Source organism: Schistocerca nitens, chromosome 2 (assembly GCF_023898315.1).
Source record: "Schistocerca nitens isolate TAMUIC-IGC-003100 chromosome 2, iqSchNite1.1, whole genome shotgun sequence".
Taxonomy (NCBI): domain Eukaryota; kingdom Metazoa; phylum Arthropoda; class Insecta; order Orthoptera; family Acrididae; genus Schistocerca; species Schistocerca nitens.
This window is the reverse complement of record NC_064615.1, coordinates 1184188324-1185341756: the sequence shown is the minus strand read 5'-3', so window position 1 is coordinate 1185341756 and position 1153433 is coordinate 1184188324. Positions and strand designations below refer to the sequence as shown.

General features: G+C 40.0%; 2 protein-coding genes and 1 non-coding gene across 5 annotated transcripts; 2 read left to right on the top strand and 1 right to left on the bottom strand.

Moving 5' to 3' along the window:
* Positions 1-62718: 62718 nt before the first annotated feature.
* LOC126237516 (E3 ubiquitin-protein ligase CHIP) lies at positions 62719-206492 on the bottom strand. 3 transcript variants are annotated; one of them, XM_049947684.1, is made up of 8 exons: positions 206207-206492; positions 171820-172018; positions 171606-171733; positions 143034-143153; positions 142866-142922; positions 94070-94186; positions 66596-66802; positions 62719-63104 (listed from the first exon to the last, which is right to left on the bottom strand). In XM_049947684.1, exons 1-7 carry the CDS (start codon positions 206324-206326, stop codon positions 66677-66679), a joined length of 867 nt encoding a protein of 288 aa, XP_049803641.1. In that variant the 5' UTR covers positions 206327-206492; the 3' UTR covers positions 62719-63104; positions 66596-66676. The 3 variants fall into 3 exon arrangements, with proteins under 3 accessions (XP_049803641.1, XP_049803642.1, XP_049803643.1); XM_049947685.1 differs by having other exon boundaries at positions 62719-62921; XM_049947686.1 differs by lacking the exon at positions 206207-206492 and adding an exon at positions 202689-202817.
* A 116708-nt stretch (positions 206493-323200) lies between these two features.
* On the top strand, positions 323201-1002803 carry LOC126237515 (F-box/WD repeat-containing protein 10-like). The gene is made up of 14 exons (XM_049947683.1): positions 323201-323271; positions 372553-372695; positions 437445-437573; positions 528272-528394; positions 539554-539771; positions 555908-556075; positions 659919-660103; positions 748184-748390; positions 801324-801445; positions 868880-869034; positions 973384-973526; positions 973774-973945; positions 998561-998672; positions 1002736-1002803. Exons 1-14 carry the CDS (start codon positions 323219-323221, stop codon positions 1002777-1002779), a joined length of 1974 nt encoding a protein of 657 aa, XP_049803640.1. The 5' UTR covers positions 323201-323218; the 3' UTR covers positions 1002780-1002803.
* Trnal-caa (transfer RNA leucine (anticodon CAA)) lies at positions 425623-425697 on the top strand. Its single transcript has one exon. It is a non-coding gene; the product is annotated as a tRNA-Leu (tRNA).
* Positions 1002804-1153433: the final 150630 nt, after the last annotated feature.

The window sequence follows — 1153433 nt, the reverse complement described above, 5'->3', positions numbered from 1 at the left end:
GAAAAAATCCCGATCCCAACAACTACTGTATGTTACTGTCACAAGCGCTCTTGGTTCTACTGGTGCACCCAAGAATCCACGTTAAAACCTATAACCGCTTTACCAATCGAAATACAACATTACCTCTGAATGAGATGGTGTTTTCCAGACAAATACGGTGACGGTGATCGTAGAAATGTGTGTATTAACAGCCAACAATGCAACCTCAGGATAAACTCAATGAACTTTGAAAGTGATTTGGCTAAGGAACGTGGTATGCAAGCGCTATTTGTGACTCCATCACACCGCACCCTACTAGATAATTCATTAGTTTTTGCAATGCATTTTGTCTCAAGACCATATCAGAGGTTCTGCAATACATCCGCTGAGTTATAGGGGATGATAGACAGTAGTTGTAGATGATGTACTGATTGAGGTTGTAAGAAGAAAAATATACACTAACTTCTCAGATCTCTAGCGTTACGCTATATGTTAAGAATTACATCCATTCAAACACATACTTGCATTGGCTCACACCCACAAGTCAATCATATTTCACGCACACTCAAATCTCTAAATGAGTCACCTTCCTTGAACCTTTCTGCTACAGTAAAATTACAACCTGGAATTAACCACACTCTACACATCTTGCAGTCGCACCCATTTCTACAGCTTTCCACAACTGCTAGTTCCAAATTAAGTCTGAGAAAGACATATCCAACACCTTCTGCTAGCCGTGTAGAAACAGATCGAGCTGAGTTACTGCAACAGGCCCATGTTTTGAGCATTCGGTGGAAATGCGCGCAATGTGGTACGTCCCCAAACTAGATACAAGTACTGCAGATCCCCAACATGCTATTTTCGTTATCCTATTCCCACCCCAACATAGATAAATTACGAACTATAAAAAATAATCCTATTTACAAGTCACCTAGGCGTCGATGTAGGCGCAATGACGTATGGCTATGGTGGGCCTCCAGCGCGAAGAAAGAGATTTCACAATACTTCCCCAGAATAGCGTAGCGTGCAGCCATTCAGGCATTCCTAACGGTTCACCAAGTCCGACACCTCAAACTGCAGCTGCATATGTGGACACGATCATATTAAATATACAGACACCGCAGAGATCATTTTAAAGTTTCATCACCTATACTCTAAGCGAATTATCATATGAGACACTCCTTCTGGTCCTGTATCGAACACTGTTTTCTAACATGCTTTTGTACTTTGCCAAACATTTCGTTTCCTGCCACGACTTCGAGGTCTGTGTCAGATTCTAAACTGACATTAAGACGCTCTGATCCACGACCTCTCACAGAAAACTAGACATCGCATGGTGTAAATAATATTCTTACGACGGATAGCATAACACTGGATGAGTTTTAAATAAAACACAGTTGCAACGTAAGGAAACTAGAAGAGTTTGGCAGCGTTGTTGAGAGTTTCCAAACTATTGTCCGAAAGTGATTGCCGACCTCTACATTTAAACTCATGTGTGATGGAATAGATGATGGCTCTGTGTTCCATTTCTAGTTATTCCTAATTTTACACTCATGTACACGATTGCTGTTTAGCTGCTAGCAACCGCCAGAAGTTGTCACCCAGCCACAAAACTTCTTCCCCATCTCAAACAAGCAATGTCACTCAATCGTTATGTGGTAACCAATGCACGGATTATGATGTACTGTAATATTAAGCAACACACTTGATAGTACGAAGAATTTTACACTAAGTTCAGCACTGGCCAATGATGTGACAGCATGTTTCCCCAATTTCAGTATCATAGCTAAACAATGCCCTCTCCATGTTGCGAGTACCATTGCGAACATGGATAGATGACTGAGCAGTATGTCCATTCAGTCTTAATTTTCGAACACATAAATCATCAAAGTATACGAAACAGCGCTCTACATATTTCTATCACCTCGAGCATAGTGTTTACTATTACGATCTATTTCTCTGCATATGGGAGTCACAGAGCATTCTCGCTGTCTTAGGGTAAAAGACCATCCTCACACTGTCATTGATCAACCAGCCCTGCAGCACAGTTAGCAAATTAATCTGCAACCGACCAGAAGACGCCTCACACATGAGATGGAAGTCGTCTAATGACTGACAGGTTTACCGTTAACGATCGCAAGTAGACAGTGCTTTAAGGCACATACAGAACACGTAGCTGTATACGAGTAGAAAGCCGGCCATGTCACGTGACTGATGCATCCGGACAGAACATTGGAAAAAAAGTTTCTACAGCAACTTCTCCTTCTCTAGAATGAATCAGTCAGTCATTAAATCGCACCTCGCTACAGCTCTAACTCAATCCTTTAGCGCAAATGCAAGTAAGTGTAGAGTTTAATGTTTCTCTATCATCCTGAAAAGCACCAAATACAGTAGTCAACTCGCGTATATCACTGGTACCTCAATAGACTTACAGTATAATACTGCCTCGACGGAAAAAAATTGACTGCCTCCCTCATTCCCCTCATTTCGACGTCAACGATTTCCCGGATTTCTCTTGTTCCCATGTACAAATTGTTCGGCGCGAACAAAAAGATACGCAAGTACTTCCTCAATTTCTCCACATTTCGGTGTATATTCGGTCAATTTATGCCTATGCCCTCGTCATTTTCCGCAATTCCTTCGAGTTTATGTCAGATCTATCCATGCGATCACGAAATAACCTCGCACTCTATGTTCTAAAATTGCATGTAAATGTAGCACAGCTACCAACACATAGCCCAAATGTACTGACGATGACAGCCGCAACCGATCAGTCTTCTGTGGTAGTTGAAACTGTCAACATGGATTCCTCGAAAGTGCTTAACATGCCTCAGCTATTTGGGAGGAAGACAATACCAACCGACGATAATCTTGTTTCTGACATTGCCAACATAAATTACACCGACAATGGTACGCTCCTTAGCAAGAAGAGTTTAAATGTGGTTACTCCTATTACAGAACCGTTTTGCGATAACATTATGGTAGTTAAAATCTGTGATCAAGGGGACTGTCAGGAGCAGTTAGAGAAGCGATGATCTGTAATGTTAAAGAAGGAGATGTGTAGCTCATTTAACCATTATCTACGTACTAAATTCTCCAAGTTCGTCACTGCAAGACGTGATGTCAAGGCGAAGCTACCATTTCTCCTACATGGAAGCGACAGTGTGACAGCAAGAGGAATATTGGATAAAAACGGCAGGGAAGCACTGGAAACCATTTCGAAGAAATATAAAAATCCTGTAGCTATACCGTATAAAGTGGAATTAGCCGACGTTAAATTGGATGTTCTAATGGAAGAGTTGCCTGGAATATTGCAGCAGCTAGTTGTAGACGATTATTACCTTTTGGATTTAGACATAACGCAAGACTTTGCCGGAATTTTTAATAAAATGGAGATGTGCAACTACCTAATATCGGCCCACGACTTCAGCATGGAAGGAGACCATCAGGGAAGCAGCAATGTGATTGTGGACAACGAGAAGACAGCTGGAATAGACTGTTTAACGTGGATGAGCTCCAATTGTAGAGTAAAGGTATATAACAAATTTGTGTGTCAAATCACAAGTCCAGGAGTAAACAAAGTTATCGGTAACCATCTTATAGACTTTATAAAGTGTCCAGACACGTGACTAAGGAAACGTTTACGTCTTCTTTGGCTAAGGAGCATGGCATTACCAGACTGGAGACCACTATATACAACTACAGAATGGATCGTGTGTTCGACCCAGTGCAAAGCTGTTGAAGTGTATTATACACCAACAAGCAGTACTTACAATGTGCTCCAGTTGCGTCTATGTGGTGTCAGCTAACTAATACTTTACAGAACAGTTGCTGTGTGGTGTTTAACAACGTTCAGCAATTTGTCCACTGGGGTAATAAGAACAAGCGAAAATTGACTGGTGTGCAAGTAACTGTGCCGGACTCTCAAGACCGAGAAAAGCTTACAAGTTAATATGCTCTGTCTGCATACAGTTTTAATTTTCTACCTGTAAACTACGTAGAGGTTCTTAACACAGACTCCAACACAGACAATATTAGTATTACGCAGAAGTGTTATGTTGTTGTTGTGGTCTTCAGTCCTGAGACTGGTTTGATGCAGCTCTCCATGCTAATCTATCCTGTGGAAGCTCCTTCATCTCCCAGTACCTACTGCAACCTACATCCTTCTGAATCTGCTTAGTGTATTCATCTCTTGGTCTCCCTCTACGATTTTTACCCTCCACGCTGCCCTCCAATGCTAAATTTGTGATCCCTTGATGCCTCAGGACATGTCCTACCAGCCGATCCCTTCTTCTAGTCAAGTTGTGCCACAAACGTCTCTTCTCCCCAATCCTATTCAATACCTCCTCATTAGTTACGTGATCTACCCACCTAATCTTCAACATTCTTCTGGAGCACCACATTTCGAAAGCTTCTATTCTCTTCTTGTCCAAACTATTTATTGTCCATGTTTCACTTCCATACATGGCTACACTCCATACAAATACTTTCAGAAACGTCTTCCTGACACTTAAATCTATTCTCGATGTTAACAAATTTCTCTTCTTCAGAAACGCTTTCTTTGCCATTGCCAGTCTACATTTTATATCCTCTCTACTTCGACCATCATCAGTTATTTTGCTCCCCAAATAGCAAAACTCCTTTACTACTTTAAGTGTCTCATTTCCTAATATAATTCCCTCAGCATCACCCGACTTAATTCGACTACATTCCATTATCCTTGTTTTGCTTTTGTTGATATTCATCTTATATCCTCCTTTCAAGACACTCTCCATTCCATTCAACTGCTCTTCCAAGTCATTTGCTGTCTCTGACAGAATTACAATGTCATCGGCGAACCTCAAAGTTTTTATTTCTTCTCCCTGGATTTTAATACCTACTCCGAATTTTTCTTTTCTTTCCTTTACTGCTTGCTCAATATACAGATTGAATAACATCGGGGAGAGGCTACAACCCTGTCTCACTCCCTTCCCAACCACTGCTTCCCTTTCATGCCCCTCGACTCTTATAACTGCTATCTGGTTTCTGTACAAATTGTAAATAGCCTTTCGCTCCCTGTATTTTACCCCTGCCACCTTTATAATTTGAAAGAGAGTATTCCAGCCAACATTGTCAAAAGCTTTCTCTGAGTCTACAAATGCTAGAAACGTAGCTTTGCCTTCCCTTAATCTTTCTTCTAAGATAAGTCGTAAGGTCAGTATTGCCTCACGTGTTCCAACATTTCTACAGAATCCAAACTGATCTTCCCCGAGATCGGCTTCTATCAGTTTTTCCATTTGTCTGTAAATAATTCGTGTTAGTATTTTGCAGCTGTGACTTATTAAACTGATAGTTCGGTAATTTTCACATCTGTCAACACCTGCTTTCTTTGGGATTGGAATTATTGTATTCTTCTTGAAGTCTGAGGGTATTTCGCCTGTCTCGTACATCTTGCTCACCAGATGGAAGAGTTTTGTCAGGACTGGCTCTCCCAAGGCCGTCAGTAGTTCTAATGGAATGTTGTCTACTCCCGGGGCCTTGTTTGGACTCAGGTCTTTCAGTGCTCTGTCAAACTCTTCACGCAGTATCGTATCTCCCATTTCATCTTCATCTACATCCTCTTCCATTTCCATAATATTGTCCTCAAGTACATCGCCTTGTATAGACCCTCTATATACTCCTTCCACCCTTCTGCTTTGCCTTCTTTGCTTAGAACTGGGTTTCCATCAGAGCTCTTGATATTCATACAAGTGGCTCTCTTTTCTCCAAAGGTCTCTTTAATTTTCCTGTAGGCTGTATCTATCGTACCCCTAGTGAGATAAGCCTCCACATCCTTACATGTGTCCTCTAGCCATGCCTGCTTAGCCATTTTCCACTTCCTGTCGATCTCATTTTTGAGACGTTTGTTTTCCTTTTTGCCTATTTCATTTACTGCATTTTTGTATTTTCTCCTTTCATCAATTAAATTCAGTATTTCTTCTGTTACCCAACGATTTCTACTAGCCCTCGTCTTTTTACCTACTCTGCTGCCTTCACTACTTCATCCCTCAGAGCTACCCATTCGTCTTCTACTGTATTTCTTTCCCCCATTCTTGTCAATTGTTCCCTTATGCTCTCCCTGAAACTCTGTACAACCTCTGGTTCTTTCAGTTTATCCAGGTCCCATCTCCTTAAATTCCCACCTTTTTGCAATTTCTTCAGTTTTAATCTACAGAGTCCACATCTGCCCCTGGAAATGTCCTACAATTTAAAACCTGGTTCCTAAATCTCTGTCTTACCATTATATAATCTATCTGATACCTTTTAGTATCTCCAGGATTCTTCCATGTATACAACCTTCTTTTATGATTCTTGAACCAAGTGTTAGCTATGATTAAGTTATGCTCTGTGCAAAATTCTAACAGACGGCTTCCTCTTTCATTTCTTAGCCCCAATCCATATTCACCTACTGTTTCCTTCTCTCCCTTTTCCTACTGTCGAATTCCAGTCATCCATGACTATTAAATTTTCGTTTCCCTTCACTACCTGAATAATTTCTTTTATCTCATCATACATTTCTTCAATTTCTTCGTCATCTGCAGAGCTTGTTGGCATATAAACTTGTACTACTGTAGTAGGCATGGGATTCGTGTCTATCTTGGCCACTATAATACGTTCACTATGCTGTTTGTTGTAGCTTACCCGCACTCCTATTTTTTTATTCATTATTAAACCTACTCCTGCATTACCCCTATTTGAGTTTGTATATATATAATCCTGTATTCACTTGACCAGAAGTCTTGTTCCTCCTGCCACCGAACTTCACTAATTCCCACTATATCTAACTTTAACCTATCCATTTCCCTTTTTAAATTTTCTAACCTACCTGCCTGATTAAGGGATCTGACATTCAACGCTCCGATCCGTAGAATGCCAGTTTTCTTTCTCCTGATAACGACGTCCTCTTGAGTAGTCCCCGTCCAGAGATCCGAATGGGGGACTATTTTACTTCCGGAATATGTTACCCAAGAGGATGCCATCATCATTTAACCATACAGTAAAGCTGCATGCCCTAGGGAAAAATTATGGCTGTAGTTTCCCCTTGCTTTCAGCCGTTCGCAGTAGCAGCACAGCAAGGCCGTTTTGGTTATTGTTACAACGCCAGATCAGTCAATCATCCAGACTGTTGCCCCTGCAACTACTGAAAAGGCTGCTGCCCCTCTTCAGGAACCACACGTTTGTCTGGCCTCTCAACAGATACCCCTCCTTTGTGGTTGCACCTACGGTACGGCTATCTGTATCGTTGAGGCACGCAAGCCTCCCCACCAACGGCAAGGTCCATGGTTCATGGGGGGAGGAGTGTTATGTTAAAGCAGGAGAAACTTATTTTTCTCAGCCTAGAACCCTGTTCTCCACAGTACCGTCCGATATAGATATCGTCGAATTGGGACTGGTTCCTACAAATAATGTTGTACCCCAAGTCTTAAGAAAAAGGACCAAAGTATCAAACAGACTTTAACCACTCCCCGTTAAAGAAATTACTCCTTTAAGTGCAGTTAATGCATTAAGTGTAAGGAAACGAAAACTGGAAATGGAGGACCTCAAAGTAAAAAAAAAGGAAATTGGAGTATATGGGTAAGACAGCTGCTATAAAGGAGGAACATAAGCTGCAATTGGAAAAGGAAGAAGCTATTGCCGATGTGCATGCCAGGTTTACATACGGATTTAAACATTCTGTACGGAAAAATCTGACTAAGAGCGGGGGATACAAAATATTGGCAATTACAGTAAACAGTCATGGAAGCTGTTCATGTGTTGGTGTATTGGCCGAAATCAGTGGAATCGAGAGCGTTTCCTATATTAAGGGATACACGAAAAATGTGTTTATTAAGCTCTATTCCCATTTGGATAGGCTTAAAAAGGATGGCTATATTCTAAGTATGGCGAGCTGAATGTTGTCCACCTATCAACAGAACAGCCATTTGTGGAGTTTAAAACTGATGGATAACTACGTTTAATGGACACTCGTTTGCAAAAGTCGTAAACTTAAAGTTGTATACAGAAATCCGGCAAGAATGTGGAGCAGAAGAGTTGCCGACATTTACACAGGAAGATGTGGAACGCTTTAACAATAGCGTCATGGAGGAGATACGAGGAAAATCCTAAACCATATTCTGAAATAGCGTCTCGTTTCTCCACTAGGCAGTGCCACAAGTTCCTCCAAAAATCGTAACACAACACACACACAAATATAATACTTACTAATGTAAATCCACCCGATGATGGAGGTTTAAACCTTCGAAACGCGCCGTGGAAATAAATAAAACGGTGACTGGTAACAGTGAACTTGTTGTTTCATTCATACGAGGAAAAATTAAAATCCGCGAATGCTCTCGCCTAGAAGAACTGTAGGAAGGAACAGAGCTAATACTTAAAGCCATAACACAAGTATTTTACAGGAAGAAAATTGCACATGTATTAGAATTCCAGAATATACCTTCTCTGTATTTGTCAAATGACTGGTTGGAGAAGGAAATAGACGATTCAGAGACGGATTTAAGCTATAAGCTAAAAATTAAATTGAAGATTATTAAAGCTACACCAAACAAAAATAAGAAAAGAATTTTTTTCTGTGTGTAAATGTATATGCAAAAGTTAATAAATATTTTGTAAGGGGATATTTACCTATCTTATTCGCTAACCTACCGAAAATCCTATGACATTTCCTACATACATCGATCTATGTGCCTCTATTTCAGATGTGGAAGTGAGTGGTTGGATGACCTCGAAAAGTAGTTGAAACTAGGTAGTTGAAAATGTAGAGAACCCCTCTTTTACCTATATGAAAAGCGTCAAATACAGTAGTAAACTTGCGTGTATCACTGTTACCTCAATAGATGTGCAGTAGAATGCTGCCTCAACGGAAAAAAAGTTACTGTTTCCTTGGTTTCCTTCACTTCCATGTCGATGTTTTCTCGGATACCTCTTGCTGTCGCATGCTTGTTCCCATGTACAAATTGTTCTGCGCCAAGCAGAAGACGCGCAAGTACTTCCTCAATTTCCCCACATTTTGTTGCATATTCGGTCAATTTATACCTATCCCCCCGTCATTTTTCGCAATTCTACTGATTGTGTCCAGTCGCCTCCACATTTGGAGAGTGTCTGCTCTGTTTTCTGCATAACTGTGTATGTGCATGTGTCGTGGGCAGCTCCCAAGACCCGCAGTACAACCGAGTTAGCGTTCGAGTGTGGAACCGCCGCACATTATATCCGGAGCGATGTCGGGATGCAGATCCACAATATGCTGCTCACAGGATGTGGCTTGAAGGTGGATCTGCTACGCACAATGTACAAAGCAGTGTTGAAATGCAGATCCACAACATACCACATCTGTGTTACCGTTCAAGTGTGGATCTACTGTGCACTATGACCGATGTTCGGAGGCGGATTCACCACACATCACATCTGGGATAGGGTTCGCAGTTAGACCAACCACGCATTACATCTGAACACGTATTCTGTGTTCGAAGTTTGGTCCACCAGCAGAGGGGACTGGGTCCTGGGAGCCATCCGCAATGCATATACACAGACATACAGAAAACAGAGCAAACGCTTTCAAAATGTGGAGGTGACTGGATACCTCCCAATCAGTGCATTTTGGGCTAGGTGTTGGCAGCTGTGCTACATTTACAAGCACTTCTAGAACACAGAACGAGAGGTTATGTCATGATCGCGTGGATGTAACTGACATAAGATCGGTAGATTTGCGAAAAATGACTGGGGGATAGGTATGAATTGACTAATTTACACCGAAATGTGGGGAAATTGAGGATGTACTTGCACGTCTTCTGCTTGATGCAGAACAATTTGTACATGGAAACAATCATGTGACAGCAAGAGGTGTCTGAGAAAACTTCGACATGGAAGTGAAGGGAACCAGGGAAACAGTTACTTTTTTCCGTCAAGGCAGAATTCTACTGCATGTCTATTGAGGTAACAGTGATACACATGAGTTGACTACTGTATTTGATGCTTTTCAGGAAGACAGAGAACCATCTTCCTCTAAACTTACATGTATCTGCGTTAAAGGATAACAGATAGCGGACAGGGTGGTCGATTGAGATGGAACTGTAATTAGGTACGATTTAATAGTGGAGTGATGATGCATTATAGAGAGGGAGAAGTTGCTGTAGTCAATTTTATCACTGTTCTGTGAGGAGGCATCGGTCAAGTGACATAGCCTGCATTCTACTCGTATACAGCTATGTGTTCTGTATGTGGTTTAAAGCACTGTCTACTTGCGATCATTAATGGTAAACCTGTCAGTCATCAGAGGTCTTCCATGTTATGTGTGATGAAAAGTGTCACATTCCTCTAAACAACCTATGATTTTTGCGATATACTCCATCCCCCTGTTGCATCTTGGGTGTAAAATCAAGACTTCAGCTTCATAGCTAAGTTAGCGATAGATGCTTGTGAGGCACTGCAATCTCCGTGTATACATTTACCTGACAGTTGTGCTGTTTACAGAGTTAGTGGCGGGATGACTTGTAATTTTCACATGTCGGATGCTGCTGCTACGCGTTTATCTGTTTCGTTGTAAGATGTATTCCTCAATGATCATTTTACATTGGGCTGATGCAAGCATAGTATAATTTCTGAACCGTGATCGGATGTGAACAGTGGACGCTATACATATCCGGAAAGCTATATTGTGCTCGTAGCACAAAGAGCCGATGTTTTAAGGCAGTAGTTTTTTCGTTTTATGGTTCAGTAACATCGTTTATCGTAGAGAAACCGGGAAGAAGGCTGTATGTCCTGGGCTTGAAATACAGTACTGGCCATTAAAATTGCTACACCAAGAAGAAATGCAGATGGTAAACAGGTTTTCATTGGACAAATATATTATACTAGAACTGACATGTGATTACATTTTCACGCAATTTGGGTGCATAGATCCTGAGAAATCAGTACCCAGAACAACCACCTCTGGCCATAATAACGCCCTTGATAAGCCTGGGCATTGAGTCAAACAGAGCTTGGATGGCGTGTACAGGTACAGCTGCCCATACAGCTTCAACACGATACCACAGTTCATCAAGAGTAGTGACTGGTTTATTGTGATGAGCCAGTTGCTCGGCCACCATTGACCAGACGTTTTCAGTTGGTGAGAGATCTGGAGAATGTGTTGGCCAGGGCAGCAGTCGAACATTTTCTGTATCCAGAAAGGCCCGTACAGGACCTGCAACATGAGGTCGTGCATTATCCTACTGAAATGAAGGGTTTCGCAGGGACTGAACGAAGGGTAAAGCCACGGGTCGTAACACATCTGAAATGTAACGTCCGCTGTTGAAAGTGCCGTCAATGCAAACAAGAGGTGACCGAGACGTGTAACCAAAGGCACCTCATACCATCACACCGGGTGATACACCAGTACGGCGATGACGAATACATGCTTCCAATGTGCGTTCACCGCGATGTCGCCAAACACAGATGCGACCATCATGATGTTGTAAACAGAACCTGGATTAATCCGAAAAAATGACGTTTTGCCATTCGTGCACCCAGGTTCGTCGTTGAGTACACCATCGCAGGCGCTCCTGTCAGTGATGCAGCGTTAACGGTACCGCAGGCACGATCTCCGAGCTGATAGTCCATGCTGCTGCAAACGTCGTCGAACTGTTCGTGCAGATGGTGGTTGTCTTGCAAACGTCCTCATCTGTTGACTCAGGGATCGAGACGTGGCTGCATGATCTGTTACAGCCATGCGGATAAGATGCCTGTCATCTCGACTGCTAGTGATACGAGACCGCTGGGATCCAGCACAGCGTTCCGTATTACCCTCCTGAACCCACCGGTTCCATATTCTGCTAACAGTCATTGTATCTCGACCAACGCGAGCAGCCGTGTCGCGATACGATAAACCGCAATCGCGATAGACTACAATCTCACCTTTATCAAAGTCAGACACGTGATGGTACGCATTTCTCCTCCTTACACGAGGCATCACAAGAACGTTTCACCAGGCAACGCCGGTCAACTGCTGTTTGTGTATGAGAAATCAGTTGGAAACTTTCCTCATGTCAGCCAGCACGTTGTAGGTGTCACCACCGGCGCCAACCTTGTGTGAATGCTCTGATAAGCTAAACATTTGCATATCACAGCAACTTCTTCCTGTCGGTTGAATTTCGCGTCTATAGCAAGCCATCTTCTTGGTGTAGCAATTTTAATGGTCAGTAGTGTACATTTCTTACACTGGAATATTAACATCGCTACATTTCATGTGACTGATAGGTCGGAAATGCAAGCGATCTAACATTATAGCCCGTTTTAAGTGCTGAACGTTGTAGCCTTAGGAGTGCATGTGTTTATGTTCTCTCTTACCAATACCTTCCAGGTATTGATCCTAGACTCTGGAAAAATACTTTAAAATTGATAGCTTGGTTGATTTACATAAAAAATGCGTTGAACTCCATTCGCCTGGAGCTCCATCGCGCATAAAAATCACCCATTTCTTGTTCTTCTTAACTGTCTGCTATTACATCACAACACTTTCAAATCTGTTACCATACATCGATAAGGAGTGCTAACCTCCTCAACACGGGCGCATCTCTAGAAATCTCGTGCACTTGGATGGGTGTGGACTCGGTAAGCTCCATTCATTCACGAGAGGTGGAGTGTAGCGACCTACTTCTGGTCGGTTGCAGATTAAATCGGTAATGGTGCTGCAGGGCAGGTTAGTCAATGACAGTGTGAGGGGAGTCTTTCAGTCTCTAATTTTACCCTAAGACTGCGAGAATGCTCTGTGACTCCCATCAGCATAGAGGTAGATTTTAAATTAAGCACTATGCTCGAGGTGTTAGAAATATGTAGAGTGCTGTCTGTTATACTTTGATGATGTATGTGTTCAAGAAGTAACAATGAATGGATGTACTGTATAGTCATCTATACACATTCACAATGATAACCGCAAAGTGGAGAAGGGGTGGTTTAGCTATGATACTGAACTTGGGAAACACGTTGTCAAGTAATTGGTCGGTGTTGAAATTAGTGTAAAATTGCTAAAATTGTTCAGAGTACCAACTGTGATGCTTATTATTTCAGTACATCGGCGGTGTCTTTTCCATCCCATCTGTCCACTGGCACGCTGTTGGTTATGATATAATGATTGACTGACAGCGCTTGTTTGAGATGGAGAAGGAGTTTTGTGGAAGGGTGGCACCTTTTGGGAATGACCAGCATTGAAACAGTGGTCGCGTACATGACTGCAATGTGAGGAATCAGTCGAAATGGAATGCAGAGATGTCTGGTATTCAGTCAATGTTACAGATGAGTTTAAATGTAGTTTGGAAACCCACGCCAATGCTGTAAAACTCTTTCAGTTTCCTTATGTTGTAAATGACTTTTATTTAAAAATGTGTGTGTTGTGTTATGGTAACAGCAGTAACAATATGATTCACACAGTGTGACGTCTAGAGGTAGCCCAATTGACCTATCTTCCATCCTAAATTCAAACTTCCCGCCAGGGGGGCTTGGAAGGGGGTGTGTGGCACTTTCCAGCCACCTTCGGTAACGGTATTCACATCATCAGCTGACATCACAGTAGCCATCTCGAATGATGTCATCGCATCACAGTGCGACGTCTTGGATAACGGTACTTTGGGGTGATATCCTTGTTGTCTGTGAGAGGCAGTGGATCAGAACGTCTTAATGTCAGTGTAGAACCTGACACAGGCCTCGAAGTCGTGGCAGAAAAACAAAATGTTTGGCAGTGTACAAAGTGTGTTAGAGCAGAAGAAAAATAATGTTTTCAAACAACAAGACAGGGCCACAGGGGGCGTCTCTTGCGATACACAGTATAGTCCATGGGATACGATCATCCTCCTAGAGTACAGGTGATGGAAATTTAAACTGGTCTGTGCAGTTGCTCAATACCTGTATGTTTAATAGGATCGTCACATGTGCTCGATGCCTGCATGCATGCGGTATTTGTTTTCGATATATTTGGGGGAGGGAGATGCGGTAAAATTTTTATCTAGTTCTCTATCGGATGAAGTTAGTTGAGCTTTTATAGTTCGTAATTTTCCCTGATGCATGGTACAGAAAAACGAAGATAGCATGCTGGGGAGATAGACGTGAATGGAAGTGGATCTGTAGTAATTGTATCTAGTTTGGGGGTGCACCACAGTGCAGTAGCAAAAAAACTCTTCCTTCTGTCAGTTCCCTTTTCCATTGAATGGTCAAAACACAGTCCTGTCGCAGCTTAGCCTGTTTGTACATGGTATGCAGAAGGTGGTAGATATAGTTTCCACCGACTTCTACTCAATTCTGACTAACATTGGAACGATCACCTGCACAAAGTTGCAGGGATGTTGGCACAGAGTGTGAGAGGACTGTTGCAGGATGCATAGGGACTACTTGAAACAGGGCTGGAATTTTACTGTAGCAGACAGGATCGAGACATGTGACTCATTTCGAGATATGAGAGTGGCAGAAATATGATTCACTTGTGTCTGTCATCCAACGCAGGTATGTGCTTGAATGGAGGGATTTGATTCCAAATCCCAGACAGCATTTCTAGTGGATAGCGTGGCATTAGAGATCTGAAAAGCTAGTGTACATTTCTTACGACCTCAATCATCATACCATGTACTGTTTGTGATCCTTCTCAATCAACCATTGCCTATAGCCCAGTGGATATATCATTGACCCTCTGACATTGCTTTGAGACAGAATGTGTTACAAATACTGTAGAAATATCTAGCGATGCCGGCGTGAGGGGGGTTGCAAATGCTGTTTTCATACCACGCTCCTTAGTCTTTCAAAATTCAGCGATTTTATGACGAGGTTGCATCGTGGGATACGTGTAACTCGACTGCTGGTCTGATAATATACACTCCGGCGATCACCGTCTTGGTATTTATCGGGAAAAACTACGTGACTCGTAGTTAATGCCATACGTGGATTTATAAAGCTGATATAGCCTTTAACATGGATACTTGTGTGCACATGTAGAACCAAGACCGCTTGTGACAGTAACGTACAGTAGTTGTTGGGATCGGGTTTTTTAACACCTAGCGGTTTGTAAGACGATTAAACCTCTCTTTCTAAGACATGGTGATAGCACTCGCAAGAAAAACGTATGAGACATGTCCACCCATCGTTGATTTTCGGTCAGTATTATCTCGTATCGCCAGCGATCAGTTATTGATGAAGTAATATACTTAGTAGTAGGGGGTACATGAACGGTTCGCCTTGAGCATCAAGCTTATAAAGTATGTTTCCAGAATGAGATTTTCACTCTGCAGCGAAGTGTGCGCTGATGTGAAACTTCCTGGCAGATTAAAACTGTGTGCCCGACCGAGACTCGAACTCGGGACCTTTGCCTTTCGTGGGCAAGTGCTCTACCATCTGAGCTACCGAAGCACGACTCACGCCCGGTCTCACAGCTTTACTTCTCCCAGTATGTGTTTGTGTTCAGACACGTGCAAAGACAGGTATGGATTTGACATCGAGTACCGTGATAGCAAAGGGAAGAATATGTCAAGTCATAAGAATGGTACTGATATTTCTATTTCCAGAGCCATAACCGTTAACAGGGTGTATTTCTGATCTTCGCACAGTGTGGAATGTTGTTCAACTGAGACCGCGATCGTAACATCTAGTTGTAAGTACAGGGTAAAATATGTATGTATCCGATTTCTTTGGATGATAATTCTACCTGTCCATGCTCAGCCCGCAACGCCAGTGACCTGTGCGGGGGTGATTCATGTTTCCTATTAACGGTAGGAGCTGTCAGACTGGAGAGGCCTGTTGGAGTGTAGGAAATGTAGATGAATTAACCATGTTGTCCTCTAGACAACCGAATGGCGAACTAATTCTTAGATAGCTTTCATGATTGCTTGGAAATTTGACAAGATTCAATATGGAGGTGCGTTGGCGCTGGATCATTATTCCCTCCCATGTAAATTGTTCGGCTGACTGCTTCTGCACATTTCGCGCCTTCATTTAGTTGAGAGAAGATCGATTGTGGTGTGTGGATCTAGCATGTGGAAGACACGTTTGCCGGTTCTCTAGACATGAGAAACACCTTAGTTGACCTTGTAAATTATAGCGATGATTTGGAATCTGTTACATCACTGACATCGGTATTAGCAAGTCGAAATACCAGTTTTCTCTACTTTTTTCGAGTTTCCGAGTAAATGTCTTCGCAGACAGGATAAGCTTCTAGTTACTCAGTACTCTACAGCACGCTCAACCTAGCTAAAGTTTCGGATTTATAGAGAAATAATTTCCAGGCTATGTCTTCTGACCTATGTTGCGTGACGATCGGTAGGATACCACTGTGCGCTTGATATCGAGAAGTACCACGAAATTGTTATAATATTATGGCAAACCATGCGAAAATACATGTGTTCTTGTAATCCCAGAGTCTGTAGATGGGTGTAGAAAATCGAGCAAACAAGCAGGTCTGGAGCAGAAACAGTAACGAATATGTGCCGAGGGGAAGCGAGTCGGAATTTATAGAACAGTTGTGAGAGTGACTTCGGTCCGCTGAGGGCACTTTGGTCGCTCATTGGGAGGATGTCTTGTGACTGGCGACCTCACATGGAAATATCTAGTGCTGTGAGAAGTATATACGGTGCTGTCTGTCTTTGCGGTACATGTACGAATTATGTAAAACAGGTGATTTTGTATGGCCCAGGATAGGAAATGTATGTTTAATACATCGACACGGTATGTGGTGATACACTGCTAGGTTGGAGATCTGTTTCACACTCTAATATTCGAGCTCCTGTCCACAGTGGGAGAGCAGTGTAACTGAGTAAGAGTCTTTCCGCATTTGACAATATATAGGGGTACTTTTCAGCACTTAATTGTCAGTGCAATATGGCGATCTGTGTAAAATAGGCTTTTTTCCCACTGAAAGTCTCAATTGCAAAAAAAAAAAAGGTGGACAGTGCTTCGATACTCGATAAGAGCCAATCATAATGCTTGATTCATTCACAAGACATCCTTTTGTGCTGGGATATAGGAGTCTCTACATAGTGGTGGGAACATTTGTGTGTGTGTGTTGAAAGCAGGAAGGCTAACACGTGATGTGTGGGGTACCACGTTAGGACCGCAAGTAAGACTGCATTCGACGTTATTCTGCGCTATTTTTGTAAACAGGTTCTGTTAGGGCAAGAATTTCTGTGTATGCAAGCTGAGACATCAAGAAAGCGAGCGTTAACTATTTATGGGGCACTATACAATTTCCGAGAGTTCGACTTGGCTCTTATTTTACATAACCATGTGACGTGAGAATAACATTGAGAATCTATTAGATGGTGAGTCGCCAGATGGACATTTCGTGGCGAGTTGTCAGTCACGTTGGGGCAGGTACACGTGGCTGGATAAAGCTCGTATGTTCTGTTAGGATTGCTAGGGAGAAAGCAGCCTGTGCTATCCTGGAACAGATTTCTATAGCGCTGTCTGTGATGTCAGTATTCATAGGTATAGCGGCAGCAACGGTAAACACACGTGCTGCCCGGAGGCATTTCGCATATAGGACCGGTGTGAGCGCGCCTTGGAGTTCTGTGGTGAGGTGGACAGTGGTGTGTGCTGTACCTCACACAATCAGCGAGCATGTGATGGCGGAGGAGATGTTGCGGAATTGGGCCGCTGCGAGCAGGCTGGTTGCTGCAGCCCTAATGCGCTAGCCTGAGGGATGGCGGCCTGTGGACGCCAGAGCGATGCTGTGGTGGCTGCGGCCGGGGTGGGGTCGGGCCCCAGGGGCAGTGGCAGCAGGGGCGGCTGTGGCGTTGGGCGTTGAGTGGCAGGATGTGTTTTTTATTGGCGCTCTATTGTTTAAACTGTATTCCATCGATTTCACTGACCAGTAGGATGCTGCGAATTAAAGAAAACTACCCCATACATGTGAAAAACATCGATTTAATTAATTTGCATAAAGTTTTTATATCAATGTGGCGTTAGTGGTATAATAGTTAAGGGGAGTGTGTGCGTGAGTGGGTGACATTGAGCAGAACAGCAGGTTAATTGCAGAACACTAGGTTAATTTGCACAATTTTTATGTAAAACGAAGTACAAAAGTTTAAAATGGAGGGTAACAAAGAAGATGCGCCAGAAATGGCGTTCAAAAGCATGTGAAATTCGAAAAATGTACCAGAAAATGTTGGGAGGAGACAACTAATTACTTAATTTGGTATCAATGGCGGTAGAATAGTTTAAGGAAATGGGAGTGACATGGATAACCACTTAACAGTGCGATAAGTTAACTGCTGACAAAGGGTCCAACATTAGGTTAAGACATCCAGAGTACACTGCTGAACATTAGGTTCTGCATCATGTTTGCTCCACGTAATTATTTCTCACAAGACCTATATGTTTCCAAACAGCAGAGAATGATGAGCGAGAGAAATCCAACATCCACAAATTGATTTTTTTATAAATAAATAATATACTCCTGAATTTCTTGTTATGAGGCCCTTCCTCTCCACCATCAGATCGCCATCTTGGATTACGTCATGGAAGGAATGACAACGCCCTCTGGTGGTACTGTGTTCTAGACCCAGAGCTCGTGGTGAACACACTTGATGGTGATACTTCATCTAATTGTTTAAATAAATAGTGTATACAAAATAAAGACTTATGTCCAGCACAGGTCGAGTCCTCTCCCCACCATTTCCTAGGATGAGGTGGCAGTCAGATGACTTAGGTTAGTGGAGGTAGTCCAAGTGCCCATTCGTTCGGTTAGTAGAGATAGCCAAAGTGACCTTTCTTTATGGCCAAAATTCAAATTTCCCCCAATCCCTAGGAAGAGGTGGTGGTCAGGTGACTTAGGTTAGTGGAGGTAGCCCAAGTGCCCTTTCTCTCCCGCCTTTTTCTTAGGTTAGTAGAGATAGCCCAAGAGACCTTTCTTTACCGCCAAAAATCAAATTTCGCCCCAATCCCTAGGACAATGTTGCTTTCAGACGACTTGGGTTAGTGGAGGTAGCCCAAGTGACCTTTCTTTACCGCCATTTTCTTAGGTTAGTAGAGGTTACATTGCCCTGATGGAACCTGAACATCCCACCAGGGGGATGTGGCACGGGGGCATGGCATAGGGGTGTGGCACTTTCCCGCCATCTTGGATAACAGTACTTGCATCATCAGCTAACGCCACGGCCGCCATCTTGGATAACGTCATCAAATGACATCAGTTCATGACATCATCGCCGCCATCTTGGATAACGTTACTTTGGGATAGAATGAGCCTTGCCCCAATACTCCCATACTCATCGCTATTCCTCTATTTTCGAACAGTGGGTCTTTCTTCCAGTAGTCTTGTAATTGGGCATATTTGACATTACCCATATGTAATGAAATACACAGGAACAATAGTATTCCTCCTATACTTACAGGTTTCCATTTACTAATCCTAGAGCCCTCTTTCATATTTTCGCCCGCAAATGTATTGCGTGCATTACCGTTCATTTCATTAACTACCAGCTGCAGTATGTCATCTGTAACCAGAAGCATTAAGAAACCTATTGGCGTATTGCCAGCAGGATTTATCTGCAAACATTTTGTTCTTGTAAATAGACGCTACTGCATCCCATGTGGTTCTTCATGCCAAGTCGCACCTGGTTTGCTTACTTCCACGAGTGCGGGTTCTTTATCGTCGGCTATTTCATTATCATCGTCGTCAGTATCGGCCAATTCCGAACTGTTGTGAAACATATTCGACAGTTCTGCTTTCACACTGTCATCACTATGGTATGTTTCTGCAGTCTCCAAATTCCAGCCACCCTCCTTTGGTTTGTCGCCTCTGATCTCAACATCACTATCTTCTAACACAGTGAGTAACTCATGGTCAGTGTGTTGTTCACTCTTCCTACTCTTTTTTCGGGCTAGAAGGCTCCAGTGTCGGTTCATTCGCCGCCACTGCAAACAATGCATAACACAGACGACTAAAGACGAAAACACACAACTGCAGGCAGGAAAACGTTACGTGATATTTCGTTGGTTGCTTGTACTAACACATGTGCACAGCTGAACAAACTAAACTTAGAACTCAGCTAGCGAACGTGCTGCTTATAAGCGTTACCCACACTAGCTTGTTGATCACAGAAACGCTTATAAGCGACAGTCACAGCGAAAGTGTTAACAAATGACAGTTTCGATTTTTATGATCAGTGTTTGCAGTAATCATCAGATATTGGCATGTTATGTTTTCTAGTTGACTTATATTTATTTATTATGTAATGACGGAATAGTGTCATGTAGTCTGGTTTACATGACAATGTGGTACAGATTACACGCATGAGGTCCAAATTGCACAATACTGCATTTCAACTGTTTGTTATTGTCACTAGAATAGTTTCATAAAGTAATAAAATTTATATTCATCAACCGATGTATCTTACTGAATATTAACCAAGAAAATACATTTCTAAGCTACAGCTCACTCAGTCAGAGTTTATTAATGATTAACTTTATGTGGTCCAAATTACGTGGACTTCCCCTAATAAGTAACACTGTATATACCATGAATTCAAATCTGTCTGTTTTGGGTAAATTCTGTCTCAATGCTTCTTTATTGCTGTGTTTTATTATGATGTAACTATTTCCGTAGGCAAAATCTATTTAAATGATTCTCTTATTGTTCCTAATTTGCATTCATTCCTTATGCCCTCTCGCTCTTTCACTATGTTTTGTGCTCTTCACCTCTTTTATATGAAGAGGTTGGGCGTAAAAACTTTTCCAGTGGTTCTAATTACTTCTCACTGGCCTCATTAGCTGTATCTTCATCTGCTGCAGGTGCCCAGAGTTCGTCTTCAGAGTCTGTTTGTATTCCATAACTGTCCCCATCCTCATACACAACACGTTCCTCCTCAGTTTCACTCACTTCATCACTACCACCAAACTCTATTTCAGTACCTGTAGATCCTTTTAAAATGTCTAATACTTCTCTCTCAGTGAGAGGGCGGCATTACATTTTCAATCACAGTGACACTGGACAAAATGGCATGGAATGAGAAAGAACAAGAAACGATCAGAAACTGAAGGGAAATGAATCATTGTTGAGTGTGTGAATTCCTAAGGGACCAAACTTCTGAGGTCATTGGCCCCCAGATGTACACAGTACTTACCCTAATGGTAAGAACAACGCACCCACTACCATGCCTGAGGGAGGACTTGAACCTCTGGCAGGAGGGGCCAAGCAGTGCGTGACATGGCGCCTCTTACCGCGCAGCCACTCGGCGTGACGAATCGTTGTTAAGATCACTGTTGCTACACAGATAGAGAAATACAATGTCCAGAAGGAGTGCTTCGCCGAAATGTTATAATTTATGGAATAAGACATTCATTACCAAGACACATCTACTACTAAGGTAGACTTTATGATGACTGCCATTAGATGTAAATTACCCGATTAAGTTCAGCTGAAAAAATCTATGTATTTGTAAAATCTGGTGCAGGAAATAATAAAAAACAATAAAAATCAACAAATAATTTTATCAGAATTTTAAAATATAGGTTGGGTTGGGTTTTTTTGGGGAAGGAGACCAGACAGCGAGGTCATTGGTCTCATCGGTTTAGGGAAGGACAGGGAAGGAAGTCGGCCGCGCCCTTTGAAAGGAACCATCCCGGTATTTGCCTGGAGCGATTTAGGGAAATCACGGAAAACCTAAATCAGGATGGCCAAACGTGGGATTGAACCGTCGTCCTCCCGATTGCGAGTCCAGTGTCTAACCACTGCGCCACCTCGCTCGGTTTTTAAAATATGAAATACCTATCTAAATTACAATATTTACGAAAGGTGGGTACAAAGTACCACCCCCGCCCCCCCTACCCCCCGTTACTGTAAGGGTTAAGTAGGTAAAAAACCCTGCAATGAGTTGGTGGTGTTCAGGAAAAGCCTGTCAAATAGCTCTTTTCAACCAAACCAGATGGTCGGTCACAGACCATTCCATCCTGGAAGCAACACTGATGGAACAAAAAGCTTCATGATTCAAGAACCCAGCATAACCGTCGGACTACCATCCTCTTAAGCAGTTTGCAGAGCACAATGGTGACGCTAAACATTCAATAGCTTTTGATGGACGTTGTGTTTTCACCTGATTAAGGATTGGAATGTTGATAGGACCTTCCCACTGTGAAGCAAAAATACGTTAAAGCCAAATTACGTTGAAGACCGTGACTAGATGCGTTCTGTGAATGGCATTAAGATGCTGGATCATTTGATTATGAATCAAATCAAAGCCTGGGGCATTATAATGAGAATTCAAGAGCCTAAAGCAATTTACAATCAATGACAGGCTCATTATACAGGGTGATAACACAAACTACGTAGATAAAAATTTTGAGTGTTAAACACTCTTTTTTATGTCACAAAAACGTTACACTTGCACCGTTTCTCCATTAGGAGTCAATGATGATTTTAATACTGAGTTTGAAGAATATTGTTTTAGGGAAAATGTCGTCCACTCACATTAATGCACAACTGGCATTTGTGTGCTATTGACTGACTACTATGCTCAAACCAACTATGTGATCCACAAATAATGACCGCAGCTTCACCTAAAATGCCAACCAGCGCTTATGGAGTGTCTCATAGGTGTCTTGTAATGAAACATTACCCTTCCTAGCAGTAATATATAATTGTGGTGCAAATCAGATTCCAGTTTCAACATATTGCATACAAAGCAATCAAAACAATTGTGAATGCTGGCCTAGAGGGAGTACATTGTCAAACCCTTCAAGGACCTATAGCAGGACATTTGTGTCACATAACAGAAGTATGTCTTTTAATCTTTTCTAACAACTCTACAAATCTGTATATCTAGTTATTTTCCCAGCCTGTGCAATTCAGGGTACGAGGAGTAGAGGGTAGGAGGATTCTTCAATCTGTCTATCACGCATTCAGAGAGTGGCTGTGTACCAAAAGGACACTGACAATGTTGCACAGTGGGCTATGAGAAGTGCTGTTAGAAGAAAAACATTCGTAGAAATGTTACTGTACACAACATAAAATGAAACGAGCATATATGGTGGTCTCTAGATGAGGCAAATGGTTGACTTTAATTTATTGGGGGAATTATAGGAAACTGAAGGGCACTTACTGAGGAGGCCAAGTGCAGAACACTTGTTCTACTCATTATCGAGCACTGCTTGAGTGTTTTGGGGAACTATGATGATACTGCTGCTTAATGCTGTTCACACATATCTCATCTAAATTTAATTGAGTAAATTAGTAAGGAAGCTGCTGTTTTGAAGGAAGCTGCTGTCTCCTCAGTTTTACTCTGTATTTACAGTTTATCTACTATTAGTAGCTTAATATTTACTTGAATAATATGGCGTTTCTTTAAAAAATGATTTTGACGTTTATAATTGCTGACAAGTCATTCCTATTTTAGTACATTACTAGTTGGTAACTCTGGCTTCACTTAGGAGCTTGATGTGAGATGTGTGGTAGTTGGAATAAAAGGATAAACTGTAAGTACAAGAGGTAAATAAAATTATTGATAATATATTCTATTTACAACAATAGTTAAAGTATAACAGGCAAAAATTTGTATTTATAACATATTCTATTTACAATATTTGTTTATAAAACAATTTTTCATTTTGTTATCCAGGGCATATGTGTACTTGAGAACAAGCCACATCTAACTGACCATGAGAGAAGCACGAGTCTTTGAGGCTGATGCCACAATATCTTTAAATTTGTCATTTTGCTTTGTTAATTGTAAAACTGGGGGCTAATTTTACTGTAAACTGTTGTGTATGAGGCAGAACTATGGGCCTCATGGGAAAAAGGGTGACCCGGCTGAGTCAAGCAACTTGACTCTTAGTCTGATCACAAGGGGGGAATGTTTTTCTTCTAACAGGACTTCTCATAGCCCACTGTGCAACATTATCAGTGTCCTTTTGGTACACAGCTACTCTCTGAATGCGTGATAGACAGATTGAAGAATCCTCCTACCCTCTACTCCTCGTACCCTGAATTGCACAACTTGCCGTTTCCATTTTGTTGTTTGCTGTCTTTGACTATTTGAAATACTGCCATGTCACTGCCTTTGTTCTCATACTAACAGGCATATTTGATAGATTTCACTGAATTGTAGTATTCTAAATTTACGTGTACTTGGAACATTTTGGAATGTAGTGTCTTCTATGGTACTGCCCATTGATGATCTATTTCCAGTTCATCACTGCCTCATATTTGTATTTTTGCTCTGAAGACACTGTCGTTGTGTTGTCGTCTTCTGTATTTGGGAACACCGTCAACTCCAGTTCGTGTGTTGTCCAAGTATGGTTTTGGGTATTTTTCTGTACATTTTCAACAATCATACGAGACGAATAGGAGTTTCATGACCCGCAAGGTCGGTGAACCATGTTTTTCACAACTATGCCATACAGTTCCAGACTTCTTATGGATTGGGAAATAAGCTTGGCTGACTTTGTCGATGTCCGTGGAATGAATGCTGTCATGTAGCAATGTTGATGAGAACATGTAGTTTCAAGGCATCTACACTCCTGGAAATTGAAATAAGAACACCGTGAATTCATTGTCCCAGGAAGGGGAAACTTTATTGACACATTCCTGGGGTCAGATACATCACATGATCACACTGACAGAACCACAGGCACATAGACACAGTCAACAGAGCATGCACAATGTCGGCACTAGTACAGTGTATATCCACCTTTCGCAGCAATGCAGGCTGCTATTCTCCCATGGAGACGATCGTAGAGATGCTGGATGTAGTCCTGTGGAACGGCTTGCCATGCCATTTCCACCTGGCGCCTCAGTTGGACCAGCGTTCGTGCTGGACGTGCAGACCGCGCGAGACGACGCTTCATCCAGTCCCAAACATGCTCAATGGGGGACAGATCCGGAGATCTTGCTGGCCAGGGTAGTTGACTTACACCTTCTAGAGCACGTTGGGTGGCACGGGATACATGCGGACGTGCATTGTCCTGTTGGAACAGCAAGTTCCCTTGCCGGTCTAGGAATGGTAGAACGATGGGTTCGATGACGGTTTGGATGTACCGTGCACTATTCAGTGTCCCCTCGACGATCACCAGTGGTGTACGGCCAGTGTAGGAGATCGCTCCCCACACCATGATGCCGGGTGTTGGCCCTGTGTGCCTCGGTCGTATGCAGTCCTGATTGTGGCGCTCACCTGCACGGCGCCAAACACGCATACGACCATCATTGGCACCAAGGCAGAAGCGACTCTCATCGCTGAAGACGACACGTCTCCATTCGTCCCTCCATTCACGCCCGTCGCGACACCACTGGAGGCGGGCTGCACGATGTTGGAGCGTGAGCGGAAGACGGCCTAACGGTGTGCGGGACCGTAGCCCAGCTTCATGGAGACGGTTGCGAATGGTCCTCGCCGATACCCCAGGAGCAACAGTGTCCCTAATTTGCTGGGAAGTGGCGGTGCGGTCCCCTACGGCACTGCGTAGGATCCTACGGTCTTGGCGTGCATCCGTGCGTCGCTGCGGTCCGGTCCCAGGTCGACGGGCACGTGCACCTTCCGCCGACCACTGGCGACAACATCGATGTATTGTGGAGGCCTCACGCCCCACGTGTTGAGCAATTCGGCGGTACGTCCACCCGGCCTCCCGCATGCCCACTATACGCCCTCGCTCAAAGTCCGTCAACTGCACATACGGTTCACGTCCACGCTGTCGCGGCATGCTACCAGTGTTAAAGACTGCGATGGAGCTCCGTATGCCACGGCAAACTGGCTAACACTGACGGCGGCGGTGCACAAATGCTGCGCAGCTAGTGCCATTCGACGGCCAACACCGCGGTTCCTGGTGTGTCCGCTGTGCCGTGCGTGTGATCATTGCTTGTACAGCCCTCTCGCAGTGTCCGGAGCAAGTATGGTGGGTCTGACACACCGGTGTCAATGTGTTCTTTTTTCCATTTCCAGGAGTGTAGTTTCATAAAGCCACGGGCTCCATTGAGTGAAATAACGGACCTAACAACATCAACTGACGTAGCTAGTTTGAATAAACACGATTTCGCCATGTTAATAGGAAGATCAAACGACGTCTATAGAAAGGAGACACACAAGGTGATTACAGAAATGAGGAAATGTTTAAATAATTTAACCCACACAAATGTACTCATTGTGAACATCCCGCATCGTCATGATTTACCACCCTGGTCGTGTGTGAACCGCGAAATTAATGTTGCAAACGAGTGTATCACTGAAATATGCACTAACTTTAAGAATATCGATATTGTAGACATAAACAGATTGGAGCGAAGGTTCCATACAGTCCATGGACCTCATTTAAATACGCCAGGAAAGAAATTACTAGCCGAAAAAATATGTACTCGCATTTCAAAGAAGAGTAAAGAAAAAAGTATAAGTGACAAACAAACGGAGATTAAGAAGTACTTTAGACGAGTTCCAAGCTGTGCCATCGGCCAAACGCAAATTACCAAGTGGTTTAAACCGATTGAAGTTATACAAGCTCCAGAAGTTAACTCACCTGCTGATTGCCACCTTCGAACAGAAGCCACACACAAGAAAGACACAGAAAAAATTTTAGGGTAAGTGCTGTATTAGAAATGCCCTTAGATAAAGAATCAGAAACCGTTTCAACTAAAGTTACTAAGTACCCAGATTTTGCTATACTACACCATAACGTTCAGTCACTCACAAATAAAATTTCCATGTTGGAAGCACTACTCCAGTATGCAGTAAACATACACATAATTTGCATTACTGAACATTGGCTACAAAAAGACGAAGTAAAATTAACCTCAATCTCAGGATATAGATTAGCAGGTCATTTTAGCTGAGAGATTTCCAAACATGGTGCCTCTGCTATCTTTGTGAAAGAACAAATAAAGTTCTGTGATGTCAGTAAAAGTTATATTGACTCAACTGAAAAAAACTTTAAACTTTCCATTACCAAACTGCCAGAGCTTAATTTCATAGTTATTAACATATATAGAGCACCAAGTGGAAACCTGTCAGTCTTCATGAATAAACTAGAGGTTCTGCTGAACAGGATCAGTACACTAAATATGAAGATAGTGCTTTGTGGGGATTTCAATGTTGATTTTTCAAAACACAGCAACAGCAGAAATGCTTTGTTAAATATGACCAACACATTCAATATGATCCCCACAATACACTGTCCAACAAGATTAACAGAATGCACAAATTCCATTATTGACCAAATATTCATCTCAGAAACAACTTACAGATTCACAAGCAGAGAACTGAGCATGGGTTAAAGTGATCATGAGGCACAGCTGCTGTGTATAGAAATGGCAACAAGTAGTAGTAGTTCCGGAAAAGTAGTTGAAAAAAGAACCTTTTCTGAAGATAACATTAGAGTTTTTAATCTCTTACTGGCGAAGGAAAACTGGGAAAGCATCGCCACTGAGAACAATGTTGATAGCATGTACATGAGTTTTCAGAGCATCTTTCTTCACTATTTTAATGTAGCATTTCCAAAAGTAGTAAAAACAATAAAACCTAACAATAATAAGCAATGGGTAACTAAAGGCATAAAAATTTCCAGTGAGAGAAACAGATTTCTGCAGTACTCTTGTAAGAAATATAGAGTAACCCAAGAATTCGCAGATTATTCAAAAGCCTACAAAAGAATCTGTGGTAGAGTAGTCAAAGAGGCAAAAATTATGTGGAATGACACTTTGATAAGAAACTCATCTAACAAAATGAGATCCATGTGGAGAGTTATAAAGAAAGAAACTTGTGGTTCAGTGCCAAAGAAAAAGAATGTATCATTAACACTATAAGGCTCAAAAGTCACAGACCCAAACTGAGTTGTGGAAAAATTCAATGAATACTTCACCTCGCTAGCTGAAGACCTCATGCAAGTACACTGTCAAGGACCAGTCCCAAGTTACTCCAGCAAGTCAGTGATCTCGACTGCTTCTATGTATATGTATGAAACAAACCCCAATGAAATTATAAGTAAAATTAAATCATTAAGCAATAAAATGTCAAGTGGTCTTGATGAAGTACCCGATTTTGTATTAAAAGCATGTGCGCACCACATAGCAAACCCCTTGGCAAAACTTTTCAACCTCTCTTTAAAAACTGGTGTATTCCCAGATATTTTTAAAATAGCAAAAGTTTCAGCACTGGTAAAAAAAGGTTCTTCTGAAAAAATATCAAACTACCGAACTGTGTCACAGTTAAGTTCCTAATAAAAAATTCTAGAAAAACTCTTCTATGACAGGCTTTTAAGTTTCGTAAATAAATATGCACATCTTACAGTACAACAACATGGTATTAGAAAGTCTAAATCTACACAGACAGCAATTTTCGAATTCTTAGACTGCATTTTAAAATCCCTTGATCAACATAAATTAACTGCAGGTATTTTTCTAGATCTATCAAAAGTCTTCGACGTCCTGGACCATAACATTGTGCTCGAAAAATTAGAAAGACGAGGAGTAAGTGGTGTAGCACATAACTGGTTGTGTTCATACCTAAAGAACCGCAGGCAGAAAGTATCAGTATAAATTCAACAAAATGACTAAAACAAGAAACAACTCCTTTCTTTCTAGGGAATTACCAAAAAAAATATGGTGTACCACAGGGCTCAATCTTAGGTCCATTACACTTCTTGATTTATGTGGACGACTTAGTTGAATATATGAGTCCCACAAAAACTATCCTGTTTGCCGATGACACCAGCATATTGCTCACTGGATCCAGTCCACAGCGGTCCAGTCCTTTGCGGTCCACAGCAGAAAGTTCTATGAAAAGACTTTCTGTGTGGTTCACAAAAAACAAACTCATTATAAATACTGAAAAAACTGTGTGTGTCGATTTTCATTTAATTCCTACAACTAATCAAATGTCTATTCAAGCCCAATTAAAAAATGATCCCCTAGAAAATGTAAGTGTCACAAAATTCTTGGGTCTTTGGGTTCAGCAAGACTTAAAGTGGGACACACATATAAATAACATGTGTAGAAAACTATCATCTGTGTGCTATGGCCTAAGAATTTTAAAGGCTACAACAAGCAAAACAACAGTACTACAGGTGTACTATGCACAGTTCCACTCACTAATCAGATATGGGATCATTTTCTGGGGATACCCAACTCACAGTGTAAAGGTTTTTAGAATGCAAAAAAGAGCTTTAAGAATAATTTGTGGCCTTAAAAAGATGGAGTCCTGTAAATCCCATTTTACTGAGCTTGATGTTCTAAATGTCCCAAGTTTATTCATTTATGAAACTATCTTGTTCCCTAGGGACTACCTCCTGAAAACAGGCAAACTGCTACAGAACAAAAGTGTACACAACTATAGTACCAGAAGGGAATCAAATATACAGCAAAAATATCACAGAACAACCACCTATCAGAGGAGCATAATGAACATTGGTGTAATACTACACAATAAGATACCAGAAGAAATAAAAAATACTACTCATTCAATATTTAAAGCTAAACTAAAGGCATTTCTAATAAAGCACTGTTTCTATTCTGTCAGAGAATTTCTGAATAAGTAACAAATTAATTGTAGTAGGTACCCAATTTTAATTGCTAATACTATGTATTATTGTAACTTATCTTTGACCTGTCCAATATCAATTGTACAATTTGTGCTATATGATAAAACTGGACCAATAAAAAATCAAATCAAATCAATAAATCAATATGAGATTGTGTGAGTGAGGCAGTCCTCGTTTTTGCCATTCCATTGCGTACATCCAGCATCCAGTGGTTCCAAAGATGTGGCATTTTGCGATGACTTCAAAAACCTCATTTTTTTTGTCGGAAAATTCAGGTTATTGTGTCATAGTTTTTCTTTGATTTCTGGCCATGAGTTGCAAGTGAATGTTGTGAAGAAGTTAGGTCGTCCATATTTTATTATGTAGATCATGACGTCTTGAATGTATTCATGTATGGGTCTCGGACTTACCTTCCTATCTATGACGAGGGTAAGATTACCATTACTACAATGTCATCAATATTTCTGTCATCTATGATTGTGTCGCCGAGGTGGATGAATTCTTCAGTACATAGTTTCTTCTGATTCGATCTTATGTAAAGTATCTGTTCCACTTCTGTTTTTGCGTACATAATTGTTGGAATAAACGACGAGTGTTGTATGTTTGATTGTCTCTGATCATCAGGCGATAAGCATAAAACTCCTTGGAAGTGGCTTTTTCGTTTGTTTCTGTGCCTGTCTCTGCTTGGATTTGTTTCAGATTAAAAAGGTTTCCACCCTCTCCATGCAGAAATATTAATGAATAATGGAGGGCATCATGTGAACGATGTGGCTCTGCAATGTATTGTTGTTCTTCTCTTCTTCATTGTACAATTGTCATGGCTTCAGTTTTCATAGGCCCCAATTACGATGGCGACTTCGACTCTCTGGCTTCATTAAATCGACGTTCCTGTTCCCCAGTTGGTCTTTTGTCTGCTCGAATGATAACTTTATAGTCGTCAGAAATCATTTGGTCTAGTGCGGTTTTGAATACGTGAATCAGTTGATTTCACTTGTGTAAGATCATACTTTTCGTCTCAGTCAACTGATATTTGTGAATAGTTGATCAATTTCTGTTTATTTTGATGAAATGTAGTTGCAGAAATTTATGGTCTTCGTTGGGTAGTGGTAGTAATGATCCCATGTTGTGGTAGATTTATCCTTGGTTGAGAAAAACATAACTGATTTTATCTCCGTTAGTGTCGATCAAAGTGACACCAAAAGAAGTCATTTGGAAGCAGGTGTTGTATGGTTTCGTATTTTGAAGAAAGCGTTTTAATTCTGGAATCTACTCAGTCATGTAATGTAAAAATTCCTGTGGAGATGCTTACAGTGGTGGTGATCGAATTTTGCCGTTCACACACTAGAATCCTGGTGTTTCTCTACTGAATTTTGAATTTTTTCGTGTTGTTAAATTGGCAGATGTTATCCATTTTTCCGGTTACAACGTACTTGTGTTTATTATATTCTTTCATTGGGTCACACTGGAATGTTTCATTTGTTAAGTTGTACTGTTTACAGGTCCCCTTCCGTGTTCTCATAGGGTGACATTTTTTGGCTGGCTTTTATTATAGGATTATGTCACAATTCTTGATTCTTCAATCTATTCATTTCGTTGTTCTTCGGTTTCTCCTCTTCTCACGGTGTTCATTGTCATTCAAGCGTGCTTTGTGCTCTTCGTCTGTTTCTTTTTTGCACTGTTCGTTTCGTTTTTACAGTTTTGCAACAGAACTGGTAAGATCTCCTCTTCTATTACTTGAGCATTGTCTAAAATATAAACCAAATGAACTTTTTCTTAACAGTACACTATGTACACTTTACACTTTTTATTTTCGATTTATATTCAGTTACTGTACTACTTTGACTACTAACGCTCTGCCGGCCGCGGTGGTCTAGCGGTTCTAGGCGCTCAGTCCGGAACCGCGCGACCGCTACGGTCGCAGGTTCGAATCCTGCCTCGGGCATGGATGTGTGTGATGTCCTTAGGTTAGTTAGGTTTAAGTAGTTCTAAGTTCTAGGGGACTGATGACCACAGATGTTATGTCCCATAGTGCTCAGAGCCATTTGAACCAACTAACGCTCTACTGTTTGTTTTCTTTCACACCCTGCCCTACGTTTTCGGTTCTTTCCTTTGTCACTGATAAACTGAATTTCAAACCCACAACGGGTCTTCCTTTATACACCCCTAACCAATGGGTAGCCCCACCAGTGGCGAATTCCAGAACATAACAAAAAGGCTTCGAATGGTCCACAATGTTCCAGAACACTCCACAACATTCAAGAGTGTTCTGGAACAGTCCACAATGATTTGGGATGCTCCCAAACATTCTTAAACCTTTCCGAATGTTCCAGAGAATTCCACAACCTCCCAGATTGTGCCACGTTCTGAAATATTGTGGAATGTTCTCGAATACTCTCAAATGGAATGTTCTGTGGTGTTCTAGAAAGTTCTAGAGGGCGAGACTTCCCAGCCATTGTATATTCAAAAGCACGCCCTTCAGGTAAAAATTGAGCTGCTTGGGGGAACAAAATAGTAAGCGCCAAAAGCAAAGTTTCGAGATACAGCGCATCTAAAGTTTCAATTGATCTGCAAATCTGAATAATTTTTTTGCACAGACCTTTTATTCTGTAGTGATTCTAACATCTATCTTCTACTATACAGACATAAATGAAACTCAGAACTGACTAAACAAATGAAATATACAAAAATTATTACATTACCATACACCATTAACAACACACAGTGATAGAACATTACATATTAAATTTTACAGTAAGTCTTCAACACTTTACTGAAACTGAAAAATCACTCATCACTCTCATTGCTAATGTCCTTTTATCCAAAATTGTTGGTTTTAGTGACAGGAAAAATCCATGGTGGACAGGAGGTATGTAATTTAGGAGCGACAGGACGTCAGCAACTTTCTTCTTTTCAATAAGCCTTGGCCCATTGTATTTAAGTCGAAGCGTAGGAAATGGTCCTTGCCTTCCACGTTTCCTGAAGCTTATTTCATGCCAAATGTCATGACAAAATGTCTCGCTGATCGATAAAGATGATGGATATTCGGAGGTCACCTTCCACCTACATACTTTCCTTAGGTTGACATCTCGACCATCAACTGTCTTCTTTCTGAAGACAAACGCTTCTTTAGAGTGTCGTATTTGATAGAAATCCTCTCTTTTCATATCAGGGTGCGATTTGTGCTTCTACCAGTGGGGGGGATGTCTTAGGGGGCTAGTAAAATTATATATGTTACTAGCTTGGACCGTGGTGTTACGCATGGTTAAACAGCTATTTATAAATAGATGTTAATGCTGAAACTCACTATTGACACGTATGCATTATCAGAAAAGCCATCCCTTGTTATATCTTTAAAAGTACATTATAGGTAAAGCTTATTTACAAAATCATGCGGGTACAGATATATGAGGGGAATTCAAAATGTAGAAGCACATTTGTGAACAGTTGTACTTATTCTGATGATAGAAAACTCAAACATATTAAAAGTGTTAACAGTAAGACTTATTAAAAACTTTCGGTGTTCGACTCCACAAATTTACATTATATGCAAAGTTTTACTCCAGTGCATGGGAAATAAACATCCCAGGTTGGGATACATAAACTAAAACCAGAGGAGGGGATGGTCTGATGCAGAGGGGGGGAAATCCCCCCCCCCCATCCCCCCCTGCAAATCGCACACTGTTTCATATTATACAGGGTGTTACAAAAAGGTACGGCCAAACTTTCAGGAAACATTCCTCACACACAAAGAAAGAAAATATGTTATGTGGACATGTGTCCGGAAACGCTTAACATAGAAAGTTAGCGTTTCCGGACACATGTCCACATAACACATTTTCTTTATTTGTGTGTGAGGAATGTTTCCTGAAAGTTTGGCCGTACCTTTTTGTAACACCCTGTATACAAGCAACGGATTCTTCTTAGCCAACTTATTGATGATCTCGCACCACTGATCTAGACTGTACACATCTTGTACTCGTCGGCGAACGTAATTTCCAATTGTCGCGAAATCTCTATCGGACGGCAACATTGTGTGCCCGCTCACGGGGAACTGGTGTTCAATCACACGAAGTCTACCAGTTGAAATTCGATATTTCCAAAACAGTACCATGATCCAGTTCTTATTTTGGCCACAGCAGTTATCAGATATCGCAATGAGAGTCTCTCCTTTTATGCAATTTTCCTCAAAGTAACGTAAAAGGCAGCTCAAAATTTCCTCTGATCCACGGGCAGCAGTAGTCTCATTCCACAAAAAGCAGTGCCCTTTCTTCTTGACACAATCATGAACAGTGAGATTATACAACCAAATTTTCCTTTTGTAAAAAGCTGGACCACAACTTAACTTAGCCGGCCGGAGTGGCCATGTGGTTCTAGGCGCAAGTCTGGAGCCGAGCGACCGCTACGGTCGCAGGTTCGAATCCTGCCTCGGTCATGGACGTGTGTGATGTCCTTAGGTTAGTTACGTTTAATTAGTTCTAAGTTCTAGGCGACTGATGACCTCAGAAGTTAAGTCGCATAGTGCTCAGAGCCATTTGAACAACTTAACTTAGGAACTGGGAGAGTCTGCTGCAAGTCAAAAGTCCCAACATGTAGATTACTGTCTCCTTCTGCTCGTTTTGTCTGGATGGCAATGTTAGCTAGCCCTGCTTCTGCCCGACGTTGGTGCAATTCCAACTGATGCTCCAGACTTACTTTCACCTGGGGGGCATCAGTGCTCTCAATTTGCACTTTGAGCATGTCAAAAGTCTTACACGTATCATTCTTTGGTGACTTTACTCCTATGTTATACACTTCAGTGAAAATTCACCTGTACTTGTCTGCAGATACAGGCTCATAGGACATCTCGTTTCAGAAAACATGCTTATAGTGATCGTAACAGGAGGCGATTGTTGCATCTGTGCCCAGGTACAATATGGCACGACTGTTTGAGCATCTGTAATGACTCTCGTATGTCGGTATTTTGTCGATGTGTTCCTTGGCATGGTTAACACTAGTTTCAGAGTAAGCATGCGGACGTGCGGTCTGCTTGCCTTGTTTGTCCTGGGGTGGGGTGGTCGATCCGGATGCGATTTTCTTCTGTGTATTTTCGATACGATCGCGATTGTTACGTAGACCATGAATGGCAAGAAAAGCTTTCTTGCATACTTTTGTATCACTGCCACTAACTTTTACGCTTTAAGAAATAGTACAGTTTCTACGGGAATTTTCTGCAGCTGCTTTTTCGGCGACGTGCAACAGTATTAGATTTCATTGCACCAAATAAGTATGCATTTTGAATGTTAAAATCACCTACTTTCCAAAATGTTTTGAATAGTTTCATCACATTCAAATCTCCTACTTTTTCGAAACATTTAGGAAGGCACTGGCAATTAGGTCCCACCGTTGTTTTACTGACAGTTGCTCCTGTACGAGAAACATACTCTTCGCCCAAATTATGCCTCTTCTGTTTAATTTTGCGTTGAGAATCGACTCAGCCTTTTCCGAGACGACCTCTTTGTCTGTTCGAGGGCCCCTCCCTGAATGGTTTCTGCAGGAGCGACACACTGTTTGTTGTTTTGGGCAATATGATATGATTCGCTGTTAACCTGTATAACAACAAAAACTACTATTACCGTTACCATTATTATTATTACATGTAACAATACAAATGAGAAATGCGCATTCACACACCACTTAGCCAAAAGATGTAGCCATTCTAAAATAACCTCAAAATTAACGTACTGCAGGAACATAATTGTATGTACATGGACTAACCATTATGTTCGTGAAACGTACTAAAGACAGTATCTTTACAAAATAACTTACCTCTGAGTCATCTGAATCGTTAGGAATGTATTCTGGATCCCTCTCGAAGATATCAGTATCATTGGAAGTATATTCCTTGTCTTCTGCCATGATCACTGCTGCCATAATCTCGGAGATGTTTTTACTTGCTGCCATTCTCTCTGTCACTTACCATTATGTTACCGCAACAGACGGTCAGTGGCGCTTACCATTAAGCTCCGTCCTGACATCTGTTGAGTGAATTTGGAACTACTAGTAAGTTTACTACATTGTACATCCCACAGGTGGTGTCATTAGCCATCTACCACAAAATACACGGCGATGGCGCTTACCATTGTGTTCCACCAAGCAGCTCAATTGGTAACCTCGTCCATGGATAGGGGATACAGGGCTACCACACCATATAACTTCCTTGATTGTATTGGGGCTCATTTTTGAGTTTTAGTGCACACACATTGTACACTTACTATATTACTTGTCTTATACCTCTTTAAACCGAACGTTGCTACTTGCCATATACCTGACAAAGCTTTTTTAGTCACTCAATTTAGGTGTTCACATAATTTGTGGATAGACTGGCTAGTGACTTGTGTTTTTTTCTTTCAAAATGGTAGCGATTCCTAATTACTTTTTTTACATTAGACAAGAGCTTATTGAATGACCTGCCATTGGAATTCGTAACTTTATTCCAAAACTGAACAAGGAGTAAAAGTCAAATAAAAAAGATTTTTGTGCCTTGTATTGGGACAGCTGAGCGGAACTGATTTTTGTTATCAGCAACAATGGCCATTAACGAGCGAATGTACTGGAAGGTGACTAAGAATTCCAAGATCCTTACAAACGCTTCTCCAAGGTGTATGATTATCCACTGGTAATTTGTTCAGTATCCTTACTGCTTGCTTCTGCTGAATAAACATTTTATTTAATGGTAGTGCGCTGCCCCAGTAAGCAATTCTCTAATAAAACACTGAGTGAAAACATGAAAAAAGCCAATACACCCATTTTTAAGTAAAAACAATGGGATATGCTTCTAAGGGCATAACATGTGAACCGAGCCCCTTGACTGAAGTCCCACGTGCTGCCTCCATTTCAGCTTGTTATAAAGTTTAACCCTAAGGAGTTTCACACTCTGTGCTTCATTCAGTGTATGACCATTAATGCGAACTTTTGGTGCTAAAAGGCAATTATTGTTTAACTGAAAAAATATTAGTCTTAACTGTTAGATTTGAACGACTTGAAGGTCTGTTTAGCTGTCATCTGAGCTGTGTCTACTAGGGCCGAGTTTGGACCCTCAATTAGAATACATGAATTGCTCTACAAACATTACAGTTTTTGAACTGCTGGTTAGTGACATTGGAAGATTATTTAGTTAGGTTGGATACAAGAGTGGCTTAGTACTGAACACTGTTCTTCATGCTACGTTTCCCATCCTGAAATTATTTTCATCTCATAGATACAGTCTGTTAATGGCACACACTGCTTTCGATTATGGAGTGTGTAATATTGTGCCCTGCCCGCGACTTAATAACATACTATTTCCTTTTCGTATCGAAATATCAAGAGTTAAAGACATAATTTAACCACTGAGACAATGAACTGCGCTGCAAGTCAGCGAATATGTACGCCCAAGATAATGAGAGTGGCGTAGCATAATCATCTCTATATCATATATCTGTGTATCAGATAAGAATGCGCGCTCGTCTTTTCTTTCTCTTCTTTAGTCGCGCGCTTTTCCAACAGCATCTTTCGCTATCAGACTCATTTTCTTCCATTTTGTTCAAATGAACTGAAATTGTATTCCTGTTAGGAATCTGATTAATTATTATCGCCAGTTGCGATTACTGATATGACTTTACTATGAATACTTTTTTTCCTTTCACTCCAGAGTCGGGATAAGATTATTGTAATTTTTACGTATTTCGCCAGAATGGGGCAAAAATTCTTTGTTATTTTCACGTTTTTCGCCAGAATAGGGCAAAAATTCTTTGATATGTTCAAAACTGGGAGATTAATGCACGAGATGTTACAGAAAGCTTCTTTCATTAAATAATAATTGTTTAATTTGGCATTTCTGCTTTCATTTCATAGTCACGATCATCAGTCCCCAATTTATGAATGTTACAGATTTTACTTTATCACATTTTTTCTTACGTTGCCAATGCGATACCCACGAAATAAAATTAAACTATCCTTAATTTTCTCATAAGGCGAGAAGACAGTTAGTAATTTCCCTGAGATTATGGAAACCCAAATTAAGCGTTTTTCAGCGCCACGAATCTACCGACCTTCACTTCAAATAATAATAATAAAAAAAAGAGTAGAATTAACTAAGGAGTGAAGTGATTTTTTTTAAGTATTCGATAATATTGCGTGCATAAAAAATTAATTTTCATTATAGAGACTAAGAAAATGGTGTGTGTGTGTGAAATATTTAGGTTCATTTTACTTTTCATTTAGTAGATTTCCTTTTAATTATTTATTTATTTAATTATTATCAATTATCATTATTATTATTATAAGGGGAGAATGGATCCATGCTAGAGGGATGCCATCAATACCATTAGACTTTAGTTGGCTAAATAGAATTTTGTGATACACAGAATCAAAGGCTTTGGCAAGGACACAGAATGCACCAATATAATATTTTTTCTTGTTTAACTCTGCTAGCACTTGATTTGTGATGTTTTGTCTTGATTTCTGTGTGGAGAATCCTTTACAAAAGTCATCCTGAGATGTGGTTAACAAGTTGTGCTCAAATAAATTGGAGGTGTTTTGCTTACCTCTAGCATTGTAGATAGGTGTTAAATCATACTTAAATCTGTCATGAAATTTGCCTTGTGACATTGATTTATCCTGTCAATTCTATCCATTGATTTATCCTGTCAGTTCTATCAAGGTGATACAATATTTTAATATTATGTTAGAAACATCAGCCTAATCAGTAGAATTGCTACTTTTTAAGTGACCTGCTGAACTCTGATCGCCTTAGGGACTGTATTTTTGAAACTAACTTCTAATGGTGGTCCATGTAGTGCCTGCACAATTAAATCTAATGCATCAGTATTTGGTTGCAGTGTTCTCTACCACTGCAATGAAGTATTCATCGAGTTTTTGAAAGTGTCATCATTTTTTCAACAGGCCCAATTTAATTTGGATCATTAGTTTTATTTGCTTGTTTTTGCCTTCTTCTTGGATTGTTTTTATCTTTTTAGCATAATATAAGAGTTTTACTTCTGTACTGATAAGAATCGATTATCTGACAATACTGGTAGTAATGGAGTTTCAAATATTGACGAAGGCTTGCTTCTGAATTGTGTACAGCTCTCTCTTCTTACGATAAGAGACTTTAATCACAGAAGTTATCCATCCCCTATCCTTGTTTAAGATAAAGTTAAATTTTACATTAACATGGTCTGCTTTCCAAATTCCTCCCGAATCGTTTTGCATAATTTTTATCTAAACAGTGTGACTGAATAGTTATTTACTATTTCTCTAACAATAATTTTCATCTATCACCTACACGTAACTGGTCAGTAAATTTTGTTGTTACAATTTGACAGTCATGATTAGAAAAACCATTGCCTATTGACTTTACAGTTAACTCACAACTTGCCTGAAAACATACTGTCAATAACTCTTGCACTATGTTCATCAATCCTCATAGGGAAATTTAATATGAAAAATTATCCAAAGCTAGACACCAATATTTCTATGTGCTCTCGATCAGTACTAAATGATGAAAAAAACTATATAACAAAACTGGTTTCCATTAGAAATTTGGGTAACCTAGTTGAAGGTGTAAGCTGCTTTATGGTACTAAAGATACTTCCTGCCAGTGGTCTGTATACTGTCAGTACTACAGGCTAGTGTAATTCTTGATCAACTATTGTGGCATACAATTCAATAACCTGTTCAACGTTATACTTATTAATCTCAAGTGCCTGGGACTTAAATCCAATTTTTGTATGTAGGCTATAGTCACTCCTTTTTATATTGATTCTTCAGTAGTATATAATCAATATGTTGTGTTCTGATATGCCCAAGTCACTGAAATTCCACCTCTCTCTTCATTTTCCTGTTCCAGTATGAGAAGTATCTTTCAAACAATGCAAATTCCAGGACGGAATGTAACAATATAATGAAAAGGGTAGTTGCAACTCACCATAAAGAGGAGATGCTGTGCCGCAAAATAGCACAACAAAAAGACTAACGGAAAGTTAACTATCGGCCAACAAAGTCTTTGTCAAAAAATAGACAACATATGCACATGCACACACACCAACGCAGCTCACACACATGACCAAAATCTCTGGGAGCTGGAGCCAGACTGGTCCAGCTGCCAGAGACTATGGTCATGTGTGTGAGAGCTGCGTTTAATGAGAGCGTGTAAGTTGTCTATTTTTGACAAAGGCCTTGTTGGCCGAAAATTAACTTTCCGTCAGTCTCTTTGTTGTGCCTTTCTGCAACTCAGCATCTCCGTTTTATGGTGAGAAGTTCATCTTTTTTTATTATAAGGCCCCTGATGTTTTCACACAACACATTAAACGTGCATTTTCGACTTCTAGCGGCGTAATGAATAATCCATTAAATTTCGGGCATGCAGCCGCGCAAATAAAATTTCCTCCACTGATATTTCGGCCGCGTATCGTCCGGCCATCGTCAGAGTGAGTCACAAGACTGACGACAAGATCCCAAGCGCGGCCTTATATACTCACTCCACCGCAGCGGTACTGAGCATGCGCATCACAGATGCTGGTCGGCGGCAGAGACATACACTTACGCATGCGCCGCCTGTGGCGATGGCGTACAGACATTCGATTCGCTTATCGATGTATGATCGGCGGCGGTGACATGATGACGACTTCTCTGCAGTTTAATTACTCCAAGAGCCGGATTCCATGCTTTGTCCAAATTAAAACCATTATCTCTATTTATTAAATTGTTAGCTAATCTAATTTCTATAGCTTCCTTGAAGACAGATTCCCAAAAAGAAAAGGCGGATTTTAAAATCTTCACATCACTGTAATTCATGGAATGATCTGTATCAGTACACTGTTCGGCCACAGCTGACTTGTCTGGCTGTAATAAGCGTATGTATCTTTGATGCTCCACACACCTCTCATGAACGGTGCGTGTTGCTTGACCTATGTACGATTTCTCACAATTTCCGCAAGGAATCTGATACACACCCGCTTTACGAAGCTGTAAATCGTCCTTCACAGAGCCGAGTAAAGCTGCAATCTTCGTGGGGGGCCGGAAGATCACCTTAACACAGTGTTTCTCAAGAATTCGGCCTATCTTCGAGCAAAGAGCACCAACATAGGGCGAAAACGCACTAGACCCGAAGGAATTGCTATCTTCTTCCCCATCACATACCCCCTTTCTAGGTTTTAATCGAATGGTCTACTAATTTGCTGGGGAGAATACCCATTCGATTTAAAAATGCTATTGAGGTATGTGAGCTCTTCTTGCAAATTGTCTTTATTGGATATACAGTGCGCCCAATGCACTAAAGTCTTAAGGACTTCTATGGTCTTTGAAGGGTAATGGCAGCTACTGGCATGAAGATATAGATTTGTGTACGTTGGTTTCCGATATACAGCATGTCCTAATGTACCATCACTTTTACGGCGAACGAGAACATCCAAAAAGGGGAAGCAGCCGTCTTTTTCTACTAGGTTTAAAACTTGCTGAGTCCAGTGCCTTGTCCTCGAAGTCTTCCATGAATAAATTAGCTACCAGAGGGGAGAGGGGGCTTCCCATGGCAACATCATCAATTTGCTCATAAAATTCACCATTAAACTGAAAATAAGATGATAAAAGCACATGTTCAAATAAGGCCGTAATTTTCTTATCAAAATGTAGGCCGATAAGAGATAAAGAGTCCTTTAAAGATACCTTGGTGTATAATGATACCACGTCAAAACTAACAAGAACATCCGTAGTATTTGGTCTGACATTGCTAATTCTCTGAATGAAATCCATAGAATGACGAATGTGGTGACTACATTTTCCTTCCAATGGTTTTAATAAGGAAGCTAAATATTTGGCAGAAAAATATGTTGGTGAACCAATAGTGCTCGTTATAGGTCTCACAGACAAGTCCTCTAGACGCTCATTCTTACCCATCTTGTGAACTTTAGGAAGACCGTAAAATCTCGGTGGTACTGCACCTCGTATTTTTAAACTTCTTATGACTTCCTTCGGGAGTGATGAAGCGTTCAGCAAGGCAGCAGTCTTTATTGTTACCTTGTTAGTAGGATCTTTGTTAATCTTCCGGTGTGCACCAGAACTAAGTAGACATTCAGGGGCAAATGATGGTAGCATTACCTTTATCAGCACGCAGGACGACTGTATCAGTATCCTCACGCAGCTTTCGTATCACACATCTTTCTTCCTTGGAAACATTGCTTCTTTGTGGACAATGCTTCGTGATTGCTTGACGGGTTTCTCGTCTGATTTCTTCTGCAGAATCCTCTGATAGTGGTCGGACAGCTTCTTCAATGGCACTGATGAAAGATGATATCGGCAAAGTCTTTGGAGTAGGGGCAAAATTTAGTCCTTTACTTAAGACAGACAACATAGCTTCGTCCAGATCGTTACCCGCCAATTTATGACAGGGCGTCGAATAACAGAGTCCACCTGAGAAGGCTGGTCCAATCGACTGTACTTGGTAATCTGTCGATTCGATAAGCGAATCGAATGTCTGTATGCCTTCGCCACAGGCGGGGCATGTGTCAGTGTATGTCTCTGACGCCGACCAGCATCTGTGACCCGCATGCGCAGTACCGTCGCGGTGGAGCGTATAAGGCCACGCTTGGCATCTTGTCGTCAGTCTTCTGACTCACTCTGAGGATGGCCGGACGATACGCGGCCGAAATATCAGTGTAGGAAATTTTATTTGCGCGGCTGCATGCCCGAAATTAAATGGATTATTCATTACGCCGGGAGAAGTTGAAAATGCACATCAAGTACCTCTTCATGGACGACATGCTTTCATCGTTCATAGTTTGGACAAATTACGACACCAGAGCTTACTGAAGTGCAGCGACCATGGAGTTGTCCCAAAATTTGAAAGATTGGTTCACTTTTTTAAGAACGCTGCAGTAAATACAACTTTACATAGGGCTGGTTCTGCTATTGTCAGAGAAAGAATTCGTTTTACTCGTCAGAAGCTGGACATTGTTCCTGAACTCCTGTATCTGCATTTGAAGGTAACAGCTGTTTTATATCCTGACTCATGGGACTGGATCGATGGCATGACATGGGCTAAGTCTGACTGGGTTTGCAGAGTGGCCACAAAAGGGCAGATTACCAAGTACAGCCGATTGGACCAGCCTTCTCAGGTGGACTCTGTTATTCGACGCCCTGTCATAAATTTGATGGGTAAGGATTTGGACGAAGCTATGTTGTCTGTCTTAAGTACATCTACATCTACGTACATACTCAGCAATCCACTATACGGTGCGTTGCGGAGGGTACCTCGTACCACAACTAGCATCTTCTCTCCCTGTTGCACTCCCAAACAGAACGAAGGAAAAATGACTGCCTATATGCCGCTGTACCAGCCCTAATCTCTCTTATCTTATCTTTGTGGTCTTTCCACGAAATATACGTTGGCGGCAGTAAAATTGTACTGCAGTCAGGCTCAAATGCTGGTTCTCTAAATTTCCTCAGTAGCGATTGACGAAAAGAACGTCTCCTTTCCTCCAGAGATTACCCATCCAATTTCCTGAAGCATTTCGATAACACTCGCGTGATGATCAAACCTACCAGTAACAAATCTAGCACCCCGCCTCTGAATTGCTTCTATGTCCTCCGTCAATCCGATCTGATAGGGATCCCAAACGCTCGAGCAGTACTCAACAATAGGTGATATTAGTGTTTTATAAGTGGTCTCCTTTACAGATGAATCACATCTTCCCAAACTTCTACCAATGAAACGAAGACGACTACCCGCCTTCCCCACAACTGCCATTACATGCTTGTCCCACTTCATATCGCTCTGCAATGTTAAGCCCAAAGGGCTAAATTTTACCCCTACTCCAAAGACTTTGCCGATATCATCTTTCTTCAGTGCCATTGAAGAAGCTGTCCAACCACTATCGGAGGATTCTGCAGAAGAAATCAGACGAGAAACCTGTCAAGCAACCACGAAGCATCGTGCACAAAGAAGCATTGTTTCCAAGCAAGAAAGATGGGCGATACGAAAACTGCGTGCGCTGATAAAGGTAATGCTACCGTCCTTTTGCCCTTGGAAGTCTACAAGGAAAAGATATGTGGTCTACTTAGTTCTGGTGCATACCGGAAGATTAACAAAGATCCTACTAACAAGGTGACAATAAGGACTGCTGTCTTGCTGAACGCTTCATCACTACCGAAGGAAGTTATAAGAAGTTTAAATGTACGAGGTGTAGTACCACCGAGATTTTATGGTCTTCCTAAAGTTCACAAGATGGTTAAAGATGAGCGTCTAGAGGACTTGTCTATGAGACCTATAACGAGCACTATTGGTTCACCAACATATTTTTCTGTCAAATATTTAGCTTCCTTATTAAAACCATTGGTAGGAAAATGTAGTCACCACATTCGTAATTCTATGGATTTCATTCAGAGACTTAGCAATGTCAGGCTAAATACTACGGATGTTCTTGTTAGTTTTGACGTGGTATCATTATACACCAAGGTATCTTTAAAGGACTCTCTATCTCTTATCGGCCTACATTTTGATAAGAAAATTACGGCCTTATTTGAACATGTGCTTTTATCATCTTATTTTCAGTTTAATGGTGAATTTTATGAACAAATTGATGGTGTTGCCTTGGGAAGCCCCCTCTCCCCTCTGGTAGCTAATTTATTCATGGAAGACTTCGAGGACAAGGCACTGGACTCAGCAAGTTTTAAACCTAGTAGAAAAAGACGGCTGCTTCCCCTTTTTGGATGTTCTCGTTCGCCGTAAAAGTGATGGCACATTAGGACATGCCGTATATCGGAAACCAACGTACACAAATCTGTATCTTCATGCCAGTAGCTGCCATCACCCTTTAAAGACCATAGAAGTCCTTAAGACTTTAGTGCATCGGGCGCACTGTATATCCGTTAAAGACGATTTGCAAGAAGAGCTCACATACCTCAATAGCATTTTTAAATCGAATGGGTATTCTCCCCAGCAAATTCGTAGAGCATGCGATGCAAAACCTAGAAAGGAGGTATGTGATGGGGAAGAAGATAGCAATTCCTTCGGGTCTAGTGCGTTTTCGCCCTATGTTGGTGCTCTTTGCTCGAAGATAGGCCGAATTCTTGAGAAACACTGTGTTAAGGTGATCTTCCGGCCCCCCACGAAGATTGCAGCTTTACTCGGCTCTGTGAAGGACGATTTACAGCTTCGTAAAGCGGGTGTGTATCAGATTCCTTGCGGAAATTGTGAGAAATCGTACATAGGTCAAGCAACACGCACCGTTCATGAGAGGTGTGTGGAGCATCAAAGATACATACGCTTATTACAGCCAGACAAGTCAGCTGTGGCCGAACATTGTATTGATACAGGTCATTCCATGAATTACAGTGATGTGAAGATTTTAACATCCGCCTCTTCTTTTTGGGAATCTGTCTTCAAGGAAGCTATAGAAATTAGATTAGCTAACAATTTAATAAATAGAGATAATGGTTTTAATTTGGACAAAGCATGGAATCCGGCTCTTGGAGTAATTAAACTGCAGAGAAGTCGTCATCATGTCACCGCCGCCGATCATACATCGATAAGCGAATCGAATGTCTGTACGACATCGCCACAGGAGGCGCATGTGTCAGTGTATGTCTCTGCCGCCGACCAGCATCTGTGATCCGCATGCTCAGTACCGCTGCAGTGGAGTGAGTATATAAGGCCATGCTTGAGATCTTGTCGTCTCCAAAACCCAGGCAATCATCATAGGCTGCACCACTCGCTCCTTTCGCCTTCAGGATTTCTACCTCACCCTTTATGGTCATCCTATCCAGCTCACCCCCACCCTGAAATACCTTGGCCTCACCCTCGACTGACACCTCACCTGGACCCCTCATCTCCAGACCATCCAGCAGAAAGCCCATTCCCGCCTCTGCCTTCTAAAACTCCTGTCTGGCCGGACATGGGGATTGCATCCTTCTACCATCCTCCACACCTACAAATCCCTCATCCGTCCTATCCTCTGTTATGCCAGCGTTGCCTGGATCTCCGCCCCCACCCGCTTTTACAACGCCTCCCCCTCCCGGATGACGAACTTCGCCGTGACATCTACCCTTCCTTCCAACTGTAACCTGGCCTTGTTCCCCCCCCCCTCCCCAGGGCCCCCTTTTTCCTCTTCCCTCCTTCTCCCAGAGCGGATTTTCCTCCATCCCCCCTCCCCTGAGACCCTACACCCCATACTTGCCTCTTTCCTTCCCACATCCCTCTCTACCTGGCCCTCTTCAGCGCGCCCCCCGCTCATCTCCCCCATCTCTTTCCCCTCCCTCCCTTCTTCAGGTCTCCCTCATCTCCTAGCGCCTGGCAGATCCCCTGAATTGATCATCATCAGTGTGCCACATCAGTGTTGTGTTTAGTGCTGTTTCTCCTGTGCGTCAAGAGGTGTGATTTTAATTGTGTCCTGCCTTGAGGTTCGCCGTCAGTGTTACGTTATGTGCTACGCCATCCGTCGATACCTTTATGCTCCAGTCATACTGTGCCTTGTGTTCTTTTAATCGTCGCAGAGTGTGGCTTTTTGTGTGTGCTACTTTTAAACAGTTTTTTATCTCCATTATACAGTCATCCCGGTTTTTTTGTCTATTGCCTTCCATGATGTTTCCCCTTTTTTATATCTATGTTCACCTTATTCTCTCCTTTGCTGTTTTTAAATGTCTTCTATTGTTTTGTTCTATGTCTTTCGGCTGAAGAGCAGCGCATATGCTGCTGCCAGCCCGCCCCGATGGGGAATTGAAATACAATAAAGAAAAAAAAAAAATTTGTCGTCAGTCTTGTGACTCACTCTGACGATGGCCGGACAATACGCGGCCGAAATATCAGTGGAGGAAATTTTATTTGCGCGGCTGCATGCCCGAAATTTAATGGATTAACACATTAAACATTCTTTCTTTAATATCCTTGGCTTTGTCCAAGCTGCAGCATTTTGTTGCACTGGTAGCTGTTTCGACAGTAACTATACACTTGCCTCTCACTAATCCAACTATTCCCGATATACATGGATGCTGGATTAACAGAAGTGTCAGATCCTTGTGGGTGTCTGAAATTTATTTTAAAAACCTTCATAAATCCTAAAGTACATTCAGTCACTTAGCGTCATCAACATCATCTATTTCTCCTCCTCGCGAATGATTCTGGAACATGTCATCGTACAAAGTATTAGCAACTGATGATTCTGAATTGACTAGCTCATTGCTGTTGCTCAGTACTGTCTGATTCTGCGTCAATGGATGGCCACACGGTTCTCCAGTTCTCCACTTGCTTGGTAAACATCACTTAAGCTGTTAACTTTTCACACCATCAGCATAGTCTAAGTAGAGTCGTCTTCTTACACATTCAGCAAGAAGACAAGAAGTGCATGTCAATAATGACATTTAATTGATTTTCCAAAATTCACTGGTCGTGGGTTGAATCAGGGCTCACACACTGTGTGGAAGGAAGTGTGTTTGCATACCATCAGATTTTAAAGTCACATTGGAAGGATGACAGGGAGAACTGTGAATAATATGGATAGCTTTCTGTGAAAGCTTTTTCTTCTTCAGCTCTCTTCGTGGAACAACCAAGAGAATATTTCTCTATCCATTCACACTTTCTTCTGATCGATATATTGCACTGCTAGTGTATTTATGTAATTGTGTCAAAAACAAAACGGATGTTGGGGTTTCCCATTATGACTCCTGTTTGCATTGAACACGCCATTAACGTTACGCGCTGTTTCTGTTGGTTGTACCCATGTGCTTCCTTCTCGTTCTTGGTAGCTAATGTTATTGAAGGAAGCATCTTGTGAAAGAGTCTGGTCTCATCATTATTGTACAAGACATCAGCAGTTAAATCTTCTTCCTATATTATCTTCCATATCTTGTTTGCAAACTGATGTGCATCTCTCATCCATTTGGTCTGCGTGCCATTAAATATCATCATCTTCCTTTTTGACGTCATAAACAGTTCCTCGTTCAACATTGTACCCAGCAATAAGGCCTTTCTGTGAAGAACCTTGGTACAACTTATCTAAAAGTTTGAGTTTCTGCTCGAAGTCTAGTGTAATGCATTTCATTTTAGAAGAAATGATACTGAACTGTAAAGATTGCCACAATTTCAAATATGTATAGCATTTTTAACACAGTAATTCACTAACAACATTGTTGCACATAATATTCATTGTGTGCCATTTCAGTGGGCCAGTTCAATGACAGACCAGACTAATGAGTGTCGATTCGTTAGACTTAAGTGTATTTATTCTACAGCTCTGTCTTTTGGATGATTTTACCCTTGAAAAAGGCCTAGAGAATACCTTGGAAATTACTGCGATATGATGGATACTGCTTTGGTCAGATCTAATGCTATGTGGCAACTAGTGGCAAATAGCCAAACAGCCTCTTACCATAATGAGGGGTGACACATCAGTCACACCCGTGTGTGAAAGCCCACTACCCAAAGTCACAAACTATTCACAGAAAAGTTCATCTGGGACTCATATTGCTCAGTGTGACATGATCTACTCACTGGTTCGAGCAGTGTTCTCAGCATTGTCTTTGATGTTATCCTCAATTGCATAACTGAGTTTATGATCCAAGTAGTTCCCCTCACTCCCTACTTTTATTACATGATCATCTTTTCCAAGATATTTCTCCAATGACCCTATCACAGATGATGTCAGTGAGCCCTGCACTTGGTTTAATAATAGTAGGTATTTAGTAATAACTTCCCAAAGTGTTCTGAACCAGTTTTGACAATCCCCTCCACTGACTACTACCCAGCAATAAAACTCTTTAGGCCTTCTTAACACTTCTCATCTGCTGTTGCAGACAGCCAGATTGAAGTTACCAGATCTGTTTGGTTTCCCAGACCTTTTCTCTGTTTTGGAAGACTCGGCGGTCATCGAAGTCTTGAGGTCTACATCTAATGTTACTACCACAGCCTGCAAAACTGCTAAGTTTTCTTGCGTAATAGCCAAATCAGCTCGAAGTTTCAAAATAACCTGGTCTTTTCCTAATATGGTGTGGTGTTAGTGACACTCACTGCATCTCCAAAAGATCAGATTACGACATTCTACATCAAAATAATGCTGACATTCCTTACTTTGAGTACCAATCTAATGAATTTGTGACAGTTTGTACACTTCTCCACTGTGACAGTCAAGGTATGGGGTTAATTAGCTTTCTTCACTTACAACAACAGATTTTCTGATTAAATATTAAAAAGCAGGAATTACAAGTGCATTACATCAATTAAAAGTACCACAGATACTAAGCTTAATATCTTTTACAATAATATTTACTTACGAAATAAAAAGTATTCAGTAAAAGTAACTATTTATGAGTAAAAACTAAAATTATTTACGAAATATTGTGTTCAAGCAATTAATAAAAGCAAATTATTTGATTGTAAGTGTTGATTGGTATCGGTAATGATATCATAATAAAATAAAATGTTTACTATCACAAAAATGGAGGTTAGGCCAGTTCACCGCCACAACAAAATGGAGGTAAATCGTAATAACTGTCAATTACTTTGTATTCAGTTATTAGGTTCGTAAAATACTGCAGTTAATGCAAAACTAGTACCTGCACAAATTCACTGATAATTTCGTAATAATAATCTTACTTCGAGGTACAATGATATTGTGAAATATTTAATCAGCAAAAAACGTCAGCCAGCAGCAAGTCGTACTCTTACCTCACTTATTTGTTTCATAGTTTAATTCTTGATTTCTTTGCGTGTTTTTGGGTACTTGTATAGTTTAATTCATAAATTTCTGGCGTATTATAGTAGTTGAGTAATAGTTTTAGTACCCATATAGCGTAAATTCGCGTAGTCATCAGTCATCTGTTTGTTTTGAACGGCTTGAGAGATAAAAGAGAGGAAAAAAAATTGTTAGGGATGGATAGGGACTGCATCTGTTGTTTACGGATTCAAGGGGAATTGGCCACTGTGTGTAAACAGCTGGAAGCTGTACAAAGTACAGATTCACATAAGCAATGAAAATTTTTCTTTACAATCAGCACACAGAGGTTATCATTAAATTTACTTAAAACCAGCACAACTGAAAATACACTCAAACCAAGTACTGACACCAGAGTACATTTGTCATATCCAAACACCCTGCTTCTTGCTACACAAAAGGGTAAGCAGGTGTCTGAAGATGACATGAACCCGGTGACTCTCTGAACCAAGGTAAGTGAATCTGCCTGTTTCTCAGAGGATCAGAAGGAGAAGTTACAAGCAGTAATACTTCAGTATGCACAAGTATTTAGAAGGCACACCAGGGTAATAAATGTTAGAAGTATAAAATGGACCTTAGCCAACCGAGGCATTCTGCTTTTCTTCACATCCAATTCCTTGGGTGAAAAGAAAAGCTGTGAGGAAAGAAACTGAAAGGACAATAAATTACAAGATCATACAACCCTCCTATTCCCCATATTGTAGTCCCATTTTAGTGGTCGCAAAACCCAATGGTAGTGTCCGGGTTTTGCTTGATGCCCTAAGTATAACCAAAACCATAGTTCCTGCCAGGACACACCCTGATAACATTAAATAACAGTTACCGAAATTTCACAATGTTGACTACCTCACTATAATTGATTTACAAGAATCATATTGGCAAATAGCATTACATGAACACAGCCTCTGTGTGTGGGGGTAGGAGCAATGAATTTTGGGTTTTGTAGTTCAGCTTCAAAGTGAGCCCGAGTGTTTCATTTCCGTACTAGATGCCTCCGTGTGTGGGGGTAGAACTGTGAATTAAGCATTTTGTAGTTCGGCTTCAAAGTGAGCAGGGAGTGTTTGTTTTCATTTTTACACTGCACAAAATGTTGAGACCAGAACTCCTCAGCTGAGGCGCTTTCTATGTTGATGAACTGTTAATAGCTACTCTCACATGGGGAGAACATGGGAGGCTTAGGTCATATTCCTGGGTCATATTATCTTGCAACAGGGTGTACAACTTGATCCAGGAAAACTTGATGTGATCAAACATTTACCACCACCACAGAAAAAAAAAACACTCGAGGCTTACTTCAGTTTCATTTTTTAGGCAATTCGTTCCACATCAGTTGTTGACTAGTGACACATTACTGAATCTTTTGAAGGAAAACCATCCATGAATATGGACCAATCAATGTCAAGGCTTCAACAAAATAAAGGAAGCCTTTACTACATGTAAATATACTACACCACACTGACGTGTTGCAGGATTTTTACTTGAGTACAGATGCATCTTCATAGGGACATGTTTACTTCAGGTCACTATACATGATGGGGAACCTACACCTAAGGTAATCAGTTTTGCAAGTCAAATTCTTTCTGAATCCGAGTGGTCATATTCTGTGACAGAGCTCGAGGCTCTTGGGGTTATATTAGAATTTGAGTACTACTTATGTGGCAAGCACACCAAAGTCTACTGTGACCATCAAGCACTTCCTCTTCTGTTGACATGTAAATTATTACATTGGACCTCAGCCAGGTGGTGCACGTACTTGCAGGAGTTCAGTTTTGAAATCATATACATCAAGGGCAACAAAATATAATTGCAGACACCTTGTCAAGGTCACCTCAAGATCAATTCTTAGAATTCACAAAACAGAATTCTCAAATTAGGGTTCTGCTTATGCAGGACAAGAAACAACAACCATATTATGTAAGGATGTGTCCTGCACTGGAGAAAGGTAAGGTCAAAACTGCCTGGAAGTAATGATGAGAATTTGAACAAATTCTATACTATATACAAGTGAGTCCCATTTCATCGGTTGACACCGAATCAAGAACACAGGTTTTATCAGAAAATTATGCAGATGATTTGATTTTGTACACTCACAATGTATGGGGTCACCATGGGCTTTCCAATACATTCTGCTATTTTCCGAAATTGTGGAGAAGAGTTCTCCAAGTCATTTGGAATTGCATTACATGCCAGTAGATGAAGCACTCAGACAGAACCAAGTTCATTGAACTACATCCTATAGTGCCCAGAAAGCCTTTACAATTAGTGTCCTTGAATGCTGCCAAAACCTATCCACAAGGGAAGGAAAGTGTCAAATATGTTATTGCCTTGTATGATGTTCTCACAAAATATGTTAAGTTGTAAGCAGTGCGGCCTGTGGCCACAGGTTCCATTATTAAGAGGATTACACAAGATTAACTACTGAGAATGGGTAAGCCAAGATATTGTTAACAGACGGTGCATCATACTTTGTAAGCAATAGATGTAAGGAATTTACTAACACAAACAAGAAAAAACATATTAGTATCCAGATTTAACCCTGAGGGAACCCGAAAGAAAGGATATTCGGAGAATTGAACAGGTTTATACGCAGCTATACACCGCAAAAGCACACAACATGGTTTGAGTTTGTCTCACCATTGCAACAAATCATTATCGACTTACAACACACTTCATCCAGTTTTACACCTGTTGAACTGATGTTTGAAATGAGAGAAGTTGGTGAATAGGAATAATCATTGCCCAAGTTTCCAATGGAAGAGATGTCACTTGAAGAAAAAGTCCGTCAGGTTTACTTAATTTGGAGGAAAAGGGAACAGGAAAAAGTCATATGACAAAAGATTAGCATGCACTGTAAAATTTCAAGTAGACAAGAGGTATTACTACAAAAGCACACTATAAGTATGAAACAGGGAAGCACAATAATAAATGGCAGGTTTTGTACACTGGGCTATTTGTAGTTACTAAAATCCCACATACAGGTGCATATAGATTAGCTTACCCTGATTGTGGAAAGGGACTTTATCCATACAAGGATCTAAGAGAATTATACACTAAATGGAATGGACAAGGGTCAAACCTTGCTTGAAGTAGAGATTTTCTTTGATTCCAATTGGTCCATAGTGAGGTGGTCCTCCAAGATGTAGAACATGTCAGAAAAACAATAATGCGTGGCAAATATTTACAGCTGAAACAAATAAGCTAATGTACCTTCCACAGTCCCTAGTGGAATGACTGTCATTTTTTAAAATTAACATTACATGAAAGAATCATTTTACAAACAGTCATTAGATCACATTGATGCACTGAATTAAAAAAAAAAGTTTTTTATTTATAAGGCAATAAACATATAATATAACTACTACAATATATGTACATATATATAAAAAAACACACACACACACTTATTTGCAATGAACATATTACGGCACTGAAATGGTACAGAAGTTAGAATGTACTATTCTTCTTCTTCTTCCTCTTATTATTATTATTATTATTATTATTATTAATAATAATGTTTTGCCCTTAAGGGGCGCAGTTGGACTAAACTACATGGCCAATTCAGTTTGTTGCCTTCCTTGCTGCCCAAACTTCCCTCATTCGCTTTCAGTGTTTCTGTTTCTGGTCCTGTGTCCATGCTTCTTGTTAGCTTCATCTTGGTTGCCCATATTTCTTTCATCTTCCGGCTGCGATCTTGTTTGCATTCTTCGGTCCATTTTACGTTCATTTGTCACAGTGTATCTCATGTAGTTTACTTTTATTGATGATGTTTCTGAATTTTATTGTTGTTTATTGTGTCTGGTGTGATGTTGAGTTGGTTCAGGTCGTTTTTTACTCCTGCCACCCATTTGTTGTTGCTAGTGGTTATCCAGTCAAAGATCTGTTTGGTCACTCAGTGTGATGGCATTCTGTATAGGTGTCCATAGAATTGTAGTCTGCATTTTCTAATCTTTTCTGTGATTTTCTCCGTACATTTGTATACTTCCTCTGTAGGTTTTTTGATCCATATTCCACTGCTGTTATTTTCTGTTCTACTTTTTCTAGTTGTCTCATACGTGTATTCCCTAGGATTAGAATGGTCTCTGCTGCATACAGTGCTTCGGGTACCGTGTGGTAGCGGCGTAATTTGCCTTTTTGTGAGATAGACTTCTTGTTGTAATGATTCCACATTTCTTTGTATGCCTTGTCCAGTTTAAATTTTCTTTCTTCGTTTGAGTCTCTGTTACATCCGGTCATTTGTTGTGTTTCACCGAGCTATTTGAAGTTTGCCGTTTTGTGAATCATGTCGAACTTTGTGTTCAGGGTTGAGTGTTTCTTTGTGCTCATAAAATGTGTCTTTTCGTAAGAGATCTGTAGTTCAGTTCTGGAAGCGATTTCGTGTAGTTTTTCAATAGCTTCTTTTATATCTTTCGTGGCAATCGCCAGATCATCTGCAAAGCCAGAAATTTAATCTATAGGTTTCCAAGGTTACCTCCTGTTGTGATATTTTCCAATCGTTTATTACCTTATCTAACACTAGATTGAAAATGAGAGGTGAGAGGCCATCGCCATGTCGGACAACTATGCACATTTCAAAGGACTCTGATAGTTCCCCACAGAACTTTATTTTGGAGGTCGTGTTGGTCAAGGTTTGCTCTAGGATAGTCCGTGTTTTGTTGTCTACTTTGTATTCAGCTAGAATTTTAAAGAGAGTTTTCAGTCGATAGTCATATGCCTTTTTGAAGCCAACGAAGTTAATGATCAGGTTCTGTCTGTGTTGTAAAATCATTTTAGGGTTCCAAATTTGTTCTGCACAAGACCACCCTTTACGGAAGCCTTCCCCAATCAAGTGGTTGGTCTGGCATTCTAGTCTGTTTAGTAAAGCTTTAGAGAGGATCTTGTATGTGACCGGTGGTAGGGATATTCCTCTGTAGTTGTTCGGGTCAGTCTTGTCACCTTTTTTGTGTAGTGGGTGTACCATGGCAGTTTTCCAGTCGTCAGGAATTTTCATGGTCTCCCAGATATCTTCCAAGATCCTGTGGATGTCTTTGGTGAGTTCTGGGTCTTGTAACTTCCAGATTTCCGCGATGATGCCGTCTTCTCCTGGTGCTCTACGATTCTTGAGTGACTTAATTATTTCTTTAACTTCTTCTAGAGTTGGAGGTTCACTATCTGGATTGTACGTACTCATTTCTGTCATCAGTTCTTCCACAGGGGTGTCCGTATTGAGGAGTTTTTCAAAGTACTTTGCCAGAATGTCACAATTGTTTTTGGTATTGGTTTCCCGGGTTCCATCCGGTCTTCTGAGGCACAAGTTGGGTGGTTGGTATCCAGTCATATTTTCTCTGAACGTTCTGTAGAAGTTTCTTGTATTGTTCTTTGTGCAGTCTGATTCGACCTCCATCAGTCACCGTTTATCATACTGTTGTTTTTCACTGCGAATGATTTTCCTTGATTGTTTTTGTTTTTTCCGAAAGTTCATCCAATTCTCTGGGGATTTATGGCTACTAAATTTTTTCCATACACTGACTCGTTGGTCAATAGCTTGGTCAGATGTGTGGTTCCACCAACAGTGTTTCCTTGTGCGTGGTGCTTCTGCTAGTTCTTCCAGAAAGTTGTGTCCAGTCTGCCATTTTCTCCCTTTTAATTTAGTCTAATATTTGTGTCTGGTTTAAATTAAGGTGTTCTGGATCTGGCCCAATAATTTTGTTCTCTGGAGCTTTTTCTTGGGCAAAAGACGAATCCTGATCTGTAGTAGGTGGTGGTCTAAGTCGAAGTAGCCTTTACGTGTGTCTATGTTCAAAATTTCTTTTTGTGAGTCTTTCTGAACTATGGACTGGTCGATTTGTAGTTCTTGCTTTCCGCTCGGGAATTTCCATGTATAAGTTTCCGTGTTGGTTTCTTGAATTTTGTTGACATAACGTCGAGGTCGTGGATTTTCCAAAAGTCTATCAGGTGTTTTCCATTTTTGTTCGTGTCCTTGTGTGGAGCATATTTTCCTGTGGTATGTATGTATTCCTTTTCTTTTCCAAGTTTAGCGTTGAAGTCTCCCAGTATTATTTTGACTCTGTGTGCAGGAATATTCCTGATAGTTTCTTCCATTGTCGTTCAAAAGTCATCAATTTCGTCTGGGTTTTTCCTGCTGTAGTCATTAGTCGGTGCATGTGCATTGATTATCGTGTAGTATTTGTTGGTTGATTTCACTGTGATGGTGCCGATTCTCTCGTTTGGTGACGAAGTTCTCCGTGTTGAAATGGTCTTTGTCTGTGACTTGTTTCATCTTTCCTGTCTTCATCAGTGTGTTCACGTTGAGTGTGCCAATGTAGTGTTTGCATATGGTCTTAAGGGAGTTTGAGAATCTCCGATTCTTCTCACGATGTCTGTGAGCACCGGAATCCGATGCTCACGACAATCCCAGTCTACTGACTGGGGACCGGGGTAATGAGATTTTTCTCATTGTACTGTCCTGATGTTTAGTAGTTGGATATATGACATGCTGCCGTTGCAACCTGACTTTCCAGATCAGGAGGTTGGTTGAGCCCGCCACTGACATGTGGAACAGACGCCTTTTGTAGCCGCCCACTGTGGGAACAGACACTACTAGTAGTTTTGGTCCACCCTGAGTAATTTATTTCCTCGGTACCACCTGTATCTAGGAGGCATTCCCTGATATGCCACCTGGGGAGGCGCTCGGCTGCAGGTCTACTAACCACCCCGAGCGGTTGTTGGCTGATTTCACGGTGATGGTGCTGATTCTTTCGTTTGGTGATGAAAAGTCGATTACAATGTCCTTTTTCAGTTGTCTTGATGGTCTTCCTTTGTATATTCTAAAGTTCTCCATGTTGAAATGGTCTTCATCTGTGAATCTTGTTTCTTACAGTGCACATTATACTTTACACACACACACACACCAGTTGGTTCTACTGAGAAATTCATCAATGGAGTAGGAGTTGGCCACCAATAAAACCTTAAGGCTTCTCTTAAACTGAATTTCATTGGTTGTTAAGCTTTTTTTGGCTGCTGGCAAGTTATTGAAAATGTGTGTTCCTGAATAATGCACACCGTTTTGTACAAGAGTAAGTGACTTTAAATCCTTGTGAAGATTATTCTTATTTCTAGCACGGATTCCATGAACGAGTTGTTGCCTTGAAAAAGTGATATTTTTAATGACAAATTTCATTAAGGAATAAATATATTGGGAATCAGTAGTTAGTATCCCTAGTTCCCTAAACAGTCTTCTCCAGTATATTCTTGAAATTTTTCCACGTGGAATGTTTCCCTCTGTTATATCCAGTATATTCTTGAGTTTACATCACATATACCTCTTATTGCACCTTTTTGGTGCCCAGCAAACTTTAGCTTGGCTTGATGAATTACCCCCAAAAATAACCCCATATGACATTATATAGTAAAAGGAAGCATAGTATGCCAGCTTTTTCATTTTTATATCCCCTATGTCTGACAGAATTCGCATAGCAAATAAGAGATTTGTTTAGACGCTTCAGCAGTTCTGTGGTGTGCTCCTCCCAGTTGAATTTATTATCAAGCTGTAACCCCAAGAATTTAACACTGTCCACATCATCTATATGTTTGTAACACATGTTAAGCATATACTTGTGGGACACCCCTTACAAGTTCTGAACTTCTTGTAGTGTGACTTTTCAAAGTTTGGTGACAAAGAATTGGCTAAGAACCAGTGATTAATGTCCACAAATATTTTATTAGCAGATCTTTCTAAGACTATACTTGATTTGTTATTTATTGCAATGTTTGTATCATCGGCAAACAAAACAAACTTGGCATCTGTTACTGATGAAAGGTCATTGATATACACAAGAAAAAGTAAGGGCCCTAAGATAGAACCTTGTGGGACCCCACATGTAACTAGTTATCAGTTGGATGATGCCTGATTGCTTAATACATGTCTCTTTCCTAATATCCTTTGCTTCCTGCCAGAGATTTAAGATCTGAACAATTTTGCAGCATTTCCTGCTATACCATAATATTCTAATTTACTTAATAGGATATTGTGATTTACAGTCAAATGCCTTTGACAGATGGCTCTGAGCACTATGGGACTCAACTTCTGAGGTCATTAGTCCCCTAACTTAGAATTAGTTAAACCTAACTAACCTAAGGACATCACACACACCCATGCCCGAGGTAGGATTCGAACCTGCGACCATAGCGGTCTCGCGGTCCCAGACTGCAGCGCCTAGAACCGCACGGTCACTTCGGCTGGCTGCTTTGGCAGATCACAAAATATACCAGTTGCCTGCAATTTTTTGTCTAATGAATTAAGTACTTTTTCACTGTAGGTGTAGATAGCTTGCTCAATATCAGAACCCTTTACATATTTTATTAAATACAACGAAATAAAGAATTATTATAGGAGTATGGTCACATTCTGAACAAAGTATGAAAGATAACGAGGTTGTTCCCGCCTACAACATTTATTAATTGCAGGTGTAATTGTAGTACGAAAATGGAAGGGCTGAAAAAGTCGAAAAGGTGGACACCATCCAAATATTTGCAATCTTATAAAAGGACTGGTTTAGAGAATTAAAAAGGAGTTGTTCAATTTACACATCCACATACTTAGAACAGAACGATATGTTATGCGAAGAGAAAAATAATACGTCACTTAGCCATGGAGTGTCTTAGTTCGTAAGTTATTATTTAATTTCTTTTCCAGGTAATGATGCAAGGACACACCATGGTAAATGCAGGAAGGAGAATTTAGGTAGCTGGTATCACACTAAACGGGCCAAATCACAATATGAGTAATTATATGTATATGTGTATGAATGGGACAGTGTGAATGTGTGTGTATATGCAGTGATTGAAGTACGTACAATTTTGTTAATTAAATGAAGCTTAGGTCTAGTACTACCAAGGCAAGAAGGGGTCAAGCCTGCATATTGAAAAGCGCTACTGACGTGAGAACCAAATATGAGTATTCATAATGCATTTATATGGGATCATGACTTATCTGAATGTTGTTCTACAATATTTTTTTTTTGTAGTGACGTATTTAAGTATATTATTTACACAAGACGGGTATCCTGCAGATACTGATATATGTTAGGCACAAAGAATTATACTCATTACAGATACTTTCAAAAAAGTAATACAAATGACTTAAATGACACTGCAATGTCAGAATTCTGCAGCTGGTTCATCAAACACTAAATAAGTAGTTTCACAAAGATACAAAGGAGAGTGCACAGAGCATTTACTCAATTATTCTATAGTGTGTAGATGATGGAGTTCAGCAGGAGATTAAAAAAAATGCTTCTTTACATTCCCTGTCACCCTTCCTTATAGATCAGCAAACAAATTTCTAGTAGACTTGAGAGAGAAGGGGCCAAGCTTATCCATATTTGTTTGTGTTGGTTGACGTGTAAGGAAGATTTCTTCCCTTTCATTAGTAATCTGTATTTACAGGTGCACAAGTCAGATGAAATGTGAGGACAGTGGTTTACCCATATCATCATACTGTGTATATGTATATTGTCCTTTCAACCCTGAAAAAAATGTTATTCTATTAAAGGTAATATGGACTAAGGTTAAGAGAGTTACCAACTGAAGACAATCTGTATGAAACAAGAAGCCTTTAATGGTCAGAGAAAATGTCAAGTATTGTGTGTGTAAAATGTCACAAGATGATGTCACATGCACCACAAGGGTGAAAGTAAAATCTCAAAACGACATTCAGCGGTAATGAAATGTTATTTTCTGCCCAAGTTGTAAATGTTAAAATGAATATAGATGTAAATATGTATAAATTGTACCGTATATGTACTAGATGTGTCAGCAACACTTAGATATAGGCTTACATGCACTTAGGTTAAAGCAAAACTGCTGAACTGTAATGCTTATATTGTATATATTATGTGGATACATATATGTACTCAGAAAACAGATGTCAAGAGGAAATATACAATTATTAAACGCTTGGCACATGCTGTAAAATGGTTAAATTTGCATCTGTTACAGTGAGTGAAGGTGTGAGCCCAAAGTTTTCAGTTCATTTGTAGTGGCGAGGGATGCTAGACTTCACTACAAGGGAGCATATAAAATGAAAACATTTATGGACTTACCTGAAATTTGGAGAGATCTCAATGTGATTCTGAATGTATGGGCTGGCTTTGGACATTGAAATATGTGATCCACGATGTGGTTCCAGTACTACAGGTCAGAAATGACAGGCCTTTCCGTTGTAGCACTGGAAACACTCAGTTACGCACTCGGCTATGCACACTATCCTACGGAACAACTCTACGGTAATTTTGACTACATGAAATTTGATGTTATCTAAAAGCTTGTAAAACACCATGGGCTGCTAGCCATGTTGCAGCAGTGGACTTATGAAGTGCACCCGCAACAAACATTGCTTCATATGTGTAATCGTAGCCCTGCACGTGGCATGTAGTGGTTATTCCGCAATACTGGAGCCGCAGATTCTAACTGACATGCCTCTTGTCATAGCATTCACTAGGAAAATTAAACTTTCAGAATATGAAAATAAAATTTTAAAATAAGAGGGTATACATTCAAATAAGACTGTCCATCAATAAAGGTATTTTAAGCCCTGGTCAGGCCAAAAATACAATATAAGTTATAACTGAAAATAAATTTTAATATGTTACAATTTTATGTAGAATGGACACCGCTACTGTAATCCTTTTTTCTCGGTTCAAAAAACTTTTCCAACAGCCATATATTTTGGGTTATTTTATTTTATATATCGAATACTACCAGTTTCGGCAACTCAATATTGCCATCTTCAGGCCCCATACGCTTATTTCGTATTAACAAGCTTATCGTATGGTGCCATTAAACTGGAACCGTGAATCCGACCGTTGTGCAACTGATTCATATGAAACGGTCACACCGACTCATTAATCAGTTGCATAACGGCCGGATTCACGGTTCCAGTTTAATGGCACCATACGATAAGCTTGTTAATACGAAATAAGCGTATGGGGCCTGAAGATGGCAATACTGAGTTGCCATAACTGGTAGCATTTGGTACATAAAATAAAATAACGCAAAATATATGGCTGTTGGAAAAGTTTTGTGGATCAAGAAATACATACCAGCCGATGTCACCTGGCCATAATGGACTGATAGAGAGCTAGTGTAAACTGTCTGTCAAGTAATCGTGGATCACGCCTGCACACGGTGGGGGTTGTGCAGATGTATTGGAACTTATGCTGGTTTATCTATATGGGTATATGTTTCATTTTTATCTGTTTATTTTATCCATTCATTTGCCTGAGTAGTTTACATCAGTTATTATAACACGGTATACCCACAGCAATCAAGCCTGTGGAACTAGTGAGAAAATATGAAGAACATTGATTTTCTTATATCTGTAAAGAGCTCCTATTAGATGTTCATCGATCTTGCGCTGTCTGCCTTTGCCAGTCCATGATAGAGAGAGGATGTGGACTTCTGTTTAGTTCACTAATAACGTGAAATACATTAATTCTATAGTACAAAGTCAACTTCATTTACTAGTTCCTTACTTCATCTGATCTATCTATCCGTATTGCCGGTATTTGTAATACTTTGGAGAAGCACGAAATTTAGGCAGAGCAATCTGGATGCCGTAACATTGTCTTCAATGAAGAAGAAGTGGTAAATAACATAAAAGACTCGAAGAACTATCATCTAATAATTCAATATTATATGTTACAGATTTTTTGTGTACACGAAAAATGTGAGCATCACTGTGCGTAAATTATCTGAGACACACACTCTGGAGCGAACTCATCACGGTTGTATCTCTTGTGCGGCACCAGCGAATTTCCATTGTAATATTTATTCTAAATATTATTATTTTATCAGTAGATCTCCTTCCTGTCCTCCTCCCTCAAACAGGTTGTGATAGGGACTGAAATCTCCAAGTAGGAGAAAAGGGACGGGGTGGGTGGAGGGGAGTTGAGATATTTAAATGTGGAGCTGCAGGACCCACAAGTAGGAGGGCCTGCCTCCCTCATGGGCTAATTTTCTTGCACGAGTACTAGAGGTCAGACACTGAGGGAATGGACGGAGTAAGTAACCGAGGTACCGACGATCTAGCCTCAGTAGTCACACAATTTGATACCACTGGGACAGGATGTAAGTGACTGTACCTTTTCTGGTTTCCAAATATTACAGATAATCGAAGGCCTTTAGTTTCTGGGTTTTACGTTCTTCAATTAAAGTAGCACACTTTGGAGATTGGAGGAGTGTGGTGGTGTGTCTGCAAATGACACAGAATGGTGATTGGTCACATGTTGAGTTTTCGAACAGCTGACCAGTTCCTACAAAATCATGGAACAAATAAAATGTACCCGAAGTATAGTCGTGGATGTGAAATATGGCTTCGCATCACAATCACAGACCTTGACTTTATATTTCTCAGTAAATGAAGCTCACTCAGAATATAGGACAAATATTCTGGCCCCAACTCTGTTGTATGTCAAAGATGTACACAAACTGCAGAGTGGCCCCTCGCTTCTCCAGGTTTTTGTAATTCCTCATCCACCTGCAGCCATTAGTCCTTGTGACAAAATTACAACCTGTATCATGTTCAGGCTCTTAGAGGTGTTATGGTAATAGGTATGTCACCAAGTTTCTCATAGGTAAATAACATTTGTGACTGGGTAGGAGTTGCTGTTTTAATTACGATAGCACCACTTTGTAGTTTATTGACAGAAGAAATTTTTTCAAATACATTTTCAATATTATCTATAAAGATTGCAGACTTGATAGATAAAAATGACCCTCGAACAGTTAGGGTGCAAACCAGGAAGTGATGGGGCCAAGTTTCTACACTTCACTTGATTTTACTATCCTCTCACTGTGTGGCCAAAGAGGGAAATGTTCTCAGTGTCATGGAGCCACCTGCTCTGAATCAGGGCTTATCGCACCGGCACAGTCCAATCGGAGCAATGACCACACGGCTTGATGGCAACTGCTTGGAGTCCACATGCGCCCAAATGGGCAAGCACCAACTCTCTAGCATGTGCAGGGAGGTAACAACTCCAGTGTCAATAATGGTTCGTTCCCTTGTAGTCACAGGATTGCCACTGTACACGTACCTGAAGAACTGGCATGGAGTGGCTACTGTGTTGAGTATTGGGCAATCTTCCCTGTCACGAGCTGCACTTCTGTAAAAAACTTGTGAATTGGAGGTCAAATCCACACGCTGGGGACTAAACATGAGTAAACCAAAATACTTGTGAGAAAAACAATAATCTATGTCTTTATAGGACTGGTTGCCAATGTCAATAAAATAATGCAACTATGGATGAGGGTACCTTCAAAAGACAAGTAGTGCATATTTAATTGGATAGGAATGTTTAAGAATATATAGGCTTTCTGAGAATAGTAATTATCATTGCTAATTGTAGACATACCTGTAAAACATTTTCTTGAAATATATTTGGAGTGCCAAATGCTTGAACGAAGAAATAACATGTCTTACATGTGCCCTCATCTTGGTAACAATAGAAATTATATATACATTGGCTGTTTATGATACAACAATGGGTAACACATGCATTCAGCTGGCTTTGAAATAAAAATACACTTTTATTGTACAATGGTAACAGGTAGTGCACTGACAAATCAACAATCCACCAAATTTTGTACAAATTTATGAATGCAATATGTTAATGTACAGATGAGATTCCCTGCGTAGGTTCATCACATAATATTCGTGGCATCCAACTTCAGCATGAGCATTGATCTAGCATATCACACACGTACTCTTTCCTGAACAGCAGAAAGTCTAAATTGAGGACCATTCATTTTGAATGCAAGGAATAAGTACAGAATACTAATTACCACAATCTCAAACTGTCAAAATGTCAATCCAAAAAAGTTATATTGATACATGAAGATTAATGTTTTCATGGCACTTTTCAGCGGAATCACTCACGCAAGTAAATGCAATTACTGTAAGAAAAAAATCAACAGTGATACAAAGAGTGGAAAATAAATCTTAACTATTGGTCACAGCAAAAAACTCTATACAATGATACAGACATCTACAAAAATTACTTGAGCAAAGGAAACAGTGAAATTTTACAATACAAGAAGAAGAAAGCAATTCTTAAACATTTACTACAAAAGCAGCAGCACCACATATTTTTCAATACGTCCTTGAGAAATTTTTAGATGATATCTGTTAAAAAATATTCACACAAGTTTGATATCACAAGATATTGTGCTATCAGAAATCATCACCTTCTTCAATCTTTTTTGCTCCTTCAACACATTTACAGCTGGGTTGCCATTTTAAGTTTCCTTTATCATAAAATAAATCACAGAAAACTTGCTTCAGTACACTGAAAATAGACCTAGATACCATACAACCCACTGAATGACACAGAATAATACATATTTTTCCTTACAAAGCTGCCACTATTTCCTACATCCTAACCGCATACATAAAAAAATACAAGTCTTATAATGTATTCAATTTCTGTTGATTTTCCTTGCAGGTATGCAGCAATTACTAATGAACATCAGGCATGCCTCTTTTTGAGTTAATCAGTTCTTATTTATAACTGTTAACATTTCACAGCACCAATAAGTTGGCATTATTGCAGGTGTTTTCACTAAGAAAGTCCAACAAAGTTCGGATATTTTTCCACCACCGATCAAAGTTTTGTCAGTGTAAATCAATGAGTGAACCACTTTAACAATCCACTTTATCACCACCATCTACTTTCACATGACTTTTTGTTTCCTGATATTTGTATGTTATTTGCTGTATGTAGAAACTAACCATGTTTCCATCAGACACTGCACTTTCTCTGAGCAGCAGCTGCTTCGAGGTTTCTTCATGTTAGGACAGAGTAGGGAAGTTTTTCTCTTTTCAAAGATATTTATCATTGGGTAAATGACAAAGACAAAACTTCCAAATGGCTGTGGTGCTCCCTGGTAGTTATTCACATATTGGAAGCCTGTTAATGTCGGCAATGAACAAAAACAAAATCTGAACAGGCCTCGAAGGTCCTGCGGTACTGACCGTCCGTCATGTCATCTTCGGCTGGGGACCCATCCAAGAACTAGTCCAGCCCGACATTGCTTAACTTCGGTAATCTGATAGGAACCAGTATTACCACTGTTGCAAAGCCAGCACCACATAAATCAAATTATATGGCAATGACACTAAGTATACTTGCCATTATCAGCCAACAGAAGTGTATGCTATAGAATAGGTATGAAGGTAGCTGTGGTGCACATGGCAGTTATTAAGAACATGTAAAAATATTATTTATGTAACTGGAATGTATGTGTCTTATTTACCAATAACATGTTAAGTGTACAAATCACTGACAGAAAAAGTTTTTAAGCTGTTGGACAATCTAGACATTAAGCATTTCTCATTATTTATATCAAAAAAGTTCTCTCATACTGTTAACTACACACTCGATGATAAGTGTAAGTAATAATGTTTATTTACTTTGTGTTCTGAAAGTATTTTCTCTTTCTAATATTTTATAAAAGATTGGGCAGGCTCTGAATGATTCCTGCAGAAAAAATTTGGTGCTGTTAATAATCAATACTACTTACTGATACTAATTTTGGGGAACATCACAAACTCTGAAGCAATCTTGTTTATAGAATTAATAATTTTATGAGAAGCTTATGGCCTGGGAAAGAAATTTATTACACAGGAGAATCTGTTTCACTATGTGTAGAATGGTCTGCTTCATCTGTGTCAGTGACACCCATACAATTCGTAGATACAGAGATAAAAGGCCAAGAAATTTTTCAACAGACCATTTTAAAGTGGCAAACATTTACACTACACAGTAAATAAAATTTAATGAACACTCAAAATTCTTCCATGAACAAATCAATAAAAATGTTCTCACAAACAAGACAGGTGGCGATATGAAAATATTTTTTTAATAAAAAAAAAATTGCATATTTTTAAAGAAAACAAACATCTTTCTATTTGAATATGGAAGATTTATAACACAAAGAAATAGAAATCAGACTGGTTCTATTTTCATATTGTCAAAGAATAATGACTAATTTTTTATTTTGGAATTTCAAGAACACTTACAAGATGAGTCAAGTAGCCACTCACACTGACAGAGAATCACAGTATCTATTTGCAGTACAATCCTACATATATGATGCTGTCAGAAGGTCATATGGAGATGGACAGGATCTTACAATAATACAAAATGAATAGTGCAAATACAGCTGTAAGCTGAAGCATGCCAAAGGATAAAGATAGATCAAATTAAACACGTTCATGCGGCCAGTTTAAAAACATGGTAACTCTCTCCAATGAGAGAAAACATTGTGCTTACTAGAGCAGTAACCTAAAGAAAACTCATTAATGATACAAACTGGATAGAAAGCTATTCACCACAAGAATGCATTAAGCATCAGACATACACACATACACACGACACCGTGCACGCCCCCCCCCCCCCCCAATACACTGTGTGTGTGTGTGTGTGTGTGTGTGTGTGTGTGTGTGTGTGTGTGTGTGTGTGTGTGCGCGCGCGCGCGCGCGCATGCGTGCATGTGTCCCATCTGATGACTTCATCTGGAAGCTAGCATTTTCCAACAGACTACTTTTAAATGTGCCCATAAACCACTCAATGCCTCCCCTGTGTGGTGAGTATATCCTATTCATATTGTTATCTCATTTTGGATTTCCGTTCTTTCACAACATTATTATTTCAGTATGCAACACAAATAACTTTACTGATCTTGGATGGTCAATACACTTATCATCTTATCACATCAACAGCAACAGTAGCAATCACCTGACAATTGAGCTTGAGAATAAGGCATATAACACAGTTTGTTATAAGCAGTCATAGCAAGTACAGCTTGATAATGATAGCATTTCAATTACTAAACTGTATATTTTTATTCTTAATTGTTTCTTGTGATCACCAATATGCACAAAGAAGGAACCTGCTATGAATTTTACATATAGTCATAAAATGTCATCTTTTGGGAAGAAACAGACGGTTTAATGTCAAACTGTTCTTACACAGTTCCTCCAAAAGAACACTACATAATGCTCTTTGATGCCAAAAGCTCAGAATGAATCTAATTTACAACATTAACAAGCCTCTCCTGAAGTGGAATAGCATATCTTGAGTTTTCACTGTCACTGTAGATTCAATTACACGGCTATAAAATTGGTCTATTTATATAAAAATTTTCATGTGAAAATGATGGTTTCATAGGAGTGCTCATCAGCTTTGCACACAGAGACACGAAAAATCACAAAGACAGGTCACTGTTGGGATACGCATCATACCTTCTGCTTACACCTTTGCTAAATGTAAGGCCAGATTCTGAATAAAACAAGGAACAATTCTCAAGTATACAGGACAATTTTTAAAAGTAAATACAAAATTTGTTACCTATCTGTCAAACCCCCCTTATTTACAGGTCCTTACCAGGCTCAAATTAGTGGACAATGTCCACATACTTATACGTCTGTGTGTGACGAACAGTCTTCTCAATACTCTGTTGAATCCTCAGTAGTCCAGAGCCCATTCATTTTCTTGCAAAAATCCATCAACAACTTCTTTCATGGCAAAATTTGGGATCAGCTGGTCTTGGGTCAATTTTACCCTCGTAACTGGGTCAAAATGGCCAACTCTCTGCAAAAGATATACTAACTGTGAGATTGAGACCATGTGATATGAGAAATTTAAGATAACAGCAATAACACAAAAGCAGTGATGAGTCTGTTTGCTTCTATAGAGAAATGGAAATGTGTAACTGGAAGTAGAGATCAAAACATTCGAAAAGTAAGCCTTGACAACATTACACATACAAACCTGAGAAAGTTGTAACATTAAGGAATTACCAGAAAAGCACAACCATCCCCCATATATAATGGGTACTAGGAAAAAATCTGCAATACACCCTACTTTATTTAATCTCTTCAAAATAATCAGTTAAGTCAATACATCTTTTTAAAGTGATTTTTAGAACTCACTAGACTGCTAGGTAATATTCTGGATGAGATGAAAAGGGAATGGCATATTAACACAGTCTGTTAAAACGAAAGTGCAATTATGGTGTCCATTATGAAAGATACATGATAGGATGAAAAAACAACCTTTGTGTGTGGTATACTAAGTGTGTCCCCAAAAAAGAATATTGGTACTTAAGATATCAAGTAAGTGAAAGTCTGCCAGAAAACCTATGGCTGTCATACATGTAGTAATATTCGAAAGGAGTACAAAGACTACCTAGTAGTAAAGGAATAATACCATATTCAGGTTTATCTAATAAATTAAATATGTAAATAATGTTTTATGTGTAGCAACCACTATACACATCAATTGTCATAGTTGTGCATGTGAACATTTGCACCATCCAGCAAAACTATTGCAGTGAAGTGGTACAATCCTCTTTCTGTATGTTCTTTTGTTGACATGTTTTAGAGTCGCCCTTAGCAGCAAAATTTGTCTAGCTTTCCAACTGATCAGTGTTACAATAAAGCTGCATTCAGTGTATTTTCAGTATGCATACCTGAACATTATCTCAAGTATGGGAGCTTTAGGTACAATTATCCCATCAGTGGTGACCCCAATGTGATACACGCCAAAAATACGGGTTCTGCAGAATTGTGAGGAGATGGGCCAACCCTCAGTGTTATGACTGGCCATTCGTCTATCCCCGTTGTGGCCACATAATCAGGTACCATTGCTCAGGTGGAGGACAGTTTTTGTTACACTGGTATCACAGCAGACGCATCAAATTTGTACTTGTAGTGAGCCAATTAGACCAACGCTAGTCTATGCGTTATAAGTGCAAGAGATTATTACAGATCCAATTTTAGAGAACATCTAAAAAAGATGAAAACAGAACTGATCCATAGAGCTGCGCATCTCGGAAGGACTGCATCAGGCAAGTACTGACACAGGAGGACACTGGCTATCGGAAACCGTCACAGTACTTGCAGCGGTGGACACCGGGACCGTGCCCAACAATCTTCTAGGCACCTTATGGAGCAGTTGGCTGTCGTCGTAAGTAAAGGAGATCATCACTTCGTGAGCAGTGATGCCCTGGAATATGGTGGACCGCATGCAAGAAGCCATCGCTCCGTGCCAGATCGGCGCTGTGTCAGTGACGAGCCGTAAAGCGACCACACATCCTACAGTCTCACGTTGTGATTTTGATGCTCTGTCTCTTATTGTCTCTCGTCTGTCTCTGTCTGTCTCTTATTGATGTATTCACGATAGTTAGGATGTGCCGTAGTCCGTAGCCGACCGTGAATCGGTGAGCATTTCCCACGCTGGCTGGCTAGATGATGAAGCGACCATTGTGATGTATGGCATGCAAAGAGAAGAATTAAACATAGTGCAGCACTGGCAATTTTCGTGGTATTTCACAGTAGCGGACATCGTCAAGGTGATCACTGGAGCAGAGTTTTTGGCATATTACCAACTCTTGCCAGACGTGACCGACGATTCGTTAGTGGACACTGTTACTTGGGGCCATCAGGTACCACCATAATGCAAGGGACCACGATGTCAAGGTATTACAGGTCGGCAACGAAGAGTTTCTGATCTGGTGCACCACAACAAATCTTACACGACACTGTACACAACATAGACACCACGGATGGACCACCTGTGTTTTGTAGACCTCAAATGTTATCGCCAGGGTGCCTCGCCATTGCCAAGGCTGAATTTAACACGAAGATGAGAGGGGGTATCGTCAGACCTTCAAATAGCGCATGGGAATCTGCCCTGCATTTAATTCCAAAGAAGGGAGGAGCCTAGCACTCATGGGCAATTATTGTGCACTGAATGCCCAATCTGTACCTGATCGCTACCCAGTGCTGTTATTGAGGGCCTACAACTACACACTCCACAGGGTGAAAATGTTCAGTGTACTCGACTGTGCGAAATCCTGAACTCAGATTCCTGTAGCAGGAGGATATACCAAAGACCATAATCATTACACAATTTGGGTTATTTGAGAGCAAATATGTGACATTTGGACTACACAATCCGTGCAAACCTGGCAGCAAATTATTGACTCTGTCTTGTGTGGGCTGCTGTTTAGCTTGCAGACTTAGATGAAGCGCTTGTGCTTTCCTCATGCAAAGACCACCACTGTCAACATCTCATCTCATGGAGGCTTTCCAGTGTTTAGAACGTTATGGTGTGGTGTTGAACATGGCCAAATGCATGTTTGGACAGCCAGAAGATGAATTTCTAGGATACCAAATATCTTCTGCAGGCTCGTCGCCACTGAAGCGTAAAGTCAAAGCCATTTTGCAGCTGTCGACCAGCTACAATTAAACAACAGTGAAGGTACTTAGGTATGCTGAATTTCTATTCATGGCATTTACCACAGGCAGCAGAACAACAGGAGCCACTGACAGCAGCACTGGTTGGGCTGAAAGCCAAGAGCAGTTACCCAGTGCAGTGGACCGAGGTGATGCATTCAGCATTTGATGCAGCAAAACACAGCTTGGCAAAAGCAGCAGTGCTGGAACCCCCAAACTCAATGCTGACGGACATAAGTCAGTCGGCTACTGGCGTGGCTGTTTCAACAATGGATGAACAATGCACGCAGGCAGTTGTGTATTTTTCTCACAAATTATCACCACCGCAACAGAGATGGAGTACCTATGATTGAGAGCTCTTGGCTATTTATGAAACAATCAAACATTTCAGACCACAGATCAAAGCAAGGGAGTTCATTGTATACACCAATTAGAAGCTGATAACTTACGCTTCAAGAGGAACAGTACCACCTGCTTTCCACATCAGTGCAATCACACTTGGAATTTATTACCCATTTCAGCACCTATACCCATCACATTTTGGGCATTAATAACGTTGTGGTGGACTCTCTGTCTCGAGTAACCAGCATATCACAACCTGTGCCACTACAGTACTTGTCAAGGCTCAAGAGGAGGTTCTGGAGTTACACGCCCTGCTGCACGATGACACCAAAGTCTTGAAGTTGCAACTAGTTTATGTTCCTGGAGAAGGCACTCAGCTATACTGTGAAGTGGCACACAAACGATCTCGCCCCTTCATACCAGCCATGTTCCAGAGATTAGGGTGCAACAGTTTTCACAATCTCTGTCATCCCAGTGTTCTACCAACATTCCAGTTGGTGTCACAGTGTTTTTTGTGGCCAGGAATGGAACGGACCGCCTTGAATGGACATGAACATGCCAACTCTAAATTTCCAGCCAAGTGCAGGCACTGGTAGGTTATTTTCCAGATGCATCCTCACATTTTGCTCATGTTCACCTCAATGTGGTGCGACTGCTTCCCCTTTCGGACGGCCAGTGGTATTTGCTAACTATGATAGACATGTATACACAGTGGCCAGAGTCAGTTCTGACTGATAACATATTGGCAGAAACCATAGTCTCTGTGTTTACATCAGCATGACTAGCAAGGTTTGGCTGTCCATTGCACATAACTGCCTATAGGGGCCAACAGTCTGAATCAGGCTTGATTCCCCAGCTGGTGAAATTCTGTAGCCACATACGATATAAAACAACAATTTACCATTCAGCCAGCAATGGCACAATTGAGCGACGGCATCAAACACTGAAGTCAGCCCTCATGTGTCACTGAAGTTCACGGACATCTGCACCTCTGCTTGTTTACGGTGATACACTGTGTCTGCTCAGAGAGTTTGTTGAGTCTGACCCCCTTACAAATGAAACACAGGATCGATCAGAGTTGCTGCATTGTTTGAGGGAGCATATCAACCTGATCAACCCTCCCAAGGCCTCCAGGCACGGTTCTTCGTCAACTTCTGTGCACAATGATCATGAGGACTGCTCGCATGTAATCCTAAGGACAGACTGTGTCAAACTGCCACTCCCACCTCCATATAATGTACCATATTGAGTTCTATGCACACAGATTCTGGACACCAACCACTGAACCACTTTACCATGTGTAACCCGCTTGTGGCTTCCAAGAGATGTCACCTATCATGATGCCATTTAGAGCATTCTGTTGTTGTTTTTGTCCATGAAAATTTTACTAACACTACAGCCTTTGGTAGTGACCACTTCTGTGGGCAGATGCGTTGTCCTGGTGTACGAATAATATGTTGGTTTTACTATCTTGACCTGTTCTTTTGTATTTTTTCATCAGCCTTTTACTGTATTTGTCAGTTACCTTCAAATTTAATCTTGCATCCCAGGAAACCCAGCTGGCCAACAAAATCTACAAGAGCAGCACTCATCTTGCACAAAGCCTTCTCGTTGGAAGTAAAATAAGCCATATTCTTTCTATGGTGTGAATGACTTCAAACAAACAAAACTGTATATTTTACTGAGTTTTTCAATTATTGCTGGAGTTTTGTTATTTTCCTCAGATGGATCAATTTTGAGAGAAGTTCAGCAGCATGTCCAGCTACCACAGGTTTCTTAACTGTTAAAACTACAGAAGTACACTCCTTACAAGCTTTTGATGAATTTCTATTGGTAACCAATCCTCACAAACAAAGAATTTTATGATATTTCAGATTCATCACAGACCAAATTGAAACTTGAACCATTTCACTGCAAGTGTACCATCAAAAGAAAATGCTGATGATTTCAGCATCTCTGTGCCAGGCTGAGAACTTTTCACCTTACCCTTACAAACACCCAATCTGTGAACAAAGGGAACATAATATTCGTCAGGCTTATTTCTAAAATTTTATTGGGCCATTTGTAAGGTGCCTCTTACGTGAGGAACACATTTTTACCAGTTTTAATAAATTATTGTCTCTTATTGATGTATTCACGATAGTTAGGATGTGCTGCAGTCCGTAGCCGACCATGAATCGGTGAGCATTTGGCTGGCTAGATGATGAAGCGACCATACGTCGCGCGTAGTGGGGTGGGGCTCGGTGCTAGACCGTAGCAACAAGCGTTAGCCTGGGAAATATACATGACGGGAAGTACTGCCATCTTGGCACCAAAGTCACCGATTTTGTTTATTTATATTTAATAATTAAAGTCATTTCTGACAACATGAATACTAGGAGGAACCTCTGAATGTTTAAAACTATTTATCATAATTTTGCCTTGTTAAAATTCACACCTGTTCATTAACAAATGCATATCTTAGTAAGTACAAACTTGATCGGAAATCCACGAACTATGACGAAACTAGTAAGAGATATGAACTGCGCGCCAAAGTTGGCAGTCGGCGTTAAGAGCTCTTCCTGTCTTGCTCCATGGTAGCCATGCTCTCGGTTACGAGTAGTTAGTGACATGAGTGTTTCATTATTGATGTAATAGGAATAAAAGTGATATTACGGCATTCTGAATGTTAATTTCGAGTAAATAGATACCCCAAAGTTGATCGACAGCAATTTCAGATAATTAGCTTCCACTGACAGAGACATCCAATGCACCAATGAAGAATCTGCACGGGACGACATTTACGAGAGCTACACCGCGCACAGGTAGGAGGAAATCTGACGACACGACCCACCAAGGCGGATCAAGGAAGGTCCGACTTACACTCGCAAATTCCAGGTGGAAATGCTGACCAGTTATACTGTACGTCACATATAACACCCTCTATGGACTCGCGGCTAAGCTTAGTAATAACAGTATCAGTTTAGAAGCGAGGGGATCTTGCATTTGGTATCACTGGCGACAGAATAAAACTGCGTGGGAGGAAGATCATTAAGAAGACAGTTGCCAAATCTTCCAATTGGCATCCATTTAGGTGGAATAAAGCTGTGTGAGAGGAAGAGCATTAACAAGACAGATGCCAAGTTTGCACTTGGCATCCATGACGTCGGATAAAACTGTGTGGGCGGACCAATACTATCAAGAAGATTATTATTGACGATACCAAATTTGCATTCGAGAGTGTCGACTTGTAAAAAGTGTTACGAACAGCAAGTAATAATGTTTTCAAGTGACTGAAATGGAAGCAGGAAGTGAATAGTGAACGAATAACGGGTAGAGGTTAGCAACATTAAAAGCGAATGGTATGCGTCGTGGAGTGTGAAATTGTTGTCGGGAAACACAATAAAGTCGTGTTGTGGAAAAATCGCGTCTAGGGATTATGAACATTTCGCGGTCGCGAGTGGAATGATCGATTGTCGGGAAGACATTGAGCAAAAGGAGGCGGCAGCAACAGACGTCGCAAGGACCACCCCAGATACAGAGGAGGCAGCAGCGCGCGAAGGGCAGATCGAAGGAGCGGCGTAACAGGGGTGCGCCGGAGGTGCGCTCGCTGCATTTCGGAGTTCTACGCTCGGGCGCAGCGGACGAGCCAGCCTCAAATAAATGCCACGGCTGGAGAACAACGAAATTTACCTAACGCAAGTCGAACTTTAAACATTCTAGGGGTGATAGATTCGAGATTCAGGTGCAGAAGGGTATGTTGTTGAGAAATGGAAAAAAACGTTAAAATGAGTGACTTAACGGAAAACATAGAGCAAAATATGGCCCAAGCCAACACAAATTTAGTGGAGAGTAGTGATGAATTGTTAACACTTGCTAGGTCTAAAGAGTGACCGGAAAGTGAAATGGTTAATGTAGTAGGGAATGATGAGCAGGGAAAGATGGTAGAAACTTTAGAAACGGCAGAAACAGGGGCTTTGTCTCCCACTGGAAACGTTGTTAGAGAGGGTGCAAACACAGTACCAGAGGTTATACAGAGTAGAGGTGAAGAAATGGGCATCAGGGAAATGTTGATAGCTATAATGAATGGTAACAAAGCATTGAGTAAGAAAATAGAAGAAATTAAGAAAAATACTAATAGGCTACATGAGTATATCAAAAACGCTGACAATAAATTCACCGAAATAGAGGGAAGGATATCAACAATAGTAAAAGAGCAGAAAACGGTAGCAAGTGATTTGTCAAAGAGGATAACCACAGGTGAGACTGCAAACCACAAGTGAGATTGCAGTAGTGCATCACAGTAGAGATATCAGTGAACGTAAACAAAGTATCACAACTTTCGATAAGTATGTTACTAAGGAGATTAAAAAGCAAAAAGGGGAAATATCCAAAGTAAATGAGAGAGTGGAGAAAGTAAAGTCAGAATTATCGGATTTGGTAGAGAATAATACTAAAGAGATATCTGACAGGGTAGCTAGTATTCAGCAAGACGTCAGTGTTTTTACAAACAGGTGCACTGATATCTTTGCTGAAAAGGTAGAAAATAAATTAGATGCTAAATTTAAAAATCTAATGAAAACAGGTAATGATTGTGGAAAAATTAATAATGAGGACCACTATCTCAGGGTGTGTACTTTCCATAACTTTGATGCGAGAGGGAAGTTACATCCCAAAGCATTTATAAAGCAATTTAAAGGGGTTTTGCCAGAAAATTGGGATGACAGAAGAAAAATATGTTGTGTCACTAGCAGAATGGAAGGGGACGCTCTGTCATGGGGAATGAGAGCAGGAGAAGCATGCCAAACTTATGACGAATTTATTAAGAAATTTTTGGACAAATATTGGTCTAATAGTACACAAGGTAATGTACGTAATAGTATCTTTCGAGGGAGAAATTTTCTTGGGAGTGGGTATGATAGTTACAAAGATTATTTCCAGAGTTTCTGTGAAAAAAATTTGTATTTAGATAATCCACTGAGTGAGGAGGATCTTATTTCAGTAGTGTTGGTGAAACTGCCGATATCTGTGCAAGAAAAGCTGATAGGCGCACCTAAAAAGAAAACTGAGGACATATTACAAGCACTTGATCAATTAGATGCTTCATCAGGGGAAGAAACATCCAGTAACGGCTGGAGACGTGTAAATTGGAGGTCAAGAGAAAATGAGAACTGGAGAGAGCGTAACAGGAATCACAATAACATGAGGATAACGAGAGGCGTGATAACGGGCATAACAGATGTGGTAGAGGAGGCTGGAACCGAGGAGGTTCGAACAGCCATGGTAATAGACGGTATGAAGAACAGGGAGAGAGATACGAGGGTGACAGGACCGAAAGAGCTCCCGAAAGAGAAATTACTGAGCAAGAAAACTAGAGGGGAGTTCATGTGGGGTCCGAGCACGAACTCAAATGAACAGTGGACCAATACAGATCAAAAGGGTAATAAAAGAGGATTGGTGTGATATTAAAGAAACTCTTTTAGAGGAAGATGAAATGGTGAGTAATGGTTCAAATGGCTCTGATCACTATGGGACTTAACATCTCAGGTCATCAGTCCCATTGAACTTAGAACTACTTAAACCTAACTAACCTAAGGACATCACACACATCCATGCCCGAGGCAGGATTCAACCTGCGACCGCAGCGGTCGCGTAGTTCCAGACTGAAGCACCTAGAACCGCTCGGCCACCAGCGGCTGGCAATGGTGAGTAAGGAAGGGTATCAACTAATAATAGATGTGGATATTAATGGTATCGAAGCAGTAGCAGTCACTGATACAGGTAGTGAGTTGTGCACCATAGCAGAGAGGCTTTATGTCCGAATAAGAGACCAGGAAGAGGTACCTATGTTACCGTTACAAGGAGTTAGAGTCGTGGGTGCAGTAGGAAGAAAAAGTAAGGTAATAAAAAACCAAGTGTTATTGGAAGTGAGATTTCAAGTAATTGTATTAGAAGTTAATGCTACAGTGGTACCTGACCTTTGCGCAGGGCTTATATTAGGGATGGATTTATTGGTAGACCATGCAGCTGTTGTAGATTTAGAAAGGGGTAGTGTGATCTTGACGGTAAATGGTACTAGAAACGAGTTTTAGTTTTGCAGGGCCATTCAAGCTAAAGAGAAGGCGCACCACGGAAAATTCTACCTGAAAATAATGCTTGAGTGTTTCCAATGGGAAGCAGATTCGAAGGGGAGTGACTGTAGGAAAAAGAGACGAGAGCCAGATGAGGCAGAATGGTCAGTAGAGGATATCAAAGCAAAATTATATCGATGATATGGACTAAGGTGCAAAAAAAAGAACTAGGAGAGTTGCTGGTAAAGTATCAGAAAGTATTTTCAAATAGACCTGGGTTAATGAAAGGAGAACCTTATGAGTTTAAAGTCAAACCGCACCAACCATTCAAACTGAAACCCCATGTGACTGTAGAAGAAAAATGGGAGTTGGTGTTAAGCAGGATGAAAGCAAAAGGGGCTTATTGCAAGGCAAGGCACGATAGGAATATTATACCCAAGGAATATGTAGTGGGAGAGCTCACAGGAAATTGTCCAAAATTGACGCTGAAATAAAGTAATTTTATGAGATTTTTGAAGGTCCTTATATGGTAAGTAGGGTACCACACCCTAATGTCATGGAAGTGGCTCACCCTGAGTTGAAAGTAGTCAGAGGAATTTACAACGTAGTGGATGTAAAACGATATCGTGGTAGTTACGGGGAAACCTCTTAGGTTGACGAAAATGAATAGTAGCTGCCAGGCAGATATCTCTTTATCGGGGGCGGGGGGGCGGGGGGGGGGGGGGGGGGTGATGAAAAACACTCTAATCCGACGTATCAACTAACTTATTTGTGTATTAAATATAGAAAGACATGATAATATGGAAAGAATCTGTAATAAACATAAGGGAAATGAGGAAATCATAATATTTACTTTGAGAGTAGGTCAGTAGGTGAATGACCCAGTGTTGATGAATGAGAGGCAGGGTGTTACATCACACGAGGCACCGGTTGGTCTTAATGAGCTTTTCTCTGACCAGCCCAGCTGATGGGTCGGTGCCCTAGGGTCTGAGAGTGATGTCATGAGGGTGTGTCTACGACTATGTTTACAAACGATGGCTTACATACTGACAAAGTGGTGTTCAGCAGGATGAACTGTAATGAAATGTGGTACATAAATCTTAGTATTATTATTGCTTTATAGCTTTGTTATTTGATTCCTCAGGAACTGTTGTAAACTACCGTATTTACTCGAATCTAAGCCGCACTCGAATGTAAGCCGCACCTGAAAAATGAGACTCGAAATAAAGGAAAAAAAAATTTCCCGAATCTAAGCCGCACCTGAAATTTGAGACTCGAAATTCAAGGGGAGAGAAAAGGTTTAGGCCGCACCTCCAAATCGAAACAAAGTTGGTCCATTGTAATATGAGACACAATTTAGGTCAAATGAATGACGATACAGCTACAGTAGTTTGGTTCGAGTCATAAGCTTAGCAGTTAAGCTTTACCAGGTAGCCATTGCTATGCGTCAGGTGCTCCGTCCGTATTTGTAAGGGTACCCTTCCTTTTTCACGTGCTTCGTCTAGTTTGAATCGATTGCTTATTTTGCTTCGATCTGATAAGTGCCATTTTCTTTGTTATAGGTGTTTACGTCACTCTAAGCTGAAAATGCATTACTGTACTGTGTCATGCATTGTTTGTCGCATTCTGATAGTGCGTGTTTACGGCCTGTCGCCGATCGCGGCAAGCCTTGCCTTTGTGCGCGCTACCGCCGCTTAACATTTTTTTAAAAAAGGGAGCGAGAGAGAGAGAGAGAGAGAGAGAGAGAGAGAGAGAAAGAGGAATCGTCTCATTAGCGAAACAATGGCAAGAGACTGCTATTTGTTGTTACTTACACTGCTGCTTTCTTTGATAATGATCAACAAGAACCATATAATAGACTGCGTATGATAGAACATGTTCTGAATGAGAGTTAAGGCGAAAATTTTTCTCCGTTTGAAAATCCTTGCGGTCGCTTCTCTAGTACATCAAATTCTGCACAGAAATTAGTCATGTTAGATTTAAAAATCTAGTCAGTTGCCGTGCTTCAGTTCTGACTGTATCACTATTAGGCATAAGAATAATACGAACATAAACATGACACGATACGTATATTCTTCCGTGATTGCTGTTGTCTCACTCTGGTTTCGTAGTTTATTAGGCAGACAGGATTTAAATGAGATAGCAGCAAACACGAAAGAATACATGACATAATGTTTACATTCGTATTATTCTTATGGTGAAGAGAATACTGCATGTGATTCACATTTCATCAGGTTCCTATTAGCAACCATCTCTTCCCACAGGTAGGAAAAAATTCAGAACATAGAGTTGGCCATAGTGACAAACATCCCAGTCTTGCCAGTCGGATTTTCGTAGTACATTGAAATTCTGCTACATTCGAAGATGAACAAAACGGAATTTGTATTTAATTCGTTGGATAATGTATGAAAATGCAGTGGTCGAAATTTATTTACTGACGCAGAGGTTTTGGCGCCAGTATTTATCTTTGTGCCCACAAAGCATGCCTGATTTCCTGTGTAGCGCTACATATATTCGACGGCAGAAGTTAGTTGTGGAGGCACCTACCACATTTTTCAGAACTTCCGCTTGCCTTGCACTCGATTCTAAGCCGCAGGCGGTTTTTTGGATTACAAAAACCGGAAAAAAAGTGCGGCTTATATTCGAGTAAATACGGTATTATTGTATTCTTCTGTCTAAAGTAGTCTTTTTCTGTTTCATGCACAATTGTAATGTAACTGATGAATGATGAGACATAATGTGGACACCCTTGTAAGCTGACCAAGGAATCTGGGAAACCTATCCGAAGCAATATCAATTAAAAGGGAAGAACTGATAATGGCTGTTTCTTCTGGATCCCAGCGGAACCAGCAAACCGAAGAACCCTAACTTTGGGATTATAGTGAATACTTGTTCGAAAGAAAGTGTTGTCAGTGGCGTACGAAAAAAGAAATAAATAGAACTGTCTTGAGCCATCAGTGTTCAGTGGTGTAGTGGACAGCATGGTGCTTTAAAATGGGGCATATAAATTTGCTGTGTCTCTAAGTGTGCTGAAGATATAGCTTACCATCAATGTATATAGTGGTCTGTTTGAATGAAAGAAAGAACGCTCTTGGTAACTTTTTGAAAAGTGGCGATAGAGCCGATACAAAAGTCGAGCATCTTGTTTAGTGTTGAGGTGACGTATTCTTCGACAGGAGTCACGAATTACTGAAAAAGTCTCTACATAAAATGTATATCTAATGTTTTGTAAACTGAATTGTATAACAAATTGTCTTGTACCTTGGTTATTCATTTTGTATGGGTGTTATTTGGGAAATGTTTATACTCTTTCACTATTTCAATTATTCATTTATATATTGTGCTTTATCTGAAAGTATAGGTGTTCATAACGAGAGCATGGGAATAAATATTCTAATAATATGGCGACATAGAAGAGCAATAATATGGAACGATTAGTAATTTTGTAATTAAAATTTAAAAAAATTAAAAGAAAAAAGAAATACCGAGATAATGAAAAAGTTAAGGATCTCAATAGAAAGCAAATGACCAAAATGTAAAGGCTACTCCTAGAATTTTGCAATACTGCTTTTTTGTTATTTCCAAAATTGCTCTTTTGTCTCACGAAAAAAGCACAATTTTGGAAAGAAACAAAGGAGGGAATATGTAAGGTGCCTCTTATGTGAGGAAGACATTTTTACCAGTTTTAATAAATTATTATCTCTTATTGATGTATTCACGACAGTTAGGAAGTGCTGTAGTCCGTAGCCGGCCATGAGTCGGAGAGCATTTCCCACGCTGGCTGGCTAGGTGACGAAGCGACCATATGTCGCACGTAGTGGGGTGGGGCTCGGCGCTGGACCGTAGCAACAAGCGTTAGCCTGGGAAATATACATGATGGGAAGTACCGATATCTTGGCGCCAAAGTCACCGATTTTGTTTATTTATATTTAATAATTAAAGTCATTTATGACAACATGTTTTCTTTCTCCTGATAACGACGTCCTCCTGAGTAGTCCCCGCCCGGAGATCCGAATGGGAGACTATTTTACCTCCGGAATATTTTACCCAAGAGAACGCCATCATCCTTTAATCATACAGTAAAGCTGCATGTCCTCGGGAAAAATTACGGCTGTAGTTTCCCCTTACTTTCAGCCGTTCGCAGTACCAGCACAGCAAGGCCGTTTTGGTTAATGTTACAAGGCCAGATCAGTCAATCATCCAGACTGTTGCCCCTGCAACTACTGAAAAGGCTGCTGCCCCTCTTCAGGAACCACATGTTTGTCTGGCCTCTCAACAGATACCCCTCCGTTGTGGTTGCACCTACGGTACGGCTATCTGTATCGCTGACGCACGCAAGCCTCCCCACCAACGGCAAGGTCCATGGTTCATGGGGGGAGCGTGGAATGTCAGATCCCTTAATCGGGTAGGTAGGTTAGAAAATTTAAAAAGGGAAATGGATAGGTTAAAGTTAGATATAGTGGGAATTAGTGAAGTTCGGTGGCAGGAGGAACAAGACTTTTGGTCAGGTGATTACAGGGTTATAAATACAAAATAAAATAGGGGTAATACAGGAGTAGGTTTAATAATGAATAAAAAAATAGGAATGCGGGTTAGCTACTACAAACAGCATAGTGAACGCATTATTGTGGCCAAGATAGACACAAAGCCCATGCCTACTACAGTAGTACAAGTTTATATGCCAACTAGCTCTGCAGATGATGAAGAAATAGATGAAATGTATGACGAGATAAAAGAAATTATTCAGGTAGTGAAGGGAGACGAAAATTTAATAGTCATGGGTGACTGGAATTCGTCAGTAGGAAAAGGGAGAGAAGGAAACATAGTAGGTGAATATGGATTGGGGGGAAGGAATGAGAGAGGAAGCCGCCTTGTAGAATTTTGCACAGAGCATAACTTAATCATAGCTAACACTTGGTTCAAGAATCATAAAAGAAGGTTGTATACCTGGAAGAATCCTGGAGATACTAAAAGGTATCAGATAGACTATATAATGGTAAGACAGAGATTTAGGAACCAGGTTTTAAATTGTAAGACATTTCCTGGGGCAGATGTGGATTCTGACCACAATCTATTGGTTATGAACTGCAGATTGAAACTGAAGAAACTGCAAAAAGGTGGGAATTTAAGGAGATGGGACCTGGATAAACTGAAAGAACCAGAGGTTGTAGAGTGTTTCAGGGAGAGCATAAGGGAACAATTGACAGGAATGGGGGAAAGAAATACAGTAGAAGAAGAATGGGTAGCTCTGAGGGATGAAGTAGTGAAGGCAGCAGACGATAAAGTAGGTAAAAAGACGAGGGCTGATAGAAATCCTTGGGTAACAGAAGAAATATTGAATTTAATTGATGAAAGGAGAAAATATAAAAATGCAGTAAATGAAGCAGGCAAAAAGGAATACAAACGTCTCAAAAATGATATCGACAGGAAGTGCAAAATGGCTAAGCAGGGATGGCTAGAGGACAAATGTAACGATGTAGAGGCTTGTCTCACTAGGGGTAAGATAGATACTGCCTACAGGAAAATTAAAGAGACCTTTAGAGAGAAGAGAACCACTTGTATGAATATCAAGAGCTCAGATGGCAACACAGTTCTAAGCAAAGAAGGGAAGGCAGAAATGTGGAAGGAGTATATAGAGGGTTTATACAAGGGCGATGTACTTGAGGACAATATTATGGAAATGGAAGAGGATGTAGATAAAGACGAAATGGGAGATAAGATACTGCGTGAAGAGTTTGACAGAGCACTGAAAGACCTGAGTCGAAACAAGGCCCCGGGAGTAGACAACATTCCATTAGAACTACTGATGGCCTTGGGAGAACCAGTCATGACAAAACTCTACCATCTGGTGAGCAAGATGTATGAGACAGGTGAAATACCCACAGACTTCAAGAAGAATATAATAATTCCAATCCCAAAGAAAGCAGGTGTTGACAGATGTGAAAATTACCGAACTATCAGTTTAATAAATCACAGCTGCAAAATACTAACGCGAATTCTTTACAGACGAATGGAAAAACTGGTAGAAGCCGACCTCGGGGAAGATCAGTTTGGATTCCGTAGAAATGTTGGAACACGTGAGGCAATACTGACCTTACGACTTATCTTAGAAGAAAGATCAAGAAAAGGCAAACCTACGTTTCTAGCATTTGTAGACTTAGAGAAAGCTTTTGACAATGTTAACTGGAATACTCTCTTTCAAATTCTGAAGGTGGCAGGGGTAAAATACAGGGAGCAAAAGGCTATTTACAATTTGTACAGAAACCAGATGGCAGTTATAAGAGTCGAGGGGCATGAAAGGGAAGCAGTGGTTGGCAAAGGAGTGAGACAGGGTTGTAGCCTCTCCCCGATGTTATTCAATCTGTATATTGAGCAAGCAGTAAAGGAAACAAAAGAAAAATTCGGAGTAGGTATTAAAATTCATGGAGCAGAAGTAAAAACTTTGAGGTTCGTCGATGACATTGTAATTCTGTCAGAGACAGCAAAGGACTTGGAAGAGCAGTTGAACGGAATGGACAGTGTCTTGAAAGGAGGATATAAGATGAACATCAACAAAAGTAAAACGAGGATAATGGAATGTAGTCGAATTAAGTCGGGTGATGCTGAGGGAATTAGATTAGGAAATGAGACGCTTAAAGTAGTAAATGAGTTTTGCTATTTGGGGAGCAAAATAACTGATGACGGTCGAAGTAGAGAGGATATAACATGTAGACTGGCAATGGCAAGGAAAGCGTTTCTCAAGAAGAGAAATTTGTTAACATCGAGTATAGATTTAAGTGTCAGGAAGTCATTTCTGAAAGTATTTGTATGGAGTGTAGCCATGTATGGAAGTGAAACATGGACGATAACTAGTTTGGACAAGAAGAGAATAGAAGCTTTCGAAATGTGGTGCTACAGAAGAATGCTGAAGATAAGGTGGGTAGATCACGTAACTAATGAGGAGGTATTGAATAGGATTGGGGAGAAGGAGAGTTTGTGGCACAACTTGACTAGAAGAAGGGATCGGTTGGTAGGACATGTTTTGAGGCATCGAGGGATCACAAATTTAGCATTGGAGGGCACCGTGGAGGGTAAAAATCATAGAGGGAGACCAAGAGATGAATACACTAAGCAGATTCAAAAGGATGTAGGTTGCAGTAGGTACTGGGAGATGAAGAAGCTTGCAGAGGATAGAGTAGCATGGAGAGCTGCATCAAACCAGTCTCAGGACTGAAGACCACAACAACAACAACATGACAACATGAATACTAGGAGGAACCTCTGAATGTTTAAAACTATTTATCATAATTTTGCCTTGTTAAAATTCACACCCGTTCATTAACAAATGTATATCTTAGTAAGTACAAACTTGATCGGAAATCCACGAACTATGACGAAACTAGTAAGACATACAGACTGTGCGCCAAAGTCGGCAGTCAGCGTTAAGGGCTCTTCCTGTCTTGTTCCATGGTAGCTATGCTTTCGGTTACGTGTAGTTTGTGACACGAGTGTTTCATTATTGATGTAATACGAATAAAAGTGATATTACGGCATTCTGAATGTTAATTTTGAGTAAATAGATACCCCAAAGTTTCAGATAATCAGCGTCCACCAACAGAGACATCCAATGCGCCAATGAAGAATCTGCACGGAACGACATTTATGAGAGCTGCACCGTGCACAGGTAGGAGGAAATCCGACGACACGACTCACCAAGGCGGATCAAGGAAGGTCCGACTTACACTCGCAAATTCCAGGTGGAAATGCTGACCAGTTATACTGTACGTCACATATAACACCTTCTACAGACTCGTTGCTAAGCTGAGTAATAACAGTAGAAGCGAGGGGATCTTGCACATTCCACACCAATTGGTTTAATTTCAGAGAAGATTCCTTCTTGCATGACCACCAAGGATATTGTTGAAATTTTGTTTGAACATTCACATATTCCCAATGAAGACAGCGAAAGTTTTACTTTCACCAATTTAATGCTTTCAGAGATTTAAGCATTTGTTTAACCTCGTTATGCAGCTATTGACAATGCACTAGTGAGTTTTTGGCAACTTTGAAACATAGTATATTTGGAAATATTTTCTCGCAAGAAATAAAACTATGTCACTTGTACAACTTTTTGGGCTCTCTCTTAAGCGAATTAATAAAAAACATGGATTCCTGTGTGATTTGCATGTGGGTAATTAGAAGCAAAGACAACTGACAAAATAGACGTATGAAATAAATGTGAAGTTTAGCTTTTTATATCTCTGAAAGTAACTGTGGGATAAACCTGAAACAAAATTCTTTTTATAAAAAAATTTAATGGAACAAGGAATCCAATAAAAATCATTATCTCTCTCTCTTTTGCGGCTCTAATAATTTGAGGAAATCACTTTTGAAAGTGTAATTTGTTCGGTTCTGTCCCCTCAAAATTACTTTCCAAACAATCCCATCAGTGACAACATATAGCTGGTAGTATAGTTTTCCTCAGGAAAGTTACAGCATATTAATAAACATCTAAAAACTTCAAGTAGCTTGAATTAGACATAAGCTTAGGACTCTGAAAGAGATCTTTTCTACCTGTGGCCTCTGATGCTTGTAGAAATGTAACATCTGCTTGGGATCCTGAGTAAAGAAACCCTTAGGTTGTTGCACAGCAAATGGGTGTAGCCCCTATGGTGATGGGGATGCTAATTTTCTCACTTTAAAAGGAACCAACAGTGGTTAAGCCACCATGAACCATAGCAACACATTTATACAATTTTTTGTGTGTATGCTTATGTTCCACATTAACTGTAAACTATGCTATTGAAAAGTACGGTATTCCATAAACCAGAATTAAAGTAGCGCTTCAGACACATTACGTAGTAAAAAGACGTACTAGTAATTCTCTATAACATCAATCAATACAAAAAAAGTCAGGAACACTGCTGTGAACCTCACCAAATGTATACAATTTGACAGTGGTGTAAACATATGGGCTATTTATACAATGTGTGCCACAAGTGTTATGTAATAATTGTACTATCATCATCTCCATAGCCTTGGTAATGCACAGCTGAACTGTGGGGTTTACAACCAGTTTGATTCTGTAGGTACAACAGAAAAAGACAATGTCACAATGAGCAGTGACAAAAGTTTTGAAGTTTTTTTAAATTATTAGGATTTTATCTCATTTCCTACTCATCAAGACTTTTGATATTGTCTTCCCAAGAGAGTACAAAACAATTGTACAACATAATGACAGATGTCAGATTTAATCTGAGTACCAGTCAAATATGGGCTCATTTTCAGTGCACCTCCATCTTGTCATTGTTTTTTACGGCCTTATATGGTTGCATTGCAAAACCAAATCTAGTTTTTCAGGTGGTTTAGAACATGGTCTTTCTACTGAAAATACACTACTGGCCATTAAAAATGCTACACCACGAAGATGACGTGCTACAGACGTAAAATTTAACCGACAGGAAGAATGTGCTGTGCCGTGCATATGATTAGCTTTTCAGAGCATTCACACAAGGTTGGCGCCGGTGGCGACACCTACAACATGCTGGCTGACATGAGGAAAGTCTCCAATCGATTTCTCATACACAAACAGCAGTTCACCATTGTTGTGATGCCTTGTGTAAGGAGGAGAAATGCGTACCATAAAGTTTCCGACTTTGATAAAGGTCAGATTGTAACCTATAGTGGCTGCGGTTTATCGTATCGCGACATTGCTGCTCGCGTTGGTCGAGATCTAATGCCTCGTTAGAAGAATATGGAATCGGTGGGTTCAGGAGGGTAATATGGAACTCCGTGCTGGATCCCAACAGCCTCGTATCACTAGCAGTCAAGATGACAGGCATCTTATACGCATGGCTGTAACGGATCGTGCAGCCATGTCTCGATCCCTGAGTCAATAGATGGGGACGTTCGCAACACAACAACCATCTGCATGAACGGTTCGCCAACGTTTGCAGCAGCATGGGCTATCGGCTCGGAGACCGTGGCTGCGGTTACCCTTGACGCTGCATCACAGACAGGAGCGCCTGCGATGGTGTACTCAACTACGATCCTGGGTGCATGAATGGCTAAACGTCATTTTTTTCGGATGAATCCAGATTCTGTTTACAGCATCATGATGGTTGCATTCGTGTTTGGCGACATCGCGGTGAACACACATTGGAAGCATGTATTCGCCATCGCCATACTGGCGTATCACCCGGCGCGATGGTATGGGCTGCCATTGGTTACTCATCTCGGTCACCTCTTGTTAGCATTGACGGCACTTTGAACAGTGGACGTTACATTTCAGATGTGTTACCACCTGTGGCTCTACCCTTCATTCAATCCCTGCGAAACCCTACACTTCAGCAGGATAATGCACGACCGCATGTTGCAGGTCCTGTACGGCCTTTCTGGATACAGAAAATGTTCGACTGCTGCCCTGGCCAGCACATTCTCCAGATCTCTCACCAATGGAAAACGTCTGGTCAATGGTGGCCGAGCAACTGGCTCGTCTCAATACGCCAGTCACTACTCTTGATGAACTGTGGTATCGTGTTGAAGCCGCATGGGCAGCTGTACCTGTATACGCCATACAAACTCTGTTTGACTCAATGCCCAGGCGTATCAAGGCCGATATTATGGCCAGAGGTGGTTGTTCTGGGTACTTATCTCTCAGGATCTATGCACTCAAATTATGTGAAAATGTTATCATATTTCAGTTCTAGTATAACATATTTGTCCAATGAATACCTGTTTATCATCTGCATTTCTTCTTGGTGTAGCAATTTTAATGGCCAGTAGTGTAGTTTAAAAGAGTTTGTAGAAAACTCTTTTTGTAGAAGTGGGCCAAAAACAGCCTTTTGGCATTTTTACAAAAATCATTATCTTTGCCCTCAATTTTTCAATTATTGAAAAGCAGTAGGCGAATGAAATATTGTTTTCTAAGACTTTGTATTTACAAGTTATCACAAGAAAAGTTTCAGCAATTACTTCCACAGTTATAAAATGCTAAATTTCAATTTTTTTTCAAGCATTTGCATTTTTGGGCGACTGCTGCAAATTATCTATATGCAAATCGCTCAGGAAATTGTTTTTATTATTTCACTTCAGAGAGCGCAAAAAGGTGTACAAGGTGACCTACTTTTGTTTCCATTCAAAATGCATTACCAGAGACATTACATCTAAAAAACTGCTGACAAAAACTCATGGCTGCATTGTTGACGGTAGCGATACAGGGTCACACAAGTGACTATACCTCTGAAGTACTGAATTCATGATCGTGAAACTTTACCACAGTCTACCGGCATCATGGGAAATTATTCATAGGAAATTTCATCAAAATCTGTGATGGTGATGTGGGCACCTCTAGACCAATTGGCATGGTATGACCCTACTGCGTTCCTCTTACACATGTGCTACAGGTTGTGTATAAATCTCCATAATTTGTAATTTGCTACTTCTCTTTTGCAATGAAGGATTCCTTCCACATTCACTTACAACTAGCATCTCTGTACAGGAAATAGATGACTGTTCTTTCATAAATTCGGGTTGCGACAGTTTGCTGAGTGGGATATAATGTAACGGATCTAACATTACTGTATCTCAAATCCAGTTCACACATCTGGATTCTCAGAGTGCATGCTGCAACTATAAAATTAATATTTTGATTTGCTCTTAATTACTAATTTAAGAGTAATTACCAGACAGCTAAAAACAGATTGTAAGATCAGCAAGTTACAATGTCGTAAATAGGAGGCCTACGAATAAAAGAGGATGTAAAATTTGTTAAGCAATGGGATAAATTGCATGAATCACAGGAAGATTAACTGATAAAAATAGTAGTAATTTTTATTACTTTTAAATAAAACTCATTTTCCAGGTATCATACAAAAAAAATAATACACAAATTGTGTAGGGAAAGAAAAGCTGTTTGGCAATAAATCATGGATGTGTCACAGTGAGAGACAAAACTGAACAAAAAATTAACCAAAAAGTAGTCGCATTAATAACCAGAGTATCATATGATCTATTGTATTACACTGTGAACACAAATTTCATTTGTGGACTAGGTTGTAGGTTGGATTAAACATATTGTAACATGAAATGAGTTCATAACTTGAGCTTTTTACACACACACACACACACACACACACACAGAGAGAGAGAGAGAGAGAGAGAGAGAGAGAGAGAGAGAGGGGGGGGGGGGGGAGTCGAATCAATCACACATCATCTTACAGTAGAGTCCACGCAGGATATGGTGGCCGATGTGCAGTGACAAACTTTTGTACAAAAGTGCTGGGTGAGTTCATTTGTTTGTTCAGAAGAGGTGGTCACCTTTCAGCTGGTCAGTGATGACAGAATTGACAACTTTTTGCAAGTACACATATTATTGTTTTGTTTTATCACCTAAACATGTTTCACCACAGCTGTTGCATCCTCAGTCAGTTTCTCACTGTTTTCCTGAAATATATACTCACAGGTTATTTTTAGATTAAGGAATATGATAAATAAGATTTTGCTGTCATTTAAATTGTAAGTGGACATTTCCTTTTATTTTCCATTAGCATTGGGTGTGTCCTGGACCTGCCAACCAAAATGAGCCACAGGTCGAAAATAGTATACCATGTCATGTGTAAATGTACAGATGACATTGTGTACTAATTTAGACCTGTGGCTGATTTTGGTTGGCAGCCACAGGTCACACACAATGTAAAATAAATGGATAAGTGCACTTACAATTTAAATTACAACAAAATCTAATGGATCATATTCCTTAACCTAAAAGGAACCTGTATGTATGTACACTATGTGATCAAAAGTATCGAGACACCTCCAAAAGCATACATTTTTCATATTAGGTGCATTGTGCTGCCACCTACTGCCAGGTACTCCATATCAGCAACCTCAGTACCCATCAGACATCGTGAGAGAACAGAATGGGGCGCTCCGCGGAACTCACCGACTTCGAATGTGGTCAGGTGATTGGGTGTCACTTGTGTCATACATCTGTACGCAAGACTGGTCCACACTCCTAAACATCCATAGGTCCACTGTTTCCCATGTGACAGTGAAGTGGAAACGTGAAGGGACACGTATAGCACAAAAGCATACAGGCCAACCTCGTCTGTGTTGACTGACAGACCGCCGACAGATGAAGAGGGTCGTAATGTGTGATAGGCAGACATCTATCCGGACCATCACACAGGAATTCCAAACTGTATCAGGATCCACTGCAAATACTATGATAGGCGGGAGGTGAAAAAACTTTCCTTTTTCTGATTCCTTACTTCGCCGAGTGTTTGACTCTGTTACACTTCTAATACAATTTGTGGAGTACCCATTGCTACTGTAGAAATACAAAAACACACGAACACCTTCAACAAGAAAGAGGAAAGCCTTAAGGTAAACAGATCCTGGCTTCCCGTACTGCAGCGAACAACCGTCTCAGGTAGCAAGAGGAGAACTGCACCAGAAATGACCGCGGAGAAGCCCTCAGACGTTGGCGCGCCAGGTACATATAGTCTGCGGCCGCGAGCTCGGCTCCATTTCACCACCGCCAATGGAGCGTGAAGCTTTGACAATACCAGCCACTCGTCAGTAAAATCATTAGATGAACGTCGACCGAAGAACCCGAGATAGAAGCCAACAGGCAGTTTGTCAACAAGTGGCCACGAAAGCCTTAACAATTTTGAAATGCTACAGTAGAGTAATTTCAGAACAATGCACTAATTCTGAACAACGGGAGGGATTATAGTGATGTTACCTCACAGCACCTACCCCCATGAACCATGGACCTTGCCGTTGGTGGGGAGGCTTGCATGCCTCACAATACAGATAGCCGTACCGTAGGTGCAACCACAACGGAGGGGTATCTGTTGAGAGGTCAGACAAACGTGTGGTTCCTGAAGAGGGGCAGCAGCCTTTTCAGTAGTTGCAGGGGCAACAGTCTGGATGATTGACTGATCTGGCCTTGTAACACTAACCAAAACGGCCTTGCTGTGCTGGTACTGTGAACAGATGAAAGCAAGGGGAAACTACGGCTGTAATTTTTCCCGAGGGCATGCAGCTTTACTCTATAATTAAATGATGATGGTGTCCTCTTGGGTAAAATATTCCGGAGATAAAATAGTCCCCCATTCGGATCTCCAGGCGGGGACTACTCGAGAGGATGTCGTTATCAGGAGAAAGAAAACTGGCGTTCTACGGATCGGAGTGTGGAATGTCAGATCCCTTAATCGGGCAGGTAGGTTAGAAAATTTAAAAAGGGAAATGGATAGGTTAAAGTTAGATATAGTGGGAATTAGTGAAGTTCGGTGGCAGGAGGAACAAGACTTTTGGTCAGGTGAATACAGGGTTATAAATACAAAGTCAAATAGGGGTTATGCAGGAGTACGTTTAATAATGAACAAAAAAATAGGAATGCGGGTAAGCTACTACAAACAGCATAGTGAACGCATTATTGTGGCCAAGATAGATACGAAGCCCATGCCTACCACAGTAGTACAAGTTTATATGCCAACAGGCTCTGCAGATGACGAAGAAATTGAAGAATAGTATGATGAAATAAAAGCAATTATTAAGATAGTGAAGGGAGATGAAAATTTAATAGTCATGGGTGACTGGAATTCGTCAGTAGGAAAAGGGAGAGAAGGAAACGTAGTACGTGAATATGGATTGGGGATAAGAAACGAAAGAGGGAGCCGCCTGGTAGAATTTTGCACAGAGCACAACCTAATCATAGCTAACACTTGGTTCAAGAATCATAAAAGAAGGTTGTATACCTGGAAGAATCCTGGAGATACTAGAAGGTATCAGATAGATTATATAATGGTAAGACAGAGATTTGGGAACCAGGTTTTAAATTGTAAGACATTTCCAGGGGCAGATGTGAACTCTGACCACAATCTATTGGTTATGAACTGTAGATTAAAACTGAATAAACTGCAAAAAGGTGGGAATTTAAGGAGATGGGACCTGGATAAACTGACTAAACCAGAGGTTGTACAGAGTTTCAGGGACAGCATAAGGGAACAATTGACAAGAATGGGGGAAAGAAATACAGTAGAAGAAGAATAGGTAGCTTTGAGAGATGAAGTAGTGAAGGCAGCAGTGGGTCAAGTACGTAAAAAGACGAGGGCCAGTAGAAATCCTTGGGTAACAGAAGAAATATTGAACTTAATTGACGAGAGGAGAAAATATAAAAATGCAGTAAATGAAGTAGGCAAAAAGGAATACAGACGTCTCAAAAATGAGATCGACAGGAAGTGCAAAATGGCTAAGCAGGGATGGCTAGAGGACAAATGTAAGGATGTAGAGGCTTATCTCACTAGGGGTAAGATAGATACTGCCTACAGGAAAATTAAGGGGACCTTTGGAGAAAAGAGAGCCTCTTGAATGAATATCAAGAGCTCAGATGGAAACCCAGTCCTGACCAAAGAAGGGAAGGCAGAAAGGTGGAAGGAGTATATAGAGGGTCTATACAAGGGCAATGTACTTGAGGACAATATTATAGAAATGGAAGAGGATGTAGATGAAGATGAAATGGGAGATATGATACTGCATGAAGAGTTTGACAGAGCACTGACAGACCTGAGTCGCAACAAAGCTCCGGGAGTAGACAACATTCCATTAGAACTACTAACAGCCTCGGGAGAGCCAGTCCTGACAAAACTCTACCATCTGGTGAGCAAGATGTATGAGACAGGCGAAATACCCTCAGACTTCAAGAAGAATATAATAATTCCAATCCCAAAGAAAGCAGGTGTTGACAGATGTGAAAATTACTGAACTATCAGTTTAATAAATCATTGTTGCAAAATACTAACACGAATTCTTTACAGACAAATGGAAAAACTAGTAGAAGCCGACCTCAGGGAAGATCAGTTTGGATTCCGTAGAAATATTGGAACACGTGAGGCAATACTGACCCTACGACTTATCTTAGAAGCCAGATTAAGGAAAGGCAAACCTACGTTCCTAGCATTTGTAGACTTAGAGAAAGCTTTTGACAATGTTGACTGGAATACTCTCTTTCAAATTCTGAAGGTGGCAGGGGTAAAATACAGGGAGCAAAAGGCTATTTACAATTTGTACAGAAACCAGATGGCAGTTATAAGAGTCGAGGGACATCAAAGGGAAGCAGTGGTTGGGAAGGGAGTGAGACAATGTTGTAGCCTCTCCCCGATGTTGTTCAATCTGTATATTGAGCAAGCAGTAAAGGAAACAAAAGAAAAATTCGGAGTAGGTATTAAAATCCACGGAGAAGAAATAAAAGCTTTGAGGTTCGCCGATGACATTGTAATTCTGTCAGAGACAGCAAAGGACTTGGAAGAGCAGTTAAACGGAATGGATAGTGTCTTGAAAGGAGGATATAAGATGAACATCAACAAAAGCAAAACAAGGATAATGGAATGTAGTCGAATTAAGTCGGGTGATGCTGAGGGAATTAGATTAGGAAATGAGACACTTAAAGTAGTAAAGGATTTCTGCTATTTGGGGATCAAAATAACTGATGACGGTCAAAGTAGAGAGGATATAAAATGTAGACTGGCAATGGCAAGGAAAGTATTTCTGAAGAAGAGAAATTTGTAAACATCGAGTATAGGTTTAAGTGTCAGGAAGTCGTTTCTGAAAGTATTTGTATGGAGTGTAACCATGTATGGAAGTGAAACATGGACAGCAAACAGTTTGGGCAAGAAGAGAATAGAAGCTTTCGAAATGTGGTGCCACAGAAGAATGCTGAAGATTAGATGGGTAGATCACATAACTAATGAGGAAGTATTGAATAGGATTGGGGAGAAGAGAAGTTTGTGGCACAACTGGACTAGAAGAAGGGATCGGTTGGTAGGACATGTTCTGAGGCATCAAGGGATCACCAGTTTAGTATTGGAGGGCAGCGTGGAGGGTAAAAATTGTAGAGGGAGACCAAGAGATGAATACACTAAGCAGATTCAGAAGAATGTAGGTTGCAGTAGGTACTGGGAGATGAAGAAGCTTGCAGAGGATAGAGTAGCATGGAGAGCTGCATCAAACAAGTCTCAGGAGTGAAGACCACAACAACAACAAACCTCACACCAGTACTGACAGATACAAGCATTAGCTTTTGCTCACCATCTGACATAACAGACACCAGATAGAAACAACCAAACAAGTCTTTCAAGCTGTAACAGGATGCAAATTATCAATTGGAACAGTCTGTAAATGTTTTGTGAAGGTGGTCTCTAAGCAAGGAAGCACATCATGCTTCCATTAACAACATAACCTGACAGTGAACGAAGACATGGCCATAGGAACCCTGTTGATGACAATACAGTGAAAAATCTTTTTATCTGAGGAGTTGTTATTTAGTACTTAACCTGAGAATCAATATATCTCAGATGGTAATATACATTCTGTTTTCAGAGATCATCCAAACTGATTTAAGGAAATTATGATAAACATAAATTGAAATGCCCGGTCTCAGATAATGCTAATCAATGTGTTAGTTTGCACAGTAAATTATCCTGAGTGATGAAATATTCTTAAGAAACTCTTTAATAATCTCTGTGTAGTTGTGGAACAGAAATGCCTGACAGTAGTGACGACATAGTGTATTCAGGAGCAGCAATGGTAACTGCTTCATTTATTCCATGAATGCAGACATTATCCTCTCATCTTGTGGGTAATGTAGACAATAACAGTAGAGCACTTACATCAGTAGTAAATCCACAAGAGAGATGACTAAGGAAAAATAATTGGGAATTTCTATTTATCCATCCTTTCTCAGGCTGTACTTGAAATAACTTTCATCACTTCCCCACCAGTTTAAAATATTTCATCTTTGGTTTTTCTCAGACTTCCAGGAAAGGTAATTCTGGTACTGCAAACATTATGAGCTCTTTTGCAATTTGTATAAATACTAACACATTCAATTTACAGTACATAGCTTATGCTGACAACGTCTCACAAACATCATTCTGATATCTTATGCTCCACTGTACAATTTAATTTATCTTCTTCTCAGAAAGAACCTTCATCAAGAAAAGTTATCAAGCTCTGTATTAACTTGTATTTACTGAATAATTATTTGTATCATTCCTTGTTTATTAATGGTATAGTACTGTGGTCTGATATTTCTGGCATTTTTGTTTGCACTAACAGCCTTCATTTCCTTTCTCCGTCTTCCTCAACCTTTCCAGTTTTAACCATCTATCCAAATAATGGTTTTATATTGCTCAAAAGAATTAATTAATAAAATACATTTTAGTAATATAGAACTAGCTTACCTGCAAATGTTCTTCTATATCTTTCCTCTCATAAGTTATACCACTAGGAGTGATTACTGGTTCACGAAGGATCTCAAAGCTTATTTTTCCACACAGATAATCTGGAACATCCCGCTTCTGTAAAATTAAACTATTAGACATAATTCTCAGGTTTCACATATAACATATGTGGCATAAACTTCACACGAATAATAAAAGTGGCAAAAACAGCATCGCTTATAAATGAACAAATTTATAGTTTTAGAATCTGGATAGATAATTTGTTTATATGAATTAAGAGTGTGGTTATCCAAACATAATCTAAAATGTTACATTTGTTTCTAAATGAATTAAAGATCTTACACTAATGCATAATGATAGGCTTCTACAGTTTAAGTCAATTTGGCTGAATTTCACAAGCACCATAGAAGACAGTGATCTACTGAGGCAACATTCTACGAATTAAATACAGAATGATATAGGCCGGAAATTGTTATTCTTCAGAGTACTTTACTCTTCTTTCAAACATACCACAACAGATATACCAGTGATGAAAACATGAATCCATCCACTGTAAGTTTGACTAGGCATCCAGGTCAGTACTACAGTCTGAAAAATGCCTAGAAAGGTCTGTGCAGGGTGTTGCATAAGGTTACAAAAATGTAAGGACCACGAAGAAGAGTAATGGTAACTTTCTTCTAGGATTCCATGTTGAACATCAGCAATCAAAATTTGCACAATGATTGTATTTATAGAACACTGGCCTCAGATTAAAGAGGATGGAGGTTCATGCTGTGCCTGGCCATCCTGATTTCTTTTATCACTTAAGGCAAATACTGAGATGGTTCCTTCAACAAGGCCACAACTGACCAACTGTCCTGTCCTAACAATTGTAGGTGAATATTCGAGTTATGTTTGCAAACAATGGAAAACATATGGTGGAATAACAATATGGCTCCTGAAATTCAGTCATACTGGGTTTCTTGTAGACCACCTATCCTCCTCCCAGTCCTAGCAGTGGAAACCTATTTTTGCCACCAACACTACCAATCACACTCAACTCAAAATGAATACTGAACTCTGCTTACTTTACTCCCTTTAACCATAATCCACCCCTACTTGCACTGAATCATCCCCTGATACCAAAATTTCATAATCTCAAAAACCTCCCCTCACTATCAGCCCCAAACCCCTCTACGTGAAAACCAATGTCAAATCCTCAGAAAGAACTGCAAACCACCACCTAAAAACTGATCCAGACTTTATAACACTACCTGCCAAAAAAGGCTCCACCACTGTGGTTACAAGCCACAGAGGTTACCAGGTTGATGGGCCCCTACAGCTGTCAAGTCATGCCCACCTATAAGCTCCATAATTATCCTATTTCAGAAATTCAACACAATCACCAGTCCCTCCTCAAATCCCTTGGTCTTTTCCAGAAACACTTCCCTAAGTCCAATACACTCCTCACCCTGGCAATCCCTGGACTCCTATCTACTACATACTTCCTACAATATTTATTTTTTATTTACACATCAAGTTCCATAGGACCAAATTGAGGAGCAAGTCTCCAAGGTCACGGAACATGTCAGTACATGAAATTACAACATAAAAGTAATAACAGATAAAAATAAAATATTGATGAACCTGAAAAAAGTCAATCCATAAGTTTAAGTAAACGCAATCAACAATACAAGAATGAGCTTAATTTTTCAAGGACAGAATAGAAGAAGTGACCCATGGGGAAACTCTTCAGTTTCAATTTCAAAAGCGTGTGGATTACAGCTACGAATTTTGAATTCGAGTGGTAGCTCACTGAAAATGGCTGCAGCAGTATACTGTACACCTTTCTGCATAAGAGTTAAGGAAGTCCAATCAAAATGCAGGTTTGATTTCTGCCGAGTATTAACTGAGTGAAACTGCTTATTCTTGGAAATAAGCTACTATCGTTAACAAGAAATGACAGTAAGGATTATATATATTGAGAGCCCAATGTCAAAATACACAGACTTGTAAACAAGGGTCAACAAGAGGTTCGTGAACTTACACTACTTATTGACCGAACCGCCTGTTTCTGAGCCAATTTCCTTTTAGAATGGGAAGAGTTACCCCAAAATATACCATATGAGATAAGCAAATGAAAATAAGCGAAGTAGACTAATTTTCATGTCAAGCGATCACTCACTTCAGATACTGTTCTAATAGTAAAAATGGCAGTCTTTGAACAAGATCCTGAACACGGGCTTTCCACAACATTTTACTATCTATCTGAACACCTACAAATGTTTCACAAATCATATGCCTATTCTGTGAAATTAAAGCGTCAGGTTTTGTTGAATTGTGTGTTAGAAACTAAGAATCGAGTCTTACTGTCATTTAGTGGTAGTTTATTTTCTACAAGCCATGAACTTAGGTCACGAACTGCGCTATTAGAAACCGAGTCAATGTTGCGCACAACATCCTTTACTACCAAGCTCATGTCATCAGCAAACAGAAATATTTTGGAGTTACCTGTAATACTAAAGGGCATATCATTTATATAAATAAGGAACAGGAGGTGGCCCCAACACTGATCCCTGGGGCACCCACCACTTGACCGTACCCAACTCAGACCCCACGTCACAGCCATTCTCAACACTGTGAATAATGACCTTTTGCTGCCTGTTGCTAAAGTAAGAGGTGAACCAATTGTGAGTTACTCCCCATATTTCGTAATGGTCTAACTTCTGGACCAATATTTTGTGATCAACAAAATCAGACACCTTAGTTAAATCAAAAAATATGTCTAGCATTCGAAACCTTTTATTCAACCCACCCAGTACCCCACAGAGAAGAGAGAAATAGCATTTTCAGTTTTTAAACGACTTTTAAAGCCGAACTGTACATCTGATAGCAAATCGTGTGATATAAAATGATCAATTATCCTTACATACACAGCCTTTTCAATAACTTCTGCAAACACAGATGGCAAATGTTTCAAAATAAATTTAGTTCTAGTGGTACCTGCCGAACCTTTGGGTAACATTTTCTTAAATTGCTCCAAAAATGTCACTGGGCGTATAAAAACATCTAGTTTGAACTTTATAAATTCCTTCTGGTGTACTGCAATATTGTCCACATAGTTGGTGGCTGTGCTAGTAACCTCAAGTCTCTCTCACCTTTGGTTCATCTAGTTCCAGTAGGTGTTTGTTCAAACTAGCCACAATATTTCGGGCACTACTTACTTTATCGAAATCTCTATTTTGTTCTAATGTCTCCACACACACACACACGTGTGTCTGAGATTTGATTATACAGCACCTTGTGGTTTTTCATGTACCTCTTTGAATGGCACATTCACTTTATTTCTACTGGGTTACTAGTTTGCCATGTAACATCTTAATTAAATATAAGACTATTGTTCCTACATCAAAGTTTTTTCTAGTTTTTAGGTATCCTTTCCGCTATTGTTTTTAAACCTTTAATACTAATACATAATTCCTGTTTGGTGACTTCCCCTTGAGTCTGACACACACACACACACACACACACACACATATATATATATATATATAGAGAGAGAGAGAGAGAGAGAGAGAGAGTAGTGGCAACTTCTGCCACTGAATGTATCAGGATGACCAAATGTAGCGGGAAGAGGTAAAAGGCACCATATTAAGACTTGTCCGAGCTTTCCAAATGATTTATTGTTTCCAACCACAGTGCCCCTGTACACCCCGTCTATGTCTCAGGACCCCGCAATGCCGAGGAAGCACCCCAGCAGCCCATTCAATGCAAAGCTGTGTTGAGTTGGCCTTCGCGAGCTGCAGAGTTCCGATGGCGTCAGGGTGTGCCGGCTGCCATCTCAGCTGTCCCTGTCATTGCTGCCTCAGCGCCGTTTGGAGGAGCCGCCGAGCGGCCCGCTGACAACTGCAAGATGGTCCGCGCCGTGTTCCCTCGCTGGCGTGGCTTAGGACGGGGCGACAACAAATGCCTGCAATCTGCAGCCGAATCTACAACCCTCGCCCTGGATGTCACCGGTGCGTGTTGGAGCACGGAAGACTGCCTGTGGTAGTGAGTAGAAGAGTGGCTCACTGCCGGCTGACTGCCTACAGACCCCGCATCGGCCTCAGACTGTCGAACCGGCGACCTGCCGTGGACTGGAACACTGGTGCCCCGTCTGCTGCTGCGTGTAGCTGGTGGTGTGTAATGCCCCGCCGTCCAGGAGAGCTGCCACACTCGATGAATCTCGTTAGAAACCTGCACCTATTTATACACGGCCACGTGCCTCTGTTTTGCCACATGCGCCGTTTCACGTCACGTACTCGTAACGTGCTATGTTGGGCAGTGGGCCCCTTCTGCCTGTGATTTGCAACATGCAAAACGGCTACGTATACTCTTTCAGCAATCTGTCGGCCCTGTGACCTCTATTCTACATCGCACTGCCGGTACACGTAAGTCACTGCAATCCAGCCGGCACCTGGCTGTAACTTGTGCTCAGAATATTGCGCAAAACTGACTTTCCTTATCCTAAACGGTGGTGCCGCTACATTATTCCCCTCTTCGGAAAGACCCGGTCCCAGGGTTGACCCTTAACTAACTCTTAACTTGCTTGGGTCAGCACCTATGGCATATTTCCTTACTATTAGAAAACTTAAATGTAGTCTAGTGCCCCTTAAAACCGTGACATGAAACAAAACACAAAAATTCCTTACTCTACTACCACTGGTCGATCGACCCCTTACCTACTCGTCTCACGTTCTCGGTATCCGATCCACTGGGACTTGGACTACCCTCGGTTCTCTACTGGAATTAGCTTTCCGCCTGATCAGAAAGAAAACAAAACATAACAAAGTTAAGGCTGCGATGACACTTGGCACAGAGCTGCTCAAAATGATCGTTATTTGCCGTTGCCTTTCCCTATAACAGAGTGACATGTTGCACAAGCTGTTTGGCTGAAATGCGCCCCTCTTGCTCTGAAATGATCTGGTTTATGGATCTCAACAGGCCTGGCTCCAAAGTTTGATTTAACAAGGTCAGATTCTGCCTTGGCAAAAACTCTCAAGTGGCTTCTGGCCAGTACAGCTGTGGCTGCGTAACACTCAATTGTGAAACTCCTGAAATTGATGCTGGCACATGGAAAGTTGGTCCTACTATGTTACACTTAGGTCCATTGATTAAAATTCCGCTCCCCTTGGGCTCTGTACGTTTTGCTCCTGCAAATACTCCCCGCGCAAAACAACTTGCTACTACTACCACATTCTCGTAGGTGGAAAAGGTCCAAAGCAACCCGACCTGTTGCAAGCTCAATTTTTGCTCCATGATGTCCCTTGGACAGTCTATTCCATTCCTCCCTTTTCAAAAAGACTGCTGTCCCTAGCAGGCTCACAATACTTGAAAATACAACGACATTTGAAAATTCAATGCCTAATTACTCTACGCAAACCCAATGATGCATCCCAAGAAAAAAAAAAAAAGTACAAATACTCTACTACTTTCTGCATCACAGAGCATACGGTACTTCATGCTGTACTCTATCTTCCAGGTTTTCTCTGTGCTTAGCACCCCTCTTCATTCTCTCTGTCTTCCTCTTTCCTTCCTGTGACACACCTGGAATTACATCCGGGCAACCCTTCAATGGCCGTACATTTCAGATTACGCTGATACAATAGCTCCCTACTTAGCAATTATATACAACCGCTCGCTCACCGATAGATCTGTACCTACAGATTGGAAAATTGCACAGGTCGCACCAGTGTTTACGAAGGGTAGTAGGAGTAATCCATCGAACTACAGACCTATATCATTGACGTCGGTTTGCAGTAGGGTTTTGGAGCATATACTGTATTCAAACATTATGAATCACCTTGAAGGGAACGATCTATTGATAGGTAATCAGCATGGTTTCAGAAAACAACGTTCTTGTGCAACACAGATAGCTCTCTTTTCACACGAAGTAATGGCCACTATCAACAGGGGATCTCAGGTTGATTCGTATTTCTGGATTTCCGGAAAGCTTTTGACACCGTTCCTCACAAGCGACTTCTAATCAAGCTGCGGGCCTATGGGGTATCGTCTCAGTTGTGCGACTGGATACGTGATTTCCTGTCAGGAAGGTCGCAGTTCGTAGTTATAGATGGCAAATCATCGAGTAAAACTGAAGTGATATCAGGTGTTCCCCAGGGAAGCGTCCTGGGACCTCTGCTGTTCCTGATCTATATAAATGACCTGGGTGACAATCTGAGCAGTTCTCTTAGGCTGTTCGCAGATGATGCTGTAATTTACCATCTAGTAAGGTCAACCGAAGACCAGTATCAGTTGCAAAGCGATTTAGAAAAGATTGCTGTATGGTGTGGCAGGTGGCAGTTGACGCTAAATAACGAAAAGTGTGAGGTGATCCACGTGAGTTCCAAAAGAAATCCGCTGGAATTCGATTACTTGATAAATAGTACAATTCTCAAGGCTGTCAATTCAACTAAGTACCTGGGTGTTAAAATTACGAACAACTTCAGTTGGAAAGACCACATAGATAATATTGTGGGGAAGGCGAGCCAAAGGTTGCGTTTCATTGGCAGGACACTTAGAAGATGCAACAAGTCCACTAAAGAGACAGCTTACACTATACTCGTTCGTCCTCTGTTAGAATATTGCTGTGCGGTGTGGGATCCTTACCAGGTGGGATTGACGGAGGACATCGAAAGAGTGCAAAAAAGGGCAGCTCGTTTTGTATTATCACATAATAGGGGAGAGAGTGTGGCAGATATGATACGCGAGTTGGGATGGAAGTCATTAAAGCAAAGACGTTTTTCGTCGCGGCGAGATCTATTTACGAAATTTCAGTCACCAACTTTCTCTTCCGAATGCGAAAATCTTTTGTTGAGCCCAACCTACATAGGTAGGAATGATTATCAAAATAAAATAAGAGAAATCAGAGCTCGAACAGAAAGGTTTAGGTGTTCGTTTTTCCCGTGAGCTGTTTGGAAGTGGAATGGTAGAGAGATAGTATGATTGTGGTTCGATGAACCCTCTGCCAAGCACTTAAATGTGAATTGCAGAGTAGTCATGTAGATGTAGATGTAGAACTGCCCAATGTGTACTATCGTTGTTATAGTTGGCAGCTGAAGCTTAACATTAATGGGGAATGTGGTTTCAACAACTTGGTATGGCCCTTAATACCTCGTGAGGAACTTCTTCGTTTTTCCTTTTTGCATATAGGTGCTGGACAGCATTACCCATTGCCTCACTCTATACTGCGGTAAAATTCCTTTCTGCTTTACTGCATCTTCCTGCCTTTCCAAAGCCTTTGTATTCATTCACCTTTTGTACCCGTTTACAAACATCCCGAATTGTCCTTGTGAATTGATGTACAGATTCACCGGTCCTTCCTTTCTGTAGCCTCACCAAATCAAACGTTGATGGCATTTTTCGCCTGTACAGTATCTCATATGGAGACAAACCAGTATTTGTATGGACTTTTGCATTGTACGCGCATACAATATGCTTCAAATACTTGTCCCACTGATGGTGGTGATAATCCACATAAAAACTCAGCATCTTCCCGATTGTTCTGTGTACCCATTCTGTCCTTCCGTTGGCCTGTGGATGCAACGCACTCATCCTCAACTTCTTTACGTTCAACAATTTACACAGTTCCTTCATTAAATCCAACATGAAGTTGGTCCCTTGGTCAGTAATTTTGTCTGGTACATCAAACTTCAAAATCCAGTTGTTTACTAATACTTGCACGACCACTGCTGCCTGTTGATTTGGCATAGCCACCATCTCCACATACCTCGAAAAACTGTTTATTGTCAGAACGAATCTGTTCCAAGATGGTGTTCGCCTGAAAGGTCCTAAGACATCAATCCCCAGCAAGGAAAATGGACATTTCGCTTCCGGTTATTGTTGTAGCTGTATCTGTTTCCGACTCAAATCTGCTCTCTGCGCACATGGTATACAATTCTTGACATACTGATCCACATCTACTTTCCTTCCTCTCCACCAATCTCTCTCCACCACTCTCCTATTCATTGCTCTACACCCTCCATGACCAGATAACACATGATCATGTGCTTCCTTTAAAACCTCATGCCTCAACTTTACTGGCGCTACTACCCTTGACCCTAACTTCGTTTCTTCCCTGCACAGAAGACCACCGTACATACTAAATTGTGGCTGTGTCCGATACATTTTACAATCGTTGTCTGCATCCTGTAATTCTTGCCATACTGCTAGGTCATAACCTATGACTTCTACTTTTGCCACCTTCCTACTTAGTGCATCCGCATGACCGTGCTTCTTCCCAGGCTTGTGCACCACCTCGTAGTCGAATTCACTACGGCTCACAGCCCATCTAGCGAGTCTAGTGGTCAGATCCTCCAACCCCAACAACCATTTCAATGTAGCATGATCTGTCACTACCCGAAATCTTATCCCATAAATATAACATTTAAAATATTTGATTCCATGGATTACGCTGAGCATCTCCCTCCCTGTTGTTGAGTAATTCCTCTCTGTTGCATTCAACTGCCTAGACGCATAGGCTACAGGATGTTCTTTCCCATCAATTTCCTGACTAAGAACACACCTTAATGCTCGATTCGATGCATCGCATGCTAGTATAAACTGCTTTTCAAAATCTGGAAACACACAAACCGGACCTGATGTTAACACTTTTGTCAAACGCTTTCTCACACTCTTCTGTCCACTCAAATTTCACACCCTTCCGTAACAATCGTATGAACGGCTGTGCTAAATCTGCAAAACCCTTCACGAACTTTCAATAGAAACTGCAAATTCTGATGAATGACTGCACTTCCTTAATTGTTTTCGGTTCCCAAAAATCCCTTGCAGCATGTGCCAACCTCGGATCTGTTCGCACTCCGTCCTTACTGATAATATGACTTCTTCTAAAGCAAAATGACACTTCTCCAGGCTCAACGTCAAACGAGCTGCTCTTAACCTCATAAAGACTTCCCTTAACCGCTGTCTATATTGTTCCATACTACTTGATAACACTATAATGTAATCCAAATACACCAGACACTGCCGTGGTTTCAAACCCCTCAAGACACTGTCTAGCAACCTTTGAAACATTGCCAGAGTGTTTTTCAAAGCGAATGGCATTCTAATGTACTGGTAATGGCCTCCAGGAGCACAGAAAGCAGTTTTTGGACAATCCTCTGGAGCCACCTCTAACTGATGATAACCATTTGTCAAATCCATCATAGAAAAGTACTGGCACTGTCCTAAGTGATCCAAAGTCTCTGATATGTTTGGAATGGGGTATGCATCTGTTACTGTCTTATTATTGAGGTATCAGTAGTCACAACAGAACCTATATTTCTTAGTTCCATCCATAGATTTTTTAGGCATAACGACAATGCCCACTTCCCAGCAATTATTGTTACGCTTTATAATACCATCCGCAAGCTGCTGATCAATGAAATCCTCCACAATCAGCTGCAAATACCTCGGTATTCTGTATGGTTTATGGTAAACAGGTGCTTCATTCCCTGTTTGTATCCTATGTTGAACTAATGGAGTTGCTGGTAACAGCCCTTGTGGAAAAAACAAATCCTTAAATTCCCACAATAATTCTTCCATATGCTCTCTCTGTCACGCAATGCAGTTCTATCGGCAGTTAGTGGTTGATCACTTTGCCTACCTCTCAAACGCCAGTCTTCGTCATCTGGCACATCCAAATTTGCTACTAAAAACTCCTTTCCTCAAATTCGTATCTACAGAGCTAAACTTATCCACGTTCACGGGAACTACTCGCCCGTCGTTGCCCTCCTGTACGCGTACAACACTATGTTTCACAAAACAACCCAATGGACCCAAAACTTCATTATCCTGCAATCAATGGTTCAATAACACATACTGCACCAACAGGTATATTTGACTTCACACTTACCCAAAGCGACTTCCCAGCGCCTTAACGCTAATGTACGCAGTTCAATTGGTTTGTTCATTACGTTTAACGCCACTTGCGACAGCTCTGCATTGACAACAGTTTCCCCTATCTGAAACAACATTCCACCAAGTTTCACAGTTCGTTGTCCAAGGTCAATTTTGGCATGATGTTGATGCAAGAAATCTACTCCTAGGATCATGTCGTAGCCTTTGATTACCCGTGGTACTACTTCCATGCATGCATTAAATCGGACTTTCTCTATTCGCGAGTCAACTGTCACCAACCCCAAAGGCGCGACCTACTTATCCCCAACTCCACACAACCTATAACGTGGTGGGTCTCGCTTCCTTCGTCCCATTATATTCCTAGTAGCCACTGACACTTGCACCTCCATGTCCAACAAAATCTTAAACTTTTAGTTCCTACGGATCCTACCACTGCACATTCCAACTCTGCATACATATTCGTAGCATTGAAATTAAACGGGAGCTCCCTTAGGTGGGTCTTGGGCCCCCTCTGCTGTTTGACGCTTGTCCACCTCTCCTATCTCCACTTCTCCAACCTCCCCACTGCCGATTTCCGCCACTTCCTTTAATCCTTGATGACTGGGTACATTGCCTCAGCACATGTCCCGTGCGACCACACTCAAAACATTTTATACCCACTGTAAACACTGTTTGTCTATCACATACCCCTGTTGCCATGTCTGTTTCCTCACATTGTATTGCCAGCTGAATGGCTGAATACAAATCTTTCGGAGTCCCTTCATGCACTTTCTGTGACATATGCGCCGGTAACTCTGTCAAAAATACATCAAGTGCCCTTTGCTCGGCCTCCTGCAACAGAACACTATTCGTGTCATCGCGCTGACCCAACTCATAAGTATACTCATTAATTTCCCTTAACCTGTCTGCAAATTTCTCCTCCATCTCCCCCTGTCTCTTTGACATGTACCAAGCGTTATTCTGTTTTTCGTACCTTTGTAAAAGCCATTCCTTTAACTGCTTAAACTGTCCTGCCTTTCTTAAGGCCTCAGAACACCTTACATATGTTACCCTTCACCCATTAATCTAATCTTGGCTATATGTAACAACTGCTCATCAGACCAACCATTCATCACCGCTGAAGCCTCCAAGTCCTCCACAAATGCATGCACATCCTCAGATGCCTTGCCAGAAAACGGAATAATCACACTCACGGCAGCTGGATCAATCTCCTGCACCCAAGGCAACAATGATTGATCAGATGTGGTTTCCCGCGCACTTCTAGATGTTAATTCATTTCTCAACCGCGTATTGTCTGCTGTCGATTGTGCTACTTTTTCCAACAAAATCAGTACCGCTTCTGGTTCCGACACACCCCGCGTCCCTGACTCTGCCATTGTGTTGCTTTCGTTCCCAGTTATTCCTGAAACAAAATATTTAAGTACAAGAATAACCCGACTCCCTACACCTCAGTATCATCATACTCCGTAACATCATACTCAGAACAATACAAAAGTAATTAAATGCCAAGGAAAAAAAAATCTCACTGGCCCGAATACACTTATTCTGACAATAAATAAATGAATAAATAATAAGCCTACACATAACGCCCAAAACTCAAAACAAAACTGGTCAAAACTAACCACATCTTGTGACTGTAATGCAGGCAGTGGGCTCGAACATCGTACTGGACAGACGACGTCCGCTATTCTGACACCAAATATAGTGGCAACTTCTGCCACCGAATATATCAGCAGGAAGAGGTAGAAGGCACTGTATTAAGAGACTCGTCCGAGCTTTCCAAATGATTTATTGTTTCCAACAACAGTGCCCTCGTACACCTCATCTGCGTCACAGGGCCCCACAATGCTGAGGAAGCACCCCAGCGGCCTGTGCAATGCAAAGCTATGTGGAACCGGCCTTGGCCAGCCGCGGAGTTCCGATGGCGTCAGGGTGCGCCGGCTACCGACTCAGCTGTCCCTGTCCCTCTTCCCTCAGCGCCGTTCCGAGGAGCCGCCGAGCGGCCCGCTGACAACTGCAAAATGGTCCACGCCATGTTCCCTCGCCAGCGTGGCTTAGGACGGGGCGACAACAAATGCCCGCAATCCGCAGCCGAATCTACAACCCTTGCCCTGGATGTCACTGGTGCGTATTGGAGCCCAGAATACTGCCCGTGGCACTGAGCCGAAGAGTGGCCCACCACTGGCTGACTGCCTATGGACCACACGTCGGCCTCAGAGGGTCGAACTAGCGACCCGCTGTGGACTGGAACTCTGGTGCCCCGTCTGCTACTGCGTGTAGCTGGTGGTATGGACACGTCCCACCGTCCGGGAGAGCTGCCACACTTGAATGAATCCTGTTAGAAACCCGCGCCTATTTATGTGCAGCTGTGCGCCTCTGTTTAGCCATACATGTCGCTTCGCGTCACATACTCTTTAACATGCTAGGTTGGCCAGTGGGCCCCTTCTGCCTGTGATTCGTGATGTGCAAAACCCTTACGTATACTCTTTCAGTAATCTGACAGCCCTGTGGCCTCCATTCTACTTTGAAACTGTTGGTATGCGTAACTCACTGCAATCCGGCCCGCATCTGGCTGTAACTTGTGCTCAGAATAATGCACAAAACTGACTTTCCCTACCCTACAGAGAGAGAGAGGGAGAGAGAGAGAGAGAGAGAGAGAGAGACAGCAGTTACTGCATAATTTGTTAACCTGCTGGTGTCCAGTGAAGTGAAGTAGTGATGCGGTTGGGTCAGTCGGTTTCTACAGAATGATTCTCAAAGGCTGCTGCTGCAACTGCAGCCTTGGAGTCAGTACACCAAAACCTTCTGTTTCACCGACATATTGCCAGACTCACATGCAAACTGTTGTTTCAACACGTAGATATTTCTGGTCATTGAGTTGGTTGCTATGGTCAACTAATCTTGTTTATCTTTTCTGTTGTGATAATTCCCATTCATCTTGTTTTTACCAAATCACGTGATTACTTGCCCTTAAATTTTGTAGTTACATTAGGCAAAATTGCACTGTGAGCTCATCTAAATCACCTTCAGTTTTTACTTTAAGTTGCTCTAGGCAACAATTTCTTTAAGATTCTTTTTACTGTCACAAAAGTTCTCTTATTTTAGTGTTTCTTATCCGCAGGCTGTCAGAGACACCAGAATGGAGTGTTTTTCACTTTAATCATGTGTTTTAAGTGAACCAACAACTTCACTAATGATATTTCACCCTGATATTATCCTTGAGCATTTCACCATTCATTATTTTCCTACAGCAACCTTCTCATTGCTGTGAACATGCTACGAAGCGACACTCCTCGTATCGTGTGACTTTGTCTCCACGTACAAAGGGTTGACGGATGTAAGAGAGCTCACACGTCAACTCTCTATGAAATGATGCAACTGCCTTTTTAGAGAACCTTTCTGTATTAAAATATATTTAAAATATGCAATGTTAGGTGTATAACCTTTTATTACTGAGAATTGACTGAATCTCAGAACAAACCATACGAGAATGATATTTTTCCTCCACTTCTTTCAGACGTTCTTCCAACATTTACATTGGTAACGGAATTGCTTGCCCTGTGCTTTCCAAAACATTGCTAACAATCTTTCATCTGATAGGAACAACCTGCTAAACCACATTATGAAGCTAAAAACCCACTTCAAGTTATCAACCAACTGTCAATGTTGTAAGATGTGATTTTTTTCATCTAAGAAATGAAAATTCAAACCTGCAGAAAGTGTGTTGTGTTCCAAACGATGGAGCACGTAAAATGGGAAAAACAAGAGTTATGAGAAACACAAAGGAAGTGCTAAACAGGTTTCATATTTAGCACATGAAAAAATGTTCCCAGACATGAGCAGGTACAGCGTACTCTAGTACCAGCAATGAGTGTGAGAAAGACGACGTAGTTTCGTGAACAACATGTGGATACAAAAACAAACTAATCTTTGAAACAAGAATACAACAGAAATCTATCTCCAGTGACAAAAGAGTAGTGAACTTGTAGAACCAGATGGAAAATAGTCAACTAATGGAGTTAATAAACCCTGTGAACAGTGTGAAGGAGGTGGCAACTACCACTGCATCAAAAATCTCCAGTGATGTCCAATGTATTTTTGCTTACTGATAACCGTGCAAGAAAGTTAGCTCGTAAGCTACAAAAAATAAATAATAATATGCGAGTCTGCAGCGTGGTGTAGCCAGGAGTGAGAACAAGAAATATAGTAGATGATTTAGATTTTGAAGGTAAAATGTTGCATGACAGTGGTTCTGTTGTCAGTGTATCAGTTACAAATAATGTGCTTGCAACGAAGCTGATATTTGTATTCTTCACTGGCAAGACCTGGTATATACCTCATCTGTTAACAGAGATATAAGCAAAATAAATACAAGATATGCTCAAATTATGAAAGATGTTTGCCTCTAGGCACAGGTAAATTAGATGAAAGCCTGCACACGAAACACACGTTTGAACTTCAAGGATAAGCATTTTTTTGTGTGAAAAATTGAGCAAAATAATTACGGAAGAGCTCAAACTGAACTGTCTAACGTACGAAAACCATTCACCTGCTAGTAAACTTTAATAAAAACGGCGTGGAATATAGTCCATAATGAATGGGAAGGGAAGGATATCCCAGCTGTGCCATACTGAAGACATGGCGAGAGTTTCACCCAGGAAGGGCACAAGCACCGAGAGGGCGCTGAGGAAAGAACGAAAGAAGAAAAAGTGTAAGTATTAATCAGAGAGATACACAAATTTTCCTACCATTCGTGGTCCTATCTCCTGGTGGCAAGAAAAAACCTCTCTCTCTCTCTCTCTCTCTCTCTCTCTCTCTCACACACACACACTGTTGTCATATGGTCCACGTAGCACACTAAAGAAATGACTACTGCCCAACAGCCGTCCATGGCTAACGTAGTTTATGTGACAACAGTGTGCTTTGTTCACACAACTGCCACCTACCAGCTTGATCATATTCAATGGTGGAGTTCTTGCTGATACTTTGCCACGGTTTTGCAGGATGTCAACAGCCGGCAAGCTGGTATTCAAGCAAATATACTGTTCAACTAAACGCTTCCAATTTTTCGCAATATCTGCTGATTTCTGACGACTAAAGTGAGGCGCAACGATGGAGGAAACGAGCAAAATAGGTGTAGGGCATAAGGTATGTAACTCACTTGTCCCCTCGGGCACTACTTTTGCTACTCAAAGTTTTGGTTAGTATGATCTGCTGTGTAAATAAAGACAAATTTGAGAATAAACTTTCTGTGGCTGATTAATAATATTACAGGAGCTACCAGTCATTGTGCCTAGTCTATTCATCTAAGCTCAACACTCACATAAACAAACATTCTTTGTCATTGGTGTCTTGAGACTACCGGATGTAGGTCTTACTTATGAACTAGGTATTTTGCTGTTACTTTGGTGTGAACGAAACTCATGACACAATCTAATGCAAATCAAATCTTAAGTTTCTTTGTTAATCACTAGGCTAAATGATTAGCCCATGTATTTCTTGCACCAAATCTCACTGTACAGCTAGTTGCACTGTGCCTGCCAGTCATGCCAATACAGATGTGTCATTCTAATGCACATATGCATGCAAAGTGCATCAAGAAGGTAGCGTTGGGTTTGTTTCGTGACCGCCGGACTGTTACAGCAGCAGGGACGCAACATAAAATTCCACAATCATATGCAAAGAGGAAAATCCAATGATGTAACAGCACACACGGAGAAGAGTACATAGTGCATTGCTGGGAATCACTGAACAGTGTATAGTGACCGCAAGGTACTGTGCAAGTTTTTCAACAGTGCACTACCGTGAAGCTGTGCACCTCATTTTCATTATTTGTGCTCTTTGGTTATTAGAAGTATCACTCTCTCTGTACCTATGAAAAATTAGCTGTTAATTGTTTACCATGTGATAATATTTTTATTTATAAAGTGAATGAGAGTCATTGTTTTTTATTTTGTATTTTACAGGTGACGTTTCCAATCATGAAATATTGAAGTGATCTCAGTTTCGGGTTTTTTAATCAAAATACAGGGTTCATTCGTTTCCAAAGCTCCACATTTTACAAAGTAGTAAATGAGCAAATGAGAGTGGTGCATGAACACAACTGTAAGCTCACAAAGTTTACATTTTGCACTCTACTAATGTTGTTCCACGAGGGCCCCTGTGGTCACCCAATAATATATGTCCAAGTAGTAGTTGACTTCGTTCCATACTTCATGTAGCAAAATCTTGTCACTGGTCATCACAGCAGCATGGTCAGGAAAGAGACCCGAAGCGAAAGGTTAGGCAACCTGGGAGTGATTGACGGGGCATGTTTCAAGGGAACAGAGCCAATTTTTCTTCACCAGTATGCCTGGGGCAGCAAGCGATATGGAGGTTTACATAGTGACAAACATCAATGCTCCAATGAGGGAGTGCCTCGTCTTGCGAAAGATGAAATTATCAGAATCAGCAGTTAGCTATGGTAACAATCACAACTGCAACATAATATGGCAAGACGTACCTATCACAGTCTTCTTTCACAGAAGACATGCCTGTGATGGATGTACAGAAAATGTTACTTTCCAGAAAATCATGTTCATGTGCCACAGTTTTATGAGGATTTTCAGTGCCACACACACTCATAGTGTGGAGATTAACCTCCACAGATAAATGGAAGGTTGCTTCATTGCCAAATATCAGCTTGGAGGCGAAATGTTCATTCCCAAGTGCTTCCAGCATGGTGATACAAAACTGAAGGCACCGACTATAATCTGGTTTTAATTTTTGCACAAGATGCAGGTGGTATGGTTTTGTAATGCGACTGCCATCGCAATATCTTCCGTGCAGTTTGTTGCACTATTCGAGGTTCATGTCTTGAGAGGACCATTGCTTTTCTGTGGACTGCATAAAACACCCTCTACGCGGCTGATATTGCCACACTTGTCGACTGGTACCGCGGTGGTCGATGACGTCACCCGGCAGCAAACCCGTAAGTTATTTGAACATTCAAATGGCTCTGAGCACTATGCGACTTAACTTCGGAGGTCATCAGTCGCCTAGAACTTAGAACTAATTAAACCTAACTAACCTAAGGACATCACACACATCCATGCCCGAGGCAGGATTCGAACCTGCGACCGTAGCGGTCACTTGGTTCCAGACTGCAGCGCCTAGAACCGCACAGCCAATCCAGCCGGCCTATTTGAACATTCAATTTGCCGCGAAAAGGTAAGGTCTCACATGGTACTTTCCTGCTTACAATAACAACCAGTATTCATAAATCATTGATACAAATTCACAAAGCTCTGTATATGTGAGGTTATTTTCCATAATTCCTTTTGAATGTACACTGTGCTGTTGTAACACCCACGCATCTCACATTTCCAACAAGCAAAAACTCTTTTCTCTTCACACCAAATGTTGGGCACGGTGTAAACTCTGAGTTTACTATTTGGAACATAGTAAAAAGCGAGGCACGAAAATGGAAACAGGAAACTGAGGACATTTTTACAACTAATTAAGAACAGGTCTAAGATAGTTCTGTAAGTAGCATTTAATTTATGTGAACCACAATCTATGTGGGGAGGCTACAGGTTCCAATCAAAAATATTCTAAAACAAGTGTAACACATTTCAACCCACATTTTTGTGAGTATCAGTCAACATACCCAGTTTTGGTGAATGTAGCAGATAATTTTCAACAACAGAATTTCCTGGCAGTGGTGTTCAAAATATTGGTTAAAACTGCTCGGTAAATTGCTCGCTTGTGTCCCCATTGCAGATGATAATTGCTTGGAACATTGACAGCAACATATATATTGCGTGTGGGGCACTCAATGTGCTTACCATCGACAGAACTAATATCTGCATCAGATAGCCGTGTACACAGTGGCGCGAAAAAATGTTCAAATGTGTGTGAATTCTTATGGGACTTAACTGCTAAGATCATCAGCCCATAAGCTTACACACTAATTACGCTAAATTATCCTAAGGACAAACACACACACACCCATGCCCGAGGGAGGACTCGAACCTCCGTTGCGACCAGCCGCACAGTCCATGACTGCAGCGCCTTAGATGCGGTGCGAAAGGTCACTTATACGTGATACTGCTATCAAATTATGTTCCACCAAAATAAAACACAACATCAAGCAATGGTGACTACAGTCAGGCCTATGGTGCACACTGTGACTTGACTGCCTCAGCTGACAGCAAGAAGTATCAGTCTGTTAGCTGCTCTATTTTCAGTGACCTCTGCCAATTCATTACTACAGATTTTTTAAAAAAAAGAAGAAAGAAAGAAAGAAAGAAAGTGGCAGCACAGTACTGGTTTTGAGGATATGAGCTGCATCGGGACAGACCATATAGCTGATCCACCTCCTCCGCCGATAACTAACAATATTGTCAAAAGGATAGCTTGCTACTCACCGTGAAGATGACATAATGTGTTACAGGCAGGCACAACAAAAAGGATGTTACACATTAAGCTTTCAGCCAAAGCCCTCTCCAGAAAAGAAAATACAAACATGTTCACACAAACAGGCACATCTCACATTCACACAACTTCTACATCCAGCCACTGTGGCCAGAGCACAAGTAACAGTGAACGGGGAGGGACAGCAGGGTACTGGTCGGGAAGAGAGGAGCGGACTGTCAGGTGGAGCACGCAGGGACTAGAAGGCAACAGAACAAGGCTACCAGGCACAGTGTTGGGAGACCATGGGTGTGGGGCTGAACAGGAAGGGAGAGGAACAGCGAAGGGGAAAAGGTCAGTAGGCGTGTTGTCAAAGAGTGGCACAAAATGAGGGTGAGGGGATGTAAATAGGGAGGAGATGATAGCACGGAGGGGGTGAAAACTGTTGGGTGGAAAGTGAGGGGCCAATAAGTTACTGTACGTTGAGATCAGAATAATTTCGGTAGAGGATCTTTGCCCCATTCTGCTCCGCTCCTTTTCCACTCCCCACGCCTCCCTCCCTCACAGCTTCCTGACGCTGTGTCTGGCAGCCTCATCCTGCCGCCTTCGAGTCCCTGCGTGCTCCCAGCCACCAGTACCATGCCACTTTCCTCATTCTGGAATGCTGCTTCCTTTTAATACAGGAGTTGCATTCTGGCTGCAGTGGCCAGAGATAGCTGTCACGTGTGCATGAGATGTGGCTGTTTTCATAAGGGTGTGTGTGCTTTCGTTTCTGAAGGTGACTCTGGCCAGAAGCTGAATGTGTAGCAGTCTTTTTACTGTGCCCATCAGCAATTCAACTTATCATCTTTATGGTGAGCAGTAATCTATTATCCTTTCTTAAAAATTGTCAATATTCCAACTTATTGATATGAAAGCAGAAGCAACCATCTCAGTATTAAGACACCTACGATTTAAAAGGTAAATTATTGTGCTGACAAGAATACAGCTTAATTGCCTGTAGTCCACCTATAATGCTTTAGAAATTCTTATAAAAACATGTTATTTCTTACGATATGTGCATGGAAATGGGTATAGTATTGCATGCCCCATTTCCCTCCCCCCACTTTTCCACCCTCCGCCACACCGTCTGTACGGCCCCAATCACTGGATGATAACGGAGGTGAAGACATCAGAACTGACGACATTTAATGTGGGCGAAGAAATAATAAAATACAGAAGGGAATGGAAGAAATGTGTGTCAAGAATGAATAGGTCCAAAATACTAAAAATGATGCTCTACTACAGGACGCAACATTGAACAAAGGAAGAAGAGAGTACTAGCCCAATACATCTAATGGTGTCACAAACCGAGCTTGACCACGACTAGTGCTTCACGTCTGTTCTGTCGCATACAGGTGGCGTGCAACTCTGTCTAGTTTGGAAATACAATGCTGGTACTCCAGACTAGGCTTATCAGTTTAATGTATGCAAATGCAGGACCCAACAGTAAAGAAATGTAGGTCACCTGACAAAAATGTAGGACGCTATTGGACGATGCAAAAATGATGTAAAGTTATAAATTCAGTGCTATTTATATATACCCACAGGTGAATACATTTCGATTTTCTTAAAATCCTGACTCATACAATGTTAAATGTAATCATCAAGAGCAATCAGTTATACTTTCCTGAACTAATCTTGCGCAAAACATCTAGCTCATCTGAAATATAATCAACAAATTGCACGCAACTGAAGTTTTCAAAATTATCCTTTACAAAAGTAATAAATCTGACTGAATCAATAGATAATCTGCTCCTTTCATCTGTCCACTGTGCTCCTATTAGTGAAAATAGTTTTTCAACATTAGCAATATGCAGGAATAGCAAAAAGTACTGCACTAGTTTCGGCAGTTCAGAATGGCAGTCCTCATGCTTGCTACAACTAAAATATCTAACCCACTAAACATTACAGTATAATTTCTCAAGTTCATAGCTATGCTGCTGGAAAAACTGGTTCACATTACACACCTCATCACAACTGCTTGTTTCATGTGGGACATTAGAGAGTTTTGAAAAATTCCTCCTGGACACTGTTCAAATGTAGAGTAAATCTGGAAATTTCAGGACATCCCGACATCCCCCCTCCGTAACGCCTCGGACCACGCAGCTACCCCGCGCGGCTTTTGTGTGATAAAAAGTAAAATACTGCAGGCTTTATTTAGTGCAATAAAATCAAGAAGGAGTATTTAAACAACACTTAGATAATTGTATATGTAAATTTTATGTAATAATGCAACATAAATTGAATTTTTCAAATGATTTACCCCCGAAATCACAGTTCAAAGATAGGGATCCCACAGACCACACCTCGTATTATGCGTTACAGAGGAGTCACCTTGTGAGTTAAGGTTTAATTGAAAGTGAGCACAACAGATTAAATTATTACACAAGGTTGGCCCTGATGAATCATGAGCCATGGATCAACCACATAGCAATATATAATTAATAAAAATGAGATCATCTAGTTACAGATTTAAATAGTGTTCTAAATTAAACCAATTTACTGTAATCTTTGCGGCGTTTAAATACATGAATATATATCTAATTACAAGATCCAACTGAATTTCAGATCCCCATGACAACAGAATAAATAATTGCTTAACATGAGAGATTTGTACATCTTGACAAAGACGGGAGGGTATGGGAACATGTGAGCTTGTCGTCTAATAAATCCACCGTGAAAGTACAAACTCGCGGTACCTGCTCAGTGATTATATGATTTTGTCAAAAGAATGGTTAATTGGAATATGCATAGTATGTCAAAGTATGATTCACAAATGAGCCCTCAAACTTTCCTCAAGATTACACGGTTTGCAACAATTACTTGCTTCAATCACTGCACATAAAAATGATCTCCAAGTCTCGTATCCATTCACCTAAACTCACATAATCTCAACAAACTGTGTAAGTTGTTGACCAGATGAATGCGTATGACACAATCTACTGCTGGAGGGAAGAAGTATTTCCGTGTTGCCCCGTGAGGAGAAGCGTTTACTCACCACCCATAGCCACAGTAGTGATTCCTCCTCTCTCCACATAAGCCTCGCTTCTGAGCCTACACAAATTTCTACACACCAGTGAATGGCTTTACAATATTCCATCTAATTGTATCCTCGTAAATAATCCAACAAATTCCCAAGTTGGCAATAGTTTTGCTGTATTAACCTATAAAAGGATGTAGCTTTTAAAAACTCTGTCAAATGTCATCTCTATCCAATACAGTTTTTCTCACCAGCCAATGCTCTAGGCTCCACATTTGGATTTTATGAAACTAGCATCCAACTTCTCCTCTCTGCTAAATGACTGCTGTTAACCAAAATGCTCTGCTGCAAATTTTCAGCAAGTGACCTCCCTGCCACTAGTGGAGTCACCATACCACAAAGTGACTGCTGTCTCACCCCGCTCTCTTCTGGGAAGGACTTTCCATCAGGAAAACAGGCTCCTTTTCAACAGTTACGGTCAGCTGCTCAGCTTGTTAAATCTGTTGGTCAATACAAATTCAGGCTGTCATTCAATACATTATCTGCTTTTCTCGAGAAGGCACTGTGCAGCTGCTACACAGCCAGCAGCAGGACTGATGCAAAGCCTACATAATGCCACAGCTTGGCCAGCACAGTTGCACCAGATCACGCCACCTCCTGCCTCCTAAGCTAGACGGGTGCTTGTCCCTGTGGACCTTATGGGATCTCGACAGAGTTCCCATCTGGGATTCAGCAACTCCAAGAAATTTACAGAAAGAACTGCATGCAACAGATGTAAGATGATAATTGGCATCCTAATCTCCGCGAACACAGACGTCTCTTGCTATAAACATGAGCACGACCACGTTTTTAATTCAATTGAATTCAAACCAAATAAATAAAATATGGAAATGAAACATCTGATTTGTCAGTACAGCAATGGACTGTCACGTAACAATTTGTGTGTGTCCTTTCATTCAAGTTACATTATAAATAATCTACTACTAAAGTCTATAGCTAACAAAGGTTGATGTGGCAACAATGCTCTCAATACATTCAGCTGCCGCCTAGACAGATCACCCGTGTTCAGCAATGCAGTTCTTGCTACTGCCTTGCTTTTGGTATTGTAGGATCTCATAGGTCAGTGAGTGAGTGCCCACAAATATGCTAGAGGTTCCCAACATTTGCGTATTTCTGAAGGACTGGACAGAGACACGATGGTGAAGGAAGCAAGCAAAAACAGCTAGAGAATACATAATTTACGTGTCCCTCTAAACAGTAATTTTGCTGCTCTTAAGTTTTGGTTGGTATGATCTGTTGTGTAATTATACAATTCAAGAACAAGACTTCGGCAGTTAATTAATAGCAGTATAAGAGTTCTTAGACCTTGTGCCCATAGACAGGTGTGTTCTGTTCATCCACACTGAACTGTCGTGTAGACAAACAAAGGCTCTGACGCTAGTTGTCTGCTGCTTGCTGAAGCATCTGGTGTTGAAAGATTTCTGAAAGCAGGTCTTACTCATGTATTTTGTATACGTAATTAGAACAACAGTGGCACTCAAAACTGTTGCATATATACTGTAACTCACATGTAAATCATTTTCCTCCTCCTTAGAGGATGTACCACTTTGCTTTGACTGTTTTTTTATGTTGACTTGGTTCAAATGGTTCAAATGGCTCTGAGCACTATGGGACTCAACATCTATGGTCATAAGTCCCCTAGAACTTAGAACTACTTAAACCTAACTAACCTAAGGACATCACACAACACCCAGTCATCACGAGGCAGAGAAAATACCTGACCCCGCCGGGAATCGAACCCGGGAACCCGGGCGCAGGAAGCGAGAACGCTACCGCACGACCACGAGCTGCGGACTTATGTTGACTGTGGAATGCTGTCCATGAACTGATTTTATTATGATACATGCTAAAACATGTAAAATGTTAAGTTTCTTTGCTGTCACTGCGTTTAATGTTTAATCCGTGTAGTTCTTGTATTAAATATTACAGGGCAGTCAGTTCCTCCGTGCTTCATTTTTATTAACTATACTTACAAATTTACTAAACCTACGAAGAAAAACTTGCGGAAAGCTAGTTTTATTGGGGAGGGAGGGGGGCACCTTTGACAGTTTCTGCCAAGGAAACAGGACTGACTTGGCATGGCTCTGTACCAAGGCTGCAGTAATGTAGCACTAGGAAAAAATGGAATGTTGATGAGTGAACCAAAGACAGTATGCGAGAGCTTCTTACAATATTTTAGTAAAGCATGTACAAAAGAAATACATGAACAGACATTAGCAATAAACTAAGATGAAATGACGAATTCATCTTTCCTAAAAAATATAACAGAACATGAGGCACCGAAAACATTTCTAAGCTCAAAATAAAAACTTCTGGTCGCTGAGATTACGAATCACCTAGATTGCTTAACGAAAGGAGAAATGCACTAATAAACCCACTAACACAGTTCTTAAACAACTCATTTTGCCAGGCAACTTATCCTGGTCTTATTTTTAAGAATCACTAATGTATGACAAGAGGGAGAATTCACTGACAAGTAACTATTGGCTAGTTTGACTTCAATGTTTGGCTAGTTACTTGAAAGTGTAATTCTAGACCAAATGAAAACTTTATTCTGAAAATCCAATCTGTTGCACACCTCACAGCACAGATTCTGAAAGAAGCTATTCGCAATACCAGCAATAGCAATTTTTTTCCCCATAAACCGCTAAACAAAGTGAACGAGGGAAACACAATCATTGGGAATTTACTAGATTTGTCTACAGTCTTCAATACTGTGAATCATTTGGTACTCTCAGGAATGTAGTGGCACTACATTGCCTAAGTTCTTATCTTCATGATAAAAGACATTGTGCTAAACTTTATAATAAAAAGAAGGGCAAGAACCTAACAATAAACTCAACATACAATACTCTTAACTGTGAAATTCCACAGTGAAGCATTCTTGGGCCATGCTTGTTTCTTGTGCATATATTAATGACATAACACAGACACAAAACTCAAAGTTAGTGAACTAAGCTGATCATTTACTATGTCAAAACATGAGAAGAGTGACATACATTGAAACGTCACGACAAGCTCACTCAGCTGGAAATGTGAGTGCATTATATCCAATCAGCTTGCTGAGAAAGGCAATGAGATCGTATCCAGTACCTCTAAAATGAGTAAATAGTCTTCAGTGGCACGTTGCAGCAGAAGCCGTGTATCAGAAAAATTAAGCCTCTTGGTGTCCTGACCATTCTAGAACAGTTTTGAGACATGGAAATCTTTCCTCAATTTACAGATCTGCGGCATCTTGTATGACAAAAATGCAGATTTTATGTTGCAGAGACATGGTCATTGTCAGGGAGCACATACATTACACGTGCCGAACAAGACTGCACGTATAACACTTCGAGTCACTTGTGTCTTGCCACAGAACTTGACAAATATACAGGGAAGTGGTTAAACACCACTTCATACAAAACAAGAATGACAAGACTGGCAGGGGTGCGGATGCACAAACCGTAGTAAGTGTTGTATCCGCCCAGTAGTCACTTCCTCCACACAATGGGCGTATCATGTGGGCGGCTGCCCCACTAGGATGCCAGCTTTCACCCAAACAGATACATTTCCCTCGTATGGTCTTGGCTGTTTACCCTGGGGTCACACGACGCCTCTACAACATCTGGGGTTGACAACCTCATCGACACGCAGTGTGCCTGTCACAGCAAAGGGCACTGTCGGCAGTACACTATTTTGCTACACCAGGTCACGTGCCATCACAACATCAGACGAATATCCATCTGCATCAACTATTTAGGCCATCATCAGACCGTGCAAAGTCAGTTACGGCCTATACCTCAAGGCAGCAGTACCAGCAGTTCTGTCCACCGACATCAGCAGTTCAGTCCTAGTCCCACAAGTTAGCACTACTAACAATTTGATATGTGAATGCAGGCTTTTCTGAGTTTACTGCTGATGAAATCTTCCATCTGGGTCGCTACGTTCAAATTCCACAATGTTTTGATGAGTGTCATTCTTATCTTCTTCTGAAACTTCGCCAGAAGGCGATGAGAATGACACTTGTGGAGATGTCACAGAATATGAATGCAGTCACCCGGATTTCATTCACGAACAGTTTAGTCGCAGCACTCCATGCCTGCAGAACTGGTCCAATTCACAGTGGTGTTCACCAGCAGTACAACAGCAGTCATATGCTGGCAGACCGGCCCAGTACCGTCCTGGTTCTTCACCCCTCTGCCTACCACAGCTCTGGCATTTGTCGTGTAGGCACATCACAGACAACATCAAAGGAGAGACATTTCTGTTGCATTAAGTTTTTATTTATTTATTTATTTATTGTTCCGTGGGACCACATTTAGGAGAGGCCTCCATGGTCATGGAACGAGTCAATACATGAAATTATAACACGATTGTAGAAACAGATAAAATGAAATATAAGAAACATATTCAGGCGACAAGTCGTTAGTTTAAATAAAGAAAATCAAGAATGTAACACTGGAATTTGCTTAATTTTTTAGCTCTTCCAGGAGCTCCTCGACAGAATAGAAGGAGTGAGCCAGAATAGAAGGAGTGAGCCATGAGGAAACTCTTCAGTTTAGACTTAAAAGTGTTTGGGCTACTGCTAAGATTTTTGAGTTCTTGTGGTAGCTTATTGAAAATGGATGCAGCAGAATACTGCACTCCTTTCTGCACAAAAGTCAAGGAAGTGCATTCCACATGCAGATTTGATTTCTGCCTAGTATTAACTGAGTGAAAGCTGCTAACTCTTGGGAATAAGCTAATATTGCTAACAACAAACGACATTAAAGAAAATACATACTGTGAGGGCAATGTCAAAATTCCCAGACTATTGAATAGGGGTTGACAAGAGGTTTTCGAACTTACACCATACATATCTCGAACAGCCCGTTTTTGAGCCAAAAATACCCTTTTTGAATCAGAAGAATTACCCCAAAAAATAATACCATATGACATAAGCGTATGAAAATATGCGAAGTATACTACTTTTCGTGTTGAAATGTCACTTATTTCAGTTACTGTTCTAATGGTAAATAAAGCGGCATTTAGTTTCTGAACAAGATCCTGAACATGGGCTTTCCACAACAGCTTACTATCTATCCGTACGCCTAGGAACTTGAACTGTTCCGTCTCGCTTATAACATACCCATTCTGTCTGATTAAAATGTCAGTTCTTGTTGAATTGTGAGTTAGAAACTGTAAAAACTGAGTCTTACTGTGATTTAGCATCAAATTATTTTCCACAAGCCATGAACTTATATCATGATCTACATTATTTGATAATGTTTCAATATTACACACAAGATCCTTCACTACCAAGGTGGTGTCATCAGCAAACAGAAATATTTTTGAATCACCTGTAATACTAGAAGGCATATCATTTATATAAACAAGAAACAGCAGTGGCCTCAGCACCGACCCCTGGGGAACGCCCCATTTAACAGTGCCCCATTGGGACTGAACATCATTACCACTCTCAATATTGCGGAGGATTACCTTCTGCTTTCTGTTCTTAAAGTAGGAGGCGAAGCAATTGTAAGCTACTCCCCTTACTCCATAATGTTCCAACTTCTGCAGTAATATTTTGTGGTCAACACAGTCAAAAGCCTTCGTTAAATCAAAGAAAACACCTAACGTTCGCAACCTTTTATTTAATCCGTCCAAAACCTCACAGAGAAAAGAGACTATAGCATTTTCAGTTGTTAAGCCATTTCTAAAACCAAACTGTACATTTGACAGCAAATTATGTGAATTTAAATGCTGCAGTAACCTTGTATATACAACCCTCTCGATAACTTTAGCAAACACCGATGGCATAGAAATAGGTCTATAATTGTCAACATTATTCCTGTCTCCCTTTTTATAAAGTGGCTTCACTACCGAGTACTTTAATCGGTCAGGAAACCGACCACTCCTAAAGGAAAAGTTACAGATATGGCTAAGTACTGAGCTAACATACGTGGAACAATACTTCAGTATTCTGCTAGATACCCCGTCATATCCATGACAGTTCTTGGTCTTTAGTGATTTAATTATTAACTCAATCTCCCTCTTGTCAGTATCATGGAGGAGCAATTCAGGTAACAGTCTCGGAACACTTTTTTCTAAGAGCGCTATATGATTCCCTGTTGGGACTAGGTTTCTATTTAGTTCACCTGCTATATTCAGAAAGTGATTATTAAGTACTGTACATATATGCGACTTATCAGTAACACGGACATCCCCACTACGCACTGATTCTATATTCTCGACCTGTCTCTGCAGACCAGCCACTTCCTTTACGACTGGCCATATGGTTTTAATTTTATCCTGAGACTTAGCTATTCTATCTGCACACCACATACTTTTTGCCTTCCTAATAACTTTTTTAAGCACCTCACAATACTGTTTGTAATGGGCTGCTGCATTTAGATTTTGACTGTTTCTAACGTTTTGATATAATTGCCACTTTGTTCTACAAGATATTCTTATCCCATTAGTCAGCCACCCAGGCTGCCTGTTTGTGCTAGTACCCTGTTTCGAACGTTCTAACGGAAAGCAACTTTCAAAGAGCACGAGAAAAGTCTTGAGGAAAGCATTATATTTATCGTCTACTGTATCAGCACTATAAACATCTTGCCACTCTTGTTCCTTGATAAGGTTTACAAAAGTCTGTACAGCAACTGGATCAGCTTTCCTAAAAAGTTGGTAACTATATTTAACATGTGTTGCAGCACAAAAATCATGATCTGCATCATGATCTGAAAGGCCATTCACCTTTTTGCTAACAGAATGCCCTTCTAATAATGACGAATGAACAAAAATATTGTCTATGGTTGTTCTACTGTTCCCTTGCACTCTCGTTGGAAAGAATACGGTTTGCATAAGATTATATGAATTAAGGAGGTCTACCAGCATCCTTTTCCTTGCACAATCACTTATACAATTAATATTGAAGTCACCACATATAACTAACTTTTTGTATTTCCTATAAAGTGAACCAAGAACCTCCTCTAGCTTTAGCAAAAATGTTGTGAAATCGGAGTCTGGGGATCTATAAATGACAACAGTAAGAAGTTTAGCTCCATTTAACCACACCTGCACAACATTCAAACACCTTTTCAGTGCATTACTTTGAAACATCAATTGACTCAAATGGGATACCGTTTTTCACATACATGACTACTCCCCCACACCGCAAAGAGCTCCTAGAAAAGCTGCCAGCCAACCTGTATCCTGGTAAAGGAAGCCTCTGAATTATCTCCTTATTTAAGAAGTGTTCAGATATACCAATAATTTCAGAGTCAACATCTATAAGCAGTTCACTAACTTTATCTCTAATACCTTGTATATTTTGATGAAATATACTAATTCCCTCATTAATCGGATACCCAAGCTTTGTAGAAAGTGGTTTCTTTGTTAGAGAGACTTCCCTTAAGCAGGAATACCTATCAGCTGACTTCAATCTAAAAAAGGTACAGCTCTAACACCCACAACTACCGGAATTTTCCCACAAGTGATCCCACCACCCCCACCTATGCTGTCACCTATAAGTTTTGCCAACCTCCCCTTCCCATACCTGTTGAGGTGCAGGCCATGTCTAGTGAAACCCGTCCTGCTGATAGACTCCACCGACACCACTGAAATGTGACTCATGCCTTCTGTCATCAGCGCACCCCCAAGTCTCATGTTATTACGCCTGACGGCTGTATTAAGATGAGGCCGATCGTGACGCTGAAACAGTTCCACGAAATGCACATTCGTGTTGCCAGTCTGAGTGGCTATCTTTTCCAGGTCACCATCTATGTCATACTCCCCATCCCTATCAATACTATTACCAGCCCCACCCACAATCACTACCTGATCCTCTTTAGTAAAATCCCTACATTACCCCCCTATGTTAAAAGTCACCTGAGCCAATCCTGCATTAGGCTTCACAATGCTGGTGACCTGGTACTCACTCCCCAAAACTTCCTGCAACTGCTGACCTACACCTCTACCATGAGAACTACCTAACAGCAGAACCTTCTTCTTTCTCTTAGACTTTGCAACTGTCCTAGCCACCGTAACTGCTGAGGTCTGCTGCATACTTCCTACATCTACAGCTACTAGAGATTCCTCTCCACTAGACTCTGACAGTTGGTCATATCTATTACAAACACCAATAGTAAAACTATCTGAAAATCTCCTTCTCCTAGCAGATCTCTTGCCAACAGCCAGCTCCCATTCCCCAAACCCCTTCTCCCTCCTCATCCTATCTAGCTGCTCCTGTGCGTTTTTCAACTGCACCTGAAGGGCACAGATCTTACGCTCCTGCTCCTCTATCAACTTACTCTTGCTACATAACCTGCAGTTCCAGGAGAGGATCTCACCAGAATGCCCACTGGCTTCCCCACTGCATTCCCTCCAGTGAAAAAACTTCGAACAAGTCTCACACCGCAATCCACTACTCACGAACCTACGGCAAAGCCCACACTTCTCACTCATGGTAAAATTTTACAATTATTGAAACAAGAAAACAACTTTATCTAAGTTCCACTACTACAATAAGAAGATGTTAAAAACTGACTACAATAATCACAAACTTGCTCTACAAGGGAAGTAACTACTATTATTGACAGTATTAATCAACAACAAATGAGAATATAACAAAATACTAACACAGAAAGAAAATCAAACGTCTAATGACAGTAACGAAACTGAAAGCAGTTCGCAAAAATTTCTTCTGAAGTTATTTCACCGGAAAACACCAAGAACACCGGTTGAAGACTACTAAAGTTCCTAAATAAACTACTATACACAAACAATTAATTAGTACTTAGCTTTCGATGCGCCGCTACAGCTGCAACTGGTCAGCGCGGAATGTAAACATGGGTAAGAGGTTAAGTTGCTCGATACGAAACACTCACAAATATCAGGCCACAACACAAGAAATGGAGAGGTGAATGAAGAAACCACTAATAAGTCACTTATCTAGTAAATATTATCACAAAAACAGTTAAAATATATATCTGAAACCTAAAAATAGATGAAAACTTAGAGAGCGATCTCACACGCAGTCACGCGCAGTTGTATGGATATTCACCCAAGGACATAGCTGAGTTTTGGTTTTGTTAGTGAACAGTTATTCTTTTGAAGTATCTTTGATCACTCCTTGGTACGAAGTTACCTAAGTAAACCTCCAAGACAAAGAACTAAATGCAGCAACAAAACCAGTGTCATCCAAAGGCCTTAATTTCACACTAGCTCTGAGAGCTGTGCCACATAACTGGCGTGGAACAGGTCATTCAGGGTCTGCCCCTGAAAGCAGCAAAATGAGATAAGGCAAAAAACCTGCAGGACTGTTAGTAAATCAAAACTGCCAAATACAGACATCACAGCTGCAGAATGTAAAGCGCTTCACACCATGCACGAGGATAGAGGAACTACTGTGCTGTTTGTGGGTAAAGGCAATGCAATGGTTTTGTGCTCCATATTGTTGCAAGACCAGGCATACCAGGAACTCACGAAGGATGTGACATCAGCTGTGATAAGAAGACCATTGCCCTTCTGAAGAACTCTGACTTGCCACCAGAAAGGGTAAAACAGCTACAACTTGAGACACCAGCACCTCCTCGCTTATGTGGCTTTTGAAAGTACATAAGGAAGAAATGCCCTTATGGCTGATAGTGAACATCAGCAAACTGCGGAACAAGCTGGTGAAATACCTAGCAGAATTATTGAAGCATTTATTGGGACACTATGACCATCACATGCAGGACGCCTAAGAGTTTGTCAAACTACTGAAGGACATGCAGTTCAAAAAGGACGACCTGCTGGTGACCTAATGATGTAATGTCATAATTCCCCATGTGCCCCTGATGGATTCGTTTGCACTCCTGGCACAACATTTTGAGCGACAGATGGTGAAACTTTTCCAACTTGCTCTCAATACCATTTACTTTCAGTGTGGCAGGCATTTTAAGGAGCAGATGAAGGCTGTGTCTATGGGGTCCCAACTGGCACCAGGAGTAGCCAATATACAAGCCGTGATCAAAAAGTATTGAAAATTTTTGTTTTTCTTAAATGGAAATTTTTGTTTTTCTTAAAGACACTATTTATTCATCAACATCAAATTTGTCCCCTTCAAAGTAATCCCCCTCAGATAAAATGCACTTGAGCCAGCACTTTTTCCTATCTTGGGAGCTCTTCTGGAACTTACTTTTCATTATGGTGTTCAGCTCCTTCAGCAGTTCTGTTTCTATCTTATCAATGACGGTTCTCTTAGGACTATGGAACAGAAAGAAGTTTCAGGAGCCACGTCCAGTGAATACGGTGACTGAGGCAACATAATGTTTTTGTTTTTTGCCAAAAAATCACAAACAAGCACTGAGATATGAGCGGGGGCATTATTGTGATGCAATTTCCACGAGTGGTTTTTGCCACCATTCTGGCTGCTTTCATCGGATTGCTTCATGCAAATGGTGCGTAACTCCCAGGTAGTATTCCTTATTGACTGTACAACCACAAGCCAGGAACTCATGATGCACTATCCCATTGTAATCTTAGAAAATAGTGAGAAGAACCTTCTGAATGAATTCAACAACTAACTTCGCTGCTACACATGTCGTGCCATGACTGGAAGCACAAAAAATAAATATTTAGGACAATGGGATAAACCTTATGGGAATAGCCTTATGGAAGTTATATTACAAGCAATTTGTACTTAGTGAAGTATAAATTCTGATATTTGACATCACTGTTAATATTTCACCAAAATGTATTTTAAAAAGCAAGATTTGATACTGAGCCCAGACTCCCATAAAACTTAACATTTCACTAAGGCTCAATGTGCCGTGCTACTCGGCCAAGGAAATGCTGATGTCCACTCACACTCTTACACTCTGATATCAATTACACAAAGATTCACAAAATGCTCTAGGTTTCACATCAAGAAATGGGATCATAGCAAATAGGTCCCCCTTTTTCTCTCCACTTAATTTGTTTAAAAGTGGTAGTCGGTGCACATTTCCTAACGACAGCGGATCACTGAAGTTCTGTCCCTTTTTGAACACAGATGACTCGGTCCAGTCTGCTTCATCAAAATGAGTTTTCATTAGAAGCTTGCATTTCTTGTATGAAGTAGAATGTATTGCTGAAGTTCTGGTTATCTTTAGCTTGATGATGATAAGATACGTATTAGCTAAGCCAGATCCAAGGATTCACTTTTGCCCATGTTGATCATCATTAAAGGATTTTTTTACACAATCTCCTCAACCAGCTACACCCTCATGCCACATGTACATGAATGAATTGCCTAAATCAGCATATATGCCCAAAGTTACAATTTGAGAGCTGTTACAAGTAAAACATGCTGTCAGCATGGGTTTAAACATAACATTTTGCAAACCTATGGATACAGTGCATGTCTCAATGTCATCTGTGAATTTGTACAGTCAATTTTCATCAATTCCTGAGATTTCCTGTCATTTTCACAAGTCTGCATTGCTGACTCAGCAGATTCATCATGGGAAATTTTAGCCCGCAAACTCAGCTTATCACATGGTTCACATGTGTAATTTTTTGGCTTGCCAAAAGATATATTGCTGAAGAATTCCTTGAAGGCTGTAGAATAAAATTTGTAGTAAGTCACGTTTTTCTTTAAAAGAAGCACACATGTAGCTTATATTCAAGTCTGGGCTGAAATGTTCTTCACTTGACTTTCCTTCTGCCATTGTGACTTTCTTCTCTGGGAACACTGTTGATGTGTGCTTTAATTTGATTCACACCCCCATCCTTGAACTTTTTTGAGCTTGAGAACTTTCAGTGTGTCCTCTACAGTCCTTGTAAATTGTTTCCGCCTGTTTAAGTTTCTCTTGAAGAGTCTGTAGCTGTCAGGAAGAAATTTTAAAAATATCTGGGAACATTTTACTACATAACATGCTGTTCTTCACAGAGTGGGTAAAAATTCAGAAATGGATGTTCTCTGTGTTTATACGGTAATGATTAGCAGGAATAGCTACATTTACACACAGCACTTGAAAACAAACTTATATAATAGCAATGAGAATACTATTAATAAAACTAAAATAGGTATATTCCTTATAGGTATTTTATTATGTAAAACATATTGTAATACCTATGGTTCGAACTTATATCAAATGTTGGTGGCTGCTCAAGAGCAACAGCTGTCCTTTTGTTCTTGAATATGGACTTCCAAGAATTCTTAGCTCCGAGTTTCTTTTTAAGTCAGCAACCCTTTCTTTTCCTTTCTCTTATAGCAATAAACAGTATCAAAACAAATACAGAATATTCAAAGTACAACAATGGTAGGAGCTCACACCAGAGAGGTTACAGCAATCACTGCCTTTAGGTGAATGACACATTAAGCGTTCACCAGGCAGCTGCCGATGGAACACCCATTCTCCAACATATATTGGATGTTTTGTGAACTAAAAGAAAACCTTTGTGGTACTGCCAACTTTTTCCATGTTATTTGCCTTGGCACATACAATGGTTTCCACCAAAAATCTGACACTGCACAGTTTTGGCACTTCGGGGCATTTCTTATTTCCAGTCCAACTGATGTGTTAGGGCATGCAGGACAGTCGTCGTCCTCAACGTCTTCTAGACCCTCTTTGAAATGTTTCTACCATATGTAAACTGCTGTCTTACTCATAGTAGATTTGCCAAAAGCCACAGTCAATAATAAAAATGTGGTGCTGCACTTTATTCCATTTTTCAAGCAAAATTTAATGCAAATTCTTTAAGCCATCTTTGTCGAACGTAAAAATTTGCCGAGCAGTCAAAAACACATATAACCCTTCCTACTGTCAACAATAAACTAAACATTCAAAACCACTGAAAATGCAAACACATCAGGAATATGCGTAACAGGATTTAAAAAAAAAGTTTCAAATTCGTATGTATAAAGCACGCAAAATTAAAAAAAATTCCAGTACTTTTTGATCACGCCTCATATACGGAATATTATGAGGAAATTGCTACGGAGTCTGCACACCTCAAACTCCATCACTTCTATGGATATGTGGATGACATTTATCGTGTGACAACATGACAGGGAAGCTCTCTACAAATTTCTTGGAAATATCAATACCATCCACAAGAAAATACACCATGGAGGTGGACAATAATGGCTGTCTCCCAATTCTAGACATCTTGGTGTTCAAGTAGCAAAATGGCTTATTAGGCTACTCTTTGTAAAAGAAATTGACACTCGCTTGCCTGTATTTGCATGCATCTAGCTGCCACCATCCAACACAGCCCTGTTTTGAGAACTTTGTGTACTGGGCTCTGATACACATTTTATAAAGGCAATGCATAGAATGTGTAGCTCCAAAATAACACAGGAAAAGGGCAAGTGACTTGCAATTCTTCCACACAGCAAAAATTGCAAGGATATGACGATAAAACAATACTTCAACCACCACAGAATATTCACGACGTAACTGGCTTGGCCGAGGATCCAGTGGGGCTGCATGTGCCTGGCAGCAACATAATTCAATTTAGTGTTTAACGTCCCATTGACAATGAGGGCATTAGAAATAGAGGGCAAGCTTAGAAAAGGGAAGGAGGGATGGGAAAAGAAATCAGCCATACCCTTTCAAAGGAACTATCCCAGCATTTGCCTGAAGTGGTTTAGGGAAATCATGGAAAAGAATTCAATTTGTTGGAACTGCAGTGAATCAGGCACACACAGCACTGAATTCCGCAGTGCTTCAAAGAGCATGTCAGGTACATCTGCCTGGGGCAGAAACAAATAGTGATGGTCACTGAGCATGGCTTGGAAGGCAGACACGTGGTTGATTTTAAGTGGGCAAGAGTGTTGTGCAAGGGCACTGAATTTTGGGAAAAGTGTAAAACAGAAAGCCATTGAAATTACAACTAATAATGGCCACATAAACATCAGAGGTGGTGGCTACCACCTAAGGTCTCCTTGGGAGCTGTTTGTGGACACAATACACTGCACACACTAACTGTCAATATGGCATGGAAAGTGGAGACTAACTCAACTTGCCAGTTTTGAGAAACAACATTTCAACACTTCACCAGAAGACAATAGGATTGACACTCATTGAAACATTGCATCATATTGATGAACTCACTCAGCCACACATCCGAGAGCTTCAATTTGCTGAGGAAGACATTGATGTATATCGTTTATTAGCTGGGGTCATACTGAACAGCTTAAATTGCCAGACAATATCCATAGATTTATCTTTTCACAGAATATCTACTCACGAATATCCTTCAACAAATAAGCGATGAAGTTCTTGTTAAATTATAACCAATTCAAGTGGGCATAATAATGAATCACTATCTAAAGCCAAAACATATGATAGGTATAAATCTCTAATCATTGTGATGGTTGAACATCCTACACAGATACAGTACATACATCAGCTAAAACTGCAAAAATATTATCTGTGCCTTTCACTTTTTTTAACCTTACAAATGTAATAACTTCTCCAGTCTTCCTAAAACAAATACACTGTGATTAATCCACTCACATTTGCAATGCAGTACTGAAATTTGAGGTGGGGCACCCACAGTCTACATGTATTGGGTACTCAGGTGGTGTGTGTGTGTGTGTGTGTGTGTGGTTAAGCATACACTTGTTCCCTTTTTTGTAACAGGCTCAAGCATACACTTGTTCCCTTTTCTGTAACAGGCTCATGCCTTAATAGAACTACAAATGGTATATGTAAATAATGATAAATGGATCCTGGTTGTGAAGGTATTATTGTTGGGATATATTGACTGTAGCTGAAGTTAGTGGTTTACATACCAGATAGTGATTGTTTTAAAATACAATACATCTAGGAAATAGCTGATGTAATACATGGAACAATATAAACAATTGGATATACTCTTAAGCAGGCTGAGGTTGTCTTGGCTGGTATGTCAGTGGATCTGTTGGGTTTTGTAAGGCCAGCCAACTGCTTATTTAGAAACTACCATGGAAACATGCAAATCACTAATTAATTATCAGTGAAAAACAAATTCAAAATACTTAATACAACAAAAAAATTCATCCATTCATAGGTCCCATTAAGGAGAAGAAACGTCCATGATGTGCAATGAGACAAGGAATACATTAACATGAGAGACAGACATCACCGAAACTTAAAATGATCACTACATTATATAATGTTTTTCACTCTCATTCAATTTAAATAATTAGTAAGAAACCTGCTAATCTGGAAAGAGTTGTTGTTTCCCCAGTCTTACTGTACAGCTGCTGCTTATCTATTATTAAAAGCTTGATGCAGGATATTTCAAAATGAATATACACATTTTAAGGCTTTGTAATACTTATTACATTCAAATTCCAATTATAAATCAAACAATAGAAACCATAGGTTGGAATATCAACCATACAAGGAAAAGGATTGATTACTACTAACCATAAATGTGATGATGAGTTGCAGACAGGCACAACAAAAAGACTCATTTAGCTTTCAGCCAAAGCCTTCTTCAGATATGGAAACACACACATTCATTTACACATGTGAGCACACCTCACACACACCCATCTGCCATCTCCATCAGTTTGGACTGGAATGCAACTGTCATGTGAACAAAAGCAGCAATCTGGAAGAGGCGTGGAAGGGATAGCAGGGCACGGGTGGGGAGAGAAGAGCACTGCCTGACGGAGCATGCACGTAGGCATGAAGAGACTCCCACTAGGTGCAGCGTCGCGAGGCTGTGCGACAGAGGTGTGAGGCAGAGGGGAGGGGAGTGGAAAAGGAGACAAATGCGGAATGGGAAAGACTGGTAGGTGCATTGGCAGAGGGCAGCACACAATGAGAGTGAGGAAGTGAGAATAGGGAGGAAGTGACAGGACAGGAGGGTGGAAACTGTTGGGTGCAGAGTGTAGGAACAGTAGGTTACCATAGGTTGAGGCTGTGATATTTTCAGGAAAGGAGAATATATAGTAAGGGCGAATCCTATATGTGCAAGGATATGATCCCTGCGGCAAAGGGCTGGGGATGAGGAGTGGCATAAAGCTCTAGTAAGATGTTGCGCGAGTCAGTAGGAGATGTGGGATGGATCTCAGATAAGATGCCCCTCATTTCATTCACGTGACAGTTGTATTCCTGTCTGAGCTGCAAAGATGGCAGCCTTGCATGCACGAGGTGCACTTGCTGGCGAGACTGAATGTGTGCACATTTCCTTTTCCGAAGCATGCTTTGGCTGAAAGCTAAATGTGTGAAAGTCTTTTCACTGAGCCTGTCTGCAGCTCAAAATGTCATCTTTATCTATCCTTTCCCTTATATTGTTACAATTGTAAATAATACCTCCAATTAAAGAGCAACACAAACAGTTTTTCTTACAGGTGTTCAATGCTCCTTTAAACGCACAACAAGAGGTCCTGGTGGAGAATGTGATTCAGTTGCTACAGTGCTGGGATGCACCGAATCGCGAGGGAAATGGTCCTCTGCGGCCAGACGGTGGGAGTATGCGAGGAAGTAGGTAACTGGAGATAATGCACGGGAGAGCTCTCCACTCACCCACCACTTTCCACCATCTGGCCATAGATCCATAGATGAGCATTCCCCTCTTGACTCAGTGTCTCCCAGAATTGGAGCAACTAAATCACATTCTCCACCAAGGTATCGACTACCTCTCATCATGGCCTGAAATGAGCAATGTCCTACCCACCATCATTCTCACTCCTCCCACAGTGGTACTCCGCTGCTCACTGAACCTACACGATACCTTCGTCTATCCCTACACAACCCCAGCTCCCGAGCCCTTGTCTGTTGGTTCATATATGAACTGACAAGCTGTCTGTCCACACAAATGGCCACCAACAAACTGTGACGAAGAAAACCTGGACCACCCAGTCGCTGAGCACACTACCCAATACAACACTATTCATTTTAATGACTGCTTCACAGTCTGTGCCATCTGAATCCTTTCTACCAACACTAGCTTTCATGAACTGCACAGGTGGGAACTCTCCCTGCAATATATCCTATGTTACCATAACCCACCAGGTTCCCACTCCAGAACTACACAGTTTTTTAAAATTTTTATTTCTCTCTTTCCTTTCCCACTGCCTCCCCCCCATCTATCTAACCTTCTGACTGCCACCTCATCCCTGTATGCTCACCAAGTAGCACTTTACCACTCCCCACCTGTACCCTACTCTCCCCCCCATCCCTGCCCCAGCCGCCTCCTAACCCCACCACCCACAAGTCAAAAGCTACTTGTCTGATAGTCCTTTTGTTGCGTCTATCTGTGATTCGGCATCTCTGCTAGGCAGTCTTGGTCTTGGTATTCCTCAAATTTAAAACACGTGATTTGCACATCAGTCAGTTGATACAAACAATTTCAGTTCACAACAGTTCTACATTTACACCTACATCCCTACTCTGGCAACAACAGTAATTGTAGGGCAGAGGGTACTTCCCACTGCATCAGTTATTAAGGCTTCTTCCGATTCCGTTGTTCACTATGATTTGGCGGACACAGTGGGCAGCAATCAGCGGTTGTTTGCCAATGACACTGTGGTGTATGGTAAGGTGTCAAAGTTGAGTGACTGTAGAAACATACAAGAGACAATATTTCCAGTTGGTGTAATGAAGGGCAGCCAGCTCTAAATAAGGAAAAATGGAAGTTAATGCAGTCGAGTACGAAGAACAAACATGTAATGTTCGGATACAGTATTACTAGTGTCTTGCTTGATACAATGAAGTCATTTAAATATCTGGGCATAATGTTGCAAAGTGATATTAGGTGGAATGAGCATGTGAAAACTGCGGTAGGGAAGGCAAATGGTCAATTTCGGTGTAATGGGAGAATTTCAGGAAAGAGTGGTTCACCTGTAGAGGAGACCATATATAGGGCACTGGTGCGACCTATTGGGTATTGCTCAAGTGTTTGGGGTCTGTACACTCTCAGATTGAAGGAAGACATCAAAGCAATTCAGAGGCGGACTGCTATATTTATTACCGGTAGGTTTGAACAACATGATGCTTTGGGAACTCAAAAGGGAAACACTGGAGGGAAGGCGATGTCCTTTCCAAGAAACACTATTAAGAGAATTATAGACAGCTGACATTTGAAGCTGACTGTCAAACAATTCTACTGCCACCAACATAAATTGCACATAAGGACCAGAAAGATAAGATACGGGAAATTAGGGATCATATGGAGGCATATCGACAGTCATTTTCCACTCACTCTATTTGTGAGTGAAACACGAAAGGAAATAATTAGTAGTGGTACAGCATACCGTCCGTCACGCACCCTACAGTGGCTTGCAAAGTATCCATGTTGATGTAAATGTAGATCTAGATGTAGATGATAGAACGTGAGAGGAATGACTGTTTAAAAGATTCTGTTTGTGCATGCTGTAATTAATCTAGTCTTGTCCTCACAATCTCTATAGCAGAGATATGTAGGGAGTAGTAGTATATTTGACAAATCTGTTGTTGCCAAACACAGCCTTATGGACAAACATATGACAATGTTTGATGAAACAGATGTGTTATTCCATGCATCTACCTACTGTGTAAAAACAACTTTAACCATAAAGATCTTACTGGTGCATGAAAACACACTTGATGCTGGAACGTAACGGAGAAATATGCTGTCATCCACCGTCCACCAAAACCTGCATCACTATCAATGTTCTTCCATCCATCAGACAATTGGCATAATTTCTGGCAGCATGTGGTAGTTCTGGAACTTTGGGACATTTCCAGGACATAACTTGGCCACCTAAATAAAATACATACCGTATTTACTCGAATCTAAGCCGCACTTTTTTTCCAGTTTTTGTAATCCAAAAAACCGCCTGCGGCTTAGAATTGAGTGCAAAGCAAGTGGGAGTTCTGAAAAATGTTGGTAGGTGCCGCCACAACGAACTTCTGCTGTCGAATATATGTAGCGCTACACAGGCATGGTTTGTAGGCACAAAGATAAATACTGGCGCCAAAACCTCTGCGGCAGTAAATAAATTAAAAAAAAAAAAAAAAAAAATGTGGAAGGCGAGCTTTTTTTCTCCACCCCGAGTTTCGACCACTGCATTTTCATATATTATCCAACGAAGTAAATACAAACTCCGTATTGTTCATCTTCGAATGTAGCAGAATTTCAATGTACTACGAAAATACGACTGGCAAGACTGTTTGGGATGTTTGTCAATATGGCCAACTCTACGTTCTGAAATTTTTCCTATCTGTGAGAAGAGATGGTTGCTAATAGGAACTTTTATGAATTGTGAATCACATGCAGTATTCTCTTCACCATAAGAATAATACGAATATAAACATTTTGCCATGTTTTCTTTGGTGTTTGCTGCTATCTCATTTAAATCTTGCCTGCCTAATAAACTACGAAACTAGAGTGAGACAACAGCAAACGCGGAAGAATATATGTATTGTGTCAAGTTTATATTCGTATTAAGTGATACAGTCAGAAATGAAGCACGGCAACTTACTAGATTTTCAAATCTAAGATGACTCTAATTTCTGTGCAGAATTTGAGGTACTAAAGAAGCGGCCGCAAAGATTTTCAAACGGAGAAAAATTTTCGCTGAACTCTCGTTCAGAACATGTCCTATCATACGCAGTCTATTATTTGGTTCTTGTTGATCATTATCAAAGAAACAGCAGTGTAAGTAACAACAAATAGCAGTCTCTTGCCATTGTTTCGCTAATGAGACGATTCCTCTCTCTCTCTCTCTTTTTTTTTTTTTTTTTTTTTTTGTTAGCGGCAGTAGCGCGCACAAAGTCCGTAAACACGCACTATCAGAATGCGACAAACAATGCATGACACAGTACAGTAATGTATTTTCAGCTTAGAGTGACGTAAACACCTATAACAAAGAAAACGGCACTTATCAGATCGAAGCAAAATAAGCAATAGATTCAAACCAGACGAAGCACGTGAAAAAGGAGGAGTACCCGTATAAATACGGACGGAGCGCCTGACGCATAGCAACGGCTACCTGGTAAAGCTTAACTGCTAAGCTTACGACTCGAACCAAACTACTGTAGCTGTATCGTCATTCATTCGACCTAAATTGTGTCTCATATTACAATGGACCAACTTTGTTTCGATTTGGAGGTGCGCCCTAAACCTCTTCTCTCCCCTTGAATTTCGAGTCTCAAATTTCAGGTGCGGCTTAGATTCGGGAAATTTTTTTTCCTTGATTTCGAGTCTCATTTTTCAGGTGCGGCTTAGATTCGAGTGCGGCTTAGATTCGAGTAAATACGGTAATAGCCTACTGAAATCTCGTGACAATGGCAACAGATAAAAGTCATCAAAACCGCAAGATTGAATACAAATATGACACGGCACGAACTTTTGTGAGGCATTTATTTGAAAACGTCGCAGCAAAACACTACATCGTCATACTGACATAACGCTTTTTTTTTTTTCTTCTTTCATATCCTTCGTTATAAAGAACATCTGTTGTTCTCTGAAACTCATACCAATACGAGACGATTCAAAAAGGGAAGCGCCGATTTCAGTTGTTTATTACAGATGAATTACAAATGCCAGAAACATATTGCACATCACTGGAGAGACAAAGGTTCAAAGTTTTGACACAGCTGCGCTGTACGAGGTGCATTCAAGTTCTAAGGCCTCAGTTTTTTTTTCTCCGGACTGGAAAGAGATAGAAACATGCGCATTGTTTTAAAATGAGGCCGCGTTCATTGTCAATACGTCCCAGAGATGGCAGCACCATATGGCAGATGGAATTTTACCGCCAGCGGCGAGAATGAGAACTGTTTTAAATACTTAAAATGGCGACGTTTTCCTTACTTGAACAGCGTGCAATCATTCGTTTTCTGAACTTGCGTGGTGTGAAACCAATTGAAATTCATCAACAGTTGAAGGAGACATGTGGTGATGGAGTTATGCATGTGTCGAAAGTGCGTTCGTGGGTGCGACACTTTAATGAAGGCAGAACATCGTGTGACAACAAACCGAAACAACCTCGGGCTCGCACAAGCCGGTCTGACGACATGATCGAGAAAGTGGAGAGAATTGTTTTGGGGGATCGCCGAATGACTGTTGAACAGATCGCCTCCAGAGTTGGCATTTCTGTGGGTTCTGTGCACATAATCCTGCATGACGACCTGAAAATGCGAAAAGTGTCATCCAGGTGGGTGCCACGAATGCTGACGGACGATCACATGGCCGCCCGGGTGGCATGTTGCCAAGCAATGTTGACACGCAATGACAGCATGAATGGGACTTTCTTTTCGTCGGTTGTGACAATGGATGAGACGTGGATGCCATTTTTCAATCCAGAAACAAAGCGCCAGTCAGCTCAATGGAAGCACCGCCACCAAAAAAATTTCGGGTAACCGCCAGTGCTGAAAAATTGATGGTGTCCATGTTCTGGGACAGTGAGGGCGTAATCCTTACCCATTGCATTCCAAAGGGCACTACGGTAACAGGTGCATCCTACGAAAATGTTTTGAAGAACAAATTCCTTCCTGCACGGAAGGGCTGCGCATGTGCTGTTTCACCAAGACAACGCACCCGCACATCGAGCTAACATTACGCAACAGTTTCTTCATGATAACAACTTTGAAGTGACTCCTCATGCTCCCTACTCACCTGACCTGGCTCCTAGTGACTTTTGGCTTTTTCCAACAATGAAAGACACTCTCCGTGGCCGCACATTCACCAGCCATGCTGCTATTGCCTCAGTGATTTTCCAGTGGTCAAAACAGACTCCTAAAGAAGCCTTCACCGCTGCCATGGAATCATGGCGTCAGCGTTGTGAAAAATGTGTACGTCTGCAGGGCGATTACGTCGAGAAGTAACGCCAGTTTCATCGATTTCGGGTGAGTAGTTAATTAGAAAAACAAATTGGAGGCCTTAGAACTTGAATGCGCCTCGTAATACGTTGGCAGCAACATGGTACCTACATCACTATAGAAATCATTGTGTGTGTTGGGATTTGCAAGAAGTCATCCATAGTTCAAGTGCAATAGGCATTCCTGTGCCAATTCAGCAAGCAGGTTTACGATTGGCACACAAAATTCTTGGAAGTTGGTTGCATATGCGAAGGGAAGAGCACTGGACAGCCACCCACATCTGAGGAAAGTGTCAAGTGTATCCGGGATGCATTCACATGGAGCCTTCAGAAGTTCACAAGATAAGCAGGCCAGGAACTTCAATTTCCTTGAACTTCTCCAGAATATAACAAAGGACTCTTTCTGCGGGCGACTCATCTTTTTGGACGAAATGACATTTTGTGTACTGGGTAAAGTAAAGCACCATAATGTACGAATCTGGGGGTCACAAAATCCTGACATCATCATAGGATAAGAAAGACACTCACAGAACCTGAATGAGTTTTGTGTTGGTTCCATTCATTAAGTTTACGAACCTTTCTCTTTAACAGAGAAAGCTGTGACAGGATTGTCATACCTGGGCATGCCGCAAACTTGACAAAGATTCCAATGATTACTTTTTGATGCATGATGGTGCGCCACCCCACTTTCAACTTGAGGTGCAGCATTACCTTAAGGACATAATCCCACAACATTGAATTGGAAGAGGTGGACATCAAGATCCTGTTCATAGCTTTTGGCCTCCCAGGTCACCAGACCTCACTCCTTGTGATTTTGTTCTGCAGCAGTACATAAAAGACAGAATCTTTGTCCCACCTGCTACTCTTCAAGAGCTGAGAAATTTAACTGCTGAAGCTGTCAATTCAATAAATAGGGACCAGACTAACATGTTAGTTCATGAAATATTCCATAATAATATTTGGGTTTCTAGAAATTTCTTGGAGTACTTTGCTAGAAAACAAGCCTTTGGTGCTATTCTGCTATTTGAGAGGAGTGAACTGTGTACCACCATCTGGTTTCATCCCCTCTTTCCCCTTCATCCATAACACAACCACCCCGAAACTATACTGTCCAGGTATTGATCACAATAATCTGCATATTGCAGAGACATACTTCACACCATACAAAAGGTCGGGGAGAGAGAGAATGCAAATCATCTCCAACGAGATTCCTACATTTGCTACCACACGCTTATTCCCCAAATATCGAATTGCTCTGACTTTTGATGTGTTTATTTAAGTTAGATTCCCTGAAGTCTTCATGCATTACTGATCTATTTTGTGACAATTATGAGTCTCATTATCTGCAACTGTACCATCAATGTGACCAGTCACAATAAACAAGCAGTGTTCGAAAATTATGTTTGATGTATTGACTCATAAAGAATTGTTTAAAGCGCCAAGCAGTCACCTACTCGACACTGACTGAAGATGATGTATGATGCCGCAAAAAGTCCGTCCTGTAACAGGGTCCAGCATAGTTAGTTGCTTTCAGCAGCATGAAACTGCATCACCTGTCCAAAGTACTGCCAGTCAGGTCCATTAGGGTGTCTGGTCATGTGTATGAAAGTGCAGTCTCACACTAGAAAGAATGTGGTAGCTCAAATGGTAGTGGAACCACTATCCTGTTACGTGCATGTATGTGCTGTGCATCAATCAGCTAGATCTGAGTGATTGGCTACCCAGAGGTTTGTAACTTTCATTATTGTAAGATTATTAACGTTGTTCATATGAAAATATTAACATCTGACAAATCTGAAAGTAACTTAAGTTCAAAATGGCATGGGAGAAAGGAAGGAGGATTACTGTTTGACGTGCTGATACTGTCAAGATCATTAGGCATATGGGAGCACATGCCTGGATTGGGAGAGAAAATCAGTTGTGTCTTTTTCAAATTAACCATTTGCCTTAAGCAATTAAGGATAATGATGGAATACCAGAGTCTGGATGGATGGGCAGTGATTTGAATCACAACCCTTCCGAACTTCGAGTTCAGTGCCTTACTTCTGTGCCACCTAGCTTGTGTTAATTGTGTTTAATTTAACACTAGAACTGCCAGACCTAAAACCACCGATGTGGTGATTTTAGCCGCTATATTGCAATTCTTATTTCGCTCTCATTAAAATTATTTCAAATACAAGTTCAGAAAACATTAACTATGGGATGTAACACTAAAATGAGGAAAATTTATATAATTTTATTGCAAATTAAATATTTTCCCCATTTATTATAAAAATGAATGTGTTCCTTTTTTTTGGGAATTCTTTTATCTAAAAAATGAGCACAGATTTTATTTCAAATTCTTGTAGTACAGAAAGCGACATAGTTATTACATACTCATTATCATAAAATACTGCAGTGCTTTATTTAGTGCAATTAAAGTCACGAAACAGGTTTGCCAAATACACGTACCACCACATATTTGTAAAACACTGTCTTATTTTTTCTTCAGTGTATTTGCACATGCTGATGTGAATCATTTATCTTTAGTAGCGGGAACTACATACCATGTCCTTAGTTATGTCCTTTGAGAAAGAACTACACACGTATAATTTCACTTTTTGAAGATATAGCTTGTCTTATCCCCCCATTTCTTCATTTATATTGCCTCCTCATTTTATTCCCTTCCACACGCTCTCCAAATTCTGGTTCTGTTTCCACTGGCTTAGGTTTTGAACCCAAGTACCCTGCACAAAGCTCCTCAGCTAGCTTCAGGATGTAATTAAGTGATCCTCTTCCCTGCTACTTTCTTGAAAATGAGCCATGAATTGATAGCTGCCAACGCAAGAATATTATTCAGTACATGAACTGGCCATTTATGTGTACCGGCTCAAGCAGTACATTTTCTTCCCACTTCATCCACCATGTTTTGTATTGTCAGAGAAGTCTACAGCTTCCAGAATTCTTTTGGGACTAGCTTGACGTTCAACTTCCGAGACAAGGAGAACAAGGATGTTCATTTCTTTCCTCCCCTCCCCACAAACCTTGATACATTGTGAGAGCGCCATTGAAATGTTTCAAGAGAGCTGTGTCATACAGATGAGCTTTCATTCCCTTTCAAGCATTAGGAATGCCTCTCCTTGATTGCGTAGTTGTTCCAAAAAGCTGTTCCATTATGTTTCAACTTCTTGCCATGTTTCGCTTATTTTAGTTGTCTGTGGTCATGTTTTGCCTCTTCTTTTGAAATGGCTCACGAACTTCATTAATACAATTTTAGGAAGAGTCTCGTCACATGGTCCGAGATCGTTTTTTCTTAGATACGGGAACCCACTACACAGAAACTTTGAGTCAACATCCACATGAAGATAAAATATTATGTCAAATTTATCTCATTCATTGGGCATACACTGTAAGAATGGCCACCTTGTTTTGCTTGGGAAAAGCTGCTCATCAGCACTCAGATTTTCATCTGGAATATCTATAATGACAGTTTTTAAATGAATTTGTTCCAAGCTTTTGAAGCTAATGCAAATTTATCTGTATTCATGCATTCTGGTCTTATGTTTAAAATGTCAAAATGCAAAAATCTTAAAGAGTTTCTTGCAAACATTTACTCCTCATTATTTCATTGAAGAATGGTAGCTCAAAAACATGACAAGCTTTCAATACAGCAATGAAGGCCTCAAATTTTTCCAAACTTACTCTCCACAATTCATTTTTTAGAAAATGTTTTTTCTTCCGTTTCTGTAAAGTGTTTTGTGTGTTTCACTATTGACTCATCAATAAAAAGATGCCATGCACTCGCTACAATATCATCAGAAACTGCCACTTTGAATATGGAGTAAGTCCTGAATTTCCTTTCGAGATGTTATGACACGCCAATCTGTCAGATATGGTCTTTCCAAACACAGCTACAGTCCGCTATGCGAAGCCATCTATACTTAGTAACACATTACGAGATCCTGGGAGACACATATTTAAGTGTCCCCTCTGATACCTCGTTTCGTGTGTTACACTTTCTGCTGCTGTAATAGAACAATAAGAAACTTCAAATTATAAGCATATGCCCAGAATAACAGCAATCTAAATAGTGAAGTTTATGCATTAGTTGAATGAAAATAACAATATCAATAACCTACCTCGCTGAACTTCACCTCAATAATCAGTATCATCTGAATCACTACTTTCAGAATGGTCATTTGGTTGGCAGTAATCTTCATCTGCGCTTCTTCTAATTCCTCTACATCTACGTCACATTCTGCTCAGACATATAATCTGGAATATCATGCAATAGAAGCGAACAATTCTGCACCGGTAAGGGACAGCTCTTTATGAGCCACGATTATTGTGCTGTGACAAGCTGAAGAATGACAACACTACTGGAGACGAAGGGGAAAACAACTGATGCAAATAAACAATAACAGTTTCATTGTCAATCATATTACTGCAGTTTAGAGAATAATTATAACAGACTTAATCTCAACCATTGTAAGGAGGACATGTCGTAGCATGTTTTATTATAATAATCAATACAGTAGTCGAAATGACTGCTCCGGCAGTTTTAAGTATTCTCATTAACAACATCCTGTCCAATTATATTTTGTATGGATGAGTCTGATTGGTAATTTGCAAGTCACTGAAGCCCGTAGCAATATGACAAAAATTGCAGTCAAAAAATGTTTTCAAAATGTGTAGCAGTCATTCTGACAGCTCTGGCTGTTCTAGTGTTAACTGATTGCCCCTCCCAACTCTCCCCCTACACACACACACACACACACACACACACACACACACACACACACACACAAAGAGGATACTTCCTGAAAGGTTGTGTCCAGTAAGACACGAAAAAAAAAGAACAGAGACTTATTCTTTATGGAAATCCGACGTACAATAAAGTCAACATGGAAGTGCGTGATGGGCACATTTCTAATGCTGTGAGACTTCTAAAAAAAAAACACACACACACACACACACACACACACACACACTCTGGTAGCATGGCTATGCCTCCAATTTTAGGGAAAAAAAAATCTAACAGAATCTCTCAGCAAATAGGTCTCCTACACCTTTCCACTTGGGGTTTGTTGATAACTGAATGCTCCTATACAACACCACTGCACTGACCTGGCGGGAATCAGAATTTATCTTTGATGCATTAGCTACAGCATTCGAAACAGTTGTTTTTTATTTATTGTATTCTGCTTTATTTTTGAGTGTGTGGGGGTACCTTCCTCCATCACCACAATGGCTGCAAGTAGTTATAACATACTTCATGAAATGGAACCATCAGAAAAGAAATTGTGACACACAAATAAATGTGTTATTTTTTTAGGTACCTGTCCTATTTTCCAAAGAGGTTCAGATACAACACTTGTAATGCCTACGCGAATCTTACCAAGTTCTTCTATTGTTATAACTTCAAAGTAACTTACATCGTGTTAAAAAGAAACAATGCTGCGCTACAGAACAACTAATCTCGTAAGTTCCAATAATGACAAATCCAAGATAGAAGATAAAAAGGCATACTACTCAGTAAATAGTGGAGGCACTGAGCAATGGACACGCATGGAAAAGCAAGGAGAAAATGCTTAACCTTATCCAAAAGTTAAAATTTTCCATTCTCTCTCCCCTTTTTTACATTTAAGTCTACTGCTCAGTGCCTCTATTTAGTGGGTAGGGACTCAACAACTTGCACCAAGTTCTCATAATTTATTTTTCTTATTACTTACTCTTCTCCTTTCATCTACTTTGGCAAATATAGCATTTAGTTCACTTGTATTGTTGTCCTGAAAACAAAAAGAAGGACAATACTTAATTTCAAAACAAGGCACTGTACTGATTATTCTTTCTTTTCCTTTTTTTTATTTTACAAAACAGATCAACACACAGATACATACACACTGTTGCTCCAGCTCCATCACTTTGTCCTGGACAAGTTCTTCATTTCCACCACTTTCTTCACGCAGTTTTTCTATCTGCCGCTCGGTGTCCTCCCTTATCAATCTGTTCAAGTAAGACTGAAATGTAAAACAGTATGCCTTGAGATAAGGGGTAATTATATCCTAACCGTTACTTAGACTTATATTCAGAGGAGATGTAATAATGTGTATTCAGTTTTTTGATAACATATCATAGTGAAACGTTACTGATTAGCAAATACTGTCATGCAATCACCAACACAAAAAAGGTAAAAACTTTACTGAACACTGGAAAGCATTAACAGCACAGCAGATAAGGTGACAATGCATACTAATTCACATCACAAACTTTCAAGAGAAATCGGAATAGACCCAAGAAAGACGATCAAGAAAGTTAATTGCAGTTATTTCTGTTCACGAAAAGGATACCGCAGTTAAATAATTCCTCAATGCAACTCACAACTAGTAAGTACATGTTACTTTGCAAAATATGTATACCGATTTACAAAACACAATATAAGGAAAAGGTAGATTGCTACTCAACATAAAGATGACACATGGAGTTGCAAAAAGGGACAATGAAAAGACACTTGCACGTTAGGCTCCAGATAAAGCCTTCTCCTGAAAAAGGAACAAAGGGACAAGCATGCAACATGCAAGCCCGCCCCCCCCCCCCAACACACACACACACACACACACACACACACACACTATCGCCATCTCTGGCAGCTCCGCATTCTGGCCCAAGCTGCTGATGATGGCGGTCTTGTCTGAATGAGGTGTGCTCACTTGTTTAAATCTCTCTCTCTTTCTCTCTCTCTCTCTCTCTCTCTCTCTCTCTCTCTCTCTCACCGTGTGTGTGTGTGTGTGTGTGTGTGTGTGTGTGTGTGTGTGTGGAGAGGGGAAGGGGCGGGTGGGTGGATCTGCGAGTTTCCTTTTCTGGTGAAGGTTTTGTCCAAAGGTTAATGTGTCAGTGTCATTTTGTTGTACCTGTCTGCAAGGCAACAAGTCTTCTATATGGTGAGTAGCAATGTATATTTTCCTTATATTTCAACCTGGAGTTTCCACTGTGTAATTTACAAAATACAAAGTTTAGGAAACACAAAATTGAACTAGTAATAAGTATAACTTCTTTTTATGCCTCGACTTCACTGACCCTTCTTACACTAGTAACAGGTTCCCTTCTTACACTAGTTACAGATTCCGTTACAGAACAGCAATAATTTGCTTTTGTTTAATATGTGTACAACAAAAATTCAGTGCAACTGAGAAATTGCACACTGTACGTATACAAACAGTGACCTGCCAGGCTTTCATTCTACAGATCCTAAATGGTATGCATTGGGTGCAATCAAATGAAAACTAGCCTTCAAGATCAGAAATGCAGTAAATTACAGCCTACTATCGCTAGGGGCAGAGGATAAGGTAACAACAGATACCAAGGATGCACAAAGGAGTGCTCAGCTACCAGCAGCTAGGTAATTGGCCAGGTGTGAGGGACACAAAATTCCCTTCTACCAAGATATGTGAAGCCTGCATGCAGAGAACGAAACAGGTGTCACGGCGAGAACACTTGTTGAAATAAAACTATCAACTCAAAAAATCTTGGATATTTAGTGTCACACAATCCAGTAATGCTACATAATTTCAAAGCTACTGTACTGGGTGTGCCCACAAGACAAGTCCATTGCTACTTACAATGTTTTCTACTTCAGAAACTATGCGAGTTACAGCTATATTAATAATTGTCATTTACACTAATTTCCTTCACAAATTTAATTATGCAAAAACGTGATGAGCTACGGAGTCAAATGTGGTAGCAACTGAAATTTTTACTGTGAACTCCGAGACATATGCTCTAATACACTAAATAAACTACAACCAATAAATAATTCTAAACTTAAAAAAAATTCAAGTTAGACTATGCAATTTTCCACAACAATACATATTATGAAACCAGCAACAGTGCAGGGACATCCATTAGCTGTTCTTTGTCTAAGTGAGTCTACCATACTCATACTCAGTGATTTAACAGTAATATTAAAATTGTTGTAATCGGCTACTAAGACAGGCTTTTGCTACAGCTGAAAACTGATGAACGTCTTCTCTTTGCATAAGGCAATGGTCTAAATTGTCTCACCGTCTTTTATCAATAGTAGAAGAGAACCAATGGACTTTAAACGTACTTTGTTGGCAGTAAATGGCCACAACAAAAAACCTTGGCTCTGAGCACTATGGGACTTAACTTCTGAGGTCATCAGTCGGGGGTATCTTCATACAGGAATAGTTTCAATGTTTTGCTTATGAAATCCAAATGGTGGTCATAAGTGTAACGTTCATCGTAACACACACGACAGTGAGCTCAATGACGCTCTGTAAATACAACATGTGAGTGACGGGGCTTTGGGATTTGTGGTAAGCCACTAGTCTCGGTGGTCAGTTTTGTCAGAGTTCAGCATTAGGAAGCATTTTATTTCACTATTGGCAGGTGATAAAGTAGGTTGCAATTGCGAGAACTTAAAACTTTCGATAGGTGTTAAGGCTTTGGAGTGAGCTGAAATATTACTTTTTGCAGTGTCGCAGTGAACTAAAGACTGTTTAAAAATTTTCTCCTGAACTATTATTACCACGCAGAATCCAAATAGAAACTGTAAGTGTAGACTTCGACGTCAGCTGTCATGTAAATAAAATTCTTTAGTGGATTTGACTGCATTGTCAATACATCAAATTCTCCTACGTTTCAGCCACTGCTGCAAGTGGCCTTCCTCTGGATGTTCTGCTTACACAGTAGTGGAAGAAGCTGTTTTCATAATATGACAGTGTACTGAGGATGAGGAGGAGGGGTGTTAGACATCCTTTACTCGCATCTGTTTTATTTCTTATTATCAGTGAAAATAAGACGTGGAGACATTTGAAGGAACAGCTCTTAATTCTGCCCCATTATGCCCAGAACGCTTATTACAGTATGCTGATGATACCTTATCTGACCACGTGAAAAACAACAGCTACAGAATTTCCATCAACACCTCAATCAACAGCACAGTAAAATCCAGTTTACCATAGATATAGAAAAGAAGGGTTACTGCCTTTTCTCACGTGAAAGTTTACCAAAACCCTGATGGTAAACTTGCCCGCAGAGTATATAGAAAATCCACCAACACCGGGAGGTACCTACATCCCTTCTCCCACCATAAGCCCAGGCAGAAGAAATCCACCCTGCTCACATTAACAATGAGGGCCCACAGGATCAGTGATAAAGAACACCTGAATGCAGAACTGAAAAATCTCAGGTCCACCTTTGGACCCTATGGTTAAGGGATGAAGATGATATACGAAACCGAGGTGACAAAGGATGAAGGCAACACGGACGAGCAAAGGAACCCATGTTTTCTATTTAAGAGGTTTAATCTCCTGTATTGTAGCCAGAAGTGTACATTCCTTCAGTTTGCAGCATAGTAGTTGCTAATTTCTTTTGTTTTCAAGACATCCATTCATTTAGTAAGACATCCGTTCATTTAGTAAGACATCCGTTCATTTAGTAAGACATCCGTTCATTTAGTAAGACATCCGTTCATTTAGTAAGACATCCATTCATTTAGTAAGACATCCATTCATTTAGTAAGACATCCACGCCCTCAGCTGTCGCCTCGTCACATCTCCACAGCAGCCAGTTACGTATCTAGCTTTTCCTGTGTTTTCCTAGTACTATACTTCTTAAATCTCATGCGTATTTTTCTATTTACAAGGTTTCATCTCGCGTTCCTAAAGGTGAGTGTAACTTCAGGCAGTCCATAACACAGGTTCCATTTCTTTTGAACAGCCAATTATACAGTTCATTGAGGTATCAAGTGTCCCTTGGTGACACGTCAGGAGTATAGATAGTTGCACATCTAGGTTTTTGTCTGTTTTTATAGTTTATTTGTTCAGTTAAATTTACTAGGATGGGCAGGATGTGTTCCTGCTGTACAAAGATGCTGGAGGAGCAGGCCACAATTCGTGAATTGTTGAACGCGCTTTTGGCTATGATCAGCTGAGTTCAGGCTGCAGCCTAGGAGTGAGTTTGTTTTGCTTTAGGGCGCAAAAACAACTAAGGTCATATGCACCAATGCCAAAACTGTGAAATACAAAGAGAGGAGTTAAAAACAACTATATGTCACTGCCAATTGACAGAAGATAAGCCAGCTAAAAACAGGTACGTGGAGAAAGGACTATAAAGTACACCCTAGAGAAACGGTCCAGAACTAATATTGCTTTGACGGATAAAAAACATGGTTGGCAGCCCATGCATCATTCGCTAAAACAGCCGATAACTCAGATGGCAAACCCAAACAGAAATGTAAACAGTTTTTTTCTTTAAAAAAGAGGAATTCAGTCAGGATACGGCAGACAGTTAAAAGTTGTGTGCAATGTGCACAAAGTGATGGGGAAGCACCACTTAACATATGGAAATGGCTAAAAGGGCGTGCCCAATATGCAACCTAGTTAAAATGATCACCTTGTGGCAGGGGGGCCAAGAGGAGGTTGTCCATGCTGCTGTGAGAGGCTTAATGACCTGGAGCTTATCCCCACGAAGGGAGGAACAGTGGTGATGCCAAAGCGACACAACCTCCTGACAGACGACAACACAGAGATCGACAGAGGGAATATAAGAACTAGTGGGCTGAGGTACGAGGACTGTAGCCTTGCAGCACCATCAGCAGCCTCATTTCCCATCAGAATGGCATGTCCACGAACCCACACAAACATCACAGTGGCTCCATCAAGAGTGAGCAAGTAACACTTTTCCTGGATGTATTGCATTAATGTGTACAGTGCACAGAGGATTTGAAGGGCACTGATAAGAGTCTGAGCAGATGACACAATTGAAAAGCCTATGTTGCCAAATGCACTGCGTGGCCCGATACAGGGCGAAGAGGTCTGCTGTAAATACTGAGCAGTGTGCCAGAAGCCAATACTGAAAAATGTTGGCGCCAATGACGAAGGCACAGCCGACAATGCAGTCAGTCCTAGAGCCGTCAATTTACACAAAGGTACTATTACGAAGTTCCGTGTGAAGGTCGGGAAACTGAAGGCGATAGAGAGAGGCTGGAGTAGTGTCCTTAGGATAGGAATGAGGCCAAGGTGAACACGGGCCACTGCACAAAGCCAAGGTTAGAGCTGGGTTCACACCCACCGGGAAAGTTGCAGGGAGCGTGAAGTTAATCTGCCAGAGCAAGAGCTGAAGGCGAACTCCAGGAGGTACGATAGAAGAGGGATGCGCCCCATACTGGCGATCAAAGGAGTCATCGAAGAAAGAGAGACAGGACGGGTGGCCACACGTGGCACACTAACAGCACGCGTATCGGCTGAGGAGAAAGTCACGGCAGTAGAACAGCGGTGGTTCGGCAGCATCTGCATGCGGACTTTCAACCGGGCTAGTGTAAAAGGCGCCAGTGGCAAAACGGGTGCCACAATGGGGGACAGTACTGAGACTGTGTAAGATGGATGCACAAACAAAGCACCCCCAGTCTAGTTTTGAACAGACAAGGTATCATTACAAATGGATAAGGGTGTTCGATCTGCACCCCAGGAAGTACCACTATGGACACACAGGACATTGAGGGACTGCATACAGCGGGCTGCCAAGTAAAACACGGGGGAGGACCGAGAAAGTTTCCTGTCGAGCAAGAGCCCCGGGAATTTTGTAGTTTCAACAAACGGAAGAGCAACGTGCCCGAGATGTAAATATAGAGGGAGAGACCAACAGCGCTGCCAGAAATTCGTACAAACGGTTTTATCAGTGTAAAAAGGAAAGCCAGTGTCAATGCTCCACGAGTAAAGATGATCTAGACTCACTGAAGACCTCGCTCGATGAGACAGGTTCATGCAGAACTGCAATAGATGCAAAATCGTCAACAAAAAGGGAGCCCGAGATGATCAGGCAGGGGACAGGCCATTATAAGATTAATGGCGAGAGCAAAGATGACAATGCTCAAGATGGAACCGTGAGGCACAGTTTTCCTGGATAAAGGTATCCTGAAAACTTGGTCTTTTAAAAATTCCTCAAGGAAATGGGGCAGGAGCTCACGGTAGCCACACGTGTACAGTGTATAGAGGATACCAGTCCTATAGCAGGTAGGCTTTCTCCAAATCAAAAAACATGGATCTGAAAAGAACGTGGACGCTCTCATGTTAAGGCACATATGGTTAAGTCGATTAAGGTCAGCAAAGAGGGCACCTCTCTGACAGCTTCTGGGAGAACTCCAAAGAGGATGGTGCACATTAAAGTCACCGAGCAGCAGAAATGGGTGAGGTAGCTGCCCAATAAGTTGGAGGAAGTCTGCCCAGGTGATAGAATTATGGAGGGATATAAACGGTACAAAGGGAAAAGCTCAAGTGAGGAAGGAAGAGGTGAACTGCAACAGCTTGAAGACGAGTAGTCAGGGGGATGGGTTGACAATGAACATCATCCCGTATGAGCAGCATGGCTCACCCATGAGATGGAATGCTGACCTCGAGGCGAATGCCAAAATGGACTGGGAAGAAGCGCGAAAGCTCAAAGCGGATGTGAGGGCGCAATTTTATTTCCTGAAGTAAGAATACAAGTGGACGTTGCAATTCCAAAACAGGGTGTATACGCGGACAAGGAAAAAAATTCCCGGATTTCCCGGTTAAAAATACATTCTCTCCCAGGTGAAAACATACTTTTCCCTGTTAACTGACAGTATATTTTCTCTCGGAACTGTATAACTTACAGTCCTTTGAATGGTTATGGTTTTATACACGGACGTAGAATTTCCCGGCACTTTAGAAAATGAAGCACAGGGAAAAAAACACTTTTAGGAAAGATCTCGGATGTGTAGCAACTTGTAGGCTGCATATTTTTGTATTACAAAAGTATAAATTTGAACTCCATCAAACACTGCATGTTACTTTCCAACACACTGAAATCGAGTTGCGATGCCCTTTTGTAAGCCAGTCATAGTCCATGTCACGTGAACTCGCCAGCCGATGACAGCGGGTATTCAGGGCTCAGGACACGTGATGTAGTCAGCCAATAGCAACATCACTGTTCAGTAGCGCGAACACACAAACAGAAAAAGTTAATGGTTTAAATTAATATACATAGTGTCGCTACAAAAAAAGTAAAGTTTTCACATATAACACTGGTCTACAAGATTAATACACTGCAAGAGAGGCTAAGCTTTCACATATAATGTTGGTATTTTATGCGCATACTACAATTTAAGATACATCACACAAATGTGCCACTAAAATTTTTAATAACGACATAAATGTCTGATCTTCTGTGCTCGAAATTCATCTAACTGGCTCGTCATCAAAGAGTTTATTTTTAAATGAGAGTCAAACGGTCTGTGATTTAAGAAATTCATCGTACATTCTCGCACATAGTTCAACTTGCGTAAAAGGAAATTTACTTTGATAGTAACGTTTTTCAAACCACCATTGGAAATATTTTCCTGCAACCTGTTAGAAATAGGTTCGTTTCTGCAGTTGCCAGAGAGCGCCAGATGACAGGCATTACCGCATGTGCGCAGCTACGATGTTGTAGGGAGCCCTTGTGTTCATACGTGTAAAACATTAAAAGATCTTACATTATGTCATTAAAGAAACAAAACATAACACCAGAGAATACTCCAGGAGCATTGGAATTTCGTTACCCATACTAAAATGTGCACATTCGTTTGTCCAGATTCCTAGTGAAGTAGGCCAAGACCTGATATTAAGCTTTTCAGTGTGGTTTTCCGAATGTAAATTTCCTTGGAGTAGTAGTACTGTGTTATCTCATGTTTGGTTCTCTTTTATGGCACAATGCCATACGTGATAGAAGTTGAAAATGTGCACTTGAAATGCAGCGAACAGTGTGTGAAATTAAACACTTCGTTTCAAATATATTGTCTGCCTCAGCAGAAAATATTAATAAAAGAAAATTTCTTTAGCAAACCGACAAAAAGAACTTCATAGTTCTGCAAGGCAATTAATGCTTGACGGTCAGAAAGATGGAAATAAAATAAAATCTGAAACTAATAACACATTTTTGCCTTCTGTAATTAAGTGAATGTATTTTAATTCACTTGATAGCTCCCGGCCACAGAAATCTGTTTTGTTTTCATTTGACATGAGAACAGTAAACGCAGAACAAACAGCAAAATCACTAAATGTAAACACGGGTCACATGCACGTGCAGACTACCCACTTCCCCACTATAGATCAGACTGCTCTGCGCATCAGCCCCAGATCTACGATATTTCCGAACCGGCGAAAAACTAGATAGTATCTCCCCCGCCACTTCCATCAGCGTTTGAGAAAGGGCGTAAAAAAAAAACGAATTTTCAAAAATATGTTCATTTCGTAGCGCACATCCTTCTGAAGAGTTTGATGCATAAAATATGTGTGTTCGAGGAAATGTAAGACATGTTATTTGGTCTTAAGTGTGCCAAAGTGCAGTGTCACACCTCTTCACACAGCATTCTCCTATCGCCCGTCACAGTGAATTGAAACGTGTATATTTTATGCCATCAAACTATATTCAGGACAGTGAAAATTAAAATGTACTGTGGTGCCTGTCTTGCTTACAGTCGGATATATGTATATATAAGGGAAACATTCCACGTGGGAAAAATATATCTAAAAACAAAGACAAACAAAAGTGTTGGCATGTTAATAGACACACAAACAAACACAAACACACACACAAAATTCAAGCTTTCGCAACCAACGGTTGCTGCGTCAGGAAAGAGGGAAGGAGAGGGAAAGACGAAAGGATGTGGCTTTTAAGGGATAGGGTAAGGAGTCATTCCAATCCCGGGAGCGGAAAAACTTACCTTGGGGGGGAAAAGAGACAAATATACACTCGCGCGCGCACGCACACACGTACACACACACACACACACACACACACACACACACACACACACACACACATCCATCCTCACATATACAGACACAAGCAGACATATGTAAAGGCAAAGAGTTTGGGTAGAGATGTCAGTCGAGGCGGAAGTACAGAGGCAAAGATGATGTTGAATGACAGGTGAGGTATGAGTGGCGGCAACTTGAAATTAGCAGAGGTTGAGGCCTGGTGGGTAACGGGAAGAGAGGATATACTGAAGGGCAAGTTCCCATCTCCGGAGTTCGGATAGGTTGGTGTTAGTGGGAAGTATCCAGATAACCCGAACGGTGTAACACTGTGCCAAGATGTGCTGGCCGTGCACCAAGGCATGTTTAGCCACAGGGTGATCCTCATTACCAACAAACACTGTCTGCCTGTGTCCATTCATGCGAATGGACAGTTTGTTGCTGGTCATTCCCACATATAATGCGTCACAATGAAGGCAGGTCAGTTGGTAGATCACGTGGGTGCTTTCACACGTGGCTCTGCCTTTGATCGTGTACACCTTCCGGGTTACAGGACTTGAGTAGGTGGTGGTGGGAGGGTGCATGGGACAGGTTTTACACCGGGGGCGGTTACAAGGGTAGGAGCCAGAGGGTAGGGAAGGTGGTTTGGGGATTTCATAGGGATGAACCAAGAGGTTACATAGGTTAGGTGGACGGCGGAAAGACACTCTTGGTGGAGTGGGGAGGATTTCATAAAGGATGGATCTCATTTCAGGGCAGGATTTGAGGAAGTCGTATCCCTGCTGGAGAGCCACATTCAGAGTCTGGTCCAGTCCCGGAAAGTATCCTGTCACAAGTGGGGATCTTTTGTGGTTCTTCTGTGGGGGATTCTGGGTTCGAGGGGATGAGGAAGTGGCTCTGGTTATTTGCTTCTGTACCAGGTCGGGAGGGTAGTTGCGAGATGCGAAAGCTGTTGTCAGGTTGTTGGTGTAATGGTTCAGGGATTCCGGACTGGAGCAGATTCATTTGCCACGAAGACCTAGGCTGTAGGGAAGGGGCCGTTTGATGTGGAATGGGTGGCAGCTGTCATAATGCAGGTACTGTTGCTTGTTGGTGGGTTTGATGTGGACGGATGTGTCAAGCTGGCCATTGGATAGGTGGAGGTCAACGTCAAGGAAAGTGGCATGGGATTTGGAGTAGGACCAGGTGAATCTGATGGAACCAAAGGAGTTGAGGTTGGAGAGGAAATTCTGAAGTTCTTCTTCACTGTGAGTCCAGATCATGAAGATGTCATCAATAAATCTGTACCAAACTTTGGGTTGGCAGGCCTGGGTAACCAAGAAGGCTTCCTCTAAGCGACCCATGAATAGGTTGGCGTACGAGGGGGCCATCCTAGTACCCATGGCTGTTCCCTTTAATTGTTGGTATGTCTGGCCTTCAAAAGTGAAGAAGTTGTGGGTCAGGATGAAGCTGGCTAAGGTGATGAGGAAAGAGGTTTTAGGTAGGGTGGCAGGTGATCGGCGTGAAAGGAAGTGCTCCATCGTAGCGAGGCCCTGGACGTGCGGATATTTGTGTATAAGGAAGTGGCATCAATGGTTACAAGGATGGTTTCCGGGGATAACAGATTGGGTAAGGATTCCAGGCGTTCGAGAAAGTGGTTGGTGTCTTTGATGAAGGATGGGAGACTGCATGTAATGGGTTGAAGGTGTTGATCTACGTAGGCAGAGATCCGTTCTGTGGGGGCTTGGTAACCAGCTACAATGGGGCGGCCGGGATGATTGGGTTTGTGGATTTTAGGAAGAAGGTAGAAGGTAGGGGTGCGGGGTGTCGGTGGGGTCAGGAGGTTGATGGAGTCAGGTGAAAGGTTTTGCAGGGGGCCTAAGGTTCTGAGGATTCCTTGAAGGTCCGCCTGGACATCGGGAATGGGGTTACCTTGGCAAACTTTGTATGTGGTGTTGTCTGAAAGCTGACGCAGTCCCTCAGCCACATACTCCCGACGATCAAGTACCACGGTCGTGGAACCCTTGTCCGCCGGAAGAATGACGATGGATCAGTCAGCCTTCAGATCACGGATAGCCTGGGCTTCAGCAGTGGTGATGTTGGGAGTAGGATCAAGGTTTTTTAAGAAGGATTGAGATGCAAGGCTGGAAGTCAGAAATTCCTGGAAGGTTTGGAGAGGGTGATTTTGAGGAAGAGGAGGTGGGTCCCGCTGTGACGGAGGACAGAACTGTTCCAGGCAGGGTTCAATTTGGATGGTGTCTTGGGGAGTTGGATCATTAGGAGTAGGATTAGGATCATTTTTCTTCGTGGCAAAGTGATATTTCCAGCAGAGAGTACGAGTGTAGGACAGTAAATCTTTGACGAGGGCTGTTTGGTTGAATCTGGGAGTGGGGCTGAAGGTGAGGCCTTTGGATAGGACAGAGGTTTCGGATTGGGAGAGAGGTTTGGAGGAAAGGTTAACTACTGAATTAGGGTGTTGTGGTTCCAGGTTGTGTTGATTGGAATTTTGAGGTTTTGGAGGGAGTGGAGCTGCAAGTGGGAGATTGAGTAGATGGGAGAGACTGGGTTGGTGTGCAATGAGAGGAGGTTGAGGTTTGCTGGAAAGGTTGTGAAGGGTGAGTGAGTTGCCTTTCCGGAGGTGGGAAACCAGGAGATTGGATAGTTTTTTGAGGTGGAGGGTGGCATGCTGTTCTAATTTACGGTTGGCCTGTAGGAGGATGCTCTGAACAGCCGGTGGGGATGTGGGAGAGGAAAGATTAAGGACTTTTATTAAGGATAGGAGTTGACGGGTGTGTTCATTGGCTGAGTTGATGTGTAGGTGAAGGATTAGGTGGGTGAGGGCAATGGATTGTTCAGTTTGGAACTGGTATAGGGACTGATGGAAAGAAGTGTTGCAGCCAGAGTTGGGAACTTTAAGTGTGAGGCCTTTGGGGGTAATGCCAAATGTCAGACAAGCCTGAGAAAATAGAATATGGGAGCGTAATCTGGCTAGGGCGAAGGCATGTTTGCGGAGGGAATGTAAATAAAACTTAATGGGGTCGTTGTGGGGGTGTTGTGAGGGTGACATGGTATTAGAAGGTGGAAAGTGGAACATGAGGCTGAAATGAAAATGAAAATAAAAATATATGGGGAGGGATAAAGGTGGACTGGAAAGGAACTGGAGATCTGGTGTGAAAAAAGGTGAGAAGGTGTTGGTTACAGCTGGGCTATGTTGGACTTGGGTTGGTAGATAACGATGTGCACAAAGGTTAGGTGGTTGTGTTGCCGCCAAAACACATTAAAGGACGGAGAAATTCGGCAAAATTTCGAAAAAACTGTGTGTAATATATTAAAAGGAGTCCTTAATCTTTCCTCTCCCACATCCACACCGGCTGTTCAGAGCATCCTCCTACAGGCCAACCGTAAATTAGAACAGCATGCCACCCTCCACCTCAAAAAACTATCCAATCTCCTGGTTTCCCACCTCCGGAAAGGCAACTCACTCACCCTTCACAACCTTTCCAGCAAACCTCAACCTCCTCTCATTGCACACCAACCCAGTCTCTCCCATCTACTCAATCTCCCACTTGCAGCTCCACTCCCTCCAAAACCTCAAAATTCCAATCAACACAACCTGGAACCACAACACCCTAATTCAGTAGTTAAAACTTTCCTCCAAACCTCTCTCCCGTGATCTGAAGGCTGACCGATCCATCGTCATTCTTCCGGCGGACAAGGGTTCCACGACCATGGTACTTGATCGTCGGGAGTATGTGGCTGAGGGACTGCGTCAGCTTTCAGACAACACCACATACAAAGTTTGCCAAGGTAACCCCATTCCTGATGTCCAGGCGGACCTTCAAGGAATCCTCAGAACCTTAGGCCCCCTGCAAAACCTTTCACCTGACTCCATCAACCTCCTGACCCCACCGACACCCCGCACCCCTACCTTCTACCTTCTTCCTAAAATCCACAAACCCAATCATCCCGGCCGCCCCATTGTAGCTGGTTACCAAGCCCCCACAGAACGGATCTCTGCCTATGTAGATCAACACCTTCAACCCATTACATGCAGTCTCCCATCCCTCATCAAAGACACCAACCACTTTCTCAAACGCCTGGAATAGTTACCCAATCTGTTATCCCCGGAAACCATCCTTGTAACCATTGATGCCACTTCCTTATACACAAATATCCGCACGTCCAGGGCCTCGCTACGATGGAGCACTTCCTTTCACGCCGATCACCTGCCACCCTACCTAAAACCTCTTTCCTCATCACCTTAGCCAGCTTCATCCTGACCCACAACGTCTTCACTTTTGAAGGCCAGACATACCAACAATTAAAGGGAACAGCCATGGGTACCAGGATGGCCCCCTCGTATGCCAACCTATTCATGGGTCGCTTAGAGGAAGCCTTCTTGGTTACCCAGGCCTGCCAACCCAAAGTTTGGTACAGATTTATTGATGACATCTTCATGATCTGGACTCACAGTGAAGAAGAACTTCAGAATTTCCTCTCCAACCTCAACTCCTTTGGTTCCATCAGATTCACATGGTCCTACTCCAAATCCCATGCCACTTTCCTTGACGTTGACCTCCACCTGTCCAATGGCCAGCTTGACACATCCGTCCACATCAAACCCACCAACAAGCAACAGTACCTGCATTATGACAGCTGCCACCCATTCCACATCAAACGGCCCCTTCCCTACAGCCTAGGTCTTCGTGGCAAATGAATCTGCTCCAGTCCGGAATCCCTGAACCATTACACCAACAACCTGACAACAGCTTTCGCATCTCGCAACTACCCTCCCGACCTGGTACAGAAGCAAATAACCAGAGCCACTTCCTCATCCCCTCGAACCCAGAATCCCCCACAGAAGAACCACAAAAGATCCCCACTTGTGACAGGATACTTTCCGGGACTGGACCAGACTCTGAATGTGGCTCTCCAGCAGGGATACGACTTCCTCAAATCCTGCCCTGAAATGAGATCCATCCTTCATGAAATCCTCCCCACTCCACCAAGAGTGTCTTTCCGCCGTCCACCTAACCTTCGTAACCTGTTAGTTCATCCCTATGAAATCCCCAAACCACCTTCCCTACCCTCTGGCTCCTATCCTTGTAACCACCCCCGGTGTAAAACCTGTCCCATGCACCCTCCCACCACCACCTACTCCAGTCCTGTAACCCGGAAGGTTTACATGATCAAAGGCAGAGCCACGTGTGAAAGCACCCACGTGATCTACCAACTGACCTGCCTTCATTGTGACGCATTATATGTGGGAATGACCAGCAACAAACTGTCCATTCGCATGAATGGACACAGGCAGACAGTGTTCGTTGGTAATGAGGATCACCCTGTGGCTAAACATGCCTTGGTGCACGGCCAGCACATCTTGGCACAGTGTTACACCGTCCAGGTTATCTGGATACTTCCCACTAACACCAACCTATCCGAACTCCGGAGATGGGAACTTGCTCTTCAATATATCCTCTCTTCCCGTTACCCACCAGGCCTCAATCTCCGCTAATTTCAAGTTGCCGCCACTCATACCTCACCTGTCATTCAACAACATCTTTGCCTCTGCACTTCCGCCTCGACTGACATCTCTGCCCAAACTCTTTGTCTTTAAATATGTCTGCTAGTGTCTGTATATGTGTGGATGGATATGTGTGTGTGTGCGCGCGAGTGTATACTTGTTCTTTTTTCCCCCCAAGGTAAGTCTTTCCGCTCCCGGGATTGGAATGACTCCTTACCATCTCCCTTAAAACCCACATCCTTTCGTCTTTCCCTCTCCTTCCCTCTTTCCTGATGAGGCAACCGTTGGTTGCGAAAGCTTGAATTTTGTGTGTTTGTTTGTGTGTCTATTGACCTGCCAGCGCTTTCGTTCGGTATTCCCTATCAGCTAACAACTTGCTACTTTGTGTGACACAAGATTAAATATGTTGTTGTTGTGGTCTCCAGTCCTGAGACTGGTTTGATGCAGCTCTCCATGTTGCTCTATCCTGTGCAAGCTGCTTCATCTCCCAGTACTTACTGCAACCTACATCCTTCTGAATCTGCTTAATGTACGAGGGCAGTTCAATAAGTAATGCAACACATTTTTTTTTCTCGGCCAATTTTCGTTGAAAAAACCGGAAATTTCTTGTGGAATATTTTCAAACATTCCCGCTTCGTCTCGTATAGTTTCATTGACTTCCGACAGGTGGCAGCGCTGTACGGAGCTGTTAAAATGGCGTCTGTAACGGATGTGCGTTGCAAACAACGGGCAGTGATCGAGTTTCTTTTGGCGGAAAACCAGGGCATCTCAGATATTCATAGGCGCTTGCTGAATGTCTACGATGATCTGGCAGTGGACAAAAGCACGGTGAGTCGTTGGACAAAGCGTGTCATCATCGCCGCAAGGTCAAGCAAGACTGTCTGATCTCCCGCGTGCGGGCCGGCCGTGCACAGCTGTGACTCCTGCAATGGCGGAGCGTGCAAACACACTCGTTCGAGATGATCGACGGATCACCATCAAACAACTCAGTGCTCAACTTGACATCTCTGTTGGTAGTGCTGTCACAATTGTTCACCAGTTGGGATATTCAAAGGTTTGTTCCCGCTGGGTCCCTCGTTGTCTAACCGAACACAATAAAGAGCAAAGGAGAACCATCTGTGCGGAATTGCTTGCTCGTCATGTGGCTGAGGGTGACAATTTCTTGTCAAAGATTGTTACAGGCGATGAAACATGGGTTCATCACTTCGAACCTGAAACAAAACGGCAATCAATGGAGTGGCGCCACACCCACTCCCCTACCAAGAAAAAGTTTAAAGCCATACCCTCAGCCGGTAAAGTCATGGTTACAGTCTTCTGGGATGCTGAAGGGGTTATTCTGTTCGATGTCCTTCCCCATGGTCAAACGATCAACTCTGAAGTGTATTGTGCTACTCTTCAGAAATTGAAGAAACGACTTCAGCGTGTTCGTAGGCACAAAAATCAGAACGAACTTCTCCTTCTTCATGACAACGCAAGACCTCACACAAGTCTTCGCACCCGAGAGGAGCTCACAAAACTTCAGTGGACTGTTCTTCCTCATGCACCCTACAGCCCCGATCTCGCACCATCTGATTTCCATATGTTTGGCCCAATGAAGGACGCAATCCATGGGACGCACTACGCGGATGATGAAGAAGTTATTGATGCAGTACGACGCTGGCTCCGACATCGACCAGTGGAATGGTACCGTGCAGGCATACAGGCCCTCATTTCAAGGTGGCGTAAGGCCGTAGCATTGAATGGAGATTACGTTGAAAAATAGTGTTGTGTAGCTAAAAGATTGGGGAATAACCTGGTGTATTTCAATGCTGAATAAAACAACCCCTGTTTCAGAAAAAAAATGTGTTGCATTACTTATTGAACTGCCCTCGTATTCATCTCTTGGTCTCCCTATACGATTTTTACCCTCCACGCTGCCTTCCAATGGTAAATTTGTGATCCCTTGATGCCTCAGAACATGCCCTACCAACCGGTCCCTTCTTCTTGTCAAGTTGTGCCATAAACTCCTCTTCTCCCCTATTCTATTCAATACCTCCTCATTAGTTACATGATCTACCCATCTAATCAGCATTCTTCTGAAGCACCACATTTCAAAAGCTTCTATTCTCTTCCCGTCCAAACTATTTATCGTCCATGTTTCACTCCCATACATGGCTACACTCCATACAAATACTTTCAGAAACGACTTCCTGACACTTAAATCTATACTCGATGTTAACAAATTCCTATTCTTCAGAAACGCTTTCCTTGCCTTTGCCAGTCTACATTTTATATCCTCTCTACTTCGACCGTCATCAGTTATTTTGCTCCCCAAATAGCAAAACTCATTTACTACTTTAAGCGCCTCATTTCCTAATCTAATTCCCTCAGCATCACCCAACTTAATTCAACTACATTCCATTATCCTCGTTTTGCTTTTGTTGATGTTCATCTTATATCCTCCTTTCAGGACACTGTCCATTCCATTCAACTGCTCTTCCAAGTCCTTTGCTGTCTCTGACAGAATTACAACCTCAAAGAGTTTATTTCTTTTCCATGGATTTTAATACCTATTCCGAATTTTTCTTTTGTTTCCTTTACTGCTTGCTCAATATACAGATTGAATAACATCGGGGAGAGGCTACAACCCTGTCTCACTTCCTTCCCAACCACCACTTCCCTTTCATGTCCCTCAACTCTTATAACTGCCATCAGGTTTCTGTACAAATTGTAAATAGCCTTTCGCTCCCTGTATTTTACCCCTGCCACCTTTAGAATTTGAAAGAGAGTATTCCGGTCAACATTGTCAAAATCTTTCTCTAAGTCTACAAATGCTAGAAACATAGGTTTGCCTTTCCTTAATATTTCTTCCAAGGTAAGTCGTAAGGTCAGTATTGCCTCACGTTTTCCAATATTTCTACGGAATCCAAACTGATCTTCCCTGAGGTTGACTTCTACCAGTTTTTCTATTCATCTACAAAGAATTCGCATTATTATTTTGCAGCTGTGACTTATTAAACTGATAATTCGGTAATTTTCACATCTGTCAACACCTTTCTTTGGGATTGGAATTATTATATTCTTCTTGAAGTTTGAAGGTATTTCGCCTGTCTCATACATCTTGCTCACCAGATGGTAGAGTTTTGTCATGACTGGCTCTCCCAAGGCCGTCAGTAGTACTAATGGAATGTTGTCTACCCCCGGGGCCTTGTTTCGACTGAGGTCTTTCAGCACTCTGTCAAACTCTTCACGCAGTATCGTATCTCCCATTTCATCTTCATCCTCTTACATTTCCATAATATTGTCCTCACGTACATCGCCCCTGTATAGACCCTCTATATACTCCTTCCACCTTTCTGCTTTCCCTTCTTTGCTTAGAACTGGGTTTTCATCTGAGCTCTTGATATTCATGCAAGATTAAATATAGATTACATAAAACCAGTTATCAGGAGAAAGAAAACTGGCGTTCTACGGATCGGAGCGTGGAATGTCAGATCCCTTAATCGGGCAGGTAGGTTGGAAAATTTAAAAAGGGAAATGGATAGGTTAAAGTTAGATATAGTGGGAATTAGTGAAGTTCGGTGGCAGGAGGAACAAGACTTTTGGTCAGGTGATTATAGGGTTATAAATACAAAATCAAATAGGGGTAATGCAGGAGTAGGTTTAATAATGAATAAAAAAATAGGAGTGTGGGTTAGCTACTACAAACAGCATAGTGAACGCATTATTGTGGCCAAGATAGACACAAAGCCCATGCCTACTACAGTAGTACAAGTTTATATGCCAACTAGCTCTGCAGATGATGAAGAAATTGATGAAATGTATGACGAGATAAAAGAAATTATTCAGGTAGTGAAGGGAGACGAAAATTTAATAGTCATGGGTGACTGGAATTCGTCAGTAGGAAAAGGGAGAGAAGGAAACATAGTAGGTGAATATGGATTGGGGGGAAGAAATGAAAGAGGAAGCCGCCTTGTAGAATTTTACACAGAGCATAACTTAATCATAGCTAACACTTGGTTCAAGAATCATAAAAGAAGGTTGTATACCTGGAAGAATCCTGGAGATACTAATAGGTATCAGATAGATTATATAATGGTAAGACAGAGATTTAGGAACCAGGTTTTAAATTGTAAGACATTTCCAGGGGCAGATGTGGATTCTGACCACAATCTATTGGTTATGAACTGCAGATTGAAACTGAAGAAACTGCAAAAAGGTGGGAATTTAAGGAGATGGGACCTGGATAAACTGAAAGAACCAGAGGTTGTAGAGAGTTTCAGGGAGAGCATAAGGGAACAATTGACAGGAATGGGGGAAAGAAATACAGTAGAAGAAGAATGGGTAGCTCTGAGGGATGAAGTAGTGAAGGCAGCAGAGGATCAAGTAGGTAAAAAGACGAGGGCTAATAGAAATCCTTGGGTAACAGAAGAAATATTGAATTTAATTGATGAAAGGAAAAAATATAAAAATGCAGTAAATGAAGCAGGCAAAAAGGAATACAAACGTCTCAAAAATGAGATCGACAGGAAGTGCAAAATGGCTAAGCAGGGATGGCTAGAGGACAAATGTAAGGATGTAGAGGCTTGTCTCACTAGGGGTAAGATAGATACTGCCTACAGGAAAATTAAAGAGACCTTTGGAGAGAAGAGAACCACTTGTATGAATATCAAGAGCTCAGATGGCAACCCAGTTCTAAGCAAAGAAGGGAAGGCAGAAAGGTGGAAGGAGTCTATAGAGAGTTTATACAAGGGCAATGTACTTGAGGACAGTATTATGGAAATGAAAGAGGATGTAGATGAAGATGAAATGGGAAATAAGATACTGCGTGAAGAGTTTGACAGAGCACTGAAAGACCTGAGTCGAAACAAGGTCCCGGGAGTGGACAACATTCCATTAGAACTACTGATGGCCTTGGGAGAGCCAGTGATGACAAAACTCTACCATCTGGTGAGCAAGATGTATGAGACAGGCGAAATACCCACAGACTTCAAGAAGAATATAATAATTCCAATCCCAAAGAAAGCAGGTGTTGACAGATGTGAAAATTACCGAACTATCAGTTTAATAAGTCACAGCTGCAAAATACTAACGCGAATTCTTTTCAGACGAATGGAAAAACTGGTAGAAGCGGACCTCGGGGAAGATCAGTTTGGATTCCGTAGAAATGTTGGAACACGTGAGGCAATACTAACCTTACGACTTATCTTAGAAGAAAGATTAAGAAAAGGCAAACCTACGTTTCTAGCATTTGTAGACTTAGAGAAAGCTTTTGACAATGTTAACTGGAATACTCTCTTTCAAATTCTGAAGGTGGTAGGGGTAAAATACAGGGAGCAAAAGGCTATTTACAATTTGTACAGAAACCAGATGGCAGTTATAAGAGTCGAGGGGCATGAAAGGGAAGCAGTGGTTGGCAAAGGAGTGAGACAGGGTTGTAGCCTCTCCCCGATGTTATTCAATCTGTATATTGAGCAAGCAGTAAAGGAAACAAAAGAAAAATTCGGAGTAGGTATTAAAATTCATGGAGAAGAAGTAAAAACTTTGAGGTTCGCCGATGACATTGTAATTCTGTCAGAGACAGCAAAGGACTTGGAAGAGCAGTTGAACGGAATGGACAGTGTCTTGAAAGGAGGATATAAGATGAACATCAACAAAAGCAAAACGAGGATAATGGAATGTAGTCAAATTAAATCGGGTGAGGCTGAGGGGATTAGATTAGGAAATGAGACACTTAAAGTAGTAAAGGAGTTTTGCTATTTAGGGAGTAAAATAACTGATGATGGTCGAAGTAGAGAGGATATAAAATGTAGACTGGCAATGGCAAGGAAATCGTTTCTGAAGAAGAGAAATTTGTTAACATCGAGTATAGATTTAAGTGTCAGGAAGTCGTTTCTGAAAGTATTTGTATGGAGTGTAGCCATGTATGGAAGTGAAACATGGACGATAACCAGTTTGGACAAGAAGAGAATAGAAGCTTTCGAAATGTGGTGCTACAGAAGAATGCTGAAGATAAGGTGGGTAGATCACGTAACTAATGAGGAGGTATTGAATAGGATTGGGGAGAAGAGAAGTTTGTGGCACAACTTGACTAGAAGAAGGGATCGGTTGGTAGGACATGTTTTGAGGCATCAAGGGATCACAAATTTAGCATTGGAGGGCAGCGTGGAGGGTAAAAATCGTAGAGGGAGCCCACGAGATCAATACACTAAGCAGATTCAGAAGGATGTAGGTTGCAGTAGGTACTGGGAGATGAAGAAGCTTGCACAGGATAGAGTAGCATGGAGAGCTGCATCAAACCAGTCTCAGGACTGAAGACCACAACAACAACAAAACCAGTGAAGACATGAGACAAGCAAGACAATACACATTTCTTCAGTTCTTAGCTCCTTGAATTTTTTTCTCTGATCTTGCTAAAGCTTTACATGGCTTGCTTTCCCTTCTGCGAAAGAATCTATTACCTCATCAAAGTTCATCAAATCGAAATGTCATCGTTTAATACTGAAAAAGCTGTTAATACAAATAGGACCCAAGACTGGTGTGGTTTCCCGAGCTGATTACACCTATTTTGTCACTGTCTGCTAGCTAAAACAAAATAGGCCTTTCTAATACTGCAACAATTGTAACACACACCAAATAAACAGGACTGTTTTCACACAAACGGTCATTTTTATAACGACAGAATATAATTCACAAAGTACCAATATCAAATGTCTGTTAGGTCTACTAAAAGCAAAAAGCTTTACGTTAGGAAATAGTTTCACACTTCATTCATACGCTCCAGTTTCTCAGGCATGATATCGAAAAGTAGTACAAAATTTTTATACAAACTTGGAATCGTAATATTGTTTCATAATTTGTGTGATGTCCCCGTTTCTTCTCCTTCCTCGTTCTAACAAACAGTCTTGTTACCACTAATTCCGTAACTATTCCTGCTAATGTCAAAGCTTATTCGCCGGTTAACTTCACTAACTCTGCCAGAATCACTGGTATCCCGCGATTATGCCTCCGTTACGCGTTATTACATGTTCGTACAATGCATTTTCCGCGCTACTTCCAGAATACAATTTAAACCGGCTGCTAGCCGCGGACTGTACAATTGACCCTTACTAGTATTGTGATCTGGCCAAAATTTTGTGTCAAAATTTCATTTTCTTGGATACACCGAGAAGGTAATACGTAATCTTTCTTACTTGTTATTCGTTTATTTCCACTCCGGTAGTCTGAATCTATGGATTTTGCTAGTAATTATAACAACACTCATCATTCGCAAACCCAGTCAACTACACAATCAGACAGCGGTTGGCATTCATCATTTCGGCCTTACTCTGCTCAGCTCGTATAGCCCCTTTTGTCTGTAGGAAAGTTTGTTTCTACAAACGACAAGGATTCCCCTGACAGAGACATTATGTACACTATGCATGCATTCACAAATCAACTTACAATCCATTCAGAAATCAACTTAGAATGTGTTCAAAAATGTTCAAAAACCGTTTCAAAGTCATATGAATATTCAATAGAATAATGTGCGCTAGATGCTAGGCGCTTTGTGAAACGCGGTTGGTTCCCTCAAGAATATGGATATGCCCCCACCCCCCCTCCTCCCAGATCTGGGCCTGCTGCGCATGTACGAATCTGGCAGCTTGGGTGCTCCAGTAAAATTTTTCCCGGTAGCATCTAGCTGCTTGCAGTGACTGCTTACACATTTCTGTAGCCAGACGCGGGAGAAGGTACTACTCAACTGTGCATGCACATGATCCCGCTCGTAACTGCTAAAACGAATCTAATGTAAACAGTTGTGACGTCACGCTCATCGGAGGCAATTTGTTGTTACAAAGCATTGCATATTCTTCCTAACGCCTTTGATACGTTTTGGTGTTGGCAGACGTTTTTGTATGAGCACTGTGTTTTGTTGCTGTAGATGGCACATTTCCTTTTGCAGTTTAAGTTTTATTTTTGTTTTTCTCTCGTTCATGTTTTATTGCGGCAGTATTATTCTGCAGTAGCGGGATGCAGTAATACCCTTTGTTAGAGTATCGGTTCTTACAAGTTAAAATTAGAAAAATTTAACTCGAAACAAAAACAATGAAAAATTCCCAGAATTCTAAAAAACTCCCGGGTTTTTCCCGGTTTTCTCCCGGATGAAAAAATTCTCGGGTTTTTCCCGGATCTCCCAGCTGTCCCGGGTCGTATACACCCTGACATATAACTATTTGTACAGAGGAGAACATGCTCGCCATCGGAAGATAGGATCCACAACATCTGGAGCATCATGGAGCAGGTTCGTGACGATGAAAGGGCACATTCTATCTCCATCACAGTAAACACAGCACTGCAGCATTTGTGAGATAGGTAGGCGGAATGGTAAAGAGCAGAACTTAAGATCTCTGCACAGTGCCTGTCCGAGGAGTTCGAGATAGCGACACAACCCACTATTCCCGTGTTTGCGATGGTCAGAGGGGACATTGTAAGAGGGATCTTTCCGTCAGTAACGTGACAAAGACTATACCAAAAAGCAGGAGGAGTTAAATATTTAAAAGAATCAACAAAAAATAACCCAGATGCCTTTTTGCTATCTTTATAAATTTGACATCTAGTCACACGAATTTGTTTAAAAGGCTCAAAGTTATCCTCTTTGAAAATGGGTTGAAAGACACGGCACCTCTTCGCACAAAACTGTGTCTGGGATTCGTCATGGAACATTCAGTGACAGTGAGAGTGGTTTTTGTAAGGTACTCTATCTGATTGTCACTGCTGTGAAACTGTTTGTCCAAAGTCACCAATAAGGAGCAGTGCCTACAGTCAGCTTTAGAAAGTTGCCAAGTCTATCGTGTTGACACAAAGTTTAAAAACACGTTTCTGTTTGTAACATTGTTTAGGACTGAGACAACATGTTTGCAACTTAAGTGTTCATTGTTCACATCCATATCTATACTAGTCCAAATATTTATGATTCTGTGTTCGTATTATACTAAACAGTGAAGCTGGTCACAAACATTTCACGATATGTTTTCACATTGTGTACTGCGATACATCCAGCAGAGGATGAATTATGTGTTGTGCTGCATTATTAATAGTTAATAATATAAGCTTACTAATGCAAAGCCATAGTCACTTGTATGTCACCTGATTTTAAAAATCTAACAAATTTTATGGCGGAGCAATTCCTATGAATCAGAGAGTCCGTGTTAGTCTTTGGCTTTCGCCAATAAAAGATTCCTTTCAAAGCTTTGAAAGTTTATTCAATATTTCAAAGCCAGGTACATTTTTCAGTCACGGCATAGCATCGATAGTGCTGTAACTGCCAGACGGCGATAGAGACAAGTTTATATGAAAGGTTGCCAGTCCACATCCTGCTTTCTGCATACATTTTTCTTTTATCTTTATTATTCCAAAGTCTTTCTAATTAATTAAACAGCACTACGTTCTGTAATGTTCAGTGTAATGTGTATATATATATACACGAGTGCTCTCCATTCAGAAGTGAGCTTGTCTGACAGATGATGTAAAAGCATTTAGCAGTAATATTGCAGTAAATAAATGATTTTTTGACTTTGTCTCTAAGAGAGACTGTACTACTTACAGCACACGATTTAGTACTTTCTTAGTTTCTGGTATTTCGTGTATTCTAAACATTTTGTTACTGAATAGAAATAGTGAACTATTTGTAATGGAAGTTTTGTTGATGCCCATACTGACTGAACATGGAACCTCCCATTTAGCCTTTTATGGTCTTCACTGATACTGAAGTTTCCATTTGCGTGTGCTACAGACAGAATGACGAAGCTAGTATTTGGACAAGGGAGAAAACATGGATTTCAATAGAGCTTACCTAGCAATTTTACACATATCCATTTTCGTAAACAAACTTTTTGTGCCCCAGTTATAGTTAACAACTACTGCTGGAGAGTGATGAGAAGTATTTTACACTGTCATTGCACCTCATTTCTGAGCATTCCTCAAGCATGACGAAAACAATGAGAAACACATTCTGTTACAAAATACTTCTCTATTCTTAAATTAAATGATATTACTTTAAGTGGTTGGTATATTGTACAGCATGAAGCAATGCTCACTCGATTGTGCAGGTAACGGTTGGCACGGATAAAATTTTGAAATAGTTTGTAGGAGAAAGGCGATTAAACTTGCAACCGACAGTGACTATCAATATTGCCACACCGTTAGCTGCAAATACAAGCTGTGCCACACAGATTTTTTATTGTGCAATGAAAAACAGTTAATCTTCCAATCTGAAAATAACTATGCTGAAACTATAGTACAGGGTTAAGTCTCACCATAAGCCAGTATAGACATTTCTTTGCATCTCCAATTGTAATCCAGAAATCAAAATGTAAGTTCTGAATAATAACGATAGTAATCTCTCAGTCCAATTCGACACACCTACAATATTTATCGTGAGCGATACAATATCTCAATATTTCATTTGTTTGCAAGAGAATTGATAATGAATGAAAGACTGGCAGCAGCAAGCATAATATGCATTGGGCGCAAATGATCACTACTACAGAGACAATAAAAACTCTTGCGAATAGGAAACTCTTATCTCGTAATACAACATGATATGCTGTACTGCATACTGTGTGAGGACGCCTCTGTGTCACATCTCCCGAACTCCAGACAGAAGAATCAACTAGTGATTGGGAAGATACCAACAGCTCAGGCAAATACACCTCCCTCAGCCTGGACTTTATCGGTGGTACGCACCAGCCCTACCTGCCAACCCACACGCTGGGAGCTACACGTTACTCACCCACCGTGCATGAAACCTGTGAGCAACCATTCGGGAACCCGCAGTAGTCAGGAAGAGAGGCAAAAAAGAAGACCTTGATTGCCAAAATGGAGGAAGAACTTCAGAAGTCTGAACAAGAAAAGAAAGAAAAGACATTCTCGCATAAAGAGAGTCAAAAGAGTCTGTTGCAGCATCAGAAATGAATAAGCAGTAACTAGCAGAGAAGATGAGAATAGAAGAGAGGACCTGGCATGAGGAAGGGTAAACAACAACAACAGCAGTACCAGCTGGGGACCCAGTGAGTACCAACCACTTGCTCACCCAATGTGAGGTATCTGGTGGACCAAACGTAGCATTAGGTGCTGTAGCCACAAACACTGTGGATCCGTGTTCGTACAAAGAGACAGCTGCTAAGGTCAGCCACACATTCTCTATAGCCACCTCCTGCCATAGAAAAATTAGATTCTTCTTTACCAAAGATCCTCCCGAGCTACTCCCATATTGTGGAATGATCGACGAAATGTTGTTTTCATTCTGTGATACACTGACCGATCAACTTATCACTGGAAAAAGAAAAAATTGAAAAAGAACTAGATCTTCTCTGAATCCTGACTATAAATACCAAGTTAACCTAAAAGCTTAGAGGACACATTATGCAAAAAGAAAACCAATCAAGAACACATCAATCTTGTAGATAAAATATCTTTAATCAGAGACACAAAAGAATAACAACCAAAAAAAGTTTTTGTATGGCCATATGTAGGTACTGTTTCTGATAAAATTACTCAATGTTTAAAGGATACAAAATTATACACTAGCAACAGAAATACTAACAATCTGTAACGATTATTGAGACATAAAAACAATTATATACTATCACAATGAAGATGGAGTACGTGAGCTGTTATATTTGTATCTGCTCATAGATAAGTCTCGATTTTGCTCCTGAGGTTTTTAAAATGATGAATTATTGGATTTCATTCCACCACACAATTAATTATACTCAACTGATAAGCCAAAAAGTGACCATTCACGAACTTCACGTAAATAAAAATGCTGCTGTTTTAATAGGAATGCCCATTAGATACCACCACTATACCAGGACTGTTGATATTTTTTAAAAATATCGTGAACCCAATATATCGGTATTTAAAAAAATATCATTATCGGCCATCAGTATACCGAAAAAAGTATCGATATATCACCGGCAAAGGTACTGAAGTACCGATCTATAAAAATATCAGCTTCACACTGTAAATATACTGCTGTATATTTAAAAATTGATTTATTATTATATATTCTGTACATCAACAAGCTAGCAACCTGCTTGTCCTCCTTAGAGGAAGTACTGAAAGGAAAACGAGGCATGTTCACACTCTGTGATAAGCACTTTGCTAACAATGGTAGCTGCATGTAAGTGGCACATTAAAAGGTGTCCAATGGTCCATCACTCGGTTTTGTCACATATCAGAATTGTCCGGAACACTTTATGTGACTTCCCAGTTTCTTTTAATTTTTGCAAACACTAGCTCCCTAGCAGCTGCAGTGTCAAAATTGCATGATGATGTTAAACATTATAGTTTCTGTTAGTAACACAGAGCGGCAATTACCGTATTTACTCGAATCTAAGCCACATTTTTTTCCTGGTTTTTGTAATCCAAAAAACCGCCTGTGGCTTAGAATCGAGTGCAAAGTAAGCGGAAGTTCTGAAAAATGTTGGTAGGTGCTGCCACAACTAACTTCTGCCGTCGAATATATGTAGCGCTACACAGGCGTGCTTTGCAGCCACAAAGATAAATACTGGCACCAAAACCTCTGCGGCAGTAAATAAATTTTTTAAAAAAAGGTGGAAAACGAGCTTTTTTTCTCTGCCCCGAGTTTCGACCACTGCATTTTCATACATTATACAACGAAGTAAATATGAATTCCATATTGTTCATCTTCGAATGTAGCAGCATTTCAATGTACTATGAAAATCCGACTGGCAAGACTGTTTGGGATGTTTGTCAATATGGCCAACTCTACGTTCTGAATTTTTCCCTACCTGTGAGAAGACGTGGTTGTTAATAGGAACTTTTATGAATTGTGAATCACATGCAGTATTCTCTTCACCATAAGAGTACCGGTAATATGAACATAAACATTTTGCCAAGTATTCTTTCGTGTTTGCTGCTATCTCACTTAAATCCTGTCTACCTAATAAACTACGAAGCTAGTTAAGACAACAGCAAACGCGGAACAATATACATATCTTGTCATGTTTATATTCATATTATTCTTATGCCTAATAGTGATAAAGTCAGAAATTAAGCACGGCAATTGACTAGATTTTTAAATCTAAGGTGACTAATTTCTGTGGAGAATGTAATGTACTAAAGAGGCGCCTGCAAAGATTTTCAAATGGAGAAAGATTTTCGCCAAACTCTCGTTCAGAACACCTTCTATCATACGCAGTTTATTATTTGGTTCTTGTTGATCATTATCAAAGAAAGCAGCAGTGTAAGTAACAACAAATAGCAGTCTCTTGCCATTGTTTCGCTAATGAGACGATCCCTCTCTTTTTTTTATTAATTGTAAGCGCGGTAGCGTGCACAAAAGCAAGCCATGCCGCGAGCGGCGACAGGCCATAAACACTCATTATCAAAATGCGACAAACAATGGATGACACAGTACAGTAATGCATTTTCAGCTTAGAGTGTAGTAAACACATATAACAAAGAGAACGGCATTTATCAGATCAAAGAAAAATAAGCAATGAATTCAAACCAGACGAAGCACGTGAAAAAGGAAGGGTACCCGTATAAATAAGGATGGAGCGCCTGACGTGTAGCAATGGCTACCTGGTAAAGCTTAACTGCTAAGCTTACGACTCGAACCAAACAACTGTAGCTGTATCGTCATTCATTTGACCTAAATTGTGTCTCATATTACAATGGACCAACTTCGTTTCGATTTGGAGGTGCGGCCTAAAACTCTCCCCTCGAATTTCGAGTCTCATTTCTCAGGCGCGGCTTAGATTCGAGTAAATACAATACGTCAGCATTCCCTCTCACACGTCTCCACCCAACAAATAATCAATCGTGTCATTTAGATATTTGTTCATAATTTACAGCAACTGTTTCTGAAGAATGCCAATGTGATGAAATAGCACACTACTTGCGTTAAAAAAAATGCATCTGGTGTGTTATTTCTTGACATCAGAAACGTTGTTATTCCATTCACGCCATCAGCCTCCCAGTGCAATCAGACTACTCCTTTGCGCCACCGATGCTTGCTTCACACAGTCAAAGGGAAAGACTGGATGTGTGAACATAGTAAGGCTCCTTTGTGCATTGAAAGTAAAACTATGTTCTACTACAATTTCAAATATTTACCGAAAATTGTTTATATCAACATCCGTATACTATGCAACTGATAATACTTCAACAAAATTGAAATATCAAATCTGTGATAAGCTTACCTGTAGTTCTATCTCTTGTGCAATTCGTTTTTCTTCTTGTACATTCCACCTCTTTTTCCGGGCTGCCCTTAGCTGACTTGCAATGTCATCACCAAAATTTAATTTCTGTTCCTTAGCTAGATCATTTGCTGAAAGAGAGTATTACCAAATGTCAAACACAAGTTGAAGATGTAGTGGGCCGTATAATTAAAAACTAACACAACTGCAACCCAACCTCTCTGTAAATGTTTTATTGCTTCATCATAATTATCCATTTCTAATAAAGCTTGCCCCAGAAAAAAATGTCCTTTGACTAAATTTGGATCCATGTCAAGCGCTCTTCGGCAGTCCTGGCACGCTTCCTCCCACCTTTTTGTCTTGAGGTGGCAAAGTGCTCTGTTTGTGAAGTAAGTCGGCACATTTGGATTTTTTATCTGAAATATATTTAAACAAGAAAAATTTAGGAGATAAAAATATAGGGTGCTCTCCTTCAAAAAAGTACTAACTGTTAGAAAACACTGACTTATTTGTAAGTTTACTTCGAGAAACAGCATAAGTCACTGAATAGAAAATCATTACAGAGAAATGCTAATTCTACTTTTCAATGGAAACTCCACACAGGAATATCAATTACGTAGGAAAAAAAAGATTGCTACTTACCATAAAGAAGACGTGTCAAGTAAAAGAGGCGCACACGCACATATACATGACTGCCAACTACAGCATCTCTGCCCTAGATGCTGAAGTTGGTGTGTGTGCGCATGTGTACTGTGACCAAAAACTATATGTGAATGTCTTAATTGTGCTTTTCTGCAACTTGGAAGTGTCTTCTTTACAGTAAGTAGCAATCTGTCTTTTCCTAATTCGACTTTTCAATACGTATATTTCATGAAACAATGAAAAGATTCATTATAAGGAAAGAATATAAAGACATCAGGTGTATGGACTGAGTAGGATCCTTTAAAACGTAAACCACTAGCTTTTGACAAGAACAGAACTGAGTTCACTCATCAGCAATCTTTTCACTGTGGTCCTGCCTGCCGACAAGGGCAACAAATCCATAATTTTGGTTCCAGCTGGCTATGGAGTGCAAACATTTGGATGAAGGTAGGAAAGGATGCCAACTAAAAACTGCTATAGAACATGATTTGAAGAATAGTAAATGCAGCAGATGCATAAACTCCCTTAACCTATTAAAATGGCATTATGCTGACATAAAACATGGATAACCTGCCATGTGTAACACATCTAAAACTACAAAAATTATATACAAGGAATATGCTAAACAGTGTTCTAATATAAGAAACTTCATATTTTACTGATATTGATGCTTCAGCAGTGTGTTACAAGTTATGAGTGAAGAAATGTGTTACATGTGATTGTCAATTTGCCATCCAAACAGTGTGAACAATACATTTGGTAAAATTAGTTATACAGCTCCTAACATTGAAACATTGCAAGCACCAGAGAAAATTAAGTCCTCTTTGTATTCTTGGAAAATATGGTGCTCATTCGAGAAATAATTTATTCTTCTACTGGTTGACAGGGTCTCACTTGCAATGATACTGGACTACACTGGTTTCACATTTGATCACCTGCCTATGTGCAGAGCACTGAAGTCTGACACGGTCAGTTTTTTGTACAGCAGCTGCATTTCAGTTTCAGTGAACGAGTTTAGAGCATCACAATTCCAGTGCCTAACACTAGGACTGCCTGATTTTTCAAATCCCTGAAAGCACTACTGGGAGGAAAATATGCCCTTTTATGGTTGATGCATTTATGGCTTGTTTTTACTCTTTATTTTAGGGGATGAGTTTTTCTGTAACAGTCACTCTAATGGTCTGTTATTTTATTTTAATTTTAAACATTAAGTACAGTCATGTTAGATACTTACAAATTCATTCAAAATATTTCACTGTAACTAAATAAAAATTGAATATTTTTATTCTTGTCCAAATCAAGTTAAATACGCAAACTTTGAAATTTTTTCCCAATTGTCATGAAGAAACCTTGTACTCTTTACAGAAATACATCTGAATCAAAATGTTTTTGGTATAAAATGATATTTTCCACAAGTAGCAATAAATCAAATCAATAAACGGAAACCAGCAATAAATCAAATCAATAAACGGAAACCAGCAATAAATCAAATCAATAAACGTAAACCAATGTTACCATAGTCTAATACAGGTCTAATTTTGACACAAATTGCCTGATCGCAAACATTTCAGTCTACATGAATATGTTCCTTTAAAATACCTACAGATCATTATCATCTTATAGTCTGAGATTTACAATTGGCACAGAACAAGAAAATATTATACAGATCTTGCAAATTAATTTGCCACGCAACACTATCAACAACGCAGGAAAAGCTAAATTGCTACTTACCATAGAGAATACTTGTTAAGTTGCAGACAGGCACAATCAAAAGACACTTACACAAAGCTTTCGACCACAGCCTTCAGCAAAAGAGAAACACACACCATTCATACACACAAGCCTGCACACTTCACCTCACAAAGTCACAACTGCCACCCATGGCAAGTCAGGCCTAGCCCGAGCTGCAGGGGTTGGCGGTCATATGTGCGTGAGATGTAGGCCTGAGCTGCTGCAGATGGCGATTTCGTGTGTGTGTGTGTGTGTGTGTTGATACGTGTTTTGGATAGCCCTTGCACTAAAGAACATTTGAATATCCGTCAAAAGTATTGAGTTACTGTAATTATCCTCTAATACAGGGATAAAGTATGATATTAAACACTACCTCTTTCCTAGGCAAGTGGAGCAAATTAATTGATTCTTCTTGTATTTGATGTGGTCTACGGTGGGCTTGATCAGACTTACGGAGGCACTATTAGTTCACGGATGGTTTCTCGTAAAACACCACAAAAAGGTTTTTTTTTACTATATTTTTGCCATCACCCACAGACCAAAATTCACCCGAGGATTCCGAGACAGTCACACACAGCACTGGCTGTAATTTTTACATTATATTCCTAAGATCCTGATCTCGAACCAATCTTGAAAATTTTCTTGATATCTTTATCTCTTTCCAAGATGCAGAGATTCAAAGCTACGCTACTTGCACATGTAAAATACACACATAAAATCTGGTGCGAGGCAAAAACACGGTTTATAAAGTGACGTAGCATGGAGAAATACGCTGTGAAGTGTCTCCATTAACATCTGGGAACCCCATGTACCGAAGCACATGTAAAATTTTTTTACACATGTAGTCTTGTTTGAAGTGTAAAATTAGTTTTGTGTTATTTCAATTTCCCATAATTAGAAACTATATAAATTTTACTGACTACTACATTTTCTTTCATATGAGAAACTTGCCCTGCTGCAGCCAGGAGAAGAGAACCAGCGGAAAAATGCTCCTATCAGAGAAGAAAAAATGTGATTATGTTCCTGCTCGTTTAAAAGTCTCTGACTGAAAAGTGGGGTACCAGCTGCCTAGTTCTACCTTCCGCAAAACCTTTAAAAATGTTCCCAAAAACTTTGGCATGTGAACATATTCACAATTATTTATGCTTAGAGAGAAGAAGACAGTGGCAGTAGCAAAGAGACGAAACAGAAACTGGAAGATGGCAGACAGTGACTGTGTTTCGCCTCCGCTGACTGGAGGGCTCAGTCTCAGACACTAGCGCAGTCGCTCTGTCACTGACGCACTAATTCGCACTCCAGTTTGGTGACTGTCATTCATCACGTAGCGGGTCTTCTACTTCGCCAACGGTGAGGCTAACGTGGGCTATTACAGATGGGCTTGTAGATTAACACGTGGGCACTCTTAAAGATAAGTTGCTTCCTGTTCATCTAAATAAAGAACCCTGGTTAATACATGTGTGCAGTTGTGTTGTGGAAAGAGGACACCAGACACCAAACATCATCCTCTCCCTCGATTCGTACAGTACAAGATTCTACACAGACAATACCAGTGTTAGACAAAGAGAGGGTCAGGTGGCAGCGGAACATAGATGACAGTGATAGAACAGCGATAGGCTAAGAGTGAAGTAGGCCGAGCTGGGGGTGGAGAGGAATACGGAGGAAGTTGGAGTGGGTGGGAGCCAGTGGTAATGAGAGACAGAGTGTATGATAATGACAACAAGGAAGAGAGAGACAGTGACAGTGAGAAGATGGAGCAGTAGTAGGAAGGGATGAGATATTAGCGGTAACAGAGAGCAAGAGGGAGACAGTGACAGTGGGAGGTAACTGTTGTTGTAGGACAGAACACACAGGATTGTGGCTGTGACACGAGTGACAATGTCAGAGAGACACAAAAGAAATAATGGCAATGAGCTGCACTGAATGAGTGAGTGAGGTAGGAAACTGGAGGTGGATGGGTACGAGAAACTTACAGTGATGGACTGATATGGGTGTGGGTGAGTTAGGGCTAAGGGAGCTTGGGAGTTCAAGGTGAGTTGCACGTACAAAATGGTGAGAGTATGCTTGCATGCCAAATTTTTTGGGAAAAATTTTACTGGTGCTGTGGAAGGTAGCAGCAGTGACTTCTAGGTACATCTGATGGTTTAACATGGACAACTAATGCTCTGACGAGGTTCCTATATAATGTTTGGCAAGTTAGCCCACCAGCTTGAAAAGAAAATCTCACCTTGTTGTTTTGATGTTTATTACCTTTCTGTAGATTACCTAGGCACTGATGCCTGTTAAAACTAGTATATTCTAAAAAGGATGAACAGACCATCTTCTTCTATCAGCTTCATAGAGTGCTTGCAAGTCATCAAGTCAACATTCATTCTGTACTTAGTTTCATCGAAACATGTCACAGTGTCAGGCTTTTATTTTGTGTTAGTCCCACTTTGTACATCTGAATGCAAAGAATTGAGAATTATTAAATTCTTTTCTAACTTTCCTCGAAACACTGTGACGAACATACCAATTTTGAAAGCTACATTCCTGTCTACGTCCTCAGGAGCTTTCTTCTTGGATTCAGACATTTTACTTTAAATTTTGGTTTTTGTACCAAGCACACTTGTTTGGTGTTCTTTCAGTTGCCACGTTAGCGAAAAGGAGGAGAAAAAGTTGTTACATGTGACATTCTGACATTCCTTCATTTAGGTATGGACCTACAAGTTTTTCAGTACAAGGTCACTAAGGCGTTTACCACAACGACGAGTTTCATCCTTATCACGATTGTAGAAGTATTTAGCATGTATCTGGAATCTGTCAACAACCATGCTCTATATGAAATGACTGAAAGCTACACAGACAGGAAATACTGCTCATTGTCCTAAAAACTAGATTTGATTTTGCAACGCAAGCATATAGGGCCTTAAAAAAAAAAACAACAATGTGTAGGTGCATTGAAAGTCAGGCCATATACTGATGGTACTCAGATTAAATCTGACTTCTTCCATTATGTTCTACAATTGTTTAGTACTCTCTGCAGAGACAACAAACGTCTTGATGGTTAGGAAATGAGCTTGAGTCAGAAAAACTGCAAATAAGTAGTCTTTTCTGTTTCTTTAAGACATCATTCAGCTCTACAAAATTCTGTTCATAAAAAATGAATTGGGATACGGAATCTAAAAAGAAGAATAGTTTTCTCTCTTTTTGTGGCTCTACCAATTTGAGTGTACTGGAAAGCGTAATTTTTCGGTTGTCTCAGCAAAATTTCCTCCCAAACAAGCCCATCAGTTATACCATCTGGCAGGCAGTACAGTTTCCTCCATGACATTCCACAGCAGATTGATGAAACATCTAAAAAATTCAAGTAGCTTGAATTAAATATAAGCTTAGGGCCCTAAAAAAGACCTCCTCTAACTTTGGGCTCTCATACTTACAGAAACATATCATCAGCTTGGGATTTTGTGTAAAGAAACAGTTATGCATGGGAACCTGTGGTAAAAAAAAACACTCATAGCTGTCATTGCACAGATATCTGATTTTACATCTGATGGGAATGCTGGCTTTCTCACTTTACATGGAATCAGCAGTGGTTACGCCACCATGAAACATGTCAATGCATTTATACAATTGTGATTAGTCTTCACGGGTTTGCTGCTGGATCACATTGTGCAAATTCCACAATTTTTCCTCAGAGCAACTGTCCGACATCTTCAGGTGGTTCAGTCTTGCTGGTGGCTAGGTTCCTAGCAAGGTTGAACCACATGAAGATGTCGGACAGTTGGTCCGAGGAAATATTGTGGAATTTGCAAAACTTGATCCAGTGGCAAACCTGTGAATACTATTTTTTACATTTATACAATTGTCCATGCAAACACTTATGTTCCACATTAACCACAGACTATGCTAACACTAAGTGCGGTATATCTTAAACCAGAATTAAACTAGCACATCAAAGACATTATACACTAAAAAGACATACTAGTGATATTCTACGGCTTGAATCCATTCCAATGTCAGGAATACTCCTATGAACTTCACCGAAATTTACACAATGTGACAATGGTATAAAACCTGCAAACTATTTATAAGGTGCATTCTGCAGCTGTTGGCAACAATTTTACAACCTCGATTTCCACTACCACGGTAATGCAGAGATATACTGTGAAGTTTATAACCACTTCGATTCTGTACTCATAGCGAAAAACAGACTCAAAATTGTCACAATGAGTAGTGACAGAAGGCACTCCTTTTCTGATATTTTTTGAGTTATTCGAACTTTATCTCATGTTCCATTCATCAAGACTTTTGATATTTGCCTTCCCCAAAGAGTATTAAACAATTGCAGAACATAATGATAGATGTCAGATTTAATCTGAGAACCAACTGAATATGGACCCATTTTCAATGCACCTCTACCTTGTTGCATCATTTTTAAGGCCTTATATACTTCCATTGCAACATCAAATCTAGATTTTTAGATGGTTTAGAATATGGTCTTTGTAACAAAAATGGTTTAAAAGAGTTTGTAAAGAATACTTTTTTCAAAAAAGTGGGCCAAAAATAGCCATTTTGGTATTTTTAGAAATATCATCAGCTGTTTCCTCAGTTTTTAAATTATTGAAAAGCAGAAGAGGGATGAAATTTTATATTCTAAGGCCTCTTATTGGTTATTATATGCAAAGTAGCAGGTGAAACCCGCAATTACTTCCAGAAATATAAATAGCTAAACTTCCACATTTTTCCTTGCGTGTGTTTTTCAGCCGAGTTTACTTAAAATTATTCATCCGAAAATTGCTCGGAAAATCTTCCCTATTATTTTGCTTAAGAGCGCACAAAATGTTGTACAAGACGGTCTAGTTTTGTTTCTTTCAAGAAAATATTGTCAGAGATATTACGTCTCAAAGTTGCGAAAAGTCACGGGTGCACACCGGATAGCTGCACTGTGGAGTCAAACTATTGACTACATCTCCAGATGTACTGAATTAATAGTCACGAACCTCCTAAAAGGACTAAAAGTGGGAATAGGATTAAAATTTTGTTACGGGACAAAAATGTCCCACTGGCAGTTCTAGTCTCGAGAGACAACACAATTTGTTTTTACTGTCTTGTCATTCTTTGTACATTGTAATTTTAGCAGTATAGTTTTGGCCCCCTGTAGCATAAGTCGTAGTGTAGTTTCATTTCTTTTTGTTGTGGTTTCTTTGTTCCTCCCTTGCCCTCACCACAGGCATCTGGCAGGAATTGTTACCCAACAAAGGGGAGTCAGTGCTTAGCTTCTTTAAGTTTTGGAAACAGATAAAAATCAGATGGAAGCGGTATCAGGACTGTATGGAAAATGATCGATGAACCCGAGGCATCAGATTGCTGTAGATATCGCGGCGCTCGTGTGGTCTGGCATTGTCGTGCTGAAGGAGAGGGTGCTCCACTTGTGGATGAACTGTTCAAATTTGTGCTTTCCGTTTTCTCAATTACAGCAGGTCGGTTCTCACGCACTGACATAGTTGTGTTACACATCACCCTGTCGCATGCTACAATTCAGAGCCCTCTAGTGGCAGAGGTTTGCCATCTGCGTCAGCAAAGTTGAAGAGCGGATCGAGTAAAATGCGTGGCACGAAATATCTCAAACACTATTGAGATAAGAATAAAAATTCAGAAGTATTACTTTTCAGCATGCCCTCATATTTCATTTAGGAAGTGTGACAAGAAACAGAATGCACCAAAATTCATCTCTAGGTCAAAAATGTGAAATATCAGTGGATAAAATCCAAAAGTATTACGCTCTATGGTTCGGTTTGGATAGTATGTGCCGAGCGAGGTTGTGAGGGATGAGAAACACCCACTGTGGTTCGACAACTGTGTTAAAAAGTTGCTACAAAAACAAACTCGGCTTCATCACAAACTTGCCCGAGTTATTTCGAACAGACCAATTTGTTTCCAACGTGAAACTTACTGGCAGATTAAAACCGTGTGCCAGACTGAGTCCCGAACTTGGGGCCTTTGCCTTTTGTGGGCAAGGGCTCTACCAATTGAGCTCAGTCGGTGGAGCAGTTTCCCGTGAAACGCGACGGTCCTAAGTTTGAGTCTCGGTCAGGCACACAGTTTTAATCTGCCGGGAAGTTTTCTATCAGGGCACACTCCGCTGCAGAGTGGCAATTTCATTCTGTTCGCAAAGCACTTTTCCTGGATTAACTCGAACACGTTACTTTCTTTCTGTATCTTGCAATCTACCGAGCATTATTTCAGCTGCAGTTCATCTCAGTTGCACAATTTGCACGTAAATATCATTTGCATCAGTTTCTGCACAATTTCGCGAGTCCCCGTTTCACATATTCTCGACAGACCTTTGCTGACATTACCACTACTTTCTTTCTGAAGTGTTGGGAAATACACTAGCAATGCAAGTGTCTGACTGTCGTAGAAATACGCCCGGGATATTCTCTGCCGCAAGTGCTAGGCTCGATCACGGTTACTGTTCTGCCGTATGCATTTAAGATACAGGAAGTGAAGTAAGTTTCGACTGGGACAGTGACTCTAACATCTCTTTTTCTCAGTCTCATAATTATTCATCAATATACAGCAAAATGATTCCAAGATTGATAACTTCCAGTTTAATCCATGAAATCATTCTGATAGAAACTGAATAAATTATGTTGAACTGACCAGTATCTAGAAGAAAATTTAAAAATTGTCCTATGCCCAACAGACATATAACTACTACTTTACAAGAGGGCAGATTGGTTGAGTGCACTAATTTATGCCATTAGAAATGGCACAGTTTACTATAAAACTATGATCAGAAACGGCTTGAAAATCTTTTAAGAGTTTTGCAGGGTAGGCTGTGCTAAGAAATAATTTTCAAGAAAAAAATTTGATACGTGCACTATTTCAGAGTTAATTAGCACTGAAGTTAGCAAATCAAGCCATTGTTCATGCAAATTCAGGTGGCCTGCCATAGACATTGTCACCAAACATGTTCTTCACTTTGTTTCCTAAAATCAAACAAGATGATACAAAAATTGGACATGGGACAGTAGTTAGGATGAAACCCAAGCTAAAGGCTGAGCAGTCTCATGTGCTACCATCTGTGCTTTGAGAACAACTGACACTAACTGTATCTGGCAGGCTGCTTGAATTTGAAGGTGCAATGGCCTGATTGGCAGATTTCAATGCTATGTAACTTGGAAATTGCAGAAAAAATCTTTTTTTGGTTACAAGCTTTCCAAACAGTAGTTTCTGACCACCATGTATATGCTCTGTGAATCAAATAATGGTGTCTCTGATTATTTATAATCTATACAGGAAATGGAACAACGCTGGATTGAGAATTTGAGAACTTTCCGCCATTTTTTCACTCACAGTTCTAATAAAACAACAAATCTCAGTACAAGAAATTGGTTGACAATGAACAAGTTCTATACATCTCCTCAGCTCAGCTCACAGATCTTCTAATCAAAAAATCAATGGATATTGACAAGAAAGTACATTCCACCAGCTCTCAACAACAAAGCACAGGAGGAACTACTGAATGCAAAATTGGAAAAATGCTTGCAATACAATGGAAGGACAATGAAAATGTTAAGTTTATCCCCATTGTCCACAATTTCATAAAAAAGAGAGAGTAGTTTTAGATTACTACCAAACACTGAAAGGAGAACATCAAACAGATCGGCAGATGTCAACATCAGACACTCTGCAATCCTTTCAGTTATCAGCAGGGAAGCCATTCCAACAGCAGATAAGAATTCCAACCCAACCAGATAATGCCTGCTCCCATGCAAGACCTGATGGGAAATGTGTATGAAGAGACACACATTATTATCGTAAGGAATATGATGCTTGTGTGTGTGTAATGCCTACCTCCATGAACTACCACTCAGTAAAAGACCTACAAACAATGCATACATGTAAATAATATAAATAAAATAGATGAAAATTTCTAAGCTCGGTAGGTTTTCAAACAGTCCAAGATATCTCATGTTAGCGAAAGGGTAATTCAATAAGTAATGCAACACTATTTTTTCAAAGCAGGGTGGTTTTATTTTGTTATTTTTTGTTACTTGTTTAAATTTAATCCTTTGAATTAACGAAAAAGGAATTAAACTGTAAAACTTATCTATGAAATTCTAATGAAAAGTTCTTTGCTGTATGAGCAGACACATGGAGAGTTACAGAGAATATGAAGTTGGAGGCCACCAAACTAGATGTGATCAGATGGTCCTTGGGAATATACAGAGAAGAGAAAATACTTAATAAAGAGGCTCAATTATCAATGGGTGTAGAAAGGTTATTGACAACTGATGTCAAATGGAAACAATTAATATGGTATGGTCATGTCCAATGGATGGACAAATCCAAGTTACCTAAGAAGCCTATGCTGTGGATACAACCAAACTCACGGAAAACATGGCAGGCTGAGGAAAACTTAAAATGAGGACATTGTAAAAGCAATGAGACCCAGAAAGTTAAGAAAAGATCACTGAGATGACAGAGAATAATGGAAATTGGACACACACTGTCGTGTTCTAAAACCAATATTTAAAAATAAAAGAATAGTTTTATTCGTGATTTATTAACACCATACTTTCTCCCAATTCTCTGGCAATAAAATCCTGTTTTGCAACGTAATCTCCATTGAGATCTACAGCCTTGGGCCAACTTAATTTGGGAGCCTCTATGCCGTAATGCCACCACTCTACTTGTCTACATCTCAGCCAAGTTCTTGTTGCATCAGTAACTTCCCCATCAGTGCTGTAGTGCTTCCCACAGACTCAACCCTTGAGTTGACCAAAGAGTTGGAAATCAGAAGATGCAAGATCCACAGTCTTGTGTGGATGAGTAAGAACAGCCCATGCAAGTTCTGTGATCTCCTCTCGTACATGCAGACTTGTGTGTCGCCTTGCATTATTGTGGAGAAGGAGAAGCGGATTCACATTTTTGTGGTCAAAAATATGCTGTTATCATTTCTTTAGTTTCCTAAGACTCTGACAAGAGACTTCAGAGTCAATCATTTGACCAGAAGGAAGGACACTGAACAGAATAAACCCTTCAGAATCCAAGAGGACTGCAACCTTGAATCTACAAGCTGAAGGTATTGTTCTGGACTACTACTTCGAAGGAGACTCCATGGACTGGTGTTTTATTTCAGGCTCAAACTGGTGAATTCAAGTTTCGCCATCTGTGACAATGGTTGACAATAAAATGTCACCATCAGTCTCATAAGACGCGAGAAATTTAGCACAGATGTTCCTTCTTTCCTTTTTAGGTAGGCTTCAAGGAACCCAATGGTCACAAACCTTGGAATATGGTAGGCTTCAAGGAACCCAATGGTCACAAACCTTGGAATATGGTGGGCTTCAAGGAACCCAACGATCACAAACCTTGGAATATGCTAACTGCTGGACAAGTGTGACAGTGCTAACAATGGAAATGTCCAGTTGAGCAATGAAATACTCAATTGTTATTCATTGAGCACCTCGAATATGACTTCTGCCCACTGCAACATTGCACGCATCACAGCTATGTGTGGCCAGCTTACTCTGAGATCAGGCAGATTTCCTCCCCCTTGTTCTGCTGATAATAGATGCTTTGCCCAGTGATTTATTGCACTTTTATCAACTGCCTGGTGTCTGTAGACATTCTGTAAATGCCTATGAATATTTATGATTGTTTGGTCTTCTGCCTGAAGAAATTCAAAACTGCTCTTTGCTCAGGATGTACCTCACATGCAGATGCAAAGTCTGAAGACTGTTTACAGCACTGCCATCTACCAAAATTTACTGGAAACAGAGGAGATGGTGTGTGAATGTATACGTATTTCAGAACAAAGTTATATTTTTTGAAACTAATTAGGTCAAGAGTAAAAAATGCGTCACATTACTTATTGAACAACCTTCATATCATACCAACAGTTCATTGTGATATATTTTGAAAAATCACAACAAATAAGTCATAATCTGAACAGAAGTCTAAATACATTTAAGGGGCTCCGGAAAGGCTCAAAATCATGAAAAGTTCAATTTTTACTTTTTTGCGTTTTCTGAATCTGCAGGCTATTACCTTTTAATAGATATATAATTTATTCAATTCCGAAGACTACAACTATTTTTAAATTTTTTTTGAAATGTGTTCTACATGGGCGTGACCCACTGTGGCGCTGTTAAACTGCAGTCAAATGGTGTTATTATTAACGTCCGTGTTCATCAGGTACATTTTAGTGATGTGAGATAAAGTATGTGTTGTGGCTAACCTGTGATGATTCAATATATATCGCTGGTGTGATTGTCGATTGTTTCATGTTTATTTACTCTGTCGTTATCTCGAAAATATTCGTAATTAATTCTGTTTCTTGAGTCTCTGTTTTGTTGAAGTATAATAATGAGTAAAAGTAAAGTTATTAGAAATCCTCTGAAGGCTTTTAAGAAAAGGAGAAATGTTGGGAAGCCAAAGGTATGTGTTATTACTGTAAACAATAAAGACGATGAAAATCCCCAACATAGCTTGTGTCCCAAAGAAGAAGACAGTTGGTGTAAATATAACAAAGGATTGCTAACTGGTGAAGTGTACACTCATAAGCATAGTCTGCCTCATGCAATAATGGAGGTGATAAAACCTATTTTCAGAGACTTAGCAGCACCTGAACTGTTGAAAAAGTGTATTCACGGAAAAACTCAAAACCCCAATGAAAGTGTAAATAGTGTTACATGGTCGAGAATCCCCAAGACTGTATTTGTTGGAATAGAAACACATCACTTTGGTGTGTATGATGCTGTTGCGACTTTCAATGATGGCAACATTGTAAGGTGCAAGGTATTTAGAAATATGGGAATGAAGATAGGTTCTAACATGGTACGAACGATGCTTGCTTTAGACAAGGAACGCCTTCGGGCTGCAGACAGGGCTGTAAAGAGTCTAGAAATACAAGCAAGAGTAAACAGGAGGAGGAAGAAGAGAAAGCTGGAGGAGGAGTTTGCAGAGGATGAAGATAATCCATCCTATGAACCTGGAATGCACTAAAAAGTTAATCCAATCTTTGTCGCTCGATTCCCAAAACTTTTATTTTCTCATACTAATTACATGTTTTCTAAGGATCTTCCAAACATATTTGTTTCAAACTTTCAGTAAATGTTACACAGTACCTTCTGCATAATTTAACACAGCCTTTTTCCAAAAAACTGTATATTTTTGAATATATAAATAAAAAACTGCAAAAAAATGTTGTGAACTTTCATTACAATTGAAAAAAAAATCATCTTTAATAACTAAACTAAAATTTTGTAAAATCCCTGTGTTAAGTTGCAGCCCATATTCCAATAAATAATCTGTAAAAAGTTCAACTTCCTACCTCAAATACTTTGTGAGGAAAGATGTAATTTATAAGCGTTATTTTAACATTGCAAGTATAGGGCGTTCCGGAGCCCCTTAAGAAAAGTATGCATAAAATCATTAAAAAACTGCTAGTTTCTAATCAGGTCATTAAAATAAGCATAAGGCGAACAATGTGAGACATGCTCAGTGAAGTCAAAAGTAAAATTTTGGTCATCTAGCTGATGAAAAATCCTCAGGAGTTTTGGTCTTGAGCTTTGTCAGCAAATGTATCCAAACCATCATCTGTACACTCACTGATTTTTCTGTCAACAGAAGGTAAAATAACAGAGATAAGATAACAATACGGAATTCATTCTTCTAAATTTATTTAACTACAGATGACCATTATACTGTGCTTCCTCTCAATCCTTGCACATATGCTGAAGGAATAGAAAAGGAACTGAAATTGCTTAACAGAGAAAATGCAACAGGACCTGACAAAACATCTGTACAGCTCTACACAGGTTACATGAAAAGAACTCACTCTCCCTCAAGCAGCATCTCATTGCAGCCTTCTGAAACAATGAAGGGTTCCAACTAAATGCAAAAAGGGGCAGGACATTCTCTCTTTCAAAATTGTTGGACAGATTACCATTATTAAAGGCACGTACACATGATATCAATCCACTGTAGAATTGTGGAACAAACTGTTTGCTTGCACATTATGGCCTTTATGAAGAAGAAAACCTCCTTCTGCAGGAATTAACATGAACTCCACACACTGTTACCCTGTAAAACTCAATTCTTTCTGTTTGTCAATGAGATACAGAGGGCAACTGATGTCATGTTTGATTTCTGGAAGGGATTCAATATCATTTTGTGCTATAACCTAATGTACAAAATAAGAACTAACATAATACCATCCAGTTTTGCGACTGGATTTAGGACTTTCAAACAGAGGGGATTCAACATTCATTTGCAGTCAAGTACATATAGTACAAAATTTCTTGTGTTTTCTTTATATTTTCTTTACATACAATACATAAAATACAAATCAAATAAATGCGTTCCAATTTTAAAACTTCATTTGTTAACCTGTTCTAAAGGTGAAGGCATTTCCATCAACAAATTCCAGCACCTTCCACAGCAGTGAACAAAGTGCATTAAAGAATGGAATCAAACACAACTAATAAACACATACTGAAAAGAGAAAAGAAGTGCTGTGGGATAAGCCCCCCCCCCCCCCCCTCACCGCAGAGGATACCTCAGCACTGAAGTTGATAGAGAGGACGACTGAAGAAGAAATTACACCATATGACTTCCGAACAACTTACTTTCTGATAACAGAAATAGTGTTAAACAATATCTTCATATTAGTTCATCAAATGTTCAAAACATGAAAAACAAAATATGAAACTGTAAAAAATTCTCTGTCAACTGGGAACTAAACTCTTGGCTGACATTCTCCACTTCTAAAAAACATTGTACTTTCAGTGGTTAAATGATGCAGTTTCACTTAATGCTCTCGACATAAGTATGTGTCATCTGACCCAGTGCCTTTAGAATTATATCTAACTATGCATCATACAAAGTAAATTCAGTTGGTAAATGAATCTTGAAGCCACTGTCAGTGATGGTTGGTTGGTTGGATTAAAAAGAAGGGGGTGGGGGGGGGGGGGGGGGGAAGAAGGGACGAAACTAAGATGGCACCAGTCCCTTGTTCCGAATAAAGCAATGTCACAAGAGTGAGAATAAAACAAACGAGACTGACAACACGAAATGGAATGAAAGGAAAAATCACAAGAACGATGAAGGGCAACAAACATGTATATAGACAAAAGGGTGAAGAGAAAACCACAGAAACACAAAAAACGGGATGAAGAGAGTAAAACAACAAAGCAGTGACCATGGCTGGCTGACCATGAGAATAAAAAGGAGAAGCCAGCCACTCTGCAACACATTAAAACCTCCACCTAGAGTGGAGGACACAGAGGGACAAAGGACACGTGCTAAAACTTAGATCAAATGATAAAACCCAGCCTCGCAAATAAAACTTAACACTAAATCAGCCAATGGGGCATTGACAGATAAAATTAGTGACAACAAGTCCAGTAACCCAAGATTCCATTGCTGGGCAGTCAAAGTGGGACAGTGCACGAGAAGATGGGCCACTGTCAGCTGGGCGCCGCACCGACACTGAGACTGGTCTTCACGGCACAGGAGGTGACTGTGGGTCGCCCGACTGTGGCCAATGCGGAGGCGGCAGAAGACAATTGATTCCCTGTGAGAGGCCTGCACGGAAGACGTCCACACATTCGTAGTCTCCTTAGTGACATGCAGTTTGTTGTGCGTACTGTTATGCCATTCCGTCTCCCGAAGCCAAAAAACTCTGCGGCGTTAAGTCAGTACGCAGGTCAGGTTCGGAGATGTCCATCTCCAGAGGCAGTTTCTGTGTAGCCTGTTTAGCCAGCCCGTTGGTCGACAGCTTGTAGCCTGCTCGAGGGGTCAGTACACAGGAGAAATGACTCATCCGGGCACGAGCGGATGTGATCGAGAGCACGAAATATGGCCGCCAGCTCTGCAGTGAAAACACTGCAGCCACCAGGCGAGGAGTGCTGCTCTATATGTCCTCCACGAACATAGGCAAAGCCAACGTGACCATCGGCCATCGAGCCGTCAGTGTAAACCACTTCACGGCCCCGGTACATGTCGAAAATCGAGAGGAAGTGACAGCGGACAGTCGCAGGGTTAACGGAGTCCTCGAGGCCACACGAACGGTCCAGACGAAGCTGCGGCTGAGGTGTACACCGTGGAGGCGTACGTGAACGGACTGCAAGTAGAGGTGGTAAAGGGAAGGACTCCAGTTCGGACAGAAGGGACCGCACGCGAACCGCAATCGTTAGCCCCGACTTGGGCCGCCAATATGGGAGACGGACTGCCACGGGCAGGAAAAGGAGACGGTAATTCGGATGCTCGGGGGAACTACAAATGTGTGCCGCATAACCGGGGAGCAGTTGCGCACGTGTGATCTGCAGTGGAGGGACACGAGCCTCCACCAGTACATTGGTCACCGGACTCGTCCTAAAAGCTGCTGTCGCTAGTCGAACCCCACAGTGGTGCACAGGGTCGAGTAAATGCGACGCTGAAGGCACTGCCGAACCATAAACCACACTCCCATAGTCAATTCGGGATTGGACAAGGGCTCTGTAGAGCTGCAGCAGCGTAGAGCGATCTGCACCCCAATTGGTATCGCTCAGGCAAAGGAGGGCATTAAGGTGCTGCCAGTACTTCTGCTTAAGCTGACGAAGATGAGGGAACCAAGTCAATCAAGCGTCAAAAACCAGTCCTAGTAATCGATATGTCTCCACTACAGTGAATGGATCATCATTAACGTAAAGTGCTGGTTCCGGGAGAATGGTACAATGCCAACAGAAGTGCACGACACACAACTTTACGGCTGAAAACTGGAAGCCGTGGGCTAGAGCCCGTGACTGTGCCTTGTGGATGGCTCCTTGTAGGTGCGACTCAGCAACACAGTACTGGAGCAGCAGTATGAAATGCAGAAGTAGTCTGCATACAGAGTAGATGAGACGGAGGGCCCGACAGTTGCTGCTAGACCGTTAATGGCCACTAAAAATAGAGAGACACTTAATACAGTGGCCTGCAGGACTCCATTCTCCTGGATATCGATGGAACTATGGGAGGCACCAACTTGGACACGGAAAGTATGGAGCGACAGGACATTTTTGATAAAAATCGGGAGTGGGCCCGGAAACCCCACTTATACAATGTGGCAAGGATATGATGTCGCCAGGTCATGTCGTATGCTTCACATAAGTCAAAAGAGGTGGCAACCAGATGTTGCCATCAGGAAAAGGCTGTTTGGCTGGCAGACTCGATGGACACAAGATTATCAACAGTAGAGGAACCCTGGCGGAAGCCTCCCTGACATGGAGCCAGCAGGCCACATGACTCCAGGACCCAATCCAACCGCCAACACACCACACGTTCCAGCATCTTACAAAGAACGTTGGTGAGGCTGATGGTCTGATAGCTATCCACATAAAGCGGGTTTGTACTGGGTTTGAGCACCCGAATGATGGTGCTCTCCCGCCATTGCGATGGAAAGACGCCATCGCACCAGATGTGGTTGAAGATCACGAGGAGATGTCACTTGTAATCAGATGAGAGATGTTTAATCATCTGACTGTGGATCCTATCTGGCCCAGGAACTATGTCGGGGCAATGTGCCAGGGCACTGAGGAGCTGCCACTCTGTAAATGGGGCGTTATAGGATTCACTGTGGCGTGTAGTGAACGGGAGGACTTTCCGTTCCAGCCACCGTATGAGAGTGCGAAGGCTGGGGGATAATTCTCCAATGCAGAGGCTCAAACAAAGAGCTCAGCAAAGTGCTCGGCAATCGTGTTTGCATCGGTAGATAACACACCACTTATGGTAATGCTGGGAACATACCTGTTGGGGTCTGCTACCCAAAAAGACGTTTGATCTTTGCCTAGACTTGAGAAACTGACGTAAGGCACCCAACTGTCGAGACATATATCTCCCAACACTCCTGCTTCCATTGTTTGATAAGGTAGCGAACACGGGCACGGTGCCGTTTAAAAGCTATGAGGTGCTCCATTGAAGGGTGCCGCTTATGCCACTGTAGAACTCACCGACGCTCCTTAATTGCTTCAGCAACTTCCGGCGACCACCAAGGGACTATCTAACGCCTCCAGCACCTTAAAGAGCAAGGGATCGCATTTTCTGTCGCAGAAACAATTGTTGCAGTCTTCTGATCAACCATCACATCGATGTTACCATGTGGGGGAGAGCCAACGGTGACAGCAGAGGTGAAAGTCTCCCAGTCCGCCTTGTTTAAAGCCCATCTGGACAGGTGTCCGTGGGCCCGATGCTGGAACAGTGATATGAAGATGGGGAAGTGGTCACTACCACACAGGTCATCATGTGCTCTCCAGTGTATAGATGGGAGAAGTCCTGGGCTGCAAATTGATAAATCAATGGCCGAGTAATTATCATGAGCCACACTGAAATGTGTGGCAGCCCCAGTGTTTGAGAGGTAGAGGTCAAACTGTGATAGTAAAGTTTCGACATCTCTGTCTCGGCCAGTAAGTATGGTTCCACCCCACAAAGGGTTATGGGCATTAAAATCTCCCAAAAGTAGGAAAAGTTTAGGGAGTTGATCAATCAGTGCAGCTAATACATTCAAGGGAACTGCACCATCTGGAGGAAGATTTACATTGCAGATAGTTATTTCCTGCATCGTCCTTATTCTGATGGCCACAGCTTCAAGAGGGTTTTGAAGGGGCACAGTGTCACTACAGATTGAGTTTAGGACATAAACGCAAACTCCACCTGACACTCAATTAGCCGTGGAGGGCTGGGGCCTGCATTGCCGGGAACCAGGTTTCCTGGAGGGCAATGCAGAGAGCAGGTGTAAAGCTTAACAGTTACCGTAGCACAGCCAGGCGGTGGAAAAAACCTCCACAATTCCACTGGAGGATGACATCATCGTGAGACTGTGAAGGCATGGAATATTCAATGAGGCAGTTTACACCTCAGAGTCACCTGCTGCCACTGACTTATTGCCTGAGCAGTCTATATCCACTGTGTATGAGGGTCTGGCGAGATCTAGGTCCTCAGCAGACGCTAAAATCACCACCCCATCCTCAGACACGGAGCTTGTAGGTAGCGGTAGTGTGGGTGCCACCGCAATTTCCTTTGTCTTAGGTGTTTTCTTTTTGGAATTCTCTCACTGCTCCTTGGGTTTCCCTGGCTGGGAGGACTTCACTGACTCAGTCTCTGTTACTGAGGATGAGTGTGAAGCCCTACGACCAGCTGCTTTAGGGCTCTTCAGCCACTGGTGGGTGTCGTCTTTCCCACTAGCAAAAACCTGGGAAGGGAGTGACCCAAGGGACCCCTTCATAGCAAGAGAAGCTGAAGAAGACTTACGGTTCTGCGGCCTTAGAAGTGGGAATGGACGTCCCTGATGGGGTTGGGGGTAGGGGGGGGGGGGAGTTGCTCCCAAAGCAGGTGGTGCAGGTGCAGGAGCAACAGGGAGGGAAATGCCCCCACCATCAAGGGGGCAGTTGTAGTCTTCCGGCTCTGAGAGGTGACTTGGTTTGGCGGTGCTGATGGTGCCAGAACAGTTGTAGCGGCGGCGTAAGACGATGTCATGCGCACAGGATGCAGGCATTCAAATTTTCTCTTAGCCTCAAGAGTAGGACAGTCGTCCAGGGCCTTGTACTGCATGATTTTCCTCTCTTTCTGGAGAATCCTGCAGTCTGGCAAGCAAGGCGAATGGTGCTCTCCGCAGTTGACACAGATGGGAGGTGGTGCACATGGAGTATTGGGATGTGATGGGTGTCCGCAATCTCAGCATGTGATGCTGGAAGTACAACGGGAAGACATATGGCCGAACTTCCAGAACTTAAAGCACTGCACAGGGGGAGGGATATAGGGCTTTACATCACAGCGGTAGACCATCATCTTTACCTTCTCGGGCAATATATCACCCTCAACGGCGAAGATGAAAGCACTGGTGGCAACCTGATTATCCCTTGGATCCTGGTGGACATGCCGGACGAAATGTACACCTCGCTGCTCTAAATTGCCGCGCAGCTCATTGTCGGACTGCAAAGGAAGGTCCCTGTGGAATATAATACCCTGGACCATATTTAATGTCTTATGGGGCGTGATGGTTACAGAAACATCCCACAGCCTGTCACAAGAGAGTAACGTCCGTGACAGGGCAGAGGATGCTGTTTTGATCAAGACTGACCCAGATCTCATTTCGGAGAAGCCCTCCACCTCCCCAAACTTGTCCTCTAAATGGTCTAAAAAAACTGTGGCTTCATCGAAATAAAGGAGCCCATTCAGTTCTCGTACATACGAGGTACCGGGGTGAATAAGGTTCGCTGCAATCCTTAGCCGGCGTTCCTCCAGCCAGGGAGGGGAATGATTTAGGGTTGTACTTCTGTGCGTTGACTTGAGCTCGTGAACACTTAGAGACTGCTGGTGTTTGACCACCAGCAAGATGACGAACTACGCTTCATCGCGTGTCATCTGCCCTGATGCCACCCTCTCCGACCAGGGGCCCTCCCCCCGGGTGCCACCCAGCCGCAGCAAAGGCCACCTGGCAGGATGGCCATTGCCGGGAGTTCCAATGCCACTACCCCTTGGCATACATGAGGAACTAACGGGGCAGGCATCAGCAGAGCAGTCCCTGTGTGGTCAGGAGGCTACAACCAACAGGGTACATGGCGACCACACCACAACAGACTGGCTACCGTGCTGGATATCAGGCGCAAAGAAGTCCACGGTCATTGTCGACGCAAAATGTGACACTGCATAGTGCATGGTGGAAAATGCACCCAGGAAGGTGTCCCTGCCCAAGAGATGGAGAATGAGTGGGACTGAAATGCAATGACGAGAAAGTGGGCTAAAGATCTCAATGCACAATGGACACAATGGACCATGTAAGGTGCCCTTCCCCAATTGGCTCACTCTTCGGGAAAATTTTGAAGAATGGAGGTCAAACCCTACAGGAGACCATCACATAACGGCCGAAAAATGAGAAACTCCTTTCAGTCGCCTCTGACGACAGGAAGGAATATCTCAGGCCCATACTTACCCCCGGACCCACAGGGGGGGGGGGGGGGGAGGTCCCAGAGCAACCACAAGAGTCTCTCCACTGGACACATCTCTGAATTCTGTCAGTGTTAATATAGCATGGGAAGTTGTCATATAATGTAAATATTTTAGGAGTAAAGCAGATCACTGACCAAACAGCATAAATGCAGAGTCGTCAACAGGCACACACAAAAGCGAATGAAAGCTTTGCTATCTTTCAGAAGAAACACACACTCAGGTGCACCCATACCGTGCTGTGGGGACAAGCAATGCCGGGATTGCCGTTCAGACGAATTGGATTGTTGTGGTGCGTGAGTGCAGGGGAGAAGGGGGAGGTGCAGGGGGAAGGGGAAGGGCAGTGGGATTGGGAAATGGAAGAGGAAGGGTGTCAGATGCGGTAGACCCAGAAAGAGGCAGACAGCAGGAGGAGGTGCAGCAGGGGCGAGGGGGGAGGGGGGGGGGGAAGGGAAGGGGGGTGGTACGACAGGTGGATGGGTTACATATGCAACTCTGGAATGAATGATCACTGGCAAAATCTGCGGTCAAGAACAAAGTTGACCACCCAGTGGCAAAACATGCTCTATTTCAATGGCTGCTTCTCAATCCAAGCCTCCTGGTGTCAATCTCTGTTAATGCACTTTCACCACACCCTCTTACCAATAGTCTCTCCTTCGTCTGTCTTGTCGCCCCTCTCAATCAACATACCCACATCATCATCATCATCATCATCATCATCATCATCATCATCTGCCACTCTTCACCAGCTGCAGTACTGCTATGTCAGATGCCTAACCTATGCAACTGCTGCCTGACCCCCCCCCCCTCCCCCGCCCCCCTCTCCCCAACCATGCTTCATAAAGTTATAAATCTATCCAGCCAACACTGTACATCAGTAGTCTAAAACAATAGTGAGTTTCTGCAACAACCAGTTTCAGTGCTACCACCCTAATTTAGAGCTGGAAGTTAGACTACAACATACTTTACAAAGAGCCACTATAACCCCATGATTCACTGATGATTTAAAACAAACACTTCTGTAGCTGGAAAAGTCAGTAGCCTATAGTTCAAAAGAGATGAAATGGAATCAAAGATTTCATAACGAGTATAACGAGATTCTGGAAATAATGTCACAGATGAATAAAACACTTCAAGGTATGAAGAAATTAAAGGTACCTGCAGACAACTGTTTCAACAGAAATGGTAAAGAAGAAAACAAGATAATGAAAAAAGTAACTGCACGAGAGCTTAATTTATAAATAGTTATTTTCAAAGAAAACATTACCAGTCCTAAGTCTTTGCCAACTTACATAAATAGGAAAATAGGAAAGTTCTGGTAGACTGTAAATACTTTAGGAATAAAGAACATCATTCATGCAAATGCAGGGAATCATTGAGCCATTGACAGGTACACAAAAAAGCAAGAAAACCTGCTAGCTTTCAGAATGAATCCTTTCTCAAGTTAAGAGTAGAAATACACAAATGCAGTTAGTATACAAATAGACACACACGTGCCTGTGCTCTTACATAGTGCTGGCTGGAAACAGTGTAAGGCTTGCAGTTCTGCAGCTGGACTAGAATGGGGTGAGGGTGTTTCTGATGGAGTGGGTAGAGGAAGTGAGAGGTAGAAGGCAGGAAGAGGGGTTGAGGTTGGGGTTGGGTAGCTGGCAGCTCAGTGCGAGGCAGCTGGTTTGCCGATTAGGAATGCGGGAGGGTGTTGGAGCCAGAGGGAAGCAGTACACGATGAATGTGGCATGGCAACATGGATTGGGAGGCAGTGATAGGATATAGGAAGGGACAACAGTTGCATTGAGTGGGGGACAAGGATAACTCGTATCTGGTAGAGGAGACCAGATGCCCCAGGATGTGAAGCAGCCACTGCCATCAAGCAACCATGAGTTGTGCACAAATAGCCTAACATTAGGCGACCTTTGCAACGAGGTTAATGGAGAACAGTGAGATACAAAGACACCAATATAACATTATATCATTACAAGGACATGCAAGGCATGAGGTGGACAAAAAAATTTCATGGTTCAGAAAAGCAGAGGACATAATAGTGTGTGTTATCAAAAGTTTAATGTAATTCGCACAGAAGACAGACAGTTAGTTTTCAATATAAAGGCAAGCAATGAGAGGCTGTTAATCTAGCTTTATCCGTAATTTGCAGTGCTGGACATGACGGCGTTCAGTATGCAGGAAGTCAGCCTCCAGTCAGAATTTTTTTCATGTTTCACCAACACATAAAAAAAGGAAAAAAAAACGTAACAACTCACTGAAAACAAAGCAAACACTTCAAAACCCATGTTACAGCACTGACTAACCAGACTCAAATAAATCCACATTACCACAGTTATAACCAATACTCAAATGAACACAATAGCATAATTTAAACTCAACACATCACATTCGATAGATGGCACCATGAAATACAACAACATGACAACTAGACACACGAACCAACTCAAAAACACCAAACCTTAGTGACGTCACACACAACACCATTACATCATGGACCAAAGCGGAAGGATGGAACCGAACACTTCCAATGAAGCAATTCAAGTCATAAGCTTTGACCAGTTACATAGGAAACATGCCACAAACACCATAAACAATATGGCGACTATAAAATGACGTTACTTTTTTTTTTTTTTAGGTGGGCTAAGGTACAGACCATACAGACCAGCTGTCACAACTACCAGGCTTTTATAGTATCCCACTCATTGGCTTCGCCAACTTACAACAGAATGTCAGCTTCCAATCGAACCTACAATGTCAGGTCAAGCTACAGATCAGTATGTCACAGGGATCATTCTTTTTTTTCCAAATTCACTGGCTTTGAAAATTAACAACAAACGTATGAATACATGCACCAAAAGGTGATGTGACAATAACCATAACATTAACGCCACTGGCCAAAGCCGGCAACTAGTAGTGAACATTCCTCTTGCTCCTACAATTTCATAACAAATTAAATGGATTCCAGAAACAGCCACATAAAAATCACAACATTATTAAAACTTACAAAACAGGCTGGTTAAGTAGCAATGAATAAAAAAGAGAAGAAATTCAGAATTTGAAAGCACAGTTCTGCAACAGACCACAACACCTATTTTGCTGACTTCCACCAAGACGCGGCCACGACCTCTGTAAACAGGAACTCAAACAAGAACTGCTCAGATTTTTAATTATAAGTTTTAAAACAAACAGCCAGGGAATACATAAGGCAGTCGTACAAGTTGGAACACGTTCTTTGAATTTTTTAGGCTCTATATTGAACAAGTCAGATATGGATGATAGATCTTTTAAATCAGGATATCCCAGATATTCAACTTATATTAATAGAGGTTTCAAATCTAACCTGGAAAAACCATATCCTAACAGTAAAACAAGCAAGCGCCACAACAGTATTATGTCAATCTAGATTCAGTAGGTTCAATTGACCAAATGGGTCAACTGAACCTACTGCTAGCATATCTCTACTTCATCCCACAATACAATGATTGTGTGACATGTGACATCATACGTATGCAAACAGAAAGAGCAAAGAACACTGACAATATATCTTATTGAAGCATGCATCATGATAACAGGCTGGTCCATTGTGCAGCCCTAAGTCTAAATGGCATTACAGGAACGTCTGATTCCACCTGTCTGCTTTGAGAAATTATGTCAAGATGGCAGACACCCTTCCTTCCAGCATACACCGCATGGTGATCATAAAATCACGATATACACATGCGAACAAAAATAGAAACAACACAAGAATGTGATGTTTAAAGCTTTCCCGGCGTACTGATTGTTCCATAAAAACATGGGAGGACTGCCGGATATCAGTAACGCCCTGCCACGATATTTCGGCGCAGAGTCTTCTGGCCATCTTCAGGTGAATGCCACTGTAGTAGTACTGGCGAGTACGTGCTGAGCTCTGCTATTTAAAGCCATACTGAGGTGACATTGAACATGCGCTGCTCAGTGTGCGCGTTCATAACAACTCCGTGTGCTGCGCCTCGCGCCTTCCATGGTGAAAACTTGGCGTATCGATATCAGGTCGATTTTCATCTTTATGCAGATAACTACGTCAACTACGAAGTTTCTCTCTAACAGGATTCCAAGCAGAGTTTAGATGATAACCGCTATCTCGATTGATGAGAGTCTCGTTGTCAGACAATCTTATTTCCACAGATTCATTGATAATCGAGCTACAAAAGTTTGATGTATGGGACAAAATTTTTGTGTCGTCGTAATGCATGGAATGGTCTGTGGAAATACAATGTTCAGCGATTGCGGACTTTGTGGATTGGAGAAGGCGAGTATGCCATTGGCGTTCCACAATGCGTTCCTGAACAGTTCGTGTTGTTTGCCCTATATATGATTTTCCGCATTCACATGGAATTTTGTAAACACCTAATTTATGCAGGCCCAGGTCGTCTTTAACGGATCCCACCACTAGTGAAATTTTGGAAGGAGAGCGAAAGATGCTAGCTGGATGGTGTGACATGGGCTAAAGCAAACTGGAGCCATAATAAAGCTGTGACGAGGCAAACTGCCAAGATTGACAGACTTTCTACACAGATGCAGCAGGAAATTTCAACTCTACGATCTGTTGTTAATTTGACGGAGAAAACTTTTAGATGATGCGACTGTGTCTCTGCTAGCAAAAGGACTGAATTTTGCTCCCACACCTGTGTCACCGCCACTAGTGGATTTCATCAGTGCCATCAAAGAAGCTGTACGCCGTCTTGATACAGATGAAGCGGAGGAAGTTCGTTGAGAGTCTTGCCGTGTGTTGACCAGAGGTGCACCAATGAAGAGTAACATCTCCCCAAGGAGAGGATAGCCCTCTGTAACTTTCGAGCAGATGTGGATACAGTAGTCTTAAAATCTGACAAAGGAAATGCTACTGTCCTCATACCAAGGGATGACTATACTAATAAGGTCAATGTTTTATTATGTGACTCAACGTATAGCAAAATCGATAAGGATCCCACGAGCCGAGTGGTGCGAAAAACAGCAGAACTTTTATCAAATAGTTCTCTACAGAAAGAGGTCATCAAGAGACTGAAACCAAACAGTTCAGTTCCACCTAGACTATATGGACTGCCTAAGATCCACAAGGAAAATTTGCCATTACGTCCAATTGAGAGTAACAATGGAGCAGCCACCTACGACCAAGCAAAATTCTTGGCATCTTTGCTCAAACCAATGATAGGCAATGTCCACATTACATAAAGAACTCTAGTGATTTTATCAGCCGACTTCAGTCACTACAACTGGAAAGTAACGACTTATTGGTCAGTCTTGATGTGGTTTCACTTTTCACAAAGGTGCCTTTTGTGGACTCACTACACCTCATTGGCAATATGTTGGGTGCAGACATTACAGAATTGTTTGAGCACACTCTCTCCTCTACATATTTTATATTTAATAATGAATTTTACAAACAATCTGATGGTGTCGCCATGGGGAGTCCTTTGTCTCCCCTGGTGGCCAATCTTTTTATGGAAGATTTTGAGCAGAGAGCACTCGACTCTGCCACTTTTAAACCGATAGTATTTTGGCGATACGTTGCCAACACTTCCATAGTGATGCCTCATGGTCTGGACTGTCTCCAAGAATTTTTACGTCACATGAACTCCATACATGAAAACATAAAGTTTACCATGGAGATAGAGAAAGATGGTTGTCAGCCATTTTTAGACATCTTGGTGCGACGTAAGAGTGATGGCACACTTGGTCACTCCGTGTACAGAAAGCCCACTCATACAGACCTGTATCTACAAGCTACTAGTTGCCACCATCCAGCACAAACAATGGGCATTCTCAAAACCTTGATCCACCGTGCCCATACCATCTCTGACGCCTACAGTCTTCAAGCGGAACTGGAACACCTGCAAAAAGTATTTCTGAAGAATGGCTTTTCAACTAGGCAAGTGAACAGAGTGATGCAGACCTACAAACGATGGAACAAGGAAAAGGAAGAGGCCTTCAGGTCGACTGCTTATCTACCATTTATTGGGAGTATTTCTTCACAGATAGGCAGAATATTGAGAAAGTATCAAGTGAGAGTCATCTTTCACCCTCCTTCCAAAATTTCATCACTGGTGGGATCCGTTAAAGACGACCTGGGTCTGCATAAATCAGGTGTTTACAAAATTCCGTGTAAATGTGGCAAATCATATATAGGGCAAACAACACGAGCTGTGCAGGAATGCATTGTGGAACACCAATGGCATACTCGCCTTCTCCAATCCACCAAGTCCGCAAAGGCCGAACATTGTATTTCCACAGACCATTCCATGAATTACGACGACACAAAAATTTTGTCCCATACATCAAACTTTTGTAGCTCGATTATCAATGAATCTGTGGAAATAAGACTGTCTGACAACGAGACTCTCATCAATCGAGATAGCGGTTATAGCTAAACTCTGCTTGGAATCCTGTTAGAGAGAAACTTCGTAGTTGACGTAGTTATCTGCATAAAGATGAAAATCGACCTGATATCGATACGCCAAGTTTTCACCATGGAAGGCGCGAGGCGCAGCACACGGAGTTGTTATGAACGCGCACACTGAGCAGCGCATGTTCAATGTCACCTCAGTATGGCTTTAAATAGCAGAGCTCAGCACGTACTCGCCAGTACTACTACAGTGGCATTCACCTGAAGATGGCCAGAAGACTCTGCACCGAAATATCGTGGCAGGACGTTACTGATATCCGGCAGTTCTCCCGTGTTTTTATGGAACGACACAAGAATATTTCACTCCAGCAATAAAATGAAACTAATGGGACAACTGCAATCAGTATGGGGTTTAGGACGGGGACACCCTAAATACACTATACAGGAAACAGCACCACCCCGAAACAAATATTATCGACAAAATCTAACAAAAAAATTCTCAACATACGCTGGACCTGATGGGATACCAGTTCTATTTTACACAGAGTACGCGAAGGAACTTGCCCCCCTTCTTGCAGCGGTGTACCGTACGTATCTAGAAGAGCGTAGCCTTCCAAAGGATTGGAAAAGGGCACAGGTCATCCCCGTTTTCAAGAAGGGACGTCGAACAGATGTGCAGAACTATAGACCTATATCTCGAACGTCGATCAGTTGCAGAATTTTGGAATACGTATTATGTTCGAGTATAATGACTTTTCTGGAGACTAGAAAACTACTCTGTAGGAATCAGCATGGGTTTCGAAAAAGACAATCGTGTGAAACCCAGCTCGCGCTATTCGTTCATGAGATTCTTTAGAGGGCCATAGACACGAGTTCCCAGGTAGATGCCGTGTTTCTTGACTTCCGCAAGGCGTTCAATACAGTTTCCCACAGTCGTTTAATGAACAAAGTAAGAGCATACGGACTATCAGACCAATTGTGTGATTGGATTGAAGAGTTCCTAGATAACAGAACGCAGCATGTCATTCTCAATGGAGAGAAGTCTTCCGAAGTAAGAGTGATTTCTGGTGTGCCGCATGGAAGTGTCGTAGGACCGTTGCTATTCACAATATACATAAATGACCTTGTGGATGACATCGGAAATTCGCTGAGGCTTTTTGTGGATGATGCTGTGGTATATCGAGAGGTTGTAACAATGGAAAATTGTACTGAAATGCAGGAGGATCTGCAGCGAATTGACGCATGGTGCACGGAATGGCAATTGAATCTCAATGTAGACAAGTGTAATGTGCTGTGAATACATAGAAAGAAAGTTCCCTTATCATTTAGCTACAATCTAGCAGGTCAGCAACTGGAAGTAGTTAATTCCATAAATTATCTGGGAGTACACATTAGGAGTGATTTAAAATGGAATGATCATATAAAGTTGATCGTCGGTAAAGCAGATGCCAGAGTGAGATTCATTGGAAGAATCCTAAGGAAATGCAATCCGAAAACAAAGGAAGTAGGTTACAGTATGCTTGTTCGTCCACTGCTGTGTGGGATCCGTACCAGATAGGGTTGATAGAAGAGATAGAGAAGATCCAAAGGAGAGCAGCGCACTTCGTTACAGGATCATTTAGTAATCGCGAAAGCGTTACGGAGATGATAGATAAACTCCAGTGGAAGACTCTGCAAGAGAGACGCTCAGTAGCTCGGTACGGGCTTTAGTTGAAGTTTCGAGAACATACCTTCACTGAGGAGTCAAGCATCCTACGTATATCTCACGAAGAGACCATGAGGATAAAATCAGAGAGATTAGAGCCTACACAGAGGCATACTGACAACCTTTCTTTCCGCCAACAATAAGAGACTGGAATAGAAGGGAGAACTGATGGAGGTACTCAAGGTACCCTCCGCCACACACTGTCAGGTGTCTTGCGGAGTATGGATGTAGATGTAGATGTAGATATCACTAGAAACGAAACTTACATTTCATTTGACCTACACAGCTCTAACAATCCCTCGATACAAAAAAATCAACACACACAACTCCAAAACATGGTGTTGCAAAATTTTCTTCACCTATATAACTCAAATGAAGTCAACGATACCAAAACACCGCAAACAAATCAAAAACCCAAAACCAGTGCCCTAAACCATAAACCTAAAACCATAAATAACCCATTAAAAATCAAATAAAACAAAACATTTGCAAACAGCCAAATCCACCAACAAAACAATTAAGTTGGCCATGACAACCCCCCCCCCCCCCAAACACACACACAATAAAAACAAAGCAAAATCATCCAAACGACCCCAACCTCGTCCCTTCCCCTTTCACCAACTCGAACCCACCCAATACCACTCCTAAACCCAACATCCACAAAGAAATGGAACGAACAAAAACTGCAACCATTCACACATATTTTTAAAAAAAAGAAAGAAAGAAAAAGCACAGTCCAAAGAAAACAACAAAATAACTCCTCGAAGACATACAAATGAACGACAACAATAGTAGTATGTAAGTAAGACAATCTCCCTGACGGCTATGCTAAGATATCTCAAAGCACGTCCCTCACTGGACAGATCACCAAATATTGTCATGGTTGCACGGCCACATACAGAGGTCCATGGTCCAAGAAACTGGGACTCTAGTAAACTTTGCACACTCAGTACACAGAACACACCACATAGGCACGAATTAAGCTGAACCCCTGCAAAAAACTTATTGTTCCCATCATACCAATGCCCAGGGCAACATGGAGTGAATAATTAATAATTTTTTCTGCCAACACTACTACAGTTCAATCCACAAAAAACACATAAATCTAATCATACACACCACAAACACAAACCAATAAATACCCGAAACAATAAATCAACATAACTCACCGACGATACAGCACACACTTCCAACAACAACTTCACCGAATGACTACACAATGCCGCATTACTGAATACCACACATAACACAAACATCTTCAAACATTAACATATACTCCACAAGGGGAGCCCTATATACTAAAAAACACCATCTACAAAGCTGACCCAACTCAAGAGCACTGTGTCACAAGAATGTCACACACAATAAACTTATGTCATGGGTCGTGTAGATGGGTGGAATTGGACGCTTTCCTTGACAAGTCTAAGTTAGGTTGTAAGGTGGCAGTTTGGTTGCGTGTTGGGAAAGCGAACGTGTGAACTGAAACCATAGACGCAGTGAAATATTGATCTACACCTCAGACCGAGGTCAATGTTATGTTAGAAAGTGACAGTCTGGTTATGATTTGGAGAACTGGTATTAAAATATTTTAGTTAATTCAACCAATTTATGGCTTTACTCCATTTAACTTGTTGTCCAACTGCAAAATGAAATGGAAACTTCTGTTTACCTTCCCATTGGCTGACAAGCTAATGTGCCAGAACTCTTGCATTGTTGCTGCTCTTTGTTTCTTATTTATGGGTCTTGAGAGGTCTCACAGCCATATCATGATGTTTGGGTGTCATTGTCCTGTTGAATGCCACCATTTCTCCGTGCAGGAAAGACTGGACCTTCTACGGAACGTGTTTTACGTAAGACAGATGTGGCTCTTCCTAAACATCTCAGTGAATCCTAAGACAAAGACTTTGATAAGAGTGATAATGACTCTAATTTCAAGATCTTTAGTGATTACGACACTAATTCAGAACAGGAAACAGAAAGTGGTGAAGATGACAGCTGATGATGATGTAGACGATTACTTCTTCACTAAGAACAGATGTTTCCACTGGAGAAAAAAAAAACAGCTACCAGCTAACATAAGAGCATGACAACACAATATTGTCTTGCAGCTTCCTGGACTGTACAGATGGTGAAAAGACTCAAAGAAAACCCTGTCCTTTTGGAGGTATGGAAACTGTTCTTTACCTAAGATATGTTAGATGAAATCATTCTATGGACGAACCCGAAAATATTTAAGATCAGAATACCGTACACAAATGATCGCTATGTTATCTACAAGATGTTGAAGTCACTAAGTTCTACTGGTGTATTCAGCTATTTTCAAATCGGGAAATGAATCACTTTACAGCTCACCTGCATCCAATGGGACAGGCAGAGGTGTTTCCAGATCCACTGCCAGTAAAGAAAGATTTCTGTTTTTATTAACTGCATTCCAATTTGACAATCCATATGATCAACAGGAAGGAAAGAGTAGACAAGTCAGCAGCAATTTAACAAATTTTTCTGCATTTCATCAAAAACCATCAACTTTGCTACATTTTAAGTGCAACAGTGTGTGTCAATGAAATACTTGTACCTTTCTATGGAAGGTGTGGGTTTAGAATGTATATGCCAAACAAACTGGCAAAAATGGCTAATGTTCGTACCCTTTGAAATTATAAGGGTCACATTGTTCCCACACGCACTGTCCTGTTATTGTTGAAGCCTATTGAAAAGGCCTGGAGAAATATTACAGGTGACTACTGGTACACATCAGTAGAACTAGTCAATGTACTTTTGAAAACAGTCTCATTTGTCGGCAGACTGGAGAGAAATAAAAATGATTTATCACAGCAGTTTCTACTTAATAAGAAATGAGATATAAAGACAACTGTTTATGTTTTTACAGAAGACATGACACTGGTTTCTTGTGTGACCAAGAAGTTGAATTCTTATGTGGTTCCTCAATCTTATCCAAAGGCAGATGTAATGAGATTGATCTTCATGAAGACTCTAGCAAAAGATCTTGCTAAGCCTCATATGAAGTGTATGCTTTCTATAGGACATTTGCCTCCATAGTTGAGTGACATCATGAGAGTACTTCGTATACAAGATGAGCCACAGACACAGTAAGAACAGTTTGGAACGTGCGCGCCTATTGTTCTCCTCATTTCCTGCCAACAGTGTGGCATTCCAATCTGTTTAGAGTGTTCTAGTAAGGTCTGTATGAAGTGCATGCAAGTTGGAACTCACTGAAATATGATTCAGGTACTCATATGACTATGTAATTAGTTTTTACTTGTTCTTTTATAAGTAAAATGTGGCAAAATTTTTCCCTTTATTGAATTATGGAATGCAATAATCACTCTACTTTGAAACGATGAGCTGTAAACTCAAAGCTGATTTTGATTCCAATTTCTCATAAATGAAGCGTGTTTTTCCAACTACTTATTTTGCAACTCTGTAATATCTCTCTGGTGATAATCAGTGAGTGAGTACAGAGCCAACTATCTACTGTTATTTTCGTGACACGCATATTAAAATAAAAGTGTAAATTCTGCTGTTTTATTTGTCTAAATGTTTAAAATTCTGCGTTGTTGAAAAACATCCAGATTCCCACAAAATCTACTTATAAGAAGTGTAATGAATAACAAGAAGACACAAAAATATGTATTCAGCAAAACACTGGTTTTATATGTAAAAAATAAAAAGATGGTCTGAGACACCCCTCCATTGTAACCGAGTTCCTGTCAACGTCCATAGTACTTAAGAGTTAAACAGTCACGTGACAGGACTAGTCATCATAAACTGTATCGGACTGTAACAAAACATTTAAAAATATTAATAATATCTATCATGTCATTATTATGACGTGGAAAATGTGTGATGCATGAGAATATGACAAACACCTAGTGATACAACCTGCACAACTTTCTTAAGTTTTCCAATCTCAGCAAGCTAATGGTCACTGATAATGCCTCTGCAACAGCAAAGTAATATGCATTGCTGAGAAATGAGTTCTTATTGCATGTTACTCCACCTCTAGAGCTTTATGTGCAGGTCTGCAGAATCTTCTGTGCAGTTAATGAGATATATGAAAACATTAAACAAAGTTAACTCAAGATATCTCACGGCGGAACACATTTAACATTTCCCTGAAACACAGAATTATATCTTGAATACCAATAACACAATTCCCATAAATTCAGGTAGGCATAGAAGTAAATACTGCCACAGCAAACAGATGGCACTTAGAGACTTTTAACTACCAAAAACAAGCAACACGAGGCAAGTTTGATCCCATAAATGCATAATGTAGGATGACCATGTTGTGCAACAATCAGCGGCAACCTATTAAAAAAAAACATGTTATACTGAGAAAGCATCCGTAATTGAAAACAAATCACAACAGAACAAAAATAACTTCATATACTATTGAAACTGACGCAAGAAACTTCCTTAAATTATTGAACTAAAGAGGTTAGAAATTTCAACATAGTCATGACATGTAAAGCAGATACTCAAAAGAGGTTTATCACAGTATCAAGCAGCTGAGTTTAGGTAATACTGTGGGATTCACCCAACAACATTCTGCACAAGACAAAAACCACGTATCAAACTTGGTGTACTCATCAACATAACTAGTTCCAGAAAATAACTGTAGTATCTACTTCAAATAAAAGGCGAAAAAATCTCACATGTGCTGTCACTTGCAGAAATTTATCGTAGGATGAGTGTCAATACGACAGTAAAGCAATGACATGAATAGAAAATGATTAAATACACTTTTAGCTCCCCCCCCCCCCCCCAACTGGTTAGGGTAAAAAACCTTACCAGGATAAAGAAGTTCTTGTTTCCAGGTGAAAGTCTACAACTAGAATTATATTACTTATTTTTGTGCAACACACTGACATTACTGTATGTGTACTTCTCCAACTTCTACACCAAAATAAAATAACTTACTCGTCTATGAATTGTGGTGAAAAATACATACAACGTGTTTCTCACGATATTAAGTTTCAGATGGCAAAGAACGAATCTCGTCCACACCTAGCTTGTAAGAGTAAAAACAGTGATCACAGCAATAATTGTTCTAGTCACACAACAAATACGATTTCCTATGAAAATGAGCTGGTAAGCTATGGTTAAGAGGAAGAACTTATTACAAAAAGAACGCAGAATTATGACTAGTATGTAATTAACACATACGATGGCTTTAGTGTAACAATTTACTGCATCCTCGTATTTCCTTAACGTGAAAAGTCTGTTTCCCTGGTCCTTTAACTCCTTGTCTGTTAAGTTCGCAGTGGAGTACATATATTTACTCATTTTATCCTAAAGTGTGTCCACAATTTTTTCTTTTTTTTTTTTTTTTGGAACGTGTTATTTCGATAATTTTAAAAATCTACCACAACACTCAAACAACACTACTCCCCAAAAGCCATTTTTTTCACAGCTTCCAAAAACTACGCAGGCGTGCACTGCATTGAGCATTAACCAATTGGGTTGATGCGCTATCGAACATAAAGACAATCGCTGGTTAATAGTGGCGTAAAATACTGCAGCGTTTATTTCGCCAAGCAGAAATGTCATTATAGTATTATTGCTTGCTGTAGTTCAGCAAGCACACAAATTCTATGACGGGAAGCAAATAGTTACCGGCGATCATTCATGTGTGAAGATTAATACTTATTCTTCTTACGCAAGTTTCACGCTCTCAGAAAACCCTTCAAGAATGGCTGCAAGACTCTCGGTAATTATTGTTTTTTTTTAACGGTATTTTTATTTATTTATTTGGCTTCAGCGTGAGTACATTAATTAGCCATTAAACAGTAATAATGGGATACTCAGACATGAACGTATTTCGTTAAAAGAACGAAACATTTTTTTAGCTATCAGGAAAATGAAGATAAGCTTAATTTCTAAACTCTGAACTAAAAACTAGTTTGTAAATATAAACGATTTCTTAAGTAAAATGGTGATTGCACTTTGTTTATAGTTCTGTGGCCAGATTCTAAAATTGCTCACAAGTCTGTGTCAGACAATGAAGCACTGCTGTATCATTCTTTGTTAGAAGACCAGTTATGATTGTTGGGAATGGAACCGTAAGAATTCTGAGTTACAAGATGACCGTGATCGTACTTCGGCCAGGCGAAGATTAAATTACTAATGTTGCAATCACAGGTATCAAAATTCCTAAGATTTAGACGAAGTAAATGGGAAGATGCCGTGATCAAATCCCATTCTGATTGGAATAATACCTCTGCTGTGCTGTATACAGACATGTGAAACCACTGTAATCTGGGTAGTTAGGGTTGTATCCAGCTATAATACGAGAGTTGTTCAATAAAGAATGATCATAATTTTTTTTACACCATACCTTTACTCACCCTCATTATCCTGATGGTCCTTCTCAAAGTAGTCTCCCATAAATGAGATGCACTTGTCCCAGCGTTTCTGCCAGTCTTCAGATACATGCTGGAAACCATTTTTGATAGGTCTTTCAAAATCGCCTCCGCAGCCTTCACTTCACCACTGCTTCTGATGATTGATAATGCCTCCCACGAAGGCGTTTCCTCATGTTATGGAACAGAAAAAAGTCACATGGGTCTTAATCCGGACTATAGGGAGTGTGAAGGATGCACTTCACGTTGATTTTTGCAAGATACTCAACAACAACATTGGCAATATGCGGCGACACATTATCGTGGAGCAGCATCCATACTGCTTCACGAAAACGTGGTCTTTTGCGCCTGATATGAACTTGCAATGTTATCAGGACATCCCTGTAGTACTGTCCAGTTACTGATGTGTGTGCAGGTACAACATATTGATAAACCATTCCATGAATATCAAAGAATGAGATGATCGCAACTTCACCAGGAGAAGCAACCACTTTTGTATTTTGGGGGTTGGTGATGAAGGAAATTTACACACTGAGCTTTGCTGTTTGCTCTCAGGATCAAAATGATACAGCCAAAAGTCATCAGCGGTGATTACATTTGAAAGAAAGTCCGGACCTTCCTCTAACTGGTCGTGCATGTTTCACTTCCATACATGGCTACACTCCATACAAATACTTTCAGAAACGACTTCCTGACACTTAAATCTATACTCGATGTTAACAAATTTCTCTTCTTCAGAAATGCTTTCCTAGCCATTGCCAGTCTACATTTTATATCCTCTCTACTTCGACCATCATCAGTTATTTTGCTCCCCAAATAGCAAAACTCCTTTACTACTTTGTCTCATTTCCTAATCTAATTCCCTCAGCATCACCCGACTTAATTCGACTACATTCCATTATCCTCGTTTTGCTTTTGTTGATGTTCATCTAATATCCTCCTTTCAAGACACTATCCATTCCGTTTAACTGCTCTTCCAAGTCCTTTGCTGTCTCTGACAGAATTACAATGTCATCGGCGAACCTCAACGTTTTTATTTCTTCTCCATGGACTTTAATACCTACTCCGAATTTTTCTTTTGTTTCCTTTACTGCTTGTTCAATATACACATTGAATAACATCGGGGACAGGCTACAACATTGTCTCACTCCCTTCCCAACCACTGCTTCCCTTTCATGTTCTTTGACTCGTGTAACTGCCATCTGGTTTCTGTACAAATTGTAAATAGCCTTTTGCTCCCTGTATTTTACCCCTGCCACCTTCATAATTTGAAAGAGAGGATTCCAGTCAACACAGTCAAAAGCTTTCTCTAAGTCTACAAATGCTATAAATGTAGGTTTGCCTTTCCTTAATCTATTTTCTAAGATAAGTCGTAGGGTCAGTATTGCCTCACGTGTTCCAACATTTGTGCGGAATCCAAACTGATCTTCACCGAGGTCGGCTTCTACTAGTTTTTCCATTCGTCTGTAAAGAATTCGCGTTAGTATTTTGCATCTGTGGCTTATTAAACTGATAGTTCGGTAATTTTCACATCTGTCAACACCTGCTTTCTTTGGGATTGGAATTATTATATTCTTCTTGAAGTCTGAGGGTAATTCGCCTGTCTCATACATCTTGCTCACCTGACAACAGTGACCGTTACGAAATTGTCTCGAATGAAAAACAGCCCACAGTTGCACTAAATTATGTTTATTGACCATGGTTTCTGCTATAATAATATAGCCTTCTTCAGAAGTCCTAAAATGATCAAAATAACACCAAGACCAGTGATACAATCTACACATAAACTTCAAAATTACATTACTGATAACATATTACTTACATACACACTAATAAATAAAAAATTCCTTAGCCCAGTAGCTGTGTCAAGACCATTAAATAACTTCAACAGACATAAGCCTGTTTCGAACATAAGTAAAATTACGAGGGTGAGTCAAATGGAAACCACAAATTTGTTACAACAAACCGAAATTTCGCTCCGTTATCCTGTAAGTTGGTAAGATTGCTACAAACAGCGTGCAGAATGGCCTGTAGGTGGCAGTATAGTGTAGATGTACAAATACCGTCGCAGTATCAGTATAAAGATTGCCGCTCCACTTGCGACTTCCACCAGGGAAGAACAGTGTTCTGTTATTCGGTTTTTGCGTAGTGAAGGTGTGGAACCTATTGAAATTCATCGACGAATGAAGGTTCAGTAGAGTGATGCATGTTTGTCACAGCAGCAAGTCTACAAATGGAGTAGCAAGTTCGCAAATGGTGTGACTTCAGTGGAAGATGCTCCTCGTCCAGGTCAGGCACAACGAATTGTGACTCCACAGAACATTGCAGCAGTTGAAGCCATAGTGAAGGAAAACCATTGAGTGATACTGAATGACGTTGCAGCATGTTTACAGATTAGTCACGGGTAAGCACACCACATTGTGCTTGATGTGCTCCAGTTTCACAAAGTGTCTGCAAGATGGGTGCCATGGCAGCTGAGTCCAAAAATGAGAGAGCGACGTGTTGATGCTTGTGAAGAACTTCTTCGGCGCTTTGAACGAGAAGGTGATGGCTTCCTTGCAAGAATCGTTACTGGGAACGTAACCTGGGTTCACTTCCACCAACAGCAAACGAAGAGAGCGAGCAAGGAATGGCGCCATTCCTCATCACCAAAACCAAAGACGTTTCGAACAGAAACGTCAGCAGGGAAGGTTATGCTGACCCTCTTACGGGACGAAAAAGGCGTCATTTTGGAGCATTATACACTGTCACCAGTGCATCACACACAGATCTCCTAAAAAATTATCTGCGGCCTGCAATCAAATCAAAGTGACGTGGATTGCTGTCAGCAGGTGTCTTTTTGCAACATGACAATGCAAGGCCCCACACTGCCTGTACAACAGTTGCAACAATCACAGACCTGCATCTGGAGTGTCTTCCTCATCCACCATACTCACCAAACCTTGCCCCAAGTCATTTCCATATGTTTGGACCACTCTAAGACGCAATGGGAGGAAAGAAGTTCCGTTCTGATGAAGAGGTAGGCCACGCAGTGCATGAGTGGTTGCGCAGACTCCCAAAGAAATTTTTTCTAAAGGAATTTATGCACTTTGTACACGCTGGAGGGCTTGCATTGATCGTGGGGGAGATTATGTTGAAACGTGACACAGCTTTGTACCACTTCTGCACTATAAATAATATTTTTAAAAATTTAAGGCTTTAATTTGACTCACCCTCGTACATATGGTACTGTATGTCCTCCGCCACTACCTCTGTTATACTGGGCACACGGTAGTCAAATGTGCTGCACCCCGCGCACCATAGGTGGTGCTCACCGCAGTCAGCTACATCGTACTGTTTATCAGGCAACTAGTCAATATATACAACATTAAATCAATAACAAACCTACATGTGCAAATGAAGGACCATATACTTATTACTCCTGATGTCCAACAGATGAAATACTGTTGCATACAATCATTAGAGTTGTAGAACATTAAAAATTTCACACAACAAAGTTCGTTGTATCACTATTTGAAGCATCATTCAGAAACGAGACTACCATATGCAAATGTAACTACAGCTTACATTATACGCTCTAATAGCTTATAGGGCTGATTTTATCAGCTGACTGTAGTCGTTGTACATAGCCACACTACCAATGATTGACATTAGTTCTATGACTAGTACCCTAGTGCATAAGTGTGGTAACATGGTACAAGATAACAAAGGTCACATTAACATAGCTGTCTCAACATAAACCACTGTTTAAAAAAAGCAGCTCATGACTCTTTATGACATATTCCTACTGGAGCTTTGTCCTAAAACATTAGTTTATCTCTAAAGGTAATCATATATTCTTGTTTTTGCGATTCTTAATGATGAATTTTCTACTTGAGAGGTCTATCTCAGCCTTCCTCCCTTGCAGGAGCTCACACCCCAGGATGGAGGGTACTGTCAACCCTGTCACTATCAGAAAAGTGCAAAATAGAGCTACCTTTCCAATGATTATCTCAGCCTGCACTTGGTGCTTTATTATTTGTGACTGAGTACCAATAGTGCCTGTCACCTTACAATTTTGTGCTGGAATCAGGGCAGTTTGTGGGCTTGCCTTATTTTGTTGAAATATCATAACTTAACACGTTAACTGATGCTCCTGTGTCTATAAGTAGACTCACAAGTATTGATTCGATCGCAGCTTATGCTAATTCAGCATCAGAGTTTTTTACTTGTTTGAGGTTTGGTCAACAGTTCTAGTTCTATACCGATGGCCGCTTTGTACTCCAACATGTCTAAATTTTCCTTGGTGTTATTAAGTGTGCCCTCCTCCATCCTCTGATCGACAATGGAGTGCTTATTGTGGTCGGTTCTAGTTTGCTGAATGTGATTGACATGGATGGCTATTTCGGTCACTTCTACTATCCTTACATTGTTGGTTCTTGTTTTCCAAGTTCAAGCATTTTTATTAGCACCTTGTGCTTGGTTACTTTTGTCATTCCTAGTCATATTAGTGGGTGATTTTTTATTTTGGTTCTAGTGCATGGGATATCCACTATGCTACTGGCTTCTTGTATTTCTCCACTGAGGGTTACCATTGTAACTTGCACTTACCCTGTCATCATATCTTTGTTTTCTGTAAATTGAATGTAACCATTTCCACTCAATGCTCTTCCATTGTTCTAGTTATAAACGGTTTTTCTACCAATACCGTTATTATTGTGATTGGTCATATTGTTCCTTCTTGCATGTTCACATGGAAACGAATGATTTTTTTCGTGTTCACTGCTTTGTTTCACTTCCTCTTGTATTAGATCTATTGAATCTAACACATATAAAAAGTGTTCTAAGACATGCTTGGATACATTGATCACTTTTTCTGTGTTATTTATTCAGCAGTCATGCCTTTGGTAGCCGAATTACATCCCTGTTAAAGATGTTATTTACATATCTTTCAAAGTATTTGCGTAGGCTCCCTTGAATGGGATTGTACAATTTCGAAATGTATACCTCTGTTCTTAGCCGCACTTGTATGCAGGGTGACCAATGTTTTGACAAAAATGCCTTCTCAGATTGTTTACAAGAGTAACAGTTATTGGCAGTCTCTGTCGCCCACAGTGCGGTGTCACCATGAATATGAGATAAGATAAATTGAATGTTTTGTTTGTCAGACCAAGCACTGGGCAAGATGTTTTTAAATCCTGTTATTAACACCACTTGGTGGACTATGCTTTTATTCACACTAAATATTTGAAACGTCCTGTGCTTGATTAAGGCTCCATCAACCATAATGTTTTACATAATAGGAACTGCCCTCACGACAGGAGCTGATTGTTCAGTTATTGGGCTGTAGCTCTCTGCATTGCACTGACATTAGTGTCTGTAATTGCCAAGAATGCTATGTGCATTTCCAAAAACGTACATTCGTGGCACATCATTATTTCCACTTTTCTACTACTTGTTATCCTTTTTCTGGCTCTGAAATACGTTTTGTGAGATCATGCTGCCAGCGTGGTATTTCAGACTTCAGTGTGCCTTGGTTTCGCTTAGCTCTATCTTTACAGCTTTGGCGTTCTAATTACTATTGCAAACCACTTTGTTCCGTTGTGTACTTGCTGGATTGCATTCTTTAGTTCTGAGTCAACACGTTCTGCTATCTATGTCTTCTACTTGCAGGCATCTACTAAATTCTTTTTCTCTTGTTCAGCAAAGTGTTGCTTAATATTTTCTGTTTGTTCAAGCTGTAAGTTCTATAAATGGTTTGCTCATGTTTGCACATCATCCTTCATTAGAGTGTTTGCTGACTGTAAGTTTTGCACTTCACTTGCTAAGTCATTGGCTAAACTGGCATATCTTTGTATGCTTTATTCATTTTATCTACTTCATTTTTAATCTTTTCTATTTCTCCTTTTATTTACGTAACTTAGACTTGGTCGCACGTGGCTTACTTATGCCTATCTCTTTCTCTGTCATGCTCTGTTAGCTTCTGTTCTAATTGCCTGTACTGTTCTGCTTGTCTTTGCACACATTCTGTCTTCTGTTCTGCTAGTTTAAATTCTAGCGGCCTATATATCTTGCACTTTTTCTTGAAGTTTCCTTAGAAATTATGCAGAAAGATCTGGTATGGACGAGTATATAGGCGCAGTCTCTAACCTGTCTGTGTGTAGTTCAACATTCACTGTTGTGGGCTCTACAGGACATATTTCTTCCGTTTCTTTTTATTTATTTATTTATTTATTTATTATTTGTCCCGTAGATCAAATCAGTACAATGGCTTGTGCAACTGATATGGGATAAGTCAATACACATATACAGTTTACAGGAGTCTAAAATAGTAAACAAGAGTACAGAAGAAAGATTATTTTACATTACCTACAAAATTATGTTACTTAAAGTTACAGCTTTACAGAGAATTGTTACATGATGTGACAAAACTGACTTAACAACATTCAGCTTTGATACATTATCAATCACTAAGTCAATTTTGATTCCAAATATTCCTGGATGGTATAAAAGCATTCTTTTATTAAAAGAGATTTCACTGCCTGTTTGAATTTATTTATTTCTTGGATTTCTTGTATAAAAGTTGGAAGATGATTATATAATTTTATTCCCATGCACTTGACACCATCACTGTACAGTTTTGTTGAGTGGGGAAGTATTCTTAGAGAGGTTTTTGATCTTGTGTCATAATCGTGGTAGTCCATATTTTTGCTAATTTTGTTGATACTTTTTTTGGTAAAGAATAATAATTCTAGTATGTATTGGCATGGGAGGGGCAAAATATTTAGTTTCTTAAATAATGGTTTACTAGTGTCTCTCTGTTTTTTGAACATAATTGTTCTGACTATCTTCTTTTGCAGTTTGAATATCTTAATTGATTCAGAATTTTGGCCCCAGAAGATGATTCCGTAGTTAAGTACAGAGTGAAAGGGTGCGTGGTACATTGTGGTTAGGGTACTTGTGTTAGTGACGTTCCTTATTGATCTAATCATGAAGCACACACTACTAAGTTTTGTGCTGGTAACGTCAATGTGCCTTTTCCATGTGAGCGTATCAGTAATAGTGACCCCCAAAAGTTTTATTTCATTTTCAAGTTTAACATTATTTTTTTCCAGTGATATAGTTGGTAGTAATGGATTTCTGTTTTGGGCAGTGTGAAAGGTTATTCCAATCGTCTTTTTTTGCATTAATCAGCAGCCTGTTACTTTGAAGCCATCGACTTATTTGATCTGTGGTTCTATCTATATTAGATTGGAGAATTTGTTCGGGCACAGATATGAGTATAGAGGTGTCGTCAGCAAATAAAAGGGCTTTTGTGTTTGGTTGGCTGTGAGGAAGGTCATTTATGTAAAGTAAGAACAGCAAAGGGCCCAGGACGGAGCCTTGGGGAACGCCTTGCTTTATGGTATGTATGGAGAAATGTACAGTACTAGCTGTACCTGAGAGCTTAGTTTCATTTAATTCGACATACTGCTGTCGATCTTCCAGATAGCTTTTAAACCATTCATAGGCATTTCCTCTTATTCCATAGGAATGCATCTTTTGCAGAAGTATACTATGATTAACCATGTCGAATGCCTTTGTTAGATCTAGGAAGATACCTATGGCTGGGAGTTTTTTGTCCACAAGGTCCAGTGCATGATCTAGAAATTCTTGTATTGCATCTGTTGTAGCTTTCTTACTTTGGAAGCTGAACTGAGCAGGTGACAGGATATTTTCTTTGTCTAGAAAGGACATGATTCTGGTGGCCATTATATATACAAATACTTTACTAAAAGTTGAAAGTAGTGCAATGGGTCGATAATTACTGGGATCCTCTTTGCTTCCTTTTTTGTGGACAGGTATAATTTTTGCAATTTTGAGCATACCAGGAAATGTACCATTCAGGAATGAGAAGTTTATTATGTGAGCTAGGGGTTTACTGATAAAGTTACTGCAATTATGAAGGAGGAAGCATGGGATTTGATCTTGTCCAGCAGATGTTTTTTTTTTTAATTTTGCTATGAAGTGCCTTTCCAATTTCAATTTCAGATGTAGGCCTTAAAAATAGAGTGTCAGAGCATAAGTTTGGTTCTAGTTGTAAGGGACAGCTATTTTTAAGATGGTTAGCCAGGTTTTCTACTGTTTCTGTAAAGTAGTTATTGAATTCCTCTGCTGTTTCTTTCCCACTGGAGACTAATTTTCCATTTATTTTTAAGCTAATATCACTTTGTAGCTGTTTTCCTCTATTAGTATTCATATTAATAAGTTGCCACATGCTTTTGCTCTTATTTGATGACAATTTGAGGTAGTTATCATTCTGTAGCTTTTTGGCTGCATTTACTACGTTCTTTAGTATCTTTTTATATAGAGTAAAGTATGACTTAAATGCTTCACTACAGCCTAGTTTGGATTTGCTCATGTAAAAAAGTTCTCTTTTTCTTTGTGATGATCTAATGATTCCTGGGGTGATCCAGCTGGAGAGTTTTCTATCTTTGGTGATACATTTTGTTTGTAAGGGAAAGTGGCAATTAAAATAATAACAGAAAATATCCAAGAATGCTTCATATTTGCTGTCTACTGTTTGAGCCTCGTATACATTTTGCCAGTTTTCATTTTGTATATCAAAGAGGAAAGTATGCATGTGGGTTTTATTGAAGTTTCTCCTCTGTACAGTGATTTTATTGTGTTTGTGGCTGTTATTTTGCAACCAGACCTGCATGATTAATGCATTGTGGTCTGAAAATCCTAGTTTGACGGAGGATACAGTACAATTTATATTGCTTGCTACTTGATCCAGACAAGTGGTACTGTGATTTGTTATCCTGGTTGGAGTGTTAACCATTAGGTCTAGGTTGTAGCTGTTCATAAAATTTTTAATGCTTAGATGGCTAGAGTTTTCTGAGAGAAAATCTATATTATAGTCACCACATATTAGAACACTATATGATTTTCTTTTACTTAGATTTTCTATTACTGGCGCTATGTTACCAGAGGGTGACCTGTAAAGTGCTATTATATAAACATTTAGATCTGTAAGCTCTACACCTGACAGTTCTATATCTTTTTCAATACTATACGAATTGCAAATATCAAGAGGTGTAGCAGTAATGTTGTCTTTTACAAATATGCAACTGCCTCCACCTCTGTAAGATGTTCTTGAGAAGTGACCCACGAGTTTAAAATTTGGTATCACAACACTTTCTATTTCAAAAGACCTCATGAAATGTTCATTAATACATAATATCTGTGTATCTGACAGTTCACTTGCACTTGATAACAAAATTTCTAATTCATTAAGTTTGGTTTTGAGCCCTTGTACATTATGGATGTATACTTTTAGATCAAGAATTTTTTTGTTTAATTTTTTTACACATTGGTGAGGAGGTTCAGACTTTACCTTATTTACTACAATTTTCTGATGGAGTCCTTTGCCAGTTTTATGGTGTTTCTTTAACTTGTTTGATGATGCTAAGTTTTTTCTTTCCTCAGAGGGGGATAGAAAAAATCCTCCTTCTTGGGTATATTCCGCCTTGATCTTAAATTTACTCTTACAGGTGTAGCTGCTGCAATCCTTTGTGGATCTTCTGATGTCTCCTCTTTCCTGCTTTCTTCGTTCTTGTCGAATTTGCTTTCCTCATTTTTGCTTGTAAGTCTTACAGGAAGCTGATAGACTGATCTATTTTTTAATAGTCTTTTTTTAATTATTTCACTGATGTGATCGCACATAATACTTTTTCCGTCATAATTAAGGTGCATTCCGTGTTTGGTGTGTAGGTTTCGATGTAGTTTACTTACGTCCAGTACATCGCACTTTGGGTATTCTGCACACAATTTCTTAATTTTGATGTTATTTTTCCTAATTTCTTTATTAACACACGATCTGTAAATTAGGCCGTGTCTATGAGGCACAGTGGCTACTATTATGTTCCTAGATTTATTCACTTCTAGAAAGTTCTGTAGCGTTTTAACGCAGGCATCGGCTTCATTTTTAGCTATGTCATTTGAGCCCGCTATACATACAATAAAGTCATTATCCCCTATTGTGTTCATCTGAAGATCAATGTCTACGACATGGTGTGTTCCCGCTCCAGGTTTCACTATGCTAGTCGCTGCCGTTTCTCGATTTTTCTCTCGGAGCATGCTTGATAGCTTTCTGCCGTGGCTGTCGGCAAGCAAGAGAATACCACACTTTTTCCTTAATGATACGTGTTTGCCCTTACCACTGTTTCCAAGTTTACTGTTGGTGTCCAGATTGCAGGTTTTTACGTCACGATCAGTTGTACACTCGTTATGATACATCATATTTGTTTTTTTTTCTAAGAAAGTAACACTTTTAACCGTTTTCGTGATTTGAGACCGAACTTTTTGCGACACTGCTATCCACTCGGATGATTTATCACGTGTATCTTGTTTCACTTCACACGAATTTTCCACTGTTTGTACTTCACCGATTTCTTTCTTCAGTCCAGCTATTTCCCTTTTTAAATTATTGACTATGAATTGAAGGCTTGAAATTCGTTCGCTTAGGGTTGTAATTTCAGCTTTACAATTTTCACAGGTTTTCTTTTTAACTACATAACTATAACTATTTCTCGTGTTAAAATGATCGACTTCCACATGCGTGGCCATCTTGCTGACACATCAGCAGGTGGAATGGAAGCCTCCACTATGTTTGTGCCATATACTCCCAGCGTTTCATTTGATATAGTGGAGGCTACACTGTCATTTTGGTCATTGCTTACATCAGGAGTACTTCCTAGTGACATTATCCCTGAACTAACTTTAGATTCCATTTTTCTGCATAGCTCTACCATATATGATTATATACTGAAATATTTGTTACTATACACTTGTACAAAAGTGGTAATCACACAAGTAAAGACATAGTCACAATATGCAAGAAGGAATGGACATTCAATTGTAGAACCTCAACAAAAACATTTCAGCTTGCCTGCTTAAAAAAGATAGTAAAAGCTTTTGCTTTCAAGTATTTGAGATATCTGTAAGATATTATTGTGGATCCAAATACAAAATACCTTGAAAATTTGTTATACACCACAAGTAATCTGATGTACTATCACTTCCAAAATCAGATGCAAAAACAAGAGTGCATGCACTGTTGCCCTTACCTTTTTATGTATCGTTTTTCATGTTTTTCTGTTGTAGTTATTTTCCAAAAATTCAAATGCACACTTCTCAGGGTCATTTGTGTTATATATTGATTCTATTCATGGATAAATTTCCTTTTTCTCAAGAATTCTCAGGGATTACATGTAAGGGGAAATGCATCGAGATTAGCACATAAAATAATACATATGTACAAATTACCATTTATATTTTATGCATTACATATATTTGAGCCCCACGTTATTAGGCACGGCACCACTTATACTGTCTCTCTAATGTTAAATATTTTTTTTTACTTTTAAAATAAATCTTCATGTGTCATACTTATGCCAATATACCAGATTATTATTATTTCGTTTGGCATCAAGGATACATTACTTGAATTGAACAGCAATGATGTTACTGGTAACACAATATGCATATACTACAAATAAAATAGATTACATTCATTTATGGTAATAAAAGTCTTAGGTTAGATCGATAAATCAATAATATACATATGGATAAGAACATACAAAGTAGACTAGCCTCCAAGTGGTGTACCCCGGGCAATGTAACTAAGTTACGGCTAAATAGTCTACAGATATAGGCTGCTGGACCTCTGGTGGTTGCAAATTACCTTAGGATATCCCAGCTGTTAGAGGATACATAGCAATATACCAGAGAGAGAAGGGTAAGCAGTAGCAAAATGTGGAAAAATTATTAATTTACTCTTTTTGTTAACTGAGATCATAATCTCTGAATTTAAATTTGTATTGTCTAATTTTTATTGCTTTAGGGCCTCAAAGAAGGTTAAACAATAAAATTCTCAGTGAAAATATTTCTATCATTATGTAAGTACGGGTCAGAATCTGAATGACTTTATATTATATTACACTCATTCATTATATGCTGCAACTCAGAAACTATAATTTACTTTACATGGTGCTGTGTGCCTATCTCGCAATTTAAAGAAATCTGAATCTGCCATATAATGGCACTGTTTTGTTGCACACAAATGATGTTATTTTGGAGGGTGCCATTATTATGTAAATAATCATAAAAGTGATGCTTAATACATATATTATCTCATGTCTCACAGCACAGACTGTATACAACAGCCTAATTTCGTCTACATCCAGAGAAAGAGTTCTGTAACGTCTGATCTTGTTCATCATTTCACAAAGAAGATCTCATAATTTATTACACAATAATCTACTGAAAGACATTATGACACATTATTTATTCTTTGCCTAGATAACTAAAATTCTTTTACAATTATTTTCAAATAATCAGTGTTTACCACTTTTCATCACAACAAGTATTAAAAATAATAATCATATGGCACACACAATGTTCTTCATTGTGGTGTGTTTTACATTTTACATTATTTAATATATCATCCATATGATGGCGCTATAGTTTGAAAATAATTTTCTAATGTGTAAAATCAATTCTGAATCACTTTTGAGTGCCATTTCTGGCTCTATACAATAGTATAATACAAGTATGAGATATTTCATGCCAGCTTGCATTAAATTACAAGTACCATTCCTATATCTGGCAAATAGAGACACTGTAATACAAGTATCCCATTCCAAAGTTCAGTGATTCTAAATTTTATATGATGTAGTGGATGTTATCTGTTATACAGTGAATGTACATCGTAAAGGAAGGCCTTTTTCTCAACAATTCTACATTATTTTTATTTTTAGAGTTAGTCAAGGTTCTGACAGGTCACAGGTATTGTAAATACAGGGTAGTCAGAAACAGTGTGAACATTTTGGGAAGATGTTGCAGGGCAGTCGTGCTGAGAAATAATTTTTAAGAAACAAATTCGATACGGTACACTGCTTCTGAGTTATTTAACATTGAAGTTAGCCAATCAAGTCGTCATCCATGCAAATTCAAGCAGTCTGCCAGGGACAATGTCGTCAAACGTTTTCTTCATTTGGTTCCCTCAAACTGCACAAATGTAACTTTTGCTCACATCAGAAAAACATGTACTTTAATTGGTAATGAGAATATTAAAAAGTTGTAAGTGTGCATTACCGCATTTTAGCACCTGCAAGTGCTTGAATCTGCACACACAATGGCCTGAGTGGTTCACTTCAATGTTAAATAACTCAGAAACGGTAGAACGTATCAAATATTTTTCTAACAATTATTTCTCAGCTCAACCTTCCTGCAACACCCTTACAAGCTTTTCAGACGGTTTATGTCCACCCTTCACCAGTAAGGTACTTAATTTTGTAATCATATTTTTACTACTGTGAATAGCAGTCATTACTCCTTAACTGCATCAACATGAACACTGTTGTATTTATTTGGGATTTTAATCAGAGTCAAAGAGTGGTTTTAAATCTTTGAAGTAACAAGTTTTGTGTTTCTATTTCACCATAATATTTACCCTCGATAACTGATGCAAGAAATTATCATCATTAAACTGAAATAATATGAACCTCAGCAAGACCACACCCTCAGTTACAATATTTTCAAATCTGTACATCATTTCAAACGATGCTGTGTTACTTTACTACAAATAAGTCGCCATAAGGAATTGCTGTATGCTATAATTTGATTCCTATAGCTCTGTTTAAGAACATTTTGCCACTTTACAAAGTTTTTTTTATTTACTTGAAGACTAAGCCCTTTATTTTATCATGATGCTGACTACATGCGTTTATTAAAAACTATGCAAGATGTGGGATGTCCAACAAACGAGTGCAAAATGACAGCAGATCTCCTTTCCAGCAGTTACTGAAGCTCTTAGGGGATGGTGAAGGAAGCAACATCATGCAAGAAAGTTAAATTACTTTTTAACTTTCGTATCTTGCGCGTTACTTGGGAAGACAGTGTGCAAGTAAGGCGTTTCCAAATGTAAGGGGTCTTACACGACTGGTGGTACGATTATGCCAGTGTAAGTAAGTCACGGCTGTAGAATTTTGACTTTTGTCACAGGAGTTACAGCTGTGAACTAAATTTCAATCAACAACTTTCTTTTCTGATGCCAAAATTTTTTATGTCTCTCTCTTATATGGAGAAGAAAGATCATAGTGATAAAGTAAGAGAAATCATAGCTCGCTCTGAAAGACTGATGTATTCATTTCTCCCACACAGATTTCCTGAGTGGTATGGTAATTTTTGAAAGATGCACCTTGCAACTTCTGCCAAGCATTTAAGTGTGAAATGTAATCATGTAGATGTGCAAGGTATCCCACTAACCGTGTGACAAACGCCAAGGGGTTGTAGATTGCATCCTGAGGGAACGCCCACTAACTGTGTGACAAATGTCAAGGGGTTGTAGATGGCAGCCTGAGGAAACGCCCACTAACCGTGTGGCAAATGTCAAGGGGTTGTAGATGGCATCCTGAGGAAACGCCCACTAACCGTGTGACAAATGTCAAGGGGTTGTAGATGGCATCCTGAGGAAACGCCCACTAACCGTGTGACAAATGTCAAGGGGTTGTAGATTGCATCCTGAGGAAACGCCCACTAACCGTGTGACAAATGTCAAGGGGTTGTAGATTGCATCCTGAGGAAACGCCCACTAACTGTGTGACAAATGTCAAGGGGTTGTAGATGGCATCCTGAGGAAACGCTAAAATGCTACAGAGTGTCGAAATTGTAGGCGCCTGACACTGGGCCACCGCTTCAGCAGCTAACGTGATATATGGCTACAGGCCATAGGTGGAATGCCTCGCAACTTTGTTTGTTATTCAGTGATCGTGACTCGTCACGATCTCCAGTTGGTTAGACAGAGCTAGCTGCTTCGTAGACAAGCCTTGCCTCCGTTGAATGTGATGCTCTATTGCCCTGGTAGGCGATAGTTTTGGACAGTTCCATCCACTGTTTATTTTTCTCCTGGAACGTGGAAACCAGTATCTGAAACTGTCACCCACCAAAGCAACAGGACATTGCATTCATTTATTTTATTTATTTATTTATTTAAATGTCAAGTTCGTAGGACCAAATTGAGGAGCAAATCTCCAAGGTCATGGAACGTATCAGTACATGAACTGACAACATAAAAAGCAATAACAGATAAAAATAAATGTTCATGAACCTGAAAGAAAATCAGTCCATAAGTTTAAGCAAACGCTATCAGCAATACAATGAGAATTATCTTAATTTTTCAAGGAAAATATCAGCAAGGTGATATTGGTTGGACTCCAGCTATTCATAGGAGACAAGACTTGTCCATGCAGCAGCTAGCTCCTCCACTGGCGAGTGTGGCAATCAGTAACGATCACTGAATAATAAACAACATTGCGAGACGATCTGTCTATGGTGCAACAGCACACAATGTAACGCCTTCTGCCAAAGGGGTGTCCTAATGTCGGACGCTGGCGTCTGTAATTTCTATGCTCTATTGTGTCGTTTTATGACGTTTCTGTACATGTGTCAGTTTTCTCGTTCTGTTCCTGAAGACACCCTCTATTACCCCTAGGAGTTTGTTGCAACATTTCTGAGTACCTCTGTAGACTGTCTAGCATTTAGCTGAATGATAAATAAATTAGGTGATTCTCTGTACATGTATACACACATACATTAATACTTGTTCCATAGATCACGAATATGACATTTTGTAATGTTATGGGACATGTCACTTTAACACATGTTTTCTTTACACAAAATAATAATTCAACTATAAAATATAAATTCAGCTATAGAGTAGGAGTTGTCACTCAGAAATTCTTTTAATTTGTTTATAAATGTTGGTTGGCTATCTGCCAGACTTTTAATGCTAATTGTCAAATGACCAAAGATTTTTGTAGCAGCCAAAGTCAGATTTAATTCAAAATAGTGAAGATCATCCATTCTTCTAGTGTTCTAGCTATGCACTTCGCTGTTACTTTTGAATTGGGATGGGTTATCAATAACAAATTTCATAAGTGAATATATGTATTGCGAAGGTACTGTGAATAGCCCAAGTTCCTTAAATAAATATCAGCAAGGTGATATTGGTTGGACTCCAGCTATTATTGCGATTACATGCTTTTGTGCCATGGATACTTTTTCTCTTAGTGATGAATTACCCCAAAATATGATGCCATATGAAAGCAGTGAATGAAAATAGGTAGAGTAAGCTAATTTATTGTTATGTTTATCACCAAAAATTGCAATAACCCTAATAGTGTAAGTAGCTGAACCTAACCGTTTCAGAGGATCATCAATGTGCTTCTTCCATTTCAATTTATCATCAGTGCACACCCAGAAATTTTGAATATTCTGCCTTAGCAACAGACTTCTGTTCATAGTCTATGGTGTTACGCCATTTACTGTACAGAATTGTATATACTGTGTTTTCTCAAAATTTAGTGAGAGTCCATTTGCAGAGAACCACTTAATAATTTTCTGGAAGACATTATTTAGAATTTCCTCAGCTGATTCTTGTTTGTTGAGTGTGATTATTATACTTGTGTCATGAGCAAAAAGAACTAGTTTTGCATCTTCATGAATGCAGAATGGCAAGTCATTAATATATATTAAGAACAAAAAGGGACCTGAGACTGTACCCTGTGGGATATACCCACCAGTTATACCTCCCCAGTTATAGGATTCTGCCGATTTTTGCAGACTATGTGCACTACTAATTTCAACCTTCTGCATTCTTGCAGTTAAATATGAAATAAACCATTTGTGCACTGTCCCACTCATACCACAATACTTAAGCTTATCTAGAAGAATTTCATGATTCACACAATTAAAAGCATTTGAGAGATCACAAAATATCCCAATGGATAATGCTCGGTTATTCAATACATTTAATATCAGATACAGCATTTTCTGTTGAAAAGCTTATCTGAAAACCAAACTGCCATTTTTTTGGTAGTTCACTTTTTTCAAATATGTGATGCTATTCGTGATTTAATTACTTTTTCAAGAATTCTGGCTACATTTTTCAGAAGTGAAATTGGGCAGTTGTTGGTAGCATCAGACCTAACCCATTTTTTATGCAGTGGTTTAACAATGGCATATTTCAGCCTATGTGGAAAAACGCCCCATTTCAGTGAGCTACTACATATGTGGCTGAGAATCCTACTTATCTGATGGGAAGAAGCTTTTAGTACTCTCTTGGAAATGACACCAATTCCATGTGAGCTTTTACTTTTGAGTGAATTTATCATTTTCCTTATTTCAGGAGGAGAGGAGGATTGAATTTCAGTTTTATCAAATTGCATAGGTATTGCCTCTTCTGTATAGTGCCTTGCATTTTCTAATGATTAGCTGGATCCTATTTTCTCTACAACACTTACAAATAATTATTGAAAATGTTTTCTACTTCTGACTTCTTGTTAGTAAACTTTTCATTGAGTTTGATAGAAATACAGTTTTCCTGTGCTCTTAGTTGCCCTGTTTCCCTTTTAACAATATTCCAGATTGTTTCAAGTTTATTATCAGATGTGCTAATCTCAGACATAATGCACATACTTCTTGACTTTTCAATAATATCAGTTAATACAGTGCAGTAGTTTGTATATTGTTTCACTGTTTCTGGATCATTACTCCTCCTAACTAAAGCTGTGGCTGGTAGGTATCTTTCCAGTCTTTTAATCTGTCCTCTTACATTTTTTATGTATTTATCTCTTGCGTGAGTTTCTTCCGTCATACAGCTTACATTTCCATATCTGATTCAAATACGCAGCGTATGTTCTGCATTAGTGTGCCCCTGTACTAGTCTATGGTATTTAAAGTGTTTATTTTAATTATGAAGAAAAAATGTCAGACTCAGTCAGCATATAGCAAATACAGATACGTTACTCACTCCAACTATATTCACAACTGTTATACTTTGAAAGGTCGCCATTATCCCAAGAACAACAGGCTGAGTTACAACGCTTCTGGCAATTGAAACTGCAACACCATGAAGGTCAGAGACAATGAACATCAGTTTCTAAATTGTAAAATCATTTCAAATATCCAATTCTTTATAGAAGATGACATTCATTTAATCACGTATTGCAGTACATTGCCTGCCAGTTTCATCTTGTGAGCATTTTGAAATACCTGTAATAATAATATGAACAAAAGTGAAAAGGTAAAACCACTCATTTAACATAGTTACAGTCTGCACATTATAATTTCTGTTACATTACATAATTGCTTTGGTGAAATGTACATCATATTTAAAAACTATTTCGTGACACACACACACACACACACACACACACACACACACACACACACAACCACATACACACCGAAAATCTGCATACATGGAACTGAACATCACATACTACGTGCAGGAACATATTTTTAATATGTCATCTAACTAAACTGCTATTAACATACAGCCTCTAAGTCCTTGCTTAATGAATATAACTACTTAGTGCCAATTGTTAACAGCAATTTAGTTACATGCTATATTACAAAATACATTTCTGTATGCAGGGGGCCTATGTGATGTGCAAAACTGTATATCAGGCCTGACAAAGTGTGGCTCAGGAGCCATTCACCTCCAGCGATTGCTCCCCCTTCCAATTCTACTCGCATCGTACCATCACGGCCTCGCTGCAGCCTACAGTTCACTTTTTTATCAGTAATAGAGTGGGACGTCCAAACTTATTTGTGAAAGCTCAGTCTGTCACATGTTCAATGGCTGTCCGACTTAGAAGATGCATAGCCGTTTTGTTAGTCCACTTACTCTCAGTGTTTTGTTCAGATTTAATCTCAATAATGTTGTGCTATCGTTCACATTGTCGTTTTGGTTGATACTCTGGCTATTATTGTGAATTTGATTGTGGTTATTACCGTGGCTATTATTCTATTACTGTTCTCAATAATGTCGAAATGAAAGAATACTGAAAACAGTGTTTTCAGTGAGGAGGTGGAGACTAAGTATTTCTTTAGGAGACTAAGTACTTTTGCACATAATTCTGATGAAAAACCCCAGTGTTTAATATGCAATAAATGCTCAAGTCTAAACAAAGGTAGTAATATTGCTCAGCAGTTCTCTTAATTCCTTGAAACATCTTAGAGACGACGAGCATTAGTAGATAAGTAAAAGAAACAGATTAAAAAGTTCCCTGAACAATCAAGTTTAAGGAAAGCAGTTTAACTGCGTTGTATGCGATATGTTTAAAACCAGCAAAACGTCAAAAATCTTTCAGCAATGGCGTACTTGTGAAAGAATGTGAACTAGAAATGGTAGAAGCATTTGGTTACAATGATACTGCTGAGCATTTATGACACTTTGTCATGTAACACAGTAAAACGTTGAGTTCTTGTTATGGGACACAGCATAAAAAGAAACTAAAATTTAGTTGCAAACTGTCCGTATTATTCTTTTCACCAAGGAAAATCGCCAACCAGCCATACGTTTTAGGAGGCATTGTATTTAGACAACCAATTTCAGCATATCGATAATGTCATATTCCGACTCCATATGCATTTCATGTAGAGATATCAGATGTATCGATACTTGATATTGGAGCCATCCTTAAAAGACTTGACAACAACTTGTAGGAGAACGAGACTAGTGATCGAACAGACCTTAGTAAACTATTAATTTCTATTCGTCTAATAATGGACGACTTTTCTGTATGTTACTAGCTTTAGTTGTGTTACTTAGAACAACAAGTTTGGATATTTGTAATGCAGTTAAAATTCGTGGTTGTAAAAAGTGCTCTGCAATTTGCACCAATGTTGCATAGTTGCGGTGAGAAGCGAAAATGACTTTGTTGGTCAGTTAAGTAAAAGCGCAATAAATTGTTCAACTTTTCATTTTATTATAATCAGGAAGCACTATATGAAAAACTAATCAGAATGCAGCCTGAAATGCTTTACTAATCTAATTCCAGGAGAAAACCGATGATTGTCTCATAGAAAATTTAAATAGTTTTGGGAAGAAATTGATTTGGAATATGAAGATTTGCTCCTTCATTCCGACATTCGTTGGTTGAGTGCAGGAAAATACTTAGCTCTTTTTTTCGCTCAGAAAAAGATTTTCAGCTTTTTGAATGAAGAAGTAATTTGAAAATAAGCCGAAGGATTCACTTTTTTGTCAGAATTAGCATTTCTAACTGGTTTTACTAATAATTTCAATAATTTGAATTTGTCTTTGCAAGGAACGGAATGCATTATTTTTGACATTACTAAAAATATTAATGGATTCCAGTGCGGGCTTATATTGGAACTGAACAAGTTCCTGAGTTCCTGTAAACTGAAGTACGAATATGTGGAACGAAAATTTTCAAGATTTACTTCCATTATTGATGAATTCTCCAATGAGTTTCAGAGCCGTTTTCAAGATTTTAAATGTTAAGAGATGGATAACATTGTCTTTAAGATTTCAATGAAAATTAGTCTTGAAAGTGTTAGAAGTGATCTTCAAAAAGAAGTCTGCAGTTTGCAAAGTAATCCATTCATGCTATTCAGAACAGAAAGAGATGCAGTAATTTTTGAAATCATGCCATAATATTGCTTCCCAAACTTGCAGACTTTGTTCTTAAAAAGTATTTTCTGGATCAACAGACATTTGTGAAAGTAACATTTCTTCAATGAAGAATATTAAGGATACATGGTCCTTTTCTGGCTCAAGGTTATGTAAAAATCAACACCTATTTATTTCAGGCACTGTTTATAATGTATATGTTTTACGGATTTTTTGTTGATATCAGGTAATGCAGCACACTTTCTAAACAAATCAGAAGTATTTTGAATATTTTTGAACCTGCTTAGGGTTATTAAAAAAATTACAATGAAATTGATGCAATTTTTATCCAAAACGCTTCCTGAAATTGGGGTACCATTTAATCCAATGCTATACATTTGAAGAAGACCAAATTTTTACTGGATATGCATGATATGATGGCTGAGGTACTAGACCTATTTAATTCCACCTATTATGTATATTAAAAGGATAAAAAATATCACATCCTACATTTTAATTTTTATACTTTTTTCCCAAATAAAAATACTATTTTTTCTATAATTTAGTTGATTCTGCAGTAAAGCTTAAGTCTACTACATAAGTATGGACTATTGCAAGTTACAGAAAAAAATTAGAGCTATGCTTTATAAACTTTAGGAAATATTTGTACCTGAATTAAAAAAAATACAACTTGCAGAGAAATTGCGAATGAAGATATGAGTCCAATTAAACGGTGCCTCAGAACATTCCTGAATCATAGTCTTCATCATGCAGCATTTCTTCATCTTCAAGCTTCCTCTTGGGATTCCTTTTAGCACTTCTAGCTTCTTTGGTAACTTGAAGAGCGAATCTTTCAGGTTCATGCACTTGTTATGTCACATGCAAGCAATTTATCTTCTATATTAGAGCCACATTTTATGCTTAAATTTCTAAGGACTTCCAAGCTTCCTATCACTCCATCATTGAAACATATCACTGCATCTAGTACACCAAATTTTAATGTATTTACTCCCACAAACACATTTGTGGATAATCTTTCCCATACACACTGGTTGAAACTTTCATTTGTATTCTGAGTGTCCCCATGAAGACATTTACTATGGAAAACAGGATTACTCAGGTCTCTAAAATTGATTTTATTTCATTCATAACAGGCTCAGGAAGAGAATGCTTATGATGGTATATATGGTCACTTTATTTTGCTTTTTGGTAACCACACCAAGTATTTGCTCCATTAGTGCAATGTCCGTGAACAGGGTGGTCATCTGTGGATTATGAAAGTAGGTTACCCATAAAGCTTTTCTCAATGCTGTAACATAAATCAGAGGTGCAGTTTGTCTAATGCCCAGTGCATAATAACTCTGAAGAAGGTCTATTTCAGTTTCTCTCAATCTGCCTCGGACAGACAGAGATTTTCCATCATATGACAACTTTGCTTTCATTTCTCTTCATAGCTTCGTTAATCTAGAACTCATCCTTTTTTTACACATGTCCACAACACTCCAGTTTTGTTACCAAGGTATCACCATAAACATTGAACACATTAATTTTATTGAAAGCTTTAGAGTCCCCATCACCTAGGTACTTTGTATATCTAATGTTATAAACGGGCACCGACCTCTGAAATATTTTTAGAGCTCCATCACACTGCATACTTCCACTGTAACCATCATAATTCTTAGAACACTGATGTTCAATATGTCCTTCAGTGTTACTATGGCAGGTGTGGCAGTACATAGATTAGCACTCAACATCAACAACTTTCCCATTTTCCAGAGAAGTAGCAATTACAACACCATTCAAGGAACAATGTCTTCGACATTGCCATGTCCCATCAAGCGCAACAGCAATGTGCTTGGTTCCACTAATGTTTACAGTTTCTTCTACTTCACGTTTCATAGATGCTTTAGACACAACCGTCAAGGCATCTGAAAGTATTTTTGTGTACTTGCTAAACCTACTGGGAGGAGAAGGAAGGTCCATCAAACCACAAAACGTTTGAGCAGCCTTTTTTTCCTTTTCCTATTGCATGCATTGCATACACTAACTTCAAATTCATGTCATATGAATTATGCAGAATCTTTGAAGTCATTTTCAAGGTAGATTTATTGCAGGATCTACACAGAACAACTAATTTTGACGTTAAACGCTTCCTGCTACTTTGTTGTTCAGTTATTTCCAGACAACCTACACCATCACATTGTTTACATTTCGCCCACATCATCAACAACAACTCCACTACAAAACGTCATTGTTAACACAAAAATTTGCATCACCAGTAGGCATGGCATGTGGGAGTTTGTTTCCTAAAGAACTGATACATAGCATACATTGCTTTGTTTGTGAACTGGTTACCACAGAATTCCCTTTTATTGAATTTCTTGATGCGCAACATCGTTCGTATTTATTGCACACTAAAGGTTATGTACTTCCACAAATATATGTAGCACTTGGGTAACAAACATTGAGAAACATGTGAACAAACTGCTTCGGCGAAACAAAAGTAAATACTAGAAAAGATAATCATTTACACACCCTAGAAACCTGCACTATTACCATCATATACAATGTATCATTCGTATAATCGCTGGAAACAGAAAGTTCACGATTCTTTTCTAAATAATACTGGTTTCTGTAACACAAATAAATTGGGCGTGGTGGCATACACGACTGTAACTTTAAAATTTGGTATATATAGGTCATTTTTCACTTGAAACCCTAGAATGTATATATGAATGTAATCAGGAAGGATTATAGAATTTAATAAAGCCATAAAATCTTTCGATTTTTTCACCATTTGTAAGTACCCTGTATCCTTAAATTTGCTCATCATAATGCAGTGACCAATGAGTCTTTGGAACAGCAGCTTCCAAAGGCTGATTGGTCGCTGCATTATGCTACAACAAAATTGAAATCATTGCAAAACTTGTCAGCATCAATCTAACCTAAATGCTTAAATATCTCAATATAAGCACAAGAAAGTGAGACAATAAATAAAAATGAAAGTTTTAGTAGTCCATGTTTTATGACATTTAGGTATAGCGGCTAGGTAAATCTCACGACCCGTTTTGGCTGTCAGTATTTAATGTCAAAAATACGATTTCTGTTTCATGTGACAAAGTTAAACAAAACATTCAAAATGAAAAAAAAGAAACTGAAAAGAAAACACACACTACCACACATAAAACTTCAGAGCTTTAAAAAATTGTTCGCACTTGTCGTAAAACACTTGTGTGCCTGCAACAATATTTGCTCTTTGAAGCATCATTGTATAATGTTTTGTATGATTTGTAATGCCTCTACATTTACACTAAATGTTGTACAATTCCTGTTAGTGACAAGTAGTTTACAACACGGCCGTGTAATATTTATGCTATACTAAAGTGTCCAAAGGGGAGTTTTCCAATAATTCGACTTCAGTACATACATCCACAGCTCCAGTCCTCACCAACTCACATTGCTTTGAACACTATCTCCACTGTGGGTGATAATTTCTTAAACTGAAATTATCATCAATATCATAATACAGTGTGTAAAATCGTGTGCACATGTTATACAATATGTGAGCTTCTGTTCCAGTCGAGCAGTAAATTATTGTGTGAAAATATTGGAAGTCCAGGTAAATTGTAGCATTCGTTAGTTCAAAGGTCTCTGTTGGATTCCTTTCATGTTAATTTCTTAAAACTGTTGTCATTTACGGCATACATTCCACTTCTAAATTTACTGTGGTGTTTCTGCCTATCTGGGAGGAGACTGAGCAGTGGAACGTGTTACTTTTACACATAATCAAGAACGATCTGTCACACTACTACACTTTAAAACACAGTTTATGTGTAATTCATGTCACACAGTCTCATATGGAACCTACATCCGCTTTCTTTTATATAGTGTATATGATAAGATACTGTCATCCCCCTTCCCTTCTGTGTGAAAGGATGAATGAGCAAATGTATTTCTAGTTGCATGCTTGATGGTAGCAGACAGGCCTGTGTGCCAGAGAACAGTAGGACCAACGTCGGAACAGGTAGATACGCTTTTTAAAAGCAAAGAGGTTTCTACTCTTAGTATGGTCCTGTCCATCCATTGTCATGTTTGTATAGGAAGCTGCCTCTCTGGTCACTTCCATTTGTATCTGTGGAAGCACTCTCCGTAGGGGCCCACGGCAGTCTGTCCGCGGCGAGCGTCTGAAGTGGTAAGATCTCTGGCTAAGCGCATCTCTGCTAAGTCTGTAGGACAATCGATATCTTAAGTTCAGCCTAACTGAAAATTTAATCACCTTTATTTCAGGTTTAGCTCTAAAATATCTAATGGTATCTTAAATTGCAATGCAGCGTAATTCGAGTGTGAAGTTCAGAATATCTTCAGTAGTTGCTTTGTCACTACTTTGTAAGTAAAGTGGAACCACATGTGGATGATCCGTAACTCTAACTAAGATCATCAATCTTAAATGCGAATGTGCAAGAGAATATAATGTCTCGTCTTGACAATATTTTTCAATATAGCAACTTTTCTTTATGTTCAACCCACTTGGGTGTACTTTGTGAGACCAGTACTATGTGCTTATACAATTGTTTGACCGATCAGGTTAATAGTAAGACGATAGTAACCAGTTCGAGGTTTTTGTTTTGTAATTTGTGTTTTGATATAATTTATTTTAATTATCAACATTATTGTGGAGTTACACACTCTGTGTAAACCAAGTTGACCATGTGAAGCATGTGGTGTAATCATCAAAGTAGCCCTCAGCTATTCTTTTCGGGAGGATTTCACAGAGAGTTAGTATGAATTTAGTATACCAGTGTGTGGTAATTTCATGACGGACAGGATTGCGCTACGAACGTAACTTCTTTGGGTGAAAATTGAATTGGTTGGTTGTGGTTAATTTCCTCTTGCATATGTTTCGATGTTCTTCGTGTGTTATTTTATGAATGCAGTGTTGTATGCAGTCTCCCAATCTTGGCTCCATATTTGATGTGTTCCGTAAGATTACAAACTCACATTTTCACAATCCTAAATAAGGCACCAGTTTAGTTATGAATCAAATTTAATATACTGAAATTTTAACGGAACAATGATCAGTGTTAAAATAAATGTCCAAATATAAACTGATTTATTTCTTTTTATTTAAATTCTCTTTTTATATATATATCACCGGTTATCGTAATATGACTACTAAAAGATTATAATTAATGTTAGTCTGGTTGGGAATTTGGTAAGCTACACTGGATACCTGGTGAAACAGTTGCTCAGTAATGCAAGGTTAACTTCCCCAGATAGTTCACAGCTTTTAACCCGCTTTTATTGTCTTGAATATCAGCACCACTTTCAGAACAAATTAATGCATCAACATTACATAGTTTACAGTTGTTAAATACGCTCGAATCCTTTTCAGGATTATCCTTTCTGTCTGTCTGCAGCGACCAAATGATAAAGCGAGGCGTTTGTAATTGGATTGAAGTCTGAAGAGTCCATGCTTGATGAGATAACTGTTGAAGGATTGGATAGTCAAACAAGCCTCATGAACAGAACGTTAAGGACAACTGCACGCCTAAATTCAGAACACCTAAAAGTTTCAGATTCTCCTCATCTGATAACTATAGGTGCAGTCTTTTCCACATCAATTTATCCAGCACAGTTTTAGGTATCTCTTCTCCTTGTCCTAGAATGTGTGAGCTATTATCTCCTGCTATAGCGTTCATTACGCTAGGTAGGTACAGCACAGGTTCTACAGCAAGCACAGAGGTGTGTACTCCTGCACTTGGCATGCGAATCCAGTACTGCACCGATTGAGCCACTGCTGGACCTAGCCATAAGAGAGAGAGTTGCGCAATATTGGCTCAGAAATGGTAAATATGGAAAAGTTAGGGAAATACTGGGCACAAGAGCCACATCGAATAAAGAAATAAAGGTATGCATTGACAGAGATTGACAGAAATCTGGGACAGGTCAGAAGCAGGGAGAAGAACTTACTAGTTCCTTCCCAACATAAAATCAAGACCCAGAATTTCATATTTCTTTCTGACCAAGGCAGCTGTACACGACCTGTTAGGAGACGATCCATCATCTGCCAGTTACGACAACACACCAAAGACACCCTGCATCACATGAACAAGGTGGGTGTCATTAGATAACATGTTACAAACCAGGACACGAACATATTTGGTAATACAAAGGTGTATAACATCATAGCGAATGAGGAGCTGCGGTATAAGATGAACTTGCTGACAGTTAAATATCAGCTTATGAAGTGCAAGCCTGCACTGCTAAGAGACAAACAAGAAAAGACCATACAACACGACAACGAACCCTACCATGGCAAAACATCAACCTGTGCCAACATTCTGGAAGCAGTGAGGAGATAAATCACAGGAAGGACTAGGAAGGATTTCCTGACATCCTGAAAGCCATCTCCCAATTCTACACGTTGGGTGGCACAGCAGCACAGCTGCTGTGAATCCTGAGTTATGTCTTACGACGATGGAGGCTAAATATCCAGACAAATGAGAAATCTACATCCCTTCTGATACTGAGAACAGTAGCATATGGTAGTAGTGCATAGTTTGGTGTTGTAGTGTGGTCCACGTTTATGAATTTCAAACATTGTGATCCAGAAATACAGCATGGTATAGCAGAACAATAGACAGTGCCTTCTAGATTCCACATGAACATAAATCTGTGCACCAGATGGCCAAAGTACAGTACCTAGAAGTCTTATAACGATTTTTATGTAGTTCCCCCTCCCTTAAATACCATAACGCTTAGTTACACTAAGTCAATTGAAATTATGTCAAAATATTGTTAGTTATTGTGGAAACCTTATACAATGGACTCATCTACATGACTGGCCTATAGAGTTCGCTGCACATTGGCACAAATGACGCAGTAAGCCCAAAGCCACGTGCAAACAGCCGTGTATGAGCTTGTGTGCCAGGGTCTCTGCAGACTAGTGTTTATGTGACAGATGTGTGCTCAGTGTTCATCTACATATACATGGATACTCTGCAAATCACATTCAGGTGCCTGGCAGAGGGTTCATTGAACCACCTTCACAATTCTCTGTTATTCCAATCTCGTATAGCGCACAGAAAGAATGAACACCTATATCTTTCCGTATGAGCTTTCATTTCCCTTATTTTATGATGATGATCGTTTCTCCCTATGTAGGTTGCCATCAACAAAAGATGTTCACATTTGGAGGAGAAAGTTGGTGACTGGAATTTCGCGAGAAGATTCCGTCGCAACGAAAAACGCCTTTCTTTTAATGATTTCCAGCCCAAATCCTGCATCATTTCTGTGACACTCTCTCCCATATTTCGCGATAATACAAAACGTGGTGCCCAACTTTTTTGATGTACGCCGTCAGTCCTATCTGGTAAGGATCCCACACTGCCCAGCAGTATTCTAAAAGAGGACGGACAAGTGTAGTGTAATCAGTCTCCTTAGTAGGTCTGTTACATTTCCTATGTGTGCTGCCATAAAACACAGTCTTAGGTTAGCCTTCCCCACAACATTTTCTATGTGTTCCTTCCAATTTTAGTTGTTCGTAATTGTAATACCTAGGTATTTAGTTGAATTTACAGCTTTTAGATTAGACTGATTTATCGTGTAACCGAAGTTTAACGAGTTCCTTTTAGCACTCATGTGGATGACCTCACACTTTTCGTTATTTAGGGTCAGCTGCCCCTTTTCGCACCATTCAGATATCTTTTCAAAATCGTTTTGCAGTTTGTTTTGCTCTTCTGATGACTTTATTAGTCGATAAACGACAGTGTCATCTGCAAGCAGCCGAAGACGGCAGCTCAGATTGTCTCGAAAATCGTTTATATAGATAAGGAACAGCAAAGGGCCTGTAACACTACCTTGGGGAACGCCTGAAATCACTTCTGCTTTACCCGATGACTTTCCATCAGTTACTACGAACTATGAACTCTCTGACAAGAAATCACAAATGCAGTCACATAACTAAGACGATATTCCATAAGCAAGGAATTTCACTAGGAGCTGCTTGTGTGGTACAGAAATCCAGAAATATGGAATCGATCTCAAATGCTTCATCCACAGTCCCTGTTGTCAAGACATCTTCGCGGGTACCGGATGCGGTTGGGCCACCCTCTCCCCGAGGGGAGTGGTGGGTTCAATGGTGTTCGCGTCGCATGAATCAGAGGGTCAATGTGGAGGCTGGCTGTGTGACATCGCCTGCTCTGCCTATGAGCGAACATGTGGCCACTCCTTCAGCAAGGTCCGAGCAGGCACACGGGGGAATGGGTTTATTAGTGATTGGGAGCTCCAATGTTAGGCGGGTGATGGAGCCCCTTAGGGAAATAGTGGAAAGGTCGAGGAAAAAGGCCAGTGTTCACTCTGTCTGCTTGCCGGGGTTCTCTTCCGAGATGTGGAACAGGGCCTGCTGGCAGCGATAGAGAGCACTGCAGGCACCCAAATGCAAAATGTTGTTCATGTGGGCACCAATGACTCCTGCTGTCTGGGTTCAGAGGTCATCCTCAGTTCATACAGGCGGTTGGTGGAGTTGGTGAAGGCGGAAAGCCTCACTCACGGGGTGGAATCTGAGCTACCTATCTGTAGTGTCGTTCCCAGAACCGATCGCGGTCCTCTGCTTTGGAGCTGAGAGGAATGCTTAAACCAGAGGCTTGGACGAATCTGCGGAGATCTGGGGTGCAAATTTCTCCACCTCCGCTATCAGGTGGAGAAATGTAGGGTCCCCGTGAATTTACATGCAGGAAGCGGCTACAAGGGTAGAGGAGTATATGTGGAGTGCACATGTGGGTTTTTTACCACATTCCCTCCCTAGGCCCGACAAGACACCTCCTGAGACGTGACAAGGTAGCAGTAGGCAAAACGCAACAGGGAATGACGATATTAATGTGGTAATAGTAAACTGCAGGAGCATCTATAGAAAGGTCCCAGAACTGCTCTCATTAATGAACGGTCACAATGCCCACATAGTACTAGGGACAGAAAGTTGGCTGAAACCAGATGTAAACAGTAATGAAATTCTAAACCCAGATTGGAATGTATATCACAGAGACAGGCTGGACAGTGAAGGGAGAGGCGTGTTTATAGCGATAAAAAATGCAATAGTATTGAAGGAAATTGATGGAGATCTGAAATGTGAAATAATTTGGGTGAAGGTCAACGGTAAAGCAGCCTCAAACATTGTAATTAGATGTCTCTATAGGCCCCCTGGCTCAGCAGCTGTTGTGGCAGAACACCTGAAGGAAAATTTGGAAAATATTTTGAGTAGATTTCCCGGCCATGTTATAGTTTTGGGTGGAGATTTTCATTTACTAGATATAGACTGGGAGACTCAAACGTTTGTAATGAGTGGCAGGGACAAAGAATCCAGTGAAATTTTTTAAGTGCATTATCTGAAAACTACCTTGAGCAGTTAACAGAGAACCAACTCGTGCTGATAACGTATTAGACCTTCTGGTGACAAACAGACCCAAACTTGCGGCCGGTGTGGCCGTGCGGTTCTAGGCGCTTCAATCTGGAACCGCGTGACCGCCACGGTCACAGGTTCGAATCCTGCCTTGGGCATGGATGTGTGTGATCTCCTAAGGTTAGTTAGGTTTAAGTAGTTCTAAGTTCTAGGGGACTGATGACCACAGATGTTAAGTCCCATAGTGCTCAGAGCCATTTGAGCCAAGACCCAAACTATTTGCAACAGTTAATGCAGAACAGGGAATCAGTGATCATAAAGCGGTTGCAGCATTAGTGATTTCAGCCGTAAATAGAAATATTAAAAAAGGTAGGAAGATTTTTCTGTTTAGCAAAAGTGACAAAAAGCAGATTGCAGAGTACTTGATGGCTCAATACAGAAGTTTTATCTCAAGTACAGACAGTGTTGAGGATCAGTGGACAAAGTTCAAAACCATCGTACAATATGCATTAGATGAGTATGTGCCATACAAAATCGTAAGATATGGTAAAGAGCCACCGTGGTACAACAAACGAGTTAGAAAACTGCTACAGAAGCAAAGGGAATTTCACAGCAAACATAAACATAGCCAAAGCCTTGCAGACAAACAAAAATTACACGAAGCAAAATGAAGTGTGAGGAGGGCTATGCGAAAGGCGTTCAACGACTTCGAAAGTAAAGTTCTACGTACTGTCTTGGCAGACAATCCTAAGAAATTCTGGTGTTATTTCAAAGCGGTAGGTGGATCGAAACGAAATGTCCAGACACTCTGTGACCAAAATGGTACTGAAACAGAGGATAATGGACTAAAGGCCGAAGTACTAAATGTCTTTTTCCAAAGCTGTTACACAGAGGAAGACTGCACTGTAGTTCCTTCTCTAGATTGTCGCACAGATGACAAAATGGTAGACATCGAAACAGATGACAGAGGGATAGTAAAACAATTAAAATCGCTCAGTAGAGGAAAGGCCGCTGGACCTGATGGGATACCAGTTCGATTTTACACAGAGAACGCGAAGAAACTTGGTCCCCTTCTTGCAGCAGTGTACCGTAGGTCTCTAGAAGAGCGTAGCGTTCCAAAAGATTGGAAAAGGGCACAGGTCATTCCTGTTTTCAGGAAGGGACGTCGAACAGATGTGCAGAACTATAGACCTATATCTCGAACGTCGATCAGTTGTAGAATTTTGGAACACACATTGTGTTCGAGTATAATGACTTTTCTGGAGACTAGAAATCTACTCTGTAGGAATTAGCATGGGTTTCGAAAAGGGCGATCGTGTGAAACCCAGCTCGATCTGTTTGTCCATGAGACTCAGAGGGCCATAGACACGGGTTCCCAGGTAGATGCCATGCTTCTTGACTTCTGCAAGGCATTTGATACAGTTCCCCACAGTCGCTTAATGAACAAAGTAAGAGCACATGGACTATCAGACCCATTGTATGATTGGATTGAAGAGTTCCTAGGAAACAGAACGCAGCATGCCATTCACAATGGAGAGAAGTCTTCCGAAGTAAGAGTGATTTCAGGTGTGCCGCTGGTGAGTGTTGTAGGACCGTTGCTGTTCACAATACATATAAATGACCTGGTGGATAACATCGGAAGTTCACTAAGGTTTTCTGCAGATGATGCTGTAGTATATCGAGAGCTTGTAACAATGGAAAATTATACTGAAATGCAGGAGAATCTGCAATGAATTGACGCATGGTGCAAGAAATGGCAATTGAATCTCAATGTAGACAAGTGTAATGTGCTGCAAATACATAGAAAGAAAGTTCCTTTATCATTTAGTTACAATATAGCAGGTCAGCAACTGGAAGCAGTTAATTCCATAAATTATCTGGGAGTAGGCATTAGGAGTGATTTAAAATGGAATGACCATATAAAATTAATCGTCGGTAAAGCAGATGCCAGACTGAGATTCATTGGAAGGATCCTAAGGAAATGCCGTCCGAAAACAAAGGAAATAGGTTACAGTACGGTTGTTCACCCACTGCTTGAATACTCCTCACCGATGTGGGATCCGTACCAGATAGGGTTGATAGAAGAGATAGAGAAGATCCAACGGAGAGCAGCGCGCTTCGTTACAGGATCATTTAGTAATCGCGAAAGCGTTATGGAGATGATAGATAAACACCAGTGGAAGACTCTGCAAGAGGTACGCTCAGTAGGTCGGTACAGGCTTTTGTTGAAGTTTCGAGAATGTACCTTCACCGAGGAGTCAAGCAGTATATTGCTCCCTCCTAGGTATATCTCGCGAAGAGACCATGAGGATAAAATCAGAGAGATTAGAGCCTACACAGAGGCATACTGACAATCTTTCTTTCCGCCAACAATACGAGACTGGAATAGAAGGGAGAACCGATGGAGGTACTCAAGGTACCCTCCGCCACACACTGTCAGGTGTATGGATGTAGATGTAGATGAAATATCTTGTCAATAGCACTCAACACTTCATGTGAATATAGTGCTAGTTGTGTTTCACAGGAACGATGTTTTCTAAACCCATGTTGACTGTGTGTCAATAGACCGTTTTCTTAGAGGTAATTCATAATGGTCGAACACTATATATGTTCTGAAATCCTGCTGCATATCGACGTTAACGATATTGGCCTGTAATTTAGTAGATTACTCCTACTACCTTCCTTGAATATTGGTGTGACCCGTGCAACTTTCCACTCTTTGAGTCCGGATCTTTCGTCGAGCGAACGGTTGTATATGATTGTTAAGTATGGAGCTAATCCATCAGCATACTCCGAAAGGAACCTAATTGGTATACAGTCTGGACCAGAAGACTTGCTTTTATTATGTGATTTAAGTTGCTTCACTCCGAGGATATTTACTCCTACGTTACTCATGTTGGCAACTGTTCTCGATTCGAATGCTGGAATATTTACTTCATCTTTTTTTGTGAAGGCATTTCGGAAGGCTGTGTTTAGTAACTCTGCTTTGGCAGCACTGTCTTCGATAGTATCTCCATTGCTATTACGCAGAGAAGGCATTGATTGTTGCCACTAACATACTTCACATATGACCAGAATCTCTTTGGATTTTCTGCCAGGTTTCGAGACAAAGTTTCGTTGTGGAAGCTGTTATAGGCATCTTGCATTGAAGTCTACACTAAATTTCGAGCTTCTGTAAAAGATCGCCTATGCTGAGGATTTTGCGTGTGTTTAAATTTGGTATGTTTGTTTCGTTGTTTCTGCAACAGTGTTCTAACCTGTTTTATGTACCAAGGAGGATCAGATCCGTCGTTTCCTTATTTATTTGGTATAAATCTCTCAATTGCTGCCGATACTATTTGTTTGAATTTAAGTCACGTCTGGTCCACATTTATATTATTAATTTGGAATGAGTGGAGATTGCCTCATAGGAAGGCATCAAGTGAATTTTTATCTGCTTTTTTGAATAGTATTATTTTTCGCTTATTTTTCGAGGATTTGGGGATTACAATATTTAATCTCGCTACGACAACTTGTGGCAGGAGGAACAAGACTTCTGGTCAGGTGAATTCAGGGTTATAAATACAAAATCAAATAGAGGTAATGCAGGAGTAAGTTTAATCATGAATAGGAAAATAGGAATGCGGGTAAGCTACTACAAACAGCACAGTGAACGTATTATAGTGGCCAAGATAGACACGAAGCCCATGCTTGCTACAGTAGTACAAGTTTATATGCCAACTAGCTCTGCAGATGATGAAGAGATTGAAGAAATGTATGATGAGATAAAAGAAACTATTCAGGTAGTGAAGGGAGACGACAATTTAGTAGTCATGGGTGACTGGAACTCGAGAGTAGGAAAAGGGAGAGAAGGAAACATAGTAGGTGAATATGGATTGGGGGTAAGAAATGAAAGGGGAAGCCGTATGGTAGATATTTACACAGAGCATAACTTAATCATAGCTAACACTTGATTCAAGAATCACAAAAGAAGGTTGAATATCTGGAAGAATCCTGGAGATACTAAAAGGTATCAGATAGATTATATAATGGTAAGACACAGATTTAGGAACCAGATTTTAAATTGTAAGACATTCCCAGGGCAGATGTGGACTCTGACCACAATCTATTGGTTATGAACTGTAGATTAGAACTGAAGAAATTGCAAAAAGGTGGGAATTTTAGGAGATGGGACCTGGATAAACTGACTAAACCAAAGGTTGTTCAGAGATTCAGGGAGAGCATAAGGGAACAATTGAGAGGAATGGGGGAAAGAAATACAGTAGAAGAAGAATGGGTATGCTCTGAGGGATGAAGCAGTGGAGGCAGCAGAGGATCAAATAGGTAAAAAGACAAGGGCTAGTAGAAATCCTTAAGTAACAGAAGAAATATTGAATGTAATTGATGAAAGGAGAAAATATATAAATGCAGTAAATGAAGCAGGCAAAAAGGAATACAAACGTCTCAAAAATGAGATCGACAGGAAATGCAAAATGGCTAAGCAGGCATGGCTAGAGGACAAATGTAAGGATGTAGAGGCTTATATCACTAGGGGTAAGATAGATACTTCCTACAGGAAAATTAAAGAGACCTTTGGAGAAAAGGGAGCCACTTGTATGAATATCAAGAGCTCAGATGGAAACCCAGTTCTAAGCAAAGAAGGGAAAGCAGAAAGATGGGAGGAGTATATAGAGGGTCTATACGAGGGCGATGTTCTTGAGGACAATATTATGGAAATGAAAGAGGATTTAGATGAAGATGAAATGGGAAGTACGATACTGAGGGGAAGAGTTTCAGAGAGCAGTGAAAGACCTGAGTCGAAACAAGGCCCCGGGAGCAGACAACTTTCCATTAGAACTACTGACGGCCTTGGGAGAGCCAGTCATGACAAAACTCTACCATCTGGTGAGCAATGTGTATGAGACAGGCGAAATACCCTCAGACTTCAAGAAGAATATAATAATTCCAATCCCAAAGAAAGCAGGTGTTGACAGATGTGAAAATTACCGAACTATCAGTTTAATAAGTCACGGCTGCAAAATACTTACGCAAATTCTTTACAGACGAATGGAAAAACTAGTAGAAGCCGACCTCGGGGAAGATTAATTTGGATTCCGTAGAAATGTTGGAACACGTGAGGCAATACTGACCCTACGACTTATCTTAGAAGCTAGATTAAAGGAAGGCAAACCTACGTTTATAGCATTTGTAGACTTAGAGAAAGCTTTTGACAGTGTTGACTGGAATACTCTCTTTCAAATTCTAAAGGTGGCAGGGGTAAAATACAGGAAGCGAAAGGCTATTTACAATTTGTGCAGAAACCAGATGACAGTTATAAGAGTTGAGGGGCATGAAGGGGAAGCAGTGGTTCGGAAGGGAGTGAGACAGGGTTGTAGCCCATCCCCGATATTATTCAATCTTTATATTGAGCAAGCAGTGAAGAAAACAAAAGAAAAATTTGGAGTCAGAATTAAAATCCATGGAGAAGAAATAAAAACTTTGAGGTTCGCCGATGACATTTGTAAAAGACTTATAGGGGCAGTTGAACGGAATGGATAGTGTCTTGAAAGGAGGATATAAGATGAACATCAACAAAAGCAAAACGAGGATAATGGAATGTAGTCAAATTAAGTTGGGTGATGCTGAGGCAATTAGATTAGGAAATGAGACACTTAAAGTAGTAAAGGAATTTTGCTATTTGGGGAGCAATGGTCGAAGTAGAGAGGATATAAAATGTAGAATGGCAATGGCAAGGAAAGCGTTCCTGAAGAAGAGAAATTTGTTAACATCGAGTATAGATTTAAGTGTCAGGAAGTCATTTCTGAAAGTATTTGTATGGAGTGTAGCCATGTATGGAAGTGAAACATGGACGGTAAATAGTTTGGACAAGAAGAGAATAGAAGCTTTCGAAATGTGGTGCTACAGCAGAATGTTGAAGATTAGGTGGGTAGATCACGTAACTAATGAGGAGATATTGAATAGGATTGGGGAGAAGAGAAGTTTGTGGCACAACTTGACAAGAAGAAGGGATCGGTTGGTAGGACATGTTCTGAGGCATCAAGGGATCACAAATTTAGCATTGTAGGTTGCAGTAGGTACTGGGAGTTGAAAGAGCTTGCACAGGACAGAGTAGCATGGAGAGCTGCATCAAACCAATCTCAGGATTGAAGACCACAACAACAACAACAATGACAACTCTGTGTTCACTAATCTCTGAATCAGTTTTGATGCTCCTTATTATCTGAGGATTATTTGTTGCTAAGAGGTAAAGTGTGTTTTCACAACTCTTTACTATTCACATGGGCTCATGAACTAACTGCTCGAAATAATTTTCAGATAATGCGTTTAGCACAATTTCGGATGATATTTTAAACGTACCTCCGGAATTACACATGTATTTTCACCAACATATCGAGGGTAAATTAAAGTCACTACCAACTATTATCGTATGAGTCGGGTAAGTGTTTGAAATCAAACCCAAATTTTCTTTGAAACTTTCAGCGACTGTATCATCTGAACGTGGAGGTCAGTAAAAGGATCCAATTATTGTTTTATTCCGGTTGCCAACAATGAACTCTGCCCATACTAACTCAAGGAAGTATCTACTGCAAATTTAGCGACAAGGTAAACTAATTCTGACTACAACAAACACGCCACCGCCTATCGTGTTTAGCCTATCCCTTTGGAACACTGTTAGGTTCTCCTCAAAAATTTCGGCTGAGCTTATATCCAGCTTTAGCCAGCTTTCAGCGCCTATAACAATTTGAGCATCAGTGCTTTCTATTAGCGCTTGGAGCTCTGGTACTTTCCCAACACAGCTACGACAATTTAGAACTGTTATAGCAATGGTTCCTGTATCTACGTTCTTCCTGTGTTCAGCTTGCACCCTTCGTTACTGAAGCCTTTCTTGTGTTTTCCTGAGACCCTCTAACATAAAAAACAGCCCAGTCCACGCCACACAGCCGCTGCTGCCCGTGTAGCCGCCTCTTTCGTATAGTGGACTCCTGACCTATTCAGTGGAACCCGAAAACCAACCACCCTTTGGCGCAAGTCGAGGAATCTTCAGCCTACACGGTCGCAGAACCGTCTGAGCCTCTGATTCAGACCCTCCACTCAGCTCTGTCCCAGAGGTCTGCAATCGGTCGTGTCCACTATGCTGCAAATGGTCAGTTCTGCTTTCATCTTGCAAGCAAGACTGGCAGCCTTTACCACTTCTGTTAACCACTTGAAACCAGACAGAATCTCTTCTGATCCAAAGTGACACACATCATTGGTACCGACATGAGCAACCACCTGCAATTGGCTGCACCCTTGCTCTTCATGGCATCCGGGAGGACCCTTTCCACATCCGGAATGACTCCACCTGGTATGCACACGGAGTGCACATTGGTTTTCTTACCCTTCTTGTCAGCCAAGTCCCTAAGGAGCCCCATAACGCGCCTAACGTTGGAGCTCCCAACTACCAGTAATTCCACCCTCTGTTATTGGCCAGATCTTGCTGGCTGAGTGGTTTCCTCTGAAACAGGACAGGCGACAGCATCTGGCTCAGCTACAGTGTCAGCCACAGACAGCACCTGGAACCTGTTTGTCAGACAAATGGGGGAGGCCTTACGTGCGGCCGCCTGGGAAGTTTTTCGCCGCCTGCTTCGCCCCGGGGCGACCTCCCACTCGACCACAGATGAAGGGCCAGCCTCAGTGCGAGCAGTAACTGAGTTGGCCACCGGTGAGGACTGACTGGAGGATTCCGACATGCTGGTCGTCCGTTGGATCCTCAAGGCCGGCCCACAACAGTGGTGCCCATCCACTGCAGCCTCAAGCTGTGTAACCGAAGTCATCACAGCCTGAAGCTTAGAGCAAAGTGTCACAAACTCGGCTCCCATCCGCACACTACAATCGCAGTCCCTGTCCATACTAAAGACCGTGGAAAACTAAAGTATGCAGATAAACGGACCATCGGCAAGTGCTGCGCAACTCTACTCTAGGCTCCAACGGAAATGCGTGAACTGTGTCTAGTAAAACGCAGATATTTGAAAACCTAACTACCGAAGCACTCAGGTGAAACTGAATAATTTACCCCTGATTAGGAACTTGTAATAATTATGTTACAAAATCGGTTTACTTTCCGACGCAAACGAAAATGCGACAACTGTGGCTATTAGATATTAAATGCATGTTGATGTAATTCTTGATTATGTGTGTTCATATGAATAAGTACTTAATTCAGCGCCAAAGTACATCCCTGCGTGTAGAAACGCAATAAAAGTTTGTAGGTTGGAATTCTGATATTGTGTTTCTGTAATGTTACAATATTATCGATGACGAGTGTGGTATTCTACTCCAAATGTTTCGTTTCTCAATTCGATATGGCCAATGTGTTGGTGGAATAAATTCTTCAATCTCTTGTTGAAAAGCAGTGTGCCCTCATCAACCAGCTACAGGCTCTCTGTGAGGCACTAAACAATGTGGAAGCTTCTTTGACGTACCAGGATCCACCACCATTGACGCAATACCCACTGTTTACTCTTTATGATGATTCTGCAGAAGACTGTGATGCATATGAAAAGCATCTTTGGCAATATTTCCAAGTTTTAGTAGTTACTAAACCCAATGTGTGTAATGCTTTCTTTCTGTCATGTATTTCTCTTCTTGTTATCACTTTTTGTGTCAATTGGCTGCTCTTCAGGAACCCGTCAGTCTCTCTTTTGATGAAATGTTTCATTTACTCTATACTTATCGCTATAAACATACTCGAGTTGCCGGACGGTGTGGCTGAGCGATTCTAGGCGCTACAGTCTGAAACCGTGCGACCGCTGCGGTTGCAGGTCCGAATCCTGCCTCAGGCATGGATGTGTGTGATGTCCTTAGGTTAGTTAGGTTTAAGTAGTTTAAAGTTATAGGTGACTGATGACCTCATAAGTTAAGTCCCATAGTGCTCAAGCCATTTGAACGATACTCGTGTTTTCACTGCTTCTGTTGAGTTACTCTTTTCAAAAGCAGCCACATCAGTTGTACAGAGCTTGGGCAGTGAAAATTTACTGAAGCTCACTGGAACTTATATGCTGATTGGATGATTCGTGATGCTATAATACTTTTGGTTCCTGATAGAGAAGTTTGTGCATATGCTTTGTAATGTGAAAATCCATATCTCACAGAGATTTTGGACTTCCTTTGAAGGATATAGGGAAGAAGGAAACCAGACAGAAGATTGGTATGACTACCCGCCTTTGCTTCTCCTTCTCAGCTGCCAACGGTGACCTCAGAGGGGAAGATGATGTCATGGCTGTACAAACTTGGTCTCTACAATGCACAGCGCAGCACTTTGCTAAACAGCAACAGCAGTCAGTGTCACAACAGCGGCGGCATGCTCCTCTCCTGCCATCCACTTATTGTTTTGTTCAAGATGAACAGGGCACATGCCCAAAACGTTGGCCGACATGCAACCATTTAAAAAAAAAGGGACATACTGAGTTAGTGTGCAACTCTCAATCTCCTTCATCAGACATGAACTTGATTGTGAACAGTGTTTTGCTAGTGATAATAGCCCAAAACAAACTCTGTGCTGAGGTTCACATTAAAAATGCAAGTGGACACAGGTGCAGCAGTGACTTTGTTAAATTCCCAAACCAATGTGGATCTTGGATCACCGGTGTTTTCCCATCTCTTGTTGGTGTGTGAATTACAACCAACAACAAGTACCCATATTGGGACAGATTTCTACTCCCATTCCGAATGAAACAGTTGTTCAGCCTTTGACCTTTCTGTGGTGGGTGAGGCAGGTACTGAAAACTTATTTGAGTTAGAAGCCTTGAAAATGTTGGGATTCTCTATTTCTGATGAGGTGCATCTGGTATCACTTCAAGTTCCCTATCAACAACTGGACAGGCTTCGTAACTTGTTTTAGATGATTTGGGGTGTGCTACCAATTTCAAAACTCACATTACAGTGAATCCTATGGCGTGGCCTCATTTTTTCCATGCTCTCCCCATCCCCACTGCTTTACAGGAGCAAGTCAAAGCGGAACTCAATCGACTTACTGGTTGTTGTTACACTCCTGTCTCTTCTAGAGAACAGTCTACTCTGATGGTTATTCTCGCAAAGCCTAACGATAACCTTGAGATCTGTGTCGATTTTAAAAAGTGCGTAAATTCACAGTCTATTATTGATATCTATCCCTTACCCTATCAGGATGAGCTCTTACTGTAGCTTCCTGGGGGCAATATTTTCCCAAAATAGACTTGTCTGAAGCCTACTTGCAACTACCTCTGGATGATGGTTCTAAATATATGCTCTTATTGAATAGCCCATCTAGTTTATACCAATACCAGCGCCTGCCACTCGACATAGCTAACACCTCAGCTATTTTCCAACTGATTTTGGAGCAACTAATGGCCTTCATGCCAAGGTGCGTCAACTACCTCTATGATACTGTGGTCTTCAGTTTCTCAAAAGATGAACACTTGTGGAGACTTTATGCCTTGTCCACGGTGCTGCAGGCCACTGGGTTGAAATGTAACTTGGACAAATCGCAATTTTTTTCAGCCATTTATTGTCTGTCTCAGTAGTGTGTTCTGGCGTCAAGCCTAAAGCCAGCAAGTCAATGCCATTATGGTTTTACCATGTCCTCCAATGTCAAGGAGTTGCAGATCTCTTTCAGAAAGATTGTATACTACCACAAATTTCCTCCTGATGTGGTCACAGTGTCTCAGCCCCCTCATGCTCTCTTACATGAAGGTGTTCCTTTTCACTGGTTACCCACATGCGAGCATGCTTTTATCCTCCTTAAAGTCAAAATCACACTCAGCACTTTGCTTGTGTACATTTCAACCAGGCTAACATTTTTTTGGCCACAGCTTCATCCCAGTATGGTCTTGGGGCTGTGCTCACACACAAATACGTGAGCAGTTCTGAACGCCCTCTTGTGCATGCTTCCAAAAATCTGAATCTGGTGCAACAGTGCTACTCACAGATAGAAAAAGAAACCCTTGCTTCTGAGTGTGCACTCAGAAAAATCAGGTTTTCCTGTATGGTTCTAAATTTAATTTGATTATTAGTCATAAACCTCAGGTTCCTCATTTCCATCTATGGCATTTCTACTGGGCAAAGCAACCAATTGCTTGTATTTCTGAGTCACAGCCCAACATGCTAATGCAGATGGTCTTTCTTGATTGGCGATTGGCACCAGTTGAGCATTTGATTCAGGTGAGCTATTTTGTTTACATTTAGACATCGACACCTAAAACATGATGAATGGTTCTCCCATTATCAGTTTGTGCATGTCCCGCCACCACTAGTTTTGAACATGTACTGACAATGAGATCATGCATGTTGTGTCAGCTTGCCTCTCTTTTCCCATGGCCTGCCTCCCAGCGCCTCTGGATGCGTATTCATGTTGATTTTGCAGGTCCATTCCTTAACTGCCCATAAACATTCATGGTGGCTTCAGCCATTCATCAGCAACCTGCCTCACAGCAGTTCCATCTGGGCTCGTGGATTAGGTCGGCACCAGAAATTGTCCATCACTGCCGAGGCTGCCACCTTAGCATCATGTGCATCTCTGATGGCTTGGTTCATGACACAATGATCAGCTCTGTCCACACATGATCGACCAGGTGCCAGAGACCCTGCCACCCTGTGGCCATCTGTCTACCCTGGTCCCCATGGTATGCTCTGCGCCCTCTCCATTACCTGCACTATCTTAGTTCTGGGTGCTGCCACCAATGGGCAGTGTGGTTAGAACTGGGCTACCTCCATCTGCCACTGTAGCCCCTTCACTACTGCTTTTGTCTTCTCTGCTGCCTCTGTCGCTGTGTGCCACACAGATGTGAAAGTGGACACAATGCCTCCATCACCAGTGCTCAATGAAGATTTCTCATGGATGAGTAGGTGGCACACCAGTCCATGCTGATGCCATTTCAGACTGTATCCTCATGTGATGGTTCGACACCTGCTCCAGCACTCATCCCCTTCCTATGGCGACTTGGACATCACCATGGTGAACAGTTTTCCTCAAGTGGGAAGGAGTGTTTAACTTTATACAGTGAACACACATCACTAAACGGCATGCACTTCCACAGCTGCCCTAAAGAGGCTGCTGTGCATCGACACAAATGGTACATAAAGCACTGTGCCCTGAGCCAAGCAGCCTTATGTAAGCCAGTGCGCCAGGGCCCTCAGCAGACTAATGTTTATGTGACAGACTGCGATGGGGCGGTAAATAAAGAAGGAGTGCAGTTGAAGTGTTTTCACAAGAAATGTGCATATACAAATGATGGTCAAAAATGTTATTGCAAATTTTTGGCTCTCAAAAAAGTCTCAGCGGATGATTTTCACACTTGGAGCATTAGTACACATTACCACACCCACGCATTAGTTATAGTTTTTTACTTAATTATTCACTCAGACATGAGTACAGTTTTTGCTAGGGAACATACTACATACTAAAATCAGTTTTTCACGACACAGTTCAATCACTATTTATTGGCATTGTTCTTTTCTTTCACACAATGAAATTAGCACTGGTGAGACGGTTTACAGCTCTACTTTAATAATAATTTGACTCTGAGCCCCCAACAGCAGTAATGTAGCCTGCTATAAACGAAAATTATTCAAATAATTCGAACAGAATCACAAGTCCCACTGTCCTCTTTGTTCTAGCAGTTTTGGCGCGAAATCACAGATCGCCATATGTTCACTTACGCCGATGTGCACACCGTAATTCGCTCTCACACAAATAATCGTAGCACTTCCAGTTCACCAAATATATGCTTGCACACTTGCACTATCAACCAATACTCTTTGTCGAAATAAATCGGCGCGAGGAAAAATCCTCAAACGACCACATGGGCCACCCTCAATTGGGGCTTGCTCGCCACCCACCCTCCAAAACGAGTGACCAACGACTGCCCCCTGGCCAACATGGCCGCTCTCTTATATAGCCTCCGACGTCAAACCCACTGGTTATGCAAGTACCAATCTCACCAGTTAAGGTTACAAATTTTGATATATACATCCCTCGACAGAAATAAGTACACCGTCAGAACCGTGTTAAAAAGTACATCTTATTTAGTATGTTACTTTAATTTCTAGGATTATTCTACCGCCCGTAAATCAAGTTTTAGTTTTTGCAAAATTTCGCCACTTAACGCAAATTTGTTTGTTGACATCTGTGCTGCAAAGTTTTAACATAGAACTGCATATAGCACCGTTTTTCATGTAATCTATAGCGATCTACACATTGCGCTAATCAAAATCTTCATATCTATAATAATTAATTAATTATGGGTGATAAATGTTAATAATAATTTGCATACAATGAAAACTATTGCAGGTTAAGTGTATAGTATAACTTAACTAGTTTAAAATATGTGTGATGCCACCCAAAATATTATATAGTGCCATTCTTTACGTCATGAATTTCCTATTGAATTTTATAAACAATTTTCCCTCAAACTTTGTTTACTGCTCTTTACGGGCTAACTCGATCCGCTATGACGAAACGTTTTTAATGAGTGCCCGCTCATCGCTGTAAGTTGTTATTTACTATTTTTATTGATCTTTCAGTATTCGGGATATTAACCGATTTTGAGGTTACTGTTACTTTTGCGTCTCGTGACTTGAAATAACGATCGATCTTTCAGAAGGTGCATATTGCTGACCACAATCCGCTGCAGCATCGCTCTTCACCGTAAGTTACATAGTTTTCGCATAATACGCGAAAAACCAAACAATGCCCCAAGCTGCAGGCCACATGGCCGCCCGGCGACCGTTGCAAATCCCGCGCGGGCGCGCCACGCGTTTCCGCGAATCGCGCGTTATGTAGCGCGCTCGCTCTCCACAAGGCAATCCTTGCAGACTAGAAATATTCATCTAGTAACGGGGGTTTTTACCGTCACAAGACGTATGCTCAATGTTAGATTGCACGTTAATATACCTCCTGATTACATGTGTTTGTACTAAGTAGTACTTCACTCAGTGAAGTACCCGCATGTGAAAATATAAAGTTTGTTGGTCTGAATTCTGATATGTTGGTGCAACATTGCAATAGCTATATTCATGCCAATTCATGTGCAACATTTGGTCTGTTCTTCTATGTAAATAACAGACTAAAAGAATATAACAAATAAATAAAAATATTGATGGGTGCCCGGTTTCATCGACTGGGGCACATTGAAGTCTGGAATGTCACAAGAATGCATTTTAATGCATTTACAAATGAAATCAAATTTTATTGTCGGTAAACAACTTAGTGCTGTAATAGACAGCGTCAAAAAATAGAAGGAAAGGTACCAAAACACAATACAATACATACATACAGGTTTTTTTAAAGGTACCAATTAGTTTTTAAAAAATATACAGAAAAGAAAAGTATTTACAGCTATATATCTCCTGGGATCAAATTTGTCACAGAATATGATACCGCCTATATTTACACTACATGCTGTAATCATCATTCATTCTGGAGCCGTCTCAAGTTTTCTTCGAATTCCAGAATGTTGTAGGTTGTATTCAGAATCAGCCAAATTTTTAGTTTCTTCCCTAATCGCTGTACTGGCATTTCCCTCAGTGTTATAGGCAGTTTGTTGAATAGCTTAATCCCTATGTAGTTATGGCAGTTTTGGGTTGTCTTTAGCCTTACCTGGGGTGTGTCAATCTAATGTTTATTTCTTGTGTTGTGTGAATGTACCTCCACCCTTACTGTGAAGTTACTCTGGTTTTCTTTGATGTCTATCAGACAGTGGTGTATGAATATTGCAGAGAGAGTCATTATTTTCAGCTCCCTCAATAATGGTCTGCATGATTCATTGTCAGGTAAGCCCTTTATACCCCTAACTGCCCTCTTCTGCCACTTAAAAAGTCTTGAGCCCCTGAAGAGTTCCCCCAAAGTATTATGCCATAGACCAGGTGTGAGTGGAAAAAGCCATAGTATGCCTCTAACATTTGGCTCTCACTGACACAAGTCCTAAGTCTGTGCAATAAAAAAGTTACTCTGGACAGTTTCTTGCATAGTTGTTGCGTATGTTCGCCCCAGTTCAAATTCGGGTCTAAATAATACCTTCATAAATGACATGCTATGTACTAATACTGAGAACAAACTTTCTCTTTTTGCCACTGTCACTACTGCAATATATGAAACCTATATTGACTACTGCTTCACAGTATATTTTTCCCTCATGAAGTTAGTTGTAATGTAAATAATCCACTACAGTTCAAGATGAACAATGAGGTACATAATTACAATACCAGAAGGAAAAAGGACTTTTATTACTCCATATTAAGGTTGTCTTTAGCACAAAAAGGAGTACACAATGCTGCAACACAAATTTTTGATCACTTGTAATGTGTAAAAGGTGGTGGGTAGGAATTACTAACTCACATCTGTATATCATTTTTTCTTTTCGTGTAAAAAAATTAGTAATGTTCACAATGTAACTGTACGTACAAATTAATTTGGCATGTGAATGCATAATGACTCGTTCCACATCATTACAATCTATCAGATTAGATTAGATTAGATTAACTTTCATTCCAATGGATCCATAGTGAAGAGGTCCTCCAGGATGTAGAACATGTCAGAAAAACAATAATACATGACAAATATTTACAACTGAAACAAAGACGCTGATGTACCCTCCACAGGTCCCAAGTGGAATGATTGCCATTTTTTTAATGAACACTGTATGAAAGAATCTTTTTACATACGCTCATTTACTAAGATCGCATTAATGCACTGAATTTAAGAAAATGTTTTTTTATTATTTATAAGGTAATAAACATATAATCGTGCAAAATGGTTCCTGGAACATATGTTACTAACTAACTCACTCCATCCTTGTATATTACCACTGTGAAGGACAACAGTACTGGTACAGTACCTTCTTCTTCCGATCTTAGAACAAATTTATCGAGTTTGGCTTTGATCTCACTGCAAATTACCATTTTTCACATGAATAAAAAAAAATTGCCTAGCAGTAGATTCGAACACGGTAATTACTAGGTGACTGCAGCAGTACTCAACCGACCTTTTTTTTTTTTATCCGATTTTGTTCGTCTTCATTCTTTGTATCTGCTTGGGGCAGACGTCGCATGACACCCGTTTCAGTTCGTCGTTGATCCATTAACTCAGTTTTTTTGTTACACAGGGCAGCTGACCCTCTGACCAAACACGCTGAGTTACTGCGCTGGCATTGACTGAAATGTGGTGGGTTAAGAAAATATGGCATAGTTACCATTGGGCGCTCATTGTCATTTTTCGTAATACAAATGCTAATAACAAGTATGGAGTTTGCAAAATCCCACTTTCAAATAAATAAAAGGTAAAATAGTTTCTAAAATTGCAGTTACTGTACTAGTTGAACATATACTAAACTATTGTTTTAATTCGTCTCCTACAATTGCTACAGTAATTTACTAATTTAGGAATAGGAGGGCTCACAACAGTGACATCCATCGGTGTCTTCGGTAGTCCATCACTCCAGTGTGTCCAAATCTGGTGCAGCAAAACACGTTTGAGAGCGGCAGGTGTTTGGAAAGTGGAATTTTAAATATAAAGGATAACTTGTGGTTCATAATCAGTCATCATATCAGATGTAGATGCAGATCGGCTGGTATTTGGAAAGTGGAATTTTATATATAGAGGATAACGTGTGGTTCATAATCAGTGATCATATCAGATGTAGATGCACATCTCTAGATCTCTGTTCATGCTAGCCATATACATACTGTGGAGCAATTAGTTTGTGGAGAATAAATGAGAGTAAGAGCAGGAAACCATAGTTCTTAATAATCAGTCTCAGTTCAGTTCAGTCTCCTTATACGACCATAGTTTTATGTATGAAGTCAATTCGTAGAATGTGGAAGTTAGAATAAAATTTCTTATATTTACATTGTTTACAAAATTACATCTAAGTGCAATTGCATGTGATTTTACTTTTTCATTTTCACATATTCTTCAAAGTTATAAAAGCTATGTGTTATTAAAAATTGTTTTACCTCCACTTTGATTTTATGAACTGCAATGCAATATTATACTCTTCCTCCTGCTTAGCCAAATGGGCCAAATTGCTTGATTCTATTAAATTTCATATGGTCTATGGTGGATTTGATGGGACTTATGACGGCTCCATCCCCCCCCCCCCAAAAAAAACCTTTTGTTTTACTAGTTTTCGCCACCAACAGGGGACCAAAATCCAGCCGAAGATTCCAAGATGACTATGCACAGCAAATGGCTCAAACTCTTACGATATATTCCTAAGATCCCATTCTTGAACAACCTTGAGAATGTTTTTATCCGTTTCCAAGATACAGAGGTTCAAAGTTACCCCACTTCTGTAAGCAAAAATCCGTTATGTGGCGAAATCTAAATAATAAATAACCGCTGCAAATTGCTCAAATTGTAGCGGTGTATTCTTTAAACGTTTATCTGGAAAATCTTGATCCGTTATCGAAAAACACCCCAAAAATTTATTTTTTGGGTATCAAAACTCAGCATCGTATTTCTAAGATCCCAATCTAGAACAGCCATGAAAATTTTCTTCATATCATGAGACACAGAGTTTCAAATCTACCGTACTTTTACATGTAAAATACCTGTGTAAAACTCCGGTGTGAGCCGAAATCGTAGTTTATAAAGTGTAGTAGCATGGAGAAATATGCTGTAAAGTGCTTCTGTTATTATCTGGGAACATGGTGTTGTTTTACCAAAGCACATGCGAAACTTTTTGTACATAAAATCTGGTCTGAGGTGTATAATTAGTTTTGCATTATTTCGGTTTTAAGTAAGTGAACTTTCAATTTTACTGACCAATGCATTTCTTTTCATCTGTGTTGCATGCCGTGCTGCAGCAAGGAAAAGAAGAGAGCCAGCGTAAAAATGCTCCTATCAGAGCACAAAGAATGTTAATGTGTTTCTGTTTATACAAAAGACTTGACAGAAAAATGGGGTACCGGTTGCCGCATGCTCACTTCCTCAATACCTTTAAAAATTTGATGTGTGAATGTATTCACACTTTTTCATGCCGAGATGAGAAGACTGAGGCAGTAGCAAAAAGACGAAAAAGCAATAAATATTGGAAGACAGTAGACTGTGGCTGTGTTGTAGAAAGAGTGAAGGAGACAGTGTCTGGTGTGTGTGTGTGTGTGAGGGAGAGAGAGAGAGAGAGAGAGAGAGAGAGAGATGGAGAGAGAGAGAGAGAGAGAGAGAGAGAGAGAGGGGGAGAGGGAGAGGGAGTGGGAGAGTGGGGCAGTGGCAATGGAACATGGTTGCTTGTGACAGAATGGTAATATAAGAGGGGAGGAGAAAATAGCGGAGGGGGAGGGGGGAATAAAAAGAAAGTGGGAGTGGGTGAGAACCAGAACCAGTAATAACGAGAGGCGGAGTATAGGGCAGTGACAACAAGGAAGAGAGAGAGGATGACAGTAGGAAGGGAGAGCGGAAGTAGCAAGGAAGGAATGAGGTATTGGCAGTAAGAGAGAGCTAAAGGGATACAGTGACAATGAGAGGAGACAGTAGTAGTGCAACAGAAAGAAGGGGATTGTGGGTGTGACACAGGAGGCAATGACGCAAAGACAGAAGGAGATAATGACAATGAGTTGGGCCAAATGAGTGAGTGAGAATTAGAGCAGCTGGGATTGGATGGGTATGAATGACATACAGTGATGTTCTAGTGGGTGTGAGCGAGTTTCAGTAAAGGGACCTGGATGTTTGGTATGAGTCACATGTTAAAAAAAATTATGAATATGTTCACATGCTGAAACTTTTGGGAATATTTTTAAAGCTGCTGAGGAAAGTAGAGTGAGGCAGCTGATACCCCACTTTTCAGTCACTGTCTTTTAAATAAATATGAACATATGCACACCGTTGGTTTTAAATTCTGTAAACATTTCCCTACATGGCCACCTATAGGGAAGTTCGTTTGTTTTTCTGGTAGCCCTTGTTTGAAGTTTGAAAATTATTTTTCCATAGCAGTATTTTCCCGGAAGATCACAATATATCTAAGCAAGCTGTTTATATATCCATAATAGGCACACAACAGTGATACAGTGCTTCAGCAGTCCCGAAGCATTCTTAGCATATAACAGCATTTGCTTAGTTTTTTATTCAAAATTTCTCAATGTTTCTCCCAACCCAAGTGTTAATCCGCCCATATCGCTAGAAATTTTGTGTATGGAGCTTGTGCAATAACATAGTTCCCTAACTCAGCTTTTATGTGACTTCGAGCTTTACTTCTAATATTACTGAAATTCATATCCATTTTTTCTTTATTTATGACCAAAGTTTTGTCCACAAACCATTTTTCTGTCTCTCTTATTGGTCCAGAGACATTCTGTAGATCAGTCTCAGTGCATCATTTCATAAACATTGGCAAACATCAGTTTCTGTGGCCCTCAAATGGTTCGTCAGATCATTTATATATTTGAGGAACAACAGAGAGCCTAACATGTACAGCAGTGGTATTACATATCTAATTTTGAAGCGATTACTTACCTTCATGGTATATTTGTTCACTCTGTCGTCTGTCAGAGAGATAAGACTTGAACCATTTGAAGGCCAGTCGCCAGACCCCATAAGAATCTAGTTCATAAGCAGTTAAGTCATGGCTGATTAGACCAAATGCTTTGTGGCCATCTCCCCATCTTCATTTGGTCCTTTATTTCCCACTGCCTCTTACGATATCGGGTTGGTAATGTGCTATCTGATTTGTATGTGCAGGAGAATGGTGTTCCTCAGGGAAGCGTTTTAAGTGTCACCCTCTTTGCTGTCGCCATTAACAGTATCATGTCCACTATCCGGAGTCCTGCCCAGTGCTCCTTGTTTGTGGACGATTTTGCTGTTTTCTGTTCTTCTGCCGGTCTTGTCACTGCTAGTCGGCAGTTGCAGCTTACGATAAAGCGATTAGAGGCATGGTCTGCGAAGACGGGTTTTACCTTTTCTGCAGACAAATGTGTGTGTGTTCATTTTAATCGTTCTCGACGTCTTTTTACCTCCCCTGAATTGCGTCTGAGGGACACCGTTCTTCCTTTTAGAGACACTGTGAGGTTCCTGGGCCTCACTTTTGATTCCAAGTTGTCGTGGTTGCCTCACCTTAAAGACCTCTTGGTGCGGGCCCTGAAGGCACTGAATATTTTGAAGTGTCTGAGCCATCGGTCCCGGGGAGCAGATCGCGCGCGTCTGCTGCAGTTTTATAGGGCATTCGTCCGATCGCGTCTTGACTATGGATACACCATGTATGGGTCAGCGAGGCCTTCGTATCTGAAGATTCTTGACGCAGTACACCGTGAGGGTATCAGGCTGGCCACTGGTGCCTTCCGTACCAGTCCCATCCCCAGCCTGTGCGCTGAGGCAGGGGAACCGCCGCTCGCCATCCGGCGGAAACTCCTCATGGTGCGACGGGTGTGTCAATCCCCTACCTGTCCTACCTCCCCTGCGTACCCTACCGTTGCCCGACCGCCTATGGAACGTCTCTTTTCCAGTCGTCCCAGGGCAACGAGACCATTTGGGATTCGTGCCAAGCATTTGCTGGAGTCCCTTGGTGTGCAGCGTGTGGCACCCCAACTCTAGGGTTTTACCTGCCTGCCTCCCTGGTTGCTCCAGAGGCCCAGCGTCCTTTTAGACTTGTCAGAGTACTGGAGGAGCTGCACTCCTGCGTTTGTTTTTACCTCCTTAATTTACGATATTTTAAATCAGCGTCCCGACCATGTACTAGTATTTACGGATGGCTCTAAATAGGGGGACTCTGTTGGTTGTGCTGTTGTTTTCCTTGATAGAGTTGTCAAGTTACGGCTTCCTGCGGCGTTTACCATCTTTGATGCCGAATTGTTTGCGATCTTGCGGGCATTGGAGCAGATGAGATGTGTTCCCAGTCTTAAGTTTCTCATCTGTTCTGACTCCCTGAGTGCCCTTCAGACCATGCAACACTTGTACCCAGCGGATAAGGTCGTTCAGAACATCCACGATGCTCTACTCCACCTGCAATGGCAGGGGAAGGAGGTTTGTTTCTGCTGGGTGCCGGGGCTCGCGGGTATTAGGGGAAACGAACTGGCGGATGTGGCTGCCAAAGATGCGTGTTCCCTCCCTCACGTTTTTGAATGTGCCGTCCCCCTCCATGCTGTTACCTCCCTCCTGCGTTTTCGTGTTATACGTCAATGGGAAGAGGAGTGGCTGGCAGTCAGTGAAAATAAGCTGCGTATGGTCAAGGCCACCACGCGGCCATGGCGTATGTCCTACCAGTCATGCAGGAGGGATGAGGTTCTCCTCACTCGCCTCCGCATCGGGCACAGTCCCTTTTAACGCATGGTTTTTTACTCCGGCGGGATGACCCCCCCAATCTGCAGTGCTTGTGGCGTCCAGATTACTGTCCACCACATTTTACTTGACTGTCTTTTATTCTCTGACCAGAGGGCGGTGGTTTCCCTGCCACCGGATTGCCCTCTATTTTGCAAGACGACGCAACGACTGTGGTTAAGGTCTTATGGTTTTGTGTCCTGTCCAATTTGTTGCCTCGGATTTTAGGAAGAGGATTTTAATGTGCTGCTGGGTGACTGGCTCACCCAGGTTTTAGGTAACAGGTCCGCCAGTCACGATTACCTACTTGTTTCACTTCGATTTCTGTTCTCTTTTCCTTGTGTTTCCTTTCCTTTTTTAGTGCGTTTCTTCTCCTCTTGTTTTGCCTCTGTATGTGAGGATTTGGAACTGCATCAGGTCTGCATCTTTTAGCCGTTCTCCTTGTACGCTGTCCGTCTTCGTCCCTTCACTGCATGTGTTCCTGTTTCTATGCATTTGGGCGTTGATGACCACGCCCGAAAACATCAAACCACACACACACATTGGATAAGTCTAAGAATGTCCCACAGCGTAATTCATTCACATGCAAGACATTTAGAACCTCTTTCATGAATTGAAAAACTTCGGTTTCGGATGAACTGTTCTCCCTAAACGCATTTTGAGCATTAGCCAGTTTTTTCATGTGTTACTCAATCAATTACTTTGCGAAAACATGTCATTAGTGTGATGTTTGAAATTTTCCCGGCGTACTGTTTGTTCCATAAAAACACTGGAGAACTGCCGTAAGTCAGTAACACCTTGCCACGATATTTCGGCACAAAGTCTTTTGGCCATCTTCAGGCGAGTACAGCTGGAGAAGTACTGGCGAATACGCTTTTTTTTTCCTTTATTGTATTTAAATTCCCCATCGGGGCGGGCTGGCAGCAGCATAGGCGCTGCTCTTCAGCCGAAAGACATAGAACAAAACAATAGAAGACATTTAAAACAGCAAAGGAGAGAATAAGGTGAACATAGATATAAAAAAGGGGAACATCATGGAAGGCAATAGACAAAAAACGGGGTGACTGTAAAATGGAGAGAAAAAACTGTTTAAAAGTAGCACACATAAAAAGCCACACACTGCGACGGTTAAAAGAACATAAGGCACAGTAAGACTGGAGCATAAAGGTAGCGACGGACGGCATAGCACATAACGTAACACTGGCGGCGAACCTCAAGGCAGGACACAATTAAAACACACCTCTTGACGCACACGAGAAACAGCACTAAACAACACTGATGTGGCACACTGATGAAGAGCAACACAGAGGATCTGCCAGGCGCTAGGAGATGAGGGAGACCTGGAGAAGGGAGGGAGGGGAAGAGATGGGGGAGGTGAGCGGTGGGCGCATGGAAGAGGGCCAGGTAGGGAGGGATGTGGGAAGGAGAGAGGCAAGTATGGGGTGCAGGGTCTCAGGGGAGGGGGGGACGGAGGAAAATCCGCTCTGGGAGAAGGAGGAAAGAGGAAAAGGGGGCCCTGGGGAGGGGGGGGGGGAACAAGGCCAGGCTATAGTTGGAAGGAAGGGTAGATGTCACGGCGAAGTTCGTCATCCGGGAGGGGGAGGCGTTGGAAATTGCCCTGATGAAGGAGATGGAGGGTGTGGAGGTGGAGAGAGGGAGGGATACAGCGATAGAGGCGCGGTAACGGGCGGGGGGTGGAGAGGAAGGAGGAAACCAGAGGGTGGGGGGGATCAAGCCTGCGAACAATGTAAAGGATGCGGAGATGTTGGAGGAACAGGAGGAGGTGGGGGAAGGGGATCAGTTCATACAGGAGCCGTGTGGGGGAAGGAAGGCGGATACGGAAGGCAAGGCGGAGCGCATGGCGTTCAAGGATTTGGAGGGCCTTGTAAATGCGGGTGGGGGCGGAGATCTAGGCAACGCTGGCATAACAGAGGATAGGACGGATGAGGGATTTGTAGGTGTGGAGGATGGTAGAAGGATGCAAGCCCCATGTCCGGCCAGACAGGAGTTTCAGAAGGCGGAGGCGGGAATGGGCTTTCTGCTGGATGGTCAGGAGATGAGGGGTCCAGGTGAGGTGGCGGTCAAGGGTGAGGCCAAGGTATTTCAGGGTGGGGGTGAGTTGGATAGGACGACCATAAAGGGTGAGGTAGAAATCATGGAGGCGGAAGGAGCGAGTAGTGCGGCCTATGATGATTGCCTGGGTTTTGGAGGGGTTGAGACGGAGGAACCACTGGTTACACCAAGTGGTGAACTGGTTAAGGTGGGTTTGGAGGGTACGTTGAGACCGTTGAAGGGTAGGATAGAGAGCCAGGAAGGTGGTGTCATCAGCATACTGGAGAAGGTGGACTGGTGGGGGTGGCTTGGGCATATCAGCTGTATACAAGAGATAAAGGAGAGGGGAGAGGACAGAACCCTGGGGGACGCCAGCTGTGGGATAAAAGATACGGGAGTTGGTGTTGTGGAGGGTGACATAGGAAGGACGGTGCGAGAGGAAGGAAGCGACCAGACAGACAAAATTGATAGGCAGGGCGTAGGTTTGGAGTTTAAAGAGGAGACCGGGATGCCATACACGGTCATAGGCATTTTGGAGGTCAAGGGAAACAAAAATGGCCAAGCGACGGGAGTTGAGCTGGAGGGACAGAAGGTGAACAAGGTTGAGGTGTTGGTCGTCAGCAGAGAAGGAGGGTCGGAAGCCACACTGGGTAAGGGGGAGGAGGATGGATTCAAAGACCTTACTGAAGACGGAGGTGAGGCAGATGGGACGATAGGAAGAGGCGGCAGAAGGGGGTTTGTTGGGTTTGAGGAATAAGAGGACGCGGGAGGTCTTCCACAGGTCAGGGTAGAAGCCAGTAGAGAGGACGACATTATAGAGATGGGCGAGGACAGTCAGGAAGGAATAGGGGCTTTCACAAAGGTGACGGTAGGTGACACAGTCGTGACCAGGGGCCGTGTTGCATTTGGACCGGAGGATAAGTTTAATGTCTTGTGCTGTGATGGGAGTGTTTATGTCGGAGGGGGGCAACTGCCCCCAAGTACTGGAGACTAGGAGCAAGAGGAGCGACTGAGGTATCGGCACGTTCCATGACCGTGGGGAAAAGAGAATAATCAAAGTGGGGATCATCGGGGATGGAGAAGACCTCGGAAAGGTGGGAAGCGAAGTGGTTGGCCTTACTGAGGTTGTCAGGAAGGGGGCGATCGTTATGGAGAAGGGGGTAGTGGGGAGCGGAAAGGGAACCAGTAAGACGATGGAAGGCGGACCAGTACTTGGAGGAGTTGATAGGGAGGGTGGCGTTGAGTCGTGTGCAGGTCTGGCGCCAGTCTCGGCGTTTCGTTGCTGTAATAAGGTTCCGTACGTGTCGCTGTATTTGCCGGTGGCGTTGGAGTGTATCCCTGTCACGAGTGCGCAGGAAGGAGCGATAGAGGCGGCGGGATTCACGGAGGAGGAGGACAGCCCGCGGAGGGAGAGTGGGACGGTGTGGGTGGATGGTTTTAGTAGGAACATGGGCCTCCACGGCGTCAGTAATTACCTGCTGAAGGAAGGACGAGGCGTGGTTGATGTCGTCAGGATGGCGATAGGTAAGAGGGTGGCTTTCGACCTGGGCAGAGATGGAGTCCCGGTAGGCATCCCAGTTGGCACGGCGATAGTCATGGACGACCTTGGGAGGGGGTGCAGGGTGCGGAGCCGGAGGGGGGCGGTTTGCAGATGTGATGGTGAGAAGGACAGGGAGGTGATCGCTACCTGTGGGGTCAAGGACGGCGACAGTGATATGCCCAAGGAGGTTGGCGGAGGCAATGACAACATCGGGGGTGGTGTTACTTTCAGGTCGGGTGTGCTGGGGAAGAGGAACAAGGTCACCTTGAAGTGTGGAGAGGAACTGATGCCACCGCCGAAGGGCAGCAGGAGTGCGGCTATGGATGTTGAGGTCGGCGGCAATCACATAGGTGGAGAAGGTATGGTCAATGTGTGAGATGAAGTCATAAGGAAGAGGAGCAGTGGAGCGGACATAGATGGTGGCACAGGTAATGGTGAGGGAGGGGAAGAAGACGCTAAGGATAAGGTGTTCAGTGGGGTCATTGAGGAGAGGTTGTGGCCGGACAGGGATATGCTTAAGGTGGCCAATCGCGACTCCACCCTGCGCACGAGGACCAGGAGCGTCAGTGCGGTGGAGGATATAGGGGGAGGTGCGGATAGAATGGTGGGGCTGGAGAAAGGTTTCGTTCAAGAGGAAGGTGTCGACCTGGTGGTGGGAGAGGGTGTGCATGAGCAGGTATTTGTTGGAGCGGAAGGAGCGAATGTTCTTGAAGAGGATGCGAGACTCGTGCCGCGCCATGACGGGAAGGAGGGGGGGAAGAGAGGGAAGGGAAGAGACTTAAACTAGGGTGTCGAGGCGGGTGAAGGTGAAGTGGGCTTGGTTGTGGGAGTAAGTGGCGGCGAATACGCGCTGAGCGCTGCTATTTAAAGCCAAAGGGGGCTGCATTGCGCATGCGCTGCGCATGTACTGTTAGGCGTGCGCGTCCACAACTCCGTGCGCTGCGCCTGGCGCCCTCCGCAGTGAAAACTTGACATTTCGATATCAGATCGATCTTCATCTTTAAACCGATAACTACGTTGACTACAAAGTTTCTCTACAACGAGATTCCAAGCGGAATTTAACTGGTAACCGCTATCTCGATTGATAAGAGTCTCGCTGTCTGACAATTTTATTTCTATGGATTCATTTATAATTGAACTCCAGAAATTTGATGTTTGAGCCACAATTTTTGTATCATTGTAATTCATAGAATGGCCAGTAGATATGCAATGTTCAGCGATTGCGGACTTGGTGGGTTGGAGAAGGCGAGTATGCCGCTGGTGTTCCACAATACGTTTCTGCACCGTTCTTGTTGTCTGCTCTATATATGACTTGCCGAAATCACACAGAATCTTGTAGACACCTGATTTACGTAGGGCCAGGTCATCCTTAACGGATACCACCAGTGATGATATTGAAGGAGGAGGGCGAAAGATGACTAACTTGATGCTTCCTCAATATTCTACCTATCTGTGACAAGATGTTCCCAGAGGTGATTAGTGATATTGGTCTATAATTATTCATGTTAGCTGCACTATCCTTGTTCTTAGAATGCTTTTTATTATGGACAACTTTAGTTTTGATGGATATACCCCTGTCCTGAAAGAAGTATTAATAATGTCAGTTATCTGAATAACTATACTGGCGGAATTATGTTTTATTACCTTGTCTGGAATTCCATCAATATCATTTGACATTTTATTTTATTTTTTTTAAATTTATTAATAGTGTTTCTCACCTCAGATTCTGTTCTGGCTACAGAAACATTGTCTTTTCACAAATTGGTACTTTTAAGTTTTTACTGTATGAACCAAACATACCTTTAATTAGGTTTGATGCTGTGTTTACGTAATGTTCATTGGAGCATTTCACAGATATCCTGCGTTTGTGACCCATCTCTGATGACCTCAATATCAACAGTACATTAAACCCAATCTTCCCTCCTTCCTTCCTTTCTTCCTTCCTTCAATTCATGATATCATATTTGGTAACAACAATATCAGCCGACATGTCTCTAGGGTCCCTAATACCCAACTAACAGCACAGACCAATAATGTGCCAATTATTTGCTCCACCAGACCTCAGAAAGTATCTTTTCAGAGTATGTTAAATTTTAAATAGGCTGGCTGGTCAAGATTTGCGGGATTGTCGAATGACAAAGTATCTCGAATAGAAAACGTCGTGTCCGACTTGGTATGCAAAGGTAAGGAGAGGTGGACTACAGAGTGCTGTGGCAACTGTTGTAGGAAAGCTGGAAAGGAGCAGAAAGGATTGGCGAAAAAGTTAACACCATAAACAGAAGATTTACTTAACTTGTAATTCTCCAAGTGTATGAAGAGTTTTTACAAATAATGCAGCAAGAAACTGTCACAGTAGCAACTAGGATCAGGCTTACTGTACTAAGCACGAATGGTGGCGTCATTGCGCCGAGGCTCTGAGTGGAAGTGGGTGACCTGCTGCCACCAGTCTTCCCGTATTGTGATACAGAGCGTGCTCGTGGCACAGGGCCACCGGAGATGCGGCTTAGCAGGTCCGCCGAATCCCATGCGAACACTGTTGGCATCAGACAGAAACTTGCAATTCTGTTAGCGACTGTAGAACACCAGTGGCACGGTACTGATACGTGCTAACACAGAACCTGTACCCAGATGCTACGACGGCTTTGACACGGCTCTAAAGAGACTGTCGAGAATGTCTACCCCTCTTTGCTGTCAATCGTGTTATCTCTGGGCTTCGATAGGACTGAGCCACTCTACTCGCAGAGTACAGCAACTTATTTGATGAATATACTTTCAGTGAAATAACTGTGGAAGCAAGAAACCACCTCATTTCTTCTATAAGGGAAACACAAAGGGATAATCAGATAAAAACTGTAGAAAACTAGAATTTGAAAAGAGACAGCCATAAAGTTTGGAGAAGTCTGAGATGTCTAAGCAATGAACTGACTCAGACCACTGCATATCGTAGTATCACTTCAAATCACATAGCACATCAGTTACTGCTGAATGGGAAGAAAACCCACGAATCACAAAACCCAAAACTCCAAAGAGAAGAGCATCATAAAACATAGAAGAATTACAGAGGGCTATCAAAAAGAGCAAATATTGAAAGTCAGCTCGCTTGGAGCTGAAGAAATTAAGCACCTTCGCTTAACAACAAAGAAACTTTTCATCAACAGTGTGAGCAGAAGCCAAACGGAAGAGCTAAGTAACGGCTTTGCTGAAACCTCATCTGTCACCCATCGCTGACACTGTACTGGACAACTGCTGAATCTCTCTCACTTTACAGAATGTAGACTTGAAGCTTTTAAAGTGATGGGAGTGCTATTTGTTGACTTTTCAGCAGTGTATGACACTGTTAGTCACCAGCTACAACCAGCCAAGACCTACACCCTGACTGAGGGTTTTAGCCTAGCTATGCTCAGTACCACTCTTTCACAGATTCTGTGTCAACTTCCAGGGAAAACTACAGGAAAACAGCCTCCCACAGAGAAGTCTGCTGGCTTCAATTCTGTTCAATTGTATACATGACTCATCTAGAACCCAATAGCCAGATCTTCTTGTATGCTGGTGACCTTCCTCTGGCCACCCAGACCACAGATTTTGAATCAGTGGAGAACACCCTCATGAATGCCCTTAAACAACTTTCTAGGAACCACCACACAAACCAACATAAACCAAATCGCATAGACACCCAAGTGCAGGTTTTCCCTTGTTAAACAGAGAAGGTAGTTAAAAATCAAAGACTGGCGGTCAGTTGTTGAACTGGAACACCGAGAGACCCCAAAATATCTCAGAGTAACACCTGATAGATCTCTTACTTCCAAGAAGTAAGTCAAAAGTTTCTACTGTGAACAATATTCTTTGGGAACTGGCTGAATCACAGTGAGTAGTCAACCTGAAACTCTACAAATCTCTGCAGTGGCACTATGCTATTCTGCGGCAGATTATGCATGTTCTGTTTCGTGTAATTCAACACGTGCCAAACAGGTGAACATACATCTCAATGACACATGCAAAATCATAACAGGTTCCTTGAAATCCCCTCCAGTAGGATGGCTTTACCACCTTACAGAAATAGCACCACTCCCTGTTAGAAGAGAAATACCTGCGAATGAGGACAGAAAGAAAGTGGAGCAGGAGAGAATGCATCCTCCGTATGGGCACAAATCGCGCCCAAAGTGTCTGAAGTCGAGGGAAAAGTTTCCTTAGAACATTGACAGCACTTAGAACCACAACAATGGAGGGTTATGAACTACCTTCTCCCTGGCTGGAGAAGAGTTTCAGAAACTCTGCCTCCTGGCTGTGGTGAGAAATGGACGATGTGGGAGTCCCGGAATAGACTGAGATCTGGAGTTGCCAGATCAAATCTTAATTTGGTAAGATGGGCCTACACTGATCGAAATGATATTCAGTGTAACTGTGGGGACAACCAGACTGTTCATCATGTGCTTCAGTGCCGACTGTGTCCAGCCTCTTGCACATAAGATGAAATTCATCGAGGAACAGAAAATGCACTGAAAGTGGCCAAGATTTGGGAAAAGAAATATAGTCATAACTGTGTATAGTATGTTCGTTTCTAATGTGAGAATAAGTAAATAACACCAACTAGAAATTTTGACTAAGTCATCTCGTGTTATCCTACAGCTACTTAACAATGACATTTTTCCATACATCACAGCACCATCAGCAAACACCCACAAATTGCTGCTCACTCTGTCCATCAGATCGTTCACGTATGTAGAGAATAAGAATGCTCCAAAAAGTTCCTACAGGAACTCCTGACAATACTCTTTATCTCTGACGAACGCGTGCTGTCGAGGACAATGTACTGAGATCTAATACATAAATACTCTTCGAGCCACTCACATATCTGGGTATCTATTCTGTATGCTCATACCTTTGTTAACAGTCTGCAGTGGGGCACAGTGGGAAACACTTTTCGGAAATCTACATGTACAGAACCTACCTGTTGCCATTTATCGACGATTCACAGGATACAATATGAAGAAACAGCAAGCAGAGTTTCGCATGAGCAGTGCTTTCGAAAATCGTGTTGATTTGGGCACAGAAACTTTTCCATCTCGAGGAAATTTATCGTGGTTGAATGGAAAATATGTTTTAGAAGTTTGCAGCAAACCAATGTTAAGGATATTGGTCTGTAATTTTGTGGGTCTGTTCTTTTACGTTTTTTATACACAGGAATCACCTGTGCTTCTTTCTAGTCACTCGAATCTTTGTACTGGGCAAGAGATTTGTGATAACTGCAAGCTAAGTAAGGGGGCAATGCCATAGAGCACTCTCTGTAAAACAGAATTCAGATTTCACTCGGTCCTGGTGAGTTACTTGCTTTCAACTTTTTCAGTTGCTCTCTATGCCAGGGATGCCTATTACCATGTCGTCCATGTAGGAGTATGTATGATGGTCAGGTCTGTAGATCCTCCTGCTGAATAATTTGTTGAATGTCAAATTTAAAACTTTGGCTTTCCTTTTGCTATCCACTACTACCACACGAGACCTGTCAACAAGTGACTGGATAGGTTCCTTCCACCCACTTAGTGATTTTATTTGGGACCAGAATTTTCTTCAGTTCTCGACAAGATTTCCTGCTGAGGTATGATGGTGGTAGTTGTTTGTTTCGTGCACTGATTTCTGTATAGCCACATGAATTTCTACTAACTTTTCCCTGTCGCCATTTGTGCATTCTCTTTTGAACTGAGAGTGCAACAGTATTTTCTTCCTCGACATTTTCTATCCTTAATCCATTTACTTAGCACGTACATTTCCCAAACGCAATTTGCAAACCGTTTAAACTTTGCCCGTAATTCGTCTACGTCTGTCATACTGAAACTAAACGATGTCCAGTCATGGTCCAAATGAGATGCTAACAACTGCTTATCTGCTCTTTCTAAGAAAAATACTCTCATAGCCTTCTTGATTGATTTATTAACTATAGTAACCATCACTTCTGTGAAGACATCATGAACACTAATCTCTGTTTCTGGACTGACATTGTCAATAAGGTGAGACCTGTTTGTAGCTACAAGGCCTAAAATGTTTCCATTGTGTGTGGGTTGTCTGATTATCTTATAAACACAGTTTTCAGAATTTTTTTTCAAAAGTGCTTCACAAGACTGACTGTCCGTAGCCCTGTAATGAATCAATAGACGTTCTAGTCTATACTCAGTCGGTTAAAGTCGCCTCCAAGTAATATTCCATGATGTGAGTGTTACCACATTACTGAGTGTAGACGTCCTTTAAATGACTCTAAAACTGTAACTGTGGAGTGGGTGGCTGGTAAAAACTTCCAATAATTAACTCGATTTCACTTGGCCCTGTTATGCACGTGTGGATAACTTCTCTGTCATACTCAACTTTGACCTCAAAATGGAGAATATTTTTATCTACTGCGATGGACTTTCTCCATTCTGTGGCATCTAATCTGTCTTCATGCCATACATTCCGTGATGGGTTTCAGCCAGCTGTCAGGCCAGAGAATAATTTGAGTGCAGGGCAGTAAATTTTGGAAATTTTTTACGAATTCTTCAACAATTTACTGATAAAATTTTACTCTGAACACGGTACGATTTCGCTGTCTGTGTGTCGACTGGAAAGTGTTCATCAAGGATCTAAGAATACCGTCTAGCCTAGAAAACCTACGTGTGCGCTCCACGAGTACTCTGCTTCTTGAGTTAGCTGCTTCCTTTGTGTAGCGTGCTTCTGCCCTATCGAAGACAGTCATACACTTATCCACTTGATAACACAGGTTCAGAAATCTGCAACAAAGACTGCCACAGAGTCAATGAACTATTTGGCTGAGACTCTCCATTCAGTTCCAAAGCAAAGGACCCTGATGAACTCTGGAGCAATGCTGCAAACTGTGAGCTCTGCTTGCACTCCACGAGCGATGCCAGCAGCCTTCACCACTTCTGCTAGCAACCTGTACGAACTGAGGATGGCCTCAGAACACAAGCAACAGGTGTCATTGGTGTCAGGATGAACCACGACTTGCAGATAACTGCATCCTGCACGCTAAGTAACCGCAGGCAAAGCCTTCTCCGCATCTCAGATAAGCCCCCTCCCCTGGCAGACATACCGCGTGCACATTGGCTTTTTTCTGGTCTGAACACTACTCTCTAATGAGCTCAATGACAGAACATTGGAACTCCCAGTAACTAGCACAGCACTTCCCCCGTGTAACTTCTTGGGCCCTGCCAAAGGAAAGGTCACCTGTGGACTTACAGGGTGAGTGGGCAAGGCCAGACAGTTGGCCTCCACATTGACCCTTGGCCTCGACTGATGTGAACGTATTATTCACGCTGTCGTGAGGGCCAATCCACCACTTTGGCCACACCGCAAGTGCTGTGTCAGCAGAGCCTGTGAGCAAAACAAGCGACAGCTGAGGTGTCCCGTGCAACACACCAGATACTCTGCTACTGCTACAACCTACTACTAATTGTCCCTGCACAATTCTGTGAGTGAATTACGTTTCCTACTTGACCATCTATATAATTGCAGAATCGATGCGCAAAGTAGTACAGTAATATTACTGTTCCATGAGCGCATAATTACTCATTGTAGTATTCTTTCTGGTGTGTGTTGAGAGGACTTCTAGTATTTTCTCCGTGCCAAATAGCCGCATTGAATAATTGTAATTTTGCTATCGAGATTACTGGAAGAAAGAGATTGAAAATATATTGTATGCTACTCAACAAAATATATACTGAGCATTTACATCAAAGTTGTGTAAAGAATTTCATTATATATGTATTCTCTAATTGGAAATTTGCACGGAGGTGTCGTTTCGTTGGTAATCAGAAGGGAACTTCTGATGAATTGGAAACGAACCTGCAATTATTAGATCCAAGAGCTCCATTATTTCATCGGATAATTAAACTCTATCAAATCAAACTTTCTGCTTGATCTGAGGTTTCCCGACTGACTACGCAATGCAAGAAAACCAAGACATTTTATTTACACAGGATTGCAGATCGCTTCGAATCATCGAGACTGCAGACAAGGAGAGTCATCTTCCAATTCTGATTAAACAAGTAAAGCTTAATTATAACTTTCTTGATGTGATATGGCTGCTTATGAATTAGATCATTAACAAAATACTAATAACCAACTTCCCTCCTCACCAGCAACCAGTATAAACACAATATTAATTAAAATTATATTGGCGCCAGTGTGACAGGACTCTCTTGGATTGTTCTATAATACATGTATTTTCTGTTTCATGATAAACTACGAGAAAAAATGGTTCAAATGGCTCTGAGCACTATGGGACTCAACTGCTGTGGTCATTAGTCCCCTAGAACTTAGAACTACTTAAACCTAACTAACCTAAGGACATCACACACATCCATGCCCGAGGCAGGATTCGAACCTGCGACCGTAGCAGTCGCACGGTTCCGGACTGCGCGCCTAGAACCGCGAGACCACCGCGGCCGGCAAACTACGAGAACGAGCTGGAACTAAGATGCAGAGATATACTGTGCTAACAGTAAAGGTTGCCGACAGGAATGGTTTCACCTAATAGACAAGAATTGCACTCCAGATCAAGGCCAGAACAAACCAATTTTTAATTTTGTAATTAAAATAGAATTTGAAGTTTCTTGGAAAGAAGTTTTTCAGTGAGTAGTGAGCTTGTATAATTTTAATGTTGTGTGATTATTGTTTCGTGTGTGGGCATTTAACTTGACTACCTCAGTGAATTAATCTGAACGTTAAACTTGGTTAAGACATTAATTTTGAAACAATATTCAATGATTTATAAACTGTGATTGATAATTATTTCATGGTACTAACTAGAGCTGCATATAAAATGTCCATGCATCAGCAACAAGACGTGCAACAGCCTTCAGCTGTTTGCGTCGAAGCAGAGGCAACAGAGAGCAATTCTGAGACTGTTGTGTATAGCGGTAGCAATATAGAAACCCCCGCTGATTCAGACAATGTTCGTACGACACCAGATCAAAATGTTGTGGACCCGTTAATTGTGGTTATGCAGCAGCTATCCCTCTTAGCAGAAGGGCAAGCCGAAGTCAAACGAGAATTATCAGTAGTATCAGCAGTACAATATGACCTGCATAATAAGTTAAGTGAAAATCAAACCGAATTACAATATCAATTACGAGAAAGCTTTAATGAACTAGATCGCAGGGTAAATACCAAAACACAGGAAATAAAAGAACAGTCAGAAAGAACCGAACAAAATCTCATTGCTCAAATTGAGTAGGTCCGTCAGCTATGTCAAGAAACTACCAGAAAATTAAAGGCGGAACTAACCGAATATGTATCTGTCAGGATAGACACAGTTAATACAAGCACAAGAGGACAAGTAGTGTGGCGTAGTTATGATACCTGAAATAATAGAATCACAAGACAATCTAAAGAAGCAGTTCGACGAAGTCAAGGAAAACCAAACGAATGTTGAACATAGAATCAATGTACTTACCGGGAAATTTTCAGAAATAACATTAGAACGGCAGAATTTTTCTCCTGAAAAGATCGACGAAACAGTGAAAGTAGCTTTGCAGTCGATTTCTGATAGTTCCGAAGGGAATTTCTTTAAGAAAGGGTTGAAGGAAGTCCGTGAGCAACTTGGTGAGGAATTTTCGCGTTGGAAGAAAAATATTGAAAGATCATTAAATCTCTCACAGGAGGATTTGGAAACCGCGCGAAGCGAGAAAAAAATTCTCAATCTATGGGTGACATTCCGTCAACGTCAAGGTGAGACACAGACAGAAGTATAACGTCACAGGTTAGAGTTGATCTACCAGATTGTCACTGTGAAGATTTTGACCAGGATGATTTTTGGAATCGTAGTGCGGTAGAAGAAAAAATGATTAAACAAAGATAATTCCAAATTTTTGATCCTGATAAAAGGAATGTTCATCCTGTATTTTTCATTAGAAGCTTTAGACACATCTTGGACACAATGGCAAAAGATTAGTTTTGTGTCAGGACATATTCAAGGATCAGGAGCATTGTGGGCATCTGAGCAAATATCGTCCTGTAAAGTATATAAAGAATTTGAGCTGGCTTTTCTATCAAAATACTGGTCTGCTGGGATACAAGAAAGACTGAGGCAGGAAGTGTTACATCATGAGCCTTTCTCATTCTCTAGAGGATCCCTAAAGAAATATTTTGAGAAATATATTAACAAATCATTATACTGGGACGTACCAATTCCTTTACCTGACATACTCAGAATATTTAAATCCAGATTACCCACGAATATAAGGAATCAGCTTTTGTACATCAATGATAAGGACTTCGACTCGTTTATGACCACTCTTGATCACATTGATTTAATTGAGGAGGACGATCAAAGGTCAAGAGAAATGTTCCATCAAATAAGAGCAATTGAAGCAAATCCGAGCTACACCAGGAACGGAAATGGCAATAATAGTAACAGTAATAATAATCTCGACCAACCATCTTATCCACGAAGACTTAGAAATGGATTAAATGGAAACAACAATTGTTATTATAATGGAAATTTCAATAAAAGTGCCGCGAAGAGCAGTTTCAGGAACAACAGAAATTTTAATCGATTTAATCCTATGTATGGGAATGCAAGACAGTTCTACCAGCAGAATAATAACAATAACTACACAAACCAATCGAGCCAATACCGACCAAATTCACCTCAACAGACAGAATGGAATCACGACTCACTACAACAACCGATCATTACTGAAATAATTGACAATACAAATAGCAATCATAATACAAATCAGTCAAACTAATTGTGACCACATCTCGCCCCAGAGGAGCGCCAGGGGATCTGTTAAGGGCTAATCAGTAAAAGTACAAATGTTACGATATAATGACGGCGAGCTATTAACTGAAGAGTTGACGAATGATTTAACAATGTGTCAGAATGAAAGATCGAGTGTTCATTTATCGGAGGTGTTTGTCGAAATAGAGGAGAATCCAACGAATGCAATACTAGACACCGCCGCTTCCGCCATTGTCATCTCAGGCGATCTATTTTGGATAATTGTTAAGAAGAGGAAGGTACCAATTTTACCGGTACAAAACTGTAAAATCATCGGAGCTGTAGGAGCACGCTCTCCCAATGTCAAAGTACAAACCCAATTGGAGATGAAGATGGGAAATGTAGCAATAAGATGCATGTTCCTTGTAGTAGAGAAGTTGTTAGTGGATTGTATTCTTGGTATTGTGAGTATGCAGGAGTACGATTGTAAGATTGATTTTTCGGAAGGGAAAGTTAAATTTAGAATAAATGGAGGAGAGATAGCACTGGACTTATATAGAAAGGAGACGGTGCATAAGAAGTATTGTCGCAATGCCACCATTCAATTAATTGATACTATAAACGGTCCTTGGAAGAATTTTTCAAATAATTCGATGCAGAATGAAGACTTTAATCAAACAGCAATACTTAAAGCCAGTGAATCAAATCAGCTTACCGTAGAACAAAGGCAGCAGCTTCATCATCTGTTAGTGGCTTATGAAGAGATATTTGATGAGGAACTGGGAATTATCAGAGGGTATATTTGCCACCTGCAAGTAAAGCCACATCAAACTTACTGTCACACGAACTATCCGATCCCCTGGTGATTAAAACAATCTGTTCAAAAGGAGATAAATAGAATGCTAAAATGGGACCTGATTGAGCCATCAACGAGTCCATCTTGTTCTCCGTCGTTAATCGTTCCAATGCCTGGAGGCAATGTAAGATTAGTTCTTGATGCGAGAGAGATGAATAAAATAATAGTACCTGTGAGAATCCACCCGGAAAATATTGATGAGTTAATTCAAAATTTTCAAGATGTTTTGTACTTGACTAGTGTCGATCTGAGAAGTTCTTATTGGCAAGTCCCCATGAATTTCTGGATAAACCATTTGCAAAAGCATGAAGATCATAAGCTAACGTGGGAGGAAAAGATTCGACTAGCACTTCTCAGTTTGACTGAAAAGCCAGCACAACGGAAGTTGACATATGATCAAAGGTTACACCGGATTCAGACGTTTCATCTCGGAGAAAAGGTTTTATTGAGGCAACACCTGCATTCCTCGAAACTGAGAAAGAACACCAAGAAATGGAATCTTAGATATACCGGACCATATGTTATTGTCAGTATACCAAATCTGGGATCATACTTGTTGGCCTATCCCGATTCAAAAGGGGTAAAGGGTTTATTGGCTCTGATCACTATGGGACTTAACTGCTGAGGTCATCAGTCCCCTAGAACTTAGAACTACTTAAATCTAACTAACCTAAGGACATCACACACATCCATGCCCGATGCAGGATTCGAACCTGCGATTGTTGCGGTCGTGCGGTACCAGACTGAAGCACCTAGAACCGCTCGGCCACCCAGGCCGGCCAATGGTTTATTCCCGCATAATGTTATCAAGAAATTTTTTGAAGGATCTTAGAACTTCGACACTGGACCTGAAGAAGAATCAAGAATGGATTTATATGTTTATGTGGTTGGTAGGTTAAGAGACAGTGAGATTTCTTCTGTGATAGTTTAGTAGGCTATAATCTTTAGAATAGATATCAGACTGTATCATTTGCTAGTGTGTGTACGTATTGACTATAAGTAACAGCCATAGGGAGTGTCAATGTGTAGTTAAAGTGCACCTATATTCTCTCAAGACATTACCATCATATGAACATGGCGTGTGAAACTTCAAACGTAGTAATTATGTATGGGAGTACGTTGAAGGCAGGATGCGCGCTATTCGCGGTAAAAACAAGTGAAGTGTGAAGTGAAACTACAGTCGATAATATCACCGCTACGAACGGTTAAAGAGACTCGCTGGTCGCGCGAGAGAAAATTTATTATATTTAAAAGTTCTCACTATGCATTCTTTTCCAGTTGAATTAATTTAAGAGTTTTAATTGAATTTTTAAGAGTTGGGTTTCTTGTGTTTTCATATTATTGATAAGATTGCTGAAAATATGTTTTCCATTTTGAAATTTATTTGCGATGATATTCACTGGTCATGCCTAGACTGTTTGCATGACGAAAACACGAAACTAGCTTCCACAGATAGCTCACGCCTCACAGGAAGAAATTATTAAAGTACTGCGTAGCGACATTGACACTTTAAAAGCAGAATTATCAGTGCAGAAGCAAGAAAATAGTGCTCTGAAGCGCGGGAAAAAATGTTTTTGCAAAACAAGTGAGGCGATAAATGAAAATATCAAAAACAGGCGGAATGATACATCTGTTCGCTTAAACGACGATTCTGCTGCACATACGGTAGAAACCCACGCAAAAGTCTCAAAAACCGAAAACAAATATAAGTGGACAAATGTAACATACAGTAAAAAGAATTCGAAGCGCCTGAGTAACGAAAAACAAAACGAAACAAAAGACTTCCTTGTTATTGGCGATTCTCTGCTCAAAAATGTGGTGGTGCCAAAATGCAAAGTAGACGTTCGCCCGGGAATCAAGACTCACCAGCTGAAAAAACACTTCAGCAACATACATAGGTCGCAGAATGGTCCAGCAGAGGCTTCTCGGAAGAATTATAAAGGAGTCTTCATTCACGTAGGTACAAATTCTCTTAGAAGCAACACTGAAGAGGAAATTGTAAGTGAAACAAAAAACTTAATTCGATCAGCCAGTAATCTCTACAAAACATCTAGAATTGTAGTGAGTGACCGAGCGAGGTGGCGCAGTGGTTAGACACTGGACTCGCATTCGGGAGGACGACGGTTCAATCCCGCGTCCGGCCATCCTAATTTAGGTTTTCCGTGATTTCCCTAAATCACTCCAGGCAAATGCCGGGATGGTTCCTCTGAAAGGGCACGGCCGACTTCCTTCCCCATCCTTCCCTAATCCGATGAGACCGATGACCACGCTGTCTGGTCTCCTTCCCCAAAACCAACCAACCAACCAACCAACCAATTGTAGTGAGTGGTCTTGTATACAGACGATCCGTCAGTGATGAATACATAGACAGAATAAACTGTGATGTAAATGAAATCTGTAACAATCTAGGAGCTGTGTTTATAAATCCGAACAAGTTCTTAAACAATAAATGCTTGGGTAAAGATGGTCTTCATTTAAATAGGCTAGGATTCAGAATTCTCAGTAAAATGTTCGCTGAAACATGTAAAATTGTGAATAATAAGGGAAAATTGTAAGTAATTACGGGGATGGGAAACAGTGTTTGCTAAGAAAAACGGCGAGACCGAAACAGTACCCAAGAAAGAGTAGGCCTATGCCTGAAACCATAAATAATAAAGATTGCCCACGTATAATGCACTTGCATATAAACGGTCTCAGTGCCGACTTTTCAAACACAAATCATAAACTTGACGACTCACAAATTATTCTTTCAGAATTTAAAAATATTAAAGTTATCTGTCTCAATGAACATTGGCTTGCATGTGGTAATATTAAAATTCTTAATAAAATCGAAAATTTCGATGTAGCTAACAGTTGTAGTAGACGAGAGAAATCATGTGGAGGTTCTTGCATACTTACTAATTCTGATATGAAATAAGGAATGATTTTAATCATTTGAATGAAGAATGTATATTTGAAAACTGTTGTATCGAGTTAAGGGACCTAAATGTCTTTGTAGTTTCTATTTACAGAGTACCAGACAAAACTGTAATTGAAGCTTTCCTGCTCAAATTTAAGTGCCTTCTTGAAAATCTTAATAAAGAAAAAAGGAAAAATATTATAATAGCTTCTTATTTCAATATTAATATGATAGCTGACAGCAATGATGTGTCCAAATTCAATGACTTAATAAAAAACATTCGCTGCAAAACAAACTTCATGCAACCCACTAGAATAAATGCATTGATAGTATTTTAACAAATTACGTGTTTGAAGATGTTAATACATTTTGCTTAGATTTAGGAATCTCTGACCACTCTGCATTATTCATTGAACTACCAAAACTCTATAAAGACATTTCATGTAACAAAAGCCACATGAAAGGGAACTTCAATGAAAAAAACCTAACTATATCTAGCAATAAGTTAAGAGAGGTTGAATGGCCTTATGGCAGCTGTATCTCAAGTAGAACTAACTTTAACAAATTTCTTGGTAGCTTTCTTGAAATATTTAATGAAACTTTTCCACTTAAAACCAAATGTAACAAAACGACTAGGAAGATTAAATGGATAACTCAGGGTATCAAAATTTCTAGTGCCAGAAAGAGGCAACTACATAATGAACTGAAATATAACAAAAACAGACATTTTGCTGTGTACGTGAAACATTATAAAGCCATATTCAAAAAAGTTGTAAAGGCAGCAAAACGAATGGCAAACAATAAGTTTATTTTACAACATAATAGTAAGACAAAGGCAGTGTGGTCTGTTGTCCAATCAGAATTAGGTGTTAAAGTCAGTAGCAATGAAATAACTAAGATTAAAGTGGATGATAATGTTGTTGTAAACCCAGCTCAAATATCAGTGTTTAAATGAATTCTTCATAAATGTAGCAAAGTCAGAAGTTGATGTAGCAGGATATCAGAGTAAAGTAAATCCCTTTGGACCTGATCAAGAAGCTGAGTATCTCACAGATCATAAAAAAGTCAGAATAAAGAATGTGAAAAATGTTATATTGTCATTAAAAAATAAACATTCTGCTGGGTGGGATGGGACACCAAGTAAAGTGATTAAAGCAGTATATGACATAATAACACCCCCGCTAGCTAAAATAATCAACCAATCTTTTGAACAGGGGTGCTTTCCTGATGTGTTAAAATATGCTGGAGTGAGACCTCTGTTCAAGAAACAGTCGAGGGAAGATATGGGAAACTATCACCCTATTTCTATTCTCCCAATCCTGTCAAAAGTATTAGAGAAAGTAGATGAAAATCAAATCAAAAATTTTATCGCAAAAATGATATTATTGTAAGTAACCAATTTGGATTCCAACAAGAAAAAAACAGACTGGATGCAGTAAATAACTTTATTGAGAAGATATGCAAGTCATTGGATCAGAGGAGTAAAGTCGCAGGTATCTTCTGCGATCTTTCAAAAGCATTTGACTCGGTGAACCATGACTTGCTTACCTACAAATGAAACAAATATGGGATTAAGGACAAAGCTCTGAAATGGCTCACATCATACTTGCACAACAGAAAGCAAAGGGTAAGTGTCACATCAAATGCAGTGAATTATTATTCTAAATGGAGTACAGTATCACAAGGTTTGCCTCAAGGCTCCATTTTGGGGCCAATCCTGTTCCTATTCTATGTAAATGACTTGCCCATAAATATAAATTCCCCATCAGTTCTGTTTGTTGATGATACTTCTATTTTAATTGAAGATGATGCAGAAAAAAATCAGAGCTCCATTGTGAGCACAATCGGTACTCTAGAAAACTGGTTCCAGTTAAATGGCTTGAAACTGAACATGCAAAAACCAATATGGTAAATTTCAAAACCAAACATTTGAAATGTGTGGATCTTAAAATACATCATCACAATCATCCTATGGAAGAAATTAAACAGTCAAATTCCTAGGACTAAATGTGGACAACAACTTAAACTGGAGTACACGTATTTGAGTTCGTATCAAGTAAACTAAGGAGCTTTGCATTTGCAATCGAAATACTAGCAAACTCTACTGACATGTGTACACGAAAAATAGCATATCATAGTTATTTTGAATCTGTCATTAAGTATGGTATCATATTATGGGGAAATTCAAGTAGTGTATCTCGAATACTCAATCTGCAAAAGAAAATTATAAAAGAATCTTGTCGTCCATTATTTCGGAACCTGCAAATCCTAACAGTTCCCTCCATATAAATTTATGAAATTATAATCTTTGTACACAGCAGACAAAAATTATTTGAGGAAAATCATTTTAACCACACATACAACACAAGAAATAAAAATAATTTTATGTTACCAACACACTATTTGAAATTATATGCACGAACTCTACAGTGTATGGCGATGACAATATATAACAAGCTAATGAGCAAAAATATATTTAATATGAAGCCAGAGAGTCTAAAAATAAGGCTACAGCAAATTCTGTGGGAGAAATGCTACTGTTCAGTAGAACAATTCATAGAGGATGACATGATAATTTGAGCAAGGGGTAATTAATTGGTAGCCATTTATTGTATGTGTAACAAAATTGTATTATTATTGTGATACCATTTGTTAAAATCAGTTGCTGTAATTAATTGTTAGTTTTTTATTGTATATGTATTTTTATATTGTATTTTTGTTATGGTACCATTTGTTAAAATTAGGTGTTGTATGTATATGGTAAAACATTACAAAAATTTTGACGTGTCTCCTGTACCTGAATCAACTGATTTAGATTATGTACGTTATGAGACTAATAAACCACAATTCACAACAATTCGCCATTAATGCTCATGAGAGAATGACAAACATTCTACGAGTGGATGCTGAGATAAATGAGCATACATCACCATTAATATTGTTTAATTGAAGGTGGATCTGCAGATCAAAGAACAATAATTCCAAGATCAAAATTTTTCAGATTTTTGTACTGGAAGAATGTAATTTTATGTGTATTCGATGTCACATGTCTATATTTTAAAATTTTCCTCATGTATGAACTTGAATTTTATCCATAATTTCATACTTGAAAACAAAATTCGGACAGATTCAGTGCCTTACTTCCACCTGAACTATATCAAAACGAAGATTAGATTAAGAAAATTTTTGGGAGGAGTACATTTGGTACGTGCTACAGCAAAATTAAATTAACACAGTTTCTTTTGCAATACTTTGGACCATCTGCAGGTGTGATTCTGAACGACTTCAGAATTGAGGACACCAATAAAATTCTCGATTTTGAGGACTGATGGATATTCCAGTCTACTACAGATGGAAGAATAAATAATCAATTCCGACTTTGAATTAAAGAATGAAATATGGACTTCAGTGCCTTAATCCACTCTCTTCCAGGGATTTATTCAGTCAGAATCTTTTCTCATTCCACTTTAAACCTGACCATCTGTTCCTGAGACCATCTTGCTGTTTCTATGGCACATTACCAGCTTCTGTCCTGTACCGCCACTCATCGCCTGTCCTCCGTACCGCCTCCACCAAATGCTGTATGTCGCCTACCCGCTGTCCGTACCCAGTGTTCCTGTTTCATCGGCTCCACTACGAGATCTCTGCCTACACTGTCGAAAGAAGAAATTAAAATTATTTTTTTTTCTGAAACACTGTTGTAAAGATTTTTTTGGTTATGAGGCACTTTTCTATCTATCAAGTTTTTATACATTTCAAAATCACTCTGTTTAGGCCTTCCTATCGTCATTAATACCTGAGCTGGGGTCTATTCTTCCGGATTTTCCAGGGTTTCCCTCTGAAGGCCAGCTCCCAAATGGGTAGACCTTTTCCACGATCATACTGGTTTATATCTTCCCTGGTTGTGTACGTGGGATGCAGATATACCCCGGTACATGTAAAAGTCACAGAATAGGTATTCTGGTAACATACAGTCTTAACATGTTACTCATACACTCTACGGTAAACGTCTAAAAAACAAATCTTCAAAATATTTCTCTTTTGAATAAACGAGCCGACAAAATTTACGGTTAGCTCGCAAAGTGTATTATCATTAACTTTGCTCGCTGCGAGGGGCAATTGTAATATCTCGTTATATTCTACTAATTATCCCTGCACAATTCTATGAGTGAATTACGTTTGCTACTTGACCATCTACATACTCGCAGAATCGATGCGCAAAGTAGTACAGTACTATTACTATTCCATGAGCACATAATAACTCTTTGTAATATTCTTTCTGGTGTGTGTTGAGGGGACTTCTAGGATTTTCTCTGTGCCAAATAGCTGCAGTGAATAATTGTAATTTTGCTATCGAGATTACTGGAAGAAAGAGATTGAAAATATATCGTATGCTGCTCAAGAAAATATATACTGAGCATTTACATCAAAGGTATGTAAAGAATTTCATTATATATGTATTCTCTAATCGGAAATTTGCACGGAGGTGTCGCTTCGTTGGTAATCAGAAGGGAACTTCCAATGAATTGGAAACGAACCTGCAATTATTAGATCCAAGAGCTCCATTATTTCACCAGATAATTAAACTCTATCAAATCACACTTTCTGCTTGATCTGAGGTTTCCCGACTGACTACACAACGCAAGAAAACCAAGACATTTTGTTTACACAGGATTGCAGATCGCTTCGAATCATCGAGACTGCGGACAAGGAGAGTCATCGTCCGATTCTGATTTAACAAGTAAAGCTTGATTATAACTTTCTTGAGCGACTGTGATGCCTGTGATATGGCTGCTTATGAATTAGATCATTAATAAAATACTAATAACTAACTTTCCTCCTCACCAGCAACCAGTATAAACACAATATTAATTAAAATTATAAGCAGCAGCCTGAAGGTGGCTGACTGTATCCAAAAGTGTCTTTGGCTGTTTATGAACTGCAGCCAGCTTCTTCTGCTTTCACACACAGCATGCACCCATCCTATCCACGCAGTAATGACTAACTTAATAAGTAAACTAAGAAAGCACACAGGGAAACCTAAATATGCAACTTGCTACCCTGCTAATGTGTCACCAATGGAGGCTGGCTTTTCAATGATCTGTGTAGCTGGGTGTTGAAAAGAAATGACATCTGTGCTACAGATTGCCGGTGAATGGGTCTTTTCCCTTTGCCATCTGGAGTCACTGGTCTTTTTCAGATTGTATACAGTCTTTAAGGTTTGGTTGTGTAACATGTGATTGATTCTGGCTATTACCATCAGAACTGAAATGTCTTTTTTTCCATTTCTCAAGTGCAGAATCTGTCACAAAATTTGGCTGGAGGCTCAAGTTCTTTCCCCTCTATGGGTCCGGGGATTAGAATAGGCCTGAGGTTTTCCTGCCTGTCGTAAGAGGCGACTAAAAGGAGTTTCACACGTTTTGGCCTTTATGTGATGGTCCCCTGTAGGGTTTGACCTCCATTCTTCAAAATTTTCGTGAAGAGCGAGCCAATTGTGGACGGGTGCCTTACATGGTGCATCATGTCTGTCGTGCATTGAGATCTTTAGCCCACTTTCTTGTCGTCGATTTCAGTCCCACTCATTCTCCATCTCTTGGGCGATGACACCTTCCTGGGTGCGTTTTCCACCATGCACTATGGAGTGTCGCTTTCTGTGACGACAATGGCCGTGGACTGCTTTCCATCTGATATCCAGCACGGTAGCTGGTCTGTTGTGGTGGGGTCGCCATGTACCGTGTTGGTTGTAGCCCCCAGACCACACAAGGATTGCTCTGCTGATGCCCGTGTCGTTAATTCCCCATGTATGCCACGGGGTAGATGCCCATCTCCATGGGGCATCAGGACTCCCGGCAATGGTCATCCTCCCAGGTGGCCTTTGCTGTGGCTGGGTGGCACCTATGGGGAGGGTCCCTGGTCAGAGAGGGTGGCGGCAGGGTGGATGACACACCATGAAGTGTAGTATATCATCTCTTGCTGGTGGCCAGGGTCTAACTTCAGTGTTAAGAAATATGAACCCAAATTATACCCCTCCCTGGACACACCATGGGAGGATCGCCAGGCTAAGGATGGCAGTGAAGCTTATTTGCCCCAGTACCTCGCATGTACAAGAGATGATGGGAATCCTTCATGTCCATGAAACCTCAGTTAATTGTGGAACATTTTGGAGGCATGTTTGGGGAGGTGGAGGGCTTGTCAAAAATGAGATGTAGGTCAGTCTTGATCAAAACAGCATCCAGCATCCTCTGTCCTGTCATGGGACGTTACTCACTTGTGACGGGCTGGAAGAAGCTTCTGTAACCATCACGCCCCATAAGAGGTTAAATATAGTCCAGGGTATCATATTTCGCAGGGTCTTTCTTTTGTAGTCTGATGATGAGCTGCACACCAATTTAGAGCAGTGAGGTGTACATTTCTTCCGGCGTGTCCACGGGGATCCGAGGGATAATCGGGTTGCCACTGGTGCTCTCATCTTGGCCTTCGAGGGTGATACATTCCCCTAGAAGGTCAAGGTGATGGTCTACCACTGTGGTGTAAAGCCTTATATACCTCTCCCAACGCAGTGCCTTAAGTGCTGGAAATTCGACCATATGTCTTCCTGCTGTACATCCAGCAGCACATGTCAAGATTACGGATGCCCGTCACATCCAAATACTCCACGTGCCCCGTCTTCCATCTGTGTCAACTGCGGAGAGCACCATTCGCCTTGCTTGCCAGACTGCAGGATCCTCCAGAAACAAAGGAAAATCATGGAGTACAAGACCATGGACCGACTGACCTACACTGAGGCTAAGAGAAAATTTGAATGCCAGCATCCTGTGTGTATGACATCGTCTTATGCTGCCGCTACAACTGTTCTGGCACCATCAGCTCCGCCAACCCCAGGAGCTGGAAGACTACACCTGCCCCCTTGATGGTGGGGGCGTTTCCCTCCCTGTTGCTCCTGCAACACCTGCTTTGGGAGCAACTTCCCCCCCCCCCCCCCCCAACCCCATCATGGACGTCCATCCCCACTTCTAAGGCCAGAGAACCATAAGTTTCATTGGCTTCTCTTGCTATGAAGGGGTCCCTTGGGTCACTCCCTTCCCAGGTTTCTGCTAGTGGGAAAGACGATACCCGCCAGTGGCTGAAGAGCCCTAAAGCAGCTGGTCGTAGGGCTTCACACTCATCCTCAGTAACAGAGACTGAGTCAGTGAAGTCCTCCCAGCCAGGGAAACCCAAGGAGCAGTGAGAGAAATCCAAAAAGAAATCACCTAAGAACAAGGAAATTACGGTGGAACCCACACTACCGCTACCTACAAGTTCCGTGTCTGAGGATGGGGTGGTGATTTAGGCGTCTGCTGAGGACCTAGATCTCGCCAGACCCTCAGACACAATGGATATAGACTGCTCAGGCAATAAGTCAGTGGCAGCAGGTGACTCTGAGGTGTAAACTGCCTCATTGAATATTCCATGCCTTCACAGTCTCACGATGATGTCATCCTCCAGTGGAATTGTGGAGGTTTTTTCCACCACCTGGCTGAGCTACGGCAACTGTTAAGCTTTACACCTGCTCTCTGCATTGCCCTCCAGGAAACCTGGTTCCCGGCAATGCAGACCCCAGCCCTCCCCGGCTATAAGGGATATTACAGGAACTCTAGCGAATATAATTGAGTGTCAGGTGGAGTTTGTGTTTATGTCCTAAACTCAATTTGTAGTGACACTGTGACCCTTCAAAACCCTCTTGAAGCAGTGGCTGTCTGATTAAGGAGTATGCAAGAAATAACTGTCTGCAATGTATATCTTCCTCCAGATGGTGCAGTACCCCTGAATGTATTAGCTGCACTGATTGATCAACTCCTTGAACTTTTCCTACTTTTGGGAGATTTTAACACCCATAACTCCTTGTGGGGTGGCACCTTGCTTACTGGCCGAGGCAGAGATGTCGAAACTTTACTGTCTCAGTTCGACCTGTGCCTGTTAAATACTGGGGCCGCCACACATTTTAGTGTGGCTTATGATAGTTACTCGGCCATTGATTTATCAATTTGCAGCCCAGGATTCCTTCCATCTATCCACTGGAGAGCACATGGCGACCTGTTTGGTAGTGACCACTTCCCCATCTTCCTGTCACTGCCCCGCCATCAGGCCCACGGACGCCTGCCCAGATCTACTTTAAACAAGGCGAACTGGGAAACGGTCACCTCTGCTGTCATCGTTGAACCTCCCCAACACGGTAACATCGATTTTATGGTTGAGCATGTGTCTACAACGATTGTTTCTGCATCAGCAAACGCGTACCCTCTCTCTTTAGGGTGCCCGAGGCATAAGGCAGTCCCTTGGTGGTCGCTGGAAGTTGCTGAAGCAATTAAGAAGCATTGGCGAGCTTTACACAGCATAAGCGGCACCCTTCAATCGAGCACCTCATAGCCTTTAAATGGCTCTGTGCCCGCATTTACCAATTTATCAAATGATGGAAACAGGCGTGCTGTGTGAGATATGTCTCAACCATTGGGTGCTATACGTCACCTTCCTAAGTCTGGGCAACGATCAAACGTATTTTCGGGTACCAGACCCCAACAGGTGTTCCCAATGTTACCATAAATGACGTGTTACCTACCGAAGCAAATGCGATTTCTGAGTACTTTGCTGAGCACTTTGCTCGAGCCTCTGCGATGGGAAATTACCCCCCAGCCTTTAGCACTCTCAAACGGTAGCTAGAAGGGAAAGTCCTTTCATTCACTACACGCCACAGTGAATCCTATAACACCTCATTTACAGAGTGGGAGCTCCTCAGTGCCCTTGCACATTGCCCCGACACAGCTCCTGGGTCTGATCGGATCCACTGCCAGATAATTAGACATCTCTCATCTGACGACGAGCGACATATGCTCGTCATCTTAAACTGAATCTGGTGCAATGGGGTCTTTCCATCGCAATGGTGGGAGAGCACCATCATTCCGGTGCTCAAACCCGGTAAAAACCCGCTTTATGTGGATAGCTATTAGCCCATCAGCCTCACCAACGTTCTTTGTAAGCTGCTGGAACGTAGGGTGTGTCGGCAGTTGTGTTGGGTCCTGGAGTCACGTGGCCTACTGGCTCCATGTCAGGGCGGCCTCCGCCAGGGTCACTCTGCCACTGATAATCTTGTGTCTATCGAGTCTGCCATCTGAACAGCTTTTCCCAGATGCCAACACCTGGTTGACATCTTTTTTGACTTACGTGAAGTATACGACATGGCATGGCCACATTGTATGAGTAGGGTCTCTGGGGCCACTCCCGATTTTTATCCAAAACTTCCTTTCGCTCCATACTTTCCATGTCCTATTTGTAGTGGCCATTAACGCTCTAGCAGCAGCTGTCGCGCCCTCCATCTGACCTTCTCTGTATGCAGACGACTTCTGCATTTCGTACTGCTGCTCCAGTAATGGTGTTGGTGAGCGTCGTCTACTGGGAGCCATCTACAGGGTGCAATAATGGGATCTAGCCCGTGGCTCTAGCCCATCATAGCAACAGGAGCTTTTAGGATGAGTCCGGTGACAAACGTACTGGTGGAGGCTGGAATCTCTCCATTGAAGGCCAGACGTGCTCAACTGCTAGCCAGTTACGTTGCACTCATTTATAGCTCTCCTGAACATCCTAATTATCATCTTCTTTTCCATGGTGGTTCACCCCAACATAGGTGGCCAAGGTCAGGGCTACTGATTCCTCTTCATGTGCGATCGCTTCTGCCTGAACTGGAGTCCTTCCCTTCACTACCTCTACTCGAATTCCATTCACGTACACCTCCACTGTGTATACGTAGGCTGAAGCTTCACCTGGACCTTCTGTGTGGCCTTAAGGACTCCATTAACCCTGCAGCACTCTGCTGTCACTTCCTCTCGATTCTTGTAGTGTTCCGGGGTTGTGTAGTGGTTTACACCGATGGCTTGATGGATGATGGTAATGTTGTTTGTCCACAGAGGCCGTATTGTACAGCATTCCTTGCCCAATGGCTGCAGTGTATTCGCTACAGAGCTGGTGGCCACATCTCGTGCACTTCAGTATTTCCATTCGTGTCCCGAGGAATTGTTTCTTCTGTGTACTGACTCCTCGAGCAGCCTACAAGTTATCGACCAGTGCTACCCTTGCTATCCTTTGGTGACTTCCACCCGGGAGTCCATCTATGCCCTTGACCAGTCCCGTCATTCAGTGGTGTTTGTGTGGAGGCCAGGACAAGTCAGAAATCCAGGCAATGAGCTTGCCGACAGGCTGGCTAAACAGGCTACGTGGAAACCGCTTCTTGAGATGGGCATCTCTGAACCTGACTTGCGTTCTGACTTACACCACAGGGTTTTTCAGCTTTCAGAGATGAATGGCATAACAGTACGTACAACAAACTGCATGTCATTAAGGAGACTACGCATGTGCGGAAGTTTTCCATGCGAGCCTCTCTCAGGGAATCAGTTGTCCTCTGCTGGCTCCACACACTTGGGTGACCCACAGTTACCTCATGCACTGCGGAGACCTGCCTCAGTGTCAGTGTGGAGCCTGGTGGACAGTGACCCATATTCTGGTGCACTGTCCCATTTTGAGTGCCCAGCGACAAAATCTTGAGTACTGGACTCTTTGCCGCTCATTTTATCTGACAATGCCTTATTGGCTGATTTAGTTTCACATTTTATTTGTGAGGGTGGGTTTTATCAGTTGATCTAAGTTTTAGCGCATGTCCTTTGCTCCTCTGTGTCCTCCACCCTAGTGTTTTTATGGTGGAGGTTTTAATGTGTTGCAGAGTGGCTGGCTTTTCTTTCTTAATCTCGTGGTCAGCTAGCCACTGTAATCTGCTTCCTTGTTTTCTTGTTTTACTGTCTTCTATTTCTATCATCCCTCTGTTGTTGTCTTGTCCTCTTTTGTTCCTTTTTAGTGTTCGTTTCCTTTCCTTTGTTCTTGTGGATTTTCCTTTCTTTCCATTTTGTGTTATATGTCTCGTCTGTGTTATTCTCACGCTTGTGGCACTGTTTTATTTGGAACAAGGGACTGATGACCTCGTAGTTTGCTCCCTTCCCCCTCTTTTAAACTAACCAACGAACCAACTCAAGTTGTTTTGCTACATTTTTGCTACTATTCATAGACTATTGGTGGACTGCTACTGCTCTGATGCATTGAGAAGAAAGTAATGAAACTGATGGTCCTCATTCCTTATATCATACTTACTAGTAAAAAAAAAAAAAAAAAAAAAAAAAGAAAAACAAAAGGAAAAAAAAAAAAAACACGTAACTAGTGAAATTAAAATCAGTAATAAATGAAGTGAGAATAAGTCTCAAATTAATGAAAGTTAGTTACACACCACTAATATTTATTTGTGAAACTGAAGTTATTGCCGCACAAAAAACAAATATCCCATGAAGCCAGTTTATTAATGTTGAAAATGGAACACATCTGACAAGTGCAGCATAGCTACATGACTGACCACTCATTGACTCTTAGAGTGCACATTTTTTGGGAGTATCACATCTGTTGTTGTTCTTGTGGTTTTCAGTCCTGAGACTGGTCTTATGCAGCTCTCCATACTACTCTATCCTGTGCAAGCTTCTTCATCTCCCAGTACCTACTGCAACCTACATCCTTCTGAATCTGCTTAGTGTATTCATCTCTTGGTCTCCCTCTATGATTTTTTCCTCAACGCTGCCCTCCAATACTAAATTGGCGATCCCTTGATGCCTCAGAACATGTCCTACTAACCGATCCCTTCTTCTAGTCAAGTTGTGCCACAAACTCCTCTTCTCCCCAATCCTATTCAATACTTCATCATTAGTTATGTGATCTACCCATCTAATCTTCAGCATTCTTCTGTAGCACCACATTTCGAAAGCTTCTATTCTCTTCTTGTCCAAACTATTTATCGTCCATGTTTCACTTCCATACAAGGCCACACTCCACAAAAAATCTTTCAGAAACGACTTGCTGACACTTAAATCTATACTCGATGTTAACAAATTTCTCTTCTTCAGATATGCTTTCCTTGCCATTGCCAGTCTACATTTTATATCCTCTCTACTTCGACCATCATCAGTTATTTTTCTCCCCAAATAGCAAAACTCCTTTACTACTTTAAGTGTCTCATTTCCTAATATAATTCCCTCAGCATCACCCGACTTAATTTGACTACATTCCATTACCCTCGTTTTGCTTTTGTTGACGTTCATCTTATATCCTCCTTTCAAGACACTGTCCATTCCGTTCAACTGCTCTTCCAAGTCCTTTGCTGTCTCTGACAGAATTACAATATCATCGTCGAATCCCAAAGTTTTTATTTCTTCTCCATGGATGTTAATACCTACTCCAAATTTTTCTTTTGTTTCCTTCACTGCTTGCTCAATATACAGATTGAATAACATCGGGGAAAGGCTACAACCCTGTGTCACCCCCTTCCCAACCACTGCTTCCCTTTCGTGTCACTCGACCCTTATAACTGCCATCTGGTTTCTGTACAAATTGTAAATAGCCTTTTGCTCCCTGTATTTTACCGCTGCCACCTTCAGAATTTGAATGAGAGTACTCCAGTTAACATTGTCAAAAACTTTCTATAAGTCTACAAGTGCTAGAAATGTAGGTTTGTCTTTCCTTCATCTAGCTTCTAAGATAAGTCGTAGGGTCAGTATTGCTTCACGTGCTCCAATATTTCTACAGAATCCAAACTGATCTTCCCCAAGGTCAGCTTCTACAAGTTTTTCCATACGTCTGTAAAGAATTCGCATTAGTATTTTGCAGCCGTGACTTATTAAACTAACAGTTTGGTAATTTTCGCATCTGTCGACACGTGCTTTCTTTGGGATTGGAATTATTATATTCTTCTTGAAGTCTGAGGGTATTTTGCCTCTCTCATATATCTTGCTCACCAGATGGTAGAGTTTTGTCAGGACTGGCTCTCCCAAGGCTGTCAGTAGTTCTAATGGAATGTTGTCTACTCCCGGGGCCTTGTTTCGACTCAGGTCTTTCAGTGCTCTGTCAAACTCTTCATGCAGTATCATATCCCCCATTTTGTCTTCATCTACGGCCTCTTCCATTTCCATAATATTGTCCTCAAGTACATCACCCTTGTATATATACTCCTTCCATCTTTCTGCTTCCCCTTCTTCGCTTAGAACTGAGTTTCCATCTGAGCTCTTGATATTCATACAAGGTGTTCTCTTTTCTTCAAAGGTCTCTTTAATTTTCCTGTAGGCGGTATCTATCCTACCCATTGTGTGATAAGCCTCTACATCCTTACATTTGTCCTCTAGCCATCCCTGCTTAGCCATTTTGCACTTCCTGTCGATCTCATTTTTGAGACGTTTATATTCCGTTTTGCCTGCTTCATTTACTGCATTTTATATTTTGTCCTTTCATCAATTAAATTCAATATTTCTTCTGTTACCCAAGGATTTCTACTAGCCCTCGTCTTTTTACCTACTTGATCCTCTGCTGCCTTCACTACTGCATCGTGCAAAATTCTACCAGGCGGCTTTCTCTTTCATTTCTTACCCCCCAATCCATATTCACCTACTACGTTTCCTTCTCTCCCTTTTCCTACGACCGAATTCCAGTCACCCATGACTATTAAATTTCCGTCTCCCTTCACTATCTGAATAATTTCTTTTATTTCATCATACATTTCTTCAATTTCTTCGTCATCAGCAGAGCTAGTTAGCATATAAACTTATAGTACTATAGTAGGCATGGGCTTCGTGTATATCTTGGCCACAATAATGCATTCACCATGCTGTTTGTAGTAGCCTACCCGCGCTCCTATTTTTTTATTCTTTATTAAACCTACTCCTGCATTACCCTTATTTGATTTTGTATTTATAACCCTGTATACACCTGACCAAAAGTCTTGTTCCTCCTGCCACCGAACTTCACTAATTCCCACTATATCTAACTTTAACCTATCCATTTCCCTTTTTAAATTTTCTAACCAACTGCCCAATTAAGGGATCTGACATTCCATGCTCCGATCCGTAGAACGCCTGTTCTCTTTCTCCTGATAATGATGTCCTCTTGAGTAGTCACCACCCGGAGATCAAATGGGTGAGTATTTTACCTCCGGAATATTTTACTGAAGAGGACGCCAGCATCATTTAACTATACAGTAAAGCTGCATGTCCTCGGGAAAAATTACGGCTGTAGTTTCCCCTTGCTTTCAGCCGTTCACAGTACCAGCACATCAAGGCCGTTTTGGTTAGTGTTACAAGGCCTGATCAGTCAATCATCCAGACTGCTGCCCCTGCAACTACTGAAAAGGCTGCTGCCCCTCTTCAGGAACCACACGCTTGTCTGGCCCCTCAACAGTTACCCCTCCATTGTGGTTGCACCTAGGGTATGACTATCTGTATCGCTGAGGCACACAAGCCTCCCCACCAATGGCAAGGTCCATGGTTCATGGGAGGGGGGGGGGGGGGGCACATCTGTGTGCACTTTAAAGTGAAAGAAAATAAAATACACCCCATCAGCTGTGAAAGTTTTGAGAATTACAAGTTTCGTCTGACATTCCATCTATGCATTGAATATTGTGACACTAGTGTTATTTGTTGAGGTATACATTCATCCTGGAGGTCCCTCTTCACTCAGGCATTTTTGAAAGTTTATGTGCAAGTTTGTACTGTATATGAAATAGGAGAGAGATAAAAAGAAATTCATAATAGTTTTTGGCCAATTAGATGATCTAAAAAAAGGAAGAAAGATTAGGGTTTAATGGCCCATCATCGAGGTCATTAGAGATGGAGACCAATAGATGAACTAATAATGGGAGTTGATGTCCTGTGCTAAGTCAAACGGCCAAGGGGAACCTAAGGTAATTTTCTGATAGTAATTTTTGAGAATCAATGAAATGATTTCCTTATAGCATAATCCTTTTATTTCATTTAATTTCATGTCATAAGTGAGTAGAATATTTATGAAGTATATTGTCAGTAATTTGTGTACTTTCGCTGTATCATTTTTAGGCCTTAGAAATATTTCAAAATTGAATGGTATGTTAATAGTTACGGGAAAAAAATAAATTTTCCTACTATTATTTCCATGAAGAATTTACTAACAGGAAAACAACAGTCAACATGCCTGCAGTAACTTACATTAGGTTTTGGTGATTTTTCCTCAAATTAAGACAGTTTTCTTTCTTTCAGATTGCCTCAAGTCTACTGCTGACAAGCAGAGTAGGTATGTATTATTCATAACAGATACCTATATGACCTTAAAGACATAAGAAAGGCCTGCACCATTGATGTACTGTCCGTAAGTGATGGTTCCCTGTGTCACCAGTACTTTCAACCACCCAATTCCATGAATCCCACTGAATGGTAGCTTTGGGATGTGGAAAGACCTTAGAAATGTACATTTCTGTTTAAGTGAAGTATAGGGAAATGACTTTAAATGAAACATTATGGTATTACAGTACTAATATTAGTCAAATAATTTAGAAGTAAAGGTACAACTGACTGAATAGTAGAGGCATCAGGTTGTTCCAGGCACATGAACATTGCTAGATTTTGTGCAAGTTGAGGTAGAAAACGCGTGCACATGTATATTTTATTCAGTGAGTTGTTAGCTTTGTTCCAAAATTATTTGTACTTGCCAGAGCTTTCCAAAGAGGTTATGTGAAGATACACTTGACTGGAGTAGAAATAGTTACTCGACAGAATTTTGTTTTGTTGGACACAATAAATTTTATATTCTCTGGTAGGTTCTTGAACACATCATTATCCGTGTATCTCACTCCTTTCTGTACTAATATTAAGCCTTTGCAGAATTATTAAAAATTTTACTGGGCCTAGTCTTACATTCATGCTTTCATTTTGTTTTTAGAGGGAGATAGGAAAAATATTGGTGACAATATTCAGTGTGAAACATTGTTGAAGTACAAAGTTTTCTGAACAGTTCTCTGTAAAATATTCTAGACCTAACATTCATTCATTCCCACACCATTTTAAATAAATCTCATAATTGAGGAGAGCCATAAGGGATGTGGAACAAGTTGAGCTACACATTAGCACGGGCTGACCAGCACACAGGGAAACACAGGAAGGATTTACATATTTGTAAGTATATTGTGAGAAAGAAATTTACTCTGAGAAAAGGCACTGCACCCCATTGTGTACCACTCAGCTGTTATTCATTCATTTATTTATTTAAACAAAGCATTTTTATAACTTTAACATATAGCATAGTATCAGCTACCAACAGTATACTCTGGAAAAATCAAGATACATGTAATACAAATGCTAGAGTTACGTGAAAGTTATATCCATAAGTCCAAATACTGTGCAAAATTGTAGAAATAATGTGTAATGAGATATCCTTTTAGTTTGTGTTTCTATAGCAGTGATTGTCAGTGTCAATTCTGGACTGTAGATAAGGATGCACAGCCTACACAGAAATTATTTTTGCTTTTTGTATTGTCATTGTGAATTGCACAGTTCATCCTAAAGGCACTCTAGTTATTAGGGAGTAGGCTACGGGTACTGACATTCGAATGTAGCGCTGGTTCCCTGAAGAAACCTGTGCAAGTTGGTTGGTTATCAAATATTTGTATACAGAACATTCTATTTTTTATGCTTTTTGAAATACTTTTTATGCTTTTTTATACTTTTTTCATCTTGGGTGCAGTGCTCCTGAAAATTATGACATAACCTAGTAGAGTATGCTAACAATTCCTGTCTCCATGTCAACACAATGAGAGAAATTTCCAACTGCAATGCTGATATACTGAGGATTTTGGTTAACGTATCCACATACTAATGTCACCTTGATTTATTATTCATCTAGGAGCCTTGCCCAGTATATGTCCATGAATCTCTCTTCTGGCTTGTGTAAGTCATGTTTATTGGTTTAGAATTTCATAATATGAGTCAGTCTCAAGTGAAGGGTTATGCAGTCAGTTGTGAACCAGCCACAATTATTCGCTGGCTATATTCGTTCTTCATGTCTTTTGCAAAAATAAAACCCTAGCAGACAGGCCAATTGGGCCTGACAGGTAGCCGTGTTGTCCTCTGCCAGTTGTGTCGTCAGGCTGTGCTGTCAGCTCTCCCTCCCAGTCATTGTACAGTTTCTCGACATTGGATCTGCTACTAATCAGTCGAGTAGCTCCTCGGTTCACCTCATGAGGATGACTGCATCCCAAATCGATCCTCCCACCGAGAAAAAAATCCCTGGCAGTACAGGGGATGAAACTGTGTCTTCTGCATGGCAGTCATTCGTGCCAACTGCTCAGCTGTGGAGACACACATCGGCAGCAAATATGACAGTTTCTGAAGAGTCCTCCAATGTCTAGGGTAAGTCATTTGTGTAGTTTGAGATACAGAGAGGGCCAAGTACCAAACCTTGCAGGCCACCATATTTAATATTAACTCATTCTGAATACAGGCCTATACCTGCCGTATCAATTTCTATTATGACAAGACTTCAGCGTGCAGAGGTAATGCCTATTAACAGAGTACCATTTTATCTTGTGTACACACAGAACTTAGGAAGATCTCTAAAAATGCCAACAGAGTAATCTTTCGTGCTTACTTCAACCGTAACGGAGTTTGTGAAGTCGTATACTGCTTTCTTAATAGAGAAGCCATTGTGAAAGCCAAACTGAGCTGCTTAAAAAGGTCATTGTCAGAAAGGTGATTCAGTATTGTGTATTTTGAGAACAAGGAATGAAGGGAGATAGGTTTTAGTTAGAGGTGATTTGCTTATCTTTATTTTTACAAATTCTTATTACTACTATAGACTTAGTCTTTCACGAAATACACTTTGACTCACCATCTGGAAACTGCTGTAACCAACACAATAAACAAACACTTTTACACCCACAGTGTTTACTGGTCCATCCAACATTAATACAAATTAAACTGCAGGATACTTGTATACAACTTCCAATATGACCTAGACCACAGTAGCATAGAAATCAAGAGGAAATGTTTCTGAATATTTGACCTGTAGTTGAACACTGCTGCCAGAGTCCTACTGAGCAGAGCAATGTTGTACTGAGAGTCCAGGGGTTGTGGCAGTGTGAAGGTACTGCTGACCACCTGCTTAACGTAGCTGCCCGAAGAGAACTGGCTTCTGCTTGCTCTGCAGCCTGTTACATTGCTATATTTGTGGTTTTCTGGATGGCTGACTCGCACGGTTGATGGTCATGTAGTTTTCTCACAGTTAATGTTCATAGCCTCTACTAACAGTGTATTGTTTTCCACTGTTGGCAAAGATGGAAGACAAAGGTAACTTGAGGGGCGGGGGGGGGGGGGGGGGGGGGCAGTGCAACGATTATAGCAGAAGGTTTTATACTTTGGTGGAAATATGACCATACTCACAACAGTTACTACTTTCCAGTCCCCTAATGATTTTTATAACTTCTGTAACAATAAATCAACTGACATCTCATGGAGGAAAGTGCATTGCCTGTCTAAGCAAATCTAATAGATCTTCTTTCAGTGAGCCATTTTGTACCCTGACATTGTTAACCATAGTTAGGAAAAATTTGTTGAATTTAGTGGCCAGTAATTTGAATATAACATCATCTGTCTCGCTACTACTGTCATCGGAGTGTTAAAAATCATTTACCTGTCTTTGTTTATTCGTGTCACGTGTTATAATGCATAAACTTGTCTTTGGTTTTTTCTTGGAATTTTGAATTTTTCACCCATAGTGCACACATGCATAGTCCACAATTCAAAATTCTGAAAATGTTATCACTGTAAATTGAGTTTCCCCAAAACGAGCTATAACTTGTTGGTGAAGGAAACCATTTGGACTGAGCTGATAACTTGCACCAGTAATGATGTACTTGTAAATTTTGATTAAATAAGGTGCTTAAATAATCCTTGAGTATGGGTTTTCCAATTAAAATTGGGATAACTGAGAGCAGGAGATAAAAACTGAGATGAAATCAGGAAAGTTTGAAGTGTATCTAATCTGAATGTAAAAATAATTGTCTCCATTCTTGGCACATTTGATGTCAGAAAAATAAAGTTTCAACAAAGATTAATCAATACAAAAATACTCTCACCTTATTCTTTGTCTCTTGTGTATGTTGACCGTACTTTGTAAAATCGCTTTGTGGACTTCTCCAATGCAACTGTGTGCCTCACGCTCCACATTCTCATTCCGTGCTACAACACTTCCCAGACTTGTGCTTACCATGTGTCAGCTAAATGAGAGAGGCATGAACATATCTGATAGGCTCACAACATGTTTCTGTAAGTAATGGTGTGTGCCAAAATTAGCAATCTGTTATATATTCTGTTGGAATTTTCAGCATTTTGAGAATTGAACTATTGCTTTGATTGAGATCAATAATTTCAAAAGGTATTTTCAATAAAAAGTTAAAACAAAATGGCTCAGTAGTTTCATATCTGGTTTGGTGAGGTTACTTCAGAACATGAATAACAATAGGTTCTATCTGTCAATAGAATGTTAGCAATATTAGGCATAATTTCTGAAAAGGAAATCAAAAGTGGAAACTTAAATCATGTGTCAACATTTGAATGTTTAAATATATTTGATGTGTATTATATCAGAAGAAACTGGGAAATACCAAGGAATCTTAAATTACAGTCAAATGTGTGTGATATGTTAGATCAGAACCAACTTTTAATAAATGTAAATTGAGTTTAGAAAACCAAAGAACTTTTAATGTGAGTCATGTCAATCAAGTGGTTGCTCCATTCTTTGAATGTTGAAATTAACGGATTTATGAGATTTACATCATAGAGGCTCCTTAATTTCTCGAACTTGCGTGGCACAGGCAGAATATGATTATTTCCATAATGTAACATCTGATAACAACTAATAGACTTCATTCCTTGATGGGGAAGAAGCCACAGATGAGGGTGGTTAGATTTTGATTTGAACAACAAGTTCTCCATTCTCTGCAAATTGCTGCAGATTTCAGTGCCGGGCCATCAACAAGTGTCAGTACAAGAGCGATTCAACGAAACATCATCGACGTGGACTTTCAGAGCCGAAGGCCCACTCGTGTACCCTCGATGCCTACACTACACGAAGCTGTTAACACCGACATTGGACTGTTAGTGACTGAAAACATGTTGTCTGGTCAGATAAGTCTCCTTTCATATTGTGTTGAGGGTATGGACGTGTATGAGTATGGAGACAACCTCATGAATCTGTGGATCCTGCATGTCAGCGGGGGATTGTTCAAGCTGGTGGAGGCTCTGTTATGGTGTGGGGAATGTGCAGTTAGACTGATATGGGACCCCTGATATGTGTAGGTATGACTCTGACAGGTGACACTTACATAAGCACCCTGTCTATTGCATCCATTCATGTACATTGTGCACTCCCACGGATTTGGGCAATTCCAGCAGGGCAATGCCACACCCCACACATGCAAAATTGTTAGTGTGGCTCCAGGAACACTTTTCTGAGTTTAAACACTTCCACTGGCCACCAAACTTCCCAGACATGAACATTATTGAACATATTTGGGATTCCTTGCAACATACTGTTTAGAAGGGATTCCATCCCCTTGTACTCTTACAGATTTATGGACAGCCCTGCAGAATTGATGGTGTCAGTTCCCTCCAACACTACTTCAGACATTAGTCGAGTCCGTGCCGTGTCGTTTTGCAGCATTTCTTCGTGCTTGTGTGGGCCGTACATGATATTAGGCAGGTATACCAGTTTCTTAGGCTTTTCAGTGTGGTGGTGACAACATACAGGAACTGGTTGAGATCTGACTTGAGGGCTACAGAGGTCTGCTTTCAGCCTGTCACTTTTCTTAATTTAAAGCCAATGAAATGCTAATAAACATTGTAGGTAATACAAAAGTTTTTCTGTTTGCTGATAGGCAAGTGTTGTCATCGGAGGTGCAGAATGTAATGTAAAAAATTTAAAAACTATTGCAGTAACAAAAATTTGTGGATGAAAAAACACTTTAAATAAGGGAAAGGCAATTGCCCATCTATAGTGGACCAACACATGGGGCACAGAAATGCATAACCGAAAACAGTATTCACACAAGCTTCAGAACTCTTATTCTTTCTCTATTAAAAGTACACACATTCACACACACAATCACACAAACACCCACACACACATTCCTGCATTTGTGGTGAGGCTGATTATTGATTATTTATCATTGAGAGCAACTACCTGGGTGGGTGAAGGTGAGAAGGATAGGGAAGGATGTCTGAGGCCATGAGGGGATAGCAGGATAATGAAAGGCAAATCTTTTGAAGATGAGTGTACAACAAGACAAAAGGAAGGTAGAACATGTAAGGGATAGAGGGGGAGGGAGGGAAGTGTAAAAAGGAGAGGAAGGAGGAGACGAACAGGTCCCTCTTAGGGCAGATTAAATATGCTTGTGGAAACAGAAAATATATTTTAGGTAGTTAGTAAGTAGCGAACACACAGCTGTGCATGCTTTATGTTAATATGTGCAGAAACAGTGAACAAAGTGCGGACAAAGGACATCGGCCAAGCACGATGGTGATTGAGCCTCTCCACCTGCTGTGAGGGGGTTGCTTATGTTTTGCATCATGACCTGTGGTGTTTTGGATGGCTGAGAGAAAAGGGCACTGTCTACAGTGTAAACATCCAAGATAACAATTGAAAATGTTTGCAGTCCTATATGCAGCTTGAGCTGATGTACTCCGTGAGGTGATGTCTTAAGACTAACTCCATATGTTTTAATGTAAGATCCATATACCCAATTGTGCAGTGGCTTTATCTGAGAAATAAAATATGGAAGAGTTCTTTTAAGAGCAGTCACATCATTGCGTTGCGAGTTAGCACCGTTGTGTGCTCTCGTACAGCTCTCAACCCCCTGTAGACTGTGAAGAAGTCCACATAACATAATTAGTGGAACTGATTAGTAGGTCTACAGCTTCAAGAAAATAAAAAAAGGTGACTGAATGTTAAAGTGAGGCAAAAACTGAGCTTAGAAGCAGCAAGGGTGACAGATCAGTTGAGAAGTGAGAACTTTGTTACAATCCGTAACAGGGGAATCCCTCATTGTTTCATTCACAGGGAGTCACGAGAGTGCTGGATATCCTGGAGAGAATTCCCACCTGTATAGTTTAGATAAACTCGCGCTGGAAGAAAGTATCCAAATAACCCATGTAGTGAAGCAGCTGTTGAAGTCATTTGTGTTGTATTGTGCAGTATATTCAGCATCTAGATGGACAAGTTTGCAATTTGCCACACTGACAATTTGTGTGAGTGGACAGTTGATTAATTATTTTGCCCTAATGGAATGCTGTACAGTAACTGCAGAATAGCTGATATTTTACCTGACTGCTTTTATATGTGGCCCTGCCTTTTATTAAGTAGCAAATGCTTGTGACTGGACTGCGATAGTAGGTGGTGAATGGGTGAGGTCATGTCCCTGGATAAGCCACAAGGGAAAGACCTGTGGGGTGCAGGATTGGTAGAAGGATGAGGTAGTGATGGGCAAGGATATTTTGTAGGTTGGGTGGGTGGCAGAGCACTACTTTTGGTGATGTGGGTAGGATTTTGGGTATGATATCCCTCATTGCAGGGTGTGGTGGGAAGTAGTCAAAGGCCTAATGGACGATGTGGTTGAGCTGTACAAGGCAAGGGTGATAACTGAGTGATCAGAGGAGTGCTGTTCGGTGGCTGGTTAAAAGTTTTACTGGAGCCAGAAGATCTGTTTATGGATAAGCTGGAGAGGATATTATCTGTTAGTTAAGGCTCTATTAAAGTTATTGGTATATATTGGCAGCACCTGCTTTTCATTGCAGATGTGGAATTCATGGATGGTGAGGCTGTAAGGAAGAGACTTCTTTGATCTGGAACTGGTGACCACCATAGAAGTGGATGTACCGTTGGTGATTGGTTCATTTGATGTGAACAGCTGTATTTATAGAGCCAACTGAGAAGTGGAGATCGACATCTGGGGTTGTTCTTGGAGTTGAGGAGGACCATGTGAAGTGGATTTGCGAGTAGGTATTGAAGTTATGGAGGAGAGAGCAAAAATTGTCCCTGCCGTGAGTCAAAAACATGAAAATGTCATTAATGAATCAGAACTAGGCAAGGGGTTTTATGTGTTGACAGGATATGAATGATTCCTCTAAATGGTCCATAAATAAGTTGGCATAGGATGATGCCACGGGAGTAACCATGGCAGTATCACAGATTAGTTTGTAGATTTGGCCTTCGAAAGTGAAATAATTGTGGGTATGGATGTGATTGTCTAGGAGGATTAGGTAAGAGATGGTGGGTTTGGTATCATGAGGATGATGGTGTATGAGCATTGCATCCAATGAGACCAGTGGTAACAGGACTGTGGAAAGGCAGTGAAGGATGTCAACAGTATCCTGAATATAGACTGGGAGATCAGATACAATGGTTAGGAGGTGTTGGTCAACAAAGGCAGAGGTCCATTCTGTGGGAGCATGTGCTATATAGAGAAAGAGCAAGAGGTCAAAATCTAGTATGAATACTGCTTTCTGTTATGTGATTGGTGTGCCATGCATTGGTCTGCTAATGGTGAATGGCTGCTTTTTCTTATTTTACATATTTTTCCATCCAGGAATTTCCATGACTGTTATACATTGCTGATTCTGTTCTCTTCCATCCTATACTGTTTAACTTTTTCGCTGTCTTTCTTTACTTATCTGCAACTCAATTGTCCATTTTTTTAAATTTCTTAATATATCTATGCTTTCTTCTCCCGTACATTATCTGCTTACAAAATACACACAGTCCAGCCTCTTTTCTCAGTTTGAGTTGCATGTTGTTGTAATGGCCACCTCATTAATAACTACAACTACAAAACACCTTGCTGTCATGGTGATGGTCCCTTTCTGAGAATTTAAAGCTGGTATTGTTTTTATTTACGATTCACTCATATGATTATGTTTATCATGCACATACTTTTCCTGCTTCTTTAAAATGTTTTCTAACCTTCCTTCCAACTTCCTACATAGCTCTCTATACAGTACCATCCACATTTTTCCATTATAACACTTCAACCATAAGTTTTCACCTATTTTTTCAGTTATTCCACACATGTCCTCTTTCTGAAATGTTGTCTAGCACGTGACATTCCACATAATGGGCTTACCATTAAAATTTGCATCTCGAGCCTTCACCCATCCTGCCACAAGAAACTTCACTTTTTCCAATTCTGTCCTCACCCTCACCAATGTGGTCCTTCAGTCATACAGTCGAAGCTCAAATGATACTTGACAGGCACCACACATTTCACATAATCGTTTTTCCCTTTGATGACAACTTCCTTAATGATATCACTTGACTCTCAATGACTGAAACAGCATCCCAGCACCATCTGAGGAGGAATCAGTCACAGCTACTCCTATCCTTACCTATAGCTGAGAAAGAGCCCAACATTGTAATCTAATGCCCCCCCCCCCCCCCCCCACCACCCCAAACTCCTAATAGCAATCTGACTGTGCCTTGCTGACTTAATCCACCTTCCATATCATCAAAAATTTCTCCACCCTCCATGAAACACACTGCGGAGAACTCCCTGTTGTCTCAGTCCTTCTACCAAAACTCTGACCCCTGCAGAAATCTCAGTACTTTCTGAAGGCCTCACCTTTTGCACAAAACTTAAGTTTAGCCATGCTGGACTTGGGAAGGACCTTCATTATTTTCCTTGTTCACTGTAGTGGAAACATTTCAAAACCTCTCATAAAAACAGTTACAACAGTGGAGTTTAAACAGTTACAATCCGTAACAGGGGAATCCCTCATTGTTTCATTCACAGGGAGTCATGAGAGTGCAGGATATCCTGGAGAGAATTCCCACCTGTATAGTTTAGATAAACTCATGCTGGAAGAAAGTATCCAAATAACCCATGTAGTGAAGCAGCTGTTGAAGTCATTTGTGTTGTAGTGTGCAGTATATTCAGCATCTAGATGGGCTATTAAACAGTTACAACTGTTTTAAAACAGTTACAGCCTCCCTCCAATCATGACCCCCCCCCCCCCCCCCAAGTCATTCACTGGTTATATTTCAGGAATTCCCCACTTCTAACCTAACCTCACTTTCCTTTCCTAAATTCCTCTCAGTGAGTCCAGCAACACTAATAAGTATGTTAATTAGCCACAGAGCGGCATTCCTCTGATCAACTAGTATCACCATGGTCTTGTAAATGTCAACTGCATACTTCACCAGGGCTTTGACTACATCTCGTTGTGCCCTGAGATGAGGGATATCCCACCCAGAATCCTATCTACAGCACCCAAAGTAGTGTTTCACCACTCACTCAACTTACAGGATATTCTTGTGTGCCATACTCCAATCCTGCCCCCTGTCTTGCACCCATGGGTCATTCCCTTGTGGTTGACTCACACACAACACAAATGTCTACAACAGCTGCTTGTGCACACAAACCATTGGGATACTCCATTCCAGCATATGTTTCTTTGAAAAAGCAGGTGCAAATTGTCTCTCCAGCATATCCTGCACTCTTGGAATCCCCACGGCCTAAACTTCCGTGAACCTGTTTACTGTGGGTTAACTCTATCCTTTCCCTTGTGTCTTCTGTCCACATCACTCCTTCCCATCCAGATTTTGTACTACCTTCTTCCACCCTCCACCCCTTCGCCCTGTGTGCACACCTTCCTTCCCTGTGTGGGCACCCCTCAGGGGGTCATGGTTCTTTTGTGAGTTCATGCACGGTGCACGTGTGCCTCCGAGCTATTGCAGCCTATTCTTTGTTCGCTGGCTGTATTTCCTTCACCCTGCCCTCTCTCCTTATCCTCACTCCTTCATTATTGCCTCCTCCTTCCCCTCTCTTGGTGTTCCGATTTCTGTCGACCTGGATATCCACCTGGTTCTCTGCATTGTTTGCAATTTTGTTTCTTCTGTCTGTTCTTTAATCCTTTTTGGGGTTTAGTTTCCCACTTGAGGTTTGACTTCCACTCCTAAATTTTGTGTTTTTAGTGTGAGCCCTATTGGGAAGAGCTCCCTCTCTAGCATCTACGGTATGAATTCCACTCCCTCATTGCTTCCCCTCTTCCTCCCCTGCCGTAGCCCCCCTCCACCCTGCTATGTCACCACAGGGTGTAGCCAGTCCGTGTGGTCAGACTGTTATGTACCCATCTGGCTGAGCCCCCTGATAACACATTAATCGTGCTACTGATACCAGCCCTCGCTGTGGCTGGGTGGCCCTCAAGGTCCAGATTTGAGTGGGTGGTATCAGGGCAGATGCTTGGCACATAAAGCATATCAAGCAGTAAAAGTCTGGCCACTATCAATGGTGAAGGATCATTGAATGCTGCTTCATATGACCTGGAAGCCTTACCTTCCCTGGCTACATCATGGGATGAGGGCCAGGCTCACTGTTTTGGAATGAAACACTTCCCTTCTACCTTGTCTGTCCTAGGACACATAGGGACCCATTCACCATCACAAAGCCATTGTTTTTTGTGAGAATATCAAGGACAAGTTTGGTGAAGTGGACTTTCTCAGTAAGGTGCAGTTGGGCTCCCTGTTGATCAAAGCTTCTGCTGCTCAGTCTGTAGCTCTTCGTGCTTGTGATCATCTTGGCAATGTTCCAGTATGTATTAGCCCTCACCAATCTCTGAACATGATCCAGGGAGTGATTTTTATTGGGACCTCATCCTGCAAACTGTTGAGGAACTGTGAGCTAATCTGGAGCAACGCAACATGCAGTTTGTTCGATGTGTGCCGAAGGGTTGCAAAGAAGACAGCACCAATATTGGCGCTTTCATTCTGGCCTTTGAGGATTATACCCTCCCTGAGAATGTCAAGGTTATGTGCTACAGATGTGATGTGAAGCTGTACATCCCACTGCCCATGAGGTGCTTCTCTCTTGCTGCTGTATGGCGGACTCTCCGTGTGGTGATTGGACACCCACTCCATGAGGGAAGTCCTGTGTTCCGCCACCTGTGTGTGTGTGTGTGTGTGTGTGCGCGCGCGTGTGCGTGCGCATGTGTGTGTGTGTGTGTGTGTGTGTGTGTGTGTTTGTGTGTGTGTGTGTGTGATTTGTCATGACCACCACTCCCCTTGCTCCCAGATTGCCCTGGTTACTAGAGAGAAAAGAAGGTCCAAGAGTAAAAGTTCCTGGGTCACCTGTCTTATGCTGAGGCTCGCCCAAAGTATGAGAGACTCCATCCAGTCACTATCTTCAACTTTTACTCTGTTACATCCTTTTCCCCTCCTACATCTTCTTTACCCCAGCCCTGTCCCCCTCTCTCCCCCTCTCTGCCCCTCTTTGCCACTCTCTGCCGCTCTCTGCCCCCTGTGTAGTTCCCACGATCTCCCATCTGGGAACCACTCCCTCTCACTGGATGAAGAAGTGAACCCCTTCTTTGACACCTGCAGTGATGGCGCTTCCCCTGGGACCCCTGACCCCGGTTTCGTCTGGCCAGAAGCCTCCTACCACAACTCAGCCACAAGACGCACCATCTGTGCGCCCCAGGGTCACCTGCTCTCTTTCACTTCCAGATCTGGTAGAAGTCTGTACCCCTGTGCCCTGCCCTACTACACCTCTGAAAGAGAAAAAAAGAAACCCCCTGTCTTTGCCACCTCATTTTCTTCCATGATGCAGAAACCTATTCCCAAGGCAGACACTTCAACACAGATGATGCATAGTGTGCCTGTATCCACCAGAAGGACCTGTTCTTGCATGTGTACATGTCAAGGGAAAAAGAGTAAAGACATAGCAGTCCAGGCAGCTGCACCAGGGAAGACCAACAACAGTTCCTCAGTGAGCATTCAGAAGGTACAAGAAAATCAGAGTGCCTCTCAATGCCCCCTTTCCCCCTCATTCTTCAAGGTGATGGGGTGCAGGAAAAGACTCACAATGTTCGGGTAAAAAGCTGTCCCGAGTGCCAGCAGATGTCATTCTGTCCCATCTGACTGATGAGGAGGATATCATGGAGATAGATGCCTTGGATCCAGGCAGCCCCTCCACTCCTACTCTCTCTTCAAGTGCTTCTCCTCCCTGGTGCAAAGATAGGGGTAAATTAAAACCACACCAATGACATGGTTTCCATACTACAGTGCAACATGAATGGGTTCAGGATTCATGTGGAGGAACTGAAACTCCTAGCACAGGCATGTCCCTTGTGCTTTTGTTTGCAAGAAATGCATTTTAAAGATACAGTTGTCCCTATGCTACAGGAATACTCGCTATACTGCATGGATGATCTCTTGGGGAAAAGGGCCAAGAGAGGCGTCGCAGTGTTTGTCACTGTAATGCACAACTCCTCTGTCCTCCGCTTGGCTACTGACCTGCAAGCGGTTGCAGTTCAAATTCATGTGTGCGAAGGATCACTGTTTGATCACTGTATTTACCTCTGCAAGATGCACTAGACTCTGAGGCTATCACGAATCTTATCACACAACTCCCATGACCATTCCTCTTCCTGAGAGTCTTCAATTCCCATCGTGTCCTGTGGAGCTCGACCAATACTTGCCCTTGGGATCGGGTTTCAGAGGGCCTCATAACATCTCATGAGCTGTGCATCCTCAACATGGGTACTCACACACATTTCTCTGCTGCTACTGGGTCATTCTCAGCCATCGACCTCTCTTTCTGTTCTCCCGCCCTCACCGACTCTGTTCAGTGGGAGGTCATTGATGACTTTATTTTGAGCGACCACTTCCCAATCTGCCTTCACCTACTAAATAGCTCACTACCTGAAGTTAAGCCCCCAAAATGGATGCTCATCAGGGCTAACTGAATGTGTTTCAGCCAGATGGCTGTGTTCGAACATTGTGACAGCATCCGAGAATGGGTGGACCACACCAAACGTGAGATCCATCGTGCCACCGACTTCTCCAGTCCACCGTCCTCTGGTCACCTTAGGAGGCAACAAGTACCTTGGTGGACAGACGAGTGCCATTCCGCAATCCGGGAAAGGTGTCCAGCTCTTCGACATTTTAAATGCCGACATAACAGACAGCTTTAGGGGCTTTCGAGTCGCAAGGGCCAAAGGTCGACTTGTCATTAGGGAGAGTTAGAAAAGGTCATGACAAGCATTCCTGGACTCCATCAATTGTTCCACTTCATCTATAGAAGTACGGGAAGCCATCCAGAGGATTTCTGGTAAACGCAGCCGTTTACCGATAGCTGCAGTGCTGAAAGAGGGGTATCTCCAAACAACAACCAGACACATTTCTCAGACGCTGGCCAAACATTTTGCACAAACTACTGCCAATGCATGCCAGGATACAGCATTTTATCGCTATTGTGTGACTGTAGAGAGGGAAAAGTTGGACTTCAGGTCCAACAGTTCTGAGGACTATAACTCCCCTATCTCCATGTAGGAGTTTGAATCAGCACAGACTGAGGTTTGTGACATTGCACCCAGTCATGAGCAAATCTGGTACTGCATGCTTCAACATTTTCCAGTGGCATCGAAGGAAATCCTCCTCGAATCTAATATGGCAGACAGACAACTTCCCCAACTCGTGGAGGGAGGCAATTCTGATTCCCCTCCTCAAACCGAGAAAGGACTGCACATATCTTGGTAGTTATCGGAATATCGCCTTAACAAGCTGTGTAGGAAAGACCCTGGAGTGAATGCTTAACCATTGTCTGGTCTGGTTGTTGGAGACCAAGCAACTCCTTAGTCGCTCTCAGTGTGGATTCTGAAGATTTCGGTCCACTGTCAACAATCTGATGCTCCTAGAGGCAGCTATTCAGCAGACTTTCCTCCGTAAGCATCACTGTATCGGCATATTCTTCAATAAAAGTAAGGCATACAATACTACTTGGAGACACTGTAGTCTCGCACAACTGCATCAATGGGGCTTTTGTGGCTTCCTCCCCATCTTCACGGTCATTCCTGTCTCAGCAGTTTTTTAAGACCCAAGTTGGTGATATGCTGTCTGATCAATTTGAGCAGGAGAATGGTGTTCCTCAGGGCAGTGTTTTAAGTGTTACCCTCTTTGCCAAAGCTATCAACAGTGTCACACCTACGGTAAGGACTGCCACATAGTGCTCCTTATTTGTAGATGATTTTGCTGTTTTCTGTTTCTCCTCCAGTGTTGCAACGGCGAGCAGTCAGTTGCAACTTACAGTGCGGTGGTTAGAGGAGTGGGCTCCAAAGACGGGTTTTCAGTTCTCTGCAGATAAGTGTGTGTGTGTGCTCATTTTAATTGTTCTCGTCGTTTTATTTAATTTGCCTGTATTGAATAGGGGGGACACCATCCTACATTTCAGACACACAGTGCAGTTTCTGGGCCTCATTTTTGACTCAAGATTGTTGTGGTTACCATACCTGAGAGACCTGAAAGCCAGAACTCTGAAGGCACTGACCATCATAAAGTGCCTTAGCCACAGGTCTCGGGGAGCTGACAGGGCACGTCTCCTTCTGTTTTATCAGGCTTTTGTGCGTTCACGGCTGGACTACGGTTGCATGGTGTACGGGTCAACAAGGCCCTCTTTCTTGCATATCATTGACACTGTCCATCATGAGGGTATTAGGCTAACCATGGGTGCTTATCAGACCAGTCCCATACCTATAGCACGTGTGCTGAGGTGGAGGAACTGCCACTTATCATCTGGTGCTAGCTCCTCACGGTGTGTCAGGCGTGTAAGTTGCTTGCAGCTCTAACTTCACCTGCACGTTGAGCTCTATAATGCCGTTTTTCCAACCGGCCACGAGCTGTGGTGCCATTTGGGATCCGCGTGCAGCTTGTGCTGGAGTCACCTGATGTGGAGCCAGTACGACCCCAAATCCAGGGTTTTAATTGCCTGCCACCATGGTTACTGAAGAGGCCCAGAGTGATTTTAGATTTGATGCAATACAGGAGAGAGAGCACTCCTGCTTCCATTTTTAATATGATGTTTCTGATATCATGACTAAATACCATGACCTTGTAGCTGTTTTTACAGATGGCTCTAGGCATGGGTATCTGTTGGTTGCTTTGTTGTTTTCCCAGACTGTGTCCTCGAGGTCAGACTGCCTCCAAGATTTACTGTCTTTGACACAGAATTATATGTGATCTTGCAAGCACCGAAGCAGATGGTATGTTACCCTGGTGTTAGATTTCTCATCTGCTTAGATTCTCTGAGTGCCCTTTACTCTCTCCAACATTTGTATCAAGGAGATACAGTATCCCAAAATATCAAGGATGCCCTCCTACAACTGAAAAAACTGGGGGAGGAGATGTCTTTATGCTGGGTACCTGGGCACATTGGAATTGTGGGGAACGAAAGGGCGGATCGAGCAGCCGAGGAGGCGTGTCATGATATCGTGGTATTTTGGTGTGCTATCCCCCTGCATGCTATCACCTCGCTGTTGAGGTACAAAGTCACGTGTCGATGGGAAGACGAGTGGCTGTAGTGACCAATAATGAGCTCCGTGTCATCGAGCCCACAACTCGGCTGGGAATACTTCCTTCCAGCCATGTTGGTGGGACAAGGTCCTTCTTACTCATCTTCACGTAGGCCACAGCCCTATGACACACGGATTCTTACTCCGGCGAGAGGACCCTTCAATGTGTGGGGATTTGGCGTGCAGCTCACGGTGCGCCACATTTTATTGTACTGCATTTTATTTGCCGACCAGCTGACTGTGGCGGATTTGCCATTTATTTTATGTAATGATCAAACGAATGTGGTTAGGGTTTTAGAGTTTTGTGAATTGTCCAACATTTTTAACAAAATTTTAGGGAGATGTTCTTAATGTATCAAAGGGTGCCTGGCCCACACTAGTTTTATGTAATTGGTCAGCCAGTCGTATTTCCCTGTGCTTTTCTTTTAGTTCTTCTGTGTTTTGTTTCTTTGTGTTTTAATTTCTTGATTAGCTCTCTTCCCTCCTAATTGGTTTTAGTGCATGTGAGAGTCCATGTGATACAGAGTGACTATGTGATCATTTTGAGTGCATTTGGGTTCAAAACTTTTAGTTCATCTTCACATTTGTTTGTTTTTATAAGTGTAAGGATGTTGATGACCTCACCGTTGGGCACCCGTCAGGTCCAAACACAACAACGACAACAACAACAACAACAACAACAACAACAGGTCTCATGATCTCCCCCGCATGACAGTGTCCACTTTCCCCTGCTGCCGCCAGGCACACAGGCCCCCACATTCGGCATTCCACAGAGCCAGATGGCCATTATATATGTTTGGTGTGCACTCAGAACCTCTCTCACAGATTGCACTGATGCGGTCGTGCAAGACATCTCTGCCAACATTCTTCATGCTGCTGGCATTATTGTTCCCCTATCCATAGGTCCCATTCGTCATTGACTGGTTCTGTGGTTGACCGAGGATGTAGCAGTCACTGTCCAGGCGTGCTGACGGGCACTGCAGCGACTTAAATGACACTCTTCACAGACCGACATGCTCACTTTTAAGCAGAGAAGAAAGGGATACTGGGAGCACTTCGTTTCCTCCCTGGGAATGTATGCCTCTCCATTGCAGGTTTGGTTCGAGCTCCGTAACCTTCTGAGCCAACGGCGACAGTCAACTGTCCGGGGTCTTAACCTCGAATGTACTCGATGCACTGATCTGTTGGTCCTTGCAGAATGCCTCACGACACACTTTGCGACGGCATTGGTGTCCTCTTCCTGTATGGCTACCTTTCTCCAGCAGAAACATCGAGTTCGACAGACCCACTCTGTTTCCACCCTCACTGTGCTGAACCCCATAGTGAACCATTCACTGAAGGGGAATTCTTGCAGGCTTTTACCTCTTCATGTGACATGGCCCCAGGTCTGGATTCCATCCACAACCAGATGAACCAACACTTAGATGTTACCCGGAGGCAACATCTCCTCTGGATCTTCAGTCACATTTGGCTCAGGGTGCTTTCCCGTCCCAATGGCAAGACAGTATTATTATCGCTGTCCTTAAGCCTGGGAAGAACCTAATGTCTCTCGACAGCTACCACCTGATTAGCCTGAAGAATGTACTTTGTAAACTCGTTGAGAGGATGGTTAGCTTCAGATTATGTACGGTACTCAAATCTCAGGGCCTTTTGTCCCTATATCAGTGTGGCTCCCGGGAAGGACGATCTCCAACTGACCATTTATGTAGATTGGAAACAGCAATCCGACAGGCTTTTATTAACTGCCGGCACTTTGTCAAAGTCTTCTTTGACCTACATAAACCATACGACATGGCTTGGTGCCATCACATTTTAGTTACCCTCCACGACTGGGGCTTCCACAGCCCCCTTCTGATTTTTATCTGTGAGTTTTTATCTCACTGGCTCTGCTGAGTTTGAGTCAGCACTTCACTCAATACCCCTCGGATTCAGATGTATGGTATCCCACAGTTTTCTGTGTTAAGTGTCACACTCTTCCTCATAGCCATCAATGGGCTTGTAATGTCTGTCGGGCTTCTGGTCACCCTGGCATTGTACGTCAATGATTTTTGCATCCGGTGCAGCTCCGACTCGGCAGCATCTGCCGAGCGTCGGTTCCAAAGCGCCATACGACGGGCCTCTGCGTGGGGCATCTCTCGTGGCTTCCAGTGTTCTCCCCCAAAACGCATGTTATTAATTTTTGTCACTGGCCCACAGTACAACCCGTTCCAGAACTCTATTTAGGTGACCAGATCCTCGATGTTGCAGCACAGTCCCATTTCTTGAGCCTTATTTTAGATAAAAAGCTGATGTGGCTGCCCCATATTCGCCACCTAAAGTCTACATGCATGGGGAAGCTTAATGCTGTCTGCCTCCTGGCACTCACCCCATTGTGGGGTGAGTCTGGCAGTTGGTGCCTTTCGTCCTAGTCCCCTTGCAGAAGGGGGATTCCACTTCTACATATACAATGGAGCGAATTCCTGGTTTCTTACACAATTGCCATTTGCCAATTCCCCATCACGTGTACCCTGTCCTCTTTGCAAATGAGGGATCTTTCCCTCCTGACAACCACCCACGGGCGGGATTACTGGTTGGAATGCATCTCACTTCCCTCTGCCGGGATCTCCATCTCCACTCACTGGAATGCACCCTGTGTATTTCGTCTCCCCCCTGCCCTATCTCCCTCCCTCCCTCCCTGTTGGATGGTGCCTAGACCACAGATTAGGACCACGTATTCCAGGGTTCTAAGGTCTCTGTCACCCCTGTGGTTTTCTGGCGTCTTGTATGTACCATCCTTGCAGAGTTCCAGGTTGCCACCATCTTCCACACTGATGATTCTAAGATGATAGATAAGGTGGTATACGCTTTCATGCCTCCTACTGGCTTAGAACATATTTTATTGTTGGGATCATGTAGTGTGGTCACAGCAGAGCTTCTAGCTACCCACAGAGCCTTCAATTTTGTTTCTCAGGCCTCCTTCCACAGTGTTTTAATGTATTCTGACTCTACGAGGAGCCTGCAAGCTATCGTCAACCGACGCTACTCTCGTCACCGGTCTCTGCCGTGCATGACCTTCTCTCTGCCATTGGCCATCCCATCTGCTCAGTTATCTTTATCTGGGTCTCAAGTCATGCGGGCATCTCAGGGAACGAACTGGTGACCATTTGGCTAGAGAAGCAGGTGCTTACCCCCGTATTCCCTTTCACGATTCGAGCTGCGGATATAAGGATCTGTGTTGAATCTCTCTATACTCGAAAATGGAATGACATGTGATGTGCTACTGCTCACAGTAATAAACTCCACACAATCGAGAAGTCTACTGCAGTGTGGCACTCTTCCTTCCAGTACTCTCAGAAGGAGTCCACTGTTTTGTGGTCTCTAAGCATTGGTCCCCCCCCCCCCCCCCCCCCCATGAACAGGATATGTTTTCAGTACAGTACCCCCATGAACCATGGACCTTGCCATTGGCAGGGAGGCTTGTGTGCCTCAGCGATACAGATGGCCGTACCGTAGGTGCAACCACAACGGAGGGGTATCTGTTGAGAGGCCAGACAAATGTGTGGTTCCTGAAGAGGGGCAGCAGCCTTTTCAGTAGTTGCAAGGGCAACAGTCTGGATGATTGACTGACCTGGCCTTGTAACACTAACCAAAATGGCCTTGCTGTGCTGGTACTGCGAACGGCTGAAAGCGAGGGGAAACTCCAACCGTAATTTTTCCCGAGGGCATGCAGCTTTACTGTATGGATAAATGATGATGGCGTCCTCTTGGGTAAAATATTCTGGAGGTAAAATAGTCCCCCATTTGGATCTCCGGGCTACTCAGGAGGACGTTGTTATCAGGAGAAAGAAAACTGGCGTTCTACGGATCGGAGTGTGGAATGTCAGATCCCTTAATTGGGCAGGTAGGTTAGAAAATTTAAAAAGGGAAATGGATAGGTTAAAGTTGGATATAGTGGGAATAAGTGAAGTTTGGTGGCAGGAGGATCAAGACTTTTGGTCAGGTGAATACAGGGTTATAAATACAAAATCAAATAGGGGTAATGCAGGAGTTGGTTTAATAATGAATAAAACAATAGGAATGCGAATAAGCTACTACAAACAACACAGCGAATGCATTGTTGTGGCCAAGATAGACACGAAGCCCATGCCCACGACAGTAATATAAATCTATATGCCAACTAGCTCTGCAGATGATGAAGAAATTGAAGAAATGTATGATGAAATAAAAGAAATTATTCAGATAGTGAAGGGAAACGAAAATTTAATAGTCATGGGTGACTCGAACTCAATAGTAGGGAAAGGAAGGGAAGGAATGTAGTAGGTGAATATGGATTGGGGGGTAAGAAATGAAAGAGAAAGCCGCCTGGTAGAATTTTGCACGATGCAGTAGTGAAGGCAGCAGAGGATCAAGTAGGTAAAAAGACGAGGGCTAGTAGAAATCCTTGGGTAACAGAAGAAATATTGAATTTAATTGATGAAAGGAGAAAATATAGAAATGCAGTAAATGAAGTAGGCAAGAAGGAATACAAACGTCTCAAAAATGAGATCGACAGGAAGTGCAAAATGGCTAAGCAGGCATGGCTAGAGGACAAATGTAAAGATGTAGAGTCTTATCTCACTTGGGGTAAGATAGATAGTGCCTACAGGAAAATTAAAGAGACCTTTGGAGAAAAGCGAACCACTTGCATGAATATCAAGAGCTCAGATGGAAACCCAGTTCTAAGCAAAGGAGGGAAAGCAGAAAGGTGGAAGGAGTATATAGAGGGTCAATACAAGGGAGATGTACTTGAGGGCAATGTTATAGAAATGGAAGAAGATGTAGATGAAGATGAAATGGGAGATATGGTACTGCATGAAGAGTTTGATTGAGCACTGAAAGACCTAAGTTGAAACAAGGTCCCCGGAGTAGACAACATTCCAATAGAACTACTGACAGCCTTGGGAGAGCCAGTCCAGACAAAACTCTACCATCTGGTGAGCAAAATGTTTGAGACAGGCGAAATACCCTCAGACTTCAAGAAGAATATAATAATTCCAATCCCAAAGAAAGCAGGTGTTGTCAGATATGAAGATTACTGAACTATCAGTTTAATAAGTCACGGCTGCAAAATACTAACATGAATTCTTTACAGACAAATGGAAAAACTGGTAGAAGCTGACCTTGGGGAAGATCAGTTTGGATTCCGTAGAAATGTGGGAACATGTGAGGCTATAGTGACCCTACGACTTATTTTAGAAGCTAGATTAAGAAAAGGCAAACCTACGTTTCTAGCATTTGTAGACTTAGAGAAAGCTTTTGACAATGTTGACTGAAATAACCTCTTTCAAATTCTGAAGGCGGCAGGGGTAAAATACAGGGAGCGAATGGCTATTTACAATTTGTACAGAAACCAGATGGCAGTTATAAGAGTCGAGGGGTATGAAAGGGAAGCAGTGGTTGGGAAGGGAGTGAGACAGGGTTGAAGCCTATTCCTGATGTTGTTCAATCTCTATATTGAGCAGGCAGTAAAGGAAACAAAAGAAAAATTCGGAGTAGGTATTAAAATCCATGGAGAAGAAATAAAAACTTTGAGGTTCGACGATGACATTGTAGTTCTGTCAGGACAACAAAGGACTTGGAAGAGCAGCTGACTGGCATAGACAGTGTCTTGAAAGGAGGATATAAGATGAACATCAACAAAAGCAAAACGAGGATAATGGAATGTAGTCAAATTAAGTTGGGTGATGCTGCAGGAATTAGATTAGGAAATGAGACACTTAAAGTAGTAAAGGAGTTTTGCTATTTGGGGAGCAAAATAACTGATGATGGTCGAAGTATAGAGGATATTAAATGTAGACTGGCAATGGCAAGGAAAGCGTTTCTGAAGAAGAGAAATTTGTTAACTTCGGGTATTGATTTAAGTGTCAGGAAGTTGTTTCTGAAAGTATACGTATGGAGTGTAGCCATGTATGGAAGTGAAACATGGACGATAACCAGTTTGGACAAGAAGAGAATAGAAGCTTTCGAAATGTGGTGCTACAGAAGAATGCTGAAGATTAGATGGATGGATCGCATAACTAATGAGGAGGTACTGAATAGGATTGGGGAGAAGGGGAGTTTGTGGCACAACTTGACTAGAAGAAGGGATTGGTTGGTAGGACATGTTCTGAGGCATCAAGGGATCACCAATTTAGTATTGGAGGGCAGCGTGGAGGGTAAAAATTGTAGAGGGAGACCAAGAGATGAATACACTCAGCAGATTCAGAAGGATGTAGGTTGCAGTAGGTACTGGGAGATGAAGAAGCTTGCACAGGATAGAGTAGCGTGGAGAGCTGCATCGAACCAGTCTCAGGACTGAAGACCACAACAACAACAAGAAGCATTGGTCATATCAGTGTCACCCATTGTTTCCTCCTGCGCAATGAACAATCCCATAATATGGTTGTGGAGCCAGACTGACAGTATTCCACATACTGGTGGAGTTTCCCTTCCATGTGGCCCTTCGTGCTAAGTATAGTCTTCCTGATTCCTTAATTTTACTATTAGCAGATCATTGGCGGATGGTTGAACTGGTCCTCAGTTTTCTCTGTGAAAGTGGTTTTTATTTCCAGATATAAGGTTTTGCTTTACCCATGGAGCAGGGACAGGGTGGTTGTGGTTTGGGCCTCTCTTCATGTCTTCTTGGTCTGGGACCCCATGACACTCCCCAATGGAACAACTGCTCTTTTTTTCTAGTTTTTAGATTTGGTCTAACCTTTTATGCCTTTTACTGTGTGTGTTTCAACTTCATTGTTTTGTAGTTTGACTCCCCTGACTGGATCTGTCCACTTTTAGCAGACCCTCCTTCTTCTGTGGATAACTTTGGAATCACAGGACTGATGATGTCGCTGTTTGGTCCCAAGAAGCCTCTGTCAATCAGTCAGTCAGTCAGTCAATCAATCAATCAATCAGTCCCTGTACGGGCATTCCTTTTCTCTCCATCTTCCTCTTCTTCCCTCCACTCTCTTCACTTCTACTACCCTCTCTCAATTCCTTATACGTGTTACCCGCTGAACTCGTTTCGTCTCGTCGAGATGTCACTGCATCATCTGTCGAAAGACCTGCTTCACACTATCTCACTACTCTACCCTTGCCTTGTGTGTCCTTCTATATCTCCTTCCCATCTCCATCTACACAGGCAACTGCTCTTAATAATCAATAATCAGTTCTGCTGTGACTGCAGGTGAGTATGTTTGGCATCTTTGTGAATGTGTGTTCTCTTACTAGAGAAAGACTCAAAGCTTAAAAGGTAGTGTGGCTACTGTTTTCTGAATACTGTTTCTTTCCACTAAGCATCAGTCTGTTGTAGGTGAGTCATTGTCTTTCCCTTATTTTATGTGGTTTAGAAATTTGTGTAGTAGACAATATTGGCATGTGATACATGATTCCATCTTGGATAGTTTTGATCAGGGGCACCAGCTGTGGTTCGATTCACACAGTAAAATTCCTTATTAGAACAGAAACACATAGTAAACTGGAATTCTACTTCATTTCTAAATCTAACAGAATGTCATCAACAATATGTTTGATCCATGATAAGTGGTTTATCTGATAGTTGGATGACGGAATGGAGCTCTAATCAAAATTAAAAAATTCACTACAAGCAATATTGCAAAAATTCTTCGATATTGAATCAGAAAGGCAATAACCATGCACTTTGTACAAAAATTTCAAACCTCTAAGAAAAAGACGCAGACAATTTGAAGCATATTAGGTATGGAACAAATGAACTAGGCATGACAAATGATGTTGAATGTCCAGATGATTGTAATAATAAGACAAATGACATGAAATTCAGATCATTGACTACTAAATTCAATGTATTCTAGGTAACAGTAATGGTGTTCTTCTAGGCATTCAGCCAAGTCGTTCCCATTTTATGCACTTCGTTGTTGTTTCCATCAATCAGTTATGCTGAGTAAACCTGAGAGTTCACTTGTTAACAGTAGCTGAAAACACATGTACAAAAAATGGTACATTAATAAAGATCAAATAAACCTATTTAGACAAGTGATGAATACTCCACCACCAATATCAATTTTGACAACTCACTTATCACAAGGATCATTACATCATTAAAAAATTGTTACTCTTTGGCTACGATGGTGTGACAGCTAAAGTAGTGAAATCTGTTGGTGAATTTGTAGCGCCACACTTGAGTTACCTTTGTAATCACTCGATGAACAGAGGTCTATTTCTTGAAAGAATGAAGTATATAATATATAAAAATGGAGATAAGCTATTGAGACTGAAGTATGCAGTATATAATAACAGAGACTTCTAGTTATATTTATGTCTCCCATGTACTCAAAATTTTTTGAGAAAATAGCTTACAACAGAATACTGCACCATCTTCCTCATAATAACCTCATAACAACAGTTCAATATGGCTTCAGTAAATATTTCTATACTGAGCAGGGAATGAAACTCAATTCCAGTAGAACTAAACAATAAAAAATACCTTGGTGTCATTTTTTGTTGCTATGACCTTTGAGTGTGCTGGTCATAACAACACACTAGGAAAATTCAGATAGTATGGTGTTAAAGGCTGATCTAATGCAAGCATGTAATCATATCTTATCAGTAGAAAACAGAAAGTCACATTATTAAATGACTGACACATTTGAAGATAGGCACAAACTACCCTGAGTAAGCCTCCTTACAAAATTTCATGGAACAACTTTAAGGGAAGGTTTACTATCTTTGGCCCAAAAAAGCGTGTTCTTTGAGAATTTTTTTCTTGGTATGTGTTATAGATATCAATGACAAATTTGGTCAAAATGTTTATTGATATTTCTCTACAAACTGGAATTTTTTCGACCAGAAATGTCTAAGAGCAAAGGCGGAAGTGCCGTCGGAACGAAACAAAATTTTGATCTAGACCTCCATGCGTGGTATGTCACAGGTTAGCCGGCTCATCTGAAATCAAAATTGAGTTGATGTTAGTGAAGTATATGCAATTATTTAGGAGTTGTACCTCGTTTAAGTTATTTGGACCATAGGAAACAAAATAGCGGCCATTTGAAAAAAAATAGGGGTTTTTTTCATCGATTTTTCGACTTCGTTGGCCAAGTAAAAATATTTATAGTTGATGGATTGGGATAAAAGTGGTACAACTCCTAGACAATTTAGTTAGCTTCTTCAGAAACAAAGAATCATGCCAATCAGTTCAGTAGATTTAAAGTTACCATACTGCGCAATGAAAAAATGTCATTTCAAGAAAAACATGGTTGAAGTTTTGACTACATATAAATGCAATATTATGCAACTTATGTCCATAAACTAGTCCTTCCTCTTCCTCGCAGAGGGCATTCTGCTCGACCTGGGCCATCCTACGCTGCTCCAGAGCCGCTCGTACGGCCGGTGACAAGTGGTTTTCGTCCCCTTGAATCCGGTGGTCGTCCGAATGCTTGGAAAACTGTGTCAAATAGAGTCCCAGGGTGACGTCCATTGTCATGGTCTTCAGAATTGCTGAATACCCTTCATTGAAACTGCTCACTGTCACGAAAGTCACAGTCTCCACAGTCTTCACACCAGAATGCAAATGCTTGGGGGCTAACTTCCAAACACACGTGTTCAAACTTTCATTTGAATTTTGTGTGTTTGCTCCCAAGCACCGGTACAATAAGTTGTCCTCTAAAAGAAAAATATTGGTACATGAAAGAGGCCAGTTTCAGGCAGGTGCATTTTTTGTGTTCAACTGTGAATAACAAACATTTCCATTCTGTATTCAGAAAAAGCAGGGTGCACTCAGCCCTTGAGGCAAACTGAGAAGCTACTTGATTGAAAAGTTGTGGCTCTGGTCTTGGAAACTGACATACAGCTGGGAGAGCAGTGTGCTGACCACATGCCCCTTCATATCCACATCCAGTGATGCCTGTGGGCTGAGTATTGACACGGTGTCCGATCGGTACTGTGGGGCCTTCAAGGCCTGTTTTGGGGGAGTTTTGTTTTTTATTTGGAAAAACTGTTTCAGGGGTGGATTCTAAACACTTTTATGGATCCAAAAATGCAATTTTTTAAAAAATCTATTTTTTGAAACAAAAGTTGGTAAACCTCCCCTTAAATTATGGATTTAGGAATATATACAACCCACTGTGTGTTGCTCCCATAGGGAACATGAGGACAAGATTAGATGTTGTAACTGAGCAATACTATGTTTATAAGTCACATTGTGAGGAGAAAAGATTCCAATGAGTGTTTGACGAGCATATCTGTGTGTGCTGCCAGGCGACAGAAGAGCAGACAGGATAACTGTAACCTATAACACATTTGGACCCAGCTGGCAGCTGAGTTAGCACTTGTTCAGGCAAGGTTCCAGACGTTGTTTACCACTCACCAGAGGGCTAGAAGTCGATGATTCAGGCATGCATTTATAACTGTAAAAATTTGGCTGAACTCTGTCGATTAGACTGAGACTAAGAGTGTCAGATCTAGATGGAATGTTAGAGATGGCCAGAAAGATAATGAAAGGTGTCTTGTGCAATCACACGTGAGTGCAGAAAGACACTCAGCAAGCCAATAAGAGGACAGCCATAGCTCGTATAAGGTCAGTGTGGGAGTATCAATGAGATATCCAAGCAGTACCAACCAGTGAAGCCGAGGCAGGAGCTAGCGGCATTAGCTGATGGCACCGGCTACTGATGGCACAGTAGTACTTCATCCACGAGAAGGCAGTATTACTCCGGGTGCCACAACCACAACTGATGCCTAAGTAGTTAGCTTACATGTGTCTAAATATGCTTCACTGAACAATGTTGAAGAGAGACACTCTGTTTGTCTCAAATAGGAGTGTAGCAGATTTCATTTGTTAGTAGGAATAAGTATCTGAATACCAATTGCCTCCCGTGAATTGGACGAGGGGCCAGTGATATAATAATTAGGCCAAGTGGCCTTCATTTGTTATTTAGGCCAAGCACCCATTGATTCAGAAGACAACAGAACAAGTGGCAACAATTACTCTTGTCTCTGAGCTAGGCACCTCAGGCAACTCCCTAGGGGGCTCACCATTCTTTGGCAGAATTCTTACTCGGTTACAACGGGTTCTGAGCCTTTGCAGCGTATTTTCCCTTCTGTGCTGTATCTCTATGCTCTTGCTGTTCCTTTTTCCCTCCCTTAGGGGACCTGTCTGGTATGCTTTTGGGAATGCGTTCTGCATTTTCAGTAGCTGACATCAGAACAGTCTCTCCACTGTTTTTCGTCCCTGTTTTCTTTCTCTGTTCACCTTCTCCTATCCTTCCTCTGCTTTGGCATTTGGAGTTCCTCTTTTTCATCTTCCTGTGTGCTCCTGGAGGTTGGTCCACACATCTGATGCCTAATAGGTGACTGGGTAACTCATTATTCCCAGGCCCGGATCAACAGGTAGGGTTTACAGGTACTGGTACAGGCCAGGCCCAGTGCGGAGTGATTGCCTGAGCTGCTACTTCCCAAATTGCCGATTGGTCGTTTCGTCAAATGTACGGGAGGTGTGATCTGATGTGTGAATGACTGTGTAAGGTGGGTGTGTTCCCCTCTGAGGGGGCCCCCAGTTGGAAGGAGTGTGCCATTGGAGATGCTGGCAATTGTGGGGGTTTTCTCACAATGAGCCAATCACCATCTTCCAAGTCAAAGTCTACCAAATGTAAATGGAATGAAGCTCACACTTCAAAGACCCTTCCAGCGGCACCAAAGTTCCTTGTGGTTTGACGTACTGAAGACAGTCAGTCCTTTTCTACAATAAATCTGTGTATTTTTCAGAAAGGTGTTGATGCAATTGCTGGCCCTGTGAAATCCTGCTATCGTTTTCAAAATGGCACTTTGCTTTTGGACATTACTTCTGATTCTCTAGCACAACAATTGCTTGCTGCTTTGCTCCTCCACAGCTGTGCTGATGTCCATAGAATGATGAATTCTTCTCATGGTGTTACGCTAGGCTACTCGATGATCTGACCGAGGCTGAAATCCGAGTGTACATCTCTGATCTGGGTGTCATTGCAGTCCGTCAGATAATGAAAAAGATAGATGCATCCTTAGTGCCCACGTGCACTCTTTCTCACTTTTGATAGAGTTGTGCTTCCATCAAGAATCAAAGGAGGTTATGAAGTTACCACAGTTCATCCGTACATTCCAAACCCAATGCACTGCTACCACTGTCATCGTTTCAACTACACTCGAATGTCCTGTCGATACCCAGCCAAATGTGTAACCTGTGGTAGGGATGCTCACAAGGCCAATTGTGTGCTCCTCCTCCTTCCTGCTGTATCAACTGCAATGGCAACCGTGCCACCTCCTCTCGAGATTGTCCCACATATCTCGATGAGTGGACTGTCTGGGAGATACGGGTGAAGAAAGAGTGCCTCACCTGGTTGCTTGCAAGTTATTGGCCAGCCGCAAACCCTGCTTTCTACCATCTGGCACTTACAGTACTGTTCCTGCTACATCTCGCTCCATGAAGGACGTGGCTGTGCAGACCTGTGACATCAAATTCAGCACCACAGTTGTAAAATTGCCCAGTGTCGTGGTAGCATCCCTGTGTCCTCCTCCAGCTATGCAACAAGCCACCAAATCTTTGCATCACAATGTGAAGTCACCTGCTACACAGTTGGCAGATTGGAAAGGTCAATACTCTTGTGAAGACGTCCTACATCCCTCCAGCTAACAAACATCTGAGTCTTCCTTTGCCAACTGCAAATGCTTCAAGGAGTCAAACAAAGGCAAATGGTCTTTTCCTTTACCAGCCCAAGGATCCTTTTCAGAGTTGTTGTCATGTGATACCTCTGCCCGGCCAACCTCTGTGTCACCGGTGTGCACTGCCAACCATTTTTCTGCCCTGAACTCTGCAGACTGACAGTGTGAGAATGCTGACACCTCTAGATCTCTTGGAACAGGATCCTCCAGCCCCTGTGCCCTGTACCAGTGGATCTTTGAAGGCTGGCACTCTGCAGCCACCAAGGTGACACCCCTTCATTTTTTTCCACCTCTCCTTTGCTTGTCATGACTCTCCTCCAATGAAACATTCCCAGTCTTTGATCCAACAACGAGGACTTATGACTGCTCTAAGAATCGCAGTGTCCACTTGTTCTCTGCCTCCAGGAAACAAAATTGCTTCCTCAGGAATACTTTGAGCTCTCGCATTTGTACCCAGTCTGCTTTTACTGATGCTCCCCCCCCTCCCCCCCTCCCTCCAAAGGACGGCATTCGATCTCGTGGGGAAATCGTTCTGCAAATCCAATATGACAATAATATGATGTTCAGTAGTCATTCCATCTCCCTGACTACCAGCCTCCAAGCTGTTGCAGACCACATTTTCCTTTGTCACTTGACGAAGCCACAGTTACAGGAATTGTTCTAGTATATTGAGGTAAATGTTACCTGTAGTTGTACCTTCTGCAGAAATCTTTGTGAAACCAAGCCATGCATTGACTTTTGGAGTATCTCTCTGCCATTCAGTGGCAGGTGACCCCTCATTACCCAATGTGGCAGTCATGTTTGCTAACTTTTCCACAGATGTGCCGCCAACATTCTGAAGCAGTTTTGTCACCCCAAAGCACTTCTCTGAGCCATTAGTGTAGTAATTTGGTGCAGTAAGTAAATAATTCAGCTTTTAAAGCAAGTAATCTTGATGACACAATAATGTCCAGCACCACTGCTGTCACCTGCTGGTCTAAATTGCTAAGTGCTAGTGTATATTGTTCATAATCATCAAGAACTTGTTTGGGTGTAAAAATATTTTCTGTGACCGTGAATAAAATTTATGGTTGGTTGGGCATAATTGATAGGGCTCATAACTGAAAATGTGATGTGGAAGACCCATTTGAAGTGACAGATAACCAATTCATTGCTCCTGAGAGAAATCGTGACACGGAAGAATTGACTGAAACAGTTGACATTTTCAAATCTGACTTAACATCATCACCTGATCAATTTTGTGGTGGTGAATAATTGGCATTATTGCTTCTATTTGTAGGAACCAGCAAGAAGTTGTGTACTGTTTTACTATCTGGTTTTTTGTACTGTACTACGTTCACTTTTTATATTGCAGGAAAGGAGAGCTGCAAGACACGGATTTCATCACAAATTTCTCAAATCTCTTAATTCATTCTGGGTAACTGCTTGTGAGTGTCATCCATTGCCGTGGAACAATATTAAAGTGTCCACAGAATAAGCTGTCTGTGCTTATACTTGTTTCTTTGTTGATGGGGTCATCGCTAATGTGGGTAATGCTTAACTCTGCGTAAAATAAAGTACACAGAATTGAGGACTACAGAATTACTTTTTATACGGAGCAACACACAAACATGCTCATAAATGAAAGCAGATAGCTCGCTGATTGCTGAATTGATTATTCCCACAGAATTGTCAAAAGACAATAATCACAACAGAGTGTTTATAGATAAAGCTGAAATCAGATGACACATATTTTGCTATTGAGAATTTTTGTGGACAAAGGAGAAAATAGGGGAGAGCAGGAAAAAAATATCAATATAGCATGGCGTAGAGGAACATGCAACAACAATTTTAAAAGGTAGTGAACTGTGGGAAAACATTGTGAAATAGATTTAGTTAAACATCTATATGCAAACTTTCTGGCAGATTAAAACTGTGTGCCTGACCGAGACTCGTACTTGGTACCTTTGCCTTTCACAGGCAAGTGCTCTACCACCTGAGCTACCAAAGAACAACTCACGCCCAGTCCTCACAGCTTTACTTCTGCCAGTATCTCGTCTCCTTCCTTCCAAATTTTACAGAAGCTCTCCTGTGAACCTTGCAGAACTAGCACTCCTGAAAGAAAGGATACTGCGGAGACATGGCTTAGCCACAGCCTGGGGGATGTTTCCAGAATGAGATTTTCACTCTGCAGCAGAGTGTGCGCTGATATGAAACTTCCTGGCAGATTAAAACTGTGTGCCCGACCGAGACTCGAACTCGGGACCTTTGCCTTTTGGAGGCAAGTGTTCTACCAACTGAGCTACCGAAGCACGACTCACGCCCAGTCCTCACAGCTTTACTTCTGCCAGTATCTCGTCTCCTACCTTCGGTCAATCACACAGTTTTCATCTGCCAGGAAGTTTCATATCAGCGCACACTCCGCTGCAGAGTGAAAATCTCATCTATATGCAAGTTAATGTACATTGTATAAATTTTTAATAGCACATAATATCTGATTACTTCTGAATGTCACCACATTAGTACTTTTCATTTTCTATTGGAAACAATATGTAAATGTATTTATGATGAATTGATTGTTCCAGGATTAATAGGACGAATGCAATTAAATGTTGCTGACAAGAAAAGTGTAAATGTAAGAGTGAAGTTGTATCAATATTTAGTGAGATTTTATTCTCTGAAAGCTTGGTTTATTCGAATAAGTTGGTATAGAAAATGTTACTATGTAATGGATCTCATAGCAATTACACAGGATTTTTCTGTGGTTCAAAAACTCATGAAGAATATTGATTCAGGGATTTTTAAGGATTACTCCTATCTCAAAAGTCAGTAAGTATATTATTATATTTACATGTTATGATTTTCTCTGTAAGAGCTTTTGATGAGAGAACGGTTTACTCAATGTGACATAATTATTAGCATTTTTACTGGCTGCACTTGGGATCACAAGAGTTGTAGAAAACACTAAAATATCTCCCACATTTGAACCATATTTCGTCAATATGTTTACAGTACATAAATATAAATTATGTAGAGATCATGCAATATTTTCTGAGAAAGTTCTCTCAAAGAAAAAAAAAATGCTTTTGATGAAATAATTTAGATCTTTGCAGCTAATAATTATTGAACTGACCTGTTTTATATTTTGATTTTTCATTTTTCAGTCAATATATTTTGTACCATATGTTTAATGAAAGGCATTTCTGGTCAATTAGGATGTAAAGATAGTGACTTAGATATTTCTAATATGAGTAACTCTGTCAGAGTAAGGATGAAGGTTGGATGATTAAAACTGGGTGGCATGTAGAGACTCGGACTTGGGACCTTTGCCTTTCACAGATGAGTGCTCTGCTGAATGAACTACCCAAGTACGACTCACAACCTGTCCTCGCAGCTTTAGGTCCGTCAGTACCCCATCTCCTACATTCTAAACATCACAGAAGCTCACTCACATGACTGGTACTACTGGAAGAAAGGTTATTGCAGGGACATGGCTGAGCCATTGCTCTGGAGATGTTTCCAGAATGAGATTTTCACTCTGCAGTGGAATGTGCACTGATATGAAACTTTCTGGCAGATTAAAACTGTGTGCCAGACGGAGACCCAAACTCGGGACCTTTACCTTTTGTGGGAAAGTGCTCTACCAACTGAGCAACCCAAGCATGATTAACGGCCTGTCCTCAGAGCTTTACTTCCACCACTACCTTATCATCTACTTTCCAAAGTTGACAAAAGCTCTTCTATAAAATTTTGAGGAGTAGCACTTTCGCAAGAAAGGGTATTGCAGAGATGTGGCTTAGCCTCAGCTGGGGGTTGTTTACGGAATGAAATTTTCACTCTGCAGTGGAGATACACTGATATGAAACTTCCTGGCAGATTAAAACTGTGCTGAACCAAGACTCGAACTCTGGACCTTTGGCTTTTGTGGGAAAGTACTCTACTGACCGAGCTTCCCAACCATGGCTCACGATCCAGCTTCACAACTTTACTTCTGCCAGTACCTCCGGAGTTCCAGTCCTGAAAGTCTCGCAGGAGCTGCTGTGAAGTTTGGAAGGTAGGAGGTGAGATACTGGCAGAAGTAAAGCTGTGAGGACAGGTCACAAGTCGAGTTGTGCCCTGGTAGCTCAATCGGTAGAGCACTTGCCTGCGAAAGGCACAGGTACTGTATTCAAGTCTCGGTCTGGCACACACTTTTAATTTTCCAGAAAGTTTTATATCAGCGCTCAACCCAATGCAGACTGAAAATTTCATCCTGGAACACTTTGTTGTTTATGTACAAGTATATAGTTCCGCATTTTCATAGTTGCCCATAAAGGGCAATATTATATCTGTAAGAGATTTTTTTGCATTGTTTTAATAAACAATTGGAGTTGTTTAGTCTTGTTATATTCTATAAACATTTTCATCATTATGCCTCACAGAGTATGGAAACAGGTTGAGAAAAATAATAAACTGTCTCCATCAACATCTACGTGACACTCTGCAGTTCACATGTAAGTGCCTAGCAGAAGACTATTTTTCTACTCTCCTGCTATTAAACAGTGTGAGGGAAAAACACATGCTTAAATCTTTTCTGTGCATACTCAGTGTTCTCTTATTTTTTATGATTATTATTTATCACTATGCAAGTAAGCCCCCCATGAACCATGGACCTTACCATTGGTGGGGAGGCTTGCGTGCCTCAGCGATACAGATGGCCGTACCATAGGTGCAACCACAACGGAGGGGTATCTGTTGAGAGGCCAGACAAACATGTGGTTCCTGAAGAGGGGCAGCAGCCTTTTCAGTAGTTGCAGGGGCAACAGTCTGGATGATTGACTGATCTGGCCTTGTAACATTAACCAAAACGGCCTTGCTGTGCTGGTACTGCGAACGGCTGAAAGCAAGGGGAAACTACGGCCGTAATTTTTCACGAGGGCATGCAGCTTTACTGTATGATTAAATGATGATGGCGTCCTCTTGGGTAAAATATTCCGGAGGTAAAATAGTCCCCCATTCGGATCTCCGGGCGGGGACTACTCAAGAGAATGTCGTTATCAGGAGAAAGAAAACTGGCGCTCTACGGATCGGATCGTGGAATGACAGATCCCTTAATCGGGCAGGTAGGTTAGAAAACTTAAAAAGGGAAATGGATAGGTTAAAGTTAGATATAGAGGGAGTTAGTGACGTTCGGTGGCAGGAGGAACAAGACTTTTGGTCTGGTGATTACACGGTTATAAATACAAAATCAAATAGGGGTAATGCAGGAGTAGGTTTAATAATGAATAAAAAAATAGGAGTGCGGGTTAGCTACTACATACAGCATAGTGAACGCATTATTGTGGCCAAGATAGACACAAAGCCCATGCCTACTACAGTAGTACAAGTTTATATGCCAACTAGCTCTGCAGATGGTGAAGAAATAGATGAAATGTATGACGAGATAAAAGAAATTATTCAGGTAGTGAAGGGAGACGAAAATTTAATAGTCATGGGTGACTGGAATTCGTCAGTAGGAAAAAGGAGAGAAGGAAACATATTAGGTGAATATGGATTGGGGGTAAGAAATGAAAGAGGAAGCCGCCTTGTAGAATTTTGCACAGAGCATAACTTAATCATAGCTAACAATTGGTTCAAGAATCATAAAAGAAGGTTGTATGCCTGGAAGAATCCTGGAGATACTAAAAGGTATCAGATAGATTATATAATGGTAAGACAGAGGTTTAGGAACCAGGTTTTAAATTGTAAGACATTTCCAGGGGCAGATGCGGATTCTGACAACAATCTATTGGTTATGAACTGCAGATTGAAACTGAAGAAACTGCAAAAAGGTGGGAATTTAAGGAGATGGGACCTGGATAAACTGAAAGAACGAGAGGTTGTAGAGAGTTTCAGGGAGAGCATAAGGGAACATTTGACAGGAATGGGGGAAAGAAATACAGTAGAAGAAGAATGGGTAGCTCTGAGGGATGAAGTAGTGAAGGCAGCAGACGATCAAGTAGGTAAAAAGACGAGGGCTAACAGAAATCCTTGGGTAACAGAAGAAATATTGAATTTAATTGATGAAAGGAAAAAAATATAAAAATGCAGTAAATGAAACAGGCAAAAAGGAATACAAACGTCTCAAAAATGAGATCGACAGGAAGTGCAAAATTGCTAAGCAGGGATGGCTAGAGGACAAATGTAAGGATGTAGAGGTTTGTCTCACTAGGGGTAAGATAGATACTGCCTACAGGAAAATTAAAGAGACCTTTGGAGAGAAGAGAACCACTTGTATGAATATCAAGAGCTCAGATGGCAACCCAGTTCTAAGCAAAGAAGGGAAGGCAGAAAGGTGGAAGGAGTATATAGAGGGTTTATACAAGGGCGATGTATGTCATTCCTCACAATAATTGACAAACATTTTGCATGATACTACAGAGTATAGTAAGTGAGTCATTCCTCATGATAATTAACAAACATTATGCATGGTAGTACAGAGTATAGTAAGTGAGCCATTCCTCATGATAATATTGTTATGTAACAGATCATATTTGCATATAAGTAAGTGTTCACAACTTTGAGTGCTGATATATAGCAGAAAGGAAAAAGAAAAGAATTACATAAGTAGATGTTCACCATTTGGACAACAATACACAACCAAGTCAGACATAGATAAATAATGTAGTATGGTAGAGTATAGTAGCATTTATTAACGCAGAAATGTTAGCTTGTTTCCTGGATCCTCCTATAAAATAGACTTTAGTCACTTAATAGGCTGACACGGTAAATGAGAAGGGACTCAGTGATAGAGACATATGTGCATGGACAGTGGGTAGGATAGCTTGGTACTCTGATGAGAAGTAAGACATGAAATAGAAGATTCGGAGTGTTGGAGCTGAAGAAGAAAAGATGACAGACCCCAAAGACAGGAAACCCCCCTACCCCCCTTCCCCAGGACCACTGCTGTTCCAGTATTTCACTGTGACACCGGAGGGAGAAGAGTGTTCAGCATTCCCTGCAGAACGGACTTGCCACAGCTTCACTTTCACAGGCCCCGAAAATTAACCCCAACACTCCCTACTGACTGATCGATGAAGGGTAAACAATCAACATTCTGCCAGACAAAGTAAATGACATGTTTAACACTAAGTTGGTCAATACAAGAAACAAATGCTGGATACAACCATGTGACTTACTAGCAATCCCCCTAATACCTGATTTTGATTAAACATAATTAATTAGATACATATGAAAATACAGAAACCTGTGTCATTACTGATACATAGACATGGGAAATCGAAACTGAGGTACAGAATTATTATGTTACCCATTATGTTTGATGCAGCTCAATCATAATTAGTACATAAACATGAAAATATAGAATTAAGGTAGCCAAATACATTGAATTACAGCATATACCATGTCAATAAATAAACAAAGTCAATTGCCTCTTTGGGCAGATCATCCAAGTGTTATAATGTTTACATTATGTGAAGTACTTTCTTATGTATCAATATATTTGCTAAACACCACAAAGTCAAGTGTGATAATGACAAAAGAAATTTTTGTTACACTTTCAAAATTAAGCAGGAGGCAGGTCTGAGATATAAAATTAAAGTTACTGGAATCTCAGCCAAGTGATATACAAATTCCCTTTCCAATTGACAAGGCATATATAAGTCTTACTTTAAGTTCAAGTACATATTTCATGTATTTATAGTGTTATAAAATTTTATTTAAAGCAAAGATATATATGTTTTTTGAGTGGTAGTATGTATAAATATGCAGTGGTTAGCAGAGTGATAGAATAAGTTATAGTCATGATATTGCTATTAATAACAGCTGGGGTAGGCTGTATGCCACAAGAAAGCAGTTTACCTCTTGGACAATGAATGATTACAGTGAATTAGGTTGCATGTGACAGCACTTCACGGTATAATATATGTCAATACATTGCTAGTTCTAACTTTGTTGCCATAAGTTATAGATCTAATTAAAATAAATATTTTTCTTTTGAAAGGAAAAGAGCATTCATAACGTGTGGTTACTGAGGACTGTGTTGCATGTAACAGTATATCATTGTATTAAGTATAGGCGGAAGATATTACAAGCAGCAGCACATACGGATAAACTCTCGTAAACTTGAGAATACATTGACAGTGGGTGATTAAAAAGAATTATGTTACATGTAACAGTATATCATTACATTAAGTCTAGATAGATCAGATTAAACAAAATGACTATAGCGTGCACATATCAAGTGAAAGTGGTTGTCAAGCAGCTTACAAGAAACAGTAATTGTTAGTCTTTCAGACATCTAGTTTCATGGAAGAATTAAGTCAGTTGAAATACATCAAGACATAATGACTGTACCATTTGCAGGATCAAAAGTCCTTACTTATTTATAAGTCAAACTCAGACTTCAGAATAACTGAATTGACATGAACATTTCAGGTTAGGAAATCACAAGGATGGATAGAAGGATTTGCCCACAACAACTGTCAAAGGCATCATGTTCTCGTAGCTTAGATGTAGTCATTCTGAATTTTCACCCTTTTTCAGTGGTAACTGTGAGTCAACATGGTCACATGTAACTTTAGAGTTCAGTTTACATTGGTAAATTGACTATCAGCAGGTTACTTCCAGAACACATACTGCTCAACAACTAGTTGACAGAATTCTCGTTATCATCACCACATTTCACATAATTCAGGATCATCAGATCCGACAGCTCGGAAAATTGGGCATAGGTAAGGCAAATTCCAATATTGGTTAAGGCAATGGGTAAAGTACCACTGGTTACATGTGAGTGGGTCAAAATTAGGAGAAAAATGGTTAGTTCAGCCATTCTAAAGGTATGATAAATATATATTTCCTCATCAATTACGTATTAATGAATCAACTAGACTTCAATTGAAAGTAGATGTCTGCAAGAACCATAACTATACCATGAATACAAATCCTCATCTTTAGTTTTTCCTTTGCTATCATTACATCTGAATCGTTAGTGGTCATCAGAGTATTTTCAATAAGATAATGGAGAAATTTAACCAGTTTTCATTAAGAATCAAATTGTAAGCTAGTCTAAGCACTGACTTGCTGTAACATACAGCAGTATTGAACAATATGTAACTCAAACATTTTGTATTGCATGAAGTTGGTAGCTGAGCTGTTTTTTCAGATTTGTGTAGACATTGTGACAAAGAACAACTCATATCAATGCTAAGGAGATAGCATGACATATACAGATACCAGACATGTAGCAAAATCATCCCTATCTTATAGTACTAAGATGGCAAAAGAATAATTAAATGAAACTACCAATGGTTGATCATAATGGTCATTGAAGCAGTAGAAATAACATGAAAATAAAACTGTGTGTATCTCAAATTCTGGGAAAACACTTCTGTCCCAATAACTATCTCCAACATAAAATTCCATTTTCTTCATACTACACAGATGGAACCAATCAAGTAATACAAACATAATAAATTTCATTCTGAGAAACATTCCTTTGCCAATTACACAGTAGATCCAAGGACAAGATCATGACATAGAGTATTTTCATACTTGATAGTAAATCAATGTCTATCCAGTGACTTTCATGTAATAGATATAGTAACAGGACAAACCAAATGAGAACACATATATAAGTGAACTTCACACCACTCTAAACATTTTCTCAACTTTTCACAAAATCATCAGCACAATGAGAATATCAGCACAATGAGAGTATTATATCCAAAACGTAATGTCACAGAGCTTCGTTATAATTACACAGACATAATAAGTAAATATCACATCAACTCTCCTCAGAATTCATACATATGTTGCTTTGTCACATTTTCTGACTACCTGTATTCATTCAAACAACATAATCATTGACATACTAACTATTGGAGGATGTGGATAATGGAAGGAAGGTCAGTTTGGACAGAAAAGTAAGAGAGGATGTGACTTGAAAAGGAAAGGGTCACACCAGCTCGGAACCTTGGGTTCGCCACCCCCAAATTTCAAAAAGAGTTGCAACCTCCTGAGAAAAAAACAATTCTTGTGATGTTATATGAGTGATCAAGGTTGTCTGTATAATTTCAGTTTGTAATATTCCTGAGTCCAAATAATCTTTTGGACTTAGGATATGCAAGTCTGTATGCATTTAGATGTGGGTTTTCAACAATTTCAAAAGGTTGTATATAAATATCAAAAAATTTCTTTATTTCTCTGTTTAGTGCTTTAGATTTGGTGTAACTTTTTGTCAAAACTAGATCTCCAACTTTGAATTCTGTGTTTTTATTTGTTTGTCATACCATTTCTTTCTTTTTTCATAATAATCTTTCATAGGTCTTCTAACTACCTCCTCTCTTTCCGCTGCTGGAAACTCTATATAAGTTCTTTGATAAGGAAAGGCGGTTTTTGGTCAAACATGATCTCATAAGGAGAGTATCCTGTGGTGGTATGTTGTGGGCTATTCATAATATCTTCAAATTCATTAATATAACTTAACCAATTTGTGTGATCTTTCTGACAGTAAGTTCTACATAATCTACCAATTTCCCTCATATACCATTCAGTTGGGTTACATTTAGGTGAATAGGATGATGATAACATATGTCTGATGTTATATTCTTCTGCAAATTCCTTCCAAAATTTTGTAGTAAATTGACTCCCATTGTCAGATAAAATTGCTTTTGGTATACCTATTTTAATGAAGTAATCTTTTACAAATTTAGTAGCTATTTTCTTACTAGTTGCTTTCTTTAAAGGATAAAATTTCACATATTTAGAAAATAAATCTACAATGACAAAAATATATTGAAATCCTCCTTTAGGTCTTAGAAGTTGACCATACAAATCTGTTGTAGGAGACGAGGTACTGGCAGAAGTAAAGCTGTGAGTACGGGGCGTGAGTCGTGCTTGGGTAGCTCAGTTGGTAGAGCACTTGCCCGCGAAAGGCAAAGGTCCCGAGTTCGAGTCTCGGTCTGGCACACAGCTTTAATCTGCCAGGAAGTTTCAAATCTGTTCTTACCAAGTCCAACTGTTTATGTGGTACCACACTTTGTAAAAGTCCCTTGTTTCTTTTGTTACTAACTTTTGTTCTTTGACATCTGTCACAGCAGGGAAGTAAGGCCCTAAGTCTCCCAGACATGTTATGAAAATGTATACATTCTTGTAACTTTTGAATACATTTCAATGCAACACAGTGTCCGAAGCTTTCATGTGTGTCTTTTATCAAAGCATTTAAGTGAGAATCTGGCCAGCAAACTTTCCAAGCATCACTGTCTGGGATATGTCTATAAAATAGAATACCGGTACCTTTGAAGACCTGGTAGTACATTTGTACTTTCTCATGACCTTTGTTCCCTAGATAACTCTTAACAAGCTTCCAATACTCATCACCATTTTGATATCTTCTCAATTGATTACAAATTTTCCTAATTTCACTTTCCTCTTTGACATCTTTGAAATACATTATTTTAAATTTTTTCTCCTGACCACTGTTTTCATTATCATTTCCATTCCCCACCGGCATTGTTGACAGGGCATCAACAGTGACATTTTCCTTTCCCTTTATAAAATGAACTGTGTATTTGAACTGCTGTAAGAACATTGACCACTTGGTAATTCTCCCATGATACAATTTACACTCTTGTAAGTAAGTTAATGTTTTATGATCTGTATAAACTTTGACTTCATGTCCAAAAATTTTTAAATGTTTTGAATCCCCATACAATTGCCAAAAGTTCCTTTTCAGTTATCATGTAATTTCTCTCATGTTTTTGTAAGGTTCCGCTTGCAAATGCTATAGAATGATGTTCAATTTTCCTGTTAATTTCTCTCTCTTGGAATAAATGTACCCCCCAGCCCATAATCACAACTGTCTGTCATCAAACAAAATGGTAAAGATAAATCAGGTCTATAAAGGATTTCACTTTCTACCAACTCCTTAATTTTATCAAAATATAATTGGCATTTATCAGACCAATCCCACACTGCATTTTTGTTAACAGGTTGTTCAAACATGGTGCCTGTGTTTTCACATATTTTTGATAGAAGTTTACTAATCCAAAATAAGACTTTAAATCTCTTTTTTTCTAGGTTTTGACAATTTTACGATGGCCTCTATCTTTTCTCCATCAGGCAAAATCCCTTTTTCATTTATGCAATGGCCAAGAAATTTTAATTGTTTCATTGCAAATTTACATTTTTCTAATTTCAAAGTCATACCCCCCCCCTGTCTCAATTTCTCTCCAACTTCCTTAAAAGTCGAATATGTTCCTCCCAGGTCTTACTTGATACCAAACTGTCATCCACATAAATAATTAATTTTTCCAAGAGTTCTTTAACCAAAACAAAGGCCAATCCCCTAATAAATTCTGCCACAGATACATTTAAACTGAATGGTACAACACAGTATTGAAAACATTTCCCATTAAACAAGAATGCAGTGTATTTTCTAAAATCACTTTCTAGTTCAATCTGATGAAAGCCTGAAGTTAAGGCACGGCTAGTCATATATTTTACATTTTCAAACTTATTTAGTAGTTCATGTATACTTTCAGGGTGGTCTGTTTCTCTGTCCTAATATTTGTTCAGATGTCTACAGTCAAGCACTAAACGAATACCCCTATCTTGTTTCGAAACTACCACTAATGGATTTTTGTAAGAACTACAACTTCTTTCTATTATTTTCCAGTTTTCCACTTTCTGAAGTTCTCTTTCTACCTCCTTTCTTTTACAGATGGGGATAACATATGGTTTTATGAAGAATGGGTCATGAGCTTTCAATTTTAGCCTGCATTGGTATGCTTTTACTCTACCAAGTTTTACACCAAAAATATCATTATAATCCCACAAAAAATCTTCAAGCTCTCTCCTGTTCTTCGCATTAAGGCTTTCAGTTTCAGACACTTTCTTTGCTACCAGTTCACTGTAATAATCAACACTATCCGCATTAATACCAAATTCTTCCCCTTCCTCACAATAACCATCACCTTTAGTCTCTTGCATCCCTCTAATCAGACTACTTAGACCATGATCTTCCATTACAATACTCGTTTCCCCATGAATTCCAATTTTTGGTTCAATAAATGTTATTTTCATGTCAACCCAGACAAAATTTACTTTAGCCTTAACAATCCAGTTCATACTTAGTATCAAGTTTTCATTCAAATCATTGATTACTAAATATCCTTGTATAAATTGTACATTATTAATCTTAAATTGAAGTAAGACTTCTCTGGTAATCAACTTGCTGCTTTTTCCTGTTGCCCCTTTTATCCTTACCCCTGTTACTGGAAATTCTGTGCAATTTTTAGTATTTTTGATCCTGTCTCTTAGCTTTCTTGATATTTCTGTAATTGGGCTGCCTGTATCCAGAAGAGAGTTTCCTATCCAATCATAAATCTGTACTACAATATATGGACTTCCAAGTTCTTTACCCATTTCATTGACCTCATTTTCAAATAACAAATCCTCTTCTATGTCCCGAAAATTCACCCCTTTATCACAATCACTACCTTTTACTACAGACTCTACACATTTACTAATCATATTTCTACCAGGAGACTGTTCCACATTTTTCATAGCACTATTATCATCTAAGTACACACTTTGATAAATTTCACTTCAGACCTTACAGTATGATCACCATACTGAAATTTGCTTCTATAGTCACTTACTACACTTGGTACTCTATCACTAATTAGATATTCTCGTCCATATTCACTAACATATTCAGACACAATATCACTAACATCAACTGGCAACATTAATCTATCAGGCACCGCTGTTCTGGTTTCTAACTCATTACTCGAACACACACCAGAATTTCCAGAATCATTCAGCATCAAACCATCAACTTTAACTTCTACATGTACCATCCCATCTAATTCTGTAAGTAACATATCATCATCAACATCATTATCATCATCATCTGAGACATTCTCATCACGAACATTTATCATCACACCAAACTCATTTCTCTTGTCACGTACTTCTTCAACAATCTCAACACTGTGACCACTCTCTTCTATGACATCCTCATGTTTCTGTCTATTATCTACGGGAATTTTGTCTGGAATTACAGTGTGATTCTTATTTTCACTGCCAAGTACATGAACAACAGCTTCCACACATACAGCACCAGTATCAGCTTTTTCACTCATTTCACAGTCACTCAACATTCTCACTAAACCATACTCAACAGAGATGTTCTCATTACTATCAACAGCTGCTACTGCATTACTACTGTTAAAGAAACTTGTCAAAGTATTCTCTTTTAATTCAAATTCAGATTTTCTACTTTCTTGTTCATCTTTGTTTTCAAATAAGAAATTTTCCCAAAATGCCCTATCAAACTTTATTTTATTCACTTCAGATTGTATACTGGGTACAAAATCTTGATATGTCCTATTTGTCCTACCTCTTCCCCTTCTGATGTTACCACAGTGTGCCTGATTATAATCCCCATATCTATTTGCCTCATTTTGCCAGGCTCCGAAAGACGCAGAGCTTAGTTTACCAGATCATTTCTTCTATTTTCAAAATTATTAGTATTGTTTCCCTGATTTTGCCCCCACTGCCTATTTCCTGGTTCAAAATTCCTATTCTCTGGTCTCTGCCTACCATTTCTCTCTCCATTTCTTCTGTCATCATTTCTGAAACTACTGTTAAAATGATCATTGAAAGCTCTGTTATTGTTATTCCTGCTTTTATCTGATCTGTCATTATATCTGTCATTTCTTTCCCATGCTAAGTCCAATTTATCTACATATCTAAGAAACTGTTCAATAGTGTCATCAGGTCCATAGACAAGACTCCACTGAACTCTAATTGGAAGTCTACATTTCAATGCAGCAATTTGGATCATTTCATCATGTGGTTTGTCAAGATGTACTAAAGTTCTTAGCTGTTGTTCACAAAAGGTTTTCATGCAACCACTACCATGCTTGAAGTATGGACCATTCAAACATTCTGACTTAATTCTGGCTTGTCTAATCTCTGGACAAAATTTGTTCATGAAAGCCCATTCTACCTCATTAAACGACATTTCAGGTTTGATTGCTTGGTTCGCCCATGACAAAGCCTCCCCATCTAAAATCTTTTAAAAAACTTAATTTTCAAATTATCGCTCATTTTATTTTCAAAGTTATCTTTTATCTGGTACATGAAATCAACTGGACGTATGTTCCCTTCCCCTGAAAATGTTTTAACATTGACATTGTTCCAAAATGGATTGTAATTACTGAAAGATTTTGTAACAATGGAATCTTCAATTTCTTGGAATTTTGATTTGAAGTTGAAATTTTGCATAAACAAATACCTACATCTTTTAATTCTGCGAAATTGTCATTTGCAATTTTTGTGAAATTTTGTGTACTATTCCTGGTTTCTGAAAAGTTCTTTACAACTTCTTTACCAAATTCTTTTAATTGTTGCACTTCTGCTGTTGAAAATTTTTTGAAACTATTCACAGAATCTAACCTCTGTTCAAATTTTTTGTGTTCCTATTTTAAGGTACTAATTTCCCCTTCTATAATTGACACATGCCTACTTTTTCCCAGTATCTTTCTAAACTCTGCTTTGTCTCACGAATTTGGTTTCCATGCTTGTCTAATTTTTTATCGATTGAATCAAGAAAAGTTTTTTGTTCATCAATTGATCTGTTTTGTTCATCAATCGATTTTCCGATTGACCTTTTTTGTTCATCCATTGATCGTTTTTGCTCTTCCATAAGCTGAACTAACCTATGATACATTAGGTTCAAATCCATGAGTGGGTGAACATACACTACTGTGATCAGTGTCCTCTCCCATGTTATCTATTTCCTGGTTTGTTGTACTAAGACCTGCATTGTTATCAGTAACATCTATGTTATTTTTCATGTTTCCATTAACCTCCCCATTATAGTCAACTTCCCTATTATTCTCCATATTAACAACCGCAGTCAAAATTTACCACAAGTAAACTAGCAAATAAATTTTGTACTCACAGTTAGTTCTCCAAGTTGCAATTTCACATAAGTATCATTAAGTCCTTTATAATGTTACTCACTTTCTTCGTTGTTCAGTTGTCCAAAAAATGGAATAATATTTCAACAAGTGAATTAACTCTGAAACAAAATCCAAGATTAGTTTACAGAATTACATTTGTGGCGCCAGTGAGGTCGACACCAGCATCGATACACGTTTGTCTCTAGACTCCAAGCATCGTCTTTGGACGCTAAGCTAAGATTATCTTTGCTCTCTTCCACCATAGGCAGTTCTTTGTAAGCCTTGCTTGTGAAAATAGGTGAATAAATGAAGTACCATTAAAAAGGTGTTGTTTGGTGTAACTAACCCGAACATCCACCTCACTGGTGCCCCCGAGTTGTAACGTCTTCCGTTTCCACCGTTTAACTGTGTCTGCGGCCTCCGCATCAGTTATTTTTGTGTGTATTACATTGACACAGCATTTGAACAATGACTTTAGCCCAATGCCTAACGTTGGATTTTGTGATCGACATGCATCATGTTGTGGGTGATGTACACCCACCATGACTGCAACACGATGCCTCTCACTCGACGATTACTACAATTTCGCCGGACGTTTTGAAGCCTGCAACAATAAGTGAGGTTAGGAGTGTGCATGACTCTGGCTATCAGACACCTTTGTTCCCACCACATGTGCCCTCCCTCATTGACGGTGCAGTTACCTCTTACGGATCTCTGCGCAGTGCGGGACCAATGCCCATTTCTGCAAATGCTTCGTTGGACAACCTACCACCACCAGGACAATGATTTGCCATGGCGCAATCCATGCAGCACCATGGGGATTCCTGCCACATGGCCGGAACTGCTTTGTTCACAGGTCTACCTCCTCAGCATCCGACCAAGCCCGTGCCTGCCTCGGTTCAGCATCAGCACATGGCTTCCTCCTTCGATACCTCGGCCTGCAACAGGAACAGTTACTTGTTATCTGTGCCTGACCTCCACCTCTGTCCCTCTGTTATGCCTCAGTGTTTTGTGCCATGACATTCACCTTATCTGCACACCGTTTTGAGTGGAGTGACTATGAACAGCGAACATTCACACATTCTGTCCGACATTCGACATAATTTTCCACACTGTGCTTCAGGACAGCCTGCACATCCACAGCCTCCCTGCGACACAGGTGGCCCCGGCTCTGATCGTACGTCAAGCTTTCCGCAGACTAACACGTATTCTCAAACTTTGAACTTTTTCTCACCTGTTGCCCGTGCGCCAGCTCCAGTCGAGCTTCCGCTACCGTTCTCAGCACATCTCGGTGCATCACCTGCGTCAGTCTTCCGTGACACATCAATCCAAACACACCTGCAATGTGTTGAGCTTCTGCAACCGCAATCGACACATTATGGTGTCTCACCTGCGTCGGTCTTCCGCGTCGCAACGGAAACCGCTCAACCACAACGTATCACCTTCACGCTGTCTCCCGAACAGCCATCGTTGCCTCATCCCCTGGAGGCGCATGCTCCTGGAATACTACAGCAACAACAGCTCGTTTCAGGCAGTGCCCCAATGAACTCAACTCAACCTGTTCTTCTGAACATTCTAAAATGCTTACCGACGCTGCCGCTGTTTAATCCCGACAGAGCTACAACCTGGTTCAAAATTGTGGACGAAGTGTTCGACCATTACAAACTTGACGAGTCAACCAGGTTTCTGTGCCTCATCACCCACCTGCACGACCAGGAGGACTTGATTGCCGACCTGGTCGATGCCCCGGACTCATCTACCTGGTACACTCTAGCCAAAGAGACAGTTCTACATCGGCACGCTCAACTGAGGCAGCAATAAGGCAAGTGCTCCATGTCAAGCAATTGAACCCTCTGCCAGTAGCTGGTCTACACCCATACATATGACACCCAAGAAAGACGGGTCCTGGCGCATGTGCGGAGACTACCGTCAACTAAACGCACGAACAATTATGGACACCTACCCCATACCCAACATTGCCGACTTTACCAATTACATCGCAGGTGCGACCATGTTCTCTGTCATTGATTGCAAACAGACCTACCACCAGATCCTCATGGCACCTGAAGACATTGAGAAGACAGCAATCACCATCCCGATTGGGTTATTTCAGTTTCGATTCATGTCCCTCGCTCTGAAAAACGCAACCCAGACCTGGCAACGCTTCATCAACGAAGTGCTATTCGACCTAAAATTCTGCTTTGCGTATCTTGATGACATTCTTGTGTTCAGCTGCTCAGTCGAGGGCAACATTCAACACGTGCAAAATGTTATGAACACTGTCGTGGCAGCAGGCATTGAGACCAACCAGGACAAATTGCAGCTACATCAACCCGCTGTCACTTTTCTTGGTTTTCGGGTCTCTGCCGATGGCATTTCACTGCCCCCTGAGAAAGTACAAACAATACTAAACCTACCCAGACCTTGGTCATTCAAAGATCTTGGGCGCTTTCTGGGCACGGTTAATTATTATCATCAACATCTACCTCGGGCTGCGGAGATCCAGGCTCCACTGACGGACGCCTTGGCAGGCACCAACACTTCTGGTTCTCGGCCCGTTCCATGGACCCCTGCTGTGACTGACTCTTTCACTGCCCTCAAAAATCTTGCTGAGGCCTGCATCATCACACATCTTCATCCCAATGCGCAGCTTTTCATCACCACAGACGCGAGCGATACTGCCATTGGTGCTGTCCTTAGCCAGACAATTGACAGCCAAACTTCACCTCTGCAGTTCTTCTCGCGCAAGCTCACCAATGCACAACGGAAATATTCTGCAGTTGACAGGGAGTTGCTCGCAGTCTACGAAGTGATCAAGCATTTTAAGACTGACGTTGAGGGACGCCCTTTCTATGTTTTAACGGACCACAAACCCCTGGCTGCGGCCATTACAAACCCGCCAGCTGACCCGCCTCCTCGCCGCTTCAGATGCACGGACTTCATATCTCAGTTCACCACCGATGTCAGACACATAAAGGGTGCTGACAATATAGTTGTGATTTACTTTCACGAGTTGACACCGTCCATTTGCTGTTCGACCTCTCTCAACTGCCTAACCTCCAACCCGCCGACTAGGAAGCACAAAACCTGATTTCAGACTCTACTTCTTCACTCCACTTCGTCCGCACCACTGTCCCTGGCATTTCTGGTGAGATCAGGTGTGACGACAGTACGGGCACGTTACGCCCCCTCATCCCAAACACGCTCCATCGAGCTGTCTTCAATGCGTTGCGTAATTTAGCCAAACCCGGTGTTTGTGCGTCTGCCTGCCTTGTAGTGGAGCACTTTGTGTGGAGAAATGTCAACAAGGACTGCCAGCAATGGGCACGCTCCTGTGTCGCGTGCCAATGCTGCAAATACACAAGCACACTTCAGCCCCCCCCACCCCCCCTCCCCCCCTTGGCTCCTTTTCGATCCCTCCTGGGCGTTTCCAGTATATTCATATTGACATTGTCGGCCCTCTACCCCCCTCTAACGGCTCTCATTATGTTCTCTTGTTTATCAACCGAACAACTCGCTGGGTCGAGGCTGTTCCCCTCCCCAATATTACGGCAGAAACTGTTGCTCGAGCTTTCCTCGAGTCATGGGTATCGCGTTTCGGATGTCCAGCTATCATCACGACTTACCAGGGCAGACAATTTGAGTCGGCCCTGTTGAATAAGATTTGTATCATTTGCGGCATCTGGAGCGTCCATACCACAGCATATCAACTGCAGAGTAACAGACTAGTCGAGCGCTGGCACAGCACTTTCAACGTGGCTATTTGATGCCACGACCCTCTATGGATGGAGGCCCTTCCGCTTGTGCTACTCGGCATTCGTGCGATCTATAAGGAAGACCTCAAAGGCGTAATAGCTGAGTTCGTATACTGCCAGAACATTGTTCTCCCTGGAGAATTTGTGAGCCCTTCCTCTTCTCTCCCTCAGTCTGACTTACCTTCCTTCGTGGACCGTGTCAGACGCCACTTCGTCAAACTCCATATCCCTCCGTCCGCCAGCCATTCCCGCCCTGAGGTTCACATCCCAAAATCTCTGGACAATTGCGAGTATGTTATGCTCTGAGATGACACTGTCTGTGCTCCCCTCCAACGACCATAAACTGGCCAGTACCAAGTTCTCCGGCGCTCAGCCAACACCTATGACATTCAGTTGAAAGATTTAGCTGTCACAATCTCTCTCAACAGACTTAAGCCTGCTCACATCGAGCCTTCTTCTACCCCTTTCAGGCCACGACCATGCCACTCACTGTCGTGGTTCACGATGATTCGACCACTCCCTCCAGGTCAGACTTACATACTCGATCGAGTGACTTCCAGCTCCAATCGTCGAGCTCTCCTCCGACCTCGTCCCCTTCTCCTGTGTCATGCACTCTGTCGAGTGACCCCATGCCCCCCACGTCTAGCTTACCTACGGTCACGCCCTCGCCACTGGGCCCTTCGCCGGTCCCTTCGACCTCTGCCCCGTCGCCTGCCTCGCCCTGTCGAGGTTTCTCATGCCCCCCATCTTGAACGTGCCCTCACTCGAGGTGTTTGTGCCTGTTCCCCCAGACCTAATCCATGACATCTCTATAATACTACATGATGATACACTGTTCGTCGTGTTTCCCTTCATCTGGTGCTCATGACACAACATCCGCCATTCCCTGCCACCTGGTGAAATGTGTTGCCCTCTCGTCTGACGTCGACCTGGACACACTTCGTGTGTTCGCCATGCCCACCAGAGACATTGTCGTCGTTGTTCCATTCCACTTGCAAACCGCTGGCCTACCTGTCGCTGCATGACCAGCACACCCAGTACGATACTCGGCACGCTCCAACGACTTCAAGGTTCGGTGGCCGAACCTTGCTTCGCGTCATCTACCCACGCAGCTCCCCGATGACGCTGTCGAGCTGACTGTGGCCCGGCTCCCACGGACCACCCCTGCCGACGCCTTGTTCACTCCCCCCCCCCTCCCTCCCGGCCTCTCAAGATTACTCAGTACTGTGGGAGGGGGGAGTGGGGCTATGTGGCGCTGATGAGGTCGACACCAGCATCAATACATGTTTTTCTCTAGACTCCGAGCATTGTCTTTGGATGCTAAGCTAAGATTATGTTTCCTCTCTTCTGCAATAGGCAGTTCTTTGTAAGCCTTGCTTGTGTAAAGAGGTGAATAAATGAAGTACCATTAAAAAGGTGTTGTTTGGTGTAACTGACCCGAACATCCACCTCACATTGTATCTCAGCTCCTTCACCACTTAAAATGTTACTATTGAATTAATTTTGATTAAAGTTAATATTACTCATCGTAGCTGATGATCTGTCACAGCGGAAGATCTGGAAAACAGTGACTGTAGGATTTAACTATAAAGTTAAATGAATATTTAATCCAGTATAATGTTTCAACTGAATATTTATTACAATCTCAAAGTAAATAATAAGCATCTTGACAAATCTGAAATAAGTTGTAACGTACTTACAATAATACACACAAAGTACTGACTCTCCATGCCAATATGGCTGCCCCTATATATATAATCCAAACAATCCCAAACAATCCTCGGCATTGTTATAAAGGATTTTTTAATAAAATTACAATTAAAACTCTCATCCTAAAACAAATGACACATTTCAATAATTACCTTGACTCTTATGTAGTAAACATCTGAGTGAATTCTGGTGTATACATTAATTGAAGCATGTATAAACACTTAGGTATCAAATGTTAACAATACACTTGTTATATTTACTAATTACAGAAGATTCATACCATACAAAATGTTCCTATCAATTAATGGACTTCTACACATTAGTATAATGAAGATTACATAATTATTTTCCTTTTAAATTTTCCACAAGTACATATTTGCATACACCTCTATGTCATAAATTACTGTTTATGGTTAAAATTTATGTGTTTAAATGGGTTTCAATTAGACTGTTACGTTTCAACTGAAACTACAAAATTCCTGGGGCTCATGCTTTCTTGGTCCTGCCCCGTGTCTTACCTGGTGGCACACTGTAAGCGGTCACTCAGTGTCCTACATGTTCTAAGCGGTACTTGCTGGGAAGCAGATCGGACCCCCCCCCCCCCCCCCCCCCTATCTGTTTGTAACAATCCCTTGTCCATTAGAAACTAGACTATGAGTGTTTCATTTATTTGTCTGCATGTCCATCCACCTTACACTGCCTCAATACAGTCCACCATTGTGGCTTCCATTTGGCCACTGGCACTGTTTACACTAGCCTGGTGGAGAGTTTGTATGCAGAAGCTGCTGAACTATGTCATTCTAGTGTGATGTTGTTTTCAGCAGATACGCATGCTGTTTGTCTGACATGCCCTGCCACCCATCCTGTGCTTCCTTTTTTGACGTCTCCCTTGACCACCAGTATGGAGCATGTGCTTCTTCTCTGTTACTTCCCAGAGTTTGCTTTAGATTTCTGCTCTGGTAGCTTAACTGCACACTACCTAGCCACACTCCTGTCAGGCATGAACCCTCGATCATCTTAACTTCGTGTGGTAGCCTGTGGCCATCCTGGACTTCATTCACTTCCTAAGGAAACTACTCCATATTCAATATATTGCTGTAAGTTTCTTGACCTTCATACATGACTTAGTGGTAGCACCTTCATGCACACTGATGGCTCTGAGGCTGCCCATGCTGTCTGATGTGGCTTCATCATTGGCACCGGCCGTTTTAAGTATCGGCTTCTATAACACTGCTGAATATTTACAGGAGACTCTTTACCCTCTAACAGGTCATCCAGTACATCTAGTGGCACAAGCATTTTAATTTCAAATGCTGTGATTCTCTCAGTGCCCTTTAGAGCCTCTGTGTGCTGTACACAGTCCATCCCTCAGTGCAACGGGTCCAAGAAAGCTTTGACTGACACGCTGTTGAGGGAGCCGTTGTGATGTTGGAGGGGTTTTCTGGTCACATTGGTCTGTTGGGAAATGAGGTTGCTGAGACTGCTGCCAAGGCTACAGTCCTTCTACCTCAGCCTGATAGTTCTTCCATTACTTCACATGAAATCTGTATTACCACGTGTCAGCTGGTGGTGTCATTTTGGCATCACCACCGGTCTTCCCTTCACGGGAACGAGCTCCGGGGAATCGAGCCTCTCCCAACAGCTCGTACGACTTCCTCTCGGCCCTCTCGCCGTGAGATCATTTTAGCTCAGTTGCGTATTCGGCATCTCTTTTTAGCCATCACTATTTCTTATGTGGTGATCCCCACCATTTGTGCCCATTGTCATCAACCTTTGACTGTTCACCATTTCCTGACCAAATGTCCATTTTTCAATTGCTTACATTCCAGTATATGTTTGCCGTCTGAGTTATTGGCTGTTTTAGTGAACAACATGTGGGCTGTCGACCGCATTTTACTTTTTATCCATCATAGAAATATTGTTAAGGACATTTAATCTTCAGTTCGTGACCTCCGTTGTCTGTACAGGGTATTTTGTGGACCTATCTCCATGTTCTTAGCTCTCTTTCCTTCCGTCAATTGGGCTTAATGTGTAGTTGCTTTTAAGTTCTTTTTCATATTAGTGTTCCAAGGTGATACGTGGGCACTTGTGACCTCACCAGGTAGGTGAATTGCACTCATCAGCAGGATCACACTTCATAGGTGGAAGATTAGATCACAGCTAAATGGATAGGGTGCATATAGATACTTCTTCCGTGCACTAGTTCAAAGTTAGATCTTATATCGTCAGTCTAATTATGTGCTGCCATGAATGATTGAAATAGTACTATGCAATCTGACTGTTCGACTCTGATTATGTCACTGGTTAATCATACATTTCTGTTGGTAGCAGTCTCTCACTGGCTCATTCAAAAGAAGTTCAGAAACAGCATAATCTTGGCACATTGGATCACTGAACACAGCTGTTGGTTAAAAATTTACAGCAGTCAGCGGAAATTTTATTTCCACTCGATTTCATCTGGGTAAATGTGAAATGCCAACTGTCTTTAGTGCATCAAAATATTCAAGGGCTTAGTAGTAAAATTAATGAACTACTTATGTGCATTGATGAATCAGAGTCATTGAACCAAGTTGATATAATCTGCCTCTCTGAACATCATGTGACCACTGGTATAGATATGTAAACCGTACAGAATTTAAGTTAGCCTCTTACTTCTGTAGACAAAACATGGAGAAAGGAGGAGATGCCACATTGGTTAAAAACAGTTTTAAATTTAAGAATACTGACATTAATAAATTTTGCTTAGAGCAGCATTTAGAAGCATGTGCAAGAGAGATAGAATTTCATAATAGGTCCTTTATAATAGTAGCCATATACAGAGAACCTTCAGGAAATTTCACCCTGTGTATAAATGGTCTTTAAGATTTATTATCTCATCTAAAATTAAAAAAACAAAGAACTAGTGGTTGCTGGTGATTTTAATATAGATGTCCTGAAAAACACTGTCAGTGAACAGTTACTGAAATCAGTTACATTGTCATTCAGTTTAATTTCTATTGTAAATTTCCTAACTAGGGTATACAAATGTTCTTAGACTGTCATTAATAATATCTTTATAGACAATTATAGGCAACTAAGCCACATTACAAAAACAGTTGTAAATGGGCTCTCTGACCATGACATGCAACACCTAAAACTAAATTTTGAAAATTGTCAGGGTAAAACATCTATTAGAACTGAGTAAAGAAGGCCAATAAAATAGCCAAAAACTGAGAAATTTAGGAGATTGCTCAAAGAAATTAATTGGATGGATGTTTACAGCATCCAAGACAAAAATGGAAAATACAAAACATTCATTAATAAAGTTAGCACCTTATTTGAAAATTGTTTTCCCCTGAAGGTAACTCAAATTAAGCAGAAGTCTAATAAGAAACCATGGATCATACAAGGGATAAAGATATCACATGAGACAAAAAGGAAACTCGATCTGATATGTAGGGACACCTTTGATACTAGCATTATAGCTCATTACAAAAATTACTGCAAAATATTGAAGCAGGTGATCTAGAAATCTAAACACCTGCATTATGAGAAGAAGATAAATAAATCCAGCAATAAAATAAAAACAATATGGAATATAGTTAAGTCAGAGACAGGTAGGACCAGAAATGAGGAGGAACAAATAGCTCTAAAAATAAATGGAACCCTGGAAACAAATGCATGTTGTGTTGAAAACCATTTAAACAAGTATTTTGTCTCTGTTACTGATAGCATGGGGTGGTCAGGTTCAGTAAATAATGCAATGGAATATCTCAGACCAGTGCACACAAGCAGTCTCAGTAAAATGGAATTGACACTTACTTCACCCAAAGAAACAGAATCCATCATAAAGTTCTTGAAATCAAAGCATTCTAGTGGTTATGATAATGTATCAACAAAGTTAATAAAAGAGTGTTCATGTGTGCTTAGTCATAAGTTATTTGTGTAATCAATCACTTATCACAGGAATATTCCTGGACTGGCTTAAATATGCTGAAGTTATACGTCTCCACAAGAAAGGGGACAAAGAAATGCCATCAAATTACCAACTGATCTCACTTTTGCCAGGTTTTTCAAAAATATTTGAAAAGGTTATGTTCAAGCATCTACTTAAGCACCTTAGTGAAAATAACATACTGTCAAAGTCACAGTTTGGGTTTCTTAAGGGTTCTGATACTGAGAAGGCTATTTACACTTACCATGAAAATGTCCTTAATTCATTAGACAACAAATTAGAGGCAATTGGCATATTCTGTTACCTATCAAAGGATTTGACTGTGTGAATCACAGAATTCTTTTAAGTAAATTAAAATAATATGGTATCACTGGTAGTGCTGCAAAGTGGTTTCAGTCATATCTTACTAATAGAAAACAAAGGGTGTCATTACGTAACACTTCAGCAGTAGGCAATCGGACATTATCTGACTCGAAAGAAATTACATGTGGTGTTCCCCAAGGTTCCATACTAGGTCCACTACTTCTTCTTGTGTATATTAATGACCTGTCATCTGTTACATTACCAGATGCCAATGTATCTTATTTGCAAATGATACAAACATTGCAATAAACAGTAAATCAAATAAAAATGTAGAAAGGCTAGCTAATCAAATTTTTACTGACAATAATAAGTGGTTCATAGCCAATTCACTGTCATTAAACTTTGAAAAGACCTACTATATGCAGTTCCAAACTTCCAAGAGATTTCCTTCTAGTGTGTGTATAAAATATGATGACATGGAAATAGGAGAAGTTGAGAGTGTAAAATTCTTGGGATTACAACTTGATAATAAATTCAGTTGGGAGCGACATACTGATGAACTCCTAAAGTGCCTAAACAAGTCTGTGTTTGGAATGTGAATGTGAATGTCAGACATAGGAGATATAAATATTGATTATTTTCACTCCATTATGTCATATAGTATCATATTTTGGGGTAACTCGACAAACTGAGAAAAAATTTTTAGGGTACAGAAGCGTATAATAAGAGTAGTGTGTAGTGTAAATCCAAGAACATCATGTCAAAACCTGTTCAAAGAATTGGGCATACTAACCACACCTTCTCAGTATATTTATTCCTTAATGAAGTTTGTTGTAAATAATACATCTCTTTTTCCAACTAATTGCTTAGTACACAGAATCAATACAAAGAATAAGAACACTATACATAAAGATTTAAAATCACTTACTCTTGCCCAGAAAGGAGTCCACTATTCAGCAACACATATTTTCAATAAGTGATAGCAACTATTAAGAGTTTAGTTTCAGACAAGGCACAATTTAAACATAATTTAAAAGAATTTTTGGTTGTCAACTCCTTCTATCCATCCATGAATTTCTCAACAAATGCAGTAGACCATTTTAATGAAAATTTATTATACCTTAATTTTTGACAATACTTGGTTGTAACAGCCAAGTACCTACTATGTGAATGATGGATGTATGGAAAGCAGATGTAAGTCATAAGTCTGTAAATAGTGGAAGTTTAATTTTAAATCTTGTATATAATTTGACTGTTCTTAACTGAGGATCATTGAAATGAGTAATTTACTTTAATTTTTGACAATACTTGGTTGTAATAGCCAAGTAACTAGCTACTGTGTGAATGATGGATTTAATGAAAGCAGATGTAAGTATTAAACCTGTAAATATTAGAAGTTTAATTTTAATTCATATACATAATTTTACTGTTTATTGACTGAGGATCATTAAAATTAATGAAACTCAAGTTTTTCTAATTATATTTTTGTAATGTGTTTATCTGAGATGTTCCATGCCCAGGAGGATCTCTTCTTTTGTGGGTCTATGGAATGAATAATTAATCTAATCTAATCTTTTCTTGTGGATGTTTGCAGTTTAAGCTCTGGATACTGACTGATCCTAACAGTGACGTAATGCAAACTATGGACTGCCTGAAGCATATCCTACACAACTGTTTACAGAAGTACATAGAAGTAATAATCAAAGTTCGTTATTAAAGGATCACTTTTCAGGAACTCCATCATTCTCTCCCATTGTGATGAGGGAGTTTGAAAGTTATCTCAAAGGTACCTGCAACCTTTGCCTGTAATGGTGCGAAATTGTGGGGCTCTTCAACATCGTGCTCAGGCTCGGCAATGTTTCATACATCGAGGTGTCGACATGTGGCAAAAAAAATGCCAGAGCTCAGACGTTCGTGTGAGGTGTAAAGTTGGTTTATGCTTTCACATTGGCATCACTTTTCATTTCATTTCTGCCCAAAGACATCACGATATGTCGTACATTGATTCTACACCTCCCCTTACCCATATCTCACGTGTTCTCTTGTCATCTGTGACAGAGGTCAGAACTGACACACTCAGCACTGAAATTACGCAGTTTTCGTATGGGTGCCAAGGAAAGCATTTTAGAAATGCTGCTGCTGCTGCTATTTGACACAGAAAGGTCTTAGAATGCATTGTAAAGAGTACGAATGAAACCACCCCTTCTTTCAGGTCATTCATTTTCACACATTTTGTGGTCAAAAGCGACAGTTTCAGTTGTTCTTTAAGGACATCACAGCATTGCAACCACACTGAATAAGATCTCACCCCTTTGGAATGTAGTGCGATACCTTGAGGGGCTCATCATTCATTTGCTGCGTACGGGCTTGGCAACCCCGGGGTTCCTGAGCTGGGACTGTTAAGCACCACCTGTCCTCTGCCACACTAAGCTCAGGGCACACTTCAGTGATCACTGTTTGGCACAATGGTGGAATGATTTGACTGCCAGATAGCAAGGATGGTAAAAACCTCTATAAAAAGAATCCCTACATCTCAAAGAGTGTTGCGTGCCAATGAGATGCGTTGCTGTTGAGGTGGAACAGTGATTTGTAGGTAACTTCTGGGAAACCTGCCACACCTCAGTCGTATAAGGCTTACGTAGGCACTGGGGAGGGAAGGAGGGGGGGAGGGAGGGTCTGTCTGAGTGAACCGTTATATCCCTAGCTACCTGTGGGACCGAGTTGGAACTCTCAAAATTTTGTCTTCCTCCTTCCGGGACAATGGGTGGGCCACTGGAAGGTGCCAACACACAGTCTCACAAGAGGACTCATTTAGCCATTGCTCCAGATTCAGTTAATAGTAAAAGAATGCAAGCTGTTTACCAGAATCTGTTTCTAATAGATCAGTGGAAAGAGGGCAGCTTCACTGTTCTACAGCTGAAAAGGTTTAGAGGGCATTGATGAAACTTCGAGATCTGTTGAGCACTTGTGAAATAGGGCCCTATTGGTTGTCTAGTTCATAACAAGTAAAGGATTTACAGAAAGCTCTATGTGTCAGGGAATATGCCGTTGAAACTGAACTGCACATAATCTTGAACGTAAGTGAACGTGTTGTGACTTGCAGAGATCTAGTCAGTATTTCCAAAGAGGAACTGAAAGTGATTGGGCCAAAGAAGGCATTGTTGACATGCAATACACCACGAAAAGGATGTGTGGCAACCTAATCAAATCAGACTCTTGTAGGTTTACATTTAACAGCTCCAACCTTCCAAGGCATGTCAAGGCAGGTTTCCTTCGCCTAAGTGCGCAATCTTATGTTCCGACCCAATGCGCTGATTAAATGCCAGCATTTTGGGCACATTACTCTCAGTTTTAAGGGAAACGCCACATAAACAGAGGTTGCTAGTGTCAGCACTAGTACCTGTGTTTGTCAGTGCACTTGTGCTGCTGTAGTTATTTGGAAGCCTGTCCCACCCCTCAGAACTTCAGAAAATGCTTTTGTTGTCATTGTTGCAGAGTTCTCCACCCATTCAAAGATTTAGTTTTGTCCACCATCCAGTGTTGCCACTACCACTACCACTTCCACAGTTGTGGCTCCGAATCCTCCTCAGGCCAAAAAAATCTATGATGAAGGTGAGGAATCAACCACTGACAGAGATGGGGAGTAAACAGTCTGACAATTTTGACATCATTCTCTCTGATATCTCTCTCGAATCTTCTTGAGAGCTGACGGTCCTCGATGTCAAACTGAGGCAATCATCTCTCCTCAAGATGGAACCTCCACCCATTGGTGGCCCCAGTCACCAGTCGAAACACAGGGTGAAAGTGCTACCCCTGTGACAGATTGCTGTATCACAGTGGAACATCAAGGGGTTCGGGGCACATGGAGGAACTGAAACTCCTGCAACAGACCCACCCTCTGTTCTTATGTTTACGAGGTGCATTCAAGTTCTAAGGCCTCCGATTTTTTTTATCCGGACTGGAAAGAGATAGAAACATGCACATTGTTTTAAAATGAGGCCGCGTTCATTGTCAATACATCTCAGAGATGGCAGCACCGTACGGCAGATGGAATTTTACCGCCAGCGGCGAGAATGAGAACTGTTTTAAATACTTAAAATGGCGACGTTTTCCTTACTTGAACAGCGTGCAATCATTCGTTTTCTGAATTTGCGTGGTGTGAAACCAATTGAAATTCATTGACAGTTGAAGGAGACATGTGGTGATGGTGTTATGCATGTGTCGAAAGTGCGTTTGTGGGTGCGACAGTTTGATGAAGGCAGAACATCGTGTGACAACAAACCGAAACAACCTCGGGCTCGCACAAGCCGATCTGACAACCTGATCGAAAAAGTGGAGAGAATTGTTTTGGGGGATCGCCGAATGACTGTTGAACAGATCGCCTCCAGAGTTGGCATTTCTGTGGGTTCTGTGCACACAATCCTGCATGACGACCTGAAAATGTGAAAAGTGTCATCCAGGTGGGTGCCACGAATGCTGACGGACGACCACATGGCTGCCCGAGTGGCATGTTGCCAAGCAATGTTGACGCACAACGACAGCATGAATGGGACTTTCTTTTCATCGGTTGTGACAATGGATGAGACGTGGATGCCATTTTTCAATCCAGAAACAAACCGCCAGTCAGCTCAATGGAAGCACCGCCACCAAAAAAATTTCGGGTAACCGCCAGTGCTGAAAAATTGATGGTGTCCATGTTCTGGGACAGCGAGGGCGTAATCCTTACCCATTGTGTTCCAAAGGGCACTACGGTAACAGGTGCATCCTACGAAAATGTTTTGAAGAACAAATTCCTTCCTGTACTGCAACAAAAACGTCCGGGAAGGGCTGCGCGTGTGCTGTTTCACCGAGACAACGCACCCGCATATCGAGCTAACGTTACGCAACAGTTTCTTCGTGATAACAACTTTGAAGTGATTCCTCATGCTCCCTACTCACCTGACCTGGCTCCTAGTGACTTTTAGCTTTTTCCAACAATGAAAGACACTCTCCGTGGCCGCACATTCACCAGCCGTGCTGCTCTTGCCTCAACGATTTTCCAGTGGTCAAAACAGACTCCTAAAGAAACCTTCGCCGCTGCCATGGAATCATGGCGTCAGTGTTGTGAAAAATGTGTACGTCTGCAGGGCGATTACGTCGAGAAGTAACGCCAGTTTCATCGATTTTGGGTGAGTAGTTACTTAGAAAAAAAATCAGAGGCCTTAGAACTTGAATGCACCTCGTACAAGAAACATATTTCAAAGCTGCTGTTGCCCCTGTGCTATGGGGCTGTACCCTCCACCAAAAGGATGCCTAGTCTGGGTAAAGAGTCAAGGGAGGTTACTATGTTTGTCAGTAACACACACCACTGCTCTGCTCTCATCTCGGTTATTGACCTACAAGCAGTAGCCGTTGCAGTTCACGTGGGTCAGAGGATCACTATCTGCTCATTGTACTTACTGTCGGATGCAGTAGACTCGGAGGCTCTTGCAGGCCGTATTGGACAACTACTCCACCCATTTCTCCTACTGGGTGATTTCAATGCCGATTTTGTATTAAGGGGCATGGACTATCTTGCCATAATATTAACTTTTGGAGAACCTCATAATGTCTCAGGAGCTGTGCATCCTCAGTACAGGCAGTCCCACTCATTTCTTGGCTGCTACTGGATCATCCTCAGCCACAAGCCTCTCTTGCTGATCTCCAGCCCTTGCAGACCCAGCACAGAGGAAAGTAACTGATGACCTTCATTCCAGTGACCACTTCCCAGAGTGGATTCACCTACTGGATGGAGCATTATGAACAGAAGCCACTCCAGTGGATAGTCAGCAGGGCCAGCTGTTCAGCCTCCTGGCTGTGTTTGCAATAATGACCAAGAATAGGTGGACCACATCACACAAGTGATCCATCATGCCACAGACTTAACCAACATCCAGACTTCAGGTCATCTGAGGAGGCAACCTGTACCATGGTGGACCGATGACAGCCACTCAGCAGCCCGGGACAGCCGTGCTGCTCTTCGGCAGTTTAAATACCACCACCCAACAGCAGTCTTTCGGGTCACAAGAGCCGAGGCTCGACACCAATTTGAGGAGAACAAGAAAAGATCATAGCAAGCATTTGTGGACATTATCGACTGTTCGACTCGTACTGTGAAAGTATGGGAAGCAATCGAGAGTATTTCCCATAAACACGGTCATTTACCAATAGCAACAGCACTGAAAAAGTAATGTCTCCAAATAATGCCTGGATACATTGCTCCAACAATGACAGAGCATTTTGCAAAGACTACTGCCAGTGTGAGACAGGTTTGGGTGTTTTACTGCTGCTGTGCAGCTGTATGTGGAGGCTGGAATCGAAACTGCCCGAGACTCATGATGCCACACCTGGTGACGACAAAGTCTGGTACTGCATGCTTTGACATTTGCCTACTGTGGGAGAGGAAATCCGCTTCCAATGTTTTAATTTGGTATGACAGACAGGTAACCTTCCCAAAACTTGGAGAGAAGCTATATTGCTTCCTCTCCTCAAAACAGGAAAGGACCGTATATGTCCTAGTAGTTACCAGAGTAGCACCTTAACGAGCTGTGTTAGAAAGACAGTGGAGCGAATGGTCAACTGTTGTCTGGTCTGGTCGTTAGAGAACAGGCCACTCGTTAGCCGCTCTCAATATGGATTCTGGAGACTTCGGCCCACTGTCGACAGTCTGACCCTGGTGCAATTGGTTACTCAGCACATGTTCCTAAGTAAAGATCAGTGTCTCGGTATATTCTTTGACATCAGTAAGTTATTCGACACTACGTGGAGACATAGTATTCTAGGGAAACTTCATTGGTGGAAGTTTTGTGGATATCTCTCCATCTTCATATGGTCTTCAATATCTAAACAGGTTTTACGGTCCTGAGTTGGTGACACTTTGTTGGATCATTTTGAGCAGGAGAATGGTGCCGCTCAGGGAAGTGTTTTAAGTATTACCCTCTTTGCCATAGCCATAAACAGTATCACATGTGTGGTAGAGTCATATTCAATCCTCTTTATTTGTGGATGATTTTGCAGTTTTCTATCCCTCCTCCAGCACTGCAACAGCAATTCATCAGTTACAACTTACAATGCAGAGTTTAGAGTGGGCTGAGTGGGCTGCAAAGATGGATTTTCAGTTTTCTACAGTCAAGTGTGTGTGTGTGTGTGAGAGAGAGAGAGAGAGAGTGTGTGTGTGTATGTATGTGTGTGTTTTCATTTTAATCATTCTCGTCATATTTATAATTTATCTATTTATCTGACTTGCATATGAGAGATACATGTCTATATTTTAAAGACAGGTTTCTGGGCCTCATTTTTGACTCCAAATTGTCACGTTTCGCACACCTGCGAGACCTGACAGCCAGAATCGAGAAGGAACTGAATAACATAGTGTTTTAGCCACAGGGATTGAGGAGAGCACAAGGTGCATCTTCTCCAGTTTTATAGAGCTTTTGTGCATTTGCAACTAGGCCTAGGGTGCACATTGTACGGATCAACATGGCCTTCCTACCTGAAAGTTACTGCAGGTTGGTAAACCACCACTTACAATCCGACAGTTACTCCACGTGGTGCATTAGGCATGTAAGTTCCTCACAACTTCAAATTCACCTGTATATCACACTGTTGCTAATCTGGAACACCTTTTCTCGAATTGACCACAAGGAACAAGGCTGTGAGGCCCCCTAGAGGTCTTGTTGTTCTTTCTGGAGTTTTCGCACGGTGCACACGGGACCCTGAGGTACTGCAGGCCAGTCTTCCTCCATCGTACCGACCCTCCTCATCCTGGTTCCTCCCCTGCTGCCCCTTCCTTTCCCTCTCCAGGTGTTTTTATTTATGTCAACCTGGCTATCCACCTGGTTCTCTGTATTCCTTGAGATTTTTTTCATGTTGCCTGTTCTTTCATTCTTTTTGGTGTTTCTCGTCCCCCCTAAGGGTTTGACCTCCACTTCTAAAATTTTCTGTCTTTAGTGTGAGCCATTTGGGGAAGAACTCCCTCCGTAGCATCTATGGCACGGTTCCTCTCCCCCCTTCGTTCCCCACTGTAGGCCCCCTCTGCCCCGCCAGTGTGTGTGCTGGAGCTGTTTTGTGCCCACGTGGCTGAGCCCCCTGACAACACGTGGCTCACACTACTGATATCTGAGCTGTTTCCTCCCCACGTACGATAAGGAGCGGTCGCTCGACATCCTGGAGCACTGGAGCTCTGGGCGAGGGCCTCTGTACCGGATCGCTCTCGATGTGCCCGGGTGGCACCCGAGGGGAGTGCACCGGGTCGGAGTCGGTGGTATCGGGGAGAATACTTGGCACACGAAGTGTATCGGGCTGCAAAAATCTGGCCCTTCTCAAACAGCTGTCTCTTTGAGTGGCAGTGGATCATTGAATGGTGCTTTATACGACCCTGCAACCTTCCCTTCCCTGGCTACACCCAGATAGGAGGACCGAGTAAGCCATCTTGGGACAAAACAATTTTCTCGGTACCTGGTCTGTACTAGGATGGACACGGACACATTCACCGCCACAAAGCCATTGCTTTTTTTGGAGAACATTTAGGACAAGTTTTGTGGAGTGGAGTGTCTCTGTAAGACGTGATCGGGCTCCCTGTCGGTCAAAGGTTCTTCTGCCGCCCAATTTGTAGCCCTTCGTGCTCGTGATTGCCTTGGTGATGTCCCAGTGTCTAATACCCCTCACTAGTCTCTGAGTATGGTCCAGGTAGTGATTTTTCATAGGGAGCTGTCTTGCAAACTTATGAGGAACTCCAGGCTAATCTGGAGCGATGCAGCATTCACTTTGTTCACCGTGTGCACAAGGGTCATAAAGGCGACTGCATCGATACTGGCGCCTCTGTTTTGGCTTTCGGAGGGGATACTACCAGAGAAGGTCGAGGTTATTTGTTATTGTTGTGATGTGAAGCCATATGTCTTGCTAGCCGTGAAGTGTTTTTGGTGCTTGCGTCTCAGACATTCATCTTCCAGCTGTGTGGAGGACTTTGGTGACTGTGGCCACCCACTCGGTGAGGAAGCTCCTGTGTTGTGCCACGTGTGTGTATCAACTATCAGGACTGCCACTCTACACGCTCCCAAGATTGTCCAGTTTACATGGAAAAAAAAAAAGGGATGATCCAAGAGTACAAGTCCCAATATCACCTATCTCATGCTACAGGTCGCCAATTGTACAATCGACTCTGCCCTGTGTCGATTTCTTCTGCTTTTGCCTCTGTTACATCATTTCTCTCCTACCTCTTCCTTATCCCATCCCTGTCCCTCTCTCATTTCCCCATTGCTGCGGTTCCCACACCCTCCCTACCAGGTGCCACTCCATGTCTCCGGCTGAAAAAGTGTGCACTTCCTTCGGCATGTGTCAGTGATGGCCTCCTCCTCCCCAGCACCTCTCCCCTCAGTGTCTCTGAGGCTGGAGTCCCGCTACCACATCTTAGCAACGGGGTGCAGCATCTGTGGACCCCGAGGTTGCCTGCTCTCTTTCGATTCTGGGTCTCAGGGAAGCCCGCTCTCCATCTGTGCAAACTGTAATCGTGAGTAGCTACGTCACAGAACCTTCGAAGTCTCTCGTTCTGACCTTCCACTTCATTCAGAACTTAAGGGCCACAATCAATTCTGGGGACGAATCTGCAGTTTGTGAGCTGCTTTGAAACTCCACACACAAGGCTGCACTTTTCAGACTTCTCTTCCAGTCGTTGGGATGGCCCAGGTATGACCACGGAGCCCATATGACAGGCATCATTTGTTCCAACATGTGCCACAATCTGCAGTTGGTTGCACCCTGTTCCCTCAGTGACTGCCAGAGTAGCCTATTTAACATGTCGAATGAGCCCCCCAGGTGTCCTTTCCTAATCCTTGTTGCCACTTCCAAAATTATTCACCAATCACATGAACTGCCGACTTTTGCATTTGCCTTCTCTGACACCGGACAAAACAAACCTACCCAAAACAGGTGATGTAAGTCCCACTGGCTCAGTTTGTTTCAGTGAAAGGCAGCATCTCAAACTTGCTGATCGGTACACGATCACGAGTCCTCCCTGGTCCCTGTCAACCCTGTATAGGATGCCTAGATATACCACTCACAGTCAAGAGGATGAGTAATGAGAGATCCTGTACTTCCTGCACAGGAGGCAGGATGAACAGGATAGGATAGTACTTGAGGTACCTCTGGTACCAGTACAAGAGCTACGTGACTCTCATGAGCTTTGCCAACACACCAATTCGCATCAGCTGCCAGGGTGTTTTCCAACTACTTACAAATGTCAACCGAGTCATCCAGTGTTTGAGAACAGTATTCACTATGGAGCTGCATTTTATATGGTGCGATGTATTATGGGACAGTGAGCAAATAACTTTAAATTATACCCACTGATTATCTTTTAATCTCTTGAGTAACAAAGTTGCTAATTCCCTATAAGAATTGAAGTAAATACACAAAACAAGATTTCTAAGTCAACACCAAAACCTGTGCCAAAAATTGCTAGTTTTCTAAAACATTTTGAGGTTAACTGAAATTTCTAACAAACTCGAAAATAGAGTTAATTTACAATAAATGTAGATAACATATACGGCACTCCTCTTTAATGGAAAACTGGATGTAATGCATTATATTAGTTAGAATATCTGCTACAGTAACCTAGTCACAAACACCAATTCATTACAAATTAGATTATGCTCAGGACAATTAAAACTTCCAAAAATTCTCAAAACTGTAAGTTTACTTGCATTGATATACAATGAAATTCAGGGGTGATCTATTCTTTGGCAGTACCTGTGAACCAAAAATGCTGATTTGCTATGAAATAAATTATGTATTCAGAACACTCTACCGCTAAATTTCAAAAATGTAGTTTTGTAGGCGTCTGAAAATTCTCCAAAATAACCTACTTCTCACATAATTATACAATTAAATTATGGAATGATTGCTTTGAACAAGGATAGGCCTGTTGTTCTCAGAAATTTTAGAAGCTCCCAAATAAGTTGAAGCCCACAATTGAAAATAACTGCAAGAGTTAATCAAGGCACTTACAAATGTTCAAAATTTCACAATGAATAACAATACAAATGGATATCAATACAATCAATGAAAGATTAGGCAGAAGTGATTTGAACATTAAAATATACAAATCTTCAGTTTCAAATTGTCACATAAATCTTGTACACATTGTCTTGCACAAAGAAAAATACCAAAGTCAGCTTTTATATATAAACAAACATGTGAATTGCATGGATTTTTAACTCGGCTGTTTCTGTGCCAACTTCTACACTGGTGTGCCAAAGTAGTACACTGCAGCATGGGTTTATCTTGGTCAAAATCAGTAAAATGTCCAGCACCGACAAAGCACGTCTTCTGCCTATATTGACTTATTGTGTACCATCTCTGTCTGTACCTGCCAATTTATGCCATCCAATGCTCAGAATTGCTGATAACAAGTGTTCTCCTGTTGTGTCTTTAGCTATTATTTCTAGTTGAGATAAACTGTTACTTAAGTGTGGCAGTTCATGAAGCATTTTCTCAATCTCAGGCATTAACCTGGCCCATGATGTGTGCTTATCAGAACAGTATGTCCTACATAAACAGCTCAGTTCCTCCATCACATTCTTGGCTGGGTTCTTTCGTGGGTGATTTTTGATATTGGAGTGTTTTTTTTTTTTGGTATTCTCATACCATTTCTTCAAATTGATTGCTTGAGAATGTACTGCCATTATCTGATAACAGGCATTGCAGAGTACTCCAATTAGTAAAATAAACATGCATTAGGCAGCAAATCACACCTTGTGCATTTACTTGTTTCAACTAATGTAACTTTTCATGTTTTGACCAAGATTCCAATACATAATGTTAACTCACCTATACTGCACAGAAGAGGGCAAAAAATATCTGCTGAAATTGAGTCCCACAGACTCTTTGGAATGATTGGACACAATTTGTGTCCTGCAGGAGGGTTCCTCTACTTAACTTTTTCACAAACTTCACATGTCCTTATAATCAATCTTACTATTCACGTCATGTTTTTAAAATAACAGTACTTTGTAAAATGCTTTACTGAATTTATTACTCTGAAATGCCTACACCTTTCATGGATATAAGTGACTATAGTCCATTTCAAATCACTGGATAGTTGACGTCTGATACAGTGTTGCCATATTGGCCACTGGCTACCGCTCAATTATAGGCAACACACATAAGTGGCAAGTCACTTCACAAATGGTGTTAATGTGTAACCCAGAGCAATGTTGGAAGGGACACCGAAAGATGTACATCTACATCTATGTGATTACTCTGCTATTCACAATAAAGTGCCTGGCAGAGGGTTCAATGAACCACCTTCAAGCTGTCTCTATACCGTTCCACTCTTGAAAGGCACGCGGGAAAAATGAGCACTTACATGTTTCTGAGTGAGCCCTGATTTCTCTTATTTTATCGTGATGATCATTTCTCCCTATGTAGGTGGGTGCCAACAGAATATTTTCGCAATTGGAGGATGAAACTGGTGATTGAAATTTCATGAGAAGATCCCGTCGCAACGAAAAACGCCTTTGTTTTAATGATTGCCACTCCAAGTCACGTATCACGTCTGTGACACTATCTCCCCTATTTCATGATAATACAAAATGAGCTGCCCTTCTTTGTACTTTTTTGATGTCATCCATCAGTCCCATCTGATGCGGATCTCACACGACACAGCAGTACTCCAGAATAGGTCGGACAAATGTAGTGTAAGCAGTCCCTTTGGTAGACCTGTTGTTCTGCCAATAAATCACAGTCTTTGGTTTGCTCTACCCACAATATTATCTATGTGATTGTTCCAATTTAGGTTATTTGTAATTGTAATCCCTAATCTGAATTTACAGCCTTCAGATTTGTGTGACTTATTGCATAATTGAAATTTAGCTGATTTCTTTTAGTACTCATGTGAATAATTTCACACTTTTCTTTATTCAGGATCAATTGCCACTTTTCGCACCATTCAGATATCTTATCTAAATCATTTTGCAAGTCGTTTTGATCATCTGATGACTTTACAAGATGGTAAATGACAGCATCATCTGCAAACAATCTAAGACGGCTACTCAGATTGTTTCCTAAGTCGTTAACATAGATCAGGTGCAATAGAGGGCCTACAACACTTCCTTGGGGAATGCTGGATATTACTTCTGTTTTACTTGATGAGTTTCCATCTATAACTACAAACTGTGACCTTTCTGACAGGAAATGATGAATCCAGTCGCACAACTGAGATGATACTCCATAGGCATGCAGTTTGGTTAGAAGACTCTTGTGAGGAGCGGTATCGAAAGCCTTCTGGAAATCTAAAAATATGGAATCAATTTGACATCCCCTGTTGATAGCACGTATTACTTCATGAGTATAAAGACCTAGTTGTGTTTCACAAGAATGATATTTTCTCAATCTGTGCTGACTACATGTCAATAAATCATTTTCTTCAAGGTATTCATAATGTTCGAATGCAGTGTATGTTCTAAAGCCCTACTGCAATTTGATGTTAGTGATATGGGCCTGTAATTCAGTGGATTACTTCTACTTCCATGTTGGAGATGTGAAATGCTCTATAGACAGCTGATTTTAAGTGACCAGTGACTGAACTACAGCAGAAAATACATTTTTTTACCCTGAATTTAAACATGTGACTAAGCTAACCACAACCTCGTGATGTGTAATGTATCTGAGAAAGTGGTGGTGAACAGCCTGTTGCAGAACTAAATTCGTGATCACTTTGTTCGTGCCTATTGAAGCTAACCTCTATGAGCAAATTCGAAACGAAAAAGTTGAGTCCCAGAGCCAAAAGCAATCTGCAGTTTCTTGCTATCATTGATTACCAGAAACTGTCCTCTCATTTGCCAACCAATTAGCAGTCCTCGTTGGCACTTGGTAGCAGATTATAGGCGACACATGAGGATTCCAGATGAAGAAAGAATGACAGGAATAAAAATAAGAGCAAATAAAAAAGTCTGTATGATGATGAAAATGATGTGGCAAGGAATTATAAATAATAAAAATTACATTTAAACAGATTAATTTAATAAAAATGATAATCAAAGTCATTTTATAAAAAAAAAAAAAAGAAAAAAAAAGAAAAAAAAAAAAAAAAGAAAAAAGAACATATTTGCGAGTTTCGAACCTGCAACCTCCAACATTGCAGATTACTGTGCTAAACATTGTGCTAAAGTACAACAGTGAGCGAAGCTGTTATATTTTTGACTGTGATAACAGTCAGAGTGATGCACTGCAGGCTTCAAAAACTCACACTCTATTTCATGCAGTGTCGTGCAGAGAAGCTGATCTGTGTGATTATGATAACCACATATGTGATTCTGGATGACGTTTTGTGCAGAAGTATCAAATAGCATTTAGATTTTAGATAATTCTATGTATGAAATATGTATTTCATTAGCATTGTTGTGTGTGTGTGTGTGTTTTTATCAGGTATGACAAAATATGAAGTAAGTGCCAGATCCATGATTCAGGATCAAAACTCATCAAGAAAGAATGCCAAACAAGGATTGGAAATGAACTAATCAATAGTGTGGTAGTTTGGCAATGGCAAATGGTTTGGGCGTGACATTGAGCACTCTGATTGGAAGAAAGTGGCTGCAATGCCTGAAGTGTCAACTGTCAAGTAATTTTAACTAGACTGTAGCTCTTCAGTTTTTGGGTTGAGTCTACAGATCTGCCATAACCGATTGTCATTAAGAGGTTTTCCATTAGAGTAAGTTGTTACATAACCACCACAGATGTTCTTTGTTACTGGTTTCCTTCTCTTCCCTAAGATTTTGGATGATCTTTCCTACTTGGATTTTTGTTGAAGTAGAACTTAATACAATTAGCCAGTTCCTTCACCTTTGTATTATCATTTTCATTGTTTAGTATAACATTGTTTGTACCCACAGGTAGTTGAGACAGCACATCCGGTTCTGTAATTGTTCTTCTCTCCCCTAATATATCTTACTTCATAATCAGTTTCAATAACCTGTGAGATAATAAACCATACATAGGTTGTCAAAAATGTCAAAGCTTGATGGGCAGAGCTTTCAAAGTAGTCAATTTTACTGCTAGGACTGCATAGAGTGAACATTCCAGAGTCAGTAAGCCAAGTTTCATCGCTGAAGATCAGGCCTAGTCTTGGTAGAGTTAACAGTGACAATTAATTTGTTTGATTGTCATTTTTGCAATGGCTGATTTTTGTGAATGGCCTCCATTGATGAAATTCTGCTTTTTGCTCAGAAAGAGTGAAACAGAAACACTTGAAAGTTAAAAACAGAATACAAGGACAATGCTATGGGGAAAATTCAAGTGTTTGAGTAGTTTTCCTGTTTCAAAAATTGTGAAATGTCGGTTGATGACAAACCTTGTTCTGGTTGTCCTTCCACAGCTTAAACACATGAAAGTGTTGAAATCATTTGAGCAGTCATCAACAAAGATCAATGATGGACCTTTGAAGGAAAAAAATTGTGGAGCTGTCATGATTGACTTGGGTTCAGTGCAGTGAATTATGACAGAAGATTTGAAAAAAAAAGAAAGAATAGAAAAAAAAGAGTTCATGTGGAAGCATGCTGTGCTTTGAAAGAAGAGTCCCAAAATATTCATCTACATCAATGTTCCGCAATCCACCTTACGGTGCGTGGTGTAGGGTATGTTGTACCACTACTTGTCAATTCCATTCCTGTTCCACTCACAAATAGAATGAGGGAAAACAAATGTTTATATGCCTCTACATGAGCCCTTATTTCTCATATCTTTGTGGTCCTTACACAGCATGTATGTCGGAGGCAACAGAATCATTCTGCAATCAGCTTTGAGTATCGATACTCTTAATTTTCTCAATAATGTTCCTTGAATAGAACTTGGTCTTTTGTCCAGGGATTTCTGTTTGAGTTTGAACCCTCCACTAACAAATCTAGCAGCCTGCCTCTCAATTGCATCTGTGTCTTCCTTTATTCTGAGCTGGTACAGATCCCAAACACTTGAGCAGTACTAAAAGAATAGCTCACACTAGTATCCTAGATTTCTCCCAGTAAGCTGAAGTTGACCATTTGCCTTCCTACCATAGTCCTCACATGCTTATTCCATTTCATATCACTTTGGAATGTTACATCCATATATATGACTGTGTAAAGCAGGACACTGATGATGTTGTATCCAAACATTATGAGTTTGTTTTTCCTACTCATCCTCATTAACTAACATTTTTCTACATTTAGACCTAGCTGCCATTCATCACACCAACCAGAAATTTTGTCTAAGTCATTTTGTATCCTTTGCATTTTTCTACAGTCATTCAACTTCACCATATTACCATACACCACAGCACGATCAGCAAATAACCACAGATTGCTGCCCACCTTGTTTGCAAATCATTTATGTATATAAAGAATAATAGCAGTCCTATCACACTTGTCTGGGGCACTCCTGACGATACCCTTGTCTCTGATGAGCACTCGCCATTGAGGACAACAAACTGGTTTCTGTCACTTAAGAAATCTTTGAGCCTTTCATATATCAGTGAAAGAATCCCATATGATTGCACCTTCTTTAACAGCCTGCAATGGAGCACAATGTCAAATACTTTTGGGAAATCTAGAAATTTCGTATCTACCTGTCGCTCTTCGTACATAGTTCACAGTGTATCGTGTGAGAAAAGGGCAAATTGAGTATGACATGTGCAGTGCTTTCTAAAACCGTGCTGATTCACGGACACAAGCTTCTCGATCTCAAGAAAATTTATTATATTTGAACTGAGAATGTGTTCAAGGATTGTGTAGCAAACTGATGTTAGGGACATTGGTCTGTAATTTTGCAGGTCCACTCTTTTGCCCTTCTTATGTACAGGAGTCACCTGCACTTTTTTCCAGTCACTTGGGACTTTGTGCTGGGCGAGACATTTGTGATAAATGCAAGCTACCGTATTTACTCGAATCCGAGCCGCACTTTTTTTCCGGTTTTTGTAATCCAAAAAACCGCCTGCGGCTTAGAATCGAGTGCAAAGCAAACGGAAGTTCTGAAAAGTGTTGGTAGGTGCCGCCACAACTAACTACTGCCATCGAATATATGTAGCGCTACACAGGCACGCTTTGTAGGCACAAAGATAAATACTAGCGCCAAAACCTCTGCGTCCTTAAAAAAAAAAAAGGGGGGGGATGGGGGTTTAAGACGAGTTTTTTTTCTCCGCCCCGAGTTTCGACCACTGCATTTTCATACATTATCCAACGAAGTAAATACAAATTCCGTATTGTTCATCTTCGAATGTAGCAGAATTTCAATGTACTACGAAAATCCGACTGGCAAGACTGTTTGGGATGTTTGTCAATATGGCCAACTCCACGTTCTGAATTTTTTCGTACCTGTGAGAAGAGATGGTTGCTAATAGGAACCTGATGAAATGTGAATCACATGGAGTATTATCACAGTCTAACATTATCTTCACCATAAGAATAATACGAATATAAACATTTTGCCGTGTATTCTTTTTTCGTGTTTGCTGCTATCTCATTTAAATACTGTCTGCCTAATAAACTAAGAAACTTGAGTGAGACAACAGCAAACGCGGAAGAATATACGTATCGTGTCATGTTTATATTCGTATTATTCTTATGCCTAATAGTGATACAGTCAGAAATGAAGCACGGCAACTGACTAGATTTTTAAATCTAAGATGACTAATTTCTGTGCAGCATTTGATGTACTAAAGAAGCGGCCGCAAAGATTTTCAAACGGAGAAAAATTTTCGCCTAACTCTCGTTCAGAACATGTTCTATCATACGCAGTCTATTATTTGGTTCTTGTTGATCATTATCAAAGAAAGCAGCAATGTAAGTAACAACAAATAGCAGTCTCTTGCCATTGTTTCGCTAATGAGACGATTCCTCTCTTTTTTTTTTTGTAAGCGGCGGTAGCGCGCACAAAAGCAAGCCATGCCGCGAGCGGCGACACGCCGTAAACACGCACTATCAGAATGCGACAAACAATGCATGACACAGTACAGTAATGCATTTTCAGCTTAGAGTGACGTAAACACCTATAACAAAGAAAACGGCACTTATCAGATCAAAGCAAAATAAGCAATCGATTCAAACCAGACGAAGCACGTGAAGTAGGATGGGTACCCGTATAAATACGGACGGATCGCCTGACGCATAGCAATGGCTACCTGGTAAAGGTTAACTGCTAAGATTACAACTCGAACCAAACTACTGTATCATCTTTCATTCGACCTAAATTGGGTCTCATATTACAATGGACCAACTTTTTCGATTTGGAGGTGCGGCCTAAAACTTTTCTCTCCCCTTGAATTTCGAGTCTCAAATTTCTGGTGCGGCTTAGATTTGGGAAATTTTTTTTTCCTTTATTTTGAGTCTCATTTTACAGGTGCGGCTTGGATTCGAGTAAATACGGTAAGTCATCATCATCATCATCATCATCATCATCATCATTGGATAGTTTTCAGCCTCTGGCTGGGTCTGTATGGAATATAGGTCTCTCCATTGTCTTCTGTATTGCCACCATCTCTCCATCTTCACCTTGGTCCAGTCTTCTCTTCTGAATGCATTCCTCTACTTCTTACAGCCATCTTCCTCTTGGTCTCTTTCCTTTTAGTTTCATCTCATGTATCCTCCTGGGTATCCTCTTCTCCTTCATTCCCTTAATGTGCCCATACCATCTCAGCCTTGATTTCTCTATCTCCTCCTGTAATGGTTCCACCTCCATTTACTCTCTGATCCTCTCATTTCTTAACCTGTCTATCTTTGACACTCCAATACTGTTTCTCAAGAATTTCATCTCACCGGCTTGTATTTTGCTTTTCTCTCCTCCTTTCATAACCCAGATTTCTCATGCATATGTCAGGTCGGGACATAGTATTACTGGTATATAACCTTTTTACTGACTTGGGGTACATCCTTGCTCCATATCAAGCTTTTGACACTCTTCCAAAATGCTTCTGCTTTTCTCCCCCACTCATTTATTTCTCTGTCATTTTTTCCATCTTCCTGTATCAGGCTTCCTAGGTAGTTGAAACTCTCCACTCTCCTCAATTGTTACACATAATTGTTATTCCAGTTGTTCCTCTCTCCTTCTTTTTTGTTGTGATAATCATGTCACTCCTACTTATACTAAATTTCATCCCATATTCTTGTACTGTTCGTTCCCATACGTCCAACTGCTCGTGTACTTCCTCCTTCTCTTAACAGAACATGCCGTGGAAATGCAAGCTAAGTAAGGGGCAAAAATTGTAGAGTACTCTTTGAAAAACTGAATAGGGATTCCACCTAGAGCTGGGTATTTATTGGTTTGCAACTCCTTCAGTTGTTTCTCTACACCAGGTATGCAAATTACTATGTTGTCCATATGGGAGGCAATTTGATGATCAAATGATGGTATTTTTGTATTATTCTCCTCTGTGAATGATTCCTTGAACTTGAAATTTAAAACTTTGCCTTTCGTTTTGGTATCTTCAAATGCCACACCAGAGTGGTCAACAAGGGACTGAATGGAAGCCTTAGACCTAATTACTGATTTTACACAATGCCAGAATTTCCTTGGGTTCTCTGCCAGATCTTTTGCTAAGGAGTGATGGTGGTAGTAGTTGCATGCTTCGCTCATACATTTTTTCCCAGACACATGAATCTTAACTAACCTTTTCTTGTCGTCATTTGGGAATTCTCTTTTGAACCAAGAGTGCAACAGCCTCGACTACCTCATCATTTTATGAATCTTGTTATTAAACCATGGTGGGTCTTTCCCATCCTTAATCCACCTACTAGCCACACAGTTTTCTAGACCACAATTTAGAATCTGCTTAAACTTTGCCTGTAATTCGTCTACATCCATCTTACTGGAACTAAGTGCATAATGTCAAATCAAACACCTTTCAGCTTTAAAAATATCCAAACTGTTATTTTATTGGGCTACCAGTTTTGATAATATATTGTGCTATCTTCAGGCCCCTGTGTGCAGACAACAATGGTAACAGCATGAAATAGATAATAAAAGGGGCTGGTGCAAGTCTTATATATAGTGGTAATATGTAATAACATAACTGTACAGTAAGTTACATCAAAGTTACAGATAATTAAGGACTTAAATAAGAGAACAGTTGCACATTGTATTAATATAAACTAGGGAACAAAATATATATGTCATATAATTGTAAACAAGAACCTAATAAATTGAGGTCAGTGTTGCATGTTATTCAAAAATAATCATGGTGTAATGCTAATACAGTGCCTGTGAAACAACTGGAATAAAGAAATATAGTCATATATTGATGAGTACACACTGAGGTAAAAACATTTGATTACACGTATAAATGTAAACCATTTACTGGGGGTCAGCTCCATAACTGTCTGTATTGTCACGTCCCAGATACGAGTAACAACTAATAACATGAGAATATAAAGTCACATCAATGCAATTTTTAAACCACAGATTCTAAGATACAACTTTTTTGGGGTAATTCTTCTGATTCAAAAAGGGTATTTTTGGCTCAAAAACGGGCTGTGTGAGCTATATGTGGTGTAAGTTCGAGAACCTTTTGTCAACCCCTATTCAATAGTCTGGGAATTCTGACATTGCCCTCACAGTATATATTTTCTTTAATGTCGTTTGTTGTTAGCAATATTAGCTTATTCCCAAGAGTTAGCAGCTTTCACTCAGTTAATACTAGGCAGAAATCAATTTTGCATGTGGAATGCACTTCCTTGACTCTTGTGCAGAAAGGAGTGCAGTATTCTGCTGCATCCATTTTCAGTAAGCTACCACAAGAACTCAAAAATCTTAGCAATAGCCCAAACACTTTTAAGTCTAAACTGAAGAGTTTCCTCATGGCTCACTCCTTCTATTCTGTCGAGGAGCTCCTGGAAGAGCTGAAAAATTAAGCAAATTCCAGTGTTACATTGTTGATTTTCTTTATTTAAACTTATAACTTGTCACCTGAATATGTTTCTTATATTTCATTTTATCTGTTTCTACTATCATGTTATAATTTCATGTATTGACTCGTTCCATGACCATGGCGACTTGGTCCCACGGAACAATAAATAAATAAATAAATAAACTTATTTAATAAAACCTTTCTAATGAACCAAGCTATGAATGTGATGTAAAATTCCACAATGAATTCCCACCAAGCAGTAAGTATTTAAATATATATAAAAGGGCATTACCAGTGTTATCATGAAAGTGTAAAGTAAGCTGGCTTGTAGTTGGGTGTATACCAAACCATAAGCTATGAAGTAAGTCTAAAGAAGAGTACATCTACATCTACATCTACATTTATACTCCGCAAGCCACCCAACGGTGTGTGGCGGAGGGCACTTTACGTGCCACTGTCATTACCTCCCTTTCCTGTTCCAGTCGCGTATGGTTCGCGGGAAGAACGACTATCTGAAAGCCTCCGTGCGCGCTCTAATCTCTCTAATTTTACATTCGTGATCTCCTCGGGAGGTATAAGTAGGGGGAAGCAATATACTCGATACCTCATCCAGAAACGCACCCTCTCGAAACCTGGCGAGCAAGCTACACCGCGATGCAGAGCGCCTCTCTTGCAGAGTCTGCCACTTGAGTTTATTAAACATCTCCGTAACGCTATCACGGTTACCAAATAACCCTGTGACGAAACGCGCCGCTCTTCTTTGGATCTTCTCTATCTCCTCCGTCAACCCGATCTGGTATGGATCCCACACTGATGAGCAATACTCAAGTATAGGTCGAACGAGTGTTTTGTAAGCCACCTCCTTTGTTGATGGACTACATTTTCTAAGCACTCTCCCAATGAATCTCAACCTGGTACCCACCTTACCAACAATTAATTTTATATGATCATTCCACTTCAAATCGTTCCGCACGCATACTCCCAGATATTTTACAGAAGTAACTGCTACCAGTGTTTGTTCTGCTATCGTATAATCATACAATAAAGGATCCTTCTTTCTATGTATTCGCAATACATTACATTTGTCTATGTTAAGGGACAGTTGCCACTCCCTGCACCAAGTGCCTATCTGCTGCAGATCTTCCTGCATTTCGCTATAATTTTCTAATGCTGCAACTTCTCTGTATACTACAGCATCATCCACGAAAAGCCGCATGGAACTTCCGACACTATCTACTAGGTCATTTATATATATTGTGAAAGGCAATGGTCCCATAACACTCCCCTGTGGCACGCCAGAGTTTACTTTAACGTCTGTAGGCGTCTCTCCATTGATAACAACATGCTGTGTTCTGTTTGCTAAAAACTCATCAATCCAGCCACACAGCTGGTCTGATATTCCGTAGGCTCTTACTTTGTTTATCAGGCGACAGTGTGGAACTGTATCGAACGCCTTCCGGAAGTCAAGAAAAATAGCATCAACTTCCGACACTATCTACTAGGTCATTTATATATATTGTGAAAAGCAATGGTCCCATAACACTCCCCTGTGGCACGCCAGAGTTTACTTTAACGTCTGTAGACGTCTCTCCATTGATAACAACATACTGTGTTCTGTTTGCTAAAAACTCATCAATCCAGCCACACAGCTGGTCTGATATTCCGTAGGCTCTTACTTTGTTTATCAGGCGACAGTGTGGAACTGTATCGAATGCCTTCCGGAAGTCAAGAAAAATAGCATCTACCTGGGAGCCTGTATCTAATATTTTCTGGGTCTCATGAACAAATAAAGCGAGTTGGGTCTCACACGATCGCTGTTTCCGGAATCCATGTTTATTCCTACATAGTAGATTCTGGGTTTCCAGAAACGACATGATACTCGAGCAAAAAACATGTTCTAAAATTCTACAACAGATCGACGTCAGAGATATAGGTCTATAGTTTTGCGCATCTGCTTGACGACCCTTCTTGAAGACTGGGACTATCTGTGCTCTTTTCCAATCATTTGGAACCCTCCGTTCCTCTAGAGACTTGCGGTACACGGCTGTTAGAAGGGGGGCAAGTTCTTTAGCGTACTCTGTATAGAATCGAATTGGTATCCCGTCAGGTCGAGTGGACTTTCCTCTGTTGAGTGATTCCAGTTGCTTTTCTATACCTTGGACACTTATTTCGATGTCAGCCATTTTTTCGTTTGTGCGAGGATTTAGAGAAGGAACTGCAGTGCGGTCTTCCTCTGTGAAACATCTTTGGAAAAAGGTGTTTAGTATTTCAGCTTTATGCATGTCATCCTCTGTTCCAATGCCATCATCATCCCGGAGTGTCTGGATATGCTGTTTCAAGCCACTCACTGATTTAACGTAAGACCAGAACTTCCTAGGATTTTCTGTCAAGTCAGTACATAGAATTTTACTTTCGAATTCACTGAACGCGTCACGCATAGCCCTCCTTACACTAACTTTGACATCGTTTAGCTTCTGTTTGTCTGAGAGGTTTTGGCTGCGTTTAAACTTGGAGTGAAGCTCTCTTTGCTTTCGCAGTAGTTTCCTAACTTTGTTGTTGTACCACGGTGGGTTTTTCCCGTCCCTCACAGTTTTACTCGGCACGTACCTGTCTAAAACGCATTTTACGATTGCCTTGAACTTTTTCCATAAACACTCAACATTGTCAGTGTCAGAACAGAAATTTTCGTTTTGATCTGTTAGGTAGTCTGAAATCTGCCTTCTATTACTCTTGCTAAACAGATAAACCTTCCTCCCTTTTTTTATATTCCTATTAACTTCCATATTCAGGGATGCTGCAATGGCCTTATGATCACTGATTCCCTGTTCTGCACATACAGAGTCGAAAAGCTCGGGTCTGTTTGTTATCAGTAGGTCCAAGATGTTATCTCCACGAGTCGGTTCTCTGTTTAATTGCTCAAGGTAATTTTCGGATAGTGCACTCAGTATAATGTCACTCGATGCTCTGTCCCTACCACCCGTCCTAAACATCTGAGTGTCCCAGTCTATATCTGGTAAATTGAAATCTCCACCTAAGACTATAACATGCTGAGAAAATTTATGTGAAATGTATTCCAAATTTTCTCTCAGTTGTTCTGCCACTAATGCTGCTGAGTCGGGAGGTCGGTAAAAGGAGCCAATTATTAACCTAGCTCGGTTGTTGAGTGTAACCTCCACCCATAATAATTCACAGGAACTATCCACTTCTACTTCACTACAGGATAAACTACTACTAACAGCGACAAACACTCCACCACCGGTTGCATGCAATCTATCCTTTATAAACACCGTCTGTACCTTTGTAAAAATTTCGGCAGAATTTATCTCTGGCTTCAGCCAGCTTTCTGTACGTATAACGATTTCTGCTTTGGTGCTTTCTATCAGCACTTGAAGTTGCGGTACTCTACCAACGCAGCTTCGACAGTTGACAATTACAATACCGATTGCTGCTTGGTCCCCGCATGTCCTGACTTTGCCCCGCACCCGTTGAGGCTGTTGCCCTTTCTGTAGTTGCCCAAGGCCATCTAACCTAAAAAACCGCCCAGCCCACACCACACAACCCCTGCTACCCGTGTAGCCGCTTGTTGCGTGTAGTGGACTCCTGAGCTATCCAGCGGAACCCGAAAACCCACCACCCTATGGCGCAAGTCGAGGAATCTGCAGCCCACACGGTCGCAGAACCGTCTCAGCCTCTGATTCAGACCCTCCACTCGGCTCTGTACCAAAGGTCCGCAGTCAGTCCTGTCAACGATGCTGCAGATGGTGAGCTCTGCTTTCATCCTGCTAGCGAGACTGGCAGTCTTCACCAAATCAGATAACCGCCAGAAGCCAGAGAGGATTTCCTCCGATCCATAGCGACACACATCATTGGTGCCAACATGAGCGACCACCTGCAGATGGGTGCACCCTGTACCCTTCATGGCATCCAGAAGGACCCTTTCCACATCTGGAATGACTCCCCCCGGTATGCACACGGAGTGCACATTGGTTTTCTTCCCCTCTCTTGCTGCCATATCCCTAAGGGGCCCCATTACGCGCCTGACGTTGGAGCTCCCACCTACCAGTAAGCCCACCCTCTGCGACCGCCCGGATCTTGCAGACTGAGGGGCAACCTCTGGAACAGGACAAGCAGCCATGTCAGGCCGAAGATCAGTATCAGCCTGAGACAGAGCCTGAAACCGGTTCGTCAGACAAACTGGAGAGGCCTTCTGTTCAGACCTCTGGAATGTCTTTTGCCCCCTGCCACACCTTGAGACGACCTCCCACTCTACCACAGGTGAGGGATCAGCCTCAATGCGGGCAGTATCCCGGGCAACCACAGTCGTAGTCCGATCGGGGGATGCGTGGGACGAGCTGGCCATCCCCGACAAACCCCCATCCGGACCCCCACAGTGATGCCCATTGGCAACAGCCTCAAGCTGTGTGACCGAAGCCAACACTGACTGAAGCTGGGAGCGAAGGGATGCCAACTCAGCCTGCATCCGAACACAGCAGTTGCAGTCCCTATCCATGATAAAACCTGTTGTGCAAAGAACGTCTGAACTAATCTATAGAGAGCGCAAACAAATCTACAAAATTTAAACGGTTATTAAAATACAAAACATACTCAGTACATCAGAAAAACACACATTTCATTCAGAACAGCCAAAGACCTGTGTACGTCATGTAGCCCTTAAGCAGGGGAAGACAAAGGGCAATATGACCTGCGACAGAAAACCCTCCAGAAAATGTGTCAGAGTATACCAAACAATGTGGAATATGTCAGGTAGTACCTTTATCAGTTGATGGTTGATCGAGAATGTGGATGCCATGGAATATACTAGAACACTGTGTTGGTCATTATCAAGGCATTAGAGGTACATGTGTACAATCTGAATAAGCACCCATGTCGACTAATAAAAGTAGTAGTCACGTGAAAATGAAAACTTGTCATGATCCATAAAAACATGCACAACATGACACAGTGTTCTGGAATATTCCTTGACATCCACTTTCTCGATTAACTATCTACTTACAAATGTACCAGTTGACATATTCTACATTGTATGGTATTCCCTGACACATGTTTTCTAATTGTTTCTCTGTTGTAGATCATACCTCTTTGACAAATGTGATGTGGTTAATAGTAACGAAATTCAAACCTCAAACACTAACCAGCATTCATGTGATTGAAATATTGAGCTGTACATGGTCAGGAACAAGAAAGAGTGATAAGGAGAGGGGGGGTTTGGGGAATCGGATCGCCAGTTTATGATGTCTATATCAGTTCTCCTGTATACAATGTGCCCAAATATAGTACATTGATGTTTGTTACCTGTTTTGCCTAGATACCAGTAACTTTAGTAGTTTTAAACTCATATTCTCAGCAGATATGACATACAAAAACAAAACAGCAAAGTTAATTAAAATTAACATATTACACTTCTTCATTTCAAAGCTATAGTACAAAAGACAACTAGGAAATAAAGAGATTGGCTGACCCCATGCTACATGTTCTTTTTATCCTGGTCTGAAATATCTGTAGCTCCTACATAATGGCTGTCGTCATTTAAATGTAAATAATGTTTTCCAGGGACATTCTTGAAGGGTCCCGAGATACGATTCCAGCAGATGATAATCGCACTTTGGAAGATGTTAACCTAGTGGATGTACAGCTACAAGATAAAGTTTGGTATGCAAGATTAAAACCAGATCAGCAGTACCACATATTAAATGGTAAAGAAAATACTTTTGATATGTAATGATAACAGTAATTGAAATCGGAATATCATTAAAGAGAAGATAACAATATATTACTGAAAAACACAAGATATGCAGAACTACCATTACAGGTACTTAACAACAATGGAAATTCCTGGATGGAGTAATATGCAAAACAAAGGAAATGCAACCACTAACCTATAGTGACTGATCTCTGGCACATAGAAATACGCAATGGAAAACAGTATTTACATTAGCTTTTGACTTCTTGCACTTTCTCTGTCAGAAAACACACACACACACACACACACACACACACACACACACACACACACACACACAAATACAATGCATGACAAGACTGTTGATTGTTGATAACAGTTATCTGGGCAGTTGGAGGTAGGGAGGGGGGAAATGGGTGTAGTAGGATAATGTGGGGTGGGTCTTTCAGCAGATGACTCGGTGCCAGGACAATGAGGTGAAAATCATTCAGAGCACATAAGAGGTGCAAACGGGTTGTGTGTGTGTGTGTGTGTGTGTTCGCGCGTGTGTGTGCAGGGCAGGGAGGTGGGCAGGAGGGGGGGAGGGGGGGGGAGGAGGGAGAAAGGAGAGGAAGGAGGGTAAAGATGAAGAAGTAGCCTTGGAGGATTGAGAGAAAGAGAAGTGGGTGGAAAAGTTCGCGATATGGATGGGGAAGTAGTACTCTGGACACAACAGACAAGAGCAATGGTAAAGTTATGCAGTGGGAAACAGGTTAGCAGAGGTGTAGAATAGGGGACTGATAGAGACAGAATATGCTAATGAGTCAAATTCTCATGTGTAGTTCAGACAAACTTGTGCTGGAAGGCAGTATCCAATCAGCTCGTGTGGTGAAGCAGCTGTTGAAGTCACTTGCAGTATGGTGCTCAGCTACTTTTACTCTTCTTGTAATTGCTAGTCTCAGAAACAAACAAATCAACCCCCCTGTCATAGCTGCATATTTCCACTTAATAGTGTCTTACAGATTAATTTTCTGGGGTAACTCATCTCTTCAAAAAACTTATTGCTTGGCCAAGAGTGAGGAGTAAGAATAATATGTCATGTTAATGTGCAGTCATCAAGTAAGTACCTCTTCAAGGAGTTAGGCAACATTTGCATTAAGGGTAATTTCTTCAGTGGCTGAAGTTGACACTATTAAGGTTGCCTACTTTGGCTACTTCCACTCATTGATATCATATGCTTTCGTTTTCTGGGGAACCAACCACTTGCAAAAAACGTTTTCACTGTCCCAAAAAAAAGCAATCAGAATAATGTGTGGGGTCCATCAAAGACACTCTTGCAGGCACTCCTAACAACTGCCTCACAGTATATTTTTTCCTTGCTGCCCTTTGTGTGCAAAAATTATTCTATCTACCAAGACAACATTAAATTCCATGGATATAACACCAGAAACAAAAACAATCTACATGTCGAAATGAAACATCTCACTCAGGTACAAAAAGGAGTTTACTACTCCAGCATTGAGCTGTTCAATGCTCTCTCACTACATATCAAATGTGTTCATACAGAACTGCCAAAATTGAAACAAGTTTTCAAAGATTCCCTGACAGAGAAATCTTTTTATACTGTAGATGAATATTTGAAAGAAAATGTATACCATCACTAAACCTATTGTGTCTAGAACTAGTTCAATTGATTTTATTGAGCATTTGAGCATTATCACACTTTTTGTAACAACAGATTGGCTGCACCTGTATTTGCTCTTGTAGGCCTAATATCTGATTTAACTTTGTGCTCCTATTTATAATCTTTATTTGAAATTCCTTTTTCTGTTAAATAGTTGTTATGTTATCTAGCTGACATACAATTTGTGACTAATGTTACATGCTTATTTGGCTCTTTTATAACAATTATAAACTGAAGTGTCAATGTTAGGTTACTGAACTCAGACTGCAATTACAGACCTGTTACTGAGTTTAGTATGTGGCTGTTCATTTATGTGTATAAAACTGATGTGTGTGAGACCTGAACTGGCTATAAACAAGAGTTCAGATAAGATTAAAACACAATTTAAGTGTTTAAATTTTAAGTTTTGGTGTAGACCACATTCTTGGCAGTAGCCTACTATGACCAACCACTTTCCTGTCAGTTTTCGAAGGCAAAAATAAAGCTGCAAGGATGAGATGTGAGCCGTGCACGGGTAGCTCAGTCGATAGAGTACTTGCCTAGGAAAGATAAAGGTTCTGAGTTTGAGTCTCGGCCTGACATGCAGTTTTAGTCTGCCGGGAAGTTTCATATCAGTACACACTATGCTGCAGAGTGAAAATCTAATTTGAGAGTGACAGTTGTCTTTGCCGTGAGTCCAGATCATGAAAATTGTGGTGTCCTGCCCACTCGTGTCTTATAGGGTGCCTAGGAAGTTGAGTTCTCAGATAGCTAGACAACATACAAGCAAATCATATTAATGGACTTTATTACAGTAATTGAATTGACAATACTTAACTTTGGTTTACAGCGTCGTGTCGCAGGATATTGGCGAAATGCAAATAATCGATGTCTTTCGCTATATACAGTGTCCTTGTAAGTAATGGATATGGATTACAATGACAAGTCATGGCTCTTCTAGTGCTCTTTTCTAGTCCGAGTCTTCTAGTGTCTGTCTTCTGCAGGAGCAGTGCTTATATTCTCCTGTTGTGGTGTGGTCATAGTCAGTATACTATTGGCTGATGTCGTCTCACAGCCTTCCATGTGCTTGCATTCTTTGTCTTCGTGGCAGTGCTTGTTGTTATGCCAGAACAAAAATATCATAAAGGAATCTGAACCAGCCAAGGAGTTTCAGGTATTGACTAGATAGGATTTCTCCAGATATTGGCATAGGATGGTGCTTTGCGAGTACCTGTGTCAGTACCAAGAGTTTGTTTATAGATTTGGTGTTTGAAACTGAAATAATTGTGTGACGGGATGTGGTTGGCTGGGAGGATTAGGAAAGAGGTGGTATCAGGAGGACTTGGGAAAGACACCATATTGAAAGTGACCAACAAGGCGTCTGGTGGTAAGGGAACAGGAACTGTGAAAAGATGAAGAAGGAAGTGAGTGGTGTTTTGAGTGCAGGATGGGAAGCTATGAACAATAGTTTGAAGGTACTGGTGAACAGAGGCAGACATTCATTCTCCAAGAGCATACAGTGTGTAGAAACAGAGCAAGAGCTTCAAAGCAAGTGTGAACACTGTTTTCTGTTACATGTTTCTGTGTGCCATACATTGGTCTGTGTGTAGGTACATGGTGAAAGACCCCCAGGACATTGTAAAGCTAAAATTTATTAAAAACAAAAAATGAAAGACTGATCAACCATAAGCATTGGCAAAGATGTTAATTATGAATGTGCGGTAAGGTGTGGGGAAAAAAAAAGTCATTCATTTTTATTTGTACATAATTTTGTTTCTGACTCACTTAGAAGTTTTGATATCAGTATTAAGTATTTTTTATTGAAGTGAAGTCGAACCAAGTAAGGAGGATTTTCTTATTTTTGACATGCACTGGTGTCCTTGAAGTCTGCTATCTGCATCTACAATTGAAATGTAAGAGAGGAAATCTGATTAGCCAAAAATCATACAAGCACAACATTTCTAATAATGCAATTGTAATATACATAAAATTTTTTCCATTCATATGTATTATATATATTTTTTATTATAACACAACTGGCAACATGAATGTCAGGCACTGGTTGTGAGTAGGGTTTATTAACTAATGTTATAGTAAGAAATTTCTATGACATTGTTCTTCTTCTTCTTCTTCTTCATTTCACCCAACTTTGGGGTACGTTGAATCAATCACTTCTGTGTGTTCTGTGCCTTTCTTTTCGCCCAGTACTGCTTCATTCTTTCTGATCTTGCTTTTCTTTCCTCATCAGAGATGACAATCGTTCTTTTCTTTCTATTTTGGAGCTGGAATCCCTCTTTTCTGTCTTTGCTTATCATTTTTGCGGTCCTGTCTGTGAGCATTTTTTCTGTGATGTGTAGTTCTCTTAAGTCTTTCTCTGTTTGGATAAACCAGTTTGGTTTGGATTTTTTATTCCTGAAGTAGTCAAACATTCTTTTTGTAAGTCTATTTGGGTTCATTCTGAGAATGTGCCCATAAAACTCAATTCTTCTTTTCCTCATTGTATCCGAAAGTTTTTCTGTGGTTTTGTAGAGTGTTTCATTTTTGGTATGGATTAGTTTGTCGTTATGAAATTTGGGGCCTAAAATTTTTCTCAATATTTTTCTTTCTTTGATCTCTAGCCTTTCAATTGGGCCATGGTTAGTGATAGATAATGTCTCAGCTGCATATAGTGCTTCTGGTTTAATGACAGTGTTGTAATGTTTTATTTTTGAATTCCATGAGAGGGACTTTTTATTATAAGTATTTTTAGTAAGCTGAAAGGCTAGTTCAACTTTGTTTCTTCTTAATTCTATTGCTTTTTTCTCAAGGGCATTCCAGCTAATCCATTCACCAAGATATTTGAATTCTTTAACAATTTCGATCTTTTGGTCTCTTACTTTAAGATATTTCATTGGCTTTTTTTATATTTGTGATTATTTTGGTTTTTTCAAAAGAAATTTTAAGGCCTATTTTCTCTGCTTGTTTCTGTAATTTGAGGATCTGTTCTTTGGCTTCTTCCCATGTTTCAGCTAGTAGGGCCATATCATCTGCAAATGCTAGGCAATTAACCTTGATGCCTTTGTTTTTTGTTCCTAGTCGGATTCCACTATTGATTTTCTTGTTCCATTCTCTTACTATTTTTTCTAGGGCACAGTTAAATAACAATGGAGAGAGTCCATCACCTTGTCGTACTCCAGTTTTTATCTCAAATAGGTCTGAGAGTTCTCCCATAAATTTAATTTTGGAGTATGTGTTGGTGATGGTTTCTCTAATTATGTTTGTAGTTTTATTGTCTAGGTTCAATTCTTTTAATATGGAGATTAGAGATTCCCTGTCCATGGAGTCGTACGCCTTTTGAAAGTCAATGAATGTGATGACATACGCTTTTGCTCTCGATTTTTGGTAGGCCATAAGATTTTTGAGGTTTAGAATTTGTTCTGGGCAGGATCTTCCCTTTTTGAAGCCTGCCTGGTATTCTCCAAGTTGACAATCTAGCTGGGGTTCTGCTCTGTTCAAAACGACTTTAGACAGTACTTTGTATGTTACGTCAAGGAGCGAAATCCCTCTGTAATTGTTGGGGTCTGTTCTGGATCCCCTCTTATGAATTGGGTGAATGAGGGCCATCTTCCATTCATCCGGAATTCTTTCTGTTTTCCATATTTCTTCAAATATGTTTTGGAGAGATTCTATGGCATTTCTATTGACATTTTTCCACAGTTCAGCTGTAATTTGGTTCTCTCCCGAAGCCTTATAGTTTTTGAGATTCAAAATGATTGATTGTAGTTCCTCGACGGTGGGTGGTTCTGAGTTAGGACTTGTTGAAGTTGAGTTGCTGAAATCCATTTTTTCAATTGGTTCTTTACAGTTGAGAAGGTTTCTGAAATATTCCCTCAAAATTTTGCAATTATCCCTGTTGTTGTGTGCAATATTACCATTTTTATCTTGTAATTGGAGTGTCGGTGGGCTGTACTTGGTTATTTTTTGTTTAAAAGTTCTGTAAAAGCTCCTAGTCTTGTTTTTGTTGAAGTCTTTGTTAATCTGCAAAAGGAGTTGATCTTCTTGTGCTTTTTTAATTCTTTTGAGGTTTTTACTCACTAGTTTTCTTACACTCAGGAAATTTTGCCTATTATATTCATTTTTCTGAGATTGCATCTGTTGCCATGCTTTCTTTCTTTGCTCAATAAGTTTGTCACATTCCTCTGTCCACCATGCGTGTTTTTTGATTTTGGTTATAGGTGCTATTTGTTCAGCTTTGGTTAGTAGGCTTTCCTTCATTTGATCCCAATTTTGGTTCCTTATATCTTGAGTCGCGAGGGGAAACTCCTTCGAATTCATTATCTTTTCTGGATCGTATCTTCTGCTTTTGGGTTTACTGTTTCTATCTTTCCTTTTGGGGATAATTTTGAGTTTTATTTTAGAAAGATAGTGATCAGAATCCAAGTTTGCTCCTCTGAGTACTTTGACATTTTGTATTTCTGTATGGTGTTTCCATTTTATCGCCACATGATCAAGTTGAAATTCACCCAAGTGTGGGTTTGGTGAGGTCCATGTCTTCTGTTTTCTGGGTAGTCTCTTAAAGGCTGTGGTTTTCAGGATCAAGCCATGCGCTTGGCAGAGTTCTACTAATCTGACTCCATTTTGGTTAGTTCTATTGTGCGCTGGGTAGTTTCCAACAATATTTTTGTATTTCTTCTCTTTTCCTACTTGAGCATTGAAGTCCCCCGTAAGTATGATGTTGTGTTTGTCTGGGATCTTTTGCACCGCGTCATCTAGTTGTTCCCAAAAACGTTCCACCTTTTCCTTATTTTTCCTATTGTCTTCATTTATGGGGGCACGTGCATTCACAATTGTGTATACTCTATTAGCAGATTTAAAAGTGAGTGTGGAGAGTCTTTCTGATTGTGATTGAAAGCTGATAATGGAGTCTAAAATACTTTTATCTATTATAAAGCCCGTTCCGAGGTGGGGTGTGTTTTTCATTATTCTTTTGCCTACCTTTCCTCTGTATATTCTGAAACCTCCGGAATCAAAATTGTTTTCATCTATGTATCGAGTTTCTTGTAGTGATGTTATGAGTATTCTATGATGTTTGAGGGTATCTGTAAGATGTTTTAATTTTCCTGTTTTTAAAAGAGAGTTTACATTGAAAGTAGCTATGTAACTTGTTTTTTTACATTTCAATTTGCTTGATGTCTTATCATGTCCCGATTCATCTCTGTGCAATGCTGCAGACTCCCCAGAATCCGATAGTCTGCTTGCGCACCTTGGTGCGGTGGATTGTCCACCTGGGGTAATTTGTTTCACATTACACTCTTCCATGATGGATAGTATTATGTAAGGGGTGACTCTTCGAGCCACAAATTTACAACCACGGTTGTTAGCCCTGGAGGTTTTTCCCAGCCGCCCCTAACCTGGGGAACAGACGCTGACCAAAGACCGCCCAATGTGAGACAGTCGCCTTTGGATTTCTGGTCCTGTGTTGGTCCACGGGTGGTATTTTATTTCCCACCTACCCTACATATCTGTAGAGCTTTCCCCTATCCGCCACCTGGGGACGCGCCCGGTAGGGGAACAGGTTCCCCCTCGGGTATGACATTGTTATTAGTCATAAAAACTAATTTTCTGTTTGCATGAATCACAATGGGGAGCAAGTAGAGCAAAAAGGCTAAAATTGAGGAGAAAATTTTGGAAAGGAATAAGAATTGGACACAGGTTACGTAAAATTTTCCACAGTAAACTGTTTTGTTCAGTGCAACAAAGGTGGGACAGCTCCGTAAGTTGCTTGCGTGGCTACACTTGGTACTGCCTCTTTTGATGTAGATAGAAATCTTTTCCTCATTATTCCCTTCCTTGAATTTTATTGTGAAAAATTTACAGGAACTTTTTAGTGTGATACACATTGTTAGTAAAACGTAAAGAATAGCAATACAATAGTTTGTGCATGATAATAGACGTAAAACAGGCTTTGACATCACGTAAATTACAACTATTTTTGCATATTCATAAAACATGGCAAAAAATATATGTTCATTGTTGATAGCAATAGCAAAAATGCAATCAGCCAAGATGGCATAGAATTGCGCGATTGAACAATTGAAGTTCAGGCACCATGCATGCCTACTGAGAAAAGTTTAAGTGGGTCAGAGATGAGTGTCATGTGTGACAAATGATAGTGATGCTCCACAGCAGAATAACCTTGATGGCACAATGTTTACAATTGACGAGACAATGTCACATACCGCTCATGAATGAAACATTGGAGAGCAATTCCAATATGAATCTTTGACAACACGTTACATACATCACTTGGTCACAACACAAACATTAAATTGGAAAGTACAGCTGACAGCAACCACAGTAGTACAACTAAAGCACTGCTATGGCAGTTATTATCTAATATAAACATGAAATTTGATGATATGAAACACAATATGAACATCAATTTCAGTGATATAAAACAAGATATGAATACTAAAATTGACAATTTGACACACAATCTGAACACCATTACACAAGATCGAAATTCAATGAAACAAGAACAAAAACAAATATTCAAGGATTTGTAAGACATGGGCTCACAGAAGTTTGATGACTTAGTCAAAAATTTTCGCTCTGAAATTGACCAAAAATTGAATGATATGACAAAACAAGTAAAGCAGGAAGTATTTTCTGAAGTTAATAGTAACATTATGGAGCTAAAACAGGAGACAGATAGATTCTGTTAATGACCATAATGATCTAGCAGAGCAACAGATAAAGAAAATCACAGATGCAAACACATTATTTTAATGATCATAATGATCTAGTAGAGCAACAGATAAAGAAAATCACAGATGCAAACACAAACATTGAAGCCACACAAAACCAGTTGGTTTCGACAGTAGAAAACGTAACCACTGTCGCTAACAAACTACATAAAGACTATGAAGGTGTACCTATAGCTGTAGAAGAGCTTACTTTAAGGGTAGCAACATTAGAAGTTGACTCAGCATGTGCTAAGAAGGAGAGAGAGAAGATCAATGAAAATCTGGGTGATATCATTAGTCAAGCTGAAGCAGGTACGTTAGATACGGGTAATACCATTGCAGAGAAGTTAGAAAAGATTGTAAAATATACATAGACGTAGTGGAAAGGCCTATTCAGAAAGAAGAAAATGAAATAGTGAACAAGATAAACAGTAACCTACAAGCCACAGAAAATAGGATCTGCAATCTTTTAGAAGAAAATATTACCAGATGTCGAAATATGCATGTATTTCCAAGCAACTGGATGGAAGCACAGAAAATCAGATTTGTTGTGGGTGACATTCTTTTATGGGCAACTGAACATTGCAGAACTTATATTGAATTGGAACAAGCTTTCCTCGACAAATACTGGTCTGAGGCAGTGCAAGAAAGACTCAGATGCGTGATTTTCAATCCTGCACCATTCAATGGCAAATACAGTAGTCTATTTGGATACTTTGAAAAATACCTGAACAAGATACACTACTGGAAGAACCCAATATCACAGGTAGATGAGTTAAAAATTTTGAAAAGTCGTTTACCATTGCACATTAGAGAAAAATTAGTCACAACGCAGCTGAATATTTTTGCCAGTGCTTGATTCTATAGACTTAATGATTCTATTGACTTCATCTATGAGGAAAGACCTGTACCCAAAAGAGCAATAAAAGATCAGGCACAATGACAACAACAACATGGTTATGTAAATCAGTCAGTAAAACATGATCTAAACACATAGCAAGGATAGTACATACAACAGTAAAGTTAAAGACCAACAAGTAACAAGTACGATAACAGGAATGGAAGAAACAAATGATTTAAAAGAAATTTTCAAAACAGCAGGAGTAATTTCAATGCACGAGCGAATTACAATCCACCATCACAAGGCTCTATGCTGAATATAAACAGAAACAGTCAGCCACATCAGCGACCCAAGAATGGCACAGTGATAGGCGAATTACTCATACAGTGCAACTAACTGAAATTACTCCAGGTAATGAATTAAGTCATACTACACTATCGGAAAACACCAACCAGTCATAGTTAAGCCCCAGGCTATTGACCTCTCTGGGAGTGGGGGCAAAGCAAAACTACAAACATGTTTCATAAGGTTTGACAAACCAGGTGACATCGAGGATGATCTGTATCAGCTTGAGTTAGATACAACAAATAATATTCAGAAAGAACAAATATGAGCAATCATTAAGGTGAAAATATTTAATATTGAGATGCAGATAATTTTAGTTACAGATTCAACTGTGAATTGAAGAGAGGCATATTCCCAACATTTCCTGTCCAAAATTGCAAGGTGGAAACTGCTACAGGCAGTAAGAATAAATTGGTTAAACATCAGGCATTTATTCCATTACAAATTTGACATTTTACAGTGAAGTGCAATTTTCTTATAGTTTATAAACTTACAGTTAATTGTCTTATTGGCATGGACACGTTTAGAACATACAAGACACAGATTGACATAGGTAATGGTAAATGCCACTCTTATGTGAAGGATCAGACTTTTTCTATAGATTTAGTCAAAACACCTGATGAAAGTAACACAAACAAACCAGAGTGAAACGCAGTTGTACAATATTCCTTCCCAGCTGCATATTTCACAAAAAAGTTTGATACTGAACAAGAAGCAAACACTGCGGTTAGTTAAGAGATGATAGAGCAGAAACTATGTGAATCAGAGATAATAAATGGTATGCAATGACAAGAACTTTCTAACTTGTTATTTAAGTATGCAGATATTTTCAGTAAGGAGCCAGGATTAATCAAAGACTATGAATATAAATTTGAAGTCTATCCACATGAAACATTTTGTGCAATGTCATATCCCATTCCATGGGCAAAACAAGAGGTGGTAAGAAAAAGAGATCAATCATTGATTAAATGCGGAAATATAGAACCTTCATTTTCACCCTATTGTAATCCTATATTACCAGTAAGTAAACTGGATTGTTCTGTAAGATTAGTTCTTGATGCTAGAGGTATCAATAAGATTATAGTACCAGTATGCATAAGACCAGACAACTTGGACAAACAGCTTCTAAAGTTTTATAATACAAAATATTTCAGTGTACTGAATCTCAAGATGTCCTCCTTGAAATAAAGCTCCATAAAGAAAGCCAAAAATTTACAGCATTTGTTTGTGGAGGCAGAAGTTACGAATTTTGTGTTCTACCTTTTGGACTGAACATTAATGCGGGAGTGTTTATATCCGCATTGGACAAGGTTTTAGGACCATAATTGCTTAGCAAGGTCATTGTCTATGTAGACGACCTGCTAATAGCCACACCCACTTAGTTACAACATATCAGGCTCATTGAACAGGTGCTTCAACAATTTGCAGATTATGAAGTAACAGACAATTTTAAAAAGTCTAGTTTTGGTAGGGAGCATGTAAAATTTTAGGACATGTTGTGTCAGAACAAGGTATATTACCTACTCCAAAAAAAACTTGATGCCATATGCCATTGTCCAGTTCCAAGGAATAAAAAACAACTAAAAGCCTTGTTAGAATCAGCATCTTTTTTTTGTAAATTCATACGACAGCAACAGATGAACAGGGATGCATTGCTCAACTTGTTACGAAAAAATAGGCCTTGGTTATGGGGTGATAAGTGTCAGGAGGAATTTAATAACATTAAGCAGGCATTAGTCAACGCAAACATTCTTAGCCATCCTGACATGTCCAAGGATTTTTATCAGTACACAGCTGCTTGTTTCACATGCGAGAAGGAAAAGGTAAAGAAATACCCAAGGCCATCAGGTTTGCTAGTCACACATTATCAGAAGCAGAAAGATCTAACTCTTTGTCAGAATTGGAAAGTTTAACTGTAATATGGGCATTTACAAAGTTTGAATATTTTTTGTGGGGTAAGAATATCAAGGTTTACTGTGATCATCAGTCACTGTTATTTCCTTTAACATGTAAACTATTGCACCGTAGATTAGGTAGGTGGTGTCTACATTTAGAAGAATTCAATTTTGAGATCATTTATATTAAAGGAAGTTAGAATGTTATTACAGATGCCTTGTCTAGGTTACCACAAGGTTTAGATGAATTTGGTGAATTAACAAGCAAGATGCCGAAATCAAAACAGTGTTAATGCAAGGTACAACACAACAATTTTTTTTTTTTACTCCGATTTTGGCCATCTAGGGACCGCGTTAAACAACTATTTTTCAATGTACATTTCTCCTATTGCGCTCCTCCTCTTTTCTCTTCTGCCAATATGTCTTCATCCTCTCTCTGTGCTGCTCCCTTCGGTCTTCTGTCCACACTGTTCCACCAGTTCTTCTCTTCTTCACTTCAAATCCTTCAAAATGTTGAATTTTGTCTCTCATTAAGTCTCTGTTGGTTATATCATCTTCTCCTATACCCATCTTCTCTAAGTCTGCTTTGACTTCTTTGAACCAGGTAATTTGGGTTCTGGGGTTCTTGTCAAAAAACATGAATATTTTCTTTGTCAGCCTTTCATCATTCATTCTTTTCAAATGGGCGTAAAAGCTAACTCTTCTCTTCCTCATAGTATCTCCCACTTTCTCAATTTTGTCATACACTTCTCTATTACTTCTAAGCTTCCAAGTCCCATTCTCAAACCTCGGCCCAAGTACTCTTCTAATGATTTTTCGCTCCTTTTTTGCTATAGCTTCCATTTCCTTGTTAGTGTTCATTGCTAAACATTCAGATGCGTACAGACACTCTGGCTTAATCACAGTGTTGTAGTGCCTTATTTTTGCGTTAATTGATACTGACTTCTTGTTGTACACATTCTTTGTTAGCTGGAATGCCATTTCCATTTTTCTTGTTCTTGTTTTATTTCCTTCTTTATCTGAAGCATTGGGCTGGATGATTTCCCCTAAATATTTGAAATTAGAAACCTTCTTTATCTGGCCATACTTTGTAATCATATTGTTCGGTGCCTCTTTTACATTGGTTAGGTACTCTGTCTTTTCAAAGGAGATTTTCAGTCCTGCTTTTTCTGCTGTTTCATTCAGAATATTGATCTGTTTGACTGCTTCTTCCAAACTTCCTGCCAGAATCGCTAAGTCATCAGCAAAAGCGAGGCAATCTACTTCTAATCCATCCTTTATTCTTCCTAATCTGTTTTTTTGTATTCCTTCTTCAGTCGTTTTCTTCCTCCACTCTCTAATAACTTTTTCTAACACACAGTTGAATAGGGTAGGTGACAACCCATCTCCTTGTCTTAATCCTGTTCTGATTTTGAATGGTCTGGATACCTCACCACGGAACTTTACTTTTGCATAGGTATCCGTAAGTGTTTCTTTGACGATTGCGACTGTTTTCTTGTCTGCTCCAAACTCCCTAAGGATGTTAACCAAGGTTGTTCTGTCAACGGAGTCGTACGCCTTCTTGAAGTCAACAAACGTGATAAAGATATCTTTTCCTCTTAATCGTCTATATTTAATAATTAACTTCAAGTTTAAAATTTGCTCCACACAAGATCTTCCCTTCCTAAAGCCTGCTTGGTATTCACCAATTTCTTGATCAAGTTGTTTCTCCAATCTGTTTTGTAGGGCCTTAGATAGAATTTTATACGTTACCGGAAGTAAAGATATCCCTCTGTAGTTATTTGCATCGGTTTTATCCCCTTTCTTGAAGATGGGGTGGATTAATGCAGTTTTCCATTCTTCCGGTATACGTTCCGTTCTCCAAATCGCATTGATTATTCCCAGTAGTTTTTCTTGAGTTGTATTATCCACACTTTTCCACATTTCTGCAATTATCATGTCTTCCCCTGGTGCTTTATTGTTCTTAAGGTTTTTAATGATTTCTCTGATTTCTATGAGGCATGGGGGTTCAGAATTATTGTTTACTGTGTTTGGGGTGTTGGCTGGTAATTTTTCAATAGGTTCCTGACAGTTGAGGAGTTGTTCAAAATATTTTGCTAATATTTCACAATTTTCTTCATTATTCATTGCCAGTTTTCCACTGGTATTTTTAAAACACAGGTTTGGTGCTACATATTTTTGTAGTTTCTGTCTGAATGTGCTGTAAAAGGATCTGCTATTGTTTCTCTTAAAATCTTTATCCATTTGTATAAGTTGGTTCTTTTCAAATAGTCTTTTTACTGATCTAATGAGTTTTGCTGTAGAAGATCTTTGCTGTTTGAACTCCAGGTAGTCCTTATCACTTTTGGTTGAGTGCCATTTCTTCCATGCCTTCATCCTTTGTTCTATTGCTTCCTCACATATCTCATCCCACCATTCGTGTTTCTTTCTCTTTTTCATTTTTGCGACTTCTTGAGCAGATCTTATCATTCCTTCTTTTATATCTTCCCATTTATCCGAACATATAACTATGTTTTGACAGAATTCTTCTCTTTTCTCTTTCAGGATGTTTGCGTCTATCTTTTGAGTTTTCCTGTTTTGTATTTGTTTCTTTCTTTGTGGTATGACCTTTAATTTGACTGTCGATAAGTAGTGGTCAGTTACAATGTTTGCCCCTTTCCGAACTCTCACATTCATTATTTCTTTTTGATTATAGTGTGTGATGGCTATGTGATCTATCTGGAACTCTCCAATACTTGTGTTTGGTGATTTCCATGTTTTCTGTTTCTTAGGAGGTTTTTTGAAATTTGTAGACATTAATTTTAACTTATGACCCTTGCATAGTTCTATTAATCTTTCTCCATTTCTGTTTGTCCTTTTGTGAGCCGGGTAGTTTCCTACTGTTTTTTTGTGTTTTTTTTCTTGGCCTATTTGTGCATTGAAGTCCCCAAACAGTATTTTCACATTTGATGTTGGGATTTTAGAAAGTTCGTGGTCTAGAGATTCCCAATATGTATCTACTTTCTGACGGTTTTTCTTATTGTCATTGTTGATGGGTGCGTGGCAATTAATAAGTGTATAGGTTTTATTTAGGGCGCGGAATGTGAGAAAAGACAAGCGTTCATTAGGTGACTGGAAGTCGGTTATTGAGTTTACCCAGTTAGATTTCACGATGAAGCCTGTTCCAAGGTGGGGAAGGCCTCTTCCACATGGGTTCCAGCCTTTCTTTCCTTTAAATATCCTGTATCCTTCATAATCCATTAAATCTTCATCTGTAAATCTGGTTTCCTGCAGCGCACATATTTGGATTTTATATACCTTCAAGACTTTGGTGAGCTGCTTCAGTTTTCCCGGCTTCAAGAGCGAGTTAATATTTAGGGTTCCAAAGAAATGTACGTTATTTTTCTTCCGTTTAGAGGATTTTGAATTTCTTGAACGATATGGTGCTTCAGGCTCTCCAGAATCCTTAGGCCTGATTGCGCTGCTGTTAGCGGCGGAGGATTGGTTACCTCCTGGAGTAGTTCTATCTAGAGAAATTGACATCATGCATAGTTGTTTGAAATTCAGGGGGGAGATGGCTTTTTGGGCCATTCCGAGGTTAAAACTGGGATTGTAAGTTCCAGAGTGCGTGTTCAGCCGCTCCTAACATGGAGAACAGACGCTGTTTGTAGCCGCTCCTCTAGGAGTTCAGACGCTACATTTCGTTAGTCTTTGGTCCGCCCTGGGTATTTGATTTCCCCAGTACCACCTATATCTAGGAGGCATTCCCCTATCCGCCACCTGGGGAGGCGCCCGATGGGGGTACTAACAACCCCACACGGGACAACACAACAATGTGATTACGAGAAGTTTTTTAAGCAAATGAAAAATTAGACAACAGCAAGATCGCAGATGGAGGAAATTCATGGAAAAACCTTATGCAGGATGAAGGTGGAAAGGTAAGTATTAGGAGTACAAGGGTGTTTTGTTTTATAGGAAAGATGAAAAGTCTGATCAATGGTGTGTGTGTATTCCTGAAGATTGTGCTGACGAATTTATAAGGCAGATGCATGAAGTATGGGGACATTATGGTGTAGGCAAATATACTGAAAAAGTTGTGACACTTTGTTATTTTCCAAATTCGAGAAGGCGAATCCTACTGGTATTAAGAAAATGAGCAATATGTCAAAAATCAAAACAGTCCAATGTGTCAAAATATACTGAGCTACACCCAGCACTCACAAAAAACCCTCAAGATACAGTATCCCTGGACATAGCTGGTTCATATCCAAGTAGTAAAGGAGGAGTAAGATATGTAGTAGCACTATACGATATTTCTTGGAACATATCAAAATGTATGCCATTAAAAATGCAACAGCCACAAATATCAGAAAAATAATTGAGGGAGACAATTTGGGAAGAGTAGGTAAACCAGAGGTACTGCTAACTGATAATGCTTCATATTTAGTTGGGCAAAAGTGGAAACAGCCATGACCACACAGGTCATAAGGCAAGTATTAGTAACCTTTTTTCACCCAGAAGGAAGCCCAGCAGAATGAGTCTTTAAAGAATTTAACCAGTTTATTAGGACATACACCCCTCACAAACCCACCCGATGGGTAGAATACGTAACTCCCTTCGTGCGAGTTGTCAGTAACCTTCCACATTCTTCAACAGGTTTCACACCTAATGAACTGATGTTTCGGACAAAGCAAATAAATGAGTGGGAGTTGCCCATACCAAAGGTACCCACTACAGAAATGACACTACAAGACAAAATCTAACACACTATGATTATACTTGAAAACAGGGCCGAGTATAGGGAGAAAATTTAAAATAAGAAACTAAAACGTGTTACAAAATTTTTTGAAGGCAATGAGTCCTGTTACGGATGCCACCTAAATCGACAAATGTTGGAAAACTGGATAAGAAGTGGCAATTTCTCTATTCAGGGGCATATATAATTTCCAAAATACCATACCCTGGGACGTACAGAATAGCCCATGAGAAAATGGAGAGACAAGAGTGTCCACCCTCAGTAAGATAAAATTTAATTGATTATGAAATACAAGTTCTTGAAGTTTATTTAGAATAGGAAATGTTTAATTAGTAATTGCATGCCATAATTTATCTGCTTAATATAAAGGTGTTTTGATTCTTGTAAGCATGTAAAAAGTTGAATTTATGTGCGGCTTTTACTCTTAGACGAGCTACCACTTAGAATGCTAAAAGTGCACGTGTACAGTTCGCTGACATGTGTGGAGAATTTCATTTTGTGATTTTGAGCCGAATAGAGACGAATCTAGTTTCATTTAGACTTTTTGTGAGATAGACACATCACATTATTACAAAAAGTCATTTAGCCCATCAGGGAAAATTGAAACCTGTGCACTAGATTTGAAACATGTTACACACTAGTGCGTGATTGAGCTTTCCATTAAATCACTTATAATAGTTGCAAATGTGCTTGGACTTAATGCATGAAGTTTGAAATTACTTTTTGAGAGAAATACTGATTTTTGATAGAAACGAACCAAAAAAAATATTCAAAATATGAAGGTTCTGTTTTAATTAGGACACATCACCTTGTTGATCACATTGAACATTAGAACTATTTGCGATGTAATATGTCCCATTACACATATAAAGTGTTACACAGAATTTGCTGATATAATGAGAGTATAAGAGTGTTCTTTTCCAGAAATGCCAGTGGACCAGTGGTTTCAAAAGTTAAATTACCAACTGTTGTGTAACTTCATTGATATTGCATTTCACTGACGAACATTATTCTTATTGATAAATGAACATTAATAGCAAGCAAATTTTGAATACTCACCAACACTGCCAAGCAGCAGTTCACATCACAACCAGTAATAAATGCTAATAGAACTGAACGGGCATTACTTCATTAAAACAGAGCAATCAGCTTACAATTCTATGATAAACTGTACCAGGTGGAATTATTTAAATCTTGTGGAAGTGTAATAAGGTTTATCTGAACACTTCTATCGTACATTATTATTTCAAATTAACTGGACAGATTATTGGTCAGAAACAAATTCACCCATGACAGATTGTCCCACGCCACTACTAAACTTTTATCGTGACTCTTCACAAGAGATCTGAAGAAGCCGGGATCAAGAAACAAGAAAAGAAGAGTCATTGGTATAATGGACTATCATATTATGTATATAACATTTTAATTTCTTGTAGAACTCTAACATACATTGGGTAAGCTGACATATCCACTCCATTAAATAAAAGAGAAGCCAACAAATAAAGGGCATCGACCCCTAATGGCAGATGCAAATAGGCATATGGGGGGGGGAAAAAAAAAAAAAAAACACCACTGTGCATCTTCATACCATGTCAATGTACAGTGTGGGGGCAATTGTGTAGGTACATAGTGAAAGACCCCCAGTGTCTCGTAAAGCTAAATTTATTTAAAAAAAAAATTTAAAACTGATCAGCCATAAGCGTTGGCATAATTATGGGGGGGGGGGGGGGGGGGAATTCATTCATTTTTCTTTGTACATAATTTTGTGTCTGACTTGCTTGGATGCAGAGGTTCTGTTAAGACGTGCAGTTTGAAGTATAGTGGGCTATGAGTGTTTTATATCATATATGTTGTGAAATAAGGGAGTATTTGATATAAGAATTAAGTATTTTTTATTGGAGTGAAGTGGAACCAACTAAGGAGGATTTTATTTTTTTTGACACACACTTGTGTCCTTGGTGTCTGCTGTCTTCATCTACAAGTGAAATGTTAGAGAGGAAGTCTGATTATCCAAAAATCGTACAAGCACAACATTTCTAATAATGCAATTGCAATATAATTTAAATTAATTTTTTTCATTCATATGTATCATATTTTTTATTATGGCACAACTACTATAGATGAGTGGTTGCCTTTCCTTTATATTACATATACTTACTTACTTTGTCAAATTAGTTATTTTTATGTTTTAGATATGTCCCAAGTTCATACTTTCAATTCCATTTACTGTAGGTAATTTCTAAGAATAATGAAAATCTTTTTTCTAAGTATATTGAAAACCATTTTTAAATATGTGGAGCTGTCTCTATTTTACTGCCCCAAAAAAAAATCAAGTTCATTAAGCTTCAGTCTCATGAAGCCACATATTGCGCAATTTTAAACATCAAGAAATCCCTGATAGCACCTGAAGTAGACATTAAGGATCCAACTCTTAATGAAACACTGTGGATAAAATGTCCAGTTGGATAAAAATGAAAATTTATAAACTAATTGAGAAGATCAGTTCAGCGTACTTTTGTCTTGGAAGGATTTCTGTTGCAATACCAGGGAAGGAAAGTTGATACTCACCATATAGCGGAGATGCTGAGTTGCATTTGTGTGTGTGTGTGTGTGTGTGTGTGTGTGTGTGTGTGTGTGTGCGTGCGTGTGTGTGTGTGTCTACTGCTGACAAAGGCCTTAATGGCCGAAAGCTTTAACTGTGTGAATCTTTTTGTTGTGCCTATCACGACTCAGCATCTCCGTTATATGGTGAGTAGCAACTTTCCTTATCTGGTATTGTTACATTCCATCTTGGATTTCCATTGTTTGAAGGATTTATGTTGTGTTGACTTAGTCCAGGATGTTAGTTTTATATTTTATGATCACTCCCTGTTGTCTTATGGAATTTTGCATTTGGGGGAATATACCTAAAGTAATTAAAGTCTCAATTATTCAGCAGAAGAAAGCTATAAGAAAATTGTTTAAAGTGGATAGTCCAATTGCAGGATCTCAGACTCTTACAATCACTTGTCAATCATTAATCATAAATGGTTTTTGTTGCTTGTAATAAAACATCAGTTGCAGTTGAACTATGATTTGCACAGTCACAATACACGTTTTTCCTGTAGATTTTTCCCTCTTGTCTATGGTCTAGATTGAAGTTGTATGCTGTGGTAGAAAGATATTCAACAAACTCCTATCTAACATCAAGACAAAAATTGGATTCAACTAGTTCAAATAAAAATTAAAAACATGCATTACTAGCCACTCATTCCGCAAATTACCTACTTACATAGATTTGTTAAATCAAGATTTAAAATTTATGTTAGCTGCATATCAAATTGAGGTATTCATTGTACAGCTGCAGGAAAAGTAATAGTGTATTATAAACAAACACTTGTTTGAACAGATGTAGGAAATGAGTTTCTTAAAAAATACCATTGTAATGTAGTAAGTGTTAGGCTATCAACAGGACATACAGGCAAACTATTTAACGTAACTGAGGAAACATTGTTAGCCTCCTGCCCCTAGCAGAAGACATGCTTTGTTGGGCACCACTTTTTGTATTGATCTTGTGAGATGTGCTGTTGCTTTGGTATGTTAGTGTAGAAGATATCTTGAAACCAGCTAGGTGTAAAATCCATAGAATTCCCACATTTATTTACTAATATTTATGCATGAAGCCAACATCTTATATTTCCTTTTTGTCTAAGTAAAATCAGGTGTATCAGATAAATTTGCCTTAACATATATAATAAATACATAAATATAAATGGAAGTCAGTAACATATGCTAAATGGAAAGGCAGTGGCTCAAGTGTACAAAGAAATGAAAATGAATTTCTATTGGTGGGCTGAATATCAAGAGCTCAGATGGAAACCCAGTTCTAAGCAAAGAAGGGAAATCAGAAAGGTGGAAGGAGTATATAGAGGGTCTATACAAGGGCGATGTACTTGAGGACAATATTATGGAAATGGAAAAGGATGTAGATGAAGATGAAATGGGAGATACGATACTGCGTGAAGAGTTTGACAGAGCTCTGAAAGACATGAGTCGAAACAAGGCCCCGGGAGTAGACAACGTTCCATTGGAACTACTGGCGGCCTTGGGAGAGCCAGTCCTGACAAAACTCTACCATCTGGTGAGCAAGATGTATGAAACAGATGAAATACCCTCAGACTTCAAGAAGAATATAATAATTCCAATCCCAAAGAAAGCAGGTGTTGAGAGTTGTGAAAATTACCGAACAATCAGTTTAATAAGCCACAGCTGCAAAATACTAACACGAATTCTTTACAGACGAATGGAAAAACTAGTAGAAGTCGACCTCGGGGAAGATCAGTTTGGATTCCGTAGAAACACTGGAACACGTGAGGCAATACTGACCTTACGACTTATCTTAGAAGAAAGATTAAGGAAAGGCAAACCTACGTTTCTAGCATTTGTAGACTTAGAGAAAGCTTTTGACAATGTTGACTGGAATACTCTCTTTCAAACTCTAAAGGTGGCCGGGGTAAAATACAGGGAGCGGCAGGCTATTTACAATTTGTACAGAAACCAGATGGCAGAGGGACATGAAAGGGAAGCTGTGGTTGGGAAGGGAGTAAGACAGGGTTGTAGCCTCTCCCCGATGTTATTCAATCTGTATATTGAGCAAGCAGTAAAGGAAACAAAAGAAAAATTTGGAGTAGGTATTAAAATCCATGGAGAAGAAATAAAAACTTTGAGGTTTGCCGATGACATTGTGATTCTGTCAGAGACAGCAAAGGACTTGGAAGAGCAGTTGAATAGAATGGACAGTGTCTTGAAAGGAGGATATAAGATGAACATCAACAAAAGCAAAACGAGGATAATGGAATGTAGTCGAATTAAGTCGGGTGATGCTGAGGGAATTAGATTAGGAAATGAGACACTTAAAGTAGTAAAGGTGTTTTGCTATTTGGGGAGCAAAATAACTGGTGATGGTCGAAGTAGAGAGGATATAAAATGTAGACTGGCAATGGCAAGGAAAGCGTTTCTGAAGAAGAGAAATTTGTTAACATCGAGTATAGATTTAAGTATCAGGAAGTCATTTCTGAAAGTATTTGTATGGAGTGTAGCCATGTATGGAAGTGAAACATGGACGATAAATAGTTTGGACAAGAAGAGAATAGAAGCTTTCGAAATGTGGTGCTACAGAAGAATGCTGAAGATTAGATGGATAGATCACACAACTAATGCGGACGTATTGAATAGGATTGGGGAGAAGATGAGTTTGTGGCACAACTTGACCAGAAGAAGGGATCGGTTGGTAAGACATGTTCTGAGGCATCAAGGGATCACCAATATAGTATTGGAGGGCAGTGTGGAGGGTAAAAATCGTAGAGGGAGACCAAGAGATGGATACACTAAGCAGATTCAGAAGGATGTAGGTTCCAGTAGGTACTGGGAGATGAAGAGGCTTGCACAGGATAGAGTAGCATGGAGAGCTGCATCAAACCAGTCTCAGGACTGAAGACCACAGCAACAACAACAATTGGTGGGCTATTCGTTACTGAAAAATGTCGCTATTCCTGGATGCCAAATTGAACTGTGATGTGGAATTAGAATACAACAGCTAAACAACCATCAAAAAAATATGAAAAATTCAGAATAACATCTGCACAAAACAAACTTAAGTGTAACTATAGCGGTGTGCTAATACATGTTAGGACTAATTCAATAAATATTAGCAGTGAAGGAGAAATCACCAATGACACAAGAAACTTGTTATGTTAAAACATCTTATTTTGCCCTTTTTCAAAGTACTATGTCATGTGGACTTATTGTCTGGGGAAACTCAAACCATGTTCAAAACACGTTACTTCTGCAGAGGAAAGCATCCCTAGTCATTACACGTTCTTAATGTAACGCACATTGTAAGCCCTTGTTGTCTGAATGTAAAATAATGACTGTTATAAATCTGTATATATACCAAGTGTTAACCTATACAAAAAGAATTTACATGGGGTAAAATGTAGAAATAATATTCATAGTCACAACACAAATAATAATAATTCCATACATATGTGGCATAGATCACCATAAATATTGATATTTGTTCAGTGTATAAGTGTGCTATCTTTGAGGAGAGGGCTTTGGGAAGATGTTGGCCACTAACAGCATTTAGCCTCCGGACTTGTATCTATGTAGAAGCGAAGTGCTAATAAATCTGTATCTGAGAGAATTCTAGTTGTTTACCTACAACTATATCTTATTCTCTCACTGGTGACCCCGTTTTTTGTTGTATACGCGTCCATTTACCACCCGAAGGTTATTTACGCACCTACCACATCGGGTTTCTTCGCGATCATGAGGGCCGTTGTTCAGCTTCAGACAATGGCCTCTCAGCACTCACTGCTGCCCAGATTTCAGCAACATCTCTCCAGCACTCTTGCTGTCATAGTGGACATGCTGCAAGACTCTTCAGAGTCCTTCAGCCCGAACGTGGAATTCATCGAGTGCCGCCAGTTTCTTCCAACCGCCAACGGTCGCGGACTCTCGCTTTGTTAGCCTAAACCTTTCCATGTGTTCTCCACAGAGTGTTGTTCAGAACATCCCTACTCCTGTGTCGAATGCACAATTCAATACAGTTCGTGGTGTTGAGCGAAGTTTTGCTACTTTCGAAAATCCAGTAGTAAATTCAAACTCGAATTAGTTCCCGCCACGTGTATATCCTTCCATGCCGGCTAGTCAACAGGTGCTCAATGCTCGTCAAACAGCTAATATCACACCGAGTGTGCATTCTAGTGGACATGTGTGGGATCCTTGTGTTGCTTCTAATCAAGTCAAAAATTCTGTGCTGGACAGTAATTACCCAGACATCTACAACCAGTCCCACCACTCATGGTCGAGTGAATACAGTGTGCATAACGGATATTCACCGGCGTACTTAAGTACTTGTGGCTTCTCTCCGAGCTACCACGTCAATGAGAATGCACATTTTGACTATGATCCTCACACTGTTTGAGCGTCCGTCGCTTCTCAGCCGCCCGAATGCAAGCTGGAGTGGACGTTTTTAGTGTCCACAATTGAAGAACCTATTCTCGGAATTGATTTCCTCAAGCACTATCAGTTGCCACTAGATTTTGTGCAAAATACTGTGTTTTACCCCCCACTAAACAAACATATTTCTTTCGCTCCGCCGAGTGACAGTTTGGCTAACACCAAACATGTGCGCTGTGCTAAGAAGTGTTTAAACCTAACCTTGGAGCTGCAATCTCGGACAAACAAGTGGCTAGTGGAGTGCGCCAAGTCTTCAAAGTTGCGGATGGAATGTATGGAAATGCTGCTGCATCTCTGCAACATACACCACGAGCTGGCCTCCACACAACAACGCCTCGCGACACTACAAGCAGACGACTTGTTGGCTACAGACAAGGTCAGTCCGTGCCGATCTGGTGTTCCCGTGCCCACGCACGTTAATGACAATGTTGTGAACTCTGTAAACTGTGTCAGCACCCCCTCTTGTAATGATAGCGTATGCCCGAGTGTTCATGTTCCTTGTGTTCCGAATGAACAATTAACTTCCCAAGCTCATGGCCATCTTCTGTTCGGCCATGCCCACTCGTGCCTACAGTGCTCGTAGTGGCACAGCCCGCTACCGAGAACCAGTGTACCAACCTCGCCCGTGTTAACACGTGTGCGGCCTTTACGCAGCCTACGAGTGGTTGGCACACATGTACTTCCGTGCCCTCAGCACCCTGCTCCACTTCACGGACATCTGACTGTTGTGCCGCGCCACGTATTGCAGTAGTCACTAGTGGCACAGTTCATCAGTTATGTCTAACCGATGGGCCGCCCATATCGCAACGCCCACGCCGCCTCGAGCCGGAATTTATGAAAATTGCAAAAGAACAATTAGATGATCTATTACAAAAGGGAATAATTGGACCTTCTTCCGGTTGCTGGGCTAGTCCTATCCTGTTTGACCAAAAGAAAGACGGTACTTGGCGTATGGTTGGAGACTATAGTCGTTTAAATGTCAGCACCATCATTGATAAATACCCAGTCCCACACATTGCGGACTTCAATCGTGCACTCGCAGGTGCAAAGTACTTCTCTGTTTTGGACTGTAAGCACGCATTTCATCAGATTCCTATGGCCAGAGGATATTGAAAAGACTGCCATAACCACTCCCTTCGGGCTGTTTCAATACAAATTTATGTCGTTTGTGTTGAAAAACGCCCCCCAAACGTGGCAGCATTTCATCAATCAAACTTTATCCCATCTAGACTTTTGTTTCGTATACATGGACGACATATTGGTTTTTCCTTCTACTTTGGAACAGAGTGAGGATCGTGTTCAAGTCATGACAGATATTTTAGCAGCCACTGGTATTGAACTGAACAATAAAAAGACTCAATTGCACCAGTCATCCGTCACATTCCTAAGTTACGTTGTGTCGTCGGACGGTCTGACACCACCGCAGGACAAGATCAAGCCTGATATCGAGATGCCACGCCACCATTCCTATAGGGAATTACGCAGGTTCATTGGAGCAGTTAATTATTACCGTAAACATTTGCCAGCCGCTTCTGCGGTGCAGGCTCCTCTCACATATGCTCTCGCTGGCCCAAAAACTTCTGGCACCCGCCAGGTCCCATGGACACCAGACACGGACAAGGCATTTAACGAACTCAAACAGCTGTTGGCCTCTGCTGCCACGTGCGGACGCCACAATGTTTATCACTACTGACGCTAGTGACAATGCTGTCAGTGCAGTACTGAGTCAGACATACAATGATGTTATGACCCCCCCGCAGTTTTTCTCAAAAAAGCTAAACAATACGCAGAAGAAATACTCAGCATTCGACAGACAATTACTTGCAGTTTACAAGGCCATAAGACACTTCAGAACTGATGTTGAGGGATGAGATTTCTATGTGCTCACTGATCACAAGCCGTTGGTTCCTGCCATAAAAAATCCTGCGGCTGTTCGCGAACAGTTTGAACAAGAAAGAGGAAAGCCTTAAGGTCAACGGATCCTGGCTTCCCGTACTGCAGCGAATGACCGTCGCAGGTAGCAAGAGGAGAACCGCACCGGAAATGACCGCGGAGAAGCCCTCGGACGTTGGCGCGCCAGGTACATATAGCCTGCGCCCGCGAGCTTGGCTCCAGTTCACCACCGGCAATGGAGGGTGAAGCTTTGACAATGCCAGCCACTCGTGCTGGCGAAACGTCAGAAAAATCATTAGATGAATGTCGGCCGAAGAACCCGAGACAGAAGCCAATAGGCAGTTTGTCAACAAGTGGCCACGAAAGCCTCAACAATTTTGTATTAGTGTGGTGTGATGAATCGACTGGTACATTGTGGCCATTCATTCCTAAGCCCCTTCAACGCCAGGTCTTTGACAAATTACACACATTAGCACACCCCGGTGTCAAAGTTTCTACCCGTCTGGTAGCTGAACGGTTTGTCTGGAGAGACATGCGCCATGACTGTCAGTCTTGGGCCAGGGCATGCATGTTGTGTCAACAGAACAAAGTTTCCAGGCACACTTCCCCACCCCTTGGCTGTTTTGCCCAACCGCCAGGCCGGTTTCACCATGTTCATGTGGACCTAGTAGGCCCTTTGCCCGCATCCGAGTGTTTCCGTTACTTGGTTACAGCTATTGACAAGATGACTCGGTGGGCAGAGGCTGTGCCTATTCCGAACATTACCTCTGAGACAGTAAGTCAAGCATTCTTAGATTTGTGGATCTCTAGATTTGGCTCACCTGTTTACCTCACAACTGACCAGGGACGACAATTCGAGTCTTCAGTATTTTCCGACTTATGTAAAATGTATGGTATTGTCAAAATTCATACTTCCGCATACCACCCCCAAAGCAATGGGCTTGTTGAGCAATGGCATTGCACCCTAAAGTCTGCCTTGCGTTGCCATGACTCAATATGGACAGAAGCACTGCCCTTCGTGCTTCTTGGCCTTCGTGCGACTTTCAAGGAAGACCTCAAGGGTTCCGCAGTCAAGTTTGTGTATGGCCAACCTCTGTTTTTGCCTGGAGAATTAGTCACTCCCACCCCACTTCCACGGCCCTCTCAACTCCCTTCACTTCTTGAGCGAGTGCGCTTGCACTGCAGCAAAAATTCAGCCACCACCTCCGGCTACTCATACACCTTCGTGCGTGTGCGTAACACGCACGCTAGACTCTTGTGAGTACGTGTTTCTCAGAGACGACTCAATCAAAGCCCTGCTTCAGTCGCCCTACACAGGTCCTTACAAGGTCATCAAACACTCCGATAATAACATGGATCTCCTCATAAAAGACTCTGTAACCACGGTCTCACTCAACTGAGTGAAACCAGCTTTCATTGAGCCTCAGGTGAACCTCCCTGATTCTGCCCCTATTTCTCCCACTCCTGCTTTGAGTGGCCATCCACCTTCTCATACCATACATTTGGGTATTGATTCTCCACAGCATGCTTTTCTGCCAAACACTGCTTCTTCTCCACGTTCATCTAATTTGAGTGGCCAATCTTTTTGAGGTTTCACTCCTCACAGCCCTCGCAGTTGAACTGCCAACCACTCAGATTCTACCATTGTGTTACCATCTTCGTGTGACAGCTCTTTGTCACACCGTTCAATCCACGCTGGCTCCTCATTGCCTTCAGGCACGCTCCCTCGTCCGTCAGCTGATCGCCCGAGGTTGACGCCTGCGCAGTCCCGTGCACCTGCCACCCCCCTATTCGCAGATGCTTGCTCCTGCCATGGCTTTCCCACACCTCCCTGCCTCCCTACCATTTCTCGTACAGGTGCCACCCAAGAATTCACAACACATGTACACCCTGATGACATACATAAATTATCTGTTGTCGTAGATGGTGATACGGTGTGTGTGGTACTCACGTGTGACAATGTTGAGGGAGGAAGTGCAGAAACTCGTGTGGGGCACCACTTTAAATTGGAAGCAATTTACATGCCTTTGTTAGGCCTTCTGCCAAGGTGATTCTCCACATGCCTGCTGACGAAGTACTACACCTCCACTCCAGGACGGGACGTCGTCTTCAGCCACCGGCATAGTTTGCTGACTTCGCCGTCGACATACCGGGTTTCAAGCCCCGGTCTCCTACCAGTCGACAGCTTCCGCCTGACACGGAAGACCTGTACGTTACCTTCCTAACTTGTCACCCCCCCCCCCCCCCCCACCCCCACCCCCCATTCACACGGACGTACTCCATACTGCAGTGGGAGGAGGGGGAGGGGGGGGGGTGCTATGTGGCATAGAGTGCGATAAATCGATATTTGTTCAGTGTACAAGTGTGCTATCTTTGAGGAGAAGGCTTTGGGAAGATGTTGGCCGCTAACGGCAGTTAACCTCTGGACTTGTATCTGTGTAGAAGCGAAGTGCTAATAAACCTGTATCTGAGAGAATTCTAGTTGTTTACCTACAACTAAATCTTATTCCCTCATATATGTTGTACCACAGATCATCAAAGTCAATCAATAGCTATGAGCTAGTGGGCCAAAAACTATTTAATAAGCTTATGCAGAGGGTACAAGACCTTCCAATTTAGAAACACATTAAATAAATGGGTTGTTGCCAACCTCTTTCATGAATTAAGAATTTTTTACCGCAACATGAAATTGTAAGCTAACGTAATGATTATGTTATATGAATATAAAAAAAACTGTCTTTTTCCGTAAAGACCTAACAAAAGTTAAATTATCTTATCTTATGTACAGCAACATCACATAAAATTTAAACATGCTTTTGTGTTGAGTGTATCAAAACATAAGCATGTGTCATGTGTCCTCAAAGATGTTGTAAGGAAAGCTAAAACAATGGCAAATGGCAAATACATTGAAAACTCAAAAAACAAATCTAAAGCTATATGGGAAGTTATAAAAAATCAAACAACAAGTGAAACTAAACAATATAAAAATGTGAACTTACGTTATGAAGGACAAATGATTTATTGCCCAACAGAAATTGCAGGGACCTTCAACAAATATTTTGCAAACGTAAGTGAACAGTTGGTGAGTGGACTGGAAGAACACAACAAAATATCACCTCCAACATGCAATAGTGTGAGAAATGTGTCTACATCTTTGTTCCTTTCACCCACAAATACTGAAGAAATTTTATCAGTTATAAAAACCTTGAAAACAGGGTACTCTGTGGAATTGATGGAATACCAGATGCAGTTATTAAAAAATGCTGTCTTGCCTTAGCTGAACCCTTGACACACTTGTGCAACAGCTCACTGGCATCAGGAACCTTCCCTTCATGCTTAAAAACAGCAAAACTGAAACCACTGTTCAAAAAAGGAAATCCAGAATGTGTTTCAAATTATAGACCAATAGCCCTACTGCCTGTATTTTCTAAAATTTTAGAAAAAGTTTTTTATAAGAGATTGTCTGATTTCCTAAATAAAAATAAGATTCTCTCTCCTTCACAGCATGGCTTCAGGAAAGGCTATTCAACTGAAAGTGCAATATTTGAATTTCTTAATGAAATCTATACTAAACTGGATGCAGGTGAGTTTGTGACAGGCATATGTCTTGATTTATCTAAAGCTTTGACGTCATTGACCATAGTGCCCTACTGCAGAAGCTTGACCAGTTAGGAATTAGAGGTATATCCAATGAGTGGCTCAAGACATACCTATGTGGTCGCAAACAGGTGGTTGAAGTGCAATATACTGACCATAACAAAATCAGCTACTACTATTCAGGATATGAAAATGTGAAATATGGTGTCCCTCAAGGATCAGTATTAGGACCCATTCTGTTTCTCCTCTATGTCAATGATCTTATGTACAACAAGTATTGCCAAACTACCCTCCAATTTGCAGATGATACAAGCTTCCTTATTAGTGGTAAAACAGAAGAAAAACTAAAAGACTCCGCTATCCAAACAATGAACAGTGTAGAACAGTGGTTCAGCTACAACAAGCTAATTTTAAACAAAGAAAAGACAGTAGCACTGAATTTCTATAATGTAAAAGGAAGACACCACCCAAACATAGAAATAGAACTTAGGGACAGAGTTCTTGAAAGTGTTGACAGCACTAAATTTCTGGGACTCTGGCTCCAGAACAACACAAAATGGGAGGTATACAAGGATAGTGAGGAAGGAGAGGTATATACAGATTTTCCAAAGTCTTTATTAGCAATTTCTCCAATGTGGTAGGTGCGGAAGGCGATGACATCACGATCGACGAAACTCTCCAGACCACCAACTGCGGGAACACCAGATCCACCTCTGACGATAGCTACTGTTAGCCATCCATTGCCATGGGTAAATGTATCATTCACGCCAATACTAAAATTTAGTCTGCAACCACGAAACATACAGGGTCCTTCGAGGAGTTCACTGGCAGAAATGTTCTTCAACTTGTTACTCTTCTTGTCAGCAGCAGATGTTGTCATTTCAATGTTCTCGATAGTTTTGTAAACTGTTTGACGCACAACCTTACCAGGTTGGATTAATAGAAGAGATAGACATGATCCAGCGAAAAGCAGCGCGATTCGTCATGGGGACATTTAGTCAGCGCGAGAGCGTTACGGAGATGCTGAACAAGCTCCAGTGGCGGACACTTCAAGAAAGGCGTTACGCAATACGGAGAGGTTTATTATCGAAATTACGAGAGAGCACATTCCGGGAAGAGATGGGCAACATATTACTACCGCCCACATATATCTCGCGTAATGATCACAACGAAAAGATCCGAGAAATTAGAGCAAATACGGAGACTTTCCCCCCCATGAACCATGGACCTTGCCGTTGGTGGGGAGGCTTGCGTGCCTCAGCGATACAGATGGCCGTACCGTAGGTGCAACCACAACGGAGGGGTATCTGTTGAGAGGCCAGACAAACATGTGGTTCCTGAAGAGGGGCAGCAGCCTTTTCAGTAGTTGCAGGGGCAACAGTCTGGATGATTGACTGATCTGGCCTTGTAACATTAACCAAAACGGCCTTGCTGTGCTGGTACTGCGAACGGCTGAAAGCAAGGGGAAACTACAGCCGTAATTTTTCCCGAGGACATGCAGCTCTACTGTATGATTAAATGATGATGGCGTCCTCTTGGGTAAAATATTCCGGAGGTAAAATAGTCCCCCATTCGGATCTCCGGGCGGGGACTACTCAAGAGGACGTCGTTATCAGGAGAAAGAAAACTGGCGTTCTACGGATCGGAGCGTGGAATGTCAGATCACTTAATCGGGCAGGTAGGTTAGAAAATTTAAAAAGGGAAATGGATAGGTTAAAGTTAGATATAGTGGGAATTAGTGAAGTTCGGTGGCTGGAGGAACAAGACTTTTGGTCAGGTGATTATAGGGTTATAAATACAAAATCAAATAGGGGTAATGCAGGAGTGGGTTTAATAATGAATAAAAAAATAGGAGTGCGGGTTAGCTACTACAAACAGCATAGTGAACGCATTATTGTGGCCAAGATAGACACAAAGCCCATGCCTACTACAGTAGTACAAGTTTATATGCCAACTAGCTCTGCAGATGATGAAGAAATAGATGAAATGTATGACGAGATAAAAGAAATTATTCAGGTAGTGAAGGGAGACGAAAATTTAATAGTCATGGGTGACTGGAATTCGTCAGTAGGAAAAGGGAGAGAAGGAAACATAGTAGGTGAATATGGATTGGGGGGAAGGAATGAAAGAGGAAGCCGCCTTGTAGAATTTTGCACAGAGCATAACTTAATCATAGCTAACACTTGGTTCAAGAATCATGAAAGGAGGCTGTATACATGGAAGAAGCCAGGAGATACTGACAGGTTTCAGATAGATTATATAATGGTAAGACAGAGATTTAGGAACCAGGTTTTAAACTGTAAGACATTTCCTGGGGCAGATGTGGATTCTGACCACAATCTATTGGTTATGAACTGCAGATTGAAACTGAAGAAACTGCAAAAAGGTGGGAATTTAAGGAGATGGGACCTGGATAAACTGAAAGAACCAGAGGTTGTAGAGAGTTTCAGGGAGAGCATAAGGGAACAATTGACAGGAATGGGGGAAAGAAATACAGTAGAAGAACAATGGGTAGCTCTGAGGGATGAAGTGGTGAAGGCAGCAGATGATCAAGTAATAAGTCACAGCTGCAAAATACTAACGCGAATTCTTTACAGACGAATGGAAAAACTGGTAGAAGCTGACCTCGGGGAAGATCAGTTTGGATTCCGTAGGAATGTTGGAACACGTGAGGCAATACTGACCCTACGACTTATCTTGGAAGAAAGATTAAGAAAAGGCAAACCTACGTTTCTAGCATTTGTAGACTTAGAGAAAGCTTTTGACAATGTTGACTGGAATACTCTCTTTCAAATTCTGAAGGTGGCAGGGGTAAAATACAGGGAGCGAAAGGCTATTTACAATTTGTACAGAAACCAGATGGCAGTTATAAGAGTCGAGGGGCATGAAAGGGAAGCAGTGGTTGGGAAAGGAGTGAGACAGGGTTGTAGCCTGTCCCCGATGTTATTCAATCTGTATATTGAGCAAGCAGTAAAGGAAACAAAAGAAAAATTCGGAGTAGGTATTAAAATTCATGGAGACGAAGTAAAAACTTTGAGGTTCGCCGATGACATTGTAATTCTGTCAGAGACAGCAAAGGACTTGGAAGAGCAGTTGAACGGAATGGACAGTGTCTTGAAAGGAGGATATAAGATGAACATCAACAAAAGCAAAACGAGGATAATGGAATGTAGTCAAATTAAGTCGGGTGATGCTGAGGGAATTAGATTAGGAAATGAGACACTTAAAGTAGTCAAGGAGTTTTGCTATTTAGGGAGTAAAATAACCGATGATGGTCGAAGTAGAGAGGATATAAAATGTAGACTGGCAATGGCAAGGAAAGCGTTTCTCAAGAAGAGAAATTTGTTAACATCGAGTATAGATTTAGGTGTCAGGAAGTCGTTTCTGAAAGTATTTGTATGGAGTGTAGCCATGTATGGAAGTGAGACATGGACGATAACTAGTTTGGACAAGAAGAGAATAGAAGCTTTCGAAATGTGGTGCTACAGAAGAATGCTGAAGATAAGGTGGGTAGATCACGTAACTAATGAGGAGGTATTGAATAGGATTGGAGAGAAGAGAAGTTTGTGGCACAACTTGACAAGAAGAAGGGATCGGTTGGTAGGACATGTTTTGAGACATCAAGGGATCACAAATTTAGCATTGGAGGGCAGCGTGGAGGGTAAAAATCGTAGAGGGAGACCAAGAGATCAATACACTAAGCAGATTCAGAAGGATGTAGGTTGCAGTAGGTACTGGGAGATGAAGAAGCTTGCACAGGATAGAGTAGCATGGAGAGCTGCATCAAACCAGTCTCAGGACTGAAGACCACAACAACAACAACAACGGAGACTTACAAGCAGTCGTTCTTCCCATGCACAATTCGTGAATGGAACAGGGAAGGGGGGATCAGATAGTGGTACAATAAGTACCCTCCGCCACACACCGTAAGGTGGCTCGCGGAGTATAGATGTAGATGTAGATATTGAATATTTGCAAAGAAAACTAAGCAAAACCTGTTACATGATACGGATCTTAAAAACTTGTTGCAGCAAAGCCAGCCTGTTAAATGTATACTACTCCTATGTGCATTCTGTAATTAAATATGGCATAATCTTCTGGGGCAGTACAACAACAAATATTAAACTTTTCAGGATGCAAAAGAGAATACTAAGAATTATTGAAGGGGTAAACAATACGAAATCATGCAGACCCATATTCAAAAAACTGTCAGTTCTTCCTCTTCCTTGCATTTTTATCTATGAAACATCAGTTTTCATCAAACAATATATCGATAGACACCCAGATATCTTACTAAAAAATTAAGATATACATGCACACAATACTAGGCAAAAATCTGACCTTCATGTGAAACGGGTGAGAACATCATTGTGCCAAAAAGGCACACTACATACTGGGATAAAGATTTTCAATCATCTACCTAATCATATTAAATCAATAGGTACACTCTGTAGTTTTAAGGCTGAAGTAAAGGCATATTTAATTGATCATTGCTTTTACAGTGTGACAGAATATATAAAATCCAAACAACAAAAATAAAGATGCATTATTAATATTCTACTTTGCATGTTGCCTGTAAGGTTTGTTGTATGTATGAATCTTTGCTAAATTACTTCAAATCTAGTCCTTAGGATTACAATACAAACTGTAATTTATCTTGTAAATACCTAACCATGTCCAATATCCTTGTATATATTCTATACATATAGGATTTGAAGCACTAAATAAATTAATAAATACAATATATTGTGTATTTGTGTACATTTTTTGCTGAAAAAAAGAAAAAAGTTTTGTGGTATAGTATCAGTTATAATCAACATTTGTGTTTAATACAATTTTAGCATTAGTATCCTCATTGAAGTAAACTGTCCACTCCAGTGACTATCAATGTGAATAAACATACTTAGCGAATTTCTAGAAGTTTTGAGTGTTGTGCATAATGTATTGTTATATGTGATTTACAGTTATTTTAGCGCATGTTATAACTAACATATCTTGTTACATCTAGTTTTTCCCTTTCGATAGGTGTGAATTTATCCTGCATTTATCATAAATTAATGCCATTTTTTAATTTTTCATTGACTATAACCTCAAAACAGTTTCAGGGATATGACTACTTTCATTCCAGGCTTTCCTGTTAGAAATCTCATTTTGCATATTATCTGCTTCAGTTGTTAAAAGGAAACTTTTAGTTTAACAGATCAAGAAATTAAAAGGGAACCAGCAAGCTTATTTTAAAGTTATTTGTTTACTATTCTGTAAAACAAAGCTTCAGATACAGTATTGCCCCACAGTGACTAGCCTACTGTTATCAAAGAGAAATGTGGGAACACTATCCACAATGAAACAGTAGATACCTGCTATATGTGATGTACTGCAATTTATTATTGCATACTTGCAAAAGTATGTGCGGGATACAATACAAAACATCAACTGAGTGGAAGTAAGACAATATTATCCCATGAAACTGCCAGGGGTACTTGCGTGGCACCATCTGATGCCATTTTATTTGTGGGTCATCTGGAGGAATCCTTAATGTCCAGTCAACGCTGAAAACCTCTTGTCTGGTTCAGATTCATTGATAACATTTTCATGACATGTACTAGTGGCGAAGAAACTTTTGCTCTGTTCTGCACAACCTCTACACTTATTCCCAAGTTTGCTTCACCTGATCCTCAACTAACTGAGCCACCATCCTGTATGTTTATCTCCAGCTGTCAGAAGCATCAATAAATACATCGACCGATGTCAGGCACTCGAACCACCTTCAGTATCTCCTCTCTTACAGATGTTACCCATTCCATGTCCAAAAGCATCTTCCTTACAGCCTTGCTGTCTGTGAATCCTGCATCCACAGCAGAAAGTAGGAATTGTCAAAATATGTTGTTGTTGTTGTTGTGGTCTTCAGTCCAGAGACTGGTTCAATGCAGCTCTCCATGCTACTCTATCCTGTGCAAGCTTCTTCATCTCCCAGTATCTACTGCAACCTACATCCTTCTGAATCTGCTTAGTGTATTTGCCTCTTGGTCACCCTCTACGATTTTTACCCTCCACGCTGCCCTCCAATACTATATTGGTGATCCCTTGATGCCTCAGAACATGTCCTACCAACTGATCCCTTCTTCTAGTCAAGTTGTTCCACAAATTTCTCTTCTCCCCAATCCTATTCAACACCTCCTCATTAGTTATGTAATCTACCCATCTAATCTTCAGCGTTCTTCTGTAGCATCACATTTCCAAAGATTCTATTCTCTACTTGTCTAAACTATTTATCATCCATGTTTCATTTTCATACATGGCTACACTCCATAGAAATACTTTCAGAAATGACTTCCTGATACTTAAATCTATACTCGATGTTAACAAATTTCTCTACTTCAGAAACGCTTTCCTTACCATTGCCAGTCTACATTTTATATCCTCCCTACCTTGACCATTATCAGTTATTTTGCTCCCCAAATAGAAAACCTCCTTTACTACTTTAAGTGTCTCATTTACTAATCTAATTCCCTCAACATCACCCGACTTAATGTGACTACATTCCATTATCCTTGTTTTGCTTTAGTTGATGTTCATCTTATATCCTCCTTTCAAGACACTGTCCATTCCATTCAACTGCTCTTCCAAGTCCTTTGCTGTCTCTGACAGAATTACAATGTCATCGGCGAACCTCAAAGTTTTTATTTTTTCTCCATGGATTTTAATTCCTACAATGAATTTTTGTTTTGTTTCCTTTACTGCTTGCTCAATATACAGATTGCATAACATCGGGGAAGGCTACAACCCTGTCTCACTCCCTTCCCAACCACCTCTTCCCTTTCATGCCCCTCAACTCTTATAACTGCCGTCTGGTTTCAGTCAAATTGTAAATAGCCTTTTGCTCCCTGTATTTTACCCCTGACACCTTCAGAATTTGAAAGAGAGTATTCCAGTCAACATTGTCAAAAGCTTCTCTAAGTCTAAAAATGCTAGAAATGTAGCTTTGCTTTCCTTAATCTATCTTCTAAGATAAGTCGTAGGGTCAGTATTGACTCAAGTTTTCCATTTCCACAGAATCCAAACTGATCTCCCCTGAGGTCAGTTTCTACCAGTTTTTCCTTTCATTTGTAAAGAATTTGTGTTAGTATTTTGCAGCTGTGAATTATTAAACTGATTGTTCAGTAATTTTCATGTCTGTCAACACCTGCTTTCTTTGGGATTTTAATTACTATGTTCTTCTTGAAGTCTGAGGGTATTTCACCTGTCTCATATATCTTGCTAGAGGTTTGTCAGGGCTGGCTTCCCCAAGGCTATCAGTAGTTCTAATGGAATGTTGTGTGCTCCCAGGTCCTTGTTTTGACATAGGTCTTTCAGTGCTCTATCAAACTCTTCACGCAGTATCATACCTCCCATTTCATCTTCATCTACATCCTCTTCCACTTCCATAATATTATCCTCAAATACATCACCCTTGTATAGACCCTCTGTATACTCCTTCCACCTTTCTGCTTTCTCTTCTTTGCTTAGAACTGGGTTTCCATCTGAGCTCTTGATATTCTTACAAGTGGTTCTCTTTTCTCCAAAGGGCTCTTTAATTTTCCTGTAGGCAGTATCTATTTTACCCCTAGTGATATATGTCTCTACATCCTTACATTTGTCCTCTAGCCATCCATACTTAGCCATTTTGCACTTCCTGTCGATCTCATTTTTGAGATGTTTGTATTCCTTTTTGCCTGCTTCCTTTACTGCGTTTTTATATTTTCTCCTTTCATCAATTACATTCAATATATCTTCTATTACCCAAGGATTTGCACTAGCCCTCATCTTTTTACCTACTTGATCCTCTGCTGCCTTCACCATTTCATCTCTCAAAGCTAGCCGTTCTTCTTCTACTGTATTTCTTTCCCCCATTTTTGTCAAGCGTTCCCTAATGCTGTGCCTGAAACTCTCTACAACCACTGGTTCTGTCAGTTTATCCAACTTCCATCTCATTAAATTTCCACCTTTTTGTCGTTTCTTCAGTTATAATCTATAGTTCATATCCAACAGATTGTGAGCAGAGTCCACATCTGCCCCTGGAAATATCTTACAATTTAAAACTGCTTACCATTATATAATCTATCTGAAACCTTCCAGTATGTCCAGGCCTTGTCCATGTATAGAACCTTCTTTATGATTCTTGAACCAAGTGTTAGCTATTATTAAGTTATGCTCTGTGCAAAATTCTACCTCTTTCATTTCTTAGCCCCAATCCATATTCACCTACTATGTTTCCTTCCCTTCCTTTTCCTATTGTCGAATTCCAATCACCCATGACTATTAAATTTTCGTCTCCCTTCGCTATCTAAATAATTTCTTTTATCTTATCACTCATTTCATCAATCTCTTTGTCAAAAAAATGGTTCAAATGGCTCTGGGCACTATGGGACTTAACATCTATGGTCATCAGTCCCCTAGAACTTAGAACTACTTAAACCTAACTAACCTAAGGACAGCACACAACACCCAGTCATCACGAGGCAGAGAAAATCCCTGACCCCGCCGGGAATCGAACTCGGGCGTGGGAAGCGAGAACGCCACCGCACGACCACGAGCTACGGACAATCTCTTTGTCATCTGCAGAGCTAATTGGCATATAAACTTGTACTAATGTGGTAGGCGTGGGCTTTGTTTCAATCTTGGCCTCAATAATGCGTTCACTATGCTGTTTGTAGTAGCTTACCCGCACTCCTATTTTTCTATTCATTATTAAACCTACACCTGCATTACCCCTATTTGATTTCGTATTTACACCCCTATATTCACTTGACCAGAAGTCTTGCTCCTCCTGTCACCAAACTTCACTAACTCCCACTATATCTAACTTTAACCTATCGATTTGCCTTTTTAAATTTTCTCCCCTATCTGCCTGATTAAGGGAACTGACATTCCACGCTCCAATCTGTAGGACGCCAGTTTTCTTTCTCCTGATACAGACATCCTTCAGAGTAGTGCCCACCTGGAAATCCAAATGGGGGACTATTTTCCCTCTTGAATATTTTACCCATGAGAACACCATCATCATGTAACCATACAGTAAAGCTGCATGCCCTTGGAAAAAATTAAGGCAGTAGTTTCCCGTGGCCTTCAGCCATTCACAGTACCAGCACAGCAAGGCCGTTTTGGTTAATGCTACAAGGCTGGATCAGTCAATCATCCAGACTGTTGCCCCTGCAACCTCTTCAGGTACCACACATTTGTCTGGCCTCTCAACAGGTACCCCTCCATTGTGGTTGCACCTACGGTACAGCTATCTGTATCGTTGAGGCACACAAGCCTCCCCACCAATGACAAGGTCAATGGTTCATTAGGGGAGGTGTCAAAATATACCAACAGCTTTACCAAGGCCTATATCCTATTAAACTCATCCATAAAAAAATCTCCAATGTCATCTGCTCCTCTGGCACCAGTAAATGTGTTAATCAACCACGAGACAGCACTCATCTGATCACCCAGTACCACCTGGACCTTGTAAAGTTCAACCACGTCCTCCACCATGGCTTTGACTACCTCTCATCATGCCGAGAGATGAGGGGTACCATACTCGAAATCTCCCCCACATCCCCCCCAAAATGGTGTTCTGCCAACAAACCCAACCTAAAGTATAAACTTATCCCTCCGTGTTCCAGTCCTACTCCCAATCCTGTACCCCATGAGTCATTCTCTTGTGGTCAGTCAAGGTGTGAGACCTGTCTCATACATTCACCCACCACATCATACCTCAATCCAGTCACAGGCATTTCCCATCCAATAAAAGTCTGGACAACATGTGAAAGCAGCTATGCTGCAATTATGTCCAGCATTCTATGTGGGCATAACAAGTAACCAGCAATGTACTTGCATGAATGGCCACTGCCAAACTGTGGAAAACTGCCAACTTGACCATCCAGTTGCTGAACATGCCATACACTACAACATAATTGATTTCAACAGCTGCCTCACTACATGGGTCATTGGATACTCCCTTCCGGAATAAGTTTCTTTGACCTTCGCAGATGGCAACTGTCTCTCCAATATATCCTGCACTCTTGCAATCTCCCTGGCCAAAACCTCCACTATCCTGTTCCCCACTGCTCTACCTTACCTTTTCCCTTTCTCCCTGTTGTTCATACCACTCTTCCTCCATCCAGATCATGCACTGCCTTCTTACCAGCTCCCCCAACCCCCACCCCCCGGTTACATCTTCTCACTCTCCCTATCCCCCTCCCCTCTCCTCCCTCTCCCCCTGCCTCTCCTCCTCTCCCCCTGCCCCGCCCCCTCTCCCCTCTCTCCATGCATCTCTACCTCTCCCCTCTCCCCCTGCCTCACCCCTCTCCCCCTGCCTCACCCCTCTCCATCTGCCTCACCCCTCGCCCCCTGTCTCCCCCTCTCCCCATCCCCCACCTCTCAACCCTCTCCCACCTCTCCCCCTGCCTCTTCCCCCACCTCTTGGCTCGCCCCTTGCCCGCCTCTCCCCCCTTCATCTCCCCCCACCTCTCCCCCGCCTCTCCCCACCCTCTCTCCAACCTCTCCCCACCCTCTACCTCCTCTTGCCCCCCTTCCACCTCCTCTCCCCCTCTGCTCCCCTTCTGCCCTATCTCCCCCCTTCTGCCCCCTTTGCCCCCCTCTGGTCCCCCCTCACCACCATCTCCCACTCCCCACCCTCCCCCCTTTCCCCTCACTCTCCACTCTCCACTCTCCAACACACTTCTCCACCTCACTGTCTGCCCCATTCTCCAACTGTTTTCCCCTTATACCACTCCTTGCATCTTTCTCTCCCCATCTCCATGTCCACAACTCAGGCAACAGCTTTCAATACTCAAGTACCAGTAATCAACAATAAATTGGATGTATGTGTGGTTTTTGTTGTAGTGAATGTATGTGCTTTTGCTATAAAAGGAGCTAGTGCTTGGAAGGTAATGTGAATGCTGTTTTCTGTTCCTGTTTCTGTGCTCCCTGCATTGATTCGATATAGGAGACTGGTTGTCTTTTCTTATTTTACGTATTGTTCCATCCACGATTTTCTAATTTGTGTATTTCATGGCTGTGTTGGTCACATATTTGATGACAACACAGGGAAAGCTACATTGCAAAGCTATGACCTGGCTGTATGGCATGTCACATGGATGATTTTGGAAAACATGAAGAATTCTTTTCAAGAGTAGTATTTGAATTTCTGTGAATGACCATGGAAATTAACTAATGGAGAGATGAGCTCATTGCTAGCATGTAGTTATCTGTCTTATTGTCCAAGTCGGATGGATGAAGCAGTATTAAATACTGATGTTCATAAAACTGCAGCACATATTACTGAAATGAACTTGATATCACCAACTAGATACATGACATCACCCATATGGTAGTGGTTACAAAGCCACACATGGTCACTGACTTTGAAAATTTATTGTGGCGTGAAGCCCCATGTGCCACAACCTAAATATAGCTTGGCTGTAAAAATTAGGATATGCATTGTTGCCTATGATATATCCCTCCTTGTTAGCTGTGTTGGTGGTGAATAGCTTTAATAGTGGTTGTTGGAGGATTTTATTAGTAAAGGATAAGTTTTATAATTTGCAATTACTGGTTTTGGCCACTTTCATCATCAAATCTGTTACAAATAGAAAAACAGTGGTGTAACCAACTGAGTTCAGTTAGCTGAAACTAAATCTGTGAAAAGCCTAGTGACAACTAACAAATATAAAAAAATTACATGATAAACGATCATCCATACCAGCCATACATACGACTAAATATTCTGATGTAGGTATCAACGGAAAAATCTACATCTGTAGATAGTAAGTGCTGTAGATAGCGCTCTGTAGATATTAAGTGCTGTATCCAGCATTTATACAAATAACTGAGGCCTGAGTAACCAGTATCATAAATTTGACAGTGAAAATACAGTATGCATAGTTGTTAATTAAAATTACTTCACATGGCAAAATGAGCATCTGACAGTAGAATATGAACTACAAACAGCGCGCGGAATTAGATCCATATTTAAATTCCAGATTAAAAACATGTAAAAAGTAATAATGAGAAGCTCCTAGCCTAGCAAAGTAAATAACTCACATTGTGTAAAAACCAGAATAAAAAGCTTAATAGCAAATTCAGGTCTATAAACTGAAACCTTTCAGCATGACAAAACAATTAAAAATAACTACAAGTATATGGTAAGTAACATAACAGTGACTATTAATTAAAATCTCAATAGCCAAATGACACATTCAGAGTGGAATCTCAGAGGTGCAGAAAACACTCTTATTTTGACTATATATGTTCTCTAAAACTTGTCATGAAATTCCTTCCTGTCTGATGGATTTAAAAGTTGTCACAGTCTTGGCAGTTGATCTTAGACGCCAGATTCTAAATATTTGTTATTGTTGTTGCCATGTTTATGGTGAAGCATAGAAGCAATTATACCTTTCATTTGAAATCCAATTTTAACTTCTGTTTTTCTGAAAGCACATGCAAACCTGTCAAACAATGCACCATTGTATGACATAACAACAAACTTCTTGCTTCTGGATCTGTTGTCTCCTCCTTGTCATGTATTTTTGGCTTTACTTTATTATAAAGTTTCATTATATCACGGTTCTAATACCTGTTTGCCCTGGCTACTTGTTTAATCACATTTATTTCTTCTACTTCATGATTAGAAGTGAGTGGTAGTTTTAGCATTCTGTTGATCATGACTCTGATGTATGCCCATTTATGCTTCTTATGGTGATGGATTTTGCATATAAAAACATGTCAGTAGCAGTCATCTTCCAAAATATGCTCATCTTATGCCTTCCATGTCTTTGGGATGTTGCATACAGGTTAACAATGTCAAAAGAGGCCATGCTGGAATTGGTACATCCTTAATATCCCTTGCAAATTCATAACTATTCTTGACACTGTATGTCCTTTTATAAGTATATGCTGCCTCCAGTCTTTGGTTGTATTCCCTGTTAACTTTGTTATTGGGACTTGCCATATTGTTAATTATCAGCCTAACTGGTGCTCCCCTCATCTGTAATTTAATTTGTGAATGAAGCATAAAAATGGATGGATTCATCATTTTTAATCTACATTTCTCTTTGTCATCTGGAAACAAAAAGCTACTGTTCTCAATGGTTCTACAAATTTCAGACAAATTAGTTCACAGGATTTCTCTTGATCTCGACTATGTTATTATTTGGAAAAAAAATTTAAGTATTTTTGGTTGTAGTCATAATTGCAAATTATGACAGCCAAATTCCAGTGTAAGCCCTCATAACTACAGCCCTTTCCATTTCTAATTTCTGGTTTAGGCTTTTAAGGGCTTCCGTATGTTTTGTATTATTACATTCATAATGACCAGTTTGGATATAATGTGTTGGGTTTTATTGCTATGTCCATTTCAACGAATTTATTGAGTTTGGTTACATCACGGGCAACAAAGTTTTGCTTCTGAAATGGGTATTTTTGTTTATGGCTGGGCTCAGTATTAAAATGTAGGCCTCTTACCCTTTGAGATGCATAAGATATACAAAAGAAAAGCTTTTTACTTGCCTTTATTTTCTCTTGTTATTGGCTGCAGTTCTTGTGTCTAGAGGTACATTATTGAGGCTGAAATTTTTATTTTTGGTTTCCTGTTGAACTGAATAATTGATGAAATTCTTTCTGTTGTTATGGCTTTCTTTTATTTTATCCCATTCTTCCACATCACACTGACTTTACAATTTCCACTTATGAACACGAATGCACATTGTTATTGTCCTAATTATAGATATGTCCGTTTCCATCAGAGATATGTCCACATTCTGTGGTACTTACAATATTCCAAAGAGTTTACAAAGCAAAAGAGTTTACAAACTTTCTTGACAAAAGAAGAATTTCTTCTCATTTGTATCATTATTTTATAAATGAGTCCAGAAATAAATTTAAAAATTAGCATTAGATTGTGCAATTAATAATATGAATTTTAAGTATACCAGATATTCCGTCCCTCCCATGAACCATGGACCTTGCCATTGGTGGGGAGGCTTGCGTGCCTCAATGATACAGATAGCTGTACCGTAGGTGCAACCACAATGGAGGGGTATTTGTTGAGAGGCCAGACAAACATGTGGTTCCTGAAGACGGGCAGCAGATTTTCAGTAGTTGCAGGGGCAACAGTCCGGATGATTTACTGATCTGGCCCTGTAACACTAACCAAAACGGCCTTACTGTTTTGGTACTGCAAATGGCTGAAAGCAAGGGGAAACTACAGCTGTAATTTTTCCTGAGGGCATGCAGCTTTACTGTATGGTTAAATGATGATGGTGTCCTCTTGGGTAGAATATTTCGGAGGTAAAATAGTCCCCCATTCGGATCTCTGGGCGGGGACTACTCAAGAGGACATCGTTATCAGGAGAAAGAAAACTGGCATTCTACGGATCAGAGCGTGGAATGTCAGATTCCTTAACTGGGCAAGTAGATTAGAAAATTTAAAAAGGGAAATGGATAGGTTAAAGTTAGATATAGTGGGAATTAGTGAAGTTCGGTGGCAGGAGGAACAAGACTTTTGGTCAGGTGAATACAGGGTTAGAAATACAAAATCAAATAGGGGTAATGCAGGAGTAGGTTTAACAATGAATAAAAAAATTGGAGTGCGGGTAAGCTACTACAAACAGCATAGTGTACGCATTATTGTGGCCAAGATAGACACGAAGCCCACACCTACTACAGTAGTACAAGTTTATATGCCAACTAGCTCTGCAGATGACAAAGAGAAGTTGATGAAATGTTTGATGAGATAAAAGAAATTATTCATATAGTGAAGGGAGATGAAAATTTAATAGTCATGGGTGACTGGAATTTGACAGTAGGAAAAGGAAGGGAAGGAAACGTAGTAGGTGAATATGGATTGTGGCTAAGAAATGAAAGAGGAGGCCGCCTGGTAGAATTTTGCACAGAGCATAACTTAACCATAGCTCATACTTGGTTCAAGAATCATGAAAGAAGGTTGTATAAATGGAAGAACCCTGGAGATATTAAAAGGTTTCAGATAGATTATATAATGGTAAGACAGAGATTTAGGAACCAGATTTTAAATAGTAAGACATTTCCAGGGGCAGATGTGGACTCTGCTCACAATCTGTTGGTTATGAACTGTAGATTAAAACTGAAGAAACTGCAAAAAGTTGGGAATTTAAGGAGATGGTACCTGGATAAACTGAAAGAACCAGAGGTTGTACAGAGTTTCAGGGAGAGCATAAGGGAACAATTGACAGGAATGGGGGAAAGAAATACAGTAGAAGAAGAATGGCTAGCTTTGAGCAATGAAATAGTGAAGTCAGCAGAGGATCAAGAAGGTAAAAAGACAAGAGCTGGTAGAAATCCTTGGGTAACAGAAGAGATACTGAATTTAATTGATGAAAGGAGAAAATACGAAAATGCAGCAAGTGAAGCAGGCAAAAAGGAATACAAACGCCTCAAAAATGAGATTGACAGGAAGTGCAAAAAGGCTAAGCAGACATGGCCAGAGGACAAATGTAAGAATGTAGAGGCTTATCTCATGAAAGGTAAGATAGATACTGCCTACAGGAAAATTAAAGAGACCTTTGGAGAAAAGAGAACCACTTGCATGAATATCAAGAGCTCAGATGGAAACCCAGTTCTAAGCAAAGAAGGGAAAGCAGAAAGGGAAGCAGGAGTATATAGAGGGTCTATACAAGGGCAATGTTCTTGAGGACAATATTATGGAAATTGAAGAGGAGGTAGATGAAGATGAAATGGGAGATATGATACTGTGTGAAGAGTTTGACAGAGCACTGAAAGACCTAAGTCGAAACAAGGCACCGGGTGTAGACAACATTCCATTAGAACTACTGACAGCCTTGGGAGAGCCAGTCCAAGCAAAACTCTACCATCTAGTGGGCAAGAGGTATGAGACAGGTGAAATTCCCTCAGACTTCAAGAAGAGTATAATAATTCCAATCCCAAACAAAGGTGTTGACAGTTGTGAAAATTACCAAACAATCAGTTTAATAAGCCACAGCTGCAAAATACTAACGCGAATTCTTTACAGATGACCTCGGGGAAGATCAGTTTGGATTCCGTAGAAATGTTGGAACACGTGAGGCAATACTGAGCCTACGACTTATCTTAGAAGAAAGATTAAGGAAAGGCAAACCTACATTTCTAGCATTTGTAGACTTAGAGAAAGCTTTTGACAATGTTGACTGGAATAATCTCTTTCAAATTCTGAAGGTGGCAGGGGTAAAGTACAGGGAGCGAAAGGCTATTTACAATTTGTACAGAAAGCAGATGGCAGTTATAAGAGTCGAGGGACATGAAAGGGAATCAGTGGTTGGGAAGGGAGTGAGACAGGGTTGCAGCCTCTCCCCAATGCTATTCAATGTGTATATTGAGCAAGCAGTAAAGGAAAAGAAAGAAAAGTTTGGAGTAGGTATTAAAATCCATGGAGAAGAAATAAAAACTTTGAGGTTCGCCGATGACATAGTAATTCTGTCAGAGACAGCAAAGGACTTGGAAGAGCAGTTGAACTTAAAGGACAGTGTCTTGAAAGGAGGGTATAAGATGAACATCAACAAAAGCGAAATGAGGATAATGGAACGTAGTCGAATTGAGTCGGGCGATGCTGAGGGAATTAGATTAGGAAATGAGACACTTAAAGTAGTAAAGAAGTTTTGCTATTTGGGGAGCAAAATAACTGATGAAGGTCAAAGTAGAGAGGATATAAAATGTAGACTGGCAATGGCAAGGAAAGCGTTTCTGAAGAAGAGAAATTTGTTAACATCAAGTATTGATTTAAGAGTCAGGAAGTCGTTTCTGAAAGTATTTGTATGGAGTGTGGCCATGTATGGATGTGAAACATGGATGATAAATAGTTTGGACAAGAAGAGAACAGAAGCTTTCGAAATGTTGTGCTACAGCAGAATGCTGAAGATTAGATGGATAGATCACATAACTAATGAGGAGGTATTGAATAGAATTGGGGAGAAGAGGAGTTTGTGGCACATCTTGACCAGAAGAAGGGATTGGTTGGTAAGACATGTTCTGAGGCACCAAGGGATCACCAATTTTGTACTAGAGGGCAGCGTGGAGGGTAAAAATCATAGAGTGAGACCAAGACATGAATACATTAAGCGGTTTCAGAAGGATGTAGGCTGCAGTAGGTACTGGGAGATGAAGAGGCTTGCACAGGATAGAGTAGCATGGAGAGCTGCATCAAACCAGTCTCAGGACTGAAGACCACCCCAACAACAACAACAACAACAGATTTTTCATAGTTTAAAATATTTTTAAAAAGAATAGTAATTTTAACTATACATATCAATTGTGACAAATTAATTTCTTTTTATACATTTTAGCCAGAAATATAGTACATTGTATACAAAATCAAATGAAATTCTTTCAGCAAAACAGCCGAGAATGTTCACCTGTAATGGATTCGGGGTTAATCCTGGTATTGGCTACTTCTATAAAAAAAAAAAGTTTAGGTTAGAAAAGAGGGTCCCATTACAATATCCCCCTCACAAAATTTGGAAACAGGGTGTTTACAGGATTTTGTGATGATCTACAAGGTTTACCAAACGATGTACAAAATGATGCCCAGGATATCATATTGATGTATAGAAGTATCTGATACATAACATATTACAGAAAACATAAGAAAAATATCTGCTATACAAATCATAATCTATACATATATCAGGATATAGTATTCAGTCTTTCAGATCTGTGGAACATACTGTCACAAGACAAAACATCCTGTCACAAGACAAATAATACAATGTCAAAACAACAGCATTACACCACTAAACCATAGAAATAATTAGAGAGACAATGTAAAGTACAAGAAAAACAAATTGTAAGTTAACACCCATACAATCAAACCTTCAAAATCTTCAAAAGAGAAGAGAAAAATTTCAGAGCCTAAGTGTATTATGAGTGAGCTGACTCAAAAAACTCGGGACTGGGAGTACATATCAGAAGAAATACTGAATCATGAGTAGGAATCAATAAGCCACATAAACCACAGTATCTAAGGATATGTTGATTCATTAAAGGACAAAATAATGAAAAAATATTAGGGCCTAGGTTTACAATGCGGGGATTGACCTCCGAATCCAAACCCCATCGGGTGCAAACCAGCAAAAAATCTTTCAACACAACAAAATGAATAAAGTTCATAATCATATTAATATGTTCAATTGTATGTAAATATTAAGTGTAAGAAGCATCTAGCCTCAATCAATGGTTGTGTACTCTCCTTGAGTGCTACACACACACACACACACACACACACACACACACACACACACACACACACACACAGGGTCGCGATGACCTGGGGACCCAAAACAGAGTTAAGCATTAGTTTGTTCACAACTCAAGTTCCAATCAGATACAAATTGCAATATGCAGGATAAATACAGATAAACAGAGTCATAATTAGCTTTGAATGATGACACAATTTAGTAGCTAGAGGTCCAAAATCAATGTATGAAAGCAGACATGTATACATCTTGTTATATTGATTATACTGGTAGATGTCTTCCACGCTATTTGCTAATTGTAGATACAAACTAACTTACATACACAAAGACCTTGAAGATTCATTTACAATTGATAAAAAAATACATACTGATTTAAAGTAACATAATGTATGGGAAAGTCAATCCCCCTGCTTGGAAAAACATGTATTTATGCAGAATAAGACTGTCTTTAGCAGTCTTGGCTAACGGTTCACAAATATCAGTCACAACACTGTTGTAGCTGGCAGATGCTTGAGTACGTTACCCAGCGCCTGTGATCTCTTGTAAGTCAACTGGTCCAGCAGGCTACAGCCATATAGCAGTATGGGGAGTGGATCTACTACCCACATTTCTCAGTTTCCTCCCTAGAATTCTCATCACACACTTCAGTGGACAGGTAGCTTCATGTCTAGTATTCACATCAAACCCTGAAACATAGTTTTGTGTTCTAAATATGCTGTTCAATACCTTCGTCACATCACACAAAATATGCTCTCCTTAGTCATTTTTCAGAGTCAATTATATGGGATTTATGTCAGGTGTGATTAAAAAGTATTCACATATGAAACATTATTATTCAAAGTTAAATGCAATGAGAAGAAAATGAATGGACTTACAAGGTGATTCACACAGATATGCTAAGATACTATTCCTAATTTTTGCAGCACAAATCATGAATATTGTTCCACTTCAAAATTGTAAAGGAATGTACTCAATTTGTCTCATGACATACATGTATCAAATCCTAAAGCACTTATCTATTATAGAACACAACTATACAGTGTATCATAGATTTTAACTCAGTCAATAGATGAGATAGAACACTAGAAATCACATCATCTTACATACTAAATTCCAGACAAACAAAACACAGATGTATAGTCTTATGAATCTACAGATAGATTTAAATTCAGTCAATGGATAGAGGAGTACCTTAGAAATTATGTGGTTTTTACATACTACATTCACACACACACACACACACACAAAAAAAAAAAAAAAAAAACCACAATTACATTGTCTTGTAAATCTACAGACACAGTGTATATTTTCTTCTAGAATAGGTATCATTATGCATCCATGTTTACATGTCTTGTCCTTCATACTAAAAGTTAACAGTACGTGACAATTTATGTACTTGCTTTGATTACCAGTAGCTCTTCTTATGTTTACACCTGCAACAGGCATTTCCACAAAATTCTTACTATACATGACCTTGTCTTTGAATTGTTCAGATATGTCACAAATCGGGCTACCTGTATCAATCAAACAGGGCCCTTCCCACTGATCAATCTTAATCTTAATGTAAGGATATCTAAAATCTGAATCATCATCCCTGTTATTCGACACCTCATGTAAAAGATCACTTTCAATTTCATCAAATACTACATCCACACTGTCCTTGCAGGGTTTTATCAACTTTATTGATATCATGACATTACTTTCATTACTGATGATGTCAGGCAAAGATTGAACTCACTGAATGGGTTCCATAGCACAACTAACATCACTTATTACAGAAGGAACACAAAATATATTACTGTCAAAATTACACTTCCTGCCTAAATCTTCTTTCACTTCATTCCACCAATATGGAGACAAATTTTGACTAACTACAGCTAACTTATTCCAGAATGCACATTTAACTAATTTATCATCAACCTGGTTCCAAAAAAATTTCAAAAAGTTTTCACCTTTATTCTCTAGGCTTACAGGTAACTCACCTTTACTGTTTGCATCATTACTCTGCATGACATTAATGAAAAACTGCTTTGACTGGACAGGTATTCTATGACTCTCATTGACGTTGTCACGTACCATACATCAGTTACCTTACCTGTATTGTCAACATCATTCGCAAATAACTCTGGAACTTCATTATTCTTAAACTCCACAAATACCTGATACTCATCATCATCATCATCATCATCAAAATTATCATCATCATCATCATCATCATCCTCTTCCAAAATTACTTCATCAACAACATCATGAACAACATAAGTCTCATCTCTATTAAAGTCCCACTCATCACCTACATTCATTTGCAATGAACTACCAGTCTCAAAGTTACCAATCTCAGTTATTTCACAGCTCTCATTCACATCTACATCAAAAATACATCCTAATTCAGATCCAATACAGTCAATACCTCTTTACATACAACAATAACACTGTTTTCTGACCAAGAGAAGAAATCATTAGTACATACTACGTCAAAATTCTCATTACTCTCACATTCTGGTTTGTGATTAATACCTATATCACCATAATGAAACATAGCATCCCAAAACATTTGATCAAAACATAAATGATAAATCTGATGTTCCTTCTGTTCATCTTCATATACCTGTGCCACATTATTTACACTGTTATTATTGTCTAATTGCAAGTGTAAATTCGGGGTCCTGTATTTATGGTTCCTTGCCCCAAAACTGTGGACCTTCATTGAGGCAGACTGCCAGTTCCCGAATAGTTACGTCTATGATTGTTTCTCCTGTTAAATTGCCTATGGTTATCCCAATTATTCCTATTCTGTTGATGTTCAAAATTTTTGTCTCTATTACCATTTTGATCCCGATAGAAGTTACCACTACCTCTGTTTCTGTAGTAATTACAATTGTGATCTCTATCATTTTGAGTATTATCATACATGTTTCTTTCTACTGCCCTGTCCAGCCTGTCCTAATGACTGTCCCTTGGCCACTAGAAAAATGATTAAGTATTCCTGATAAGAGCAAAAAGAACAGACAGACAGGCAGCCTCAAAACTTTCCAATGAAAAATTGATTGTAACTACTGTTCCCTAATCTTACCAGGTTCTCTTCCTTCCTGGTATTAAATGATTTAAATAAATCTGTGCTTTGGTGTTACTTTTGAATATGAAAATTGAAATTGACTTTTTCATCAAAAATAGAATATTTAGTGCTGTGGATCTTAATTACTGTCTTCTTGGCTGAAAAAGAGTAAATTCTTAATTTTGCAGTAATGTGTGGCCTCTCCGGAGTGCAATTGAGCCCCCTCAAGGTTAAGGTTCTTCTTAGTAACCAGTGTAAGAAACAGCTTTTCAAGACCTGCATCGTGATGTAGCTTTGAAAAATTCTTGATGCTATTATTGAAAAGTAAGTCAGATGGATATGATTCTAAACAACTGTGATAGTCTGTGTCGGTACGGCAAGTTCCACAAATTTTTGGTTTTCACAAAAGAGAATCTGTTCATTCCCAAAGACTGTGTGATTAAACAGGGATTTCATAGTATTCTCTAGCATTCAAAATCCTAAGTCTTCTGCATGCTTGCACTTGTAGCATAATTATTAGGAGAGCAAAGATGAGCATAATATTCACTTCAGAAATGAGGAAAAATTTTACCTTTTAAGATAACAACTATTATTTTATAAAAACGTTCTTCTTAGTGCTAAACTATTACAGTATATATTCAAAGATGATGTGACTTACCAAACGAAAGCACTGGCAGGTTGATAGACACACAAACAAACACAAACATACACACAAAATTCAAGCTTTCGCAAAAGCGAAATTTTGTGAATTTTGTGTGTATGTTTGTGTGTCTATCAACCTGCGAGCGCTTTCGTTTGGTAAGTCACATCATCTTTGTTTTTAGATATATTTTTCCCACGTGGAATGTTTCCCTCTATTATATTCACAGTATATATTCAGCTTCTTACAAGAGCATATATTGACAAAAATTAATATTTTCTGATAGCTCGCAGTAATGGTGGCTGTCGTTTCTTTTTTAACAATAGAAGTGTCCCCCTCTTTGAAATATGCCCTTCCACAGTTTAGTCTACTAATTGGGGAGGGGTGGGGGGAATCATTAGTAACATCACAGAGTACACAAGTTTGTTAAAATTCACTGAATGCTAACAAGCGAAGGACGTTATTTGGAATGCTACACTCTTACAGGTGAAAGTGATAATTCGAGTTATTTACAGCAGAGTTTTTCCGTTGCTTCTGTTTCATAAAGTTCCACAAAACAATTAAAATATAGTCTTGCTATACCAGATAGACCCTTTTACAGTATTTTACTGGCAAATAAACTGAATATTATTATTGGAAAATGTCTTTCAAACCATCACAGCACTGGGTATTTAGATTTATTTCACAGTTTGCATTACACTTTATGAAGTGATACTATGCTGTCAACATATCATAAAAATTGTTCAAGGCATTTGTCAGGTTCGTGTACTAAATCCTACTGAAATCTCTCTGCTAATCTCTTTTTGAATGCATCAATCAATATTGTTTCGGCAAATGGTTTGTCAAGATGTGTTAATTTCTTAAGTAGATTCTTACAAAACTCTTTCAGAGTATTGTCCCTATTCCTATAATTTGGACCATTCAGAAATACTTAATTCTCCCTTGATCAGCTTGTGACCACACTTTATTTAAAAAACTTTTTTTTCGAAACTTTGATATGTTTCCCACTGACTTAAATTTAGATTTACCCAAGACAGAGCTTTTCCTTCAAAACATCTTGTAACAAATTTAATTTTTGGATCGTCACTCTTAGCTGACACAAAAATATCTCTACAGTGACGTAGAAAATCCACTGGATGTAAATTGTCTGATGGAAAACTTTTGATTGTAATGTTGGACCACGCAGTACCATTGCTTGAATACAAATTGTTGTGAATGCATACTGTTTTCGACATTTAAACTTTTTTGATCTAAACAACTTAAGTTTGGTTACATTTTTTCCTTTATGGCCTTCTGTTGAACTCCGAAGTTATTAACATTCTTCTCCTGATTTGCAGATTGAGCAACTAACTCATTTTCCAAAACAATAAATTTATTTTCTATGACATCAACTTTTTCATTCACACTTTTTAATCCATTTGAAAACCCATGTCTTAGCTGCGAAACCTGATTACTAAGTTAGTCTATTTGGCATTGCACCCAGTCCATTTTACCACTGTGTTCAATTTTTAGGCCATTTAATTGGCCTTGTAATGAAGTAAATTTTTCAGTTAACTGATCATTAACTGTACTAAATTTATTATTGTTATCCATCTTCATTTCCTCTAATTTTGCTAAAATCAACTGCAGAAAATTGGTTTTCACTGTTTCTTTGCTAACTACACTTTCACTTGGTTCAAACATGTCTTGGCTGGGTCCAACGGCTTTCATTTCATCACTCTTACCCTCATACCTTTTTATTTTCCTAGCAATCATGTGAGTCCACCAAAAGGAATTAATCTCACAAATAGTTTGTACTTACTTTTTTTTTTATTGATGTCCCACTTATTGAACTTCCTGGCAGATCAAAACTGTGTGCCCGACCGAGACTCGAACTCGGGACCTTTGCCTTTTGCGGGCAAGTGCTCTACCAGCTGAGCTACCGAAGCACGACTCACGCCCGGTACTCACAGCTTTACTTCTGCCAGTACCTTGTCTCCTATGTTCCAAACTTTACAGAAGCTCTCCTGCAAACCTTGCAGAACTAGCACTCCTGAAAGAAAGGATATTGCGGAGACATGGCGTAGCCACAGCCTGGGGGATGTTTCCAGAATGAGATTTTCACTCTGCAGCAGAGTGTGCGCTGATATGAAACTTCCTGGCAGATCAAAACTGTGTGCCCGACCGAGACTCAAACTCGGGATCTTTGCCTTTCGCGGGCAAGTGCTCTACCAGCTGAGCTACCGAAGCACGACTCACGCCCAGTACTCACAGCTTTACTTCTGCCAGTACCTCATCTCCTACCTTCCAAACTTTACAGAAGCTCTCCTGCGAACCCTTCGTGTTTCGGTAGCTCAGTTGGTAGAGCACTTGCCCGCAAAAGGCAAAGGTCCCGAGTTCGAGTCTCGGTCGAGCACACAGTTTTGATCTGCCAGGAAGTTTCATATCAGCGCACACTCCGCTGCAGAATGAAAATCTCATTCTGGAAACATCCCTCAGGCTGTGGCTGCGCCATGTCTCTGCAATATCCTTCCTTTCAGGAGTGCTAGTTCTGCAAGGTTCGCAGGAGAGCTTCTGTAAAGTTTGGAACGTGGGAGATGAGGTACTGGCAGAAGTAAAGCTGTGAGTACCGGGTGTGAGTTGTGCTTCGGTAGCCCAGTTGGTAGAGCACTTGCCCGCGAAAGGCAAAGGTCCCGAGTTTGAGTCTCGGTCGGGCACACAGTTTTGATCTGCCAGCAAGTTTCATATCAGCGCACACTCTGCTGCAGAGTGAAAATCTCATTCTGGTCCCACATATTAGTTGTAAAGTCCTTTTCATTTCATCTGGTCCATCATTGTTGATAGTACAGTATCTCAACACCGATACGACTTTGTTGGGCAGTCCTCAGGTCTTCTTTCTTTGAGTGATTGGAATTTTATATAAACAGCAATTGACACAAATTTTTTCCTTCTTCTGCAATAGACAAAACTTTGTTATTAGTCAACATATCACAGCTGATGCTCACACTTGTAAGCTTACTGTCCCACACAGCACCATTAAATTTATCTGTCTCTAAAAGTTGCAAAACTTCAAGAGGCTTCTGATATTCAAACAAAAAGCTTTTTATTTATCTACGTTTTCTCTTGTTGTTGGCTGCAGTTCTCACATCTAGGAGTATGTTCTTGCAGCTGAAACTTTGATTTTTGGGTTCCTGTTGAACTGAATAATTGACGGAATTCTTTCTGTTGCTATGACTTTCTTTTATTTTATCCCATTCATCTATATCACACTGACTTTACAATTTCAACTTCAGAATATGAATGCACATTGTTATTGTCATAATTATAGGTATGTCTGTTTCCATCAGAGGCATGCCCACCACTCCTTACATTCTGCAGTACTCACAATATTCCAAAGAGTTTACATAGCAAAAGAGTCTACAAACTTTCTGGACAAAAGAAGAATTTCTAATAATTTTTATCATTATTGTACAAATGAGACCAGAAATAAATTTAATAATTGGCATTAGATTGTGCAATTAATAATATGAATTTTAAGTATACCAGATATTTCATAGCTTAAAATATTTCTAAAAGAATAATAATTTTAACTGTACATATTGATTGTAACAAATTATTATTTTTTATACATTTTAGCCTGAAATATAGTACATCATATACAAATTCAAATAAACATCTTTCAGTGAAACAGCCGAGAATGTTCACCTATACCAGCTTCAGAATTAATTATGGTATCAGCTACTTTTATTTATAAAAGGTTTATCCATTTCATTATTGGTCAGTTTTACATTTATGAGACTGACCACCCTGTTTGTGAATTGAGGTTTGACTTCTTGCATTCTGCCTACTCTTACTTTGTCTGTAAATTGGAGGTTTTCTTCTTATGCCTCAGTTTACTGTTTGTTGTCTACCACATTATAAATGCATTTAAAGTCACATTAAAATTGTAATGGCAACAGTAATGTAACTAAAAATAACTGAAGTTTGGATGCTTCCAGATTATACTTTCCGTTGTTCTTATACGCTTCCCTGATCTCAGTCCTTGTCTGTAGGATTTCACTTCTGTATTTCACATGTACCACTAATGTAGAATTATTATTAATTTTGACAATAATATATTGTTGTTGTTGTGGTATTCACTCCAGAGATTGGTTTGATGCAGCTCTCCATGCTACCCTATCCTGTGCAAGCTTCTTCATCTCCCAGTACTTACTGCAACCTACATCCTTCTGAATCTGCTTAGTGTATTCATCTCTTGGTCTCCCTCTACGATTTTTACCCTCCACACTGCCCTCCAATGCTAAATTTGTGATCCCTTGATGCCTCAGAACATGTCCTACTAACCAGTCCCTTCTTTTTGTCAAGTTGTGCCACATACTCGTCTTATCTCCAATTCTTTTCAATACTTCATCATTAGTTATGTGATTTACCCATCTAATCTTCAGCATTCTTCTGTAGCACCACATTTCGAAAGCTTCTATTCTCTTCTTGTCCAAACTATTTATTGTCCATGTTTCACTTCCATACATGGCTACATTCCATACAAATAATTTCAGAAACGACTTCCTGACACTTAAATCTATACTCGATGTTAACAAATTTCTCTTCTTCAGAAACGTTTTCCTTGCCATTACCAGTCTACATTTTATATCCTCTCTACTTTGACCATCATCAGTTATTTTCCTCACCAAATAGCAGAACACATTTATTACTTTAAGCATCTCATTTCCTAATCTAATTCCCTCAGCGTCACCCATTTTAATTCAACTAAATTCCATTATCTTCGTTTTGCTTTTGTCAATGTTCATCTTATATCCTCCTTTCAAGACACTGTCCATTCCGTTCAACTGCTCTTCCAAGTCCTTTGCTGTGTCTGATAGAATTACAATGTCATTGGCGAACCTCAAAGTTTTTATTTCTTCTCCATGGGTTTTAATTCCTACTCTGAATTTTTCTTTTGTTTCCTTTACTGCTTGCTCAATATACAGATCGAATAACATCAGGGATAGGCTACAATCCAACCACTGCTTCCCTTTCATGCCCCTCGACTCTTATAACTGCCATCTAGTTTCTGTACAAATTGTAAATAGCCTTTTGCTCCATGTATTTTACCCCAGCCACCTTCAGAATTTGAAAGAGAGTATTCCAGTCAAAATTGTCAAAAGCTTTCTCTAAGTCTACAAATGCTAGAAATTTAGGTTTGCCTTTCCTTAATCTTTCTTCTAAGATAAGTCGTAGCGTCAGTATTGCCTCACGTGTTCCAACATTTCTACGGAGTCCAAACTGATCTTCCCCGAGGTCGGCTTCTACCAGTTTTTCCATTTGTCTGCAAAGAATTGGCATTAGCTTTTTGCAGCTGTGGCTTATTAAACTGATAGTTTGGTAATTTTCACATCTGTCAACACCTGCTTTCTTTGGGATTGGAATTATTATATTCTTCTTGAAGTCTGAGGGAATTTCGCCTGTCTCATACATCTTGCTCACCAGATGGTACAGTTTTGCTTGGACTGGCTCTCCCAAGGCTGTAAGTAGTTCTAATGGAATGTTGTCTACTCCCGGTGCCTTGTTTCGACTTAGGTCTTTCAGTGCTCTATCAAACTCTTCACGCTGTATCATATCTCCCATTTCATCTTCATCTAACTCCTCCTCCATTTCCATTATATTGTCCTCAGATTCAGATTAAGATTCTTTATTGACCATTGACCATCTGAGGTGAAATAGGCAATTTACATGGATATCATATAACATTTTCCTTGAATAGAACCTTAAAGCTAAATAAGCATTGCAAATAGTGCCCATAGATGATGTTGTTGTTGTGGTCTTCAGTCCTGAGACTGGTTTGATGCAGCTCTCCATGCTACCCTATCCTGTGCAAGCTTCTTCATCTCCCAGTACTTACTGCAACCTACATCCTTCTGAATCTGCTTAGTGTATTCATCTCTTGGTCTCCCTCTACGATTTTTACCCTCCACACTGCCCTCCAATGCTAAATTTGTGATCCCTTGATGCCTCAGAACATGCCCTACTAACCAGTCCCTTCTTTTTGTCAAGTTGTGCCACATACTCGTCTTATCTCCAATTCTTTTCAATACTTCATCATTAGTTATGTGATTTACCCATCTAATCTTCAGCATTCTTCTGTAGCACCACATTTCAAAAGCTCCTATTCTCTTCTTGTCCAAACTATTTATTGTCCATGTTTCACTTCCGTACATGGCTACACTCCATACAAATACTTTCAGAAACGGCTTCCTGACACTTAAATCTATACTCGATGTTAACAAATTTCTCTTCTTCAGAAACGCTATCCTTGCCTTTCCCAGTCTACATTTTATATCTTCCCTACTTCGACCGTCATCAGTTATTTTGCTCCCCAGATAGCAAAACTCCTTTACTACTTTTAGTGTCTCATTTCCTAATCTAATTCCCTCAGTATCACCCAACTTAATTCGACCACATTCCATTATCCTCATTTAGCCTTTGTTGATGTCCATCGTATATCCTCCTTTCAAGACACTGTCCATTCCGTTCAACTGCTCTTCCAAGTCCTTTGCTGTCTCTGAGAGAATTAGAGTGTCATTGGCGAACCTCAAAGTTTTTATTTCACCTCCATGGATTTTAATTCCTACTCCAAATTTTTCTTTTGTTTCCTTTACTGCTTGCTCAATATACAGTTTGAATAACATCGGGGAGAGGCTACAATCCTGTCTCACTCCCTTCCCAACCACTGCTTCCCTGTCATGCCCCTCGACTCTTATAACTGCCATCTGGTTTCTGTACAAATTGTAAATAGCCTTTTGCTCCCTGTATTTTACCCCTGCCACCAGATGGTAGAGTTTTGTCACGACTGGCTCTCCCAAGGCCATCAGTAGTTCTGATGGAATGTTTTCTACTCCCGGGGCCTTGTTTCGACTCAGGTCTTTCAGTGCTCTGTCAAACACTTCACGCAGTATCGTATCTCCCATTTCATCTTCATCTACATCCTCTTCCATAGATGATAACATACACCATAACATGAGATAAATACATTCAGTGACATCACATAATGAAATCCTTAAAAATTAATGTCAGTAGATTTTATATTCATAAATTCTGTTATATTTTAAAAAGGATTGATTAGTAACCAGTTTAGTAGCTTGCTCCTAAAACTACTTATGTGAGCCGACCGGGAAGAATACGGAAATTTATTAAATATTTTTAGACTATTGATTAGATGGGAATTACCTGTTCTTGTAAGCCTGTGCCTAGGTATGTCTAATTTTGTTTTGCCTCTGGTATTATGGTGGTGTATGTTTTTCCTCATTTCAAAATCTGCTATATTGTTTTTTGCATACAATGGTGAGGTGTATATATAAAGATTAATAACTGTTAATATTTTCAGCTGAATGAACAGTGGCTGGAAGTGCTCTGATCTACCAGAATTGCTCATTGCCCGTATCACTTTCTTCTGAATTTTTAGAACTTCAGTGATGTGAAGAGAGTCTCGCCATGTCAGCAGTCCATACTCTATATGTGACTCAAAAAGTCCAAAATAAATAACTCTTAAATATTCTTTTGTCACCAGGCTTGTCAGTTTCGACATTAAATACGTAACTCAAGACAATTTTGTGCAGGTATGGTTGATGTTTGTTTCCCACATTAACTTAGAGTCTACATGAATTCCTAGAATTTTAACTGCTTTCACCTCTACCTCTTTTGACAATCCTAGTATAATCTGTTGGTTTTTATCAGGATTGCAAAGCAGTGTATTTTATGAGAACCAATTTAGTGCTGCTTCCAGGCCATCTCGCATCATATCTTGCAGAACTGATATGTTCTCATGCTGAGCAGGCAAAGTTGTGTCATCAGCATAACAAATAACAGTACTGGGCAATTATAAAAAAGAAGGTCCCAAGGACAGAACATTGTGGGACTCCTGTCTTAACTTCTAGCAATTGTGAGTCTTTGTTTCTGACAGAGGCAAACTGCTTCCTATTGTTTAGGTATGATCCAATTACTGCCAATGCAGAGTCTTGTACACCATAGAATTTGAGTTTGGCGAGTTAGATATTGTGAGAAATGCAGTTAAATGCCTTACTTAAATCACATAAACGAAGTGAGGCTTTATTTTTATTCTCGAAGGCTGTTATTACTTTATTCACAATTGAAAGAACAGCTGTGGTGGTATTTCTTCCCTTGCGGAAGCCAAATTGACTATTAGAGAGTAAGTTATGCAACTCAAAGTAGTAGTTTAGTTGGTTATAAATAAGAGATTCAAATATTTTCGAGAAAATGGGAACAATTGAAACTGGTCGGTAATTTTTGAGATCATGTTTGTCCCCTTTTTTATACACTGGGATAACTTTTGATATTTTTAGAGTTGTAGGGTAGACTCCAAACTCTAGACACCTATTAAACAGAAAGGCCAATGGTTCACTAATTATATGCACCGTTTTTTTAATTATGTAATTGGACAACTCAGTTTGAGAACTTTGCCACTACCTTTGTAATCTCAGTGGGTGCAATTGTCCTCCATTTAAAGGTATTGTTTGCAGGTTGTTGTTGCTTAAGTAGATCACTTCCATTAATGTTTGTTGCTTCAATTTTGTTCCTAATATCACTTACAGAGTCCATGAAAAAACGATTAACTTTATCCGGGTCAAGAGCTATGCTATGTTCATCATTCCTGCAATGCTCTTGTGCAACAACATTCCATGCAGCTTTGCACTTATTAGAAGCTTATTCAATGTATCTTTTGTATGCTGTTCTTTTTGCCATTCTAAGCTTAGTTCTGTAGGTTCTCTTACATTCAAGATATGCTTTGTACAATTCATCTTTCTGCTCCATTCCATATTTAAGAGAATTTTTATACATGTGGTACAATGATGACATATTTTCCCTCATAGTGGTAAGTTCACCTGTGTACCACTTAATGTTTTTCTTTATAGGTTGGCTTTTATGACTGATTTTTATAAGAGAATACCACAAATCTAAACAAATTTTAATGAAGTTTTCAAAAGCAGTTTCAGTTTTATTTATTCCCACTTGACAGTTATACATACAGTCCCACTAAATATCTCCGAGTTACTGAATGAACTAGTTTACTACTTCTTCCTTCTGCCCTCTAATCCACATTACCGTTTCCTTAGCAATGGCACCTGTGTTGGAGGGGAGTACTTCAGTTTTGTTTTGGTTGAGTGTGAGGAGTATTGGATCATGGTCTGCAAATCCCTCATCTACAATACTGGCAGTGTACAAATCCCTATGAAAGTTAACAGTGGTGTTATCTATACATGCTCCATCACGTGTGGCATTTCTATTGCTAAAATATAGATCGAACTTTCTGAGGAGGTTGAAAAAATACTTTGTGTCTTGCTCACAATCATTTCCCATTTCTATATTGAAGTCCCCACAGATAGCAATTTTTGATTTAGATTTTAACAACTTTTCCATTATTAATTCAAATTTCTCAAAGAAAACACACGTGTCACCACTTGGTGATCTGTAGAGACTTACAATAATTAGGTTATGATCCACAAGATTTACACAGGTGAATACCCCATCCATTTCGGAACAGTATGGGCTAATATCAATTTTTATGAATATTGTCCCCTCTTTAACAAAAATGTTGTTCCCCCCCCCCCCCCCCAATTGTTTTTCACTTCCCGACACACTACATCTGCAGCAACATATCCCTGAGGAATAAAGCATTCTACCTCATTACAGTGCTCTGATACACAAACAACATCTACTTTCTTATCAATGCAGAAATGCTCCAGTTCCAACAATGTATTCCTAATGCTACATAAATTCACTTGCATCACAGTTAGTGTTTTGTTAATATGAGAAAGTTTTTTAGTCACATTCTGTGTCATGTCCTGTTCTGTGTCCTGGTGAGGTTCCAAAACTCCTTGAGAAGCTTCTACATTTTGATTACTTTCACGATTTTTATTTAGAGAAGATATTTTTGTTTTGCCACCACCTACAGACAGAATCAGTTTCCCTTATTTTTAATTATTTTACAAATATGAATGAGCATTTTACTAAATGTCATTGAACCAAGTCTATTTAAATAAACACCATCCCTACCCAGACATTTGTCACTCAGGACTTTGTATGGGTCAACAAAAATTGCACCAAGTTCATCGCACTGTTCCCTAATGCCACTGTTTAAATTGATTATGTGACTATTACTCACCGATCTTCTTTGTAAAATTCCACTGATTACCAGTCTTGAGCCTGTATAAACAGTTTTGGGACAGCAAATTATGTTTCGTGTTTCATATATTATTTCCTCCTGGATGTTGCTTCGTAATGAATTTGTCCCTACATGTATTATAACAGCTTTGAAATTTGCCTTAGGACCACTATTATTTCTGGAGTTAGAATCATACTTTTTGATATTTTTAAAATGTTTTGTGGGTTGTTGAGGTTGAATGACAGGGCGAACATCGATATCACAGTTCGGAACTACCACATTTTTCAGTATGGACTCGCCAATAACGAGAAATTCATTTTTGTCAACCTGCTTTGATGAGATACCAGTATTTTCGAGTTTGTTCTTTTTGTTGTATGTAACTGTTTTCCAAGTGTATTTGTTTACAGATTTTCTCCAGTGACATATGCCTCTACATCCTTACCTTTGCCCTCTAGCCATCCCTGCTTAGCCATTTTGCACTTCCTGTCGATCTCATTTTTGAGACATTTGTATTCCTTTTTGCCTGCTTCATTTACTGCAATTATTTATTTTCTCCTTTCATCAATTAAATTCAATATCTATTCTGTTACCCAAGGATTTCTATTAGCCCTCATCTTTTTACCTACTTGATCCTTTGCTGCTTTCACTATTTCATCTCTCAAAGCTACCCATTCTTCTTATACTGTATTTCTTTCCCCCATTCTTGTCCATTGTTCCCTAATGCTCTCCCTGGAACTCTCTATGACCTCTGGTTCCTTCAATTTATTCAGGTCCCAGCTCCTTAAATTCCCACCTTTTTGCAGTTTCCTCAGTTTTAATCTACAGTTCATAACAAATAGATTGTGGGCAGAGTCCACATCTGCCCCTGGAAATGTCTTACAATTTAAAACCTGGTGTCAGGGGTAAAATACAGGGAGCGAAAGGCTATTTACAATTTGTACAGAAACCAGATGGCAGTTATAAGAGTCGAGGGGCATGAAAGGGAAGAGGTGGTTGGGAAGGGAGTGAGACAGGGTTGTAGCCTTCCCCGATGTTATTCAATCTGTATATAGAGCAAGCAGTAAAGGAAACAAAAGAAAAATTCAGAGTAGGAATTAAAATCCATGGAGAAGAAATAAAAACTTGAGGTTCGCTGATGACATTGTAATTCTGTCAGAGACAGCAAAGGACTTGGAAGAGCCGTTGAATGGAATGGACAGTGTCTTGAAAGGGGTATATAAGATGAACATCAACAAAAGTAAAATGAGGATAATGGAATGTAGTCGACTTAAGTCGGGTGATGCTGAGGGAATTAGATTAGGAAATGAGACACTTAAAGTAGTAAAGGAGTTTTGCTATTTGGGGAGCAAAATAACTGATGATGGTCAAAGTAGAGAGGATATAAAATGCAGACTGGCAATGGCAAGAAAAGCCTTTTTGAAGAAGAGAAATTTGTTAACATCGAGTATAGATTTAAGTGTCAGGAAGTCGTTTCTGAAAGTATTTGTATTGAGTGTAGCCATGTATGGAAGTGAAACATGGACGATAAATAGTTTGGACAAGAAGAGAATAGAAGCTTTTGAAATGTGGTGCTACAGAAGAATGCTGAAGATTAGATGGGTAGATCACATAACTAATGAGGAGGTATTGAATAGAATTGGGGAGAAGAGGAGTTTGTGGCACAACATGACTAGAAGAAGGGATCAGTTGGTAAGACATATTCTGAGGCATCAAGGGATCACCAATTTAGTATTGGAGGGCAGCATGGAGGGTAAAATTCATAGAGGGAGACCAAGAGATGAATACACTAAGCAGATCCAGAAGGACGTATGTTGCGGTAGGTACTGGGAGATGAAGAAGCTTGCACAGGATAGAGTAGCATGGAGAGATGCATCAAACCAGTCTCTGGACTGAAGACCACAACGACACCAACAACATTCTGAATATTCTTGTATTTTGTGACTTGGACCCCATTAGTTCTTTCTTGATATTTGGACTAGTGCTATTTTTAAGCCTTTTTGCATATTTGAATTTGAAATTTCTGTCTGAAGAAGAGTAATGTTCAAAATTACAGTAAATAAAAATAAAATAAAATTTGACAACCAGAAGTGAAAATGAGAATTATTACATACCACAGATCATTCTGTTAAACTAATTGAGCCTAATTGCAAGGTGGGCTGTGCTCTGCTGACTAAGGATGTACTAAGACAGATCCAATGCATTACTGCATAAAGATGAAGTCTCTGCAACTGTCCTGCCTCTGACTGTGAAACTCATGGACAGACTGCAGAAGATCTGGTCATAGAAAGTGCTCAGTTGAAGTATCTTGCAGTTGCCTGAGATATTACATATGCCTCACTTCCAGCACTCAAATGGTTTGAGATGCTGCATGTTAATCTATAGTAATAGGTTTTATATTGTAATGCCGCCCCCCCCCCCCCCCCCCCTCCAAACATCCTCCCTCCCTTTTCCCAAAAATACTTTTTATATATGCTAGCAGATGTACCATAAAAATACATAAAACTCTTTTACAGTGCTCTACACTGAAGACAATGATGTGGATAAAAATGCCATGTTCATGTGGATAAAATAGTGGTTATCTCCTGTTAATTTCTTGCATGTCCCTGTATATGTCCATTGTCTTGGAAACACAGTTGAAATGTTATTGTTTGACAAACCTATCTGCTTAAAACTGATTATTTTTCCCTTGTTTGACTGACACACACTCTGATATTTCACCTTGTGATGTAAATGAGGCACAGTACTTGCTTTCATATTTTTGTATTGCTTGACTGGTCTTCTTGGTGAAATGGGTGTAGCACTGAGCTTACTGGTCATAAAAAAAGAGAATTTCTGGGCCTACAGGAACACTCATTTTCTCTAGAATGCATTCATTTTGGCAGCTCTTGTTTCTTGCCAAATTTCATTATTCTAGGCCAACAGGCAGTATCCTATAGGTTTTGATGAGTGAGTTTGTGAGTATCAAAATACGTTTCTTAAATTGCCATAGCTTTTGGTTGCATGACTTAGAAGCTTTCATTTATTACACCACCAAGAGCCTATAGACCTTGATACATGACACAAATTTCAACTTGATATGTGTACCCATTCCTGAGAAAAAGGAGTATTAACAGACAGACAGACAGACAGTCTGATAAGTAACGAGAAAAAATTATTTTTTGTGTGATATAATAACAATTTGTTTGGAGTTGTTCCCTTCGGTTGTTCTGTGAAACCTTGCTTCTTGCCAAATTTCATGATTCTAGACCAACAGGAAGTGCCCTGTAGGTTTCGTTTGATGAGTGACTTTTGCAAGTATCTAAATACATCGCCTAAATGGCCATACGTTTTGGCTATATTGACTTAGAAGCTTAAATTGTTTACACCAGCAATTGAGCATAGGTCTCAGTAAGTGAAGTAAATTTCAACTTGATGTGTATACCTCTTCCTGAGGAAAAGGTTTTTAACAGTCGGACACACAGACTGGCAACAAAGCATCCTATAAGCATTCTGTTTTGACCGATACTGGCACAGAACCCTAAAAATTGAGTAATTGCAGATTTCAGCTATGATTTGCAGCATGACAGGCATCAACTGCATTATGATGCATATTATAAGTTAATCTGGTTCATACATTGCAGTATTTCGAACCTGTATTGAGAAACAGTATTAACAATGCAGTCGTATGATGTGTCAGACTGTGACCCAATTATGTTATTAATGAGCAAACTACTTTTAAACATTTCACACAAGCATAAATTTTTGTTCCAACAAATGTTCATTTACAATTTGCACCAAATGATTTTCTCCTAGAATGTTGTTCAGAGTGGGACCAGGCAATGGTTGAATTCACAGAATGTTATCCAGTATTGCATAGTTCATTTGAACTTATACACCCAGATGTCTGCCTGCTGTTTTTTGTTTGTGCTCAGATTATTTACTAGAACATATTTACAGTGCCATACATTCTTAATACAACATGGCTTACTTTGTGACTTTTCCGCAACAGGTCTAACAACAATAGGTGGATGTGCTTTTAAAAGGAAAATATGTGAAGAAATAGTGAAGCTGATAGTAAACAAACAGCAATTCCAAAGTGTGATGCAAGCATGTCCATCTGTTAACTACACAATAGAACGTAAGTGTCTTGTGAAAATCATTGATTTATTGTCTAAGAGTAATTTAATATTGCATGTTACACAAAAACTGAATCAGTATTAAAAAGTTTATTTTCAGTCCCTTTGCTGCTTCCACACAAAAAACAATATTATCATTCAAGAATTCCAGAATTGAGTAACAGCTGTGGAAGTATCATGAAATGATCATTTAAAATCAGTCAACATACAACTTTATATACACAGAAGTTAATTATCACCTTTAATTATGAGTGCAGAAGCACCATTAGCAATCTGCCACCCTCTACCCACCCTGGTCTGTCAGCAGGCGAGGCCTGGTTGGGTGTCTTTCACCAGCAGTGACAAGGGCTTCTGTTTGTGGGACTCCATGTCTACCTTCTTTCAACATCAGCACTCTTGCCTTAGCTTCCATATGTGTCACTGGAGAACTAGTACTTGCAGAAGAATGACCTGTGTTTGGGTGTTAGGCGTGGTAAGAGCACGGGTAATTTCCAAGAATGTTTGTCTATCTAACGTTCAGGTCTCTAATGATATATATCGAATGTGTGAGTCGGTGTTGACCACACGACTCTGGTGACGTAATTTATGGTCAGTGTTTAGTGCATTACAGGGGAGCAATGAGTGAAAACATTGCAGTTTTGAGTGCTGAAAGCAAAATCAGATTCCTCAGTTATGTAATGTGGAAAGTAATTGGAAATTTTGTTGGCACTTCAGATGGCTTCTAAATGAGGATGATAGGAATTGTGTAGAGTGTCTTCGACTCAACTCCATTAAACTTCACAAGAAAGATGCAGATGCTGATTTTCCTTTGCAATTGTACTGTGCCCTGTGTCACAAAAGAACATATATAAGAACAAACACACGGTTTGACAGTTGCAAGTTACTTATCGAGAAGAGCATTATTTCAGTTTAAGAGATTATACACTACAAGCAAATGTTTCTGAATCACAATTGTCTACTAACGCCATAAGGTGACTGCCACAGTTGCTGCCAAGAAGTCTGTTACTTCACAGTGACAAACGAGGGTGTTCCAATTGGTGGGCAAAACGAGGTTGTTGAAATAGAAGAACGCGTATAGCTACTGAGAAATACCAGAGGATGACTGTTGAAAAATGAAGTTTGTTTGGGTATTTGACAAAATCAAAAGAGAATCCCACAAGTGCTTTATAGTTAGAGTTTATTCGAGGGGGGAAAAAACTTTAGTCTCTATGATAAAGCACTTCATATTGCCAGGCACGAAAGTGATAATGTATGGCTTTAAGCTGTACAACACCTTAAATAAAAAATGATTTCATTGTGAATCATTCTATGGAATTTGTGTCATTGGGTTGATCCATCTGTCCACATACAGAACATCAAATGCTTGTGGAAATCTGTCAGATCTTAAATAAAAAAGAGGGGCATCCTGGAGATAAGGATGAACTCTACCTCTTCCAATATCTACATTTCCACAATTTCAGATTGTGTGGAAAAATTGACCCTTTCCTGGATGTATTCCAATGTCTGCCTTCCTCCATAGTTTTTGCCCTCTGCAGCTACCTCTGGTACCATGGAAGTTATTCCATGATGTCTTAAGAGATGTCCTACCATCCTGTCCTATCTTGTTGTCAGAGTTTCCCATCTATTCCTTTCCTGATTGTTTCTCCAGAGAATCTCCTCATTCCTTACCTTGTCAGTCCACTTTGTCAACATTCTATTGTAGCACCACATCTCAGATGCGTCTGTTCTCTTTTTTTTTGGTTTTCTCACAGTCCATGTTTCACTACCATTCAATGGTGTGCTCCAAACATACATTCTCAGGAATTTATTCCCCAAATTAAGGCCTATGTTTGATACTAGTAGAATTCTCTTGATGAGGAATGCCCTTTTTGCCACTGCTGGTTTGCTTTTGATGTCCTCTTTGCTCCATCAGTCATTATTTTTCTGCCTAGGTAGTAGAATTCCTAAACTGCATCTACTTTGTGACCATCAGTCCTTATGTGAAGTTTCTTGCTGTTCTCATTTCTGCTACTTCTCATTACTTTTGTCTTTCTTCAGTTTACTTTCAGTCCATGTTCTGTACTCATTAGACTGTTCATTTCATCCAACAAATCCTGTAATTATTTTTCATTGAACCTTTCTGTTATTTCCATTGTTGCTTCTTCAATGTAAAGGTCGAACAGAAGGGGTGAAAGACTACGTCCCAGTTTCACACACTTTTTAATCTGAGCACTTCATTCTTGCTCTTCCATTCCTATTGTTCCCTCTTGGCTCTTGTACATACTGTGTATTACCTGTCTTTCCCCATAGCTTACTCCTGTTTTTCTCATAATTCCTCACATCTTGCACCATTGGACACTGTCAAACAGTTTTCCAGGTTGACAAATTGTATGAACATGTCTTGATTTTCCTTTAGTCTTACTTCCATTATGAACCACAATGTCAGAATTGCCTCTCTGGTGTTTTACCTGTCTTAAAGCCAAACTGATAATCATTTAACAGATCCTCAATTTTCTTTTCCATTTTATGTATGCTATTCTTTTTAGAGAGGGCATGAAGTTTTATACTGATTGTGCGATGATTCTTGCACTTGTCAGCTCTTGCAATCTTGGGAATTGTGTGGATGATATTTTTCTGAAAGTCAGATGGTATATTGCCAGACACCACTTCCACCAATGATTTTTAGGAATTCTGACAGAACAGTGTCTATCCCTTCTGCCTTATTCAACCTTAAGTCTTCCAAAGCTCTTTTAAATTCTGATTTTAACATTGGGTGCCCTATTATCTCTTCTATATCAACTCCTGTTTCTTCTTCTGTCATGTCATCACACAAGGCTGTAGCCAAAAGCTATATGTGAGTGTGTTAGTGTGTTTTAATTGTGCGTATCTACCTATCCACTCTCTCCTCTGCAAGTAACTGGAATTCCCGTTGCCCTCCTTAATGTTACCATCCTTGCTTTTAATTTCATCGAAGGTTGTATCGACTTTTCCATACTCTGAGTCAGTCCTTCTGACAATCATTTATTTTCCAGTTTCTTCACATTTTTCAAGCAGTCATTTCACCTTAGTTTCCATGCAGTTCCTATTTATTGTATTCCTAAGTGACTTGTACTTCTGTATTCTTTCATTCATTGATCAACTGAAGTATTTCTTCTGTTACCCATGGTTTCTTTGCAGTTACCTTCTGTGCACCTATGTTTTTCTTTCCAGCTTGTGTGATTGCCCTTTTTAGAAATGTCCACTCCTCTTAAATTGAACTGCCTTTTGAACATTTCTGTCCTGAAATGCTAGAGTTGGCAGTCATGTGTGTGTGTGTGTGTGTGTGTGTGTGTGTGTGTGTGTGTGTGTGTGTCTACTGATGAAGGCTGTAGTCAAAAGCTATATGTGAGTGTGTTAGTGTGTTTTAATTGTGCCTGTCTGCAACTTGACACATCTTCTTTACAGTAAGTAGCAATCTGTCTTTTCCTACATTGTTGAACTGCCTTCTGACCTAGTACTTATCACATGTCTATAGTGTCATAAGACTTCAACCATATCTCTTCATTACTTCAGCCTACTCTTCGTCACTACTACATTGTGATCTGAGTCTATACCTGCTCCTGGGTACATGTTAACAGTTGACTTATGCTTAAAATGACATAATTATACTTATTACAGATTTTAGTTGAAGTGTCACAAATTAGAATTTCTATCGTTGCTGGACAAGGAAACATCAGACTTAAATACTTAGAAGATACAGGTTGCTGGTCTGAATGGCTACATATTACAATACGAGACCGCTGATAAAATGTTAGCTAAGTGCCATAATGCTACATCAGTTACCTTGGCTGATTGCTGAGAAATATTAATATACAAATACAAATTCCTTGTGGCAGAAGCAAATAGAGTTGGTATGCTGTCATTTTAAATAAAACAATATTTTTGGTGACTGTACAGTGTCTGCTAGATTACACTAACACTTTCTCCAAACTCTTAACAGACAGAACAGGACAATAATAATAATAATTATTATTATTAAAGTTTCTGTCTTTTGTTTTAGAAACAAAAATTTTCTGATTTTCTGAGATACTATTTGTTATGCCTGTCACATGTTTTGAAATGAATTCTTTGCCTCTACTCAGCATATTTATTCCATAAAGATATTTTTTTTAAATGATCTATTATACTGTTACAATCCAGTATCTCATTTTGGAATCTCTGTGTGACCATGATGTAATCAAACTGAAATCTTCCCATACCTCCTGGCCTTTTCCAAGGTTACCTCCTCTATTGTGATTCTTGAACAGAGTATTTGCTACTACTAGCTGAAATTTATTGCAGAGCTCAGTTAGACTCCCTCTTCTTTCGCTCCTAGTATCAAGCCATTATTCTCCTGTAACCCTTTCTTCTACCACTTCCCATACAACTGTGTTCCAACCCCCACGACTGTTAGATTTGCATCTTCTTTTAGGTACTGAATTACCCATTATTTTTCTCATATACTTTCTCTGTCTCTACATGTTTGGCTTATGTCATCAGCATGTATACCTGAACTACTATTGTCAGTGTTGATTTTCTATCAATTCTGATGAGATCAACTCTGTCACTGAACTGTTCACAATAACTAACTCTCTATCCTATCCTCCTATTCATAATGAATCTTACTCCTGTTATACCATTTTCTGCTACTGTTGATATTACTCTATACTCATCTGACCTAAAATCCATGTCTTCTTTCATTTCACTTCGCTGACACCTACTATATCTAGATTGAGCCTTAGCATTTCCCTTTTCTGATTTTGCAGCTTCCCTACCACATTCAGTTTTCTGATGTTCCATGCCTTACTTCATAGAATCTTTTTGTCTTGGTCACCTCCAGCTTGACAGTATCCTCATGGAGACCTGAATGGAGAACTATTCTGGAACATTTTGCCAATGGAGAGATCATTATGACACTTTTTTTCAGTTATAAGGTGCATGTGCTGTGGGTACACATGATGTGTTTTTAGAGAAGTGGTTTCCATTGCATTCTGCATCCTCATGCCATTGATTATTGCTGGGTCTTCTGCCTTTAGGGGCAGTTTCCCACCCCATGGATAAGAAATTGCCCCGAGCCTCTGTCTGCTCCTCCATCCTCTTTGACATGGCTGTTAGCTGAAAGAGATCGACTTCTTATGCCAGAAGTCTTTGGCCGCCACTGCTGATGATTTTTATTCAAAACTTAAGCAATGGTGGGATTCAAGCCTGGAACCAAGGACATTTTGATTATTGATCAAAGATGCTACCCTCTAGACCACGGGATACTGACTGACATAGCATACCTGGGTTATGGGAAAAAAGGGTTGTTTGTGGTGGCCTAGACAGCATGAAGAATAGTGTATGAAGGAGACATGGTGAATGAATGAAGCAAGTTAAGTTACTACTTTCATTTGTAACTAACTGTAACTTAGTAAAAGTTCATTCTAGTAAATGTTTGCCTTCGTTTTGAAATCTTGGCCTAGAGTTGAGGGCAGCTTCAATATTCTCAAGCAAAGATCTTCCTCATCCTTGCTAGAGCATCTGAGTACATTTTGCTTACATCTTGTTGTTCAACTGACCACTCTCTCTTACCATACCCAAGCCACACTTGCAGCTATAAACATCCATGTTGTGCTTAATAGTGTGAGATATTGGTGGATATTCTTGGCATAGATTCCCATTCTCAGTCCCATTATCTCTTTGTTGGCTGCATGAAATGTTTGGGCCTTGTCACTGTAGAAGGTGTTGTTACACTGCATCTGCCAATAAATATTTGTAGTGGCAACAAAAATTGATCCATTGTTGCATTGTGGACTAGCTCTAGGTAAATGGCACAGTTTAACAGTAGAACATAGCATTTGGTAGTCCTGCTTTGATGTTCAACAGCCCTGCAACATCTATAACAATGATTTGGAAGTGTGTTACCCAGCAGGCAGACAGCGGAGCTTGTATTTCTTGACTAGCAATGCTGTGTACTATTTTAAGTGGGAAGCAGCAGTATATAACCTACTTTATGGCACATTAGGTGTGTAGTATCCAGAAGGAGGAACAAAGTTCCAAAAGCACAGTTCTAACCCCAAGGTGATTTAAATGGATGTGAGCATGATGGATTAAAGCCTCCTGTTATTATGGTTTTTGTACTGGATGTTGTTCCTCAATTGTTAATTTACCATAATGCAGGTGACTTCCTTGATGCAACAGGCCTTCATGCAAAAAGAGGATAGAGATTCTTTATTTTAAATCCATTGGATAATGGTGCATTTTCCTACGAAGTCTCAATCAAATAGAAAAGATATTTTCCTTGTACAGCCTTGATGCAGTAATGCTGAGCTGTTGCCATTTGTTGTAATATTCATTTGTCCAGTGGCAGGACAGTTTCGAAAGCCAATGCAGCCCATGCCCATATTATAGGTAAAGCTTGCACATTTTTAGCCTTGACAGGTGGCCCACCATATCATCTCTAGTTGGACAGTATCTTCACTAAGATGGCAATGTGTTCCTGAGAATTTTTGTAGCTCTGTTATGTGCAAATATTTTCCAGGAATTAGGTCTACACATTAACCAAACAAGTGTCACCATACAGCCGTTCAAAAGTGTAGTTCCACTTATTTATTTATTTCTTATTTAACTAGACCAGATTAGGGCCTTAAGGCCCTCCCTTACATCTGACCAGGAACAACACATATGAAAAATATTACATAGTAGTTACAATAATAATAATAATAATAATTTGTCATTATTAATAAAAATAATAATTGTCAATAATGATGATGTTGATGATAAAATAATTGAGGAATATAAGAATGATATTAATTAGTTATTACATAACAAACACAATAACAATGATAATTATAATAATAATGGAGATATTATAATAATGTACAGTATGGGTGGATGGGAAGGCGATGGGCTTTATGGGATGAACAGGATAATATTTAGACAAAGGCCATTTATTGGCGAAAGCATGTTAAAAAGGGGTCACATAGCCAGGACTAGGGAGGTGAGGGTGAGCCAGAGTGTAGAGTTTGGCGAAACATAGTTCATGAAGCTGACAAAAGTTGGAGTCAGCCAGTCGGGCCAGTCCGAGCAGCATGCCGGCTGCGAAAACTAAGTCCCTGGTGCCACAGCACTCGGAGAAGCGGGGGAGCTGTTCACTGCTACAGGGCGCGCATCCAGGAGAGCGAGCCCAGCGACAGGTGGCCATCTTCTATGCACCACGCAGCTTCCTCCATCCTGATTGGTCAGGACCAAGAAACCCGCGGGGGCGGCAATGGAACTTTCCAGAGCATCACCTGCTCTGCATAGCGTACCCTCGTCAGCACATGAGGGAGGCGCATGGTCAAGGTGCCCTTCGTCAGTGCTGACTTCCTGTTACTAGACCGTGGGATGAAAGAATTTTCAGGCAGCAACACTGCCAGCGCCCGCATCTCGTGGTCGTGCGGTAGCGTTCTCGCTTCCCACGCCCGGGTTCCCGGGTTCGATTCCCGGTGGGGTTAGGGATTTTCTCTGCCTCGTGATGGCTGGGTGTTGTGTGCTGTCCTTAGGTTAGTTAGGTTTAAGTAGTTCTAAGTTCTAGGGGACTGATGACCATAGATGTTAAGTCCCATAGTGCTCAGAGCCATTTGAACCATTTGAACACTGCCAGCTGTGGCTTGGCCGTAATGAAAAATGAAGGTACCTCTGGAAGCTGATAAAATAAATTAAAATTTCCCTATCATCTGGCTCATCCTTTACAATAATATTGATTAGTTTAGCATTTTTGAAGCTATGTTTGGTATTAGAAGAAGTGGAAGGGATAATGAAAGAGGAGAGGATTGAAATGAAAGTTACTATGGCTGCTAGGAAAGAAGAGAATTTCAATGGAGAGCACTGTAGACAATGAGATGGAAAAGCTATGGGGGAGAGTGGGTTGCTGAGAGTGAGCTGCAAAAGGAGATAGCTATCGTGATAGAAGGTGATCTATTAGCTGCCATTTGAAGTTCGAAAGGATTCTAATTTCTCTAATGTTTTGAGGAATACTGTTCCAAAGTTGGGTTCCTGATACCAAAAATTATTTAGATAACATGGCAGTGTTGTATAGTAGTACAGAGAGGATTTTACTTTGTTGAGAATGGGTATTTCTGTTGTGTTGCCCATATAGTAGAGTAAGGGTTGAAGAGAAATAGGAAGGAGTGCAGTGACTGAGAAGATGAAACAGCAAATGTGGGATGTGACAGTCGGTGCACTTATTGGCATGTAGCCATGATAGTTTTTCATAGGTAGGAGTGATATGGTTGAAATATGTCACAGATGTATCACACACAAGCATTCATTGCCAGTTCCAGCTGATTTAGCTCTCATACCTAAGTTCTTGGGGAATAGGACTACCATTATTATTGACTCTACAAGTTTCTTTTTAAGCTCGAGAGAACATGCTGCAAACTTACTGTAATGAATGAAGTGATGCTGACACTTTCTTACAAACTGCAGCTCTGTGTTCAGTCCAGTCCAGTCCAGAATTATCCCCAAATTATTTGCAGAAGAAGAAAAAGTGATTTCCATGCTGTTTATGATTAAGGGCAGAAAAGATTGAGTAGTAATAAGTCTTTTGTGGGTGATAAGATTACTTGCATTTTAAATAGGGTAAGTTTCAAACCCGTTTTCTGCGCCCATTATGATAAAGCAAGTAAATTAGCATTTACGGTATGAATGGTTGTGCACAGATTTCTGGAGCAAGTATAGCTGAGGTCATCAGCATATAAATGATAATTGCAATGGGAGATACTAGTAGATACATCATTAACACACAATGAGAAAAGTAATGGACCCATTACTAGTCCTTCTGGGACTACTGACTCTACATGTTTCCATTGTGACCTCTTTATTCTGATCATTACCCACTGTTGGTGGTATGTAAAGTATAAGAGGAACTGTTGTACAGCACTTGAAGGAAAAGGTTGACTTTTGAATTTATCAAAGTCAACAGTATTGAAAACCTCGTCGAAATAAATAGTCACCTCTTGTTTGCCCATAGGTTATTTCAGTTTGTTAATCACTTTCATAAAAGCAGCTGTCATGCTGTGATTTTTCTGGAAACCAGATTGGTATTCATGCAGAAGGTTATATGATGTTAATTAACTGGTTAGCTGATTGTGAAATATGTATTCTAAAGTCTTAGATAAAGCTGGTAGAATGCAAATGGGCCTGTAGTCAGAAGGTTCTTTGGCAGATTCCTTTTTGGGTAGAGGTTTTATGAGTCCCTCGGGCTGTTTGGAAGTTGCTGGAAGTCAGAGAAACGTTATCATCAGCAGTAATGGATCGTTGAGTAAATTGATCATTTGTATTATAATATTGTCATGTCCTGCAGCTGCAGAACAAATTCACGCACTTGACTTACTGACTGTGTTAAGGTGTACCAGCTACAGAAAAAGTTTTTTGTTTGTACCACTGCAAATACATCAAAGGATCAGACTGTTTGCATCTTTATGTGTCATTTAGTAGGGACATAGACATGGTGAAATACTGATTTAGATCCTCAGTAGGAATGAGAAGTTCAGCTGCAGTTTGAGGTTTGCCTATTTGTAGCCCACATAGATTTTTCCACTAGACAGAGGCCCTGGAAAAGTCCTCAGGTAATGATTGGGTGTTCCTGAGTTTTGTATTTCTCACCAATTGAGTAACTCAGTTGCATACTTGCTTGTAGACAAGATGGTCTCTGAGGTTGGGTAATGTTTACATTTCCTGTATGGTGCATTTCTGATATTCTTAATATGTTTCAGTTGATCGGTAAGCGATGGTGCACGTTCTTTCTTGACTCTGACAGATTTTATCCGACTGCATTTATTGTATAAATTATTGAGTGTCTCGGTGAAAGTAGATACTTCACAATCTAAGACAAAGTTATTTCCTGTCATTTCCTGCCAAGAGATATCATAGGCATCAGCTGTAAACTCAGACACACTCATGTGCTTAAAATCTCTAAAATGTCTGTATTGGTATCTTTTGCAATAATAAAATAGAAGGCTCTTCCCCATAGATACTACCAGCAGTTCCAGTCATGGCAGTACAACCCTCTCCACAAGTGCTGGTTTGCATTTTCTTTATATCAGTTTGACATGAGAGATCTCACTATAATGTTCCTCTGAAGCTTCACAGAAAAAATGGTGGATAAATTGTGATATTTTGTTGGCAACTTCACAATGATCCACAAAATGTGTATCATCTGCTGTATTATACTGAATTCCCAATATAGTTATCTGGATTTGACTCATCAGTGGGGTCAGTTCATAGTAAAGGTTTATCACTCCGTGTTCTTAACTTCCACTATCAGTTGGAGAATTGTAGGGTTCCTCTTAATAGGTCAGGTGTACACTGCATGAGAGAAGTGGCTACTAGTGTAGCAGGGTACTTGTTGTGTGTACATGTTGATTTTTAAGGTTAGAGAACCTCCTCCTCCCACAGTCCCTCCTTGGGATCAAAGATGAAATGCCTGCCAGCCAAAGAAGAAGTTTTGTCAGACACAATTTTCTCAGAGAATGTTTGCCCTCACAGACTGGATATAGAGAAGATTAAAATAATAATAGTAACTGCAGCAGCATCCAATGAAAGGTCCCAGATTTAATTTCATTTATTCAAGGTTATTATGCACAGATAGGATTAGGAACAGAATGTGGTTGAAACCAGAAGCGAATAGCAACAAAATCCCAAGTCCAGATTTGGAATTTTATTGTAATGGTAGATTAGTCACCAGTGGTGGTGGCGTATTTGTTGCAGTAAAGAACTCACTAATATTGAGCAAGGTTATCACAGATCCCAAATGTGAATTAATCTGGGTGAAGTTAAGCATAAAAAATGGCAATTGAGTGCTTTTTTGGACAGCGTGGCTCATGAATTGTAGTGGTAGAGTGCTTTAGAGAGAACTTACACAAGTATGTACCAAGCAAGGACTTAAGGAATGGGAAAGACCCACCATGGTCTAATAGCCATGTCAGAAATTGTTCCTCAAACACAGAGAACTTGATCTCAGACTCAAGAGCAGTTTCCCTCAGGGGATCAGCTTTCATTTTTTGAGCACAGGCTGGGCAACCCCAGGGTTCTTGAGGTGGGGACTGGTAAGTGCCGCCAGTCTCTGTTACTATAGGCTCTGGGCATGCTTCAGCGTATTGTGCAGCAGTGGAACATTGTGTGTCAGAGGGAATGGGGATATCGGTTCGACCACCTGGATCGCGAGGATGGTAAAAACCTCCACAAAAAAATCCTCAATCTCAAGGTGTGCTGTGTGCTGATGAGATGCGTGGCTGTTGAGATGGAAAAGTTGTTAGGGGAATCTGCTGCACCTCAGTTGTATAAGGCTTACTCAGGCACTTGAGCTCTGTCTGAGACGATCCTTGTTTCCATAGCTGCTTGTGGGACCAAGATGGAACCCTTAAAATCATCTTCTCCTCCTTCCAGTGGGTAGGGTGTTGTGACTGGGAGTATTCACAGCCGATCCTCCAAACAAATAAGAGAGACTAGCCCTCCTGGTAATCTGCATCAGTTGAATTATAGTAACAGGGCTCAAGGAATCATGAATCAAAATATGTTTTTAGTCATTAAGAGGAAGGAAGGGATGTTTGAAAAAGTGTCCCCCTTCTATATCCATAAAGGCTTGGAAGGACTTACTGGAAGCCTGAAGTCTATTAAGTGGCTGCTGATTGATTCCCAACTGGTCAGGACTAACAGGACAAAGCAGGTGGAACTACTTACAAAGACCAAAATATTGGGTGAATATGATGTAACAATTTAATTGCTTATCTCCCTTAACTCTAGCAAGTGTGCGGTCACATGCCGTGACGCCAGCCGGAGTGGCCGTGCGGTTCTAGGCGCTACAGTCTGGAGCCGAGTGACTGCTACGGTTGCAGGTTCGAATCCTGCCTCGGGCATGGATGTGTGTGATGTCCTTAGGTTAGTTAGGTTTAAGTAGTTCTAAGTTCTAGGTGACTAATGACCTCAGAAGTTAAGTCACATAGTGCTCAAAGCCGTGACATTATGTATATCGACATAACCAAACTTAAACAGGAATGTGCATTATAGGGGATAGTGGACGTAGAGCTAAGGATGTGTAGGAATAATGGAGAAATTGAGAAGACTGCAACCTTCATTGTGACCTTTAGTTGTCCAACGTTGGACATTATAGGGGACAGTGGATGTAGAGCAAAGGATGTGTAGGAATTATGGAGAAATCGAGGAGACCACCACCTTCATTGTGACCTATAGTTGTCCAATGTTGCCTGACTGAATATTGGCAGGTTTCCTCCAACTTAGGTTCAAATGGCTCTGAGCACTATGCGACTTAACTTCTGAGGTCATCAGTCGCCTAGAACTTAGAACTAATTAAACCTAACTAACCTAAGGACATCACACACACATCCATGCCCGAGGCAGGATTCGAACCTGCGACCGTAGCGGTCGCTCGGTTCCAGACTGTAGCGCCTAGAACCGCACGGCCACTCCGGCCGGCCCTCCAACTTAGGGTTAGGCCTTATGTACCTAACCACATGCAGTCATACAAATTCCAGTGTTTTGCTCACACAACGTTGAATTGCGAGGGTGAAGTGGCCTGTGGGAAATGTGGAAAGGCAGCCAATTGACCCGGGAGTGACTGTCCATCTCCAGTAGTCTGCATTAACTGCTCTGAGAGCTACCCAGTCTGGAGCCCAGACTGGCCTGTTTTTGCAGAGGAATGAAAAATTAAGGAACTAAAAGTCATCAAGCAGATCCCCTATCTGAAGCCCAAAAGGATCATAAGGTGGCAAAACCTCCTGTTTTTACCACTTCCTATGTTTCCGTGGCACAGTAACCTATTTCTATGGTCGACGTATCGACACAAATGTCGGCCAGTATATAACTGTCCACGACCAGCACATGCACATGCCGAGGCAGAATGAGTAAAGACAAAGCAATCGAAGCAGCTACCACAGAAAAGACCAGCAACAAGTTCTGTAGTGAGTGTCAAGAAGGCGCACGATAAGATAGTGCCTCTCAATGCCCCCTTTCCCCTTCATCATCGAAGTGTCAGGGTCAGGGTGCAGGGAAAGTTTCACGATGCTCAGGTTAAAAGGTGTCCTGAGCAACATCAGACGTCATTATTTTATATCTGACTGCTGAGGATATCGTGGAGTTAGATGCCTTGGATCCAGGCAGCCCCTTCACTCCCCCTCACTCTACAAGTGCTTCACCTCTGTGGTGCAAAGATAGGGATAAATTAAAACCACATCTATGAAATGGCTTCCATCCTACAGTGGAACTTGCAGGGGTTCAGGACACATGTGGAGGAAATTCATCTCTTATCTCTGGGTAGACCACTGTGTCTGTGTCTCCAGGAGACTCATTTCCATGTCATACACCCCTGAGCTATGAGGCTATGAACTGCACAAAAAGGACCACCTGAGTGGAGAGAGAGCTAGAGGAGGCATAGGTATTTTTGTCAGTACCGACTACCACTCCTTGCCTCTCTCACTTACAACAACTTTATAAGCAGTTGCTGCATCAGTGCATGTGCTTCATCCGTTGACAATATGTTCCCTTTACTTGCCCCCACATGATGAAGAGGCGCTAACTTACCTTATTACACAGCTGCCCCACCCCTTCATCCTCTGTGGTGATTTTAATGCAGACAGTGTGCTTTGGGGTTCTGCATCTACCTACCACAGGGGTAGAGCAATTGAGAGGCTTCTCGCGTCATCATGCGCATACTTGCTAAATGCAGGACTTCTGCACAGCTACTGGGTCATTCTCTGCCACTAATCTCTCGCTTTGCTCTCCAGCTCTTGCTCACACTGCTCAATGGGAAGTGGTCGATGACTTGCATGGAAGTGATCATTTCCCAATCTTTATTCACCTGCCGGTTGGGGTGGAACCCGAAAGGAAACTGCCACGATGGGTGTTTGGTAGACCCGACTGGACACTTTATAGCCAGTTGGCCCAGTTTGCACATTGCACGAATGTTCAGGCATGGGTGGACCATATTACCAAAATGATCCACCACACTGCTGCAGCATCCATTCCACAGTCCACAGGACAACAGGAGAGACAACCTGCCCTTGGTGCAGTGCCAAATGCTGCTCCAGAATCAGGATCAGGCGTCAGCTCTACGTAGGTTCAAGTGTCGGCCAACTGCAGAGAATCCTGCAGCCTTTCGGGTGGTGAGGGCAAAGTTTCACCAAATTATTTGAGAGAGCAAGAGGAGGTCATGGCAGCAGTTCCTGAACACCATTAATCACTCAATCAAAAGTTCCATTGTGTGGGAGACCATCAGGAAAATTTCTGGAAGAGGAGGCAGGTGCCCCATGGCTACTGTAATGGGGAACAGCACTCTCGAAACCAATCCGCGAGATGTTGGCAGCGTATTTTTCCACAGTTACTGAAACAACTAGTCAGGATCCAGGTTTCCAGTACCATAGAGCGGTTGCTGAGATGTGTAGTTTGGAGCTCTAGCCCACCCCTGATCTACAGTCTGGAACCGCGCGACTGCTACGGTCGCAGGTTCGAATCCTGCCTCGGGCATGGATGTGTGTGATGTCCTTAGGTTAGTTAGGTTTAAGTAGTTCTAAGTTCTAGGGGACTGATGACCTCAGAAGTTAAGTCCCATAGTGCTCAGAGCCATTTGAACTATTTGAACCACCCCTGATGAAGATTACAACTGCCCATTTTACATGTGGGAGCTGGATTCTGCATTGTTGGCGGCTTGTGATACATCCCCTGGTCATGACAGGATTCATTACAGTATGCTGGGGCATCTCATAAGGTGAAACAAAGATATCCTCCTTGTACTTTTTAATGCCATTTGGATGTCAAGTCACTTTTTTGACTCGTGGAGTGAGACAATTTTAATTCCTCTTCTAAAACCTGGGAAAGACCATACATGCCCAAGTAGTTACCATAGAGTTGCCCTCACTAGTTGCGTGGGGAAGACCTTGTCTGGATCTTAGAATCCAGGCAACTGCTAACTGGCTTTTATTGTGGGTTCAGGAGGTATCGCTCCACTTTTGATGGCCTGGCAGTCCTGGATGTGGCTATACAACAGGCATTCCTGCGCCGGCATCACCTTCTAGGTATATTTTTTGACACGAGAAGGCCTACGATAGTACTTGGAGGCATTTTATCCTGGAGCAGCTTCACGAATGTGGTTTCATGGTTGTCCTCCCATTTTTATTTGGTCCTTCCTCTCGCCACAGTATTTTTGATACCGAGTCAGTGACATACTGTTTGATCACTTGGAGCAGGAGAATGGTGTCCCTCAAGGTAGTGCTTTAAATGTGACTGTCTTTGCCGTAGCTATTAATAGCATTACATCCATAATGAAAAGTCTTGTCCAATGTTCTTTGTTTGTGGATGACTTATCTTGCAACGACAACACTTCAGTTGCAACTAATTCTTTGATGTTTGGATTGATGGGCACAAAAGAGTGGTTTTAATTTTTCAACTGAGAAGTCTGTGTGTGTTCTTTTTAACCATTCTTGTTCAATTTGAAACTCTCATGAGTTGAGGATGAGGGACACTGTTCTTAATTGTACAGACACAGTGAGGTTTCTGGGCCTCATTTTTTTACTCTAAGTTTTTGTGGCTATCTCATTTTATCAACCTGAAAAAGCGGTCACTTAAGGCTTTAAATATTTTAAAATGTCATAGCCACAGTACGTGTGGAGCAGACAGGGCTTGCCTCTCCTGTTTTACAGGGCATTTGTGCAATCTCAGCTCAATTGTGGGTGCAACATGTATGAGTCTACGAGACCCTCTTATTTAAAGATGTTGGATGTGGTGCACCGTAAAGGGATTCGGTTGTACATTGGGGCATCCTGAACAAGCCCCATACCGAGCCTCTCTGCAGAGGCTGGTGAACCACCACTTCACGCCAGGTGACAGCTCCTTACAGTGTACCAGGCATATAAAACACTGTCCACACCTTACATATCCGCCTACCATATCATTGCTCAGCCTCCACTGGAAAGGCTTTTTCATAACTGGCTACAGGCAATGAGACCCAGTGGGATTTGTGCACAGGATTGCATTCTAGAAATGGGTGTGGCCAGTCTTCATGTTTTACATTGTGGTGGGAGCAGATTTCTACCTTGGCTTCTCCGGAAGCCCAGACTTATTTTAGACTAGAAACATTTTAAGAAAGACTGTACATCAGATTTTACATTTCAATCTCTGTTTTTTAAAATTTGAGCTGAGCATCACAGTTTCACAGTAGTGTACACTGATGGCTCCAAACAAGGGAATTCCCTTGGCTGTTCTGTAGTGTTCCCTGATCATGTCACCAGGATTCGCCTGCCTGACGAATATACCATTTTCGCAGCAGAGCTCCACACCGTCCTGAAAGCACTACAGCAGATGCATCGTATTTGGGGCAATCGGTTTCTCATCTGCTCCGATTCCCTTGGTGCCTTGCAATCATTGCAGAATCTGTACCCAGCAAAGGAGTTGGTCTGGCTGATATGTGACCGACGGCACTTGCTCCAACAATGAGTTAAGCAGGTGTCATTCTGCTGGGTGCCAGGGTATGTTGGGGTATGGGGAAATGAACAGGTCAATTGGGCTGCTGAGGACAGCTGCAGATGACAAGATGTGGCGAATTGTCCTATTGCCTTGCAGGCTGTCATTTCTGCTCTACACAGGAAGTGCATTCAATTGAGGGATGAGGAATGGCTGATGGTGACAGCCAATAAGCTGCGGTTGGTGAAGTTGACACCCGGCCATGGTATTCCTCCTGCCAGTTGCTCAGATGGGATGAAGTGACCCTCATGTGTCTTACAATTGGTCACTGCCCTCTCACACGTAGCTTTTTTCTACAGCGAGAGGATCCCCCATTTTGTGATGCTTGTGGTGTGCACATATCTATCTGCCATATTTTAATGGAGTCCATTTTATATCATGATGCAAGGGCGGAAGCAAATATTTGTGGGATCTGCCCTCTATTTTAGCTGATGATGAGATGAGTGTGGTCAAGGTTTTAAAGTTTTGTGATGTGTCTGGACTCTGGCATAAACTTTTAGGCTGGATGTTTTAGTGTGTTGCAGTGTGGCTGGCTTCTCCTGTTTTATTCTTGTGGTCAGCCGGCCATGTCCATTTTTTATATTGTTTTAGCTCCTTATATTACTTTCTTCCTGTGTCATTAATGTTTTACTACTGACACAATACTTTGTTCTGTGGTTCTGTGCGGGTACACACATAGATTTTCAACTTTTGTTACCTGTGTTTTACATGCTGTTTTATCTTCCTGTATTGTGTATTTTACTGTCACTTGTCTCAAACTGTTTGTGTGTGGGCACCAGAGACCTTTCTGTCATGTGCCCATACAAACATGTCCCTGTCCGTGTCTCTGTCTGTCAAGAGAAGTCAAAACCTAGCTGACAAACAAAAGCTGAATGAAGCAAAATTGAGCATAAGGGGAGCAATGAGAAGAGCATTCAGTGACTTTGAAAGTAAAATTTTGCCAAACAATCTGAGTAAAAACCCTTGACAACAAAACAGAAGATGACAAAGAGAAGGCCAAAATCCTGAATTCAATCTTTTTAAACTATTTCACTACAGAAGATGAGAAAACAGTCCCTTTTTTCAATCACTGTATGAACATCAAAATGACAGATATTGAAATAACTGATCACAGAACAGGAAAGCAACTACAGTGACTGAGTAGTTGAAATGCATCAGGACCAGATGATGTACCTGGAGGATTCTACAAAGATTATGTGACAGAACTTGCGTCCCTTCTAGCAGCAGTTTATCAAAGATCACTGGACCAACAAAGGGTTCTGAGTGACTGGAAGGGCCACAGGACAGATGCACACAATTACAGACATATGTCATTGATGTCAGTCTGGTGTAGAGTTATGGAGCATGTTTTATTTCAACATGGATTTTGGAGACAGAGATCTTGCAAAACTCAGCTCACCCTGTTCCACCATGAGTTTCATAGTGATGCCACGTTCCTTAACTTGACACCATCCCACACAGCTATTTAGTGGAGAAAAAAATAAACCATTAGCATAACAATTAAGGGACCAGATTTGTGACTGGATTCAAGATTTCCTTGCAGATAGTAACTCAATGTGTTGGTCTTAATGGAACAAAATTGACAGATGCAAAGGTAATTCAAATGTTTTTTTATTCCAGTCTTTGATCACAATATCAATTCTTTAGATGATGATCAGTTTCAGTCCGTAATGACCATCCTCAGATCTTTTTTACACCATGTCCTAAAGTGATAAGGCCATAATAGCATCATCAAAACATATAAATATGGCCTTATCACTTTAGGAAATGGTGTTAAAAGATCTGAGGATGGTCATTACAGACTGAAATTGATCATCGTCTAAAGAATTGATATTGTGATCAAAGGTTGGGATAAAAAACATTTGACAGTATTAGATCACTGTTTGTATACGTGACTATGTCACAGTTGGTGCAAAGGTAATTTCTGGAGAGGAAGTGTGGTAGGACTGTTATAGTTTACAGTGTGTGTCAATAATTTGACATGAAGCATCTTTAAGATTCTCAGCAGATAGTGCAGTTGTCTGTGAGAAAGTAGATATGCCAGAACATGGTACTGATGTGCAGAATGGCTTGCAGATGCCTGATGAATGCCAGTTGATCCTGAATGTAAATAAATTCAACATATTGCACATACATAGGAAGAGAAAGCCACTGCTGTGCAACCACACTGTTGATGAGAGACTGCTGCAAATGGTATCTACTGTAAGATATCTAAGAGTAACTATCCAGAATGGCCATACTTGTGGAATGACCACATAAAACAAATATTAGGAAAAGCAGATGACAGACTGAAATTCATAGGAAGAATCTTAAGGAAATGTAACTCATGCTTGAAGGAAGTAGCTTACAAAGTGCTTGTTCTACTGATTCTTGAGTATTTGTTCATCAATATGGGATCCTCACCAGGTAGGACTGATAGAAGAGATGTGGAAGATCCAATAAAGACTAGTGCAAGAGCATTATCAAGATTCCCTACAAACTCCATTGGCAGATGTTACAAGAGAGGCATTGTGCATAACGGAGAGGTTTGTTACTGAAATTTGAGAGAGCATTTTCCGGGAAGAGTCAGACAACATATTACTTCCTTCCACATATGTCTCACCCAGTGACTGTAAACAAGATAATTTGAGAAGTTAGTCAGTGCAGTGGCTAACAGACAATCATTCTTCCCATGCACCATTTGTGAGTGGAACAGGACTGGGGGGTATCAGTCATTGGTACCAGAGGTACCCTCCATCACACACCTTTATATGGATTACATAGCATAATGTAGATGTAGAACCAGCTGCAAAGGTATTCATGTAAATGTTATGGTCTAGTAAGGCAGTGCTGAATCCTTCACCCTCACTGACCACTCCAGACCACCACATAATTGCATTGTCTCTAAATCCCGGAAGTTTCAGTCTTGATTACGAGATGACTGACTGAACAGCAAATCGATGAGGTTAATTACAGTGTGATTTATGAAAAGCCTTGGGCAGCTGCTACGAAGGATCCAGCTGAATTTTGAAGGCAATGAAGCCAGTGTCGATGACACATGTATTGGTGCAATGTATTTAATATTTTTCCAGTAATGATCCGATCTCAGCGGGGATATCATTTTATCCTTCTGCAGATTTGACCAGTTGTAGATTACAGGTTTGTTGCCTTTTGAACTCTTTAGGTATTGATGAATCTCAAAGAAATGGAATGAAAATTCAGACATCAGGTGGACCTACTGATGTGAGTATGATGAAGTGAAAGAGAACTCAAAGGATTTTACTGCAAATTGGTGATTCACAACATCCTCTGGTTTTAAATGGCCTACCAGTGATCTGCCAATAAATCCAGACTAATGGCCACCAACTAAAGCACAACACATAAGTCTGCTTATACCTGTGGGCCCTGTTATACACACACAGGTGGTCTGGAGGTAAGTGAATCCTAAATATCTTGTACTCACATTGTTGACTGAACTGTGCTCAGGAGGAGAAGCTGATGAAGTAGAATATCCTGAATTTCTACAGACTGACTGATGGTGGCTTTTCTTACAGCAAAGATGAAATGCTCTTGCTTTCTTTATACAGTCTTTTAGTATGTGACCCTGTCTGAGGCAAAGAAATCACCTCTTTCTGAATCTCAAAATCTTGAGGCAGTCACAATCATCCTTCATCTTCTCTCAGTTTTGCACCAAGTGACCACACTGTTCACAGAACCCACAATGGGTATCTGCCTTCCGTACCACCCAGCGCACTGCACGTCCTGTGTTAAATTGAATATTTGAATCTTGCTGTGGGTGGTACAATGTTTGTCGCACTGCTAATTTTCTTCATGGATGTTTTTCTCTGTCAGGACCACATCTACCTCTACTTACAAGAATTCTATCATTTTTGGTATGGGTCAATCTGAGAATTGTTCCCTCTCGATAAGATTTGCCCAGTGTCCACCTGTGTCTTCAGGGAAAGTGCAGCTAAGATTTGATCATAAGCCTCTATGTCTTCCCATGCTGGGCCTGAATGCATGTGTAGCATTCAATAATTGCTAAGTTATGAAATTATGGGAAATCATATGTTATAAGTATGACTTCTTCCAGACTGTAATGGACACGAAAAATTTCCTCGGTTTGTTCATAGGCAGCTGCATTTACACTGATGCTTTGTACTGAACTCTTGTGTGCGCCCTCCAGATACCCTTGAAGAAATACATGTTCAAAAATGGTTCAGATGGCTCTGAGCACTATGGGACTTAACAGCTATGGTCATCAGTCCCCTAGAACATAGAACTACTTAAACCTAACTAACCTAAGGACATCACACAACACCCAGTCATCACGAGAAATACATGTCTGTTGACAGTTGACAAGTTCATGTCTCCACTGATGGATGTGTTGGACTGTTCCCCAAAACAAGACTAGTCCTGAGTGTCACTGGAGATTGGCTCTAACTTAACTTGATTGGTGATAGCTGGACACTCTAACTGCAAGACTCTGTAGAAAACCAGAGAGCCTCCTGTTGATTGTGGCATCCAAAAGGCTTCCCTCATTACTGTATTTTACTTTCAGGACCACTCACTTCACAGAATTTGTGTAGTCTTCACATGCTAAGATCTCACCTTCATGTTCTGCATCATTGAGTAAGCCCCGTATAGCATTGTCCACCATCATTAATGTTCTTAGTTTCCTACTGTCAACTGCTATTGTACTGTATCACACTATTGGGCATACAATTGTCAAACAGATTTTTGTTTGATTAATGGACAGTGTAGTGTTGGAATGTTGTGTTCCTTCTTTAGTTTCAATTTAAAGAGGCAGTTGGTTGTTTCAGTATCTTTGCCCATGTTTAGTCACAATTTTAGCATCATTAACAGGCGGCTGCACTGGATGAGCCTTAATGTTAAACTTCTTCACTAGAGATCAGTTCCCCACTTGTTATGTAATTCAACAATTATTCTCCTATGTCCTACTCAAATAGTACTCCAGTAGCTAGTATGCGAGCAGTAAGCTGATAAATTGTGAATGGAAGTAAGCTGAAAGTTTTTTTTATTTAGCATATGGCTAATACAGATATATCATGAAATTAAATTACATATACATATGTACATATTGGCACACAAGGAACTTAAGTTTGTCTTTACAACTGAATATCCAGTCCTTCAATCCAGTGCACTACATCTGGAGTTGCTGGCAGGAAGTCCTCTTTAGTACTGTGATAGGCTTGAACCCTGCATTCACTGACAATGTGGTGTTGAACAGTCTGGTATGGAGCCCCGCAGACACAGGCTGGATCAGGCAGCTTCTTCCACTTAAAGAGAGCATCCCTGTATCGGCCATGGCCGGTACGGATTCTGTTGAGGGTAGTCCAGGTCTTGCATGGTAAATTGAATCCACTTGAAAGTTTAACACCTGAAAAGATGTTATGCAGGTGCACATCTGTCACTGATTCCCACTGACCTTTCCATTCTTCAAGAGGTTTGAAATCCTTAGCAACCTATCAGCAGCATCTCACAGAGTTGGATGGCATGATTTCAGTCTCTTACAATTTAAAAGTGGCAGATCGGTATGCACGGGTAGGTTAGAATTCCTGGAGATCTTGTGCAATTCTCTCATAAGGGCAGTACATCTGCGTCGATCAGGAGGCATTATACCGGTTAACAGTGGAAGCCAATAAACTGGAGTTGATCTCATTGTGCCAGATATTACGCGCATTGTCGTATTCAGCTGGGTATCAACAAGCCTTGTATGATGACTGTTCATCCAAACAGGTGCACAATACTCAGCACATGAGTACACCAAGCCCAGAGCTGAAGATCGCAGGGTGGTTGCTGAAGGTCCCCAGGTAGTTCCGCATAGCTTATGGAGGATGTTGTTTCGAGTCCTCAACTTTTGAGCTAAGTTAAGAAGGTGTTGTTTGAAGCATAGTGTACAATCCAGGATGACACCAAGATATTTTGGGTTCCAATTATGATGAAGAATTCTGCCTCTGAAACTTACATCCAGTGTTACGTTCACCAACCGATTATTTACATGGAAGCAACACACTTCTGTTTTACTCACACTGGGTTGGAGTCTCCAGATTTTGAAGTAATTATCTAATGCAGACAGACCATTGGTTAGAATCTCTTCTGTTGTCTTCATTTTCTGGTGTTTTATGGCTAGAGGCAAGTCATCAGTATAGCAGTATTTTCTGGACAAAGTGTCAGGTAGATCAGATAGATATAGGTTGAACAGTAATGGTGAGAGAACTGATCCTTGAGGCAATCCATTGTTCAGCTTCCTCTCCTTACTTATGTTGCTTCCAGTGATTACCTAGAACTTCCGATCACTTAGCATGCTGTTAATCAGTTGAGCCATTGTTCTGCAGGGAATGATGCGGAGAAATTTGTAGATAATGATTTCCCTCCAGACAGTGTGGAAGGCGGCAGTTAGATCAACAAATGCCACAGATGTTTTCTGCTTCATTTGGTATCCTGACTCTGTGAAAGATGTGAGAGACAATACTCGGTCACAGCAGCTACGCCCTGGTCTGAAGCCTGCCTGATCAACTGGAACGTTCTCTAGGATAGTGCTACTTATTCTGTTATATGCTAGCCTTTCTGAGGCACCAGCTAAGTAGGGCAATGGGGTGATAGCTTTCTACCATGTTGCTGGGTTTGCCAGGTTTCAGAACAGATTTTCAACTGTGTTTCTTCACCTTTTTAAACTCCAGTGGAAGTTGACCAGTCAGCAGGAAGTCAGTGAAGAATTCTGTCAGCCATTTCTTAACTTTTCCTCCCATATGGATCACGAGTTATGGCTGGATACCATAGAATCCAGGTGCCTTAAGAGATTTGAAATCCTTCGTCCAGAGTCAATGTCTGAAACTGTGAAGGGATGGGTATACTCAGATGAGGGAGATGCCTTCTTTTTCAGGTCATGAAACTGTCTTCTGATATGTCTCGTATGTTTCTTGTCAGGAGACACTCTTCAGGTAGTAGTGATGTGGGAAGCAATTTGGCCTGGTGTTACTTCGGAATTTTTTCTGCATGTTGGTGCACTTCCTCCCAGCTCAGAAGACTCCATGCTTTCCTGCTCGAGTGGGTAAAGTCCATATTTTCAACTGTTTCTACCCATTTGTGCCTCCGAGACATGTCCAAGCTGGACAATAGTTCCGTAGCTATCTCTGGGTCACCACTTTGTTGGAAGTGTTGGTACAGTGTTTCACTTTCATCATTCCATCCTGAAACATATACTTTTTGGTATCCTCTTGGCATACACTTTTTAGCTGTTGCTGTTACTGCACCAATGAAGCATTGATAGTTATTTTATGATGGAGGTATCCAGTGAATGGTCTTATCCAGTTCCGCTGAACACTTCATCCAGTTAGCTTTCTGGAACTTCCATCGAGCATGTGAAATTGATCGTATGACAGCAACTGTGCAGACAGTTTATATTATTACAGGTCTGTGTTGGCTGTGACGAAAGGCATCTATCACTTTCCTTGTGGTGTTGACAGGAAAGCTACTTTCGTTGCAGCTAACAAAGCATAAGTCAGGATTTGAATCCTCGACCCAAGCAGCTGACCTGAAAGTGCCTTGATCTTTGGCATCAAACACTAGATGAAGATTATTCTCTTTGCCCCATTCTGCAAGCATGCTCCCATTTTCATCATTTTGAGAGTACTTCCAAAGTTCATGGTGACTATTGAAGTCTCCTATGTAAATGGCAGGATGTTCTGCTGTGTGTAGGACAAAATCGGGCCATGTTGTTTTGGGTGGTTTGTAAACATTTGTAATAGTAATACCATGCAATTGTATGACAACTGTATGTACAGGGCTATTACAAATGATTGAAGTGATTTCATAAATTCACTGTAGCTCCATTCATTGACATATGGTCACGACACACTACAGATACGTAGAAAAACTCATAAAGTTTTGTTCGGCTGAAGCTGCACTTCAGGTTTCTGCTGCCAGAGCGCTCGAGAGCGCAGTGAGACAAAATGGCGACACGAGCCGAGAAAGCGTATGTCGTGCTTGAAATGCACTCACATCAGTCAGTCATAACAGTGCAACGACACTTCAGGACGAAGTTCAACAAAGATCCACCAACTGCTAACTCCATTCGGCAATGGTATGTGCAGTTTAAAGCTTCTGGATGCCTCTGTAAGGGGAAATCAACGCGTCGGCCTGCAGTGAGCGAAGAAACGGTTGAACGCGTGCGGGCAAGTTTCACGCGTAGCCCACAGAAATTGGCTCATGCCACAACTGGAGACTGACAGCGCTGACTTCATCTTTCAACAGGATGGTGCTCCACCGCACTTCCATCATGATGTTCGGCATTTCTTAAACAGGAGATTGGAAAACCGATGGATCGGTCGTGGTGGAGATCATGATCAGCAATTCATGTCATGGCCTCCACACTCTCCCGACTTAACCCCATGCGATTTCTTTCTGTGGAGTTATGTGAAAGATTCAGTATTTAAACCTTCTCTACCAAGAAACGTGCCAGAACTGCGAGCTCGCATCAACGATGCTTTCGAACTCATTGATGGGGACATGCTGCACCGAGTGTGGGAGGAACTTGATTATTGGCTTGATGTATGCCGAATAACTAAAGGGGCACATATCGAACATTTGTGAACGCCTAAAAAAACTTTTTGAGTTTTTGTATGTGTGCAAAGCATTGTGAAAATATCTCAAATAATAAAGTTATTGTAGAGCTGTGAAATCGCTTCAATCATTTGTAATAACCCTGTATATCTGCCTCCACACTTACGGAAATCAGTGAAGCTTCATTTATGTTGTTACGGACATATGTAGCAATTCCATACACCTTGTAGTAAGTTACACCAAGTGCAGAATATTCATGAATTTGACCTCGACTTCGGAATATTTCTTTGCTGGAAACACGAGTTTCCTGAATGGTGATGACATCAATATTGTTGTCCAGCAAAAATTTTGACACTTTGCCCTGCTAATGCTTTCAATGTTCAGTTGGAGTCTGATAGTTGGTCCAGTGTTCCTTGTTAATGGGCTACGAAAAGAACTGTTTCTACTATTTAGTTGATATGTCATTGCCAGGAAATCCTGTGGATAGTCTGGCTGCCTGTAATCACTGTTGCTCAATTAGCACCACCCAGGAGGCATGTGTAGGGTATTTTGAGGTTAAACCTATGGACGTGAGCAACGTTACCTCGCAGCTGAAAGTTGAAATGTTTACATGCCTCTGTTGAGAGGATCTTTGGATTATTCTAGACTCCCAGAAATTCTGTCCCTGACACCACCACAAAATGTGAGAGAGCGATTACAAAATGATTTAATGTCAGCCAACATACAACTGTAATCACATAGAACTTATTGATTATGAAAGTTACATACATAATACCTTTAGTTACAGGTGCATAGATGCAGATACAAATGCAATGATGGCGCTTGTACAGGGTGTTTATAAATGAATATCAGGGTTTTAACACTTTATAATATTTATTACATTAAACTTACCACTATAAATGATATGTCAAATGAAAGAACAAGTCAAACAGTTTTGTTTGGCACCAGTGCACATGCATAGCGAGCGATGTTTCCACAGCAATCCGCAAGACTGCGGTAGTAGCAAAGATGGTGACTAGTGAACAGAAAGCATTTTGTATTTTGCAGTTTGCAAAGACCGAATCTGTAGTTACTGTGCAATGTGCATTCCGGCTGAAGTTTGGTTGTGATCCTCCAAGTGATAATAACATTCGTAGATTATCATCAATTTGAAGATACTGGATGCCTTTGTAAATGGAAGAGCACAGGACAACCAAGAGTCAGTGAAGAGACTGTTGAGCGAATGAGAGTCGTTCACTCTTAGCCCAAAGAAATCAGTCCGGAATGCTAGTCATGAATTACAAGTTCCCGTGTCGACTGCTTGGAAAGTTTTAAGAAAATGTGTACAACTACGTCCTTATAGTTTACAGTTATTACGGGCTCTAAAGCCAGCAGACCATGGATTATGTACCAAGTTCGCAAACAAAATGTTGTTTCATGATGGTGAAGGTTTTCTGGATCACTGTTGTCTTCAGTGATGAATTGACCTTTCACCTTAGTGGACATGTAAACACTCACAATGTGCACATTTGGGGCTCAGAAATTCTCACAAGGTGGTACAAATGCAACGATATTCCCCTAAAGTGACTGTTTTTTGTGTTGTAACCCAGTGGAAAGTTTATGAGTGCTTCTTTTATGGTGAACCTTCTGTAACTGACACTTCTTACCTTGATACACTAGACCAATGGCCCTTCCCTCTGTTAGAAGAAGATGAGCCAGAGAACTTCATTTTCCAGCAAGATGGTGTGCCACCTCACTGGCATAGCTAAGTACATGATTGGTTGAACTTCACTGTACATAAGTGTTGGACAGGCCACAAGGGGCCCAATGATAGGGCTTACTTTGCATGGCCTCCATGTTCATCTGACCTAATGCCATGCGATTTTTTCCTTTGGGGCTTCATCAATGATCATGTGTATGTGTCTTCGCTACCAGCAGACTTCCCTGAATTAAGAAACCGGATTGAAGCAGCTGTTGCTACAATCACTGAGGACACACTTCACACTTACCAACTTTTGGAAAGAACTTGGCTATAGACTTGATGTGTGCTGTATGACAAATAGTGCTCACATTGAACATTTTTAATGTTCTTGTTAAAACTGTTTGAGTTGCTCTTTCATTTGACATATCATTTATAACTGTAAGTTTAATATAATAAATATTATAAAGCGTACTGTGTAATTTAGGCAAAGAGCCATAGTTGGTGGGCAGGAAAAATGAATTTTGTTTTGTTTCTAGTACTGTACATATGCTAGAAATTTAACAAAAGTAGAACAAGACTCTTGTATGTAAAAAAGTATTAGTTGATATTTGTACAGAGAAGGAACACTTAATATTGGATAAAAAGGTACTGTTGGCCTTTCTTTCACATGTCTTATAATTTTTTGTCAATATGTTTTTCATACTTCCTGTGCTTCTCGTAAAGATAGTTCCGTACCTCACGACACGTTTAAAGTATCTATGATAGACAATTTTTTCCCTGTGTGCATGTTGACTGCATTGCCTAAGGTTGCCATATCAAATGTGAAGCTGTTTAATTTATTTTGCAGGTGTTCAGTATGTGTTGACGAAGACAAATTTTCATCCAGATACATTCTCAAGAATTTTACCTGATACCTTTAGTTTCTGATTTTTGGGGATCATCTCAATATTATTTGTTTTTGACTGTTTGGTTTAAAACTGGATCAGTGGATTTTTGAAATATTTAATCATAATCTATTTAGATGGAACCAGGTATTTGTAAGTTTTCTAGGGCACTTACAGTATGTTTGGGAAGATTGTCTGCATTACTGTTTTCACTTAGCACTGATATCATATCTGCAAATAGTAATGAGTGCAAATTTGTCTTGAATGATGTGTCATTTACATAAAAGTGCCACAATAGGATTGGCCCTAATACAGAGCCTACCAGTAGTCCATTGAAATGTTCTCTTTTGAGGAATATTTTTCATTGACTTATGTAATGACAACCCTATGTTTTCTGTCTGTCAGGTGTGACTTAAGCTGTTTTATATTTAATGCTTGATTTCATATTTTTCCATTTTGGCTTTTGATAAGTCACAGAAAATTTGCTGTAGTTTTCTTAGACATGTCTGTAAATGAACTGCTTCTTTCCACATAATTGTAGATAGTAAAAATTGTGTTTTTGTAAGCCACATTGATTTTCTGAGAAGATAATTTTTTAATGAAATATTCAACGTGTATTGAAACAAGCCTTTCAAAGATTTTATAGAACATCAGAAGAAAGAGTGATCTGGCGATGGTTTCCCATGTCTTCTTTGGAATCCTTTAAATAGGGGTGTGATCATAACATATTTCAGCACATCTGGAAAGTATCCCTATTTGTGGATAATAAAGGATAATGGGCATGCTATCATACTGAAAGATGCTTTTAAGAAATTCAGAGGGTATACCAGCCCATCCCATAGTCTTTATTTTTTTTTTCAGTGAAATATTATTTTTTCTACACTTTGTCACTTTTTCAAGTTTACTGAAACATTTAGTCACAATTTAAAATAAAAAGGAGTAATTTTCAATTTTCTAGATAGTGATATGCATTCACACCATCTTTTGCTACAGTGGTAAGGAAATCATTGAAATCTTCTAGTATTTGAGCAGGATTTGTGATTAGAGTATTCTGTATTTGGAGTTCTAAAATTTCTTGGTTGTTGGCTTTAACTCCAAGTTTTGGTTTACAAACCACCCAAAGTATCTTTTATATGTTGCTTTGTTTCTGAGTGAATGTATTGTTTGCTGTTTATTTCCTGCCTTTACAGATTTCTTAAACATTTTTTGTGATTTTTAACTTAAATGATGAACTGACTTCCTCAGTAGTTTCCTGTTTTGATAATAGGTATTTTTATGCCAGTATTAACTCAGTTCAATTTGTTAGTTGTCTTTCTCTGGAAGACTGCTTCGGAAAATGTTTCATTGAAGACAATTGGAAACCTCTCTAAAAAGTTTCCCAAAATTTTCACAAGATGACAACTCTCATTTTACTTTACTGTGAAGCAAAATAGGCAACTACCTTTTATTGTGAGAGTTCTGTGGAAGTACTGTGTACCAATGAGGAAGATCATGAACAGAAAAATTCTGCAACGTGTTTCTGAATGCTTCCCAAGCGTTTGCGGAACCTGTAGGATTGGATTAAAGGAAGACACTGAAGTAATTGTTCGGTGTGCTCATACACAGATTTTTTATCGATCAGTTTGATGAGTTTTAAGGTTTACAGAATTGCTTCACAATGTAGTATGGGAATCCATGGGGGAAGATGATGATCTTTTCATGAAACACTATTAAGGAAGTTCAGAGAATCTGCAGAATGATTTGAGTACTTTCAGTGTTCATCTTATATAAGGACTGCAAGTACAAAAAGGGGAGATTAGGACTCCTACAGAGCGTACAAACAGTCATCTTTCCTTCACTCGATTTCCCTGCAGAATGAGGAAGGGAATGATAGCAATGGTTCAAAGTATCTTCATCATAGAATGCAGGCTTTTAATCAGATATTCACAGTATAGTGAAAGCCCACGTAAAAAGGTTCAAGAAAAAATCTTAAGTGATGAATATAGAAATATGCCAGAGTCCCCTATACCCATAGAGATTACAGTGTACAGTGTACACAGAGGCATTTAAGCAATCATTCTTCACCTGCTCCATATGTGAATGAAATGGGCAGAATCTCTAATAACTGGTACAGTGGAAAGTACCTTCTACCTTGTACTTCACAGTGGTTTGCAGAGTATAGATGTAGGTGTAAAACTTCATATCTATGGGAGTGCTGTTAATCTCCAGAGCTACAGAGGTGATGTATAACATGTGTTACTTTTCATAGTTTCTCTTGATCCAGATTTCCGTTTTGTGGGTAATGGACAGTTACATTAACCTGCTCTAGTGTATGAATTATTCTCATTTGAAGCTACTGATCACATGCTGGATATGAGACCTACGCATAAAATGCAGGATGAACTGCAACCAGTCACCAAGGATCCTGTCAGGTCTCTGCTCAAACTTTCCCATGTGAAGGAAGATCTCTGTGGCCACCTCATGCTGTGTATGTCTGGCAATGCCTTGATCATGTTAAGTGTTTTCAGGGTGGCAGTTTCTGTTGGAACTCTGGAAATTTCTTCTTATATATATTTATGACACAATTACAAAAGCATTTCACAATGCCATAACTGGTTTTGACTGGCTACTGCTCATCTTCAGACTGTTAGTAAAAAGAGAAGACAAAGAGTCACTATAGAATTTGTAAAATCTCCTAAGTAACCATCTACTTAATGATAAAAAGATCAAAATTGTATCAAAAGGCACATGCTGCAAATGGTTCCATTTGCGTTGTCAAGAGTACTGAAGATGACAGTAAGTAGAGATTGAGGTTTTGTAGCAGAGTGAAACTCTCTCATTGTCCATTCATACTTAACTGCTTTAAACAGTTTTTAAATTTCAGCATTTGTAAAAAGGCAAGATGAGTGATGCTGTGGCTAATTTCAATTTGCCGCCGCTCATACCTCACCTGTCTTTCAATAACATCTTTGCCTCTGTACTTCCGCCTCGACTGACATCTCTGCCCAAATTCTTTGCCTTTACAAATGTCTGCTTGTGTCTGTGTATGTGCGGATGGATATGTGTGTGTGTGTGTGTGTGTGTGTGTGTGTGTGTGTGTGTGTGTGTGTGTGCCTGTCCTTTTTTCCCCCTAAGGTAAGTCTTTCCACTCCCGGGATTGGAATGACTCATTACCCTCTCCCTTAAAACCCACATCCTTTCATCTTCCCCTCTCCTTCCCTCTTTCCTGACGAAGCAACCATTGGTTGCGAAAGCTTGAATTTTGTGTGTATGTTTGTGTTTGTTTGTGTGTCTATCGACCTGGCAGCACTTTCATTTGGTAAGTCACATCATCTTTTTTTTTAGATAAAAACAATTTTTGCATTTTATGTACATTATACACATTTCCTTGTTTCTTTGCCCTTTTTGGACTTATCACTACTCAGAATGTAAGTACTACCAATTATAGGTGCTACGAATTTTGTGCTACTGTTATCGTGTTGTTTTGCTTATCTTCACAAAACTATTAGCTATAGTCAACATCGTTCTTCTAGTCAAATTTATATTAACATGACTCCTTTCTTTAATATCTAGTCTCAAATGATATATTTACAAAATAGTACATGTTCATATCTATTATAAGAAAAAAAAGGAGAGAAAAGTATTCCTGAATGAGTGCAAACAACTTATCTTTTGTGAATTACAAGTTGAAAGGATTTGACTCTTCTGAGTCTTTTCTTGTATTGATGTGCACATAGAGAACCATAACTCTCGTAAGATTTTGTCTCATGCTATGTTTCCACTATTTGTGACCTAATTGTCCTGTTATATTAGGAACAATTTTATAGTTGGTCTTGTATTTATTTCGTACTTATTTTAAAGAAAAAAATTATGTTGTTCCTTACACTACATTATCCTCATTCCTTTGCATTAGAAATATTTGTTTTATCAACATTTTATCGGAAGCATCTTTACAAAATTCTACTTGACACACTTAAATTTTATATAGAAAATCTGCTACCTCAATACTACATTATTTTGTTATAACTTCATGTACTTTCACATATCACATAATATAATCAATTTTTTGGTGCTGCACTTCGAAAAAAATTTTTTTTTCTTACGAGTGTAGGAAACATCTTTAGACAGTTAATGTGTTCAGCTGAAAATTTTGAATAAAACAGTGAAAAAGCAAATTTATTAGTAGCAACATAGGATGTTCAGTCCAAGATGGTTATCTGCACAGTAATTCTGTTCTTTTTTTTTTTTTTTCCAGATCTGTATACTTTTTAATGTCTTGATGAAGATATAGTCCCTTTTGTTTAAGGGTACCGGGATACAAAGGTCCAGTATATAATAGCTGCCACTTTTTATTCTTTTTTGACAATACTGACTAATCAGGACTTTATCACCGAGTAAGAATGTTCTTTTCCCAGTTGGTCTATTATCAAAATATTTCTTCCTCAATTGTGCTTGCTGATGTAGAAAAATGGTCGCCTGCCTGATCTTTTCGTCAAAAGAGATGCTTTGTTTTGCAAATTTTGGCCAAATTTCTGTCCACTCATTTTGTTCGGGCTTTTTAAACATGAGATCTTCTGGAGTGTGGTTTGTCACCAAATATGTAAGATTATTTACAATTTCCTGAAAGGGTTTTACATAACTGACCCAAGCAGTATGGTTGTTATGGCAATATGACCTTACAAATCTATTAAACTCACGAAATACCCTATCTACGGGGTTCGCTTCCGGATGATATTTGGACACAAGTATTTGCCTAATTTGTAGAGCAGCCAAACATCTTTTCCACGTGGTTGAGGTAAATGTGGTCGCATTGTCTGACAATATCACTTGCGGTTTTCCCACGTGCGGTATAAAATCAGCAATTAATTTTCGAAGTATGGAAGAGCTTTTGGCCAGCTTAAGAAAATAAATTCTGAGGTACTTCATAAAAACATCAAAAAATGCCACTAAGAATTTTGCACCACCCCTGGCTACTGGGAATGGCCTGCAAACATCGACCGCTAAAATCTGCAATGGAGAGTCTGGTAAAATTGGGTGTAGTTCACCTTTTCTACATATATTTATGGCTTTCACCTTTTGACAAATTACACAAGTGCAAATCAAGTTCTGGACTCTCTTTCTAAGATTGGGGAAATAACAACATGTCCCAATTTTATTAGCACACTTAATAACCCCAAAGTGCCCCCAGGTGTTATGGCTATACCATATTATTCGGTCTAGACAATCAACCGGAATACATACGCACCACTTTTCAGATGCAGGGTTCTTCCTATAAAATAGCACCTGTTTTTCAAGTCTATAGTGGTTGCTGATTTTTGGATTACGACCTCTCAATAGTTCCAGTGTAACCCAGTTCCACCGAGGGTCGGCATCTTGCAATGTTGCTATATTTTTATCTAAGTCAACAAAATACTGTCTATTTGCCTCATCTTTCATTAGAATCACGTTAAATTCCAATGTTAGATCTGAGGATGGGGAATATTCATTTAGTCCTTGGGGCATCCAAGATAGGGCATCAGCAACAACGTTGCCCTTACCACTGATATACACTATCTCGAAACTGCATTCTCGCAAAGCAAGATATCACCTGGCAAGTCGTGCATGTAGGAGTTTGCAACTATGCAAAAAGCTTAGCGCCTTATGATTGCTATAGACATTGGTATGTGCACCAGCTAAGTAATAATGGAATTTTCAGAATGACCACAGTATGGCAAGTAGCTCCAATTCTGTAGTATACTAAGATCATTCACATGAGGTTAAAGTCCTACTCGCGAATGCGGTGGGTTGTCCATCAATATTTTGAACTTGGAACAGATATGATCCTAATTCCACATTGGATGCGTCTGCATACAAACAAAATTAAATACTCATATCAGGATGATTGAGTAATTTTGCATTCAATAAAGCCTCTTTGATTTTTTCAAAATCCAACTGGCATAATTGCCATTTTGTTCTTGGCACTGGAAATTTCACTATGGTATTCAGTTTTTCACTATCTGGGAGAATACCTCGCGAATCAATCAATGGACCAAAAATTTAATTTTCTCTAATGCAAACTTCGATTTACACAGATTAGCTGTAATACCAGCATGCGAAAACTTATTTAATACATTCTCCAGTGTTTCCATATGTTCCTCCCAACTATTTGTGGTGATTAAAATGTCATCTACAAAGAGTGACTCTTACTCACAAGTTCGGGACCCAATGCTTCAGCAAGTGCTGCAATAAAGACACCTGAGCTTATATTTAAAATGAATGGTAAAACTTCGAATTGATAACTTCTTCCTGCATGAATGCAGGCTGTATATTTCCTAGATTGTGCCACAATAGGAATTTGCCAGTAGGAAGCTCGGAGATCGAGGCTAGAAAAATATTTTACGCCATGATATCTCTGTATCAATTCGTCTATACTTCAGGCCTTGTTCTCACCAATATTATAATTTTATTGATTTCTCTTGCGTTGAGAACTAGTCGTACTTGTCCATTTAGTTTGTCTACAGCAAGTAAGGGGCTCGGATAGGGACTGTCAGATGGTTCTATGATGTTCCATGCAAGCATCTTTAGAATTTCATTACTAACTACATTTTTTTTTCCATGGTACTTGGTTAAGACCTGTGATAAAAGGTTTTATGTGGCATGATATTTGTCCTATATTCATATCCCCTAATCACACCAGGTTTTTCTTCGAATACTCGTTCGTATTTCACGAGAACCTTAAACAATTCAGAACGCTGCTCTGAGGACAGCTGAGCAGATTCAGAGACTATTTTTAACATTTGTTCATGTTGGTCAGATTTTATTTCTTGAACCTGATTCCCTGAGCCTATAGTTTTATGTTTTGAAATGAACTTCATTTGTATACTCAGGCAAAACCTTCCATGTGTGTCAGTTATCCTCGGTAATTTTAGGGAGACAATTTTCTGTTTGACCTTCAACTCACATATCCAGTTAGAAAAGTCGATCTTTGCATCATTTTCTTGCAAAAAATAAAACACTAAAATACAGTGCACTATCAGCACATCAATTATGTGGAACCTGCATTCAATTGCTACATTTCCAAATTCTATCTCCAATTGGGCTTGTATTTTCATGCTTCTACTTCTCCCTCCAATCACTCCCAAAACCTTACAATTGCTAACCGGCAATATTGGCACCCATTTTGCTTTAGTGATCTGTCTAAATAAGTCCACAGAAATCACATTAATATCAGACCCAGTATCAAATATTGCGTTCACTGAAATACCATCGATTAATATTTTAATGGCAGGTTTTATAACTGCCGGATGATTGGTGCTGTATTTAGTGTCCTTGTTATACAATTAATTTCTCATGTCAGTGCCATCATTGTACCTTAACATTTTTAATCTTAAATCAGAATCGTCCCTATCTCGCCCACCCGCCTGCACTTCAGGACTTAATGCAGTGGTAATTTGTTTCCTGCTGGCTGAGAAATCGGCCACATTTTGATCTCATTTACTTCATCGATTACTATTGGTGGTGGATGCTGTCGCCAGTTTTGATTTATCGGGTTTTGTGTCTGGGTATTCTGTCTCCCTTGATTTCTGTTTTGTGTCGTTTCATTATTATTGTAGTATCCTGGAGTGAACCTACGTTCCTGCTTCCTGTCCGCAGTACCTCGTTCCCACCGGCCTGTTCTACCGTAGCCGTACGCGTTGTTATTGTCTTGGCTTTGGTATGCCGAGCTGGGTTCTCTGCCAGCTGGCTCGTGATGCTGAATATTTCCATTCCTCCATGACTGACTGTGATTTAGAGATCTTGCCCACACATCCTCCTGCATCAAGTCAATTGCATCTAGGATGGGCATAATATCAATAGGCATCTTACTCTTAAGAATGCACAACAAATCTTTATGTGAAATAGGCTCGTCCCAGTATTTTGTTTTATTCAGATACTTCTCGAAATACTTTCGGAGCGTTCCTTTGCTATAACTAAACTGTTCGTGGTTCAATACAGCCTCATGAAGTCGTTGCTGTACCCCTAAAGACCAATATTTTGTGAGATCCTTTTTTCAAACTCATCATATGTGGAACATTTTTCAATGACTTCAGCGGCCCACAAGGCCGCATCATTTAACATGAATCCACTTACGTAATGCATCTTTTGTTATTTCGTCCATTTTGTGGGTAATACGCCACGAAAAGAACAAATAAATACTACTGGATGCACCCCACTCATATCAGGTGAGAATGACTGACCCCTCCTGTGTTTGATAATGTTTCCCTCCATAATGACATTTACATAAGGTGTCGTAGCCCCCGGTAATGAATATGATTCCTGATCCCCAGTTACCTCAGAATTTACTTCGGTGGCTTGCCCCCACTTTTGTGTACTAGCATCTACTATGTTCTCTCCACGTGTCGGCATGGAAACATCACTCTTGACTACCTCTTTAATATCGGTAAGCTCATTACTAAACTTGTTTAATTCCTCATTTACTCCCCTTCGCCATTGAGATAATTCCTGAGTAATTTGCATTTTTACTTAAGAAATCTGAACAGTTGGATCTATTGATTGTCGTTCTTGTTCTTTTGAAATGGAATTTATGGCTTACTTTACCCGAGAATCTATTTCTACAGATATTGCCATATGTTTTAATGACAATTCGGCGAGTGTCGTAGACAATTGATTTACTATGACCTCGAGAGCACCTTGATTTCCTTTTAACTGTTTTACATCCGAATTTAGGTCTCTGACTGCATCCTTGTGTTTGCGTCTGACATTTATTATTTCTTGAGCCATTTGTGTTTGATTTTGAGAAATTTGCCCTATCTTATGAGACATTTTCCCTACTTGTGCCGACACTGATTCCTGACTTTTATGTATGTCATCTACTCGTGTATGTATGTCATCAATTCGTATCGACACGGCTTCCTGTTTTTTATTCATCTCACCTACTTGAAAAAATATAGTGGAGATGGTACTCATCATGATTCATAATTGCTTTTGTATATTTGAAGGATTTTCAGCAACTTCTAATTCCTCAGTCTCACTAGTCTCCAATTGTACTTCACCTACTTCCTTTAAATCCATGATTACTCACGTCAATTTCAAATCTTAGGCTAATCGTCATATGAAATACGGATAAATATTCAGGGACGCATGTCCTTCATACTTACGCGGTGGCCTGTTTTGATTCCACTTGGCCGTGGTTCCACTTATCTACAGCACTACCCGCTACGATACGTACCGTAGGAAAGGAAAATTGTGCACTGAGTATCGGTTGGAAACTATTCACTACACTTGGGTGTTCTACAGGTAGATAAACCACTAGGACAAAATAAAGTATATTGCTCACCAAATACCTCGATTAACCAGCTGAACCGTCGATTATGAAGAATCCATTTATAATTACAATTGCTCATACACTCGTTTACATGAAAAAGAAAACAGACATAGATTAGCAGAATGCCAGTTTGTACCAGAAAAAGAGAGATATTGTGGTGTGCATACTGTAAGGCCTTCGGTACACACACAATCAGATTATTTGACTTGTCGCTCTAGCGAAGTAGGTGAGTGTCAGCAAAATGTCTCATGGTCTTATCGTGGCGTGTGTATCTTCTGCCGTTAGGTCAGATGATAGAAATGCCACTTGCACGCTTAGAGATTGACGGTGACCAACTTTAAAAAGAACTTGATTAATTTTCACACACATTTATTAAAATAATAAAAAGCACAGAAATTACTTAACTTGATTCTGGATGCTGTTTGCAATTGACAATCTGAAGTTCCTTTGTTGTTGGTACATTAATCTCATTCTCACATATCTCTGATACTTGACAAAGCGTCTATACATTTATCTTCATGGCTATGTACAGGAATATGGTAATCTTATTAGGTGCAGACTGAAACTTGACTATACACTAATGCAGAATAATGCAGACTGACTAATCGTAGGTCTTTACACACTTTATAATACCTCGCGCGTTCAGGTATCACTGCGTGAATGTGATCCGCGAAGAGAAAAGGTTCTACGTTAGCAGCAATCCCATAGGCTGCATTACATATTAATACGCGGATCGGCAGAAGCAGAATTTGGTCCGTCTCTAAGACAGTGCCATCTCGTAGTGCGGAGACGGACGAGCGCTGCGCCTGTGCTGTTGTGCTTAGCGGGGCGCGCTCTATTGGAAAAGTTGTGTACGTGCTGACTACGCGGAACTATGTACACAACAGATATACATATAACTCCTATTTTGATGAATAAATTGTGAACTTACCTTCGAAATAGGCTTAAGCGAAATCCCTCCAGTGCCTCCAGTGTGACGTATAATTTTGTATGTATAAATTTTCGGTGCCTACAGTGTCACGTCTTTCAGTGTCACACAAATTTTTATTTTTAAAGGGGATCACTTAAGACTATTTCCATGGGTTCGCCCCTCAAATTTTTCCCTCATATCACAAAATTGTCGTCTGATGTAGTACAAACTGAAAAAATAAATTCCTTTTAAGGCACAGTTTCGTATATATTTTATTTTCAAAACCTTACACCTGTGTCACAGAACAAAACTTACATCGAGAATACTTTACACAAGTTTAAGGGAAGAAATGCATCTGATAATTATTAGAGTATTTAAAGAACATCAAAATATGAACAGGTTGAAATGAACAAACAGTACATGAGACTGTGTTAATCAATTCAACTGTAAAAAGCTAAGGAGCATATTATTAGCAAAATGAGAAATATGCAAAAGTGAAATGCCAAAATGAGCACTTCTCAATTGGGAGTAAATCAAAACAATCAGAATGACTGAAAGAGAGCAGATTAACATGTGCCATTAACGAATAAGAACTAAGCAACTAAACAAATAAGAGAATAGGCAAAAATGAGATGCCAACAAAATGAGAACTGACAGAACTCCATTGGCACTTATATATGGTTGTGCTCGTGGCGGCACCTCGCGGCCCGTATGCAACACGTGCGCCTGCGATCGCAATGCACTCTTAGTGCTTGCAGCAGCGTCTAGGGGCTCGTACGCAAGTTGTGCAATTGCTGTCACAGGTCGACCCTTAATCTATGATGTTACACTATGTTCACCCAAACAAGTAGCAACGTGAGGAGAGCTGATGTTATTGCATATACAATACCTTATTTATCACCATCCGTGATAATAAAACTACTGATATGTGGGCGGAGTTGGGGATAACAGTCAATAGATCATAAGTGCAAGAGAGAGAGAAAAAAATATCAGTTCACCTCTTGTATTGACGCAGAGTTCCACCAGTTCATTTGTGTTCAATATTGATAAAAATAATAGGAACCACTAGCAGACTAAGATTTTGTCATTTTGGCTGCAATGAGTTGCTGACAATGGGAGAAATTTTAGAACTGATTTCTGTCTTTCATGACATCAGTAAGAAACAAATATGTATAGTTGTCACTTCTAATCGAGTTAATGCCTACTAACCTACTGCACATGGTTGATCATCTCACAGCTTTGTTTGACCTTTGGGAGATTGCCACAGAGATGCTGAAGAAACTGAACAGGCAGGCTCTTGAAGATAGAAGTACACTATCCCAAGAAAAGCTACTTACAAGGTTTCAAGAAGCAGCTTTAAATGATGAGTCTAGGAATAGTAGAAAGCAGAAAGCTTGTAGGTATTTAACAACTCATACAGCAGAAACACGGATTACACTCATTAGGAGGATGTGCTGACAAAAATATGAGCTCTGCTCTGGTTGAATTTGAGTGTGACAGTGAAATTATCTGATCAAACAATGAAAAATCGAGGATGGAATAAAACAATGTTACCAATATTATAAAAAGGAAAGCTGCTACACACCATATAGCAGAGATGCTGAGTTGCAGATAGGCACAACAAAAAGACTCTCACAATTGAAGTGCTTTTGTCCATTAAGGCCTTCAACACTGATAGAAGACACACACACACACACACACACACACACACACACAGGCCCGCATGCAAATGCATCTCACACACACGACTGCAGTCTCAGGAGGCAACTGAGTGTGGTTTCAGTTGCCTGAGACTGCAGTCATGTGCGTGAGTTGCATTTGCATGCGAGCCTGTGTGTGTGTGTGTGTGTGTGTGTGTGTGTGTGTGTGTGTGTGTGTCTTTCATCTATTGTTCACGAAGGCCTTAATGGCTAAAAGCTTTAATTGTGAGAGTCTTTTCTTGTGCCTATCTGCGACTGAGCATCTCTGCTGTATGGTGTGTAGCAGCTTTCCAGTGAAATTATCTGGTTATATACTGCCACAGAAGAAGCTGAGTAGCACAGTCGCTGTAGTGTACTGGTTATGACACTAGATTTCTATATTCGGTCCAAGGACATTCTAGAAGCATTCAAAAATGGCAAAAACGATTGTACTGGAATGTTCTGTAACTGTATATATACCGTACGTGTTCTGGCCGGAGACAGAACTTGTAACGTGCGCGTAGGGCACACAATACTCATTAAAGCCTGTACTATGGTGAGTGAGTGGGGTTTACCTTACGAGACAGGATTTTTGTATAGATATTGACCGTGTGTACCTGAATGGTGGCTAATCAGACTTACACCCACTCTGTAATAACAATGATACGTCAAATCAGTCCGCAATGCAACTACACGTCAGGACGGACAAAAAGCAATACATAAGATGCTACCAATTTGTTAATAATACGGTCGCCAGCCTAATTAGGCATTAACGGAGTTTCTTCCCTATACAAGTTGGCAGATATTCGTGCAACGCAACCAGTAGTAACACTACATAATATAGTAGAATTTTAGAACCAGAAAATCTATTGAACTGATAATTTCACTTTCTGTGCTGATATGGATAAACCATAAATACATAACACTACACTATAATGTTTACTACAAAACTTCGTACTGTCTATTGATCTGATTAAAATGGGGCATAGGTTACCCTAGAAATAGCACTTTCGAATCACACACAGAATGTCAATTTTGATAAAGGTAAAACACTGATAAATTTTGGCTTTTATATTGACTTTAACTTTTGCTAGTCAAACCAATTTAGAACACTTCAGAATTCAAATGAATAAAAATAAAGAGGGGGGGGGGGGGGGGGACCCTGAAACTGTTATGATCACTGTATTAAAAAAATTGATTACTGAAATCATTATGCGCTCAAGATTTCCAATATATGAGTTACTACTCTTTTTATCTTATTTCCTGCTCATTTAAAAACCTTTATATCTGTCTCGAAATAATTAAACTTCATGACTATATCAATATTAAAGTTATCTTTCAACTTCGTTAGACCTTCGTTATTCATTTACTGGTTCATTAACAAAACAGTTTTTTAAACACCATTCTTACATAGTTAGGTCTGCAAGTAATTATTATTAACACAAAATTTAATTTTTCATTTTGGGACACTCGGATTGCACAATATTTGGAAAGGACCCTATCTAGGTTGGTTGTGAGGATAATTAAATGATAGGACAGTTCTGGTAAAATTTAAGTTGTTATTGAACAGTATGGAACAAAAGTAACACTGGTCCATATGAATACAGTACTAAAAGTATCAACCTGTTTGTATCGATGCGGCGGTTGGCGGGCGGCGAGATGGCGATGCACAGAGCACACATACAACCACAGCTATGGCTCTTGATGTATCGGCACTTTAATTCTTCTTAGCGTCGCAATGCTTTTCTATTTAGTGCCTATGGAATTTTGCCATGCTGTATAGGCATTGTAACGGCATACCCGAGGCTCAATGAAACTACGTCTTCCAGGAGAGCCTCCTCGCTCCAGAATGTGTTGCACAGACCAATGCCAAACTCCCATTACTACTGCTAAGCCCGTTGTGCCGTGCAGCGCCCGCGTGCATTTTCCCGCGCTCGCCTGCCATCCACCTTTTACCGCTCCCTTACAGGCCGGGTATTCACCCAAGATTTTGCATTCTACATATCCTAACACATTGCCTACATATGGACCAGACACACAGCTACAATTTTAAACATCTTACAATAGTTTCAACATTTGTTACATTTCAATTCTATTACAATATTGTTTGACATTTGACATAAACATTAATATTCACATTGAAAATTGTTTACAGTCTTCTTAACACAATGGCATGAAACAAAAAAGAAATGAAATCAGAACATCAATTACACAAGTCTAACGAAACATTTGACGAAAAAAATTACTTATATGTACAGTAGTACAGCGTCGTTGTTGTTACAAACTCTCCGCGCTCTTGTATGTGCAAGTGCTGAATAAACCTTTGGTAAGTGAATTAAGTGTTTGTCATTCATCTACTTACACCTTCCTCTACGTGCCATTATTCTGGTGGAGATGCTGGGTATTGGAACTTGTGATGGCGCACATTATTGACGACACAGTGGCTCCCGTCAGGCCATGACAGAGCCGCCGTTTATGTGGCAAGAAACCCGAGTTCGAGCCATATTCAACACATCGCAATCTATCAGAGACAGAAGAAGAAGAGGACATCACAATGACAGCAAATGTGTGCCACCACATGCGACATCCTTCTACGATCTCTGGTGACGATGGCCAAGATCCAAACAAGTGGCTGAAGGTGTATGAGCGTATAGCCAAATTTAACAAATGGGATGACACCATGTGTTTGGCTAAAGTACTTTTCTACATGGAGGGCACTGCCAAGCAATGGTATGAGAATGACAAGAAGAAGTTCATAAGCTGGGAATTATTCCAGGTGGAGCTGCCCAAGTATTTCAGTGACACGCAACAACAGACGTGCAAGGCTGAAGTTACATTTAAGTGCAGGGCACAGCGTCCAGGAGATATGATAGCTTCCTACATTCAAGACGTCTTGGAGCTGTGTAAAATAGTGGATCCTAGAATGAAGGAGGAAGATACGGTTGCATATCTCGTGAAGCTTGTTGCTGAGGACATGTATCAAGCCCTACTCCTGAAGGAGGTTTCGACAGCAAACGACTTCATAAAATGGTGCCCGTATATCGAGACAATGCTCAAAAACGAATTACACACAAGAAGTTTGAATGGCTTCCAAACGTCATATCGATGTCTGTGATGGAGAAAGAAACTGATTTCACAAGGGTTCTTCATCAGATAATGAGAGAGGAACTTCAGAAGGCACTTGGATTGCACAGCGAGCAAAAAACTGAGACGCTTCAAGAGGTCATAAGGGAGACAGTGGAACAGATATTGAACCCAATCTCTCATCTTTCATTTCCCTTTACAACGGCAAAAAAAGTCGAGATCTAGGTGGAGTGATGTTCCTACAATGCCGCATGAGGAACCTGTTTGGGTACCAAGGAAGACTGATGTCTGGATGACTCAGGATAACCAACCATTATGTTTCCACTGCAGACAACTGGAGCATGTGGTGCACTATTGTTGAGAAATGTGGTGGATATTTGATGATGCCTGCACCAGAAGACAGCAGACCGAGCTTAGCTGATGCCTACTCCAGGACGAAGAGATGAACGAGAAGATAGGGGTGCAGGATGATGTAGATCACCATCGCCGCAAGCTAGCCGCTGGAGAGGATGCTCCCCAACACGCCGATCGAGGTCTCCATCGCCATTCAGAAGCTCCAGCCGATCACCTAGCCGCTGCAACCTGGAAAACTAAAGGGTGTGACATTCCTTGGGGGTGAGGACGCCGAAGAGAATAATCCTCAACCGTTGATCAATACGAAAATGATAGGAAACTACATCGATATCCTCATGGATGGCCAACCAGCACAAGTTGTGGACTCTGGAGCATCATATTCAGTCATTTTGGAGAAGTACCGTCTCCAGTTGCAGAAAACTGTATACATGGACAACAAAACATCTCTGCTGAAGGTGGCTAATGGGAAGTATGTAAAACCTATAGGAAGATGTATCATTCGTGTGGGTATAAGTAGCCATACACAGCCCTTAGAATTCAACATCTTACAAGAGTGTAGTCATGACATCAATCTCGGATGAGACTTTTTGAAAGCTTCTCAAGCAATTATAGATTGTGGTCGCTGAAGTTTATGCTATACGAGATGAGATACTGTGGACAGGAAGATGTGCATCCGAGTGTGTGGAGACTATGTGTGCTGGATGAAGTGATTATTCCTGCAGTCAGCGCTAGAAAGGAAGCTGTTATGTGTCACATGATGGATCAACACATGGATCTTGTAGTGGAATATAAGATAAGCATACTACTGAAGAATAACTTGGTCATCCCAGCCTCTGTCATCTCGTTTAAGGACAGATTCAGTGAATTGTGGATAGTTAACTGTCGCCGAGAATTGCAGATCCTTCCAACATGCATGTGCATAGCAAATGCTGAGCCATTAATTGCATAACAGCTGAGCATCACAGAAACCCCCCATGCCGAGTCTGTGGGTGAAATTAGCGCTACCACTATGAGACGAGATGTTCTAGCTCGATTATCACCAGATCTCACTAAGAAACAACAGAAGAAACTACTTGCCATTCTTCAAGAGTTCTCTGAATGCTTCAATCCACAGGTAAAGAGGAAATTAGACAAATCGACAGTGAGGCACCGGGTTAGCTCTGGAGACCATGAACCAATAAGCCAGAGAGCATACCATGTGTCAGCAATAGAACATTGAATAATTCGCGACGAGGTAGAGAAAACGATGAGGAATGACATCATCCAGCCTTCACAGAGCCAATGGTCGTGACCAGTGATTCTCGTCCTTAAGGAGGATAGCAGTTGGTGCTTTTGTGTTGATTACAGGAAGCTTAATAAGATAACTAAAAAGGTCGTTTATGCTCTTCCATGAATTGATGATACACTAGATTGTCTAAAGGGTGCTAAGTTTTTCTCAACCATGGACATGTACTTGGGATACTGGAAAATCTAAGTAGATGAGGCTGATCGTAAGAAAACTGCATTCATCACCCCTGAGGGCCTGTATCAGTTTAAGGAAACGCTGTTTGGTTTGTGTAATGCACCAGCAACTTTTGAATGAATGATGGATAATCTTCTAAGGCACCTGAAGTGGATGATGTGTCTTTGTTGCTTAGATAACATTGTATTGTTCTCATAGACATTTAATGAACACATAAAAAGACTGAGGGCCATTCTAAAGTGTCTCCAACAAGGCGGACTGAAACTTAATCCAAGAAAGTGTCTCTTTGGAGCAAAAGAAATCAAAATGCTTGGGCACCTTGTGTCAAATGAAGGTGTGCCACCAGACCCAGAAAAGGTGAGATCAATAACAGAATTTCTTATTCCTAAAAGCATTAGAGACGTGAGAAGCTTCCTTGGATTATGTTCTTATTACCATCATTTTATCAAAGACTTTTGTATCAAATCGAGGCCACTCCAAGAGTTTGTTAAAAGCTGATGCTAAATTTATCTGGGATGGTGCTCAACAAGATTCTTTCGATGTGGTGGGAAAAGCTCTGATGAATGACCCTGTACTTGGTCTGTATGATGAGAGAGCACCTACAGAATTACACATAGATGCAAGTGGGTATGGGATTGGTGCTGTTCTGGTGTAGATTTTGGATAAGTAAGAGAAGGTTACAGCCTATACTTCTAGGACACTTACAAAATCTGAGAGAAACTACTCAACTACAGAAAGAGAATGTCTTGCTGTGATCTGGGCCATGTGCAAATTTCGACAGTATCTCTACGGAAGGGCATTCACAGTTGTTACAGACCATCATTCACTTTGTTGGTTGACAGGTCTTAAGGATCCAACAGGATGACTCTCCAGGTGGGCACTACATCTTCAAGAGTATGACGATGCCATAGTGTACAAAAGTGGAAGAAAACATCAAGATGCCAACTGTCTCTCAATAAACCCTGTGCAAAACCATCAAGACTTTGATGAAGATAGTGACTGTCTCGCTGCACTCCAGAACCTCTCAGCTGAGCAGAAGAAGGACACCAAGATATCTCAAATTATGCTTGCCTTAAATCAGTCAGAGGATGTGAAAAGACAATTTAAGGAATTTAATGGATTACTTTGCAAGAAAACTTTGATCCGTTTGGAAAGAGGTGACCACCAGTGATTCCTAAACACATGCGCTTAGATGTTCTACAGAAATTCCATGACACACCTGAGGCCAGACATTTTGGATTTTTTAAGACAAAAGATAGGATCCACAACAGATTTTTCTGGTCTTTTTTATTTAGGAGTGTCCGTCACTATGTGTTGCACTGTCGAGAGTGCCAGAGGAGAAAGGCTGTTCCTCAGAAACCACCTGGGCGACTCATACCAATTCCACCTGCTGAAACGCCTTTCCAGCGTGTTGGGATTGACCTCGTTAGACGATTTCCAACATCTGATAGTGGCAATAGGTAGATTATTGTTTGCACTCATTATCTGATGTGGTATGCCATTAAGAAAAGCCGTGAAAACAGCTGAAGCATTCGAGAAAGCCAAATTCATCGTAGAAGACATTGTATTAAAACACGGTGCCCCATGGTTGTTAATTATGAATGGAGGAAAAGTTTTTCAATCGAATCTTGTGACAGAGATAAACCGTGCAGTGGCCCGGTGTAATGTTAAGCATTTTCGTGGATTTACTTGTTGAAGAATGCTGGTTCTGCTTTCTTGCAGCGCCGATGTCTTCTGCTAGCACCGCATGCTTCTCTAAAGATTTCACTGCTAGGCAGGGGAAATTGTCACTCTCTCGCTCTCTCTTCTTATTTAAAAAATACGCTTCTCTTGGAACATCATTCAATGCACCAGAACATATTTATTTCCACTTTGTACAAAAAACCAATTAAACTTTATGACGTAAGCCCATACATTACCAGGCACTCAAGATCAGTTAATTACACATTTTTGAACACAATTAATACATAAGATTTTATCATGGCTGACTATCCACGTCCAGTCCACGTACTCTGAACAGTAGTTCAATGTCTACCTAAACAGTCACTATCTCAAATCACTCCATTTGTTTTTTCAACAATACAAATCTTTGCAGCCAGCCACGGAGGATCCGGGCCATATGTATTTATTTTTGGCAGGTCACGCTGAACACTTGTCAGCGCCGATGAATTTTCTCCCTTCCAGTTTCGCCTGCAAAAACTATAAATGAGTGCAGTATCCCATGCTCATCCTTACGCCCTGCTTTAAAATAACGCATGTTTTAAACGGCTGGAACACAAGTGTCTCCAAACATTCGTAAAATTCTGGGGGCACTACATATCCCTCCCCTTAACTCAAACACTCATTATTTTGCACACAACATATATTTTAATAATTTTTTTCTTAACACTTATCTTGTTACTTTGTACTACATGAAACCATTAGGTATAAAAACTCTCTTCCCTCTCTGGTATTTCATTAAGCTGTTGGTAATATCTTTCATAGACACAGTAGTATGATAAACTAATAGTACAACAAGTATTGGCTATTTCCAATAGATTTATCTACTCTTCAGGCGTTATTTTTTTTTTATAAGCTGTTGCAATGAAAACCACCGGTTTGCGGATCTGAAAAAAATTAGTTGTACTGGGTGTTTTCTCTTTTTTCTCTCTCTTCATGCAGGACTCGTCTTTTCTATTTAAAAAAATTTTAGAATTCAAATTTACTAGGAAAAACTTTCCGCTACAATCTCAGGTCACTATACCACCCTTTCCCTTTTGGTTCCAATCTATGGAAGGTTGATACTATGAAAACATCTTCCTCATCCTTGGGTAGGTATGCCCCTTACATTTATACTAAACTGTGGTACAGGTCAATCCCCTTTTTGGTACCCCTGCCCGCACAGTATAGGGCAGCCTCCTCTGAGTCTGCCTACCTTCCTCTCTTTCTCTCATTTCATCTATATCGGATGCACCCTCCCTGTCTTCTCTAACAATGATCCCTAGTCTTGCCTCTTTTGTACTCCTCTGCACACTATTTTATTTAAAATTTCCTGGTAAAATTTCTATCTACCTCTCATTTCCTCCTCCTGAGTCCTTCAGCCTACCTGCTTAAATTCTTTGCTTGTTCATTGCTTACAGCTACTTATATAGCCTTAGTAACTAAATATGTTTCGTCCATGGTTGTAACTTTATTTCTTTTCTTTGGGCTATTCGGTCTGCACAATCCTGTTATTCACCAAAAACTTATTTGACTCGATACCTCCGGCTTAATATCTGTACTACTATAGCTATGAACATAGGTGGATTTACACTTTGTCCCCCCTTGTTCCTTTAGCTTAAGCTTACTATACCATTTCACTTGAGATCTGCAACCGTCATTACTTAGCACATGTGCTTGAGCCCTTCCTGTGCACTACCTCCCCCCTTATCTGTGACAGTTGTTACATCTCCCTGTGTATTACTTGTCTGCGTCTTTGTATTTAATTATTTGAGTGTGGAAGTGTAATCGTGCGTCCTGATTCTTCGGCCCACTAAGGTTCTTAGTTGAAGATTTTTAGAAATCACGAAAAAGAGAAGGACTTCAGTGATAGAAGTATATGAATGTGGACAGAGGGAAAGATAGATTGGTACTCTTAAGAGAAGTAAGAAAGGAAATAAAAGAATTGGTTGTTAAGATCGAAGAAAGAAAGAAGACAGCCCCAAAGACAGGAAACCCTTCCCACCCCCCTTCCCCAGGATCCCCACTTCGCCGGTACTTAAGTGAGAAGCCGGAGGAGGTATGATATTCGGTGTCTCCTGCAGAATGGACATTCTCACCGGCACCTTTGAAGTCCCTGAAGAAAAGATCTTAGCAACTCCTATGGAACGGCAAATGATGAAGAACCAGTCACACTTGTTTGCGAGGGCTGTGTGAAGGGCGTGGTGTGTAGGTCGTGTCTGTGCCTATGCTACCCACCCCTTTCAAAATTGGATATAAACCCTCCCAAATCACATCACACTTTACAAAAAATATAAAACATTCTATAAAAATAGTAATTATATACACTATAATCAAATACTTATTCAGATAGTCACTTCACTTTATTTTTCATTCACATGTTCAGTTTATGTCATCTAGGTATCAATCGTCTTAAACAGTACCATTGTATTATATCTCCTGTTAGAATGTTACCCTGTTAGTTTTATCTCATGCTTAGAGGTTACTGTTTAATGTGACTCCTTAAATTAGTCATAATCGTGTAGTCATAATTGGTCTCTTTTAATACTAATATTATAGGATACCTTAAGAGCTATAAATAGATTACAGGATAGTCGAAGATTTGAAGGGAGTTCGGTGTAGGAAAACTAATATGGAAGCAACACCGAACCCAACTCGGGAACCGGCGGACGTCACTCCGCCTGTTGACACAGAACGTCAACGTCCCTGTTGGTTTTGTACATATTGTTTTATATCCTTAACATTTTACATTCCCTTTTCCTCTCCTGTCACAGGATCTACTAAATATAGGGTTTTTTGGTGTACTATTGATTGAATATGATAAGGTCCTACGTATTTCAGAAAAAATTTGTGTGTTTCTTTTTTCAGTGCTGAACTTCGAAGGTGTTGTTTTACTAATACTAAGTCATCTACGTGGTATTCTGGGTCAGTTGCAGTTGCATTGTATTTATCTACCCTTTGTTGGGTGCTCCTATGTAAGTTTCAATCAACTCTTTCCTGAATTGCCTGTTGATCAGTAGCTTTTTGCTCTGGCCACGTAAAACACTTAATTATAACATGTGTCTTTAATCCTTTCCGCCCATGAGGTATGAGTGTCGTGGCAATAAGTGCGGCACATGGCTTGCCAATGGCTTCTACGGGCATCATTCCTGTAGAAAAATGCGGTAGTTCGTTTAGAATAAGCTCAAAATCTTTAATTCTTTCCGCCTATGAGGTATGAGTGTCGTGGCAATATGTGCACCACAACCTACCAATCTCTTTCATTACTCTTTCACAAGGGTCGAAGATGGACTATAGTTGGATATTAAAATGTGTCGTATATTTTCCCAGGCTCAAAATTCCTTAACTTCATGGCTGGTAAACTGAGGTCCATTATCAGAAAAAAAAAGTTTTGGTTTACTTGTAGCTATAAAGTACTCGGTAGTGAAGCCACTTTATAAAAAGGGAGACAGGGATAATGTTGACAATTATAGACCTATTTCTATGCCATCGGTGTTTGCTAAAGTTATCGAGAGGGTTGTATATACAAGGTTACTGCAGCATTTAAATTCATATAATTTGCTGTCAAATGTACAGTTTGGTTTTAGAAATGGCTTAACAACTGAAAATGCTATAGTCTCTTTTCTCTGTGAGGTTTTGGACGGATTAAATAAAAGGTTGCGAACGTTAGGTGTTTTCTTTGATTTAACGAAGGCTTTTGACTGTGTTGACCACAAAATATTACTGCAGAAGTTGGAACATTATGGAGTAAGGGGAGTAGCTTACAATTGGTTCGCCTCCTACTTTAAGAACAGAAAGCAGAAGGTAATACTCCGCAATATTGAGAGTGGTAATGATGTTCAGTCCCAATGGGGCACTGTTAAATGGGGCGTTCCCCAAGGGTCGGTGCTGGGGCCACTGCTGTTTCTTATTTATATAAATGATATGCCTTCTAGTATCACAGGTGATTCAAAAATATTTCTGTTTGCTGATGACACCACCTTGGTAGTGAAGGATCTTGTGTGTAATATTGAAACATTATCAAATAATGTAGTTCATGATATAAGTTCGTGGCTTGTGGAAAATAATTTGATGCTAAATCACAGTAAGACTCAGTTTTTACAGTTTCTAACTCACAATTCAACAAGAACTGACATTTTAATCAGACAGAATGGGTATGTTATAAGTGAGACGGAACAGTTCAAGTTCCTAGGCGTACGGATAGATAGTAAGCTGTTGTGGAAAGCCCATGTTCAGGATCTTGTTCAGAAACTAAATGCCACTTTATTTACCATTAGAACAGTATCTGAAATAAGTGACATTTCAACACGAAAAGTAGTATACTTCGCATATTTTCATACACTTATGTCATATGGTATTATTTTTTGGGGTAATTCTTCTGATTCAAAAAGGGTATTTTTGGCTCAAAAACGGGCTGTTCGAGCTATGTATGGTGTAAGTTCGAAAACCTCTTGTCAACCCCTATTCAATAGTCTGGGAATTTTGACATTGCCCTCACAGTATGTATTTTCTTTAATGTTGTTTGTTGTTAGCAATATTAGCTTATTCCCAAGAGTTAGCAGCTTTCACTCAGTTAATACTAGGCAGAAATCAAATCTGCATGTGGAATGCACTTCCTTGACTCTTGTGCAGAAAGGAGTGCAGTGTTCTGCTGCATCCATTTTCAATAAGCTACCACAAGAACTCAAAAATCTTAGCAGTAGCCCAAACACTTTAAAGTCTAAACTGAAGAGTTTCCTCATGGCTCACTCCTTCTATTCTGTCGAGGAGCTCCTGGAAGAGCTAAAAAATTAAGCAAATTCCAGTGTTACATTCTTGATTTTCTTTATTTAAACTAATGACTTGTCGCCTGAATATGTTTCTTATATTTCATTTCATCTGTTTCTACAATCATGTTATAATTTCATGTATTGACTCGTTCCATGACCATGGAGGCTTCTCCTAAATGTGGTCCCACGGAACAATAAATAAATAAATAAATAAAATATAAAATATTCTTGCAAACACTTGATCAGGTTTTGCGCACTAGCCTTCTTAATAGGATACAGTCTTACATATTTCGACCAACATTCTATAAGTACTAATATATAAGCCATGCCTCCCTTCCCTATGGGTATGGGTCCAAAAAAATCGGCAGCTGTGAGGTCATGTAATGCTTTAGGAATAATCAGATACATCTTATACTTTACATGGGTATTATTCTCCTTAGCTTTCTGACAGATGTCACACATTTTAATAGTGGTAGTTACCTTACATCCTAATTGCTTAAAATAATAAAACTTATTCATGTGAGCTATACACTTTTTCACTCCAAAGTGACCATATCCATTATGAATGTACTGTATTAATTTAGACTGTGCTATATGTGGTATACACAGCCACCAATAGCTTGACTCTTTGCTGTTTCTCCAGAACAAGTTGTGATTTGTTACCTTCCACTGTTCCCTTTTGTTTACTGGTAAAGACTCTCTTATACACATGGCATAGATCTCTGTACAATGAGGGTCATGTTTAATATTTTCTGTTATCATTTGGGCTAACTCATGTACTTCCTTGCTGGATATTCTGTTGTTATAAAATTGATCGTGAAAACTACCCAGGTCCTTCTGTACGTTGTAGATCTTTCATGTTTTGAGGTAGTAGCGACAAAGCATCGGGTACTATATTCTCTGATCCTTTTATATATTGTATTTTAATATCATATTCTTGTAAAAACAACATCCACTTCTCTAGTCTCCTGTGTAATAATCTACTACTCATTAGGAATGACAAAGCCTGGTGGTCAGAAATAATGTAGATTTCTGAACCCCATATCAAAGTTTGGAACTTTTGTATACTCCACACTATCGCTAGCAATTCTTTCTCGGTAGCAATATAATTTCGTTCATGGTTATTTAATCTTTGACTAATAAACGCTATAGATCTATGATCATAGGTTTCTATCCCCCATTCCTGTTGGAATAATTCTGCTGCAATACCGTAATCTGAGGTATCAGTTGCTATCTTAAAAGGTTCATTCATTACGGGATGTTGTAAGATGGGCGCATTTACTAAAGCTTGTTTTAGTTTGTCAAAGGCTTCTTGGGTCCCTTGGTCCCAATTCCATGAAATACTTTTACGTAATAATCTTAATAGTCTAGGGTAATTCATTTCTTGGCTTTGCACATAGCATCGATAATAACCTGCCATTCCCAGAAACCCTTTTAGTTGTCTAACGTTTTGAGTAGATGGAGAGTTTTTAATAGCCTTGATTCTCTCGGGGTCTGGTTTAATGCCTTTTACTCCCACGATGTGTCCTAAAAACTTTAATTCCTGCCTTGCAAAGCGAGATTTGCTTAACTTTAAGGTGATACACTTTTCCTTAAATCGCTCCAAAGTTTTTTCCAATGTCCTACAATGTTCTTCCCAAGTAGGTGAAATAATCAACATGTCATCCACATAAATAACTATTTCTTTAATAACTCTCATCCAATAGCCTTATCAAGTGCTCTTATAAACACCGATACTGATATATTTACTCCAAAAGGTAGTACATTAAAGTGGTAAGATTTTCCGTCGAATAAAAAAGCAGTATACTTTTTTGAATCAGAATGTAACGGGATTTGCCAGTACCCACCATCAGATCAATGGATCTAAAATACTGGGCATCCTTAAATTTAGTTAATAATTCATCTATATTAACCAGACGATCTTTTTCGGTTTCAATATGATGGTTGAGAGTGCGTGCATCTAGCACCAATCTCACTCCACCTGTATCTTCTTTCACTACTACTAAGGGATTATTGTAGACACTCATACTCCTTTCTATTATATCTTGATCAATCATTTTATTAATCTCCTCCCTAATTGCTTCTTTAAGGCTTATAGGTATAGGGTATGGTTTGCAAAAAAACCAAGTCCCATCCTTAATCTTAAATTTGCAAACGTAATCGCTAACGGTACCCGGATTCTCTGAAAATACTGAATGGTATTTAGAGAAAATTCTCACTAAATCCATTTGCTGTTCAATATTTAACACTTCAGATTCACTTACTTTTTTGTGAAAGTCGTCTTGTGGACATGCAGTATTAGTTAACTCTATCTCTGGAGACAACTGAGCTGACGCGGTTAATTGTAATCTTTGGTGTTCAGATGTTTGCTTATACACATCACTGTCCATCATAAACTTAATGCAGTGTTTATTCTGGGGTTCCCCCACATAAATACAGTTCTTGTTGAAACTTAGTATAACATGAACATCGGTTCACCAGTCTAAACAAAACAATTCGTCTCTATTTATGTCTTCCACTACTAGCGAAGGTTGCGAAACGTCATATCACTTATATGGCAGCGTGCCAAGGTTTTATATTTAACAACCTCAATTTTATTTCCAGTTATACCAACTATGTATACCCCAGTTACTGCTAAAAGAGGTAAATTACTTTTAGTTTTTAATGTATTAAAGTATTCCTTAGAAATAAGTGATACTTCACTACCAGAACCAGTGAATATGTCTACTTTGTGGTTCTCTACCTCTCCTGTTATAATAGGTTGCGGTGACATAGTTATTTTGTTCATTTCCTCCAGCAGTAGCCACTCCTTAGTAGGTACTTTATGCATAAAGGAAACCTGTACCCTCTTATTTAGTCTTTTCAATGTATTTCGATGACCTGGGACCTGGCGCTGGGTATAGATCGCTCCACATTTTCCAAATGGGACAATTTCCAAACGTTGGAACTGCGTTACCCCCTCTTCCACAGCTGTTGCTGGGCACGAATTCCTGCGTAGTTACCTGACCGAGGTTGGACGTTAATGGTCCTCCTGAGCAACCCCCCTCTATTTACATTCCTGCTAGGTCGGTGAACTCTGGTAATATTGGATTCATAAGGCTTTGACTGGTTATTATGATACATATTATTCCTCCTAAAATTCGGATTTTCTTGCACATGCAAGTTCTAGTTCCTGTCTTTATTGATTGCATGGAGTGCATCTACAAAGGATAACAGTTACATTACCTGTACTGTCAGCAAGAGAAGCTATTGAATTATTTGTAGCATTCATTGATTTTACATAGAACCAAAATTTTTTGGGATTATTTTTAGAATCTGCAGATAAAATATTGCTTTCAAATTTGTTAAAAGAATCTCTCATTATCCTTCTGACGGCTGCTTTCATTTTGCTTAATTTCTGTTTGTCATTGGGGCAGTGACTACATTTAAAACGACTGTGCAAAATTCTTGCCTTTCTCAGCAACTTCCTAATATGTTTGTTGTAGCAAGGTGGATCCTTTCCCTCCCCTATACTTTTGCTAGGCACATACTTCTCTAGCACATGGTGGACAATACGTTTAAATTCTGACCAAAGATGCTAAATATCTTTGTGTTCCACGGTGAATGCTTGGAGCTGACAGTGAAGATATTCATTAATGACACTTTTATTTGCTTTCCCAAACAAGAAAACTCTACTCTATTTCTTTGTTTTTTTTTGTAGCTTCCACTGACATAGAAGCCACAATGACATTATGGTCGCTAATACCTTCTTCTAGATTAACTTCCTCAAAAAGATTACGTTAGTTTGTCACCAAGATATCTAATATGTTCCCACCTTGAGTTGGTTTTCTAACCAATTGCTCAAGGTTGTATGTTGAGAGTGCTCCTAGAATAACTTAATATGAATCTTTGCTTCTGCTCCCTGTGATAAACATGTAATTTTCACAGTCAATGGATGCTAGATTAAAGCCACCACCTATAACTAATGGATAATTTGGATATTTACTTCCTATGCACTCAAGACTTTCCCTGATACATTCTGCTGGGGGTACAGACAGTCTTGAAAAGTTCTTTCGAATATGTTTTCCGAAAACTCTCCGCAGAGTCTTCTGGCCATCTTCAGGTGAGTGCCACTGTAGTAGTACTACAGTGGCAGGACGTTACTGATATCTGGCAGTTCTCCCGTGTTTTTATGGAACAATCAGTATGCCGGGAAAGCTTTAAACATCACAGAGTGATTATTGACCATGATGTCATAGTGATGATGGTTTCTGAAATTAATAAATCAATCAAAGAGGCTAGGAGGATATTTCGGCTAGAAAGAACAGATAAGACAGTTGTTAGCATCCTACATAGACAATGAACTGACATCATTTTGTTCCACTATACCGGATACAGAGGAATTATGGGCAAGTTTAAACGGATTGTAAATCATGCTGTGGAGAAGTATGTGGTGAGTAAGTGGATTGATAAATTTTTCGTTCACTGCAGTTTAACAACAAAATTCAAAAAATTCTCAGGAGGCAAAAGCTGTTGCATTTTGGGCCCAAAAGAGAATGCACAAATGATGAAAGGCAGAAGTTAATAGAAAACTGTGCACCTGTAAAATGATTGATGCATGAAGCTTACAACTACCACCACCTTCATATCAGAGCAATAAACTGTGTGATGAGCCCGTAAAAATTTTGCTTGTATGTAAAATTGCTAAGTGGATCTAAGGCTTCTATTCAGTCACTTGTTCACCACTCTGATGTGGCAGTAGAAAATAGCAAAAGTAAAGCCAAAGTTTTGAATTTTGCATTTAAGAAATTGTTCACCCTGGAGAATCATACACATATACCATTGTTTGACCATCACACTGACTACTGTTTGGAGGACATTGTTATAAGCATCGCTGGTGTAAAGAAACAACTGAAAGAGTTGAAAACAAGTAAGTCACCAGGTGCGGATGGAATTCCAATTCGGTTTGTCACAGAGTACTACACAGCACTGGCTTCTTACGTAGCTTGCAATTATCACGAATCTCTCACCACATGTAAATTTCCAAGTGACTGGTAAAAGTACAGATAAATCCTGTATTTTAAGAAGGGTAAAAGAACAGAACCACAAAATTACAGAGCAGTATCTTTTGCATTGATTTGCTGCAGAATCCTTGGACATATTCTCAGTTCAGATTTAATAAATTTCCTTGAGAGGATATAGCTTCTGTCCATAAATCAGCACAGTTTGAGAAAGCATCAATTGTGCAAAACTCATCTTGCCCTTTTCTCAGATGAGATCCTACAAACCGTTGATGAAGGGCAACAGGCAGATTCTGTATTCCTAGATTTCCATAAGGTATTTGACGTGGTGCCACACTGCTGACTGTTAATGGAGGTGCAAGCACACAGAATACATTCCCAGATATGTGAGTGTCTCGAAGACTTCTTAAGTAACAGAATCCGATACGTTGCCCTCGACAACTAGTGTTTATCGGAGGCGAGGGTACCGTGAGAAGTGCCCTAGGGGAGTGTGATAGGACTGCTGTTATTTTTTATGTACGTAAATGATACGGCAGATAGGGTAATCGGCAGTCTGTGGCCGTTTGTTGATGATGCTGTGCTGTGCGACAGCGTTGTCGTGTTCTGAGATGGATTAAGGAGAAGACATCGATGTGTAACAAGGGACCTTACCTCATTTGATGAATTTGCTAAGGTTAACTTGTAGTAGGATGCCAGCTGATTCCCCTGCTGCAACCTAAAAGCAAGGTTTGAGTGGTGCAGAGCACTGAACTCGGCAGGATTACTCAAGAAATTAGGCAAGAGTTATGGAGATGGTGTCATCTGGTCACTGCTGGCACTGCACTCCTCTTCAAGTGGCCTACTGCCTCCAGCTCAAAATTACTCTCTAAGCTGTATTAATGAACTGATAAGAATATTTTGACATTCCTGTGGGGAAAATTTTGTAAGCTCAGACCTCTGAGGTTATAAAATTTTTGTTGCCTATCTGACATACCAGTGGACTTGTACGTAGCTTTATGTTCAAAACATATGTATTTTCGTTTGTCGAAACAGGTCCACCGTGTTACCTGGACGGTGGTTCCTGCATAATAAAATCTCTTCATATAATACCAACTCTCAGAAATAGAATCGTTAGTACAAGTATAGTGATATATCACACACATTGTTCTGGATATACGTTACATTATCACCTAATACAAAACCTGTTTTAATGGAATCACTGATAGGAGTACGTGTTTACAATTTTCTTGGTCGTACTCTATATAATACATGAGCACACATTATTTTTGGCATATGTTGCAGTTACACGTAATACAAAACTCGCATTAATGGAATCGTCAGTATATAATAGTGCTACATGTTTCCTTATTACACATCACATAATATATTAGTATATATTATTTTGGATATAGCTCACCTTTTCACATAACACAAAACTCCCATTGGTGGAATCATTGACATGGTATAGAATTACAGTTTGGATGATTACATGTCACATAACACTTAAGTACGCATTATTTTTGAGCTGGCGTAAGCTGGCGCCAGCACATCTGGCAGCAAAGTGGTTGTGAGAAGATCGACAGAGGCCAGCGACAGATTCACAGGAATTGCGCCACCGATACCCTCTCAGCCGCCAGTATTTAGATTGCCGATGCAGACTGGAGGGCCAGTCTATCACACTGTTATGCCAAGTGAGTTCCAGCCTGTCTTCAGTCGCAGCCTAGTGGGAGTCACAGTAGCAATTAGCTCCACTCCTAGCTCAGAGACAGGCAGCACATAGGGACCAGAATAGTGTACATAGCAGACTTACACTTCACCAGCAGAGAGGGTAATGTGGACTATTACAGAAGAGCTTGTACCACTCAACAACTAGCTTAAGTTAAGTAGATTTCTGTTCTTATGAATAATATATGTGTGCAGTTTGTATTATAGAAAGTGGATACTGACTACCAAACATCCCCTCCTAGCTTTCTGTGTTACAGCTCTATAGGGGCAATTAGATGACATAAAAGATGGTGATGAGTGTAATTCAGAAGAAGATTTTGCTTGCTTCTCTTGTGTTTTAGCTTGCAGGGGTGCTCATTGCTGTTTTCTTGTGGTGTACTTGCCTGTATTCCAGGACAGGCACTGCAGAGCTAATCAAATTTCTCTTTTTAGGGGTTTGCTTACCTTTTTGCTATAACATTTATGTAAACAATGGCTACTCTGCCTCCCCCCACCTGCCCCCCCCCCTCGCGTCCCTCCACGCCTCAGCCACAGACGGCTAATGTGATGGATCTAACACAAGATTTTCAGTTACCGAACCAACAAATTGCTGCTTTGCTGATGACTGTACAACAATGTTTGGCTGCTCAAGCAGCATCAGCCTCACAACAACAGCCAACTGACCGACAAGCCCAAGAAGTGTTGCCAACCAGCACACCAATGTTCTGGAAATTTAATGACACAGAAGAGGAATGGCTTGAATACCTGACTCAGTTCCAAGCTCATTGTGCATTTCATTGTGTTCGAGGTACTGTGAAGCTACAATACTTCCTTTCAACTGCGGGGTCCCCAGTGTTCACGTTAATACAAAAACTATTCCCAGCTGCATCTCCCAACAAATTCAGTTATGATGAAGTAATCACTGCATTAACTGAGTACTATGACCAGCAAGTTTAAGTAGCTGCAGCCAGAGATCAAGTTTTTCACTTGCAGAAAAAGCTGGAACAGACATCCCATCAGTGGTACACAGAATTAACAGGCATGACTAGGAAGTGTAAATTTAAGTGTAGTTGCACCAACTTTTAGAGTTAATGGTCGTGTACATGCAGTGAACGCTTCGTTTTCCAAACCTACAACAGGCTCTGACAAAAGTAAGATTAAAGATTAAGGTTCAATGATGTTCTAACAAGCTATTTGTCTCATTACAAATTGCTGGCCATCGTGTGATCTTTTAGTTCGACACAGGTGCTTCAGTAACTTTGCTTAAGCCTGCAGTGTATGAACAGTTAGCCTCACCATGTCTTTATAATCTGGCACGTACATTGCTGCTTACAAAGAACAGGAAATTCCAGTACTTGGATAGTGTAGTTTGTCTGCCACTTATAAATCTCACACTAGGACAGTGAATTTTACTGTGTTGAAATCAAGAGACAATGAGAACATTCCGGTATAGATGCCTTTGATTTGTTTAGCCTTATCATCAAAGACAATGTGCTTTCCATATCTAAATTTGCACAAAAAGACGGTTCACCAGCTTGCTTAAAGAATTTCCTAAACTATTTTCTGAAGGATTGGGAAAAGCAAAAAACTCTGTAGCAAATGTCACATTGAAAGACAATGCAAACCTAAGTTTTTTTGGGCCCACCCTGTGCTAATTGATTTAAGAGACAAAGTAGCCAGTGAATTGAAAGAATTTGCAAGATGATTGGGTAGTTGCTCCCATTCAAGCTAGTCAGTGGGCAAGTCCACTAGTTTTGTTGCCTAAGCCTTCTGGACACATCCACATTTGTGTTGACTTCAAGTCTACAGTCAACCCACAGCCAATAGTTGACACTTATCCATTACCTTGCCCTGAAGAACTCATGAACAAGCTTTATGCAAGATATTACTTTTCTAAGATTGATTTTCATGATGCTTATTTGCAAATTCTATTGGACGAAGGATCGCAGAAAGTGTTTGTTGTAAATACACATTTAGGACTGTTCAAGTATTTGTGTTTGCCCTTTGGCAGTGCTTCTGTACCCATCATTTTTCATCATTACTTGGAACAGCTGACTGGAAAGTGCCATATTTTCATCTCAGGTCACACACCAGGGGAACAAATTTCCAATGTGCATACTCTTTTTTGAGTGTTGTCAGAAGCAGGACTCAAGTGCCATCTCAAAAAGTGTGACATTTTCCAATTGAAGTGCAGTACTTAGGTCATGTGATAAACAGTCAGTGTGCACACCCCTTCCAATCCTTGCAATCAATGACTGCCTGTTCCTCACAACGTATTTAAACTGCAGCCATTATTAGGCAAGTAGACGCACGATATTTGGTTCATAATAATAATAATAATAATAATAATAATTTTATTGTCATTCGGCCATTACAGCAATAGACAACGTCATATACATACTAAAATACAATTAATAGTTTGAAAGAAACAACAGGTTTCTTGTTAACATTATAGTATTATATTACAGTTGATAAATTCTCTTATGTCATAGAATGGGTGGAGGACTAGCCAGTCATGAATTGTTTGTTTGAATAATTGTTCAGGTAATTCTTGAACAGATTGAGGAAGTTTATTAAATAATTTGTACCCCATGATTTCGTAGCTGTTGAGTGACTTTGACAACCTGTGGTAAGGAATATAGAGGCACCTATTCCTTCTTGTATTGTGGCTGTGTACATTTTCTCTGGTTTTTGTTTCTGGTAATTTCTTCTTCGTCTAAATTAGAACGTAGTATATGTACAAGTTTATAACAGTCATGATTTTCTGTTCACAGAACAATGGTGCCACTCAGATTACGGCTCCATTGCATCACTTTGTGTGGACTAAAGACTGTCAAGACACATTTCAGAAACTCAAAAATGCTTTGCTTAGTGACAGATGTTTAGTGCATTTTGACCTGCCAAGACAGTAGTTTTGCAAGTTGACACTTCTTCCTACATAATTGGTTCTGTGCTTTCGCACAGAATTGGTGCACAAGACAGACCTATTGCTTTTGTCTCAAAGTTGTTAACTCAAACTCAGTGCAATTATCAACAAATTGAAAAAGAAGCTCTCAGTATTGTATATGGTGTGACAAAATTCCATCACTATTTGTATGGTTGCAAGTTGTATTTAGTGACAGGTTACCGGCCTTTGCAGTCTATGTTTCATCTGTGAAAGCTGGTTCCTACATGCACTGCTCAAAACTTGCAATGTTGGGCTTTGTTGCTTTTGCACTATCTGTATGAAATGGTGTACAGACCTACGGCAAAGCATGACAATGCAGACACCCTGTCCTGCCTTCCAATTGGCCTAGACTCTGATTTTGATGCATCTGCCGCATGTTGTCATCAAATTGATGTGCAGGACTCAGAGTTGCTGGAATCTTTTCCCTTCCACTATAGAAAAATTGTACAGGCCATGGAAGTAGACCCAGACCTCAAGATTTTGTTGCATTATATTTGCACATCTTGCCTCATTCATTGAACAGTATACAGAACCCAGTTATGCACCAATATTTTGCATGTCGGCATAGCCTTTCAGTTCAACAGGGTGTGATTCTAGTTCAAAATGACAATCTAGTTTAAAATGACAATGCACAATCATGTGTGCTTATTTCCATAATGTTACAAAAGGATGCACTGAGACTGCTCCACCAAGGACATTGGGGAATTGTTCGCACTAAACAGTACGGCACTGTACTTGTCAGGGCACGGACGCCTTCACTGAACAGATGATGTCACATTATCATGAGTGTGTGGAAAACCAATCCACTCTACCACAGACATTCTCAGCTTGGCCTGAGACTCAATTGCCATGGAAATGAGTGCACATAGACTTAGCAGGACCATTTTGAAACACATGTTGGCTCATAGAGCTAGACTTTTTTAGTAAGTTTCCATTTGTGGTCCTGTGTCTTCTACCACATCACGTAGCACTATTCAAGCATTGCTCTCAGTATTTTGCATCAAAGGTTTGCCAGAGGTACCTGTGTTAGGCAACAGACCACAGTTCACTTCACGTGACTGTGAATAGTTTTGTGAATGCAATGGCATTTGTCATCTAACAAGGACTCCATTTCACACGCAGTCCAACAGAGAAGCAGAACACTTCATGCACAGTTTCAAGCGACAGATGGCCTAGCTTCACTTCACCCACACGTGGGAAACACATGCTGCAGCTCTCTCTCACCTCCTGTCACTCCCATCCACGAGACAGACCGTCACCAGTGGAACTTCTGCACGGTCGCCGCCATCAGATGATGCTACACTTGCTACATCCACTGTTGCATCTGGCGCTGCCAGTGGTCTGCAAGTATCGCTTTGCACCGTGCAATCTCATTCTTTTCAGGGTTTAAGGCAACTGTGGATGTTGGGCATGCTGGGCAAGAGGTGCGGTCCAGGAACGCATTGACTCTTATATTTATTTGATTGCAGGTCCCAACGGTTTGCAACACCACCAGGACCAAATTCGTGGATGTCATTTTCCCCATGATTCTGCTGCTTTTCCTCCCACAGATTCATGGCTTTACAGGGCTGAGTGGCCTTCACAGCCACCCGCAGGTGCCATCAGGGCACCCCAGAAGGAATGGACGGACGATACGCTCTCGCCCCCACCATCCCGGCTCGGCGACCCGAGGGTCGTCGACCGGTCGTGACCGTCTCCGCCGCCATCACCTTCATTGCCCCAGTACGTGCCCTCTGGCCTGGCTGTGTCCCTTGCAGCAGTTTTCTGGAGGATGTTCCTGTCGTCTCACAAGCCAGATGGTGAGGTGCAGTCGAGAGTACGCTGTCCTCCACAGTCACAGCTCCCGGTCCACTCTACGTCCGGCGTCCTGCCTCACTCCCTGTTGTCCTTCAGAGTCTCTCTACATGACAACAGTGCAGCATTTCAGTGGGGAGGAATGTGGTGGTGTAAGCTGGCGCCAGTACACCAGGTGACAGAGAGGTTACGAGAAGATCGATAGAGGCCAGTCTCGCAGGAATTGCGCCGCCAACTCCCAATATTTAGTTCGCTGCTGCAGACTGGAGGGCCAGTCTGTTGCTGTCTGTTATGCCGAGTGAGTTCCCATCTGTCACCAGTCACTGCCCAGTGGGAATCGCAGTAGCAGTTAGCTCTGCCCCTAGCTCAGAGTCAGTCAGTACCTAGTGACCAGAATAGTGTACGTAGTGGACTTGTACTTCACCAGCAGTGATGCTAACATGGACTATTACAGAGAGCTTGTACCACTCAACAACTAGCTTAAGTTAAGTAGATTTCTATTCTTATGAATAGAACCACCACTCACCATCTGTCGGTAGCTCTTCATCGTGCATCAGTTATGTAAGTTCCTCACAGCTCCGACTTCACCTGCATACTGTACTATTACTCATCTGCCTCTGCAATGCTTTTTCTCCAATCATCCATGAGCAACAATGTCATTTGTGATCTGTGTGCTGAAGTCATTTGGTGTGTAGCATGTACAATCCTAAATCAAGGGCTTTAACTGGCTGCCACCATGGTTACTGCAGAAGACCAATGGAATTTTAGGTTTGTTGGTGTACAGGAGAGATTGTATTCCTGCTTCTGTTTTTAATATGGTAGTTTCTGACATTTTAAATGAGCATCATAACTATGTAGCTATCTTTATGGATAGCTCAAAACAAGGGGACTCCGTTGGCTGCCCTGTTGTTTTTGCAGATCGTGTCCTCGAGGTTCGACTGCCTCGAGACTTTACTTTCCTTGAGGCAGAATTACGTGTGATCTTGTGCCTGGAGCAGATGAGAAATTCTTCAAGTGCTAAATTCCTTGTGTGTTCAGATTCTCTGAGTGCCCTTCACTCTCTGCAGGACTTGTACCCAGCAGAGAAAGTAGTCCATAATAACCAGGACACTTTCCTCCAACTACAACAGTTGGGGAAGGAAGTTTTCTTCTGATTGGTGCCAGGGCACATTAATATTTCAGGGAATGAAAGGGCAGATGTAGCAGCCAAGGGGACATGTCATCATGCTCGGTTATCTCGGCGTTCCATCGCCCCCACTGTTGAGATACAGAATCTTGAGTCAATGGGAGGTTGAGTGCCTGGAAGTGACAGACAATAACCCTAGTAAAGCCCACTACATGGACGTGGCATATCTCCTTCCATTTGTGTCGATGGGACAATGTCATACATACTCGTCACTGCATAGGCTACAGCCCTAGGATGCTTGGCTTCATGTTCTAGCTAGAGGATCCTCCAATGTGTGATGCTTGTGGCGTACAGATCATTGTGCACCACATTTTATTAAATTGTCTTTTATTTTCCAAGCAGAGGATAGTGGCAGACTTGTCTGCAACTCTGTCCTCTATTTTAGGTGATTTTCAAATGAGTGTGGTGAGAGTATTAAAGTTTTATGATTTGTCCAATATTTTTTCTGAAAACTTTAGGTAGACATTTTTAACGTGTTAACAGAGTGACTGATTCCCCCATGCTTTTTGTTAATGGTCAGTCTGTCTCATTTCCCTGTGCCTTTCGTTTAGCCCATCTGTAATTTTATTTCTGTTCAATTGCATGTATAGCACCTTTTACCCTTTCTCCATTGTCATAGGGTGAGTGAGGTAGAGTGATTCTGTGGTCAGGTAGAGGGAGTGAGCACACTGTTTGATATTATAATGTAATTGGATGGATCAAAAATCTACTCACCCAGCAGCAACAGGAGAACTCACATATAATGAAGATTTTACATATGTAAGCTTTTGGAGCCAGTGGCTTCTTCTCCCGGCAGGAGGGTTTGAAGGGGACAAAAGAGGGGTGAAGGAAAAGGACTGGAGAGGTTTAGGAAGAGGGGTAGAGTTTGGAAAAGTCACCCAGAATCATGGTTCAGGGGAGGCTTACTGGATGGAATGAGAAGGGCAGACTTTTCTCCTTCTTTCCCTTCAACTCTTCTGCCAGAAGAAGGAGTGAATGGCCCAAAGAGCCTGCACATGTAAAACCTTCTTTATGTGTGTGTTCTCCTGCTACTGCTTCATGAGTAGATATATTTCATGTTGTAGTTCTTGTGTTTTATGTGTTGTGGCTATGGGGTCATGTAAAAGTTTAGCTATGTGCTCTAATGGTAAGATTATGAGGATCTGGAACATTTCCTGTTTCTCTTGTTACATTAGCCAACAATCTATATCTATTTTTAGCTTAGGAACTATATCTATTTTAGTTGTATTGATGCTTACTATATGGTCAGACTGAAACATAATCTGTGTATGGTATCCCTTACATTTTCTTAAAAATTTTCAGCCTTCTCTTATTTCACATAGTGAGGTCAGTGGGAGGTAGATCATTACACAGTTTAGTCAACCCTTCATCCTTTGGAGCAACATATTTGCGTCCAGATACTTTCGTTCAACACTATGTATTTAATATTACAATATTTGTGATTGTGTCATACAGGCTGCAGCATGCAAGGTTTGTGTCATTTGTGATCATACATGGACATCACTACTAAATTATGGTTATGTACTTCATGTCTCAGGGTGACTGTTTTACCCAGAAGTTTATCAGTGGACATTGCGCATACTGACACTTCACTTCATCTGTGATCAGGAATTCATTTTCTGGTGCTGTATAAGTGAATAACTGCTTTGACTTACCAAATTTAGCTGGTAGGTTCAAACCTTGTATAGGGTGTATATATGTTACTATTGACTAAGGGTATGTTTAACACACAACTTAACATAGTACCTGCTAAAAATATGTCTAAATCTATTATACGAAGTAACTCATACCGTTGGTCCACTATGAGTGCAATAGGGAATTTCTTACCTTTCAAATGCTCCTTAGTGAGCTCAAGATACTTAAAAAACTGTATGAGACTGATCAAGTGTGGTTCCAATAGATCCTTCTGTGCATTCACCATGGAAGAAATCAACCAGTCACATTCACATTCTAATTCAGTGAACACGACTGTGAGTTGCACTAGTTGCTGTGTTATAGTTATTAGAATCATGGTATATTGCAACTTCTTACTCATAATGTTTTCATATTCCTCCACATGAGTGTTCAGTTTTCTAATCCCTTCGGCAATAAACTGCTCATTCTTGGTCGTGGCTTTTATCATTTGATTGGCCACCATTAGCGATGCTCTTACTATAGTGACTTGCTCTTTAGACAGTCACAGCACATCTGGTTTTGCCTCAAAGAAGGAAGCATCATCTTTGTCTAGTGTACCAAACAGTATCTTGCCAGTCTCACCAATACAGTTCAGTATACCTCATTTTACTCTTGTTTGCTAGTGCCTAACCAGCTTCCCAGTTCATTCTTTTGCTTCCAAAATCTTCCCTACATGACATTTTATAGTCTGCTGAACATTTCTGTGCTTGTCTGTGCTTACGTTGACCTGACTCAACTAGGTAGTTGTGTTTGCACAAGATTTTCGTATAGTTCTCTTGAGTGAAAACAGCTAACAATCCAGCAGGTTGTACTGTATGAACTGACCATGCTATGGTTATTGTCATAAATCTCCAGTCCAGGCTGGAACTGTTGCATTTGTAAATCCTGGAATGGCGTTCAGTCACCAACAGGACCTATCTCCATATCATCTGCAATAGAAAGAAAAACCAGCCTCCCGATTGTATTCCTGTAATTATCGCTAGTTAAAATTCAGTCATTCTAGTGGACAGAACTTTGTGTAACTACTCCAATCCATTGTTGAGTATTTCTGTGCCATCTCTCCTCTTATTTCCCGTACTTCAGAAAACTCTTTTTTAATCAGTTTGCGTTTGTCTGTAATTGAAAAACCACATTTGGATCCTCCACATTGACAATGGTATATGGTCCTTTATAAGAATATATTTACTTTTGTGCGTTAACATACAGCTACAATTGGCAGTGGAAATATATTTGCAGAGAAATAATGATATATGTTGTATTTTAGGCCAATAGACATAACTAGTTATTGTATTGGTTTTGAATACCCTTACTGGTCAGGGCTAAATGATTATTGAAAATATAATTGTTTTTGGATAGCTCAACATGAATTTCCTAAGGGATCGAAGTTTATCATGCATTTACCAGTAAAATATGGTGCGGAGAAACTATTTCCCCATATGCAACTTCCGTCCGATTTCAACGAAACAATTTGTGACTGTGAACCATCAAAATTTGCAGAAACATAAAATAAAATTAAATATGTATGGTCATGAAGTAGTGGGACATAGGTTCTATACTAAATTATTAGTCCATACAGCAGTTCCATTTAATTTTGAATATATGGCAGTCGATATATAACGAACGTACATCTTTTAACATTTCCAGATACACATCGCACAATACAGCTTCTCACATGAATCTAGTGCTATGCCATATGGCACTTTCACATTACACTAAAATAATATTTTTTAACAATAATAATACGGTGGCAAGACATGCGTATCCGACACAAATTACAAGAGACAGAAGAATGAGTAACTGTTCATCGAGAATATCTCATACATCAAAAGAATGTGAAAAAATGTTCTTCTTTTGCCCACCTTTCGCGCAGCAGCTTTGAAAGTCAATAGCTCACTGTATCTCTGATGGCGCTTCCACAATAAATACGTCATGTCACAGGACATTATTTGCTAAATACAGCTGTTGCTGAGCGACTGCTGGATTAGTGAATGATTTAAAATGGTAAAGCAATCACATAATGTTACATTGCCTTCCATGGGAATCTTGGAAATCAAGGAGATTACCAAGATTCACATGTCACCGTTAACATTATAGGATTGAGTACCTTACAGATTTACATGGATAAAATGTAGCATTTCTGTCATTTGACAGTTAGGATTACACAAATATGGTGATCTCTCATTCTGAGACAAAAGACAATTCTGAAGGTAAAGATATACAGAAAAAATTTAAAAACTAAGACAGTAAATCTACAAAGTTTACAATGGAGATTATACATTATGCTCAATATATTCCTTTTACAAAGTTCATAAGGACCATCTTTGTGGCCTCAAGTTATTGTCCAGAGCTCATAGGATGTTTGCTCCTGAAAGAAAACACATAGGCATTCATCTTTCTATACACATATAATTCTCACACATGGAATTTCCCACATGTGTCCATCTCGCATTGCTCACTAGTTGTCATGATTTTTACACTTTCATTATTTGTGTATTTGACAGGTAAGTTAAAATTGATTCTTCTCCAGATGAAGCTTACCCCTTGAGAAGTTGCATCACTACTTTGTGTTCTCCGAGAATAAAACATTTCATTAGCTCTGTTGGGCGAGTCTCGCTCACACATTAGGTACACACATTACATGTAACAAAAAAATATACCTACTAGACTAAGAACTAAGCTTAAATCTAATTTTAGAACTTGGGATTCATAGGAATCTGACTTTATCACTATTCATGTGAGGTTTGGCTGTTCGCATTTCATTCACGTTATTACATTTTTTTTTTTTTAAATGTTGTGGACTGATGTAAGTCTTTTATTTTGGGAGTGGCTTTCAAGGAAAGTCCATTTCATTGAACTACAGTGGGAGTGCTGCGCTGCGCTGGTAAACCACTTTAAATTTAACGCGTTTTTTGCGTCGATGGGCGTTGGCACAGGCTGATTGTTAGTGCTGAATCGCAACTCTAGGTGCTCACTAGCCGCCATGCAGTATTTCAGCTTTCTCAAACATGGTTCAGTGAACATGTTCCGTCCATTGTGTTGCGGTATTTTGTGCTTTGCTGAGCTGCTGCGGAGGGTTGATGATTACCAGGGACAGAAACTCAATTTTCCATCCCTGCCTTCACATTTTCCAAGCGATTTTGAAGATTTTAAGGTCGGCTAGCGCTCATACTTTGCAAAGCAGCTAACACTTACATGTGGTTTTCAATGCACTGCACTTAATCACATCACTGCCTTTGGTTACACAACCGGAGTATCACTGTTCATCGGCATATCTGCATGTTTAACACTTCCACAGCATTTTAAGCCTTCACTTAACACAGTCTCTCTCTCTCTCTCTCTCTCTCTCTCTCTCTCTCTCTCTCTCTCTTCCACGTGGGAAAAATATATCTAAAATATATATATAACTCTTTGTCTTTAAATATGTCTGCTTGTGTCTGTATATGTGTGGATGGATATGTGTGTGTGTGCGCGAGTGTATACCCGTCCTTTTTTCCCCCTAAGGTAAGTCTTTCTGCTCCTGGGATTGGAATGACTCCTTACCCTCTCCCTTAAAACCCACATCCTTTCGTCTTTCCCTCTCCTTCCCTCTTTCCTGATGAGGCAACAGTTTGTTGCGAAAGCTTGAATTTTGTGTGTATGTTTGTGTTTGTTTGTTTGTGTGTCTGTCGACCTGCCAGCACTTTCATTTGGTAAGTCACATCATCTCTCTCTCTCTCTCTCTCTCTCTCTCTCTCTCTCTCTCTCTCGGCAGGTCAATAGACACACAAACACACACACAAAATTCAAGCTTTCACAACAAACTGTTGCCTCATCAGAAAAGAGGGAAGGAGAGGGAAAGACGAAAGGATGTGGGTTTTAAGGGAGAGGGTAAGGAGTCATTCCAATCCCGGGAGCGGAAGGACTTACCTTAGGGGGAAAAAAGGACAGGTATACACTCGCACATACACACATATCCATCCACACATATACAGACACAAGCAGACATATTTAAAGACAAAAAGTTTGGGCAGAGATGTCATGCGAGGCGGAAGTGAAGAGGCAAAGATGATGTTGAATGACAGGTGAGGTATGAGGGGCGGCAACTTGAAATTAGCGGAGATTGAGGCCTGGTGGGTAACGGGAAGAGAGGATATATTGAAGAGCAAGTTCCCATCTCCGGAGTTTGGATAGGTTGGTGCTGGTGGGAATTATCCAGATAACCCGGACGGTGTAACACTGTGCCAAGATGTGCTGGCCGTGCACCAAGGCATGTTTAGCCACAGGGTGATCCTCATTACCAACAAACACTGTCTGCCTGTGTCCATTGATGCGAATGGACAGTTTGTTGCTGGTCATTCCCACATAGAATGCATCACAGTGTAGGCAGGTCAGTTGGTAAATCTCGTGGGTGCTTTCACACATGGCTCTGCCTTTGATCGTGTACACCTTCCGGGTTACAGGACTGCAGTAGGTGGTGGTGGGAGGGTGCATGGGACAGGTTTTACACCGGGGGCGGTTACAAGGATAGGAGCCAGAGGGTAGGGAAGGTGGTTTGGGGATTTCATAGGGATGAACTAACAGGTTACGAAGGTTAGGTGGACGGCGGAAAGACACTCTTGGTGGAGTGGGGAGGATTTCATGAAGGATGGATCTCATTTCAGGGCAGGATTTGAGGAAGTCGTATCCCTGCTGGAGAGCCACATTCAGAGTCTGGTCCAGTCCCGGAAAGTATCCTGTCACAAGTGGGGCACTTTTGTGGTTCTTCTGTGGGAGATTCTGGGTTCGTTGGGATGAGGAAGCGGCTCTGGTTATTTGCTTCTGTACCAGGTCGGGAGGGTAGTTGCGAGATGCGAAAGCTGTTGTCAGGTTGTGGGTGTAATGGTTCAGGGATTCCGGACTGGAGCAGATTCGTTTGCCACAAAGACCTAGGTTGTAGGGAAGGGACCGTTTGATGTGGAATGGGTGGCAGCTGGTATAATGGAGGTACTGTTGCTTGTTGGTGGGTTTGATGTGGATGGACGTGTGAAGCTGGCCATTGGACAGGTGGAGGTCAACGTCAAGGAAAGTGGCATGGAATTTGGAGTATGACCAGGTGAATCTAATGGAACCAAAGGAGTTGAGGTTGGAGAGGAAATTCTGGAGTTCTTCTTCACAGTGAGTCCAGATCATGAAGATGTCATCAACAAATCTGTACAAAATTTTGGGTTGGCAGACCTGGGTAACCAAAAAGGCTTCCTCTAAGCGACCCATGAATAGTTTGGGTTACGAGGGGGCCATCCTGGTACCCATGGCTGTTCCCTTTAATTGTTGGTATGTCTGGCCTTCAAAAGTGAAGAAGTTGTGGGTCAGGATGAAGATGGCTAAGGTGATGAGGAAAGAGGTTTTAGGTAGGGTGGCAGGTGATCGGCGTGAAAGGAAATGCTCCATTGCAGCGAGGCCCTGGACGTGCGGAATATTTGTGTATAAGGAAGTGGCATCAATGGTTACAAGGATGATTTCCGGGGGTAACAGATTGGGTAAGGATTCCAGGCGTTTGAGAAAGTGGTTGGTGTCTTTGATGAAGGATGGGAGACTGCATGTAATGGGTTGAAGGTGTTGATCTACGTAGGCAGAGATACGTTCATTGGGGGCTTGGTAACCAGCTACAATGGGGCGGCCGGGATGATTGGGTTTGTGGATTTTAGGAAGAAGGTAGAAGGTAGGGTTGCGGGGTGTCGGTGGGGTCAGGAGGTTGATGGAGCCAGGTGAAAGGTTTTGCAGGGGGCCTAAGGTTCTTAGGATTCCTTGAAGCTCTGCCAGGACATCGGGAAATTGGTTACCTTGGCAAACTTTGTATGTGGTGTTGTCTGAAAGCTGACGCAGTCCCTCAACCACATACTCCCGACGATCAAGTACCATGGTCGTGGAACCCTTGTCCGCCGGAAGAATGACGATGGATCGGTCAGCCTTCAGATCACGGATAGCCTGGGCTTCAGCAGTGGTGATGTTGGCAGTAGGCTTAAGGTTTTTTAAGAAGGATTGAGATGCAAGGCTGGAAGTCAGAAATTCCTGGAAGGTTCAGAGAGGGTGATTTTGAGGAAGAGGAGGTGGGTCCCGCTGCGACGGAGGACGGAACTGTTCCAGGCAGGGTTCAATTTGGACGGTGTCTTGGGGAGTTGGATCATTAGGAGTAGGATTAGGATCATTTTTCTTCGTGGCAAAGTGATATTTCCAGCAGAGAGTACGAGTGTAGGACAGTAAATCTTTGACGAGGGCTGTTTGGTTGAATCTGGGAGTGGGGACGAAGGTGAGGCCTTTGGATAGGACAAAGGTTTCCTATTGGGAGAGAGGTTAACTACTGAATTAGGGTGTTGTGGTTCCAGATTGTGTTGATTGGAGTTTTGAGGTTTTGGAGGGAGTGAAGCTGGAAGTGGGAGATTGAGTAGATGGGAGAGACTGGGTTTGTGTGCAATGAGAGGAGGTTGAGGTTTGCTGGAAAGGTTATGAAGGGTGAGTGAGTTGCCTTTCCGGAGGTGGGAAACCAGGAGATTGGATAGTTTTTTGAGGTGGAGGGTGGCATGCTGTCTAATTTACGGTTGGCCTGTAGGAGGATGCTTTGAACAGCCGGTGTGGATGTGGGAGAGGAAAGATTAAGGACTTTTATTAAGGATAGGAGTTGACGGGTGTGTTCATTGGCTGAGTTGATGTGTAGGTGAAGGATTAGGTGAGTGAGGGCAATGGATTGTTCATTTTGGAACTGGTATAGGGACTGATGGAAAGAAGTGTTGCAGCCAGAGATGGGAACTTTAAGTGTGAGGCCTTTGGGGGTAATGCCAAATGTCAGACAAGCCTGAGAAAATAGAATATGGGAGCGTAATCTGACTAGGGCGAAGGCATGTTTGCGGAGGGAATGTAAATAAAAGTTAATGGGGTCGTTGTGGGGGTGTTGTGAGGGTGACATGGTATTAGAAGGTGGAAAGTGTAAAATGAGGCTGAAATGAAAATGAAAATAAAAATATATGGAGAGAGATAAAGGTGAACTGTAAAGTAACTGGAGATCTGGTGTGAAAAAAGGTGAGAAGGTGTTGGTTACAGCTGGACTATGTTGGACTTGGGTTGGTACACAACGATGTGCATAAAGGTTAGGTGGTTGTGTTGCCGCCAAAACACATTAAAGGACGGAGAAATGCGGGAAAATTTCGAAAACCTGCGTGTAATATATTACAAGGAGTGGTTTTGTGGTGGCAGATTATGAAAATGAGGCTAACAATTGTCTGATGAAGAAATAAAATTGTTACCCTCATCAAACCCACCAACAAGCAACAGTACCTCCATTACGACAGCTGCCACCCATTCCACATCAAACGGTCCCTTCCCTACAGCCTAGGTCTTCGTGGCAAACGAATCTGCTCCAGTCCGGAATCCCTGAAGCATTACACCAACAACCTGACAACAGCTTTCGCATCCCGCAACTACCCTCCCGACCTGGTACAGAAGCCAATAACCAGAGCCACTTCCTTATCCTCTCAAACCCAGAACCTCCCACAGAAGAACCACAAAAGTGCCCCACTTGTGACTACTCTGTTTATCTAGCTGAAGGATAGTACTTTCATTGTAATGTTGATACTTACAAGTAACTTACATGCTTCATAAGCATTAGGTTATTTTAATGCAGAGGTGAACTTGTTCCAGATTTCTATGTACATTATAACTTAATCTAGACATCGCTGACTTAGAAACTAGTTACTTATTTTCCTTTTTAGTGGCATCATGAACCATTAATTTTCAAGCAACCATTGTCCTTGATGAAAATAAATTTCGTTTTTCAATCATTGCTCCTTGAACATAAAAAAATTTCTTACATACTAAGTTTTACATTAATTTCTTTACCATTTCATATCACAGAAGCCGGCTTGTTAGGCACATCCTTCACTTTATATTAATTTTTCTCTCATAAATATTATATGCTTATTATTAATATGTTTGTCATACACCTTCTTGCATAAATTGCCTTGGATGATCAATGTTGTTAGAGCTTGTCTTATTCTGGCGTCTAAACTAGCACTTGTTACACTTAGGAATTGAATTGACGCATTCATTTTTCTCTTGGTCAGAAGACATCAACTCACTTAGAGTGAAACCAGTAGACATGTGAGGTATATTATTCACAATTTCCTCGAAAGGTGACACCAAGTCAACCCAGCAAGTCTGCTGATTTGGTACATCAGTACGAATGAAACGATTAAACTCCTTGAAGACTCGTTTGGTCTGGTTCGACTGCAGCCTGAATTTTGAGATAAGGATTTGCATAATGTGATGATGAGCAAACAAAGTTAGACCCATTGTCTGAGTGAATTGATTCAGGTCTTCTGAATCTAGGAAAGTAGTCACATTCTAAACGATTGATGATTGGTTGAGTGTTTGCAGGGACAGTTGAGTGCCAAGTAACTTGTCAAGGCCTTAAAGATGCATTGGTTCATCACATTCAGTGATCTCTTTCTCTTGTAATAATTCTCCTCTTATATCAATTCCTGTCAATTCCATCATGGTATTTCAGTACAAGTACATCATGGTTAGGCTCTTTGCCGAATTGTTCACCCCCATTCTGTCTCACAGCATCCTTTAGGGAGCTTTCAGATGCTGAAATTAGTTTTCCTGTTTGCATGGTTTTGATTGGCCTTCATCATTAGGAAGTTCGTCCAATCTAACATTATGAGAACACTGAGGAACAAAATTACTATTATATACAAACCTCATGTCAAAGTGTTGTTGCGTTTGTTCTGTTGTCCAATATGTGTTACTGTCTTCCACATTCATGAAAAATGCAGGTGGATTGTACTTCCTTCGCGGGATCTGATGATTTTTATTACCATTATGATTTCCGGAATTATTACAGTGAAATCCACCTTCACACTGTGGCGTGAGTTTCTATACATTCCCTGCACTTGATTTTTACTAGGCGTGGAGTTGTGTTGGTATGAGTGGACATTATGAACTGTTTGTTGCTGCCCGTAATCTGAATGTTCGCCCTGCAAGTATGGTGCATTCCATTGCGATCCATCCTGCTGTTGCCAACCCTTTTGACTGAAATGATTACCAAACTTCTGCTTGTACGGTTGATTGCCGTACTGGTTACCAGTTGTGTTATACACGGGATTGAATCGGTTGTGTTGTCTATGTCTATTCCTTTTTCCATTTTGCCAATCGTTACTATTTTTGTTACCATTCCCTAGCTTTTCATAGCCATTACTCTCGTAAGGTTGTCGCCAAGAATTTTGTGGCGTGTTCCGTGGTTTGATAGCTCTCATGTCCTTGTACATCAGGTCTAGGGAATCTAATATTGACAGAAAGGTATCTGGATCATCATCTGGTATGGCTATCAGCTTTTCACGAAACTGATATGGGTAATTTAGATTTGGGGATCATAATTACATCTTTACTATTAATAGGGGTATCCCAATACTGGATTTTGCCAAGATAGTTTTTGAAGTACTTTCTCAGGCTACTATTCCTGGGGTCAAATTGTTCTGCGTTATAAACTTCTTTACTAAGGCACGTCTGAACACCTTCGCCCCAAAATTTGCTGAGGTAACAGTGATCAAACTCCTCATATGTTCAACACTTATCAAACATTTCGGTTCCCCATATTGCCAATTCGCCACCTATATATCCGGTAACAAATTGGATACACTGTCTATCAGTCCAAGAATTTGGAAAAATGCCACAGGATCCATCAAGAAAAACAATTGGGTGTATACTTCATATTTCCAGGTTAAAGGTTTGAAAAACATGATGTTTTATCATGCTTTCTTCCTTCATCATTTGTACTACTGAGTCAGATTCTTGGTTTTGGTGACTAACTGTAATACTTGGTGGTGAAGTGTGCTCATTAGATACAACATGTATTGGCAACTGCCGAAATAATTCTTCTTCTGCCTCTGAGGTTAAAGAGGTAGGATAATTCGGTCTCTGTATTCGGGAACTACTACTCACTTGTGCCTTCAAGTTATTTAGTTGTTCCATTACCTCTAGCTTCCAATTTGGTATTTCTTGCTGAAAGGTACACCTAATGCTACCAAGTTCAGACATTACAGTATCTCCAGAGCTTCCAGGAGCTGCCAAGATACTAAGAGTGGTTGCTTTCACAGTCTCTACTAGGTTTTTGTTACTTTTGCACAAATTTGTCCTTTCCAGCAACCCAGTTCCCATACTTTTCTCTAAATTCTCTCTCATGATGATCTAGCCTCTCTTTTACTTTTGTTTCAGTTTCCAGAATCAAATTTCACATTCCCACAGCTAGTTTTTCTACCTGCGTAGTTACTCTGTCTAATCTATGATTAACTGTGGTTACAGAGGAGTCAAGATTCTTGGTTATGTCTCAGATGTCAGCTGTCTCTCTTTGCATGCTAGCTAAAGCGTCATTCAGTTCAGAAATTATTCCACTTCGCGTTTGAGAAACTGCATCCTTAACTTGATTTGCTACTTCATTGGCTACGTCTTCTCTAACAGTTTTTATTTCTTCACTTACTGTGGAAAGTTTATCTTGAAGCCAACCTAACATTTGTCTGTTTTCCTCCATCAAATCTTCTTTCATTTGACGATTTTCCTCTTTCATTTGGTGATTTACATCCTGTATCATTTGACTTATTTGATTCAGTAAATGTTTGAATACATCATCTGACACTACCCCTGGATTACTTTCACCTGCCTCCCTTGTAGCTGGTATATGACTACGAGTACTAGTGGCAGAAACTGTGCTGACATTGTGTAGTTAAGTAACATTATGGTGTGAGGCACCAAAGTCCATAACATTTTCTACTTCACTTTCTACAGTTGTTTCGATTGGTGTCTCAGCCCTACTAATTATGTAGTGGGACTGTAAGCAACACGACACTCCTTCGTTTCATTCTGTTTGTTTGAATCTAGAGATGACATTTTATTATCTGACTTAGCTCACTTATTTACAAACAGTAAGTCAATGAAGTTCGTTTGATTTACACCCATCAGCTATTGACAAGAGATGTAATTTATTTGTAGCGAATCAGTTGTCACTCTATGTCACAAGATTGGAATGTTGGGAGTTGCACGTCACGAGAACAAGTGACTATTCTGGACTGTAAAGGAAGTATGGCTGCACACAGATCAAAATAAATGAAAACTAATACTGGTCAGCTCTGTGAAATGGCAGTGGACATTTAAAAACAACTGATATACAATACGTAACAATGGAATTTAAGATATCGTTAAAGAAATGCCCAATCTACTAAATGCAAACAACTGGATTTGAAGCAAATTTTCTACTGCAATTACTAAAGATCATCACAAATTGATAAATGATGGCAGAAACTAAGGAAGCTTGGCTACGGCTGACAAAATTTTAACTCACGTTGCTGATGACTGCCTTCAGTGATGCAACAAGATTTTCGCACAAATTCCATTCCAAAAACTCTCTTTTCTGCAAATTTCTCTAATTGCCTTATATCATTTGTTTGCTCGATGGAAATTTTATTGGATGGTGTTTGATGCATGTAACAAATCAAATGCACAAGATTAGCTACAATTCTGTATGAAAATTTCCACATTGCTTATCTTACTAAAAAAGTTTTATTCCTTTGTGCACTAGACGAGTTTTCTAATTCATGTCCTTGCTCAGAGGCGCCAATTATAACAATATATTTACTTTTGTGCATTAACATACAGCTACAATTGGCAGTGGAAATATATTTGCAGAGAAAAGCACATAATGATATATATTGTATTTTAGGCCAATAGACATAACTATTTATTGTAGTGGTTTTGAATACCGTTACTGGTCAGGGCTAAATGACTATTGAAAATATAATTGTTTTTGGATAGCTCAACATGAATTTCCTAAGGGACCCAAGTTCGACGAAACCATTTTTGACTGTGACCCATCAAAATTTTCAGAAACATAAAATAAAATTAAATATGTATGGTCATGAAGTAGTTAGACATAGGTTCTATACTAAATAATCAGTCCATACACCAGTTCCATTTAATTTTGAATTTATGGCAGTCAGTTTATAACGAACTTACATCTTTCAACATTTCCAGATACACATCGCACAATACAGCTTCTCACATGAATCTAGTGCTATGCAGTATGGCACTTTCACATTACACTAAAATAATATTTTTTAACAATAATAATACGGTGGCAAGACATGCGTATCCGACACAAATTACAAGAGACAGAAGAATGAGTAACTGTTCACTGAGAATATCTCATACATCAAAAGAATGAGAAAAAATGTTCTTCTTTTGTCCACCTTTCATGCAGCGGCTTTCAAAGTCAATAGCTCACTGTATCTCTGATGGTGCTTCCACAATAAACATGTCACATCACAGGACATTATTTGCTAACTGTAGCTGTTGCTGAGCGACTGCTGGATTAGTGAATGATTTAAAATGGTAAGGCAATCACATAATGTTACACCTTGCCACTGGCAATGAAATTTCTTAGAGCATCATCTCGGCACAGTTTCATCCTACAGCAAGAAACACTGGAGCACCCTGAAAATTTTGGCGTTCTGTCTTTTATCTTAATGCAATTTATTTCTTACCTTGTGGTCTTGTGTAGCTGTCCATGCCTCCTGACACAGCATCTGCAGTCATGTAATTGCCATTTTTATAAACTACATTCACTAGCTTTTCCTTGGCCATTTGGGTAGATTGTGTTTTCTACCGAAAACTGTGAGGCGTCATGTTGTACAAAGTAGTGACATATTGCATACAGTGGTCACAGCCTCTTTGATTGTGGTTAATATAATGTAACGTCTCTGTTACGGTATGACATGTGTGCTCCAGTTCACCCTTAGATTGTGGATGGTAGTTCGTAATGTGAAGCTTCTCTGTCCTTAACAGTTTACATACCCTCTTCATGGTATCACTTATAAAATTTCTACCCATTTGACTCAGTAGAAATGTAGGGATCTCGAATTTCAGAATTACATGCTCAACTAGTTTTGTCATAGCTGTAACAGTGTCTTGTCAGTCAATTGGTCTGCCCACAACAAATTGTGTTAACATGTCCTGAACTGTCAGAATGTTGCCAATTCTGGCAAGTTTTGGCAGTAGTGAGTGTACACTGCACTTTTCAAACACAAATTTTGGGGCATGGGTCAATTCCAACACTTCATCTTTGCTTGTGTTATTTTGTTTTTCTGGCAACTCTCATGATTCTTAATGAATTTTTCTATGTTGCCTTCATTGTAGACCAAGTACAATATTGTTTCACCCAGTCATAAGTTCTGCCCATCCCCTACTGACTGCCTCTTGTGGACACACACATCTGGGTCAACACAGCTAATTAGTCTGCTGGTTGTGTTACTTTCTTTGCACTTAGTGGCAATGTGTCACTCTGCACGCATTCAGCTGATGATGCTGTTGTCTCAGCAGTCTCTCCTGTCTCTGAACCAGCTGCCTTGGTGTGTGCCTCCAAAGCAATGGTGTGGGCTGGCTTATCACCACAACACCCCCTTCCTCAGCCGGCTCCTTCATGCACTGTTCTGCCTTTGTATCAACATCACATAAACTTATAATCTGTGACAACACACCAGCTACTCAATTTTGTTTGCCTTCTTTGTGGATTATTTGATAGTTGTATGCTTCAAGTTTTGATTGGAGCTTCAACAGCCTGGAAGATGGGTCAGAAATGCTGCTAACTGCACCAGTGGTTTGTGATATGTAATTGTCTTAATTTTCTGCCAAACATATATGGCTGGAAATATTTGACAATCCACAATATTGCCAATAGTTTGGATTCTACCATGCTAGAATTCAGTATGGCTTTTTAAGGGTCCTGGAGATGTAAGCTATTGGTAAGTCCTTCCCTGTCTGACCTTGGCTTAGATACGCACCAAGAGCACGATTGCTCACATCAGTGGTAACAAAAATATTCTTTGTTGAATTCAGGATACTGTAATGTAGGAGGACTAATCATTTTTTCCTTCAGTTGCTGGAAGTCTTCCTTCTGCAGTCTACCCCACTCATATAGAACCCCTTTTTTTAATAAGTCATGTACCGGCTTTGCAATTTTATTGAAATCACTCACAAGCCATTGATAGTACCTTGAGTCCTAAGAATGATTTTAATTGCAAGGTGGTCTTTGGCTGTAGGTATATGTCTTGCCTCCACATTAGCAGGATCGGGTTGTAATCCGGATGCAATTAGTAAGTGTCCCAGGAACATGACTACTCTTTGTAAAAATTCTCTCTACTTGCAGCTTCAAGTTTCCTCTTCTCAACCAATCGGATACTTCTTTTAGTCATGCATTGTACTAATGAGGAGCCCACTACAGTGATATTGTCCAGATATATAAAGACTTCGTTCCCTTGTATTCCAGTCATCACGGTATTCAGTAAATCCTGAAAAGTGCATGTATTCAGTCCTATTGCCACTTTGTTATATCCGTAATGGCTCAATGATGTGCTAAAAGCCATCTTTTTTGTATGCCTTCTCATCTATCAGTACCTGATAGTACCCTTTAGCACGGTCCCCAAATTGTCTAAGATCTCATTCATCCTGGGAAGAGGATATGCCATATTTAATGATACGTTGCTTAGTTTTTGGTAGTCTGGTAGTATTTGCCATTTTTGTCTACCAATGGCATCTAATAACTTTGGAATCATTGTTGTTGTGGTGGTCTTCAATCCAGAGACTGGTTTGATGTAGCTCTCCATGCTACTCTATCCTGTGCAAGTTCTTTCATCTCCCAGTACCTACTGCAACCTCCATCCTTCAGAATCTGTTTAGTGTATTCATCTCTTGGTCTCCCTCTACAATTTTTACCCTCCATGCTGCCCTCCAATACTAAATTGGTGATCCCTTGATGTCTCAGAACATGTCCTACCAACCGATCCCTTCTTCTGGTCAAGTTGTGCCACAAATTTCTCTTCTCCCCAATTCCATTCAATACCTCCTCATCAGTTATGTGATCTACCCATTTAATCTCCAGCATTCTTCTGTAGCACCACATTTTGAAAGATTCTATTGTCTTCTTGTATAAACTATTTATCATCCACGTTTCACTTCCATACATGGCTACACTCCATACAAATACTTTCAGAAACGACTTCCTGACACTTAAATCTATACTCGATGTTAACAAATTTCTCTTCTTCAGAAACGCTTTCCTTGCCATTGCCTGTCTACATTTTATATCCTCTCTACTTCGACCATCATCAGTTATTTTGCTCCCCAAATAGCAAAACTCCTTTACTACTTTAAGTGTCTCATTTCCTAATCTAATTCCCTCAGCATCACCCGACTTGACTACATTCCATTATCCTCGTTTTGCTTTTCTTGATGTTCATCTTATACCCTCCTTTCAAGACACTGTCCATTCTCTTCAGCTGCTCTTCCAGGTCCTTTGCTGTCTCTGACAGAATTACAATGTCATCGGCGAACCTCAAAGTTTTTATTTCTTCTCCATGAATTTTAATTCCTACTCTGAATTTTTCTTTTGTTTCCTTTACTGCTTGCTCAATATACAGATTGAATAGCATCGGGGAGAGGCTACAACCCTGTCTCACTCCCTTCCCAACCACTGCTTCCCTTTCATGTCCCTCAACTCTTATAACTGCCATCTGGTTTCTGTACAAATTGTAAACAGCCTTTTGTTCCCTATATTTTACCCCTGCTACCTTCAGAATTTGAAAGAGAGTATTCCAATCAACACTGTCAAAAGGTTTCTCTAAGTCTACAAATGTTGGAAACGTAGGTTTGCTTTTCCTTAATCTATTTTCCAAGAAAAGTCGTTGGGTCAGTGTGCCTCACATGTTTCAACATTTCTATGGAATCCAAACTGATCTTCTCCGAGTTTGAATTCTACCAGTTTTTCAATTCGTCTGTAAAGAATTTGTGTTAGTGTTTTGCAGACATGGCTTATTAAACTGATAGTTCGGTAATTTTCACATCTATCAACACCTACTTTCTTTAGGATTGGAATTATTATATTCTTCTTGAAGTCTGAGGGTATTTCGCCTGTCTCATACATCTTGCTCACCAGATGGTAGAGTTTTGTTAGGGCTGGCTCTCCCAAGGCTATCAATAGTTCTAATGGAATGTTGTCTACTCCTGGGGCCTTGTTTCAACTTAGGTCTTTCAGCGCTCTGTCAAACTCTTCACGCAGTATCATATTTCCCATTTCATCTTCATCTACATCCTCTTCCATTTCCATAATATTATCCTCAAGAACATCACCCTTGTATAGAATCTCTATATACTCCTTCCACTTTCTGCTTTCCCTTCTTTGCTTAGAGCTGTGTTTCCATCTGAGCTCTTGATATTCATGCAAGTGACTCTCTTGTCTCCAAAGGTCTCTTTAATTTTCCTGTACGTAGTATCTATCTCACCCATGAGATACTAGCTGTTTCTTGAACTTAAAAATTAAGTAATTAGTGGATGGACTAAAAGTTATTTAAATGAGACCTGTTTTGAGGGTGGAAAGTCATTCATACGTGTACCAAAATAAAAATAGAAACTCTTGTAACAGCTAAAAAGATAGAAAAAAACTGTGAATGGCTAAGGATTAATGCAGAGTTATAAGAAGCACATAAAACACAGCAGTTAATTATGAAGAAATAGCCCAGTAGCAGCAGTGCAGTTTCAGAATTTATTGAATGTTTTAGAATGACAACTACAAAAATAAGTAGTAAGTAACTGACATAAAAAATATTTAATTTGAAAGCTATCATTGCTAAACAAAGACTACCACATAAAAAGTGCAATATGTTTATTTTTTTAGAACATGTGCAGAATTTATTTAACACCATTTGAAATGCTGTTGTGGAAAAGTTTTTGGGTAAGGTGCCGCTATACAATAGCAGAAAAAAAGTAGGTATTAACACTGTTAAAATTTCTGTAGCAAACAGCCAAACAGAGTAAATGCGATCTGTTTGCTACAGCTGTTGTTGTTGACTAGTTTGGTGCAACTCCTCATCTTAGTGTGTCCTATGTGAGCTCCTTCATCTGCCAGTGACCACATTTCAAAAGCTTCTATTCTCTCCTTGTCTAAACTGTTTATTGTTCATATTTCACTTCTATACATGGTTATACTCTATACAAATGGCTTCAGAAGAAATTTCCTAAAACTTAAATTTATACATTAGGTATTTACAAAATTCCACTTTTGTTAATAATTTTTCTGCTATTGCCAGAGTGTAATTAATACCCTGTCTGTTTCAATCATTGTCAGTTATTTTATAGGCCAAACAGCAGAACTCATCTGCTAATTTCAGTGTTCATTTCCTAGTATAATGCCCCCAGCACTACCTGCTTTAATTAAACTACAATCAATTATCCTAGTTTTCTTTTGTTGAATTCATCTAATAAACCTCTTTTCAAGAAACAATCCATTAGGTTCAACTGCTATTCCAAGTCCTATGTCATCTCTGACAGAATTACAATATCATTGCCAAACCTTAGTGTTTTTATTTCTTCTCCTTAAACTCCAATTTCCTATCCAAATTTTTCTTCAGTTACCTCTAATGCGGGAGTGGAGTTTGGCACGTGAGCTGTGCACTGACAGGAATGCCACAGGGACAGCTCAACTGGCACATATCTGTGCTGTCTAATCATGAGGAGTGGCACAAAAGGGAAGTAGTGAATATGCTGCACTTAAGTGGCGGTGCAGTTGCACTGTGTAAGATTCTGTTTCAAACTTATTGACACCACAGATCGCAAACAAAACGTGTTTTCAGTATTATTTAATTATTTTTGCACAATAAAGGCATAATATAATTTTTATCTGGTACAAACTGCCAGCATATGGACAGACACAGATAATTTTAAGGATTTTTACACTCAGGTTGCCAAGTAACAGTGTTTTATTTAGTTTCATATTCAGAAGAAGGTCTTACATTTGATCAAAATATTGTAGTAACTTTGTCGTTTCATTACGGAGATGTGGACTCTCTATCTGAGGAAAACAATGTCTACATCCTGTACAATTTTGATGTAAAAGTATTTGTATTTAAAATGGGAATTACATTGAGCTCTTTCCCAACATAACTACTTCAGTGGTTCACAAGTGTCAGATAATGTTGTGGAAGCTGCACAATATTTCAACAAGACAGCTGCTCATTGTCTTCAGGTACTTACTGACACATTACTACAGTTTCTTGCCAATATATATGTTGGCTCGCTAGAGAAGTGGAGGCACCGAGGGGGTCTGGCTATAACTTTGTCGTAGATGAATCACAGAGGATGAGTACACCCAGTGTCCCCTGCTGGAGAAGTGAACCACTGTGTTCACATGTGTAATGCAGGAAAAGCACGGCTGCAACTCAAGTCGCAGCATGGGTGCAGATAGTTTGTCGGTATTTCGTTTAAGTGTCCAGACACCTGTTCCTTGTCTGTGTTGACTCAGATTTGTTTATCTGTGTCTGGCAATGCCATAGTACTGACAGTGTTGGTTTCCAATGCTTGCTACTTTAAATCCAATGTCTCTATTAATCAGGTCATTACTTACATTTATTTTGACTGCTTCTTTTATGATGGAGGTGGGAGAAAGGATCCTTGTCTCTCCATAGTTCATGTTATGCCCTGTGTTCAGACAGTGTTCAACAACAGCAGACTTTTCTGGCTGACTCAGTCTCAAGTGATGTCTGTGTTCATCCGTCTATCTTTAACAGTGCTACATGTCTGACCCGTGTTTGATTTTCCACACTCGCATGGAATTTTATATATCCCTGGTCTCCTTAGACATAGCTCATGTTTAACAGAATCCACCCTGGAGGGCAGACAACACGTTTTACCTGATGTATCTTGAACAGCCTGCAGATCTCGAAGGACACACCACCGACCTGAGGTCGAAAAACTGTCCTCGTAGGGTTCTGCATTACTTCTGGCTGTTCTGGATGTTGAAATGTATTTCCAATCTGCTTATTGGAGTACGTGTTTTGTGCAAACACAAAGTGAAGATGGCTAAGCTGTGCCGATAAGCTCCTCAGTCCCGTGAGAATTCTAGCCGTAAGAATGAGAGTCCACGATCCACCACTGCATCGAGATGGATGGTGGCAGCTCGTAGATACAGGTCAGTGTGAATTGGCTTACTGGACACATTGTGACATGAGGAACTGTTGTCTTTTCTGTAGGCCTAGACATCAAAGAATGGATGTGTCCATTTTCTGCCCTAGAGCACAAGTGCAAATGATTCTGGGTTCTGTTAAACACAAGCTGGGTCTAAGGAGATCAAGTATATGGAAAATCTTGTACCAATGTGGGAAGCCAAACATTGGCCAGATGTGTCACACTCTTAAAGTTTCATATTGATGTGCTGAACATAGATGTCACACCAGATCGGGTCAGCCAGAAAAGTCTGCTGTTGCTGAACACAGTCTTGACACGAGGGTAACATGAACTACGATTGGACAAAGATTCTTTCACCCACCTCCATGTACTGGCACTCTGTGATTAAAACAGCAGTAACAATATATATAAGTAAAGAGCCAAAGGATTTCAACTCAGCAAGGCAAGGTGACCAGAACTGTTGATACTGAGACCGCACATAAATAGATATGAGTCGACACAGATTGGGAATTAGAGTGCGGGCACTGAAACTGGGTGCCAGAACACTGCCCACGCACATTCTGGATGTGATTTACAGCTGTGCTCTCATTGAAATGTCATGCAGCTTTCACGAAATTATCCGCTGTGACACCTGTGAACCACTAAAGCAGGAACTACATTGCAGACCGACCAGTTCTATCCGCACATGCACAGGAATGTTTTCAACTGAAATTGCAAAGAGTCTCAATAACAGATGTAATATTGACAATTTCCTCAAAACATTTAGAAAACTATCCTTGTAATTCATTCGAGGCCTCAATGAACTATTCCATCGTCATGTTTTCCTTAATGTCAGTGGGCTTAGGGAACTGGGCTATGTTTGTCAGAATTTGTCCCTTCTACAGTGAGATTTCCTTCCGAGAAGTATCAGAACTAAGTTGTTTGCCACCTGGCAGTGTCATGCAGTGGGCAGAACATAGTCAGGTCCACTTAAAATGTGAGGCCTTCTGGATGTTACATTTTAGGCCCTGCACTCAGTTTTCCTTCATCAGTTCAACAATAGCTGGATTTAAATTGGAATATTGTACTAGGGATGCCCCTTTACTTAAGCAACACACTTTGCAGTAGTAAATAAAGTCTCTGTACTCTTTATTCAGTTCCTTCTGAAATGGTTGCAACTGACAAAAATGATTACAACTGACAGTGGAATAATGTGTGTGACTTCAGAAATTTTGCTGTTCATACCAACAGTTTCTTCACATGCTCTGTGCCTGCAAATTTGCCTCAAAGCGTTTCTCGATGTACAGGACAATGAATCCTGTTTATCAAATATTGTAATTATTTGCTATTCTATTGTCAACTAAACCTTTAAATTCTTTCTGAATGGTATTGTGACATCGTTTCATAGCAAATTTGCAGTACCCTTTTATTATGCAACTACATAACAGATATTTATAATTCTCATTCCTATTTTCTGCCATTCTAATTCATTTTTAAAGTCTCATGATGCCATATTACTAGCATGCCTCTTTTTGTGCAAGCAGCCACCGGACATGTGAACATCCTTTGTACCATGAAAAAACAGTGAATGATAAACAGCACTGACACAAATATTCTGCTGAACTGAGGAGAGTTGTGCCGGACAAAAAAGTCACACTGCAATGCTAAATGAAACATTGCACTGTACTGGATAATTCTGAGAAGGCTCGAGCAAAGTTGGGATAAGTTGAGCCTCAGCTAGCATGTGGTCAGCAAGTCCATCTCATGTGCGATTTGGCACACAGTGGCCAGCCCTAGTTTAGTACTTCCTAAGTGTTCTAATTGAATAACATTTTGGTCGACTACAGCTTATCTCCGTCTGCTGAAGAGATGTAATGTAGCAATCAAGCAATAACTTCTAATTTTTTCTTGAGCTTGAACACTGATTGACTTGAAACATGAGATGATACAAAGAACACTAATAAAATTCAAAGAGTAAAGCAGACTCTCTGTGCACTTATCATCGTAGAATAATGCTGCGTTTCTTGTACGTTTGCAGGTGTTCTTCTGGCGACACCCACTTGCGCCCCCCCCCCAACCCCCCCTCCGCCCCCCTCACCCCCCACCCCCCACAATAGAGAGGAGCTCTAAGAATGTAGGGGTATTATATTTCAGCCAACATCCAACTCTCGTGTGTACTGAAGGCACTGCTTGAACTTCTTCAGTGTCCAGTACTGGCATTGAAGCTTTGGTAACTGATAATAACTTGATACCAGTGCCTATGAGTTTAATTTGTACACCACAGCACTGAAGATGATCACTATGTGATTGAAAATCGCTTTTGCTCTCAATAAACCATAAATAGTATGGCCAATGCTAACCTTCCTTCTAAAATTGTGAATAACCTTGTTGCATTATGCACGATATGTTTTCTCTTTGTAAGGAAAAAACTTCCGTGTGGCTCGAGTGCATGATCAAGTAGTCGTCGAGTGCGGATCTGCTGTAACTTTCATGAATGGGCATACAATTGTTAATTTACAACCCACAGTTGATTTAAAAATTATTCTAGGGAACCACGGCCTGACTTTGGTGCAAACAAATCACGTGCGAATTCTCAAATATCGGCGCGGAGATCATGATACACGGCTGGATATGGGGTGTTATCATCACGTGTGTGATTCAGTGACATTAACTGCAATTTACAGACATTAGCTTTATAATGACTAACAAAGACTTATATGAGCAGCATAGTAATCATCTTGATGCTTAAAGCAAGTGAGAAGTGATTCACTGTCAGGGTACAACAAATATTAATCATTGCACAGTCAGCTTGTCGATACATTGCTTAGCAACTCATAAATGGACAGTGATAGAATTATTGAAATGATCTTTTAAGTATTAATGATCACTACACACACATTAGAAACTAATTACTCTAACTGTGAGTGACTTCTGGATTTGATGAGTTTTTTTTTTTTTATTTCAGCTAATTGTTATTCATAAACTTCTTTCGAGGTTGAAACTTCATCAATGGTGTTGCGCTCATTCAGCTTAGTAGAACGACAGATAGTACTAGCTACGCTACTATTTATAGCTTTGAAAGAAAAGAGAGCACATACAAGAAAAGTATTTTATTTCTACAAGCTTCAAGTACACAGGAATAATCCTCAAGAAGACGGTTTTTGTGTAAAAGAAAAACCTTTACCAATGGGCAGGTGCTACTGAATACAATACAATCATCATACTTTTTTCCACCATGTACAAACTCTAGCAATTGATTGATGAGAGGGTATGGAACATAAAAGGTATAATGAACTTATGTCTGGAAGTGCATGGTTTCCATACTGCCACATGCATTGGACCTCAGCTATAACTAATGATGGGTTGCACAGAAACTAACTGTAAATAAATAAAACCTAATACAAACAATGGAAACTCCAGGTAGGAATATCAACAATGTAGGAAAGACAGATTACTACTTACCGTAGAGAAGACATGTCAGATTGCAGACAGGCAAATTAAAAGACACTTACATAAAGCTTTTGGCCACAGCATGAAAGATGTGTGGAGTGGTGTACATCTCGTGGTGCACCAGGGGACAAACAATTGATATTTCGGCCACAGTCTTCATCAGTAAAAGAAAGACAAACACCATTTGTGCAGACAAGCAATCGAAGTGAGTTGCTGCACAAGCAAGCACACCTCATGCACACATGGCTGCCATCTTCTGCATCTCATGCCAGAATTCCAGTGGCTGTGGCTGAAAGCTTTATGCAAATGTCTTTCAATTGTGCCTGCCTGCAATGTAACATGTCTTTCTTATGGTAAATAGCAATCTGTCTTTTCCTACTTTGTTAAAAACTAATACACACAGCTGAAGGCATTATTATTGGACATACCCTTAAACTGTCTTTGCAGTCAATCAATCAGTCACTTGTGGTATATTTTGATACAGACTTAAGAGTGCTGTAGTATGTAGTAACACTCACCTACAATGCTGAGGATAAGCAAACCGTATAGTCTAAATACAGATCTACGTCATTCCTTCTATTCTTTTCAAAAGTGTTTAACAAAGTGGCATGTGACACAATATTGATCATTTAATTTTGTTAACTGCTTCTCAGTTTTGCTTTCGTAATGGATTCTCCATAGAGAAACCAATACTAGACCTCACAAATAAAATGCAGGCAGAGGTAAAATAAAAAAATCTGTTGGTAAGTACCAGGACACTGCAAAAGCACCACAAAATTCTACTTAGTGAACTGAAGTGTGATTAGATTAATGGCACCATTCTTGCATGGTTGTAATAACAAAAAGCTGAAGGTGCCATTAATAGACTCTATATCATGCATGAAAACTATGTCATAATGGGGGAACATACTATATGGTTCTAAGCACTCTCTTGTTTCTGACCTAAATAAATCATCTTCCAATAACTTTAAAGGGCAGTTCAAAAACTGTAATGTTTGCCAATGGTCCAGTCATACTGATAGAGGGTCCAGGCTCAGCCCTAGCAGACCCATCTCAGACAATAGCTGGAAAGGCCCACATGTGATACTATTACAAGACATAGCATATAAACAAATGAACAGAGATACACCAGCTGTGACATGGAAGACAATCTCACTCAGCAACTCAGGAGTGGACAAGGACATGGCCAAAACGCTGTAACCCAGAGCATCAAATGTACAACTACAGTTTTATGCCCTGAAAAGACACAAGGATGGAATTCCACTACACCTGATAGTGACCAAAAATTCACTGACATACGGTATAGAGAAATGAATCACAAACCTCATGTAGGTCACTGTCTACACCTTGTCAAGGAGGAGGCAGAGATTGTGCAAGTGCTTTGAGATATATGTCTGGGAAAAGATGATCTACTAGTCAGTTTTGACATCGTATCTCTTTTCACAAAAGTTCTTACAGAAGATTCCGTGTGGTATTTCTAGAGTTACTTTGACAGTGAGATGATGAAACTGTTTTGCCACATACTCACCACTATTTGCATGCATTCCTGACCTGTGCATAGAACATTTCGACAAACAGCTCTCAAAAACACAATGCTGAAATTGAAGGCATTCTACAGATATTTGCATGACACATTTGTTTTGGCTGTGTGGTGAAGAAAACATTTAAGAATTCCCACGCACGTTAAAAGAATACACAAAAATGAATGGCTTACAGCATCTGTGTCGAACCTTTCTTGAGGATGACTGCTCACGATGAAGGCACATGCTCCAGTTGAGCAAGAAGGAGACAGGAAAACACCCAGAAGCAGGGAACAAGCAGCTGGTGTTCCTTCTGTATGCAAGGTCATTCACAACCAAAATTGCCAGGACATTGAAGAAGTACAACATAAAAACCATTTTCCATTCAACTGTTAAATTCAAGAATGTGCTCAGATCAGTCAAAGATGGGCTACGAGCACCTCGTGTCTACAGCATCAGTTGCAAGTGTGGCATGCAGTACCTCGGCCAGTCACAGCTATGTGTTCACAGCGGGGCACCTTACAGTGGTGTTCAGAACAAGTGAGGAGCATTCACCTTGGCCAAACTGAGAAATCTGCAGTGGCAGCTCACAGCTTCAACAAAGGACATATGTTTGTTTTTCGAATAGACAAAGGTATTATGCCTGGCCAATGTGTTCAGTCATGAAAGAGTCAGTTGAAATAAGAATGCATTGCAGTCTCGTCAACTGGGACAGTGGTCTCCAACTGTGCTTCGTACGGGATGTGGCTTCTGACAGTAGACTGCTGTATGACATTGATATATATGACAAGTTTGCAGGATCCCTCCACAGTGGAGAATGTTTAGAGCATTATGGGCAGGGTCCTCCAACCAGCCTGGGATTTTGACAATCTAACATGCCACCTGGACAGGATTTAGGACAATATCTCTCAAGAAGACATCTAACACCTTTGTTAATCAATGTCAAGCTCAGTAACTACAGAAGTTACTGACTTGCTCACTTTACGAAGCTCTTTTTCTTGAATAAATCTCCAAATTCTTCTGCAACTGTAATCGTATGTTTGTCTGTACATGTTCATCACATTGTTTATTTGTCTGTACATGTTCATCTTATCTACTGATTTCCATCCCATTTGGGTAATGCCTTCATGTGGTGTAATTTTCTTTGTCTTAGAGTGTATGCTTTCAGTGAACTCTATTTTTCTTTTAGGGTGGGGAAATGTGTAACACAATGAATGTTACAGATAAAAAATATGGAGCCAACAGCATTTTTCTGTTTACAGAATCATAGTTCTCTGTATAAGCTTTGTTGGTATTTTAAACAGCAATAGCTCAGTAAAATTTGTTATTGGTTGTTAAGATTTGTGCTTCATTCCACTGACACTACTGAACATTGCTTTTAAGTTGAATGATAAAACTCAAACTTGAAATTGCTTATGTCCTATAAGTAAGAGTCTTGTATGAAAGCAATTAGAAGAGGAAGCAGATAGAAAAAGATTTTTTTTTTTAAATTTATGTTGTGTATAGAGTTTAATGTGATATCTTGCTGTTTGTGGAATGTGGAAGCTTTTTGGAGTAACGGTCATGAAGATACAAACTATATTCTAAATTTTTCAGAACAAGTAGGTCGTAGTCTGAGCTCTGATATCCCAGAAACTCCAGATGAGGAATGGATGAAATATTTTGAAGAATTAAAAAGTTATCATCTGTTTGGCTGTGATATTAATGCAGCAGGTGAAGGTATGACAATTCTTTTAATCTGTTTTATTTATCAGTGACTGATACATAGAAAATGCTCACTGAGTTTCAATGTTCTCCTTTAAGATAGTATGAACTTTGTGTTAAATAATACAGGCACATTAATGCAGACTGATAATACTTATCTCAAATATATGTATTTTTATGAAATTTTTTCCTACTTGCTTTTTGGATGTCAAGAATAAATACATCTGCTCTACTGCCTGGCTCCATGACTGTGTGATTATCACATAATATAAGCCCAATGAAGGGTTTTGCGAACTCTGTATTTTGAGAATTCATTCTGGTCAGCATGGTTAGGTATTTGAAATACCCCCTTAAGTTTGAGCTCAGAGTGTTTTCCCTAGAATTCTACAACAGATGAATGTCTGCACCTACATCTACACTTTGCAAACCACCGAGAGATGCAAGGCAGAGGGTGTGTCCCATTGTACCAGTTATTAGGGTTTATTCCAGTTCTATTCACACCTGGAGAACAAGAAAGAATGAGTGATTGTTTGGATGCCTCTGTGTGTGCAGTAATTATCTAATCTTATTCTCACAATACCTATGTGAGCAACATGTAGAGGGTTGTAGTATATTCTTACAGTCATTATTTGCAGCTAGTTATTGGAACTCTCTTAATGGGCTTTCTTGAGATAATTTAAGTCTGTCGTCAAGAGTCTTCCATTTCAGTTCCTTTGATATCTCTGTGACACTCTTCCACAGATCAAACGAACATGACCATTCGTGCTGTCCTTGTGTGTATATGTTCAATATCCACCGTTATTCATATCTGGTATGAGTGCCAGACACTTGAGCAGTATTCTAGAGGTCTCATGAGTGATTTGTAAGCAATCTCCTTTGTAGAATGACTGCACTTCCCCGGTATCCTACCAGTAAACTGAAGGCACCACCTACTTTACCCATCCAGATATTTGCATGAGTTGGCTGATTCCAACTGTGACTCATGATATTATTGCCATAGAATATTACATCTTTTTGTTTTGTGCAGTGCACAGTTTTACATTTCCGAACATTTAAAGTAAGTTGCCAATCTTTGCACCACTTTGAAATCTTATCAAGATACGACTGAAAATTTAAGCAACTTCTTTCAGATAATACTTCATTATAGATAACTGCATCATGTGCAAAAAGCCTGATGTTACTATTAATATTTTCTGTAAGGTCATTAATATACAACATGACCAACAAGGGTTCCAACACACTTCCCTGGTGTACACTGTAATTTACTTCTACACCTGATGATGCCTCTCTATCCGAGATCACGTGATGTGTCTTCCCTGCCAGAAAGTTCACAGTCTAGTCACAAATTTCACTTGATACCCTATATGATCACACTTTTCACAAGCTTATGTGTGGTTCTGAGTCAAATGCTTTTGGAAGTCAAGAAAAACTTCATCTACCTGACTGCCTTGATCCTGAGGTTTCAGTTTATAATGAGAGAAAAGGGCGAATTGGGATTCACATGATTGATGTCTTCGGAATCCATGCTGGTTGGCATTAAGGAGATCATGCATCATGCCGTTCAAGATACCCAATAAGGTTTGAGCTCAGAATATGTTGCAAGAGTCTACAACAAATAGATGTCAGGTATGTTGAATGGTAGTTTTGTGATTCATGTCTACTACCCTTCTTGTAGACAAGTGTGACCTGTGCTTTTTCCCAAGAATTGGTCACAGTTTTTTGTTCAAGGTATCTATTATAGATTATTGTTATAAGATGGGCTAACTCAGCTGCAAATTCAACATAGAATCTGACATGGATTCTGTTGGGGCCCTGGAACTTTTTTCAGTTTTAACAGTTTCAGCTGTTTCTCAACACCACTGAGACTAACACTTATTCCATTCATTTTTTGAGTGCTACAGGAATTAAATTGGGGCTGTTCTCTTGGATTTCCTTTGTAAAGGAACATTTCAAAACAGAGTTGCTTCCCTCAGTTTCAGTTCATATCTCATTTGCTAGGGACTGGACACTAACTTTGGTGCTTTACATATGCCAAGAATTTCTTTGGATTTTGTGAAAGGTCATTTGACAGTATTCTGCTACAGTAGTCATTAAAGGCATCACTCATTGCTGCCTTGACAGCTAAACACATTCCATTCAGCATCTATCTATAGCCCTACACTTTGTTTTACATCTATTATGCAGTAGTCTCTGTTTCTTTGGAAGCTTATTTACAGCGACTGCACACTATGGTGGTTCCCTTCCATTATCGACTGGTCTACTGTGCAAATAACTATACAGTGCACAGTCGACTATTCTTTTAAACATGAGCCAGAGTTCCTCTACGGGCTCCTGCCCTTTGCCAAAAGTTTCAAGCTCCTCATTGAGATATGGCATTACTGGTTTTTTATCTAGTTTACTGAATGTATGTACCTTTTTGCTTGTTTTAGTTGTCTTCTGTACTTTTATAATATATGCCACAATTGCGCCATGGTCACTGATGCCATCATCAATGTGGACATCTTCAAAGAGGTTAGGTCAATTTGTTGCCAATGTATTTCCAGTATGGGTGATGTTCCTTACTATGTGTTCTAGGTAGTTTTTAGAGAAGTCATTTAATAATGTTTCACAGGATCTTGTATGACACTCAACACTAACAAAACTGTAATTTTCACAGCTAGTTGTTGGATGATTAATGTTTCCACTAATGAGACAGTATAATTGAGGAATTTATGTACAAGTGAACTGAGATTTTCTCTAAAGTTTTCATTTACATCAGAAGATTTGTCTGGTGGGTGAATGTCATTGATTTTGGTCTGTGGTTTTGGGGATCCCGTCCTGTATATGTATGTGACATGTGTTTTCTTCCAACCACATGGTACAACTTTTTATTTGTGAGAGCTACACTATATTATGGTTTAAACAGATGCTAGTTCAGCCATAAATACTGCATATAATTGGATAAGAATTGCCTCAGGATCTGGGGCCTTATTCAATTTTAGCAATTACAGCTGTTTCTCAATGTTGCTGATGCTATTATTTGTGTTACCCTTCTTTGCAGCGGGATGTGAACTAAAGTGGGGCAGTACTACTGTGAAGTAATAATGAAAACAAAATATATATATATATATATATATATATATATATATATATATATATATATATATATAAATAGAGGGAAACATTCCACGTAGGAAAAATATATCTAAAAACAAAGATGATGTGACTTACCAAATGAAAGTGCTGGCAGGTCGACAGACACACAAACAAACACAAACATACACACAAAATTCAAGCTTTTGCAACAAACTGTTGCCTCATCAGGAAAGAGGGGAAGGAGAGGGAAAGACGAAAGGATGTGGGTTTTAAGGGAGAGGGTAAGGAGTCATTCCAATCCCGGGAGTGGAAAGACTTACCTTAGGGGGAAAAAAAGGACGGGTATACACTCGCACACACACAGATATCCATCCACACATATACAGACACAAGCAGACATATTTAAAGACAAAGAGTTTGGGCAGAGATGTCAGTCGAGGCAGAAGTGAAGAGGCAAAGATGATGTTGAATGACAGGTGAGGTATGAGTGGCGGCAACTTGAAATTAGCGGAGATTGAGGCCTGGTGGGTAACGGGAAGAGAGGATATATTGAAGAGCAAGTTCCCATCTCCGGAGCTCGGATAGGTTGGTGTTGGTGGGAAGTATCCAGATAACCCGGATGGTGTAACACTGTGCCAAGATGTGCTGGCCGTGCACCAAGGCATGCTTAGCCACAGGGTGATACTCATTACCAACAAACACTGTCTGCCTGTGTCCATTGATGCGAATGGACAGTTTGTTGCTGGTCATTCCCACATAGAATGCATCACAGTGTAGGCAGGTCAGTTGGTAAATCACGTGGGTGCTTTCCATGTGGCTCTGCCTTTGATCGTGTACACCTTCCGGGTTACAGGACTGGAGTAGGTGGTGGTGGGAGGGTGCATGGGACAAGTTTTACACCGGGGGCGGTTACAAGGATAGGAGCCAGAGGGTAGGGAAGGTGGTTTGGGGATTTCATAGGGATGAACTAACAGGTTACGAAGGTTAAGTGGACGGCGGAAAGACACTCTTGGTGGAGTGGGGAGGATTTCATGAAGGATGGATCTCATTTCAGGGCAGGACTTGAGGAAGTCGTATCCCTGCTGGAGAGCCACATTCAGAGTCTGGTCCAGTCCCGGAAAGTATCCTGTCACAAGTGGGGCACTTTTGTGGTTCCACTTTTGTGGCTCGACTCCCACCAAAACCTCAAAATTCCAATCAACACAACCTGGAACCACAACACCCTAATTCAGTAGTTAACCTTTCCTCCAAACCTCTCTCCCAAATCGAAACCTCGGTCCTGTCCAAAGGCCTCACCTTCTGCCCCACTCCCAGATTCAACCAAACAGCCCTCGTCAAAGATTTACTGTCCTACACTCGTACTCTCTGCTGGAAATATACATTGCCATGAAGAAAAATGATCCTAATCCTACTCCTAATGATCCAACTCCCCAAGACACCATCCAAATTGAACCCTGCCTGGAACAGTTCCGTCCTCCGTCGCAGCGGGACCCACCTCCTCTTCCTCAAAATCACCCTCTCCAAACCTTCCAGGAATTTCTGACTTCCAGCCTTGCATCTCAATCCTTCTTAAAAAACCTTAATCCTACTGCCAACATCACCACTGCTGAAGCCCAGGCTATCCGTGATCTGAAGGCTGACCGATCCATCGTCATTCTTCCGGTGGACAAGGGTTCCACGACCGTGGTACTTGATCGTCGGGAGTATGTGGCTGAGGGACTGCGTCAGCTTTCAGACAACACCACATACAAAGTTTTCCAAGGTAACCCCATTCCCGATGTCCTGGCGGAGCTTCAAGGAATCCTCAGAACCTTAGGCCCCCTGCAAAACCTTTCACCTGACTCCATCAACCTCCTGACCCCACCGACACCCCGCACCCCTACCTTCTACCTTCTTCCTAAAATCCACAAACCTAATCATCCCGGCCGCCCCATTGTAGCTGGTTACCAAGCCCCCACAGAACGTTTCTCTGCCTACATGGATCAACACCTTCAACCCATTACATGCATTCTCCCATCCTTCATCAAAGACACCATCCACTTTCTCGAACGCCTGGAATCCTTACCCAATCTGTTACCCCCGGAAACCATCCTTGTAACCATTGATGCCACTTCCTTATACACAAATATTCTGCATGTCCAGGGCCTCGCTGCGATGGAGCACTTCCTTTCACACCGATCACCTGCCACCCTACCTAAAACCTCTTTTATCATCACCTTAGCCAGCTTCATCCTGACCCACAACTTCTTCACTTTTGAAGGCCAGACATACCAACAATTAAAGGGAACAGCCATGGGTACCAGGATGGCCCCCTCGTACGCCAACCTATTCAGGGTCGCTTAGAGGAAGCCTTCTTGGTTACCCAGGCCTGCCAACCCAAAGTTTGGTACAGATTTGTTGATGAAATCTTCATGATCTGGACTCACAGTGAAGAAGAACTTCAGAATTTCCTCTCCAACCTCAACTCCTTTGGTTCCATCAGATTCACCTGGTCCTACTCCAAATCCCATTCCACTTTCCTTGATGTTGACCTCCACCTGTCCAATGGCCAGCTTCACACGTCCGTCCACATCAAACCCACCAACAAGCAACAGTACCTCCATTATGACAGTTGCCACCCATTCCACATCAAACGGTCCCTTCCCTACAGCCTAGGTCTTCGTGGCAAACGAATCTGCTCCAGTCCGGAATCCCTGAACCATTACACCAACAACCTGACAACAGCTTTCGCATCTCGCAACTACCCTCCCGACCTGGTACAGAAGCAAATAACCAGAGCCACTTCCTCATCCCCTTAAACCCAGAATCCCCCACAGAAGAACCACAAAAGTGCCCCACTTGTGACAGGATACTTTCCGGGACTGGACCAGACTCTGAATGTGGCTCTCCAGCAGGGATACGACTTCCTCAAATCCTGCCCTGAAATGAGATCCATCCTTCATGAAATCCTCCCCACTCCACCAAGAGTGTCTTTCCGCCGTCCACCTAACCTTCGTAACCTGTTAGCTCATCCCTATGAAATCCCCAAACCACCTTCCCTACCCTCTGGCTCCTATCCTTGTAACCGCCCCCGGTGTAAAACTTGTCCCATGCACCCTCCCACCACCACCTACTCCAGTCCTGTAACCCGGAAGGTGTACACGATCAAAGGCAGAGCCACATGTGAAAGCACCCACGAGATTTACCAACTGACCTGCCTACACTGTGATGCATTCTATGTGGGAATGACCAGCAACAAACTGTCCATTCGCATCAATGGACACAGGCAGACAGTGTTTGTTGGTAATGAGGATCACCCTGTGGCTAAACATGCCTTGGTGCACGGCCAGCACATCTTGGCACAGTGTTACACCGTCCGGGTTATCTGGATACTTCCCACCAACACCAACCTATCCAAACTCCGGAGATGGGAACTTGCTCTTCAATATATCCTCTCTTCCCGTTACCCACCAGGCCTCAATCTCCGCTAATTTCAAGTTGCCGCCACACAAATGAACACAAACATACACACAAAATTCAAGCTTTCGCAACAAACTGTTGCCTCATCAGGAAAGAGGGAAGGAGAGGGAAAGACGAAAGGATGTGGGTTTTAGGGGAGAGGGTAAGGGGTCATTGCAATCCCGGGAGCGGAAAGACTTACCTTAGGGGGAAAAAAGGACGGGTATACACTCGCACACACACACATATCCATCCACACATATACAGACACAAGCAGACATCTCACAAGCAGACATATTTAAATATGTCTGCTTATATATATATATATATATATATATATATATATATATATATATATATATATATATATATATATATATATATATATATATATTTTTTTTACTACCCTCAATCTCAGTTCCTGTCATCCATGACAGTCTGAGCTCTGAGTTTGGTGCCACAGACAGCCTTCATGCATGAGCAGATTTTTTATTTATTTATTCTTTCTTTCCTTTTTTTTACATACAAATGTTTTGAGTTAAAATAAACATATCTTTGTTTTACATCTATTATGTAGTAGTTGATGTTTCTTTAGAATTTTTCGTACAGGTACTGTATACTTAGGAGCTTCCTTCACATCATGATCAGTTCTGCTGTGTATGCGCTGGTGGGTGGAAAAAGTGTGGAAACACCAGTATGGAAACATCAAAAACATGGCACATTAGCATGCCTATTATTGTGTAAGACAACTACTGTCCTTCAAATACAGCTTCCAGTCACCTTGGAATGGATAAATACAGGTCTGGTATGGTTTTCAAGGGACTCTTATACCATTCTGCCTGCAAAACAATATCAAGTTCAGGAAGCGATGATGGAAGTGGATAGAGGTCACACACACGTCTCTCCAAAGTAGACCACAAAGGCTCAGTAATACTGAGATTTGTTGACTGGTGGCCAGGGGGATGTGACAATTCATGTGCCTTTGTGATCTTGTAAAAAAGCATGACCATTGAGGAACAAGCATTGTACTGTGGTATGGACCTGATCAGCCAAAATGGTCACATAATCCTTGGCAACAATACTACCTCCCTTAGTACCCATGGGGTCCATGGAATACCAGAGTATGGCTTCCCAAATCATCACTGAATTTCCACAATGTTTCCCTCTAGGGCTGTAAACTCGATCAGAAGTTGGAAACCATGTGAAACAAGATTCATCTGACCAAATGACTTTCTTCTATTTCTCCATACCCCAGGTTTTATCGCTTCTATACCATGTTTTCATGTTACGAGAACTTGCATCACTTACGAGTGGATTTGGAATTCCAACTCAGCATGAAATTCCCTGCTTGTGAAGATCTCCATGCATTGTTTTGGTGCTGACAGGATTCATGTGTGCAATATTCAGTTCTGCAGTGACTTTTGCAGGTACCGTCCTCTTATGTTTCATTACAATCCTCTTTAGTGACAGCCTGTCACAAACACTTGACACACAGGTTCATCTGAATTATAACTTAACAGATGTTCCTCCACTTTCATCATAATCAGAAAATCTTTGATATAGTGCACTTTCAAATACCAAATACTTTGGTTACCTTGTTTACAGATGTGCCTACCATACAAGCATCAACAATCTTCCCATGTTTGAATTCACTTAGCTCCAACATAATGCACTCACATCTACAGAAAACACTATTCTGACCTTAACTGACACTTGCAAGGTATTGAATACATTACACAGATGCCATTCATTGTCAAGTATGACAGCACAACCTGCAGGCTCAAATAGGATCTGCATTGATGTTTGAGCATGCATTCTTCACCATGTTTCCATATGGTTGCTCAGCTTGTATGTATATCAAATGCTTTGTCAACTATTCTCCTAAACTTGAACCACACATCCTCTACGTGTTCCTGCCCAGAGCTAAATGTTTCAAGTTTCTTCTTGACAGGTGAGACTAGTGCCTCTTTACCTGCTTTACTGAGCATGTAAATCTTTCTGCATGTTTAAGTTGGCACTTGTTCTTTGGTAATCATTGTTGCTACAATTGACTCATGGCCATTGATACCAGTTTTGCCATTGACACCAGTTTTGTTGCTGACATTCTCAAAAAGCTTTGTTGCTGTTACACGTAATAGATTTCATGATGAGAGGGCATCTGAACTACCTGTTCTGTGTTGGTTTCGGAAAAAGTATTAATATTCATTCACCCACTGTCTTGCCATAACTGCAGTTACAAAACTTGATTTATCTCTGTCTGTTCTTGGATACGTACAGTCTTCTTCAGTAACAATATGAATAATGGCATATTTGGGTGGGCAAATAATGGAAACTGACTAATAATTGCTGCTTGACTAATTGAAAAAAAATTGGAAAGAACAGTTGAAAGAAATTTCAAGGTAATTTATAAATCTGTACACATAACCTGGGTGAATTTTAACTGGTACCAATATCAACAGACCTTCATTGTCATTACATTTAAGATCTATATTTATAAGTTGAGTTATGTACTGCTTCACATTAATTGCATTGTGCATAGTCCTGATTATAACAATGCCGATGCAGGATCGCTCCTCTGCTGCTCGCGCAAATTCCTCTTGTCTGATCTGAACCTCCTGATGCAGGATCTCGCTGGCAGGCGAAATGATGAACAGACAGGTGTGATCATCATGAATGTGTGAATAAACTTTGCTTTCCTCATAACTTTTCATAACAGTTTTTAATGTACAGTTAAAATGCATATTTTTAAACAATACTGGTATGATGGATCTAATTGTATGTCAAACTGCTACCTCTTTTAGAAACAAACAGGTGAAGGTACAGGAATTAATAAATTGAAGATCATATTTCTTCTTCCTTTTTTTCATACAGATGTAACAAAACATTATCCTTGCCATAAAACAACTCGATAATTTATCTTTGTTGCGGTCTATAAGTCGTTCAGTTTACATATAGCTTACTTGTATAAAAAGAAAAGAACGAGAAAGAAAAAGAAAGTATGATTCAACATAAAGAGTATGATTGGGAAACATATGTACTAACAATTTGAGGTTGTTTGTAAAGTTCCTTGTCCGCAGCTCGTGGTCGTGCGGTAGCATTCTCACTTCCCGCGCCCGGGTTCCCGGGTTCAATTCCCAGCGGGGTCAGGGATTTTCTCTGCCTCGTGATGACTGGGTGTTGTGTGATGTCCTTAGGTTAGTTAGGTTTAAGTAGTTCTAAGTTCTAGGGGACTGATGACCATAGCTGTTAAGTCCCATAGTGCTCAGAGCCATTTGAACCATTTTGTAAAGTTCCTTGCCAACTTACTTGATTACCAGGACTAGTACAATTTTTATGCTGCATATGCGTAACAATGAGAGTACTTCAGATATTATCAATCAGCATAAGTTTTACAGATGCCATCACTCTTTAGTTCTATAAACAGATGATTATCAATTAAAAGTAACTTTGCTTCATCAGACAGTTTTGAAAATTGAAAGCTATCAACAGAATTTAATGTTTTTGATTTGGAGTTGTATGTGATGTTCACAGCCTTAAATCCTGATGATGTTCTGGAAGTAGCTCATCTGCTTGAATTTTCTTATCATCCACTACCTGAACATCTACTGTCTTGGATCCTCTTTTTTCAGTACCAGAACAGGGTGATGATGAACTCATTATGATTACTCATGTGACACATCATAATTCCGTGTCAGTAAGATGGAACTTGCCACAATTGTAAAGCACTGTCTCTCAGTGCACAAGTCTTTTGCTTTGGCTTATGTCTTTTTAGAGGAAAATAGCAAAGACAGTGGCTGAAAGTGGAGACAAGCAGGTCTTGTTTAAACAACTTTCATCTCTGGTTGAATGATGACACTAGTTGTTTACTGTGTGGTTGTATGTGTGGTTCTTGGTTCCTTGCACAGCAATTTCTTGCTGCAGCTGTGAACAGGCTGTTCACCTTATGAAGATGTCAGCCAGCTGCATTCCTGAAGATGTATGAACCTTTTGTATGCTGAGAGAAACTCAAGTTTCACCAGCTAAGCTTTGGTCAGCTAAACCAACCACTCAGCTGTGACCTATCTCCGTCAACACCTTTTAGCAAAAATACGTTAACAATATACAGCTTTTTATATAAATCTGCACTTCATTTTAACCAATGGTTGATTGTTGTGTCAAGTAAGAAGAGCTATTTAACTGAAGTGTCTATTGAAATTGTAACATTTTGTCTGAGCACAGTTTAGATCTTAACTGGGAGGCATCTGTGAGTGGAACTTTATCAAACAGTTGGGGAAAGATACTGCTTGTGCGAAATTCTGCTTAAACTTCTGTGAGGGATACAAATCATACGTGCCATCGTGTTCGAGATTTAATGTACGCCTAATATCTTTCAAAAATGGTTTTAACTACACTATATTTGAGATATTTTATCATTTGTAATCACTTTTCTAGCACTTATTTTATTGTTTTTAATACTTTTGACAAGTGAGTTTAATTACTACAACAAAGTCATAAACTTATTTTCTTATGGCTGATTAATTTTTGGGGGTTAATGTTGAAGTTCAAAGACTTTCACATATGGTGCACTGTACATATTGTTTCTCCTTGTCCAAGATGAGATTCTACACTTTCTATTGCAGCAACAGTTTTTTTTAACTCTATTCACCAAAATGTCATTTCAGGTGAAGTGGGAGAAAAGCGAACAGATGAAATGAAAGGGCAGTCAGAAATTGAATTACAGAAACATCACCAATTATGGAGAGATGAGTTTCAAATGTTGTGTAACAAATATAATGTAAGAATAACACCCATGAATGATACCAGGACATCACAGTCAAAAGGAATAAGAAAACAATCTCTGCCAACCAAAAAAGTGTCACAAAAGACAACATTTGATGAGGTTAGTATGCAGCTCGATATACAGCTTTGCTAGTAGACCTTCTTCACATTCTTTCCAACTTTCAGCCTTTCCTTCTCTGGCTAGTGCTGACTTGCCATTTGGGTCCTTGATATTCATACAGCTGCTTACCTTACCTCCAAAGGTGTATTTAAGATTGCTGTATGTGTCATTGATCATTCTCAAAGTCATACATGATTCAACATCTTCGCAAATCTCCTATAGCCATTTTAAATCATTGTTGTATCCCTTTTGTGATTTGTCTCCTACAATAGTATCTGGAGGGATTGGGGACATGCTAATCGTGCATTCTATGATCATAGATTGCTCCTCATGCGGCCATGTGAGCAGCAAGTCAGCCGGTCAGAAGGCCGAATCCTTATGTGGTATTTTATGTTTACATATTCACTTTTACCTGCATCATTTCCTTGTTTTATATTTTCTCATTTTTTTCAGATAAATTCAATATTTTCTGTGTTGCCCAATGATTTCTACTGCTCCTTGTATTTTTGCCTATTTGATCTTCATCTACCTTCAGTAGTTCATTTGTCAAAGCTAGCAATTATTGTTTTACTGTATCCCTTTCATCAATCAATTGCTACCTAAAATTCATTTTCAAAAAACTGACAAGCAAAAGTTTAGTGATTTCATAGACTTTCCCGGCGTAATAACTTCTGATATACTTCACGGGTTTGCAGCCGGATTATGTCATCATCTAGACACAATATTTTGGCGGACCAGCTCGCCGCCATCTTCAGGTGAGTTAATGCTAGTGCACTGCCTCGCTGGAACTGAATTCCAGCCACAACGACTGAAACCTTTATACACCATGAACAGAGCACCACGTGTGCATGAGATGATGGGCAGTGCCTCATGGCGGCAGGTAGACACGCAGTGCACGAGTGGGAGAAGACGGCAGAAACGATAAATTGCAACATCACTAGTTGGAAGAATCCAATGATTGAAAAGAAGACCATTGTTGTTTAATGTCAGACAAAATTGGATTCCATATCTCACTTACAGGAAAACCTTTATCCCTGTTAATAATATTACTGGATAATCTAATTTCAATGTTCTTGTGTCTTGTCATACATCATTCTGTGTCCTTCGTTAAGGCAATGTTCCACCACTGCCGACTTCTCAGGCTGGAACAACTGAGTGTGCCAATGATGTTCCACGCACCGGTCCTGAATATTTCGAATAGTTTGACCGATATGCTTCTTTCCACAGTGACACAGAATTTCATTAACCCCGGGCCTCCTCAAACCCGAATTATCTTTAACTGAGCCAAGAAGGGATCTAGTCTTGGCCACCAGCGTAGAAACACTTTTAATATTATATTTTTTCTTAAAATTCTTGAAATTTTGGATGATATACTTCCCGCAAAGGGTAACTAAGCAACAGCTTCAAAAGTATCCTTTATTGGCTCGCGTGACGGACCAAACTGAAGAGCATGTCATATTTGTTGTTCCGTATATCCATTCTGTTTAAAAACAATCTTCAAATGATCAAGTTCTTCTTTCAAATGTTCATCGTCAGAAATGGCATAAGCTCTTTTGACCAGAGTCTGCAAAACTCCACTACGTTGGTGTGGTGGATGACAGCTGGTTGCATGAAGATAGCGGTCAGTATGAGTGGGTTTCTGATACACACTATGTCCAAAAGTCCCATCATTCTTTCTTTGCACTAAAACATCAAGAAATGTATGTTTACCATCACTTTCAATTTCCATAGTAAATTTAATACTTGGATGTAGACAATTAAAATGATCTAAGAACCGATTTGAAGCATCAATTCCATGTGGCCAAACCATAAAAATGTCATCAACATATCTCAAAAAACACTTTGGTTTAAGAAATCAAGTTTTGAGTGCCATGTCCTCAAAGTCTTCCATAAAAAGGTTGGTGACTATGGGAGAGAGTCGACTCCCCATTGCCACCCGATCAGTTTGCTCAAAATATACATCATTAAAAAGAAAATACATTGAAGTCGACACATGATGACATAACTTGGTAGTTCCTTCATCTAATTTCTCAGAGATAAGTAACATGGTCTCTTCAAGAGGAACCTCAGTAAAAAGAGAAATAACATCAATGCTAACAAGCAAGTCAGAAGGACCACAGTACAAACATTTTAATCGTCGAATAAAGTCAGACGAATTTGATATGTGGTGTTCGCATTTTCCAACTTATGCCCTAAGGACTGAAGCTAAATATTTGGCCAAATTATAGGTAGGGGCAACCCAAGTTGCTGACAATATCAGAACTGACCTAGATGTCGTTTGGTCCAAGTTTTAGTTTCTCCAGCTTCTCAATGAAATGTCCTGAGTCCTTTATGTATGTGTCAGTCTTCCCCACATGTGGCTGGAACAGAGATGCCAAGAGGTTCACCAGTTTGTACATTGGTGAGCCGGAGTCCTAACAACGAATCTTAACAGAACATTATTCTTATGAATCTTTGGTAATCAATACAGCCGAGGTAGTAGGGCCTCTTTGTTTCGCAAGTTCCTCTGTATGTCCACCGAGAGAGAAGGCACCTTTATTAACCAATTGGTATTCCATGAGATCCACTGCATTGGATCTGTGGTTAGTTTTTGGTACGTCAGCAGATCTAACAGGTCATAGATAGTTCAAATAGATTTTGGGCTTGCAGCTGGTCGTCGAAAACTTCATTGCACGATATTTCAGCTGGACAGCTGCCAGCCATCTTCAGGTGAGCTGAACGAGGACTGACAAAGACGTTCTCTGCTCCAGCTTATGTAGTGTGCTGATAGTACTGCCGCGCATGTGTTGCAGTCATAGAGACAGACGGGTCACACCACCCAGTGACAGCATCCTCACTCGTGGAATTGCAATACTCAGCTGCCATCAGTATTGACGCTGGCTGCAGCCATTGAAGTCATCTGGTGTCTTGATCTCAAGCAAATTTAAGAGATGATGGGATTCCATGTGTTATTCAATTGGTAACCACTGTCACGGTTCATTAGATTTCCTGCAGTGCATATTTAAAAGGATTCTTTGATAATGGAGTCCCAAAATGTTGTTTCTATGGCCAACATTGGAGTTTTGTTGTACTCCATTGAATGTCCATTAGAATTACAGTGTTCTGCACCTACTTACTGGGTTGCAGTAGGCGAGTGCAACATTGATATTCTGTAGAACGCTCTTGCACTGTACGCGTTGTCTGTCCTATATAGGCCATACCACATTGACACAGTATTTTGTAAATTCCCGCATTCCACAGTAACAAATCGTGCTTCAACGATCCCAGAAAATCTGAAATCTTAGAAGGCAGACGAAAAACCACTTTCACATGAAAATATTAAGAATCCTTGCTATCTTGAGGGAGATATTTCCAATGAAGGGAAGAAAAGCTAGGGATTTGGCTGGCGCGTTCTCCTCTTTATCCACTTCCCTGTTCCTGGTTCTAGTTAAGAAGGCCCTGCTAATTTGCTGGTTCGAGTACCCATTTTCTCTGAACACTGTCCTCAAATGTGCCAGTTCCTTAGGTAAATGCTCAGCATCTGACACCATACGTGCCCTGTGCACAAGGGTTTTAAGTACACTCATGGTCTGGGATGGATGATGGCAACTTGAAGAATGCAAATACAAATCAATGTGAGTGGGCTTACAATAGACAGGATGTCCCACCTTGACATCTCTCTTCCATTTCAGCAAAACATCCAGGAATGCCAGGAATGGAAGGCCGCCATCTTTCTCTAGTTCCATAGTAAATCGAATATTCTCATGGATGGAGTTAAGATGATGAAAAAACTCCATTAACTTTTCTACTCCGTGGGGCCACACTATGAAAGTGTAATCAACATATCTCCAAAAAACAGTTGGTTTACAAACTGCTGATTCAAGTGCTCTCTCCTCAAAATCCCCCATAAAAAGGTTAGCCACCAGGGGAGACAGAGGGCTGCCCACGGTGACACCGTCAGACTGTTCAAAATATTCCTGGTTAAACAAAATAAGTTGAGGAAAGAGTATGTCGAAAGAAAGCAAACTGTTGACCAATTAGAATCAAGGAATCTGCAAGAGGTACTCTTGTGAAAAGAGAAACTACATCAAAACGCACTAGAAGATCTAAACTACTAAGTGGAGAGCTGCCAGTCTGTTGATAAAATCATCAGAGTTCCATATATGGTGTGAACATTTGCCAAAAAATGGTCCGAAGAAAGAAGCTGGATGTTTGGCTAAATCATATGTGGGTGCGTGAATATTACTCACTATAGGCCATAAAGGCAGACCATCTTTATGCACTTTAGGAAGACTATACAATCTCGGTGGTACGCTGCCATGTGGTCTTAACTGCTTTTTTGTCTCTGGAGCTAGCAAGGAAGAGTTCAAAAGTGCACACGTCTTCTGTTGCACATGTGCTGTTGGGTCATGATCAATTCTCCGATACATAGTATCACTAAGTAGACTATACATCTTCTCCAAATGCAACCCACGAGGTAACAAAATGGTAGAATTATCTTTATCAGCCTTAAGCACCACTATTTCTGGATCTTCTCGAAGGTTCTGTAGTGCAGCCCTTTCTGCAGCAGTTATATTACTGCATTGGGGAGGAGCTTTCAGAAGAACCCGACCAGTTTCCCTTCTCATTTCTTCAGCAGCGTCCATAGGAAGGGACTTATCTTTCCTGTCTCCCACCACCTCCCAAAGTCCCACTGTCCAGCCACAGAGGAGCATTCCTCTTGTAACTCAGTACCATCTGGAACTGGATCAACTGAATTACATTCTTTGTCAGGGTTTCGATTACCTCTCGTCGTGCCCTGAAATGAGAAATGTCCTGCCCACTATCCTTCCCACCCTTCCTACAGTGGTATTCTGCCATCCACTGATCCTTCACAGTATACTCATCCATCTATACACAACCCCTGCTCCCAATCCCTTACCTCATGGCTTATACCCCTGTAATAGACCTAGATGCAAGACCTGTCCCATACATCCTCCTACTACCACCTACTCCAGTCCAGTTACTAACATCACCTATCCCTTCAAAGGCAGGCCTACCTGTGAAACCAGTCATGTGATTTACAAGCTAAGCTGAAACCACTGTGCTGCATTCTATGCAGGCATGACAACCAACAACCTGTCTGTCCACATGAATGGCCACTTACAAACTGTGGACAAAATCAAGTGGGCCACCCTGTTGCTGAACACGCTGCCAAACATGATATCCATCATCTCAATGACTGCTTCTCATCCTGTGCCATATGGATTCTTCCCACCAACACCAGCTTTTCTGAATTGCGCAGGTAGAATCTTTCCCTGAAATACATCCTACGTGCCCGTAACCCTCCTGGCCTCAACCTTCGTTAGTCACTATCCTCACCCATTGAGCTGCCTCCCTGTTCCCATTCCAGCACTACACAGCCATATTTCACTGCCACACCCAGCCTTTTAATTTCTTTTATTTCTCTCCTTTTCACTACTTACCCCCCTTCCCTCCACACCATCTCTCCTAACACTCTGTCTAAACTGCAACACTTCACTGTCCACCACTCCCACCATACTATCCCTCCCCTCCCTGCCCCAGCCTCCTCCTTACCCCCACCCAGTCACCACTCCCATCATGCACTGGTGCTGCTGCTTGCAGTGTGGTTTCACTCATCTGAGGCTGCAGACATCTGCAAGTTGCATTTGTTTGTGTGTGTCTACTGCTGACAAAGGCCTTAATGGCCGAAAGCTATAATTGTGTGAATCTTTTTGTTGTGCCTATTGCAACTCAGCATCTCTGCTATATGGTGAGTAGCAACGTTTCTTCCCAATCACACCAAAACTTCAGAGGGTTATTTCTACTTATGATGTCTATATATTGATCAAATTTAGTTAACATTGGATGCCTAGGTGAAAAGATGTGCATCTACGAAGTTGGCCAAAATTTTCTAACTGTGAATTTTAGGGTATTTTTGGAGGACAATATCTCAACTGTATCATGTTCAATCCTTTTTTCTTGCCACAAAAGGAAAGAGCATGCATTAAGCTATCAAAGCTATATTCTTTAATTTCTGGATCTTGCATTTTGATGAGTAGAAATACATTTCAGAAAGTTATTATTTTAGGTCTTCGAGAAGAGTGAAAAGTGAAATATTTTGCTCATTAAGTCCCATTATTATTGTTTTTATTCCAGTGTATAAATCAGTTCAAACATTAATTTAACACATGCCATAAAAACAAGTATAATACACAACACAGCAAATTTTTAAAACAAAAATACTAAAGAGTCAGATCCATTTTTGGTTAAAGAGTTCTAAAATTTTGTCAAGGACAGATTGTGGACAACTGTAATGTCTTCCTAATGATGATGTTGATGGTGCTTCTAAAGTCAGGAAAATATGTTGCTCAGAAAGCCAGCAGGTGTCTTTAGCAGTTGGTCAGTGGAAGGAATGAGCAGAACCGTGTGGGTGCATAAAGCTGATGAGGGCATGTTGTTGTTCATGTGAAACTTCACACACATTTGCAGTCCACCAAAAATTATCATACATACATGCATTATGTCCTAGTTGTAAACTTGAAATTGAAATTGCTGGAATTTCTTCATCTACTTCGAAGGCATTAACTGTGAATGCTGTAGCATCATTGGAAACTCCCTGCATACTCTGAGCTGATTACAATTAATAATAATAATAATAATAATAATAATAATAATAATAATAATAATAATAATAATAATTTTATTGTCATTCAGCCATTAAAGCAATAGACAACGTCATATGCATACTAAAATACAATTAATAGTTTGAAAGAAACAACAGGTTTGTTGTTAACATTATAGTAGTATATTACGGTTGATAAATTCTCTAATATCATAGAATGGGTGGAGGACTAGCCAGTCATGAATTGTTTGTTTGAATAATTGTTCAGGTAATTCTTGAACAGATTGAGGAAGATTATTGAATAATTTGTACCCCATGATTTCGTAGCTGTTGAGTGACTTTGACAATCTGTGGTAAGGAATATAAAGGCACCTATTCCTTCTTTTATTGTGGCCATGCACATTTTCTCTTGTTTTTGTTTCTGGTAATTTCTTCTTCATATAAATTAGAACATAGTATATGTACAAGTTTATAACAGTCATGATTTTTTGTTCACATAACAATGGTTCACAGTGTACCTTATGTGCAGAACCAGTAATTATCCTAATAGCTATTTTTTTTGTAGTATTAATATGTCATGTATGCAGCTAGAGTTCCCCCACAAAATAATTCCATATGTTGTTATACCTTGAAAGAATGAAAAATAGGATGTTCTAACATATTTTTCAGGAACACAATCCATAAGTCGCCTTAACAGGTAAATAACTCTTGACAACTTACCACTAATATATTGTACATGTTGAACCAAGATAATTTATCATCTATGTATACCCCCAAAAATTTGACATAACTTGGATCATCTGACAGAAGCTTATCTCTAAGACCACAAACCATCTGCTGTGTTTTGTTTTCATTCAGCAGGAAGCCATTTATCTTGAACCAATAGGATGATTGGTCAATTGCCTTTGCTGCACAAGTTTTAAGGCTATTGAAATCATCATCACTAGCATGAAGAAATGTTGTATCATCTGCATACAACACAGTGGTGGACTTGATAAATGATTGCAGATCATTTATCATTATTAGGAACAAAAATGGGCCCAGTACAGATCCCTGCGGAACACCTACCTTGACTTGTTCTATACCCGACATTTCTTTCCCTACACAAACAACTTTCTTATGATTCTGAAGATAAGATTTTATTAATTTAAGGCTGTTATGTCTAATGCCATAGAATTCCAGTTTTTCTAGGAGTGGCTTATGCTTTACACAGTTGAAAGCTTTGCTTAGATCACAACATGTCAGTTGAGCATAGCTCTTATCCTCAAACACTTGATGTAAGTATTTGACTACAAAGTCTATAGCATCCACAGTAGACAAATTTTTCCTAAAACTATATTGGGATTCACTAATTATTCCTAATTTTTCAAAATAAATAGATAACTGTTGGTAAATTACACATTCCAGTATTTTAGAAAAAGCTGGGACTATGGAGATTGGTCTGTAACTGGAAGGTGAGTCTATATCTCCCTTTTTATATATTGGAACTACCCTAGCCACTTTGAGTTCTTCAGGAAAATATCCATCAGATATACATTTATTGATACAGAATGTTAAGGGGTACACAATATAGTCTATTAGTTTCTTTAGTATATTACAGGATATGTCATATATATCTACACTGTCTGAAGATTTCAACCATTTTACAATGCTTAGGTCAAGACTAGGTCAGACCTTGGAGAACATAAATGTGCCTGTGTCTGTTGGTGTTCTGCAAACATTTTTAAAAAGTAACTCTGATGAACTGATATCAGGTTTGATTATAGTATTTCCTACATCTTCAACAGATTTAATAAAGAAATCTTTGAATTTTTGGGGACTTATATTAATTTTTTGCTTCTTACATCTTTAGCAACACCTTTTATTAATTTCCATGCAGCTTTGCACTTATTTGTGGAATTACCAATGGTATTGAAATTATGTGCTTTTTTGGCTTCCACAATAGCTTTTTTATACTCATTCCTGTATTTTATATAGGCTAATCTGGCATGTTCTGTTTTCTGATTGCTACATATATTGTGCAACACCATAACTTGGTTTTTCATATTTGATAATCGTTTAGTGTACCATGGATTTTGTCTGTTTTTAGTCCTGTTTGTAAAGCCTTTGTCAGTTAATTTTCATTTCTTTATGGGGATGTTGTCATTAAATTGCTTCAGAAATGTTTTTAAAAATCTCTGAAATAATAGTTTCCCTGACAAATCAGTCTGTAACTTGTGTCACCATGACATTGGTTGAACCAGTATCTCTCAGCAAGGGACTTAAAGAGCTGAACAATTTTTTCATCTATGACAGGTCTGGTGATTATAACTTTTGGGACAGGCTTAGGAATATTGCTCTTGTCAATACAGAACCTACTTGTATAGTTTAAAGATACAGAGTCATGATCTGAAAATGGAAATGCTGTAACATCACAGGATTCTTCTGTAGTTTTAAAGTTGACAAAAATATTGTCAAGACACGCTTTATCTCTTGTGGGCCTGTTATTGATTGAGTACAAATTGCACTGTCTTAGAAGGTTTTTCAACTCAGTCACAGTACGTTTATGTGTTGTTATATCAAAATCTGCATTCAGATCTCCACCAATTACTAAGTCATAATGCAACAATCTGGTCCCTCTTAGTATATCTAACAGCATGTCCAATTTTTCTAGAAATACATTGATGATACCCTTAGGTGACCTGTAAAGGGATACTATTACCAACTTAAAACTGTCCATAACTACACCAGTGGCTTAAACTGGTGATTTTCTCATGTTCCAGATATTTTGTGTGCCATGGGAAACCTTGTTTCTTGTCAGACTAAATTGTTTCCAATTTATTCTTTTGGTACATAAAGAAACTTTATGCTGGGAATAGTATCATCATAGAATTTGAACAAATCAGTTGGAGTCAATATTTGGTTATCTGTGGGCCTCTCTGCTTACTAGCAAGTGTTGATAGTCTTATTTCTGTTCCCCCAATACCATCTTAAATTGATTTACCATGGCTTGTTCCAAAAAATTTCTATTCAGCAGTGATGCCAAGATCCTTTTCATGTAGACATAAATTGGGTTGAAATTCTTGTGCTGAATAGCTGAACCATCACTAAAGTAATAAATGTTCATAATGTTTTTCAATTTTTGTCATTAAGTATGCTATTACCTTTATTTGAAAGGCATTGACAGCAATGATATCATGAAGGAGACACTTGCTGATCATACTCTAACATTCTTTGCCAACAAATGGATGTAATGTGGCGTGACTATTCCCCCAATGAAATCCGAGAACACCCTCTTGAACGACAAATGAATAATTCTCAGCAAGATCCATCAATATAATTTATTCATTTTCTACAAGATTTGTAGTTAGTTGCTTAAGGTATAAACTTTGGTGTTATGACACAAATTGATGGCTTCTTATGCCAGTAATTTTCAGAATCAGTGTCTCCATGAAATCTTCAACAGTTCTCTGCCGTTATGGGCCCATTGTTTGTGTTTCATTGTTTCTTCAGGGTCATACTCTTTAAAAGCATTTTCAAGAAAAGTCTCTAGTTGCATTTTTTCTGGACATTCTTCACAACAATGCAGCATACAATCTTTTTATTCCAAACTGCACATAGTTTTTTTCATCAAATCCTTGTAGTCATCTTGGATGGATGCTACTGAAGCTAATATTAATTTGATATTTTATGAACTGCACATACACATACTGAATATAATACAGAATCACCAACTGTAGTACACCATATTGGCCTGAGTGCACGTAAGTTTGAGAAGCTCAGTTGATTTCCATATTGCTTACAATAAGCAATGAATATTTCTTTCAGGTTACAAAAGAGCAGGTGTTTCTACTTGTGAATCTTTTCCCCATTTATTTCTACTGCAACACAATCCTCTTTCCTGGGACACAAACAAGAAAACTCATCACTTTCAGAAAAAGTGAGGACATTTTATTTTACTTCATCACTGAGTTTTTTTCCTTTTCGGTTTGCAGGTGTTGCCAAAATCTTATCTTCTATCTTTAGTTTCCTAGCCTTCTTCACCATTTTGGTTGAAACAGCAAATTCTTTAGACTTTTTTTTCAATAGTCCAGTTTTTTGAGGCCAGGGTCAAAATTCGAACTTTTGCTTGAAGTCTGTCCATATCTTTACTGTTTTGGCACTCTTCCATTTGTATTTGAGCAATATACACTTCGCTCACAACAGCAACTTTGGCAGTTACTTTAGTAATGCTGCCTTGGGCTTTCAGAACTTTATGCTATACACAGTTTCATATGAGATTATCTCGAAAAATATACATCGGGTAAAAATAGTGGGTAAGACAAGTTCGTAAGCTCAAACGGGGACATCAAATGATTATACACATGACCCTAAGCCCCTGCCCCCTTGGGTGGGGCAGGGGTCAATTTTTAAATTTTAAATGGAAACACCCATTTTTTATTGCAGATTCAGATTTTCCATAAAAAGTAATCAAGTTTTGACTGAAACATTTTTTAAAACCATTGACAGTGGTGCTGAAATTGTGGAAGAACTCCAATTTATTTAGAACGATCTGAGAAGGACGTATCAAATCGATACAAAATGTGTACCAATTCTTTCATTATGCCATTTTTTTACAAAATGTATCCTACCCGCAACAGTCTTTGATGGGGGAGGCAAAATGGTATTAAAATCTTGTTAGGGAACTCTTCACAATTGCATTACTCACCTGACTGTGGCGCTACCATGGCCAAACTGCGAACTAAGGCTCAGTATAAAGGTCAGTGCAATGCGATCAGACGTCACTTCACTTTCAGATTGTGAACGTAAACTTCAACTGACGAAAGTAAATTATTCTGTTGCGAAACATGGCTCACTGTCCTCGTACAGATATTGTTGATATGATGTTAATTTTAGGTGAATGCCATAACTATTACACTGCAGCTGTGCCATTGTATATGTATTGTTTCCCAAACAGATGACATAAAAGCAAAAACATTATTCGAAATTGCACTCAGCGAGCTCGAAATGAATACATGCACCATCCACCTCATAATTCCAAATACAGTGAAAATGACACTTGTACCCTTACCATTCCCACCTGTGTTCAACTGGATCCCTAAATGAGTAGTCGTGTGATTCAGAGACATACTGGAATGCCGAAATCAACTGTTTTGAGGATTTTGAAGGCACATAAATATCATGCGTATCATATCACACTGACACAGGCATTAATGACGAAAGATATGCAAATACGTGTGCATTTCTGCCAGTAGACCTTGAAATGATAAGAGGTGACAATGATTTTTTTAGATTCATTACGTTCACTGATGAAGCCACATTCAAAAACAATGGCGAATTAAATCATCATTATTGGTCTCCTGTCAATCCACACTGGCACATACCCATTGACAGTAAACACAAATGGTCATTAATGGTCTGGTGTGTAATTTTCAATGGTTACTTGATAGGACCATATTTTTTTTACTGAAATGTTACTGGGGAATCTTATCTACAACTACTCCATGATGATTTTTTGGGGCTTATGGAAGATGTTGATTTAGAAACTAGGCAATGAATGTGGTTCCAACAGAACAGAGCAACTCCCTATTATGCTAAAAATGTGCAGAACTTTTTAAATTTACGGTACCCTGGTCAGTGGATAGGACGTGGCGGACCAATTCAGTGGCCTCCATGTTCACCATACCTAACATCTCCTGATTTCTTCTTGTGGGGTTATTTAAAAAATATTGTTTATAAAAGACAGCCCACAACCCGAAAAGATACAGAGCAATGCATTCCAAGAGCGTGTGCAGCCATACCACGGGATGTGCTGCTCAAAACTGTGGACAACTTTTGCAGACGATTGTCGTTGTTCCTGGGTAATGCTAAAGGAAGGATACAGTACAATTTGTGCAAAAATATCTTAATTTGGCGTAATGAAGGAATTGGGGGTACATTTTTTATTGATTTGATGTGCCTTTCTCAGATAATTCTAAATAAACCGGAATTCTTCCCCAATTTTACTTTTTTCTCTATTTCAGCGCAATCTGTCAATGCTTTAAAAAATGTTTCAGACAAAACTTGATTGAGTTCACATGTAGTATCATTTGATGTCCCCCTTTGAGCTTATGAACTTGTCTTACCCACTATTTTTACCCAATGTATACTTTTCAAGATAATCTCATCCAAAACTTCAGATGGACCACCCTATATATCCCATTGAATCCCTTTTGCTAATCTGTTGAAGCTCTAATGGTGACTCTCCAAGTGATGATAATGAAGTATTAGCAGTAAAGCAAGCTTTAACAACATCCTTGTCTCCAGGGGATGATGATTCTTGCTTATTCTGGTGGGATGATTCTTTATGGGCCCCTTCATGTCTACATTTGGTGTACATTTTCTGACCAGGTATAAAAACTTTATTAGCCAGTAATTTCCACCTATTAGACACTGGTGTTAAAGATGTCTTGATTACATGTTTTTCTTTACCAAATGGGTTGCAGCAAGTCTTCTGCAGGAACTGAAATTTTGTCATCAAGAAGCATTATGGTGTGAACAAATTTGGGCATCTTTAGTAAAAGCAAGTCTAGACCTATATCATACAAGCTTCTTGTCCACTGGTGACATTTCCTTAACTGATTTTAGTTGACTTCTACCATAATATAATGGTGATGACTTACAACAATCAGGTCTATCTGATCCACTAAAGTAGCAGGATGCAAGTGTCTCTAGGTTCATTTTACACAGTAGTTTATTAACTTATAACAAGCAATTTTGAAAGCTCATGAATATCTTGGTTTGAAGCACAGCAGATTCAAACTTGTTTGTATATAAAATATACAGATCAGTGTATCAAAACACATTGTTTTAGTGCTTACTTTCAGCTACAACAATGATCATTGATTATTCAAACACTCAGTACTCAAAACTAAGATTGTACAATGTCAACACCAAACATCACACTGCACAGAAGACTGACACTGAGAAAACTGCCAATAATGAAAGCAACAGCTGAAAATCATGATTCAGCAATGTATCACAGCTACGAGGATAGAGCCTTAACAACTATTGGTACTTTGTAATGCTGATGGAAACTGAATGATAACGCAGATATGCACCACCATGAATTGTAGGGTTAAAAAGTTGTAAAGTGACGTAGCTTTCCGTAATGATCTTCTACAATTTATAATCTTAAGAGCATTATCTGTGGTTTTATTATATTTATATTCTATACTGTGAAATAATGTAAAATACTTATTATTAGCATAGTTACATTCCCCAAACCACAGGTGAATCTTATACTACTAAAAGACACTAAAATTACACATTTTTGATTTACAACTTCAAATTCTATTAATTTTTTGTATTTCTCGAAACCGTTTTCCTTTCTTTGGGAAGGTATTCTTACTCATCATTATGCAAGGTCCACAAATTAAACCATATAGCTTTGAAAGCTTAAAGCATGCTCTTTCCAGTTGTGGCAGGAAAAAGAGGATTGAACAAGACACACTTGAGATACTATCCAGCCCCCCCCCTCCCCCCCCCCCCACACAAAAAAAACCTAAAACTTGAATGTAGAAAATTTTGGCCAAATTAGCAGATGCATATCTTTGCATCTAGGCATCCAATATTAATTAAATTTGATCCACATACAGACATTATAGGTAGGAATAACCCTCTGAAGTTTTGGTGTGATTGGTTCGTATGAAAAGCATCAGTAGCGATTAAACCTTGGCTCTCAAAATAGCGCAATGAATTTTTTAGCCACTTTAGAGACTTGTGGCTGAAATCCCTAATTTTTGCCATCACATGATTCAGCATAGAAAGATGTCTATGTATTTTAAAACAACTGACCAAATGTTTGCTTGAACTTCTGAAAAAGCCTGGCAAACTTGGCACATTTGTACCTTTGTTTGTGATGTGAAAATGAGTAGCGTCTCTTTAAAAGCTCCTAAAAATTCAGCCACTAAAGATACTGGACTGAAATTTGGTATATAACCACCAAAAACCATATAAAACCTTCACACTAAATTTCATTAGATTTGGAGATGGTCGAGTGGGGACAATTTTTAATATTGGTCCCTTTGACATGGAATGACCCATTTCCCTTATCAGCTGGCAGTATCAACATACTCTTGTTGGCATGAAGACTCTTGATAGTTTGTAAATCGTCTTTCTTCAGGTTGCAGGTGCTCAGTGTAGTATCCAGGCTGTTTCAGTGCATATTTCTTCAGCTCTTTCACAAGGAAGGGTCTGAATGGCAGCTTCAAAAATTATCAGTGATGTCCTTCATAGGTATAGTTCTTGAGATGATAGCAAAGTTCCCTTGTTCTTGTAGGACAGACTATTCCTCTTCAATCAGTTGTCATTCAGTGAGGCAGACCACTGTGTGTGACATGTCTGCAATTGCCTTGTCAGTCTGCTTCTGGTATCCTACAGATTTTCTCTTCTGTTCCTCAGTGTGGTGCTCAAGTTCATTCTGCATGCTCCTGTGAGTAATTCTGTCAATCTTGTCCCAGTCATCACAAAGTGTTCTGCTATTTAGTTGTAGAAAATGTTCAGAAGTTCCTCATCTATTTTTGCCAAGTATCTGTGTGTTGCATGAATTCACTCACGGAGGAGAGCTCATTCTAATCTATCATACAGATGATGTGTCGGGCAGTGACGGATAGGTGCTTACATTTCAAGAACTTCAGGGTACCCCCTTCATCCCAGCCCTGTGACAGAAAGGCAAGAGAAGATATTGATTGTGCTTTCTTCTTCTGTTGTTGGTCAAGGTGTCAGTACAATCTGCAAATCTCTTCCCTGTAGAGGCTTAGTACAAAATTGATAAGGCTTTTATGGCCACTTGTTGACAAACTGCCTGTTGGCTTCTGTTTGGAGGTTCCTCAGCTGACATTTGTTTGATGATTTTTCTGACTTTTCACCAGCACGAGTGGCTGGTATTGTCAAAGTTTCACCCTCCATTGGTGATGGTGGACTGAAGCTGAACTCGCTACTGTGCCAGTTACACAAAATCTGCAGCTGCGAGCTCGGCTTCAGTCCACCACCGGCAATGGAGCGTGAAACTTTGACAGTGCCAGCCACTCGTGCTGGCAAAATGGCAGAAAAATAATGAAAGAAAACACTGGCTGAAGAACCCCTAGGCAGAAGCCAACAGGCAGTTCATTAGAAATTAATTATTCAAATAAAAGCTTTTCATATAACACATTTTTAAAATGGACTATAAAGCATAAAATAATTTCTCTTTGCTCCTCACAGACACCCATCGACATACGGTTAGTCCTGAAAATTTGTGCTCGTGAATTTTTTATAGCATTGGATTGTGAAATTAAAACAATAAATATGGGGTGCATGCAGTAGATAACTGATGTGTGAATAGTTCACTTAAATCACTAACAATTCTATTGTGCTGCAAACAAAATGAGCTGTTGTGTAAGTTTTCTCAACAACAGCTGCTCTCTCCATTCCTTACTATGCCCCATGTTTTTCATTTTAAATTTTGAATGTACCATCATAGATATATAGTACATAATATCATTCTATTGTAAATATTTTTTTAATCTTTCAGATACAGATGCTACCTGAAAATATCAACAGCAGAATATTTAGTTACTTGAGCAAAGATGCTATGAACATAGTGAAAAATGTTAACACCTATTGGACTTTTATGGTAAACGCTGTCACAAAGGAACAAGACATCATCAAAAAAGTTAATGAAAGGATTGCTAAATTGGAGGTAAGAGGAAGGTGTTTTTTTTAATAATATAATTAGGTGGTTTGGTACTCACTGCATAGAGGTGATGCTGAGTAGTACATGGGCACATTGAAAAGTAGACCATTGGATAAGCTACTGTACTGTATTTCATCAATCTAGATGCATAGGGTAGAGGAGAACTGTGTTTGAGGCATGGGAGAGAAACAGAAAGAGGGGGAAGGACTATAGAAATAAGTTGGGTGAAGGGGTGGACATAAGATGTCTGAGAGGCTGAAATGGAAGGGGGGAAGAATGAAAGGGATAGGGGCAAGTAGGGGCGGGGGCTGAAGAAGGTTGAGGCCAGCAAGGATATGTTGCAGGAAGAGTTCCCACTTGTGCGGTTCAGAAAAGCTGGTGTCAGTGGCAAGAATGCAGCTGGCACAGGCATCAAAGCAGTAAATTTAGTGGTCGAGGACATTGTGTTGTACTGCTTGCTCAGTGACTCAGTGGCCTAGCTGTCTCTTGGCCACAATTCACTGGTGTCCATTCATGCAGACAAACAGCTTGTTAATGGTCATACCAACATAGAATGGGGCAAAGTGGCTGCAGCTAAGCTGATAGATTACGTGGCTGTTTTCACAGGTGGCCCTGCCTTTGATGTGGTAGGAGATGTCTGTGACCAAACTGGAGTAGGTGGTAGTAAGAGAATGTGTGGGGCAGGTCTTGCATCCGAGTCTTTTACGGGACTGTAAGCCTTGGAGCAAAGGTTTGCGTATTGGGCTGTTATGAGGATGCACAAAGATACTGTATAGCTTGTGTAGGTGTAAGATACGGGAAGGAAATTTAGTATTATTTATATACCTCTCTACAAAGTGCCTCTACATGTCACACCTGGTATGGTATGTTTGTGAGCTTAACAATTCTGTTTTCAGTTTCTCACTCCAATACTTAGCTTTAAATACATTTCTGAGTCCCAGATATGTCTCAGATTTGACAGCAAGCAGTGTATCTCAGTGAGCAGCGTCTCCTGCTTCTTTCTCTCGATTTATCCACTCGACCAATTGTCAAGGCCACACTGTTGTTTAATTCAATTTGTAGTGCTATACTATGGATGAAATGTAGGATGTGTAATAGCACAACCTAGATTTGAGTAAGTAGAGGCGGTACACCTTTAATACAGAAGCCATTAAGTAAGCTCACAGTCAGAGGTCATGTGCATGGTCTTCGTCGACCGTCAGCATCTTCTTTGTTGTCACAGAGTTCCTCCAGATTTCCTCCACCCCATACTGTAGTGCACTGTGAGGGAAGATGTGTGGAGTGTGGGGGCATTGAGAGAGTGGAGACGGTGAGGTCATCCTGGCACTGTGCAGATGCCGTGGGCATGTTGTTGCCAATTGTAGGGTCAAAAATTGGAGGTAATGTAAGCTGCTCGGCTTACAGGTGTTAGTCACGAAGGCATGTAGTGGCGGCAGCCAAAGACAGAGAGAGAGAGAGAGAGAGTGGGTGCGTGCATGGGTGTGCATGTGTAGCCGAAGATCAGAGGGGTAATGGCAATGTCACCATTGCAAGATGGTGCAGGTAGTGATGTAGTATGCAGAGGACGCAGGCATGGGACCGTGATGGTGAGTAGCAGTTGTAGCGGTTCCACCTGCTTTATTTTCTTCATTTGTTGTCCTTGGTGTCAACATACTGACTGAAATAAGGGGTTGTAATTTGGACATTGTATTCTGTAAGTAACATAGCCAACTGATGCACAGTTGTGTTTCACTGTCTTTTAATTTCACGTTTCACAACCCCCCATATACACATTTATATGGCCAGTGCACTGTTGTTTAACTTTCCATAAGCCTCATTAATAGTTTGCAGGCAAACATCCACATACTGCTACAGTAGTTTCCTGTTGAGCATCTACGAGCAGTAAAACCTAACCACAAAGTTCACAGTTCTCGGAGAATAAATGGGTAAGTATGGAACAGACACTGTCACTGTTTTTACATACGCCCTAATTGTTAAACACTTATTCCACAGTTTATTTGAAGCATTGTTGTTGTTCTAACCAGCATAGTTTACTCATCTGAAACTTGGCTGTGGACTGACTGTCTCCGACCAAAAATCAGGCCCTTATATATCTTCACAATAATAGGTGCTGAAACTACATGTTGTACGAATTTCATTTATAGAAATTACAATTAAAACTTAACTCATTTGATTAATTGAATACATTGAAAAATTGGTTCTTTTAAACAGTTTCTTCTACTGTAAGACTTAAGACAAATTATTTGTTTGAATCGTGAAAGTAACATGTATAGTTATGCAAACAATACTTTTGACAAAACTGTTAATTACTTTGGAATTAATTCAGTGATGGTTTTGCTGACATGTTTTCAAATATAACCAAATAGATACTTTAAGATTACTAGTATTTTGTCTTCCAAGTGTTTACAATTATTACAGAATTTGTATTTGTTTATATGTCAACAATACAATTTAAGTTACGAAAGAATTACTGATTTTACCCTATAATGAAAGACACTAATTAGTAATAGTCAAAATAAATTAGAAAATCAATTACATACATAAAACTAAGTTTTAAAACTGAGGAACAGCCTTTCTCTTTTATTAAAATGCAGATTATGATCACATATGATAATGGTAAATAGTTAAATGTAACAAAACGAATTTAAGGAGGCAATTGGTAAAACAAGAGGGGAATAAAAATTATCCCAGCTTGCTTCATCACAAAGTGGAAGGTGAGAGCAATCCTATTGGCATTATGTGGTATCTTAACTCTTTTCCAGATGGAGATAGAACCATCCGCAGTCTGAATGCTGCCCCTAGATCAGGAGGTCATTATTAATTGACTTGATATCAGGATCAAGTCAAAAGGAAATAAAGACATTAGCTGTTAGTGGGCAAGCCAGTATTGTAAAAAAATACCAAAAATGGAGGTGTATGTATATTTACCAAACCAAGTATCAGCTATAAAAGAAGGTGTGAAGCTGAATCATTTTGAAGCAGCAGCTGTGCAGTTGAATGAAATACAGGGAAAAGTCATAGTCACAACAATATACAGACCACCTACTGGTGATGCAAACATATTCTTTAACCAATTAGAAATATTGCTTAACACTCTGTTCACTGATAGAGCCACTGCAGTTGTGTGTGGTGACTTCAATATTAACATTATGAGTGAAAGTAGGCTAAAAGACCAGTTCCTAAATCTGTTATGTAGTTTCAACCTGCTTCCACACATACACACACCAACAAGAATAACAAATAATACAGTCAGTCTTATTGATAACATATTTTCAAATGTAGGACACACAGAAATTGAAGTAACAAATACTGATTTGGGATTATCAGACCACAATGTTCTTGTCCTCAAAATTCCTTCAAGGCCACTGAAAGAGGAAAAAACACACTTCATGTACAAAAGAAATTTTTCTACAGGAAACTGTGTAGAGTTCATAAATAAGCTAACTAATGACGCTTGGGCAGACGTACTATCCCTAACAAATACAAATGATGCATATAACACATTTTCTTCCATTTTCATGGGATATTTTGAAATGTGTTTTCCAAAAAAGCTGTCAAAAATCAGGTCACATGGCAATACAAAGCCAAGCTTTTGGATCACAGCTGGCATCAAAACTTCCTGTGGAACCCTAAAGAGACTAATTCTAAAATTAAAACATCCACAGACCCACAATTCATAGTATATGTCAGGAATTACAAGAGGGTATATAGAAAAGTAACTGCTAAAGCAAAATTCATGAGTAATGATAGTTTTATAAGACAGTCTGAAAACAAATCAAAAGCCATATGGGGTATTGTCAATATTAATAAACAAGATTTGCCAAATTATATTAACAATTATTTCATAAATGCAACAGCTTCATTAAGCTTAAAATTTACAAACGAAGAAAAACCCGAATATCCAAAAACAGCTTGTAGGATGAGGGTAGAGCCAACAAATTAGGGTGAAGTGTTGAAAGTGATACAAAGCTTGAAACCCAAAATGTCGGCTGGCATAGATGAGGTGCCTGTGTCAGTCATAACAAGGACAGCACCACAAATCGCAAAGCCCTTTGCACACACAGCCAATTTATCATTTAGTGAAGGAGTTTTTCCAGAAAGGCTGAAAATTTCAAAAGTGAAGCCATTATTTAAAAACGGTGACAAGTATAAGGTAAAAAACTATCACCCAATATCTCTCTTCCCAGCATTTTCAAAGATATTAGAAAAACTGATGAAGCACCGAATCAACAAATATCTAAATGAACATAATTTACTAAACAGAAATCAGCATGGCTTCTAAGCACGTAAAAATACCGAAACAGCAGTAATGTGCTACACTGAACAAATAATCAAAAATCTAGAAAAAGATTATAGTGTAGTAGGAGTAAATTTAGAGCTCTCCAAAGCTTCTGACACTGTGAACCAGGACATTATTTTACAAAAATTGGAGGCGTTAGGTAGACATGGGATAGGAAAAAAATGGTTTGAATCATACCTAAAAAACAGAACACAGGTTGTAGAACTGACATCAACTTACTCCAACCACAAAATAAATTCAGTATCAGAGGCAAAAAAATGTAGAAATAGGAGTACCACAAGGCAGCATCCTAGGGCCCATATTGTTTCTCGTCTATATAAATGATTTTCACACCTCAGATGATGTAGCCAAAGCAATAATATTTGCAGATGATACTAGTATGATAAGAAGTGCACCAAAGCAATTGCTACCAACAACTGCTGATAAAGTACTAAATTACATCCACTCTTGGTTCAATGCAAACAGGTTGACATTGAATGTAAATAAAACAAATTATATGCAGTTTGGGAAAAGATGTCAAAATGTAAATCTCGATCTGGTGTGGGGTGACAAAGCCTTAGACAGAGTGACATCCACAAAATTGCTGGGGATTCATGTGGATGAAAACTTTAAAATTTTAATGACCACTTAATAAAACTTGCATAGAAACTTAATTCAGCCTGCTTTGCCCTCAGAATTATTGCAAATGTTTGTACCTCAGAGGGTGCCAGAATGGCATATTTCAGCCATTTTCAATCTCTTGCCACATACGGAATAATATTTTGGGGTTCCACAACAGGGCGCCTAAAACAAATTTTTTTGTTGCAGAAGAGGGCCATCTGAGTAATAACTCACAGTCATCGACACACCGCAAACCCATATTCAAAAAGCTTAGAATACTTACTATACCATCATTATATGTATACAAATGTGTATTGTATGTCAGGACCCATATTGCAGATTTTCAGGCAAATGCCAATTTTCATAACTACAATACCCGTAATAATGCAGCACTCCATACTCAGTGAACAAAAAAAAAACGAATACACAAAGGCATGTGAGCCATATCGGTGCAAAACTGTACAACGCACTGCCAGTCAACATCAGGCAGTTAGATGATGATAACAAATTTAAAACAGAATTTAAAAAATTTCTAGTGGAACAATGTTTTTATTCTGTAAATGACTATGTAGGTCAATAAATTTTTTCTGATGACATTTATAAAGGCAAAATGGAAAATACTCTATCTGTACCTAATCATTCATTACATTTACATACTTGAAGGACAGCTGTTGTGTGATGTAAATATGTACTTAAGCAGTGTTTTGTATATAAGGACTTGCCATTTAGGGAGGACAAAACTAAAGCCTTATGAAAAACAGACTATCCATTTAAAATAACAAGCAGGGATGTATATAGGGTATATTAATTTCATTGTAATATTATTAACTTCATTGTGTTATTTTGTTTTGTACTTTTTTACGTATATATTGTTTGTGTTCCATTTCTTTGAAATGGCTTACATGTACCCTTGACAACATCCATACAATATTTATTGTCAACGGATGGATAAATAAAATAAATAAATAAATAAAATAGGGTAATCCTTGTGGTTGTTGTGACCACAGTGTCCAGACGGAGTAGTGGTCAGTGTGTCTGCCTAGTAAGCAGCAGACCCAGGTCCAAATCCTGGACTGACACAAATTTTCAGCTTGCTCTATTGGCATAAATCAACACCTAATGACAGCTGATCTCTTTAATTCGTTTTCTTTTGATTCATAGTGGCTGCAGTATCAAAATAGTGTCTGTCCTTTCAGACATGTCTGAAAGAACATACACCACATACATAATTTAGGCAATGATGGCAAATTATCCCTACAGTGCAGATATGCACCAAGCTTGAACTCTATGATGAATCATATTATTATTATTATTATTATTATTATTATTATTATTATTTCTCTTTCTTCGTTATTTTCCTTTTATACATATAAATAAAGCCAAAGGTAAGGTAATGAGTTGCTTTGTGGCAAAGATAACATTTCCATACAAAAAAGAGAAGAGATACGCTCTTCATTTGATTAATTCCATTATTTTCACCGTTTGTCTCTAAAAGTGGTACCCCCAGGGAAGCCACAACTCTTTTGTGGATACGTGTGTGGCGAGCATGGGACCCTGAGCTACTGCAGCTCTCTTTCCTTTCCGGTCTTCAAACATTCCTTTTCCACATCCCCCCACATACTCCCTCCTCCAATCCCCCCCCCCCCCTCCCAGCTCTTCCCTTCCCCTTCTCCCTCTTTGGGAGTATGTTTGGTGCCTACATCAGGAGACGGGCACTTGTTACTGTAAGACATAGTTTCTCTCCTTTGTTCTCTATGCTGGAAAGTCTCTGTGCTCCCTTTGTCCTTCTCTTTTCCTTGCCTCTTCTCTTTACCCTCTTCTCCACTGCAGCATTTGAGACCTCTCTTCTTTTCTTTCTCTTTCTTTCGTCATTGTGCATGTCTGAAGACTGACCCACGCATTCCCACATGTAGCCGGTGATGGGGTAATGCGTAATTCCCCACCCCGGGTAGACAGGTAGGACACATATGTACCCCCTGGTAAAGACCAGGCCCAGGGAGGGATTATTACCCGAGCTGGTACCTTCCGAACGTGCCGATTGCTCCCTCCATCCGTTGAGGTGTGACCTGAGGTGTGAACAATCACCTAAGACAAGAATGCCCTCAGAGAGGGCCCCCATGGTGAAGGAGACGCCTGTAATCATGAGAGATACTTTTGCAATGGTTTCCTCTAGGTCTAAAACTTCTGCTCACAAGCAAAAGTTAAATGAGTCTCATCCATGAACAATTTTTCCGTCAGTGTCACAGTTCCTAGTTGTTTCCTGGTCTGACAAAGGTCAAGACTTCTCCAGTCAACTCTTTCATTATTCAGAAAGGTGTCAACGCAATTGCAGATCCTGTAAAGGCTTGTAACCAATTATGAAACGGCACCTTGTTGTTAGAAACAGTCAGTGCCCTCCAGACACAAAAATTGCTGCGAACTCCACTGCTACACACCTTCCCTGTCTGAGTAGAAGCGCACCACACTTTAAATTCATCAGATGGGGTGGTTTATACATGCTCACTCAATGGATTGTCCAACAAGGAAATTCAAAACTGCCTGTCTGACCAGGGAGTAACAGTTGTACATCGAGTCATGAAAAGGGTTGACAAGGACTTGGTACCAACCCATACCCTCTTCTTGATATTTGACAGAGTTCAGCTTTCATCAAACATTAAAATGGGATATGAGATAATTTCAGTTTGTCCTTACATCCCCAATGCTATGCATTTCTATCAGTTTCAGCAGTTTAATCATACCAGCCAGTCATCTTCCAATCTGGCCAAATGCCTTACATGTGGCAGTGATGCCCACGAGGGTGATTGTCCACCTCCATTCCCTCGTTGCATTAACTGTATGGGCGACCATGCTGCTTTCTCTAGAGATAGCCCCATTTTCAAAGATGAACAAATTATTCAGGAAATCCGAGTGAAGGAAAAGGTGTCTACATTTGCTGCTTGTAAGTTATTCACCAGTTGAAAGCCCACTGTGCCCCCAGCAGGTAAATATAGCACTGTCCTTGCATCTCCTCTGCCTACTAAGGAGGCAGCCACACAGATTTGTAAACTCACCTGTAGTGCCATGGTCATTAAAGTCATTAAATAAACCAATGCAAAGATTGCCCGTTCAACCTCCCCACTATCATCTGCCCACTCTACGGCTCCCCCTTCATTGGCTCCTGGTAAATCACGAGCCCCAAAATCGGACGCCCAAACTTCCAAAAAAGGGCCTACTCGTAAAGATTTTTTATGTACCCCAACTTCACAACCATCGACTCCTTCCTCTTCTCAACGTCCAGTTTCCAAGAAGGCTCATAAGAAACAAAGTTCCTCTCCCTCTCCACCATTGCATGTCTCATCTACAGCACCACCCAGCGGTAACCACCCTCGGCTATCTTCCGTGTCACCAAGACACACCGCTGGTGGCCGATCAATCAGCTGATCACTGGCGACAGGAGCTACCCCCATACAACCTATGGATCAGGATCTTCTTCCTTTGGCTGTATGCTGTTCCAAGCTGTCAGCCGCCAGCTCTCAGCGGTCATTGAGTTAACAGCAACCATGGTAAGATTCTTCCCTTTTCTGTCCACCCTATGTCAATTAGCCATTGGAATATCCGCGGCATTTGAGCCAATCAGGATGAATTGTCAATCCTCTTATGATTGTACTCCCCAGTCATCTTCTGTCTCCAGGAACCAAAGCTGCATCCCCACAATTGCTTAATTTTCCCTCATTTCATGTCAGTCTGGTTTGATCTCCCCTCTGTTGATGGCACTCCAGCACACGGGGATTTATGATGCTTCTCCAATCCCCTTATCACCCAATCCCCTTAAACAGTTCCTTCTAATCTGTTGCTGTCCGTCTTTCCCTTTCTGGATAAACCTTCTCTCTTTGTATTGTACACATTCCATCGTCCACACCGACGGCAAGAGCTGATCTCTTTCATCTCCTCGGTCAGCTCCCGCCCCCCTATTTGCTGGTTTGGGACTTCAATGCCCACCACCCACTTTGGGGACTTCTGCATGCTTGTCTGTGAGGCTCTCTGTTGATTGACCTCTTCCACTAAGCGGATCTTGTTTGCCTCAACACTGGGCAAACTACATTTTTGTCTGCTTCCATGACAAATTTCTCTCATTTGGACCTTTTGGTTGGTACTGTTCAGCTAGCTCAGTGCTTTGAATGGTTCACTTTTGCTGATACACACGCGAGTGACCATTTTCCATGTGTCCTTTGATTACAGTCACAACTGCCATCTATGTGCCCAAGATGCCAGAAGTTCTCCCAAGACGATTGGACACTTTTCTCCTCTCTAGCAACATTCAATGACCGACATTTTCCCAGTTTAAACAATCAGGTCACTCATGCAACTGATGTTGTTCTTACAGCTGCAGGACGTTCAATACCTCACACCTCTGATGTGCCCCGGCACCCCCCAGTTCCTTGGTGGAACGAGGTATGCTGTGATGCAATATGTGAGTGGAGACGTGCTCTTTGCGTTTTCTGCCACCGTCCTACTTTGGCAAACTGTATCCGCTATTAGCAGTTTGTGCACGATGCCGTCGCATCATCTGCAATAGCAAGAAGGCAAGCTGGGACTTCTTTACTAGCTCCTTTAACACCTTCACTCCCTCCTCAGTAGTTTTGAGTCAAATTTGACGATTATCTGGCACGTTTAGTTTCTCCCCAATCTCTGGGCTCACTGTTGCGCATGATACCTTAATGGATCAAGTCACAATTCTAACTCATTGAGTCAAGACATTGCTGAGATTTCGAGCTCTTCAAATTACTTGCCAGCCTTTCTCCCAAAAAAATGTGCAGCAGAAGTGCGACCTTTTCCTTTCTCCTCTCAAAATCACTGAAGCTATAATACTGTTTTCTCCATGCGGGAACTCCAACATGCACTCTCTTCTTCTCGTTCCTCCGCCCCAGGACCAGATGGTGCACACATTCAAATGTTACTGCATTTATGATACCATAGTCTGCGTTACCTCCTTCGCCTTTATAATCGAATTTGGACCAACAGTACCTTTCCCAGAAGATGGCGAGAAGCTGTCATTGTTCCTGTTTCGAAACCTGGAAAGGACAAACATCTCCCCTCTAGCTATCACCCCATATCTCTCACGAGTAATGTATGTAAGGTTTAGGAGCGTATGGTGAATTGCTGTTTAGCCTGGTGGCTAAACCTGCTAACACCTGCCCAGTGTGGTTTCCGAAAGCATTGTTCTGCAGTTGACCATCTTGTTGGTCACTCCACTTATATCATGAACAATTTTCTCAGGAGACACCAAACAGTAGCAATATTTTTTGATCTAGGGAGAGCATATGATACCTTTTGGAGGACAGGCATCCTCCTCACACTGATCTCTTGCAGCTTTTGAGGTCGACTACCCCTTTTTATTCGTGAATTTATGACGGAGTGCACATTTAAAGTGCGGGCGAACACTACACTCTCCCACACTTTCTCCCAAGAAAAAGAGGTGCCCCAGGGATCTGTGCTCAGTATTGTACAATTTGCCATTGCCATAAATCCAATTATGGATTGTCTCTTTCCTGAAGTTTTGGGCTCCCTCTTTGTCAACAATTTTGCGATCTACTACAGCTCTCAATGGACCAGCCTTCTTGAACAACCTCTTCATGAATGTCTCGATCGCCTCCACTCTTGGAGCATCGACACTAGATTCCAATTTTCTCCCAGGAAGACACTCTGTGTAAATTTTTGGCATCATATGGAGTTTCCTCCACCTTCCCTACATCTAGGCCCTGTCGACCTTCTGTGTGCAGACATCACTAAATTCTTGGGACTTATGTTTGACAGAAAACTGTGCTGGTCCTCCCACATTTCGTATCTTTCAGCTTGCTGTCTGTGATCCATCAACACCCTCTGTGTTCTGAGTGATCCTTCTCTGGCTATATCATGCCTTAGTGCGCTCGAAATTGGACTGTGGAAGCATAGTTTACTCCTCTGCTCGGCAGCTCGGTAGTCTATTCTTTGGCGTCTCGGCTCTGTTCGCCACTGTGGATTGAGTTTAGTGTCTGGAGCTTTTTACACCAGCCCTGTGGAAAGCCTTTATGCTGAGACTGCTGAACCTCTGCTGTCCAATCAGGCAGCTGTCCTGAGCTGTTACACTAGTCATCTGTCTTCCATGCCTGCTCATATGGCCCATGCCCTTTTTTTCGATGCCTCCTTTGATTTAGGGTATGCAGGCCACCATTCCTCTCTACTACCACCAGGAGTCTTCTTCCCTCAACTGCTACATACTTTTTCCTTCCACTTTCCTAAACCTTTCTTGACAACTAGGAGTACAGCACCACCTTGCCTTCACTCCCAGAGCTGCCTGCTCCGTGACCTTTCTGAGCTTTCCAAGGATGGTAACCCTCCTCTCGTTTATCATCTGGCATTTGCTACTCTATGCGCACAAATGGAGGATGCCACATTTATTTACACTGATGACTTAAAAACAACATTTGGTGTCGGGAGTGCCTATATTGTTGGCGACACACATAATAGATTTCGGCTTCCCGACCAGTGTTCGTCTTTTACTGTGGAGCTTTACACTGTTCTCCAGGCTGTCCAATACATCCGTTGCCATAAGTGGATACAGTATATTATATGCTCGGATTCGCTCAGCTCTCTCCTCAGCCTTCAAGCTCTTTATCCTGTCCACCCACTGGTCCACCGGCTTCAGGACTGCCTCCACTTGCTCCACTTGGGAGGAATCTCTGTAGCATTCCTCTGGATCCCAGTGCACGTTGATATCCATAGAAACGAGGCAGCCAATATAGCGGCCAAGGCTGCAGTCTCTCTTCCTCAGCCCGCTGTTCACATGGTTCCCTTCACCAATGTACAGAGTGCTCTTTTATGGCACGTACATTGGTCTACACTTACCGAAGATATATTGCAGGATGTGAAACCTCTGTAGGAGGTAATTTTAACTAGAATCCAGATAGGGCACTGTCTTTTTAGCCATCAACATCTTTTAAGTGGTGATCCTCCACCACTTTGTCCCCGCTGCTCTCAGCCGTGGATGGTGAGACACCTTTTACGTCAGTGCCCCTATTTAACTCCGCTATGTGCCTGTTTACAGCTGTTGTGTGATATATCTTCCAATTTACCAGATGACATGCACTCAGCTGATTGTGTCCTCAAGTTTATCAGTGTCAGTGAGACGACACTGGTCAATTGAAGCTCTTTTTTGGAGAAAACAGCCTCCCCTCCCCTTCTATAGTGGTTTTCTAATTTTTTCTTCTGTTTTTAGTTTCCCCCTTTTTTGAGTTTCACTCCCCTTGCTGTTGCTATCTCATTCGATTTTGTACCCTTCCCTAAGCCACAGAAGGGGCACTTATGACCGCAGCAGTTTTGCTATAACTGGTAGCGGGCGGACGTATGACTAGCACCGTCATACCAGTATTGTTTAAAAATGTGTATTACAACTGTATTTTAAAAAGTGTTATAGAAGTTATTGGGAAGGCCAAGTTTGTTCATATATTCACATAATTACACCCATCTGTTCATCATCTTGCCTACGCTGAGAATCCTGCAGCAGGAGGTTCGAAGCAGACAAGAGGAATTTGTGTGAGCAGCGGAGAGGTGATCCAGTATTGGCATTGTCATAATAACCACTAAGCACAATGGAACTAATGTAAAGTACATAACTTAAAATCCAAATATTGATCTTAAATGTATTGACACTGAAGGTCTGTTGATATTAGTTCGCCCAGGATATGTGTACAGGTTTATAAATTATCTTCCAATTTCTTCCATTTAATCTTTCCAATCAATTTTGTTTAGTTATTCAGGCAGCAATTATTAACTAGCTTCCATTATTTGCCCACCAACCTTTATGACACTATTTAATGGCACCCGTTTAATGGATGGCGCCAAGTGGAATATGGGCAGGCCTTTCAATTGTTAAGAGAAAAAAAAGGATTGAGGTAAATGATTCATGTTATTGTTGCCAGAAACTAATGAAGCTTTCATTGTTTTGTTACATGTCCATGAGATTCGGACTCATAAAAACTTGAAGAAGCAAATTAAAATTCAATTCTGCCTACAAATGAGATGTGCTGGGAATCCTGGTTTCTGTGGTAAAGGTAGTAAGCTGTTATGCTGTGTGTTTATATGAACGTGCTTGGCGCCATCTCTCTGGCAGTAGGTAATCTCTTTTCCTTCCAATTAATATCCTTTATGGAAAGTAAATTTCTACAGAAAAGACGAAAATGTGTATAAAGTCATCATTTAAAAGTGCAAGATAAGTCATCAAATTCTGTAAGACTGTGTCAGATAATAATCAGCTTCATTGTGAATGCACAGATAAATCTACTTTAGTTGGAAAATACTGATACAGACAAAATTTCATTTTTGAACCTTTCTTTTTCATAATTTTGTTGAACACTATTCACAAATGAATTAAAGGAAATGGACATTGTTGAAAATTAATTACTAAATGCATTATGCCATGATGTTGGAAATCCAAACTCAGCAACAGTTGAAGGTAACATAGCAACTCATGAACTGGCTGATGGCTTCCAAAACAATGAGTTGGGCATCCCTATCAAAAAATGACATCACTTGTAATGTAACTAAACATGATGTCACTTTCTTGACCCTCAGTGAGTCAATTTCTCAGTTCTCACTGGGAAACTGTTTTCCATGTAGTCAAACTGAAGTGCACGACAGTGAAACTTACTTTGATTATTTGCTCATGATGTCGCAAATGCAAGAACAGGAAACAGTTCATAAAATCAATGTAAATACTAGTGAGACACATAATTTGACACAACTCATGCAACTAACAAGACAACAGTTTAGAAACAGGAATTTCAGGAAAGTATAAGACAACAAGAAAAGATGTGACACAGCAGTTCACAAAAATCAGGAAAATATAGGACAACAGCTTACACAGCAAAATCAGCCATTTAACGATTTCAAGAACAGTGTTAGTCAATGGTTCAGTTAGATGGGCAAAACTATACACACTGAATTATCAGATGAACAATTTGGGAAGTTGACTGAGCCATGTAAACAACTAAAACAAGAAATAATTACTGACATATCCTGCATTATAAATACATACCTCTCCCTCCGAAATCAGTAAAATAATAAACTCACAGAAAAGTAAAAGCTCTTACGGAATTGATGGCATTTCCAGCAAGGTACTTAAAGCTTGTTCCCCACAGATAAGTAGGATTCTCAGCCCCATATGTAATAGCTCTTTGGAACAGGGTGTTTTCCCCGATAGACTGAAATATGCCATTGTAAAACCATTGCATAAAAAGGGGGATACGTCGGATGTCAACAACTACCACCCAATCTCTTTCTGACAGCTCTATCAAGTGTTGGAGAAAGTAATGTATTCAAGGGTAGCCTCCCATAGTTGTAAAAATAAAGTACTAACAAAATGTCAGTTTGGTTTCCAGAAAGGCTTTTCAACAGAAAATGGTATGTACACTTTCACTGATCAAATATTAAATGCTCTGAATAACCGGACATCACCCCTTGGTATTTTTTGTGATCTCTCAAAGGCCTTCTTATTCTTTTAGATAAGCTAAATCATTATGGTTTGAGGGGGGTAGTGCACAAATGGTTTAATTCATACTTAACTGGAAGAATGCAGAAAGTTGAAATAAGTGGTTCATGTAATGTTAAAACAACAACTGATTCCTCAAACTGGGGGGCTATCAGGTACGGGGTCCCACAGGGTTCGGTCTTAGGTCCTTTACTGTTCTTGATATACATTAATGACTTCCCATTCCACATTGATGAAGATGCAAAGTTAGTTCTTTTTGCTGATGATACAAGTATAGTAATAACATCCAAAAACCAAGAACTGAGTGATGTAATTGAAAATGATGTTTTTCACAAAATTATTAAGTGGTTCTCAGCAAACGGACTCTCTTTAAATTTTGATAAAACACAGTATATACAGTTCCGTACAGTAAATGGCACAACTCCAGTAATAAATATAGACTTTGAACAGAAGTCTGTAGCTAAGGTAGAATTTTCAAAATTTTTAGGTATGTCCATTGATGAGAGGTTAAACTGGAAGCAACACATTGATGGTCTGCTGAAACGTCTGAGTTCAGCTACGTATGCTATTAGGGTTATTGCAAATTTTAGTGATAAGAATCTCAGTAAATTAGCTTACTATGCCTACTTTCATTCACTGCTTTCGTATGGCATCATATTCTGGGGTAATTCATCGTTGAGTAGAAAAGTATTCATTGCTCAAAAATGTGTAATCAGAATAATTGCTGATGCCCACCCACGGTCATCCTGCAGACATCTATTTAAGGCCTAGGGATCCTCACAGTAACCTCACAGTATATATATTCACTTATGAAATTTGTTGTTAATAATCCAACCCAGTTCAAAATTAATAGCAGTGTGCATAGCTGTAACACCAGGAGAAAGGATGATCTTCACTATGCAGGGTTAAATCAGACTTTGGCACTGAAATGGGTAAATTATGCTGCCACAAAAGTCTTTGGTCACCTACCAAACAGCATCAAAAGCCTGACAGATAGCCAACCAACATTTAAAAATAAATTAAAAGAATTTCTAGATGACAACTCCTTCTAATCATTGGCTGAATTTTTAGATATAAATTAAGGGAGGGGAAAAAAAACAACTTAAACATCAGTGTCATGCAATATTTTGTGTAATGTAATATCTTGTACAGACATCTTCTATTAACCTGGCACGTTCCACATCATAACGAAGTGTCGTATTCATTATCTATGGAACAAGTATTAATCTAATCTAATCTAATCTAATCTCGAAAATGTATCATCCGTAGATGAAACATATTCTCAAATTCAGGAGACACAATCCCAAGTGGATGCATTGGTAAAAATTTTGACGGATGCAGTCAGCGAGCTGCAAGACATATGGAAAAACTTACCTACAGAAGTACAAAAGTTGAGTCTAAGGGTAGACCAGTTAAGTTTAGATTGAAAATTTGCCAAAAAAACAGAGAGATAAGATATGTGCAGATGTAAAGGAAAGAACTGAAAAAGCTGAAGCAGGGATGCTGGATAAGTGCAGCACCCTTGCTGGAAAGGTAGTATCTGGGTGCAAAATTTATGTAGATACCATAGAAGAAGCTTGAAAGGAGAAAGAAAGTCAGCTTCTAGCTAAAATAGATTCAGGTTTAAAGGAAGCAGAGGAAAGGCAGTATTGCTAAAACTACTGACATTCCAAAACAACATTTGACAGAAAACAAAACCATGCTTTTATAGAAGATAGATATTGTCACTGACTACCCACAATATGCCTCAGCAATACAGATAGCACTACCATAGCTGCAACCACAACGGAGGGGTATCTGTTGAGAGACCAGACGGACATGTGGTACCTGAAGAGGAGCAGCAGCCTTTTCATTAGTTGCTTGGGCAACAGTCTGGATGTTTGACTGATTTGGTCTTATAACACTAACCAAAACGTACTTGCTGTGCTGGTACTGTGAATGGCTGAAAGCAAAGGGAAATTACAGCCATAATTTTTCCCGGGGGCGTGTAGCTTTACTGTATGGTTAAATGATGATGGCATCCTCTTGGGTAAAATATTCCAGAGCTAAAATAGTCCACCATTCTGGTCTCCGGGTGGGGACTACTCAGGAGGATGTAGTTATCAGGAGAAAGAAAACTGGCATTCTACGCATCGGAGCGTGGAATGTCAGATCCCATAATCGGGCAGGTAGGTTAGAAAATTTAAAAAGGGAAATAGATGGGTTAAAATTGGATATAGTGGGAATTAGTGAAGTTCGGTGACAGGGGGAACAAGACTTCTGTCAGGTGAATACAGGGTTATAAACACAAAGTTAAATAGGGGTAATGCAGGAGTAGGCTTAATAATGAATAAAAAATAGGAATGTGAGTAAATTACTACAAACAGCATAGTGAATGCATTATTGTAGCCAAGATCGATACGAAGCTGATGCCTACCACAGTGGTACAAGTTTATATGCTAACTAGCTCTGCAGATGATGAAGAGATTGATGAAATGTATGATGAGATAAAAGAAATTATTCAGACAGTGAGTGACTGAAAATCAGCAGTAAGAAAAGGAAGAGAACAAAATGTAGTAGACGAATATGGAATGGTGGTAAGGAACAAAAGAGGAAGCCTCCTGGTAAAATTTTGCACAGAGCATAACTTAATCATATACTTGGTTCAAGAATCATGAAAGAAGGTTGTATACATGGAACAAGCCTGGAGATAGATTATATATATGGTAAGACAGAGATTTAGGAACCAGGTTTTAAATTGTAAGACATTTCTAGGGGCAGATGTGGACTCTGACCACAAGGTATTGGTCATGATCTGCAGATTAAAACTGAAGAAACTGCAAAAAGATGGGAATTTAAGGAGATGGGACCTCGATAAACTGACAGAACCAGAGGTTTTAGAGAGTTTCAGAGAGAGCATTAGGGAATGATTGACAAGAATGGGGTAAAGAAATACAGTAGAAAAAGAATGGGTAGCTTTAAGAGATGAAATAGTGAAGGCAGCAGGGGATCAAGTAGGTAAAAAGACAAGGGCCAGTAGAAATCCTTGGGTAATAGAAGAAATATTGATTTTAATTGATGAAAGGAGAAAATATAAAAATGCCGTAAATGAACCAGACAAAAAGGAATACAAACATCTCAAAAATGAGATCAATAGGAAGTGCAAAATGGCTAAGCAGGGATGGCTAGAGGACAAATGTAAAGATGTAGAGGCATATATAACTAGGGGTAAGATAGATACTGAATACAGGAAAATCAGAGAGATCTCTGGAGAAAAGAGAACCACTTGTATGAATATCAAAAGCTCAGATGGAAACCCAATTCTAAGCAAAGAAGGGAAAGCAGAAAGGTGGAAGGCGTATATAGAGGGTCTATACAAGAGCGATGTACTTGAGTAAAATATTATGGGAATGGAAGAGGATGTAGAGGAAGATGAAATGGGAGATATGATACTGCGTGAATAGTCCGACAGAGCACTGAAAGACCTAAGTCGAAACAAGGCCCCGGGAGTAGACAACATTCCATTAGAACTACTGATAGCCTTGGGAGAGCCAGCCCTGACAAAACTCTACCATCTGGTGAGGAAGATGTATGAGACAGGCGAAATACCCTCATACTTCAAGAAGAATATAATAATTCCAATCCAAAAGAAAGCAGGTTTTAGAAGATATGAAAATTACTGAGCTATCAGTTTAATAAGTCGTGGCTGAAAAATACTAGCATGAATTATTTACAGACGAATGGAAAAACTGGTAGGAGGTGACCTCGGGGAAGATCAGTTTGGATTCCATAGAAATGTTGGAACATGTGAGGGAATACTGACCCTATGACTCATATTAGAAGATAGATTAAGGAAAGGCAAACCTATGTTTCTAGCATTTGTAGACTTAGAGAAAGTTTTTGACAATGTTGACTGGAATACTCTCTTTCAAATTCTGAAGGTGGCAGGGGTCAAATACAGGGAACAAAAGGCTATTTACAATTTGTTCAGAAACCAGATGGCAGTTATAAGAGTCGAGGGGCATGAAAGGGAAGCAGTGGTTGGGAAGGCAGTGAGACAGGGTTGTAGCCTATCCCTGATGTTATTCAATCTGTACATTGAGCAAGCAGTAAAGGAAACAAACAAAAAATTTGAAGTAGGAATTAAAATCCACAGAGAAGAAATAAAAACTTTTTGGTTCACTGATAACGTTGTAACTCTGTAAGAGACAGCAAAAGACCTGGAAGAGCAGTTGAATGGAATGGACAGTGTCTTGAAAGGAGGATATAAGATGAACATCAACAATAGCAAAACAAGGATAATGGAATGTAGTCGAATCAAGTTGGGTGATGCAGAAGGAATTAGATTAGGAAATGAGACACTTAAAGTAGTAGATGAGTTTTGCTATTTGGGGAGCAAAATAACTGATGATGGTTGAAGTAGAGATGATATAAATGTAGACTGGCAATGGCAAGGAAAGCATTTCTGAAGAAGAGAAATTTGTTAACATTGAGTATAGATTCAAGTGTCAGGAAGTCGTTTCTGAAAGTAGTTGTATGGAGTGTAGCTACGTATGGAAGTGAAACATTAACAATAATAGTTTGGACAGTAAGAGACTAGAAGCTTTTGAAATGTGGTGCTACAGAAGAATGCTGAAGATTATATTCGTAGATCACATAACTAATGAGGAGGTATTGAAAAGAATTGGGGAGAAAAGAAATATGTAGCACAACTTGACTAGAAGAAGGGATCGGTTGGTTGGACATGTTCTGAGGCATCAAGGGATCACCAGTTTAGTATTGGAGGGCAACGTGGAGAGTAAAAGTTGTAGAGGGAGACCAAGAGATTAATACACTAAAGAGATTCAGAAGGATGTAGGTTGCAGTAGGTACTGGGAGATGAAGAAGCTTGCACAGGATAGAGTAGCATGGAGAGCTGCATCAAACCAGTCTCTTGACTGAAGTCCACAACAACAACAACGACAACAACAACAACCCACAATATGAGGCTAGTCTGTTGAAGGAAAATAGAGAAGGCTGGAGAATGTAACAACACTTTCCAGCAGCTGTGCCTGTCAAGCAAGCACAATTTCCATGTGCTACGCCACAAGCGAACACAAACATGCCAGTCCGTCAGCATTTTTGTCAACATTACTTGCAAATCAAGGATTACTTAGGCATTGACAATTTCTGGTATTTATCTATGAAGGGAAAAGAACAAACCCGTGGTCTTTATAAGAACATTCTGAAATGTTTTACCTTGTACCTGGACCAAAGCCCAGAAAATTAGATTTGTTGTTGGATACACACAGGTTGATGATCTGCAGTGGGCTATGGACATGGCAGAATGTTGCCACTACTAGAACAGTTTGAGAGAGCTTTCTGGATAAATATTGGTCTGAGGCCACACAAGAGAGGCTCACATGTGAAGTGTTCAATCCAGCTCCATTCAATAGCAAACTAGGGGCTATTTTGAAAAATATTTGAATAAACCAGATACTGTATGAACCCTGTATTTCAGGGAGACATGCCGAAAATTTTAAAGTGCACACATCAGCAAAAAAATCATTACCATTCTGGAACATGATATGGAATACTTTCTATCTGTACTGGACTGATAGATTTGATATTTGAAGAGAGACCGGTACAAATGGAGCCTGTTAATACACAGTTAGTGCAACAGAGATTTATGGACCAACAAGTAAACAACACATTCGTAGTAAAACATGGATGGCAACTTTACCCCACACAGAACTATGGTAATGGTAATTGTAATCACATGGACAAAGCTGCAAATTCAAGAGCGTGTACAAAAGAAATGGACAAAAATATAACAAAAACAACTACAGTGGGCAGGTAGCATATGGCCAGCCTGTACAGACACACCAATAATCAGCTGATCACTTGGCAAATACAAAACAATACCAGACATCTGAATAATTCACAGGAAGTGGAATTTGGCCAGCAAAGTAATGCACATATGCCAAATAACACGCAAAGGCAAAGAGAATTTCAGTTGAGAGCCTGACAGGATACTTATTGGTGAAATAAAACACCAACAGTCAATATAGTAGAAGTTATGCCTAACCCAGAGACCCACTCTTGGAGGAGAGTGGGGGCACAAACTTGATCAAAACTTGCTTCATCAGATACACTCACGGTAGTGATGTGGGAGATGATCTGTATCAAAGTAATGAGGTACACAGAGACACTTGACAGAAAGCAAGGTACAAGCTACTATTAAGGCCAAAATATTTGACCTTGATGTACCCATGGTGCTTGACACAGGTGCTATGACTGATATGATGTCACAGGGATACTTTCAAGTAGAAACCCACACTGCCAGTGGGATATTGCAAGGTACAAACTGCCACTGGTCAGAAATCAAAAAGAGTCAAAATACAAGCCTAAATTCTCATCCAATTAGGACAGTTTTCTACACAATGCAATCTGTTGATAGTAGGGAAATTAATAATTAATTGTTTAATTGGTATGGATACATTTAGGACATACCAAGTACAAATTTATATAGGAAAGGGCTAATGTCATTTCTCTGTAAATAACCATTTGTATGCAATAGGCCTAATCAGGGGAAGTACTAACAGATGTAAAACTTACACTCCTGGAAATTGAAATAAGAACACCGTGAATTCATTGTCCCAGGAAGGGGAAACTTTATTGACACATTCCTGGGGTCAGATACATCACATGATCACACTGACAGAACCACAGGCACATAGACACAGGCAACAGAGCATGCACAATTTCGGCACTAGTACAGTGTATAATCCACCTTTCGCAGCAATGCAGGCTGCTATTCTCCCATGGAGACGATCGTAGAGATGCTGGATGTAGTCCTGTGGAACGGCTTGCCATGCCATTTCCACCTGGCGCCTCAGTTGGACCAGCGTTCGTGCTGGACGTGCAGACCGCGTGAGACGACGCTTCATCCAGTCCCAAACATGCTCAATGGGGGACAGATCCGAAGATCTTGCTGGCCAGAGTAGTTGACTTACACCTTCTAGAGCACGTTGGGTGGCACGGGATACATGCGGACGTGCATTGTCCTGTTGGAACAGCAAGTTCCCTTGCCGGTCTAGGAATGGTAGAACAATGGGTTCGATGACGGTTTGGATGTACCGTGCACTATTCAGTGTCCCCTCGACGATCACCAGTGGTGTACGGCCAGTGCAGGAGATCGCTCCCCACACCACGATGCCGAGTGTTGGCCCTGTGTGCCTCGGTCGTATGCAGTCCTGATTGTGGCGCTCACCTGCACGGCGCCAAACACGCATACGACCATCATTGGCACCAAGGCAGAAGCGACTCTCATTGCTGAAGACGACACGTCTCCATTCGTCCCTCCATTCACGCCTGTCGCGACACCACTGGAGGCGGGCTGCACGATGTTGGGGCGTGAGCGGAAGACGGCCTAACGGTGTGCGGGACCGTAGCCCAGCTTCATGGAGACGGTTGCGAATGGTCCTCGCCGATACCCCAGGAGCAACAGTGTCCCTAAATTGCTGGGAAGTGGCGGTGCGGTCCCCTACGGCACTGCGTAGGATCCTACGGTCTTGGCGTGCATCCGTGCATCGCTGCGGTCCGGTCCCAGGTCGACGGGCACGTGCACCTTCCGCCGACCACTGGCGACAACATCGATGTACTGTGGAGACCTCACGCCCCACGTGTTGAGCAATTCGGCGGTACGTCCACCCGGCCTCTCGCATGCCCACTATACGCCCTCGCTCAAAGTCCGTCAACTGCACATACGGTTCACGTCCACGCTGTCGCGGCATGCTACCAGTGTTAAAGACTGCGATGGAGCTCCGTATGCCACGGCAAACTGGCTGACACTGACGGCGGCGGTGCACAAATGCTGCGCAGCTAGCGCCATTCGACGGCCAACACCGCGGTTCCTGGTGTGTCCGCTGTGCCGTGCGTGTGATCATTGCTTGTACAGCCCTCTCGCAGTGTCCGGAGCAAGTATGGTGGGTCTGACACACCGGTGTCAATGTGTTCTTTTTTCCATTTCCAGGAGTGTATATTACTTTTGATTTTGAAATTCAATTGGTAAATCCCATGGTTACATTTGTCAACACAAACAATAATGAACAATTGTCAGCATAAGCAGTAAACATTGACACTATAAGCACAAAGGCAAGTGAATCAAATTGCTTGTCTCAAGAACAGCAAGTGGAACTTAGGGAACTCATACTTGCTTATATACATGTATTTGAAAAAAGACCAGGTATCATTAAGGATTTTGTGTACAAAATGGAAGTATATCCTCATGAAACTTTTTGTTCTACCTCATACCCTATATCATGTACAAAGAGGGAAGCTGTAAGAAAAGAGATGAACAGGATACTTGAATGGAGGATAATACAATGATCATTTTTGTCTTATTGTACTCCTATTTTAGCTGTGGAAGAGTGTGCTTGGTCCTTGACACATGTAACATTAAGATTATTGTACCACTCTGAACATGTCCAGACAATTTAGAGGAACAGCTTATGAAATTCCATGGTTCAAAGTTTCTAACTATAATAGAACTCAGGTCTTCATAATTGGCAAATAAAACTAAATGAAGGAAGTCACAAGTACACTGCCTTTGTATGTGGGCCAGGAGCTTTGGATTTGAAGTACTACCATTTGAAATGTACAAAAGTGCAGGTGTATTTATCTCTGCACTGGACAGAGAGCTAGGGCCCAAACTTCTGAGTAAGGTAACAATATATGTGAACACCTTTTAGTTGCTACATCCATTTGGATAGAACACTTAAGATTAATTGAACAACTATTGAGCAACTTTTCTGAATGTGGAGTAACAGCAAATCTCAAGAAATCTGATTTCGGATGAGGAAAGGTAAAATTTTTAGGACATAAACTCTTCGTGAGGCATACTGCCAGGTCCTGAAAAACTTGATGCCATTAGGAACTGCCCTGTTCTTCAACACAAGAGACAAAAAAGGTATACTTTTCAGGAAATTCATCCCTAACCAATTTATGAACATTAATGCTTTACTCAATCTTCTCCGGAACACGCAGGGCGCGCGCGGGTGCGCACTCAAGCACGACTTCAGTCTCAGGCAATTGAAGCCATACTGCGATCAGCAGCACCAGTACGTGATGGTTGTGGTGACTGGGTGGGGGTAAGGAGGAGGCTGAGGCCAGGAGGGGGAGGGATAGAGGGACTGTATGGTGGAGGTGGCAGGCAAAGAAGTTCTGCAGGTTAGACAGAGGGCAGGAGATAGGTGGTGACGAGAGGGTGGGGGGAATGACACTTGCCCCACCCCCCTCCCCACCTCTCTCTAACCTCCATCTAACCTGCAGCATTTCACTATCCACCAGCCTCACCATACTATCTCTCCCCCCTCCCCACCCCAGCCTCCTCCTTATCCCCACCCATTTGCCACTCCCATCATGCACTGGTGCTGCTGTTCACAGTGTGGTTTCAGTTGCCTGAAACTGAAGTCGTGTGTGTGTGTTTGTGTGTGTGCGTGTGTGTGTGTGTGTGTGTGTTGTTGATGAAGGCCTTAATGACCAATAGTTTTAATTGTGAGAGTCTTTTTGTTGGCCTATCTGCGACTCAGCACCTCTGCTATATGGTGAGTAGCAACTTTCCTAATATTGTTACATTCTGTCTGGGAATTTCAATTGTTTGTAAAAGACTTTTCACTATTCACAAAAGTGTACTATTCCATAGGAATCATCCCAAACAAGAAAAATGGCACATGTATTTGCCAGAGGAATATGTGGATGATTTTATCTTATACACAAACATTACTTGCGGCCATTATGGCACTGAAAACTGCACTGACAAAATAGGTAAATATTGTTATTTTCCCAACCTTAGATGAAGAGTACTAGAGATGGTAAAAAAGTATTATTTGCCAGAAAGCAAAACATTCAAACATCTCCAAGCAGGTTGAACTACATCCCATTGTGTCTAAAAAAACTCTAGAAAAGGTATTGTTACATGTGGCTGGACCCTGTCCCATAGGTAAGAGGGGAGTAAAATATGTAAAAGGTCTGTATGATATTTTCACCAAGTACATAAATCTGAATGCTGTACACAACATTGCAGCCAGTTCAATTATTAGACAAATAAAAGAGGATTATTTTGCAAGCATAGGAAAACCAGAAGTCATGTTAACAGATAATGCCTCATATTTTGTTGGATGTAAGTGGAAAGAGTTTGTAGATTCCTACCAAATCAACACATTTTAGTATCCAAATTTCAACCTGAAGCATCCTCCATAGAAAGAGTGTTTAAGGAATTTAACATGTTTGTGAGGAACTATACACCTTGTAGACATACCAAGTGGATTGAATATGTCACTTCCTTCTTACAAGTTGTTGACAACCTTCCCCACACATCAACTGGATTTACACCAAATGCGTGGGAAAAACCTTTGCCAAAGATACCGATACCAGAATTATCTACATCTACATCTACATCTATACTCCGCGAGCCACCTTACGGTGTGTGGCGGAGGGTACTTATTGTACCACTATCTGATCCCCCCTTCCCTGTTCCATTCACGAATTGTGCGTGGGAAGAACGACTGCTTGTAAGTCTCCGTATTTGCTCTAATTTCTCGGATCTTTTCGTTGTGATCATTACGCGAGATATATGTGGGCGGTAGTAATATGTTGCCCATCTCTTCCCGGAATGTGCTCTCTCGTAATTTCGATAATAAACCTCTCTGTATTGCGTAACGCCTTTCTTGAAGTGTCCGCCACTGGAGCTTGTTCAGCATCTCCGTAACGCTCTCGCGCTGACTAAATGTCCCCATGACGAATCGCGCTGCTTTTCGCTGGATCATGTCTATCTCTTCTATTAATCCAACCTGGTAAGGGTCCCATACTGATGAGCAATACTCAAGAATCGGACGAACAAGCGTTTTGTAAGCTACTTCTTTCGTCGATGAGTCACATTTTCTTAGAATTCTTCCTATGAATCTCAACCTGGCGCCTGCTTTTCCCACTATTTGTTTTATGTGATCATTCCACTTCAGATCGCTCTGGATAGTAACTCCTAAGTATTTTACGGTCGTTACCGCTTCCAATGATTTACCACCTATGGCATAATCGTACTGGAATGGATTTCTGCCCCTATGTATGCGCATTATATTACATTTATCTACGTTTAGGGAAAGCTGCCAGCTGTCGCACCCTTCATTAATCCTCTGCAGGTCTTCCTGGAGTACGTACGAGTCTTCTGATGTTGCTACTTTCTTGTAGACAACTGTGTCATCTGCAAATAGCCTCACGGAGCTACCGATGTTGTCAACTAAGTCATTTATGTATATTGTAAACAATAAAGGTCCTATCACGCTTCCTTGCGGTACTCCCGAAATTACCTCTACATCTGCAGATCACCGGATGATAAAATACGACAAGCAGTAATAAACCCTGAAACCTGGGCTAAATATAGGAAAGCAATTTATGACAGGAAACCAAAATGTACAACACAATTTTATATAGGACAAAAGGTGTTACTTAGAACACATCCCAAATCCACAAAAATAGGAAAACTGAACCATAAGTGGCAACTACTATACACCGGACCATAGATAATTACTAAAATCCCCTAACCAGGAGCATACAGATTGGCACACACGAAGACGGATGAAGACAAGTGCCTTTACCCACACAAAAACTTGAGAATGTGTGTATATTGAAGAAGGGCTGTATACCCTCCAAGTTGTATATATGTATAATAATATTAGATTCAGGATGTTGGAAAATCACTTTCCAGAATTTATGTTGTTTGTTGATAAGGAAAATTTTGTTTGTATTTTTTCTTATATGTGAAATATATGATGAGTGTGTGTAACAAGCAATTTTACTTTTATGTGTATAGAGGTGATGATGCTCTAAACACAGTGCTTGGCCTTGCACATGGCCCAGCTGTAAACAAAAAAGTAACCTTGTGAAACATGCAGTACCGTGCAATGCAATACACAACTCGTTGTGATGTAAGTGGTATCAGAGTGACACAGCGCATGCGCATTGGGGAGCAAGATAGTCAGCAAACTGCAAGCATGTGTGCATCAGACAGACACAGCTGGAAGTGTTGGAGCACCCAAAACAAGCCAACCCTATGAGCTACAGCCTGAACTACCATTTGTAACGCCTATTGCATAAACAGGGACATAGAAAATTAAGGGAGAGCCTATACTAGAACTATGACTATCTATGCAATACACACATACAAAGATAAGCTGAGGGATTATATACACAGAAAGGGACCATAAGCTGCAAGATATTTACTTAAGTTATGCTACTGTATACATTGTATATGTATATGTACAATATTTACAAGTGTAATTATTGAAAGTACATGCACTAATTATGTTTGAGGTACCAGAAAACTTGCTGCAGGTAAACAAATGAGTCCAGTATAAGTGGCAAGCTGGATAAGAGGTCGCATTATGCCTATAATAAACTTTATGTTTCAAACTTATACGGTAAGTAGAGATGCACACATGACATTAAATACGTTTTGTGACACCACGGCTGCGCACTGAAGAGATGAATACATGGTTGAATATACACTCCTGGAAATGGAAAAAAGAACACATTGACACCGGTGTGTCAGACCCACCATACTTGCTCCGGACACTGCGAGAGGGCTGTACAAGCAATGATCACACGCACGGCCCAGCGGACACACTAGGAACCGCGGTGTTGGCCGTCGAATGGCGCTAGCTGCGCAGCATTTGTGCACCGCCGCCGTCAGTGTCAGCCAGTTTGCTGTGGCATACGGAGCTCCATCGCAGTCTTTAACACTGGTAGCATGCCGCGACAGCGTGGACATGAACCGTATGTGCAGTTGACGGACTTTGAGCGAGGGCGTATAGTGGGCATGCGGGAGGCTGGGTGGACGTACCGCCGAATTGCTCAACACGTGGGGCGTGAGGTCTCCACAGTACATCGATGTTGTCGCCAGTGGTCGGCGGAAGGTGCACGTGCCCGTCGACCTGGGACCGGACTGCAGCGATGCACGGATGCACGCCAAGACCGTAGGATCCTACGCAGTGCCGTAGGGGACCGCACCGCCACTTCCCAGCAAATTAGGGACACTGTTGCTCCTGGGGTATCGGCGAGGACCATTCGCAACCGTCTCCATGAAGCTGGGCTACGGTCCCGCACACCGTTAGGCCGTCTTCCGCTCACGCCCCAACATCGTGCAGCCCGCCTCCAGTGGTGTCGCGACAGGCGTGAATGGAGGGACGAATGGAGATGTGTCGTCTTCAGCAATGAGAGTCGCTTCTGCCTTGGTGCCAATGATGGTCGTATGCGTGTTTGGCGCCGTGCAGGTGAGCGCCACAATCAGGACTGCATACGACCGAGGCACACAGGGCCAACACCCGGCATCATGGTGTGGGGAGCGATTTCCTACACTGGCCGTACACCACTGGTGATCGTCGGGGGGACACTGAATAGTGCACGGTACATCCAAACCGTCATCGAACCCATTGTTCTACCATTCCTAGACCGGCAAGGGAACTTGCTGTTCCAACAGGACAATGCACGTCCGCATGTATCCCGTGCCACCCAACGTGCTCTAGAAGGTGTAAGTCAACTACTCTGGCCAGCAAGATCTCCGGATCTGTCCCCCATTGAGCATGTTTGGGACTGGATGAAGCGTCGTCTCACGCGGTCTGCACGTCCAGCATGAACGCTGGTCCAACTGAGGCGCCAGGTGGAAATGGCATGGCAAGCCGTTCCACAGGACTACATCTAGCATCTCTACGATCGTCTCCATGGGAGAATAGCAGCCTGCATTGCTGCAAAAGGTGGATATACACTGTACTAGTGCCGACATTGTGCATGCTCTGTTGCCTGTGTCTATGTGCCTGTGGTTCTGTCAGTGTGATCATGTGATGTATCTGACCTCAGGAATGTGTCAATAAAGTTTCCCCTTCCTGGGACAATGAATTCACGGTGTTCTTATTTCAATTTCCAGGAGTGTATTAAAAAGATATCAGTAGCCATTGAGCCACTATACAATTATCTATGAATATTCAGTTTTAAGTTAGTATTTCTTCCAGGGAACAATGCATTGACAAGCGTGCCACAACTAATTATAGTTGTACGTTTATGATATGTATGAATGTGATAGTGTGAAAGTATGTGAAGAAGAAAACTGTTGCAGTACGTCACATATCATGATACTGAACTGAGGTTGAGTAATATCAATTAATCAAGGGGTTAAAACCTAACTACTGTGAGCATCAACTACCAATGAAAGCATCAAACACCTGAATTACATAGAAATTTTTATGCATGTTTCATACTTATGTAAAGACTGTTTTATGCTTATTGTGCATAACATATCATATTGTTGATACATGTTTGTACCTGAGCATATGAAATGGTTATCCTTTGTACAATGAACACAACAAGTAAAGTTTGAGCTGGATTTTTAAACAATGATTAAGTATTTGATACAATTGATTTCATCAGATTTGGGTTGCGTTTGTAAACAACAGACTATTTCGTTCTTGAGATCACAGTTATGTCTAGTAATGAAACATAACTGAGCATGCAAAAGCCTTTCTGTGGAATTTACCCAACCCTGTAATGTGTAGACCCTCCCTGTGGAATACTAGAGAGGCGAGGCAATGCGTACTTATCTGAGCAACCCATAGTATCTATTGTAGTAACTATTTTTTATTTCTTTAATTCTTTGGAATTGATAATTTAACAAAATGTACTGAAACAAAATGACAAGCAGACTATAATGTATATAAGCGGCGATAATGGCATGTTGGCAAATGAATGGGATAATTGTATTTTGTAATTGTGTTTGTATTTTATTATGTTATGTGTGTAGTATGTGGAAAGGACACTACAGTAACTATTTCATGCAACTGTATGAAAAATGCTCAAAAACATAGCACAAAAACAAACAAAACCTGGCTGCAAAGTTTTAAGTGTGTTTGTGATATACGGGGGTATGTGCATGATAAACATAAGATGGAAATAGTTTGTGTAACTCGTATTTTCTGTGCTCGACAAAGTAGTAGAAACTGCAAGAAACTTACCTTGTCGACAGATGTCGCATGTACAGCTGGTGTCTCCACTGTATAAGTGAGAGAGGCGAGGTAAAATAAATTCCTCGGGCCGCTGATATGGAAACCAGTTGTCACCACATTGAAGATTTCACAAAGGACCACACTGCTGAACATGAGATTCATGATGAAGTGGAAGCTACTGTAAATGCACATCACAGACACTCTGGCCTCGTATTCAGTATGTGAGCGCAAACTGGGACGGTAACAGACACTGTGCAGATGCTGACTGACAACAGTCAGACTGTGCAGTTGCAGCAAGCACTTTGTTAGTACGGAAAACTTGTATATGGATGTGTAAAAGAAGCTGACATGCCCATGTAAATGGATAACCATACAGAATAAGTCCAATGGCTGAAAATAATGGCTAAGCCCATACCTGCCAGAGTTATCAACCGTCAAAAAGGGAAATAAGCTCAGATGTTGTGCACCTCCATATGACGTCAGTGCACAGTGGGGGGCAATTGCGATGAATCGTATTATTGTTTTTTTCTCTTTCCTCATTCTTTCATCCAAAGGTAAAGTAATGAGTTGTTTTTTGGCAAAGATAATGTCTTGATAGAAAAAAGAGAAGATAGGTACTCTTCAATTGATTATTTCCAGTATCTTGACCAGTTTATTTCTGTAAGTGGTAGTGGGCGGATGTATGACTAGCTCCACCCTACCAGTATTGCTTAAAAATGTGTATTCCAACTGTATATTAAAAATTGTGATAAAAGTTATTCGGAAGGCCAAGTTTATTCATATATTTACATCAGTCACATCCGTCTGTTCACCATTTTGCTCATGCTGAGAATCCTGCATCAGGATGTTCAAAGCAACAAGTGGAATATGCGCGAGCAGCAGAGAGGTGATCCAGTATTGGCATTGTCATAATCAGCACTAAGCAAAATGGAACTAATGTGAAGCAGTACATAACTTAAAATCCAAATATTGATCTAAAATATATTGACACTGAAGGTCTGTTGATATTAGTTACAGTTAAAGTTCACCCGGGATATGTGTACAGATTTATGAATTACCTTCCAGTTTCTTTCAGTTAATCTTTCCAATCAATTTTTTTAGTTATTCAAGCAGCAATTATCAATCAATTTCCATTATTTGCCTCCCCACCTCTACGCTTACAAGAACTGGCGGTATGCCACGAGTAATTAGGGCAATGAGCAGGGGCACCTCATCGGTAGTTTGTGGTATAAGTGGAGAATTTGTGTCTGGCAGGAGATGTGTGAAGGGTAGTCCATACAATTGTTGTCACCACTGGGCCTGGGTGCATAGTAGGCAGCACACCTGTCCAGTAAGCAGCAGGCCCAGGTTCAAATCCTGGACTGACAAAAATTTTCAGCTTTCTCTATTGGTTAAGTCAATGCCTGATGGCAGCTAATGTCTTTAATTACTTCATGTCTCGATTCATAGTGGCTACAGGATCAAAATGGTGTCTGAAAGAACAGAAACGACACACACCGAGGTGACAAAAGCTGTGGGATAGTGATATGCACATATACAGATGGTGGTAGTATCACATACACAATGTATAACAGGACAGTGCGTTGGTGGAGCTGTCACTTGTACTCAGGTGATTCTTGTGGAATGGTTTCTCATATAATTATGACGGCATGATGAGTATTAACATACTTTTAACATGGATTGGTAGTTGGAGCTAGGCATATCAGACTTTACAGTTTGGAAATTGTAACGAATTCAATATTCTGAGGTCCACAGTGTCAAGAAAGTGCTGAGAATAGTAAATTTCAGGTTTTACCTCTCACCACAGACTATGCAGTGGCTGACAGTCTTATCTTAATGACTGAGAGCAGCGACATTTGGGTAGAGTTGTCAGTGCTAACAAACGAGCAATACTGTGGGAAATAATGCCAGAAACCAATGTGGGACGTACGACAAAGTTATCTGTTACGACAGTGCAGTAAAATTTGGTGTTAATGGCTGCAGATGACCGATACGAGTGCCTCTGCTTACACCGAGACACCACCTGCAGTGGCTCTGCTGGGCTCGTCACGATATCAGGGAAACCCGTGGCCCGGTCAGACGATTCGTGACTTCTACATCTACGTTGAAACACTGCAATCCGCCGTATGGGGTGTGGCAGAGAATACTCCAAACCACTACTAGTCATTCCCTTTCCTGTTACACTCGCAAATAGAATGAGGAGAAAATGATTGTCTATATGTCTCCGTATGAGCCATAATTTCTCATATCTTATCTTTGTGATCCTTAAGTGCAATGTGTGTTGGAGGCAGTAGAATTATTCTGCAATCAGCATGAGATTCCGGCTGTGTAAATTTTCTCAATAGGTTTCCTTGAAAATAATGTTTCTTTCCTTCTAGGTATTCCCATTTGAGTTCCGGAAGCACGCCTGTAACACTTGCGTGTTGTTTGAACCTACCGGTAACAAATCTAGCAGCCTGGCCTGCCTCTGAATTTCTTCGACGTCTACCTTTAATCTGACCGGGTACACTTGAGTAGTACTCAAGAAGAGGTTGCACTAGCATCCTATATGCGGTCTCCTTTACAGGAGAACAACATTTTCCTATAAATCTCCCAATAAACCAAAATCAGCCATTTGCATTCCCTGCCATATTCTCACTTGCTCATTCCATTTCGTATCACTTTTCAATATTATGTCCAGATATTTAAACAACTTGACTGTGTCAAGCAGGACACTAGTAATACTGTATCCAAATATTACAGGTTTGTTCTTCGTACTCATCTGCATTAACTTGGATTTTTCCACATTTAGAGCCAGCTGCCATTCATCACACTGACTGGAAATTTTGTCTAAGTCATCTTGTATCCTCCTATACTTACTCATTGACACCTTACCGTACACCACAGCATCATCAGCAAACAACTGCAGATTGCTGCCCACCTTGTGCACCAAATCATTTATGTGCATAGAGAACAACAGCGGTCCTATCACACTCCTCACACACCCTTGACTCTGATTAACACTGTCTATTGAAGACAATGTATTGGGTTCTGTAACTTAAGAAGTCTTTGAGACATTCACATATCTGTGAACCTTTTCCATATGCTTGTACCTTCTTCAACAGTACAGTGTCAAATGCTTTCCAGAAATCTAGAAATATGGAAAATCTGAGATTTGCAAGAGTGATGCTTTCTAAAACCATGCTGATTCAGGGATGTAAGATTCTTGGTCTCAGTAAAATTTATTATATTAGAACTGAGAATGTGTTCAAGGATTCTGCAGTGGACCGATGTTAGGTTTATTGATCTGTAATTTTGCTGGTCCATTCTTTTGCCCTTCTTATATACAGTTGCTTGGGACCTTGCGTTGGGTGAGAGATTCATTATAAATTCAACCTAGGAAAGGGGTCAGTACTGTCAGTACTGTAGAATACTCATTGAAAAACTTCAATTGATTGTCTACGCCAGGGAGGCTTATTGCTATGTTGTCCACATGGAGCCTGCTTGATGGTCAAGTGGTGGTATGTTTGTGTGAATCTCCTTTGTGAATGATTTCTTAAACATGAAATTTAAAATTTCAGCTTTCATTTAGCTATCTTCAACTGCCGCACTAGACTAGTCAACAAGTGACTGGATGGAAGCTTTATGCACACTTAGAGATTTTACATGTAGCAGAATCTTCTGGCTCACTGCCAGATCTTTTGCGAAGATAAAACAATGGAAAATCCAGGATGGAATGTAACAATATGATGAAAAGGAAAGTTGCCTTGTGTGTGTGTTTGGGGGGGATGCACGTGCCTGTTTTCAATATAGGCCTTGTTGGGTGAATGCTTACTTGTGACAGACTTTTTGTTGATCCTATCTGTGACTCAGTATATCTGCTGTATGCTGAGTGGCAGCTTTCCTCTTCATAACTTTTTGTGAAGGTATGAGGATAGTAATTGTTGTATACTTTGCACATAGATCTTTTTCCACGTGTGTTAAACTCTACAAATGCTTCCCTGTTGTCATTTGTGCATTCCGTTTTGAACTGAGAGTGCAACAGCCTCTGCTTACTCAGCATTTTCTTGACTCCCATGGTTAAACCGTGGTGGGTCTGTTCTGGTCTTAATCCATGTACTGGGTGCACAGCTCACAGACCACGATTGACAATCTGCCTAAAGTTTGCCATTAATTCCTCTACATCCATCTTAACTGCGTGACAAAGCAAGCTGTGATAATTTTATTTCCCCTCTAGTTTTGCCAACTGCCTCCTTAAAGTTGTTTTGTTACATTTAGCTAATTATCATTAACATATGTGAATATAATCTGCATTTCCATAAAAGAGAAAGATTGGCCCTCAGTTTTAAAGTAAATAACACCAGATCTAATTTTGTGCTCAGTTTTATGTATGTAAGTGATTTTCTAATTTATTTTGACTATTCCTAGTTTGTATCATTTGTTATAGGGTGGAATCAGTAATTGTTTCGTAACTTAAATTCTATTGTTGACATATAAACAGATATAAATTCCATAATAATTGTAAGCATTTGGAAGAAAAAATGCTAGGAATCTTTTAAGTACCTATTTGGCCCTAGTCAGAAACATTTTAGCAAAGCCAGCCCTTCATTAATTCCAAAGTAATCAACAGTTTTGTCAAAAGTCTTGTTTACATAACTATATTTGTTAATTTCATGATTTAAACTAATGATTCGGCCTAAACCTCGTAGTAGAAGAAAATGTTAAAAAGACACAATTTTTCAATGTATTCAGTTAATTTTATGAGTTAAGTTTTAATTGTAATTTCGGTAAATTTGACTTCGAACAATGTGTAGTTTCAGTACTGATTATTGTGATGATGCCGATTGTTGGTTACAAGGAAGTCCAGTCTACGGCCGAGTTTCTGACGAGTAACCTGTGCTGGTTAGAACAATAACAATGCTTCAAATTAACTGTGGAATAAGTGTTAAACAATTGGGCCATGTGTAAAAACAGTGACAGTGTCTGCTCCATACTTACCTGATTATTCATCAAGAACTGTGAACTTTGTGGTTTGGTTTTACTGCTCATAGATTTTCAACAAGAAACTGTTGTAGCAGTATGTGGAGTTCTGCCTTCTAACTATTAATGAGACTTATTGAAGGTTACATAATACTGCTGTGGCCATATGACTGTGAAATATTGGGGTTCGTGCAAAGTGAAGCTTGAAGAACTGAAAAAGGCACCTATGCATATGTCGGCTACATGATTTACAATAGTGTGTGTCTGAATCCACAACCCATTTTTCTGCCAGTGTAGCAACACAGTATGTTGACACCAATGACAATCAAAAAATGAAGAGACAAATAAAGCAGGTGGAACCACCACATGTGGTGCAATTCTGGGTGAAGATATTGTACATAACTGAAGTAAAACAAGGACCTGTGTACTTTGAAAAGTGATATCAAGAACATTTTACAGTGTAGCGGTGCAATAGCAGAACAGTGCTGGGGTTTCATAACAAAGAAGGGTGCAGCAGCCAATCAGCAAGTGGATTCTAAGGCCTGTATTACACTATCAAATTTATTCGTCAAAGTTGATATGTCAAATATTTTTGTCAAAGAAGTTTGATGGTGTAATAAGGCATTTTGTCAAATCTCATCTGTTGTCAAATAAATTTGATCAAATCTAGGTCCTCGCTGTAGATTTGATAATAAACGTCGTTTGTCTTTTGCTCACTGCAATGTGACACGTTACAACACGGAGCGCTTGCATCGCTGCAGCATTCTGTCATCTGTAGTGTGTTTATAAACATGGCCACTAAATACAATTGGTGTGTACCAACAACTACAAAATTAATGCAGATGTATGAAGCTGATGAGGCCTCACCCTGAATACAAAAACAGATTAAGAAGATGAGAGACCTAACCTAACCTAACCTAACCTAACCTAACCTAACCTAACCTAACTCTCTCCTGTAGGAAGGAATCAGAGTGTCACAGAGAGCCTGTCATCTGCATATATAGCACTTCTTAAGTGAATATTGTGCTTTGTGATATGAGGATACACTTCACTGAGCTAATACTGAAATGTATACCCATCCATTCTTAAGTAATTTATGTATGACTTGACATCCTCTACTACAAGCTCACATAACAAGTTTTGTTGAATGCTTTTATCGTCTCATCAGAAAACCCACAGCTTCACCCAGGTACGTTTCCTTCTTTCCCCCACTTCTCTTCCACCTGTGCACACAGTGCAATTGGAAAAATATGATGATACCGTAATACCCCTTTCTAGTGCCACGTCAAAAATCTTTGTCAAATAACTTTGACGAATGAATAACATGTTCTCGGGTTTCCAACTGCGTCAATTGCTTAAAACTAGACGAGCTTTCAGCCAAGCATTCCTTGGCCATTGTCAAGGGGTATGACTGGCAGTGGGCTGTTGGTGCTCCCTTATATATGCTAGCTGCCGGCTGTGACGTCACTGGTGCCCATGACATTGCCATATATGGGCATGTTTGAGTCGATGTGCCCTCTTTGACCGTACGATCACTAGATCCCACGTAGTGCTGAGCTGCAAGCCACCATCTCTATTAAGGGTGTTTGTGGTAATCTTTATTTCAATAGCTTCCTTTATTAAACTGTCCCAGAAGCCATTAGTGTGAGACATGATGAGGTATCATCAAATTTTATGTGGTGACCATTTTCTAACGCATGCTCAGCTAATGCAGATTTCTCTGGATAGTGTAGGCGATAACACGTCTCACGTTCTTTTCTGCATTGTTCATAGACTCCAGGTGTTCTGAGACCTACTGCATCTTTAACTGGTCTCAGTAATTGATGGATTTTCGTTGGAGGCCTGAAGATTGATTTAATCTTGTGTCTTTTCAACAGGCAGCGCATCTTGCCCGACACAGAGCCACAGAATGGCAGCAAAAAAAGTTTCTTTTCCTACTTTTCGTCTGTGGTCTTATTCTGATATTTCCCAGAAATCACTTCTTTCACTTGATGGGCACTGTAGCTATTAATCCTGAAAACCTTGTGTACGTGGCTCAGTTCATGGGGCAGGTTAGTGTCGTCTGATATTACTCTTGCATGATGCACCAATGTGCACTTTTGTGCTGGATGATGATGGCTGGTGGCGTGCAGGTACAGGTCTGTGTGTGTGGGTTTTCTGTAGACCACAGCTTCTGGGACAGTATAATAAAGGAAGCTATTGAAATAAAAATTACTGCAAACACCCTGAATAGTGATGGTGGCTTGCAGCTCAGCACTGTGTGGGATCCAGTGAACACGTGGTTGAAGAGGGCACATCGAACACCGACTTAAAACATGCCCATATATGGCAATGTCACGGGCACCAGTGACGTCACAGCCAGCAGCTAGCATATATAAGGGTGCACCAACAGCACACTGGCAGTCACACCACTTGACAATGGCCAAGGAGTGCTTGGGCAAAAGCTTGTGTAGTTTTAAACAATTGACGTGGTTGGAAACTCAATAACATTTTATTCGTTGTTATCACCGTGAGACTCTGCATTCATACAAATTTGACGAATATTTCATCATATCTTTGATCAAATTGTTGACAAAGTAGTTTGATAGCGTAATACCAGCCTAAGGAAGCAGCTACTGACCACAGGAGCAGCCAATCAGCACGCAGGTGGACACAGCTGACCAGAGGTAAACAAGACACCCACCGAGAGAATTACAATGCGCAGCAGACGAAAAATCAAGATGACAAATACAACAACAGCAGCAGCAAAGCAGCAGGAGATGAGTAACTAAAAACACAGTAATTTCATAGCAAAAAGTGTTTTGTAGTAAGTGGTACATAATGAGAGACTTAAATGAACAAGATAGTGTGACTGATAACAAAGATGTAGAGATTAGGTTGTTAAATAAACAGAAAGACTTAATGGCGACTGCTCCACAGGACAATAGTCATTACAAAAATTTTGGAGCAATGCTGAGGCAAATTATAAGTATGTTGAATAACATAGCTACGAAAGAAGACATGGAAAAAGCCATGAATGGGGTGATAAAAAGTATAAAGAAAGTATTATATAACACTGATGAAAAATTAACACTGAGCAGTAATTGTGTACAAGAGAGAGAGAAGCTTTGTAATGACAACAGTAGGAATGTTGAGGTTTTAGAGAAACAATGTGCTGAAAACAGGGTTAAACCTGAGAACCAAACTGATCATATTAAAAATTATTCAGAAACTGAGGTAGAAACCAAGTGTGCAGTAGTTGTAGAGGAAAAACTGTAAAAATTAAATGAAAATGTTTCAAAATTGGCTAAAATAGAGAAAAAGTTGGAAGAAGTACAAAATCTAGACCATAGCGTAAGTGAAGGTGTGTCTAATTCTGACTGTAAGTGTAATGATGATAGGAATATAATAGAGGGAAACATTCCATGTGGGAAAAATATATCTAAAAACAAAGATGCTGTGACTTACCAAACGAAGCACTGGCAGGTTGATAGAAACACAAACAAACACACAAAATTCAAGCTTTCGCAACAAACTGTTGCCTCATCAGGAAAGAAGGAAGGAGAGGGAAAGACGAAAGGGTGTGGGTTTTAAGGGAGAGGCTAAGGAGTCATTCCAATCCCGGGAGCAGAAAGACTTACCTTAGGGGGAAAAAAGGACAGGTATACACTCGCGCACACACACATATCCATCCACACATATACAGACACAAGCAGACATATTTAAAGACAAAGAGTTTGGGCAGAGATGTCAGTCAAGGCGAAAGTGCAGAGGCAAAGATGTTGTTGAATGACAGGTGAGGTATGAGTGGCGGCAACTTGAAATTAGCGGAGATTGAGGCCTGGTGGGTAACGGGAACAGAGGATATATTGAAGAGCAAGTTCCCATCTCCGGAGTTCGGATAGGTTGGTGTTAGTGGGAAGTATCCAGATAACCCGTATGGTGTAACACTGTGCCAAGATGTGCTGGCCGTGCACCAAGGCATGTTTAGCCACAGGGTGATCCTCATTACCAACAAACACTGTCTGCCTGTGTCCATTCGTGTGAATGGACAGTTTGTTGCTGGTCATTCCCACATAGAATGCGTCACAGTGTAGGCAGGTCAGTTGGTAAATCACGTGGGTGCTTTCACACGTGGCTCTGCCTTTGATTGTGTACACCTTCCAGGTTACAGGACTGGAGTAGGTGGTGGTGGGAGGGTGCATGGGACAGGTTTTACACTGGGGGCTGTTACAAGGGTAGGAGCCAGAGGGTAGGGTAGGTGGTTTGGGGATTTCATAGGGCTGAACTAACAGGTTACGAAGGTTAGGTGGACAGCGGAAAGACACTCTTGGTGGAGTGGGGAGGATTTCACGAAGGATGGATCTCATTTCAGGGCAGGATTTGAGGAAGTTGTATCCCTGCTGGAGAGCCACATTCAGAGTCTGGTCCAGTCCCGGAAAGTATCCTGTCACAAGTGGGGCACTTTTGTGGTTCTTCTGTGGGAGGTTCTGGGTTTGAGGGGATGAGGAAGTGGCTCTGGTTATTTGCTTCTGTACCAGGTCGGGAGGGTAGTTGCGGAATGCGAAAGCTGTTTTCAGGTTGTTGGTGTTATGGTTCAGGGATTCCGGACTGGAGCAGATTCGTTTGCCACAAAGACCTAGGCTGTAGGGAAGGGACCGTTTGATGTGGAATGGGTGGCAGCTGTCATAATGGAGGTACTGTTGCTTGTTGGTGGGTTTGATGTGGACAGACGTGTGAAGCTGGCCATTGGACAGATGGAGGTCAACGTCAAGGAAAGTGGCATGGGATTGGGAGTAGGACCATGTGAATCTGATGGAACCAAAGGAGTTTAGGTTGGAGAGGAAATTCTGGAGTTCTTCTTCACTGTGAGTCCAGATCATGAAGATGTCATCAATAAATCTGTACCAAACTTTTGGTTGGCAGACCTGGGTAACCAAGAAGGCTTCCTCTAAGTGACCCATGAATAGGTTGGCATACGAGGGGGCCATCCTGGTACCCATGGCTGTTCCCTTTAATTGTTGGTATGTCTGGCCTTCAAAAGTGAAGAAGTTGTGGGTCAGGATGAAGCTGGCTAAGGTAATGAGGAAAGAGGTTTTAGGTAGGGTGGCAGGTGATCGGCGTGAAAGGAAGTGCTCCATTGCAGCGAGGCCCTGGACGTGCGGAATATTTGTGTATAAGGAAGTGGCATCAATGGTTACAAGGATGGTTTCCGGAGGTAACAGATTGGGTAAGGATTTCAGGCGTCCGAGAAAGTGGTTGGAGTCTTTGATGAATGATGGGAGACTGCATGTAATGGGTTGAAGGTGTTGATCTACATAGGCAGAGATACGTTCTGTGGGGGCTTGCCTCTCAATCCTTCTTAAAGAACCTTAATGCTACTCCCAACATCACCACTGCTGAAGCCCAGGCCATCCGTGATCTGAAGGCTGCCGATCCATCGTCATTCTTCTGGCGGACGAGGGTTCCATGACCGTAGTACTTGATCATCGGGAGTATGTGGCCGAGGGACTGCATCAGCTTTCAGACAACACCACTTACAAAGTTTGCCAAGGTAATCCCATTCCTGATGTCCAGGCGGAGCTTCAAGGAATCCTCAGAACCTTAGGCCCCCTGCAAAACCTTTCACCTGACTCCATCAACCTCCTGACCCCCCCGACACCCCGCGCCCCTACCTTCTTCCTAAAATTCACAAACCCGATCATCCCGGCAGCCCCATTGTAGCTGGTTACCAAGCCGCTTCCCCCAGGTTTTAACGTCATTATTTCTTCGTCAGACAATTGTTAGCTTCACTTTCATAATCGGCCACGACAAAACCACTCCTTTTAATACATTTACACGCAGTTTTTTCGTTATTTTCCCGAATTTCTCCGTCCTTTAACGTGTTTTGGCGGCAACACAACCACCTAACCTTTTGTGCACATCGTTGTCTACCAACCCAAGTCCAACATAGCCCAGCTGTAACAAACACTTTTTCGCCTTTTTTCACACCAGATCTCCAGTTACTTTCCAGTTCACCTTTATCTATCCCCATATATTTCTATTTTCGTTTTCATATCAGCCTCATGTTACACTTTCCACCTTCTAATACCATGTCACCCTCACAGCACCCCACAATGACCCCATTAAGTTTTATTTACATTCCCTCCGCAAACATGCCTTCGCCCTACCCCGATTACGCTCCCATATTCTATTTTCTCAGGCTTGTCTGACATTTGGCATTACCCCCAAAGGCCTCAAACTTAAAGTTCCCATCTCTGGCTGCAACCCTTCTTTCCATCCGTCCCTATACCAGTTCCAAACTGAACAATCCATTGCCCTCACCCACCTAATCCTTCACCTACACATCAACTCAGCCAATGAACACACCCGTCAACTCCTATCCTTAATAAAAGTCCTCGATCTTTCCTCTCCCACATCCACACCAGCTGTTCAGAGCATCCTCCTACAGGCCAACCGCAAATTAGAACAGCATGCCACCCTCCACCTCAAAAAACTATCCAATCTCCTGGTTTCCCACCTCCGGAAAGGCAACTCACTCACCCTTCACAACCTTTCCAGCAAACCTCAACCTCCTCTCACTGCACACAAACCCAGTCTCTCCCATCTACTCAATCTCCCACTTCCAGCTCCACTCCCTCCAAAACCTCAAAATTCCAATCAACACAATCTGGAACCACAACACCCTAGTTCAGTAGTTAACCTTACTCCAAACCTCTCTCCCAGTCCGAAACCTCTGTCCTATCCAAAGGCCTCACCTTCAGCCCCACTCGCAGATTCAACCAAACAGCCCTTGTCAAAGATTTACTGTCCTACACTCGTACTCTCTGCTGGAAATATCACTTTGCCACGAAGAAAAATGATCCTAATCCTACTCCTAATGATCCAACTCCCCAAGACACCATCCAAATTGAACCCTGCCTGGAACAGTTCCGTCCTCCGTCGCAGCGGGACCCACCTCCTCTTCCTCAAAATCACCCTCTCCCAACCTTCCAGGAATTTCTGACTTCCAGCCTTGCATCTCAATCCTTCTTAAAAAACCTTAATCCTACTGCCAACATCACCACTGCTGAAGCCCAGGCTATCCGTGATCTGAAGGCTGATCGATCCATCGTCATTCTTCCGGAGGACAAGGGTTCCATGACCGTAGTACTTGATTGTTGGGAGTATGTGGCTGAGGGACTGCGTCAGCTTTCAGACAACACCACATACAAAGTTTGCCAAGGTAATCCCATTCCTGATGCCAGGCGGAGCTTCAAGGAATCCTCAGAACCTTAGGCCCCCTGAAAAACCTTTCACCTGACTCCATCAACCTCCTGACCCCACCGACACCCCGCACCCCTACCTTCTACCTTCTTCCTAAAATTCACAAACCCAATCATCCCAGCCGCCCCATTGTAGCTGGTTACCAAGCCCCCAAAGAACGTATCTCTGCCTATGTAGATCAACACCTTCAACCCATTACATGCAGTCTCCCATCCTTCATCAAAGACACCAACCACTTTCTCGAATGCCTGGAATCCTTACCCAATCTGTTACCCCTGGAAACCATACTTGTAACCATTGATGCCACTTCCTTATACACAAATATTCCGCACGTCCAGGGCCTCGCTGTGATGGAGCACTTCCTTTCACGCCGATCACCTGCCACCCTACCTAAAACCTCTTTCCTCATTACCTTAGCCAGCTTCATCCTGACCCACAACTTCTTCACTTTTGAAGGCCAGACATACCAACAATTAAAGGGAACAGCCATGGGTACCAGGATGGCCCCCTCGAACGCCAACATATTCATGGGTCGCTTAGAGGAAGCCTTCTTGGTTACCCAGGTCTGCCAACCAAAAGTTTGGTACAGATTTATTGATGACATCTTCATGATCTGGACTCACAGAGAAGAAGAACTCCAGAATTTCCTCTCCAACCTAAACTCCTTTGGTTCCATCAGATTCACATGGTCCTACTCCCAATCCCATGCCACTTTCCTTGACGTTGACCTCCATCTGTCCAATGGCCAGCTTCACACGTCCGTCCACATCAAACCCACCAACAAGCAACAGTACCTCCATTATGACAGCTGCCACCCATTCCACATCAAACGGTCCCTTCCCTACAGCCTAGGTCTTCATGGCAAACGAATCTGCTCCAGTCCGGAATCCCTGAACCATTACACCAACAACCTGACAACAGCTTTCGCATCCCGCAACTACCCTCCCGACCTGGTACAGAAGCAAATAACCAGAGCCACTTCCTCATCCCCTCAAACCCAGAACCTCCCACAGAAGAACCACAAAAGTGCCCCACTTGTGACAGGATACTTTCCGGGACTGGACCAGACTCTGAATGTGGCTCTCCAGCAGGGATACAACTTCCTCAAATCCTGCCCTGAAATGAGATCCATCCTTCATGAAATCCTCCCCACTCCACCAAGAGTCTCTTTCCGCCGTCCACCTAACCTTCATAACCTGTTAGTTCATCCCTATGAAATCCCCAAACCACCTTCCCTATCCTCTGGCTCCTACCCTTGTAACCGCCCCCAGTGTAAAACCTGTCCCATGCACCCTCCCACCACCACCTACTCCAGTCCTGTAACCTGGAAGGTGTACACAATCAAAGGCAGAGCCACGTGTGAAAGCACCCATGTGATTTACCAACTGACCTGCCTACACTGTGACGCATTCTATGTGGGAATGACCAGCAACAAACTGTCCATTCGCATGAATGGACACAGGCCGACAGTGTTTGTTGGTAATGAGGATCACCCTGTGGCTAAACATGCCTTGGTGCATGGCCAGCACATCTTGGCACAGTGTTACACCATACGGGTTATCTGGATACTTCCCACTAACACCAACCTATCCGAACTCCGGAGATGATAACTTGCTCTTCAATATATCCTGTCTTCCCGTTACCCACCAGGCCTCAATCTCTGCTAATTTCAAGTTGCCGCCACTCATACCTCACCTGTCATTCAACAACATCTTTGCCTCTGCACTTTCGCCTTGACTGACATCTCTGCCCAAACTCTTTGTCTTTAAATATGTCTGCTTGTGTCTGTGTATGTGTGGATGGATATGTGTGTGTGTGCGAGTGTATACCTGTCCTTTTTTCCCCCTAAGGTAAGTCTTTCTGCTCCAGGGATTGGAATGACTCCTTAGCCTCTCCCTTAAAACCCACATCCCTTCGTCTTTCCCTCTCCTTCCCTCTTTCCTGATGAGGCAACAGTTTGTTGCGAAAGCTTGAATTTTGTGTGTTTGTTTTTGTTAGTTTGTGTGTCTATCGCCCTGCCAGTGCTTCGTTTGGTAAGTCACAGCATCTTTGTTTTTAGATATATGTAATGATGATAGCAATGATGAATCCAGTAGTGACAAAAATGGGCTATTTGAATCTATAATTGATAATGTGTTAAGTAAAGAAAGGGTTAAAAATGATTTGTTGTATGAACAAGATCACATGGTAAGTAAAAAGGATGTGTGTCAACCTGTAAGAACAGCAAGTGTACAAGGTATACATGTTAAGTTTTTACTAGACAGTGGTAGTCATTTGAATGGCATGTCACAGGTATTTTCTGAATCTATTATGAACATGGAGGGTATAGTAGTGAAGCAGGTTTCTGGAATAAAAATTATTTGTGCTACTAGTAAGTTCTCAAAAAGTGTTAAACAAGAGGTACAGTTGACTTTGGAATTAGCACGGCAGCTGTTGAATTACAGTTTCTTGATGATTCTAAATCTCAGCATTGATGTATTATTTGGAACTAATTCCTTGTGGAATTAGCAAGTAGGGGGTTCAACATTCTGTGTTGGATTCGTTATGTGGCAATAATACTTACCTCAGCTGTCTGTCTCATTTTTCATGTTTCCTGATACAGTTAAACTCATCTCCTATCCTATCTGTAGTTTATAAGTAAATCAGAAACATTTTTTCTTTGACTGTCATGTGATTTGTGCACTAACATACTTCAGTAGAGAAATATGTTAGAAAAGTTTTCTTCAGTGTTATCTGTATATCTATATATAGTATGTTTTGTCAGTGATAAGTAATGCAATCATAAGAGGATGGAAGAAAATGAAGAGATACCATGGTTAAAGAATTTCTGTGAAAGAGGTAAGGTAAACTGAAAATAAAAGATGTCAGCGTATGTGGAGGATAATAAGCATCTGAAGTAATCAGCTCATGTGTGAAGTTAGTATAATTTGGTGAAGCAGCAGAAGCAATATGCAGTAAAAATCATCTTGAATACTATAACTTAATATTAATTGTGGTATAATAGAAGTGTTTGTGTTAAGTGCAGTCAGGATATTGAAATAACTTTTCTGACGTTAAGGAATTGCAACTTTAAACATAGTTGCCTGGAGTTATGCATGGGGAATGTATTAACAAGGTTTTTATGTATATCATTGGTCAGGCTAGAATATTAAGCAAATTGATGGAATACAGTGAAACAATAGTTGGTCTGATCAGTAAAGAGAGTTAAGTTTGCCTTAGTATAAGGATCTGTTACAGTGGAGTGTTTTTCAGTAGAGGGCAGATAAGTAGAGCAGGTGTTTAGTTATTAGATAATGAAATAATAATGGAATATATCAAGAAATAGACGAAGACTTAAGGCAGATAGGGATCAACAGGCAAATGATAGGAGACAGGAAATACTTCAGAAACAAAGTTAGGAGTGCAAAATTTATTGTAAAGGAGAGAAAGAAGACAGGAACATTATGGACAGAGCAAAGGAAACAGGAGCACAGCCAAAGGATGAAGAGATTTTGGGAAGAGAAGAGGAAGAGAGGAAAGAAGTGAAAATTGTCTCATCATGTGATTTTCGAGTTCAAACACTGTCCATAAGGGCAACAATGAAATGAATGAATGAAATAATGAATGAATGGAATAATAAAATAATGAATAAGGTTAGCATCTGAGTGGTTAGGGAGCCTATCTCTGCAGTAGAGATATTTTTTGTGAACGCACTCCACTGGCTAACAAGGTAAGAAATGTAAGTGAAATAATGGGGCGGACAGACATGATTAATGCAAAGGATAACTGTATACAAACAAATGATGTGTAACTGTAATCATGATATAATTGTGAACTAGGCAACATTGGGTACTGTTTATATTGTGCAATTCATGACACTGCAGTTAGGAACGAGAGCAATATTTACAAGTCATATAATGCTGCATTATTGGATCTATACGTTATCTGAAAACTGCTTCTTGTGTTATGAGGAATTACGAGCTTGAAGAATAATAATTTTTCTGATTAACTGGTAACTAGTGCTAAAGTGATGTGAATATTCTGACAGATCAGCTGTTAGGTAACATTCTGTTGATTTTGTGATGATTTAATTTTCTATTTGAATGAGAGTAGTGCTCAGGTGAGTAGAGAAGTTGGGCAATTGCATCTGTACTTGGGCTTGTTCACTACCTATTTTTCACGTGGCTCATCTGCAAAAGGGGGTTGGTAGTGAACGGTTGCATTTGCGCCCCTACTATTGAGTTATATATTGGCTAGCTTTTGAACAGCAGTGAATTGAACTATACACATTCAGACTGAAACTTATTTATTCAAAAGAAACACTTTAACCTCGTGGCCATGCATTTTTAAGTTCACAACTAAATCTGATCTGTACAAATAATAATCTGTGCAATTCGTACACTGTCTCCCACCTACACACTTTCACTCTGTTCCTTCACATACACTGGCGTCCATGCTTGCACTCACGGCACTTTGTCGCTCCCAACTTGCCACCACAACAGACAATGAACAAAGACCCCATTTTCCAGCTCATATCCACAGTCCTGAGTCAGGTCACGTGACACTACATTAGTCAAAATAATCCCTAAACATGGCCACAATTCACTTACAATTTTTATAAGATTTAAATACATTATACCATTTTACACATATATCACCACAATTTTATAGTTCATTGCAATTAAAAGAAAATGAAAACACTATGCAATGGAACTACAATGCCCATCAAAACACAAAACAAGTATTTTCTGGTCTATTTTTCCCAACATATTATCTCTGCTGCTGTGACTTAAATTTAAATTACAAACTACTTGAAAGAGCTCCATATTATCCCCTATTACCTTACATACCCCCACTTCATGGACACATTACCTTAGTAATGGCAACATGAGGTAGCACCAAACAGAGCGAACCCATATTAAAAACATTTTAATCATACCTATAATGGCACCAAACCATTTAGAACAGTGTTATAGTGGTAAGCTAATCAGTGTGAGTACACTCATCAGAAAACATACAAACATTATCCAACAATGTTGTTGTTGTAGTTGTCTTCAGTCCTGAGACTGGTTTGATGCAGCTCTCCATGCTTCTCTATCCTGTGCAAGCTTCTTCATCTCCCAGTACCTACTGCAACCTACATCCTTCTGAATCTGCTTAGTGTATTCATCTCTAGGTCTCCGTCTACTATTTTTATCCTCCACGCTGCCCTCCAATACTAAATTGGTGATCCCTTGATGCCTCAGAACATGTCCTACCAACCGATCCATTCTTCTAGTCAAGTTGTGCCACAAACTTCTCTTCTCCCCAATTATATTCAATACCTCATCATTACTTATGTGATCTACCCATCTAATCTTCAGCATTCTTCTGTAGCACCACATTTTGAAAGCTTCTATTCTCTTCTTGTCCAAACTGTTTATCGTCCATGTTTCACTTCCATACATGGCTACACTCCACACCAATACTTCCAGAAATGACTTCCTGACACTTAAATCTATACACGATGTTAACAAATTTTTCTTCCTCAGAAACACTCTCCTTGCCATTGCCAGTCTACATTTTACATGCTCACTACTTCGACCATCATTAGTTATTTTGCTCCCCAAATAGCAAAACTCCTTTACTACTTTAAGTGTCTCATTTCCTAATCTAATGGCCTCTGCATCACCCGACTTGATTCGACTACATTCCATTATCCTCATTTCGCTTTTGTTGATGTTCATCTTATACCCTCCTTTCAAGACACTGTCCTTTAAGTTCAACTGCTCTTCCAAGTCCTTTGCTGTCTCTGACAGAATTACAATGTCATCGGCGAACCTCAAAGTTTTTATTTCTTCTCCATGGATTTTAATACCTACTCCAAACTTTTCTTTCTTTTCCTTTACTGCTTGCTCAATATACACATTGAATAGCATTGGGGAGAGGCTGCAACCCTGTCTCACTCCCTTCCCAACCACTGATTCCCTCTCATGTCCCTCGACTCTTATAACTGCCATCTGCTTTCTGTACAAATTGTAAATAGCCTTTCGCTCCCTGTACTTTACCCCTGCCACCTACAGAATTTGAAAGAGATTATTCCAGTCAACATTGTCAAAAGCTTTCTCTAAGTCTACAAATGCTAGAAATGTAGGTTTGCCTTTCCTTAATCTTTCTTCTAAGATAAGTCGTAGGCTCAGTATTGCCTCACGTGTTCCAACATTTCTACGGAATCCAAACTGATCTTCCCCGAGGACGGCTTCTACGAGTTTTTCCATTTGTCTGTAAAGAATTTGCGTTAGTATTTTGCAGCCGTGACTTATTAAGCTGATAGTACAGTAATTTTCACATCTTTCAACACCTGCTTCCTTTGGGATTGGAATTATTAAATTCTTCTTGAATTCTGACGGTATTTCGCCTGTCTCATACATCTTGCTCAACAGATGGTAGAGTTCTGTCAGGGCTGGCTCTGCAAAGGTTATCAGTAGCTCTAATTGAATGTTGTCTATCCCTGGGGCCTTGTTTCGACTTAGGTCTTTCAGTGCTCTGTCAAAATCTTCACGCAGTATCATATCTCCCATTTCATCTTCATCTACATCCTCTTCTATTTCCATAATATTGTCCTCAAGAACATCGCCCTTGTATAGACCCTCTATATACTCCTTCCTTCTCTCTGCTTACCCTTCTTTGCTTAGAATTGGGTTTCCATCTGAGCTTTTGATATTCATAAAAGTGGTTCTCGTTTCTCCAAAGGTCTCTTTGATTTTCCTGTAGGCAGTATCTATCGTACCCCTAGTGAGATAAATCTCTACATCCTTACATTTGTCCTCTAGCCATCCTTGCTTAGCCATTTTGCACTTCCTGTAGATATCATTTTTGAGATGTTTGCATTCCTTTTTGCCTGCTTCATTTACTGCATTTTTATATTTTCTCCTTTCGTCAGTTAAATTCAATATATCTTCTGTTACCCAAGGATTTCTACTAGCCCTCGTCTTTTTACCTACTTGATCCTCTGCTTCCTTCACTACTTCATCCCTCTGAGCTACCCATTCTTCTTGTACTGTATTTCTTTCTCCCATTCCTGTCAATTGTTCCCTTATGCTCTCCCTGAAACTCTGTGCAACCTCTGGTTTAGTCAGTTTATCCAGGTCCCATCTCCTTAAAGTCCCAACTTTTTGCAGTTTCTTTAGTTTTAATCTACAGTTTATAACCAATAGATTGTGGTCAGAGTCCACATCTGCCCCTGGAAATGTCTTACAATATAAAACCTGGTTGCTAAATCTCTGTCTTACCATTATATAATCTATCTGATATCTTCTAGTATCTCCAGGCTTCTTCCATGTATACAGCCTTCTTTCATGTGTCTTGAACCAAGTGTTAGCTATGATTAAATTATGCTCTGTGCAAAATTCTACCAGGCGGCTTCCTCTTTTATTCCTTCCCCCCATTCCATATTCACCTACTACGTTTCCTTCTCTCCCTTTTCCTACTACCGAATTCCAGTCACCCATGACTATTAAATTTAGGCCTCCCTTCACTATCTGAATAATTTCTTTTAGTTCATCATACATTTCATGAATTTCTTCGTCCTCTGCAGAGCTAGTTGTCATATCAACTTGTACTACTGAAGTAGGCATGGGCTTCATGCGTCCTCTGCAGAGCTAGTTGGCATATGAACTTGTACTACTATAGTAGGCATGGGCTTCATGTCTATCTTGGCCACAATAATGCATTCACTATGCTGTTTGTAGTAGCTTACCCACATTCCTATTTTTTTCATTATTAAACCTACTCCTGCATTACCCCTATTTGATTTTGTATTTATAACCCTGTATTCACCTGACCAAAAGTCTTGTTCCTCGTGCCACCAAACTTGCGGACCCACATTTCCCAGGAGTCAGGCTATCCAAACCCTCCCTGGAATATCCTGTGTTCACTGATCAGCTCTTATTGAGGTTTATACAAATGACAAATATGCACACAAATCAAACACAAGCATGGCATAGTTACATATATTCTATTTCACCCCTCAAATGTTCCCAAATCAGGCACCCATACAGCTATATCACTGTACATAAATGAACACCAAATTTCTCTCTCTCTGTTCCTCCCTTCCCCCCCCCCCCCCCCCCCCCAGCCCCTGCCCCCTCCCCCCGCCACCCCTTTAAAAAATATATATATATATTGAAACCTGTTCTTTACTGCCATTTCCATGGATAACTAGATTCAATTATAAATGGCAAATAAACTCATTAAGGTCAAAACTTTTACATGCATCCACTTAGCCGTTAGTGTTCTTTCCCTTATTTCCCTCATTAATATCTTATAATAAGCAAGTTAATTATTACCCATATGCTTCTACAATTTGCATATTTATTAAGTGCCCTACATGTTTATCCCAGCAACAATCCTACCCCACACACCAGTATCAACTCCAGGTGCCACAGATACATTAGAAATTTTAATAAAATCTCAACTATTTTTTAAACAAACAATTTGCAGATTTCCTCCCTTCTATATTCTCCACATATTTATACAGAAATAGAGACTATATATACAGTAGGTTTCAGTTCCCGTATGACTTTTTCAACAAGGCTTCTATCATACCCACGCCAGTTGTGCAAATCCATTGGTCAACAGATTCACTTAATGCAAATACATAATAGTATAATGAAGTTTGTTGACCATGAAACAATGGCCTTGCAACACACACAATAACACAAAAAATCCTCCAATTATAAATACACATATACATAGCCCCAAATAAATTTTTTATAGCGAATCTCACTTCTTTACCCTTTATTCTTTCACCACATATTTTTTCAACTCCGTTACATTTCTCAGTCCAAATGGCTTTTTGGCCACTGGATATACCAATCTATATGCATTAGGGTGTGGACAACCAGTTATCTCAAAGAGTCCATAGTATAATTCAAATAACTTTTTGATTTCACCATCAATGTCACTGGATTTTTTCTTGTTCCTCACCAGCACCTTATCTCTGTCCTTGAACTTTGTTGTCTTATACCTTTCTCCTCTGTCTCTCATGTCCTTTCTTTAACATTTGCTGTCTGGCAATCTGCATCTTCTCTTGACTTGTCAAGCCTTATGATTTAGGAAAATCTGTGTGTTCTGCTATTAGATTGTCTGGCTTGATATCTTTCATGAGCTCATAGGGTGAGAATCCTCTTTACTGTGTTCATAAGATCCTCAAACACAATTACATATTCTGCCCAAGTGCTATGCTTTTTACTGCAATATGTCCTACATAGCCTGGTCAGCTCCCTCATATACCTCACAGCCGGGTTTTCTGCAGGGTGATACACTGAAATCCTTATATGCTTTATCCCAGATCTTTGCATAAACTTCCCCCATACACTAGATACAAATTGTGCTCCATTATCAGACAGAACATTATCTGATTTTATAACATTCACAAAGTAATCTTTCTCTAGCTTGTTAATTGTATTCTGGCTAGTGGCCTTTTTCAGTGGATATAACTTTACAAACTTTTAGAATACATCAACAGCTAAAAGAACATACTTTACACCCCCCTGACCTGTTGGCAGCCTCTCAAACTGGTCAATACCCAGCAGTTCATCATTTCTTTTAGGAACAATATTCAGCATCTCTCCTTGTACTGCAATAGTATTATACTTCACTTTTTGACATTTGTCACAAGAAGCCAACTGTCTCTTTACCCTCCTGACCATGTTGTTAAAACTAACATAGTCCTGCAGTATTTCCAAACATTTCTGAACCCCATGATGCCCATGGCTAAGGTGAATGTAATTGATTAATTTTTCCACATGCTCATCTGGAAAACATACCTTCCACTCCTCTTTGTCCAAATTTTTTTGCCTAAATAAAATCCCCTTATAAATTCTATAATATTTAGCTATTTTTTAATGTTCTTTACTTCCAAAGTTTGTTTTGATAAACTTCAAGGATTGGTCCCCATTCTGAAGTCTCCTCATGTCCTTATGGATGGATTTGATTTCCTTCTCTCCACCCATTCCTTTCATATACAATATCTGTAATTCTCTCTTGTCTAAATTCCCTTCATGTTCTTCTCCAATGAAAGATTCAGAAATTACAGATAAACTTAGTGCCAGAGTCTAACAATGCTATATCTGTAATTCCTCCCACATTGATATAAATTATTGGCTGTATCACCGATATAAATTATTGGCTGTATCACCTCTATTTCTACTCTGTTCAGCCCTGATTCCTATAATAAATCTCTTTCTACTTCACTCCTACTTTCCTCTTGCATAATGCAAATATCTTTAGATCTTTCTCCAAAACATACATCAGTATCCCCTTCAAACAGATCCTTAATAGCAAACTCAACATTCTCTTCTTCACTTAATTCTTCCAATTTTCTGCAAATTTTAAATTTTATTTTACCCCATTCTTCAGGCATCAAAGCTTTATGTAAATTGCATAGGACACCCAATCACTCAAATCATAATGAGCCTCCTCCTTTCCTAACCATCCAAAATCTTTGAGGCTTGCATCCTCATCAGTTAAGAAAACACAGGTTTCAATTTTATCTTCTAGGCAACCTACAGCAACATTCTCCATATCATTACACATTTCCATATCCACATTGAACTCATTATCACTACCACAGTTATCACCTGCACCCAAAAGCACAGCAACATTATCAGTAGGTAATTTACCAGCATTTTTCACATTGTTAACTACACCACTCATATTAACCTTTACATCATACTGAATAATCTTCTCCTCATCTTTTCCACAATTCTCCATACTATTTCCAATACACATATCTACCCATTCACCACATCCATTATTACTGTGAACATTGCCGCTTAATTCCATATCCACTTCTGTTTCCCCTTTTGATGGAATTACCTCTGTCTCTGATTTTTCAGTGAATTTTGCTGCACACAAACCAATATTGTCCTCCTCTGCTTGTAATTTCTCTTCCCTCTTAAACATGTCATCAATGTTAAACTCACACTGTTGATTACTGATACTAGCCTTGTTCCATTTTTTCCTCTTATACCTTTTATCTGTATTTCTATAATTGTTAAAACCTCCCCACAGGGTTTCATTTCCTAAGACAGAATCCATATGACACATCCTAATTTCCCTATTTTCCTTGCTGACTTTATTACTCATCCCATCATGTCCTTGTCTGGCCCTGTTCACATAATTACCAGCCCCCTGCGGATCTTAAGTGAGGCATTAATTAGTTTTTTGATTGCCTACCCTGTCCATTTGTATCTGGCATTCCTATTCTCATACCTTCTCTATCACTCCTCATCTGATCAAAATTGTCTCTTCTCTCCCCCAAAATTTCTGTTATATCTTTGTGGCCTGCTTCTCCACTCTCTATCCTGATTATTCTCATCACTTCTATCTTCTATCCGCCTGTTATGATTATTACTGTACTCATAATTAATACTGTTTCCCCTTTCATGAAACCTTCCACTCTTCCTCTGTTCCATGTATTTAGGTCTGTAACACAATGCCCTGTCCATATTATCCACAAAATTAAGAAATTCTTCCACTGAATCTGTTGCACTGTGAATCAAATCCCATTGCAAATGCTCTGGTAATCTTCTCTTTAGTGTTGATATTTCTGTTAATACACACAGTGGCCTATCCAGATGATTTAATTTATTCAGTTGTCTACCACAGAACTCTCTCATACTTTCCTCTCCACTCTTCCATTCAAAAAATCATTTTGCAATATTAATTGTTTTGCCTGGTCCCAGTATTTGTTAAAGAACAGGTTTTCAGAGGTTTTAAAATCGCAAAATTTATCATAATTTTTGTTTGCCCATGTTTGAGCTCCGTCTTCCAACTACCTCTTAACATATTTAATTTTTGCCTGCTCACTCATCCCTGTCACAAAGTTATCCTTACACGCAGCTAGAAAGTCAAGTGAATGGTATTTATTCTCCCCACTAAAAGGTTTTGACTGAAATCCATGCACCATAGGATATCCCAACAATAAAATTCCATTCCCTGCTGCCACAGTATTAATTGTTTCCCTCAACACATTTATTTCCCCTTCTAATTCCTTCTTATTGTCAGTAATCCCCTTATGGCAATCCAGCAGTCTTATCTTAACGGATTCAATGTCTGCCTCTGTTTGTTTCTGAAATAATGTGCATTTCTGTTCCTGTACCTGAATCTGCCCCACAAGATTACTTTGCACAGTGTCCACCTTGGCTACTAGTCCTCTTTCAACCTCATCAACTCTCTCAATAATTCCCTCAACAATTTTAACTGTGTTTTCGACTTTATCTGTAATTTGAGTGAATTTGAGATCTAGCTCATCAAATTTTTCACTCACTGTCTTTATTTTATCACTAAGCCTTTATTACATATCCCCTATTTTCGAATTAATTTCTCCAACTATTGCAGTTTTTGTATTCTCTATTTTTGAATCTATTTCTACTAATTTACTAATAAGTTTTGCAAAGAATGTACTTAGGTCACTACCTGGTATCCAGCCTATTTCTTTTGGCATGCTAGGGCTACTACAGTTACTCCAAACATCCACTGATTTGGCTTCGCTTAGAGATTCACACTTCTCATCGGCCATGGCTAATGAAAGGGCATGATTTTGCAATGTAGCTGTTGGCTGTACTTATCTTTTACATCCTCGTGTGACGCAACGTGTGTAGTCGGCGCCGGCAGCACAGCTATGCAGTGAATCGTAGTCGGCAGCGTGGACACGCAGAAAACTCAATCAGGAGTGAGAACGCATTGCATGGGCCCCTGGCAACATGTAGTCATGTTGGTCGGTGGCACAGACAAGGGCGTTGATCGTCGGCAGCACGCTGATACAGCTTCGACTGCTTTACCCGTAGCAACACGTGGACACAGCACGGACAGCAGTTTTACCCACAGCAACACATGGACATGGCACAGATGGCAGTTTTACCCATGGCAACAGTTGGTCGACTCATCAGGCTGTGTAAATGACTGGCTCACAATTATAGTGGCCTTATATCGGCGTAACCAAGAGGCAGCGCGTATCTTGTCCAGCACAAACACTCTGCTACTGCCAATGCACCGATTTAGCTCAGAGCCCCCACACTGACTGTTCAAAGGCCTAAACATCAGACGGATACCCAATTCTGAAATACTATGGAATAGAGAAGAAAGTCCTATCCTGGACGAGCCCCCAATTGCAACGGTACTCTGGCTCGTTCACTACCTATTTTTCATGTGGCTCATCAGCAAAAGGGGTTGGTAGTGAATGGTTGCATTTGCACCGCTACTATTGATTCATATATTGGCTAGCTTTTGAACAGCAGTGAACTGAACTATACACGTTCAGATTGAAATTTATTTATTCAAAGTAAACACTTTAACTTTGTGGCCATGGATTTTTAAGTTCACAAATAAATCCGATCTGCACAAATAATAATCGGTGCAATTCGTACACTGTTTGTCTCACACCTACACACTTTCACGTTGTTCCTTCACATACACTGGCATCCATGCTTACACTTATCGAACTTTTCTGCTCCCAACTTGCCACCACAAAAGACAACGAACAAAGACCCCATTTTCCCACTCATATCCACAGTCCTGAGTCGGGTCATGTGACACTACATTAGTCAAAATAATCCTTAAACATGGAAACAATCTTTATAAGATTTAAATACTTAAATCTAAATATGTTATACTAATTTAAACATTTATCACCACAATTTTATAATTCGTTGCAATTAAAAGAAAACCAAAACACTATGCAATGGAACTACAATGCCCATCAAAACACAAAATAAGTATTTTCTGGTCTGTTTTGCCCAACATATTATCTCTGATGCTGTGCTTTAAATTTAAATTACAAACTACTTGAAAGAGCTCCATGTTATCCCCTATTACCTTCTACAATGATTTGGTACAACTTCCATCCCCTTAATTTTGAGCTGAATAGCAATTAAGTAATGTAATGGTGACTCTATTCTTTTTTCATAATGTAATGATCATATGTGATATAAAGAAACTTATCATTTTATGTATCTACCATTCCCCTGACTCAGATGATAAAACTTCTTTAGATAATTTAGACAGTACTCTGCTACATAACAAAGTGGAAACAATATGTAACTCTAATTGGGGGAGACTTTAATTCAAGCTTTGATGTAACATTTAACAAACCCAGGGTAAATAAGTTACTGAATATGCTAACGCAGCACAATTTCCATCATGTAAATTCAGAACCAACAAGACTAAAAGTGTGCTCAGATAATGCTTTTGTCAACTGTGCTCATGATATGTACTCCACCAAGGTAAAGGAATTTGTTTTCTCAGACCACTCCATATTAACAGTAGAGTTAAGACGTTTTATACAAGGGGATGAGAGCAAGGTTGTACAAAAGTTAACAAAATCTAATACCTTAATATTAACAAAACACAACCTCAGAAAACTAACACACCAGCAGAGCATAACTAACTGGGACAAATTATTTCAAAACTGTGATTCCAGTGCCCAAACAGTTTATGAAACATTCCACAATTAGGTAATAGGTACTTTATAAGCCCATCTTGTTCAAAAGAAATATCATAAAACAAGAAAGGTTAAACTGTGGTACACCAAAGAACTGGAGAATCTAAGAAATAAACTACTGCTGTTGAAATGCATTTGCAAAGTAAATAATTCTAATGAAATTAATCTCGAAAAAACCACTAAGAAACTGTATAAGAAAGAGTTACAATTGGCGAAACAAAGATACAACATAAATCTCATAAAAAATAGTAAAAACCAATGCAAAGCAGCGTGGTCAATAATTAATACTGTTAAAGGTGAAGTCAGAAACTTTGACAAGACAGTCCCAATACCAGGAGATACATTCAACAAATATTTTGTAAGCTGTGCTGATGATATCAAAAAGTTGATCAGTAAACCCAATGTAACATATACAGATTATATTAAGAGTGCAAATCAAAATCATAATAGGGCCACATCATCATTGAAACACTTTAAAGAGTTCTTAAAATAGTAAAAGAAATTAAAAATTCATACAGTACAGATATTTTTAATATGTCAAACAATCCATTGAAAAAAATCATACATTACATTGCAGCACCGTTAATGAATTCTATAAACCTGTGTCTCATAGAAGGGGTTTTTCCTGATCCTCTCAAACTATCCAAGGTGACTTCAGTCTTTAAGAAGGGTATCAATTCAGATCCTGCAAACTACAGACCAATTTCACTAATTCCAGTACTAGAAAAAGTCTTTGAAGGCATAATATATCAGCAGATTTATGAGTACCTAGAACTAAATGATATTTTTAGTGCAGCACAGTTTGGTTACAGAAAAGGAAGGTCAGCTATACATGCCAAGCAGACATATTTAAAGACAAAGAGTTTGGGCAGAGATGTCAGTCGAGGCGAAAGTGCAGAGGCAAAGATGTTGTTGAATGACAGGTGAGGTATGAGTGGCGGCAACTTGAAATTAGCGGAGATTGAGACCTGGTGGGTAACGGAAAGAGAGGATATATTGAAGAGCAAGTTCCCATCTCCGGAGTTCAGATAGGTTGTTGTTAGTGGGAAGTATCCAGATAACCCGTACGGTGTAACACTGTGCCCAGATGTGCTGGCCGTGCACCAAGGCATGTTTAGCCACAGGGTGATCCTCATTACCAACAAACACTGTCTGCCTGTGTCCATTCATGTGAATGGACAGTTTGTTGCTGGTCATTCCCACATAGAATGCATCACAGTGTAGGCAGGTCAGTTGGTAAATCACGTGGGTGCTTTCACACGTGGCTCTGCCTTTGATTGTGTACACCTTCCGGGTTACAGGACTGGAGTAGGTGGTGGTGGGAGGGTGCATGGGACAGGTTTTACACCGGGGGCGGTTACAAGGGTAGGAGCCAGATGGTAGGGTAGGTGGTTTGGGGATTTCATAGGGATGAACTAAGAGGTTACGAAGGTTAGGTGGACGGCGGAAAGAGACTCTTGGTTCAGTGGGGAGGATTTCATGAAGGATGAATCTCATTTCAGGGCAGGATTTGAGGAAGTTATATCCCTGCTGGAGAGCCACATTCAGAGTCTGGTCCAGTCCCAGAAAGTATCCTGTCACAAGTGGGGCACTTTTGTGGTTCTTCTGTGGGGGATTCTGGGTTCGAGGGGATGAGGAGGTGGCTCTGGTTATTTGCTTCTGTACCAGGTCGGGAGGGTAGTTGCGAGATGCGAAAGCTGTTGTCAGGTTGTGGGTGTAATGCTTCAGGGATTCCGGACTGGAGCATATTCGTTTGCCACGAAGACCTTGGCTGTAGGGAAGGGACCGTTTGATGTGGAATTGGTGGCAGCTGTCATAATGGAGGTACTGTTGCTTGTTGGTGGGTTTGATGTGGACGGACGTGTGAAGCTGGCCATTGGACAGGTGGAGGTCAACGTCAAGGAAAGTGGCATGGGATTTGGAGTAGGACCAGGTGAATCTGATGGAACCAAAGAAGTTGAGGTTGGAGAGGAAATTCTGGAGTTCTTCTTCACTGTGAGTCCAGATCATGAAGATGTCATCAATAAATCTGTACCAAACTTTGGGTTGGCAGGCCTGGGTAACCAAGAAGGCTTCCTCTAAGCGACCCATGAATAGGTTGGCGTACGAGGGGGCCATCCTGGTACCCATGGCTGTTCCCTTTAATTGTTGGTATGTCTGGCCTTCAAAAGTGAAGAAGTTGTGGGTCAGGATGAAGCTGGCTAAGGTGATGAGGAAAGAGGTTTTAGGTAGGGTGGCAGGTGATCGGCGTGAAAGGAAATGCTCCATCGCAGCGAGGCCCTGGACATGCGGAATATTTGTGTATAAGGAAGTGGCATCAATGGTTACAAGGATGGTTTCCCGGGGTAACAGATTGGGTAAGGATTCCAGGCGTTCGAGAAAGTGGTTGGTGTCTTTGATGAAGGATGGGAGACTGCATGTAATGGGTTGAAGGTGTTGATCTACGTAGGCAGAGATACGTTCTGTGGGGGCTTGGTAACCAGCTACAATGGGGCGGCCGGGATGATTGGGCTTATATATATATATATTCTTGACAGTATAAACTACATTCTTGCTGAACTACCTAATTTAAGTGTAACAAATCAAATGCATGACTACTATACAAGAACCTGTTCTTCTCTGCTGTTGCCACAAAATAGATTAGCTAAAACTAAAAATAATAGTAAGTATATGGCAATTAAAATATATATCAAATTCTCTAAGAATGTGTCACTCAAGTCTGACAAATTATTTAATGAAAATGTACATAATTTTGTGTTAACTAATCCACTCTATTCATCAGAAGAATTTTTAGAAATGCCCAATATCAACTTAAATATGTAAAAATTTATTTTGTAGAATTAATAGGTTAAGTGAACTGACAAAGTCTATTGTATTTAATAATGCTGAATGACCAATAAAGAATCTGAATCTGAGTAAATCTATGCTACTGCACATCTTCAGTGTTTACTAGAGGTAATGCACATCTTGAGTTTTTGCTATTTTGCAAATGGAAAAGAAACCCAAATCTTTCAAGCTTAACCAGTTTTAGACACTTATGACTTAAGAGCAATATTTTGTAGTGTAATGTGCACTTGATTTTAGATGTTAAACATATTTTTTCTTAGACTTAAGTTAGAAGTACCTATAAGTGTACTAAAGTAGGGCATTTTGTCTCATTTTTTCATGTTCTGTGGTGGAGGAGAACCACCTCCAAAGGAACTGATTGCAGTGCCTTTTCTAACTAACTACCTGTTGAAGGTGGGACAGCTTGGTGAGAAAGTGTGTAAAATCTCATTAAAAGTGCAGAAGTGCTAGTGATTTTCTGTCAAAAAACAGAACAGCAATGAGCAGTGTAATTTAACTTTTTTTTTTCTGACCCATGAGGATTTATTTTGTTTATCAAAAGAGGACGTGTACAAAGTGTTATGTGTTTTAAAATGTAAAACTTGTTTAACACAAAAAGGACATCTCTTATGATGAAAATGTATAAATTTTGAGAAATGTAATACTTGTAGATATTTTGTGATCTGTACATAAATATTTAGTATAGGGATTTTCGTAAGGCCAGTTAACATGAGTTAAAATTTGGAAAACATGTTTCCTGTAGATTTGTTAAGATTTTGTATGTAATAATTTTGTTTTGTGGGTAGATTTTAAACAAAATTTCTGGTGTCACAAGTGGTCACTGAATAGTGCAGTTAGCTATTAGCAATATCTATCTGGTCAATTCAATGAGAGGGTGATGTGATGAAGCAAGCTGGGATAATTTGAATTCCCCTGTTGTTTTGCTGTCTGCCTCCTTAAATTCATTTTGTTACTTTTAACTAATTATCATTAACATATGTGTTTTATGTATGTAAGTGATTTTCTAATTTATTTTGACTGTTCCTAGTTAGTATCATTTGTTATAGGGTGAAATCTATAATTGTTTTGTATGTAACTCTTCAGGCTTTTCCGGCGATCTAATGACATCTTGGGTTGTCGGGTGTTCTGCCGGGTATCAGCGTTGTACTTGCATGATATTTCGGTCACGTAGGTCGTGACCTTCATCAGGTGCGACCTGAGACTGCTCCTCGAGTGGACCTGGTCCAGTATTTATGCCTATGGCCTTCCCCCTCCACCAACGGCTGCAGCGGCAGCGCCTGCGGCAACGCCTGCGGCAGCGCATGCAGGGCAGGATTTGAGGAAGTCGTATCCCTGCGAGGAGAGCCACATTCAGAGTCTGATCCCTTCCCGGAAAGTATCCTGTCACAAGTGGGGCACTTTTGTGGTTCTTCTGTGGGAGGTTCTGGGTTTGAGGGGATGAGGAAGTGGCTCTGGTTATTTGCTTCTGTACCAGGGCGGGAGGGTAGTTGCGGGATGCGAAAGCTGTTTTCAGGTTGTTGGTGTAATGGTTCAGGGATTCAGGACTGGAGCAGATTCGTTTGCCACGAAGACCTACAGTCCATCCACATCAAACCCACCAACAAGCAACAGTACCTCCATTATGACAGCTGCCACCCATTCCACATCAAATGGTCCCTTCCCAACAGCCTAGGTCTTCGTGGCAAACGAATCTGCTCCACTCCAGAATCTGCTCCACTCCAGAATCCCTGAACCAATACACCAACAACCTGACAACAGCTTTCGCATCCCGCAACTACCCTCCCGACCTGGTACAGAAGCAAATAACCAGAGCCACTTCCTCATCCCCTCAAACCCAGAACCTCCCACAGAAGAACCACAAAAGTGCCCCACTTGTGACAGGATACTTTCCGGGACTGGACCAGACTCTGAATGTGGTTCTCCAGCAGGGATACGACTTCCTCAAATCCTGCCCTGAAATGAGATCCATCCTTCATGAAATCCTCCCCACTCCACCAAGAGTCTCTTTCCGCCGTCCACCTAACCTTCGTAACCTGTTAGTTCATCCCTATGAAATCCCCAAACCACCTACCCTACCCTCTGGCTCCTACCCTTGTAACCGCCCCCAGTGTAAAACCTGTCCCATGCACCCTCCCACCACCACCTACTCCAGTCCTGTAACCCGGAAGGTGTACACAATCAAAGGCAGAGCCACGTGTGAAAGCACCCAAGTGATTTACCAACTGACCTGCCTACACTGTGAAGCTTTCTATGTGGGAATGACCATCAACAAACTGTCCATTCGCATGAATGGACACAGGCAGACAGTGTTTGTTGGTAATGAGGATCACCCTGTGGCTAAACATGCCTTGGTGCACGGCCAGCACATCTTGGCACAGTGTTACACCATACGGGTTATCTGGATACTTCCCACTAACACCAACCTGTCAGAACTTGCCCTTCAGTATATCCACTCCTCTCGTTATCCGCCAGGCCTCAACCTCCGCTAGTTTCAAGTTGCCGCCGCTCATACCTCACCTGTCTTTCAACATCTTTCCCTCTGTACTTCCACTTCGACTGACATCTCTGCCCGAACTCTTTGCCTTTACAAATGTCTGCTTGTGTCTGTGTATGTGCAGATGGATATGTGTGTGTGCGAGTGTATACCTGTCCTTTTTTCCCCCAAGGTAAGTCTTTCCGCTCCCGGGATTGGAATGACTCCTTACCCTCTCCCTTAAAACCCACATCCTTTCATCTTTCCTTCTCCTTCCCTCTTTCCTGACGAAGCAACCGTTGGTTGCGAAAGCTAGAATTTTGTGTGTATGTTTGTGTCTGTTTGTGTGTCTGTCGACCTGCCAGCACTTTCATTTGGTAAGTCACATCATCTTTGTTTTAGATATACAAGTATAAATTCTGTAATAATTGTAAGCATTTGGAAGAAAGAATGCTAGGAATTTTTAAGTACCTATTTTGCCCCAGTCAGAAACATGTTAGCAAAGCCAGCCCTTCATTAATTCCAAAGTAATTAACAGTTTTGTCAAAAGTCTTGTTTATGTAACTATATTTGTTAATTCCATGATTTAAACTAATGATTCGGCGTAAACCTCGTAGTAGAAGAAAATGTTAAAAAGACACAATTTTTCAATGTATTCAGTTAATTTTATGAGTTAAATTTTAATTGTAATTTCGGTAAATTTGACTTCGAACAATGTGTAATTTCAGTACCAATTATTGTGATGATATATAAGACACCGATTTTTGGTTACAAGGCAGTCAGTCGATGGTCGAGTTTCTGATGAGTAACCTGTGCTGGTTAGAACAATAACAATGCTTCAAATTAACTGTGGAATAAGTGTTAAACAATTGGGCCATGTGTAAAAACAGTGACAGTGTCTGCTCCATTCTTACCTGATTATTCTTCAAGAACTGTGAACTTTGTGGTTAGGTTTTACTGCTCATAGATTTTCAACAAGAAACTATGGTAACAGTGTGAGGAGTTCTGCCTGTTAACTATTAATGAGACTTGTCGAAGGTTACATAATAGTGCACTGGTCATATAACTGTGTAATATTGGGGGTTGTGCAAAGTGAAGATTGAAGTAATGAAAAATGCAACTGTGAATATGTTGGTTCCACTATTTACAGTAGTGTGTGTCTGAATCCACAACCCATTTTCCACCTGTGTAGCAACACAGTACATCGACACCAAGGACAATCAACTAACAAAGAGATACATAAAACAGATGGAACTGCCACAACTGGAACTAAGTGAAGTTAGTTCACTGTCTAAGTGAAACGCTAACAAATGATTATCCACTCTTTCTAGGAGAATAACTCTCCTAGCCTTCTTAATTGGTTTGTTAACTTTTGTAATCATTGTTGCTATTAATGACATCACTAAACACAATTTCTATACTGACATTGTCAATATGGTCCAGCGTATTTTATCTACAAGGTCTAAGATATTTCCATTGTATGTGGGCTGCCGATATAACTGCTCAAGGCAGTTTTTGAAACACATATACAAAAGTATTTCACATGACTGACTGTCTGTCTGTACCTTCTGCAATGGGTCCATTGTCATCTCAATCTGTACTAGGTAGGTTAAGCTCACCTCCAACTAGTGTTACAAGCTACTGACTGTAGACTTTCTTTTAGTGATTCTAGATGTGTCACAGCAAAATCAGGTGGTTGGAAAAACACCCAACAAATAACTTGTTTCCACCTAGACCTCTTATATGCAACCACATAACTTCACTAAATAATTTATTTGGATAGATAGACCAAGTGGTGGCAGAAAACACACACACACACACACACACACACACACACACACACACAGAAGAAAGTTATAATTTTTACAAGCTTTTGGAGCCATGGCTCCTTCTGGCAGAAGGCTTGAAGTAGAAGATAGAGGGGTGAAGGAAAAGGACTGGAGAGTGTGGGAAAAGGGGTAGGTTTTGGGAAAGTCAGCCAGAAAATCAACCTCAACTGAGATAATATTTTTGTCAACCGCAATGAACACTTCAGTTGGTTAGAGCTGATGATAGGGTTTGGGTGTTGCGCAGACCACACAAAGCAATGTGCACAACTTGTCAACAAGGTGCTTTGCAGACTAGTGGTGTCTCCATAATGGTGTGGGCTGTGTATATGTGAAATAGAGTAGTTCCTCTAGTCCAACTGAACTGATAGTTGGATGGCAATGGTTATGTTCAGCTATTTGGAGACCATTTGCAGCCATTCATGGGCTTCACATTCCAAACAATGAGAGGAGGCCACAATTGTCCGTGATTAATTTGAAGAACCTTCCGGTGAGTCATGCAAATTATTTGGCCAGCCAGATCACCATACATGAATTACATCGAACATTTACAGGACATTAAACAAGAGGTCAGTTCATGCAAAAATCCTGCACTCCAACACTTACACAATTATGTACAGCTGTAGAGGCAATGTGTCTCAGTATTTTTGTAGGAGTCTTCCAGCAACTAGCCGAGTCTGAGCCACATTGAGCTGCTGCACTACACTGGGGAAAAGGAGGTCCGATGCAATATTGGGAGGTATCCCGTGACTTTTGTCACCTCAGTGTATGTATTCTACAAATGTTATAACATTGTGTCAAGGATGACACAGTCCACCCCTGTTATATGATATTAAGGTCTTCGTGTACAACAATCACAACTTGAAGGGTGAAGGTATGTCACTGGTAAAGGGAAGGCCACGGCATAATATAGTGTTGGAAGGTTGGCAGCAATCATCATTTGCTAAAGCTTCTTGCCGGGTCCATGCCAGCTTAAGATGATGGATGGGCACTCTTGTAGCAACCTATCAAATGTACAATCATCCTGCGAAAATAGCTTGTGGGGGCCCGAGTATGGGGGTTGTAAGACTGGTCATACTTTGTAACTGTGTAACACCAAAAACTCGCAATCTTTAGAGGCCTTATGTACGAAAACTTTATAATGGCCAAGTGTGAAAGAGAAATGAGTGTGTGTCATTTTAATTATGATACTAGTTTGGGCAGGTCTGGAGTAGTAGTCAGGGGTTGTCAACACACGAGCTGATGTCAGGGATAGGACTTCACTGTAAAGAATTTCAGAAAATGAGGCTCCAAGGTCACATTCACGGGCTGTTATATTCTTAAGGTTTATGATGTCTATCCATCGCACAAATGGGCAATCACCAACAGAATGTTATGATAGCCATCAGAGTTTAGGAGGGATCCGAGGTTGATGTGCACATGCTGAAAACATCCTTTTAGAACTTCAAAAAAGAGCCAGGTGTGGTTGTACATGACATGAAACTTTGCTCTTTTACCCCCAGGACTCACGCACGAATCCAAATCTGACTGTCCTCCTCCTTATTAGGCCACATGAAGTGGTATCACACCAGGCACGTATTCAGATGTACACTATGGTGTGCCACGTTCCGTAACTGGTCAAAGATGACACAGCAAAATGGTCAGGAAACAAGAGGGTGTGGTCATTTTTGCACAATTTCAGTGGATCAGACACTTTGCACCCAGTTTAGCTTGAAGTTTGGTCCACAGGTTCATGGAAGGTGTGTGAAGAAGAGTTTGTAACTGCTGTGTTGCTGTTGCACATTGGTGAACTGTTCTTCGTTGAAGTGGGATGACATGGCACTGATGCATAAGACATAATCTGCCATCATAATTTCCACATTTCTGGTGATGGATGTAGGTGGTGAACTGTGGTACATAATCTAAGTGCCAAAATCTTTGGGGGCAAGTGTTCTTGGGTGGATTTCAGATAGTCTGCAAGGAGAGAGTAGTCTGTATAAATAATCAGAGGGCATCCTTTGACATAGTGCTGGCAGTAAAGGCTTCATAAAGTGCTAGTAGCTCTCAATTAGATGCTGATGTGGCTATTGAACACCCTCACCTCTTGTTGCAGGACAGCATCAGTAGCGAAGTTGCCTGAATCTGCGCTTACAATGAGTTGAGAGTTGGGGAGATGGTATGCCAAAGTGGTGGCTTGGACGAGGCAGTCTTTAATGCATTCAAAAGTGAACTGCATCTGTGCTGTCCATGTCAGTTTGCATTTTCCTTAGTGTTCTTGCTGGGGACGGGTGGGGTAAGCGGCTCCTGAAGGGAAGATGCCTGTGGAATGTACCCTCAAAAAAAATTTACCTTGCTTAAAAACTGACATAATTCCTGGTAGTCCTGTGGCGGTGACAATTGTTGAATGGACTCTAAACACCGTGGTGTAGGAAGAATGCCAGAGGCAGTTACTACATGGCTGAGGAAGATGACTTCCTTTTGTTAGAGTTGGTATTTGTCTTTGTTGTTAGGGATCATATCTCTTCATTGACTACAGCTCCTCTGTCGGGGAGCAGATTTAATACTTGCTTGAGATGTGCATTAAGGAGATACTGTCCGGTGAGAAGATTAAGATTTTGTCAAAATATGCGTAATAGAGTGGAAACTCAAATAGTATGCCATTAACAAAGTGCTGCCATCTTTGAGCTACATTATTAAGTCCATAAGCATAAACCTAAACTTTAATAAGCCAAAAGATGTGATGATAGCCATTTTGTGAACATCATCCGGGCACATATGTATTTGCAGGCAATGATACTGAACACAGTGGTGTGCACCAAATAATGAGTGGAGTCCTGAATGTTCAGAACTGTGTAGCTGTTCAATATAGTATGAGCAACTGACAGATCCATCTTTTATGGAAACCAATTTAATCGGTGAAGCTCAGGAACTGTCGGAGGGTTGTACAATGCCAGCAGCCAGGTGCACTACTTAGTGATCAAAAGTAGGTGTTGTGATAACCTTATGAACCATCACATCTGTAATAGCACACTGCACAAAGTGCTCCTGCTTGGAGACATGTTGAGGGGCAGGTTAAGTGACAAGGTGCATGGAGTTCCTGCTCAGCTTCATGAATTCTACTCTAGATAGCATCATTGTCACTTTGTCAGTGGAAGTTCATCACATGCAAGTCAAAGTAGAGCTGTCATACTTGGTGAATATGATCAGTGGTGTAAAGGCAGTCCTGAAGGTGCAGGTGGCTGTAACGCATTGATGCAAGTGTGGAAGCTCTTTTGTAAAATGGGCGGCTCTCTTGTGCTGTGTACCAATTGGTGTGGCCAACAACACCTGTAATAGAGCAGTACCAGTGTGAGTCAAAACACCGCCTTAGAGATCAGGAACCCGACAGAGGTGTGCTAGGATGTGTGCAGCTCAGAAACATCTGCAAAAATGAATGTCCAAGTGGAAACATCATTGAAACTGAGGTCCAGTGTCTGAATCTGAGATCCATAGACTCAGATTATTGAGACATTTGTTGCCCCCATCTGTCCCTTCTTGGCAGCAAATGCCACACAATTTTTTTAGTTTGCATGGGTGGTGTCATATTCTGTCCAGCACAAAGCACTGCCACCCTCCCTCCCATCCCAACCCAGTACCTCCCTCCCCAGGTGTCCCCCCTCAAAGCCATGGTCAGTTGCATTCAAGCATCAATTTTATAATAAGTCAATTGTGCATGTGCCATCATTTGCTGTCCAGCATGAAGAGCCAACAGCAGCAGCGATCAGACGTGCAGAAGAAGACTATTGATAGGTACTTTGCCCAGTCATCACTTATTATTATTAAGTTTGTATTTAATTATATTAAGACCTCTGTTGCTGTTATTTTCATGGATGAGGTTAGGTCACAGCAGCTTCCATGGTCCATAGTATGTCCTCCTGATTATGGTGTAGCATGATCAGCTACAAAAACAGCTGCTACTGTGCTGAGAGAGGACACTCGGATGTTCCCACCCGAACCTCAGTCTCTGCCCACTAGATGTCTTCCCAACCTTTTGGAATCTAGTGTCGTGCACCTATGCCGTAGCACAATCACATCAGCCAACTCCCACAAGAATACTGTTACTTGCCAGCACATACATTATGACTACCAGTAGTTCTCAATGTGTACGTATAGGCCTAGTGTCCAAAAAGACTTTGAAGTAGTTATAGGGGTAGAAAATGTACAATAGAATGGAATTGTTATTGTCAAATGGCATGTTACATATAATCACTTGATTCAAACATGTCAGTGAGTAATTTTATGCCTACACAGATATACATAAAAAAGATACATTGAAAGAAAGCACATTACAGAATAAAAAGATAAATTTGTATTACATTTCTTCCTGTTTCTTAAAATTTCCCACAATGGTTTAAAATGTTGTCTTTTTAAGTGTTTTTCAGTTTGTTTGTGTTGTTTATAAATATGGACATAAATATAATACACACCTCCATAAAATGGAACATACTTAGATACATATTTTACATACATACATGTTTCATAAGTATGGAGGCATGTAAAAAGTACATATACCTTGATGAAAGTAGACAATATGCATTCACTTAGAGCATATTGTGGCAAAACAGAAAACCAAATGAAATTTAATATCTCCTACTTATCTTCCTCATTTATAAAATCATCCACACTTTAGTGACATTTGCTTTTCAAAGATTTTTCAATGTTTGCTCCTGTGGGTTCTTGCTTGCAGTTCTTGAACTTTGACCATATTTTATTGCTAAGTTCTAGCCATGTAATATGCAGTATTTTCAAATAATGTTAGTCTTTGGCAAGGTAACTTGTATTGTTGTTTATGCCTTGTTTCATAAGCATGTGAAAACGAATTTCTTTCAGAAATATGTCATTTTTTATCTAAAAGAGAAGTATTTCATATATAAATAAAGAAGGAATTGTCAATAAACAAGGCTTGCAAACAAAGATTTGCATGATTGTCTACTGTTTGTTCCAGTCATAGCTCTGATAAATTTTTTCTATAGCTTGAACATTCTGAGGTAGTTTCCGTATTCATCACCCCAGAAAATTATGCCATATTTTACAACTGATGTAAAATATACATTGTACACAATTTTCTTAATATCTAAGTCAGTTATTACATTTAGAACCTCATAGCATAAACAAAATTATTTAACTGCTTCAGTAAGCAATCCGTATGTCCAGTCAATGACAAGTTTTTGTTTATAGTCACTCCAAGAAATTTAACAGACTCTGCAGTGGTCAGTTCTCTGCCTTCATAACCTAAATGTGTTATATATTCAACAGTTTGTTTGGTCTTGAAGTGAACCGTTTGTGTTTTTGTTAGATTTAGTTACATAGCATTATTATTTATCCAATTTCCTAGCTCTTGCAGAGTTTGTTTCGTTTTTTGTGTTAATTCTTCAGTGTTTTTACAGCAAACTACTGCTATTGAATCATCTGCATACAGCATTGTATCTGAAGTTACAATATATGTCATGTCATTTATACAGGCTGTTTCTGTAAGAGCATGAAAAAATGTAACAGGACATAGAACAAATTGAGGTAGGGAGCCTGGGCTTGGAGAAAAGAGGTTAAGAAGACATGAAAGTAAACTTCTCTACTGCTATGTCTAGCATTACTGTTTTCCAGCATGTTTACAACTAACATGCATACAAGTTTACGCATACTGTGCTGTTTATTTACATGTACATTCTGTACTTCCTGCAATGAAACAAGGATGAGCCTGATTACTAGGAAGTCATATGCAGGTTTTGTTTACTTTACTTGTCGATAAGGTCACTCTGTTGTTTCATATTTACATTGTCTCATGTCAGAACGTGCTACGAATCAATGACAGACCCATTCATTACTCGGTGCTATTCAGAGATGTAGAGTAAAATACGATGAAGCACCTCCGGTACAGTTTCACAGAAATCACTGATGTGCACCTTGTGTGTGGGGAAGTATGTTGCATTGCTCTTACTGCTGAAAATCTGTACAGGAAATGATTTCCTAACAGGCATCAGCCATCACAACAAGTATTTATTTCTCTCAATTGATGAATTTAAATAACCTATTATTATCTAAAACAAAAGTCCTCCACTGGAATACGCTTGTTAGAGCAAAACTGCCTGTGCAACCAAGTATGTATATTTGCATGTATAAATTAATAATTTGAAGTCACATGTTAATTGAAACTGATGAAAAAACACTGTTGTAACAAAGAATGAGAGAAAGATTTATTTTTACTTTTTTACAAAAAGAAAGTCTCCATAGTGAGCATTTCTGAATTTTTCTAATTTTTGGAAGCAAAGTCTTCCCTGTGGGTGAAGGCATGCATGTGAGGACATGAATGGAAAGGTATAAGTTTCAAAACCAATTTTAGATAAAGCCTCATGATATATGAGCAGTTTATTGTTGTTTATACTGATGTTATGGGGAGCAAAAGTACTCTTCACAAGAATGTGACTTGTAGTAATATTGTAGTAGAGAGGCAAGTGTACATAAATAATTGCAAAAAATTTAGATAATACTGATGTATCTTTAGCTGTACTAAAAGAAGAAAATCATAAGAAAAAAAATTATACAAAAAACATGAATAAAAAAAATAATAAAAAAAATTAAAAAAAAAAATATATATATATATAAGGAAAATATTTAAAAAAAATTAAATCTTATTCTAGGAAATGAGTTTTACCTGCCTATTATTTTCAATCTGTATGCTGTATGTTAGAATATTTCTCATGTATGTTTTATACCATATATATTTGTCATGTCAAATAATTTTTTACTTGAATTTTTTGTGTATGAGATTGATGGGCAAGTATCATTGCAACAACAGCCAATAACAAGTCCACAGATTCAAAGAGTCCAAATTTGGAAGAGGTTATCAGACTGCATCATTAATGAACTAATTGTGTAATACAGATCCATCACTGAGTGTGGTCGGGATTTTGTTGTATATGTCCATAACAACAAAAGCCCTGGGGAGCAGTTGTAGTGGATCTGGGAGATGTTATTTTTTTTACTGTATTTCTCGATACCAAATTGTAAATGTTTTTTTATATTTTTTGTCAGAATTTATTATAATTTGCCTTATTATATGTTAATTTACTTCTGTTTTTGTGAGTGAAAGCATATTGATTACTATTAGTAAATGTATCGAAGAATAGCAAAGAGACTGATTACAAGTGGAAGCTTGTGTATTGTGTAAAGTGTCTTTGACGTTGGAGTCGTCTTTGACTATAGTCAGTCGGCAGTAAACTCTTGGTGTGTGTTGATGGAAGAACAATGTGAAGGTCGCCGTCATAAATAATTTTGAATTATGTTACTATTTTTTTTGTATTAACTAAAAAGAAGAAACTACATTTGAAGAAACAGTATTTGAAACACCAAAATGAGGCAAACACGTTGAACCACGTCATTTCTGCAGCTGACAAAGATGCATTGTGGAATCATACTTAGACAACTGAAGCCAAGACTAATATCGCCTTGCAAACGTCTAACGGAAAAGGTACTGTCACGAAATATGGCAAATTTAAGTAAATAAAAAATATTGACCATATTTTCAACTTGTGTCTTAGCCGGGATGCCGTATTTCATGGTGCACACTTTTTCTATTTGTTTGCTATCCAGCATAAGGCACATATTTTCCCCTTGACACTTGCTTCCATATTGTATGAAGTTTGTTTTATTTGTATTTAATGTCAGCTTATTCGAATAAAACCATGAGTGTATGTATGAGAGCGTTTTCTCTGCTGTAGTACACAATGATTCTTTTATATCACTAATTATTATACTCGTGTCATCTGCAAATAGTAGAATTTTGGCTGAGCTGTCTGGAGCCTGTATATCATTGATATAAATTAGAAATAACAATGGGCGCAGAATGCTGCCCTGTGGAACACCTATTTAAATTTGTTTTGGTTCAGGTATGAGTTTAAAATTATGAAGATTGTTGGATGACCTCAGCTCAACAACTTGTGACCTGTTTTGCAGATAAGATTCAAACCATTTTTTAACAATACCCCTGATGCCTATTGCTTCAAGTTTCTCTAGTAATATTACATGGTTCACAGTATCGAAGGCTTTGGATAAATCTAGATTAATTCCAACAACCTGTTTATTTGACTCCAAATTTCTTACTATTTCTGTTGTGTAGTCCAGTATGGCTGTTTCTGTACTGTGCCCTGCCCGAAAGCCATGTTGACTGTTATTTATTAGTTTATTTTTTTCCTGGTATTTTTAACCCTGATTTTCATTAATTCCTCAAGTATTTTGGGGAAGGCTGGGAGGAGAGATATAGGTCGGTAATTTTCTATTTTATGTCTGTCACCATTTTTGTATAGAGGTATTACTTTGGAGATTTTAAGTTTGCCCGGAAATATCCCTTCACTAAGGGACAAGTTTGCTATGTGCACTATAGGTTTGACAACACATGGAGCAATTTTCTTAATTATTGATACAGGTACATCATCCAACCCAGAGGACATTTTGGATTTCAAGCATTTAATGACTTTTAGAACTTCATGCTCATCTGTTGGCATTGCCATCATGCTGGTATTTACCATTGGAGTTGTCACTGTTGGTTGTTGCTTAAATTTACTACTTAAAGTAAGGGGAATATTTACAAAATAATTGTTTACATAGTTTGCCATGGCATCTTTTTCTATGGGAATATTTTCATTATTTTTAAGATTGATTTCCTGTTCCTTAGTTTGACCCCCAGTTTCTTTTTTTACCATTTTCCACATCATTCTGGACTTGTTACTAGCCTGCCTTATTAATCTATCATTACTTAATAATTTTGCTTTTGCTATTACTTTGTGGTAAGTCTTTTTGTATGTCCTCACATACTCAACAAACTGCTGATCATGACATGTTTTTAACTTTAAACTTAGTAATTTCATGGTTTCACTTGACTTTTTAATTCCGGATGTAATCCAGGTCCCTTTGGATCCAGATGATCTATAACTCAAAAGCTTTTTTGGGAAACACATTTCAAAGTATGTCATTATTAGGGCTAGAGTGCAAATGTCAACCATCTGACTGGATTACTGAATATGAAGTCGTTGAGGACTGATCAGATATCCTATTCATCCAAAACGATGTGGTGGGCATGAAGAACAGCCAAGCTGTTCAATTGCTTCTGTCCCATTGTTGGTTGGAGATACAGCTTTAGATGTCTAAGGGCACTAAATGACCATTCTCCTGTTGCTTTCGTGGTTGGAACTACTTGGAGAAGCTATTACACTTCACTACTTCACATAACATTTCTCCAACTGCAGGCTCTTGTGTGATGTATTTTCTTACAACACACGTTTTTTAAGACCAGTTGTTTTTCAGTAGTGATATCGGCAAACATATTCAAGTGTAAATGCAGTCTCTCTATTTCTAGGTCATTTTTGAAAAACTCAGTTGATTTTTCCAAATTTGTTTCACCTCTATTTACTAAAAGCAAGCACTCTTGTTCAGCTGCAATGACCTGTTGAGTCCAGTTGAAGCAAACCACTCAGTAATGCAAGATTGCACCGTTCCACAAATTTAAATGTAAATAGCTTTGTAGTATTCCTTTGGGGTTTTGAAAGTGTGCAGTGAGTTGGCTTTGTTTTCATACTTCTTTGGTATACTTTGATTCCAAGGAAGTGAATGATCATCAACTTGTGAAAGTTTTTCTTTTAAACACAATTCCCAAAAGTGTTCAAAACTGGAGGACGACGGTTCAACCCCGTCTCCGGCCATCCTGATTTAGGTTTTCCATGATTTCCCTAAATCGCTTCAGGCAAATGCCAGGATGGTGCCTTTGAAAGGGCACGGCCGATTTCCTTCCCCATCCTTCCCTCACCCGAGCTTGCGCTCCGTCTCTAATGACCTCGTTGTCGACGGGACGTTAAACACTAATCTCCTCCTCCTCCTGTTCAAAACTATCACACCTTCCATTCAATATACAAATCAAGCCCTCATATATTTTTTCCAGATCAGCTATACTTAGATGAGGGCATTGAATTTTTTCATTGACATCCTCTACTGGGTTCATTGCATGGCAATAAAGATGTAAAAAGAAATAAGTCTTGAATTGTAACATTGACTCAATGTAGCCTGGACATTTGTAACCTGCCTCTGATTTGTCCTCTTCAGAAAATGTTTCAAAAAACTCTAGTTCTTCAAAGTTTTCCAATATTCTCAAGATACTAGATGCTCACATACTCCATCAATTCAGGCAAAGGGGTCGTAGACCAACTGGGTTGTTGGCACTCTCACAGCGTATGCTTCTGAAAAGTCCCATCCTTTTGTTGGATTCCCTTACGATGTTTATTAAGTCCTTGCCTAAAGCCATAATATCCCTCATAGACATAAGATGGCGGCGACTGTCTACAACTGCCAAGTTTAAACTGTGACCAGTGCAGTGCACATAATGTGGTTCTGGTTGTGTATCCAAAACTAACTTTTTTAGTCCTTTGAACTTACCTCTCATATTCGAGGCACCATCATAGTTATCCACTGACAAATCAAGACAAGCAAAAACGTCTTTTAAAATACTAAGCAGAGTTTGTGATTCAGTGTTGGAGATCTTGTATAAGCCAATTAAGTCTTAGTTGATGATTAAGGAATCATCGACAGTACGAATACAAAATGACACTTGTTTGTGAATTAAAGAATCACTTTTTTCATCAACCATAATTGAAAAATGTTCAGTCTTTTTGATTGAAGCCAATACCTTTCACAACACAGACATTCCTAGTAGATCAATGACCTCATTTTGAATATCGTGGAACATCCACTTATACCCCGAACACCCTAACCAATCTTTAAACTCAGGTATGTCATTCTTTCAGAGTTCCAACAATTGAAATAAATTTGAGTTTATATCTCTGTGCCCTCTAATTGCTAGTCCTTGTCAGCATAGAAATTGCACATTAGTAAAAATTGTCTCAAAAACTAAACGGCCTTTCTTCATATTAGTATATAACAAATCATTCAATTGGGAGGCCACACTTTGGTTAGTGATAGAATTTAGTTTCAGAATACCTTCTTTATGTGTAAACATATTTTCATGAAGATAGAATTTTACCAAAGCCTTTTTCCAGTTAGAAAACCCTACGGAAGTAAACACGTCTTCTTTTTTTGAAGAAAATTGTAATAGATTTTTAGCATCTGCCTCTTTGCAGGTTTTCCAAAAATCTTTTTTGGTAGATGCTTCATATTCCAGCCATATATATATAATCAAACAAGACTACTGAAATGATCTTCCCTTACTGGACTGTCTAGGTTTCGGCTGTGAACAGTTCTCGCCTGAAGACGATGAAGCAATTGAGAATACAATAATTGTTGGAGATTGACTTGCAGTATCATCAACTTCCAAGTGCACCTTTTGGTAACAAATTTATCTATTACAAACTTCATTCACATACACTAAGAGACTAAAGCATAGAAATAAAATATTGTCATATAAAATAGTCCACTAGACACTAAAGTTAGAACACTACACATGTCTGCAGCTTTCACTGAACGAAACTATCCACTCTGAATGACTGCGACAGCAGGGTGGGCTTTATATAGCCAAGGAATCGTAATGTCCTGAAGTGTCAGGGCGACATGAGGTGGAGGGTTCCAGGCTCTTCTGCTCCAGTTCTTTTGATGTTGCTGTGGCCGCAGCACTGGCCCGCTGCTGCCAGGTTTCACCCGAAGGTTCGCGCACTGGGACAAATTTTAAGGTGCCAGCAGCACTGTAACACTATCATGATTCACACCACTTGTTTTCAGTTAACCTTATTACTACCATAATAATTATTTGTTTTAACTCATTACTGAATGTATTTTAAAAGGTAACTATCGTCAAACAAAGAAATTAAAAATTCCAATCCCCCCCCAGAAACAAATTTTTGAGGGGGCCGGGCCCTTTCAGGCCCCATGGAGTTGGTGCGTATGGTGGTAGGCGTAGTAAGGCATCCTATGAACCATAGTAAATTTTTTCTCTGAAAACTACCTAGAATGTATAGTTAGGAACCCCACTCACAGTGGAAATACACTGAAGTGCCAAAGGAACAGGTATAGGCATGCGTATTCAAATACAGAGATATGTAAACAGGCAGAATACGACACTGCTGGTGGCAATGAGTATATAAGACAACATGCACTTGGTGCAATTGTTAAATCAATTACTGTTGCTACAAAGGCAGCTTATCAGGATTTAAGTGAGTTTGAACATGGTGTTATAGTCGCTGCAGTAGCAATGGGGCAGAGCAACTCTGAGGTAGCAATGAAATGTCGATTTTCCCGTATGATCATTTCACAAGTGTACCGTGAATATCAAAAATTCAGTAAAACATCAAATCTCTGACGTCACAGTTGCCAAAAAGAGATCCTGCGAAACAGGACCCAACCATGACTGAAGAGAATCATTCAGCATGATGGAAGTGCAATCCATCTGCAAATTGCAGCAGATTTCAGTTCTGGGCCATCAACGAGTGTCGGTGTGCGCAGACTATTCAAATAAATTTCATCAATAGGGGCTTTCAGAACCAAAGAGCCACTCGTGTACCCTTGATGACTCCATGACACAAAGCTTTACATCTTGTCTGGGCCTGTCAGCACTGACATTGGGCTGTTGATGACTGAAAACATTTTTCCTGGTTGGATGAGTCTCATTTCAAATTGTATCAAGTAGATGGACATCTTTGGGCATGGAGACAACCTAGTGAACTGGTGGCCCCTGCATGTCAGCAGGGGACTGTTCAATCTGGTGGAGGCTCTGTAATGGTGTGGGGCATGTGCAGTTGGAGTGATATGGGACCCCTAATATGTCTAGCTGTGAGTCTGACAGGTGACACATACGTAAGCATCCTGTCTAATCACCTGGGTCCATTGATGTCTATTGTGCATTCTGATGGACTTGGCCAATTCCAGCAGGAATGTGCGACATCCCACACGTCCTGAATTGCTAAAGGGTGGCTCCAGGAACATTCTTCTGGGTTTAAGAACTTCCACTGGCCACCAGACTCCCCAGACATGAACATTATTGAGCATAACTTGGAAGCCTTGCAACGTGCTGTTCATAAGAGATCTCCATGCTTTCGTACTCTTACAGATTTATGGTCAGCCCTAGAGGATTCATGGTGCCAATTTCCTCCAGCACTACTTCAGATATTAGTTGAGTCCATTCCACATCATGTTGTGGCTTTTCTGCATGCTGACAGGGACTCTACACGATATTAAGCAAGTGTACCAGTTTCCTTGGCTCTTCAGTGCGAGTTGGATGTAATGGCAACAAACAGACCTGACCTCTTTGAGGACATCCACATCAAAACTGGTACCAGTGACAAGGACATGGTTGTGGCAGCAATGATAATCAAAGTGCAGTGGACAACTGAAACATGCAGAAGGATGTATATGTTCAGTAAACTAGATAAAAAATCGGTAGTGGCATATCTCAATGAGGAGCTTGAAACTTTCAGCACAGGGCAGGAGCATATAGACTAAAGGAACAGAGATTACTGCACAATAGGTGTAAAACAAAGTGCAGGGTTATAGATAGAGAGATACTAAATGCTATCAGAATATTGTTAAATGACCTTTGACAGAACCCAAAGGAATTCTGGTTGGATGTAAAGCCTGTTCCTAGCTCCAATGTTAGTGTTCAGTGCATAGCGAATGAGACAGGAACTGAAACTGAGGGTAGCAAAGCAAAAGCTTAAATGCTTAACTCCATTTTCAAATGTTCCTTTACAAAGGAAAGCCCAAGAGAACAACCTCAGTTTAATCCTTGTATCACTGAAAAGGTGAACGGGAGAAGCATAAGTGTCAGAGGTGTTGAGAAACAGCCGATATCGTTAAAATTGAACAGAACTCCAGGGCCCTTGGAATCCCTGTCAGATTATGTACTGAATTTGCAGTTATGGTATCCCCTCTGCCAACTATAGTCTATTTTAGATCCCTTGAACAAATGACTGTGCCCAGTTTTTGGAAAAAATCACAGGTCACAGTTATCTACAAGAAGGGTAGTAGACATGATCCACAACCACCATCCAATATATTTGACATCAGTTTGTTGTATAATCTTACAGCATGTTCTAAGCTCAAACGTTATGAGGTACCTTGAACAGAATGATCTCCTTAAAGCCAACCAGTGTGGATTCTGAAGACATCAGTCATTTGAATCCCAACTTGCCTTTTCTCTCATTAGATACTGAAACCTTTGGATCGAGGCAGTCCGATGATGAAGTATTTCCTGATTTCCAAAAACCATTTGACTCAGAACCACACATATGCTTGTTGTTAAATGTACAATCAGATTATCAAGCGAAATTTGTGACTTGATTGAAGATTTTTGGTAGGGATGATGCAGCATGTTATCTTGGATGCAGAGTCTTGTCAGACATAGAAGTAACTTCTGGTGTACCCCAGTTAAGTGTGTTGGGTCCCTAGCTACAGACAATATTAATAGTAACATCAGGCTTTTTGCAGATGTTGCAGTTACCTTTATTGAAGTACTATCTGAAAGAAGGTGCATAAATTTTCAGTCCTATAAGATTTCAAAGTGGTGCAAAGATCGGCAACTTACTTTAAATGTTCAGAAATGTAAAACTGTACACTGCACAAAACAAAAAGATGTAATATTCTATGGCAATAACATCATGAGTCACAATTGGAATCAGCCAACTCATACAAAACCCTGGATGGATAAAGCAGGTGGTGGCCTAGGCTCAGTCATGGGTAATGCAGATGGTAGACTTTGGTTTATTGGTAAAATACTAGGGAAGTACAACTAATCTACAAAGAAGATTGGTTACAAATCACTTGTGTGACCAATTCAAAAATACTGCTCAAGTGTGTGTCCTATACCAGATATGACTAACTGGGGACACTGAACATATACACAGAAGGGCAGCACAAATGGCCACAGGTTTGTTTGATCTATGGGAAGATGTCATAGAGATATGGAAGGAACCGAACTGGAAGACTCTTGAAGACAGATGTAAATTGACGAAGATTTCTTGGGTCTCCATCAAGGTGGTAGCATCGATATCTCGCGACGTTTTGGGAAGTGTCATACTACCCACCTTCTGGCGAAGTGTCGAGATTTGCAGAGAGTGGGCTATTTATATGCACAGTCTCCCCCCTTCACTAGACCTCGGGGGGCCCCGGTGGACCAGCAGCGTGTGCGCGGTGGTGGGAATGGTGGTCTCCCCCGGTGGGCACGTTCAGTTCTCGGTATAAGCATTCTGTCTGCATCCGCGGCGGAGGATGTTGACCAGCACACTCCTGACGGATTGCCACTATCGCAGGGTTCTGTGCTGCACAGAGTTGGTATCCCTCCTCTCTGTTGCCCAGATTGTTGTGGATCCTTATTTCTATGGATTCTTTGATAACGCTTTCCCAGAAGCCCGATGCATGACACAGTACCTTCGTGTTTTCGAAGTTGAAGGTGTGTTCTTCATTTATGCTGTGTTCTGCTATGGCTGATTTTTCTGTGTGACCTAGTAGCACACATCTGGTACATTATTCGCAGCATTTAGATATACAGCACTGTGTTTGCCCAATGTATTGTTTTATGCATTCCCACGGTATGCTGTATACTCCTGGTGTGATAAGGTTCAGCGTGTCGTTGGCAGAACCTAGGAGCTCCCTTGTCTTTGGTGGTGGTTGGAGAACGGTTTTGATATTGTATTTACCCAGAAGTAATGCAATTTTGGGCGAGAAAGGACCCACACATGGAAGGAACGCGGGTTGTTTGTCTTCTTCTTCTTCATCATCTTCTTCTGGAATTCTCACTGCTTCCTTCTTCTTTTTAAGCGCCCTGTTGATCTGTGTTTCACTGTAACGATTTTGTTGGAAGACTTCCCTCAGGTGTTGCAGCTCGGACGGTAGGCTGTCTTTGTCGCAGGCAGTGCGCGGCCTATGCACTAGGGTGGTCAGCACTGTTTGTCTTTGTGGTGGACGGTAGCAGCTTGTTGCATGAAGGTATACATCTGTGTGTGTCTTCTTCCTATGCACTGCATAGCCTAGTGAACCATCTGCCTTTCTCTTAATTAAAATATCAAGGAAGGGGAGGCATCCATTTTCCTACATTTCCATTGTAAATTTGATGTTCGGATGGATGCTGTTGAGGTGTTCCAGAAACTCATCTATAGCTCCTGTTTGCCAAGTCCCCACATGACGAAAGTGTCATCAGCATAGTGGAAGAAGTGCTTTGGTTTCTGTCTGGCAGTTTGAAGGGGCACCTCTTCGAAATGTTCCATATAGAGGTTTGCAATCGCAGGAGCCAATGGGGAGCCCACGGCCACACTGTCGATCTGCTCGAAGAATTCCCCGTTGCACTGAAAGTAGGTGGTTGTTAGTGCGTGTTCAAAGAGGCTGACTGTGGTTCAAAGTGCTGGGCTAAAAGTGCCAAGGAATCTTGAAGGGGCGCTTTTGTGAAAAGCAACGTCATGTCGAAGCTCACGAGTAGGTCCTCCCTTTGTAGTCTCATGTGCCTGAGTATTTTTATGAATTCGGCTGAGTTTCTCACATAGTGGCTACAGTGTCCCACAAAGGGTTCGAGCAGTGTCACTAGGTATTTAGCAAGTCTGTAACTGTGAGAGTTGATGGAGTCAATAATCAGCCTCAGAGGTACCCATTCCTTATGGATCTTGGGGAGTCCATAGAAACTTGACGTTCCCCAAAAGATGGGTGATTCAAAGTGAAAAAAAAGTATGAAGTTAACAATTAAGACATGAGAATTAATGAGTAATGAAGTAAATATACTTTGTAATATAAGTTTTATAAGGATTAGGTGATGCTTTCTTGTACCACTTAGTATTCATCTCAATAAGTACCAAAGAAGCTCGACAATATTTAGTAAATTGAGAATAGGAGGAGGATTAAAAAGAAGTTCAAAAATATTGATCATAGAATACAATAAACATTTACAATAAAGTGGAGCAAGTGGAACAGAGTTATTGACAGAAAACATGACACAAGGTGGAGCATATGGTAATGATTAATAGTCCACAATATAGGTGCAGTACCAGCACAGAACTGTTAAGAGGTGCAAATATTAATGTAAGACAAGACTTGATGAAGGTGAGAATGTATACAAGGTAATGATCATGAGAGTCAAACATAGAATGAGTAACGTCTTCTGTCAATGTAAGTATTAGTTAAAAAACAATTTTGCAGTGTACCCAAAAGCAACATGTTTGGAGGACAAAGGCTAAGTGGACCTATGGAAAAAATAACTTATACCTTAGGTGGGTGGATCCACAAAAGGAAGGACCCACACCACTTTTATGAAGGGAGAATTGTAAAAGGACACTGGCATCTCAGATGGAAATGTAATTGAGAAGTATCTGCCCATAAATCGAGGTGTCCCCAGCTTATGTTTGTGAAACATGTTTTGCATTCTTGGTCCCTCCAGAGGATTCACAGTTCTTTAGTGAGTTTGTGCATAGTGCACATGAGCCTCAAGCTATTGTGGTCCATTCTTCCTTAGCTATTGCGGCCTATTCTTCCTTCCTAGACTACATTTCCTTCCCTGTACCCAAGCCTCTCTTTTCTCACTTCTTCCCCTCTGTCCCCACTCCCTTCCCTTCTCCCAGTGTTCTTACTTATGTCGATGTGGCTATTCACCTCATTTCTTTTATTCCTTCTGGTTTTGTTCCCCTTGCAATTTATTTTTAATCCTTCCTTTTTGGTGTTTTTGGTTCCCCTTCAGGGTTTGAACTTAACTTCTAAATATTCTGTCTGTAGTGTGAGCCATTTGCGGAAGAACTCCTTCCATTGGGTCTATGGCACAGATTCCTCTTCCCCCTTCCTTCCAGTCTTCCTTCCCCACCATAACCCCCTTCCACCTCATTAGGTCACCAGCCAGCACATGTAGACAGTCAGTTCGTGGAGCTGTTATGTACCCAACTGGCTGAGTCCCCGGAAACACAGGGATCACACTTCTGATACCTGAGTTGTTTCCTCACCACGTATGCCTAGGAGTGGTTGCTTGTCATTCTGGAGTATTGGAACTCCCAGCAACAGTTGCCATGTCAGATGACCGGTGATGTGGCTGGGTGGCACCCGTGGGGAGAGCCCCTGATTGGAATGGGTGGTATCAGTGCAGATGCTTTGCTTATCATATGCATCAAGCTCCAAAAATTTGGCCACCCTTGGTAATGGAACATTTAATGCTGTTTCTTATGACCCTGCAGCCTTCCCTTACCTCATTCACTGGGAGGAAGGCCAGGCTCGCTGGCTTGGGGTGTAACACTTTCCCCACTACCTAGTTTACACAGAGACAGATGGGGACACATCCACCACCACAGAGCCTTTATTTTTTGTGGAAAATATCAAAGACAAGTTTGACAAAATGGAATCTCTCAATAAGATGCCGTCAGGTACACCGTTGATCAAAACATTTTCTGCCACCCCATCCGCAGCCCTTCATTCCTGTGATGATCTTGGCGATGTCCCAATGCTTGTTGCTACTCACCAGTTGTTGAATGTAGTTCAGGGAGTCATTTTTCACAGGGACCTCATCCTTCAAACTAATGTGGAATTCTGGGCCAATCTGAACCCTCCCAGAGAATGTCAAGGTCACGTTTTACCAGTGTGACACAATGCCCCGTATTCCACTACCCACGAAGTGTTATCAGTGCTCACATTTCGGATGCTCCTCCCACTGTACGGTATGCTCTCTGAAGTGAGTGTGGACATTCAATCCGTGAGGGGAGCCCCTGTGTTCCACTGCCTGTATGACCATCACTCTCCATGCTCAACAGATTGCCTCGTCTATAAGAAGGGAAATAAGATACAGGAGTATAAGTTCCTTAACCATTTATCTTACACCAATGCTCATCAGAATTATGACCAACTACACCCTGTGTCGATGACTTCTGCCTTTGCCTCTTTTACATCCTTTCCCCATCTCCTTCTTTCTTACCGCAGTCCCATCCCCTCCCCCCATCCCCACCTCCCTGCAGTTCCCACGCCGTCCCCTCCGGGTGCCACTCTCTCTCCCCAGTCGGAGAAGTGTCGCCCTTATTCAGCATCATCTGATGTCAATTGGGCTCCCTCCGGGACCTCTCTCCTCAGCGTCTGCCAGGTAGGAGGCCTGCCGATACAACTCGGCTACAGGACACACAGACTTTGCGTCCCTAGGTCGCCCCTTTCTTTTGGTTCCAAGTCTTGCAGAGCCTGCTCTACCTCCATGCTGTGCCCTCCTCAACCTATGAAACAGAAGACAAAGAAATGTAAGTCCCAGAACAAGGCCCACTGGTGCCATTTCTCCCCTCGCAACCTGAGTCTGCCCTCTTATTTATGGATGTCACCCCATCCTTGTTGCTGACAGACGGTGGCTCAGTTGGGTCATTGAATCTAGAGACCTTTTATTACCTTACCAGTGCGGCTTTCAGGAGGGACAATCTCTGATCAGTCATCTGCTTCGATTGTAGCTGCAATTCAGCAGACCTTTTCTCAGTACCACCATCACACTGCATTTTTTTTTTTTTGGATCTTCGTAAGGCCTATGACACAGCTTGGTGCCATCACATCCTACTTACATTACATGAGTGGGTGTCTTTGGGGCCCCCGCCCAATTATTATTCACCAGTTCTTGTCCCACCAGTTATTCAGAGATCAGGTTGATGCCATTCCCAGCTCTCCACATACCCAGGAGAATGACGTTCTACAGGGGCCCATATTAAGTGTCCTTGTTTTTCTCATTATCAACGGAGTTGTGGCCTTAGCCAGAACTTTGGTCTCCCCTGCTCTGTATGTGGGTGATGTCTGTATATGGGCTAGCTCCCACTTGGAAGCCTCTGCAAAACAACAGCTCCAGGTGCCATCCAGCATGCTTCCAAGTGGACACACTTGCACAGTTTTCAATTCTCTACCCTTATGTCGAGGATGGTGCATTTCTGTCGCCATACTGCAGTCCATCCTGATGTGGAGCTCTACCCTGATGTCCCAGACTTGACCATGGTCCATCAGTTCCATTTCTTGTGTCGTTTTTTTCCTTTTTTGACAACTAGCTGACTTCGTTGCCCCATTTCCACCTTCTGCAGGTTGGCTGTTTTCATTAACTCAGTAGTCTTCGCTTCCTACCCCTTTTGGCCCTTCAAACTAAATATGCCCTCCTGCCTCCTTTGTTGTGTCTGTTAGCAGATGATCGTCATATGGTTACATCTGTCTTTGGTTTTCATTGTGAAAGTTGCTTGTCCTCCCTCATTTAAGTCTTTGAATTTCCCTCTGGAATTGGAGTCCTCAGTTAATGCTGGTATTGGTTAAGGAGGGCTTGTCATTGACTCCACAGCAGCTGGGTTCTTTCCCCCTTTTATTCCTACATTTTCCCCTGGTTTTGTGCCATTTTGTTTTTTGCCCAGTTTTTTGTGCCATTTTTCCCCATTTTCTAGTGTCTTTTTCCCGTAGTACTGTCCCTGTTTCGTGATTGTGGTATGGTGTGTGGATTGGGTAGGATCAGTAGCAGTGCTGGTGACTCAATGTGTGTAGTGTCCCTGAGGCGCCACTGTTCTCACCTCTCCCTCCCCCCTCCCACCCCCTCCGGGTCTCTATTCTTCACACTGATGATGTTACTTTTAATGCTTTGTTTGCACATTTTCCTTTCCCCTTGACTGGACTGTGCTGTTTTCTTTGTTCCTCCCTTGACCTCCACCACCTTACCATCTCTCGGCTGATATACATCTGCAGAGTGGCAAATTAAGTGTTTTCCTTATTCTGGTTTCCTCATAGTATATTTATTAAATTTTATGCAACTTTTTCTGTTTCTGAGGTTCAATCTAGCATTTTTGTAAGGGTGAATTCATCCAGTCTGTAGTGTAATAGTTGCACACTGAACAGCCAGCTACATAGCTCATTAATGCATCAGCATCCATTGGTGACACATTAGGAAGGCAACAAGTTGCATATTATCTGCTTTTTTAGTTTGGTTCTTCAGTTGGTCTTGCTAGGATGGTTAGTATGTGGGCATGCTTTGTGGATGCAGGAGCAGCTGGTCGCAGTTCGTGAACAGTGGGTTGTGCTTTTGGCTATGGTCAGTCAGCTTCAGGCTGCTATCCTAGGGCGCAGTGGTGGCAGAGATTCTGGCATGTCACATGGGGCACCCCAGGTGTTGCTTCTTTTGCCCACAGGCTCTGATTTCGAGGCATTCCTAGTGTACCCAACGTGGTGGATCCACCCGTATAGCAGGGTGAGAGGAGGTTGGTAATGTGTTTGTGTCACCTTAGGCAGATAGCCTCGCATGTTCACCCTGAGAGTGGTAGGTGGCCCCTCCTTGAGCAGGGTCCAAGCAGAACACGGCAGATGGGAACAGGGGGGGGGGGGGGGGGGGATTATTGGGAGTTATTGGAAGTTCCAAAGTTTGTCATGTTATGGAGCCCTTTAGGCAGATAGCATTCAAGAACAAAAGGAAAGCCAATGTGCACTTTGTATGTCTGTCAGGAGGCCTCGTCCGAGATGTGGAGTCGGCCTTGCCTGTGGCTATCGAGCATGCTGGTCACAGTCATCTGCGAGGTGTGGCTCATGTCGGTACCGATGATGCTGTCGCACGGATTCTGAGGTCACCCTCAGTTTGTGTAGGCATCTGGTAGTTGTGGTACAGACTGCTGACCTCGCATGTGGGGTGCAACAAGCAGAGCTCTCAATTTTCAGCATTGTCCTCAGAGTTCATCAGTGTTCTTTGGTTTGGAGCTGAGTGGAGGATCTCAACCAAAGGCTTCATCGACTCTTTGACAGTCTTGACTATAGTTTTTTAGACCTGTGGGGTTGTGTGGGGATTTGTAGGACTGCCCTTGATAGGTCAGGGGTGCACTACACAATGAAAGCAGCTACTTGGGTAGCAGAGTACTTGCGGAGTGAACATGAGGGTTTATTAGGCTAGACGGTATGTTGAGGTGCAGTGATGAACACTTGCCAGTTGATACACAACAAGGGAAGTCAGACGGTATTGAGAATAAAGACACTTTTACTGTCAAAATTTTATTTGCAAACTCACAAAGTATTCGTTATAAAGTTCCTGAATTTACTGCCCTCCAGGATAGTTCTTGCACTCAAATTATTCTTGGGGTGAAGAGGTAGCTGAAGCCCAAAGTGAAAAGCTCTGATATATGTAGCAAGTCATATAACATACACTGAGGCACCAAAGAAACTGGTATTGGCATATGTATTGAAATACAGATATACGTAAACAGGCATAAAGTGCAGTTGTTAGATTGGTTACTGCCACTACAATGGACAGGTTGTCAAGATTTAAGTGAGTTTGAATGTGACGTTATAGTCAGCTCATGAGTGACGGGACACAGCATCCCTGAGGTAGCGATGAAGTGGGGATTTTCCCATATGACCATTTCACGAGTGTACCGTAAATACCAGGAACCAAGTAAAAGGTTGAGAAGACCAGCCTTACAAATGGAGTATCAGTGAAGCTCTCAATTTGCACCATTGTTCCCTAGAACTGATGATGGACATTTGGTTCTGAGTTGAGTGGAAGGACATGACCAGAAACTTCAAAGGTTCTGTGACAAGCTAGGCTGTGACTTCCTGATAACAACTGTAGGGTCCCCTAAATGCATCAGTACAACACATCAGAGGCTGCTACTCAGTTAGCTGACTGTGTGTGGGGTGCACACAAGGGTTTTTTTGATTGCACAACTCTCCATCCAGTCCCGACACCATTAGCTCTTGGAAAGCTATGGGTACCAGTATATATCAGCCAAAAGAAGTGCCTCACACAGGTGAGAGAATTAAAAAATCCAAACGGTAAACTGCCAAAGCATTTGCAACAAAGTGCCAAAGTTTGAAGCGAAAATGGTGAACCTCACATAATACATAAAGCTGGTTGAAACCTGAAATTATAGCACCGACATTTTTGGGGAAAATTTAAGTGTGTGTCAAAAGGTTGGGCAAATGGGATATAGACATAGTATATTTGTGACAATAGACAAAAAACTTACATCTACCAAAATAGAAATTGAAGCTGCATGTGACACTGTTTGGACAAGACTCAATATCAAGAGTGAGCATAAAAAGGTAATAGAATCCTTCTATTGTCCATGAAACTCATCTCATGATGTAACCAAAAACTTTAGAGAAAATCTCAGTTCACTTGTATGTAAGTTCCTAAGTAATCATTGGTAGACTTTAATTATCCAACAATTAATTGGGAAAATTAATGTTTTGTTAGTGGTAGGCGTGGTAAGGCAACCTGTGAAACATTAGTAAATGCCCCTCTCTTTAAACTACCTAGAATAGATAGTTGGGAACCCCACTCATGGTGAAAATACACTGAAGCGCCAAAGGAATGGTCACAGGCATTTGTATTCAAATACAGAGATATGTAAAGAGGCAGAAAATGGCGCTGTTGTCAGCAATGCATATATAATACAATAAGAGTGTGGTGCAGTTGATAGATTGGTTACTGCTGCTACAAAGTCAGCTTATCAGGATTTAAGTGAGTCTGAATGTTTGCACTAGCAAAGGGACAGAGAAACTCCGAGGTAGCGAACAAGTGTTTGTGAATATCAGGAATTCAGTAAAACATCATATCTGTGACATCACTGTGGCCAGAAAAAGATCCTGCAAGAATGTCACCAACGACAACTGAGGATAATTGTTCAACATGACGGAAATTGCAGCTTACTGCAGAATTCAGTGCTGGGCCATCATCGAGTGTCAGTGTGCGAACCAGTCAAAGAAACTTCATCGATAGGTGCTTTCAGAACCGAACGGCCACTCGTGTACCCTTGATGACCACATGACACAAAGCTTTACATCTTGTCTGGGCCTGTCAGCACTGACATTGGGCTGTTGATGACAGGAAACATTTTGCCTGGACAGATGAGTCTCATTTCAAATTGTATCACGTAGATGGACATGTTTGGGTATGGAGACAACCTAGTGAACTGGTGGACCCTGCATGTCAGCAGGGGACTGTTTAAGCTGGAAGAGGCTCTATAATGGTGTGGGGCATGTGCAGTTGGAGTGATATGGGATCCCCGATATATCTAGATGTGACTCTGACACGTGACACATACGTAAGCAACCTGTCTAATCACCTGGGCCCATTGATGTCTATTGTGCATTCTGATGGACTTGGCCAATTCCAGCAGGAATATGCAACATCCCACTCATCCAGAATTACTTAAGGGTGACTCTAGGAACACTCTTCTGAGTTTAAACCCTTCCACTGGCCGACAGACTCCCCAGACACGAACATTGTTCAGCATATCTGGGATGTCTTGCAACATGCTGTTCAGAAGAGATCTACATATCCTCGTATGCTTACAGATTTATGGACAGCCTTGGTGGATTCATAGTGTCAGTTGCCTGCAGCACTACTTCAGACATTAGTCGAGGCCATGCCACAACAAGTTGCAGCACTTCTGCATGGTCGCAGGAGCCCTACTTGACATTAGACAGGTGCACCAGTTTCTTTGGCTCTTCAGTTTATATCAGAAAGACAGGTTAGAGACCCTAGCAGGGGGAGTGTTCGTTGAAGTTGACAAAAATATTGTGTTTATTGAGGTCAAAGTTGAGTGTGACAGTGATGTTATCTAGTTGTGTATTACATGTGAAGGAGAAACCAAGATAATTGTTGGATGGTTTTATTGGCCACCTCACTCCACTGTGACAGTTCTAGAGTCATTCATAGACAGTATGTGGTCAGCAGCACAGATATATCCAGTCATGCAATAATAGTTAAAGGTGACTTAAACATACTGAGAATAGACTGGAATATCTACAAATTCACTGTGGGGGGTACAGGCAGACAGTTATGTAAAATACTTTTGGACACATTTTCTGAAAACTGTCTTGAGCAGCTAGTTCAGCAACTCATATGCAAAGGAAATACCTTAGGCCTTGTAGCTACAAGTGGGCTTGAACTTATAGACAGTGCCACGATGGAAACAGGGATTAACAATCATAATGTCATCATAGTAGTATGGTTACGAAAATTAATAAATCGGTCAAGAAGTTTAGGAGAGTGTTTCTGCTAGATAGAGGAGGTAAGCAATTGTTAGCATCTCACTTAGACAGTGAATTGACATGACTTAACTCCAGTAAGATGGGCATAGAGGAGTTACTGGCAAAGTTTAAGCAGATTTTAAATTGTGGTCTGGAGAGTTATGTGTCTAGTAAGTGGATGAAGGATGGAAAAGACACACCATGGTTTAATAACAAAATTTGGAAGATGCTGAGGAAGCAGAGATTATTGTACTCTCACTTAAAAAGAGAATGCACAAATGATGAAAAGTGAAGGTTAGTAGAGATTTGTGTGTCTGTGAGAAGATCTATGCATGAAGCATACAACTACCACTGCCACACCTTGGCAAAAGATCTGGCAGAAAACCAGAGAAAATTCTGCTCAAATGTAAAACTGATATGTGGATATAAGACTTCCATTCACTCCCTTATTGACCAATCTGGTGTGGCACTTGAAGATAGCAAAATGAAAGCTGAAGTTTTAAATTTCACATTCAAGAAATCATTGACACAGGAGAATCGTACAAATATACTGTCATTTGACCATCAGATAGGCTCCTCTATGGAGGACATAGTAATAAGCAACCCTGGCATAGAGAAACAACTGAAAGATTTGAAAGTAAATAAATTACCAAATCCCAATGGAATCCCAGTTCGATTTTACAAAGAGTACTCTTCATCATTTTCCCCTTACTTAACTTGGATTTATCATTACTGTCTCACCCAGAACAAGTCCCAGGCAACTGGAAAAAAGCACAGATGACTTCAGAATATAAGAAGCATAAAATAACGGAATGGCAAAATCAGAGACCAGTATCCCTAACTTCAGTATGCTGCAGAAAAATTTCTCAGTTTGAATATAATAAACTTTCTTGAGAGTGAGAAGCTTATGTTCTTGAATCAGCACGGTTTTAGAAAGCATTGCTTGTGTGAAATTCGAACTGCCTTTTTCCCATATGATATACTGCAAACTATTTACGAAGGGCAACAGACAAATTCCATATACCTGGATTTCCAGAAAGCGTTTGACACTGTGCCACATTGCAGGCTCTTAATGAAGGTACAAGCATACGGAATAAGTTAACAGATATGTCAGTGGCCGGAAGACTTCTTAAGCAGTAGAACCCAGTATGTTGTCCTCAATGGCGAATGTTTATCAGAGAGAACAGCATCATCATGAGTGCCCTGGGGAAGTGTGATAGGACCGCTGTTGTTCTCTATATACATAAATGATTTGACAGACAGGGTGGGCAGGATGGTGCTGTGGTGTATGGTAAGGTGTTGAAGTTGAGTGACTGTAGAAAGATACAAGATGACATAGACAAAATTTGTAGTTGGTGTGATGAAGGGCAGCTAGCTCTAAATGAGGAAAGATGTAAGTTAATGCAGATGAGTAGGAAGAGCATACTCTTAATGTTCGGTTACAGTATTACTAGTGTCCTTCTTGACAGAGTCAAGTTGTTTAAATATCTGGGCATAACATTTGAAAGCGATATGAAATGGGAAGAGCATGTGAGAACTGTGATACAGAAGGCAAATTGTCGACTTCAGTTTACTGAGAAAATTTTAGGAAAGAATGGTTCACCTGTAAAGGAGACTGCATATAGGATGCTTGTGCAACCTATCCACGAGTACTGCTCGAGTGTTTAGGATCTGTACCAGGTCGGATGAAGGATGACATCGAAGCAATTCAGAGGCGCCCTGCTGGATTTGCTACCGATAGGTTTTAACAACGTGTAAGTGTTATGGAGGTGCATCAAGAACTCGTGTGGGAATCCCTGGAGGCAAGGCAATGTTCTTTTCAAGAAACACTATTGAGAAAATTTAGAAAACCAGCATTTGAAGCTGACTGCTGAATAATTATACTGCTGCCAACATATATTGTGCATGAGGACCAGAAAGATAAGATAAAAGAAATTAGGGCTCACACAGAGGCATACAGACAGTTGTCTTTCCCTCACTCTATTTGCGATTGGAACAGAAAAGGAAATGACTAATAGTGGTACAGGAGACTCTCTGCCATGAACCATACAGCAGCTTGCAGAGTGTCTATGTAGATGTAGATGGGTGAGATGATTTCACTGTATGATCCAATCAACCAACCACCCTAGACTGAGGTGTGAAGATGAACAGGAAGTATGTTCACATTAAAGAAATGCTTTCCAGATAGGACTAATGTGGACTGCACCTGGTTAATTATACTTCATTAATTTGAGTGCATCTCTATCACGGTTTAAGGAGACGAGTACCTGGGATTGGGAGTAGAAAAAGGGATCGTTGATTCCAATGTCAGAAGCAACTACTTGGGTGAATGAATTAATTGAAATAATTTAAATTGCAAGTAAACATAACACAGATAACTCTGCCTAGACCTGAAGTAAAGAGAACATGCCATTAAAGTAGTGTCACCTATGTGCAGCAAATAAAACAAAATAAAGTTTAAGTGTAATGTCTTGAGAAATGTACAAAAATTTGCATATTGGAAGTCTTTTGTGACATCTATTCAGCCAAACATCTGACCAGAATTTTAACACCTATGTAGTGGATCAATTGGAAGAAATTAGTACCGTATGTTATAAAAAATACATTGAGTTCCACTTCTGTAGGTGTGTTATTCCACTAGACAGAAGAGAAAGGGTCTTTCAGTATCATTGACACTTCAGATTGACGTCCATGGGGGAGAAGCTGGTTCACAGTTCAAAGGTACCACAGCGTTGATTTTGTCATGTAGAGGAAGGTGTAAGTAGATGAATGACGGACACTAACTTCACTTAACGAAGGTTTATTCAGCACTTGCACATACAAGAGCACGGAGTGAACTGCCTCCTGCCAGAACACATACAGTATATACAGCTACAGAACATTCCAGTAAAATTATTTTTGCCATATGTGGATACTTCTAGAATGTACTTGAACCGAATATAGAAATTAAAATGTTTCAGTTTAGGCGAATTTTGAACTCACGACCCTCCACCCAGCAATCCAGTATCATAACCACTATACTACGGTGACTGAACTACTCAGCTTCTTCTGTGACATTGCTCCCTCCTTAAGAGAACAGCGTCTCAGTCTTCTGCCCTCCTAGTCTGGGAATGAGTCATCAGCCCTGCATATTCTGACTCCCAAAGACTGATGATCACACTGTCGGTGATCTTCTTAGAACTTCCCTTACTGCTACGTTCTTCGGTACCTTTCTGCTTGTTGACTGTCACTGGAGCTTTGAATTTACCCTGGGTTGCAGGATCCTTATACAGGTTCATTTGAAGGACGTGGGCCATATCTCCGATATTTTGTTGTCTTGTGTTGGGGGCGAAATCTTCAACTTCATAAGTAACATCTGACAATTGTCTTACTACCTTATAAGGTCCAAAGTAGCTCCTGAAGAGCTTCTCAGAGAGACCAACCTTCTGAAAAGTAGTGAAGATACAGATGAGGTCACCAGGCTTGTAGACAACAGGGCGGTGGCTCGCGCCATACCTTTGGCGATCGTTTTCTCGGGTCTGCACCGTGCGGAGTTGAGCTAACTGCCGAGCTTCCTCAGCTCTGATTAACACCTGGCCAATGTAGTTGTCGTCCACATCATCAGGATGTAATGGAAACGCAGTGTCCATCGTCATCATTGCGTCACACCCATGCACCAGGAAAAATCTTGTGGTGCCTTGTTTGGCGGTGTTGTAGGCAAACACCATGAAAGGTAGCACCTCATCCCAGTTGCTCTGCTCAACACTGATGAACATTGACAGCATGTCGGCCAAGGTATTATTAAGGCATTCAGTAAGCCCATTAGTTTGTGGATGGTAGGCAGTCATCATGTGATGAGTAATGTTGCAGCGACGGTTTATCTCTGTCACAACATTCAATTGAAAAACTTTCCCTCAATCCGTAATTAATGACCTTGAGGCACCATGTTGTAATACAATGTCTCCTACGATGAATCTGGCTACCTCGGATGCTTCGGCTGTTTTCATGACTTTTGTAATGGCATAGTGTGTCAGATAATCAGTGCAAATAATAATCCATCTATTGCCACTAGCAGACGTTGGAAATTGTCTGAGGTCATCAATCCCAACACACTGGAAAGGCGTTTTGGCTGCTGGAATTGGTATGAGTCAACCAGTTGGTTTCTGAGGAACTGCCTTTCTCCTCTGACATTCTCAACAGTGCGACAGATAGTGACGGACACTCCTAAATAAACCAGGCCAGAAAAATCTCTTGCGGATCCTATCTTAATAAATCCAAAATATCATGCCTGAGGTGTGTCATGGAATTTCTGTAGAACATCAAAGCGCATGCGTTTAGGAATCACTGGTAGCCACCTCTTTCCAAACGGATCATAGTTTTTCTTGCAAAGTAATCCATTAACTACCTTAAATTGCCCTTTCACCTCCTCTGACCAATTTAAGGCAAGCATAATTTGAGATATCTTGGCGTCCTTCTTCTGCTCAGCAGAGAGATCCTGGAGTGCAGCGAGACAGTCACTGTCTTCACCAAAGTCTCGACGGTCTTGCACAGGGTTTCTTGAGAGACAGTCGGCGTCTTGGTGTTTTCTTCCACTTTTGTACACTATCGTAATGTCATACTGTTGAAGACGTAGTGCCCACCTGGCGAGTCGTCCTGTTGTATCCTTTAAGACCTGTCAACCGACAAAGTGAATGATGGTCTGTAACAACTGTGAATGACCTTCCATAGAGATAGTGGCTTAATTTTGCACATGGTCCAGATCACAGTAAGACATTCTCTTTCTGTAGTTGAGTAGTTTCTATCGTTATGAAAATCTGTCGCTGGCACAGCGTTCTTCTGCATGTGCAATCGTAAATCACATCTTTGACTGGTGGAGGCACGGTAGTCAAAGTACCGTTACACATTAAAAGAATCTTGTTGAGCACCACCCCAGATTGGCTTTTAACAACTCTTGGAGTCGCCTGGCTTTGATACAATAGTCTTTGATAAAATGATGGTAATAAGAACACAATCCGAGGAAGCTTCTCACATCTCTAATACTTTTAGGATCCGTTATAGCTCTCACCTTTGCTGGATCTGGCCGGACTCCTTCGTTTGACACAAGGTGCCCAAGTATTTTGATTTCTTTTGCTCCAAAGAGACACATTCTTGATTAAGTTTCAGTCCAGCTTGTTGGAGACACTTAAGCACGGCTCTCAGTCTTTTTACATGTTCATCAATTGTCTCTGAGAGCACTATAAGTTCATCTAAATAACAAAGACACATCATCCACTTCATGTGACTTAGAAGATTATCCATCATCCGTTCAAAAGTTGCTGGTGCATTACACAAACCAAACGGTATTACCTTAAAAGCATACAGGCCCTCAGGGGTGATGAATGCAGTTTTCTCACAATCAGCCTCATCTACTTTGATTTGCCAGTATCTCAAGTACATTTCCGTGGTTGAGAAAATCTTAGCTCCCTTCAGACAATCTAGTGTATCGTCAGTTCGTGGAAGAGCATAAATATCCCTCTAGTTATCTTGTTAAGCTCCCAATAATCAACACAAAAGTGCCAACTGCCATCTTTCTTCCTGACGAGAACCACTGGTGACGACCACGGGCTCTGTGAAGGCAGAATGATGTCATTCTTCATCATTTTCTCTACCTCATCCCGAATGATTCGACGTTCCGTTGCTGACACACGGTATGCTCTCTGGTTTATTGGTTGATTGTCTCCAGTCCTAAGCCAGTGCTTCACTATCAATTTGTCTGATTTACTCTTCACTTGTGGATTGAAGCATTCAGAGAACTCTTGAAGAATGGCAAGTAACTTCTTCTGTTGTTCCTTAGTGAGATATGGTGATAGTTGAACTATAGGAGATCTTGTCTCGTAGTGGTAGCGTTTTACTTTCAGAAGTGTCAGGAAGTCATTTCTGAAAGTATTTGTATGGAGTGTAGCCATGTATGGAAGTGAAACATGGACCATAAATAGTTTGGACAAGAAGAGAATAGAAGCTTTTGAAATGTGGTGCTACAGAAGAATGCTGAAGATTAGATGGGTAGATCGCATAACTAATGAGGAAGTATTGAATAGGATGGGGGAGAAGAGAAGTCTGTGGCACAACTTGACTAGAAGAAGGGATCGGTTGGCAGGACATGTTCTGTGGCATCAAGGGATCACCACTTTAGTATTGGAGGGCAGTGTGGAGGGTAAAAATCGTAGAGGGAGACCAAGAGATGAATACACTAAGCAGATTCAGAAGGATGTAGGTTGCGGTAGGTACCGGGAGATGAAGAGGCTTGCACAGGATAGAGTAGCGTGGAGAGCTGCATCAAACCAGTCTCAGGACTGAAGACAACAACAATAACAATAACAACAACAACAGTGGTAGCGTTCAATTTTGCCCACAGACTCGGCATGGGAGGTTTCTATGATGCTCAGCTGTTCTGCAATTAATGGCTCAGCACTTGCTATGGACAGGCATCTTGGAAGTAATTGTGGTTCTCAGCGACTATCCACAATTCACCAAATCCATTCTGAAACGAGACGACAGAGGCTGGTATGACCAAGTTGTTCTTCAGTGGTACGCTTCTCTTACATTCCACTACAAGATCCATGTGCTGATGCATGGCATGACACATGACAGCTACCTTTCTAGTGCTGACTGCAGGAATGATCATGTTATCCAGCACACATAGTCTCCACACGCTCAGATGCACATATTCCTGTCCACAGTATCTCATCTCGTCTAGTATAATCTTCGAGCGACCACGAGCTATAAATGCTTGAGGAGATTTCAAAAAGTCACATCCGAGGATGACGTCGTGACTACACTCTTGCAAGATGACGAATTCTAAGGGCTGTGTATGGCCACTTATACCCACATGAATGACACATCTTCCTGTAGGTTTTACATATTTCAGATTATTCACCTCCAGCAGAGATGTTTTTCTGTCGACGAATACGGTTTTCTGCAACTGGCGACGGTAATTCTCCAAAATGACTGAATATGATGCTCCAGAGTCCACAAGAACTTGGGCTGGTCGGCCATCCATCAGGACATCAATGTAGTTTCCTTTCATTTGTGTAGCAATCAACAATGGAGGGTTTTTCTCTTCGGGGCCTCACCTGCAAGGAAAGTCGCAACATTTAGTTTTCCAGGTTGTCAGCTATGTGATCGGCTGGAGTTTCTAAACAGTGATGGAGACCTTGATTGGCGTGCTGGGAAGCATCCTCTCCAGCAGCTAGCTTGCAGTGATGGTGACCTATGTTTCCTCCACCCACATCTTCTTGGTCATCTTCATTGTCCCGGAGTTGGCATCTGCTAAGATCGGTCTGCTGTCTTCTGGCACGGTTGTCATCTAATATCTGCCACCTTTCTTGACAATAGTACACCACATGTCCCAGTTATTTGCAGCGGAAAAATACTGGTTGGTTATCCTAGGTCCTCCAGATGTCAGTCTTCCTTGGTGCCCAAACAGGTTCCTCATGCGGCATTGTCGGAACGTAACTTCACCTGGGTCTCGACTTTTTTACCATTTTAAAGGGAAGTGAAGGACGACAGATTGGGTTGAATGTCTGTTCCACTTCCTCCCTTATGACCTCTTGAAGCATCTCAGGTTTTTGCTCACTGTGTAATCCAAGTGCCTTCTGAACTTCCTCTCTCACTATCTGACGAGGAACACTTGTGTAATCAGTTTCTTCCTCCATCACAGACATCGATACGACATTTGGAAGCCGTTCAAACTACTTGCATGTAATTCTTTTTTGATGCATTGTGTAGATATACTGGCACCATTTTATGAAACCGTCTGCTGTCAAAACCTCCTTCAGGAGCAGGGTTGATACATGTCCTCAGCAACACACTTCATGAGATGTGCAACCTTATCTTCCTCCTACATTCAAGGATCCACTATTTTACACTGCTCCAAGATGTCTTGACTATAGGATGCTGTCGTTTCTCCTGGACGCTGTGCCCTGCACTTTAATTTATCTTCAGCCTTGCACTTGTGTTGTTGTGTGTTGCTGAAATACTTGCTCCTGGAATACATCCCAGCTTGTGAACTTCTCATTGTTCTCATACCATTGCTTGGCAGTGCCAAATACGTTAGCCAAACACACGGTGTCATCCCATTTGTTAAATTTGTCTATACACTCATATACCTTCAGCCACTTGTTTGGATCTTGGCCATCATCATCAGAGAACCCGGAAGGATGTCTCATGTGGTGGAACACAGTTGCTGTCATCGTAACATCCTCTTCTTCTTGTGTCTCCGATATATTGCAGTCTGTTGAATATGGCTCGAACTTGGGTTTCTTGCCACGTAAATGGCGGCTCTGTCTTGGCCTGATGGAAGCCACTGTGTCGTCAGTAATGTGCGGTATCACATGTTCCAATACCCAGCATCTCCACCAGAATAATGTCACGTAAAGGAATGTGTAAGTAGATGAATGACGAACACTAACTTCACTTAATGAAGGTTTATTCAGCACTTGCACATACAAGAGCACTGAGCGAACTGCCTCCTGCCAGAACACATACAGTATATACAGCTACAGAACATTCCAGTAAAATTATTTTTGCCATTTTTGGATACTTCTAGAATGTACTTGAACCGAATATAGAAAATAAAATATTTCAGTCCAGGGGAGTTTTGGACTCACGACCCTCCCTGCAACAATCCAGTGTCATAACCACTATACAATGGCGACTGCACTACTCAGCTTCTTCTGCGACAATATTATACAGCTGTTGACAGAAAATCTAAAATAATTGGAAAATCCAGTAAACTACAAGAGTGACAGGTTGGCTACTAGGCTGTTTTGATGGCCCATTCCTATCACACCCAATAGGAAAGAAAGCCACAAACATTCCACACTCTTGAACAAAGCCAACCTGCTTCCATAAAAAATGTGTTGCTTTACTTATTGAACATCCCTCTTATTTGTAAAATGGCTGATCAGCTCCCCAGGCCTGAACTGGTTGACTGGTAGAATCTGGAATGCTTGTGCCAACTCATTTAATATTGTCTGCAGCCTACATTACCTGTCACAGTGTACAGTGTGAGGAAGCAATGGTTGTCTGATGTGTTACAATTTCTCACATCATTCTATTTCATGCTGTTTCTTTTCCTTATAATAGGTGTCTGTAATTGTTGCTTTTCAATCTTCGTGAAGCCTGTCAGTATGTAAGATAATTTCAGTTTCATTTAGAAATAACATTTAAGCTATTTACATGACATGTGCATCCACGGACAGGTTAATGTGCTTGCACTGCAGGAGGCAGGTGTTGTCTGGCTTCTCACACCCAGGTGGTCAATGTCGTGTCATCTAAAGTCAACATCTATACACATTCTTAATTGCTGACTTAAACTGTTTGTCATAACTTGCATTATCTAATGAGGAATCTCTCTTAAGTGACAAAGCTTTCAGTTAAACAGTGGAAACTACAGGTAGGAATATCAACAATGTAGGAAAAGACAGATTGCTACTTACCGTAAACAAGACACATCAGTTCACCATCAGGTACAATTAAAAGGCATTCACATATAGCTTTCGGTCACAGCCCCCCCCCCCCCCCCCACCCCTCTCTCTCTCTCTCTCTCACTCTCTCTCTCTCACACACACACACACACACTCAAGCGCACACAAGCACACACAATCAAGCACACCTCATGCACACACATCCGCCAACTCCAGCATCTCAGGCCAGAATGCAACAAGTGGGATGCAAGCAGAGATCTGGTGGGGGTTGGGAAGGGGAAGGGGTAGGGGAAGGGGAAGGGGAAGGGGAAGAGGAAGGGCTAGCAGGGTATGGATGGGGGGAGAGACAAATGCTGTCTGGGGGAGTGTGCAGGGTCTACACTGTCAACAGTTACAGGGCCATGAGGTTTGGGGGGCAAGGGGGTGGGGAAAAAAGGAGCAAAAGAAAAAGGAGAGGAGTGAGGAAAGATAGGCAGATGTGTTGGCAGAGGGTCTGCAAATAAACAGGTTAGGAGATGAGAATGGGGATGGGGATGGAAACTGTTGGGTGAGGGGCGTGGGGACAGTATGTTACTGTAAGTTGAGAAAATATGTATGGGAGCAGAGAATGTGTTGTAAGGACAACTTCCATCTGTGCAGTTCAGGAGAACTGGTGGTGGAGAGAAGGATACAGATGGTTCAGGTTGTGGAGCAGCCATTAAAATCGAGTGTCTTATGTTTAGCTCCATGCTTTGCTACAGGGTGGTCTACTTTGCTCTTACCCCCAGTTTGGCAGTGGCTGTAGCTCCTGGTGGAAATCTGGTTGGTAATCATACTAATATAAAAAGCTGTGCGGTGATTGCAGCAGAGAGGTAACTGACATGGCTCCTTTCACAGGTGGCCTGGCTCCTGATGGGGTAGGATAAACCTGTGACAGGTCTGGAGTAGGAAGTGCTGGGTGGGTGGATTGGGCAGGTTTTGCAGCTTGGTCCTCCATAAGGATACGAACCTTTTGGGATGGATGGATGTGGAGGTTGGCTGAGTGACAGAACACCACTTTAGGTGGTGTGGGAAGATCTCAGGTAGGAAGTCCCTCATTTCAGGGCACGATGGTAAATAATCAGAGCCCTGGCAAAGTATGTGATTCGGTTGTTCCAGTTCGGGGTGATGAAGGGGACACTCCTTTATGGTCAGTTCTTGGGGATGGTGGAAGGATTGTGGCTATGGAGGGGAAATGGTATGGGATATCTGTTTGTGGACTAGGGCTGGGGGTAGTGCCTGTTGGTGAAGGTCTCAATGAGATCCTCAGCATACTGAGTAAGGGAATTTTTGTCACTACAGATACGCTGTCCTCAGATAGCCAGGCTATATGGGAGTGACTTTTTGGTGTGAAAAATGCAGGTATTGTTGGTGGTTGATGGGTTTAATATGGGCTGTGGTATGGATGGAGCCATCAGAGAGGACGAGGTCAACATCTGGGAAGGTGGCAAGTTGGGTTGAGGAGGAAAACTTGAGAAAAGGCATTGAGGTTGTGAATGAATGAAGGTAGGGTGTCTGGCCCTGAATCAAGATCACGAAGGTTATGAACCTGAACCAGACTAGGGATTTGGTGTTTTGGTTTGGCGTAGGAGAGTGCCATGCAGGTGCTGATGGCTGTGCCTCAGATTTGCTCATATACCTTCCCTTCCAATGTGCACTCCGTGTGCATACCGGGGGGGAGTCATTCCAGATGTGGAAAGGGTCCTTCCGGATGCCATGAAGGGTACAGGGTGCACCCATCTGCAGGTGGTCGCTCATGTCGGCACCAATGATGTGTGTCGCTATGGATCGGAGGAAATCCTCTCTGGCTTCCGGCGGCTATCTGATTTGGTGAAGACTGCCAGTCTCGCTAGTGGGATGAAAGCAGAGCTCACCATCTGCAGCATCGTCGACAGGACTGACTGCGGACCTTTGGTACAGAGCCGAGTGGAGGGTCTGAATCAGAGGCTGAGACGGTTCTGCGACCATGTGGGCTGCAGATTCCTCGACTTGCGCCATAGGGTGGTCGGGTTTCGGGTTCCGCTGGATAGATCAGGAGTCCACTACACGCAGCAAGCGGCTACACGGGTAGCAGGGGTTGTGTGGCGTGGACTGGGCGGTTTTTTAGGTTAGATGGCCTTGGGAAAGTACAGAAAGGGCAACAGCCTCAAAGGGTGCAGGGCAAAGTCAGGACATGCGGAGACCAAGCAGCAATCGGTATTGTAATTGTAAACTGTCAAAGCTGCATTGGTAAAGTACTGGAACTTCAAGCACTGAGAGAAAGCACCGAAGCTGAAATCGTTATAGGTACAGAAAGCTGGCTGAAGCCAGAGATAAATTCTGCCGAAATTTTTACAAAGGTACAGACGGTGTTTAGAAAGGATAGATTGCATGCAACCGGTGGTGGAGTGTTCATCGCTGTTAGTAGTAGTTTATCCTGTAGTGAAGTAGAAGTGGATAGTTCCTGTGAATTATTATGGGTGGAGGTTACACTCAACAACCGAGCTAGGTTAATAATTGGCTCCTTTTACTGACCTCCCGACTCAGCAGCATTAGTGGCAGAACAACTGAGAGAAAATTTGGAATACATTTCACATAAATTTTCTCAGCATGTTATAGTCTTAGGTGGAGATTTCAATTTACCAGATATAGACTGGGACACTCAGGTGTTTAGGATGGGTGGTAGGCACAGAGCATCGAGTGACATTATACTGAGTGCACTATCCGAAAATTACCTCGAGCAATTAAACAGAGAACCGACTCGTGGAGATAACATCTTGGAGCTACTGATAACAAACAGACCCGAAATTTTCGACTCTGTATGTGCAGAACAGGGAATCAGTGATCATAAGGCCGTTGCAGCATCCCTGAATATGGAAGTTAATAGGAATATAAAAAAAGGGAGGAAGGTTTATCTGTTTAGCAAGAGTAATAGAAGGCAGATTTCAGACTACCTAACAGATCAAAACGAAAATTTCTGTTCCGACACTGACAATGTTGAGTGTTTATGGAAAAAGTTTAAGGCAATTGTAAAATGCATTTTAGACAGGTACGTGCCGAGTAAAACTGTGAGGGATGGGAAAAACCCACCGTGGTTCAACAACAAAGTTAGGAAGCTACTGCGAAAGCAAAGAGAGCTTCACTCATGCATCCAGAACCTCTCAGACAAACAGAACCTAAACGACGTCAAAGTTAGCGTAAGGAGAGCTATGCATGAAGTGTTCAGTGAATTCGAAAGTAAAATTCTATGTACCGACTTAACAGAAAATCCTAGGAAGTTTTGGTCTTACGTTAAATCAGTAAGTGGCTTGAAACAGCATATCCAGACACTCCGGGATGATGATGGCATTGAAACAGAGGATGACATGCGTAAAGCTGAAATACTAAACACCTTTTTCCAAAGCTGTTTCACAGAGGAAGACCGCACTGCAGTTCCTTCTCTAAATCCTCGCACAAACGAAAAAATGGCTGACATCGAAATAAGTGTCCAAGGAATAGCAAAGCAACTGGAATCACTCAACAGAGGAAAGTCCACTGGACCTGATGGGATACCAATTCGTTTCTACACAGAGTACGTGAAAGAACTTGACCCCCTTCTGACAGCCGTGTACCGCAAGTCTCTAGAGGAACGGAAGGTTCCAAATGATTGGAAAAGAGCACAGGTAGTCCTAGTCTTCAAGAAGGGTCGTCGAACAGATGCACAAAACTATACACCTATATCTCTGACGTCGATCTGTTGTAGAATCTTAGAACATGGTTTTTGCTCGAGTATCATGTCGTTTTTGGAAACCCAGAATCTACTCTCTAGGAATCAACATGGATTCCGGAAACAGCAATCGTGTGAGACCCAACTCGCTTTATTTGTTCATGAGACCCAGAAAATATTAGATACAGGCTCCCAGGTAGATGCTATTTTCCTTGACTTCCGGAAGGCATTCGATACAGTTCCGCACTGTCGTCTGATAAATAAAGTAAGAGCCTACGGAATATCAGACCAGCTGTGTGGCTGGATTGAAGAGTTTTTAGCAAACAGAACACAGCATGTTGTTATCAATGGAGAGACGTCTACAGACGTTAAAGTAACCTCAGGCATGCCACAGGGGAGTGTTATGGGACCATTGCTTTTCACAATATATATAAATGACCTAGTAGATAGTGTCGGAAGTTGCATGCGGCTTTTCGCGGATGATGCTGTAGTATACAGAGAAGTTGCAGCATTAGAAAATTGTAGCGAAATGCAGGAAGATGTGCAGCGGATAGGCACTTGGTGCAGGGAGTGGCAACTGACCCTTAACATAGATAAATGTAATGTATTGCGAATACATAGAAAGAAGAATCCTTTATTGTATGATTATATGATAGCGGAACAAACACTGGTAGCAGTTACTTCTCTAAAATATCTGGGAGTATGTGTGCGGAACGATTTGAAGTGGAATGATCACATAAAATTAATTGTTGGTGAGGCGGGTATCAGGTTGAGATTCATTGGGAGAGTCCTTAGAAAATGTAGTCCATCAACAAAGGAGGTGGCTTACAAAACACTCGTTTGACCTATACTTGAGTATTGCTCAACAGTGTGGGATCCGTACCAGATCGGGTTGACGGATGAGATAGAGAAGATCCAAAGAAAAGCGGCGCGTTTCGTCACAGGGATATTTGGTAACCGTGATAGCATTACAGAGATGTTTAGCAAACTCAAGTGGCAAACTCTGCAAGAGAGGCGCTCTGCATCACGGTGTAGCTTGCTCGCCAGGTTTCGAGAGGGTGCGTTTCTGGATGAGGTATTGAATATATTGCTTCCCCCTACTTATACCTCCCGAGGAGATCACGAATGTAAAATTAGAGAGATTTGAGTGCGCACGGAGACTTTCAGACAGTCGTTCTTCCCCCGAACCATACGCGACTGGAACAGAAAAGGGAGGTAATGACAGTAGCATGTAAAGTGCCCTCCGCCACACACCGTTGGGTGGCTTGCGGAGTATAAATGTAGATGTAGATGTAGATGTAGAAGTAGTTGTGGGTTAGGATAAAGTTAGTAAGGTGTATGAGGAATGAGATAGTGGGTTTGGAGTCTGAAGAACGTTGGGGAAGGTAACGTTCAATAGTGGTAAGAGCATGCACATGAGGGATGTTGGTGTATAGGGATGTGGTGTCAGTTGTGACGAGCAGGAATCCAGGAGGTAAAAAGGTGTGGGCACGGTGGAGAGTCGGTGAAGGAAGTGGTTGATGTCTTTACATGGGAGGCTAGGTTATGGGCAATGAGGGATGAAATTCTTTCAGTGGGGGCACAATAACCAGCCACAGTGGGGCATCAAAGATTGTGAATTTTGGGGAGCATATAGAAGGCTGTTGTATGGGGTGTCATAGGGGGGAGGAGCAAAATGGATTCAGGGGCTGTTCTGGGAAGGGCTTCAGGCTTTAAGCAGGGATTAGAGTTTGTGTTGGACTCCCAGATGGGATCACTCTGGCAGAGTTCATAGGTGGAGGAGTCAGACGATTGACTGAGGGCTTCTGCTAGGTAACCACTGCGATTCATAACAACAATGGTGGAACCTTTGTCTGCACGTAGGATGATTAGGTTAGGGTTTCTTTTGAGATTATTTGTGGCTGTTCTTTCTTCTGCTGGAAGGTTGGTGTTCTGAGGAAGGGAACTGGGGACGGATGGTGAGGCTAATTAGGAGATACTGAGGCACCAAGGAATAACAAATTTGGTGACATGGGGAATTGTGGAGTAACACTTAGGCACAAATATAGTAAGCATGTTCTGTTGGATATAGGTTGCAGTAAACACAACAGAGATGATGAGACTTGCAAAGGATAGACTAGCACCGGGAGCTGCATCAAACCAGTCTTCTAACTGAGAGCACAACAACCCACCCTTAGGTCATCCACTTTTAATTTTATTTGCAACTTTGAGCTGTTATTTCATTATAAGTTTTTCTGGTACCATCTGAATTATTCAGTAGCAACCATACAGAAACTTCATGCTTGTATGTCATATTAGAATGATTGTGCTACCCTATTGTTTATTTAGGACTTTGCTCTTATCTTACATAGTTTGACTATCACATCAGTACTACAATTTTTGTCTTAAAATGTAGCAGTGCATGTTTTAGCTCTGAGCCTGTGTTTTGTTTGAAACAACTTAAACAAACTGTTGCCATTCTGTATGAAGTTAAATACACAAAAATGTATTGATAAAAACATACAGCCAATTAGTGCATTCTAAGAATGAATGAAATGGCTTTTTTTGTGTTTTTACAGCAGTCTCAGCAGCAAACTCAGACGAGCCCGAGTAGCGAACAAAGCTCTGTGAAATTGCTGGAGGTTCCAGAACCTCCGAATCCAAAAGGAAGGGAAGAAGTAATATTTCTTTTGAAATTGTTCAACAGAGCTTCACGCAGAGTGCAACTTGCTCCAAAGCCAAATGTTTCACCACTAAATACGGAGTAAGATTTATTCCCTGTGATCATCTATTTTCAGAATATAAGTAATATAATTCAAAATACAAAGAGGCCAATTATTTATAATTGGCTTTTTCTTAGTTTTGGATTTGCCTTTTCGCAATTATTTTTATAAAATCTTTGTTTGGACCCACACAATGAGATTCATGAAGAGGCAAACAAAATGGTAGTGTAATATGAAGTATATTTATTGTGATATGGTAATATAAAGTATATTTAGTTTTGTCCTTGCATCATTTTACAAATTTGTAGTAGACACAAGTCAGTAAAGAAGTACATATGTGTGCACTTTAAATGTAGTTTTATGTACTGTTATGTTGCACTATAATTAAATTTAATTCACAAAAACACAAATGTGTTTACATGTGGGCTCCACAATAACATAATCATACTACATCATTTATGTAAGCTGCAAGGTCCCATTATAATTTTCTTCATACTATGTTATTATTTGTTCCCTACGATTTCTTCAGCCCTTCACAGGAAATATGTTCTTGACGTACCTCACTATTTTACAGAACAGTATGATTATTATCGAATTTGACAAGTACATACCAACTCTCGATGACATATAGCAGGTTCCATTGTTGGGATCAGCTACAAAAGAAACTAAATGCTGTTCTTTTAGTGCACATTCTTTCAGAGCACTACAGCTGTACACATTTTACTATGGATATGTAGACTGTAGTAGAGACGGTCCTGCACTATTTGAAATATTGTGTGAGAAAAGTATTTATTTCACACAACATGCAGTGGTTAATCACACTGCACAATAGGAAATTGTAAAGAACATCTTTATTAGTTTGAAAGTTTCTCAGGAAGTGCAGCATATGTTGTTGTGGCCACTGCACAATTTTTCCATGAGGCAGCTGCTTATCGTCTTTAGGTGCAAGTGTAAGGAACTTCAGTGGTTCACCAACTTACATATTGGTTTCGTAGGAAAGTGCAGCTGTCCAGAGGTGAGGCTCCAATGTCTTCACAGGGAATACCAACATCCAGAGCCTCTTGCAGAACAAAAAAATACAGAATTCACAAGTATGGTGTGGGAAAGACTGTCGTCTGCAAGATGTGGATCCCAGCAAATGCGGACTGGCTGGTACCCGCCATAACTGTCCTGGCTTTGATCCCTCATTGGTATGATATTGTTGAATTCATTTCCCTATCTGTTCATTCATTCATTCATTGAAGCTCTTGCTCTTTCTATAGTGAAGGTATACACATTCACATATACAACCACACAGACACCCACAAATACACACCCGCACTCATGGTGAGACAACTGTTGATCACTGATTACTGAGAGCATTTCCCTGTCAGATGCAGGTGGGAAGGGGCTAGGAAAGGATGCATGAGGTGAAGAGGTGGTAGCAGGGTAGTGTGAGGTAGGTCTTTGGATACATAACTGAGTGGTTGTACAACAAGACAAAAGTAATTCAGATGAAGGAGCATATAAGAGGTAATGTACAGGTTGGCAGCCAGTCAAAGAATTTAAAAAAAATTTGTTTCAAAGGTCACAGTCAGATCTTTACATGTTTTCTCCCAGAGCAACTTCCGGTGTGCTTATGTGACACAAGTTGCCTGCCTTTCAGAACTGAGGCAGTTCTGTCCATTTAAAGCTGCTGACAAGAGATGCCCTGAGCTCTCTGCTGAAATTGCTAGCAAATTCATGCCATTGGTTTTATCCAATAGCGAGCGTGAGATATAGGTCAAGTATGTGGACTCTGGAGGACTCTGCAGTGCAGAACTCAGCTGCTTCACTTCCTTGTGATCTGGATCTTGAGCAGAACAGATGTCTTGTTGCTACCAGTGTAATAATTACAAGCACACTTCGAAAGTCCTGTCAACACATAGCCAAATGTGTAACCTGTGTTAGGGATGCTCATGAAGGTTACTGCCTGCCTGCTTCTTCTCTCTGCATTAACTGCAATAGCGACTGTGCTGCCTCCTCCTGTCATTGTCCCACGTATCTCGATGAGTAAGTAGTCCAGGAGACCTGGGTGCAGGAAAAAGTGCCTTACCTGGTCACTTTCAAGTTGTTGGCTAGTCAGAAACCACGTGTTCTATCGTCTGACACTTATAGTACTATTTTTCTTACATCTCGCTCCATGAAGGACATGGCCATGTAGACATGCGACCTCAAATTTAGCACCACTGTTGTGAAATCGCCCAGTGTCATGGTAGCATCCCCATCTCCTCCTCCAGCTGGGCAACACACCACCAGACTTTCGCCTCATGGGGCAAATTCACCAGCTACAGAACCAGCAGGCTGGAAAGGACAGAAGGAATACTCCTGTGGTGACTTCTTATATCCCTCCAGCCAACCAATATCTGAGTCTTCCTCAGCCAACTGGAAAGGCTCCAAGATGTCAAACAAAAGCAAACGGTCTTCTCCTTTGCTGACTGGAAGATCCTCTTTGATGGTGTCACCACGTGGTATCCTCACCCGGCCGACCTCTGTGCCGCTGGTGTGCACCACCAACTGTTTTTCTGCCCTGGACAGGTCGATAGCAGAAGAATGCCAACACTTCGTAGACCTTAAGGAGCAGGGTCCTCCTGCCTCTATGACCTATAGTAGCAAGTCTTCAAAGGCTGGCACTCGGCAGCTGTCGAGGTGACACCCCTTTATTTTTTTCCTTGTCACGACTCTCCTACAATGAAGCATTCACAGTAATAATTACAAGCACACTTCGAGAGTCCTGTCAACACATAGCCAAATGTGTAACCTGTGTTAGGGATGCTGATGAGGGTGACTGTCTGCCTGCTTCTTCTCTCTGCATTAACTGCAATAGCGACTGTGCTGCCAAAAAGGAGTTATGGCTGCTCTTAGAATCACGGTGTCCACTTGTTCTCTGCCTTCAGGAAACAAAATTGTCCCCTCACAGTCGCTTTGAGTTCTTGCATTTCATCTCAGTCCATTTTGACCTCCCCCCTGAGGACGACGTTCCATTCAAGCTGTTGCAATTCACCTTTTCCTTCCTCTCTTGACCTTTTCCCTTTGTACCGTTTACATCCCTCCATCATTCGATGTCACCAGGGCAAACTTCCTTCAGCTTATTGGGCAGATATCTCACCCCTTTCTGCTGTTTGGTGACTTCAACGTGCACCATCCTCTCTGGGGTTCTGCCAGAACCTGTCTGAGAGATGCCATCTTGGCTGACCCTCTCAGTCAACTTAACCTCTTCTGCCTTAACGCAGGAGTACCCACATTCCTTTCAGACTCCAACCACACCTATTCATATTTGGATCTATCCGTCTACACTGCCCAGCTTGCCCATCATCTCGAGTGGTCCATTCTCTCTGACACATACTTGAGTGATCATTTCCTTGTTCTACCTGTTTGCTGACTCCTACCCCACCTATGCGCACCCCCATATGGCAGCTTACTAAGGCTGACTGGAGGCTTTACTCCTCCATGGTGATCTTTGATGAACAGTATTTCCCCAGTTGCAATGACCAGGTAGAATATATTACAAACATTACTCTTACAGCCACAGAACGTTTCATTCCTCACACTTCCTCTTTACCATGATGTGTCCCGGTCCCTTAATGGACTTGAGGCATGATGCAATGCAATTCGCTTGCAGAGAGGTGCTCTATGCATTTTGAACCATCATCCCTTGATAGCAAACTGCATTCATTATAAGCAATATTGTGCACAGTGTTGTTGCATTCTTCAGGATAGCAAAAACACCAGCTGGATTTCATTCACTAGTTGTTTTAACAATTCCACTCCCTCTTCCATCGTGTGGGCCAATCTCCGACGGCTCTCTGGGACCGAGACCCATTCCTCAATTTCTAGCCTGACAGTAATAGACGATGTCATGGTGGACCCTACTGATATCTACATCACCCTGGGCCACCATTTTGCAGAGCTCCTCCCACTATCACCCTGGCTTGCTACATTGGAAACAAGTGGAAGAGCCTTGGCAATACCCTTCTCTTCTCAGAAGCTTGAGTTCTACAAAGCTGCCTTTACTATGAGGGAGCTAGATCATGCTCTCACTTCATCCTGACTCTCCGTTCCAGGGCCAGATGATGTTCCCATTCAGATGTTGCACCACCATTCTCTTGCAGTCAAGCACTTTCAGCTTCATACGTACAACCACATCTAGGTGGAGGGGGAGTTTCCCAGACGCTGGCATGAAGTCACTGTGATAACCGTACCTAAGCCCGGCGAGGACAAACACCTTCCTTCTAGCTGTTGCCCCATTTCTCTCACCAGCTGTGTTTGCAAGGTGATGGAACGCATGATTCATGCCTAGCTGGTTAGACGGCTCGAGTCTTGCAATTTACAGTGCACTTCAGGATAGCAAAGAAGCTAGCTGGATTTCATTCACTCCCTCTTCCATCATGTGGGCCAACCTCCAACGGCTCTCTGGGACCAAGATCTACACTGCACAGTGTGGTTGTTGAGCACGCCCTTCTGCAGTCGACCATTTCATCACTTTGTCCACCCATGTTATGAGTGATTATCTGTGGAAATTCCAGACTGTGGCCATGTTTCTCGATTTGGAGAAAGCGTACGACACCTGCTGGAGGACTGGTATCCTCCGTACCTGTACACATGGGTCTTCTGTGGCCGTCTTCCCTGTTTCCTTCAGGAATTTTTAAAAGAGCAAGTTTTCTAGGTGCATGTGGACACCTTTATTCAGGGAAGCAGTGTGCCTCAGGATTCTGTTCTGAGCGTCATCCTCTTTACTATCCCCACTAACTCTATAATGGCCTGTCTCCCGCCAGCACCTCCGGCTCCCTTTTCGTTGATGATTTTGTCATCTATTGCAGTTCTGTCCATACCTGTCTCAGTGAGCAGCATCTTCAGCACTGTCTGGATTGTCTTTACTCATGGAGCATTGAATTTGGCTTTCATTTTTCCAGTGACAAAACCATTTGAATGAATTCCTGGTTGCGCAATTTGTTTCTTCCACTGTCATTACATCTTGGGCCTCTTTCTCTTCTGTTCATTGAATCTATGAAAGTCCTGGGGCTCATGCTGGAAGGGAAATTTTCTTGGTCCTCCCACACATGTTACCTGGTAGCCCACTGTACATGGTCCATCACTGTCCTACATATTCTCAGTGGTACTTCTTGGGGAGCAGATTGAACCACCCTCCTTCATTTGTAGTTGTCCCTTGTCCATTTGAAACTAGAGTATGGGTGTACTGTTTATGCATCTGCATGTCTGTCTCTCTTCTGCTGTCTCAATACTATCCACAATTATGGCATCCACTTGGCCACTGGCACCTTTTAGCTAGCCCATTTGAGAGTCTGTATGCAGAAGCTGCCAAACAACTGCTGTCCTACTGCCGTGACTTTCTCCTTAGCAGATATGCATCTCATTTGTTTGCCGTGGATGGCCACCCATACTATTCCTCATTCTTCCATGACTCCTTTGATTGCCATTATGGGGCAGATCCCTCTTCTCTGTTATCTCCTGGATTTCTCTTATGGCTCATGCTCCAGCAGCTTAACTTCATACTACCTGCAACTTTCCTGATAGATGTAACCCTCTCACCACTTAAGCTTCATGCAGCTCCCCGTGTTCACCTTGGCCTTCATTTACTTCCTAAGGACATTAGTCCAGCCTCATTCTATCACCTTCAGTTTCACTACCATCGCATGGGACTTCATGATAGTAACTTTTCGTAGACTGATGGCTCTCATACTGATCGTTGTTTTGGGCATGGCTTCATCATTGGCACTGACATTTTTCAGTGTCAGCTTCTGGAACACTGTGCAGCATTTACAGCAGAGCTCTTCACCCTGTATCAGGCCATGCAGTACATCCAGTGACACAGGCTTTTCAATTGTGTCATCTACTCCAACTCTCTGTCCCCTTCAAAGCCTCTGTGTGCTGTACACCATCCATCCCTTAGTGCAGTAAGCCCAGAAAAGCCATCACTTGCTCACTCTAGAAGGACCCTCTGTGATGTTTATGTGGGTTCCTGATCACATCAGTCTGACAGGAAATGAGGCTGCAGATGCTGCTGCCAAGGCTGCAGTCCTTGTACCTCAACCTGCTAGTTCTTAGATTGCCTTTGATGATCTCTGTGTTGTCGTTTGTTGGCAGGTGGTGTCACTTTGGCATCACCACTTGTCCTCCCTTCATGGGAACAAGCTCCACGTTATTAAGCCCCTACCAGCAGCTTGGATGACTTTCTCTCAGGCCTCTTGCTGTGAGGAGATCATTTTAGCTAGATTTCATAAACAGGCATTGTCTTTTTGCCCATTGCCATTTGTTAAGTGGTGCTCCCATACCACTTTCTACTCCTTGTGCTCAATCTTTGATGGTCTGCCATTTCCTGATGGAAAGCCCTTTTTTAACCACTTATGATCTTGTTTGTATTTTCCATCTGAGTTATCGGTGATTTTAGCAAAAGATGCGTGGTATGTGAACCTCGTTTTACTTTTTATCCATTATAGCAATATGGCAAAGGCTATTTAATTTTTAGTTTCTGACCTCCACGTCTCTATGGCGGATTTAATAGACCTTTCTCCTCATTCCTGTTTTAAGCTGTCTTCTATTCCATCAATTGGGATTAACATGTAGTCATTTTTAACTCCTCTCTTTGTCTTCATCTTCTACAGCTCTGATGTTGGCATGTATGACTCTTGTTGTTTTTGCAGCCTTAAACAAAACAAACAAACAAACCCATCTTCTAGCACAAGTTTCTGTGAACTTCAAAGGTGGTAATTGCTTCTTCGGTATATCCTGCATTCTCACAGTCCTCCTAGTCTAAACCTCTGCTAATTTGTTTTCCACCATGTCACCTTATCTTTTCCTTTCTTCTGTCCACACTACTCAGCATTCTTCCTGCCCCCAACCCCATTTGGCATTCTTTGTCAACCTCTCTCTCCCCCTCCCTCAATCCCTGCCTCCCTCCCCCTTTTTTCACACTTCTTCCTTTTTCTCCTTTTCTCCACCTTCCCCTCCTTTCCTCCCCACCCTTCATTCTCCCACCCCTCCCTCTCTCTACCATTTATATACTCCACCCTTTGAACCCCTTTGGTATTAGTGTGCTGCCACTGAATAATGTGCCAAAAGACCTGTCTCACACTACCCCACTACATCACTAACCCCTCCTTACATTTAACTTGCTTTCCTACCATGTACATGCATCTGACATGAGACTGCTCTCAGTAATCAATAATTTGCAGTTAGTCTCTCCTGGCCACAGGTGCATATGTTTTGGTGGTTGTGTGTGTGTGTGTGTGTGTGTGTGTGTGTGTGTGTGTCACTGGAGAAAGAGAAAGTGCTCAAAAGCTGGTGCAAATAATCGTTTCTGTTGCATGGTTCTATGCAGCACACATCAGTCAACTATAGGCAAATGGTTGCCTTTCCTTAATTTTATATATTATTCCACCCAGGAATTTCCATTGTTGTCATTCACTCATTCACTGTGTACTGTAGATCTCATCAGGAAGGAGAACCTTTGGGGAAATGAAATGAGTCAAGGCAAACATTAAGATAAGACAAGGGCATCATAGAATCTTAGTCTGTATATTGTATTAATAGTAAACCATCACAGTACTGCTTCATGCTATTCACTCCTAGACCACTAAATTTAATCAAATAAGGTAGTAAGGAGGTTGATACTTTGCAAACAACTGCCTGCTCCTCATTTGTACTACACAGGTGGTGTTTATCTGACGTCAGTAGTTAAATATTTACTGCATTACAATGGTATTTTTAAAGAAAATATTTTTACCAGTAAATACTGAGTCTTATTTATATACAGTAACTTATTTCTCATCTTACAGCTTTATTACAAAAGTACCTACTTGCCAGGTTACTAACAGAACTTTTCAGTCCCTGAAGCTAAACATTCAGATAATTTGTAGAAAGAGTAGCTAATGAGGTATGTTTTTAATTTTCTTTTGAATTGCTGGGATTTACAACCAGAGTGCATTGTGCACATGAAAATTACTTTTGTGTCTCATATTTTGACTGTGCGTATCACAGTTCTGTTGAAAATGAATTATTTTATCAGCCACAAAAATGGTTAAAGAGTAAATGCATTTGGAAGTGCGTGTAATATTTCCAGTATCCTTAAAAAGGCTTCTACAAGTGGTGCGTATGTACTTTCCACTGCTGAACACACACTTTATTTACTTTAGTTGCACTGTCCCATAAGATAGACAACAGGAAGCAGAAACACTCTTCTCCTTATATCAACATAGTGAGAGATGCTTATGACACGACATGCTGGATTACTTTATCCATGTGCACTCGTCATTGTAACTTGTTATCTAGCTCAACCCCAAGGAATTTTACATTCTATGCTGCATTCAGTGTATAGCCGTTAATGTCTTTCTGGTGTTAAGAGAGCATTACTGCTTGTTAAAAATGACTTAAGACTTAAACAGTCAGCTGCGAACCACTCATAGACTTGTTCAGCTTTCATCTGAGCTGTGTCAACTAGGGTTGAGTTTGGACGCTCAATTAGTACACTAATCTTGTTGACAAATGGTACAGTTTCTGAATTGGACTTTAAAGTAAATGAAAGATTTATGTAGGTTGGATACAAGTGTCGACCCAGTACTGATCCCTTCGATTCTCCACATGTTATGTTCACCCACTCTGAGGTTATTTTTACTCCTGAGATGTAGTTTTTTAATGAAACCCTCTGCTTTCTGTTATAGAGCTAAGATTCCATCTGAGCACATGGGATGCCATATTATTTTAGTTTGATGAATAGAATTTTGTGATCCACACAATTGAGGCTTTGGCAGACTTACAGAATATACCATTAAACAATGTAATTTTTCATGCTTGGCTCTGTTAGCACTTTTTGTGAGGCTTTATATTGCTTTCTATATAGAAAATCCTTTACAGAAGCCAAATTGAGAGACAGCTAAAATGTTATGTTAACTTAAATGGTTCAGTAATCGACCACTATTCAGACACTTTCAAAAAGATTGGAAGTAGTGTGTTATTAGAGATGGTTCCAATATTCACAAGTCATAGAGAGTCAGTTATTTTCGTGTTTTGAAGCCAGAAATTGTTTGAATTCCTAATAAAAATATGACATGATGATTTTTCTGTCAGAATCAATCATACTCATGTTTTAATTGGTGTTAGTTAATAGAACTGTAGTTATGACCATACAAAAATGTAAACTTTATTTGTACAAAAATTAATTAGTTGCACCTAGGCCTTTCATTCGATAAAACTAATCAGTCTGTTCACTTTAAAATATTAGAATGGTTTTTCTTTAAGTCAGTTCAGTACTATACACAAATTAACGAAAAACATTGTAGCAATGATAAAACATACAAGTTATAGTCTTAATAGAAACAGATTCTTTCCTGTCTATGTATGGAATTATTCACTTTTAATCTGTGTAAATTTCTATGTAATTTTGGGAGATGTATGTAAAAACTTTAATTGTTTATATGCAAAATTCAATATGTAACAATGACAGTCCTTGTTTGAACCCATATAAGCAGAGGTGATTTGTAGGCCACCATACTTCAGCTGTAGGTCGAATTTTTAATCAACAGCATGTAGAAAGACTTTGTTTTGTTTTATAACTGGAAGATGTAAGTTCTATGATGTATGTTTACCATCAATTTGCTTGCGATTCAAACACCTTCGTAAACATGAACTATTACAATTTATTTTGAACATTACTTAATATCCATGTGACGATGCAATAACATCAAAATGAACCTACAGCAACATCAAGAAGCAGCACCCCAGATTACACAAGATACATACGTTACAGGTGGAGGATTATTTAATTGCTGGTAATGTGTTGCAGAACTTGGTTTGAAATAATTAGTTAGTGACTGAACATTATTTTTCTTGTGTTAAACTACGATACCCATCCCAAACTTCACATAACCATTTTCACCACGTTTTATTACAATGTGGTGAAAGAAGATGGGATGTGTAAAAAAAACTGCATCGTATGCTAACGGTCAGTAAGTATTCAGGTTGTATGATTGTTGACAATATACTCTGCCGTTCAACAAGTAGTATCATTTTACCTTTCCATGGATCTCAACAAATGGTAAATTTATTGGAACCATTATCCAAGTTACTAGATAGTAAACTGTCAGAGGAAAATAAAAAAAGAGAGAGATGACACTGAAAATAATTTCGGGAACATAGACAGTGGTCTCAAAAAATGGACCAGAAACTAGAAGCAATTAAGGAAGATGTTAATAAGGCAAATAGACAAATAAACAGTGTAAATGAAAGAGTAGACAATGTAGAGTCTTAAGTGGATTGTGTGAAGAACTTTACTGTTGCTGAATTGCAGCTAGTTAACAAATGTGCTGACGTAGTCAACGAATGAGCAAAAAGAACAGACAACATTGTCATTGACGAAATTGACAGACTAAAATCAGAGTTGCATAAAATACAGACTTATACTGAAACTGAAAATAATTTCATTAACGAGAACTAAAATTAATTTCTGTACTTGTTTCATAACAAATTTCTTCTGTAAACAGCAAAGTGAATGAAGTTAAACTAATCTTTAAACAATCAACTCTAAAGTTGTAAATCTAAAGACTAATATGTTTAGTAGCATATATAGTGGTAATAACTTGTTTCAAAACAATTGTAGTAATGTTTTTATGAAAATTTATCTGGGTGATTTTAAACTGCACCCTGTCAATTACTTGTATCAGTGCGTGCGCAGCTTTGCACCGGGCATGCCAGAAGAAATGAAAGTGAAATTTCCTAAGCGATTATTAGATGGAGAAGCTTTATCCTGGCTAACCAGCATGTTAACACAGATATGACATTTGATGGGTTTGAAAAATTATTTTTAAACAAATTTTGGTCAGAAAGTAATGAGGCATGAATAATATCAGAATTTTTGAATGGAAGTAGATTTTGCTAAGGAGATATGAGAATGCGAGAATTTTGTGAGAAGCAGCTTAGGACTTAAGCACATTTAGGTAAACCATTTGATGAATTAATCCAAATTGATGCACTGAAGCAGCCTTTACCTGGTTGTGTTCAGTGGAGCCTGACGACACTAATGAGGAATTTCTGAAATATGTGGGCAAATTAGATCATGCTTGGGAGAACAATTTTTAGAATGGGGATCATCACAAGACCAGCAGAAGAAGAACAACAACAGGAACAGTAGTAACAGAAATGACAGTAATAGAAGTAATAATAATTTTGGAAGCAACCATCACAACCATAATAATAATAATAATAGGAATGAGCAGGGCAGAGGTAAACAAAGAAGAAATGGTAACAGATCTAATGAAAATAACAATCAGGAAAAAGGTAAGCACCTCATTGCGAGCCTGACAGTTTGAGGTGAATAACGGTTACAGAAATGAGGCTAGAGGCAGGAGAGGAAGGTGGAATTCAGTTCGCAGACACCACAATAGGCACAATAATTACTAGATAAACAGAGTTGATTGTTATAAAGTAGTTTGGGACTTCATGCTGACAGAAATGAGTGAATATACTAGTAAAGTAGAAAATAATTGTAATCTTAGTTCAGATGATTAGACTAACTTATTTGATGGGAGTTTTCTGTTTGGTAATAGTAACATTAATTAAGATGCTGATGAGTATGGTTTAAATAGCTTATTTTGTGATGATGAGTTTTCAGTATTGTCTGAAAAAGATGTGGAAGAAAGTAAGGATCAGATACCTAAGTTAAATTATGTTTATGTGCCAGCTGGCACAAGTTCTAGTACTTCTGGTACTGATTGTGATGTGGAGACATGTGTAGTTGAAATTGAGGTTCATGTAGGTGCAGATGATGTTGCTAATGAGTATTTTGATGCTATTGATGCTGGTGCTGGTGTATTTTATAATGAAAGATGGTATAGTTTATGTGGAAGTACCAGACAATGATATGAGTAATAGAATGGAAGGATATGATGATTTGGAATCAAAGAAACAGGTACATGAAAATCAGTTGATATCCATAGTGGTCAGTGAGATATTACATAGTTGTTACAGTAATGAGGATCAAGATAAGATAATTAGTGATTAGATACTGAAAGTATTGAAAGAGAATGAGGAGTCTGTTGGAAAAGGTGATTACTGTGATAGTATTAAACACACACATTCTAGTTGTAAGCCACCTTTAAGTACTTTACAACTTAAGTTAGGAAATTAGGTGCCGATTTAAATTGTAGGAATATTGAAGATGATTTATTGGCTGAAGAGGATGGAAGTAATAAGCACGAAATACTCGGTAGTCCATGTATTGAAATATCTAGAGGCAACTGGAAGGGAGTTTGTCTATTGGACACTGGTAGCCTAGTAAGAGGTGTGTCTGGTAAGTTAAGAGATAGATTAAGGAGTACTGAACAGTATCCTGAAATTTCAATTACTGGTGTTAAAGTAAAAGGAGCCAATGGGGACTTCATAAATTAATCAGTAAGCAAGTATTAATTTCATTTACTGTCAGTAATGTTGTATTTGAGCAAGGATGTCTGGTAATAACTGACTGGAATGAACACATGTTGTTAGAGATGAATTGGATACTGAAAGTTAATGCTAGGTTTGATTGGTGAAATATTAAGTTAAATTTTATTGATCCAAAATCTGGTGTTCATGGTGAAACTAAATTATAAACAATGTTTGATGAGAATTGTAGCAATAATTTAAGAGGAGTATAATTATTTACTGACAGAAATTATTTAGATGAAGATAATGAGTATTTTGATAACCAGATGGTTAGTGAAGATTTTTCTCATTTAGTATTGGTTTAAGTTAACTCAGCAGACAGTTTAAGTAGTGATGAAAAGAGTGACTTGGAGGGATATCTGTGGGAATATAACAGCATTTTCAGTGACAAGCCAGGTAGAGCAAAAAATAACGTGTAAGTTAAAACTGAGACCACATAAACCATTTTTCTTTTAGCCTTATGGAGTCCTTTTTGTAAGACGAAGGTTGTTGAGAAGCAGTTGGAGAAATTGCAGAGTTGGGGGATAATAGAAAGGAGTAGCAGTTAGTACAACAATCCTATGATTGTAGTAATTAAAAATGATGGTGGGGTCAGAATAGTGCTTGACTCTTGACATTTAAATAAATTTCTGTAAAAGGAAACTGACCATCCAGAATCAATGGAGGAATTGTTGTATGAGTTTCACGAGCAAATTACTTTAGAAGTCTGCATTTTACATCAGGATTTCATCATATTACTTTAGAACCCAATTCCAGGCAATATACTGCATTTTTGTAAAATAGGAAAAGTTTTTAATACTGTGTAGTACCTTTACGATTGAACTTATCAATTGCTGAAGTTATCAGGGCTTTGTATTTTTTTTTTTTTTTTTGGGAAGTGAGTTAGGGGAGAGTGGGGCACTCTGAACCGTGGGGGCACAGTGAATCAGGTAGTATACTTTCGGTATAAGGTGGTAAATTATTTTTTCCTTTGTGAATATGTTGTCAGTACTGTTATATCCTAGCCAGTAATGCCAACCAAGCCCGCTGCCAAAAGGTTGGCAGCATCAAAGTCCGGACGCCGTCCGCATAAGCAGCGCCAGCGATACAGGAAATCGCCGCAAGTCTGCGCGCGCCACCGCTGGCTTCTGGCTTCTTAAGCGCTGGAGTCGCGAGCGCTAGGACAGTTCTGGATTCACCGCTCAGTTGTATACTCGCCACCGAATTGTGTACCTGCTAGTCAGTTGTGTGTTCATCGCAGCAGTGTTGTTGTTTGTCGTCAGCCGACGCTGACCTAGCCGCTCCGACTCGAACTAGACAGATTTCTGTAGACCATGTTCACCACTGTGTTCTGTATCGTCGTTAATAAAGATAAGTACCGACTTTCATTTAATCCGAGTGTTTGGGTTTTCATCTTTCTGTTCACTGTTCCAGCGGACCGGTCGGCCCGCTATTAAAAGTGTGGCGGTGACTTCGTAGGCCGTTTCTACAGCGAAGTGTTGTCGCTACGAAGGCCGTCACAAAAAGTACTGCCCTACAGACTGCCATTTGCTTTCTGCAGGATCTAGTTCCCACCATTAGTGTTGTAGTGGTGATATGTTAGTTTTGCAACAGTGAAGTAATTTTTGGAGACGTAGATTGATTGAATTTTGTTCAGCCCTTTGTCACCAAATTTTAGAGAAAGTAAGTCATTGTAACAATATCAATACTGTATTTTAATGATATAGAGCTTCAAATATTAACAATGTTCATACATAACCTCACATGAGCTTTGTTTGAAATATGTACTGTTGGAGCACATTGAACCAAGCTCTCCCGGGGCACAATGAGCCATGGTTCATTGTACCCCGGGGTCGTCCATTGTCCCCCAGGAAACTTTTAATTGTCCGATACAAACACTCTGTACTTTGTTTCCTCAGCATGGGTAAAAACATATGTGTAGGTATTTAAGGCTTGTAAATTACAGATGTTCAGCAGTCCTGTTTTATATTATCAGGTTTGAAGATGGTTCGTACATACCGCAGGAAGACAGACAGAGATAAAACTGACCACGATGTTATGCAAGAAGCTGTACAAGATGTTCTTAATAATGGCATGGCAGTTCGCAAGCAGCTAAATCTCATTCAATACCTTACCCTACTATTCGACGATATGTTCAAAACATTAAATGTGGTTCCAGTGAAAGACTGACACCAAACTATGACAATCGTAAGGTATCTTCTGCGGAACAGGAGAGAGAATTAGTGGAGTATTTGTTGCATTTTTCTAAGATATTCTTTGGTGTTGACACCAAAACATGTAGGCGCTTAGCAAGTGAGCTGGCTTTGAAAAATGGTCTGAAATGTCCTGAGAACTGGACGGGGGGAATGGCTGGTGTAGACTGGTACTATGGGTTCATGAAACGAAATCCCATTTTAATTATCCGAACCCCAGAGGGCTGCAGCTTATCCAGAGCAACGTCCTTTAATCGGTATACTGTTTCGAATTTCTTCAAAAACTTGAAAGACATTTACCAGAGATACCCTGCTGTCGCTAATGGTACAAGGGTTTCCATTCTGGATGAAACCAGTACACCAGTACTTCAACTGTCCCAGATAGGCTTCCAAAGGTAGTGGCACAAAAGGAAGAAAACATATTTCTCAAGCTACTAGTGGGGAATGTGGTGTCTTAATGACCACCTGTTGATAATTAGTGCAGGTGGTACTTTCCTACCCCCAGCAATGATATTTCCTAGAGTACATTTTAAACAACATGTAATAAGTAATGCACCAACAGGCACCCTGGGGTTAGCAGCAAAGACTGGCTGGATGAATAGTGAACTTTTTGTGGATGTCATGAACCATGTCATCCACAAATCAAGAAGTAGCAAAGACAATCCTGAGCTTCTAATTTTAGACAATCATGAAAGCCATCTGTCAACTGAGGTAATAGGTATAGCAAAAGCAAATGGGGTGGTTGTGCTAACTATACACCCACATACCTCAAACAAACTGCTGCCTCTAGATGCAGGAGAGTTCTCTTCATTCAAGGGAACTTATTACTCAGCATTAAATTCAATACTCCTACACAGGAAAGGCACTCTTCTCACTATTTAAGATGTAGCTGTATGTGTCAAAATTGCTCAGGACAGATCAATGACATCCACTAACATATGTTTGGCTGTCAAGAAATGTGGAATATTTCCATTTGATGAAGACATCTTCACTGATGAAGACTTTATGGACAGCGAAGTAACAGACAGGGTCGTGGAAGCAAACAGAGCAACTTCAGATGTCAATTCTCTCCATCATATCAAGGATGCATAATCTACAGGACAAGCCTCAGTCGATGCCAGCCAGTCACAAGATATGCAGCAAGCAGGACCATCTGCAGTGCTTAACACCCAAACAGCTTTTCCTAATGGAGTTTCTCCTGAAATAATTCGAGGATATCCAAAAGCAGAGAATGGAAGGAAGAGCAATAAATGTAAGAGAGGAAGAAGTTGAAATGCAACTGATACAGCAGAGAAAGATTTGTTGCAAGCCACAAAACATCCCAATAAAAAGATCAACTGGAAGCTTTATGAGCAGGGATCAGATGACGACATTAGTGAGGCGCATTATGAAGAGAGTGATGCCAACGTGTATGCGTCTGGTGAATCCGAGTACAACTTTGAAGACTTGGACAAATTACCAGAAACAGATGATTTTGTTTTGACCAAATTTGAACTGAAAAACAAAACACTGGTTTACTATGTGGGGTAGATTTTGAAATTTAAGGATGACGCAGGAGACTATCAGGTATCACTTTTGAGAAAAAGTGCAAAAATGTGAGGGAAGTTTTATTTTCCTCAGGTAAAGGGTGAAGCTTTTGTTCCAGCTAGCAACACACTTTACGAGCTCCCGCGACCTGCTACTGGTGGTGTCACAAAGAAAGGAAAATCATATTTCAAATTTGGAATAAGCTTCGAGTCCACTGATGGTTGGTAATTACAAAATAAGTTGCATGATTGTGTGCCTACTGATTTAATTATATGATTCACACGTGGAGTATATGTAAACATTATGTTTAAAGTACATTTACGCTTTCAATGAACCATTTATCAAATTTTCATCAAATGTGTGCAGCTTAAAAACAATTAATGACGATGCAGTCATATAAGGCCATTTGATACGTGAATGATAAAACTGTAACATCTATAATCACAACTCTGTAATAAAATTATTGGATGAGTAACACGGAGAAATATGTTTTATGGTTCAATGTGCCCCACTCTCCCCTAAACTAACTGGCTCACACACATCACCTAACAACCGTGTTAGGATGTGTAAATCTAGAGAACATAACCTAACCCACCATTAACATCTCTTTTGTTTGGAGGAAACTGTGTATCACAATGATTTATTTTAATTTTCGAAGCACTAATGGGTGTTTCTCTACATACGAGTTTGCCTGTATTTCATTGTCTGTAACTTCACACGCCACATGTTGCACACAATACTTCTCTGTATTCGAAAATCTATTACCATGAAACACAAGTTTCTTAAAACTACTTCATTTCGGCGTCATACTTTATTATTTGAGATATTTACCAATCTATTCATCAGTTTTCCTCTGAAAAACATTAGCACTTTGACATACAACGCATGTTTATACTATGAAATGATACAATACCATTTTTCACAGTGCTACCAATACAAACACATAATCTAACTCTTATAACACAACAATCCACAGCCTTCTATATAAGAAATAACCGATTTTATTAGATCTTGAAGTAATGCATGTAAAAATTTTAACATTCTGAACCGTTGTAGATTACATTTAAAAAACTAAATAAAACACTTCCCATGTGAGTGTATATATATATATATATATATATATATATATATATATATATATATATATATATATATATATATATATAAAAGATGATGTGACTTACCAAACGAAAGTGCTGGCAGGTTGATAGACACACAAACAAACACAAACATACACACAAAATTCAAGCTTTCGCAACCAACGGTTGCTTCATCAGGAAAGAGGGAAGGAGAGGGAAAGACGAAAGGATGTGGCTTTTAAGGGAGAGGGTAAGGAGTCATTACAACCCCAGGAGCGGAAAGACTTACCTTACCTTCATCAGGAAAGAGGGAAGGAGAGGGAAAGACAAAAGGATGCGGGCTTTAAGGGAGAGGGTAAGGAGTCATTCCAATCCCGGGAGCAGAAAGACTTACCTTAGGGGGAAAAAAGGACAGGTATACACTCGCACACACACACACACACATCCATCCGCACATACACAGACACGGCATGTGACAGTTATGTCATCCAGGTAATTAATACAATGAGGGATTGTCGATGTGACGTGCTCAAGATAACACTGAAATATCGCTGGGGCACTGGATATTCCGAAGGCCAACCGCTGGTATTGGTAAAGGCCAAATGGGGTGTTGATGACCGCCTGCCGTTTGGAGTCCTCATCAAGTGGTATCTGATGATAAGCCTCTGAAAGATCGATTTTCGAAAAATATTGGCCTACTGCCACGACGGAAAACAGTTCATCAGAACGAGGCAAGGGATAGGTGTCCACCACCAATTGGGAATTAATGGTGGCCTTGAAATCGCCACAAAGTCGTAATTTTCCCGAGGGTTTCCTGACAATAACGAGGGGGGAAGCCCACTCACTAGAAGAAATGGGAAGAACGACCCCTAGGGCTGTCAGCTGGTCTAGCTCTGCTTTTACCTGAGGGCAGAGAGCCAAGGGGATCTGCCGATGCCTTCAGTGTTAAGTGAGCTTCAAAGTCGGATCCTCAAAGATATCCTTAAAGTCAGAGGTCAAAGATTCCAATGATTGGTAAGGAACGTCTTTGGATACCAACTGTATGATGTCTGCGATAGAAAAAATTGAAAGCTTGAAAGGCATCCAATCCAAAAAGGTTAGCGGAGCTCGCATCACTGACAACAATAAATGTAGGAGGCCGAGTGACTGATTTGTAAGTAACATCGGTAGTGAATTGACCAGTAGGGGAATGAACTGGTGCCAACGGGGGCTACCCAAGATCGGATTAAGTTTGTGCATTCAACAAGGAGCCTGGCCCAATGAAACATCCTGAATGTCAATGTCCATCTCATCTGTACCTGCTTCCTTCGATTCTTTTGAGGCTGAGTGGCAAACTTTAGCAGTGTGTCTTTTTTTATTACATTTGCGACAAATGGCCCAACGCTGGTGGCACCCTGACCGATCATGATGTATGTAGCACGGCGCACAGGACGGTAACAGGGGCTGGCGCCCAGAATTCTGTTTACACGCCATGCGGGAGTGGCTGTAATGGCCGGATTGTACCACTCGCACGTCGTCCACCCCGGACGCGGCCTGGCCATTCTGAACTGTCGCGACGTCGCACCACACTTCCAACTGTTGACCTGCGGCGTGAGAGACTTCATACAGCTGAGCAATGGACAGGACTTCCTCAAGGGAAGGGTCCACCAACTGCAGGGCCCATTGCTGGACCTCCCTATCAGGGGCCGAACGAACAAGGATATCTCGCACCATAACGTGGGCATACGACTCTTGCGACTGCTCCGTGACAAAATGACACATGTGACTAAGACTGTGCAGGGTAGTGGCCCACGCCAGCTAAGACTGATGCGGCTGTTTCTTGCATTGATAGAATTCGTCCCTAGCCGCCACAACATGCGTGCGGTGGCGATAATATGAAGACAAAAATGAACACAATGCGTCAAAAGACAAGGACGAGGGTTCCTGCATCGGCGCTAGCTGCCACAAAACTTGATACAGTGAGGGAGATATCCAAGACAAGAAGAGAGCATGACATAGCTCCGCATCGGAAACATGAAATGCCTGGAAATGCTGCCAAAGGCGATGTTCATATGTGTCCCAATCCTCCGCCGTCTCGTCGTATGGGGGAAAGGGAGGAGGGAACAGCGCTGGAGCAGACTGCGTGGAGAGCAACGCCCTAAGCGCTTGTTTCATGGTTGCCATGAGCTACATCTACTGCTCAATCGAAACCCGCACTAAATCCTCCTTGCCGTGGATAAGCCGCGAAACCGGAATAACGACACAACACGCTAAAGAAGGACCCTACTCGTCGCCAATTGTGTATTAACATGATTCACGCTGTCCATCGCACTTCACATAGTGTGGACCAGGAACTGTCTGCTAGGCATGCCCAATGTAAAACTGACTGCGCACGGCCCGTGCTGCCTGAGTTGTTGTTGTTCCGCCAGCAGAGGGCGCGGCAGAATTCTCGCGTGTCCTCTGGTGGACGAGACTCTACTTGCAGCAACTACTGTCCGTGATGCGCCTGCCGATGTGTGCCTCCCGAAATCTTTCTGGTGTCTACTGCACTCAGTATGAAACAAATTGTTCATACTATAAAGCTAGGGGTTAAGATGATCTACATGTCGAACCAAAATATTTATCACTTCTACAGAAGGGAGTAAAGTATGCTGCTATAAAGACTTTTAATGCATTGCCTAATTATATTAAATGTACAAGAGGAAAATGAAATGCTCTTCAAAGGTATGTTAAAAAAATACCTGCTTGACCATCCACTGTACTCCTTAGATGAATTCTTTTCCAGAAGTAATGCACTCTCTTAATATTAGATGTATTTAGTCTCTTAGTTATTAGATGGACAATACAATACTATGTTTATGTTATAGAATGAATTGCTGATGTTGTTGTTGTTGTTGTTGTTGTCGTCTTCAGTCCTGAGACTGGTTTGGTGCAGCTCTCCATGCTACTCTATCCTGTGCAAGCTGCTTCATCTTCCAGTACCTACTGCAACCTACATCCTTCTGAATCTGCTTGGTGTATTCATCTCTTGGTCTCCCTCTATGATTTTTACCCTCCACATTGCCCTCCAGTATTAAATTGGTGATCCCTTGATGCCTCAGAACATGTCCTAACAACTGATCCCTTCTTCTGGTCAAGTTGTGCCACAAACTCCTCTTCTCCCCAATTCTATTCAATACCTCCTCATTAGTTATGTGATCTACCCATCTAATCTTCAGCATCTTCTCTAGCACCACATTTCAAAAGCTTCTATTCTCTTCTTGTCTAAACTATTTATCATCCATGTTTCACTTCCATACATGGCTACACTCTATACAAATACTTTCAAAAACGACTTCCTGACACTTAAAACTATACTCGATGTTAACAAATTTCACTTCTTCAGAAACGCTTTCCTTGCCATTGCCGGTCTACATTTTACATCCTCTCTACTTCAACCATCATAAGTTATTTTGCTCCCCAAATAGCAAAATTCCTTTACTACTTTAAGTGTCTCATTTCCTAATCTAATTCCCTCAGCTTCACCAGACTTAGTTCGACTACATTCCATTATCCTTGTTTTGCTTGTGTTGATGTTCATCTTATACCCTCCTTTCATGACACTGTCCATTCCGTTCAACTGCTCTTCCAAGTCCTTTGCTGTCTCTGACAGAATTACAATGTCATCGGTGAACCTCAAAGTTTTTATTTCTTCTCTATGGAGTTTAATACCTATTCTGAACTTTTCTTTTGTTTCCTTTACTGCTTGCTCAATATACAGGTTGAATAGCATCGTCGAGAGGCTACAACCCTGTCTCACTCCCTTCCCAACCACTGCTTCCCTTTAATGTCCCTCGACTCTTATAACTGCCATCTGGTTTCTGTACAAATTGTAAATAGCCTTTCGCTCCCTGTATTTTACCCCTGCCACCATTAGAATTTGAAAGAGAGTATTCCAGTCAACATTGTCAAAAGCTTTCTCTAAGTCTACAAATGCTAGAAACGTAGGTTTTCCTTTCCTTAATATTTCTTCTAAGATCTGTCGTAAAGTCAGTATTGCCTCACGTGTTCCAACATTTCTACGGAATCCGAACTGATCTTCCCCGAGGCCGGCTTCTACCAGTTTTTCCATTCGTCTGTAAAGAATTCGCCTTAGTATTTTGCAGCTGTCAACACCTGTCTTCTTTGGGATTGCAATTATTATATTCTTCTTGAAGTCTGAGGGAATTTCGCCTGTCTCATACATCTTGCTCACCAGATGGTAGAGTTTTGTCAGGATTGGCTTTCCCAAGGCCGTCAGTAGTTCTAATGGAATGTTGTCTACTCCCGGGGCCTTGTTTCGACTCAGGTCTTTCAGTGCTCTGTCAAACTCTTCACGCAGTATCTTATCTCCCATTTCATCTTCATCTACCTCCTCTTCCATTTCCATAATGTTGTCCTCAAGAACATCGCTCCTGTATAGACCCTCTATACACTCCTTCCATCTTTCTGCTTTCCATTCTTTGGTTAGAACTGGGTTTCCATCTGAGCTCTTGATATTCTTACAAGTGGTTCTCTTTTCTCCAAAGGTCTCTTTAATTTTCCTGTAGGCAGTATGTATCTTACCCCTCGTGAGATGAGCCTCTACATCCTTACATTTGTTCTCTAGCCATCCCTGCTTAGCCATTTTGCACTTCCTGTCGATCTCATTTTTGAGACATTTGTATTCCTTTTTGCCTACTTCATTTACTGCATTTTTATATTTTCTCCTCTCATCAATTAAATTCAGTATCTCTTCTGTTACCCAAGGATTTCTACTAGCCCTCGTCTTTTTACATACTTGATCCTCTGCTGCCTTCACTACTTCATCCCTCAGAGATACCCATTCTTCTTCTACTGTATTTCTTTCCCCCATTCCTGTCAAATGTTCCCTTATGCTCTCCCTGAAACTCTCTACAACCTCTGGTTCTTTCAGTTTATCCAGGTCCCATCTCCTTAAATTCCCACCTTTTAGCAGTTTCTTCAGTTTCAATCTGCAGTTCATAACCAATAGATTGTGGTCAGAATCCACATCTGCCCCTGGAAATGCCTTACAATTTAAAACCTGGTTCCTAAATCTCTGTCTTACCATTATATAATCTATCTGATACCTTTTAGTATCTCCAGGATTCTTCCAGGTATACAACCTTCTTTCATGATTCTTGAACCAAGTGTTACCTATGATTAAGTTGTGCTCAGTGCAAAATTCTACCAGGCGGCTTCCTGTTTCATTTCTTAGCCCCAATCCACATTCACCTACTACGTTTCCTTCTCTTCCTTTTCCTACTGTTGAATTCCATTCACCCATTACTACTAAATTTTCGTCTCCCTTCACTACCTGAATTATTTTTTTATCTCATCATACATTTCATCAATTTCTTCATCATCTGCAGAGCTAGTTGGCATATAAACTTGTACTACTGTAGTAGGTGTGGGCTTTGTGTCTATCTTTGCCACAATAATGCGTTCACTATGCTGCTTGTAGTAGCTAACCCGCACTCCAATTTTTTTATTCATTATTAAACCTACTCCTGCATTACCCCTATTTGATTTTGTATTTATAACCCTGTATTCACCTGACCAAAAGTCTTGTTCCTCCTGCCACAGAACTTCACTTACTCGCATGTATGGATCCGTGGAATACGCATTCCAAATAAAAAATAAATTAAAAAAAAACAAAAAGTCTACTATAGTAGTAAGAACTGCACAATAGACAGTCACAATAAAAAATGTTCTGTTTTAAAATTTTTCAATAAGTCCAGGCTATAGCAAAAATTACCATACAGTTCACCATTGGAACATGAACACGACAGTGATAGGAGAGATGAGTATGCAGGAATTATGATTGGAAAATCTGATAACTGAATTATTGAGGAGATTTGAGTTGATATTTTTGCAGTAGCCAAAATAGAATAAAAGCAGAATTATATAGCAAAAAAACAGGATGCCACAGCCAATAAGATTTCATAGAATTTGAGAAAGCAGAAAGCTACAGAGAGCATCAAGGAGGCTATGGCTACAGAAATAGTGAAGTTTGGGGAAATCACACAGAAGCAGGGATAATGTTACATCTTGGCTTACTCTCTGACAGGCAATGTAAAATGGCAACAGAGATAATTGACGAGATACCTGCACTAAAGAGAGTGCATTAAGGTATTCCAAAGTAGGTGCAAACCTTAACCAGAGAGGTTAATGGAATTAGACAATCACTTTCTGACCTCTGCCAAAATGTCCAAGTGCTTTTGGGTAAAATGGATAATTTCACTAAAGGAGGAGGTCAAGTAAGCTATTTCACATGCGGGGCAAACATTTTGTGCAATAACTCATGGCCTGGGAACCTGAAAAATATACTAAAATTCTACAGCCGTTAAATGCTGATGTTCAGAGTGCCATGGAAAAATTTCAAGTGAAATAGAAAAGGATGCTCCTGTAGACAATGAACATAATAGGATCCTTGGGAAAAAAATTAGCACAGCGTGCTATGCCTTACGAATATTAGTCACTGTGTGCAATAGTTCATGCCAGAGAATGACATACATTGCACACGTACATTCTATAAAAAGTTACAGCAAAACATTCTGGGGTGCAAATGCCCAAAATGTGAAATATGTGTTCAGATTGCAAAAACGAGCTATCAGAATAATGAGCAAGAGTCACAAAAGAGCTCACTGCAGTGAGCTATTTAAAAAAATGGGGTATTCTGACAATCCCAAGTGAATATATCTTGCCAACTACAGTTTTTATTCACAAAGATATTGAGCAATATTTAGCAAACAGCTACATACGTGATCACCAAACCAGAAACAGTAATTGCTTGTACCTAGACAGAATGAATAAAACTAAAACCGAAACCACTATCTTTTACCAAGGTGTCAAGATATACAATAAATTGCCAAAAGAAATCAAAGTCATAACGGAACTGTCAAAATTTAAAGCATTTCTTAAAGAATATTTATTAAAAAATAGCTTTTACTTGATTAGAGAATTCATGCAGCATAAAATTGGCATAAATAAATAATCAGGTTAATCAATTATAAAGTGGACATTCTAGGATGTAATTTACCCATACAAGTATTACAGGAGGCTTGTGATATATTTCTTTTGATTGAAGCAGGTTCTGCATTATGTAATTCAATGATAAATTGTGTGTGTAATATACATATATATATTATGAATTTATTATATATAGCATGTATTTCATTATCTTATGTGACAAAATAATGTACATATGTATGTATAATGACGACATCCATACAAAGAAATTTGTTTATGGATGAATAAATAAATAAATAAATAAGCTATGGAGCACAACAGGAACACGGGATCTCTCTGGTTGTAAAAAATGCTGTGAAAGAACAACTGAAAGATGTAGAGAAAGAAAATGAGAAATAAAATACATTGTAAACAATAACCAATCCAAAGTGCACAGTGTGGAAAATAATTCAGTTTCTGATCAACTGTTATATATATATATATATATATATATGAATATAACAGAGGGAAACATTCCACGTGGAAAAAATATATCTAAAAAGAAAGATGATGAGACTTACCAAACAAAAGCGCTGGCAGGTCGATAGACACACAAACAAACACAAATATACACACAAAATTCAAGCTTTCGCAACAAACTGTTGCCTCATCAGGAAAGAGGGAAGGAGAGGGAAAGACGAAAGGATGTGGGTTTTAAGGGAGAGGGTAAGGAGTCATTCCAATCCCGGGAGCGGAAAGACTTACCTTAGGGGGAAAAAAGGACAGGTATACACTCGCACACACACACATATCCATCCACACATACAGACACAAGCAGACATATCATGATATGTCTGCTTGTGTCTGTATGTGTGGATGGATATGTGTGTGTGTGCGAGTGTATACCTGTCCTTTTTTCCCCCTAAGGTAAGTCTTTCCGCTCCCGGGATTGGAATGACTCCTTACCCTCTCCCTTAAAACCCACATCCTTTCGTCTTTCCCTCTCCTTCCCTCTTTCCTGATGAGGCAACAGTTTGTTGCGAAAGCTTGAATTTTGTGTGTATATTTGTGTTTGTTTGTGTGTCTATCGACCTGCCAGCGCTTTTGTTTGGTAAGTCTCATCATCTTTCTTTTTAGATATATATATATATATATATATATATATATATATATATATATATATATATATATATATATATATATATATAAAAAGAAAGATGATGAGACTTACCAAACAAAAGCGCTGGCAGGTCGATAGACACACAAACAAACACAAATATACACACAAAATTCAAGCTTTCGCAACAAACTGTTGCCTCATCAGGAAAGAGGGAAGGAGAGGGAAAGACGAAAGGATGTGGGTTTTAAGGGAGAGGGTAAGGAGTCATTCCAATCCCGGGAGCGGAAAGACTTACCTTAGGGGGAAAAAAGGACAGGTATACACTCGCACACACACACATATCCATCAACACATACAGACACAAGCAGACATATTTAAAGACAAAGAGTTTGGGCAGAGATGTCAGTCGAGGTGGAAGAGTAGAGGCAAAGAAGTTGTTGAGAGACAGGTGAGGTATGAGTGGCGGCAACTGGAAATTAGCGGAGATTGAGGCCTGGCGGATAACGAGAAGAGAGGATATACTGAAGGGCAAGTTCCCATCTCCGGAGTTCGGATAGGTTGGTGTTGGTGGGAAGTATCCAGATAACCCGGACGGTGTAACACTGTGCCAAGATGTGCTGGCTGTGCACCAAGGCATGTTTAGCCACAGGGTGATCCTCATTACCAACAAACACTGTCTGCCTGTGTCCATTCATGCGAATGGACAGTTTGTTGCTGGTCATTCCCACATAGAATGCATCACAGTGTAGGCAGGTCAGTTGGTAAATCACGTGGGTGCTTTCACACGTGGCTCTGCCTTTGATCGTGTACACCTTCCGGGTTACAGGACTGGAGTAGGTGGTGGTGGGAGGGTGCATGGGACAGGTTTTGCACCGGGGGCGGTTACAAGGATAGGAGCCAGAGGGTAGGGAAGGTGGTTTGGGGATTTCATAGGGATGAACTAACCTTCGTAACCTGTTAGTTCATCCCTATGAAATCCCCAAACCACCTTCCCTACCCTCTGGCTCCTATCCTTGTAACCGCCCCCGGTGCAAAACCTGTCCCATGCACCCTCCCACCACCACCTACTCCAGTCCTGTAACCCGGAAGGTGTACACGATCAAAGGCAGAGCCACGTGTGAAAGCACCCACGTGATTTACCAACTGACCTGCCTACACTGTGATGCATTCTATGTGGGAATGACCAGCAACAAACTGTCCATTCGCATGAATGGACACAGGCAGACAGTGTTTGTTGGTAATGAGGATCACCCTGTGGCTAAACATGCCTTGGTGCACAGCCAGCACATCTTGGCACAGTGTTACACCGTCCGGGTTATCTGGATACTTCCCACCAACACCAACCTATCCGAACTCCGGAGATGGGAACTTGCCCTTCAGTATATCCTCTCTTCTCGTTATCCGCCAGGCCTCAATCTCCGCTAATTTCCAGTTGCCGCCACTCATACCTCACCTGTCTCTCAACAACTTCTTTGCCTCTACTCTTCCACCTCGACTGACATCTCTGCCCAAACTCTTTGTCTTTAAATATGTCTGCTTGTGTCTGTATGTGTTGATGGATATGTGTGTGTGTGCGAGTGTATACCTGTCCTTTTTTCCCCCTAAGGTAAGTCTTTCCGCTCCCGGGATTGGAATGACTCCTTACCCTCTCCCTTAAAACCCACATCCTTTCGTCTTTCCCTCTCCTTCCCTCTTTCCTGATGAGGCAACAGTTTGTTGCGAAAGCTTGAATTTTGTGTGTATATTTGTGTTTGTTTGTGTGTCTATCGACCTGCCAGCGCTTTTGTTTGGTAAGTCTCATCATCTTTCTTTTTAGATATATTTTTTCCACGTGGAATGTTTCCCTCTGTTATATATATATATATATATATATATATATATATATATATATATATATATATATATATATATATATATATATATATATATATATATATATATAAGGCAACAAAAATCTATCAGGCAGGTGGGTACATTGTAATGCACTGCTACGTGCAATACTGTGATATATTATGAAATTGCTGTGATTGTGAACTGTGGGCTTTGACACACACTGCTCAAAACAGTTAGGAGATCAGGTGAGATATTGTAGTGATTCGAGATTTTCTGTGTAAATTCTGGAACCACTCAGCCTTCTAACATTTTGGGCACAAGATATGCTAGATACAAGTGTGGGATGGTAAAATTCTACCTACTGCACGTCACACGTCTGTGTGTGGAGGTTAAAATCAGTCGTGGGAAGAAGGTAGATGCGGTGTCGAACGGCACCGACAAATACCTGTCAGACAATCTGTAGACGTGTTAGTGGGTATTTATGGAAGAACCGTGGAGGTTTATGCAGCTCTGTGTCTATTGTGTCACTGACTATTGTTATGTGAAACAAGAACAATTCTTAAAAAGTAGTCTTAAAAGACTTAATCCAGCCTTGGTAGGGGCAAGATACACAGGGCTATTACAAATGATTGAAGCGATTTCATAAAATCACTGTAGCTCCATTCATTGACATATGGACACGACACACTACAGATATGTAGAAAAACTCATAAAGTTTCGTTCGGCTGAAGCTGCACTTCAGGTTTCTGCCGCCAGAACGCTTGAGAGTGCAGTGAGACAAAATGGTGACAGGAGCCGAGAAAGCGTATGTCGTGCTTGAAATGCACTCACATCAGTCAGTCATAACAGTGCAACCACACTTCAGGACAAAGTTCAACAAAGATCCACCAACTGCCAACTCCATTGGGCGATGGTATGCATAGTTTAAAGCTTCTGGATGCGTCTGTAAGGGGAAATCAATGGGTCAGCTTGCAGTGAGTGAAGAAACGGATGAACGCGTGCGGGCAAGTTTAACACGTAGCCCGCGGAAGTCGACGAATAAAGCAAGCAGGGAGCTAAACGTACCACAGCCGACGGTTTGGAAAATCTTACGGAAAAGGCTAAAGCAGAAGCCTTACCGTTTACAATTGCTACAAGCCCTGACACATGATGACAAAGCCAAATGCTTTGAATTTTCGGCGTGGTTGCAACAGCTCATGGAAGAGGATGTGTTCAGTGCGAAACTTGTTTTCAGTGTTGAAGCAATATTTTTTCTTAATGGTGAAATGAACAGACACAATGTGCGAATCTGGGCGGTAGAGAATCCTCATGCATTCGTGCAGCAAATTCACAATTCACCAAAAGTTAACGTGTTTTGTGCAATCTCACGGTTTAAAGTTTACGGCCCCTTTTTCTTCTGCGAAAAAAACGTTACAGGACACGTGTATCTGGACATGCTGGAAAATTGGCTCATGCCACAACTGGAGACCGACAGCGCCGACTTCATCTTTCAACAGGATGGTGCTCCACCACACTTCCATCATGATGTTCGGCATTTCTTAAACAGGAGATTGGAAAACCGATGGATCGGTCATGGTGGAGATCATGATCAGCAATTCATGTCATGGCCTCCACGCTCTCCCGACTTAACACCATGCGATTTCTTTCTGTGGAGTTATGTGAAAGATTCAGTGTTTAAACCTCCTCTACCATGAAACGTGCCAGAACTGCGAGCTCGCATCAACGATGCTTTCGAACTCATTGATGGGGACATGCTGCGCCGAGTGTGGGAGGAACTTGATTATCGGCTTGATGTCTGCCGAATAACTAAAGGGGCACATATCGAACATTTGTGAACGCCTAAAAAAACTTTTTGAGTTTTTGTATGTGTGCGGAAAGCATTGTGAAAATATCTCAAATAATAAAGTTATTGTAGAGCTGTGAAATCGCTTCAGTCATTTGTAATAACCCTGTATTTGTATCATTCATGTGAATTAGAGTCATGGTTATTATGCCAGCTCTTTTGTAAATGTAATTAAATTTGTTTCTGATGTTGGACGGAGCAAGTGACTTACTGGAGGTCACATATGCATATTGAAAGTAGAATTTTATACTGCATGAAAGTTAAAATACTGACTGTGTTGCCGAAAGAGCAAAGTCTTAGAAGAGAAGGCCTGTTAAAAAAGTCATCACAAAACGTTAGAACATGGCGACCTGTGTGGAAGGACCCGAGAAAACAGGTATTTTAAGTCAAAAACTAGAGAAGAACTAAAGTTCTCTCGTGTTGCCCTAAAAACGAAACATAACACGACAAGGGATTTACGCTGAGATGTTGGAATATGTTCAAGTATCCAAAGAAGCAAAACTTGAATGAAAAATGGGTAAAGACATGGAAAATTCACAACTATAAAACAGCAAAGAAGAGTTCGATGCATAGGTCTAAGAAGAAATATGCGAAGAACACTTCAACCAAGAAGATACAGTGTGCGGAGTATACTGCTCTCACACACATTGCGGGGACGCAGATGAGGAAACCAGCCTACATCCGACTCCGCTGGCACTGGCTGCTGTTCACCAGTACTGACCTGCCTCCACATCCGCTCACCTACCCTACTAGACGTCTACGCCGGATGGACATGAAACGAAACTTCATTACTTTAGTGTAAGTAATACATACTGTTGACACTACTTTTATTGAGTAATTATAGTATTTAAAGTTAGTTTTAAATGCTTACTAGGGCTAAAATATATAAAAGCATGGACAATAAACAACAAATTGAGGACACTCGAGAACCAGCTGTGGCTGTGAGTGAAGAAACACCTGACTGGGCTGAGTTGGTAAATTTAATCAAAGCTCAAAGTGCGACTCTAAGTTTGGTAAATTCTCAATTAAATACCCGGAGTGAAGTTTTGAATGTTCAGAGGGAAACTCAAAATGCCCAGAGTGAAACTCTAAATAGTCAAGCGACAAATCTAGGTTTCCTAAATGCCAAAGTCAACACGCAAAGCAAAGAATTTAGTAATCTATGCGAATGGATGGGTGCTCTTAAGACTGAATTTGATGCCTTAATTAGTAGAGTAGAGAATTTAAAAATAGATTTAAAGAGTGAATTGACTAATTCCTTGACCATTCAAGTAAATCAAATGTTTGCTGACCTTAGTCACAAACAGAATGACAATTTCTTAGAATTATCAAAAACGTTAGAATTTAACATTGAGTACAGATGTAACAATGTGGGATCCGAAATGAATGAAAAGTTAGGATCTTTTGAAAATGTGTGCAATGTTAAGTTTAATGATGTTAAACAGGTAATGAATACTTTGAAAGAGAGTGTAGATAATAATGAATTAATGGCAATCATTCAGTTGCAAATTACAGGTGTCAGTACACGAGTAGAAATGTAGAACAGAATTTGATATGTAGTGATTCGAGAATTTCTGTGTAAATTCTAGAACGACTCAGCCTTCTACCATCTCGAACACACGATATTCTAGATACAAGTGTGGGATGGTAAAATCTTACCTACTGTGATTCACATGTCTTCTCTGAAGACTATGTCAGGTTAAGGGGAATATTATTAACCAGCTCTATATTCTTGCAATAAATTATGTACTCATTGGCTCTTGTCAGTTAAACAACAATATATTTTCAACTCTCATCCCAAAGTAACAATTATTATGTACAAACTCCAGCAAGCCAACTGGTTCCAAGAAAAATGTTAGAATCTACTACGCATTCATATAGTTACATATGTTCTGCCTCATGCAGAGGCAAGACATAAAGTAAAATTTTCTATATAAAACACTATTCATCTTTCTCTTTAACAGTCCTCATGACAGCACACACCATGGAACTTATCCACATACTCTTTGAGTTACACAGACATGTGTGGCGCAGTAAGAAGACTCTCTCACCCTTATCATTAAAATATCGGGTGTTCGAGATTGTGGAGAGCCAAGTGTTTCTACAATTTACCCTGAAATTCTTGAGGCACTACAAGTGTGTGGCAGCTAGGTGCAGTGGGGAGGTTGACGAAGGGTGTGGGAGAGAAGGGAGGTTAGCGGAAAAGGAGAGAAATAAAAAGACTGGGTGGGTTGGTGGAATAGAGGGATGTGTAGTGCTGAAATGGGAACAGGGAGGGGGCTATATGGGTGAGGACTACCTCTTGTTATACCCTGAAATGACAAACTTCAGTTTACTGGTAGAATACTGGGGAACTGCAATCAGTCTGCAGAGGGGACCGCGTATAGCCACTTGTGTGGCCCATTCTGGAATATTCCTCAAGAGTGTGGGAGAAACAGGGAATATTGAATGTACACAGAGAAGGGTAGTCTGAATGGCCACAGGTTTATTTCACCCATGGGAGAGTGTTAAAGTGATGCGGAGAAACTTGACTTGGCAGACTCTTGAAGATACACATAAACTATCCTGAGAAAGTCTACTAACAAGGTTTCAAGAACTGGCTTTAAATGACGGCTCTAGGACTATACTACAACCTCCTACTAATCACCTACATAGGAATCATGAGGACAAGACTAGAAAAATTATGGGACCCACCCAGAGACTCAAACAACCATTCTACCTTGGTCGATATGTGAATGAAACAGGAAGAAATCCTACCAACTGGTGCAGTGGAATGTTCCCTCTGTCATGCACTTCACAATGTTTTGTAGAGTTTAGATGTAGGTATAGAAGATAGGGGACACACTAATATATGCTGCAATGTAATCTGACACAGGCAGTTTGTTCATTCATGCATTTCACCAAGCTACAACCAAATCTTGGTCATAGAGCCAAAAAATAGCCTTCATGAGGGGTTACATACAGGGTGAGAGGGCAATGTGGGCAGCAGAATACTGCAGAATGAATGATGAATTCCAAAAGGCTTTTCTGGCAAGGTACTCTTCAGACGAGTACAGGAATGGCTTCATAAGGAAGTATTTAACCGTGAACCATAACAAATGCAGAAAGGGAATTGTGCAAATATTTTGAAAAATATATCAACAGAATGGATTTAATACCAAAGGCAAAGGTACCAGCACACGTACAGAAATATTAATAACAGTCCCTGAAACTAATTTAGAAGAATTCTTGAAAAGTATATGAAAGTATGAGGTTGTTGGGGTAATCCTATATCTCATAGAGATGTGCATTGGATACTGAAGGCAAAGGTACCAGTACATATACAGAAATATTAATTACAATCCTTGAAACTAATTTAGAAGAATTCTTATCAGTACTGGAGTTGATTGATATTACACAAGAAGATTTGGAAGCTGCATCCAACAATGGATGATTCAGTGGGAATGAAAATGGAAAAAATGTTTTAAGTTATGATGATCGCACAGGCCACAAGAGTGGATGAAATAATGTTCCATGCGACAGGCACAAGGGAGATGTGAATTATGCATAAAATAATAGGAAGGGGGAAGATGTCCCAAATGATTTGAAAGTAGGATATATTTCAGTGATACATAAAAAAGGAGCGAAAGGTGAGTGTAAAAATTATAGGGGAATAACAGTGACCAATACCTTCAGTAGATTATATGGAAGAATTATTAAATATTTGTTAGAACAAGAATACAAAGAAAAGGAGGCTGAAGAACAAGCAGGTTTTAGAGCTGGAAGATCAACAATTGATCATATCTTTTGCCTACAAAAAATTGTTGAAAAAAAAAATGGTTCGGGCACAACCTATACATTTAGTATTCATAGATATAGAAAAAGCCTATGATAGTGTGCCTTTATCCAGTTTATGGAAAGCTTTAATATCAATAGGAATAAATCCAAGAATAATTAAAGCAATTCAAAATTTATATAAAAATTCTATTTCAAAAATAAAAATTGGTAAATATCTATCAAATGGATTCCAAGTCACAAAAGGATTACGTCAAGGATGTAGCATCTCACATACATTGTATAAAATATATACAGAAGTAACTTTACAGAATTGGAAGAAAAAATGTCATGCTATGGGAATACCAATAAATGATAGAACAATATACTCGTTACAATTTGCAGATGACTAACTGATTATAGCCCAAGACTATGAGGACATAGAGTATATGACCAGAAAATTGATTCAAGAATATAAAAAATCAGGTCTAAATGTAAACATGAATAAAACAAAGTACATGGTAATTGGTGGAGTGAATGGAGACTTAATATTAGAAGAAGGGATGGGAACAATAACAGCTACTGAGGAATATAAATATTTAGGTGTGAAAATTACAAATGATAGGAAACAAGACAAAGAAATTACATCAAGAATAAATTCTGGAAAGACGACAATCTCTTTATTGAATGGAATTCTCTGGGACAAACACATAACAACTGATAACAAAATAAGGATTTTTAAAACAATAGTTAGGAGCATTATTAAATATGGTTCAGAAGTGTGGACAACAAAATGGCAACTGAAATCAAAATTATTAGCCACAGAAATGGATTTCTGGAGACGTTCAGCAAGAATATCAAGACGAGAAAGAATAAGAAATAAAGTAATCAGAGACAAGATGAAATGTAAAAATTCAATTATTGATTTCATCGAGCACAAACAACTTAAATGGTATGGACACATCAGACGAATGGAACAGGAAAGGCTACCAAAATGCATAATCGACTGGGTACCAATTAGAAGAAGAAAAAGGGGACGACCACCTGATACATGGATACAGGGAGTTCAGTCAGCAATGAGGAAGAACAACATTCCTGAAGATTTATGGACGAATAGAGAAGAGTGGAGAACAATAATTAGTGACTTACTGTAATCTAGAATAGGCGCTGGAAAAATGTACTCACATTGTAAATCCAGAATAATAAAAATAATAATAATAGGAAGGAAAGACGGCATGATAACCAGTACAACTAAGGTTACAAGAGTGATAGTAACCATACCCAGTGGCAATATCTGCCACGAGGTAGCCAAAGTAACCTGAACTTGCATAATTCAGCTCAAAGACAAGAAATGGAAGACTTTAGAAATTGTCCATCCACTCCTGGTCTGGTAAAATGATCTTGACCCTGTTAAGCCATAGAACAATGGCCAATGGATGGGGTAAGGCAAAAACCAGTAATTTCAGCTGATTAGATGCAATGACACACATGACATCAGGGATTAACATTATTTGAATTCTGCAAAATATGATATTTGACACAATACTGTGCCACAAATCAGTAATCGGTGTGTATGTGGTCAATGTATTAACTGCAGTAGTGCTAGACACATGTGTTGCTGTGAATATTCTATTCACAGACATATGTAGGAGAGTTTGTGTTTCCTATTAATAAATGCAAGATTCTGGGAGCAACAGGTTCCCGATCTCAAAGTGTCAAGTGACAGGTCTGGTCAGCACTTGAACTAAGAAATGTAGTGACTTATGGATGTTCTTAGTAGTGGTTGTTTGGTAACAGACTGCAAATTGGGTATTGAGTTTCTCCATGAATGGGATGTAATGACTAACCCTTCAGCTGCACTGTCCTGCTTGAATATTGACAGTATAAACGTAGAGATAGGATTGCAGAAGACTACTGAACCCCATGGCAATTACTGACGGGGTTAAAGGTACAGTTTGTTAAGTACTGGAGTTGATGATATTTCTGTGACTCATATTAAGGAAAAGATAATGTGAAAAGCAAAAGAGTGTACATACTTGACTGATGTTCAGTCTAATGATTTGAAATATTTGCTGCCAAAGAATGCAAAAATGTTTCATGAAACACCCTGTTTAATCCAAGATTAAATGTCTACTGAATTTCATAGCAATGAATAATTTTAGCCCTGTGTCCTACCCTATTCTGTAAGTATTAGAACTGCCGTCTTTAGGGGCATGACAAGAGAATGTATTTCTTTATTTACTCTTAACTTATTAAATGAAATAAGGAGAAAAGTATAAAAAGTGGAAGATTTTGTATAGTGGAGCATGCTTCCTGTGTATACTGGAATGCATAAAATGAATGGCCTTTACCCACACCAAGATTAAAAAAACGCTTCTGCTAAGGAATGTTAAAGTGTATATCTGTAAAAGGTACAAAAAGCTAGAACCAAATGAAACTTAGCCTGTAGGCACCCATGGTGAGGGCATTCTTTAAATACTATGTATGAAAGAATGAGAATCTCTTACGGAAATGTACACTCATCACTACCACAGAGGTGCCTATAGAGAAATGTACATATTTGTAAATAGTAGTTAGCCATTTGTGTATAGCATTAAGTAATTAATTTCTGATGGACAAAATTTACAACCTAACTGTAGTTATAGGTATTAAGTATTGTTTAAGCCACTCTTCTGCATTTCATGTAATGTATGGTTGATGGGAGAACATGACTAAAAAAATGAAAAGAGCATGAACTGAAGTCCGCACCTCATGGTCGTGCGGTAGCGTTCTCGCTTCCCGCACCTGGGTTCCCGAGTTCTATTCCCGGCAGGGTCAGGGATTTTCTCTGCCTCGTGATGACTGGGTGTTGTGTGATGTCCTTAGGTTAGTTAGGTTTCAGTAGTTCTAAGTTCTAGGGGACTGATGACCATAGATATTAAGTCCCATAGTGCTCAGAGCCATTTGAACCATGAACTAAATGTGTGTGCAGTGGCGTGATCAATACCAAAAATGAACATGCATAAATTTAGATATATAGTAACAGATGATTAGCAGTGCTTTTTATTTTTACTGTAAAATGTAATATTTTCTAATAGTGCATTAAGTGAACCAATTGATGTGCTGGGACACAGGCCATGGACATATACAGGGCAGAGAAAAGTTGTGTCATGAAATTTTAACACTGGATAGCTGATGCCAGTAGGAACCAAAATTACTAACGTTGTGTAGGTTGACAACACACAATTTTTAAACTATGGGAACTTGGTGCCACATATTCCAGTTGGCCATGGGATTGCCCTGTGGCCATCTTTTGGTTGATGGGCAGTGCTGTGGTTGTCAGTTCACACATACAAACATCCCTCACCCCATCACTGCCCCAACGTGATATGCACACGTGTCAAATAAGTCTTACAGTTTGTCTACACCACATCAGAGGCATTCACATGTAAGCTTTGCTTCAGAGCACACACACATCACCTGCGATTTAGTCATACAGTAGGCATGGTGGCACAGTATTTGTTTGAGGAACAACAAGATATGGTTTTTGTTTAGGCACTAGCTGACGGTTATGCACACGAACCTCGATAGTTGTATGAGGAACGGTACCCGGCAAGTTGCCACCCACACCCGGAAATGTTTACAGCAATTCACCAGTGACTCGGTGAAACGGACTTGTTAGCGGGATATCGTGATGATGCTGGAAGACCTCGACTATGACTGGATGCTGCATTTGAAGAGACTGTTCTCGATTGCTTCAAGGAAGCACCTACAACAAGTGCTCGAGCAGTTGGACACGGCATGGGGGTCACTCATTGGTTACTCTGGGAGGTTTTGAGGGGTGATCCATTTAGTTTCCATGCTGTTCAACACCTAAATCCTGTGGCAGACTACGAACACAGGCTAGGGTTTCGCTGGTGGTTTCTGCGATATGTTGTACGAGATCCCAATTTCCCCGCCATTGTGTTGTTTGCCGAGTGCACCTTCCATTGGGATAGCCTTTACAACACTCGAAATGTTCATTACTGGGCAAGGAGAAATCCTCATGTCACGTATGTCCGTGGACACCAGGAACAATTTTTGCCGAACTTTTGGCCAGGCATTGTGGGTGACCATCTGATTGGGCCGGTTGATCTACCTCCTTGACATGCCAGGGCAAATTACCCTCGCTTTTTGCAAACAACTCCACACGGCCTGCTGGAAGATGTTCTTGCAGACATACAGCTACACATGTGGTTTCAGGATGATGGGACACCCACACACAACTGTCGTGCTGTGTGTGGATATTTAAATGAACTCTTCGATGGCCAGGTAATCGGCAGAGGTGCTCATAGGTCACGGCCCCCGTGATCACCATACCTCACACCACCTGACTTTTTACTGTGGGGATTCTTCAAGGTTCTAGTTCACCCACCCAGAGGTGAACCATCTAGAAACAAAGAATAGAATAGAATCTTTATTTGCCTTTCAGTATGATTTCCATACAATTGGCATTGTCAGTGTGTTCAGTACATGTTTTTTAAAATTACAATAATTATTATTGTACATAATTGTACCTGTGCAGGGCAAGCAGATATGCATGCTAATGTAATATCGATAATACAACAATTATTCATTCACTATAGTAATAATAATAATAATAATAATAATAATAATACATCATAACAGTTAAATATACAATAGTATCAAGATATATTTATGGTACATCTTACGTATCCATGTAAAAGTCTTTGTTGGTACATTACTGTCACAAACATATAGGCATAATTCATATGGCAGTATTTTGTTTCATGTAGCATATCTATTTTGTGTCACTGTTTAGAAACACATCGAGTGAGTAATATGGCATACATTTGAGCCAAACTTCTATTGTTTGCTTAAAGTTATTCGTAGGTAGTTCACTCATAGCCTTTGAGAGTTTGTTATAAAATTTCAAGCTAAGGTGTTATAGCACTTTTGTGTTAATGTCAGCCTTGTGTATGGCAGGTCTATTTTACTATTATTTCAACTATTATTAGCATGCACTTCGGATCTTAAATTAAAGTTCTTTACATTCTCTTTAGCATATATTAAACAATTATAAATGTATACACTATGTAGTGTCATTATCTTTAGTTCTTTAAAATGATTTTTGCAACTTTGTCTTGGTGCTAGTCCTTAAATGCACCTAACTGCTTTCTTCTGCCACTTGAAGATGGTGCTTGAACCCACTGAGTTATCCCAAAGAAGTACCCCATATTGCAGTTGTGAATGGAAAAAAGCAAAGTATGTGGAGATTAGCAGATTTTTACAGATAATATGTCTCAGCTTGTGTAATAGAAAGCGAGTTCGAGCAAGTTTACCACATAGATAATTTGTGTGTCTGTCCCATGTAAGTTTTTGATCTATATGTAAACCTAGTGATTGGACATTTTTTGTATTCTGTTCAACTGGTTTCAGGATGAAGGAAATTTCTTCAGTTTTCAATTTGTTTATTGATAAAAGGTTGGTTCTGCACCAGTCACTGCTCATTTCAGTTACTACTTTGTTGTATTCTATGACATCTTGCAGATTTTCTCCATCTGTTATTAGTGTCATATCATAATAACGCAGTACATTGTTGCATGGCATATAATTTTAGAGGTCATTGATGTAAACAATCGACAGGAAAGGGCCAAGCACTGAGCCTTGTGGAATTCCTCTCTTTACTTTCATTGGTGTTGACTTTTGATAGTTTGTATTTACTAATGGTACCCTATTGCTTAAGTATGATTGAAAAAATTGTAATGGTTTATCCACAATACCATAATGTTCTAGTTCTTTTTAATCATTATTTCATATGTGACTGAGTCAAAGGCTTTTGTTAAACCTAACAGTGTAGCACAAGTGAGTTTCTTGTTTTCACATCCTTCATATATATTACTAAGGAGGCATTCAACTGCTTTGGTTGTTGATATTTCAGATTGAAAGCCAAACTGGTTCTTACTCAATAATTTATTACTTCCAAAATAATTGTAAATTTGGATATGTATGCAGTTTTCTGATACTTTTGATATAATGGGAACTATTGATATAGGTCTATAATTGTTTGGCATTTTTCTGTCACCTTTTTTCTAGGTTGGGAGTATAACTGTCATTTTCAGACGTTCAGGGAATATTCCATCTTCATTTATGCGATTCGTCAGATATGTTAGTGGCATTAAGATTGCAGTGGCTATGTGTTTAACAATACTGTTACTAAGCCCATAATAGTCCTCTGTTTTTGAGTTTTTGAGTTTCTTTTTCAGGGGCGATGTTGTTGAGGGCAATATTATGGAAATGGAAAAGGATGTAGATGAAGATGAAATGGGAGATATGGTACTGCGTGAAGAGTTTGACAAAGCACTGAAAGACCTAAGTCGAAACAAGGCCCTGGGAGTAGACAACATTCCATTAGAACTACTGACAGCCTTGGGAGAGCCAGTCCTGACAAAGCTCTACCATCTGGTGAGCAAGATGTATGAGACAGGCAAAATTCCCTCAGACTTCGAGAAGAATATAATAATTCCAATCCCAAAGAAAGCAGGTGTTGGCAGATGTGAGAATTACCAAACTATTAATTTAGTAAGTCACAGCTGCGAAATACTAACGCGAATTCTTTACAGACAAATGGAAAAACTGGTAGAAACTGACCTCGGGGAAGATCAGTTTGGATTCCGTAGAAATGTTGGAAAGAAAAATTCGGAGTAGGTATTAAAATCCATGGAGAAGAAATAAAAACTTTGAGGTTCGCTGACAACATTGTAATTCTGTCAGAGACAGCAAAGGACTTGGAAGAGCAGTTGAACGCAATGGAGAGTGTCTTGAAAGGAGGGTATAAGATGAACATCAACAAAAGCAAAATGAGGGTAATGGAATGTAGTCGAATTAAATTGGGTGATGCTGAGGGAATTAGATTAGGAAATGAGACGCTTAAAGTAGTAAAGGAGTTTTGCTATTTGGGGAGCAAAATAACTGATGATGGTTGAAGCAGAGAGGATATAAAATGTAGACTGGCAATGGCAAGGAACGCGTTTCTGAAGAAGAGAAATTTGTTAACATCGAGTATTGATTTAAGGGTCACGAAGTTGTTTCTGAAAGTATTTGTGTGGAGTGTGGCCATGTATGGAAGTGAAACATGGATGATAAGTAGTTTGGACAAGAAGAGAATAGAAGCTTTCAAAATATGGTGCTACAGAAAAATGCTGAAGATTAGATGGGTAGATCACATAACTAACGAGGAGGTACTGAATAGGATTGGGGAGAAGAGGAGTTTGTGGCAAAACTTGACTAGAAGAAGGGATCGGTTGGTAGGACATGTTCTGAGGCATCAAGGGATCACCAATTTAGTATTGGAGGGTAAAAATCGTAGAGGGAGACCAAGAGATGAATGCACTAAGCAGATTCAGAAGGATGTAGGCAGCAGTAGGTACTGGGAGACGAAGATGCTTGCACAGGATAGAGTAGCATGGAGAGCTGCATCAAACCAGTCTCAGGACTGAAGACCACAACAACAACAATCAAGTTTCTTTATAGATTTGATAATGTTGCCGGAGGTGGTTTTTGACCAAGAGAATTTCATGGTTGCTGGTGCTTGTTGTTTAAGAAGGGTTACAGCAGCTGAAATATTATCAGAATTACTTTTACCAAAAGAAGAAGAAGATGAATGAGAGCTGGCACAATTTATGAAATATTCGTCAAGGATGTTGCAATCTATAGGCACTGTGGTTTCCTGTTTGCTCATTTTGATTTCATTTTTTATTGTATTCCAAGCTGCTTGACAGGCATTTTTGAGCCTGCAATATATTCATCATTTACTTTACATTTAGCTGATTTTATTTCATATTTGTTCAACTTCTTAAGGGTCACATAGTGTTTCGTGGCTTCCTCATTTTTATCACTATTAATTTTGTAGTATAAGTAGCAGTGTCCTCATTTGCTTGAGCTCTGGTGTGTACCACTTGTTAGAGAGCTGAGGGTTTTTGTTGTTGTTAGGGGTGCATCTTTTATGTGGTAAGTGGACAGTGAGTATCTACTGCATTTTTAATGATATATAAAAACATATTGTGTAGTGTATTTGACCAATCTACCACCTTCAGTTCATGTTTCAATTGTATAATTAATGGATTGCATTCAGCATGCTGCCAATTATATCATGGCAATGCCAGGAATGTTTGAAAGAGTTCGGCAGAACACCGTTCAATGTTGCCAAGCTTGTGTCACATTAGAGGGTTACCAGTTGGAGCACCTGTTTTAAGTAAACAATGTCCTAGCAACAAAAAAGGCCCTTTTCAGGGCCAACACAATTTGTAGAAGACTTTCTGTATGTGAACTAACAGCTGTTGATGGGTTTGTCCCTGGTACGTCTTATCATGAAACTATAATGGATGTGTTGAGAGTGCGGCAAATTCGCCCTCAGGCCCCAGATTGGAAAGCTGGTGTTCTACACCGAGTGTGACGGCCACCTTGGATACATCACAGTCTCTGGTAGGAAAAGCATTTGCTGTCGTGCATTGTCCAGAGCATCTGGTAACAGATGGCATCAGCTCTTCAGGGTTAAAATTTCAGGACACAACTTTTCTCCATCTTGTATATGTGTCTATGTATTTCCGTTTGAGAAAAGTTCTACGGTAATAGTTATAGAATGAAAAATATATGAATCACATCAAAGCAAATAAGTTATTCTTCCCCTTTGTAAATAATTAAGTAATAAGATTTAAGAGATACTGCCACTGAGTGTTTCTAATTACTCTGCCAAATATGAAGTTAAAATCAGAGCTTTATTGTGAGTTATGTTTGGAATAAATTGATTTATTTGTCAGTTCTCACTGCTGAACAATATTTTCTTCCTAAGCTTGAAGCTGGTGGGCATAGTGAAAAATGCATCATTAAGGAACAAACAGCATCATAACCATGTGGTGTGAATCTCTGACCGTTTACTTCTCAAAAACTTGTTAAGGATGAAACTTCCTGGCAGATTAAAACTGTGTGCCCGACCGAGACTCGAACGTGGGACCTTTGCCTTTCGTGGGCAAGTGCTCTACCAACTGAGCTACCGCAGCACGACTCACGCCCGGTACTCACAGCTTCACTTCTGCCAGTACCTCGTCTCCTACCTTCCAAACTTTACAGAAGCTCTCCTACGAACCTTGCAGAACTAGCACTCCTGAAAGAAAGGATATTGCGGAGACATGGCTTAGCCACAGCCTGGGGGATGTTTCCAGAATGAGATTTTCACTCTGCAGCGGAGTGTGCGCTGATACGAAACTTCCTGGCAGATTAAAACTGTGTGCCCGACCGAGACTCGAACGCGGGACCTTTGCCTTTCACGGGCAAGTGCTCTACCAAATGAGCTACCGAAGCACGACTCACGCCCGGTACTCACAGCTTTACTTCTGCCAGTACCTCGTCTCCCACCTTCCAAACTTTACAGAAGCTCTCCTGCGAACCTTGCAGAACTATCACTCCTGAAAGAAAGGATATTGCGGAGACATGGCTTAGCCACAGCCTGGGGGATGTTTCCAGAATGAGATTTTCACTCTGCAGCGGAGTGTGCGCTGATATGAAACTTCCTGGCAGATTGTTAAGGATGTTTCAGTCCTGCCCCAGAGCAGAGATGCTTAAAGGAAACATCAGTTGTAGGTTAAAGAATGATTATTAATTGAAAAGGAATTATTTCAGCGATAGTGTAGTAAATTCATGTGATCTTTGGGATGGCAGCCTGAAGGAGCTATATTTTGAGGATGCAATATAATCTAGTGGATCTGTATATGCGAATTGACAATTTAAGCAAATGGGCGCAGTGAAAACCGATAGTGTGGACATTGTAACGGAACATATTAAAGGCTTTAATTTAATGAAGTATGCGATCCCTTCCAAATTCAACCAGTTTAATGAGTATTTATGATTATAGAAAAGTTATTGTGTATGTTAACAATGATTGCATAACATGTCTCCATAAACAGTCAACCCATTAAATTATACTGAATAACTGACCCACACAAAAGTTAATATCACTTGATCATTGATACAGCAAATGTCATCATGAAAAACACTAAGTTTATCTTAAATAATTAATATGAAGTACGAAAAATAGTGGCCAACTTAGGTATTTTGGATCTCCTTAAATAAAAATCACCCAGTGAAACCTATTTGTTCACTAGGAGCATTTTCACTCAGTATTCACGTAATCAATCCTATTTTAGACGAAAACCAATGTAATTCTTCATAATTCATGTTACTTACTTATTTATGCAAATTAGAGAAGTCAATTGACAAACTTCTAAAAAACAGCCTTTTTGTAACAAAGAATTATTCTGTCAAGTCAACAAATCTGTCTGTCATTTTAACAACATGTGAAATTCTGTCACTCAATGCAAATTAATAACTTTTCTGCACAAATTATGATAACAGATGTACATGTGACTTATAAACTATATCTCTTTTTAGTAGTTCTTTGACAATGTTATAAATACAAGCAGCGAGAAGGGTCGAGAAACCAGTCGGAGGCAGTCGGGGGGCAGTCGGAATGTCACTTTGGTGAAGTGTGTTTCTGTGTTATTGTTTGGCAAAACAATGCAAAGAACATGTAAAGGAAGTACTACTTTGTGTTGTGTTATGATCTTTGGTGGACAGTGGAATTAATATGGCCACTAAAGTAATAAATGTTTGATGTTTACATATGTGTTGGTTTCGCTCGTTCTTTATCATCAAAAGCACATGAAAAACACGGGACCTCATGTGTTTACCCTAGACAACCAGATTTAGAGCCAGCATCAGCATCGAGACACAGCATCGATCCAGCAAGCAGCAGCGATTACTACAATACAATACATTGTAATGGCGCCAACCTAACATCAAGTGCTAACAAGCTCCGTAAATGGGAGTGAATTAGTGCGATTACAGCAATTAGCAATATCAACGAAAAAGGCGGACCATTTACAAAAGTTGGGGCTCAGCCGGGATCTTTAAGTGCATCGATGATAATAGTGCAGCGATAAATTTCGTAAGTGCTTGGCACTCCAAAAAATTTTATTTGTGCATTGTGGCAACAGTGAAAATATGTCAAAAATAAATAAATAAATAAAGTGTGTTTGTGCGACTACGAAAAACTATCATCACACCGCTCGGAAGATTAACGTCTGGATTATGTCAATGGATTTCATCAATCAAGACTTCAGCTTCAATAAAACCGAATATAAGTGAAGAAAGCCAACAAGAACACCGACCACGACATCATAGCATAGACATAAAGCAAGGTATTTTGTTGTTGTTGTCATTTATAATAATTAATTGTTAACATGTCTCTACCTGAGAGGGATGAGATCGTAGGAAATGTAAAAATTGAACCAGGGGGTGGTGAACAATTAAACTTAACAGAGTGGCTAGCAGGGTTTGCAAGTCAAATAAGCTCGCAACTCAAACAATCAAGTGAAGAAAGCACAGATAGACTGGATAAGCTACGTTTGGATTTTAAACAATCAAATGAACAAGTAAGTTTGAAACTTAAAGAAAACACAGATAGACTGGATAAGTTAAGTTTTGATTTTAAACAATCAAATGAACAAGTAAGTTTGAAACTTAAAGAAAACACAGATAGACTGGATAAGTTAAGTTTGGATTTTGATCTATTAAGTACTCATCTCAATGAGAAGTGTGAGGAAATTAAAACTACCCTCAGTAAGAACACTAGCGAACAGTTGATACACTTCAGAAAAGAATTTCAAGTTAAAGTTGAAAGTTTAAATGAAAACATACAAGCGAACACAGACAGCATTGCTGTCATCTACAACAGAGTAGATACTGAAGCTAAAAGATTAGATCAGAGAATAGACAAAACATCAGAAAACCTTCACACTAAATATACACAATTGGAGGACACATTGATGTCCAAACAAACGATTTACAATCAAAATACAATGTATGGGCACATCCAAGTGATATGCTTTCCTGGTGAAAATCTGCACCCTATTGACTTTATTCACCAATGTAAAGATATGTTTGTTGTAGGAATGTCAGATAACATAAAAATTAAGTTAGTAAAACGGTTTCTAGAAGGGGAGGCCCTATCCTGGGCAAATGAGAATAATGATTCTTGGAATACGTTTGAAGAGTTTGAAGCTAAATTTATCTGTAAATTTTGGTCACAGTCCATACAAGCCAGATTAAAGTCAGAATTTCTAAATGGACCAGTGTATAGAGGGAAAGTAGGGGGAATGCAAAAATTTTGCAGAGACCAATTGAAAAAACTTGCTCACTTGAATAACTCTTTTTGATATTATGACACAAATTGATGTTTTAAAAAGAAGATTACCAGAGAGACTGCAGTGGGAATTGGTCCATGGACCAGACGATTCAATGGAAGAGTTCCTGAAATTTGTAGATAGATTAGATAGGGCCTTGGAAAGAGAAAATAACCAAAGTTTTGGCTCTGGCAACAACCAGTATGGGGGGTGGAACAGGAATGTAAATAGAGATTATTATGGGAGGAGAGACTTTGAAAATTTTGGAAATAATGCTCCAAATAGGGGAGATAGGAGATATGAAAATGATGTCAGAAACAATACACAGGAGGGAGGATGGAGGAGAGATAACAGGAATGATAGAAATAGGTATTGGGGAAGAGAACAAGATAGAAGGGGGTTTGTTGAAACTAGTGAACAAAACGACAACTACAAACGTACTGACCGAGGAAACCAGCCGGGAAACGGTGGACAGTCCCACTAGATGTCCGTAGTTTTGGGGCTAGACAATATTATGACAGGACAACACATAACCGAAACTGGAAAAGGAGAGGATACAATGTAAAGAGTAAATACCATGAAAATACTGATGTTGTTAGAATGAATAAATTAGAATTTAATAAAAGGTTTTGGGATACTATGAGTAAAAGTGATACAGTTAATAAAAACAGTGTTCAAGCACAGGTGGTTAGTGAAAGTGCAGAAGTTGAAGGTATTGCAGAGTTCCATAGTTGGGCTGAAAAGGATACTGGTGTTAATAACAAGTCAGACACACCACAAATATAATCTATTTTGGGGGGTTTATTTGATTAGAAGGGGGATGACGATGTGTTTAATGGAGCCAAAGACTCAATTGCTGAGATTCAGATACATAGGGGGGAAACTGAAGATGGGGTTGTTGTGGAGGAGGAGGAAGAAGTAATAGAGGGACATTTAAATAATGATCCTAAATCAAGTGATGTTATTGATGAGAGTGTGAAGGAAGAAATAAAAGTATTTGCAGAATTGAAAAGTGATTATGTGGTAAAGGTAAGTGATGTGACGAACATGGGTAATAATGAGGTTAATTTAAGTGAAATGCAGACTAGGGAATGTGTATCTGAGGACAAGCTATTGCCTATTGGGAACTATGAAATGCTAATCTATGAGAATGGTAATAAGAATAATATTAAAGAAAATATAAAGGGATGGAATGTAAATGTGTGTTTTCAAGAAAAAGGGGAAAAGTTTTTAGAAGTTTTGTGGAACAACTATGGGAACTGTATATACAAAGATGCCTTTTGGAAAGAATTAGCAAAGGTAAGTGCAACCTTGTATCCTATATGGTGGATAAGAATCCGTAGTGGACTTTATAAAAAATGGGGTGAAAACAATAATTTGTTGAGTGGCAACACAGGGTTAAGAGGAACAGATGAAAACAAAGGTTTATGTTTAAATGTCAATGCTTTGCAAACAGAGAGGGATGTGGCTAAGCGTAGGAAAAAGACATTAGACTTAGGAACTAAAGAAATTTTTAAGAAACATCACTGAATTGAAATCATATAAACATGATCAAGCACATTTCCCTGTTTGAATACAACAACTTACCCATTTTCCGTAAAGCGTTTTACCAGCAAAGATTTTTACTGGGTGTGTCAAATAGCAACTACCACTACAGACCCTGGAAAAGTTCCAGATGTCTGAGACAATGTTTTTATATTTTTATTGTCACTATTGAATATTAAATATTGTGATATCTTCTTTACTTGCAATGGGCAAGAAGGTGACCAACATTTATTACTTTCTTTTTGTATTATTGAATATGGGACATACTTGCACCAAATATAAAAGACAATGTAAAAATTGTTGTGCAAGACCCATCATTTTGTTACTATTCTTTTCTTAGGCATAAGACTTGTGTACAATTTTCTACAACCAATCAGATGTTTACCAAGTTTGATGTTTGTGTTATGTTGTGACCAAATTAAGTGTGCAATTTTGGTATTAATATGTTCTTGTACTATCTTGACTATGTGTCTCAATGGGAGACAAGTTTTTTAAATATTTTCTTTTTTTTAAATGCATATTATATTCATACATGTGACTTCTCTAGTGTTTGTGTTTATATATCATGTCCATACTTATAATTATGTTCTTTGTTTTCATTTCCTTTATGTGGCTCAAAACGAGCAGACAGTTGCATTGTTTTTCCTATGGACATCTGACCTGTCCATCTATGTAATATATTTATGTTCCTTCTATTATCTTCATTATTCTGTGACTCAATGAGAGCTGACTTTGAAATAATTTACATATATTTTTTTTTATATATCTTAAGATCGCATGTGATATATTTGTGTCTGTTTTTGATCATTTTCCATGTGGCTCACTGGGAGCAAAGATTAATAGTTTTTTTTTCCTTCATATATTACTAAATATTTTTATTATGCTGTCATACTGAGAGCCATAACACAAAGTGCATTTGAAACAACACAACTAAAATATTTGCAGGAAAAAGTCATTTTGAAACGGTGTAACGGTTGTTGTATACATACACATTATGCATAGTAATTGACACATTTGTCCTAGTCGGCTAATATCATTAACATTCTGTAAATGATATTACCCGAGGGGGGTATTGTAACGGAACATATTAAAGGCTTTAATTTAATGAAGTATGCGATCCCTTCCAAATTCAACCAGTTTAATGAGTATTTATGATTATAGAAAAGTTATTGTGTATGTTAACAATGATTGCATAACATGTCTCCATAAACAGTCAACCCATTAAATTATACTGAATAACTGACCCACACAAAAGTTAATATCACTTGATCATTGATACAGCAAATGTCATCATGAAAAACACTAAGTTTATCTTAAATAATTAATATGAAGTACGAAAAATAGTGGCCAACTTAGGTATTTTGGATCTCCTTAAATAAAAATCACCCAGTGAAACCTATTTGTTCACTAGGAGCATTTTCACTCAGTATTCACGTAATCAATCCTATTTTAGACGAAAACCAATGTAATTCTTCATAATTCATGTTACTTACTTATTTATGCAAATTAGAGAAGTCAATTGACAAACTTCTAAAAAACAGCCTTTTTGTAACAAAGAATTATTCTGTCAAGTCAACAAATCTGTCTGTCATTTTAATAACATGTTAAATTATGTCACTCAATGCAAATTAATAACTTTTCTGCACAAATTATGATAACAGATGTACATGTGACTTATAAACTATATCTCTTTTTAGTAGTTCTTTGACAATGTTATAAATACAAGCAGCGAGAAGGGTCGAGAAACCAGTCGGAGGCAGTCGGGGGGCAGTCGGAATGTCACTTTGGTGAAGTGTGTTTCTGTGTTATTGTTTGGCAAAACAATGCAAAGAACATGTAAAGGAAGTACTACTTTGTGTTGTGTTATGATCTTTGGTGGACAGTGGAATTAATATGGCCACTAAAGTAATAAATGTTTGATGTTTACATATGTGTTGGTTTCGCTCGTTCTTTATCATCAAAAGCACATGAAAAACACGGGACCTCATGTGTTTACCCTAGACAACCAGATTTAGAGCCAGCATCAGCATCGAGACACAGCATCGATCCAGCAAGCAGCAGCGATTACTACAATACAATACATTGTAATGGCGCCAACCTAACATCAAGTGCTAACAAGCTCCGTAAATGGGAGTGAATTAGTGTGATTACAGCAATTAGCAATATCAACGAAAAAGGCGGACCATTTACAACCTGAACAAAAAAAGGTGTGAAGCAGCAACTTCAGACTAAGAAGTCTCTCCACTGCTGTACCAATGATGGAAATTCTGCAGTCCTGGAATGCTTGTCATGTGTGCTGTTAAGAGACATTTTGCATGACACATATGAACCGGAGTATGGTGTCACTAGCACCGAGTAACTGTCATGGGACAACAATCACACTAAACAGGTGGCATTGTTAAGAAATAAACTGTGAGCTCAATACTTGTGCACAATTTTTTTAATGTTATGCTGCCACCACCTGATGGGTGGTGTTCCTATGAGCTGTATGCCCTACTGTTATCACTAGGTCCGGCTTTTGTGTCTCACACCACATGCCCTTGATCAGAACAACAGGCTGCTCAGCAACAGAATTTCAATTTGCTACATATAAATTACAATACTCATGAAATCAGTTTGTAAAATCTACAAAAAACCTGAGACTGATATAGTTGCAAGCACAAACCTGTGAAAAAAAATCTATGTCAAAGAGTCTTTGTATCAGATTTGTTTGAATATATATACAAAAACTTATTAAATCATTCTCTGTGATTACGTAAGTAAAAGAGTCCAACATCTACTTTGAGAGAGAAAAACATTTACCAGAAACCATTTGACCACAAATATATTTAATAAAGGTTAATGCACTGTTCAGTAATTGTAGAACAATTATTGCTTGCTGTTTTCAAAATTAATGTAAATTTGCAATGTAACCAGAGGTATTCTCCAAAAATGTGCTTAACAGAGAGTAATATGCTCCATGTAAGTATAAAACAATCATTACTTACTGTTGTCATAACTAATGAGAAATATTCAATGTAACAAAAGCAATTATAAAGTAAGGTCAAAGGCCTCATTTTTGACGATGATAATGTTTGGTTAGTGGGCTGATCAACTGTACGGTCATCAGCACCCATACCAAGTCCCAACTGTTACACAATCCAATTTCTTTCACAGTTTAATCTAGCCACTGTCACAGATGAGGATGATGATGAGGGAATGATGAGGACAATGCGAACACCCAGTTGCTGGGCAGAGAAAATACCCAATCTGGTCGGGAATTGAACCCGGCACCCTGTGATCCAGAGGCAGCAATGCTAGCCATTAGACCATGAGCAGGCCTCATTTGTGATTTTTCAGGTGAGAGTGAACAGAATGGTGAGGCAAGAAATCTGACCTTACGATAAATAAAATGGGTCAACAAAAACGTCAACAACAAGAAAAGCAGTATCTAAAGCAAAAATTTCTGTAAAAAGGAATAGCAAAAATTTTGTAATGTGTAAAATTCAATATAATCAAAAGAAAATATACAACTGCATCAAAAAATGAGTAAAGACCAATTCACACTGCCCATTGTGGCACTGTTGCATCATAACACTTCTAATCAATTCATGTCACATGATCTCAACTCACAAAGCTGTCCTCAGCTGTTCTTTTCGTGAGAATTGTGATCTTTGTAAGTTGAATTTCAACTGTTTTTACATGCAAAATGCACATACACAACACAGTAGCTTATATATGCGGCTGCTGGAGTGCACATTTGTATGAAAGTTACATCTTTTGGACTCAAATGGTTTGCTGTTTGTAGGGATAGCTTGTGTATAAGAGAAGGAAGACAGAAGTGCAAAGCAACACAAAAAAAAAATAGTGTGGGGTGTGAAAAATGTCATTACGTGGTACAGAAGGAGAATTTCACACACTATACGAGGGGTTCAAGGAAGAGTAATCTGCATATTATACTTTAGAAAATCAAAGCACCAGTTTATCGCACGCAGAATTACTAAAAGGAACACAGTGTTACAAGCTACCATAACTTCCGTGAAAAACTGATTTGATTAAGGTTAAATTTAGTTGCTTCTACAGTACAAATTTTTGTGCAGTAGTCATATCTCCCTCAACACCTTTCCCTTCAAGATTTATAGGTTTTCTTTACAGCTTGTATTTGGCTTTTAATATTTTAAGTGCATTATTTGTACTGTGGTTAGCTAGTGAAGCCACCTAAATATTGACCACTGATGCTTGCAGAACTGCTTCACACACAATCCAGAGAGCTACTTAATGATAAATGAGCCTGCTACAAATACACATTTAAACAAACAACTTGCTGTGTCTGAAGGTTTAAGTCCATTTCTTTATGAAACATTAAAATAAATTCCACTTACAAATCAATCTGTTTCTACCCATAGTACTTTTTTTCATTTCAAGTTACAGCCATATTGCAATTCATTTTGTTGTAAAATATTAAATATTGTACTGGTATGTTTATAAATTCACCTTATAACTATAGTAGAGGGAAAGTAATTTAGTTTGCTCATGTCATACAACTCAGACTGCTGCCTTCACTGCTTCAGTTAATCATTCATCATTTATTATAAAATTTAACAATAAAATAATGAAACAAAACAAAACAATTTATAAAAACTAATGAACAACAAACAACTGATATCAACAACAAAAGTCACATAAACCATCAAAACTTTCTTCTCAGAAACCTTGATGCCGATGTGAAGTGACGTGACATGATGGCATGGGACTGTAACATTACGAGTCAAGATAGCTGTAATGGAACTTGAATACCGTAAAGTTATCATTAAAAATGCACGCCGTGCGATTTGTTACAATTTGGTCGGTCATAATAACAGTAACATGCTTTTGAATACAATTAAAATATAACGGCGATGCCTGTTTAGTGTTATTGGAAATAATATGTAGTAAATTTATGAGTAAGGTAGCCTATCCTATAAGAAGAAGTAAAATTGGGCATATTAAGGTGTTTTGCTTTATATCAACTAAGCCGATGATATGGCGTCTTTTTTTTTCCGTTTACTCTTGGGGGGGAGGGGGGGAAGAGAGAGAGAGAGAGAAGTGCTAATTGTGCGTTGTGAAAAATATAGGCGCAAATTTTAAATAGCTACAGTGTATAATCAGACTAACAAATGGACATTCAGTTACGCGAAATAGCGGATAGCGAAGTGTGGTCATTAAACTGAGTACACCTCCAGGGCGGTCAATTCCGGGATAAGTCTATTCGCATCTCACGAGGGACGCGGTATTGAGACCGTTTTTTTTTTTTTAAATTATATCGCGGAGAGTGGTCTTCAATTTATAAAAAGGAGAAAAGCTGTATCATTATCATTGACTGTTGGTGTCAAGCAATCAAAACTGTTCATCAAAGGGTTTCGGTGAATGAGTGGTGAATGCGAAATGAAACTGTGAACGAAGTTATGTTAAATAAAGCAGAAGAGACAAGGCAGTTTGGTCGTATCTGTTATTATTCCATAAACTGTAACATTTCTTCTCGTTGTACGAAGCGTTTATAGACGATCGTGATGACAATTTGCTTTGAAGGGATCTCGTTACGAGTTAAGTTTTGGGGACCTGGTCAAGAGGGGATAGTTTGTAGATCTTAACTACTGCAGCTATTCTGGAATCAGGTGCTACCGTGACCGTTGTGTGTTGTCAATGGCTTAAGGTCATCATATCTCATGCTCTAAGATCGACGCGCCTTTCCTCTTGGTATAACGGTGTCTCACGGTAACAACGACAACGCCAACGGCGAAGGAAGATACGGTAGAGGACGGTAGGGCCAATGTGGATGCCGCCATTTGAAATGCATTGCAGGATGTTTTCACAGGGTGGGCTGTGACATGATGTGACATGGTGCCCAGTGCTAATTGGCCTTTACGACATTCTCATGTAAAAATCCTCCCTAAAGAAAAGCTCAAACTTCAGTAAAATAATGAATCTTTCAAAGAACCAAAGACTTATGTCAGAATGATATCAGTCTTATTTGTTGCATAAATAAAGTCTTCCAACATTAAGGATGATGTAATACATGTCTCACAAAATATTATGGAATCTGTTTTACCTCCAGTGTTAGCCATAGAGTAGTGTTGGCAAGAGATTACATAATGACACACAGAAATCATACGTGCAGAATGTGAATCCTTGCCAGTACTGGCATGACATATTGGTGATGAGAAAGAGTACTATAAAATCAATTGTGGCCATTGCAAAACCCCTTTCATTTGCAGTTTTTTTGAGTACAGTCAACTTAGGAGAAAAGGTATCTGAATAGTTTACTGCAATAAAAGTGTTAAGTGTTCAAATAATAAATCATGTACACATGCTCATTACATTCCTTTCATGTCATAGAATAGGAACTACCAAGTGAATTCACAGTCTTTGATGAGATTTCAGGACAAATTCAGATGCAATACAGTATAATTGAATCAGGCTTCATCTGGAATGACTGAGGCTTGTATTGATGATGGTGAAGAAAGAACCTGCTGCCATACCCATTTCTTAAAAAAATTATTGTAATGATATTCTAAAAAATCAAATTCTTAGTATTACTACTCACCATAAAGATGACATCTTGAGTTGCTGACAGGCTGTTACACATTTAGCTTTTGGCAAAGCCTTCTTCTCGAAAGGAAACACGTGCACATTCGTTCACACAACCAAGCACACCGCACACAGTCATGACCACCATCTTCAGGAGCTTGGACCAAAATGCAACTGTCACAAGAATTATAGCAGCAATCTGGAGGGAGTAGGGAAGGGGAAGTGTTAGTGTGAAATAGATGGGGAGAGAGGAGAGCATTGTCTAGCAGAGTGTGCAGGGACTAGATGGAGACATGGCAAGACTGCCACCAGGTGCATCATGAAGGAGGTGTGGGGCAGGGTGTTGGGTAGGGCAGGGGGTAAGTGTGTGAGCAGAAAAAGAGAGGAGCAAGAAAGGGGAAAGATGGGCTGGTGCATTGGCAGTGGAGGGCAAGGGGATGTGAATAGGGAGGTGGTGGACAGAGGGGTGGTAACTGTTGGGTACAGGGTGTGGGGATAGGCTGAGGCCTAGATAATTTCAAGTGCAGTGAATGTGTTAACTCCCATCTGTGCAGTCAGAAAAGGTGGTGGAGGGGAGGATCAAGGTGGCCCAGGTAGTGAAGCAGCCATTGAAATCAAGAATATTAGGTTAAGCTACATGGTGTATCACAAGGTGGTCTACTTTGCTCTTGCCCACAGTTTGGTGGTGGCTGAACATCCTGATGAACAGCTGGTTGCTAGCCATACCTATGTAAAAAGCTGTGCAATGATTGCAGCAGAGCTGGTATGTGACATTGTTGCTTTCACAGGTGCACAGTGTCTAGTGGGTAGGATAAGCCTTTGACAGCCATGGAATAGGAATTGGTGGGATGGGCAGGTCTTGTACCTGGGCCTTCCAGAGGGGTATGATAACTGTGGCAAGGGGTTGGGATTGGGAGTGGCAGTGGCATAGGGATGGACCATGATGTTGTGTAGGTTGGGTGGGTGATGTTGGGTAAGATGTCCCTCGTTTCAGACCATGATCATAGGTAATCAAAGCTCTGACAGAGTAAGTGGTTAATTTGTTCCAGTCTGGGATGGTATTGGATGATGAAAGGTAGTTTGTACTTGGTTCTTAGAGTGGTGGGAGTAAGGGTGAGTAGGGAAATTGGCACGGGTGACCTGTTTGTGGACTAGGTCTGTGGATAGTGCCTGTCTGCGAAGGCCTTCGTGAGAACTTCAGCATACTGAACAAATGAGTTCTTGTCATTGCAGATACACCATCCATGGGTGGTCAGGCTGTGTGGGAGGAATTTTTTGGTGTCAGAGGAATGACAGCCAAATTTATCTCGACACTGAACCCTTCCTTTCCAAGTCCGTATCATCATCCAACTGTGATCCTCCTTTTCCACCTAACCGTGCCCTGGTCACCTTCCAGTAATTCCTTAATTCTGTCTTGGGCTCATAATTCTTCCCCAGGTCCCTTCATAAGAACAACATCCTATCAGCAGAAGTAAGTACAGCCACACACAAGCTCAAAACAAATCCTGACCTAATCATCCTACCTGCAGACAACAGTTCCACCATTGTCATTATGAATCACAGTGACTACCTGACTGAAGGTTTCTGTCAATTATCTGACTGCTCCACACACAAACTCTGCCAGATTCATCTCATACCAGTCAAACATAATCTCCAGTCCCTGCTTAACCCTCTAACGGGTGCACCTGTGCGTAAACTGTGCCAACGAAAAATAAAATTATTTTCCACAGTTCCATTCTTGTTTGACAACTGCAAACTCATACACATTTCTTCATTATTGGTTCAGTTAACACAGCAGTAAACAGTGTTGTCATACATCCAAGTGATCAAAGTAATATAAAACACGAAGTAAGCTAGGTGAGAAAAAATGGATGATCCGTGAAAAAAAAAAGACCCTGATTACAAGCTAGCAACATAATCCTCCATAGAGGAATTTGTCTGTGAGATAATTAGTGACTGCATAAGCAGCTGGCTGGCATCTGATTCAACTACACAGCTTAATGCTTCGAGTGGGCCATTTGTGTCTCTGTAACACCTGCCCTTGACGACAGTGTGTTATAGTGAAATTTATTTCATTACTGTTTAATAAAACAATGGTTAAGCTCATATTATGTAAGTTTATTTTTTCATTGTTTAAATAAACTAAGGTTAAATTGTGATTGTGATTGTACATGACCTACATTGGTAACATAAAGAAAGCTATCCTATACACGTGTGCAAAATGTGCTGCCTGCCCACTTGTGTTATTAAAAATGGTGTGCCTGCTCGAGGGTTAAAGCCTTAGGCCCTTCCCAGAACCTGTTCTGAATCCATTTCCCTACTCACCCCTATGACGGCTCACACATCAATTTGCTACATGCTCCACAAATGCAAGAATCCTGGGCACTCCATTGTAGCTGGTTCTGTGTCCCCACTGTAAGAATTTTAGCCCTCATTGATCAACACCTCCAACCAACTGTCCGTAATGTAGCCTCGAATGTCAGAGCTACCAACCACTACCTTCCTCGACACTCCTTTACCTACCTGGATCCCTAGTCATCACTTTTGATGTCACTTTCCTCTACACCAGCATCCCTCATGCCCATGGTCTTCCCATTATTGAATACTACTTTTTTCAACATCTTTCAGAATCCAAACCCAGTACCTCATTCCTCATGCACCTTACTAACTTTATCCTAACCCACAACTACTGCTTCTTTGAAGGCATCATCCTATGCCAACCTGTTTACGACCCATCTAGAGGAAACCTTTCTAGTCTTAAAAAATGCCAAAACTCATAGTCTGGCTCAGGTTCATTGATGACATCTTCATGATCTGGACTCAGGGTCAAGGCACACTACCATCATTCCACCACAACCTCAATGTCTTTTCTCCTATCTGCATCACCTGTCCTCCTCAATTTAGCGTGCAACCTTCCTGGACATTGAACTACTCCTTTTTGGTGGCTCCATCCACACCACTGGCCACATTAAACCCACTGACCACCAACATATTGACAGCTGTCATTCCGTACAAACAAATAAATCCCTCACATACACAATGGCCACCTGGGAACGGCATATCTGCAGCGACAAGAACTCCCTTGCTCAGTATGCTGAACATCTTGCCAAGACCTTCACAGACAGGCACTATCCCTCAGACCTAGTCCGCAAACAGATCCCCGGTGACATCCCTCCCCCCCTCCTCCCCCCCCCCCTCCCAGTCGTCCCACCAACCCAAGGAAACAGCTACAAATGAGCGCTCCCTCTATGTAAATGACCTAAACATAAGCAATGACAGCAGTAAAATATTTCAATTTGCTGATGATATGAGTGTTCTAATTGCAGGAAACTCAGAAGAAACTCTTGTAAAAAAACATAAAAGAAACCACTGACAGGCTAACATGTTACTTTGGTGACAATGACTTAATAATAAACACTGAAAAAACTGTAGCTATGGATATACACACAGCACAAAAAAAATCTGATATCACCCAATCTAGAGCTATATGGACAGACAATTGCCAAATCAGCCCGTTCCAAATTTCTTGGACTTCATCTAAAAGACAACTTGAAATGGAAAGCACATATTGAGCAGATGAACAAGAAATTAAGTACTTCTTGTTTTGTGTTACATACATTAAAAAATTGTACCAGCTACAACACCCTTCAGTGTGTATATTACGCAGCTGTACACTCTCACCTCCAGTATGGGATTATGTTCTGGGGAAATTCAGGAGATGCAAAAAAAAAAAAAAAAAAAAAAAAAAAAAAAAAAAAAAAAAAAAAAAAAAAAAAAATAATAATAATAATAATAAAAAAATTAAAAAAATAATGGAAGGGGTAGATAATCACAAATCATGTAGACCATTGTTTCAAAAAAGGATGATCCTGCCACTTCCTTGCATATATCTACTTGAAAATATAATGTATTTAATGTATTGAACTAGGAAGGCAAGATGGCGCCGGGTAAAAGTGTACAAATTGCCGATCCCGCAGTTCCCACGAATTTCGACCGTAATAAGCGCAAAATATGTTCGAAAAGAGTTATACGAGGTATTCTGTGTATTAACTGTAATTACTGGTATCACGAAAAATGCGTCAAAGTTAACCTGAAATACTTTAACAGTGAAGAACAGTGGACATGCCGTCAGTGCATCATACAAGCAGCTGAATCCAAAGTAAACAATACTCTAAAAACGCAGGATCACATAATTACGTCGTTGAAACAAGAAATAATGGACCTCAACCTGAAGCTTGAAAGCCTACTGGTGAAGTATCATGAACTATTAGTGAAGTGTAATGAACTTGAAGTGGCAGTAACCAATAAAACCACGAACAATGAACTCTTTATCCGCACACCGAACGTAAATATCGGTAACAAAAACTGGCGTTTGACGGGACAACGTACTACGAGAAATAGTCAAGGCGTAAATCGTGCTCAGAATGCAATGCTCAGAAATCGTGTGTTGTCTAGCGCCACGTGTGATCGTAGCCCGGTAAAATCTGAATGTAAACAAACTGCAACTGAAAACAAAGCTAATGTGGGGGTACGCCTACGTGAAATGGATCAAGAAAGTGATTTTAAAAGTGTAACTACTGATAACCGCCGGGTCCAAGATGCTAGCAAGGTCAATTTGCAGTCTAACTTTGCTCAATATCTTACGCAAAGATCAACCCAAAGTGAACTATCCCCCACAAAGTGTATGAATAATCTGGCGACGAACATAATCTCTCAAGCACCAATATATGTGCAGGACAAAAATGACAGAAATTCCAGAACGTTACATAGCAAGAAAATCTCGGAAAAAATGAAAGTACTAATATTAAGTGACAGTCATGGAAGAGACTGTGCTCAAATACTGCAAGACAAACTAGGGCCCTCATACCAGGTAAAAAGCATAGTAAAACCTGGCGCCCCACTAAAAGAAGTGATAAAAAACGCAGAATATTTGACAAGAAGCTTCGGTACACGTGATACTTTGATTGTAATAGGGGGTTCTAACGACATAGACAAACCTCTCGATCTAATGTTGAAGCATGTGGTAGAACCATTGGATCCAATAATCGCTCTAAGTCACAAAATGAATATCATTATCCATCCTATACCCAGGAGATATGATGTTCAAAATTTAAATAGTAAAATTAATACTGCAAACCTCCACCTGATTCAGGCTCTGAATTTAGCTAAACACACGTACAAAAAAAGAATTGCTGTGAACTTTGAAATAGAGAGACTAGCCAGAAACCATTTCACAACACATGGCCTACACCTAAACAAATGTGGCAAGGAGATTATCTGCAGTAGACTGGCCTTCTTGACAACTATGAGTGACAATAAGAAACCAAAAGTCAGAAACCATAAACAGACGCTAATAAGCAATTGGATAAAGACAAACAGGATGGGAAATAAAAAGAGTAATAGTGGCCATACTGTGCAAACTACACTAGACAAATGGGTCAAGAAGTCACAGAGACGAAACACAAACCCCCTGACCCCTCAAAAAGGTCAGGAACCTGAAAGGATCAAAAATGGGATGGTGAACATTATCGAGACATCCCTCCAAAACGTCAATGTGATGCCTCAACAGTGTGAAGTGCATGTGGATACTTTTCAGGCCCACCTGGAAGATGAGATGGCACCCAAGGACGACCAACAGAACCAGCACAACTGCTCAGAAGTCTGCATACCTGGAATACAGCACAATTTAAACTAAAGGTCAGTGACACAGTAAATATGACTTCGAGCCCCCTGAGTAAACCACACTCAGACCTGAAAATCTATTATCACAATGTCCAATCCTTGAGCAACAAAACTGATGACTTAAGCATTTTGCTGACCAGTGAACTCAGTGATATCTCAGTAGTATGCCTAGCAGAGCATTGGCTCTGCACTGATGTGGTTAAGCTAATCTCACTACCCAACTTCAAATTGTGTGAACACTACTCCAGATCAAACGATGGACATGGTGGGGTTGCCATCTTCATCAAACAACACATTGAATATAGCCCACTTCCTACCCTAAAGGAAATAGGAACAGATAAGATCTTTGAATGTGCAGCCATAAAGCTTACAGATCTAAATCTAATTGTAGCTACAATCTACCGTCCCCCCTCCAGTAGTATTAATGATTTTCTGTTAAAAATGGACTTGTTTTTATCCAAAATAAGTCAGTGGAAACAGGAGGTGATTATATGTGGTGACTTTAATATAGACTTTCTCACCCACAACAGAAACAGGGAAACATTGATTAACATTGCAAAAACTTATAATCTGCATGGCCTTGTAAACGAGCCCACTAGAATAACACCTACATCCAAGACAGCTCTAGATCAAATTTTTGCAAATAGAAATAAACTTAACCCAACTCTAGAAGTATACAATGCAGGATTCAGTGACCACCAAGCTGTCATTCTAAAGGTCGATGTTAGCAAAGATACCTCAAACCCAGCCCCACCTAAAACTTTACGAAGGTTTTTCACCCAAGAGAACTTTAACAAGCTAAATGCCCTCCTTAGTAAAGAAAAGTGGACAGAGATGTACACAGTCAAAGATGTCAACACGAAATTCAACATATTTCTTGACAAAATGATCCACCACTTTGAAGAGGCCTTTCCGCAAAAACCAGTAAGAATAAATAATAATAGAAACAAGAGTTGGATTACACCAGCTATAAAAATCTCTTGCAAACATAAAAGAATACTCCACATGTTATGTAAACAAAGTAGTGACTCCCCCCAACTAACAGAATACTATAAAAACTACACATGTATCCTAAGAAGAGTGATAAGACAAGCAAAAAGGATGCAGAATGATGAGTACATTGACAAATCGAGCAATAAAGTAATAGCAATGTGGAATATCATAAAAAGGGAAAGAGGGGAAATGAAAGCTTCACATACGAACATAGAAATCAAACTCCACAATGAATATATACCTAATCCCGAAGTAGTGGTGAACTCATTCAACAATTTCTTTACAAGCATAGCTGAAAAACTGGTCCAAAATAATCCTAACACAAATTACCAACCAGCAAACAAAAAATATCACACATGTGCAGAGTCAATTTTCATTACCAAAGTCACTGAAAATGATGTTGCAAAAGCCCTCAGAGAGTTAAAAAATTCATATTCAGCTGGAATTGATGGTATCCCAGCAGTTGTAATCAAAAATTGTGAACACACAATTGCTGAACCATTAACTCACCTCTGTGACTGTTCTTTCCAGGCAGGTATCTTCCCTGAAGCTCTGAAACTTTCTAAAGTAATTCCTGTCTTCAAAAAAGGTGATAATAAAGATATGAATAACTACAGGCCTATCTCAATCTCATCCTGCTTTTCTAAAGTTTTTGAAAAAATAATGTCCAAAAAAATGATGGACTTCATTGAAAAAAAAAGGTTTACTAAGTTTAGCTCAACATGGGTTCAGAAGCAACAAATCTACAGAAACTGCAGTATATGATTGCATAAATACGCTTTTAGAACTGTTAGATAGAAAACAACCCACAACAGGCATATTTCTGGATCTGTCAAAGGCTTTTGACACTGTTGACCACAAAATATTACTGGAAAAATTAGAACACTACGGTATCAGAGGAATTGCAAACAACTGGATTGCTACATTCCTAACCAATCGGACGCAGAGAGTCAGCATGAAATATACTAATAGACAAAGCAACTCAATAACCGAAATACTATCAAGTAATAAAACTGTAAAGCAAGGTGTTCCACAGGGCTCAGTATTGGGACCCCTACTTTTCCTCCTGTATATTAATGACTTGAGCCTGAATGTTGATGCACACAAAACAATAATTTTTGCTGATGACACAACTGTACTCCTCAAAGGGGAGAATACAGAGGCGGTGCAAAAAGCTGTGAACGTGGCTACTGATCAACTCAGCAATTGGGCAAAAATCAACAGATTAACCATCAACACCAAAAAGACAGCTTCCATGAATTTCCACACAACACAAAACGCAAATTACTCTCAGCCATCTGTCACTATAAATAACCAGTCAATAGATACCAACACTGTTTTCAAATTCCTAGGTCTGTGGGTTCAAGATAACTTGAAATGGAATACACATACAGGAAAGGTAAATGCCAGGATCTGTACTGGCTGTTATGCATTGAGTGTGCTGAAAACATGCACTAGCCTGAAAACATTAACCAGTGCATACTACGCTTATATACAAGCCCACCTAAAATATGGTGTAATATTCTGGGGAAATGCTCCAACTGCTCTGAGCACATTCAGAATCCAGAAGAGAGCATTAAGGATTATTAATGGGAGCAAACCCAGAGACTCCTGCAAACCCATCTTCAGAAAGTTAGAAATCCTAACACTGCCTTGCCTCTACATTCTTGAGACTCTAAAATTCTTCAGAAAACATATAGTGCCAACTGACCCCAGAGTCGTAAAAAATAATCAAATACATGAACACAACACCAGGAAAAACGCAAACCTGCATGTTATACGTACAAATACTCAACTGTGTCAAAAGGGAGTTTTCCACATGGGCCTTCAACTGTTCGACAATCTTCCCACTAATATTAAGTCCATTGAAGATAACATAGAATTTAGCAAAGCCGTGAAGTCATATTTGTTGTGTCACTGTTTTTACTCTGTAAATGAATACTTAGACAAGTAATCTTGCTGTTTGTGCTAAATTGAAAACATTGAGCAATATAATACATTAGAATACTATAGGCTTACATTAATACATGTTAACAATGTTAAATGACATTTTCCGACATCTGCAACACACTGTGTACCAACAGATCACATGGAATAAATAAATAAATAAATAAAAAATAAATAAAGCAAAACTTACATACAAAAAGACCACTCATCACTCAAAATCACACAATACACAGCTATGATACAAGACAAAAATTGGATGTACATGTTCAAAGCACCAACACAAAGTTATTTCAAAACAGCCTTATTCATCCTAGTATCAAACTATACAATTCCTTACCAGATACCATTAAACACGTACAAAACATTGGTCGCTTCAAATCTAAACTGAAGTCGTACTTGGTTGATCACTGCTTTTACACAGTAAATGAATACCTACAAAGCTAAATTTTTGTGTGTTTACCCAATGTAGTCTCATTCAGAAGAACATTTGTATTTTATCTCTCTGTATATAGCGTAACAACATTTATTTAAGTGTTCATCATAAATTGATATATTATTTTGTGTTATTATGTACAAAGGTATATTATATGTAAAACTGTTAATATTAACAAAAAATTCAAATATCTCTTGCACATTGTGCAGCTGTAGATGAAAATGGATCAATAAATCAATCAAATCATCCAGTACGAATGCAAACTGGAACAAATGAACCACATCCATCATCAGGGCTTTAATTACCTATCATTTTGTCTTGAAATTAGGGACAACCTATCCAATATCCTTCCCATCCCACGTAAAGTGCTGTTACATCTCCCACCCAGTCTATACAACATCCTAGTCCATCTGTGTGCCACTCCCAATCCCAATCCCTTGTCACAGGGATCATATCCCTGTAGAAGACCCAGATGGAACACATGCCCAATCCACCCACCCATCACTTCCTATTCCAGTCATTTCATAGGCTTATCCTACCATTAGAGATCAGGCCTCCTGTCAAAGCAGCTGTGTCATATACCAGCTCTGCTGTAATATCATGTCAAGGTGTCAACATCATCCATCTGCAATCCAGAAACTTCATACAATATTCATTATGCCATTAAAACTTCAAGAATCACTGGCAAGAATTTCTTCTATCTTATTATTCAATACTCTAATATTCTGACAAAATAAAATAATCTTAATTTTCTGTTTTTTTCTATTCTTAAAACTTTGTGGGGCTTTTCTGTTACTGTAAGTTATTTCAGAACAGTGTACGTAAATCCTGACTAACCTATAAAGGTACCTCTGACTGCTGTAACAACAAGTGCGAAGAAGCCCCCCCCCCCCTACACTGTACCTCCTCCCCCTCCCCCCAAGATCCGTTGTATTATCAACTAAAACTAATGACAGTACATGATCACATAGTAGGATAAATAAATTTTCAGACAGCAGCATGTCTCTATAAAAATAAAATAGGTATTTTAAAAGTATTATTATATGTCTTAAACTAAACCTTGATACCAATTGCTGCTGTTTGTCATTGTAGAATATTAACTAACTAATACTGAGGTATTAAACATGCTTGCCTTTTCACAAATAATTTAAGAATTATTTTTGAGAAATATAATGAATGACTGAAATGGAATGAAATTGGTACAAGATGTGTATGTCACAAATGCACTTGTTAGTACATAGACATAATACATAAAATAATTTTCATTCTGTAGAAACTTTACCTTAAATAAAAATATTATACTGAAGTTTCATAATTTGATTTGCAACTTCATTTCACAAAGTAGACTGTGATGTATATAGGCTAAACCCATGAAACCTTCTTGCATATTGTCCTAAGCAGTATCGTGATTGGATTCATTTGGAGTAAGCCTTAACATCATCACAGAGATTGTTGGAAGCACTGAAAGTACATTTACATGCAGAAATAAACTTGGGGCAAAACTCAAGGGAAAATCACTGGAGATGTTTAACGAGAAATATAAGACCAAAATTCAGGAAGAATAAGGAAACAAATGCACCAAAGTTTTTAAATAAATATTGGTTGAAAAGTAAGCAGGACAATGTCATAAATTGTATCTGCAACCAATACATGAAGGTAATGTACAGTACAAGTAATATAATACATGGGGTTGTAGCCCTAGAAAGGGCACCATAATTAAGACTGTGAAGGAAGCACAGTTGATATTCTCACAGGGAGAGTAGAAGGAAAGGGAAGCAACACATACAAAAAGACTTCTGAAGTGGAAAACATTGGAAGACAGACAACGCGAGGCAGAAAGAAACCTCAACTCCAGGCCAAAGGGAGCAGGAACCATTGTGCCGAGGCAGTTACTGGGGGCACAAAGCAGAATGACAGGAAAACTCAAAGAATGGGTGCAAAAGAGCAGCAGAACATGAACAATGATTGGCCAGACAATGATGAAACAGGAAACTCCAGCTAGTTTGAGATGAGTTTTGTGCTGATACAAATACTGAAATGCCAAGTAAAATAACAAGGGAGAAGAAAAACATGTACATGATTGAGACTGTGAAATTAAGCAAAAGCAATAAGAGAGAAAGGAAGATTAACTGTTGGTGACATGGTCATCCCTTTAATGGAAATTAGTATTGGTTATAGTGGAAAAAATGTTGGTGAATGCAAATAGTCAGTTTTGTGTGATACCTAGAAACCTGTGTGAAGAACTATTGATGATATGCACTCTCCCTGGTCTTCTTGTTAGTGGCATTAAAATTTGAGGTTCTATTGGAGAATGCAGAAAACAGATGGAATATTAGGTGCAGGTGAAATCATAAGTTTGCAGGGACTCATATAAGATGAGTACAGCAGTTATAAAAATTTTTCAAGTGGAAGAATTTAGAAGGTCTGTTTGGGTGACAAAGAACAAACAAATAATTAAATTTTATTGTGGGGTAGCAGCCTATGCTATGAGAAGTTTGATGATTTACTGAGTAGCAGCAGAAGATGAAAACAGCCCACTCACTAACTGGAAGAAAATGAAATGAATGAACAATGAAGAAAATTCTGATTTGTCAGAAGAAAATTTACGTGCGATGGCCAAAATAAGTGAAGATAAGAAGTTGTTGTGGAAATGTATACAGCAATGAAAACAGGTCAAGAAGCAGCACAAGACACATATAGCATAGTGTTAGAGTTCACTGAGGCAATAAACTGAGGAAGAATAAAGAGAAAAAAACTAAGGAAACATCACTGAAAAATAAATGAAGTTAAGAGCAGGAAACAGTAAGCTGTATAGAAGCAAGTACCTGATAGAAATGGAAGCAGCAATGTTTAATTTTGTACAACTGACAAGGAGATGAAGAAAAGGAAAATAGTTGTGTAAAGTTAATGATGGAGAAGTAAAATGGATGCAGAAATATGACCACAACCTAAACTCTGCAAAACTGTTGGAGGAAGAACCTCAACACCTTCTGCCCATTCGCTCACCTGGTCCTCCTCAGCCCAAAAATGCACTTCCTTTGATGTCAGCCTCCACCTTAAGGATGGCTAGATGAATACCTCCATCCACAGGAAACCTACCAACCCCATACCAACACTTCACCATTTCACACCAAGCATTCCCATTCACACAGCCTCGCCACCTGTGATTATTGCATCTGTAGTGATGAGCAGTCACCCTCTAAATATGCTGCAGTCCTCACTGAGAACTCAACAGATTTAAATGACTCTTCACACATTATCCAGAAAGTTTCCATATTGTTAGTCCATCCCACATTTTTCGTTGTTTGACAGGCTAAATTAATGTACTTAAAAAAATAGTGCTGCAGTTTTTGATGCTTCAAAAACAGGAAAATGTGTAAACTGTATGAGTAGCAGAATAGATCACTACTAACTTCATAGAAGAGGTGTGGAGCAGCAGACTGGCATATTTAAATGTACATTAAAAGTAGACTAAGCTATTGGGCAAAATCCTCTGTCAAGTTTAAAAAAACTCACACAATCTCAAGCACACAACTCACATGCACATGGCCTCTGGCCTCTATTGATCCTGAGTGCTAAGACCCAACTGCAGTGAGCAGCAATCTTTGCTGTGGTGGGTAGTGGGGGTTCAAAATGGCCATGGGGAGGGGGGACGATATGGAGAGACGGTAGGATAAGTGTGTGGGAAGATGCTGGAGTGCTGCCTGTGGGCGTGTGAAGGGATGTTGTAGGAACAGGATGGTGGGTTAGAAAATGTGGGCAGAAAAGGGTTGGGAGGAAGGAAGGTGATAAGCAGGTGGAGGAGTTGTGGGAACAAAGGATATGTTGAAGAGGGAGTTCCTGCCTGTGCAGTTCAGAAATGCTAGTGTTGGTGAGAAGAATCCCTGTGAGATAGGCTTACAACCATTGGAGGGGTGAGGAGTATAGTGGGAAGCTTGTATCTCATTTTGGGTAAGATGAGAGGTAGTTGGAAGCCTGGCAGAGGACGTGTTCTACTCACCTCAGTTGTGGATGGCACTGTAGTGTTTTCTCTCTCCCTCTGCTTCTCTCCTCTCCCTTTTTTCCCACCAGCACAGCCTGCCAATGCTGCATCCCAACATTTCATTTCCACAAAGTCCCAGCAAACTCCCAGAGGCACCCCTACAATGCTGTCCCTCCCCCTCCCCAACAACATTACTTCTGTATCCCCATGCTACCCATCTGCAGTTGACAGTGTTACTTCCCCAGTGGTGGCACACTACCCATGGACAACATTATCCGTGTGTGTGAACTGTGCACATATCCACACATGTGTGTGTTCTCTTTTTGGTGAAGGACTTTGACCAATAGTTGAAATTTAGCACTCTGTTTTTAAATGTATGCATGTTCAACATCTCCTGTGTGTGATGAGTAACAGTCTTTTCCAAGATTCATATTGTTCCTAATTTTTATTATTATTATAAGCTAATAACATATCAGTACAAGACAGAACTTTTTAATACTTATTACACTTTGGAATTGTTTGACATGGCAGTAACATGCAAAGATGTGCAACATTACAATTTGTTGTTTGTAAAATAAACTGTCGTTACAAGATAATAGTGTTCTGTTTACCTCTTGAGGCCCCCTGTTCACCTGTATAAATTAGCAAATTGAAATTAGTCTGAAAAACACTGTTCTTAGGATTTCTGAATCCATAGCTGTTTTCTAAGGTTTGGCTACTTAAAAGAATAGGGACAAACCAAATTCATTTGTCACATTTATCCTCTAAAGCTAGTTGCAAATTTCAAAAATATATGCAGGCAGGAATTTGCAGTGGAAAATGATGTTCACTTCACAACACACAATGTTTTATGATTTAACAAAAGATAGATTTTATTCACTGTTTAACACTGTGTCAGGTTAATAATTGTTTATTTCTGCATTAAAATATGACTGTGCTTGAGTATAGAAAAAACCAAAGCAGTGTCTCACATTAGGTATTGCATAAGTTTGCAGTAAAATCTTGGAAAACAAATCAAAGTTCATAAGCATAAATTTTAAATTAAAGTTACACATTTGTGAATTAATTAAAATACAAGTTCAGATACCTCATTCAGGTCCCTCACAAATAACCATGGAAAAGTTTCTGAATTCTCTGTAGTTCATCTAATGTGAATTATGCTGAGTTGACGAGCCAAATATTTCAAAGTATTTTCTACTGACACACTTTTAATTTTGTGTTATGTATATGTATTATACATCAAGGTGCATCTAAATTTACTCATCTTTCCATTGCTGTTCCTAGTTTTTTCTAAGTTGAACGGTTTGTTCAAAAGTTAATATTTTATTAATGTAAATGCTCTTTACCCTGTTTTGTTGATAATAAATATTAACAAACAAAACTAATTATTTTTATACATCAAGATCTAAGTTTACTTCACTTTCTTGCCACTATTTTCAATGTTTATGAGCTTTTAGAGAAAAATCATAGTGTTGTGCACAGAATGCATTTTCCAAACTGTAATTTAAAATATATAGTATGTAAAAAAAGCACCTAGTGTTTTATTCTTATGGCAGTATTATGAAATGGGTAGATTGCTACTCACCATTTAGTGGAGATGTTGAGTCATAGATAGGCACAACAAAAAGACTGTCAAAGAAGTAAGCCTTGGCCAAAATGGTTTTCATTGGAATTAAACATATACAACCCCCCCCCCCCCCCCCCCACACACACACACGATCAGAGTCTCTGGCTCCTGATGCCAGACCAGAAACTTAAGTGTTACACATGAGCGGTTTGCCTTTTTTTGGACCCCGTGGGTCAGGTTAATGATTGTTTATTTCTGCATTAAAGTATGACTGTGCTTGAGTATAGAGAAAACCAAAGCAGTGTCTCACAATAGGTATTGCATAATTTTGCAGTAAAATCTTGGAAAACAAATCAAAGTTCATAAGCATAAATTTTAAATTAAAGTTACACATTTGCGAATTAATTAAAATGTACATGAATAAATTTAATTATTATTTAAACGTGGTAAACAAAGTAAACATAAAATTTAAGGAATTTTAAAAGTCTTGAAATGTAGATTGAATATACACTGATTTAGGCAAGATGTTTCATCCCTTGTTTGAAAGTCCATGAGTGGTAAAGACTGTTGTTTGAGGAGATGATGAAAGAAAAAATACAATGGCAATTTAGATGAATTATTTCTTGGAAAATGGGAAAGTTTTCAGAATGAGAAAAATATAATACAAGGAAAATATGCATGTAGGAGAAGAAGTACTGGTGCCTGGGGCTGTATATACATATGAAAAATTCATAAAAGGGGAGGAAGCTTTTCACCTCCAGCTCAGGTAATGAGCACCTACTGAACAGTGTGGCATTGTGTCAAAAGTGAACTGTGCAAAATTATCCCATGTGTTAACTGTCTGATATGTAAAATTTTGTAGTTTACATAGTATGCATGTTCTTGATGTAACACCTTTGTTTGAGTTAAAAATGTAATAGTAATTTGGAATTATATTCTAGCCTATCCATAAGATAACTGCTTCAGAAGCTAACTCCTATGAGTTATGAATGAAACAGCACAAAATCACACCCCCCATTTGTGTCATAGTTGATGAAATACAGATGCGATTCGTTTAAAGTAGATATGTACAAGGAGCTGACAGCAATTACGAGAGTCAAAGGATATGGAAGTGAAGCAGTAGTTGAGGCATGGCCATAGTTGTGTTGTTAGATCTGTGCATTGCCTTGAAAGAACAGTAAAGGAAACTGAGGAGAGATCTGGATGGGGACTATGGTTTGAGGAAAAAGAAATAAAAATTGTAAGGTTTATTGATGAGATTGTAATTCTGTCAGAAGTGGTAAAAGACTTTGACAGTCACTTTAGTGGGATGCAGTATTTACTGAAAAGAAGTTATAAGATGAAGTTACAAACTAAAATAAGGGTATTAGAGTGTGTTTAAATTAAGTGAGCCAGTGCTGGGGGAAATGGTAGACTCAAGGTAATTAGAAAGTTTTTTATTTGGACAGAAAAATAACTGATGATAGAGGAAGTAAGGGGGATGTGATATGTTGACTACCAATAGCAAGGAAAGATTTTATGAAAAAGAGATATCTGTTAATAGCTAACATAAATGAAATATTGGGAAGACTATTCTGAATGTATTTGTCTATAGTACAGCCTTATGTGAAAGTGAAATATAGATGATAAGCAGTACAGGCTAGAAAAATAGAAACTTCTGAAATGTCACTCTATAGAAAAATGCTTGAGAGTATATATCCAGACCAGGTAATCAAACGAAGCCAACATAACACTTCATTCTCTGCAAAAAACATTGTCAATCTTACAAAATACAAACATGATTGTAATTGGAGTGCCACACAGGCATGACCTAGCTGAATCATCTTGAGTAAATCAAGAAATGCAATCCCCAAACAGAAAACTAAAAAAAGGTAGTGAAAGCCTTTCACAATACAAATTTTATTAAAACACCCAATAGCAAAGTTCTATATACAGTACATGGGCTGTTCCTGTATGCTACTGGAAAAGAACCAATTGTCACAAGGATTCATGAGTCATCAAAATTGAACAGGAAAGTGTACAAAACATCAATAGAACTTATGTGGAAAGGTACTACAGTAGTGTGTCAGTGGAAACAGTTACCACCAAAACTCCCACACAAAGAACAACAGAAACCTTAAAAGCAAATAATGCAATTACTCAGGAAATAATCATACCCAAGACACTAATGCAAAAGTTAAAAGGTGTATCAAATGAAAATAATTCAGCAGAAAGTGTGGTAGAAGACAATACATCTCAGAAGCAGACAGACCAAGTTGCAGAAAAGAGAGGAATAAGAACAACTTTGGGCAGTGGGAATACCAATGGTGAGTACACAGGGGTCAAGCTGAAAAAAGAAACTTCTAGCAAGTGTCTAGGATTTTTGCTGTGTCTAGAGGCTGTTTCACAAGAGAAAGTAGTTAACAAAGTGACTGAGCAAATGGAAGAACAGGTATACGCCTATCATAACACATACTCTCAGAATACATTAGCATTACAGATGTTAACTGATCCTACAACTTCAAATATAAAGACAAATAGCTCCCAGAAAAATACAGATAGAGGCAAACTACTTACATTTTTACAAATTGATATATGTTGCATTAGAAATAAGATTTTAGAATTAGAACTTTTGTGTAATGTTTGGCATGTGTATATTTTATGTTTATCTGAGTACTAGTGAACCCATAACCAAGTAAATATGTTTGTTCTCCAAGTATGTTGTTGCAGACATGATGTGTAGAAAACAGAGCAAGAATGGTGGGTCTGGAATTTTCCCCCAAAGAAAGAGTAAATTTTCCATAGTTGATTTATCTGAATTTTACTCATAATTGGATAGGGAGTTTAGTTGTAGTTAGTTGGTATAAGTCTCTGGATAGAAATGGAAATTTTGTTTATTGAAATATGTAAGTTAATAGTTAACAAAATCTTTAATATTAAGTCAAGGATTGACATTTGTAGTGATTTTAACAGACTTATTAGTGTTTAAAAACCTGATGTAGATGACAATAACACAAGTAATTTAATGTAACATACTCAGGGCAAGAAATGTCTCGAAATACCCCAAAATTGGATGACATATGTTGAACATGTGGCATCACCAGATGATTACATCACCACATGTCCAGCAGTGGGGCCCATTGGTCGATCGCACCTGATCGTATGCAAATGAAGTACTCACATCAGTGCGGCTCGTTTTTTTTTTTTTTTTTTTTTTTTTTTTTTTTTTTTTTTTTTTGCAGTAAGTTAAGACAGTTATGTGTTTATATTGAGGTAAGATTTATTACTTTATATACTAGTCTTGCAGTTTCCACTGGTTAATTGCAAAATACAGTACAACAAAAACATAATGCATTGTGTCACAAGTAAATAAGTATAAGAGTTTGAATTCCACTGTTACCAGTAAATGACCTATGTGTTCTTTACTAAATAATGTTTATAAACAGAAAAAGAAGGGCCAAGAGGAAAGAAACACAAAAATAATAACTTTCACTTGGTAACAATGAGGATAATAATTCTGTAAAATCTATTTTTCCAACAGATCACATTTACAGAAAGTGTTTGGAAACAGAGTTGCCCAGTGAAGTGATGTGTAACTGCTTGCTAACGGAAATGGTAGGCTCGACAAGCCTGCAAGTGCTGTGGGGTACGTCATCTGATGACATCACGTGATCAACATTTGGCTTCCATTTCTGGGGTATTTCCAGATGTTTGCAGCCCCCATGTTCCTCACATTAAATTACTTGTCTCAGCATCATCTACATCACTTCGAGGGCCTTTAAACATTAATAAGAAAAGCTCTGTGGAAATGGCAGACTCAGAAGGACAAGTCATAAGGACATTTCTGAATATTCTGAAATCATTGGACCTATATTGTTCAAATAAGGCTGCTACACATAAGAATGCCCGGATAAACTTATTATCGTGAATTACTGAGGGGAACACATTACAGTCAGACTTGCAGCAGGTGGCCTGGCAGATGGTAAGCCTTTGGTGTCACCCTCTATAAGAACCTAGAGTGACGCTGTTAAGGTGGCATAAAAGAGTTCACAAGAGTGTTTATTGATGGTCTATGCAGTGCAAGTTGGGACTTCATATATAACTGTCAAGCAGGGAATAGAGGAGCTGAAATGACCTTTGATAATTTTTTGAAAGAAATATGCAGATTTATGGTGTTCTTGTTCTCTTAGAACTCAGAGTGTACTGAAAAATATAAAGCTGAACTGATTTTCCAAAGAACTGGCAAAAATCAGAGAAAACATCCTCATAATGTACCAGGTGCATAAGGATGCCTGTACTCAAAAACAGGGAGGGGGGGGGGGGATATTTATAGGTCATAGCTTAAATACAAAAAATTATATAAAGCTAAGCGCCTTCTGGCAAAAAGAAAAAGAAAAACTACAGTGGAAAACTACATAGACAGGGCTCCCAATAAATGCAAGGCAGCATGGAAAATAATAAAACTACATGACACACCAAAATGTACACAAGCAGCTCTGCTCGACACTGAGGAATTAAACCGCTGTTTTTTAAACTTGGTTAAAGAAATGGGAACAATGTTAAAGCAAGAAGTTCATCAGCAAGGGACCTGATTGGAGCCCCACTACCAGGTGACCAGGTAATTCAGTAGAGCACTATCACAACTGCTGGTATTATAAAAGTTGTATCCAAATTCTAAAAGTGTGGACTGCTACTTGTTGTCAAATTATGCCATTAAAAAGATGATATACCCAGTATTTGTGCCATTAGCTTTTATTTTTAATAAACATGCAGAATTAGGAGTATTTATGGAATCACTTGAAGTGCCAAAGGTTATCCCAGTTTTTTAAAAAAAGTTGACAGACCGCTTCCTGAAAGCTACAGAACAGTCTCAATTCTGCCAATATTTTCAAAGTTGTTTGAGACACTGCCACACACAAATAAGCAGCTACTTTGATAACACAATCTCCTACATAACTTTTAGTTTGGTTTTCACAAGGGAAGAAACATGAGAACAGCTTGTTTGGAAATTGTGGATCAAACTTAAACAGCTTTTGAGGACAAAAATGTGGTGTCACTGCTGTTTTGTGACCTAAGCAAACCATGCCATTGCATTCCTGTTGACAAACACTATGTGATCAAAAGTATTGAGACACCCACAGAAACATACATTTTCAGATTAGGTGCATTGTGCTGCCACCTACTGCCAGGTACTCCATATCAGTGACCTGAGTAGTAATTAGTCATTTTGAGAGAGCAGAATGGGGCACTCCGCAGAACTCACAGACTTCAAACTTGGTCAGATGATTGGGTGCCACTTGAGTCATATGTCTTATGTGAGATTTCCACACTCCTAAACATCTATAGGTCCACTGTTTCTGATGTGATAATGAAGTGGAAATGTGAGGGACATGTACAGCACAAAAGCATACAGGTCGACCTCTTCTGTTGACTGACAGAGACCACTGACAGTTGAAGATGATTGTAATGTGTAATAGGCAGACATCTATCCAGACCATCACACAGGAATTTCAAACTACATCTTGATCCACTGCAAGTACTATTCCAGTTAGGTGGGAGGATATTATGGTCCAGCAGCTACTCATAAGCCACACATCATGCTGGTAAATGCCAAATAACACCTCACTTGGTTTAAGTAGTGTAAACATTGAACAACTGAACGTTGCAAAAACATTGTGTGGAGTGATGAATCACAGTACACAATGTAGTGATCTGATGGCAGGATGTGGGTATGGCGATGCTCGGTTAACGTCATCTGTCAGCATGTGTGGTGCCAACAGTAAAATTCGGAGGCAATGCTGTTATGGTGTGGTCGTGTTTTTCATGGAGGGGGCTTGCACCACTTGTTCTTTTGCATTGAACTATAACAGCACAGGCCTATATTGATGTTTTAAGTACCTTCCTGCTTCGCACTGTTAAAGAGCAATTCAGGGATGGCGACTGCATCTTTCAACATGATTGAGCACCTGTTCATAATGCACGGCCTGTGGCAGAGAGGTTACACAACAATAACATCCCTTTAATGGACTGGCCTACACAGAATCCTGATCTGAATCCTATAGAACACCTTTGGGATGTTTTGGAACAGCGACTTCATGCCAGGCCTCACTGACTGCCATCGATACCTCTCCTCAGTGCAGCACTCTGTGAAGAATGGGCTACCATTCCCCAAGAAACCTTCCAGCACCTGATTGAACATTTTATTTATTTATTTACTTAGCATCCTTGTATCTCATCATTATAAAATGATATAGGATTTTTCATACATTGCCTTACATAGAAAATAGGACATCAAAAGATTTACAATTATATGTCCATAAATAAAATATTATTACATATAACTTGAAACCATATGCATAACAACATTCATAGTATGCTAAATTAGAATAGTAGATGAATACAATTTAGTTTTCAATGAGCATTTTGGGTCATTACAATGAAGGAAATAAGCTACTGTATGTTGAATGCTGGTGATTTAAGTATTCCTTGACACTATAAAAACTCTTGCTAATTAACTTTTTTAAGTTCTTTTTTGAATATGTGGAAATTTCGTATACTTTTATTTTCCTTTGGTAGTACACTAAATAAGATTTTTGGATGATAAAGAACACTTTTTGATACATAGATTTTGTGTGGCTTCCTCTATGAATTTCATCTCTATTTCTCATTTTGTAGTTATGAACTTGATGGTTTAACAAAGAATATTCCTGGTGTGCCTTCATAAAACATATACTTTCATAAATATAGATACATGGTAGAGTCATGATTTGTAGTTCCTTGAAAACTTTTTTACATGATTCTCTGTGTGTCATACCTCTGATTATCCTTATTGCCCTCTTTTGAAGCACAAGCGAGTGTTTGGCCAAACTGATATTCCCCCAAAATATGATACCATATCTTAGTGTGCTATGTATGAGTGCAAAGTATGAACATAACACTGCATCAACACTACAGGAATTTTTTAGTGTTCTAAGAACATAACAATACTGACTTAATTTTTTGTTTAACATTTCTGTGTGTTTCTCCCACATTAAATATTCATCTAGCCATAATCTTAAAAATTTAGTGTAGCGGGTTTGCTCTATCTTACACTGCCCAAGTTTTACAGTTAGGTCGATTTTACTTTATTTGTTATGTGTCTGAAGTTCATCCAAACTGTTTTTTGTTATTAACAATTAATTTGTAGTTTGTAAACCACATGTTTGCTTCTTCTGTGGCTACTTTGACTCTCTCCAGTAAGTCAGTTTCATTCATAGCTTTGACAAATAGACTGGTGTTGTCAGCAAACAATACTGCATCTGCTGTTGATAAATGGCGTGGGAAATCATTTATAAATATTAAGAACAGCAATGGCCCCAGTACAGAGCCCTGCGGCATGGCATATCTGACTCTTTGGTATGCCGATGAGTAGACTTTATCCGCATGCTGTATCTCTACCTTCTGATTCCTATTACAAAGATAGGATTTGAACCAATCATGTGCTACTCCAAAAACCCCATAGCAATATAGCTTCCTGAGCAGTAGGTTATGGTCAATGATATTGAAAGCCTTAGACAGGTCCAAAAACAGGCCACAGTTTAATTCATTTTTGTCTACAGAATTTATGATCAGTTTTAAAAAGTTATAAATTACTGTGTCAGTTGACCTATTTTTCCTAAAACCTTTTTGCCCTTTAATTATAATTTGATTTTTATTAGGAAAATGAGACAGTCTTTCATGCATTACCCTTTCAATTACTTTTGAAAATCCAGATAACAATGATATAGGCTGGTAATTGATAACATCAGACTGGTCACCCTTCTTGTAAATAGGCTTGACAATCGATTTATTTAGTTTTCCCCCCTGCGGGTTCATGGGTTAGAATAGGCCCGCGGTATTCCTGCCTGTCGTAAGAGGCGACTAACAGGAGTCTCAAACGTTTCGGCCTTAATGTGATGGTCCCCTAAGGGGTTTGACCACTACCTTTCAAAATTTTCTGTTAGTGCGTACCATTTGGGGAAGGACGCCTTACGTGGTGTATTATATATCCATCTTGCCCTAAGATCTGGCACACCCAACATTGTCATGGAGTTGGCCTTACACCGTGCTTCCAGCCACATCAGCTGCTGTGTGTTCCGGGCAGCATACATGCCCTCCATTATGAACTTACATCTTTGCCCTCCTGACACATATGGATATTCGACACCCGACATCCAGCACGGTAGCCAGTCCGTTGTGGTGGGGTCGACATGTACCCTCTTGGTGGTAGCCCCCTGACTACACAGGGATCGCACTGCTGATGCCTGAGCTGCTACCTCCCCACGTATGCCGAGGAGTAGATGCCTATCCCTCTGGGGCATCGGGACTCCCAGCAAAGGCCATCCTGCCAGGTGGTCTTTGCTGTGGCTGGGTGGCACCCGTGGGGAGAGCCCCTGGTCAGAGTGGGTGGCATCAGGGCGGACGACCCGCAATGAAGCATGGTACATCATCTCTCGCTGGTGGGCCTCCACCAGCAGTCTCTAAGCGATCGAGGTCTAACCTCAACGGCAAGCAATTCAATCCAAGATCATTTCCCTCCCTGGCCACTCCATGGGAGGAACACATGGCTAAGGACAGCAGTGGAGATTATTCACCCCGGTACCTTGTCTGTACGCGGGTCGATGGTGAATCTTTTATGAAAACTAAGCCTCAGTTTTTTGTGGAGCATTTAGAGGACAAGTTCGGGGAGGTGGAGGGCTTATCCAAAATGCGCTCTGGGTCGGTTCTCATCCAAACAGCATCCTCTGCCCAGTCACGGAGGTTGCTCACTTGTGACATGTTGGGTGATGTTTCCGTCACCATCACTCCCCATAAAAGTTTAAACATGGTCCAGGGTATTATATTCCACAGGGCTCTTCTTCTGCTGTCCGACGATGAATTACGCGCCAACCTCGAACGACGAGGTGTTCACTTCATCCGGCGCGTCCATCGGGGTCCGAGGGATAATCAGGTAGCCACCGGTGCCTTCATCTTGGCCTTTGAGGATGATGTCTTACCCGAAAAGGTTAGGGTGATGGTTTACCGTTGTGATGTGAAGCAATATATCCCTCCTCCGATGCGGTGTTATAAATGCTGGAAGTTCGGGCACATGTCATCTCGCTGTACTTCCAGCATCACGTGTCGGGATTGTGGACGTCCTTCGCATCCTGATACTCCACGTGCCCCGCCTCCTATCTGCGTTAACTGTGGAGAACACCATTCCCCCTGCTCACCGGACTGTAGGATCTTCCAGAAAGAACGGAAGATAGTGGAATATAAAACCCTGGACCGCCTGACCTACTCTGAGGCTAGGCGGAAATATGAGAGACTCCATCCTGTGCCAATGACGTCAATGTACGCCGCTGCTGCAACGACTGTTCTTCCATCTCCTGTGTCGTCCCATACGGTTGGTTCTAAGATTGGTCAGCATCCAAAACCCCCCTTGATTGTGGGAGCCACTTCACACCCTGTTGCTCCTGCTCCATCTTCTCCAGGAGCAACACCTTCCCAACCATCTGGGACATCAGCTCCCCCTTCCCAGCCAGAGAAGCTTAAGACATCTTCGGCTCCTCTCGCCAGGAAGGGATCCCTTGGGGACCTCCCTTCGCAAGTTCCGACCAGTGGAAAAGCGGACGCCCATGAGTGGTTGAAACAATTGAAACAACCACCAGTCCCTGGTCGTAGGGCCTCACAGTCGTCTTTTGTCGCTGAGACTGACCCAGTGAAGCCCATGAAGCCTGAACCACCGAAGGCACAGCGCAACAAGCAGAAAAAGATGAAAGTCCCCAAGACCAACGATATTGCAGTGGCACCCATCCCACCGCTTCCTACAAGCTCTGCCTCTGAGGACGAGGTGGAGATTCTGGCGTCTGCTGAGGACCTCGATCTCGCTGGTCCCTCGGACGCAATGGATAGCATTTGCACGGGTGCTCCATCGGAGGCATCAGGTGACCCAGCGGCGTAATCTGCCTTCCCAGTCCCATCACGCCTTTCCCAGCCATGGACAACACCATCCTCCAGTGGAACTGCAGCGGTTTCTTCCACCATCTAGCTGAGCTCCGCCAACTTATCAGCCTTCACCCTTTCTTCTGCACTGCTCTTCAGGAAACTTGGTTTCCAGCAATGTGAACCCCCACCCTCCATGGCTATCGGGGTTATTATAAGAACCGAGCAGCTTATGAAAGGGTGTCTGGTGGCGTCTGCATCTATGTCCTTCACACTCTGCACAGCGAGTCTGTCGCTCTACAAACACATTTAGAGGCTGTCGCTGTTCGGTTGTGGACGCCACAGGCTGTTACCGTCTGCAGTCTTTACCTTCCACCGGATGGTGATGTCTCGCAGCATGTCCTGGCTGCACTGGTAGCCCAGTTGCCGCCACCTTTGTTGCTATTGGGCAACTTCAATGCCCATAACCCTCTGTGGGGTGGGTCAGTGGCAACAGGTCGAGGCGCCATCGTTGAGCATTTATTGTCGCAGCTCGATCTCTTGCTGTTAAATGATGGTGCCTTCACACACTTCAGTGTGGCGCATGGCACGTACTCCGCCATTGACCTTTCAATCTGTAGCCCTAGCCTCTTACCGTCTGTCCAATGGAGTGTGCATGACGACCTGTGTGGTAGTGACCACTTTCCGATCTTTCTGTCACTACCACAGCGTCACTCTTCTGGGCGCCCTAGCAGATGGGCTATGAATAAGGCTGACTGGGCCTTGTTCTCCTCTACTACCGCTCTTGAGCCTCTCTCTAATGATGACATTGATGCGGTGGTTCAATCGGTCACCACCGGCATCGTTACTGCCGCCGAATCTGCCATTCCCCGTTCTTCTGGGTCCCCTCAGCGGAGGGCTGTGCCTTGGTCGTCGCCTGAGATCGCTGAAGCGATTAAAGATCGCCGGCGGGCGCTCCAGCATCACAAGCGACATCCCTCCATAGACCACCTTATCGCCTTCAAACGGCTGCGTGCGCGGGCCCGCCTCCTTATCTGCCAAGGCAAGAAGGAGTGCTGGGAGCGGTATGTGTCCACCATTGGCCTCCATGTCACTCCATCGCAGGTCTGGGCCAAGATTCGACACGTCTACGGCTATCAGACCCCTGTCGGCGTCCCTGCGCTCTCACTGAATGGCGCAGTTTGTACTGACTCCGACGTCATTGCAAACCGCTTAGCAGAGCATTTTGCTATGAGTTCCACTTCTGTGAATTACCCTCAGGCCCTCCGCTCCATTCAAGAGCGGATGGAACGTCGGAGCCTTTCGTTTCGCACCCACCACCCAGAATCTTACAATGCTCCATTCAGTGAGTGGGAATTTCGCAGCGCCCTTGCCGCTTGCCCTGATACCGCTCCTGGGCCAGATGGCATCCACTGTCAGATGCTGAAGCACCTTTCAGTGGACTGCCAACGACGCCTCCTCGATCTTTACAACTGTCTTTGGGTCGAGGGGGAGTTTCCCTCGCCATGGCGGGACAGCATTGTCATCCCCGTTTTGAAACCTGGAAAGAACCCTCTGGAGGTGGACAGCTACCGTCCCATTAGCCTCACCAACGTTTTTTGCAAGTTGCTTGAACGGATGGTGAGCCGGCGCTTAAATTGGGTACTGGAGTCTCGGGGCCTTCTGGCTCCATCTCAGGGTGGGTTCCGTAAAGGCCGCTCCGCCACCGACAATCTGGTGAGCCTGGAGTCGGCCATCCGTACTGCCTTTGCCCGCCGTCAGTACCTGGTCACTGTCTTTTTCGACATGCGGAAGGCGTACGATACAACATGGCGTCATCACATCCTTTCTACGCTTCATGGATGGGGTCTTGGGGGTCCTCTGCCGATTTTTATCCGCAATTTTCTGTCGTATCGTACCTTCCGCGTGCAAGTCGCGGCCTCATATAGTTCCTCCCACGTCCAGGAGACTGGTGACCGGTGTGCCACAGGGTTCTGTTTTAAGTGTCTCCCTGTTTTTAATAGCCATTAAAGGGCTCGCTGCGGCCGTGGGAAATTCTGTCTCCGCTTCCCTGTATGCTGACGACTTCTGCCTTTACTACAGCTCTACTGGCATTGCAGCTGTTGAACGTCAGCTACAGGGCGCTATCCGCAAGGCGCAGTCTTGGGCTGTAGCTCATGGGTTCCAGTTTTTGGCAGCCAAGACCTGCGTTATGCATTTCTGCCGGCGACGTACTGTCCACACTGAGCCGCAGCTTTCTCTTAACGGCGAACTTCTTTCAGTGGTGGAATCACACAGGTTTTTGGGGGTGGTTTTCGATGCCCGGTTGACTTGGCTGCCTCATATCCGGCAGCTCAAACAGGCATGTTGGCGGCATCTCAATGCTCTGCGATGTTTGAGCCACAGCCGCTGGGGCGCCGACCGATCTACTTTGTTCCGGCTCTACCAGGCGTTAATCCAGTCTCGTCTGGTTTATGGGAGCCTGGCTTATGGCTCAGCTCCGCCATCTGCGTTGCGGGTGCTGGACCCAATCCTCCATAGCGGGATATGCCTTGCCACTGGTGCTTTCCGCACCAGCCCTGTGGACAGCATCCTAGTGGAGGCAGGTGTCCCTCCACTGCGGTTACGATGCCAACAATTACTTGCTGCTTCTGCTGCCCATGTTTTTAGCTTGCCCGGGCATCCAAATTACCGTGTCCTGTTCCCACAGTCCGTTGTCCATCTGCCAGACCATCGGCCCCGGTCGGGTTGTCCGATCACCGTACGTGTCATGGAGCTTCTCTCCGGGCTTGGGTTTTTCCCTGTTCCACCTCTTTTCCGGGCACCTCTGCATACACCCCCGTGGTGTGTTCCTCGCCCTTGCCTTCGGTTCGACTTGGCATGGGGCTCGAAGGACTCAGTCCCTCCAGAGGCCTTCCGCCGCCGCTTTTATTCCATCCTGGCCACGTATCAGGGCTCTGGAATTGTTTACACTGATGGTTCGATGGTTGCTGGTCGTGTCGGGTATGCGCTCACTCTAGGGGACCGTTCCGAACAACGTTCCTTGCGGGATGGCTGCAGCGTTTACACTGCTGAGCTGGTCGCCATCTTTCGAGCCCTAGAGTATATCCGCTCCTGCTCAGGTGAGTCCTTCGTTATCTGTAGCGATTCCCTGAGCGGTTTACGAGCTCTCGACCAGTGTTTCCCTCGTTCTCGTCTGGTGATGGCTATCCATGAGTCCCTGCATACTCTTGCGCGTTGCGGCCGCTCTGTGGTCTTCGCGTGGACCCCAGGCCATGTTGGGATACCTGGCAATGAGAATGTTGACCGCCTGGCGAAAGAGGCGACTAGTAAATCGTCTCTGGGGATTGGCCTCCCGGAGACTGATTTGCGGGCAGCCTTACGCCGTGAAGTTCTTTCGGTTTGGGACGCCGAATGGTGCAATCTGCCCACGCCCAACAAACTCCGTCCAATCAAGGTGACGACGACTGTGTGGCGGGTGTCCATGTGGGTCTCCCGGCCGGAGTCTGTTGTCCTCTGCCAGCTGCGCATTGGGCACACTCGGCTTACACACGGCCACTTATTGCGCTGTGAGGACCCACCTCTACGTCGCTGCGGCTCTGTTTTATCAGTGGTCCATATTTTATTGGAGTGTCCGCTTTTAGCTGTGCTCAGGCAGTTGTTCGCACTGCCCTTTTAACACATGACTCTGCTATGGCTGACTTAGTTTTACGTTTTATTCGGGCAGGGGGTTTTTATCATTTAATCTAAGTGTTTCTGTTTTATCGTATTGTTTTGTGTTGATACTGGCCTTTGGCCTCCGGTTTTAAACTGATTTTTTAATGTGTTTTAAGTGGTTGGCTTTTCCTTTTTTATTTCTATGGTCGGCCAACCACCGTCACACTCTGTGTGATTTTAATTTGTTTTGTCTCATCTCTGTAGGAGTATTTCTTGTCCTGTGTCATCTGACATCTTTCCTGCTGTTCGTTTTTCTTCTCTTTGGGTGGTTTTAATTTTTTGGAAAAAGGGACCGATGACCGTCGCAGTCTGGTCCCTTTTATCCCCCAAACCAACCAACCAATCTTTAGTTTTCCTGCGAAGACTCCTGTGCAAAATGACATGTTAATCATGTCAAAAAGTGGGGAATGTATGTATCTTGCACTGTTCTTTATTACTTTGTCTGGAATCCCATCACAGCCACATGTCACTTTATTTTTTAACTGATTTAAGGCATTTTGTACCTCTAATGCAGTAACAGGGTGTAGGAACATGGTTTTATCATTCATTGGTAGTTGCGCTCTGGAGTTGAAATCACTGTCGTGGTTCTTCAATTGTTTCCCTTCACTTTTAATTACAAGAATGCTGATTTTACTTTTTTGTTTGCCTATGCCCCTGTTTATTACCTCCCAGGTTGATTTTATTTTGTTAATACCTTTCCTGATATATAAGTCATTATTTAGTTTCTTAGCCGCTATTATAACTTTTTTATATACTTTCCTGTAAATTTTCACATATGGTTTTAATGCAACAGCATTTTTTGCAGATTTAATTAACTTTAACAGCATCTCCGCAGATTTTTTAATTCCCTGTGTTACCCATGTCTTTGTTTTGGTTTTAATTTTGATTCATTTAATAGGAAATGCGATATCATAACACTGCCAATAATTTTCTAGGAATGACTCAAATTTTTTATTTAAATCACAGGTTGATTCTGTGTCCCAAATTATATTTTTTAACATGTGATTTAAAACCCTTATGCTGTCTTCATTTACAAATTGTTTCTCTCTGTATTTCTCATATACCACTGGATCCTTAATAGATATATTATATAATGTTAACGTGACTGCCTTATGATCCAAGAACGCCCTCTCTATTCCCTCAGTGATATGCTCACGTTTATTCTTATTGACAAATAGTTGATCAATTATTGTTTCAGACCTATTTAAACATCTAGTGTCTTCTGTTACTGTTTCTGTCATTTTATAAGATATGAACAGATTGGTCAGTTGTTGTTGTTTACTGCAGTTATTAAAATTAACATTAAAATCTCCAAGGACAATTGTATTTGTTAATTGCTGTTTGAGTTGATTTAGCAGCATTTCAAGGTTGTGGAGAAAAGAAGTAAAATTCCCTGATGGTGATCTATATATGCACACAGTAAACATTTTCAGTTTTTTTAACTCACATAGACGGTATTCAAAGTCTTTTTCTATGCATTTTACATTACTATATTAAACTTCTGTTGGATCAAGACCTGTCCTAACATATATGCAAGTACCACCTCCCTTACTATTAAGTCTACAAAATGTACTTATCATTTCAAATTCACGAATGATTGTGTCTCATTCAGCCAATGCCCGTTTACACACAAGACTGCAGTTTCTTTTAAATAGTCATTTAGGAGGACTTCTATTTCACCTAGCTTGCTGTCTAAATCCTGAACATCCTGATAGAAAACTGTTAACTTATTTTTGTTTTTTGATTTCTGTGTTCCATTTACCTTACTATTTGTGTGATGCTGCCTGCCAATAAAAAATCCTGGAGATGTTTTGGTGGAGCAGTTTTTCTTCTGACTCGAAGTTTAATGTTGCCTTCAGATATTTCTTCAGCTGGTGGTGGTGTGGATGATGTTTCATCTTCTAATGGTGAATATTCTTGCACTGATTTTTGTCCAACTGTAGTAGATTGTGCTGCAGGGGTGGGAGAGGTACCCCCCTCCTGTGAACTTCGTTAGCATTGATAAAGGAGCTGAAACTACATCTGTTAAATCTTCATTTTTATGTTGGAGAATTTCAGTTACTGTGGTGGGTGGTGGTAGTGGTATGGTGGGGCAATTCTTGTCTTCAACTGCTAACACTGCATTAAGTATTTCTCAACTAATGAATGGTTTTCCAAGTTTATTTCTGTGTAGCCCATGCCTGGTAAAATGACTTCTTTCTGAAGATGGTACATTCACATATGTGGCATTCGGGAAGCTTCGGCATATTTTTTCAAATTTTCTAGTACTAACAGTGTTTTCTTGACACGAGATTTTTCCATCAGATTATATCTTTGTGGTATACTTGCAACATAGAAGTTGACGTTTGTAATTTTCTGTAGTGTGCTTCTTAGCGCTCTTGTGGCAAGTTTACCCTCATTCCTATAAACGCCATTAGCACCCCTGATTATTAAACAGTTTCTTCCAGGCTCCAAGAAATATTCACATTTTTTTAGAATTTCACTCAAGGGAGCACCTGGTTTTGTTATTCCACTAACCTTAAATCTATTTTGCATGTTACACACGATACCAGCTAAGCCCTTTCCACGACTATTTGAGAGCATGCAAATATCTTCTTTGGTCGTCTTGAGGTTGTCGTGTTCTCATGATACGTATGTTCCCTGCTAATTATAGTGCCAGTAGTTCCTTGCTTGTTATTACGAGACTTTGTACTTAACTGGTTTTTAATATCTGCATTTGGTGAAAGTACTTTATTTCTTTCACTATTTTCACATCTTTTAGGCTCATCACAGGTTAAAAGCTCAAAATTATTTGCTACTGGGAACCTGAAGTTGTTCTCACTATGGTTTACACGATGGAACTTTTTGGGCCATATGAAGTTACTGTTTTGCCCATTTACGAAGTTTCACTACACTGTGAATTGACTTCTATCACTTTTTCAAGCTTCTGTACATACAGTTTGGCTAACATAAGATCGTATTTAAATGAAGCAGTCACGCGGTCTTCTTGACATTCCTTTTGTAAACACAATATATCACGATAACTACAGTGCACATTTCCACAGTCACAAGTCATGTTTCTTTTTTTTTAAGTATTTAAACATTGTCAATGGACCCATTTTCGTGACCCTTGGCATAATTTAACACCATTTCTCACCTTCTTACTACATTTAACACACACAGAATTTTAAAACTCGTAATTTTCCACGGATCTGTTGATTAGTACGTCTATACGTTGCGCCACCATCTTAAAAGTGTGCCTGCAAGAGTGAAGCTGTCCTCAAAGTTGAGGGTGGACCAACACCATATTGAATTCCAGCCTTACCGATGGAGGGCGCCACAAACTTGCAAGTCATTTTCAGCCAGATGTCTGATGACATAGTGTACTACTAAGGAAGCTGGAGTTTAATGGGATGTGTGGGTGCACATTATGTGTGATGAGTTCTTATTTAAGCATCAGAAAATAATTTGTCGCACTCAGAAATGTAAATTCCTTCTTAATGGAAATCAGGTTAGGTATTCCACAGGAACCTATTCTTGGACTCTCCTTCTTCATTACAACAATCAGTGATTTGTCTAATAACATAGCTCATTCAATCACATGTTGTGTTGATGATACAACGCTACTTACAGAGATCAGAGAATTTCACATCTCCATAAGATACAAAAAGAAACTCTCAATACCCATTCATCTGGTTTGGAGCTAATAAACTGTGTGATTTTGATAAATCCCAACAACTCCTAATGGGAATGTCAAATGAAGTAGAAAATAAGTCAGTGAAACCTCTAAATATTTACATTGACTGCAAACTCTGCTGGGAGGAAGATACCAATAATAAGCATGAAAAAATATCTCAGGTGTCAAATTTCATTTTGAAGCTTAGGGATGTAGTGAGTTCAGATTACCTAAGGGTGACTATTTCAGTTGAATATGTCATGTGGTATGATTGTATGAGGCACTCCATTCACATGAAGAATATTTTAAAAACATACAAGAGAATCTTATGTATAATGAGGAAAACAGGTCATATGGAGCAGTGGCTTCATGTTCTTTTTTTTTTTTTTTTTTTCTAGCCTCAGAATACTCAAAATTATAAATTTATATATCTGTGCTTTATATTAAGAATAATATACCTGAAGATGCTGCTTTGGGGGAGGGGGGGGGGGGTCATCAATACAACACCAGAGCTAAAGCCAATTTAGATATACCAAGGAACAGTTAGCAGGAAATGGAAATTCTCACTAAGTGAACCCACTCAAAATTTTCAAAAAATTACCAGTCTTTATTTGGTCTATGGATCCAAAATTATTTATAATTAAGTAGTACAGCTGGCTATAAGATCATCCATTTTACCATACTGAAGAATTCTTTGAGATGCGTGAGGAGGATATTAGCACATAACATATTTTCCTATAATTTATTGTATTATTATGTGCTGTGGTTATGTTTGGTATAATTATGTCCTACATTATCTGAAGGGCTTGGCAGTAAAAATGGTAAGGGACAAATCAGTAGTTCTGAGAAACCGCACCACAAATAATTTAATAAATCCCATAAATCAGATATCTGAAATACATACAAAATCATATTTTCTTGGGTACAGAATTGTTTTATTACACAGTGTCAGTAGTTACATATATTTAGTATGTTATATCAACTCAAGGTAAAAAAAAAAAAATCAAAGTTTCAGAAACACGTACTTATTATTGTTTACTCGAAATATTGCAGTCTCAACACACTTACTTAACATTTTTTTTACAAGAAAACATTTTATATTTTATTCCTCAATGCATTTACTTAACATTACTATTTTACTAAAAACATTGTTTTCTCAGTACATGATTGTCTATCTTTCTTCTTTGTCTTCTTGTTGCAGAAGTGCAGTACCTCCTGCTTAGAGTGAGTTGTACCAATCATGGTATACAGGAGGTATCCATTTTAAGCTTGAGGGAATGTCTCTTAGCTTGTCCTCTTTAATAGGAAGAGGCCCAGAATATTTCAGTTTAAGCTCTGTCATGAAAAAACTGATTATAGGTCTTCCACGTTTTGATAAGGCAACAGATTCTAGGCAACCATTGTATATGTCACTAAACATTAATGTTGGGATGGGACTTTGTAGCTCAGCTGAAAATACGTGTTGAACACAATTTTTAACACTGAATTTCCTTTGAATAGTTGATGGTTGTGGTTGGTGGAGCAGCTGTTTCAGTGCAGAGAAGCTGTAGAAACACTCTTGAGTCATATGAGTTATCTTGAATGGCTTCTTTCACTGGGATGTTCTTAGAACTTCTTCCCAATGATCAGGCCCATAAATGCTTTGATAATGTAGGTGACATTTTTCTCCAACTGAGCAAAGACTGTCATTAGGTAGTATACTATGTCCAGCCTAAGGAAAGATGTGCTTGATGTATCTGAAATGACCAAACTTTAACAGGTATAGCCAAAATGCCACAGTTGTCAGAAAACACAATCAACTTTTCACCTTTGAATTCATTCTTTTCAAAATACATCTTTAAACATCTTGCTATTTTGTCTCGTCTCCTTTTAGCTGTTGCTTCATCCCAGAGAAAAAATATCCCTGACTCTCTGCACAAGAATATTCCAGGTCTTTATCAGAGTCATAAGTATCCAGATCATCTCCACACTTGTTCAAAAACTCACTGAAGAGCTTGTTTTTCACATGAATATTGGACACTTCACTCTCACTTGCCACCATGTTTAAGCCACTTACCATTGTTTACTTGCACATGAATAAAAAAAACTGCCAATAGCGAAAATCTGAAAGTTGACAAAGAGGTACCAACTATTGGTTTTTTGTGGGACTTTTTACTAATATGAATGAAACATGCCATATCTGACATTTTACAATTAATATCTCTGTTTCTTGCATACTGTCCCTTACCATTGTTTACTGCCAAGCCCCTCATCCATTCAATTATTATACACAGGGTTTATACCATACTATATTATAATATAGATGACTGACACTAGTTCTTTGAAATTTTCCTGTAGTGTATTTTCTTATTGCTGTGTTTATTATGTATCTTATAGTTTATTGGTATTAGTTTAGTATGTGTGTATTATTACATCCTTTATTATACTCCTGTGATGAAGTCTATTTCATTGTGAAACAATCACTGGTGAATAAAAATTCTTGATTCATGGCTTGGGTCAGATGGATATATGTTGTAGCTCTAAAGTAGAGGCTTGCGTTGGATAGGCTAGCATGAAAAGCTGCATTGAACCAGCCTTGGGACTGATGGTTGCCACCACCACCACCACAACCACCACTACCTCTACCACAACAGCAACAACAATACAGGCTTACTTGGTTTGTGCAGTTTTGGTGTACTGGAACTGATGGGCTATTGGTAGGATGAGGTGGGATTGAAATAAGGACAAAAATAACACACAATATTTCTATTTGCTTGTGTTTTCATGTTTCAACCATGTACTGGTTTCTTTTTAATAGTCACTTATGCATATTCAGGTGAAGATCCATGCCTGCAGAACACCTTTGACTGTAGTTGCTTGCCACTCATCTTTTACTGGGAAGGTTACTAACCTCAGCATGTTGTCCTATAAAATCCAGCAAGCTGCCCCTCATTTCTGTGTGGCATTACTTGCTTCCATGAATTTTTTTTCAACTGGTATAGGCAGCTTCTATTACTGGCTGCCATAAGGTTTGAGTTTCCGGTATAGTTTGTGGCCTGTTACATGGGCCTAGATTTTATTCTTTTATGTGTCAACCCATTTCATTGGAAACTTTCTCTACAAAAGCTATCCAATTTTTTGACAGAATGGTATAATTGCATGTAAATACAAATATTTTCCTGTAAATAATTACCACTTTTACTACATTCAAGGTTCCTAGAGAAACGTGTTACTGCCTGTAATCGTGATGGGACATTGTTAGCTGTTTCTACAAGCCACTGGTCTGTCACTTTTTACTCACTCCCCACTGGCAGATCACTGGGCTATGAACTTGTTGGACACTGTGATGAAATAACCTGTATGTGTTTCACATCAGGTGGTAAGCAACTGATAACTGGATCTGCTGATACAACTGCAAGGTAATGTTCCTAGTCGCATAGTATGTTCTCATAAACCTCTATACTTATGATTTTTTTTTCTTGATTATAGTGTTTTCTTATTCTTGTTTGAGTTTGCAATTAAACATGAATTTCAGTTCTCACATGCTGGTCTCTATTCCCAGAAAATCTACTGATATAATTAGCTAAATATACATAATGCAGTTGATAAACAGGTTGCTACAACCATCTTCTGACATATTGAAAATGTCTTTATGTGACTCCCACTATGGTTTTATGTATCGTTCTGTATCCTTATGCATTCCTTTTTCTGGTTCACAATAGTTGTGAAAAAAGAATAAGGATAAAACATACTATTATATAGGATGTAACTCCAGGCTTCAAGACTTTGTAACTAAAAGCGTAAGAATTTGACCTTGTGTAGGGTATTGGTTGGGTCACAGGTGACAGATAGTGAATGCTAAAACATATATGGTGGACAGCTGTGAGTGCAGAATAAGCATTCCCAGACCAAGGCAAAACAAAACAAAACCCACTTTGCATCTGTCTTGTGGCAAGTGGCAAAGTGGTCGGCATCTGTGCACCAGCAGTGCAGCTGTAATTTATATTCTGGAATTAACCCTCCCAGTCTTAATACTATGAGTTCACTCAATGAGTCTATTCAACTCCACCTGACTCCAGGAGCATTTTGATAATCACAGTATTACTCCAGGTGGTCAATTCACTGCCAGTATTACTGGTGCAATTGGTCTTTTGGATTCTGGGGCAGCCAGATTAAAATGCAGAGTGATTCAACATAGGAAGTCAGAGTCCTCTGGCCAACCTTAAATCAAAAGAAATAAATTTTTTTCAACACTTAGTATTTATTTATTTATTTAGTCCTTCAAATCCTATATGTATAGAATATATACAAGGATATTGGACATGGTTAGGTATTTACAAGATAAAATACAGTTTGTATTGCAATCCTAAGGACTAGATATTGAAGTAATTTACAGATTCATAAATACAACAAACATTACAGGCAACATACAAATTAGAATATTAATAATGCATCTTTATTTTTGTTGTTTGGCTTTTATATATTCTGTCAGACTGTAAAAGCAATGATCAATTAAATATGCCTTTACTTCAGCCTTAAAACTACAGAGTTTACCTATTGATTTAATATGTTTAGGTAGATGATTGAAAATCTTTATCCCAGTATGCAGTGTGCCTTTTTGGCACAATGATGTTCTCACCCGTTTCACATGAAGGTCAGATTTTTGCCTTGTATTGTGTGCATGTATATCTTCATTTTTTAGTAAGATATCTGGGTGTCTATCGATATATTGTTTGATGAAAACTGATGTTTCATAGATAAAAATGCAAGGAAGAGGAAGAACTGACAGTTTTTTGAATATGGGTCTGCATGATTTCGTATTGTTTACCCCTTCAATAATTCTTAGTATTCTCTTTTGCATCCTGAAAAGTTTAATATTTGTTGTTGTACTGCCCCAGAAGATTATGCCATATTTAATTACAGAATGCACATAGGAGTAGTATACATTTAACAGGCTGGCTTTGCTGCAACAAGTTTTTAAGATCCGTATCATGTAACAGGTTTTGCTTAGTTTTCTTTGCAAATATTCAATATGTAACGCCCATTTTGTGTTGTTCTGGAGCCAGAGTCCCAGAAATTTAGTGCTGTCAACACTTTCAAGAACTCTGTCCCTAAGTTCTATTTCTATGTTTGGGTGGTGTCTTCCTTTTACATTATAGAAATTCAGTGCTACTGTCTTTTCTTTGTTTAAAATTAGCTTGTTGTAGCTGAACCACTGTTCTACACTGTTCATTGTTTGGATAGCGGAGTCTTTTAGTTTTTCTTCTGTTTTACCACTAATAAGGAAGCTTGTATCATCTGCAAATTAGAGGGTAGTTTGGCAATACTTGTTGTACATAAGATCATTGACATAGAGGAGAAACAGAATGGGTCCTAATACTGATCCTTGAGGGACACCATATTTCACATTTTCATATCCTGAATAGTAGTAGCTGATTTTGTTATGGTCAGTATATTGCACTTCAACCACCTGTTTGCGACCACATAGGTATGTCTTGAGCCACTCATTGGATATACCTCTAATTCCTAACTGGTCAAGCTTCTGCAGTAGGGCACTATGGTCAATGACGTCAAAAGCTTTAGATAAATCAAAACATATGCCTGTCACAAACTCACCTGCATCCAGTTTAGTATAGATTTCATTAAGAAATTCAAATATTGCACTTTCAGTTGAATAGCCTTTCCTGAAGCCATGCTGTGAAGGAGAGAGAATCTTATTTTTATTTAGGAAATCAGACAATCTCTTATAAAAAACTTTTTCTAAAATTTTAGAGAATACAGGCAGAAGGGCTATTGGTCTATAATTTGAAACACATTCTGGATTTCCTTTTTTGAACAGTGGTTTCAGTTTTGCTGTTTTTAAGCATGAAGGGAAGGTTCCTGATGCCAGTGAGCTGTTGCACAAGTGTATCAAGGGTTCAGCTAAGGCAAGACAGCATTTTTTAATAACTGCATCTGGTATTCCATCAATTCCACATGAGTAGCCTGTTTTTAAGGTTTTTATAACTCATAAAATTTCTTCAGAATTTGTGGGTGAAAGGAACAAAGATGTAGACACATTTCTCACACTATTGCATGTTGGAGGTGATATTTTGTTGTGTTCTTCCAGTCCACTCACCAACTGTTCACTTACGTTTGCAAAATATTTGTTGAAGGTCCCTGCAATTTCTGTTGGGCAATAAATCATTTGTCCTTCATAACGTAAGTTCACATTTTTATATTGTTTAGTTTCACTTGTTGTTTGATTTTTTATAACTTCCCATATAGCTTTAGATTTGTTTTTTGAGTTTTCAATGTATTTGTCATTTGCCATTGTTTTAGCTTTCCTTACAACATTTTTGAGGATCCTCTTGTAATTCTTCAGGTACAAATGAAATTCATGAGGCATGTTCTGTGTCTTTGCTATATCGTGTGATCTTCTTTTCTCTGCACAAGATATTCTAATACCTATTGTATTCAAACACTTTTGCAACCAAGTAAACTTCCTAAATTGGGAGATCCAAAGAACAGAAGATTCAAATTTTGGCACTTCAAGAAACATGAATAATGGACAATAACACCAGCAGTTATCGTATTTTTAAAAGTAAAACTGACAAAAGAATATGTAATAATCCGCCACGTCTGGGAGTTGCTTTTGCAGTCTCCAAAAATGGTTTACATTCAATAATGGAGATAAACATATTAATACTAGACTAATGAAAATTTCTCTTAAAAGTGCAAAAAAGCATACAGTTTATTTAATGCCCACATGCCAATCAAAGAGGGTAACTGTAAAAAACCTGAAGAAGTTAATGAAGCTTGGAAATGTTAGAAAGCATCATCTCAAAAAGTCCCTAAAACCATGTTAAAATTTTAATGGATGCTTTTTTAATGCTCATTTAGGTAAGGAGAAAAAAATATAATAAGACAGTAGGTGGATTTCCTCTGCATAAATGGACAAACCAAAATGGCCAAAGGTGTGTTGGAACGTGAAAACAACTTAACCTTAAAATCATGTCAACACATTTCAAAAAGAACCCTTCTAAATGAAAAACATGGTGGGCACCCAATACATTTCCTGGGGGATTTCAAATTGTTCATGTAGCAATTTCATATGCTAACTATAAAAAAATTAACATATTCACGTTAGGAAATGGGCTAATATTGATTCTGACCATTATTTAATGTGAATAAAAGTAAAACCGTAAACCTCAAAAACTCTTCAAAACAAAAAATGTTATCCCAAAATTTGACAGTGCTAAAATAATACCAACTCTAACAAGCAAACTTGATAAAAAACAATCCAACAGTTGGCAAAGCCTTAAAGAAAAGTTCATCAAAACAGCATGAAATTTTAATTCCGCTTTGAAAGAAACAAAAACACTCTTGGTCAAATATGTATTATGAAACAGTAGGTAAATCTAGGCATGAGTTGTTCAAAAATTGAAATAGTAACAAAACTGAAAATATGTACAGTACCTTTCTAACTGCAAGAAAATAAACATCTAAATTAATCCAGCAGAGTAATAGAAACTATGATAATGGCCAACTTTTAGAAATCTACAAAGCCTTCCAAAAGAACAATACAAGAAACATTTATAAAACATTCAAAACAGAACTAACTGGTTACTAACCTCAAGTCTTTGCTTCAAAAATGAAAATGGCAGTTTCACTCTTAACAACCAGGAAAATTGTGAAGTATGTGCTAATTATTTAAAAAAAAAAAAACTATTGAACTGTCCAGAACCAGTAAATTAGTTCCAACCACAGCAAACTAATAATACCAATCATAACTGTCAAGAACCCGACACAATTGAAATAACTAAATAAATTAAGAGATTTAAAAACAATAAAACACCTGCAAAAGATGGTATAATTGCAGAACTCCTAAAATCAGATGGCCTTAACACTGCAGAAGAGATCATACAACTAACATGCGATATCTAACAAACTGAGAAAATACCTGTGGACTGGAAAGCTGCCCTAATTAAGCCATTGCATAAAAAAAGAGATAGATGTGTTGTTAATAATTGCTGACGGATCTCTCTTCTCCCAGTCACATCCGAAATTCTGCTGCAATGTTTACTTGATCAATCCGAAGACCAGTTATAACCTAAAATTGTTGAGTACCAAGCAGACTGTAGTAGTAGTAGTAGTATTAATTACATTAATGTAAGAGAAAGACATTTTACATGGAATACACAGTTGATATTTAGATATAATACTCAGTAATTCTAACATTTTTGTACACATTATTTATTTAGATCATAGCAACAGTAAGATAAAAATTACTATTGGCACAGGGTATGTAAATCTAATTGTTTTGTGTGAAGCTATTCCAGGTATTACACTATAATGGCAGTTGGTCATTAAAAAGTTGAATGCTGCTTCTGTAAATGAAGAAATTTTTTTATTTCTTTTATCTTTACCGATAGTTTGTTATACAATCTACTTCCTTGTATGTTTGTTTGTTTGTGCCCCATAGCCTTGTTAACTCTTTTAATATGAATGTCACTGCACTTTCTTGTGTTGTAAGTATGTAGATCCGAGTTGGATTGGGAATTGTCAATATTCCTCTTTACATTAATTACGCTTTTTTGTATATAGAGGCACAGTAGGGGTACAATATTTAGCTGTTGAAATAATTGCTTTGAAGTAGTTAGCCTTGAACTGTTGGTAATTATTCTAACAGCTCATTTTTGCAGAGTGAAGATGGTTGTGAGAATTTTCTTACTATGACCCCAGAAGGTGAGGCCATAGGTAATAGCAGAATGTATATAAGCAAAGTAAACAGTTCTGCTACATTCCCTACTACATACAAAGCTATTGACACGTAACGCAAAGCAAGCAGAGCTTAACTTATGAGAGAGATACAGGATGTGGGATTTCCAGTCTAAATTTTTGTCCATATGTACACCTAAGAATTTTATGGTAGCAACTCTCACAATTTCTTTATTTTGTATTCTGAGATCCATATCTGAGTGTGACTTTGTTTTCCTGTAATGGATATAATTAGTTTTAGAGATATTTATGGTTAATTTATTGATTTCAAACCAATTTTGCATATATTCTATAACTCTGGTTGCAGATGTTGACAATACCCAGTTTATGTCAGTTACTACAATGTTTGTGTCATCCACAAACAGGGTTATGCGAGTACCATTTACTGGAATCTTGATATCACTTATGTAAAGAAGAAATAGGAGAGGTCCTAAAACACTCCCCTGTGGTACTCCAATTGGCACAGTCTGAATATCCAATCTGTAAACAATACTTTGGTTTTTACTGTCTGTTGTTGCAATTTCTACTACCTGTTTCCTATCATGAAGATATGACTGAAACCACTTTTTTACCACTCCTCGTATACTGATATATTCTAATTTGTCTAGTAGGATATCATGTTGGACAGTATCAAATGCCTTTGATAAGTCCAAGTTTATTCCTATTGTACTGTTGTTGACCCAAATAAATTTCTCAATGACAAATGTCTGGGTAGGGATGACCTGCAACTAAACAGACTAGGTGCAATGACTTTCAGCAAAATGCTCCTGGACTTATGTAACATTATAAAAAATAAGGGAAACTAATACGGTCTGCAGGGGATGACTATCCAAGAATACCATATGCAAACAAAAAGTGCGAGTGTAATCGTAATAAGGAAGCAGTTGAACCGAAACAGAACGACATTAAAACGAAAAAATGTGGGAATGCAAATAGTGTTGGAAAAAATTACTTAACAGGTGTTCACCAAAATATATGTTCCCTAGCAAATAAGACCCAACAGCTAGAAGTGGAGCTGGAGTCTACAGAGTGCTCAGTTGTTTGTCTCACTGAGCATTGGTGCAATGAGGCTGAAATCAATCAGTTAGTCTTGCAGTCTTATAATTTAGCGTGTGCATACTGTAGAACTTCTATGAAGTGTGGAGGGTCTTGTATTTAGTTAAAACAAATTTATCAGTATAAGACCAGAAGCGATTTATGTGTAATCAGTGAAGAGCAACATTTTGAACTGGCAGAAGTTGAAATCAGAGACCAATACAGGTGTAGGAATTTGATTATCTTATGTATATACAGATCTCCTAGTGGAGACTTCTACATCTTGTTCCCCAAATTTAATCATGTTCTTGACAAGATATCCAATCCAAAGCACCACATTCTCATATGTGGAGATCTAAATGTAGATAAACTGAATCCTGATTCTACATGGGACTCATTACAAAGTCTTGCTCAAAGCTTCAATCAAGTTCCAATGGTTAACTGTGCAACCAGAATAACAAAATACTCAAAGACAGCTGTTGATCAGGTATTAACAGATTTAGGCAAAGAAAACTGTGAGGTGATGGTAGCAGAGCTAGGATTATCTGATCACTCAGGTCAAATCATTAATATAAAAGTGGCTCCAGAAGAAACAAAGGAAATGTATATTTACAGACAAATTTTTCTAAACAAAGTAGACATGAGTTTGCCAAACAAATAGCAGGACGAACATGGGACTCAGTATACTCAGAGGTAGATGCAAATGAAAAATTCAAAAATTTCATGATATTGTCTAAATTAAATTTTTAAGAAACATTTCCTAAAGTATTATGTCCATTATCAACAGCAGGAAAAAACAAGTGGGTCACCAAAGGTAATCAAAAAATCGTCTGAAACACTAAAGTACCTGAGCTCCGATAAACACAGCCAAACTAATCCTGCTTTCTCACTCTTTTATAAAAGATATAGGAAAACATATAGGAAAATACTGCTTGCAGCAAAGAGAGCTCATAACTCCAAACTAGTGCTCTCTGCTGAAAACAAAAATAAGGCAGGATGGAAGATTGTGAAGCAGGAAACTGGTACCAGGAAAATGAATCTGTCAAACTTGAAAATCGAAGAGGAAGGGACTCTAATAAAAGACCCAATATATTTGGCAAACTATGTAAATGATTATTTTAGTAGCATAGGAATAAAATTTCTAACAGGCCCTCCGCTCGAAAAGCCAAATAATGGTGTATCACACTCAATGGTGTTATTCCCTACAACACAGGAAGAAGTCTATAAAGCAGTCAGCAAACTGAAAAACTCAGCTGGTCTGAATGAAGTCCCCATTTTTACAATTAAGGACTGTATCAAGAGCCTACTTCCACCTTTAGTTGATATTATAAATCAATCTTTCAAGCAGGGCTACTTTCCATACTATTTAAAATATGCAAAATTACTATCTCTCTTCAAAAAAGGTGATGCAGGAAAAATTGAAAATTATAGGCCAATTTCTCTACTATCATGCTTTGCAAAAATATTAGAAACTTTTATGGAAGATAGGCTAATGAATTATTTAAATAAGTACAACTTACTGTCTGTTGACCAGTTTGGATTTCGATCACGGAAAAGCACAGAATCAGCAACAGCACACCTCACAAAATACATTATAGAAGCATTACATAAAGGGAACTACACAACAGGTATATTTCTTGATCTAACTAAAGCATTTGATACAGTAGACCACAACATATTGTTAAATAAGTTATATGAACTGGGAATAAGGGGACTTGTCAAAAATTGATTCCATTCATATCTAAAAAATAGAAGACAGATAACTGAAATCTTACATATTTCAAGTTGCTCAAAATATATTGTAAAGTATACATCAGACCAAAATTACGCAAATATAGGTGTCCCATAGGGTAGTGTCCTTGGCCCAATAATATTCCTCATTTACATAAATGACTTCCCACAGAGCATCAAGCATGGACAAACAATATTGTTTGCAGATGACTCAAATGTTCTAATCAGTGACAAATCACCAGATGCACTGAAAGAAAAAACCGAACAAACACTAAACAGTGTATGTGAGTGGGCATCCAATAATAAACTAACACTAAATTAAAAAAAAAAAAAAAAAAACAGATGCTGTTAACTTCTATGTCTGCAAAAAACCACATGACTGAACAAGGTATCTCATCAATTCCTGAGGACATTTTGACAAGAAGAAGGGACCGCTTGGTAGGACATGTTCTGAGGCATCAAGGGATCACAAATGTATCATTGGAGGGCAGCATGGAGGGTAAAAATCGTAGAGGGAGACCAAGAGATGAATACACTTAGCAGATTCAGAAGGATGTAGGTTGCAGTAAGTACTGGGAGATGAAGAAGCTTGCACAGGTTAGAGTAGCATGGAGAGCTGCATCAAACCAGTCTCAAGACTGAACACCAGAACAACAACAACAGCAGCATATGTCTTTGTGTCACTGTTAAGAAACTCATCAAGTGAGTAATATGGCATACATTTGCGCCACACTTCTATTGTTTGCTTAAAGCTATTCATCGGTAGTTCGCTCACAGCCTTTGAGAGTTTGTTGTAAAATTTCAAGCTAAGGTGTTTATAACTCTTTTGTGTTAATGTTAGCCTTGTGTATAGTAGGTCTATTTTACTATTATTTCGAGTATAATGAACATGCACTTCAGATATTAAACTAAAGTTCTTTATGTTCTCTTTAGCATATATTAAACAATTATAAATGTATATACTAGGTAGTGTCATTATCTTTAGTTCTTTAAAATGATTTTTGCAACTTTGTCTTGGTGCTAGTCCTTAAATGCACCTAACTTAACTACTTTCTTCTACCACTTGAAGATGGTGCTTGAACCAACTGAGTTATCCCAAAGAAGTACCCCATATTGCAGTTGTGAATGGGAAAAAGCAAAGTATGTGGAGATTAGCAGATTTTTACAGATAATATGTCTCAGCTTGTGTAATAGAAAGCGAGTTCGAGCAAGTTTACCACATAGATAATTTGTGTGTCTGTCCCACGTAAGTTTTTGATCTATATGTAAACCTAGTGATTGGACATTTTTTGTATTCTGTTCAACTGGTTTCAGGGTGAAGGAAATTTCTTCAGTTTTCAATTTGTTTATTGATAAAAGGTTGGCTCTGCACCAGTGACTGCTCATTTCAGTTACTACTTTGTTTTATTCTATGACATCTTGCAGATTTTCTCCATGTGTTATTAGTGTAATATCATAATAACAAAGTACATTGTTGCATGACATATAATTTTAGAGGTCATTGATGTAAACAATGGACAGGAAAGGGCCAAGCACTGAGCCTTGTGGAATTCCTCTCTTTACTTTCATTGGTGTTGACTTTTGATAGTTTGTTTTTACTAATGGTACCCTATTGCTTAAGTATGATTGAAAAAATTGTAATGGTTTATCTACCATACCATAATGTTCTAGTTTTTTTATCATTATTTCATGTGTGACTGAGTCGAAGGCTTTTGTTAAACCTAACAGTGTAGCAGAAGTGAGTTTCTTGTTTTCATATCCTCCATATATATTACTAAGGACGCATTCAACTGCTTTGGTTGTTGATAGTTCGGATCGAAAGCCAAACTGGTTCTTACTCAATAATTTATTACTTTCAAAATAATTGTAAATTTGGATATGTATGCAGTTTCCTGATACTTTTGATATAATGGGAACTATTGATATAGGTCTATAATTGTTTGGCATTTTTCTGTCACCTTTTTTGTAGATTGGGAGTGTAACTGTCATTTTCAGACGTTCAGGGAATATTCCATCTTCATTTATGTGATTCGTCAGATATGTTAGTGGCATTAAGATTGCAGTGGCTATGTGTTTAACAATACTGTTACTAAGCCCATAATAGTCCTCTGTTTTTGAGTTTTTAAGTTTCTGTATAGATTTGACAATGTGGCCGGAGGTGATTTTTGACCAAGAGAATTTCGTGGTTGCTGGTGCGTGTTGTTTAAGAATTGTTACAGCAGCTGAAATATTATCAGAATTACTTTTACCAAAAGAAGAAGAAGAAGAATGAGAGCTGGCACAATTTATGAAATATTCGTTAAGCATCTTGCAATCTATAGGCACTGTGGCTTCCTGTTTGCTCATATTGATTTCACTTTTTATTGTATTCCATGCTGCTTGACAGGCATGTTTTGAGCTTGCAATATATTCATCATTTACTTTACATTTAGCTGATTTTATTTCATATTTGTACAACTTCTTAAGGGTCACATAGTGTTTCCTGGCGTCCTTATTTTTATCACTATTATTTTTTAGTAGAGGTAGCAATGTCCTTATTTGCTTGAGCTCTGGAGTGTACCACTTGTTAGAGTGCTGAGGTTTTTTTCTGTTGTTAGGGGTGCATCTTTTTGTGATAAGTGGACAGTGACTATCTACTGCATTTTTAATGATATATAAAAACATAGAGAAACATTCATCAAGACTTTTTATATTGTGTAGTGTGTTTGACCAGTCTACCACCTTCAGTTCATGTTTCAATTGTACAATATTGCTCTCTTTTAGTATTCTGAAAGTGACTAACTGTTTACTTCTCTCTGGGTTCATACTGCCTATTCTGACCCATATCCCGTCATGATCAGATAACTCTTAACTTAATCACATCATGCATTAGTTGATCCTGAATTACATTACTAATTACATTGTCAATGCATGCATCTAGTCTAGTAGGTTTTTCATTTATACAGTAGCAGTTTAGTGCCTTTAGGCTGTTAACCATGTCATTTACATTTTTTCTACTTCCCCTTATATCTATATTGAAGTCACCTTCAATAAAAATTTTGTGATTTTTGTGTTTAGTGAATAATTTGATTAGTGAATTTCGTTTATCTAGAATAACTTCCTCATCAGAGGCTGGTGTACGGTACACAGAAGCAATGATAATTTTCTGGGTATGCAATACTATGGCTGCTACTTCAAATACACCTTCAATGCAGTGTTTGTGTAGGTCTATCACTGAATGCTGCATATTTAAATTTTCTTTGATGTAGATTACAACTCCACCAAGTGCAATATTTGTTCTACAATATTTTGTGGCTAATATGTAGCCATAAGGTACACACAAATCTATTTCTGAGTAATGCAACCAACGCTCGTTAATACATTGTATGCTACAGTTAATTTTGTCTGCCAAGTACTGTAACTGATTAACCTTATGTCTTAGGGGTTGTACATTAACATGAAATAACATCAAATCGTTTTTGTTACTGGGAGGAATACTTGTTGCTTTTTCTGTTGCATTATCTATATTGTCCCTTGAAAACTGTTGTGACCAAATCCAACTTGTGTTAGATTTGGTCACTACTGGGAGTTTCCCTGTACTTCCAATTTGTTCGTAGGAGGTAGTAATATTGAATTAACACTTTGTTCTCCTGGGATTGATGTTCTACTAATCCTGGAACAATTTTTACTCAGATTGATTGGACTATTTATGAAGTAGTCATGAATGTAATTTGCTAAAGTAAGATTTCTGACTAGCACACCTTGATCATCTTTTAAAACAAAGTCATCTAGATTTCTAACATTTTTGCTTGGGCTTATTTCTTTTTTTACTACATTCCATATAGCTTCCAATTTGTTTGCTGACCCAGCAATTACACTGTCATTGTGCATTGTCTTGACTATTTTGATCACCTTCTTGAAAATTTTCTTATATGTCTTAACAAAATCTGTGAAGTGTTCATCTTTTTTTTTTCTTTTTTTTTCTTTTTTTTTAATTGACTGGTATGTCTTAGTGTTTGACTAGATACTCTAATAGCAGGTGTTATCCACTGGCTTGTGTTCTTAGGCATGACATTGATTTTTGTGAGATTTTTTGGAAAACACTTCTCAAGTAGGGACATCAATGCACTAGAAAAAGCATTGAAAACTTCCACAGTTGTTGTTTGTGCAAAGACATCGTCTCAGGGTTCATTAGCTAACAATTGGATGAAAGTATTCAATTTTTCTGTATAGAAGTGCCTTTTGTATTCCCACTTATATTTTACTGCCTTGGGTACAGAGGAATTTATGTATGCTAATTGTGTATTGTGATCCGAAAGACCTAAGTTTATGTTTAGCGCTACAGTGATACCATTATCCATATTTGTTAAAATATTGTCTAAAAGAGCAGATGACAGTTCTGTTGTTCTGGTGGCATCTGTAGAATGGTTTCAAGTGAGAGCTGCTTAGTATACTCAAAAGCTGTCTTTTTTCGTCACTTTCAATTAACAGGTTATAATATTAAAATCCCCACATAACAATAATTTCACTTCATTACTATAAAAAGTGTTTAATGCTGCTTCTATTTTTTTTGGAGAATAGGTTTTTGTCACTCAGTGGTGATCTATATATTGTTATGTCAACTAGTTTTTCACTCTTCTCCTCAGTTTTTAACTCTATGCCACATGATTCAGAATGTTTTTTCTGTATTTAGATGGTCCAATTCTGTTTTCACTTTGAACTGCAGTTCTTCTCTAGTGTAAATGCATACCCCCCCCCCCCCCCCCCCCCATTTTTAAAAACACTTCGGCAATAATGTGATGCTAAATTAAAGTTGCTTATATTTATGAGACTTAATTCACTAGTGTTCAGATAAACAAATACAAGAGACATCAGAAATATTGTTCAAAGCTAGTTCTAGATCTAGCACTTTGTTTTTGATGCACTGAATATTCTGACACATTATCCTGACTGGTTTGCAAGTATTTTTTCTTTTGTCATTACCCGGAAATGTGTTGCTTTTTCCATAATAGTTGTAAATTATCTGCAATTTTTCTTGCTGGTTTGCCACAATCTTTTCCGTTTCTTTGTTTGAAGCCATAAAAAATTCTTATTTAATGACATAGATGTACCTTGTCTTTGGCTCCTCCTTAAGCAGTGTTGTGTTGCTGCAACTGTTGTTGATGGTTTTGTTGCTGCTGCTACTGTTGTTGTTGGTTTAGTTGCTGCTGCTTCGGTTATTGTTGGTCCTATTACTACTGTTACTGTTGTTGTTGCTTCTGTTGCTGCTGCTGCTGTTGTTTTTGCTGCTGCTTCTGCGGCTGGAGGTGGTGGTGGTGGTAGTGGTTGTGGTGGTTGGTGCTGACAGGATTCTTCATCCGGTTGCTGCCTTTGTTTCTTTTATTGGCAATATTTATGATGATGGTGGATCTGTTGGTATAGTATCTGTTGGTTTTGCTGTTGCTTCTGCTGATGGTTTTGTTGCTGTTAGTGATGGTGGTTTGACCATTTGTGATAATTTTACTGCTGCTACTGGTGATGGTTTTGATGTTGCTGTTGCTTCTGTTGTTGTTGCTACTTGTGATGAACCTGCTTTTATTGGTTTTTGTAATGTTACTGTTACTGTTGTTGATGGTGCTGCAGATGTTTGCTTTTGCCTTTTAATTTCATCCAGTACTTTTTGTGCTACAATTTTCTTCCCTAAGCCATTCAAATGAAGGCCATGAGAAGTGTGGAATCTCCAACCAATGCCACTAATATCAACAACACAAACCTTTTCGAACTGACTGCATATACTGGAAAAACTCTCATTAGCAGTACTGATCTCTTTGTTCACACAAGACCAGGGTGGCAGATCATAGCGATGTGGAATGTTGACAAAGAGAATGTTTGTATGTGACAAATGAGCCGGATTTCAATTCTGAGCAGGCTGTAGAGGTTTCATTTTTATATACATCGTTAGAGCCACCAAACAAAGCTACAAAGTCTTTTGAAGTGAACTGGATAATTTCAGCAGTGTAAACATTATTAATTACCTCTGATAATGAAGCTTGACATAGCTCATGGATTTCACAACTGATGCCTCATTAGCAAGAGAGGCTATTCCACATCTGTGGCTATCAGCTAATATGTGCAGTTTTCCCATGTGATTATGTATTTTTTGCTGTGGCCTAGGCATATGATGACGTGGATTGCACGTAGGCCTATTCAGGGGAGCAACAACAACTGAAACATGTACCTGCGTATTTTCAAAAATATTTTATAAAGCACTATCATCACTTATTTTGCGTAGCACTTTGTACCTGTTTTGTAGTTGAATAGAAGGGTTTAGTCTGACCCGGTAGACATTGGCATCATATTTTGATTCTGACGATGATTTTTCATGTGTTTTCGGTGACGGATCAGTTTATGCACACCAAGAACGGAACTTTGTTTCTCATATGCCATTACTGCCTACTCTCCCATACTTTTTACACATGGTATGTCTTGTATTTTTGCTACTATAGTTTATGTAGACCAAGCAGATCCTGCCCAGAACAAATTCTTAATTCTTAGATGCCAAAGAATTTCTAGTAAAATATTGTATGTACATATGTGGATTTTGAAAAGGTCTATGACTCAGTTGATTTTGAATCTCTTTTTTCAGATTTGAAAGGAACAAGGGCTATATAATAAAACTCAACACCAATTAATGTCATGTTAAGCTACACTAGCTCTAAACTTAAATTCAAGGGAGAAATTTTTCAACCATTTGATATAAAGACTGATGTTAGACAGGAGATGGACTGTCCCATTACTGTTTAACTGTGTTTTGGAAAAGGTAATCACAGAATGGTGAGAGAAAAAGTTGAGTCAAGACATAGATCAAGTAATCAAGTCAGGTAGAAATATGAGAGGAGATTGCCTCACCTTTGCAGATGATCTGGCAGTTTTAACTATGGATATTACCACAGCTCAAAAAGAAACTGAAATTCTTAAACAATTTGTGGAAAAAGAAGCACTGCAAATATCATTCAAAAAACAGAATATATGGCGTGCAGCAAACAAGCGCCATAGTTTTGAACACGAAATATGGAAAAATAAAAAGGATTTCTCAATTGAAATGCTTGTATGTAATCTTACTAGAAAATGGTATGGAAAAATGTGCAAACAAAGTTCACTGTCAGAGGGTGGCAGCTTCATTCAGATTAACACAAAATATTTACAATAAAAAATCTCTTTCTAAATTTACTTAATGTATCCATTACAGCACTGTAATCAAACCTGAATATCTTTATGGATCAGAAACTTTAATTTTAAATAAAGAGAGGGATATTGAAGAAATTCAAAAGAAAGAAGGAAAGATTATTAGGAAAATATTAGGCCCCAAAATTACTGATGGAGAAACTGATAGGCTAATAAGCAATAAGGAAATAGAAGTATGTGGTGACATGACAAAACGAAGACTTGAATTTTATGGGCACTTTAAAAGAATGGCACCCACTAGGTTGACAAAACAAATACTAGAATTCTACAAAAACAGAAGTAAGGCCAAAAATAAGCCAATTAAATGGATCACTGTAATTAAGGAGGATTTTAAAGTAGCTGGTAAATGTAAATGTATATGTCACGAGACTAGGGCCTCCCGTCGGGTAGACCATTCAGCGGGTGCAAGTCTGTCGATTTGACGCCACTTCGGCAACTTGCACATCAATGGAGATGAAATGATGATGATTAGGACAAAGCGACACCCAGTCCCTGAGCAGAGAAAATCTCCAACCCAGCCGGGAATCGAACCGGACTGTCAGGATTGACATTCTGTCACGCTGACCACTCAGCTACCGGGGGCAGACAAGTAGCTGGTATAGCTCAGGCAGACGTTACAGATAGAAAAACATTCAGAGAAAAGATATTTGGTTGGGAAGTTGGTCAGAGGGAAATTGTAAAATGGTTTGGAGCACCGTGGTCCAATGAAAGAAGGAGACTTCATTCTGAAAGGATGAAACAAATTTGGACACATAGGAAGGTAACCACCAGAAGTGACGTTGGTTGATTACCTCTCGTGTGGTCCTGTTTGGTCCGTACATGAATAATAAATAACAGGGTGTAACAGAAAGGTATTCCCAATCTTTCAGGAAATGTTCCTCTCACATAGAGGAAGAAAATTTTTGATATGGGCAAGCATCTGCAAATGCTGTATTTCCCTGTTAGAGGTCAATTTCTACAACTCTTCAACACTTTAATCATGGGGAACACACAGAAAGCGAGATATCAGCACAGTATGAAACACTTTCCAAATGGTTTGTACAAAATGCCTTCTGTTAGTGAGTGCACATGCATCAGTCCACCATTGTATTCAGAGAAGTATACCTGTGCAAAAAAATCGGCTGTCAACATGACCTGCACATGCTATACATGGTAGGAGAACAGAAGTTTCTCTGGACAGTTATATGGTCAACATTACTTCTTGCAGCTAACTGCCTTATACTGACATTAGGGTTGTCATCAACTGCTCTAAGAAGTTCTTTCCCCAGCTGAGGTGTCCTCATCCTTCTAGGCCTCCTCCATCTGTGAGTGGAAAGCTTAAAACTCCCATCACAAAGACAATGAGCAATTGCTTCATAAATCCTTCTGTCAGGGCACCACTGTTCTGGAGATCTCTGCTGATACAAATGTTGAGTCATAGCCTTGCAGTCTGCTAATCACTACAGTAAATCAGTATCTGCTAACACTGTTTCTGAGTTCACTTTCTTTGCACTGCACCAGAAACTGGGCCCCTCATGAACTGCTCTGTGATAGATCAGTGAAGTCAGTCACACTGCAACACAAACAATGAAGTTAGTAGTATATTAGTATGTGCATTGAAATGAGTTGCATGTCAACATTACCTTTGTTGAATTGCAACAGCAAACACTGGAGGTGAACCTAAGAATTAAAATGTACTGTACTTTCTGGCAGAGCATAACCAAGAAGGAAGTTTGAACATCACATACAAGAAAAGGAATCATGTAATTTTAGTACATCCTTTTTCTTTGTGTTTCCTATAATTAAATCTAACATAAAAATAGAGCATTTCTGTTCCTATTTCCTTATGACACATTTCATTCCTCTACATGTGAGGAGTGTTTCCTGAAATTTTGGCAGTACTTGTTTATCACATTTTGTGCAAGAGACCACAACTGTTTTCTGGATTTTTTTGCTTTATATGCATGTGGAGCTGCAGGGGAAGAGGCAACTCACATATTCAAGATGGGATGATGATCACAGTAATTTCCCAAAAGGAAGAAGTACCTTAGCTGGCCCAATACTGGGGCTCCATGAATCATGGGAAGGAGTGTGGTCTTCCCAGGGACAGTGCAGGAAGATATACCAGTGGCTGTGTCGATATTAAGACAAATGAATAGATCTGTCACTCAGAACTATCTTTCTGAATTCTGAATCCTGCAAACAGCAGTAGTCCTAGATATCTGCACCTAACTGAGAAGAAAATGAAAAGCAGGATAATAATTAATCTGTGCTAATTAAACCTAAGTCTAATCTGATTTTTAGACCCAACAGGAACACTACATTCTGGCACACTAGCTAATTATTGTCATAGGTGACTCAAAATTAAGACATTGCTAAGAACAATTAGAAAATGGAACTATTTGAGAAGAGCAAATATGGCTTATGGAACAGCCTTGAATACCAAATATGTAATTGTTTGACAAGAAGAAATTCACATATAAATACATTCACTAAAAGATAACTATTAAAAAGAAATATATTGCTGAGGAATTACAGTTAAAGTTAACAGCATCATATATGATCGAAAGGGCTATTAAAATAGTAAGACTGATGGGCAGCAGCTGTTATGGATGATGACTATTTTCTATAGGCATTCAATGATTCCACAGAAGTTACCAGTGTGAATTGCAGTTCCTCTATGTTTTACAACTTCGTGGTGTCCCCAAGCTGTGGCAGTGCAGCTTATTCATCATTATCAAGCTGTGTGCCACATGACAAAACCTGGTAAGCAGTAGTTGTTTTAAAACAGTTCTGTTACTTTTGTTTGGTGACCTTGTGTGTCAAGAGAAAACTGATTTGGGGTTTTAATAGAATTTTTCTAAAGAAGTGTTAGTAGATATAGTGGGTTGGGAAAGTTTGGTGTATGTATCATTGTTGTTTTAATTGTAGCTAGTACTGATTAGAAACACTGAAGATAATTTCAAAGAATTTTTCAAAAAGTGAAGTGAATGATTTAAGACAGATATAAAGAAACTTAAAGGCAGATCATGAACTATTTTTGGCACATCTAAAGCAGTTTAACAGATGTATTGCCAAGATTTGGGCAATTAATTCAAAACTAAATATGATTAAGGATGAGACAGAAAACACCAATACTAACTTAAACAATGGAGCTGTTAGATTTACCAAATAAGACACAATAAATGCTAAAAAAATTGACAAGAAAATATGATAGATGAATATATTGATAAATTGTATGAGGAAGACAGATAAATAGAAATTTATTGGGATTATAATCCACAAGGAGAGTTATACTCTGACAGAACTGAACTGTCTGATTTTGTTATAAAGGAATTAAATGAACATTGTTGGAAATTAAATACAAATTTAAAACTAATTTCAGACACTGGTTTCACAGTCAGTATTTCTAAATAATATATAGATATAGATGAAGTAGCAAATTAATATTCAATTTTGACAACCTCAGAGGAATGTGATAATTTTTAAATGGTACACAAGGTTCAGCAAAATATTGCATCATTTGTTTGACATATTTTCATCAAATATTGTTTGTAAACAACTTGTTTGGAACAGAGTATTTAAATTTACTACACAAGTGCAGCTGATCTAGCGGGAAAAATATACAAATGATTTTTGTGGATAATTTAGAACTAGCTGAAATCACTTTGGTTATCAAATAGTATTTCACCAGTAAAAGTCTGGTCATTTAAAGAATTGAACTCACATGTACAAAACAACTCCCAACATCTGATTACTTTACAAATGAGTTAATGTGTTAAACATTTGACAGTAAGTATGTAAGATAGAAGAAGTTAAGAAAGGATTTGAAATTATACTTAAAGTTTCTTTGAAGTCAGTGAGTGCCCTTGTTATGAAAGACTGGATGAACATAATCTGGCGTATGCCAGCAATGCAAATTTTAAAGTTATTTAGCACCATTTCTGAACAGTCTATGAAAGATAGAACTTTGAATTTAGGAAAGGAAATTTCCAGTAATTGTTGCTTTAATCCATCATAGGTTCAGGCACATTGAATTTGTTTAGTTGTGTTGACATTTGTTTAAAAAATTGGGTTACAATTTTTTAAAAAAGAATCTTCTTCTCAAGTCTGAATCAAAGGAAATACACTTATAGCGCTAAATGTGTATTTTCTTTTTCAGTTGTTGTCTTTCTGGACACACAGTTCTGGAAATAATAGTACCTATACAACAAACAAAAGTAATTTGAGAAAACTTGGTTTAAGTTTTATTTGTGTATTATTTATAAATTTTATAACAGTTTTTGCAATTAATGTTTTCCTGCAGTATGTTTCATAATGTAAAAACATCGCTTTTGGAAGACAATTCCAAATAACAGAGTTCAAACTTACTTTGAGATTTTCAGTTTTACCATGTAAGCAGTTCTTGAGTAGATCATTATTAGCAAGGACCCTAAATGCAGGTTTTATTCTGTTCATAACTGCTAGTGCTGTTTACACTCATAATATTTGCCAAAACATATTTGTTTATACTTGCATCAACTTCAGAACTGCTTAGGAAAAGAATGTGTTGCAGATCTTCACCATTTGAGACTTATGGAAAAAAAGGTTTCCCATACATCTCTTTTCATACTGTCCAAACCATTACTGTTCCTTCTTATGGCTAACCCATAACAAGTTTGCAGCTCATCTATTTCAGAATTTGTGTGACACCCTTTGCCTCCAAGTCTCTTTTCTTTTCTTTTCCTTTTTTTTCTGAACATGCCCTATGCATTCTAATTTTGTAATCTGAATGTCAGGGCTGTATGGCTTCTCTTCCATAAGTGTTGCAATGGCCTTGGTGTCACCATCAACAAGATATTTCATGTTCATGATACCTATAGCACAGAGGAGTGCTGAAAAATTTTTCATACTCCTGCTACCTCCATACCTCCACTTGGTCCATTATAATTTTTTTCACAGATGTGTCTTGCTCTTGGTTGACAAACAAAGAAAATTTACTCATCACTTCTACATTTAAAACTTTTCCAGTGTCAAAAGATGTGACACAAATGAATCCATTGAGAGATGTGGGATCTTGTTTCTACCATGAGCCATCAAAACAAGCCATTATCAGTGTGTAATTATCTTCAGTGTTTTTCTTTATTACTTATTGAGCTTCTTCTTTCATTGATACGTCACACACATCACTGAGAGCTGAACCAATGATTTTATTATAAATTGACAATACCAGAGAAGGAAAGTTGCCACTCACCATATAGCGGAGATGCTGAGTCGCGATAGGCACAACAAAGAGATTCACACAATTACACACACACACACACACACACACACACACACACACATGCAAAAAAATTCTGAGATTGCAGATGTGTGTGCAAGTTGTGTTTGCGTGAGTGAGTGTGTGTGTGTGTGTGTGTGTGTGTGTGTGTGTGTTCTACTGCTGACAAAGGCGTTAAAGGCCGAAAGCTATAATTGTGTGAATCTTTGTGTTGTGCCTATCGCAACTCAGCATCTCCGCTATATGGTGAGTGGTAACTTTCCTTCTCTGATATTGTTGCATTCCATCCAGGATTTTCCATTGTTATAAACTGCAAATCATGCTGGAAGTTGAGGAATATTTTACACTGTACAACGAATCTTACCTTTACCAATTTATCTGAGTCCATATAAAAGACATGTGTTATTGTCATATAACATAGTTGTACCTAACTGAGATGTCTGATATTGAGAAGGCTATCTACACTTACAGTGAAAATGTGCTTAATTCATTAGACAAAAAATTGCAGGCAACTGGTATATTTTGTGATCTGTCAAAGGCATTTGACTGTGTAAATCACAATATCCTTTTAAGTAAACTAGAATATTATAGTATAACAGGAAATGCTGCAAAATGGTTCAAATCTTATATCTCTGGCAGGAAACAAAGGGTGTTATTAGGAAAGAGACATGTATCAAGCTATCAGGCCTCATCCAACTGGGAACTAATTACATGTGGGGTTCCACAAGGTTCCATTTTGGGGCCCTTACTTTTTCTTGTGTATATCAATGACCTTTCATCAGTAACATTACCAGATGCCAAGTTTGTTTTGTTTGCCGATGATACAAACATTGCAATAAATAGCAAGTCAAATGTAGTCTTAGAAAGATCAGCCAATAAAATATTTGTGGACATTAATCACTGGTTCCTAGCCAATTCTTTGTCACTAAACTTTGAAAAAACACACTACATGCAGTTCAGAACTTGTAAGGGGTGTCCCAAGAGTATATGTCTAACATACGATGACAAGAAGATAGAAGAAGTGGACAGTGTTAAATTCTTGGGATTACAGCTTGATAATAAATTCAACTGGGAGGAGCACACCACAGAACTGCTGAAGCGTCTTAACAAATCTCTGTTTGCAATGCGAATTTTGTCAGACATAGGGGATATAAAAATGAAAAAGCTGGCATACTATGCTTACTTTCATTCCATAATGTCATATGGGATTATTTTTTGGGGTAATTCATCAAGCCAAGCTAAAGTTTTCCGGGCACAAAAACGTGCAGTGAGAGTTATATGTGGTGTGAACTCAAGAACATCCTGCAGAAGCCTGTTTAGGGAACTAGGGATACTAACTACTGCTTCCCAATATATTTATTCCTTAATGAAATTTGTCATTAAAAATATATCACTTTTTCAAACCAACAGCTCAATTCATGGAATCAATACTAGAAATAAGAATAATCTTCACAAGGATTTAAAGTCACTTAGTCTTGTACAAAAAGGTGTGCATTATTCAGGAACACACATTTTCAATAACTTGCCAGCAGCCATAAAAATCTTAACAACCAATGAAATTCAGTTTAAGAGAAGCCTAAAGGATTTATTGGTGGCCAACTCCTTCTACTCCATTGATGAATTTCTTAGTAAAACCAACTGATTTGTATATAAGTACAACATAACTTCTGCACAATTTCAGTGCAGTAATGTGTTCATTGAAAATTTGTGTGTGTGTGTGTGTGTGTGTGTGTGTGTTTTAGTATAATATAACTTCTGCACCATTTCAGTGCAGTAATGTGTTCATTGTAAATAAGTATTACAGTAGTTGTATTACCTTATAAATAAATAAACTTTTTTATTTTAAATTCAGTGCATTAGTATTTGTAAAATTACTCTTAGTGTTCATTAAAAAATGACGATCATTCCACTTGGGACCTGTGGAATGGTACATTAGCTTATTTGTTTTAATTGTAAATATTTGTCATGTATTGTTGTTTTTCTGACATGTTCCACATCCTGGAGGACCTCCTCACTACGGATCAATCGGAATGAAAGTAAATCTAATCTAATCTAATCTAAAAGCACAGCCTCCAAATTCCCTTCTGAATATTTCATTTTTCACTGAAAGAAATGATACTAGCTCACTCCTTATATCGTGTATGTGAACTGACAAATTCACTCAGTATCTTCAAGTGTATTATACAGGGTGATTCAAAAAGAATACCACAACTTTAAAAATGTGTATTTAATGAAAGAAACATAATATAACCTTCTGTTATACATCATTACAAAGAGTATTTAAAAAGGTTTTATTTCACTCAAAAACAAGTTCAGAGATGTTCAATATGGCCCCCTCCAGACACATGAGCAATATCAACCCGATACTCCAACTCGTTCCACACTCTCTGTAGCATATCAGGCGTAACAGTTTGGATAGCTGCTGTTATTTCTCGTTTCAAATCATCAATGGTGGCTGGGAGAGGTGGCCGAAACACCATATCCTTAACATACGACCATAAGAAAAAATCGCAGGGGGTAAAATCAGGGCTTCTTGGAGGCCAGTGATGAAGTGCTCTGTCACGGGCTGCCTGGCGGCCGATCCATCGCGTCGGGTAGTTGACGTTCAGGTAGTTACGGACAGATAAGTACCAATGTGGTGGCGCTCCATCCTGCTGAAATATGAATTGTTGTGCTTCTTGTTCGAGCTGAGGGAACAGCCAATTCTTTAACATCTCCAGATACTGTAGTCCAGTTACAGTAGCACCTTCGAAGAAAAAGGGACCAAAAACCTTATTGGCTGAAATGGCACAGAAAACGTTCACCTTAGGCGAGTCACGTTCATACTGAGTTGTTTCCCGCGGATTCTCAGTGCCCCATATACAGACATTGTGACGGTTGACTTTCCCATTAGTGTGGAAAGTGGCTTCATCACTAAACACAATCTTTGAAACGAAAGATTCATCCGTTTCCATTTAAACAAGGATAAAATCACAGAAATCGATTCTTTTAATCTTATCAGCTGCAGACAGTGCTTGAACCAATTTCAGACAATAAGGTTTCATAACTAATCTTTTTCGTAGGACTCTCCATACAGTTGATTGTGGAATTTGCAGCTCTCTCCTAGCTCTGCGAGTCGATTTTCCTGGGCTGCGAACAAATGCTTGCTGGATGCGTGCTACATTTTCATCACTCGTTCTCAGCCGTCCAGAACTTTTCCCTTTGCACAAACACCCATTCTCTGTAAACTGTTTATACCAACGTTTAATACACCACCTATCAGGAGGTTTAACACCATACTTCGTTCGAAATGCACGCTGAACAACTGTCGTCGATTCACTTCTGCCGTACTCAATAACACAAAAAGCTTTCTGTTGAGCGGTCGCCATCTTAGCATCAACTGACGCTGACGCCTAGTCAACAGCGCCTCAAGCGAACAAATGTTCAACTAAATGAAACTTTATAGCTCCCTTAATTTGCCGACAGATAGTGCTTAGCTCTGCCTTTTGTCGTTGCAGAGTTTTAAATTCCTAAAGTTGTGGTATTCTTTTTGAATCACCCTGTTATATTTTCAGAGTTTTATCTGTTCTGAAGATTTTTGTAACAGTCATAAGGAGAATCAAGTTTCTATTTTAATTTCTTTCTTGGTGCACTTGTGGGTTGTTTGTTTTCATCATTAGAAGTGCATGTAGACGGCCTCTCTTCATATTTATTTTTAGTATTGTTAATACTAGTGTGCTTATTTCTTCAGAATGTTGCGTTTTCTTTGGAGAAATGATGAAAGTTACATCAGCAGTTAACTTCTACAAATAAACATTTCATATCAACAAACCATTTCCTAGCTTACTAAAATCCATGCCCATCCCATTCCTTCCACACATCCTGCATGTCACCACTGATGCATCCTCCCTCTATACCAACATCCCCGTGTACATGGTCCGCCTGTTGCTGAACATTTCCTCAGTCAGTCCCCATCCGATTCCAAACCTATGACTTCCTGCCTGCTCACTTTTATCAACTTTATACATACCAACAACTACTTGACCTTTCAGGGGGAGACATACAAACAGATCAAGGGTGCCATGGGAACCAGGATGGCTCCTTCCTATACCAACCTTGGAGGGGGCTGTCCTGTGATCCATAAGCCTTCAGACCCTGGTTTGGTTTAGATACGTTGATGACATCTTTATCATATGGACTCATGGTGAGGCTGACCTGTTAAAATTTCTGGAATCTTTAAATATCTTCTTCCAATTAAATTTCACATGGTCCTATTGTGTATTCCATGCCACTTTCCCTGATGCTTATCTTGTCTTCACCAAAGGCCAGCTACACACATCTGTCCAAATTAAATCTACTAACAAATGACAGTAGTTACATTTTGACAGTTGCCATCTGCTCCATGTCAAACGTTTCATCCCATTTAGTCTAGGCATTTGAGACAAACATGCAGAAACAGACTCTTTATAGCAATACACCACCATTCTCACCTCAGCATTCACTGAACGTAATTTTCCACCATCCTAGTTCAAAGGCAAATTTCCCGGGCCATCACATTTAATCCTGATAATGCCGATCCCTCCAAAAAACAACTTTGGAGCTCACCTCTTGTGACTCAGTCTTCCCCTTGTCTTGAATGTATTAATAAGTTACTTCAACAAGACCATGACTGCCTAAAATCATGTCCTGAAATGAGATCCAGTATGTCTGAGATTTTGCCCACCACACCTAGAATAGCTATTTGTTGCCCTCTCAACCTCTGCAGTATTATTGTCAGACCATTTTATCCTTGTGCACCCATCTCCCTACCCTAAGGTTCCTACCACTATCACTGTCCCTGCAGGAAGACTTGTCCTGTGCACCCTCCTATCACCACCTACATCAGCCCTGTAGCTGGCAAAGCGTATACTATCAAGGGGAGGTCCACCTATGAAACAACATACGTGATATACCAGCGATTGGGTAAACACTGTTCGTCCTTTTACATCAGCATGACTACCATCAAGTTACGAGTTAGGATGAATGGCCATAGGCAGAGGGTGTTTGCTGGTGACTCACAATATCATGTTGCAAAAGATGCTCTACAACATAACAGTCATGACTTTCATGCCTGTTTCACTACATGTGCCATCTGGATTCTTCCCCCAGACACCCACAGATGGGAACTGTCCCTAAAATGTGTCCTTGGTTGTCACTACCCACCTAGCCATAATTTACATTAATACATTAATTTATTTCATCTCAGCTTTTCTTCATAATAACTACTCCTTTCTTCATACCATTTTAATTTTCTGTACCCCCTCTCACCTCTGTTATGTACAATGCCATTATCTTTCACTCTTATAAAGTCATGCAAGATGTTTTAACAGTAATCTTTGTCTTGCATATTACCCTGTCTTCCACCTTTAAGCACTCAGATTTTCAAATATCATGTAGTGCAGTCCCCAACAATCATTTTTTCTTCTCATCCCATCTGGTAAGTCTCCCCTGACCCATGGTTCTTGGTGACTTACCCCTTTCCTAAACCTCTCCAGTCCTTCTCGTTCAACCCTTCTGCCAGAAGGAGGAGGCACTGACTCTGAAAGATTGCATAAGTATAATCTTCTTCTATGTGGTGCCCTCTGTCACCGCTTACTGAGTAGATTTTTTTATGTGTTCAATTTACATTATATTGGAGGTAATTTTCCTTGTTGTGATAACAAATGACATTCACATGTCATCTACCGTATTTACTCGAATCTAAGTCGCACTTTTTTTCTGGTTTTTGTAATCTAAATCAAGTGCAAAGTAAGCGGAAATTCTGAAAAATATTGGTAGGTGCCACCACAACTAACTTCTGTGTCGAATATATGTAGCGCTACACAGGCATGCTTTGCAGACACAAATCTCTGCGTCAATAAATAAATTTAAAAAAATTAAAAAACTGTGGAAGACGAGCTTTTTTCCCCGCCCCCAGTTTCGACCACTGCATTTTCATACATTATCCAACGAAATAAATACAAATTCCATATTGTTCATCTTCGAATGTAGCAGCATTTCAATGTACTACGAAAATCCGACTGGCAAGACTGTTTGGGATGTTTGTCAATATGGCCAACTCTACGTTCTGAATTTTTTCCTACCTGTGAGAAGAGATGGTTGCTAATAGGAACTTCCGTGAATTGTGAATCACATGCAGTATTCTCTTCACTATAAGAATAATACAAATATAAACATTTTGCGACATATTCTTTCATGTTTGCTGCTATCTCATTTAAATCCTGTCTGCCTAATAAACTACGAAACTAGAGTGAGACAACAGCAAACGTGAAAGAATATACATATCATGTCATGAAACTCGTATTATTCTTATGCCTAATAGTGATACAGTCAGAAATGAAGCACGGCAATTGACTAGATTTTAAATCTAAGATGACTCTAATTTCTGTGCAGAATGTAATGTACTAAAGAGGCGTCTGCAAAGATTTTCAAACGGAGAAAAATTTTCACTAAGCTCTCGTTCAGAACATCTTCTATCATACGCAGTCTATTATTTGGTTCTTGTTGATCATTATCAAAGAAGGCAGCAGTCTCTTGCCATTGTTCCACTAATGAGACGATTCCTCTCTTTTTTTATTAATTGTAAGCGCGGTAGCGTGCACAAAAGCAAGCCATGCCATGAGTGGCGACAGGCTGTAAACACTTTTATTTATTTATTCCATGTGATCTGTTGGTACACAGTGTGTTGCAGATGTCGGAAAATGTCATTTAACATTGTTAACATGTATTAATGTAAGCCTATAGTATTCTAATGTATTATATTGCTCAATGTTTTCAATTTAGCACAAACAGCAAGATTACTTGTCTAAGTATTCATTTACAGAGTAAAAACAGTGACACAACAAATATGACTTCACGGCTTTGCTAAATTCTATGTTATCTTCAATGGACTTAATATTAGTGGGAAGATTGTCGAACAGTTGAAGGCCCATGTGGAAAACTCCCTTTTGACACAGTTGAGTATTTGTACGTATAACATGCAGGTTTGCGTTTTTCCTGGTGTTGTGTTCATGTATTTGATTATTTTTTACGACTCTGGGGTCAGTTGGCACTATATGTTTTCTGAAGAATTTTAGAGTCTCAAGAATGTAGAGGCAAGGCAGTGTTAGGATTTCTAACTTTCTGAAGATGGGTTTGCAGGAGTCTCTGGGTTTGCTCCCATTAATAATCCTTAATGCTCTCTTCTGGATTCTGAATGTGCTCAGAGCAGTTGGAGCATTTCCCCAGAATATTACACCATATTTTAGGTGGGCTTGTATATAAGCGTAGTATGCACTGGTTAATGTTTTCAGGCTAGTGCATGTTTTCAGCACACTCAATGCATAACAGCCAGTACAGATCCTGGCATTTACCTTTCCTGTATGTGTATTCCATTTCAAGTTATCTTGAACCCTCAGACCTAGGAATTTGAAAACAGTGTTGGTATCTATTGACTGGTTATTTATAGTGACAGATGGCTGAGAGTAATTTGCATTTTGTGTTGTGTGGAAATTCATGGAAGCTGTCTTTTTGGTGTTGATGGTTAATCTGTTGATTTTTGCCCAATTGCTGAGTTGATCAGTAGCCACGTTCACAGCTTTTTGCACCGCCTCTGTATTCTCCCCTTTGAGGAGTACAGTTGTGTCATCAGCAAAAATTATTGTTTTGTGTGCATCAACATTCAGGCTCAAGTCATTAATATACAGGAGGAAAAGTAGGGGTCCCAATACTGAGCCCTGTGGAACACCTTGCTTTACAGTTTTATTACTTGATAGTATTTCGGTTATTGAGTTGCTTTGTCTATTAGTATATTTCATGCTGACTCTCTGCGTCCGATTGGTTAGGAATGTAGCAATCCAGTTGTTTGCAATTCCTCTGATACCGTAGTGTTCTAATTTTTCCAGTAATATTTTGTGGTCAACAGTGTCAAAAGCCTTTGACAGATCCAGAAATATGCCTGTTGTGGGTTGTTTTCTATCTAACAGTTCTAAAAGCGTATTTATGCAATCATATACTGCAGTTTCTGTAGATTTGTTGCTTCTGAACCCATGTTGAGCTAAACTTAGTAAACCTTTTTTTTTCAATGAAGTCCATCATTTTTTTGGACATTATTTTTTCAAAAACTTTAGAAAAGCAGGATGAGATTGAGATAGGCCTGTAGTTATTCATATCTTTATTATCACCTTTTTTGAAGACAGGAATTACTTTAGAAAGTTTCAGAGCTTCAGGGAAGATACCTGCCTGGAAAGAACAGTCACAGAGGTGAGTTAATGGTTCAGCAATTGTGTGTTCACAATTTTTGATTACAACTGCTGGGATACCATCAATTCCAGCTGAATATGAATTTTTTAACTCTCTGAGGGCTTTTGCAACATCATTTTCAGTGACTTTGGTAATGAAAATTGACTCTGCACATGTGTGATATTTTTTGTTTGCTGGTTGGTAATTTGTGTTAGGATTATTTTGGACCAGTTTTTCAGCTATGCTTGTAAAGAAATTGTTGAATGAGTTCACCACTACTTCGGGATTAGGTATATATTCATTGTGGAGTTTGATTTCTATGTTCGTATGTGAAGCTTTCATTTCCCCTCTTTCCCTTTTTATGATATTCCACATTGCTATTACTTTATTGCTCGATTTGTCAATGTACTCATCATTCTGCATCCTTTTTGCTTGTCTTATCACTCTTCTTAGGATACATGTGTAGTTTTTATAGTATTCTGTTAGTTGGGGGGAGTCACTACTTTGTTTACATAACATGTGGAGTATTCTTTTATGTTTGCAAGAGATTTTTATAGCTGGTGTAATCCAACTCTTGTTTCTATTATTATTTATTCTTACTGGTTTTTGCGGAAAGGCCTCTTCAAAGTGGTGGATCATTTTGTCAAGAAATATGTTGAATTTCGTGTTGACATCTTTGACTGTGTACATCTCTGTCCACTTTTCTTTACTAAGGAGGGCATTTAGCTTGTTAAAGTTCTCTTGGGTGAAAAACCTTCGTAAAGTTTTAGGTGGGGCTGGGTTTGAGGTATCTTTGCTAACATCGACCTTTAGAATGACAGCTTGGTGGTCACTGAATCCTGCATTGTATACTTCTAGAGTTGGGTTAAGTTTATTTCTATTTGCAAAAATTTGATCTAGAGCTGTCTTGGATGTAGGTGTTATTCTAGTGGGCTCGTTTACAAGGCCATGCAGATTATAAGTTTTTGCAATGTTAATCAATGTTTCCCTGTTTCTGTTGTGGGTGAGAAAGTCTATATTAAAGTCACCACATATAATCACCTCCTGTTTCCACTGACTTATTTTGGATAAAAACAAGTCCATTTTTAACAGAAAATCATTAATACTACTGGAGGGGGGACGGTAGATTGTAGCTACAATTAGATTTAGATCTGTAAGCTTTATGGCTGCACATTCAAAGATCTTATCTGTTCCTATTTCCTTTAGGGTAGGAAGTGGGCTATATTCAATGTGTTGTTTGATGAAGATGGCAACCCCACCATGTCCATCGTTTGATCTGGAGTAGTGTTCACACAATTTGAAGTTGGGTAGTGAGATTAGCTTAACCACATCAGTGCAGAGCCAATGCTCTGCTAGGCATACTACTGAGATATCACTGAGTTCACTGGTCAGCAAAATGCTTAAGTCATCAGTTTTGTTGCTCAAGGATTGGACATTGTGATAATAGATTTTCAGGTCTGAGTGTGGTTTACTCAGGGGGCTCGAAGTCATATTTACTGTGTCACTGACCTTTAGTTTAAATTGTGCTGTATTCCAGGTATGCAGACTTCTGAGCAGTTGTGCTGGTTCTGTTGGTCGTCCTTGGGTGCCATCTCATCTTCCAGGTGGGCCTGAAAAGTATCCACATGCACTTCACACTGTTGAGGCATCACATTGACGTTTTGGAGGGATGTCTCGATAATGTTCACCATCCCATTTTTGATCCTTTCAGGTTCCTGACCTTTTTGAGGGGTCAGGGGGTTTGTGTTTCGTCTCTGTGACTTCTTGACCCATTTGTCTAGTGTAGTTTGCACAGTATGGCCACTATTACTCTTTTTATTTCCCATCCTGTTTGTCTTTATCCAATTGCTTATTAGCGTCTGTTTATGGTTTCTGACTTTTGGTTTCTTATTGTCACTCATAGTTGTCAAGAAGGCCAGTCTACTGCAGATAATCTCCTTGCCACATTTGTTTAGGTGTAGGCCATGTGTTGTGAAATGGTTTCTGGCTAGTCTCTCTATTTCAAAGTTCACAGCAATTCTTTTTTTGTACGCGTGTTTAGCTAAATTCAGAGCCTGAATCAGGTGGAGGTTTGCAGTATTAATTTTACTATTTAAATTTTGAACATCATATCTCCTGGGTATAGGATGGATAATGATATTCATTTTGTGACTTAGAGCGATTATTGGATCCAATGGTTCTACCACATGCTTCAACATTAGATCGAGAGGTTTGTCTATGTCGTTAGAACCCCCTATTACAATCAAAGTATCACGTGTACCGAAGCTTCTTGTCAAATATTCTGCGTTTTTTATCACTTCTTTTAGTGGGGCGCCAGGTTTTACTATGCTTTTTACCTGGTATGAGGGCCCTAGTTTGTCTTGCAGTATTTGAGCACAGTCTCTTCCATGACTGTCACTTAATATTAGTACTTTCATTTTTTCCGAGATTTTCTTGCTATGTAACGTTCTGGAATTTCTGTCGTTTTTGTCCTGCACATATATTGGTGCTTGAGAGATTATGTTCGTCACCGGATCATTATCAGAATGTGACAAACAATGCATGACACAGTAGAGTAATGCATCTTCAGCTTAGAGTGTCGTGAACACATATAACAAAGAGAACAGCACATATCAGATCAAAGTAAAATAAGCAATCAATTCAAACCAGACAAAGCACGTGAAAAGGACGGGTACACGTATAAATACGGACGGAGCACCTGACGCAAAGCAATGGCTACCTGGTAAAGCTTAACTGCTAAGCTTACAACTCGAACCAAACTACTATAGCTGTATCGTCATTCATTCGTCCTAAATTGTGTCTCATATTACAATGGACCAACTTTGTTTTGATTTGGAGGTGCGGCCTAAAACTTTTCTCTCCCCTTGAATTTTGAGTCTCAAATTTCAGGTGCAGCTTATATTCGGGAAACCTTTTTTTCCTTGATTTTGAGTCTCATTTTTCAGGTGCGGCTTAGATTCGAGTGCGGCTTTGATTCGAGAAAATACGGTAGGTTACAGGCTAGGAAACCACTGATATGTAAATCAAAGGTGCTTGCATCACATGGATGCAACATGAAGTCAAATGCTTGATAACAGCGAGCAGCCAGAGACAGAAGTCATGTGCATGGTTGTGTGAGTATGTGTGTTTTTTTTCATTTCTTTTCAGAAGAAGACTTTGCCCAAAAGCTAAGTGTGTAACAGTCATTTCATTGTACTTGTCCACAACTCAGTGTGTTATACTTATAGCAATTATTAGCCTATCGTTTTCATAATTTTGTTGATATTCCAGCCTGTACTTTCTATTGTTTGTTACACTGAATAATGTCATTCCTGTAGTGGGCTATGTTTGGGTCTCGAGAAAGAACATTTGATCTAGGAGTACAAGATCAAGGCAAATGCATTATCATTCTCACCACCTCTTTAAGGATCATGGTCCACTGTGGTCTGTTTGAGAAGAATTCACATATTCCCTGCACACTTGGTAAAAATGTTTTCACATTGTTGTGATTAATTCCACATTGCTTATTGTAAGTGTAGCTTGATGGGAATAGCAGTGTACTTAGTCGACATTAGGATGGAACTTTTTCACCATAACTTGTACCTTACTAAAGGAGCCAGCCTTAGCGAATGCTCCATCATAGTCTGTGCAAAGAATTTTGGAGAGTCTTATTTATTTTTAGCTTGTCTATTTCTTCTAGCAATCTCACAGCTACAATATGCGCATCATGTTTGGAAGGGGACAGGAAATTCTAGAACATTTCTATTGGTTTACCTCTAATATGTAATGTTGTACAGCAGCTGTCCAATACACATTTGATATATCAGTGGTTTCATCTGCTATAATACCTAAAAATTCTGATTCCCTTATTTGCTTTGAGATTTCTTCTTGGAATATATACAACATATTTTGCAAAAGTTTATTTTGAACTGTTTTGCATGTTGCAGTTGCCTTATCCAAGAGGTTTTCTGATACCGCATCCAATCCAGCATGAAAAATAATCGTTTCTCTGAAGACACCACGATTTGATGAAAATTCAGTTTCAGCATGACCCTTTAAGGCCAATTGAAAGGGACCACTATCTGTTAAAATACTAGAAATTTCCCCATAGCTTTGCTCACGTATATGTGTGTGACATATATTGCATACATCTCCTCTACCACTTTTTCTTTGTCCATCTTCTCCTTACTTCCCTCTGTCCTTCTCCTCTTACCGCCATTCTCAGTTCATCTCCTCCTCTCCCTCTGTGTCCATCTCCTCCTCCACCCTCCATCTCAGCATCTGTGCATCTCTTCTCCTCTCTCATTCCCTCTTGCACAAGTAAACCTTTTCTTCTTTGATACTGGTTTGCCCGGAAACCCATATATTTTCTGAAAGCGTATGTCACAAATAGGAAAACTATGAAATCTTAGGGGCTGGGGGACAAGTGTTTAGGAACAATAGGAGCAGCAAAGTATCAGTAAAGTGTTGGAAACACCACAGCAAATGTCTCTAAAATATTCATTTCGTGTTTTTGTATGAACTAATAACATGGTAAGAAGCTGGAAATTTCAATACAGAGGAAGAAACAAATCATGGAAAAAATGCAATATATGTAGCAATATTAGAGAAGGAAAGTTGCTACTCACCATATAGCGGAGATGGTGAGTCGCGATAGGCACAACAAAAAAATTCACACAATTATAGCTTTTGGCCATTAAGGCCTTTGTCAAAAATAGACCCACATACACACACACACGCACACGCACACACACACACACACACACACACACACACTCACGTAAACACACCTTCCACACACGTCTGCAGTCTCAGACAACTGATACCATACTGCGAGCAGCAGCACCACCGCGTGATGGGAGTGGCAACTGGGTGGGAGTAAGGAGGCTGGGGCTGGGAGGAGGAGGAATAGTGTGGTGGGGGTGGCAGACAGTGAACTGCTGCAGTTTATATGGCGGGCAGCAGAGAAGGTGAGGGGGAAATAATGGAAAGGAGAGAAATAAAAAGAAATTAAAAGACTGGGTGTGGCAGTGAAATGATGACTGTGTACTGCTGGTATGGGAACAGGAAGGGGGCTGGATGGGTAAGGACAGTGACTAATGAAGGTTGAGGCCAGGAGGGTTATGGGAATGTAGGAAGTATTGCAGGGAAAGTTCCCACCTGTGCAATTCATAAAAGCTGGTGTGGAAGGATTCATATGGCACAGGCTGTGAAGCAGCCATTGAAATGAGGGATGCCATGTTTGGCAGCATGTTCAGCAACATGGTGTTCCACTTGTTTATTGGCCACAGTTAGTCAGTGGCCATTCATGTGGACAGACAGCTTGTTTGCTGTCATGCCTACATAGAATGCAGCACAGTGATTGCAGCTTAGCTTGTAGATCAGATGACTGGTTTCACAGGTAGCCCTGCCTTTGATGTGATAGGTAATGTTAGTGACCGGACTGGAGTAAGTGGTGGTAGAAGGATGTATGGGACAGATCTTGCATCTAGGTCTATACAGGGGTATGAGCAACGAGGTAAGGGATTGGGAGCAGGGGTTGTGTAAAGATGGACGAGTATATTGTGTAGGTTCCGTGGATGGCAGAACACCACTGTAGGAGGGGTGGGAAGGATAGTGGGCAGCACATTTCTCATTTCAGGACACGATGAGAGGTAATATGAACCCTGACAGAGAATGTAATTCAGTTGATCCAGCCCCAGATGGTACTGAATTATGAGGGAAATGCTCCACTGTGGCCAGACTGTGAGACTTTTGGGGGTGGTGAGAGACTGTAAAGATAAGGCACAGGAGGTTTGTTTTTGTACAAGGTTGAGAGCACAGTTAAGGTCAGTGAAGGCTTCAGTGAGACCCTTGGTATATTCCGAGAGGGACTGCTCATCACTGTAAATGCAATGACCAAGGGTGGCTAGGCTGTATGGAAGGGGCTACTTGGTCTGGAATGGGTGGCAGCTGTCGAAGTTGAGGTATTGCTGGTAGTTAGTAGGTTTGATATGGACGGAGGTAATGATGTAGCCATCTCTGAGGTGGAGGTCAACTTCCAGAAAGGTGGCTAGTTGTGTTGAGTAGATCCAGGTGAAGCAAATGGGGGAGAAATTTTTGAGGTTCAGGAGGAATGTGGGTAGAGTGTCCTCACCTTCGATCCAGATAACAAAGATGTCATCGGTGAATCTGAACCAGGTGAGGGGTTTAGGATTCTGGGTTTTTAGGAAGCAATCCTCTAGATGGCCCATGGTTGGCATAGGATGGTGCTATGTGGGTGCCCAAAGCTGTTCCCCAGATTTGTTTGTTGCCTTCAAAGAAGAAGTAATTGTGGGTGAGGATATACAGTAGTTGATAATGGTGACTAGGAAGGAGGTTATATAGCAGTAAGGCCATGGGCATTAGGAATGTTAGTATACAGGGAGGTGGCATCAATAGTGATGAGCAGGGCACCATGTAAAGGGACAGAAACTGTGGAGAGTCGGTGGAGGAAATGGTTGGTATCTTTTATATAGGAGGATAGGTTCCAGGTAATAGGTTGAAGGTATTGGTCTACAAGAGCAGAGATTCTCTCAGTGGGGGCACAGTAACCGGCCACAATGCAGTGTCCTGGGTGGTTGGGTTTATGGACTTTAGGAAGCATGAAGAAGGTAGGAGTGCAGGTAGTGGTAGGAGTAAGTAGAGAGATGGACTCTGGGGAGAGGTTCTGGGATGGGCCTAACAATTTGAGTAGTGACTGAAGATCCTGCTGGATTACTGGAATGGGGTCACTGTGGCAAGGTTTGTAGGTGGAAGCATCTGACAGCTGATGGAATCCTTCTGCCATGTAATCGTTGCGGTTCAAAGCAACAGTGGTGGAGCCTTTGTCCACAGGTAGGATTATAAGATCAGGATCAGATTGTAGATGGTGGACTGTAGCTCTTTCTGCCGATATAGGGTTAGCTTGCATGTTGAGGGATTTGGGGAATGATGGTGAGGCAAGGTACGAGATTAAGAAATTCTGGAAAGTTAACACGGGGTGGTTAGGGGGCAGTGGGAGTTCATCATGGTTGGATAGAGGAGTGAACTGAGTAGGGATGTTGGAAATGTGATATGTTATTGACTTGAAACCAAATCTATTACAAGAGACAATCAGTGTGCATTTCATGAAATAAACAGTGAGATGGTCAGAAAGACAGTTCACAATGGGCACGTTTTATAATAGCAATAGCCTCATACTTTGCACATCCATCATTTATCAATGAACCAAACCAGTGATTTACTGCTGCAATCTACATTCCAGGTTTGTTGTTCAAGTATCCACCCATTAAAAGCATACTTAATCAAGTTCTTGACATGAGGAGTTGAACTGATTTAGGGAAAAAGACTGTAGGGTCAGAAAATACCAAATGTGCTCCTGTGTCTTGATCATTTCTGTGACTGTTATGTAATGAACAAAAGATTTGTGGTGTCTGAAAAAATGAATATCCAGAGGCTGGATGTTTCTTTTACATCCTTCAGGTACCATTTCTTTTTGTAGGACTTTATCATCAGGTATTTCAGAAGCAAACAATGCATGATCTTTGTTAGAACACCATGAATCCACTGAAAGCAGTATTTTCTTGCATTCATTGGGCATACTTGGCAGAAATGCATCACAATAGAATCTTCAGAAATCTGCAGTTGACATATTCACTGTTTTTCCAGCATATAGTCTTATACTGGGAGGATCTGCTGGCTTTGACTGTGGGTATTTTTCAGATGGCTCATATACAAAGACATATGTTGGCCACAGTAAATCGCTGTTCAATAAAATCGCAGGCATAATCATTAAACAGTGCTGTGTCGCAGAGACTGATCCAACAATAGTGTGAACAACTGTTGTTCCTCTGGTTTGCAGTGTTCGATGACCATGTAACTCTTTGAGAAATCTCCTCTGGTCAGAACTGAAGACATGTCAGTGGAATGTTTTTATAACGATGAGGTTGAAAATCTTCGCAGCAAAATCACTGCATGCCTGTGACAAATTTGTCTCCTTATCCTGCCAATTCCTGCCAACTGTGTGGGTTATTGCTCTATCAACAGTATTATTCCACTGCTTGAAGCAATATACCCAGGAACCAGAAGCTTTAAAATCAATTGTATTTTGCATATCCATTTCTATCATAAGCTGCACGACCCACAGTCATGATGTTCAGCCATGAATAATTGCTCCTTTTGTTTCCTTGTGTTTGAATTTCTCCAGGACAGCCTAATTGATTTTTTGGGTTGAAAGAGTATTCATTTTTTTCTCCACATTGTACAGAATGTTCATGCTCTTAATTTTCTTGGTCTGATTCTTTACTGATGCATGCAACAGACATTACACGTTTTATCATCTCCAATTGCTGGATGTTCGGAGACCAATTGCTTGCTCAGAATTGGGAGACCAAGACAGTCACAACAACTTTTGGACCCATCTGCAGTGTAAGAGGAAGATATACAATACTTTAGTACTTCACAACAACATAGTGTAGTATCCATGAAATAGAAACATCATGACAGGAATATGTCAATCTATACACACTTTACTGATACTCTGTGGTTTCTACGGCTCCTAAATGCTTGTCTCTCTGCCCATTAGATTTCACAGTTTTTCTACTTCTGGCATAAAATTTCAGTATATATGTGGGTGTCTGGTAGACTGGTATCAAGGGAAAGAAAGTTTACTTTTCAGTCTATCTCCTCCCCCCTCCCCCCTGTATTGGTCTATCTCCTCTCCTCCCCCCTCTTTCCAACTATTCCTACCACTGATCTATATGCCCATCTCCTCCTCCAGTGTATCACTGTCCAAGTCTTCCTTCTCTCCATCCATCTCTTCTTCCTCCTCTGTCCAAGTGTTCCTTCTCTCCATCCATCTCTTCTTCCTCCTCTCTCAGTCCAGTAATCCTCCCCATCTCTCTCTCTCTGTCCATTAGCTCCTAGCTCCTTCCTTCTGTCTTTTCATGTCCTCATCCACCTTTCTCTCTGTCAATCTCCTCCCCTCCCCTGCCCCCCCCCTCTATATGCCCATCCCCTCCTCCTCCACAGTCTCTTTGTACATCTCCTTCTACCACCTCTCTCTCTTATCAATTCCTCCTGGCCTTCTCCTTTTGTCCATCTCCTCTTCCTCCTCATCCTCCTCCTCCTCCTCCTCCTCTCTCTCTGTCCATCTTCTCTTCCCTCTCTCTGTGTCAATCTCCTCCTGCATCCACTTCTCTTCCCATTTCCACCTGGCCCCTCCCCCTGTCCATCACCTCTTCCCCCTCTCTTCCTGCCCACCTCCTCCTCTCCCTATTAATCTCCTTCTGCCCACCTCTCCCTATCCACTGCCTTCAGCATCCCTTTTCCTATCCATCCCCTCTTGCACCCCTTTCCCTGTCTAAATCCTCCTCCTCCTTTTCCCTATCTAACCCCTCCTGCTGCCCTATTTCTGCCCACCTCTTCCACTATCTGTCTCAAACTTCCCCAGCTATTCCCATCTACATGTGTAGCCACTTCACAACAGGTCAGTGAAGCAGGCCGATATTATTCGTACGACATGCCTCCTGTGTAAGGCAGCCTATGTATCGAGGACTTGATATTTATTTTCCTTCCTGACATGTAGGCTGTCCTGTAAAGCGGGTAGAGTAGGTCTGTAAGGCATGATTATACTCTTCCCATGAAAGACACCTGTTATACAAAACAGTCTGTATGTTGTGGGCAGAAAGAAAAAAATGTTTGCCCATATCTCCACTTCTATTGGAATGAGGAGGTTATTAACTTTACACTGCCGATACTTGTGAAGTTTTCCGTTTGTGTGCCAAATTTGCTTGATATCAATCCAGAGGTATGGAACAAGATCTCAGACATATATACATACATACTTGCATACATATTTACAGCGTGCTTTATATATGCACATATAGACTCGCCTTTGTCCCGTGGGTTCACTGGTATACATATTTAACATATATATTACACACATCACCTTGTCCCTCTTCTCTGTGTCCACCTCTTCCTGTCCCCATCCCTCTGTCCATCTCTTCCTCCTCGCATCTCTCTGTCCACCTCATCCTAAAACCTCTATCTCTCCACTTCCGTGTCCCCACTTTTGCTGTCTCTTGATCTCCTAATCTCCCTCTATTTGTCCATCTCCACCACATATTTCCGATCATATCTGTCTCTCCCTTCCCTCTGTTCAGATCCTCCTTCCCCTCTCTCTGTCCATCACCTCCTCCCACGTATCCATCATCCATCTGCCCACTTCTCCTCTACACCTTCCACCTCCCTCCTGCATATCTTCCTCCTCTCCCTCTCTTGGTCAGTCTTCTCCTCCCAATTCTCTGTGTTTGTATCCTTCTCCCCACTCTCTCTGTGTCTTCATCCACTCCTCCCCCCTCTCTCTGTCCATCACCTACTTCTCCTCTCTCCGTCTGTCCCCTCCTCACCCTACTCACTGTCTATCTCCTTCTTCTCCTCTCTATGTCCATCTCCTCTCCCTCCTCCTCCTCCTCCTCACTGTCAGACCATCTCCTCCTTCTCTCTTTCTCTGTCCACCTCATCCTACTCACCCTCAACACTATCCATCTCCTCCCCTCTTTCTCCCTTTAGCTGTGCACATCTGCACATAAAGTAGGTATATGTGGCAGGCAGATACTATCCCCATTTGGCACACCTGTTGTGCACTACAGCCCATTGTGTAGGTGCTAAAAATATGTGTTTGCTCATATCTCCACCCCTGTTGGAGCTAAGAGGTTACAAACTGCACAGTGCTGATCCTCATGAAGTTTTCATTTTTGTATACCAAATTTAGTTGAAATTGACCCATGGATATGAGAACAGATACTGGACACACATACCTCCACACTTACAATCTGCTTTTTTATGTATATAGTATGCCTATTATGCCTATCGTCTTTGTTATACTCTGCAGTTTTCATCTATATGCACCGTGCAGTTCTTGAGCTGCATTGAAAGTTCCAAAAAGGTCCATTCATAAACTATTTTGTTTGTAAATAGCTGGAAAATTTTGCTTCTTCACTATGGTACTCAGAATTATGTCTATAATTCCCACTTTTATCCAAGAACAAGAGTTCCCCACCAAACAACAGGCATGAGAAGCAGAATATTGCACTTTTAACTTCACCCTCACATAACCAATCACTGTTTTTATAAATATACATTTTAAATGTTCTCTCTTAATCCACAGTATTAATATTTTGCACAGTATTTAAAACTGGTAACGGTCATCCTAGTCTCTTTACGGCAAGCTTCTCCTCATCAGGATGGTGGGAAAAGTCTGTACTTTGTAAATTATTTACACTGTTCATTTTCAGTCAATCTAGAAATTACAAGATGAGCTAGTTCTCACTGTGCAGGACTTGCCAGATACAGCAACACTTGCAAAATCATAGTATCGAGAACTGATACTCTCTGTCCCCCTGAAATACCATAACATTTGTACATAAGGTTCTTAGAAATAATATTCATACGCCTAATAAACATAAACAGTCACAATATTCTAGTCACTTTCCCAAGTCTCACAATGTTAGCATTCACTTTAAGCTACATCTGCATATACATCTACATGTATACTCTGGCAGAGGGTTCTTTGAACTACCTTCACAATGATTCTCTATTATTCCACTCTAGAACAGTGCACGGAAAAAACAAACATCTATATCTTTCCATGTGAGCTCTAATTTCCCTTATTTATAATGGTTACGGGAAATCACAAATCCAGTCACATAACTGAGGCCATATTCCATAAGCATACAATTTCACTGCAAACCACTTGTGTGTTACAGTGTCAAAGCTTCCTGGAAATCTAGAAATATGGAATCAATTTGAAATCAGTACCATTCAACACTATGTGTGTGAAAAGAGCTAGTTGTGTTTCACAAGAATGATGTTTTCTAAATCTGTGTCGACTGTGTCAGTAGACCATGCTCTTCAAGTTAATTCGTAATGTTTGACTGCAATATTTGTTCCAAAATCGTGCTGCATATTGAGGTTAAATATATGAGCCTGTAATTTAGTGGATTCCTCCTACTCTGTTTTGTGAGGGGTCATATTTGATTCTGAAGTATGAAGCTACTGCATCAGCATACCCAGAAGGGACTGGAAGACTTCCTTTTATTAAGTGATTTAAGTTGCTTCACTACTTTGAGGGTTTCTACTCCTAAGTTAGTAGTCTTGGCAGCCATTTTCAATTCGAATTTTGGAATATTTACTTCTTCATCTTTGGTGAAGGGATCTCAGAAGGCTGGATTTAGCATCTATGATTAAGGGGCACTGTCGTTGATAGTATCTCCTTTGCTATCACACAGAGAAGGCATACTTTATATACGATCAGAATCTCTTTGGATTTTCTGCCAGGTTTTCATACAAAGTGCTCTATTTACAAATGAGAAAAAAAATAAAATGCAATTATGCTGATGAGGGAACATTTCTTTTGAATTTCTACCCTCAAAACAAATTAGTGAATAAAACAAAATTATTATGATTTCTGTAGAACTATTAAGTATTGGTAATATTGTGGGTGTGAGAATGGCATTACCTAGTGGCTTGGATAACAAATTAGTGTTGTAACAAGAGAGAAAGCTGGGAGATATGTCTTCTGTAGAGTGATGCTACCTGACAGGGCATTTGGAACTATTTCTGGTCACGGATTTTGCATGCTACTGCAAGACCCTGTGACATCACTGGCAAGACTGCCAGCTGGTGCTCCAGAAAGGCCATGACTCGACCCTGCTTGAAGTGAATTGGGCTGTACTGTCTGTGTGGGAGTTTCCGTAGGAGTGCAAACCCACTGAATTTTCTTTCTTTTTTGGGCATGTTGCGAGGAAACAGGATATACAGATGACCATAGATGATTACAACATATTTCATGGTACATAGTAGGCTTCCTAAATAAGAAAAAAAATATAAGGAAAGATGACATATGAAATGTAAAAGTATTGGGAGTTGCGTAATACTGCAAAAATACCATGCTCTGCCACAGCTCTTAATCAGACTTACCAAACTTGTAAATCTTCTTACTTATTTTGAAGAAAATGATCAATTTTTAAAAAAATATAATGTAACTGGATAAATAAAAAAAATCTGCTTACCAAGCTGCAGCAGCAGGAGGAAACACATATAAAAGTTATAGAAAAGTGCAAGCTTTCAAAGCCAATGACTCCATCTTCTGGCAGAAGTGATGAAGGAAAAGCAAAAAAGGATGAAGGAAAAGGACTGGTGATGCTTACAAAAAGGGAAGAGTTACAGAGAAGTCACTCAGAATGCCAGGTTAAGGGAGACTTACTGTATGGGATGAGAAGGAAAGACTTATTGTTGGAAACTGCACTGGACAAGATTTGAAAACCTGAATGCATAAAGGTGGAAGATAGTGTCATACACAAGACAGAGATTACTGACAAAATGTTGTGCAAGAGTTAATAAGAGTGGAAAACTAAAAGTATTATGGATTGACAGGTGAGGTGGAGGGAAGGGGAAAACAGACAGGTCAGAAAATAAAATATATAAAAAAACTCAAAGAGAGGAAAGAAAAGGAATATTTACTAAAAATAAATGCTGGAACCAAAAATTAAGGTAAATTTAAGCCAGGTGAGGAGAGCAAAGGACATGTTGTAACACCAGTTCCCATCTGTGGAGCTCTAAGAAAATGGTGTCCGGTGGGTGCACACAGATGGCATGTGTGATGAAACAGGCACTGAGTTTACAACTGTAATGTTTCTGCAACAGGATATTGTATGTTGCCAGTGTACACATTCTGCCTATGCACATTTGCCATAACTGATAACTTTCTAATAGTGATACCAATGCAGAAGGCTGAATGGTGTTTAAATAACAGTTGGTACATGATGTGTCATTTCACAGGAGTCTCTGTTTTGCCAGTTACAGGACTAGTATATGTGGTGGTAGGAGGCTGCATAGGACCAGTCTTACAGTAGGGATGGTCAGAGAGGTACAATGAGAGGTCAGCAAGTGCTGTGTGTGTCTGACTTCTCTGTGGAGGCCAGGAAAGAGGAAAAGAGAAGTGTAGTTTGGTTTTTGAGTGAGTAATGAGTGTTGGGAAGTGAAATTCATGCCCAAATGTCTGTTGTATATAGTGAAGACAGTATTTTGTGTGTGTGTGTGTTTTTGTGGAATAAACAATTTTGAAAAAGTCAGGCGTCACGGAAAGACAGCAGTCAGCTGGGTCAGATTCATAGTGTCATTACTCCTTCTGTCATTACTGTGGTGGATACCACCATCCTCAATGACTGATGGTGGATCCCGGAAGATATTCAGTTCATGTTGGCCATCAGTCATGTTACCACTGGTGTCATCATGTCAGAGCACCTGAAGCTCAGGAAAATCTGTGTGCAGTGGGTTCCTCACAGCCTGACGGAGAAGCAGAAGCTGAACAGAATGTCAGCATCACTGAAGCACCTGAAATGGTATCATGATTAATTATATTGTTTCCTGTTCCATATTGTTATGAGAGATAAAACACAGTGTGATCATTTTGGGCAGGAGAGTAAGTGTCAGTGCCAACAATGGAACCACCTGGCTTCACACCCATCAAAAAATCTAAAGTCATATATGCCAGCTCTGCATAATTTATGATAAACTCTTTCTTTTTCTGCAAGGACTTGCACCTCATTGACTTTCTTGAACATAGTGCCACAGTTAATGTACAACGGTATGGGGACACTTTGTACAAACTGAAACACTCCATTAAGTTCCAACACTCACAAATATTTATGGATGGCATCATTCTGCTCCAGGATAATGCCTGCCCACATGTTACCAAGGTTGTTTCACTACACTGCAGAAGTTTTGCTGGGAAACCATTACACCAGAAGTTTTGCTGGTAAATTATTACACATTAACCATACTGTCCCTGTCTCTCTCCATTTAATTTTATATTTTTGGAGAAAGACATTCACGGCTGTCGATTTACGACAGTTAAAGAGATGCATGCCTGGGTTCAATCGTGGTTCTGTAGTAAAAAGAAAGTGTACCGTAATGTTACCAGATCAGTAGTAGTTGACAATACACCTCTGTTTAGTTAGCTGTCCAATACCATTCATATTTTGTGGTTGTTTCTTTAAAAATTGTATATCTTATTTTCATTATTGGCATTTTTAAGACCGTTGTGTTGTTTGTTGACTAGTATTTAGAATTTCATTTATCTTCTTATCTTTTTTCCTTTATATTTTGAAGATCCATTTCTTACATTTCATGACATTTTTGAACATATTTATTATCCTATGAAATTAGATGTATTTCTTTTGATAGTAACCAGAAGATAATTATATATTTAACATTACCCAAATCATGAAATTTCATTACCAAAGATTATGCTTAAGAATATATAATTGTTTTTTCTATCATATACGTTTGTGTACTGATTATTGCTTTCTTTACAATTGTCAACTTATAAAATAAATAAAATAAAATATATAATAAATAAAATATTTCAATTATTCACTATTTGTGATGTATATGATTGTGATTGGTTGTAATTGATATTTCCTTATCTGGAATGTGGACGTTTAATTATTCGGAATCAGACACTTGACAATGGCTATTTGGCAAAGGCAATGTTACTCGTAGTTGACCATGAAATAAAACTGAAATAATCGGACTTCGTAATTAAATCGTTTCCAAAGACTGCTGCGGTAGGTACGGACTCATAATCTAATCTCAATATTACAATGATTTGCCAGCCATGCCAATACGTCGTACAGAGGTGATTGTCTACTGAACATAAAAAAGTTACATAGTTAGTTAAATCAGTTATATTCAATGAAATTGCCTACAGTTCATAATCCTACTTACTTTTACAAATACAAATTCTTTTCAGAATCGAGTGCCTAGTGTGGTTGCAACTCGCAGTATTCTTCTATAACATGAAAATATGGCGGTGTGCCAGACAATAAAATAAAATACGTGTTTCTCGCACCACTTCTACCAGAGCTCTCCTTTCTTAATCAAACATAGGAGTAACGTAATTACGCTTTTGTTTTATCAGCGACACAGCGCTGCAGTTGTGTGCCATAGGCTTTATTTATTTGTCACTGATTATTTATTTAATTAATATTTCGCGTTTCCGCGGAAACTCACGCTCGGCATGCAAATGTGCCTTTATATTGCCCCCTGAATTGCGAGGCGAAAGGACACACCTGCAGGCGAGCAATTCACCTAAAGGCACAAGAAAATCTAAGTTATCTACAACTATTTACATGACTTACATTACACACATTATACATATTATGTACAAAATTTGAATGACGCGGGTGCGCCGTAAAAGTTCTTATGTTGGCAGATAGAGTGCGCGCATGCGCAGAAGCGTCTGTGTGACTCCGGCACTGCCGTTATATTGTACAGTTAGATCACGCGGCACAGTATTGCAGTTCATATTGTTCGTGTGCGCGCGTTTCTAAATCGTTGCACAAAGAAAATATTCAAGCAAGATTTCATATGAAGACTACATTCTATGACAGGTAACTTAGTTTTAAATTTACAATATTTGTTATAACACAATACAACTTAGATTGTTGAATGTTTCTTAGTTACATAGTATTGTTTTGAAATACTTCAAAGAAAAATGTCCGTATGTTTCAGGTGCGTTGACCTATACACATCGTGACGTTATTTCAGTTCATATTCACCTGCTGCACAATAATTTTTTACAGGTTAGTGTCGTCATGGTAAAGTTTTTTGATCACAGTAACATCGTTGTATAACAACGTGATTAATACATAAGCGTGTCCATTTCCCATTTCCATTATAGTCGTTGTGTTACAGTTCGTTGTGACAAAAAGCATTGTTTATTACAGATCTGACGTGACCCGTCGAGTAATTGGTCCACGTGCAGTTCGTTTTTTACATTCCGTGGAAGCTTGGTTGCAGAACCTCGGACGGCACATAGCTGGAGTCGATTCTTGGACAGTCCAGGTAAGAGTGTCCATCACATTTCGAGAACATTTCATTCCCTGAAGTTCCAACCAAAATTCTTCCACCCGTCGTGTTGTTTTCTGGACAGGCACTTTGTGTCCATTTAATCCAGTTAACATCTTGAAGTTAGGTACTGTAGTAATGTCACTAGACGATGCACGAATTATGCACTTCACATTTTCAGTTTTTTTTTTTTTTTTTTTTTTTTTTTTTTTAATATAGCTCACCTAAATGTTCGTAGTTATTAATCAAAGAAATGGTTCATCGCGTTTACATAGGTACGATGCATAATGAATGGCATTAACCATTTCTTTCACATAGGTTTCTGCGTGGTTGCAGAGTTAGTAATGTTCGTTAATGTCCGTGAACAGTGGTTCACTATGCAATGTCTTTTTGGCACTCGTTTTTTTCCAATTTTTTACATAGTAACAGTTACATTATACATCATTGAAAGAAAAATAAACATGAGTAATTGTACATATACACGTCACATATTTTCTTAGCATAAACATAATTCAGTTGCACATAAACATGTTTACATCATCATTACATAGCTATGGGTTATTACATTGTGTCACATTTGATTACATGAATTGCAGATATTGACGTCCTCTTTATCGGTTTTGCTGGAATTTTATCGATGTTTATTTTATGAGGTTATCTGAAATTAAGATTGGTTAGACACAACATTCATTACATCAGTAGGCAAGACCAGGCATTTTCACTACTCAATAAATATTCAAAATAATAAGAGACGGAAAACTGTTCGATTCCTCGCGTTTTGTGCATGTGTGTATAGTGTCTGTGTGGCCTTGACTACTGATAGATGCTTTTCGTGTTGAGAGATGTGCGTCTAATCTATTTTTCGAAGTAAAAGATCGCTTCACAGATGACGTCTGTCGGTTCGTCAGGTGTCATACCAAGTCAGTGGTACCTACAGTAACAAATGTTTCGTGAAAAATTAATATATCATTCACTGCTACGTAAACATAAATTTTATTTTAATATTCAGTCTTCTCGGTGGTAATGCCGCGGCGTTGAAAGAAAAGTTCTTCTGTCTTCAACTGCGTCACTGGAACCGCTGAAATGAAAATTTCTATACTACTTATAATCTATGTTGTAGTTTGTTTTAGTTCTTGCCACACAGCAGGTCGTTGAGATAACGGTACGTTATATGTCTTGTGGTAGAAGATCTTGTGAGGCTTAACTTCAATCTTGTACACATACGTGTTGATAACACCTAATCGTTTGGTAAAAACTTGTAAATATTTGGATAACACTTCCTGTAGTTTTATACGTTCATGTGCACTGAGAGCTGTAGCTTCATTTATCTTATGATCAAGCAATGTTTTCAAGTCCATTAGCTCTGTGTCAGATGAGTGTGTGCGCGTGTCTTGAATGTCATTGTCAAGTACTAACGGAACCTTGTACCCTGTACAGTGTTTGTCATGCTTTAGAGTTCTCCTGTCCAAATCAATAATAATTACACTGCCTTTATCCTTTAAAATACATTTACCTTCGGAGAAGTCTATAATGCAGTCCTTCTCGCTCATAATATCTATTCCTAATATGCAATTTGTCACAAGGTTTTGTACAACCAGGAATGGCCATTGTACGTTTCCATTACCTATTTTAATGTTTACAAAAACTTGCTTCGTAACCCTACATGACTTATTACCTAGTGCAGTAGTTATTTTATAGTTTTGGGCGGGAAACTCAGGCACGGGTTCCAATTCACACATCTTTTTATAGAAATTAAAAGACAAAACGCTCACAGCTGCACCTGTATCTAGGATAATAGTAGTTGGAATCCCACCTACTACACCAGTAGTAGATGCTAAAACAATTTCATTTGTGTTTGAACGACATTGTGTACTGTCTTGCAAAAGTTCATCTGATATATTGTTATTGTGGTTGTATCTTATAAATAAAACAGGTAATTTTTGTTTAGAGTTATTCGGCATATCATTATTCTGTTGTTCAAGTGTGGTGTCAAATAACTGATTAACATTGAAGTCGCCCCCCAAGAATTCTTCAGCCACGACCTGGGGCATAGAAGTGACTGTTTCTAGTTTGTCGGATTAGCATTTGTACTAGGTACTGACACAGATTGAGGTTGTGTATCAGGTGTCATTTCTATTATATTCACATTCGGATATTGCCTATTGTGATCTCCAAACTTTTGCGGTTGTTGTTGCTGTTGCGCATTATAACTTACCTGTCGGTCGTAATGTATGCTCCAATTTTGTCCTGGTGGCTGCTGTGGTAAAGCAGTGTTTGAATGAAAGTACTGATCGTTACGAGTCCAGCCTTGACGCTGTCTTGGCTCGTAGTTATTATTATTTCTATTTCTGTTTGTGCTTTTGTCGTTCCCTTTGTATCCGTTGTTACCGTTGTAGTTATTACCGCGGTGCCTTTTGTATGGATTGCCGCATGAAGTGTTATTACTGTTGTAACTATTGTTTGTATTGGAATACGCGTGTTGATTTTGATTTCCGTATTGAGACGGCATGTGAGTTTGCTGTTTTTGCTGTACCGCGTATCCAACTGTGGGCGCGCCAGAATTGAGTTGGCAAGCCTGCATGTTTTGCATTCCACTAGTGTAAACAATGTGGCTGCTGTTTTGCCGCGCGAAGTGCTGATCTTCAAGTAACATGTCAACCGAATCTAAAGCTGTTAAGAAATAATCTGAATCGTCATCCGGGATATGTAGGAGTTTTTCTTTAATGTTGAAAGGCAATTTGGCCTTCAACGCACAGAGTATATTGCGTGTTGTGACTGGTTCGTCTAAAAAGTGTCCCATGTTCAAGTATTTTTCAAAATATCTGCGTAAGTTGCCATTTTTACTGTTAAAAATTTCAGGTTCTAGAATTTGTCTTCTGAGTCGCTCCTGGACGGATTGCGACCAGAATTTGTTCAGAAAAGCACGCTCAAACTCACTGTACGTGGTACATACGTCAGCTTGACTGTATGCCCAGACAGCTGCATCGCCTTGGATGTAACCGACAATATATGAAATCTTTTTCCGGTCACTCCAAGTGCGTGGAAATGCGTTACTAAAAGATTTAAGAAAAATCACCGGATGAATGGTTCGTTTTTCTGGGATAAAAATCTGAAATTGCCTGTGTTTCATTAAGCTTTCTTCTTCCTTCGCATTGTGATATGGATTTATTCCACTGTAATTACTGCTATGTTCAGCTGGCGAGTAATTACGATAATGTTGCTGTGGTTTACCATGATAATAGCTTGTGTTTGTGTTTGCACATCGTGGTATGTATTGTAGTCGTGGTGTGTTTTGTTCTTGTGTGTTTGTCGTGTGTGGTATGTGTGTGTCATACTCGAATGTATATTGGTTCCTGAACTGTGCATTTTGACTGATATTTTCGTTACATTCAGTCTGTGGTCGATCGGTGAATTCTCTCATGGGTGCAGTGACGGATTGTACTGTATCACTGATCAGCTGTTTGTTATTAGTCATGTATTCCGCTACGGAGTCGTGCACAATTGTTGGTAAATTTTCACGTAAGCATCTATCAAAATGTTTGTCTTTGTTCACTACCCAATCATGAAATTCTTTATTAATGTTTTGAAAATGAGCTGTGGCATCAGATTGTAAGATGTCAGTCAGGTGTTGTTCAACATTGTCAAATTTATTCTGCACGTCAGTAATTCGTCTTTCAAGGTTGTCGTGCACTAAAGGATATGTTTGAATTTGTTCAGTAAGAACTTCACACGTGACATTAAGGTTTTTTACTTGTGTCTGTAAAAGTGCTACGTCAGTTGTAGTCTTTTCTTGTCTCGTATTAAGCTGGGAAAATTTAGTACTGAGTTCATTCATCTGTTTGGTCAGTGTGGCGTCTATAAGTTCCACACGTTTACATAAAGTGTCATTACCTGTCTTGAGTGCTATGAGGTCAGATTTAATTTCGTCATTTTGTGTCTTTAAGGTTGCCATGTTCTCCGCGTTCTGTTTCATTAACATTTGTAACATGTCGGCAATGTTTACCGTTTGCAAGGTCTGTGCCCCCGCTGCGTCATTAGACGTGACGTCATGCATTAACATGGGCTCTGACTGAGACTTTGAAATTTTTGTGGTGGACGGGCTATTGTCAAAATTTCCGTCAACACTTGCGTCAATGTTTGATAAATCGTCACTACCGGTTGCTGTCGTAAAGTCATTTTCTAACATTTGTCTCTCGTCCGAGTCGGATTGTGTCTGAATAGTACGTCTTTGCTGTTCCATTTTTGCGTATTGATTTCTAGTTATTACCATGCCACACGTGATATATGTTTCAAGAAAATATTTGACACTGATTTTAAAATAAGATGCAGTTGAGCATGAATCGCTCGTAGCAACAATGGCTGTCCGTTAATTTAAAAATATAAACTGAATTTGAGATTATTGGTAATGGCTGCTGGCCATGTTACATCATATCGTACAGAAGTCGGCCATATTGTACACTCGTGTATTGGTATTGTTGCATACGTTATTGTTTAGGGAAAAGTACTGAGAATGGAATTTATTACTGAAAACTGTTATGCGTGAAAGAAACACTACAGAATCTACTGAAGAGCTAATACACTGAATTATGCGTCTGGTCAAGCCTGCTAATGCAAAGATGCTGCGTCTTACCTTATTTTGCTGGAAGTTTCATTGCGTCTTCCGGCAAAACTTTATAATTGGAAAATATCTTCAGATTTTTTTTATCTCTCATACATTCACGTCCAGGTCCAGAAAGTTGATTTTTGACATGAAACAAAAAGAACAATGTAACAAATGACAAAATAACAAGTCCGACAGGCAGTCGCCAATATAAAATAAATAAAATAAAATATAATAATAAATAAAATATTTCAATTATTCACTATTTGTGATGTATATGATTGTGATTGGTTGTAATTGATATTTCCTTATCTGGAACGTGGACGTTTAATTATTCGGAATCAGACGCTTGACAATGGCTATTTGACAAAGGCAATGTTACTCGTAGTTGACCGTGAAAAAAACTGAAATAATCGGACTTCGTAATTAAATCGTTTCCAAAGACTGCTGCGGTAGGTACGGACTCATAATCTAATCTCAATATTACAATGATTTGCCAGCCATGCCAATACGTCGTACAGAGGTGATTGTCTACTGAACATAAAAAAGTTACATAGTTAGTTAAATCAGATATATTCAATGAAATTGCCTACAGTTCATAATCCTACTTACTTTCACAAATACAAATTCTTTTCAGAATCGAGTGCCTAGTGTGGTTGCAACTCGCAGTATTCTTCTATAACATGAAAATATGGCGGTGTGCCAGACAATAAAATAAAATACGTGTTTCTCGCACCACTTCTACCAGAGCTCTCCTTTCTTAATCAAACATAAGAGTAACGTAATTACGCTTTTGTTTTATCAGCGACACAGCGCTGCAGTTGTGTGCCATAGGCTTTATTTATTTGTCACTGATTATTTATTTAATTAATATTTCGCGTTTCTGCGGAAACTCACGCTCGGCATGCAAATGTGCCTTTATAAACTCAAGCTTGCAGTACTGTTACTTCATGAAATCTTTGCATCAAAGAGGTATGTTATCTTTGTTTACTGTATTACAACTTTTTCAGGATTGTGTCTGTGATGTGTTGCTTTTCAAGAGAGTGTCTGTGATGTGTTGCAGGACAACACATTTAGGAAACCAAGTCTATGACTTGCTTCCAGGTTAAATAATGTGAAGTTTAATATTGTGAAAAGCCTCTTATAATAAAGGACTGTATCAATAATTAACATTTGTAATGCATCAATGAGAGCAGAAAATATAGAACCAGTCAGTCTCAAAAACAATGTTTATTTGAAACTCATACTTTTTAACCAGTGTCATTTATCATGTAAATGAAGAGCATCATGTTGCTGTCCAATTTGTATTCAAGAATATACTATAATATTCCAACATTGACAAGTTAACTTTTTTTCCTTCTTTTCTAAACTTGACAAGACCAGAGCCTCTGAAGGAATTGTACTCCTAATTTTACTGAAGAATGAGCCAAGGCAATGATATCTATGTGAAATCAAGATGAATATAATTATTGACTGTTAATTGCTGCTAGAATCGACTTAACAGCAGCCTATCTACAATTCCATTATCGTCCTTAAAGTATGTTACATTTTTGTGTTAGTTTATGCTGCAGAAATTTTGAAACTTATAATCTTCATTTTATTATCTTCATGATCATTGAACAGAGGCAACAGTAGTGAAAGAGTAGGCAACTGCAGACATATTTCTATGAAGGGACGGCCATGTTGTCTCACTGTAGAATAAAATATACAAGCAGTAATCAAACAATGGAAAATCCTAGATGTAATGTAACAATATTGTGAAAAGAAAAGTTGCTACTCACCATATAGCAGAAATGTTGAGTCCCAGATAGGCATAACAAAAAGACTGAAAGACTGTCACACCACACATATAGCTTTTAGGGAGTAAGGCCTTCATCTAAATTAGACCACACACACACCTGATGCAAATGTAACTCACACTCACATGACTGTATGTGTTTGCATGAGTGTGTATGTGTGTGTTTGTTGTCTGATTCTGACAAAGGCCTTACTAGCAGAAAGCTATATGTGTGGGAGTCTTTTTGCTGTGCCTATCTGTGACCAAGCATCTCTGCTATATTGTTATATTAACAGTAATGCTGATTACTTTTGAAATAATGAACAGTTAATTTACTATTTTTTCCATTTGTCTTGTTTTCATTTGGCTGCGTCTTATATATAAAAACATCAGCATTATAAGTAAGTAAATGGTTACAAGCCAATAGTAACTGACAAGCACATTTAAATAACATTTGCGCTAAAGCAATAGAAAAAAAATAAAGAAGAAAAAACCAGTGGAAACAGGTTAAAATGAGAAGACTGCTACCTATGGGTGATAAGTAAAAGTAATCGACCATAGTTGTTCATTACGGTCGCTGGACTATTATTATAACTCTCCTTATAAAACTTACATATTCCACTTGATAAATACTTTTAACTGCTATAAAATGATATATTGTGTAGCACCGTCATCATAATATGTATTTGTAATGTTTTACAATGTATATTATTTTCTTCAGCAAGCCATTTCCTCAGTATCATTGCTCTTTCACTTTTTTTCACGCTGTGGACTCATTTTGTGTGTGCTATTGCTAATGTTTTCTTAAGATCTTTGTATTTCAATTAATTTTTATTTACAATGTCTATGGAATTACTCAATCATACATTTCTACAGGTGTTGGGATGTTAACAAACAATCTCTATTAACAATATATGCTGGACATGAAGGAAGCATTACAGCACTTTCTACAGATGGAGATTATGTGGTAACTGCAGGAATGGATCAGATACTCAAAGGTTTGGAAATGAATGCAGTTAATGAGTCATATAAGTATTTTCTAATATATACTCACGGTGAAGCTTCATATTGTTGGAATTCCGTGTCAAATGGAAATTGTCAGTACCCACATCTTAGGTGCATTTAACAAAAGGACTCACTTTTTTTTAACCTGGGTTATAACTTACCATAGGTGTGAAGTAGAACAGTTTTTGCTCTTCACTTTTATTTTACAAATGTAGTCTTTAATTAACCCAGTATTATCTGAGGAAATTGACATGTCGGTAGGAAAAGTGGTTAATAAAAATCATCAGTATCTTGAAAAGATGACATATAAATACATTTACACTATGGGCACTTAAAAACTGAGATATACAGAACTTCATATAGCTGAAGGATCTTCTGTGGTCTACATCTACATATACGTGATTACTCTGCTATTCACAATAAAGTGCCTGGCAGAGGTTTCAATGAAGCACCTTCAAGCTGTCTCTCTACTGTTCCATTCTCGAACGGCATGCGAGAAAAACGAGCACCTAAATTTTTCCGTGTGAGCCCTGATTTCTCTTATTTTATTGTGATGATCATTTCTCCCTATGTAGGTTGGTGCCAACAGAATGTTTTCGCAATTGAAGGAAAAAACTGGTGATTGAAATTTCATGAGAAGATCCTGTCTCAATGAAAAATGATTTTGTTTTAATGATTGCCACTCCAATTCACATATTATGTCTGTGACATTATCTCCCCTATTTTGTGATAATACGAAACGAGCTGGCCTTCTTTGTACTTTTTCAATGTCATCCGCCAGTCCCACCTGATGCGGATCCCACACCACACAGCAGTACTCCAGAATAGGGCAGACAAGGGTAGTGTAAGCAGTCTCTTTGGTAGACCTCTGGCACCTTTTAAGTGTTCTGCCAATGAATTGCAGTCTTTGGTTTGCTCTACCCACAATATTATCTTTGTGATCATGCCAATTTAGGTTATTTGTAATTGTAATCCCTAAGTATTCAGTTGAATTTACAGCCCTCAGATTTGTGTGACTTATCGCATAATCGAAAGTTAGCTGATTTCTTTTAGTACTCATGTGAATAACTTCGCACTTTTCTTTATTCAGGGTCAATTGCCACTTTTTGCACCATACAGATATCTTATCTAAATCATTTTGCAAGTCATTTTGATCATCTGATGACTTTACAAGACAGAAACCGACAGCATCATCTGCAAACAATCTAAGACGGCTACTCAGATTGTCTCCAATGTCGTCAATATAGATCAGGAACAATAGAGGGCCTATAATACTTCCTTGGGGAATGCCGGATATTACTTCTGTTTTACTCGATGACTTTCGTCTATTACTATGAACTGTGACCTTTCTGACAAGGAAACCACGAATCCAGTCGCACAACTGAGGTGATACTCCGTAGGCATTCAGTTTGATTAGAAGATGCTTGTGAGGAACTGTGTCTAAAGCCTTTTGGAAATCTAAAAATATGGAATCAATTTGATATCCCCTGTCAATAGCTCTTATTACTTCTTGAATATAAAGTGCTAGTTGTGTTTCACAAGAATGTTATTATCTTAATCCGTGCTGACTACATGTCAATAAATTGTTTTTTGGAAGGTACTTCATAATGTTCAAATACAGTATATGTTCTAAAACCCTACTGCAAATCGACGTTAGTGATATAGGCCTGTAATTCAGCGGATTATTCCTACTTCCCTTTTTGGGTATTGGTGTGACTTGAGCAATTTTCCAGTCTTTAGGTACATATCTTTCTGTGAGCGAGTGTTGTATATAATTGCTAAATATGGATCTATTTTATCAGCATACTCTGAGAGAAACCTGACTGGTATACAAGCTGAACCAGAGGCCTTGTCTTTATTAAGTGATTTAAGCTGCTTTGTTACACTGAGGATATCTACTTCTATGTTTCTCATCTTGGCAGTTGTTATTGATTGGAATTCAGGAATATTTACTTCCTGAATTATATACAATTAGAGTATTGTTCTTGATAGAAACAAGTAGTCTTCAATGCTGATACAAATAAATAATACACGCACATGAAGTAATGTTCAGTATTGCCAAGCTACATTGATGTATTGTCCTCATTGCAGTCTTCTCCATTAATGTGTTTTCGTTCATTATGAGGTAGGAGAGCTGCTTGGAAAAGTCACTACAGACTTAAAATAGCTTAAGGAAGCTATCAAGCAGGCTTATTCTCATTTAGTGGATCAGGCCAAATGCTATTCCATATCTTTTTCATAATTTCTGCAGCTGTAGCTGTGGTAATGGGAATCTAAAGATCAAGAGTTGGCTTTTCCTGTATGCTCAGTGACAGTATTCTTTTTAAACTTCTCCTTAGAATCCTCTCACTGTTTAAACTCATCAGATGTTCCAGCTCATGACTCAACTGCCTCTGCTTCTAAATAACTGAAGACAAAATCTATCTTCTTGGAATCTTCACATTGTGTTGGTAAAGATTTCCTTAAAACCCTAAAGAAAATATATGCCAGAAGAATGTTGCCTTCTTAACTGCCTCTCTTTCTAAATAACTGTGAAAAAAAAATTATCTTCCCAGAATCTGTTCATCATCTGTAACAATTTCTGGAATACCTTCAAAAAATGCATTGGATGAATGTGACTTTTAGTTTTAACTTTTTAGGACTTCGTAGCTAAAATTACACCCTAGTCCTAACAAAACTTCTAAAAATGCTGCAAGATGGAAAGATAGTTCACTACCTATGTGCATATTTACCATTTCCTTAGTCCTTTTCAATTCTTCCCAGATCTTCATGAATTCTTCTTTCACCTTGTCAAGAAGTCCTACTGAATAAGGTGTGCCCATAGACAATTCTATCTTTTCTTGTACTTTTGTTTGATCCTATCACTCACACTTTCCTCTAATGTTACTAGAGTTGCACCTGATACACCACTTCTTACATATTATCTGATGATCAAAAATACTTAATTTTAAATAAATGGGGAAGTTTCCTGGTATACGGCTTCCTTAAGCCATTTTAAGTCTGCAGTAACTTTTCTAAGCTGCTCCCTTACCTCATAATGAACTAAAACATGTTGATTGTTGGTTTCAGTGTTTAATTCCTCTTTCATAGTTACTACCCTTTCCATTAGCACCATAATTCTTTTATTAACATTGCATTTTTCCCATCTTGACTCTACAATAGGTCCCTCAAGTTTCATGACTTAGAATTAGTTTCTTCTATTTGGTAGTTAGTTTCCTTTATTTATTATTATTCATATATGGGCTCAATTGAACCACACACATGACAATCAGTCAATGTTGCTTTCGGTGGTTGCCCTTCCTTTGTGTCCAAATTTGTTTCCTTGCGGGGAAGCCTTGCGGTCCGAGGCGCCATTCCACAGTTTGTGCGGCTCCCCCCATTGGAGGTTCGAGTCCTCCCTCGGGCATGGGTGTGTGTGTTGTCCTTATCATAAGTTAGTTTAAGTTAGATCAAGTAGTGTGTAAGCCTAAGGACTGATGACTCAGCAGTTTGGTCCCATAGGAAGATACCACAATTTCCAAAATTTTCATACTTTCAGAATGAAGTCTTTTCCTTTCATTAGACCATGGTGTTCCAGTCTGTTTTCCAATTTCCCTCTGACCAACTTTCCAATCAAATATATTTTGTCTGAATGTTTTTCTATCTTTAATGTCTGCCTGAGTTATACTAGCTACTTTAAGATCCTCCTTAATTGCAGCAATCCATTTAATTGGTCAGTTTTGGCGTTACTTCTGTTTTTGTAGAATTCTAGTATTTGTTTTGTCAACCTAGTGGGTGCCATTCTTTTAAAGTGCCCATATAATTCAAGTCTTCGTTTTGTTATTTCACCACATACTTCTATTTCCTTATTGCTTATCAGCCTATCAGTTTCTCCATCAGTAATTTTGGGGCCTAATATTTTCCTAATAATCTTTCCTCCTTTCTTTTGAATTTCTTCAATATCCCTCTCTTTATTTAAAATTAAAGTTTCTGATCCATAAAGATATTCAGGTTTGATTACAGTGCCGTAATGGATAAGAAAGCTATTTTTCATTGTAACTTTCTTCTCATTCCACAACTTTTTTTTAAGAATTTCAATTTCTTTTTTAACTGTGGTAATACTCCTAGTTAAAACCGCAAGATCATCTGCAAAGGTGAGGCAATCTACCCTAATATTACTTCTGTCTAACTTGGTTCATTGATCTGTATTTTGACTCAACTTTTGCACTTGAAATAATATAATTAAGAGCTAGTGATGCTTAACATTTCATTAATTGCTGTTGAGTTTTATTATATAGCCCTTGTTCCTTTAAAATTTGAAACCAAAAGAGGTCACAATTAACTGAGTCACAGGCCTTATTAAAATCCACATATGTACATACAATATTGTTCCTAGAAATGCTTTGGAGCCTAAGAATTGATTTTAAATTAAGAATTTGTTCCAGACAGGATCTCTTTGGTCTACTGCCTTCTTGGTACTCAACAATTTTAGGTTCTAACTGTTCTTGTGTTTGACATTGCGAGACAGTTATGTATGTGACTGGGAGAACAGAAATTTCTCGGTAATTATTAACATCAGATCTATTCCTTTTTTTTATACAATGCATGGGTTAGGGCAGCTTTCCAGTCCTCGGGTATTTTCTTATTTTGCCAGATATGGCCTATTAGTTGAGTGAAGTCTTTTATAGTGTTAGGGCCAGCTGAATCCTCTTCCTGTAATTTTTCTCTTCACTTACTTCAATAAATAAAATGCTTGATACGGTTCTTTAACATTATATTATTCACTTACACATATAATACATTGAGATCGCAATACTTCATCTCTAAAATCACGCATCCTCATCATCCTTCTACATATGAGAGATTTAGACTGTACAACAAATTGATTGAATGAGAAAATGTTTTCTTTTGTCTGCGCCTTACCGCGCATTCAAAATTAACGTCTTCGCCAACCCTCTTGTTACTCGGCGTTTCAATTTTTTTTTTTTTCTTCTTTTTATATATATATATATATATATATATATATATATATATATATATATATATATATATATATATATATATATATATATTAATTTTACGGCATCCTGGGGCCATTCATCATGTACTTACACAATTGCTCCCACACTGTACGTTGACATGTTGTGGAGACGTACAGTGTTTTTCTTCTTATTTTTTTAATGGAATGGACATGTCAGCTTATCCTATGCATGTTAAAGTTCTACAAGAAATTAAAATATTATATTCATAATATGTGAGTCCATTACATATTTAAATATAGTGTGCTAACAGTAATATCCAGTTTGCTTCATTCTTGCAGCTGGATTTTGCGCTGGTGCACTGGCTGATTTGGTGGCAGTAACTAGTTGCCAATGGTCAACATGCTACTGTTGCACATGCGTGGACTTGTTTTCTTGGTGTTGATGTCACATAGAGTGTCACTCTTTTACCTGAGTGCCATATATCTAAGGGTTGCTGTGTGCTGTGTGCAGTGAGTGTGTGCTTATTGTTCAAAATCCAATGCTGTGGCAGAAGATCTCCATTTTTACCGCCCCAATGTCATTACGACCCATCGTACTTTTTCAGTGGAGAGAACTCTGAACAATAGCATCCATCAATGACGTGAGTACCTGCTCGAACAACTATAGTTCACTTGCCCCTGTATCAAGTGTTTGAGCTACAATATTCATATGTTATTTTGTTCCACATGCATGTTCATATCACCACACTTGACTGTGCACTTGTTGAAAGACACATTTAGCCATCCAAATCATTGTATAAATTGCTTGTGTTTGAAGTTCATTTCTTGCTATAGAGTTTGGTTTCCAATGAAAATTCATACAAATATTGAGTTACAACAATATACATAACATGGTAGCTTATACCTGTGGCTGACATTCCATCCATTGGTTACATTACGAACATAAATTTCTTAAGTTTAAAACATCTTAAAAATTTTCATTAACTGGGTTCTGTTACTACAGGTTGATTGTTAGTTTCAACTTATCTTCATTCACATCACATATATAAATTAATTACATATCACATTTTTATGACATAATACAACCATATGATACATTTTTGCTTCATTTTATAGATAGGCTTTTATCACTTATGTGAGCTTACTTCTTTCTTAGGTAGAGGAGGGAGAAAAACATTGGAAATAGGACTAAAACATCATGCATTGTTGGCCTAACTACACTTGACACCACCTCCTTTGTTTGGAAAGGAAGAAAGAAAATACTCATCTGTTGGTTCAAGGATTTACGAGGAAATGTTACTCATATAAAGAACTTTTGCTTCATTGAAATAATGTGTACTGACTAATCACTGACAAAGTGTCAGGTTGTTTCTTCATGTACTAGTGTTGCTTGCTTCAATTCACAGATAGCTTAGTGTGAAATCTGATGTTTTAACCATCGTGTACTTATCATTCTCAATTACCTGGAAATGTTATTATTCAAGCTTTCATGTGTGACGTTAAGAAATTAATCGGTTTTTGGAAAATGCCATGCTTAAATGTTTATGTGTACTCTGCAGCAAATCGGTAGTGATAACTAACACTGAGACTCATTATGATGATGCATATTGCATTTTTCATTTGCCTTATGACCTTTATAAATATGTCTGCTTCTGTCTGTATATGTGTGGATGGATATGTGTGTGTGTGCGAGTGTATACCCGTCCTTTTTTCCCCCTAAGGTAAGTCTTTCCGCTCCCGGGATTGTAATGACTCCTTACCCTCTGCCTTAAAACCCACATCCTTTCGTCTTTCCCTCTCCTTCCCTCTTTCCTGATGAGGCAACAGTTTGTTGCAAAAGCTTGAATTTTGTGTGTATGTTTGTGTTTGTTTGTGTGTCTATCGACCTGCCAGCACTTTCGTTTGCTAAGTCACATCATCTTTGTTATTATTTAATTAAATCTCTGTGTACATATATCAATAGGTTCCTTAGTTCTTAGACAGTAGATGTATCTATGTAGTATTTCCAGTTCCTTAGTTCTTAGACAGTAGATGTATCTATGTAGTATTTCTGTTTACTTTGTGTTTAAGTTAAGGACTTGTACATATTGCATTCCTATTTGGTTGCACCTTCTGATAGACTGTCATGCATGCACACAGGAAAATGCCTCCTCTCCTGGTACTGACATCAGCGCATATTGTTGAGTGTGTGACAGCTGAGCCATAAGCTAATTTCGTTTATACTTTCGTTTCAAAGCAAGTGGTGGGTTACTTCTCATTGCTGATAATTTGTATGCTTATGTGTGCAAAGCAGAAGAATCACTTATGTCTATACACATTACTTTATCTTAGCACACACTCTAGAAGAAAAATTACACTTAGAATTATGTACACTATGTACAGTCACCTTAAGAAAAAGTTACCATGCTTCTTCATTCTATAACGGCTTTTATATATTTGTGAGGGTAGAGCCCCTTGTCTCTTACTGTTTTCTCATAGGCTAATCTGTATATCCCCAGATATGGTATTTCAGAAATTACATATGGTTCTGAATAGAGTAATTGCCACTTCTTATTCAGTTTGCCAAATTTTGTCAATTTAGGGTTAGTCCGTAAGAGGAATCGTTGCCCTTCAAAAAACTGTGTAACACTTTTCAGTTTCTTGTTATAGATTTTCCTTCTACACTCGGTCCTGTTTTCTAGAGTAACTATGGCTCGATTGATTTCATCTTGTAGTGTCATTTCTGTAGTGGATACCTTTGGTATGGGTGACTCCCACTCAATTCATTAGGTGTGAAACCTGTTGAAGAATGTGGAAGGTTATTGACAACTTGCATGAAAGGAGTTACATATTCTACCCATTGGGTATGATTATGAGGGGTGTATGTCCTAATAAACTGGTTAAGTTCTTTAAAGACTCATAAAATTGGGCTTGCTTCTGGGTAAAAAAAGCTTACTAATATGTGCTTCATGCCCTGTGAGGTCATAAATTGTTTCCACTTCCACCCAACGAAATATGAAGCATTATCAGCTAGTAGTACCTTTGGTTTACCTACACTTCTCAAATAGTCTCTCTCAGTTGTTTTTTCTGATATTTGGGGCTGTTGGATTTTTAATGGCACACATTTTGATATGTTTTGAGAAAATATCGTATTGTGCTACTACGTATCTTACTCCTCCTTTACTTTTTGGGTATGGACCAGCTATATCCAAGGATACACTATGTAGAGGGTTTTATGTGAGTATTGGATGTAGCTCAGTGTATTTTGACCATTTGACTATTTTGATTTTTGACATATTGCACACTTTCTTAATGCCTTTAGGACTCGCCTTCTCAAATTTGGAAAATAACGAAGTGTTGCAATTTTTGTAGTACATTTACTCACTCCATAATATCCCGGTACTTCTTGTGTGTGTCTTATAAATTCGTCGATATAATCATCTGGAATACACACAGACACACACACACACACACACACACACACACACACACCATTGATCAGATTTTTCATATTTCCAATGAAACAAAACACCCTTGTACTCCTGATACCATTTACTTGCATTTCCACCTTCATCTTGCTTAAGGTTTTGCATGACTTTACTCCATCTGCACTCTTGCTGTTGTATAATTTTCATCTGGTTGAAAAACTTACAATAAGCAGACTGTTGTGTTGTATTTTGCATTAATAACGTTTTGATTTCTGCATCTTGCTCTGTTAATTCACTAAATTCCTCAAACAAAGTGCTAGCCTTGACAAGGTATCTGCAACAACATTCTGACTTCCTTTACTATAAATGATCTCAAAATTGAATTCTTGTATATATAGACACCACGTAACTAATCTACAGAGCAATAGTGTCCATGTTAAAAGAAATGACAATGACTGGTGGTCAGAGTAAACTTTGGTATTCTTGCTCCACAAAAAATATTCAAACTTTTTAAATGCCCATATTATCTCTAAACTTCCCTATTCTGACACAGAGTAAGACGTTTCTGCTTCTGATAACATGAGACTAGCAAAACTGATGACCTTGGGTACTTCCTTACCTTCTTCCTCTTGCATCCGGAATAAGCATGCCCCCAGACCCCGAGATGAGGCACTTGTGCATAGACAAAAATTCTTGGACATGTCTGGGTGGCTAAGAATGTTTGCATTTACCAATGCCTGTTTAGTATTATTAAAGTCCTCTTGACATCATCCCATAACCAGAGCCTATTTTTTCATAACAAGATGAGCAATGCATCACTGTTCATCCGTTGTTGCAGTACAAATTTATGAAAAAATGAAGCTACTTCTAAAAAAGTTTTTTGTTGTTTTTTTATTCCTGCGAGCTGGACAATTGCGTATGGTATCAAGTTTTTTCGGATCAGGTAATATACCTTGTTCTGACACAACATGTCCTAAAAATTTGACTTGCTCCTTACAAAAACTAGACTTTTTTAAATTGGCTGTTACTCCATAATCTGCAAATCATTGAAGCACCTGTTGAGTGAGCCTGATATGTTCTAACCAAGTGGGTATGGCTATTAGCAGGTCCTCTACATAGACAGTGACTTTATTAAGCAATTTGGGTCTGAAAACCGTGCCCAATGCAGATATAAACACTCCTGTGTTAATGTTCAGCCAAAAAGGTAAAACACAGAATTTGTAACTTCTGCCTCCACAAACAAATACTGTACATTTTTAGCTTTCTTTATAGAGTTTTATTCGCCAGTAGGACACATTGAGATTGTGTACACTGAAATATTTTGTATTGTAAGACTTTAGAAGCTTTTTGTCCAAATTGTCTGGCCTTATGCGCACTGGTATTATAATCTTATTAATACCTCTAGCATCAAGAACTAATCTTACAGAACCAGCTGGTGTGCTTACTGGTAATATTAGACTACAGTAGGGTGAAAATGAAGGTTTTATAATTCCCTGTTTAATCATATGATTGATCTCTTCCCTTACTGCTTCTTGTTTTGCCCATGAATAGGATATGACATTACACAAAATGTCTCATGTGGATAGACTCGTAATTTATATTCATAGTCTTTGATTACTACTGGCTCCTAACTGAAAACATTGGCATACTTAAATAACAAGTTAGAAAGTTCTTGTCACTGGATTTCATTTAGTACCTGTGATTCACTTAGTTTCTGCTCTACCATTTCGTAACTAACCTCAGTGTTTGCTTCTTGTTCAGTATCAAATTTGTTTGTGAAATACACAGCTGGAAAGGAACTTTGTACTACTACATTTGACCCTGGTTTGTTTTTGTTATTTTCATCAGGTGTTTTGACTAAATCAATAGAAAATATCTGATCCTTCACACGAAAGTGGCATTTACCATTACCTATGTCAGTCTGTGTCTTGTATGTTCTAAATGTGTCCATGCCAATAAGACAATTAGCAATAAGTTTGTCAATTATAAGAAAGTTGCACTTCACTTTAAAATGTTCAATTTGTACTGGAATAAGTGCTTGATGCTTAACCAATTTAGTCTTACTGCCTGTAGCAGTTTGCACCTTTCAGTTTTGTACAGGAAATGTTGGGAACTTGCCTCTCTTCTTCTATTCACAAAAAAATGCATTTGAGATTAGATTTATTTATTTATTTAGCAGCTTATAATGTACATCTATGGAGTAAGTCCAAGTACATATTTTCTTTGTCAGTTTTACAATAAAATACATTACTTTTACTGATTCTAACTATAGTTTTGCTAAGATAATTAATCAAATTCAGCCACAACATTTTTGGAAAGTAACACCATAGTTACAAAATTTTATGTACTGTAAAGTGAACGGATTTTATGAGGCATGCATAAGCTATGTACCTAATTACAGAACATTAAATTGCAATAATTCTATACTGTGGGTCCATCATTTTATATATACACTATAATACAGTCATATAGCACATACATATTCTAGATCCTGTTTTGTTTACATTTATAAAAAAATTAACAGTAATAATACTGTAGAAAACAATATATTTAGCTAAAACAATGCTGTTAAGAAGTTAACACATTTTACTTTTTTTATCTTTACCAGTGTACATTTTTTTTTTTTTTAAAAAAAAAGTGTACTATGCCTGTTTGCTTAAGTTATTTTCATTTGAAAGAAATTCTCTGGCTGAATATAAAGGGGTTTCAAATTGCAGTTGTTTGATTGACTGTTTAAACTTATCCTTTGATTTGGCCTTAGTGATGTGTGATGATAAAGAGTTGTACAAATTTACTGCCATGTAACTACTGTTTCTCTCATATTGAGCTGCGTTACGCTGCGGAATTCTCAATTTCTTGGCGTTTCTGGTGTGGTGGTGGTGTACATGTTCATTTTTGTTGAATTTATCTTTATTATCCCAACAAGGAGCAGAATTTTATATATGTACAAGCTGTAGAAGATTAGAATCTTATATTTTTTGAAAAGAGGCTTGCAACTATCTCTTGTTCTTTTGTTTCCTATTATTCTAATTGCTCTCTTTTGTAGTTTGACTATTTTAATTGCCTCAGTCGAGTGGCCCCAGATTTCTATACCATTGCTCATTATAGCATTTAAGCATGAAAAATACACCATGCGCACATTATCTTCAGTTATTAGTGGCTTAATGTCCACCCCCGTTAGCTGAGTGGTCAGTGCGACAGACTGTCAATCCTAAGGGCCTAGGTTTGATTCGCAGCTGGGTCAGAGATTTTCTCCACTCAGGGACTGGGTGTAGTGTTGTCCTAATCATCAACGTTTCATCCCCATCGACGCACAAGTCGCCGAAGTGGCATCAAACCAAAAGACTTGCACCAGGCGAGCGATCTACCCAATGAGAGGCCCTCGTCACATGACATTATAGTGGCTTAATTTGTCTCAGAGCAAAAACAGCACTGCTAAGTTTATTGCTTGTATTGGAAATATGATCTTTCCATCCTAACAACTGTCCACGGTGATCCCTAAAAATTTAGCACTTTCAAGTACTCTTACATGTAGCTCTTGCAAATTTGTCAGTTCACTTGTTTTTTGTTGTTGTTCCTGAATAGGATTGTATTAGTTTTCTCATAATTGAGAATTCACCTATTCACTTCAAGCCAGTGGGTGATTATTTAAACTGTTTGATTACTTTTACTTATGGCCTCCTATAAGCTTGGTCTCACAGTTATGCTTGTTGCGTCATCTGCAAAGAGTATCAATTCACTGTCTACGTTACAAGGTAAATCATTTATGTATATAAGGAAAAGGAGGGGTCATAGAATACTACCCTGTGGCACCCCATATTTTGTATCTTGTAGTTATGATAGCTGTTTCCCTTGATTGTGTGACACTTCCAGTGCTTGTTTTCTGTTTTGCAGAATTGACATATGGTATCAAGAACAGTTTCTCTAATCCCATAGTGGTGTAGCTTTATTATTAATATGTGGTGCTTGACGAGATCAAAAGCTTTAGGTGAGTCACAAAAAACACCAACCAGGATTTGGCCTTGATCTAGACCTGCAGTGATTATACTAATAAGTTCAAATGCAGCTGACACTGTAGATTTTTCCTTCTGGAACCCAAACTATCTACTATTTATTATACAGTTTTTATCAAAAAATAACTGGTCTGTAAATATCTGGGCACATGTGATCACCGTACTTGTATAGTGGTAGTACTCTGACCATCTTCATTCTATCTGGGAAGATTCCTATTTCACGACATGAGTTGACTAAGTTACAGAGGGGCTTAGCAATTTCCCTAGTAGTTAGCTTCAAAATTTTATTTGACAGGCCATTTATATCTGTGGATGCTTTATTTTTTAGTTTATTATTTTTCTTATCTCTTGTTCAGTTGCTGGATACAGGTAGCATGAGTTATTGGGTGACTTTTGTTTATTCTCAGCTAGTTTTTGGGCTTGCAGAGAATCACTATTGTTACTCTGTGTAAGTTGTTGGCAGATGCTGGAAAAATATTGGTTGAAAGTGTTGCTAATGATTATTGGATCTTCAGTTACAACATTATTGATTTTTAGGCTTAAGCTTTTATTATTTCCTGATGACTTTCCTGTTTCTCTGTTTATTGTCTTCCAAGTGCTTCTGACTGTTGGGAGCTTGTGTAATAACATTTCCTTTATACAGTTTTTTTGCAGCTACTGAAGTTTTATTGTTAATCTTTTTATAGGCTCCATAATATTCAACAAAATGAATAGGCCTATCTGTAGCTTTCCAAATTGCGTGAAGAATTTTCAACTTTTTACAGGATACTAATAGAGCATTGGTTATCCATGGCAGATTTCCTTGCTTTTTCTTTATTGGTTTAGTTTTAGTTGGCAAACACACTTCAATGATTTTTAAATTGGTATTGAGGAAACTGTTACATTTATCATTAACACTATTAGATAAGTACATTTTTGGTCACTTTTCATTTTGTAGTTTTATCTTTAGGTCTGTTATGTTAGAACTTCTCTATCACTGTAAGGGATAAAGCTGAGTGAATCTAATTTCCCTACTTCTTTTATTATTACTGTCTGTGAGTTGTGATGTGATAAATTCATGTCTTCTATAAGGCAATTATATCTGCCAGACTGAATATTTGTAATTATGTAATCAATGGCAGTTTGAGTGTTCATACCCATTCTCGTATAGTTTTGAATTGTGTTGTATAAACCATACATTATAAGTAAGCTCTCTAGTTTCATTTTATGTTTTGATTCAGATGTTGTTGTTGTTGTGGTCTTCAGTCCTGAGACTGGTTTGATGCAGCTCTCCATGCTACTCTATCCTGTGCAAGCTTCTTCATCTCCCAGTACCTACTGCAACCTACATCCTTCTGAATCTGCTTAGTGTATTCATCTCTTGGTCTCCCCCTACGATTTTTACCCTCCACGCTGCCCTCCAATACTAAATTGGTGATCCCTTGATGCCTCAGAACATGTCCTACCAACCGATCCCTTCTTCTGGTCAAGTTGTGCCACAAACTCCTCTTCTCCCCAATCCTATTCAATACCTCCTCATTAGTTATGTGATCTACCCATCTGATCTTCAGCATTCTTCTGTAGCACCACATTTCGAAAGCTTATATTCTCTTCTTGTCCAAACTATTTACCGTCCATGTTTCTCTTCCATACATGGCTACACTCCATGCAAATACTTTCAGAAATGACTTCCTGACACTTAAATCTATACTCGATGTTAACAAATTTCTCTTCTTCAGAAACGCTTTCCTTGCCATTGCCAGTCTACATTTTATATCCTCTCTACTTCGACCATCATGAGTTATTTTGCTCCCCAAATAGCAAAACTCCTTTACTACTTTAAGTGTCTCATTTCCTAATCTAATACCCTCAACATCACCCGACTTAATTCAACTACATTCCATTATCCTCGTTTTGCTTTTGTTGATGTTCATCTTATACCCTCCTTTCATGACACTGTCCATTCCGTTCAACTGCTCTTCCAAGTCCTTTGCTGTCTCTGACAGAATTACAATGCCATCGGTGAACCTCAAAGTTTTTATTTCTTCTCCATTGATTTTAATACCTACTCCGAACTTTTGTTTCGTTTCCTTTACTGCTTGCTCAATATACAGATTGAATAACATCGGGGAGAGGCTACAACCCTGTCTTACTCCCTTCCCAACCACTGCTTCCCTTTCATGTTCCTCGACTCTTATAACTGCCATCTGGTTTCTGTACAAATTGTAAATAGCCTTTCGCTCCCTGTATTTTACCCCTGCCACCTTCAGAATTTGAAAGAGAGTATTCCAGTCAACATTGTCAAAAGCTTTCTCTAAGTCTATTGATTCAGATAGGGAGTCAATATTCAAGTATCTGCATAAAATTAACTTGTTCTTCCAAAATTGTGATAGTAGCCTATCAAGGTTTTTTATGAATACACTGAAATCACCACTGGGAGCTCTGTATAAAGACATTAGTACATAGGTTACATTTTAAAGTTCAATTCTTATACCACAACACTCAAAATGTTTTTCAGTTCCATACATTTCCAGTGGAATTGCAGTTACAGGGCAGAAGGTGCAATCTCCAACAAATATGCAGTTACCACCATTTTTAAAATTCTTTCTGCAAAAGTATGATACTAACTTATAATCGGCTAAGTTTATACAAGTTATTTCACTGTTTTTAGCGAATGTTCAGTTACACAGAGAACAGTAGGTCATTTACCACTGCTTTTTATAACTACTTCTAAGTTTAAGAGTTTCTTTTTGATTGATTGAATGTTTTGATGTGTCATTATTAATGTATTGACTGAGGTATTTACTCCTCCTGTGCTTAACTTTTTGTCCTTTTTCTGGCACCCATCAGAAAAAAATCACTTAAGTGAGCTGGAGTTAATTCATTCCTCTTCTGTAGATGAACCATTGTTGGCTCCTTTAATGCTGAGCACTTCACTTCTGGTGAGGCTGTAGTCTTCCCTCTCGGCACTGTAGCTGCTGTATTATTCCTCTTCTGTTGCTCATCAATAGATGGTGATTTTGCTCTCTTCTTTTTGGTAGTTGAACCTGTATCTAAAATTAACTGTGTCAATGCTAAATATTTTCACCTTAATGATTGCTTGTACTTGTTCTTCCGTGACTTTATCTACTATATCTAACTCATGCTGTTACAAATCACCCTTGAAGGGTATCGTATGAAATATGTTTGTAAATCAGCCTTGCCCCCATGCCGTGAAAGGTCAACAGCCTGGGGCTTAACTACAACCTGTTGGTGTTTTCCGACTGTGGAGTGTGACTTAATTCATTACCTGGGGAAATTGCAGTGAGTTGCACGGAGTGTGTACTTCACCAATTTGTGTCGTTAGCTGCTGTGCAGTTATTTTGCTGCCCAAAGGTCGGCTGTGGTACAGCGTAAGGTATGGCATTGTTGCTGTGTGTCGGCCCCTGCTTTGGCTTACTGTTTCTATTCGTATTCCGTATAGGGCCTTGTGATGGTGAATTGTAATTTGCTCATGTGTTGAAATTACCCCTGTTGTTTTGGAAATTTCTTTTAAATTGTTTGTTTTTTCCATTCCTGTTACTGTGCTCATTGCCTCTGTGTATGTGATTTTGCTGTTGTGTATACCAACCTTGCTGTTTTACTGTGTTCATATCCTGTGTAACAGTGTTTTGCTGCTGTTTTACCATGTTCATATCTTCTGTCAAATTACTGAAATTGGTGTTTATATTGTGTTTCATATCATCAAATTTCGCATTTATTTTAGGTAGTAGCTGCCATAGCAGTGTTGCAGTTGTACTACTATGGTTGCTGTCTGCTGCACTTCCCAAGTTAATATTTGTTTATTTATTTATTTATTTATTTATTTATTTGATTAGCCATCCGTAGACATTTTGCAATGTATGGATGTTGTCAGTTTGGATACAGTGATTTTTGCAGATACATTGACACTTTTATATGCATTTACAGAGTATACAAATACAATGACATTTATCACTTAAATTACATTCAACAATTAAATAATCACTTATTGTTTAGAAACAGTGTTCCTGAAAATATATTTTAAGGGTTTTCTGTAACAGTACATGTTGTTAATTCCTTTGATGTCCTGTGCAGCTTGTTATACATTTACAGAATATACAATACAATGTCATTATGTCACTTAAATTACATTCAAACATTTAAATATTCACTTACTGTGTAAAAACAGTGTTCCTGAAAATACAGTTTAAGAGTTTTTCTGAAACAGTACATGCTGTTAATTTCTTTGATTTCCTGTGGCAGCTTGTGTTGTGACCAAGTGATGTTTGTAACACGTAGTCATGATTCATATTTAGATCACTCTGCGATGTTTCATTCATGAGTGGTATGTCACTCTGGGAGACGCGTGACATTGTCTCATCAGTTTTAAACATTGTGTCATCGAGGTTATTCTGTTGTGGAGTGTTACTATCATTTGTCAGTCCTGCGACACTCATCTCTGATCTGCTTAAACCTTCGGCAGTAGGCATGCGTAGTGCCTGATTTTCAATTGTTTGATCTCGCAGTTCTGCACCATCTTGGCTGATTGCATTATTGCTGCTGCTATCAACAATGGGCATATTTTTTCTGGCCATGTTATATGAATTTGCAAGAAAATGAAAATTTCACAAAAATGTTTAAATTTCATACACTAATTGTTACACTTGATAAATGTAAATTTCATAATGTCAAAGCCTGTTTTACGTGTATTACAATGCTCAAACTATTGTTTTACACACCTTTATGTTTTACTGACGATGCGTATCACACTGAAAAATTTCTGTAAATTTTTCACCAATAAAATCCAAGTAAGGAAATAATGAGTAAAAAGGTTTCTATTTACAACAAAAGAGGCGCTACCAAGTGTAACCGTGCAAGCAACTTGCATAGCCATTCTAACTTTACCATGCCAAATAAAACTTACTATGGAAAAATTTTTACATAACCTGCGTCCAATTCTTACCCGTTTCAAAATTTTTCTCCTCAGTTTTTGCCTTTTTGTAATACTTGCTCCCTTTCGTGATTCATGCAAACAGAAAATACAGCCAGTTATTTTTATAATTCTTAACAATGTCATAGAAATTTCTTATTATAACCATAGTTAACAAACACTACTAACAACCGGTGCCCAGAAAGCATCAGACTTCATTACATTTTTGTTGAAGCTGCAGGCGGCGGAGTACTCCGGGGACACCAGTGCTTGTCATCACAAAAATTCTGTCCCTGTAATTTTCCTCTTTACTTACTTCAATAAATAAAGTGCTTCATATGGTTCGTTAACATTATATTATTCACTCACCCATATAATACATCAAGAATGCAATACTTCATCTCTAAAATCGCACATCCTCATCGTTGTTCTATATATGAGAGAGTTAGACTGTGTCTGTCTAAAAAAAGTCATAATTAACGTCTTTGCCAACCCTCTGGTTACTCGGTGTTTCATTTCTTTTTTTTTTTTTTTAATAAAGCTTAATTTTACAGCATCCTTGGGGCCTTTTATTACGTACTTATACAAATCTCCTAAATCTGCTTTTAATGCTGTATGGAGGTCCAACAAAACCAGTGACACATTAAAGTGGCTCTTAATGTTCTATGCCAGCACTCCACCATTCCATTGTTTGTTGGGTGGTAAGCCGTGGTACGATGATGGTGTAAATTGCAGAGGTTGGCCAATTCTGAGAACAGCATCGATTCGAATTGAAACCCCTGGTCTGTGATGACATGTAAAGGGCAGCCTTGACGAAAGAAATACCCATGCCACGGTATGTGTGGAAATGTCCGATAATGGAACTGCATCCACTATTTGGAGAAGCGGTCCACTGCAGTGAGGAGGTAACGGTATCCTCCCAATGGCAATAGAGGTCTCACAATGTCCACATGCACATGTGTGAAACATTGTGCCATAAGCGGGAAGTCTCCTACTGCTTTGTGCATATGTTATCCAACCTTGGCCCTCTGACAATATGAGCATGTTTTTGCCCAACTATGGGCCACATGAATCTGTCCATCAGTTTGACACTGGTGTTTATTCCTGGATGAGTCAGCCCATGTATGCTGTAAATAATTGAAATCGCAGTTTTGTAGGTACACAAGGTATTGGTTTTCCTTGTGATACTTCACACCAAACTCACAGATGTCCAGCAGTAGGTTGTATTTTCTGTAGACGTAAGCTGGATATACTGTCGCAATGGAATTTGGTGAGTTGTTGGTCTGTTTCTTACGCAGCAGCTAACTACTTGCAGTCAATAGCCTGAGAGATTGATTTCAACTGACACAGGAAAGCTACCACAACGTTCTCAGCTTCTTTTATTTGCTGCAGGTCTGTTGTGAATGGGGCGATGAATTCAAATTGTCTAAATTGTCATGGTGAGCAGCCATCCTTCTCCCTACTGAAGGTGAAAGTAATGGGGTTTGTGACCTGTGAAAACCATGAATGGCCTGGCTTTCACTTGTGGTTGGAAATGTCTGACAGCTTCATAAATTGCCTGCAATTCCTTATTGTAAGTGCTCCATTTCACTTGTGATGATGTAAGCTTATGGGAGAAGAAGCCCAGGGCCAGCCAGTGCCCTTCGACATGCTGGTGTAGAGCAGTGCCAATGGCTTGCTGGCTAGCATCCACAACAACTGCCAGTTGTGCTGAGGAATTGTGTGTGTCAACATGACTGCCTGATGTAGACATGTCTTAGTGAATGCCATGAACATCTCTGGTGTCCATTGCAAAGGTCGTTTGCCCACTGCATCCTTGCCGGCTAGTGCTGACATCAAAGGTGCCTGGATGGCCACCACATTAGCCAGATGTTGTCTGTAGAAATTAATGGCTCCAAGGAACCGTAGTAGTTGATGATAATTGATGGGGCGAGCCATATCTTTGATAGTGGGAAGTTTATCTTGCAGTGGGCTGATGCCAGCTGGTGTTACTGAGGATTCAAAGAATGGCACCTGATGTCGCTGAAGTAAACACTTTGATTCATTGACCAAAATTCCATATGCATCAATATGTTGGCAAACAGTCTTTAGATGCAGTTCATGCAATTTCTTGAATGTCAAAAAGACCAGGATATCATTGAAGTACGTGAAGCAGTGTGGTAAACCTCTTAGTACTTCATCAACAAACTATTGCCAAGTTTGTGCTGCATTTTTCAAACCAAATGGCATATACAGTTATTTGAATAAGCCAAATGGTGTTGTGACAGCTGTCTTTAGTATATCGGCAGATGCTACTGGTATCTGGTGATACGCTTTCTGGCAATCAATGACACTAAAAATGGTCGCCTCTGCCAATGTGCGTGTAAAATCCATCATATGTGGTATCAGATAGTGTGATTGGGAATAGTATGGGTATTGAGTGCTCTGTTCTTTCCACACGGTCTCTAGGTCCCGTGTTTCATCTTTACTAGATGAAGTGGCAATAACCATGGGCTGGCGGATCTACAGATGACTCCTGAGCACAAGAGTTCTTTGAATTCTGCCTGCAGCAAAAGAATCAGGAGCTAACCAGCGTGGGTGCTTAGATACTGGTTGACTGTATATAGTCTTCATGTTATGAATGTGTTGTGCTTAACTGTCTGTGCACATGGCACAAACTCATAGTTTGCAACATGTGGCACCACTCCCTGTCTGTCATCGAATGTAGGCAGAGAACCTCATCCTAGGGTGCCTTTAATGTTCCGCTTACCCCAGGGGATGCTTGATGAGCCATTATCTACTTGAACTGCATACTGAAACAAGAAAGAGGCATCCAGTATTGTGTCTTACACATCAGCAATCACACAAGTCCATGGTAATTGACCTTGAAAACCGAGGTCTACGTCATTTTCCTTGTCATTACTGAAGTCTGGTTTGCAGCTGTGAGCTTTGATTGAGATGGAGAAAGCTTCATAGGTGCCGGTGCTCAAACTCACAGCTGGTGGCACATATCGCTGGCCATTGTCGCCATTTGAGTGAGTGCAGGGTGATGTGCATCATGTTGTCTTATTTCTGAAGTGATGGTAGTACTAACAGATGCGTTCCTTAGACACCTTGCCATCTTCCTTGCTCTTCTTGCATATGGCTGATTTGCCTACCAGCAACATCTATATCTGTCACTGCAAGTCGTCAATGTGATTTTGTAGCTTCTCCAGTTGTTGAGTAATGTCCGTTTGTTGGAGTTGTAGTATCGCTGTAGCTTCTTGTATGTCTGTACTGCTGTGTTCATATGTCGTAGAGAATGTATGCCCTGTGTCTAACAAGACATAGAGCTTGTCAGTAAGTGAGAGCAACGATGAAATATTTCGTGCATCGGAAAAACACCACAGCTGTTCTAACTGCCTCTGGCAACTGTACACACCTTACATGTTCCAGTGTCATATCTGGCAACTCGGTGTCATCAACTAAGCTTTGCAGGTCTCGCCAAAATTCCAAACATGACTCATCTCCTCTCTTTTCACTGTGTAGAGCTTGTTGGTTACATTGTTCCACTGGTCGACATAGTCTCTCAAGGAGTAACTGTTTAAAATGCATATACTTCTGTGTGGCAAGCAGGCAGAGTACTATATCTGCACTGATCATTGCTGTTTTACTGTCAAGTGCATTTATGGTGATCATAAATTTGGTATCGTTGTTTACAATGCCGTGATGCTGAAAACTCAGCTTGAGCATTGCAAGCCACAATTCCAGTTTATCAGGAATGAACTGTGGCCGGCATATCTTGATCTTGCTAGTGTTATCCGCTGAACAGCTGTTCCTTGATGCAATAGAAAAGTTCAAAGCAGCATTTTCCTGGTTTCCAATGTCATGTCATAAATCTTTGATGAATTTCAACCAAGCATCACGCTGATCCATAATACTCTATGTGCCGCTTGTGTGTGTGACAACATTGAACGGTGCTGCATTTGCTCATCTAAAACAGAATTCAATATAAGGGATCAACACTTTGTTCAACTACAGCTTTTCTCTGTGTGCTGGAGAGATAAAGTGCAGTAGTCAGGCAATAACTGTTTTATTTTCTAAAGCTCAAACACCAATCAACTGAAAAACATAAGTAAATAGAAAGAATACTAATAAACATCAAAGAGTAAGGCAGATTGTCCATGTTTGCTCATCACCACAGAATAATGCTGCATTTCATAGTGCATTCACAGACGTTCTTCAGGTGGCTCCCACACAGTTGGTCAATCTTTCTGGTTGAGACCGGCTGCGAATGAAAACAGTATCACACAAACAAATTGCCACTAATGCCCAATTCACTGACACCCACTTATCAAATAACTAATTTAAAACAAAATATGATTCCTTTCAATGTAACATAATATAAAAAACAGAAAAACTTGTACTACCAGCTCATATGGAGTTGTTGTTTCAGATGCTATCTATGCTACAATATTTAGAAGTTGATGGGTGCACCTTATTGCTGTCAACACTCACTGTATGTTTGAGGTGGTGGTGTATTATCATTTCAAAAACCCAGATGGAACTGTGCAGCTGTCAGCTGTGACTCAGTAGTCAGCAGTGAATCCTCAGTATGCTTGAGTATAATTGAAAAATTCATAGTCATTTAAAACGATTTACTTTTGCTTTGTGACCTCTAAAAGTCACCTAAACAATGCTACTGATACAAATTCAAATACAAGTACAAATGTTTTATTCCACTGTTGAGCATATTTACATGCAATTGGTGTCATCAGTGTTAACACAATAATAATAATAATAATAAGAATAGGCCTCCGGTATGTTCTGCCAGTCGTAAAAGGCGACGAAAAGAACAAACCACTAATAGGGCTAACCCCCCTTTTAGTGTGATTAGTTGGTTCAGGACAGAACTAAAGAAGCCTCGGACAAGCGCCGTCATGGTTGGGGACGACGCTTGAACCCTATGCCCGCCCACAATGGTAACGACACTGCTAGCCAACTGGAAAATGATTTAAATCCAAATAGAGGTGTTTTGCAGGATATGCTTCCTGCAACCACCCTAGAAGGAAAACAAAGACAGAGGATGAGATGGTCAGATGAAGTTAATCGACACCTCATGTTCTGTTATTACCAAGCAACAAACCTAGGAACCAACACAACTGGATACAGATCACAAGTATACACAATATTTATTACCAGATACCCAGAATTAAAATTTTTAACAGAACAACGACTAGCTGATCAGATCCGTGTAATAATCAAAAATAACAGGATACCCCAGTCAGAATTAGAAAACATCAAACAAGAAGTACAACAAATACTGGAACCAAATAATGTGCAATCAGAAGAAGAAGAAAATACAGTAATGGACTCAAACATCCCAGAGCAAACAAACAAAGAACAACACGCACCAATTAAACAATCAGAGGAAAACGAAATCTTAAGACAGCCACCAGAACAAGCACAAATAGAACACGAAGTGACACAGATGCTAGATATAGAAGAAAAATTTCAGCTAACATATATAGAATACAAAGACACAAATACAGACATTAGACCATTCTTGCATAGACCACCAAATAACCCACAAGTCGAAACAACAATAAAAACTATCAACACAATCATACACAACAAAATAAATGAAAACACAACTATGGAAGAGTTACAACTACTGGTTTATATAGGAGCACTCACTACACTAAGTATACACACTAGACAGAGATCAGAACCAACCAACACACAGAAGAAACCCACAAAACCAGCATGGCAACACAGGCTACAGATCAGAATAGAAAAACTGAGAAAAGACATCGGACAGCTAACACAATTTATAAGAAATGAAATCTCGGAAAAAAAACGAAAAAGGTTAGGTAAAATCTCACAACAAGAAGCAACAGAGCAATTAGACGAAAAGAAGCAGAAATTACAAGCATTAGCCAAACGACTCAGAAGATACAAAAAAAGTGAAAATAGAAGGAAACAAAACCAAACAGTCAACACAAACCAAAAGAAATTTTACCAGACAATAGATAACACACACATTAAAATAAACAATCCACCAAACATAACAGACATGGAACACTTCTGGAGCAACATATGGTCAAACCCGGTACAACATAACAGGCATGCACGGTGGATACAAACAGAAACAGACACATACAAGATGATTCCACAAATGCCTGAAGTGATAATTTTGCAACATGAAGTCACCCAAGCAATTAATTCTACTCACAATTGGAAAGCCCCTGGAAATGATAAAATAGCAAATTTCTGGTTAAAGAAGTTCACCTCAACACATTCACATCTAACTAAATTATTTAACAGTTACATTGCAGACCCATACACATTCCCTGATACACTTACACATGGAATAACTTATCTGAAACCTAAAGATCAAGCAGACACAGCGAACCCAGCTAAATATCGCCCCATAACATGCCTACCAACAATATACAAAATATTAACTTCAATCATTAAACAGAAATTAATGACACATACAACACAGAACAAAATTATAAATGAAGAACAAAAAGGCTGTTGCAAAGGAGCACGAGGATGTAAAGAGCAACTGATAATAGATGCAGAGGTGACATATCAAGCTAAAACTAAACAAAGGTCGCTACACTACGCATACATTGATTACCAAAAAGCTTTTGATAGTGTACCCCACTCATGGTTACTACAAATATTGGAAATATACAAAGTAGATCCTAAATTGATACAGTTCCTAAACATAGTAATGAAAAATTGGAAAACCACACTTAATATCCAAACAAATTCAAATAATATCACATCACAGCCAATACAGATTAAGTGTGGAATACACCAAGGAGACTCATTAAGTCCTTTCTGGTTTTGCCTTGCTCTGAACCCACTATCCAACATGCTAAATAATACAAATTATGGATACAATATTACTGGAACATACCCACACAAAATCACACATTTGCTATACATGGATGATCTAAAACTACTGGCAGCAACAAATCAACAACTCAACCAATTACTAAAGATAACAGAAGTATTCAGCAATGATATAAGTATGGCTTTTGGAACAGACAAATGTAAGAGTAATAGCATAGTCAAGGGAAAACACACTAAACAAGAAGATTACATATTGGATAACCACAGCGACTGCATAGAAGCGATGGAAAAAACGGATGCCTATAAATATCTAGGATACAGACAAAAAATAGGAATAGATAATACAAATATTAAAGAAGAACTAAAAGAAAAATATAGACAAAGACTAACAAAAATACTGAAAACAGAATTGACAGCAAGAAACAAGACAAAAGCTATAAATACTTATGCCATACCAATATTGACCTACTCATTTGGAGTAGTGAAATGGAGTAACACAGACCTAGAAGCACTCAATACACTTACACGCTCACAATGCCACAAATATAGAATACATCACATACATTCAGCAACAGAAAGATTCACATTAAGCAGAAAGGAAGGAGGAAGGGGATTTATCGATATAAAAAACCTACATTATGGACAGGTAGACAATTTAAGAAAATTCTTTATAGAACGAGCAGAAACTAGCAAAATACACAAAGCAATCACTCATATAAATACATCGGCTACACCACTACAATTTCATAACCACCTCTACAACCCTTTAGACCACATAACATCAACAGATACGAAGAAAGTAAATTGGAAAAAAAAAACACTTCATGGCAAGCACCCGTATCATCTAACACAGCCACACATCGATCAAGACGCATCCAACACATGGCTAAGAAAAGGCAATATATACAGTGAGACAGAAGGATTCATGATTGCAATACAGGATCAAACAATAAACACCAGGTATTACAGCAAGCATATTATTAAAGATCCCAATACCACAACAGATAAATGCAGACTTTGTAAACAACAAATAGAAACAGTAGATCACATCACAAGCGGATGTACAATACTAGCAAATACAGAATACCCCAGAAGACATGACAATGTCGCAAAAATAATACATCAACAGCTTGCCTTACAACATAAACTTTTAAAACAACAAGTTCCTACGTACAAGTATGCACCACAAAATGTACTGGAGAATGATGAATACAAATTATACTGGAACAGAACCATTATAACAGATAAAACAACGCCACATAACAAACCTGACATCATACTCACCAATAAAAAGAAGAAATTAACACAACTAATCGAAATATCCATACCCAATACAACAAATATACAAAAGAAAACAGGAGAAAAAATTGAAAAATACATCCAACATGGCTGAGGAAGTCAAAGACATGTGGCATCAGGATAAAGTTGACATCATACCAATTATACTATCAACTACAGGAGTCATACCACACAATATCCACCAGTACATCAATGCAATACAGCTACATCCAAACATATATATACAACTACAGAAATCCGTAATTATTGATACATGTTCAATTACCCGAAAGTTCCTAAATGCAATATAACACATACCGTACAGTTAATAGGAAGTGACGCTTGATCAAGGTCCGCGTCACTTTCCATTCTCAACCAGACTTAACGTCTGAGAAAGTAAAGAAATAATAATAATAATAATATAAACTTTGACATGACAAATGTTATTAACTACAATATAATAATCCAAGATGTATTACAATACATATTTGTCTGAATGTCAATAACAACAAGAAGTTTCCTAATAGATCAATTACAAGATAAATGAACTACAAAGTTCAGTGAATAACAAATAAATAATCAAACAGATAATTAACAATAAGTAAATGAAACAGTAATAAAATAGTTGCACAGTGCGACATATGTATAGTTTGCAGTTAACGTATAGTTCATTCTCATAAGGAAAATGGGCCGAACTCTTGAGCAGAGTAAATTACTTTACTTTTGATCAACCATGAAAGACTGGTTTCAAATTTATTTACTGGCACTGTGTAGGCATTTTCAGGTAATTTGTTGAAGTAGACAGGACAAAGATATTTGTAGCTCCCAGAATGAGATTTTCACTCTGCAGCGGAGTGTGCGCTAATATGAAACTTCCTGGCAGATTAAAACTGTGTGCCGGACCAAGACTTGAACTCGGGAAGGTAGGAGATGAGGTACTGATGGAAGTAAAGCCGTGAGAATGGGGCGTGAGTCGTGCTTGGGTAGCTCAGTTGGTAGAGCACTTGCCCGCAAAAGGCAAAGTTCCCGAGTTCGAGTCTTGGTCCGGCACACAGTTGTAATCTGCCAGGAAGTTTCATATCAGCACACAGTCCGCTGCAGAGTGAAAATCTCATTCTGGAAACATCCCCCAGGCTGTGGCTCAGCCATGTCTCAGCAATATTCTTTCTTTCAGGAGTGCTAGTCCTTCAAGTTTTGCAGGAGAGCTTCTGTAAAGTTTGGAAGGTAGGAGACGAGGTACTGGCAGAAGTAAAGCTGTGAGGATGGGGCGTGAGTCATGCTTTGGTAGCTCAGTTGGTAGAGCACTTGCCCGTGAAAGGCAAAGGTCCCAAGTTCGAGTCTCAGTCCGGCACACAGTTTTAATCTGCCAGGAAGTTTCATACTTGTAGCTGTTATGTGTCTTTGCAAGCCTAGCATATGGCATATTAATTATATGTCCACTTCTTATGTTATGGTCATGAACTGTTCTGCTTAAGTCAAATTTACTCAGATTCTCTTTAACGAAGACAAGGTAGTTGTAAATATACAGCCCAAGCACTGTCATTATATATAGTTTCTTAAAATAATCTTGACATGATTCATATGGGCTAAGTTCTGCTATGCACCTTATGGCTTTCTTTTGCCTTTTAAACACTAATTTTGACCCTATGGAGTTGCCCCATTGTAGTATTCCATAGCTCAGGTGCGATGGGAGAATGCAAAATATGCATATAACAGAGGTTCTTTACTGGCACTGCTCCTCAGCTTGTACAGCAGATATATGGCATGTGCCAATTTGCCATTTTGTATCCCGTCTGGAAAGCGGCATGTGGGTAGGAGCAGGAAAAGGTGAAAATCTCTCGGTACTGCAGTGTGAATTAAAATCACCTTTACTTTAGCAACAAGAGTAATACATAACTTTGCCCTGAGGTGCGAAGCTGAAGCAAAGTGTCCCGGCTGTCCGCTATTGATCAAATGGGCTGAATCTACAGTGGTGCTCGTGGAGTTGAACTGCGCCTGCTAGAGGGCGCTGTCGTCGTCTGTCGTAGTGCCAACTTAATTGGCAGCTACATCATGACATCCTAGCTATCAATACCACGTCACATATCTCCCTGTGCAGGTATCCCAGCTGAAATTTTGATCTATATGAAATCCTAATAATTTTACTGTTTTGCTATCATGACTGGGAGCATTCAGACTGAATATGATAGTTTCAGTTTTACTATCATTCTTCTGCAGTACATTTGCTGCAAACCAAGTAGTGCACCTCTCCATTGCCACTGTCATGCTGTGTTGCAGATTTTCAAGATTGGTATCACATGTGATGAGTGTGGTGTCATCAGCATATAACACTGTATCACATGTTACAACTTTAGCTAAATAATTTATTTAAATAACGAAAGGGAAAGGTCCAAGAACAGATCCTTGAGGTATGCCGTTTACAACTGGGAGACATTCTGTTATTTGATTATTTACCTTAACTAACTGTTTTCTATTGTTCAAGTACAACTGCATTAGGCATAGGGCATTCTCTCTCACTGCATAGTGGTAGAGTTTTTTTATGAGAATATTGTGGGAGATCATATCAAAAGCTTTCCTGAGGTTCAACAGTGTTGCACAGATAATATCTTTATTTTGAAAACAATTGTATATTTTTGCTACCATACTCTCAACTTCTTTGACTGTAGGAAGGCTGGATCTGAAACCATACTGTGAGGAGGTGAATATATCATTATGTTCAAAATATTGACTCATTGGTTTATGCATGCAGTATTCTATTATTTTTGATATTATAAGTGATATTGGTTGATAGTTACTTGGTGATGCTGTATCTCCTTTCTCATGTACTAGTTTAACCACAGATATTTTTAAACATTCTGCCTCTAGAATTACTGAGCTTAGCTATTGATTCATTGCCCATATTCTCAGTTACACAAGTCCAGTGAAAGCAGTCTGTCTGCTTACTGTTCATTTCTGGCAGCAGTGCCTCTGCCTTACTCACATTCTCCATTATGCTGTTATCTGATTGAGGACTGACAAAATGCACATTTAGAATATCAGGTGGAATTGATATCAGGTATACTTTATCATCACAGTTATATTTTGTTTTAATAATTTCCCATGCAGCTTTGCATTTATTTACTGAGTTCAATATATGTGTATCATTTGCTTTTCACTTAGCTGCCTCGATTTCAGATCTGTAAATCTTTTTTACTTTAATGTACATTTCCTTTTCAGCATTATTGTGCATGGACCTATCATGATAGAGTAGCATTATGATTCTTATTCTGCTTAGAAGTGGGTTGTACCATCTTTTTAGATTTTGTGGCTTGGTGTCACGATTTTGCTTTGATATTTTCTTGCAGCGTTTAGGACAACATGCTCCAACATTTTCAGTTAACAGTTCTAGAAATTTGTTGTAGATTCATTTGCACCCGCAGTGGTTATTATTTTATCCCATTTTATGAAATTCAATATACTTTAGCTTTGATTCATTAATTGGTCTTATAATTTTTCTACAGTCTCTCGAAGTTTCAGTTGCTTTACTGTTAAGACTTTGTCTGAGCCATAGTCCCTCATGATCTGAAATTCCTAGCTTGAATGTGTTGAATTCTGTTTTGTTTAGATGAAAATTACAAATTACGTTATCTAGACATGCTTCCTGTCATTTATGCAACTGAAGTTGAGGGATCTTAATGTATGTAGCAAGTGATCAAACTTTGTATTCTTAAATCTAATGTCTATATTGATATCACCAAATATTAGTATTCTGAAATTTTTGTATTTGAGTACCAAGAGTATCAGTTTCTCCAGAAGTTTCACAAACAGGTCTTCATTGTGTTTTGGGAGGGTGGGTGGTGGGGGTTCCTGGTTTGGCAACATTATGGTTGCAGCTTCAAATTTTGCTTCTATGCACAGTCCTCTTACATCTACAACTTCGTAGATTAGGTTCACACTATTTTTAACATATACAGATACACCACCATGTTTAATACTTGTTCTACATTAGCCATTTGCCAATTCATATCCAAATCGTACACGTAATTTTAGTTCCCCATTGCTAAGCCAGTGTTCATTTATTGAAATCACAGTGGAGTTCAAGCCAATACTGAAGTTCATTAAGTTTGTTCTTAAGGGACTGCACATTAATATGTAAGAACTTTACACTTGTACTTATCTTACTGTGGTTTTCCTGTAGCCCTTCAGCAAAAAATTATTGCGATGGGATGGAACTGGTCCTTTCTTCTTCCACAGTATACAACCATTTGATGGGTTGTCCAGTGTTGACTTCTCCCTCAGATGGCACGGTGGTGAACTTCTTCTCTTGTCACGGGGGTGAGTGGCTCCTATTACTTCTGCCAGTGTTGATGTCGCATTTTCCGTTATTGGTGTTGATTCTTTTCTTGTTGCCTGTGTTTCTGATGACAATGATTCTTGGGATGCTGGTGCCACTGGTGACTGTTGCTCTGCTATTGCCAGCGGTGGCTGTGGTTCTGCTGTTGACTGGGATGATGATGATGTTGCTTGTTCCAGTACTGCTGTTAATGCTGCATCTGCTTCTATTTTTCTTGGTTCAGTGTAGTCAATCTCATTGTTGGAATGTGATGGTCCATTTTTTCCATCTTCCCTGTTTTTTCATTCTATACAAGATTTTTCTACTTGTGGCATGATGGTTACTGCTATGTTGTTTCCCATGACCATGGTCTGCTTTTTGGTAGTAATTGCATACTATTTTATTTATATGCAATCCTTGCCATGTGAAATCTTGTGTTCCTAGAAATCTGTTTAAATCAAGTACTGTGACATGATTGTACTGTTCACAGGTTTTTACAGTGTACTTGTTCAGCTGATATATGACATAATTTGTCTGTACCCTGTCTTGCTGGTATGGAACTGTACACAATATCACCCTTGTGTGTAACGTATTCTTGATTAACTCTTCTACAGCATTTCTGAAATTACAGGTTATCTTCCAGTTTCTGCTGTCATTTGATCCAGCACACACTATTAGAGTCTTCTTTTCCTAGGTGTTTGATTCTGCTATGAATGTCTGTAGTAACTCCATTAAATAATGCACCTGGTTTAACAAAGGATTTCACAGAGAGCATTTCTTGTGATAATTCATTTAACAGACTTGCACAGTTTCTGCCATTTTTATCAGTCAACATAAGAACTTTAGGTTCTGGCATAGCTGTATTACATTGATTTCTGGTTCGTTTCTCTGCTAATTGCATATTTGTTTGTGCAGTATTTACTTTTACTGGGATGTGCGATGTAACACAATTATCGGAACTTTCAGCAATGTTGCTGTTTTGTTTTTTCACTAAAAAATTAGCGTCATCTGAAAAGTGCACCTTGTTTTCCAGGTGTGACTCATTAACTACTCCTCTTATACCTCATGTTTCTAATTTGCTTTGTAGTACTTTATACTGAACAGTGTCAAGTCTCAGACAGGTTTAAAAATATGCCTGTAACGCAGTCTTCCCTGTTGAGTTGTTTAGTACCAGTATTATAGACTCTTTTATGGCTGATACTGTATTATTGTTACCTTTAACTAATGTGGTGCATTCTATTTGACTGCGCGCTTTCATCAACAGTTGCAACTTAGCCAGTTCCCTATCCATTATTGTGGCTGTCGGTTCAGTAGCTGCGAGTTTTTCGTGAGTGGACCGGCAACACACGTGGTGTTATTCCAGAGCTTCTATAATGTAACATCCTTTTGAATATCACTTGTGGTCATTTTCACTGCACTATGTTGTTTGTGTAATTTTTTTTCTGCAATTACTTTCCTTATATATTCTTCATATTTTTCATTTCACAGTTTTTGGAATATGGCGGAACCTAGTAATTCTACAGGTAAAGGATCTGATCCAAGTAGCAGACAATGTGTGAACACTTCGGGCTGAAACTTTGAGGAAACTGCGAGCAGATGGTTGGAGGAATGAGATGATGATAATCCTGAAGAAACTGAACTCTTTGTTATATGTGTTCACGACACTCTAAGCTGAAAATGCATTACTGTACTGTGTCATGCATTGTTTGTCACATTCTGATAATGAGTGTTTACGGCCTGTCGCCGTAAACTTGTTCGACACTTTCCTTGTCAACTCCTGTTAACTCAGACACTGCTCTGATTGTTAAACGGCGATCTTGTCGAACAAGTTTACCGATTTTTTCAATTTTTGCATCACTTTTTGCTGACAATGGTCTGCCAGTGCGAGTGTCATCACTGGTGTCTTCACGGCCATCTTTAAATCGTTTAAACCACTCAAACACTTGTGTTCGCGATAAACAGTCATCGCCGTACACTTGTTGTAACATTACAAACGTTTCACTTGCAGATTTTCCTAGTTTGAAACAAAATTTGATGTTAACACGCTGTTCTTTCTGTACACTCAACATTTTCCGACGCACAGACAAAACGTCAACTACTTAAAACAGACGCCACGGGCAGACTGAGTGCAGGAGGCAGATGAAACACGAGCAGTAGGCGGAGCGAGAGTCACGTGACAGACCATGCGACTTTCAGCCTTATTGCATTCGTTTTATTGTTTCACCAGTACTAGTCCAGTTTTTTTCTAGCCACACCTCATATATAGCTCTAGATTGGGTAATACTAGATTTTTTGCTTGTGGTGTTTGTATATCCATAGCTGCAGTTTTCCATTGTTTATTATTAAGTCATTATTATCAAAGTAACATGTTAGCCTGTCAATGGCTTCTTTTATGTTTTTTACAAGAGTTTCTTCTGAGTTTCCTGTAATTAGAACACTCGTATCATCAGCAAATTGAAATATTTTAGTGCTGTCATTGCTTATGTTTTGGTCATTTACATAGAGTAAGAACAGAACAGCACCCATTACTGATCCTTGTGGCACTCCATATTTATCAGTCAGTAGCTTGGAATTATATTTCCTGACAACATTATCCCTTTCCTGATCTATTTCCTCATATTGTTCCCTGTTCTTAAGATAAGAGCTGAGCCAGTTGTTAGCTGTTCCTCTGATGCCAAGGTTGTGTAGCAATTTGTGATGATCAGTCTTGGAAATGTATCCTTAAAAATGTGTTTCAACAGTGTAGAATTAAGAGTATTTTACATTTAAATTGTTTTATGTACACACTTCATCCCATGTTTGGTTTGACAATTTTAGCTTCAGAGAAGTTCTTTTTTTGACTTGCAGTTTTTTAGATTTTATTGTCTAGCAGTCATAATCGGAGAGGCCAAGATCTTTTATATGTACACTGCTGGTATCTGTAAGTACATGGTCTAAAACTGATGCTAAATTTTTGAGTTCCCTCTTTCCAGTGTTTATTATTGATGCCATACTAAAAATATTTTAGGAAGTAGTTACTAACTTCATTCTTAACATGTGTGTTCATGTTCTCCACAAATATTGTGTTAATTAAGGGACCTGACACTCTGCCCAGGACATTAGGTGTCCACATTGTCAATAGGTGACTGGCACATATGTAAAAGGATTAACTTTTTTTATTGTTGAATTTCAAAGCGTTTATGTACACTAATTGTGGCAAGATCATGCCTGTCTTTAAACTGTCACATTTTTAATATAAATGCAAGGTTTCCCTCCCTTTATGACAGCTCTTCAGTAGCCATTCTTCTTCTCATTTGACAAAAGTGCTTCATGCTGCATTTTTTCCATCTGCACACCAGAGCTCTATAATGCATGCCACTGTGCTGTTCAATGATTGGAAGTCAATTTGAGATGCTGTACTTTATTTATAATGGGCCGCATATTATGATGAGCAACAATGATGCTTCTTTAAGGCAAATAAAGGTACTTCCTGTTCCAAACAAACATATTTCAGAAATGCTATTTTGTCAAAAATTGACATTCTTAATGTGAACTAGCCATCTGAAGATGAACCTCAGTTCGAAACTGGTAATGACGCTGTTTAAATAAATAAATAGAATTGTAAAAAGTGGGTGGTTACTGTCATCTTCTGTATGAGAATCAACCTATATTTCAAAAAGTCCCTACACACATGTATCAAGTACAATCTGAAGGTCATTGGTAGGCCTGCTGTGACTAGATTTTGGGATAATGAGAACAATGAGTTAAAGCAGTCACATAGAGACTACCTTCTTAAACACAAACCTCTCTCATATCTTCTGTATAAACAGTCACTGGCTCACACAAGCTGAATTTGCATTGCACATTCATGAAGGCTATGTGCTAGAAACTTCTTTCCATCAGACTATAATTAGTTGTGGAGGAATAGCTATTTTTATGTAGAAAGTGCCTAATATTATCTATGATATGTTTGCTCAAAAGAAAGTTTTTTTTTTTAATTGCAGCTGTATAATTTTTTAGTATTAATACTTTCTTCTATTGTAGCCCACACTCTTGTGTTACTGAGTGTACAGACCACACTTGGTGTGGAGGCAGCCTGTGTCAAGGATGGTAGAGGGTTGGTTTGTGATTGGTAGAATGGAGGCTGGTTTATAATGAAAAGAGAGAGTAAAAGGAAACTCACGGAATATTCTGGTAAATGGAGAATACATGAGGCCTCGTCCAGTATGGGTTTGATGGACATCCACCAGTGTCAGTATGAGAGGAGAGAGGGAGAGAGGTTGTTCATATTTGTGCTAGCTCGTGGCCAGGCAGGGAGAACAGGGGTGGGTGCAGATGATGTGGGGGCATCTGCTCTGCCTGAAAGCTGGATATGAAGAGCATCTGCTCTGTGTAGAAGCTCAGTTACAAGAGGGTAACTTCACTGTCCTCTTCTTCCCAGGATGTGACCAGTGGCAACCACGTGACACCTTTCTCAGGCCTCCTGTCGGGCGATTGACAGTGTGGGCACTTTCAGTCGATTCAGCAGACGGCTGAAAGCGTACCCTGTCAGCAGTTCTGACAAAAAGAACTGCTCCTGTCCTGAAGGGATGGGACAGTCTATCACATAAGTACTGCAAGAACTTGTGCTAGGTTCCAAGCCTTTGGCTTTGCTGAAGCTACATTTATGGAAGAAAATTTTGAAGTGTAAATAAATTATCGATAAATTGGACCTGGTAACTCAAACTGGCTAGGCAGCCTGTACACACAGTTGGTGAAAAAGTTGTGAGTCTCACTATTTAGTTGGATATGAAATATGGCAACTTCAACCTTGTGTTTACTGAAGACATTAATCTAAAAATTAGGTGTGATTTTCAAACAGTACTATTCAAATGCTGTCAATTTGTACTGTTCTAATGGACATACTACAAGACAACACATGCTTGGACACTATACCTATTAATTTATATAAAAAAGAATTAGATTCTAGTTGGTAGTCTAATAATATCAGATCATTTTTCAAGCCAATGGTTGACTATTGAAAGTCTTTATCGTGGTGCACATCTCCCCTTGTGTGTAATGAAGATCATGGTGATAAAAGCAGATCACAGAATATACCTAACAGACAAGTTATGCAAAGCTGAGTGGAAAAGACTGAGTGACAGTGACTGTATTGACAGGGCCTTTGGTGTATTTATTGATCTTCTCATTAATTTACCGAGTGTTATCCTCAAGCAATTAAATGAGCCAAAACTGATTATGCGCTAGATAAACATAATTAATTATGCTGGTACACCTGTTATTGGAAAGAACTTCTTGTATACCATGGCAAGCTCTGATTATCCTGTTATGAAATAGAGCAGCAAGGAACATATACAGTAGACAAATGCAATTAACAAAGAAGAGAGACAGTTGTATCTTCATTGTAAAGCTCCAAAACAAAAGCTGGAAGTTAGTAAACTCTATATTATGGAAAATCAGCCGCACACAACTGAACCCAGTTCTAAGGCTTCATATTCATTTTCATAGTCTCTGTTGGCCCCTCCATAGCATGTCAGTCTGTTGCCTTGAACCTGAAAATCTTACAAAGTTCTGATGGTGTTTGCTCAAAAAATGTACACAACACCATAATTTTGGTTTGACTTTTTCACATATTTTACCCTCAAAGATCCTATTGCTTAGACAGTGACAAGTTTTCAATTTTGTGAAATTACTGGCACATAGCATCCGGTTAATGCTCAATGATAACCAAGAGTCCAGTGGCAGAATAACTCAGATAATCTGTCAAGTTATTGATGCACAAGTTAGTGACACACTGTCCAATAATCAGCAATAATTCTAATATATCACTAATTAAATATTTAAGTAGCAAAGTGTACAGCAATCAGTTGCAATGATGTTTATTGCACATCTACACTTCAGTCACTGTGTGGTCATCTTCAGTGTTAAAAAAGCACAATAAGGTAACATGCTGTGATATTTCCCTTTCATGTGTGTGTATGGTGACTTGACTGTAACTCTCTGAGTAAGGAATACTTCGTGACACATCTGTCAGTTTGATGTGGTCTAAATTACCTTTTACTCTTCTTCTTCAAATACGGTAACCTTTTTGTTTTGCTCTAATGGTCCAGCTACTCTATACCACAGCCGTGCACCAACTTATTCTTTTCGACTTTGTCTCCAGGAAGGGTGATGCTGTAAGAGAGTGTTTCACTAAATCCAGCTACTGATTGATAATCTGCTGTATTCTTTCAACTGTTTGGGAAGACAGATCCATTTATCAATAACCCATAACTTCAAATACATCATTCAGTATGTCTGACCACACTAAACTCAACTTAAGATTTTACAGTCTTCATTTGTCTTCAGCAGTTATATTGTAGTACGTCTATTTTCTCTAGGGTGTTCACGACTCCTTAGAGGGATGTTATCGACAAATATTTGGTGACATCCAGCAAGTGTTACCAAACAACGCCTAGCCCTGCTGTGTTATGTCACTGCATAAGTACCATCTGCCCAGATCACAGATTGGGTTGCACACAGTAAATTTTTCCCACTACATAAACTATTTGTAAAACCCAAGGCCGTCTTTTGCCAGCATGAGCATCTTCAGTGGAACATATAAGTTATTCTAATGAATAACCCATATTACACTATAATGCATGCCTCTGTAAATGGACAGTCATAAAAGACATACCAGTAAATGTAAGTTACAATATTAAAAACTCCTGCATATGCACATAGTCCCAACTAGACTATTCATGTCAGAGGCTGAGTTTACACTGAAGCCAATGTTTACAAATACAACACAAATGGCTTAAGGGTACATCATACTGACCTACAGCATCATCCTTACTTGTATGATGGATTGACTATGTGTATTAAGTTTATTTAACCTTTCAGTTTGCATGTTTTATAATTTTATTTATTATTTTATAGTTTTTAAAAACTTAATTATGTAGGAAAAGATAAATTGCTACATCTATTTAAGATAACACGCTAAGTTGCAGACAGGCACAATTAAAAGATACTTAAATATAAGCTTTCAGCCACAGCCTTCATTGGAAAAAGAGGAATACCCACCATTCATTCACACAAGCAAGCACACCTCATGTACACATGACTGCCAACTCTGAGCACTCAGACCAAAATCAGTTATCACGAGAGATGGTAACAGCAATGTGGAGGGGGTGAGGAAGGGAAAGGGACAGTAGTGTAATCGCGAAGGAAGAGGAGGACTGTTTGGCACAGGGTGCGGGGACTAGAATGCCAACAGGTGCAGAGTCAGGAAGTTACGGGACAGGGAGGTGGGAGGAAATAGAGTGAAAAAGGGGGAGGAGGAGGAAAAGATGTGCAGGTGTGTCAGCAGTGGGTGGCAAACAAAAAGTGCAGGAGTTGGGAAAGGGGAGGATATTATAGCACAGGGGTGATGGAGATTGTTTGATGGAGGGTGTTGGGGACAGTATATGCTACCATAAGTCGAGGTTGTGATAATTACAGAAGTGGAGAATGTATTGTGAGGATAACTTCCATCTGTGCAGTTCAGAAAATGGTGGAGGGGAGGATCCAGATTGCTCGTGTAGGGAAGCAGCCACTGATATCGAGGAGGTTATGTTCGACTGCATATTGTGGCACTTTGCTCTTTGTCACTGTTTGACAATGGCTGTTCATACAGGTAGACAGTTGGATGCTATTCAACAATATAAAAAGCTGTGTAATGATTGCAGCAACACTGGTATATGACAAGCCTGCTTTCACAGCTTGCCAGACCTCTGATAGGGTAGGATAAGCCTGTGACAGGTCTGAAATAGGAAGTGCTGGGTGGACCGATTGAGCAGAGCTTGCATCTGACCCTTCCACAGGAATATGATACTTATGCAAGTGGTTGGGATTGGGAGTGGCAGAGGAAAACACACACACACACACACACACACACACACACACACACACTGCATTAGGGGCTGGGCCACCTATGAAAGCAGCTGTGTAATTTATCATTATGCCACAATCACTGCATCACTTTTTATATTGGTGTGACTACCAACCAGCTGTCTAACTGGATGAATGGCCATTGCCAAACTGTGGCCAAGAGGAAAGTGGACCATTCTGTGCCACAACATCCAGCTGAATATAACAGCCTTGATTTCAATGGCTGCTTCACTACCCGAGCCATCTGGATCCTCCCTATCACCACCAGCTTTTCTGAACTGTGCAGATGGAAGTTATCATTAAACACATTCTCTGTTTCCATGGTTATCCTAGCCTCAACCTACAGTAACATACTGTTTCAACACCCTTCACCCAACAGTCTCCAACCCTCTGTGCTATAACCTCCTTCCCTTTCCCATCTCCTACACTTTTTGTTTTGCCTCCCTCTGCTAATACACCTGCCCATCTTTTCCCCCTACATTCCTTTTTTGCTCCATTTTTTCCTCACCTCCCTGACCCATAACATCCTGATGCTGCACATGTTGGCATTCTAGTCCATGTACACTCTGCCAGACAGTGCTCCTCTTTCCCTTCCCTTTCCCCACCCCTAACAGATTGCCACAGCCATCCCATGTGATAGCTGCATTGTGGCCTGAGTTGCCAGTGCTGGCAGTCATGAATGCATGAAGTGTGCCTGCTTAAAATGTGAATTAGTGCTGTGTTCCTTTTTTTCCGATGACGGCTGTGGCTGACAGCTTATGTTTACGAGGTGTGGCTAGAAAAAAACTGGACTAGTACTGGTGAAACAATAAAACGAATGCAATAAGGCTGAAAGTCACGTGGCCTGTCACGTGACTCTCGCTCCGCCTACTGCTCGAGTTTCATCTGCCTCCTGCACTCAGTCTGCCCGTGGTGTCTGTTTTAAATAGTTGACGTTTTGTCTGTGCGTTGGAAAATGTTGAGTGTACAGAAAGAACAGCGTGTTAACATCAAATTTTGTTTCAAACTAGGAAAATCTGCAAGTGAAACGTTTGTAATGTTACAACAAGTGTACGGCGATGATTGTTTATCGCGAACACAAGTGTTTGAGTGGTTTACACGATTTAAAGATGGCCGCGAAGACACCAGTGATGACACTCGCACTGGCAGACCATTGTCAGCAAAAACTGATGCAAACATTGAAAAAATCGGTAAACTTGTTCGACAAGATCGCCGTTTAACAATCAGAGCAGTGTCTGAGTTAACAGGAGTTGACAAGGAAAGTGTTAGGCAGATTCTTCATGAAAGTTTCAACATGAACAAAGTGTGTTCAAAAATGGTTCCAAAGTCTCTCACAATTGAACAGAAGGAACGCCGAAGAATGATTTGTTCTGACATCCTGGAAAACATTGAAAGTGATCCCACCTTCTTACAAAATGTTATTACTTGCGATGAATCGTGGTTTTTTACTTACGATCCCGAAACTAAACGCCAATCGATGCATTGGAAAACTCCTGGTTCTCCACGACAAAAAAAAGCACGAATGTCAAAATCGAAATTCAACGCATTGATGATTGTTTTTTTTTTGACATCAAAGGGATTGTGCACATTGATTGGGTACCAGAGGGACAAACAGTGAATCAGCATTACTACATTTGCGTCCTGGCTACACTACGTGAGTGAGTACGGAGAAAACGGAACGATTTGTGGAGAAAAAAGTCATGGATCCTTCACCAAGACAATGCCCCAGCTCACAGTGCGTTGTCAGTGAAGATGTTTTTGGCAAAACACAACATTCCCATCTTAGATCATCCACCCTACTCACCTGATTTGGCCCCCTGTGACTTTTTTCTTTTCGCTAAAGTCAAGTCAGCTTTGAAAGGAACTAGATTTGAGACTGTTGAAGCAGTAAAAGAAAAAGCGACGGAAGTAATGTATGGACTTACTGAAAATGATCTGCAGCATTGCTATGAACAGTGGAAAATTTGTATGGAGCGGTGTAGAGACCGAGGAGGAGAGTACATCGAAGGAGATAACATGAAATTGTAAATAATTGTAAATAAATGTTTTTTCCAGCATCAGTCCGGTTTTTTTCTAGCCGCACCTCGTATGTGTCTTTTAATTGTGCCTGTCTGCAACTTAGTGTGTTATCTTTACGGTAAGAAGCAATCTCTCTTTTCCTACATTGTTGATATTCCTACCTGCAAGTTGTTTGTTTTTAAAAACTTATGTACATAAAACAAGTAATGTGACTGTAACTAAAAGTGGTGACTGATGTTTTACAGTTATACATGGTGATGACTGTGTGAACTAGCCAAAGGGATCAGTTACTGATGCACATTGTACAACTGAACATAATTTAAAAAATACCCACATCAAAAAAAGTTTTGCATCACCTCGGTTCCGAGAGTTCCATAACCTGCACAGAAAATTTGAATAGAGATCAACATAAACATTATTTCCGCCCTTTTTATTGCTTGTGAAAACCACACAATGCATGTTGTACCACCACACAGCGAGACCTACAGAGGTCGTGGTCCAGATTTCTGTATACACTGGTATATCTAATACCCAGTAGCACATCTGCTTGTTTTGATGCGTGCCTGTATTTGTCGTGGCATACTATCTACAAATTCATCAAGACACTGTTGGACCACATTGTCCCACTCCTCAATGGCGATTCACAATAGATCCCTCAGAGTGGTTGGTGAGTCATGTTGTCCATAAATAGCCCTTTCTAATCTAACCCTGGCATGTTCGATAGGGTTCATGCCTGGAGAACGTGCTGGCCACTCTAGTTGAGTGACGTCGTCCTGAAGGAAGTCATTCACGAGATGTGCAAAGTCGGGTCAGGAGTTGTCGTCCACGAAGACAAATGCCTCGCCAATATGCTGCCGATACAGTTGCACTATCGGTCGCAGGATGGGATTCACGTACCGTACAGCCGTTATGGTGTCTTCCGTGACCACCAGAAGCATACATCGGCCCTACATAATACCACTCAATGCGGCAGGGAACCTCCACCTCGCTGCACTCACTGGACAGTGTGTCTAAGGTGTTCAGCCTGACAGGGTTGCCTCCAGACACGTCTCCAATGATTGTCTGGTTAAAGGCATATATGACACTCATTGGTGAAGAGAATGTGATTCCAGTCCTGAGTGGTCCATTCGGCATGTTGGGCCCATATGTACCATGCTGCATTGTGTCTCGGTTGCAAAGATGGACCTCGCTATGGAAGTTGGGAGTGAAGTTGCTCATCGTGGTGTCTACTGTGCACAGTTTGAGTCATAACATGACATCCTGTGGCTGCACGAAAAGTGTTATTCAATATGGTGGCGTTGCTGTCAGGGATGCTCAAAGAGCCATAATCTGCAGGTAGTGATCACACAGTACAGTAGTAGCCTATGGGTGGCCTGAGCGAGGCACGACATCAACAGTTCCTGTCTCTCTGTACATCCTCCGTGTCCGAACAACATTGGTACACTCTGAGATGACTGGACACTTTCCTTGTTGAGAGCCCTTCCTGGCACAAAGTAACAATGCGGCCACAGTCGAACGGTGGTATTGACCGTATAGGTGTAATTGAACTACAGACAACACGAGCCGTGTACCTCCTTCCTGGTGGAATGATTGTCTAATGTTCTAAAAACTTAAAGTGTGAATCTGGGTTATACTGGTTCATTCCCCCAAACCACCTTACACTTCTTTACGAGGTGACTTACTTGCAGCCACTCTTCTTTACTGGCTATCTGGCTGCTGGAAACTCTCTTGACTCCTTCGCTGTCAAATAATGCTAGATACAGGAATTTTTAGACTCATTCTACTTATGAAATAAGTAGACATACAAACTTTACTTTTCATCAATTAACGATTTATTTGCCCTCCATGTACAATAAAACTCTCACTTTCCACATAAATATGTAACTTCCTGTAAGTCTCTCATACAGCCAAACATCAGAAACAAATTGAGTTACAGTTAAAAGAAAGTTGGTTAAATGTAGCGACCCTTTTTTTGATTTCGCTTTTTCGTCTAATAGGTGAAAGTTTGATTTTATTTTTTACACATTGACTGTCATTGAAGGGTTTTACTTTTATTTAATATTGTCCCAGCTAAGTATCAGGTTGATTACTTTTAAAACACAATGTTAAACGTGGGTCAGTACATGTATAGTCTTCCCAACTCTGAGAGAAAAAATCTTTAGTAGCTTTACTACCAATGTTTACAGACGACGATACTTTAACCTTTCATTCAATTGTTTTAGTTACGAATCGCTAGTTTGTTCTTGGCATAGATCACGTAACCTTAAGGTTTATTAATCTAAGTTAAATTAATGTTCAAGACTTGTATTATGTTTCAAATTAACAACGTCAGTTTATTGACAATAATTATTAATAAATACGTTCACTCGTACGATCTCATTCAAAGAAGTTCTTTAATTAGATATCTAAGTAGGATTCCCGCTAGCATCAGAGATGTTAAATAATATCCTGTCATTTTCAGTAAATAAGTTATTGCTATTTAATATCCGCAAACTGTCATTAACTATGATCAGTAGTTGCGTGAAGTTAAAGGTTCCCACTATCACAATTGAAAGTCCGAATCCGGCTAAAATTTTCAATTCAGTAAAGCGTTTAAATATTCACATGAATTGACATTAAAGCCAAAGAGATTACTATTCACCTTCCTGTTTATCTAATCTGATAAATGTTTAAATTAAAGTCTTCAATTGACAGTCCTCAAAAACAAGCTCATCACGATCTATTCTTGATCCCCATTTAATAAAGTCCCAATTGTTGTTCTCTAAAGCTGTACGTCCTAAATAACTTCTGAACTAGAACAGACTAGAGACTGGAGTATCACAATTACAACACATGGCTACTTATACTTCAATAAACACTATCTTTGGTGTCCCAGACCTACATTCTATGACTATAATATTGATTTTCTCACGTATTGGAATAACTAATATTTTAATATTTTCTACTGTTTTTCCACCTCCCCACATTTCTAAAATTTATAATTAAATTTTCCTTTTCTGTTCTTTTGATTTCTATACAAGATATTTCCCTCTATTTGTTTTTTATTTATTTTTCATAATTACTACTTGTGGAGTGACTTGGATCGTTTTGTGAATTCATATTCTAAGGACATGGGAGCTATTTTTGTTTTTTCAACACCAAGAGGCACTGTAGGTGTTGCATCCTCTCCCCCAAGGACTATGATAAATGTAAACTGCCTTCGCTTATCATTGTCCTAGCAATGGGTGTGATTTTTTCTTTTCTTTTTTCTTTCATTCATACTCCATGCACATCATACAAAATTTTGTTACAGTATGTTTGACAAACATTAAAATTTAGATGGGCTTAACAGGTTTGCCCACTAAATATCTCAAGACATATTATATAATAAAATTAATAATTTAGGCCTAACCGAATCGCCACTACACATTTCCAAAATTTAAATGTATCACTTATATTATAGAGAGCCTAAGTGCACTGCTCTGTTTAATAACATCATGACTCTATACAAAACAAATTTTACAAGACTTGATCTTCAACAATTTCTTGAATCTTCTTCTAATGACAAGACATGCCAAAGAGAAGCTGCTACTGCACCAAATAATACCAGGCAGCGCTGTACGATTTGGGTTTCTACTGGCCACCTCTTCTTTTAGCTTGCGACCGAGACTTTCATCCCGAAGTCCGATGTTCTGCTGCATGCAGCCTTTAAAACTGCATCTTCGACATTGATTACCAACATAATAATACTACTGCTCGTTTTTGTATTGGAACAGTAGGCTCGACGAATTCCATTGACTTTAAGTTAATTCATGCACATTCCGTTATATAATATCTTCTTTTGATGCCCCCCCCCCCTCACTATTATAACATTGTTCAGTTCAACCTATGTGTCGGAGCCCATCAGTTAATCATACATTTGTCTATATACTTCCAGTACCTTCTATGTATTCCAACTCCTGAGTCCAAATCGTTTTAAGTTACTGTAGTCATGAAGAAATTGCATTTGAAGGTTTTACCAGTTTCATATGAAGAATTACTTCACCCGTCACTAATATCTTAGGTCATTAACACTTCACACAACACTTTTTTCAAAACACAAAGTCCCCCGTTTACTGAACCATTCTTGTTAAAGGACTATGCAAGAGAAGTCGACAACCTTGTCGAAACACTTTTTCCTACCCATCAGAAATACTGTTGAGATATTTTGTTGTGACGCCTTTACTTAGTATAATCTAATTATTAAAATTTAACACAGCAAACAAGATGACAAATTTTCATTACATTAAACTTTAATACTTATTCTCATTAAAGCATTTGAAAATAATAATTAAAGACTTCAATCTTATTAATTTTTACCAATATTCAGACGTAAAGCCAGCCTACACCTCATAATCCTATCCTTCTTCCAAGTAAAATCTTCTATAGGCATAAACCATTTCTTAGCTTAGTAATAAATTAAATAAATCTTATTACAAACCTAACCCCTATCTATACTGAAAAATCTTCAAACAACTCTTTAAACATTTCTTACTAAAAACGTAAAGCCTTTTTAAGAAAAATAACCTTTAAACAAATCCTTTTTAAACAAGTCTCTCCAAAGGCATAAAGCCTTCCTACTGCTAGTGTTCTTCAAATCCTCAAACAATCTTTATCCAAGGCGTGAAACCTACCTACAGATAATATTCTTCAAACAAATTTTTAAACAAACTTTATTAAAAGTGAGTAGTATCCTTACAGCTAATAATTCTTAAACACAGGCATGAAGCCTTTCCTACACCTAGTATCCTTCAAACAAATGCTTGAACAACTTCATGCTTCCACTCGTGCTTTTAATGTCATTTTCACACTGAGTGTCATTATTATCCATCCGAATAATTTGCTGTGGCATTGTTTCCCATTGTGAGTGCGATGCATGTGCAGTTACTCTTCAAGAACTGATTCTATGGCAGATAATTCATCTTTAATATGACCCGGGAGGAAATCTTCTCTGTCGTATCCACATTTTTAGTGGAGTGAATACTGCACATCAACACCCGACATCAAGATAAGTGATACTTGCACAGTTGTAGTTTGCTGATTAACATATCAGACATTGTGTAGCATAACATTACCAAAGTTGTTTTGTTGCACTATTGCACACATGTTTGAATACCACTATGTATTTTTTTTTTTTTTGTTCACTTTGTTGTAGGAATCGTTTTAATCTTCTAGGTTTTGTTAGTTTTTAAAGTTCATCTTTTCCAGATGGCTCGATATACACTTAAAATTCACATAAACATTTTGACATAACTATGCATATTACAATGGCTTACATCTAAGGCTCACAATCTACCCATCATTTGTATTAAACGTAGAAAATTCTTAAATACGAAAACAGTCCAAAATTCCTTCTTCAATTACAGTTACTGGTTAATATAGTTTGTTTGTTTAAAAATGTTGTTGTTGTTGTGGTCTTCAGTCCTGAGACTGGTTTGATGCAGCTCTCCATGCTACTCTATCCTGTGCAAGCTTCTTCATCTCCCAGTACCTACTGCAACCTACATCCTTCTGAATCTGTTTAGTGTATTCATCTCTTGGTCTCCCTCTACGATTTTTACCCTCCACACTGCCCTCCAATACTAAATTGGTGATCCCTTGATGCCTCAACACATGTCCTACCAACCGATCCCTTCTTCTAGTCAAGTTGTGCCACAAACTTCTCTCCTGCCCAATCCAATTCAATACTTCCTCATTAGTTATGCGATCTACCCATCTAATCTTCAGCATTCTTCTGTAGCACCACATTTCAAAAGCTTCTATTCTCTTCTTGTCCAAACTATATATCATCCATGTTTCACTTCCAAACATGGCTACACTCCATACAAATACTTTCAGAAATGACTTCCTGACACTTAAATCTATACTCGATGTTAACAAATTTCTCTTCTTCAGAAACGCTTTCCTTGCCATTGCCAGTCTACATTTTATATCCACTCTACTTCGACCATCATCAGTTATTTTGCTCCCCAAATAGCAAAACTCCTTTACTACTTTAAGTGTCTCATTTTTTAATCTGATTCCCTCAGCATCACTCGACTTAATTCGACTACATTCCATTATCCTTGTTTTGCTCTTGTTGATGTTCATCTTATACCCTCCTTTCATGACACTGTCCATTCCGTTCAACTGCTCTTCCAAGTCCTTTGCTGTCTCTGACAGAATTACAATGTCATCGGCGAACCTCAAAGTTTTTATTTCTTCTCCATTGTTTCGGATCAGGTCTTTCAGTGCTCTGTCAAACTCTTCACGCAGTATCGTATCTCTCATTTCATCTTCATCTACATCCTATTCCATTTCTATAATATTGTCCTCAAGTACATCGCCCTTGTATAGACCCTCTATATACTCCTTCCACCTTTCTGCCTTCCCTTCTTTGGTCAGGACTGGGTTTCCATCTGAGCTCTTGATATTCATACAAGTGGTTCTCTTTACTCCAATGGTCTCTTTAATTTTTCTGTAGGCAGTATCTATCTTACCCCTAGTGAGATAAGCCTCTGCATCCTTACATTTGTCCTCTAGCCATCCCTGCTTAGCCATTTTGCACTTCCTGTCGATCTCATTTTTGAAACGTTTGTATTCCTTTTTGCTTGCTTCATTTACTGCATTTTTATATTTTCTCCTTTCATCAATCAAATTCAATATTTCTTCTGTTACCCAAGGATTTCTACTAGCCCTCGTCTTTTTACCTACTAGATTCTCTGCTGCCTTCACTACTTCATCCCTCAAAGCTACCCATTCTTCTTCTACTGTATTTTTTCCCCCCATTCCTGTCAATTGTTCCCTTATGCTCTCCCTGAAACTCTGTACAACCTCTGGTTTAGTCAGTTTATCCAGATCCCATCTCCTTAATTTCCCACCTTTTTGCAGTTTCTTCAGTTTTAATCTACAGTTCATAACCAATAGATTGTGGTCAGAGTCCACATCTGCCCCTGGAAATGTCTTGCAATTTAGAACCCGGTTCCCAAATCTTTGTCTTACCATTATATAATCTATCTGAAACCTGTCACTATCTCCAGGCTTCTTCCATGTATACAACCTTCTTTTATGATTCTTGAACCAAGTGTTAGCTATGATTAAGTTGTGCTCTGTGCAAAATTCTATCAGGCGGCTTCCTCTTTCATTTCTTAGCCCCAATCCATATTCACCTACTACATTTCCTTCCCTCCCTTTTCCTACTCTAGAATTCCAGTCACCATTGACTATTAAATTTTCGTCTCCCTTCACTATCTGAATAATTTATTTTATTTCATCATACATCTCTTCAATTTCTTCGTCATCTGCAGAGCTAGTTGGCATATAAACTTGTATTACTGTAGTAGGCGTGGGCTTTGTGTCTACCTTGGCCACAATAATGCGTTCACTATGCTGTTTGTAGTAGCTTACCCGCACTCCTATTTTTTTTATTCATTATTAAACCGACTCCTGCATTTCCCTTATTTGATTTTGTATTTATAACCCTGTATTTGCCTGACCAAAAGTCTTGTTCCTCCTGCCAGCGAACTGCACTAATTTCCACTATATCTAACTTTAACCTATCCATTTCCCTTTTTAAATTTTCTAACCTACCTGCCCGATTAAGGGATCTGACATTCCACGCTCCGATCCATAGAATGCCAGTTTTCTTTCTCCTGATAACAACGTCCTCTTGAGTAGTCCCCCCCCCCCCCCCCCCCCCCCCGGAGATCCGAATGGGGGACTATTTTACCTCCGGAGTATTTTACCCAAGAGGATGCCATCATCATTTAACCATACAGTAAAGCTGCATGCCCTCGGGAAAAATTACGGCTTTAGTTTCCCCTTGCTTTCAGCCGTTCACAGTATCAGCACAGTAAGTCCGTTTTGGTTAGTATTACAAGGCCAGAACAGTCAATCATCCAGACTATTGGCCCTGCAACTACTGAAAAGGCTGCTGCCCCTCTTCAGGAACCACATGTTCGTCTGGCCTCTCAACAGATACCCCTCCGTTGTGGTTGCACCTACAGTACGGCTATCTGTGTCACTGAGGCACGCAAGCCTCCCCACCAACGGCAAGGTCCATGGTATAATATAATAATAATAATAATAATAATTCCTTCACACATAAATACATATAACTTATTTCTATTTTATTACATAGTGTTACTACATATGCATTTAGTGCATCTACATTTTATTTTGCAGTCATGCATACATCAGTTATGAGAGTTTAATATTTTCCTAGGGAGAAATAGAGATAAACATTTACATCAGGTGTGCTAGTTCTGCAAGTTTCACAGGAGAGCTTCTGTAAAGTTTGGAAGGTAGGAGACGAGGTACTGGCAGAAGTAAAGCTGTGAGGACGGGGCGTGAGTCATGCTTGGGTAGCTCAGTTGGTAGAGCACTTGCCCGCGAAAGGCAAAGGTCCCGAGTTCGAGTCTTGGCCTGGCACACAGTTTTAATCTGCCAGAAAGTTTCATATCAGCACACACTCCGCTGCAGATTGAAAATCTCATTCTGGGATGAGGATTCTACATCATGTGTTGCTGGCTTAACTACTGTTAGGCACCACCTCCTGCGTTAGGGAGGGAATAAGGAATTACTATTCCACTGGTTTATGGATTACTAAGGAAATGCTGTTTGTACTTTCTTAAATCACTCATCAAGGAACCCCTTTTTCATGGAAACGAAATGTATTATATTTATTTATGTGTAGCTTTTGTGTTTGTAATGCAGGAGTTTTTGTATTACCTCATGCTTATCTCTTTACAATTACATGGAAATGCCATTATTTATATTCTCATGTGACACGATAGGAAATGATTAGTTTTATTTGTCACATGCCTCCATGTTTATGAACACTTTGTAGTTAGTAGATGCGGGTAAATGTCTTGTAGTTGCACTGCGACGATGTATATTCTTATTCTTTATTTGCTTTATGACCAAAATATACACATAGACATAATAACATAACATTAGCATATTAATAACTATTAATCACTAAATCATTTCTTTGAGGTGCGACCCGTTTTTTTACTTGGTACCTATAACACCCATTGTAAACCTCTTCTTCTGCACCGTGTTCATGCACTGGTCACTCCAATATAAAAAACTTATAAACTAATTTAAAAACTAATTATGTTTCGTAGCTCATAGGCCACTCATATAATTGGTCATCATATTCATTCACAGACGTTTTTCACATTTCATTCTTATTTGTTTGTATATTAATTCACTTGCATTTTTATTCTTTTTATTCATTTACCCTGCAAAGAAAGTTACATTGACATCTCCTATGGTATCTTATCTTTTGTTAGCTAACACGTTCTGTATGTTTTGTTGTAATGGTTTCTTTTAATTCTAAATACAGTTGTTTATCTTAGTATTGATGTAACTTCGCATGTAGATATAATATTATATTCTTTTGTTCCCTGATAGTAAATATAGTTGTTACGTGTTATTATTTATTTTGAAATTGGGCTTGATCCTTGTGCAGCTTCACATTTCTATTTGGTTGCGCTGTGAGTTAGCCTGTTGCGTTTGGCGCAAGGTCAATGTCTCTTCCCTACTACTGACGTAACCAGGTGTCATTGATTGTGCACAGCTGAGTCGTACGCAGCTCCAGTTTACATTTTGCTGCACGTGAAGCTGTGTTTTTACACTTCCTTCTAGTCAAATGTTTGTTTTTGGTTACAAAACAAGAAAATTACCTAAGTCTATACAAATTTCATTAAAAAATACGCATGAATTTTTACTTATAAAACTATGACATTATTTATAAATATATTTTATGACAAGAAAACTGCTGTGATATTGGGTTACTAATCGTGAAAAGCTTTTAAGTCTTTGTGAGGGTGGAGACCTTTGTCTCTCCATGTTCTTTCATATACCAACCTATAAGTTCCAGGATAAGGTATTTTTGCAATAATATAGGTCCTGAGTATAGTAATTGCTATTTTTTATTTAGCTTACCGATCTTTGTCGATTTGGAATGTGTTCTCTACAGGACTCAGTGCCCTTCAAAAAAATGTGTAACTCATTTTAACTTTTTGTTGTATATTCTCTTTCTGTATTCAGCTCTATTCTGTAGTAGGTAATTTTGGTATGGGTGATTCCCATTCGTCAGTTTGCTTCGTGTTAAATATCAGTTCATTAGGAGTGAATCCTGTGGAAGGTTGGGGGAGCTTGTTTGCTATTTGCATAGATGGAGTCACATATTCAATCCATTGTGAATGCTTATTATGAGCATATGTCATAAATCTATTGAATTCTTTAAACATCCTCTCCACGGGACTTGCTTCTGAATGGAAAAAACTTACCATGATGTGTTTAATGCCCTGTGTATTCATGAATTGTTTCTATTTTCTTCCTACGAAATAGGCTTCTTGGTCTGTTGATATTATTTTGGGTCTTCCTACTCTTCGTAAATAATCCTCTTTAATTCTCCTTATGATGCTACTGTCTGTAGTGGTTTTGATACCATAAAGTTTGATGTATTTTGTGAAAACATCACAAAGAGCTATTATGTATTTGACACCACTTTTTGCTCTGCGATATGGCCCTGCGGTAACCAGAGAAACCAATTCCAGTGGAGCTTTGGTTAGTATGGGGTGTAGTTCTGTAAACTTTGACACATTGGATTGTTTTGTTCTTTGGCAAATAGCATACTTTCTTAATATTTGTGAAACACGTCGTCATGAATTAGGAAAGTAACAAAGTCTGGAAATCTTGTCTGTATATTTTGTTACTCCATAGTGTCCTGATACTTCATGTGTATGTTTGATAAATTCATCGATATATTCCTCTGAAGGACATACACACCAATGGTTAGAACTTTCATGCTTCCAGTGAAACAAAACGCCTTTGTATAACTGATACCCTTTACTTACCTTGTGGTTTATATTCTGGTTAAGATTTTGTATTACCTTTTTCCACCTATTGTCTTGATGTTGTATCTTTCCCATCTGTTTACAAAATTTTTTTGTAGGCTGATTTTTGTGTATTACTTTGCATCTATAATGTTCAGAATTCTGAATCGTGTTCAGACAGTTCACTGAACTCGTCTACTCCCTGTGGTAACCTGGATAGTGCATCTGCGATAAAATTCTGACTGTCTTTTATGTATATTATTTCAAATAAAATCGTACAAAACATGTCTGAAAATCTTATTTGCCCTCACCTCTTGTAAGATCTATAGTTTGGGGCTCGAATATCGATTCACATTTTCCTGCGGTGTAGTCTTATCCACTTCTGTGCACGGAACAATTTCTGTCAGTTGTAACACAGTCTAATGTTAGACTGTGGTTGTACTGTGTGATTGTTTCTCCAGTTTGTATCATTATCAGCTCGAGACATACTTTCTCTTGTGTACATATGGCTGTTGTGAAATGTAGCTGTAATTTGATTTTGATGGGCAAAGGTTGGCTGCGGTACAGCATGTGACATGTTATTGTAGTTGCTGCACGCCGGCCATTGGTGTGGCTGACTGTTTTTATTTACGTGTGGTGCATAGTTTTGAGAGGAGGGACTGAAATTAGCTTGTGGATGGTAATTGTTCCTGTTTTACGGAAAGTCTCATTTAAATCTTTTGTTCTTACCATTCCCATTCCCATATCCATTTCAGCGGTTAATGTATCCTTGGGGTTGTGCGTACCAACTTTGCTGTATGTTTACGTCTGGCTTTTAGTATTGACTATTCGAGTTATGTTGTTGTGGTGTCTGGCTGTAGGACACTCTATTTGTTATTACTCAGTCCTCATATATTAGGTCAATTGAGTCTAAAATGGATAGAAAATATTCTGTGTCTTGCTCAGTTGTAGTAAATAATTTTTCACGAATGTGTGATGGCAAATGACTTTTTAAAACTTTTAGAACATCAACATGAGAAATAGGATTTGTCCAATAACGTGTTTTATTGATATACTTCTCAAAATACCCTCGCAAGCTACCATATTAGCTATTAAAAGAGGTGGCGTTAAAAACCTCTCACCGGCTTCTGACCAGTATTTGTCAAGAATGCCCGTTCAACTTGTAAATATGTGGTACAATGCTCAGCTACCCCGGTTGCCCACAAAAGTACATCGTCTGGCGTGTACACAACAACAAACCTGATCTTTTGTGCTTCTGTCCAATTTCTAGGAAACACGTCAAAAAGCACTAATAAATACAATAGGGTTTATCCTCTCATGTTCACTTGCAAACATTGGGAGATGATGGTGTCTTAATAGACCTTCCACAGCAAATATAGTGGACAAGCTGTTTGCATTTTGTGCAATGTGTTTGCATAGCTGTCATAATTATTTACATTTCTCGTAGGTACTGCTTCTGGTGTTACGCCATGTAAACTTACACTCTGCAGTCTGTCATTACTACTGGCATTGTTTGTAGGGTTTGCAATGATCTTTGTATATACATTATTTTGGTTTGCTGTGGCTGGCTCTTTGTTTATGTGTACAATTTGTGCCTGTGTAAAATCCTCACATAAGTAGTTGCATATCCTGTGCTCTGTAGCTTGCAAATTGGTGTTCACTTTGTCGATAATGTCATTTTCCTTTTGCTGAATAACTTTTTCAACTACATCATTTATTAATCTACATTCCTTCACTACTTTTTCCGCTGCAGTACTGGTTTTGTCTAAAGTACCTGCTTCAGCTTGTGAAATCACATCAGATAAATTTTCACTAAATTCGTCTCTTTCCTTTTTGGCAGAGACTGATTCGATTTCAGGTGATGCTACTTTTGAAGTGAGTTCATCAATAGCTGTTGGTATATTTTTGTAATTCTTATGCAGTTTGTTCACTGCTGTAGTGATGTTCTTTACTGTGGAAGTTGATTGTGTTTGTGTAGCTTCCAGGTTTATGTGTGTATCTTTAATCACTTTTATTTGCTGCTCTACTGTATCATTCTAATCATGAAGAGTGTATAATTTCTGTTTTATTTCCATAATGTCATTGTTTACATCGAAAAGTACATCTTGCTTTACCTGTTTTTCCTTGTCTCTAAATTTTATGTTCACATCTTCATGAAAATTCTTTGTAACATCGCTGATCTGTTGTGTGACTGTATCCTAAAATCTTTTAAAACTTGTTTCTGCTCTTGTTTTATGTTCTTTATATCTTGTGTGACTATGGTAAGGTTTTGCAACAAACTGTGAAATTTTGCATTTGTGTCCGTATGCAAATTGGTAATTATATTTTTTTTGTCTGCATGCAAATTGGTGTAGTTGGTGTTCATACTATCGCATTTTTGAAGTATGTGGCAAGTGTGTCATTTTGGTTGCTATCTAATGTACTTTGGTTGTTAACAAATGTACTTTGTAAATTGACATTTGGATTTCATATGATGGGCGATGGTAAAGTGTAATCAAAAATCATGTTATCTTTGCTTTCCATGTTTTTGTGTGCGAGCAGAATGCTGCTCACGGAGATACGTCGTAACATCAAAGTTTGAACTCTGTGAAAGCTCACTAGCATTTGTTGCTTCGGTTATGTTCATCTCTGAACTACTGAATACTTCTGAGTGTGGAAGACATGGCACTGGTACTTCAGATGTTCTGTCTTGCAATTGTACGCCATCTTGGCTAACTGCGTTTTTGCCATTGTCAACACTAATGGAAACTGATTTTTGTGCCATTTTGATTGAATATTAATATTAAAATTTTGAAAAATAGAAAATTGAAATATATTATTTTTGGAAATTTAAACATACAATTTACATGTCGTCAAGCGTTATTTGGCTACTTTTATGGCGCACGATATGTTGTGACACAAAAACTTCAAACTTTACCCTTGCTAATCATTATGTATACTTTCTCATATTAATTACAATACATTTAGGAAGGGAAATTAAGGAAAGCCATTGTTATATGCAGTGTCATGTCAAAATGTTTATGTTAATTTTAAGTGTATATCAAGCCATCTGGAAAAGATGAACTTTACGAGGTGCATTCAAGTTCTAAGGCCTCCGATTTTTTTTCTAATTAACTACTCACCCGAAATCGATGAAACTGGTGTTACTTCTCGACGGAATCGCCCTGCAGACATACACATTTTTCACAACGCTGACGCCATGATTCCATGGCAGTGGTGAAGGCTTCTTTAGGAGTCTGTTTTGACCACTGGAAAATCGCTGAGGCAATAGCAGCACAGCTGGTGAATGTGCGGCCACGGAGAGTGTCTTTCTTTGTTGGAAAAAGCCAAAAGTCACTAGGAGCCAGGTCAGTTGAGTAGGGAGCATGAGGAATCACTTCAAAGTTGTTATCACGAAGAAACTGTTGCGTAACGTAAGCTCGATGTGTGGGTGCATTGTCTTGGTGAAACAGCACACGCGCAGCCCTTCCCGGACGTTTTTCTTGCAGTGCAGGAAGGAATTTGTTCTTCAAAACATTTTTGTAGGATGCACCTGTTACCGTAGTGCCCTTTGGAATGCAATGGGTAAGGATTACACCCTCGCTGTCCCAGAACATGGACACCATCATTTTTTCAGCACTGGCGGTTACCCGAAATGTTTTTGGTGGCGGTGAATCTGTGTGCTTCCATTGAGCTGACTGGCGCTTTGTTTCTGGATTGAAAAATGGCATTCCCGTCTCATCCATTGTCACAACCGACAAAAAGAAAGTCCCATTCATGCTGTCGTTGCTTGGCAACATGCCACACGGGCAGCCATGTGGTCATCTGTCAGCATTCGTGGCACCCACCTGGATGACGCTTTTCGCATTTTCAGGTCGTCATGCAGGATTGTGTGCACAGAACCCACAGAAATGCCAACTCTGGAGGCGATCTGTTCAACAGTCATTCGGCGATCCCCCAAAACAATTCTCTCCACTTTCTCGATCATGTCGTTAGACCGGCTTGTGGGAGCCCGAGGTTGTTTCGGTTTGTTGTCACATGATGTTCTGCCTTCATTAAACTGTCGCACCCATGAACGCATTTTCGACACATCCATAACTCCATCACCACATGACTCCTTCAACTGTCGATGAATTTCAATTGGTTTCACACCACACAAATTCAGAAAACGAATGATTGCACGCTGTTCAAGTAAGGAAAATGTCGCCATTTTAAGTATTTAAAACAGTTCTCATTCTCGCTGCTGGCGGTAAAATTCCATCTGCCATATGGTGCTGCCATCTCTGGGATGTACTGACAATGAACGCGGCCTCATTTTAAAACAATGTGCAAGTTTCTATCTCTTTCCAGTCTGGAGAAAAAAAATCAGAGGCCTTAGAACTTGAATGCACCTCGTAAAAACTAACAAAACTTAGAAGACTAAAACGTTTCCTACAACAAAGTGAACAACAAAATATATAGTGGTATCCAAACATGTGTGCAATAGTGCAACAAAACAACTTTGGTAATGCTATGCTACACAATGTCTGATATGTTAATCAGCAAACTGCAAGTATCACTTATCTTGACGTTGGGTGTTGATGTGCAGTATTCACTCCACTAAAAATGTGGATACGACAGAGAAGATTTCCTCCCAGGTCATATCATAGGTGAATTATCTGCCATAGCATCAGTTCTTGAAGAGTAAATGCACATGCATCACACTAACAATGGGAAACAACGCCACAGCAAATTATTCGGATGGATAATAATGACACTCAAGGTGAAAATGACATTAAAAGCATGAGTGGAAGCATGAACGACCTAACACAATAATTCATGGAGCATTAACAGCTCTTGCACAGCCAACAAATATAATTTATGTGCATGCGCATAGAGACTGGCAATGTTTCCAAAAAGGACAAGTGGCCACTCTTGCAGCACTTTGACGTAAATACTTAATGAATTATCATTCCATATGTTAGTTATGTATTTCCTGTAAGATAATGTGTAAGCAAGATAAGCTGACATCTCCAACCCAATACACAAAGAAAAATACGCCGATAAATAAAGGTCATTGTACCCCTTTCGGTAAAATTTTAATTTAAGCTGTATCAGTGTACATAAAACACCGTGCGCCTCCATTGCATGTTGCTGCACAGTGTGGGTACATAAGGAAAAGCCCCAACAAGCTATGACAAAAGTTAAAAACCAATGATAATAAACACTAGCATGATTGCTGTAAGCATCGGAAAAGATGTATTTTGCTATGCTGGAAGGTGAATGACAAATAATGGAAACTTCATTCAGTTTTTTGGTCACTTATTTAATAGACTCTGTCTTTAGTCCTCGTAGGGAGTAGACGAGTTTTTTGTGAGAAGCGTGTAGTAGAATTTGTGATACCTGAATAATAATTTTTATGAAAATATAAAGTGTGAGGATTCGTATTAGTGCAAAACCACGAAAGTTTTTATTTTATTCTGCGCATTATGCTTACGTCATGTCACTGTAGCTGCCTGCATCTAAAGAGGAAGACCGATAAAAATCAGTATTGTATATATCTTTATGTACACTATAAATAAATATTTCCTGGAAAAAATAAAAACCTATTTCACACTTCACAGTCAGTTCTTAATACTTCATTTAATACCCTATAGTCCTCCTGTACTTTTCAACTTCTGTAATCTTTAGTAGATACTATGTTTACCCATATTATTCAACTCATAGTAGATACTACATCTACACCTAATGTCCCCCTACTCTATAACTCATCAACCCATCAGAGTATTTGCTACCATCGCTTTACTTAATTAAGCTCATAATTAACTCCAATCTGGCTTGCATTCTCCTTCATTACTCATGCCTCCTTATGTATACTCATTGTAATATCATCATAGTTTTTCTATGCTTATGTATATATGTGATATGAAATCATCATAGTTCTCATATAGAGGGAAACTACCACGTGGAAAAAATATATCTAAAAAGAAAGATGATGAGACTTACCAAACAAAAGCGCTGGCAGGTCGATAGACACACAAACAAACACAAATCTACACACAAAATTCAAGCTTTCGCAACAGACATATGTCTGCTTGTGTCTGTATGTGTGGATGGATATGCGTGTGTGTGCTATTGTATACCTGTCTTTTTTCCCCCTAAGGTAAGTCTTTCCGCTCCCGGGATTGGAATGACTCCTTACCCTCTCCCTTAAAACCCACATCCTTTCGTCTTTCCCTCTCCTTCCCTCTTTCCTGATGAGGCAACAGTTTGTTGCGAAAGCTTGAATTTTGTGTGTAGATTTGTGTTTGTTTGTGTGTCTATCGACCTGCCAGCGCTTTTGTTTGGTTAGTCTCATCATCTTTATATATATATATATATATATATATATATATATATATATATATATATATATGTGTGTGTGTGTGTGTGTGTGATCTAGAACCACGACAATAAACAACAATGTTTGCATATTTCCCGATGTACACATACCTTCCCTCTACAACACTTGACGGTTCATACCTCTCAACAGGTTTCTAGTTAGTAGTTTCATTGTTTGCGTACTCGTGCATCTTTGTGTGTATGATGTGTGTTTGTGTAGCCTGATTCTTTGGCCTACTTATATAAAATAAGTTATAGGTTATTGTAAACCACAGAAAATGAGAAGGACTTCTGTGATAGAAGTAGATGAATATGGAAAGAGGGAAAAATTAGGCAGGCCCTCAAAAGAAAAATAAGAAAGGAAAAATAGAAATAGTTGATAAGATTGTAGAAGAGAAAGAAGATAGCCCCAAAGACAGGAAACCCTTCCCACCGCCCTTCCCCAGGATCCCTACTTCGCTGGTACTTGAGTGAGAAGCCGGAGGAGGTATGATGTTAAACGTCTTCTACAGGACGGACATTCTCACTTTCGCCTTTGATGTCCCCAAAAAAAATCTTAGCAACTTCTATGGAAAGGCAAATGGTGAAGAATCAGTCACATTTGTCTGTGAGGGTTGTCTGGAAGGTGTGGTGTGTGTTCTTTGTTAGCCACAATTTATTAGTTAGTGTAAATCATGCTTTAATCTATAATACCCACCCCCTCCAAAACCAATACAAACCCTCCCCTTTACATCACATCTCATAAAAGGTATAAAATGGTATATAAAAATAGGAAATTATACACCACAATCAAATAGTTGTTCAGTTAATCACTTTACACTATACTTTATACACACATAAAATACTCTGTTAAGTTGATGTTTTCTAGACATCACTCGATTTAAATAGTACCACCATTTTATACGTTTCACTCAAATAATATTTTATTTGTTTCATTTCATATCTAGACATCACTGTTCATCTGTGATTCTCTTAAATTGGTAATAATCCTTTAGTCATATCAGGTTTCCTAATTACTAATATTATAGGATAGTTTAAGAATTCAAGAATAGATTACAGAATAGTTTAAGAACTGGACCTCTTCAATTCGGTGCAGGAAAACTAAGTTTGAAGAAACTCCAAAAAAACTAGGGATCTTACGGTCGTCACTCAGCCCATTAACACAGAACATTAACGTCCTTGGGGGACAAATGTGACTCCGTCTGGATCCCATGTATCTGACATTAACTTCACTTGATTACTTATGGACCAATACTTCTCATTAAATTTTGTGTGAAAGCCTGCCCACAACAACTTTACTTGGAAACACAACATTAAGTAAAGTTATTCTATTTTCTACTTTTTTTGGATAAGCTTGAATTCTTTCCACATGTCATCTATGACCTTTAAGTATCATTAAGTTTGGAAGAAGTAGTAGTCAAAACGTTTCCGGAGGTTATACTCTCGTTAACTTTTCGATCTATAATTTGTTCAAATGGTTCCTCCAAACTACATACATTTATAATAACAAAGCAAAGATACTAGCAAAGATATATTCTCTTTGAAGTATTTATTGACATTATCCACTCAAGTACTGACTCCTGTATTTTTGTGATTGAGTAATCAGTATTATTTCCTTATGCTGATCTACGCTCAGTTTCAAAGTATTCATTCCCTGTCTTACATTATTGTATTCACTATTGTACATGTCTTCCAAAGATTCTAAGTTTTCAATAGGTTCTGATTCTATATTGTTACATTTGGCATTGAATTCAGTTTTTAAAGCACCCATGCCTTAACATAGATTACTAGATTCTTTGGTTTGAGCATCGACTTTGACATTTAGTGAACCTATATTCAATGTTTGAATATGTAGATTTTCATTCTGAGCCTTTAATTGAGAATTTATTAAATCTACCGTATTTACTCGAATCTAAGCTGCACTCGAATCTAAGCCGCACCTGAAAAATGAGACTCAAAATCAAGGAAAAAAATTTTCCCGAATCTAAGCCACACCTGAAATTTGAGACTCGAAATTCAAGGGTAGAGAAAAGTTTTAGGCCGCACCTCCAAATCAAAACAAAGGTGGACCTTTGTAATATGAGACACAATTTAGGTCGAATGAATGACGATACAGCTACAGTAGTTTGGTTCGAGACTTAATCTTAGCAGTTAAGCTTTACCAGGTAGCCATTGCTATGTGTCAGCCGCTCCGTCCGTATTTATACAGGTACCCTTTCTTTTTCAAGTGCTTCGTCTGGTTCGAATTGATTGCTTATTTTTCTTTGATCTGATAAGTGCCGTTCTCTTTGTTATAGGTGTTTACGTCACTCTAAGCTGAAGATGCATTACTGTACTGTGTCATTCATTGTTTGTCACATTCTGATAATGAGTGTTTACGGCCTGTCACTGCTCACAGCATGGCTTGGTTTTGTGCGTGCTACCGCCGCTTTCAATTAAAAAAAGAGAGAGGAATCGTCTCATTAGGGAAACAATGGCAAGAGACTGTTATTTGTTGTTACTTACACTGCTGCTTTCATTGAAAATGATCAACAAGAACCAAAAAATAGACTGTGTATGATAGATGTTCTGAACGAGAGTTTAGCCAAAATTTTTCTCCGTTTGAAAATATTTGCAGACGCCTCTTTAGTACATTACATTCTGCACAGAAATTAGAGTCATCTTAGATTTAAAAATCTAGTCAATTGCCGTGCTTCATTTCTGACTGTATCACTATTATGCATAAGAATAATATGAATATAAACATTACATGATATGCATATTCTTCCACGTTTCCTGTTGTCTCACTCTGGTTTCGTAGTTTATTAGGCAGACAGAATTTAAACGAGATAACAGCAAACACGAAAGAATACGTGGCAAAATGTTTATATTCATATTATTCTTATGGTGAAGAGAATAATGCATGTGATTCACAATTCATAAAAGTTCCTATTAGCAACCATCTCATCTCACAGGTAGGAAAACATTCAGAACGTAGAGTTGGCCATATTGACAAACATCCCTAACAGTCTCGCCAGTCAGATTTTCATACTAAAAATGGTTCAAATGGCTCTGAGCACTATGAGACTTAACATCTATGGTCATCAGTCCCCTAGAACTTAGAACTACTTAAACCTAACTAACCTAAGGACATCACACAACACCCAGTCATCACGAGGCAGGGAAAATCCCTGACCCCGCTGGGAATCGAACCTGGGAACCCGGGCGTGGGAAGCGAGAACGCTACCGCACGACCACGAGCTATGGACTTTTCATAGTATATTGAAACGTTGCTACATTCGAAGATGAACAATACGGAATTTGTATTTACTTCGATGGATAATGTATGAAAATACAGTGGTTGAAACTCGGGGCGGAGGAAAAAAAGCTCGTCTTCCACCTTTTCTTTTCTTTTCTTTTCTTCTCTCTCTCTCTTTTTTTTTTTTTTTTTTACTGACGCAGAGGTTTCGGCGCCAGTATTTATCCTTGCGCCTGCAAAGCATGCCTGTGTAGCGCTACATATATTCGATGGCAGAAGTTAGTTTTGGCGGCACCTACCAACATTTTTCAGAACTCACGCTTACTTTGCACTCGGTTCTAAGCCGGAGGTGGTTTTTTGGATTACAAAAACCGGAAAAAAAGTGCGGCTTAGATTCGAGTAAATACGGTAGTCCTTTACTTAATTTGCATCTAAAGCTGCACTCTGAGCATTGAAATGAGCACTTAAAGCTTCACTCTGGGCTTTGAAGTGAGTGTCTAATTTAGCATTTAAAGTTTTGATCAGATTTACTAACTCAGACTAGTCAGGCCTTCTTTAGTAGTTCTCATAGCCATGGCTGTATCTGACTTCTCTCCAACTTGTTGTATACTGTCAATACTTATATAGACTGTAGCACTTGTGAGCATTTAATACTAATTGTAAATATACCAATTACACAGTAAAAGTGCACCCCACAGTATTTTGTAACACTTCTTACTAGAGTAATAAAGTTTTTATTTCACACTCACCCAGTGTAGAATTCTAGCTGCGTTGGTGGCGACTAGTGCTGACGTAGTCGGACTTAGGCTGGTTTCCACATTTGCGTCCCCGCGATGTTGGTGAGAGCTGCTTACTCCCCACACCAGATCTTCTTCAATGAATTATTCTCGTTGTATTTCTTCTTATTCTAATACTTCAGAATCTTCTCCCTTTTCTTTTACCATAATATCTTTCTTATATCTTCTCTTTTATTGCATTTATTACTTGTTACCATTTGAACTTTTAGGCCAAATCCAATTCCAAGAAACAGTTCTCTTGTCTTGTTTGTTATACCTGGTTGCTATGGCAACACATCATATCTTCTGCTTCCTTTTCCCTGGTCACCATGCTCTAATGCTGTGGGATGACAGAAAATGGCATCTTCTTATTTCTGTAATCTATTGATCACATATAGGAACTTTAGTGTCAACAATGTACTAGTACTGCTATGCAGAACAAAATTTTCCTCTTGGACGTATAAATATCTTCATCATCACACTCATATCTATCGAGCGAGGTGGCGCAGTGGTTAGACACTGGACTCGCATTCGGGAGGACGACGGTTCAATCCCGCGTCCGGCCATCCCGATTTAGGTTTTCCGTGATTTCCCTAACTCGCTCCAGGCAAATGCCGGGATGGTCGCTTTCAAAAGGGCACGGCCGACTTCCTTCCCCGTCCTTCCCTAATCCAATGAGACTGATGACCTCGCTGTCTGGTCTCCTTCCCCAAACCGACCAACCATCACTCATATCTTGGGATTTAGAAATAATTAAGTACATTGAGACATATGAAAATATGAACACGTGTCTTGACTTCTCCAAGTCCAACACGTGAAATACAATTAGATGTCTATAATTAGTTGTTCAGTTTTCTTTAACAATAATTACAGACACTAAAAGAGGAAGGAATACTACATGGTTATTTCTTGCTCTTCCAATAAGGCTTCCACGGCGCGAGCAGCAAACACTTGTCGATGCCGTTCGACCGCCGCACCTATCTTGTGCTCGTGATTCCTTTCCAGCCTGCACACACAAATGTGTGTCACGCAATATGTACATTCTCTCACACTTATTTTTGAAATATTGTGTGTTCAAGATGGTAGAAGGATGAGTGGTTCTGGAATCACTACAAACTGGTTACTATTTCTTCTGTTTCTGTTGGCTGTATGCTTTCTCGAAATCAGTTACCACGAGTACTGACACATCTGCTGCCACACTAGTGAGGTATCAGATGTTAGGAACTGGGCAACTGTCTGGAATAGTGCATGCATTTAATCTGGCATTAATCTCCATATTTTCTCCACGAGCCATCTTTCTTTTTGCAACATGTAACCATAATGCTTGTCTGCTGCTGGATACTTGTCTGGCACTAGTCTGCAAGGCTTGGAGCAGTAGTAGCACGAATGTGGTGTACGGCAATGTGTGCGATATCAGAAATAGGTGGAGGCAGCTCAGTGACAGTCAGGCCACGAGTCATTCAGCCAGTTGATAGAAGCAAAAATGGGGAAAAATATTTTTGCATTCTTCGTAATTTGCCAGAATGGGAGGGAGATTTGGCACATATTTTGGAACTTAAGACTTTATTCTCTGTTTAAAGGTTTCTTTTTTTCTTCCATTAGGGATGATAACTTCTGTTTTAAATCACAGTAACCATAATATGAATATCCTCTGGCATTTAATTGAGGCTCTGAGAACTGGAGCCACTGGAATACACATAGATAATTGTGGCATCTGCTACTAAAGTGCCATGGACATCACTTTGTTGTGCCATAACACATGGCATGGGTAATGCAGTGCATGAGAGTTGTTTATTTCATTAAGATGTCCATTAATAATACACTTCTCTGGTTTATCATCGGTTCACATTGTCCACATCCCAATAAAAGTGACTGATACAACAGCTTTCGCAACAAACGGTTGCTTCGTCAGGAAAGAGGGAAGCAACCGTTTGTTGCGAAAGCTAGAATTTTGTGTGTGTGTTTGAGTTTGTTTGTGTGTCTATCGACCTGCCAGCACTTTCGTTCGGTAAGTCACATCATCTTTGTTTTTAGATATAGTTTTCCCACGTGGAATGTTTCCCTCTATTATATTGACTGATACAACAGTTTGACATATTCAGGTGCTGGTAGTTGCTGTTGTCACTGTGGCAAGATGTGACAGATGGTAATTGTGTGACATCATTGAACTTTTATCGGGCCAGGAGCAGGCTATACAGTTGCACAGGAAGATGCTCGGGGAAGCGCTCCTCTTAGTGCCCCCTCCCAGGAGCCACAGAAAGGCTTTCCCCATGTTCACTGTGGGCAGTGACTGTGCTGCCTAACACTCCTGTGGTTAAAAGTTAAATTGAATCTTGGTCATGTGCTGTGTTGACTCCTGAATTGGACATTCTGGTTTCTCATTCTCTCTCTCTCTCTCTCTCTCTCTCTTAATGACAGGCAGTGCTGGATTCCAGGTGGCACTTAATTAAAAACGTGCATCCCTGTTGATAAGATTGTCCAACATATGGACATTTATGGTCTCCTTGAGAACACAGTGCCATAAAGATGACACTGAGGATAAAATTTTTGTCTTCTCATAAAATATATGATGTGCTGTATCCAGGCAATACTCCAATACTGCTTATCAGGTTGCTCCAGGTGTGTATTACAGTGGTGTTCAACACAATGATCTTGTGCAGTTTGGCATGTCTGCCCAGTAAAAGATTTCCCACATTGTCATAAGATCTTAGATAGACCACATTTCCTATGGCCAGGATTGTCTTTTACTGAACACAACAAATTCCTCCCTTTTGCTGGTGGTCAGAAAACACATTTGATGTCACATCTCTTGAGGATTCTTTCTATTCTCGAAGACACGCTGCCAAAATACTGCGAGAATCCTTTTCCAATTGGTGCCTCCACATCTTCATTAACATCACCGCTTTTAACTAGCTTATCTGGAATGCACAACATATCTACATGTCAGAATAGCCATCTTATTGAAATGCTGTTCTTAGGTGTTTGTAGCTTGCCAGGTATTTGTAGCTCGGGTGTGGTACAAGGATCTGTTCATGTTATAACGGTGCAATAAATTGGTGCCTATAGTGGGTCCCTTGACATGAACTAACACAAAAGTCCACTGTAATAGTTTCTTAATGCTTAAATCCACAACCTGAATTTATTTACCAAACATAGAATTTTGGAGTTATTAGCAGCTGTAAACCAAGTGTTACCTAAAGTTTGTTTATCCTGATCCTCTGGGAATACCCTCTCTTCTGATCACGAGTTAACAAGGTATGTGGATCAAAATGTGCCCGCATTGTTGTGTCATGCAGGTGCTTCATGTATGTTCACATTGCCAGTGCTGGGCATGAAGTCAGATCCCTCAATTACTTGGCAATGACCATCAGTTGGTTGTGAGTAGTGGTGAAAGCTTTGGTAACTATCAATGAACTGTGAATATTTCTTCTGTCAACAAACACATCTTCTCAGAGCAGCCCATCATGTGTAAGCCTGGACACTGTTGTCATTTGCGTGACCACAAGGAGAGGTACACTTTCTCACCTGCTACCAGAAGTGTAAATGGCACCAACATCAAATCTGCAGCTACTTATTCATACAGCTGCATGAATCGTGGCAGTCACTGCTCCTTTGGCTATTGTGAGTTAGTGCTGTGCTCCTGGAGAGTGCCTGTTTCTTGTCGGAGGGCACAAATCTGTTCTGCTATCAGAAGCTGCCGCCTCCTTGTAGTGTCTGGTGAGATGATCAGTGCGGTGCCACCACTGGTTTGGGGTGATGCGCAGCACCCGTTTTCACATTTGGTGAGCAACAAGCAACTCCAAAGACATGTTGCCACTTTTATTTGAAATCAGAGTAATTTTAACAGCAAATTGCCCTTGGCACAGGATTACTTTAGAAATTTCACCTTTTATAATTTATGTTCAAAGATGATGCCAAAATTCAGAGGGTGATTTGTTGCCAATAGTTCCACTTTTCAGGATGTGTTCTACGCATAGGTTCTGTAATTTAAAAACATGAAGGAGCATACGATCCTCAATATTTATATATTGTCGCTGCACATACCATAAGTGACAAACAAAAGTTCCAGCATTTTCAACCCCAAGTCTGATTGTTAAGACACATACAATGGAAGCATGGGTTTGCAGCACAGTGCATATGATACAATGCAGTGGACCACTGAAATGTTCACAGGCTGCACTAAACCTGATATTTCCAGTGAATTTCCCTCAGTTGTAGACATTTGAGGGTGGAGATTGGTAGCCGTGCCATTAAATTCACTCACGGACTACTCCAGTTAAGTGGTGTCCACTGTAACATGTTGTATATTCACATTTTGTGTGTTTCTCATTAGACATTGTTTTGTTAGGTCACCACATGTGGGAACAATATTCACAGCAAAAACAGTCTAACTGAAACAGGTGAAATAAAGCAATTTATTTTTTTACTCTTGCAAAAGTACATATAACACAAGAACAATGAGGGCAATGCAATACATTGACCATACGAAAGGGAAGAAAGAGAGAAAACAAAGAACAACAGAAAATGTGTCACACACTGTTCTTATTCAGCAATTGTCTTTAGTTTTTGATTAATTTCACCACCCCAATGTAATACCAATTTAAATGTTAGTAGATCTTTTCCGAAGGTATTTGTCTGGTGTGCAATCTCATACAGAATTGAATCGTGGGTGACAAGCAGTTCAGACAGGTACAGAACGAAACATGGTGCTATAGAGAAATGCTGAAGATTAGATGGGTAGACTGAATAACTGATGCAAAAGCACTGAATCAAATTCACAAAAAAAAAAAAAAAAAAGGAATTTATGGCACAACTTGATTAAATGGAGGAATCAGTTGATGTAATACTTCCTGAGGCATTAAGGAATCATCAGTCTGGGGGTGAAGGGAAGCATGGGGGTAAAAACTGTAGAGGAACACATACCGTATTTACTCGAATCTAAGCTGCACTTTTTTTCCGGTTTTAGTAATCCAAAAAACTGCCTGCGGCTTAGAATCGAGTGCAAAGTGAGTGGAAGTTCTGAAAAATGTTGGCAGGTGCCCCCACAACTAACTTCTGCCTTCGAATATATGTAGCGTTACACAGGCATGCTTTGCAGGCACAAAGATAAATACTGGTGCCAAAACCTCTGAGTCAGTAAATAAATTTAAAAAAAGGTGGAAGACCCCAAGTTTTGACCACTGCATTTTCATACATTATCCAACAAAGTAAATACAAATTCCATACTGTTCATCTTTGAATGTAGCAGTATTTCAATGTACTACGAAAATTCGACTGGCAGGACTGTTTGGGATGTTTGTTAATACAGCCAACTCTTCGTTCTGAATTTTTTACTACCTGTCAGAAGAAATGGTTGGTAATAGGAACTTTTATGAATTGCGAATCACATGCAGTATTCTCTTCACCATAAAAATAATACGAATATAAACATTTTGCCATGTATTCTTTCATGTTTGCTGCTATCTCATTTAAATCCTGTCTGCCTAATAAACTACGAAACTAGTGTGAGACAACAGCAAACACAGAAGAATATACATACCATGTCATGTTTATATTCGTATTAATCTTATGCATAATAGTGATACATTCAGAAATGAAGCACGGCAATTGACTAGATTTTTAAATCTAAGATGACTCTAATTTCTGTGCAGAATGTAATGTACAAAAGAGGCATCTGCAAAGATTTTCAAACGGAGAAAAATTTTAACTAAACTCTCATTCATCTATCATACGCAGTCTATTATTTGGTTCTTGTTGATCATTATCAAAGAAAGCAGCAGTGTAAGTAACAACAAATAGCAGTCTCTTGCCATTGTTTCCCTAATGAGACAATTCCTCCTTTTTTTTTTTTTTTTTTTTTTTTTTTTTTTTTTTTTAAATTGGCGGTAGCACGCACAAAAGCAAGCCATGCCGCAAGCGGCGACAGGCCGTAAACACTCATTATCAGAATGCGACAAACAATGCATGACACAGTACAGTAATGCAGTTTCAGCTTATAGTGACGTAAACACCTATAACAAAGAGAATGGCACTTATCATATCAAAGAAAAATAAGCAATCGATTCAAAGCTGACGAAGGAGGTGAAAAGGGAAGGGTACCCGTATAAATACGGACGAAGCACCTGACGCATAGCAATTTCTACCTGGTAAAGCTTAAATGCTAAGCTTACGACTCGAACCAAACTACTGTAGCTGTATCGTCAGTCATTCGACCTAAATTGTGTCTCAAATTACAATGGACCAACTTTGTTTTGATTTGGAGGTGCGGCCTAAAACTTTTCTCTCCCCTTGAATTTCAAATCTCAAATTTCAGGTGCAGCTTAGATTCGGAAAATTTTTTTTCCCTTGATTTTGAGTCTCATTTTTCAGGTGCAGCTTAGATTCGAATGCGGCTTAGATTCAAGTAAATACGGTAGTCATATATGCAGCTTGCAGGTTCAAATGATTGTAGGTTGCAGTAAATGTTCAGAGATGAGGAGTCTTGTGCAGGGTAGACTAACAGGGGGGACTGCATCAAACCAGTCATGAAATTTTAAACCATATATGTGCAACAACACTAATACAGATAGAGTTTTATATGTTATTTTTGTTTTTAATTGGCCTATTTCTTTAATTTCCAGTTTTCAGAAGATTGGAAGGTGATTGCTTAACTACCACATTCATTGAGCACCCAGTTACATGTATGGAGCTAAACCTAAAGGAAGATCTCTTTTACTGTGGACACGTCAATGGCTATATAAGCATATTCAGTTTCCTTACAAAAAAGCTAATTGTGGTATGTAAACTCCGTATGAAAGAATCTAACCTCACATAATTTTAGTGTCTGTCTTTGATCAAATGATCTCACACTTTTATAAATTTGTAATATTAATGTTTAAGCTATTAATTTCCTACAAGAGAAGATGTAAAATAAAACATAAAACTTGGAAGAGAGAATTACAAATAAAGGGAGGAGTAACGTCTCGCTCCCATGAGAAGTGTTATCCACTTCCAGTGTTGCTGATGCATATAAAACAATTCATTCAACATTAGTTACTGTGCAGATCTTTAGAGTGGGCCACAACATATTACAATGAGGTAATGAGTTGTTATATCATGTGGTTTCAGGTACATAAACCATACATGTCATGTGCTGTATATCTTCTGCTGTGGTGTAATGGTAATAGTCATTGACTGGCAATGTAAGGTCAAAGGTTTGATTCACAAATCCAACAGTTATTTATTTGCAGTTTCTGGAAACTTCTGAGACTTACATATGCTAACAGTAACCCCCACCCTCCATCTCGATTCTTTATTCAAATAACTCTATTTAAGTAAAGCTAGTTTTTTACACATCACAATTTTTATGATGCTGTATCTCCTGAACTGTGCCAGTCAGTGGAAAGTCTAGGATGGAATAAAAACATAATGGAAAGAATAGAATACGTCTAACCACACTGAGAATGCAGTATTTCACAGAGAGGCATTACAAAAACATTCTCTTTCATTGTGCCTGACTGTGGCACAATGCCCCCGTGTGATCTGTGTGTCACACAATGCTATAATTTTACAGGTAGATTCAGTGTTATATGTGGATACTGTCTGCGAAATGTATCCAATAAATAGAGTTAGTAATAAAGAAGTAATAAATTAAAATATCGTGCTTGAAGGTGGAATTTGACTGCTTGAACATAAAATGTAACCGGCTTTTGTGGTTACATTTGGGTTACTTAACTTGTTGACTGGAAGACAGATGTTTGGTGTGTAACTCAGTTCTAATATAACTCCTCCATTTAAAAAGTTGCCAGGGGTTATTTTACCTTGGCAGGCACTTTGTGATGTGTTCACCAACAAATAACCTAGTCGAATCCAAAAATAGCTTTTAAAATTAGTTCATTGTGACACATCGAAGGCAAAAGTAACGTGGATTTATCACTCACAGCACTGATTCAAGACTGTATCTAACTATCAGAGACAGACATGGACTGAAACTGAATTGGTGTAATACAACATGGCTAGCACCACAGTTACTTTTATACTTGATGACAATGTCAACAGTTATTTTCAGTATTGTTAAAGTAATAAATAATTAAGCTTACTAATTAAATTCACTAGTTTTCTTGGTTCAGATTACAGATTATGCTTTAATGGAGTTTACTAACAATTTTAAAATGACAAGTTTATTGAAATAAATTGATTTCACATCAAAACTTCAAGAAATATGTACTGTAAACAATTGAGTAATTGCATTTTTTAACCACTTTGTAATTATACTATAACTTTTGATTTGACACTGAGTACTGTCATTATTACTACTGCTTTTTTGTAATGTATCTCAGAAATAATAACCTCAGTGTGTATTTACATTTGGCTTAAAGTAATTTGAATTTACAGTGCAACATTTGCATAAGTTAATTACATTTGTGTACTAAGTGCAAGCTCACCAACTTTCATAAATGTGGCCAGTGTAGGACAATACAATTAAAAGTGAAACACATATGTAACGTAGTGTAATAGTACTGTGATCTCCAAAATATTTCGTGTTGATCTGTTCATTATGCAATGACCCAGTCTGTAACAGTAAATACAGCAAAAACGTAGTACAAAATAAAGGTTCCTCCTTTCATTATTTTGTGGAAGGTGTCACAAAAATAAGTTTTGCCATATTTGAAATTATGTGTAAAGCTTGTTGGGAGTTCCTAAGTGTTTACATTCTCAAAAGCTCAATGAATATATTCCAGAAAATGTGTGTGCCATGAGTTAGTGTACCTCAAGACAAATACAATCAAACAATGGAAAATCCACGATGGAATGTCACAATATGATACAAGAAAAGTTGCTACTCACCCTATAATGGAGATGCTGAGTGTGATAGCCACAGCAAAAAGAGTCACACAATTATAGCTTTTGGCCGTTAAGGCCTTTGTCAGTAACAGACACACATACACACACGCACACACACACTCACGCAAATGTAACTTGCACACACATCTGCAGTCTCAGACAATTGAAACCACACTGCAAGTGGCAGCACCACTGCATGATGGGAGTGGTGACTGGGTGAGGGTAAGGAGGAGGCTGAGGTAGGGAGGATGAAGAATAGTATGGTGGGTGTGGCGGACAGTGAAATGCTGCAATTTAGACACAGGGCAGGTGGGGTGGGGGATAAGTAGCAGAAATGTGAGAAATAAAAAGAAATTAAGACTGGGCACGGTGGTGAAATGACATCTGTGTAGTGCTGGAATGGGAACAGGGAGGGGGCTGGATGGGGGAGGACAGTGACTAACAAAGGTTGAAGCCAGGAGGGTTATGGGAACGTAGGATGTATTGCAGGGAAAGTTCCCATCAGCACAATTCAGAAAAGATGATGTTGGTGGGAAGGATCCATATGGAACAGACTGTGAAGCAGTCATTGAGATGAGGGATATCATGTTTGGCAGCGTATTCAGCAACAGGGTGGTCCACTTCTTTTTTGGCCACAGTTTGTCAGTGGCAATTCATGTGGACAGACAGCTTGTTGGTTTCATGACTACATAGAATGCAGCACAGTGGTTGCAGCTTAGCTTGTAGATCAGATGACTGGTTTCACAGGTAGCCCTGCCTTTGATGTGATAGGTAATGTTAGTGACCGGACTGGAGTAAGTGGTGGTAGAAGGATGTATGGGACAGATCTTGCATCTAGGTCTATTACAGGGGTATGAGCAATGAGGTAAGGGATTGGGAGCAGGGATTGTGTAAAGATGGACGAGTATATTGTGTAGGTTCCGTGGATGGCAGAACACCACTGTAGGAGGGGTGGGAAGGATAGTGGGCAGCACATTTCTCATTTCAAGTCATGATAACAGCTAATCGACACCATGGCGGAGAATGTAATCAGTTGCTCCAGCACGAGATGGTACTGAGTTACAAGGGGAATTCTCCTCTGTGGCTGGACTGTGGGACTTTGGGAGGTGGTGGGAGACTGGAAAGATAAGGCATGGGAGATTTGTTTTTGTAGAAGGATGGGAGGAGAATTACGGTCAGTGAAGGCTTCAGTGAGACCCTCGGTATATTTTGAGAGGGACTGCTCGTCACTGCAGATGCGATGACGATGGACGGCTAGGCTGTACGGAAGGGACTTCTTGGTATGGTATGGGTGGAGGTATTGCTGGTGGTTAGTAGTTTTGATATGGATGGAGGCACTGATGTAGCCATCTCTAAGGTGGAGGTCAACATCTAGGAAGGTGGCTTGTTGGGTTGAGTAAGACCAGGTGAAGCAAATAGGGGACAAGTTGTTGAGGTTATGGAGGAATGAGGATAGGCTGTCCTCACCTTCAATCCAGATAGAAAAGATGTCTTCAATGATTCTGAACCAGGTGAGGGGTTTAGGATTCTGTGTTTTTAGGAAGGATTCCTCTAGATAGCCCATGAATAGGCTGTCATAGGATGGTGCCATGTGGGTGTCCATAGCCATACCCCAAATTTGTTTGTAGGTAATCCCTTCAAAGGAGAAGTAATTGTGGGTGAGGTTATAGTTGGTCATGGCAACTAGGAAGGATATTGTTGGTTTGGAATCCATAGGGTGACTGGAAAGGTAATTTTCAATAGCAGTAAGGCTATGGGCATTAGGAATGTTAGTGTACAGGGAGGTGGCATCAATAGCAACAAGCAGGTCACCGCGTGGAAAGGGACAGGAATTGTGGAGACTCGGTGGAGGAAATGGTTGATATCTTTTATATAGGCAGATAGTTTCCAGGTAATAGCTTGATGGTGTTGGTCAATGAGAGCGGAGATTCTGTCAGTGGGGGCACAGTAACCAGCCAAAATGGCTCGTCCTGTGTAGTTGGGTTTATGAACTTTAGGAAGCATGTGGAAGGTAGGAGTGTGGGGAGTGGTAGGGGTGAGTAGAGATAGACTCTGGGGAGAGGTTCTGGGATGGGTTTAAGGATTTGAGTAGTGACTGGAGATACTGCTGAATTACTGCAATGGGGTCACAGTGGCAAGGTTTGTAGGTGGAAGTACCTGACACCTGGTGGAGCCCTTCTGCCAGGTAACCCTTGGGGGTCAGAACAACAGTGGTGGAGCCTTTGTCCGCAGGTAGGATTATAATGTCGGGATCAGTTTTTAGATGATAGACTGAGGTTCTTTCTGCAGATGTAAGGTTAGTCTGCATGTTGAGGGATTTGGGAAATGATGGTGAGGCAAGGTTTGAGGTTAATAAACTCTGGAAAGTTAACAGTGGGTGGTTTGGAGGCAGTGGGGGTGGATCACGGTTGGATAGAGGAGTGAACTGAGTTAGGCAAGGTTCAATATTGGTCTTTGGATGAGTCTGGCTGGTCAGGTTGGTGGCAAAAAAGTGTTTCCACTGTAGGGACTGGAAGAAGGAGAGAAGCCACGATGGGGCATTCTGGGTGACTGGGTTTATCAACTTTAGGAAGCATGTAGAAGAGAGGAGTGCGGTGAGTGATAGAGGTGGGGAGAGAGATGGACTATGAGAAGAAGTTCTGGTATGAGCCTAAGGATATCAAGAGAGACTGGAGGTGCTGCTTGATTTCTGGACTGGGGTCACTGTGGCAGGATTTGTAGGTGGACAAATCTGGCAGCTGATGGAATCCTTCTGCAAGGCAATCCACATGGTTCAAAACAATAGTGGTGGAGGCTTTGTCAGCAGGTAGGCTTACAAGGTTGAGATCAGCCTTTAGCTAGCGGATTGTGGTTCTTTTAGCAGATGTAAGGTCAGTCTGCATGTTGAGGGATTTGGGGAATGATAGTGAGACAAGGTTTGAGGTTAAAACTCTGGTAAGTTGACAGGAGGTGGTGAAAAAGTGTTTCCACTGTAGGGACTGGGAGAAAGATGGCTACATTAGTAACTCCATCCTTATCAAACCTAATAACCACCAGCAATAACTCCACTTCGACAGGTGCCACTTAGTCCATACCAAGAGGTCCCTTCCGTACAGCCTAGCCACCCATGGCCATCACATTTGTAGTGATGAGGAGTGCCTCTTGACATATATTAGGGGTCTCACTAAGGCCTTCGAAGACCATGAATGCCCCCTGTCCCATACATCCTCTCACCACCTACTTTAGTCTGCTAACAGGCTTCACCTCTCCCATCAAAGGGAGGGCTACCTGTGAAACTGGTCATGTGATCTAAAAGATCAGTTGCAACCACTCTGCTGCCTACTGTCTCATCTTGGCAATAAACAAGCCCTTTGTCTGCATGACTGGCCACAGACAAACTGTGACTAAGAAACTGCTGGACCACCCAGTTGCTGAGCACCTTGCCCAACATGATGTTCTTCATTTCAGTGACTGCTTCACAGAGTCTGCCAACTGGCTGGACGCTCTCCTATAACATCAGATTTTTGCGAATTGTGCAGGTGGGAAATCTCTTTGGAATATGTTCTATGTTCCTGTAACCCTCCTGTCCTCAACCATTGGCATTGTCCTTCCTACACCCCCCCCCCCCCCCACCCAATCCACTCCTTTCCCCTGTCCTTTCTCCGTCTAACCTCCCAAGTGCACCTAGCTACCCTGCTCTCTCCCAACTCCTACCCCGTTATCCCTCCCCCTCCCCACCCCAGCCTCCTCCTTATCCTCACAACTCAGCTTGCTTAGAAGCCTAGCCTTGGCAACCAGGGACTGTGGTCATGTGTCTATGTGTTGTGTCTTTGTGAGTGTGTGCATGTATGTTGTGTAATTCTGATGATGATCTTTTTTCACCAGAAGCTTACTTGTTTGAAGGTCTTTCTGTAGTGCCTATATGTGATTCAGCATCTCTGATATATGGTGAACAGCAATTGTCTTTTTCATAATATTGTCAGTTCTCTTCATAAGTTTGTCCTTTGACTAAACACACTGTAATATTTCAAAAAGTTGCTAAGATGCTGCAATATCTATTACACTGCTACAAATTACTAGCTGTATCTTACTTTGTGATGCATAGCTTGTGGTGCAAAGTAGTGCTATTTATGAGATCCGTTATTGGCAACAGACTCGTCTTGATTAGTGGGCAGCTTGAATAAATTTGGACCACAAACTACTCTTCTTTACTGTAAAATCTTCTTGTGACCATATGCCATGCCCACGTACTTGCTTGCCCATTTATAATTTGCATGGCCGCATATTTTACCACAACTTTTTAGATGCAAAAACTCTACCATTTGCACACCAACACATAAGTCTGTTCCACACCAAAGATGATTCACAACTACTTCTCTACCTTCATCTCTATGACTGCATGCACTAGTGTCAGTGATTTTATTGTTGCACAAAACATATTCTGTATGGCACATACAATAGAAACTTCTTGACAGAGCCTGCATGTTTATTACAGTAATTTGACACAAATAATTCTTAATCATCCTACCAAAATGTTATTACACTATCATAACATTAATTACTGATAAAATTCATTAAGATATAAATTTACAAAAAATGGTTATAAACTCAAGAAATCAAGTAACTGAAAAATATGTGTTGCACTGGGGTGTAGTGTTGCATGTGCCCCAATTTTCATATATTTATATTGTTAATTATACAGTCAATGGAACATCCAAACTTAGAACACAGTGACTAGCATGTTTCATTCATGGTGATGAGGATATAAAATATAACTAGCTGGGGTCTCTGGCTTCACTCAGAGAGTTGACATGAGACTGTGTGGTAGCTAGAATAAAAGGTTAACCTTTAAAATACGTATAAGAGGTAAAAAACGTTATTGAAAACATATACTGACTATTTACAATAGTTGTTTATAAACAACATTTTTCATTTTGTAATCCAGGGTAGCCATGTACAAATTTTCTTGAATTCCCTACTCGAGTGCACGCTACATATAGTTGAGCATGATAGAAGCAGTCTTTGAGGTTGATGCCACAATATTTTAATGTTTGTCCTTGCGCTTCAGGAATTGTAAAACTGTAGGATAATTTGATTGAAAATTACAGTCTTTTAAATTGGTATGGCAGTTCAGTAGAGATCAGTGGTATTCTGGGGATAAATAGTGTGTATCCTTTGTACTTTCCAGTCAGCTTTGCCGATGTTATTTGATAGCTATCTGACAGTCATTCTTGTTCCATTACGTAGTTTTGGTAGTATGAATGGAGATCTAATTTTAAGTTGAAGGCAGTGTAATGCCATTCCTGGTACTTGCGGAGAAATTTGTGGGCAAGTTCACACTTTCTTCACCATTTGCCATTGTGTTGATTGATTCTCTCTTCACCAGGAATTTTCTTTTGAATATTAAAGTTTAGTCATCAATGATATTACTGTTAGTTGCCAAAATTGTACTTACAAATAGCCAGTCTGGACTGGTATAGTTGTGAACAATGCTTGGATAAATTTGCTTGATGAGTTTGTTTTCAGCAGTGCCTATGTTGCAGAAATCACTGTTGAGTTTGAGACTGGTCATCTGGTCAGTAGGACATGTGCCTTTGTCTATTTGTAGTTGTTGAGCAAAATGTGCTGTTGTTTCATCTTTCAGTAGTTCAACTCTCATTATTTTTGTTAGTCACTGTATTTGTATGTGTAGCCAGAAATGTGATTTTTTAAAGCATGCATTGATCTCATCTGCTGGTATTGACTTGGGGATATCTGGAAGTGTTTGCCAAAAATCTCCTGTGAGTATGAGTAGAGCTGCTCCTATCGCTTCAGAGTTTCCTCACAGGTCTTGTAATGTTCTGTCCATGGCTTTGCATGATTTTTTATGTGCCATTGTACATTTGTCCCAAAAGATAATTTTAGTTTGCTTTAGAAGTTCACCCCATCCTGGTGCTCTGGAGATCTTACATACCAGGAATTGTTCTTCAGCTATATCAAAGATAGTTGTAGGGCAGAATGGGTAGTTTGTTCTCCTCCCATAAGTGTGGCTGCAATGCTGAATGATGCCAGTTCAAGTATGATATGTTGTTTAGCATGTATTTCTGCCAGCAATAGATTTATTAGAAACATTTTCCTGCTGCTGCCTGGTGTGTCCAAATTAATAATTCCATAAGTGCTCTTGTCAATCAGGTCCATGATAACATTGTAAATTTCTTTTTGATTGTCACTGAGGAGTGCTTAGTTGTGAGCAAAGTACTGAAGTAGTTCTTTAATGTTGTAGCTTTTTTCCTTTGCAATTTTGAAGTCTATCACACTGTCAGAATTTTTTCATGGTACTTGCATCCCATATTGTACTAAGGTCTGGTTGTTTATTGCTAAACATTTGTCTTCTAAGCAAGTGAGTGTTTCATTGAAGATGTCATCACTGTGTTCATGGTCAGTTCAGGACAAGCTTATCAGAGTTGGTTCAGTACGTCATCACTCATACCCTCTTTGAAGGAGTCGCATAGCTGTTTTGAACTCAATGGATTACATTTTGTTAGAATTATGGTGGATAAGTCTCTCATTTGTTCACTTGAGGCTGTGAATGAGGCTTCTTGTAGTGTTAACTCCCAGTAGTTTTTGTTTTTCAGTGGTCCTAGGTATTGGTGTACTTCTCTGTCCATCAACAGTCTTAAGATATTTGAAAGTTGTTGGTCACTGTATTTCCTGTAGCAACATCTGGAGATAGAAACATTTGGTTTTGTTTGGATGTATGGTGTATAGTCAGCCTAGTGTATCAGTATTCATGATTTCTGGATGATCTACTGAAATTCCTTGTTTCTTGTCATCGAAAAACTTTTCTTCTTGTGTTCCACATATAATAGGGAGGGATGTTGACAATAGTAATGTTTTTGTGAATGGATCTGTTTGGCACAAATGGTAAAAAGCTGTTAACATTGTGTTCTGAGGTGGTTCACTTGCAATTTTTCTGGTGGTATCTTTTTTGAAGTAAACTCTCTGTCCATTCTCTAAATGTACTGCTAGATGTTGCACAGTTGGTTCATTTATGTCTATGGAAAAACCAAAAGTATGTATTTTCCCATTTCATACATGAGGATCTCATCATTTCTATTTTGTTGTTTGCTGTTTTTGCCTGTTTGAAATATTGGTATGTCACTGCCTTTGTTCACATAGTTACAGACATATTTTATGGGTTTCACTGAATTGCAGCATCGTATGTTTATGTGTGATTAGAACATTTTGAAAAGTGGTGTTTTATATGGAACTACCCTTTGATTATATACTTCCTGTTCATCACTGCCTCATATTCATATTTTTGCTGAGAAGCCACTGTTTTTGGGTGATTTAATTCTGTATTTTGGATAGCCATCAACTCTGATTTTTGTGTCATCTAAGTATGGTTTTGGGTATTTTTTTCTACATTTTCCATCACTCACACATGACAAATTAAAGTTTAATGGCCCACAAGGCCAATGAATCATGTTTCCACAACTATGTCGTACAGTTTACAGTTCCGGATCTTATTATGGATTGGGAAAATCAACTTGGATGATTTTGTCCATATCCATGGGATGAATGCTGTCGTATAGCCATATGAGATTGTGTGAGTGTGGCAATCCTCACTTTTGCCATTCAGTTGTGTACATCCAACATCCAGCATCTGATGGTTTCAAAGATGTGATATTTTGTGATGACTTCAGTAAATCAATCCCCCCCCCCTCCCCCCAGGAAACTCTAGCTCTTATGTCATGTTGATGCAAGGGGGCTTGTCTGTATCTTAGTTGTTCTTTGATTTCTGGCCATGACGAGTTGCAGGTAAACATTATGAAGAGGTTAGGTCATCCATATTTTCTTATATAGGTCATGGCATCTTGAGTGTATTCACATATTGTCTTGGACTTCTTATGTATTGTGAGGATAAAATTACTGTTCTTCTAATGTTGTCATTATTTCCATCATTTATGGTAGGATCTTGAAGTTGAATGTATGCTTCCATGCGTAGTTTCCTCTGATTCAATCTTCTGTCATCTTTTCTGCTACTACTTTTGCATACACATGTGCCAGGAATTGTTGGAATAAACAGCAAGTGCTGATAATGTGACTGTATATTTCATTGTCCCTGATCATTACGTGGTAAGAATAGAACTCCTTGGAAGTGACTTTTTGTTTGTTTCTATCTCTGTTTCAAGTTGGATTTGTTTCACCTTAAAATAATATCCATCCTCTATGTGCAGAAATATTAATGGATACTGGAGGACAATATATGAATGTTGTGTCTACAGTGTATCACTGTCCATTTCTCCTTCATTGTACAGTTATGTCACAGCTTATGTTTACATTGTCGATAATGATGAAGATGATGTCATCCATCTGAGATGATTAAATCATGTTTGTGTTCTCCAGGTGGTTTTTGCTGGCTCATATTATAACTTTATAGTCATCAGAAATCATTCAGTCCAGTGCTGTTCTGAATACGTGAATCAGTTGATGGTACTGTTGTAGGATCCCCTGTACACCTTGGACTACTTCTCGTCTCAATCCACTGATATATGTGCATTGTTGATCAATTTATGTTTCTTCATTTTTGTCCTTGGATGGGGGGGGACTGCTTTCATCTCTGTTAGTGTTGATCGAAGTGAAACTGAAAGAAGTCATTTGAAAGCAGGTGATGTACACTTTTATATTTTGAAGAAAGTGTTTTGATTCTGGAATTTTCTTGGTCATGTAAAGTAAAAATTCCTGCAGAGGAGCTTCCAGTGGTGGTCACTGAATTTTTCCATTCACGCAACATTCTCTATTGAATTTTTGGCAGATGTTATCCATTTTTCTAATAACATGTTTGTGTTTATTATGTTCTTTTGTTGGGTCATAGTGGAATGCTCCATTTGTTAGGTTGTACTGTTCACTTGTCCTCGTCCATGCATCTCATAGGGTGATATATTGTTGGTTCGCTTGAGTTTACAGTCTTTTATTATAAGATTGTGTAACAATTCTTGATTCTTCAATCCATTCCTTTCATTGTACTTTGGTTCCTCCTCTTCTCATGGTGCTCATTGTTGTTTGTTGGGAAACATCTTTTTATTAATAAATGCACAAATTACACTACACTCACTTTCCACATTTTATTTTTGATTTATATTGAGTCACTGTATCACTTAGACTACTCACACTTCACTGTTAGTTTTATTGACTCATTGTACCATATTTTCAGTTTGTGCCTTTGTCACTTGTAAGAAACTGATGTTGAAACATGCGACGGGTCTTGCTTTTTATCCTCCTTTTAATGGGCAGCCTCACCAGTAGCAAATTCTAGAATATGCTAAAAAGGCTTCAAATGGTCCACAATGTTGCAGAACATTCCACAATATTTCAGAGTGTTCTGGAATGTTTCACAATGATTTGGGATGTTCTGAGATGTTGCCAAACATTCTGAAATCTTCCCAAAAGTTCCAGACTATTCCAGAATATTCCAGAACATCTGAGATAATCGTGGCCATCGTTGAATGTTGTGGAGTGCTCTTGAATACTCCTGAATGTTTTGAAATGTTGTTGAATACTCTCTAATGATCTGAAATGTTCTAGGAATTTCTAGAGGGTAAAACTTCCCAGCCCTTGTATCTAAAAAAGCACATCCATCAGATAAAAATGGGTACCTTATTCATGGATAGAGGATAGAGGGTTACCACACCAAATAACTCCCTTGATCATACAGAGATTCATTTCTGAGTCTTAGCAGCACACACACTGTACACCTTTTTTCATAGCAACATCCTGAAATTTATTCATGCAATTTATTTATATTATCAGCACACCATTATTTTTTTAACATACGAAGGAAGATTTACTTTTCTGACTTTCATTGGTCAGTTTTTTATTCACCAAACTACTTTTATACAAGTATTATCCCCCCATGAAGATAGGTAATGAGTTCACAACCACATAATGCACTCCTTCCATCTTTTCTCCATTTTTTATGTAGTGGTATGTTTCCACACTGCTACACACAATTAATTCATTTTCTATTTCTTCCATACCGGTATTCTGTATTCTTTAGTACAGTATGTGAACTTCATATGCTTTATTAAGTTTTCATTCATTTTATTTCACCTGCAACTTAAACAAATGTCTTATTATTTTGAAATTTACTTCCCTGCCAAGCAATGATTCACTCAGTTTCCCTAATATTCAGTTGGTGCATAAGTTCATAGTGTTTTTGTTTTGCATGTTGCTATTCTGATTTTTGTAGTTTTGTTTATTGACTGTCATGTTTTATTTAAGTTCAGTGTTTCTATTTGAGTTTACATCTTGCCATTTTGTCATTTGAAGATAGCGAGTGCCAAGTGAAGAAATTGGGACACTTATGACATTTTCTTCTGTTGAGATCAATATAGGGGCCCCAGCAGTGGGGGCAGAAAGAAACATTTGCTCCAAGTATGGTGGTAATGCTGTTGGACAGAGCATAGCAAGAAAATGGGTTTCTCGTTTTAATTAGAATCATTTTGACATTAGTGACTCTCCACATTCAGTGAGACCTTCAGGGTTTGAAGAAGCTCATTTAAACACATTAATCCATAATTATCCATGTTAGTGAACACAAGATCTGGCAAATGTGATGAGCTGTGATAATTCCACCATCATGTGACATTTGCACCAGTGGAGAAGGTTCATAAACTGAGCATATGGGTAATGCATGCCCTAAGCCAAAATCACAAAAATCTGTGGGTGGCCATATGTGCATCTCTGCTAGCACATCATCAATTGGCTCATGAAAAATATAAAGCAATCCTGCTCTGCATCATTACTGATAGCAATAAATGGTGTGTTTATACTAGCATAATGAAAAGAAAGGAGTGGTTGAGCCCAAACAAAGCAGCAACTCCCCATACAAAGACCTGCATGCATCCACAAAAGATAATGGTTATGCATCTGGTGGAACAGCGATGGTGTGGTGTACTAAAAATTACTTCAAACTTGCTTGCTACAAACTACAAATTAGGATTTCTTCCTGTTCCATTCACATATAGAGTGTGGAAAGAATGATTGTTTGAATGGCTCTATGCATGCAGTAATTATTCTAATTATATCCTCATGATCCCTATGTGAGTGATATGTAGGTGGTTGTAGTGCATTGCTAGAATCATCATGTAAAACCTATGTTTGAAACTTTGTTAATAGATTTTGCAATATTCTAGAACCAGTTGCATGAGTGGTTGAGAAGCAACCTCCTATGCAGACTGTTTGCTATTTCCCAATATTCTACCAATAAACCAAAGTCTGCCACCTCCTTTACCCACAACTGAGAGTATGTGATCATTCTGTTTCATATCCTGACAAAATGTTACATCCAGGTATTTGTATGAGCATTCCGATTCCAACTGTGACTCATTGATATTATAGTCATAGGGTACAACATGACTTCATTTTGTGAAGTGCACAATTTTAGATTTTTGAATATTTAAAGCAAGTTGCCAATCTTTGCACTACTTTGAAATCTTATCAAGATCTGACTGAATATATATGCACATTCTTTCTGACAGTACTTCATTACAGATAATTGCATATCTGCATAAAGTCTGAGGTTGTCTGCAAGGTCACTAATATTAGCATGAACAGCAAGGGTTCCAACACACTTGCCAGGGCCACAGCACACTTGAAATCGCTTCTACATCTAATAATGATGACTCTGCATACGAGATAACATCTGTGTCCTCCCTACCAAAAAGTCCTCAAACCAGTCACAAATGTCACTTGATACCCTATATGGTCATGCTTTTGAAAATAAGTTTAGGTGTGGTACTGAGTCAAATGCTTTTTTGAAATCAAGAAATACTGCATCAACTGACTGCCTTGATCCAACGCTTTCAGTATGTCGTGAGAAAAGCATGAGTCGGGTTTCACATGATTGATGTTTTCAGAATCCATGCTGGTTGGCAATGAGGATGTCATTCTATTCAAGATACTTCATTATTCTTGAGATCAGAGAAGGTTCTACGATTCTGCAACAAATTGATCTTAATGGTCAAATGTTGTTTTATTCCAGTCTTTGATTACAATATAAATTCCTTTGATGATGATCAGTTTCAGTCAGTAATGACCATCTTCAGACCTACAATATGAAAAATATATATACCTAGTGGGCAGTTTATCTTTCAAAACAATACAGCATTTCATATCACAATATACTCTCATACAAACGGGGAAATGTACAGATAAAATAACATAAGGCATTCCTGTTGGACACCATGTGGTAATGTGTTAAAGACATAATGGCATCATCAGAACATATAAATACACTCAGCAAAGCATCAACACGTAGAACTAAAATATGGTGTAAAATAAACTACATCATCCACAGAGTCAATTTGCAACTGGCGTTTCTGTACAAAACCTACTGAAGTGCGGTAGCTACCAGAAATCTGTTTGCCTACATGCCTCACAGACACCGCTATTGTGGCCTTAGATGTATAATCTATGAGGCATGTAGACAAACAGATTTCTGGTAGCTACTGCACTTCAGTAGGTTTAGTACAGTAATGCCACTTGTAAAATGACTGTGTGGACGATGTGGCCAATTTTACACCATATTTTAGTTCTACGTGACAATGCTTTGCTGAGTGTATTTATAAGTTTTGACGATGCTGTTACAGCTTATCACATTAGGACATGGTGTAGAACAGGTACGCTTTACCTTATTTTATCTGTACATTTCCCAGTTTGTATGAGAGTATATTGTGATATGAAATGCTGTATTGTTTTGAAAGATAGACTGCCCACTAGCTGTATATATTTTTTATATTGTGGATCTGAATATGCTCATTGCTGACTGAAACGGATCATCAGGCAGCAGTAGCCGACCGTGACAGGCGCAGCAACAGATAAGCAAACCGCTTCTGTGACATTTACGAGTTCCTAACTGGGAGGGAATTTTATTACATCTGTGTGCTTTAATAGTTCAGTTTCTTGAGTTTCTAAGTGGAAATTTAAAATCTAATAGCCACAGTTCTCACGTTTCGTTTGTGTCAGAAAGTAAACCGATTTTGTGACATATTACAAGTTCCTTATCAGGGGCAAATTATTTAGTTTTGCCTGAGTGCTTCAGTAGTTAGGTTTATGAATATCTGCATATTACTAGACACAGTTTGAGCATTTTTGTCAGAGTCTACAGTAGAGTTCTGCAGCTCATGCCGATAGTCTGTTTATCTGTGTAGTTTAGTTTTTCACGGGCTTTAGTATGGACAGGGACTGCGATTGTTGTGTGCAGATGTGAGCCGAATTGGTGACACTTCGCTCTCAGCCTCAGGCTGTGATGGCTTAGATTACACAGCTTGAGGCTGCAGTGGATGGGCACCACTGTTGCAGGGCAGCTGTGGGGACCCCACAGATGTACAGCACGTTAGAGTCCTCCGATCGGTCCTCACCAGTGGCCAGCCCAGTTACTGCTCGCACTGAGGCTGACCCCTCGCCTGTGGTCAAGTGGGAGGTCACCCAGGGTGAAGCAGGTGGCAAAAGACTTCCCAGGCGGCCGCACGTAAGGCCTCGCTGGTTTGTCTGACAAACTGGTTCCAGGTACTGTCTGTGGCTGACACTGTCACTGAGCCAGATGCTGTCACCTGTCCTGTTTCAGAGGTAACCACTCAGCCTGCAAGATCTGGGCAATCGCAGATGACAGGATTATTGGTAGTTGGGAGATCCAACATAAGGCGCGTTATGGGGCCCCTTAGGGACATGGCTGACAAGAAGGGTAAGAAAACCAATGTGCACTCTGTGTTCGTACCTGGTGGAGTCGTTCCAGCTGTAGAGAGGGTCTTCCCAGATGCCATGAAGAGCACAGGGTGCAGCCAAATGCAAGTGGTTGCTCACGTTGGCACCCATGATGTCTGTCACTTCGGATCAGAAGAGATTCTCTATGGTTTTGAGCAGCTAACAGAAGTGGTAAAGGCTGCCAGTCTTGCTTGCAAGATGAAAGCAGAGCTGACCATTTGCAGCATAGTTGACAGGACCAACAGACCTCTGGTACAGAGCCCAGTGGAGGGTCTGAATCAGAGGCTCAGACGGTTCTGCGACCATGTAGGCTGCAGATTCCTTGACTTTCGCCAAAGGGTGGTTGGGTTTCGGGTTCTGCTGAATAGGTCAGGTGTCCACTATACGCAGGAGGCGGCTACATGGGTAGCAGGGGCTGTGTGGTGCGGACTGAGCAGTTTTTTAGGTTAGAGGGTCTCGGGAAAACACAAGAAGGGCTTCAGTCACAAAGGGAGCAGGCTGAACACAGGAAGAACGTAGATAAAGGAACCATTGGTATAGCAGTTGTAAATTGTCGTAGCTGTGTTGGGTAAGTACCAGAGCTCCAAGCGCTAATAGAAAGCACTGATGCTCAAATTGTTATAGGCACTGAAAGCTGGCTAAAGCCGGACATAACCTCAGAAGAAACTTTTGCGAAGAACCTAACAGTGTTCCAAAAGGATAGGCTAAACACGGTTGGCGGTGGTGTGTTTGTTGCTGTCAGAAGTAGTTTAACTTGTCTTGAAATTGAAGTACATATTTCCTGTGAGTTAGTATGGGCAGAGGTCATTTTTGGCAACCAGAATAAAATAATAATTGGATCCTTTTACCGACCTCCCAATTCAGATGATACAGTTGCTGAAAGGTTCAAAGAAAACTTAAGTTTGATTTCTAACACGTACCCGACTCATATGATAATAGTTGATGGTGACTTTAATTTACCCTTGATATGCTGGCGGAAATACATGGTTAATTCCAGATAAATGCATAAAATATCATCCAAAATTGTGCTGACTGGATTCTCTGAAAATTATTTCGAGCGGTTAGCTCATGAGCCCATGCGAATAGTAAACGGTTGTGAAAACACACTTGCCCTCTTAGCAACAAATAATCCTGAGTTAATAACGAGCATCAAAACCATTTCAGGGATTAATGAACACGGGGTTGTCATAGCAAGATTGAATATTGTAATCCCGAAATCCCTGAAAAATAAGTGAAAAATATACCTATTCAAAAAAGCAGATAAAAATTCACTTGATGCCTTCCTGAGAGACAATCTCCACTCATTCCAAATTAATAATATACATGTAGACCAGATGTGGCTTAAATTCAAAGAAGTAGTATTGGCAGCAATTGAGAGACTTATACCAAATAAATTAACAAACGACAGAGCTGATCCTCCATTGTACACAAAACGGGTTAGAACACTGTTGCAGAAACAATGAAACAAACATGACAAATTTAAACAGACGCAAAATCCCCAAGAGTGGCGATCTTTTTCAGAAGCTCGAGATTTAGTGTGGACTTCAATGCGAGATGCCTATAACAGTTTCCACAAAGAAACTTTGTCTCAAAACCTGGCAAAAAATCCAAAGAGATTCTGGTCGTATGTGAAGTATGTTAACAGCAAGAAACAATCAATGCCTTCTCTGCATGATAGCAATGGAGATACTATCAAAAACATTGCTGCCAAAGCAGAGTTACTAAACACATGTCTTCCAAAATGCCTTCACAAAAGAAGATGAAGTAAATATTCCAGAATTCGAATCAAGAACAGCTGCCAACATGAGTAATGTAAAAGTAAAAATCCTCAGAGTAGTGAAGCAACTTAAATCAGTTAATAAAAGCAAGTCTTCTGGTCCAGACTGTATACCACTTAGGTTCCTTTTGGAGTATGCTGATGCATTAGCTCCATACTTAACAATCATATACAATTGTTCTCCCGATGAAAGATCCATACCCAAAGACTGGAAAGTTGCACAGGTCACACCAATATTCAAGAAAGGTAGTATGAGTAATCCACTAAGTTACAGGCCCATATCATTAACATCGATATGTAGCAGGATTTTAGAACAGATTTGAGAATATATATTGTGTTAGAACAATATGAATTACCTTGAAGAAAACTGTCTATCAACACACAGTCAACATGGGTTTAGAAAACATCGTTCCTGTGAAACACAACTAGCTCTTTATTCACATGAAGTGTTGAGTGCTATTGACAAGGGGTTTCAGATCGATTCCATATTTCTGGATTTCCAGAGGGCTTTTGACACTGTACCACACAAGTGGTTCGAATTGAAATTACGTGCTTATGGAATATCATCTCAGTCATGTGACTGGATTTGTGATTTCCTGTCAGAGAGGTCACAGTTCGTAGTAACTGACGGAAAGTCATCGAGTAAAATAGAAGTGCTTTCTGGCGTTCCCCAAGGTAGTGTTATAGGCCCTTTGCTGTTCCTTATCTATATAAACGATTTGGGAGACACTCTGAGCAGCCATATTCAGTTGTTTGCAGATGACGCTGTCATTTATCGACTAATAAAGTCATCAGAAGATCAAAACAAACTGCAAAACGATTTAGAAAAAATATCTGAATGGTGCAAAGAGTGGCAGTTGCCCCTGAATAACAAAAAGTGTGATGTCATCCACATGAGTGCTAAAAGGAACTCGTTAAACTTCGGTTACATGATAAATCAGTCTAATCTAAAAGCTATAAATTCAACTAAATACCTAGGTATTACAATTACGAACAACTTAAATTGGAAGGAACACATAGAAAATGTTGTGGGGAAGGCTAACCAAAACTGCGTTTTATTGGCAGGACACTTAGAAAATGTAACAGACCTACTAAGGAGACTGCCTACTCTATGCTTGTCCGTCCTCTTTTAGAATACGGCTGCATGGTGTGGGATTCTTACCAGATAGGACTGATGGAGTACATTGAAAAAGTTCAAAGAAAGGCAGTACTTTTTGTATTATCGCGAAATATGGGAGAGAGTGTCACAGAAATGATACAGGATTTGGGCTGGAAATTGTTAAAAGAAAAGCGTTTTTCATTGCAATGGAATCTTCTCAGGAAATTCCAATCACCAACTTTCTCCTCCAAATGCAAAAATATTTTGTTGACACCAACCTACATAGGGAGGAATGATCACCACAATAAAATAAGGGAAATCAGAGCTCATACGGAAAGATATAGGTGTTCATTCTTTCCGTGCGCTATACGAGATTGGAATAATAGAGAATTGTGAAGGTGGTTTGATGAACACTCTGCCAGGCACTTAAATGTGGTTTGCAGAATATCCATGTAGATGTAGATACATGTAGATGTAGATCAAAGGAATTTAAATTGTGATCAAAGCCTGGAATTTAAAAAAAAGACATTACACTGGACTCGCATTCAGGAGGAGTGATTTCCCTAAATCGCTCCAGGCAAATGCTGGGATGGTTCCTTTCAAAGGGCACGGCCGACTTCCTTCCCCATCCTTCCCTAATCCGATGTGACCGATGACCTCGCTGTCTGGTCTCCTTCCCCAAACAACCAACCAACCAAAAAAACATTTGACAGTACCTGAATCACTGTTTATATTCACAACTATGTCACAGCTGGTGATCTCAATGGTATTGGATGGTAGTTTTGTGGATCACTTCTACTATCCTTGTTGTCGATGGGTGTGACTCATGCTTTTTTCCAAGACTGGCCACGGTGTTTTGTTTGAGGATCTACGATAGATTGTAGTTAGAAGAGGGATTAAGTCAGCTGCAAATTCAGTATAAAATCTCACAGGGATTCCACCAGTCCCTGGAGCTTTGTTCAATTTTAAAGATTCAGTTGTTTCTGAACACCGCTGACACTAATACTTATGCCATTCATTTTTCCAGTGGTATGAGGATTAAATTGACGAGTTCTGCCAGGTTTTCTTTTGTAAAGTAACATTTCAAAACACAGTTAAACATTTCAGCTTTTACTTTGTTACCCTAAATTTCATTTCTTGTGTAATTCGCCAGGAACTGGACCTAACTTTCATGCCACTAATAGGCATTACATATGACCAGAATTGTTTTGGGTTTTGTGAAATATTAGTTGACATTATTCTGTTTTTCTAGTCACTGAAGGCTTCACACAGTGCTGTCTTGACAGCCAAACATGTTGCATTTGGCATCTCTCTATCCTATAGTCCTATGCTTTGTTTTACACCTATTATGCAGCAATCTCTCTTTCTTTAGAAATTTCTTTACACTGACTTTATGTCATGGACATCCCCTCCCATTATGACCTTTTCTGCTGGGTACATATATAACCAATGCACGGTCAAGTATTGTTTTGGACTTGAGCTTTAGTTCCCCTACTTTGCTCTGCCCTGTACTTAAAGTATCAAGTTCATCACTGAGCTATGACACAACTGATTTTTTTATCTACTTTAGTGAACATATAACAATATTGTGAAAAGGAAAGTTGCTACTCACCATATAGTGGACATGCTGAGTTGCAGATAGGCACAACAAAAAGACTGTCACAAATATAACTTTCGGCCAGTACGGCCTTCGTCAAACTTAGATGACAAACACACACATACATACTCATTTGTCATCAATTCTGACAAAGGCTTTACTGGTTGAAAGCTGTATTTGTAACAGTCTTCTTTTTGTGCCTATCTGTGACTCAGATATGGTGATTAGCAACTTTCCTTTTCACAATATTGTTACACTCCATCCTGGATTTCCCATTGTTTGATTAATTAACATATAGACCTTTCTGCTTGTTTTAGTTGTCCTTTGTGCTTTGGTAATCATTATTGCCACAAATTCATCATGGTCTCCTATACCAGTTTCAATGTAAACATTCTCAAAGTGGTCAGGTCTAGTAGTTGCCATTTGATCCAATGTATTTTCATCATCGCTAACAAAACTGCAATTTTTAACAAGTAATTGTTGGATGAGTAAAGTATCTACCAATGATTACATTATGATTAGGGAACTTACATACGAAAGAACTGAGGTTTTCTCTAAAGCCTTTGCTAACATCATGAGTCGAGTCTAGCGGTTGATAGAGGAATCCAGTTATCACTCCTGATATTGAGTCTTGCCCAAATAATCTCACATGCAGCTTCAGTTTTTTTCATGGTGGATATGAGTTTCTTATCTAAAGCAACACATACACCAACCCATTTCCCATATGCATATCAAATTTTACCAAGAAATTTCACTGCTATCAATTTCAGGTTTCAGCCAGCTTTCGGTGCATAATTTATGTGACCTTCACTGCTTTCCAGGAGTGCTTCATACTCTGGCACTTTGTTGCAAATGCTTCGGCAGTTAACCACTCTCACCTGTGGGAGGCATGTCTTTTGATCTTACGCTAATGCTTTTGGGTTTCCTACAGCTATCATTATCTGGACTGGATGGAATGTTGCCTAATCTAAAAAAAAAACATTGTGTGAACCTCACACATATTCAGCTACCTGAGTAACAGCCTTTGATGCATTGTGCACACCTGACCCATTTAGGGGTACATTACAGTTTGCAACCCTATGGTGCAAGTCCAGGAAGCCACAGCCTAGCTTATCAGGCTTTACAGAAGCTCTCCTGTGTACCTTGTAGAACTACAGTTTGGAAGGTAGGAGACGAGATACTGGCAGAAGTAAAGCTGTGAAGACCTGGCGTGAGTCGTGCTTCGGTAGCTCAGATGGTAGAGCACTTGCCCACGAAAGGCAAAGTTCCGAGTTCAAGTCTCGGTCGGGCACACAGTTTTAATCTGCCAGGAAGTTTCATTCTTACAGGTTGATTTGCTCATCATATCTGGCAATCTGTCACAGCATAAGTCCTGAAACACTGACTGAAAAAGAAAAAAAAAAGTTATTTTTTAAATAATTAATCCTGTTTTTTGTTTCCACAGAACATTTATTATAATCTCAAATTAATTAAAAGCATCTTGACAAATCTGAAATAAGTTCTAATATACTTACAATAATGAAATAAATCATGAACAATGAGCTACATGCTGTCTGTCTAAAATCCAAAACCAGACTGACTGTCTCTGCCAACATGGCAGTTAGTATTTATACTTTCTTATCAATCCCAAACAATCCTCAACATTGTTTAAAATTTTACCTAGATTCTTATATATTAAACACATGAGTAAATTCTACTTTAGATACTATTTATGCAGTGTATAAACACTTAGGTGTTAAATGTTAACAATACACTTGTTATATTTACTAATTACAGAAGATTCCTATCATATAAAATGTTCCTACCAATTAACAGACTTCTACACATTAGTGTAATTAAGATTCCATAATCATTCCCTTCATAACTTTTTCACAGCTACATATTTTTCATACACCTCTATGTCAGAAAATACTGTTCATGGCTAAAATTTATGTGTTTGAATTAATTTTAATTAGACTGTAACGTTTCAAGTTGGAATCCTATTTCCATTAATTTTACAACCACAAATGCTGAGTTGTGTGCTGGTGCATTGTTGTGATGGAAAAGAACTTTTTTTGCGGTCCAGTCACCGGCTCTTTCCTTGCAGCTTGGTTTTCAAACAATCCAATTATGATGAATAATATGCATCTGTAATAGTTTTACCCTTTTCCAGATAGTTGATGAGGATTATCCCTTGCGAATCCCAAAAAGACAGTCGCCATAACCTTTCCAGTCAAAGGAATGCTTTTTGGTGATGATTCTCCCTTGGTAACCCATTGTTAAGATTGTTCTTTGGTCTCAAGAGTATAGTAATCCATGTTTCATCCACAGTGACAAACCAATACTTAAGGTCTTCCTGAACAGCTGTAAATCATCCTTGCAACACTTCACACGATTCCGTTTTTGGTCAAGCATGAGGAATCATGGAACCCATCTTGCAGATAGCTTTCTCATGTCCAAATGTTTATGCAAAATATTATGTACCTGTTCATTCGAGATGCCCACAGCACCAGCAATCTCACGCACCTTAACTCTCTTGTCATCCACCACCATATCATGGATATCATCAATGATTTCTCCACAGGGCGTCCAGAACGTTCAGCATCACTTGTGCCCATATGGCCACTCCGAAAATTTTGAAACCACTAACAAACTGTTCTAATGAATCTACCAATCTATCGGTCACTGAATCTGTTGTTGAGAAGAATACAAACACTTCAACTGAAATGTGCAGGAGCTTCATTGTGCATGAACCACATGTTGTGTCGTACTTCTAAAGGCACATGTTCTAGCAGCACAGGTAGAGTATCCCGTACGAAATCATGATAACGTGCTCCATTGAGCGTAGGTCGAAAAACATGGGGCCCAATCAAGACATCACCAACAATGCCTGCCCAAACGTTCACAGAAAATCTGTGTTGATGACGTGATTGTACAATTGCGTGCGGATTCTCGTCAGCCCACACATGTTGACTGTGAAAATTTACAATTTGATCACGTTGGAATGAAACCTTATCCATAAAGAGAACATTTGCACTGAAATGAGGATTGACACATTGTTGGTTGAACCATTCGCATAAGTGTACTCATTTAGGCCAATCAGCTGCTGATAGTGCCTGCACACGTTGTACATGGTACAGAAACAACTGGTTCTCCCATAGCACTCTCCATACAGTGATGTGGTCAATGTAACCTTGTACAGCAGCAACTTCTCTGCCATTAGGGTTATCGTCAACTGCATGAAGAATTGCCTCATCCATTGCAGGTGTCCTCGTCGTTTTCGGTCTTCCCCAGTCGCGAGTCATAGGCTGGAATGTCCCGTGCTCCCTAAGACGCCGATCAATTGCTTCAAACGTCTTCCTGTCGGGACACCTTCGTTCTGGAAATCTGTCTCGATAGAAATGTACCCCGCCACAGCTATTGCCCCATGCTAATCCATACATCAAATGGGCATCTGCCAACTCCGCATTTGTAAACATTGCACTGACTGCAAAACTACGTACGTGATGAACACTAACCTGTTCATGCTATGTACTGATGTGCTTGATTCTAGTACTGTAGAGCAATGAGTCGCATGTCAACACAAGCACCAAAGTCAACATTAGCTTGCTTCAATTGGGCCAACTGGCGGTGAATCGAGGAAGTACAGTACATACTTACGAAACTAAAATGAGCTCTAACATGGAAATTAAGCGTTTCTGGACATATGTCCACATAACATCTTTTCTTTATTTGTGTGTGAGGAATGTTTCCTGAAAGTTTGGCCGTACCTTGCTGTAACACCCTGTATTCCGGATAAGCTAAAAGTGTCCAGTGTACTCCCAATGTACAAAAAAGGAGATACTGACTCACTTTCAAGTTACAGACCAATTTCCATAGTCCCAGCTCTCTCTAAAGTGTTTGAATGTGTAATATACCAACAGTTATCCATGTACTTTGAAAATGCAGGAATAATTAGTGAATCACAGAATGGTTTTAGGAAAAAGCTTGATAACAGTTGATGCTATAGACTCAGTAGTCAAGCACATACACCAAGTGTTTGAGGATAAACGATTTGCTCAAGTCACCGTCTGTGATCTAAATAAGGCTTTTGACTTATTAAAATCATACCTACAGGATTGCAAGCAAGCTGCTTGTGTAGGTAAAGAAAAGTCCAGTACTGAATTAGTTAAAACAGGTGTACCACAGGGATCTATACGGCGGCCTTTTATGTTCCTAATAACGACTAAAGATATGCCATCATTCACTGAGTCCAAGACAGTACTATATGCAGATGATACGATTTTCCTTCACTGTAGTAATGATTCCAGTAGCCTCAAAGCTTGTGTTGCAGAGACAATGGCCCAAGCATCCTATTGGTTTAAAGCAAATGGCTTCCTACTGAATGATAACAAAACACAGCAGATGGTTTTTAGTCTCAAAGATAAGCCTCCATCAGATGATACTACTTGTGTTAAGTATTTAGGGGTATATATAGATGAAAAATTATCCTGGGGTCAACATGTACAATATATTAGTGGAAAATTGTCTTGAGTGGTGTGTTTGCTATGGTTATTTATAGAATGTGTACCTCAAAATTATGTTAGAATGTTGTATTTTGCATTTTTCCAAAGCATCCTAACATATAGTATTATTTTATGGGGGAACTTGTGTTCAGTGCATGACATCCTAACACTACAAAAGAAAACCGTTAGGATAACTACTGGACCTCCAAATAATGCACACTGCAAACCATTTTTCTGTGAACAAATAATCATGACTGTAATATTTATTTATTTATTTATTTTATTTATCCATCCATTGACAATAAATATTGTATGGATGTTGTCAAGGGTACATATAAGCCATTTCAAAGAAATGGGACACAAACAATATATACATAAAAAAGTACAAAACAAAATAATACAATGAAGTTAATAATAATACAATGAAATTAATATAGCCTATATACATCCCTGCTTGTTATTTTAAATGCATAGTCTGTTTCTCATAAGGGTTTCCTTTTGTCCTCCCTAAATGGCAAGTCCTTATATACACAACACTACTTAAGTATATATTTACATCACACAACAGCTGTCCTTAAAGTATGTAAATATAATGAAAGATTAGGTAATGAATGATTAGGTACAGATTGAGTATTTTCCATTTTGCCTTTATAAATATAGTCAGAAAAAATTTATTGACCTACATAGTCATTTACAGAATAAAAACATTGTTCTACTAGAAATTTTTTAAATCCTGTTTTAAATTTATCATCTTCTACTTGCCTGATGTTGACTGGCAGTGCACTGATATGGCTCACATGCCTTTGTGTATTCGTTCTTTTTGTTCGCTGAGTATGGAGTGCTGCACTATTACAGTATTGTAGTTATGAAAGTCGAAATTTGTCTGAAAATCTGCAATGTGGGTCCTGACATACTATACACATTTGTATACATATAATGATGGTATAGTAAGTATTCTAAGCTTTTTGAATATGGGTTTGCAGTATGTCTGTGGATGACTGTGAGTTATTGTTCTGCAACAAAAACAAAAACAAAAACAAAAAAAAAAAAAAAAACAAAAAAAAATAGTTTTAGGTGCCCTGTTGTGGAACCCCAAAATATTATTCCATATGTGGCAAGAGACTGAAAATAGCCGAAATATGCCATTCTGGCACCCTTTGAGATACAAACATTTGCAATAATTCTTAGGGCAAAACAGGCTGAATTAAGTTTCTGTGCAAGTTTTATTACATGGTCATAAATTTAAGTTTTCATCCACATGAATCCCCAGCAATTTTGTGGATGTCAATCTGTCTAAGGCTTTGTCACCCCACACCAGATCAAGATTTACATTTTGACATCTTTTCCCAAACTGCATATAATTCGTTTTATTTACATTCAATGTCAACATGTTTGCATTGAACCAAGAGTGGATGTAATTTAGTACTTTATCAGCAGTTGTTGGTAGCAATTGCTTTGGTGCACTTATTATCACACTAGTATCATCAGCAAATATTATTGCTTTGGCTACATCATCTGAGGTGTGAAAATCATTTATATAGACGAGAAACAATATGGGCCCTAGGATGCTGCCTTGTGGTACTCCTATTTCTACATTTTTTTGCCTCTGATACTGAATTTATTTTGTGGTTGGAGTAAGTTGATGTCAGTTCTACAACCTGTGTTCTGTTTTTTAGGTATGATTCAAACCATTTTTTTCCTATCCCATGTATACCCAACGCCTCCAATTTTTGTAAAATAATGTCCTGGTTCACAGTGTCAGAAGCTTTGGAGAGCTCTAAATTTACTCCTACTACACTATAATCTTTTTCTAGATTTTTGATTATTTGTTCAGTGTAGCACATTACTGCTGTTTCGGTATTTTTACGAGCTTAGAAGCCATGCTGATTTCTGTTTAGTATATTATGGTCATTTAGATATTTGTTGATTCGGTGCTTCATCAGTTTTTCTAATATTTTTGAAAATGCTGGGAGGAGAGATACTGGGTGATAGTTTTTTTAGCTTATACTTGTCGTTGTTTTTAAATAATGGCTTCACTTTTGAAATTTTCAGCCTTTCTGGAAAAGCTCCTTCACTGAATGATAAATTGGCTGTGTGTGCAAAGGGCTTTGTGATTTGTGGTGCTGTTCTTGTTATGATTGACACAGGCCAGCCGACATTTTGGGTTTCAAGCTTTGTATCACTGCCGACACTTCACTCTCATTTGTTGGCTCTACCCGCATCCTACTATGTTTTGCTCCACACAAAAAAAGAAGTTACCAGAAGCAAAATGTAGAGAAAATATACGTATCTACAACACGAGAAGGAGCAGATGCATTTATACTTCTTACCACAGCCTGTGAAAATCACTTACAGCCATGAACTGATGGGGCACAAATTATTTAATAAGCTTTCACAACATGTACAAGAACTACCTGAACAAGCATTCAAACAAAAATTGTAGGAATGGCTAGTTCCTCACCAATTCTATGACATAAATGATTATTTCAAATGTAATATAATTTTGCAGTATTAATGACATGCCTCGTGTTTTCTTTGAATTAACAGTTATATTGTATTATATGCCTAACATTGTCTATTGCTGTAATCGCCAAATGAAAATAAAATTATTATTATTATTATTATTATTATTCTTTCCATTCTCAGACATTATGTCTGCTTAAAAATGTAAAGTGACGCGGCCCTTGATCAAGCGTGACTTCCTTTTAACTGTATGGTATATGTTACATTGCATTTAGGAACTTTCAGGTAATTGAACATGTATCAATAATTACAGATTTCTGTAGTTGTATATATACATTTGGATGTAGTTGTATTGCGTTGATATAATGGTGGATATTGTGTGGTATGACTCCTGTAGTTGATAGTATAATTGGTATAATCTCAAATTTATCCTGATGCCACATGCCCTTGACTTCCTCAGCCAGTTGGTGGATGTATTTTTCATTTTTTTCTCCTATTTTCTTCTGTATATTTGTTGTATTGGGTATGGATATTTTGATTAGTTGTGTTAATTTCTTCTTTTTGTTGGTGAGTATGATGTCAGGTTTATTATGTGGTGTTGTTTTATCTGTTATAATTTTTCTGTTCCAGTATAATTTGTATTCATCATTCTCCAGTACATTTTGTGGTGCATACTTGTATGTGGGAATGTGTTGTTTTATTAGTTTATGTTGTATGGCAAGTTGTTGATGTATTATTTTTGCTACATTGTCATGTCTTCTGGTGTAGTCTGTATTTGCTAGTATGGTACATCAAGTTGTGATGTCATCCACAGTTTGTATTTGTTGTTTGCAAAGTCTGAATTTCTCTGTTGTGGTATTGGGATCTTAAATAATATGCTTGCTGTAATATCTGGTGTTTATTGTTTGATTCTGTATTGCAATCATGAATCCTTCTGTCTCAGTGTATATATTGCCTTTTCTTAGCCATGTGTTTGATGCGTCTTGATCAATGTGTGGCTGTGTTAGATGATATGGGTGCTTACCATGTAGTGTTTTCTTTTTCCAATTTACTTTCTTCGTATCTGTTGATGTTATATGATCTAAACGGTTGTAGAAGTGGTTATGAAATTGCAATGGTATAGCCGATGTATTTATATGACTGATTGCTTTGCATATTTTGCTAGTTTCTGCTCATTCTATAAAGAATTTTCTTAAATTGTCTACCTGTCCATAATGTATGTTGTTTATGTCACTAAATCCCCTTCCTCCTTCCTTTCTACTTCATGCGAATCTTTCTGTTGCTGAATGTATGTGATGTATTCTATATTGTGGCATTGTGATCGTGTAAGTGTATTAAGTGCTTCTAGGTCTGTGTTACTCCATTTCATTACTCCAGATGAGTAGGTCAATATTGGTAGAGCATAAGTATTTATAGCTTTTGTCTTGTTTCTTGCTGTCAATTCTGTTTTCAGTATTTTTGTTAGTCTGTGTCTATATTTTTCTTTTAGTTCTTCTTTAATATTTGTATTATCTATTCCTATTTTTTGTCTGTATCCTAGATATTTATAGGCATCTTTGTTTTTCCATCGCTTCTATGCAGTCGCTGTGGTTATCCAATATGTAATCTTCTTGTTTAGTATGTTTTCCCTTGACTATGCTATTTTTCTTACATTTGTCTGTTTCAAAAGCCATATTTATATCATTGCTGAATACTTCTGTTATCTTAAGTAATTGGTTGAGTTGTTGATTTGTTGCTGCCTGTAGTTTTAGGTAATCCATGTCTAGCGAATGTGTGATTTTGTGTTGGTATGTTCCAGTAATATTATTTCCATAATACGTATTATTTAGCATGTTGGATAGTGGGTTCAGAGCAAGGCAGAACCAGAAAGGACTTAATGAGTCTCCTTGGTATATTTCACACTTAATCAGTATTGGCTGTGATGTGATATTATTTGAATTTGTTTGGGTATTAAGTGTGGTCTTCCAATTTTTCATTACTATCTGTAGGAACTGTATCCATTTAGGATCTACTATGAATATTTCCAATATTTGTAGTAACCATGAGTGGGGTACACTATCAAAAGCTTTTTGGTAATCAACATATGCCGTAGTGTAGTGACCTTTGTTTAGTTTTAGCTTGATATGTCACCTCTGCATCTATTATGAGTTGCTCTTTACATCCTCGTGCTCCTTTGCAGCAGCCTTTTTGTTCTTCATTTATAATTTTGTTCTGTGTTGTATGTGTCATTAATTTCTGTGTAATGACTGAAGTTAATATTTAGTATATTGTTGGTAAGAATGTTATGGGGCAATATTTTGCTGGGTTTGCTGTGTCTGCATGATCTTTAGGTTTCAGATAAGTTGTTCCTTGTGTAAGTGTATCAGGGACTGTGTATGGGTCTGCAATGTAACTGTTAAATAATTTAATATAATAGAGGGAAACATTCCACGTGGGAAAAATATATCTAAAAACAAAGATGATGTGACTTACCGAACGAAAGTGCTGGCAGGTCGATAGACACACAAACAAACACAAACACACACACAAAATTCAAGCTTTCGCAACAGACTGTTGCCTCATCAGGAAAGAGGGAAGGAGAGGGAAAGACGAAAGGATGTGGGTTTTAAGGGAGAGGGTAAGGAGTCATTCCAATCCCGGGAGCGGAAAGACTTAACTTAGGGGGAAAAAAGGACGGGTATACACTCGCACACACACATATCCATCCACACATATACAGACACAAGCAGACATCTCACAAGCAGACATATTTAAAGACATATTTAAGTTTGGGCAGAGATGTCAGTCGAGGTGGAAGTGAAGAGGCAAAGATGATGTTGAATGACAGGTGAGGTATGAGTGGTGGCAACTTGAAATTAGCGGAGATTGAGGCCTGGTGGGTAACGGGAAGAGAGGATATATTGAAGAGCAAGTTCGCATCTCCGGAGTCCGGAGTTCGGATAGGTTGGTGTTGGTGGGAAGTATCCAGATAACCCGGACGGTGTAACACTGTGCCAAGATGTGCTGGCCGTGCACCAAGGCATGTTTAGCCACAGGGTGATCCTCATTACCAACAAACACTGTCTGCCTGTGTCCATTCATGCGAATGGACAGTTTGTTGCTGGTCATTCCCACATAGAATGCATCACAGTGTAGGCAGGTCAGTTGGTAAATCACGTGGGTGCTTTCACACGTGGCTCTGCCTTTGATCGTGTACACCTTCCGGGTTACAGTACTGGAGTAGGTGGTGGTGGGAGGGTGCATGGGACAGGTTTTACACCGGGGGCGGTTACAAGGATAGGAGCCAGAGGGTAGGGAAGGTGGTTTGGGGATTTCATAGGGATGAACTAACAGGTTACGAAGGTTAGGTGGACGGCAGAAAGACACTCTTGGTGGAGTGGGGAGGATTTCATGAAGGATGGATCTCATTTCAGCGCAGGATTTGAGGAAGTCGTATCCCTGCTGGAGAGCCACATTCAGAGTCTGGTCCAGTCCCGGAAAGTATCCTGTCACAAGTGGGGCACTTTTGTGGTTCTTCTGTGGGGGATTCTGGGTTCGAGGGGATGAGGAAGTGGCTCTGATTATTTGCTTCTGTACCAGGTCGGGAGGGTAGTTGCCAGATGCGAAAGCTGTTGTCAGGTTGTGGGTGTAATGGTTCAGGGATTCCGGACTGGAGCAGATTCGTTTGCCACGAAGACCTAGGCTGTAGGGAAGGGACCGTTTGATGGGGAATGGGTGGCAGCTGTGATAATAGAGGTACTGTTGCTTGTTGGTGGGTTTGATGTGGACGGACGTGTGAAGCTGGCCATTGGACAGGTGGAGGTCAACGTCAAGGAAAGTGGCATGGGATTTGGAGTAGGACCAGGTGAATCTGATGGAACCAAAGGAGTTGAGGTTGGAGAGGAAATTCTGGAGTTCTTCTTCACTGTGAGTCCAGATCATGAAGATGTCATCAATAAATCTGTACCAAACTTTGGGTTGGCAGGCCTGGGTAACCAAGAAGGCTTCCTCTAAGTGACCCATGAATAGGTTGGCATACGACGGGGCCATCCTGGTACCCATGGCTGTTCCCTTTAATTGCTGGTATGTCTGGCCTACAAAAGTGAAGAAGTTGTGGGTCAGGATGAAGCTGGCTAAGGTGATGAGGAAAGAGGTTTTAGGTAGTGTGACAGGTGATCGGCGTGAAAGGAAATGCTCCACCGCAGCGAGGCCCTGGACGTGCGGAATATTTGTGTATAAGGAAGTGGCATCAATGGTTACAAGGACGGTTTCCGGGGGTAACAGATTGGGTAAGGATTCCAGGCATTCGAAAAAGTGATTGGTGTCTTTGATGAAGGATGGGAGACTGCATGTAATGGGTTGAAAGTGTTGATCTACGTAGGCAGAGATACGTTCTGTGGGGGCTTGGTAACCAGCTACAATGGGGTGGCCGGGATGATTGGGTTTGTGGATTTTAGGAAGAAGGTAGAAGGTAGGGGTGCAGGGTGTCGGTGGGGTCAGGAGGTTGATGGAGTCAGGTGAAAGGTTTTGCAGGGGGCCTAAGTTTCTGAGGATTCCTTGAAGCTCCGCCTGGACATCGGCAATGGGGTTACCTTGGCAAACTTTGTGTGTGCTGTTGTCTGAAAGCTGACGCAGTCCCTCAGCCACATACTCCCGAAGATCAAGTACCACAGTCGTGGAACCCTTGTCCGCCGGAAGAATGACAATGGATTGGTCAGCCTTCAGATCACGGATAGCCCGGGCTTCAGCAGTGGTGATGTTGGGAGTAGGATTAAGGTTTTTTAAGAAGGATTGAGATGCAAGGCTGGAAGTCAGAAATTCCTGGAAGGTTTGGAGAGGGTGATTTTGAGGAAGAGGAGGTGGGTCCCGCTGCGACGGAGGACGGAACTGTTCCAGGCAGGGTTCAATTTGGATGGTTTCTTGGGGAGTTGGATCATTAGGAGTAGGATTAGGATCATTTTTCTTCGTGGCAAAGTGATATTTCCAGCAGAGAGTACGAGTGTAGGACAGTAAATCTTTGACGAGGGCTGTTTGGTTGAATCTGGGAGTGGGGCTGAAGGCGAGGCCTTTGGATATGACAGAGGTTTCGGATTGGGAGAGAGCTTTGGAGGAAAGGTTAACTACTGAATTAGGGTGTTGTGGTTCCAGATTGTGTTGATTGGAATTTTGAGGTTTTGGAGGGAGTGGAGCTGGAAATGGGATATTGAGTAGATGGGAGAGACTGGGTTTGTGTGCAATGAGAGGACGTTGAGGTTTGCTGGAAAGGTTGTGAAGGGTGAGTGAGTTGCCTTTCTGGAGGTGGGAAACCAGGAGATTAATGATCCAATTCCCCAAGACACCATCCAAATTGAACCCTGCCTGGAACAGTTCCGTCCTCCATCGCAGCGGGACCCACTTCCTCTTCCTGAAAATCACCCTCTCCAAACCTTCCAGGAATTTCTGACTTCCAATCTCCTGGTTTCCCATCTCCGGAAAGGCAACTCACTCACCCTTCACAACCTTTCCAGCAAACATCAACCTCCTCTCATTGCACACAAACACAGTCTCTCCCATCTACTCAATATCCCACTTCCAGCTCCACTCCCTCCAAAACCTCAAAATTCCAATCAACACAATCTGGAACCACAACACCCTAATTCAGTAGTTAACCTTTCCTCCAAAGCTCTCTCCCAATCCGAAACCTCAGTCATATCCAAAGGCCTCGCCTTCAGCCCCACTCCCAGATTCAACCAAACAGCCCTCGTCAAAATTTACTGTCCTACACTCGTACTCTCTGCTGGAAATATCACTTTGCCACGAAGAAAAATGATCCTAATCCTACTCCTAATGATCCAACTCCCCAAGAAACCATCCAAATTGAACCCTGCCTGGAACAGTTCCGTCCTCCGTCGCAGCGGGACCCACCTCCTCTTCCTCAAAATCACCCTCTCCAAACCTTCCAGGAATTTCTGACTTCCAGCCTTGCACCTCAATCCTTCTTAAAAAACCTTAATCCTACTCCCAACATCACCACTGCTGAAGCCCAGGCTATCCGTGATCTGAGGGCTGACCGATCCATCGTCATTCTTCCGGCGGTCAAGGGTTCCACGACCGTGGTAATTAATTGTCGGGAGTATGTGGCTGAGGGACTGCGTCATCTTTCAGACAACACCACATACAAAGTTTGCCAAGGTAACCCCATTGCCGATGTCCAGGCGGAGCTTCAAGGAATCCTCAGAAACTTAGGCCCCCTGCAAAACCTTTCACCTGACTCCATCAACCTCCTGACCCCACCGACACCCTGCACCCCTACCTTCTACCTTCTTCCTAAAATCCACAAACCCAATCATCCCAGCCACCCCATTGTAGCTGGTTATCAAGCCCCCACAGAACGTATCTCTGCCTACGTAGATCAACACCTTCAACCCATTACATGCAGTCTCCCATCCTGCATCAAAGACACCAACCACTTTCTCGAACGCCTGGAATCCTTACCCAATCTGTTACCCCCGGAAACCATCCTTGTAACCATTGATGCCACTTCCTTATACAAAAATATTCCACACGTCCAGGGCCTCGCTGCGATGGAGCGTTTCCTTTCACGCCGTTCACCTGCCACCTTACCTAAAACCTCTTTCCTCAACACCTTAGCCAGCTTCATCCTGACCCACAACTTCTTCACTTTTGAAGGCCAGACATATCAGCAATTAAAGGGAACAGCCATGGGTACCAGGATGGCCCCCTCGTATGCCAACCTATTCATGGGTCGCTTAGAGGAAGCCTTCTTGGTTACCCAGGCCTGCCAACCCAAAGTTTGGTACAGATTTATTGATGACATCTTCATGATCTGGACTCACAGTGAAGAAGAACCCCAGAATTTGCTCTCCAACCTCAACTCCTTTGGTTCCATCAGATTCACCTGGTCCTACTCCAAATCCCATGCCACTTTCCTTGACGTTGACCTCCACCTGTCCAATGGCCAGCTTCACACGTCCGTCCACATCAAACCCACCAACAAGCAACAGTACCTCCATTATCACAGCTGCCACCCATTCCACAACAAACGGTCCCTTCCCTACAGCCTAGGTCTTCGTGGCAAATGAATCTGCTCCAGTCCGGAATCCCTGAACCATTACACCCACAACCTGACAACAGCTTTCGCATCTCGCAACTACCCTCCCGACCTGGTACAGAAGCAAATAACCAGAGCCACCTCATCATCCTCTCGAACCGAGAATCCCCCACAGAAGAACCACAAAAGTGCCCCACTTGTGACAGGATACTTTCCGGGACTGGACCAGACTCTGAATGTGGCTCTCCAGCAGGGATATGACTTCCTCAAATCCTGCGCTGAAATGAGATCCATCCTTCATGAAATCCTCCCCACTCCACCAATAGTGTCTTTCCGCCGTCCACCTAACCTTCGTAACCTGTTAGTTCATCCCTATGAAATCCCCAAACCACCTTCCCTACCCTCTGGCTCCTATCCTTGTAACCGCCCCCGGTGTAAAACCTGTCCCATGCACCCTCCCACCACCACCCACTCCAGCACTGTAACCCGGAAGGTGTACACGATCAAAGGCAGAGCCACGTGTGAAAGCACCCACGTGATTTACCAACTGACCTGCCTACACTGTGATGCATTCTATGTGGGAATGACCAGCAACAAACTGTCCATTCGCATGAATGGACACAGGCAGACAGTGTTTGTTGGTAATGAGGATCACCCTGTGGCTAAACATGCCTTGGTGCACGGCCAGCACATCTTGGCACAGTGTTACACCGTCCGGGTTATCTGGATACTTCCCACCAACACCAACCTATCCGAACTCCGGAGATGGGTACTTGCTCTTCAATATATCCTCTCTTCCCGTTACCCACCAGGCCTCAATCTCCGCTAATTTCAAGTTGCCACCACTCATACCTCACCTGTCATTCAACATCATCTTTGCCTCTTCACTTCCACCTCGACTGACATCTCTGCCCAAACTCTTTGTCTTTAAATATGTCTGCTTGTGAGATGTCTGCTTGTGTCTGTATATGTGTGGATGGATATGTGTGTGTGTGTGAGTGTATACCCGTCCTTTTTTCCCCCCTAAGGTAAGTCTTTCCGCTCCCGGGATTGGAATGACTCCTTACCCTTTCCCTTAAAACCCACATCCTTTCGTCTTTCCCTCTCCTTCCCTCTTTCCTGATGAGGCAACAGTTTGTTGAGAAAGCTTGAATTTTGTGTGTGTGTTTGTGTTTGTTTGTGTGTCTATCGACCTGCCAGCACTTTCGTTCGGTAAGCCACATCATCTTTGTTTTTAGATATGTTAAATAATTTAGTTAGATGTGAATGTGTTGAGTTGAACTTCTTTAGCCAGAAATTTGCTATTTAATCTTTTCCAGGGGCTTTCCAATTGTACGTAGAATTAATTGCTCGGGTGTTTTCATGTTGCAAAATTATCACTTCTGGCATTTGTTGTATCATCTTGTATGTGTCTGTTTCTGCTTGTATCAACTATGCATGTGTGTTATGTTGTACCGGATTTGACCATATGTTGCTCCAGAAGTGTTCCATGTCTGTGGATTGTCTATTTTAATGTGTGTCTTATCTATTGTCTAGTAAAATTTCTTTTGGTTTGTGTTCAATGTTTGGTTTTGTTTCCTTCTGTTTTCACTTTTTTTGTATCTTCTAAGTCGTTTGGCCAATGCTTGTAATTCCTGCTGTTTTTCATCTAATTGCTCTATCGCTTCTTGTTGTCAGAATTTGCCTAACCTTTTTCGTTTTTTGTCTAATATTTCATTTCTTATAAATTGTGTTAGCTGTCCAATGTCTTTTCTCGGTTTTTCTGTTCTGATCTGTATCCTGTGTTGCCATTCTGGTTTTGTGGGTTTCTTCTGTGTGTTGGTTGGTTCTGATCTCTGCCTAGTGTCTATGTGTAGTGTAGTGAGTGCTCCTATATAAACCAGTAGTTGTAACTCTTCCATAGTTGTATTTTCATTTATTTTGTTGCGTATGATAGTGTTGATAGTTGTTATTGTTGTTTCGACTTATGGGTTATTTGGTGGTCTATGCAAGAATGGTCTAATGACTGTATTTGTGTCTTTGTATTCTATATATGTCAGCTGAAATTTTTCTTCTATATCTAACATGTGTGTCACTTTGTGTTCTATTTGTGCTTGTTCTGGTGGCTGTCTTAAGATTTCGTTTTCCTCTGATTGTTTAATTGATGCGTGTTGTTCTTTTTTTGTTTGCTCTGGGATGTTTGAGTCCATTACTGTATTTTCTTCTTCTTCTGATTGCACATTATTTTGTTCCAGTATTTGTTGTACTTGTTGTTTGATGTTTTCCAATTCTGACTGGGGTATCCTGTTATTTTTGATTATTACACGAATCTGATCAGCTGGTCGATGTTCTGTTAAAAATTTTAATTCTGGGTATCTGGTAATAAATGTTGTGTATACTTGTGATCCGTATCCAGTTGTGTTGGTTCCTAAGTTTGTTGCTTGGTAATAACAGAACATGAGGTGTCGGTTAACTTCATCTGACCATCTCATCCTCTGTCTTTGTTTTCCTTCTAGAGTGGTTGCAGGAAGTATATCCTGCAAAACACCTCTATTTGGATTTAAATCATTTTCCGTGTGGCTAGCAGTGTCGTTACCATTGTGGATGGGCATAGGGTTCAAGCGTCGTCCCCGACCATGACAGTGCTTGTCCGAGGCTTCTTTAGTTCTGTCCTGAACCAACTAATCACTCTAAAAGGGGGGTTAGCCCTATTAGTGGTTTGTTCTTTTCGTCGCCTTTTATGACTGGCAGAATATACCGGAGGCCTATTCTTATTCTTATTATTCTTATTTTTATTATTATTATTATCATTATTATTATTATTACTACCTCTTTCCACTCAGGCAATTCTCGTATCATACTCATTACTGTTTTTTTTTTTGTTACTATTATCATGTTGTCTATTCTGATTCTTACTATTATGCACCCTGTTTGAATCCAGGGGAATGATTGTGTCCAATGACTGTGATGTAATCTGGGAGAGAAGCAAGGTCAACACTGGTCATAACATCTGTCTTTTTATTGCATCATAGATATACAGGGTGGTCCTCCTGAAGTTTCGGATGACATTATCTCGAAAACTATACATCGGATAAGAATCGTTGGTAAGACAAGTTCGTAAGCTCAAAGGGGGACATCAAATGATACTACACATGACCCCCAGCCCCCACCCCCTTGGGTAGGGTGGGGAGCAACTCTTAAATCTTAAATGGAAATCCCCATTCTTTATTGCAAAATCGGATTCTCCATAAAAAATTAATCAAGTTTTGTCTGAAACATTTTATTAAATCATTGACAGATGGCGCTGAAATCGAGAAAAATTAAAATTGGGGAAGAACTCCAATTTATTTAGAATGATCCGAGAAGGAAGCATAAAATCGATACAAAATGTGCACCAATTCTTTCATTATGCCAAATTAAGCAATTTTTTTTTTAAATGTATCCTACCCGCCACAGTTTTTGATGGAGGGAAGCGGAATGGTATTAAAAAACTCGTTAGGGAACTCTTAACAATTGCATTACACACCCGACTGTAGCGCTACCGTGGCCAAACTGTGATCCATGGCTCAGTATAAAGGTCGGTGCAATGCGATCAGATGTCACTTCACTTTCAGATTGTGAGCCATAAACATCAACTGATGAAAGTAAATTATTTTTTAGCAAAACATGGCTCACTGTTCTCCTACAGAGATTGTTGATATGATGACAATCTTAGGTGAATGCCATAACAATTATGCTGCAGCTGCGCAATTGTATGCAGATTGTTTCCCAAACAGATCACATCCAAGTGAAAACATTATTCGAAATGGCGCTCAATGAGCTCAGAATGGATACATGCACCATCCACCTCTTCATCATGAATACAATGAAAATCATTCTTGTATCATTACTGTTCTGGCCTGTGTTCAACTGGATCCCAAAATGAGTAGTCGTGTGATTCAAAGACAAACTGGAATACCGAAATCAACTGTTTTGAGTATTTTGAAGGCACATAAATGTCATGCGTATCATACCACACTGACACAGACATTAACGCCGAAAGATATGCAAATATGTCTGCATTTCTGCCAATTGGCCTTGGAAATGATATTAGTTGACAATGATTTTTTTAGATACATTATGTTCACCGATGAAGCCACATTCAAAAACAATGCCGAATCAAATCATCATGATTGTCATTATTGGTCCCCTGTCAATCCAAACTGGCAACGACCCATTGGAAATCAACACAAATAGTCATTAATGGTCTGGTGTGAAATTTTAAATAGTAACTTGATAGGCCCATATTTTTTTGACCAAAATGTTACTGGGGAATCTTATTTACAACTTCTCTGCAATGATTTGTTGGAGGTAATGGAAGATGTTGATTTAGAAACTAGGCAACGAATGTGGTTCCAACAGGACAGAGCAGCTCCCCATCATGCTAAAAATGTGCAGAATGTTTTAAATTTACGGTTACCTGGTCAGTGGATATGCTGCGGCAGACCAATGCAGTGGCCTCCACATTCACCATACCTAACACCTCCTGATTTTTTTTCTTGTGGGGTTATTTAAATAATATTGTTTATGACAGACAGCCCACAACCTGAAATGATATGGAGTAACACATTCAAAGAACATGGCAGCCATACCGCGGAATGTGTTGCTCAAAACTGTGGACAACTTTCGCAGACGATTGACTTTCTGCATTGAAGCAAATGAGGATAATTCTGAACAATTTCTTCATGGCTAATTTCATTAATTATGCACCCCAAATTGTAAGAGGCCTGGGGACTCACACTAATGAAGCACCCCAACATGTGAGAGGCAAGGGGCTCACATAAATGAAGTACCCCAACATGTGAGAGGCAAGAGACTCACACTAATGAAGCACCACATCAGAACATCATTCTACTACATCCATACTATTGTTCCTGGATAACACTAAAAGTAGGATACAGCTCATTTTTTACAAAAATAGCTTAATTAGGTGTAACGAAAGAACTGGTGCCCATTTTTTTATGATTTGATGTGTCCTTTTCTGATCATTCTAAATAAATTGGAGTTCTTCCCCAATTTTAGTTTTTCTCGATTTCAGTGCCATCTGTCAATGATTTAATAAAATGTTTCAGACAAAACTTGATTACTTATTTATGGAGAATCCGAATCTGCAGTAAAAATGGGGGTTTCAATATAAGATTTAAAAGTTACCACCCACCCCACCCAAGGGGGCGGGGGCTGGAGTTCACATGTAGTATCATTTGATGTCCCCCTTTGAGCTTACAAACTTGTCTTACCCACTATTTTTACCCAGTGTATAGTTTTTGAGATAATCTCATCTGAAACTTCAGATGGACCAACCTGTAGATTTCAGCTGACAGAGCAGCTATCACCATTGTGTTTTTAGTAGTCATGTAGACTGAACAGAATTATAATGAGACATTGTCTAATCTAATTTTGGCATCTACAAGCATTAGTCTAATCCTGGACTAATGCTTGTACATACCTAAATTAGACTGGAATATGTGTCATTATACTTACATTCAGTGTAAGATTGTACTACACACTGATGATAGCTGCGATGAGTTGCAATCTAGATCAGTAATGCAATAAAAATACAGAACTCAAGACATCAGAGAATACATCATCTGGTTAACTGTAAAATTGTGTTTCCATATGTAGATAAAAAAGTAAAGAAGGAATTGTTAATGAGGAGGAAGATCTTAAAATTGAAATAATAATCCCAAAGTATAATGTACATAGCCTAGAAAATGAAAGTACAGTATATCTATTTAAAAAAAGATTAAATGAAAAGTTAACTGAAACAGAATTTGACAATACAGATATACAATTTAAATATATCATTAAAACTCTACATGAGGCAGCCATAGAAGCCCTGATTGAAGAAATTAAGAATGAGGAAAAAAACTTTATACTATTTTGGTACAGAAATAGAGGAAGAGGCACAAATAAAGAAAGATAAAATATTTAAAATGGCTAAGTACACAAAGTGTACAGGACAAGATAGTACTAAGATCACAACAAGCAAAAATTAGGAAAATGGTGACAGAAGCAAAAAATAAGAATTGGGAAAATATCTGTAATGAGGTGTACAATCTAATTTGAGATAAGAGAAGCTCAGAGGCATGGCAAATAGTGAAAACACTTAGAGAAAATTCTAAAGGAACTCAACAAATTAACTACATTAGTATCCAGACTCAGGAAAAATACTTCAAAGAATTATTGACTTAAAACAGAGAAGAATTTTTGGAAACAATTAATAACAATATAGAAGAAACAGAAAATAATGGCAGTATTTCACTGGACACAGAAGAAGTCAAAAATTCAATTAAAAATTTTAAAAAAAGGAAGTGCTATTGGAATTGGAGGGGTACTAACTGAACTGGTGAAATATGCCACGGATAAATTACATCAGATTTTGAGAAGCCTTTTTGAAAAATGCTTAAATAGCAAGGCCATACCAGAAGGCTGGAAAGTAGGACTTATTTCAACAATTCACAAAAAAGGAAGAAAAGACAAGTGTGAGAACTACAGAGGAATAATTGTAACTACTGTATTTAGCAGCCGGCCGCGGTGGTCTCGCAGTTCTAGGCGCTCAATCTGGAACCGCGCGACTGCTACGGTCGCAGGTTCGAATCCTGCCTCAGGCATGGATGTGTGTGATGTCCTTAGGTTAGTTAGGTTTAAGTAGTTCTAAGTTCTAGGGAACTGATGACCACAGATGTTAAGTCCCATAGTGCTCAGAGCCATTTGAACCATTTGTATTTAGCAGACTTTATGGAAGCATTATCAAACATTTTTTGAAAACAGAATTTAAGGAAATGGAGGCAGAGAAACGGGCTGGCTTCAGAGTATGGAGATCAACTGTAGATCATATATTTTGCGTGCAACAAAGAATTGAGAAGAAAAGTGTTAGAAATCAACACCTGCATTTAGTATTTGCATACATGGAAAAAGCTTATGATAATATAAACATATGTAACTCATGGAAAGCTTTAAAAGCATATAATATTAGTTCCATCATAATTATAGGTATTTTTAACCTTTACATAGCTCTATAGCAAGAATAAGAGTACAAAATTATCTCTCATCTGGATTTAAAGTTACAGAAGGATAATGATAAGGATGCAGTCTGTCACCAACACTTTAGAAAATATGTACAGAAAAAGCATTGGAAAACTGGACAAGAAATTCTGCTGATGGCCATTTACACTGGTGTCCAAAATTAAAGAAGCAAATGGAAATTTTGCAAGGCTGTAATTATTTTGTCACAAAAAAGTACAAACAGGTGATAGTGAAGTAGAAACAATGTAAAGAATACGGGATGTAAACACAGCAGTATGCACAAATGTATACAATAATGTTCATCTTTTTTTTTTCCAGCTTAATGCATTTGCACACACATTCTGACAATTGGTTAATGTGCTCAGTATGGGATGTGACAACATCTGGCAGCAATAGAGGTCGGACAATGATGGGGAATGCGTTGAATGATGATGTCCACCTCATGCTGAGGCAATAACACCCATTCTACCTGCAGAACTGCTCGCAAGTCTTGGAGAGTGGTTGGTGGATGCTGATGAGATGCAACCATCTCCCTAGTGGAACCTACACATGATCTATGTGATTCAAAATGGGAGAGTGAGCAGGCCACGCCATGAGTGCAATATCTTCCATTTCCAAGAAAACATAAACTCCCTGTGCTCTAAGAGCTCAAGCATTATTGTCCATCAGTCCAAAGTCTGCACCCTCAGCTACTCACAACAACTGCAGATGAGATCCCAAGTTCTTGTCACGATACCTGCCGATTCATCTGTACAATTTCACGAAGAGGGGTTCAAGTTTTAAACATTATTCCTGCCCATACCATTAGGAATCACCCTCGATATCAGTCTCATTCCACAATGTTTGGGCCCTGAAATCATGTTCCATGCTCCCTCGAGATGTGTATCCATTGATAATCACTCTCCAGACTAAAACATCACTGTCCAACCGTCCAGGTAGCATACTGATGACTCCACTCTAGAAGCTCCCTTCTGTAAAGACATTTCATAGGCACTCATAGATGCACAGCAGGTCCCTGACAATATAGGCCACTCTGCCAAAGCCCTCTGCACACCATTTGCGTCAATACAACATGTCCAGTGGATGCTGCCAGTTAACATGCCAGTTGCCGTGTAGTACTAAGGCTGAATCATCATGTCCTTACAGCTAAATAACGGTCCTTTCTTTCTGATGTCACACATGGTCAGCTCTGCCCAGATCTTCAGGATACAGTTTCAGTCTCTAGAAACTGCCACCACATCTGAGAAAGAACACAACAATCCACATTAAGCCATCAGACCAAATCAGTTTGCAGCTGTTCTGTTTCCTTTATTTCTATGACCCACCACTGCAGATAGTCTGGTAGGCATCTTCTCCACACCATACTGCAGCATCTGTGAGTGTCCAGAGCAGTTGTGGATGTTGGGCTCCCTGGCAAACACAGGTGCTCCGACTTCACCGTGGGCCGGAATGCCATCTTCCGTGCAGAACACAATTGTATGGGTATCTGGTTGACAGCTTGTATGATATATTGTGAATTAGACAGAGGATGGGTGAACAGCTTTAATTTTCAACACCAGTGTAATTTTGGCACAAGATAAAGAAGACATAGAGTACATTACAAGAAAATTAATATAAAAAATGGAGACTTCAGATCAACAGGGATAAAACAAAATATATGGTAGTAGGAGAAACAAATCAATATTTGACACAGGAAGAAGGGATGGGAACTATTAAACACACTGAAGAGGACAAATATATAGCAGTCAATATCATACCAGATGGAAAACAAGACAAGGAAATTAATTCAAGAATAAATGCTGGGCAGTTTACTATTGGAACAGTAAATGGTATTTTATGGGACCAACATATTACAAAGGAAAAAAAGAGAAAAATCTTCAACAAAATTATCAGAAGCATTATAACACGTGGATCAGAAGTATAGGCAGTTAAATCGCAAACAGTAAAAAGGTTCATGGCAATAGAGATGGACTTTTGAAGGTGGTCCACAGGGATATCTAGGCAAGAAAGAATCGGAAATGAAGTCATCAGGAAGAAAGTGGATGTTACAAATTCAAATGCAGATTTTATAGAAGAAAAACAACTGTTATGATATGGGCACAAAAAAAAGGATGTCAAAGAAGAGATAGAGAATTATGGAATGGGAGCCACGAGAAAGAAAGAAAAGAGAGAGACTGCTGATCACATGGATTCAAGGAATTCAGATCGCCATCAGAAGAAGAAATAGTGAAAGAAATTTGTGGACAGATAGACAGAAATGGAGGATGAAAATAAAATTTGCTGTGTAATCTTGGCGTACCAGAAAATGTAAAATGTTACATTGTGAACTGGATGATGATAATAATAATAATAATAATAATATACTCCACAAAATGTACTGGAGAATGATGAATACAAATTATACTGGAACAGAACCATTATAACAAATAAAACAACACCACATAACAAACCTGACATCATACTCACCAATAAAGAGAAGAAATTAACACAACTAATCGAAATATCCATACCCAATACAACAAATATACAGAAGAAAACGGGAGAAAAAATTGAAAAATACATCCAACTGGCTGAGAAAGTTAAGGACATGTGGCATCAGGATAAAGTTGACATTATACCAATTATACTATCAACTACAGGACTCATACCACACAATATCCACCAGTATATCAACACAATACAGCTACATGCAAACGTATATATACAACAACAGAAATCTGTAATTACTGATACATGTTCAATTACCTGAAAGTTCCTAAATGCAATGTAACATATACCATACAGTTAAATGGAAGTCACGCTTGATCAAGGTCCGCGTCACTTTCCATTTTTAACCAGACATAACGTCTGAGAAAGGAAAGAAATAATAATAATAATGTTATGGTTGATGCTGATCTTCTTTCTGTCCTGGATTACTATTATTGTTATTATGGTATTGGTTGTCATTGCTCTGATACTAAATATCAATTTTGCTGACTTTTCACAAAAAAACTCACTATTACACTCACCCAAATCAATGGGATAGTGTACTTTCCAAGGTAGTTTTTGATGTAGTATATTTAATAGATGATCTTCCAGTGCATAGCTTTTCAAGTACTCAAACGCTGCATACAGTTTTTCACAATATCCCTCATACTCTTCCCCTCCTTGGTTGATATGGAGTAGTAGCTGGAATTCCTGACGTGCTTCTTTCTGTTTATTGTAAAGTGCTCCACTACCTTTCATTGTGCATGCTGCCCAGTACTCACATTACCTTTTAATTTTGCCCTCACAATTGACACACGGTCCTCTTCCAGAAGCTCCTTCAAAAATAATCTCTTATACTCACTCATTAAAGTCAACAGATGGGCCTTTCTTTCCAGATCCAATTTTTTAAACTCTATACCTACGCAGTTATGGTACATTCCCTCTAAAGTGAAAGGGGTGACTGGTTTTCTGATTACCACAGACCTTCAGTATGCTCATTAATTTTATTTGTTTCTGTTCTTGAACCTTCCACTTCCTTGTTTCTGAACTTTTTGATCTTTTGATATACATTGACTTTCAGACTCTGAATTTTTCTTTGCATGTCAGTATTAAATGCAGTTACTGTTTTGGACAACTGGTCATTGACTAGTATCGCAAAATTATGTAACTGTGTGTCTGTCTCATTGTGAACCTACTCAGTTTGCCCCTGTATAACATTTAAGGATTGATTCAGTTCCATGCAAAACTCTTTACCCATTTTTCTTGCTTTTCACTGATTACTTTCATTACTTGATCTACTGTGGCTGACAAAATTACTACAAATAGTTTTGTGGCTTTTAATTACTTCTCTAATTTCTTTGTGCATTGGCATGTTCAACATGTCTTCCATAGAACTCATTCTTCCAGTTAATTCCCTACTCATTTCATCTATAAGATTCTTCCATTTCGTTTTTGATTCTTTGCTAATTGATTTATGTAAGAAATCTACTTTGTTATTGAATTTGTTGTCTACCACATCCATTGTACTGTTCAAAGAATATATTTTCTTCCTTAAAGACTGACTTGATTAACTTATTTTGTTTTTCAAATAATTGTTTATCTGACAGGTTGTCTGACTGACAAAAGTCTTAAACAATGGCATCATCACACTCATATCACATACCTGATTCAATACCAGTTGTGTTTTTGTTTTGACCTCATCTGTATGGTTTCTGTACTCTATGAATGTTTCTTCCAAATTTTTCTAATATGAATCTGGGGTTTCTTGTTTTATTGTTATGTAACTTATGCTTTCCAAATCAATTGTGTTGTTTGTTTTTCAGTTCGTAGCCAGCTCACTATTCCAATTCCTGAGCTCACATCATGGCTTTGTAGTTATCACCCTGCTTCCATTATAAATTCTGACATCCTTTCTACCTATCGTTTATTTTGCCAACTATGCTGATTGTAGTTGAATTTAATTTGGAATTTGATTTTGCAAACCTTGGAACATCAAAATATCCAAACTATGATGACATGTCCTGTTAATTTATGGTCAGCAAGTATAATGTTGGTGATACATTAAAGACCAATGTCCTGTCACAATCACCAAGTAACTATGCTCTACAAGTGTATGTGATGGTTTATTGTGACATGTGTATCAAAGGTTCTGCTGTTAGTGGAAACGGGGCATCGGATCTAAAATTCAGTGCTTATCAGTAGAATATAGATACATAGAACATGATTACTATAGCATAAGTGTTTGTTACTATGTACAACAATGATCAAAATGTGAAAAATGGTAACAAATTTAAATATCACTGTAGTTAGCCATAATTTTTAATACAAGAATCTAGTTGAAATGAATTTAAATTGTAGAATAAAATGATCACCAGCCAGAAATGAGCAAAAGTTAATGCAGGACATGATTGTAATGACTTGAAATCATGGGAATATTGTGTGAGAAAGACAAAGCAGCAACTTGACAAAATACACAAACAGTAGCTTATATGTAAGAGATATGTGTATCATGAACACAGAATTCATCAATTTGGAAAGCCAAGATATTCTAGCAACACTTTATGGGTACTGTACTGTGTTATTTAACTCATAATACTGATGCCCATTTGAAGATATGCTTGAATGTGACAATTTTTTTTTTTATTCTTCTTTACTTATTACATTGAAACTGATTGCTTTTCAAATAGGCACAGTAAAACTTTCATTCATTGCAACAACTATTTTTCAGTACTAGTATTTCACAAAATTTTTGGTGAAAGGATAGGAGGTCCCTGCTGATGCTTAATGACTCAGGTCTATGAAATTCACTTGACAAGTTTGTTCTGTGACTAAAGATGACGTAATGTTCCAAAAAATAATTAAGACATTGGCATGCCTACTGCACAGCTACAAATTACTGGCCAGCTCTAACTTTGTGATGCACTGCTTGTGGTTTCAAGTAATACTCATTATGAGGTCCATTATTGGCAATAGGTTCTCTTCTTGATAAGTAAGTGGCTTGATTAAGTTTAGGGTACACAATATTCTTCATTACTTCCAAAATCTTCTTGTGACCATATGCCATGCCCATGTACTTGTTGCCCACTTATAATTTGCATAGCCACATATTTCAGCACAACATTTGAGATGCAAAACACTGGCATCTGCACACCAATACACACATCTGTTCCACACCACAGGTGCTTCACAACAACTTCTCTGCCTTCTCCTCTATGACTGCATGCATTTGCGCCACTGATGTAATTGATACACGAAAGATATTCTCTGTGCTTTATACAATAAAAATTTATGGATGGGGGCAGCATTGATTTGGCACAAATAATTCTTACTTATCCTACCAACAGACATTACATTTTCATAACTCAAACAATGGAAAATCCAGGATGGAACGTAACACCATTACGGAACGAAAGTTGCTACTCACCGTATAGCGGAGATGCTGAGTTGTGATAGGCACAACAAAAAGATTCACCAATTATAGCTTTCGGCCATTAAGGCCTTTGTCAGTAACAGACACACATACACACATGCACACACACACTCACGCAAATGTAACTTGCACACACATCTGCAGTCTCAGACAATTGAAACCACACTGCAAGCGGCAGCACCACTGCATGATGGGAGTGGTGACTGGGTGAGGGTAAGGAGGAGGTTGAGGCAGGGAGGAGGAAGAATAGTATGGTGGGGGTGGCAGACAGTGAACTGCTGCAATTTAGACAGAGGACGGGGGAGGGGGGGGGGGGTAAGTAGCAGGAATGAGAGAAATAAAAAGAAATTAAAAAATTGGGTGTGGCAGTCAAATGACTGCTGTGTAGTGCTGGAATGGGAACAGGGAGGGGGCTGGATGGGGGAGGAAAGTGACTAACAAAGGTTGAGACCAGGAGCGTTACGGGAATGTAGGATGTATTGCAGGGAAAGTTCCCACCCTCATTATTCAGAAAAGCTGGTGTTGGTGGTCTACCATATCTTCCTTTGCTGTTGGCGTTGTTGTTGTTACCGTGAGACACCGTTATACCAAGAGGAAAGGCACGTCGATCTTAGAGCATAAGATATGATGACCTTAAGCCATTGACAAAACACAACGGTCACGGTAGCACCTGATTCCAGAATAGCTGCAGTAGTTAAGATCTACGAACTATCCCCTGTTGACCAGGTCCCCAAAACGTAACTCGTAACGAGATCCCTTCAAAGCAAATTGTCATAACGATCGTCAATAAAGGCTTCGTACAACGAGAAGAAATGTTGCGGTTTATGGAATAATAACAGATACGACCAAACTGTCTTGTCTCTTCTGCTTTGTTTAACATAACTTCGTTCACAGTTTCATTTCGCATTCACCACTCATTCACCAAAACCCCTTGATGAACGGTTTTGGTTGCTTCACACCAACAGTCAATGATAATGATACAGCTTTTCTCCTTTTTATAAATTGAAGCCCGCTCTCCACGATATAATTAAAAAAAGAAGGTCTCAATACCGCGTCCCTCTTGAGATGCGAATAGACCTTAATATGCCCAATTTTACCTCTTCTTATAGGATCGGCTACCTTACTCATAAATTTACTACATATTATTTCCAATAACACTAAACAGGCATCGCCGTTATATTTTAATTGTATTCAAAAGCATGTTACTGTTATTATGACTGACCAAATCATAACAAATCGCGCGGCGTGCATTTTTAACGATAACTTTAGGCTATTCAAGTTCCGTTACAGCTATCTTGACTCGTAATGTTACACGGCCCCCCAGACTGTGATCTCTTGAAGAGAGTTCCAGACAGAACAGGCTTAGTTTATTTGTGTGCTGTGACAGGAGAGGGTATTTGTTTCGGCGAATACACTCACTCTCAGATTCACTCAAGTCAGTACATATATTCTACAATATTTAAGTTGAGTTAATGGGCCTAGACAATATGCCCTTAACTAAATTCCACATTTGTTTATAGGTTGTCTTAGAAACACTTCGCACTAATCACTTCATATTCACACCACATTTTTTTTCTTGGATGAAGCCCTCAGTTCTTCAACCGACTGTGCAAGGCAGGGATCACAGCCGGGTTCGACGATTGGCATCCTAGGCCAAAACCCTTATCAGGCCACTTGTTTAACCAGAGAGGATTTGGTCCTTTTCTTTTCCTCTTAATTCCACTTTTAAATCATCCATCCTCGCTGTTCGGTGAGAGGATAAATCGTATTTCAGCGTCGTCATTGTTGCTGATACCAAGAAGGTATCTCATGGAAATCGTCAGTACATTCTTTAATTTTCTTTGTAAGTCAGTATAAGTATGTATTTATCCACTGGTGCTTTTATTTAGTCCACTGAGTGTAGTCTTGGTATCATTCATTGTTTCTTGAATCTATATTTTGCTCATTATTGATAATAATTCTTCAGGTCTATGTCAGGCAACAAGCCCTTAATTACATCAGTATCACAATATGCCAGGAGGTAGCTCCCTTCATGAGGTATTTTCATTATTTTGTATGGACCTGTATATAAATATTGCCATTTCTTATTCAGTCTTTTCCTGGTTGATGCTTTTAGGTGATTTCTCAATAAAATTTCTTCCCCTACATCATATGTGACTACTTTCTTCACATTTTTATCATAACGGGTTTTTCTCAATTGTGCTTGATGCTTCAGGTTTTCGTAGACCTACTTCACCATATCATCTTTCTTGGTAATCTTTTGTTATATCTCGGGTAATTTCTTCATCCATTCTGGCACAATACTTTCACCAAATACTATTTGGTTAGGTGAATAACCAGTTGATAAGTGTTGTAAGACATTATACACTTTCTCAAATTCATAAATCCAATCGATCCATTTATAATGTTGTTTGGGTATGTACGTCCGTAAAAATCAGTTCAACTCTCAGAAGATTCTCGCAACCGGACTTCCACAAGGGTAAAATCTTGAGATGTAAATGTGCTGGATTCCTTGTTCTTTCATAGTGTCTCTCCATACTTTGCTTGTATAATAAGCAGCGTTGTCTGTCAAGATCATTATAGGTTTGCTGAGCTCAGTTATATAGTTGTTGATAAATTTGCGTAACATGGGTTGAACGTGGAGATTTTTCAAAGGATATAATTTCACATATTTTGAAAAGACATCATAGAAAGCCAAACATATTTGAACCATCCAAGTGTCATGGGACATGGCCCGCAGACATCACATGACACCAACATTAAAGGTTGTTGTGTGATGATAGGATGTAATTCTGTCTTCCGACAATAGTTTATGGGTTTTGCCTTCTGACATATTTCGTACTTCTTAAGAATATTTGTAGCTAGACGTCCCAAATTTGGATGATAGCAGTATTGTGCTATTTTGGCTGTACATTTAGCGGCACCAAAATGACCCCAATTCAAGTGAGTGTACCATACTAGTGATTCTAAATATTTATTTGGAACACAAACTTTCCAAACATCTTCTTCATCCTTCCTCCGATACAATATTCCGGATTATAATTGATACTGTTCTTGAGAGTGACTTAGTGTTTTGCTTTCAACAGCATGTCTAATGGCTTTCCACAACTTATCATCTTCTTGCAGTTGTGGAAGACTTCAACATAGCTGTGAAATCTGCCTCTCACAATATTTCCTTGATAAATTCATGACTTTAAAGTCAATAGTCCGTTCTTCACACTCGTTGTCATTCTTTCTTTTCGGTAGTCTTGAAAGAGCATCGGCTATGATGTTGTCTTTCCCTCTGATGTATTTGAGCGTAATATCATATTCTTGCAGTAGCAAGGTCCATCAGGTTAAACGTGAATGGAACACCCTTCCTGTTAAAATAAAAGATAAAGCTTTGTGGTCGCAGAATACAATGATCTTCTTTCCATATACAAAATAGCGAAACTTACTAAGGGACCAGACCACTGCCAGTACTTCCAGTTCAGTAGTACAATACGCACGTTCACAGCTAGAGAGTGTTCTGCTGGCAAACCCAATCCTGTTTCAGAAGCATCCGCAACAATATAAAAATCTTGATCAAGTCTCGGATGATGTAACAGTGGAGCATTAGTCAAAGCATTGTGGATGTTATCACAAGCTTGCGTGCATTCGGAATTCCACTCTCACATGACATTTTTTCTTAACAGCCATAACAAACAGTCTTGGCTTCCTAATTGATTGGGTAAAAATCGTCGAAAAAATGAAACTAAGCCGATAAATGACTTTAATTCCATTCTATTCTTTGGATAAGCACATCTGTTAATTGCATCCATCTTTTTAGGATTTGGTTTTATCCCTTCAGGAGTAATTATATGTCCAAGAAATTTCAATTGGTTATGAGCAAACTTGGATTTGCTCAAATTTACAGAACTCCGTATTCCAAAAATTTCGCAAAAACTCTTCTTAATAATTCCAAATGTTCCTCCCAAATTTCAGAAGCAATTAGCAAATCATCCACATATAAAGTAACTTCATCCAAAAGGTCTCTGCCCAGTACGGTATCTAATGCCGATATGAAAACACCACCGCTTATTTTCAACCCAAATGGCATGACGGTAAACTGGTAACTTCGGCCCAGAAAAACGAATGCAGTGTATTTTCGAGATTCTTTCAAATTATAGTTTGCCAATATGAACTGCGCATATCCAAAGAAGTTAAGAAGTGGGCACCATAAAACTTTTGCACTAATTCTTCTAGGTTCTCTGGTCGCGTTTGTACAGGTACAATGATCTTATTGATCTCTCTGGCATCCAACACCAATCTGATGTCACCATTGGGTTTAATTACTGCCACAAGAGGGTTACAATATTCGGAATCTGAGGGCTCAATAATACCCCATTCTAACATTTTATTGATTTCCTTTCTGACTACTTCTTTCTTTGTCCATGGGATAGAATAAGAAGTACGACAAAAGGGTTTATGTGCATACGTCTTTATATGGTATTCAAAGTCTTTTATTATACCCGGACGTTTACTAAAAATCGACTGATATGCTTCTAACAAGTAGTACAATTCGTCCCTTTGGATAACAGATAAATATTCTGATTCTAACACCTCTTCCTGCAATGACATTTTATCCATCATTTCTTCAGAACAATCAATAAGGCATATATCATACACATTTTCATCATCAATACTGACATATTTTATCATTAGATTCATACACAATTGATTTGGAATTACTCGGCCCTTTCTCAGGGTGGCTGTCAAAACATTACCATTGGAATTAAATATACATTCACCTTTCTCTAAATTAATGATTGCACCGGTCTCACATAAAAAATCCAAACCCCAGATACATGGTACTGTCTTTTTAGGAACAACCAGGAATGTACTTCCTATTTGAGCCCCCCATATTGTAACGTCGACATGTACCTGTTTCACAACTTTTTGCATTTTTGCGCTGAACACGCCAGACACGGTACATCCTGTGATAGGAAAAGTGAGCATTTTTACCCCTCGGCTTATCTGTTTTAAACAGTCCAGCGTCATGACACTAATAGTTGCTCCAGTATCAATTAATATTTCAACATCAACATTATTTATACTTGTTGAAATTATTGCCTGTAAAATTTGTCCGCATTTATTAGAAACTTCAGGTTTTTCTTCAATTAATTCATTCCTTATATCCTGATCATTATTGTACCTTAATACTCTCAGTTCAAATTGATGCCTGCCTTCCTTCTCCTTTCCAGTCATCCTAGGAAGGCATTTGGTGACTGGTATTAGTTTAATCTATCTCGTTGAGTCATCGATGGGGGTTCATGAACTTCCACAATCCGTACAGTATGATCCGAGTTATGGTATTCACCCCATCGCACATTGGAGGCTCCTTTGCCCACTGGTATAACTCCTTGCGCTGGATGAGGACTCGAGGCATTTGTTCCATCCTGCTGATGAACATTATGCTTCGAATTATCTTCCCAAGGTTGAATACAATTGGGTTCATCTCTTGGGTACCTGTTACTCTTATTAATATCACTACTATGCACATTTGCGTCACCATATCGAGGTTTACCTCTAGGGTGCAAAAGATTATTCATTATAATCATTGTTTTTATTGCAACCATAGGGTGAAGATTGTCAATGCTCCTGTGATGCAGGTTTGACCTGGTTTTCGGTATTATTATTATCATACGTTAAATTATTATTATAATTATTCGTATTACTATGAGTGTTAGTCGACATTTGATTGCTACTCATTTGTCTTGCCTCTTCCATAATCATATCTATAGAGTCAACCACTGACAAGAATTGTTCTACATCGTGGTCAGGAACATTTATTAACTTTTCACGTATATTTATGGGCAACCTTCCCTTCAAAATTCTGATCACTTCCTTGTGAGAAATTGGATCACTCCAATAACGTGTCTTATTTATGTACTTTTCAAAATATTGCCTTAAAGTACTCCTTTTACTGTTAAAATACTCAGGTTGGTAAACCTCTTTTCTTAATTTCTCTTGTTTACTCGACGACCAGTATTTAGCCAAAAAAAGTTGTTCAAACTCAGCGCAAGTATGGCAACTTTCACTTACTTCGGCGACCCATAATGCGGCTTCTCCGGTAATTTTGGATACTATAAATTGAAGTCGGTCGTGTTCTGACCAGCTATGTGGAAATATTCTTTTGAAATTATTGATAAAGATTTTCGGATGCAGGTTGTTCTTTTCAGTGGAGAATGTTGGGAATTGTCTACTTTCAAAAATGCTGTTTTCCACCTTTAAAGAAGACAAATAAACTCGCTGACAAAACGAATCATCATCTTTACCAACCGAATCATCAACTTCCCAATGCAAACTTTCACCACAATTGTACTTTGTATTATCACATGTTCGGTTGTTTTTCGACCTATTCTCCGAACGTTCGTCCTCTGTCAACAAATTTTGTGATGACTTTCGTTCTAACTCCGCCAGTTTATGATTGGTTTCCTTTTGCCATTTAGGTAACTCATCAACTATTTTGCCTTTTATTTTCTGAATTTCGCTAGTGAAGAGCTTAATTAATTCATCATTTCTACTTAGGTGCTCATTGATATTTTCATTTGGCTGGGATCCAATAGTAGTCTTAACCTCGTCTACAATTTCATTTCCTTTTATTTCTATCCATTCAGATAGATCTTCGTCAAGTCTTTTAGTTTGATCTACTAATTACTTGTCAATCCCCTTACGCGCATCGGACTCAAACTCGACAATTTGTTTCGAAAGCTCTTCTATCTGTGCGCTAGCATTGAAACAGCTGCTTTCACGCTTAACCATCCTAGTGGACAGGCCATCATAACTCTTCGAAACTGCCTCATATTTCTTTTCTACATCATAAAGTTTTCCCATTAAATTATTATATTGCCTTTCTAAGGTGTTAGAAAACTCTACATCTAGTTCTCCAAATTTCGCATTTAATTGAGTCTCCCAGTCTGCCTTTAATTCTTTCTTAATATTTTCCAGTTTATAATCAAAGGTGTTCAGTTTGCTTTCCAAAGAATCCATTTTAACTTCTAATGAACCAAATTTGGCCTCAAATTTTTCATTTAACTTTTGATTGTCCTCTTTTAATTGCTTATTATCTTTTCCTAGTGAACCAAGTCTTCCATTCATTACACCCATTTGAGTATTTATTGATACCAGCATATCAAACATTTTTTGATTAATATTTCCATTTTGAGGATCAACTTGCTGATCTACTTCTGAAACCTCAAAATCTTTATGTTCTCCCACGCTGCTTACCTTACTTATCATTGTATTTGAATCTCCTAATGGCTCTAAATCAATAACCGTATTATTATCTGTACATGTCTCCTGTCCCACATTGAGCTCATGGGATGCATCATCCATATCCTCTTCACTTTCCTCTCTCTCTCTACTGATTACTCTACTCAACTGCACATAAATCATGTATTCTTTTCGTTCGTTTTGGCATGATTATTCACTACCAAGACATACACTTATTTTCACAATGTATTTATATATATTTATCTACCAAAATCACAAGTCTCAACTTCCTTTTTTTTTATAATTATACAGTTATTTTAATCATACCTGGTAGTATCGCTCACTTTTAGCGACTATTGAAGAATACCTCTTTCATTGGACAGACTTACTGGCTGCTACAATATTTTCCAACTCTAGGGTTCGTGAATCCGGATGACACTCGACTCGATGCAGCAATCCTCCTTGATCGAGCTGCACGTTGTGGCGCCACATCTACCGTATCTTCCTTCGCCGTTGTCGTTGTTACTGTGAGACACCGTTATACCAAGAGGAAAGGCGCGTCGATCTTAGAGCATGAGATATGATGACCTTAAGCCATTGACAGCACATAACAGTCATGGTGGCACCTGATTCCAGAATAGCTGCAGTCGTTAAGATCTACGAACTATCCCCTCTTGACCAGGTCGTCCCCAAAACTTAACTCGTAACGAGATCCCTTCAAAGCAAATTGTCATAACGATCGTCAATAAAGGCTTCGTACAACGAGAAGAAATGTTACGGTTTATGGAATAATAACAGATACGACCAAACTGTCTTGTCTCTTCTGCTTTGTTTAACATAACTTCGTTCACAGTTTCATTTCGCATTCACCACTCATTCACCAAAACCCCTTGATGAACGGTTTTGGTTGCTTCACACCAACAGTCAATGATAATGATACAGCTTTTCTCCTTTTTATAAATTGAAGCCCGCTCTCCACGATATAATTAAAAAAAAAAAGGTCTCAATACCGCGTCCCTCTTGAAATGCGAATAGACTTATCCCGGAATTGACCACCCTGTAGGTGTACTCAGTTTAATGACCACACTTCGCTATCCGCTATTTCGCGTAACTGAATGTCCATTTGTTAGTCTGATTATACACTGTAGCTATTTAAAATTCGCCCCTATATTTTTCACAACGCACAATTAGCACTTCTTTACTCGTTTTTTTTTTTTTTCCCTTCTAAGAGTAAACGGGAAAAAAAAGACGCCGTATCATCGGCTTAGTCGATATAAAGCAAAACACCTCAATATGCCCAATTTTACCTCTTCTTATAGGATCGGCTACCTTACTCATAAATTTACTACATATTATTTCCAATAACACTAAACAGGCATCGCCGTTATATTTTAATTGTATTCAAAAGCATGTTACTGTTATTATGACCGACCAAATCGTAACAAATCGCGCGGCGTGCGTTTTTAACGATAACTTTACGCTATTCAAGTTCCGTTACAGCTATCTTGACTCGTAATGTTACAGTGGGAAGGATCCATATGGCACAGGCTGTGAAGCAGTCATTGAGATGAGGGATATCATGTTTGGCAGTGTGTTCAGCAACATGGTGGTCCACTTCTTTTTGGCCACATTTTGCCAGTGGCCATTCATGTGGACAGATAGCTTGTTGGTTGTCATGCCTACATAGAATGCAGCACAGTGGTTGCAGCTAAGCTTGTAAATCACATGACTGGTTTCACAGGTAGCCCTGCCTTTGATGGGATAGGTAATGTTAGTGACCGGACTGGAGTGTAGGAGGATGTATGAGACAGGTCTTGCATCTAGGTCTATTACAGGGGTATAAGCCATGAGGTAAGGGATTGGGAGCAGGGGTTGTGTATAGATGGATGAGTATATTGTGAAGGTTCAGTGGACAGTGGGATACCACTGTGGAAGGAGTGGGAAGGATAGTGGGCAGGACATTTCAGGGTACAATGAGAGGTAATCAAAACCCTGGCGGAGAATGTAATTCTGTTGATCCAGTCCCAGATGGTACTGAGTTACGAGGGGATTGCTCCTTTCTGGCTAGACTGTAGGACTTTTGGAGGTGGTGGGAGACTGGAAAGATAAGGCATGGGAGATTTGTATTTGTAGAAGGTCGGGAGGATAATTCCGGTCAGTGAAGGCTTCAGTGAGACCCTCAGTATATTTTGAGAAGGACTGTTCGTCACTGCAGATGCGATGAGAATGGGTGGCTAGGCTGTACAGAAGGGACTTCTGATATGGAATGGGTGGTAGCTGTCGAAGTGGAGGTATTGCTGGTGGTCAGTATGTTTGATATGGACGGAGGTAATGATGTAGCCATCTCTGAGGTGGAGGTCAACATCTAGGAAGGTGGCTTGTTGGGTTGAGTAGGACCAGGTGAAGCCAATGGGGGAGAAATTATTGAAGTTAAGGAGGAATGTGGATAGGTTGTCCTCGCCTTCCAGATAGCAAAGATGTCGTCAATGAATCTGAACCAGGTGAGGGGTTTAGGATTCTGGGTTTTCAGGAAGGATTCCTCTGGATGGCCCATGAATAGGTTGGAATGCAGGTGCCCATAGCCGTACCCCGGATTTGTTTGTAGGTAATGCTATCGGAGAGAAGCAATTGTGGGTGAGGAAATTGTTGATCATGGTGACTAGGAAGGAGGTTGTCGGTATGGAATCTATCGGGCATTGGGAAAGGTAGTGTTTGATAGCAGTAAGGCTATGGGCATTGGGAATGTTAGTGTACAGGGAGGAGGCACCAGTAGTGATGAGCAGGGCACGGTGTGGTAAAGGGACAGGAACTGTGGAGAGTCGGTAGACTAAGTGGTTGGTATCTTTTATGTAGGAGGATAGATTCTGGGTAATAGGTTGAAGGGGTTGGTCTACAAGAGCAGAGATTCTCTCAGTGGGGACCCAGTAACTGGCCACAATAGGGCGTCCTGGGTGGTAAGGTTTATGGAATTTAAGAAACATGTAGAAGGTAGGAGTGCGAGGAGTGGTAGATGGACTCTGGGGAGAGGTTCTGGGATGGGCTTAAGGATTTGAGTAGTGACTGGAGATCCTGCTGGATTACTGGAATGGGGTCACAATGGCAAGGTTTGTAGGTGGAAATACCTGACTCCTGGTGGAGCCCTTCCGCCAGTTAACCCTTGGGGTTCAGAACAACAGCGGTGGAGCCTTTGTCCGCAGGTAGGATTATAATGTTGGGATCAGTTTTTAGATGGTAGACTGAGGTTCTTTCTGCAGATGTAATATTAGTCTGCACGTTGAGCGATTTGGGAAATGATGGTGAGGCGAGGTTTGAGGTTAAGAAACTCTGGAAAGTTAACAGTGGGTGGTTTGGAGGCAGTGTGGGTAGATCACGGTTGGATAGAGGAATGAACCGAGTTAGGCAAGGTTCAATATTGGTCTTTGGATGAGCCTGGCTGGTTGGGTTGGTGGCGAAAAAGTGTTTCCACTGTAGGGACTGGGAGAAGGTGAGAAGGTCTTTAACAAGCCCTGCGTGATTGGATTTGGGAGTGGGGGAAAAGGTGAGGCCTTTGGAAAGGACTGATATTTCTGTGGGACTGCTTCTGGAGGAAAGGTTTAGGACTGTGTTGTGGGTCTGTTTAGATTCTGGGTTCTGTGTGGTGGTGAGAGGGAGTTTTGAAGGGTGGAGTAAGTGTAGTAGGTCTGTGAGACAGGGTTTGTCAACTGTAAGGGGACATCGGGGAGGTTTGGAAGTTGTTGTAGAGGTGGTGGACAGTGGTACTCCGAGGAGGGAATAGGAAATGAGCAGGATGGAGAGATTTTTGAGATGGCATTGTGCATGTTGCTCAAGTTCCTGCAGGGCAAGAGTATCAATGTGTGTTATGGGTTGCAGGAATTTGGGATTACATAGCAGGAGAATTTTCTGGATGGAGAAAACGTACTGGAAGGAGGATTGGGCGTGGTTGATATGGTTTTGTAGGACTATGATGGTGAGGGCTAAGGATTGGTTGAATCTGAACAGGTGGAGGTCATTGTGGAAGGAGGGGTGGCAACCAGAGATGGGTAATTTGTTGGTAAGGCCATTAAGGGGGATTTCATGAGCCAAGCAACAACGCAGGAACAGTATGTGGGACTGAGATCTGGTTAGGGATAAGGAAACTTTTTTGTATTGACGCAGATGGAAGGAGCAAGGATCCATGATGGTGCAAGAAATGCGAAAAATTACGTAAAAAAGTAGAATAACTTCCGAAAAATTTAGCAAAAGTACACCCAAATACGTGTGAAAAATCACGGAAAGGAAGAAATGGATGCACAGGGGGAAAAAACGAGATGAAATCTGATGAGGACGATGATGGGGGGGGGGGGGGGGGGGGGGGACAACTCACTAAAATTGGCAAGGAGTCACAAGGATCAAAACAGAGAATAATTAATAGATAATAAATCTATGAATATTACTGTGGGTAGCAGGTTTGAAGGGGCTTGAGTGTCCAGACATATTGGTCATGTGAGCATGTGGTGTGCTAGCTCGTCTGTGTGTGTGTGTGTGTGTGTGTGTGTGTGTGTGTGTTTTCCTTTCTGAAGAAGGCTTTGGCTGAAAGCTCAAGTGTGTAGCATCATTTCATCATGCCTATCTGCAACTCAGCGTGTGATCTTTATGGTGGGTAACAATCTATACATTTCATAATACTGTAGACAATGTTTTTTCTTGCTGAATGTCAGTATATGAATGTAAACTTTAGGGAAACAGTGGTATACATCTTCTCAATTTAACTGAGGAAGCAACAACTCTTTATCATATACTTTTACATCTGCATCCATACTTTTCAAACGACTGTGAAGTTCATACCAGATGGTGCTTTCCATTGTACCATGTGTTAGGGTTTCTTCACATTGCATTTGCATATGAATATGAGAAAAATGCTGCTTACATGCTTCTGCATGTTCAGTAATTAGTCTGATTTTGTCTTTGTGGTCTCTATGGGAGTGATACATATAAGACAGTAGAGGATAGATTGCTACTCACCATATAACAGAGATGCTGAGTCACACACAGGCACAACAAAATGACTACTAAACATTTAATCTCTTGGCCAGAAGGCCCTCTTCTGAATTCGACAAAACACACACACACACACACACACACACACACACACACACACACAGAGAGAGAGAGAGAGATATTCACGCAAATGCAGCTCACGCACACATGTCCACTGCCTCTGGTTGCTGGGTTCAGACTGCGAGCAACTGTGCATGATGGGAGAAGCAATCTGCATGGAGGGAGTAAGGAGGTGGCTGGGATGGGGAGGGAGAGGGAGAACAGGGTAGTGGTGGGGACCGGTAAAGTGCTGTTTGTGGGAGCATACAACCTTTGTTAATCATTGTCATTCACCTACATATTCCCAATCCCATACCCACTCGACAGCTTTCTCTTCCACAAATGAACCAACAGTCTTTTTACTTTCTCCTTTTCCTCTCGAATGTCCCGAATACACCGATGTCTCACTCAATACTAGTTCCTGAAACTCTGCAAATAGGCTATCTCTTGACAGTCTAGCATCTCTATAACTCTGGTCAAGTGCACCGGTAGGTTGCTGCCAGCTTGCCAGTGCCTGGCCTTAGATCGCGCTTCCACTCTAACATTCAGAAATGGCAGTGCTGAGAATTTATAGTTGCCTAGATCGAGTGCCAGTGGAGCATCAGTAGCGAGACTGTGTGCAGAGTTTTGTGCAGTAGTTGTTTTCGATTCCTTATTGAGCAATAAGTTTCAACAGCCTGACTCGAGCTACAAAAGTGTATCTTGTAGTATTATTTGCGCAATTTATTTACTGACTGGAAGTGTATGTTTAACTTGAAAATGGCAAAGCAAGTAGTAAGAGAGATTTTCCATTGGACAGGGTTTCTAAACAATTACAACAAGAAGCCCTCCGACAGAAAGGAAGAATGTGATAGAATAAGGCAACTGAGTTTCAGTGGCAAAGCAGGTCTATAATCCACAGTGTCTATAAATATTTAAAACATCTTGCAGAAAATTACGGTAAAGTGTTAGCATCTACATGCATACTCATTAGGAATAGTTTGTGGTAGGTAGACAGAGTCGATAGCGATGATATCGAGAAGTGCAGTGATAAGTTACCAAAAACCAAAAGTTGTAAGAAAAATCTGGCTACTGTACAGGCTAACTGTGCTGCAGTTCATAGCATTGGTTCAAGAATTATCCAGTGCTCATGTTGTGAAGGAAATTCCCAAATTTTTAATTCTCTAAGAAAAATATTAAATGATAGCTGTTAACCAGACTTAATGATTTTGATAAATGCATTGTCAGACAGACAGTCTATGAATTTTATGCGAATATCAAGTATCCGACAATATAAAAACTGAGAAAAAAGTTAATTCAAAAAATAAATTTCACTTGGTCTGAGAGATGCATATTAAACAAAATATGATTTAAACACTAGCATCAGAATGATGGTAGACAATTTTTACTTTAACACAATGACATAGAGACCTCCTGAATTAAATTTTTGTGGATGATGAATTCACCGTGTACTTCGGGTGACGAGTGACTTATATTGTTTATCGGCGAAACTTGAGTTACACAAAACCATTCACTAAAGTACTTATGGCAGAATTTGAGTCAAATTGAGGGCTTTAGGGTAGTTGTTGGGAAAGGGGCCGGATTGCTTGTTGTGTACATGGCATCGGAATAGAAGTAAATTAGTTTACAGATGTAGCAAGACAATCAAGTCAGAATATCACCTTGTTAGTGGGGTAATTTCCTTGAAATCCAGAAGTTATATTATTTTTTGCCCTGATGTGCATTTTTATCAGTGATTTATGTACTTTTACACTTCATGTAAATGTATAGTACCTTATGTTGTCTACTAATTGTACACAGTATAGATTGCAAATAATGAGTTGAAGGCAAGGGTTTTAAAATATTTTTAAATACAAATAATTTACACGTACACTGCTTCCATAATGATATGACTGACATAGTCTAAAACCACATTTCACTGCAAAACCATAATTATACTGATTTCAACCAAAGGAGAAACAATCACAGTGGCTAAAGGAGGTGCATGTTACCATTGAGCGCTTGTGACTCACAATCTGGCAACAGTGTGCTACTGCCCACCTGCCGATACACCTGAGCAGAGCTATAGTTAAGGTATTTTAGCATCTCTGAGATGCTCTTCTGTAGTTCAGACAAACCTGTGACCATTTGTATCTACCATCTTTATTTATATTCAATATCCTCTGTTACCTTATTTGGTGTGGGCTCCATGCACTTGAGCAATACTCAGAGATGAGTAGCAGAAGTGTTTTGTAAGCAGTCTCTTTGTAGACTGATTACTTTCTCTCTGTGTGTACTACCAATGAACTGTATTCTGTGATGTGCTGTATCTGTGTATAAGCCTATTTGATCATTACAGTTCCTATCCGCTCACCTTATTCAGCGCACATATTTGTATAATTTAACTTGTTCAAATTTTATCTCATTGATATTTTAGTCATAGGATAATAATCCTTTTCTGAAATGCACACATTTATATTTCCAAACATTTAAAACATGTTACCAATCATTGAATCACTTTGAAATCTGACTTAATGTTTGCGGAGCTTTTTCTGCGTAGTACTCCATTGTACATAACTGCATCAACAGCAACAAGTCTGTGATTATTGTTAACATTGTCTGCCTACTAATTAATATACAACACATCAGTGAAAGTCCCAGTACATTTTCCCTGCAGTATACCTGAAATTGCTTTTGGGTCTATTAATGATTCTCTGCGTGAGATAACATGCTGTCTGCTTCCTGTCAAGAACTTTTCAATACAGTCACAAATTTTGTCTGATGTTCAATGTGATCTTCAGATTCAGATTAAGATTCTTTATTGGTCATTCAGGATTATTACATGCAATAGACTTCATCAGTTCGCTTAACCTATTAAATTTACAAAATAAATTTCTACATATTTAAGTTGATATTGGGCATTTCCAAAAATTTCTTCTAATGAATAGCATGGATTAGTTAACCTGAAGTTATGTACATTTTCTTTAAATAATTTGTCAGGCTTGATTGACGCATTCTTAGACAATTTGTTATATATTTTCATTGCCATATACTTATGATAATTGTTAGTTTTAGCTAATCTATTTTGTGGCAACAGCAGAGAAGTACAGGTTCTTGTACAGTAGTCATGCCTTTGATTTGTTACACTTAAATTAGGTAGCTCAGCAAGTATGTAGTTAGCACTGTCAGGAATATGAAAATTAATAACTGTTAAAATTCTACATTTAATGAACAGTGGTTTACAATGTGTCCTATTATCTACCTTAGCCATTACTCTGACTGCTTTCTTCTGGATCACCATAATTTCATTTATTTTTCTGCTGTTTCCCTAGAATATTAACCCATACCTTAAAACAGATTGAAAAAAGGCAAGGTACGCTGTCCTTACGTACTCAAATGTCACACAACACATCAGTCTCTTCAGCAAATACATTATCTCTTGACAACCTAACCACTTTGTGATCAACATGAGAGTTCCATGTTAGACTGTTGTCAAGTATGATACCTAAAAACTTTGCCTTTTGTTTTTCTATTTTTGTATTCTTTGATAGACTGAACCACATATTCTGGGTCTTTTCCTCATTTAATAGTAGACCATTTGCATTAAACCATGATGCCTTTTCTTTTGCCAATTTCATACCACTTACAAGGTTATCAAATACATGGTTTATAGATAGAGAAGGTATATCATCTGCATACATTTACATCTTTACCTCTATATTTCCTGGTAAGTCATTTATGTTTACAAGAAGAGAAGTGGTCCCAATCTAGATCCCTGCAGTACTCTGTGTTGAACCTCGATTGTGTTTGACACATGACTTCCAGAACTCACCACCTGTTTCATTTTATTGAGGTATGATTAGATGAGTTTTAAACTTTTATCACATGTTCCATAGTACTCAAGTTTAGAGAGCAAATGTGAGTGGTCAACACAGTCAAAGGCTTTGCTCAGATCACATATATTACCTGTGTGTCAGCATGGTCCTCGAATGCTGCTAAAATGTCTCTAACTAAGAGCTCTATGACATTCTGATTAAGAATGTTGCCGATATCTTAGTGCCTGTCTTAACTGACATATTTAATTTTTCCCTCGTGAACGGAATATATCCTACTGCATGGAAAAGAAGCCTAATTCGACCCATCCCTAAGATCGAAAACCCGCAACTGCCTAGTGATTACCGACCAATTAGCATACTGCCTGCTGTTTCCAAAGCACTTGAATATATTGTTCATGACCAAATCACTGAACACTTGCATGAATTCAGCCTATATGACAAATTTCAATCCGGTTTCCGTAAACATCACAGCACAAACACTGCTCTAATTAAAGTAACTGATGACCTGAAATATGCCATCGACAATCGAAAGGCAACAATATTGACGCTACTGGACTTCAGCAAAGCTTTTGACACTGTTAACTTTGACATAATGCTCAGAAAAATGCAACAGCTTAATTTCTCTGAAAGTGCAATGAGATGGTTTGAAAGCTACTTAAAAGACAGACAGCAATGTGTTGTCTGCGTAAATGAAAAATCTTCCTGGAAACATGTTTCCTCGGGAGTGCCACAAGGATCAGTCTTAGGACCACTTTTGTTTTCTTTATATGTCAACGATATTTCATCGGTTCTGTCCTCCTGTAAATATCATTTCTATGCCGACGACCTCCAGCTCTACCTAAGCGTCAGACCTGAAGATGTAAACACTGCAATCGCTCAGATGAATGATGATCTGTCTTCAGTAGTGACATGGGCGAAAAACCTGGGGCTTAAACTAAATGCAAAAAAGACGCAAGTAATCTTAATAGCCCATCAGAAATTAATAAGTTCAGATTTCCGCGAACGGCTACCTCCTATTCTGCTCGACGGTACTCCAATACCATATCAGAAAACAGTGAAGAACTTGGGTGTAACTTTGGATGAGCATCTCAACTGGGCGGAGAATACAGTCGCCGTGTGCCGAAAGACGTCTGCTTGCCTCTATGCTCTCAAAAAGTTTCGGAACATATTTCCACAGGACTTGAAACGCCAGCTCGTGCAAGCACTCGTTCTACCGAACCTCCACTATTGTGATGTGATTCAACAAGGCATGAGCAGTGAAAACAAAAGACGGCTAGAGCTAACCATGAATGCCTGTGTGCGTTACACCTGCAACATTCGCCGATACGATCATGTTAGTGCTTCATACTCCCAGCTAGGGTGGCTGCGGCCGGACAAATTGCGCGACTACCACACTCTATGTCTACTCCACCGACTCCTCGAGGCGCAAACACCCCAGTACCTTGCTTCAGAGATTAAAAACCTGTCATGTCATCATAATCGAAACACGAGGTCACTCTTATTTGGTATCCTAACTGTGCCCACTCACAAAACAAAAACTTTTGCAAACTCCTTCTCAGTTGCCGCTGTCCGCCTCTGGAACAAACTGCCCCTTACCTTGCGCAAAATTCAATCTCCTGCTGCTTTTAAGAAGAAGTTGAAGCATTTCCTACTATCATCCTTATAAAGTTCTCCACAAAATTAATGTACAAGGACAATCCCCTCATCTGTCAAATAGCAAAGCTAGCGTCTCCTATGTTGCTCCTGAGATGCCTTCCTCTTCATCTATCTCTTTTAGCCACGCAATATTCTTTTCCTTTATATTTCCTTAATTATGTTTCATCATGTCTCTCTATTCTTCTCCTCCCTTCACCGTGAGTCTCCCTCATACTCCCTGCTGCCAGCACTCCTATCTCAAATCTGTCTGTTCAATAATGTCTAATTATAACAGTACTTGTGATCTAAGAATATAAACTCTATATGCATGTATTTTTCCAGGTGTACCTTTCAAATTGTTTATTTCACTTTTTGCACTAGATGTAGTTTAACATGCCTACTAAAACATATGAATGTAAAATAAGTAGAATGCCTGGTTAGATGTAAGAGAGGGCCTGATGGCCCTAATCTTGCCAGGTTAAATAAATAAATAAATAAATGTATAGCTGACCTTCCTTTTCTGCAGCCAAACTGTGATGCACTTCACATACCGTTTAGTTCCAGGTACTCATACATCTGCTGATATATTATGCCTTCAAAGACTTTTCCTAGCACTGGAATTAGTGAAATTGGTCTGTAGTTTGCAGGATCTGATTTGATACCCTTATTAAAAACTGGAATCACCTCGGATAGTTTGAGAGGATCAGGAAAAACCTCTTCTATGAGACTCAGGTTTATAGAATATGTTAATGGTGCTGCAATGTAATGTATGATTTCTTTCAATAGATTGTTTGACATATTAAAAATATCTGTGCTATTTGAATTTTTCATTTCTTTGACTATTTTAAGAACTTCACATTGGCGTACCTCTTTAAAGTGTTTCAATGAAGATCTGGACCTGTTATGATTTAGGTTTGCACTCCTAAGATAATCTATATATATTACATTGGTTTTACTGATCAATGTTTTGATACCATCAGCACAGCTTACAAAATATTTGTTGAGTGTATCTGCTGGTATTGGGACTGTCTTGTCAAAGTTTCTGACTTCACCTTTAACAGTATTAATTACTGACCAGGCTGTATTGCATTGGTTTTTACTATTTTTTATGAGATTTGTGTTGTATCTTTGTTTCACCAATTGTAACTCTTTCTTATACAGTTTCTTAGTGGTTTTTTCGAGATCCTTAATTTCATTAGAATTATTTATCTTGCCAAGGTACTTCAACAGCAGTAGCTTACTATTTAGATTCTCCAGTTCTTTGGTGTACCACAATTTACCCTTTCTTGTTTTACAATATTTCTTTTGAACAAGATGGGCTTTTAAAGTACCTGTTAAGTAATTGTGGAATGTTTCATGAACTGCTTGGGCATTGGAATTACAGTTTTGAAATAATTTGTCCCAGTTAGGTATGCTCAGCTGGTGTGTTAGTTTTCTTAGATTGTGTTTTGTTAATATTAAGGTACTAGATTTTGTTAACTTTTCTGCAGCCTTGCTCTCATCCCCTTTTATTTGTCTTAACTCTACTGTTAACATGGAGTGGTCTGAGGAAAAAACCTTGGTGGAGTACATATCATGAGCACAGTTGACAAAAGCATTATCCAAGCAGCTTTTAGTCCTCTTGGTTCTGCATTTACATGATGGAAGTTGTGCTGCCTTAGCATATCCAGTTACTTATTTACACTGGGATTGTTACATGTTACATCAAAACTTGAATTAGTCTCCCCCAATTACAGTTACATATTGTTTCTACTTTGTTATGTATCAGAGTACACTGCCTAAATTATCTAAAAAAGTTTTATCATCTGAGTCAGGGTAATGGTAGATACATACTATGATAAGTTTCATTACCTGTAATTTCAAAGTGTTTATCTACACATGCCCAACTAAGATCTAGTACTCTACACTCTGTTTCATTTGAAACATAGATAAAAGTACCACCATTACGGTACTGAGATCTGCAAAAACTGTTTCCATGTTTATAACCTTCTGGTACATAGTATTGTATTTGTTCTGGTTTAAGCCAATGTTCAGATAGACATAAGAAAGAATACTTATTCTGTGGCAATGACTCCAGAATTTCAACTTTACTTTCAAGACCCTGAATGTTTAAAAATAAGATATTGCTGTGACTTATCTGTCTGGTTTTTCACATTTTTATTTTCTTCTTGGCTTGAAACCATAAAGAATTATCACTGAATGACACAGATATATTTTTCCTTTGGCCCCTCCTCAAGCATTGCTGTGTTGCTGCTCCAGTTGTTGGTTCTGCTGCTGCTGCTGTTCTTGTTGCTGTTGCCATTGTTGCTTCTTATGATATGATGGCGCTGCTACTGTTCACTTATTTCTGGTGTTTGTTGTCCCACAACTGCTGTGCCTTTCTGTGAATTGTTAACATTTGGGGTGTTCACTTGCATTAATGAAATTTCACATTTATCTTGGAGAGATGTAGCTTCACTGACAGCAGATTTCACATTTGAGTCTCCGGGTAACACACACTTCCTGTCAATGAGAGGTATGACTTTTCTATCATCACACTGCACATTTGAGATTTTATTTACTAGTTCGAAAATTTTTATTACTATTACATTTTTTCCAAGTACGTTTAGATGAGAACCGTGTGTTGTGTGAAATATTTTCCCTAAATTGCTGATGTTCACAAATGTTACATTTTCAAAATGCTTGCAAGTATTTTGCATCTCTTTATTTGCAGTTTCAATTTCTTTATTTACACAGGACCATTCTATCAAGTCGTAACAGTGTGGCACTGAAAAAACAACTACATTTATTCTTCTCAGTTCATACAGTTTTCTTTTTAGCAAGATTAATAGATCGTTTTTTATTGTTCCTAGCAACATTATTTGATCCTGCCAGGAAGATGAAAAAGTCCTGTTTGCTCAATGAGGAATTTTTTTCTTGACTCATTGAAGTAGCAGCACTGAATTTTGCTCCTGGTTTTATTGTACAACTAAAATTAAAATTCTGACTGCTTGTACGCCGAAATTCAGTGGCTATATTTCATCCTTGTCTGTCAGCATACAGTTAAATTTTAATGGCACTTGCTGTTTCGAGATTACCTGGTTTCTGTCTACCTTTGCAGTAAGTGAAGTCTTGTTTGGCACTATTTATTATGTCTTTTTTGTTAACACACGTCGATATTGTCTCAGTAGAATAGCTTAACGGTGGAAGATTTTTTGTGAGCACTTTCGCATATGATCTTTTACTTAACTGCTACTGAAATATTCCGTGTTTTACCTCATTCACAAAGTTGTTTGGTTTTCCATATGGTACACTTGAACTGTTAACAACACTGTGAAATATGGTATCCCAGCTGATGGCCCAGTTGAAATATGCTCACTATTTTTATTTACTTAAATTTGGCATATTTCGTGACAGTACCTTTTCCGTGAAATGTTTACTAGATGATATTTGTCTTGGCTTCAGTTGTCTAGTGGAAGTATGATTCCACAATGCAGTTTCGTCGGCTGCAGAAATGACCTGGTTCAATGCGTTTGCCTCATTTTTGGTGCTTCAAATACCATTTCTTCGAATGTGGTTTGTTCTTAAAGTTTATATAAAAAAAAGTAGTAACATAATTCATTTTTCCTGTTCACTAGCAAATTATTATGACAGCGACCTCCACATTGTTCCACCGTCAACACACACATAGAGTTTACTGCCGACTGACTACAGTCAAAGACGACTCCAGCATCAAAGACATTTTACACAACACACTAGCTTCCACTTGTAATCAGTCTCTTTGATATTCTTCATCACATCTACTAATAGTAATCAATATGCTGTCACTCTCAAAAATATAGGTAAATTAACATAAAATAAGGCAAATTGCAATTAAAAAATTCTGACAAAAATATAAGAAAACATTACCAACTTCCCACATTAAATTTGGTATCGACAAATCCAGTAGAAAATAACACATCTCCCAGATCCATTACAACTGTCACAATTCATAGTCAATTCATAGTCAAAGTCAAAGTAATTTTCATTCACTACATTTATGTTTCTTTCACCATTTTCTGTATCTTGTATTATCTGTTTGCGTCTTTAGTACTTCACTTCCGTCCAATTCTCTGACATATTCGTGCTTTCATGGTGCAATTTTGTCATGTTCCATTCACCTTTTTCTTCTTTAAGTTTCTTGATACTCACCTTAAGGAACTGATAACAAACTGTAAACTAGACACACGTTCACTGAGCTTTGTAATTTCATCCTTACAACTGTCACAATTTTTCTTTTTCACAGCAAAATTCACACTTTTTCTGGGAGACACACATCGAATTTTTACACTAGCCACCATCTTAACACTGATAGACAGATATAAAACTACATACGTTACATTAGCTTTTGCAAATAATAATATCTTCCTCAAGGAGGACAGGGTGACATTTCGCAGAGGTTAAAAAGAAAAGGTAGGTTTTTCAGACAGCAGAACAACAAGCATCTACTTGTTGTCAATACTGCATAAAATAACATGGTTAGCTGTCTCATTTGGAAGATGTTCTTTGTTGTGCTACATGTTTTCTCTGTTTTCAGATGGACAACCTGATATGCAGTGTCTGTCTCTAACACCATTGGTTAGGAGGTGTTCCAAAACCAACTACATGCAAAATAAGTGCATTTCACATGTTTATTTACATACATAAGCTGATATTGGTTACTTGTTTTGTGCGCAAGTGTAATCATATGTATCAGATTAGTAACATTCAAAAACTAAGGTTCTAACATTTCATGTGCAGTCAAAACGTTTGGTTTGTGTCATTTTCCCATCATCTTTCACTGATTGTATCTTCAAATGTAATGTATTTTTGAATGCTGAGTGCTACAAAAAAACTTAAAACATGTTGTACCACACCAACATTTATAAACTACATTTGTACATCTATTAATTTTGATTGTAGTATCCTGAGTCAGAAAATTTTTCCATCCTTATTTCTGTGTATAGCTCTCTGATGTAAGGTTTATTTTTGAGAATTTTGAAATGCTTATGAATGACAGGTGTACCCTATTCTGGAGTAATGCAACAGGTGTGAGCCATAGTCATATGTTCTAAAATTTTTTGCAGCAATATCTTGTATGGAAATATGTTTTCCCTTAATTGAAGTGTAGATACTGATGTTAGGGATGTATGAAAAGTATTCAAATTTTAACACCTCTAATTTTTTTCTCACCACTGATGACATGAAAACTGTGGAACTTCTCAATGTAATTTGTCAGCAGCTGCACACATTTATCACAATGCCGATGCCCTGATTCCTTGGCCACTGTCAACAATTCTTTAGTAGTCTGGAAAATCTCTGGTGCAATAGCAGCATGGCTAGTGAATTATTATTACTTTATTACTAGATCTGTGTCGTTTACCAGTCATGGCTGGCTTTACGATATCCTTAGGGTGCACTTCCTTCTAGTTTTCAAAAGTGCTACTGGTTATGTTTCTCATGTGACTTGTGGGGGACTAAGCCTGAGTCAGGTATTTCATTAATAGTATCTTTCACTGTCCTAACAAAGTACTGATTGAAGGCGTCAGGGCTACCAGAATGTAAGGCTGAGGTGGGCTTTTTTCTGCACTCGTTTACCAGATTCCAAGCTGCTTTGCATGGATTGTGAGCCTCTTTAATGAACATGTGTGTGACCAAAGAGAGTCTTTCATTGTTGGAAACAGTGAAAGTCACTAGTAACCCAACCAGGTGAGTAGGGAGCCTGAAAGACACTTTTCGCATTTTCAGGTGTTTATACAGGACTGCGTGCACAGATCCCATGGAAACTTTAGAGGTGATGTGCTTCACACTCATTCAGTGATTTTCGAAAACAACTTTCTCCTCTAGCTCGACAGTGTCTTCAGATTGGCTGGTGAAAGATCGACGTTGCCTTCATTTGCTGTCAAATGACATTCTACCCTCTTTGAACTGTCACACCCTGGAACACACTTTAGACACATCCCTACACCATCACCACATGTTTCACTCTACTGGAAATTAATTTAATCAGTGGCACACCAAAAAAATTGAGAAAAGAAATGATTATACACTGTTCTCATAATAAAAACATTGCCACTCTCACTCACCACTGCTGCTAGAGTACTGCCATCCCTGTCAACCATTCACAAGTGCCTGAGTTATTTAAAACAAATCACAAGTTTTTCATGTCTCCAGTCCTGAGAAAAAAAAATTGGAGGTGTTGTAGCACCTCAAAAATCTGGCTCTCGGAAGTCATCTGTTTTGCTGTAATATTGTGTTTTATGCCTGTTAAAACAGTAATATTGCATTCTAATCCAACCTTCAACAGCAGTGTTCACTGTCATAAGTTCCTACTGTATTCAAGTTGTTACATGATTCTACAAGAGAGGATAAGCTTGAAGAATGAAAAGTGTTTGAGGCACAAAGTTAGCTTAACTGAATTAGTAAATTTAATCTTAGTTTTTTTCTGTTATCAGTCCTTAAGGGGAATTTGCTATCTTTGTAATGTAATATATTAAATTAAAAGATAATTATTTACTTTTCAGAAAAACATTGCACCAGCCACACACCAGTCACACCGTGAATGCTACTGTTGGACACAGCATTAAGTTAGTTGCAAAGGAACACAGTGCTACTTCCCCTTTGGATAGTGTCCCATACCTTATTATTATTATTATTTGTGTATGAGTCCTGTTGAATGACACAGTACATTAAGAATCATTTTTCTCATCTTCCATGTGGCTCTCATTCTTTGGCTGTACTGCCCAACAGTTTATCTCTTAACTGAACAGAATTCTACCTGCTACTTCCACTACTTCTTACTGGTTTTTAAGACCCTTTTTAACTTCTTGGATCCACGGTATATTCTTTAATTTTTCAATGTGTCATAATCTTGTGTGTAAGCCCCATTTTTGGTGCCTTTGAACAAGTTCATAAAATTTCAACCTTCATTTTGTAATGTCTGTGGCCAGATGTGACAGTTTAATCTGTATCCGTCCTTTTTTCTGCCTGTGTTGAGAGTTAAAATTTTGGTCTTGTACAGTGCTTCAGGTTTGATCATGCAGCTGAAACAACCGATCTTTGTGTGTGTGTTACACAGGTAGGACCAACAGATGACGATTCTCAACTACTGAACCACATTTATTTAATGTAGTTTGGAAAATGGGACATGTAAGTTGAGCATGGTTTTTTTTGTACGTGTATGTTGTCTGAATGGTAACAGAGACTTATTGCTACTGGATGGGGCAATTCTCTTAGCGGCTCACATTTGGCCACAATTGCTGCTCTTAATGTTTTTTCCGTGCAGCAGATCGCTGCCTCAGAGTTCTACCGGATTCCGTGGAAGAAGATGCTCATGACAGTGCATAAAAGAGTTACTGGAAGAATTGGATTTAGATGGAAGGACTAACTTACACATACAGTTTCCTAAATTTAAGGTGCAAGGTGGCATTTAACCCACATATTTCTTAAGAGGATTTTCGATACCGAAATGTTGGGACAACAATGAAAGGATTGATTTATTTTAAGCTAATTAGAAGGGAGTGCTACTGAAAGATGAACAGCTAATTCAGAGAAATTCTCTTCCCGGAGTAATTTCCAGGAGAAAATTAAAAAGAAATATTGGTTGACAATTACCCAAGAGAAACTGACGTTGGAACTACTACACCCAAAGTATTGTAACAATAGTTGGGTACATACAAAAAGTGTATCAAATGGCATTTGGTTAGGTTAAAATACCTAGACAAATTCCTGGAGCAGAGGAATTTGGTCAAAGTCTCAGTTGGAAGATTGCCTTTTCATGTGAGAAAATAAATGGCTCAAATGGCTCTGAGCACTATGGGACTTAACATCTATGGTCATCAGTCCCCTAGAACTTAGAACTACTTAAACTTAACTAACCTAAGGACATCACACAACACCCAGTCCTCACGAGGCAGAGAAAATCCCTAACCCCGCCGGGAATCGAACCCGGGCGCGGGAAGCAAGAACGCTATCGCACGACCACGAGCTGCAGACGGAAAATAAATGTGGGATACGGGTTGGACAACAGAAAGTGATCTATTAACTTTCATGGAGGGATCAGATGCATTAAATAAGGAATGGGGAGATTACTTGCGGAATAATAATCAAGTTTCAAAAAGTATGGAAGGAAATCATTATCCCCCCAAGTTTCCAAATTGGAGTGAAAGTATATTTTGTGAACTGAGGAAGGAGAGTAACTCTAATTAAGGTAACTAGAGAGGTAACCAGTCTAAAATGGTTACATTGTCCAACCTGAATAATCAAGTATTCATAGCCATTAATAATACTGCATATGTTCCAGGAAATTAATCATTAGGGATCAAATCCTTGACAAACAGCGGATGTTCTGTTGCAGGGGCCAGGCTACAGGATGCGACGATGGCAGTGTAAGCCCATTTAAGGAGAACTTGGTGGACCTAATGCACCCAGTTTCAACAAGAGATTGGTTAAGAAAAAGGACAAAAGCAGGAAGTGAGAACATCAGCGGGTGCATTGCCAGACACTAGCATACAGAGGTTGGGAGGTGAGAATAGGTATGACATGATAGGACAGAGAAGGTGGAAACTGTTGGGTGGAGGATATGGGAACAGCAGGTTACTGTAGTGTGAAGCTGGGATGATTTTGGGAGACGAGAATGTATTGCAGGGATAGTTCCCATCTGCACAGATCAGAAAAGCTGGTTGTGGCGGGGAGGATTCAGATGGCTCGAGTAGTGAAGCAGCCATTTAAATTGAGATTGATATGTTCAGCTGCATGTTGTGCCACTATTTGGCAGTTCATTCTCACGGGCATGTGGTAGGTAGTCATACCAGTATAAAAATCTGCGCAATGAATCGTAGTAGAGCTCTGGTGGTTTCTGGTGATTAAGGGTGGCAGTGTGGTACTGGTGTGCAAGACTCACATTGCCCTTGGCTGTTGAACTTACTTAGAGTTACTTCACCAATCTTCTTTCACAATAGCTGGCTGCGATATTCTGCCCAGCTTCTTCTCCAAAGAATACATGCTACTCTGGAGGAATTTTGTATACTTTTAAATAACTCGGGACACTCAAGAATACTATGGATTCAACATAACAGTTTTCATACACTAAACATTTCCTGTAAGCTCGACACCTTCCGGTCCGACATAAGCTATTACAATCATCTTTCTGTCCATACAGTCTATATATTTCTCCAAGTTTAACAAGACAACTGTCCCAACTTTACAGCAGTAAAATGAGAGAATGAATGACTAAAAGTCTTTTCTTTTCTTTCAACAACCTTCAAATGTTCACACCAATAATGTTTTATATCTCACAGTGTATGATGTGTTTACTCCACTCGCGGGACGTGTAACTTCTTAGGTGGTCTCAGTGACTACCTGCTCATGCCAATAGTCCGTCCAATACATGTCCGTCCTGTACACACATAATTGTGGGGCAGTAGGCATAGTTCTACTTTACCATACTTATCTCTAAAATAATGTGTGTTCGAGGTGGTGGAAATTCAAGTGTCTCTAGAATTTAATATGAATTTCTCAAGCCACTACATATCCCCCTCCTTAACTCGAAAACACGACATTTTATACATGTTCATTATGTCCATCAATATCATACTTATATAATATTATTTTAGGATTCCGACAGTTTTCCTTTTAACAATCGTGTACTTAATACATAACACTCTTTCTTTATCAATTTTAATGCCATTATTATCATTGACCTTTTGATCAATTTAAACTTTGTAAGGACAAGGATCTTTCTGGTCCCTTTCCAATCATAAATTCTGAGTGTGCATTACACAAGCATATGCTATTATTTGCTTCCAGAATGAGATTTTCACTCTGCAGCGGAGTGTGCACTGATACGAAACTTCCTGGCAGATTAAAACTGTGTGCCCGACCGAGACTCGAACTCAGGACCTTTGCCTTTCGCGGGCAGGTGCTCTACCATCTGAGCTACCGAAGCACGACTCACGCCCGGTACTCACAGCTTTACTTCTGCCAGTACCTCGTCTCCTACCTTCCAAACTTTACAGAAGCTCCCCTGCGAACCTCGCAGAACTAGCACTCCTGAAAGAAAGGATATTGCGGAGACATGGCTTAGCCACAGCCTGGGGGATGTTTCCAGAATGAGATTTTCACTCTGCAGCGGAGTGTGCGCTGATACGAAACTACCTGGCAGATTAAAACTGTGTGCCCGACCGAGACGAACTCGGGACCTTTGCCTTTCGCGGGCAGGTGCTCTACCATCTGAGCTACCGAAGCACGACTCACGCCCGGTACTCACAGCTTTACTTCTGCCAGTACCTCGTCTCCTACCTTCCAAACTTTACAGAAGCTCTCCTGCGAACCTTGCAGAACTAGCACTCCTGAAAGAAAGGATATTGTGGAGACATGGCTTAGCCACAGCCTGGGGGATGTTTCCAGAATGAGATTTTCACTCTGCAGTGGAGTGTGCGCTGATACGAAACTTCCTGGCAGATTAAAACTGTGTGCCCGACCGAGTCTCGAACTCGGGACCTTTGCCTTTCGCGGGCAGGTGCTCTACCATCTGAGCTACCGAAGCACTACTCACGCCCGGTACTCACAGCTTTACTTCTGCCAGTACCTCGTCTCCTTCTTCTGTAAAGTTTGGAAGGTAGGAGATGAGGTACTGGCAGAAGTAAAGCTGTGAGTACCGGGCGTGAGTCGTGCTTCGGTAGCTCAGATGGTAGAGCACCTGCCCGCGAAAGGCAAAGGTCCCGAGTTCGAGTCTCGGTCGGGCACACAGTTTTAATTTGCCAGGAAGTTTCCTACTATTTGCTGTTACTTCACTTACTACTTTCTCTAAGTATGGATTTATTTACTGTTTATTAAAATCTGGAGGAAGCCTGGGTAAATAAATGTGTTCTCTTCAACATATGTAACTTCACACAAACATAACACTGCAAGTGGGAACATAAATTCAAAGTTACAAGAATAATCTCTGCAAAATGTGTGACTTTTGTCATGGTGCTGCCCTTTTCCTTTAGGCACAGTACCAATACCTTACCCAAAGGTACGGTATGAATGCACTACATCCTTCCATTTTGGTAGGTACATCCCTTTAAACAAATTCCTAATGTACTATGGTACAGGTCAATCCCCTTCTTAGTGCCTCTGCCTGCACAGTATAGGTCAGGCTTCCTTGGGTCTGCCAACCCACCCTTTTCCATCCAATCTATTCTGGGTGCGCCCTCCTTATCCTTACTGAGTAGGCTTCATAGTCCATTGCTCTAGTACACCTATTTATGTACACTATGATTCAAAAGTACCTGGAAAAATATTAATATGCTACTTTACCCCTCACACTCACTTCACAATACTTCCTATAACCCTTTTGAGCCCTCCATTTCTCTTCCAGTCCTAAGTTTCCAATAGATACCATACTTCGGAATATCTTTTAATGTATATATATCTAAAGACATAGATTAATATAATAAAGGGAAACATTCCATGTGGGAAATATATATCTGAAAACAAAGATGATGTGACTTCCAAACGAAAGTGCTGGCAGGTCAATAGACACACAAACAAACACAAAAATACACACAAAATTCTAGCTTTTGCAACCAACGGTTGCTTCGTCAGGAAAGAGGGAAGGAGAGGGAAAGACGAAAGGATGTGGGTTATAAGGGAGAGGGTAAGGAGTCATTCCAATCCCGGGAGCGGAAAGACTTACCTTAGGGGGACAAAAGGACAGGTATACACTCGCGCGCGCACACACACACACACACACACACATATATCCATCCGCACATACGCAGACACAAGCAGACATTGTAAAGGCAAAGAGTTTGGGCAGAGATGTCAGTCGAGGCGGAAGTACAGAGGCAAAGATGTTGTTGAAAGACAGGTGAGGTATGAGTGGCGGCAAATTGAAATTAGCGGAGATTGAGGCCTGGCGGATAACGAGGAGAGAGGATATACTGAATGACAAGTTCCCATCTCCAGAGTTCTGACAGGTTGGTGTTAGTGGGAAGTATCCAGATAACCCGGATGGTGTAACACTGTGCCAAGATGTGCTGGCCGTGCACCAAGGCATGTTTAGTCAGAGGGTGATCCTCATTACCAACAAACACTGTCAGCCTGTGTCCATTCATGCGAATGGACAGTTTGTTGCTGGTCATTCCCACATAGAAAGCTTCACAGTATAGGCAGGTCAGATGGTAAATCACATGGGTGCTTTCACACGTGGCTCTGCCTTCGATCATGTACACCTTCCGGGTTACAGGACTGGAGTAGGTGGTGGTGGGAGGGTGCATGGGACAGGTTTCACACCTGGGGCGGTTACAAGGGTAGGAGCCAGAGGGTAGGGAAGGTGGTTTAGGGATTTCATAGGGATGAACTAAGAGGTTACAAAGGTTAGGTGGACGGCAGAAAGACACTCTTGGTGGAGTGGGGAGGATTTCATGAAGGATGGATCTCATTTCAGGGCAGGATTTGAGGAAGTTGTATCCCTGCTGGAGAGCCACATTCAGAGTCTGATCCAGTCCCGGAAGGTATCCTGTCACAAGTGGGGCACTTTTGTGGTTCTTCTGTGGGAGGTTCTGGGTTTGAGGAGATGAGGAAGTGGCTCTGGTTATTTGCTTCTGTACCAGGTCGGGAGGGTAGTTGCGGGATGCGAAAGCTGTTTTCAGGTTGTTGGTGTAATGGTTCAGGGATTCCGGACTGGAGCAGATTTGTTTGCCACAAAGACCTAGGCTGTAGGGAAGGGACCGTTTGATGTGGAATGGGTGGCAGCTGTGATAATGGAGGTACTGTTGCTTGTTGGTGGGATTGATGTGGACGGACGTGTGAAGCTGGCCATTGGACAGGTGGAGGTCAACGTCAAGGAAAGTGGCATGGGATTTGGAGTAGGACCGGGTGAATATGATGGAACCAAAGGAGTTGAGGTTGGAGAGGAAATTCTGGAGTTCTTCTTCACTGTTAGTCCAGATCATGAAGATGTCATCAATAAATCTGTACCAAACTTTGGGTTGGCAGGCCTGGGTAACCAAGAAGGCTTCCGCTAAGCAACCCATGAATAGGTTGGCGTACGAGGGGGCCAGCCTGGTACCCATGGCTGTTCCCTTTAATTGTTGGTATGTCTGGCCTTCGAAAGTGAAGAAGTTGTGGGTCAGGATGAAGCTGGCTAAGGTAATGTGGAAAGAGGTTTTTGGTAGGGTGGTAGGTGATCGGCGTGAAAGGAAGTGTTCCATCGCAGCGAGGCCCTGGACGTGCGGAATATTTGTATATAAGGAAGTGGCATCAATGGTTAGAAGGATGGGTTCCACGGGTAACAGGCTGGGTAAGGATTCCAGGCATTCGAGAAAGTGGTTGGTGTCTTTGATGAAGAATGGGAGACTGCATGTAATGGGTTGAAGGTGTTGATCTACGTAGGCAGAGATACATTCTGTGGGGGCCTGGTAGCCAGCTACAATGGGATGGCTGGGATGATTGCGTTTGTGAATTTTAGGGAGAAGGTAGAAGGTAGGGGTGCGGGGCGTCGGTGGGGTCAGGAGGTTGATGGAGTCAGGTGAAAGGTTTTGTAGGGGGCCTAAGGTTCTGAGGATTCCTTGAATCTCCGCCTGAACATCAGGAATGGGATTACCTTGGCAAACTTTGTATTTAGTGTTGTCTGAAAGCTGACGCAGTCCCTCAGCCACATACTGCCGATGATCAAGTACGACGGTTGTGGAACCCTTGTCCGCCAGTAGAATGACGATTGATCGGTCAGCCTTCAGATCATGGATAGCCTGGGCTTCAGCAGTGGTGATGTTGGGAGTAGGATTAAGGTTTTTTAAGAAGGACAGAGAGGCAAGGCTGGAAGTCAGAAATTCCTGGAAAGTTTGGAGAGGGTGATTTTGAGGAAGAGGAGGTGGGTCCCGCTGTGACAGAGGACGGAACTGTTCCAGGCAGGGTTCAATTTGGATAGTGTCTTGGGGAGTTGGATCATTAGGAGTAGGATTAGGATCATTTTTCTTCGTGGCAATGTGATATTTCCAGCAGAGAGTACGAGTGTAGGGCAGTAAATCTTTGATGAGGGCTGTTTGGTTGAATCTGGGAGTAGGGCTCAAGGTGAGGCCTTTGGATAGGACAGAGGTTTTGGATTGGTAGAGAGCTTTGGAGGAAAGGTTAACTACTGAATTAGGATGTTGTGGTTCCAGATTGTGTTGATTGGAATTTTGAGGTTTTGGGGGGAGTGGAGCCGGAAGTGGGAGATTGAGTAGATGGGAGAGACTGGGTCTGTGTGCAATGAGAGGAGGTTGAGGTTTGCTGGAAAGGTTGTGAAGGGTGAGTGAGTTGCCTTTCCCGAGGTGGGAAACCAGGAGATTGGATAGTTTTTTAAGGTGGAGGGTGGCATGCTGTTCTAATTTGTAGTTGGCCTGTTCAAATGGTTCAAATGGCTCTGAGCACTATGGGACTCAACTGCTGTGGTCATAAGTCCCCTAGAACTTAGAACTACTTAAACCTAACTAACCGAAGGACATCGCACACATCCACGCACGAGGCAGGATTCGAACCTGCGACTGCGGTTCCAGACAGTTGGCCTGTAGGAGGATGCTCTGAACAGCCGGTGTGGATGTGGGAGAGGAAAGATTGAGGACATTTATTAAGGATAGGAGTTGACGAGTGTGTTCATTGGCTGAGTTGATGTGTAGGTGAAGGATTAGGTGGGTGAGGGCAATGGATTGTTCAGTTTGGAACTGGTATAGGGACTGATGGAAAGAGGGGTTACAGCCAGAGATGGGAACTTTAAGTGTGAGGCCTTTGAGAGTAATGCCAAATGTCAGACAAGCCTGAGAAAATAAAATATGGGAGTGTAATCTGGCTAGTGCGAAGGCATGTTTGCGGAGGGAGTGTAAATAAAACTTAATGGGGTCGTTGTGGGGATGTTGTGAGGGTGACATGGTATCAGAAGGTGGAAAGTGTAACATGAGGCTGAAATGAAAATGAAAATAAAAATTTATGGGTAGATAAGGAAGCAACTGGAGATCTGGTGTGAAAAAATGCAAAAAAAGTGTTGGTTATAACTGGGCTGTGTTGATCCTGTGGTGAACTTGGGTTGGTAGACAACGATGTGCACAAAGGTTAGGTGGTTGTATTGCCGCCAAAACACGTTAAAGGGAGGAGCAATTCGGGAAAATTTCGAAAAAAAAATGCGTGTAAATGTATTAAAAGAGTGGTTTTGTGGTGGCAGATTGTGAAAATGAGGCTAACAATTGTCTGACGAAGAAATAATGACGTTAAAACCTGTGGGAAGTGGATAAAAAAGATCAGTGATGTGGGAAAAACGGAAATGGAAAAAAAGCGAAAGTTATTAGAACTAGCCGAAATGGCTGTTTAATAGCTGAAAGGAACTGTTTGTGAACTGGAAAGGGTGGATTTTATAGCAGCGGTAGTGTTGAAAGCGGAAAAAAATTTTATGGTTATGGTTTGGAAGTGGGTTACGTATTATTGAGTATATATAGGCGGGATAAAATTCTATGGTAGATTCGGTAAAGAGGAGAAGGTGAATACAAAGTGAAACTACTTGCAAAAACAGAAAGAGAAAATAAGATGACAGGAAAGATTTCGAAATGCAACAGTGACAATAACAACCGTAATTGTTGGGTTAAAATTAATGATATGAATATAATAGAGGGAAACATTCCACGTGGGAAAAATATATCAAAAAGGAAAGATGATGTGACTTCCAAACAAAAGTGCTGGCAGGTCGATAGACACACAAACAAACACAAACATACACACAAAATTCTAGCTTTGACAATAAACGGTTGCTTCATCAGGAAAGAGGGAAGGAGAGGGAAAGACGAAAGGATGTGGGTTTTAAGGGAGAGGGTAAGGAGTCAGTCCAATCCCGGGAGCGGAAAGACTTACCTTAGGGGGAAAAAAGGACAGGTAAACACTCGCACACACACACACACACACACACACACACACACACATATCCATCTGCACATACACAGACAAAAGCAGACATTTGTAAAGGCAAAGAGTTTGGGCAGAGATGTCAGTCAAGGCGGAACTACAGAGGCAAAGATTTTGAAAGACAGGTGAGGTATGAGCGGCGGCTAATTGAAATTAGTGGAGATTGAGGCCTGGCAGATAACAAGAATAGAGGATATACTGAAGGGCAAGTTCCCATCTCTGGAGTTCTGACAGGTTGGTGTTAGTGGGAAGTATCCAGATAACCCGGATGGTGTAACACTGTGCCAAGATGTGCTGGCCGTGCACCAAGGCATGTTTAGTCAAGAGGGTGATCCTCATTACCAACAAACACTGTCAGCCTGTGTCCATTCATGCGAATGGACAGTTTGTTGCTGGTCATTCCCACATAGAAAGCTTCACAGTGTAGGCAGGTCAGTTGGTAAATCACGCGGGTGCTTTCACATGTGGCTCTGCCTTTGATCGTGTACACCTTCCGGGTTACAGGACTGGAGTAGGTGGTGGTGGGAGGGTGCATGGGACAGGTTTTACACCAGGGGTGGTTACAAGGGTTGGGGCCAGAGGGTAGGGAAGGTGGTTTGGGGATTTCATAGGGATGAACTAAGAGGTTACGAAGGTTAGGTGGATGGCAGAAAGACACTCTTGGTGGAGTGGGGAGGATTTCATGAAGGATGGATCTCATTTCAGGGCAGGATTTGATGAAGTTGTATCCCTGCTGGAGAGCCACATTCAGAGTCTGATCCAGTCCTGGAAAGTATCCTGTCACAAGTGGGGCACTTTTGTGGTTCTTCTGTGGGAGGTTCTGGGTTTGAGGAGATGAGGAAGTGGCTCTGGTTATTTGCTTCTGTACCAGGTCAGGAGGGTAGTTGCGGGATGCGAAAGCTGTTTTCAGGTTGTTGGTGTAATGGTTCAGGGATTCCGGACTGGAGCAGATTCATTTGCAACGAAGACCTAGGCTGTAGGGAAGGGACCGTTTGATGTGGAATGGGTGGCAGTTGTCATAATGGAGGTACTGTTGCTTGTTGGTGGGTTTGATGTGGACGGACGTGTGAAGCTGGCCATTAGACAGGTGGAGGTCAACGTCAAGGAAAGTGGCATGGGATTTGGAGTAGGACCAGGTGAATCTGATGGTTGAGGTTGGAGAGGAAATTCTGGAGTTCTTCTTCATTGGAATGACTCCTTACCCTCTCCCTTAAAACCCACATCCTTTCGTCTTTCCCTCTCCTTCCCTCTTTCCTGATGAAGCAACCGTTTGTTGCCAAAGGTTGAATTTTGTGTGTATGTTTGTGTTTGTTTGTGTGTCTATCGACCTGCCAGCACTTTCGTTTGGTAAGTCACATCATCTTTGTTTTTAGATATATTTTTCCCACGTGGAATGTTTCCCTTTATTATATTCATATCAATATACATATATCCATACTTATACTCTGTTTGTCCCACTATCATATAGTTGTTAGACTAGCATCAAATCTAAACATATTTCCATTATCCTACAATTCGTCAGAGCGAATGTTAGACTGACACCAATTCTGTCCACTTAAATATATGCTCTAACATGTTCTTCTCCAACATACACCTACTACGATGGAATACTGTCATCATAACTGTGAATACTCTCAGTTCGTACCTATATAAATATCCCTGTACATGACCATGAATACTCTTCTGTACAAACATTTATGTGATGTGGAACCGTCAACTCACATAACCATGTGTGCATTCTATCACTATGTGCACCATTTCCCCATCCAACATATGACGGTTCTCACATTACCTTAAACTGTACTCTTTCTGTTTGTGTCTTCGTGTTTCACTGTGTGTAGCCTGATTCTTTGGCCAGCTTATGTAAAATAAGTTGAAGGTTATATTAAACCACGGAAATTTAGAAGGACTTCAGCAATAGAAGTGTATGCATATGGACAGAGAAAAAGATAGAGTGGTACTCAAAAGAGAAGTAAGAAAGGAAAAAGTAAGAATGGTTGCTAAGATCAAAGAAGAGAAAGAAGATAGCCCCAAAGTCAAACTTCCCACCCCCCCTTCCCCAGGATCCCAACTTCGCCAGTACTTGAGTGAGAAACCGGAGGTGATATGATGTTAAACGTCTCCTGCATAACAGACATTCTCACATTCACCTTTGAAGAAAGATCTTAGCGACTCCTATGAAATGGCAAATGGTGAAGAATCAGGCACACTTGCCTGCGATGGTCGTTTGAAAGGTGTGGCGTGTGTAGTGTTAACCTTGTATATCTCCACTACCCACCCCTTTCAAAAATTTATATAAACTCTCCCCATTCATTCACATTTCGCAAAAGGTATCAATTATTCCATAATAAGTAAAAAACTATGTATCATATCATCGTAAGTAGAAAGTATGTACCATATCATCATAAATAGAAATTATGTATCATGTCATTATGTATCATATCATTATAAGCAGAAATTATTCATCATATCATCACACCCAGTATCGTATCATCCACATCATTTTTCACAAAGGGTATAAAATATTCAGTAGTAAGTAAAAAATTATGTATCATATCATATTATGTTTTCACCTAGAATGTTATTCTGTCAGTATTACCTCATGCTTAGAGGTCACTGTTTACCGTGACTCCTTAAATTAGTTATAACTGTGCAGTCATAATCGGTCACTCAAATACTCATATGATATGATAGTTTAAGAGGTTATAAATAGATTACAGAATAGTCAATGATTTGAAGGGAATTTGGTGTAGAAAAACTAATGTGGAAGTAACATCGAACCCAACTCAGGAACCGATAGTCATCACTCCACCCGTTAGCACAGAATGTTAATGTCCCTGGGGTATATACCACTTTATATCTTTAACATTATATTTTCCTTTTTCTTCTCCAGTTGTAGGATCCACTAAAATTAAGGTTTTTAGGTGGATTAACGACTGTACTCTGTAAGACCCCACATACTTTTGAAAAAATTTATGAGTTTCTTTCTTCAGGGCAGAGCTCTGAAGATGTTGTTTTACTAAGACTACATCATGTACCATATATTGAGGTTCTATAGTCTTCTCGTTATGTTTGCTTACTCATTGCGTGCTCTCTTAAGTAAGTTCTTAGCAATTATCATTTGATTCAGTTAGTCATCAGTAGTAGGTTGTTGTGCCCATGTAAAACATTTAATAAGTGGTTCACCTATAAAGAGTTTATGTATTACTTCCAAAGGTGTCAGTCCAGTTGATAAAAGAGGTAACTCATTTATAATAAGCTCGAAATCTTTAATTTTTGTCGCCCATGATGTATGGTTTTCATGGCAGTAAGTGCAGCATAATTTCCCAATTTCCTTCATAACTCTTTCACATGGGTTAGAAAACGGATTACAGTTAGATATTAGTATTTGACGAATCCCTACCCATACTAAGAATTCTTTAAACTTGTTACTAGTGAGCTGAAGCCTATTGTCAGAAAGAAATAATTTTGGTTTGCCTACTTGGTTGTAGACAATGTATTACTGTTGGTGTGTTTGCTTTTTTAATTGGACAGAATTTAACATACTTCGACCAACACTCTATGAGGACAAAAATGTAGCCGGCCGAAGTGGCCGAGTGGTACTAGGCGCTTCAGTCCGGAACCGTGCGACTGCTACGGTCGCAGGTTCGAATCCTGCCTCGGGCATGGATGTGTGTGATGTCCTTAGGTTAGTTAGGTTTAAGTAGTTCTAAGTTCTAAGAGGACTGATGACCTCAGACGTTAAGTCCCATAGTGCTCAGAGCCATTTGAATCAAAATGTAGGCTATTTCTCCTCTTCCTTTTGGTATTTGGTCCAAAGAAGTCTGCAGCAGTTAGATCATGTAAAGCTTTAGGAATAATTGGATACATCTTATATTCAACGTGAGAGTTATCCTCTTTTACTTTCTGACAAATCTTAATGACTTTCTGACAAGTCTTAATGACCATCGCCACTTTATATCCTAGCTTTTTAAAGTAATAGAACTTATTCATATGTGCAATGTATTTCTTTATACCGAAATATCCATAACCCTTATGAATGTACCACACTAACTCATCTTCCACTATTCCACTAGACTAGGTATACATGAATGCCAATGTTGTGTTGTCTTACTGTCTCTCCAGAGCTGATTATATCGCACAATCATCCACCTTCCTCTCAACTAGGCGGTAGCGATTTCCTAACACACATAGCAAAGATATCCATAAAATAAGGATCATGTTGGATGTTCTCTGTAATTTTCTGAGCTATTTCTTGCACTTTGTTGTGTGAATATTCTAATGTTAGAAAATTAATCGCAAAGATTGCACCAGGTCCTTCTGAATGCTTTAGTTCTTTCATGCCTACTGGTAGCAAAGACAAAGCGTTGGGTACAATGTTCTCTGAACCCTTTATGTAATGGATCGTAATGTCATACTCTTGGAGAAACAACATCCACCGCATCAATCTACTATGTAGCAATAGGCTATTCTTTAGAAATGACAGAGCTTGGTGATCTGTATAGACATATATTTCGGACCCCCATATCAGTGTTTGCAATTTTTGTATACTCCATACTATGGCTAATAATTCCTTTTCTGTTGCTGTATTATTTAATTTATGTTTGTTGGGACTCTGGCTGGCAAAAGATATTGACCTATGGTCTACACTGTTTGACCCCCTTTCACCTTGGAACACCTCTGCGGCTATACCATAGTCTGATGCATCAGTCATAATCTTAAATGGTTCACCCATTACCGGATGGTGCAGTATCGGTGATTCTGATAGCGCTCACTTTGCCTTTTCAAATGCTTCCTGTGCCTCTTGGTCCCAACACCATGGTACTCCCTTTTGTAATAAACACAAAAGTTGAGGGTCGTTCAACTCTTGACTTTGTTCATAACGTCTATAATACCCTGTCATTCCAAGAAATCCCTTCAATTGCCTTATATTTCCAGGTGGTGGACACTCCTTAACTGTCTTTATACATTCTGGATTGGGCTTAATTCCTTGTACACCTACAATATGTCCCAAAAATTTTACTCCTTGTCTTGCAAAGTGTGACAGACTATTTTACTGTAATACCTTTTCATTTAATTTTTTCAGTGTTTTCTTCAAGATTAGGCAATGCTCTTTCCAGGTGGGTGATATTATCAATATATCATCTACATATATAATTAAATCCTTTAATAACTCTCTACCTATCGCTTCGTCCAATGCACGTATCAACACTGATACTGAGATATTTAACCCAAATGGTAACACATTAAAATGATATGATTTTCCATTAAAAAGGAATGCTGTATATTTTCTTGAATCTGGATGTATCTACATTTACCAGTACCCAGCAGTCAGGTCCATCGAGCTACAGTACTGTGCTTTCTCTAATTCAGATAATAACTCGTCGATGTTCATGGGTCTATCTCTTTCAGTTTCTGTATGTTTATTCAGGGTGCACGCCATCCAGTATGAGCCACACACCGCCTGTAGCCTTTTTCACAACTACCAAAGGATTATTTATAATGCTTGTACTGCATTCTATTATTTTATTATCTACCATTTTATTTATTTCCTCCTTAACTGCTTCTTTCAAACTCACCGGTATCGGGTATGGTTTACAGAAAACTGCAATATCATCTTAGATCTTAAAGTTATATACGTAGCCACTGATACTACCCTCACTATCCAAAAATACCATCTTGTATTCTGATAGAGTTTCGGCTAAATCTGCCTTCTGGTCGTTGGTTAATATTGGGGATTCATCTACTTTATTTTGAATGTCAGCTTATTGTGATACATGACTTACGTTTTCCATCTCTGGTGACAATTGAGCTGTCGTGGTTAATTGTAAACTCTGGTGTTCAGTTGTTTGTTTATCAACATAACTATCTGCTAGAAACTTAGCGAGGCCCAAAGCCATATCAACCAAAACCACTAAAAATAAAAGCAAAATATATCTATTTAAAACAGCAGATAAAAATTCGCTTGATGCCTTCCTAAGAGAGAGTCTCCATTCCTTCCAAGCTAATTATGTAAGTGTACACCAGATATGGCTCAAATTCAAAGATACAGTATTGACAGCAATGGATAGATGCATACCATATAAGTTAACAAGAGGATGAGACTGATCCACCATGGTACACAAAATACGCCAGAACACTGTTGCAGAAGCAATGAAAAAAAACATTCCAAATTCAAGACTGGCTAAGTTTTATGGAAGCTCAAAATTTAGTGCGGATGTCAGTGTGAGATGCTTTTAATTCCACAATGAAATATTGTCTCAAAATATGGTAGAAAACCCAAAGAGATTCTGGTTGTATGTAAAGTACACCAGTGGAAAAAAACAGTCAATACTGTCACTGCGTGATAGTGATGGAAATGTAACTGATGATGGTGCCACTAAAGCAGAGTTACTAAATACAGTTTTCCATAATTCCTTCATGAAAGAAGATGGAGTAAATATTCCAGAATTGGAAACCAGAACAGCTGTTAGCGTGATTAACATAAAAGTAGATATCTTCGGTGTAGCGAAACAACCCAAATCACTTAAGAAAGGCAAGTCTTCCAGTCCAGATGGTATACCAGCCAGGTTCCTTTCAGAGTATGCAGACACAATAGTGCCTTTCTTAGCAATCATATACAACTGCTCACTTGATGAAAGGTCTGTTCCTAAAGAGTGGAAAGTAGCACATGTCACACCAATATTCAAGAAAGGAAATAGGAGTAACCCATTGAATTACAGACCGATATCACTGACCTCAATTTGCATTAGGATTTTGGAGCATATACTGTACTCGAACATTATGAATCATCTTGAAGAAAATGACTTATTGATACGTAACCAACATGGATACAGAAAATATCGTTCTTGTGCAACACAGCTAGCTCTTTATTCCCATGACGTAATGAGTGCTGTCGACAAGGGAGCTCAGATCGATTCCATATTCCTAGATTTCTAGAAGGCTTTTGATACCGTTCCTCACAAGCGACTATTAATCAAATTGCATGCATATGGGGTACATTTCAGTTGTGTGACTGGATTCGTGATTTCCTCTCAGAGAGGTCACAGTTCATAGTGATAGATGGTAAATCATTGAGTAGAACAGAAGTGATATCTGGTGTTCCGCAAGGTAGTGTCATAGGCCCTCTGCTGTTCCTCATTTACATAAATGATCTAGGTCAGGGCTTCCCAACATGTGGTCCACGGACCCCTTAGGGGTCCGCCGGCTCTATCTAGGGTTCCGCGGCCACCCTTCGCCAAATCATGTAAAATAATGAGTAAAATTATTGAATAAAAATGTGAAAATCAAATTCATCACTTTTTTTTCATGTGAAAAACATGTGTACATTTACTTCAGGTCGTATTCCCAAGCAGCCTTTGCAGTTCCTAAGTGAGAACGCATACACAGTTTAGTATCGGAGAGTGCGGCTTCTCTGATTGTTTCGCAACAACACGGGGGTCGTTTGTGCACCGACTCACGGCGGTAGATGCACTGAAACCTTTTACGTATGCGCAGAGCGAGCTTTGTCGACCAATCACAGCGCTCGCTGGTATGTGTGCGGCCCCAGGAATCATTAAATGTTAAACTTGCTTTGTCAGTGCACTACCTATTTCGTAAGTCGATTTTTGACCTTCAAGTTGTTCTCATTCATCTCTAAACCAAAGACTATTGATACTTTGGGCTGGGGGGGGGGGGGGGGGAACTTGCATTAAGAAGCTTTCAGTTCCCATGGGTTTCACTCTGAAATTTTAAAGTTACTGTACTCTTGACTGACTAGGGGTCCGCCATGGAGTTTCGACTGAAGAAGGGGTCCACCTGCTGAAAAGTTTGGGAAGCCCTGATCTAGGTGATAATATGAGCAGCGCCCTTAAATTGTTTGCAGATGACGCTGTAATTTACCATCTAGTAAAATCATCAGACAATCAATTCCAATTACAAAACGATCTAGACAGAATTTCTGTATGGTGCGAAAAGTGGCAATTAGCACTAAACAAAGAAAACTGCGAGGTCATCCACATGGGTACTAAAAGAAATCCGATAAATTTTGGGTATACGATAAATCACACAAATCTAAGGACTGTCAATTCGACTAAATACCTAGGAATTACAATTACAAGCAACTTAATTCGGAAAGACCACATAGATAATATCATGTGGAAGGCAAAACAAAGACTGCGCTTTGTTGGCAGAACACTTAGAAGATGTGACAAACCCACTAAAGAGACAGCCTACATTACATTTGTCCATTCTCTGCTGGAATTTTGTTGCACAGTATAGGTTCCTTACCACGTAGGATTGACAGAGGACATCGAAAAAGTGCAAAGAAGGGCAGCACGTTTCGTGTTATCGCGCAATAGAGGTGAGAGTGTCACTGATATGATACCCAAGTTGGGGTGGCAGTCACTTAAACAAAGGCGGTTTTCTTTGTGGCGAGATCTATTTACGAACTTTCTCTTCCAAATGCGTAAATATTTTGTTGACACCCATCTAAGTATGGAGATATGATCATAATAATAAAATAAGAGAAATCAGAGCTTGAACGGAAAGATTTAAGTGTTCTTTTTTCCAACGTGCCATTCGTTAGTGGAATGGTAGAGAAGTAGTATGAAAATGGTTCCATGAACCCTCTGCCAGGCATTAAAGTGTGAATTGCAGAGTAACGATGTAGATGTAGATGTGATACAATATTTCTCTTCCCCAGAGTCTGAAATAAAGGCAGTTCTCTTGAAAATTCCATATAACATTAAACTCTGACAGCCAACCTAAACCACATAATATCTCCCCATTAATATTGTCTAATTCCAGCAGTGTTTGCCGGAACGTAATCTCACCGATGTTACAGTTTACTTGAGTTTCATATTTAACAACCTTACTTTTAGTTCCAGTTACTTGTAATACGAGTAAGTTACTGCTAGTTCTTAACGTATTAAAAAATCCACTAGAAATAAGTGATACTTCACTACCAGAATCAATAAGTATGTCCACTTCAGAATCTTCTACTTTTCCAACTATAATAGGTTGTATATTAATTGTAGCTATGCTAGGTTCTTCTAGTAGTAACCATTCTCTTGTTGGTACTTTATGCTTAAATGAAACACTCATTATAAGGTAGGCCTCTTAATGTATTTCTATGACCTGAGCCCCGGCTCTGGATCCAGATCAGCCTACTTTTTCCTCACTATTTGTAATTACCGGCTGGTTACCAAACCATGGTATGATGTTTCCATTTTGAGCCCTATTATTTCCAGGTACAAATTCTTGTGTAGTTACTGGACCTATATTAGAAAGTGGATGTCCTCTTTGATAATTTCCATTACCCCTATTCTGCTTATATCGGTGTACTATAGGCAAATTTGTCTCATGTCTTTTGAAATTACTAGAGCTATTATTATTGATTTGATTTGATTATAACAGAGAAGCTAAAACAGCTTAGGCTTAACACGCCACTGCCTGCACCAAAACTAAGTTTATTGTGCGGTATCACTCCCTGTATATCTAGTAAAGCCCACCAGTGCCCTTAAATAGTGCAAGGAGTCCCTCTATCAGTTTTTTGTTAGACACAATTTCTTCAGGTCTAGTTGTCCTGTAGATTCTGTATCTTTTACTCTCCAATGCCATGCATTCGAAGATTAGGTGTGATGCAGTTTCTTCACCCTCATCACAGATCCTACATTTAGGATCCTCTTCCGTTATACCCACTGTGTGTAGGTGTTTTTTTAAATTCCCATTGCCGGTCATCAGTCCAGTCATGAGTTTGACCTCTTTCCTGTTCAATCCCAGGATTACAGAGCTTCTTTTAAAACATGGCATGGGCATCATTACCTTACCATGTTTTTGTTTATGGACCTTGGCCCAATATCCTACTTGCTGTTTCCTAAGCCAATAGTTCTAATTTAATCATAGCCCTGGTGATTGTTAGGACAGGTTCCGGTGCAATAAATGAAGTTTTTGCCCCCATCATAGCCAATCTGTTGGCTTGTTCATTGCCACAGATCCCTGAGTGGCCAGGGACCCACACTAGGTTTACCATATTGCTTCCCCTTAGCTCCACCAGAGCCCTATGGAATTCTGCAACAATCTTAGATCTTGTTGCAGGAGCTGCCAATGATTTCAGAGCTGCCTGGCTCTTTGAATAGGTGTAGATGCTACAGTCCTTGTAGCACCTACACATATTCTCCTCCACACATGCCCTGATTGTGGTAATTTCAGCTTCGAATGCAGAAGCCAGTTTTCCTAGAGATATGATGCCCTCCAGCCTTGGCTGAACCCCGTACACACCTACCCCAGTGCCTTGGTCTATTTTCGACACATCAGTGAACCAAACGATGTCCTCCATACGGTGTTGAACTTCTTTTTCCCAGTGCTCCCTGCTTCCAATTATTATATTGTAAGGCTTGTCGAAGCAGATGGGAGTTATTGTATAGTCAGCAGGCATTTCCCCAGCCATTTCTATATTTACCTCACTCACTATGTTGGTGTGTGATTCTGGATATCTGAATGAGACAAAGTTTTTGCCAGTTTTAAGTCTGTGTGCCCCAGCTGCTGCCTCCATCTTGACCCAAAGGTGTAGTGGAGGCATGCCTAGCATGGCTTCCATTGGTGTGCTGCTAATTCCACTTGTTATAGCTAAGCAGGCCAATCTCTGCACCTTACCAAGCTCCTTAGCTGCAACCCGCTGCTCTACCTTCTTTTGCCACACTATGGAAATCCTAAGTCTCACCATTGTGGTGTATATGTAGTGCATACCCCTGGGGCTTAGGCCCCAGTTTTTGCTACAAGCCTTTCTAGTACTCACTAGAGTACATTTTGCCTTGGAGCAGATACACTTAATGTTAGGGGTCCTTAAAGGCGCTGCAGTCTGGAACCGCAAGACCGCTACGGTCGCAGGTTCGAATCCTGCCTCGGGCATGGATGTTTGTGATGTCCTTAGGTTAGTTAGGTTTAACTAGTTCTAAGTTCTAGGGGACTAATGACCTCAGCAGTTGAGTCCCATAGTGCTCAGAGCCATTTGAACCAGCCATTTTGTTAGGGGTCCATGTTAGCTTTTCATCTAAGGTTACACCTAGATATTTCACTATCCCCTTCACAGGTAGAGTTTCATCGAAGAGCTTTAGATTACAACTTGAGTGTTGAATATGTCTCTTTGTAAATGGCACCACAACAGTCATCTTAGGATTAACCCTCAGATCCTGTTTAATGTACCTTTTTTGCACAATGTCCAAGCTTCCTTGTGCCATATTTCTAACTGTGTCACTAAATTTGCCAAGTATTACTATGACAAGGTCATCTGCGTATCCTTGGCAGAAGCATTGTCTGAATTCCACAATGAGTTCGTTCACCACTAGATTCCACAATAGAGGGAACAAAACTCCTCCTTGTGGGCAGCCTCTAGTGGTGTTAATTACCATCTTTTCATTCGTCATGGTAGCCTCTACCTTCCTTCCACTTAGCGTGGCCCTGGTCCACCTGCATACAGTGGTCCCCAGGTCATGCACCTCTGCTGCCCTTATCTTGGAATCAAAGGCTGCGTTACTGAAGGCCCCCTCGATATCCAGGAAGATGCAGAGGGCTATTTCTTGGAAGTGAAGTGCTTTCTCCACCTTCCCAATGAGCTGGTGGAGAGCTGACTCGCACGATTTACCTGGCTGATATGCGTGCTGGTTTGAATGTAGAGGAGCCGTACTTAGCCTCCTCTCCCCAACATATACATTGACCAGTTTTTCCAATGTTTTGAGAATGAAGGAGGACTGGCCGATTGCTCTTATATCCTTAACCTTGGTATGATCAGTTCCCCTGGCTTTGGAATGAAGACAACCTTCACTGCCCTCCAAGCATTGGGAATGATTCCTACTGCTAGGCTAGCCCTTAATAGCCTGCACAGGACTCTTATGAGCTTCTCTCCTGCCTGTTGCAGGAGAGTTAGAGAAATTCCATCTGGGCCAGGTGACTTGAATGGTTGTAATGTTCCCACTGCCCATTGTATTTTATTAAAGTTCACACAAGCCTTGGTGATTCCCAGTCCTCTCTTCGAGTGCCTGAGAACTGTTGTCTCTCTGGGATCACATTCAGGACTGTGTTGTCCGGCAGAGTATATTGAGAAAAGTGAGTTTTGAGGAGAAGTTCCAGCGTCTCATGTGCTGTCTTTGTATATTTCCCATCCTCCTTCCTCAACGTACCTCCTGGATTGGTAGGTACTCTAGTGAGAATCTTGTGCAGTCTGGCTTGTGCAGCCATGCTCTCCACTTTCTCACAGAATGCCTTCCAGAATGCTTCCTTTGCTTGTCTGATTGCAAGATTGTAGTTGACAAGGGCCTCACGATATTTAGCCCATTGTCCTTTACCTCTCGCAATATTAAACAGTCTCCGTACCTGTTTTCTTTGCATTTCTAAGTTGTTATTCCAACAAGGCACATCCTATTTGTGCACTTCTTGGTGATTGTGCAGTTGTCCTGATATGAGGTCACTGTGACAGAGGTAACAGCATCTGCTACTGCCTCCAATTCTACTGGATTCCTTATCGAGGTTTTAATTTCCGATAAGCCTAAGTCAAGGTCCCTGCTATATGTCTCCCAGTCTGTTTTCCTGGGATTCCTATAGGTCATGGTTTGTCTGATTCCCATTTCAACCTTGAATGTAATGTACATGTGGTCCGATGAGGATGGCTCCAACACCACATGTCATTGTTTGTGATAGCTGCCCATCATCATGGAAATAAAGGTTATGTCAATTACTTCTTCCCCTCTGCTGTTCCTGAATGTGGGTTCATTGCCCCTATTCAGGATGTGTAAGTTGTTAGCTAAAAGGAATGAAAGAAGGTACTCACCTCTACTGTTGGTGTCCTTGCTGCTCCTCAGCATCCCACCAGCAGTTGGTCACCTTGCCTATGGCAATTCTCTAACAGTCTCCTCACCTCCAAGGGAGGAGGAGAGGTGTCTTCGTAAGGAAGGTATGCTGAGGCCAATACAATTCCCCTCGTGATACCTTCCTCACATTGCTGCATTTTAATGGTCACTATATCCCTAGAGCGAAATCCATCATGGGCATGAAAGAAATTCAATTTCTTACATAGATGCATGTTCTGGAACTTCTTAGATTTCTAGCATAGATCAGCTTACCTCCAGTACCACTGAGGCCCAATACATCCCCTTTATTTAAATAGGGTTCTTGTATCAGGGCCACATCCACTTCCTGCCTCCCAAGGCAGCGACTCAGGGCAGCAGAGGCCCCATTACTGTGCTGCAGATTAATCTGCAGCATCTCCAGTCTCTATCTTGTTGCCATCTTTGAGGTCTTTGAGAACCCTGACAGTGACCTGCGAGAACCCTAAAAAAAAGTTTCAGCTCCTACTCCCACATCACCTCCAGGGACTTCTCTCTGACCTCCATTACCAGGGTTCGTTCTTCTTGTGCAACCTTCTGGTTGATCGCTCTCCAATCTTCTGTTGAGACTTTTGGGTTCTTGGCCCCTATTTTCCTGCACAGTGACTTAGGAGAAATGTCCTTAAAGATCTTTGGTACCCATATCGATATTTTTGCGGTCTTAAGAAGCTCCACTGCCATCTTAACCAGCAGCTTCGCATCTTCCCACGGGGATATCATGGGCACCTTGCCCATAAGCCATCCCACCGTGTGCACCCCCTCACAGATAAAAATGAGGGCACCATGCTCTATATAGACCCTCCTGAAGTTGGGTCCTGGGCCAGTGTCCCCCTCAATCTATTCCAACAGGGCCATCTGTACCAATTCCTTCTGCTGCGAGGTGATGGCCACTAGTGGATAGTCTTCCTGGATAACTGCCACCCTAAAAACCGAGACTGCAGTACTATAGGTCTGTTTCCCTATTTTTTGCCTCAGTTTTTTATGGACTCACTTATCCAGGGAGGAGGGAGTCTCTGAGTCCTCCCTTATCCGCTTGCTACATGTCTTTGACGTAGTGGGGTTCTGCTTATCCCCTTCAACATGAGACAGTTTCTTCCTGGGGGTCTTTGGTTCAAGTCCCTTTAATTCCTTCCACTTGTCTTTAGAAAGCCATTCTTTCCCTTCCTTTTTCCTCTGTTCCCTGAGTAGTTTCCTCCTCTAGGCCCCAGACAAGACTTTGATCTTAATCTGGTCTAGCTTCTCAGTTACAGTTCCCACTTCTGGTTCAGGTCTAGACCCTGATTCAGTAGTGGGAATGCCTTCCATCAGTACTGCCCCTCATGTTTGGATATCTGAGGTCTCAGATTGCCTACTTTTTCTTTAACTGTGTCCATATTGGTCCCACGAGATTTGGGGATCAACAGACACACACCATGAATACCCCACGCGATGTAAGGCTACTTACTCAGGGAGGTCGCCCAGTTTAATGTTAAAGAATTACTTAATTCGTTCTTTAAATCTACTTGTAAATTTTCCACTTAATCATTTAAAACCTCAAATTTAGAATTTAAAGCTTCACCCTGTGCTTCTAGTTTTTCAAAAGCTTCACCTTGTGCTTCTAGTTTTTCATTTAACAAAGCATTCTGAGCATTTATAGCATTTAACTGAATACTGTGAGCTATGATTAAATTTATTACTTCAGACAAATCTGGCATGTCTTTGTTCACCTTCATGGCCATGGCAGGTCCTGTAGTTTCTGTAGGTTGTTGTTCCTTCCCACAGTCATAACCTTTCGTGATCTCGTGATCATTTAAAAAAATTACCTCTGCAAATAATGACCGCCCTAGTTTACATTCAAAAGGTTATCATCTTGAGCTCACCCAGCATAGAAATGTAGGCTGCACATTGGTGAGGTGTGGAAACAGCACCAGTGAACCACAGGGGCGCTGGCAGTGAAACACGTTGGTCACGGCGTTGGCAGGCGCAAAGTCAGCACCTCAAACAGCTAGCAGCAACGATGGCATGTTACTACGACTGCATCGACTGGTTACTGCATCGGCGTCGGTTGATTACTGTGTCAAATTCAGCTGGTTACTGCGTGTGTGAGGATTGTTTCCTCCCCACAATAAAATCTTCTTGATCGGGTCTTGCAGACCGATTTCTTCATCTCGTTATTATGTGTTGCTATGGCAACTCTCAACTTATCTCAATTTTCTTCAAAAAAATTCGTCCTTTTGGTGTCCTGCTTACGTTGATCGCCACGTTCTGACAGTTTCCGGTGATTAAGGGTGGCAGTGGAGTACTGATGTGCAAATCTTTCACTCCCCCTTGGCTGTCGAACTTACTTGGAGTTACTCCACCGATCTTCTTTCAGGATAGTCAGCTGCGAATTTTGCCCAGCTTCTTCTCTGAAGAATAGATGCTACTCTGGAGGAATTTTCAATACTTTTAAATAACTTGAGACACTCAAGACTACTTTGAATTCAATCTCGCTATATTTCATAACACATAACAGTTTTCATACACTAAACATTTCCCGTAAGCTTGACACCTTCCGGTCCGACAGAAGCTATTACCAGCATCTATCTATACATACAGTCTATAAATCTCTCCAAGTTTCATAAGACAACTGTCCTGACTTTATGGCAGTAAAATGAGAGAATGAATGAATAAAAGTCTCTTCTTTTCTTTCAACAACTTTCAAATGTTCACACCAATAATGTTTTATATCTCACAGTGTACGATGCGTTTACTCCATGGGCGGGACGTGTAACTTCTTAGGCAGGCTCGGTGACTACCTGCTCGCACCAATCGTCCATCCAATACACGCTCATCCTGTACACACATAATGGTGGCGCAGTAGACATAGTTCTACTTTACCACACTAATTTCTAAAATAATGTATGTTTGAGGCGGTGGAAATACGAGTGTCTCTAGAATTTACTCTGAATTTCTCGAGGCACTACAAGCTGGTATATCACATGGTGACTTTTATGGGAGGACAAACCTCTGATGGGGTAGGCTAAGCCTGTGACAGGACTGGAATTGGAAGTGCTGGGTGGGTGGATTGGCAGGTCTTGCGCACGGAGCTTCCACAGGGATACGATCTCTGTTACGAGGGGTTGGGAATGGGAGTGGCATCGGCATGGACTAGAATGTGGTGGGGATTGGATGGGGGACATAACACCATTTTAAGAGGGGTGGGAAGGATCTCTTCTTTCAGGGCATGACAATAAGTAATCAAAGTGCTGATAGAGGATGTGGTTCAGCTGCTCCTGTCCATGGTGGTACTGGGTAACAAAGGAGGCATTCCTTTGCTGCTGGTTCATGGGGCTGATGGGAGGCTCGGAGGTGTGAGCGGAAATGGCACGGTTAGGTTAGGTTAGTGTTGTTTAACGTCTCATCGACAACGAGGTCACGAGAGATGGAGCACAAGCTCGGGTTAGGGAAGGATGGGGAAGGAAATCAGCCGTGCCCTTTCAAAGGAACCATCCCGGCATTTGCCCGAAACGATATAGGGAAATCACGGAAAACCTAAATCGGGACGGCTGGAGACGGGATTGAACCGTCGTCCTCCCGAATGTGAGTCCAGTGCGCCACCTCGCTCAGGAAATGGCACGGGAGGTCTGTTTGCAGAATAGGTATGGAGGGTAATGTCTGTCTGTGAAGGCTTTGGTAAGACCCTCAGCATACTAGACAAGGGAGTTCTTGTCACTGGATTTGTGCTGTTCCTGGGTGGCTAGGCTGTATGGGAGGGATGTTTTGGTTTGGTAGGGATGACACGTTTGGAAATGCAGTTATTGTCGGTGGTTGTCGGATTTAATGTGGACGGAGCTTTTATGGGATGACATGGTCCAGCCAGCTCTTCAGCCTCCCTACTTGAACTGTGACAAGATTCTCTCACAGAATGATAACACCATCAACATCCTCCTTAATTGTGATCAACAGACAGTTTCATTCAATAGGGTTAAACCAGCCTGAACACTCAACCACATTCCCTCCTGGCCACTGATGAAGGCTATATGCACAGTGTCTCTCTCCCTTGTGATAATGATCCTCCTCCCTCATCAGTGGCATGCCAGGGTGCAACCTGTGTGAACATTCACCTGCCAGTATTGGATGAGTCAAGTATGCAGAAATGTTCAAAAACTTCTCCTCTTCCTAGAGACACCAACAATGTAGTGTTACGGTCGATGTGTTGAACTTCTCTCCGGAACTCATCAATCCACCATATTACCTTCCTTCATTCTTTTGAACTGCCACACAACACCAATGAGGGCTACATTTCAACCACAGTGTCAGCTGATGGCCATCTCCATAACACGGTACTTTTCCTTACTCTGGTACAAGATGAAGGAACATCCTCTGCCGTGCCTATTTTTCCACGCACGCCAACCCCTCCGACCTCCAGCTTAGCTTAGATACTAGATCATCTCTGCTAGCAGTACTCCTGCCTTTCACAGCACGTCAAGCAATGGTCCACCTCCCCCAAGGACCTACCTCACCACAGCCGGACGAGATTCCTAAATGCCCAATCTCACTTGTACAAGAAGATCACCACACGTGCCTAATCAACACTCTGTCACACACATCGATGCACCCTTCTCACCAGTGCTATACACTACTGTGTGGGGTGAGTAGGTTGGGGGTGGGGGGCAGAGGCTCTGTTGTGACTATCACTCCAGGAAAGTAAACTTTTGGACTTGTGAGGCTAAGTTCCATGACTCAACAAGTTGTGTTCTGCTGTTTACTTGGTGTGTTGGTATGTTGGTATCAATAAATGAGTGTTTTGACATATTCTGTTGGTTTTCTGTGTTTATCATCATTACATTAGGAGGAGAAACCCACAACTCAAAATCAGACCTCACAAATTCTAAATCATTTATTACTGTGTGGAATTAAAATTTCAATGTACCTCAATTTTCTTTGTCAAACAATGGAAAATCCAGGATGGAATGTAACAGTACGAGAGAAGGAAAGTTGCTACTCACCATATAGCGGAGACGCTGAGCCGCGATAGGCACAATAAAAAGATGCACACAATCATAGCTTTCGGCCATTAAGGCCTTTGTCAGCAGTAGTCACACATACAAGCGCACGCATGCGCGCACACTCACACACTCACACACCCTGTAATAGACCTAGATGCAAGACCTGTCTCATACATCCTCCTACCACCACCTACTCCAGTCCGGTCACTAACATTACCCATCACATCAAAGGCAGGGCTCCCTGTGAAACCAGTCATGTGATCTACAAGCTAAGGTGCAACCACTGTGCTGCATTCTACGTAGGCATGAAACCGACAAACTGTCTGTCCACATGAACGGCCACCGACAAACTGGCCCAAAAACAAGTGGACCGTGCTGTATCTGAACACGCTGCCAAACATGATACCCCTCATCTCAATGACTGCTTCACAGTCTGTGACATATGGATCCTTCCCACCAACACCAGCTTTTCTGAATTGTGCAGGTGGGAATTTTCCCTGCGGTACATCCTATATTCCCGTAACCCTCCTGGCCTCAACCTTCATTGGTCACTGTCCCCACCCATCCAGCCCCCTCCCTGTTCCCATTCCAGCACTACACAGCCGTCATTTCACTGCCATACCCAGTCTTTTAATTTCTTTTATTTTTATTTCTCTTTTCCGCTACTTACCCCCTCCCCCCTCTGCACCTTCTCTCCTGCCCTCCATCTAAACTGCAACACTTGACTGTCTGCCACTCCCACTATTCCTCCCCCTCCCAGCCCCAGCCTCCTCCTACCCCCACCCAGTCGCCACTCCCAACATCCACTGGTGCTGCTACTCGCAGTGTAGTTTCAGCTCTCTGAGACTGCAGACATGTGTGCAAGTTGCGCTTGCATGTGTGTGTGTGTGTGTGTGTGTGTGTGTTTGTGTGTGTGTGTGTGTGTGTGTGTGTGTGTGTGTGTATGTGTGTCTACTGCTGACAAAGACCTTAATCACCAAAAGCGATGACTGTGAATCTTTATTGTGCCTATCGCGGCTCAGCATCTCCGCTATATGGTGAGTGGCAACTTTCCTTCTCTCGTATTGTCAACTTTCTTTGTGAAAGGTATAAGCATTATGTACCCCTTCAGATTATTATCATAACCCATAAATTATCCTAATTTGTTTTTGGGAACAGACACATGAATCCCAACTATTTTCAAATCTTCTAAGAGTAATTCTCTACCATAAAATGATTCAAAAGGAATTTTAGTTCTGACAAGAGTTGTACCTGTTTGATTTACAACATAAGCCACTGTGTTAACTGCTTCAGTACAGAAATGTTTGGTTATACCTGAAATCATTAAATATACCTCTTCAATCAATGTGTGTATTTCTCATTCAGTTCTTCCATTCTGCTGTGGTGTGTATGCAGTTCTTGTTTAATGGATATGCTGTTTTCACTCAAAAAAGTACCTAAATCAGTATTTATGAACTCCAGTCCATTATCCCTCTTTAGAATTTTAATTTCTGGACTAGTTTCTCCCTCAGCTCTTGCAATAAAGTTCTTGATCAAACCTTTATCTTACCTTTTTGTTTAATTAAGAATACTTTGCAATAACCTAAGTAAATCCTTTAAAAGCAAAAAATATCTTACTCATGAGTGCATCTCCATAGGTCTGCAGATGGCTGCATAAACCAGTTCAAACAAAGGATTAGGTCTTGATGAACTGACAGGGAAAGGCAAGTGATGTTGATTACCTGACAAAAGCTCTTCATAAGTCACAAAGTCATCCCTGAATTCCACACCTTTACTCAACAATAACTCCCTCATGTGTAACACTCTGATAGCAAATTTTTTAATGCAGAACAATCAACTTTTCAGCATGACCAGACAAATTTACTGAACACTATCAATATTCAAGAATTAAAAGTTACTAATGTCATCTCTGTCAACCACAGAGCGCATTTTATCTGAACACGTCAAAGTAACTATTGATAATTCTAATTATGTTCCATTTAGAGAATGACACATTTGGATACTGTGCGAACTTCACCTTTACTGTTCAAGAATTCACATTGTTTATTGTTTGGCTCTAAATGTGTACCTTTGACCAACATAGTTTCTAGTTGACTGAATTTCAGTTCTGGAACAAAAAGCACTGTGTTAAGTACTGATTTGATGAACTTAACCCATTGCATGCATACAGTTCCACAGCACCATGCCCAATCATATCAAGAAATTTATAATCAACCACAGTAACTTTCATTGAATTTGAAAGACTGGTCAGTTCCCTAGACAGTTCTATGTTATTGCACATATGCAATAATATCTTTCATAAACTGATCAATAATAGAATTTCAAAGCATTATATAATTTCAGAATTCATGTTCTTATGCCTGTCTTTCTATAGCCACCACCCTGCCAAATTTGCTAGTTTGTGGTCAGCCAATGCACAGGTAATATACATATGCCAGATCATGTGACGTTCTACATCTGACTGTTGCTATATTGTGTCACACGAAACGTACTGTGACAAATAATACATACCCATAGTCTGCTCAGAAGATGAGATATGTGTAATCTATGAGTATATTTAATGAACCTCATGTGAACTAATTGATATCTAATCTGAAATTGTTAATGATCAACAAACTGTGTTTACTGAACAGCATTTTGTATTGTGGTAACATTACGGTAAATGTCTTACGTGGTAACATTATGGTAAATGCCTTAGGGTGCAGTGATACAATCATACTTCTGTCATCATTTATTCTGCCACTGTTCACTTTAATCAAATCTCCAACACTGCTTGGTAGTGGTGTGATTCCCTTTACTTGTGGCATTACAAATACGGAGATGTGCTTTCACCTGTGTATACTGTGAAGTGTGAAACTGGAACTTGCCACCAACAATAATACAGTGTAAACATATTACAGTGAACCACTTTTAAAACTCATTTCATTTCCAGTTTATGTCACTGAAAAATCTCCTAGCTGACATTAGTCTTTTAATACATTCTTACAGTTCCATGAGATACTAGACTTCAACAGTTTTCAAAGCCAAGTGTAACAAAATAACAGGTAAGCGCAACATCACAAACTGTATAAGGAGTGGTTAATGAGATGTTATTCTTTTACTTTGGTTTTAAATATTTGCAGATTTCTAACTTCCTGCCTGATGTCCACTGGCAATATGTTACAGACTTTTGCACCAGAATATGTTATTTTTACCCATGCCTGATCTTGTGATCTCCATGGACATTAATGACTGTTGGTGAATAATGGAACCAACCATAAATATCATGGCTCAGCCTAGTATGGATATGTTTGGTTTGGTTATCAGTGGTACTTTTGACTTCAGTAAATATGACAGTTTTTGAGAGACTTGCGTACGCTATTTATGACTAGTTGTCTTATTCATCGATATACAAAACTCAGTGCTGAACCCTTGGGAGGGATTGATCATAGGGAAACTATTTCTGCTTCTAGCATTATGATTATGAACTGATGAATTCATCCAATATTCATGCCTGTTATTAACCATGGATATCATTAGGGAGAACATATGTTGGCATGTAAGTGTAAGAAAACCTAGTCAGGTTATCAACTTGACTCAGTATTTCTGTAGAATAAATACTTTACTTAGGGAGTAAAATAACTGATGATGGTCGAAGTAGAGAGGATATAAAACGTAGACTGGCAATGGCAAGGAAATCGTTTCTGAAGAAGAGAAATTTGTTAACATCGAGTATAGATTTAAGTGTCAGGAAGTCGTTTCTGAAAGTATTTGTATGGAGTGTAGCCATGTATGGAAGTGAAACATGGACGATAACTAGTTTGGACAAGAAGAGAATAGAAGCTTTCGAAATGTGGTGCTACAGAAGAATGCTGAAGATAAGGTGGGTAGATCACGTAACTAATGAGGAGGTATTGAATAGGATTGGGGAGAAGAGAAGTTTGTGGCACAACTTGACTAGAAGAAGGGATCGGTTGGTAGGACATGTTTTGAGGCATCAAGGGGTCACAAATTTAGCATTGGAGGGCAGCGTGGAGGGTAAAAATCGTAGAGGGAGACCAAGAGATCAATACACTAAGCAGATTCAGAAGGATGTAGGTTGCAGTAGGTACTGGGAGATGAAGAAGCTTGCACAGGATAGAGTAGCATGGAGAGCTGCATCAAACCAGTCTCAGGACTGAAGACCACAACAACAACAAATACTTTTTTCATCTTAGTTGCAACGCCTTAGAATATTATGCCTTAGGACAGAACTAAGAGCAAGTGTGCTATCAGTCCCATCTGTAGGTCAACACAGTGAGGAATATTTGTGAATGAAAAACAGGCAGAACTTTTTTCAGTTAACTTATCCACATACTGGCATCTCCTGTTTTTTATGGATGCTCAAGAGCTTCAAGCACAGGAGTTTCATCCAATGTGTAGCCATTGATTTCTGCTACTGATATCTGTAAGTCATTCTTATTTCTATCAAATGGTATAATATGGATTTTTGTAAAATTAAGGTAAAACTGTGAACCATGAACCAGTTGTGAGCCCACACTATTATTGTACTCTCTGACTGTGGTATGAATATGTTTAGTCTGTTTATCAATATAGTTCTGTCATGAGCAAATATGACCATTTTTCAAGTATCCTCCAATATCCCAGTCAAGTCATTCATGTAGGAGTGGCCCAAAACCAAACCTTGCAGCACACCATATTTAACGTTTCACCACTCTGAATTTAATCTGATTCCTGTGGTTTCATTCGGTAATGTGGTCCTCTGTTTCTTATTGTCAAGATATGATGCTTTCCATGTAAACCGAAGACCTTTAATGCCATATCATTTCACTTTCTCTAGCAGAATTTTATGACCTACACACAGAAAGGCTTTGACAAGACGACAGAAAATGCCAGCAGGATAATTTTTATTGTTTAGTTCTACTAGCATTGAGTTTGTGAAAGCATATATTGACTTCTCAGTGGAGAAGCTTTAACTGAAACAAAACAATGGAAAAATCCATGATAGAATAATGACAGTGCTATGAAAAGGATAGGTATTACTCACCATATAACAGAGATGTAGTGTCACACATAGGCAGAGAGAGAGAGAGAGAGAAAGCTTCCAGGAAAAAAAGGCCTTCATCAGAATTAGACAACATACACTCACACAAACACAACTTACATACATGAGATCTGCTAAGGGTAGGCTGCCCTTTTGCCCTCGACAGCCAGAGACTGTGGTCATGTGCACGTGAGTTGTGTTTGCCGGTCTCTGTCTGATGGACAGGAGGTATTGAATAGGATTGGCGAGAAGAGAAGTTTGTGGCACAACTTGACTAGAAGAAGGGATTCGGTTGGTAGGACATGTTTTGAGGCATCAAGGGATCACAAATTTAGCATTGGAGGGCAGCGTGGAGGGTAAAAATCGTAGAGGGAGACCAAGAGATCAATACACTAAGCAGATTCAGAAGGATGTATGTTGCAGTAGGTACTGGGAGATGAAGAAGCTTGCACAGGATAGAGTAGCATGGAGAGCTGCATCAAACCAGTCTCAGGACTGAAGACCACAACAACAACAACAACCATTCAAAGAATGACATAGTATCCACAGTACTTTGACAAATATTACCAACTCATGAATTACATATGCACATTTTCTGTTTTGCTAACATCAGCAATTTTAAATGTGTATCTCGGTTATTTCTATCACTTACTTCTCTTTTACAGAGTGTCAGAGCTCATACTGATTGTGTGAATGTTCTGGTTGTGAAGTATCCCATTTTAGTAAGTGGTGGATCTGATGGTGCAGTTCGTTTATGGAATAGCAAAGAGCCAAAATCTCAGTGCCTCATTGAAATGAAGAATGCCAGGTATTTTGTTCTGTAGTACCTGTGATACTCTTTAGAAAGAATATGAATTTGTTATTTTATATCAGATTTTCCACAAACATTATTGATTTATTTATAAATAAATATTAAAGCTCAGTCATCTATACTGGCCTACATGTTATCCTCACCATAGATCTGCTCAGTACAATTGTAGTACTCTGTTTATCAGAAGATCTTTTTCTTTTATTTTTTGTTTGTATTTCATATGGAAAATTCTCATAATTTTCAGTGAAGTTGGTGATTTATGCATGTCTGAGTACCATATATTCACTGGTGATCAGAGCGGTTATGTCTGTGCCTGGAATATAATTACAGGCCAAAAGGAACAAGAGTTAACACTTGGTGGTATACCTAGTCCAATACTCAGCATCCACAGTAAAAAGAACAGTAACAATGTTCAGGTGTAGTAAAACAACCTCTAATGTATTCCAAATGATGTTTTAATATGTATACATACAGTATTACCAATTATTTACTATCATCACACAATAAGTTACTACTTACAGTTAGAGGGTAATTAGCATTGCTAGTTCAAATATGTAATGTTAGACAGAGTGGTTCCTCTACATAAGAAAGTTACCATATTTACTCAAATCTAAGCCACACTTTTTTTCCGGTTTTTGTAATCCAAAAAACCGCTTGCAGGTTAGAATCGAGTGCAAAGTAAGCGGAAGTTCTGAAAAATGTTGGTAGGCACCGCCATAACTAACATCTGCCTTCGAATATATGCACCACTACACAGGCATGCTTTGTAGGCACAAAGATAAATACTGGTGCCAAAACCATCTGCATCAGTAAATAAATTAAAAGAAAAGGTAGAAGAATGTAAACATGATGACATGTATTCTTTCGTGTTTGCTGCTATCTTATTTAAATCCTGTCTGCCCAATAAATTAGGAAACTAGAATGAGACAACAGCAAGCACCGAAGAATATACATATCATGTCATGTTTATATTCATATTATTCTTATGCTCAATAGTGATACAGTCAGAAATGAAGCACAGCAACTGACTAGATTTTTAAATCTACAATGAATCTAATTTCTGTGCAGAATGTACTGTACTAAAGATGCGTCTGCAAAGATTTTCAAATGGAGAAAAGTTTTCGCTAAACTCTCATTCAGAACATCATCTATCATACACAGTCTCAATAGCAGTCTCTTGCCATTGTTTTGCTAATGAGACCATTCCTCTCCTTTTTAACAGTAAGCAGTGGTAGTGCACACAAAAGCAAGCCATGTCGCGAGCGGCGACAGGTCGTAAACACTCATTATCAGAATGCTACAAAAAATGCATGACACAATACAATAATTCATTTTCAGCTTAGAGTGACACAAACACCTATAACAAAGAGAATGGCACTTATCAGATCAAAGCAAAATAAGCAATCGATTCAAACCAGACGAAGCACCTGAAAAAGGAAGGGAACCCGTATCAATACAGACAGAGTGCCTGACACATAGCAATAGCTACTTGGTAAAGCTTAACAGTTAAGATTACTACTCGAACCAAACTACTGTAGCTTTATCTTCATCCATTCGACCTCAATTGTGTCTCATGTTACAATGGACCAACTTTGTTTTGACTTGGAGATGTGGTCTAAAACTTTTCTCTCCCCTCAAATTTTGAGTCTCAAATTTCAAGTGCAGCTTAGATACGGGAAATTTTTTTTCCCTCGATATCGAGTCTCATTATTCAGGTGTGGCTTGGATTCAAGTGCGGCTTGGATTCGAGTAAATACAGTAATTTCTTTTCTACTCAACTGGAGACTATTTGACAGAATATAAAGCACAAACAAAGTTAAATGATTTGATTTCATAAGAGAATTTACGACAATACTTCATAGTAACTGTATGTAAGTATCACTGATCTATGAGTGCATATGATGTCTTCTTCTCTGTAATTGAACAAGTGAATAAATAGATACTGGTAATAAATTAAAATAACAAAGGCAGCATCATCTATGTTTCAGTTTCAGTCACGGAACATTTACGTTTGAACAGACACACATATTGATCACCTGGTTGTTTACAATGTTAATTACTTTTCACAGAATTCTTGCAGTTTGGTAACGTATGACTGAACAGGACTATCAAACAATGGAAAGTCCAAGTTGGAATATGAACAATGTTACGAAAAAGATAGATTGCTACTCACGGTAAAGCCTACACAATGTGCTGCCGACAGTCGAGGTGACAGACCTGTTACACAATGAACTTTCAGGCAAAGCTTCCTTCAGGAAAGAAAGGAAAACACACACCCGTTCACATGAGCAGGCATACCACACGTGATCACTATCACTGACCAATGTGGCCATGCTGAAGTGTGTCATGTAGACTGAGAGCAGCAGTCCAGAATGGACCAGGGAAGGGGAAGGGAGAGAAGGGTACAGGTGGGGAAGGAAGAGCACTGTCTGCAGGACAGGATGAGGCTGCCAGGGGGAGGGGGGGGGGCAACAAGGAAGGTGAGGAGGTCGAGGAGAGGAGGGGAAAATATTGGGTGGAGGCTGTGGAGATGATAGGTTATCATGTGTTGATGCTGGGGTAATTTTGGGAGTGGAGAATTTGTAGTAAGGACAACTCCCATCTGCACAGTTCTGAAAAGCTGGCAGTGGAGGGGAGGATCCAGGTGGTGTGGGTCAAGATGCAGCTATTGAAATAAAACGCGTTATGTTCATCTGCACGTTGCGTCACAGATTGGTCCATTTTGCTCTTGGCCAAAGTCTGGTGGTGGATAGCTGGTTGTTAGTCATACCGATGTAAAAAGCTGTTAAATTATTGCAGCAGAGCTGGTATATGACGTGACTGTATTCACAAGAGGTTTGGCCTCTAATAGGGTAGGATACTGTATAGGTACATAAGTAAAAGCCCAAAAATCTATGACAAAAATATAAAAACCAATGATAATAATCATTAGTGCGGACGCTGTAAGTGCCAGAAAAGATGTAATTTGCTATGCCAGAAGGCGAATGACAAATGATAAAAACTCCATTAAAATTATTAAAATGATTATTATTTTTTTATATTTATTTTTTTTTTATTTTTTTTTATTTTTTATTTTTTTTGTCAATTATTACACAGACTCTGTCTTTAGTTCTCGTGACAAGAAGGCGTATTTCTTGTGATACAATGTGTTGTCTGAACAATAATCCTATGAAAATATGAAGTCTGAGAGTTCGTTTTTGTGCAAAACCACAAAAGTTTGTTTTCTTCCGCGCATTATCCCGTCATGTCAACATAGCTGCCTGCATCAGAAGAGGAAGTCCAATTAAGAATTAATATCATACACATGGTCAAGAAAGAGAAAAATTTATAGCAGGAAAAGACAAATATAACCAAGGATACCAGATTCTACATCTACATTTACATCTACACTCCGCCAGCCACCAAGTGGTGTGTGGTGGAGGGCACAATTCGCACCAAAGTCATATTTCCCCCCTCTGTTCCACTTGTGGATCGCGCAACAGATAAACGACTGTCTGAACACCTCAGTACGATCTCTTATTTCCCTTATCTTTGAATCATGATCATTGCACAATTTGAAAATTGGCGTCAATAATATATGCTCTACATCCTCGGTGAAGATTGTATTTCGGAATTTAGTGAGCAGCCCCTTCTGTTTAGCACGCCATCTATCTGTAAGTGTGTCCCACTTCAAACTTTCTGTGAGATTTGTAACGCTCTCACGATGGCTAAATGTACCAGTCACAAGTCTTGCTGCTCTTCTTTTGACCTCCTCAATCTCTTGAATCAGACCCAACTAGTAAGGGTCCCATACAGACGAACACTACTCCAAGACTGGACGACCTAATGAATCGTAAGCTATTTCCTTTGTTGAAGGACTTCAGGATTCTACCAATAAACCGCAATCTAAAGTTTGTCTTACCCGTGACTTGTGTAACCTGATCATTCCATTTGAGATCATTTCGAATAGTCACACCCAGATACTTGACGGACGTTACCGCTTCCATTGGGCATTTATTTTGTACTCGTACATTAATGGGGATTTTCGCCTTGTAATACACATTACGTTACACTTACTAATATTGAGAGATAACTGCCAGTCATTACACCACACATTTATTTTCTGCAAATTCTCATTGATTTGTTCACAACTTCCGTGTGATACAACTTTCCTGTACACTACAGCATCGTCGACAAACAGTCTAAGGCCACTGTCAATACCAGTCAACCAGATCGTTTATGTAAATCGTAAAAAGCAGAGAACCTATTACGCTGCCCTGGGGCACTTCTTTAAGTTACGCTTGTTTCTGTTGAAGTCACCCCGTTCAGGACAACATAATGCTCCCTGTCTGTTAGAAAACTTTCTATGCAACCGCATATGTCATCAGATAGACCGCAAGTGCGCACTTTTTGTAGCAAGCGAAAGTGCGGAATGGGGTCAAATCAAATATCTCCATATCAATCGCAACTGGCGACCTCGTGACATGACATTGTTGTGTAAATTATTCAAAATTATTTATGCCATTGTATGAGATTTTTGCATGTACTAATTATTTTCAAATTTTCATGTCCAACATCACGACTGGGAGCAAAATAATCAGAACGAAAAATTCTTATGGACAAAGTAACCAATTCAAAAGGGAATCAAAAATGAAACCGGAATTTACAGAAAATCTTGGAAATAGCCTACGCTGTTTGTTCCATCACAGCAAAGGTAGGACTGTTACGCAACTGCTTGCTTGACTATGCTTGGTAGCATCTCCTGCATAGTAATTAGACATCCCTTTCCTCAATTTCCATTCCTAAATGTATTGTAATGAATTTTTCAGAAATTTTATGTAATGATTAGTTAGAGAAAAGTTTGAAGTTTTTGTGTCATAACATTTTGTGCATCATAAAAGTAGATATTTAATACTTGACGACTAGTAAACCAGATGCTTAAATTTACAAAAATAATATATTTCAATTTTCTATTTTTCAAAATTTTAATTTTAATATTCAAGCAAAATGGCACAAAAATCAGTTTCCATTATTGCTGACAATGGCGAAAACGCAATGAGCCAAGATGGTGTAAAATTGCAAGACAGAACATCTGAAGTACCAGAGGCACGTCTTCCACACTTAGACATATTAAGTAGTTCAAAGATGAATGTAACCAAAGTAACAAGTGATAGTGAGCTTTCACAGAGTTCTAACTCTGATGATACGTTGATGACAATAGATGGAACTACATCATGTATCTCTGCGAGCAACATGAAAACATAGAAAGTGAAGATAACATGATTTTTGACGACACTTTACTGTCACCTATCATATGAAATACACATTTCAATTTACTAAGTACAGTTGTTAACAACCAAAGTACATTAGATAGCAGCCAAAACAGCGCACTTGCCGCTATACTTCAAAAACTCGATAACCTGAGCACAGAAATAAAAAATAAAAACACCAATAACACCAATTTGGCATGCAGACATAAATACAAAATTTGACAGTTTGTCACAAAACACAAGTCACACAAGACATCAACAACATAAAACAAGAGCAGAAACAAGTCTTAAAAGATTTTCATGATACAGTCACACAACCGATCAGTGATTTGACTAAGAATTTTCACGATGAAATTATTGTAAAATTTAAATACATGGGAAAACAACTAAAGCAAGATGTACTTTCTGAAGTAAACAATGACATTACAGAAATAAAACAGAAATTAGACACTCTTCATGAGCAGAATGATACAGTAGAGCAACAAATACAAGCAATTAAAAACACACACACAAACTTGGAAGCTACACAAACACAGTTAACTTCCACAGTATAGAACATTTCTACCATAGTGAACAAACTGCATAAGGATTACAAAAATATAACAATAACTATTGATGAAATCACTTTAAAAGTAGCATCACTTGAAATCGAATCAGTCTGTGCAAAACGAAAAGAGACAAAATTAGTGAAAATTTATCTCATGTAATTTCAAAACCTGAAGCAGGTACTGTGGACAAAACCAGCACCGAAGCGGAAAAATAGTGAAGGAATGTAGATTAATCAATGATGTAGTTTGAAAAGTTATTCAGCAAATGGAAAATGACATTATCGACAAAGTGAACACCAATTTACAAGCTACAGAGCACAGGATACGCAACTACTTAGGTGAGAATATTAAAGAGGCACAAGCTGTGCATATAAACAAAGAGCCAGCTGCAGCAAACCAAAGTAATGTATGCACACATATCATTTCAAACCCTACAAACAATGCCAGTAGTAATGACAGAACGCAGAGTGTAAATAATTATGACAGCTATGTAAACACAGCACAAAATGCAAACAGCTTGTCCACTATATTTGCTGATGAAGGTCTATTAAGACACCGTCAATTTCCAACATTTACAAGTGAAGGTAAGAAGATGAATCCTGTTGTGTTCATTAGTGCTTTTCAGCATGTGTTTCCTAGAAATTGGACAGAAGCACAAAAGATCAGGTTTGTTGTTGGGTACACGCCAGGCAATGTACTTTTGTGGGCGACCGAGGTAGCTGAGCGTTGTACCACATATTTACAATTTGAACGGGCATTTCTTGACAAATACTGGTCAGAAGCCTATTTCTCATATTGATGTTTTAAAAATTTTAAGAAGTCGTTTGCCATCAATTACTACACCTGAGTACAACACAGAATATTTTCTATCCATTTTAGATTCAATCGATCTAATATATGAGGAGAAAGTAATAACAAATAGGGGGTCAGACAGTCAAACACCACAACAACATAACTCAAATGGTCAATACAAAAAGCCAGACGTGAACATACAGCAAGGCTTGTTCGTGCTACTGCAAGGATACATTAACCGTGGTAATGGATACGGGGGTAGAAATAGCAGGAACAAGAGATTTAAACAAAACTTTCCGTATAATAGGAACAATTACCACCCACAAACTAATTTCAATCCCTCCTCTCAAAGCTATGCACCACATGTAAATAAAAAGTCATCTGTACCAAAGACCGGCGCAGCAACAACAATAATATGTCACACGCCATACCGCAACCAGCCGTTGCACATCAAAATCACAATACGGCAACATTCCACATCAGCCATATGAACACAAGAGAAAGAATGTCGCGAACTGGAAATGATATACACTGGGGAAACAACCACACAGTACAAGTGACAGAAATAGTTCCACACACAGAAGTATATCAGACTACACTGTAGGAAAACCCAGTCAGTCATAGTTGAGCCCCATGCTATAGACCTTATAAGCGATGGAGACGATCTATACCAATATGAACTAAAATCGGCGAAAAATTCACTGGAAGAACAACTGCAAGCAGTAATCAGAGTGAAAATTTTTGGTATAAACACACAGTTAATACTTGATACAGGGTCAACTGAATTAAAAAGACGGAATAAATTTCCTGTTCTGCCAGTGCAAAACTGCAAAGTACAAACCACTACAGGCGGCAAAAGCAAATTAGTAAAACACGAAGCTCTTATCACCATGCACATTGAACAATTTTCTGTGCTGTGTAATTAATAGTAGACAGACTTATAGTCAACTGCTTGGTAGGTATGAACACATTTAGAACCTACAAAACTCAAATAGACATAGGTAATGATAAGGGCCATTTCTTTGTGAAAGACCAAAGGTTTTCTACCAGCCTGATTACCACACCAGAGAGGTATGACAAAGTCAACCTAGAACCCCATATCTCTGTACAATATTCATATCCCACCATGTATTTTGTGAACAAATGTGATAACTAACACGAGACGGACACTGAAGTTAACCAGGAATTAGTAGAAAAAAATTGAACAAATATAATATTCTGGATTCTACACAGAGACATGAGCTTTCTGACTTACTTTTTAAATATGCAAGTGTTTTTAATAACAATACAAGAGTTTGATTGATTGATTGATCCATTTTCATCTACAGCTGCACAATGTGCAAGAGATATTTGGATTTTTATGTTAATATTAACAGTTTTACATATAATATACCTTTGTACATAATAAATCTAAAAACAAAGATGATGTGACTTACCGAACGAAAGCGCTGGCAGGTCGATAGACACACAAACAAACACAAACAAAATTCAAGCTTTCGCAACAAACTGTTGCCTCATCAGGAAAGAGGGAAGGAGAGGGAAAGACGAAAGGATGTGTGGTTTTAGGGGAGAGGGTAAGGAGTCATTCCAATCCCGGGAGCGGAAAGACTTACCTTAGGGGGAAAAAAAGGATGGGTATACACTCGCACACACACATATCCATCCACACATATACAGACACAACCAGACATCTAACAAGCAGACATATTTAAAGACAAAGAGTTTGGGCAGAGATGTCAGTCGAGGCAGAAGTGAAGAGGCAAAGATGATGTTGAATGACAGGTGAGGTATGAGTGGCGGCAAATTGAAATTAGCGGAGATTGAGGCCTGGTGGGTAACGGGAAGACAGGATATATTGAAGAGCAAGTTCCCATCTCCGGAGTCCGGAGTTCGGATAGGTTGGTGTTGGTGGGAAGTATCCAGATAACCCGGACGGTGTAACACTGTGCCAAGATGTGCTGGCCGTGCACCAAGGCATGTTTAGCCACAGGGTGATCCTCATTACCAACAAACACTGTCTGCCTGTGTCCATTCATGCGAATGGACAGTTTGTTGCTGGTCATTCCCACATAGAATGCATCACAGTGTAGGCAGGTCAGTTGGTAAATCACGTGGGTGCTTTCACATGTGGCTCTGCCTTTGATCGTGTACACCTTCCGGGTTACAGGACTGGAGTAGGTGGTGGTGGGAGGGTGCATGGGACAGGTTTTACACCTGGGGCGGTTACAAGGGTAGGAGCCAGAGGGTAGGGAAGGTGGTTTAGGGATTTCATAGGGATGAACTAAGAGGTTACGAAGGTTAGGTGGATGGCAGAAAGACACTCTTGGTGGAGTGGGGAGGATTTCATGAAGGATGGATCTCATTTCAGGGCAGGATTTGAGGAAGTTGTATCCCTGCTGGAGAGCCACATTCAGAGTCTGATCCAGTCCCGGAAGGTATCCTGTCACAAGTGGGGCACTTTTGTGGTTCTTCTGTGGGAGGTTCTGGGTTTGAGGAGATGAGGAAGTGGCTCTGGTTATTTGCTTCTGTACCAGGTCGGGAGGGTAGTTGCGGGATGCGAAAGCTGTTTTCAGGTTGTGGGTGTAATGGTTCAGGGATTCCGGACTGGAGCAGATTCGTTTGCCACGAAGACCTAGGCTGTAGGGAAGGGACCGTTTGATGTGGAATGGGTGGCAGCTGTCATAATGGAGGTACTGTTGCTTGTTGGTGGGTTTGATGTGGACGGATGTGTGAAGCTGGCCATTGGACAGGTGGAGGTCAACGTCAAGGAAAGTGGCATGGGATTTGGAGTAGGCCCAGGTGAATTTGATGGAACCAAAGGAGTTGAGGTTGGAGAGGAAATTCTGGAGTTCTTCTTCACTGTGAGTCCAGATCATGAAGATGTCATCAACAAATCTGTACAAAATTTTGGGTTGGCAGGCCTGGGTAACCAAGAAGGCTTCCTCTAAGCGACCCATGAATAGGTTGGCATACGAGGGGGCCATCCTGGTACCCATGGCTGTTCCCTTTAATTGTTGGTATGTCTGGCCTTCAAAAGTGAAGACGTTGTAGGTCAGGATGAAGCTGGCTAAGGTGATGAGGAAAGAGGTTTTAGGTAGGGTGGCAGGTGATCGGCGTGAAAGGAAATGCTCCTTCGCAGTGAGGCCCTGGACATGCGGAATATTTGTGTATAAGGAAGTGGCATCAATGGTTACAAGGATGGTTTCCGGGGGTAACAGATTGGGTAAGGATTCCAGGCGTTCGAGAAAGTGGTTGGTGTCTTTGATGAAGGATGGGAGACTGCATGTAATGGGTTGTAGGTGTTGATCTACGTAGGCAGAGATACGTTCTGTGGGGGCTTGGTAACCAGCTACAATGGGGCGGCTGGGATGATTGCGTTTGTGAATTTTAGGGAGAAGGTAGAAGGTAGGGGTGCGGGGTGTCGGTGGGGTCAGGAGGTTGATGGAGTCAGGTGAAAGGTTTTGCAGGGGGCCTAAGGTTCTGAGGATTCCTTGAAGCTCCGCCTGGACATCGGGAATGGGGTTACCTTGGCAAACTTTGTATGTGGTGTTGTCTGAAAGCTGACACAGTCCCTCAGCCACATACTCCCGACGATCAAGTACCACGGTCATGGAACCCTTGTCCGCCGGAAGAATGACGATGGACCGGTCAGCCTTCAGATCACGGATAGCCTGGGCTTCAGCAGTGGTGATGTTGGGAGTAGGATTAAGGTTTTTTTAAGAAGGATTGAGATGCAAGGCTGGAAGTCATAAATTCCTGGAAGGTTTGGAGAGGGTGATTTTGAGGAAGAGGAGGTGGGTCCCGCTGTGACAGAGGACGGAACTGTTCCAGGCAGGGTTCAATTTGGATGGTGTCTTGGGGAGTTGGATCATTAGGAGTAGGATTAGGGTCATTTTTCTTCGTGGCAAAGTGATATTTCCAGCAGAGAGTACGAGTGTAGGACAGTAAATCTTTGACCAGATTCAACCAAACAGCCCTCGTCAAGACATTGTATAGTTTGATTCTAGGATGGATAAGGCCATTTTGAAATAACTTTGTGTTGGCACTTAGAACATGTACATCCAATTTTTGTCATGTATCATAGCTGTGTATTGTGTGTTTTTGAGTGATGAGTGATGCTTTTGTATGCAAGTTTTGTTTCAAATACATTATATTTTCAAGTACATATATGCAAGGAAGTGGCAGGATCATCCTTTTTTTGAAACAATGGTCTACATGATTTGTGATTATCTACTCCTTCCATTATTCTTATAATTTTTTTTTAAATTTTGAATGTTTGATGGCATTTCCAGAATTTACCCAGAATATAATCCCATACCAGAGGAGAGAGTGTACAACTGCATAATATACACACTGTAGCGTGTTGTAGCTGGTACAGTTTTTTAATGTATGTAACACAAATAAGAAGTACTTAATTTTTTGTTCGTTTGTTCAATATGTGCTTTCTGTTTCAAGTTGTCTTGTAGATGAAGTCCAAGAAATTTGGTACAGGCCGTTTTGGCAATTGTCTGTCCATATAGCTCTAGATTGGGTGATATCAGATTTTTTGTTTGTGCTGTGTGTATATCCATAGCTACAGTTTTTTCAGTGTTTATTGTTATTGTTAAGTCATTGTCACCAAAGTAACATGTTAGCCTGTCAGTGGCTTCTTTTATGTTTTTTACAAGAGTTTCTTCTGAGTTTCCTGCAATTAGAACACTCGTATCACCAGCAAATTGAAATATTTTACTGCTGTCATTGCTTATGTTTAGGTCATTTACATGGAGTAAGAACAGAACAGGACCCATTACTGATCCTTGTGGCACTCCATATTTAACAGTCAGTAGCTTTGAATTATATTTCGTAACGACATTGTCCCTTTCTTGATCTATTTCCACATATTGTTCCCTGTTCTTAAGATAAGAGCTGAGCCAGTTGTTAGCTGTTCCCCTAATGCCAAGATTTTCTAGCTTGCGTAGCAATTTGTCATGATTTATGGTGTCAAATGCCATTGACAAATCTAAAAATATGCCCATGGTAAGTTTTTTGTTGTCTAATGCTATCAGTGCGTCTAATAGAAAGGAGTGAACTGCTGATTGGGTTGAACAGTTTGCTCTAAATCCATGTTGAGATTCTAACAGAATGCCATTATCCTCTAAGAAGTCTGTTAGCTTCTTATTGAAAAGCCTCTCTAATATTTTGGAGAAAACAGACAAAAGTGTCAGTGGTCTGTAGTTGGAAATATCATCTATGTTTCCTTTCTTGTATAATGGCTTTACTTTTGCTATTTTCAAACATGAATGAAAGGTTCCTGTAGCAAAAGATAGGTTACATAGGTGGGTTAAGTGCCCAGTAATCAAGTCCCCACACTTCTTTACAATGAAATCAGGTATACCATCTACACCTGCAGAGTGTTTAATTTTGAGACTTTTTATTGCAACTTGTACTTCTTCTACATTTGTTGGGTACAGAAACATTGATCTGCTCAAGACTTTTTTCCCTGTTTCTTTATGCTGTTTTCTATTAGAGGTCTGTTGTAGTAGTTTCTCTGTTACATTTATAAAATAGTTATGAAACATATTAGCTACTTCCTGTGGGTTATTAATGTTTTCCAAGCCAGCCTTTAATACTATATTATCAACTTTATTTTTTTAAGATTTGGTTTCTTTCTTTACAACTTGCCAGATTCCTTTGGTTCTGTTTGAAGCATCCTCTATGTATTTGTCACTGTCTCATTTCTTTGCCTCCATTATTATTTTATTTAAGATAGATTTATATTTTTTAAAGTAAATATCAAACTCCTGAGTTGTTGTTGTTGTTGTTGTGGTGGTGGTCTTCAGTCCTGCGACTGGTTTGATGCAACTCTCCATGCTACTCTATCCTGTGCAAGCTTCTTCATCCCCCAGTACATGTACGTACTGCAGCCTACATCCTTCTGAATCTGCTTAGTGTATTCATCTCTTGGTATCCCTCTACAATTTTTACCCTCCACGCTGCCCTCCTATACTAAATTTGTGACCCCTTGATGCCTCAGAACATGTCCTACCAACCAATCCCTTCTTCTAGTCAAGTTGTAGCTTCTTGCAATATTATGAAGGTACCGTTTTATAGCACAAGATTTCCTTATACCACTAGTAATCCACTTGTTGCTTTAGTGGTTTGGGTTGTTTTGGCTTCAATGGAAAAGCAAGATCAAAATAATATTTTAAAATATTCATGAATGTCTCAAACTTATCAGAAATATTTTCTGTACTATACACTAGCTCCCATGATTCTTGTTGGAGATAATTCTGGAATGTTTGTACTGCAGTATTACTGAAAGTTCTGCCCATTTGTGTTGTCTTCCTCATATAATTATAGGATGGATTAGTGTTTACACAAAAGCTTATAGCCTGTGCATGATGGTCTGCCAGTCCAGCTTTAAATACAACTGATTTACGTACTGTTTTGGAGCTATTTATTAGTTGGTCTATAGGAGTACTAGAATGATTCATTTCACGTGTAGGGGAGTGGATTGTAATATCCAAATTATTGGCTGTTAATATGTTCATCAGCTCAGATTTCAAATTGCTTTGCTTATTAAAGTCTACATTTAGGTCTCCACATATAAGAACTGTTTTTTGATTTTTTTACTACTTTAGTTAGTAAAGTATCAAGCCACTTGTTGAACTTTTTTAGGTGGGTATCTGGAGATCTATATAGACATATTACAATCAACTTGTATGCTGGGATTTCTATGCCTGATATTTCAAAATCTTTCTCAGTGTTTAAGGATTCAACATTGTCTAAGTTATTGAATTTGATATCTTTCTTTATGTATATGCAGTTCCCTCCATGTGTAAACTGATTTCTACATGTTTGCGCTGCTAACGCATAATCTGTTACTTTCACTGTCTTTAACTCATTTTCTTTCAGCCAGTGTTCAGTTAAGGAAAGTATATTAACATATCTGAGTTCATTTGATAGCAAGATTTCAAGCTCTCTTACTTTACTCCTAAGTGACTGAATATTCTGATGAAGAAGAGTGACCTGGTGAGATTTTCCGTTTGTTCTGATTGTACTTGGTTGACCACTTACCTTTATTCCTGAATTTAAATTATGTGGGAAATCTTCATTCTCATCTAGAAGCATGAGTTGGTTTTTTCCATTGGTCATAAGAAAATGTCCTGATGGTGAAAAGGGGCAGTTCTTCAACTCTCTGGTCATTTTACTTGTGTGGTCGATGTTGAGGTGGTTTCTGTTTTTGCTGCAAGGACTGGAGTAATCGAAGATTATGAACATAAACTTAATGTCTATCCTCACGAAATCTAACTTTGGCAAAGAACAAGTAAAATTTTTAGGACATATCGTATGAGAAAAGGGTAGATTACCAGACGCAAAGAAACTAGATGCCATACGTTAATTGCCCACCCCTGAGGAACAGAAAACAATTCAAAGCATATCTAGGACTAACTTCCTTTTTCTGAGAATTTATACCATAGCAGCTTATGAATAGCAGTGCACTCCTTAACCTGTTGAGACAGAATAAGACTTGGTTGTGGGATGAGAGATGCCAAAATTAAAAACGCATTAATATCAGCAAGCATTTTGAGTCATCCTGACATGTCCAAAGATATTTGTTGAAGAGGATTATTTACGAAGAGTAGGGAAACCCAAAGTCATATTAACAGACAATGCAATCTATTTTGTAAGAAGAAAATGGAAACAATCCATGAGCACTTAGGGCGTTAAACACATCTTGGTAAGTTTTTCCCACCCAGAAGCAAGTCCCATGGAGAGGGTGTTTAAAGAATTCAGTCGATTTATAAGGACATATGCTCATAATAAGCATTCATGATGGATTGAATACGTGTCTCCATTTACGCAAATAGTAAACAATCTCCCCCACTCTTCCACAGGTCTCACTTCTAATGAACTGATGTTTAACACAAAGCAAACAAGAAGGGGAATCACCCATACCAAAATTACCTACCAAAGAGTTAACTTTACAGGATAAAATCGTACTAGCATTAATTACGCTGGAGAATAGAGCAGAATACAGAAAGAGAATATACAACAAGTTAAAACGAGTTACACATTTTTTTTTAAGGGCAACGAGTCCTCTTGAGAACACATTCCAAATCGACAAAGATCGGTAAGCTAAATAAAAAATGGCAATTACTATACTCAGGGCACTATATTACTGCAAAAATACCTTATCCTGGAACATATAGGTTGGTATATGAAAGAACATGGAGAGACAAAGGTCTCCACCCTCACAAAGACTTAAAAGATTTTCACGAGTAGTGACACAATGTCACAGCAGTTTTCTTGCCATAAAATATATTTATAAGTAATGTCATAGTTTTATAAGAATAAAAAAAATATTATGCGTATTTTTGAATGAAATATGTATAGACTTAAGTAATTTTCTTGTTTTGTAATCAGACAAACATTTGACTAAAAGGAAGTGTAAAAACACAGCTTCACATGAAGCAAAATGCAAACTGCAGCAGCGTACGACTCAGCTGTGCATGCTCAACAATGCATGCTTACGTCAGTACTAGGGAAGAGACACTGAACTTGTGCAAGTGCAACAGGCTAACTCGTGGTGCAACCAAATAGAAACACAAAGCTGCACAAGTATCAAGCCCAATTTCAAAATAAATAATAACATGTAACAACTATATTTACTATCAGGGAACGAAATAATATAATATTACATTTATATCAACATGCGAAGTTGCATCAATACTAAAAGATATACATTGTAACTAGAATAAAAAGAAATCATTACAACAAAACATACAGGATGTGTTAACTAACAAAAGCATAAGATACCGTAGGAGATGTCAATGTAACTTTCTTTGCAGGGTAAATGAATAAAAGGAATACAAATGCAAGGAAATAAATATATAAACAAATAAGAATGAAATATGAAAAACATCTGCAAATGAATGTGGTGACCAAGTATATTTGTGGCCCATGAGCTACGAAACACTATTAGTTTTTAAGTTAGTTATAAGTTTTTTATATTCCAGCAACCATTGCATCGACACGCCACAGAAGAAGAGATTTACAACAGGTGTTATAGGTACCAAATGAAAAAATGAGCCGCACCTCAAAGAAATGATTTAGTTAATAGTATGTCTATGTGTATATTTTGGTCATCAAGCAAATGAAGAATAAGAATATACTTCATCACAGTACAACTACAAAACATTTATTGACTACAAAGTGGACATAAACACGGAGGCATGTGACTTCAAATAAAACTAATCAATTCATATCGCGTCACATGCGAATATAAATGATGACATTTCCACATAATCGTAAACAGGTAAGCATGAATTAATGCAAAAACTTTTGCATTACGAACACAAAGCTACATGTAAACAATTATAAGCAACACAATGGTATATAGTACATGAGTTGTTAATATGTTTCAGTTCCATGAAATGGGAGTTCCCTGATAAGTAATTTAAGAAAGGACAGATAGCATTTTCTTAGTAATCCATACCAGTAGAATAGTATTCCTTATTCCCTCCCCAATGCAGGAGGCACCACCAAAGCATAGTTAAGCCAGCAACGCGTAATGTAGAATCCTGTTGTAAATGTTTTTCTCTGTTTCTCCCTTGGAAAATATTAAACTCTCATAACTGATGTATGCATGACTGGAAAATAAAATGTGGATGCATTAACTGCATATATAGTAACATGATGTAATGAAATGTAAGTAAGTTACTTGTATTTATGTACAAAGGAATTTTTTTGAAGCCAACAAACAAACTACACTAACCAGCAACTGTAATTGAAAAAGGAATTTTGTAATGTATTAGTATTTAAGAATTTTCTATGTCTGATACAAATTATGGGTGGATTGTCAGCCTTAGATCTAAGCCATTGTAATATGCATTGTTACGTCAAAATGTTTATGTGAATTTTATGTGTATATCGAGCCATTTGTAAAAGATGAACTTGAAAAACTAACAGAAAGGGAACTAACCTCAAGGACTAAAGACAATTCTCATGCCAAAGTGAATGATGAAATAGATGGTGGTATCCAAATGCGTGTGTAGTAGTACAACGAATCAATTATGGTAATGTCATGCTACGCAATGTCTGATATATTAATCAGTAACCTAGAATTGTGCAAGTATCACTTACTTTGCCATCAGGTGTTGATGTGCAGTTTTCACCCCTCTGAAAATGTGGATACAATGGAGAAGATCATTCCTGGGCCATATCAAAGGTGAATTATCTGCCGCAGCATCGGATCTTGGAGGTTAAATGCACATGCAATCCACATGCAATGCACTCACAATGGAAGACGACGCCATAGCATATTATTCAACGGACAGTACGGCACTCAGTGTGAAAGTGACACTAAAGCAGGAGTGGAAGTGCAAACGAGCGTACACAGTAATGTGTGAAGCATTAACGGCTCTTGCACAGCCAACAAACATATTTCGTGCGCATGCGTACAGAGACTGGCAGTGTTGCCAAAAGGACAAGAAGCCACTCTAGTAGCGCTCTCATATGAATTCTTAATGAACTATCATTCTGTATGTAAGTTATGTATTTCCTGTAAGATAATGTGTAAGCAAGACAAGCTGACATCTCAATTCCAAAATACAAAGAAAAATATGCTGACAAATAAAGGTCATTGTACCCCCTTCAGCAAAATTTAAATTTAAGCTGTACAAGTGTATACAAAACACTGTGCACCTCCATTGCATGTCACTGCACAGTGTGGGGCAATTGTATAGGTACATAAGGAAATGCCCCAACAAGCTATGACAAAAATTTACAATCAATGATAATAATCATTGGTACAGCCACTGTAAGTGCCAGAAAAGATGTAATTTGCTAAGCTGGAAGGCAAATGACAAATGATAAAAACTCCATTCAAATTTTTTGTCAATTATTACGTAAACTCTGTCTGTAGTTCTTGTGGCGAGAAGACGTATTTCTTGTGATACAATGTGTTGTCTGAATAATAATCCTATGAAAATATGAAGTCTGAGAGTTCATTTTTGTGCAAAACCACAAAAGTTTGCTTTTCTTCTGCGCATTATCCCAATGTCATGTCAACATAGCTGCCTGCAACAGAAGAGGAAGTCCGATTAAGAATTAATATTGTATACACTGTCAAGAAAGAGAAAAATGTATGATGGAAGAAGACGAATATAACCAAGGATACAAGATTTGATGTTAGTTCACAACACTACTGGCTTACAATTTACGAGATTTGTGGGGAAGTGCTTGGTGGGTGGATTGGGCAGATCTTGCACCTGTCTTCGACAAGGACCCTGTGACAAGGTGTTGGGTTTGAAATTGCGTAGTGGTAGACTAGGACCTTGTGCAATTTGTGTGGGCAATGGAACACCACTTTAGGAGGTGTGGAAAGGATCATGGGCAGGATGTCATTTATTTCAGGGCATGATGAGAGGTAATCAAAGCCATGACAAAGGATGTGGTTCAGCTTTTCCAGTCTGGGTTGGTACTGGGTGACAAAACGGGTGGCGGAAGGACTGAAGGTGTGTGAGGATATGGCACAGAAAAATTGTTTGCAGGACAAGTCTGGGGGATAAAGGAAACAAAACAATGCCTTATGGAGAGCTAACCAGGCAAGAGCAGAGTTCATGCCTTCAGTGGCTCCAGCTCTTCAAACCTTTATATCAGGATCACTCCATATTTGGCATTTCAATTTCCTGAAACTCTGCAGTCAAACTGACAGCAGAGTACAAGTATTTTGGAGTGCTTGTTTTAATCCTACTAGATATACCAGGTAGCAGGCCCCTCAAAATGTCATATAATGCCCTATATTTGGCTTCATAGAATACGACTCTATTTGGCTCAGCATTCTCCCCATCTCGTACATTTGTAAACTAATCATATGTATTCTGCCCACAAAATTTTCTACCTGTTCACTGTGCTCCTTTGTTAAAGTACTCATCTACTCTCAGAAATATGTCACATTGTTTTGTTTCTTATACCTCTGAAAAAAGCCTTGTTTCAACACACAAATATCTGTGCATTTCTTAATCCCTGTGCACACCTGACATTGGATTTTGCTTCCCCTGCTATCCATGTTGTTGTTGTTGTGGTCTTCAGTCCTGAGACTGGTTTGATGCAGCTCTCCATGCTACCCTATTCTGTGCAAGTTTCTTCATCTCCCAGTACCTACTGCAACCTACATCCTTCTGAATCTGCTTATTGTATTCATCTCTTGGTCTCCCTCTACGATTTTTACCCTCCACGCTGCCCTCCAATGCTAAATTTGTGGTCCCTTGATGCCTCAGAACATGTCCTACCAACCGATCCCTTCTTCTAGTCATGTTGTGCCACAAACTTCTCTTCTCGCCAATCCTATTCAATACCTCCTCATTAGTTATGTGATCTACCCATCTAATCTTCAGCATTCTTCTGTAGCACCACATTTCGAAAGCTTCTATTCTCTTCCTGTCCAAACTATTTGTCGTCCATGTTTCACTTCCATACATGGCTACACTCCATACAAATACTTTCAGAAACGACTTCCTGAGACACAAATCTATACTCGATCTTAACAAATTTCTCTTCTTCAGAAATGCTTTCCTTGCCATTGCCAGTCTACATTTTATATCCTCTCTACTTCGACCATCATCAGTTATCTTGCTCCCCAAATAGCAAAACTCCTTTACTACTTTAAGTGTCTCATTTCCTAATCTAATTCCCTCAGCATCACCCGACTTAATTCGACTACATTCCATTATCCTCGTTTTGCTTTTGTTGATGTTCATCTTATATCCTCCTTTCAAGACACTGTCCATTCTGTTCAACTGCTCTACCAACTCCTTTGCTGTCTCTGACAGAATGACAATGTCATCGGCGAACCTCAAAGTTTTTATTTCTTCTCCATGGATTTTAATACCCACTACGAATTTTTCTTTTGTTTCCTTTACTGCTTGCTCAATATACAGATTGAATAACATTGGGGAGAGGCTACAACCTTGTCTCACTCCCTTCCCAACCACTGCTTCCCTTTCATGCCCCTTGACTCTTATAACTGCCATCTGGTTTCTGTACAAATTGTAAATAGCCTTTCGCTCCCTGTATTTTACCCCTGCCGCCTTTAGAATTTGAAAGAGAGTATTCCAGTCAACATTGTCAAAAGCTTTCTCTAAGTCTACAAATGCTAGAAACGTAGGTTTGTCGTTCCTTAATCTTTCTTCTAAGATAAGTCGTAAGGGCAGTATTGCCTCACGTGTTCCAATATTTCTACAGAATCCAAACTGATCTTTCCCGAGGTCGGCTTTTAGCAGTTTTTCCATTTTTCTGTAGAGAATACGAGTTAGTATTTTGCATTTGTGACTTATTAAACTGATTGTTCGGTAATTTTCACATCTGTCAACACCTGCTTTCTTTGGGATTGGAATTATTATATTCTTCTTGAAGTCTGAGGGTACTTCACCTGTCTCATACATCTTGCTCACCAGATGGTAGAGTTTTGTCAGGACTGGCTCTCCCAAGGCCATCAGTAGTTCTAATGGAATGTTGTCTACTCCCGGGGCCTTGTTTCGAATCAGGTCTTTCAGTGCTCTGTCAAACTCTTCATGCAGTATCGTATCTCCCATTTCATCTTCATCTACTTTCTGTTCCATTTCTATAATATTGTCCTCAAGTACATCGCCCTTGTATAGACCCTCTATATACTCCTTCCACCTTTCTGCCTTCCCTTTGGTCAGGACTGGGTTTCCATCTGAGCTCTTGATATTCATACAAGTGGTTCTCTTTTCTCCAAAGGTCTCTTTAATTTTCCTGTAGGCAGTATCTATCTTACCCCTAGTGAGATAAGCCTCTACATCCTTACATTTGTCCTCTAGCCATCCCTGCTTAGCCATTTTGCACTTCCTGTCGATCTCATTTTTGAGACGTTTGTATTCCTTTTTGCCTGCTTCATTTACTGTGTTTTTATGTTTCCTCCTTTCATCAATTAAATTCAATATTTCTTCTGTTACCCAAGGATTTCTACTAGCCCTCATCGTTTTACCTACTTGACCCTCTGCTGCCTTCACTACTTCATCCCTCAGAGCTACCCATTCTTCTTCTATTGTACTTCTTTCCCCCACTGCTGTCAATTGTTCCCTTATGCTCTCCCTGAAACTCTGTACAAGCTCTGGTTTAGTCAGTTTATCGAGGTCCCATCTCCTTAAATTCCCACCTTTTTGCAGTTTCTTCAGTTTTAATCTGTAGTTCATAACCATTAGATTGTGGTCAGAGTCCACATCTGCCCCTGGAAATGTCTTACAATTTAAAACCTGCTTCCTAAATCTCTGTCTTACCATTATATAATCTATCTGATTCCTTTTAGTATCTCTGGGATTCTTCCATGTATACAACCTTCGTTTATGATTCTTGAACCAAGTGTTAGCTATGATTAAGTTGGGCTCTGTGCAAAATTGTAACAGACGGCTTCCTCTTTCATTTCTTACCCCCAATCCATATTCACCTACTACGTTTCCTTCTCTCCCTTTTCCTACTCTCGAATTCCAGTCACCCATGACTATTAAATTTTCGTGTCCCTTCACTACCTGAATAATTTCTTTTATCTCATCATACATTTCATCAATTTCTTCATCATCTGCACCACTAGTTGGCATATAAACTTGTACTACTGTAGTGGGTGTGGGCTTCATGTCTATCTTGGCCACAATAATGCGTTCACTATGCTGTTTGTAGTTGCTTACCTGCACTCCTATTTTTTATTCGTTATTAAACCTACTCCTGCATTACCCCTATTTGATTTTGTATTTATAACCCTGTATTCACCTGACCAAAAGTCTTGTTCCTCCTGCCACCAAACTTAGCTATTTCCCACTATGTCTAACTTCAACCTATTCATTTCCCTTTTTAAATTTTCTAACCTACCTGCCCAGTTAAGGGATCTGACATTCCACGCTCCGTTCCATAGGACGCCAGTTTTCTTTCACCTGATAACGACGTCCTCCTGAGTAGTTCCCGCCTGGAGATCTGAATGGGGGACTATTTTACCTCCGGAATATTTTACCCAAGAGGACGCCATCATCACTTAACCATACAGTAAATCTGCATGCCCTCGGGAAAAATTACGGCTGTAGTTTCCCCTTGCTTTCAGCTGTTCGCAGTACCAGCACAGCAAGGCCGTTTTGGTTATTGTTACAAGCCCAGATCAATCAATCATCTGGACTGTTGCCCCTGCAACTACTGAAAAGGCTGCTGTCCCTCTTCATGCCCTCGGGAAAAATTACGGCTGTAGTTTCCCCTTGCTTTCAGCCGTTTGCAGTACCAGCACAGCAAGGCCGTTTTGGTTATTGTTACAAGGCCAGATCAATCAATCATCCAGACTGTTGCCACTGCAACTACTGAAAAGGCTGCTGCCCCTCTTCAGGAACCACCCGTTTGTCTGGCCTCTCAACAGATACCCATCCGTTTTGGTTGCACCTACAGTACGACCATCTGTATTGCTGAGGCACGCAAGCCTCCCCACCAGCGGCAAGGTCCATGGTTCATGGGGGGGGGGGGGGGGGGGGCTGCTGCTATCCATAACTTTTCTATTTGCAGTAACTGACCATGTGACTACCTTTCAGTCTATGCAGTTAATGGAAGATCATCCAGGAAACATACTGTACCATCAGTCAACTTCAGGAGAAGGGTGTGATCGAGTTGGCAGGGCCTAGATCTGATAGAGAACTAGGTTGTTCATGTAATGCTAATTGTTCATCCTTATCTGCAAGCTGCTCAAGTTGAGTCTATTTTATCCTCCCTTAATTGTGCTACCTCGTTAAGCAATAACTGCATAGCTTCTTGCCCAGTGACAGTCTGCATTTTATGACCTAGACAGTTACACTGACTACATATTGCTCTCTGGTAATACAACAGAAATGAGAAACATCAGGCAGCTCTCATGGTGGCACTGGAGTTACTCTCAAATTCCAGTGAATCTCCCACCTGGACCATACATCACTAGACACAAAAACAGGAAAAACAACCAAAATCAAACAATAATCTGTTCAGCCACGCCACTGTGTGATGATATTATTTGCTGCAGTTGTGCAGTCATGCTGCAGGGAGATTGACTCTACTGGTAGAGCTGGCAGACAAGGACATCTGACACCAAACTGTAGTGGCATGGAGGTGAGGGGCTGGTATGGTGTAACTTTTGTGGGCCACATATCAAAGTGGGTGCTGCCAGACCCCTCATCTCTGCTAAACTAAATGAGTATTTACACTGGTTAATGGCACATTAGTTGTGCCGATACAATACTTCCAACCACGCAGAAATCGACTGCTTCACGGTTTGACGACGATTTAGTTACCCTCTCACCTGACCTGCAGTAGTGCTGCACTTTTGCTGCATTGCCAGAATTGTGAGATACAGTGTGGACTGTATCACGGTAGGTAAATGGGCCTTTCAATGAGATGCCTTAGCATCCATCAGCTACCCACGGTTTTCAACACTGCCGTAGCAGAGCTACTATTTCCCTGGTAGCAGAACTGCTATTTCCCCAGCATCAGAGTCACTGTGGTTGCAAACACAACCAATAAGAAATGAGCAATAAATGGCCAACAGAAAAACAGCCCAAGCCACTGATTGCTGACAATTATCAGCACCGGTAAAACAGCCTCTCTCAACAAGTACGAGCCTTGGTAGTATGGCTACATGCCTTGTTTTTCTTTCTTTAATAAGTTCTATCTCTAAATATGTGATACATTTCTTTAAACACCCAGTGTCTCTCTCTCTCTCTCTCTCTCTCTCTCTCTCTCTCTCTCTGTGCGTGTGCGTCAGATGCTCACGCACACATTTGCATGCATGTCTGTGTGTGTGTGTGTGTGTGTGTGTGTGTGTGTGTGTGTGTGTGTGTGTGTATGAGAGAGAGAGAGAGAGAGAGAGAGAGAGAGAGAGAGAGAGAGAGTGCACAGGCGGGCGTATTATTGGAAAATTATATATGAGATCTCTTTAAGAAAACAGATCATAAAAGGGAATCTTCAGATGGTCAATTAGAAAGGACAGAGACACTAATATTTCTGTACAGTTCTACTTAAATAATGGTTCAAATGGCTCTGAGCACTACGGGACCCAACCTCTGAGGTCATCAGTCCCCCAGAACTTAGAGCTACTTAAACCTAACTAACCTAAGGACATCACACACATCCATGCCTAAGGCAGGATGCGACCATAGTGATCGTGCGGTTCCAGACTGAAGAGCCTAGAACCGCTTGGCCACACTGGCTGGCAGTCATAATAAACACTTAATTTGCACACATATACTGTTATGGTAAAATCACTTCACTGTAGAGACATTTTAAATTTGGTTACTTCAACAGGCTGTTTCCTTTGAACTGCATTAATTCCTACTTTTTATTAGTAACATAATTTGAACAACAATTGAAACAGTAATATTAAATAATTTTGAATATGCTATTACCCAACACAACTTTTCAATATTACGTTATAGAATAAGCTCCACTACTATTCAAATTGCAATTGATTGCCCTATAAAGGAGCAGTCACTGAGTTCAACAGCATCCATTATGGATTAAATTCACTTTTTCTATAATAATTGACATGAACTTTTGAGTTTAAAGCATTTATTAGTTTGGAGATAAAGGTGTAGTAATGTTGGAGTAATACAGATTCTTCTAAGTTGTTAAACATATTCCGTACACTGCCATGCACATCTTTGTCATCCCCATTGCATTTATAGTTTTTATATTATCTGAGATACTCACAGAAACTCATCAACAGCTACATTTGTGCTAGTAAACACTGTTTAAGCCCTCAGGAGGATGCAGATGCTCCAACAGATGTACTCTAGTTCAGCTCCTTCATTTACGCAACTATATTATATACGTGCATGCGAAGACCAATATGCTGCAATTGAAATGTTTTAACACAGAAAAAAATCTATGTTTCATGTGAAAAAATAATGCTCATGTGGCGTTTTTTTTAGTTATTTGGAGTTAAATATTCCATGTTTTGTTAGGAATATCGATGTCTGAGGACAAATGTACAACATAGGAAAGAAGTTGTAGCAAGTCTGAAGTGTGTTTCTTGTCGAAATATTAATAGCAATAAATAAAATTAATTTCATCTAATGCCTAAGAATATTAACAGCAGGTGTTTCATTTTTTCTGATAAATGTTGTATGTACTTATTACATTGCTTTAAGCTTTACTGGTTGTGTCTCTCTGACATTTGATATTAATAAATGTTCATCATAGTTTTTCATATTTAGTCACACACACACTCACACACAGTATAAATCATGTAGTCATGATGTATCTTATAGAGCTTCAAATGCACTGTGCCACATTTACCCTTACTTCAGATTAAGGTCTAAGTAAAATAAGAGTAAGAAAAATGGTTATTTAGGTGCTTTTGTACTGGCTTTAATTACTGCAATCTACTCCTTGAATTACAATTAGTGCTTGTCTTACATGTAACCATTTGAATCACCAGGTGATTGCAAATACAGCAAATGCTGTGTACAGCATTCAACTGGACCTCTGGGATGTGAAAAACAAACCACTATTTGGCCCGCCACACAAAAAGTGCTGTGCCAGTTTTATGGGTGTGTATGGTATCTTTTCATTCTAAGTAGTAGTATGTAGATTTTTTTGAATTTTGTAAGCCACCTTCAACTGAAAACTATAAGTTTATACAACTGAAAAATTGCATTTCGTTTTGTTCTTGTGCTACGTTCTGTATCTGTCAAAAATATTCAAAAATATTTTATGTAAAGGAATATCACTTTCACATAAGTATTAGTTGTAAATATAGCTTAATGATTACTAAATGTGGAAATGGAAAGTTCTTGATACAATATAAATAATGGAAGAAGTGTAGGTAACATCTCCTTGCATAGATGAAACACTGAGATGAAAAAGTTGTCAGCTTTCAGACTAAGCTTCTTCACAGTCAATAGAATACACATACATCTTTTACGTTGCATTATCTACATTTTGGCAGCCCTACAGCACCACTGGAGTGAGGTGTTGGTTTGGGTGGAGTGTGCAATGGGGGAAAGGAAGGGAGGAGGAAAGGACATATAGGAAACTTCTGCCGTCTCTTCTTCCCTCACTATCAAAAATAATTGAAGTTTGTCACAATACATATTAAAAATTTTGTACAAAAGTTTAATATAATTTCGAAAAATCAATATGGGTTTGAGAAAGGCAAAAGCACATTATTTGCTACAAACCAGTTTGTAGATAAAATTAGCTCCTCTCTAAAACGTCACTGCATGCCACAGGAACTTTTTGTGATGTATCCAAGGTCTTTAATTGTGTAAACCACTGCTTGCAACTCTCTAAATGGGAAAAATATGGAATTAGAGGCACTGTATTAAAAGTTTTAAGTCCCATCTAACAAACTGAAGATGAGTGATTACAACATCAGAGAGAGAAAATTATGTTTCAGAATGGAAAAGCATTTCACGTGGAGTACCCCAAGGTTCAGTCTTAGGTCCCATTCGGTTTCTGTTTTGCATAAAAGGTCCACCACTTGATATTGAGTGTCACTCAGTTTTATTTGCAGATGACACACCTGTAATCATCGAAATTAACAGTACCAACCAAATTCCTCAAACCTCTTAAATACGAGGGCTGTTTTTTTTTTTTTTTTCAACCTCCAATTGGCTGAAAATAAAAGAAAAACGTACAGAAAATAATAATTTTATTACCAAAAGTACAGTACAGTCTTAACTTATTTTTCTACATAATCACCAAAACGAATGAGGCACTTGTCATACCGTGACGAAAGATTTTCAATGCCTTCCTCGAAGAATGTTGCCGCCAGTGAGGACAGGTAAGTCTTGATGGCGTCCTGAAGTTCTTCGTTAGTAGCGAAGCGCTGCCCACCTAACTGTGACTTCAGTTCTCGGAACAGGTGATAATCACTTGGTGCTAGGTCCGGGCTGCATGGTGGATGTTCAAAAACTTCCCTTTTAAACTTTTTGAGAAGGTCTTTTGTAATGTTGGCACTGTGTGGTCGGGCGTTGTCATGGATCAAAACAACGCCAGATGAAAGCATCCCTCTGCGTTTGTTTTGAATGGCTCTGTGGAGATGACGTAAAGTTTCACAATAAACTTCCTTGGTTATCGCCGTACCTTGCTCCATAAAGTCCACCAGCAGCACTCTTTTATGGTCCCAAAACAAAGTGGCCATTGTTTTTCTTTTTGTCAGTGAATGTTTAAACTTTTTTGACTTCCTTGGGAAGCTGTGTGCATCCACTGCTTTGATTGTTCCTTTGTTTCAGGATTGTCATAGAGGACCCAGGTTTCATCACCAGTAACAATCGACTTCAAAAAAATGTTTCCCTCATTGGCATAACGTGTGAGAAACGATAATGCTGACGCCATCCTTTGCATTTTGTGGTCGGTACTCAGCATTTTTGGGATCCGACATGCACACAATTTCCGATAGCCTAGGTCTTGAGTCACAATTGTGTACAAAGCATACCTTGAAATGTCCGGAAATTCATCAGACAGTTCGTTAATTGTAAACCTCCATTTGCATCTCACTGCCTGATCAGCACACTCAACGAGGCCTACAGTGGCGACAGACTTGTGACCTTGTCCACCTTCATCACGGCCGTCTGTTCGTCCTTCTTTAAATTTTCGACACCAATCCCAAACACTACCATCACTCATAATGTTGTTACTGTACACATAGCTCATTCTGCGATGGATTTCTGCAGCACTACATCCTTCTGCTTGCAGAAAACGGATTACACTTCATAACTCACATTTGGCGGGAGCATGAGCGTAGCGGCCATGTTTACACGGACGTAGCTCGGCTTCGACTGACACACTGCAGCTGAAAATGGCAGAGGTTGTGGTGGGGGAGCTGCACAATCGCATGACGCACAGGTCCGGCCCCTCCCTACCTGTTACTTGCTTAGATGGACGATCGGAGGTTAAAAAAAAAAAAAAATGAAACAGCCCTCGTACCTTAAAAAAATTAGGTATCAGGTTAGAATTAGACATGGAGAAACTCAGCTCAAGCAGTTTAAAATAAAACAAGCAAAGTTAAAAAATCCATCACAAAAAACAAGATTTTTTAGAAAGCTAGCTTTGCGAAATTCCTTGAAATGCAATTACATAAAAATGTCATAGGGCTCACATATATGATACCTTGCAAATAAATTAAATAGCACAAGTACAATGATGGTATTACAGAGTACTACCAGCATACACATAAGGAGAGTAATATGTCACAGTTATTTTGAATCAGTAATAAGATACAGAATTAAATTTCGGAATAGCTCAACACGTATGTCTCAAATATTAAAACTTTAGGAAACGTGCACAATGTAAAGTGAAGAAAATCACATCATCCTCTCATAAAAAATCAATGATAAGTCTTCCCTTACCTTTTGTACATAGTAAAGCTGATTCATTTGTAGCAAATCAATTCTGACATGATTACAACATCGGGAATCAAAATATGTTTATGCTGCCCACCCAAACTTTATGCTCAGACTCTGCAGTATATGGTATGAAAATTTACAACAAACTAAAAGGAAAAGAATTCCTGAGTATTCATTTATCAACTTGGAAAACAATGTTGAATGACAAACTGGTGGAGAAATATTACTATTCAATTGAAGAGTTCATGAAGGATGATCTGAAAATTTGAGCAGGAGAGAATGCATATTTAGGATGTTATAGTTTGTTATTTTGGAAAAATCCATCAGCTGTGTGTTAGTCATGTATTCAGTATGCTATATTAATGATATTTTAGAAAAACTCTAAAGGAAATTATTTTTTGATGAGCCTCTTGTACATTAAGTTACTGACTCGGAATTGTATGTAACGAGACAATAAATGTGTATTCTTTTCCATTCTGTTCAACGATGTGTTGGAAGCTGAAGAAATGTATTAGAATTTCTAGAATTCTATTCTGTTCTTTAAATGTCTTACACTTATAAATAAATATTTGTAATTATTCTTATTCACAGTGTCCCAGTGTGGCGAAGATATCATAGGGAGTTATTATTATATCTACGTAAGCTGACAGAAAATTGAAAGCTATATTATCAATTTTTTAAGTACCTCAATTGTTTTTCTCACTGCGTCTGTCAGTTTTTTGAGTTTGTGCAAGAGAGTCATATGTACTTGCACTTTCCTAGTATTGTGTTAATTGAAAGTTAAGTTGCAAGTTTTCATTCTCCTACTGAGCTACGTCCTAATCTCCACATCCCAATGAGATGAGGACTTGAATTTTTAAATGGAATTTTCGGAAAAGATGTCAGCACAAAGAGAGAATAGCCGACACAGACACACCAGCATTGTTGTATATTGTTGGGGAGATGTAAATATCAAGTCATACACCAAACTCAAAGGAATTAATCTTCATCCAATGTTCCAGAACTGGCATAATGTTTCTTAACCCACACACATCCATACCTGCATGCATTTCTGGACTTAAAATTTCTGGAGCAGATAAATGTGCATTAACATAATTGTGTGAGCTCTGAACAGTTCACAGTATCTCTTCCTAACCACTATATCTGGTGACCTATACTAGGACATCACCATCGGGAGAGAGTTAGTACATTTGTAATAATTTGAAATAATTATATCGTTTTGTAAATTTTCTATAATACTAATCATTGTCTTTCTCTGTTTCAGGTATGGTGCACTATATTACAGTAACAAGGATGGAAATCACATGATGTGCCAAAGATTAAACATAATCAATTGGAGAATTAATTTCAGAAAAAATGAAAAAGCCAATGAAAAGGCAGGATAATTCACAATGCATTGTGTGCATGACTGCACGTTGTAGTGTCTCTGCTAATCCAATTCCCAAATTAAAGCATTCCAATAAAATATGTAGACATTTGGACAGAACATCTATTTTTAGGGAGAGAAATGTGTGCATACAATTGTTTTTCACCGATAATATATTTCCATACATGTTAGTGAGGACCACTGAATAGGTTTCATAGTGGTATCTTCACTATTACAAATGGTATCTTCACTATTACAAACAGAATATTTCATTTTCATAAGTACTCATTTATTTTGTCATTTTGTAAAATTATCAAAAAATGCGTACAAAAAGATGGGCATATTGTTGCCAAACCATTGTCAAATAGCCAAGTACTACACGTTGCTGACACGGCGTGGCAGCAAAAGGCAAAGTTCCCGAGTTTGAATCTCGGTCCGGCACACAATTTTAATCTATCAGGAAGTTTTATTATATTTTTCTTGAAGTCTAAGGGTATTTCATCTGTCTCATACATCTTGCTCACCAGATGGTCGGGTTCTGTCAGGGCTGGCTCTCCCAAAGCTATCGGTAGCTCTAATGGAATGTTGTCTACTCCCGGGGCCTTGTTTCGATTCAGGTCTTTCACTGCTCTGTCAAATTCTTCACGCAGTATCATATCTCCCATTTCATCTTCATTTATGTCCTCTTCTATTACCATAATATTGCCCTCAGGTACATCACCCTCATATAGACCCTCTATATAGTCCTTCCACCTTTCTGCTTTCTCTTCTTTGCTTAGAACTCGTTTTCCATCTGAGCTCTTGATATTCATACAAGTGGTTCTCTTTCCTTCAAAGGTCTCTCTAATTTTCCTGTAGGCAGTATCTATGTTACCCCTAGAGATATTTGTCTCTAGGTCGTTACATCTGTTCTCTAGCCATCCCTGCTTAGCCATTTTGCACTTCCTGTTGATCTCATTTTTAAGACCTTTGTATTCCTTTTTGCTGGCTTCATTTACTGCATTTTTATATTTTCTCGTTTCATCAATGAAATTCAGTATCTCTTTTGTTACCCATGGAGTTCTACTAGACCTTGTCTTTTTACTACTTGATCCTCTGTTGCCTTCATTATTTCATTTCTCAAAGCTACCCATTCATCTTCTATTGTACTTCTTTCCCCTGCTCTTGTATTTAAGTTACGGCGCAACATTTACCCACACATGGTATCCTTATATGAGAAGTTCAAATACTATTTAGAATCTTATAGGCTTGGATATTGAGAGTTCCCTTTTGCCAAAAGATTGCAATTTAATGAATAACTGTAATTAAAAAGAAAAAGAAAGAGTGGATGATGAATTTTCATCTTAAATATAAGTAGATACGAAACTGTTAAGAAGAAGTCAACAGGAATAGAGAATCGATGCAGCCATGTTAGCACTGTTAAAATAATTATATAATTTTGTAAATTTTCTATTATACCAACAATTGTCTTTCTCTGTTTCATGAATTGGACTATATATTATTGTAACAATGATGAGAATCACATGATGTGCAAAGGATTAAACGTAATCAATTGGAGAATTAATTCCGGAAGGAGCAAAAAAAGCCAACAAAAATGTACAATCCATGTTGTTCATGACTTTGCTGATAGTGTCTCTGCCCATACAAATTAAAGCATTCTCATAAAATATGTACACATTTTGACAGAAAATTCATTTTAGGTAGAGAATTAATTGGCTTACTCTGACCAGTGGCAGATACAGAAGAACTTCAAGGAGGGAGCACTAAAGATATATTGAGCTACCTTTAATTTTACCATAAGAAAAAATAATCAAGTCACATGTAAAGTTTAAGAAACTTTTATTTAAACTGATTATACACATATCCAAACAATGTTGTATGATATAAATAAGTTACAATTGTAGTTCTCTTTCTTAAATGATGAATTCTATGCACCTGTTGTTCCTGGTTAAATGGTTAATTACATCGTCAATAGGACAATCAACGTTAGGGTGAGTGTTCAACAGAGCTAAGCCATTAAGTCGATACTCCATCACTCGACCTCAGCCTTGGCTTTATACGGTACAATGTTGAAAAACTTCTTTCTGCACCAGGGTACTGCCTCAGTCTAGCATACCAGCCTCAGCTGTATCTTTTATTTCCTATAAGCCAAAAAGTGTCATAAGTAGGCAAAAGACAAGAACAATTTACAGAAAGATATCTGAGGCTCAGGCAAAAATGCAGCAGGAATCGTCAAAATTGTGCCAGAATATAAATACGCTCACAGGTACCGTTGATGGTTTGAAAACAGTGTACAAAGGCTTACCTGAACAGATGCAAGACCTGTCAATGCAACTAGGTAGCATAACATTAAATAGTCAGTTCATGAGAAAGGAGCAGGAAAGGACAGATACAGGCATTAAGGAAATAAAAGATACAGCCGAGGCTGGTATGCTAGACCGAGGCAGTACCCTGGTGCAGAAGGTAGCCCAGGAACACAAGGGTTATGTAGATGTGATTGAGGAAGCAATGAAAGTACAGAAGGCAGAACTAATAGGATATATCAGAGGTTGAAAGCAGTGGAGGAAAAATTGTGGACTAACATCGTTAGTAACACTGAAAAGGAAAGGGAATATTCAACTCAAGCTATCAGTTGTCAACAGACAGGAAAGATAATCTGAACATCCATCCACACTTGAACCCTAACCTGTCAGGTGAAGTAGATGTTGGTTGGAAATAGAGATGTATTACTTCCAAGAAATTTCATTAAGGAATAAATATACTGAGAAGCAGTGGTTAGAACACAAAGTTCCTTGAACAGGCTTATACATGATGTTCTTGAATTTACACGACAAATGATTCTTATCACATGCTTTTGCACCCTAAAAACTTTGCTTGGTTTGATGAGTCACCCCAGAATATTATTCCATATGACATAATAGAATGAAAGTAAGCAAAGTATGCAAGTTTTTTTATATTTATGTCTCCTACATCTGACATCATTCTCACGGCAAATACAGACTTGTTTAGGCACTTAAGGGGATATGGAATCGCCTATCACCTCAGTGTTAAAATATACTTATCATGGGGATCATTTTCTCACAAACTACTGGAGACAGAGAGAAAAAATTTTTACTGTATGTGCATTGATATGTTATAACAATACTGAAACAACAGTATTTTCTTACAGAGATATTTATTTTTAAGTAAATTTTTTCCATCTCTTTTTACTAGATTACCACCCCTAAGTCTTTTGTAAATCAAGTAGGTTAATTAAAAAATCGTTGTTTCAGTGTGTAAAAGGAACCCATGTGACTAAGTCATAAAAATTTCAGACTTCTAGGTTCACCAGTACCTGATAATGTTTCTAGAAGAAGTAAAAAGCAAACTTACGGGAAACGGAGAAAGAAGATGAAAACATTCCTGATCCATAGTTAGTACCCCCTTCACAGTCTTCATAATCATCTTCAAGTCTTCTTTTGGTACCCCTGTGCACCTGTCTTGCTTTTTTCACTAATGTCTTTATTATATTGTCAGCATGCCTTATTCTGTGCTGATCTAAAGTCAACATAGCATGTACTGTGTGGGAACCAACATGCAAACCAAACTTTTGAAGGACCTGGCATTTAGTTATATTCCCAAGCTTGAAGGTTGCCACAGCATCATACAAACCAAAATGTAGTGTATTAATTCCAACAGGCACTGTTTTTGGAAGACGATGCCATTCAAGCACTCGTTGGGGTTCTGTGTTTTACCATGCAGACATTTCATCAGAAGACTTCTGTCAGCCAGATCTCTGAAATTGGCTTCATTCCTTCCATGATGGCTAATGGTAGACTGTGGTGGTGAATGTACACTCCTGGAAATTGAAATAAGAACACCGTGAATTCATTGTCCCAGGAAGGGGAAACTTTATTGACACATTCCTGGGGTCAGATACATCACATGATCACACTGACAGAACCACAGGCACATAGACACAGGCAACAGAGCATGCACAATGTCGGCACTAGTACAGTGTATATCCACCTTTTGCAGCAATGCAGGCTGCTATTCTCCCATGGAGACGACCGTAGAGATGCTGGATGTAGTCCTGTGGAACGACTTGCCATGCCATTTCCACCTGGCGCCTCAGTTGGACCAGCGTTCGTGCTGGACGTGCAGACCGCGTGAGACGACGCTTCATCCAGTCCCAAACATGCTCAATGGGGGACAGATCCGGAGATCTTGCTGGCCAGGGTAGTTGACTTACACCTTCTAGAGCACATTGGGTGGCACGGGATACATGCGGACGTGCATTGTCCTGTTGGAACAGCAAGTTCCCTTGCCGGTCTAGGAATGGTAGAACGATGGGTTCGATGACGGTTTGGATGTACCGTGCACTATTCAGTGTCCCCTCGACGATCACCAGTGGTGTACGGCCAGTGTAGGAGATCACTCCCCACACCATGATGCCGGGTGTTGGCCCTGTGTGCCTCGGTCGTATGCAGTCCTGATTGTGGCGCTCACCTGCACGGCACCAAACACGCATACGACCATCATTGGCACCAAGGCAGAAGCGACTCTCATCGCTGAAGATGACACGTCTCCATTCGTCCCTCCATTCACGCCTGTCGCGACACCACTGAAGGCCGGCTGCACGATGTTGGGGCATGAGCGGAAGACGGCCTAACGGTGTGCGGGACCGTAGTCCAGCTTCATGGAGACGGTTGCGAATGGTCCTCGCCGATACCCCAGGAGCAACAGTGTCCCTAATTTGCTGGGAAGTGGCGGTGCGGTCCCCTACGGCACTGCGTAGGATCCTACGGTCTTGGCGTGCATCCGTGCGTTGCTGCGGTCCGGTCCCAGGTCGACGGGCATGTGCACCTTCCGCCGACCACTGGCGACAACATCGATGTACTGTGGAGACCTCACGCCCCACGTGTTGAGCAATTCGGCGGTACATCCACCCAGCCTCCCGCATGCCCACTATACGCCCTCGCTCAAAGTCCGTCAACTGCACATACGGTTCATGTCCACGCTGTCGCGGCATGCTATCGGTGTTAAAGACTGCGATGGAGCTCCGTATGCCACGGCAAACTGGCTGACACTGATGGCGGCGGTGCACAAATGCTGCGCAGCTAGCGCCATTCGACGGCCAACACCGTGGGTCCTGGTGTGTCCGCTGTGCCGTGCGTGTGATCATTGCTTGTACAGCCCTCTCGCAGTGTCCGGAGCAAGTATGGTGGGTCTGACACACCGGTGTCAATGTGTTCTTTTTTCCATTTCCAGGAGTGTATTTCTCTCCAATTGTATTTACACCATCTCTTTTCAGGTTTAGGGCACACACCATGTTCTGGATACTCATCTGTGGATATGGTGTGGAAATATAAAACCCATATAGCTTTCCTCATTTCTACAAGATTGCCTTCCACAGCTACCTGCATTGACTTCTGTGCTACATTTTCAACTGCAGATTCTTGTACATGGTTGTAAGCATCAAACTTTGAAGGTACACTTGGAAGATTTAGAACACCACATAGCATATCACCAGCTGCTTTGCCCTTACCAATTGCTCGCAGGTTATAGCAATTCTGAAAGTGGTCTATTATGGAATCAATCTTCCTTTGTCATGCAAGGTTTTCCCAGCATCTAGTTTTTTCCCTTTCATAACTGATTTTAACCTTCTCAGCCTGGCACCCATTCTCTTCTGAACATGTCCTACACATTCAAATTTGCTTATATTTACACTGTTCTCATATGGTTTACTTTCGAAACTTCTTTGAATGCTTTAGAGTCACCATATCCCAGATACTTGACATAGCGAACATTATACCACTCTGAAGAGTGATGAAAATTTTTTTTCACCCCAGCAACCTCTACCATAATAATTAGCAACACAGTCACCACTACATTCTTTTTTCAGCCTGTCTATGCATCTACAGTATTTAGACATTTTTGCAATATCAGTAACCTTGCCAGTGTCAACACTAGTTGCTGTTACAACACCATTGTTGGAGGTTTGAACCCTTTTTTGCCACGTGCCATCAAAAGCCACTGTGAGGTCACGACTGCCATCATTTTCTTTCGTTGCTTCTTCCACAGCTACCTGCATTGACTTCTGTGCTACATTTTCAACTGCAGATTCTTGTGCATGGTTGTAAGCATCAAACTTTGAAGGTACACTTGGAAGATTTAGAACACCACATAGCATATCACCAGCTGCTTTGCCCTTACCAATTGCTCGCAATCCATATACTAACCTAATATTTACACTATAAAGTTCAGTTTTCTTGCATCCATTATTTACAGTTACTGAAACAGAGCTTGGAAACTTACAGCTGTACTTACAAACACTGCATATTAAATTAAGCTGGGCAGCCAGGTCAACATGGGATTCTGCTATCAGAGAAAGGTTTCCTTGACATTTTTTGCAGCACACACTGTTTTCAAGAGCTTCGCACAACATACTCGTATCAGTGAGCTCAAAAACTTCTTTCTCTTTGTCAAGTAAATTATATTTCTCTTTGAAATCTCTAAGTTTTTTATGAGAAGCACTATTTTCATTTGGAGTAAGTTCGTTCAGCAAATCAGTAATAAGTAGACTCACATTTTCCAACAGCGATGGTCAAGAACTACTTTGCTAATGAATCATCATTTCTTTTCTTTTGCCAGCTCACATGCTTTTTAAACACTTTTGCTCCAGCTCTAGGCATTTTCACTGCGAAAAATAAAGCACTAAATACAAAATAACTCAACAACTTCCATAAACAGTGTTTACAAACAATCCCGTCACAAAGACAAACGGTAACTCGAGGAAACCAGAGGGAAACATTCTCGGACAGAGAGTGTGCAAAGAGTCACTGGAAAGTGGGATATTTGAATTCATGTCACTTAAATTAAAACATTCCTTATCCATAGTTAATACCCTCTTCACAGTCTTCATCATCGGATTTGTCCGAAAGAACAGATACCATCTTTGTATATGCAGTTAAGGCTCACCAGCCACTTGACCATCTTCTTCTTCTGTGCAAATGCACAAACAGTGCCCAAATTCTTACGGGAATCAGCAACACGCCGCGAGTAATGAGTATAATGGTCAGGGACACTACGAATGTAGTGCTGGACACAACGTTGAGAATGTGGGTTTCACGGGAGGCGTGCCAGAGATAAATCCCTGCAGTCACGCTATCCTCTGTATCCCTGTATCCTCGGTGAGTCAGATGGATAGAGCATCTGCCATGTAAGCAGGAGATCCCGGGTTCGAGTCATATTGGGAGACGGTGGGGGGAGGGGGGGGGGGGGGGGCACATTTTCATCTGTCCCCATTGACGTATGTCAACGCCTGTAAGCAGGGTGTTCATTTCATTGTAATTTCATTCTAACGAGTTGCATGCTCGCCAATGTCCGAAAGAACAGATACCATCTTCATATGGTGATCACAATACTTTAGTGATTTTACCGTTCATAAAATACATGGTGGGATATGAATATTGTGCAGTGACATGGGGTTCTAGGTTTACTTTGCCATACCTCTCTGGTGTGGTATTCAGGCTGATAGAAAATCTTTGATCCTTCACAGAGAAATGGCACTTACCATTACCTATGATAGACATAGGTTCTAAATATGTCCATACCTATCAAGCAGTTGATAAGAGTTTGTCTACTATTAAAACATTACACTGCACAGAACATTGTTCAATGTTCACGGTGATAAGAACTTGGTGTTTTACTAATTCGCTTTTGCGCCTGTAGCGGTTTGTACTTTGCAGTTTTGCACTGGTAGAACAAGAAATTAATTTTGTCTTTTTAATTCAGTGAAAAATGCTTCAGACATTAAATTAGTCGTGGACCCTGTATCAAGTATTAACTGTGTGTTTATACCACAGATTATTTCTGTCAGTTGTACTGTGTGGTTTTTTCCCCAGTGTGTATCATTTCCAGTTCGCGACGGGCTTTCTCGTGTGTTCATGTGGCTGTTGTGGAATCAACACCATATTGTGATTTTGCTGCACAAAGGTTGGCTGCAGTATGGTGTGTGGCACATTATTGTTGTTGCTGTGTGCTGACGTTTGGTACAGATTACTTTTTATTTATACGTGGTGCATAGTTTTGAGAGGAGGGATTGAAATTAGCTTGTAGATGGTAATGGTTCCGATTATACGGAAAGTTTTGTTTAAATCTCTTGTTCCTGCTATTTCTACCCCCGTATCCATTACCACAGTTAATGTATCCTTGCAGTAGCACGAACAAGCCCTGCTGTATGTTCACGTCTGGCTTTTTGTATTGACCATTTGAGTTATGTTGTTGTGGTGTTTGACTGTCTGACCCCCTATTTGTTATTACTTTCTCCTCATATATTAGATTGATTGAATCTAAAATGGATAGAAAATATTCTGTGTTGTACTCAGGTGTAGTAATTAATGGCAAATGACTTTTTAAAATTTTTAAAACATCAACATGAGAAATAGGCTTCTGACCAGTATTTGTCAAGAAATGCCCGTTCAAATTGTAAATATGTGGTACAACGCTCAGCTACCTCGTTCGCCCACAAAAGTACATTGCCTGGCGTGTACCCAACAACAAACCTGATCTTTTGTGCTTCCGTCCAATTTCTAGGAAATACATGTCGAAAAGCACTAATAAACACAACAGGATTCATCTTCATACCTTCATTCGTAAATGTTGGAAATTGACGGGGTCTTAATAGACCTTCGTCGGCAAATACAGTGGACAAGTTGTTTGCATTTTGTGCGGTGTTTACATAGCCGTCACAATTATTTACACTTCTCGTAGGTACTGGTTCTGGTATTATGCCCTGTAAACTTACACTCTGCGTTCTGTCATTACTACTGGCATTGTTTGTAGTGTTTGCAATGATCTGTGTGCATACATTTCTTTGGTTTACTGTGGTTGGCTCTTTGTTTATGTGTACAACTGGCGTCTCTGTATCAGTTTCACCTAAGTAGTTGTGTATCTTGTGCTCTGTAGCTTGCAAAATGGTGTTCACTTTGTCGATAATGTCATTTACCGTTTGGTAAATAGCCCTTTCAACTCCATCATTGATTAATTTACATTCTGTTGTGTACATAGTTCCATGTAGTCAGCGTGTACACAACTTTCCCACTAGAACGCGCCCCACTAAGCACAACAGCGCAGGCGCAGAGCTCATCCGTCTCCACACTACGAGATGGCGCTGCCTTAGAGACGGACCAAATTCTGCTTCCGCCGATCTGCGTATTAATATGTAACGCAGCCAATGAGATTGCTGTTAATATAGAACCTTTTCTCCTTGCGGATTACAGTTGCGCAGTGATACCTGAACGCGCAAGGTATTATAACGAGTGTACAGACCTCTGATTAGTCAGTCTGCATTAGTCTGTACGAGTCTGTGTTTATCTGCAACTGTCTGTACCAGTCTACATTAGTCTGCACCAGTCTATAATCAAGTTTTAGTCTGCGCCAAATAAGATTACCATATTCCTGTACATAGCCATGAAGATAAATGAATAGAAACTTTGTCAAGTATCAGAGATATGTGAGAATAAGATTAGCATACCAAGACCAAAGGAACTTCAGATTGTCAATTGTAAACAGCATCCAGAATCAAGTTATGTAATGTCTATGCCTTTTATTATTTTAATAAATGTCTGTGAAAATTAATCAAGTTCTGTTTAAAGTTGGTTACCCTCAATCTGCTACTCTAAGCATGCAAGTGGCATTCCTATCATCTGACCTAAGGGCAGAAGATAAACACGCCACGATAAGACCACGAGACATATTGCTGACACTCGCCTACTTCGTTAGAGCGACAAGTCAAATAATCTGATGGTGTGTGTACCGAAGGTCTTACAGTACGCACACCACACATTCTTTCACTACCTTTTCCGCTGTGGCACTGGTTTTGTCTAAAGTACCTGCTTCAGCTTGTGAAATTATGTCACATAAATTTTTATGAGTTTTGTCTCTTTCCTTTTTTGCACAGACTGATTCGATTTCAAGTGATGCTACTTTTAAAGTGAGTTCCTCTATTGCTGCTGGTATATTTTCGTAATCCTTGTACAGTTTCTTTACTACGGTAGAGATGTTCTTTACTGTGGAAGTTAATTGTGTTTGTGTAGCTTCCAGGTTCATGTGTGTGTGTGTGTGTATGTGTGTCTTTCATTGCTTTTATTTGCTGCTCAACTGTATCATTCTGCTCGTTAAGAGTGTCTAATTTCTGTTTTATACCCGTAATGTCATTGTTTACTTCGGAAAGTACATCTTGCTTAGCTGTTTTTCCATGTCTTTGAATTTTACATTCATTTCCTCGTGAAAATTCTTAGTCAAATCTCTGATCTGTTGTGTGACTGTATCCTGAAAATGTTTTAAAACTTGTTTCTGCTCTTGCTTTATGTTGTTTATGTCTTGTGTGACAATGGTAAGGTTTTGTGACAAACTGTCAAATTTTGTATTTATGTCTGCACGCAAACTGGTGTTATTGGTGTTTGTATTTTTTTTTTCTGTGCTCAAGCTATCGAGTTTTTGAAGTATAGTGGCAAGTGCGCTGTTTTGGTTGCTGTCTAATGTACTTTGGTTGTTGACAATTGTACTCTCCAAATCAATATTTGAATTTCGTGTGATGGGTGACGGTAAAGTGTCGTCAAAAATCATGTTATCTACGGTTTCTATGTTTTTCTGTGCAAACAGGATGTTGCTCGTGGAAATACATGATGTAGTTTCATCTATTGTCAGCAACGTATCATCAAATTTAGGACTCTGTGAAAGTTCACTAGCACATGTTACTTCTGTTATGTTCATCTCTAAACTACTTAACACTTCTGAGTGTGAAAGACATGGCGCTGGTACTTCAGATGTTCTAATCTATCCTGCGATTGTACGAATTTTTGCCTCATTGCATTTTTGCCATTGTCAGCAATAATGAAAACTGATTTTTGTGCTATTTTGCTTGAATATTAAATTAAAAATTTGAAAAATAGAAAATTGAAATATATTATTTTTTTGTATTTAAACATACGATTTACGTGTCGTCAAGCATTAAATAGTTACTTTTAGTAGGCACGAAATGTTATGACACAAAAACTTCAAACTTTTATCTCGCTAGTCATTATGTAAAATTTGTGAAAATTCCTTACAATGCATTTAGAAAAGGAAATTAAGGAAAGGTACTTCTAATTATTACGTAGGAGACACTACCAAGCATAGCTAAGCAACCGTATCTCCAAAATTTTCCGCACATTCCGGTTTCTTTTTGCTTCTGTTTTTAATTGGTTTTCTCCACAAGAATTTTTTTTTTTTTTTTTTTTTTTTTTTTGCTCCCAGTCGTGATGTTGCACATGAAAATTTGAAAATAGTTAGAACATGCAAAAAAAAATTTCATATAATGTTATACATAATTTTGAATAATTTACACCACTGGTTTCATGGCTTTCTCAATGTCATGTCTCTAGGTCGCCAGTTGTGCATATATATATATATATATATATATATAACAAAGATGATGTGACTTAACAAATGAAAGTGCTGGCAGGTCGACAGACACACAAACGAACACAAACATACACACAAAATTCAAGCTTTCGCAACAAACTGTTGCCTCATCAGGAAAGAGGGAAGGAGAGGGAAAGACGAAAGGATGTGGGTTTTAAGGGAGAAGGTAAGGAGTCATTCCAATCCCGGGAGCGGAAAGACTTAACTTAGGGGGAAAAAAGGACGGGTATACACTCGCACACACACACACACATATCCATCCACACATATACAGACACAAGCAGGCATCTCACAAGAAGACATATTTAAAGACAAAGAGTTTGGGCAGAGATGTCAGTCGAGGCAGAAGTGCAGAGGCAAAGATGTTGTTGAATGACAGGTGAGGTATGAGTGGCGGCAACTTGAAATTAGCGGAGATTGAGGCCTGGTAGATAACGAGAAGAGAGGATATATTGAAGAGCAAGTTCCCATCTCCGGAGCTCTGATAGGTTGGTGTTAGTGGGAAGTATCCAGATAACCCGGATGGTGTAACACTGCGCCAAGATGTGCTGGCCATGCACCAAGGCATGTTTAGCCACAGGGTGATCCTCATTACCAACAAACACTGTCTGCCTATGTCCATTCATGCGAATGGACAGTTTGTTGCTGGTCATTCCCTCATAGAATGCATCACAGTGTAGGCAGTTCAGTTGGTAGATCACGTGAGTGCTTTCACACGTGGCTCTGCCTTTGATCGTGTACACCTTCCGGGTTACAGGACTGGAGTAGGTGGTGGTGGGAGGGTGCATGGGACAGGTTTTACACCGGGGGCGGTTACAAGGGTAGGAGCCAGAGGGTAGGGAAGGTGGTTTGGGGATTTCATAGGGATGAACTAAGAGGTTGTCTTTAAATATGTCTTCTTGTGAGATGCCTGCTTGTGTCTGTATATGTGTGGATGGATATGTGTGTGTGTGTGCGAGTGTATACCCGTCCTTTTTTCCCCCTAAGTTAAGTCTTTCCGCTACCGGGATTGGAATGACTCCTTACCTTCTCCCTTAAAACCCACATCCTTTCGTCTTTCCCTCTCCTTCCCTCTTTCCTGATGAGGCAACAGTTTGTTGCGAAAGCTTGAATTTTGTGTGTATGTTTGTGTTCGTTTGTGTGTCTGTCGACCTGCCAGCACTTTCATTTGGTAAGTCACATCATCTTGTTTTTAGATATATTTTTCCTACGTGGAATGTTTCCCTCTATTATATATATATATATATATATATATATATACACTCCTGGAAATGGAAAAAAGAACACATTGACACCGGTGTGTCAGACCCACCATACTTGCTCCGGACACTGCGAGAGGGCTGTACAAGCAATGATCACACGCACGGCACAGCGGACACACCAGGAACCGCGGTGTTGGACGTCGAATGGCGCTAGCTGCGCAGCATTTATGCACCGCCGCCGTCAGTGTCAGCCAGTTTGCCGTGGCATACGGAGCTCCATCGCAGTCTTTAACACTGGTAGCATGCCGCGACAGCGTGGACGTGAACCGTATGTGCAGTTGACGGACTTTGAGTGACGGCGTATAGTGGGCATGCGGGAGGCCGGGTGGACGTACCGCCGAATTGCTCAACACGTGGGGCGTGAGGTCTCCACAGTACATCGATGTTGTCGCCAGTGGTCGGCGGAAGGTGCACGTGCCCATCGACCTGGGACCGGACCGCAGCGACGCACGGATGCACGCCAAGACCGTAGGATCCTACGCAGTGCCGTAGGGGACCGCACCGCCACTTCCCAGCAAATTAGGGACACTGTTGCTCCTGGGGTATCGGCGAGGACCATTCGCAACCGTCTCCATGAAGCTGGGCTACGGTCCCGCACACCGTTAGGCCGTCTTCCGCTCACGCCCCAACATCGTGCAGCCCGCCTCCAGTGGTGTCGCGACAGGCGTGAATGGAGGGACGAATGGAGACGTGTCGTCTTCAGCGATGAGAGTCGCTTCTGCCTTGGTGCCAATGATGGTCGTATGCGTGTTTGGCGCCGTGCAGGTGAGCGCCACAATCAGGACTGCATACGACCGAGGCACACAGGGCCAACACCCGGCATCATGGTGTGGGGAGCGATCTCCTACACTAGCCGTACACCACTGGTGATCGCCGAGGGGACACTGAATAGTGCACGGTACATCCAAACCGTCATCGAACCCATCGTTCTACCATTCCTAGACCGGCAAGGGAACTTGCTGTTCCAACAGGACAATGCACGTCCGCATGTATCCCGTGCCACCCAACGTGCTCTAGAAGGTGTATGTCAACTACCCTGGCCAGCAAGATCTCCGGATCTGTCCCCCATTGAGCATGTTTGGGACTGGATGAAGCGTCGTCTCATGCGGTCTGCATGTCCAGCACGAACGCTGGTCCAACTGAGGCGCCAGGTGGAAATGGCATGGCAAGCCGTTCCACAGGACTACATCCAGCATCTCTACGATCGTCTCCATGGAAGAATAGCAGCCTGCATTGCTGCAAAAGGTGGATATACACTGTACTAGTGCCGACATTGTGCATGCTCTGTTGCCTGTGTCTATGTGCCTGTGGTTCTGTCAGTGTGATCATGTGATGTATCTGACCCCAGGAATGTGTCAATAAAGTTTCCCCTTCCTGGGACAATGAATTCACGGTGTTCTTATTTCAATTTCCAGGAGTGTATATATAACGTGGAATGTTTCCCTCTATTATATATATATATATATATATATATATATATATATATATATATATATATATATATATATATATATATATATATATATATATATAGACTTACCAAACAAAAGCGCTGGCAGGTCGATAGACACACAAACAAACACAAACACACACACAAAATTCAAGCTTTCGCAACAAACTGTTGCCTCATAAGGAAAGAGGGAAGGAGAGGGAAAGACTGGCGACCTAGAGACATGACATTGAGAAAGCCATGAAACCAGTGGTGTAAATTATTCAAAATTATTTATAACATTATATGATTTTTTTTTTTTTTTTTTTTTTTTTTTTTTTTTGCATGTTCTAACTATTTTCAAATTTTCATGAGCAACATCACGACTGGGAGCCAAATAGCCAGAAAAAAATATTGTTGTGGAGAAAACCAATTAAGCAGATGTCTGCTTGTGTCTGTGTATGTGCGGATGGATATGTGTGTGTGTGTGCGAGTGTATACCTATCCTTTTTTTCCCCCTAAGGTAAGTCTTTCCGCTCCCGGGATGACTCCTTACACTCTCCCTTAAAACCCACATCCTTTCCACAAATTTCCTATATTGTGAGACAGTCTTTTCGTGAACTTACTTCTGGTGTCCTTGGTTATAATCGTCTTCTTCCACCATGAGTAATTGTTTCTTGATCGTGTATTTAACATTAGTTCTTGATTCGGCTTCTTCTTCCAAGCAGACCGCTGACATTGAGATGATGCGCGGAAGAATGGAAAACTTTCGTGGTTTTGCACAAATAATAATTATTATTCAGACAACACAAATGGCTACCACACTCATCTTCCAGTCTTCTCTACTCAAGAACTAAAGACAGAGTCTCTCTATTAACAAAAAAATTGAATGGAATTTTTTATCATTTGTTATCCACCTTCTGGCATAGCAAAATATATCTTTATCGGCGGTTACAGTGGGCGTGCTAATAATTAATATCATTGGTTTTAAATTTTTGTCATAGCTTGTTGGGGCTTTTCCTTATGTACCTATCCATTATCAATTATCTAATGATTAAGTACATTATCACTGTAAGGATAAATAACTTTTTCTATATCAAAACACTTAAGAAATCCAAACTGTGACTTGGACAATATATTATTTGCAGTCAGATGCTTAAGGAGACACTTGAACATAACCTTTTTAAATAATTTTGAGAAAGCTGGCAAAAGTGAAATTGGTCGTTTGTTTGATGGTATCTCTTTATCCCCCTTCTTTTAGCCAGTCTGTAAATGTTCCACTGATAAGAGATTGATTAAACAAATAACTTAACATAGAACTCAAGTCTTATGAGCACTCTTTGATTAACTTCATACACATGTTATTATACCCACTGGAATAGTTAGATTTTAAGCATTTTTGCTGGATACTATTTCTTTGGGAGATGTGAGTGTCATTTCCATTTTACTGAATTTATTTTTAGAGACTGATCTCATTTACTCCATTGCACAGTTCACCGAACCTGATTACCCTAACCTGTGAGTAATAGAAATGAAGTACTTGTTTAAGAGGTTTGCAACATTACATGTACCTGTTACCAAAATCTCATTTATTTTTAGAGCTATCTGTTCCTCTTCTTTTTGGCCCCACCTATCTATCCTCACTATATCTCGTATAGTTTTTATTTTGTTGCCTGATGTAATTATCTTTTCCTCATAATAAAGCTGCTTCGATTTCTGGATTGCTTCCTTCAATATTTTGCTATATTCTTTTTAACACATTACAATTCTAACATCAGAGCTCTTCCTAGATAGTAGATACAGTCTCCTTTTTGTCCCATGTGATATCTTTATTCCTTGTGTAATCCATGGTTTATTTTTTTACTTCAATGTTATCTCAGTTACCTTTAGGGGAAAACAATTTTCAAAAGTGAAGGTAATTGTATTAATGAATGCTTTGTATTTTCCATTTGAGTCAGAAGTATTGTAAACATATCTATCCAGTACATGTCTTTGAGCAATATCCTGAATTACTCAATTATTTACTTATTTATTTCCCTCTTGTAATTAGATTTAATAGATTTTTTATTCTGCCAAAGTTTCAACTTTAAACATTAAATGCTGCATGTCATGATCAAATAGCCCATTTACTATTGGTTTTGCGATATGACTTTTTTTTCTAGATTTGACTACAAAGATATTATCAATAGCAATCTCACAGCATTTAGCCTGCCTCGACAGCTGAATTGTCAGCCTGACGGACTGCTGTCCTAAGGGGCCCTGGTTCGATTTTCTCTGCTCAGGGACTGGGTGCTGTGTTGTCTTCATCAACATTTCATCCCCATCTGGTGCACAGGTCGCCCAATGTGGCGTCGAAACTAATAAGACCTGCACCAAAGTGGCAATGATGCCAAATGCTCATTTCCACTTCAGAGCATTTATATATCCTAGTAGCAAAATTCACATTAGGAAATAAATTGAATGATAGTGTTAATGACTGCAATAATTGTTCATTGACAGAGCTTTTCAATAAATCCACATTAAAACCACCAGCAACCACTGTTTCCTTGTTTTTTGCTATGAGATGGGACAGCAGAGCTTCCAGCTTTTTTATAAAGAGGTTAAAATTTCCTGAAGGTGATCTACATATACCTACTATTATAAAGGACTTATTATGAAATACTACTTCTGTGCACAAGCTTCTAAGTGCTGGTCTGAACAAAATCTGTTAATATCAATATTCTTGAAAACAAAACAGTTTCTGACAAATACGGCAATTCCTCCTTTCTCCATATTTTGTGTACAGAAATAAGAAGCTAACTTGAATTCTGTAACATTTAACATATCTACTTGTTGATTGAGTTGGTAAAATATTTTGATTCTTTGCTTATCATTCGCTGAAAATGGTTACTTTTGTTCAAATAAATCGATCTGGGAGTATCGATAGTGATGATCGAACAGTGTGGACTGTGGATACTGAGGACTTGGAGACACTTGCGTCCAGGGGACGCCAAGGAATTGGGTCTGCTGATTGGTTGAGGCTCATGACGTCATCAGGGAGACAGAACGTGTGTAGCAGTGCCGCCTGGTGACAAGAAGTGAATTGAGCTCTATTGACATTAGCAACGTCACACACCTGTTGTTTAAAAAGCCATTACATGTAGATTGCCCACACCCAGTTTGTGTATGATATTGTTCATAATACGTATCAAAATATTCTTTGAATGCTTATTCATTAACTATATTTTCCGATTTTACCTTGTTCTTTTAGGTTTTATTGCGAGAATTGCAATAAATATGGTATCTTCAAATATAACGCAAACGTAAATATTAGGCAATGCCATATGTCCAATTTGTCACCACAACAATTATCCCGCACTCAAACTTTACGAGTTCCACAACTAACGAAATTACCACCCTTCAACTAACCTAGGCCTCAGACAACATTATAGAGAAGTTCATAGAATAGATTTCCAGGGGGGTGGGGAGGGGGGGGGTGTCCCAATATTGTGCTCCTGGCAAAGTATGTGTTATGCTTCAATTTTGGTCGTTGTAATGTAAACAAGGAACTATATGTCAGTGTTATGCACAAACTGCGTCTTCCTACACCTGTTCTAGTTTTTCAGAATCCCAGTTATGTTCATATGGCATTGTGATAAACAATGCTGAATGAGGAATTAAATTAATTTTCTTTCCAATGGCATGCTTCCATGCATTGCTTAATTATACTAATTAATTTGAAATTGTGTGAAAATATTGTGCTATATTCATATATACTGCCTCATGTGCAACATGTGGTCTGTTCTTGCATTAGAAAATAGCAAATAAATAAACTGATAATTACATAACCAGTGTGTATATTGTTGTGATCATACAGTCTAATTTCAGCTGCTTCCGTAATTACAGAGACCCAACAGCTAGAAATATGGGCCAGATCCTCATCTGCTTAAAGGCTTTCTTGAATTTACTCACTAAACAGTTCTCGGAAACTGCTGATTTTCATTTTTTCATGCTTCAGATGATGATCAACACAGCAATTAGCAGTAGTTTGTATAGGCTGTCCCACATAACTGATACCATACTCACAAGGAATATTATAAATCCCTGGTACACTGAGCCTGAGAGTATGTTTGTCAGGTCACAACCTTTCTTTAATTTTCCTTGGTGACAGAAAGACTCATCTGATTCCTTGCCTGTTTACACCCTAACTTACCCATTGCACCACAGAATGGAAGCCATGCTGTGTCTTTGTCCTCATGACTTGGCCGATGATTTCTTCAACAGATTTGACCTAATTTCATATACAGAATGTTTGTTTTGTGGGAGGGGGCGGGGGGGGTTGGATTGTGAAAGAGCAATGGGAAGATGAGGAGGTATGGTCAAGGGTATAAGTAAAATAAATAGTGACTAAATGGTGGTGGCAAGGGGACAGGGGGGTGGTTTTGAGTCACAATAAATACAAACCCAGAAGAGATTATGTCACAGCATTATGACAAGACTATGGACTACATGTCATAGGCCCAATTTATACAGTAGTGTTCTATCTGAATTAATAGCAAACTTACTTCCAACTGGGAATTTGCATAGATAGCCAATACATATATTACATGCCTAATACTGCATAAAATTCAAACATTATAAACAATATCATGCTTTGCTGAAATTGCAAACACACACAACAATTCAATAATAATCACGAGGATAAAAACATTGTTTGTACTATATATATATATATATATATATATATATATATATACACACATCAAAACAAGTGTAGAAGGAAAAATGCCTTCAGCTGATTCCAAAATCACAGAGCACACTAGTATCACAAAGACCATACTACACCTTATGACTGCCAATATCAATCATTATAAGATGATATCTAAATTTACCTATTAGTGTTGACATTGATAGCCATCAATCACTTTCTGGAGTGTAGTTCCACAATCAAACAAAGATATTCCTCTTGAAGCGGGAACGTGTTGTGTCTCTGCTTACAGTCACTCACGTGCAGTGAACCGGCTTTATCGCCGCGCCCACGCACTGTGCTCAGGGGAGAGGCTTGGTGACAAAAACGACTAAGCAGTTTTGGGACAGGACACATTTATTCTTCCTACCGTTACAATAAATGATAAACACCATTCTTTGCTAATGTCCGTCTATACAGGTGCGTTGCACTGGCGGTACGGCTCCATCACCGATCCCGGAGGGTATACACTCCAGTGAGGAGTTGTGGACCGAGCGAGACAAAAGGCCGCGTCACAGAATGTTCTGCCCCTGGCGCGACCGGAGGCGCCATAACGTCCGCAAAGGAACGAAAGACACTTTAACGGCGACTGTGTTTACGACCGTGCGTACGCATTTACGGCGGAGTCACATTGACTCGACGCACGTGGTCCGCGGCGGGAGAACTGAGAGATGTGTGTCGCGTCGCGTCGACTAGCTCGCACTGTCCGCCTGCTTTGTTCCCGTGCGGTCCGGTGTGTGACGCACCGTTGCCGAAATTCTGTGTAACGGTACAGCTGCCCCTACTTGTGTCGGCAGTGCCGTAGTTCAGCCCTTCGTGCGTTGGACGGTGCTGCCGCCACACTCTCTTCTGCTCTTATTTTGTACACCTCCATGCCCCAACCCTCCTTCCACCAACCCTTTAATCAGTGTTCTGCTTACATCTTTCCTTGATCCTGAATGCTCACTTTACCATGTGCACATGTGCAATCCACTCCCCCCTCTCCCTCATCCCAATGATCTGTCTCAATGTTAACCCTTTGCCTCAAGTGATGCAAATGTATTACCGACTGCCACTCACCCTATGGTCAGGGCAGACCCACCACATCATATGCACTAGAAGGTGCCTCAACAGCAGAGCCTATGGTGAAACAAATGATACCTGAGCTGATCCAAGCAATGCACCAGTTTCTCCGCCACCATTACACCTGAATGCAGCAGCCTGAAGACAGCTGACCATAGTTAAAAGCACTTTCAGCCAATCATGAACTGCTGCCAGCTCCTATTGTGTCCAACACACACCCTATCCACCCTACCCCTAACTTAAGAATTAAACTATGAAAACAAATAAAAAAATAGCTAAATATGTGACTTACTACTGTTTGACCGAGGCTGATGGCTTCTCCCCACTCGAATAACATTATATTGAATATATTGTGTGTTCTTATGCTGGAATAATTTAATAACCTGTTTATGCACTTTAAAGAAATTTCACCTTCAACTTATTACGTGTATGCGCAATACCTAATAGACTTACAGTAAGCCTCTAGTCCCTATTTTAAGTTTATTAATACTAGAGATAGCTGGTTCTCATTTACATAAGCTGAGATTAATTTGGAAGCCTCTCACCACATCCCCCTTGTCCCTTCCCTTCCCTCTGTCTCTTGCCCATACCACCTGTATTAATACTTTACTTTTGTTCCAATGTGATCTTTGCACTCTCAATTGTGATTATTAGTTCCCCTAAAGGAATAAAAAATCATTTAGTGTGATGTACTGTTTTTATGGTTTTTCAGTTCATTTTTGTTAACTATGTGTCAAAATATGACAAATGAACTCAGCACTTCTACAACCAAGTCAGTTAGTGGTATGTTATAACAGCTAATTATGTGATGGTAGAATGCTGTGAGTTGAGAGCTCCAAAGTTATGATAGATAACACCTGGCATGATACTCTGAAGTAAAGTTTTTTTCTCTGGTATGTTAACTTATTTGCCTATGAATCTAAGTACGCTTAATGTGTCATACATAGTTTGTGATGTTTCTGGACAGATATTCTGATGATGGGCAATGTCTGAAATGCATCACTAATTAGTCATCAAAAGTGGCTAAAACATATACTGTTGTTTGCTTAACATTTTCTGGTGATTTACCCATAATTATTTAATCCTTGCACACTATTTCCTTTTGCATTTATTTTAAAAATAAAAGTAACTTCCTATACAGATATAATGGTACAGTGTAGATGGAAATTCAATCTTTATTTTTTGTTTCATGGTCCTGCTAGTGTTTCAGCTTGTATTTATTTTATTTATTTTTAATTGAATTATTACAATTTTTTCTGTTTTCAGTGTGTTCACATAAAACATTAATCATATAACCTGCTGAAATACTAAGGAGCACTTCCAGAATTACTGTAGAATGGGTTAACACCATTATTTCGATCACTTTACAGAAAACTATCGAATCAATCATTTTAACTCTTTCACTTTACAATTTATTACTGTATTTTCTGGGATGAATTTGTATAAGATACATTACTTCTTGAAAAGCTGCTGGCAACCAAAACTTTTTTATTGAAAATGTATGTACAATATTATGCAAGTGTTTATTTCGGCAAATAGTAATATTATTTAAATAAACTGAAAGTTAGTTGTTTCTGTACGCTGCAAGATTTTGAAATATTTTTCAATTAATTCACAAAATTTAATTCCTTTATGCAATTTTCAAGTGCATCTTTACTTCAATGATACTTACTCTTTACTTTCACTTGCCTCTTTTTTTTCCATCACCTCAGTTAACTACCTTCATTTCTATCTTTTACAAATGTCTGCCAAGTCATCAGGCGTAGCCTATCTAACCCACAACCAGTGTGGTAGGGTAATATGGATGCCAGGGAATTTTGTTTATGTTTAGATTGAATGCTTGTAAAATTGTAGTGCTGTAGGTCTGCATACTTTGCACTCTGAACTGTAAAACCAAGTGGTTGTGTTCAGAGCAGGTAAGTTTGGGGCCAGACTGACCCCACCATACTGCTTGTGGGATTTCTCTGGCAGACTGTTTCCTGTTCCTATAGATTGAAACGATGTTATATTCTCGTAAAGAAATGAAAATAAGTGATCAACTCGATGAATGGCTACAGTCTATCCTTGACTAAGTACAACTACACACACCGATCAAACAGAACCTTTTGACCACTTACCTAATAGCCGGTATGTCTATCTTCAGCACGGATAACAGTGACGATGCATTTTTGCACGGAATCAACAAAGCCTTGATAGGTTGCTGGAGGCAGTTGGCACCACATCTGTGCACACAAGTCCCCTAATTCTTGTAAATTCTGGGGAGTGAGCTCTGATGCCACGTTCAAGTTCAATCACATACCAGTCTGTGTGATGGGCAAAATCAAATGTGTCTGTATGATCACCCTGTGTGAACGAGTTCTTAAATGCAAAATTTAGGACTTTCTACAATGCCGAGTCGGGCCTTTATCCAGATTATATAGCAGCTGTGACAGTAATTCAGAGTTAGGTGAAGAAGAAGAAAATGAAAATGAGGTAGAAAATGGAGAGGTGTTGGAAGAGGTCATATTTTGATATAGCACTTACCAGGTATTGGTCCTGCATACGTCTCCAAAATTCTTGTTCTGAATGCAGTATCTGGTCATTCCATGTAATGGGTAATATTTTTGGAGAAATTATTAGGGCAATGAATGATTTTTTTCTTCTTTTTGTGAATCCATCCGAGGTGGGATATAGGACTGCAGCTGGCTTCAAATTCTTGTGAAAAACCTCGTACCAAACAGCTGTTTTACTTTTTATAAATCCTTTACTATATGCAACTAGTTTCGGCATCCCATTAATCTTAAGGCCATACATAAACCACCAGATAAATATATCACATAGTTGGTCTGCATTATGCAGGTGCCACCAGTTTTTTTTTTATTTTATTTTATTTTATTTTATTTTTTACTAGATTCCACGGACTTCTTCAGACTGACGTGGACACCTCGGTCATAAGACAACTAGCTATATTTCTACAATTATATGCATGGTATCCATTCTTTTAGACAGCCGAAAGAACAGTCACCGTGCATACAGTTGTATCTATACATAGCCTAGCTTGGCATTGGGGAACTTCCTTCAGTTCAAATGCACTCATACACTCAGAGCCATTTGCAGGAATATCTCATGGATACGGCAAGTGAGATGGACTGCTGTAGTAAGGGTACTACTGCAGTAGTAGTGACATATGGAATTTTGTGTCAGATGGGAGACTTGCTGAGGTAATCCACATAGTCGTGATGGGCACTGTGTCTGGGTAGTGAAGTAGTCAGTGCAACTGCCTTGAGAGCAGGAGAGATGGGTTCAAATCCCGATCCAGTAAAAATTTTCTTGTCTCACCATTGATATAGGTCAACACAGCAAGAAAGCATTTAATAAAATTATCGTAATACTTTTATGTGAGAGGCATCCACATGGAACTGAAGGAGACATTCACAGAATCTAATAAAAAACTGCTGGGACCTGCACAATGCAGTCCAACTATGTAGACATGTTTATCTGGTGGCTTGCATGCAGCCTTAAGATGGCTGCCATTGGGTCACCAAAACTACATGCATGTAACAATGGATTGATCGTAGAAAAACAGCTGTTTGATACAAGGTTTTTCACAAGAACAAATGAAAAAATTCTGAAAAACCAGACTATTTCTCCAACAGAAAATACCTGATTTGTGATATGTGTCAAGCAATTTAAGGCATCTTGAGATTATTATCCTATTCAGCTTTCTTGAAGTAAAAATGTATTTACAATGATGACTACACAAGTTTATCTTGTTGTCCATCTTTTCTATAACCTTTGCAAGCTTTATAATAAAATTTATATGAAAAGTTTTCTGTACATGTTTACTTATCCTGTAACTACAGCTATCCTGTAACTACAGCTATTGTGATGGGTTTACTCATATGTTAATTCAACCAACAGGTTCGGTTCTTAAGGTTTCAAGGAAATATAAAATTTCCATATATTATGCACATATCAGAGCCATTTCAATGTAAACATTTAAATTATGGTGAGGAGTATGTGATTTTCAACATGCTTCACAAATTCGATTTTAATTGCTTTAAGCAAAGAAAACTAGTTTGAACCTATTGCACAGCCCACTTTTGTATATTATCCCTTAAATGTGACAAAGTTGCCAGCAGCCATGGCAGACGGCTCTGCTGTGGCTGGTGTTGGCCTCACAGCACTTACCAGACATCAACTGAATTATTGGGCAAAAACATTCCACTAAATGAAAACTCCTCAGACAGACATTAGAATTTTGGCTGCACTTTCTAAACAAGACTTCTGGATGGATATACTTCATGCTCGAGGTCCCGAAAAGCTGTTAACACATCGACTGCAGTATTGTCACTAAAAGCCACACACTTGATGCCATATGCCTGGTGACAAAACATCCATCACCAAGCATGTCGTAACCGACATGTTAAATGCAGAAAATTAGCCCGAGATAGTCAGCAGAATAGATTCTCGGGGACTAGTTAATATAAAAAATAATAACTGGAACTGAATAAACAATTTTCAGCTTGTCCAAGCAAATTTTGCTTTTTGACTTCATTCAGTTGTCAACTGGAAAACATTCATACTGTAGGATTCTGGTGAACACTCATTCTTTACCTGTGAAAAATAGCAAAACCATTTGAAATGACTATTTACATAGTCCAATTGATGTTATAGTTTAGTAGATATTTCAGTTACATTTTGTTAACTATATGCAATAGGATAAATGAGTCAAAAGAAACACACAAACAGTGACATTTTCTTTATTAAGTACACTCGGATTTCCACATCATCCTGTGGTACGGACTACGATGCATTACTCATTTTTTTACGTGGCTAGTTTCCCCAGTAGGCCTATAAACCATGATACACAAACATGCACACACAACTGTAGGACAGATAAATTTAATTCTTAGAGTATGTGTGATCAAAGCCAACATATACACTCAACACTTCACTGTCAGGTTGCACCAAAGCACTAGCAACATTTGACTTTTCAGCCAGTGTTGGTTTATTATGAACTTATGGGCCACAAATTATTTAACAAACTTCCACAAGGTATACAAAATTTACCAGAGCAACAATACAAACAAACTCTTTATGACTGGTTAGTTGTAAACCCATTCTACAATGTAAAGGATTTCATGACCTGTGATATTAAACTGTAAAGTTCTTAACAATTCTGTCCTTCTATAGCATGTACTGTACTGTATTGTATTATATGTATGACTTTGTCTATTGCTGTAATGGCTTAAGACAATAAAATTATTATTATTATTATTATTATTATTATTATTACCAAAGACAATGTTCGTTGAACTGGCATCTTCTCATTGCTGGCACAGTGTTGACCTCCTTTCTTGGAGCGAGAGTTAACAAGTGACAGCAATTTCTTCCCACAGCTTCAGAATTTGCTCACTATCTCCCAGTATGTCTAAATTGTTCCTTTTGCTAAGAGAAATGTTACACATGAAACTGGATTCCAATCTAGGTTCCATGTGTTGAGCGAAACGGGAAAAAACCGTTTCTTCACAATTTACGGGCAGTAAAAATAAGATTTGTTAATTACTCGTTGTGGATTACAATGATTGTGACTTTAATGTCTTCTAGGACTAGGCTGTTAATACAAATAATCCTCTCATGTGAACTGAAAGAAACTTTGCAGTACAACATTGCATCAGATTACTGAATGCACAAAGAACGAAATTCTATAGTTTTACCAGAAACGATCCTACTATTGAATAGTAAAAACTTTTAATTATGCGGTGTTTCTTACCGTCCATTGACTGGAATACAATCTTTTCATCCACAGTTCGAACCATTTGCTTTTTCTCCACATGTGCTCTCAAACTAGCCAATGTATAGAAGGAATAGTTGCAGTCGTCTTGTGGGCAATGTTACCTTCTGTATTTGACTCTACATCATGCATTTTCCTGATGTGCGGGTATAAAGTTTTTTGAAGCTGAAATGCTTTATCGCACACAAAACATGTGTTGGAATCAGCCATTATAAATATAGGCCTAGAACACACAACAGTGAAGTACTATAATGAGCCGGTCGGAGTGGCCATGCAGTTCTAGGCACTGCAGTCTGGAACCGAGCTACTGCTATGGTCGCAGGTTCGAATCCTGCCTCGGGCAAAGATGTGTGTGATGTCCTTAGGTTAGTTAGGTTTAACTAGTTCTAAGTTCTAGGCGACTGATGACCTCAGAAGTTAAGTCGCATAGTGCTCAGAGCCATTTGAACCATTTACTATAACGAGTTAGCCACACAATGTATCGAGAGACGAATGGCCTCGTTTAAAGGACAGCGCGTTTCAGAAAGTAGCAACGATCTGGATTGGCTGGTGTGGGAGACGATGTCATGGCATGACGTGGCCAATCAGCAAAGCCAATTCCTTGGCGTTCGCTAGATGCAAGTCTTGGAGACTGGAGACTGTGGAGAGAGTATGTGATAGAGGAAGGCGGGTAGCATTTATCTCACACTAGGTGTGGAGAGCTCTACATCATAGTGCCGTAACACAACGTCATTGTGGCGTAAATAAACCTAAATCGACTTCATGAGTACGTATATCGATCTCTGCAGTTGTACCACAGAGGTTGCACGGTAGCGTGAAAGCGTAAATACACGTGTACAAACAAAGTGACAGCAGTTGTGTGTTATGCTCATCCCAGTTGAATTACTTATTAAGCTGTAATCTCAACAGTTTTCAATGTTATTGTGTGTTTCTTAACGTAATGAATGTCTGAACGAAGGAACCAAAACAATAACGAAAGTCAAAAATAGCGTCTAGTCATTTTTAAAAAAAAAAAATCCGATTAATTGTACATAAATCATGTGGATAGAAACATCAAATAGAGAGAAATTAAAATCTTTCGTATTTTTATAGAAGCCAATGGATTGTACATAACTCTTCTGGACAGAAAAGTTAAACTGGGAAATTAATGTGGTTTCAAAAATAATTCCGAATGTTGCTGGAATTTTAATTTTGCCTTCATGTTGTAGATCAGCACAGACACTTTTGCTCTTCAGAAATAAGTTATTGCTGATGATTCTAACGTACTGATCTGTTATAATACATGTCATTATTTTGCTTCATATGTTGTACACTGTGAAAAAACAATGACATGCAAGTGCCATTTACCAGAATTTTAAGCAACTGAAAGCAGTGAGTGCTGTTGCAATTTTCAGATGCTTTTTGTATGACTCTTAGGCAATAAAATAGCTATAGTAATCATGCCAAACACCCCCAAAATTAATACCATGTCTATTGAGAGAATAAACAAACACAGTATTCCACCATTGCATATGAAACATTGCTTAGTGCTGCTAAAGCTGTGAGCTGTTGTGGCTATTTTGTCAAGTAGGTCACCCATTGTGACAGCCACTGTTGCAACATCATTTGGCAACTACTAGGAGACACCTTTTTTTTATAGTTGATACTGCTTGCATATTAGAATGTGAGTAACAATTATAGATAATCTTTTTTCACAGTATATAGCGTATAAAGAAAATTAATGACGTGTTATAAACAGGTACATTATACATTATAATCATCAGCAATAATTTATTTCCGTAGAGCAAAATTTTCTGAGTTGATATGCAACATGAAGGCAAAATTAAAATTCCAGCAACATTCCGAATTATCTTTGGAACCACGTTAATTTCTCGGTTTAACATTTCTGCCCAGAAGAGTTATGTACAATCTATTGGCTTATAGAAAAACACGAAACACTTTAATTTCTCGCTATTTCACGTGTCTGTCCACATGATTTATGCGCAGTCAATCGTTTTTTTTTTTTTAAATGACTACTCGTTTTTTTTTTTTTTTACCTACTTTTGTTGTGGTTATGTTCCTTTGTTCAGATATTCGTTATATTCATGAAACACACAATAGCATCCCACATTTTTGGGATAAGAGCTTAATAATTAATTATTTCACATTTCTGTCGACACAATCATGCACGATTCATGGGATTTTTTCAAAAATGACTACAATCTTTTTTTTTACTTTCATTATGTTCATGAAATACCCAATAACATCCAAAATTCTTTGGATTACAGCTTAATAATTAATTAGTTCACGTTTCTTCCACATGATTTCTAGACGATTCATCGGATTTAAAAAAAAATTACTGCAAGTGTTTCTTTTTTTTCTTTCATTATAGTTCCTTCGTTCATACATTCATTATGTTCAAGAGACACCAATAACATCCAAAACTGTTGGGATTCCAGCTTTATAACTAATTCAACTGCGCTGAACATTCCACATTTAGCTTTCACGTTACCATGGAACCTCTGTGGTACAACTGCAAAGACAGGTACACGTACTCATGAAGTTGATTTAGGTTTATTTACGCACGATGACGTAGTGTTACGTCACTATGACGTAGGGCTCTCCTGAGCTAGCTTCAGATGAATGCTACCCGAGGAAGGCAGTGAACACGTGCAGCATCCTGTCTGTTTTCGTTTTGTTTCAAACCGGTGCAAAAGAAACTTGTTAACGGTGATATATATATTTCTGTTCTTTCCGTATTTGATTCTGAAAATGTTTATTGTGGACGGAGAAGTAGGACTGTGTAAAACCACCAACTGAACTGGGTCATGTTAACTATGACAATACAGCCATGTACGGACAACACTGTAGTTATGGGTTTTGAGGTGAACTGTGTTTGCTTTGACTGTATCGCATACACTGTACGAATTTCAGAACTTCGATGTATGTTCGTGTTGTGACTGAGAATGGAGTAACTAATTATTAACTGTCCCACAGGGGAGTTAAAAACTGTGTACCATGAACGCCAAGTGTGGTGATTTCCCAGTCATGGTTTTTGCGTGACTAATGAACTGTAATTACACAATCTGAAAACTTTAAAACTATGTAACGGACAACCTTTCTGCAAATCTCAGGTGTGATTTACCTGAAATCATGTGCACACACCAGTTAGGGTGTTGATAACAGTAACAACATACAGTGTGCCAGTAGCCTATAATATGCCACCGATGTCAACTACGCTAGATGTAGATCATTTGCAACATGAGAAGATCATCAGCAGTAATCATTCAATCAACGGAGCTGATTCAACGTGCTATTTCTACCAATGAACTGCATCATCTTCAACATCTCATCACACTGTCATCTCAACACATCAGCAACGAATAGATGAGATGCAAAGCTTTTGCACTGTCCTTGTTGAATGACTGAACAGTAATTCAGTGGATGAAATTGTAAATTTACTTATTTCCATTTGAAAACCAATAGTTTGTTTAACTTTGTCTATGGTAATGAAACTATTTTCATTGAACTTTTAGCTATCATTGTAGGTATTGTTGACCTGCCATTATTTATAATCAGTTTTTTTTCACTTAAGCTATGTGTTGTTTTAAGTTAACACTGCTGCATTTGCATGTATTTTTGTGTGACTTCTGGAGGGAATTGTTATAAATGTGAGTGTAGTATAAATTCAAAAGTGAGTAGGCTTGTAGCGACGCTGCCGCGCGCTAATTCAAGCTTGCCGGTGTGTGTGTGTGCTGTGCGCGTGTGTCAGTGCAGTGGTGTGCGGTCGTAATTACTTTATGCGACATTTGTGTAGTTCCGTGCCAAGCCTCTAGAGGCGCTGTGTTTTCTAGCTTTTATATACGTTCTGTTTATTATTATTATTATTCCTTTTTTTTTGAGTTAGTGAGTAGTTCTGTGCCTCCTGACTTGTGTGGACGATTACTGTTTTTTCTGCTAACTATGGAAGTTTCCGAGGATTAAGGATCCTCTGTATAGACCAGAAGCAAATTTTATAGCTCCAATCTGTCCATGCATGCCGGGCGTCGTCAGATACGCGCTCGCAATAAAGTTATTGTTTCTCAACTGAAGGTCTTCATTCTTCTGAATCACGTTAAGCAAAGGTTGGACAGCCACCAGTTTAGCTGAACCCGACAGGCTTAATTTATTTTGTAATACGTTCGCGCGTGTAAACCGTGGTGTCTGCCATTAATTTCTTGGCATCGACCAATAGGATTAAAGCTACTTATTCGCTATTGGTGCAAACTTTGCAGTGAGGGTGAAATTGAATGTGACAGCTGTCAGATCACACAGGCTATGTTTACATTGTACTCAGAGTCCTGTTACCACATTATCATGAGTAGGAACATCAAGTTTTGTTGATTACAGGGGATAAGTGCAGAAAAGTAAAGCCTAAACCTTCAGTATTTATGGGATTATTAATAGAATTGTGTGGGATTTTCATGTTTAGGAGACTAATTCTTTCAAGGATGTTTTGTTCAACACAATTCAGAAGTAAAAATAGTTTTTTTGGGATGATGTAATTGGATATATTCTCAATAGGGTTATATTCACAAGACTTTGTATAAACACATGGTCTGTAATCTCACAAAGTACTACCTCTGGGAACTGTTTTCATCACACAAGACACCTATGGAATTGCAGTTTCCCAAAAGACAAGTAGACAATTGGGAAAAATCTCTACCAAAGTGAAGGAGTGTTGTGATAGAATGTTGCAGGAACACAGTAAGAAAGCTCAAGCCGAAGTGGAAGAAATCAAAGTGTCCACTTCTGTGGCTGAGAAAAAGAGTAGGGACATTGGAAATAAAGCTAGAAGATAGGAATTGCACAGCTCCATCTGTGGTAGTACTTGTGAGAGATGGTAGTAATTTTAGCTTGTTTGAAAGGCATGAGTTTATTGAGGGGGGGGGGGGGGGCAGGTGCATCAGATAAATATGAAACTTTTGAGGATTTTGTGTTAGATTTCCTAGCAGAGTACTGGTCTAAGGAGAAGAAGCAGAGTGATGTCAGAGGCTTTTAAGAAAGCACTGTGGTATGATAACCAAAATAGGGAAAATGTGAGAGAATTTGTGAGAGATGGATCAATAGGTTGAAGTCCAGAATGAGATTTTCACTCTGCAGCGGAGTGCGCGCTGATATGAAACTTCCTGGCAGGTTAAAACTGTGTGCCCGACCGAGACTCGAACTCGGGACCTTTGCCTTTCGCGGGCAAGTGCTCTACCAACTGAGCTACCGAAGCACGACTCACGCCCGGTACCCACAGCTTTACTTCTGCCAGTACCTCGTCTCCTACCTTCCAAACTTTACAGAAGCTCTCCTGCGAACCATGCAGAACTAGCACTCCTGAAAGAAAGGATATTGCGGAAACATGGATTAGCCACAGCCTAGGGGATGTTTCCAGAATGAGATTTTCACTTTGCAGCGGAGTCTGCGGTGATATGAGACTTCCTGGCAGATTAAAACTGTGTGCCCGACCGAGACTCGAACTCTGGACCTTTGGCTTTCGCAGGCAAGTGCTCTGCCAGAACTTGCTCATGAAAGGCAAAGGTCCCGAGTTCGAATCTTGGTCCAGTACACAGTTTTAATCTGCCAGGAAGTTTCAAAGATATTACTGCATCCCGAACTGCAGAATAATACTGCAGCAATAAAACATGAATGAGAGAAAAAACGAAAATAAAACTTAAAATGCAAAGTAAATGCGCCATATACAGCAACAAAACACAGTGCTCATGCAAGCGTCTGCCAACAGCAAAATGTGTCAAAGACTATGCAATGTTCCGTAACAACAAATTGCCTCTGATGAACATGACGTCATAACTGTTTACATTAGATTTGTTTTAGCAGTTACGAGAGGGATCATGTGGATGCACAGTTTAGTAGTACCTTCTCCTGCTTCTGGCTACAGAAATGTGGCTGTTGGCTGTGTAAGAAATCGGAGGGGTCAACAGAAAGGTCCGATCTTACTCGTCGGCTTTGACCCGTGACGTAAGCGTGTTGTGGTGTGTGACGTCATTACGGCGCGGAAAACCTAATACATGGTTTGATGTACTCTTGTTTAAAGAACATGTATACGTAATATGAAGCAATTTGATGAACATATTGATCTGTAGCGTAGCCCACTTGAGGTTAGGTTGGGAGTTTTTTTTTTGGAATGCGGCCGCGGCAGCGGCCGCCTATGATTCGAAAATATTGATTTGACACTAATGAAGCCTGTGGGGGGATGGGGGGGCACTGCAGACTCCCCCCACCGCATAACGACATATTTAGTTTCTCCCCACCCAAAAACCCCCAATTTCCCACGCTTGTCCCGTTACAGTCATTAGGCTTTTTGTGAAACTTGTGTATTTCAGTGTTTACAATACGTATTCGATGTTTTTATATCCGCCATATTGGAATTGTTGTTTATGGTCGTTTCCGCGGTATTTGTGACGTCATGGGTCAAAGCCGACGGGTAAGATCGGACGCTTCTGTATTTCCAATCGGAGCAAGCAGCTAGGTGCTACCGGGAAAAATTTTACTGGAGTGCTCAAGCTGCCAGATTCTTGCATGCGCAGCAGGCCCAGTTCTATGAGAGGGGTGAGGGCAAATTCATACTCTTGAGCGAAAAATCCTTGCACAAAGTGACTAGCATGCGACGCACGTTAGTCTATCGATTATTCATATGACTTTGAAATGCATCCCTGTCGGTTTTTGAACATACTCTAAGTTGATTTCTGAATGAATCGTAAGTTGATTTGTGAATGCGTGCATAGTGTACATGATGTTTCTGTCAGGAGAATCCTCGTTGCATATAGACACGAACTTTCCTACAGACAAAAGGAGCTACACGAGCTGAGCAGAGTAAGGCTGAACGGATGAATGCCAAACCACTGTCTGATTGTGTGAATGATTGGGTTTGCAATTGATGAGTGTTTTTATAATTACTAGCTAAATCCATAGATTCAGACTACAGTAGTGGAAATAAACGAATAACAGGTAAGAAAGATTATGTATTACCTTCTCGGTGTATCCAAGAAAATTATATTTTGACACAAAATTTTTGGCCAGATCGCTGTACTAGTAAGGGCCAGTTGTACAGTCCCCAGCCACTTTAAATTCTATTCTGGAAGAAGCGCAGAAAATGCGTTGTAGCAACCCCTACCGGTAATTTTGGCAGAGTTAGTGGATTTAACCTACGAATAAGCTTTGACATTGGCAGGAATAGTTACAGAGTTAGTGGTAACAAGACTGTTTCCTAGAACGAGGAAGGAGAAGAAATTGGGACATCACACAAATTATGGAACAATATGATGATTCCAAGTTTCAATTTCATACTACTACTTTTCAATCTCGTACTTGAGAAACTGGAGCATATGAATGAAGTGTGAAACTATTTCCTAACGTAAGGCTATTTGCTTGTAGTAGGACTAATAGGCATTTGATATTGGTACTTTGAGAATTATATTCTGTCGTTACAGAAAAGACCGTTTGTGCCAAAACAGTCACGTTTATTTGGTGTGTATTACAGTTGTTGCAGTATTAGAATGGCCTATTTTGTTTTATCTAGCAGACAGTGACAAAACAGACGTAATCAGATCGGGAAACGACACCAGTCTTGGGTCCTATTTGCATTAACAGCTTTTTCAGTGTTAGACAACGACATTTGGATTTTTCATGTAGCAAAATATTTGACGGACTTTGATGAGGTAATAGATTCTTTCGCAGAAAGGAAAACCATAATATGTAAAACTGTAGCAAGATTAGAGAGAAAAAAATTCTAAGAGCTAAGGACTGAAGAAATGTGTATTGTCTTGTTTGTCTCATGTCTTCACTAGGTTTATGTATCCTATATTTAATCTTATGTCACACAAAGCAGGAAGTTCTGTCAAACCGACCGATTGTAAGCAGGAGAGGCACTACAGGACATTTTAATTTTCACTGTCCTGAACATGGTTTGATGGCATCCATTACAAAATATACACATTTCAGTTCGACAGAGCGAAGTACAGTGACGTGCGATAGAAGAATGCTGTGTGAAGAGGGGTGTCACTGCACTTCTGGCACACTTAAGACCAAATAACATGTCTTAGATTTCCTCGAACACATATGTTTTATGCATCAGACTTTTCAGAATGGTGTGCGCTACAAAATGAACATATTTTTGAAAATTCGATTGCACAGGTTCGAAAATATCGTAGATCCAGGGTTGATAGGCAGAGAAGTCTGAGTTACAGTGGGGAAGTTGGTAGTCTCCATGTGACCTGTGTTTACATTTAGTGATTTTGCTGTTTCCTCTTTGTTTACTGCTCTCACATCAAATGAAAACAAAACAAATTTCTGATTGCCACCTTTCTGACAGTCAAGCATTAATTGCCTTGCAGCACAATGAAGTTATTTTTGTCGGTTTGCTAAGGAAATTTTCTTTTATTAATCTTTTCCGCTGAGGCAGACAATATATTTGAAACGAAGTGTTTAATTCCACACACTGTTCGCTGCATTTCAAGTGCACGTTTTCAACTTCTACCACGTATGGCATTAAGCCATAATAAAGAACCAAACATGAGATAACACAGTACTTGTACGCCAAGAAAATTTACATCCCGAAAACCACATTGAAAAGCTTAGGTCGTGACCTACTTAACTGGGAATATGGACATACGAATGTGCACTTTAAATGTGCACATTTTAATATGGGTTGGGAAAAATCTGATGCTCTTGGAGTATCCTCTGATGTCTTGTTTCTTTTATGACATAATGTACGATCTTTTAATGTTTTACACGTACAAACATACGGGCTCCCTATGACATCGTAGCAGCGCAAGCGCGGTGATGCCTATCTGGTGCTCTCTGGCAACTGCGGAAACAAACCTATTTCTAACAGGTCACGGGAAAATATTCCGAATGGTGGTTTGAAAAGCATTACCATCAAAGTACCATTCTGGCAGTTACACTGGAGCCATGTGCGATAATGTACGATGAGCATTTGACTCTCATTTAAAAATCAACTCTTTGCTGATGAGCCATTTAGATGAATTTCGAGCTCAGAAGATCAGACATTTATGTTGTTATTAAAAAATTTATGGGCACATTTGTGTGATGTATCTTAAACTGTAATATGCGCATAAAAGACCAAAATTGTATGAGAAAGCTTAGCTTCTCTTGCAGTGTATTAATCTTACAGACCAATATTATATGTGAGAGCCTTGCATTTCGTGTAGCAACACTATGTATATTAATTTAAACCATTAACTTTTACTGTTTGTGCCTTCGCGCTACTTAACAGTGATGTTGCTTAGTTGCTATTGGCTGACTACATCATGTGTCATAAGTTCTGAATACCCGCTGTCATCGGTTGGCGAGATCACGTGACATGAGCTGTGACTGGCTTACAAAAGCGCATCGCAATCTCGATTTCAATGCGTACATGTTGCTGCACATCAAAGATCTTTAAAAAACTAGTTTTTTTCCCCCTGTGTTTAGTTTTCTACTCCCATGTATAAAACCACAATCATTCAAAGGACTTATAAGTTATACAGTTCCGAGAGAAAAGATACTGTCAGGTAACAGGGAAAAAGTATGTTTTCACCCTGGAGAAAATGGATTTTTAACCGGGAAATCCGGGAATTATTTTTTTTTTTCCTTGTCCACGTATACACCCTGTATAAGTTACCTTTAGAAATAAGTAATTTACCTTTAAATTTATTTAAATGCAAGCTGTATAACAAATTAGCTGGTTTACCTTTTTATTCTGTTACTGAATTTTTTGAATGCAATTCTATGGGAAATTGCAGTATGAAGCATACTGCAATGAGGAGATACCTGACAGTATATTATGAAAGTCTATCCAGCACAACTTAGTGTATAAACTTATATATACAGTCTTTTACTTATTAATATTGACTTTTTCTACTGCTTGCAGAAGTTCAGATTTATATTATTATTATAGTAATGCTAATCATGGTGATAGGGGTTGAGAAAGTCAGAGCTTGGTGACAGAAGATATACGGCCTGAAGTTAAGTGTGGCAATAATGTAGAATCGGGGGGTTCATGTACAGAGGTGTTTTCCTGTATGTATGATGGTGTTAAAGAATATGAAAGAGAGCAAGTAGACAAGGCGAATAAAGTGATACAACTGGAAAGTAGTGGAAGTGAGGAGGAAGAAACATGGAGTGAGAGTAGGGATAGTGAAGAGGGAGAAGATGAGGTACAGGAGGATACTTTTCTTTTGCAAAGTAATTTGCGTAAGAGTCACTAGGGAGAGAAATTCCAATTTCTTAAATTACTGAGGGAGAGACTTCTACCAATTCATTGAACCATAGTATAGATACTAATGAGGAGGATAAAGTAAATGTATTTATTATTGGCAAGGGTATGGGTGTGGCAACTTGTAACGAGGAGGAAGAGAGTTTATGTGCAATCAGACGGGAGTCAAGAGAAGAAGAAAACTCAGAGATAGGCTATAGAAAGTGGGAATATGACACTATTGAAAGAGATTTGTTACATGAGGATGAAGATGTGGAGGTTATTAAAGCAGGACAACCTTTTGTGAAAATAAAAGGCTCTCTTGGACACAGGGAGGGAAATAAGTGCCGTAGCCAAGCAGTTCTATAAAGGAAGGTAACTTTCCAGAATTTCTTAACCTTGAACCTTGCCTCATCAACATGCAAACTAACCTTACATCTACAGAAACAACCACAGTCCACCATCTAAAAACTGATCCCTACTTTACAATCCTACCTGCTGACAAAGGCTCTACCATTGTTCCTTTGAACCGCAAGGATTACCTGGGAGAACGACCCTGCCAGCTGTCAGATACAACTGCCTACAAACCTTGCCACACTGATCCAATTCCAGAAATCCAGTGGGATCTCTAGCCACTCCTCAAATCCTTAGTTCGTCGGAGAATCTTCCCCTGGAGTCCGTCTCTCTGCTCACCCCTATCACTCCTCGCAGTCCTACCATCTACATGTTTCCTAAAGTCCATAAACCATTTATGGCCCTCCCTTGGGCACTAGAAAAATTATGTATTAAGTATTCCTGATAAGAGTAAAAAGAACAAACAGACAGGCAGCCTCAAAACGTTCCACCACAAAATTAATTGTAACTACTGTTTCCTAATCTTACCAAGTCCTCTTTCCTTCCTAGTATGGAATGATTTAAATAAATCTGTCCTTTGGTGTTAGTTTTTAATGTGAAACTTGAAATTGACCTTTTCATCAAAAATAAAACATTTAGTGATGTAGATCTTAATTACTGCCTTCTTGGCTGGAAAAGAGTAAATTATTAATTTTTCAGTAATGCATGGTGTCTCCGGAGTGCAATCGAATGCACTCAAGGTTAAAGTTCTGCTTAGCAGCCAGCTTAAGAAACAGCTTTTCAAGATCTGCATCATAATGTAGCTCTGAAAAATTCTTGAAGCTGTTATTGAAGAGCAAGTCAGACGGATACGATTCTGAACAACTATGATAGTCTGTGTTGGTAGGGCAAGTTTCGTAAATTTCCGCTTTTCACAAAAGAGAATCTGTTCATTCCAAAAGACCCTGATATTAAACAGAGATTGCACAGCAGTACCTAACATTTAAAATCCTAAGTCTTCTGCTTTTTTTCACTTTGTATCGTAATTACTAGGAGAGGAAAGATGAGCATAATATTCACTTTAAAAAATGAGAATTTTTTTTACCTTTAAAGGTAACAGTTATTATTTCATAAAAACGTTCTTCTCAGTGCTCAACTGTTACAGTATATATTCATCTTCTTACAAGAGGTATACTGACAAAAATTAATGTTTTCTTATATCTCGCAGCAATGGCGGCTGTCATTTCCTTTTTAACAATAGAAGTACACCTCCTTTAAAATACGTCCTCTAATCAAGTATACTATCCGAAAAAAAAAATATTATTAAAGTCATGGAATACACCAGTGTGTTAAAAATCATGAGACGCTAATAATCCAACGATATTATTTACAATGCTGCACTCTTGCAGACGAAAACGATAATTAAGGTTATGAAGTGATACTATAAACCCAACCCCCAGGATGCCCTATTGTGACCAGTCACTGTGTCCCCACTGAGAGAATCTCTGCTCTCATAGACCAACACCTTCAACCTATTATCCGGAACCTACCCTCCTTTATAAAAGATACCAACCATTTTCCCCATCGACTCTCCGCAGTTCCTGATCCTTTACCACACAGTTCACCGCTCGTCCCTGTTCGTGCCACCTCCCTTTACACTAACATCCCTAATCCCCATGGCCTAACTACTATTGAAGACTACCATTCCCAATGCCTGATGTATCCCAAACCAACCTCCTTCCTAGTCGCCTAGACCAACTGTATCCTCACCCACAATTACTTATCCTTTGAAGGAATTACCTTCAAATAAATCCAGGTTGTGGCTATGAGCACCCACATGGCACCATCCTATGCCAACCTATTAATGGGCCATCTAGAGGAATCCTTAAACACCCAGACACCTAAACCCCTCACCTGGTTCAGATTCATTGATGTCCTTGTGATCTGGATTGAGAATGAGAACACTCTATCCACATTTCTCCAGAACCTCAACTGCTTCTCCCCCATTTGCTTCAGTTGGTCTTACTCAACTCAACAAGCCACCTTCCTAGATGTTGATCTCCACCTAAAAGATGGCTACATCAGTACCTCTGTCCATATCAAACCTACTAATCTCCAGCAATACCTCCACTTCGACAGCTGCCACCCGTTCCATACCCAGAAATCCCTTCAGTATGGCCTAGCCAACCATGGTCGTCACACCTGCAGTGATGAGCGGTCCCTCTCAAAATATTCCAAGGGTCTCGCTAAAGCCTTCACAGGCTGTAATTATCCTCTCAACCTTGTACAAAAACAAATCTCCAGTGCCTTATCTTTCCAGTCTCCCACAGTCCGGCCACAGGGAAGCATTCCCCTCGTAACCCATTATTACTCAGGACTGGAGCAACTGAATTGTATTGTCTTCCAGGGTTTTTTTCACTGTGCCCTGAAATGATAAACGTCTTGCCCACTATCCTTCCCACATTTTACATTATGGTATTCCACCATCCACTGAACCTACACAATATACTTGTCCATCCCTACATAACCACTGCTCCCAATCCTTACCTCATGGCTCATATCCCTGTAGTAGACCTAGATGCAAGATCGATCCCATACACCCTCCCACAACCACCTACTCCAGTCTGGTCCCAAACATCACCTATGCTATCAAAGGCAGTGCTACTTGTGAAACCAGTCATGTGATCTAGTAGCTAAGCTGCAACCACTGTGCTGCATTCTATGTGGGCATGACAGCCAACAAGCTGTCTGTCCACATGAATGGCCACAAAAATTGTGGCCAAGAAACAAGTGGACCATCCTATTGCTGAGAATGCTGCCCAACACAACATCCTTCATTTCAGTGACTGCTTCACAGCCTTCCCACCATCAGCTTTTCTGAATTGTGCAGGTGGGAACTCTCCCTGCAATATATCATATGTTCATGTAACACTCATGGCATCAACTTCTTTGGTCATTGTCCTCACCTATCCAGCCCCCTCCCTTTTCCCATTCCATCACTACACAGCCGTCATTCCACCATCACACTGAGTCTTTTTACTTCCCTCCTTTTCCACTACCCCCTTCCCCTAGCCCCCCCCCCCCCAACCTCCCACCTGTTCCTTGCCCACTGTCTAACCTCCCGACTGAATCTAGCTACCCTATCCTCTCTCCACCTTGTCCCTCCATGCTTCCCAGCAGCTCTTCACTGTCCCCCACCCATACCTTACTGTCCCTCCCCCTCGGTGCCCCAGCCACCCCCTTACCCCCAACTCAGTTGCCACTCCCATCATGCACTGCTACTCGCAGTGTGGCTTCAGATGCCTGCATGTTTAATTTCTGTACAGGGTTTATGTAAATTTTTGTACAATAATTATGTAAAGAATTGTAAATGCCATATGAAAATGAATATGTATGGAGTAAGAAATATGAAAACCATTTGAGTCAATATATTTTAAAATGTAAATACATGGATTATCGTAACAATGATGAAATATAAAAACTATGTAAAGATGCAATGTGAAGCTGAATATGTTTTCCAGGACTTCATGTTTGAACTAATGATTGTAAATGTGCTACAAACATTTTGTTAAGGTATTTTTTGAAACCTATAATTCCATGTTTGCTTGCAAAAATATATGTCCTAGTGCTGGGCAGTAATGAACATTTATATCCTTGGTGGACTTGAGTATCGCCAAGACATTCTACCACAGAGAGGGTATGGAAATGAATAAAGACTTATCTTGAACCCATTCTAGTGTCTTCGGGATGGTGATAGTGTGAATCTGGTTCAGCCACTGAAACACATGGATTATGACAGGAACAAATGCCTGGACCATAAATAATGAACTTCCTTGCCATAGCATCTATGGTTCCACTATGCACAAGCCTCAGCACACCATGTTGCAGCAATGTGGGATGAACACTTTTACTGACTTTGGATAAATAATTGAAATTGTAGCACACTCACGGACAACTCAACTTAACTAGACCATTAACAAACTCGAGTACACGTGCAGGATATGTCACAAGGTGCGTGCACAGGACAATGGTGCAATAGCAGCTGTCAGATTCCAATAGTCAAATTACAGACTCCGTATTCAAATTCACTTATTGACACAACCCTTAAAAATTTTTGTGAGTGGTAGTTGTACTGCTTTTTAAAGTTTACATTAAACATAATTAGATATACATGTTACGTAATGACATGTTCCAGGAGTAAACAAGTTAAACTTGGCCATAAATAAAGGTCTCAGTACCCTGACAGGCCAATAATTTAAAGTACAAAAAAAGGTGCAGATAGTGTAATGCACCACCACTGTACTCTGTTGTCAAGTGATTTGGATCACACCAGGATACAGGTGGTGGTGGTGGTGGTGGTGGTGGTGGTGGTTGTTTGGGGTGTGGGTGGGGGGAATGGCGTACACATAACGCATATAAATAAACATTTGTAATGATTATTATTTGTGTTCTCCCTGTGCAGCAAAGATATTGTAGGGAGGTATGGTTATATTAGCGTAAGCTGACAGAAAATTGAAAGCTATACTATAAATTTATTTTTTGAACCTCAGTTGTTTTTTTCACTGATCTTGGTATCTGTCGGTCTTTGGAGCTGATGCAGTAGAGACATACATACTTGCACTCTCCTAGTATTTTGTTAATTAAAATGTGTGGAAGTCGCAAGTTTTCATACTCCTACTGAGCTACGTCCTAATTTTCACATCCCAAGGCAATGAGGACTTGCATTTTTAAATGGATCTTTTTGGAGAAGTCAGCACAAAGGGAGAATAGATGATACAGCCTTGCTGGAATTGTTGTACATTGTTGGATATATGAGGTAAATATCAATCCATACACCAAAGCTCAGAGGTATTAATCTTCAATCAGCATTCCAGAACTGGCACAACATTTCTTAATCTGCATGTGTCCATACCTTTGTGCATTTCTGGACTTAAAAGTTCTGGTGTGGCTAAACGTGCATTAACATAACTATGTCAACTCTGAAAAATTCACATTATCTCTCTCCCTAACTACTATAGTGGCCATTTATGTGTGTAGAAGTCATTGCATAGTTGGTATATTGTATGACTGCTTTCACAGGTGGCCTTGTCTCTGATAACAAATTATGCCTGTGATGGTATGGAGCAGAGTGTGTTGGGCAGGTGCATTTGCCTGGTCTTGCAGTTGGACCTTCCACAAAGACATTGATCCATTTGGTAGGGAGTTGTGAGTACGTGTAGCATAAGAATGGACCACAATATTTGATAGATTGGGTGGGTGGCAGAAATACCGCTTTCAAAGGATATGAAATATTTTAGGCCCGATTTTCCTTATTTCTAGGCACAATGATAAATATTGTAAGCCCTGCCGAAGTGTATGGCTAAGTTTTTCCACTACTTGAATATGATTTTGGAATATGAGGAGGGGGGTGGCAATGCTCCTTTGCAGTTAGTGCCTGGGGATGGTCAAAGGGTTAAGGGCAACAATATGGCATTAAAAATTTATTTGTGAACCATGATTGGGCAAGGATGCAGATGTCCCATCCATGGATGGCCACACAGTGTGTGAGAGACTTTGAGATTTTCTAGTGTGGAAGGGATGGAAGCTATCAAAATGATGGTAAATTAGCAGGAAGATGGCATGCTGGGCTGATGAGAACCAGTCAGGGTGATGCAACAGGAGGTATTGAGGCTGTACAGGAATGTTGACACTGTGTTTTTTCCTGGGTTGAAATCTTGATGATACCACCAATGATAAATGGGTTGGCATAGGAATGAGCCATGTGGATTTGTCTGAGTACCTGGCCCTCCAAGAAGTAGCTGTGCATAGCTTGTCAGGTGTATAAGGAATGAAGTGATGCATTTGGAGGCAGTTCATTTTCAATAGTGGCAATGCCTTGGATGTGGGGGATGAGTTTGTAGGGAGTTACAATCAACAGTGTCAAGTTGAGGGGTCAGGTGGGAAAAGGTTGAGGACGGTTGACAGATGGTGAAGCAAATGGTTTGTGTCTATGATTTGAGAAGCTAGGCTGTGGGCTGTAGGTTGGAGGTACTGGTCAGGAGGAGCAAAGATTCTTTCTGTAGAAGCACCTGTAATGGTTTTTGGACCTTGGGAAACATGTAGAAGGTGGGTGTATGGTTGGTAGTAGGGATGAGGAGGGAGATGGTTTCACTTCAAATACTCTGGAATGACTGAATGTTTGATTTTGGTTGGCTTCATGTGGAGGGGTTGGTGCAAAGTAAGTCTTTTTCACTATAAGGACAAAGTTTTGCCACTGTTAGGTCTTAGACATGTCCAGCATGACTAAACTCGTGCATGGGGTTGAAGATGGGCATTCAGATGCAGCTCAATCTTTCATGTACAAACCTCACCACAGTGATCTGATCCCAGAAATCCAACATAACATCGAATCCGTACTGATATCTTTAACAAAAGTGATTCTGCAAACCATGTCCACATGTGGGCATAAGATACTGACTGTCCCTTAAATCAGCTGCAAAGGAGTCACTCTCCAATCACCCAATACGATCCCAAACTGGAACACCATGGAACTATTTTTCGCCACAGATTTGGATACTCATTATCATCCCTCAAAATGAGGATCATCCTACCAATAACCCAGCTTGGACCTTTTAAAGTCGTATTCTGCTGCCCACCCAATCAATAAAATGTCTTAATCCAACCATATACCACATTTATTTCCAACCATTTTTCACATGGGCCATACCGGTGCCCTTGTGGGAGACTGTGGCACAAAACCTGTCCAGTGCACCCACTCAGTGACACCCTAATCCATTCCTGTCACAGTCATATCTTCTGCTACCATTGAAGCAGTTCATCTTGTATAGCAGTTATGCTGTAATTCCTGCATGGCATTTATGAATGGTCACATGCAAGCTGTAGTCAAGAGCTGAGCTAACAATCCTGTGGTAAAACACACTGACCAGTATGACATGCATGATTTCACTGTCTGCTTTACAACCTATGCCATCTGGATCCTTTCTCCAAACACCTTTGTCTCTTAATCACGTATGTGGAAATTATACTTTCGATACATTCTTTAATCCCAAAATCCTCCTGCCTAAGTATCGCATCACCACCTTTATCCCACCGTCCAAAATTCGTTAATCCTGAGCTTGCATCCTACTCTATGCACTATCCCTCCACCTCTGGTCTGTCCCCTCGCTCAAAATCACTCTGTGCTGTGCACAAGTCTACTTGCCTGCAGCCAGAACGAGCTCAGCAGTGCCACATTCCTTCCCTGTGCACCCTCTGCCTCTCTCTCCCAACCATCAGCCACCCTTCCATATCCCTCCCTCCTATTCCCTGCCCCCTCCCCCCCCCCTCCACACACACACACACACACACACACACACACACACACACACACACACACTCACACTCACTCTCTACCTGACACAACCTCACATCCCAGTGGAGCTGATGAACGAATACAATGTAGTCAACGAGAATGATGTAGGCATGCAGGTTTTGTGCATGTGTCTATCTACACAATATCTCTGAAGAAGAATTCATCAGAAGGCTAACAATGTTTTTGTCTTGTTTGCTTGCCTGTTGAGAAATCTGCATTTCAGTTGTGCAGTGTTTTTTTCCCTTATTCTGTACATTTTGTTATTTACCCCAGAACCACATGACAGTATTGGGAAAAAGAGTACAAAAAGGTCACTAAATCACAGTATTTTTTAACAGCCATGACAATAGAAAAATAAAAACTGATATTTGGGAAAGAAATGTTAATAAAAAACTACCAAAGAAAAAGAACTTTCTTGTTATCTTCTAAATTAACATACATGTTGTAGAACACAATATTTATTTTACCAATGAATTATATGATATTGTTTTATTTTTTCCTCAGAGTTGTGGTACATATATGTGAAGTAAAGTACTTTTTAGAAACATGTATTGTGACTGTCTCCCTATCAAGGCGTAAAATGTCATTTGAACTAAGCAAAATTAGATCTTGTAATCAGACTGCAATTCTAAACACAGTTAGGTTTATTCTGATGGCAGTTTTGTCCACTGACTATTATAAATCATTTAATAATCTCTATAGAAATAGTGGCCAACTTGAATAGTTATTTTTAGTTGTGTAATATCAGAAGGTAGTAGTGGCAATGTTCATTTTATTGCAGACACTGCAAATCTGTGGAGTGTCAAAGCAACATGGCAACTTGCACTCTCTGTGGACTCGTGGTTCAAGCGGTAAAATCCACCTCCTTAGCCAAGTGGTCAGTATGGCAGAATGCCATGCCAGGGGTATGAGTTTAGTTCCAGGCCATTTCGGAGATTTTCTCTGCTCGAGGTTGGGTGTTGTGTTGTCTTCATCATCACTTCATTCATTCTCCTCAACAAGCAAACAGCTGAAGTGGCAGCAACTAAAAAGACTTGCACCGGTAGCTGGTCTACCCAACAGGAAGCTCTAGCCATGCACACATTTCATTACATTTCCTGCTGTAAATGTAAACAGAGAGAGAGAGAGAGTTCCTGTCTTTCTGCTGGTCAGTTGTGCAAATCTTTATGTTATAGGTACACAAATATTGATTTTCATAACACAGTTCTGATCAAATTCATCAAAAATTACTGACATAAATACAACTTGGAGTAATCGTGAGATTCCAGTAAAACCTTCTGTTTCAGTTATCTTCCTTACCTGATCCATCTACTGTACATTTCAGCAGTTCACTAAATATATATTGACAGTTACTACACTGACATTTGCTCTCAGTGCTCAACTGAGTTGGACCGCTTTCCTCTGCAAACCCATGATTAGCCATCTGCATCATATTTCTCCTCTGTGAAGCATAATAAGACTTCTTGTCATTCAATTTGATTACAGTGAATGAGAAGATGATTGCTTAAAAGGTTTTGTGCATGCATTAGTCTCATATTATTTTCATGTTCACTTGCATGAGATACAGGAAGGTTAATGCAGTATTATTTCTGGGTACCTCACTTCTCCCTGAAACTTTGTAAATAGTCTTTCACAGGATAATTGTCATGTCTTCAGGCATCTGCCAGTCCGGATTCTTAGCATTTCAGTGATGCTCTCCCATGGGTCAAACAAACCTGTGACCATTTGTGCTGTCCTTCTGTGTACATGTTCAGTATCCCTTGTTTTACCTGTTTTATCTTGGTCCCACACAGTTGGGCATATTCTAGGATGCTAAATACCAGTTCCAATTGGCAAAATGCTAGTCAATTCTACATCTATATCTACATGATTACTCTACAATTTATACTTCAGTGCCTGGGAGAGGGTTCTTCAAACCACCTGCAGACTAATTCTCTACTGCCCCATACTCTAACTATGCATAGAATACACATCTATCTGTAAGAGCTCTAATTTCTCTTATGTTAGTATGATCATTTCGTCCTATGTAAGCTGGCATCATTAAAATATTTTCATGTTCAAAGGAGAAAGTTGGTGACTGAAATTTAGTGAAAAGATCTTGCAACAATGAAAAACACCTTTGTTTTAATGATTGTTAACTCAACATGCTTGTCATAACTGTTACACTCTCCTCTCTTTTTTGTGACAGTATAAAATGAGCTGCCCTTCTTTGGACATTTTGATGCCCTCTGTCAATTCTATCTGGCAAGGATCCCATACTGTGCAGCAATATTCTAGCTGACAATGGACAAACATAGTGTAGACGGTGTCTTTCGGTACCTACAGAGGGTTTTTCCAAAAATGCACAGTCTTTGGTTTGCATTCCCACAACAGTATTTCAGTTTATGTGTTTGTATTTGTAATTCCTAGATATGTAGTTGAATTGAAAGCCTTTAAATTTCTGTAATTTATTGTGGAACCAAAATGTAGCAGTTTCCTTTTATTAGTAATTTTTCATTAATTAGAATCAACTGTCACTTTTCACACCATTTTGTTTAAATCATGTTGCAATTGGTTTTGATATTCTAATGATTTTACTGTACAGTAAATGACAGTATCATATGCAAAATATCTAAGATGGCAGCTAGATCATCTTCTAAATCATTTAGGTAGGTTGGGAACAAAGAGGGTCTATAATACTTCATGGGGAATGCCAGATATCACTTCTGATTTACGTGATAAATTTCCATCAATTACTATAAACTATGATCTTTCTGACAGGAAGTCACTAATGCAATCACACAAATGAAGTGATAGTCCATATGACTGCAATTTGTTTAGAAGTCTCTTGCAAGGAACATTATCAAAAGCCTTTTGGAAATCCAGAAATGTGAAATCAATTTGAGAACCCTTGTCAATAGCAGTCATCACTTTGTGTGAATAAAGAGCATCTTTGTTTTGGTTTGACAAGGAATGGCTCAGGTCTACAGATAGTGCAGTAAAAATCCATCCAAAGATGGCTAGATGGTACAGAGGAGTCATCGAAATGAAGCTGTTGGACAATTCTGATGATATTAGATATGGAGCTGGCATGCCCTGAAGTAAAAATTTTGAATCTCATTTCCCGTGACTTTAAATTTTTTAGAGTCTATTTATAGCAGAATGATGAAATTTTCAGGAGTTGTTCCTTCCTGCATTCTAATATATCTGAATTAAAAGATTTGTGAAATTATTTTGTATTAAGAGATATATATTTTAAAATACTTGCTAAAACGTGTAACTTTTTTAACACTCAGAAAAAATAAAATATCTTGGAAACTAAACTTTCTTTTTCTAAAATGATTAATTTAGTAGAAAAGTAGAACAAATATCTGTGTTCTCTTAATAATCAAGAGTATAGTCCCAGTCAGTAATGAGAAAATTTTCCTAATACTTGACTCTATTTAACTTATTTAATGCATGGCACATTCCATATACCTGTAAATACCATTTACACCCAGGCAGCTCTCACTCAGTTATGGTGCTACTGATTATGACCCTGCTCTATGAGATGCAAATCACCACTGTCAGACATACCCTCATATATGAAACATGACGTCTCAGAGAACAAGGGCAGAGATATTTCGAGACCTTTGGCAATTCTTTGTACTTTTAGAATATAATCTTTGAATACAGTGTTCAGGTGATATATGATTATACATAAATTTTAGTTTATATTTAATTAACATTTGAAATTTGTAATTTATGTTTATTTTACATAGCTCCTGGAGAAAAACAAAGAGAACCATTGGGAATATCATCTAGTGCATACAAGAAAATCACACTCGTGAAACGTTGTTGTGTACATAAAACTTTAAGAGACCAGTTACATAAAGACGCATTTTACAAATCTATTCTTGCATTTGTTGTCAATGAGGTGAGAATCTTTTAAGTTACTATATTTTAATTCATAAAGTTGTTACTTATTAACAGGGTTGGATGGACAATAAATTTAGAACTGTATAAGGGTGACATGACTTTTCCTTTGTTTTATGGTTTTATGCATGATATATCTCAATGCAGCATACAAAAATCAAACAATGGAAAATCCAAGATGGAATGTAACAATATTACGAGAAGGAAATTTGCTACTCACCATAAAGCAGAGATACTGAGTCACAGATGGGCACAACAAAAAGACTTTCATAATTATAGCTTTCAGGCATTAAGGCCTTTGTTAACAATAGACACACACACACACGCACACACACACAAATGCAACTCGCACACAAGTGTGTGTGAGTTATGTTTGCGTGAATGTGTGTCTATGTGTGTCTATTGTGAGAGTCTTTTTGTTGTGCCTGTCTGTGACTCGGCATCTCCAATATGGTGAGTAGCAACTTTTCTTCTCATAATACACTATGTAATCAAAAGTATCCACTGAAAATGACTTAAAAGTTTGTGACGCCCTCCATTGGTAATGCTGGAATTCAATATGGTGTTGCCCCACCCTTAGCCTTGATGACAGCTTCCACTCTCGCAGGCATACATTCAATCAGGTGCTGGAAGGTTTCGTGAGGAAGGGCAGCCCATTCTTCATGGAGTGCTGCACTGAGGAAAGATATCGATGTTGGTCAGTGAGGCCTGGCATGAAGTCGCCATTCGAAAACATCCCAAAGGTGTTCTATAGGATTCAGGTCAGAACTCTGTGCAGGCCAGTCCATATGGGATACTTCTTTGACTGAAATCTAAATTGGGATGGGCAGACTGCTTTTGACACCACTTGTGTGTGTAAATCCTGTATCTTAATCATTAACCTACCTCCCCTGGTTTGTGCCTTAATGGACCAATTGCAACAGTAACTGCGGTATTTAGGGAAATACCCATAAAAATGGATTTTTGATACATCTGAAAGACCTCTACATGCTTCATCAAAGGAAAATTAAAAGCCCCCTCTGAATCGCTTTGATGTTTTCCTTCAAATCGACCTGGTATGGACCCCAAACAATTGAGCAGTACTCAAGGATAGGTATTGCCAGAATCCTGTATGCAGTATCCTTTACAGCAGAACCACTCTTTCCTAAAATTCTCCCAATAAACTGAAGTTGAATAGTTGCCTTCCCTACCACAGTTCTCACAATCTTGTTCCACCTCATATCGCTTTGCAACTTTATGTCCAAGTACTCAGATGACTTGACACTGTTGTCAAGCAGGTCACAAGCAATACTGTACCCGAACATTACAAGTGTGATCTTCCTACTTGTCTGCATTAGTTTACATTTTTCCACATTTAGGACTAGCTGCCATTTATCACACCACCCAGAAATGTACATCATCAACAAACAACTGCAGATTGCTGTCTGCCAAATTGTTTATGTATATAGAGAACGTGAGTGGTTCTATCACAGTTACCTGGGGTTCTCTTGAGGATATACTTCTCTCTGATGAACACTCACTGTCAAGAACAACATATTGTGTTCGTAACTTATGAAGTCTTTGAGCCACTCAAATATCTGTGAACCTATTCCATATGCTCATACCTTTGTTAATGGTCTGCAGTGTGGCAGTGTGCTAAATGTTTTCTGGAAATTTAGAAATATGGAATCTGCCAGGTGCCATTCATCCATAGTTCACAGTATGGTATGTAAGGAAAGGGCGAGCTGATAAAAATCAGCTTTGCAATACTTTAAAACCATGGTCTCAAGGAAATTTACTATATTCAAACTGGGAATATGTTTAAGGATTGTATAGCAAACCAAAGTTAGGCATGTTGGTCTATAATTTTGCATGTCCATTCTATTGTCATTCTTATACACAGTAGTCACTTGCACTTTTTTCCAGTTGCACTTGGGAGTTTGTGCTGGATGAGATTCATGATAAATGCAAGTTGAGTAAGGGGCAAATGCTGTGGAGTACTCTTTGAAAATATTGAATTGGGATTCCATCCAGACCAGATTCCTTGTTTTCAACTCCTACACTTGTTTCTCTACATCAAGGATGCTTATTACTATGTTGTCCTTATGGAAGTTGGTTTGATGGGCGAATGATGGTTTGTTTGAAGTCGTTTGTGGTTGAAACCAGTGTGGTTTCTGTTGCCTGAGACTGCAGTTGTGTGTGTGAGTTGCATTTGCATGAGTGTGTGTGCATGTGCATATGTGTGTCTATTGTTGAGAATGCCTTAATGACTGAAAGCTATAACTGTGAGAGTCTTTTTGTTGTGCCTATCTGCGACTCAGCATCTCCGCTACATGGTGAGCGGCAACTTTCCTTCTCATAATCTTGTTACATTCCATCTTGGATTTTCCATTGTTTGAGTTTCACATACATGTGTAAAAATGTAAGCTAATGCAGGCAAGTAGGAAGATCAAACCTGTAATTTTTGGATACAGTATTACTAGTGCCCTGCTTGACAGTGTAGAGTCATTTGAATATCTCGACATAAAGTTGCAAAGCGATATGAGGTGGAACAAACCTGTGAGAAGTGTTGTAGGGAAGGCAACTGTTCGGCTTCAGTTTATTGGGAGAATTTTAGGAAAGAGTGGTTTAGCTGTAAAGGATACTGCATATAGGATGTTGGTGATACCTATTCTTGAGAACTGCTTGAGTGTTTGGGTTCCATACCAGGTCGATTTGAAGGAAAACATCAAAGCAATTGAGAGGTGGGCTGCTAAATTTCTTACCAATAGGTTTGAACAACATGAAAGTATTGCAGAGATGCTTTGGGAACTCAAATGGGATCCCTGCAGGGAAAGCGATATTCTTTTTGAGAAACACTATTGAGGAATTTTAGAGAACTGGCATTTGAAGCTGACTGCCTAACAGTTATACTGCCGCCAACATACATTGCACATAAGGACCACAAAGATAAGATATGAGAAATTACAGCTCATATAGATAGTGATTTTTCCCTTGCTCTATTTTCAATTGGAACAGGACACGAAATGACAAATTGTGGTACAAGGTACCCTCCACCACACACCTTATGATGGCTTGTGGAATATCTGTGTAGACGTGGACGTAGAACTATCACAGTAGAATGGATGGCTAGTAAAAAATCCAACAATTAACTTGAACAATGGAAACTGCAGGTAGGAATGTCAACATTGTAGGAAAAGACAGATTGCTATTTACCATAACGAAGACACACCAAGTTGCAGGTAGGCACAATTAATTAAAAGACACTTACATCTAGCATTTGGCCATGGCCTGAAAGCCAACTCCAGCATCTTGGACCACAAAGATAAGATATGAGAAATTACGGCTCATATAGACAGTGATTTTTCCCTTGCTCTATTTTCAATTGAAACAGGACAGGAAATGACAAATTGTGGTACAAGGTACCCTCCACCACACACCTTATGGTGGCTTGTGGAGTATGTGTGTAGACGTAGACGTAGAACTATCACAGTAGAATGGATGTAGATATGATGTTCCACATTTCAGGGCACGATGATAGTTAATCAGTCAGTTGCTCCAGTCTGGGATAGTACTACATGATGAAGAGGACACAACACATGCAACAACACATGGGTTCCAAGCAGCAATCTGGAGGGGGCAGGGAAGGGGAAGAGATGGTGTATGGGAGGGGAGGGAGACAAATGCTGTCTCAAGGAGTGTGCAGGACTACTATGTCAACAGGCACAGCATCAGGAGGTTGTGGGGAAGCGAGGTGGGGAGAAAAGGAGAAAAAAAAATGGAGTGGAGCAGGTAAGGGTGAGTGGATGCATTGGCAGAGGGCTGCAGATAAATAGGGCGGGAGATGAGAATGGGGATACAGGGAGTGGAAACTATTGGGTGGAGGGCGTGGGGATAGTATGTTGCCATATGTTGATGCTGGGACAATTACAGGTGCAGAGAATGTGTTATGGGGATAACTCCCATCTCCGCAGTTCAGGAAAGCTGGTGGTGGTGTTGGTGGTGGGAAGGATCCAAATGGGTAGGGTAGTGAAGCAGCCACTGTAATCAAGAGTGTTTTGTTGAGCTGCATGCTGTGCCACAGGGTGGTCTGTTTTGCTCTCGGCCACAGCTTGGTGATGGTCATTCATCCTGATGAACAGCTGGTTGGTAGTCATTCCAATATAAAAAGCTGTGCAATTATTGCAACAGAGTTGGTAAATGACATGGTTGCATTTGCAGGTGGCGTAGGGGGTAGAATAAACCTATGGCAGGACTGGGATACGAGATGCTGGGTGTGTGGATTGGGCACGTTTTGCCACTGGGTCTTCCACAAGGATATGATGTTCCGCATTTCAGGGCACGATGACAATTAATCAGAGTCAGTTGTTCCAGTCTGGGATAGTACTACATCATCATGAAGAGGACACTCGTTCGTGGCTGGCTCTCGGGGTGGGGGGGTGGCGTTTGGAAGGGGGGGGGGGGAGGAGAATTGGGGTTTGTGATGGGAAATGGCACGGGAGATCTGTTCGTGGACTAGGTCTGGGGATAGTGCCTCTCTGTGAAGGCCTCGGTGAGACCATTAGCATACTGAGTGAGGGAATTATTGTCATGGCAGATATGCGATCCCCAGGTGGCCGGGATATACGAGAGGGATTTTTTCGTGTGAAATGGATGACAGCTGTAGAAGATCACATCTATCGAGGTGGCGTGCCGGGTCGAGGAGGACCGCACAAAGAGAACATTTCGAATTCGTGAAGGAATGAAGATCTTCACGATCTGTACTCGAGATCACACAACTTTCCCATGCTCAACACTATCTCTCCCGTCTGTTTCACACAGTCCCCCTTGACCCAGCATCCCACCTTCGTAGATGTCAATCCCCTCCTCTCTGACAGTTCCGTCCACACTTCTGTCCACATTAAACCCAGCAACCGTGAGCAGCACCTGCATTTTGACAGCTGTCATCGCTTTCACATCAAAACATCCCTTCCGTCAGCCTGGTAACCTCGCAACAGCATATCTACAGTGACAAAAAGTCACTTGCTTCAGTATTCTGAGAGTCTCACTAAGGTCTTCACAGACAGGCACAATACCCTGACCTAGTCCACAAATAGATCTGTGCCATTTCCCCTCACACCTCGAATCTTCACACCACACCCAAGAACCAGCCACAAAGGAGTGTCCCCTTCATCACCCAGTACTACCCCTGGATGGAACAACTGAACCAAATCCTCCGCCAGGGGTCTGATTACCAATCCTCGTGCCCGGAAATGTGGAACATCCTACCTGAGATACTTCCCAACCTCGTAAAGTGGTGTTCCATCCATCCCTAGGCCACAAGAATCATATCCTTGTGGCAGACCCAGGGGCAAAACCTGCCCAATCCACCCACCCAGCGCTTCTTATCCCAGCCCTGTCATAGGTTTATCCTACCCTGCAGGCCACCTGCGAAAGCAGCCATGTCATTTGCCAGGCCTGCAGAAATCATTGCACAGCTTTTTATATTGGCACGTCTACCAACCAGCTGTCCATCCGAAGAATCAGCTCAGCACAACACTCTTGATTTCAGTGGCTGCTTCATGACTCTCCCCATTTAGATCCTTCCCCCTATACCAGTTTTTCTGAACTGCACTGATGGGAGTTATCGTTATAAAAAATTATCTGCTTCCGTAGTTATAGACCTGTCATACGTGACCAGATAACTTCCTTGTCACACTCAATGTCAATCTCAATAGAGACAATATTTTTGTCAACTGCAATGAACAGTCCCACTGCTATGGCATATGCTCTGTCTTTCTGATATATATTCCGTGACTTGCTAAGTATTGCAGAGCTTTGAATGAGCTCTCGGTCCTGAGAATAATTTGAGTGTAAGAACTTTCCTGGAGGGCAGTAAATTTGGGAATTTTGTTAGCAATGCTTTGACACTTTAGTGATAAAATTTTGACCCTTGAAATGTCTTTACTCTTAATGTAAAACTTGGTGAAATGTTATGTTAATGTAAACCTTGGTTGAATGTTTTTATTCATTCATGTGTAAACTAGAATAAAATTTAGATACTTAGCTAAAGTCATTGGAAAACAGTCATTGAAGAATCACTAACGATAATCTACAGGCTGTCAACATGTGAAAGTGCTCGAAGAAACTTTTGTGCTACAAAACACGTAAATATAGATTGCATTTTTAACAACAGATTTTGATTGTGCTATTCCTTGAAGTAATATTTATTTATTTATTTATTCATCCGTGGAACAATAAATATTGTATGGATGTCGTCGGTTTCAACACGAGCACTTATTTACATTTACAATGAAACAGGTTTCTCATATTTTGTGTAGTTTTTATAACTAGTCATACACATATTTATAATTACATAATATTTTGGTGATAATGTCATATGTTGCTAATAATCTACATCTATGTTAAATATTCTTTTACAGTATAACAACTTTTACTTACTAAAAAGGTTTTAAGCTTTTGTCTGAAAGTGAGGGGCTCATTTATTTCTTTAATTTCTTGTGGTAATTTGTTATACAGTTTTATCCCATTATAAAATATACTTTTTTGCGTCTTTGCCTTGTTCTTTATATCTAGATGGAGGTGGTGACAAGCTCTTGTTTCATGGTCATGTATTAGGCTGTTTGTGTTGTACATGTTGAGATTTTTCTTAATGAACATTATGTTCTGAAAGATATACGCACAAGAAACAGTTAGAATGCCTAGCTTTCTAAATAATTCTAGACAGTGGGCCCTGTTGTTGCTGTTTGTTATTAACCTTATGGCTCTTTTTTGTACTTTGAACACAGTTTTTATGTTACTGGCACTTGTTCCCCAAAACATGATCCCATAGCTGAGGAATGAGTGTAGATATCCGTAATATGTTATTTTAAGACAGGTATTATTGCATACCAGTACAAGGATTCTAAGAGCATAGCATGCTGTGGATAATTTCTTTGCCAAAATGTTGACATGGTTTGTCCATTTCAGTTGGCTGTCTACATTCATCCCTAAGAATTTGGTACTTGTCACACATTCTGATTCATTATTATTAACTTTTATTCTAGTGGCATTGTGTCTTTTGTTCAATTGGAAGTTAATATAGTTAGTTTTCTTTACATTTAGGGTTACTTTATTTTTTAATGACCAGTTGTGGGCATCATTGAGAGCCTCGTTTGCTCTTTCTGACAGTTGTGTTTGATTTTCACCTGTTATTACTATGTTGCTGTCATCCACAAAAAGTATTTTTTCTCCATGTCTGATACTTTGTGGGAAGTCGTTAATGTATATAAGAAACAATATTGGGCCTAATACACTTCCCTGTGGGACGCCTATATTCACATTTTCTGGGTCAGACAGGTGTTTTATAAGGGAATTGTTTGAAACTCGTGATATCTCAACTTGTTGAACTCTGTTTTCCAAGTATGATTTGAACCACTTCTTTGTCACACCTCTTATTCCTATTTGCCCTAATTTATGAAGTAAGATTTTGTGGTCAACTGTATCAAAGGCCTTGGACAAGTCTAAAAAGATACCACTTACATTTTCACCTTTGTCCAGTGCTTCTAAAATTACTTTAGTGAACTGTGCTATAGCAGATTGTGTGCCTTTTCCAGGCCTAAAACCAAATTGGTCATTGGAAAGAAGATTATATTTATTCAGGTAATTTAGCAGTCTCTTTTTGACTAGTATTTCTATTATTTTAGAAATGATAGACAGTATAGAGATCGGTCTGTAGTTCTCTACATTTTCTACATCTCCGTTTTTAAGGATAGGTATAACTTTTGCTTGTTTTAGGTACTCCGGAAGGTATCCAGATTCGAAAGATTCATTAATTATGTTTGTTAATGGGCCCTTTATGGAGTCTATACAATCTATAATTACGCAGACTGGGATTTCATCAAGTCCTACTGAAGTTTTTTTTTTAGTTGGTGTACTACTAGTGCCACTTCCCTTTCTGTAGTTGGCAAGAGCACCATTGAGTTTGTTGGCTGGTTCTGAGTAGGTAAATCATACATATCTGGAAATTTCTGCTGTAATTTTTTTGCAATACAACTGAAATATGAGTTTACAAAATCAGCTAATTTTTTAGGGTTACCTACTGGTACATCTTTGTTTTCAATATGTGAATTGAGGTCCTTTTTAGCAGAGTTAGATGTTTCCTGTTTGACGATGTTCCAGGCTGCTTTGCTCTTGTTTTCAGCTTCAAGTAATATTTTGTTGTTTGAAAGTTTTTTTGCGGCTAGCAACACCTTTCTGTATATTTTCCTGTACTTTTTGTAGAATTGCAGAACTTCTGGGTTAGATTGATTATTTTTTATGGAGTTGAGATATCTAAGAGTTTCTGCGGATTTTTGATACCTGTAGTCACCCATTGATTTCTCTTTGTAGTTTTAATTTGATAAAGAGTTTTGGGAAACATCTCTTCAAATCTGAGTTTAAAATTGACATGAACTTGATAAATTTCTGATTTGCATTGGTTTCTGCATAGACTTCCCCCAAATCTTCATATTCTAGCTGGGATTTAAACTGATACAGGTCTGATTTGGAAAACATTCTTTCATATGTACAAAGTTTAGGAGGAGTTTCTACATGAATGTTAGTTTTCAAGATCTGGCAGAGGTGGTCTGATAGGCCCAGGTTTTGGACAACGATATGACATTTTTTATTATCAATATCTGTAGCTACATGATCTATACATGAGGAGGATTCTTTCGTTATTCTAGATGGACAATTAACAAGGGAGGATATTCCATAACAGCTTAGAATATTCACATATATGTTGCTAGCCTTATCAGGCTTCATCATATTAATGTTTAAGTCACCACAGATAATTACATCTGCTTTTGGTCCAGAAACCTTGTCTAAGCTTTGATTCAGTTTTGAGAAGAATATATCAATGTCTCCACTGGGAGAGCGGTACACACAAAATATGACTAATTTTTTTGCTATGCCAGGTCCTATTATATCAACAGCGGAAAGTTCGAAATGTTTATCCTCACCTAGATCTAAAAGATCATATCTAACTTTAAATGACATACCTTTTTTTACATAGATACATGAACCTCCACCATTCATTGAGATTCTGCTATAGTAACATGCAAGGTCAAATGAGGCTAATGCAATGTGTTCAATTTACTTCCCTTTGCACCAGTGTTCAGTGATACACAAAATTTGGCTATCAAAATTTTCCAATTCTACTTCTAGCTGTTGTGCTTTGTTCTTTATGGCTTAAATGTTTTGGTGAAACACTGTTAGGCATTTGTTTTCACTTATCTTGGTGGCGCCTTTCCCTTTAGACCTGATGCTAAAAAATCCTTTAGATGAGCTGGTGGCATGGTTATTCTTCTGTTGATGACAGTGGAGGTGAGTCTGTTGCCAGTTAGACTTGGAAGTTGGTATATCTGAAGGTATCTGCCTTATGTTAGTCTTGTAACTGAGGCCGGGTACCAAAAATCCTTGTTGTAGATTCCTCTGCTTGCAAGCATTTATCTCTTTCCCTGTTATGTGCTGTTGTTCACTGCTTTGCCCCAGCAAAAATCCTGGCTTCTCAAGGGTGGCTGCCTTCTTCTGGTGTGATGACTGCTCCTATTACCACTGTTGCTGCTGTGTGCTGTTGCAGTGAATGTCAGTGATTCTGGTTGCTTGGTTATTGATGTTGGAACTACTGCTTCAGATGTTGCTGTGACTGCTAATGATTCTGGTTGGTTGGTTTTTGATGCTGTAACTATTGCTTCTGTTGTTAGTTCTGCTGCTGCTAATGTTGGTTCAGTAGTAGGTTCCTCTGTTGCTACTGTATTTTGGATGGTCCATTTGCGTGCTGCTCCTGTTTTCGCTGGTGTTTCTGCTATTGGAGATTTATACCATCCCAGTTCAGTGGCTGTCACTTTGTAATTGCATTTAATTGCTTCCCTTATTAAGTTTCCTAACCTGGCCTTTCCATTTCTGTTAAGGTGAATCCCATGTTTCGTAAAACATTCTCTGTCCAGTGTGCTTGAGTCAATTAATTTCACATTGCTGAGTAGCCTACAACTACTTTTAAGTTTCGCATTAATTCTGTGAATTTCACCATTCAGGTAAATCATGCCGGTGGGTAAAGTTCACCAGTAAAATGTTTGTATTTGACGGTACTAGCAAAAGATTCAAGAGCTGTTTATACATTTTCATAGCATTGTTTTCGTGAATGTCTTTAGCTCCTGCGCAGATTACAACACTGTCCTGCTTGTCATAGTTATATTTTACGATATTTTTCGTCACTTCTTTGAAACCAGCACCTGGTTTAACCATGCCTGTGACTGTCGTTGATTTACTATTTACTTGCAGTTCTTGAGAAATTCCTTTGGCGTGACTGTCTCCAAAGACGTCGACTTTTGATTCTTTCTTCTTTGTCACACACGTTGGTTTTTGTTTATTTGTATTTTGACTTTGTTGCAAAACGTCGTATTTGTTTTTATCACAAAATGTGACAGATTTTACGGAGTTTGTTATTCTTTTAGTGGACAAGGGATTACCTTTTAGCGACACTTTTATCCACTCGGACGTTGTTTCACTGTCTTGCATCACTTCACTAGCGTTTTGCATATCCATATTGCAGGCATCACTACTATTCGACAGAACACTGTACCTGTTTTTATCTGTAATTATAATTTCATTTGCTGCCTTTGATGCCTGTCTATCGCTTCCTTTCCACTTCTCATAACTCACCAGGTTCCCCTTTTGTGGCTTTATTGTTTTATCATTTAGAATATGGCGCAACTTCTTCAGCTCACAGTTTTCATTAGTTATATGCGAAATCTCACGTCTTAGAACATCTACAATGTTTTGTAAACTTGAAATGCGTTCGTTTAGTTTTTTGATTTCACTTTTACAGTTTTCAAAGGATTCCTTTTCTACGACAGAAAAGTAACTTTTATTCACTCGTTCACTATGCATCACTACACTCGTCGCCATCTTGCACACCCATATCATGGAGAAGCTGGATCATCAATGAATGGTAAATGATCATAACTATCACACCTCTTGTCATCACAAGGAATAGGCACTGGACAATTTGCAGTATTTGGTACATGCTTCAGCCTTAGTTTCAATCTCAGGCTAATGCACCTCAGCTAATTTATTCAGGTGAGTTTCCATTTCCAGCTGAACTTTCATCAAGTCCTTAATGTCTTTCTGCGGAACTTCATTTTCGTTTAGCAGTTATTCTGTATTCCATTCAGCATTACTGCAGCTAATTGAAGAACTGGAGACTGACCTTTAAAATCAATTTCCTTGTTGTATACTGTGTACAGTAACACTCTGTTATTACTGATCACAGATCTCCATCTTACCCATTGACTGGTTATATCTGAGTACAACATTGCTTTCTTTCCATTATCCTAAAACTAACTTGTCCTAACTTCAAACATGTTGTACTGATCATGCGGATAACTAAATTCAAACCAAAGGAATACTTAAGTTCACTATGACATACCACTTTTTGCTGCTGAATATATGTTTGACAGTTATGATGTAAAGAGAGAAATCTTGAAAGAAATACTGAGAATAGTAATGCATAGAGCTTGTAGGTATCACTGGAACCTGAAAGAAAAAAATGTGTGCTTTACACTAAAATAATTAAAAAAAATTGTGAAATAAATGAACATCATCTTCATCTCGGTACTGAAAGCGCTGTATAAAGAAAACTGTTCCTCATATTGCTTCTGTCTCCATAACCACCTCTGCTGCGTTATCAATACAGAAGGCTACGGATTCACATTATGGAACTCTTCTGGTATTACTCGTTGTGAGGATACACATGAAATACCTTCTCTGACAATAATTTTGGCACAGCAAGAAAAATTTCAGATTCATTACTGCTTTTGAGACAACTTTCTTGGTTGGTGCTGTATTCTGAAGTTGTTTCTTTTATATAGATTCTTGGTTGTTGTAATGGGCAATCGACATTAATGTTCTCATCTTCAGGCAAATCACTGACGTCTGACATCTCATTCCAAATACTAAGTATTTCACTTTCAGACAAAATACTTTTACTAGTTGGCATCTGAGAAGCAAACATGACAATATCCCCCTATAATAAATACTTTTTATTGTGAAAATGTATTTTGATGAATATTTTTTAGCTCTGCACAATCATGCAAGTATTAAAAACAGAAAATACTAACCTGCACACTGGAGATAGTTGTTATTTGTTCCACAATAAACAGCATAATTGCAAAAGAATTACAGAAAACAGTGTTGAATTGTAGTTATTACACCTCTTTTGATAAAAACATTAACACTGAACAATGGTCATTTACATAGTATAATGAAAAATAGCAGAATATCTTACTTGCTGTTGCAACAACACTTGCTGGCACACAGAATTTGCTTCATAGAGGAGTATGCTCCCAGTAGTTGGAATTTGAATTGCACCTGTACCAACAGTGAGAGGCCCAGATGGCTGATGCATGTTAGTAGCATCCAGAAAAATAAAAACAAGCCAAGAAAAATTTTACAGACTGAGCTGCACATTCATTCAGGTCAGGGCTGAACTGGATATCAGCTGGCTCTTGCTACATTTTGGTTATGCTTGATATGTTGGTTATAAAATTTGTGACAGCAAATTTTGTTCAAAAATTTTTGAATTACAAATCAAAACGGGTGAATACAAGTTGCTCAATGGTCAATATAACTACTGAAATATTCATAACAGTTGACAAAAAATAGGTGTATAGATATGACATTGAAACTAAGGCTCCCAGTGGAAAAGCATTCTGGATCACCAAGAACAAAAAAAAGCTCAATGACCGCAGTCAAATGTGAAGGTTATGTGCATTCTATTCTTTGATGTTAACACTGTGGTACACCATGAGTTATTACCATAAGATCAAGTGATCATTAAGGAATACTATTTATAAGTTCAGTGCCATAACACCAAGATTTGTGACAAAACAAACAATGGGTTTTGCATCATGATAATGTACTTCATTGCTTGGTTGTGAATTTTTGGCCAAAAATAACACAGTAGTTACATCCTAACATCCATCTTCCCAGATATGGCCCCATTTGCCTTTTTTTCTGGCTGTAAAGATAAAGAAAACCTTAAAGATCCGTTGCTTTATAAGCATACATGAGATTAAAAACACACTGCACAGAGAGCAAAAGGCTATCCCAAACATCAAATTCCAGAAGCTTTACAAGGATTGTAAAAAGCATTGGCTAAGTATATAAAACACATTTTCTGTTATTATTTGAACACATTTTGAATCTAAAAACATAAATGCTTTTACTAAAAAAATTTTTGGGTTGGGGGAGGGGAAAGGGCTGTGATGAACATAACACCATCCCCCACCCTCTCCCTTTGGTCTGCACCTGTTCCAGCATGGCAAACAATTAAATTCATGAGTATTTGATCTAGATAATAAAAGACTTATGTGAATAATTCCATTGTTTTACAAATATCACAGCATTTTATCATGTTGCAGGTACCTTCGTCCTTTGCAATGCCAGCTGTATCTCTGAAACCATTCAAGAGACTTGTTAACTTCAGTGATACTACATTTTGTTTTGATGAAATGTACCGCAGAAATTTCCCTTTAGTAACCCTTGATTCAGTATGAAAATTTACCTAAGTAACTTGCAAATAAATAACTTACAGATATGGAAAAAATAATCATTTGATCTACATTTAAATCTAACCTCTGAAAATCACTGTAAAGTGCATACAAAAAAGTACCTTTGAATGTAGCACCCCTTAAAGTTTCTCTAATTTCGTAGATAAATAAATCATGACAAGAACAATTGCTTGTGTGCCTTTGTGTAAGATATTATTGGTTTAACTGTATCAGCTTGGTCACTTCAGTAACGGTATGGAGGTCGTTACTGTTCTGAAAACTGATGCTAGAATTTGTAAACTATTAGAAACGATTTCTTCAAGAGTCTACCATCTGGAAGTTCTATCACATTTACCTGCAAGACACATAAGCTAGGCATCCTTGTTATATGCATACAAGATTGTAAGTATACCATCATGCACAGAGACTACTTTGATATAAATGAAATTTAGTTTTTGATATATTGATACATGTGCAATTTCATGGCTTTAGCATTACCACAGTTTTATTTATACAGCATTTTAAAGTAGCTGTCGGGTGTTTAGTTCACTCATACGGATAATTAGTAACACTGTAATTGCAATGAAAGTTTCAAGAATGTTATGAAATGGTACAGAAAAGTCAGTGATTGAACTTGTACAAAATAGCGTGTGGCAGTAATTTTTAAGTTGATTAAAAGACGTGCTCTCTGAGCGCTAGATAGTCAGAACATCTGTGACAATGATAAAAAGATAGCGAGGATAGAGATGATTATTAATGAGCAATCCAGCATGCATTAATTAATGAGTAGATGTATGTCTGCCTGTTTTGAGATGTCAAAGAGAATAGACACATGTATACATCTGCCTGGTTGTTAACGTATTATGTAAGGGTTGTTATTCACATTAAAATTCTGCTCGGAGACTGTAATGCGAAGATAGGATGAGAGAAGAAATTTCAAGGTGCAGTGGGGCGATGGCCAGCGCATTAACTTACAAACAAGAACAGGGAACAGTTAATTGAATTTTATACTACATATTGATTGGTTTTGAAAACAATAAGCTTTAAGGGAAGAGCACATAAGTTAATGATGTGGAAGTGCCCTAACATCAAGCTAGGAGATTTCCAGATAGATTATGTACCCATGGATCAGAAATTCCATAAGGAAATCTATAATGTTAAAGTGCTGCATGGCATCGATGTTGATTCAGACCACTACATTTAAAAAATTAAAATCAAACTGACACCTAAAATAAAAAGCAAACCTCAAAAGTTAGATACAAAGAGAACATATGACCCTTGTTATATTATTAATAATCAGATATATTATGAGAGATCAAGAATACCTTTAAATGACAATCTGGAAACCACTCTCAATTGATTAAAAGCCTTGGCTGGAGAAGTAGCTCCTGTACGGAAACACAAGAAACATGCTCAGTGGAATGAGGAATGCTATGTAGCGATTCAACACAGACATAAGGCCTGGTTAATGACCAACCAAAGAGAACTGAAAGCTCCAGGGAGGAATTAATAAATGCTAGACGATCAACCACCAAAGAAATTAGAAGGATCAAAAGGAAATTTCATAAGAACTCACTAAAATCTAGCGAGGGTGCTTTCACTAGCCACAAGACAAGAGATTACTACCAGACATTCAAATAGTACCAGTTGAAATACACTTCACCTACTCTTATGATGTAGTACAAATGGAAAGGTAGCACTTAACAGTTATGACAATTCAACGATATTGGCTAAATATTTCAAACAGTTACTAAATAGCACAGAACCTGAACATCATTTGGAATTTGACCCCTATCCAAGAAACAAAGCACATTTAGAAAGAGTTATACCACCACATCCAGATCAAGTACAAACAGTGATTAACTCACTTCAGAATTATAAAGCAGCAGGTGGGATCCAACACGTGGCAGAACTTTGGAAATATGCATATGTGCAAACTATTCTGAACTTACAGAAACATCTCACTAACATTTGGAATACTGAGAAGTTACCAGAGGAATGGAATGTTGCAATAATCCATCCACTACACAAAAAAGGAGATAGATTGGATCCAAATAATTATAGGGGCACACATCTGCTGGATATTATAAAAAATTTTCCAAGGTTCTGTATTTCAGAATTCATGAACAACTTGATGATGAACTAGGTGAATATCAAGGAGGCTTTCATCCAGGATGAAGCTGTCATCAAATTACTACTCTCAGTTGGATAATGAAACATCCAAGGGTCAGGAACAAGAAACTAGTGATCACATTTGTCGATTTTGAAAAAGCCTTCAATAGTATCCATCATGAATCTGTACTGTCAATTCTTAAAGAATTTGGTTTAAATCAGAAATCTTTCAACCTCATTGCAGTAACCCTTTGAAATAGCAAAGCTAGAGTAAGGTTCAGAAGTGAATTCTCTGAACCTTTTGAGATTCATACTGGGCTGTGACAAGGTGCTGGATTGTCTCGATTATTGTTCAATTGTGTGCTGGAGAAAATCATGCATGAATGGAACAAGATATGCCCACCATCTGTTAAGATTGGAAGGAAGATTCAACTTAACTGTCTTGCATTTGCAGATGATTTGGCGCTGTTAGCAAACAATATTGATGAAGCAAAGGTTCAGACAGAACAACTAGAATGATTAGCAGCAAAGGTTGGATTGCAAATTTTGTTTGAGAAAACAGAAATGATGCCCAGCTTCACAGTTGACACATCCCATAACATAGTCCATAATGATCAAAAAATTAAAGTAGTAAAAAAGTTTAAATATCTTGGTGAAAATATTACCTGGAATGTTAACGAAAGAGCATCAATAGATAGTAGAACATTAAAACTGTGGCCAGTGCAGAGAACCACATGGCCAACCTAAAAAAAACAATCTCTCTCAATAAATGCTAAATTGCGACATTACTCCTCCGTCAACCAATGACCATAGCAGTCTGGTCCCTTTAATCCCCCCCCCCAACCCAGCCCCAACTCCTCCGTCGTTAAACCAGAAGCAACTTATGCAACACTATTCAAACTAAATACTCAAGCAACAACTGACAAATTGCAGAAAGTTGATAGAAGAATACTCAAACAGAAATAAGTAAGAAACATCAAGTTAATGGGCAGTGGAGGCTTCTGCCCAATTCAGTAGTGTATATAGACAATGAATCCATTATTGATAGAATGCAGAAAAGAAGGATTGCATTTTTTGGGCACATATCTCGCCTACTAAATAGTAGAATCCTGAGGCAACTTTTTTACTACTTCTGGAACAGTAAAACCAAAAGCATCTGGTTTAAAAAAGTACACAGTGATCTGGATGAATTGAACATCACCACACACCAAACTCAACACAGAGAGGAGAAACTGTGTCTGAAGAACAAATACACACGGCTGAGATTGAAACCATCAGAACGAAAGAAGTATGTCATATCTGCAGAAGAACAAGCAGCCAGATCACAGCAAATGAAGAAATTTTGGAAAACGAAGAAATCGCTGACTGCTAAGACCTAATGTTAATAATTGTAGACTCTGTTGCATTATGTTTGATTTTAGTGCTCCAATGTGGGCGTAAACTATGTAAATAAATAAATGTAAGGGTTGTGTTCAAATATATTCAGGATGGTTATAAAAGGTTGTTTGAATATTTATTTATCATTCCATGAAAATCCACTGTAACAATTTTGGGTGATCATGATGACCTGCAAAGGACACCAGTTATAATGGAGGAAAACACCAATGTTTCACTGCAGTGTTAAAGAGCTGGAAGCAATTATTTCAGAACATTGTTAGGTTTTATGCCTACGTATTCTTATCGAAATATTATTGTTCACCTGTTTCTTCATTAGCTACAGTGTCTATTCAGATAGCCGAAAGCCTTCCTTTATCTGATAATATATTCTAAACAATTTAAAAAATCATTTACCCCTTTAAATAATATTTCCATTGTCATTTCAAAATTCTTTTTCCCAATAATTTCCTTACAAATGACCGTGACAGGATCATAACCTCCAAAAATTTTGCATGTAAGTAGAATATTGTATTTGTATTTGTAAAAATTAGAAGGAATTGCTGGAGACCAGCATTGTATTAATAATTATTTTTTGTTGTGTATTTGTGGTATATAAGGGAGGAAGATGGAAAAAGACATTTAGTAATTATTTGGAACAAGAAACATTTGAACCATCCAATTGTACTGGAAATTACGAAATTCTGAATTATGAGGAAATATGAACAAACAATGTTCAAGGTAGGATCAAGTGTATTGTTGAATTTTATGCATGTGGGATCAATTCCACCACGATACCACCCTTTGTTCAATTTCCCAACCACTGTAGCAAGCAATAAAGTCCAATCTTGTAATGTGTATTCTTATAGTGTTTGTGACATAATAGCATGACAGTTATGTACCATCATGTTGCATGAAAAAAGTAATTTCTAAATATAAAAAAAAAAGTTTTTCAGTAAGAATTTAACATATTTTACACACACACATATATTATGTGTGTTTATCAAACATGGAACCTAGCAACAAGCAATAAATATGGTAACTATTAATAAACATGAATATGTAGAAGATTTGACAAATTTGTCAATAAGAGAGGCTAATAATGAGAATATTCAGTAAAACTTTACTACTATTAGTGAATCACACAAGCATTTTGGGGATAATATGTGGCTCATACTTAATGAGACTGGTTCTCACTCAATGTTAGAGGGTGAGATTTTTAATAGTAATACTTTAATAAGTAATGAAACTGACAATGAAAGTTTTGTGACTCAATTTTGAGAGTAATGTGCATAGATCAATATGTAATTGTAGCAAGGAGACAGTAACCAAACATTGCAAGCAATATTAAAAATGAGTTCAGAAATGTCCAGCATACATTCAGAAAGTGCTGGTATACATTCAGATAACACAAAAATAAGTACTGAATTGCCAGGGTACAGTCAGATAAAACAAATTAGTGAAAAAAATCAGTAGCTGGGATACAAAATTAACTTCAAAAATTGAGACTGTTGCAACAGAAGTCAGAAATCCCGATCAAAAACTTTCCAAACATATCAGCATGTTAGAACAAAAAGTCAGTACGTTAGTTGGTCATCTTGAATATAATTGGAATACTGGTTTAACAGGGATCACTAATGAAGTAGACAAGAAAATTTTCAAGTGTGAATATGCAGTTAAACCAAAAGTTATCAGACTTTAGAAAGGAACAAAAAAAAAAAAAGGTGTAGACCAAGTACAAAGGGTAGTAGAGGCACAAAGGCCTTGAAAAATGAGCACAAAATTCTGACCAAATTGGTCACAACTATGCAAACAAACGTAACAGAGTTTGTATCAACTTGCAAAGAATTGCCAGAGGACATATGCAAATTCACACAAGATGTTGGTCTTTTGAAACTGGATCATACATTTCTAATATTCAGATATGGAGGGCTTAAGAAGGTTGTAAAGAAATTAAATGAAAGAACTGAAGTGGGAATATTTGACAGTGACATCTCGCTCACAGAAAAGTGTATCCACAATCACAGGACTATGTTGATGCTATAGAGGAAATAATTTGTGAGTGTGAAACAAAAATGCTTGCTAAGATTGACAGTGACATGAAAATAATAGGAGATAAAATTTGCTCTCAGCTAAAAAGCAAAAAGTGGTCCATCTGTAGCTACAAACCAGAATCGGTCAGCTACAGAAAGTAATTGCATGAACATGGTTTACCCATGAGCAGAGTATGATACAGGCAAACGGGAACAATTTGCAAATCCTTGTGAGAATGTGCCAGCATTGTTGAACACTGCCATGCCATCGACAAAGAAGCAAAGAACAACATCACAATCAGATGAAATAGCACAGTTTCACAGGAATAGAAAAAGACACACCCTTAGTATTTGTGCCAGCATTTAGGAACAAATTACCATGACATTGGTCTGAACAACAAAAAATCCAGTTCATTGTTGGATGGATTCAGTGTGAAGCCCATTTATGGGCAGCAGAAGAAGCTGACAATTGTCACATATATGAAGAATTTGAGCAAGTCTTTTTAGAGAAATACTGGTAACGGAATACAAGGGAGACTTGAAATGGAGGTCTATTACATGCAACCATTCACTGCAAAACACAATGGGCTGCAAAAATATTTTGAAAAATATTTAAACAAGAAAAGATAGTGGAGTACCACAATATCATATATTGATGTATTAAGAATTGTAAAAGGACTGTTATTCACACATTATGTGAAAAACGGGTTGCAGCTCCATCTTACGACTTAGAATATTTGTAATACATAGTTGATTCCATTGATCTCATGTATGAAAGCAACCCTAAGACAAACTATTACGATCATAATCAGTCAGACACACCAGAAAAAGGAAATTTTAACAACTAAAACAATACTGGCTATAATGACGGTGGGGACAGCTACAACAACAGTACTGGTAGCAACCAATATGGTAACATGCAACATGTGTATCATCCATACACACCACTCCAGGGGTATATTGAGAACCATAATTATTTGAAACAACCAAAGAAATGGTAACAGAGACCATAATGGCAGAGATACCATCAATGAAGCAGTTCTCAACATCGTAATAATCAGAATGGTTGGAATAATGCGTATGGCCTTAATAACAATGCACAACAAAATTTTAGTAATATGAATAATCACACATCAATTAACTACAATAACAACATTGGTTACAGGAGTGGGAGGAACACAGAACAGGGTAATGCTGCCACCGGTCAAATACAAGGACGTATGTGTAACAGTTTTGAACCCAAGCTACACATAGCTGATGTGACCGATGGGGGAATTAACACCCAATTTCCACCAGAGGAAACAGCGGTTGCACAGGCCAAATGCCCTGTCATTGATCATGAATGGAAACAGAGGCATAAGGCTTTCGAATAACTATTTTATAAGATAAGATCAGAAACATGACATGAGGAACAATCTTTATATATATATGAGTAATATTAAAGGATTAGAGGATGAAGTACAAGCTAATATAAACATAGACTTATAGGTTGTGCTAGGCAGTGGCACAGCAGCAAATTTAATTTTGCGAAGTCTGTTTGATGAACTGTGGAAAAAACTCAATTTATCTACTTTACCAGTACAAAATTGTCACATTACAACTGCACTGGAGAGTAAATGATAGGTTGTCAGGCTGCAAATATTTTACCTATTAACAAAAATAAAAACTATTTACCTACACATTTTAAGTAGTTGAAAAATTAATAGTTAACTGTCCGTTAGGCATGGAATTTTTCAAAAAGTGCCAGGTAAAGATTGATCTAGGTAATGCTAAGTGTCATTTGTATGTTGACAAAAAAAATATTTTAATTGATTTGTTGAAAACAAGTCATTTGGCAAACAAGGTTAATATTCAATTGATGTATCATAACATTTTATACATAAATGAAAAATTTAACAATTTTAGTTTGGAGGAGGGGACCAACCCATACAATATACACCAAAAAGTTGAAGAATCAACCACACTTGCACACGAACAGAGGCATGATTTACACACCCTATTGAAACAGTTCTTTCACACTTCTGAAGAAAACCCCAGTGTAATAAAGGAGTATGTGCATCAAATGAAGGCATATCCACAAGAAACTATAAGTTGCATGTCATACACAATTCCATGGATGAAAAAGGAGGCTGTCAGGAAATAGATCAAGCACATGATTAAGTGGAATATAATTGAACCATCGCATTCACTGTACTGCAGTCTAATATGAGCAATCGTCAAACATGATGATACTGTTCACCTTGTCCTGAGTGGCAGGGAAATAAATAAAATCATCACACCTATGACAACCAGACCAGACAATACTGAAGAGCAATTGTTAAAATTTCACAGAGTTCAGTATTTGTTCTCGATTGACCTTGGCCATTGTACTGGCAAATTTTATTCCATCCTCAAAGTCATCAGTATGCTGCATTCATGTGCTATGATAGAAGTTGCCAATTTTCTATTCTGCTGTTTGCCCTTAACATGAGTGCTGGCATATTAATTGCAGCGTTACATAGAGTCAAGCCACCGTGTATGTGGATGACATCCTTATCACCACATTCATGTGGGATGTTCATGTTCAAATACTTAGGAAAGTCTTAGAAAGGTTCTCTGAATATGAAGTTACCGCTAACTTGAAAAAATCTTAGTTTGCACAGGAAGAGATAAATTTTTAGGCCTCATCATTTCAGATACTGGTATTAGACCTGACTGCAACAAGCTAGATGCAATTAAACAGTTTCCTAGACCACAGACAAAGAAACACTAAAGTCATTCTAGGGTTAGCATAATTTTTTTGAAAATTCATGCCCAATCAGTTATGAAATAATGATGCTTTTCTGAATTTATTGAGGCAAAACCACACATCTCTGTGGATGCCCAAAGGCCAAGAGGATTTTCAGGCAGTTAAACAGGTTTTAATAAACTCAGACATTTCAGCATACCCAGACATCATGAAAGAATTCAGTTTTAAAAGGTAGGAGACGAGGTACTGGCAGAAGTAAAGCTGTGAGGACAGGGCATGAGTCGTGCTTCGGTAGCTCAGTTGGTAGAGCACTTGCCCGCGAAAGGCATAGGTCCCGAGTCCGAGTCTCAGTCCGGCACACAGTTTTAATCTGCCAGGAAGTTTCATATCAGTGCACACTCCACTGTAGAGTGAAAATCTCATTCTGGAATTCAGTTTTAGTACTGATGAATCGTCACAAAGACTGGAGAAAATGTTTCAAATCACAGCAGAACAGGGATGTGAAAACATAAACATCATCAGTTTCAAAAGTTGTATGCTTACAGAAAGTGAAAGAGCTTATTCAGTTTTAGAAACCAAGGCATTGGCAATAATATGGGCCTTTCAAAAATTTCATTATCTTTGTGGGGACATCACACTCAGTGTGTTTTCATTTCTATTAGTATACAAGTTACTACACGAATGGTTAGCCAGATGGTACCTACTTTGACACTAATTCAACTTTGAAGTCATTTATATCATGTGTGAACAGAATATTTTGGTGGACCCCTTGTCTAGGCTTCCACAAGTCTTGAGCAAGTATGTGCCTACTTTTACACAAATTCAACTTTGAAGTCATTTATATAATGTGTGAACAGAATACTTTTGTGGACCCCTTGTCTAGGCTTCCACAAGTGGAGCAGATTTCAGATTACTCCTTGTGCATGATGGTTCTTTTGGACTTCATTACCTTAAAATGTGTAGTAACATGTCCCAGTTACAAGAAGAGGATGAAAGATGGCATAAGATAAGGCAATAGCTTGTGAACTACTACTACTACTACTACTACTCTGAACTAGGGAAACGATACAAATTGCCCAACAGATTATAATTTTACTGTATAACACCTGATTCTCATAACTGGTGTGTCCACTTGCCAGAAAGATGCATTGACACCTTTACACACAAAATGAATTGGGACATTATGGATTGACAAAGCGAGCTAATAAAATCACATCTTACTGTCGTTTCACAAATACTAGAAAAAGCATATTGCAAGTAATCAGGACATGCATTATACACACATCAAAAAAGTTTTGCATCACCCTGATTCACAGAACTCCTGAAGATAGACGTTGATTGTGGATATTTATCACAGACACAGTCTCTTTGACTGTTAAAGAGATGTCTCTAAACCTGCCCAAAGATGTAAACAACCATGCACGAGCAGCGCCTATTAGACGGAGGGGGTCTGACACCCCGATCAGTTCCACTCATTCCACCAGGAAGGAGGTGCACGGCTCATGTTGTCTGTTGTTCAACTATGCCTAGATGTCAATACCATGGTTCGGTTCAATCATGTCCACATTCTTACTTTGTGCCAGGAAGGACTCTCAACAAGGGAAGTGTCCAGCCATCTCGGAGTGAACCAAAGCGATGTTGTTCAGACATGGAGGAGATACAGGGAGGCAGGAACTGTCGATGACATGCCTTGCTCAGGATGCCCAAGGGCTACTACTGCAGCGGGTTACCGCTACTTATGGATTATGGCTCAGAGGAATCCTGAAAGCAATGCCAGCATGTTGAACAATGCTTTTCGTACAGCCACAGGATGTCGTGTTATGACTCAAACTATGTGCAATAGGTTGCATGATGTGCAAATTCACCCCCAACGTCCACGGCGAGGTCCATCTTTGTAGCCACGGCACCATGTATTGTGGTACAGATGAGCCCAACAGTGTGCCAAATGGACCGCTCAGGATTGGCATCATGTTCTCTTCATCAATGAGTCTTGTATATGCCTTCAGCCAGACAATCGTCGGAGATGTGTTTGGAGGCAACCTGGTCAGGCTGAATGCCTTAGACACACTGTCCAGCAAGTTTACCTGCTGTTTTGCGGTGGCACTATGTGGAGCCAACTACGCCACTGGTGGTCGTGGAAGGTGCCATAATGGCTGTATGATACGTGAATGCCATCCTCTGACAGACAGTGCAACCGTATCGGCAGCATATTGGCGAGGCATTTGTCTTCATGGTTGACAATTCATGCCCCCATTGTGCACATCTTGTGAATGACTTCCTTCAGGATAATGACATCACTCAACTAGAGTGGCCAGCATGTCTTCCAGAGATGAACCCTATCAAACATGCCTGGGATAGACTGACGTGACCCACCGACGGCTCTGAGGGATCTAGGCCAAATCGCCATTGATGAGTGCGACAGTCTGGAACAAAAGTGCCTTGATGAACTTGTGGATAGTATGCCATGACAAATACAGGCATGCATCAATGCACAATAAAATATAACTTTCTATTTCTGTCACTTGAAAGAATGTTAAATCTTGTTAAATAGAGAGAATATTTTATAACTGAGATGACTTCTATTGACAATAAATAGTAACTCTTCTAAGTTAAGTTAGCAACATGGGATTTACCTTTTGTTGTTTCTGTACCGAAGTTCTGGAAGAAGTCATTCAGCGGTAAATATATCATTCTTGGTCTGTATGATGGCTAGCTTTTAAAGAGCAGGATAAAACTTTACAAAGAAAAGTATTTTTTTCTTATTAGTGCCCAGAAGTGGTGTCAACTAATGATGAAATATAGTGTCTGAAAATCTAACTACTACATAATTTTGTGAAAACCCTTTTTTTCTCTTTCAAACTATTCAGGTTATTATTTAGAAAAATTAATTTGTACATTTACAAGTTTCATGGCAGACATCTTCTGCAAACAAAAGACAATAGAATTTGCCAACTTACAGCGAACATTAGTTATCGTTAATAAAGTTTAATATTTCCTGTTTGGAAATTAGAATACTCATCAGCAGAGCAAATCATTGTGGCAAATAATAATATCATGATAATTGCAATGAATAATATGTCATAAGATAAAAATAATAATTACAATATTAAGAAATAGAGCTCACTAGAGATAAAATGTCTCTCAAGATAGAATCTGATAGTTCGAGAGGCTAACAGAAAAGCACTAGAACAATAGCGAGCGCAAAATCGGTCACACATCATACTTTATAGTAGTAACAGAGATGTTACTGCCACACTTATCACAGTAAGTTTGGCATTAACACTCAGACAATCAGCATTACATGATTGCTGCAGTTAACGCAAAATATATCTTTCCTTTGATGTAAATAATTAATTATTTCTGCCAAATCACAGTAGGTGTTATTTCACATTGCCTCCCCAGACTGTATTTTAAAATTATATTTGTAATTGAAAGTTTAAAACAACATGTCCTAGTATAGACGATTACAAATCTTTTTCGGGTTTACATGTCTTTAGTCGCTTATTCATATGAGCCTTGATTGGCTGCTCATGCATTCTCATGCATCCTCATATTAACTTGCCAGTTTTGTTATCATGATGGGCTCACCCATTTGGCATAGGGCGAACCGAGGAAAACAAAACTGAATCTGAGAGGGGAAAAACAACTGTCCCTGTGAGCCAAGGAACACACATCTCACAAAGATCATTTACATTTTTTATTATGGATTCCATTTTGGTTAAAAAATTATAGAATCGAGTAATTTACTTAGTTATTTAAAAAAAAAAAGAAAAAGAAAAAAGATCAATTGTTTCTCTAGTACATTACTTATAATAGTTACATAATATTTCAGAAGCATGGGTGTGATATTTTCTTATTGCTGTATGGTACAACATTCTTAGTTTGGTTAATCTGTAAATGCAAGTGAGTTAAGTAATTCAAGTATTTTATATCTTATAGATGAACCATATACACTTCACATTTGGATAGCGAATTGTTATTGCAAAAAAGAAAGTCTTTATAGTAAATATTTCATTACTATAAAACTGTATAAGGTGTTAAATACATTTTTGTACATGCTAATTTCTCAGTTAAATTTGAAGGTAACTTAGGTAAATTTCTTAAGTATTTCAATTTAGTACTGTTAAATGGTAATACATGTGACAGTTTATTATGGCTTAAAAACGAAAATTTAAATATTTCAAGTATTTTATACAATGCAAAAACATTATTAGAATCGGTGTTACTGTTATACATAAAATGAGCAATCAGTAGCAATACAAAAGCCTTGTGTCATATTTGGTTGGTGCAACAAGTTTGCATTTGCTAGGTTGGACTTTATTTTATTGAATGCTTCCTGACATGATTCACTCCACACCCAAGTGTTATTCTTGCATAGTAGAGACAAAAGGTTTTAATCATTGAGTAACTGGTTTGGCTACAGCAAACAGTTCAATTGTGTCAAGCATTCCCAGCTCAGGAACAATTCCTTCAGATGAGATAATATGCCCAAGAAATTCAACTCCGAACGTCCAAATTTAGACTTAGCAAGGTTCACTGTTACTCCAGCGTTGTCAAACTTTATGAAAATTCTATGCAGTAGATCAACATGTTCTTCCCACATAGTTGTGGCAATTAAAAAATCATCCACATATACTGTGACTTTATCTAACAGCACTGATCCTATAACCTTGTCCAGAGTGGAAATAAATACTCCAGTGCTGACATTCAAACTGAATGGAAGCATTCAAAATTGATAACTGCATCCAGCAAATATAAATGCAGTATACTAGCTTGACCTTTCACTGAGTAAAATTTGCCAATACGATATCAGAGGTCAATACTAGACAAATATTTAGTTCCATGAAAACACTGAAGCAATTCTTCCAATCTTTCAGGTCTAGTTTGTACAGATGTTATAATTTTGTTGACATTGCATGCGTCTAGTACTGATGTTATTTTGACCCCCCCCCCCCCCCCCCCGCTTTAGAAACCACTAAAATGGGACTGCTGTATGGTGAATGTGAGGGTTCTATGATTCCCCACTCCAACATTTGACGAATTTCCACCTTTACAGCCTACTTTTTAGTCCAAGGTATGGCGTACGATGTTCTGCAAAATGTCTCGTGGGGCAACTTCCATGTCACACTCAAAGTTTTTTATTATGCATGGTTTATCTGCAAAAACATTAGTATACTCCTGAATGAGATTCACCACCTCTTCCTTCTGTATGTTTTCTAGATATGATGATTCTGATACTTTAGCTCTGATAGTGGCAGAATTGCTGCGTATGGCTGCTTCTGAATCATTTGAGTACAGGAATTCTATCTTCTCAAATTGTTCCAAAATATGTAGTATGCGAGGACCTACTAATTTTACAACAACATTATGACAGTATCTGTTGTGCATGCTCAGAATTTTAGTGAGCTGCAGTGCAATTCTTTTACCATCATTTGTAACTATACATTTTCCCTATTGTAGGTTGATCATCGCGTCCCTACTACTCAGAAAATCCCAGCCAAGAATGGGGGAAACTGACAAAATTTTTATGAGTAAGAAGTGGCATTGTATGTGCTCATATTCTACTATCAAATTGGCCTCAACCTGTTGCTTCACACACTGTATAGATGCGCCTACTGCACCAAAAATACGGTAGTTATGCACAGGTAGAACAGGAAGTCTCCTTACGTGATTTAGTTCATTGTATAATGTGTAACTCATGACACTGGTTGTTGCTCCTGTGTCTATTATAGCTTCCATACTGGTACCATTTATCAAAACTTTCATTGCAGCTTGCACAACATAATATTCTATATGTTTGCATGTGTTCAGCTCTTGTAAATGTTCTTCCCCGATATCCACACAGTCATTGTACCTCAATGTGTTCAGGTCAGATTTGAAATTGCCTCCACTATGGAATATGACTGCACTAGGAAGGCTGTTTAAGATGGTCAGTTCTAGTTTAACTGTTGTGGATTGGTATCCTGCTCCACAACTTTGCATACGTGATTCGTTGTGGGGCAGCTGTTGTCACTGTTATTGCAACTATTCAGGTTCAGAACAACAAGCATGGCTTGCATCATGTTTTGTGTTGGATTCCCAAACTATAAAATTGGCTGCTGCTTAGGCCAACCATCTCCATGATTAGGATCCAGGATTCCAAGAATTTCCCGATTGTGTTTTTTCCATGGTGTTTTCCTATCATGGTTTGAATCATTTAAACCATTACCGTTGCCATCCTTCGATTTTCTACTGGAACCATTTGGCGGATTACCATTGTTATGATTCCGCTTATTATTTCCGCAGTTTGTGTTTGGTTCATTTGATAAGTGGTTTTTTTTACTATAGGCAGCAGTGTTCACTTTTGCGTACTGGTTCTTTCCGCCCTGGTGTTACTCTTTCAAAATCTGCTAATGTGTCACATACTTCTGATGTTTTGCTTGACCACAAAGCTGCATCACCTGTGATGTGCAACATAATGAACTGTACTTCTGATACTCCGTCTAACATTGTGGAAAGATGTTCTTGATTGCTCGTATGAAGACAATGGGGTGGACTGACTTATTGTCTTCAAAAAAAGTTTGGAAATGACAATGTTTCAACAAACTTTGTTTTATCTTAGTGGTGCTAGTACACAGTTCATTTTTGTGTTTAGCTTGGACAGGCATTATATTGGGTGGTGGTGGTTGAAATATTTTTTCATTCCCGTAAGTGGGTTTAATGTCAATGAAAGGATTTTCACAATGTGATGGAAAGTTGTGAGTCTTCAGGTTTTCGCGGCGCAATGACTGCTCCATTAAGTTTCAGGAATGCAGCCGCATGTATTCTGCTTCTTCTTCTAATATTTCGGCTGTATACCTTTCAGCCATCTTCAGAGACAGCGGTTTCACATTAGATAAATCATGGAATCCGGCACTTTCAATATTGAACTTACAAAGACGTCGCTACAGTTCAGCTCCCAGTAATATATCGACCTCCCAGCATGGATCGAATGCGCAGTCACAGACGTAACTCATGCATATTGTACGTCTTTGCCGCCAATCAACATCACTGGCGCCTTGTTTATCTGTGGCCGCATGCGCAGTGGCGCGGTCCGCGAGTTTAAAAGGATGGAGCGAGCGCTGGAGCGTCAGTCGTACGGCTCTCTCTGAAGATGGCTGAAAGGTATACAGCCGAAATATTAGAAGAAGAAGCAGAATACATGCGGCTGCATTCCCGAAACTTAATGGAGCACTGATGGAAAGTTATTTTCCAATCTGGTATCACTTGACATAACCCTTTCCAGTTTCCTTATGCAGGTGTTTATCTCTTGCTTCCACATAGGATTTTGTTCATTGGTGTCTTTTTTATCGGAATGCGCGTTATGTACTTCGTCGTAATTTGCTTTCGCGCCGGAACACATCTCTGCGCATCTGCTCTGCACAGCATTGTTGACTGCTACATTTATTTTTGAATCAATTTCAGATTCCTTGTCTGCTGTACAGTTGGATATGCCTTTATTTAATTGTGTTCTGTGACTTTCTAATTGTTCATCCAGGATTTTCTGGTTGTTGTGCTTAATGTTGGTGACTGCAGAGATTAAAGTTTCTACATTCGTTTTTACTTCATCATGAGAGGTTTTCAGCTCACTCACATCAGTTTCAAGTATCGTGACTTGATTTAAAATTGGACCATAATCTGCCTTCATTGTAATTAGCTCAGATTTAATTGTGTCTAGTTCAGCTTTAATTTGCGATTGTGATTTTCCTGCTTGCAACCATGCATTTCAAGTTTCTGTAAGAAAGCGGTAAGCACATCGAGCAAAATGCTTGCATCCATTACTGTTTAGATCGCATCTTTTTCTGTCTCTCGTTTGCTCTGCTCGGTGCCTATATTAGCATTGTCATTTGGCTGCCCGTTTTCCAAATTTGCTGCCATGTTTGAATCAAGTAGTGGGTTTTCTAATGGGTCAAAGGTCAGATCCATTAAAGAATCATTATTATTTTCTGCTTCGCTATCAATATTAGCAGATGAAGCCATTACTGCAGTGGGAAAATTATCTTTCTTTCCTACTTTTACCATAACCAAAAATTATTCAAAGTCGAAAAATCTTCACATGGATACCGTATTTGCTCTTAAAACAGACACAAAATAATCACAGCAATAATAATTCACAAGGATGAATAAATTAATTTTCCGCAATGCAACGTTCATTTATAAGCGTTCGGCCAAGTCGGCAATTTCGTGTTCCCTTTTGCACACGAGAAAACAATCTTGCATCGCTTTTGAAAATTTTGATTTTCTGTAGAACTCCCTTCCAAAAGTCACTGAGTAATACTACTTCTAACTACGATTTGACTTCTACTGAACATCAGAGGAAATTTATTCTGCAGAAAAAACTATGAATTTCAAAGAGAAAAAGTAAAAATTCATTTGTGTTATTTTAACTTAGTCATTGCTTTTTGGCTTGATGATTACAACAGCTCGTAATAGAGTACGTCAGATTTTAGTATGAAAAAGAATAAAATTTTCGTATTAGATATAGAGAAATTTGGTTTTCACAAAATTGCAAGATACACTATAAATCATGGCTCCATGTTGGGCTCCATTAAAATATAACCTTCTACATCTGTTACTTGAAAGAATGTTAAATCTTGTTAAACAGAGAGATTATTTTATAATTGAGATGACTTCTATTGACAGTAAATAGTAACTTTTATAAGTTAAGTTAGCAGCATGAGATTTACCTTTTGTAGTTTCTGTAGCAAAGTTCTGGAAGAAGTCATTCAGCAGTAAATATATCATTTTTGGTTTGTATGATGGCTAGCTTTTAAAGAGCAGGGTAAAACTTTGCAAAGAAAAGAATTTTTTCTTATTAGTGTCCAGAAGTGGGGTCAACTAATGATGAAATATAGAATATCTGAGACTCTGGAAATCTAACTACTAAATAATTTTGTGAACACTTTTTTTTCTTTACAAAAATTCAGGTTATTATTTAGAAAAATTATTTTGTACATTTACAAGTTTCATAGCAGACATCTTCTGCAAACAGAACACAATGGAATTTCTCAACCTACAGCAAAAATTAATTATCATTAATAACGTTTAATATTTCCTGTTTAGAAATTAGAATGCTCATCAGCAGAGCAAATCATTGTGGGAAATAATATTGCGGTAATTGCAATGAATAATATGTCATAAGATAAAAATAATAATTACAGTATTAAGAAATAGAGCTCACTAGAGCTAAAATGTCTGACAAGATAGAATCTGATAGTTCGAGAGGCTAACAGAAATGCACTAGGAGAGCACAAAATCGGTCACACATCATAATTTATAGTAGTAACAGAGATGTTAATGTCACACAGATCACAGTAAGTTTGGTATTAACACTCAGACAATCAGCATTCTACATCTACATCTACATTTATACTCCGTAAGCCACCCAATAGTGTGTGGCGGAGGGCACTTTACATGCCACTGTCGTTACCTCCCTTTCCTGTTCCAGTCGTGTATGGCTTGCGGGAAGAACGACTGCCGAACAGCCTCTGTGTGCGCTCGAATCTCTCTAATTTTACATTCGTGATCTCCTCCAGAGGTATAAGTAGGGGGAAGCAATATATTCGATACCTCATCCAGAAACGCACCCTCTCGAAACCTCGACAGCAAGCTACACCGCGATGCAGAGCACCTCTCTTGCAGAGCCTGCCACTTGAGTTTGCTAAACATCTCTGTAATGCTATCATGCTTACCAAATAACCCTGTGACGAAACGTGCCACTCTTCTTTGGATCTTCTCTATCTTCTGTGTCAACCCAACCTGGTATGAATCCCACACTGATGAGCAGTACTCAAGTATAGGTCGAACGAGTGTTTTGTAAGCCACCTCCTTTGTTGATGGACTACATTTTCTAAGGACTCTCCCAATGAATCTCAACCTGGCACCCACCTTACCAACAATTAATTTTATATGATCATTCAACTTCAAATCGTTCCGCACGCATACTCCCAGATATTTTACAGAAGTATCTGCTACCAGTGTTTGTTCCGCTATAATATAATCATAAAATAAAGGATCCTTCTTTCTATGTATTTGTAATACATTACATTTTTCTATGTTAAGGGTCAGTTGCCACTCCCTGCACCAAGTGCCTATCCGCTGCAGATCTCCTGCCTTTCGCTGCAATTTTCTAATGCTGCAACTTCTCTGTTTACTACAGCATCATCGCAAAAAGCCGCATGGAACTTCCAACACTATCTACTAGATCATTTATATATATTGTGAAAAGCAATGGTTCCCTAACACTCCCCTGTGGCATGCCAGAGGTTACTTTAACATCTGTAGATGTCTCTCCATTGAGAACAACATGCTGTGTGTTCTGTTTGCTAAAAACTCTTCAATCCAGCCACACAGCTGGTCTGATATTCCATAGGCTCTTACTTTGTTTATGAGGTGACAGTGCGGAACTGTATCAAACGCCTTCTGGAAGTCAAGGAAAATGAAATCTACCTGGGAGCCTGTATCTAATATTTTCTGGGTCTCATAAAGAAATAAAGTGAGTTGGATCTCACACGATCGCTGTTTCTAGTATCCATGTTGATTCCTACAGAGTAGATTCTGGGTTTCCAGAAATGACATGATACACGAGCAAAAAACATGTTCTAAAATTCTACAACAGATCGATGTCAGAGATATAGGTCTATAGTTTTGCGCATCTGCTCGACAACCCTTCTTGAAGACTGGGACTACCTGTGCTCTTTTCCAATCATTTGGAACCTTCCGTTCCTCTAGAGACTTGATCGCATGATCGCTGCAGTTAACGAAAAATTTATCTTTCCTTTACCAGAAATAATTATTTCTACCAAGTCACGGGAGGCGTTATTTCACAAAGAGGACATGCTACTGGGTATTAGAGGTACCAGTGTGTACAGCAATCCGGACCACCACCTCTGAAGGTCTCACTGTATAGTGGTACAACATGCAATGTGTGGTTTTCATGAGCAATAAAAAGGTCAGAAATGATGTTTATGTTGATCCCTATACCAATTTTCTGTGCAGGTTCCAGAACTCTCGGAACCAAGGTGATGCAAAACCTTTTTTGATGTGTCTATGTCAAAAAGCTAAACACCCAAATAAATCATGTCTTTAGAACTGTATCCAACCATCTCAACAGAGACACCATGTCTATGATGTGGGTGGACTATTTCCAATCACCAGTGGAGGTGCAAAGTAGGTGATTGCGTTATATGATGTATTTCCAAAGCACTTAAAAATGTATTCTACCAAATCTCTTGCAGTGGGACCCATAAAACAGGAGAATAGTAAGAGATTATTTTGTTTAAGTTGGAAATCCGAGTACAATACTCACTGTCAGTGCTACCAGTTTTATGGGCTCTAAATGGAAATAATTTCTTAAATCTCATGATACAAAACTTTTTTTTTGTATCTAAATTCCACCCAGCAGCAAGCCTCATTAAATGGGCATTTCAAGAATTCAATAGATTCATCAGAACATACATCCCCACTAAACACTGTTAATAGATAGAGTTCAATTCAATTCAATGTAACAGCTTTTGAACAAATAGCAAACAACTTGCCTCACTTACCCACAGGATGCACACCTGCCAAGTCAATGTTTCATGAGCTTGAAAGGGATGAATGGGTCAAACCTGTACCAAAATTTTACAAAGTAGTCTACCTTTGGAAGAAAAGGTAAATCATGCATTGATTGCTCTAGAAGAAAACACACAACTCATGAAGGTGCAGTATGATAAAAAGATGGGAAATGTGACCACTTTTCTTGTCGGACAAGAAGTGTTGTTATGAACCCATCCACTATCAATGAAACATAGGAAACTGAACTGAAAATGACAATTAGTGTATGTATGACCTTACATCAAATACCACACCCTGAGTTTTACCTACTACGTAATCCAAAAATGGGAAAAATTTGTACATTGTATCCACATAAAGATCTTAAGGAATTTACATGAAAAGACTGAGATTATGTACATCAAAAATTACTCAGAATACAATTAGGGGAGACAGTCATTTCCATATCACATATGAGCACGAACTGATTACTCAAAGAGACACAAGTGAATTAAACGCAAGAAAAGAAAGTGTTAATAGTGCATCTATGGATAAAAATATGAACAAACTATCCACACAAAAATATACAAGTGGATTAAACAGAGAAAAACACAAGGTAAAAATTCGTAAAGAAAAAAAAGTAAACAACCACATTATGCATAAGCAAGGATACAAGCAACAGACATATATTTTTGCAGATAGTCATGGGAGAGGAGTCACGGAAATTATGAGAAGAAATCACCCAGACCTTAATGTAACAGGCATCATCAAACCAGGCGCGCCATTACGCGAAATTCTGAAAAACAGTGACAACATATTAATGACGGGTAACAGCTGCATCATAATAGGAGGCACAAATGATGTTTACTGTAATGAAACTTGGCGTGCAACGAGAATCCTAAAGGAAACAATCAAAAGGATGCCTCGAGTGCATTTCTACATTGTTAGTATCCCCAGGAGACACGATCTGATGGAAAACTCGTGCGTAAACATTGAGAGTGTTACAGCAAACAGGCTATTTGAGAATATATGTAGAGGTTTCCAGAATATGACTTTCGTAGAGATAAACAGTGTTCACAGAGAGCACTTCACAAGACATGGTCTCCACATGAACGTAAAAGGGAAAAAGATTATTAGTGCCGAAATACTTAAATTTATTAATGAGTCATCTGTAATGGAAGTGTCTCCAATCCCAATTCCGCCAAAACAAGAGTTGTCTGTAACAGTGGAACCATCATTATCTGCAGGAGAGCTACAACAAACACCAGTAGCAGCAGCAAAGGCTCAGATATTCTCAGCAGCAGTGTCAGATAAACCAATAGCAGCAGAATCACCACAATCATCAGCAGAGCTGTCGTCATCAGCAACAGCATTCAGAACAGCAGACCCCATAATACTACCTCAAGGCAATGAAAATGCATGTGAGGAAAACATACAAAGGTCATTAGCCGCAGCAGCTAACAAAGAAGGGCAGTCACCAAGTCTGGGAGCACAGGAGCCACCAGTAACAGCAACCACACAGAAGAGGTACCTGAGGCCTGGGAGATCAACAGCAGAAGCAGCTTCCAATCAAGACAGATGCCTGAGAACTAGGAGACCTGCTACACTAAGTGAGGATTTTTTATGGTACCAAGTAAGCAGAAAGAGAACATGGAAAAAGATGTAAGTAAAACTGTCCATCTTAAATACCAGTGTGACAATAGTGAGAGGAATATAAACACCGGACAAAGATACGATCCAGGTTTAATGACACAAACTGAAAAAAATCACTGCATAGTACCAGAAGCAAAGGGAGCACATGAAGTGCTTAGTATATTACAGGAAGGGGAACTATTACATTTAAAGCCAACTGTTAGAATACTTCACCAAAATGTTCAATACATAAACAATAAAACAGAGGAACTAGAGGCAATATTACAGGAGTATAGGCCAAACATTCTAGTAGTTACAGAACATGGGCTAAAAGAAAATCACATAGGAATGTACAACTTGAAGAATTATGTGAAAGTAGCCAGTTTTTGCAGAACTTCCTATAAAGATGGTGGGGTTGCCATTTTTTCTAACTATAAATCAACTAAAGCCATAAATATAACAAAATATGCTATAGAATTGAGCTTTGAAGCTACAGCACTGGAAACTAAAATTGCTGGGAATTTATGTTGTGTATTAGGTTTGTATTGATCACCAAATGGTATAATTAAAACCTTCTTTGAACAGCTGGAAGATATAATCCAACACCTCTCAAAAACATATGTTTATTTGATCATTATAGGAGATCTGAACATAGACACGAGTAAAAATACAGACAATACTAAGACCCTACTGGACTTATTGTGCATATACAATCTAAAAATAAAAATAGATAAACCAACCAAATGGCGTACCGAATATACGCAATCAGATGGAGTATGCTTTGAATACGGCAAAATGGGCACGACAGAAAAATATGACGAAAATGCTCACAATTTTACAACACTTAGACATTATCATATTACTGATGAGTTTAAGTTCTTTTCAAATAAATATGACTCTGTTATTATTAACAAGATTGTAACATATGTATATAGAATTAACGTAAGAGTTGAAAGACTAACACTAGATGACAGAGCTAATAAAAAGATATTTGAAGATCAGGGTGCTTTGGAAAAAGTTCGTCTAGCATGTACTAATAAGTTAGGTCCATTTAGTTTACAGCCGGAACGTTCATCAGGTGTTCCGTGGCGAAAGTATAGTAGGAGGAATCGTTTTAAATTTGTAACCTATTGCAAGCCAGAGACAAGTGCAGATATCAGTAAAGTAAAATCCTGGCCTGATTTAGAAAATCAATGTAAATGAAAGAACAAATTGTTAGGTTTGTAAAACCACAGTTCCTCTAGTACAATTACAGCGGCTGAATAATTTATCTTATTTCCATAAAACGTTAAAGCTAAATCGTCAATTCGGTGCTGTGTAGTTAATTCTATATACATAGCATAGTATACAAAGCATAGTGAAACTATTACTGATCATGTAATAACAAATATTCCTACATGCTATTGTGACACACAGGTAATAAACTCCACATTAGCAGACCATTTTGCAATCATGATAGACATAAATATAAAGACTAGTGATTCAGTGCAGAAGATATGGGAGATGAGAAGACAGAACTACCCACATAACATAAATCTGCTAAAAAAGATGTTAGAGGCAGAAAACCGGGAAACAATATACGCACCTAAAGATGCAAACACCAAATGGAACCAGTTTTATTCTACATTCAATTATTATTATGATGTTACATGTCCTGTTAGTAAATGGCTTGTCAAACAGCAACAAAAAAAGAAAAGCTGGGTGACTGGAGAAGTAATCCATGCCAGAAATAATCTGAGAGTGTATTATGACCTCTCCAAACAAAAAAATACTGAGGCCTACAATACACTGTATAAAATAAAAAAGAAAGAGTACTGTAGTTTTATCAGAGAAACTAAAGCATCATTCATCAGGATGTCTATAGATAAGGGAAAGAACTACTCAAAAGGTTTATGGTCATTCATTAATGAAGAGAGAGGAAAAGTAACAAATCGGGCAGAGGACATCTGCTCACTGATGAGTGGGAAAAGCAACGCAAACCCTCTCGAAGTAGCCAATACTTTTAACAGATATTATATTACTGTAGCAGATGAATTAATAAGTCAAAATAAAACAAATGCAGTAAGTAAATTGTTAAACCCCCCACATACAAATAACACTATGGTTTTCATACCTACAACAGATGCAGAAGTGTCAAACATAATAAAACAACTTAAAATTAAACATTCATCTGGCTTGGATGGTGTCACATCACATCTCATAAAGGAATGCAGGGAATGTATATTAAAACCATTGACACACATGCTGAATGCTGCGATAGAAGCCAATATTTAAGAAAGGGAACAGGGATGAATTAGGAAATTACAGGCCAATATCATTTATCTCAACATTTGCTAAAATCTATGAAATGATAATAAAGAATAGAATTGTAAGTTTTATAACAAAGTACAGTATACTGCATTCATCACAACATTGTTTCAGAGAAGGGAAGTCAGCAAAAACAGCATCAACAGATATAATTGAGCACATTCTTAATTTACTTGACAGGCAACAAAAGACTTGTGGGATTTTTATGGACCTATCTAAGGCATTTGATTGTGTGAACCACTCAAAATTAATGATGAAATTATATCAGTATGGAATTAGAGGAAAATGCTATGACATACTTAAATCATACATTACAAATAGGAAACAACGCACAGAAATCAGACATACTAGTGGGGGAAATATAACAAACTACAGATCAGAATTACAAACAGTTAAACACGGTGTGCCGCAAGGGTCTGTGCTTGGGCCAATACTATTTATACTCTACGTAAATGACTTCCCTAGCTATATAAATCAGAAACTTATAATGTATGCTGATGACACAACAATCATTTGCACAGCTGACACAAAGGAGGAGGTTGAGAAGGAAGCACTCCTGACTATTGAAAATGCAAATAAATATTTAACACAAAACAACCTGTTTATGAATCAGTCTAAAACAATGAATGTAGTATTTCAGACCAAGCATAGTGAAAATTATAATATAAATGTTAATATAAATGGAAAGACTATTTAAGAAGTAACCAGCACAAATTTTCTAGGAACTATAATAGACAAACATTTGGAATGGGGGGAGCACATAGATGCACTGTGTAAAAAGATAAACAAACAGATCTTCATCATGCATAAAACAGCTAAGACTGTGGATGATAAAGTCCTCAGATCAATGTATTATGGACTTGTCTTCCCACATTTGTCTTATTCAGTTCATATATGGGAAATGCACAAGCTGGCTACCTAAAAAGAATATTCACAATTCAGAAAAGGGCAGTGAGATGCATTGCAAAAATACCACCAAGACAGACCTGTAGGCAAGCTTTTGTACACTATAATATTATGACAGTATATTCACTGTGCATATACCAAAGCATAATGGCGGTAAGGTCAAGTGACAAAAACCTCCTAAATAAAGATGTACAAAACATGGTACAAGAGGAAATGAAAATTACTACATGATAAACAGAAATCTAAAACTGTCTATGACTGCCCCAGAAGAAGCAGGCAAAAGGTTTTTTAATAAACTCTCCAAAATCATTAAAAAATAAACAGATCTAAAATGTTTTAAAAATCATTTGAAACTATATCTCACAGAGAAATGTATATGCAGTTTGAGTGAATACTAAGATGGTGTTGAAATATATCATTACTGAAATGTACCTTTAAAAATTATCATTTCTGTATGTTGTTTGGATTTGTGTGTACATATAATGTGAAACATGTAAAACCTTTGTATGATTATGGACTATTTCTGTTTAATTATTTGTTTCATTTATATATAATGAAATCAAGTTTGATGTTAATGTTGTATGACACACCCAATACTCTCAGCTGGATTTTCAGCTGGAGTCCATGGGCAAAGAATAAATAAATAAATAAAGCATGAAATATGGAGGTGAATGTAAAAAGCACAGATTATTCTTTGGGTGACTTTTATTACATGTTTTAGTGACTTGTACACAAGGAAAGGAGATGAAGGAACCAAGTGAAAACAAGCACTTGTACATAGATTAAGCTCTAAATATAATGTAAAGTAAGATAAGTAAGATGGCCTGAAAAGTATTGGTTTGTAAGAGGATTTATATTTGTAATGCTATTTGAAAAGTGCACTGTGCACTGAACATATCCATCAACAGTATGCACATATATGCAACAATACTCTCTGCACCATGTAAATATGGTGTGGCAGAAAAGGGGACAGTTTAGAATGTCATTCACCCTCCTCCTTCCACCCTTCTTCTCACCTTATTACACGAAAACACAGTAATCATCTTGCACATGTACAGGGCTGCAAAATACTAGCAATGTGCTGTTCACCTTCCTAGAAAGCAGCAAGCACTACTACGTGCAACTAAAAGAGCAACTAATCTGACCAATCAGATAAAGATTTCTTAATTCAATGGTGAGTAAATGTTGTGAATAGAACTTTGTTGGCTACCATAACACATTGATCTGTAGCATTAAGTAGCGGTAAGTGGTCTAAATAGTAAAGACCAAATTATGTACATACACTCCTGGAAATGGAAAAAAGAACACATTGACACCGGTGTGTCAGACCCACCATACTTGCTCCAGACACTGCGAGAGGGCTGTACAAGCAATGATCACACGCACGGCACAGCGGACACACCAGGAACCACGGTGTTGGCCGTCGAATGGCGCTAGCTGCGCAGCATTTGTGCACCGCCGCCGTCAGTGTCAGCCAGTTTGCCGTGGCATACGGAGCTCCATCGCAGTCTTTAACACTGGTAGCATGCCGCGACAGCGTGGACGTGAACCGTATGTGCAGTTGACGGACTTTGAGCGAGGGCGTATAGTGGGCATGCGGGAGGCCGGGTGGACGTACCGCCGAATTGCTAAACACGTGGGGCGTGAGGTCTCCACAGTACATCGATGTTGTCGCCAGTGGTCGGCGGAAGGTGCACGTGCCCGTCGACCTGGGACCGGACCGCAGCGACGCACGGATGCACGCCAAGACCGTAGGATCCTACGCAGTGCCGTAGGGGACCGCACCGCCACTTCCCAGCAAATTAGGGACACTGTTGCTCCTGGGGTATCGGCGAGGACCATTCGCAACCGTCTCCATGAAGCTGGGCTACGGTCCCGCACACCGTTAGGCCGTCTTCCGCTCACGCCCCAACATCATGCAGCCCGCCTCCAGTGGTGTCGCGACAGGCGTGAATGGAGGGACGAATGGAGACGTGTCGTCTTCAGCGATGAGAGTCGCTTCTGCCTTGGTGCCAATGATGGTCGTATGCATGTTTGGCGCCGTGCAGGTGAGCGCCACAATCAGGACTGCATACGACCGAGGCACACAGGGCCAACACCCGGCATCATGGTGTGGGGAGCGATCTCCTACACTGGCCGTACACCACTGGTGATCGTCGAGGGGACACTGAATAGTGCACGGTACATCCAAACCGTCATCAAACCCATCGTTCTACCATTCCTAGACCGGCAAGGGAACTTGTTGTTCCAACAGGACAATGCACGTCCGCATGTATCCCGTGCCACCCAACGTGCTCTAGAAGGTGTAAGTCAACTACCCTGGCCAGCAAGATCTCCGGATCTGTCCCCCATTGAGCATGTTTGGGACTGGATGAAGCATCGTCTCACGTGGTCTGCACGTCCAGCACGAACGCTGGTCCAACTGAGGCGCCAGGTGGAAATGGCATGGCAAGCCGTTCCACAGGACTACATCCAGCATCTCTACGATCGTCTCCATGGGAGAATAGCAGCCTGCATTGCTGCGAAAGGTGGATATACACTGTACTAGTGCCGACATTGTGCATGCTCTGTTGCCTGTGTCTATGTGCCTGTGGTTCTGTCAGTGTGATCATGTGATGTATCTGACCCCAGGAATGTGTCAATAAAGTTTCCCCTTCCTGGGACAATGAATTCACGGTGTTCTTATTTCAATTTCCAGGAGTGTATTTATTGCAAGGTATATGACACATTTGGGAGCTTCAGGAGTGAGCTAATATTCCGACTGTTTGAATAAATGTAGCACCATTGTTGGTGCTCTTCATGAACTGGCAGATAAAGTAGGACACGAAGAACAAAACACACACACACACACACACACACACACACACACACACACACACACACACACATGCATGCAAACTATTTACAAACATAGAAACACACAGAGAAGGAAAAACAAAGCACTTCAACATTATTAAGCAAACAAAAGAATGAGTTATAATAAAACTAAATATGCTTTATACTCTACTAGCTACACCTGCTTAATCTAAGAATGCCTCAAGCTAAGTTTGACAAGAACTACAACTGATTAAGCTACTCAACTGTAAACTACATAAAACTGTAGCTGGCAAAATGTGTATCTAATGGAAATACTACTGTGCTAAAATAGCAAAAGGAATGAATGATAACTATACACATGAACAAATTTCTTCGCAGCATAGTGAGTGGGAGCAAGCTGCAAGGTAAATTGAAACATCACGACACAAAATGTGATCCTGAAAGCACACCACTGCAGGTGAATTCACTGTCGAATATTAAAAAAAGAAAGTAATAGAGCGATATGTTCTTAGGAAAGCAAATAAACAGAGGTGTCTAACAATATACAGAAGTGCATAGCTGCAAAATTTATCTGTATGTGTATGTGTGAATGGAAAAGTTATCTAGCCTTTGGGAGACAACAGGAATATTTAAGAATGTATATAATAATTAATATTGCATAGGATATGTTGCGAGTGCATGACCCAGTTGAAGTAAATATTACGTGTAGGCAGCAGGTTCCCCAGAAAGGGCCCCCCCTATTCTGTTACTTTATAAGTATGAATATTTGTGGTTGTGAATGAGTAGTAATGAGAATTGTCCAAGACAAGTATACTTGTTTTTTTACCCTGCAGCAGTAAGCTTAAACTCTGCTGCATTGCTTCCAAAGAAAATAGCAGATCAAAGTCGCATTAATAACAGCCTGCATGATGGAATAGACACAAACCTTGAACACTAAACATAATGATAGTTAGGCTACAGTGCAAATCACTTGAAAGGAAGTATCAAAAAGTCCTTGTTTGCACTTTACATTAAATTATAGATAATGGACAAACACATTAATGAATATTCTATTGCTCTTAGGTACAAGATAACAAGTTCCTATGAACATGATAAAATATATACATCAACACTAATGTTTGCTCAATGCAGTAACTTTTGAAGATAAACGTAGCTAGTAATAGTCAAGATTTAACAAACAGCCTGACTGATTAAATGCTTAGTGAAGCTGTTTCCTATCCCCTCCTCGTGTGTTGCAGAAATTTTCTAGAATCTATGATATCAGCAATATTCATGATTTTCAGACTCAGCTCACAGATATTTTCTCTCTTGTAATGACATTTTCTCTTTGTCTGAAGGAGAAAACTATAATAAATAAAATGAAAAAAGGACTCATTTCTAAGACAGGAGTTTACTTCAAAACTAGTTAGTAAGATGAGGCTATATGGATTTATAATTTAAGTGTCAAAAGTACATAAGATTTAAAAAACTTTAATCCTTCATAAAAATGTCTGTATGTAAAGTTTGTTTCCAACAATTTTGTAATTATCTTTAAGTTTCATGTGTTTGTATATGCACGTAAATGTTCTACATGAAAATGCAAGCATGTGTGATCAAAACATATGAATCAGAAAAAAATCATGACACAGTAAAGTGGTAAAGGGCAACACAAATAAAGCATTACATATCTCAAATCAATGAGGCACCCACACAGTGAAAAATTAAACCCAGTGAAAAATTAATGTGCTGTGCATCATGAAACATATGCTCTACAAGTGCACAAATTTTATATGCAAAAGAGGTGAAGGAATACATTTAATAATGATGCCAGACTTTACTAGCAGAACAATGATGCACTGTTGGTGAAGGCATTCAGTACTCATCTCAGATACTGGGATAATTTCATTGTGCATGGATGTTGTGGTATGTTCTGAAGGGTATGCACATCCATGATGTCATTGGAGTCTGTATATTATGTAGACAAAATTAAGGAGAATCAATATTGGACTATGCACAATTACAAGAGTAATTCATGTGTGAGCTCTGACCGTACCATGTGTGAGTATGGACAATGCCCATGACTACTCCAACAATGAAAAATAGCTGGCTGTGGCCAGTGATGCTGCAAGTGGCAGTCACAGCCAGAAGTGTACCCAACCAGTGGGGCCAACAGAAACAATCAAATTTTTCCTCTCTCCTGCAGTCCATAAGGACTTCACGAAATCCCATAATATTAATTGCAAAGTTTGCAAAACTTAATAAAGAAAGAATGAAAAATGAGTGACATTTACCTGTTTTTCTTATGTACTGGACCAAGAAAAGGAAAGTGAAAATTTTACGTGTACATGTATGTTTATGTACTGTAATACTAGGTTATTTCTTTATATATGTATAAACTGTAAAGAATCATCACTGAATAACCTATTTATATAACTAATACCTGTTTCTCTTTTTTTTTTTTTTTGTAATAGAAAGCATGGAGGGTAAAAATCTTAGAGGGGGACCAAGAGATGAATACACTAAGCAGATTCAGAAGGATGTAGGATGCAGTAGGTACTGGGAGATGATGAAACTTGCACAGGATAGAGTAGCATGGAGAGCTGCATCAAACCAGTCTCAGGACTGGAGACCACAACAACAACAGAAAGCAATATTTAGAGTTAAGTTATGATCAAAAAGGTTCCCATCATAATTAGTTAAAAATATCACCATATTTTGCCAGAGAACAGATTAAGATAACAAAAGGCCAAAAAATAAATGCTCTGCCCATATGGCCTTACTAATGATGACACACTGCCTCTCCCTTTATATTTGTGTAAACAAATTTTTTGTGATTGCCAAATTCTTTATGTAAATGCAATGATCAATTATTATCTGTAAGTACTGTGTGCTGCACATCTTTGTAAACATCACACAGTAGGGGGCAGATGTGGCAGTAATCTTTAAGTTAATTAAAAGACATGCTCTCTAACTGCTAGATAGTGAGAACATCTGTGACAACAGTAAAAGATAGCAAGGCCAGAGCTGATTATTAATGAGCAATGCAGCATGCACTTATTATTTAGTAGCTGTCTGTCTGTGTTGAGATCTAAAAGAGACTAGGTGCATGTGTACCCACACCAAGTATTATTAACCTTGTGAATGTATTATGCACACGTTTTGTGAGCAAATATATTTGAGACAATTTTAAAAAGTTGTTTGAATATTTATTTAATCAGCCCATGAAAATCCATTGCAACAATTCTGGATGATTGTGAGGACTTGCAAGGACACCAGTAATAATGGAGGGAAACACTAATGTGTCACTGCAGTGTTAGAGAACTGTAAGCAATTATTTCAGGAAGGGACATAAGAACATTTTTAATTTTTATACCTATATACTCTTATTAAAATCTTTTTGTTCAACTTTTTCTTCATTAGCTACTGTTACTGTTCAGATAGCTGAAATCCCTCCTTTATCTGATAATGTATTCCAGAATAATCTTAAAAGATCATTTACCCCTTTAAATAATATTTACTTGTCATTTCCAAATTCTTTTTCTCAATGCTTTTTCTACAAGCTGAAGACACAAACACCATAGAAAATCAAGTATGGTGAACTTGATATGAAAAGCTGAGAATGCTTTGTGAAGAGGGATAAAGCATTTGTAGAATAGTGACTAATAAAAAATGTAACAGTTAATTTCTTAGTGATGTGTAGAGTTTTTAAGGAAGGATCCACCTGATTTTCTGTTATTTCATTCAATCATCATGTTCCATACATCCCATAAAGAACAAGGATATTCAGGGAACTGTAATGGTTGGAACTATATAAGGTGCATCTGAAAAGTTCAGAGAATGGATTCAAAAAATAAATAAAACAACCATTACAAACAAAATACCTGTATTGGCCTTTAAAGTAATCACCATTAGCTACAAGATACATCTGTCATTGATCGCAGGACTGTTGGGAACCATCAGCAAATGCATCTTGTGAAATCACTCGAAGCACCGTGGTCATGTGTTGTTGGTTATCCTCTTCATTACAGATGATACTGGTGCTGCCAACACAATCCGGAGGTGAAGTGACACACAGTGGCATGGTGAGCATCACTTCCCCACCTGCCAAAACGTCGGCTCTCACAAAATCCAAGCTTAAGATGATGTTGATCACCTTTTTTGACAGCATGAGTATCTACCTGAGGGAAATGGGGGATAAGATGAACACCGTGCCACTGACTGTCGCTTGGTGACCATACCGTATTGGTAGCACCAGGCCTCATCTCCTGCAACAATGCAGATATCCAGCAATGTGTCACCACAGTGCTTTGAGCGGCTCCTGACGTCAGCTGACAGTTCCCAACAACCTTACAATAAATGTCAGAAGTAAGTTGTAGCTAAAAGGGATTACTCTGAAGGACAGTTAAGGTATTTTGTTTGTAACATTTGTTTCCTTTATTTTCTGACACCTTTCACCAAACTTTTCCTTCGCACCTTGTACTTTAACAAAAGACAATCATAGAAACATAATCTGTATGGTGTATTAAAAGTAAACACCCACTTTACTGCTTAGTGCTTATGCCTTCTTCAGGAGCTGCAAGTTTGCTGTTATGTGTACTCTGTGCCTGGATTCCAACCATACTGTGAGATATTGTTGGGCTTATACCGCTGTTTATAGTTGAGTTTGAATCCTGATGTCTACTCCACCCTTGATACACTTTTGTTTTACAGTGTATGTACTGATACTTCTTGAGACACATTTTCCTCAGCAATTTCCAACTCTGACAGATGTGATGGTCAGCAAGATTTTAATAAATCGAGTGCCAGACCACAAGCATTATTTAAATTAAAATCACCATCCCTGTTTATTAGGTTTTCTGGCATTTATATTTTGATAGATTCCACAATTATACTGTCCCAGAAACTTGACATTTGCACCACATACTGATCTCATTGTATTTCATTTCTTGATTATATCTGAGGCAGTGCTCAGTAACAACCGCTTTGCTGGGTGCTTTATTTGAGTGTGTACTTATGTTCCTTGCATTTTTCCTCAAATGTTCTGATAGTCTATCCAGTGTAAGATGTCACATTTGCATGGAATACAACACACACCTGGCTTTTTGATACCTAGATTGTCTTCAACATTACAGAGAAAACTTGTACCTTAGATGAGAGAAGTGAAATACACTGGACAACTCGTTCCCATAGGAGTCCCTCCAACTAAGCTAAAAAGTTTTCTCTGTAATGTTGTAGATGATCTAGGTCTCAGAAAGCTGGGTGAGTATTGCATTCTATGAGAATGTGACATATCTTACATTGGACAGACTATCAGAACAGTTAAGGAGAAATACAAGGAAGATCAGTGACACACCTGACTAAAACAACTGAGCAAATCAGTTGTCACCAGGCATTGCCTCAAATAAAATCATGAAATGAAATACAATGAGATCAGTACATGGTGCAGGGTGGCTCAGGGGCAGTGAGGGGTGGGGTGGGGAGAGGGGAGCAAAAAAGGAGAGGAGCAGCGAAGGGGAAAGACAACTGGATGCATTGGCAGAGGATGAGAATAAGGAGGGGTTGGAAACTCTTGGGTGGAGGGTGTGGGGAAAGTACATTATTGTAGGTTGAGGTCGGGATAATTATGGGAGCATAGAATGTGTTGTAAGGATAACTCCCATCTGCACAGTTCAGAAAAGCTGGCAGTGGAGAGGAGGGTGTAGATAGCTCACATAGTGAAGCAGCCATTGAAATCAAGCATGTTATGGTCAGCTGCATGTTGTGCCACAGGATGGGCTATTTTGCTCTTGGCCAGAGTTTGCAGATAGCAGTTCATCCTGGTGTACACTTGGTTGGTAGCCATACCAATATAAAAGTTTGTGTAATGATTGTTGCAGAGCTGGTAAATTACATGGCTATTTTCACAGGTGGACCAGCCTCTGATGAGGTAGGAAAAGCCTGTGCATGGGCTGTACTGGGAAGTGCAGAGTGGATGTGTTAGACAAGTCTTGCACCTGGGTCTGCCACAAGAATACGATTCCTGTAACAAGGGGTTGGGATTAGGAGTTGCATATAGATGGACTAGGATGTTGTAGAGGTTGTGCAGGCAGTGAAACACCGATATATCGGGTGTGAGAAGCCATCCCAGAATTACCTCTGCTCCCTCCATGAGTTACACCCACTGTGCAAAGCCTGCTACCTATTACACATCTCTGAAATTGAACCCTGGCTCTCCACCACATGGAGAAATATTCCAGACACCACCTCCATAAGTTATGAAACCTGCTGACATCATACTGCCACCTCAGGGCACAAGCATCCAAGCCCTATCCTACCCACCACAGTGTTCCTCCTCATCGGATCCTCATAGTAGCCAGTTTGTCTATCTGACCTTTTCAGCTTGCCACATCCCCCAAAACTTCTACCAACACTCCACCAGATAAAGAGTGGAAACATTACCATAACACTGTTGTTAATCTTTGCACCGAAACCCTCTGTGCAACAGACATTTTGGGCCTACCCAAAGAACTCACCTCTAGCCCTATACCCAGATTTAATAATGCTGGACTTGTCAAAGACTTAGTCTTCTCCATCTGATCCCTTCCAACATTGGAGCCTGCCTCTTCCAGTTCATAACACCATCAACTGTGATTCTCACCCACCCCTCCTCCCACCTGACCAACCCATGGTCACCTTCCTAGAATTCCTCATCTCCAACTTGGCCTCACCACCCATCCACAGCTCCCTTCCTAAGAACACCGACCTTTCATTAGAGGAAACGATAGCCACATACGACCTCTAAACAAATCCTGACCTAATTATTCTTCCTGTAGACAAAGGTTCCACCACTGTTCTTATGATTCATAGTGACTACCTGGTGGAAGGCCTCTGCCAATTACCTGATTCCTCCACCTATAAACTGTTCCAGAGCGTTCCCATCCCAGAAGTCCAACATAATCTCCAATCCCTGCTTAAACCTTTAGGCCCTTCCCAGAACCTCTCCCCTGAATCCATTTTCCTCGTCACCCCTCTGACACACCAACACACCCACCTTCTATATACTCCCCAAAATCAACAAATCCAACAATCATCGTTACTGTACCCACACTGAAAGAATTTCAGCCCTCATTGACCAACACCTCCAATCAGTTCTCTGTAATCTAGCATCCCACGTCAAACATTCCAACCACTTCCATCACTGACTCTCCATCATCCCCACCTCTTTATCTCCTGGGTTCCTACTTGTCATTGTCAATGCCACTTCCCCGTATACCTACTCCTCTCGTGCCCATTGTCTTACTGCTAGTGAACACTACCTTTCTCTACATCCTACAGCTTCCAAAGCCACTGCCTCATTCTTAACACAACTTACTAACATTGTTCTGACTCATAAGTATTTCTACTTTGAAGGAAAGGTATGCAAACAAATGCAGAGTGCTGACATGGACACCTGCACATTACTTTCTTATGCCAACCTGTTCATGGGCCATCCACAGGAGACATTCCTAGCTTCTAAAAGTCTCAAACCCTAATCTGATTCTGGTTCATTGATGAAATCTTCATCATCAGGATTCAGAGCCAAGACCCCCTATCCTCATTCCTTCACAACTTCACACCTTCCCTCCCATCCACTTCACCTGGTCCTCCTCAACCCAGTGTGCCATATCCTGGACATTGACCTCCTCCTCTCTGATGATACAATCCACACCTTTGTTCACATTAAACATACCAATCACCAACAGTACATGCATCCCTTCCAGACAAGAAAATTCCTTCCATACAGCCTGGTCACCTGGGAATGGTGTATCTGTAGTGACAAGAAGCCTCATGCCCTGTATGCACAGAGTCTCACTGAGGTCTTAATAGACAGGCATTATCCTCCAGACCTTGCCTGCACTTCCACCACCCCCAGCAACCAGCTAAAAACAGGTGCCCCTTTCTCACCCAATATCATCCTGGGCCAGAACAACCGAATCACATCCTGCAGCAGGGCTTTGGTTACCATTAGCATGCCCTGAGATGAAGGACATCCTGTCCAAGATCCTTCCCACCTCTCCTAAAGTGTAGTCCCTTTGCCCACCAAACCTCCATAACTTCCTATACTCAATCCTTATGCCACTCCCAATCACAACCCCTTTTCTCAGGGTGTGCAAAAATGAGGTGCAAGACCTGCCCAGTCTACTCATCCAGTCCTATCACAGGCTTATCCTACCCCATCACAGACCAGGCCACATGGGAATGCAGTCATTTACCAGCTCTTCTGCAATCACTGCACAGCTTTTCATGTTGGTATAACTACCAAGCAGCCATCCACCAGGATGAATGGCCACTGCCAAACTGTGGCCAGGAGCAAAGTAGATCACCCTGTGGTACAATATGAAGCTGCACATAACATGCTTGATTTCAATGGCTGCTTCACTACCCACACCATCTGGATCCTCGCCTCCACCATCAGTTTTTCTGAACTGCACAGATGGGAGCTATCCTTAAAATACATTCTCAACCTTTGGTGACATACAGTCCTCACACTTTCCACTCTCACTGTCCTATCACCTTCCGTGGCCGAGTCCCATAGTGCTCAGAGCCATTTGAACCGTTTACCACCTTCCCACAATTCTAGTCTTCCGTCCTCTTTTTGTGCCGTCCTCTGCGCAACATACCCACACAGCTTTCCCTGCCACTGTCTTTTTTTCTCTTCCTGTACACCTCTCACCCCCCCCCCCTCCCACACTGCCCCCACCCCTAGCCACTTCTCTGACCAACAGTGTTCTGTTTCTGCATCTGTTGGCAGTCTAGTCCGTGCACACACTACCAGACAGCACTCTTCTCTCTGCCCTTTTTCTGCTGCCTCCTGATAGCTGCTTCTGTTCTATGTGAATGATTGTGTGTGTGTGTGTGTGTGTGTGTGTGTGTGTGTGTGTGTGTGTGTGTTTCTTTTTCTAAAGAAGGCTGTGGCCAAAAGCTTGTCTGTAAGTCGATATGGGGGAGGAATGTTGACTGGGTAGTGGCAGGTGCGAGGAGTAATCTTTTATTTCACAGGAGTGTCAGGATTTACTGGTAACTACCTTGTGCTTACAAATGAAGGCCTCAGCCCCAAGACATCAATAAAATCCAAAAGAACACAAATAATGAATGAATACAGTTCAGCTTTGGATCGTAGGACAGCCCCAGATGACAATAACAATTTTCAAGAAAATTTTCTTTAAGTGCAAGTTAAATAGTACTTCAACGACATCAGCAGTAATGTATCACATCAAATACTAATGAGCAGTCATTGTTAAATTCAACTGTGGAATACAACACAGCAGCTATATGACAATAATAACTCTTAACAAAATTTTCCTTAAAGCAGGTTAAATAATACTTCAATGACCAACTTCAGCAGCAGCTTATCAGTTTAAATACTAATGAGTGGTCCTCATTAAATTAAACTGTGGAATACTACACAGCAGCCACATGACAGTAATAACTATTAACAAAATTTTCCTCAAAGCACAACGAATTGTACTTCCGGAGCCTCGGCACGACTTATTAGCTTCAATATTAACAGGTAGCAGTGGCAGATACATAGGGGGCCTGCACGGGGCTAGCGACCCTACCTCGTGGTGCTGCCTGCATTGCCATCTGTGCCATCCCCGCCAGTCAGCCGGCGTGCTATTCGCTCATTTCTTTCATCAGTCGACTGGACTGAATCGAGTCCTAGTTGTAGCAAGTGCACTGACATTGTCTAGTATATATGTACAATCAGTTTAAATAAAACTTTCTTAAACTTTGCATGTGACTCGATTATTTTTTGTTATGGTAAAAGCAAAGGTAGCTCAAGTTATCTTTAGCACCCCCTCCTTGAGGTTTTTCTGTATCTGCACTGAAGAGTAGTCACAGTTAAATTATACGATAGAGTACAAGATAACAACAAAATGACAAAATAACTTTTAATAAAATTTTCCTTAGGGAAAGGTAAGTAGGTCTCCATCAACCTCAGCAGTGACTTATAATAAGTAGTCACTGTTAAATTACCAAAAGCAGGCACAGCACTGAATTTGCAATCATAATAATTTTTAAAAAGAATATTTGATGAGTGAGTTTTCATTAAATGTAAAATCAGTTAATTTCAGGAGTAATGTATCAGATTCAAAATTAAGATGAGCCTTTACATAAATACTGACCAACAGCCCTCACAGGCTCACACACACTCATTACGTGTCTCGCTGAGCAACTTCCACAGTAGCGCTACTGACCCCTTGCAAAACAAGTGCAATCCTAAGTCTGTTTAACGCTGGTCATTACATAGTGTTGCTCTTTGCACCACAGATTCAGTGAGGGCGACAAAGGTTGGCTAATATAAATTAAACTGCAGTTTGACTGCATTTATTACTGTCTTGAAGATTTCCAAATGACCATCACACAGGGATGAATGAAAATAATGACATATAGCAGGGACTAGCTTTTGTAGAATGCAAATTTCAAAGTTCTCCATCACATCTTGTGTGATAGCAAGCTATCCCTTTATTTAGACAATAACTTGGAACATTCCCCCCTGTGATATGAATGCTTCATAATATTGGCAGTCCTAGCATCCTTATCTCTTTTCTCCCAGAGATTCCAGAACAGAATGGATAATCTCAGTCAACAAAGTAATTCTAAACTCAGGTCTCCTTCTGCCTGTAGTGACTCTTCTTCCTCTTGGCCCTGCACAAAAACTCATCTTAAGGTGTCTGATACCTGGTTTTGGCTTCCCTATAAGTGCCTAACTGAGAAGCTAAGGGAAGTGCTGGGTAAAGGATTCATTTTAAATAACTACATCATATAAATATTTAAATACACATTTACACTTGAGTTCACCCAGAACATTATCCAATAAATGAGACAAAACAGTAGCACCAGTTGGCAATCTGAATGGGACCCTATTGTATTCAAACAAATTATAATCTGTCATATATTTAGATTTTGCTGCTAAGGTATCTTACGGTATGTCTGATTCAAGTCATGGAATGTAAAATACCGGATGCTAGAAAACCACATGAAATGTGTATAGAGGGCAGGCAGGGGTACAGACTACAACATTACCTTGTGATTGAGGGTTCGGTAGTCAGCTACTGGCCTATAACCCCTTCCCTTGGCCTCAGCAACTAATAACATCAGAGGGGAATAGGGTGATATATATTTGCTAATCACTCCATCAGCAAGTAATTTGTTAATAATTTTTCTCAATTCTTGCATCTTATGTGGAGATAAACGATAAAGAGAATGCCTGATGGGAATTTTATCCATCAACTCAATATCATATTCAATTTTACTTGTTAGACCAAGATACTAAGTTAAGACATCCAACAGCTGATTTACCTTACAGAGGTGAATGTGCTACACGAAATTGGGATTCACTGACTATTGCATTATTAACTTTGAGTTTAGAAGGACCCCTACACAAAGTATAGGTCCTTCCAAGGCAGAATTTAAATGATATTCTACTAATGGAATAATCCAAAAGACACAGAGTTTGAAAGAAAAAGTCACTTCCCAGCAAAATGTCCACATGGAGATGTTTTGTAATAATCATATGAAAAGGCCACATAAAATGTCCAATAGTTGAGATAACCCATAAGTTTCCTAACAAGGGTAGGCTCTGCTCACTAACATTAATAAGCTTGTCATAAACAGTCTGTAACTGACCAAAATTATGTATTTCCTTAACACTTCAATACCACTCATATGATATTAATGAAAGATTACTCCCTTCAGTTTTGTCTTTCAAGGTACTTTCATACCTAATCATATTGTGAAGATGCTGAGTTGTGACACGGCATCTCTGCTATATGGTGAGTAGCAATATTTCCTTTTCAATATTGTTCCATTCTATCCTGTATTTTCCATTGTTTGATTCATCCCTGATCACACATTCCACAATATTATGCAAATGGCTCCTAGCTAGTCAATGAAAGTTGAATCAAAACATCAGACACCTAAGTAAACTAGAAACTGCTGCATTTCTACCAAAAAATATATCACATAAATAATCTGAGAAATGCTACCAATAGATAACTCATGAATACCTTGCAGAAAAGCTGTGAGGGGATTAGGCAAACAACTAAACCAGTGCCATAAGTCAACATCAGCACCACCCATCACCTTGAACCACTATGCTGGCTTATAGAAGTTTCAAAAATCTTCACTTCTTCAAGTAAATTAAAATGGTGTTATAATTCTCCGACACTTCATATTTGTTTGATAACAGAAACTTTTTCTTGACCACCTGTAATCTGCAGCACATCACACATGTGGTCACTGATAGGATCAAGATGTGCATTAATCCGAAGTAACTGAGCATGGAATGAGGAAGTACTTTGTAAAAATTTCTAATTCACCTTCACACCAGCAAGAGACACCTAGCAGATGAGGACAGCATCACTGACAGTCTGGTCAGTAAGTTGTACAGGCATCATCAACATAGCAAGCTCATTTAAACTTACTCGAACGTACACTACACAGATTACAAATACGAGGAATTACTATCAAGTTAGCAAAATCATTTTTTGCCAGAGAACAAGTAAATTATCTGGGATACGGGGCACACCAACTGGTATAGCACTTGACCCACAGCGAATACAGGCTATTAAAGATTGCCTGGAACCACATAACACTAAACAATTAAAATCTTTCATGGGTTTGTTAGGTTCTTATAGAAGGTTTATAAAAGGACAGTGCTTGAATAACCCACATTTGCTCAAGTTATTAAAATCAAAACAAAATGGGAATGGAAAAGGGAACAGAGAGAAGCATTTGCAGAAATTAAACAAGCATTATTAACATCAAATATATTACAACATCCTAGGTTTGACTTGCCTTTTTGCCTATCAACGAATGTATCGGATTAAGGGTTAGGAGCTGAAATTTTTCAAGGTGAATTCCAGGAGACTTCTAATGAAAATCATTATACAATTGCATATGCTAGCAGAGCTCTCACGAAGCATTAAATTAACTACACTAAAACTGAGAAGGAATTATTAACACTTGTGTTGTCTATTAAAAAATTTCATTACTTGTTAGGAGGGAGAACATTCCATGTACACACCGATCACCAAGCATTACAATTCCTTATGGAAAGTAAATTATTAAATAGTAGACTCATGAGGTGGGCAATATTTCTTCAAGAATATGATATGAAAATACATTATATACATGGCAAGTACAATGTAATTTCTGACGCTCTCTCCAGATTACCAATAGGCATGACTGAGGAAAGTCAATTAGAGGAACAAAAAAGAATTTTTAGAGTTTATTTTATTAAAGATACAAATACAAAGAAAGATGAACATTTATTATAGCAATGAATTAAGGATGAAATACACAAAGACGATTATTTTGGACCAATATTACGAGCAAAATTACATGATAAACTACCTCAACCAACCAACAATCAATGGCTATGGACTGATAATGTACTATTTTGGCGTAAAGACACATCTTCAAATCATTGGTGTTTATGCATTCCCAATACAGTTACTAAAGATTTTATATATTATATACACAGAGGATATGGACACTTCAGTATAAAAAAATGTATCAAATATATCAACAGATTTTATTATTTTCCAAACATGTCTAGAAAAGTGACTGTCATTATACAAAGTTGTGAAATATGTCAAAAAGTGAAAGAAGGTAAGTCAATGCATACATACACATTGCTTCCCATTATACCAAAATCATTGCCAGACATACTTGCTATTGATTTTTATGGCCCTCTACCACCTAGTCGAGGGGGACTTAAGTATATTTTAGTCGTTTTAGACTGCTGGTCCAAATATGTCAAACTTTTCCCAATTATATCAGCAAATACAGACACAGTCATTGCAACATTACAAAAATATTTTGTATAAGTAGGAAAACCAAAACGTATACTTTCTGATGATGGGACACAGTTCACCAGCAACACTTTTCAACAGTTTCTTATTTCGGAAGAAACTAAACATATCAAAATATCGAAATACCGTCCAGAATCAAATAATGCATCGAGGGTTATGAAAGAGTTAGGCAGATTCTTTCATACCTGTTGCGCAGAAAAATATAGCAAGTGGGCTAGTAGTTCCAGATTTAGAACTAATTTTAAATGAATTACCACATTAAGCTACAGGATTAGTTACAACTGAGTTAGTAACTGGAACATTTGTTGGAGAACCCTTATTAAAATACTTCCCTTGGCCCCAACATGCTTCAAGTCAGTAATTATATACTAATGATCAGGTATTACAGTGACTATTAGACAATTCAAATAAGAGATTAACAAAAGGTTATGAGGGAAAAACTACACCTAACTGCCAAATAGGAGATAAGATTTTAGTGCACACACATCCACATAGTTCCACTATAGATAAGCGCAAAGCGAAGTTTTGTAACAAATTTGAAGGACCTTACGAAATAACACAGATGCCATATTCAAAAGCAGGATATTTATGAGATGTACAAAACATCAGAGATATAGGCTTGTATAATGTGGAACATATTAAACGATTTATACCACAAGTATAGTGACAGAATTTTTTTATACTTTTGTAAGTCGTGTACTGACTAGGGGATGGGTTTTATTTCTTTTATTGGTATTTTTTTTAGTATGTTTTTAGTATATTTTTTTAGTATTTCCCCCCCCCCCCCCATGAACCATGGACCTTGCCGTTGGTGGGGAGGCTTGCGTGCCTCAGTGATACAGATGGCCGTACCGTAGGTGCAACCACAACGGAGGGGTATCTGTTGAGAGGCCAGACAAACGTGTGGTTCCTGAAGAGGGGCAGCAGCCTTTTCAGTAGTTGCAAGGGCAACAGTCTGGATGATTGACTGATCTGGCCTTGTAGCATTACCCAAAACGGCCTTGCTCTGCTGGTACTGCGAACGGCTGAAAGCAAGGGGAAACTACAGCAGTAATTTTTCCCGAGGACATGCAGCTTTCCTGTATGATTAAATGATGATGGCGTCCTCTTGGGTAAAATATTCCAGAGGTAAAATAGTCCCCCATTCGGATCTCCGGATGGGGACTACTCAAGAGGACGTCGTTATCGGGAGAAAGAAAACTGGCATTCTACGGATCGGAGCGTGGAATGTCAGATCCCTTAACTGGGCAGGTAGATTAGAAAATTTAAAAAGGGAAATGGATAGGTTAAAGTTAGATATAGTGGGAATTAGTGAAGTTCGGTGGCAGGAGGAACAAGACTTTTGGTCAGGTGATTACAGGGTTATAAATACAGAATCAAATAGGGGTAATGCAGGAGTACGTTTAATAATGAATAAAAAAATAGGAGTGCAGGTTAGCTACTACAAACAGCATAGTGAATGCATTATTGTGGCCAAGATAGACACAAAGCCCATGCCTACTACAGTAGTACAAGTTTATATGCCAACTAGCTCTGCAGATGATGAAGAAATTGATGAAATGTATGACGAGATAAAAAAAATTATTCAGGTAGTCAAGGGAGACGAAAATTTAATACTCATGGGTGACTGGAATTCGTCAGTAGGAAAAGGGAGAGAAGGAAACATAGTAGGTGAATATGGACGGGGGGAAGAAATGAAAGAGGAAGCCGCCTTGTAGAATTTTGGACTGAGCATAACTTAATCATAGCTAACACTTGGTTCAAGAATCATAAAAGAAGGTTGTATACATGGAAGAATCCTGGAGATACTAATAGGTATCAGATAGATTATATAATGGTAAGATAGAGATTTAGGAACCAGGTTTTAAATTGTAAGACATTTCCAGGGGCAGATGTGGACTCTGACCACAATCTATTGGTTATGAACTGCAGATTGAAACTGAAGAAACTGCAAAAAGGTAGGAATTTAAGGAGATGGGACCTGGATAAACTGAAAGAACCAGAGGTTGTAGAGAGTTTCAGGGAGAGCATAAGGGAACAATTGACAGGAATGGGGGAAAGAAATACAGTAGAAGAAGAATGGGTAGCTCTGAGGGATGAAGTAGTGAAGGCAGCAGACGATCAAGTAGGTAAAAAGACGAGGGCTAATAGAAATCCTTGGGTAACAGAAGAAATATTGAATTTAATTGATGAAAGGAGAAAATATAAAAATGCAGTAAATGAAGCAGGCAAAAGGGAATACAAACGTCTCAAAAATGAGATCGACAGAAAGTGCAAAATGGCTAAGCAGGGATGGCTAGAGGACAAATGTAAGGATGCAGAGGCTTGTCTCACTAGGGGTAAGATAGATACTGCCTACAGGAAAATTAAAGAGACCTTTGGAGAGATGAGAACCACTTGTATGAATATCAAGAGCTCAGATGGAAACCCAGTTCTAAGCAAAGAAGGGAAGGCAGAAAGGTGGAAGGAGTATATAGAGGGTTTATACAAGGGCGATGTACTTGAGGACAATATTATGGAAATGGAAGAGGATGTAGATGAAGATGAAATGGGAGATAAGATACTGCGTGAAGAGTTTGACAGAGCACTGAAAGACCTGAGTTGAAACAAGGCCCCGGGAGTAGACAACATTCCATTAGAACTACTGATGGCCTTGGGAGAGCCAGTCATGACAAAACTCTACCATCTGGTGAGCAAGATGTATGAGACAGGCGAAATACCCACAGACTTCAAGAAGAATATAATAATTCCAATACCAAAGAAAGCAGGTGTTGACAGATGTGAAAATTACCGAACTATCAGTTTAATAAGTCACAGCTGCAAAATACTAACGCGAATTCTTTACAGACGAATGGAAAAACTGGTAGAAGCGGACCTCAGGGAAGATCAGTTTGGATTCCGTAGAAATGTTGTAACACGTGAGGCAATACTAACCTTACGACTTATCTTAGAAGAAAGATTACGAAAAGGCAAACCTACGTTTCTAGCATTTGTAGACTTAGAGAAAGCTTTTGACAACGTTAACTGGAATACTCTCTTTCAAATTCTGAAGGTGGCAGGGGTAAAATACGGGGAGCGAAAGGCTATTTACAATTTGTACAGAAACCAGATGGCAGTTATAAGAGTCGAGGGGCATGAAAGGGAAGCAGTGGTTGGGAAAGGAGTGAGACAGGGTTGTAGCCTCTCCCCGATGTTATTCAATCTGTATATTGAGCAAGCAGTAAAGGAAACAAAAGAAAAATTCGGAGTAGGTATTAAAATTCATGGAGAAGAAGTAAAAACTTTGAGGTTCGCCGATGACATTGTAATTCTGTCAGAGGCAGCTAAGGACTTGGAAGAGCAGTTGAACGGAATGGACAGTGTCTTGAAAGGAGGATATAAGATGAACATCAACAAAAGCAAAACGAGGATAATGGAATGTAGTGTAATTAAATCGCGTGATGCTGAGGGGATTAGGTTAGGAAATGAGACACTTAAAGTAGTAAATGAGTTTTGCTATTTAGAGAGTAAAATAACTGATGATGGTCGAAGTAGAGAGGATATAAAATGTAGACTGGCAATGGCAAGGAAATCGTTTCTGAAGAAGAGAAATTTGTTAACATCGAGTATAGATTTAAGTGTCAGGAAGTCGTTTCTGAAAGTATTTGTATGGAGTGTAGCCATGTATGGAAGTGAAACATGGACGATAACTAGTTTGGACAAGAAGAGAATAGAAGCTTTCGAAATGTGGTGCTACAGAAGAATGCTGAAGATAAGGTGGGTAGATCACGTAACTAATGAGGAGGTATTGAATAGGATTGGGGAGAAGAGAAGTTTGTGGCACAACTTGACTAGAAGAAGGGATCGGTTGGTAGGACATGTTTTGAGGCATCAAGGGATCACAAATTTAGCATTGGAGGGCAGTGTTGAGGGTAAAAATCGTAGAGGGAGACCAAGAGATGAATACACTAAGCAGATTCAGAAGGATGTAGGTTGCAGTAGGTACTGGGAGATGAAGAAGCTTGCACAGGATAGAGTAGCATGGAGAGCTGCATCAAACCAGTCTCAGGACTGAAGACCAGAACAACAACAGTATATTTTTTATTATTCAGGAGATTAATATTAATATATTTAAAAAACAGAACATAACAACACATTAGAGAACTTGGACTTCAAGATATAGAGAGCTTAACATTCGCCGTAATAATGTCCTGCTTTCTAGGGGAGAAATAGTGGGGGAGAAGTAAAGAATATTAGTAAGTGATAGAGAACAGGAACACGCAGATTTGTAAACGTATTAGCAAAGCACTGAGCACAAACTTAGATAAGGACAGGTACTGATATGAAGAAAAGTTGTTTAAGTTCACGCAAAAGCATAAAAATATTCAAGATTTACAGGTAGACAAAACATACCAAATAGTATTAGATATTAGGATGGAAGTGGGGGAAGTGAGAAGGATAGGGTTCTACTTGACCAAAGAAAAAGGGGAGGTTCCCTAGTCCGTAAGTGTTATGAGGACTTACACAACCATGAAGGCGGGGTCCTTAAATTTTAGGGTTTATTGGGTTCTACTCAACCATTAGTTGAGGTTCCCTGAGTTATGGCCATTCCTTTTTGATATACTACGGTGGCAAGAAGGATATGGGATTATGCAATGTTGTAGTCAGTCTACCTTCAAATCAGATGAAGAATAAAAACTTAAGGGCGAGAAGGCTCTTTGGTGAGATATGATTTACGTACCTTATCCTCAAAAGCTCTGTACATTCAAACATATCAAAAATAGATATAATTTAATATGTAGAAAATGCTTGGTGTTTGACAATCTGAATGAATTCGTATAGTTTGAAATTGATCTGACAATGCTGTTACAAGTTTAGTATGATTTACTAGAGGAAAACTAACTGTTATACAGAAACGTATGAGTTATTATGAACTCGATGAAATGTTGTACAACTGGTTACAAACCCACTTGTATAAACTAGTTTTCTGCTAACCTAACAACATGAATCTACAAAATACATGAAAATATAATTTTATTATAATACAAATAGGAAAAACAAAGTAGTCATAAGAAAAAGGAGTATTTATTATATAATGAGTAAAACACGACAAATACAAATGAACGCAAAATATAAAATGGAATATTCTTCAAAGTTCTGTTTTTGAAGATAATCTTGACAACCTTGAATAACCATAAGGTTATTAACATATAAAGATACCTGGAAAATAATGTAACTATTAGTGAATTTTTAATGTGAATTTTCTATCTTGTTTTGTTTTGATATTGACAGGATATGGTTGGGTTTATATTACTTTCTAACCAAAACGGCCTAGCTGTGCTGGTACTGCGAATGGCTGAAAGCAAGGGGAAACTACAGCAGTAATTTTTCCCGAGGGCATGCAGCTTTACTGTATGGTTAAATGATGATGACGTCCTCTTGGGTAAAATATTCCGGAGGTAAAATAGTCCCCCATTCGGATCTCCGGGCGGGGACTACTCAAGACGACGTCGTTATCAGGAGAAAGAAAACTGGCGTTCTACAGATTGGAGCGTGGAATGTCAGATCCCTTAATCGGGCAGGTAGGTTAGAAAATTTAAAAAGGGAAATGGATAGGTTGAAGTTAGATGCAGTGGGAATTAGTGAAGTTAGGTGGCAGGAGGAACAAGACTTTTGGTCAGGTGAATACAGGGTTATAAACACAAAATCAAATAGGGGTAATGCAGGAGTAGGTTTAATAATGAATAAAAACAATAGGAGTGCAGGTAAGCTACTACAAACAGCATAGTGAATGTGGTGTCACAGCCAGACACCACACGTCCTAGGTGGTAGCTTAAATCGGCCGCGGTCCTGTAGTACATGTCGGACCAGCGTGTCACCACTTTGTGATCGCAAACCTAGCGCCACCACAAGGCAGGTCTCGAGAGACTTGACTCGAACTCAGCCCCAGTTGTATGGACGACAGAGCTAGCGACTAGACGTACTAAGCCTTTCTCTCTCATTAGCCGAGAGACAGAATAGCCTTCAGCTAAGTTAATGGCTACGAACTAGCAAGGCGCCATTAGCCTTACAGTGATTGTAATTAGAGTCTCACTTGTGTTCACCATAGAGATGTACAAGAAGACATTAAAGATAAGTATATGAGAAGCTCCGTTCTTTTCTTCATAGCATTAATTACGTATCCTGTTCCAGTACTTCATGCCCGTCTGCGTAAGTCTAGCGTGCTTTCTAAGCCACCTCTATCTACAAGGTGTTGGCCCAGCTGCCGACACATCAGTGAACACATTATTGTGGCCAAGATAGACATGAAGCCCATGCCTACTACAGTAGTACAAGTTTATATGCCAACTAGCACTGCAGATGATGAAGAAATTGATGAAATGTATGATGAGATAAAAGAAATTATTCAGGTAGTGAAGGGAGATGAAAATTTAATAGTCATGGGTGACTGGAATGCGAGAGTAGGAAAAGGGAGAGAAGGAAACATAGTGGGTGAATATGGATTGGGGAACAGAAATGAAAGAGGAAGCCGTCTGGTAGAATTTTGCACAGAGCATAACTTAATCATAGCTAAGACTTGGTTCAAGAATCATAAACAAAGGTTGTATACATGAAGGAATCCCGGAGATACTAAAAGGTATCAGATAGATTATATAATGGTAAGACAGAGATTTAGGAGGCAGGTTTTAAATTGTAAGACATTTCCAGGGGCAGATGTGGACTCTGACCACAATCTCTTGGTTATGAATTGTAGATTAAAACTGAAGAAACTGCAAAAAGGTGGGAATTTAAGGAGATGGGACCTGGATAAACTGACTAAACCAGAGGTTGTTCAGAGCTTCAGGGACAGCGTAAGGGAACAAATGGCAGGAATGGGGGAAAGAAATACAGTAGAAGAAGAATGGGTAACTTTGAGGGATGAAGTAGTGAAGGCAGCAGAGGATCAAGTAGGTAAAAAGACGAGGGCTAGTAGAAATCCTTGGGTAACAGAAGAAATATTGAATTCAATTGATGAAAGAAGAAAATATAAAAACGCAGTAAATGAAGCAGGCAAAAAGGAATACAAACGTCTCAAAAATGAGATCCACTGAAAGTGCAAAATGGCTAAGCAGACATGGCTAGAGGACAAATGTAAGGATGCAGAGGCTTGTCTCACTAGGGGTAAGATAGATACTGCCTACAGGAAAATTAAAGAGACCTTTGGAGAAAAGAGAGCCATTTGTATGAATATCAAGAGCTCAGATGGAAACCCAGTTCTAATCAAAGAAGGGAAAGCAGAAAGGTGGAAGGAGTATATAGAGGATCTCTAAAAGGGTGGTGTACTTGAGGACAATATTATGGAAATGGAAGAGGATGTAGATGAAGATGAAATGGGAGATACGATACTGCGTGAAGAGTTTGAAAGATCACTGAAAGACCTGAGTCAGAACAAGGCCCCGGGAGTAGACAACATTCCATTAGAACTACTGATGGCCTTGGGAAAGCCAGTCATGACAAAACTCTACCATCTCGTGAGCAAGATGTATGAGACAGGCAAAATACCCTCAGACTTCAAGAAGAATATAATAATTCCAATCCCAAAGAAAGCAGGTGTTGACAGATGTGAAAATCACCGAACTATCAGTTTAATAAGTCACAGCTGAAAAATACTAACGCGAATTCTTTACAGACGAATGGAAAAACTAGTAGAAGCTGACCTCGGGGAAGATCAGTTTGGATTCCGCCGAAACATTGGAACACGTGAGGCAATACCAACTCTACGACTTATCTTAGAAAATAGATTAAGGAAAGGCAAACCTACACTTCTAGCGTTTGTAGACTTAGAGAAAGCTTTTGACAATGTTGACTGGAATACTCTCTTTCAAATTCTAAAGGTGGCAGGGGTAAAATACAGGGAGCGAAAGGCTGTTTACAATTTGTACAGAAACCAGATGGCAGTTATAAGAGTCGAGGGGCAGGAAAGGGAAGCAGTGGTTGGGAAGGGGGTGAGACAGGGTTGTAGCCTGTCCCAGATGTTATTCAATCTGTATATTGAGCAAGCAGTAAAGGAAACAAAAGAAAAATTCGTAGTAGGTACTAAAGTACACGGAGAAGAAATAAAAATGTTGAGGTTCGCCGAGGACTTTGTAATTCTGTCAGAGACAGCAAAGGACTTGGAAGAGCTGTTGAACGGAATGGACTGTGTCATGAAAGGAGGATATAAGGTGAACATCAACAAAAGCAAAACGAGGATAATGGAATGTAGTCGAATTAAGTCGGGTGATGCTGAGGGAATTAGATTAGGAAATGAGACACTTAAAGTAGTAAATGAGTTTTGCTATTTAGGGAGTAAAATAACTGATGATGGTCGAAGTAGAGAGGATATAAAATGTAGACTGGCAATGGCAAGGAAATCGTTTCTGAAGAAGAGAAATTTGTTAACATCGAGTATAGATTTAAGTGTCAGGAAGTCGTTTCTGAAAGTATTTGTATGGAGTGTAGCCATGTATGGAAGTGAAACATGGACCATAAATAGTTTGGACAAGAAGAGAATAGAAGCTTTCGAAATGTGGTGCTACAGATGAATGCTGATGATTATATTGGTAGATCACATAACTAATGAGGAGGTATTGAATAGAATTGGGGAGAAGAGGAGTTTGTGGCACAACTTGACAAGAAGAAGGGACCGGTTGGTAGGACATGTTCTGAGGCATCAAGGGATCACAAATTTAGCATTGGAGGGCAGCGTGGAGGGTAAAAATCATAGAGGGAGACCAAGAGATGAATACACTAAGCAGATTCAGAAGGATGTAGGTTGCAGTAAGTACGGGGAGATGAAGAAGCTTGCACAGGATAGAGTAGCATGGAGAGCTGCATCAAACCAGTCTTAGGACTGAAGACAACAACAACAACATATTACTTTCTAGGGGTGATTGTTTGGTATAATTAGAGTTACACACATTTGTATTTCACAATACAAACATTCACACACAGACACGCTACATACATACACAGACACTTATATAGTTAATATGGGGGTAATTATTTGGATATATATGTATGTAAAATTTGTACTAAGCAAATACCAAAAATTCAGTAAATACTGAAGAATAAATGAGAATCCCTTCAGGAAACTTTGTCATCTATTCACTATAATTTGTCATTGCTATTGATATAAAGAAATAAGGTATATCGATGGATATAAACGAAATATTAATATTAAAGTAAAAAGAATGAAGTGAATTTATATTAATAATGCCAAGAATAGTGATGAAATATTAATTAAATAGGGAGGATTAAAATAGAAAGGAACATTTAAAGTTTATGTGAATGTTTTATCAAATAAAATGTACAAAACAAGAATAATTCGCATAAGTCTGGTCTACAGTGGGGGTGTGCCGTGTCACAAGGCTTAGGCCTGTCCCACTCCTCATTAAATCGACCAAGACTTATACGAATAATTGTAAGAACAGTTATTATTATTATGTTCATTAAGTTTGTTTTTGGGTTTTCAGAAATACTGTGGGAAGAAAGTTTATTTATGTTGCAGATAACGTGGAAGACGTTTCCCAACGATCACCACGAAAGTTCCACGTAGTGGCAAGTGGGCAAGGAATAAAATGAATGCTGCAAACTACCGCAAGCCATGGAAGAGCCTGGGCTGCGAGGGCATCGAGCTTCCTAGGTCATCGTTGGACAACGTCACAGGTAGAGATATTCTGCTTTCTCTTTGTAATCAGATCAATCGAGTCTTGAAAGGTTCATGAAAAACGTATAGGCGGGTGACAAATTAGTTGGGACCTGATGCCTGTAATACTTCCACAGTTATTAAAAAGTGTTAAACGGCAAAACCAACAAAAATGGCTCTGAGCACTATGGGACTCAACTGCTGAGGTCATTAGTCGGCAAAACCAACAGTTCATCACTTATATAGATAAAAGTAGTAAAGATATAGGAAAGGAAGAGTTGCGGCGTCAGAACGAAAAGTGATACATCGCTCAGCAATGAAGAAGGACGTAAACCGCAAGCGTTATGTGATGAAAACAAATCAACTAATAAAATAGCAAGTCTATAATTAAGCATAAAGCCACGTAGGACTGCAAACTCTTCACAAAATTTTCCTTAAAGTAGGTTAAATAATACTTTAGTAACCAACCCTGGAAGCAACTTTTCAGCTTAAATACTGATGGGTAGATACCATTAATTTAAATTGTGGAATACCACACAGCAGCTACATGACAACAACAGCTATTAACAAAATTTTCCTTGAGGCATAACAAATAGTACTTCAGAAGCGTCAGCAATGACTTATCAGCTTCAATACTAATGGGTAGACGCGGTTAAATTACACTGTGGAATACAATGTAACAGCAAAACGTCAAAATAACTTTTAATAAAATTTTCCTTAGCAAAAGTTAAAAAGTTCTGCACCAACCTCAGCAGTGACTTAACAGCATAAATACCTATTGTCTTAAGTACTGATGAGTAGTCACATTTAAATTAAATTGCGAGATATGGCAAAGCAGCAAAATGACAATAACATCTTTTACTAAAATATTCCTTAAGGCATGTTAAACAGTACTCTGACAAACTTAGCAGTGGCTTATAATGAGTAGTCACTGTTGAATTATCAAAAGCAGACAAAGTGCTAAATTATTCGGTATTTACATGGATATGGTGTCTGTTCTTTTGGACATGTCCGAAAGAACAGACACCATATCCATATAAGTATATAGTTCTGGCAATACCGGCCATGACCTTCTTCTTCTGTGCAGATGCACACATATCACCCGAACTCTTACAGGACTTGTCTTCCATGAGTAATGAGTGTGTTGGGTAGGGACACTAGGACACTATGAATGTAGTGTGTGGACATATAAGGTGAGAATGTGGGTCTCGTGGAAGGTGTGCGCGAGATAGTCCCTGCAGTCTCACTATCCTCTGTGCCCTTGGTGACTCAGATGGATAGAGCATCTGCCATGTAAGCAGGAGATCCCGGGTTTGAGTCCCGATCGGGACACACATTTTCACCTGTCCCCGTTGATATATATCAATGCCCGTCAGCAGCAGAAGGTATTAATATATAATTCTGATTTAGTGCTAAAATGGCAACAGTAATAATAATTTTCAAAAAGAATATTTGTTTAAGTGAGTTTTCATTAAGTGTGAAATCAGCTGGTTTCATAAGTAATTTATCACATTACATACTGCTGAGAGACAGTTGAACCACTCAATATGACCAAAATGCCATAACAGATTTTTAATAATTTTTTTAAACTTTCTTGACTACTAATCACAAAATCTGTAGAAAAGACCTTAGGGAATACGATTGCATATGGCCAAATGTTGACTAGGTAGTACTATATTTATTTAGTATCAAAATTAAGATTGCCCAATACATAAATAGTCGCCAGCAGGCCCTCATGAGTTTACACACTCTTATTATATCTGTGCGAGGGTTACTTCCATGCCGGTATGACCAGTGCCTCGCAAAACAAGTACAGTTCTAAGTTCATTTAACGATGGCTGCTACATAAGGTTGCTGTAGGCACCACAGATTCTGTATAGGCAAGGAAGGTCAGTAAACATAAATTTGCTTAGGATCCTTCCTTGCTGATGTATAGACCCCTTCTGTTTCCTCAGTAGGTACTCTAAAATTCCATACGTACCGTTGCTATGCAGCCCTTGCTCCCTTGTTCATGCTGCACTACCAGCACAACAAAAAAGGCCCAACTCACTGTAGTGGCCTTGTCCTAGCTCTCTTGTGGTGACCCACCTTTCAAAACCAGTTGCCCTGCCCCCTTTCAGGAGGTCAGAGAAATTCACTATATCAGTTGGTAAAAATGATTGAACATTAATATAGAAAGGTCCTGACATTCACAGCTCATAACTGTCCTTTTGTTGTATCTGTCTGCAGCCAAACTTGCCATCTTTTCAGTGTATGGCAATCTATCTTCTACTTGTATTGTTGACATTTCATCTTGGACTTTTGTATTGTTCAATTATCCTATCCATTGTATTGTTGATTACATTTTCAGTTGTCATCCAGTTGTACCCTAAGGAATTTTTCACACTGCATGACAATTAGTATATCTGCTTCTCATGCTAGTAGTTCTGCATAATATGTGACTTACAAGGGGAGGCCGTCAATTGTGAAATTCAGATTCGATTCATACTGTGCATAATAAAAGCTCATGGCCAGAGGTGTAACATGGCAAAGCACCAAGATGCACTTCTCAGCCGTTGTCGAGAAAATCGACAGTTAAAAGAAACCGTTGCGGTGAAATACTCTCTACGATTAATAGTTCTCTACAGCGTCGTGGCACAATGGTAAGCGCTCAGGTTCGTAATCCGAAGGTCGCCGGATCGAATCTCACGCCATGCAATTTTTTATTATTAGTTTTTTGTAATTCATATGAATTGCTTATGCATGTTGGTGAAGGCGGATCGCTGGCCAATTGTACCGCCTCCATTTTTCCGTTTTTTTAACAGGGTGTACCAAAGCTCTCACGTCCGCACTGATTTTCGACGATGTTATAAGTTGCGCTAGGGACCGCATCTACCTTCTTTCGAAGTTAGCAGGCAACTATGCTGTTATGCGGCGGCTCGTTTTGGCCCATTCAACATCTGTCCTTCAAGTGTAACGAGCGAGTAACGGAGTTCATATTTCATACCTGCCACAGCGAATTTGTGTTTGTGGGGTCTCTATTCTAATTCTAACGTTTGACTTACGCTATACGTATTCGTTTCGGAATATCATTTCTACGTCTTCCATTAACTATGCGTGGTTAACATTATGAAGACAATGAATAACATTTGTGAAATACAACTTCGTTTGCAGAAAACATAATGATGTTCGAAGTTGCCAGTTTTTCCACGACAAACGACTTTCAACAACTTATTATATGCATAATTGTTGCAACTGATTGCCGGGAATTTTATATATATATATATATATATATATATATATATATATATATATATATATATATATATATACTTACTTTACTTATCGCGAATGGACCCAGAAGGATCACGCAAAGCTTTCTGACGTCGTTTCTTCCATACTTCTTTCATTCGTTCTCCATGTTTTCTTTTTCTTTCTTCTGTCCATTTTGTTCCTGGTCTCTTTAGTGCTTCCTTCTCCGACAATACATTCCACTTTTCCACCTTATTTCTAAAAGTTTTTCTATCTTTGACATCTTTAAGTTCAATATTTGCTTTTTGTAAATCTAATTTTACTTGGCTAATCCAAGGTGTTGTTGATTTGACTTTTTCTATGTAAGTGAGAATTCTGTTGGTGAGTCGTGTGGGGGGAAGTCTAGTGACATGTCCATAAAATTTTAATCTTCGCCTTCTTATGTCTGCTGCCAGGTTTGATATAGTTTCTGTGGTTCTTCTTGATTGTATCCGGTATCCTTCTTCTGTTAATTTTGGACCTAAAATCTTTCTCATAATTTTGCGTTCTTCTTTTAGTATTTTTTCTAAATCACATTTTGTGTGGAGTGTGAGCGTTTCACTAGCATATAGTGCTGCTGGCTTAATTACTGCGCAGTAGTGTCTGATTTTTGTGTTCGAGGAGATGCATTTTTTATTGCATTTATTATGTATATATATATATATATATATATATATATATATATATATATATATATATATATATATATATAAAGATGATGTGACTTACCAAATGAAAGTGCTGGCAGGTCGACAGACACACAAACTAACACAAACATACACACAAAATTCAAGCTTTCGCAACAAACTGTTGCCTCATCAGGAAAGAGGGAAGGAGAGGGAAAGACGAAAGGATGTGGGTTTTAAGGGAGAGGGTAAGGAGTCATTCCAATCCCGGGAGCGGAAAGACTTACCTTAGGGGGAAAAATGGACGGTTATACACTCGCACACACACACATATCCATCCACACATATACAGACACAAGCAGACATATTTAAAGACTTTTTTTTAAAGGTCCTTTAAAATCATACGGGGATTATTTTCACAGGTTAAGAACATGAGCAGGCATATTATGGATCCTTTTTAAGCCCATGTTATGAGTTCCTATTCTGAGATTAGTTTAATTCTCTGAATACTTGTGAACCTGACCATCTGCTTTATGCCATGAAAGTACAGCTCCACCAATGCTAGAGGGATACCATTAATACAATAACCATTTTAGCTGGCCAAGAAGATTTTTTTGGTCCACACATTCAAAAGCTTTGGAAAATTCTTAGAATATACCAATGGCATAATTTTTTCTTCTGTGGCTATTCCAGCACTTCTTTTATGAGGTCTTGTATTGCTTTCTCAGTGAAGAATCCCGTACAAAAACTGTATCATGAGGCATTAGTAATTTCTGCTCTGAAAAACAGTCAATATTCTATCACAGGGTTCTTTCTCAAAGACTTCTGAGAAGACTGGGAGCAGTGGAATAGGTCTGTATGTAGAGGTGGTTTGCTTATATCAAGTTTTACTGCAGCATATTTAAGCCTGTCAAGAAACATGTCCTGAGTCATTGACGGAATACAAAGCTAGCTTAATGATAGTCCTGTCAAGCCTGTGCAAGATTTTAATATTCTACTAGAAATATCTTTATTGTCAGGCAAATTAGTACCTTTTTTAAGGACCTGATAAATACTATCACCTCTTTAGGAATAGTATTATCGAAACTAGTGACTGTTGATCGTGTGTGCAATGTATGCCACAGTAAATGCAATACTTCCCTGTTTGTTTATTTGTTAGTGGGAGAAATTTTTGCTCCAAATGTCAAGAAACAGTTGTCGCATAGTGTGGTCAGTGACTAGAGATTTTCACCATTTCTGCCAGTGTTATTTTCTGGGGGCTTAGTTTCATTTGCAACACCATGTTTGTTTGTTTGTTTCTGATTTTTTAATGATATTCCCTAATTGTTTCCATTCTCATTTTTGACATGTCTTATTTTTCATCAACTGTTGACCATAGATTATGTAGAACTAGCTTTTCTTAGCACAAGTTACTTTAAAGTGAGGAATTATTCATACCTTGTCATAGCTTCAGTTCATTTTTACACGTGTTCAGACTGATATAAAATGAGATTCAAAGTTCTGTAGAAATATATTTAAGAAAGAGTACTGTTTTCCATCTACAGTGTCTATTTTATACATCTCTTTCCATCAATCTTCCCATAATTTCTCAGAGAAGTACCAATTATTATGATATGAGACAATATCTTTTTATGATCCGAATTGATTTTGTTACCATATATTATTTTTAACATTTGAACATCATTGTCAGATCAGTAAAAAAAACAATCACCTCTTTACAGCTAAATTATTTTTTTTTTGATGGTAGGTAAGTCTATAAACAATTTCCAATGACTGTTGTACTAAAATTATTGATGGTAGGTAAGTCTATAAACAATTTCCAATGACTGTTGTACTATGTTCTTCAATATTCACAGGGAAATTCGCTGTTCCAAATACTCCAAAACCGGATGTTAACAACTTAAGGTATACTAGATCAGTATTGTTCCACAGAAAAATCAACGTTGATGTCCCTTCAAACAATTATTTTTCAGTTAGGTCTTAATAAACTTATTCAAACTGTTTCTAGTCACTTTCTGAAGCTTACAAAACACCAAGCTGGTGGCCTGAAAATGTCAGTACTGAAAGTCTGTGTCCATGTAGATCTAGTATTGTGGCACTGCACTCACAAATAGGTTCAACGCAATATTCAACAACCTTCCTGTCCTCTTATTGGTTCTGCAGTCATATGATATGAACTTGTATCCATCAAGATGTACCTGTTCAGTTTCCGTGACTGGCATTGTTAAGCACTACACATTAGTTCATTCATCTTCCCATTTGGATATTAAATGCTCATTCTTCCTTCAATGTGCCTGTGTACTTTCTAATGTTTTATGGACTTCTTGAAATAATTGTGTGGGATTTCCGCTGGGTTGTAGCCCAAGGAAACACACTCATTTCTGTAAGACTTGGTGTATTTCATTACAATCATCCACATTACAGCAAGTCATACAGCCAACTGAACAAGCAAGATGGCATGGGCCGTTAGGTTAACAGAGTCATGAACTTGCGACGGTGAAGATATGTCGTTCATACTTGTTGACGTCACAATTGTAATGTAATTTCCACAGCTTTCTCCATGGTGGACTATCTTGTTCTGCTGGTAGATGTTTCAACTCTAAACATATTTATTCTGCACCAATGTCTCTTATATGAATTTACCTTAAAAATAATCTTGGGAACACACCGTAAATCACTGAGACAGAATGGATAATGCCTTGGGCAGAATGACTGCTTCTGGTGACTAGTCATAGAAGTAGCCTCTTACTAGATGCATTCAATTGCAAATATTTTTATGCCAAGCATGGTGTGTTCCATGTGTGAACACCCTTCTCCTCTCAGCAATTCTCAAAGTTCTTAAATAACATGTTCCATTGATCAATTTATCAGGTACACACTGGCAAAAAATTTTTTGGTTACAAAGCATGCGTAGGTGACTCTAATCTTTCTGTCTTTTCGGCAACATAATTGTGTCTGATGGCGTAACATTTTGGTCTTGTACCGTGCTGAAATATTTCACCAGTTGGACACACTCATCTAGACAAAAACCTCGGAAGACTAAAGTCAACTCAGAGCCAGAAGAACGTGGGAAGTTATGTGCATTGTGTCTTTGACAAGTGGTGGATGCTGAATTTGAAAATGAAATAAGTTTTTTGTGACACACTACCCACTACCTATCAACATCCTTGAAATTGTTAAATATGGATTAATCTTCTGTGGTTTAACATAAATATTCTGCTGATTTAATTTTTGGAAAATAATGAAAATACACTACTTGACAAAATATGTGAAGCACCTAGAAGGGGATGAGAAAATGAAATTAAGCCTTACGGATTGAGAGGGAATGTGATCTTATTTCAGTGACTACAACACTCAGTCAAATTTACAAAGAACTTGGCAGTACAAGTCCACTTATTAGTATGACATTATACCCCATCTCACCAGGGTGCAATCAGTAATTCTCCTGAGGTCAACCAGAAACTTGTCCTTGATATCTTGGATACTGGCACTAGGATGGAGTTGACCTCATGCCGGTCTCACATGTTCTCTCATCAGAATGCTGTTTTACTCGCCAATGATAGTCATTAATGACAGTGCAGCGATTTTCATTGCCGAATACGATGTGACACAATTAACTGGCAGTCCATTCTTCCTGATTATGTCACAACTCAAAATGCAGCCGTTTTTATTGTGGTTTTAATGGCAGTCTGCACAAGGGATAAGTCTGGCTGCTGCTAGCCTCCAATCAGTGAAGCAACAACACCAAATGTTAACAACTCTAATGCACCTGCTGCCTGTTTTTCACAGAGAATTACAACTCTAATCATTTACATACCTGCCAATGGTGTTGAAATCCTTCCTGGGTATCTCCATAACAGTTTTACTTGGTAATGCAATACTTTAGATGGAGGGTAGGCCTATAATGATGAACTGCATTTTTCTCATTACCCAAGTTTTGAGTAAAAAATCTCTCCTTTCCAAAATTGGTATCCATATATGGATGACACCGCCGCTCGACATTCACAAAATCCGAAATTCTGACTTGGCGCAAATTTAAAAATAAACTTACCCCCTGAATAATCCAGAAGAAGTTGAGTTTTAGAAATGAAATCACAACCCAGCACCATATTAACCGGCAGGTTAGCAACGATAGTAAAGGTCATTGGCCAGGAGAACCATCCTACCATGACACTACCCTTAACCCACCCCGCCAAGGCAACATCTGACCATTGGCCATATGACATCTACGAAGCGGGATCTTTTCAGGTTTCAGCCTGGTAAGATTGCCAAATTCCAGAAACCGAGCCTCATTAAGCAAGGAATAAGTGCTACCCGTATCCAATAAGGCACAGAGGGGTTCCTGATTCAAACTCAGACAAACATAAGGTCGACATAACTGGGAATCAGTAACTACGTCATGACCCTCACTAAAGAATAAGTTGCTCCTGGAAACATGCCACCTGCCCTTATGTCACTTAGTACTTCTTGCCCCATGTAAAACCGGACAACTCCAACCAAATGCATACTAGCCCCACATCAAAAACATTTCCTGTGTACGCCTTGGTAATTACTAGTTGGACGATATCTCTCCACTTAAAAATTTGCCTTCGCTTGTCCCAACACACTAACATTCCTAGAGTCCTCGCTTAACTTTAGTGCAGAAGCAGAAGTAATAACAACAGAGAGTTCTTCCCAAGTCTTTGGGGGTGACTCGAAAATAAAATTTATTTTATCAGCAGCTGCCATCCCTTCCAAAACTACTGCAATTAATTGTTCTTCTGACAAATCACTTATCGAGGCCTGCGAAGCTACCCTTACCCTTTCCACATACATCAACAAATCTTTACTATCCGCCTGCACCTTCCAAATATACTGACATTCGAGATGTTTCCTAAATCCCTCTGTGAGTCTCTCAGTGATTATTAATTGTCTAAGTTGTCATAACGAAAACCCCTCCGAAAGAGCTCTAGAAATTAATTCGTTACACTTCCCCTTTGCTAACGGGTACAGCAGAGCTAACAGGGTGGAGTGCGATATTCGGAAAGTAAAAGATTGCCGCTCAAAATAAACCAGTAACCACAGAATTTCCTGTATCTTTGGTAATGATTCTACACTTAATTCTCCTACACCCTTTAACAAAAGTGCAATCGGGTTAGGTAGCTTTGCGAAAAACTCCGAGTAAGGTTCAATTCTGCAGTTTGGGTTATTTAGTTCGCTTCCTGTTCGTGCCGGATCAACTTGGACCTGGCCACTAGATTTTTCAGAGTTAGACTCTAACCCAGTTAACCTAATCTGCAACATAGCCACCTTTTCCTGCAACTCAACCACTTCCTTACAATCAGCCTGGTTTACAACAACTTGTTCTAGATCAGAGACCCGGTTAAACACATGCACCAAATGTGCGCGTAGTGTAGCTAACTGCTTGCGACTCGTTTGATCGACACAAAACCAGTCTGAATGTTGTTGGAACTCAACGACCTCTCCTGCCGCCACTGCCATGGCTGTCGGAAAGGAACCAGTAACTTCCGGTGAAATTTGGACCGGATTGTGCAAGGCAACTTTTAAGTCCACAAGCAACTCAGGAACAGTGCCTTGTTTGTTTATATTACGAATACGCAACTCATATAAGAGTTGACTTCTGCGCAACATGCCTAATCCTGGACATTCTCTGGCCGCCATGACAACCTGAAACATGCAGCTAAACAGTCACTTGGCCAAAGCGAAATATAACGAAATTATAAAATAAGTACAACTACAATTCCATCAGTTACTCAAAGAGTAGTAGCAAGAACACTAACCACGCTCTGCTACCAGTAATGAACCCCATTAACACATTTAATCACACTATGCAAGCATGGAAGTAGTTGCCAGGGAGTAACTGATGAAATCATAACCAAATTCCTTTTAACAAATGGGAATTTTATTCACTTTAATAGTGCCTAAAAGCTTTTTTTAAAAAGTAACAGATTTAAAATCATAATCAGAAAGCAACCTCTAAATATCAGAGTTACAATTTATTCAGAGGCAGAAAGAAACAAGTTTTGACTGTATGAGCTTTCAGGCAGAGAACTTTGCCACTCCCTTTTGACACAGCCGTAGTTACGACTGCTCACAACAGCCTCTGAAAGACTACACTGGTGCAAATCTGCAACACACCACATAACTTTAAAATAAGAGTTTTAACAATTTACACAAGCACACAAGCTATGCACCCCCTTACCCCCTCCTTACAAGTCATCTTGTGTCTCGGTGTGCGACTGACCAACTGATCGATCCAACCACCAATGACCATTGCCTGAGCAAACTCGAGCAGACTGGCGGCCTAACGCGCAGACTCAGATGCAGGAACTAATCCTCGACCGGGTGACCACTTGCTGAGTTCTCTTACTGGTGGAGTGGAAAGACTCTCATTTTGCCGGCTTTAAAGGTTGATCTGAATGACAGACATACTAGCACTCCGAACAACAGACAGACACTAACTGCCTAACAAATGCAGACGAGACACAGACTAACAAGCTGGGGGGTGATAGACTGACCCAGACTGACTTCCTGGCAAGCTCATAGCACCCTTTAAATGCAGGTGAACAGGCAACCTTTCCCCTTTTCCACCAGAGGGAGACACCAAAGCTGCGATTGCCATAGCAGCGCCACCGTCAGAAATGGAGGACAACTGCTTCACACTACGCGCTGCGGCGCGCTCTTCAAAACAGCAATTTTTACCACGGAACAGTATTCGCAGCACAATACACTTGTCTACACTGAGATTCAGTTGCCATTCTCTGCACCATGCGTCAATTCGTTGCAGATCCTCCCGCATTTCAGTACAATTTTCCATTGTTACAACCGCTCAATATACTACAGCATCATCCGCAAAAAGCCTCAGTGAACTTCCAATGTTATCCACAAGGTCATTTATATATATTGTGAATAGTAACAGACCTATGACTTCACTCCAGTGAGAATGACATGCTGCGTTCTTTTATCTAGGAACTCTTCAATCCAATCGCACAACTGGTCTGATGGTCCATATGCTTTTACTTTGTTCATTAAACGACTGTGGGGAACTGTATCAAACGCCTTGCAGAAGTCAAGAAACATGGCATCTACCTGGGAACCCGTGTCTATGGCCCTCTGAGTCTCATGGATGAACAGCGCAAACTGGGTTTCACACAATTGTCTTTTATGAATCCCATGCTGATTCCTACAGAGTAGATTTCTAGTCTCCAGAAAAGTCATTATACTCGAACATAATATGTGATTCAAAATTCTGCAACTTATCGACATTAGAGATATAGGTCTATAGTTCTGCACATCTGTTCGATGTCCCTTCTTGAAAACAGGGATGACCTGTGCCCTTTTGCAATCTTTTGGAAAGCTACACTCTTCTAGAGACCTACGGTACACCGCTGCAAGAAGGGGGGCAGGTTCCTTCGCATACTCTTTGTAAAATCGAACTGGTATCCCATCAGGTCCGGTGGCCTTTCCTCTTCTGAGTGATTTTAATTGTTTTTCTATCCCTCTGTCATCTATTTCAATGTCTACCATTTTGTCATCTGTGCGACAATCTAGACAAGGAACTACAGTGCAGTCTTTCTCTGTAAAACAGCTTTGAAAAAAGACATTTAGTATTTTGGCCTTTAGTCTGTCATCCTCCATTTCAGTACCATTTTGGTCACAGAGTGTCTGGACATTTTGTTTTGATCCACCTACCGCTTTGACATAAGACCAAAATTTCTTACGATTTTCTGCCAAGTCACTACATAGAACTTTACTTTCAAATTCGTTGAGCGCCTCTCGCATAGCCCTCCTCACACTACATTTCACTTCGTGTAATTTTTGTTTGTCTGCAAGAGTTCATCTATGTTTATGTTTGCTGTGAAGTTCCCTTTGCTTCCGTAGCAGTTTTGTAATTCGGTTGTTGTACCACGGTGGCTCTTTTCTATCTCTCACGATCTTGCCTGGCACATACTCATCTAATGCATATTGTACGATGGTTTCTAACTTTTTCCACTGATCCTCAACACTATCTGTACTAGAGATAAAACTTTTGTGTTGAGCCATCAGGTACTCTGAAATCTGCTTTTTGTCACTTTTGCTAAACAGAAAAAACTTCCTACCTTTTTTAATATTTCTGTTTACGGCTGAAAACATTGATGCTGTAACCGCATTATGACCTGTTCTGCGTTAACTGTTTCAAATAGTTCGGGTCTGTTTGTCACCAGAAGGTCTAATATGTTATTGCCTCGAGTAGGTTCTCTGTTTAACTGCTCAAGGTAGTTTTCAGATAATGCACTTAAGAAAATTTCACTGGATTCTTTGTCCCTGCCACCTGTTATAAACGTTTAAGTCTCCCAGTCTATATCTGGTAAATTAAAATCTCCACCCAAAACTATAACATTGTCGGGAAATCTACTCAAAATATTTTCCAAATTTTCTTTCAGGTGTTCTGCCACAACAGCTGCTGAGCCAGGGGGCCTATAGAGACATCCAATTACCATGTTTGAGCCTGATTTAACTGTGACCTTCACCCAAATTATTTCACATTTCAGATCTCCGTCAATTTCCTTCGATACTATTGCACTTTTTATCGCTATAAACATGCCTCCCCCTTCACTGTATAGCCTGTCTCTGTGGTATACATTCCAATCTGAGTTTAGAATTTCATTACTGTTTACATTTGGTTTCAGCCAACTTTCCGTCCCTAGTACTTTGTGGGCATTGTGACCGTTTATTAATGAGATCAGTTCTAGGACATTTCTATAGACACGCCTGCAGTTTACTATTACCACATTAATATTGTCATTCCCTGTTGCGTTTTGCCTACTGCTACCTTGTCGTGTCTCAGGAGGCATCTTGTCGGACCTAGGGAGGGAATTCTCTACGCAAAAAAACCCACATGTGCCCTCCACGTGCATTCCGCTACCCTTGTAGCCACTTCCTGCATGTAGTGCACGCCTGACCTATTCAAGGGGACCCTACATTTCCCCATCCGATAGCGGAGGTCGAGAAATTTGCACCTCTGATCTCCACAGAATTGTCTGAGCCTCTGGTTTAAGCCTTCCACTTGGCTCCAAACCAGAGGACCGCGATCGGTTCTGGGAACGACACTACAAATAGTTAGCTCGGATTACACCCTGCGAGTGAGGCTTTCCGCCTTCACCAACTCCGCCAACTACCTGTATGAACTGAGGATGACCTCTGAACCCAGACAGCAGGAGTCATTGATGCCGACATGAGCAAAAATTTGCAGTTGGGTGCAACCAGTGCTCTCTATCACTGCCGGCAGGCCCTCCTCCACATCTCGGATGAGATCTCCCTGGCAAGCAGACAGAGTGAACATGGGCCTTCTTCCATGACCTTTCCGCTATTTCCCTAAGGGGTTCCATCATCCACCTAACATTGGAGCTCCCAATCACTAATAAACCCCTCCCCCCATGTACCTGCTTGGCCCTTGCTGAAGGAGCAGTCATGTCCGCTCACAGGCAGAGCGGGCGATGCCACACGGCCAGCCTCCACATTGACCCTCTGCCTTGTGCAACACGAACACCTTGGGGAGAGGGTGGCCCAACCATGCCCCATACTCGCGAAGATTTCTCGGCAGCAGGGACCGTGTGTGAAGCATGTAACACCTGGGGTGTACCATGCAATGCACCAGAATCCCCACTGCCACTACATTCTGAGGCAGCAGCCTGAAGACGGCTGACCACAGCCATCAGCACATTCAGCTGTTCGCGAACAGTGGCCAGCTCCTCCTGCATCCATACACAGCAGTCACACATCCTGTCCATCCTAAGAAACCAACAATTGACTGTAGAAGAGTTAAGTAATAAACTTTTAACTAGACTGCTAATTCACTAAAGGCGGGTGATAGCTGACTAAACTGTGGTTACTAGACACTTCTTGATGGAAACAATGAAAATCAGCACTAACTGTCTCTGGACTGTATTCAAAACAAACACGAAATCTATGGAACACAAAAATTAAAGCTTCCTAAAAGCATGGAACAAGAAGTGACAAGTAAGAAAACACAGTTAATACTTAAAGTTATGTAGCTTGCTGCACAGGAGATGTGAATCAGATGGCAGTTACAATGAAACTGGCAGTACTGGCACTACAGCATACTAGAGGGACTCTCTCTGACTATATTCAAAACAAACATGAAATCTATGGAACACTATTACTAGTACATGCTGTATTTCTATATGAAACTCTCATAGAGAAAAGCCGCAGTGCATTAATCGTCTGTAAAGCAGTCTGTTTTCCATCAGAAAAGGTAAAGCTTGGTGATCCATCTATGCTATAATCTTTGATCCCAGAATAAGTATCTAAAATTTCTTTTAACTAGATTCTACTTCTGACAATTCTTTTTTTGTGCCTGTATTACTCAGTTCATGCTTATTAAGACTTCAACTTCTGAATCTCTATTATCATTCTGTGAGTAATCTATCCATTTCTTATTTAATGTACAATATCTAACCTTTCATGAAAGTTAATAGATCAGTAAGTGTTGTCCAGGCCCTTGCCTTCTTGTCTCACATGAAAAGGCAACCTTCTAAGACTTTGATCGAATGACTCTCCTCCAATGGTCTGTCTGGATATTTTGATCTAGTCAAATACCATTCAGTCTACTTCTCATACTTAGCCCAACTATTATTCCAGAACTTCAGGTCTAGTAATTCCAGTGTCAATTTCTGTTGGGCACTGAATGAGTAATATTTCTTTTAAATTTCTCTTGAAAATCACTCCAGGAAGAGACTTCCTCTGAATGAGCTATTCCCCATTTTGTGGCACTCCCATCTAAATAAGTTTAAAAAAAAAATGAATTCTTTTATTATCATTCCAGCATTTCAGTAACAATCTCAAAGAGAGTCTTAAGAAGTACATGGGGTGAATGTTGCCTTGGTTTAAACATAGGAATCTCTTTGGATATGTTCATTCTTCCATCTAAATATAATTCATCCAGCAGTGCTGGTGAAAAACCATTACTTTTGTTAAATATCTGTTTACTTAATTCCTCTTTGATTATGTTCCTCCTAAAACTTTTACACTCTCCCCTGCAATTTTTTCTAAACCTACTGTGTACAGCTGATGACTCTAACATGTCTTGTAGCTTGTCAGTAATTAATTCATTTACCTGCTTCTCTACAGTTCCAAAAGTCAAGTATGGTATCATTACATCACGGAAGTGCTGGCTCTGAGCACTATGGGACTTAACATCTATGGTCATCAGTCCCCTAGAACTTAGAACTACTTAAACTTAACTAACCCAAGGACATCACACAACACCCAGTCATCACGAGGCAGGGAAAATCCCTGACCCTGCCAGGAATCGAACCCGGGAACCCGGGCGTGGGAAGCGAGAACGCTACGAGCTGCGGACACACGGAAGTGCTGTAACAAATTTGTATGAAAAGGCTGAGTGCAGAATCATGGTTTTGGTGGGGGAGGGGGCATCTTGGTGCTCCATTCCTTTTGACCTAAGGGCATGGGGCACAAAGTTTATGGCTTAGCCCATACCAGCTGCCATCTGAACATCTGTCTTACTCTAGCTATGTTACACTATGTCGCAGTATTGATGTCAATGCAGTCTCCAGAGATCCTCCACCATGAGAAGTGAATAATCTTCAGACTTTGCTGAGAGAGAGAGAGGGAGAGAGAGAGAGAGAGAGAGAGAGAGAGAGAGAGAGAGAGAGAGTACTGTGAACTGAGTCTTGTTCCAAGGCAGCTGCATGTATTAAAGCTGGCTAACAGAGTTTAAGTAAATGTGTCCATTACATTCATTATTTATGATAGTTGCAAATACTGGCCCATACTAAACACCACCTTCAAGTATTTTAAATAAGGCCTGAATGATGAACTGCAGTTGGTGCCCATCCAAATTGTGCAAATCTGTTAATTTGTTTTGCAAAAGATTTTAATTGTTCTGAAATTAACACTCAGCTAATGGCATTATTTGCATGTGAACCATTTAGATTTTACATGCAAAAACAGTCATTCTTAAATAACACTGGAGAGGTTCAAGATTGATGGTTCAAATTTCATCCACCTGCATAGCAGATTTTGGTTTAACATAAGTTTTAGCTATTTGAAGAAATCTTGCTTCATTTGGATTTTACATCCAAAAAACATACTCGTCTGGAGATTTTTGAAGCTCATCACTTCTATATTTTAAACTTGTACAATCAGTTCAAACTTTGCACAAAGAAAAGAGAGAGAAAAAAAGAAAGCTATATACCCCAAAGGGATTATATGAATGGGACAGAAACTGTTAGATGTGATGTACATGTACAGGCAAACAAATTTTTACAATTTTAGGAACATTGAATGATTTATTCAAGAGAAAGAGCTCCATAAACTGAGCCAGTCAGTAACGTGTTAGTCCACCTATGGCCCTTATGCAAGCACTGTTCAACAGAGTTATTGGATGTCCTGCTGAGGGATGTCATGCCAAATTCTGTCCAACTGGTGAATTAGATCAGAAGTATCCAAAGTTGGTTGAAAGGTCTTGCCAATAATGCTCCAAACTTTCTCAAGTGGGGAGAGATCCAGTGACCTTGTTGGCCAATGTATAGCTTTGAGAGTATGAAGGCAAATGGCATAAACTCTTGCAGTGTGCGGGGCAGCATTATCTTGCTGAAATGTAAGCCCAGGAAGGCTTGCCATGAAGGGCAACAAAATGGGGCAGAGAATATCGTCTGTCTACTGCTGTGCTGTAAGGGTGCCATGGATGACAACCAAAGGGGTCCTGCTATGGAAAGAAACGGCATCCCCTCATCACTCCTGGCTGTTGGGTGGAATGGCAGGTGATAGACAGGTTGGTATCCCATTTCTATCTGGGGCGTAGAATTGTCTTCAGTGGTGAGTCCTGCTTCAAAATTGTTCATGGCAATCTGTATTGGACTCACATTTCATTAGGTATCACTCTCACATGGCAGGTGTTCCTACTGCACGTCTTCATGCTTACCGAACCTTACCTTGGGCAGGAAAATCGCTGGATGTCTCTCCAATTGCGAATATTTGGAACATTGTGGGCAGGGCCCTCCAACCAGCTTGGGATTTTGATGATCTAATGTCCTAGCCAGACAGAATTTGGCATGATATCTCTCAAGAGGACGTCCAACAACTTTATCAATCAGTGACAAGCCGAATAATTGCTTGCATAAGGCCAGAGTCGGATTGACAGGTTACTGATTTGCTCAATTAGTGAAGCTCTTGCTCTTGAATAAATCATCCAATTTTTCTGAAATTGTAAGCATTTGTTTGTCTGTTAATGCACATCACATCTACCAATTCCTACCCCATTCAGATAATTCCTTCGTGGAGCATATTATACATGATATGGGTAGTAAAGTGAGAAGTGAGAATATGTCATGAACTTTTGACTTAAATGTCTTTAAAGTTACCAGGTAAGTCTAAAGGCTAGTTCCCTTCTTTTACATCCTTAATTCTGTCCAGGACATATTCGCCTTTTTTGTACTATGATAAGAGCATTTTTATTCTGGTACAACATTAAGTCTGCTCTAAAATGTGTAACTATAACTACGATTCCAAGGTCTACTCAGTTACTTTTGTTCAGCTATTCATCAAGCAGGCATGCCATTTTTAATAATACGGGCCTGCACACAGTATACTTTGTGTACATGTATAGAACAGCTGTCTTTATGTTATCAGAGTAAACATATACGATGGTAGTAGATTAAAGTCATATTATAATTATGAGATACATTACTGTTTAGTTAAACAAGTAAAGTAAACTATCATTATAACATTCTATTGCCTTGGCTGACTTATAGTACTCTAGCCCAGCACTTTTCCTAAGCACACACTCCAGAACAACACTCTTTCATTACACTCACACTCACACCATTAACTTCTTTCGGACGTGACAATACTGTGCTGCTCTCACTACCGTATCTGCCTCCAGTTCTTCTGGTCTTGTGCTGCTCCTCCCATTCTGCTATACCCAGAATTCTGTAGTCTGAGGTCACCTCATCTTGCCATCTGCTCCTTTGCCCTCCAGAAGGTCTTGAGCCTTATATATTTTTGCCATATGTCTGACAGACTATTCTGACACTCTTTTTCAGTGACGCTCCATGTTTCGGCTTCGTATAAAAGCACTGGCCTGGTGACTGTGTTCTATTGTTTCAGCTTGGTTTTACTGATCAAGAGTTTGGATGATAGAATTTCTTAGAGGGAAAAGTAAAGTTTTTTGCACCTGTAGCCTAATTTGCTATGCAACTTATCTTCTATTGCATTCATTTGTATTTACCTCAAGGTACTCGAAGTCGGAAGTGTTCTAAAAGTGTAATTTTCTATGTGGAGATTATCACACTGTCCTGTAGTTGTCATGTTTGCCTGCTTTATTTCTCAGTGGATTGTTCTCAGTGTTGACGTACTTTGTTGTGATACTGGCTGAAAAAATAGGGGGTGGAAGTGCAGTACTGTCTACTGTAAACAATGTAGCCAACAGATGCACAGTTGCATTTCACAGTTCTTTACTTTCACTGTTCATGACCCCCCCCCCCAAATATTACACATTTATACAGCCAGTGCACTACTGTTTAACTTCTGATAAGCCTCATTAATAGTTTTGCAAGCGAACATCCACATACTGCTACAATAGTTTACTATTGAACAGCTACGAGCAGTAAAAGCCCAACCACTCAGTTCACATTTCTTGTAGAATAACAAGGTACGTATGGAACACACACTGTCACTGTTTTAACACACGGCCTAATTGTGTTACACATATTTAACGGATGCATTGTTGTTGATCTGAAACTCGGCCGTGGACTGACTGTCTCAGGACCAAAAATTAGGCCTCTATATGTCCTCACAATCATAGGCACTGAAACTATAATTGTTTGATGTTAAATGTATGGAAATTACAATTAAAACTTAACTCATTCAATTAACTGAATACATCAAAAAATTCGTTCCTTTTAACAGTTTCTTATACTACGAGGGTTAGGCCAAATTATTTGCTTAAATGATGAAATTAACAGATATAGTTAAACAAACAATACTTTTTACAAAACTCATAATTAATTTGGAATTAATTGAGGGCTGGCCTTGCTAGCATGTTTTCGAATAGAGCCAAATAGATCCTTTAAGAACACTGTTAGTTGTTCCTCCAAATGTTTATAATTAGTGCAGAATTTATGTTAGTTTATAAGCAACAACAGAATTTAAATTACAAAACAATTACCGATTTCTCACTATAACAAAAATATTAGCTTGGCATAATCAAAATAAATTTGAAAATCAATTACATACATAAAACTAAGCATAAAATTAGATCTTTAAAACTGAGGGTCAACCTTTCTCTTTTAAGAAAATGCAGCTTATACTCATGTATGTTAACAGTAATTAGACAAAAATGAAAAAATGAACTTTATGGAGGCAGATGACAAAACAAGAGGGGAAGAAAAAATATCTCATCTTGGTTTGTCACATAGTCATATGTTCCCTTTGTATGTTGATGTATTGTTTTCTCTTCATTAATTTTTAAACCTATTTTCAGGACAATTTCATTTAGCTTCTTGAGCAGCTTCTCAGTTTTGTCATTGTTATTTCCAAATAAAACGCTGTCATCTGCATAGGGCACTATATTTGGTTGTTTACTCATTTGATTTTTCCTACCATGTTTTCAATGACAAGGTTGAAGATAAGTGGTGACAGAGGTTCACCATGATTCAGTCCAGGTTTGTTCCCAAAACAATCTGAAGCTGAGCCACAGTATGTCACCCTGCGTACTGCCTTCTCCGTAAATATTCTGACTAAGCTGGTGAGTATCTTGGTGTATTCTGCCATTGTTTGCCATATCATTTCTCTGTGCACTAAATTGTAGGCCTTCTGGAAGTCTATAAACAGGTAATGGATGCCCTTATTGTGTCCCCTTATTTTGTCATTTATAGTCTTGAAACTGAATATTCTGCCTATTGTTTAGTTATTATTATGAAAACCATTCTGGTATTCCTCTATTGTCCTCAGTATATGGGGTGAGTCTTTGCAGTATTAAATGTGACAGTACTTTGTATGCTGTACCTGGTAGAAATATTCCTCTATACTTCCTGCAGTTTTGTTTGCTTCCTGTTGTGTGTATCATCATCATCATCATCATCATCATCATCATCATCATCAGGCAATTCAATCATTAGATGATGTGGCCTCTTCGAGGTGTGGATTCAGGTAGGCTTTCAGAAGTCTCCCCCAAGTGGGACGGTCTTGGGCAGTTCTCTGCCAGGTGTTACCAGCGACCTCCTCGATGTCTGTCTCCCATCTGTCTGGTGGTCTCCCTCTAGGCCTCCGGTGCTCTCTCGGACTCCACTCCAGTACTAGTTATGTTGTGTGTATAGGGACCATAAATGATTCCCTACATTCATCCAACATTTTTTATCTTGCCAAATTTTAAAAATAAGGTGAAACAGTTTCTCATAAAGTTTCTTTCATTGCCATGATTCAGCAGTTCCCCTGGTATTCCATCAGTTCCCACCACTTTGTGGTTTTTCAGTTTTTTCAAACTATTGATAACCTTTTTGTATTTGGGTCATTTACAAGAGGTTCAGCTGTTGTAGGACAAGTTTTGTCCAGCTTTTTTTCTAGGTCCAGGACGTTCAATAAATCATTAAAATATTCTTTCAAGCATTTAATATAATGCATGATCCAGTGATGTTTCTACAAACTTCACGAAGAGCTACTGTATGCAGTTGATGTCCTTTCTGATGTTATTTACAGTGCCGTATACTTTGTGAATGCTATTTTCTTTCAGTCAATCTCAATACACTATATGGCATGTTTTGGGTAAAGCCTTTTCTCTGTTCGTAAGGGCTTGCTCGTTTCCTTCTGTGTATCCCTATTCTAATTCTTTGCTTTCTCTGTCCCATAGCCATGCCTTTCTGGCTGTGATGCTAGCTTCTACCATTGTTTTGCGTACACCATTGAACCACTTCTTCTTTCATTCCACTCTTTAATTGCAATATAAATTATGCTTTCCATATTGATGCAGTATCAGCTATCACAAATTTTGATCTGCGCAGTTATTTGTCTTGTGCATTTTTGAGAACTACTCAACACTTCTCTCTTGGATCCATTGTTTTCAGATGTTCTTTGTAAACAAATCTACAGCTTGGGTCACACCTTATGTCAAGAGGTGGGTTCTACCCAACCACATCACATACTGTTCTCGTTTCTTGGTGGCAGGGCCCTCGATTCTTTCAACCCATGGTTCTTCATATGTTTTGAACAAAGTTCATATGTTAATAGGAAGTGAACGTATCTCACCTCTTTCCAATAACTGAGGCTTCATAAGGTAAAATGCTAAGTCTTTCAAGAAAGCCTTCCATTTCTTTTTTGGTTTTACTTCATTTGCACAAAAAATGGTTTCAACATTGAATCCTGCTATATCCATTGAGGACCGTGATCATCTTCTTGTCAAACATGCGATAGAATTCACACCTCCCAGTTGATCAACTATGTTGAGTCCGACCTTTGCTACTTTGTAATCCAAAACTATCTCTGGTTTATCTGTAGTTTCATCAACAGCACCGAAGGAAGGCGAGGCACAAAGCAATTAGTTGCAATCCCATTAGTTTTTATGACTCTTGTATATCTAGATTTTGGCTATAAATAACCATCTTTAGTGCTAAAATACAAGGAAATTACAGACTCGAAATTAATTTACTTTACATAGAACAACAAGTAAAACACCATTGCAAGTTACTCCCTCTGTGTTACAAATTAACTAACAGACTTTCATTTTGATACAGTAGTTCAAAACCCCTATTTTTTAAATCAACAAGCATATTTGCATACCACTTTGAAATATTCAAGAAAGGCCAAATTGTAGCTTGCTTGCTCATATCTTTACGATGAATCAATCCGCCAAAACCTATGCAAAGGATCATTAACAGGTTCATACTACAGTCTTATAAAAAACTGTTAACATCACTTTAGAAACAAAAAATTAAAAAGTTAAATGTTTTGTTGAAGATTGTCTTTATACAATATAATTAAATACCAAGCTGAAATTCATCAAAATTTGAAATCTAGAGTAGTCACTCATATTATAATGACTAAGTGAGCCACTAAATATTTCATACAAATATAAAAGTCCTTACAGATAATTTTTATGTTGCTGTATTACACATCATAGTAAAATAAGTAGATGAACATGACAAGACTGATTTAACCATGTGCATTTAATAAAAACATATATACACACCCTGTTTTGGCATAAAATTTCATGCATAAGCATATAAGGTAGCTCAAAGTGCATTATGCTGTTTGTAGAAAGGTGATAAAACAAAGTGCCATTATACCTAGCCTGCTGTGTGCCTCTTCTTTATTACAGCATATGGGGTTGCTGTGCACAACTGTTCCTTTTGGAGTCAAAGTAGGTTAACAGTTCCAGAATCATGCAAGGTTGAAAGTGATAAAACTGTAATGTTCTTTCTGTACATATGAAACTAACCTCACATCATTCTCAAATCCAAACAGAGAGGAATGGGAAAACTTACCTATCACAGACAAGAATTATTGTGGGACATCACTGAAGCGGAAGCGACCTGGAAACCTGATCCGCATGTCGAAATGCTCGTGTAAAAACTCCAACACAGTGTTTGCAGTATGTGGCCTCGCTCCATCTCGCACGAACCACTGCATGTTGAAGGGCAAGGCAGCAGCAAGAAGCTGTGGAATGAAGCTACTGTGAAGCATGCTCAAATAACGTCCACAGTTTGTTCAAAGAAAAAGGGTCCGATAAGTCCACGAATGGAAATTGCTGCCCACGCTGTAATCCTCGGAGCATAATGTTGACGTTCGTGAAGCACGTGTGGGTTTTCAGTGGCCCAAAAGCATACATTTTGTTTGTTAACCACACTGTCTACATGAAAATGCACCATACGTTGTTGAGAGTTTCTTCCCTATCATCCACCCACTGAGCAAATAGCAGTCTTTGCTGCTTGTGATCTTCAGTGAGCTTCTGTGCACTGGTCATCTCATATGGGTACATATCGAGGTCACTTAAGAATGCGTCAAGTGGAGCGTCTGGATATTCCCAGTTGCACTGCTGCCTTTCTACATGATTTCCCGGGACTTCTGCGTACAGCAACTCGTACCGCTTCAATATTCTCCAGCGAACAAACAGGCTTAGGCCGAGGTCGCTTCACTTTCAATACTCTTCGTTCCTGTACAAAATTATCATACAACCTGTGCATGGTTTTCTTGCAAGGGACCCGTCATGTGTTAAACTGTTGTCGAAAATGCCTCCTAGTCACAACAAGGCTTTCGGTTTCATGAAAAAGCAACACAATTGCCAATCGTTGCTGTGTTGTCAGTCTTCCATTGTCAGCCATTGCTGCTTACTAGTCTCACAATGGCAGTATCGTGAATTACACATCATTTCATAAATCTTTTGTTTTTCCAAGCTCTGCTGATACTGCTGTAGAGATCCCAGCGGGATATAAAATGTGCGTCGTAAATTGTGAAAGAAACAATTGGTAACACATTTTGTGCACCAGCCTGTGTTTGCCTCACCTTACTGCAGCAAGTTTATCAGTTGCTCTTCTTTTTTGTGTTGTGCTCTTGTCACCAAAACAGATACAACATAAAAGGAACAAAAAGCTTCAGTAGCTTCTCATAATCTCCATACCTGTGCCATCTTGTAGTTTCTTTAGCTATCTTTCTCTAGAATATATAAGTTCATGTATCTTAGAATTTTGTCATTTGTTTCAAGGTTAAGTACTGCCCGTAAAGTGAGCCCTCTTGCAACACTTTCAGGCACAGGGAATATTTTTACAATATTCTTCCTCAGAGGCATCATCATTTTCATTGTCTGGTACAGTATTGACCCTGGATCCTTGTTGTGTAGCCACTGAAGCTCATTATTGGTCGGATCTGATCACATCCTGTACTGAATGACAAAAACCTGCTTTTTATGTGTTACATTTTGCCACACAAAAATGGAAATGAAATAAAAATGAAGGAAATATTACTTACACTACAGGGTACATGGCACACTTTGTTAATTAAGATGAGAGTCTTACTGTTTATTTGATGAAATGAAATATCATGCGGCTTGGGCTCCCGTCGGGTAGACCCGTCACCTGGTGCAAGTCTTTTTAGGTGATGCCACTTCGGCGACTTGCGTGTCAGTGAGGGTGAAATGATTATGAAGACAACACGACACCCGGCCCCTGAGTGGAGAAAATCTCTGACTCAGCTGGGAATCGAACCCGGGCCCTTTGCATAGCATTCAGTCACGCTGACCACTCAGCTATCGAGGCAGACGTTTATTTTATTTTACTGCTACTCACTTGGATGTATTACAACACATCTTGTCACTGTCTTAGCTCAAGCATTAATGCAGGAATAGCTAAGGGCACACAACTGTAAAGCAACAATGGAATAGTATAAGACAATGTTACTGGGATTGGTGTACATTATACATAGGTGTATCCAACTGAGTGTTATTTCTTTCCTTTGTTTAACATTCCAATCTACCTCCTTAAATTGTTTTAAAACCTCATGTCTTACAAAATCATATTGTTGGTTTATCTTAGTACATAAATTCTCTTGTAAAGTGGATAAAATTGTTTGCAAGTTGGTTATTTCTGCATTTGTCTTTTGTTTCTCCTCACAACAATCCCAGATACTCTGTTCAGAGCGAGCAGTTACGGTACCTAGTTTTCTACTTTTGCACTTAGATCCAGAATTGTAACACTGAGCTTAATACAGAGGCCTGTACTTAGATTAGTGTTCGCAACATCTAGCTTAGTACTGAGCTCTGTAAATCTTCCACCACTTGTTGCCTACAGTTTATACTAATGTCTGGAAACATTTTGGCATCCTTACATCCATTCTTATATTTATCATAGGCATTTAAAAAAGACAAATAATCAATGCAAAAAGTGCTAATGGGATGTCTGTAAGTCCAGTATTTTAAACTCAGTAACACAAACTTTGTGGACAGCCACTCACTTCTAATTTCTCACAACACGCAAAATCAACCCCCAAAAACACATTGTTTGTTTCAAATACAGTTCACCCATGACTTGTAGCAGTGCTTATCATGGTAGGCTGGTGGTGCAAAACTGGTTTGTCTTGTGGAAAGACTGCAACAGAAGTTGCCACAGTTACGGCTGATGTTGTCACTGACGTAACTGAGCCCCTCAGCATGCAATCAAGTGGAACCAATGACTCCAAAACAGCCACCTGCTACTAGAATTACTGACCTTCCATACTGTAAACTCATATTTTATTCTGCTTCATAACAGTTGTTGAGTAGTTTAATAGTGATTTATTGGCAACTAAATTTCTTCCTCTCTTTCCATATAACTGAGTAATTTAAAGTTTCCTCCTTAATACCTCAATTCTTTGTAAACTTTAATCAAATACAGTATTATTAATGACTGCTGCATTGAGTAATCTTTGCAGTTGACCTTATTGCCCAAGACTGGAACTTATTGCGATGAAAATTACCAGTTTCTTTCAAGTATAAATCAGTTTTCTCCATTGTATCTTGCCAATTTTTTTGAAGATTCGATATGGTGTCATGGTCACCACTATGAAATGTTTCATGGGTATCTCATGACATGTTTGCTGAGTAATGCAATACGTGAGCTGGAGGGCAGGCTTCTAATGTCAAAATGCCTTTATCTCATTATCTGTGCCTTTACATGAAAATGTCTCTCAATCTCTCTCTCTCTCTCCCTCACCAAATTGGCACTCAACTATACCATGTGTGCCTCATATGGTGGTGAGTACTGATAACTTGACAGTAGACTACTTCTCTCCACACTAATAAATCAGAAAATTTATATGTTTCATAAACCACATATATTATAACAATATTATGAGAAGGGAAGTTTCTACTCACCATATAGTGGAGATTCTGAGTCGCAGATATGCACAACAGAAGAGTCTCACAATTAAAACTTTTGGCCAATGGCTGTGGTAAACATAAGACACACACACACACACACACACACACACACACACACACACACACACACAAACACACACACACAGACTCATGCAAATGCAACTCACGCACATGACTGCTGTCTCAGGCAACTGAAACCACACTGTGAACAGCAGCACCAGTGCATGATGGGAGTGGCCCGATGGATTCGAAACCAACAACCTACTTCATAGTCACCATAACCAACTTTATCCTCACCCACAATTACTTCTCCTTTGAAAGCATTACCTACAAACAAATCCGGGGTACGGCTACAGGCACACCCATGGCACCATCCTGTGCCAACCTATTCATGGGCCATCTAGCGGAATCCTTCCTAAAAACCCAGAATACGAAACCCCTCACCTGGTTCAGATTCATTGATGACATCTTTGCTATCTGGATAGAAGGTGAGGGTACCCTATTCACATTCCTCCAGAACCTCAACAACTCCTGCCACACTTGGTTCACCTGATCCTACTCCCCCCCTCCCCCGTTCCTGCTGCTCGCAGTGTGGTTTTAGTTGCCTGAGACTGCAGTCACGTCTGTGAGTTGCTTTTGCATGAGTGTGCGTGTGTGCGTGTGTGTGTGTGTGTGTGTGTGTGTGTGTGTGTGTGTGTGTCTTTCAGATGTATCAAAAATCAGCCAAAGAAGTATCCCATATGGACTGGCCTGCACAGAGTCCGGACCTGAATTCTATAGAACACCTTTGGGATGTTTTGGAATGGCTAGTTCATGCCAGGCCTCACTGACCAACATCGATGCCTCTCCTCAGTGCAGCACTCGGTGAAGAATGGGCGGCCCTTCCTCACGAAACCTTCCAGCACCTGATTAAATGTATGCCTGCGAGAGTGGAAGCTGCCATCAAGGCTAAGGGTGGGGCAACACCATATTGTATTCCAGCATTATCAATGGACGCCACCAGAAACTTTTAAACCATTTTCAGTGGATACTTTTCATTACATAGTGTATTATGAGAAGAAAAGTTGCTACTCACCATATCGGAGGTGCCGAGTCACAGACAGGCACAACAAAAAGACTCTCACAGTAGACACACATACACACACACATTCACGCAAATGTAACTCACACATGCTTGTATGTGAGTTTCATGTGTGTGTGTGTGTGTGTGTGTGTGTGTGTGTGTGTGTGTGTGTGTGTGTCTATTGTTGACAAAGGCCAATCAACACAATCTGGAACCACAACACCCTAAGTCAGTAGTTAACCTTTCCTCCAAACCTCTCTCCCAATCCGAAACCTCTGTCCTATCCAAAGGCCTCACCTTCAGCCCCACTCCCAGATTCAACCAAACAGCCCTCGTCAAAGATTTACTGTCCTACACTTGTACTCTCTGCTGGAAATATCACTTTGCCACGAAGAAAAATGATCCTAATCCTACTCCTAATGATCCAACGCCCCAAAACACTATCCAAATTGAACCCTGCCTGGAACAGTTCCATCCTCCGTCACAGCAGGACCCACCTCCTCTTCCTCAAAATCACCCTCTCCAAACCTTCCAGGAATTTCTGACTTCCAGCCTTGCCTCTCAATCCTTCTTAAAAAACCTTAATCCTACTCCCAACATCACCACTGCTGAAGTCCAAGCTATCCGTGATCTGAAGGCTGACCATCCATCGTCATTCTTCCGGTGGACAAGGGTTCCACAACCGTGGTACTTGATCGTCGGGAGTATGTGGCTGAGGGACTGCGTCAGCTTTCAGACAACACCACATACAAAGTTTACCAAGGTAATCCCATTCCTGATGTCCAGGCGGAGCTTCAAGGAATCCACAGACCTTAGGACCCCTACAAAACCTTTCACCTGACTCCATCAACCTCCTTACTCCACCGACACCCCGCACCCCTACCTTCTACCTTCTTCCCAAAATACATAAACCCAATCATCCCGGCCGCCCCATTGTAGCTGGTTACCAAGCCCCCACAGAGCGTATCTCTGCCTACGTAGATCAACACCTTCAACCCATTACATGCAGTCTGCCATCCTTCATCAAAGACACCAACCACTTTCTCGAACGGCTGGAGTCCTTACCCAACCTGTTACCCCCGGAAACCATCCTTGTAACCATTGATACCACTTCCTTATACACAAATATTCCACACGTCCAGGGCCTCGCTACGATGGAGCACTTCCTTTCGCGCCGATCACCTGCCACCCTACCTAAAACCTCTTTCCTCATTACCTTAGCCAGCTTCATCCTGACCCACAACTTCTTCACTTTTGAAGACCAGACATACCAACAATTAAAGGGAACAGCCATTGGTACCAGGATGGCCCCCTCGTACGCCAACCTATTCATGGGTCGCTTAGAGGAAGCCTTCTTGGTTACCCAGGCCTGCAAACCCAAAGTTTGGTACAGATTTATTGATGACAGCTTCATGATCTGGACTCACAGTGAAGAAGAACTCCAGAATTTCCTCTCCAACCTCAATTCCTTTGGTTCCATCAGATTCACCTGGTCCTACTCCAAATCCCATGCCACTTTCCTTGACGTTGACCTCCATCTGACCAATGGCCAGCTTCACATCAAACCCACCAACAAGCAACAGTACCTCCATTATGACAGCTGCCACCCATTCCACATCAAACGGTCCCTTCCCTACAGCCTAGGTCTACGTGGCAAACGAATCTGCTCCAGTCCTGAATCCCTGAACCATTACACCAACAACCTGAAAACAGCTTTCGCATCCTGCAACTACCCTCCCGACCTGGTACAGAAGCAAATAACCAGAGCCATTTCCTCATCCCCTCAAACCCAGAACCTCCCACAGAAGAACCACAAAAGTGCCCCACTTGTGACAGGATACTTTCTGGGACTGGATCAGACTCTGAATGTGGCTCTCCACCAGGGATACGACTTCCTTAAATCCTGCCCTGAAATGAGATCCATCCTTCATGAAATCCTCCCCACTCCACCAAGAGTGTCTTTCCGCTGTCCACCTAACCTTCATAACCTGTTAGTTCATCCCTATGAAATCCCCAAACCACCTTCCCTACCCTCTGGCTCCTACCCTTGTAACCGCCCCCAGTGTAAAACCTGTCCCATGCACCCTCCCACCACCACCTACTCCAGTCCTGTAACCCGGAAGGTGTACACGATCAAAGGCAGAGCCACGTGTGAAAGCACCCACGTGATTTACCAACTGACCTGCCTACACTGTGAAGCTTTCTATGTGGGAATGACCAGCAACAAACTGTCCATTCGCATGAATGGACGCAGGCAGACAGTGTTTGTTGGTAATGAGGATCACCCTGTGGCTAAACATGCCTTGGTGCACGGCCAGCACATCTTGGCACAGTGTTACACCGTCCAGGTTATCTGGATACTTCCCACTAACACCAACCTATCAGAACTCTGGAGATGGGAACTTGCCCTTCAGTATATCCTCTCCTCTCTTTATCCGCCAGGCCTCAACCTCCACTAATTTCAAGTTGCCGCCGCTCTTACCTCACCTGTCTTTCAACATCTTTGCCTCTGTACTTCCACCTCGACTGACATCTCTGGCCAAACTCTTTGCCTTTACAAATGTCTGCTTGTGTCTGTGTATGTGCGGATGGATATGTGCATGTGTGCGAGTGTATACCTGTCCTTTTTTCCCCCAAGGTAAGTCTTTCCGCTCCCGGGATTGGAATGACTCCTTACCCTCTCCCTTAAAACCCGCATCCTTTCATCTTTCCCTCTCCTTCCCTCTTTCCTGATGAAGCAACCGTTGGTTGCGAAAGCTAGAATTTCGTGTGTATATTTGTGTTTGTTTGTGTGTGTATCGACCTGCCAGCACTTTCGTTTGGTAAGTCACATCATCTTTGTTTTTAGATACACTACAGTGTTATGTACACAAAGTTACATTGGCATCTGACCAAGTCTTCTGTGTGCTTCATTTTGTCAGTCACCACTATGACCCTCACTTCAGAAATATACCTTAACAAACATAAGCTAGTGTGATAGCACTGCCAACCAATTGTCCTCGAACACAGAGAATCATGTTTCGTTTAGTGCAATTTGCGTCTTAGCACTGAGAGTTCTGACAATTGTTGGAACTGACTGCCAGGTGCTCCAAGTTCATGAAGGTTTGTGATTTTTGTTAATTTAGATGAAATTATTTTTGTTATATCTGTAGAGACCTAACTGTGAAATCACAGTTACATTACGATTAAAAGAGGGGCAGACACACGAACAAATCTCGTACCGAATATGACAGGAGGCAAAGGTTCAGAAGCTTTGTTCAGTATCAGTGATCTCAGTTGTTTTTCAACAACATTAACACTAATATCTACATCACTCACCTCTGCAGTGGTGTGACAATTAAACTGGGCAATAGCACTGGATTCTCATTTGTAAAAGAACATTTGAAAACTGAGTTCAACATTTCTGCTTTGATTTTCTTACCTATGATTTCACTTTCCCTTTTATCCACGAGTGTCTAGACACTAACACTGCTACCACTGACGGCCTTTACATATGATCATATCAACAAATTCAAAATGAAATATAACTGGACAGATAAAAAAAATCTACTCATCAAGTGGTAGCAGGTGAAAGAAAACAACATATAACTTATTATGAAAGGGATAGACTGGTAGTCACCAATAGTGTAGATACTGAACTGGAGACAGGCATAAGAAAAAGGCTGATATACATTTGAGATTTTGGCAATGAGACCTCCTTCTATAGCAGAAAATACGCACACACTCACACAAGCACTGCTCACACACTCGCGACCACTGTCTCTGGTTGCCGAGACCAGACTCAGTGGACAGAGACTGTGGTCACGCGTGTGTATGCGTGTTTTTTACTTTAGAAGGCCTTGCAGCTGAAAGCTCAAATGTATAGCAGCCTTTTTCTTAGGCCTGTCTGCAGTTTGGTGTCTCCAGTACACAGTGAGTAGCAATCTAACCTTTCCATTATATTGCCATTACTCCAGTACACTGTCCCCAGTGAAATACTAAGAAAAGACTTAAAAAACAGTATTTATAAAGAAGAGACATTTAAAAATTGAATAATAAGTGGACACTAACCGCTCAGGCGAACATGTATTTTTTCTCATACATCCCCATTATAATGATTTCTCTGTGTAAGTTTCGAGGGAAAGGAAATATAAAGATGCCCTCAAAACAAAATGGTCTAAAGAGATGACAAGATATCCTCTTTTGTTAATTTGTTTAGTCGTCTTCACTTCTTCTCTTGTCTTGGTTCCGTGTAGACGGACATTTTGCAACTGCTGGCAAATGAAAGCATATTTGTACTAATTAAGCAGATAATATATTGATTTAATATTATTCTTCACCTTTAATTTGTAAGAGGTGATCCCGATTTCATATCCACCTTCCTTGAATTAATCTGCATTCGAGTAATTAACAGTGCAACAACCGCAGGGGCCGATGCAGCCAACAACGCCATTACGTGACGATATTAGCTTATAAAAATTAGCGGAAGCGAAAAACTTGCTCGCTATTAACATAATACACATTTTTCTCCACAGCCGCCCAACGTTGCAGAAAATACACTACTGGCCATTAAAATTGTTACACCACGAAGATGATGTGCTACAAATGTGAAATTTAACCGACAGCAAGAAGATGCAAATGATTAGCTTTTCAGAGCATTCACACAAGGTCGGCCCCGGTGGCGACACCTGTAACGTGCTGACATGAGGAATGTTTCCAACTGATTTCTCATACACAAACAGCAGTTGACCGGTGCTGCCTGGTGAAACGTTGTTGTGATGCCTCGTGTAAGGAGGAGAAATGTGTACCATCACGTTTACGACTTTGATAAAGGTCAGATTGTAGCCAAGAGCAATTGTAGTTTATCGTATCGCGACATTGCTGCTCGCGTTGGTCGAGATCCAATGACTGTTAGCAACATATGGATTTGGTGGGTTCAGGAGCGTAATACAGAACTCCGTGCTGAATCCCAACGGCCTCGTATCACTAACAGTCGAGATGACAGGCATCTTATCCGCATGGCTGTAACAGATCATGCAGCCACGTTTCGGTCCCTGAGTCAACAGATGGGGACATTTGCAAGACAACAACCATCTGCACAAACAGTTCGACGATGTTTCCAGCAGCATGGACTATCAGCTCGGAGACCACGGCTGCGGTTACCCTTGACACTGCATCACAGACAGGAGAGCCAGCAATGGTGTATTCAACGACGAACCTGGGTGCACAAATGGGTATTTTGCCGGCCGCTGGTGGCCGAGCGGTTCTGGCGCTACAGTCTGGAACCGCGCGACCGCTACGGTCGCAGGTTCGAATCCTGCCTCGGGCATGGATGTGTGTGTTGTCCTTAGGTTAGTTAGGTTTAAGTAGTTCTAAGTTCTAGGGGACTTATGACCTCAGCAGTTGAGTCCCATAGTGCTCAGAGCCATTTGAACCATTTGCACAAATGGCAAAACATCATTTTTTCGGATGAAACCAGGTTCTGTTTACAGCATATTGATGGTCGCATCTGTGTTTGGTGACATCGCGGTAACTGCTCATTGGAAGCATGTATTCATCATCACCATACTGGCGTATCATCCGGCATGATGGTATAGGGTGCCATTGGTTACACGTCTCGGTCACCTCTTGTTCGCAATGACGGCACTTTGAACAGTGGACATTACATTTCAGCTGTGTTACGACCCGTGGCCTCTATCCTTCATTCGATCCCTGTGAAGCCCTACATTTCAGCAGGATAATGCATGACTGCATGTTGCAGGTCATGTATGGACCTTTCTGGATACAGAAAATGTTCGACTGCTGCCCTGGCCAGCACATTCTCCAAATCTCTCACCAATTGAAAACGTCTGGTCAGTGGTGGCCAAGCAACTGGCTCATCACAATACACCAGTCATGACTCTTGATGAACTGTGGTATCGTGTTGAAGCTGCATGGGCAGCTGTACCTGTACACGCCATCCAAACTCTGTTTGACTCAATACCCAGGCGTATCAAGGGCGTTATTATGGCCAGAGGTGGTTGTTCTGGGTACGGATTTCTCAGGATCTATGCACCCAAATTGCGTGAAAATGTAATCACATGTCAGTTCTAGTATAATATATTTGTCCAATGAATACCTGCATTTCTTCTTGGTGTAGCAATTTTAATGGCCAGTAGTGTACGTACCTTTAAGATTCTTATTTTCAGTACAACAGCTGAGAGCCAGAGCCAGGACTCTGGCTATAATGCAATGGTTAACAGAGGTAAGACGAAAAACCTCTCGCACATGTGTGGGCTGCAGTTGTAATTAATAACAAAAGATTTTTTGCTTTAAAGTGAACTGACAAGCCGGGGAAATTTATATGAAAAGTTTATTCCATTGTTCAACGTGTATTCTCATGTTTTAAGATTCAGCGAGTCTAACGTTCATTAACGTAACAAATAATTTCCACTGAAGATTAATATTGTAAAAAAGGAGAACTTCACAAAAGCATTTCATTGTAAATCAAAATTGAATGAAATATCATTCTGATTAAGGGCCACTACGTAAGTTGGCAAAATCACCATTAGCAATCAATTTCTATAGTAAATAATAAATTAAATTATGATGGTCGAATGATGCGAGATTTGTGCCGCAACTTTGGGGCTCGATCAAAGAAAATGCGAGAATTATTAATAAGATACTTACTATTGTTATGAATGTAATTATGTATGTCCCTAATTGTTGTAAAATATTAATGCCTATATGAATTATTTTACATATACAACAACACCGAGTGAGGTGGCGCAGTGGCTAGCATACTGGACTCTCATTCGGGAGGACGACGGTTCAAGCCCATGTCCAGCCATCCTGATTTAGGTTTTCCATGATTTCCCTAAATCGCTCCAGGCAAATGCCAGGATGATTCCTTCAAAAGGGCACGGCTGACTTCCTTTCCTAATCCGATGGACCGATGACCTCGCTGTCTGGTCTCCCCCACCCCCCCCTCCTCCCTCCCCCACCAAAAACAACCCAACATAACATATACAACAACAAAACCACACCCTGAGGAGATCTGGAGAAGAAAAAGTGTAGAAAAGAAAAAGGATTATGTGAAAGAGAAATAACAAAGGTAAGGCCTATTGTGCAAGCATCCTGTGTAGCTCTGTGTGAAATATTGAACCCATATGCACATGAGATACCTTCGGTGAAAAAATAGTAAGTAGAGTGCAAATTAAATTATGTGTATTTATGTGTTTATTTTTGGAGGGGATAATTATTCTTGTGTGTATCAGTGTTAAGGATTTGTCAGTGGATTTAAGTGAATCTATTATGGGTAACATAGGACAATCTAAAGCATCCGTACCAGACTAACAATATTCTGTTAACATGGAAAGTGAGGATCCTTTGCAAAACATAACCGAATCCCAAGCCACCACCTTGGATAACATAATTTCCAGAGCAGGGTGCGAAGATCTGTGGACGGTGAATGACGCTCCACAGCAGAATGGGAATGGAATAACAACTCCACTGCCTGGGCAGGGGGGCCAATCGAGTGCTTGATTAAGCGGGGCACCAGTATGCTCACCGATTGCAGACCCATTTGCAGAATTTCTGTGCAGGTTAGAAGAAAGAGATACGGAGAGAGATCAGAAATTTGCTCAGATGCTCTATGAGCAAGAGGAACAAAGAGAACAGAAAGAAAGGGAAAAAGAAATAATAAAAGAAAGAGACAGAGAAAGGGAAGAAAAACTAGCTCAGATGCTACATGAGCAGGAGAAAAAATTAACGCAAATGCTCCATGAGCGTGAGCAGAAAGATAGAGAGCGAGACCAAAGACTAGAAACTAAACTAAACAGTATCCAAAGCGAACATGCCGAGACGCGTGATGCTTTGAAAGAAATACCTGAACTTGTGCGAAGCCTAGCCGACGAGATGCAAAAACTACAGATATCGCAGGCCAGGCTACAAGACAATGTCCAAACTTCAACTAACCGTGTGGATAATGTGGAGATAGATGCATAGAAAAAAATTGATACATATTTGGAAGTGCAAGCTCAAAAGTCGAAAAAGAATTTAATGAATGGCTAGAGGTGAAGGATCGCAAGATATCTGCAAAAATTGAAAACAATGTAAAAACAGCTGTAGAACAAGCGACTGTGACCGCGAGTGTAAATATTGACGTTAGCGCTGCTGCACTACACTCTGAATTAGCACAGATCAAATCCCATGTGACAGCAGAGTTGCCGAATTGGCAACAGGAGGTCGAGCGGAGACTGTCTGTGTTAGAAGGCAATGTAAACAGTGGCGGACAGATAATGAGTCTGAGTCCGCATACTGATTACTCAAATGTTCAAATGTGTGTGAAATCTTATGGGACTTAACTGCTAAGGTCATCAGTCCCTAAGCTTACACACTACTTAACCTAAACTATCCTAATGACCAACACACACACCCATGCCCGAGGGCGGACTCAAACCTCCGCCGGGACAAGTCGCACAGTCCATGACTGCAGCGCCTTAGACTGCTAGGCTAATCCCACGCGGCTACTGATTACTGTAATAACGCAGATGGTATGCAGGGCGCGAGTGTGCAACCGCAACCTAATGTGAATTACGGGCACGAACAATATGCGATACCGTGCACCGCACATCATCACGAAGTAATGAATGCCACAGAAAGTAGCAGTCAGCTGTGCAAAAAGGAGGACAATGTGATAAAACACAGGACATTCCAACCCTTCAACAGCGAAAAACGAAATGTCCACCCTGTGGTATTCATTAAGAGCTTCAGGAATGTGTTTCCCTGGACATGGACGGAAAGACAAAGAACACAGTTCGTGGTCTCCTTTATTCAAGGTGACGCGGCACTGTGGGCCACTGACATGTGCAAAAAATGTCTAACGATGCAACAGTTTGAAGGTGCATTCTTGCAAAAATTCTGGTCCAATAGCATCCAAGAAAGACTACGCAAGGAGTTGTATAGTCCAGAAATATACAATCCTAAGGTGGGAGCATTACGCAAATATTTTGAAAAGTATATAAAGAAAACCAGATACTGGGACGAGCCCACGTCCGATCGCGACATAATCAGATTAATAAAAATAAAGTTGTCCAGTAAAATTAAAAAAATATTTCATCAATGTGCCGGAATATGATATATAGAACAATTCATGGAAATAGTGGATTCTGTTGACTTACTGATCTAAGACATGAAAACAAAACAAGTGGAACCATGCAGGCTGTAATCAACAATAAGCCGATTACAATGGCAGCCACGGTAACGTTAGTGACTCAGTACCAAATGGTAACAGGAATAGGCAAGAGCACCAGCAACAGAATCGAGGCACAAACAATGGCAATGGATGTAACAGCAACGGTTATAATCGTCAAAATCAGAAGAGACATCATGATGGACGCATGACTAATGGATATAATAGTAACGGCAATCCGCAATGGCGGAACAACCGAAACCAGTGGCGTGGTTATAATGAACCGACACTACAGTGGCAACAAAAGACAGCGCCACAATGGAATGCCAACCCAGGTCCATCACAGAACATGTCAGGAAGTTACAATCGCCCACCGCAAAATCAAAGCCATGCACAGTATCAAAATACACCATGGGGGATGCAGGGCGGCCAACCCAACAGTAGCAACTGCAACAACCAGAACCACAATGTGAGATTAGTGGAAGTGACAGACAACTGTCAACCCACTAATGCTCATCCGTTAAACTAAAAACAGAGACAATACGCTCTCCATTGTTGGCTGCAGGATGGTGTAGTGAGGGCACATTTACTGATGACAGCCATAAAATTTGTATGCTGAGATACAATGAGGGAATAAAAATAGAAAAGGAACTTGTAGACATACTGCAGAAATGTAACCGACAAAAGTGTTGTGCAGGTTATATTGCATGCAGATACGTACGGAGCACCAATACAGATAATAGTTGATACCGGTGCGTCAACCAATGTCATGCGTGCAAATAGTTACAAGTACTTGAGTCAAAATAATAGAATACCAATATTGCCAGTGAAGAACTGTCGTGTAACAGGTGCAATAGGTGCACAATCTCATATCATAAAAGACCACGTACAAGTTGAGTTTATGGTAGGAAATGAAGCAATGAAAAACTCGTTCCTAGTAGTTAAGGGATTAGGTGTTGGTTGCATCCTGGGGATGGAATCCAGAGGGATGCAAAGATCGACTTCTTGTGCGGGGATGTAAGCCTTATGAATGAGGGTAGACGTGTAATTTTGCCATTGTTGAGGACACGGGAAGTGCACGGTAAATGTTGCCGGAGCATTCAGTCAAGATTCGAAGGCATACAGGTTCTGACTTAAGTCCAAGACAAGCATATTATAAAGAGTTTATTAGTGAAGACAGAGAGGAAAAAAGGAAGCTGATAGCCATGAAAGTCATTGAGTCAGATTATTTGACTGAAGCACAACAAAACGAATTGACTCAGCTACTTAAAGATTATGAGAATATGTTTTCGGAAAAACCCGGTGTTATCGAGGGCTACAACTATAACATCGAAGTGGTACCCCACGATACTTTCTGCCACGCAAACTATACCATCCCATGGTCAAAGAAGTAAGCAGTTACGAATGAATTAGAAAAATGCTTGATTGGGGGATAATTGAACCATCTCTATCTCCATACAGCAGTCCCCTTGTGGCAGTAGTGAAAGCGGACGGCAGTATACGTCTTGTGCTTGATGCGCATGATATTAACAAAGTAATTGTATCTGTCAGAACACGACCAGAAAACCTGGATGAACAGATATAGAAGTTTTATGGAGTTAATTAAATATCTGATCTCTGTCGATATGCGTTCGTCGTTTTGGCAAATCCCAATAACTGAATCATCGAGAAAGTACACTGCCTTTGTGTTTGCTGTCAGAAGTTACCAATTTAAAGTTTTACCTTTTGGATTAAATGTTAGTGCAGGTGTCTTCATTGCAGCACTCGATACCGTATTGGGACCAGATTTGTTGGACCGAGTAACTTTGTATGTCGACGACTTATCAATAGCTACTCCTGATTGGGAAAGCCACATGGACACGCTGAGATGCATACTAAAAAGATTTTCTGAGGTGGGCGTAACCGCAAACCTCGCAAAATCCAAATTTGGCAGGGAAAGAATAAAATTTCTTGGTCATGTAATATCACGTACTGGTATTGTGCCTCATCCGAAGAAAATGGCAGCAATTGAGAACTTCCTTCCTCCTAGAACCAAGGAACAGTTAAAGGCATTTCTGGGTCTAGCGTCATTTCTCAGACGATTCATACTGGACCAGCTTTTAAATTATAATACACTGTTAAACTTGTTGAGCAAGAATACAGACCGATGGCGGCCAAAAAAGGTGTTCAGCATTTCATTTGAGTTCGAAAAATACGAAATATTTTAAAAATGGCTTATGTGCACGGTATTTCCCCACTCTCCCCTAATGCCATCTGCTAAGGCAGAGATTTGCACGAATTTATCGTGTAAACAAAAGTCACAAATCTAATACTAATCTAGGAATTTGCACGCTAGGCCTAGATTACAAAACGTGTAAAATAATGCAAAAGGCAAAGTTTTGTGAAATCGAGCCTGGCTCTGGAGGGCAAGTACGCAATGAGTAGGCAGACATGACATAGGGACTTAGCTCAGATGAGACGGAAATACAATTGCATAGTCAAAAGTCTGAAGGCAAGTACCGGTACGACTCTGTAAGTGGAAAATGGAATGATGTAATTAGTGCGAGAGACTGGTAAAATGATGTAATTAGTGCGAGAGACTGGTAAATCCAGCACGATCCAAAATCCAGTCCAGACTTAATTAAATTTGTGAACTAATCGAAACAG

What these genes read in the sequence shown, in the direction of transcription:
- LOC126237516 (XM_049947684.1), bottom strand. Translation starts at nt 206,326, where the DNA reads ATGAGTAAATATATGTACTCCACTGCGAACTTAACAGACAAGGAGTTA. An exon ending in CACAAGAGATAGAACTACAG is followed by an intron (nt 143,154 to 171,605) that starts GTAAGCTTATCA and finishes TTTACATTTCAG; the next exon opens with TCTTACTTGAACAGATTGAT. An exon ending in ATATAGAAGAACATTTGCAG is followed by an intron (nt 66,803 to 94,069) that starts GTAAGCTAGTTC and finishes TATCTTTTGCAG; the next exon opens with AGAGTTGGCCATTTTGACCC.
- LOC126237515 (XM_049947683.1), top strand. Translation starts at nt 323,219, where the DNA reads ATGAAGAATATTGATTCAGGGATTTTTAAGGATTACTCCTATCTCAAA. An exon ending in AATGGATCAGATACTCAAAG is followed by an intron (nt 801,446 to 868,879) that starts GTTTGGAAATGA and finishes TTTAATTTCCAG; the next exon opens with TTTTCAGAAGATTGGAAGGT. An exon ending in AGAACAGTAACAATGTTCAG is followed by an intron (nt 973,946 to 998,560) that starts GTGTAGTAAAAC and finishes TTGAATCACCAG; the next exon opens with GTGATTGCAAATACAGCAAA.